This window comes from Sturnira hondurensis, unplaced genomic scaffold (genome assembly GCF_014824575.4).
Source record: "Sturnira hondurensis isolate 20B ecotype Veracruz unplaced genomic scaffold, ASM1482457v3 Scaffold0004474, whole genome shotgun sequence".
NCBI lineage: Eukaryota > Metazoa > Chordata > Mammalia > Chiroptera > Phyllostomidae > Sturnira > Sturnira hondurensis.
This window is the reverse complement of record NW_028077105.1, coordinates 8,388,162-9,385,754: the sequence shown is the minus strand read 5'-3', so window position 1 is coordinate 9,385,754 and position 997,593 is coordinate 8,388,162. Positions and strand designations below refer to the sequence as shown.

At 37.5% G+C, this 997,593-nt stretch overlaps 2 protein-coding genes, 1 non-coding gene and 4 pseudogenes across 8 annotated transcripts; 4 read left to right on the top strand and 3 right to left on the bottom strand.

Moving 5' to 3' along the window:
- Nucleotides 1-55,471: 55,471 nt before the first annotated feature.
- LOC118986830 (U6 spliceosomal RNA) lies at nucleotides 55,472-55,578 on the bottom strand. Its single transcript, XR_005066461.1, has one exon. It is a non-coding gene; the product is annotated as a U6 spliceosomal RNA (small nuclear RNA).
- A 117,002-nt stretch (nucleotides 55,579-172,580) lies between these two features.
- Nucleotides 172,581-206,165, bottom strand: LOC118986777 (GTP-binding nuclear protein Ran-like; annotated as a pseudogene).
- A 52,919-nt stretch (nucleotides 206,166-259,084) lies between these two features.
- LAMA2 (laminin subunit alpha 2) lies at nucleotides 259,085-790,471 on the top strand. Of its 3 annotated transcripts, XM_037045778.1 has the most exons (65): nucleotides 259,085-259,858; nucleotides 393,482-393,652; nucleotides 400,385-400,497; nucleotides 425,849-426,091; nucleotides 472,686-472,865; nucleotides 475,723-475,812; nucleotides 477,542-477,659; nucleotides 482,616-482,794; nucleotides 485,626-485,725; nucleotides 489,890-490,050; nucleotides 503,001-503,141; nucleotides 505,654-505,827; nucleotides 557,539-557,661; nucleotides 559,114-559,325; nucleotides 570,783-570,894; nucleotides 576,437-576,550; nucleotides 580,590-580,717; nucleotides 589,373-589,459; nucleotides 595,991-596,202; nucleotides 600,514-600,620; nucleotides 605,757-605,937; nucleotides 609,100-609,236; nucleotides 613,737-613,973; nucleotides 615,291-615,434; nucleotides 616,133-616,312; nucleotides 616,421-616,609; nucleotides 616,693-616,826; nucleotides 620,306-620,423; nucleotides 626,983-627,117; nucleotides 637,093-637,217; nucleotides 641,714-641,800; nucleotides 646,150-646,343; nucleotides 656,820-656,962; nucleotides 660,206-660,304; nucleotides 672,597-672,708; nucleotides 677,784-677,946; nucleotides 679,226-679,436; nucleotides 686,402-686,518; nucleotides 687,202-687,365; nucleotides 688,651-688,789; nucleotides 701,175-701,277; nucleotides 712,831-712,947; nucleotides 714,405-714,587; nucleotides 716,147-716,152; nucleotides 718,753-718,907; nucleotides 725,616-725,759; nucleotides 726,758-726,891; nucleotides 728,776-728,935; nucleotides 731,715-731,839; nucleotides 744,419-744,581; nucleotides 745,254-745,398; nucleotides 752,226-752,364; nucleotides 754,428-754,439; nucleotides 756,997-757,117; nucleotides 759,762-759,938; nucleotides 763,728-763,876; nucleotides 770,909-771,085; nucleotides 771,311-771,479; nucleotides 779,259-779,371; nucleotides 779,930-780,119; nucleotides 782,260-782,415; nucleotides 783,981-784,134; nucleotides 786,616-786,746; nucleotides 788,656-788,878; nucleotides 790,109-790,471. In XM_037045778.1, the coding sequence occupies exons 1-65, from the start codon at nucleotides 259,753-259,755 to the stop codon at nucleotides 790,264-790,266; spliced, it is 9,384 nt and encodes a 3,127-aa protein (XP_036901673.1). In that variant the 5' UTR covers nucleotides 259,085-259,752; the 3' UTR covers nucleotides 790,267-790,471. The 3 variants fall into 3 exon arrangements, with proteins under 3 accessions (XP_036901673.1, XP_036901674.1, XP_036901675.1); XM_037045779.1 differs by lacking the exon at nucleotides 716,147-716,152; XM_037045780.1 differs by lacking the exon at nucleotides 754,428-754,439.
- Nucleotides 362,829-364,164, top strand: LOC118986759 (phosphoglycerate kinase 1-like; annotated as a pseudogene).
- Nucleotides 790,472-828,839: 38,368 nt separating the features above from the next.
- Nucleotides 828,840-997,349, bottom strand: ARHGAP18 (Rho GTPase activating protein 18). 4 transcript variants are annotated; one of them, XM_037045775.1, is made up of 15 exons: nucleotides 997,291-997,349; nucleotides 887,271-887,464; nucleotides 884,166-884,401; nucleotides 880,593-880,656; nucleotides 875,476-875,654; nucleotides 865,006-865,171; nucleotides 862,306-862,397; nucleotides 857,950-858,027; nucleotides 854,954-855,113; nucleotides 852,842-852,924; nucleotides 848,753-848,959; nucleotides 847,876-848,016; nucleotides 834,266-834,390; nucleotides 831,587-831,648; nucleotides 828,840-830,149 (listed from the first exon to the last, which is right to left on the bottom strand). In XM_037045775.1, the coding sequence occupies exons 1-15, from the start codon at nucleotides 997,332-997,334 to the stop codon at nucleotides 830,058-830,060; spliced, it is 1,923 nt and encodes a 640-aa protein (XP_036901670.1). In that variant the 5' UTR covers nucleotides 997,335-997,349; the 3' UTR covers nucleotides 828,840-830,057. The 4 variants fall into 4 exon arrangements, with proteins under 4 accessions (XP_036901670.1, XP_036901669.1, XP_036901672.1 ...); XM_037045774.1 differs by lacking the exon at nucleotides 997,291-997,349 and adding an exon at nucleotides 950,529-950,741; XM_037045777.1 differs by lacking the exon at nucleotides 997,291-997,349 and adding an exon at nucleotides 940,137-940,156.
- Nucleotides 890,610-895,926, top strand: LOC118986758 (60S ribosomal protein L10a-like; annotated as a pseudogene).
- Nucleotides 936,307-937,624, top strand: LOC118986757 (single-stranded DNA-binding protein 2-like; annotated as a pseudogene).
- Nucleotides 997,350-997,593: the final 244 nt, after the last annotated feature.

Sequence of the window (997,593 nt, the reverse complement as noted above, 5' to 3'; positions counted from 1 at the left end):
GAATGTTACACTGTTAGCCTTGAAATTTATCCCAGACTCCTGATCTCCAGGACTGTGAAATGATAAATCTGTGTCATTTTAAGCCGCTGTTTGTAATACTTTTATAGCAGCAATAAGAAATTAATACACATGGGTTACCTCATTTGACCTTATGGATATTATACCCATTTTACATGCTCAGATGAAAAATGAGGAAACTGATGCTCAAATAGTTTAAGCAATTTGCTTAAGTAAGCAGTGGAGCTAAGGTACAAATCTAGACACTCGAACTTCAGAGTTTGCACTGTTAAGAAATATGCTGTTTCCAAACATTAATGTAGAATGGCAACAATATATTAAACAACCATGGAATTCTACTTTATAATTGAAAATTTATTAAAGAAATACATTTTATTTGCAGTTTTCTTTGTATTTGCAATGAATATAGTTCTTAACACCCTCCCACAATTCCCTTGCTCTAAACACTAGCAATCACACTCTAGTCTGGTGTATTGTTTAGTCAGCAGCACGTCTGAACGAGGAGGTGGCCTTTGTCAGTAGTAATCTTGAAGATTAACTTTTTATATTTGGTGTATTTCTTCTCATAACTATCATTATATTGTCTTCTATACATTGCAAGCTATTGAACGGGCTGAGACTATATTTCCTCCCACCCACTTGCTTAAATCTTTTATATATGAATCCGTTGGTCATTAATTCTGGAAATCATTGACTCCTCAGGAACCAAATTTATATAGGTCATTGGTGCACAGGCTGCCTCTGTAATTTCCTGCAAGTCAAGTATTGCATATTGTTTATCATTGTATCTCCACCCACAGAATAGTTACTGTTACACAGTTGCTCAATTAATGATAATGGAAAAGCGAACAAACAGAAGAACAAATGAATGAAAAGACTTTTCATGGTCTGGCGGGAAATGGTATAGAATTCTGAGATAATGGAAGAGCAACCCCCTGGACAGAGGGTTTAAGAATACTAGAGCAGAGTAAGGAAATTTCAAGTTTGAAAGTCCCTTTCTCGTGCAAGATCTTGAAGCCTCTTGTTTCCTGTATTCAATTTCTATTTTTTGTTTATAGACACGATATTGTTCAAGAATGCAGGCTTATTAGTTTTTTATGTGTTTATTTTTCTTGTTGATGAAACATTTTCTTTCGTGCGTAATAAACATCTATCAACATCCCTTCTTCATGCTCAGAGATATTGAAGATTTATAGTCACAACTCACTGTGTCCTGCTCAGAACTCAGTTCCTGTTGCAATAACGAGAGCTGTGAATTGAAATTCAAGGCATCTTGGATCAAGTGAGATTGCATCCTAAAATAGTTGAGGGCTATTTAAGTCATCTCATGTCTGAATGTTTGAGGTTTCCCCTCTTTCTAGATAGCTTCTAAAAGGGAAAGCCAAGTTCATATCTCTAATTCAGAATGGTGTCTTCAATTGTAAAATGCCTCAGTGAACAAATTGTGTTCAGGTTGATGGTCAAGGAGTCAGCTGCTGGTTTTTGACACCCTTAATCCCGGGTGGTTTGACAAAGATACCTTTCCTGCTAGTCTTTCCCACACAACCTCATTTTTTTAAATTAAATTTTGTTCATTTATTGGCCTTTCTAGAGAAAGAGAGAGAGGCAAAGAGAGAAACGTTGATTTGTTGTTCCACTTACCACATTCACTGGTTGACCAGGGATGGAACCAACATGTCAGTGTGTTGGGATGATGTCCTAAACCACTGACTTACCAGCCAGAGCCATACAACCTGCTTTTTTTCTTTATTCACTCCGTAGGTATTCATTGTTTTGCCTCTGTGTGCTGGGTGCTATTCTAGGTAGTGCTTATACAGAGGGTAAAAAGTAGAAGGAAATCCCCGCTCTGTATTTATGTTCTAGCAGAAGGAGAAGGATGATAAACAAATAAGTGGAACTTACAGATGGCTTAGAAAGAACAACAGCCATTATCCAAATCAATACAGTAATATATGAAAAATGTCATAAATGGGAGACTTTCATTGTATGTTACCCTTAAAACCAAGGCTAAGTTCAACATATTAATGTTACCAAAGTAAATTTTGACTCAGTATAAGAAAAGGATGTATGATCAATAGGCCATCTTTTCCTTCAAAACCATGTGTATTTATATTTTACAAAAATTTGTGTAGCTATCAGGGTTTCATTTTTTGCTTTGGATGCTAGGACACTCAAAGCTAACTTTGTAGTCACATTCAGTATGACTGACTTAGTCTGAGCTGAATGGGCTAAATTTCCAGGGGTCTTATATTGCAATTCTACCCTTGTTTTCCTTTCATCTTAATTTATTTACTTATTTATATTTCAATGCATTTGTTTTTGTTTTTCTAAATGAAGAGTTAAACCTAGCAACAAATAAGTAAAACAAACAAAACAACCCCAAGAGAATGGGTGCCTAAGTTTTGCAGATTCATAAAGAAGTGAAGAGATTCTACTTTCCTGCTTCTTAAAGCTTTTTAGATGAAAAACGCAAAGTCACAGAATGTGAGGGCACCCTACCCAAGCTTTTACAGTGCATCCTCAAGCAAGTGCTAATTAACCACTTGTCAGGGTGAAATTCATGTCAGGGTTCCTACATTAAGAAAGTGTATCAGGTAGAAAGAATGTAACTTAGAAGGTTATGCATCTCTAAATTACAGAAATTTTACATTTCTATCTCCTCTGTGACATTCTGCCATTTATCCTTGGATTGTGGTGAGAAAAAGAGATTAGGATGACCTACCAGGTCCTCCAGGTTTTTCACAAAACTGTCAAGAAAAATAAATCTGAGCAGGGAATCTATAAATCCTTGCAAAAGGACATGTTTGAGGAGACTAGGTAAGATATTAGAAATGCCTTTAATTTACTGCAGCCTAGGCCTGCATTGAGAAGAAATGTTTTGTGATTCAGATCCAAAGATATGATTTCTCAATGAAGAAAAATGACACATGAGTTGGTAAGTGACAAGACCCATCAGGAGGCTGTTTTGTCCAGTAGTAATGCAGCTGCTGATCAGTTCACTAAGGAGCCCAAGGGCAGATTAATTATTTAGCAGTGGAATAAATTGAAAAGTTGGTCCTAACTACTTCAATACAAATTGAAACACCAGACTCTGCAAAACTCTCAGCCAAAATCACAGAGAATGCAAGTGAATTTGTAACTAGGTTTTGCAATTGGTCCATTATCTCCATCTCCTTTTTCATTCCTCTTAACCCTCAACTTCCATCCCTCCCCCACCCCGTCCAGCCCATCCAATTACATCCCCTCTCACACCCAGATGCCCACTTCATTCTCAACTATACCTCACGAATGGGGCAACTCCCCCCTGCAGCTTTCCCTCCCTCTGTCCCTCTCCCTTCCTTCTTATATGCAATGCTCTGCCCTGGGCGTTAAAGGGTACAGACAGAGATGGAGCAAAGGGACCTGTAACTCCAAAAGCATAAGTTACCATCAGTGGTGACTGTGGGTGCATGAGGCTGACATGTAAAAGAAAGAAATACAGGCAAAAAACGATAGACAAACAACCTGCTGTGAAAGCAGAGATGAAGAAGCAATTAATTTCTGTCATTTTCTAGCAAGGATGGGTGACAAATATCTTCACTCTGCTTATTCCCCTTCCATCTGTTTCTCTCACTTCTAATGGGGACAATTTGGGATGTGGGTTGTCAGTGTCTGCTACTAAAATGTGAAATTAAAGGATGAAATTTATTCTGATGTCAACCGCAGAAGAGGCTGTATTTAACTTAATATATATATAGTCAGAGAGCTGTTTGGTGACCACATCTCTACAAGAAGTGAGGTCCGGCTTCAGGACCTGCAATAAGAGTTGTTGCAATCATTCTTCCTCATTTCTCCCTCTCTCCTCCAACTGCCTGATGCCTTCCTAGGACTCCCCGGGGGTTTTGCCTGCCTAGTTCCTGCACGAGGCTATTTTGGCTGCCATGTAGTTCAAATACAGACCAGTCTATATGCCAGGGAAACCTGGTTGCCTATGTGTTCTGAACTTAGAGACACCTTCCAGAGTGCTTTATGCCAGTATTTTATGTGTCTTATAAAACACTGACATGTTCCTGTGAGGACAGATAGGGTGTAGCAGTCATTTATACCTCCACTTGAATTATTTTATCATATCATTTTTTCTAAAAAGCCAGTAGATATGAGCTACCTTCGGGACACTAAGTCATTCCTTCAACTACTACTTATTTAGCATCTTCTGTTAACTTGTTACAAAAATACATATGGCTTATCTGACTCATATGCCAGTTGGGGAAAGAAACACATAATCATTTTTTAAATTTTTTATTTTATTTATTTATCTTCAGAGGGGAAGGGAAGGAGAGAGGGAGAGAACTATCAATGTATGGTTGCCTCTCATGAGTCCCCTGCTGGGGACTGGCCTGCAACCCAGGCATGTGCCCTGACTGGAATCGAACCATGATCATCTGGTTTGCAGGCCCAGACTCAATCCACTGAGCTACACCAGCCAGGCCACATAATAATTTTAATAAATAAAAATTGTATGGAGAAAGAACCCGCATTACCTTGGGAAGTGGGTGCAGGCTTCAGAGAGTAAAAGCCAGGTTGGAGACTTCAAGCAGCCAGAAATATCATAAGACATTGTGCATAGGGGAGGAGATTTAGATTCAGGATTTGGGTAAAAATCCCAAAAGGAGTTGGGGAAGATTATAAGACAGTCTGTGACTGTTTTAAATTTTTTCCATTGAGGGCTTGTTTTAAGAGGCAAAGAAAGAGGGCAGTTGGGGTTTGGGATAATTTGGAAGGAATCAGAATGCGAATGATAGAACTGGCTGCACAGGCATCATCATTACTTTTGATCAGTCTTTCTCCCAGTCACCTAGGACCTGTATTGTTTGGTACACAAAAACGTGATGGAGACCACAAGAGTCCCGGTCTGTCATTAACTGCTTGCCAGGTCCCTAAACTCCCAGGGATGCATTTCTTCATATTTTCACTGGAAAGCACAGGAAAAGATGATCCTTAAGATCTTGTTCAATTCTAAAGGCTATGATTATTTTTAGGTCTTGCAAGAATTGCGCTTGGTATTGCACTTTCTAAATAGACACAATCTCCTGCTTAGAGCATAAGTGTTACCAGAACATTGGCATCAAAAAGCTCAGGGTTTTATTATTTTAAATTTAAAAAATAGAAAGAAGAAAATTGCAGAGCATCACAATTTCAACCCACTCAGACACACTACAGCTGATACTTAGTATATAACCTTACTGAGAATACTATTATTTAATGAAGACCGTATTCAGTTAACAGTGAATTATTCTCTACTAGAAAAAGCTGCTTAATTGCTTTTTCTAGAGGCAAAAGATTGTCACACAGATAACTATTGAGCATGCATGGGACTCAACAAAACCCAGGCAGATTTTGTTCTACCTAGAAAGTCAATCAACATACATCAAGTAAAAACTACTAGAATCCCACCGAGTAGAATGTCTTCCACGTGATTCTAGATTAGTGTTTCCTTAAAGTATTTTCAAGAAGCGCACTCAAACCTCATTAGGAGTTATGATGTGTGGTGCATGTACCATGTGTCAAGCACTGCACAGGTACTTTCTCTGTGCTATCTTTAAACCTCAGAGTAAATACTTGAGGGCAGGTCTTTTGATCGAAGTTTTACAGATAAGATTTCAGAGTCTTGGAAAGGCTGATTGATGTCATTGCAATCACATTGCTAGCACAAAACTGAGCTAAGATTTGGACCCCAAACTACGAGGTCCTAAACATCATCTTCTTGTCACAATAACAGCATTCACCAAACTGTTTTCCAAACGATACCAGTGTCCAGTGAGAGAATAAGAGTGTCCCATGAAAGACACTTTCGTTGTCAACTGTGTTTGACAAACACATTGCAGGAAGAAACACTTAACTTAATTTAATGCTCAGTTTCCTAATCTTATTTGGTCAGAACACATATATTTTTCACTGACAAACCTATAGTCAAAGACAAAAAGGAGAAATAACAAGTGAGGAAACCCAGGAATCATTCACTGATCTAGGGTTTTTCCCCATTCATTACACTTGAAACGATACTGATTATTAGGAACATTTCATCCAAGTTCAGGGAACCCTTAAATGGTAGAGCATAAAAATACCAAAACCCTTTATTGTCTTCAGAGTCTCAAGTACAAACAATCTGATTTAAAATGAAGTAATGAAGCTTCATCTGAAAGTCCTCCATTCATGGACCCCTTCCAAAACCCTCGAAGGTCCCTAAATATGTATTTATAAAATCATCAGGTTTTTCTAAATTTTGAGGAAAAAAAGACATGTACCTGAAATTGATTCTTTTTGTATTTCCTTTCCAGGGTGCCTCCTGCCATGTTCCGTCCTGCTGAACAGTGGACATTTTGTGTATTCACTTAGCTAGATGGGTTCGTAGCTCTGTTAAATTCGTCTAGCGCAATGACTCTCAACTGATTCTTCTGGCTTTTGCTGCCCAGAAGACATTCAGCAATTTCTAAACAAATGTTTAGATTTCACAGCTGGGATGGGGAGAAGGGATGCATTGGCATATGGAGTCCAGAGAAGCTACCAAATACCTGGAATTCACAAAATGCCCCTTTCTCTTGCCAGCTGGGGCGTACTGAGCCTAACTGGGTCAGCAGAGCCATGGCTGAGAAATCCTGGTTCAGTGAAATATAACTGTGTGGTTTGCAATCACTTTCATGTATAGTTAAGTTATTTCTGGTTGTACCTGTATAGAAGTGGCTTCTTCCATGAATATTCTGAGCTGACTCACCCAGGCTCATGATATGAATAGAGAAGACAGCAATCACCGTGTGAATGGGCTCTACCATAATCGACACTACAAGTAAATAGGTGGTGGAGGAGAAAAGAGAATTATAATTCATGGAGCCAGAAGCTAGTCTGAGATAATTTTTTAAACCACTGAATACTTAAAAGTAAGGGAAAGATACCCATTTAAGCAGAAGTTCTCTTCTATTAGGAACATACTCGCTAACGCAACATGTACAGTTACATTTATTTCTCTTTTAAGAATAACGCAAATGAAGTTTCTAGAAACCCTCAGACTGTAAGGCACACAATGAAAGCTGTTCTACAGACACTGTGTATGCCTGCTTTAACGGCCCCTATTTTGTGCATCCCAACATAGGGACATAACCAGCCATAAATTATAAAGCTGAACTAACGCTTTCTAACCTATCATGAATTTAAAGCCCATTGATCAACTGCGCTATAAGACAGACTGTACTATCTTCCCACTCCATCTGTAGAGAATATAGATAGGAACTCTCACATACAGAGGTGCTAGAGAAAAAAAGTACTACATAGATGCATCAGGTAGTTAATTAATAAAAATGTCATGTTTTTCTTGTTTTTTTAAATGTTTATTTGTCAGCCTTTAAGAAGAAATAATTTATTATGATTTAAGTCACCTAAAATATGCACTTTTTAATTCAATTCTGAATTTATCACTTTAATTTCTTTTTCTAAAATGGGTCCATGAAGTTTTGTTCAACTTTAGGACCCACAGAACCTATTACACATTTTCCTATTACACATTTCATTTTGATATAACATACTGAATTGGTATTTCTTTAAAGACAATATTTGCTTCCTGCTCACAGCTCATTTCAGAAAGGAGCCCCGCTGTGAAGTCCATTTTTTCCCCTTATTCTGTCCTGTCTTACTAGGACTGAAACATTCTCTTCTATTTCCCTTACTTAATGGAAAATGAAGATGCAAAAAAAAAAAAAAAAAACCCTCCAAAAAACCCTTTCCCCTGTGAAAACTGCTGCCCTAAAGTCACAAACATAATTTATGGATTCTAGTCATGCTTGCATTCCTTGCCATGCCAATAAAGTTTATTGAAATTGGAACTGGATTTAAAAAGCTTAAACCAGCATACTAGTTCAAGGGATGGAAAAATGTATACAATGCAGGCTATACCCAAATGAGAATGTTGCTCTACCTGTGGCCAGACTGTAATGCAAGTTAGCAAAAGCCAGTCTGTTTTATTTTTTTAACCCAAGTTCATCATGTTAACACTGAGAAAAATTTTCATTTTTGCTTAATATTTTGTGATCTAAGACTTGTCATTTCATATTAGAATGAGGAGTTCAAATCCAAAAAAAGAGGATTTTTGCCTTATGGTTCAGAGTTCTAGGACTTTAAGATTTAGAAAGAAAGTGACAAATCTGTGGTGAGGCTAAAATTGCTAGCCAGAGTGAACATTATAAAAATGTAAGTAGAAATGAATGCAAAAGCCATATGAGTACATTAGTTGAAAGGTAAAATCCCACAGAGAAGTATTTGTGGATGGCTGTAGGAAATCTACATTAAAGTACATTATTTCATGCAGAGAGAACCTTACAGGAATTATAAAGTACTCTGATGGCAAAAAGGAAAGAATAATCCACAGCGTTATAGCAGCAGTCAGGGTAAGAGCACACATCTCAGAAAAAAATCCCTCATACTTTCAGAGGAATAACTCCCGCTAATCAAATGTCTCAAAACATCTGGCCACTACCCGACCTTGCCTGAACGTTCTGGCCAAAGGGACAGAAATGTAGGTGGCAATAGGGCATGATAATATTTCAGAGACGATGCTATTGAAGCATTTCCAATTTGGTTCCGTCTTAGAATGTTCCAAGCTAATAGGGAGACATAGAGATGACAGGCGTCAGGAGCCCTAGAGGACAGATGAGGGAACATCTGAAGCTAAAAACAGTAGGCTGGATGTAATTAAGCATTTGAGCTCTTGATTCAGTTTTTTTATTTTCTATTTTGAGTATCTCTGGAGTAACTAGGAACTTTCGGGGAGAATCTGTATGTTTTGATGTTTTAGTGGGAGAATTTAGTTGTGAATTTTATCAAGATCCTGACATTAAGGAAAAGATCTATTTGGCTTCATAGACTTAATCTTTTGCATAGTCAGAAAAAAAAGTAGTACCATACACAGAAAAGATTACTCCTGTAGATTACCAAGAAATTGTGCATAATAGTGACCTGGGTAAACCTCTTCACCTTGTCTGTAAAAAGTATAATAGCAAACATTTGAGGTGCTGTGATGAAAGTTAAATAATAGCAGCATACATGAGATACTTCACAATGGACGTGGAACTGAGTGGTTTTGTTGTTGTTTTACTAATTTTCTTTCTCTTCATTTATTCGACAACTACATTTATGCTATCATGTTTAAGAGACAGGTATTTGTCTATTATATTTTGAAATTTGTCATTATCATTTTATTCCTTATACAGGTAAATATTTTGAACTTTGGGGGAGAGAGTGTTAATGAAATAAGATAAAGGCTCATAAGGTAATTCAAGAGTAACATTGGAGTTTGTATTTACTGAGGAGTGGGAATGGGTCATGAGTTTTAACAGTATCTTACCTCTCTAAGTACTCAAACTTCTTTGTACACTCAGAATTTCTTTTCAACTTATCAACCAAGTTCGACTTAATCTGAATTTTAAAAAATCAAGTTTTTAAAAACCAATATTACATGTGAAAATCATGCTGAAATTAAGTGCAAAATTAAATTTGAGCAGGAAGCTGGAGGTCACATTTTTTTACCATTACCTGTGGAAATATCTATATATTTTCCGCCCGCATGAAATACACTTGGATTCCTTTCTTCCTTCCTTCTTTCCTTCCTTCCTTCCTTCCTTCCTTCCTTCCTTCCTTCCTTCCTTCCTTCCTTCCTTCCCTCCCTCCCTTTATTAAAAAGTTCCAGATGAAATAGAAGTCAGCTGCACCTCAGTATCAATGTGTTGTACTGTAAGATTACATATATCCTGATTATAGTGTCATAAGGAGGCTCCAATGTAAATGGAACATAATCTACTATCTTAAATTTAAGTACAGATAAAGCATGTATTAAGTGTCCTGTCTTAACTATACCTTCCAATTTTTATAGTCTTGCATCCCACACCACCATTCATAATTCTTTTTCCTTTAAAAATAACAGTTTCATGAGATTCACAGCCATATTTTTCAGAAGCTACATGACCATTCTGTTAAAACTTGGAAAAACAAATTTGAAGTGCAACAGTTGAAATATATCTATATTTTCAACACTTGGAAAAGTAATGGGAATCTGTTAAAATGTGTCTATTTTTTTTTCATTCTTGAGCTCATTTTCTCTAGTTTTTCTCTTTTTCTTTTAATTTAATCTTTATTGTTGTATTTTTTCCTCCCTTACCACTGGTCTGTTTATTTCCCTCTCCCCCAGTTACTCACTAGTTTTATACCACAATGTGCTCCTCTTGTTTTCAACATATTGAAATTACAGGTCCATAATGCCTTATCTGCAAATCTGAAATCCAAAACAGTTTGAATACCAAAAGGTGTTTCAAAGCTTCTTTAATGGCCACAACTGGCTGAACATGAAGTTATTTGTGGTCTCTATTTCACACAGTTTTGGGCATGAACAGGTTTCCCGGCAGTAATGGCTGAGTCTCTGATTACAGTGCTCCCACTGACCCCACTGGTATGTGCACAACATTCCCATTCTAACGTGCTAACATTTTTAACTTCGAACACATCTTGCTCCAAGGATTTCAGGGAAGAGATTGTAGACCTGGATTTCTTTCTGGATTGGTCTTGTGGTTTTGACTCTTAGCTTTTCTTTATTTCTACTTTGTTTAAATCAATAAACTTGGATTACATTAAAGGTCAGCTGTATTTAGAAATTGATCAGGTGTTAGTATCCAAGACTTCTTTTGTGAGGTATTAAAAGTGGAATTAAAATATTTTTTTATTAGAGAACAACGGAGAACACTGGTTGTCAAACAGGAGTGCCCATTAGAAAACAAAGAAAAAGGTATGATTCCTCATCGTGTAGGGAAATAAAATGCTAAATCCTAGGTAACCTTATTTAAATGTAAAAGTTTCATTCTAGCAACGATTTCTAGAAGCAGCTGGCTGGCGCTATATATCAACTGCTAAGAGTCCTGTGATTTTTCTGCCATAATCCAGCTGTTTTCCAAGGTTTTGATAGATGGCCCTTGGTGCTCCGCTGCCCGGCTCTGTGAATCATGTAATTGTTTACCGTGCTGGTCCATTTCACTCTCATTTAGCTCCATATCTCATACATACCTAGAGTACCTATATTTCCTTTCTTTGATGATAAAAAAAACATTGTGTGCTTTCTGTATATAGGGTTTCAGAACTTATTAATGAAAAAAAATTTCCCTTCACCTATGTTGTCTCTTCTTGTTTCCTTCCTTTCTTTCTTCCTTCTTTTCCTCTTATTCACCCTTCCTTCCTTCAAATGAATATTATCTTTAGGGAGCTTTGATGCTTGTGGAACTCTTCACTTAAAATACAATGTTTTTCCCATGTAAAATTTAACACATAAATATTACCCTGTTGAAAGCAGTAGCAGTGAGCATTTGTCTTTATTATGAAAAAGTCATTACACAGGACTTTGTCAAGTGATAATATGTTACTGACTTTGGGTCTGGATAGAAAAATAGGAATTTGAAAGTAAAATTCCCTAACTTGACAAAGTTTCAAAGTCAACTCAGAAGGATAAAAATATCATGCAATAAACCATATATACTTAAAGAATACAATTGGATCTATTTCAATATATGTATATACTCATGAGAATATCAGTGCAATCAAGATAATGAACACATCCCACACCCCTGGAAGTTTCTTCAAGATCCTTTGTCACTCTTTCTCCCTATGTCTGCCTCTCTCTCCCATCTTGTGCTCAAACAACCACTAACTTAATTTTTGTCACTGTGGTGTAATTCACCAATGAAGTCATCTATGACTAGACTTTGTGGGGAAGTTTTGAGCTCAGAATTGATTTGTTAAGGTAAATATACAGTGATTCAAGGAGGTGAATAAAATTTGAGTAGGTAAAACCTGAAAAAATTCAAAGTCATATCAACACCAAACTTCTAAAAAAAACTAATGGCAAAGAAAACCTCTAGAAAGCAGGAAAGGAAAAATGACTCTTTTCCCATCGAGAGAAAATTCAAATGATAGGGGATTTCTCAGCAGACACCATGGAGACCACAAAGAAGCGAGGCAACATTTTTCAAGTGATTAAAGTACAGAACTATCAATCCAGGATTCCATATCCAGAAAAAAATATCCTTCAAGAATAAAATGTAGCCCTGGCTGGTGTGGCTCAGTGAACTGGGTGCTGGCCTGTGAACTGAAAGGTCAGTGGGTCAATTCCCATTCAGGGCACATGCTTGGGTTGCAGGCCAGGTCTCCAATTGGGAGCACATAAGAGGAAAGCGATTAGTGTTTCTTTCTCCCTTTCTCCCTCCTTTTCCCTCTCTAAAAATAAATGAAAACTTTTTAAAAAGAATAAAGTGGAAATCAAGAAATGTGCAGATGAAGAAAAACAGAGACTTCGACGCCAGTAGACCTACCTGCCCACAATGGCTAAATGAAGTTTCCTAAAAGTGAGAAAATGATGAAAGAGCGTATCTTGAAATAGTAGGTAGAACGAAAGAAAAAATGGAAAGGTAAAAATGTTTAATTACAATAATTTTTCTTGTCCTCTTGAGTTTTTCATTTGTTTTTTTAATATATTTTATTGATTATACCATTACAGTTGTTCTATTCCCCCCCTTCAATCCCCTCCACCCACACCCTCCCTCCCCCACCATTCTCCCCCCCCCTTAGTTTATAACCACGTGTCTCAAGTTCTTTGGATTCTATATTTCCCCCACTACTCTCGCCCTCCCCCTATCTATTTTCTGCCTACCATCTATGCTATTTTCTGTGCCTTCTCCCCTCTTCTCCCCCTCCCACCCCCCTGTTTCTAACCCTCCATGTGTTCTTCATTTCTATGGTTCCACTCCTGATCTAGCTGTCTTCTTGGTTTGCTTTTGTTTGAGGTGTGGTTGTTAATAACTGTGTGTTTGCTGTCCTTTCACTGTTCATCTTTTTCATCTTCTTTTTCTTATATAAGTCCCTTTAGCATTTCATATAATAAGGGCTTGGTGATGATGAACTCCTTGAACTTGACCTTATCTGAGAAGCACTTTATCTGTCCTTCCATTCTAAATGAAAGTTTTGCTGGATAAAGCAATCTTGGCTGTAGGTCTTTGGATTTCATGACTTGGAATACTTCTTTCCAGCCCCTTCTTGCCTGTAAGGTCTCTTTTGAGAAATCCGCTGACAGTCTGATGGGTACTCCTTTGTAGGTGACTGTCCCCTTATCCCTTGATGCTTCTAGGATTCTCTCCTTCATTTTGGTCTTGGCTAATGTAATTATGATGTGCCTTGGTGTGTTCCTTCTTGGGTCCAACTTCTTTGGCACTCTCTGAGCTTCCTGGATTTCCTGGAAGTCTATTTCCTTTGCCAGACTGGGGAAGTTCTCCTTTATTATTTGTTCAAATACGTTTTCCACTCGTGGCTGTTTCTTTCCCCCTTCTGGTACCCCTATAATTCGGATGTTGGAACGTTTAAAGATGTCCTGGAGGTTCCTAAGCCTCTCCTCATTTTTTTGAATTCTCATTTCTTCATTCCTTTCTGGTGGGATGTTTTGTTCTTCCTTCTGGTCCATTCCATTGATTTGTGTCCCCGTTTCCTTTCCATCACTATTGGTTTCCTGTGCATCTCCCTTCATTTCAATCAGTCCAGCCCTCACACGTTCCTCTAATTTGTAACTTTGTTCCTCTAATTTGTGACTATAATCAACCAGTTCTGTGAGCATCCTGATAAATAGTGTCTTGAATTGTGCTTCTGAGAGGCTGGCAATTTCTCGGTCGCTTAGAGTTATTGGCTCTGGGACTTTGAGTTTTTCTTGTGCCATCTTTCTGGTTGTTCGTGCCTGTTCCATAGCAGGATCAGAGCCCTAAAGTGTTCACTAGAACAGGGCAACTCAGTCGCTGGGTTGTGACATTGTAGGTGGGGGCGGGGTCAAAGAGGGACAATGGCTCTCACTGGTCTTGCAGGGCAACTAAGTCGCTGGGTTGTGACGCTGTATGTGGGGGCGGGGTCAAAGAAGGACTATGGCGTCCTGTCCGCCGCCTGCCGCCACGGCCCTCACCGGTGCCGCAGTTGCTGCTGTCACCGGGCCCACGCATTTCGTCCCACTGCACTCGAGTGTGCCACCGCTGTCAGCCCTCGCCCCCTGGGGCCTGCGTGGTCTGTCTCACTGTGCGCGAATATGCGCCCGCGGTCTGCCCCGCACCCCAACTGGTTCCCATCTGCCTGCGCGCCTGGGTGCGCGCCTGGGTCGGGGGCCCTGTCCTGCCCGACCCTGCTCGCTGCTGGCTCCGCCCCTCTTACCGTCCCCGTTGACCGGTTAGATGTAGTCGGACTTCCGTATAATTCAATTTTCTGTGGTTTGGTTGTGTCTTTGTTTCTCCAAACCTTTGTTGTATTCAAACTTGGTTGTGGGAGAAGGCACAGTGTTTCCACCTATGCCTCCATCTTGGCGGAAGTCCCTCCTTTTGAGTTTTTCATTTGTATTTGATGATAGAACCAAAAATTATAATACTATCTGATGTAGTTTGAAATATAGAGAAAGAAAATATTTAAAGCAACTATGTTATAAATAAGTAAAGAACTGTTAGGGAGCTGAGGTTTCTACACCTCACTCGATCTTGTGAAATATGAAATTCAGTACACGGTGACAAGTTATGTGTATATAATGTGATAACTAGCATGGCCACTAAGAAAGATGTACAGAGATTCATGTAGAAACACTAGAGATAAATCAAAATGAAACTCTAAAATAATGTTCAAGTAACCTTCAGGAAAATTGGAAAAATGAGACAAATGAAAAAAGGCAGTGAACAAACAGAAGATAAAATAGCACACTTTAAGTTATTAACAAGTACACTAAGTGTAAATTTTTATATGTAAATTTGACAAATACACAATTAAAAGACAGATATTCACAGAGTAGATAAAAATACATAGTCTAACCGTATATTGTTTAGAAGATATATAGGGAGGTTAAAATTTAGAAAAGGGTAGTAAAAGTTGTACCACAAAAACCTTAATGAAAAGAGTACAGACTGCCAATATTAATCAAATTAAGCAGGCAGCAGAGCAGAGAAATTACTAAAGATAAAGAAGGATATTACATAATGGTAGATGGTTAATCCACAAAGCAGTCAAAAATAATCCTTAATGTAAATTCACTGAACAATAAGCTGCAAAGTGTGTGAAGCAAAAACTGATGAAATAATAGGTGAAATAGACATATCCAAATTAGATTTGAAGATTTCAATCTCCCTCTGTCAAAAATTAATATAAAAATAAGACAGGATTTCGAAGAGCTCAACAATGTCAACCGGAAGATCTAATTGAGATTTAATGAACATTCTACCCAACAACAGAATACTACTTGTAAGTGCTACAGAACAGATACCAAGATAGGTTGTATCTTGGGGCAGAAAACAAACCTCAGCAAGTTAAAAAGCATTGAAATCACACACAGCATGTTCTCCGATGAGAATGGAATCAAACCAGAAATCAATAACAAAAAAGATAACAGGAAAACCTCCAAACACTTGGGTACTGTGCCACACACTTCTGAATAATTCATGAAAAAAGAAGTCTCAAGAAAAATAATAAATACATTGAACAGGATGCCTATATTGAAATTAGTAAATATATCAAACAGGATGATGTTTAGCATAACTAGCCATTAGGGGAAGATAAATTAACATCATGATGAGATATCACTTTACATATACGAGAATAGCTAAAATAAAAAATAGTTACAATACCCACTGATCATGAGGATGTGGAGAAACTTAGTCTCTCATATTGCTGGTGGGAATACCAAATGTTATGGCCACTCTGGAAAATAGTTTGTCGGCTTCTTTTTAAAAAATTACATGCATTTAACATATATTCCAGTAATGGCACTCTTGAGCATTTTTCCCAGAGAAATTAAAATTTATGTGCACACCAAACGTTGTTCCTGATTGTTCATAGCTGCTTCATTTGTAATATCCTTAAACTGGAAACAACTGAAATGTCTCCCAATAGTTGAATGTTTTTCAAAAGTATAACTTGTATAGAATACTGCTCAGAAATAAAAAGAAATGAATTATTGATATATGAGACAACATGGATAGATCTCAAAATCATTGTGCCATATTTAAAGAGCCAAGCTCAAAGGTCACATAATATATGATCCCACTTTTATACACATAGTGTGTGTGAACTCACCAATTTTCTCATGTTCAAGGAGGGCATTGAGAGAACATGACCATTGCTTGGCCTATGAACTGGACCTTGGCAATAGGAGGCTCCTTATGCCCTCCCCTGTCTTTGGAATGTTTGATCTGCCCACTGTACCCGTACTAGGAGCCACTTCAAGGATGCAACCTTGAGAGTGTAATGTTTTGTTGAGACCACCTGGATTGAATACTTGACTGAGTCCCCTTAGGGCCTCTTTTTTAAACTCTTAAGATTCTGGGGGGCAGGTGTGGTGACCTCTTTTGGCCACCCAAGAAAAGACTCAAGTCCCCTTGCTTATTTAAAGTGCCACCCACCAATCTGGAGTTGTCTGCAGTTCTTCAGTCTTTCTTTTCTGTGTGTGTGTGTGTGTGTGTGTGTGTGTGTGTGTGTAATGCAGGGGTATTCCAGAGTCTGCATACCAACAGTTGGTTCCTAGACACAATTCTGCCTGTCCCACTATTGTGGGCCTCTGTGTTCCAAGCCTTTCTGGGTGCTGAGGGGTGATACAGTTAGCAAATTTTTAATATTCTCATTGGCAGGCCTTAGATTTCATCTTCACTTTTTTTTTTTTTTTGCCTATTTGATTACTCTCCATCTGCTTTTCATTTTCTAAAAATTTATTCACATTTCTTACCCAGGGTTGTCTTCTAATTCTCTTTGTTCTGGCATATTTGTTCTTTTATTTTTAAAAAGATCTTATTTATTTATTTTTAGAGAGAAGAGATGGGAGGGAGAAAGAAAGAAAGAGACATCAATGAGTGGTTGCCTCCCACATGTTCCCTACTGGGGACCTGGCCTGCAACCTACGCATGTGCCCTGACTGGGAATTGAACAGGAGACCCTTTGGTTTGCAAGCCTGTGCTCAATCTACTGAGCTATACCAGCCAGACAGGGCTGGAATGTTTATTCTTTTATCAGCATTTCTTTCATTTCTTTTACTTTTTTTTTTTGAGGAAAATCCATTTTATGATCCTCAATTTTCTTTGCTCTTTCTTCAAGGTGATTTTTTTTCAATAATCTTTTTTTTAAATTTTTATTTATTTATCTTTAGAAGGGAAGGGAAGGAGAGAAGGAGAGAAGTATCAATGTAGGGTTGCTTCTTGTGAGTCCCCTACTGGGAACTGGCCTACAACCCAGGCATGTGCCCTGACTGGGAATCAAACTGCAATCTTCTGGTTCACAGCCCCGTGCTCAATCCACTGAGCTACACCAGCCAGGGCTCATTTCTTTTATTTCTAAATGGAATAGAAATAAACATGAATTCAATCTAAGGTGTTTAAATGAAAACTGTTTCTTAAAATTACTATAAGAAACATGACTTACTTTAAAAATTTAAAAAGTTACTTTAAGTAATTAGCATTGAATTGACAGGTAAAACACCCCATCTCTACAATTCTATGATTCTTTAATTAAACATGAATCCCAAGCACAGTAAATTGGCTGTTTTATGATGTCCACATCCCATATATTCAACAGAGCCCTATCAAGTATATATATATATATTTTTAAGATTTTATTTATTTATCTTTAGAGGGGAAGGGAAGGAGATAGGGAGAGAAACATCAATGTATGGTTGCCTCTCATGTGTTCCCTGCTGGGAACTGGCCTGCAACCCAGGCATGTGCCCTGACTGGGAATCGAACTTTGATCCGCTGGTTCGCAGGCTCAAGCTCAATTCACTGAGCTACACCAGCCAGGGCTCAAGTATACTTTTACCATTCTGTTTTCATTGCTAGATTGAGATTTGATTCTTAATTAGCCAAACCATTGTTTATCTTTGATATAGGATCACTGCATGCAGGATGGGGTTTTGTATATGGAAGTACTCTCATCACACTCTGATGGAAAACTTCAGGTTAGATTCAGGGAATATTTGTCTAATTCGTGTTTTTTTTTAAAGTCTCATTTGTGAGGAATTTATGAAAGAAACAATTTATTAACAGCATTAGAAATGTAGAAATGACACATAATCACTAGCAGCTCCAAGAAAAAGTTAATTGGAATAAAAATAGCAATAAGTCCTTTCTCATCCTGTATAGAATATTATTGATTTGTTGGCTTGGGTTGACTTTCAAGAGGTTTCCTACAAAATTTGAAAATAAAAATTAAGTTTTACCAGTGTCATCTGATATGTAAATATCTACCTTCTACATGTGTTTGTCAATTTATACCTCTTCATGGATTATAACACAGTAGTTTTAAAGAGATGCTTTATCTTTTCTGCTCTATAATTGTTTTCATTTCCATTAAAAGAGAAAGGCACAATAACAGAAAGAACGAAAGCCTGCAATCTATGTTATGTCAGTAAATCCTTGATGTCTATTAAAACTCCAACTAAACTTGCAATTTCTTTGACAGAGCACGTAGGAAGGCCTTTCTCTAGCTGCTGTTTTTGCTGATGAGATGCCAAATGTCTTTACAGATACATCTCAAAAAAAGGGGGGCGGGGGACCAGGAGACAGAGAATCAGAGTGCAATTACAGGAGTGCTGCTCTTAAAAGAAGTGGTTTAGAAAGGTGAGTGGTTTTATACTTACCAGATCACCACACAAGGATGATGGTGAAAGATGTTCGTTAACAATAAAAGAAAATCGTATCTGATTTTTAGATACTCATTTATTTCTGATCAATAATGTATGAAGTGTTGATCAACTGCCCTTCAAAACTGTGGAGTTTCATCCTGTCGTAATTTTTCATTTAAGAATCTTACAGAATTTGAACTGTGAGTGGTTCTTTCATTTACCTAGAATCCAATTTCTTTTGGCACATCAGCCCTCTCCAGCCATATTCTTTGGCCTTGTCACACCACAATGACCATGGAGACAATCAATATGCAAAATTACTTATATTTATTCATACCTTGTTTTTATATAAATAATGAACAAAGGACTAGCCTTAATGTTGTAAATACAAACTCTGTAATCTGAAATGAAAGTTTCAAGAATTTCCTGTAAAAATGAAAGCCATACATATTTATATAGTTTCCATTACTCCTTCTTCTCACACCATCCATCTTATAGAAAGCTTGTTCTTTGTATACAGGAGGTACTGGTGTGGATGAATATTTATATTTGTGAACATTTCATTGGCATTAATAGTCTTCCATGAGGATCAGTACAACACTAAAATTTCTAATTGTAAACTTGGGATTTCAGAAATATTGATTGTTTGCTTATTACTATGTTCTTTAGGAGTGTACAATCAGAATTATAACTTGATACTGTTAAACAAAAAAAATCAGAAAGTAACAATAAAAAAGTAAAACGAAATAACAAAACTCCACCCATCTCTACCCACCCCCCACTGTTTCCCTTCCTTTCTTTCTGTCCTCCTTGTCACCCTCTCTTCTTCTTCTTCTTTTAAATAGTAAACATAGCAAATTGAGTTCATGGCTATTTGAGATTGGATGGTATTTCTTGATCATCACTTTCCAAGTTAGATTACACATCTATTCTTTAAAGCATCAAATTGATACAAAAGGGTATAGGAAAAATAAAACTGCCTTTGAGGACAAGTGATACATTTTGAGTGTTCTTGAATATAGGTGTAAATTGAAATGGAATAAAACAAGCCAGAGCGAACAGGGTAAGAATTAAAAACGCTCTATCTTTGGTCTTTCATTTCCTTTACTACGGAGTGCAATCAATACTTTACAACAGGGTTAATACACTCTCTTCAAACACGCTATTATTCTTCCCCAGGAGCACGCTAAGTCTGCTACCTTTCCAAGGCGACAAAGCTGTGCCGGTGGGAAGATCAAGCAAGTCTTGCTGCCATCTGTCTTGTATGTTCAGGGTACACCAACAATAGCGGCAAGAATCATACAGCTGCAGGTAATTTTACTGGTGGAAGTTTTCATTTTAATTAGCATAATCAACGGAAACAACAATTTAAGAGAAACAGAGGTTTACTTTTGTGCTCTGGAGTCACTGAGTATTCACATCTCACATCTGCTCTCTGTCCAAGCCCAGCCCATTGGCATTACTTCGTTTCAAAGCGGTCTTAGTTTTAGTTCATATAAAGATGACAGTTCAACTTACTCCTGGACAGGTTAGCACAGAACAATACTATTTTTATGTTTCGTTGTGTGTTTGTTTCTAAATATATATGAACAATAAAATAAAAATATTATTTGAGCAACAGATAAGGTATTAAGTAACATATTACAGAAGAAACAGACATCTGTTCTCATGGCAGTTTTCTTATTACCATTAACACAAAAATAATTAATAATGGAAGACTTTATAAGAAATAAAAATCAAATAATATACCTTAAACATATACAGACTATGTAACATCCTATTTGACAATTTATCCCTCTAATTTTAAATAGGAAAAACATGGAAAGGTATCCATTATGAGTTGAATTGTGTTACCAAAAAGAAAAAATGTCCAAGTCCTAAGCCAGTACCTATGAATGCAACCTCACATGGAAACGGGATCTTTACAGCCATAATCAAATTAAGATGAGGTCATACTGAATTAAAGTGGATCCTCATCCGATGATGGGGGTTCTTATCAAAGAAAACAGAGACATGGAGACACACTCGGGAAGAAGGCAGGTGAAGACAGGTAGAGTTGGAGCTATTTGGCCACAAACCAAGGGGTACCAAGGATTGCCAGCTATCACAAGAATCTAGAAAGAGACGAGGGAGGATACCATCTTCTAGAGCCTTCAGAGAGAGCGAGAGGGCAGTTGTTCATGCTGACATCTTGATTTCAGACTTCCAGTCTCCAGAACCATGAGAGAACAGCTTTCTGTTATTTTAAGGCTCACAATTTGTGGTACTTTAAAAAAAATTATTTATTTATATTTATGAGGGAAGGACAGAGGGAGAAAGATAGCAACGTATGGTTGCTTCTCATGCGTGCCCTGCTGGGAACTGGCCTGCAACCCAGGGATGTGCCCTGACTGGGAATCGCACCGCAGTCTTCTGGTTCACAGGCCTGTGCTCAATCCACTGAGCTACACCAGCCAGGGCTTGTGGTACTTTCTTACAGCAGCCCTAGGAACCTAACCCTGTCTACTCTGGCCACGTGAGATCACTCCTCATCAAGGAGATTCCGTTATGCATTAGGGACCTCAAAGCCCTACATGCTCCACAATTTGGCGGGAGTGCAGTCAATGTTGAGAGGATAGTTTGTAGAAGAGGAAGACATATTATAGAATGTTTTCGTGCACAATCACGCAAGGACAATTACCTACACCTGACGGATAAAGCCAACACGCTATTCCACAATAATAGGACATGTTCCGAAACTCCTCAGGTACAGAAATTCTGAGGAGGGAATGCGTAGTGTGTGCACCATCACTTCATCAACTACTTGACGCCGTTGATGTTGTCTTTACAAACACTTTTAAGAAACTATAAAGTGGAGAATTATCAAAGATAGAACAGACTAATGAATGTAAGATTCAACTAATTTTAGGCCTGGAAGTCCCAGCACTAATACTGTCAACTTGTTACTCTGTTCAGCTGCTTTTCCCAGCCCTTACTTTTCCCTGCTTTGGCCTTGACCTATGGCAACCCAGCACTGACTTGCAATATTATTTGCAAGTCATAGGAATTTCTAATACTGTGAGAACAAAACATAGACGATCCAGAGAAGACAGTGTGTGAGACTGAGAGAAGAAAAGAGAAAAATAGAAATGGAACTTGCACAGATGCACTGGACACAAAATCTTTAAAAGATGGCACATTATATGAGTGAAGGGGAATAAACATTGAAAAGGGAGCAGGGGAAAGGAAGAATCAGAAACAGACATTACCCTGGAAAAACAAGGAAGATTGAAGTGGTGTTAGAGGCAGAAACACGAAGATATCCGAAATTGCATTTGAGAGCAATATTGCAGAATAATATATAGGATTATAACTTTATAAAAAGTTTATAAAATGGTAATTTGGTTAAAATTTATAAACATTACATAAACATAGTTTATTTTAATCAAATATGCTATTGGAGAAGTTTATAGGAGATTTGTCAGAACTATAGCATATAGTAGATATGTAGAGTTCATACTTCTTAAGTTTGTGTTCTGCACACCTGTCAAAAAATCTCAGAACTGGTAGGTTCACTCACTGTGTCCTTTCCATTTAGATTTTATTTATTGGAGCTTCTATGATATTTAATTAGTGTTTATAAAATGTTTAAATCATTTTCTTAAAATGTAATATAAAATATTATCAGAGTTTTGCATATGCATTTTATGTGTGAGTGTGTGTGTGTGTAATGGTATCCATCAATAAGCAACGCAACACCTTTCTTCAGAAAACCTTATCTGCTCCAGTAATGTCCACGCTCAATTACTCAGAGGATGAGAGCAAGCTCGTCTGCCGCTGTGAACAGATAAGAGGCACAAGGTACCTACAAAGAGAAGAGACCCGAGTGGAAGACACATTTTACAATTAGTGAAGATCTGCTGTCACCAAGTTATTAAAAAATGTAAACATTATTATCATAAGGTTATTCCATCCTGTTTGCTTTTCTACTATCTATGCTATTTCCCCATTGTTCCAATTATTCTCTGTTTTCTACGCTTTGACTGTTACCTTAGCCTTCAAAATAATTGTTTCCAAAGTGCTGTTCGCCTGGAAAATGTACATTCTTACCACCCACATTAATTTAAAATACCACATCTCTCTAAGTCATCTTTGTGTCCTTCCTATTGCCTAGAAAATTGCCCATCATTTCAAAATTCTCTGCACTACTCACTACTTATAATTCCATAAGAGTAAGGGCGGGGATGAGGAGTGATAAACACAAGGTTTAATTCAAATCTCCTATATTTCCTTTAGACTATGGAAATATAAAATATTCCTTTGGGAGGGGAGAGCCCACGTATATTTCTTTACAAAACACACACACAGAGTTTTTCAAAAGGTGTGAAGTCGAGGATCCAAGGCAGAGGGGCATTTTTGGCTTCTCTGCTCCCAGTCACTTCTTGAAACGCCCACTGCTAGGTACCTCCGTCTAGTTGTCTAGAAGGACTTTGTAAGTGTTTTCAGTTTAAATGCAGAACAGAATCACTTATTATTAACTAATACTTTTTAAAAGATGTTAGTTCATCATAAAGTTAGTAAAATGTTTAAACATCTTATTTCTTTTCAGAGGGCAGGGGAGGAAGGGAGAAAGAGGGAGAGAAACATAAATGTGTGGTTGCCTCTCGAGCGCCCCCAGCTGGGGACCTGACCTGCAACCCTGGCCTGTGCCCTGGCTAGGAATTGACCTAGTGACCCTGTGGTTTGCAGGTCAGTGCTCAATCCATTGAGCCAAACCAGCCAGGACTACTAACCCACATTTGAATGGAGATTATCCTTGATCATCCAATGGCAGACCCTGGAGAGAGGAGATAGGGCTCTTGGAAAGCAGAGAAGCTGGGAAGCTCCAGGACTCAAAGGGAAGGAGGGTGAGGTGAGAGCCGCTAAGGACAAAGGGCTCCTCCTCGTGTTGCTGCCCTTGCCAACCAAAAGTACAACTATTTCCTTGACCAAGACTTTGGTACAATTTCTTGAATATTCAAAATTTAATGTTCCTGTGTTACTATAATTTAGAGTTTATATACATTAGAACTGAAAGCACAGGCGGAGTTCCCTGTTTAATATCCTCCCAGGTACTTTTTCTCTGACACTATCGAAAGTCTGAATTTGTTTTGTGTTCAGTTGCATTAAAGAAGTTTGCTTATTGGAACCACAATATGAAAAACTTTTCATAAATACTTGTGTCTCCCACTTGGATTTTATTATGGCTTGACTTCTCTTTTCTAAAAGGTTTTTCTGACTTCAATGATCATCTCTGTAGCATGATCCTCAATTCAGTTAAATCAATAACTTTCACACAGTGACTTTAATTTACTAACGCGTCATTTAGTTACTTGTTTCCATTTTCTTCCCTCTCTGACTAATGTCTCAGGCCTTGACAACCACCATTCTATTCTCTGTTTCTAAGACTTTGGCTTTTTTAAAGATTCTACATATAAATGATATATACTATTTGTTTTTCTCTGGCTTATCTCCCTTATCATAATGCCCTCAAGATCCATCCGTGTTGTTGCAAATGGCAGGGTTTCCTCCTTTCTCATGGCTGAATAATATCCCATTGCATGTATTTATACCACATCTTTATCCACTCACCTATTGACAGACACATAGGTTGTTTTGTACCTTGACTATTGTGAATAAGGCAGTCATAAATGTTTTTGAGCTTATTTTTCTTTCCCTCACTAAACTCTAGTTTTTACATCTTTCAGTAAGATGTTCAAAGTCACCCCAATCAATCCAGCAGCAACCTTTGCTCCTGTTGTTCATCCCTCTTTTTCCAGCTCCTTGGAATCCACTCTTCAGACTGTGCTGAAACCTATGACCTTCTTCTCTTTATTTTTCTCACTGATTTTTCTAATTTATTTAATCTCCCACACTGCAAAATAATTTTCTTCTTGTATAAACTGAGACATGTGTTCAATTTACCTCCACATTAGGAAGGTATATCCTTTATAAGTGAGATCCTTCAAATTCCTTTGCCACAGCCTAAACGTTCCTTTAAAAGCACCTATTACTGGATTGGTTTCCATAAGAACAATATGAGTGAGTGTGTATTTTAAAATAGCATTAGTCTGAAGAAAATTGGCAAAAATTTACAAACATAAAGTGGAAAAAATGAGAAAATAATTCAGAAACCGTTGCCAGTCTACGACAAGCTCCACTTGTTCGTTCAGTCTAAGCTAAGAAAGAGCCGCCGTTCAAGCTGCAGTGGTGATGGGGCTGGAGCAGCTTGACTGTGGGAAAGAGACGAACCTCACTTACACACATCCGTCAAGCATGTCCTGCAGTTTCGTTGTGTATCTGCATTTGCTCCTATGTGGTATGAAAAAGGTGTGCTTAAAAAACTATCCATACCTTACAGAAACAATTTAGTTGCTTTAATTGTGTGCTTCTTGTATTGTTGTACTTCTTTTTTATGTAAAAGCTATTATTTCCTAAGTCAGGATTATCTGGGCTACAGAACAGATATTCTGATTATTTACTATCTTACACTATTTCATAGGACCTATGGATTATTTCTGCTAAATGTTTATCATTTGTCCAGTTTCGTTATTGTCCCACTTTAGTTTGAGTCTTCTTTGAGAATTAACTAAATCATTATATTAGCCAGGTAACTAGTCCTCTTGCCTCCTCTCCGTCTCTGCCTCTGTCTTTCTCTCTCCATCTATCCAACCATCATTTGTCTACTTGCCCAATGATTGTCTGCTATTTGTGGTATTCCTAACTAATCTTTGGTGACATTATGGTGATATAAATTAGTGCCTCCTTTAAGAAATTGACAGCCTTGTCTAGTTCACTACTGTTTGGTTGAATCTTGTATTTCCCTTCCTTAAAAAAATCCTTTAAAATCTCCCTGTTACCTTTATAGGATAAGGTTCAAATTTATCAGTCATCACAAGACCCTTTCCTTTTTGGCACAATATACTGTTATTTGGGGAGAATGGGAGGAGACAGCTATGATGAATCTCCTGCAGTGTGGGAGGCAGTCCTATGAAACAAGGAATTATGCAGCTAAGCATCTTGGATGACCCCAAAATACCCATAAGATGTTTGAAGCTTCATCAGAAGCCAGAGCCAGCTCTGATTCTTATTATGTACAAAGCTTTTGTATTATTTAATTTGGGGGGAATGATTTTAATATACACTGATTTTGATGCTAATTTCCTCTTTTATTTTCAACCTTCAGGAACCAGAAGAGGAAAAGGAACACAAAGAGAACACTGGGATATCACCTGTCTCTTGCCCTCCTGGAAACTGTGTGTGTGTGTGTGTGTGTGTGTGTAGATGATTTAAGCCTGAGATAGGTGCTGCCCAACAGGGCAGTTAGAGGATAAAATAGAAAGGGAAGAGCTGGAGTTCTCTTCTGGCTCCTCCTTCCCATTTTCTTGAGACAAAAGGCAAGTGCTCAAAATTTTGCTCAGAACCCTTGTCCCAGTGTCCTCAAGAGTAAATTTTGGGCACTGAAGCAACTCTTTCCTGCTGAGGTTTTTAGAAAAACTGGTGAAGACCATGTGACCTCAGGCAATTGTCTCCACCCATCATTCTCCAAATTCTTGGGACAGGGCTGTTCAATCTTAGGCACACAGTAGAATTATCTATGACCTTTAAAATGTACTGACTGGGTCCCACCCTTAACAGTTGAGAATTTAATTTGTTTAGGAGGTGGCCTGGTGATTCTGAAGTGATTCTCTATATAGTTTAGTGCATGTAATTGCATTTCACTAAATAGTTTAGTGAAGTCTTCAAAGGGGGAGCAGCAGAAGAAATATTTGAAGAAATAGTGGTTCTAAACTTTCGTATTTGATGAAACCTGTGAACAAATAGATCAAAAAAGATTCTGATTGGGAGATCGCAATTTAGTCAACAACACATATATATATCTTTTCAACCTGTATATTTTAATATAGATTGAAATATATTAATTGGAGAATCACAGTTTAGTCCACAACATACACACACACACATATATATATACACATATATGTATAATTTTTCCACCTATATATTTTATTCTATAACCTATGAAAAAGCACATATTGATACAATATTGGGTTTTCCCTTGTTTTTCAAACTTTGATACTATTCCTGGAGGATAATTATATAATTTCTATATAGACTCTTGTTTTGTAATTTGTTTGCTTATTTATTTCTTCCAAATTCATTGTTACTTTCCTCAAACCAATGCAAGGGAAAACTTCAAGTTCTTGGTACCAGTGTCTCATATATGCCTTGACAAGTAGTAGGCTATTAGGAAATGAGATGCATTTTCTGTGATGACATTTTTTGTCTCATTCCACACCACAAAATAAGAAATTATTTTGACTCCACATTTATAAAGCTCAGGGAAATTTCAAGGGTGTCATATTTCCCTTTTCCCTCCCCGCAAACTTTGTAATTCATTTTCGCTTGTCATCTTTATTTCAATTAAAGTTACGTGCCCTTTTCTCTTATCATGTAGGTAAGATTGGTGTGTTTACTTATGGTATTAATTTTCTACTACTGCTGTAACAAATTATCACCAATTTAGTGGCTTAAAACAACAAAATTCCCTGTTCTACAGCTCTATGAGTCAGAAATGTCCCAGATAAAATTGAGACTTTGACAGGACAAAGTTCCTTTCTGGAGGCCCTGGTGGTAAATCCTTGTTGTCTCTAGTTCAGTTCCTAAAGGCTGCTAGCATTCCTGACTTAACTGCTTCTCTATCTTCACAGCTTGCAAAGACTAGCAAAGGTGAACGGGGCCTTCTCACATCACATCACTCTGGCTTTGCTTCCGTGTCCACAACTTTCTCTGACCTTGACTTTCTCTCTTCCACTTTTGATGACCTTCATGATTATATTTTAATGCCCTTCATGACTCCTAAATAATCCAAGACAATCTTCCTATCTTAAGGTAGCTGATTAGCAATCTTAATTCCTTCTACTCAAATTTCTATTTGTCATGTAACATAATATATATATTTCATATGTATATATACTTATGTCTCAGGGATTAGGGCATGGACATCTTGCAGGGGTGAGAAAAGGCATTCTTCTGTCTACCACAGTTTTTGTTCTAGTGTTTATGCATGTTTCTGCTTTCATTTCCCTATTTACACAGAATAAATTCACATCACCCTACTTGTCATAAATCATATCTTATTTTTTTCAGGTGGGTACAAGTATCTGACAATTTTATTATGTCTTCTGGTGTACTTGTGCCCAAGTCTTTACAAATTAAAATATGTTATTTTATAGGAAGTGTGCCTTCCTTCCTTTGTTCATTCCTTCCTTCCTTCCCTCTTCCTTCCTTTCTTCCTTTTTTTAAATTACATGTGCTAATAGGTTATATTATCTATGAGTTTTATTTCAGGATTAGAAACAGACTGTAACAAAATAATAATAATAGTAATCAAAAATGAAGCTTGGATGTCATAAAATTGAGAGTCGCTGTATTACAAGTAGGAAATTGGCATTTTGAATGATAAACAGAAACTTCTTGAAGGCTAACTGCTCTATAAAAAGAGACTACACGAACATCAGCCACCCCGAAATAGACCTCTAAATACTTTGGATATTCAGGCAGATCTAGAGCCGCTATCAGTAGAAATATTGATAGTACTTTGCTAAAGCAATCACAAAGCAGTAGCAGAAGATTAAGCAAATTAACTGAACATTTTAAATCATAAATGGGCTAGTTTTAAATTTTTTCTAGATAAAATAAAAAACGTGTCAATTTTATGTTGGCTACCAAATGATAATGTGCATAGATTTTCAAAATTGAAAATAAATTATATTCTTCTTTGTGAAACTTTTAATTTCTTTTTATATGATTTGTGATAGAATTCTTTACTTAAAGTGTCCTTAGCTTACATATAAATATACATTAAACTAGAAAGTTTTAGTTTGGTTTTCAATTCTTTACATTTTCCAATGAAGTAAATCTCATCTCTGATGTTACAAGGTGAACCCAAGCCTCTAGCAGATTTCTTTGACTACCTTCATAAAAAACAATAGAGCAACTTAATATTCTGCTTTAGTGTTTTTCTGAAGCCTCTCCCCTTTTCTAGCTGTATAGTAATGGGGTGGGGGAAGATGGTAGGATATGGTTGAGCACAAAGTCCTGAAAATCCTATTCCTCTCATGACTATTTCATAGTTGGTCCTTCCCAGGATACACTGTAGAAAGAAGACACAAGATCCAGGAGAGTTTGGGTAGAGATAACTTGTGGAAATCCTCACCCTTGAATGCCTTGAGTCTAGATATGTGTGTACTTTCTGTTCAAATTGTGGTCAAGCAGGTGGTGGACTTCTGCTTCTAAGAACCAGCCAATCAACAACTCTAAATGCCTTCACTTCCCACGAGTGTATATGCAATTCCAGTAAGTACCTACCTGGTTGGGTTTACTCACTTACCTTATCTCCTTGTCTGCCTTCCTGGTTGATACAACTATAATAACAAATACCTTTTGAGTTTTTGTTGTTGGTGTTGTCGCCATTGTTAGACACAATATTCTTTACTCTCATTTCATTTAATGCTCAAAACATCTTTACATGATTAGACATATTACTATTTTATAGAGAAAGGATATCAGTAGCTGTTTAGGGAGGGAAATACCTCCTCAAGATTACACAGTAAATAAATCACAAGGCTGATGAGTGAACCACAGTTACTTAACACCAGTTTGCACAATTCATTCACACAACAGAATATGTGAATACTTACTGTATATCAAGCGGAAAGCTTGGAATTGAGAATGTAATGATGAACAAGACAGAAGAGAAGGGTACTTGCCCCTTTGGAAATATAAATTCTGTGGGAAATGGACCCCAGCAAATAGATAAAGTAGTTACAACTTGTCAAAATTTTGATGAAGAAAACACAAAATGAAGGCAAGTAGGGAAGAAAAGTATTGCATGTAAAAGGTTCAGGGAAGGTGTCTCTAAATTAAGTCTATGAAGACAAGGGGTGGAAAACCAAGAGACAGTAACAGCAGCATCAGCTTCCTGGGCCCCCACACAAGGGGGTGTGGAAGAGGTGAGTTGCATGCAGTTTGGGCAAGACTGGAGGGGTCATATGGGGGGAGTATTTTTTGGAGTGTAATTTGTTGATATCTGACCACATTTTTAAATACATTTTTAATTTACGTAGGTGAAGTACCTTCTTTTCTTACAGGCTTAAAAAGAATTCTTGTGTATGTGAACTAAGGTACTCAAATCAGGCAAATTCTTCCCTTCTCTAAGGGTAAAGAAGATACACAGGATTCCAGATTGTTGTTACTGTTTTTACTTTTCTTTTTCTATTCTCTGGGCTCTGAGTTATAACACTGCGTTTCAGATTTTTTCCCCTACTCTGCAGGCAGTCCCTGATAAAGATCTTTCCTGGAATAGTAATAGGAAAAATAACGTACAGCAAAGCTGACACACCACATGCTGGGCTGTGCTGAAGGCACAATCATAACTTTTAATAAAAAAAGTTTATTTTGGTAAAACAATATCTTTCCAGTTGTCCTAAGGGACACCAGTGAGAATTGCCCTCTACCGACAGGGTGGTGGTGGGAAGCCATCCCAGATCCCGGGGTTAGGGCGGGGGGAGAGGGCGGGGGTGGGGGTGGGGGGGCTTGCGCCTGGGGCGGAATCCCGGAGCACGCTAGGAGTGTGGTGGTGGTGAGATTGCAGCATACCAGTCCAACCTGCTCGGTGGGAGTGCACCACGCTAGCCTTTTATTTGTGCTTTTGTTTTTCTGTAAATCACGTTCGAGTTCCTGTTTCTCGAGTCTGGAAACAGCAGGTGTGCAATTTGGGCAGAACCTTTTTCAATGAGTTTCTTGTAGTTTTATTGTTTATTTGGAGTGTGGGGGTGAGTGATAATGTGACTGGTGTCCCAGGTGAAGACTGGGCCAATTTTGTTTTGTAGCTCTGCCGCTCTCCACATTTTAGGCAAAAAGGTTGAAAATAAAGAGAGGGTGATTGAGTGACCCCTTCACCTTCTGCTGTGTCATCGAGGTAACAGCCACACGGTTCCGCTTGCTTCTGGTGTGGGAACCTGAGCTTCTCACAGCTGGAAGTGACTTGTATTGCAAGAGTAGCCCTTGTCCAGCTCGGTATGTGTGGCGTGAAGATTACATGAGATTAACCAGGGTAGGCTGATAAACATGATCTAATTCCTGGTTCAAAACATATTCCCTGTTGCCTTGTTTCTTACGTTTCTTGTGTGCTCTTAAATCTTCAGCATTATTGGGCATCCGTGTGTTTAGTTCTATAAAAAATTCTCCAGGTCTTCAGATCATGTGATCATTTTGTTTAAACCGTGACATGTAATTACATGGAGTTTAACCCATTTCCTTCTTTTCATCCATATTCATTTGGTGTCTATACTATTCCAGATTACCTTGCTATCGTATATATTAGACAAATAAAGTCAAACAAGAATCCATATCCTAATAAAATCAAAGTATAATTTGTTGGTGAGATAATTAGAGATAATCATATTATACTATGGATGAATACTTTGATACAAATATACATTGGCAGCTGCTATAAAATAATACACAGTAACATTCATGTACTCTCATGTATTCATACGCACAGAAAATACACCCAAACCAAAAAAACCCTCCAAACAAAAACACCTAATTGTAGGTAGCAAAGCTACCCAGAGAGGAAAATCTAGACTAATCTGTACTACCAACCTTGAAGCACATCAGTACAACTTAGCTGTTTTTAGTTTTATAGGAAACGAACCTCACACACAATTATTGGTAGTACAGGAAAGTAGGTAGACTGGATTAAATAGTTTTTTTTAAAGGGAGCTTAATCTTATTTTTTTCTCATTGAGTTATAAGCTGCATGATAGTATGGGACATATTTGTTTTTATTTGAGTTGTTTATATTTTATGACACATGTTAGATTCTTGATTAAATGGGAGGGGAAAAGTAAATACCACAACTTTAAAATGTAATGATTTCTTTGAGAAGTGTATTTAGGAAACATTACAAACCTTAGTAAAAACAATCTTGAATAGGACATCATTTCTTTAAGAGTTCAGAGTCACTTTTGTGAGCAATAACCATTGACTTGAACTTTAGGTATCCATGCAGATAGAGATATAGCATATAGGGACAAATGGATATCAATATGAGGAGGTAGATCACCTTTTCTTTCTTGAAAAGATCCATGCATCACTGAGTGCTTGCTTTTAGCTTATTTTCATTGATTTGTTTTCTTTCTCACATATGTGAATGAAAACCTATGTATTGCCTGGCCCCAAGGGACATGTTCTTTGTGTATGTGAATACATATATACTTTACTGTTCTTTCCAGATGGAAATCATGAAATAAAAGTACACAGTATTCTCTCAAATGATTTTATTACCTTCCAGAAATTTCTTTATTCTCATTGCTTGTTTATTTCCCAGTAGCACACAAACCATTATCTCTTTTTTCAACCTGTCACTATTAGCATATAAACATTCATATACTTTCCTTTATGTTATATTAATATTTATTGAGCACCTCCTATTTTTCCCCTGTTCTAGAAATTCAAGATACACTATGGAACAAAACAGTCAGAATCCTAAACCTCATGAAATTTAAAATCCAAAATGAATAACTGAAGTGTCTCTCTCCCTAGCTTAAGAATTCACATTAGTGTAATGGGAACAAGAACACCTATTCATTAAATATTCTATAATATTCTACAGTTCAAGAAGCTCCTTTAGAAAATACAATGTCATTGGCATTTTACAGATAAGGCAGGTGGATGTTATTACTGGTGTTTGTGAGGTACCAACACTGAATTTGGGCCGAGACGGTAAATTACTTCTCAAGGTCAGCTCCTTGCATCTAGAATACTTAAATATTCCAGAACTGCCCCAGTACTTTGTAATTTTATAAATTATTTTTACATTTACTATTTAATTTGCTTTTTACAATGATCTATGTGGTGCTTACTGATTTCTCTCTATTATGGAATTGTCCAGTTATCTGTCTCTCTGTCTAAGGTCACCTAGCTGGTAATGGTAGTGGGAATCCAACCATGTTCATTGAAATATAGAGCCGTATGCCAAACATCAGACTGATATTTACTTACTTATTTTTAGAGAGAGGTAAAGTGAGGGAGAAAGTGAAGGAGAGGCACATTCATGTTCGAGAGATACATCAATCTGTTGCCTCTTGCATGCCCCAACTGGGGACCAGGCCCTCAACCCAGGCATGTGCTCTGACTGGGAATTGAACCAGTGACCCTTCAGTTCACAAGCCAACACTCAATCTACTGAGCCACTTCAACTGGGTTTTTTTAAAAATATGGTATTTAATCTCTTTTTATTCTTTTAGGAAAACAGTTACAAAATTCATCATAAACATGACAGAAATTTTTTAATGTTATATGAATTAATATCCCATTAAGTCATATTTTCCTTTAATATTGTGTATTCCGAACAACCCAGGTATACAGTTTGAATAATTAGGTGACAGTGGCAGGCAGCAGAATCACAAAACTATTACATGACACATTTTGCTTTTCGGCATATATTCTACAATTTTCTTAGGTAAACCTATCATTAGACAAAGCTTTTAAATAGTACACTGCCGGTACCAAAATCAGGTTAAAACAACCAGAAAAACAAGACAAAATTCTATCCCTGACCGACGTGGCTTAGTGGGTTGAGCATCATCCCACCAAGTGAAAGGTCGCTAGTTCAGTTCCTAGTAAGAGCACACGCCTGTTTTGCATGCCAAGCTACAGATTAATGTTTCTCTTGCATGCTTATGCTCCTCTCCCTAATCTTTTCCCTCCCTTCCCCTCTCTCTAAATATAAATGAAATTTTTTTAAAAAAGAAAAAATTCTAGCCACATGTCCTCTAACATATACCTTGTATTAATAAATAGACAACAATAAATGCATACTATTTTTAATGGATGGAACTTACGATAGTGCAATTTTTTTGTTACATAAAAGACAGCAGGACTGGTATATGCAAAAGCTGTTAAGGTATCTTTTTTCTTCTTAAGCTCAGCTATTTGAAATTGTTACTGGAGTAAATTGGAGTACAATTTTACCAGCTTTGTAGAAGTATTCCAGGAGATGGTGTTCATAAATGGATCTCAAAATGCCACGTAATTTTCCAGTAGCTTCATTGGTTGATGACTTACTTTCCACGGACACAGTTAATCCTTAGGTTTCATGTCCCACTGCCGAACGTAAAAGTTGCTTGTCAGGTGAGACATAAAGAGCTTCTGCCTTTTTGTTAATAGGAAACGCTTTGTATAGTATTCTGGTTTCCATGGGACTGATTGTTGTCCGTCTTGTATGTTCCTGAATGTTGCCCTGGTTTCCCTGGATAGTATCGTGGTTTCCTTTGCCAGTAGACACCCCAGCGGAGGGCCCCTTGCCCCGTACTGTTTGGAGTGCTCTCAAAATGACAAGCCCTCCGATACACCAATGGCATTGAGTTTTGCAGGGCAGTAGAACTCAGACTACCCTCCTCCACGAAGGGACTAAACAACCCGATAAAATGCAGCTATTTGGTATTTTGTTCTAAGAGGCTGTGGAAGTATCTGGGGGAAAGGCAGGAAACCATCGTATATTAAGTACCTAATATCCATCAGGCACTGTGAGGTTCTTTCCACGTGCTACCTTAGTTGTCACAGCAGAAAAAAATCCCTCTGTACATTACATACGGTCCTCATTTTACAGATGAGAAATCTGGTACTCAGTAAAGCTAAGTAGCTTGTCAGTGTTAACCAGCAGGCGGGATTTCAAACTCTGATTTATGTCACTCCTAAAATGATGCTCTTTCTCCCTGCCATTTGGTTTACTGGACTTAATTTGCCCTTAGTCTCTATGAAAGTGAAATAATTTCTCTCACATAGGCAAACTGACAAATTAAATTATTTTTCTTGAATTTAAGAGTCTTTTACTTTTCACGGCTCTACTTTTCTTTTGTGTTGGCAAACATTTTCTGTATCTAGGCAGAAGCAAGTTTGGTTAAGGTGGAGTTTTGTGAGTTGAATGGGAAGAAGACTGGCCAGTTGGTTTTGCTCACTTTTTGTGTCTGCAGGTAGGGTCCACTCAGTCTAGATATCTGTGTGTGACAATAGGTTAGAAAGATTCTTTTACTTGAGACTTTATGAAGTTAGTCAAAGGAACCAAGAATGACTAACTACACTCAGAATGGAGATTACATTCATTTTCTGCACAGATAAGTTAAGTCTAACTAGAGTGACCACGAAAGTAGCTTATACATTTCATTTTCTAGATACTTTGTATCCTTTGATGCGTTGGGACATTTAGACTCTACTACTTGGAATTGCTGATACTTGATTTCAAAACCCTTGCTAACAAGATCTTGGTCCTCCAGTCTATAAGTAGCCAAAGTTCACTTTAAGTAGAATGTTTATGCCCTGGTATGGGTTCCATTCCCAGTAGGGGCGTGTATGAGAAGACACCTATCAATAATTATCATATACATGGATGTATCTCTCCTTCTCCTTCTCCCTCCCTTCCCTGTTCTCTAAAGTCAACAAAAAAAAAATTAAAAAAAATTATCAGTAGATTTCTATAGACTCTTTGCCTACATTCAGTATTCTTGCTGCTTGATGTATTTATTAGCTCTGGTCCTTTCTTGCCTTTGTCTTTACCTATTTAGATAGGGAGGGTTTTTTTCTTTTTATTAATTTGCTAGTTTTATTTTTGAAGTAATAAAGAGCCTTACTCAAAATGATTTAAAAGTGATTAATGCACTCCTGTAATTGAAGGTTACAATGATAGTGTTGACTTCAGGTTCTGTTCTGTTCTGCTCCATTTTCCTGTTATCCTCTTGGCTCTGTTCTCCCACAATTTTACCTTCACCCTCAGCCTGGCTTGCCTTAGGGTTGGTTATAAGATGACTGCCAGCACCTTCTGGAGTGACCTGTTTGTCCACTCAGGTTTGTAGAAAAGAAAGAAAACATTACTTCTCAAACCACTGAAACTTTTCCCTGAACGAACCATCATGAATGCCCAGGAGAAGTGAGTTTAATCTAATGGAATCCTTCTAATCAAGGCTCATCAAGGGGAGGTCAATTGCACCAAAAATGCATGGTTTCTATAGACTGGAGAATGACAACTTCGTAGGAGGTAATACAGATAGACGCCCAACATACTGCATGAACCTAAACATTAAACTCGTTTTTTATTCTCGTTGTTGTTTGATTTGCTGCTAACATCAGAGCAAAGAAAGGTGGAAGGGTCATTCTCAGTGGTAACTGATGAAAAGAGATGTTCTCCCTCGTATGAGTTCTGAGACAGCGTTGCCAACTGCTTTCAGCAGGAGGTATTAGTCTAACCAAGAGGTTCCCAAGGTACAAGGAGATGCTGGAGTCACAACATCAGCATCTCCTGGGAATGTCCAGAAATCCAAATACGGAGACAGGAACTCTGGGACTGGGGCAGATCTGAGATTTAAGAGACTCTGCAGTTGATTCTGATTGCATTAATATTTGAGAACCACTGGTATAAAAACTAGTTCAGCTGTCACTTGGTTTCCATGTTTACTTGAGAGACTCATTTAATTTCATTTAGTTGCTGTTGGAGATTGGGGTGTACCAGATAACTGAGGCCCAGACAAATTATTTTTTAAAATATTTTGGTACCTACCAATAAAATTTTGAATCCAACAAAAATTGTATAGTCAATTCTGCTATAATAATTGGTGTAAAAATGTGGATTTGTTCTGATGCAACAATATAATTAAAAACAAGTTTAGCATAAAACAACAATTTTGCATTTGCCTATGTGTTATACAGTCCTGTCCCACTTAATGATGGGAATATGTTCTGAGAAATACGCCATTGGGCCATTTCCTTGAGAAAACCTCATAGAGTACTTACACAAATCTGGTTGGTAGAGCCTACTTAAATACCAGGGCTATATGGTATAACCTACTGTTCCTAGATGAAAAGCCTGTACTGCATGTCGCTGTACAAAACAACACAAGATTAAATCAAGCACAAGAGGAATGATGCAGCAAGAGTCACTGTAAGTCACTGTAAGCACGGCATATGGCTTTACAACAAAGTTTTCAAAAGGGGAAAAGTGGACCAAGCACGCTCTGATGGGAAAAGGATTATATGATAAATACATAAACCAGAAACATAGGCATTTATTACCATTATTGAGTATTATGTGCTGTGCATAATTTTGCTATACTTTTACATGACTGGAAACGCAGTAGGTTTGTTGACACCAGCATCACCACAAATATGTGAGTAATTCTTTGTACTGTGACCTCGTGACAGCTACTGACGTCACTGGGTGATAGGAATTTTTTAACTCCATTACAATCTTTTGGGACCATCATTGAATATGTGGTCCATCATCGACCCAAACTTTGTCATGTGGAGCATCATTGTATTGTCATCTGTTAGAAACATTAGGTGAATGCAGGAGGCTACACACAGCTGAGTTGAGCCTCATAGGAATGCAAAATGCATGACGCAAAACCTACACCAGCATATCCCAAGGACAATCACAGCCCATACACGCCCGCAGCTGGCGTTACAACCTCCTGTGGACTCAGAAAACCTTCCTTCCACCACGGATCCGAGGCACACACGTTGCAACTCTGCCACAAGCCTCAGATGGTTTTCACGCTAAATTGCCAAATTTGTTGTGGTGTTTAACAAGTATAAAACTCCACCACCATTATTATTTCTTGATTTTTAAAAATGTTCCACAGAGAAATGTTTTGAGTGTCATGCCCCAATCCCTACGGTTTTTGTGTTGTTTTGCACAGTGTAGAGATTTTTAGAAACACATATGTTGCACTGAACCAGAACTGAAAGTAATTTGAGCAAAACTTAGCAACTTAAAACTGGTATAATCTTTATTTCAGGTCAGGGCCAACTTTTTGTATAACCATAATTATTTTGTTTCCTCATTAGTAAGCACAAAGTACTGAATTTTTTACCATCACAGAATGACAGTCTTTAAAATATTTACCAGTTTTTATATTGATACATTTTATTCAAATCTAACATTGCAGGCTTTAGATACCAAAATATATTAGCCTGTAATAAAAAATTCAAGCAAAATAATGGCATTTCTCTCTATTTTCTTCTCTTTTTGATAATCAGTTATTACTGGAACATACAAATACCTGAAAATGCCCAAATTGTCCTTCTCTTCTTGGAATAAAGATTCACTGATATAAGGCAAAATATTTTACAATAACATTAGGAGTTTGGCATCACATTAGGAAGATTTAATAACCAAGGATGATTATTATAATTATTTTATTGAATATATGTTTCTTTGCCCTATTTCCTTTTTTTCAAAAGATTTTTATTCCTATATTTTAAATCAACTCTTTAGGAATGGAAAAGACGCCCTGGCTAGTGTGGCTCAGTGGATTGAGCATGGGCCTGCGAACCACACGATCGCAGTTCGATTCCCAGTCAGGGCACATGCCTGGGTTGCAGGCCAGTTCCCAGCAGGGGACCCACGAGAGGCTACCATACATTGATATTTCTCTCCTTCTCTCCTTCCCTTCCCCTCTAAAGATAAATAAATAAAATATTTAAAAAACAAGAAATGGAAAAGAAACAATGATTGTCAATTATAGTCACCACTTACTATATGAAGCAGGGAGGCACTATAGTGATTAGCTGTATGTATGTTATATGCTCTTAAAACAACTGACTGGCATGGCTCAGTTTGTTGGCCATTGTCCCATACAGGGAAAGGTTGCAGGTCCCATTCTGGGTCAGAGCGCATGTCTAGGTCCCTTTGGGATGGATATGAGAGACAACTGATCCATGTTTCTCTAGCCCTTCCTTCCCTTCTTCCTTAAAATAAATACATTTTAAAAATGACTTAAACGCTCTACAGAAATTATTCTTTGGATTTATTTTCCATGGTGTTCCCCATTCCCCTTGCCTCTTATCCAGTGACACAGTGCTAGGAAAGTATGGTTTCTGGAAAAATGAAAGGGCAGTGGGGAAATAATAGCACCCAATGGCCCTTTAAAGTACTTAATGATTAAACATGAGTTGTCCAAAATGCATTTACGCTGAACAGAAATACAGTGAAAATAGTTTTATTTTTGTTATTATTCATTGCTTATTTTTTTGGTTGTTTTCATGCCCTCTATGTTGTCCACATCAGAGTTATCTGTTTTAGATTACAATCTGTCTCAACCTAGACTTTGTTTCTAAATTGCTCAGTACAATTAAGTGCTTAGTGATTATGATAAAAAACATCATTATAACTGTTAGACTAGAGGTCTACATACAAAACCGTATCCCATGGAGAGCAGCTCTGTCACTGAGCAATGGCTGGGCACGCTCCGGATAAGGGCAGGACTGGCAATTTCTCGGTTTAGAACAATCGCTTAGAACACCAGGTCAGTGTGTGCATGTGTATGTCTGTGTAATTCACTTCTAAATCTGTATCAAAGGAATACCATTTACATTGGGATACATAGCAACATAAATTAATAATTTTGTTCATTGGGACTATTTGATGGCTTTGTTGATCTCCTGTGGTTTGATCTCATAAATCTATATCCTCTATTATTTTCACTACTGACTCACAGTAAGTGGTGAGGCATTTTCATGTATAAATGTGTTTTAAATTATCAGACTTTGTACTTTGTACAATAAAAAGGACTCAGGCAATGGTCTCAAATAACTTCCAGTAATATTTGCTTACTGTCTGATAAACATTAGATAATGTATCATCAAAATACTCTTTTCCAAAATTAAATTAACAGTATTTGCAAAAATGTTCACATTAAAAAAAATTCAACACAGTTACACAATGGATGAGAGGCAATTTCTGGAAATACAAATTTGTGACTCCTTCTTATAAACAGTCTATAAAGCCCCCAAAGAAATATGAATACTCATTAACTCCTTTATTTTTGAAAGGTTTTTTTCTTCACTAAATCTCTAGTTTTCTACTTGTTAACAAATTCCAACTTGACTTAAAAAGGGAAGGAAAAAACAGAAAACAGAAAGGAATGTCAATCATGTGTATAAACTTTAGGCTTTGCATAATGAAGTACCCTTAAATTTTTGATGAATAAACATCTTGAATGTCAAATGGATTTTCAGGGGATACATAAACTAACAAACATTTCTAAAGTCAATTTCCAAATTTTAAGTTATTCTTTCATAATGTATAAAACCCTTAAGGCTTGAACAGAAAGTATTTTTTAATTAAAAAAAAAAACCCTGAAGTTTAAAACTAAAAGCTTATGTTTTAAAGAGTTGGTGAGGAAATAACCCATTCAAGACTGCTTTTATTAATATAAATTGCTGGGGAAAAATAAGATTTTTAAAAGACAATGAATACATTCTGATCTCAACATGATTTAGTGCTGATGAATATATCCCATACTGGAAGACTCTGTTTTTTGGTTCTGACTTGTTTATTAACTCAAGGTTTGGCCTGGGCGAGAGCCTTTCTTGTCTTAAAGCTTTGTTTTGTTTATGTCCAAGAAAGAGCATTGTCTGTGAAATCTTTAAAGTTCTTCTATTTTTAAAATTGTATTAAATTATTATTTACATATAATGGCATTTTTTTAAATTATTAAAGGTTTCAGAAATATATTTTGAATGCCCATGGCACACTGAGTTACTAAGTTGAAAGAGTCTAAAGAGTCTCAGAGGCGTCACTTAAGTGCACTGTTGCTCCGATGAATGACCACTGCTTTTTACAGGGGTGAAATTTGTCTCTTAAAACTAGTCTATTAGTAGCATTGGTTGGGTATTTCAGTTTGTTAGAGTGCTGTCCTGATATGTCAAGTTTGTAGGTTTGATCCCTGGTCAGGGCACATACGAGAATCAACCAATGAATGCATAAATAGGTAGAACAACAAATTTATGTCTTTCTCTCTTTCCCTCCTCTTCTTCTCTTTCTAAAATCAGTGAATCAATTTAAAAAATACTTGTGCATTTACTTCAAATACTGATGAAGGTAAAATATACCTCAATGTCTGTTGTACAAACACAGACAATTAGATCTAATTGTTCATCAGAGATCTGTAGGTGACATGGACCATTACCTACAATATTACTTTAATGTTTTAATACCCTCTAGTGATCAAATAATTATATGGAACCCCTCATTGTATATATATGTTTATCTTGAATAAGGTTGATTTCAAAGTTCAGTGCCCCTGAGTTAGTCTGGAAAAGGTAAAAGCTCTTAAATCAGTCCGATGTATGTCAACTAAAAGCCTCAAAACTAGTGATATTTCTCATTAGAGCATTTTAATTGCAAGGTACAGGGAGGGTGAAGGGGGAGGGGTATAGTCAGAGAAACCACAAGGCAGGTATTATTCTACCATCGTTCAGCTTAGTGAATGTTGGACCAGTAAACCATTAAAACTGAATATAAAACCATTGCAAACACATATTTTCTGTGTTTGTTTTTGTGTTGTCTGTCACACTGACAACTAAGGAGAAAATAATGCATTTGTACAAGTAGGTAGTCTTTGTGTCTCTGAGATTCCTGGGCCTGAAATAATTGGCAGCATGAATCTGAAATGTAGGCACATAAAGTCACCCCAGGTTTGATGCGGTCTTTGGCTTTTCATGTTTTTGTTTTGGTGCATTTTTTTCTGATATCAAATATTACCTTGGTGCTGAAAAATCAAGAGGGGAAAATGCAGGCAGAAAAATGAGAAAAATCAGCTCATTACTCCTTTCCTGTGGGTGATTGGGCTCCTGTGATTGGTGCACTAGACTTTGTAGTGCCATTTCACACCTTTCTCTGTAGACATCAATACCAGCAAATGAAAAGCAAACTTCTGAAATGTGAGGAAAAGCACCAATTATTTATATATGTGCATAGTTTCTGAGGGTTTCTAGCTATTGATCTTCAAGTAAATGTCTGGGTGGAAGCAGATTTAAGGGTACTTTTACATTTACTGTAATTAACATCTGAGGCAAGAAGGAAAAGACAAATTATAATTCTGTTATTTTTCCCATTTGCCTCTGCAAAAAGTGGGAAAAAGAGAGAGGGGATAGTTTTGTGTCTACTTGAAATACATTTAAAATATAACAAACTCAAAAATTCTTAGGCATTTTCCTCAAAGTTTCCTTCAGTGAAAATTGATATGAATCAAAAATTTATATTACAAAGAAATGGCAGGGCCAATGCTTCTAGCAGAGTTGTCTGAATGATTTGCTAGGTCAAGCAATCTGTCAACTATTTTCCTCTCAATCATAGGATTAGTATATCAGGCCAGATTCTTATCCTGTATAATGTGAGGCCAAGTTATTTTTGGAATCTGACAGAGCATATAATTTGACACTCCTAAAGGAGACTTTCTGAGATTTTACTTACAAAAACTGAGTGGATATTATAGTAAAATCTAATCCCTCTGCTAAAGTACAGCTGTAGAAGCGAAAATGCAGTTTGAATACATTCAGAGTGAGTCTTCAATGCTTTCTCCATTAAATAAAGAGATTGCAAATTAAAAGCACTAAAAAATTGCAGTTGACATTCAGAAACTCATTAGCTTCATTCTTTTTCCAAAATCACCATAGCAATTAGTCTAAACTTTAATTGCTCAAAATTATTCATCATTAAAACACGACTTTTAAAAGACTTTTTTTCTGCCTTGGACTTAAAGTTTTTAGCATTTTAAATCCATTCCTCTACCAGTTTCTGAAATGATCAAGCATGTTTGCATTTGCATTTCCTCTGTCCAGATAGTCCCTTTCCAAACATTCCCTTTCTGGAACTCTCTCACACTGACTTCTTCTGCTTGGTCACATATCTGTAGGCATTCTGTGCCAATCAGCCGTAGATTGCATGCCAATCCAGATTTCCCAAGAAAAATGGGGGGAAATGTATATTGGGATCTAATTAATATTTAGATATTTCAGATGGAGTGCTCTCTCCATCTCAACAGTTTTATCATAATACAACCTTTACATTATCTTTTTTTAAAGACTGTATTTATTTCTTTTTAGACAGAGGGGAAGGGAGGGAGAGAGGGAGGAAAACATCACTGTGTGGTTGCCTCTTGTGCTCCCCGCACCTGGGAACCTGGCCTGCAACCCAGACACGGGCCCTGACTGGGAATCGAACCAGAGACCCTCAGCTTTGTAGTCCAGCACTCCTTCCACTGAGCCACACAAGCCAGGGTAACATTTCCATCTCAATTTAACTTCTTCAGCTTGAGATACTGCTTTTTTTTTTCCTTCTCCCTCAAAACTTATATTATTTTTAGTTGTTTCATTGCTTAGGTTTGCTTGTTTTGTTGTTTTGTGTTTTCCAAATCAATATTACGCTATTTTAAAGACAGAAAGTTCCTCTGTCTTCACAATAGCCTTGTTTCTGTCCCATTTCCTATCTAATGATTCTAGGGTTTTGCATGCAAAGCTGAATGTTTTGATGGATCACTGGAAAGACCTTTTTATTTTTAATTGAATTTATTGGGATGACGTTTGTAAATTACATAGTTTTCAGGTATACAGTTCTATAATGCGTTATCTGTATATTGTATTGTGTATTCAGTGCCCCACGTCAAGTCTCCTTCCATCACCTGTTATCCCTCTACAGGGTCTTCTACCTTCCCTCACACCCCTTTCCTGTTAACCCATCTCTGTTGATTTAATGATTAGCCCAGCTAGAAGAATACAGAAAGTGAAAGAAAAAGTATTAATTTCTGTAGCTCCTACATGCGTTATATTCCACATAGATAGAAATCATTTGTAGTCTTATGTGGTGTAGAGACCCTCACTTTTCTTCCTAAAGAGCATATGCTAAAAAAAACAGGACCTACAGAATGAAGAGAACTGCAAAACTGGGTGATGATTTGAAGTCATGTCCGCGGCTTATCGTTGAGCTGAAAGAAGCACATACAGGAGTGCCAAGCAGCATGGACGGTCCAGCTGAAGAAGTGAACATACATTTTTAGTAGCAGCAGCCACACATTTTTATATGCTTCCTCTTTTCTCAAATGTTATCAGAACCTGGGTGTAGTCCACAAAAAGAAGTGAACCTATGCCAGACAGGATTAAAAGGGAGGCGTTGAATAGCCGGAGGTCAAAATACATGGAAAAGAGCGGGGTAAAAGGAGCCTAAAACTGGGATGGGATGCAACTGTATTCCAAGAAAGAATGAGATGAGTAGGGGGGAAACCCAGACTTAGGACAAATTATTCAAAATAATTGCCATTTGAAAAAAGCATGGAGAAAAAGACCACCAGTAAATAACCGGGGCTCTGTGCAGAAGGAAGAACAGTACAGAGAGCTGCCCAGGAATGTGTTTTTGAGAAGTAGGGCCGACTTAGCGTGTCTTTGCTGAATCATTACGTTCTTGGGGATGACATTTCTTGGATAAATAAAACTTCCACCTCATCAAGCTATCTGGAGGTGATAAACCACCTACGATGAAGTTGACCTTTTCCAGGTTTCTACCTTGGCCCCAAATTAACACCTTAGTCCTTTTTAGCAAGGTTATTTTTTGTTTATGTTTTTTATTTCCTCTGCATTTCAGTGATAGTTGTCTGGGCACACAGTCCCTGCTGCAGAAAGCTTTTATTTTTAGGTCTCTCTATTCAGAATGAGTAGTCCCTGTTTAGGGATTTCACTGTCACTCTAAGCTTACCATTGAGCTACGACCCTGTAGCTCTCTAAAAATTCAAGTCACTGGGGAGGCCTTTTGAAATGCTGAAAAGACAAGACAACAGTTTGTACAAAGGAGAAAAGGCAACCAAAAAGAGATCCCAGAACCAAGTAGGAACCGTGAAAAGGATGGGAAAGTAAAAGCAGCGACAGGATCCAGAAGGACAAAAGACTGTGCATCAGTCCCTTCATGAGCCAGCCCGAAACACCAAGACCACGGGCAATTTGCAGTTAGAGGTTTGCAGACATAAAAGGAAATGCCCACTTTTATAATTCCCAAAGAACCACCCAAGGTCCTACAGGTCATATAAATATTTCCTATTGTTAAAATAAGAAAGTCATTTTCTGGTCCACAATATTAGTGAACTAATTAGGTTTTGAAGGCTCTCCTTGAAATTCTTCCAGGAATAGATTTTTTAAAAGTTAGTACATTGTTTCAGTGAAATCAACTTATGCTGAACCTACCTTTTAAGAGAGGAATAACATGGTTAAACAATCCCTAGATAATAAAAATATACTTATTTAAGTATTGCCATATTTTATAGAAGATGTTAGAATCCCTTTCTGCAATACTTAGCAGTCTCAGCTTTGATGCAAGAGACTGATATGCTGTAAAGTAATTGCAATAAAACACAGAGGTATAATTCAGGGCATGCATAATGTGCCTTTAAACATGGATGCCGTAATTTTGAACAGGATAACAACAATTACACTTCTTTCCTTAGTCTTATCATAGAGCTTGTTAGATGGAAGTACTCATTGTGTAGTAACTCATGGTGATGATTGCAAATGTGTAAGGAATTATCAAGATCTAGATCAACTTTTAGAGGGACTTTCTTTAAACACACGCTTGGTTCCCCAAAGTTTCCTGTATCTTTAACAATCTCTTTACCTCTAGCAAAACCTATCAGTATCTGCTCTGGCCAGCATGGTTCCATTGGTTGAGTGTCATCCCACAAAGAGAAAAGTCACCAATTAGATCCCCAGGCAGGGCACATGCCTGGATTGCAGTCTGGTCCCTAGGTGGAGTGCATGCCAGGGGCAACCGATGGATGTTTCTCTCTTACATCTATGTTTCTCTCACTCTTTTCTCCCTCACTTTCCTTCTCTCTAAAAAAAAAAACAATCTTTAAAAACATATTGGTATCCTTTATTGATGGTGTCATTCCCTAGAATGTCTGCATCTGTGCTCCTGGCATTTCTAATAGTCTTTCCTAACAGGTTCCACCTGATGTGACATTCCTTGTCTAACGAGATGCTATCTTTCTGTCCTGTGACTCACCTACCAGAGGTATGTCTCTCAAAGTTTATCATCTGACCTCATGAACCACTTGGAAAGGTTTATTCCTGAACATGGCAACACCTCTGGCTGAGTCCTTCATACCTCATCACAGAAGACCAGCAGGAAACAAGGTCAGAGGAAAATGGCACTCACCTCTTTTATTACATCTATCTTTTCCTGGTTATAATGAGCCTCATAATCCTTAAATTAGGATGCCTTACACTGCCCTGTCCCTAGAGAGTTATTCCTTGGCTCTCACAGCACTTGGCCACTTGTGTAATTGGTTTTAATCACAGCATGTCACCTTTTCAAAACTAGAAGATTAACAAAAACAAAGAAAATGTTTGTACCTCGTGACTATCACTTTATTCCCAGTTCCTAGCACAGGATCAGCAGTATTACAAAGTGTTCAGGAGCTTGCAGTCTGGAGCTAGGCTGCTTGGTTCAATTTATGGCTCCATCCTTACTATCTGTGTAGATTAAATTATTTCTACTTTAGTTTACTTACCTGAAAAATAGGTATTTTAATAAGAAGGTTGATCTGTTATGGAAGATTAAACACGTTAATTTGCATAAGTACTTAGTGCTTGGCACAGAGCAAATAGCTGTTAAAGTAAATGTTCAATAAATATTTGATGGATTAACGAATGCCACGGTAGGTCCAACCATCAGCATTCTGCAGACATCATTTAATCAGTCTAACAAGTCCAGCTGCTGTGAGAGCCTTTTGATTTTTTTCACCCATGTTTTTCATTTACTGCCTCTTGGGCTTCATTGTATTTGTGTCAAAACCACTTGTCTAAACATTTAAGAGGGCAAGACAGTGTTGCATAGTTTTATAAACCATTATTGTTCGCCTCTATGGGTCTCTAAAACTTCAATATACAAAATGCTTCATCGCCTCATCTGAGGTTTTAAGTGCTGATCAAATCCACTCATTTAATAGATAATGTAGTCCTGCGGTGTGTAGCGAGTAAAGGCGGAGGGAGACTAGATTGATGTGTGTGTGGTTAGGTGCCCTTGTTTATATGTGTGCCTGTGTATATGTGTGTGTATGAGGGGGTGGAGTTGGTAATGCTAAAAAGGAACAAGATGAAGTTTCTGCTCCATGGAATCTCGAAATGTAATAAAGATAAGCATGCATACAACTAACTCAATCACACGGCTCAGTCCTCTGGGAGCCTGTGAGGAGCGGCACCCCGCTCTGGGAAAGCACAATCTCTCTTTGTGGCTGTAGTTGTACCCAGGCCAGCACCTGAGTGAGAGTGTAGGGTCATGTTTCACTTTATCAGTCTGTGCAACGCCCCACGTCTCTGTACACCGAAACCAAGTGTCGCTATTAGCACAATGTGAAAAGAATTTTGTTCCCTGAAAGGGACAAAAGAGGTGCCGTGAACCCATAGAAAAAGGCAAGTCTCTCAGTAAAATGGCTTTTCTGAAAAGGACTACCTAAGGAACATTTCGAACCATGTAAACAAACAAACAAACAAACAAACAAAAAAACCATGATAACTGAGTAGAGTTTAAATCTGTGCCTCTCCCATATTCTTTCATCCTGGTTCTTTTGACTTTTTGAATCACTTCTTTGGATTATTTATTTCCCTTTCCATTTTGTTGTAATACTGAGAATTCCCAGAGGGGAGACTATAGAAGTCTGTCAGCAGCAGGGTCTATTCTGGCAGGAAAACTATGCCATAAAAGAAAAAAAAAAGAATTCTCTTTCCCCGTAGTTCAGTATTTTCTTCCTCTATATATCGGCTAAATTCCTCCATCCTATTTCCTCAAAAATGTCAGGGTAGAGTTGCAGCACTCTCAGACAGCTCTCTTCATTATGATTATCAGTGTTAATGCCATGTCATTAATCCTCACGGGTATACAGAGGCCTCGCACTGAATGAATGGGGAAGGTCACCATGGAAACATTTGTCTCCATAGCTGACTCACTGCAACCCCCATAACTGATGAACCACATCCTGTCTGCCATCTGAATTGCACTGGATGAAGCCACAAATTTGGCATCTCCTGTAGGACCATTTTCTTTTTAAAAGCTATTAAAAATCTACGCCAGGAAAATGTTCCTCCAAATGTTCCTCAGACTCATGGTAATAATGCCAACTAGTTGTTAACACCTTTTCATAAACACACAAGGTAAACATTACCTGTGGTTTTCCAGCTCCCAGAGACTGCATGGGCTTATGGCCCCTGGAGATGTGCGCTGGCAAGGAAAAAAGCGCCCATGTAGAAAACAAGCATGACACCCGCCCTCTCCCATTTCGGGAAGGAGCCTCCTCAGGGGTTAGTGTGATCTGTCAACCTGCGGCACAGTGAAGTGGAGGGGAATGAAATGGTGCTTGGTGGATTTTTGTGTTGTCTGTTTCAGTATAAAATGCAAGCGAGATAACCTATGTAGAAAAATTACATTTGAGGACTGCAGACTTCTCACTTAGCCTAATCACAGGAAGGCAGGATGCCAGTATTTCCTAGATGAGAAATCAGGTCTATGCTGGGAGATACCAGTCTTAAATAAAATCACCTGAGAACTGCAGCGTACATCCCAGGCACCTCAGCACCAGGTAAACAGAACCATCTGTCTAGGCTTGCTGTGTTCAGAGCTGGCAGTAATTATACAAACCTGGGCCCAGCAGGAGAAGCAGGCATGGGAGTGAAAAAGGGAATGGGCTGTTTCCCCAGCTGTGCATGTTCGCTGGATCTTCCGAGGCAGGTAGGTCCTCATTTCTGGTTTATACTTTGGATTCCAGATGAAGTCTTTAACTCAAGTGACAATAATACAGCACTCGCTGAAACATACGCCACGCTGTACATGTATTAGCTCATTTGCTTCTATAAATTACCCTATGTGGTAGGTAGTATTCTTTTCTTTATTTGACAGGTATGGAGGCGTGGAGGAGTTTAGTGATTTCCCCATGTTCACATAGCTCTTAAGTGACTGAGTTGGGACATAAACCAAGGCAGTTAGCCTCCACGGTTTATTTACTTAACTATTAAGCCAAATATTTGCCTCTTGTGTAGTCATATTTATTTATTCTCCTCTGTCTTCCTGTCTCCCCATCTTTGTCTCCCTCTCTCCACCTTCCCTCTTTTTCCACCCCTCTCTCTCTGTGTGCCCTCTCCCAATGGTTGTTCTTTATCTCTCCCACCTCTTTCTTCCTATTACCTTCCCATTGCTCCCCATGTGCCCCTGAGTACCTATTCCCACTTCTGCTTTCTTGTACCTCCCTCCATCTCTGTGACTGGAAGTGGACAGCTTGTGGGCCACATCTGGTACACCAGCTGGTTGCAGGACAAAGGAGTTTGGTCTCTTCCAGGTCTCTCCTCCCATCGGCCCTTTGTAGTGCCCCTTCATCTGCTTCTTTTCCATAGACCTCCCGTTCTTCTGAACACTTTTCCCTATCAAAGTTTTTTTGGAAAGGATATCTTAGATTTATATAGTAAATTTAATCTCTTTATGTTAAAGGGCTCCCATTTACAGTCATTTGCTGCTGCTTCTTTCTCTTTTTAAACTCTGCTATTGAAGTATGGCATATATAGGTGGCTATAGGCTGAACCGTTTGCCCCCAAATTTGTGTGTTGACCCTTAATGTGACTGTGTTTGGAGATAAAGCTTTTAAGAAGACAATTATAGTCAGATAAGGTTATAAAGATGGGACTTTATTTCAGTATGACTGGTGTCCATATAAGAAGTTAGACACCAGAGATGTGCATGTGCAGAGAAAAGGACACAGGTGGATACAGAGAGAGATGGTCATCTGTAAGCCAAGGAAATAGGCCTCAGGAGAACATTGTTGGCACCTTATGTTTTGGACTTCCAGACACCAGAACTGCAAAAAAAAAAATCTCAGTTGTTTATGCCTCCTAGTTTGTGGTATTTTGTTATGGCAGCCTTCCCAGATTAATATATGTGGAGAAGTATATAAATCTTAAGTGTCCAACTTGATAGATATCTATATATTTGCATATTGATACTTAAACAGTCTTTACGGATCAAGAAATAGAACATTTCAAGTACCCAAGGAAGGAGTCCTGTGCCCCTTCCCATTCACTTTAGAAACTCACGTGCTATTTTCAGATCTGCCGGCCTGCGGAGAGGGCGTGCTTTGGCTCACCCCCTGCCCTGTGGCAGGGTTCTGCCTCTGCCGGCGCCAAACATTCATGCCAGTGTGTGGATGAGTGAACAAGGTGCTTGACTGGAGCTCTAAAGCCACATCTTCAAACTGTTTCACAGATGGTAAACATGACATTATAATCTTTACCCAATTTCTGTGTCTGTTTCTCAATTGTTTCTGAGTTGTGGAGTGAAAAGGGTAGCATTAGCTCCTTAAAACCTAACATCTTGGTGTTTGACTGAGACCCAGTTTGGAATTAAAAAAAATATCTTCCACTTTTATCATGAAATATTTGAAACATTTAAAAATAGGTGTCTTAATATAAAGAACCTACCTCCTGATTTCAATACATTGAGACGATTTACTGTATTTACCACTGGAAAAGAATTTTAATTTAAACTACGGAAGCAAATCACAGAGATTCTTGAACTCTGAAGGCTCTAGGTGCCACAAAGACTGCCTCTAACAGAATTAACAGAATCGACTGCAAAACACAACCCCAAACTCCCATAACTGCCTATCTCATTTTTACCGAATGTATTCCCCTAATGCTGCATATCATCTGCTGATCTAATGAAATGCCCCAAAGCTCAAACTGTTAAATTTAAAAAATTTCCCTTCCTTTGATACATGATTGAGGATCCCATCGTGATTTGATGAAGGAGTAGGGGCACTGGGAGTTTAAGCAGATTTAGGACTTGCCTGCATGGCTAATGTAATTTATCTCATTCCCAGGCTCCAGCCAGGAATAGCCTTGGATTCCATTTACTTACCTTGCCCTCCTATCGTACTTATAGAAGGGGTGAGTGGTGAGCCACCCTCGGAAGATGGGGAAGCAACATGATAGGGTTACAGAAAATCTGAACAAGTTGAGAGGGAAATTGCAGCATAAACTCTTCAAAGAATTGCTGAATGGGTTTAGAAGTAACAAAGCTATTACTGGCAGATAGCATGAAGACTCCTATGTCCTGAGGGAACATGCTCAAAAAAATGAGAAAATTGAGACTTTAAGGGAAGGCAGACAAAACTGAAACATATTAAAGATAAGCCAGGCAGAAGATTACATTCTGGGCAGAGTTTGTTATTGTTTTGGTAGATTTTTCAGTTCTAGGGTGGTGAAAGTAAACTATAGACAATTTTGAACATAAAAAACTCATTGCCTTCATGTGCTTACCTCAGAGATCTCAGGACCATGTTTGAAAAATACGCGGACAGGCCTCTTGGTGAGAGAGAGAGGGAGAGATATTGATTGGAATTATGGCATCAGGAACTTGAAAAGAAATTAGTCAGGGAAAGGTTGTAAATGGTGAAAGTGCCCATAAGGTAAAGAAAAAAAGGGATTCGTTTAAGAAACAGGTCAAACTGTTTAGAAGTGTGTGCCTCTGTTTTCTTGTGTGATCATCTGTTAACTCTTTGGATTTACCAATCTCAAGGATCGACCATGTGCATCCCAGTAATCAAGTTGTAGACCACAGGTGCTGAGATGCTCAAAACTCACCCTAGTGTCTAAGGGAGATGGTTCTGCCAGAACTCAGCAGTAATTGTAGAAGAATCAGTATGGGCTTTAATTACTTTGAAAAAATTAACTCACAAGGGGAAGATTTTATGCGGCAACTTGGTTAGTGCCCTGAGACCTGGTAAAATATTATTTCTGAGTAGGTCTCTGAGGGTGTCTTCAGAAGAGATGAAATTTTGAATCAGTAGACTGAGGCAAGAAAATTATACTCATTAATAATAATTAATAACAATTAATTAATTGGGTAGACATCTTCCAATCAGTGAACACCTAAATAGAATGAAGAGGTGGAGGTAGGGCAAATTTGCTCTCTCTGCTTGAGCTGAGACATCCATCTTCTCCAGCCCTCTGACATCAGCCCTCTAGGTTCTCAAGCTTTTTGACTCATAACTGGAATTACACCATTTGCCCCAAGGTTTTCAGGCTTTTAAATTTGGACTGAATTACACTACCATCTTTTCTGGTTCTTCATGCTTGCAGATGGCAGACTGTGGATCTTCTTGGCCTCTATAATCAAATGAGCCAATTGCTATGATAAATCTCATAATAAATTTCTATTTATTGAAAAATATGTATCTTACTATCTATTGATTCTTTTTCTCTGGAGAACCTTCACTAACGCATGGCCTTAACTGAGGATGGATACTCTTACAACACACTGGACTTTTATTAAAACAAATTTGGCTCTGAACTTCCTAGAAAGTAGAGCTGTTGTTATCACTTACTTTTTATTTTTCTTTTTTATATTAGAATGTATTACCAGGAAAAAATGAATAATTAAATGATCCCTTAGGACATCCTGCAAAAGTATACTCAAAAAGGTATCCCCAATTCTCCTGCCATTAACAGTGTACAAGCGTGCAGTTCTAATTCACATTGTCAGAAGTCCATCATACTTTTTACATTTTATTTTGGCCAAAATGGGTTATGTCACTCTCAGTGAGCTACAACAACTTGGGTTTTTATGTTGCACAAACTACATGATCTTCTATGGGCTGGATAAACAGCCTGCTCTGTGTCATCCTCTCTCTGGAAGGTTTTACATCAGTAACTAGCTATTCTGCTCTAAAAGGGGAAAATACCACTTTTATTCACAACCTCATGGACTAGAGTGATGGCTTCGGCCAATCACAGGTTGCCCAGGAAATGCCAGCCTACCACAGACTAATAAGGAAAATGGCTAGAATATACTTCAGGATGAGCCCTAGAATCATTGCAAGTTTTCCTAAATTCCATAGTTGAAAAATGACTGCTTGACTTATTTTGCATTCATATTATGAAAGAGGTTGATCAATTTCTCCTTTTTATGGTCTTATATATTAAACCAAGTATGTAAAAAAAGTTGTTTGAAGAATTTACATTCTCAAGTTACCAGGAAGGATTTGCCATCACCCCTTCCTCCTCAGGAAGTTCCATATAAGGAAATATTCCACAGGTAATGAGTACCTGATTTGCAAACACACTATAAGCAATACATATAGAATTGTTTGACAAAGGCATTGATTATTAACAATGTTTGGTAACCTATGATTGATTCATAGTTATACCGAGATAACATTAGTCAGACTACCTAACCTATTCTGCCAAAGGTACCTATTTTTACTAGGTACATTTGTTAGACATATTTCAATTGAAAGTGACAGAATTCTAGTTCAGACTAGTTTAATAAAGCAAAAATGTATGGCCTCAAGTAGAAACTACAGGGACTCCCTTGATTTTTAGGTGTGTTGGAAATCTGGAGTCCCCTAATATCATCAGAAACTTGCTCCTTCTCTCCATTTCTCATGTCTGTTTCCTCATGTTGACACCTGACAGCTCTCCTCCACACGGCTGTGGAGAGAGCCTTTGTAGTTCATAGGTAATCAACTCTGTGTTAACCTTGGAGCTAGGAATCTCAGAGAATAGGGTATGACCTTTGTTTTTCCATATTTTTATCAATCCTCAAGAAGACATCATTTAACCTTGATTGAGAAATATCCCCAAATGAGACCAGTATCCCTATATAGGGGCAAGGAATAGATATATACAATATCAATCAGAAATTGGCTAGCTTTATTTTCTCCAAGTTATATTTCTCCAATTTTATTCATTTAAACTTTAACCTTTAGTACCTCAGAGTGTGACTATATATCTTGAGATGGGTTCTTTAAGGTGGTAATTAGATTAAAATGAGGTCATCAAAGAGGCACTAATCCAATATGATTGATGTCCTTATAAGAAGAGGGAATCTAGACACAGACATATACAAGAGGAGAAGATCATGTGAAGACACAAGGAAATGATGGCCAACTACAGGTCAAGGAGTGAGGCCTCAGAAGAAACCAACACGGCCAACACTTTCATCTTGAACTTTTAACATTTGGAACTATGAGAAAATAAATTTCTATTGTTTAAGCCAGCCAGTTTTGGGTACCGTGTCATGACAGCCCTAGCAACCTGACATGTATTCCCAGTCCTATAGCAGGATGAGATAGATGTGGTCCTCGGATGGCCCACGCAACCACCAGATCCAGAATGAAAGGCAGGATGCCTTTGGGGACAAAGGAGAGGTTCCATAACTTGAAGAAGGAGGGTGTGATGCTGGAAACACCATGATTGCTGGTGCCACACAGACACAACCAGTCTGCCTTGGACAAAGGTCATGATTTCACAGCACCATCTGGAAAGAGGATTGATTATTTATGATAAATGTTTCATCAAAATTGTTCAAAACATTTTGAACCTCAGCTTCAACCATTACAAGTTTCATATACGTGGAGCTGACAGCTGAGCATAGTGTTTGCAAGGCTCCTGGGTCAGTTAGGTCTGGATTTGGATCCCGAATCTGTCCATCTATTACTAAAATTACCCTGGGAAGTTACTGGAATCTCTGTTTCCTCCTTTATAAAATGGGAATAATGAAAGCACTTTTATCCTACGGTTGTTTTGAGAATTTTTTAAGTTAATTCACATAAATTTCTTAACACATTTTCTAATCCAGTAACAGAAATAGTACATACCAGCTGCTTTTGTTCTTACCATACCCACTATTACTATTATTCTTGTTATGCATAGATTGCCCAACACATTCAAATGACCTATTGCATATGTTATTCAAAGCTTTGAATTTTTGCTTAACTATTATCTTCAGACCTTGTCATTGACATCCAAATAAAGATGGTAGATATAAAAGATTTAGAATATGTCCTAAAGCATATATCAGAAAGAGAATAGAATTTGGACCTGCTACATTCCACACATCTCAGTGTTGAATATGAAATGCCTGTGTAGTAACAAAGTGAAGGTGTCCAGTTTACAGCTAGGGCTCTGATAATATACCTAAGGACAGGGGTCAGGACAGTAGGTGTTAATTGAAGAATCATTTGTTTATATCAGAGACTAAATACTAAAAAATTGGAGGAGTGGATTGTTCTTTTTCTTCTGAAGCAGATTTTGATGTATAAATAGGCTACCATTTCATTAATATGATATATAAAAATGAGCTTTTCTTAATAAATCAAGTGACGTGGGCCTATGCTTAGCATTTTCACATGGCAAAGAGAGAAGGGCACTGAGGAGTAGCCTCTCCTGTTGGCCACAAATACAACTCTTCACTTAGAGTATGCATGGACAAATATCTCCCATTCATCGGGGCTACCTCCCTGTTCTGTGGGGGTGTTTGAATGAGAGCCTGGATGGAGCTGATGGTTAAGGACAGTGATGTGGTGAAGGTTGCTCTCTGGAAGAAGAAAAGGGCACCCATTATGAAAGTGGGAGGAGGAAGAGGAGTCATTCAAGGCAAAGAGGAGGATTAGTTGATAAGAATACCAAGAAGGGCATTGTCTTCACCCTCAAAATAGAGGGTGGTGTTAATTAAAGGGAGATAGTCCAATGACATCACGTTCCCCAAACATAAACACCTGGTAGGCTGAGTGAAAGCAATCTATCAGTTTTGTTAGTTGGAAGATTGCTCATGGCATGCCATCACAAAAGTAGTTTCATTCTTGTGATTACACAGAAATCTATAGTGGACAGAATAGCAAGAAGTCCCTTGTTTTTAATTTTTCTTTTAAAAAATATTTCATTTAATAGAGAGCTACATGAGGTTTTATGGGATAGTTGCATTTTTTTATGCAGTAAAAAAGTGTTTATTCACCAACTGGGCAAAAAGTTGAAGTAAAAGATTCTGCAAATAGAGCAAAGAGACAGAAAGAATTCTAGCCAGCTGAGACTGAACAAATTACTTCTTTTTTAAATATGGAACAGTTCATGAATTTGCATGTTATCTTTGCACAGAGCCCATGCTAATCTGCTATGTGTCATTTCAGTGTTGGTATATGTGCTCTTGAAGCGAGCAGAAAAAAATTCTAATCACACTCTATGTGTGAATTTTAAGACTTGCTAGACTTAATGTGAGTGTCCAATAATTTCCTGGAGCTCAAAAAGTTTAAAATTAATTTCATTAATTAATTCTACCTACCCTCCAGCATATATCTATTCCTATATTTTCTCGCTTAGGTACCCAGTCTCCAAATGAGAAATCTGGGCATCCATTTTATATTTCTTCTTTTTACTTTCAGTCTATCACTGTGACCTTTCCTCCCATCCAATCAGACAGAAGGCCCTAATAATTCTTCTCTTAAGTCTGTCGGTAGTCTATTTTATTTCTTAAACAAGTTTCTCTTTTTTGTGATCCCCACTGAACTGGAAGCTCTTCAAGGATGAAGCTTGTTCTTTCCGTTTTTCCTAATTTCAACAACCAAAGGTGCATAATAAAAATATTCAGTAAGTTTTGTGGCAATGAACTAAATGATCTGGTCCTTGGTCTTCCAGATTTTTTCCTACTTGCCCTGTATCCTGCACGCCAGTCACACTGTACAACCTACTTTTCCACTAATACCCTGGGTAATTGCATATTTTCTTGTATTTACACAGCTATTACTTCACCCAGGAATGCTCTTTACAATGTGTTGTCCTCCTGGAAATTGGATGATGACTTGGAAAAGTAAATAGAGGAATTAATGCCCCTGTAAAATTTACCTTTATTTCTCTATTAGTGTGTAGACCTTGCTGCAGATACATTTCTTTTCCTTTCTGGCACACAATGAAACATTTCTCAACCTCATTGGTTGTTTGAAATGGCTGTAGAATGTGAATGGAAACGATGTATGTACTCTAATGTGTGGCCATAAATTCTTCCCTGTTGTCATTTTTCATACCATTTTTTCACTATACGAGGGCTGGTTTAGAGAACCCCTCAAAGGAGATCTCAAGCTATGTATGGAAGATAGCATTGCAGTCGTGTGCTGCTAAACCTGGAACACATTCTCAGAAATCTGTCACTAAGTGAATTTGTTGTTGTGAGAACCTCCTAGAATGCCCTTCCACAAACCTAGGTGTTGAAGCCTACTTCTGTAACCAACAGAAGGGCTGGTTGCCAGCTGCTACAAAAGGCAATACTCAGAGGCAATACTCAGGTGCTGATGTAAAAGAAGGTGGTTTATTTTCATGTGCCGGCCACCGGAAAGATGGAGGACTCATGTCTCAAAACGCTTTCCCTGGGAAGATGGGGGACTCATCACAAAGCCCATCTCCACACCTCAGTGGAGGTGGAGGCTTTTATAAGGGAGCAGGGAACAGAACAAACAGATCCAGGAAGGGGATTGAAAGGTTCTGTATTTGCAGGTGGACACAGTCCTTCAGATAAGGCACGTGATGGTCTGGTGTGTGTCATCCTGGTTTAGCCATCCTGGATTCATATCATCACAACTTCATGTCATCCTGGTTCTGTGATTGAAGGTCCACAAATCTCCCAGACCTGGGATGCCTGAAGATCAAGGTCTGTATCTTTTAAAGTTAGTTCCTAGGATTCTTGTACAAACATGCTGTTCATCTACAAGCTGCGTGTGAGAGTCAGCACTTGAAGAAACAATGTCAAAAGAATAGTGAGGTGGGTTGCAACTTCTCACCTTTACAGTTCTCCACTCTTACAGTGCTGTAATTTATGGGCTATGCTTTTATTCAACTGGCAGTGCAATAGGTTTGTTCATACCTGCATCACCACAAACACCTGAGTAATTGGAGTGTAGGCCCTGGCAGTTGGCTTTCCTTTTTGTAACGCAAATGCCTGCCTTAAGCTTTGATTGCCTCGGCATCCGTTTCTAGGCTGGCATCCATTTCACAGAGGCATCTGCTTTCATTCAGGAAAGCCATTCCGAATGAATAAATGCATTCCAGCCACGTGGCTCGAGAAGGAGCCAGGCAGCCTCCCCACCATGGATGCTCCTTTTTGTTAGAGATCTGGGTTGATTTAGATAACTGAAAAATTTGGAGTACTTCCTTTTTTTTTTACCTTTCTGTGCTTTGAATTCTCACTCTTTCATTTTAAATTTACCAGTAAAGAGTGTGATCACAAGGCCCACACCCTACCTTCAACCCAATAAAAGCAGAGCCTCAGGCCTGGACATGAGCAAATTCACAGCAGGAACTCACTCCCTCTCTCTGTCTCTCTCCCTCTCTCTCTGTCTTTCTCCATGGGACCTAGTTGTGTGCCCTTGGCTGTGTCTTGTACTGTCCAGGGCCTGTAAATAATAACCTCTTAATTTTTCTTCAAAGTTTCCCAGTGGTTATCATGGAAGGACATCTTGCAATCATAATAAGAGCCACAAGAGTCAGTCCAATAATGGCATTGACTTAGAAAGGGGAGGTGTCTGGGGAAGCGCCAGCCCAGTTGAGTGCCCCCAGGCACTTTTAGCTGATAACCTTGCTGTATATGGGTAGACTGAGAAAGCACAAAACATCGGTGTGTTGCACTGTGACCTGACTGCAGCTATGACATCACTGGGCAACAGAAATTTTTCTGCTCCATGAAAATCTTATGGGACCACTATGGTATATGTGGACCGTCATTGACTGAAAGATTGTTATCCAGTGCATGACTATATTGGAAAAACGAACCAGGTTCCCAAGTCATTGCTTAGAAAATAACTGCTTAACCATCAGCTCCTGCCTGGGGCCACTGTAAGGGTAAGAAACAAACCTTCATGATGGCTGAATCATGAATCTCATGAATCATGAAATCTCAACTCAAATTTTGGATTTTATCCATTATAGCCACTAGTGTAATTTTAACTAATACAGCTCTCATTGCATCTTGTAACCCCATTATAACTCACAACAATTTTTAATCATTGATAGATATGTCTATCATTCTATTAGACATGCCTGTTGTGGAAACTTTATCAGTCCTCCCAGTATCTGGCACAAAATAGGTGTTGTTTTACACACATAAATTCTAAATTTAATGGGTGCCACAGTGTAATATATTGATTTTTTTCTCAAATTATTTTTTGAGGATGGTAGTTCACAAAAAAACCCAGTATCTTCATGCATGAAATTCTCTCATTGGAAAATATATGAGACGTCGGCAGTCCTATTTTTACCCAGTTACCACAGGCAGTTCCTTCTACTCTGGGTAATGAGTGATAGTAGACATGTTTTCAGATTCCAGTGTAGTTCTCCAGTGTGTAATTTGTTATCTGTATTTTCATCAGTGGCAAGTGCAATGGTAGCTTGTGTAAATTAGTGTTCACAGTATGAGTGTTTTAGTACTATTGAATAATCACAGTATGCACTTTGAATTCCATCATGGCAAGCTTCCTGACCAAAACAAACAAACAAACAAGCCAATGGCCTGACCGTTATAAAATTTGCAGCCATTGTTAGAAATTGCAAGTTTATTGAATAATAAATACAGTAGTCACTCAGCCTTTAAACGTGAAGCCTTGAATTGGTGATAAAAAAAGGTAGTTGCATACAGTTCTTTCATTACCTGTTTATTCTCTTCTTCCCAAGATTATGAAACCCTGGGTTGGAAGTGAGAGTGAGGTGTGAGGAGGGCAAAAAAGGGTAATGGTTGTTAAGTCAAAATTATAGCTCTTTTAGTCTTTTTTCTAAGTTTTTTCTTTTATTCTGGGGTAAATAAGATATTTTCAAGCCACCTGAATTATAATGAGTAATTGTTAAATTTGTAGAGAATGAAAAATGCCTTTGCTCTTCAGGATCATCCTAGAAAATAATTAGTACAAATAATAGATTTAGGAAGTACTGGTTATTAATCCAATATAAGTATATTTTATCTTCAAAGTAAAGTATCATTGATTTGAATTGACAGCTACTTATAATTTATAATCAATCAATCATTTTAGTTTGAAGGTTGTTTTGCTTTAAAATTTTGATGGTAAAAATAAAATTTCAGAACAGTTTGTTAATTTATTTACAGCATTTAAAGAAGGGAAAAAAAACATAGTACTGTTTATGGGATTGATGCCAATTACAATCTAATAATAGCTATTTACCAAAGTAAATGGAATGGGATTTTGATTTTTCAACAATTGAGTTTATGTTACTACATACACTTGGTGTAGATTCAACTACATTTTGTTTAAAATATCTTAGAATCTTAGTTTTCTGTATTTTGCTCGTGTAAATATTTTATTAAGCAATAAGAAATAAACAGATAGAGATGAAATCTTTGCTGTTGGGGAAATAAATTGTACCCCCAGGGTAATGTGCAAAGATTGAAAACAGGAATTCTTGGAACACAGTGACCTGAATTGGATGGTCTTACTTCCCAGTACCTACTCCATCCAAACTGTCTTTCCTACGGGAAGCAGCTGCTAAAAGACATGGAATGAATAGCATGGTGGAAAGGAAGCCGTTTCTCCTCCTCCTTTGTGGGGCAAGTGCCCGGTACCACCAAAGGAGCCTTGCGCTAGATTATTATCATTAGAATCCATGGAGCACCTAACCCTAGAAATTAGGGGAAACCCAGTGGAAGATCAGCATCTTTGCGGGCCTGATTTCATTGGTTTCCAGAGCAAAATTAACTTTTTTTAATAACAGAAAGAGAATTGGATCCTTTTCAAACTTTCCCCATGTGCCCAAGCCTAGGAGAGAATGGCAGGTGCATTACAAAGACTTCTACCCCCCTGGGGGGGGCAACAGTATGTGAACCCCTTTTGTTGCTTTGGTGCTCTGTGCCCAGCCCTCAGTTCCACTGAGCAGAAACCAAAACCAAAACCAAAACCACAACCAAACCACAATCATTTAAAAGGGCCCAGCAGCCACAGAGAAGATCAGTCAGAACAAACAAAATAAACGCAAATAAAACAAATTATGGATGAGATAGACAATAGTTTAAAATGAAAATAGGGTGCTCATGGAGATTTAAGTACTCTTCAAGAAGTCTTTTTGGAAGTAAAATAAACAAACAAAAAATTCACCTTTCTTCTCCCCAAAAAGAAAAACAATATTTCCTTAGTGAAGGATTTGCAGTGAAAATTGGAGGAGTGGCAGTCTTTGGTAAAGTGACATAGACTGCTTTGTATTCTATAAAACCTCACTCCTCTTTGTCCTGAGCATGTAGGTAGGTGACAGTCCCCGGCTCCTTTTGCACCTTTGAATGTCCATGCAGTTGAATTCTTGCTAATGGAATGTGAGTAGGAATAATGTGCACCAATTCCAAAACTGACATACACACTTCCAGTGGTGATCCTCCACTCTCTCCCTATTTGCTGGCTGGACATTAGATTTCCAAGGTGACTTGGGAAGCTCTATGTTGGAGATGACAAGTCTCTATCTGACTAGGTTGAATGAGTAGAGGCAACTCCCCTAACTTTTACCATTGATATTTTATGTGATCAAGAAATTCACTGCAACTGTGTTAACTGAATTTATTATCTACTATGCCTTAAGTATACTTTAATTAATACAGCAAACTGAAAATTAGTGACCCCCAAAAAAAATCAAAGAAAAGAAATATCTTAGTGGGAAATATTAAAATAGATGTAAGGTCATTATAGTGGGAGAGATAGAAAGTCTACACCCTAGATCATTCTCTTTCTCAGCTAGAATTATAGAATTGTAATCCGTTTCAAATCTATTTAAAGTTTCTCTTAATACAAACCATTTAACACCCTGGTTTGTAACTAGGAGAGCCAAGATCCAACAAGGGCTATGTCATTTAATCTTCGTCTGTTACTAAACTAGAGCAAAATAGAGTAATTAACTAGTAATTATCACCTCAAAGGTACTGAGATAGGATTAAAAGGAAATGGTGATACTTGTCACCATTTGAGGTGGTACACGGACTAATATAGGAAAGATTAACTCTAACTGTGGTCAACTTTCACAATACATTGCAATCACACAGAGCACGTTAAAAAATGCTGATGCCCATCTCTCCTCTCATGTAATTGGTCTGGGCACAGGGATTTTAAAAGTTGCCCTGGTGTACTGAAATATACCCCCAAATTTGTTTGCATAGAGGTGCAAAGATCTTTGAGACGGGTATCATTCCATTTGTTAATTTACTACTTCAGTGCAGGCATTCAACTTAGTCATTCTTTTCATTACATTCAATTCATTCAATATTTATTAAGCATGTACTTTATATTTGCCAGTGAATTAGGAGCAATATGATCCACTCAGTTACCAGTTGATGGCTAAAATGCAAATTTGTCCACTAATTTCTTCTTGTGCCTGGGGCTTCTGTATCACTTATGCTGACTCTGGCTCTGTCTGAAAGAGAAGCCAGTTTTCCCTTCCCTCGCCTTCCCTCGCCTTCCTCCCCTTCCCTCCCCTTCCCTCCCCTTCCCTTCCCTTCCTTTTTGTTCCCTTCCCTTCCTTTTTGTTCCCTTCCCTTCCCTCTTATTTTGTTTCAGCAAAGTGGGGTGGTTAGAGACTGGGAAAGAAGATCAGGAAACTTTTACTGAGGACATACTCTATGTTTAGCAAAGGTTAGCAGCATTTTGCAGTTGGAATCTCACAGATCTGTTCAGGAGGTATTATTAATAACTTCAATTTACAAATTAGGATACAGAGATTCAAAAAGTTTAAGTAACTTGTTCAAGATCAAAGCTAGGATATAAACTGCAAAGTTCTTCCCTCAAAACTCTCATTTACAGTTTCCCTAAAACCAGAGGCGAGTCAAATTATGTCCCCACTTCACACTTCGTGTCGAAGCACGTCCGAGTATTTGGGGAGTGTCTGGGGAGGTAGTTTTCTTTGAAGTGTCTTCTTGTGTCTTCAAAATTTATTGAATTTTAATTTCATCCCCTGTAAGTTAGTTAAAAGGTAAACATTGCATTTAATTTACTATTAGGAAAAATAATCTTACATTTCTGAGTTGCCTTGAGTTAATCCATTTCAGAAAATTGTGCTCAAGACAACTGACTCTACGTATATGCCCCTGTGTCCTGAACATTTCTCTGCTTTGCCCTGTAATCAATACGTTTCAGGAATCCATGCTAACCCAAATTTGGGGATACAATTGGCAACACTCTTTTCACTGTGCTTCTGCGCCTCTAGCAAGTCTTGCTGAAAAGAGACTCTGAAAAGCTGCCTAAATTGGGAAGGTCTCTGCAGCCACTGGCCTGTCTCACTCCCTCACTGATGCTGATTTTTATTTTCCTGTGATGGTGTGGTTTTCATCTCATGAGTCAAGAATCTCAAGTGACATAAACCGTAGTCCCTTTATTAACTCTTTTTATCCAATTAAGAGTTAATTTTCTGTGTAGTGATCATATATGTATTTCAACCAGTCAGTTAGCAAAAGCTTAGCACCCTTGTAATTATTTATTCAAATCCTGTAATTTTCTGTTTAATTTGTATAGTTCCTGCTGGTATAAGCTGTCTTTTCAACTAATGTATGCCCCACACCTAACATTAAGCATGGTACATGTCATGCCTTTAGCATTTTTTTGAGTGATTACACTGTAGGACTTTCCCAGTGATTTAATCCTAAAATATAATTGTTACTAGCTCTGTTTCAATGACCTTGGAGAAAGTTTGAAGGAATTTTTTATTTCATTGATTGTGCCTTGTCATATTATTCTATCAATTGTTTCTTTTTAGATGAAAACATTCTGAAAAGCCCTTGACAAATTTATTTAAAATATTTCTATTAAAATGATGATTTTTAATTATTGCCTAGGACTATTTTTTAAAAATTTCATCCAGCATTTGGAGTTATTCTACCTTTATGATAAAAAATTAAAATGTATGTAAGCAACAATGGTCATCAACACTTTTAGTATTAATAGTTTCTATGTGCCATAAATTCACCAGTTTAGATCAGGAAAATATCCTTTGATCATTCCTTTGATCAAGGTTACCTCAAGGATACATCAGGGACATCTGTGGGACAACTGACAATGATATCAAGTTGCTACACAGTTCTACTGTTTATAGAACAATAAACAATAGAATTGTTTAAAAACATAAATAATAATTTCAAACCTGTTTTCACATTATTGGCTTTTAAATCCCTCTTGATATTGCCAGTTGAAGATATACTTTAAAAGTTATTTCCTTTTTGAAAGTAAATGGAAAAGATGGTAAATTTTCTTACCTATCCCTGATTATTAGAATTCTCATGTAATTGAGGAGCTCAGAACATTGGGAATTCGAGTATTGTCCGACTTGCCCTGTGCAAACTCTATCTCTAGTAAGTAGATACATACAATCACTGAACTTCTTTTATGATATGTATTCTCTCTATGCAAATCATCACATTATGTAGTTCTATCACATGTATATGTAGTATTTTAGTGGCATATGACAGTTTTACATTATTATATTATCTTATGATACCCTCACATTAACAGGGTATTTGTTATCCTTTAAAAGTGAAACAAACAATAGAAAATAGCTGAGAATATTGATATTAAGTATTGACTAAAGCCTGTATAGAGCTGGAACCCATCACAAATCTGCTTTTCTTCTGGTACTAGGCACTGTGATGTCAAAGTAGAGGCTCTCTTTTACTCTTTTCCATTTTAATTTTAGAGTTCTGGCAGAATGGAAGAGGTATAAAAAATGGCTCATTGCTTCCTCTGGTCTACACTTTATCTTGTGAGGGTTTACGGCAGGTAGTACTCGAGAATGGTGCCTGCATGGTCGTTCTCGCGGCATGTCTGCTGCTGTGTACCATGCCACTTCCTTATTTGCCATACTGTGAGTCAGCTTTGCAAATAGCCACTCATGCAGGGAGAACACTTTAGGCTGGATGCAGAGTACTTTCCAATCTTGTATATGGTTCAGTAACCTATATCTGCTAAATATACCACATGTTCTTATTATTGTCATGTCCAAGCCATAATTATTATTAATAGACAAGTGGTGATCAAGGTAAGTCTCAAAACTCTTTGGGCAAAGAAATAATACTCTGGTAGCACCACTTTGTTAAGCAGGGTGTACCTGGGCAATTAATAATTTTAGGTTATATAAATAGCTCTTCTATGGACGTAAACCCTCACCAGAAATTTGTAAACAAACAAATAAATAAATAAGCAGTGTAGTAAGATGCTGCTAAAAAAGAACTTTGGCAGAAAGAAGAGCAGACACAAAATACAAACTGGGAGTTCTTTTCAGGAAAAGTTTTGAGCTGATCCAACTGAGAATAAAGTAGAACTTCATGCCCAGGGTCAGACTCTACAGAGAGCATTGACTGTGTGTGTGTTTATGGTTTTTCAAAGCTAGCACCAGCTCCTGTGCCTACGGCTTTTACAGCCTCAGATGGCTGGGAAACAGCAGGAGTCAGGGGGGAGCATTGGACTAGCCAGCGGGCACTCCAGTTCTATCTAAAGAGCTGACTGGCCTGTTGCCTGGGACAGAGAAGCTGCAGTTGGCCTAGATCAAAGTCCTGGGGAGGGACTAAGCAGGTGGTTTGATCTGAAAGACGAACTGGCACGAACTCAACTAGGTCAGACAGGTGGGGCAGAAGCAAGCATGGCAAGAGCTCCTTGAACTTATGGCTTTGAGAGGAGGATACAACTGGCCTCTTAAGGTCTTTTTGGCTAAGGGCCGCTACACTATTCTTTACCTTTTCTGCTCCTCCATGGGGTGGAATTCTCAAGTCTAATAGATTTAAAATATTGAGAAAAAGTCTCAAGGCCTTAAAGAATTATCACCTCTTCAGTCCCCCAGGTAAAGCTTTTGTGTCCTGAATTACAGCTTGATATCGATCTTAGTCCTCAGTGGTAAACTCATTCGCTGGGAGGAAAAGTGAAGTGTATGCTCGGGAAAGGGGGAATCTTAAAGCCAAAAATATATTTGTGCTGAGGCAGTAAAATCCTAACCTGAGAGGGTCAGTAAAATCTGCAGCTCTCCTTACTTTGCCCTTGACTCTGTCAGTTCCTTTACTTAAACAAAACAAAACAAAACAAAACAAAACAAAACAAAACAAAACAAAACAATGTGGGGCAGGCTGATAAGATAAGTTCCCTCGAGTGTATCCATCCTCTCTTCAACCTGACTGTGGGTTGACAGTTTATGTAACACTGACCCCGAATATGTGCAACTGACAGTTGTCAAATTAATATTTATATAGCATTTGTTCTGTATGCAGAACCAGTCAGGCTCAAGTTTTTAAGCAGTGGACACTGGTTTCACAGTTCTTGATGCTTTAAATACCCTCCCTGTAGGACTGAGTCTTACCTTGGCATCGAAGTGAGGTAGTGTGAGTGAGTGCTGGGCCACTTTTTACACACAGTAATTGAGTGTCTCCTGCAAGGTAATTTTATTAATTTTCTTCAGCATAACCACAAGACTTTCAAAACTATTCTTTTTCTTTCCTTTCTAACTCCAGTCACAAACTCTCAAAGAAAGGAATGTTAACTAAATTTTCATTTTTGTCGTGGCTTTGGTACAACTTCCTCAAAGCCTCAGCATTTGGAATAGGCCCAACAGCTTCTTTTAAGGACATTCACTAACTAAAATCTGTGTTCTCTGCATTTGTAAAGCGGATAATAAATGTATAACATCACTACACCAAGAAATTGCTCAAGCTGAAAATAAACACACAATTTAGATAAAGCCATTTAGAAACATCCGAGGAAGGGCCTTGTCACTTGAAAATATTATGGAAAATAATTATTTTCATAACAGTTCCTAATGAGAGTTGAATGGTCAGAGCCAATCTCAGTGTGGAGAATCATGACGATGTTTGAGAAATAAGCCTTTGGTCAATGGATAGCTACTAGACAATTTCTGAGCAGGGAAGTAAATGAAACCAGGGGAATCAAGAAAGGGAATGTAATAAAATGAGGAAAGAAATCTGTCACTTCCCCATCAGACATTTGTATTACCCTATATATTTTCCCTTATGACACTTGGTAAGTTTAGAATTGTGTATATTTAAGTGAATCTTTGAGTAATGCCTGTTTTCCCAAATGAACTATAAAACCTACAAGAGCAGGAACCTTGCCGGGTTTCCTCATCTTGAATCCCCATGTATTATATATGACACTCAAAGCCTGTCCAAGATACATTTGTGTGAAAGAAAAAAAAATGAATGAGTGGAATTATAAATGAGGCGACTACGTAATTAGAGCTTTAGACAATAAAGGAAGTCCAAGGATACCACAGAGTCAGCAGAGCTGGCCTTGGATGAGAGACTGAAGGTTCTATACTCCTCGCTCTGATTTACAGCTGGTTGCGCACCAGTGGCCTGAGTGCCCAGGTGTTGATCATGGCTAGAAGCATTGTGAGACCTGGAGGTGACTCTTTTCTCTGATTGTGTTGGTGGCAGCAAAGATGTTATCTTACCCTGGATTCTAATTACACATTGTATACAGCAACTGTGTAACAGGCCAGGGGAGAAGTAAACAAATGCCGTTTTCATTTGTTTAACTCCCTGTGCGATTCTTTAGCATTAGAGATGGTAAACAATTTTGGCAGACAGCCAAATGTTTTAAACATATTTTCAGGGTGGTCGTGAATACATCATTACTATAATTCCTCAGATTTCTTGGTGATGTTTAATTGTATGTTCAAGAGGAACAAATCCAAGCTGAATTCTCTAAGAATTGTTGCATGTAACAATAATTATATAACTAATAATGGTTGTATAATAATTAATACACATGATTAGGATATTAAAGGACCAACTTAGCTAATAATAACAAGCTTATTTTCCTTAAGTGAGCTAAATTTTCTCTGAAATTATTTTCAATATAATGTACTTGGGCTAGTTTGCCATCATCAAATTTCTTTATGTACTATCTACTAAAAGTAATTTATCTTCTTTTCTTAATAGGCTTATAAATTCGAGTTTTAGAGCCAATTAAAGAGAAAATCATGAAACGGACTAAACATAATTTACTTTATAGAGTAAAAAATAGGAAATTTTATATCTTATTTTGTCTTCAATGACTTTCATTTTAGTCCTTTAGATTTCAGTGCCCCTGTTACATAATCTGCAGACTGGGGTTAGTCACTTAATGGTTATCCTCTGACTATTACAGAGGCCTTACATTATGAGCTAGGAGTTTCTCTAAAGAATAGCAAACATGAAATGTTCAAAACAAATCTTTGGGTTGAAGAATTTGTTTACTATGTCAGATTCAATAAAAAATATCTCTGTGATTTCAGAAAATGTTTATTCAAATACTAGGCTCAATATTGGGGATATAGAGATGAAAAATGTAAGTTTTGTTCTCAAGAAGCTCACTGTCTAGGAAGAAAATAGATTTAAAAAGGCAAAATCCGAGCACTACATTCCAGTGAGATGAGTCATATAATAGAGAATTTCACCTGATATTTAAAGATGAGAGCAAAGAGTTAGAGGAATTATCTAAAAGTAATTGATTGTGTTGTTCAAGACGATTTTCTAAAGGCTGCTTCACTTGACGAGTTTCTTAAAGGAAGAGAAGGTAAGATACCAGTTAGGAGAAAACCTGTGTGTGTGAGGAAATTCACGTGTGTGTGCACAGGGGCCTGTAGTTTGGGAATTTCAAGTACAGAAAAGAGCACCTGAACAGACCTTGTCACTAAATAGCTCCTTATCACTTGTAGTCCACGTACTAGTAATGTCTAGTAAACACTGATGAAAAGTCAGGAGAATAAACCAGAGCCAGGTCATTGAGAACCTTGTAAAATATGCTAAACAAATGGCTTTTATTCTAAGGCTATTGTGGACCCATAGAAGAATTTTACACAGTATCATTTTTGTGTTAAAATACATGTTATCTTTGAATATACATTAGAAGAATATGGCCCCGTTTAAATGATTTTGAGGTTCAAAATAAAAATCATTACCAAAACCAGAAACATGAGAATCTTTAGTAAAATCTTTCGAATTACTCTCTTAAATATGATTTGTTTAATTCAAGAAGTCTTTGTTCTTTCATGCTACTTCTTCCTTGACAATTAGATGGGATGAAATAATTTTCTTCTGTAGTCACTCAATTAAGAATTATAGCTTTAGGGCCAGTGTAAAATGTAGATAGAAAAGTTTTAGAATAAACTGGGGAGACCCGTTAGGAAGCTATTGGGTATTGCAGGTAAGAAATGATGAGTGCCTGAGCTGAAGTAGCTGTGATAGAAACTGAGGGCGTGGGGTTGGTTTGAGAAATACTTAGATCAACAGGAATGCAGGAGAGAGGAAATGGGGTTGGAAAATACAGAATGATTAAAGTTGACTGCTCAGTTTCTGGCTCAACGTAGTAGTTAGTTGGTGACCCACATCAGAGTATTTTGAAGGGGTGGGTATAAAAAAAAGGTAGAATACATGGTGAGTTCAGTTCGGGATCTATTGATTTAGAGATGAATGGTGTATAATAGACACATGGACATATGTGGGTTTTAGCTCAGAAGAGAGATCTGAGAGGCAAATATAGATTTGAAGCTCATTGCTGAACAGATGGTAGTTGAAATTATAGTTTGGCTAAGATGCTCCAGGAAAAGGGTTAACTGGAATCAAAAGAGTGCAAATGAAGAAACTGTGGGAAAAACCCATATTTACAGAGAGGAGAGGAAAGATAAAACTTAAAAGGGACTGAGAAAGAGTACTACAAAATTAGTAATAAAACCAAGATATAACAGAATCTTGGAGGTGATGGAGGAAATAATATCAAGGTAGAAGAAATAATCACTGTGTCAAAAGTGACTGAGAGGTCAGGTAAGATAAGGACCTACTAGTTTCCACTTAATTTGGGAGTTAAAAACTCATTAGTGGCCAGATTGCCTTATTTGTGAAAATTCAGGTGGCAAAGAATTTCTCTTGGAAGAATAAAACAAACCAATTCAAACAAAAACATTCTGATACCATAAAAGTATTTTTGTTACTTTTTAAAAAATGTTACAAGACCCTTTTATTATTTAGTTTTAAAAAACTGGAGGGAAGTTGTTAATTATGCTGCACTCACATCATAATTAATTCAGTTAATTGGTTATTTTAGGAAATTCATATCATAATCAAAACAACAGAATTGGCCTTTCCAATTCTATTTATTTGTTTTCATATTATTTGTATTTCTTTTAGTAATTTAAATAATAATTCTTCTCCTGGCTGGTGTAGCTCAGTGGATTGAGCGCAGGCCTGCGAACCACACAATCGCAGTTCGATTCCCAGTCAAGGGCACATGCCTGGGTTGCAGGCCAGTTCCCAGTTCCTGGCAGGGGATGCACCAGAGGCAACCATACATTGATATTTCTCTCCTTCTCTCCTTCCCTTCCCCTCTAAAGATAAATAAATGAAATCTTTAAAAAAAATAATAATAATTCTTAATTTCCTGTTTTAGATCAGCAATGATTCTAAATTAATAATGTAGGCATGCATTATTAATGCCTTTTATTAATCACTTTAAAGTGATTTTTCTAGCTTTATTAAGATATAATTGACATAACATTGCGTAAGTTTAATGTATATTATGTCATGGTTTGATCTGCATGGTGTGAATTGATTACCACAATAAGGTTAGTTTACATACACATCACCTCATGTAGTGGCCATTCTTTTTTTTTTTCTTCTAATTTTCTGGTGAGAACTTTTAAGGTCTACTTTGTTAGCTACTTTCATGTATATAGTACAGTATTGTTAGCTCCAGCTGGCATGCTATTTGTTAGGTTCCGAGAAGTTATTCATGTTATTACTGAAAGTTTGTGCCCTCTGAGCATGCTTACCCACTTCCCCCACCGCTTTCACCCTTGGCAACAACAAGTGTACTCTCTGTTTCTATACATTTGGACTTTTTAAAAAATATTCTTCAGCCCTGGCTGGTGTAGCTCAGTGGATTGAGCACAGGCCTGCGAACAACACGATCGCGGTTCGATTCCCAGTCAGGGCACACGAGGTTGCAGGCCAGTTCTCAGCAGGGGACACACAAGAGGCGACCATACATTGATATTTCTCTCCTTCTCTCCTTCCCTTCCCCTCTAAAGATAAATAAATAAAATCTTAAAAAAATATTCTTCATATAAGTGATAGAGATAATTTGCCTTTTTCTGAGTGACTTGTTTAACATAATGCTCTCAAGGTTTATTCATGTTGAAAATGGCAGGGTTTTCTTCACTTTTATGGCTAAATAATATTAAATTTTATATATACCCCATTTTTGTTATCTCCTTACCCATTGACAGATACTTTGGTTGTTTCCATGTCTTGGCTATTGTAAATGCTGTATTGAACATGGGGAATGGACATTTCTTTGATATATTGATTTTATTTCATTTGATTATTTACCTAGAAGTGGGATTGCTGGATTATGTTGTAGTTTTCTTTTTATTTTTTTGAGGAAACTTCACTCTGTTTTCCAATGCACAAAGTTAAATTCCCACCAACCTTGCATGAGGGTTTCCTCCAATAAGCTTACCAGCATTTGTTATCTGTTGCCTATTTGATAAAAGCCATTTTAATAGAAGTGAGATTGCATATATATATTATATACATACACACACACACTTTAATATCAACTTCCGATGAAGCTAAGACAGAATTTTTTTTTTAAAGTCAAAATCCTGAGTTTTTTTTTAAAGATTTTATTTATTTATCCTTAGAGGGGAAGGGAAGGAGAGAAGGAGAGAAATATCAATGTATGGTTGCCTCTCGTGAGTCCCCTGCTAGGAACTGGCCTGCAACCCAGGCCCCTGTGCCCTGACTGGGAATTGAACTGCGATCGTGTGGTTTGCAGGCCTGTGCTCAATCCACTGAGCTACACCAGCCAGGGCCAGAATTTAATTTTTTTGACCTCATAAGATATCTCAGGAAGAGGGGCTTTCTAAGTCAATTAGTAAATTTAAAACATCAAGAAATTTTTTTTCCCAGAGCTAGATTTCTTTTCCGCTAACACAGGTTTTCCAGTTTAGTGCTTAAATATGGGAAACACTGTACATGAAGTTTGGGTCTGGCAACAATGAAGACAGGAAGCAGGAGAGAAATACAGAGACTTACCCACATTAAAAATATCATAAACAGGACTTCCGCCAAGATGGAGGCATAGGTGGAAACCCTGTGCATTCTCCCACAACCAAGTTTGAATACAACAAAGGTTTGGAGAACTAGGACACAGCGAAAGAACAGAAAATTGAACTATACGGAAGTCCAACAACAACGAACCGTTCTACTGGATGGGGGATGGGTAAGAGGGGCAGAGCCAGCAGCGAGTGGAGCAGGGTCGGACAGGAAAGATCCCCCAACCCAGGCGCACAGGCATCCCTGGTAGCATCGGGCAGACCCAGTGAAGGCTCGAGACAGCGGGAGTGAGAAGTGAGATGGACCACGCAGCCCCCAGCAAGGAACCCAGGAGCGGCTGACTGCGGTCGCACATTCTTGAGCAGTGGGACGATCACGAGGCCCATTCGCCAGCAGAGGGATGAATCGGGCAGCCCATTGTGGCGGTGGGAGGAAGCAAAGGGTGACCGCCATTGCATTCCTTTGGCCCCGCCCCCACATACAGCATCACAACCCAGCGACTGGGTCGCCTGCCCCTGGTGAACACCTAGGGCTCTGCTCCTCGTATGTAACAGGCACGAACAGACCAAAATATGGCTCAAGAAGAACTCAAAGCCCCAGAACAGATAACTCTAAGTGACCAGGAAATAGCGAACCTCTCAGATGCACAATTCAAGACACTGGTAATCAGGATACTCACAGAACTGGTTGATTTTAGCCAAAAATTAGAGGAACATATGAAGGCTAACCTAATTGAAATGAAGGGAAATGCACAGGGAACCAATAGTGATGGAAAGGAAACAGGGACTCAAATCAAGGGGGTGGACCAGAAGGAAGAAAGAAATGCCCAAACAGGAAAAAGTGAAGTTACAAGAATTCAAAAAAATGAGGAGAGGATTAGGAACCTCCAGGACATCTTTAAACGTTCCAACATCTGAATTATAGGGGTACCAGAAGGGGAAAAGAAACAGCTTTGAGTGGAAACTTTATTTGAACAAATAATAAAGGAGAACTTCCTCAGTCTGGCAAAGGAAATAGACTCCCAGGAAATCCAGGAAGCTCAGAGAGTCCCAAAGAAGTTGGACCCAAGAAGGAACACACCAAGGCACATCATAATTACATTAGCCAAGATAAAAATGAAGGAGAGAATCCTAGAAGCAGCAAGAGATAAGGGGACAGTTACCTACAAAGGAGTTCCCATCAGACTGTCAGCTGATTTCTCCAAAGAGACCTTACAGGCAAGAAGGGGCTGGAAAGAAGTATTCCAAGTCATGAAATCCAAAGACCTACATCCCAGATTGTTCTATCCAGCAAAGCTTTCATTTAGAATGGAAGGGCAAATAAAAATGCTTCTCAGATAAGATCAAATTCAAGGAGTTCATCATCACGAAGCCCTTATTATATGAAGTGTTAAAGGGACTTATCTAAGAAAAAGAAGATGAAAAATATGAACAGTGAAAGGACAGCAAACTTACAGTTATTAACAGCCACACCTAAAACAAAAGCAAACCAAGAGGACAGCTAGATCAGGAGTGGAACCATAGAAATGAAAAACACACGAAGGTTTAGCAACAGGGGAGTGGGAGGAGGAGAAGGAGGGAGAAGATACAGAAAATAAATAGCATAGATGGTAGGTAAAAAATAGATAGAGGGGAGGGCAAGAATAGTAGGGGAAATATAGAATCTAAAGAACTTGAGACACGTGGACATAAACTAAAGGGGGGAAGGGTGGGGAAGGGGTATGCAGGGTGGAGGGGAATGAAGGGGGGGAATAGAACAACTGTAATGGTATAATCAATAAAGTATATTTAAAATTAAAAAAAATAAAAAATAAAAAATATCATAAACATTCCAGCCAAGATGAAGGCATAGGTGGAAACATTGTGCCTCCTTGCACAACCAAGTTTAAAGACAACAAAGTTTTAGTAACAAAAATGCAACCATAACACAGAAAATTGAACAATACAGAAGTCTGACAATAATGAACCATTCATCCAGACTGGTAAGAGGGGGCAGAGTCGGCGGCTGGTGGAGCGGGGTTGCACAGGAAAACTTGGCCAGACCGACCCAGGCCTGCAGGCGGTGGTTGGCAGATCCCAGGTGTGGGGTGGCAACAGGTGGACCCAGTGGGGGCTCGAGGTGACTGACCGACCATGGTCACACGTCCACACACAGATAAACCAGGCAAAGGAGCGAGCAATGAGTCAGACCGCACAAGCTAGAGCCCCAGCGACGGGAATCAAAGCCTAAAAGCACCAATTGGAAAAACTTTCAGAGTCAAAGTGCCGGGAGAAGCTCTCAGGCTCACGGAGAGTTTGTTGGAGAGACCCACAGGGTCCTGGAGGGTGCACAGGCCCACACACCCAGGAGCTGTCAGGGAGGCCTGGTTTGCTTGCAGGAAGCAGCAGAGGGGACCGAAATCCAAGAGAAAACAGAGCAAATGCCATTGCCCCTCTCTGACCACGCCCCAACATATAGCGTCACAAATTAGAGACTGAATCGCCCAGCCCTAGTTAACACCTAAGCCTCCACCCCTTATATGTAACAGGTGCAACCTGACCAAAATATTGTGGCTCAAGAAGAACAGGTCAAAGCCCTAGAGCCAATAATTCTAAGTGACCAAGAGATAGCTAACCTATCAGATGCACAGTTCAAAATACTGGTGATGAGGATGCTCACAGAAGTGGTTGATTTTAGTCACAAATTAGAGGAATAAATGAAGGCTAAAATAAGTGAAATGAAGGGAAATGCACAGGAAACAATAGTGATGGAAAGGAAACTGGGACTCAAATCAAGGGAGTGGACCAGAAGGAAGAAAAAAACGACCAAACAGAAAAGAATGAAGAAACAAGAATTAAAAAAAATGAGGAGAGGCTTAGGAACTTCCAGGACATCTTTAAACTTCCTCAGTCTGGCAAAGGAAATAGACTCCTAGGAAATCCAGGAAGCTCAGAGAGTCTCAAAGAAGTTGGACCCAAGAAGGAACACACCAAGGCACATCATAATTACATTAGCCAAGATGAAAATGAAGGAGAGAATCCTAGAAGCAGCAAGAGATAAAGGGACAGTTACCTACAAAGGAGTTCCCATCAGACTGTCAGCTGATTTCTCCAAAGAGACCTTACAGGCAAGAAGGGGCTGGAAAGAAGTATTCCAAGTCATGAAATCCAAAGACCTACATCCCAGATTGTTCTATCCAGCAAAGCTTTCATTTAGAATGGAAGGGCAAATAAAAATGCTTCTCAGATAAGATCAAATTCAAGGAGTTCATCATCACGAAGCCCTTATTATATGAAGTGTTAAAGGGACTTATGTAAGAAAAAGAAGATAAAGGACAGCAAACTTACAGTTATTAACAGCCACACCTAAAACAAAAACAAACCAAGAGGACAGGTAGATCAGGAGCAGAAACATAGAAATGGAGATCACATGGAGGGTTAGCAACAGGGGAGTGGGAGGAGGAGGAGGGGCGAGAGGTACAGAGAATAAGTAGCATAGACAGTAGGTAGAACATAGACAGGGGGGAAATATAGAATCTAAAGAACTTGTGACACATGGACATGAACTAAAGGGGGGAATGGTGGGGGGGGTGTGCAGGGTGGAGAGGAATGAAGGGGGGAATGGGACAACTTTAGTGTCATAATCAATAAAATATATTTTAAAATATCATAAACAGCAGAAGGAGACAGAGGGAGAGGGAGGGAGAAGGGGGAAGAGAGAGAGAGATAAAGAGAGAAATCCCCAAAAGCCTGATTTTGAGTTTGGTTGTTCTTCCTATAATTATTATTTGTGCTGATTTAAAAGTCCTTCCCAAATTGCACCTAAGGATACTTTTTGAGTTGTACTAGGTGTAGCTGCTACTGACAAGTCTTAAAGATATTGACAGTTACCTTCAGAGCAGACAAATTTAGAGTTCCAGGCAAATTTGAGTATAGAGTCCCCTGGGGTAGCTGGACTAGGTGGAATTTTTGTGAGGTTAATACTCTGTACAAGAGGGTTTGTTTCTTCTTGTTTAAATCACAAGTTTAAACAAGACCCAGGTTAGAAAATTTCAAGCCAAACCAAAAGTGCCTGGAGAAGATTCTGGGGGCAAAAAAAAGAAATCCATTTTAACAGCTATCTAGAGGAAATAACTGGGCCAATAATAAGGATATATTACAAAGTCAACATTAGCAGTTAAAAACAAATACAAAGCCAAGTGACTAAATCAAGATCAAGTATGACAATGGTCATGAATCAGCAAAGATAATCATAGCACCAAAGTTTAAGGAGAGTTCAGCCAGAAATAGAGGAGTAAGACCCAAGTTGAATGCATTCGGTGAGTTACTTACATCTCTCTCTATCCTTTCTTCTTTCCTTCCTATCAGTCTTCCTTCCTCTCTCTCCTTCCCTTTTTTCCTTAACTTCTTTCCCCTTTTCCATGCCATTTACAAAAATAATATCTACTATGTGTACCATAATAAGTGCTTGTTAGACCAATGAAAGATTTATTTCTTGCCTAAAAGAGTTCCCAGACTATCTGTGTTGAGATCATAAGATTAATATGTCTTTATCTAATACATGTTGAGTAATCATCATTTGCAGTGTTTCATTTGTGCACAATTTAAAATATGAATCTGGTGTTGAACACATGTCTTGATCCGTAGCATTGTGCTGATAAGCAGAAACCCCATCCCTGACCTTCAAACTGAAATGACTTTCCTAATTGATGTAATGTGTAGAGCTCATGATGTTATACAGTAGAATGCACTTGGAATCATGGTACTGAGTCTTAGATAATGGTAAGAGACTTAGATGCATGTAGACAGTGATAAAATGAGAAAAATGTAAGAGGACATGGTTATTCTTGCAGTACAGCAGAATCCTTGCTATTATAAGAAACATTAGAGTGAAATTTTATAAAAATTCTACAAAACATATTGAACCACTGTTACAATAGTATGAAGTACAACTTCAAACTTATACTTGGACAGAATACATACTCAGGCTTAAATTATATTGTATTTCAAGTTGAACTTCATGATAGCTGAATAAGGGATATAATATTGCCTTTTAGTGAGCTAATTCCTTCTCAATTTTGAGAGTGATAAAAGGTCACCCTTTCGAATTGCACAGCATAGACTTCTAGGAAACCTGTGTAAATCGCCTCTATATTCAAGTGCAAGACAACTATAGCATAACTCCATGTATCAACCCAAAAGTACCTTTCAAAATAGGGGAGAGAGAAGCAGATGTTCACAGTAACAATATGGTGAGTGCCTTATGAAAGAAAAAATTATCCTTGATCATTTTGCAATGGATGAGGCTTGCATAAAATGGGAAGTTATACCTTAGAGAATATCAAGCCACATAAAAACACTTCTCAGACAGAGGTGAATATATGTGCCCTCGGTTCAGTTCTGGGTGTTAGGTCTTTCTGCCCTGTCACCAAATGTCAGAAAATGCAAATGATGTGCAGCACAGCTTTCAATGATGTGGATGAGAGAGGGGCTGTGTGAGCACTGGGGAATGTCTGCACGCTCAGTTTAGAGGCTGAAAAGAGCAAGTGCCACACCTGTAAGCAGTACAGAACCTGGGAGCAGGCAGTGGGTGTTGGCAGGTGGCCAGAACATGGGATCCCCCCCAAACTTCAAAGGGAAGCCAGAGGTGTATTTTTAACAAAACCATAATTAAAGGTGGCTGACGATGGGCTTATAAATTGGTATAAACTTTCCAAGTGTCAAGTTACCATTAAAAATTAGCTAGAATTCATTAGTATTTTCTACATGTCAGCAACTATAATGTAATTTACATATAGCTTTATTTACTAGATGTCAAGAGTCTAAAAGTGTTAATTTTCTTCACTCAGTATTTTTATACCTAGGAACTTACACTATATTAATAATCAATGATCCATATAAGAATTATGCACTGAGATATTTGCTGCAGCATTATGTATATAGCACCAAACCTGAAACAAGTGTCCAATGATCAAGAATGAAGAGGTAAAGTTACGTAATAGGATGTAATGCACTCATTGGAGTCATTTGCAAAGAAAACCTAATAAAATTGGAAAATGATGTTTATGCAATATTAAATGAAAACTAAAGTAGAATAAAAAAATAATATGTTTACCATAACTCTAATATTATAATAAAGGATAAACACCAGTACTTTTTTATAAAAAGACTCAGAGGTAATACAACAAACATTAATTATGGTTTTATCTGAGTGATGATAATTAGAAATAATTTTAGCAAGTCTTTAAAAATGTATTCTGTACTTTTCAAATTTCCCACAAGTTTACGTTAAGCTTATAAATAGGAAAATAAGCTTAGAACATTTTCTGACAACATAATTCCTGGCTTCTTCAGGGATGATCCCTTTCACCTTCAGCCCCTTATTTCAAACTTGGACTTAAACTGAAGACGTGTGTGAACACCCACTGTTGTAGGAAACAAGGTTTGCCAAAATCCCTAAGTTGTGTGTTGAAATTGAATCTTGTGTTTCCTAAAGATCTCCTTGAAGCAGTCTATGACCTCGGGGTTTGAAACATTTTTTATTTATTTGGTAATCAATATACTTGTTTTTCATATATGACTCAAACTACCTTGTCCACGGGACCTGCTACTCATCTGATAATTCCTTGGGGTAGTTTTTAGATTTCTTGGTTAGCATGATTTTCTTCTGGACTTCAAGTTCTTAGTTTCCTCTGTTAAGAAATTACTACCCCAGGATAAAGTATTGATTATAGTGCCTCCTTTGGTGAGGGGATCCTCGGGTTGAAATGGTAAACTATTGCATTCCACTTAAGTTACTGATACCCTGGTTGGCTTTGTGCTTTAGTGGAAGTACCCTAGTGGGACTTCTAGGAATACAGTGAGTTTCTAAAAAAGCAGTTGAAATTTCAGTTTGTAGGCAGGGCATATCTAGCAGTCCTCAGCTCTCAGAGGCTTGGCTGTACCTCTCTACACACCTGCCTGTCTAGTTTGAAGACTTTACTCACAAAACAAGCTACAGGAATGTTTTCATGAAAGTCCCTGGGAATCCTGGGTAAGTTAAGTGTAAAGGACTTCAAGATTAAAAGTCAGTGATTTTCACAGACCTTGAAGAATTATGGGGACTCGAGAAAAATATGATAACGGAAGAAATACCAAGGGAGATAAAGATAGCCTTTAATATAATAAATATTTTTATTAATCAAAAGAATAAACATTATTGTTCAGAGAGTATGTAGAAGGTAGAGAAGACATATATGGAGGTAAGAAAATAGTTCTGTGGTGGGAAAACAAGTGTTCTCTCTTGGGACAAATATTCGGGATTGATAGGAAAATTGAGAGAATAATATATAAATGAACATCAAGATACTTGATATCAACTCTTCAATAAAGCAATTGTTAATTGTTTCTTTTAGGGATTCAAAGAGGTAAAATTACTCATGGCCTAGACCTTCCATAGACGACTGTAACAGATTGAAAAATGGCCACCAGAGATACCAAATTCTAATCTCTGGAATGTGTAAATTTACTCTTTTGGAAAAAAAGGTCTTTGCATATGAGTAGGTTAAGGATCTTGAGACGAGGAGATTACCATAGATTATCCTGTGGGCCCTAAATACCATTCCAAGTGTCCTTATAATGGATGCAGAGAGAGATTCTGCAGGGACACACAGGTAAGACTCACAGAAGAAGAGGAAATAATTTAACCAAGGAGGCAAAGATTAGAGAGATGTCTGCACAGCCCAAGAAAATGGGTGGAGCCACCAGGAGGTGCTGGAGGCAAGGAAGAATACACCCCTAGGGCTTTTGGAAGGAATGCAGTCCTACTTGGAACATGATTTCAGATGAATGGCCTTCGAACAGGGATTCTATTCCTGTTGTGCCTCATTTGACTCCACTAAATTTGTGGCAATTTGTTACTGCAGCCCTAGGAAACACAAACACAAAATAACTCTTACGTTGGAGAACATCCTCACTACGACTGTCAATTTTAGAGAGCCGGTAGGGGTAGAGAGAAGTATGTAGGAGTCCAGTGGCAGCTAAAACTTCAGTGATTGTAAGAGAATTGAAGGGTGAAGGGGTGGATGGTAGGAGGGAAGGGGCTTCCTCTTGAGCACCAGCCTCCCTTTTAGTTGAAATTAAGTCTAAACACCTGGATGACAGGAAGTTGTGCTAGTTACAATACAGGTGGGAAGTGGAGCCACTTACTCTGCGGGGTTATTTACCCCAAATCCTGGATTATTCTTTAAAATCGCATAGGATCTGTGCTACAGTTTATCAACAGGAAAACCAATGGAAGGTAAGTTACCTGACTCATTTTCCTGGATGTGAAAAACAGTTCTTTTAAAAAAAACACAAAAGGTTTAAATTACTGGTTCAAAACAAAACACAACAAAAACAACTGCTGCCTCAAAACTCCAACTAGATCCACTCCAAAGCATTCTTCCCTCAAAACGACCCTGTGGGTGCCAGCACTAGTAAATTTGCATTTGACAGACAATCCGAAAGTTTTTCATGTTACACAAAGGCAACATTATAATCTAGCTGTCAGGCCTCAGCTCCCTCGATGCCCGGAGATGTGGGACAGATGGAGATAATTCAGGGAATCCAGCTGCAGCGACAGTCTCAGGGAGCCCTCCCTCAGTTAGCTGAAATCCCAAACGCTTATCACAAAAGCAAGAGAAATTTGATAACAACCTGGCCATGGTGAGCAGACTTATTCTGGCTAGAACACGAACGTGATATTCAGAGATTGACATACTCTTGAAACGATCAAAAGAGAAACGCAGGGGTTGTCTTTTCAGAGGTTCAAGTCATCATACTGAGTTTGGTCCGATAGTGTGAGGGGCCCAGTCCAGTCACTTGTCAGAGTATGTGAAATAAAGTTGAGAAAGAAAGGAAGTGCTTGAAAAGAGCTGACTATTTATTTGCTAAAAGGACCGATGAAATCAATCCCCTGAGTGTCATATGAGGAAGGCAGGATACTCTGCTATGTATTTAAAATGTGTGGACAGGATTATCAGTAGAGGACCCTCAGTGAATATCTGCCATGGTATGTACCAAGGCTAAGAGAATTCTGTTATGCCCATTGCCACAAAATAATGGATCAAAAAACTGATACTGATTTTTTATGAAGGTAATACATATCATTACTGAAACAAAAACAAGAGCTGTAATGCAAGTGTACCCCATGGAGGATGGCATACCCAGGGATAGTCACTCTTTGGAGTCAGCTACAGTTCACAGGTTGGTGCACAAAATTATAGCAGTTAGAGCTCTAAACTTATAGATGTCGTCTAGTTCAATTTGCATACTTTACAGTGGAGTAAGATGAGGTAAAAATAAAGCTACTGAGTTGCTGAAGTTTGTGCAGCTAATTAGGAAAAAATCTTGGTGTGCTCTTACATTACCTAAAGGTACAGGATGCTTTTATTTTTACCCGATTTTTATACCTGGTTTTTCTCTTGAGGTACTAGGAGCATATGTCCTAGATATTCTTAACCTTCTATAAGGCTGACTCAGAGCAAGGAAGGAAATTTAAAAAGTAGCTGAAGACAGCTAAAGAGAGTTACCTAAAGTAATCATATGAAGAGGTGGTTTGTGACTGAATCATTACTTTCAGTAAATTGAAGAGGGTTCTATTCTTATTTTCAAACTTGAGGAAAAAACATGATAACAATAGGGTATTTACCAATCTCTAGAACTTTCTTTAGTATCAGAGTATATTTATAGCTCTTCTTCTAGGAAATCAACCTTCAGTCTGAATCACTCTGGCCAGTTTCAACGTCCTCCTAATCCTCTCTAGGACCCTTAAAGCTGCTTATTTTGTGGTCGATACCATGAGAGACTATTTGAATTTTCCCTGAGATATCTCAAATTTCACTGAATACTGATGGTTTTTTCTAAAAGAACATGATTGTATGCCCCCTTTTTATTTCTATATCTTATAAAAGCATTGAATATTTAAACTTTTCAAAGAAGATTGTTTTCTGCCCTATGAAAATCCCAGAAGACTGATTAAAACCATTTTATATATTCTTATGCTTTTTTCCTATATAGAACCTGATACAGCTATCAAAGTATCCTAAGATATGAATGATATACTATGCGTATTCACATTCTGTATACATGTATGTTTATATATGTATATAAGCATTGATAAATACAAGGTTCACAAATTTTCAAATATAAAAGGAGATTGGACTTGGAACCTCATACCCATAAATTTGGGATCAAATGTTGGCTCCCACACCTGCTGGCTGTATGATTTGGGACAAGTTGCTTAGCTTTTGAACCTTACTTTCTTCACTTATAAAATGAAGATTGTAATGACTGTCTTGAAGTATTGTCACTTGGCTTAAGTAATATAAAGAAATAAAGGGCCTAATACAAAGCCTGGCATCTAATAGGGGTAAAAAATGGCAGTTACTATTATTATTTTCTCATAAATAACACAACATTTGGAGAGGACTAAACAGTATTGCCTAAAAATAGTCCTTTCGGTACCAGTTTCTGTCCTTTATAAAATGCTGCTTCGCTGGAGATCATTTGCAGATTGCTTTACTCAGACTTTCTCAAACTTACATTTTCTCCTCTGCTCCATCTCTGACAGTGAGTGATAGCTGATCTGCTATTATCACTTTCTGGCTCTTCTCCGCGTTCATGCATTGTTGCAGATTGAATTGTAACACGTTCTGGAACCATTTCAGGAATTCTGCCCTGTTGTGCAATTGCCTTAGAATCCACTTCTCCCACAATTGATTGTCACTTGTTACATTTTTATCAGTTGACCAAAATGCCTAGTTGAGCATAGATTAGGTTGTCATGCTTGTCTGGAGTGCTTGAAGTTCAGAACTTTTTACTGGACACTTTCTCTTGTCACCCGATGCTAAGAGGAACATGTCAACAGTGAAACTTATCTGAAAGCTCAATATGATGTTACTGATAGATTTAGGTGTCGCATTATATAGTAGACAGTAGTGTTGCTTGATAGAACATTGTTTGATTTTGTGCCAAAAGCACATTTAGTTCACCATAGCTGTCTCATTCTTGGCATATCAGTATGTCATTTGCTAGCATGCTAAAAAGCTAGCAAGAGGCCAGGATTATTTTAAGTTGGAAAAGCTTCATTTACTTCATAAAGGCTAAATAGATCTTTAATGAATAAGTTCTTTAATTTAGCCTTGTTTTTAACAAATTTAAAGGGAATAAATATTCAGTGATTTGAATGATGGGTTCTCTGTAACAATGAAATATTCAAACACTTTTGCCAGAGGCATTAATCTACCATAATGTTTCTTTTGACAACCACACGTATTTTCTATTAAGTGAGGGTAATCTTTTTAAAGCTAAACATAAATTCGCAAACAGGGAGAGCTTTCATTTTGCACTTTTAATACCTAGAAGTAAGCCTTTATTCAGATTGCTCACAGAGGTGTTTTCTTTCACTGTTGCAAGGCATGAACATTCTCTTCTAAATTATCATTAGTTTTATGATTAATTTTAAAACCGGTAAATTTTGGTCACTGGCACAAAATGTTTCTGAGAGCAGGAAATGGGAATTTATTTTCCTCAAACACTAAGTCGCTCGTCATTTGCCCTCTGATATAAAATGCCGTATTTTCGATAACCTAAAATTATGCATAACGTACAAAACATTTCAACTCTATTGTTATCACATCGACAATGGTAGACTTTGTGCAGTAATGCACGCCCGCTGATAAGGGATCTGCTGAGATGAACTGAAGTCTGGGAGGGGTATGGGCCCATGGGGCGTTCTTCTGCCCGGAGAGAAAGAACCACGGAGATGGTTCATTTATTTGACTAAAGTTTTGAGTTTACACTCCTGTAGTAAACTACTTTTCTCCATTTCCTATAAAAAAATTGTGTAGCAAGAGACACATAGTATTTTCAGATAGTTTCTCATAGTATATTAAGATAGCAATAGCCTTTCTATTTTCCGTACAAGTAGCCCTTGAGGTAGACAATTACGTAATAAAACCCCCAGAGCTGCAACTTCACTAGAACTGATATCAAGGGCGATTTTTTGGTTGTTGTTTGTTTTTCAATGTTTTAAATTTTATGAAGGACTATTTTTCAACCCCTGTCTGGCTGTTTCAAACTTCTGATATTTTTCTGTATTGGTAGGTTTCCGTCAGAAAATCAGAAGCCACCCGAGGCAGCCACACAGGAAAGGGTTGACACAGGAATTACAGATCCCACCATCTCCAGGCTCGGGGAGTGGGGGTTAGGAAGTCGACCCGTTGGCCTCAGTGGCCAGTCACCTTAGAGAAGCTTCTCAAGAGTCCATGTGGAAGCTGCTGCAAATCTTAAGGGCCTCCGAGAAGTGACCACTATCGGTCCTGTGGCCCAAGGCACCCCAAATGGATGATTGGGAGGACTTCTCCCACAGAATCTTACACCAACTTGTCAATATTCCTTTATCGCCGCCTGAAAAAAAAAAGAGGAAAAGAAAAAGCTTTTCTCTTCTTTGTTACTTCCTGCATCTTAATGCTTGTCATTTGCTGACCAGTGCAGAACATTCAGTTAAAGGGGGTTTGGAAATGGAGTTTCGGGTTCTTCTCCTTTGAAGCAGAAGAATGTAAGATGCTGTTTTAGTCAGATGGGGGTGCTGTAACAAAAATACCACAGACTCGGTGAGTTAAACAGAAAGAGCATTTATTTCTCATATTTTTGGAGCCTGGAAAAGTTCCAAATGAAGGCACCAGTGGGTCCTGTGTCTGGTGAGGGAACACTTCCTGGTGTACAGATGGCCATCTTTACCCTGTGTCCTCATGTGGTGGTGGGAGACATCTACGCCTCTTACCCTTTTCATAGGAGCATGTGTCCTTTTATGAGGGTTGCGTTGTCGTGGCTCAGTCTAACTCTAATTATTCTCCCAAAGCCCCAGCTCTAAATACCATCACCTGGGGATTAGGGCTTCAACACCTACATTTTGGGGGGACACACGAGTTCCAAGTTGAACACACATCTGGGATCATTCACCCTTTGTGAATTCAGAGTCCACACTCTCCCTTCCACCCATATTTTAACTTCAAAAACAGCAACCACCCAACTTTATACTTCCATATAATGTGATGCAACAGTGTCTTATATGTTCTTTGGCTAATCTGTTCCAGTACCTCTGCCCCGCACCCTCTGAGAGCTGTCAGTTTGTTCCATGTATCCATGCCTCTGGTTTTATTTTATTCATCCATTTATTTTGTTACTTGCCTTTCTGCCCTGAAACGTCACTGTATTTATTTATTATTTCTAATAATATTTTTTGGTGGAATCTTTAGGGTTTTCTATATACGGAGTCATGTCATCTGCAAAAAGTGACACTTTCACTTCTTCATTCCCAATTTGGATATCTTTTATTTCTTTCTCTTGCCTGATTGCTCTGGTTAGAACTTCCAGGACTCTGTTGAATAAGAGAGGTGAGTGCATCCTTGTCTTGTTCCTGATTTTAGAGGAAAAGCTTTCATTTTTTCACTACCGACTATATTAGCTGAGGGTTTGTTATATATGGCCTTTATTATGTTGAGGTACTTTTCTTCCATACCCATTCTTTTGGGCATTTTAATTATAAATGGATGTTTTATCTTATCAAATGCTTTTTCTGTATCTATTTATAAGATTATATGATTTTTATCCTTTGTTTTCTTAATGTGCTGTATTTCATTAATCAGTTTGGGTATGTTGAACCATCCTTGTGTCCCTGGAATGAACTCCACTTCTTTATGCTATGTTATTTTTTAATGTAGTATTGTATTTGACTTGCTAGTATTTTGTTTAGGATTTTTGCATCTGTGTTCATAGAGATGCTGGTCTGTAGTTTCCTTTTTTCATATTATCCTTGCCGAGTTTTTGCATCAGGGTTATGCTGGCTTCATAAAATGTCTTAGAAAGTATTGCTTCTTCTTAAATTTTTTGGAAGTGTTTGAGAAGGGTAGGTGTTAAATCTTCTTTAAATGTTTGGTGGAGTTCACATTTTGTATATCAGCATGTCTTTTTAAAAGGTAAAAAAAAATATTTATTTAGAAAATTCATCAATTTTTTGATAATTTGATAAATTTTGGCAAATGTACACACTGTGACCTCTTCAAACCAATGTTTCTTCCATCCAGAAAACACCCTTGTGCCTTTTTGTAGTCCAAACCTCCAATTATTCATCTTCTCAAACAAACACTGATTGGATTTCTATCACTATAGATTGGTTCTAAAACATGCGGTCTTTAATGCCTGGCTTTATTTTACAGTGTAATATTTCTGAAATCTATCTATGTTGCTGCATGTATCAGTAGTTTGATTGGTTTCACTGCTGAGTAATATTTCATTGTGTGAATATGCCACAATTTGTTTACTAGGATCTATGATGGATAGTCATGTGCACATCTTTCTGTAAACACGTTATTAATTCTCATGGGTAAATGCTTAGGAATGGAATTAATGGTTCAAATATTGCATGGGTGTTTCACCTTATAAAGAACTCTCAAAATGGTTTCTGCATGGGAGAAAAATTTCCTATCCTTAACAACAATATACGTGAGTTCCCATTTATTCACATTCTTGTCAATACTTTGTATTGTCAGACTTGCATGTTCCCAGTCTGCGGACTGCCTCTTGTTCCCAATATGGGGACTGAACTCGAAACGTAGGCATGTATCCTGACTGGGAATCCAACTGGTGACCCCTTGCCCTACAGGACAATGCCCAGCCACCTGAGCCACACTGAGCAGGGCACATGTGTTGTAAGATGTCTTTGCATATTCTAGATGCAGGTCCTTTGTCAGATACATATATTATGAATGTTTTTTTTCTTCTAGTTTGTGGCTTGCCTTTTTATTTTTGTAAAGTTCTCTCAAAAAGCAATACTTTTTTATCTTGATGAAGTACAGGTATCATTTTTAAAAAAATTTTCATGTTTTTATGCACTACCTAAAATAGTATACAAAAATGCTAAAAATAGTACCCTGAAGTTACAAAGATTTTCTCATATATTTCATTCTAAACATTTTGTAATTTTAACTTTTACACTTAGGATTATGATCTATTTCAAGTGACTTTTTATGCATGATTTGAAGTATGGGTTGAGGCTTATTTGTAGTCTTCATGTCTAGTTTGATTTAGGTCTTCTCAATGTCATCCATGTCTCTGTAGGAACTGAAGGGAATGTTCAATCTTTCCATTAGCTTCTTGAAAACAAGCAGAGCACTGTAGTAACTGTTTTAATGTTTTCACTTATAAATTTTGTTTTCTTCATAATTTGGGGTTTATTACTATTGATTATTTTTCTTCTCATTGTCTTACTTTTATGTTTTGGAAGACAGATATTTTGAATTTTATCTTGTTCGTTGCTGAATATTATTGTATTGCTATAAGTGCTCTGCAGCTTTGTTCTGGGACACAGTTAAGTTACTTGGAAGCAGATTGGTTTCCAGGTTTTGAGTTTAATCTTTGTTAGGTAGTATCAGAGCAGCTAATTTTGCCTAAAAAAACTACTAAGGAAACTGTCATTGTGCATATTCTACCCATGGGCACACTGTCCGCTGTGACCTGTGAACATTTTGCAAATTTTCTCTTCTAATTCTTTTGGGTTGTTCTTTTTGTTGTTGTTTCCAGAGACTCTCCTCACAGATACGCACTGGTCAGGATGCAGCCAAAGCTTCAAAGAAAGAGCGATCCTCTCAAGATTTCTGAATCTCTCTCTGTGCACAACTCTCTCCTCTCTGATACTCAGACCAGGAAAATGTAGCCTTCTGCAGAGACCTGAGCAATTTGTCAGGAGTTCGAGTGCACGGGCTCTGACATGATGTTAACTGTTGGGGAAATAAAAGGCTATTGGAGCTTCTGGGATTATATCATAAGAATCCAAAAACACCAATCTGAAATAATTTATGCATCACTATGTTCATAGCAGCATTATTTATAATACCTGGAAATAGCTCAAGTGTCCATCAGCAGATGAATAGACAAAAAATCTATGGTACATTTACACGATGGAATACTACGTGGCCATGCAAATGAAGGAACTTTTACCTTTTGTGACAGCATAGATGGACCTGGAGAGTATTACACTAAATGAAATAAGCCAGTAGGTGAAAGACAAATACCATATGATCTCTATGTGTTGAGTCCAATGAACAAAGTAAACTGACAAACAAAATAGAAACGGAGGCATGGATACATGGAACAGACACCTGTCAGAAGGGAAGGGAAGGGGGACTGGATGAAAGAAGGTGAAGGGATTAGCCAGAGAATTATATGCATAACCCACAGACATCGATTACAGTGTGGTGAAGGCCAGAGGGAAGGGAAGGCAAGGGTAGGGGTGTGGGGAGGTGGGCAAAGAGAGAAAGGAAATAGGGACATCTGTAATAGTGTAAACAATAAAAATAAAGTAAAAGTACTGCTATTGTAGCTATCCAGATGGATTTTAGAATTAGGAAATACCTCTTATAAGGAAAGAGACTTCATATCAGCTGACAAGAAATCCTCTCCTCTGGACAATGTTGAAAACTCCTCTAGGAATCTGGCCCTCTCTCCTGCTTCCATGCCTCATGCTTGATAAACCCTCTTTCTTCAGTGGTAGTTTTGTAGCTCTCTTGTTCCTAGTCACATTGCAGTCTTGCTAATTAAGCATCTGGCTTGGGGTTTCCAAAACTCTTTATTCACATTTCTGATAGTCACAGGAGTCATTCCTAAAAATGAGGAATTCAGTAATTCTGTGCTGATTTTCACCAGTTTTACTTTCAGAGATCAATCCTATTGTAAAAATTGTGAATAAAATCATTGTAAATTAAGAATATTTGAATGTATTCTTAAAACAAATTTAAAACATTTAAATGTTTGTTAAAACATTTAACAAATTTAAAACATTTTTATAGGGGGCTTTTATCTTATTTGTCTGAGTTCTTTTATGACCTAGATTTTTAGGGGGTAGCATTATTTTCTATTTTACTCTTGCCTTCTTAATTTTAGTTGTAATTCTTACATAGCAAAAATTGTTCACTTTTATATTTATAATTCCTTCTCTCATGTGAATAGATAGATATAAATAAATTAATCTCTAATGGAGAGACCTAGCGATCATTAAATTCTATTTTCTGATAGACTTTTGAATGTTTATTTATATTTGTGGATATTTTGAAGTGCTGTTTTATTGCATATATTTCCCTCTTTATATGAAGCTAGTCTTTTCTTGCTGACTGTTCTCAGCTCTGTCATCTGGTTGTTCCATAGCATCAGTGGGTGGATCCGTGAGAGCCATGTTGACATAATCTGATTCTTCTTTGTTGATGACAGTTTATTGTAACACAGTGGACATCTGAACCAAGATAGCCTAATTAGCACTATTTTCCTGGGATTTAAAATCTGGGCTGTGAAACTTAAATTGAAAACAAAGAAAGCCACTTGAATGAATAAGATGTACTCTTAGTTAAAGTGGTTTATTACATTAATAAATGTGCAAATTTTCAACCATCCGTGTGATCCTGAAATGAACCCTGCTTGATCATAATGCCTTATTTTTTAATGTATTGTTGTATTCAATGAGCTAGTATTTTGTTTAGGTTTTTGCATCTGTCTTCATCAGAGATATCAGTTTGTAGTTTTATTTTTCTGTGTTATCCTTGCCAAGTTTTTGCATCAGGCTTATGGTGGCCAAGAAGGGGAAATAACTAAAATGTCCTTTGCTAGATGACTGGATAAAGAAGATGTGGTATATATATGCAGTGGAATACTACCCAGCCATAAAAAACAACGAAATATTACCCTTTATGACAACATGAATGGATCTTGAGAATATCATGCTGGGCAAAATAAGTCAGAAAGAAAAAGTTAAAAACCATAAGGTTTCACTCCTATGTGAGATATGAAAGCAACAAATGAACAAACAAGAAAAACTAACAAAAAGTCACAGACCACAGACAACAGTATGGTCATTACAAGAAAGAAGGGGTCATGGGTGGGTAATTAAGGATAAAAGGGATCAAATCTATAGCAATGGAATATTTGACTTTGGGTGATGGGCACACAATGTCCTGTAGAGATGACATATAGATTTGTACACTCAAAACCTATATAACCTTATTAACCATGTTACCCCAATAAATTTAAAGTAAAAATAAATTTTAAAAAGATGTAATCTTAGGATGCTGTAGGATGGGCATCTTTGCTCATTGTATTTCTGAGGCCTCTAGAGAAAGATGAGTGGATAAAGTTTGTGCTTAGCAAGAAGAACAAGAGGAAAGAAAAAAAAAGGGAATTTTCTGGGTTTGTGATGATTTCCACTTTTCTACTTCCATTTCCCCCCAAAATCAGCCTATGTTCTTATCCTTAAGCATTAATGAAATGTACCTATATCCTTACAATACATTTATTCTCTCTGTTGTTTTGTGTCTCTCTTGCTTAAACTAACAAAATTTAATTTGTAGTGCTTAAACCTAAGAGTGCCAAATAGTAAAGTGTTCAACCCATTATCTTTTTAGGAATAATTTTTGTATAAGCTGTCAGATGAGGTATCCAAATCCACCCTAAAAGTAGAGACTATATAAACTATGTCCTATCATTTGGATAGCATATGCAGGCAATTTGCAAAGGAAGGAAGGATGTTAAGGTCAAGTCAGAGGCTGGTTATGTAAATATCTATCAGATTCTATAATTTCAAAGAAAAAGATTAGATTGAGCTGGGTTAAAATAAAATTTGGGTGGGGAGTTCAAGTATCAGTGCTCTAGAGCTGGAGGTGGGTGGGGCAGAAACAAAAATGGAAGTTTGATAGGAGAACCTTGGAGGTAACATTTAGTAAAACAAAGTGATCCATGCAAAATCAACTTGGGATGAATATCAAGGATAGGGAATTTGCTTAAAGATTTTTTTTTCATTCAGGAAATACAGATACAAAAGCCATCAGAAATTTAGCAGAAACCAAGGCAGAAACCCTTGTGGAGCTCATATTCCTGTGAGGATGGAGTAGAAAGACATTAAGCAATTAATTACACATTTATTTACTTCTTCATCACTGTGATAAATACTATTCAGGTGAGCCAGCAAAAGAAGGAACTTGACCAATTCTAGATGACAAAGAATGATTCTTTGGGGAAGTGTAAGAAGGTATTTTTGTATATTTTCTAACTCAGATGTTAAAATGGGGAGGACTTTTTAAAACATTTTATAATTACCTGTAACAGAAAATTGGCAGAAATATATAAGTTTTGGGGGTGAAACTTCTTAGTTCTTTTTTATGACTTTGGTATTAATTTTCTTCTTGAAGTATTAGCTTTGTGACTTAAGATGCAGAGAATAATGCATATTGACTAGCTTTGTCAGAAGGAAGCAGTGAGGGCAAGGAATTATTCTGCCCAAGAAATCTGCTATTTCTTATCCTTAGAAATCTACTCTTTCCCCATCAATCCAGTCCTATCTAAACCCCCAAGAGAACCAAGCTTTCCCAGCAAGGCCGTGATGAACCTTTGGAATTTTTGCTTAGGCCTTAGGGGTTCAGCAAAAATGTACATATTGTATGCACAATTGCATGTGCATTTTGGAGGGAAAATTAAATAAATTCATCATGTTTACCAGCTTTAAAGAAAAACGGTGAGTTAAAATTAGCTGGATTTGCTAAAATATCCTGCCTTGTCACATGAAAACTTTAGCCTACATTGATCTTGCTCTGGAAGCAGCTCTGAAACACTTAGTGCACTTAAACATAAACTGGTCCACATGGTGCTCACTGGTTTGTGAAATGAGTGTTTTCTCCTACAGATCAGATAGCAAGTTCCCAGGGACATAGTTCTTTTATGCCTTTTGTATCTCCCCTTAGCTTCTAATACAGGGGTTTATTTTTTATTTATTTATTTTTTAATTTAATTTAATTTTTATTTTATTTATTTATCTTTAGAGGGGAAGAGAAGGAGAGAGGAAGGAAACATCAATGTATGGTTGCTTCTCGTGTATCCCCTGCAGGGAACTGACCCCTGCAGGAAACTGGCCTGCAACCCAAGCATGTGCCCTGACTGGGAATAGAACCACGATCGTCTGGTTTGCAGGCCCGCGCTCAATCCACTGAGCTACACCAGCCAGGGTTTTCTAATATAGGGGTTTAATCTTAAAGGGTAATTAAAAATTCTTGTTAACAAACAGCATAAATCATTCTCTTTAAAATTATGAAAAAAATGAATTTATTGTGAAAATTCATCTACTGTCATATGTTTTTATAATTTACAATTTGTTTATTCACAGAAAATATTTTACTTGTATAAACAAAATAATTTTCGTGTAATAAACAATACACATACAGTTAGTTGACTTTGTTATTACATATATCATTAGGTTATTTTGAAAAGGGATTTTGTAAATATCAATCCTTTTTTATTATGCCTAATTTTAAAAAATGCTATAGTTAACAGATTAAATAATATTGTTTATCCACTCAATATATGATAAGCAGAGTAACAGTTCCTCCCCACAATGATACCCATCTGCTAAACCTCCAATCTGTGAATAAATTATGTTGGCGTGATTTTCCTAACAAGGAGGAAAGAGGTTGCAGATAAAATCAAGACTGCTAATCAACTTTATTTATTTATTTTTCAGCATTTTTATTTATGTATTTTTTCAATTTATTTAAAATAAAAGATAGAAAAACAGACTTTAGAATAAGAAAATTATCTGGGAATTTTGGGTGGATGCAGTGTAATCACAAAGTCTCTTAAATGTAGCAGAGGAAGGCAGAAAAATCAGAGTCAGTGTGATGTGATGTTAAAAACTCACCAGTCTATTGCTGGCAATGGAAGGGGGCCAGGAGCCAAGGTATGCAGGACGACCCTAGATGCTGGCGATGGCCAGAAAACAGATTTGCCCTGGAGCTTTCTGATGGAATGCAGCCCTGCTAACATCTTGATTTTAGCCTAGTGAGCTCATTTTGAACTTTTGATCTCCATAGCAGTCAGATAATGATTTTGTATGGTTTTAAGTCACTTAATTTGTGGTAATTTGTCACAGTAACAACAGGAAACTTTGTACACACTGTCAGATAGGACTAATAACATCAGATTATGTTATTGCCCACATAACTGTGCATGGAGAAAGGGATTAAATACTTTACAGACTTCTTAAATGTTCTCACACAACCTTATGAATTAGCCTTTTACAGCAGAAGGCAGAAGGGAGTTTTGGATGAAGCTCTGTCTGACTCTAGGGCCCATGGTCTGAACCACTGTGTTACGCAGCTTTCTCTTTATCAGTCATTGAATGAATGATTGATGTAACACCAAGCCAGGTACATGGTACATACAGAGCTCTTATGAAGTGTGTAGGGAATTCTTATGAATAATTCATAATATAATTATAAGTTAAACTTTTTATTAGAAACCAATTTTTGATAGAAAAGAGCAGCATTTTGGTCAGTGGGAATATTCAGGCGGTTGAGGTGACTCTACTTTTTTGGATAGTGGCTAGAACAACTTTGAGCTTGGCTGTTTCTATTTTAGCCATTCACTACATTTGCCATTTGAGAGATACTCAAGGATTTGAGAGTACATTTCTTATAATTATGAGAATAAGAAGATACAAGAACCTCCTAGCATGCCCTGGTGAATCATCTTAATCTGGGTGTTTCCCTCAAGGTATTCCAAGCAGACATTTTTTTAATAGTGTGAGAAAGTGAAAGCATATTGAACCTCAGGCCAGGTTATAGATTCATTTTCTAAAGATAAATATCATATAAAATGAGCATTTATTTTTTTCTTCCACTTTACAAATTTACTTTTATCCATTTCCTTTAGATGTTTTCTCTCTCGCTCTATGTGTAGTCCCTGATTCTCCTTATGGTACTTGCTTTACATTAAATTCCTATTGATTTTCGGTTGTGTGTCCTCAGTGCTGCTCAAACATAAACTGCAAACACCAGACTTAAAGAAGTTCTGAACTATGCCTGTTTTATCTTGATGGCAGAACACTATATCATGAATATTATCTGTGGCCTCTCTTTAAAAAATGCACTTAAAGGCAGTTGTGACACGTAGGGTCAAGTCTAACCAGGCAATAATGAGTATATTTGCCATCTGGGGCTGAAGGATATTCAAGTAGAAAGGATAGACTGGAATAGATAAAGATGAGTTTCTGAAAATACAGCATTACCAAAAAAGTGGAGAATGTAGCATTACAGAAGGTAAAGTATAAATTATGAAAAGAAAGATACTAAAAGATGAGAAGTGCACTGGCTGGTGTGGCTCAGTGGATTGAGTGCCAGCCTATGAACCAAAGGGTGGCTGGGTTGATTCCCAGTCAGGGCACATGCTTGGGTTGTGGGCCTGATCCCCAGTAGGGGGCGCATCAGATGCAACCACACATTGATGTTTCCCTCTCTTTTCCTCTCAAAAATAAATAAGTAAAACATTTTTTTAAAAAGATGAGAAAAGTGATAAGGAGTGGTAAGGAGGAAATACATAGGTTGAGATGCCATCTAAAAAGATGTCCAGTTTTTTTAGATAAGTGAAGTTATAAATTATTTTAACTTAATATAGTTAATGATGCCTCTAACATTAAAAAAAAAATCAAACTTGTTTTGCTTTAGAATCTCAAATAGTAGCAGTACTTTGAAATCTGAGAGAGTTGGATATAGATACCTGGCAAAATATTTAATTTTTTATTAGTTCTAGCTATGTCATCTATATAATGAAAACAATAAATATTAATTCACAGAGTTATTGAATGGTTTTTCTACTAGCAAAAGCCTAATAAATTGCTTTGTAACTTACATATTTAGAAAGTAACACAAATAATTGGTATCCATATGAATATTGAAAGTTGATTGAAGTGAAAAACAGTAAATGTAATAGAAAAGACTAGCCATAAATAAAATTGACTGAAATAAACAAGTAAAAACACATTTATTTTTTTCAATTATTTGAAAGGTTTTAGTTGAAGTCTGCAATGTTATTTAAATGTATATCTCCATTGTAGAACAGAATAAATAAAGAAGCTAAAGAGATTGGTGGTAAAGATAACTTTTTTTGAAGTTGATGCACTATAAAAATAATCTTAAATTTAAAAAAATTTGGAAGATTTTATATTATTACTGATGTTTCAGGAGTTTTTGAATGATTGCACTGAACTAAAACTGAAATTAAGGATTTTTTCCTGTATTAAATAAATAAAAGGTAATTTTCTACAATTTCAAGATTGTATTCCACTTTCATATTTTATTTTTAGAAATGGAGCTAAGTTATAAATATAGAAAAAAGTTCACATTTCTAAAAAATGTTTACATGACAGACCTGTATTGCATGAAGGACATTCAGACAATATTCATATCCATGAACATGATCCTCCTCTGAAGCTTCTTTCTTTTGAGAGCAAGGGAATAAATAAAGTTGTGTTATGGAGGAAAGATAAGCTGCCTATTATGTCTTAGCTTTATGTCTTCTGTCTAATATTTGTACAGATAAAAATGTTCTAGTTACCCTTTACTAGCTAATTACTTGAAACACTCTTGTTATCTTTTTTACCATATATTTTTATTTTTTATTGTTTTTCAAGTACAGTTGTCTCCATTTTCCCACCACCACTTCCCCCCATCCCACCCATCCCCATCTCCCACCCTCAATCCTACCCCCATTTTACTTTGTCCATGGGTCCTTTATACATGTTCCTTGATGATTCTTCCCCTTTCCTCACCATTGTCCCCTCCCACCTACCCTCTCGTTACTGTCAGTATGCTCTTCATTTTAATGTCTCTGGTTATATTTTGCTTGCTTGTTTGGTTGATTAGGTTCCACTTATATGTGAGATCATGATTTTGAAGAGCTCAAAATTCTAAATTAAGAAGCTTAGTTACTGTACATTTTATATTGATTTTGTTTCTTTTATTCCCATCAAAAAGTTCTTATAAATATTTCAAGTGCAGGAAATAACCTTTGATGTTTTTCTCCTTTGGACTGGGTGAGCTGGAGCTGAGTTGGGCTCAGTAGGTTACTGAAATATAATTGATAGAATGACTTTTTTCTTGCAGAATGACTTCTTGAACCATTAATTAACTTGTAAAAAATTAAATTTTCCCTAGCCCAACTGCATGATTCAAACAAATGAAGCATTCCTTACATAGTCATTAAAAAAAGAAAAGAAAAAGAATGTCTATTGAATGCCTACTTCCTCAATCTCACCCTTTCCTTAGGGATATCCTCTTGTTTGGGGCAAATATCGCCTCTTAATAAATTTCTTTTTTAAAAGAGTTTATTCATTTATCTTTAGATGGAAAGGGAAGGAGAGAGGGAGAGAAATATCAGTGTGTGGTTGCCTCTTGTGTGTCCCCCGCTGGGAACTGGCCTGCAACCCAGGCATGTGCCCTGACTGGGGATCGAACCTTGATCCCTTAGTTCGCAGGCCTGTGCTCAATCCACTGAGCTACTCCAACCAGGGCTTAATAAATTTTTTTCACGTAGCTATAGTGTTAAAGGCTTCTGGCCCTTGGTTCAGTCCTTGAAGTGACCATGTTTCCTGACTGGGGAGGAAAAAGACCAGACTTTCAAATGTCCTGGAAGAGAGGCTGAATTCATCACCACCTGTGGTATCCACTCATGTGATTAGGGTTCAGATCTTTTAAAAGGAATTTTCTTTAATATGACTTCTCAGTGCAGCCTTCCCTGATAACTGATGTTCCTTCCACAATACTGTTACTTCTCTGATGAGGGATTAGGATGGGGTTTGTGTGCATGTGCCAGGCTGACATAATTCTTATTGGCTTATTTCCTCATAATTTAGTCAAAGGAGTGTGTACAGTGACATCATTATAACTGCTATTTTTTTATCTACTTTTTCTGTCTTTGGGGGAAAAAGGTGAAGAAATCAAGACATTCTGTTGAGTTCTATTTACCAAAGTTATGTTTGAATCTTCTTAATTTAGAACCAAAACACACTCTTTGAATACTGTAATTGAGTGTATTTTTAGCTTCTATATTCCAAGGTGAGAAAAACCAAAGAGGAAAATTACCACTTGCAGCCTATCTCATTTATCAACTTTCAAGGCTGTATCACTTAACCAAAGTTTAAGAAATATCTCCTACACTGGCAAAAAATAGTCCTGATCCTGATTGCACTTCATGTTGGGTTATTCTCACATCATCAGTTCCAGACTGGGAAAGCACGTAGTTATAACAATTGAATTTATTCCTCTTTCCAATGTAGTTCGTTTTTAGAGAGATAAACCTTGTCTCTTTTCCTACACTCCTGATGTCAACCCTTTGTGTTAGAAATTCAAGGTGAGAGTAGAGACATTACCATATACCCAACATTTTTTAGTGCCTCCTTTGAGCAATCATGCTGCACTTAGCAAAAACTTTAATGGGAGAAGAAACTAGTTCAGGAATAGGAGTAGAACAATAAGACATGTAGCCATCAGTCCCTCACGATGTATTTATGTTTGCTTCAGTCAACCTTTTCTGTGTTTCAGGCATACCACTGATAATTTTAAGGTGAAGAAGGAAAAAGAATCAGAGATGATTGAAAAAGAATGTTAAGAAAGTCAATTGCAGGATCAACATTTAAAAAAATATTTGGTATGCTAGCAATATAACTTTCATTACCAGCTTCAAAAATTAGCTTCCATATTTTAATGGTAAGAAGGTGACCCAGACTTGAGCTTGGAGGAGGACGTTCAGCCGTCTATTGAACCAGTAGGCTGCAGACATCATTTGGAAAGTGGCTGCATTCTTCAGTGAAGGACGTCACTCCAAAAACTCTGCCTTCAGCTATCAACCTGAATTCCTCTTTGAATCTGTTTTCTCTCATTTGCCTCTGCTCTCTCCATGCTATTCCTCTCCCTATTTCCCCCCTTTTGCTGAATCTCTATGTATTAATAGTTTAGGTCAATGTCTGACTGGACATTCCTTTCAACTTTTCCTTGCATGTTGCTTCTCAAATGACTCATTTAGTTTCTAAAAACTTCATCTCAAGTCTTGTGGTCTTCTTGATCTCTGAGAACACCATATCCTAGTATGTGACCAGATACTTAGAAGTACTTGACTGAACAGGAGAGTGAGTTATACAATTTGATGTTTAATGACATCTGATGAGGAGAGACTGAAACATCCATCTTTAGGAAATACCTTTTACTAGGATTTAAAAGGTCACATTTCTGGGCCATCACTCCTAGTAATTTTCTCTGAGACGCTTCTTTTCCTAGGATCACAGTCTTAACAATCTTCTCCTCTTGTGGGCCAATTTAAAAAAAAATAAAAAATTATTTTCCAAGTACACCTTTCTGTATTTCACTCCCATCCCAGCCCACCCCCCTGTGCTCCCCACCTCCCTCCCCTATCCACCCCCCTTAGTTGTTGTCCATGTGTCCTTTATACTAGCTCCTATAAATCCTTCCCCTTTTCCCCCTGAAATTCCCTCCCCTCTCCCCTCTGGTCACTGAACTTTTTAAGGCGCAGTAAAGCCTTCAATAAAGTGACTGTCAAAACTGGCCATCTTTAAAATAATTCTCTTTTTAATTAATTTCTATCGCTTTGCGTGAATCAGTTATGTGTTGCCCCTTAGTTATTCTCAGGTGGCAGTTTTTTCTTCTTATTTTCAAAATCTTGATAGGAAACCTCACTGCTATTCACATATTATCACTCAAAATATTTATGCTATACACTAGTAATTAAATATGGGTTCTATATATAGAAAACACCATTCTATATTAATTGTTAAGGAAATGATTGGAGATTCCATTGTATGTCAAGCCTTAAAATTATTTGCTAATTTATTCAATCTTATTAATTCCTTTAATGCACACTGCATTGATTAAGCATGTGCTACTAGTAGTACTATTGACCTAGTACTAGAGCTATAATAGAAGCTTAATATTCCAAAATGAATAAGTTGGACATTGTGGCTACCTTCAGAGTGTGTACAGAACACTCGAGAAATCAAGTGAACAATAATTGCAATAGTGCTGGTAAAAGATACCAGAGAAAGCAATAGGGTCTTATGAGAACAATGATGCATAAATATAGTGGCTTTTATATTTTAAATTTTAGTGGCAATGCAGTTTGATCAAAATTTACAAAATGACCCAAATAGATGAAGTAGGAAATTAAAATATTAGCTAATAATAAAAGAGTTAAATAATTTAAATCTTCTGATTAGAGTTGCTGGGCTGAAAATTTTGTTCAGTCTTTTTGAATGAAAGGAGAAAAAAATTTAATCTAGGTTTGTTCCCTAAGAAAAGTAAAATCAAAATCCAAGAACAATCTGAGAAACAGAAAATCAATCAAGAATAAGACTAAAAATTATAACATTGATCAGTAAAATTAGAAATGTGGAAATCAATAGCAGTTTGGCAGAAAGACAAATATAAAAGATTATAACCTTCAACAGAAATAAAAGAAGCTTAGATTTTCATGAAACAAAGGCTTAAAGGGTAAAAAGTTCATGTTACAAAATCACAGAAAAGCCTAAAAGCTTAGAATGTTCAGATCCCTGAAGAAATAAGGATAGCATCCCACAGATTTTATGAAGCCCTTTATTTTAACAATAGTTGATACTGAATGTTATTTTTTCCCCAAAGAGAGTCTACCATATAACAACTTGTAAAACAGCAAGAACAACAGGTAAAATTGGATAAAAGACTCGAGCTTATAGCAGTCCAATACTTTACCCTGTAATTTGTCTTTATGTTTTTTGGTGAGCCTCTTCCTGAGAGTCTCATAGAGCGATTGGTTTGCAGATTATCCCATCAGTGAGTAGTTTGACTGTCCCTGAATCATAGGCTGGGAATACTCATAGAGAGTCTATTTTCCTGACTCCAGGCCCAGAAACATTCAAGCTAACCTAAAAACATCACTCTTTTGGTTCTTAAAAATCTTTTGTGAAGGAGAGGCCCTGATCTTTCCTTTAAAGTTCTGTGGCAAGCAACTAATTGGTAGGCTATTTTTAGATGGATTTTTCAAAGTTATGCTTTGGCCAAGACTTTTCTTGATACAGTGCTAGCACATATGCCAACACATTATTATCCTACCATTCTAGCTCTGTAAAAAGCTACTCCCCTAGGGGGAGTAGAATCAGTTTATTTATTTTTTGAAATGGTATCTAAATGACCTTTCTTAATTTAATCCAGGAACAACCAAGTCATAAGCTGTTCCTGACCTTTTCAGACAGGTAGCAGCTATTCTTTCTGGACAGTCAAAAACGCTCCATTGATGATGGGACAAGAGTTGTTTGAATCATGGTAAACATCAATACTAGCTACTTCTGTATACATAACTTAATCATTAAAATGACCAAGTAACAGGAGAGTCCGTCATTTGGACTATGAAGAATTGAAATAAAATTGTATGAAATATGATTAGTTTTAATTTAGTAAGAAGTCAGTATTTTAAGAAAAAAATTAAAGCCTATTATATGAACAACTACCTATTTTTTTGGTTGGCAGATGGGAGTAGGCAAATATTATTATAAGATACTGAAAAAAAGTAGGTTATTATGTGTCCTGGAAGTTACCATTCTAATACAGGTTTACACACACAAAAAAAGAATGGGGATTGGAAAGACGTAAAATATACAGGCAAAATAATAGAGGCCATCTACAAAAAACTTAGCTAATGTCATGTTCAATGATGACACAATGAATTTTTCGCTCCAAAAGCAGTAACAAAGTAAGGATGTCCTGTCTCACTTCTCTTATTCACCACTGTATTGGTTTCCTAGCTACCTCACTAAGACAAAAAAAGAAATAAAAAGCAAGCAAAGTGGGAAGAAAGAAATAAAACCGACTTTATTCATAGATGATAGTATTATCTCTAAAGAAAATCCCTCAAAAATCAACAAAAAACTAGTAAATGAATCTTAGAAAAGCAGCAGTAAACAAGGTACAAAAGAAAACCTTTTCCTGCATACTAGCCATGAACAATAGCAATTTAAAAGAAAAAATACATCATTTACAATAATACTAACATTTTTAAAGGAATACTTCAGTACAAAGCTTATAGTTTGTTAGACACAAAAATAAACATTTGAGATCAGAGAAGATCTAATTAATTGGCAATATATACTGCATTCATGGATTGAAGTGTAAATTTATATAGTGTAAAACTTAGAGAGACTAAGTTTTTCACTTGTATTCTACTTAGCTTTTTCTCTTTGGCTTTAGGCAGTTTTTAAAAAAGAATGAGGAAGAATATTTAAAACGGTAGAAGAGTTAAGGTTGAACAAGAGATTGGGGCTGAGTGTGAAAGGAGAGAGTAGGTTGTTGCTGAAACGAGAGGAAAATTGGTACTTTGTGTTCAGAGGAGTTTTCTTGGAGAGGCGATCTAGAGTCTTGGTCAGAGAACGTTCTGGACTCCTTCATCTGGGGACATCAATTCAAACGGGTAGAAGACTTTGAATACAGCTGTGATTACCTTAATTTGTAAATTGACATATTTATTTTTTCTACTCTCCTTAGAAGTTAACGTTATATTTTAAAATACTCATCTGAATATATTTGCTACTGGGTAGCTGCTATCTTTGTCTACGAAAGCCTCTTTGGCAGAACCATCCCCCACTTCCTCGTTTTGTGAGGCATGTGAAAACTACCCTGCTCTCATATTTAAGGCTTGTACTTTAAAACAGATGAACACAGACCTGAATCCGAGTGTGGCAGTGATCCACGCCTAGGCAATGGGCTTCTTCAATTCCTTTGCTTATAGAACACAGTTGATGGCGGGGCGGAGGGGGCCACCACACTTTTCAGAGCACTCTTAGGGTCAAATTGTCGCAAAGGAGGAGCTCTTTCTACTACAGCTGCTGAAAGTAGAAGATACAGGCCTGACCTGTCTCAGCCCTGTGATAAGCTTGACTGAATAAAGCCCATACAGAGAAGAGCAGACTTGAGAGAAGCAGACAGATCGTATCTTTACTGATGAAATTTGAGCCACTGGATCTAGTGCCTTCAAAATGTTCAGTTTCCTATGTATATAGATTACCCTCCCCTCCCCCACCTTAGTCTTCATTAGACACCATGACTTGCATTTTTGCAGTAACTCATAACTACACCAGTCCTAGTAGTAAAATGTATTTTGTGTCTACACCCATTGAGGGGCCTGGGAACCTCCATATTTCAAATGCTGAGAATTCAACATTAAATCCTCTTTCATTCTGAAGAGAGGACGGCAAAGGCAGGCATGAGTGGCCTGCCAGCCAGGCACACTGCAGACATGGCTGCCGTGGGTTTCATCTCTTAGGCTGATAGCGTAATAATTAGTACTTTCCTCCTTCGTTAGGGACCAAAATGGATTTGCCTTCATCTAGAATTTTGTGTGTAGCAAATAGCAATGAAAAGCTAGTTTTTTAAAAGAGAGATTACTAGCAATACCAGGAGGCTGTGAGAAGAAAATAACAAAATGACACTGCAGCTCTCTGGGATGTCCCACTGGAATCCTGCCGCTGAAATTGTTGCCCTGAAACCTGCATCCGCCCCAGCAAGGCTCACGTTGCAGAGGATCACGGACATTAATCTCTTGTTCTTGCTAACCTTGAAAGAGTCAGATAAGAGAAAGACACGACACAGAAATGGACTATATTATCTGCAGTTCAGTTCTTGCCCTAGAGGAGAGTGTTATTACGACATGCTGGAATTTTATAATGCTATTCTGGTGGTTTAAAGATTCATAACACTAGGTATTAATTATATTAGATGTCATACATCATTTGTAATACTAGGATAGAGAAAAGTCTTATTTTCTTTATTAATTTTCAAGTTGATATATTACTTTTTTCTTCTCAGGACATGTGAAGTCCATTTCTATAAGGCAGGGTAGAGAATGTCAAGTTGACAAGGCTCTAAGGCATTTGACAGTAGGGGAAGTGTTGGGTTTTTAACTTGGCAGCAGATTTTACTTCATTATTTTTCAAAAACTTAAATATATATATTACATAATTTGAAAATATCACAGATTTTAAGTGAGAAACTTGATGAATTCTCACACAGCAAAAATGCCAACATAACAAACATGCAAATCAAATCACAACATAGCCAAGCATCCCCAAATCTTCCACTCAGCCACTGTCTGGCCCCTTCTCCTCCAAAGGTAACTGCCGTCCTGACTTCCAATACTGTAGATTAGTTATTGACAGATTTGGAAAGGCAGACTATCTCACTGAAATATGAAGGAAGTTTCACTGATGGGTTTGAACCTGGAGCTGTATGAATATCTTTTTACAACAGTACCTATTTTCCATCAATTCACATAAGAACCCATCCATGCCAATTCCACATTTCCTGTGGAGGACTTTTTTGTAGTAAGTTTTAAATCTTGATGGAAGAGGCTTTGGTGTAATGAGTAATAAAACATGGAACGAGGTTACCATGGGGGTGTCTCGCTCAAAGAAGTTCCTATAACGGTCTCTGGAGAAAGGCCTATGGTAGAGGCAGGCTGTCTTTTCCTCCTTGCTCTCGCTCCACTCCAAAATCACCATGGTTTACTCTAAATAAAAGTAAGAGGGGGGAAAAACAGTCATTTGAAAGGTTTCAATTTCTGGCCCTTGATTCATTCTAAAATCCTGCTTAATCTCTCATGGTTTTGATTTCAAGGAGTAGAAATCCCTCCTGGTGTGTTCTACAATCCCTTCCTTCCTAGGTACCAAAACTGGATATAAGCAAACAATTTAGGAAATAGTCCAGCAGTGCTGGTCGGTGTGTGCCCTATCTGTTTGGGTTAAGTGAAATGAAAAGGGGACTTGCATTGGAAGGATAATGGTCATTTCAATATACTACTGCTTATTCTTGGTTTCAGACTGTGATAGTCTATGTCAGGTAAACTAATTTGCCAGTCATTTGCCAAAGAAAATGCTAAATGTCTGAGGAAACCTAGTAAAAATGCAGGTGAACTCTCCCCAAACTAATAGGTGTTTCTCCACATGCTGGGATAGCAGGGAGGTTTGACTTTTAGAAGCATAGAAAAATGATTTAGTTTAAAACCAGAGATGCTAATTACTCATAGCATTAAGCAATTTCAGAATTAAAAGAATGTGCCTTAAATGAAATTGTATTTGCTCCACTGAGCAATAATCTCAGTAACACTGACAGTGAAGATCTATGAATTTAGCAATTTTCAGAGCGTCGTTTTTTAATTGTATTTAAAAGGGATATTATACTATATAAAACCCTCAAAATATTTTTATGTAGTAGTGCTCTGGTTGATTATGTAGAACTCATTTAAAGACACAAATGCAACATATTGTTACACTAGCTTCCTATATATTATGCATATTTCTTCTTGCAGAGAGTAATTATTGAGAAATAGTAAGAACGGTTGAGATGGTGATTTTGAGTTTAACAAAGGAAGTCTCTACCCTTAGAAGCCTGCAGTCTTCTTGAAGATAAGGATTTTGAGTCTTTCTTGGGCTGCCACCCTTGCCTGAAATGGTGTGTGGAAAACAATAAGATCCGGAAGAAGCAGAGTGTATTTGAAGGGGGGTTAGGAGTAGATAGGCCAGCACAAATGAATGTTCTGTGTGTGTGTGTGTGTGTCTAAGAGAACCAAGAATAAAATAAAGCAACAATCATAAAATTGGGCATATAATAGTCTTGCATAGTAATGGACACGATTGCACTCAATAAAGTCAAATGAATGAATGAGAGAGAGCCTTGAATACCTACAGAAAGATCTAAGTTCTTCATGCTGTAGATCCAAAGGAGATACCATGAGTACAAGGTATTTCTCTCTTTGCAACTGGAAATGTTGAAGTTCCATTGCTCCTCTGCCTTTTGGCTAAGATCAAGTGTAGATATATTACAGTTCCTCTGATAGGGCAAAATTGCAGGTTCTTAGATGGACAACTGAAACAACATTTAACTTTAAAGAGAAAATTCTACCAGACAATATGTATATTTAAATTCATGTGAAGTTACCCGTATGTAGTGGAATAAGTTAGTGAAATAAATGATAAAGAAACTTCAAAATATCTTGTACTTGGATATAAATTTGATGGTCAGTATCCTATCAACCATAACCAATCCATCTTTTTCAGGCCTAATAACACTTTTTTTCTGTGACATTAAAAGGCTTTAAAGTATACAAGAGTTCTGACAATATCAACTGCTGCTAGTGACAAAACCAAAATGCCATATATATGTTCATACAAATATATGTACATATAGACACCAACGTTATATATACAGCTGTACATATAAATGCTATACACATGGATGTACACTTATTAACTATGCTTTAAACATCCCATCAGACAAAATTTTAAGAATTTAAAAAATGTATTAGGGTGTTAGTGTTTCTGATAAGAATCCAAATTTTGTAAGTATTTTCTCGAGGTCTGATCTATGACTTTTTAAAATATAAACCGATTTATGTTATTTTTATTTGTTTTATCATGATTTTCTTTTAAAATGAGTTCTAACAAAATGTCTGCGCTCCTGGCACAGCCAATGTTGCATACTGCCAGCCAGTTGTAGGTGACATATCTGGATGTCCACTCCTATTGCTACACTGTTCTCATCAACATTGTTACCAAACGTAAAATGGACACTGTAAGTCAATTATTTTCTGATCATTGTAATCTGCATGATTTAGTTATCCCCTAGATACAAACTTTGTAAATAGTGTTGGGTTGTAGGAACTAGATTGGGCAGGGTATGTGGGGAAACATTTGCCAGTCTTAGCCAAGTTTATAACAGATCCTGGTATAAGAGGATTTGTTAGTTTCTGTGGCCAGCATGGTATTTTGCTTAAAAGTTTCCAACATAATGTAACTCTTAAAATAGGTGAGAAAAATTAAGCTTTAGCAATGTTTCAGCTTGTTATTTTGGGGAACAAATGAAAGACTCTGGTCATTTCATTTGGCATCTTTAGATTATTATAATGGATTATTAAATTCCAGATGGGTATTAGCATATTGGTAGGGCATGGTCAATTTTTTTTAAAAAAGCAACTGCTACTGGATTGGCTTAAACTGTTTCCTTAAAATGACAGATTAGTTTTATGAGTGGTGTTTTTAATACAGCTTCACAGCAAAGCAGATTTGTGTAATTTGGGCCACCTGCTATAAACATCAATTTTAATCAATCACATATATCGTTGCCAATAGAGTTTATCAGTGGTAAAACATTAGAAGATTTGGAAATATATTTCATGATAAAATGAAGCAGCCATCTGGAATTATTAAACACAGGTTTTTTTGAAATGATTTCAGGGCATACATATTAAATGTTGTATAGAGATAGTATACATATATAAGTGTACATGCATTTTGTCCCTGTATCCCATGCTGTTTGTGAGGACGTTTTATTTGAATAATACAGAAAATTCACCTACTTGACAAGGCCGGTAAATGCCATGGGCCAAAAGATACGGGAGCTCTACGGGTCTCTCCTGTGTGCTTAGATGACCCCTCTGCTGTGCCGGGGGTCTCAGGACGATGATCCAATCTCCCTAGCTGCCCAGTCAATGTAAAGGTATTGCAAACACAGAATAAGCTTTCTGATATTGATTTCAAGTGGTGTGTGCTTTGATGATGCGCCTCCAATCCAAATGCAATCTATGGGAAAATGTGAAATGAATCCTGCACATGCAGCTGAGACCTACCTCCGTCCCCATTCTATTGTCTGTAGCAGGAACTTTCCAAACTGTTCAGGGAAGGCAAATTTAAAAAACTTGCATGAAGAGTATATTACAGTCTGGATCTGTGAAACTAAAGCTATTGACTCGTTAAATCAGTAGGCACATGGCTTACTGTGTATTTTATTTTAGGCTTATTTTATGTTTAATGATTTATTCATCACCAGTGGTAGAGAATGTGGGGGTTGGTTAGCATATTTTTTTCATCTTTTTTTATACTACCTTTATTACTCATTTAAATCAGGGGAGGGAAAGGAATTTCAGGGGAAGAGGGGAAGGGTTTGCAGGAATAAGTATAAAGGACACATGGACAATAACAAAGGGGCATGGGAATGGGAGGGAGGTAGGGAGGGCTGGGGGGATGAGCTGGGATGGGTTAAAAGGCAGAAAACTGTACTTGAACAACAATTAAAATAAAAATTAAAAAAAATAAATGTGCCACATGTGGGGGTTTCTCCTTGAAGCAACTGGTATTCCTCCAAAGAAGAACACATTTTATTAGTTTCATAGTTTATCCTGTCTTTAATTCATAATCATAGGTCCCAAAAAGACTGAATACAAAATTAAAAATGTAAACTCTGACCAAAAATATTTTTTTAAAAAATGAGGTTGCCAGTAAAAAGTGTATTATTAGCCCTTAAAAAAAGCAAAGTGTTTTGAAGCCTTTAGGGATGACAAGTTATACTTTTAATTTCTGTGGTATTATTACCAATATATGAGATATGGATTGTGTATTTCATATACATTAACTTTGAATACATAAATGTTGTGACTCATTTAAGCACTCGTGCATTCTTTTTTAAAATTTCATTTAAAAATAATATTTTATATTAGGTTACCTCCTCATATCAAAAGAAGTGAAAGTTTTTATCACTTATCCATTTAGGAGAACACGTCATGGGCAGGGCACTTACCTATATCATCTCATGTAAAAACACTGTGAGGTATCTTAAAGCGAGTTTAGATACCATACTGTAATTGATATACTGTAGTACCCCACATGTAAACAAATATTCACATCCCAATTTGATGTATGGTATAATAATTATGAATTAATATTGGTTTGGGGAACAAAAGAAGAAGGAACTTGCTCTTCTTTGAATAGTAGTAAATGATTTCAGAGAGGCAGTAACATTTATTTTGGGCCTTAAAGGATGCATAAGAGTTTACCAAGAAGTGAGGAGCATTCTAACTGAAAAAATCAGAGTATAGTGAAATACAAGGAGGGTGAGAAGTTGAAACCCATAATGTTGAGTAGTTGGGTAATGGAATGGGATGGCGGAGAAGTAGGATAGGGGCTTAGAAGTCTTCAAAAGTCAGGGTAAATTAAGGATATTTTATTGTCATGATAAAGAATTATTCTGTGAGCATGGACAGCTGGCCATTTTAAAGAAGATTGACAGGAATTAAATGATTTTGATAAAGAGATATAAAGTGATAGTGTGAAAGCTGCACAAAACATAAACAGACTACCAGCAGAGCCAATTAGACAGCAAAGGGAGTGATTTGAGGGGTTTTTTTCAACAGAAAATAAAACCATGTTTTTTTCTAGTTAGAAATACAAGAAATTTGCTATTTTTCTCATATGTTACATACTAACCTTGGTTTTACTGCTAGATTATAATAAAACATATAAATATTAAAGAATACTCTGCACACTTAATTAAAAAATTTATTATCCTATGATCACTTTGAGCATCTTGATAGTTTTTTCAAGTTTTATGAACATTTCAAATGTCCAAGTTAATGTTACCTTTGTTGGTTGAGAGGCTGATGAATTGAACAGGGTGATGAAGTAACTCTATTATAATCCACCAAATTGTTTTTTAAAAACAAATACATTTTCTTTATTGATATTTTGCAAATACTCAAGTGCACAAGCAACTGGTTTGTGTTTTTCTCCTTCAATGGAGTCTTCTTCAAAAGTAGACATAATGTAACTTGTTAGATAATATCCAAAAGATGGCTGGCTGGAGAGAAAAGGAAAAGAAAGTATGTAAATGTGGAACACACCAAGAGACAATTTAATTATTGTATAACTGTAAGTTGAAAAGATAAGATGTCATGGGCCTTGGAAAGTAAGAATTCTTGCTTGAAGGTAACTATTGTTATTGATATACATGATGTCTTTATTTCTTGCTCTATTATTTGCATCGTTCAAAATTCCTGCTGCAATAGGTTAAAAAAAGGATTCACATGCCTGAGATGTTTGTCAATGTCAAGTGTTATTTGATGGTTTTGACTTGATTTGACAGGTCAGGTCAATCAAAACAATGAAACAAGCTCTATGGTATATCCAGTTTAATTATACTGTCAATATGGAGACATTTGGTAACAGTAAAGCATATTAATTGTTTGCTGCAAGGAGTTTAGGTCCTTAGCTACCCTTCTAGCATATAAAATGTTGTTCACTTTAGCAAACATGTAAAGGAATAGATGGATTAAATTTTGAGCAAAGCAATTTATTTCCTTACTTAATGCAAGACTAGTACTAATGATTCTTGTAACAATTGTCATAAAGATGATTCATATTTTTCTATGTGGTTTTATAAATGCACCATCTAGTATAAGATAGAAGATTCTAGTTTAATTGCTAACATTTATCTTTTGGATCTCATTTTCCCCCTGGAGTAACATTTCTAGATACGGTAAAAAAAAATAAATCATTACTTAAAAGATTGGGCTTTAAAAATCAAATTCAAGGTTATTAGATGAAAGTTTTTTTATGGGTACTAGGGGTGGCATATGTATTATTCTAGTATATACATGTATATATATTTTTTTTCTGTTAGTCCACTGGTATAATTAAAGACAATTGTTATAATTCTCTTTTAAGGGTCAAAATTTAGATTAAAAATGTAAGAGCAGTAGAAATTTGCTTTAAGTTTATCCTCGTAAAAATTCCCTAAATGAGCATGTCCTTCTAAGTTGTTGTCCATCTCTTTCCCTTTGCTTCCCCTCACCTGCATTAATTCTTCCTTACTTTTTTCCCTTTTACAAGTATTTAATGAGCACTTACTGAGTGAGTATAAAATACGGTAATGTAATGCCAAATATATCGCTGTATAAATGAGTGCAAAGATTTCTTAGATTAAAAATACTGTTACAATTAGTCTTAAGCAGCGTTTGAAGAAGGTGAAATCTACACTATTGGAGGGATGATATCATGAGTGGGCAGTGACAATATCAGGAGGAAATTGGCTATTTAAGACCAAGTTCCACAGTGCAGTTAGGTAGAAGGGGTCTTCCATGCACTGTAGGTCTAGCAGACAAGAGGTCATCTTCCAGCTAGCAGAGAGGCAGGTTCTATTAGACAATAACTCAGGTAAAGACATAACAGATTACAAATGAACATGGCCTTTTAGCAAACCCTTACAGAAGGCGTGCATGGGGAGTCAGGGGGAGGGAGGCACAAGTAGTGGCTTAGACTATCAAGACAAAAAAGAAGCATTCATTCATGAGAAACCAAATCCAGTCATCTTCACAGCTGGATCATTGTGGAAGTGGCTAAATAGGGTGGACCTGTGTCAGAAATATTAACTTAAATTGATAGATTTTTTTCTTGTTCTTCTCCTAAGGTGGGGTATGGAAATTATAGAACAAAATGATATCTAAGGAAGATAATTTCGGAGAACATGGTGATTAAGGGCATGTACTTTGGATTCAGGCTGAATTCAAATTTCACCTTCACTACTTATGAACTTGGGGGACAATTGTTTAATCTCTTTGTGCCCCAGTATTCAGCCATAAAAAGGAAAATTTTACCCTTTGTGACAGCATGGATGGACCTGAAGAACATTATGGTAAGTAGAATAAGACAGCCAGAAAAAGACAAATAACACATGATCTCACTCATGTGTGTGATCTAATGAACAAACTGAACTAACAAGCAATATTTAGACAGACTCATAGACAGAAAGCAGGCTGATAGCTCTGGGGTGGGGGTTAGGGACTGGAGGGATTCAGGAAAAATGAAGAAGGACGCATGGACATGGACAACAATGTGGTAAGATTACATGGCCTTTTAGCATTGGGCCATGTAATCACCACACTGGAAGGGGAAGGGAGATATAAGGAGGATAAATGATCATGGAAAAATGCAATTAAATTAAAAAAATAAAGAGAGGAAAATAACAGTACACACGTCACAGAATTGTACTGAGGATGAATTGAAATAACACTTGCAAAAGGCTTAGAGTAATACCTGGCCAACAGTTGTTAAATACATTTTATGAATGAGATAAAGCCCATATGCATGAATAGCTCATAACAGAAATGACAAATACTACCATTACAGAAAAAAAGTGCCAGTGTGAGTAAATGAGAGTTTGGACTGCAAGTGTGGCTTGTAGTACATGAAAAAAGCCATGAATCTACCTTTTATTTCCTCTAGTTTTACAAGGCCAATTCAATTCTTGCTCAGACATGTCAAGTTAGCCCAGATGGCTTAATAAGATCAGTCATGTAAGTATTAGATGAATCTAAGATTTTACATTGTTATTTGAAGAGACAAAAGCTGTTCAGACCCCAAATCCATTCTCAAGTTAGCAAAATTTGAAGCAAACTTCTCTTTCTAGGAGACTTAATAATCTTAAGGCCTAGGAACCTTGAGACTTCTGAGAAAAATACCATGCCACCAGTCCACACGAATCCACAAACTGAATGAACAAGTCAAACGCAAGAGCTAAAAGGAGTTTAGAGCTGGTTCAGAGGCTGTTCCACATATTGGCTCTTTAAGGAATAGCTGGTTCTTGTCATTTATAGAGTTTGTGTGTGTAGAGGAGGTATCACCTGAGACTTCTTGAGATTTGAAGTCTTAGTCTACATTTCAGTCCATCAAGTACCTATCTGAAGAGTCCAAAAAATGTGAAGGTATTTTGTAGAAGCTGGAGGATAATATTGATTAAGAAATGGTTAATTGGCCTATAGAAAGGTCGATTCCTATTTTCTGTTATTCTAGGAGAAATGTCTATCAGATGCCAAACATGGGAATTCCTCTCTGTGTTACTTTGTGCAGTCTGTGGGAGAACAAAGGGTTATGCTTTGCAGTACGTTTTGTAATGATTCGTCCAAGCTAATTTTGTATTCCATATTGCTCTTGGGTTTTTCTCACCACATTTCCCCCTAGTGGATTATTTATACTTTTAACAAAATGATGAATGTTTTCTTGTATATTCTAACTGCGTTTATTCCTCTGGAGAATCTGAGTGAAACAAGTACATTCTTGTAGAAGAATCCTAATACGGTTACCTATTCCTTTGAAATTGGCTTTGTCTACAAATTGAATGCTGTACATTAAAAAGCTACAATATTTCCTGTTTTAGTAGCAGAGATAGGATAAGAGAGAAGGGATTTTAGTTTTTTGAGAGAGGAGTATTTCATGACATGAAATAAATCCATTTAGGAATTTTTTATAGTTTTTTTAAAGATTTTATTTATTTATCTTTAGAGGAGAAGGGAAAGAGAGAGGGAGAGAAACATCAATGTATGGTTGCCTTTCATGCACCTCCTGCTGGGAGTTGGCCTGCTGGGATCTGGCCTGCAACCCAGGCACATGCCCTGACTGGGAATCAAACCGTGATCCTGTGGTTCACAGGCCTGCGCTCAATCCACTGAGCTATGCCAGCCAGGGCTCCATTTAAGAATTTTAAAAAGTATTTTCATTACATGTTACTATGAAAATTAAACACACAAAAATATTTTTCTCCTTTTTAGAGATCATTTCTCTCTGTGTGATTTCCTTCTTTGGCCCCCATCACATTTTTATTTTGGCACTTATGCATTTTGCTACAATTTTGACTTAAAGAAATGTGTCTTGTTTGGTTTTAGATTGTAGGCACAGGCACAGTGATGATGGGTTTGGGGGAGGAAAGAGTGAGGCATAGTGAAGACACGGGGCCACTAAGGCACCGTATTCCTCAGAGAACAGCTGTATTTTTTCTTTCCTATATAATCGAAGTATTAGCAAAAATTATATTTAAGTCATTTGAATTTCTCAAATTAGAATGGTATTAAATATGATTTGAGATTTAAAAGATGTAGTTATGAGCACGTGTATTGCTAATTAATTGTACAGTGGGTAGTATAATTAAAATGTATAGGCTTAGTTGTCTTGCTGAAAATTGTTTATGAGATGGACTTCAGTAAACTACAAATTTTTAAGTTGTAAGCTCTAATCAATACATTGTGGTACATATATAGGGGTACATAGGTCCATGGCATGCTTCATACCCTGCAGGGACTAATTATTTTGTTGAAAAGATTAAAAAAAACCATTGAAATCATGGAGATAAAAGCTAGTCTGTGAGTGGCACAGAAGACTAAAAGTATTTTTTACTTATTTGGAGAATTGTGGGCAGATGGGAATATACAGAGTTGTCTCTATAAAGAATTTGTACGTTCCATTAGTTTCTCCTCATACTTTAAAGCCATAAGTGTGCTCGCTACTGGGGCACCATTTGGAATAATCAGGAAGGATCTCATGCAGGAAGTGACATAACTCGAGCCTGAAATTTGTAAGATGCCTCCCTGTGGAAACAAATGCAGAGAAAAGAGGGAGCATTCTTGGAGAAGTCACGGGTGTGAGTGCGTGACAGAAGGTAGGAAAGTGTCCAGTGAATTTGTTCAGAAGTGATGCGCAGGCAGCCAGGTCGAATTAGAGCTGAATTAAGTTGGGCCAAATTATAAAAGGCTTTAGATCCCAATTAAGACATTATTGGTAGAATGGGGAGTTTCAGGGTTTTGAAAGTTGAAATTGACTTTGGTGTATAAAATAGATTGGGAAGTGAAAAGAGATGAATTCAGAGTTCGGTTTCCTTTTTTTTTTTGCATGTATAAATACATACAAGATTTAATAGAGGAAAGGGAAAAAAGAAACAAGAATGAAAGAAAATGGTGAGAAAAAATACAAAGGTCTTTGCAACTAGATGTGTGGGTACAGGAGCTCTGGGTAAATTCATTCCCTGCAACCCAACAAAACATGACTGAGTGCATATACCATAAGCCAGGCACTCCTGTAGGGTTTTGAAGTATATCAGTAAAGAAAGAAAAGTTACTGTTCCTGAAGTATTTACGCTGTAGGAGATGCACTAAAAATCCTTAGTAAATAAGACAGATACAGTGGCCTGGAATGCTAGTTGTGAAAGGAGAAATGGTTACAAAGTATGGAGCTGTTCCTAAATTATTATGCAAAGACAGTAGACAAAATATTTACTTATTGGAATTTTAAAGAGATAATACTATTTGCCATTACTATTCCATTTGAACTAAAGTATAAATTAACTAAAGATAATGTATATTGACCATTTATTTTGTAAAAATCGTACACATTTTTGGATGCTTTACAATATTCTGATAGAAAAAGAAAAGAAAAAAAGAGAAAGAAAAAGAAAAAGCTGGAAAAAGAATTGGAAAAAATCTAAAGTGTTTTGGGTAACCAAAGAGCAGCATTGAATTCACTGGGTAGTAAACATACAAAAACAGGCTTCAGTATATGGGCCTTCCCATTCAAATCTGTAATAGTGAGATTGAACTCTGATAAATATGTTTTCCCCAAGGGCATTTCTGTCAATGGGGCAGACTAGTTGTAGTCATAGTAAGCACTAAGAAAAGATTGAAATTAAGGTACTACAATTCACACAAGACACTAGGCCTGTAGTGATATTATAAATATTCTTTGCTTGGTATAGATGAATGTTCAATTCAAAATTTTAACTAAGCAAAAATTTAGTAAGTACTTTCTATGTTTGAGGCACTATAAAAAGAAGAGAAATTTAAAAAAACCAAAAATTAAAATCCATATTCAAGAAATTTACCATCTAAAAAGGAAACAAACACGTCAAAGAGCCCAAACAAACCAAAGTGAAGTTATACTAAGACAGAGTTCAAGGACTAAATGAGCTATTAATCCATTACAAAATGTGGAGGAAGCTTAAAGGCATTTTACTACGTGAGAGAAGTCAGTCTAAAAAGTCTGCATACTATGTGATTCCAACTATACAACATTCTAGAAAAGATCCCTGGCTATCGGGTGGGGGCAGAGAGGAAGAGGCAGAGCAAAGATGACTTTAGAACAGTGAAAATACTCTGTTTGATACTATAATGGTGGATACTTATCATTATACACTCATCCAAGCTCATAGCATGTATACCACCACTTTGATGGGGGATGTTGCTAATGGGGGAAGCCATGTGCTTGTGAGGGCTGGGTTTGTATGGAAAATCTCTGTTCTTTCTTCTCAATTTTGCTGTGATTTAAAAAAAAAGTGCTTAAAAATGCCTATTAAAATAATAAAATTCTTTGACATAAAAAAAGAGAAAAAGCTAGTTAAAGGAGCTTAGAAAAAGAGTGCTTAATGTTGCTTGGGGCTGTCTGGCAAACTACATCCAAAGATCTCAAGGTAAGGTCCACCGCTAGACCAGAATGGAAATGGTATTTCAGGCAGAGGAAACTGTACAAGAAAATGCATTGAAGAAGTATAAAGGAAATTTGAAAATTGAATGGTAGAATGCCCCTGGAGCTGTTCAAAGTCACGACATGACCCTGGAGTGTGGCCAAGATCAGCCCACGGAAAGCCTTGTAAAACCACAGCATGTATTATAACCCTCTGAAGTGGACTCTTTCAAACCCCGAATGTAAGGAGAAATAATATTGTTATTATACTCTCTTAACATAATATGTCAAGCAATAATGCAAATGTGTAAAGTGTTGTGAAATAGGATGGTGTAGTTTAATGGATTTTATTAGTTTAATATAGTTTAATGCAAGTGGTCACTGTGGCAGGAGGAATCTAGAATCTCTGGGGTAAAGGAAAATCAGACCCTAAATAGATATAGGAGGTTTAATGAGTTTCCAAAGGGCAATTTTCATCTTGTCAGATTGTAGAAGAGAGTCCCAAATAGAATAACACTAATTTATTAATTTATCCAATAAGTCTTTATTAACTGCCCGTAACATATCACTGTGGAAGTTGACAGTCTTGCCGTTGAGGAGCTTATCGGGTACCACAGCATCCTGATCTTGGATTCTGAAGAACTAAAGTAACAGAATCTGCTGAGTGATGCTGTGGCTACTTCCTGCCCCCAGGTATCATGAGTGAATTATGTTCCTGATCTTCAAAGATTCGGAAGGTTAATGGACAATTGCATTTCTTAATGTGCTTGTAAGTGCTTCTTGTGTGAAATGAATTTAGCCTATTTATAAGACATGCCGCAAAGTGGTCTGGTGGGAACTCTTTAAGCGGGTGCTACAAAATTGGGGTTGTGGAAAGTAAAACAAATAAGTCAGTATTTTAAGTAATTAATGAAAGTAGGAGAGAAAGGAATGCCTGAGCAGAACAAAGAGATTGTATTAGCAAGCGTGACAGACAGTGCGGGTTGGTGGCCTGCAGACAAACATTCGCTGCTTTCGTTCATGCTCTGTCTGTTGAGGGACGATGAGCATCGGGAGAATTTGGCTACTTCTTCAACTCCAGGGGTGAAGCTTGATTAGTCCGAGCCAATTATGGTAATTCCATTCTCCTGCCAACTCATTCATTCTGGCATGGACATGTGACAGAATTTTGGCACGTGAGATGGGAAGGAAAATCAGTTGGACAGCTCCTAGGAAGTTTAACCATTCTTAAGGATATAAGGGAGTGAATTTAAGTGAATATGCTTTCTATCCACCCTGTCTTTTGGACATGGATGTGTGAACATACAGTGTTGAAGCTGCTACTGCTATCTTGCTATCATGAAAAGACAAGCTGGAGGACATGTGCCTACACTCAGATGACGGCAGTATGTAAGAGAGGGAAACAACCTGGGTGCTTCGCGGTATAATGGATGACACGTTAACCAACTCACCGCTCCTGCCCTGTCACGCTATGAACTCTTGTGTACGACACAACAAACGTCTTTACAGAGGACAATTTTGTTTCAACAGCTTTTCTATTTCTTGCAGCCAAGAGTGTTCCTGGTATAAAAACCCCTTTTCCTACCCTCTTACTATCGGTGTTTGAGAAGCTGTGAATTAAACTGACAAATGCCAGATTAACAGGAGAAAAGATGTTAATATTTTTATGTACACCCAGGCCTCCCACAAAAAAAGCAGTGAAAACGCAAGGAGACAGCTAGACCTCGGACGCATGTATACCGTTTTGGCAATGGGCAATAAATTGTGGAGAAGAGACTAGACAAAGGAAAGAAAGGCGGGGTGAGGTCCCATAGGCAGTAAAACTGTCAGAAGATGACCAGGAAATATACAATACCTAAGTGTTGTTGAGTACACTTATGCAGATAAGTGTTGTTTTTCTTGTCTTGGAGAAGAGAAGACATTTACAAATGAAAATTTATGACACCTTTACAAAGGGAAATTTGTGCTCTGCCTTTTAGGCAAAAAGGAAGAGAGCAGAAAATTCTTCCTGAATCTGCTGTTTCTCATTTGCCTTCAGCTCAAAATAATACTCATGTCAAGTGACCTATTTGGGGGCATTATATTCTTTTTTATTTTTTTTTTAATTTTAAAGATTTTATTTATTTCCAGACAGAGGAGAAGGAAAGGAGAATGAGAGGGAGAGAAACGTCAGTGTGTGGTTGCCTCTCACACACCCCCGACCGGGGACCTGGCCCACAACCCAGGCATGTGTCCTGACTGGGAACCGAACTCGTGACCATATGGTTTGCAGGCCCATGCTGAACCCACTGAGCCACACCAACCAGGGTGTATCTGGGGGCGTTATATTCTGATCCCGTTCAGCACCATGTTTGACATGGCAGTTACTTCGTGTTATGCACTGAATGTTTGTGTCCCCCCCCCCCCAGCAAATTCATATGTTGAAACCACATCCCCCCAAGTGATGGTATTTGAAGGTGGGCACGTCGGGCAGTAATTAGGATTAGATGGGTTCCTAGAAGGTAGAGCCCTTATGAGTGGGATTAGTGCCTTTATAAGAATCACCAGAGGGATGGCTCCCCTTTCTGCTCTATCCCATGTGAGGAGACAACGGAGGGGTTGACAATGTGCAACCCAGTAGAGGGCCTTCTCCAGACCCCAAACATGCTGGCACCTCATCTCAGACTTCCGGGATCCAATCCTGTGAGAAAAACTTTCTCTTGTTTAAAAGCCACCCAGAGTGTGGAATTTTGTATAGCAACTTGTACTAAGAGATAATCTGCTCTTATGTTCCCAGAGGTTGAGCATGAGCCTTTTGTTCAGGTTGGTGAGAACATTTTGTATTTTCTAGGGGCTAATGCAAATTGGATGGGGTTTAGTTTTGATGTTACACATACTTAGAAATTGTTCTTTTTGCGTTTATAGTGAAACCAAATCTTAAGCATCATTACAGTGAAGCTGTAGGTGATAAGGGAGTTTAGGAATTAAAAAAATTAAAATTGTTTACAAAAAATTCAAAAGCAGCTTTTAAACTTAGGCTTTAATAGTTTATAATTGGACACTTTTCTTATTTTTATGATTACTATGAGCAAAAACAGAAAGACCAAAAGCAGGTAATCAAGAATGAGTGATCAATTGGACAGACAGCTGTTTCTCCAGTACAAAATAAATCCAGTTTTGTAGGGAAGTTAAAGGAAGTGGATCGCCCTGGCTGGTGTAGCTCAGTGGATTGAGTGCGGGCCTGCGAACCAGAGGATCACGGTTTGATTCCCAGTTAGGGCACATGCCTGGGTTGCAGGCCAGTTCCCTGCAGGCCAACTCCCAGCAGGGGACGCACCAAAGACAACCATACATTGATGTTTCTCTCCCTCTCTCCTTCCCCTCTAGAGATAAATAAATAAATAAAATCTTTAAAAAAATAAAAATAAAAAAAGGAAGTGGATGAGCCCAACTGTCCCTTAAAACAGACATAAAAGGGAAAGAAAGTGTAGCCCTTGATAAATAAAGCTTGGAGTAAGGAAATCCAGAGATTTGCATCATATGATCAATAAAAATCTCTCATTTCTACTATCAATACCATTTGTGTAGGGGTCTGAATGACAATTTAAGAACCCCCTGGTTCACATGAAATTGAATTTCAATGAAAGTAGACTATTTTGTGAAGTGTATCACATAACAATTTTTCTTTCAGAAGATATTGTTTTAATTAGCATATTTGAAGTTTGAGTGGATAGCTTTATTGTTTCAAAATAGTGATTTTCTTCATAAACCTTAGTTTTATGTTATATATTACTTACCTTTAAAGCTACTGTTTTCCCTTTTTAAATTGGAGAACTGTATCCCTGATTGAGAATGCCACTTTGTCCCTTGAGGTGTAATAGAAATCTTTTGGAAGTATTCATTTTTCTAATTCACAAATTGCAAATTTTTTATCATTTGCATTTCTCGCATTTCAACATAAGAGCCTGATGTCCTCATAAAATATGAGGCAGGACTTGTAAAAGACTCTTCACCTAATTTAGGAAGTTTAGTACCCAGCTGACAGCAATTACTGGCAAAGTTAACATACCGACAAGAAATGTCAGAGTTCAAATGGCCACTGTGGGTGTTGGTAGGAGCTCCTTCTTTCTTTCTGATGCATAGTATCCCATTGTGTAAATGTACCAGGTTTTTTTCCATTCATTTACTGATGGACACTTTTTACTTTACTTGCTGCGCTGTGACACTGGCTGAAGGAGTCTGTCTGTCTGTCTGCCTCTCTCTCTCTCTCTTTCAAGGAACACCGTGTTCTCACATGGATTGATACGCAGTAGTCATGGCTTCTATTACATGTTTCATGATTCCAAACCAAGAGAAAATTATTCATTCGCTTAGAAAATGTTGTAAGTACAGGATGTGATATCCTGAAATTCATCAAGGGTGTACTGTTGGGTGGCTTGTCTCAAATAAGTGATCATAGCATTCTAGTGGCTTCCTAAACTGCATGGAGACAAATTTCATTTTCTCAGTCACTTTTTGGATACCACTATAGGACAGATGCCTGTATTAAGTCTTTATGGCCATAGATAATTAAGAATCTGCAGTCTAGTAGAAGGAAATAAATGTGTACCTGCAGAGATATCTCAGTGTAAGAAAGAGCCGCAGGTGATATAGTTGAAGTACAATTAGCTGAAGGAAGAAATGTGAAGTACCATTTGATGAAAAATAAGCCATCCGTCCATTTACGCAACAGGTGTTTTGGAACATCTCTAAGGCTCCAGAGACTAGACTTTTGTGCAGGAGTTACAATGGTGAACAAGATGGACTTGTGGAACTCACTCTTAGATGGTCAAAAAGTAATTAAAATGCCTTATTATATTTAATTACCAATGAGGTTAAGTATTGTGGCTGAAATGTGCAGCTGGCCAAGGGTTGGAGTATGAACAGGGAAGAGAATTTCACTTCTATGTTTTTTCAGTGAGCTGGGAACCATGAGATATGTTATATACTTAGACTCAGCTGTGTGACCCTCTGGGGCTTCAGGAGAAATTACATTTCTCTGATCTCACAGAGCAAATTAACATAAATGAAGGAGCCTTCAAAACTGAAAAGCATTACACAGATGTAAGTCACACAGTGTTGTAGGATAATAGCTAAAATTACTGTGTCCCAAAACAAGGTCTTTATAGAAAATTAACTATGGTAAGGTCTATAAATGGATTTTTTTGTTACAAGTATTTCACAAAAACATCTTACAGTAGGTAGTTGCTGGTTTTCGAGAACACAGTCAGAGGAGCTAGATGTAGAAATAGGCTGCAGCAGTTTCAGGGAAAAAAAGAGAGAGAGGTGGAGACACAAGGTGGGACGAGAATAGGGAGGCCCAATTCACTTTCTTTACCAGAGACACAGGGCGGTGCAAAGATCCCAGTTTAAAGCTCTGACCAGCTTCCTGGTGGGGGAGGGGATTCTTTCCCCTCAGCTCCCTAGGTCAACTATGTCTTCTCTCCAGTGAGTGTTTATGACCTCTGTGAGGTCACAGGGACGGACCTATGGGCCCATGCCTGGGTTCCTTATAGGTTGAGGTTTTGCTCCTTTTATTTTTTAAAAGCTTATAGTTTTATCTAGTCCTTCATACTTTCCTGATTTACATGGTCCACACATTGTTATTCTAAAGCTAAGCCTTTAAAGATTAAACCCTGTAAATCTTGAGCATCCTTCAGCCTAACTCCATGGCACGTTGAAGCCAGATTTGATATTGCATACTTCTGACCTTTTCGAGGTAGGTATCCGAGGAACCTAACGGCAAAAGCATAATGAATCAATAGGAGAGGCAGTCTATGACTTTTTCTCATTTTCAAGCCATTCAAAATTATAATCTATTTCAAAAAGAAACACCCCCCCAGAACTCCCTGTTATCTTCCTTTATGCCAGATAAATAAGTCTCTGATGTTCTAGGTTTTTAAGTAATATATCACATGGAACTGATAAGTTCTTTTGATAGAATTGCCAACTGTGATATTTATTTCAGGCCTGCACATTATTCTCAGCAGGTCAGAAATGATTGTCTCATGAATGCCCAGCCTGGTCCTTCAATATGTCTATGGAAACAGCAGCAAGTCTAAGAAGTGCCACTCTGGCTCTGTGGCTGTATTGGTGATTTGGCCTTGCATCTGTCAGTCCGCTAATTGCTAAGGAATAATTGGCCGAATGTTTGTTTCCTGGCTATCTCTTTTCTCCTCCATGATTCCATTAGTGTCCTTCACCAGGTTGCATCTGGGACAGTTTAAAGGTGTCTTTCAAGGTAGAGAAAGGTTTTCATTAAAAATAGGAAAATCAAGTACATAAATATAACACTACTTCAGTGCAGTTTCAGAAACAGAAAGCATCATTAGGCATAAGGAAAGCCTTTTGTACCCAACAGCACTTCCAACTGAGGAACATTTCCTCAGATGTCTAATGGCAGTTTGCTCTGTGCCTCACAGTAAGGTGGGGGCTCAGGCTGGGGGCTGGGGGTAAGGGCATAAGAATGAGAACAAGGGCAGAACCACACAGAGGAGGCACTTTCAGGCCCTTTTCATTCCTTATCATCTGGTTGTATTTCTATTCAAACATGAAAATATGTTTTAAATTTTGGGGGGGGAGCATTCTGTTCTCAAATAGCACAGGCTGTTTTCTCCTCTGTACTCAGAACAATCTTCTTCCACAGTTGGCAGTGCCCTGTACACTACCTGCTTGTTTCCTAATGGTTTCCCCCCTGGAATATCCCCGACTCTTTTCTGTTTTCAGGACCATTTTTCTTTCCAGGGAAAATTGGAAGAAAGTAGAGTGCAGTGACCCTTTATTATCTGTGCTCTGTATTATATCTTACGATTTTTATCTTCTTTTTATGCTGCTTTAAAAAAACACAAAAAACCCTGTGTTCATCATTTTCCCTCTCTTACTAATACCTTTTGTCTTTCTTGTCTTAAGGAGCTTAGAAAAATGCTAAGTGTTCTAAGTTTTCCTAAAGATATTTTTTAAAGAAGTCCATTAGTTTGTTTTGTATAAAGGTTCTCTTCATGCCTTGGGTCATCCCACCTTACACACACACACACACACACACACATGACTTTAAAGAGATCTCTGCCCAAACAACTAGAATAAGCATTGCTACTATTTCCGCACAGATCACACAGTATAAAAAGACTCTGTCCTTGTACTTCTCATCTAAAAACATTTGTACGTATTGCAATTCACGTTTAAGTGCCGCAAACTGTACACAGAGCCTGTCTCAGCAGTAAATGCTTATTCACTCTAATTCTCTATTTGAGTAGGGAATCCATCTTGCGACTCCTTTCAGGGCTTAGAGACATTGGAAGACTAATTGTTTATATGTCTGTGGGAGAAAAATAGTGAGGCAGCAAGTGCTGACATTTGGATCTCTGAAGAAGGCACTTTGTTTTCATCAGAGGGTGGTGGTGCCAATTAAGATTTTAGAATGCATTATTTCATTTTCACAAATACAAAGTCAGAGGAAAGCTCAGAATTAAAGGTCTTGGTGACAGTGATCAGATGATAACACTTGGAATCTATAAAAGAGATGAGGCAACCAAAAATTAAAGAAAAAAAAAAAAGAAAGCTGAATTTAGTACTATTCCAAATTTTACCCTGAGAGTGGAAAAACATTAAGTGGAAGAGAAATAGCTTTAACTATTCCAACTCCAAACAGCTTATTGGAAAGTACTCCTTTTAAAAGACTTTTTATTTATTTATTTTTAGTCAGAGGGGAAGGGAAGGAGAGAAGGAAACATCAATGTGTGGTTGCCTCTTGCATGCCCCCTACTGGCTATGTGTCCCATAACCCAGGCACGTGTCCCCACTGGGAATAGACCTGGTGATCCTTTGCTTCAAAGGCCAGAGCTCAATCTACTGAGCCACACCAGCCAGGGCATGAAAGTACTCCTTATTACATATTTACTAATCTTGATATAATGATGCCACTGTACATTTTATATCAATTCTATCAGCATTGTCATTATCACTGTGTTCGTCAATATTATAATTATTATCATTGAACACTCATTCCATACAAAGTAAGATGCCATATATTTGTGCTGTAAACAGACATTAGACAACAGCTTTAATCACAAGGACACTATAATCTAGAAATAGGGACAGTATATATACTTATCAATGAAAAAATGCTAATCAAAATTATGGGACATTTAAAGAAACCCCCAAATTTGCCCTAATTGTATTTTTTCCCTTTATGCTTTTATATATAATTGTTCTAACCTTTTTAAAAATAATTTTTAAAGTTTTATTTTTAATTACATTTGATACTCAATATTATTTTGTATTAGTTTCAGGTTCACAGCATAGTAGTCAGCCAATCATGCCCTCTATCTACAAAGTATGGCCCCTGATATTTCCAGTACCTACCAGGCACTGTACATGTAATAATCATTGCAATGTTATTGGCTGTATTCCCCATGCTGTACTTTACATCCCCATGACTGTTCTTTTTAACATTTTTTTATTTAATTAAAAGTTGTCCCACATTTTTCCCAGTTGCTCTCCCCTGCCCCCCACACACCCTCCCCCTGCTTCCACAGTCAATGTCCACCCCATTGTCCTTGCCCATGGGTCCTTTATACATGTTACTTAACTTGCCCCTTCCCCTTCTTTGACCTATTATCCTCCAACCTCCTCCTCTTTGGTTATTGTCAGTTTGTTCTCTATTTCTATGTCTCATTTCTATTTTGCTTGCTTGTTTGTTTTGTTGATTAGGTTCTACTTATAGGTGAGATCATGTGGTATTTGTCTTTCACTGCCTGGCTTGTATCACTTAGCATAATGCTCTCCAGTTCCATCCATGCTGTTGGGAAGGGTAGGAGTTCCTTCTTTCTTTCTGATGCATAGTATCCCATTGTGTAAATGTACCAGGTTTTTTTCCATTCATTTACTGATGGACATTTAGGCTGTTTTCAGCACTTGGCTATTGTAAATAATGCTGCTATGAACATTGGAGTTCATTGGTTCTTTTGAATTGGTGTTTGGGGATTCTTAGGGTATAATCCCAGCAGTGTAATCGCTGGATCAAAAGGCGGTTTCATTTTTAGTTTTTTTCGGAAATCCTATACTGTTTTCCACAGTGGCTGCACTAGTCTGCATTCCCACCGACAGTGTACTAGGGTCCCCTTTTCTCCACGGCCTTGCCAGCACTTGTTTGTTGATTTGTTAGTGACGGCCATTCTAACCAGTATACAATGGTATTTTGTTGTGGTTTTAATATGCATCTCTCTGATGGCCAGTGATGCTGAGCATCCTTTAATATGTCTGTGGGCCCCCTGTGTGTTCCCCTGGGAGAAGTGTCTGTTCGGGTCCTCTGTATACTTTTTTATTGGATTGTTTGTCTACCTAGTGTTGAGTCATGAAAGTTCTTTATGTATTTTGGAGATCAAACAATCTGATGATCTATTGTCTGATGTATTATTGGCAAATATGTTTTCCTATACAGTTGGTTCCCTTTTAATTTTGTTGATGTTTCCTTTAGCTGTGGAGAAACCTTTTAATTTGATGTAGTCCCATTTGTTTATTCTTCCTCTTATATCCCTTGCCTTAGGGGACATATTGGTGAAAATATTGCTCGTGGGATATTTGAAATTGTCCTGCTTAGGTTCTCCTCTAGGATTTTTATGGCATTGTGTCTTATATCTAAGTCATTTGTCCATCTTAATTTTATTTTGGTATATGATGTGTGTTGTAAGTTGGTGATCTAGTTTCTTCTTTTTTTGCATGTACTTGTCCAGATCTCCCAACACCATTTATTAAAGAGGCCATTTTACTCCCTTTTATTCCTGCCCGCTTTGTCAAATATTAATTAACCATAGCAATATGGGTTTATTTCTAGGATCTCTGTTCTGTTCCATCAGCCTATGTGTCTGTCTTATGCCAGTACCAGACTGTTTTGATTATAGTGGCCTTGTCATATAGTTTGATACCAGGCATTGTGATCCCTCCTACTTCATTCTTCTTTCTCAAAATTGTTCAGAATATTCAGCATTGTTTATGGTTCCATATACATTTTTGAAGTATTTGTTCTATCCGTAATATATCTCATTGGTAGTTTGTTAGGGATTTCATTGATTCTATAGTTTGCTTTGAGTAGTGTAGGAATTTTAATGATGTTAATTCTTGTAATCCATGAGCACAGTATATGCTTCCACTTATTTGTATCTTCTTTAATTTCTTTCTTCAGTATCCTGTGGTTTTCTGAGTACAGTTCTTTTACCTCCTTGGTTAAGTTTATTTCTAGGTATTGTATTTTTCTTGTTACTATAGTAAATGGGATCGTTTTCCTAATTTCTATGCCTTGTATTTCATTGTTAGTGTGCAAAAATGCCTTTCATTTCTGAACATTGACTTTGTATCCCGCTTGTTTTGTCAAAATCACCTATTAGGTTGAGTAGTTTTTTGGTGGAGTCTACAGGGTTTCCTATGTACACTATCATGTCATCTGCAAACAATGACAGGTTTACCTCCTCCTTTCCGATTTGGATGCCTTTTATTTCCTTTTCTGATTACTGTGTCTGATCACTGTGGCTAGAACTTTCAATACTTTGTTGAATAGAAGTGGTGAAAGCAGACATCCTTATTGTGGTCCTGATCCTAGGGGGATTAAAATATTTTATTGATTGTGCTATTACAATTGCCCCAAATTTCTCACTTTTCCGCCCTTACCCAGTACCCCTCACTTCCCTCAGGGAATCCCCCCACCTTTGTTCATGTCCATGGGTCTTGTGTATCATTTCTTTGGCTACTCCATTTCCTATGTTGTACTTTATGTCCCCATAGCTATTCTGTGACTACCAATTTATACTTCTTTTTTTAAAGATTTTACTGATTTATTTTTAGAGAGAGGGGAAAGGAGAGAGAAAGAGAGGGAGAGAAATATCAGTGTGTGGTTACCTCTCATATCACCCCCACCGGGGATCTGACCTGCAACCCAGGCATGTGCCCTGACGCATAATCAAACCAGTGATCCTTTGGTTTGCAGCCTGCCCTCAATTCACTGAGCTACACCAGCCAGGGCTCAATTTATACTTCTTAATCTCCTCCCCTCTTCACCCATTCCTCCAAACCACCATCCTCCCATCTGGGAACCATCAAAGCACTCTCCGTATCCATGGTTCTGTCTCTGTCCTTCTTGGTAGCATGGCTTATAGGCTCCAGTGGAACAGCATTCCCTATCATCTCAACTGGGTACTCAAGGTGTGCCCTCTGTGTGGGCTGACTACACCTTCCTCTTGTAGTTGAGACTTGTTTGCTGTTGGCAGGTCTATGGGAGGGATTTATCCAGGCTAGTCAGCTGCAAGGACTGGCTGTGACCACTGACCACCAACCTTCGCCCTCTGTGGAGGATCAGCAGTGCAGGGCAGGGTGGTGGAGCTTTGATGTTTCCGTAGCTGTCCACTGAGTGTGCAGGTTCTGGGGTTTCCTGGGTGGTACATGTCAGGGTAGCCACCATCTGGGTTCCACCTGTGGCCACACAGCGTGAGTTACAAAGCCATCTAATGGCTGCTACTTGTGCAGGCCCTGGAGGTTCCCAGGTGGAGCCAAACTGATCCAAACTGGCTGCTGCTAATTCTGGGCCTGGGGCCTCTTAGCCAGCAGTATGGGGCTAGGAGCAGGACTGTGAATTGGGTTGCAGGGAGCCTCGGGTACATACCAGGGTAGGACAAACAGCGTAAGCCAGCTTGATGGAGTCTCAGATAGGGTACCCGTCTGCTGGTTCTGTGGCTCTGTGGCGGGGAGGGCTCATAAAAGGCACAATGGCTTCTCCCCACCTTTCTGTCTTGGAGAGAGCTGTCCCCCAGCTCTTGCCCTGATGCCAGGCACTTCAAGTCCCCCATATGCTACTGGTGCCTTTCAAGCTGCTACCCCTGTGCTGGAGCTCAGAGAGAGTACATCTGAGTATGTTCCATACGGGCCCTTTAAGAGGAACTGCCAGGGAGTTCCCACATTTTTTTCATCAACTCCAGTCCCACTGGTTTTCACAGCTGGAAGTTATGCAGCCTCCTCTCTCTGGCATGGAATCCCAGGCTAGGGAAACTGGTGTGGGGCTGGGACGCCTCACTCCCGAGATATTCCTCCTGATTTTTATCTATCATATGAGGGTGTGGGACCTGCCTGTTCCACATTTCTGCGCCTCCTACCCTTCTGGACAGATGTGGTTTCTTTAGCTCTGTAGTTGTCAGATTTCCATTCAACTCAATTTCTGAACGTTGTTAGTGATCTTTGGTCTGTACTCCAGTTGCAATTTTGATGTGGTTGCGTGAAGAGGCAAGCTGCGTTTGCCTATGCTTCCATCTTGAGCACAAGTCCTCCCAGTTTTTCTAATCTTTATAATGGGACTAACATTGGATTTTAACCTATCTTGTTTATATAAATAATTTGTAATTCCAGGCATGATTTGTTCTCTTTTCAAAACAAACATGCTATATTTGAATCACTAAAGAATATAGCGATTCCTTAAATTATTGATATCTGTTTACATTAACTAGTGTAACTAATACTACTGTAAGAAGTAACTTTGCAAGTATTATGGATTAATATAAAGTTTGATTTGGGTTTGGGCAGAGGTATTTCTGGGACTGCTCATTTCTAAGCTTTAAGTTGAGGAGGCAGCCCCCTTCAACGCTGCAGCTCTGTCATCTTGGAGCCCATCACTTCCTGCCTCAGATATAGAAGAAGGAACAAGCTTTCAAAATGGACCTAATAAGAATATATCATTTCTGCCAGTGGCCATGAGCCTGAACTTAGTTATATGGCTTCAGCTTAATAGTAAGGGAGGCTGAAAAAACATGTTCTTTTTATATGCTCCCTCCGAAGAGAATGGGTTTAATGAGAACACAGCATTGTTTCTGTCATACAGTAGAATATCTATGTTGAAATAGAAATGGGTACCATATTTTTTGGACTATAAGACACATTTTTTACCACACTTTTTGCTTCAAAATTTTTTTTCTTATTTTCCTTCTCTAAAACCTAGGTGCATCTTAGGTCCGCACCGTAAGACTAGTTAGTTAGATATTGGGTGATGAAAACCATTGCCCAAAGAAAGAGCATAGAAAATGAGTAAAAAGGGATTTAAAGAATGGTTTTTAAATTGAGGGACCAAAAACGAAACCTGGTGTGACATAGAATTTTAATCGCCTCTTGATGCCCATTCTTTTTCTTCTTTTGTGACGAAACTCCAATATACTGTCCAGCTAAAAGGCTATTTTGTACCCTTTCTTGTAGTCGAGTATGACTATGTGACTAATTTCTTTCCATGGATATGTAAGTGGAAATAGTATGTGGGATTTCTACAAAGTCTTCTTAAAACAGAGGAAGTATGCCCTTTATCCTCTTTTTTCTTTCTCTCTTTTCTTCTTCTTTTGAACCAAACCAGAGTTTACCTTCAGTATGAGAAGCACGCACTAGGATGGTAGAGAAAGAAGACAAAAGTCTGGGTCTCTCGAAGCTCTGACTGCCGCCTTCCCAGAGTTCTTTTCCCTGAGGGATAATTGTATCACTACTTTGTTCAAGCCACTGTCAGTTCGCTTTCTGTAACCTGCAGCTGGTGCAAATCCTAGAGAGTAAACCAAGGAATAACAACAGGTAACACAAATGGCTCCATGGAACGCTGAGATTTGATACTTCGTACGTCTAGTTCTTTTCGGATGAGCGATAGAGTTTTGTGATAACAACAGCCCAACATAGTCCCTAGAAAATGTAACCTTTCACTTTCTGTCATTTTCAAACCATTCCAAATTATAACCTATGTTTATATAAAAACATATAAAAACCTTCATTATGTCTTTGGCAAACGTGTTCTTCTTATAAGCTGTTAAAATATGAAATCTTGGACAATTTAGACAATTTCGAGGCCAAGGGAATCAATGAGCAATAAGTAACATGATCTTCTAAAGGATAAGTCATGTTGAGATAGACAGCTTCATGTAGAATTGCCACCTTTGAGAACAGAGGAAAGGCAGTGGATACAATATGTTCTCCCCAGAATTTAATAAACCATTAAAAGTACCTGAAGAAATATGAGAAAAGTTCATTTGAATTTGTATTGTCATTTTGGTTGAGAAATGAGTGGCACTGAATGAATTGAAAACTGTCTGAGGGTGATGAACACGTGGTGGGATTAGAGGCGTTGTGCTCAATTATTCTAGGGCTACCCTGAAACAACACAGTTTTTTATGGTGATTTTTTCTCTCTTGCTCTCAGTACGTTTCTATTAGTCTTCTGAAAGAGTACCAGTATACAGTATTATAACCAATTAATAAATAAATCTATATTGCATGTTAGAGTGTTATGCTCGAGAATTTTGATTAATGAAGATGAAGTAAATGAATCAATCATATATTGGTTGTTTTGTTTATTTTAATGTCTTTTTGTTTCATGAGGTGCATTTCACAGGTCTGGTGGTTGTGAGATGCTCTTACAGAGGCCCAATATACACTGTTTTCTTTATTCTTGAATTTTTTTGGAAAGGGTACAACTTTCTTCTGGAACTTCTTTTTGCTCTATTTCTGGAATGCTTTCCCCTCACCCACTGTCTAGCCTTTGCCACCTTTTCATTGGCTTCAATGCTCTCACTAAGATATTAAATTATGTGTTAAATAATATAAATGAGTGATAAGATCATTAGGATTGTGAGGTACACAAAGGTGCTCTTCAGAGTTAGGTCTGGTTTGAAATGACTACTCAAATTAGTTAAGTAATCTTGGGCAATTTACTTAACAGCTTTGGGTATGAATTTTTCTTTATAAAAACTGGCATATAAATACATATGTTAGAGTCATGCCGTGAGGATTAAATGATAAGACACCTATAAAAACAGGTAACAGGTGCATCTTATAGAGTAGGTAGGTAGTAAAGAAAGTTCTGTATCCTTTCTTTCATCCATCATTCTAGCTCTCTTTTTTCCCTTTCATCTCTTCAAAATAAAATATTTGTACTTTAATAGAGGCAATGGTATCTTACTCTAAGGTCTAATTTTAGTATAACTCAAGCCACGCTTTGCCAAAATTGTATTCAATCAACAGAGACTCAGATAACTCTGCAAGAGAACAAAGGGGCCAACACAGTATCCCTGACAGAAGTATTTTCATCCTGGCACATTCAGTGTGAATTTAGGGGAAATGTTAGTGTTGGTCGCTTTCTGTGTCATTTCAAAAGTACTTTCTCCTTCCAGTCTTGATTTCACGCGCCCCCACATTCTGATTAATGCCACAGTGGTGGCAAGCGTGTAGATGACTCGAAATGTATAAATAGCAAAAGGAAGGCTGTTGGAAGCAGCATTCCGGGCAGCATTTGGAAGTGGTTCTTCATGGGGGGATTGCCACATGCCTCCTGGCAGAGTTCCAGACGTCCCTGATCGCAGTTCAGAGCCATGCCACCAGTGAGAAAATAACAGCACTGACAGTAGTTGCTCCTAACTATGCCCTCCGCCACAGAGGACTCCTAGTACTTCCCCATCGTGGTCCTTCCTTTCCCCACCTCCCTTCACACTGAGTGGACACCCTTTACTTGAAGTGGTGAGTGCTGACACAGTTCGTCTCTCACCACTCACTCTCTTTCCTTCCTTCTTTCCTAAATGTTGCCTTCATTGTAGCGCTGAACTATTAAGCAGCTAATGGATACCATTTACAAACTGATGAAATAGTGTATATTTTCTTAAAAAGGAGAACTATTGTAGATTGACTTATTACATGAAAGTAAATACTACTCAGAAGAAGTTGTGATGGTAGAAAGTGGGTGTTTAGAGAGAAGCTGCCACTTAAATGACCACTTTGAAAAAGAGGCACAAATGGTGGACACTCCAAAGGAAACACAGATTCATTTGTGCAGTGGAGATGCCATTTTAAATAACCCTGTTAATGGGTAACTTGTGCAAACGCAAACACACATCCATTCCTGGTTTGGAATTCAAATGACAAGCAATTTGTTTTCCAAAATCTATGAATATATGCTATCATTCAAAAGAAACAGAAAAGTCACAAACACAACACTCACGGAAATATGCAAAACTTTTCCAAGAATTTACTTCTGAATGCATTATAAAATATGACAGAACATAATCAATTTCATGTCACTTTATTTTCCAAGGGACATGCTAGGTTTTCAAACCCCAGGATATCATCAAACTGTGTTTTGAAATTCATTTCTTTTTGAGCTAGAATTTGAAAACATTACATATTTTCTTGAAGAAAATGTTCATCCAGTTACTACTAATAATACTAAAGGAATGAAAATGCAATTTCTAGAAGTCACCACTTTTTAAAGTTTTATTGCTCATAAACTAGAATACTGAAGATTGAAGTTGATTTAATATTTAGTGGGAAGAAGAGAGTTTATTATTTATATCTCTGATATTAGAAAAATACATTTCATAATATGATTCTTAAATCACATTTGAGAGTGAAAAAAAACACTTGTACTGAAAAGAATTAGATCTTTAACACTGTAGCTGACCTAAATACCTTAAAGTTCTGTGGTAATTTTGTTTCATTTTCCCATCAATAAAGACAGTGAGAGTAATAATTAATTATTTATTGCACAGGAGTCTTGCAATAATTAATTAATGCCTAAACACTTTGAAGATGAAAACAATTTTATAGGCCTCATTATTAAAGGTACAATTTTATGATAAATATTAACCAACCACAATCATGCATTTAGTCTCCTTGATATACTTTTTACATTTCATTTGGATATTTATGTTAATTAAAACTTTTAATACAATGCTTAAAAGACATGGGATCCTTCTTTGAATTTCAATATCTCCACTGTGAAATCATGGACACCTTGTTTTTCTGAATTTTGTTTTTCTCAGTCATAGGCCTCTCATATTCCAGCAAGTGAACCAAATATTCCTCCCAGCTCTGTTTTATGAGAATAGATTTACCGTGTTGGAGCCTATTTGGTTCATCTTTCTCTAAAAACCTTTATTCAGTACACAGAGAGATTGTGACTATGTGATGGTAATTCTGCTATGGAAAAAGCAAGATTTTATTCATTTAAAGACACTTATCATGCGTATACTATAGCCAACAAAAAAACCTGGTGATGTCACCAGATACACTGGGGAAGATGAAAACGCCCTCCTTCTCATGGCCTTTTCAACTAAGAAAAGAATTGAAGAATTCAAGTAATTAAACTCTTTCCACTTTCAGTGGAAAGTGACAAGGGCTATATAGAAGTTTTAAAGTGAGTATTACAATGGCCGAGAAAAGGGAAGCATCGTATACGGATTCAGGAAACACAATCTATGTAAATGTAGCATCTTAACAGTTCCTTCATATTTAATAGAAAAAATATAAAAGTGATATTTTAGGATACTGGTTTTCAATGGGGAACCACACCCATCCTTATCCTCTGGGGACATTTAACAATGTCTGGAGATATTTTTGTTGTCACAGCTGAAGCAGTGCTTCCGGTACCTGGCAGGGTTCTGGTAAACAACCTGCAATCCACAGGAGAGCCCCCACGATAAAGCACGGTCTGGCCGAATATCAATTGGGCCAATCTTGAGAAATTCTATTCTTTTTTTAATAAATTTTATTTATCTTTAGAGAGGAAGGGAAGGAGAGAAATATCAATGTATGGTTGCCTCTCGTGGGTCCCCTGCTGGGAACTGGCCTGCAACCCAGGCATGTGCCCTGACTGGGAATTGAACTGCGATTGTGTGGTTCGCAGGCCCGTGCTCAATCCACTGAGCTACACCAGGCAGGGCTGACGAATTCTATTCTTGATAGAGAACACAAGACTATGAAAACTACCACATGGAGAAAGTATAGGCTGTGCTTCAGGAATGGTTTGGCAGGAGTAAAGAAACAGATGTAGGTAGTATTGAAAGTGTTACCAGGAGAGCCTTCAATATTAGGTTAGAGCTGATTCATTTTACTCACTCACTCACTCAGTAAATGCTTATATCTCAGGCAAGGGAAACACAGATATGAAAGGCACAGTTCTTGCTCTTCAGTTTACAACATAGTTGGAGAGAGTCAGGTAAACCAGACACTTATACATCCAGTGCACCTTTGTCCCATAATTTCTGTGAAAACCAGTACTACCAAGTGTCCTTAAAAACTATTGATTAAAAGGGAAGTTTTAAAAACACTACATATCATGAATTTTCTCATATTCTGGAACTATGTAAAACAGGTATAGATGGATATATCTGTATCTACTAGCCTTTATTTCAGTCAGCAGTTACTTTGTCAGTTACCAGCAGTTACCTTTTCTTTCCTGTCATGTAACAACTATTACTAACCTGTGATGGGTTAAACAGATTTCATTGTGGGCTCCTCCAGATCCACTCTCCACTTCTCTCCATACTGTTCCATGCTGGGAGGCTGTTCTTTGCGGATTTCGTGCTCTAGTGCCCTGTGGTTGAGTTTGGTTGTGTTTGGTCCAACTGGAACACAGGCAGTCCAAGGAGAGGAGAATGAGAGGAAAAAGCAGATAGTACATTCATCCTTTGGCTCCCTCTTCGAAGTAACCAAGTCACCGCAGATTTGCTGCATTCCTCAACCGAAGACCACGACTTCTTTCAGATGACTTTTCTCATGGAGCTGTATCCTAGCACTAGCAATGCTCCTCACTTGCTGAAAATCTTAGGGTTCTACACTCTTTCTCTTTATGAACCTGTCTGCGCCTTTATAAAATGTCCTTCATTTAGATCTCCTCAAATACCCCTCTAGGAACTCATTGTTATGTATGGAACAAGTGACTTGGGAAATGCTCATATGGAGCTGCTTAAGGAAAGTTTTTCAGACCTGGCTGGTGTAGCTCAGTGGGTTGAGTGTGGGCCTGTGGACCAAAGGATCATGGTTCGATTCCCAGTCAGGGCACATACCTCGGTTGCAGGCCAGTTCCATATGGGGGACCCATAAGAGGCAACCGTACATTGATATTTCTCTCTCCCTTCCTTACCCTCTACTGATAAATAAATAAATGAAATATTTTTTAAAAAGAGTTTTGCGTAGAAAGAGATCCAGAAAAGTTTAAATTTCAAATTATGATCCATGAGGATCTATTGAAGAATTTATCTGTTAGCTTATTTATTGGTTTATTTATTTTTATTCTTCTTTTGGTTTATTTTTATTTTTTTAAGATTTTCTTTATTTTTAGAGAGAGGGGAACGGAGAGAGAGAGAGAGAGGGAGAGAAACATAGACGTGTGAGAGATACATGGATAGGTTGCCTCTCACACGCCCTCCACTGGACCTGGCTTGTAACTCAGACATTTGCCCTGACTGAGAATCCAAAAAGCCAAGGTTGATTTGTTTATTTTTAAATATGGCATACCTCAGAGTTTGGTTGTTTCTCAGGACCATTTTGGTATTTTCTGTGTAATTCCACTTCTGGTACATTTGATTTCAGGGCAAACAATGCTTTGGAAAAGCGATGTGGGTCAAAGCCAGCCGTGCTGTATTCTAGCAGACGCATCGTAAAGAAGGGAAGGGGGCAAAGAGGTGGAAACCAACAGAGATGCGCAGTCAGTGCTGAGTGATCAGTATTTTATTAATAAATGTAGAAAAATGATTTTAGAAATCACTATTGCAGCACCAATATAATAACATATTCAGGCAGGAAGGTCAGTGGAACCTAAAATCTTTGGCTAACAGATTGTTGGGAGTAATCAAAGTCCCACAGTGATAAAATTATCACTACATCGATTGCTTGCTGATTTTAAAGGGTAAATTGTACCTTTTGTATGAAAAGATCTGGCAGTCACTGTCCAGCCCAGGAAGGTTAATCGTAGTAGTTACTAATGATAGGATGAGCTGACAGCTGTGTGTTCTCTGCTATGCAATATAAAATCTATAAATCATAAATCTATAAAATCTAAAAATCTAAAAATCTAAAATCTATAAATCTATAAAGTGGTTTTGCCAATAATGTTTATTCTGAATAAAGCATCTGCCCAACCTGTGGTTTACAAGAAGTATGATAATTAGAGAAACAAGTTAAATGGCACCATTACAAATCAGTCAGACAATTCATCATTTGAAACCAGGACCTGTCAAATCAGGACTTTTCGAAAAGTCGAAGTCAAGAGAAAAAGAAATAATACTCTCTAAAGAGTAGGAAGACTCTTGATTAAAGGCAGCTTTTGAGGTACAACAATATTTCTTGCAATAATGTGATTCTTTGAGTGGATGTTCAAATTTTTTAAAAAATATAAATATATTTTGAACATAATTGGAAAACTTGAGTAACAACTGAATTCGATGACATTATAAAATTATTACTCATATTTTCTGTTGTGATAGTGGTGGTATATCTGTGTAGAAACATGTCCCCATTAGGACACATGTGGTAAAATGTTGTAGATTTCAATTGCTGCAAGTCTTCCTGTGGATTTAAAATATGTTAAGTGTCACCTACTGGTCTCATTGTACCATCTGGAGTTCAAGCATGAGTCGTGAGTTCATGCTATCAAAAAAATTAAAGAAAGCATTGTCTTTGTTACTAACAAAATAATTATATGTGTGTATAAATATATTATATATGTATATATATGGATTACAAATATTGGCTGTCCTGATACGACTGTGTAAAGTGTGTGCCACTGTGGTACACATTCTTTTAAGTGGAAGATTCCTCCTAACGGACATGTCTAAGCAGGAGTAACAGAAGTTAGCTGTTTCCCAGCACTTAAATGCCATTAGGTAGAAGTCAATAAAATAAAAATGTGTTCAATAATCAACAATTATTACATATTTTAAAATGTTTATTAAAATATGTATATACATACTCATGGACATATGAGTATATATGTCTGAATGCTGTCTTTCTTAAAGATTGTATATTTTATATAATAGCTATATATAGCATATATAATATATTACTGCATTATTATAAAAGAATATGTGACAGTGACCAGAGGGGAGAGGGGAGGGAATTTCAGGGGAAATAGGGGAGGGATTTAGAGGAACATATATAAAGGATACATGGACAACAACTGAGAAGGGTGGAAATAGGAGGGAGGGGGGAGCATGGGGGTGGGATGGCATGGGAGTAATAGACAGGAAACTGTACTTGAAAAATAATTAAACAAAAAAATTGGAAAAAAATAAAGTTGAACAACAAATAAAAAAATAAAAGAATATGGTCTGCAAAACTGTTTTCTTGAATTTGTTAAAACATTTTTTGCCATTTTGTACTTGATATGCATTTTAAGAATTTCGCGGAAAAGGGCCCTGGCTGGTGTAGCTCAGTGGGTTGAGTGCCGGCCTGTGAACCAAAGCATCTCTGGTTCAATTCCCAGTCAGGGCACATGCCTGGGTTGCAGGCCGTGTCCCCAGTAGAGGGTGTGCAAGAGGCAAGCACACACTGATATTTTACTCCCTCTCTTTCTCCATCTCTTCCCCTCTCTGTAAAACTAACTAACTAAATAAATAAAATCTTTTAAAAAAAGAATTTCACAGATGAATAGAATAATGTATATTGTCTCGAGTAACTCTTTCTCTTCCACTTTAACTCTAATATCTCATTTGCAAAAAAAAATAAGTAAAGTGATTAGCTGATGGTGAGAAGTTAAGGTATAACACCATTGCTTGGTGGTGTTGGCTATTACCTTAGTCGCCCATTTGACTTCTATCTTTGCAACTCACTATGTTGTTAAAGCTAGGATTCTGCTTCCAGCTGGCTGGGCAAGGTTGTCTGTTCCCAGAGAACAGAACTATCGTTCAGTGCAGAGTATCGAGGTCTATACTTAGAGGGGGCACCTGGAAGCCCAGAGAGTTACCGGTTTAAACCCTGTCCTCCAACCTAGTACTGTTGACAACGAAGATGGTGTTTTGATATCCATCTCTTTGATACCTGCTTCAATTTGTTTAGAACTTGAAGAGGGAGCCAAATTTCAGTTTAGTGAGTCCAATATTTAGAAATGCAGAGGTATTATGTGTTTTTAGTGTGCCTGGTGCTAGCCAAAAGAACCCAGGATGGTGCTATTTGTTTGCATTTTAATTTGACTGTGGTATTGCTTATTTTAAGCCCTTTGGTCAATACTAACTGAAAGCACTTTCAGTAGACATTGTTTCCTTCCCCTCATGCTTTACAGCCCCAAATATTAAACTATTCGAGTAATTACTGTAAAGTCCATATTCTGTAGGCATGATTTTTTAGCTTAATGGAAGCTTAGGAAAAAGACAAAAGTGACAGTGATATGGTGGTTAAAGAAGCAGTTTCACAGGGTAAAGAGGGCGGCTTTAAATTGCAGCCCTGCCTCACGTTAACCATGTGAACACGTTAAAATTACTTATTCTCTCTGTACATCAGTTTCCTTACATATAAAATAAGAACAATGATGGTGTGTGGCTCAGAGCATCGTTGGGAGAATTAAATGAATGAAGACTTGTGCAGCGCTTACTATGGTGCCTCCCACACAATCCTAAAAATTTAGCTCTTATTGTCACACTTGGTTGACATAGAAGAATTAGGTGAGAAAGACAGAAATTCATTCTTTCTGTAATTACAGTGAATGGTGGTCTGTTTTTACAGATTGTGAAGAAAGTTGAGGCCACACCTATTCTAAAATAGGGAAATGACCAGGATCTTTGTCCTAGAAATTTGAAAACAAGTGAGACCTACACTCAACAACAACAACGATGATGATGATGAAATCAAATTATCTGAGGAGGGAGGAAGAAAAAAGAACAGGCAAATTAACATTTATGTGGCAGGGGACCCAAGAAAAAATCTCCAAGAAAGGGACTAAAGAAATACAAAGGTGATTATTCTGAATTGACCCATCTGTGATCAGGTTAATCAAACAGGATCTCTGAGATTGCCAGGTGAAGCAGGTATATTTTCCTAATGATTATTCACATAGATGCTTTCTCTTCTTGTGACTACTACAATAAGCAACAGGGAAATGTCACTGAGCCAGCATACCTAGCTGGACTGTCCTTAACTTTCACGGTGAAAGATTTTTCTATGTAGAAACTACATACTTATCTGAGATATCAAACTGGTAAAAGAGGTAAGATATGCACATACTTTGGAGTTTGTAGTTTTAGTTCTTGCTTTTTGGGGGGTTGATACTTATAGATTTGGAGAGAATTTTGGCGAGGGAAACCTTAGTGTTAATATACTTCAAGAATCAGCTGCTACCTTTTAATATAAAAAGAATTCTCTTTTTGAATTGCATTCTCACAAGTGTGATCTGTTGCACCTATAGCATCTTAACAGTACTTAAAGGTCTCTAAGCCTGACAGTTCACTTGGAAAAATGCAATGAGCAGTGACCACTGATTTCCAAGAAACTAATAAAAAGTAAATTAAGTAACAGATTAGCTTGATTTAGTTGACAATAATCTAATGTTTTGGAAATATTTATTTATTTACATATTATAATGACATTTCTTAGAATAACATGCTAAGACTCATAGACTTTCAGAGACTTACAAAGCTGCAGTACACATAATTTTGTATGATATGCATAACCCTTCAATAGACTTAACATTGGACATTTAAGCACTTTCTTTTAGAACTTAAATTTTTATTTTCACTCTCTGTGGCAATATAACTTTGAGATGTGTGCGAGAAATATAGAGTGGATAGCAAAATAGAATGCTATGGTGTAAAGGGGAAATTTGATGAAAATATAATTGCTTCAAAGACTTTTGTTGAACAAATGAAACCAAAGACTTTCCCCCCAACATCACGAACTAATTGCATTTCTTCTGATTTCCTTGGAGATACGTATGGAATAAAATGTAATAAATACAGTACTTGTGTGTTTACTTACCAGAATGTTCTTTTCAGAAAAAGTAATGATACCCTTTCATTGACACCATCCACGAGATAATACACTTTTGTTTCTGTCGTTGGAGTAATAATCACCTTTCAACCATATCACTGCACAGTGCTTCTTCCTTTTATTGTACATAATGCATAAAACCAAAAAGGCTGTATTATTTCTTAAGGAAAAAAGTTGTTATTTAAATGAATTTACAGACATCTGAAAACCGCAGTTCCTTGTTAATGTGTACTAAAATTTCTACGGATACTTGTAACTTCGTACAAAAGATTAATTTTAAAATTCTTTCAATTGTCATACTTAACTACAGGCCTCTCCTGTTCACATCTCAAAAATATGACTTAAATTGGTTTTAGTTGCTTATATCACAATGATAAGGAATTAGGGGGGGCTTTTTGTTTTTTGTTTTTTCTAAATACATCTTACACTGTTTCAAAGTCAGGTTTGCATAACTTATTACCAGTAGATAAATTGTATGTTGCTCAAGAACAGATATAAGGGGAGACCCCCCAAAATTTGGAATCTATTTGCCAAAATTTTTATTTTTATTCTTACATGTTTAAACTTCAGTCACCTTCAAAATACTTTTCATCTGATATAATACACCTATTGAAACATTTTTTGTACTGCTCAAAACAGTTTTTGAACTTGTCAGTATTGATGTCTTTTAGTGTTTCTGCCATTTTTTGTTTTACCTTTTCCAAATTGACAAAACATTTCTTTTTGATAACTTTTTCATCAAGGGAAACAAAAAAAGAGTTGCTCAGGGCACAACCAGGTGAATAGACAGGTGAGGAGTGGGGTTTGTGCCATTTTTTTTTTGTCAAAAACAGCTGAACACTCAGCTAGGTGTGGGCAGGGACACTCCTAAGTCACCTATCATGACATGGGCAACGTTGAAAGACTCTTAAAAAAACACTGAAGCCAAAAGCAACCCCTCCCATCATTAGTTGGTCCACTGGTACAGATGGGTTCCTGGAACACTCACCTAACAAGAGAAGCCAATACTACAAGGGGCCCGCTCCCCAGAAGACAATTGTTTTGTATTTTTAGTTCCCCCTTGTAGGTCCAAGTGGATGTTAATGGGTTATTTTAATATAATTCAGTAAAAGTTGACACTATTCAAGGTGAGAATTTATTTCAAATTATTTTAATCAGTTAACTCACAGCTTTAATGTAAAATATTGATATGTATTTAATAGAGTCCGTTATAAATTGCTTTTTATCATAGTAAATTATATACAGTTTGGGAAAAATTACTTTGATATATTTACTTACTATCTCTTAAGAATTAAGACTGGAAGGGTTTTTTTGCATTTTTCTTATTAAATTTGTTTTACTTCATTATAAATTGGAAAACTATAATTTTTGCTAGGTGAAAGAAATCCAAATAGCAATGTTCTATATGATAAGAAAAGTGAACCATATCTTCACTATTTAAAATAAAGAAGTAATGGTAACAGTAATAAACTAATCAGAAAGTTTCCTAACACAGGCATGAATCTCAGGAAATAGGCAAGAGGAATTTTATAACAATGAATTAGAAAATTGTATACCCTTTGAATATAGATTTGTTAAATAAATGTCTGTTTTTTAGTCTTAGTCCATGCTCCAAAGTGCTGCCTGGGAGCCGAACAACATTGGGTAACATTAGTTTGGATACACTTCATTGCTTTTTGATGCCAATTAATATTCTCTTTATATGTACATTCTACAATTTATTTATCCCTTCATCAGTTAAAAGGCATTTGGATTATTTCTCCTCATTGGTTATTATGAGTGATGTTGCTATGAACATTCTCATTTAAGTTTTTAAGTGAGTGTACATTTTTACTTTTCTCAAGTATATGCCTAGAAGTTGATCATATGATAACTTAATGAATAATCATTTTAGTAACTGCTAGACTGTTTTCCAAAGAGGTTGTGCCATTTTACATTTCCACCAGTGGTAAGTGGGCATTCCAATTTCTGTACAACCTTGTCAACACTTGTTATTATCTTTTTGATTAGAGCTTCCAGTAGGGATAAAGCACTATCTCATTTCATTTGCACTTCCCTGATAATGAGTATCTTTTCAAGTGCTAATTGGTCATTTGTGTATCTTCTAGGAAAAATATCTATTCATATATTTTGCCCATTTAAACAATTATTTGTTTTATTATTATAAAGGTTCTTCATATATTATTTTATCAATTTTGCTTTGTCTGGTTCACTGAACTAAAAGCCTTCAGTATATGTATGTGTCTATAATAAATATAACTATTGGCAAAACATTAAATCAATCAAATATAATTTTTGGCCCACCTGACATATGGAAACTAATTTGACTTAATTTTTCTTTCAACAATTCTAGAGTTCATCTGACTACCAAACTTTGTGAATTTTAATGTCACCCAGGGCACAGTTTATACAATAAAATGCATTTAAGTTATTTTTTCAAAGTAGATTTAAAATTTTAGCATTCGAGAATGCTAAATTTTAGCATCTTCTTTTACATATTTCTTCTATTCCTTTTATTGTACATATAAAAGGTTTTATTTTAGGTTACAAATAACACCTAAAAAACATAAATGTTTTTACAAATCAACAAAAAGAATCACCTACACTATCCACTCCCTTATCTTCAGTTGAATGAGTGAGGGAAAGTGTAAAAATCACGGTTGCCCCTTGCTGTCATTAGACTGGCCCATTTTCCAGGTGCAGTGTGGCAGAGACATAAGCCTAATTTACATGAAATAACACAAGAAAAATCAATGCTTGTACAGTAAACCAGCTACTACTAAAATGTCAAAGTATGAACTATTTCTGCATAGGTGATTGAAGTAAAGGGAGAAGATGATACAGAACTCATGCTAAGGTCCAGGTTCTCTGGCATTTGAAAAAAAGGAAAGAGATATTAATGGTCCTTTACCTTTGGGTCTTCTTCCTTGGGTCAGAGATATAGTATGAAAGCCTTCTTAAGTAACTGGACAGACAGAATGTATAGCTCAACAGAAACCTGGCCTCCCTTTTCTGAAAGGAATAAATTATTGGATATATAACTGAAAATTATCATCCTATTTTGCAAACTCACTACACAATATGAGTTTCTTTTAGGACTCCTAATACATTTTGGCTAGACACTAAGACTTAACCATGAAAACAAAACCGAAATGGACTAAAACAGTAAACAGAATGAACTTGGTTTTATTTATTCATTCATTCATCCATTATTGCCGTTCAGGTACAGTTGTCTCCAGTTTCCTCTTCCCCACTCACCTCCACCTCCCACCCTCAATCCCTTTTCATTTTGCTGATGTTTTCTTTAGCTATGCAGAAGCTTTTTATTTTGATGAAGTTTCATTGTTTACTCTTTCCTTTATGTCCCTTGCTCTAAGAGACATATCAGTGAAAATATTGCTGCATGGAATATCAGATTTTCCTGCCTGTGTCCTCCTCTAGGACTTTTATGGTGTCACAATTTATATTTAAGTCTTTTATCCATCTTGAGTTTATTTTGGGGTATGTTGTGAGTTGGTGGCTGAGTTTAATTTTTCTGCATGTAGCTGTCCAGATCTCCCAACAACCATTTGTTGAAGAAGCTATTTTTATTCCATTTTATACTTCTGCTCCCTTTGTATAATGGAGAGCCCAGAAATAAACTCAGGTCTCTATGGTCAATTAATATTGGACTTTGTTTTAAATTTGAAAATTTGGATAAACATGAGAAATCAGCATTTAAAATATAATCCCCATTTTAGATGCTCTTTGAAATAAAGGCTTACATGAATGTATGGTATAATTTTAAGATAAGTTAAATTCACAAATAGGTAAAAATTTATAAATTTATTTAAATGCTTGCTTAAAAGCACACTCAGTTATTGCCCACACACAGATGAAATCCTAAATATTGGCAAGTTACTCCTAATAAGGTGACACAGAATGTTGTCATAATTCAAAACCCAGACATGGTGGAAACACTGCTGTCTCATTTGAGCAATAGCTTCTTACACCAGGTGACAGAAACATCATCACCTGAGCTTCTCATTCTATGCCTGCCCTTCTCTACTTTCCATCAGACATGCATTTGGAAAGTTTTCATTTAACAATCAGGCTCTGTGACAGGGTAAGTAACCGTCTAGTAATGGGAATATCAAGACGAGTATGTGTGAGGCCAGGACAGATGGGAATTGTCCACATGGAAAGAAAAAAAGGAAAAGAAAGTCAGAGGCAAGGGAACATTCAAAGAAATGAAGCCCTTGAGCAAGAATTTTGTGCTTACAACTATGTTTTTATTTTTATTCTTTAGCATTAGCTTCTGCTAGCGAGTGCCTGCTTTTTGTGGTCTTAGTAAATCAAAGCTGCTTAACCACAAGTTTAAAGCTTTTACATTACCAACAGCCAATCCCCGAAAACTTATATGCACAAAAAGATGTAAAAGGAAAATAAAGCAAGGAAGAAAATTTCCTATTTAAAATTTAATGCTGATATGATTAAAAACATATATCAACAGCTTTAGGGAATTAGACTTCATAATCAAGGAACAGGCTTGTTATAATAAAAACAACTTTCATTGTCTATATCTGGGATCAGGTTTAATTTTTTAAATATATTTTTTAAAGCTGAAAATTGTAGATGAATAAATGAATAAATGATTTATTTATTTGGATTTAAAACTACATCTGGGTCAGAATTAATAGCACCTAAATGTAAAGTATCATTTAAGAAGTCTTGAGTGTATGCCTAAAGCTTTTTACTTTTATATTATTTGCTAATAAGCTAGTTACTTAGAAGCTATTAAATTAAAACATTTATTTTGCTAAAATTACAAAGAAATATTGGACTCATACTTAATATTTTTGTACAGAAAGCTTCCATTACACTCGGCAAAGTTCTTTTTAAATCCACTGTAATGGTTTGTTTGAGGTGATACTTTTACAAAGCTTCAAACTTAGAACTATGCCTGCCTTAAAGAGTTTCATAAATATTGGTGCTGTATGAATTCAGTGGTATGTGCTAAGTTCCCAAAAGCCTGTGTCTGAAAGATAATTGGTTATACTCTAAGTATTTTTTCCCCTCTGACTCTAATGGGAAAATAAGTATAATATAGGAAATGTGTGAGGATATTAGTGAAGTATTCAGGAAAAAACTAAAATTGAAAAAAAATAGTTAGAGGTGAGAGACAGGGCATGACCGGCCCTGGATTTAGTGTATATTTGGTAAGTGTTATAAGTTGTTTAGAGTAGTTTTTTAATATTCGATTCCCTGATTATTTTCATTTTTTAAAACTCTTCTCTTATTTTTTTTCTTTGTTTCTTTCCTCCTTTTTTTCCACCAAAATTATTTTCTGCTATAAAACAAGATTATGTTTCCACTCTGGGAATTTTAGAATGCTAATGCCCTTCCATTTATTTTTAACTTTTAAATTAATCTTTATTGTATGTTTTTTCATTATGTGTGAGTGTCCACATTAGATAGCTTTTAATCTTAGAAAATTTAAAATATTTATTTAAATTTATTATTTTTCTCATTGCCTAAAAAATTATACAAATTCTACATGGTTTTAGAAACAAACTACAGTAAATAATTCAGAATCTCCATGGTCATGTTCTTTCCTTAAAGTTTATTACTTATATGAAATGTTTATATTGATGTATTTTAACTTGAAATATAGTCGCAACTGAATTTCTCTATAATACTTCTCTTATGGTTCCAACGATCAAACTGCAAATATGAAAACTGCAAAAATAGCACAACTTATTTCTTAAACTACTTTTTAAACACAGTTTTCAAAGACCAACTTCTTTAGTCAGTAACAGTCAATCATTGATCTGTCAATGAGATTTAAAAATTTTTCTTATAAAATCATCATTTTAAAAAATTGGAAATAATTTTCCTCTGCAGTAATACCAAAAGACTGGTACTTGGTCCAAGAATCATCCCCAAATTGATTTTTAAAAATCTCGTAATAAAGCTTATGTTCAGAAATCTAGAATCTAACTTCATTGCATTATTCATGGGGAAAAAATAGGTTGAAGCAAACTCTTGATTTTCTAACTGAACAGGATTTTCTTCTACCGATGTATTTGACTTTTATGCCTGGTTGCGTAAGTCCATAAGGAAAGCACGGAGAATCTCAGATCTGACTCACGGAGTTGTTAGGCTAATTTTAAGGGAACCCATACCAGTGGGTCATCCACATACCTCACCCTTTAAAACCTCTTATTAGCTCTTTAACACAATATTCAGAAGAGTAGCTGCCACGTGTATTTGTTGTCTTTATTGTTCCTATTCCATTTCCCCCTCTTCCTCAAGTTTCATTTTTACTCCTCATCAAATCATTATTCTTCCTATTTATTTAAAGATTCAGGGCACTTTCTGTCCTCCTCAACTTGGCAATTCGTGATCCCTCCAATTTTAGAGAAAGAGATGTTTCTGCTATAAAACCAAGCTGTTTCTTTGTCCTTGACCTAGCTCTTCCTGTTATATAAGGGATGCCTTTCCCACAGATATTGTTTTTCCAGTCTAGAAGCTCACATCCTGCTTAACTTACACATTTATTTCCATACCCCACTCCTCCTACTGCACTCTTTCTTTCTTTTCTTTTATGGCCAAACATCTTTAGTGCCCCTTTCATCTCTACTCATGTGGTTTTAAATTCAATTAATTCTTTTGTATTCTTTCTCATTCTGTTGAGATTACCTTCTCAAGATCTACACACTGTTACCTGTAATAGCCATTTATTCACTCTCAGTCTACTCAATTCTTTAATGCATTTTACCCCTTAAAATTTCTTCTCCTTCACTTCTGGGAAAGTGCATTTCATTGCTCTGAACTACTCCAATTATTCTTTTCTTATCTCCTAAATGCTCAGTCCTTTTCAATATTCCTCTTCAGTTCTCTGTTGTTCTCTTTACTAAACCCTATGCCTTAGAGATCTCATTCCCCCCAGGCCTACAACTGTCCCTTTTGTTGGAAAAATCATAAAATAGCAACGGTTTTCTGTTTTCAAGCAGTTTTTCCTCACATAATTATATTTAATCTTTAATAAGAACTTGTGAGGTAGATATAATTATACTCACTTTACAGACTCCTAAATTCATATTTTTCAGCCTCCAGCTATCTGGCTACTTGTCAAAAGTCTACTAGATGTGTATTGTAGGCATTCAACATAGCACAGCAACACCCAAAATTAAATCCACAATTGATTTTATGTCCCGCCAGTGTTCTTTTCTGATTTCCAATGGGGCTTAATAATACAACTATTAGCCAAGTATGTGGTTCACAATCTTTGCGTTAAGTTTGATTTCAAACAGAAGAGGCTTCCAATAGGATTAAATTGGATCATTATTTCTTGATGCTACTGTGGTCTGTTTCTACCCCTAGCATTTCTGACACCAAAACTGTGGGTTTCCCACACCAAGAAATTCCCAGTTTTCTGTGGACACCAACTGATGTCCTACAATTTAATCTACTTCCTACATTAATTATCTAGGGTTAAAACAGACCTTGCAGTTTAAGGGCTCATTGTCCTTTACTTTTGGTACCAATCACATGTAGTGGGTCCCCAGGTTACCCACCCTTTTAACCAATTTGGCTACAAAGCAGAAGTTTTGCTTTCTCCTTTCTCCTTCCCCTTCTCAGGTTGCTATAATGTCTCACCAACCTCAGGGAAACACTTTACTTCCTAGGAAGGATATTACAGATATATGGGTATTAAAAAAAGTACAAATGAGCAGCCAGAAGAAGAGGCACATAGGGCAAGGTCCAAAAAGGTCCTCAGCACAGAAGCTTCTGTCCTTATGAAGCCTGGGGCGCACCACCCTCTTGGCACATGGTTGCATTCACCGGGCTGGAAGCCCTCCAGACCTTTTTGTTTAGGGTTTTTGTGAAAGTCCCACTCCGTAGCATGACTGATTAAACCATTGACCATTGGTGATTAACTCAGCCTCTAGCACCTCACGCCTGCTGAAAGGTTAGGCAATGAAGTGCAGCTTAGCGTTCCACCCTCCAATCCTGTGTATGGGGCCTCTGGCAAACAACACCCACCTTGAAGCTACGGGGCCCATCAAGAATCACCTTCTTACCTTACACTCAGATATTGTTGAAAGGGACTTTTTATGAATAATAAAAGACACTCTTTTCACTCAGAAAATTTAAGGGTTTTAGAAGCTCTGTGCAAAGAATAGGGATGAAGACTAAATGTATATACTTCTTATTCCATCACAATAGCACAGAGACCCTCTCCATTACCTGTTGACTCATCCTTTAAATGACCATTCAACAGTTCACGCCTTCACAGAATCTTTGCCCGATCCCAGTGTTTCCGGGAGTTGTCCCAACAGCTCCCCGCTCCTGCAGCCCACGTTTGCCCTCCCGGTTCTGCTGACTGGAGTGGTGCTGAGAGCTCAGGTGCTTTTGTCACGCAGGCCTGTGCTCCCGTCTTCCTGGTGCTGCTTACAAGGTGAATGACTTGTTATAAGTCTCATTCCTTTCTGAAACTTTTTCACTTTTTCAGTGGTAAACAATATCAAACATGAGGATGCCTAATTTGTGGAATGCTTCAAAGGAGTAAATGATATCTTAATGGACACAGCTGGGACGTAGTAAGTGCTCAGCAATGCCTGGCTAACTCACCTCCTAAAGCATAATGTTGGGAAAAGTGTGCGGAACCTGGAGTTTGGAGATTCACTGCCCAGTTCCGGGTTTTGGCTTTGTAGGACTGCGACCTGGTTGGAACACACAAATTCTTAGTTCTTTTATTATCTCTGCTGTACTGCGGGATGAATTAGCATTCAAAAGTGTATTTGTGGGATGAGAATTATTTTTGTAAAAGATGTTCATAGACTGTAAGATTCTTGGTAAAATGTAAACAATGATTACAATCAAGCACTTGAGCAGAGGACTTAGGTTTTATACATTTTTGCATTTTTCATTAGATGAAAATCCTAAATCACAGGAACAAACATGACTAACAGTGGCTTATATATAAAAAATATCTGAGTGTCAGTTGATTGAATTTTCTTTTCTATCAATTCTCCATTTCTCATATACAGACACTTTCCAAATTCTTTTTATTAAAAACAAAAAACAAGCAAACAAAACCCCAAATATTTTACCTTATCACTCCCCCCTTAACCTAAAGCTACTCTCCTACTTAGGCTCCGATTTTCTTTGAAGGCAGCTATGAATACCATCTACTTGACTGACCTCCCTTCAGTTTTAGTTCTATTAATCCATGTATTACAATGATGTGGAGTAATCACCCTTAAAGTCTCACCTGAACATACGGTTTCCTTGTTCAGAACCTTCAATGACTTGCATTTTCCTAGCATAACAAAGCTAAACTCCTTCCTTGAATTTTAAAATCCTCCATCTATTTCTACTCTTCATAGGCAATATTATTTTTCATTATTTCATTTTAAGATTTTATTTATTTATCTTTAGAGGGGAAGAGAAGGAGAGAAGCACCAATGCACGGTTGCCTCTTGTGAGTCCCCCGCTGGGGGCCCCGCAACCCAGGCATGCGCCCTGACCAGGAATCGAACCACGACTGCTCGGCTCGCAGGCCTGCGCCCAATCCGCTGAACTGCACCAGCCAGGGCTATTTTTCATGATTTCTTAACAAGCTTCCTCTGCCCTACAGAGTCAGGTATATTTTTTGCCTTATAAACTAGGCCCCAAAGATAAAAATTTGCATAAAATATGCAGTAGCATGTTCTTTATTTTCCTCTCACCTTCTCTACCTCTACACATCCTGTGGAAGTCTTCTGGAATGTCTTCTCCTTGCCTGTCACCTTGCATAAGTCTACCAAAACGCCATGACCTATACGTTTGTCTTCCAGTTTTCATTAACTCCTCCTGTTGGAAACATCATATCATCTTTTAGCATAGTCTAAATAGATGATTGAGGCACATAGTGTAAGGTTCAGGAGGCACCAGGGGACATGTCCTGTCTCTGCCCCTCAGCAGGCAGTGGTTAGAGGAAAGAGCAGTGGTCCTGACATGACTCTGCGTGTACATGCAGACCCTCCAGAAGGTACTTGGACTCATAGGTGAGGGGAACAAATTTTTATATTGTTACCATCCATATGGACTCCAAGTATGCTTTTCTCATTTTTATTTTCACAATTGCCTTTTTCTCTTTTACAGAAAAAGCCATAGACCACATTCAGGCATCCTGAATAACTCCATCAGTGAATTGTACCAGCATGTAAAAACCACCAGGGTGCCCAACAAAGAACAGTTGGAAATATTGATGTTGTGTTGAGAAAGTGAATGCCTAATGACTGGGTAACAAATCCTCTTACAGATCAGGGGATTTCTTTTTCATGGAACTAAATAAAATTTCAGGAGAACCTAATATAATTTCCATTGATACATCATTAAAAATAATTTTAAAAGAAAAATCACTAGGTAATTTTTATCATATGACCAATAATGAACTCAAAGAATTGAATGACATTGCCATGTCAAAACTCCTTCTAGGACTAGTTATTAATTTATATGAACAAGCTTTCTAGCACTTATATCTATAAAAATAAAAATAGGAACATTTGAGCAATAATAACATTTATCAATGAATATGACTTAAGAATTGAAAAAAAAACCAGAAAAGCTTCAGTCCCATCTGTGTCACTAAAAAGTGCATTTTCAATTAAGTTTTATATTTTATGATTGATGATTATCAAAGTTTTTGATATTTGTTGTTTAAATCAACTGACAAGTAATTATAATAATTCAATAAAAAATAATTCAACACAAAAATTTAAAGTCCAAAATATTAAACATTAAACTTACAGGCATAGTTTTTTTGCAGAAAATATTAAAGGATAATAAATAGCCCTGGCTGGTGTGGCTCAGTGGATTGAGCGTGGGCCTGTTACCGAACAGGGGGTCCAAGGTGGGGCAATATTTGGCCCACGGAGGGACACCAAAAACCTGCTACAGAAAACAGGGGCCCCTCCCAAGGACAGTATACTAATACCTACTGGGCTCTTCTGTCTGCCGCCAATTGGAAAGACATCTCTCAATGCCAGAGATTTGTGAAAAGGAAACAAAATGTTTATTTAATGCTATTCAGGCCTAATGCCTCACTTACAATATCAAAGTCCTTTAGGGTATACACACACACACACACACACAGAGTGCTCTCTTCTCCCACTGTCCCAACTCTGGGTATCATGAAGCAGGAAAAGAGCACACATTCGTTTTTCAGGTCACTGGCACTGTGGGCTGTGTCACCTGTCCAGGCAGGATCTCCAATTAACCCAAAGTCATGCGGCACCTTTCACTGGCAAGAGTTCTTTGTACCAAGTTCCAGTCAAAGTTTCTCCTGCTTTCCAGGCCACTCTGCCAAAGGGAGCGCCCCAAAGCCATGTGGGCCTCTTCTACCAAAGCTGCAGGAGTCTGCACTCCACCAAAAGCGTGTGTCTTTCTTTTTCACTTGGCCGCAGGGATCTCCATTCTGGCAAAGCTGTGTGGTTTTCCCTTTCACCTAGGCAAGAGGGGGTCTGCACTCTGCCAAAACCACATGGCTCTCTCTTTCACCTGGGCAAGAGGGGTTCCTCTTTGCTAAAGCCACGTGGCTCTCACGCAGGCCCTATCTCAGAGGATCAGCCCCCAGTTACATCCTGGGTAGCAGCCACTCACTTCTCCCTGGCCCAAAACTTGGCCACAGCTATTTAACGTATCTGTGAAACCAGTTAAAGGTTATAGATATGTTAAATGACCATTCCAGAGGTTATCTGCAAAACTGTTGCTATACAAAACAACTCTCAATGGCCCTGCTCCATTTGTCCCTTTGTCCAGATGTCCTCACCCCCCCTCAAACTGACACCTGAGGGGGGGTGAGGACATCTTAATAATATTTCCTGGATACCCTGAGCTCTGGACCCCATTCCAAATCTTTTTTCTCCCCCCCCCCCCCCCCCCCCGCCCCCCGCTGCACCCTGTATCAGGCCTATGAAGCAAAGGGTTGCCAGTTAGATTCCCAGCCAGGGCACTTGCCTGGGTTGCAGGCCAGGTCCCCAGGAGGGGACACATGAGAGGCAACCACACATTGATGTTTCTCTCCTACTCTTTAAAAAAATAAAAATATAAATGATAATAAATAAAAATTGCTGAAGCATAAAAACATGTATCACCTTGGTATAAAGTTTTATGGGTCAAGTGAAATATTTAAAAATAATGTGAATTTTATACTTATAAAAGCTTTTTAGAAAAATGGATTGTGGTGACTGTCAAATCATTCTGGCATTGAGATTCCACTAGATACATTTTTAAATTATAGCATTATTTTCTTTATAAGGTGTATATTTATAATTTACAGAAAACTTTATTTTTGCTACTTAAATTTATAAAACAAAATTTTAGTTTTTCAACCTAATATTTCTTTACAGATATCAAAGCATTATGTTGTACTGCTGAAAAAATAACAATGTCATGTGTAAATGATATTTCAAATACATTCCTATGGAAATACATAAATATAATTCTTGAACACCCCTCTTCTAGGGAGAAGACACTTCTGGAACTTGTGCTGCTAAGTTCTGGAAAGATTTTCTTCATTCACAAAGTAAGTTAATTTTGCAATTGAAAAAAAAAACCTCAACAAAGGCCTGATTTTTATAGCACAAAGGTTGATCAAGAGCACAGAACTTGAATTTGAACCCTTGATTGGCCACTTGCTTTCTGTGTGATATGGACGAGTAGCATACAGATTTATGCCTCAATTTTTTCATCTGGAAAGGAGGTAAAATTATGGTACCTATCTAAAACATTGTTACAAAAATCTCTATAAACCCAAAGGACATGGGGAAATAGGGCCCTAGTTGGGTAGCTCAGTTGGCTGTCTGGTACACCAAGGTTATGGGTTTGATCAGAAGTCAGGGCACATGTAAGAACCAACCAATGAATGTATAACTAAGTGGAACAACAAATCAATGATTCTCTCTCCCTTCCTCTCTTTCTCTAAAAAATCAATCAATTGAGCGATTGTAAATCAGTAAAAAAAATAAACCCAAAAGGCTTGGGAAAATAGTGTAAAGCACCCCAACACATACAAAATTTCTTCAAAGTTTTACATTTAATCTCCATAATCAAGCATTGCTGAATTTAATTTCATAACATGTTTATTTTATTATAAAATGATGGCTTCAAATATGGAATAAGATGAATTATTTCACCAACTCTTTTTAAAATGGATTCTCCATCTCCAAAAAGATGTGTTCTGTTAATGCCATCACTGTGCGTGCTTCCTTGCACACCACCTCCCATAGCATGGTGTCTGGTCCTTAACTCCCACATGCATCTGGGTTTGGAGTGTCTGTGTGTTTGAACAGGGCATCACTTAGTACTATAATTTGGCAAGAGGAGATCACCTTCCCAGCATTTCTAAGGAGCCTGTTCTGCTTACTTGTAGGAGTTGTGTATAAAGGAAGGCAAAACGTGTGCCTAGGCTCCTTCTTAGGATTCTGTACACCCTCAAAAGCTGAATTCCAAAGAAGTCATTTCGTTGTCTTATGGAAGACATTTTATTGTGCAGCTTTGAAAAGGAATGGAAGGTCCCAGAGAGTGCTAATGATCTGCTAGAATGAACATCAGTAGGCAGGTAAATCAGTTGTACCAAATGAAATTACATATGCACCTATTAAAGATTACCTTCTTGCTAAATAAATGAAAAAAATTATGAGATGTATTGCTTGTAGTTGAAAGTCCTTGACTGAGGAGTATAATGGCAAAAGAAACTCTAGGCAACCTGTTTGAATGAATTCTTTTCACAAATATATTGAAAAAGCAGATTAAAAATGGGTATTTTACTTTCTTCCAAATGTTTGAAATAAAGGGAGTAAAATAAATTATTTAGTCATAAATCACTTTAGAGGGTAAGATCTTTTTTTGTCGTTAATGTAACCAAGCAAACTGTTGCATTCACCAACCACGAGAACAAATGTCGGAGACTTTCAGGGTTCCAAAGATGTTACTTTATTGGCCAAGTTTAACCTGCGCAGGGGCGAACTCTCCAAAGTGTCCGGAGACACAATGCCCGCAAGGGCTGCAAATGAGAGTTGCACCAAACGCTTACAGGCTTAGGGCTTTAGGGAGGGGCACAAGCAAGCTGGATACAGAAGCAGATGTGGCGGTTAGCGGTTGGCTCAGGGGCACAATAGGGTTACTGATTATTGGTGAGTTAACTCGTGCACTGGCTCGTGCTCCTTTACTTGATTGGTCAGTTGAGCTTGTGCACAGGGGTAAAATTTCCCTCCCTAGTAACTGTCCAGATGGCTATCTGCCTGACTAACCTTGTTGCTCTTACACCACATCCTGGAACACACCCTGCTCTTGGGGTGTGTCCCGGAGCCTCTTTGCGTTAGTTAGTAAAACACCTTTTGCTTCCTTACTGCTATGTTCTGGCTAGTTACCCTTGCCCTCAACACAAACCTGGGCTGAGCCATATGGCACCTTGATACACGACCCAACAATTAAGTGTTGAAAGAAACAGGTTTTTATGAATAGGGTTCTAACCTTGTGGTTGCTGACAGAACTTCTGCTCAGAGCTCTCTTCTTCAGTAAGAACCAGCACTTCACTTACTTCTCAAAAGGCTACAAACCAAAAAGGTGCCCAGAAGTTTGCTATTTCCTTATCTGCCCTTAACCCACCAGGACAAACCGGTCTCCATCCCCTCTGGAAGGTGGTCTTGTAGGTTTCAGAGTCGCCATCCTCTCCCAGCAGCTGTCTCCTTCAGGGTCTCGGGTATGTTGTCCTCAGCCTCCATGCAGTAGTTCAGGAAAACATGTGTCGTGTTACACTGGGTCACCGTGGGATCCAGAGAGGCACAGTTCCAAGAGAGTGACCTCTCTGTATGTCCTTCAGAGAGGCCCAAATCATTTTTAGTCACAGGTCCGCTCCAAGCATCTCCCACGAATCTGTGCCTTGCTAGGCAGGCCCCTGAAGCTCCAGCAGCTCTGCCATGGTCTTTTCTAGTCTGACCTTCTCCTCCAGCCCTCGTGGTGCACTCTCGTGTCTCTCTCACTCACCCACTCACCCACTCTGGACCTCTTCTGTCTGTAGTGGGCTTTCCCCTGCATCCTTTCAACCTACCCTCATTTAAATGCTCTGCCTAGAACTTCTGGGACCTCCTATCCAGCCCCTCCTAGGATGTGTCGGTTCCTCAGTATCTTTTACCTTCTTTCTGCTGCCGTCTTTAGTTAGGGCAAGAGTTTCCAGTGACACAGGGGGATCTGGGGTGGGCACCTGCCTCCCCCGGCTATGTCAGGATTCACTATATACTTTTAAAGTCAGTACACTTCTCACCCTGGACGGCATTTCTCTTCTCTTCAGGAAAGCACAGCTATTAACTTGTGCAAAGTATCTTAAATTGTTATGTAAAATATCTTTGTTATGCAAAGTATCTTAAATTGCTATGCAAAGTATCTTAAATTCCATATCATCCACTTCCCCCTCCTCCCCATCAAGGATGGTAGGGAACAAATTCTGCTATTTTCAGGGGACCCCTGCTCTGTAGCCCATTCTATAAATACAGTTTGTTCAGAGCAGTGTTTTAAATAATTTAGCATGTGTGATCTAAATAATTTACAGTTATAAGTTAGATAACAGATGTTTGCCAGGAACCGTTTATGTGAAACAAAAAAAGAGATATTTTTCTTGGTAAAGGTGAAGGGTAAAATCAGAGGATATAAGAGTAAAATAAAAGGAAATTTTACTTGAACAAAATTCAGGGATTTCAGTAAGGCGTGGAGGTTTTAAATGATTAGTAGAAACTGTGTACAGGTAGAACTGGCACTTACGATCCTAGCTGTGAAGGTCTCACCAAGCAGAAGGCTCACTTTTTATGGATTCATTAGGACAAAGCAAAAAAAATGAATCTGCATCCTAAAAACGAAACCTGTTTTATTGGGAATGGGTGATATGCCAGTAACCACTGTTAGTAGCTGAAGTGCTGTCATCCATTTCCGTTCTGCCTCTCCTATTAAACTGGCAACTTCGTCAGCATATTCAATTGCCTTCTCATTCCTTATCTCCCCCACCGTCCTGTAGTCTTCCTGCCAAATCCACGGCCGAGCTGTCCTGGGAACACACTTTGCCTAGGTGACTCTTGTGTCACTTTAGCACCTGAAACACAAAGGAGAGCATTAAATGTCTAGTTTCTGCTTAGCTCTGTGCTGGTGGCAAGCCAGCTCCAGTCAAGGGTTTTAGTAAATAAAGGCAATAAACATAATAGGAAAGAACTTCAGGGTTTTTCTCCATATCGTATTTTTTTTTCTCCAGGAAGAATTTCCCATCACATGTAAGGTTTCCCTTTCCCAGCATGTCTTCTTTTTGCAAAGCCTCCTCTTGTTGAATGACAATAGGTTCAAATGATGTAGTAAGTCACTTCTGACCTCTCATTTCATTTCGTTTTGTCACAAATGACAGGTGTTTCAGGTGAACTATTTCCCTTTTCCTTGCAGGACTGGTGACCTTGAGCTTGTTGAAGGTGAGTTTTTCTATGCAAAAGCTAGTCAAGAAGTAAATGATTATCTCAAAAGTTTCTTACTAAATACTTCACATGAATCTAATGTTGTAGTTTAAGTATAATTTGTCATCTTCAGTGCAATGTGAAGTTAATGTTTAGGCTTTATTTTTCCCTTGGCTAGTTTTCACTTTGCTCATTCAAGCAGATCTTGTGCCTTTTCTTCTTTATTCTTTTGTTGATTTGTTCACTTGCTGTGAGTGAAAGGGGGTTTACATAGAAGGAACTGTGGTATCATTGGAAAGACTTTCTTAAGTATTTTAATAATATCTTAAATAATAGTGATTTATGTGTCTACAGACAATTAGGGTAAATAAATTAGGTATGTTGACTTGTTTTATAATGCATGCTACTGAATCTCCCCCACAGTTTAAGACGCTCTGTTGTTTTACATGAATTTGGTTTCTAAAGGCCAACGCTAGGGGTCACCCTTCTTTATTTTAAAGTTTAGCCATCACCCGGAACCCACTCACTGACAGTCCATTAATCTTAGAAGTAAGCGATTTTGCAAAGGAACACAAAAAGACTTTTGGCTCTAAGAGTGCTAGTAATTTTACCTTTTTGTCCTTGTCTTGTTGTGACACATTTATGAATGAGGGAATGCCATTGAGATTTTGTGGGCAAAAAATATTTTGAGAACAAAAATTAACTTGGTTTGAAGCAGTACTCTTTAGACAATAAGTATTTTAGGGTACAATATATAGTGCAATACTTGAAACCCTTAAGTTTTAAAATGAGTTTTTTCTATGATAATTTACTTATAGATGTGATAACATTTTTTGCCTTATTAATAAAATAGTACAAATAGCTTTATACCATGAAATGGGGTGAGTTAGGTAATTAATGATTATGCATATCCTAACTATGGATTCATACCATTTATCTGAGATGAAATTATGGATAAAAGCATATGTTGGGCTATGTAATGTTGTTTGTTCATGTTTTCTTTGGGGTATGCGCATGTGTGCATATCTCATAAAATAGTATTTTCATTTAAAACAATGCAAAAAATTGGGCTCTGACCCGTTTGGCTCAGTTGATTGGGCAAAGCGAAAGGTCGCAGCTTTGATTCCTGGTTAGGGCACAGGAGCGGGTCAGGGCTCATGCCTGGGTTATAGGCTCGGTTCCCAGTCAGGGTCCATATGAGAGGCAAACAATCCAGATTTCTCTGTCACATTCATGTTTCTTCTCTCTCTTTCTCCCTCCCTTCCCCTCTGTCTAAAAATAAATAAATAAAATCTTTAAAAATCGGTAAGATAGGAATCATTAGTCCATTGATTTGCTACATAGTTCCATTTTAAAGCTAGTTCTTATAGTTATTAGGATGCTTGTTTCTCTTGGTCCCAATCTCTTTTCAGTTGGAATATTTTAAACATAATGTGGTCCTAAGAAATATCACCTAGAATCCCAAAGAAAGCTCTTTCTTTCAATAATTCTGATTAATAATTTTACATTCTTTTTTTTTCTTTTACAAGCTCTTACCTCTGTCTCTTCCCTTATACTTTTTTTTTCTGATTTTGAATGGATTTCGCCGGTCTTTCATTTTAGGCTTCTGAATAATGAAGGCAATGTTTTCAGTTACTGAATGCTTATTCTAAGCTAGGCATTAAGTCTTCACATCATCTTCATTTTATAGACAAAGAAACTAGGCACAGGAGTAGGATCTGAACTGAGGCTGCCTGACTACATGAAGCACAGTGTGGGCTCTGCGGAGATTGCCAGCTGACCATCACTGTAAATCAGTTACACATGTAGAAACACCCCAAGAGCACATATTTAAATATTAGGTGGCAAGTGTATGATTTTCTGCAGCCCTCTGAAGAGAGTGATGCGGTTGATTCTAATGGCGGCTCTTTGGACACAGTAGTGAAATCGGTAGGGCAGCTATTTGGGTACAGTTAGGATCACACAGCACTCTAAATTGTTCCCACAAAGGGAGCCACGTCAACTTGGAGGGGAGAATTTCATTCACGTGGTGAGCGAGGCAGCGATCTCCATGGCAATACCCAGGTGTAGCACTCCTGCCGCTGGTTCGCAATGACCTTCCGGGGTGCTGAAAAGGACGACAGGAAGTGCCTAAATGGAATTCAACTGCATTTAATTGGTTCTTCAGCTAATTTTTTCCCCGTATGTAGGTTTCCCCACATTGAGAGGAAGAACACAGTTCTCCTTCTTCTGTGTTCCTACAACAAACTGTATAAATATTTTACTGTAATTTTGTCATTAGCTCATGGTTTTATTTTTAGTTTCCTGTTTCCACACCTGATCTACAAACTCACCAGGTGAGACAGCGTCGTATTCTTTCTAACATGGCCAACGTGTATCACAATGTCAGTCATACGAGAACCTGAAAAAATGGTTGGGAGGAAAGGAGCTCTCAGTTTTTAAGGTACTGTATTTGACCGTGTGTGACATACGCATATTTGCCCAAAATTTTGAGGGAAAAATAGAGATATGTGTTATATGGGCGTATAATGATTACATACCATGGGTATAATAATTCCATGTATAATGCACACAAAAACATGGATGCAAATTATTTATGGCAAAATACGGTGCTTATTTTGCAATATGAGACTGGAATATTGTTTAACACTAGTTAAGATAGAGATTGAGGCTGAGGTGTACAAGGAACATTTACTAGAAATTGCAGCAGGTTGTAAGTGATTATAAGAGAGAAATAACAGAGAGCAAGGCCAAACTGAGTTTCTGAAAAGGGGAGGGGGTCTACCATATTTATGAACCAAGGTAGCTGTTCTGTGTCAGTTTTTATATGGTGGACAGGATATTGTACTTCTGAGGTTAAAAGACTATTTTGCAAAATTTTGTTTGGTATAGGCAATTACATGTTTCTCACTTCATTTTCAGAGCTGAGTGAAACTCAATTTGGGGACTGAGGAAGCATCCTCTTGCAATCTAGAAGCCCACTGAAGCATCTCCTTCACTTTTTTTTTAGATTAGACCTCTCACTAGGACTGCTGAGGCCCTGGAGAGCAATCACATGCCCACCTCTCTGTTGACTTTACTGTCCTCACAAATCATCCCATCTCTCTCCTCTTTTCTCTGAGTAAACCCTTCTCCCTGCCTTGTACAACCTTAGCCGTAGCCAGTGGGCAGAAAGGGAGAAATGAGCAGGCAAGTTCTTGTTTATTTGATTGAGCTTCCTCGGACTTGAAGACATTGTTGCAAACTACCTTTTCTCATAAGACGCTTTTGTGGGTTCCTCACAGACTCCCTCCTTCTACCTTACCTTGCCGAGGTTCTCACACCTGTAGTTTTCTTGTAAGCGAGAGTTCTTTTCTCACCCTCATATTCAGACAGACATTACTCTTTCTGAGTGATTTTTTCAAAGGCCCTCCCTTTGGTTTTTACATAAAAGCACAAGAACCCCTAATTCCCTTTACCTTCCTGGTGAAGTACTAAGAACCTTCCCTGGTTCGGAGAGGAACACAGCACAGTCCCTCTGCGAAAAGTCTTGACCTAATTGCTCCCACCCTTTAATACACCCAGTGCCAGTGGGAATTGAAGACCCACCAGACCAGCGCCTCTCACCATTTTCTGCAAATCCCATCGATGGTCTTGCACCTGACTTTGATGTGTGGTGTTAGGGCTTTGGTGGAAAATCAAGATTAAAACAGTTCTCTGTTAATCAGTTATGATTTGCGCCAATAGGTTGAAACAAACAAACAAACAAACAAACAAAACTAAAGTTACAACTCCACGTGGTTAAAGTATTTTCCCAGTGTCACCACTTCAGGAGATGGCAGAATCTATTTTTGTTATTGTGGTAATATATACATAACATAACATTTACTGTTTTAACCATTTTTAAGTGTGAAATTCAGTGGCATGAAGTACATTCACATTGCTGTGCATTAAATATAGTTTTAAACTGAGGCCGTTCTCTTTCCGGGCTATGTGCACATACTGTGAATCGGGTGATTTTCATCCCATCTGTGGGCGGTCTAAGCTTCATGGGAGGTTCACCAAGCTCTTCAAATACCTTCTTTCTCCAATCCTCTGAAATCCATGTATCTCTTCTACGTCTAGTAGGTTTTCTTGCATAAATATCTCACTTGTAAGTTCCACTACAAATAATGTTTAAAAGCTATCTTTTTTCAAGGACCAATTGTTCTCTTCTACCTGGTCTTTCCATTCCTATTGGGGATTTTCTCACGCTTCTTTCAGCTCCTAAGATAATGGGAAAACAAATGTTGATCTGTCTTTAATAGTAAACCCAGGTACTATTAATTCATCAACTCCAACACCTGAATACCATCTTGTTTGAAAGTTGAACCGTATCCCATTTTATAATTAAAGTAGTTCAGGTATTGATTTTATGTTTCCTGCCTTGGCCTAGGATGTACCTCACTAACTAATTTAAACAATATCTATAAATATAAAAGTAAGGAATCAACTATAAACAAAAATAGATAAATTTACTACATAAACTCAAAATGTTATTTCACAAGACAATATACAAAAAGATCAAATCCAAGTGACAAACTGGATTTTTTTCATAATATCTGTATGCCAGGACTGGTTTGACATTCAATGCTTTTGTTAGTTTACTGGTATTTCTTGTTTCTGATGAGGCCTCACATTGTTCCTCTCCCTTTGAAAAGGTGCTTGTCTCACTTTGACAGTGGGCTTCTCTTGGTGCTTTGGGCTCTGAATCCCCTGGTCAGAGGGGGATTGACGCAGGCCTGGCCTGAGTCAGAACACTCTGTTCTTGGCCACAAGAAGGCTCTGTGGGTCCTCCCATGTCCACAGGCAGGACAATGTGACAGCCTGCGATATTAGTAAAGGGGGGCTGTGGAGCTGAGTGTGAGTCGAGTAGAAGTGTAAGTCACAGAAGCTTGTACTTTGCTTTGAGATTATCAATTGGAAGGTCATGCAAATCTGGAATGGCCAACAACAATACTTTTCTTCCCACTTTTTTATCCTATAAACGAAACAGAAATAAAAGGGAATGGGGATATTAATGTGAAAAAATTGGAGACAAGAAATGCATTCCACCCTGGTAACATTGTTTGAATACTAGAATTTAGTCATCTTTGAAATAAATTCTCTTAATGTCCTTACAAGTTTTCCCCTGTATAACACTTTCGGTTGTCTTTCTGTCATTAATAACCTGAAGGATCCTGAGTAACAAAACTCTTATTATATTCATAATGGATATAAGAAGGATTTGAACAACTTGAGAAATGGGCAAAATTATGAAGAAGAAATTAGAAAGATCAAAAAACATAAAAAATTAGGTCTTTATTTCATACGTGTCAATAACAACAAAAGATTGAGATAGATTAAAGATTTAAGTATAGGGAAACTGATCAAGAAGGAAATATAAGCATATATATATTTTTCTAATCTTTGGGTAGCAAAGACCATTCTTTTTATTTAAATTATTTATTTATTTATTTATTTTTAGAGAGAGAGGAAGGGAGGAAGAAAGAGAGGGAGAGAAACATCAATGTGTGGTTGCCTCTCACGTGGCCCCCACTAGGGGGCTTGGCCTGCAATCCAGGAATGTGTCCTGACCTGGAATCAAACCTGCGACCCTTTGGTTCGCAGCCCATGCTCAATCCACTGAGCTACACCAACCAGGGCAAAAAGACCATTCTTATCACGAAACGATCAGAGGAACCATAGGGGATAGTCAAATTTAACAACATGCAAATATAAACAAAACTAATCATAGACAATACTTTAGGATAAAATTTTTAATGCTTAAAGACATTAGTACACAATTTAAAGAAAAGTGATACAATAAAGGGGAGAAAAGGACAATAGACAAATACTAGAATAATATTAATGGCCATAAATAAATAAATAAATAAAACGTTTAGCCTCAAGATAATTATTTGGAAAAAGGTAGTCTCTTTTTCGTTCTTCACACTGGTAATGGTCAGAAGAAGTAATAACATCTCATATGACATCTATAAACCAGAACTTTTTAATACACTATTGGTTGATAGGTTAAAAAATGAGGATTGGGCAACATATTTTCACGGATTCATTAACAAATATTCATTGAGCACCTTCAAGATGCCAATGACTGTTCTAGTCATTGGGGTCAGTGCAGTGAGCACAGACAAAAACCTCTGACCTCACAGAATTTTATTCTGTCAAAATTAGTGTGCAAACCCTTTGACCCAATAATTACATTTAGAGAAATTTATTTTCAAAAATGTTTGCACAAAGTACAGGGAGGTTTGTTGTGTAAAATGATATTCATTATAGCACTGTTAGTCATGTGAAAAATTGGAAACAAGCTAAAATTTCATCATAATAGGACTGGTTAATAGATTTGGTATTCATTGTGTAAAACTTTCCTGTAGTTATTAAAAACAATGTGATAGGTTTAAGTCTAAGTGTTGAGGCATAAAATATACTTGTTTATGCATATGTACACATTTGCATAGGATAAACTCTGGAATTATAGACACAAAAATGGTTTCATCTGGAGGTGAAAATATAACAGCCTGTCCTTTCTTAGTGCATTTTAAAGTGGTGTGAATGTGTTTTCTATAGGGTATTTTTGGTTGTATAATCATACTTTTTAAAAGGAAGTATTTAAAAAGCCTTATTAGTTATTGAGGAAATCCAAATTAAAATAACATGAGATACCATGGTTTTCTTTCAAATTAGTTTAAAAAACGGTATTAGCAAAGGTGTGGAGAAATTGACACTCTAATATATGGATGTTCTGTATACCCCATCTTTTCTAGAAAGCAGGCAATTCTTAGGCAAGGTCAGCTGCCAGGCTAGCTGTGGTTTTAGGCAATACTGCCCCCTAGTGGTCATCATTCTCTGGTCATACAATGCAACTTCCAAGGACTAGGAAGTAACTCATAGATGCTCATCTAGGAGTCTAGGTGTAGAGTCCAGGCATGGGCCTGCCTAATGGTGCAGTAAGACATCAGTCTGTCTACATTCAATCCTGCTTTTGTTGTCAGAGAAAAAGGCCAGTGATATGAAAGGAGAGAACTATCTTTAGGCACCCAACACTGTGAAAGAGCTAGGCCCCGAGAAGGGGGAAGCTTCCTTGTTAGCTAAATGAGAAAAAGAACCAGTATCCAGAGGTCAAGCAGAGAGCAAGACCTGGCTTGGTGCGGGCAGCTGAGGGGCTGTGGGAGAGTGGGAGGTCTGTAAGACTAGGGGACCACCGCCAGGGAGATTATAGAACTGTCCGTATCTTCCCCTACTCTCCTAGCCCAGCGATGACAGGAGAGTAAGGCAGAAAAAAACACAAAACTCCCTCATCATTTGTGTTATCACACTGCATTAGACACATTGGCATTACCAGTAGGAGGCCAGTGGAAAAAATCCACTTATCAAAGACCAAAAAAGTCTATCTGTTCACCTAAAAACTCCATTTCCAGGACATGTATTGAGCATATCTTCTTTTTAAAAAAAGGTTTTTATTTATTTATTTTTAGAGAGAGGAGAAAGGAGGGAGAAAAGGAGAGAAACATCAATGTGTGGTTGCCTCTTATGCGGCCCCTACTGGGAACCTGGCCTGCAACCCAGGCATGTGCCCGGAGTGGGAATCAAACTGATGCCCTTTTGGTTTGTAGCACGTGCTCAATCCACTGAGCTAAATGAACCAGGGCTCATAATAGTTCTTTATTGGCTTACTTTTAGAGTCAGTGATTTTAGATAGCCTAATATATATCTTTTACGTTGGTCTCCTGTTATTTAATCACAAATATTATGATATATATTATGTGATTTTTAAAAATTCAGTCTTTATTTTTTAACTAAGAAGTATGGCATGTGTAGGTTGGCCAAGTACCCTCTTTCAATAAAATAGAACGAATGCTACTGTCTCTCCCATTGGCTATTTGAGTTGTAAATGGAGTTAATTTATGGAAAAGGCCTGGCTCATAGTAAATACTCTGCAATTATTACTTACCATCATTAATGCAGTAAGAAATGACAATAGACATGATATTCTATATTCTACATGATATTCTGATATTATGTCTGTTATATTATTGTCTCTTCCTCTGCTTTCAGTGTTTAGCTCTGGTCATGTACGCAAAGAGTTGTGGGTAGTTTATACACCTAGTAGGCCTCCAAGTGGTAGGGTAGATATGAATGTGTAGGGTAGATATGAATGAATAGGTCCACTATTCAGCCATTATTACTCCCCATCTTTCTGAGAAAAATATTTTAAAATTTCAACAACAAAATAGACAAATCTGTTACCAAATGTATATGTATACAATGTTATTAAGTTCTGCTTAGGTTTTCATTTGACTTTGTTTTAATGGGTAGTTGAAGGAAAGTGCTAACATCGTGGCAAACTATTCTAAAGTCTGTTGATTTTTGTTCTTTTATAGGCTTGCTTTTTGATATATCAAACTTTGCTCACTCATCAAATGAGTTAATAAAGTGAAAGCAATTCTGAGTGACTCTACATTCCACTCAGATTCACACATTGGTGAACAGGTGAACTAAGGAAGAGATGAGCAAGTACGAAAGGCACAGCTAAATACTACAGTAAACGTTTTTCAAATCCACACTACTACCCCGAAAATTCAGAGGCAGGCTGAATCTCAACTGTTAATAAATTTATGTTATTTCAATATTGCAATATTTCTAAATAAATATGGTAAATTTTTATTAATTCCTTTATGGCATCTAACTACGCAAAAATTAGTGGAAAATAAAAAGAATGTCTAATGACATTATTTTGTTTTGTTTTGGGATTAATAAATTGACATTCACAATCTTGGTTTGAAGAATATTTTTGTGTTTATGTTTTGCAATTCCTCTTCAGCAATCAAAATTATTGATTGGCAATTCAGATTTATCACAGTAGTATAAGTGTTCAAAGTTAAATGGATTTTTTAAAATGCAAAACCTATACCCCTATGTAATTACTAGTGTATTAAGTCATAGGTAGAAACACATAATTCAATGTAATAAATTACTAATTCTAAATATTTTGTTATGGGAATTAGAATGACCAACTTTTAAGGGTATAAATTATTAAAAGAAATAATTATTAATTGTCCTTTGCGTTTATTATGTTTATGGCGCTACAATAAACATTATTTAAAGCATTAAAAATAGCAAGCTGCATTTAGGTTTGTTTATACTAAGAATTTAGGACTTCTGCCTCTCGTTCTTTCTGGTCTAGCAATAAAATCAAGAAGTACAGGGAAATCTAGTCCTGACTTGTGAACTTCAAGGTTGCTGCACGACGCAAGCAGGATTAGCTCCTATTTCAAAGCCATGTATTAAAACTTTGTTTACTGATTTATTAATTCACATTTAGGCTGCCAACTAAAGCTAGTGTAATTACTGCTCTAGAAATTTCCCTTGGTCTAATTTATTTTAGATTTTGATTTATAAAATTATACTGGGAATTTAAGAAAATAGAAACTAATTCCTCTCAAACATATTATGCGGGTTTGCTGTTGTTGGGGAGGAACAACCTTTCTCTACCCTCAGGATTCTTCTGGCTTGTCTAATAATCAGATAGACGTGACACCGAGTAGCGAGATAAAATAGTCAAATTTAATACATGTATATGCGAATCCTGCATGCATGAGAGTGTCAGAGACCCCACATGCACAGAAAGTTCAGGGGCAGAAAGGGGGTCGAGGTGCGTATAGCCTGAGCTGGGCATGAGGTAGTGCACCCTGTGGCCTCAGCAGGTCACTACATGAAGGGCACATGTTCAGTTACTAGTTTGTCTTAATATATATAGACAGGTGAAAAGTCATTCCTGGTTGTAACTCCCATCAAGACTCCCAGTTTAAATTCTTCCCGATAATTAAAGTAGTGGGTGGGAGGAAGAGGTTTCTCTTGAGTCTGAAGGAAAAAATTCCTTTAGCTCAAAGCAATCTGCATGTCACAGAGGCATATCTTTGGGTGGGTGCTTCTGTACCCAACACTATTATTTCCAAAACATGGCAGGTGAGAGATCCCAAAGGAGCCTCCCAAATAAAAAAAAGTAGAATGATTTTTTGAAAATTTAAATATACTCAAATATATTGCTTTGCTGGCAAAAAGGAAAGGAGTTTAAAAAGGACAAACTAAAAATGCAAGCAGAAACTCCTGGAGGTAAAGAAGAGACAAAACTTGCTTTCACTCTGAAGGATCTGAAGCTTACCCTTGGAAGCGCACCTGTTGCATAGGTAAGAGGATATAAAACCTAGAGCCCACGCAGGATGCAGAGTAGTCTTACAGGAGACATTTGCACAAAACTGAGACCCTAGTGTAAGGGTATGAAGGTAAAGAGAAAAGAACCCACAATGCTGAAGGGGTGAGCATTGAAGAGCATTTTTCTGTCTCATTTTTTGTTCTGGAAAGAAGGGAATACAATAATATTAAAGCTCATATAAAAAACCTTCATCCAGATTTGAGATCCAAATTCATTATGTTAATGTAAAACATTTAATTGAAGAATATAGTTTAGAATTGTCTAGGGTTGGTAATGCTTCTAGGTAATTTCCAAACACAATCATATTTCCTCTCTAGAGAAATACAACTTCAAACAGGACTTTGAAGAATATTTTCATAGTAAGTTCACAGAAATATGAAGGCAAAGTTAAAAAATCTCTGTTTTTCTCTCCCCTGCCACACACACACACACACACACACACACACACACACACAGATTTAAAAGACCATAGGAGAGAGAGCCAGATAAAATAATTGACTTCGCAATTACATTCAACACTTTAGACTTTCTTAGACATGCATTTTCGAATAGTAAGATCACTAAAAAAGTGCATAGCGATAATATAATTTCTACTGGGAGAAAAAATGTGATAAAGAAAACCAAATCCTAATCTTAAAGAACACAAAAAATTAGTAAAAAAGAAACAGAAAAAAACATTCAGGTCTATAGGAAGCATATACAGAGATGGTAAATAAATCCAAAGAGTAGTAATCACAATTAATATAAGTAGGATAAACTCTAAGGATGTATTTTCCAAACCAACAGGAGAACATCACAGGGAAAACAAGATTCTAACCCAAAAGAAGGCTAAAAGTTCATTTGAAAAATCATTTAGCAAAAATAAAGATAACAAAAGAAAATATATAAGACTATGATACAAGTAAACCCAAACACAGCCCTAATTGCAGTAAATATAAATGAACTAAATTATAGTTAATTTAGTTCCAAACTAGATTATAGTTAACACAAATTTGTCAATTTAGAGTAGAAGTCAAAATATCTCCTGTTTATATAAGAAGATACCTCATTACAAAGACACACAATTGAAAAATTGAGAAAAAATAGACCCCCTCCCCAAAACTAGGCTATGTTATTATTGGACAATATTGATGTTTTAGGCAAAAAGCACTGTTATATGAACTAAGGTGCTAGATTTACTATAAAAATGAAAACATTGAAATGATAAATGAATAAGTTCACTACATAGTAGAAGACTTGAAAACACCTTTCTCCAGGAATTGATAGTTCAGGAAATAAAATAAATGTTAAAGATACAGCACACTAACACATCAGATGTAATAAACAGAGAATGATGCTCCTGATAATATCTAATGATTATGTTAAATATTAAAGATGCAGCACATTAACACATTGAATGTAATTAACAAAGAATGATGTTGCCAATAACATCCAGGCCTGATGTTAAAGAGCCAGTTGGTCACATTCAATGTTCATTATGTCATCATTCCAAACTGATCTGCATTACCTCTGCTATATAGCTTTTCTATACATGTGAAGATCTGTCTCTATTTGCATTGAGATAATACCAGCATAATTATTATAGTTTTCTAGTAAAAATGAGAGTAAGGATGTATCTCTGCCTTGCTTTTCTTCTTTAAAACTTCTTATTGGCAAAATTATTCATTTTCTATATTGATTTTAGAATCATAAAATCAAGTCCCATGGAATTCTGTCTTGATCTTGTTTGGAATTGCATTGAGACTATAAATTACTTTTTATTGCTATTGAAACTGGAATCTCATTTTATATTATATTTTATAATGGAAGAGCCCTAACTATTTTTTGCAACACTTATTATTTCTAACAATTTGACTTTAGATTGTATGTGTTTTTTTCTAATTAAACAATCATGTGCTTAGAAAATGTGGCATATGGCCAGTTTTATTTTCTCTATTTATATTTTTGTAACTCTTTAATTTTCTTATCTTTTTGAAGTGTTCAAAGCCACCAATATCAAGTTCAATGGAATATTGATAGCAGACATACTTGTTCTCTTTCTGACTTCAGTGCTAATGTCTATTATGTTTCTTATAAATTTTTGCAAGGTTTTCTTCTAGGATGTAGTAATTCTCTTCTAATTCTGTTTTCTTATTTTTTAAAACATAAATGTTGAACTGGTCAAATGTATTTTTCTATTGGGTTGGCCAAAATATTCACTGGTTTTAAGTAAAAATAAAAGACACATTTTTCATTTTCACCAGTAACTATTGAACATTGTATTTACCATTTTGTTCCTCTACCTTCTGCCATCTTTCAGGCAACTTTATAATTCCATCCTCCCAAACTTTTTATCTTTTTGAGTAAAGAGCTGATTCAGGTGCCTGTTGCAGTCCTCCAAGGAATCATAATTTTTTCCATTAAGAGAATTTTGTAAAGCTGAGGTAAATGAAAATCTGAAGGTGCATTGTCTGTGAATACAGCAGATGAATCAGACCTTCCCAGCCAAGCTGTAACACAGTTTTTGCCTGGTCATCAAAGAAGCATGTGGTGTTGTCTTACCCCAGGGGAAGATTATGAGTTTTCTGTTGTTTAATTCTGGACTCTTTTCCTCAAGAGCCACTTTCACTTGGTCTTGTTGGGACCAGTACTTGTTGGAATTAATCATCTGGTTTACCAGATGGAGCTCGTGATACAGGACTCCCTTCCAATCACACCCTGTATACATTATCTTCTTTGGATGAAGACAGGTCTTTGGTGTGGTTGGTGGTCGTTCATTTTGTTTGCCATAATCTCTTCCATTCCACATTACTGTGAAGTATCCACATTTCATTGCTTCATAATTTGTTTTGAAAAGCAGAAGATTTTTGATACATTTAATTAAGTAGAGTTACATGCAGAAATATGGTCAAGAAGAGGTTTTTTTTTTTTTTTGGCTTAATTTGTGTAGAACCCAAACACCAACCTAGTGCAAATGATTTCCAGTGCTTGATTTGGATATTTTGAATATGTTGGCTATCACCCCTGTGGTATAATGTCGATTCTTCTCAGTTAACGTCTTGATTTCATTGCTATCGACTTCAACTGGTCTACCTGATCATGGAGCATCATCCAGCCAGAAATCTCCAGTCTGAAACTTTGCAAACCACTTTTGACACATTGAATCAGTCCCAGCACCCTCTCCACACACTGTACAAATCTTTTTTGCATTGAGTTGCATTTTTATCTTTCTTGAAATAATAAAGAATATTATGCTGAAAATGTTTACTTTCATCTTTAATATTAAAATGGCTACACAAAAACTCACCAGTTTTTTTTTAAAGATTTTATTTATTTATTTTTAGAGGGGAAAGGAAGGAGAGAGAGAGAAATATCAATGTATGGTCGCCTTTGGTGTGTCCCCTGCCGGGAACTGGCCTGCAACCCAGGCATGTGCCCTGACTGGGAATCGAACCGTGATCATGTGGTTTGCAAGCCCATGCTCAGTCCACTGAGCTACACCAGCCAGGGCTAAAAACTCACCAGTTTTGATAATTTTTTTAAATGCATGCTGACAGTTGATATGACAGCTGTCAAAATACAATCTAACAAAATTGTTTTGAATGAAGTTAAAGACAACTAAGCAATATTCTAGCCATCTTATGGGAAAAAAACCAACAAATTTTTTTGCCAGGCCCAATATCTACTGCATGGGTTTATTGTTGATTTGAGACAATGTTACCTTATATTAATATTCAATTATCCTTATGGTACAATCAAACTAAACATGTGTGTATGTATGTGTGAGCATTTATGGCACTACCTGATAGTGACTATGACTATGACTACCTGATATTAAAATTTTTGGAGATATACTCATAAAAGGTATTGATTTTTAATTTTATTTTTCCTCTTTCCTTACTGCCCTTATACTGTCTTGTCATTAAGGATGTATTAGGCACATACAATTAGTTGGAGAATGTTCTATCTTGGGAATACTTTGATATCATTCTTTCCATATCTTATGAAAACTACCTCTTTGATGAAAAATAAGTAAATAACTATGTGTGTGGACATATTTATTGCATACACATTTATCAATAATATGTAAATAAATATGTGTGTACATGTTATATATATATTTACAAAACCAAGTTCTATACTTTTTATTCGTTTATTCAATTTTTCTACTTACTATTGAATTATTATGGCAAAAACAATGAGTTCACATGTTCTCAGATAGAAATCCTATTTCTATTTTAAATGGAGAATAGCAGAATTAGCTTGAGGAAAATTAATTGGCTGCCTCATTTCCTATGTGTAATAGATAATTTAAATGCCATAGTTCTATCAAAACCTTTTATAGTTTCTCTTACGTGCTTTATGCTTGTTCAATGTCTGATAGAGGTTTGTTAAAAATTGTCCCCAGGTTTGTGAACTTTTCAATTTCTACTTATAATTCAAGCAGATTTTGAATTTTACATTTTGGGCTTATATGTTAAGTACACACGATATATGGTTCTTTTTATTCTTGGAAGATTATTTATTTTATGATTATATGGCAACCTTTATTCCTATTCATTTTTTTTTGCTTAAAAGTCTACTTCCCTGATGTCTAAATTAATACTACTTCATAAAATTTGTAACTTTTTAACCCCTTTATTTTCAAACTTTTTATGTGGGTCTGTTCAAAGTATAATTCTCTTAAGTGAAATGTAGTGCTCTCTCTCTCTCCATACACACACACACACACATATATTCAGCTATATTTTATAGAGAGAGATGTATATTCTATATTATATACAAGGTCTGTCCAGAAGGTATTCAGCCATATAATATAAAAAATAGAGACATTCATTGAAGAAGATATAAGAAACATTGTACTTGAACAATGGCACCTCAGTCCCCTTCAGAGTAGGCACCTTGGGACCTCATACGGTTCCTTTAATTGACATCAGCTGCCCTGTCCTATTTTCCTGGTCTCATTAACAATCTGAAATCTCTTCCCTTTCAAAGCTGATTTTAGTTTTGGGAAAAGCCAGAAGTTGCAAAATGCCAAATCTGGTCTGTTGGAGGGGCTGAGTCACCTGGGTGATTTGATGTTTCCCCCCAAAACTCACCACAAAATGTGATGCATGAGTGGGCACGTTGTCATGATGAAGCTGCCAGTCACCAGTTGCCCATAGCTGTTGACTTCTGAATCATCTGAATAGTTTCAGTGGAGGAATGTTCAAGCTTAGCACGAAATCTGATGCAAATTCATTGCTCTGCTCAGTGAGTCATTTTCAATATGACAGTCACACAGTGCACATGCTTACTCAACAACATCTACTGCCCCCGTGGACTAGTACAGTTGAAGTTGTCATAGTCACACACACACACACACACACACACACTCCAGTCCCCTCTCCTTAGCTGCCAGCTTACATGGATGTCACAGAAACCGTTCTTGTTAAATTAACAACAGCGGGACTGCTTTCAGACAGATGTTTTCTGTCTGTGTGTGTGTGTGTTTAAACTTTTTCCGGTATGAACATGGCAGTTAAAATTTTCATTTTGTTTAATCCTAAATTAGATAAATAACTACAACTTTTAATTCAAGCGTATAATTTTTTAGTATTTCTATTTCTCAACCATATAACAATGAAGAACAGTATGATTTGCTTAGTGAGTGATGCCTGAAATATCCTCATTTTGTTATTTTAACTAAGAATTTTAATTTCCCCTTTTAAAACAAAAGCTATTAAGATGTAGTTAATTAAATTTACTAGAATATTTTTATTAAATTCAGTAGTCATCGTTTTCCCCCTATTTTCCCTACCTTAACTCCTTGCTCACTTTTCTTTGATAAAATACAAGCTTTTATTTTCTTTCAGAGAATGGCCGGTGGGTAAATGATCTTAAATATTGTGTGTCTGAAACCGTCTTTATTTTGCTTACATTCCTGAATAATAAATATAAATTTTATGTGGACAATTTTCTTTTTTCCTTCCATCACTGGATGCGATTTTGCAGTACATTGTCACAGATAAAAAGTAGGCCTTCTGTCTGACTGTCATTTGTAATTTGTCCTTATTTGCTCTGGTAGCAAAAAAAGTGTCACTTCTGTGCCAGATGCTGTGTCGCATCAGCATACTGTGTCCACGTGTGGGTGTTCCTAGCGAGTCAGAGTGTATTTCACATCCGAGGGCTCATGCCTTTCTTCAGTTCTGGAAGAGTTTAAGCGCTTATCTCTTCAAACGTTCCATCTCTCTCTGTCGGTGTCCCCTGTTAGACGAGTGTTGTAGTCTTTCAGTCTGCCCTGTGTATGTCTTCTCTGCTTTGTGGCGCTTGTTTTTCCTCTGAACTGGGTTCTGAACCAGTTCTCCCTTCTGCTAACCTTTCTAGCCATTCTGCAGTTGTTTCAATTTCCTTGTTAATCACGTATCTTGCATTCCATTTTAATGGCACTGTTTTTCATTTTTAGTATATTTAAATGAGCGTTTCAATGTTCTTAAGAAAATTGTATTTCTTAAGAATTTCCAATTAAAAAAATTTTAAGTGTAAAGGGAGCTCTGACTCCTTTCCCCCTAGAAAATCTTCATTGTATTTAAAATGTGCCCAATTAAAAAAATAAACTCAACCCTGGCTGGTGTAGCTCAGTGGATTGAGCACTGGCCTGCGAACCAAAGGATCACGGTTCAATTCTCAGTCAAGGCACATGCCTGGGTTGCAGGCCAGTTCCTAGCAGGGGATATATGAGAGGCAACCATACATTGATGTTTCTCTTCCTCTCTCCTTCCCTTCTCCTTTAAATATAAATAAATAAAATCTAAAAATATTTTTAAAAATCTGAATGCTTTAAAAAAACTCATATTAATTAAAACAAATTCACATTCTAATTATTGATTTTCTTGGCTGTCTTTTAACATTGTGTTTCTTCATGTGTTTTAGAACGTCCCTGTCTCTCTCTTTCCTCCCTCCTCATTTCCTCTATCCCTCTCTCCCAATTTGCCACATTCTGCCACACTTCCCTGCTGACCTACTGATCCCATTTCGCAACCAGGTCATAGAACGACAATATGTCATTCTGGGCCAGCGATGATATTGGAAATATCAGATCCTTCACAAAACCAGTGAGTAGTTGAGCTCAGCCTCCTGTCACAGGTTGTGTATCTTTTTGTTTATTTTCTAGTCACAAAACATCAGGCTCATGCCGTGTTACATTTGCATCCCATTACTGGTCAATGTAGATATTTATTCTGAGTGAATATGGCTAGGTTATTTTGATATCTTTATGCTTTATTTGTATTTATGAAGGATCAGGGGAGTTTATTAAAGGAAATACCCTTTGCATAATTTTGAACTGGGTATCTGTTTATTAGTTTCATTGTTCATTCTTCTTCTTTTTAGATACTTGAAATAGAGTTTATTCTGACTCTGAATGAAAGAGAATGGGAATGACAGTAATAAACAAGGTTTCAGTCCTGAATATTGTCATGTGACTGCAGTCTTATGTTTGACATTCAGTAAGAAAACAACTGCATTCCAACACAACTAAATACGCAGGGTCCAAAATGAAGGTATTTTTTAAGTGTCACATTCACTCCAAAGCCCATTCATCTCCTTCAGCAACCCAAAGATCAAGTACATGTTCTGCTTAGCTATACAATAAAGGAGCGTAACGCTGCACCATTGACATCATGAAATAGTTGCATATAAAACTCGACTTCGGATGCTGGGCTCCAGCTTCCCCTTCTCACAGGTTGTCATCCTCATCCATGAGAATGGTGGTCTGAGCATCCTCTAGGTTATGTTCATCTTTCCAGCCAGAGCTGGGCCCCGACAGCTGTAGGTGGTTAAAGGGAAGGCACGGCGACAAACTCTAAGTTAGGATCTCCAGTTAGTTTTCTGGAAAGCCAGAGGAAGGGCTTTGCAAAATTGTAGTTACTTTTGCAGAAATGTCGTAGTACCGATGATTCTTTTTTCAGTGAAAAAGAACGATTTTGCCTTAATTTTCCTGTCTTTAATATCCACATTGCTACCATACAACACAATGGGGATGTTTTAACACATTTGTTCTAGATCTCTATGTTAGTTAAGCACGTTCTCATAAGTAACTCTAGAAGTTACTGGGCTTGAATGCAATAGCCATCTCTTGGTCCACCCAATTTCTCCTGACACACTGTATCTTGAACATTGAGCTTAAAGAGTCCTCTGTTGGTAGCTACATACTTCTTTTCAAATTCACCAGTCAGATGACATTTCACAAATGTAGTTTGTGAAAAATTCAGTCCCACCATCATCAACCAACATAAATTTGAACTGAATTTGGGGCTCTCTCTGAGCACCATCCCAGGCCCCATCTTAATGTTCACTCTTTAATTGTGCTTTCTTGACCTGACCTATATATTGTCTTCTCGATATTGTGGTAACATTTGAGAATTCTTACAAAATATCCTTTTCAGACTTTTCAAAGACCTGTCGAAAGTTTTGCAGTTGGTATTGAAAGCTCCTTTTACATTTCTTCAGCCTCCAGCAATTAAACTGCAAATCTTTGCCACGCTCTACTCTTATCGTACATTCTTCTGTTATGATGTGCATCTTCTTCAAAATCCAGCATTTAAAAATTTTTAACCACAAAACTATAGATCCCATTTTAAGGACTCTCTTCAGCCACCCTACAACAGGATTCTTGATTTTAGGGAATGTGTCCTTGCTAAGTATGACAAGATTTCATCTCAGTGATTCAAACTTTGGCAATTGCTATTGGTGTCTTATCCATATCTGTTAGTATTCACTCAAAATGCTGAAGTTTGCTCTTTGCAGACACACATGACTCTCCCCTTGTGGGCATTTCATGGCTGCATTAGCTGACTGGCTCCAAAGGCAGTGCAAAGCAAAAGTGCTGGACTGCTCATACCTCTAGAAGTGGTCCTCAGAAATATTGGATAAGATGTGGTGACTATCACAGGTTCCTGTTCCTCCTGTGGGGTAACTCTGAAGCATATTCTACACCTTCTCCCATGGTCCCTCAGTGACATTCAATTTCAGACACCCCCAGTGATGATTTACTTGTGTTTCATCTTTTATTTCCTTCCTTTCCTTCTTTTCTCTTCAAACTTTTACAGGCATTTACCTGGGTCACTTCCCAACACACATTATTCTATATTCTAACCCCTTTTGGGGTGTTTGCTTCTGGGGAATTTCAAACTCAGATATCAACCATCTTGCTTATGTGCTATATTTAACTAGTGTTCATCCATTCCTATTTGATTTCATGACAGATATTGTCACCGCATTTGGCTATCTCTTCTGAATGTTTTAGTTTGCTCTTTATACACATCCCCTCTTTCACTGTGCTGAGCTACTCACCTACACCTTAAGTGTAGTCTCCTTGTTTTTGCAAAAGGTACAAGATTCTAGCAGCGCTCTTTAGGGAAATTCTTCTTTTTGCTTAGGGCCTGACGAAAATCTCTTGTCAATCAAACTTTAGTCAAGGTCCTCTGAATCCTTTTCCCAAAAGGCCTTAAATTTTGAACTTCCATGTTCTTTTTTCACATTGCCCAGTTTTAGCAAGAATCCTGCTAAGTTGGTTCAGCCAGAATCCTCTACTCTCAGTATCTTTATCCTTGATATCAGGTCAGGTTCTTCATTTTCTACCATCTCCCAGGTGATATCTGTGGTATCTGAGTGTGGTCATCCTAGCCTGTCCTTACCACAGATCTCATTAGGTCAGTGTACCTAGAATGCTTCCTTACGTAACCCTTGTATTTCCTTTTAGTAATGTTTTTACCCACTGATCACCCTCATCTCCTACTCCAGATCCTTGGCTATAAATGTTGTACTTGGAATTGAGTCCATTTCTTTACAGAAGCTTCTTGCCCTCTATCTGAGTAGTTCTGAATAAAATGTCTTTACAACTTGAACTATTGTCTAGGTCTGGTATTCTTTGACATGTTATTTCTGTTGGTCTTTTTTTTCTTTCTTTTTAAATACTATAAGCTTCTGAGAAAAAAAAAACAGACTCACAGTGTAACTGTGAGTTACATGGGTTCTTTATAACCCATGTTTGCAGTCTGGAGCAGGCATAGACAAGCGTTAACTTTTTCTTCCTGTATGGACTCTGTGAGTTCATTTTTGCTAGCAAAGGTGTAACTGCATGGTGTGTTTAAAGGATAGAAAACAACACCTATTTGCTTGGCTTCAGAGTGGTGGATGGCGTCGTTGAAAGATAAGTAGCATCTTATATGACTCCTTCCTCTTCCACCTTGTTTTGTACAGTGATAAAGTAATTATTTAATGTATAAAATGGTAAGTGCTTGTAAATGTAATCTGAACACATAACTAACTTTCACAATACTACGACTGGGAAAAACTTTCTAGTTTCCTTTTTTTGTGTGTGATCTCCATTATTTCCATTTTTTTAAAGCAGGGAAGTCACATCGTTTTCTTTCTATAGAAAGAAGGCTAAAAACTGTCAGAAAATCTTGGACAATTTAATTTTTATAATCAGCTAGCTGAATGGATATTATTCAGAAGGAAAGGCACCACCGAGAAAATTCTAGAGCATTTAAACCTAATTTATGTTTAATCTCTCAATAGGCAAATATTGATACTGGGTACTAAAATCTATAAAATGAAAGAGAATGCTTTTCATGGCTTTTGAACAAAGCCACTACAATCACTTTGCCAGTTATTTTTTTTTATCTCTTTGAATTGGCTTATTGTTTCAGGCTTTTTCCCTCACTCAGAGGCAATTTAATCAGAAAAGAAGTTTTTGTTTGTATATTCTGTTGAAGAGTCTGAAACATGTTTCCTTGGAAACTTTGATTGTCTGGAACAGTCATTTACATAAACAATGTTTTCATCAGAGCTAACATTTCCAAAGAAAGGGGAATATTAGTAGTCGGCCACCCATAAAGCATGAATAAAACTAAGATGTGTTTATTCCGAGAATCATTAGGATTGGCAGAACTTGTTTACCTTCATCAACAACATGAAATAATGACACACACAAACTTGCCAAAGTCTGCCCTAGGCTACATGTTCTATACATTATGTAAAAATATCCGTCCTATTCAACTTAGGTCTCATGGGTGGAAAGCTAACTGAAATAATTGTTTGAAGTGAAATATCGGGAAAAAAATTCAACATTTTACTCTACATCAAAACAAGTGACTTTATATTTATTTGTCAATGGGCTTCCAAGACCTTTGCTTTGATGGGTCAGCTGAGAGAAATTGTACCTTTTCTTTTTTTAAAGATTTTATTCATTTTTAGAAAGACAGGGGAGAGAGAGAGAGAAAGAAAAGGAAAAAAAACATCAGTTGGTTTTCCACAGCCAAGAACTGAACCCTCAGCCCAGGCATATGCTGTGACTGGGAATCAAACTGGTGACCTTTTGCTTTGTGGGATGATGCCCAACCGAGTGAGCCACACTGGCCAGGGCTGTACTATTTCTTACTAATATAATCACATATGTAACGTGGCCTGTAATTTCCAATTTTTTTAGAGATTATGTTAGTGACCCACAATTACAGAATCTTTCAAAGCATTTGACTTAAATTACATAGCTATCCATCCTCAATGACATCATCAATTTGGATATGATTTATTTACTTATATGATCGCAGTAAAAAATACGACTGGCAGAAACAAGAAATGTAGCTGAATATTGGTAAGCACTCAGCTCTGCTGGTGGGAGTGCATACTCAGAATTTGCTGAACACTAGCTACATGGGAGAGGCTTTTATCACTCATAGCGTGACTGGGCCTAAAATGAAACTGACACGAGGTAGATTAACAGGAGAAAATCACACATTTTAAAAAATATTTTTACATGCACATGGGAGTTTTCAAAAGGAAAATAAAGGCTTACCCAGGCTTTTAGGCTCAGAAGCTCATACATCTTTTTAAACAAAGATAAATAAATTATGAAGATGTGACAAGACACACGTCTTGGGGTAGGGGCGAAGGCAACAGTGCTACTGGGACTAGGAAACATACAGAGGAAATTAACAGGAAAAGGTTTTGGGGTTTTTTTCCAGTAGGTTTGCTTATACAGGTCAAACTTGGTGTCTGGTAATAAGAATGCTCTTTTCTTCCTGGTAGAAGAAGGGCCCATTGTCATGGGGAACTTTATGACCCGCTTGTGGGCGGAAGAGGGCAGGAGTGATCAGAGAGCCTTTCCTGCTTCTTCGATTTCTCAATCGCCTTTAGCTCAAAACAATCAATATGGCAGAGAGGCATATTTTGGGGTGCATGTTCTAAACGCCTTCAGTCGTTAGGTGTATCGAGCTGTGTGTTTTGCTGTGGTGATGCCAGAGAAGATAAAACGGATGAGAATCCCTGCCGGCTCAAAGAAGTACTGTAGATTAGTAAATAAGCAATTTAGTAAATAACTGTAACAAACCAGAGGTGTCCTCTGTCTGAATATCTTCCCACGTTTACAACATGCCTACGGTTCTTTCCGTTAGAAGTCCCTGATGTTGAAGCTGAAAACTTACGGCCCTTCCTACCCTCAATGCATCCGAAAGGCTTTTCTCCAGTTTTTACTCTTTGGAGGTGAAAAGATACATGATCTATCTGAAGACATGGCCAACCTTTTCATTTACTTTTCCATCGGTTTTTTTTCTTTGAGCAAAGTATATATTCTGTCTGAAGATTTTCTACAGCGTAAGCGCCTTGAGCTGAAGTTTGAGGACACTTCGATAGGAGTTGGCAGCATTCAGGACACAGTGACATTTGTCAGGATTTTTATGGTAGAAATGGAGAGGGTAGCTGGCTGTGTTGAACCAGTCAAGAAGACTGAATGTCCCTCGTATATTTGTTATTACATTATGATTATTGGGGCAAGGAGTACAATTAAGTATGCTTTCATCTTTTCTTTTTTGATTGGCACATTGCATAAGTTTTCTTCCAGAAAAAAAATAAATGCTGTGGCTTTTACCCTATTTAGATATATCACTATCATTTTATCTAAACTAATATTTTAATATTAAGGGATATGTTTATTTATAACTATTTTTGTCAGTACCACAAACCAACTTTCCAAACATTTTCTTTTCAATGACAAGTTTATTAAACCTATTTAGTACTTTTCTTTTATGCCATATTATGACACAGTGTTTCAGAAACAAGTGAAGAAGAAAGTTAGAATAAATATTTTATTTTACCTTGTGAACAAAAGAAATAAAAAGACTGTGGCTCCTTTTAAGTAAAGACAAACACTAAATGTACATAATGTGATCATTCATTAAAATACTCCCACTGTGTCAGTAAATAAAACACTATTTTTCCAGCTCTGCCTCTTCCTATTTCTTTACAAAAACAACTCAGTGTAATTGTGGTCTTTCTTTTGATACTATTGTGATTTCCTATGAAGCAATTTTAGGCAAAGCAAAATCACTGGTATGTGTGGGAATTAATTGGTGGGACAGTCTTGGATTCAAAAAGAAACAGAGGGAACATGCTGTGTGATGTCTCTTGATCTTTTTTCTTTTTGGATAATACTGAGTCATTTTCAATTCTCCTGTTTTTTGAAAATATTCTTGATAATATTTTCGACTTGAAGTTGAACTTTTTCTTCATGTGTTTTATTTTTTATTTTTATTGTTTTCATAGTTTGTTTTATTGTATTTTTTATCACCATTTAGCCCCCTTATACTTCCTCACCCTTGCAATCACCACACTGTTGTCCATGTCCATGAATCTTTTTCTTTTTTGCTCCATCCCTCTTCCCCGCAACCCACTTCCCATAGCTCTCAGCCTGCTCTTTATCTATGAGTCTCTCTATAGTTTGCTTGCTAGTTCACTTTATTCATTAAATTCCACATTTGACTGAGATTTATCTTTCTCTGACTGGCTTATTTCAATTAGCATAATGTTCTCCAGTAGTAATAGAATGTTCAGTAAAACACTAGGTGGCAGGCACACTTCCAAGCATTTAGGATATATCAGTAAGTAAAACATCAAGGATTCTTGACCTCTTGGAACTCCCCTTGTAGCAGGGAAGATGTTCAATAAAAAAAAATGGACATAAGCAGTAAGTGAATTATAGTATGTTAGTTGAGAAGCACTGTGGGAAAGGAACCAGAGGAGAACAGGAGAACTGGGAGCATTAAGGGCATGGTGGAGTTGGCTGAGTACCCTTTGGAAGGTGATACTGAGCAAAAACCTGAAAGAGCAAGGCAGTTAGTTTTGCAGGCACGGCGGGGAGAGGGAACTAGTAGGCTCTCTGTGGAAGACGGGTATCTGGTGCACGGGAGGGTGGAAAGGGGCCCGGGAGGCAGGAAGCTGAGTGACTGAAGTGGCTCTCAGAAAGGGAGGTCAAAGCAGGACTGTCGTCTCATATCAACACTTTAAAAGGATAACTCTGTGTTCTGTGCTGAGAATAAAGTTTGTGTGACCAGAGGATAAAGTAGAAAGAACAGTTGGGAGACTATTGAAATAAAACAGATGAGAAATGACGGGGATTCAGACCCTAGATTTTGTGTGGTAGGATCATGGACATCTTTTGAAGGCAGAGCCCTTAAACCTTTTTTTTTAAGATTTTATTTATTTATTTATCTTAGAGGGGAAGGAGAGAAACATCAATGTGTGGTTGCCTTTTGTGCGGCCCCTGCTGGGAGTTGGTCTGCAAGGAACCAGCCTGCAACCCAGGCATGTGCCCTGACTGGGAATCAAACCGCAATTCTCTGGTTCACAGGCCCGCGCTCAATCCACTGAGCTACACCAGCCAGGGCTTAAACCTTTTTTTAAAAAGTATTCTGGCCCTGGCTGGTGTGGCTCAGTGGACTGAGCACCAGACTGCAGACCAAGAGGTTGCCAGCATTTGATTCCCGGCTGGGGCACGTGTCTGGGATGTGGGCCAAGTCCCTGGTTGCAGGTGTGTGGGAGGCAACTGATTAATATTTCTCTCCCTCTCTCTCTCCCTGCTTTCCTCTCTCTCTAAAAATAAATAAATAAAATATTTTTTAAAAAGTAGTCTGTTTCTTTGCACAAGATAGAAATCACACATAGAAAAAATTCTAGCATTGTTTCATAATATTTCTAGGTATAATTTATTACTCCTTCTTATTACAGAAAAAGTGATGAAATTCTATGTGGTTTATACTCCAAAAAACTCATTTTTAAAAAAGTTGGAGTGATAGGTGCTGGGAGTGATATATTTCTCAGGTTATTTGTAGATCACTTTTTAAGATGAGCTTGGTTCTCCTATGGTGTATCATTTCTTAGTGCCTTGAATGTAAACATATCTACTAACTATAGAAATACTGTAATTTATGCCAAATTTTAATGAAAAATTTTATTTAAAAAATAAATGCCGTTATTCAAAAAGGTGATGTACATATACATATCACATATATATATTCTAGTTTTTTATGGGTCTTCTTAAACTAATAATAACTTTATTTCTTTTCTTTTATTACCACGTTATTTGAAATGAGGAAGCTGGTATTTTGAAATGTTCGCAGATATAGCTTACATTTTTCCCCATTGCTCTAAGTGCCGGTTCTTGTTGGAAATTGAAAGACAAATCAAGTATCTGCAACCTATTTAACACCGTTGTCAAAATCATTCAGCTTCACACGGTGCTGCTCCCTAGATCTCTGACTCTCTATTTTAAGAACATATTTGTGTTTTCTTTTTCCTCCTTTACCCTAATTTCTATTTTAGCAGGCTATTTGCTTTCTAAACAATTGAAAATTATGTCATAACTAGTTTATTGCCTTCTATTGACATAAGGACATGTTCACATTTTAGGTTGTAAAAATGGTGTGAAAATGGAAAAGACAGAGATGAAAATGATTAAAGTGAATACAAGAAAAGGGTGTGTAGCGTGGTGGTAAAAGGCAGCCATCTTCCTTGATAGAAATCTGTCCTGAGTCTCTTTTACATCAGCTTGAATTTGGCAGATACTGACAGCTGAAAAATAACTCATTGAAAGTTTCTATTTTTTTTTTTAGTTTGAGTACTGATTAGTTCATTTCTTCTGGCAAATCTGAATTCTCTTTATTGGAATTTAGGCGGCTATCTCAGCTCGTCATAGACAACATAGGTTTAAAATAACAGAAATGGAGAGAAAAAGATCTCACAATAAATATTCTCATTCCTCAATTTGATTCTATTCACTTAGGGGTTTCTTATTTTTTTTTCTTAGATTGATTTCAGTTGGTAAATACCACTCACAATTTCTCTCTCTAGCCAAACTTTCCCCTGACTTGGAGGCTATATACCCATTTGCCTACAATTAATGCATCACAAACTGAACTCCCAATCTGCTCCTCTTCCTATAATATCACTGCTTCCAAATTCCATAAAAGTCATCTCTGTCTTAAATGATAGCATTTAATTCTTCCAATTTCTGTGTTCCTAAGACGTGGATTCATCTTCGACCCCTGTTTTTCTCCCTTACCTCACATTCAGTTATCAGACAATCACATTAACAGTAATTTCTAAGTATATATACCATCTAACCCCCACTCTTCCTTAACCACCATGTACAGACTAGATGTTCTTAACAGACTTCTGAATGGTTTCCTATCCCTTGCAGTTTCTTCCCATTACAACAACTAAGTGATCCATTTAAAACATAATTAATTTTGTGTCACTTCTCTACTAAAAACCTGCATTTGATCCCATTTCAATCGGAGTAAAAGCCAGAGTCCCTACATATCCTGGCCTACGGTTACCTCTCTTACAAAACAATAGTGTTCAAGATCCGCCAGCAGAAGAGGCCTAATGAGCACATGGATCTTGGATGAATACGCTGAGGAGCTCGCTTTAGAAGTGAGAAATCAAAGGAGTCTTAACAAAACCATAATCTAGATGCTACTTAGTTCCTGGGCAGAGAGAATAAAAATCCTCCACGGAGAAAGAAATTACCATCTGGAGCTACAAGTTTTACATACAGCATGTGTTATTCCTTTGACACTAAGCCTGTTATAAGATAGGATCATGTAATCAGAAACAAAGAGAAAAAAAGAGACAATAGAAACAGATTCCCAGGCAATCTAGTAATCAGTTAGTAGTTAAGAACATTAACATAACAATAATGAACATTTTGAAGAAAACAGGAAAATACGTGGGTGAAAAGATGCAAAGTTAGAGAATGTTACTATAAAATTAGAAATGAAAAATGACATAATAGGGCTAAAATTAAGAACTTTGTAAGAATGGAAACAGAAGACATAATTCAATAAAAAATATCTAGTTTGAATCTTTGAAAGATAAATATCATCAGATACATATGAAACACATGAATAGGATCGAGAGTTCTAGAAAGAGAAAGAAAATATGACCGAGAAAATATTTGAGTAGATAATGACCAAGAATTAGGTAAAATTGATGAAAGACTTGGAGAGCGTCTCTACTGGAATATCTCTAGCAGAACACACATACAAAGAAATCATACCCAGACATATTGGAGAAAAATTATAAGAATTGAAAACAAATAGAAAATCTTAAAAACAATAGAAGTAAAATAGGCCTTTTATCTTCAAAGCCTTGCAACTACTTACTCAGTGGGAATGATTGTAGTCAGAAATCAATAGAATGACATCTGAAAAATGCTAGAGAAGACTCGTCTATGTGAACTTTATGTCAAGCAAAATAATCCTCCAAAATGTAGACAAAGTAATTAATGATATTTCAGACAAACAAAAAGTGAGAAGTCACCACCAGCAGTTCTGAAGAAATGGATATTTAGGAAATTCCTCAGAATGTCAGAAGTAAAATGATTCCAGATAGAATTATGAAAATTTGGAAGGTAAGATAAATATGTGGAACATTTCAAACCTATACTGTTCATACAAAACAGCAATAACAGTAATGATTTATGGAGCTTAAAATATGTGAAGAATGAAAACACACAATAATACAAAATATACGAAGGGGTAATACCAATTTTAATATTTACATTTTCGTTTTTCTTTCCTAGAGTTGCAAGTTGGGTGACTTCCAATGTCTTGCTGTTGATAGCTTTACCGAATATTTTGTTGTGCATAATACAGAAATACATCTTTCCCAGTTCTCATCAGTTTCCTCACTGTCTGCTGCCTGATCACTAAAACAATGTTACTCAGGCAAAGTGTTTGTCAAAGGAAGTCCCCTACTTCAAATTACTAATACCTATGTTAGTTTAGGTAACATGAGAGGCTGATGCTCAAACCACACAAACACAAGAGAGTTTTGGTTTGTTTATATGACTGAAGATTATTTACTGCTCAAGTGTGATCCAATCCACATGCTCTTGGTTGATCGTCAGCCTTCTACCAAGTAATTCCATCTTGTTTTCAACATCTTTTAAGACTTTTAAATCTTTTGCATTTAGTTTCATAAAAAAAAACCCCAAACTGTGTGAATAAAGTAGAGTTGTTTCTCAGCCTGCAACATCATTTTCACTCATCTTATATTTTTGTCATTGCCCACAGGTGTCCAAAAATTGGCACTGTAGACTTTGGATGGGTAACAGGCCTCCCATATTAGTAAGGAGAGATCATGAATCTTGGTTGGATAGTTAAACAGTTCTGTCATGGAAAGCTTTTCAAATGCATTTGTAAACCAAGCTTATTCCCCATCATATTAATATTGTGCCATATTCAAAATCAAGTAGACTAGATGAGGTAGCTATGGTGTGGAGAGGGAACTGACATGTATTTTGCGCCATCATGTAAAAACTTTCAGGTAAGTCACTTATCTAGGAGTACATGTCACGAAAATGATAGACATAAGTTGAAAACAGTCATGCAATCCCTCTATGCCTTGAAAAAGTACATTCATTTTACTTGAGAAATATTTGTGTATTTTAACCTATTTACAATGAATTTAACTTAGTTAAGAGACCCTAGAAGTAAAGAGAAGAAGATATTGGTGAGAGTGTTTTGTATATGGAACGTTTTATGAATCCTCCTTTAATTCTGCTTGAAGTAGCAATAGAATTCTGAAGTTAAGCAAACTTTCAAGATTTAGGTTCGCCTTCCAAAGTTTACTCTTCTGATGTGAGAAAATATAAAACAAAAATGTGTGTAATTAAAGTATTTGTGCTGAAACTCTTAATTTTTTCAAAATCACTCATACTTTAACAGCGGAGTGATCGGAGGGTAATTATAGTCCTCTCATTTATGATCACAGCTCATGCCTCCAGAGGAAGTGACTGTTTTCGGAACATAAACTTGAACTCACAGGCTGTTTGTATGTATTAGACACATGCTGCAGCATCAAGCTTGATTAAATGTGGGATATATTCTGTGAGAATAACAATATAACACATAAAATGTATATTATAATAGTAAATTTAAGGCAAATCCCATTGATTATTCATACTAATCATTTCATATGAAAGTACTCTATTTTACATTTTATTCTACAAATAACATTTAAAACAATTACATTCATCCATGAATATATTTCTTTCCATCTCAGAATCAGAGAAGATGGCTATTTAGAAACTGCTAAGTATAGAACTGAGTTTATATACTTAGGTTGTCAAACCCATTTAGATTTAAAGAAAACCTTTCACTGGTTATCTGTTTTCAATATCCTTATTACATTAGCGCTGAAAATTTGTTTCTGTAAAGCATTGAGTTCATTTACTTTGTTGAGTTCCTGTTCAAAAGGCACCTTCCAGTATGACAAAATAAAAATAATTAAAAAGTTTAAAACATCATATTAAATGCTAATCATATCTGATGACATACATATTAAATTTTATTGTATTTCATTTTGCCCTTGATTTGTTATTGAATACAGTAGCTGTATTTTTAACTTGGCACATGAATGAATTTTAACTTCATAATAATCATTAAGACTGCAATGAAATTGTTGATTTTCCTGTATTTAATACAAGATTTTTATTGGGATTTACAAGAGATTTTTTGAATAGACAAAGTAGCTGAAAATCTAACTGTGAGGTATTTATTTTGCCAACATTAAAAAGTCAATATATGCATTTTACTGCCAGAGTCAAGGATATTTTCAAAAAAAACAAGGAAAAAAATTGTAGTCTTCAAAAAGCCTGGTAGTGTGGTTGCTAGTAAGCCTGTCAGATGAGCACCTCCTGGTTCTTCCCATCGTTAGCGTATAGGCTTTGTGCTTATTAGCTGCCTGGTCTTCACTATGATCGATGGTTTGTGTTCTCCTTTTTTTGGTGTTTTTATTTTTTAATATTTTAAATAATGTTCCTCTAAATTTAAAATTTTAAAATTAGACCCCTGGCTGGCGTAGCTCAGTGGATTGAGCGCGGGCCTGCGAACCAGAGGATCGAGGTTTGGTTCCAGTCAGGGCACATGCCTGGGTTGCAGGCCGGTTCCTTGCAGGCTAACTACCAGCAGGGGTCGCACAAAAGGCAACCATACATTGATGTTTCTCTCCCTCTCTCCTTCCCCTCTAAAGATAAATAAATAAATAAAATCTTTAAAATAAAATAAAATAAAATAAAATTTTAAAGTTAGTTGCTTGCTGTCTTGGGTTCTAAAAATTTAGTGAAACTCAGTGAAGACATATTCAAGCCAGTTATTAACCCTATGAAGTTACTCATACCAGTAGATTTTCCCTCTCCAGATCACATATGATTACTGAATATCACAACTTCTCCGTTATTAAAGTAAGCAGTAAATCAAGAAACAAAATAGAATAGAATTGGCATTAAGAAGAAATAAACTGCTACTTAAATTACTCCTCTAACTACACAAATATTTGCATCTGGAGCTAGTGGGAACTCTTTCATTCATAAATTTAGATTTAAAGTTGATCTTTTCAAAGGATTCCTATAGGTAACTACTGGAATTGTTCCCCAAAGGGTGGAATTTAGCTTCTTGGTTAAAGACCACAAAGGGACATGAGTGATTTGATAAAGTCCTTCAAATAATTCTGATATTCATATCCCTTCCTTAAGGATCTTGCACCTAATATAATGATGTTTTTCAGTGGGTAATTGAAAGTCAGTTTCATCCAACATTGTTCAGAAAATAAGGTGAGGAGATAGAACTGAAATCCACGTCTTTCGTTTTCAATGCAGTGCCCGTTCTAATGCATCGTGTTTCACTACACCCCTCTTAAAATGATCTTGGTGTCAGTAACAATTTATCACTCAGTCCGAAAGTGAACGCAGATTCTTTGACCCTTCTTAAAAAGAAAAACTAAGTTCCTGGAAGCCATGGTGTCCAGCAGAGACACAGGCAAATATGAATTGACTGAGTTATTCTCAGCTTGATGTGTCTTGACAAACTCAGAGGTATTGATACAGGTTTACCAGTCTTTAAGCAGATTTTGTCTTCTTTTATTATTTTAAGGTTTTGACACATATTGTTAGAATATTTAATCGAGGATGAAAAATGTCAGAGCTTTTGCGCTAATGACTAATTTTGATTCATTCATCCAACCATTCTTGTCCGCATTTCCATACTGTGGTTTCATTAATTGGGTCGGTTCAGATTGTACTATCAATGGGAGGATAGTTCTGGAGGACAGCAGACAGTGAGGGTGCACCTCCCTTCTCTGGTTGTACGGAAAGTAGATTATTAAGAGGAGTTGTTATGCAGCTGCGATCCGTCAGTCCCTGCTCAATGCACCTCCTTTTCGGAAGGACCTTCAGGAGCTTCATTCAGAAACAATCTGAGATCAAAATGACTCATCCTCTTTCCTTTACATATCCACTATGTAAATTCTTTCACACCCCTCAATTCAATGCCTGAGCTTTGAAAGGTACTCTTATTTTTTGGATACATCTCAGACTTTCTTTTTATCTATTAAATATTATGTATATAAACTGTTTTCAAGAATATATTCCTTTACTAGAGAGGAATACATCTATTAAAAATTTATTGAATGCTTACTATGTGCCAGATATTGTCTTGGGTCACGAGCATATAACAAAACATAGGTCTAGCTGCCTGCCACTATGAAACCCAATACTTGAGAGGCAGGTGCTGATGTAAAGGGAAGTGGTTTATTCAGACGCCAGCCACATGGAAGATTGAGGGACTCATTCAAAGCCCATCTACCCAGGAAGATGGGTCACTCATGTCTCAAAGCCCATCTCCACATCTCAGTAGACGCAGAGGTGTTTATAAGGAGAGAGGGGGGAATCGAACAAAGATATCAAAGAAGGGGGTTAAAAAGTTCTTGACATGCAGATGAGCACAGTCCATTCCGATAAGGCAAGTGATGATCCAGGATGCATCATTTGGGATTCATATCATCCTGATTTCATGTCATCCTGGCTGCATGGTTAAAGGTTGGCAGATCTCCAGAGCTAGGATGCCTGAAGGTCAGGGTCTGTATCTTCTGAAGTTAGTTCCCAGGATTCTCGTACAAACATGCTGTTTGTGTATATACACGTTAATCAGAATCAGCACTTACAAAACCACTGTCAAAAGAACGGTGTGGTGGGTTACAATTTCCCACTGTTACACGCATGGTCAATAATATAGTCTTTATCCTTATGGGATTTATACTCTTGTTGGAATTTATGGAGTTAAAGTCTCGTGGCTAAAGATTATACATATTACATATATTTTATGTATGTGTATACACATATTACACACAAATATACATTTCTATTTGCACATATCTACGTATGTGTGTGTTTGGTGGTAAGTGCTAATAAAAAAATGAGTTAAATAGCCCCTGCTGGTGTGGTCCACTGGATTGAGTGCCAGCCTGCGAACCAAGGGGTCTCTAGTTTGATTTCCAGTTAGGGCGCATGCGTGCGTTGCAGGCCTGGTCCCAAGTCAAAGGTGTGCGAGTGGCAACCGCATGTTGGTGATTCTTTTACTCTCTGTCCCTTCCTGTCCCTCTGTAAAAATAAATAAATGAATAAAATCTTTTAAAAAATTAAGTAAATAAAGGGACAGAAAAATTCACAAGACTGCTATTTTAACCAGTCAAGAAATGTCTCAACACTTCAGTAGAGATATAAATTAAGAAAGGGCAGGAGCCCCAGTGAGAGCTGATGTAAGAGCACTTCAGGCCAAGGGAGGAACTTGCTTTGCATATTTGTGGGATTACAAAGAAGTGGTGTGACTGGGGCACTGTGACAGCAGAGTGACAGGAGACAAGGTCTGAGACATTGTGAGGAGTCAGGGCGTGCAGAACTTGTCAGCTTTAATAAGGACTTTGGAATTTATTTCTTATAAAATGGGCATTTACTGAAAGGCTTTGAGTTTAGAAGGACATAGTTTGGGTTACGTTATGTTAGAGGTATAAAGAATAGACTTATGGTGGAACTCAGATAGACTCTTCGGGAGGCTGTTAAAATGATACAGGCAAGATGGTAATCCTTGAACTGATGTGAGATTGTAGAGGAATCAGACTCACAATATACTTCAAAGGTGCAACCAGTAGGTTTTGCTGATAATTTTTATATTGAAATGAGGGATTAAAAAGCTAGGATAAACTCCTCCTCATTTTTGGCTGAAAACCTGGAATAATAGACATGACCAACTTGTTGACAGGGGAAAATAATATTAGGTGAGCAGTGATTTCCAAAGCCTTCCCTAGTAGTGAAACAATTCTCGTTACATGTAAGTAAAAACTCCTTCAGAAGACTGAATTGGTTCAGTTCCACTTTATGTTGCCATACTTCACAAGCATCTATTTTACATTTGCTAATGAAAGCGCAGGTTGGCAGCAGAGATAAAAAATGATTGGTGGAAGTATTAGGGAAATATTCACAAAGGCTAAGAAGTATCCTGCTTGACAGGCAGAAACAATGACTGCTTAAGTGGGTTTGGGGACTGGGTGTAGCCTAAAAAAAACACCTAGCTGACAGGAATGTCATCAGTCTTTCCACAGATCCTCTGACTTCACTATCTTTTTGCTAGTCCGAAGAGAGAGGGGAATTCCCCATCCTCCTTAGTTGAGTTGTAAATCAGTACTAGATGTTTAAATCGGGACATTTTAATGTATTTATTTTAATTTTAATTAGAAGGAAAATATTTGTTGTCTGTAACCTGAGTGTAGAAAGGAGAGCAGAAAGAATGACTTAGTGAACTGATATCTCTCATACTGACAGAAAAATACACAAATAGTGTGATTAGAAAAATATTAGTAGAAAAATGATAAACATTATTATTCAAATTTGTATAACAGACTAATTTTTTCTCAATATATGCTTTTTGATTTTTGTGTCTGCATTTTATAAAATCTAGGATATTTTATTGCTAGAGTAAACTGCATATATAAAGATTTTATTTACTTATTTTTATTTTTATTTATTTATTTTTTTAAAGATTTTATTTATTTATTTATCTTTAGAGGGGAAGGAGAGGGAGAGAAACATCAATGTATGGTTGCCTTTCGTGCGTCCCCTGCTGGGAGTTGGCCTTCAGGGAACCTGCCTGCAACCCAGGCAATGTGCCCTGACTGGGAATCGAACCGCGATCATCCGGTTTGCAGGCCCGTGCTCAATCCACTGAGCTACACCAGCCAGGGCCCTTTATTTACTTATTTTTAGAGAAAAGGAAAGGGAGGGGGAAAGAGAGGGAAAGAAATATTGATGTGTGGTTGTCTCTCATGCTTCTCCTACTGGAGACCTGGCCTGCAACCCAGGCATATGCCCTGACTGGGAATTGAACCAGTGACCCTTTGGTTCACAGGCCTGTGCTCAATCCACTGAGCTACACCAGCCAGAGCTCTCTATATATTTTAAAGATTGTGATAACTTAAAACTATAATAGCATACCAGAATGCAAATATTTCCAGTAATGACATAATATTTCATATATTAATATCCTATGTAGTACTAGGCTCCCATAGCAATCTGCTTTTTTTTTCCTTGAAAACTATAAGATGTTGAACAAAATTGAAAAAAATTACAAGTAAATGCAAATATATTCCATGCTCATGATGGGAAGAATGAATATTGTTAAAAGGTCCATAATACCCTCAGGTATCTATAGATTGAGTGCAATCCCTATTACAATTCAAAAGGCAGTTTTTACAGAAATAGACCAAATAATCCTGAAATTTGTAGGAACTACAAAGTACCCCAAATAGCCAAAGCAATCTGGAGAAAGAAGAACATACAAAGTGGGAGTATTAGGCTCCCTGATTTCAAACTACATTACAAAGCTACAGTAATCAAGAGTATGGTATTCACATACAAACAGACTCATGTCAGAGAGAATGAGTAGAGAACCCCAAAATAAACTCACACATATATATGGTGAAGATATTTATGATGAAGGAGCCAAGAATACGCAATGGGAAAAGACAATTTCTTCAGCAAATGGTGGTGGGAAAACCGGACAAGAGCATTGAAAGGAATGAAACTAGACCTTCATCTCACATCATACATGAAATGACCTCAAATTGAATTAAAACCTTAAGTGCAGGCCTGGCTGGTGTAGTTCAGGGGATTTCACGTGGGCCTGCAAACCAAACAACCACAGTTCGATTCCCAGTCAGGGCACAAGCCTGGGTTGCAGGCCAGATCCCAGCAGGGGATGCACGAGAGGCAACACACGTTGATGTTTCTCTCCCTCTCTTTCCTTCTCTTCCCCTCTCTCTAAAAACGAATAAATAAAATATTTTAAAGAAAACAAACTTAAATGTAATACCGGAAACCACAAAATTCCTAGAAGAAAACATAGATGTTAAACTTCTTGATATTGGTCTTGGCAACAATTTTTTTTAGACTTGACAGCAACATAAAGGCAAGAAAAGCAAAAATAAGTAAGTAGGACAACATCAAACTAAAATACTTTTGTACAGCAAAATAAACCATCAACAAAATGGAAAAGCAAACCTACTGAATGAGATAAAAATATTTGTAAGTCATATTGCTGATGAGGGGTTAATATTCAAAATGTATTAACAACTCGTACAATTCAATAACAACAACAACAACAACAAAACAAATATGCAGTAACATCCAAATTTGTAGAGAATTTTTATAAAAATTATTTTGAGTCAAACAACAGGTACACGAATATCTCAATGTATTGATAGAAATTCTTCAGAGAAGTGAGTTTGTAGTGTCTTCCATGCCCTTGAAATTGAGGAGAAAATGTGAACAAGATTACACAGAGGTGGCAGGGAGCAACATGAGATCAGATGAAAGATAGTTAAGATTGTGTGCTCTGTTGAGGATGGGTACCCTTTGGAAAGAAGGGTTTGAAAAAGTGGTCAGTATTAAAAGGAGAGGTCTGAAAGGGGGCATTTCAATGATGTGTTACCCTAAATGCACAGAAAGAATAGAAAGGGCTTGCATAAGGCAAAGATAAATATTTAATAAAGAAGTTATATGTCTGGGGCAAGACCTACCCATTAGGAATTCATGATCAGATCTCCCTTAAAGATTACTCTCCACAGAACCCCCTTTTTGTTGTCAGTTAAAAAATGGGCAGATGATATGAATAGAAATTTTTTTCCAAAGAAGACACATAGAAGGCCAACAAGCACTTGAAAAGATGCTCAACATCATGGAACATCAGGTTCATAGGACAGCTTGTGGTAGTAGCTTTATTTAAGAAGGATTATCTAACCCCTAGGGTTAGATACCTGTGTGTTTGATTGTGGCATTTTGCAAATTTTTAATGGTAGGTGGGTGAGTAGAAAATGAGTAGTGATGCAGGTGATTTTGTTTTTAGAGCAATACAGATTGATTTCATCCTGTAGAGATGCAGGACAAATAATTTTTATGCCATTGGAAACTTTGTCTACCCTCTAGGATATCGACATTGTTTGTATATAATTCAGAAATCTTAATCCAGCATTTCTTCCCTCATGGCTATAAATAATTATATCTACCCTATAGGGTTTTTTTGGCTGAATTTTATTTTATTTTTTTAAAATATATTTTATTGATTATGCCATTACAGTTGTTCTATTTCCCCCCCTTCACTGCCCTCCACCCTGCACACCTCCTCCTCCGTTATTCCCTCCCCTTTAGTTTATGTCCATGTGTCATAAGTTCTTTTGATTCTATATTTCCCATACTATTTTTGTCAGCTCCCTTGTCTAATTTCTACCTACCGTCTGTGCTACTTATTCTCTATACCTTTCCCTCCCTTCTCCTCCTCCCACTCCCCTGTTGCTAACCCTCCATGTGATCTTCATTTCTATGGTTCCACTCCTGATCTAGCTGTCCTCTTAGTTTGCTTTTGTTTTAGGTGTGGTTGTTAATAACTGTGAGTTTGCTGTCCTCTCACTGTTTGTATTTTTTATCTTCTTTTTCTTAAATGAATCCCTTTAACATTTTATAAAATAAGGGCTTGGTGATGATGAACTCCTTGAACCTGACCTTATCTGAGAAGCACTTTATCTGCCTTTCCATTCTAAATGAAAGCTTTGCTGGATAAAGCAATCTTGGCTGTAGGTCTTTGGATTTCATGACTTGGAATACTTCTTTCCAACCCCTTCTTGCCTATAGGGTTTCTTTTGAGAAATCAGCTGACAGTCTGATGGGAAGTCCTTTGTAGGTGACTGTCCCCTTATCTTGCTGCTTCTAAGATTCTCTCCTTCATTTTAATCTTAGCTAATGTAATTATGTTGTGCGTTGGTGTGTTCCTCCTTGGGTCCAACTTCTTTGGCACTCTCTGAGCTTCCTGGATTTCCTGGAAGTCTATTTCCTTTGCCAGACTGGGGAAGTTCTCCTTTATTATTTGTTCAAATAAGTTTTCCTCTCGTGGCTCTTTCTTTCCCCCTTCTGGTACCCCTATAATCCGGATGTTGGAACGTTTAAAGATATCCTGGAGGTTCCTAAGCCTCTCCTCATTTTTTTGAATTCTCATTTCTTCATTCTTTTCTGTTTGGTCATTTTTTTCTTCCTTCTGGTCCACTCCCTTGATTTGAGTTCCCGTTTCCTTTCCATCACTATTGGTTTCCTGTGCATGTCCCTTCATTTCAGTTAGTTTAGCTTTCATTTGTTCCTCTAATTTGTGACTAAAATCAACCAGTTCTGTGAGCATCCTGATCATCAGTATTTTGAACTGTGCATCTGATAAGTTGGCTATTTCTTGGTTGCTCAGAGTTATTGGCTCTGGGGCTTTGAGCTGTTCTTGAGCCATAATGTTTTGGTCTGTTCGAGCCTGTTACATATGAGGGGCGGAGCCCTAGGTGTTCACCTGGGCAGGGCAACTCAGTCTTCAGGTTGTGATGCTCCGGGGCAATGGGGGTTCCCTCTGCTGCTTCCTGGAAGCTGCTGGGGCCTGCATGGTCTGTCTCACTGCTTGCTCCTTTGCCTGGTTTATCTGCGCATGTATGTGTGAATGTGGTCAGCCTGACGCCTTGCACCCTCACTGGGTCTTCCTCCTGCAACCCCACTCCTGGGATCTGCCAACCACCGCTGACACTCCTGGGTAGGTTTGGCCGAGTTTTCCTGCACAACCCCGCTCTGCCAGCCACTGGCTCTGCCCTTCTTACCATTCTGGATGAATGGTTCATTGTTGTCGGACTTCCATACAGTTCAATTTTCTGTGTTTTGGTTGTGTTTTTTGTTACTAAAACTTTTTTGTCTTTAAACTTGATTGTACGAAGAGGTACAGTGTTTCCATCTATGCCTCTATCTTGGCTGGAGGACTACCCTATAGTTTTTTAAATCAGCTTTGTTATCTTGCTGGTGCCATCGATAAGTAAATACATTTTAGGTACATACCATTTTCAAAAGACTAGCCTTCTCCAAAGATCACGGTGGGCTACAATATTTACATTATACCCTATTCCTGCTGCCCATTATTGTAACCCTTTTGTTCTATTTGACCACTGATACTTAGCCTATGTTACTCTGCATCCCATCATCCCTAATACAGTTAGGGAACCTGTCTCACTGGTAGCATTCCCTGTGGTCATCACTGACCTACAGAAGTCAGCCACCACAGGCTTTCAAGGACACTGGTTTCTAATGCCTTAGTTAAGCAAGGATCCTCTAGCTCTCCTTAGAATATATAATAGATAAGGAGTGCAGAGGTTATAAATGATAAATATTTCAAACACTTATTTCCTTAAACTTTTGGACTCCTTTTTCTACATTATGCTGGGGAAGTTCTGGCATACGGATCTCATTTAATTGTCAACAAAACAAATTACTAAAGATATTTCTAGCTGCTCAAGTTAACATATACAATCTAGAATATCTGGCAAATTTACCCATTTCAAAAAATTGGTACCATCTCCTGTTATATTCTGTCCATCTTGGTCTCATACTCAGAAAATGCACGCCCACATCTATGCATCAGGTATGCTCCATGTACATTAGACAAATAGTGTCATTCTTTTGGTAAATGAGCTATTTCTTCCCCATTTGGACTTTGTACCTGCCACTCTGAGGCATGCTTATTAGTGACCACAGTTATGGATCCAGCGGCAACAAGGATGGGCCCCCAATGATGGCCTCATTCTAATTCTCAGAACATATGTTACCTTACGTAGCAAAGGCTCTCACAGTGTGATCAAGGATCCTGGGCTGTGTCCTGAGTTACTCCAGTGAGGTCAATGTAATCATAAGTTCCTTTAAGAAAGGGAGAGGGAGTTCGGAAGAGGAGGTCAGTGTGATGGGATATCAGAGGATCTTTCATGCTACTTTTGAAGATGGAGCAGGAAACATGAACCAAGGACCGTAGGCAGCTTCTAGAAGTCAGAGAAGCCAAGGAAGCAGATTCTGTCCTGGAACCTCCAAAAGAGAATAAAGTGTTGCTGTCACTTTGATTTTAGCCCATGTATCATGATGTTGAACTTCTGACTCAGAGAACTGTAAGACAAACCTTGATGCTGTTTTAAGCCACTATCTAAGGTAATTTGTTCCAGCAGCAATAGAAAACCCAAACAAGGTGGGGCGATTGGGTGTCCCATTAACAGGTAATTGCCTTGAGTGAGGATCTTAAAAGACATTCAAGAAAGAGGAGGCAAGTGTTCTCAAAAGCAGAAAAAGGAACTACCGTATTTTGCAGCCATGTTTTTGTGTACATTATACATGGGGTTATTATACCCAATTGGTATGTAATCATTCTACCCATGTATAATGCACATCTTTACTTGTCCCTCAAGATTTTGGGCAAAAAGGTATGCATTTAATTGGCAAAATATGGGTATTTTATTTCTGTTCTCACAGGAATACCTGAAATGCTGCATTTGAGTCAACTAAGTCTCAGGTGTTATTCCTTCTTCATTATTGTCCAAGTCACACCAGGTTACTTAGAAAGTCTGTATGTTTATGTTATCTCGTAATTATGCAAACTGCTCAGTTACATTTTGCATCTGGCTTTAGCAAATTGTCCCAGAAATAACTACGAAAAATAAGGCATTCTTTCAGGAGAAGTGTAAACAAGTTTCTCATCATCATTGAATAGAATAATAAAATGTTAGGTTAAGCAGTAGGTGTTAAAGAAAGCTTTTTTAAAAGTAATATTAGTAATTTGAACATGTTTAAATTTCAATGCATACAAATAAGAGAAAAAAGGTTGATCATAAGGGGACTAATCAACGAAATGCGGAGCCAGGAAAAGTGCAGACCTGAGTACAAACGGATGAAGAGAAAAGAGTAAGATCTAGAACACAGGCACCATGATTCACCACTAAGACAAAGAAAGGGAATGAAATAAATGTGGCAACATGAATTTGTTGGATAGTGACAGGGAAAATGTCACAGAATGATTTTTTTCTTGAACTTTGCCTTTTCTCTCTAAATAAAGTATGAAACGAAGAATAATAGAAGAAAGGGAAGAATTAGAATGAGAGAAGTGAAGAAAATATGCAACAACTATGGACAACAGAAGAAATAATTGATTAGAAACCTTGGTTAGAAAGCTATACAATGAAATTTTAGGAAACAGAATCTAAGCATAATTAAATAATGTAAATTTATGGCTGTAATTTTCTTTAATAGTGTTCATTCTCCTGTGTATAGGGGCAATGGGAAAGCAAATTCCATTAACGTACATGGGGGGATCCCCTAGAAAGGAATTATTTATGAACCATTGTGTATTTATTCTTACAGGTTTAAACTTCAGTCACCTACAAAGTACTCTCCAGTTGATGTAATACACCTATCTAGATCTTTATTCCACTGCTCAAAACAGTTTTTAAACTCATTAATTTTTATGCTTTTTAGTGCTTCTGCAATTTTTTTGTTTGTTTCACCTCTTCCACATTGGCAAAATGTTTCCCTTTGTGGATTTATTTCATTGGGGAAAAGAGTCACTCAGGACATGATCATGTGAATAGGGAGGGTGGGGAATGAGGGTCATATGGTTTTGGTTAAAAATTGCTGAACACTCAGAGGGGTGTGGGCAGGTGTACTCACATATCACCTATCATGAAATGGGCGAACTCGTTGAGTCTTCAAAAAAATTTCACATAGGCCAAATGCAACTTCTCACAACAATGCCAGCTAGTACACTAATGCAGGTAAGTCCCTAGAACACTCATGTAGCAGGGGGAAGCCTGTACTACAAGGGGCTCACTATCCAGAAGATAGTTCCAGTTTTGGGGGGCCCCCTTGTATATTCTTTCATATTAGTTTTCCGCTTCATTGGCTAGATACCCATAAGTAATATTGCTGGGCCATAAAGTAATTTCACTTTTAATTTTTTGAGGAAACTCCATACTGCTTTCCACAGTGGCTGCACCAATCTGTATTCCCACGAACAGTGCATGAGAGTTCCCTTTTCTTCTCATCATTAACAGCATTAGGTGTTTTTTGATTTATTGATGATAACCATCCTGAAATGTGTGAAATGGTAGCTCATTGTAGTTGTGATTTGTAGTTCTCTGGTGACTGGTGATTTTCATATGTCTATTGGCCATCTGTATGTCCTTTTTAGAGAAATGTCTATTCAAGTCTTTTGTCTACTTTTAAATTAAGTTGTTTGTTTTTTCTGGTGATGAGTTGTTTGAGTTCTTTATAAATTGACCCCTTATTGGGTACATTGTTGGTGAGTATCCTCTTCCATTCAGTAGGTTGTCTTTTCATTTTGTCGATGGTTATCCTTGCCTCACAAAAGCCTTTTAGTTTGATGTAGTACTATTTGTTTATTTATCGATTTTTTATTTCCTTTGCCTGAGGAAATATGTCAGAAAAAATATTGGTAGGAGAAATGTCAGGGATTTTACTGTCTATGTTTTCTTCTAGGTCTTACATTTGAATCTTTAATTCATTATGAGTTTATTCTTGTATATGGTTTAAGAAGGTGGTCAAGTTTCACTTTTTTCATCTATCTGTTCAATTTCTCAAACATCATTTATTGACTAGACTGTCTTTACCCCATTGTATCTTCTTGCTTCCTTTTCAGAAATTAACTGACTGTATAGTTGTCTGTTTATTTCTGTTTCCTCTATTCAGTTTTTTTGACCTTTGTATTCGTTTTCTACCATTTCCATGCTGTTTAAGTTACTATGGTTTTGTAGTATGGTTTGAAATACTTCCCCCATTGTTTTTCTTCTTCAAGATTTCTGCCAATATTTGTGTCCTATATTTTTTAATTGAAATGTTAAATACATAAATTTAAAGATTTTTTCAAAAATTCATATTGAGCTAGATTTTTGTATTCTGTGAGATAAGGATTAATGCTTTGTTTTCCATATTTATACCCAGTTGTTCTAGCACCATTTATTGAAAATATTACCTTTAGCCCATTGAATTACCTTGTCATATTTGTCAAAGATTAATTAACCACACATGTGTAGTCTACTCAATACTCTGTATTTTGTACCTTTGATCTATAGCTTGATTCTTATACCAATGACAAATTGTCTTGATTTGGTAGCTGCAATTTTCTTGAAATTAATGCATGTGCTTCAACTTTGTGTTGTAAGAAAACTATTTTGGTTAATCTTGTTTCATTTCGCATTTCCATATAATTTTAGAATTAATCAACTTAATAATTATCACCAAAAGCCTGTTTATTTTATTGGAATTGTATTGAAGCTGTAGCTAACATGTGGAGACTTACTGAAACAATATGGAATCCATGAATTCATGAACATAGTATATTTCTGCATTTCTTTAGAGGTATTAAAACCTTGTCCAACATTGTTTTGAAGTCTTGAACATACAAGTTTTCCATATATTCAACCAAAGCATCAAGGACCTCACTGTGCGTATTTCTGGAGCCTTTTTCTGTGTAGATCCCTCATCTGTGGGAAGCTGTCCTGCGATTTCCAAACACCTGAATCTCCTTAAATCTCTGAAAGAACTTTTTATTGAAAGAACTTTTTCTTTTAACAAAATTATTGTGTTCTTTTCGGAATCTTCACCATGAACTAAGTTCTAGACTGTGATTACAAAACAGAAATCCAGGGCCATACAAGGCTCACTGGTTTATTTCCTGTCCCTCAGTTGTTTCATATATTTTTGCCCAGTTTTCTATTGATGGTAAAAAAAACTAGTTGGATGTTTGCTACTCTACCTTGGTCAGAAGCCGAACTCCTAAAAATCATCTGAGGTTAAAGTATGAGATAAAGATTTAAGTTCTTCCATTTCTAAGTAGTAAATGAATTCTCAGAGTGCTATTTTAAATCTTTGTCCATTGATACATGATATTAATTTTATCATAAAGTTAATTCTTAAGTATGCTTATGTCTCTTTCTGGAATTGCTATTCTTTTCTATACATACGTTTGCTTATACTTAATAAAGTGTCAAATAGTTTATTAATAATAATTTGAAATGTATTTTAGAATCTTATTGTGCTAGATCCAGTAATTATTTTTCTTTTCTTGTATTTTATTTGTATAATATGTTATGATGACAATATAGGAATATAAAGTTGTGTATATTTTTAATGTCATTAGTCCCCAGAATTTTTCTTTTTTATTTAAAAATGTAATGTGAAGTAGATATTATTCAGAATTTAGTTATTTAGTAATGTTTAGATTTAGTGAAGGACAAGAAATATTTGTCTGAAGAAATTATTCATTATTAAAACATTTTTATTTTCTCTATGCTTTGTTGCAGATAAATGGATGAATTTGTGTATCTAAGCCATTAGTAAGAATACGTGTACAAATTCAAAGTAATGTTAATACTTGTGAACTTATAAATGCTAAATATAATCTAATGGTTTAAGATGAATATTCTACATAATAATTGAGAATGGCACTCCTGAGTCCCACTTGCACTGAGAAGGAAGTAGGAGATGATAGAGAGGACTTGATTTGATTCAATATTATAGCAATAAAAGTATATATCTGAAGACTGAGCAACTTATGTAGGAGATTGAACTGAACTAAATAAATAAAAAATTCCAATAAAAGTACGAAGTTTTGAAATTGAATATAATATTATGTAGAGACATAGGAAATTCATATATGGAAGCTATAGCTAAAATTAAGTTTGTAGAAAGAAATATAAATATTGAAAACCTTATGTACATGCAGGAGATATATGAAAAAAAGAAATTGTTCATTTTACTCTAGAAGGATTTGTTGAACTTTGATCATCCATCCAATCTACAAATATTTACTGAGCAACTGTAATATAACACTGTGTTCTCAGTATACAGTTATGTAAGACCTTCTTTAACTTCACTGAAACCACATGTTCCTAAAGATCAAATTAATTTTGACACAGTGTTGAAGGCGATAATATATACAGCATGTGTGCTCTTAATAAATAAGTGTATGATCTATACATTTAATGACATTAATAATAATATGCTACTATTATGATTTACCTTACTATATCAATATTTCTCAGCTTTTAAAATATTGCTTTATTGTATTTACATATTTTATATCAAACAAGCAACATAGCAAGCCTAACAACAGAAAAATATTATCACGTTATCACATTTTCAATCAATGAGAAAACAGAGCTATAATTTTCCCTTCTTTTTTAAAAAAATATATTTTATTTTATTTTTTGAGATTATATTTATTTATTTTTAGAAGGGAAGGGAAGGAGAGAAGAAGAGAAATATCAATGTATGGTTGCCTCCCATGGGTCCCCTGCTGGGAACTGGCCTGCAACCCAGGCGTGTGCCCTGACTGGGGATCGAACCGTGATACTCTGGTTCGCAGGCCCGCACTCAATTCACTGAGCTACACCAGCCAGGGCTAATTTTCCCTTCTGAATTTGCTCCTTTCCCTTGGGCTTTAGTTAAACATGAGAAAACTAATGTTGTACCTGGTTAGGTGTTGGAAAGGAAGAAGCTCCTGGGGTAGCAAAGGAGGTTATGAAAATGGGGAGACTGAAGACTGTGGAAAGTCCTCTTCTAACATCATGGCTGCTGTCTAGCTCAGGAGTTCAAACTGGGACGATTGCTGCACACTCCGTGTTAACTGCATTGCCCCTTTACCTCCTTCTTGCCCTAGGCATTCACTTCCTCCTTTTTCAACCTCATACCATCTCATGTTTCCTGTTCAGAGAAAGTAGGACTCAGGAGTGCCATTGTAGAATATTTGAGAATACAGGAGCATTATGTCCCCTGGTTCTCCACTGCACACCATCAAGGTAGCTTCCTAAAACTCTAACAGATCCTCTATGAGAAATTCTATTTGAGGATTACATGCAACAAGTATCAAATGTACAGGTAACACATATATTATAAATCCTCATTATTAGTGAACTGTCTTTGTGCATAAGCAATGCAGAAAGAAACAAGTATCCCACTATTTTAGATTAGACCATCACTGCAGGTCTGGTACCTGGGTTATTTATTACTTGAGAATGTCTAACTTACTCTCATATTGAAATGCGCCTCTTAGAAGGAACTTTACTCTCTCCGTCTCCCTGCCAAATTTCAGCATTATTGTTCCCATTTTCTGGGATGTGATATCATGATCCTTCTCTGTGTCCTTTTTGGTGATGATAGAACTCATTCCACTTCAAGTGATCTTGAAGACTCTCTGTATCAAGCTACTTCTTTTCCTGATGCCTTTGAAACAGATATGTGAACAAACATTTAAGCTTCTAATGGAATATGCCTCTTACCAATTTCTAAGTCAACTCATGTATATTGTTTATGTGAGAGACATCATAATGGCACAATGCTGGTGCCATGCATAGAATTCTTCCACTTTCAAACTTTAGGAATTTACTATGAATGGGAATTGACCATAAAGGAAAATAAAACTGATTTTTATGGAATGAATTTTTATACCTTGAGCAACAATTTCCAAAATAAGGCCCCAGAATATCCTGTGGGGTGAATCATAAAACACAAATAAATTCAGCATAATAAATATAAACTCTATCTCATATTTAGATTCAGTACACTTTAACATAACACTCTCTCATATGTCCTATTGAAGAAATCTGCTTGACATAATATTTCCTAAATTTATTTTAAAAGTAATTCGGTGCATTAGTTAGGAGCCCAAGGTCTATAGTCAGATCACATCCGGTCTCTGCCATTTTCTAGTTATGTGACTTTGGGTGAATTATTTAAGCTCTCTGTTTCTTAGTTGCATAATCTAAAGCCTCACAGGTTTCTTGTGAGGATTGAATAAATTAATATATGTGAAGTGCTTTTAGTAGTACTTGATGGAAATGCTCCAAAAAACCATCTGTGATTATGAATTGACTTTGATATCCTTTTTTCATGTAGCACTTACTAATAGTTTGTTATTAATAATACATTTATCATTACTAACTAATTCCCAAATGCTATTTATGCATTAGCTGGAGGGTTTTTTTTTTGGTCAGTTTTGAGCTGCTATAACAAAATGCCACAGACTGAGTGGCTTAAACAACCAATATTTACTTCTCACAGTTATGGATGGTAGAAAGTCCAATATCCATGTGCTGGCAGGTCCTGTGCCTGGTGAGGACCCACTTTCTGGCTTGGAGATGACTGTATTCTCCTGTATCTTCACGTGATGGGGAACAGAGAGTGAGTGATTAAGATTCCGTCTTTCTTCTTATAAGGGTGCTAATCCCACTAATGAAGGTACCACTTTCATGACTTCATTGCTGGTCACAGGCCTCACCTCTTAATATCATATTAGGTATCAGAATTTTAACATGTGAATTTTAGGGGGGCACAAATATTCAGTCTGTAACACCCCTACTTCTACCATTTATTTTTATCCTAAAATAAACAAACAGGCATAGATTAAATCATTTTACTCAATAAACGAACACTTACATAGCAAGACATAAATATCAGACTTATATTTTGTAGGTAGAAACATACAAGGTAGAAACCTTGGTTTGTTTGACTTTGGGGCTTGTGCCAGCAATGAACTGGCTTAACAGTCTTCTTGTATTTATTTAAGGTATTGTACTTGAGGCGTTAAACATGACCATCAGCTACCAGATTTCAATCTCATGAAGGCAGGCGAAGGTGGGGAAATGGAAACATCTGTAAGAGTGTCAACAATAAAAAGAAAGAAAGAAAAGATCTCAATTGCAAAAGTATTTATGGTGTTCTGGGAACTTTGCCTATCTAAGAGTACTGTCTAGGGACAGTTTTCCATGGCTGATCACATCAGGGCTAAATGCCTGATCCACGACTGGATGGTCAGTTAGTTGCCTGATGAATTCTTTCAAACAGGAGTAATACTGATACAATGAACAATTCCTAACTTTCGCTTGGGACATCTGAATATTAGGTATACCAAGAAGGAATCTTTAATCTCACGAATTCAGGGTAGAGAATCAGAATGTTGCTAATTCACCATAGGTTCCAAACATTCCTGTAGAACAAAGAGTCAGGTGCACCCGATTTTCACTAGAGCTACTACTTTATTGCGATTTCTATCAGGCTGGCTTGTTGTTGTTCATGTTTTTCCTTCTTCCCATATGTTCTTTTGGGACAGGAAAATTTTCACTATTTAAGGTGGTTCAGAAGCTGCTAGTACTTTTTCTAACCCTACCTATCACGAATATCAATATTCATACTTGTAAACATCTTTGTTTTATAATTAGAGAAGAAGGGAAGAATTTTAATTATGGGTAGGGATTTTTTGACAGAAAAAGAATAAAGAAAATGTTTCTTTAATTCTGAGTTCATTACCCTTTAACAGGGAATTCAACTTAGCAAAAGGGGTTAGAAAGACATATAATTTTCCCCTTACTATTGAAAGAACTGTGTGGTATCCAGAGCAAGAAATTATGACCAAATCTGATGGAACTGTTTACGTAGGCACTGTGAGTCCAGGGGCCCTGCAGGGCAGGGTCTGTGCTCACAGAAGTGTGGCCCACAGTTAGTGAAGAGGTTATTTTCCCAGATCTGCATTCAACACAACATCCTCCTAGTCCTTTACCGCCAGTCTGAATGCTTGGGGCATTGGAGTTTTCATGGCTAGAAGAAGTGACCCTTTTCCGACGCTTTCTGCAGGCAGGGGGTGTGAACGTTAGGAGCCCACAAGGAGCGCTGAAGATTAGTGTAAATGTGATATGATGGCTATAGCTGACAGACTGCTTCCTAAGCACAATGAAACAAAGATCCTTTGAGCACTTCCAGGAAACAATTCAAAACCCAGGGAACAAGTAGAGGGGGGGTTTCTTCTGCTTAGAATGAAGGGAGAGAGGAGGCTGACTCATAATTAAATAACTCTCCATTTCTAAAAATCAGTCTGTCAGTGTTTGGGAATGCTGGTTTTAATTAAAATAAATCCCTATTAACTGAGAGAATATCAGCATATCCTAAAAGATCACTTCCAACCTGAGAGAGCTTAACTCACGCAATTATATTACATACTACCTACAAGAAGTACAGACAGCAACAGTGAAGTGTTTTTCTACTGAGTTAATTTGGGGATAGAAAAGACAGAGAGTTATTTATTTATTTATTGCCATTTAAACCAGAAATGGTTGCTATCAAAAAAATAAACAACAAAGAATGACACGGTAGAAATTCCCTCATAGAAATAGATGAGTTGCATCAATTTGCACAATTTAACAAATTGTTAATGATTGTTGTAAAAGTATAGGTACTTCTTAGTCACCTTTTCATTTTGGAAAAAAGTTATAAACTGACTAGAAGTTACAAAAATGCAGAGAGGGTCCGTGTACCCATCATCCAGCTTCTGTCGGCGGTGGCATTTTAACAGTACATTCCTTATACCAGGAGACAGATCCTAGCAGACTACAGTGCACTAAACCAATTCCTTAAATACCACAAACCACTCAAACTCAGCACAGATCACAATGATAATTTGAATGCTTCTGTGAGTATTAGAGAAGTGTATCTGTAATTTAACGGCTTCTATTTCCAGATGATTTTACTGAAGAGTTCCGCCAAGGGCTTAAAGAGTATCAGTTCTACCAATCCCTTCCAAAAAACAAAGGAGAGGGAAACAGTTTCTCATGCTTTTTATTGAGGTTAGCATTACTCTAATACCAAAACAGAAGCTGTACCAAAAAGGAATAGAACTTTTGAATATAGACAAAGCCATTATTAGAAAATATTAGCAAATTCAATCAACAATATACTTAAAATTATACATAATAATCAATTGTATTTTTTAAAAGCTTTTATTTCGTTTTAGAGAGAGGGGGACAGAAGAAGAAAGAGAAAGAGAGAAACATCAATGTGTGGTTGCATGTCACATACTGCCTACTGGGGACTTAGCCCACAACCTAGGCACGTGCTCTGACTGGGAATCAAACAGGCGACCTTTTGATTCACAGGCTGGTACCCAATCCACTGAGCCACACAGCCAGGGCTCAATTGTATTTTACTGTAGTTATGCAAGGCTAGTTCACACCACTCAAAAAATTGATTGCTATGTATGCAGGCTAAAAACTACAAACCTATTATGAAAGAAATAAAGATGGTCTAAATAAATGGAGAGGGAAATTATGTTCATGGATTGGAAAGTTCAATATAATAAAGATGTCAATCTAATCAATAGAACAAATACAACTCCCGCCAAATTGTTAACAAGATTTTTTTTGTTGAAGACATAGGCAAATGTATTTTAATATATGAATGGAAAAATAACAGAACTAGAATTGCAGTTTTGAAAGAAAAAGAATAAAGCTAGAGGAATTAAATTACCCAATTTTAGTACACTAAAATATATGTATTTTATATGTGTTATAAAATACAGGTGTGGGCAAAAGTATGTTTACAGTTGTTTTTTATGAAAAATAATACAATAATAAATATTAATATGAGTAAACTGTTTTGCAACTCACAAATGTAAATCTACTTTTGTCACCCCTATATATATGTTTCAATACACAGTAAAAATATACATACACTTTCTATGTCTCTACTTAACATGCTCAATCCTTCTGGTTTTTAAATATATAAAAATATAATTATAGTGATGAATGTGTTTCATGTTCTATTTGCTAATTTTAACATCTATTCCAGTTACTGGTCAGTTACAATTGATTGATTTTTCTCCTAACATAATTTCCTGCTTCTTTGGGTGCCTGATGATTTTTTAAAAAAATTGAATGACAGGAAATATAAATGTTACTTACTTGGAAATATGCATGTTACTTGGCTATATGTGTGTGGAGCTCCATCTGCAGAGTTCCACCCTGCCAGAGACTTTTTACAGCTAGAATGAGGACTCAGGCCCCTGAAAAGCCAAGGGGCGAGGTTCCATCACCCCTTTTCTATCATCCCCTAAGTCCTTCCCTGATGGCCCCTTTACAACCATGCCTGTCTGAGGTCGGCCCTCCCTTGAGGACTTTTACCCATCATTGGCTGATCAGTCATCCACCTGGGGCCAAGCAAGGTGACGCAAATGACAGAGGCTATGCCCCTGCAAGGGGGATAAGCTTTGTTTCCTTAGTGGCTTATGGTCCCAAGGTCTTTTTACTCAACCTTAGTTCTGGGGGTTACAGCTTCTGGAACCAGGCAGGGTGCTTCCAACCCTTCAGTGTGGTTCCAACATATTCTTTTGTATTTTTGGAAATATTCTTGCTCTTTTTTCTCAATGCAGTTATTTGGAAACAGTTTTATTTGTTCTGGTCTTGTTTTTAAAATTTGTTTTTCAAAACAAGAGCAGCATTTAATCTATGACTGATTTTTCTCTATTGCTGAGTCAAAACCCTTCTTAGCATTTTTACACAATGTATCTTGAGCTATAAGGTTTCCTAGTCTAACTGGTGGGAACAGGCACTATTTCTGGTCTTGGGTGAGCACCAGGTACTGGTTCCTCTAATTATGTCAGGTGCTTTTTTTTTATCTTGGGCCTTGGCTGTCTCCCCTTATTTATGCACCAACAAACACTTGTTAGTGTACAATACTAGAGGTGAACTTTCCGTAGTTCTCTGGGACTTACTCTCTGTGAAGTTATCATCTCACTGGTGCTTTTTCCTTTAACTCTAAGTCATCTTGGGCTTTCTGGATTTTCAGCTCAGTTTTCTCTTCTACCCAGGAAGTCTGCCAACGTCCTTCTGCATAAATTCTCTGTGTACAGAATTCTGGAAGGTCTTTCAAGGCAGTAAGCTGGGGCAGTTGAACGAACCTCATTTTACATCTCCCAGGGATCATCGTCCCTCATCTGATATATTGAAAATATTGTTTCATATATTTTTTCATATATTGTTTCAATATTTTGTCAGTATTGTTTCATATTGTTTCATATATGCTTTGTTTCAGTTGTTCCAAGTAGGAGGGTGAATTCTATCCCTGTTATTTCTTGTCCAGATGGAAAAGTCCCATCATTCTATTTCTCACTTGGACATTTTGAATGTTTTCTCCATCCATTCCTTCCCTCTATTTTCTCTATTTCCCTCTATTTACTCTCTTCTAGTAAATTCCTTTTTCTGGAACCAAAGTAATACTTCTAAAATATGTAGTTGACCGAGAACTCTGTTCAAAACACCTTCATAGCTTTTCAGAGCCTTTAGCATGAAGAATAAGTTCTAATAGAAGTTTAATATGGTTTAGCGGCCTTTCATCCAAACCTGGCTGGCCTTAATCCCTCCCATCCAGTATCTTCCAAATCTTCCTTTTATATCCAGTCCTCCAGCCACTTAACTGGGAGTTTTCAAAGGTGTGAGACATTCCTGCATCATCAGATGTTCACACATTTTTGTCACTTTCTCCTAGCTATTCCCTACCTATTCTTCACTTCTTTATTTAAAGTATACTTCCTCTGGGTTTAACTTGGTGCTTAGCATGTAACAGTCACATGATGAATATTTACTGTAGCATATTATTTGGGGTTTGGGGGTAGATGGAGTGGAAAAGAGAGATTAACCCTGGATATTTTTGATATTTTACTTAAAAAAATAAATGCATTCTGAGTAAAATTATGCTACCGCAGCTTACATTCCCAATATCTTTTTATTTCCACTGAATAGTTGTGAGTGCAGCTGTTTTCACCAACCCAAGTTTGCAGTGGAGGTTACCTGGCTTCTCCTTTCTCATCACTCCACTGAGTCATCTGGCCTTTGTCCAGAACTTTCTATTTAGTGCCAGAATTCACCCAATTCAAGGTTGACATAATTGTTCAAAATTTTTTTCAGGAAAGGCCCTTCTACTCCTTTCCCAGGCTGGCTGGCATCTTCTGAAAGTCCTTTCCAATATTACTGCCCTATCTCATGTTCCCGGTTCGTCTCTCCTTGGCTTTTTCTCGTACATGCCAGATTCTCTAACGAGGCAAAGGCTATTTGTCTTGACTGGTGGCGGGCAGAATTCCTAGTCTTATTACAATCCATGAAGTAGAAATCATTTAACAAGAAAGAAAAGATGACATTCAAATTTTAATAAAATCAAAGGATCAAAATAAAAATAACATCTTATTTCTATACTTTAGACAAAAATCCTCAGGAGAATATTCTCATAAAAACTATGATGTTATTAATTATTGACATGGAAAGCCGTACTTTGTAGTATGTTTCAAATGTATTATCTTTTATTTAAATGATTTTAAAGTACATGTCATTTGCGGGGGAAGAATATTTTTCTCTGTGTTAAATGTTTGGTGCCCTCTTGAATATAATCTGGATTAATATTAGAATAAAATATAAATCTGTCTTAAAATATTTATTAAGTATAGCTATATGCAAAGAAAGCACTGTGCTTAATTTGGGGGACATAAAGGATAAAAAATGAATCAACAATGGTCTCTGCCTGATGTATTTATGTGTGAATAGATCACTAGAAGGCAGATTACTGGTACAGAGCTGAACTATAAGATTTTAGAACAACTATAATACCTAGCTATATTGCATAGAAATATTTTTTGCTTAAAAAATTATTGATCAATCTTTTTAGAGAGAGAGAATAAAGGGAGAAAGAGAGAATGCTGCATTGATTTGTTATTCCACTTATGTATGCATTCATTGGTTGCTTCTTGTTTGTGCCCTGATGGGGGTGGGGGGTGGGGTCAAACCCATAACCTGAAAGTATTGAGGTGATGCTCTAACCACCTGAGCTACCAGGCCAGAGCATTTTTTTGTACTTTTAAGAAACGGACATGTTAACTAAAATCTGTCTCCCTTTTTTATCCTATTGTATCTTTGTTTGTATCCCAGGGGTACAGAATTGGTTTAATATTTATCTCTGTTTTATCATATACTCTCATCCCTGGTTCTTGCATAACGTACTTGTTTGTTTTTGTTTTCAAGCAATAATGTAACAGACATCAGTGAAACTAATACCCAGCTTAGAAACTAGAACATCTAAGGATCTGGTCTCTGCCATTACTAACCCTGCCTAATTCTCATCACCTTCTAGTCACTATTATCTTGGATCATATATGAACATTACCTTGCTGTTAAAAATATGTTTTAGTCATTGCTAAGTATCCTTAGCAAGTAGATTTTTTGTTTTAATGTTTTTAGTTTTGCAAAAATGCATTATACACCATTTTAACTTTTGGACTTAATTTTCTCACTTAAATTTAGATTGCTTATATTCATTAGTGTTGTTTTATGTAATATTTATTTATTCATTATTTGGCATTGTTGCATTTTGTGAATATACAATTTAGTCATCTATTTGCCTGTCAGTGTACTTTAGATTATTTATAGACTTTACTATTACAAAAATTACTAATATATTCTGTATATATAACTGGTTTAGCCTTGCAATAGATATCCTTTGATATAAAATTAACTGAGTTAACAAGTTTCCTAAAAGTTACTAGGAAAAATAAAAATGTTTTAGACTGAATTTTGTTATTATAAAAAATAATGTATACCAGACAAATTTTATTTATTATAATATGCATATGTGTAGAAATGTAATATTAGTATTTCTTTGTGAAAGTTAATTCTGTCACAGATATCACATTTGCTGTCCAAGGATTACACTTACCTTGCAGTTTTTGTTGCTGTCTTATTTTCACTGCTCTTTTGTCCAAATTGAAAAACAAAAGCTAAACATTATGTTGCGACTCAGTTGACACCAGTTAATGTGAATACTGCCTCCATTTCTGCACAGGACAAAGATCTATCACGTTCAACTGAAAATGGGTGTACTAGACTGACGAACTGAGAGGAACCAGAAGGCCTTGTCCAAATGCCATTTTCTCATATGATGACACACGGGAGGCTGAACGAGCAAATCGGAGTAGGTGATTCCAGTGGTATCAGTTCAAGGATGACATCATTTTCGATGGCCTATCTTACAAACTTAATTTGAGATGATCTTTTGTCCTAAATCTTCATATTCAAATCATTTATCTTCTCTCTCCTTCCACAAAACAAAACTCAAGCTAAATTTATTTCTCATGGTCAAGTAGGACCATTCTATTTCCTGAAAGCACACGACCGATGACATACAGTTGCTTCTGTTAGGGCCAGTTTTGTGATCTGAAATCTGTAAGGTTGCATTTGTAACTCATTTCTTCACCACAAGGGTGCACTAGGAAGCCCTCATAAACGCAAGAATCAGTTATTTAATATCCATAGCAGTAAGATGTTTGAATTGGGTTCACGTGAAGGTGTTCATGCTCAAAGGGCTTCCCTGTATTGTGAGAGACACTGTGCTGTGCATGGGGAGCAAAGAATGAATCCCCCTCACAAATAAAGTACAACAGAAAGGAATTTATCTACAGTGAGTAATTATTGCTTTAAAAACTGCTTCATCCATTGTTTTACACACCAAAATACATTTAGTCATGTTTTACACAACAAAATAATGTAGTCAGCAATTTAAAAAATTTTCTTGGACACTTAATAATTTTTCTATCTAAAAAGAATTTTTAATTATTTGGAAGAAATAGGGATGGTCTTTAAGCATATATTCTAATTATGAATTATAAAATTTTAATATATTATACTAACATTATTGTTTAAATTTTCTTCATCACTTATATTAAGTAAAATTGTATATTGTACCTTTATCAAGAAACACTTTACATACTACACACACCAACCTAGACTATTGGAAAAGAGCTTTGTTATGCTCCTCAAAATGCACAAAAATGAAGAAAAAAATTACACCAGTAACAGTGACCCAAACCTAATTGTGTCTATACATTAGAAACACATCACCGATGTCATCTCACTGACAAAAAATGCCATTCTGATAAAGCTTTGCAACTGTTGACATATGGATCTGCTGCATCCTTTATTCTCAGGTGAGCATTAATTAAATGCCTACTGTATGTCAGGCACTGTGGTGGAGTGTGGGGAATGATCAAGGTTAATAAAAATAGCGGATACAAAGGCTCCTTAAGGCGTTCACTGGAAGTTAGGACAGCAGTGGAGATGTAGTTGGAAGGGACTGTGAGAGGTCAGAGCTTTCTTCACAGTTCACTGGAGAGTTTTCATTATTAACCACAACATGGGTTTATTTGAAGGTAAACTATCTTTGAAAAATTACTTTATTGTTCTTCAAGTACAGTTGTCTGCATTGACAACTGCAGTGGTGGGGGGTAAATGCAGATAAATGAAGGTAAACTGTCTTGTTGCATGATTTTAGGTTGAGTAGTAAGAGAAGCACTAGATTGAGAAGGGAAAGTTCTGGGTTTTAGTTCAGCTCAGTCAATAGGGTTTTGGATACTTCAGAATATTCTGTTCCCTCGTGTGTTCAATGCAAAAGTTAAATGACCTTCCATTTTTTAAAAATTATAACATGCTATGATTCTACTTATGTGGCTGCATAATTAAGAGATTTTCTCTACTAAAATGCAAAAAAAAACTGGATTGCAAACTGAACATTTTGTAGTAACAAGACAATTAATATATTGTGGGCTTTTTATTTTGAAGATAAAGACATTATTCATTTTTACAGTTTAATTCAGCAGCAGGCATCCTTCCAATGTGATAGGCACAAAACGACCCTTCACATACAAAATGATCCTTTGAATACCACAGCATTCCAGTCCATGGCCATTCATTGTTGTAAGTTTCTTGATAGGCTAATTAGCTTGATGACTTAAAAATATGGAATATCATTTCAAGAAATTGTATTTCATGTTGAAGATTTAATACTGTAGGATTTTACCAAAGACTTATTTCCTGTCACACCCATCATTAATTTTCATTTATAATTAAAAATGTTTGCTTATTATGGAAAATGTTAAATGTTAGTTAGATCAGAGAGAATGGTATAAAAACTTCCCATGTATTTATCATATCATTTAACAATTATCAATCCATGAACAACCTTACTATTATATACTATCCACTCAGAATTATTTTTAAGGAAATCCCATTATTGCATCATCATCTATATAGCTCAAGAAAAAAAAAAATCCTGAAAGGTACTTAATAGAGTTTACATTAAATTTATAAATTTAGAGAGTACTGACTGATGTGTTTATAGCACTGAATTTCTTGTCCAAGTTTACTTTTGTGTCTTGCATGATTTCCAAGTGTAGGCTTTGTGTATTTCTTGATACATATAGTTCTTGATGTCTATATGTATGTTCATATGCATAGTATATTATTACATCTCTGTATATAATTTGTTAATCTAAATGCACACATTTTCCCCCATCCAAGTACTAACCAGGTCCAACTCTGCTTAGCTTCTGAGATCAGACCAGATTGGGAGCATTCAGGGTGGTATGGCTGTAGAGAGATGCACACATTTTCTATCATAAACAAGGTTAGCCAGTTTTTGTTTGTTATGTAATATATTTTTCTCTTATATGTGTAAAAGACCATATAATTTTTCTTCTAAGCTCAAAATATATGGGGATTACATAAAAGTTTTTCCGACATGAACTTGAAATTGACTTCACTTGCTTATGCTGTATTACTTTTTAAATGCCTTATATTCTTTTTGATAATATTTTGATTCGTTTTTGCTTCAATATTTGTCATTAAGACTAGGTTGTAGTTTGTTTTTTGCTTGTTTTTAATCATTGCTAGTTTGGGGAATCAATGCTATACTTTTAAAAAATATATATTTAGAAGATTTTTTCTATCCTCTGCAATAGGATAATTTTATTTTTTTAAAGAATTGGTAGAATTCCTCGTTCATTTTAGTTTGTTTTGTTTCTTTTTTAAAATAGGTTCTAGGTGACTTCTAACATTTTCTTTTTTATATTCGATGAATGATATGTTTAAGCTTTCTATTGGGGCCAATTTTGCTAAGTTGTACTTTGGGGGAATTATTTATTTTAATCTGGAAGAAATACACTGGTTGAAAATTGTGAAAAGTAATCATTTATTTTACCTTTTATCATCTTCAGTTTTCATGGTATTTCCTCTCTCATGTATCTATCATTTCTTTCTCTTTTTTCTTTGATTATTTCAGCTAGTGTTGTATCTATTTTATTGATAATTTCAAAGGTCCAGGCTTTGTGTTAGTTCTACTTTTTCTTTTTATCACTTCCTTTTTTCTTATTAAATTATCTTTATTAATTTATTTCTTCTGCTTACAACTTTAGATTTTAGTTCTGGTTATTCATCTAACTTTTTTAACTAAAAATTTTTCCATTTGTTTATTTGCATGGTCATTTTTATTTACCAGTAATTATTTAATGCCATTAAGTTGCCTATGATAAATGTTTTAACTATATCACATATATTCTGATATATATGTGTTTACTATTATTGTTTCCAAAAATTAAACAATTTTTCATATTTCTTTTTAATACTATGTATGTAATTTACAGTTTGATAAAACTTTCAATAAAAATTGGATTTACCTTTACTGCATTGTGATAAGTGATAATTTTATTTTGTAGCATATATCAGTTCAATCTTTACCATTTTTTTCTACTTAGTCTTGAATGCTAGAGGTATATTAAAATTTCTTACTATTTCCTTATTTTTATTTATTCTAATATCTTCTTCAGTTTCATCTTCATGAAAGTTTTTTTTGTGCTGCTGGTTTCATCAATATTAATGTGTTATTTCTTCACTGTAAAATTCAACTTTATAAATTGATCTGTTTTGTCTCTTTCAGTAATTTTGGTTTAAATTCCACCTTGTCAAAAACAAAGATTGATATCCCCCATTTCTTATAAATTTATTTTCCTGGTATAGCTTTGTCTATTTTTTTTAATTTTTACCTCTCTGAGACTCTTTAAGTGGTTCTAAAATGTAACATAAGTGTTGAATTTTGCTTTGTTAGCAAATCTGAACACCACTCTTTTTTTAATGTACTTTTTAAAGATTTCATTTATTTATCTTTAGAGGGGAAGGGAAAGAGAGAGGGAGAGAACCATCAGTGTATAGTTGCCTTTCATAAGTCCCCTGCTGGGAACTGGCCTCCAACCCAGGCATGTGCCCTGACTGGGAATTGAACCACAATCATCTGGTTCGCAGGCCCACGCTCAATCCACTGAGCTACACCAGCCAGGGCTGAACATTACTCTTTAAGTAGGGAAATTAAGCTCACTTACTGTGATCAATGCAATTAATATGATTGTCTTTAATTCTGTAACATTATTTTTGTTACATTTATACTTAAGTATGTCATACACTAAAACATAAAACCCTCACTATATTATTTACTTTATTTGCTCTCTCTCTTAACCTTTTTTCTCTTTGGAATATCCTTCAATATTTAGCAATATGTACATTATTTTCTAATAGTTATCTTTAAATATCAATGGCTTTGTCAGTTATTCTTATTGCAACCATCCCTGTGCCTTTTTGTCATTATTGCCCATTGGTGTTCTACTCTGACTCTGAGTAGTAATACATTTAGTGTGTTTGTTTCCTATGGCCACCATAACAAATGACCACAAACTTAGTGGCTTGAGAATATGACAGAAATTTACTCTCTCTCAGTTCTGGAGGCCAGAAGTCCAGACTCAGACTGTCGGCAGGCCCTCACTCACCTCGCAAGGTCCAGGGAAGATCTCATTCCTTGCCTTTTCCAGCTCCTGGTGGTATTCGGCTTTGCTTTACTGCAAAACAGCACTGTCTGCCTCTAGGCCGTTACCTCCTGTTCTTCTGCCTGTTCTCCTTTGTGTATATTTTATATTATTCTCATTTTCAGATTTAGGGCACACTCAGATAATTCAGAATAATTTCATCTCAAAATCCTTACTTCAATTAAATCTGCAAAGATCCTTTTCCCAAATAAAGTAACATTTACAGGTTCCAGGGATTTGGCATGGATATCTTTTGGGTGCCATTTTTCTTTTAAAAGTGTATCATGAGTAATTATCCATCACCCAGCTTTAACAACCATCAATATTTTGACATTCTTGTTACTTCTACCTTTTAATTATTTTTACTAAAACATTTTAAAGCAAATCCCAGAATCAGGTTATTTCAACTTAAATATAACAATATGCATCTCACAAAGGGGCGGGGGGCGGGGGGATATTTTCTTACATAACCACAGTGCCGTCACCACATTTTGTATAATTGCTATTTTATTATCATCTAGTTACCATTCAATTTATATTCAAATTTCCCCACATATCTAACAATATCTTTCTGCAACTGGCTTGAATTTTGATCCAAGCCAGGGACTGTCACTGTATTTGGTTATTGTTTTTTTAACGTTATTTCTAATGTAAAATGGTCCTCTCTCCATTAGTTTTTTATACCATTGACTGGCTGAAGAACTTGGGTCGGATGTCCTGAAGAATTCTGAAGTCTGGCACATTTCCTTCTGTGGTGTCATTTGACCTATTTCTGTATCCCTAGTGTTTTCTACAGACTGGAACTTATATTGTCTTCATCATGTTTCTCACAGATGCTTCTTTTTTTATTGTTGTTCAAGTACAGCTGTCTGCATTTCCCCCCTTTATTATCTTCTAGTATAAAATACTGATGTCCAAAGTCTATCAATAATCCAATTTCCTTTCTCGTTTAGGTATCTTGATATTTTTGCCTAAATGCTCAAACTCCTCTCACCTCCACCCTCTTTTATCCTGTTTTAAAACGTTGAATTGTGTTTCTAAACTTGACTGGGTGTTTTCCGTTCTGGATCTTTTACTGTCACAGAGTGTGTGACAATGTGTACCGTCGACTCCTCATTTTCTCAGGGTAGTTTTGCTGGATCCTGCGTTTGGTTTGTGTTCTGTTTCATGATCTTGGTTTTCGTGGGCTGGGTCTTGCCTGTCTTTCAGTGATCTCTTCTACTTTCCTTTGAATCCCCCTTTATCTCTTTCTTCATTTTATTTTTATTTTTAAACATTACCTTCTTTCCCTATTTTATTTCTCTTAAATCATTATTCATGCTGGGATGTGTATGTGTACGTGTAATCATTTTTAGTTTAGTCTTTATTTCTGAAATGAATTTTTCTTAATTTGTAAATTTAACCTTTGTCAGCAAGCTTTTCAAAGTTTGTCCCATGATCACATTTATAAGTTTATATAAATTATTATTTATAGTTGTTCATTCATAGCTTGTAACAATTTTGTAATTTCTTTGGACTGATGTTTAATTATTTAACCATTTTGTGGGAATGTCTTTTTAGTTCATCTTCATCTTTGTAGAATATTCATGGGCCCTAAATAAATCTGCGGTAACTAATAAGTGAGTTTAGTTTTACAGTCGCATATTTGAGTAATTGAGGTGAGAGACTGTGTGGTACACACAAAAGCCTAAAATGTTTACTCCCTGGCCTTTAACAGAAAGTTTGCCAACTCTTGCTCTATTTTATTTTCCATACTGGCCCTAAATATTTTTCTGACCCTAGCTCTTTCACTTCACATTCTTGCGCCCCATCCATGCTGACCTGAAAGATTAGGTAGTGTACCATACTGTCTTCCATTTGTGGCTTTGACATGTTGTACTTGCAATATTTGTTAACTACCCTACCTCCTATTTGATTGGTTTACTCTTTTTTTAAATCGTTCAAGCCCTAGTTTAAGGTATTACTACCTTTAGGAAGCCTCACTGAGCTCTGAAATCTTATAGAGTTGCTTTGACCATGTGCTTTTATTGAACTTTGTACATTTTCCAAAGTAAGAATTAAAACACTGTGTAAGTCCCCTCTAAAGGGTTGTAAACTATGTGAGAAAGAAATTTTGTCCAAAATTTTTTATTGGGGACTGGCATATAGTATCTCCTAAGTAAATAATTATTTAATTAATTAATAAATAAAGATGACAGGACCAAGATAACTGTGAACCTAGGAAAACTTTATGGAATTACAATGATAATGATTATTTTCCTTTTCCAAAAGAACTCCATGCCATTTCTCCTGGTTAGTCTATATTCTATTTTGAGACACAAAGTTACAGTTTGCTGACTCCAATATTTAACATAAAAATCATGGAATCATATTACAAAGAGTTCTATAAACATTTGTGAAATTAACCTTTCTTCTGGCATAGCATTGACAGAATTCTGCCTAGAGCATATCTAAAACTAGGCTCTTATAGCCCTATGATTTTATCTTAAATGAAAATAAAAATTATTCTATTGACTGATTTGCTAAAACAGGAGGCAAATTCTCTGGGCTCCTTTCCCAGATCAGCTTCAGAATTTTTTGTATAAAAAAGTGCACACTTTTATTTGTAGCCCAGCTCCTTCCATTTAAAGTGGTGAGACAATTATTTTCCACATAATTTCTTCTTTTCAAATTTTATTTTTCTTTTTTAAAAATATAAAATCTTTATTATATTTTTCCATCACCATTTAGTCCCCTTATGCCCTCTTCCCCCTAGCAATCACCACCTTGTTGCCCATCTCCATGAGTCCTTTTTCCTTTTTACTCAATCCTTCCACCTCCTAATCTTCACCCCCACTAGCTGTCATCTGTCTTCCACCTATGAGTCTGTCTCTGTTTTGCTCATTAGTTCAGTTTGTTCAATAGATTTCACATATGAGTGAAACAAACTGGTATTGGTCTTTCTCTGACTGGCTGATTTTACTCAGTATAATGTTCTCCAGGTCCATCCATGCTGTTGAAAAGAGTAAAATTTTCTTCTTTTTTACAGCTGAGTAGAATTCCATTGTGTAAATGTCCTATAGTTATTTTATCTACTGATCTATTGATGGACACTTGGCCTCCTTCCATATCTTGGTGATTGTAAATAATGCTGCCATGAACATAAGGGTGCTTATGTTCTTTCAAACTAGTGTTTTGGATTCTTTCAGATTTATTCCCAGCAGTGGGATTGCTGGGCCATAAAGAAGATCCATTTGTAATATTTGAGGTATCTCCATACTGCTTTCCACAGGGGCTGCACCAGTCTGCATTCCCAGCAGCAGTGCACTAGGGTTCCCCTTTCTCCACATCTTCAGCAGCACTGTGTGGTTGTTGAGAAGATGGGCATCCTGCACTATTTTCAAAGAAAAAGTTGGGACTATCTCCGAGTGCACTTTCATGCTAGATGCAGGAAGAACAAACACAGCCAACATGGCTGGTGGCAATGACAAGTCACAGCAGATGGGTAAAAGAGAGGACAAAAAACTCCACTTCTGTCATGCAAAGATGTACTATATTGATATTCAAAATAAAGAAATGTTCTCAATTCCAGTGTCTTTAGTTATATTTTGCTTGCTTGTTCATTTTGTTGATTAGGTTCCTATTAAAGGTGTGACCAGAGGGGAGAAGGGAAGGGATTACAGGGGGAAAGAGTGAAGGGTTTGCAGGAATAATTAAAAAGGACACGTGGAGAATAATGGGGGGGTTGAAACAGGGGAGGAAGGTGGGCATGGCTGGGGTGCTGGGGAGGGGTGGGGGGGTAGGCAGAAAACTGTACTTGAACATTAAAAATGTTTAAAATAAAAAATCAAAATAAAGAATGAAGTTGCTTTAAAGTAAAAAACAAAATTTGAAACTAGTGTGTGTTAGAGACAACCATAGTGTATTGACAACTGAAATTGATTTGCTAAAGTTTTAGAAGTAAAAATTACAAATGGAAATTTGAATGCGAATTATGAGTTCAAATAGACAGTTACCAGATTGAACAATCAGAGAGATTTGCCCAGGACAGCTGCATTTTGACTGGAGTTGGCAGGCGGGGGGGTGGGCGGGGCCTTCAATTTGACCCTAATACTAAATTTTGGCAGTTTAGCTTAAATACAGCAGGAGCAACTCTGCAAAGCTAAACGCAATGTATGAACAACCAGAATGATATCTGAGAAGGAGATATATGCCCATTATTGAGACTTTAAAAAATTAAAATGGATGTTAGAGGTGCTTATTTTTAGTTAAAGATGTTGTCATAATTATATATCTAAATATAAAGAAATAAAGAACACATACGAAGGACACATGGATAAAGCCAAAGGGGGTGGGCTCGAGGGTGGAGAAAGGAATGGGTATGGAGGGGGGGCATGGTGGGGTGAAAGTAGAGACAATTGTACCTGAACAACAATTTTAAAAAAGGAAAACAAAAAAAGAACAAACACATTCCAATATACAGATTGTAAATTGACTAGAAAGAATACAAAGTAACATGTCCTGTTGCCCAGAAATATAATGTCCCAATGTCTCTATTTTGGGCACAGTGTATTTGCCCCTCACCTGTGCAACAGAAAGGGTGAGAAGCAGAAGCTGTTATCATTCCCGCAGAACATTTTTGACTCAGCAGCAGAAAGTGACAGATTAAGTTACAGAAAATTGATGGAGATACAACTGGATAAATAAAAGTCATCTGTTCTTTCACAATTTAGAGTATATAAACTAAGAAACAAAAGTTTGCAAAGCCTAAATATCTCAACCAGAGAGAAGAGGTAAGAAGAAACTGTTGACTTAGAGTAAAAAAAAAAATTAAAAAGAAGATAAAGAATGAACATGTAATACAATTACTGATGTTCTTTGTTCTCTCTGGGTCATTTCTTAGCTTCCAGAGGTGAAGGACTGAGGTGTTAGAAAACAAGAGAAACAACGGCATTAAGGGAAACACTACCACCACCAACACACACACACACACACACACACGTACACACACACACACAAAGAAATAATAAACTTGATATGATTAAAAATAAAAAAATATTTGAAAAATACTTGAGAGGGAAGAGAGATTTGATGTAAATTATTTAATTTACATTAAATAAATGTAGATTAAGAAATCACATATAAATATTTATTATATTTATGTAATTAATAAAGTATCTATAGAGGGAATGTGTCCTTAGAAGAAAAATAATACACTCTTTAGTTTTGGGTTTAAAGAATGGTTTACCATTCACATTTGGAAAATAACAAGAGCTGGTCTTGGAAAACATGCTATCATAAATAATAATAATAAATTTTAGGTAAGTGAAAAAGTCAATTTATTAAACACTGACTGATGACAATACTGCCCTTGGGTGTTGAATATCAGGACTATGTTCCAAGCATGGTGCTAGATCCTCAGGTGTCAGTCCCAGTACCTACTATTAAGTTGCTTATAATATAGTTAAAGACATGGAAACCAAAAAGTATGTGTGTGTGTGCATGGTAAAAACACGAAATATTGGTATAAGAACTCCTATGTTGCAAGTCCTCTGAGTGAATGCTCAATTTGTAGAGCAGAGAGATACTTCCCTTATTTTATTCAGCACTATAATTTCAGTTCTTAGGATAGTGATTGGCATAGAAGAGTCCTCAGGATTTTTTAAAAGAATAAAAACAATCTGCCTTCCAGTGTTAGGATAAATTTCATGGTGGAGGTGATACATGAGCTGATTCTTTACAAAACGCAGGGAAACAGAACAGCAATATGCCCAATGTCACAGAAGGATAAAGACAGTTTGGTCAACGGCCAAGAGTGGCTGCCAGCCTTGCAGGGGAAGATGAAGTCTCTAGGGGCTGAAAACCTGGAGAGGTGGGCAGGAGTCCTTTTCCATGTGTCAGAAATTTGGAGGATCCTCGTTAGTACAGTGGTGAGGAAAAAAGAAAAGAAATTTGGAAGATATTGAAGAGTTGCTGGGATAACTAAAAATCACTAGCTTGAAATTTTCCCCTGAGGGAAGTGAATTTCAATGCTCTCTTAAATGTGCTTTATACAAGGTTTGAATGGGTACTTCAACCAGGGCAGAGACATTTCTGAGACTTGGGGATGCCAGGAGAGTTCTTGGGGGTGGAGTCTGGGTTGCCCCTAGACATGAGGAGGCAGGCCCCTCCTTAGGTCTTGGGTTACTCTGTATCACAGTGCAAGTCTCTGACTTATGAAATAGTCTTGTCCACTGTTGTCCAGTCTTTAGTGGGAGTAATGTCCAAAATTACAGCCTGGTCTTGGTTGACTGTGTAATATGAAGACAGTCCCTTGGGAAATAATCAGAAATGTCTGGAAGAAACTGCAATAAAGCTGTTGATGCTTAATGCAGTCACACTTTGGTGAGACAGCACATGGCTTGGGCATAAGAATTGTGCATAAATATTAGTTGCTTTGTCTCCTTGTCTCCTCTGCCCTGTACCATTGAATACTTCCATTATCACAAGTATTCATTTGTCTCTCACTGCTCTTACTTGGTGTTTGATATTTCTCTTTTCCTCTGCAGACAACATTTATCCATTTCCTAAAGAGCTTACCCACATTCTCTTCAGTAAGCCCTGTTAATCAATTCCATTAAAAATCTGAGGATTTTTCTCTAGCAGGATACCTAACATTGACCTAATCCTTTGTGTTTATTGCCTGTGCTTTATATTGATTTGCCTGTAGTCTCACAAAATATTAGACAATCCTTAAGTCACACCATGAACCCTACCTAGTTCATGGACATACCCCCAGCCTTACTGACTTTGTTTGAATTAAAACTGCTGTTGCCTTAGATCAGCAGCACTCATTAGGTCTTAATGATTTTGTGTCTTAGTTTAGCTCTGCCATGGTGGATAGACTGTAAACTCCTTCACCCTCAGATCTGTACGTGTATTGGCATCCCTCAAACTAAGCTAAGTACATGACAGGTACTCACTAAGTGCTTGGACTTGCTAGAGAGACCACGTTGGGTGGAGGAAGGATTCTTGAATCCTGACGGTACTAACACTTGGGTAACAGTGAGTAGTTGGCTGACTATTCAGTGTTGGGAGGTGTGTATTCTACTTCCCTTTCCTGTCAGACATCTTTATGACTTTTCTTTTGTCGGTCTACGTTTTCTTTCTGCCATCAATAATTTTCTTGGCTTTGCATCTACAGGATTGTTATGATTATAAAATGACATGAAGTAAGCATGGAAAGAATGTGTTCCATATCGCTAAATAAGAGGTGCTATTCATCACGAGGTAATGTGATACAGGAGACCCCTAATCACTGGAATGTTCTAGGTGTATTACTGAACACAACAAAAATGGAACAGTTACACCATGCATGAATGACTGTACAAATTTATTCTCAGAATTGGTGAAGCAGTCACCATAAATAGCTGTTTATATTTTGCTCTGTTATATATAAATGCAACAACTAAGTATAAACTTAGCTCTCATGTCTGGGTTAGTCAACTGGTTATCAAATATCTCAGGATCATTGCTGCTATATAAATACAAAATGGAATAGTGCTTGGTTGCCCTTGTCTTTCTATGCTCTGTAGGGGTAGAAAAATAAGCAAGAGCACCTCTTTATGATATAAATGTGGCACAAAAGAATCTGTTTAGTAAATGGGACTGTTGATATACAATTGTTATTCCCCTCAATATTCTTATTATAGAGCTTTCTGAGCACATAATTTTCTATTCTTCTAAACAGCAAATAATATCATGTACACAATTAATGGACAATTAACTCAATTATGGCATTGCTTTTCTGATGAGTAACTTAGAATATGATAACACTCATGGTGATATGTTTTCTGTGTGTGTTCTTCAGGCAGAGCTGTGTTTTTACTTTGAAAGCCCCCAACAAAAGTTTGCTTCCTGGGTTGTGGCAGGAAAGAGATGACAGTTATTCTTCTCTAAGACGATCTGTGGTTGTTGCTTTCAAAAAAAATTGCCTAAAGGCCCTCTTCTCCAGTTATAAGCGTTCTCAAAGTCAAAGAACAAAATAAAAAAACAAAACAGCTCCACCAGTCCCTCCAAAGCCACGGGGCATTGTGAGCAAATGCGGCCTTTCCCATGGGCTTTGCCACAGGCTCAAGTGCCTCAGCTATGGCCCTCAGCACCTTCTGGCTGCTCTTATTTCCAAACTGAATAGGGGAGGATTTCTTAGTACTGGGCAGACTATTTGGAAACACTTGGTGAGATCAATTTAAGAGCGGCCAGTATGCAGCCGTGTGCTCCCTAAATGCCACTTAGAGTTGATTAAATAAGATAAAGTGAGGCGGGGCTCTGCAAGGAAGAAGACTTGGTGTGATAGAAGTATGTCTTGTGCTGGTTTCGAATGCTTGTTTGTTTTTTTCCGATGGCAACTTGCGTGAAGTGAGGTTTATATGAAGACTTTGTGTGGTACAGTTACACAAGCTTTATAACTATTCACAGGACTCTTTAATTAATTATGAATAGGTCCTTTATTTTTTCAAGTACAATCACAGCACCTTCCTAATGGCTGACTTTGTTTGTGGACATATTTAAAGAAGCAAGAAAAGAGCCTTTTTGAAATGAGGACCAGTCTGTGAAAAACATAATCTGTGCTTATTATTCATTGCTAGACTGTGAGGGATTCTTTCCAAGACCCCAGAGAATGCCAGAAACCTTGGTTAGTACTGAACACTACATAGACTCTATTTTTCCTATATATACATACCTATGATAAAGTTTAATTAATACATTAGGCACAATAATATGTTAACAATAACTAATAAAATAGAAAAATTACGTTATGTGAATGTGTGTTCTCTCTTTCAATTAACTAGCACAGATTTCTTTTTCTCCTTCACACATTCACAATTTCTTAGCAAATTCAGCATATGATTATTTTTCTTTTTTTTAAATTAAGTGAAGAACCTTCACTTTTTTGTTCCACTTAAAGGAAGTAGTGCGTGGTTCCCAACTGGGATAACCAAACTGTCGGCAATACTACTCTTGTGCCTTGGGGCTGGTGGTAAGTGGATGCGAGGTGTGGCGAAGAGGTGGGGGCTTCACAACCAATTAAATTTGACTAAATTTCTCCTATCTTAAGGGCTTCCAGCAGTTTTTCATCTGTAAGCATCTATTTGTTAAATTCTGAAATCAATATAATTATAAAGGATGGTGACATAGAGCCCCACATATCCAGCTTGAACAACTACCAATATTCTACTATTATTTCATTTCTTCCCTTCCCTCACTTTTATCCAGGTATATTTAAAGCAAATCCAAGGTAATGTGACTTTTCATCCACAATAACTTTAGTATATATCTCTACTGAATAAGAATTTTTAACTTAATTACAATTTCATTGGTTATACTTCAGAAAATAAATTTAACACAACCCTGTTTAAGTTCATTTTCACTTGGTAGTTTCCCAATACATTTTAAAGTTGACTTATTTGAATTGGGATCTTAACATTGCATTTGGCGAAATGTTTCTTAAGTTTTAAACAAATTTGTTACAGATCGCATATTTTTGAAGTCACTGGGGTGTGTGTCCCGTGGAATTTCCCACACTCTTCCCTTGCCTGATAGTAGCTTTGTGGCGTTGTATAACACCCCTGCATGCTAGGGTTCTTAACTGGGAGTCTCTGATCCATGTAATTCAGGAAGTCCATGAACATGGGCTGGGGAAAAAAGACATTTTTTTAATTCTCTAACACTTAATAGAAATTTAGCATTTTCTTCGTGTTGAATGCAAGCAACAAATCACAGAATTAATGCATTACTATATAGATTTTTATTTCTGTTGGTCACAAATGGAAATCTTTATGTTCATACCATATGCAGTTACAGAAGCCTTGAAAAAGTATTTTTCTTCATCATTACTTTACAAGTTTACTGTGATTGATAGGGATTCCATTAGACTTGAAGTAATCACAGTCTTCTTGTCTGCAGATCTGGCTAGGTAATTAGGGCCAAACCTGGGTCTGCTAATACTCAGGGACATAGCGACTTACAAAAAGGGTACACACACCATGACTGCAGACCAAGCAAATTTAAAGCAACATACTGTTGAAGCAAAGGCAGTATTTGCTATTTAAACTACATAGCAAATATTTGCTATGTAGTTATTATGACTATAAGCAGTTGTACAGTGGATTATTCATTGGTATTAAGTTCTGTGAGTAATAGAGATTCTTTTGTTTTTATTTTTTTCTACTACCCTTTGAACACTGTCTATATTATGAAATAAAAACATTCACATACTGAAAAGTTAGTAGGGCAACAATTTCAGGAAGGCTGTTCACGTATGTGATAGAATTCTTAAAAATCTATGTGTTGAAGTGGATTTTGATGCATTTCTTTTGACAAGTCTAAGTCAATTAAAAATCAGTGCTCCAATCTCCATACCTTAGAAATGAAGAAAATAATGAGCAGGGAATAAATGTTACCTTTGCTAGAGATAGTTCTATTTTGTTATTTTAGTTGAAAGTTAATAAAAGTTCTTAAATGTTTGAGGATTGCTAAGTTGTGGAGGTGGCAAAAATTAGAAATTCGTATTGTGTTTAAGTTTTTATGTAATAATGAGATGGCTAATTTTGGATAAACTAGGATACAGTTTATATTTGATAAATGGTACATTGTATTAAGTGTGACATATTGCCTTGTATGTTTTTTGAAAGATCACTCTAAATATTTAGATGTTCCTTAATCATTAGATTTTTAAGTAGCTATAACTTATTAATATATCATTAATATTTAAATACTATGACATTAATATGTTTTTATTTGTAATACTGCAAGATTTGGAGTCCAAATAATAATTAATGACACACTTTCCATTTTCATAAGTATCAATTGTTAGTAAAATGTTACTTGGAGGAAACAATTGAATTCATTTCTTGGATAGTGAACTCTCTCTCCCTAGATACTTTTCCAAAGGTATTCATTTAATGTTGCAACAGTCAGATTTGTGACGTTGTAAAGCAGCGATTCTCTACCTTTAGCATCAGCATCTCCTCAGGGCCTTTAAAACCCAAATTGCAGGGCCATACCATTTATGATTCAGGAAATCTATGAACACTACTGCAAAGTATATGAATGTATTCAATCAGCAGTTCAACCATTCTATAAAAAGTTGAGCACCTACTGTGAGCCAAAATCTGGAGAAAGAACAGAGAAATACATTGTCTTTACTGGAGGAAATTGTTCTGAATAAGTGTCTAGCTTTTCTTTATATCACAAAAGAGTCCACAGTGTTTCCAGCTTCTATGTGCCATCTCCTTTTTCTCCGTCAATTTTGTCACTCGAAATCTTTCCATTAGAAATAAATCAGTATTTATTAATAAGTTAAGACAATTTTACTTGAAAATACATTAATATGCTAAGAATGCCACTACAAAATATCACAAATTGGATGGCTTCAACAACAAAAATGTATTTCTCACTGTTCTGTGGGATGCAAGTCTCAGGTCAAGGGGCCGGGAGTGTTGATTTCTGGTGGAAACCCCCCTTCTTGGCTGGTAGATGGCTGTCCCCTCAGAGTGTCCTCACATGGCCTTGTCTCAGTGCCTGTGCATTCCTGGCGTCTTTCTCTTCTTCCAGTGACACCAGTCTTATGGAATCAGGGACTCACCCTATCAGCCTCATTTTAAGTAAATCACCTCTTTGAAGGCCCTGTCACCAAATGCAGTCACATGGATTAGGTTTCGTCTGTCCCACCTCACTCGACCTTGCTTATCTCTTTAAAGGCCTCATCCAAATTGGTTACCTTCCAAGGTACTGGGATATGGGGTTTTACAAGCATTTTAGAAAGAGAAATAGTATGTCTTTAATATATTTAATTAACTATTATTCTTAGGAATATTGTACACTGAACTATATAACTGTGTCATTTTCTAAAGTACAAGAATGTGGTATACTATATTGTGATTGATAATATTAAATTGTATAAACCTCCAGGAATGTGATACTTATAAACAACTAAATAATATCATTATTTAGATATTTGAAATGTCTATCATATGAGCTATATATACTACTACTAATAATAATTTAAAATTTTCAATTAGTGACTAATTCATGTATTCTTCATTATCATTTTTTTGCATGCAGATACTGTTATCATTCCTCATTTTACAGATAAAGAAACTAAGGTTTATAGAATTTTAATAACTTGGTTAGAGTAAAAACTAGTAAAGATCCAAGACCCAAGTCCACAGAATGCAACTTCAAGCTTATAGGTTTGATCACTGTGTGATTCTTCCCAGCACATAGATCTTTTCCAGCTTAAAATGTAGTAGAGCCCTGGCCAGGTTGCTCAGTTTGTAAAGAGAGTAGTAGTCCTGATAATCCAAGGTTGCTGTTTGATCTACCGTCAGGGCACATATAAGAAGCAACCAGTGAGTGCATAAATAAATGAAACTACACCTTGATCTCTCTTTCCTCTCTCTCAAAAATCAATGAATTAAAAACAATCCTTAAAAATAAAATAACATTTTAAAATTAATACAAATACATGGAAGACAGGTGATAAAGAGTCAATGAACAGAATTATTCCCAGTAGTGATTTATATTTTGTACAAATAATACACTAAAAAATAATGAGTTACCAAGTTTGTATGTTCATATAGATTGAACTTAGAAATATTTGTCTGAAAAGATGAAGTTTTAGAATATCTTTCAAACATTAATTTTCTAGTCAATCATAATATGTTGTATTTTAAAAACACAATAAACTACAGAGATGAGAGTAACTTGATCAGATGTTAGATTTCTTATTTATAATTATTCCAATTATTTTGATAAATGATGTATTTCATAATACTATTTACATTTTTGCTATTTTTTGTTCATAAATACCTTGTGATTTTCAATCATTTACTAGGGTCCATTTACCCTATCATCTAATGTATTTTACACAAAGTCCTGAAAATACTATCCCGATTATATTGAATCCAAGTAGCACCCAGCTGCCTTAGCAGTTTCTGAAATTGTACAACTCTTTCCAAAGATAGAAAGACTTTGTCACCCTGGGAATACTTCCAAGACCTTCCTGTCAGAAGCTTCTCAAAGAAATAGATTCCAGTGGGGCATAGGCACTGCAGGAACTGGAAAATCTAATCAGTCGTGGGATTACCATGACAGTGAGCACAAGTTCAGGAAAAAATAATTAGGCCACCATTAAATAAATTGGTCAGCTTCTCACATCACACATAAACTAATTACTAAAATTCTGGGGCACACTAAAAAATATGACCCAAAATATGTATTTTTGATTTATTCATACCAGATGGCTATTGTTGTGTTACTTGTTGTCATTTTTTAATTTGACAAGGGAAAAGAGGTCAGTGCCCCTGACTAAATAGTCAGGTACTGTGTGTTTGAAAAATTCTTGTGGCGCACCAGTTGAGAATCACTGCTATAGGACTGTGTGTCACGACTTGCAAATAGACTTGTAGAAATAACCTTCAACATTAAAGGAAAGCAGCCTTCCTTTATCTTCTTTGTTCCTGCCGTAGTCCTGGGAATGTTGGCAGCCTCTAACTATATGGTTATAGAGGGACTGACAGTGTGAAAAAAAAATTTAGATACAATTTTAGGGGAAACAATTTAAAAATTATATTCTCAAAGGTCTGTTTGTAATAACTGTATCTGTTATGGGGAGAAATTATGAAATGTGTCCAGCCAAAATGTATATGTTAAAGTTAAATATTTTAAAGACTTACTATTTCTTTTTAAAATGATTGGTCTTTAAAATAATTTATTATTGTTGACTTTTGATAAAGAAAGTTTTAATATTAAGTAGCCTACTTCTTGTTCAAAACACATATTGACAATAGTTTGGGTGAGGTTTTGGAGAGAAAATATTCCTAAATGCTTGGAATTGTCTAGTAAAAGTCTAAGATATTCTAATATATGAGTATCTCCATCTGTTCTTCCCACCATTAGTGAAACGGGCGGTATATGTAATCTTCAGGGTAAAGCAAAAATCCTGGGGCTTTTGACAATTCTGATATGAGCTTAAAAGAAATTATCACCATTTCCTCATAGGGAACAAGGGGATGGTCTCACATGAACAAGTATAAAAGACACATGGACAATGGGAGGGAGGTGGGAGGGAGGTGGGGAGCACTGGGGGAGGGCAGGGCTGGGAATATAAGACAGAAAACTCAGAACTAAATGAAATAAAATAATTTTAAACAAGAACTAAATAAAAATAAAATAATTTTAAAAAAAGAAATTATTACCATTTCCACTTTTAGAAATATTTTAAAACGTAAGATAAATAATTAGAAAAACTGATATATTATATATCATATAAACTGGCAGAAGATTAAAGCCATTTTCTTCAATACCATATTTTAAAAACAGAACCTTCAGGGAGAGAATTATCTAGAGATCCCGAATCCATTACCATAGTGAACATACCTTGGCTTGTGTACCATACTCTGCTGTAGTTTTATGTATTCTTTATGTGGTGGGTAACAAAAAAAGTGTCTGAGTAAAAATGGCTTAGACATTAAAGAGGGCTGATTGGCTTTTATAAAAATACAAACCTGGAGGCATGCTGAGTTCATTGGATTCAGCAACTTAATGGTAACTAAAAAACAAAACAAAACAATTCTTTCACTTTTTCTTTCATTGTCAAGTTCATTTTAAAGCTTTTCTCATATTGACGAAACAGCTGCAGCAGTCCCAATCTTTGTAACCACACATCGTCCAGAAAAAGAAGTGTTTTTTCTCAAAGTTCTAAGCAAGAGCCTTAAAATTTACTTCTTGAAAATCAGTTTCTGGTTGGACAGGCTAAAGTCACATCCGTATGAATGGTCACAGCGCAGGAGAATGGAAACGTGCCGATGGGCTTCCGGTGATTGGACGCTGCTTTCTCAAACTTAACTTTCCCCAAAACACAAGCAGCAAGGAGGAATTATAAATAGCCAAAATGAATTTAACTGTGCCCTTAGAAGGGAGAAAGGAGCCAATAGGTGACCAACAAATCCACTATAGTCACTTTTATCAAAGTCAGCAAACGAATCTCAAAATTCATGGAAAATGAACCCTGGGGGTTTTGTAAATATAACTATACACCTTAAATTACATATATATATATATATATATATATATATATATATATATATATATATATATTTCAGAACACATCTAAAGACCATACCTATAGATACTAAAGTAATTGCTTGGCTTTTTTTCTCAAATAGAACTTCTATTCCCAGGGTTTAATCTGTTTTTGTCTATAGATTTTACTGAAGTATATGGATCTGAAATCAAAGAGTCTTTAATGACTGTGGCTGTGTGTGTTGGGTTATGTGTTCCAAACAAAACCACTATCAGTTATAGGAACTGAGCATTTGTTTTGAAAATATACCTCTTACCAATGAAAGTTGGAAAAGGGATTAAACAAGAACATTTGTGCATGACCCATGGTCATGGACGACTTTGGGAGGACGTACTGAAAAGGGGGCAGGCTGGGGCTGGGCGGAGGTGAGAAAGGGAGAGAGAGAGGGAACAACTGTAATAGCACAAAAATAATGAAATAATAAAATAAAAGCCGATTAAAGACTTAAAGTTGATTGTTCTAGACACATTTTGTCATAGATTTTAGAAACTGTTAGAGTACCTGTCATGTAATAAACTGTACATTCATTTCTTAGCTTGAATATGTTTCTCTATTTGAAAAAATGCATTGCTGAATAAAATGGGCAAAAGGCTTGTTCTTTTTCAAAAACAAATAGATGTAGAAGCCCTGGTTGATGTAGCTCAGTGGATTGAGTGCCGGCTGGCAAACAAAAGGGTTGCCCATTCGATTCCCAGTCAGGGCACATGCCTGGGTTGTGGGCCAGGTGCCCAGTAGGGGGACACACGAGAGGCAACCACGCATTAATGTTCCTCCACCTCTCTTTCTCCTTCCCTTCCCCTCTCTCTAAAAATGAATAATTAAAATACTTAATAAATAAATACATAAATAAATAAATATGGAAGATAATACACCTCTTGGTAACTTCACTGTTTTAAATTTATTATTTATTTATTTTTATTGAATTTATTGGGGGTTACATTAGTTAATAAAATTGATAAATTAGCTCTTGATAGTATATGGACGACACTTGTCCTGTGGGTTACATCATGCTCAGTTTGGATACCTTTTCATCTGGATGCAGAAATAATATTGCATCTTTAGACCTGTTTGAATATCGAAAGATTTAAGATGCTAGAGTATAGTATATATTAAAGCCATAGATGGTTTTCTCTCTCCAATTTCTGTGAATCTAGCAATAACCACACTTTCTTGTTTCTTTTTTTAAAAATAAATTTTATTTACTTATCTTTAGAAGGGAAGGGAAGGAGAGGAGAGAAATATCAACGTATGGTTGCCTCTCGTGAGTCCCCTGCTGGGAACTGGCCTGCAACCCAGGCATGTGCCCTGACTAGGAATCGAACCATGATCCTCTGGTTTGCAGGCCTGTGCTCAATCCACTGAGCTACGCCAGCCAGGGCCACACTTTCTTATTTAAAAGAGGCTTCCAGAACTGACAGCTGTATGTGAAGAGACAAAGAAGAGTTAATGTTTCCCTTCTTTCGGTTTCAACAAATCGCTTAGGACGAGCTGAGGCAAAACTTCAGTTGGGACAAGCTTGAGAAAACTACACCAAATATTACAATTCAAGCTCAGAATTGTTTGTGTTAAAAGTTGATTCTATTTACAGTTGAAATGAATAAAATATGAGGGTGTTTTCCAAATCTTTTAAGGTTTTAGAGCCAAAATTTATCAGTTTGACACATTTTTATTCACATGTAAAGACTACACAGAACAAATGGACGTGCGTGTGTATATGATTGCCTTGGAGGAAAAAAATAGAAGGATTAGGAATATAGGAAAAATGATTTATATTACATTAGATTCTAGGAAGGACACCTCAGTGGTGTACCTATCTTCAGATCAAACCATGCTTAAAGTCTTCTAAAAAGATTATAGTTCTAATATGTCTTAAAATCCTCCTAAAGAGCAGGCTCAGCCAATAATTGGATAGTCAAGATAGTGTATATCATATGTTAAAGGAGTTACTCCTTAGCCCATTCTTTTTTTGTTTTTATTTACACGAAGTAGAGAGAAGTCAAAGTGGTTTGTGTTTGGTCGGGGTGGGAACGTGGGGAGGTAGAGACACACACGGCTTCTTTGCTAAAGGACTCCAGGAACATAGAGGGGCTCACGCAATGTCGGTTCAGTGGTCTGTTTCAAAGTGTGGCAAAGAGACTAGCACGTTCCACTTGTTTATTTTTTTCGATAACAGAGTGTAATGCAGAGGAAATTCGGTCATTTTGTTCTCAGGTGAGTTGGTAGCCTTGTAACCAACAGGAGAAGCTACCCTCTTCCTCAAATTATATTTTCATGAAGGGTACAAATGACAAGCAGCAGTTGAGGGGCCACGTATGGAGTGCCTTGGTCGGCAGCAAAATTTAGGCAAATGTTGCACTAAGAACAGAAAATTGCCTGTGAGCTTAAGTGAGCTAAATAAGAGGATGTGGGGAACTGGGTGGGGGTGCTGATTATATTTCAGACAGATGGCCTAATAATCCAGTGGCATTTGAAGTATTGGTGTTAATAAGATTATTTCATATTGGTAAGGGTTGCAGACAATAGCCCATTTATTACTCTATGATCTTAAAACTAAACAAACAAAAATGAAGTGAGCAAAAAGGATGATTAATGAATACCAAGGCAAAGAATTGTGCATTTCACATATGCTTTGTATTTCAAGACCTGTTTCCCTCCTACGTTATTTACATGTTACTTCTAAACTCAGTTGTCTGGTAGATTTCTTACTTTAAGTTTAGAGGTTAGTTTGATCCTCTGGGGTAGGGATAATTAAGTGAATAAAGAAAGACTTGCATGTCTCTTTTATACTATGGAAGACTAGCATACATTTAGAAATATTTAGAGAGTAATTCCTCAGATTGTTTAAAGGTAATATACTTCAGACATGAGAAAAATATGGAATGTCTGATGGATTGGCATAAATGATTTCTCTACCATTCCCCTAATTCTAAAGCTTTTGATGGTTTTTAGTAGAAATGTTTTTTTGGTAGAGTAAATTTCAAGTATGTGAGTTATACAATGGCTTTTCAATGTACTCTTTGTTCTGCTTATAAACTAGGAATGCTGGTTTCAAGTATTCAGTCAAGAACCTTGTCTGGAACAAAGGACATTGAAGTAAAATGGATGATGTATTCCATGGAATTCTAACAGACACATACAGCTTTAACAATATTATTTTAAAATGTTGAACTGGATGTCAGGGTTGGACTGTTTTCCAGACTCTGCATTTTTTCTTCTCACAATCATTGCCTGTACATGTTTGTTCTAGAACTGATTTAAAGACAAGGGGAGAAAGGGTAAGAATCACTTCCTCAGTTGATTGAGGCTCAGTATCATTACCATGACCACTCATTTGGCTCTTGCCTTTGTATTTCTGAAAACTGGGATTCTGCCTTGCTCATGTTAGTAGTATGTATATGTTAATAAAATGAACTCATTATTTTTATGGATAAAAATATGCTCTTTCAAAATTTTCTACCTCAGAGCACCACAAACATGAATGTCCAAGTAAGAAAGTTTGAAACTGTCCTTACTCTTGCCCCTACCTCATATCCTATACATAGTTGTGTGCGTTCTATCATTTTCCTTCTAAAAGTTGTTCATCCTAACTCTTGGTTTATTAGTCTAAGAATTCCATCCTCTTTTCTCTGGTCATTTGGTATCGCCTTTCATAGGTTTCTATTGCTGTTGGGTTTCTGTTGATAATTTACCTTTCAAACCACTCCCAGAGGATTTGGAGTTAGTATGTGTAGTTGGCAAAGAGTCTTGATCCCAGTGTAGACCACGTGGTTAACATTCTAGCACTATTGGCCTTGGGCGAGTTTCTTAGCCATTTGGTGCCTCAGTTTCCCATGATATAAATGAGGCTAGTAGTACCTAGCAGTGAGGAATAGTAGAGAAAATATGTGAGAGGCGCTTAGAAGAAAGCATTCAATGATACTATTATAAAACATGGTTCTGAACTGATCCTTTAACCTGCTGAGTGTACCTGTACGGTGGCATACCAGAATTTTCACAATGACTCCAGGTGACCTTTGCAGGCTTGTCCTTATAAATATTACCTATCTACTCTAAAGTCTATGTTCTCTCATAGATGAAAACTGTATGTTCCAACTACAGCTTTTTTTCATTCTCTTCCTAGAATGATCTCCCATTGCTTATCGGTGAAAAACTCCCATTTCTATTTCCAGGCCAAGTTCACCCTGGTTTGTAGTTTTTCTGGTCCTTTGTTTTTGTAGCGAATGCTGGTGTTTTGCCCATATCCCCTTAGTTCTGCCATTTCTTTCCTTGTGTAATGGCCTGATTTACAATGGTTGCTTTTGTCCAACGGTGGCCTGTGGGGTGCTGAACCAACTTCGTCATTCTGCTACTGAATTTACTTCACAAAATAAGGGTTGGAGTAAAGAGATAAAGTACAGGGATGCTTGGAAATTAGTATCCATCTGGCCACAGCCCTTATTTACTAAGTATCACATTAATCCTATGTAGTGTGGGTATGTGTTTTTCTGGGATAATGTTGAGGCATGTGTTTTGCTTTGTTTCCTGCATTTTTTTTCCATAGTGATAGCTTAACAATATACTCTTAGTGGCCATTTTTTCTTCCTGCAAAAGCTGCTTGCATTTGAATTCTTGGCTCAAGGTCTACTTTTAGGGAAGGTCGAAGTAATTACATTCCTTCATATGCTTTCCCATAGCACTTTACACATGTTCTCTCTGTTTTTTAGATTTCGTTATAGAACATTTACTATTTTTTTTTCTGGTTTGCCACCTCTTCTAGACTGTGAGATGCTCCAGTCAAGGGCAGTATCTTATTTGCTTTTATATTTTCATCCTTTTGGGCTGATTTTACCCATAATGGCCCTTCAATAAATTCTTGGCTACTGAAACAGACAGAGATTATCTTTTGTGTCATCCAGTTCCTTAATCATCCTTTTTAGTCCCCTGGCTCCTTTAGGATTATGGAGTATCTGACCTTGCTCTTTTATTAAGCTTCCTTTTCAGACAGAAATCTTATCCTTGAAACCCAAACCTATGGCTCTCACTTCCAATTTATCACCATTTTTTTCTGAATCTGCTCTTCTAGCTGGCCTTTCTTGAAGAAAAAGAAAGGAAGGAAGAATGAAGGAGAAAGAAGTAAGAGAAAAAATGAAAGGGAGACAGAAGGAACAAAATGAAACAGGAGGAGGAAGAGGAGGAGGAGGAGAAGGAGGAAATTGAAATGGAAAAGGAAGAATGCTGAGAGTTCGTGTTAGACATTCCTCCTGTTTTCAACGAACTATAAGAGAAAATCAACTGCTGAGATAAAGAGGCAAGAAAATGCGGGCTCGAGTGGAGTAGAAAGGAGGATTGGAGAACCTGATAGGAGTATTGTGGACAATCAGTGATGAGTATTAAACTTTCTTCAATAGATTAATTACAGGACACCTATTTTGTTTCATATGTCTTACTGAGAAGGGTTGAGACCATTATATCTGACAAATAACACAAATCTATTACTTTATTTGGTCTTTTCATTATTTTCTTTCCTTTTTTTTGGCTAAGCTACCTCAAAATGCATATAAACAATACTATTAACCTAAAATGTAAAAATACTCATAAACAAAGGAAAATTTATGTGAAATAAATTATTTAAACCTTGAAAATAAGCATTTCATCATAACATAGCTGCTATCGATGTCAGAATTTATACTTTTGCTATTGCATTGTCCAATAAAGAGAAAAGTACCTCTGGCAACATCACTTTCTTTATTATGTTTGTCAATGTTACCCAGAAAGCAGAATACTGAGTCATTGTTCCAAAGCAGAAAAAATGATCACCAAGGTCTAGCCAGAGGTTTACAATATGTTCTAAAGTCAAGCAGAATTTTATAACTAGAGTCTTTTGATCCAATTTTACAATCCTAAGAAATTTTAGGCCTGAGGCAAGAGTTTTAATCTGAGTCAACTTTTACATTCAATCACATATTACATTCTTCTTTCATATGGTATTTCTTTAGCACTTTATCAGTTTCTCCAAAAGATAAACAATATTATATGTTAAAGTTACTGTATACGTTGGACTCTGTTAGAAGTTAATTGTATAATTACAAACAATGCTGATAATAGGTGAGAGGGTGTGTTTGTCCTCGGACAGGCCTGAAATAGAATATTTTTGGTCACTTGGTAACTGATTTCAGAGAAGCTATTTAACCTCACTGTATTTTAGATTCCTCTTCAAAATTGGGGAAAAAATGAAGTAATGGAAGAACTAAATTAATTTAAAGATAGCAAGCTTATAACAGTGCCTGGAAGTACAAGAACTTGATAAATATTAACAATCAATACTGACTAATTGCCTTTACACTTATTTCTTTGTTTAAGTTGTTCATTATACAGATTATCTTCCCCACCTAAAAATTTGTGGGAAGAGCAAGAGCTGACTTATAAACAAACCTAAATAGCAAGTATTCAGGATGCTTGCATGTATAGCTTCTCTTGAACATAGTCTTGAAACCAAATACATGTGGCCAGCACTTGGAATTATGAGATAATGATGAGATCTATATATCTATCTTCTGTATATATATACAGAAGTGAATCTGTCTGTTTGAGGTAAGACAGGGACAAGGAAATGACCACAGCAGCACAACCACTTTCCTGGGGCAGCAATAGCAGCAGTTCTGACAGTGACATCCAGAATTGTTAGCAGTACTTCCTGTGGCTTTGAACACTCAGTAGTAGTAACAGCGGCCCAAGGAGTTGCAAGTTTAGAGGGTCTAATTTGGCTGTTGCTCTGGTTCTGAGGCCTCTTAGTCTGGTTGTCCAATCCCTTTGGAATTTCTTTCAAAACATTATTTTATGTGGATCCAGCCAGTGTCCGTGTTTGTTGCTTTCAGTGAAGAGCTCAGGCTAATAAAAATTAGGACCACAAAGGTTTGCAACAAACAAGCCTAAGGGAAAATGGGAGTGTGAAGAGAACACATAAATACATACATGTTGAAAAGTCTGGGATTTGTTAACTTGCCTAAAGGCAGAAAACTCTAGCAAATGTTAAAGAACAGGCCTTTGGTAGCCAATAGCATGTGGTACCCAAGCCACTAATTAAATTATCTCCTGAGGTCATCTACTGTGAAATAACAATCAAAGCAAGGTTGTGAGTGACCAGTGGCTGTCTGAGTGGTGTCTGATGAACAATTCAATGATTATGAGAGTTTTTCTTGCTAAGTGCATGAACATCTCTAAAAAGATGACACAGACTGTAAAAAAAGATGGTACAGTTCCTTGGGGGGAAAAACTACCCATAATTAAACTTGAGATATATGAAAAATTCAGAGAGAACTGTATTTGCAATGCTTTCTGCGCCCCCCCCCCATCCCTTTGCCTCCTGAAAGGTGCCTTTCATTCCTTTTGATGAAATTGCCCATCTTGTTCGGTTCACCCAAGGGAGTTACTTGCAGGAGGCACCCAGTTCTATCCATGCCCTGTCCCTGTAGTTTCCTCATCTTTAAACCAATAAGAAGTGAGATTAGAACTTCCTCCAAGATGGAGGCATAGGTGGAAACACTGTGCCTTCTCCCACAACCAAGTTTGAATACAACAAAGGTTTGGAGAAACAAAGACACAACCAAAAGACAGAAAATTGAATTATACGGAAGTCTGACTACATCTAACCTTTCAACGGGGACGGTAAGAGGGGCGGAGCCAGCAGCAAGCAGGGTCGGGCAGGACACGCCCCCGACCCAGGCGCGCAGGCAGACGGGAACCAGTTGGGGTGCAGGGCAGACCGCGGACGCATATTCGCCCACAGTGAGACAGACCACGCAGGCCCCAGGGGGCGAGGGCTGACGGCGGTGGCACACTCGCGTGCAGTGGGACGAAACGCGTGGGCCCAGTGACAGCAGCAACTGCGGCACCAGTGAGGGCCGTGGCGGCAGGCTGCGGACAGGACGCCAGAGTCCCTCTTTGACCCCGCCCCCACATACAGTGTCACAACCCAGCGACTTAGTTGCCCTGCAAGACCAGTGAGAGCCATTGTCCCTCTTTGACCCCGCCCCCACCTACAACGTCACAACCCAGCGACTGAGTTGCCCTGTTCTAGTGAACACTTTAGGGCTCTGATCCTGCTATGGAACAGGCACGAACAACCCGAAAGATGGCACAAGAAGAACTCAAAGTCCCAGAGCCAATAACTCTAAGCGACCGAGAAATTGCCAGCCTCTCAGAAGCACAATTCAGGACACTATTTATCAGGATGCTCACAGAACTGGTAGATTATAGTCACAAATTAGAGGAACAAAGTCACAAATTAGAGGAACATATGAAGGCTAAACTAATTGAAATGAAGGGAGATGCACAGGAAACCAATAGTGATGGAAAGGAAACGGGGACTCAAATCAATGGAATGGACCAGAAGGAAGAACAAAACATCCCACCAGAAAGGAATGAAGAAATGAGAATTCAAAAAAATGAGGAGAGGCTTAGGAACCTCCAGGACATCTTTAAACGTTCCAACATCCGAATTATAGGGGTACCAGAAGGGGGAAAGAAACAGCCACGAGTGGAAAACGTATTTGAACAAATAATAAAGGAGAACTTCCCCAGTCTGGCAAAGGAAATAGACTTCCAGGAAATCCAGGAAGCTCAGAGAGTGCCAAAGAAGTTGGACCCAAGAAGGAACACACCAAGGCACATCATAATTACATTAGCCAAGACCAAAATGAAGGAGAGAATCCTAGAAGCAGCAAGGGATAAGGGGACAGTCACCTACAAAGGAGTACCCATCAGACTGTCAGCGGATTTCTCAAAAGAGACCTTACAGGCAAGAAGGGGCTGGAAAGAAGTATTCCAAGTCATGAAATCCAAAGACCTACAGCCAAGATTGCTTTATCCAGCAAAACTTTCATTTAGAATGGAAGGACAGATAAAGTGCTTCTCAGATAAGGTCAAGTTCAAGGAGTTCATCATCACCAAGCCCTTATTATATGAAATGCTAAAGGGACTTATATAAGAAAAAGAAGATGAAAAATATGAACAGTGAAAGGACAGCAAACACACAGTTATTAACAACCACACCTAAAACAAAAGCAAACCAAGAAGACAGCTAGATCAGGAGTGGAACTATAGAAATGAAGAACACATGGAGGGTTAGAAACAGGGGGGTGGGAGGGGGAGAAGAGGGGAGAAGGCACAGAAAATAACATAGATGGTAGGCAGAAAATAGATGGGGGGAGGGCGAGAATAGTGGGAGAAATATAGAATCCAAAGAACTTGAGACACGTGGTTATAAACTAAGGGGGGGAGAATGGTGGGGGAGGGAGGGTGTGGGTGGAGGGGATTGAAGGGGGGGAATAGAACAACTGTAATGGTATAATCAATAAAATATATTAAAAAAAAAAGAAGTGAGATTATAGCATGCTTCAGGGGCATAATCACAGAGTCAAGATTGGCAAAACTACATGCATTTGTGCACACGCACACAAACGAGATGCAAGAATGTGCAAAATTTATATGAGTAAAAATCTGATGAATATATGTAAGATTTTTTTGAGGAACTAAATCAGAGGTGGCCTGTGGACAAAATCTGCTCAATCAACTGTTGATAAATAAAATTTTATTTGGAATACAACTCCGCTCATTTGATCACATATTCTTTATGGCTGCTTTATCATGACAGTGGCAGAGTTTAATTGTGACACAGGTTGTCCCATATTGAAAGCCAAGAATATTTACTATCAGACTTTTACAGAAGACGTCCGCTGCCGCCAGTCTAGGGCAAGAGGAGAGAACAGAGTTTCGAATCAGTTTAAACTTACTGACTTGGATTGGCCATACAGCAATTCTTCAGCTGGTAAAAGTGATCGAAATTTTTTACTTTTACTTTGCATCAGACTCGGTATCGTCACTCTGTTAAGTAAGGTGCAGGAAATCCTTTAGTATGATGTAGGAAAAATGTCAATATAGAAGAAGTTAGACATTTTGCAGTGCCTTTGGTGTATGTGAAGCACTGATATCCCTCCTTACTTTGTCCCATCCTCCACTCTGATTTACAGAAGCCACAGGGGTGTGTCGCCACAGAGTCCAACTAGGGCTGGAGACCATGAAATCATTAAGACTAACTTGGGAATAGATGGTCATACGAAAGTGTGTTTTAGTGTTATTGTGGTTTTCAGTGACTAACTGACCATAGAATTTCTAGCACTGAAAAAGATGGACAATCTTTTAGGGCCCTACTTAATTTGTATGTGCCCAAAACTCTGGGTCTGGAGAACAGAGGCCTGACTTGAGTGTGTGGGCCCTCCATCTCTTTCCAGGTCCTCGGCCCCTGGATTAAAGGTTGTTAGACTCCCAGGAAAAATAACTTCTCAGAAAAAGCACAAATATACAAAGTAGCTTTGACCAGGAGGAATGTGCCACAGGGAAAAAAGAAATTCCCTCATGAATCATTAGGAACCACTGGACAATAGCCCAAACAAATACTGGTTTATGGTAAGGGAGTAAGTATGCTGATGAGCCACTGGGAAGAGCTAAGACTTAAGGGAGGTAGATGACAAATGGAACTCTAACCTGTGTAAATCTTTCCTTAGGCCCGGATGAACCCATCTGTATTCATTAAGATTATATATGACTGCCAGTGATAGAGAATCCAACTAGAGTGGCATAAATAAGCAAGCATTCACGTTGCACCTGTTCGGAGAGGTGTGGAGGTAAGCAGCCTTCAGTGAGTTCAACAGTTCTGCAGGGCCAGAGGCTGTGCTCGGTTTCTCTCACCCATTCCCTCATGTTAAAGGGTGGTCACTGCAGTTCCTCTCTCTACATTCACATTCAAGGGAGGGTCAAGTTAAGGGAAAAAGTCTCAATCTGCTGCCTATTTCTTCTTTTATAAAGCAATCACTTTTATAAGAAGTAACATCAATCTGGCACACACAACTAAGACATCCCTGCTAGGATTGTATTGTGTGTGTCCACCTGATGATAAAAAGATATAGGAAAAACAAGAAAGGTTTGTCATGATGCATCATTCACTTGCACTGGGCACATCACTCACTGAATTAAAGTGAGAATGTTAGCAAGAATGGAGTGGGGGATGATTGTTAAGTTGTCAACCAATAATGTCTGCACATCATCTCATATTCTGTCAGATGTTGAGGGTGTGATTGGCATACATAAATTAAAATAACTAGCAACTGCTCCTATTTACTCACTTGAAACATGGGATAAGATTCTAGGTTACTATAATAGGAAGGGCCAAATGGAAGGGAGGGCCTTCCTTTCCTAGCAAGATAATAACTCGAAACCAACATTCTCTTTCAGGGGGGAAACTATTCCATACTCCCAGGGGGAAAGGTGAATGAAACCCAAGAGGTTCACCAACAACTGTGCATCCTTTTCAATGTTGGGAGGTATGAGATACCATGTCCCTTCAAAAGGATATACTGGCACATCGCAGACCAATGACCCTTCCAATTTAACTAATATAGTAGACCACCAAATTATCACAGTTTATTTTTCCCCTTCTGGGGCTTATTTATCTTACCAAGGCTTCTGATGTGGGTGTATCTTGTTGCCTTTGTAGCCCCTTTAGCATGGTGTCATTGGGACAGAGGGGAACAACACGCTGTTCTATGAAATGTTCAGATGCTCCTGATCTCCTCAAGCTATATCATGATAGAGTGTATGCAAGAGAATTATTTTAGATGAGGGCCATGCTTGTAAATGTATATGCCAAGAAGTAGATCAGTGTCCTCAACTGTTTTTTAGATCTGAGAGCTTAATGGATCATAACACTATGTGTGTGTAAGGACAACACCCATATAGGAACAGATTTATTTTTAACAATTCATTTACAAATTGGTTATTTTGGATTTGGATAATCTCGAAAGAGAAACATTTTGTGAACTTACTTAAGTTGATGACTAAGCCAACCTGCACAGGCCAACTTAGTCCTATTACAGGATGATAAAACAACGTGGGTTTCCCGTTGCAGTAGGAGATAAAAAAGGGAGAGCGAGATCTCATGTCTTTTAAGGCTGAAAAACAAAACCCACTTTCCCATCCTACTTACTGACCCTTTGGCACTTCTCTTTCCTTGCCTAAGATTAATTTCCTAACCTAGTTACTGAAGTGCAGCATTGACCTACTTCACTACAAGACCTAAAGAGATCCATGTTCTTATATCACCTACCTCTTTTTGATTAATTTACACTACTATCCACACTACTTCATTTGCATGTAAATGTGGGAGGGGTTTACATTTGGGTTGATGGCACACCGTGTTGGTGGGCTGGTTCTGCCTGTAAGCCTGCTCCCAAGGTTGGTTCTACATTCTGTGACTCTTTCTTTTCTGCATTTCTAAATACATGATTCCTCCAAAAACCTTTAAGGTTGTATTACAGACTGATTTTGGTGGCCTAGGTTGACTTCTGAGAATGGGAAGAATAGGTAAAGGTAGGTAGTTCCATTTGGGGACCATTTGTAAATTAAATTTTAGTTAAACTGAGGCCTATAAAAATAAACATTATCTTTTTATGAAGTAGATCTTGTCATCAGAGAGTATGATTAGTTTTGTGTAGGAATCGCTGATCTACTAAGGATCCATAAAGGAGTATCAGAGACCACAGCTAGGGAGAGAGAGAGAAAAGGACAGAGAGCTGTTGATGGGCAGGGTTCCAGGGACTTTTCCTCCTACCATGACCCCTTCCCCCACACCCAGCACACCCAGTTACATTCAGGCACTGCAATCTGAACACCTTGATGCTTTGATATATTCAGTTTTTATTGCAGACTTTATTTGAAGGAAGGGTTTCATTGTTCAAAGACTTTTGACAAGTGCTACAGAAGATGATGTTTAATGTCCATTCTAAATCTGAAATTCAATGGCTTGGTACTTAAAAGCTCACCACTTATAAAATCTTACAAATCTTTAAAACATGTAAGATGATTTGGTTTTAGAAATTTTTTTAATCAATTTCAGAGAAATCAAACAACATATAATTTAAGTTTAATTATACGTAAAACTTTAAACTTGAATAATAGGTAAATACATTAAACTTCAGAGCAAAATAATTTTTTCCCCCAAAAAATTATTGATGTTTTACAACGGCACCAAATCCTTAGTCTGCCATTTCCTAACAAAGTGAACTGGGTAACCATCTTGAACTCCTTAGTCTTCAATTTCTGAAACTGTAGAGTGGAGATAAATGTATCTATTTAGTGGATATTAAGAAAATAGTAAGACATTTAAAAGCTTTAGGAGAGTTATTGCAATCTAGTAAGCACACAATATAAATTTGTAATTATTATTGCTTATATGTAAATCAACTCTATATTACTAGTTTACCACTGAAAATGTGAGTAAATAATTTTTAAAACCACAAGAAAAAAAGGAAAGAAGAAAAATTAGGATGTCTAGAGTACTTTAATTTCAAAATGCAAAAAGGGAAACAGATGGGCAATATCCAGAAAGAAAATTTTGCTCAGTATTTCCCATCTGCTACTCTTTGCCTGCATGCTTTGCAGTAATACAAATTTTCAAACAGCCAAGCAATATAATCCTCAATCTAGTTAATTTGTGTCCGCACCTCATTGGCTGCTGGCAAGGGAACCATTAGATTCAGATTTGATGATAAAACCACACAGTCTTCATGTTTATCCCATGAGAGGCAAAATGGTACAAAAGATTAAAATTAGTAGGAGGCAATTATTCTTATTATTAATCAATTCCAGACATATTTGGCAGCTTTTCTCTTGCAACAGAAGTACAATTCAAATAAAGGTTGTAGAGACTGTTTTTAACAGTGTTATTTTAATTGAAAGCATTGAGCTCACTTTAGTAGGCCATAAACTTCTTTGCCTAAGAAAGCATTGAGATTAGTGTTTTTCATTTAAAAATTACATAGTTTTCTAAAAACACCATCATTATTCATTCTCTTATTAATTTAAAATACGCTTGTTCACAGTAAAAATAAATAGAAGCTCCTTTGATTCAGAAATCAGAGAATAATGCATTTTTCTCCTAGGGGGGAAAAGTGGGCATTATTTTGTTTTATTTTAATAAATGGCTATTCATATTCACATATCCTTCAGATATCAGATGATGGCCTTTTTTAAAGACAAGACTAAAATGAAGCTTTTATATTTAGTAAGCAATTACCAGCTTTTACAGAAGCAACAATGGTAAGGGATTAAGTCCAAAGTTTACTAAATGAGATGATCATTTTTCTATTTTAATCAGTCAAACACTTAAAAAGGTTTTTTCAAACTTACTTTTAACCCAGAGGAAGAAAGTAGATAGAAATCTGTTTTTCTCCTAGGATGATTGGTATCTGTAGGGATAGGTATGGTCTGGTGCAATCAGCAGCAACTTCAAATTCTCAAGGTTTAATTACATCGATGTTTCTATTTTACACTACACATCACATGAAGACCCAGGCCCATTGTACTGGATTATCTGGAATATCGCTAGTCCTCATAACAAAGTCAGGGAAAAACAAGGTGAAGCACACCAAATGACAAATATCAGATACTACATTTCTTGTTTCGCTTGGCAAAAGCAAGTCACGTGGCAAGCTTGAGTTCCACACCATGGGCAGGTCATCTGCCCACTCTAGGCTTAGTAAATAATCTTTTGAAGCACTCATCACCAACACAACTGAAAGAGGTGTCCGACCTTTCGGCTTGCATCTGAATTTCAATGTGCTGGGTTGTAGTCATATTAAGTTGGCTATTTCTCTAGTGTGGGAACAGGGAGAAAGATCAAATAAGTAAAAAAGTTAAAACTGACCTTTTTTCCTGAGTATCACCTCTAGCCATTCTCCCAAATTAATCCAGTTAGAGTGTTTTGAGAGTACTTATTCTGGCGAGAACAGGGTGTTTGAATTATGTAAGGGCATTTTGCTCACTAAGTGAAGATTAAGAGTCTGTCAAACCATTTTTTCCTCAGTGCCTCTTTTGATGTAAGTGTTCCTTCAGTTGAAAATTTCCATAGCACTACACTAGTTATAATGAATCTACAAGCCCTTTTTCATTCTTTATATATTCCCTTTTATAATTTTTGCCTTCATGTAGACTATGGAAACATTTTGATGTATTAAGTTATGATATAATATAGGGCAAAATAGGTTGGTAGAATATTTGGACTCTAAAGCACATTATTTGACACTTAGCAATATAAATTTCAACCCTGGTTTTCTCCTTCAGAAGAGTGCTGATCGGGGAACATTCTATATTCTTAAAACTTAAGGCGAAGTTAATGATGCATTTTATGTTTCATATAAGGGCTTTAAGTTTATCTACTGAGGAAGTTATGTAAGATAGTCTGAAAAGAAGAAATTTCCTTTAAAGTGGTAGAAACTTTCTTACAATATGCTTTGTAATTTATATTAATAACTGCAAATTAAGTATTCTTTGAAATTTTTCTCTCTTCTGTGGTAGACTAACCCTAAAGACACATTTCAATCTCTACTTTCTTTCTCAGTCTCTGGAAGAAGGGGTGGCTCCCTGCCACTTGCCTTCCTGTGCCATGTGTGGGACACGGATTAACACTCCTGCCTCTCTGTCTCCTCTCTCTCCCTTCTTCACCGGAGGAGGCGTGAAATTTCTAGCTGATGATTTGGGGAGGAGGAATTGGGCACATGAAGTTAAGGCTTTTCTATTTTAGGTATTTGCCTGCCTGCTTATGTTCTCTGCCCCGTAAGTGAGCTTTATTTGGGTGGACTCTGTGGGGAGGCCGATGCTTGTAGTCCCCCAAGTTGACCGAGGGGAGCTAGAGCTTTGGGAACTGAGAGGTTCTCATGGATACACGATTGTGTAGGGACACGTCCTGTTCTCCAACAGCACTGTCATATACAGTGAGTCCTCATTTGATGTCATTGATGGGTTCTTGGAAAAGAGGTACAGTGAGACCAATTTTATCATAAGCTAATAGTACGAACAGAGTTCAGTTCCCATGGCATTTCATCAATGTTACAACCAAATGACATTGAACAAAATGATGTTATCCGAGGACCTGCTGTTGTTCAGTGGGAGCGCCTGAGTGATGACGCTTAACAGTCTTGTTCCCATCAGCTTCCAAAAAACCATTTATCTTTTTACTGGTACACAAGTTTCCTACCATGAATCAAATAATGGTAGGTTCCCAAATGGACAAGCCAAAAAAGAAAAACAGACAAATGTTTTTTATTTGTAAGTAATACATGTATAATCTTGGATCACATTAATTTTATAAATTAATTTGGGGAGACTCTTTATAACGTTTAGTATTTTTATCCAAGAGTATGGTAAAACCCTCTGTTTAGGTCTCTTTATCAGGTTATACAGGTTTTAGAAATATTGTTTCCCCTATCAGTCTTACTCATTTATTTTTATAATTTTCAGATAGAATTTTTTCAAACAAGTATGGCTAACTTCTCATTTTCTAGTTGATTGTTTTTGGTATATACCACAAATATTGTTTTTTATTTCTATAGCAATTTTGTTATATCTTCCTTGCTGTAGTCATATGTCATTTCTTAAAATAATCTGTTATCATTTTACACTTAATCATTAAGGTTATTTGTAATTTTATGTATGGTGTTTAGTAAAGATCTAATTAAACTGTATTTTTTCCAAATGGTGAGATGACTGTGTTAGTCTTAATAGTTGAATAGTCCCTTTTTTTTTCATTAATTTATGGTACAAATGAGCACATTATTTTGTATACCTCCTCTTGTTTGTAGGCTCCCTATGTCTTCTTATTTTTTCCCTTACATCCATTCCTCAACTGCATAGAGAAATCTATTCCCTTGACTTTGTGGTCTGTTCATGGGATGACTGTGACATGCCTTCAGGAGAACTGGAAATAGCCAACTGGGCATCTCCAATGTCAGTTACCTCAACACATCTAACTCACACCTGGCGGTCTTCCTGTGTTTTCTATCTCAGTTATTAATGCTGCCAGACAGCCAGTTGCTCCAACCTGAAACTTTAGAATAATCCTTAAATCCCCATATCCGGTTCCTTAGCAAATCTTGCTAATTCACTCTCTCAAACATGTCCAAAGTATTTTCTCTCCTGTCTACTGCCCCTGCACTCATTGGAGCCCTGTGCTCTGTCATTTCTGTACTTACGTATCACCTCCTGAGATAGCGTTTCCTGACACCCTATTTATAGAGTCTTCACCTTACAATTACTGTTATATCACCTTATTCATTTCCTTCATAAGCGTTATAGCCATTTCTAATGACTCATTTAAAATTTTATTACTTTATTATTTGTTTCTTCACTGGAAGGTAAGTGCTATGCAGCGGACCTTGTCTATTTGTTTGGTATAGTAGTCATGGTGTCCAGTTTCTAGCTCAGAGCGGGCACTCGCTAATGATTTGTTACAAGAATTAAAGGATAAATGACACAATGCTCTCTTACTAGGTTCGTTTGCTTCCATTCCCTTTACTCTCTCATCCAGTCAATCATCTACACTAATAGAACTGTTATAAAAAAACAGAGACCTGATCACGTTTCTTCTCAGCTTAAAAACTTTGTCTTAAATGAGATAGACATTAATTTCCTCAACCTATTGTACAGAAGTGGTAGAACTACATTTAGTAAACTTTAAATGAGGTTTTGAGAAGAATTTAATGTACAATATTAGGTCAAAATCTTAAAAATAGTATTTGGTTTTAAATTCCTCAGTTTAAAAAACTGATTCTCTATAGAGTTACGGAGTTTTAAAGACAAAAAAAAATTGTATAGATTATATTTCTTTTCTCATAGGTGTCTTTGACTTCATTTTTCCCCATATATTAAATTCCTTTTCTCTTTTCCATGTCTTGTTGTGTTTTTTTCATTTTACATTCCAATTTTTAATCTTCTTTATATTTTAAAATCTAGTTAAGTACTATCCTTTTCTAGATAGTTATCCAACTTCCACACAAAATTATTGTATTTTGTTGTTAGCCTGTGGGGTTGATTTCTCTCACGTCATTTACTCTTCCAAAGAATATATTTTCATGTGACAACATCCAGGAACTTAAATTTTAATATCTTTCCCTCTTTTAATAATAATAATTTAAATATATATATAATTAAAATTAAAATTATGTATTGAACATGTAATTCACTTAAAATATATACTATATTATATTTTCCCTATAATATATTGAAAGATTTTAAAACTGTTACATGCTCCCATATAGTTTAATCATAATAATTTAATTATTTCCTTATAAGACAAAATATAAAACAATATTTTGAATATTTTACTCCTTTTAGAATGTTTTAATAATGTTAATTTATTATCTTTTTCAGGTATATGTTATTTTTACTTATACATTTTATTTCTAAATCAGTTTTTAAAGTTATATGTGCTTTTTATATAAAGACAAGATACTATTTTGAGGGGAGGATATCCTATTTGTAAAACAACTCTAATTTTCTAACCTTTAATGATACTTGTTAAAATAAAATGTCTGCATCTTTGTTGCCAATTGTAATACTGTGATTAACTACTTAGAGATTGTATTTTAGTACATAAGTCCCTAGCTTATTAATAAATAGTGTTTGCCCTGGCTGGTGTAGCTCAGTGAATTGAGCGTGGGCCTGTGAACCACAGGATTGCGGTTCGGTTCCCAGTCAGGGCACACGTCTGGGTTGCAGGCCAGTTCCCTGTAGAGGATGCACAAGAGGCAACCATATATTGATATTTTTCTCCTTCTCTCCTTCCCTTCCCCTCTAAAGATAAATAAATAAAATCCTTAAAAAAATAAATAAATAGTGCTATGACTTCCTCATTATTAATAATGTAAATAATAAATTAAATAATCTGACATAAGTATAGGCTTGCAAAAACTGTTAATTGGGTTAACAAAAATTTTTTTCTGTTCTTGATATTTTCATGTTTTTTAATTTAATCTATTTTTTAATTTTATTAATTTTTATTTTTATAGAGAGGGGAAGGGAAGGAGAGAGGGAGAGAAACATCAGTGTGTGGTTGTGTCTCCTCTACCCCCTACTGGGGACCTGGCCCGCAACACAGGCATGTGCCGGACTGGGAATTGAACCAGCAACCTTTTGGTGCGCAGGCCTGTGCTCAATCCACTGAGCTACATCAGCCAGGGCTTTTCATTTTTTTTTAAAGTACAGCTTATGAGGAGCTATTAAAACATAATTTGAAAAAAAATTTAAACCCTGTGATCCATTTCAAAGGTGACATTGTTAATATGAAGAGTAATAGAATAGACTTAGGCTATGATTCTTAAAATTGTTCTAGTTCATTAGATTTCTTAGATCATTAAGATGAATTATCATTATATCTATATTTAGTGGGGTTTTTTTTAGTACTTAAAATGTGTAACTTTAAGGCTTTTACTCCCAGACATTATGGACTAATTAGTACTGAGTCTTATTTTTTTAATATATAAACTACTAGCACACTGAGAAAAATATAAAAATGCTGTTTTATGATAATGAGAGATAGACAGTACAAAACTGTATGCCTTGGAAAAAAAGAAACACACTAGATGCGCTTAGAGATTGATAAACGTTTTGCCTGGATACAGTTTATGAACTCAGTGCAAGGAAAAAAACCCCAGGTAGTACGTAGCAGAGGAGGAGGGTGGTTATGATGGATAAAGCTCCAGAAATCTATGAGGATGTGTGGGCGTCCCCTGGGATTTGTAACTACATATCAGACTTCTAATGTAGAATGTAAAACTCTGTGAAATCAGGCAAACCACCCCCCAAAAAACTATGAGGGAGTTGAAGGTGAACAAAAGGACTAGGGGACAAGTCATTTCCAACCAGCCTCAGAGAAGAGACATTATTTTATTATTATCATCACAATCTTGAAGGAATCATTAATTATATGTCATTCTTTTTAAAAAAAAAAATTCATTTATTTTTAGAGGGGAAGGAAGGGAGAGAAACATCAAGGTGTGGTTGCCTCTTGTGTGCCCCCTACTAAGAACCTGGCCTGCAACCCAGACATGTGCCCTGACTGGGAATCAAACCAGTCACTCTTTGATTCACAGACCAGCACTTAGTCCACTGAGCCACACCAGCCAGAGCTATAAGTCATTCTTAATACAAGAACTAAACTATACCCAGAGTAAAGGCTACTCTACTGATATCCTAACAAAGCTTTAAAACTAACACTGCCGTGATCATGCTGATTAACAAAACAAGATCATCATTCTTTGCAGGAAGATAACAGAGTCTAGATACTCACTGCATAAGATTTATAATACTTAACATTCAGTCAACAATTACTAAACACACACAACAAGCAGAAAAATATGACCACCAATCAGAGTAAAATATGTCCATAGGAATAGAGATGGCTATTTCTAGCCCTCTCTAGAAATAGAGATGATGAGATGTTTGAATATAAGCAGGCAAGAGCTTCAAAACATGTTTCAAAACACTTCAATATTTTCAAAGAATGAAAGTTGAACATAAGAAGAAGAGAAAAGGAAACCATAAAAATTAAAAGTGATGGAATTTCTAGACTGAGAATCTTAGATATAAAAAATAAAAATATTACTGGATAGGCTTGAAAGCTGATTAAATGCTTTAGAAGGAAAAATAAATACACATAATGTTACCAAGGGTGTCCAACTTTTTGGTACCTCTGGGACACACAGGAAGAACAAGAGTTGTCTTGGGGCACACATTAAATACATTGCGACACACAATCATGAAAAAAAATCTTGTGATGTTTTAAGTAAACTTACGATTTTGTATTGGGCTGCCTGTGTAGCCATCCTGGCCTGCATGCTGTGAGCTTCAGGTTGGACACCCCTGCTTAGACTGAAGGTTTATGTCCCCCAACATTCCTATGTTGATACTTAAATCTTTTTTAAAGATTTTACTTGTATTTACTTTTAGAACAAGAGGGAAAGAAACTTTGCTCTGCAAGAGAAACATCAATCGGCTGCCTTTGAGAACCAGTGAACTTTCGATTCACAGGCTGGCACCTGATCCACTGACCACACCAGCCAGGCCTGAAACTTAAATCTTAACGCAACGGTACTTGGAGGCAGGACCTTTGAGAGGTGCTTAGGGAGAACCCCTCATGAATGGGATTAGAATCCTTATGAAAGACACCTTAGAAAGCTCTTGCCTTTTCATCATGTGAGAACACAATGAGAGGAAGGCAATCTGTGATTGAATAAGGGAGTTCCCAGCAGACACTGAATCTGCCAGTACCCAGATTTCAGACTTTCAGCCTCTAGAACTGTGAGAAATAAGTTTACGTTGTCTATAAGCCAACCTAGTCTATGGTAATTTGTTGCATATAAGATACATAAACACATCAATAGAAACTAAACAAACTAAAGCACAGAAAGAAAAAATAATTTTAGAAATGAACAGAATAAAAACTGATCTCAAATAAAGGGGAGGAAGACATAAACGATTGTTGGAAAAAAGACTTAAATTTTCCCAAATTTTAAGAAAACGAAGCTCACAGATCTAAAAAACTCAATGATTTCTAAGCAAAATAAATATAAAAGAAATCCACATCAAGGCATACAGTAATAAAATTTCTAAAAAACAGGAATTGCACAATAATCTTAAAATTTGTCAGAATAAAAACAGAAAAACAAAGATGATAATTTTTACAGATGACTTTTTGAAAATTATGCGATTATTGTTCAGAAAACAATAAAAGACCTTTAAAATAGTAAAGAAAAATACCACATGAAATTTTTCTTTCAGCTGACACAAGAAAAAATAATTTCTTATCAAAATATAATTAATTCTTATAGAAAATAAAAAATATCATAGAGATTATAACATGTAGATGAAGTATATATAACAATCCAGTAAGGGCAGAAGGGAAAAATTAAAATATACTTTTTAATATTGTTACAATATATATGAAATAATATAACAAAATGAATAAATGATAATAAGTTAAAGGTGCATATTGTATGAAAATGTATGTATATATGACACATATACATATAATACATATACTAGTCATAATAATATATGGTATAATGCATAACAATGTTATTTNAAAATTTGTCAGAATAAAAACAGAAAAACAAAGATGATAATTTTTACAGATGACTTTTTGAAAATTATGCGATTATTGTTCAGAAAACAATAAAAGACCTTTAAAATAGTAAAGAAAAATACCACATGAAATTTTTCTTTCAGCTGACACAAGAAAAAATAATTTCTTATCAAAATGTAATTAATTCTTATAGAAAATAAGAAATATCATAGAGTCCTGGCCGGTATAGCTCAGTGGATTGAGCACGGGCCTGCGAACCAGAGGATCGCGGTTCGATTCCCAGTCAGGACACATGCCTGGGTTGCAGGCCACTTCCCGGCAGGGGACACATGATACATTGTGTGTCCTTGGCAGAGGCAACCATACATTGATATTTCTCTCCCTCTCTCCTTCCCTTCCCCTCTAAAGATAAATAAAAAAATATTTTTAAAAAAGAAATATCATAGAGATTATAACATGTAGATGAAATATATATAACAATCCAGTAAGGACAGAAGGGAAAAATTAAAATATACTTTTTAATATTGTTACAATATATATGAAATAATATAACAAAGTGAATAGATGATAATAAGTTAAAGGTGCATATTGTATGAAAAATGTATGTATATATGACATATACATACAATACATATACTATTTATAATAATATATGGTATAATGCATAACAATGTTATTTATGTCAATGTATGTATGCACAAAAATATACATGTATATATTTTATGTATAAATATATATAAGTATATATTATATTTATACACAAATATATGTGCATATTTTGTATAAATATAAAATAAAATACAAATATATAAGTGTGTATTTATATAAGCATATACACATATTTAAATTTATATGTTTATATTTATGTTTTAATTATATTTATATCTATAAATATATATATTTATATTTGTATAAATTTATAAATTTTGTATATAAATATATACACAAAATGTATGTATATTTATATATGTATGTGTGTGTGTGTGTATGTATATGTAAAATAGTGCAGGCAAAAGCCCTGACTGATGTTGCTCAATGGGTTGGGTGTCATTGCAGAAACTGAGGGGTCGCAGTTTGGTCCTGATCAGGGCGCATGCCTGGGTTGCTGGCCAGGTCCCCAGTTAAGGGTTTCTGAGAAACAACTGAATGATGTTTCCTTTGCACATTGGTGTTTCTCTTCCTCTGTCTTCCTACCTTCCCCTCTTTCTAAAAGATTAAAAAAAATGTAAAGTAGAATACTAAAAAATGTTTAATTATTCAGAAAGGATGCAGAAAAAGAATAAAAAACAGATGGGGCAAATAGAAAAGGTGAAAAAAGTACATTTAGACCCAAACCCTGCTTCAAAGTGATATATGCACTTTTATGCTTGTCATAGTATTGTTTAGAATAGGCAATAAATGAAAGTGACCCAAGTGCCCATTAATAGACAAGTGGATAAAAATGTTGTGGTGCGTATAGACAATGGAATTTTACTTGGTCATAAGAAAAAAGAAATCTTACCAGCTGTGACAGCAATGATAGACCTAGAGAGTATAGTGCTAAGTAAAGTAAGTCAGTCCAGAGAAAGACCAATACCATGTGATTTCACTTATATATGAGATCTAAAGAACAAACAAACAAAATAAAAACAGACTCATAGATATAGAGAACTGACTAATGGTTACTAGAAGGGATGGTGTTTGGGGGAAAGAAGAGAAGGTGAAAGGACTGAAAAGTATAAATTAGTAGTTATGGAATAGTCATGGGGATGTAAAGTATAGCATAAGGAAAATAGTCAATAATATTGTAATAACTATATAGAGTACCCTAGTAATTGAAATGTTGGGGGGAATGCTTATAGATTATATATTTTTAAACCACCACAGTCCTATAAGACTGTGTGGTTATAACCATGTAATAACCAACTTCAATCATCAGTGTATATACAGTACATTAATATTGTCTTCAAAATATAATCTTTTATTACTATAAAATTTATCTTTTGTCGCTGTTAATATTTTTCTACTAAAATCTATTTTCCCATTATTTATATACGCACTACATATTTTTGATAATTAACGTGTGCTTGACATACTTTTTTATCCCTTACATTACAATCTGAGTTTTTATGTATAAAGTGCCTTTGGTAGGCACTAACCCCTATACTGTACACCTGAAGTTAATACAGATTAATATTAAAAGTAAACTATAATTCAAAAATAAAATTAAACATTGAACTAATGTGAGAACAGTAGATTTGACCCAATCATGTCAATATTTTTATTAAGTGTGAAGTGTGTAAACCTGTTGGGAACCACCCTGCCTGGTTTCAAAAGCTGTAACACCCCCCATGGCTAAGGCTGAGTGAGTGATCTTTGGACCATGAGCCACTAAGGAGACAAAGCTTATCTCCCTGGCATGGGCTCTGTTTCTGCTCCTTTTTCTTCACCCTGCCTGGCCCCCAATGCTTGACCAGTTAGACAATGACGGGTAAGATTCCCCTGACCTAAGACAGGCACGATCATGGGGAGGCCCCAGGGAAAGACTTGGAGGGCTATAGCAAAAGGGGGTGATGGATCCTTGCCCCTTGGTTTTGACATAGCCTGAGTCCTCATTCTATCTGCGTGCGAGAAGTCTCCTAATCTCTTCACTGCCTTTCTTCCCCTGCCCGACTTGAGCCTGAAACAATGACTGAGGGTGGTGCAGCCCTGTGCTGGAAAGGGTGGGTTCCCCAGGCACTCAGGCCTAAGAAAGAATATGTAAAATCCTGTGAAACCTGCTTTGCTAAGAATGCTCCCAATTAAACGATAAAGGTGCAAGCAGGCTAACAGACCCTGACTCAGAATAAGCCCTCATAATTCTTTGTAAATTATCTATTGTTTGATCCTTACTGCCTGACAATGATTAACGAACTTTTCCTATACTTCTGTGCAAATTGAAACCCAACAAAAGCTTGTCAAGGCAAGAGTTGGCGGGCTCTCCTCTTGAGTGAGTAGCTATGCCGTCCCTTTTCCTCTACAGAACTGGGTAGTCCGTGTGAATGTCATGTCTCATTCACAATGTGGCAGACCCCACGATATGGAGTCCATGTCATAAACCAGAACTGTATGATACAGCTTTCAGTGACAAAGGACATGCCTCCTGTCTACATATAGTCTATACTCTCTACATGAACATTTAAACCGTTGCTAGGGTGACTGAAGATTCAAATTAATTTTTTATTTTAACATATTAAATAGACATATGTGGCTAGTGGTTATTGCATTGGACATGGTAGGTCTAAATACTCCAAAAAGAAGGCAAAACTTATCAGTCTAGATGACAAAAAAGTCAAGACTGAAATATATGTGGCTATCAAAGGCACTTTATACATAAAAACTCAGATTGTAATGTAAGGGATAAACAAGTATGTCAAGCACATGTTAATTACCAAAAATATATAGTGGGTATATAATTAATAGGAAAATATATTTTAGTAGAAAAAATATTAACAGAGACAAAAGATAAATTTTATAGTAATAAAAGATTATATTTTGAAGAAGACAATATTAATGTACTATATATACGCTGATGATTGGAGTTGGTTATTTTTTTTTGGAGTTGGTTATTACACGAAGTAACAATCTTATAGAATTGTGGTGGTTTAAAAATATATCCACTAACTTTTTAATTCTCCTCCCTTCAAAAAGTAAAGTGTAATTCACCATCCTTCATGTGTGTGCTACACTTATTAACCTGTTTCTAATGAATAAAACTTGATGAAAGCAAAGGTGTGTGACTTCTGTGACCAGATCATAAAGGCATTGTTGATTCCTCCTCCTTCTTTCTCTCTCCCAGATCACGTGTTTTAGGGGAAGCCAACTGCCATGTCACAGGTACACTAAAGCAGCCCTATGGTGAAATATATGTGGCAAGGAGATGAAGCCTCCTGCCAACAGCCACCTTAGGAGTGGATTCTCCAGCCCCATTAGAGCCTGAAGATGACTAGCCCTGACTAATGTCTCGACTGCAACCTCATGAGGAAGCTGCCCAAGTGAAGAGAACCATGCAATAAACTATTCTGAGTTGATGCACAATAACTTTTTTTTGTTTTTTTTTAAATATTTTATTTATTTATCTTTAGAGGGGAAGAGAAGAAGAGAGAGAGGGAAATATCAATGTATGGTTGCCTCTCGTGTGTCCCTCGCTGGGAACTGGCCTGCAACCCAGGCATGTGCCCTGACTGGGAATCGAACTGCGATCCTTTGGTTCGAAGGCCCGCGCTCAATCCACTGAGCTACACCAGCCAGGGTTGATGCACAATAACTTTAATATAATAAATATTTACTATGATAAGTTTCCAAATTTGGGTTAATTTGTTGTGAAAAAACAGATAACTAATGTAAGGCCTGAACAATGAAATAGAAATATTTACAATTATAAAAATTTGAAACATAGAAATATTATACAATTATGATTAACGTTTATCTCTTGGCACCTGGTCAACAAATGAGTAACTATAAAGAGCAACCCTATCAAGCAACGTGACTTAATTAAACTTTACAGAATATTCATTCTACCTAAGAACAGCAGAATATCATTGGTTTTAATTGAATATAGACATTAACTAAAATAGACCGTATGTTAGAATAAAAAGAGTCTCAAGAAGTTTAAAAGTATACTTACTGTTTACAGTAGCATCCAAAACAATGAAATATTGAGAGGTTTCAGAAAGTATGCTGAAGACATGTACATTGAAACTACAAAGCACTGATTAAAACATTCAAGATGTAAACAAATGGATACATGATATATTCATGAATTGGAAGGCTAAATATTGCTAAAATATCAGTTCTCCAAAATTTATGTGTAGATTCGACCCAACTCCCAGAAATTGATGAGCTGACTTTAAAAGTATGACCATGCAAAGGACCTAGAATAATCCAAAGCATTTTGTGAAACAAAATTGCAGGCTTTACATTACCTAACTTTGAGACTACTATAAAGCTAAAGTAATGAAGACTGTGATATTGGCATAAAAATACAAATCAATAAAAAAGGGTCCAAAATAGACTTACATATGATCAACTGACTTCAGAGAAAAGTACTAACATAGGTTATTTGTTGGGGGAATGATACACTTTGCAATAAACAGTGTTGAAATAAGTGGATAGCTGCATAGGAAGTAAACCCTTTTACTTCCCAGAAAACAGGAAGATTTACTGAAATAAATCACAAACTTATATAACCAAGAATATAAAATCTCTAGGGGAAAATTAGGAAAGATAATGTTCACAACTTTTGGATAAGCAACAATTTCTGAAATGGGACACAAAAGTAGTAAGTATAAATGAGAAAGGCTGATAAATCAGACTTAATCAGAATTAAACACTTCTGTTATTCTAAAGCAGCTGTTGGTTCACAAACTGGCCCCTGTACATGGAGGGCATTGAGAGACCAAAGAAAGAAGCAGATCACTTCAGATGGTAGGTGGCAGGTTTGATAAGCAAGGAAACTTACATAAGAAGCTACATGGGTGGCCACAATATGAGCAAATCTTTGTACCTGCCCTCCAGAATCTCAAAAGTTTATATCCAAAGCCTTCACTGGGTTCTGTCACAAATACTGCCCAGATGTTCTCTGTAATACATTACTATCTGAAGGCTGTGTCCTTGAAGCAGCTTCTAGTGTGGGAAAGGCAGGAAGAACCCATATTCCAAGGACAGCGGAGAGCAGTGTGGGGAGGGGACCAGATCTCATGTCAATGGATGGCCAGATGCTCTCAGTTACCTACTCCAACAGCTGCCAAAATTGAAGAGTCAAGCCCCAGACTGAGGACAATATGCACTATATGAAGTATATTTGACACAGGACTTTTCTCCAGAATATACTTTTTTAAAAAAGATTTTATTTATGTATTTATCTTTAGAGGGGAAGGAGAGAGGGAGAGAAACATCAATGTATGGTTGCCTTTTGTGCATCCCCTGTTGGGAGTTGGCCTGCAGGGAACTGGCCTGCAACCCAGGCATGTGCCCTGACTGGGAACTGAACCGCGATCCTCTGATTTGAAGGCCTGTGCTCAATACACTGAGCTACGCCAGCCAAGGCCCAGAATATATGTTTTTAAATCATCTAACTTAATGCTAATATAACAAATAAAACAATTAGAAAAATGAGCAAATGACATGAGCAAACATTTCATAAAATAAGTAATAGAAATGCCCAGTAAGCTCATGAAAACCTTTTTAGCATCTTTGGAAAATGCAAATAGCAATACCAGTATATACCACTGTGAGACCATTGGAAGTGCTAAAATTCAGGATTATTAGGTGTTGGTAAAGAGACAAAGCATCTGGAACTCTCATATCACTGAGGGGATTTAAAATTATATAGCCATGTTGAAAAACAGTTTCATAATTTCTTATAATTATGCACCCACCAAACAACCCAATAATATCATTTTAGGAATTGAGAAATATACATATATGTCCACACACACAGGGCATCCATATATTTATAGTAGCTTTGTTCATACTAGCTCAAAACTGGAACAACACAAATGTACTTCTATAGGTACATGTGTAACAAATTGTGATATGTCCACACAGCAGAATACTATTTGGTAATGAGAAGGAATGTGTTACTGATGTAAAGCAACAACTTCATTATACCTGAAAAACACTGAGCTGAGTGAAAGAAATGAGACACAGAGACTATTATTTCATTATTTCACTTACCTGAAGTTTGTGAATAGCTAAAATAATCTGTAGTGACAGAAATCGGACCAGTGGTTGCCTGTTTCTAGGAGTAGAGTTTGGGGGAATTACTATAAAGGGTAGAATAGAAAACATGGGGGAATACTAGGAATAGAGTATATATTAATTAGGGGGTAATAGTCAAATGGGAGTTTATACTTTTAAAACATATTGAGTGGGTACATTTATTTTGTGTATATTGTAACTCCAGTAGGTTTATTTGAAAAATATAGTGCTGAAAATACTGGTTCTGTATCTCAATTTTGGATAAATAATTCTGAGCCCCCCCCCATGTTAAATCAGACATAAAGAGTTGATATTAAGATTATAGTCTTATCTCAAGGCTTGGGCCAGATTTTATTTTATAATTTTCACAGAAAAGAAAAAATGATTATAAATTTTCCTAGTACCAGCATCAACAGAACTAATGAAGACAGAATAATGAGGGATATTACATCACATCATCATCATTTTGCCAGTGGTTCTTGATCAATTCTATAATGAATTTTCTTTCAATAAAATAAAGGAGGTATTTTAAATAATCACCTAATTTCAATATATTTTTAAAAATCAATATAATGCCTTACCTATAAAATAAAAAGGAAATAAATCATCTACATAAAACTATGTATTGCAATGGGTAAATACTTGGGTAAAACCACCTTAGTAGACAAAATGATACAGAAGCCCAAACCTATTCCCAGAGGCACCATTAATATGACAGATGGGACATGGATAGTGTCCTACAGACAATACCATGAGAAAGTTGTTATCAATGATGTGATTTTCTGAAATAGGAAACAAGATTTGGTAAAGCTAAAAAAACACCAAGTATATCATTTCCTCAGTGTATGTAGTAAATGCGTCCTAGAAAAAAAAATTCATGCAAAACTTTTATGTGCAACATAGACTTAAATTAGGCTTGAAATATAATGCTTGTTTTGTTTTGTTTTTACTCTAAACGAGTGCTCAGTGGCCAATCCAGAAGTCCCTGCAGTACAATTTACGCTGTGGGACTTGTCCCACCCAACGTGACCGGTACACTCCTGCCAGTGGCACCGCCAATCACCGAGGAAACAGAAAGAGAGCCTGCAAGTTTCAGAAAAAAAACAAAACAAAACAGTAAGGAGCTGTTTTAAATCTCATGTGAGTCACAGAGCAAAACAAACAAACAAACAAACAAACAAACAAGTAAGGACCTGTCATCTGAACCTTCACTGGCAAAAGATAATTCCAAAAATTCCGTTGATTAAAGGGAAGAAATGGGGATTGGAAGAGAAAAATTTTTAGTCTGAAAGGACACACGTGCAAAGGCCTTTTATCTTTGACTAACTGCCTGGTGACTGAACTGTAAACCTAATTTTATCCTTCACGTCGACCATAAACACTGTAGCGGAGCAAGCGGATTCGTGTCGCTCTGTTCTCCCCTTGCTGCCCCGCCAGCGCTCTGCCAGCGGTGCTCCTGTGGCCTGATCCGCAGCAGCCTCCGCCCCCGGGACCACCTTCCGCCCCGCAGTAACTTCGATGTCTTCTGGGCTCTTGGGAAGGTCTTGTCACCGACGTGAGTTACCCGCATACAAGGTGCCAGGACAGCTTTGCCAGGCCTTTCTCCGGAGGTACGTCTACCCAGCTTCGGTGAACTTCCTAGCTGTGCGTGTTTCCCACAAATCATGCTTTCCCTGAGCAGGGATTTAACAGATCGCGAGGTGCTTCCACATCAATTACTTCCTTTAACTTCAGCCAAGTTCAGCTAAGAGAAGTTCAGCTAAGAGATCAAGCGAGGAACGATCCCTTCTCAGAGGGCAGGGCCGCTTTAGGAGAGGCCTTTTCCACCGAGGACCCTTTAAGGGCCTGTGCCTGGACATCCGTGGGGCGAGGGCGTGCGAAGGGGAGGGTGGGGGAGTGTCCTCTTTTCCCCCCAACCCTCCGCCCTCGGAGGCTGAGCCAAAGCCAGTGGGGGCTGTCTCCTCCTCTTACCCAGCAGCTGCCGCTCACTCTGCTCACAAGCCAGGGCTGGGGACCAAGCGGAGGAGAATCCTCCGGCTGCTGAGAAGTGGATCCACTTGGGGCCACGACGATGCCAGGAGCCGCCGGGGTCCTTCTGGTCCTGCTGCTCAGCGGGGGCCTCGGGGGCGGTCAGGAGCATCGGCTGCAGCAGCTACCCCAGGCGCATCAGCAAAGAGGTACAGTCGAGGCATGGGCTCTACCCAGATCACTGATCGCTTCTTCCCACAGTTGCTGGCAGGGGACCACTTTCCTGCTCTGCACTTGAGGTGCACTTTGGGGCTCGAGGGTCTAAGCTTGGAGCAAGTTCACTTTCAACTCCCTGAGTTGGGTAAAGGGAATTGCCTGTCTTCCCAAAGAACATGAAGTGCTTTTGCTCATTCGTTTCTGAGAGGACTTGCTATCACTATCCATCCTGCAAATTGAGTTCCAAAATCTTTCCAAGAGGCAAACTTTTAACCAATTGAAAAAGTTTCTGCAAATCAGATTCCTTCCCTGCAGAGAAAGGTTTCCCAGGCTGCGGCTCAGCTTGCAAGTTTATGGAAGGCAGCTGATTTTTTTTTTAAGGGACTTTGTAACTATTTGAACAAGGTCTGTAAAGTGGTTAAGTGTGTGGATTTTTTTCTTTCATGGCAACGGCACTTTCAGCCTCATGTTATCTCTACCCACATCCTATCTCAGGTACCCTATTATAGTGAACTTTCTCCTTGCTTAAAATACAGAGGAGACTGAGATGTCATCTGTATTTTAATTAAGACCAAAATGACCAGATATAAACTGCAGGGGATTTTGGAAAACAGTTGTGTTTAATGTAACTCAAATTCTTCTCTTCAGAGAACTTTAATGTTTATATGCATATCATTTCTGAAACCCTGGGGAACCTTTGAAAAGTTATTTTATGATCATGAATTTTAAAAGAAGCACATGTGCAGTGTTTTAAAAGCACAAGTTATAGTGTACAATTTCAGCAAACATTTCTGTAAATTGAAAGACATGCATCAAAGGGAGAAAATTAAGAAATATTTAAGGTTTGTTCTCAGATATTATAAAATTTACCCTAAGAGTGCAAAACATAGAGGTTAGCAGCTTTTGAAAGTTTCAATGAGACTGTATCTGCCAATTTTTTGAAATATACTTATTCCTCTTTCAGTTAACTGAAATAAAGCTGTGGCTAATAGTTCTGATAGTTTTCCCCCTATATTATAAAATTTCTAGCATTACTATTTTATTTAAAAAGGAATTGAAAAATACTCTAAGCTCCTTGCTACAATAAATCCCCATTAAAATTCTGAGAATAAAAGTGATCTAAGTTCACTATATGATTTTTCCTTCTATTTTTGCTTTTCCTTCTTTGAGAGGTAAAATGAGGTCAATGTGGCTTAATTAATAGCATTTATGAGACAGTGATTTCTAGAATAGATCTGGCAGCTGATTTATAAGAATACTATTCTTAAATGTTAACTGTGCTCAGTTGTAAAACATGCTTTAACAATACACAATCCTTTAAGACCACCAGGCAGCTGGGAGTGAAGAGAGGCCAGGAGCACCAATCCTTCAGCTCACTTGCGGAGTAGGGACCGGATAGTTTCCTCAGAATGTTCCTTAGTGTGTTCCCCTTCCCCTTTCTCCCCCCTCTCCTCCCCTCCCCTTCTCTCGTCTTCCCGCCCCTCTCCCCATCTTTTCATTCTTCTTTGCTTCCTCTCCACCCACTTCCACCCTTCCATGTCACCCTCCCCTCCCCCCTCCTCTCCCCTTTCCTTTTCTCTTATTTCTCTTTTCTTCTCTTCCCTGTCTTCTCCTGCCATCAAATAGAATGAACTCTGATTTCTATGGTCTAGGTATAGGTTGAGGTAAATGCAGAAGCGAACTTGTATATTGTCATTTGTTGAAAGAAAACTTGGATGCTATATACGATATGGAATCTTACTGAAAATAACTATAACATTGAGTGTACTATATAGACTGCTATATTCGACATCTAGAATCTATTGTTTATTTTATGGATTCTTTGTGATATATTTAGGATTGATTCAAGGATAAATAGTTGAAACCTACTGATAGTAAAAGTACATATAAATATATTTCATAATACCTTAAGTTTATATAGTGCGTTATAATTAAAAAAATGTGTTACATGCCTGAGCTTATTTAACCTTCTGCTACTGTTACCCTTACTGGACGCATTCAACACCTGAGGTTTGGAGTAGCTGTGACTTCAGCTGATGCACCTGATATTAACCTTACTTTTAGGAACTGAAATAACCTAGTTTTGTTTATGCTAAGATTCTCTTTTTATGATACCAAGATTTCTTTCTATTTATTTTTTGAGGCATATTTCCTTTTCAGTGTTGTGCTAAGTCAAGTTCTCAGTGAAGATTATTGGACAAAGTTTGATTGAAGTGTTTTCTTGGCTATCATCACCTTTTTTCTTTTTGGTTATACTAGCCCTGAAATTCTTGGCTGAACACTATTGTTGAGAATGAGCTCTGTTTTTTGTTTTAGTACAGTGCCAATTTATTAAGAATGTTGACATGAAGCAATCATTTTTAAATGTTGAATTGAGTTAGAAACTTAACCAGATATTTTGTTTGTTTGTAAAATCTTGTGTGGTTTCTATAGCGTACAAAATTGTGGTATGAATAACATTGATTCAAAAAGAATTATATTTCCAGGAAATCCTTTAACCAGATTTTAGTGACAAAAATAGAAAAATGATAGTCAAAGTGGTTTTGCATTTTAGTAAGAGAGTGTTACAGTCTTTTCCTGACATTCTTGTGAATAGTATGTGGCAATGGTAATGTAATGGTAGGTAAATCACAACAGATGGAAAATAGTTACCAAGGAATATTGCATAATGGCTCAAAGTTAATCTGGAAAAAAGTTGTCTAGAAGTGTGAGAGACATTTTCTTATGTTTGTTTGTCCTGGTAATGGCTTGGTGAAAATAACAAAATCCAAGCTTATCAGAATTGCAGGAGGTCAAAAGTTGATTTTGGTAGTTATGCTGGTAAAAACAGAGTCAGGAACTTTCAAGAACTCTGTAGTGTGGACCATGAATGGGACATACATGAAGTTGGTTTTATTATTTGTTTATTATTTTTATTATTTGTTATTTTATTATTTCTATCTAGAAGTCAAATAATTGCATTTGCCCCAATCTGGAAATTTGTTGTTTGCTTTATATGCATGGGAATGAATACAAAGACAGGATGAGAAAGGACAAGTCTGAATTTCAGTAAGTTCAATGTGAACTTATAGTGTGACAGAAATGTCAACCAACTCACTTTTATAAAAACTCAGAGAAGCTGCTCTGGCTTGTGTGGCTCAGTGGATTGAGCTGGCCTGTGAACCAAATGGTTCTTGGTTCAATTCCCAGTCAGGGCACAGGCCTGGGTTGCAGGCCAGGTCTCCAGTAGGGGGTGCACAAGAGGTAACCACACATTGATGTTTCTGTCACTCTCATTCTCCCTCCCTTCCCCTCTCCCTAAAAATAAAATAAATACAACCTTTTAAAAACTCATAAAAGCAGATTGGTCTGTTAAAACGAATTTGGGTGTTTCATTTGCAAATGGATATAAATTCAGAGGAGCTGGAACACAATAGTTAGGAATCTGAAAATTCCAAGTATAGTTTGTTAATTTAGAGAAAGAAAGATTGAGAGAATCCCAGAGATATCCTCAAAGTTTTGAAATGGTTGTTATATGCAAGAGAGGCTAAATGCCCTTCCTAAAGCCTAAACTCAGATCCATAGAAGTATACAACCAAGAGGACTGTTTAAGTTAGAAAAAATGGGAAGAATCCTGCCCCTTCTCCCCATTCTGATCTGTTCAGACATAGCTGGGGAAGCACCTAGCTTCTGGAAATGTGCATGCAGGGAATAGATACACACCTTTTGGGGGATGGTTTGGTATAAAATGCCTCCACAGTGAAGCTAGGACTCAGGTCGTCTCCAGTCCATTTCTGAGTCCAGCATTCTAGTATTGCGTTCTACTATCTTTGGAGTGCAAACTTGCATCTAAGCTTATGAATTCTTTAAAATGTCAAGTAAATACTAAATGTACATAGCTGTGTTTTTAGGTGCCTTTTGGGATTTAAAATAAAAACGTGTTTGAGACAGTCCTCACATATTGTTGGCAAGCATGCTTTAAAATTTAATACGGAATTTCCACCTCACCATCAACTGCAGTCCTAAAATATCCTGTGCTATAAAATATGGGAACACTTTATAAATTACCTGAGAACCTTTTCAGGGGACTTACTATAGATGTAAACCTAAAGTTAAATTTTTTTGGAGTATCTTCTTTTGCTTCATAGGTAATTTACTAGCTCATTCACTATGTACTGGTCTAATAGTTTCATAAAAATTGTTAATAACATACATTTATTCTGAGAATAAGAACATTCAGCATTGACTGGTATAAGTATGTAGAATTTTAATGACAAATTTTATGATTTTTATTCCCATAGATCAGTATATACAAATTGCTAATCTATCTTATTTCTAAAACTTTTATCCTAGGATTTCATACAAAAAAAGCTCAAAGAGTTGCTAGGCATTATGTATGTGCTCTGTGAATTCTTCCATAATTCATCTCAGTTACCATCGATTCTATATTATGGGTTGATTGTCACATACACAAATAACTACAGTGTTTACCTTTTGTAAATATAATTATTTAAAAACTTAAGTAGTTATCCCAAGAGTTATTCCTAGATATAACTGTTGAAGAAGGTATGAATGTACATTTTATAGAATGGATTTAGTTAAATGGGGAGAAGAATCTCTGAAGCAGGTGGATTTTTAATTTTTATACCTTTCAGCTATACCACAATAAGTATGGCAAAAAGTTTAGTTTGGGGTAGATTTTATTTCACAGTATTTTCCTCAGTGTCCATTTATATAATGCAGATAATTATTACTTTTTTATTCATACATTTAGTAAATACTGATTATTCATTAACAATGACTAATGTGCTGGATATTTCTATTTGGACCTCTGAGACTGAATCATTGTTCCTTCTTTTGATTGGAATAGATTTGGCAGTGAACTATAAGAAAAACTCACTTGAACTGCATGGGGTCACAGTTCTGGACCATATTAGAAGTGGGGGAATTGGGACTAGTGGGGTCCAGAATAGGGCAAATTAACTTCAACCGGGCCTATACACACACAGCATGATCACTGGGGTGGCTAGCTAGCTAAGTTATGCATTCTGAAGGAAGTATCAACTGCACAGTTGTTTCCAGTCAACGTACTTTTCCAGTGGGATTGTGCCGTGGGGTTTCAGAATGGCTGGAAGAGTTTCCAAACAGGGTAATGATAATAATAAAGATGAATGCTGACTCCAGGTCATCTGCTCAGTTTGCATTAGGCCCTTATTTAGCTGGAGACAGTGAACAAGATCAGAAGGAAAGTGTTATCAGTGCCACGACAGATGGTAAAACAGAAGATTGAGGTTTAGGATTTGTGTATGGTCACAACTTTTAACTGGGTAGCTAAGCAGGAACTTAGGTAGAAGCTCAGCTGTAGTGGATGGGAAAACAAAGTAGGAGTTAGAGAAAGTCAACTCGATTGCTCATGGTTCTCAAGACCCACGCCAAGCTCAGCGTAGCCAGACAGGCAGAAAAAAAAAAATCTTCTCCTGTGCTGAATTAATGGGTAACACTGGTTCAAAGGAGAATTTGTGCAGGAGATTGGTGGGGTTGGACCTATGTGTATTGAAATACAGCCAATGGATGAATGTGCTAAGTAAGTAAAAACAGAGGAAAACTATCCTCTCTCTTGTGGAGTTTATATTCTAGTAGAGGAATCAGAAAATCTGATGAATCTATAATGAATCAGTGATAAAACAGATGCCAGTGTTTTTTGGAATATAGTGGCTGATGAGATGCCTTGATGATCAAAGACAGCAGAATACAAAGAGCCAAGAGTCCTAGGAGTGGAGGTAGGTTGGCTGCTATTTTAAATAGACTGATAAAAGTTGACCTCATTGAGAAGGTCACACTTTAGCAAACACTTGAAGGTGATGTGGGAGTGATTCAAACAGATATCAGGTGGAAGAATAAGTACCCTCCGCATAGGGAACAGGTTTATACAGGACTAACCAGTGAGAAGGACGGAGAAGTAACGGGGGCTGGATCACCTTTCCATCTGACTGAGGTGGTGGTATTGGAGAGGTTTGAGCAGAGTTAATGAATGAATGAAATAAATTTTATTTAATATTTATTTTCTAGTTACTATTTATTTCTTTAAGCAGGCTGTAATCCTTCAGACTAGACCAGTAGTCCAAAAGTAGGATTATTTTAGATTTATCTCCTGGCCCAAACCTCCCATTTATAGATCATATTTCAGTGATTTCATTCCAGAATGTGCTGTATTCTACTTCATGTATCTTGGGAAGATCAAATGAATCTTTGTAAAATTTTTTTTTTTACTTTTGACATCTCGATTCTATTTCACAACTAAAATATTATCGATACCTTAAAATGACTCAGGGAACTTCTCCACATCCTTTTATTTTGCCCCCGTGTTCTTAGAACTATGCCATAGTTTACTTATAGAGACTTTAATTAATGTTCATGTTAAAACAAACGTGAATTATTCATAATCCCACATGAATATGTGTGTATGTTAGAGTTCTTTTTCTCATTGTTCATTTCAGAGCCAGAGTTTAGATACTATTGTTGAAAATGACACAATGATATATTGATCTGATGGCTTCTGTTATGAAATAAGCTTTGAAATGTTCCCTCTTTTTACAATCAGAAACTTACTCTATGCTTTGTTTCGATTTTTATAACTTCCTTAAGCATCACTTTAAGTCTTGTAGTAACCTTTGGAGAAATTTTGGCCTGACTAAATTCTGTTTAGAAGAAATTTAGGTAAAGAACATTGCTTAGCTTATCTCTCTCTCTCTTCCCCTCTCTCCCTCCTCCCTTCTCTCTCTGCTGTCCCTCCCTTCCTTTTTTCCCCTTTGTTCTTTCATTCTCTCCTTCTCTTTAACCCTCCATTTCTACTTTCCTTCTTTTTCCTTTAGTATCTTTCTTGTAAATACAATATGGTTTTCAAAGATTTGATTCTAACAAATATAACTTTTAAGAAGATTTACGTAAAGCAAAGTTTGCTTAAATCTTATTTGACACCACTGATAATTACTATCTCAAGATAGTTTTGAGGCATAATCTAAACTTACATGGTGAGTTAAAGCTAGATGTTTGCTTATCAAGTATGTATCTATATACCTATACATAAAATATGTTATGCATTCTTTGAAAAAAAGAGGTCAATGCATATAGCAGTGAATGAAAAGAGCAAGACCCAGCCAGATACACCCAAGAGTCAAATTAATCTCAAATTCCTTCTGAAAAAGTCTAAAACACTGACAAAAAAATGGAAAGAGTTCCATTTGAAGTTGACCTCTCACTTAAGAGAAAATTTAGCATACCTTCTAGACTTTGAGAGGGTGTGTTTGTGGATGTACATGTGTCTATATTTATGAACGTACTATTTGTAAGTTCAGATCTCACAGCACCTAATTAGTATAGTTAGTATATTCCTATTTGATTTGTTTTTGATAAATTATTAGATTTTCAGTTTTATAAAAAATTAGAATAAAGGAATCAAAAAAATGAATTTGCAGAAAAGTCTACTTGCTTTGATAAATAATTACAAACTGCATAATAAATTATAAATGGGATCATTATGTTTTTAGTATGGTAGCTATACCATTACAACCCTAAGGTGAAATCTCTTTTAAGTTTTTGGTAACATGTAAGAGATTGCCACATCAAATATAGTTTGTCCAAAGCTTGTAGAGCTACCACAGTTTTCTGGCTAATCGCCTCCTCTGCCCGTCTCAGTTACTGAACGAGGCTGACAGTACAAAGGAGAACATGAAGGTGAGCAGTTGCCATTTTAGGTAGCTACTTAATCTCATTGGTTTGTTGTGAGGAGTATATAAAATAATGAACAGAAAGTATGCAACATCTGTTAAGTCCTCCATATACATATATTTTCAAAATGCCTCAAATGAATTAAGTCTAGAAACTGTCTTTATGCCGAGAAATTCTCTGGCTCAAATCAGCACTTTTTCTCCAATACAGTGCTATAACAAATTTAGCTGAGGCCATTAATGAAAGAATTTGCTCATATACTTAAAAACACAAGCAAATAAATATAGTTTTAATTGGAATTTGTGTATTAATCGTTTATTATTATGAACTTTATAGCTTAACCTACACAAAATACCCATTAACATTTACCTCTTTATACTTTGAATTTCAATATACATTCCTCGGTTTTGGAGATTACCTTGAATAGTAGAAAAAGTAAAGACTTGGGAGATGGAAACAATTGGATTCATAGTCATGTTATCATATTTTTTTTTCACCAAGAGCGAAAACCTGAGTCAGAGTTTAAATTTCCTATTACAATTTTAAAATCGAATCAAGCGAGATAACATATGTGAAAATACTTGGTAGCTAATCAGTAAATATTAGCTCTTTTCTTCTTTCCCCTTTGTTATTGGATCATAAAGCTCCAAAGTGATATTTGAAGTGCACACAACATCCCATTTTCTAAAGAAAAGCAAAACATGAAAGTCCCTGAGTGGACCCTAAGCGGTCATAGATGGCAAACTATATCACTGCAGAGAGACTGGAGAATCCTGTCAAGGTCAGACAACAAGTCAGCAGCAGAGACAGGAAGAAACACAAGGTCCTATAATTAGCTAATAGTTATGTTAGTAGCTCAATGTGAGAAGTGATTTAAACAGGCAACGGGATGGAAATTTTAGTAGTACTTTGCGGTTATTTATATTTCGTATGATATAATAAACATTTTTTTCTAAGAACCTCTCATTTTTGGACATGCATTTCTTAGGGATTAATAAACTATTTTAAAGACCTTTTAAATATGTAATGTGTTAGAAAAATATATGGCACACAGTAAGTGCTCCATAAAGATTTGTTATTATTTGCAGTCTAGTGGTTCTAAAGCTTTTTGTTAAGATTTCTTTATTCTTTTAAAAATAACAAGCTAATTATGCTGTATTAGAAATTTAAGTTGGAAAATCTAAATATGCTTACTTATAAATTCATTTAAAAGAAAAACAATAAAAATAATTACATATCAACAAACAACATGGTTTTAATGAAAAATAATTTTATATTCCAAAACAAGACAACATAATGAGAAGAGTGATACTGTTTTTATATTCTCAAGCTGCTTTAATTTCTGGCTTAATAGAAGAGAACTCGTTTCTTATTTCTGTTTCTGCGAATTATTAGAAATATGTTGTTTCGGTTAAAGTATGTGAAGAAATAACATATACAGGCATGTTAGCAGAAAATAGATGAGTATTTCAATGCCCTTGAAGGTAGCTATATGTCTTTTGTTTATTCTACCTAGATATGTATTACTTTTTAGAGATTGGCTGCAATATAATATATGAGGCTAAACCAATTTTTTGTTTATTCTATAATATTAAATTCCACTGGTTTCTCTTGTACTTGGAAAGAAACTTACCACTGATTGTATTCGAAAGATCTTTAACTATCAGAAGCTATTAATCTTATAGTGGTGGAAACAAGTTTTCCAAAATTTTTATTTTCATTTGCAAGTTCAAATGTAATCATTAACAACAAATTGTCTTCAGTTACTTCATTCTTTTTTGACAAAATGTCTATTGAGTCAGGCATTTTTAAAACTCAGGGATTCATAGTTTGTTCAACTTTCATTGGGGTAAAAGGATATTTTGTGAAAAAAATGGCCACTTTAGTGTGCAACTCAAACAATTTTACAGGGTAGGGCAAAAGTAGGTTTACAGTTGTTCATATGGAAAAATAACATAATAATTAATAAATAATAATATGAGAATAAACTCTGTTTCATGTACTCACAACTGTAGACCTACTTTGCCTCACCTTTGTGTCAGTGTTTTTCTCAAATCAACCATTATGTTTCACTTTACAGTAGATATTAAAACAATGTGCCCATGGATCAAAATTTAACAAAATCAATAATTGTTTCTTCTCCATCAAGGATATTCTTCTGCCAAACTCCTTTTTTAATTTTCTTTTGCGAGTGTGTGTGGGTAAAGACTAAAATGACCGCTAGCATAGTTTGCTTTTATTCATGCTAACACATCATCCGTGTTGCCCCCCAGTACTTTTGTACCATTTGTGCAAATGTCAATAGAGTGAAAAAAGCAAGTAACAACTATGTCTTGTTATGAAAAGAATTTTTACTTTGACTACTGACTTCCAGGGATCTATGGACTATACTTTTAGCTCTACAGGGTAGACTATAGTTGATTTCCTCAGATCTTCAAAGACTATTGCTATGTAAAGATTAATATTGTAATCATAAAGAGCCTAAAATATTTCAGTTTTTACTCCAAGCCAGAAATACCATTTCCTTTCTAAAGAACACAAATCCAGAGAGCTTCTATTGGGGGAAAAGAAGGGAATGGTTAAAACCAACCATACACACTTAGGGAAATTCAAAAACATACCATCTTCCCATTTTTCTTTTCTTTCATTTGTCCGGTTAGAAATAGACATGGTTTTCTTGCCCAAGGTGAGAAATAGGGTCATCTCCAGTGGATTTAAAAAGTGAACTCGTAACCATGGTCTAACCCAAAGGAAGAATACAAATATTTGGAATCCTGAATTAGCAGGGGAGTTATCTGGGCCTTACTGAACTCCCAAATTCACATGGGCGGCGGGGGGGGCAGGCTTTTCAGGAGGGGTATCCCTGCTGGAAGCACTGTGTGTCATGTGTTTCTCGTAATAATGAGTTTTCTCTCATTCCATCCCCACCCCTCCATCTTTGAAAGTTTTCTGTTTTGAAGAACATTCAAAGTGTTTATAATGTTTGGAACCCAAAACGTGATCCTCTACTCTGTGCCCGTCTTGTCAAAATCGTTATGGAGGTGTCCAGGGGGTAGATCTAAATTGTTTCTCTTGGTTTATTATGAGATGTCCAGAAACTTAAGGATTCACCTTCTGACCCAAATTTTCACTGTTTGTTGGATCTGTTTCTCACTGCCCTGACAGGAAGAAAATTTAGATTTATAGAGCATGGTTATCAAACACTGGTGTGTTAGAACATGAACAGTGGTAAGATTGTTCTAAGCAGACAACTTGCTTAGAACCTTTTAAGCATCATAATTTAAATGACTAATTTTTTGAAGATCATGTGTTTCGAGCCCAACCCTCCATCTCTTTTTCCAGTGTAACTTATCTTTAATCATCAAAATGGTTTTACAAGGGGGGACCCTCCCAACATTGAAATTTATTTATAAAAAATTGTGTATTTATTCTTACATGTTCAAACTTTAGTCACCTTCAAAATATTGTCCATTTGATGCAATACACCTATCAAGAGCTTTTCTACTGCTCCAAATGGTTTTTGACCTCGTCAGTTTGGGTGCCTTTTTGTGCTTCTGCTGGTCTTTGTTTCACCTCTTTCATTTGGGCAAACTGTTTCCCTTTGAAGACTTTTTTCATCTGAAGGAAACAAACCAAAAAAGTGCTGGGGGCAAGAAGGGATGAATAGGGAGGGTGGGGCACTGGGGTAGTGCTGTTTCTGGTCAAAAACTGCTAAACACTCAGCGTGGTGTGGACAGGTACACTTGTAAATCACCCACTGTGAAATGGGCAAATGTGTTGAAAGGGCCTTAAAAAAATTCAATGAAGCCAATACAGCCTCTCACAACAACTGATATCAATGGGTTCCTAGAACACTCCCGGGCTGGGAAAGCCTCTACTACAAGGGATTCCCCTCCAGAAGAGTAGTTTGTTTTATTTCTTTTTGTGTCCCCCCTTGTATATTGGTCAGAATTTACATTTAACAGATTTCTTTTTTTTCTATAAAAATCATGTATGATTAGACAAAGGTAACAGACAATGTGGAATCCATATCTTGCTGGATAGCATGCTAATCCTCCTTAACCTCATAACCTTTTAAACATTTCATATATATATTTGCCAAATACCTCCCAGTAACATAGAAAACATTATTTGATCCCTGGCTGGTGCGGCTCAGTAAACTGAGTGGTGGCCTGTGAACCAAAGGGTCGATGCTTTGATTCCCAGTCATGGCACAGTCTTGGGTTGTGGGCCAGATCCCCAGTAGGGGGCTCATGAGAGGCAACCACACATTGATGTTTCTCTCCCTCTCTTTCTCCCTCTCTTCCCCTCCCTGTAAAAATAAATAAATAAAGTCTTTTTAAAAAAGAAAACATTTTTTTGGTATGGAAAGGAAATATTTCAAAATATATTTTATCTTTCTTTGTTTTGTACATAATGGTATGTTTAAAAATTCTTCAAAAATATTTTTGCTATTTCTCTTTATTATATCTTCCTCAAGCTCCTACAAAATATTTTCCACTAAACTTTCAAGGACTGATTTTAAGCATGGTGTTCCTGACCTAATACTACTTAAAATGTGCTGCGTAAGCAAAACTACCCTAAAGTTTCTTATCTATCTGTGGATATTAATTCCTCTGGACAAAACATTTTCCTCCCAGGGCATTTTTCAGATTCTAGGAGATCCATGAAAAATTTTGAATTAACACATGACTGTGTTTAGGCTCTTCTGAATGAAATTCCATGGATCGGGTCAAATTTGTTTCATGTATGCAATGATTTTCAGTTAGGCAATGAGTTGACAACCAGTCCAATAATCTTTTAGACAAATTTCAAGAGATACTGCTATTGGAGAATGCTAGAAGGGCATTTAGTCAACTAGTTCCTCTTCCAAGATCTTTAGATATTTAACAGTTAGAAATTACTAAATCAAGTTTTAAAATAATAGGACTTTTATTATTACCTACTGCTATATCTCCAGTCTCTATTCTGACATATGGTAGGTACTCAATTTTTTTAAAAAGTAAAATAAATAAAGATGTCATTTTTGACAGATCAAATGGTTTCCTTTTAAAAATTTTCCATGTATTTTTTCTTAATGCTTTTATAGTGTGAATGAATATTTTTATAAGATATAAATTTTCATAAGTACTGAAATACAATGTGTACAGATATAAGATATTATTAAAATACCAATTAAATAATAAATAAAATATTTTAGAAAGCGAGGTTACTTTAAATTATCTTGCTTCTTGAAACACATTTTCTTTTTTTACCTGAGGATATTCCAGACAAAATTGTGCAGTTTTTAAGTTCTGGATTTCAGAATGATCCCTGGTTGTTGTGGTTCAGTGTATTGAGCGCTGGCCTAAGAACAAAAGAGTCACTGGTTTGATTTCCAGTCAGGGCACATGCCTGGGTTGTGGGCTGGGTCCCCACTAGGCAGTACTTGAGAGGCAACCACATATTGCTGTTACTCTCCCTCACTTTCTCCCTCCCTTCTCCTCTTTCGAAAAATAAATAACTATTAAAAAAAAGAACTCATACTTATTGGCTGAGTCAGAACTTTTTTAATATGTAAGGGTACTTGGATGAGAATTACAATACATAAAATTAAAATGTCCATTTAAGATGTAAATTCTTGAGATAGAATATATATATATCTCAAATATGTGCCTTTATTGTCATGTGTTTCCATTTTTCTTTTCTTTTTTAAAATATTTTATTTATTTATCTTTAGAGGGGAAGGGAAGGAGAGAGGAAGAGAAACATCAGTGTATGGTTGCTTCTCATGCATCCCGTGCTGGGAACTGGCCTGCAACCCAGGCATGTGCCCTGACTGGGAATCGAACCGCAATTGTCTGGTTCGCAGGCCCACGCTCAATCCACTAAGCTACACCAGCCAGGGTTGTGTTTCCATTTTTCTTTGTTTCTTCTCTGACATTTGCAAAGTCCTTTTTATTTCAGGAAAAGAAAACTTTTCACCAGGCTTCATAATAAGTCAAATAATACATGCACTGTGCTGAGATGCTGCTTCTTCCTTAAATTTATTATCAAAATGGTTACATACTTAGAATTAATAAAAGAGATCTGTAGTTTACAAAACATGGCACATTTATTCTTATTTTAAGAACAGAGCTCTAATGTAGCAAAGGCAAGGCAGCAAATGAGGGTTTTGTTTTTGTTTTTGTTTTCTTATAGAAGTGAATTTGAGAGAAAGTGGGAGAGCATCAGACTTTTGAGAGTATGGCCCAGATTTGTTTTGTTACTACTTTACCCTCATTGCATGGGACAGAGGCTGGCAGACAGAGTGGTCACACTAAGTACTGAACAAAGGAGAGCTAATTTTTAGGAAAGGACAATTACTTATAGGTATTGAAGATTATGGAGATAGTGAAGAGCAGTATGCCATCCAAAGTAGGCAGTTAAAATTTCTACTGAAGTTCAAAAAGAGAGAGCCAAAGGTAGAATTAGCAGGGCAGGAAGAAAGGGTGTGAGACCTTGGAATGCTACAACATGATGTTGCCACTAAATATTTAAGTATATGATGCTGTTAGGAGTTCACCAGCTCTCATTTTAAATATATCATAGACGCCAATATTCACAGTTCACCATCAGTTCCCTTCCTAATGCATCCATACTTTCCAAGCTTATTTCTCGGAAAAGATTCCAACTTTACTTTTTCCAAATTAATCTGTTTTCATTCACTTTTTTTGCAAAAAGACAATTCTCTCCCTCTTTGTCTTTACCAAGCTACTTGAACCATCACAAAACTTTCCTCTTAGCACACCTGCTTTTTGCACATTGTGCCTCTTCTTTTAAAACAGAGTAAAATACTCACTTCCTCCATGTGCTCAGTGGTGAATCCACTTCTATCTGGTCACATCTGTCACCCAGCGCCACAGATTGTTACATATAAGTCTTTATCTTACTATGCATTTGAATTTTTATTTTTCTTCCTTGATTTATGTGTTCATGTGCTGAGCCTGTGGGAGAGGTGGATTTGTATTGATATTATATATATATTTTCTTTTTAAAATATCAACTGAAGCACCTAGCAGTTGAATTCTGTGTGAACTCAAGAGGTCATTGCAACACTTTCAATTGTGCATTTACATGAAGGGAATAGAAAAGTGTCACAGCACTGGGATTTTTACTCTCCTGTTGGGTATTCTTCGTAGATAAAGAAAAGTAAAAGACACTGAAAAGACAGTGTGGGTCAAATAAGGAAAATAATCTGCTGTCAACTATGGAATTATTGGCATACTAGCAAATTTCTTTAAATATTCTACTAAAACTGGGACTATTGCACATTTTTTAAATTTCTGTTCAGTGACCAGCTAATATAACCTTTAGACAGAGCAGAGTCTATAAACTAAACATCTAGATTTAAGTATCTGCATAGCGTAGTTATGATTTCCATGGAGAGAGGAAGTAAAATCCTACCCCATAGTCTTAGTTCCAGCCCCCTTTTCCATCATGCTGCTATCGTATGTTTTACATTTCTGAGCATCTGGCATCTTGGGTGTTTTATTGTTTTACCTCCATTTCATTGTGTCTATGCAAAGCCTTTGAGTATGGTGACAAAAAGCAGGACAGTATACCCTCTACAGCTGGAGAAAAGCGAGATCGATACTTAACATGGGTGGTTTAGTCTGCTAAAAATGAGAAGGGACAAGAATAGAATCCCAGGTGTTCTGGACCCCAGACGTGAATTTCAGTCCTACATAAACTCTATATAGTATGGAAAGTAGCAATTTTTCTTAAAAAAAGAAGGCTAATATGGAAATTGTAGCATTATAACAATATTTTGGGATAGTAGGGTTTTGATAGTTGAAATTTGAATCTGTTGGTAATCTCTAACATGTTTTTTGATTTAGTCAAAGAATGATGATTTTTTATGTTGTCTAGAGGGAAACATCTATTTATTTTATCTTTGTGTTTAAGATAATTCTTACTTCTTCCTCCATGTAAATGAAATGTTTAATTCATTTTCTAATATAAATATGGCCAAACACAGCTTAGAATTTGTTTACTGTGTTGTCTTATATTTATACACACCTATTTCCTGTCGTTCTTGGTAGAATTGTGTGTGGTTTCATATATTTGGGAATTATAAATTGCATTTATTGCAATTCAGTTAGTACAGTATTGCTGTTAAATTCTAATGTTATTTTGAATATTCCCTTTGAGGGATCTGGGAGACTTACAATGAAGTCATCATTTCACCAAGATTTCTTTCTAATAAGACATTCACCATTACTGGAATTGTATTTTGTATATTACATTCCATTGACGTAATTTAAAACTTCCATTATACTTCACTATAAATAGAATTTCATTATATCTGAATCCACAATAAGTGGGTTATAGTATTGTTGACATTTAGTAGAATTACAGACCTTAGTGTCTTGGTATAATCTGCATTAAAATGCATTATGTGTGCTTTTAATTCTCTTTCAAAGAAAATACTATTGATTTACATAGTTGAATAGAAGAGTTTTGTTAAACTCCATTGCTTGATTTCACAGTGGCTCTCTTTCTTTTCTGATATCATTTGAAATTTCTCAATGTATTTTATCTAATAGTTATTGGATAAAAATGAGAGAAAACATATGGATTATGAATATTTTTCTGACTTATTTCTAAGTCTCTTTTAAAGAAAATTTATTTATTTATTTTTAGGGATAGAGGAAGGGAGTGAGAAAGAGAGAAACAGAGAAACATTGATATGTGAGAGAAACAAATCGGTTGTTCTTGCACACCCCCAAATGGGGACCTGGCCCACAATCCAGGCATGTACCCTGACTGGGAATCAAACCAGCAACCTTTTGGTTTACAGTTTGGTGATCAACCCTGAGCGACACCAGCCAGGGCTCTAAGACTTTATAAAGGCTTTGTGGTTCTTAAGCTATAATTGTAGCATTCTCTTGCAACTTTCTACTATTCTATAGTTTATTGAACAAAAATTAAATACTTTAGGCAGTGCTTAGGATGCCTTTCTCTTTTAAAGAGTGAAATTATTATTATTATTTTGTTTGTCTGTTTCAAGCTCAGGGGATAAAGCTTGGTTAGAATAGGATCTTTCATCAGAATTCATATTCCTAGAACCTATGGCTGAACTCCTGTCTTGGAGATATGGGAGAGGAGGAGGGTTCCTGGGTTAAAGGAGATGGCAAAGACAATGGACTTTGATTCTAAGAGACCTGGTGTTGGGATCTCCTTATCTATCAGTAGAAGATCTCAACAGTAAACATCTAGCTTCAGGGAATCCCTTTTTGGCTCAGAAAGGCCCTGACAGCACCAGACCCACAGGGAAAATTGCCTTAGAGCAGTTCCAAAGCTGTTAGTTCTAGAACCAGTATTTCCCTAAGGGCCTGAGAGTCAGGGCTGGCCACTGTCGAGGCCACAACTACTCAGTCTACTCTGATGGGAGGAACCTGTTAAATTCATCCAGGTCAAGATGTTATGTGCTTAAACCTTACCACTTTTTCTCCTTTTCCTTCTACTTTTTATGCTCTCCCCTGTGGGGGGGGGGGGAAGGGTCACAGAGACAGTAACTACCTCAAGAGACAGCTTTATATTGCATCGTTATACTACCCACGTCTCAGTTCTTCAGCTTGGTTAGTAGGCATCCTGTTTATAACTTAGAGGGACATTTTTGGAATAGAAATGGCCGTCACAACACTTTTAATAAACATTTTTAATTCAACAATGAAGTAATTTGGAGCATCATTTTCATTAGTTTTTATATCTTAAGACAAGAGTATCTGGAGGCTAGAATTTCTGCTAAGTTTCTCAGCATTATTGCCAGGTCAGAAATGAGGCATATTAATATGAGACATGTTGTTCAGCATCTGGAAGCCAGAATACAATGAGCATTGTTAATTTAGTTGAAGAAAAAGACAGCTGTTTAAGATTAGCCTTCTTGTGTATGTGTGGGAGTTAACAGAATAATGTCTCTTTCCCAAGATGTGTATGTTTTTCTTTTGCTTATATGAAAATTTTAATTAATGAAGGAAGTCATGAGCTAAATGGAATAATTAAGTGTTTTATGGTTTAGTTGGAAATTGGTTGACAAGTTTACTTCTGAGTAATGATTTAAAGTTTTAAAAGCCAGATAACTTCTAAAATCTTTCTAGACCAGTGATTTTCAACCAGTTTTCTGCAAGAATTTTTAAAACATGCAATACCTGACTATCTAGTCAGGGGTATGGAACTCATTTCCCTTAGACTGTCAAATAAAAAAATGACAACATCCAACACAATAGGCATTCATTGTGAATGATTCAAAATCACATCTATTTTTTGTCACAGTGGCAGAAAATACAATTTTTGGTGTGCCACAGAATTTTAGTAATTAGTTTATGTGTGTCATGAGATGAAGAAGGTTGAAAATCACTGCTCTTTACTCTGCATTATATTTTGGGTCATAGTTTCCTGTAGAATTACTCTACTTCTCAAATCAACGTTTATAGTGACCATTATTTAGAGCCCTGGCCTAACGGATGTCTTGCAGTTAAACCACATTTGTTCTCCGTTACATTCCTTTTGTTCATTATCTAGGTCTCACACATTTATGTAGACATGTGTAGTAAGTTTCCTTTGGAAAATATAGTTTGTATGTTGAGTTTAAACCTCTTATTTCCATTTATCTTTCACAAGCTTTAACTAATTTTCTGTTCTAGCGTAGAGGTGGCACCAATTATATGTCAGTCATTTTATTCACTTTGTTTCAACTGTTCCTGAGATCCCTGGGAACTGGGGTTCTTGTGGTTACCATTCTACAGCTGAGGAAACGAGGCTCCTCTGGGCTGTAAGATATTTACAGTTTGTCGTATGAGCACAATCTCTTTTTTTCAACAACCTTTTTGAATTATAATTTACATGCAATAACATTAACACAGATGTATATATCTAGATGATGACATTTGACAAATGTATACATGTCTGTAACTGCCACCCCATGTTCTTATGAAGAACAAGAAGATTTTCACGTTCCTAGAAAGCCCCGCCCCCTGGAGCGTTGCAGTCCCTCTCCCACCCTACCTCTCATCTGATTAGCTGCATAGGTTCTGGAATTTCCTTTATACGAATCACCAACTATGGACTTTTTTGAGTCTGCCTTCTTTCACTCAGCCTAAATATCTATAAAAACCATTCATATTTTCACGCTTATCTATTTTTGCTCCTTTTAATTTCTTAGAATTTCCAGTGTAGGAACTTTTTAAATTTAACACCTGTTGATGACATTCAGACAGTTTCCAGTTTTTAGCTATTATGAATAAACAAGTCATGTACAAGTCTTTCTATGAATACATTTGCATTTCTCATATTTATCTAAGAGTAAAATTCCTGGGTTGCATGAAAAATATGCATTTAATATTACATAAATGGGAAAATTGCTTTCCAAAGTGGTTGTTTCATTTTACTTTTCCAAAACAGAGGCATGATCTTAATCTAGTGATGTTTACTCTAGCAACATAACTTTTTTGGTGGGCTAGCTTTCGGTTCAAAGAATGATGATATAATTAGTCATTTTTCCTCTAATCTGTCCTTTTCCTGAATTTCTCTTTTGGAGACGTAAGAAAATAATGATAAAAATCTTGTTTTATATGGGATGATTTTATTCTTTTTTAAATTCTTTTTAAATTTTAAAAAATATTTTATTTATTTATTTTTAGACAGAGGGAAAATGAGAGAGGAAGAGAGGGAGAGAAATATCAATGTGTGGTTGCCTCTTACACACCCTCAACTAGAGACCTGGCCTCAACCAGGCACATACCTTAATTGGGAATTGAACCAGTGACCCTTTGGTTCACAGGCCAGCACTGAATCCACTGAGCCACACTAGCCAGCACACATGATTTTATTCTTTGAAAGGCTTTCTGGAAATTTTTTTTTATTAAAATTCTACATGTGCATACAAGACAGAATAAACAGACTTGGTTCAACTTTTAGAGCAGGTTTTTAGTAACTTGTTAGGTAATTGTTCAATAGTATCATCACCATGGTAAAGCATTAATAATAATTATGAGGAAAGTCCCAATTTAGTCATTAGAGACAAACATGTTAAACATATACTATGAGTAAAAAAGTGTTTTCTATACTGTCCATACAAAGATTTGCAAGACTTTTTTTTTCTGCAAGAATTGTGTAAGTAGAGAATATAGTAAGTGTATATACCGTGTCTAGCAGAAGTATTGCCTGCTTCAGTGTGGTTGGTGGAGTAATGATATGGGTGCAATAACTTATAGCTTTAATTTGAACATTTCACCTAAAATGTTATATGGTGTGTTTGAGTATGATATTGTTATATTACACAATGACATGCTAATGATTTTGTAATAAACGATTTTGTAAAAAAAAGAAGGGAGGGATGTTATTTGTGCCGGACCCTGTATACAATGAGATTAACAGAGGCGGAATGTGTGTGGAAAGAGAGTTTTTTCCCACTCAGGCCTCTTGTTTAATTTTTCATATTGGATGAACATCCACGTGTACTTAAGCTATATCTTTACTTCAGTTGTTTGGTAACATTCACACTTCGGTTTTACTTATTATTGTTATTAGCTAGACATATTTTAATGCAAAATGTATTTTAAATTTGTGTATTTGTAGCTTGTTGCAACATAGTGACTAAAGCTATTATACTTCTAGCTCTGGAATCTGCTTTGTGGGCATTGTCTTCAGGATATTTTATGGCTGCAGTGATAAAGCGATCAGAGCTAAGCTCTCAGAGCAGACTAGATGTGCTTATTAGCAATAAAATATAGTCAAAATATGCCAGGCATAAACATTTTTTTAACGTAATGGAATTACTGCAGCACATAGTCAATCTGAATTAAATGGGTTTGTAATTGAGGTTTATGTGCAAGAAAAGGGAAAACTTCTCTGTTATGTAGACTGTACATGTGTTTAGTATCACAGCTGCCTTAGAGATATTCTGATAGTGAGTGTGGATACCATTGAGTGCAGCTGCCCTCTCCTGCTGTGGATATAAATATATGGCAAAAGTAGACCAAAATTAGAAAAATTAAAAGGCACTGTAGGGAAATGGGAGAGAAAAACGTTAAAAAAGAAGAGAAAAGCTGACTTCCTCATTCTTTCTTTTCTCAAGGTTGTTAACCAGAGTAACTTTCAACCTTAATAGCTACGGAAACATGGGGAGGGAATTTATTTCTATTTTTAAAATAGTTTGATGTGGCTCAAGGTTTTTTCCAGTTGTTTAGCTGTCACAATTCCCCAAAGCCGCATGTTTGGGGATGTTATGTTAATTTGATACTTCAACCAAATGGTTTAGGCTCATTGAATTCCTTGTGTAAAAAAGGAGATAAATGTTGCTTAAATAATATTTAGATGCATTTGATTTTGCACTTTAGGAAATATATGCATATCTATTGCAAAAGCGATTGTTGAATTAAGTAACCAAAATGTGAAATGAGCAAAAAAACATAGTTATAAGAGCTAACTTGTATAATCTAACTGTGTAATCATCCATAATATATATGTAATAACTTGTTCTAATTCAACATAGCCCCTGGGCCCTCTCCATCCCAGTCCAATCTAATAATATTGAAATATAGGGTCTGGCAGAAGTAACACCATTGAGTGTGATTGGTAGGGTACATGAATGTCCCACACAAGAAGGATAGCGTGTTGAACATTTCACCTAAAATGTCGTATGGTGTGCTTGAGTGTGATATTGTTATGTTACAGAATAACATGCTTATGGTTTTGTAATAAAATAATTTTATGTAATAAAAAGGAGTATTATTTGTGCTGGACCCTGTAGCTATGTTCACTTCAAAGTAAAAATTTCTTTTTATTTTATTTCATTTGTTTTAATTTTAAAAATATACCCCCAAGATAGATAGATAACAAAGTCAGTTTTACTTGAGCCTTAAGGTAAAGACAGCAAATTCTCTAAAACAGACTGATAATTGAACATGACTTAGTTATTCTTGAGTTCATTGCTGTGGAACATAAATATGTTTTAATTTATAATGTCTATAATGTGTTCTTCAATTTAGTAGGATATTCATATTGTATAGTATTTTACAAATTGTAAATTCAAAAGCTAACTTTCTTATTCTTTTTCTCAAGGTTGTTAGCCTTGAACAAAAAACTGAATAATATGAAACTATTGTTTTTAAATTTTACTGAAAACAAATAAAAACCCTTCCCCCAAGAATGCTCTATACCACATGTACATTACTGATTTTGAGTAACAGAACATAAAACAATTAGCTATATGCATTTATGAATAGCTCTGCTTGAACAGTTTGTTGCCAGACCCTCTGAGGCAATAGAGATAAGGCTGAGATAGGGGAACAGTTGGTCTAATCTGAGATCCTTGCTTCACATAGAACTGAGTGCTGTGTATTCAATACTGGGCCAACTGCTGAAAATTAACCTACATTTACCTCTGTCAAAACATTTTATAAACATTCTACTTAGACACTCACATGTTCAAGACAGAAAAGATGATGGAAAAAACATTTTTTCTTAAAAAAATATGCCTATATAAAACCACCCATATCTACACACTCACGTATTTTCTCCCTTGTAATGAATAATATGTTTTTTAGATTAGTTTGTGGTTGAGGTGTGGGAGTAAAGGGTAAGAGCTGAGGAAAGAATTGCATTCGGAGCACTTCTGATGCTGTTAGTATTTTTGTGGAAGAGCATGTGAGATCTCTTCCAATTGTTTGGAGATAAGCAGAGTCCACTGGGCACTGGCTAAGAGCTGTTTACCACAAGCCAGTTATAATGTCAAAAACATTGGAACCTTCCCTTTTCTTCTATATTTGAATAATGATAAATGCCTTCACACTCTGTAAGAACTATTAAAGTGTGTCTCTCTGCAGGTAAACTCGGCAGTGTCTTATATAACTCCACTCAATGGGAGCATTACTTAAACAGTGTGAAAACATTGTCTGACTAGAATTGTATCGCAATTTGGAATGATGTTTATGCAAGTGGATAGCCTGCCAGTAATTTGTAGTTTAAAGAGTGGACCTCTGATGCTACAATAGGAAACCTTAGTCTTTATTTGGATATTTGCAGTGAAAACTATAATTGTTCCTTGTGGGAGAATAGCTTAAACTCAATCATTTGGCCATAGTCCATCAAGTATGCATGACAAGAAGCAACTTGCTTGCTCTTTATTTCTAAAATAAGATGTATACTGTAATAGTGTTTCACTATTATTAAACATAATTTTCATTGAAATTGAAATACTTAGTTGCATATGTGCCTAATGCCTCCTTATGTATTTTGGCTGTCAGTATTTATTTCCTAACTTCTCCGCCATTCGTCTTTGCTGCTAGTGTGTTACCACCCATCACCCTTGGCGGTGATCATTTTTCTTGTTATGGAAAATTTCAGTGATGAATTCATGGTCCCAGCTGGGCAGCATAATAACCAGGTAACCAAAGAGCCTGTTTGGCTAAATGGGGATATGGAAATGGAGGCCCAACATTTCAAAGTCCTTGGCAAATTTTTGAAAGACTACGATTCTATTGACTCATGTTTCCATTCACTGAGTCAATAGAAACTCTAGAAAAGTGTTATAATCAGAGGGAGCACTAGGTGTAGATACTGATTTATCAGTTACTAGGTGTAGCAACTGAAAAATTGGTATGTTAATCACTGAGCTTCTGCTATGTGAATACCTCACTAATTTTGTGACTATATTACTTTTGAAATGGAACGTCCAATGCTCTTATAATTGTGCATGACAATTGAATACTGTGATCTGAAAAATCACTCGGATGTTTCTGTAAAATAACTAGCATTTTATGTCTTTCTTCCCTGTGACTTATTCACCTTTATCCAATGATTGCCTTTAAAGCTAGAGTCTGGTTGCCATACAACTCCAACATCCTTCCAGATCTATTCTTGGAGGGCGGGGCTTCTCAAATAGCGTGGGCATCGAGAAGTCTGGGAAGCATAGCACGACTCTGAGAGGCTGTTGTGTCCTGTCCACAGTGGCTGTGAGGTCAGGCCATGACTTAGGGTGAGAGGGATTCATGTAGAGGTGACTCACAGCCTTTCCACCTGATTTCTTTTTCATCTGAACAGTCAAGTAAAAGTAGACACCCATTGAGCTTCAAGCTGGATCTTTTTTCTGGTTTTGCAGGAATGATATGAGTCAGTTATGATGCAGAAGGTAAGATAGGATCTGAAGGGGTAGAGTTTGAGGAAGTAGAACCTCTTAAGCATTAGTTTTAAGAAAAATGAGAAGTTTGGGCTGCTCCTCCCTCCCCTAATTATCTTTACATTTGTGTTTACTGTTCCCCCTTCTTTTATCTCAACTCTCCTAAATCTTGTTCTTTCTCTCATTCTGTTTGTGTTTGATTTCTTTTCATTTACTCCACCTCATGCTGTATCATTGCCACTCCTTCCACAAATAGAATAGAAAATTGAAGCCCCCTTTTAAAAATATCTGACAATAGGAGCAACATATGTTTATTAACTACTCATTACCATTAAAAGCTACATATAACCAAAAGCAAAGAAAAACATTTTATTATTTCATACCAGAAATTGATTGAGCATCTAGGAGAATTATAACTGTCTATAGATAAATTTATTTTACCTTATTTTTCTTAGCAGTTTAAATGGTTGGTCTACATTTTCAATTTTTAAAATGTCACTTTTTCTTTTATTTTGCTTTCTATTTTATTCTTTTTTTCTATGACACAGAAGAGAAATTTTATTTGCTTTAAAAATGGCCTATTAACCTCAGTGGAGAAACAGGTTGCCCTGACTTGCTTTAGGATTTATGTATTAAAATATTTAGTTATAGAGGTAAGAACTCTGGACGACTTGTTCTAAAGGAAATTTTAAATCCACCATAACCCTTTTACTGACCATGTATAATGTTGTGGGGTATTTGATTTTCTAAGAGCAATTATTTTTATTTTACTTTACCTCCCTATATCTGTCTTTGATTTTATCTTAATATCCTTCATTTGTCCTCCTTATTCCCTTTCCTTTAACCTCATTTTTATAGAGTGGAATGAGCCAACCTGGTCTGAGAGAAAGTTTAGTTTTGTTATTTCCTGTGAAGTGAAAAGTTTACAAGTAAACAATAGTAATTATCACCCCAACTTCATGATGTTTGCCAAAAACTTGTATTATTACTATAAACTTTCTAAACTTATAACTCAAATAATACTATAAAAATCCTATGCTTGATTTTAAAAATATTGGAAACCTACACTCAGGAGCTAAGTAAACTAACTTGAATGAATGTACATATATTTGCACTGCAGTAATGGTTATGTTTCTCTGAAAATTTAATAAATTAAAAAAGTTAATCCTAGAGACCTACGTAATGCTAAATTATCTAGAGAAAGGTTGATGTTAATAAAAAAAAGTAGAAGAATGTTGGAAGTTAGATTTATTGTCTTCTACTTTCCTTCCAGCTCTTCTCCCACGAATATGTAGAAAAGCATTGTCATCCCCAGTGTTCATTTAAAACCTAGTAGTCACCCTAGTCCTTTTCTTCACTCTCTCCATTACACGCAACACTCCCTTCTAATAGGCATGAAATTGTGACATTTTATGTCACAGTTTTTGACTCAGCTTAGTTTGATTAGGAGTATGCAACCTATTCTACGCGTTTTCAAGTAATTTCAGTTTAACCTAGTAATTTTTGGTCAGGGGACACAGATAAGGTCACGGCATCAAGACAGGGAGGCATATATTTTGAATGGTATATTGTGATTGCTTCAAGTTGTGAAAATCGGAAATCCTTCCTAGTACAGATTCAGTGCTCTCGCAGTAGCTTCAGTAGGAGCTTCGAGCATGCATGCCATCTGGTCCACAGCTTTCTCCTCTGCTGGTCACTTTGCACTGCTCTCTGGTGGCCTCTAGCAAATGAGCTGACTCCCACTCTGTTTCCTCAATGATGGGCACACAGAGTATTGTGTTACATCTGCTCCCTCATTGAGAACCTAGGGCGCTCATGGAGATCGTTGTTCAGGTTGGTTCCTTGCTTGTGCCTATTTATGCATGAGCCGTAAGTAATCAACTGTTCTCCCAGTATCTAAAGATAGCAATATTGGGGGTCGTGTGTTTTACAGTTTAATGTATGTAAATTTTATGTCAGTCGTTAATGACAATACTCATACTACTACTAACACTTATATAGTGGTTAATTCTTTTTCTTTTTTAATATGTTTTATTGATTATGCCATTACAGTTGTCCTATTTCCCCCCTTCATTCCCCTTCACCCTGCACAACCCCTCCCCCACCATTTCCCCCCTTTAGTTCATGACCACGTGTCTCAAGTTCTTTAGATTCTATATTTCCCATACTATTCTTGCCCTCCCCCTCATCTATTTTCTACCTACCATCTAGGCTACTTATTCTCTGTACCTTGTCCCCACTTCTCCTCCTCCCACTCCCCTGTTGCTAACCCTCCATGTGATCACCATTTCTATGGTTCCACTCCTGATCTAGCTGTCCTCTTAGTTTGCTTTTAATGGTTGTGTGGTTGTTAATAACTGTGAGTTTGCTGTCCTTTCACTGTTCATATTTTTCATCTTCTTTTTCTTATATAAGTCCCTTTAGCATTTCATATAATAAGGGCTTGGTGATGATGAACTCCTTGAACTTGACCTTATCTGAGAAGCACTTTATCTGTCCTTCCATTCTAAATGAAAGTTTTGCTGGATAAAGCAATCTTGGCTGTAGGTCTTTGGATTTCATGACTTGGAATACTTCTTTCCAGCCCCTTCTTGCCTGTAAGGTCTCTTTTGAGAAATCCGCTGACAGTCTGATGGGTACTCCTTTGTAGGTGACTGTCCCCTTATCTCTTGCTGCTTCTAGGATTCTCTCCTTCATTTTAATCTTGGCTAATGTAATTATGATGTGCCTTGGTGTGTTCCTTCTTGGGTCCAACTTCTTTGGGACTCTCTGATCTTCCTGGATTTCCTGGAAGTCTATTTCCTTTGCCAGACTGGGGAAGTTCTCCTTTATTATTTGTTCAAATAAGTGTTCCACTCGTGGCTGTTTCTTTCCCCCTTCTGGTACCCCTATAATCCGGATGTTGGAATGTTTAAAGATGCCCTGGAGGTTCCTAAACCTCTCCTCATTTTTAAAAATTCTTATTTCTTCATTCTTTTCTGTTTGGTCATTTTTTTCTTCCTTCTGGTCCACTCCCTTGATTTGAGTCCCCGTTTCCTTTCCATCACTATTGGTTTCCTGTGCATTTCCCTTCATTTCAATTAGTTTAGCCCTCATTTGTGTAAAATCAACCAGTTCTGTGAGCATTCTGATCACCAGTATTTTGAACTGTGCATCTGAAAGGTTGGCTATTTCTTTTTTGCTTAGAGTTATTGGCTCTGGGGCTTTGAGTTCTTCTTGAGCCACAATGTTTTGGTCTGTTCTCACCTGTTACGTATGAGGGGCAGAGCCCTAGGGTTCACCGGGGTGGGGGGCAACTCAGTCATTGGGTTGTGACGATGTATGTGGGGGCAGGGTCAAAGAGGGGCAATGGCGGTCCCCTCTGCTGCTTCTTGGAAGCTGCTGGGGCCTGTGCAGTCTGTCTCACTGCCCACTCCTTTGCTGGTTTATCTGCACACAAATGTGTGACCGTGGTCAGGCTCTTGCCTCATGCCCTCACTGGGTGCGCCCGTCGCAACCCCACACCTGGGATCTGCCAACCACCGCCTGCGCACTGGGGTCCCTGGGTCAGTCCTGCGGAGTTTTCCTGCGCAATCCTACTTTTCCAGTCCTGGCTTCGCCCCTCTTACCAGTCCAGTTGAACTGTTCATTGTTGTTGGACTTCCGTATAGTTCAATTTTCTGTGTTTTGGCTGCATTTTTGTTACTAAAACTTTGTTGTTTTTAAACTTGGTTGTGTGAGAAGGCACAGTGTTTCCACCTACGCCTCCATCTTGGCCCATAGTGGTTAGTTTTTTCCATGTACTGTTATAAATGCTAAAATATATTAACTTTAATTTTGAAAACAATACAACAATGTAGATAGTATTGTTCTCATTTAGTAGATGAGGAACTTGGGGTGTAAGAGTAAATGACTTACCCAGCATTATACTCATTGGTGGCAGACTCGGGTGATCTTACATTACAGTCTGCACTCCTGATCCCAAAATCCTGCAGGGGATCCGGCATGTTTGACTTCCCTCTTCTCACTTTTGCCAATTCTTTTGTTGTTGGTGGTCCAGGGGCTGGTCCAGTCCAAGAGCTTGTGGTGGTGGATTGTGGAGGAACTTACTCAGTATAGAGCAAATTCCATTTACTTTAAAATACCCCCGCCAACTTAATTACCTTTTGGATTCAGAAACCACAGATTTGGGATCTTTTTGTTGGGTGTTCCCTTCCTGCCCCTGCCCCCAATTTCTGATTCTCCACAATAAAAAAGGATGCCCTCATAGTCTAAGATTCAGGCAGCATGGATCACATGGGATAAAAAATCACATGGGATTTCAGTTGTAAATGTGTCTAGCACGCACTTACCAAAGAAGTCTAATCAACCCTATTTCCTGTAAATCTATTAACTGAACCTTTTGAAACTGCCGCATTTGCAAGTGGTTAAAAGTGGTGAGCAGCAGTAATTTCAGCCTAATATTACCTCCCAATGTTCTTACAGGCTCACAATCATTGCCGTGATTCAGGCCACCATTGTCTCACAACTAGGAGCCATCAGACTGGTCTTTTGGCGTGGATCATCCTGCTTCCCTTTCCCCCCCTCATCCATTTGTTTATTATCTTTCAGCTGGAGTAAGCTTGATACAATACGATAACACTGAGCCTTTCCTCTACAGAAAATGCTGTAATGGTATCTGATTGCCCTTTAGTGTTTCTAGTCTAAACGTCATGTGGCCATACATTCCAGTCACCCTCTGACAGCCCTGGTTTACACCTGCCGCCCCAGCCTAATTATCAAAGGACTTCTTTATTCTCCAATGTGGCCTGTCTGGGAGATGAATTTCATTTATGTGTTTATGTTAATAACTTTTATTTTTAAAAAACACTTTATTTATTTTTAAAGAGAGGGGAAAGGAAGGAGAAAGAGAGAAAGAAACGCCAATGTGCAGTTGCGCTTTATGTACCTGAGGACCAGGCCTATAGCCCAGGCTTGTGCCCCGACTGGGAATCAAACCAGTGATTCTTGATTTGCCGTCTGGTGCTCAAATCCACTGAGAAACTCAGCCAGGGATGAAAGATGAATTTTATGATCACTTTATTTATAAGGAACTTCCTGATTTGTCTACTGTATTTCCCCCCAGCCCCATTTCTCACCACTTCATCTCCCACATTTTAAGGTGCAGTCTGAGCTGTAGCCATTGTGCACTCCCTGGGATGTATGGGACATGTCGCTCTCCCTCTCAGTCCTGAGCCTGGGCTCATGGTGGTGTCACTGCCTCCACACCCTTCTTTCACCTGACTGACTCCCGCCAATTTGTCACAGTTGCACTCACATACTTCCTGTAAGAAGTGCTTCCTGATCTCTGGACCAGTTTTCTCTACTCACGTTTACTCTGTACATCCCCATTCAAATCCTCTTCCCACTGGAGCACGTTGATGTAGAATTTCTGTGCTTCCTTCCTTTCATAGCATTAGTTCTGGCAAGACAGGACTCGGCTTATTCACCACTGTAATCCCCAAGGCTTAAGAAGTGTTGATTGCTACATTGGGGCTACTAAAAATATACATATGTGTTGAATGAATTTAGGAGACAAAAGTAATTTTAGGGTGTCTTGGCCCTTTCACAATTGCTCTTGACTTTTTGTATCAGGAGAGAGATGTCAAGAGAGGACGAAGCACCATAACAAGGTAAAAGAAGAGAATAGAGACCAGAAAAGAACCAAAACTTGAGTATCCAGGAAAGGACAAATGGAAAAAAAACAACGGAGAGGCTTTGAACTGACGTTTTGGATGGACACCTTCATTCCATTTCAGCTCATCTGATTCAGTCTGTGCTGCCGCTCCCACTTATCTTAGCAGGGGCACTCAGAAAGCCTGAAAGCCATTACATTTTGCCTGTAGTGTGCAAACTTATTAGAGTTTCTTATATAGTAACATAATTTTCAGCAAGTGCAGAAAGTAATTATGTTTGAATTTGAGAAAGTATTGGACTAAAATAATCTGTCCTTTTTAAAGTTGGCAACAGTTATGTTAAATAAAAACAAAACCGTTTCTGAAATGGTAACTCAAAGTAAGGACTGTTTAAATCCAATTTACAGCATTCACTTCCAGAAAACGAGAAATGGGAAGCTGCTCGCAAGATATTGCTGTGGGTTGAATTGTGTCCTCTAAAAAGGTTTGTTGAAATCCTAACCCCCAGTACCTAGGAATGTGACTTGATTTGGAAATGGGGTCTTTGCAGATGTGATCCAGTTAAAAAGACATGATACTGGGTCAGTGTGGGTTCTGACCCCAAATGATTGGTGTCTTTGTAAGAAGAGGAGCAAAGACACACAGGTGCAAGGAGAGGGCCATGAGAAGATGCAGGTGGAGATTGGAATGATGTGGCCACAAGCCAGCAAATGTCAAGGACTGCTGGCCACCACCAGTAGCTAGGAAACAGGCATGGAATAGATCTCTCCTCACAGCACCTAGAAGAAACCAGCTCTTTTGAGACCTTGATTTCAGACTTCTAGCCTCCAGAACCAAGAGAGAATAAAATTACCATTGTTTTAATCCACTCAGTTTGCAGTTGTTTGTTAGGAGGGCACTAGAAACTAATATAGCTTATTTTGAAAGGGAGAAAATAAGTATATCCGATGAATTTGCTTTGGAAAGGATGGAGATGGAAATGGTAGAATGATCAGAGAAATCGTTATTTAGGATTTAAATTATGTGCTTCGTGTTCTCACTGCTATCAGTCCCACTGCTGATTTATTTAATAACACAATTACTCATCTGCTGTAGTAGTCTGATCATTGCCAGGCCATGCCATAGGAAGAAATAAACCCCCAAATCCCCAAAGCTTAGCATTCCAGAGGTTTAGCTCTTAATCATGCAATTGTCCATCCAGGGACTCAGGGTCCCTATTCTTCGTCCCTTATGATGTCTCCGGCTCAGTAAATGGCTTCCTGGGTTGCAATGACACAGAAGGAGATGAGGGGAACTTAGCACTCCAGTTCTCCAGTACTTCATCTAGGAAGCCACACACATCACTCTGGCCTACTTTTTATTATCAAGAAATAGTCATTTTCCCCTCCTAACTACAAGGGGTCTGAGAAGTATAGGGGACACAAAAAATATTTGGAGAGAACTACCATCTCTGTTTAACTATAAATAAAAAGAAACATTCTTCAAAATCAATATAACTGTCTTCTCAGAGCTTCTAGCTATTGCCTTACTTTTATTCAAGTAGTAATCTTTTTTTTCCTTAAAAATTTTTAAAAATCCTTGCCAGAGGACATGCTGTAATTGATTATTAGGGAGAGTGGAGAAGGAAGAGGGAGGGGAGAAATGTCAGTGTGAGGGAGAAACATGAATTGCTTGGCTCCGTATGCACCCTGACCAGGGATCAAACCCACAACCTGGGTGTGTGCCCTGACCAGGGATTGAACCCACAACCTTTTGGCATACAGGACGATGATGCCCCAGCCAACTGAGCCACCTGGCCAGGGCCTTGTAATAGTCTTTTAAAAGCTTCTTTTCACATATATACTTCTGTTAACACCAGTGGGTCCACGGCCATGCTGTTATAATTTCCCATGCCGGAACTGTTGAAAACATTAATGATATTTTTCTCCTTGCCAGATTTGTCCCTATTTAAACATTCATCAATGTTCAGTTTTAATATATTTGAACTGCCTATGATAAAGAAAAAGGAGGAGGTGAGAAGAGAAATAAAGAAAATAAAAAGAGGCAAATTAAGAGGGGTAGGAGTGTGGAGGTATAAGCATCCACTGAAATTTTTAAAGAAATGCCCTCCAATTTTTAATTGTTACTTTGTCTATGAATTGAATTATCAGTTTTCAGAATTGAAGAAAATATGCCCCCGGGGAAAGAATTTTCCTCATGTAACAAACTAAAGCTTTAACAAACTTTTTAAAAAAAATTCTTGTTCAAGTACAGTTTTCTGTCTTATATTCCCAACCCTGCACCCCCCAGTGCTCCCCACCTCCCTCCCATTTCTGCCCCCACCTTAGTTATTATCCCTGTGTCCTTTACACTTGTTCATGTGAGTCCATCCCCTTTTCCCCTGTGATTCTCTCCCCTCTCCCCTCTGCACCCTGTCAGCACGTTCTGTATTTCAGTGTCTTTGGTCATAACAAACTCTTCTTTTTTTTCATATAAATGATTTATATGCCTCTGTTAAATATTTGTAAGATCTCAATGCACAGGTCTTAGGGAGTCCCCAACTTCTCCTTAGATTTGTAGGTACAGCTCCTACAAATGGGTCATTTTCCAGCACTTGGATGCTTCATCTGGGTTCCCAGCTGGTCAACTCTCCCTTTACATCAACCTGGTTGCAATTACACTTTACACAATCACCCCCGTTTTTAGGGAAGAAAACCATTTAATTAGAGATAACATCAGAAAGCCCTTTACAGAACATACATGCTTGAATAACCTCACACCATATTTTTAAGACATTTATGTGTTTACGAATATAATATAGAAATGTATTTTGGTTGCAAAAAATTCAAATGTAACCTCACATGCATTAGGATGGCTACCTTGAAAAAACCAGACTTTTAAGTATTGGTGAGGATACAGAGAAACGGGAATTCTTATATACTGTTGATGAGAATATAAAATGGTGCAGCAGCTACAGACAACAGTGTGGCAGTTTCTCAAAAAGTTAAAGATAAAATCGCCATGTTACCCCCCAATTTCTCTTCTGGGTATACACCTTAAAGAATTAAAAGCATGGGCTTGAAGAGATACTTGTCCACTCACATTTGAAGTAGTGTTGTTCATAATAGATAAAAGGTGGAAGCAACCCAAATGTCCCAAGATGGACGAATGGACAAACAGAACATGGTATATACAGACAATGGAACAGAACATGGTATATACAGACAATGGAACATGGTATACAGACAATGGCCTCAAAAAGGGACATTCTGGCACATGATACAACCTGTATGGACCTTGAGGACATTTGTTAAATGAAATAAACCAGTCAGAAAAGACAAACATTGTATATGCTTCTACGTGTATGAGGCACTCGAGGTGGTCAAATTTATAGCTCTAGCAAACGGGGTGGCAGTTGCTGGGGCCAGGGGAAGTTACTGTTTACTGAGTGCAGAGTCTCAGTTGAGTTGAAAGTGTTCTGGAGCTGGATGGTGCTGGGAGTTCGAAAGCAACGTAGCTGTGTTCATCGCTGTTCATCTGTAAGCTCCTAGCTGGTCGAGGTGGTAAAATTGAAACATAACGTCCGCACTCCTAGTGCTTTACCCAGAGAGCAATCAGTCTTTATTTCTCAGTTATGAGGTCTTTTCTTACATTTACATAAGTGCATATGCTCATATAGCAATACAGCCATGTATATGGTTTACTCCTTGATTAGTTTTGTTTTTCACATAAATCCTGTCTTACTGTGCTTCTTGTTCTGCACGTCCGACAGTGTCACCTATGAGAGTTGAGGGAGGGAAATAGCCTGGGCCCTCAAGGAAGAGGCCTCTCATGCCCTTCCCTGCCACATCCTTTGTGCTCTCGAATGCTTTGCACTGAGGCTTTCTCCATCAGCCCTTTACTAATGAGCCATTTTTGTGGACTTTTTAATTGTCCATCAGCTCTGGGATTTTACCGACCTCTTTTCCCATTCCATATTGCTTCTCCTAAAATTCTTTTTTTTAAAGACAAATTATTATTACTATCAAATCACTATTTTTTAAAGATTTTATCTATTTATCTTTAGAGGGGGAGGGAAGGAGAGAGGGAGAGAAATATCAATGTATGGTTGCCTCTCATGCATCCCCTGCTGGGAACTGGCCTGCAAGCCAGGCATGTGCCCTGACTGAGAATTGAACCTCGATCGTGTGGTTCGCAGGCCAGCGCTCAACCACTGAGCTATACCAGCCAGGGCTCAGAATTATTTATTCTACAGAAGATTGTGTCTCCACCTGGGTTTAAGTGCAGTGTGGGGCATCAAAGGCAAAGCCACATCATTTTGCAACTCTTCAAAGTGCCTTAGCTTTGAGTGTGGAATTTCTTTAAAAATCTTTTTCAGTGGCAGTGGGAATAGGGTTTGGAGTACAAATATTAACTCTCCTTTAGGTCTCTAAACTTTAGATATGAGAAGTTTACAATTTCAAGGATCAGAACACATCAGACCCCAACTTTATAGTCCCCAGAAGTTACTCAGGTATTTCTGTGATACTTTAGTGATACTATTTGTTCTTAACATTTAGGGTGAACTAAAGGTGAAGAATAGAATAGAAAAGTTATAAAACTCAAAAGCTTCCATAGGCTCCCAAACTCCTGAGAGCTTAAATCTTGTTTCAACATAAGGAAATCTAAAATAACAATGCAGTGTTTCATATTCAAACATTGTTTTATACTAGTATTGTCTTGATTAATAAAAATTATTTGAGGCCATATTTTGAATATTTATGCTCCCTTTTTAAAATTGGTAATTCTTTCCTGAGATAATTCTGGAAATCTGACCTATTTTAAGAGCTCCTCCCTTCTTTTGAGGTAGATAAGATCACTTTGCCAATTAGAAATATTTAGTGTAGCAGTAAAGATCAGTGCTGATAAGGTGATTTAAATTCAACAGATACAATGTTGCAGTGTTATTGATGAGATTGTGAAATGAATCTCTGCACACCTAAGCTCTGCTAACAGAGGCAAATTGGAGAATTAAGTATGTATATGCTAAACCTGATTAAGGCTGACATCCCGTTTGGATACATTCACTCTCTAAGGTGTAGTTTGGGGTATAAGTCATAAAAAGGTGAAGTGGAAAGCAGCAGGACTTAAAGACCTGGTGGATTTTAAGGAACTGAGAATGTTGTAGGTGACAGACGTGGGGTTCATAGCTGATAATTTGTCTTTAACTCCAAAATGATTAAACCATCCCCAGGGTAACACACACTCTCCTCACTTCTTTACAACAGCTTTCAACCGCTTTTCTTGGGAAAGCATGTATAGTGTGGGCAAAAGTGGGTTTCAAGCTGTGCGTATACAAACCAGAGTTTATTCTTGTATTATTATTTTTAAATGATTGTATTATTTCTGTACAAATACCTGTAAACCTACCTTTTGTCCCACCCTGTATTTAAATTGTCAACAGTTTTTTCTCTAACATACACACAAAATGAAAATATCATAAAATGTCTTCAAACATTACTTCAACTTCTTGAATTCAGTGAAATCCAATATTTCTACTCTCTATTCTTGTTTTCCTTAGGTAGAGGGGAGGGAAGAGAGAAAGAGGGAGAGAAACATGGATGTGAGAGAGTAACATTGCTCCCATATGTCCCCCTACTGGGGACCCAACCCTCAACCTAGTCATGTGCCCTGACTGGGGATTTTACTGGTGACCTTTCACTTTGTGGAATGATGCCTAACCAGACTGAACTGACACCAACCAGGGCTATATTCTTTATTTTTAATACAAATTTTAACCTGCAAAATGAATTCCAATGTCTACTTCCGGACTGCAATAATTTGGAAAATCCTTTCCAGAGTGTTTTATTTTTATATATTTAACTTCATTTTTAGAATAATTTGAAAACGTGTTGACTAAGTAATGGACCACTTCCTAATTATCTGTACAGACAAGCAAAACATTTCTCTGAGCTGGAATCTTTTTTCAAGAAATTTGCTACAAATTCTTTATAAAGGCTTTGCCTCATTGCTTTTTTACTAAAAGTTGATGTCTGTATGTGCTGAAGCAAAAGGAAAGGAAAGCTCCCGTTTTACAAACTGCAAAACTGTTACAATGCCATAAAAGAATCATCTTTAAGTATGTGCTTAAAATTATCCCAGTGAAGATCAGCAGTCTTCATACCTACATGGTGCTCTCTAGGAATGAGATACAAAAGCTGTAAGATTGTATTAGTAAGAGACTCCTGAAGCATTCAAAATTTATAACTATCATCAACTTTAATACTTAAAATAGTAGTCTTTCTATTTTCTGTACAACTTTGCAAATTCTTGTCTGCATTACTTTTATCATTGGTAGTTTATTTTCTTCCAGGAACATGAAGCCAATGAAAGAAAATCAACATCCTATCTATTGGCTAGAGAATGTGATAAGGTCAATATGAGTTTGCCAAATTTGTTGGATCATCTATGCCCATAAATTTAAATATTACTTCTATGCCAATGACTCTGAAATCCTTATTTTCATATGTGAATGCTTCTGTTAACTCCAGCTTCTAATTTTGAACTGTTCTTTGGATATTTTTACTCACATATCTTTGTCAGGACTTACAACTTAACATGGCCCAAAAGGAAGAGCTAAGCATTCTTTTATAAGGCCCCTGTTCTTTTCACCACCACCCCTACAATCAACTGTTTCTCCTCTTATTTTTTTGCTTTCTTCTAAGGACACCTGTAGTCTTTCAGCCTTAAAGTCATACTATATCTTTTCCCCTCCTATACCACCCAGCAAGATCTCAATTCTATTTCTATTTTGTTTGCTCTCCTTTTTTTCCCCACTCCTACTGCTTATATCCTCATTACCTTTTATTTGCATGACCGCAGTCATCTCTTGATGTAGTCACAGGTATCATTCATGTATATTTGCTACGTTTCTCCTTCTGGGCACATAGTAGGATTGCGTTAACCTATTCCCTGAAGTTAGGCATAGCTATAGTCAATGAAATGTGGACAGAAGTGACATGTGTAACTCTTAGAGTGAGTCCTTTAAAAGCTAGTGCACAGGTCAGCATGCTATAGAGACATGATCTTCCAGATGGATTCCTGAGTATGAAAGACATGGACCGATGCCTTTCTTCTCCCCCACCCCCGCACTGTACTTATACCCAGGTGGAGACTAGACCATTCATCACACATTACAAGAGTCCTCTTCTGTTTGGGTCCTTTCGCAACAGTCTCAAAAGTAAAGCTCGGTGTCATTGACTGCACTTTTGTTGGTGTGAAATGTTCAGTAGGGATGACCAGGCTTATGTAAATCTCTCCAGTTGTTTTTATTTCAGTAGTGATGCCCTGAAGCCTGAGAATCAATCACTTGACAAGTGTTTACTGAGAGTTTACTTATAGTCTGGCCTGAAGCTCTTACTAAGGAGACTACCAAGTGTGGGATGTAGTCTTGCCTCAAGAGTTTATGCTCGAGACAAGGCTTACATACATTACAGAGAAGTGTATGAGTGCGGTAAGTGATTAAGTTCTAAATTGCTCTGTACACCCTATGAGTGGAATAAACTGAGAACACAGAGAAGTCAATATGGGACATGAATGGTACAGGAGAGTGGTCCTCAGGCAGGGCCACATATCAGTAGGCAAGCACTTGGCGAAAACTTCTGAGATTAGGAAAGGATGTTCTGGATCTTCGGGAGAACTTCAGGATCTCTAAAGCCAGGCTGCTTAAGTTTTAATTATAATTTGAACACTTCTGACCTATATGATTTTATGTATGTCACTAAAACTCAGTGCCTCAATTCCCTTATCTGTAAAAATGGGGATGGTGGTCATAATATTAATAATATTATGTGCATCATTGAGTTCTTGTGAGGATCGAATAAAATAGCAGGGAAAAGTATTTAAAATAGGGCATAATATACAGTGTTTGTTATTATTGGTTTTGACTAATGTTTTATGAGACCCTTACAGGGTTAAGCACTGTTTATAGGGACTATTTCATTTGATCTTCACCATAATCTCATGAAGAAAGTTTTGTTGCCCCGTTTTAGATGTAGAAACACTTGAGAGGTTACAGAAGTTGAGTTTTTATCACCTAGTTTGTGGAGGGACTGTTAGGCAAACAAGTTTTTTTTTTCATCTAGGACAGGAAGCTGAGCACATCACCACCACATCTGCTGACCCAGATGAGAGTGAGTTCAGTGCCTGGATTCCATGGAGATAGGAAGGATTAAGGCCCTGAACATTAAAGTTTAAAACTCAGACTTCTAAGAGATGTTTTCTCAGATGTATTCATCCTCCTACTTACTGGTGTTTTGCCTGTTTATAAACATCACTTTGTGATTTCTTATGTACCCCAAGGAAGAAGAGGAAGGCCTGGGAATACCAACATTTAGGGGTGGGAAAAATTGTAAGAGTCAGCAAGAAGGGCAGATGCGTGTCATCTTGACTCCCAAACTTACTCCACATTGGGTGGCCTTACTTTCAGCTGGTGACCCTCTGTACAGGGGTACAGAACCATAAGCTGCCTAAAGAAAGAAGTCAAGAGCAATGGCATGGGATAAGCATGAGACTTTTAAGATAAGTTTCCTGAGCAAAAGGCTTTCCTTGGGCAATGGTGAAAATAAGGCATGCTAGAGCTGAGCAAGTGAACGGAAGGTCTTTAGAATCCGGCAGAACAATTTAGACAAAATGAATTCATTTCAAACTTTCAACAAATACTGACTTAATGTCTAATAGTTACCAGCCATGTAACATTTGGTGCTGAAGAAATCAAGGTAGAATGAGGTGGGAGAGATTTATTATGAGCTCTTGAAAAGTAAAATACATAATCGAAGTTTGTGTTAGGAAGATTAATCTGAAAGCTTTTAAATAATAGATCTGGGATAAGGAAGGGGTATGTTGAATAAATATAAATAAATGAAACAACTGGATAAACTAACCCTGCTTTTTGTGAATATCTTGTGCATCCTTAATCTGGTTCTCTTGACTGTAAAATTCTACTTTATACTTTAATGATTCTTTGGTTCTCTTATATTCAGTTAAAGAGATTTTTAAAATACAGTTTTCAAAATTCAGAAATGAAAAAAATAAGTCACATGTGAGCTTCATACTAAAAAGAAAATAGTGGAGATGATAAATATATAAGTGAGAAACATGATAATGAGTTTCATTAACAATTCACACCATTAAAATCAAAGATATTCTCATGTGGTGGATGGTAGGGTTATTCTCTGTGCCCAGCATGCTGTACACTATTGATGGTGATTTTTCAAAATACCATGTAGCCGAGTATCATCACATAACCCACATACACCTCTGTCACTGAGAAGTTCAGAGGTAGACGATGAAGGGGGCCAATGCTGGTTTCCATTAATCTTAGTTTGAAAAGAACATCACTGGAGAATGCTATCTAAATTTAGCTATGGTTAAAATGCTCCACCACAGAAGAGCAGCAAGTAGCAACCTCATTAAAATAAGCTCAGAAAACAATTCCAAGGTATACGATTAAAAAGCAAACCAGACAACTGAAGCACAAATAGTGTGACCTTCTCCTGACTTCTACTTTCATGGCACTCACTGCTTATCCTGGCTGTGTTTTGAACATCAAGCTTTGTTCACAGCCATAACTCTTGTGCTTATTCACCCATCCTGCCTATTATTTACTCCATCTATTTTTATTTTCTTTTAAGAGAAACTTGAGAAACCCTCTATCAACAAAGGTTTTCAGTCACATGCTTTTAAAATAGCCATATGTTTACTGTAGCATTTAAAAGTGTCTATTCTATTGTCATTTAAGTTATTGTTTATTGGAAACTCATGAAGTCTACAGAAATTATTTCCTCCATGTTCAGTTTAAAAGGAAAATGGAAAAAAAAAATAAAGGTCCACAGCCAGAAACACTGAATAAATTACCCTTTTTATTTAATTTTCAGAACTATGAATTGACTCATTTAAGCAGAAAAGTTTACATGTGTGTGTCTGAACACTGTTGCCCTGGAAAGTAAACCATTTTTCCCAACTACATACATTGGGAATGATAATGCAGTGTGGGCAGTTGTGCTTGTAAATCACCCATTATGAAATGGCAAATGCATGGAAAGAGTCTTCAAAAAAAATTCACTGAGGCCAAACACAGCCTCTCACAACAACGCCAGCTGACACACTGATACAGATGTGTTCCTAGAACAGTCACCTAGCAGGGGAAGCCTGTACTACAAGGGGCCTGCCCTCCAGAAGATAATTCCAGGGTTTTTTGGGGGGGTTCCCCTCCTTGTACTTATATTATTTTTCCTTTTTTTAAAAATCAAGACACACAAACTTTATTTTTAAAGGTATCTAAGTTTTATTTCTGTTTAATCAGAGAATGTGTCATAAATAATTTATGTTTTTTAGGAGTAACTATGATATTCTATGTGGGCTTATGTATAACCCTTTTTTCCAAATGACCAGGAAACAAGGAGCGTTTCATAGGTTTTTTCTACTTGCTAGCTTATCAGAGAAAATAGTGGAAATAATATTAAAAATAAATTACTATTCATGAATAAGTATAAGAAAATAAAGAGTGTGGTTCATGGCATAGGTGAAGAAGAGAAAGGAAAATGGTGCGAGAAAATGCTGACAGGCACTTCAGTTCGGAGGCACCTTGTGGAGAAACAGCCCCGACATTAAGAAAGATGTACAGGGACCACTTGGAAAATGCATCTGGTGGAAGTCTTGTTATGTATATATATACATACATACATACATATATATATACATACTTGTTATGTATGTATATATATATATATATATATATGACAAAATCAAGATTTCAAAAGATCTTCACAGGCGGGAGGGCTACCTCTGTTATGTTGTAATTTAATGATGATAGGTAAAAGCTCTTCTGATTTGCTCCCCAGAACCTGGTAATCTGGGAATTCATCTATGTCATCTTACAGAGTGTAGTGAACTGAAAGCTCATTAGGTGCCCATCCTCTGACGGAATTACAAAATAGCTTGTTAATAGCTCTTAACAATTTTAGTCGACACTGTTTCTCAAGCAGTGGTCTGTGGCTCACCTGAGCTAAGTCACCCAGCGTGTCAAAAGTACATATGTGAGGGATCCCACAGACTAAATAAATTAATCAGAATCTCTGGATTTGTGTCCAGAAATCTGCATTTTTACCAACATCCTTACATGTATGCCCCCCCAAAACAAACCACTGATCTAAAATAAGAAATGCTATAGCCTTATTCTATCTTCTGTTTGCTCAGTTAAATCTGGAAAATATATACTTCAGGTTTCATAGTGTAGAAGAATGGAGGAAAGCAGGTTAATTCTTGAGGCATTGATGGCTCATGTGAGGAATGGCTGGGGTGATGGCAAATACTTACCATATAACAGAGCAGGCTCAGAAAAGATACACCAGTTGTCTTCAATTATCTGAGAGGATATCAGTAAGAAGTGTATTTATAAATTGTGCCTTATTAACCCTAAATCTTTGATTAAAATATGCAGTTTAGTAGATTTAATTGTGCCTTTTTTCTCTAGTGACCATCTGTCAGAATTTTGAATAACTTAACCTGTGGAAAAAAAAGTATATCGGTAAGACACATTTGTTACAGCAAATTTCTCACTTTTGGTTTTTAATCAGCAAAGCAGCCATTGGACTGAGCAGCCAGGCTGCCTGTAGACCCATCGGATTCGTGTTGCACTAATCCCTCAGCAAGGGGAGGACAGCTGTTGGTCTTACTTCATCTGCTTCTTGCTGTCATAGCCTCCAGGTGCCAATCACTGGGGACAGGCATTTTACCGAAAGCAATTGTTACAAGAGCTTGAACTTATATCCCAACTTGTTTTCCGCAACAGAGTGTACATTTCAATAGTGGCATATAAAAATTTAGAGTTGAAATTTTTTTTTAACAATGCACCTTTATTTTCTCAATTCTGAAGACTGAATTCTGAGTGTAGCATGGGTCAGTGGGCTCTTTGCTTAGAGTCTGAGAGGCAGATGCCAAGGTACCATCATGGTTATCCTCACTTCTGGAAGTTCTTTGGATAAATCCACTTCCAAACTCATTCAGATTGTTGGAAGAATCACTCCATATGTTTGTAGGACAGAGGTCCCCGTTCCTGGCTGATTGTTGGTCAGAAGTCATTCTCATCTTTTGGAAGCCACCGTATACCTCGGCTCATGTCCCTGTCACCGTCTTCCATGCCAGCGGTGCTGAACCAAGTCAAGTTTGATTCCCTCTGACTTCCTCTTCTGCCACATACCTCTGCCAGGTCTTCAGTTTCCTGGCTCAGATAGTTTCATGGTGCCACTCTTAGTATGTCCGTGGTCTAACACACTCACAAGAGACAAAAACAGAGACATAACTAGGTTTCCTCTCTGTGGAGTTTGTAATTTTTAATTGTGTTGCATGTGTGGGATAATTAGGTTATTTAGTGTTGTTGGAAGATTCTGAGATGGCTCCCAGCTTCCCAACTCTGGGGAACACATCCTAGGACATCACTCCCCTTGGGGATGAGTGGGACCTGTGAACATGAGGGGATTGTCCCATGGTTAGGTTACATTTTATGACAAAGTAGGAGGAAATTTTAGAAAACATTTAGGTCCCTGATTACATTACCCTGATTTAATCAGAGACTGCCACAAGTGTGTCTGACCTTTCAAGGGAGATCTTAAAAGAGCATGTAGAGGTCAGAGAGATTCTGGCACTGGCCTTGAAGAAGCTCATAGTCATGTTTGAGAGGGTCACGTGGTGAGGAACTTCCGGGGCCTCTGACAGCCAAGAACAGCTCATGCTGGCTAACCACCAGCATCAGGCTTGTGAGACCCCGAGCACTGGACCAGTCTGAGCTCTGCTAACTCCTGACCCATGCAAACTGTGTGGTAACATACGTGTGTTCTTCTAAGTCACTAAGTTTGAGGTCATTTCTTAGCATGGCAGTAAAAACCAAATACATCACAATTAAAAAATCATACCACCAACCAATAATCCATTTCTTAAACATTTAACTTTTTTCTCTAACTCATGAAAGTTCTATATATATGTTATCTATAATTACTGATTTAAAAGAGGATTGAATGAACGGAATCAAAAGGTTGCATATTATATAACTTGTACACACAAACAAACTTTACCTACAAATCAGCATCCAGTGTAAATATTGCCTAGTTTTAGTCCTCACGTTGTAAATTGCTGACAGTTGAATTTTTCTTATTGATAATTCTCTAGCAACATTTGTTAAGTATGTCTCATTAAATACCAAAATTAAATTATTTAAGAAGGTCGAGAGACATACTTTTAGCCAAAGGAAAAAAAAATAAAATGACGATTTATCCTCCCCCCTCAACAATTGACATCATTTAATAATCGATTAATGGTCTGCACCATCCGTGGCTGGTTAAGTTGTCTGACCTCTAGCTGGAAAGTAAAGTGTTACGGCTTTACTTACAAATGGCTTCTGCAGTTGTAAGCACATTAACTTTATTTATTTGTTCCCCAATCTTTGATTAGGTATCTATCCTGTGCTGAATAGTGTGCTAAGTATGGAGATACAAAGATTAACAAGATTCCTGACTTATATAGAACATTCAGTGTAGTGTCAGGGAAAGAAAAATAAATAAGTGTATCAGAGTATTTTAGCTACCAGATTTGTGCATTTTTCTCTATGCTTTATTTGGATTTCCTTAATCTTTAATGGTTCCCATTTTTTGCCTAAGCTCAAGAGTCAATTCTTTCATTAAAATTGCTCCTTTTGTGTGTTTCCATGTATAAGAAAAGAATTAAATAAACAATGAAAACTAGTGACATTGAAAAAATGATTTCAGTGTCATGCTGAGTGAACAAAAGCATTATTTTGAAGTTATATATTCAGTATAATCTCAATTTAAAAATTCTACTGTTCATATATGAATGAAATATATATTTTTTAAAAGTTAGAAGTAACTTAATTACAAGGTGAACAATTTTTATCCCTGATGAAATTGTGGATGATTTTTTGAAAATCACATTTTCTTTTATAATAAGCATGTAATACTTTTATAATAAAAATAAACTTTTTTAAAATAAGAGAGTGCATTAAAATGAGAATATGAGAATGTATTCCTGCATTTTTTTGTAACTTAATTATGATGGAAAAGATGGAAAGAGATTGTGAGAGACAGTGGGAGAAGTTAGCCTGAGGAAAATTATAATGTTATGAAGGATAATGTTTCAATATCATTATGAATTGGACAGAGTGAGAAAATAGCAGAGAACAAGAGGCTGTGAGTAAAGAAAAAATTAAAATGTGAGCCTCTATTATTTTTGGATGATTCCTGGTATATTTCATCTTTAGCAAACATCTGCAAATGCTATGTAGAAAACAGAAGGAATTAAATATTTAAGACCATTGTTTAAGTACTTTCCTTGCAATATAGCAGGTACTGTGCACGATGTTAAAACTATAGAGATGTAATAATGATTGCTGACCTCAAGGAGCATATCTTTTAGGAAGATGGCAGAAATGAATAAAACAAAGTATAACATGAGGTGAGCTTGCTCCACTAGTGAACCTGAGCACCCAGAGAAAGGGTATGAGGCACTGCAACCAGGGGAGATGCTTTGGGACTGACCCTCTGGGAGGCACATGCACAGGCGGTAGGTGGAAAGGGCGTTATTGATTGGTTAAGAAAAGTGGGGCTCTAGGAAGCATCATCGTTTTTCAAGTATCTCATCACAAAGCAGCCAGGAAAGGAGCACATGGACCGGAAGACGGGTGAGGAGCCAGGCAGAGCAGTGCCTCAGTGGAGGCTGTGGGTGGAACCTGATTATCCCAACAGTCCTCCATCTAAACTCTGCTGGTACCAGAATTACTAGAAGTCTTTTTAACATTTCACTTACTTAACTTTCAGTGGAAAGTTCTTAGCTTTCCAAATATTGCCCAGTATTTGGGCAGCCAGTGACATGTGAAGAATCACTGTTGAGGATTGATTTAGATGGGTACCAGAGTCACGTTTTTTAGGGTTGATTCCCCATCCATCACTTAGTAGCTGTGTGGCCTCAGGGAAGTTACATAACCCTTCTGTGCCTTATCTGTATATTGGGGTAATAACATCACCTATCATACTGAGTATGGTGAGGATTATCTATACATACATTGTTATATTACTATATGTATATACATGTAGATATATACATGCATGGTGCTTAGCAGAGTTTTTTTGCCACCAAAGAAGCACTGAATTAAATGTTAGATATTATGATTTAGCTCATCTGAAACACTCAAATGGTGTAACACTAAGGGCATGTAAAGATAACATAAACTTCAACTAATGAAATGTTATCATGTTTTTGGCTATTTATGATAGAGAAAGGGAGGAGGGATCTAGTAGCATAATATTTGAGATTCACCAAGCTGTTCCAACAACAATGTGATTGTATTTTGTGTTGTTTCCACCAAGCCTGTAAAAAGCATCAACTTTGCTATCAGTCAGGCAAGAATCTGAAGTGTAGTTTTTCCATCTCCTGGCTGTTTTGACCTTGGGAAAGTGCCTTTAACTCTCTCTATTTTTTAAATCTGTAAAATAGGGACTCTTTTCTTGTAAGATTGTCAGGAGAATGAGATGTGATAACAGGTGTAAGTGACTAGCAAAATGAGTGGCACAGATAAATCCTCGGTGAATGGGAGCTGTTATTAAAAAGAAGACACTGCAGGAGATGCGGCATGATTTCCAAATGAAGATCTTCATTAAATATTATGGGGGAAAATCCTTTGTAAGAAATCTCTTTCCAGCAAGATGTCTAAAATTAAAGGTATTCATTTATAATGCGGAGTAAATGAGTCATTTTAAATAAGGTTACTGACATATCCAGCAAATCCACTAAGGCAGAGCTTAGAGTCTGAATTACAAAGTAATCTACTGTGGTTCTAAGGAGTGATGCAAATCCCAAGGCAAGAGATTGTAGGATAAATTCCGCAGGTATTCTCCATCCAGTGCCATCAAAGTTAGTTCTCTTGTACTGAGGGAAAATCATATTTTCTCAAAGTTGTTGACATTGAATTTAGCTCAGCGAGCCCGAGAAATATTGTTTATCAATTCTGGCTTTTTCATTAAAATTTTCATCCTTTTTCATTTCTATATTTCATAAAGAACCCCAAACCTCAAAACTATTTAAAAATCACTTCAAATCCTAACAATTTAATTTTCTGAATTGGAATAAGAACATTTCATGAAATATATGGAAAAGTAAATGTTTTTCCCATAGTGTGTTATAGTATTAACAACTCTTGAAAATTCACTTACATATTCAGATGTTTGTGGTAATCTGGATGTTAGCCAACAGGAATAGAAATTAATTTTATACATTATCAATAACAAATAATTTTTGACCATCTACCACAAATAAGGCCTAATGTTTTTAAGATAGAATTTCTAAAGGTCTAAATGTTGTTGAGATATAATTCCAGCCCTTGAGGATTTCAATTTATCGAGAAAAATAGGCTCCATAACAAATAAGTATTGTTGAATTTAACAAAATTGTCCAGAATGCAATTGCATCTTTGTTTGAGAGACGTTGAGTTTTATAATGCAAAACCTGGCCACACCCCTTATAAAAGAAAAAGGATCACTCTTTTGTATTAATAGTAATAATAATTATTAGCATCATTGGATACCTTCTATGTACTGCCCTAGACATTTATTCTTGATATATGATATATATGATAAGTTGTTTTTCTTACGTTAGACTTCAGAAACAGGTGACAGAAATCCAGATTTAGCCTCAATGGACTTCTCTGTTAATTTTTCCAGAGAGTGCAAAAGACTTACAGCTGTTAGAGGGGAGGCATGTTGGAGGACTGGGCAAGAAAGGTAAAGGGATTAAGAAAAAAACAGAAGAATAAGAAAAGAAAAAGAAAGAAAGAAAAAACCTGTAGATTCAGACACTGTGGTGATGACCAGAGGAGAATGGGCTGGGCGAAGGGGTTGAAGAGGGTGAACTGGGGAGAAGTGGTCATAGAAGGAGACTTGACTTTGGGTGATAAGCACATGGTACTATGTACAGATGGTATATTATAGAATGGTACACCTACAGCCTATAAAATGTTATTAATTAATATTGCCTCAATAAATTCAATTTGGAGTTTTTTTAAAGCTTTAATTAGCCACCTGATGAATGGCAGTCCCAACATCAGGTCTCTCCCCATCTCCTCTCAGCTTCCCTCTTCACTGTCTTTAATTTCATTACGACTTTCTCCACAAGGTGCTTAAAGGGGGCCATTAGCACTTCAGATCCCAGGAGGAGAGAGCCCTCCTTCCCCCAAGACGGCCCTGCATGGATCACATGTCCAACCAAGTGTTCACATGTCCAACCAAGTGCCTTGGCCGCCTTAGGTCGCATCTCCCTGAATATCAGATGGGTGCAATTGCCCGATGTGCATTCCCAGCTTGTGAATGACAGCTGGGATTGGAACCCGTGCTCCTTCTGAACACTCTGCTTTTACAAGCACTTTTGAATTGAAACGCCTTCCTGGTTTGTTTCTTGGTGTGACAAATCTATTTTTTTCATTTCTGAGTAAAAGCAATAAAAAGGGCCTAGTAATATTTTCTTCTCCCCACCCCCCAAAACACTAGCTTTTATGTACAGATATCATTAGATCTAATCTTTAAGGAAGAAAGATATGGTTTGTGTAAAATTATTAGAACACCCTGTATTATTTAATGCCTTCTAAACCCTTGTAAAAAATACAAAAACCTGAGCCTGTAGAATGTTTTTGTACGTGAATATGTACACAATGGACGTATCTGGATGCACGGATGTGTGTGTGTGTCAGTATATGTGTATGCATGTGTTGTACAGAGTGTGTACCGGGGCAAGAAAAAAATATAAAAGAGAGCATAATGTTAGCTCATTGAGGCACTATGATGATTTGGTTGAATGTTTCCTTTTTTTCTCTTCCATGCTGAGTAAGTGACAATTGTGTATGTGTTGTTTAAAGGAAATGACTCCTTTTCCTCATTTTTATGGACAATTTTAAAAGAAGCTCATTTTTCAGTTATTTCTAGTCAAAATGACAATCCTGCAAAGTACATTTGCATCATTCTAGGTAGGTTTTATTGGCAATATCCTTTAAATGTTGAATCCCAGTTGGTTTTTATCTTAAAAATGTTCAGGGACCAAGTTACATCCTGCAGGGTTTTGTTGTTGTTGTTGTTGTTGTTGTTGTTGTTAAGCTGTGCAAAATTTCAGGCTTCATCTCTTTTGCTTCAGCTGACAGGGGTGTTAGATGGAGATTGAAAGTGGAGTTGAGTCCCGAAGTTGGACTCTTTGACAAGTGGGTTATTTTACAATTTTTTAAAATGTAGCCTGCACATTGAAGATGTTTATTTTGAGTATCAGCATGCTGTCATTATTAGTAGCAGAATACATTCTTCAAAGAAAAAATATGAACTTCATAATGATGCCTTATAATATTACTCTTGAAGGTGGCTTTATTTCAGCCATTATAAAACAGAAAGAAACATCACAGAGCATTAAAATATGGTATCTACAGTCATAGTAGCATACCATTAAACAAAGTGAAGGCATGAATATTTAAATTAGGATTTGCTTTTTATGCTATATCATTTCAGGAAGAAATTGCAAGCTCTGGAAATTCTTTCTGTCTTGGCAAAAGAAGTTTCTGGGTTTTATAGGTCTCTAAATAGGAAAATCTGTATCAGCAGAAGAATGCTAACAGTCATTATGTTTAATTTTGTTTAATATTTCTTAAACACATAGCAGTGGTTTTTATGCAGGTGTGGGTCTTGTCAGTTTGTATTATCAATTCTGTGATTTAATTTTTACTCTTCATGCTGGACTGTCATGTGGAATAAATCCACACTTCAGCAAAGCTTTTTACTTAACTGTATAGCCAGATATAACATGTTTAAATAAAAAACTTACACAATTGTAAAAGGGGCTCTATATAAGAGCTTTTAAAATAATACTTTGGTTTAAAACAGATATTTTCCCATCAAACACAAGATTGCATAAGATAAATCTGAGTGTGTTCCAATTTAATTTTCTTTATCATTCTTACTACTCTTCACATGAATTTAAATTTCAACGGTATTAATGGGCATTCTTCAGTGTGTCAGGAGAGGATCATCATGAACTAGGTAAACCCATAAGACCTAAGAGTGAGAGCCATCTTCTCAGGGAAATGCTGAGCAATAAAATTATTTCACAATGTATTATCTATCTACGGGACTCTTAGTTGGAGAGAACCTCTATATCTTTGTCTTTTCTCTAATACTTAGATTTTCTTTTCTTTTTACTCTTTTTCTCCCCTGGGAGACTTTCTCACTTTTATCTTATAATTCATTTTATTATTGTGATTTTATTTTTAAATATTAATGTATCACCCTATGTTTGTTTCATGCATGCTGTTTCTCTGCAGGTATTGAAATGTTTAAGCAGCATAAATAATAGGTACAAAATAGACAGGGGAAGGTTAAGAATGGTATAGGAAATGAAGAAGCCAAAGAACTTATATGTACAAACCATGGACATGAACTAAGGGGGGATGTGGGTAGGAAATGGGGTGCAGGGTGGAGGGGAATAAAGGGGAAAAATGGGACAACTGTAATAGCATAATCAGATATACATGTATTTGTATGTATATATCTATATATAGATATAGATAGATGTAGAAAATTTTAAAATTTGTATCTTATCTTTGTTTTTCTGAGTCTCTTTATCTTTCTGTTTTGCTTTCCATTTTTCATGGTGTGTGAAAAGTGCCTGGGGAAATTCAGCTAATCATAGTTATCCAACACACTAAAATTGTTAGCTCTGTGGGTATCAGAAAATCTTAACTTATTAGAGTAAGGTCAAGTTGTTCTATAATTGGGGGCATCCCCAAAACCTTCTCTGTAGATTCTTTTCATGGACAGGTATTTTCTAATCTTTTGTCTGCTCAGCACTTTTATTGGAAATGAAATAAGGGTAAGGGTTAGAATAAGCATAGTCACACTATTTAGTATATTGAATTTTGCATTTCTGTTTTCAGTATGGAACTCTACCTTTACCCCTATCCTTCACTGAATGGAGAACTGAGACTTTCTGTCTAGTTTTTCTGAAGGATAAACCCTTGCTTCCTGCCAGGTGTTCATGGGGTATTTGTTGTCCTAACGGGTTGGTGAGGGCACCTGGTAACTTAATTTGTCTTTAAAGAGAGATTTCACAGCCTCAGTCCTTACTCTTTCCTTATACATTATTTGATGCCTCAAATTTCAGAGACATCCTCAGTCTCAGTAGCTCACACTGTCCTTCTTGCTGTGGTTTCCCTCCTCCTTGCAGATACATGCTCATCTCCGCTTTCTCTGCACTGGGCTTATACCATTGCTCCATCTACTTTCTGCCCTCTATAAATTACTTGATATTTCTCTTCTGCTGTCATCTTTTGCCTACTTATCTAGAGTTTATATATATATATATATTTATTACTTTAACTTTAGAAGGTTTTGTGGGTTAAGTAAGATTAAGTGTGTGTGTTCGTGGCCACTTTTAACCAAAGACCCTGGTATAGGCCTATTAATGTGTAGCACAAACAGAATATGTTGCTTCCATCCTTATACTTTTGAGAGTCCATGGTTCCACACCGTATGTTTTCAACCAAATTATGTACCAATACTGTAAATCTGTATGTTTCATTCTATGTACGTTAATACAGAGAAGTATATGGTAGCTTAATAGGTGTTTCAATTGCATGATTATTGTGAGGACCCCTTTGAGTTCTTCATTTCCACAGAGACAAAGGCAAGGAACATTTAGTAGAACTATGTTGAGTTTCATAGAAGTTAGGAAGTGGTTTTTAATTATGGAACAGTAAAGTAAAACTTATCTTTAGCGTGAGTTTAGGAAGTCACAGGGCCCTGAGTGACTTTGTTCAAGGCGTCACCATTCAGGTGATGTGGACCAATGGGTCCTGTGTCTATAAATCTAAACCGTACACAGAATTAACTTTTAAAGTTTTATGTACTTAATTATTTAGATGATGGAAGAGGTAGAACTGATACAATTTATTTCGGATTCAATAGCTCTATTTCTCTTCATTGAAAACACAGCCTTCTGAGACGGCAAAGAGAAAGTGTGTCATGTATGTCTTATTAATAAAAGGTCAACATATGCCCACACTTTCCCTCCTCCTGAATAAAATAAAATGATAAAGTAAGATTAAGTGAATTATTTCTAGTGTCTTTGTTGTCTCGCAAATTGTTATTACTTTTTCAAAAAGAAAATCCATGTTCGTGTGGGGAAAGAATTCCAATCTGAGAAACAAATGGCCTTGCTCTGGCACAGTTCTGTCCCTAACTGCTGGATTTATTCTTTGGAGTGTGATCACAGATTACTGTAGGACCAGGTCATCTTTAAAGCCCCCTTCTTCCTGTTCCCCCTCCGTTTTTGTGTTGTTCTTTTTTTGCCTTTCTTTGCTTCTTGGTACTATGACGTGACTCTTGCTCTCAACTGACTCATGTACCAGGGGTAAATATTTTGGCGCATATTGTTGGCAAACATGCTAATAATAATACCATATAACCATATTACTACTGTAAAAATACAGGTAGAAAATGCTGGGGTAATGTGAACTATGTTCTTAACAATCTTATTTTTTACCTACTAGACACTTATCACTTCCAACCATGGAAAAATGTTATGGAAACACTGTCACATGACAGATTTTTCACACTTGGCTATGTTTAGACCCTATGTTATGTGAAATTCACCAAGTTTATTCTACCAAGTGCTTTGTATTTAAAAATCTCAAATCAAAATGTTACACCAAAGGAAAACTTTCATCAAAAGAACCTTATGGAACCTCAAAACAAACATTCCACTCATCTGTTGACACTATTAGTGAAGATAGAACTGTTATCCCAGCTTAAAAGCTAATTCAGCTTACCAGTTCGACCCATTCACGTATGCTTATCCCATGGCCAAAATTCTGCAAATGACTTATAAACACTGGCAAGGAGGGAGGTTAAAACAGGCAGGCTATTGCATTTCAGCTGACAAAATAACTATTGAAATGCTATCTGTGTGAAGATAATTAATCATCTGTATAGTCTGAACAGCCCGCTGAGAATACATCCCACTTAGGGGATATACCTTCAACATTCTTCTAAGTTAATTTAAACCAACATGCAGATGCTTTTAAATGCTCCATGTGTGGTATCCCAGAAGGCTGTGTTTTTATTTTGAGCTTTGAATATGCTGATCAACTTTCATAAATAGTGTCATTCAATGCTCTTTAATAAACTAATCTATTGCTTTGGAGGGGAGTGGTAGAAAAGAGAAATCATTGAAGTCTAGAGTGTAGAATTGTTGGTAAATCACAGGGTGTCAAGTGAATTAAATGTCCTTCCATTTTAAAATGGGTTGATCTCTATTATTACTGAGTCAATCTGCATTTTATGTGATACCTGACATGGGGAAGGAGTGTTTGGTGAGTGGCCAATGATGGTGAACTTGCTGTATTTTCCAACTGACTTGTTTTTCTTACGAAGGCAGCGTTTTAGTGAAATTGTGTTTGTTTTTCTTTCTGATAGGTTCTAATTGAAGTTTAAAGGTTCATTACACTCTGCCTGGGAATATGTTGTCAAATACAATTTGCCTCTCCCATAGTTAGCATAATTTTATAGGACAGGGGACTCCAGGGCGCTCAGCTGTCATCATATTTGGCTCCCATTTCATTCATCATTGACAGAATTTCTACGGTGTTTTGAATCTCTACTTTCAAATGTCAATACACTAAAGCAAATATTGAAGAATAAGTTTGAATCTAAGTAACTGAACATTGGCATTCAAATAATACATCATAGGCTAAATCTTATGTCTCTTTCAATTATGTTGGAAATACAACCTTAAATATTTTGCAGATGTATCACCTGAGATCCAAAAAACATGACATTCATCAAACTCATCTTCATTTCAGTTTAATAAGAAAAATAAAAATAAGAAGTGTCTGCTTGTATTATAGTACACACAGTTCTCATATAGCTGGACATTTCGGATTTTATTTGGAAAACTGAATATATGTCAGGCAGCTTGGTCAATGAGTCCACTTCAGTGTGAGAACTGTTTTTTGTTAATAGATTTTATAAACCGACTTGGTAGTTTTCAGTTCTGTGGCAAGAACAATCTATCACAATACACCTGTAACATAAATGTAGAGGATACATTTACTCCAAGAGTCTGCAAGAGGAGTCCCCTCGTGAACAGTTTATATGAGAGGATCATAAAGTGAAGTTCAGCAGCGGCACAAGCCACTGCAGTAAATGGTGTGTTGTTAAGGTCCTTTACAGCATGAACAAACGCACTTTCCAGGATTCAGTCATCTTATTCCAAGTGTACATTTTTGTAGGTAACGATTGGGAGAGTTTGCATTTTCGAGGAATGCAGAGCTGTCTGTGAGTTAGAAACTTAAGGGAAGTGGGGCAGTGATCTCCACGCCGAGGGAAGTGTTTTGTTCTGTTCGACATTTGATGCCGTGTGGTGGCTGTGCCAGGGTCGTTTTATTTTTTCTCGTGGAAGTTTGATGAAACTCATTATGTGTTAATTTGCATTTTAGAAAACACAAACTCTGTTGTATTTAGAAGGAAATTGGACTGAGGATATGCGTCAGCATCTATGACATGGTCATCAACTGCACTCTTCTATTTATTCATTTCCCAAAGGCATCTCTGCCAGAGATCATGGGGATTTGTCAATTTTTACTTTACTGTTATCTTGTTTCTTGTTTCTTTGAATTATTTATCTCATTCGTCTTTCAGCTCAGAGAGGCTAAGTCCTCAAAAGGGGATGAGAAGTCACTTAAAGTGTTAGTTTTTTGAGTGTGGGGGTTCGTAAACTAACAGTGATAATGTCAGTATTTATGGAATTAAAATTGTACTCAAACAGTTTAAAAGTATCTTCTGGTGAGTTACATGCATTTTATGATGTTTAAAAATGAAATGATTCCCAGTATTACTCCAGCTTTGGATAACAGTACTGAATCCTTCCAAAATCATCTTTTGTTCTGCATTTTCCGTTTTTAGTCTAAAGACACAAATTAAATTAATATACAAAGGTCTATACTTCTAGTCCCATAATTCCTTTTTATAATATTGAAATATGGCTAGTTCTTTGGAAGATTAGCATGTAAACCAGCTTTTTTCCATTTTAAATGCTTACAAAAATATGACTGTTGTAAAACACTTCTTAGGTATTTATTGTCACGAAGGAACATTGAGATATTTTTGATATTTAAATAGTAGTAGATCAGAAGTAATTTTTTTAAAGACCTCTTCAATGAGCAGGACCTCACATTGGGCTCAACCTGGTATCTGAAATGCAAATGCTTTGATTTGCTTTTTCGCTAAGCACTAGTCTGTGAAATTGGTCATGGATTTTAAAGTGTAACTGCCTTTATGTTCTTTATATTCTGTGTTAGCATAAATTGAGAGGTTAGACACTTATTTAAGAGCAATTGAATATCTGAGTCAAATTTTCTTAGAAAATGCATTTTCTCTATAATTTTTACCTTCTGTAGACAACTTCTTGAGGTCTTTTCCATTGTTCTTGTCCACACACTGGCACTTAAATGGACTAAAACAGTATGTAAAGAAAAATACTGAAAACAAAGAAAAGTAATTTGAACTCAAGGTATTTTCTTGGCAAGGCCTCAGTGAACGTGTAAGCTCTTTTAAAGAAAGGCATTGAATATAAAGTGTACATTTAGCTGAATAGACTGAAAAATCCTTATTATTTTGGTTAATGTTTCAATTGTTGTCTCAATGCTAAATACTCCTAAAGAGTATCTATTCATTCACATTTTAAAATGAGGTAGATTAACAGTAAAATGGGTCAATGCTCTAAGAAATGATCTTTTCCTTATCTAATGGTTGATTCTGTATTCCGTAAAAAGAGCACAGCTCTGCTCAGCAAATAAGATACTTGTCGTAATGAAAGTACCGCACACAGGAAAAGTGCCCTTTGGTTTTGAATCTGGAATTGATTTACTAAATTTCATTGCAGGCTCATTGCATGAAACACATTTCGAGGGCAAGATTCTTCCTCATTACATACTGGTGAAGGCCCAGATTTTGACTAGCTCAAAGGTAGATGGGAAAATGCATTCGTAAACTTTATGCACATTAAGAAAAATTTACCTAAGATCCTATGAACACAGAGCAGGGAAGGATGTGTCCAGGCGTCCACAGCCTCTATTCATCCTTGCTACTGCAGAGCTTTCAGGCCTAAGCTCTGCACTGAGACAGAAAGCAGCATCAAGGGAACGTTTCATTACTGTCTTCGTTACCACTTAGGTGTATGTCCCATGAGATTTCTCTGACTGCGGCTAATGAACACATACATTCAAGCTCTCAACCATGTCCCTAAATACAAAGTATTAATAAAATGCTGATTCCAAAAGAAATATTAATAAAGTAAAATGTAAAAGAAAAAATGAAGAAATATTTTAAGGCACCAAAGAAAAACAATATTATTCCATGAAATATTTCTTGGGAAAAGAATCTATTTGGCTACTGTTAAATTGACCTCAGATGCTTTGCCTGGGTACCCACTTGCTCTGTGGCAGATATTTGCTCTGCTATTGTACTGAGGAGACCACCAGAGTCTACACTGAGTGATACCTAATAAATCTATTAGTCAGATTCTTCAACATTATCTCTGCTCTGGAGTGCAGGGAATGCCCTATAAATCAGGAGCAAGTTTTCATGGGCTCCCCAGAAGAAGACCCTATTCTCTTACTCTAGGGAAGCACAGATAGATGTGCTCAGCGGATGGTGAAAATTTGCATGTGAGATTTGCATCTCAGGTTATTTTACCATCACTCAATCTCTGAAGAGCTGAAGAGTCCCAGCCCCAGGTCCATTGTTGCTCAAGGGTAAGTTCCTAGTCCTTGTGCCTGCACTATGTCCCTCCAGCCCAGACTGTGAGGGACAGTTTCACTCCTTAAGGGTTTGTGTTAAACAAATCATTCGTTCTGTTTCCTTTCCCCAGATGAGAATAGGTTTATCGAATCCAAGAAAAGGAAATGGACGTGAAGCAGCTGGTTAAGAAAGGCTTCCCTTCCAGTCTGGCGAGCAGCTGCTGCTATGGCTGTTGTGGGAGGTGCTCACAACGACAGAGTCAAGCTGTAGCAACACTGATCCTGGATGCATGGGTCTTCTGGGGGAATATGGCTTAGTAAGCATACTGGGATCTAAAGCATATTCTTTTATCCATTCATCCATTCATTCAACACATATTTCTGAGCTCCTATTATGTGCCAGCCATTGTTCTAAGCAGTGGGAAAACAGGAGTGGACCATCCTCTGTTCTTGCGATGTTTACATTGTAGAAGAGATGGGGACCTGGGGCAGGAGCCAAGCCACAGGTCATTTTATATGGTGATAAGGAGTGAGAGAAGGATAAAAGGGGTGTTGTGCTAGTTCATGGGATGGGAGTCTGTTTGCCTGGCTGGGCAGGATAGGCCTTGCTAAAAGAGGCAATGTGTTATTTGATCAATTGAAGGGCTTTCAAGCTACAAGAGATGTGACATGCAGGTGGTTCCAGATGGACAGAGAAATTCGGAGGCCGGAGGATGTGAATGGATGTCTCACATGGGAATGAACTTCTTATCACTGAGGAGCAGAAACAAAGCCTTGAAGGCTCTAATACTCTGAGCCAAGGTGCGGGTGGTGTGAGGCACAACCAGAGGCACTCAGGGACCATATTGTGCAGGACTTTGTAAACAGTGGGGCTTCGTTTGAGTTTCATTATAGGTTCATGAGAAACGATTAGATGATTTTGAAACTAATACTTGTTTGATACTATGCTACTCTGTCTGCTGTCTGGAAAACAGAGTGTACAGAGACAAGCCTCAGAAGAAGGCGATTCTTCTAGTCAAAAAATGCACAGGGGACTTTGTCAAATTTGGTTTCCATAGTTCCCAGACTCTGAAGACCCTGGAGGCTTCTTCCTCAGTTGCTCTTATTTGTTACAGGCCAAGGTCCCTGAAGAGGTAAAATTTGGAACCAATTATACCGTCAGTGTGGCTGACATCTTGGCTAGTTAAATAGGGTAACTGTAACTCTAAGGAAGATGACAAAGGGAAACCTTTTTTACTTTGTTTTTAACTTGTTCTTTGGTCTAAATAAGATGGCCATAGCACTATATAATAATTGAATCTATGCAAGTAATCAGAAGTTGAGATTTTAGATTATCAGTGACATTCCAATTTTTAAAGGCAGTTCACGTAAACTCCCAGTTCTGTGAGCGTATGTTTTAGCTATTATATTATAAATTTCTATGTAGTTTTAAATACTTGGGGTAATATTTCCTCTTATTTTAAAGCAAATTAATATCATGTTTACAGAATTCATGAGAACAATATTACTGTTTGTAGTAACTCAAAGTACTGTTTGAGTACTTTAAAAAAATTAAAGTACTCAAAAAATGAAAGATAATTACATTTATTAAGAATTCTTTTGGTATTGCATGTAGGTGGGTTCTGGTCTGATGCTGGGTGAATAGCAACATGAAATACAGTTATAGCTAGTGTTGCAATTATTTTGAGATCTAAAGTGATAATAAACATCAATACTAGAAAAAAAAGCCAGGTAGAAATCAATGGAAGTAATTTTTATTTCCAGACTAAATAAGTTGAATGAAATAAAGAATTTTTCTCTTAGGAAGAAAATATAACATTAAAAATATGTTACAAATGGCAATCACTAGCATTACTATAATTGCAGGTGATCAAGTTTAATTTTTATGAAAATTAAAATAATCTTTGAACCCTAAAATATGTTATATTTTAGCCGGAATATGTTATATTCTGTCTTGTTTTATAATCAATTCTTGAAAGAATGAACACTTAGGATGACTCTTATGCTACAAATTACTTCTAAAAATTTCTACTTGAGTAAAACATAGGGGAGTTGTATTTTAAGACATAAAAGTGGAAATTAAAATGTAAAGATCTTTCAAGTATTCTATCACTTTTAATAGTTCTCATCTATATTACATGACATATTAATGTTAAAACTCTGGAAGTTTTTTCCAGTGGCATTTGATTTTATCAAATTGTGTAAACATAGTTAAGAAGATGACTTATTTGGGTCTTTGTAATTGAAATTAGATAAGGTTCAAAGGTTCAACAGATTTAAACAAATTTAATTAAGTGTAAATAATATATATATTTAAACTGCTCAAACAACTTTTCTTTAAAATTAGTTACTGAACATGAATGAGTAAACTTGCATTACAAAGTAGAAAATTCACTTGGTGGAAATAGTATTCTATCTTATTCTGGTAACTTACAAGGGAAAAGAAAAAATGCAGGATTATCTTTCCAAAGGTGAGCCCCTGGTAGAGCAGGCTTCCCCTGCTACACGAGTCTTCTAGGAACCCATATATATCAATGTACCAGCTGGTGTTGTTGTGAGAGGCTGTGTTTGGGTTCAGTGAATTTTTTTGAAGATTCTTTCAACATGTTTGTCCATGTCATGATGGGTGATTTATGAAAACACCTGCCCACACTGAACTAAGTGTTCAGCAGTTTTTGACTAAAAATGGCATTACTCCAGTGCCCCACCTACCCTATTTACCCCATCTTGCCCCATGCAATCTTTTTCTTTTGTTTCCTGGGATGAAAAAAGTCCTTAGAGAGAAACATTTGCTGATGTGGAAGAGGTGAAACAAAAAATGGCAGAAACACTAAAAGGCATTGAAATTGATGAATTCAAAAACTGTTTTGAGCAGGGAAAAAAACGTATCAATAGGTGTACTGCATCCATCAAACGGAGAGTGCTTTGAAGGTGACTGAAGTTTAAACATGAAAGAACAAATACACACTTTTTATAGATAAATTCTAGGTTTTGGGGGTCCCCTCTCTGTATTTCTCTTAATTTGTCATGATGCTCCCTCTTAAAGTGTGCTTTATGACTAGTGATAGAATTATCATCGCTAAGTCGATCATTCCCCACTGCGTTGACTATAATAACTGTCGGTGAAATGAATTAAGTTCTCATTCAGAATGACTGTAGCCTTTAACCATGAACATTGGTAGCTAAATGCGTCTCTAGTGAGAGGTGCTACTCTTCTGCATGTGTCTTGAAGCAGGTTTCATTTGTGCTAGGGTTCGTTTAACGGTGGCCATGTGGGAATGTGATAAAGGAAGCCCAGCTGCCGCTCTCTGCTCCTGGCATGCGGTATCCTCTTTTCCTGCCCNAATAACTGTCGGTGAAATGAATTAAGTTCTCATTCAGAATGACTGTAGCCTTTAACCATGAACATTGGTGGCTAAATGCGTCTCTAGTGAGAGGTGCTACTCTTCTGCATGTGTCTTGAAGCAGGTTTCATTTGTGCTAGGGTTCGTTTAACGGTGGCCATGTGGGAATGTGCTAAAGGAAGCCCAGCTGCTGCTCTCTGCTCCTGGCATGCGGTATCCTCTTTTCCTGCCCTGTGCCAGTCTTTCATCTGACTCCAGCAGGGTTAAGTGCCCGTGGCTTTCACAGTCACAAAGAGCCCATCTCCTCTGCCTTCCTGTGCTTGGCACTAAAAACAGCACAATGAAGACTGAAGGAACAGAGATTTATTATCTTACATAGCAGAAGTATTTTATTTTATTTATTTTTAATGATTGTATTTATTCATTTTTAGGGAGGGGGAGAGTGAAGAGAGAGAAAGAAACAGCAATGTGGGGTTTCCTCTTGCGCGCCCCCTACTGGGGTTCTGGCTCGCAACCCAGGTGTGTGCGCTAGCCTGGGAATTGAACCAACAAACTTTTGATTCACAGGCCGGCACTCGGTCCACAGAGCCACACCAGCTAGGACCATATCAGAATTATTTTAAAGCGGTTTGTTACTTGTATTTATAATTTAACATGATACCTATATTGATAACTTAAAATTCAACACATAATTTTTTTGCAGATAATTATTAATATTTGTAGGTACTTAGCATTGTAGGTATAGATAAAATAGAGTACCTGCTCTCAGGAAAATGTATAATTTTATTATTAATAGACATTTTTTTAAATGTACATTTTCATAGAAAAAATTAACAATTAAATGCTAACATAGGAAATGTAGGTGATGTGCGACTATAGAGAAGAATATGATTGCCAGATGAGGAAACAGAGAACATTCTAGAATAGGTGGTACTGGTGCTGGGACTTGGAGGGAGGATGTGTTAGAATTAGTAAGAGAGAAATAGGAGAGAAGGCAGGCAGAGCTTTCAGCCAGAGTTTGCAGAAGCAGAGCCTGTCACAGGAGTTTAGTGTAAGCTACTTACTGAAGGAGCACTCTCAGGGGGAATCAGTGGGTGTGAGGAAAGCAGTAAGGGTCAGGGAAGAAACTGGACAAAGATGCCATTTTGGGAGAAGTTGAGTCTGAGCCTGAGGTATAGTCTGAAGAGGGAATTGCACCACAGAAGGGGTTTTGTACTTAAGGAATGGGGGCCAGGGTTTTATAACCAGCATCAGTCACTGCCTGACTGCAGGCCAGAGGTGTGGGGTACACAGTGATGTAACTTGCTGGGTGCCCTGGTGTGAGGGGGCTCTCACCCACACGGGAGCAGGTGTGTGGATGGTGCAGCTGCAAGCTGCTGGGAATCAACTCCTCCTGCAGCTGAGAGATGGGCGTGTTTGGGCGTGGGAAAGAGTTCTGGGCATGGCACCAAGAGAATTTTTTACACCAGGAAAATGCATATGGGTAGCATAGAATGTTAGGTGCGAGAAACGAGACCAGCTTGCAGGGCGGTATTCATTAATGCAGAGTTGTCAAGACTTCTAATTGGTAATACTTTATTAATCCTTAGATACTGCCCCTTTATGCTTTTAGAAGAAGGACACTTTTTAAAAAACTTACTTTAAATGACCCATATTAATTTTTCTGAACAGATAGACAGCTTATTGATTAAAAACACTTGAATTCAAGTCGGGCGAGCCTGACCTGAGACCCTGGTTTTGCACTTTGCTGCATACATGCCTTTGTGTGAACCTCAGATTTCATCTGTCACGTGTGAGCAATCATCCTGTCTTGTGCTTGTTGTGAGTATTAAATTCAGTAATCCATCCGAAGCATTCTGCACAGTGCCTGTTGCACAGAATATGTTCAATGAGTGGTATTTATCACTTAACTTCAAATGAGCAAAACTTTTATTCTTTCAATAAAAGGATTTGAGAGTATGAATACTTCTTGACTCTTTTCAGGGTTTATCGACAGGGCTAGCTAGCACTGGGTGAGGTGAATGAGACACCTGGGCACACTCATGTTTACTTGACCTGAGAGTGGGTGTCTTCTTAAACTTTGTGCCCTCAGGTACTCTCTTCACCTCATCACTGAAAGGTAAATCTTTATGCTAAATTAGAAAAAAGATGGTATTGGAAAGGATGTTTATTGATACATTAGAATGCCAATAACATTCATTATAAATAAAAGGGTATTAATATGAACTGCTTTTAACCATGCCTTGAGAACAGCTCTAATTCCAAATTATCTCTATATCTCTTCTAATGGCTTCCCGATAGTCGATGAAAAGTATTAGTATCATTTTAGTTATGATAGTGGTATCGCAATTTTACTTTTACTACTCTTTTATTCTTTTTCTTAATTTCTTTGTTGTTGTTGTTCAAGTACAGTTGTCTCCATTTTCCTGCCACCACTCCCCCTCCACCTCACCCCCACCTCCTACCCTCAGTCCTCCCCCTTTGGCTTTGTCCATTGGTCAAAGGACATGTTCCCTTCCAGAGGGTAGAGGGGAGAGAAGCACAGAGTAAAAGGTGGTGGACTCACATGAATAAGTATGAAAGACACATGGACAATAACTAAGACGGGGGGTGGAGAGGGGAGGCGGGTGGGGAGCACTGGGGGGGTGCAGGGCTGGGAATACAAGAAAGAAAACTGTACTTGAACAAAAGTTAAATAAATTTTTAAAAAAACTTGAAGAAAAAAAAAAAAAAAAAAGGACATGTTCCTTGATGACCCGCTCCTTTCTTTCCTCCGTTATCCTCTTCCCCCGCCTCTGGTTACTGTCAGTTTGTTCTTTATTTCCATGTCTCTATATTTTGCTTACTTGTTTGTTTTGTTAATTATGTTCTACTTATAGGTGGTATCATATGGTATTTGTCTTTCACTGCCTGGCTTATTTCACTTAGCATAATGCTCTCCAGTTCCATCCATGCTATAGCGAAGGGTAAGAACTCCTTTCTTTCTTCTGAGTAGTAAATGAGTGGATAAAAAATAATATCCTTTTGTTACTGAGATACAAAATTTTAATTGAATGCCAGAGTTGAAAATACATAGGAAAATAACAAATTTGAAGTCAATTGACTTGCTTATTAATTTAAAAGCAGTTCCTAGGAAGTTACTATGTTGTAATGGATTAAAAAATTATTGTCTCAGACTGGTAACGCAATTACTACTGCCCTAATAGCTGAAGTCTTTTTTATGTGGGACAATCCTAAATCAAAGCCATCATAAGATGCTACAGATCTCTTAATAGCTTGGCTCGAGTGCTAACAAGCTCAGAACATTAGAGCTCATTTGAGAGCAGGATTCCTGATTCCTTTGCTGTGCAGTGTCCTTACCTCTGGCTTTGGCTCGATGACATGGCCACACACACAGAGAAGCACATGGTAATACCAGACTCTGACGTTCTTTATAATGTTTCCTCTGACACTATAGCTTTATAATCATTGAATTAAAAAGAACAAAGGATTTATTTTAAAAATAGAAACTTGGTTTGAAATATATGGTTTTATGCCTTTTTCTTTTTATTGGTTTCTTCAGGATACTCTAAAAATCACCATTGATGATCGAAATACTGAAACTATAACAATGTTTGTGGCATGATTTTTAAATGTTTCTTTAAACGATATACTTCTCTGCAATATGGCTTAATATTTGACTTAATTACCCTTAGGAAATATTAATTATAAAAGTTTGTCGCTTTCTTTATGGAAACTTGGAGGTGAAGGGAGGAGGAAAAAGGAGGTGGTGGGGGAAAATAGAAACTGATTTTTTCAACCTACTGAAGAGGCTTCTGATTGCCAGAAGGTCGAAAGTTAGAGTCACAGAGGCAAGACTGTTTAAGTAGAGAGTCAGCCCCATTGCTTTACCTGTTTCTATGAGTACATAACAAAGATGACACCACAAACGATCAGCCACCATGGGAGGGGGTGGAGTTCTTGCTCCATGGGGACCACGCTGTGGCACCTTATGGACAGTGCCTCCTTCCATAAATGATCCTGGGAATTGCTTTCTAGCCCAAGCACAGACACACATTTCAAGTAAATGCCTTTTTATCCTCAAATGGTTTTTAAACTTTGAACATTAATACTGACCCACTGCACCATTTAAAATGTCTAAATATATCACACAGTGGCTAGCCCAATCAAGGTAAGTGGCCAGACACCAGCTGCGGTGCACAGTATGCCAGCTGGCCTTCCCTATAATTCACGACACTCCATTTATGCTGGCTTAACCCAGCAACATATATGGTTGCTTTATCAAGCTTAATCTCGGCTGTCCAAGAGGGCACAACAGCACAAAAAAGTGTTCCTGCATTCTACAGATATTGTTTTAAATCCCAGGATATTTGTTATAATTTGATTACATGTAACTTCTAACAAAAGACGTGCCTCCACCACTTGTGGAAAAGCCAATTCTGTAGGTAAATGGGACCTTAAACTCAAATACTCTTACCTATTGGTGTATACAGCAATATGCCAGGAAATAGCCAAAACTGCAGGGCAAACATGACACTATATTGTAGAATATAAATTTTACTTAACAACTTTGAGGTGACATAGGGTAAGAAAAACACTGTTTTGTATTAAAATATATTCAAATCTGTCATGGGATGAAACTGAAAGTTTACATGCAGTTTTAAGATAAACCCCCAAAGTTAATATATTTCCTGGAATATCAGTTCATATTCTGCCAATAGTAAAATATCTTGGAAAGGTTTGAGAAGCAATGTCTTAGACTCACTGATTTTCAGAGAAGTGAATCAATTAGAAAAGCTAGTGAAAAATGAGTCTGTAGTGTCACTGATTCATCCATCTATCTTTTCATCCATTCATCCATCCATCCATGCAAAAGATGTTTATTGACTAATTCTGATGGAATAAATACTTTGTTGTTAACTTTGAATATAAAAATTAATCAAGGAGGCATTGTATCTGCTTTGTGACACAATCAACTGAGAAACCTTTTTTTTTAAGTAAATAGGATATAATGAAATAAGTACAACAAATTAAACCAGATGCTGTACAAGTTTCTGATAGAGAAACAACAGATTCTTAAAAGACTTAAGGAAGACATTCTGGAGAAGGTAGAAACTAATCTGAGTTTTTTAAGGATGAGTAAAAGTTTGGGCAAGCAGAATTTGCAACAGGGTTGAGGATGGGTAGAGGGGCAGATTGTTTTAGGCAAATAATTTAGCACCTTAGCTTATCAGGAGAGCACTAGGAGAAAAAGTGTATGACCTGTTATAGGAGCTGAAAGAAGTTTGGAATGCTTGTAAAGTGTGGGGACAGTGATGGAGGATAAGGAGGAAGTCAGGATCAGAGAGAAAGAGTGGGGAGTGGGAACGTTAAATGGTAAGGAAGAATCTGATCATGAACTTCATTATTAGCCTTGTTAAAGAGTTTCAGGGAGATCTCTCTGATGGCAGTGAGAAATACGAATCACAGGGGTCAGGACAGGGAAATTCATTAAGAGGCTATTGAGGTAATTGTAGGGATTGATGGTAATGACCTGAACTTGGATGATGCTGATGGAGACAGATGGGATAAATGGACTGAGACTTTTTTAGTAGTTCAACTCAAAAATATCTTGGTAACTGATTAGATGTAGAATGTGGGGAAGAAGAGGGGGTTAGGCACGACATTCAGATTTCTTAGTTGGTTAAAAGAAATGTGTAAAGACAGATTTTGAGAGGAAACAAGAATTTTCACTTGAATTTTATTTTTCATTTTTAGCGCCTGATAGATACCTGTATGCAAGTGTCTAAACAGTATTTGAATATTTAGAGTCCAATCTCATGGGAGAACTGTAGCTGGTAATACTGATTTGGGAAATGTCTAATACTGATTTGGGAAGGTGACTATTTATAGTCACCTTCCTATGACTATAAATAGTCACGGGAACCCAAAGGAAGGGGTGATACTGCCCAGGACACATTTGTAGAGTGAAAGGAAGGTGTNAAACAAGAATTTTCACTTGAATTTTATTTTTCATTTTTAGCGCCTGATAGATACCTGTATGCAAGTGTCTAAACAGTATTTGAATATTTAGAGTCCAATCTCATGGGAGAACTTTAGCTGGTAATACTGATTTGGGAAATGTCAAATACTGATTTGGGATAGGATATACTTTATAATTTGGGATAGGATATACTTTATACCTATTTACTTTACTTTACTTTATACCTTTATACTTTATACCTATTTACTTTATAATTTCATTATAATACTATTTATAGTCACCTTCCTATGACTATAAATAGTCACGGGAACCCAAAGGAAGGGGTGATACTGCCCAGGACACATTTGTAGAGTGAAAGGAAGGTGTAGTAGGAACAGTGTGAAAACTTCAGTGTGGGAGAAGAGACTCTTTGACTGAAGGTGAATAACTTTTTTCTTCAGAACAAGCATCATGACAATGGACAAAGTTAAATGTTGTATGATATGAATACTGTTGAGTTTGGTGAGGAATGTGTCTTGGGACCTTCAAATCTGTGAATATCATTTTAGTTTAAGTTTATGCTTCTGTGTTGGAAGGTATTCTCCAGATATGGCATTTAAGAAGTTAATTTATATAGTGGACTTGTGACCCAATGCCAATATATGGCAGTAGATTATTATTTCAGTTCTCTGTATGATACTTCCTAATATAATAAAGCTAGACTACTGTGTGCTACCAATTAGAAGACATCACCCATATTTGGCTACCCTCTCCTCTTTGAGTATACTCACAGATACATTTCATCCTGGTGACATCTGTGATAAATGCCTTCTCTGGCCTATAACATTTTTTTTTCTATGACCACCTCTGGTGAGAAAGAATGTATCATGGCTACATGACCAGTTTTGAAACTCTCCTCTTAATATTTTTTAATTTTCTTTCTCTCTCTCTTTTCTTTCTTTCCCTCCCTCCCTCCCTTCCTTCCTTCCTTCCTTCCTTCCTTCCTTCCTTCCTTCCTTCCTTCCTTCCTTCCTTCCTTCCTTCTCTCTCTCTGTCTCTCTGTCTCTCTCTCTGTTTTGAAAGAGAGGTCCTTAACCTAAAAGAACTGAACTGTACTTGTTCTGGTTACATGCTGGTACATTAAGCGTCAATGCCACTTTCAGCCTCTGCTCTTTCAGAGGAGTGATTATACGTATTTTGGGTTTTACCTGAATTGGCTTTCTGTTGAGACAAGTATTTTCTGAGTATGTCCTCACTTCACAAAATGAACTTATTTTCAATGCCTAGTTTTACCACTGATTTAATAAATAGTTTTATAGCACAGGAAAACATACAGAAAAAATTTCAAGACTTTAAAATTTTTTCTTGTTTGCCTCAGATAATATGGTGGATTTATTTTCTCCCTAGATTGAAAATACAGCAAAATCAATGGTTTCCTTTAAATGAATCCCAAAAAGTACACATTCTAGCTAAATACCTTCATTATTAGTTAACTTTCTTTTGAAGAAAATTACAAGTTAACTTGCTTTAAAAAGTATTTAAAAATCACCTCCTGAGCTACTACCCTATAAGGGAGGAGGAGTATGCAGTAGCAAGCCTGCAATAAAATAAGTATCCTGGGTGCCCACCTGAGTCACAGACTATTAGCTAAACACTTTTGACATTTAAAGCAGGGCCTGAGGAGAATACCAACAATATTCATAATGAATTTTGGAGCTTCCTGTGAATAGTCAAAAATTCAAGTGTTAAGTCTCTATATGCCAAGAATCCAATTATTTTTTCAGCATCTTTTCCTGACCGTCTACTCTGTGCCTTTAAGCATAGACACTGAACAAAAACAGACCTGTCCTTTCTTTAAACACACTGCAGTCTATGGGGAAAGAGATTTTAATCAAATAACCAAGCTAACATAATTATAATTCAACATGAGTTTAGGTGAGGAAGGGGCTTCTCATGAGCGTGTTACCAACGAAGGTGATCTTTGGGACAGACAGCAGTCAGGAGACACTTCTCTGAGAGAGTGACTCTTGGAAGATTGAGTAGGATATAGGTGGGCAAGTTAGGGTGGGGCATGGGTGGGGAAGGTGTTTAGAGAGAGATCCATATAAACATAGTTCTCCCGGTGCACTCCAGAGAAAGCTTGGACCCTCAGAGATCTCAAATTGTCATTGTGGCTGCAGCACAAAGGTGAGGCAAGAGAATTTGAATTGAGCACCACTCTCAATTCATGCAAGGCTTTAAAGGTTAAATTAAGGATTTGATGCATCATACTAGTTAAATAATGATGACTAATTCAGGAAGCAACAAGTGTGTTTTGTAAAGGACCAGATGTATTGTTGCAGCTATTCAATCCTGCTCTTTGTAAGGGAGAAGCAGCCAGAAATAACATGTGTGTGAGTGGGTGTGGCAGTTTCAATAAAACTTTATTTATAAAAACAAGTCAAGGTCAGTGTCTTACATACTTCCTGATTAGATCAATCCTAAAATTACTGACTTATTTCCAAGTTCCTCAGTCTGAACCGGTGCAGGAATATTTTGGGGACTTTAGCAGTGCATAGTCAGCAAGCATCATTGTACTTTGTATGTTAAGAATTGGGTTAAGAAAAAAAATTGGCTTCATTTGATTTTCCTTTGAAGTCCTGTCACAAGAAAAGTAGGAGGTTGGTTCATCTGCCAAGAGAAAGAGTATATAAGACCAAATGAAATGCCAGAAACTGGATTACTAAAGGGGAGGAGTGCTAAGAAAATGTCAAAAAAGTTTCTTGAACAGCAAGGATCACTTGGGAGATGAACTTGTTCAAAGCATGCATTAACTTGCCTCTTGCAGGAACAAACTATTACAGGCTCTGCTCCAACTCCTGTGATACACAGCACCTGTGGTCTCTGTAGACAGCAGACTATACACTTAAAAAGTATTGAATTTAGTGCTTATGCTGTAGAGAATGAGGTACTGTCATAAAAGTGATCAGATGGGATCTGGAAAAGCTAAAAGACTTTTAAAAGGTGGGTTTGACCCCACCTTATAATCACAGTATTAACTTATTTGAGTAACTTCATTATGGTGAAGTGACCAGTTTATAAAATACTTGTGAAAATCACATAGTGTATTTTAAATATTTTGAAATTATAACAGTGGGCACATTGTGGAGAATCCCTACAATATGCAGGATGGGCTAGGTTATGCTGCAATAATGAACAACCTCAAAATCTCAGTGATGGTAAGCAACCAACTCTTTTTTCACTGACAGGAAGTGTTCAACATGTCAGCAGGGGCTCTACTAATCATAGTCACAGATGGAGCAGTCAGTCATCATGGCAATGTCACTGGTGGTCATGATAGAAGGAAAGATATGGCTTTGAAGGAATAACTGCTGGGCTTGGAAATGGCATATATTAATTTTCTCACAATGCATTGGCCAGAACTAGTCAAATGGCCTCCACTCACCTATAGTGAGTCACAGCCTTATCATCCATGTGTCCAGAAAGTAGAAAGCGGGGGCAATTCGGCCAACAGCTCTAAAGAGCATCGCGGACAGTTTTGTATTTGCTTTTATACTCATTTTATTAATGCTTATCTTGTCAACTCGGTGAGGAAAAACCATAAGAACAAGTACTGTGATTGTTTTGGCCCAGCTTCTTCTACCCAGTGCCCAACACATTGACTGGCGCAACGAGGGACTCAAATAGGTGTTTGCAAAGTGAATGAAGCTGTCTATCTAATCTGGTTCTTTGATGACCGTGCAAGATAATGTACCCCTCTTGTGATCAAGATCTTGAGGAATGTGAGTTTTATGTAATATTATTCTCGAAGTAGATATAAAATCACTATTGAAAATCATAGCTCTAAAAATCCCTGTTTGAAATATACACAGTTTAGAAGGAGCTGAGACTAATTTTTTAATGGCCATCTGTTTCCCACTGTGACAGGAGAGAATGTTGAGATGCCGCATACTCAACTGCGGGGGTCACTCTATTCGTCCCTGCTGTAATAAATAGCCCCCCATCTTAGTGGCTTCATACCACAAGGGTTTATCTCTCTCACATTACTTGTCTGACTTGCATTATTACGGAGATAAAAAAAGGGATCCTGCTCTGTACAGCCACATTATGACTGAACCTAAGAGATGCTCTTGGGAAATTGCTGGTCACCTTGACTGTGATAGGGACACCTGGAGGGTTCCTTGCTTCTCTTTCATGCTTTGGCCTGGATGAAAGATGCCACTTCTACCTAGTGCCACAGTGAACTTCTAGTTCATTGGCCAGAACCCATCACATAGCCTCACCTCATGCAGGGTATGTGAGTGATGTGGAAGAGCAGATGGAACGTTTGGAGGCCCCCATGTCTGCTACCACACAGACAGCCTGAACAGAGATCAACAAAAGGCCCAAACATTTGTGTGTGGTTTTAGGAGAGACCCTTTGCAACTCTGAGTTTTATGCTGAGTAGGGATTTTACTAGAAAGAAAAGTATGTTGAAAAGGGATAGAGTAGCTCAGTCATGGTTTGCAAAATTGATCAATGTAAGTGATATGATGATAAAATAGTAGGAAAGAGTGTCAAAGAAGAAATAGTTTGGAATTTCAGAGTCCTGTCTGGACTCAGTAACTGTCAGCTGTTACTGCTGTTCTGGAACAAAACAGTGAAGGGTCTATCTGCTATTCGCAAAAAAACTTTATGAATCAATGTCAACAGCCATTTCTGATATCAAATGTTAGACCAGTGCAAGAGAAAAATGGTTGCTGTGTTTTCTTGGCTGGTGTCACAGACACTATAATTTTGTGTCTGCAACACCAATATAATTTGGTACATTTAATAATAGTTAGCTGGTTGTCCTATAACCACTTTTACTTTCTGCACTATATACCATGCTAAAAGACAATACTACACACTGATGAATACCTTGGTGATGATAACCCATCAGGTTGTAGATTTTAATGTTGACTGCTGTTAGCAGAATGTCTAGGTTGAATTTTTATAGGTATGCTTGTTAACACTCACAGGAAATGAGAGGTTCTCTTTGGGATTTATTATTTTTTTGAGGGACATTTCTCATGGAGCAATGGGTTATATTAGGTTAAGTCTAGACAACTTGTGTTTACTGAGTTGTCCACATGTCTATTAAAGGAATTTCACATCTATAAATAAGTAATTTTCCATGGTGCCAGAGAGATAATGAGACTTTTATATAAAAATATTTCTACCAGCTGAAATATCATGATTGTTATTCTAATATTTCCTCCCACAAATACTTAGGGAAACTGTGTGCCTGTTTTAGAAAGTTGAAGTAAATATTTTAATTTATTCTTACTTTTTGAGAACTATTTTCAACAACAAAAGGAATTGGTTTGATTTTAATGTGTATATCTTAAGATTTCTTTGGGCCAATACTAATAAAATGGAAATATTTCTGGTATACCAATCATTTGACAAATGTAGAATTTTTAAATTTAATTTAAATTTAAATCAGCATAAGATAGTGTTCAGAAATTCTCATTACGTATCTTTGCAGTTACATTAGGATGGCTGGTCTCTTGCTCCAGACCAAACTAGTTAGCCTTTCCCATTTGTTTAAAAATTTGGTGAAGGACATCCTAATTACCTAGACAGCCAAGTCAGAAGCCTGTAGTCATCTTTTCATTGTTTCTGTCCCCCATAATCACGTGTAATTAGTCCTGTAGTTTTAAATACTTCAGGATTCAGCCCTTAAATACTTCTGGATTCTCTTCTTTTCTGTTCTATTGTTTCTCCCCTAATTCAGGCCATCATCTCTTTTCCAGCAGATTATTGTAAATCAAGGTATTCAGTCTCCCTACGGTGATCGTTCTATAATTTACACCAGCAATATTTTCCTAACAGTGTCCATGGCCTCTCATGACCCAGAGAGAGCACAAAATCTTGGGAACTGGATATATTTTCTTTTAGGATCTTACCCTTGCTTGCCTCTCGCCTCGTCTCTCACTAGTCTATATGACCTTTGAAGCTGAGACATTAAAAGTGACTTCTAGTTCCTCAAAAATACCATGTTCTTTCTTGCTGGCTCTCCTTTGTAAATACTATTCTTAATTCCTTCAACACAGAAACACACTCTCCAGTTCCCAGTTCATCAACTTCTACTCATTTCTTAATTATTAGTGACCCATTTTGGAAGCCATTCTGTAGTCCCTGGTAAATTAGGCGGACGCCCTCTCTGCTCTCCTAGCAGTCTATTTCTCTAACGTAGCGTTAGTCACACACATGATCAAAATTGTTGCTTGACTTACTTGTCCTTTGCAAGGCAGTTCTCCTTGAGAATAACAACTGTATCTCCTTTGTTTACTCATTTTTCCATGCTGAGAAAATTTTAAAATACAGAAAAAAAGAAAAAAGAAATACCCATAATCCTCTCTTAGAACTAACTATGTTTGACATGCCTTGTTTCATTTTTAAGAAAAATAAAACAAAATACTACTCACTTCTATCTTCATCCTGTTCTACTCCTCTTCTGCCTCTCTTATAGGCAAATACCATCACTTTCCTGTCCATGACAAATATCTTCATGTACATATTATGTATCTATAGCCAATATTATAAATATTATATACCTATATTTTTTCAGTTTTCAAAGTGGTTTTATACCTTTCATAAGCTACCAGCAATTTTATGTCGATATGTATAGATTAAAAATGTAACACTGAGTGAATATGTTGGAGTAGAATATTATATGAAATTTAATTTTTGTCAATTTTTTTAGTAAAAAATGGTATACTATTGCATTCATTTCTTTTTCTAAATTAATAATGCTACAGAGTTTTTTCTATTGGCCATTCAGGTGTTCCCAACTCTGAATTTTCTATAAATTCATTTCCCACCAGAGAATGAGAGAGGGAATGCCCACAGGCTTGAGGAAAGCAGGTACATTCTAAGATACACAGGCAGGCGGTGTGGTTAGTGCCCATTTTATTGTGAGTGAGTGGTACAGGAGCAGGATGGAGAGGGAGATGGAAGAACACAGAGCTAAGTAGCTTGGGTTGTGTCCTCTGGTGAAGGAAACTTACTGATGGGCTCTAAGTAGGGAAGCAATTGCTTCAGGGCTGAGTTTTAAAGAATCAGCTCGTGAAGGGTGCTTTGGAGGTCAGCGTTCTAGAGAGGAGAAGATTTGGAGCAGGAAAATGGCTCAGAAAAATACTGCTATAGACCAGAGGAGAGATGGGAATGGTTTGAAATGAGCAGGGGGAGAGGAGATGAAAAGAAGCGGCTGCATTTGCGATTTATTCGGGAAATGAAAGTTCAGTGATGTGAATTGGGTCAAGGACAAAGGTATTTTATGCACATAATGTAAATGTTAATGATGGCATTTATTTAATGTATACTGCTGATATTAGTTATTTTCCTTTGTTAAACTAAAATTTAAGGCAATCAGATCCTATTAACCACTGTTCTCTGTTAACCATCGTATACCCATTGCTAACACTTAAAAAGTGTACAAGGAAAAAATATAATAGTCACCTTTATATGACTGCCTGCATTTACAAGAGTGTGGTCATTCTTGCAAACCCCACGCTAACCCTTCTTACCTTTAAGTCATTCTCATCTTTCCATGCCCCAGATATGATTTACTCACCACATCCTTTTATTTTATTTTGTTCCCTGCCGTGATGCTGTTGCAATTCAGAATTTCTAGCAAAGACATCTTTAGTCTGATGTGATGTTTTACTGCTCATCAGTCACTCATATTCTTGCTGTGCTGTAGTCACTATGTAGAGCTGATTTGACTAATGTCTTGTTCATGGTAGGTACTTGAAAAATTACCTTTCTCCTTGAGGACCCATTGATATGTATTTAAACATGAAGATCATTACAGACAGCTATTCAAAAGTGAACTCTCCTCATCTTTAAACCCATTTTCACTGTTGAAAACATTGCCATTGTCTAACCTACTGGAGACCTCTAAAACAAACACACAGAAGGCTATGACTTCACAAAGTCTGCATGATCCAATTACAAGTCACTCACACGACATTTTCCTATGGAAGAAATGAAGTCTTTTTGTAGAGACGAGAATTTAAAAGAATTTTTTTCAATGGGAAAGGGAGATGGTGCTTGCCAATCTTATTGGCTTTCATCTGAATTCCTCTGTAATTTAATCTTGATGGTCACTTTGGATGGTAACAAACATGGTTTAGTTAAATTTTGTTTTATTTCTTAGTTTTCCTAGGGGAGTACCTGTGGCTGTGTTTGTATTACAAAACAATATAAGTTGCCTAGATACACCTTGGGAATCACTTGGTTGTATTGAATCAGGACAGAAAATAAAATAAAGATTCATGAATATTTTAGTTTACTAGGCCTATCACTTTCTTACCCTTCTTCTACAAATTAATTAGTTGGTAAGTCTGAAATACCTGATTTTTATTAAGCATTCAAAAACTGTATTACTTTTTATTCCTTTGGTGTAAATCACAATATAGTATCTTATAAGTATAGCTTAAAAAAGCCTCTCTAGTTCATAGCCTGCCTCATTCTGTTTAGATTTATGTCTATGATGTGCTTGGTCCTGAATGCAGAATGGGTTTCCGTGAAGAGAAGTAGGTCAGGTGGTTGCTGTGCAGATTGAGGAGAAACTGATAGTTTCCTGGGCTCTTTTGAAGGGTGCTATTTTAAAATATGGATTAAAACCTTAGTCAAGGTTTACAGTGCTGTTACCAGCCTGTAAATTACCACCATGTAATTTTAAACTATGCAGCACTAATGGCAAAATTCCGGTCTTCTGATGTTGGGGCAGGAGGATACATTTTACTGGAAAGTGGAGTTAAAATAGAGACAAGAACATTGAATGATGTTTTTGGAGAGGTTGACTTGCCTTCAACAAGAATTTTTTTTCTCCTTTAAAGTCTAGAAATGTCAATAAAATGGCAAACAAAAAAAATTCAGTTGAGAGCCACTTATGATCTGATATTAATACTACAGTGTTCAAAAATTTTGATAGAAAAATTTAAACTTATAAGAAACAGAGAATACAGTATAAAATATGCCTCACATATATATTAATCTCTTCAATAATTATCACTTATCACCTAGTTTTGCAGGGGGTGACCCTACCAACTCCCTTTGTTCCACACTAGAGTTTTTTAACTTAATCCCAGATATCATATCATATAATCTGTAATCTGAAAGTATCCATCTCTAAAAAAAATTCTTTTTAAAAGATAACCTCAATACCATTATACACTAAAAAATAAACAGTAATTTTTTATGTCATCGAATACTCAGTAATGATCTAACATGCCCTTTTTATTACCTAGTATACTTATATAAATAAAGGCTTCCCATCATTAACTATTTCTTGTACCCTCAGGTAGAGTTCACACAGGAAAGAAAAATACATATTTGATTTTTTCCCTTTATTTCCCAAGTTTTAAAAAAAGTGAGTTGGTTCACTAGTATATTTTAATTATGAATCATCTACTTTTGTGCCTTTTTCAGCTTATGGATATTTAGCACAGTAGACATGCTTCAGTTCATTGTAGATATTCTTTCCAATGGTCAAATTGTCCCATCCTCGTCTGGTGGAGTGCCTGCGACCGTACTTCTCAGTCTTTTCAGCACAATGCTCCTTCATAGTTTCCATGCTTTCTAGTATATTAAGATGTTACAGGATTGTCTTTCATTTGTTCAACCATAGTCTTAGAAACACTCATCTCACCAAGAAGACCTGGCCCCTTATACTGGGAAGTGATGCGAGACCTCTCAGCCTGCAGGACTGTTCATTGTCAATAAGGGATGCCTCTTATTGGCCAATGATTTTAGGGTTACCACCAACCTAGATACCATGCTGACTTCTGGTGCCAGTTCCAATGGCCAAAAATTGATGTGTACACAGTAATTATAGTAATGGTAAATATGTATTACATTCAAAACAACATGCCAAGTACTTTACTGCATTAATAATTGTGTAATTATCACAAAACTGTAATATAAGTGCTATTATCCCTGTTTTATCAGATAAGTAAGCTGGGATAAGAAAGGCTTAGTAACCACCCAAGATCATAGCTACGATAGTTAAGTCAATATTTGAAATTAGCCAAGTGAAGTCTGCAAATGTGTGTGTGTTTGAGTGTTTCCATTGGAGGAAGAAAAGCTTTAGCCCAACCAATGAAAACCAGTTCAGTGCCTTTTAGGTGGTATAGAATACACATCCTCTTATAAGTATCCCCCACTGACTGATTGTGCCACTGGAGCTCAATTACATATCCTCTATGTCCAGGACTGTGCAGATTTATACTTGAGATCTTGGTGTAATTGCTAGTAGCATCAACTTTCATTCTAAAAAGACACCCTCCTTGTGAATAAAAACAGGCTATAACCTGTAGGCATTGTTACAGATGTTCAGTGTTTAGTGGAGGGATCTTCTTTTCTGTGTTAAAAAAAAGACCTTTGAAAACACCACCCTCCTGTGGTCTGCAATTTTTTTAATAGTAACTAGGGGTAGATCTAGCCTACAGTTGTGGGAAATATGTCCTAGAGCCTCAGTCCCCGGTGGGGCTCAGACTGGGGCTATTCTCAAAGTTGGTCTCTGATTCCCTACTTTTTAGCAATCCTTGTGTTTCCTGGGTTTGATTAGTGCCTGGCACAAGCTGGCCACTTAATGTTTTCTGAATAAGTGAATGACCTTTGATTGGTCTATTGCCACTGTGGTGAAAATGAAAAAAAATGAGCTTAACCGGAATACTCAGCTAAGTCGAGTGTTTACCTACACTTTTCAAAAAACGATATTTTATTGATTATGTTATTACAGTTGTCCCACTTTTCCCCCTTTGCCCCTCTCCACCCAATTCCCTCACTCCTTCAGACAATTCCTACCCGATTGTCCATGTCCATTGGTGATGCATATGTGTTCTTTGGCTACCCTCTTTCTTGTGCTGCACTTTACATCCCCATGACTATTCTGTAACTATCAATTTGTACCTCTTAACCCCTTCACCTTTTTTTAAAACATTTTATTTATTTACCTTTAGAGGGGAAGTGAAGGAGAGAGGGAGAGAAACATCAAGGTATGGTTGCCTCTTGTACGTCCCCCACTGGGAACTGGCCTGCAACCCAGGCATGTGCCCTGACTGGGATGCGAACCACGATCATCTGGTTCGCAGGCTCGGTCTCAATCCACTGAGCTATACCAGCCAGGGCCCCCTTCACCTTTTTTTGCCCACCACCCCCAACCTCCCTCCCATCTGGCAACCATCAACATAACATGTTCTATGAATGATTCTGTTTCTGTTCTGCTTGTTTGTTTATTTTGTTTTTTAGATTCCATTGTTGATAGATATGTGTTTGTTGCCATTTTATTGATCATATTTTTGTTCTTCTTTACCTACACTTTTGCATTCATATTATTTCACTCTTTTGTTTCAGAGAAAAATGTTACTGACTTCAACTGGAATGTCCTTTTCCAAATCATATCAGTGTTTCAGTTTCTAAAAGAAAAATCAGGGACCCGGAGTAAATGGTCTATTGGCCTAACTAATAGCTTGGTTTTCTTTTGGTTATTAATTTTTCATTTTTGCAAGTACTGCCAATCATTTGATCTGATAACCAACAATCAGAATCTTAGTCCAGGTAGCAAGCCACAGGAGTCCAAATGAAGGGGTTGTAAGAGTGGGTATGATCAGTACAAATTTACTGTTAAAAACATCCCCTTGATGTTAACAAAATAGGCTGCTAAAGCCAATTCATTACAGAGGCTATGAATATGTGATCCTGGACAAAGAGCATTTTATTTTTTCTGGCAAGAGTTTTTCAGTTAAAAAGGGGGTATATTAGGTAAAATATTTGTGTGGACAAATGTTTTACTAAGGGAGTTTCAGTTACCAACACCTGTTGGGCCTGTGTGAGACTAAGGTATTAGAATAACGTACAACACAAAAGCTACTCTCTGCGTGAGAAGTGCTCAGGAGGCAGGGAGCCCATTCCTGTGCAAGCAGTGTCTGGAGGACTAAATAGGCAGTGCTGGCTGGTGTGGCTCAGCGGACTGAGTGCTGGCCTGTGGACTGAAAGGTCACTGGTTTGATTCCCAGTCAGGGCACATGTCTGGGTTGCAGGCCAGGTCCCCAGTTGGAGGTGTACAAGAGGCAACCAATAAGATGTTTTTCTCACACTTTGATGTATCTTTTCCTCTTTCTCCCTCCTTTCCCTTCTCTCTAGAAATAAATAAGTAAAACATTTAAAAAAATTGTCAGTCATTGGTATCACAAGTTCTTAGAATTTAGTTTAAATTAGAAATATTTTGTTCTTTAAGTCTTTGAAATAATAGGACTGAAAGAAATTTGATTCTTCACATTTATTTTCTATGTTGATGGAGATTAAATTTCATCTGAGATGGGCCAAATAAATTAAAACTGAAGCATTTGATTTAGAAAACTGAGATGTTTCTTCAGGCTAAGACTGTTCATTGAAACAAGTCTATTAGATTCTATTGAAATTAATAGGATACTGAATAAAAGTGATATTATCTTTTCTTAGAAAATTAAATGAAAAGAGGACAAAATTGTTTTGTAAAGTAATATATTGAGTTTCTAGAACAGCAAAAGATTTTTTTTATCCTATTAAAACATCCTAAAAAGGAATGGCAATGATGGTGGTGTGTGGATGTATGTTACTTAAAAATAATTAACTAGATGTTTTGATTATGTTTGAATTCAGCTTCTCTAGCTCTGTAATGTTTAGTTGAACAGGTTTATTGATACTTTTACTAAAAATTTTTTGAAAGTGACTAAAAAATAGATTTCATTTTTGTTATGTTCTAACAATTGAATTATTGGAAATCATATATGTGAAACATTGGTACTTAAATTTTAAAAATTATAATAGTCAAATATAAAATATGAGGATAGAATAATGCAGAGAAGAATCATGTGGGCTTTAGCTTGTAGTAAGTGAAATCATGCACAGTGCTCATATATGCTCAGTTTACAAAACATTAATTTATAAAATAGCCCTCAAATAGCCTGCACTAGCTTTATAAGACATAGACCCTTGAATTTGTGTTGAAATTCTTTGTTTTTTTGAAATACAGCATTTCTTTCTTTTTTTAAGATTTTATTTATTTTTGGAGACGGGAAGGCAGGGAGAAAGAGAGAGAAACATCAATGTGTGGTTGCCTCTCGCACGGCTCCCACAGGGGACCGGGCCTGCAACCCAGGCATGTGCCCTGACTGGGATTCGAACCGGTGACCCTTTGGGTGGCAGCCCATGCTCAATCCACTGAGCTATGCCAGCTAGGGAGCATGCTGAAATTCTTAATGTAGATTTTCTAGCCTGGCTACTAGACATCAAAACACTTTCCTCTCCTGCCGCCGGTGCTTTGTCTCTTACATCTCTGCCTTGCCCAGCTGCCCTAAGGATTAGAGATAATGTATATAAAGGACCTGGCTCCTAATAAGTGCTCATGAACTGTAACTTATCATTTTTCACTTCACCTCAGGCTTTGTTGATATTTACAAACCCCATTTTTTCTAGATAATTTTCTGAATGGAACTAAGATTAGTTATAAATATATATTATTTTAAAATACTTTCTATTTATTATTGCCACCATTAAGACAGAACCAAACGAAGAGCTGTAGCGCCAGTCAGGATATCTTTTCCAGCTTTGTTTCAAAGGAATCTTTATCAGGCTTCTGCAGCATAAAACATGTGGTTGACTTTTCCTGTTTTTCTGGTCTTTGGCCTGTGCTATTTCGGAAAAACATTATTCTCTCCTGTATTTCCTATTCATTCTCTGAAGGAAGTGATTACTTTAATTATTGATTATTTATGGGGAATCATTTTATTCTAACTCATAGGAATAAAACAATAAATGGGATGTATGTGAAATACCTCATGAATGTGTATCTAATAAAGAAAACATACCATATTTCACCGTGTATAATGCACACTCCTTTGCCCAAATTTTTGAGGGAAAAATCCAGATGCATATTATACATGGGTAGTACTAATTCTGTACCTATATAAATGTTTTTAATTCTTTTATCCTTATGTGTTAAAAGTGTAACACTAGAAAGCAAAAATGATATTCATATGCAAAATAATACCTGGGAATTCAATAATAGGTTTTGTTTCTAAATATAAATAAATGAGAAATTGAATTAAAAAGTTAAAATGGAAGATTTTTTTCCTGAAAGTCCGGGTCAAACACGTGGGTGCGCCTTGTACATGGCAGAATACAGGTTCATCTTCACGTACGAATATGCATTAGAGCCCAACTAGCTGCCCGAGCTCCCAACTCGTTGTTCTGTGCTTCAATGCCCTATTCTATTAGAACCTGAAAATGGAAGCTTTGGGTTCACAGTTAGAGGTACCAGCACCCTAGCGGGAGTGTCCAGCTATTTGGCATCTCTGGGCCACACTGGAATAAGAGCTGTCTTGAGCCACACATTAAATTAATTGTGACACATAATCACAAAAAAAACCCCTCATAATATTTTAAATAAATTTACAATTTAGTGTCGGGCCACATTCACAGCCATTGTGGGCTGCACGGGGCCATGGGCTGCAGGTCAGACACCCCTGCTAGAGTTTTGTGGCTGGGATGAAGTGGACTTCTTTGTGATAAGGGGATTGACTATTTATCAGTTTGCCTAAGCCAAGTACCTGGTAAAAGACTAGTTGCATTTTTGTTGTGTCTTTAAGGAGGATACTTTGACTCTTCTCCTTTCCTTAGTCAGAGAATTCATTGCTTGTTGAAAAGCTTTAATCTGACAGTTTCATTTTGCGTATATTTGTTGCCTAAAACAAATAGCTAAAAATATTTTGAATTGAGCTGCAAGTGATGACTTGCCACTACACACATGACATAATATTGTATGTTTCCGTACATGCATAAAGGTGATATTTTGATCAGAACATGTCCCTACTTTTAAAGGTTGAAAGAACTACTGTACAAAGCTAAGGATGGAGGTATTACATTTGTTTTTAGTGTTATAAGGGGACAAGTATATCATTTTTTTTTAGTGTTCAACAGCAGATTGTGATATAATCAGTGTAAACAAATATCAATATGGAGATGATCATTTGGGTTGGATTTTGATTCAAAGAGTAAATTATTGGGATTTGGGATATTGAACAATCTGTTCCATACAAGAGAAAAACCCCCTTCCAGTGATTTTGTTTATATTTTCACTCTGAGAATGATGTTCTGTTGGGAAGATTATTTTATTCTCCTCGATTTACTTCCTTCTATTATTTTTTTCCTGACAATGATGACTGGCTTCCAAATAGAAATTTGCATCAACCGACACAGTCCTTTTTCCTTCTACTGGTGATCTCAGTTGTGAAACACAAAACACTATTTCTGCTTTGGCACAACTAGTTCCCCCAAATGTAGGTGGATGAAAGTACTGCAGTGTATTATGGAAGGAGAAACATCTCCATAGTTGCTTTACATTTGTAACTGCATAAAATCTCACTTTTTAATTCTTTACAATCAGTTGAGGGGGATAAAAAAAATCTACCTCTCCTACTAACAGGAAAATAAAAGAATGATTTTAAAAAAAACTGTCCCTATTTTCTTAGGATACAAGTCTGTGATGGTTGCTCCTTTAAGAAACCCTTTATGAAAGTAATGGTTGGCTGTAAAATCTGTTCAGACAAAAACAAAATGATATTGGAGTTACATATCTAATTAAATGATGAGCTATTTGGGGAAACTGAGTTTTAATTTTCAGAAGTATTCCTTAAGCACTCTTGATTTCTGTACATGTGTTTGATTTCCAACGAATTCAAAATCTTGTAAGTAGTCTTGTTGAGTATCAACTTGAGAAATACACTCATAGTCTAGTCATTTTCTTTTATGCTATCTTATTTCAAATCAGAGCAGAGGATTGCCACTGTGTTTTCTGGCTAGAGCATATTTATTTTTGAATTACTTATACTACATGCTGTAATATTAACAAGAAATGTTAAAGGGGCTTATTTAAGAAACAGAAGAAGATCAAAACTGTGAACATCAAAAGGGCAACAAACTCACAACTATCAACAACTGGATCTAAAAACAAAACAAAACAAAAACAAAACCCCAAGGAAACAATCAGAACAGGAAGAGAATCATAGATATGGAGATCATTTGGAAGGTTTTTAGCTGGGAGGGGATGGGAGTGAATAAGGGAAAAGGTACAGGGACTAAGAAGCATAATTGGTAGGTACAAAATCCTTTAAATATTATAGCATATAGTGTAAGACAATTGATATGATCAACAGTTTAAATTTTTTGGTACAATCATAGAGCCTTGGCATTTATAAATTCATCATTTATAGTTAAAACTTGGTTTCAGACATTTGCATGAAGTCTCAAAAATGTGTGACACAGTTTGAAATTTGCGAGGATGGAGATTTGGTCTCTGACTCAAATCATTAGCAGCCAGTGAGAGAGCCTGGCTGACTATTTGGAACCAACATTGTAATGTGGTTGTCTATTACTTGGTGCCTTATATTGAAATTAACATTTATGAAGTACTAATAACTATATTTCATAGCAGGAACTGGTGCCTAAAGTGAAGTTCAACTGCTCATTCTTTAGGGTTTTTCATGTAATTGGAGATTTGCAGTCTCAAGATATTTTCCTCAAGAATGTCAAGTTAAAGACATTTCTTACTCTGTGGTCAGACTATTTTAGTAGTGAAGATGTAGCCACCCATGAAGTGAGAAATGTTGCAAAGTAGACAGTCTGCAACTGGCAAAGCATTCAAATAACTATCATTTTTGATAATTTTTTTGCAATTCAGGTTATCTGAGTACAAGACTCACAAATCAGGATTTAAAAATTATATAACACAATCTGTATTTCCAATTGTATTATTAGATCTAAAAGTTAAAAACTGAAAATAGTATAATCCTCTTCTGTGCCCTGAAGCTGAATTGCAGACAAATTCTTAAAAATAACATATAGTAACAGGCATCATGTATTTCCTAGGGATACCATGAAAAAATTATGTAATATATATACACACACATCATGCTTTTACATTTAAATTTAAATAAAATGCCCGTAGTCTATAGTATCCAATTATGCCCATTGTATATGGGGAGAATAAAGAATTGGATTCTTGGTGAGCTAGGGCAGGGTAGGAAGATACTAACTGTGTATTTATTTTGTGCAATGACATTTCAGTGTCCCACTTAGCTTTGTTCTTCTGGTCTTCACTTCTCACTGGTGGTTTTGCTGTAGGTACTTTATGTATGTCATCTCATTGAATCACTCTACTGGTCTGAAGAGAAAATTACAAAGTTGAGACAATGTCAGAGCAAGGTCCAATTCTCAGTCATGTACGGGGTTATTCCAAAGAAGAATGGAAAACTCCTTAAATTCATTTCAGATTGCTGAATCCTTTGTTTCAAGTAAAAATATTTTGAGTATTATATACCAAACACATCACTGGTCCTATGTAATTTCTCTACCTGTTGATGAGAACTATCCCTAAGATGCATTGCAAAATATTTTGGGGGATGAAATACTTAACTTCAGCAGTGAATGCCATGAATAATTTATTTTAAATGACAACAACCACATTTCTCTGCACATATTTTGATCATGCCTAAAACATTCTGACTGGACAGCTGAAAAGAATATAAAACATCATTCTCTTTTCCCTATGAAAAATTACTCACCAGCAGGAATTGAAAAAATATTAGTAGGAATTTAGGTAGAATGTGGATAGGTACTGACTTAACAGTGAGTGAACAGTTACTTCTTGCAAATTTCAGGAATATTGTCTTGACGGTGGTTCCTGGTGCCTCTGTGTTGCTAGGCAACTCAAAAAAAGATGAAGAATTTACACTCAAATTTACTTATATATGTTACATTTTATACATATCATATTGAAATGTGTTACACACGTCATTATAGGCTAGTTGTACATTTCTATTCTGTCTATTGTGTTAGCTTCTCAGAATATATGAAAGACACTCTGCCTGCATCCTTCCTCCCCTTTTTTCTGAAAAATTAGTGTAGCCCTAATATATGCATCATTATGGTTGACTATTGTGGGTACATGAAAGAAAATACATAGCTTCTTTGATGCAAAAAGAATGATTGTTTTTAAAATGTATAGCCTTTACTATATGTTCTCTCTCTCTCTCTCTCTCTCAGAAACACACACACAGAGCTTATATACTTTTTAAAACAATCATTCTTTCTGCATCAAAAAAGGCTACATACTCTGTGTGTGTGTGTGTGTGTGTGAGGAAGGGGGGTAGAGAGAGTGAGAAAAATAGAGAGCTTCTAAAATAAGAAATCTATGTAAGAAAGACATAGTGTCTTAGTTCCACCTGTCTCTTCTCATTTAATTACTATAATTAATAGATGCAGAAGAGAAATTAATAGGATACTTAAGTCCAGTGAGATATTAGAGGTCTGAACTGTGGATGTTTGAATTAAAGACTAATCAACTTGGGCTTTTTGAACAATGCTCCCTGATATTTAAAAAATGTTAGCATAATTTCAAGTGAGAGTGTTATACTTGAGAACTGGAGTGCTTTTGTAAATCAAATTTTGAGAGTTAATGTTATGTCAATGCCACACACCAGGAAATTTGATACATATAACAAAAGAGCTTTAATGAGTTGTGTGTAATGGGTTGTGATGACAGAGACTGCTGAAAACCGATGGTCCAAATCAAAAAGACGATGAGGACTCTTTGTGGAGTGATGACACACCTCTAATTTTGTGAGAAGGGCAAGGAATACCAGGATTTTTACTTCAAGGAAGACTCTGAGGATTTGGGTTTTATATGATTTTATTACCTTGGTTACTTTCTTACTAGCTGAATGGCTCAAATTTGTGAATAGATATTTTAGCATGTCAAACCAAGATTATGCAACCATTCAACAGAAGGCTAAAGCTTATGATCTTCCCGCTAAAGAAACGCTAGAGAGATAGAACCAGATATGTTCAGAGTTTGATGTATTTTGAGTCACTTACAATAGGTTGTATCAATATTTCCTTGAGTGCTTTTTGTTCATTTTAAGGTCTTTCCCTTTGTTTGAACCTGTGTAGTTTCACTGTTGAAATTGAAGATTAGATTGACTGTAAATTCCACTGTATATTATATCAAGATTATTTTTTAATTTTTAAATGGATTTCTGTGAGATAGAGGGAGGGAGAGAGATAAAAACATTGATATATTGTTCCACTTATCTATGCATTCATCGGTTGGCTCTTGGTTGGCTCAGTCTGTGCCCGGACTGAGGATGAGACCTATAACCTTGGTGTATTAGGACAATGCTTTAACCAGCCAGGGCAAGATCATTATTTTTAAGTATATATTATTGATTATGCTATTACAGTTGTTCCAATTTTCCCCCTATTCCCTCCTCCACCCAGTACCCCACTTCTCTCTAGCAATCCACCCCCTTAGTTCATGTCCATGGGTCATGCATAGAAGTTGTTTGACTCCTCCATTTCCAATACTATTCTTAAGATTCTCTCTATTTTGTTCCTACCACTTATGCTTTTTAGTCCCTGTACCTTTCCCTCATTCAGCCCTTTCCTTCTCCCAGCTAATAACCATCCAAATGATCCGTACCTGTGATTCCGTTCCTTTTTTGGTTGTTTGCTTAGGTGTTTTTGTTTGTTTGTTTTCTTTTTAAGACTCAGTTGTTGAGAGTTGTGAGTTTATTGACCTTTTAATGTTTATAATTTTGATCTTTTGGTTAAATAAGTCCCTTTAATATTTTATGTAATAATAGATTGGTGATGATGAACTCCTTTAGCTTTACCTTGTCTGAGAAGCACATTATCTTTCCTTCCACTGTAAATGATAGCTTTGCTGAGTAGAGTCATCTAGGTTGTAGGTTCTTACCTTTCATGACTTTGAATACTTTTTCCAGCCCCTTCTTGCCTGTAAGGTTTCTTTTGAGAAATCAGCTGACAGTCTTATGGGAACTCCTTTGTAGGTAAGTCTCTGCTTTTCTCTTGCTACTTTTAAGATTCTCTTCTTATTTTTAACCTTTGGCATTTTAATTGTGATGCATCCTACTTTGGTCCTGTTTGGGTCATACTTTTTGGGGACTCCCTGCACTTCCTGGACATATATGTCTTTTTCCTTTGCCAAATTAAGAAATTTTTCTCAGTATTTTTTCAGATAACTTTTCAATTTCTTGCTCTTCTTCTTCTCCTTCTATGATTTGGATATTGGTATGTTTGGAGATGTCCCAGAGTCTTCTCATACTATCCTCTTTTTTTTTCAAATTCTTATTTCTTCTTTCTGTTCTGGTTGAATGTTCCCAGTGATCACTTATGTTCCCAGTGATTGGTTTGAATCCCAGCTTTCTTCTCTCTACTGTTGGTTCTCTGGATTTTTCTTTAGCTCACTTAGTGTAACTTTCCTTTCTTTTTTTGTGTTGTTGCTATACTCAGTGAGTTCTCTGAGCATCCTGATCACCAGTGTTTTGAACTCTGCCTCTGATAGGTTTGTTATCTCCATTTTGTTTAGTGATTTTTGGGGGTGTTGTTTGGTTCTTTCATCTGGGCCATATTTTTCTGTCTCCACAATTTGTCAACCTCCTTGTTTATATTTCTGTGTATTAGGTAGAGTTGCTTTGATACCTGTCTTAGCTCTGAGCTTTAGGTATTTGTTAGGGTGGGGCAACTCACTTCACCACTTTGTGGCTCTGTGTGGAGGGAGGGCTCAGAGAGGAATTAATGTTGATGCTTGATGTCAAGAGGTTTGCCAGGGATTTACCCCATTTCCAGTCATTTCACCCATTTCCTGTATGTGACTGGCACCTTCCCAGCTGTTGCCCTGGTGTTTAACCAGAGTGGGTGAGTTTGCATACATTCTAAGTCAGTATGGGCCCTTTAAATGGACTCTCCTGAGAAACTGGAAGTTTCTTCTGCTACCCCAATGCCCCATGGTTTTTACACACAGAAGTAATGGGGCTTTATCTTTCCGGCACTTGAACCCTGGGCTTTACGGTCTGACCTAGAGCTGGGATCCCTCGCTCCCAATGTATCCCTCCTAATTTTTATCCACCGCATGTGAATGTAAGACTGCCCGTACTGCCTCCACTGCTGCTGCCTCTCCACACCACATTGCACTTCCTCGCCTCTCCACCCTAACTCCACATCTCCACTCCTCCAACCCATCTGGATGAATGTGGCTTCTTTAAATCCTTGGTTGTCAAACTTCCATGCAGCTCAATTTCTGATAGTTTGGGATGTTATTTGTTTTGAAGTTAGTTGCAATTTTTCTTGTCATTGCATGAAGAGATGAAATGTTTCTATCTATGCCAATGTCTTGACCAGAAGTCCTCAACACTGTTTTTAAAAATAACATTTATTATGAGACTCATGATCACATATTGAGTATAATCTTCCACCCTGTAGGAGTTTAGAGATAATTAAACTGTATCCTCAAGCATATAGTTTTTTGGGCAGAAAGAAATTAAGATCATGTAAAAGTTTATCACAATGAACTATATATAGTCAATAGAAATTATTTTGTGAGTAAAGATTCTTATAAATAGCATGTCTGCTGACATTTATTTAACATGTTTTCATTATACTTAGCATGATACACTATATACCTGGGTAGTTAAAAATATCTTTGTAGGGTTAATTTGAGAGATGTTAATAAGAACCAGTTGTTTTATAGAGAAATCTCATGATTCCTGAGATTTGTGACTCTTCAGTGTCACATTTGATTAATAGTCTGTGAACCTCAGAATTCATTGTAAATATTATTATTTAGCATATTTTGTTATTTATTAATTTAAAGGAATGGATTTTTTAAAGATTTTATTTATTTATCTTTAGAGGGTAAGGGAAAGAGAGAGGGAGAAAAATGTCAATGTATGGTTGCCTCTTGTGCATCCCTGCTGGGAACTGGCCTGCAACCCAGGCAGGTTCCCTGACTGGGAATTGAGCCGCAATCCTTTGGTTCACAGGCCCGCACTCAATCCACTGAGCTACACCAGCCAGGGCTGTTATTTATTAATTTAAATCTGATTTTCCTATAGAAAATAGATAGATCCCTGGGTTTCTGGGATCTATCTCTTTCATGCTACCTTGAATTATTTTTTTAATTAAAATTTAATTTTCAGTTACAATTGACATACAATTTTACATTAGTTTTAGATGTACTGCATAGTGGTTAGATACTTATAGAGCTTATAAAGTAGTTATCCTCAGATGTGTAATACTCACCTGACACCATACATAGTTATTCTCTATGCTGTTTTTATATCCTTGTAATAATTTTTACAACTGGCAATTTGTACTTCTTATGAATTTAGTTTTTAAAAATTAAATTCCAATACTATTTTTATTATATGCTATTAGACAATTCATTTGACTGATTTTTCTCTTTTCAATTAGTGAACTTTTATGTCAGTTATTATCAATTTTTTGGCATGAAAAAGCATTTATATGGCTTATTTTTTAAATTTATATCAAATAAAATGACATAATCAGTAGACTTGGCATATAATAATTTTTGGTATGGATAGATAAATAAATATTAAAAATTTTAAAATATTTTTTAGATTTTCACAGGTTTATAGTCAAAACATTTTCTTTTCTTTTATTCATTCTATTAACTTGTTTATGAATTTCTTCTTTGCTGAGAATATAGCAGTAATCAAAACAGATCAGGCTTCTGTCCTTATGGAGCTTATAAGTCTAATGCAGGAGATAGTCCCTAAGTAATTAAACAATATAATTATATATCTGGGAAGTGCTATGAAGGAAATAAGCCAGTGCAATAAAAAGTAGTCATACCAAGTTATTTTACATGCCATGGTCAGAGAAGGCTGTGTGTGGAGCTGACATTGTAACTGAAGTAAGAAAGATGAGAAAGAAGCTGGTATGTCAAAACCTAAGGAGATACTCTCAACATGCAGAGTGATGAAAAAGTGGATAGTCTCCATGGTAAGAAAGGGTTTGTTCAATGAGTTCAAGAAGTGGCCAGTGTGGTTAGGGTAAAATAAGGGAAGGGTAATACGAGTCAGGATGGAACTGTAGACAAGATGTGGCTATCCAAGAATTCATATCTGTTTTAAGAAGTTCACATTTTCCCATGTGTTTTAAGTAAATGAATGAAGCAGCTTTCTTAGAAGAGAAAAGGAATTGAGGAGGCTTGTAATGCAGTGATTTTAATGATGGAATCATTAATCCAGGCAGGAGGGCATAAAGGCAGGGGGGCGGTGATGGATAGAGAAAGGACAGTGACCTGCAGTGGAGTGGAGAGTGAGGAGGTTGAAAGGATGAGGTGTATGGTGACTGCCAGGTCTAGGGAGGAGTCATGGGTGCTAAATTACAAAAGAAACATATACTGAAAATAAAATTCTACTTATGGTACTTTAATGTGTTTTATTTTGAATGAAAGCACCCATAGACTCTGATTTTACTGTCATGTTTTATAAAGAAAATGCTAATTTTTTCCCCCCAAAGCTTATTTTTAAGTATATGTTGGTCACGGAGGTTAGATTTGTATCAGACAGTAATGTTAAGTTCTTCCTCTTTTCTTCCTCCTTCCCTATTTCTTTCATTAGTTTTTAATTACACGCATCTTCATTGTTTTGTTCCATAGGAGGAGGGGTGGATAATCATTGCTTCGTTCCTAGACTCTAATATCCCATCCTTGAAATTTCAAAAAATAATTTACTAACATTTTCTATTGTGCTTTATATAATAACATTATATAAAGACACTTCTTTATTTTGTAGCATTTTATAATTTACCAAATCAATGGGTTTTAATAACTTTTTTTTACTTTAAAATATTTTCAGTAATTTAATAGTACATGTACAATTCTGATCAAATTCTAGCTCTTATTCATGGAGACTAATTGTTGGTGAGGGAAAGTTACAATATTTACATTCTGGAAAAAATATTTTTTTATCATCACTAAAGGATACTTTTGTTGATTTTAAAGAGGGAGGAAGGAGTGAGAGAGAGAAAACGAGACATTGATGTGAGAGTGAAGCATTGATGTGTTGCCTCCTGTACCCACCCGACTGGCGATAGAACCCACAACCTAGGTGTGTGGCCTGATTGTGGATCAAATCTGCAATCTTTTAATGTCTGGGACAATGCTACAACCAGCTGGGTCACCTGGCCAAAGCTGGAAAAGTTTTTTAATTATTTTGAAGCTTTATAGTTTGACCCAATGGTGTCTCAACTCAAAGGAAAGAATATAATTTTCATATCTCTGCCTCCTTATATACTTTTGTTTGTTAGATGAAATAATATTTTAAGCTTTCCCTATTTCTGTACTTCTTGTTCAAAACTATCAGCTGGGATTTATTGTATCTTTAAAGATAAGATATATGTGTCATATAATTTTCCCTGGTTCCTGGTTAAAAAAAAATTATGATTGAAAGCATCTGTCTGTGCCTCTAATCAAAACCCTTTGTTAGGTGTTTATCATATGGTTAGATCAGTGTTAAATCAATCTTTAATTAAATAGATAAATATTGTTTGTGCCAAATGTCACAGGCTAGATAAGAATCAACTTGTAAAGCCTTTAAAATGTAATCTTTAATTATAGAGACCTCGAGACATGTCATTTGTGGCTGTGCCTATATGTAGGAATATTGTTCTCTGCATAACACTTTTGTAGAATTTTAATGTGAAGTTTTAAGGTGCTTTCTGGTAGAGCTTAGTATCTTTTTGCTACTCTGTCAATAGATTTTTTAAAGGAAGAAGTGGGTGACAACTTTATTTTGTTAAATATGCTTGTCTCAGTCTTAGAGGTTGGGCAGTACACACGCAGTCTGACCTCATCTCTTCCTCCTGATTCCTGACTGAGGTGAACAGCGCCCATCGCCCACCTCTCTGGGCCACAAGCCCTTCATGCTGCCCTCTTTCTGCTTAGCCATCACATCCTCTGGGTATTGCCTCTGACGCCTTCCTAAAATCTATTTGCCCTTTTCCCCGCTCTATCACTAGTACCTTCATTCGGAAAGTATGTGTTTCTTGCCTTGATTTCTGAAGAGTCTCTTCCCACATTCTCAAAATCACTCTTGCTTGGGGCGGGGGGCGGGCATGGTTGGGGAATATAAGACAGAAACCTGTACTTGAACAAGAATTAAATAAAAATTATATTAAAAATAAATAAATAAAAATGGAACTGCCTTTTGACCCAACAATCCCCTGCTAGTATTATACCCTAAGAATAACTGAACACCAATTCAAAAGAATCTATGCACCCCAGTGTTCATAGGAGCACAATTTACAACAGCAAAGTGCTGGAAGCAACCTAGGTGCCCATCAGTCAAGGAATGGGTCAAAAAACTGTGATACATTTACACAATGAAATACTATGAAGCAGAAAGTAAGAAGGAACTTCTACCCTTTGTGACAACATGGATGGAACTGGCAAGCATTATGCTAAGTGAAATAATCCAGGTGTGAAAGACAAATATGATATGATCTCACCCATAAGTAGAACCTAATCAACAAAAGAAGTAAGCAACCAAAATATAACCAAAGACATTGAAACACAGGACAAACTGACAGTAAACAAAGTGAGGTGGCGGGGAACAATGGGGGAAAGAAGGAGAAGGGTCATAAAAAAAATCACTCTTGCTTCATAGCTTCCTAGGGATCCCATGGTCTTAATATAAAATTTGCGCTGAAACTTTCAACGAGGCATGCATCCATCCCTTTTGTCATGTGATTCCTGTTTATCAGTCCAAACTGACCCTTGGTGGTTTTCCCATTGACACACAGTAGTCCTGTCATAATGAACTCTTTACAGTTACTGTGCAGTGAACTTGCAAGAGAGGCCCTTTGGCCTCTTTTCTCCTAAATCTCCCATTCTGTGAATGGCTAATGTGCCCTAAATTTTAAAGAATTCCCTGGAATTACCCCTGACATCCTAATCCTTCAACAGCCAGCATTCTGAGCTCCAGAGATCTTTGCACCTGTATCATTGCTCACCTGAGATCACTACTGAAGGTTTAAGCATTTGTTTCCCATCATGGGTCTGAGGAGCTATGCAGAGTGTTAGAGGAAGTGGGCCAAGAAGCCTTGTCTATAAGATGCATTGGTAGAGCTCCGTTTTACTTAGGTTGTATTTCTTTGAGATAGTTTTAGGGAAGCCCATAGAGATTACTGGAAAAATGCAAAGTAAAGTATGAGAGAATCCTGAACACCACTTAGCATCACCATTGTGCTCTTTCCCCCATAGAGTGAGCTCTTAGATCAGACTGTGTCTGTCATCTGTATGTCTCCTGAACACCTCGTAGTGTCTCTGGCAAATAGACTATATGCCTGGGACATAGTAGGATCTTAATAAGTATTAAGTGAATAGGGAATTCTAGATACTATTCATGTACCCATATTAAATCGCTTTTAAAATGTAATTTTTGTGGTATCAATTTAAAATACATTTTTTTGCAAATGAGATATCTGATCCTTGATATTTGATTAACATGTGTGAGCTCAGAGAGAATTAAACCCAACCGTTGCCATCTATAGGTAGTATTGTGTGAGTTTCTCATGTAACATTTCATTCACTAACGGAGATTTAGGGAAAGGAACCTCTTTGGCCAGTGCTTTTCAGATGGAGAAATAAGTTGGAAATATTAAAAGCCTGCTGTGTCCATTTTGGGCTGCACTTTTTCCCCTAAAAGCTGCAACACCTCACACATACCTTAATTGCCTTTCTGAAATACAGGACCACAAGTACATAGTCAGTAAAATGGTCTGTGTTGATTAATTCATCTTTGGGGTACAGTCAAGTCATCAGATGATGGAGATGCTGCTAGCGTTTCATGCGACCTGGTTTGCTATGCGGGCTTTTTTAGTTTCCCAGCAGTGGCACTGACACAAATTGTCAGATTTTATGGGTTTTAAACCTAGTGAAATACATCCTCGAGAAACTTCCTTCACTATTTTAGTAGCGGTACAATTTGAAAGAAAAGAACCAATGTACCCAATACAGGATAGTTCAGGACTGAGATAACGGAGGATCGTGACAACATGTTTATTTTGCGCTTGCCCATGGTGTCATTAGCTGCACAATGGGACGCTGATGCTGCCTCGGAGGCTGGTGTTAATCTTTGTGTCAGGCCCGAAGAAACTGTGCGTGCATTTGTTGATGTGAGTGCGGCTGTCCACCTTTTTGATCACTAAGATTTGGGGGGCCATACAAGGTAATATAAGGCTGCTGCATTTGTAAAAAATACAGTTAGTAAATGTAAAAGATGTTCATTTTCTTGCAGTATGGACAATTAAGAGTGCAAAGTCACACAAGAGGCAGAAGTCCTGTCATTGTTGCTTAATTTATATACATTATCTAATTTAATTGTACCCCTGGGGGAGTGGAAATATTGTTAATCCCATTACACCAATGAGAGACTATAAAAGGGTTGTTGGTATTTGATCCCAAGGTTGCCTGAATCCAAAGACATATCCTTGATCATTACTTTATAGAGTCTCCCATCGAAGCATACTTAATATTTACTCTTAATTAAACTTACATGCGAAAAAACATGTAAAATATTCCATAGTAAAGGAATGTTGACAAAAATCTATGTTTAAAAATAGACAGTCCTTTCATTTATTTCTGAAATGGTGATAGAGTCAGGATCTGTGTATCGCCCGGAACTTGGGTAAGATGAGATATTACGTTTTTGTATAAAATCACTTGTAGGAATTTTGCAGATGATTCACACAGAATCAACTTAATCTTTCGGAAAACATTTTAGGGACTAGAAATACACACTGTACTCAGGATATAGTGTGTTTACTGCAGTGTGGTTTGTGATTTTTATTTTGGCATGCATAATCTAAATCTAAAGACCTAGACAGAAATGGCTGATTTCCGCACTTATATAACAAATACTTTCCTAAAAGAGAATATCCTCATTCATATTAAACACACTTGTATCTCTCCCAAAGACGTAATGCCATTGGGATCTCACCTGGTGTAACAGGAAATGATCCTTCCCCTGGGTGTCTTTGGAGGATATTGATGTTAACTCCTTAGTAAAATACTTATTTTCTAGACTTCCGCCAAGATGGAGGCATAGGTGGAAACACTGTGCCTTCTCCCACAACCAAGTTTGAATACAACAGAGGTTTGCAGAACAAAGACACAGCCAAAGAACAGAAAATTGAATTATACGGAAGTCCGACTACATCTAACCATTCAACAGGGATGGTAAGAGGGACAGAGCCAGCAGCAGAGCAGGGTCGGGCAGGACAGGTCCCCCGACCTAGGCGCACAGGCAGCCCGGACTCAGTCAGGGTGCGGGGCAGACTGACCTCAGTCGCACATTCGCACACAGTGAGACGGACCACGCAGGCCCCAGAGGGTGAACCCAGTGGTGGAGGGCTGACCGAGGTGGCACACTTGCATGCAGTGGGACGAAACCCATGGGCCCCAGTGACGGTGGCAGCTGAGGCACCTGTGGCGGCGGCGGCGGGAGGTGGCAGACGGGATGCCATTGCTCCTCTTTGACCCTGCCCTCACATACAGCAGCGACTGAGTTGCCCTGCTCTGGTGAACACCTAGGGCTCTGATCCTGCTACTTAACAGGCACGAAAAGCCCAAAAGATGGCTCAAGAAGAACTCACAGTCCCAGAGCCCATAACTCTAAGCTATCAAGAGATTGCCAGCCTCTCAGGTGCACAATTCAAAACACTGGTCATCAGGATGCTCACAGAACTGGTTGATCATAGTCACAAATTAGAGGAACATATGAAGGCTAAACTAATTGAAATGAAGGGAGATGCACAGGAAACCAATCGTGATGGAAAGGAAACTGGGATTCAAATCAATGGAATGGACCAGAAGGAAGAACAAAACATCCAACCAGAAAGGAATGAAGAAATGAGAATTCAAAAAAATGAGGAGAGGCTTAGGAACCTCCAGGACACCTTTAAACGTTCCAACATCCAAATTATAGGGGTACCAGAAGGGGGAAAGAAACAGCCATGAGTGGAAAACTTATTTGAAGAAATAATAAAGGAGAACTTCCCCAGTCTGGCAAAGGAAATAGACTTCCAGGAAGTCCAGGAAGATCAGAGAGTGCCAAAGAAGTTGGACCCAAGAAGGAACACACCAAGGCACATCATAATTACATTAGCCAAGACCAAAATGAAGGAGAGAATCCTAGAAGCAGCAAGGGATAAGGGGACAGTCACCTACAAAGGAGTACCCATCAGACTGTCAGCGGATTTCTCAAAAGAGACCTTACAGGCAAGAAGGGGCTGGAAAGAAGTATTCCAAGTCATGAAATCCAAAGACCTACAGCCAAGATTGCTTTATCCAGCAAAGCTTTCATTTAGAATGGAAGGACAGATAAAGTGCTTCTCAGATAAGGTCAAGTTCAAGGAGTTCATCATCACCAAGCCCTATATGAAATGCTAAAGGGACTTATCTAAGAAAAAGAAGATGAAAAATATGAACAGTGAAAGGACAGCAAACTCACAGTTATTAACAACCACACAACCATTAAAAGCAAACTAAGAGGACAGCTAGATCAGGAGTGGAACCATAGAAATGAACACATGGTGGGTTAGCAACAGGGAAGTGGGAGGAGGAGAAGTGGGGAGAAGGTACAAAAATAGCATAGACAGTAGGTAGAAAATAGATAGGGGAGGGCAAGAATAGTAGGGGAAATATAGAATCTAAAGAACTTGAGACACGTGGTTATAAACTAAGGGGCGGGGGAGAATGGTGGGGGAGGGGGTGTCTGGGTGGAGGGGAATGAAGGGGGGAATAGAACAACTGTAATGGTATAATCAATAAAATATATTAAAAAATACTTATTTTCTCTTTTAAAAGTCTATAAAATGCTTGAGCCACCTTGCAGACCAAAGTCAACTATCTTCCCATCCAGACTATAAACTCTCATGTAACTATTAGGTATTCTCTCTCTTTCCATTTCCAAGCACTTTGGAATTATGGCTCAGATTCTATAAAAACTGAGTGTTGTGATTAGTTTCTCACAAACCTGAATATTTTGACAAATATCCCACATTTTCCTGTAATTAGGATAGTTATCTTAAAAAGTCACGATATACTTAATTCCAAACTTCAGGCAGAAGAGTAGACATTAGGATGAGTCTCTAGACAAATAAATACATTAAAAAAAACATGAAGTCATTCATTAAATATTCTATCTTTTATTTGAGTGGCTTCTCAAATGTCCATTTTTTAAAAGGTAGAAGTAATTAAAAAAGAAAAGATATGAATGTCAATTCAAGGCCAGAAGACATAACTAGTTTAAATTGCCTGGATATACGTTCATAGATTGCAAATGAGCATTACTTATAACTTAAACTCTTGAATATGAGATCTCAGGCACAGAGCGAGTTCTTTATAGATACAATGTGATTCTTATTGCCTACCAGCTGTGCTCTGATTTCAGAAGATGACCTTCCCTATCAGTTTTATATGTGACTCATAAAATGCCCTGCTCTGGAGAACAATTATCATGACAAGGCGTGTGCTTTCTTGATTATATGGTGGAGTCCTGTTCCCACCTCTGTTTTTGAAGGATATTAAAGGTAAGATTAAAAATGCTCCAGTTGTTCTGCTTTGCGGATGATAACACTTAAGGAGACAGAATGGATCTGAGCTTACGGCTCAGGGTTTCAGTGTTATTCAGCAACACCTGTTGGCCAGCAGCTGTTAGGGATTATTTCAGGTTTCTTTGTGAGGAACAGCGAGGCAACAATAATAAATCAGATTTAAACTGGTGACTGAAGGGGTTTGTTTACAAAATTTAAGTCTTTTTATACTAAAAAATGTTCATTCTAAGTGGTGAACTGGAACGAGCCTGCATATATCTTGGGACCCACTTGTATTTTCTGAATCTGGGCAATGAGCACGCATTCAACGAAGCCAGGATGGTTTTCCCCAGAAACACAGTGATGCCGAAAGCCTCCCCTTTCGGGTTTGAACAGAGAGGAAGGGTATTTCTTAAATATTTCTTAAATAGTCTGTGTTTTCTTAAATATTTTTGCCTCGGATTCAGGTAAAATGGGAGGTAGAGCTCTGATCATTAGAATTTCGTATGGCAAATGCTCACACACATAGTGGACTTGAAGCAATCGATTTTCACTGATGTACAGCATTTCCTCCTGAAGGGAGAAGGGACTTAAAAGTGCACATGATCTCCTTAAATTCAATGTATGATTTTCCTGTTTTTAGCGAAAAATGTGACTCTAAGGTCATAATGTGGGATTAACTTCTCTTCCTGATACAACATTCCACATTAAGACAAATTAGGGAGAAACATTCACGGGTAAATAGGAAGGAGAAAAATATTTTTTTACTTTATTAATTTTTATGGAAATACATACTTTATACAATACCTCATTCCTGGTTCTCTAAATATATGTTTTCTCTCAAGTAAAAATCTCAAAAACACAGGATATTTGGGGGCATCCTGCCAGGGGGGTGAATGGCTATAGACCTAAAGCAAGAATTATGACTTTTTATATAATATTTTAGTTTTTAGACCTATATCTTTACTTGTGCATATATATGCATCCATATAAATTGAAGTGCTCATTTTTCATATTCCAATTTTATTCATGAGAAAGGCAGGATTATTCTTTTTAAGGTAAATTTATTGGGGTGACATTGGTTAATAAAATTGTATAGGTTTCGAGTATAATTTTATAACACATCATCTGTATATTGTGTTGCCTGCTCAATACCCAGAGTCAAACCGCCTTCCTTTACTAGAGATTTTGATTCTTTACCACCTTGTCCCAATCTCCCTTGCCCTCTGGTAACCACTGTACTGTTGTCTGTGTCTTTGACTCTTTGTTTGTTTGTCTTGTTTGGCATTTGTGGCTTTAAGTTTTATATCACACATATGAGTAAAATCATATGGTTCTTGACTTTTTCCATTTGACTTATTTTGCTTAGCGTGATATTCTCATGACCCATTCATATTGTCAGGATTAACATTATTTTTATGGTTGAATAGTATTCCACAGTATATCTGTACCACAACATTTTAATCCAATTACCTATTGAAGGATACTTTGGCTTTTACCATGTCTTGGCCCCCATGAATACTTCTGCAATGAACATAGGGGTACATATATTTTTATGAATATTTTCTTTTTTAAAGATTTTATTTATTTATCTTTAGAGGGGAAGGGAAGGAGAGAGGGACAGAAATATCAATGTATGGTTGCCTCTTGTGTGTCCCTTGACGGGAATCGGGAACTGGCCTGCAACCCAGGCATGTGCCCTGACTGGGAATCAAACTGCGATCGTGTGGTTCGCAGGCTCACGCTCAATCCACTGAGCTACACCAGCCAGGGCTTTATGAATATTTTCAAATTCTCCTGGTAAATACCCAGAAGAGTTGTTGGGTCATATGGTTAAGGTCCTGAACCTGAACAAACACTTCTCTCAAGAACACATACAAATGTCCAACAGATATATGAAAAATGCTCAGTTTCACTAGCTACTGGGGAAATGCAAATCAAAACTACAATGAGAAACTGCCTCACACGTGTTAGAATTATTATTATGATCACTCCAACAAGTGTTGGAGCAGTTGTGGGGAAAAATAAGAGCCCTCATTTACTGCTGGTAGGAATGTAAAGTGGCACAGCCACTCTGGAAAACAGTACAGAAGCTCCTCAAAAAATAAAAAATAGAGTTATCATTTACTCTATTTTTACTCTATGGTGCAGATTTACTCTGAATTGTATTCATGTGCAGAATAGCCCACCTTACTGGCAAAGCCCCTCACTGTTCTTACACCTTCCCTCTATTATTATCCGTCACTGATAGAGCCTTCAGCTACTTAAGGCATACAGGACCACTTTCTGAACAGTAACTGAAATTAACCACATACATCACTGATAATGGAGACAGGAAATGCTACGCAAGCTGTTCCTGTGGAGAAAAGAGATCTGGTTGTTCTATTTGGAAACATGGAGCGCAATCCCTCCCCCTTTATGAAATTACTGTGACTTGTCCTTGATGTCTTTTTCAAACCTTTGTATAATAAGGTTAGGTTCCACCTCTTGGCGAGGGGTCGTTCCTACTCTGCCCAGGTGGCTTGTCTGTCGCTGGGTCTTCAATCATCAAAGTTAGCAGTAGTGTGCTTGGCAACAAGACTGAGCAAAGAAAAGACCTGTACAGAGAGTACTCTTCAAATCCTCCTATTCTGAGAGCACCTGTTTTTCCAAGTGCTGTTTACTTCAGGACTTTCAGAGTCAGCAGGAAAGCTTTTCAACAAATCTGGTTTCTTTTTGAAACTATTTTCAGGAGTTTTGTTACATGTGCCTGGTATTCACTTTAAGTGGTACAAGGATGGAGATAATGGATAGATAGAATTCTCAATGCTCTAAGACTCTTTTAGCATGCCATTTTTTCATAAATTTTATCTGCTAACATACAAAAATTGTATAAACAAGAATAGGTTTAACACTGATACAGAAAATTTGTTAAAAGGGGCAAAGGCAGCACTGGGTTCCTCTAATTTGCTTGTATTCTGCACCCTTTTGCTCCTTTATACCCAGGACTCAATTGGAAACTCTCAGGATTAATTTTAGCCATTTCATGCAATTTCATACTGTACCTTGTCTTTCTGCAAAGCAAAGATAACACTGTCGTTCAAAACTTGGCCATCCACAACCCTTAGGGGATATATATTTTTTATTATTTCTCAGCAGGAACATTTAAAATGACTTAAGCTATATTTTGCACTTACCTGCATTCTTAAACATAGAATGTAGATAAAAATCTACTTATTATTACAAATCATCTGCCATTATTCTAGTTGTAGTTCTGGTTTTAATTCAGTGATATAATTTACTGTTAATTTATTTAGAACTATTTATTGCTTTCTGCAAATAACCTCAGACTCTTATACCATCACTCAATTTGTTTCTTTAAAACCCCCGCAGTTTGTAATTAAAAATACAGTAATTATATATACAATAAAAAGAATTATCATGGATAAAAATGCATGTTTATTTTTAATATAAAGAAGGCTTTTTGTTTGTTTTCAGAATACTTCCTTTTTTGACTCTTCACTGCAAATAACCAGTTATCATCTTCACATGTCTCTCAAAATCATTGCAGTTTTATTAGAGTTAATGGGCCTTTGTCCTAGAGGAAAGATGCTATTGCAAGTTATGCTTGTTCACTGGAGAATGAGGGTAAACTGCATGGTTTTGGTTTATCAAGGTGATGGTTCCTAAAGAAGAAATAAATGCTCCACTGACAAAGAAGTTAATCATGTATTTTAGCTTATGAAATGAATTAAAAGGCAATGAAAAGAAAATCGCTTTCAAACCTGCTATGGGCAACCCTCACTAATTATGTTTGTGCCTATGGAATATGGATTTTGGAGGCTGTATTAAGAATCAGTGACACATGCATTATTTATGTGTAATAAAGTATAAAATATTTACCATAAATAGGAAAGTATGGTAATTCTTTCTTTTTTAACATAATCATATTACACTCATTTTAAAATTTAAATGTCCAAAAAGTATTTTATATTTGCAAAGAGAGGTTCTGGAACTCATAAAACCAGAAAGATCAATAATAATGCACATATCAAAATTAGATTAAAAATGCAGGTTATGGCACTGCTATAGCATTAGAGAAGTTACAAAGATACATACATAGAATACCACCAACTATTCCAATGTTGCCAAAAATGTCTTTCTCTTATTTTAGCAAAAAGAAACCACACAAGTTTTGTTCTTTACTGACATGATTTAACTTTGGTACATGGTATTACTATTCCTCCTACTCTGGCAAGTTCTGGTTTTCTCAAGGCCTTTTCCCCAATTCTTCTGGAAATAAAACATCATATTTCCAACCTTCAAGTTAAAGTGTTATTCTCATAAATATAGGTACCAGGTTGGTTTATTCTCATATACCCCTTCTAATTTTAGGTTAAGCAAAAATGTGCATTTATAGCCATATTAATGTTATTAAGACAAAAGACAACTCAACTTGATATCAGGAGAAATTATGAACTTCCAAGCAGTGTTTTATACAGAAAACATTGGTTTTGACATATTTTATTCAAATACCCATCTGACCACATTTAAATGGCCCAAGAGCATTCAAATAATATACTCAAAAGAAACAGATGTGAAAGTATGGCCTTGAGATGTTACAACCAATGATGCCCTGCTTGCCCGTGATCTCGTCAAGAATAAAACCACATCCACACACCTCAGTGGCCACTAAACCCTTTGGCAGAGCTTCCTTAACTGTGAGCTGTTTGAGGTACAAGTTTGAGCACTATTGACTATTTTTTTCAAGCTCTGAATAGCTGCAGAAATCTTAGGCAGCATTGGAAGAACCAGTTTGACCTTGGCACAGTGTCAGCAAGGGGCCAGTCCAAGATCTGAGTAAGCAACAGCAGTGTTTACTAGCACGCAGCCTTCTCTGTGAGATTATGCATAGAGTGGACCATGGTTCCAGGATGGAAAGTCTGTGGCCTGGAATGGCTAGCTGAATGTCACCACACACTCATTTCTCAAATACCGGCAAATCCCCATCCCTTTTTGAAGTATTATCTGTAGACATCAGGCTATGATATGAAATCTCCTTTTTAAAAAATGCTTACTAAAATTCTTTGTAATTACAGTTGGCATTTCATATTACATTAGTTTCAGGTATACAGCATAATGGTTAGACAGTTATGTAATTTATGAAGTAGCCTCACCCATAAGCCTAGTACTTTCCTCATACTGTAGATAGTTATTACAACATTATTGACTATATTCCCTATGGTAACTTTTATAGTAGTTTCCTCTTTGTAATTAGTTTTATTGACCATATTCTTGCTAACTCTACCACTCTTAACAGGGGTGTCCAACTCACGGCCTGCCACACTGCATGAGGCCCAGAATGGTATCAATGCAGCCCAACCCAAAATCATAAATTACTTACAACATTATGAGATAGTTTTGTTTTCATTAGTGTTTGTGTATTTAATGTGTGGCCCAAGATAGCTTTTCTTCCAGTGTGGCCCAGAGATGCCAGTGATTTCTAGAATTTTAAAACATGTTCTATTTTTATTGTTGGTATGATTATTGAAGGAAGATATTACTTTTAAGTTCTTTGGCTTCCTCATATTCTATACTACTCTTGACATCCCCCCTGCCTATTTTTTTACCTACAAATTATGTTTCTGAATCCCTGTACCTTTTCCACCATTCACCCTCTTCCCCCCCCAGCTAATAACCTTCCAAATGGTCATCGCATCTATGAATCTGTACCTGTTGTGGTGGTTCCCTTAGGAATTTTTTTAGATTCAGTCATTGATAGTTGTGAGTTTGTTGCCCTTTTAATGTTCATAGTTCTTTATCTTCTTTTTCTTAAACAAGTCTCTTTAATAAATATTTCATGTAATAATGGATTTGTGATGAACTCCTTTAGGTTTACCCTGTCTGGGAAGCACTTTATCTGCCCCTCCATTCTAAATGATAGTTTTGCTGGATAGAGTAATCTAGGTTGTAGGTCCTTGCTTTTTATCACTTCGAATACTTCTTGCCAGTCCCTACTTGCCTGCAAAGTTTCAGTTGAGAAATCAGCTGATAATCTTATGGGGATTCCTTTGTATGCAAGTCTCTGCTTTTCTCTTGCTGCTTTTAAGTTTCTCTCTTTATCTTTAAATGTTGGTGCTTTTGTTATGATGTGTTCTGGTGTGGTCCTCTTTGAGTACAAGTTGTTTGGGACTCTCTGTGCTTCCTGAACATATATGTCTTTTTCCTTTGCCAAATTAGGGAAGTTTTCTGTCATTATTTTTCCAAATAAGTTTTCAGTATCTTGCTCTTCCTCTTCTCCTCTGGCATCCCTATGACTCGGATGTTGGCACATTTGGTGATATCCCAGAGCCTTCTTATATTGTCTTTGATTTTTTTTAATTTTAGTTTTTTCTTTCTGTTTTGGTTGACTGTTTATTTCTTCCTTATGTTCCCAATGATTGATTTAAATCCCACCTTCCTTCCCCTATAGATCTCAATATGATCTCTAAGCATCTTTATCACCAGAATTTTGAACTCTGCATCTGGTAGGTTGGTTATCTCCATGTCACTTAGTTCTTTTTCTGGAGTTTTGATCCGTTCTTTTATTTGGGCCAATTTCTTTGTCTCCTCAATTGGGCTGCCTCTATGTGTTTATTTCTATGTATCAGGTGGAGTTTCTTTGACTCTGTCTTGGCACACCTGTTATGCTGTAAGGGGTGGAGCCTTAAGCATTGCGAGAGTGTGGTGACTCACTTCACTGCTTTGTGGAGCCGTATGTGGAGAAGGGGTCTGAGAGTGAACAATCCCACTTGCTTGGCCTTGACTTGTTTCCTGTCACTTCCCCAACTTCCCGTACGCTACTGGTGCCCTTTTAGCTGCTGCCCTGATGCTGAATCCCAGAGTATGTGGGTGTGCATACATTCTAGGATTGTGTCGCCCCTTTAAATGAACTCTCCTGGGAACTATCACTTTCTTCTGCTCCCATTGGTTTCACAGCCAGAAGTTATGAGGCTTTATTTTTTTGGCACTAGAGTCCTGGGATGCACAGTTTGGCCTGGGGCTGGTGTGGCTTGCTCCCCAGGAGTCCTTATTGGTTTTTATCTGTCACAGGCAAATGTGGGACTGCCCGTTCCACCGGCCACCCCTGCCGCTGTTTGCTTCCCCCGTTGCGCCACATTCTCCCCACTCCGGCTCTCCATCTGTGCCCCTCCTATCACCTGAATAAATATTTCTTTTTAAATCCTGGGTTATTAGACTTCCGTACAGTTCTATTTGCTTGCAGTTCTGGTTGTATTTTGTTTTGAGGCTAGTTATGATCCTTATTAGAGCTGTGCAAGGAAGTACCTACACCTCCATCTTGGCCAGAAATAAAATAAAGCTTTTTAACTTGCAAGGTTGTTTATGCATCTTGGGTTTGCTTATTTTTGAAGGTACGTGCATTTTAAAATCACCTTTTGTACTCTGTATTCTACCTTTTGATTGGAGTAGAAATTTGGATTGGAGACAAGAGGAAACGTTATATACAATATATATGCTTATATCCAACTGAGAAAAACTACCACTTTTGTCTGTACTTCTGCCAGCAGGAGGTTTTCTTTTAGTTTGTTTAGAAGAATTAGATACTGTCATCTGCATTGCATACAATATTTGACCAAAAATGTTCTTTTCTCCTTCGTGGCTTAAATGCTGAATGCCATAGGACCCTCTCTTTAGCTGAAGAACAGTTTAAGGTTTCATCTGTGACAATAGTAGCAATAAAGCCAAATACGATTTTAAATTATTATACCTGATAGATTAAGAATCATTATGTGAATACAAAATAGAACCAAAATTTCCTATGACTAACATTACACATGAAACATTGGCTGCTGTCTCCGTCACTATGTGACCCCTTGGCCTCTTGCTGCTGCTATATTGCCAAGATACTGCTTTCCAACCAGCTGATTCTGGACATGCTGGATGTGAAGGGGAAGTAAGTTGCCATGAGAGTGGACCTCATCGTTCCTATGAAGAACAACCAGCTAACAAGGTACCAGAGAATCAAGACTGCCATCCCAAGCATCAAATTCTGCTTGGGCAATGGAGCCAAGTCAGCTGTTCTCATGAGCCACCTGGGTCAGGCTGGTGGTGTCCCCATTCCTGACAGGTACTCCTTGGAGCTGTCACTGTAGAGCTCAAATCTCTGCTGGGTGAGGATGTTCTGTTCTCAAGGACTGTGTGGGCCCTGAAGTGGAGGAAGCTTGGGCTGACCCAGCCACTGGGTCTGTCATCCTGCTGGAGAACCTTCGCTTTTCTATGGAGGAAGAAGGCAAGGGAAAAGATGCTTCTGGGAATTAGGTTAAAGCTGAGCCAGCTAAAGTAGAATCTTTCCAAGCTTCACTTTCTCAGCTGGGGGATATCTATGTCAATGATGCCTTTGGCACTGCTCACCAGCCCACAGCTCTATGGTGGGAGTCAATCTGCCACGGAAAGCTGAAGGTTTTCTGATGAAGGAGCTGAACTACTTTGCCAAGGCCTTGGAAAACCCAGAGCAACCCTTCCTGGCCATCTTGGGTGGAGCTAAAGTTGCAGACAAGATCCAGCTGTTCAGTAATATGCTGGACAGAGTCAATGAAATGATTATTGGCGGTAGAAGGACTTTTACTTTCCTTAAGGTGCTCAACAACATGGAGATTGGCACTTGTCTGTTTGATAGAGAGGGAGCCAAGATCATCAAAGATCTGATGTCCAAAGCTGAAAAGAATGGTATGAAGATTACCTTGCTGGTTGACTTTGTCACTCATGAGAATGCCAAGACTGGCAAAGCTACTGTGGCCTCTGCCGTACCTCCTGGCTGGATGGGCTTGGACTACGGTCCTAAGAGTAGCAAGAAGTACACCGTGGCTGTTGCTAGGGCCAAGCAGATTGTGTGGAAAAGATCTTTGGGTGTATTTGAATAGGAAACTTTTGCTCCAGGGTCCAAATCCCTCAAGGACAAGGAGGTGAAAGCCTCTCCCAGGGGCTGCATCACTGTCATAGGTGGTGGAGATATTGCCATTTGCTGCACTAAATGGGACACAGAGGACAAAGTCAGCCACACCAGCACTGAGGGGTGGTGTCAGTGTAGAGCTCCTGGAAGGTAACGCCCTTCCTGAAGTGGATGCTCTCAGCAATATTTCCTGCCTTTCTGTTCCTTGCCGCATCCCCTAACTCAGCTTGGTGCTTTCCACATCAGTACCTGGTCCTGGCTAAAGTCCTCCCCCATGGCAAGATTCAGCAACTAGTGGCCAAGAGTTGAAGCCCAGGAACACTTAACACAGCTGCATAGCAGCATGTCATCTCATCTTCACTGCACCCTGGTTTCAACTATATTCTTCAGGATCCCATTTGAATTTCTTAGTGGCTAAACCGTTGTACACTCTAGAGTGCACATATTGATCTTTTGTCTGGTAAACCAAACAGTTAGCTTAATTCTCTTCTGGGAGTAGCTTAATCTGATTAGTTGTGTCATTGCTTTGCACTCATTATGCAAATGAGACATAGTTCCAATTGTAGGGAGGGAGGGAGACGAAGTTGGTGATCTAGTCAATACATAATAGAAGTATTCGTTGAAACTGGCAAAAGAGTACACATAGAACCACTTTGGAAAACTCTTTGGCATTTTCTACCGAAGTTGATATACACATACTCTAAGACCCTGCAATTCAACTGGTAGACACACACCCAGGAGAAATAAGTGTACCTATGCACCATACACACACCCCAGGATGCTCACAGCAGTACTGTTAATAACATCAATATTAGCATAGATAAATATTTTGTGGATTAGCCACGTGAAGATTACTATAAAGCAGTAAAAAGCAACAAACAACCACTACCCCTGACAGCGTGAGTGAATCCTCCAACACAGTAGCTGCCCTTTACTAGGGCAGAGGCCACGCCCCAGTCACGTAGCACCGAGGTTCAGAGCGCAGGATACCGGTGTTTCTGGAGATGGTTAATTTCAACCAGAAATTTCTTTCTGCCTTAAAATTGATGAAGTGGTTTCCCCAAAACCATTACTTCACTCATCCTATTAAAGGGAAAATTGACCATTTTAAAAGAACATCATCCTTTGATAGTTGTCATCTGAGATATTTAAAGATTCTTTTAAAAAGTCAGCAGCAAGAGGGGATAAAAGCAAATGCAGGTATCTTACCTCGGATCTTATAGATCTGAATATATGCACAGAAATACCTAATACTCCGAAACCAGCCATTTTGTCTGATAGGATCTCTTTTTACTATGTGATTGAGTGATACAAAAGTCAAAGGAAGAGGTTAAATGAAATTTATAACACTTTTTAGTTTTTACAAATAAAACAAATATAAACACAAAAAAATTAAGATGCTGGATATAAGGTAAAACACATTTACTCACCTTCTCCCAATTTCTAGTCATGTTCCTCTTGGATGTCTAATGTTAACACTTTTTGGCTATTTCTTTTGATGATTTTTAATGATAGGTTTCTATCATATTTCTCAATTTGTCAGTTTTAGATACTCTGTTGATATTTTGTTTTTAGAAATCACAATTTAGCTGTCTTATAACCCATATTCCTTGGTTATCCCTCTAATATATTATGATTTTATTTAAATAGTATAGATCTTTTATGATATAAATGATGTCTAATGTTAAATATTTTTTCTTTTATGTTTGTATGTTCTATCTTGAAATATAATTATTGTTTTTCCTGGTTGCTAATCCTTCATGTACTTTTTATACTATTTTTCATTGTTATATTATTTTCCTGTTTCACAAATATTTTAATACAGGGTGGGCAAAAATAGGTTTACGGTTGTAGAACAAATAAGTAGTGTGATAATAAATAATAGTACAAGAATAAACTGCACATTTTGTGTACTCACAACTGCAAACTCACTTTTGCCCACTCCGTATATTCATGTTTGTAAGGAGTCCCACTTTGTTTTATCTGTGTTCTGCCTGACCAGGAGTTTGTTCTTCGGACCCACGGCACTTTTTTGTCTCTGTTCTGCCTGACCAGGAGTTTGTTCTTCGGACCCACTGCACTTTTCTGTGCTGTGGGGCCACCTTGTCTGGGAATCTACACCTTCATCTTTCTGGGTTTCCTTTCTCATTTTGCTTGAGCACATTGTCAATAGTTTCTTAAAAAATGTTGCACGAGCAGTACACTTTCTTAGTCTTTTCATATCTTTTTTATATCCAAATCATTTTTATACTCTATAGTAGTCTTCTTTAGTCTATATACTTATTCCTTCAAGTTTGGGTAATATCTGTATTTTGTCAGTATGCATTTTGTGTAGTTTTTTCCATTTTATCTTTTTGAAGCGAGCCAGATTAGGCCTTCTCGTATTGATAATCTCTATCATCTTTCTTCTCGTGTTTTAGTTCATATTTTTATGGACAACATGTTGAACTCTGTCTTCTAAAATTTGTATTGAAAGTTATCCTCAGTCTTTTGAATAATCTTTTGCCTTTCAGATTTTTTATTTAATAAAGTGTGCTTTACTAAAAAATCTGCATATTTTTATTTGCAATTAACCTTTCACTTTGAGGTCCTGGAAGGACCTGATTGAAGAGCTAATCAAGATGATTTAAAACTCTGGGTTGTGAGGTCAAGGCTATAAGGTGATTAGGTAGAGAGCCAGCTGTTTTGCTAGGGTAGCGTCAAATGCAAGAATACGTAGATTTTATTTTCCCTCTGGGAGCATATCATTTCTTCAGAGAGATAACCTTCATACTTAGCCCTGGGGGAGAGGTGGCTACAAGTATTTGGGGACACAGCTGTTCTTGGCCACAAGTGGAAAAAGTGTTCACTCATATAGAAAAGTGCCCATCACTTTTTTCAAATTATATCTGTTATTATGACCCCATCTTAGAAACAAATTTTATTTCACATGACCGAATTGTGGAAAAAACAAAACACCACAAACTTAGTGCCCTAGTAACTCTAAACCTTCACCTGTTGGGATTTATATTTCAATATTTAGAGAGCTTAAATCCCTGTTTTAGAATTATAGTCCACTTGACATAGGGGAGGCCCAGCTGCTAAATTGCAGTGTCTCATGCAACAAATAAAATGTTGAATGCTAAGCTGATTTCTTCAAAATATTTAGTTATCACTTATTTATTCCAAAATATTTCACCTATGCATCAGCTACTCTTCTTTTTTGTTTTTTTTTTAAGAATTTATTTATTTTTAAAGAGAAGATGAAGGGATAGACAAAGAGAAGGAGAGAAACATCAGTGTGTGGTTGCCTCTCACATTGCCCCCTACTGGGGACCTGGCCTGCAACCTTGGCATGTTCTCTGACTGTTAATTGAACTGGCAATCCTTTGTTTCACAGGCCGGCGTGCAGTCCATTAAGCTACACCAGCCAGGACTCAACTATTCTCTTCTGTGTTGACTTTTCTTCATACAAAAGTTAAAATAATTTCGGACAAATTATTCAGATGCTGAAATTACATTTTCATTGATTTCAAGTATATCATAGGCTGGTAGAATTAAATATAGGCTTTATATAATGGAGCCTATTTCTTAAAATGATACAGAAAATGCACATAATTCTGGAAATTGTAATGTTTAAGTGCTTAGAAGCCCTCTCCTGTAATTCTGCTTCAAACACACACATACAAGTATATATAGTGCAGTTAGTTCTGTAGCCACAGAACTAGCAGCAGCTTTGGAAAGAAAATGTAGAAGAAAGAATGCCCTGAGCATCCCTTTGAATAGCTCAGGCAAGAACAGGTGTTATTATCCCAGGAGGAAACTATAAGTGACTTTTTGTAATTGGGAGTATGCCGTACCTTGATAAGAACTTGTGGATAAGGAAACAAGAGAACAGCAAATAGCCAAGGGGAAGAAAGCTAGAAAAGCTTGCTGTGTTTCTTCACTTAAATATATGGTATGTCTTTAAGGACTGCAGGCTTTACAAGGGGAAGAAGACTAATTTAGGATGCTACTTACTTCTGTTTCCAGAAGAAAAAGACTCCTGTAGAATGTGATTTTAAGTAGGTCATGGACCAAAAATAAGGAACAAGACCTATCAGGTAGCTTTATGAACATCAAGGTTTAAGAAATTTCATACTTTGGAGAGTTCTCCAGTGCTTTATACAATATTATAAAGGAAACAGCAGTAAAAAGTAACCATGCTAGTACATTTCTTACCATCTCACCGGTAAGAAATTACTGAGAGTCAGAGTCTACGTGGTTTTGCTGTTCTTGTTGTCTTGTTTGTTGGATGGTTTGCTCTGGATATTTGCTTATTTCTTTGCTTGTTGATTTTTAGTATATAAATAAAACTGTGCAAGGCCAAAAAAAGAAAATCTTTCGGGAAGTTTTAAGATAACATCATACATTTTTTAAGGTTTTCTAAGGCTGAGGTTCTATTTTGTTTTTTCTTAAAAGGAATGTCATAATGCTGCACATTTTTGCTTATTGTACATTTTTGCTTACTCCACATTTTTGCTTATTCATGAAACTCAGAAGAAATTCTGTCCATTGACAATCTCTCATTGTGTATTCATCACCACTTTGAACCCTCATTTACTCTGAAATTAAGTGTTCAATGATATTCATGTTATAAATTCATTCTCAGTTGCAAAATGTTCCTGGTGCTTGTGAAATTGTACTTTAATCACTTTGAGTCAAAAGTTTAGCAAAAACAGTACTTTGACATACAATGTCAGCATGTTCTGAGATTTTGATAAATGTGGGCAAAATCAATAGATAGATACATAAGGAGAACCCAAATAAAATTATCATAGTTCAAAAGCTTTTCTTAACATAACTCACAGCTGTAGACTTTCCCTTTCAGTAATAAAAGAAAATAAATAAGTCATGGAAATATAATGTATAACATGATGACTATAATCAATAATAATTTACTACTAATTTGAAAGTTGCTAAGGAAGTCAATCTTAAAGTTCTAGATACAAGAAAGCATATTTTTGTAACTGCATGGGAGCAGAGGGCAACTAGATTTCATGTGATGGTCATTTTGCAGTGGGTACAGATGTTGAATCATTAGGTTGTGCACCTAAAATTAATATGTGTCAATTAGAAGTCAATTTTAAATAGGAAAGAAAACAGTTTTGATAACTAGAAAGCATACTCCCACCTTTCTATTCAAGGAAGAATTATTTGCAGGAGGCAGAATAATAACTCGAATATAAATAAACAAAATCAGTAACTGAAAAATACCATTGTATTCCAGTGTAATGTGAATTTTTAAGTTATTTAGTACTTCTAGTGTAGGTATTTGAGAACGCTTGTTCCATCCATGGGTCAACATTGATCGATACTTTGAATTTAAATATTGTCCATAATCATATCCCATTCCATCTGTTTTCTCCTAATATGCCACCCTATTAGATCTTCCCTTCAGCATTTTGTGTAATTCTTCCCCTCTTTAAAGATAAAGCAAACAAAAATATATACTACTGTCCATTGTTATCCATGTACATACCTGCTGCCTTATATCCATTCACTTCTCAACTGGTGACAATCTGCATTCAGTTTCCATCTCTCATTAAGTTCAGTTCACCAGTAAGCCCTTAATTTCTGAATCCAATAAAGATTTTCTCTGTCTTTCCTGAATTCTTTGGGACATTTAACATGTCTGAACAGTCCCCTTTCTTTGTGGATTCTCTTCCATTGACTTCTGAGACAAATTTTTTTTTTCTAATTATTTTCTACCATCTTGAGTTTGTTCTTCTGGGTAACTTTTATTGGTCTCTCTGTATAATTCTTACATACCCATGTTCTTCTGAATTCCATACTGCTTCTCTTTCCCTCTCTCTCTTTTGGTTCCATAGAGCTTGTCTGTGTATCTGCACTTTCTTGTTATTTATTCCAAATGTTTCTTGGAGACCCAGAATTAGACATTCAGCTTACTCTGTTACTGTACCTATATTCTCACCTGAAGGCCAGCAAAGGAATTTGGGGGTTGTTCTTGAGTCTTTCTTCTCTCTTACCCTCAAATTTAAAGAAGTTTCAATCTCATAGACTTTTACCTTTTTAATATCTCTTAATTTTTTTCCACTTGGTGTTTTCTATAACTATTGTCTGTATGCTTCAGTCCCAGTTATATCTCGCAGTGCTAGAGTGACACCCTAATTTCCTGTGTTGTCCTTAGTCTTGCCAACCCCGATTAGTCCCCTCCTCTAAACTCCTTCCCTTCTCACACTTATCATTCACATAGCAGTTTGTGTTATAGCACCAATTTACATCATAACATGTTATAATAATAATGCTACATGTAAATATCCCCCAATTTTTGATTAGACAAAAGTGTGCTTAAAGAGTATCAAGATAAAATGTCAAGGGCCTTAAGAAATATGTTCTTTTAATATAAAGAAATAAAAATTGATTTTGTGCTATATCGTTTTGGGATTCACAATGTATAGAAGCAAATCTTGCAATTACAGTTATTTCCCATTACACATAGTAAGTGTCTGTGTCTGAGTAAATCAGTCAGGGAGTTTAGTTTAGTTTGAATCATTGGGAAAGGAGAGAATTGAGGTACTATAAAGTGTGAAGAGTTAAGTGAAATGTACATCTTTGCTATTTTTGCATAAGGTAGACCTTTCCCTTCCAATTACAAAAAAGTCATTTTTACTCCCCTCTCTCTTGGGTTGCTTGTTTGCTATCGTAAGTACATTTCTGAGAAAAGAGAAAATATACATGTACTCTGTCTTTGCATTTAAAACAGTATGGATTCATACACAGGCTACTATTTAAAAAATCAAGAACTTAAATAATGAATTTTGTTTTTTTATTAAGGTTGTTTTAAAGAAATAGTTATCTGAGAAGAGGTATGATTTTTTTATCAAGGTGAAGACATCACATTTTACTTTAATATAGCTACAATTACTCCTGTCATCAATTGCTTTGTTAGTAGGTCAAGGAGAAATTATACCTAAGAAGGGTCCATGGAGTAAAGAGACCAATCATATCAGAATTAAAATTAAATTGAAAAAATTTAAATCAAGGAAAGCAGTTATTTCTACTTTTAGTATGAGGTGCAAATTCATGCATTTTAAATGGGAAATGGGAAATTTCATAGCCGCTGAAGAGCAGTGATGTGAGCTCTGAGGTCAGGGTGGAGGCAGGGTACCATCTAGCTGTGGCAGCTTCTGCTCAGTTAGAAAATTACATTAGAAACATTCTAACTACATTATAGAGCCACAAGAAAATTTACAGTAATTTCTTTTTAGTGGAACAAAGGGGTTATTCTTTTTCCGTGCAGCTTCATTATCCAATCGAGCCACATTTATCAGGAGTGTATGATTAGTCAGAGAAAGGCATTTGCTATGCGCACACCTGCACACACTCACACACGCAACATTTACCGACCAACTGTTATTTCTTTGTTTTAGTTTGAATATTAATTCACTTTACCTGAAATGCCTTTCTCTTAGCCCTGACTTGTGTGGCTCAGATAGCTGGGCATCGTCCCACAAAGTGGAAGGTTGCTGGTTTGATTCCCATTTAGGGCACATGCCTAGGCTGCGGTTCTGCTCAGCATGTGTGAGAGCAGCCAATTAATTGATGCTTCTCCCCCCATGTGGATGGTTCTCTCCTTCCTTTTCTCCCTCCTCTCTTTCTAAAAATAAGTAAAACATTTCACTTAATTGCTCTCTAAACTATTTTACCTAAAATGTGTTCATAATTTCATATTTAATATGACACTTAAATAGAATAAAAGGTTGTGTGAAATTAAAATTACGATATCAATAATCTTTCTAGCATGCAGAATGAAACAGGCATTTGACCAGATAAAAAAGTATTTCTGTAAACAATGCTGCGATGAACATAGCAGTGCATATATTCTTTCTTTTTTTATTATTGTTCAACTAGAGCTGTCCTCATTTTGGATATATGTCTAGAAGTGAAATCTGTGGGTCATAATGCTGTTTCATTTTTAATTTTTTGAGGTAACTCCATACTGTTTCCCACAGTGGCTGCACCAGTCTGCATTCCCACCAACAGTGCAAAAGGATTCCCTTTGCTCCACATTCTCTCCAATACTTGTTTGTTCATTTATTGATGATAGCCACTCTGGCAAGAGTGGGGTGATAGTTCATCATGGTTTTAGTTTGCATTTCTTAAATGATTAGTGTTGTTGAGCATCTTTGCATATGGTAGTTAGAAAATAGTCATGGAAAATATGGGAAATATAGTCAATGATACTGTAATAGCTGTGTGTGGTGCCAGGTAGGGACTAAAAATACAAAGGGGACCACTTTGTAAAATATAAGATTGTCTGACCACTATGCTATACACCTGAAACTAAGACAAAATAATATTCAAGGTAACTGTAATTGGAAAAAATTATAAAATAATAAAAATAAATCAATTTCAATAAAAAGTACGTATGCTAATTAAATACAAACTGTATCAACTAAATTTGTAAAAGTTGTATAAATTTCTGATCATTTATATAACATTCTAGTTAAAACAAATACATTTTGAAGTGGAAAGTAGCGCAGTGGTAAACAGTTTGACTTGGACAGTTGCATAAATGGGCACTAAAACAGCCCAACAGCGAAGATGAATGTAGCATCTACAAATTTAGGAAAGTACTTCAAGAATAGAGATATTTACAAGCAATTAGTATATCCATGCTTTGTTAGAAAAAAAGCTTATTGCGAGTGAGGACTCATTAACTCTTTCAGGCACAGAGATTCTATTTTCCAAATAACTTCATTCACATAAGTGATGTGCTTTGTCTAAGTTAGGATTCAGCTTCCAGCTGTTTTCTGGTATTGGAAAGTGAAACATTGAGGTTTAAAATTGTTCTGGGGACACAGCCTTTTCTGTCATGGATTCTAGCAGATGCTGGTATAATTTAATATTCGTGAAAGACAGAGCAAATATAGAATAGCATTAAATTGCTTTTGCTGAGTTTTCAAGCCAGATGTCCCTTGGCATTTACATGGAAGGAGTCTACTGCGTAACAAGTTGCATATTTTTGTGCGCAAGTTCTCAGCCATGGTATGTAGTCATTGGTGTTTTGACAGCCATCTGCTCAGGCCTTACTTTCTCTACTCAGCCATAGCTAAATTTCAACATTTTTCAAAGTGGAAAATTCCCAGTAGTTTTGAATGTAAGAGAACAGAAAACTGGTATTCAGTATTAAAAATAAAAAAGTAACACATATCTTTTGCTCAGCAATAACCTGCATGTTGAACAAGGATGTCTTATAAATGGTGATACCAAATAAATAAGCTCATTGGGAACAGAGACCCTCATCCTCTCATTGAGGTTTGATTATGTACAAGGCTCTAGCTAGACTAACCCAGGGAGGTCCAGGAATGAATCACTCCACAGTGACGAGTTTAAGGTTGCCTTTGTCTTGTATACACTAAGCACTTCATAAATTTTGCTGAAAGAATGAATGAACATATTAGAATCCTTATGTAATAGCCAACTTATTCGTAGAAATGTCTCCAAACAGCCGGTAGGTTTTAGATGTGTGCAAATATGCACACATATGCGCATGCATGTTTACGTATGTTTATACACTGTAAGTGAATGAAAGAGTTTGATAAGAACGTTTGAGCATGTACATGCTCAACTTTTAACTATGCACTTAGTAATATGCTAGGCATTCTGGAGGTTCAAAACAATGTCTACATAAAAAGAATAAAACAAAAAAAATTTAAATGATAGATTTTATGATATAGATGAATTGATAAATAGGAAAGAATGGGGAAATTTTTAATCAAGAGGCTATATTTCTAGCTGATTTTGAAGGAAACATTAAATTTAGAGCAATAGAGAATAATTAAGGTAGATAATTAACACAATGTGGAAGAGGTAAGTAATGTTGTATTTGTGCACTGAGTCCTTTATCAAATTTTAAAATACTTTCTTGAGTCCAGCATTACATTAAAAAGATATGTTATTCAACAAGCTTTCAATTTAGCTTACATAAGTAGAGTCACAAACAGATACTATTATCCAGAAATCTTAAGGTCCTGTATCTATCATTGCTGTAAGCAGGACTTATAAGCCTGCTTCATTGCCCACAGGGTAGGTTAAACATGTTTCATGAAAGAATAACACGTTACTGGGCATATTTACTGTAGCCTAGCAATATATAGTATTCTAAAAATTTTACTTAAATCTCTTATTTCAACATGCTTGGGACCAGTTATGTTTAGAGTTTTGTGAGTGAATAAATATATATACTGAAGACATTTTATTCAATAAGTTGAACTTCTTGAGTTTTGAATAATTTTGAAGCCTGAGGGGATTGCTATGGTCCTGAAATTTAATCTGTTTTGTGTCTCTAAGTATACTCTTAGTATTGTATACTATTTATCACCGATTTAATATTTTGAATAAAACAATTACTTTTGGTATATTTTACTCTTACCAATTTTTTCTAGCCATAAACCAATCTAGTGTCCATCACAAAATTCATTATCAATAAGAAAAAAATGACCAAACTTTGACAATTTTCACATGACCGAATCCACCAGATATGTAGCTCACTTCCAAAATAATCCAGGGTATATTATCTAGATATGATTTTAGATGATACAATATATTGTTAAATTAACCAGCAGTACAAAAAAAAGATAAAATATTATTTAAAACACAGGAGAGAATAAGTTAGAGAAATGGGGAGATAAATCAGAAGTTTCATGCATAAAACTAAAGAGCAATTTATTCTGGAAGCAAAAATCTCATGACACTAAAACAAGATGATGAAGAAATTACTCTGCATGCAAGTGTGGAGAAAAAAATAGCTTGTGATACCACAGTGATCTGAGAGCTCATTATACAGAAGAGATGAAGAGCTTTAACTACCATGCAATTAAAGTACTAGAGAATATAAATATGAGTGTAATGTGTGTGGCAGCTTATGAAAACTCAGAAGTGGGTGGAATTGTAGTAGAATGATGCTCTAGAAAAAGGAAAATGATTAGAAATATTTAATTAGAAGACAGTAAATCACTTTCAGTAGCATCTTTCAAGCAAGAATGTTTCATTTTGGATGTCATACTTTTACTAAGATTGATATTCCAAAGGCTTATCATCCCTGGACACTTATGGAGATGTCCTTCTTCACCCCGATAATATGTATTCTAGACTTTGTCAGCTTGTTTGCCAGGCAGGATTGGGAACTGGTAAGTTTCAGGGTGGATAATTAGTAACCACTCCACGTTATAAAGAATCATACTCTTCTCTATTTGTGCCCCAAACTCATTGACTCTAATGAAGATAAAACACTTTCTGAAGATATGAAAATTCTTGGAATGAAAATACTTGTACTGGTATTTACTTGTGGGAACTCTAAAAGAAAATTAGAAAATTTATAGGGACTGAAGTTATCAAAGAACCTAAAATTGGTGATGATGAGTTATTTCCTTAATGCCTACTAATGATTGGAAAAAAGAGAAATGCTTTTAAGTACATGAGGTTTGGGAAATTACATTAGTTCTAAAAAAAGAGTTGTGAGAAAAATAAAATATCTGAATTGTGAGGAAAAAAGCACACCCCACAAAAATCAAAGGAGATATTTGGAAATGTGTTTAATGAGCAGTAGTAACTTACTTTTGGTCACATTTTAAAAGTAGTTTTTCAAAATTTTCTAGTTTTGAAAGGCAGAAGTTGATTTTTAGGATAGGCAACCAGTTATAGAGCTTTTTGCCTTTACTGATTGGGTCAGTTCTGCTACAGAATGGACTCATCGGGGAGAGCAAAATCTTATTACCAAATGGACCCCCACTGTTCTCCCAGGGTCCTCCTGTACTAGGTTCGCCTTGCCCACCACCAGGGGATGATGTATGAAATGCCAGAGACTGGTGGAAAGGAAAGGAACTATTTATTCAAAAAGTTATACAGGCTTAGAATAATGACCTAATGTCTTCATTAAAATACTACAGTCCTTTAGAATGCCCACAAATGCACACAGTCCTTCCTTCTCTCTCTGCCCAGTCCAGGGTACCCATATCTCAGGAAAAGAAATAGAAGTCCATGGCTCAGGTAACCCCTCAGTTCCCGGCACCATCAGCTGTGCTGCCACCGCGATCTCCAGTTAATCATCCAAAACCATGTGGCGCCTCCTTGTGGCCCACCAGCAAGGGTCCTTTTCCCCCTTTCCTTCATGTAGCATCTCTTCTGCATTCTTCCAAACTGCTAAGAGAGAATGCTACATGGCTGCTGTATCTGGCCTCCCAGCCTCCAAAGCTGCGTGGTCCCTTTCCTTTCTCCAAGCTCTCATGCAGGGGCTGTAACCAGGGGGAGCTGTCTCCCAGTTACATCCTGGTTGGAAGTCACTCCCATTTCCTTCACTCAAAGCTTGGCCACAGCTACTTAACATATCCATGAAATCCATTAAAAGTTATAGATATGTTAAATGATCATTCCTTAGGTTATCTGTAAAACTGTTGCTGTGCAAAACAACTCTCAATGGCTTTGCTCCATGTGTCCCATCCCCCAGTTCAGACTCGTGGGGGTGAGGACATCCTGTATTTTTAATACTTTCTGGACACCCTGAGTTCTAGACCCCAGATCTACTTGCTAAAATCCACCTCTGGCTCTGGAATAGAACATAGAATTTTTCCCTTTGAAAGCAGTTGACCGAGAATCAGATCCTTTCTCTAAGACCTTATTTTTAATTTTTTTTAATCTCCAAACCTAGGTTCCAGATCGTTGTCTAGGCATATAAGGTAAACATTAGCCGAATCTTATTTCTCTGGATTTGGATACAGCTCTACCTTAGCTCACCCTCTGGACTTGGAGTCTGCTTTGATTGACTTTGGGTACCTTTGAAATTTTCTACTACTGTTTGCTGTCAACCCATACTTCTGGTCCTTTATTAACTATTTCCAGTATGAGAATGCTTCTAACACAACTTATCTACTTTGTAAAGACAGAGCCCTTAACTGTATGGTTCATTCTTGTACAATTACCCCTTAGCTAAGTGCCTAGACAGTTGGAAGAATTCAATAATTATGTGTCATATATGGTCAAATAAGTCCTAGGATTGAATTTGAAAAACACAAGTTCTGGATTTAGGAAATTATCTGTCATTACTGATCTTCAATTATTTTATTTATAAGATTTAGATAATAAATGTCCCATTTATCTTATTGTTTAATTGTGAGAATCAAGATAAGTGACAATATTTTGTAAAGTTCAGTGCTACACATTCATTGTGATCGATAAATTGCATTACTCGGACATTTATAGTACATACTGCGCAACAGAAACTCCTGGGTTTTTTTGCTTGTTTCAAATCAGCCGAACTAGAGCAAATAAACTTACCCCATGCAGAGGTTTTTTGTTTTTGTTTTTCTTTAAAGAAGTTGAACTCATTACTAAATCAGTGCACAGAATCTCTGGAGTCCTTTACTACCTTTATGAATATTTACTGCATACTTATTTGATATTAATACTTGAGTCATCTCTGAGAATAAAAACATTAATAAAGTATGACTTCTATCTTCAAGGAACTTGTGGTTAGTGATCACAGGATGTCGGTAAAGGGAAAAACAAAATTATGACAAAAACTCATATCTGAGAGTTTTATAAGTATATGCTTGGTAAATGAATATTATTATTAACAATTGCATGCTAAATGACTATAAAATGCTGAAATTTTTACTTCAAGTATTTATAAGAGCAAACATAATATTTGTGAGTTTTTCTGTGTATTTATTTGTGTGTTTGAACAGCTGGCAGAGAACAAGGTGTTTTGCTCTAAACACTGTCAAATCTCACTTCGAAAAAAAATTGTCTATAAAACAAGTGTTTCCACAAATATATGAAAGCTGCATAGAATGTGCTTTTAAAGCATAAAACAGAATTAGATGCTTGAGTCACCTGTAAAGTTTTTTTTTTTAATGTAACCCTCATTCTTAGCCATATGGATCAGGCCAAGACCTGGTCCAATTTGAAAGTGCTAATGAAATGCAAAAGTTCCAGAAGCAACCCAGCGGTCAGGAAAGATCTCAGAAGAAATGAGATATAAGGAAGGTAGGAAGGTATGAAGAGTGGAGGGAGGTTAAGGAGCGGAGATTTCTAGCCAAAATCCTGAGGAAGGAAAAGGCAGAGCCTTGTTCTGGAAACTGTTTAAAGGCAGTATTCTTTTAATGTGACGAGAGGGTACTGTAAACCAGAATAGTGATTCTGGACTTATCCTAGATGTAATTACAATCCATTGAAAGATTTTAAGAGAAGTGACCTGATCAGATTTGCGTCAGAAGTAAGTCCATTTTGTTAAAAACGGACTGAAGACAGGCGAAGGATAATCGGGAGTCCTTCTTGAGTCTGGTGCAGAGTCCAGATGTTAAATGCTTGCAACACGGCCCCAAGGTTGGCAGTGGGGCTGGAGGGAAGCAGGTGGCCCTGAAATTAAAGTTGAAGTTACAATAGTATGTAGTGATGGGCCGGCATCAGCTCAGCAGAGACTCCCAGTTTTCCGTATGGGAGGACAAAGTGCGTTGAGCTGCAGAAAACTCAGAAGCTACTTGTTGTGCGTGGGGTCGGGGGATGGCAGTGGTACTGGAGCACTGGAAACCGTTCGCTCTGTTTTGGGTGCATGAAATTTGAGATCCTCAGTTAATATCTAAGTGGAGATATCAACCCAGCAGTTGGAGAAGTAAGCCCGGAGCTTCAAAAAGATCTGTGGCCCAAAGATGTAAGTTGGGAATTGTTGCCTGTACAGATGGTGTATAAATGACTTGGAAATGCATGAAATTATCTGGGGAGGAGAATGAAATAAGAAAAGGATCTGAGTTCTGCCCCAAGGAACTCTACATCTAACTGATAAACACAAATGAAAAAGAGGGAAGTGAATGGTTTCTTTTTCCTTTTGTGTGGGTCTTTTAAGCCGGGGGAAATACAATGTAAATCAGTGTTGTTTTACGTGTGTTTCATCATTAGCGATAAGAAACTGTCAGCAGTTCTAAAAGAACAGGGCCCATGGGAAGCAGCGTCTTTTTGCTGCCATTGTACGCATCAAAGCTTCCATGAGCTCCTTCTTCTCTTTTTGTCTGAGGGACGTAAATACGAGCTAATGCTCCTTGCATAGCAATTAGCTGAGAGATTTACTATATTTTTATTTTTATTTTTTGGATTGTTAGCAGGCCTAATGTTTTAATTTGTATGCTTTTTAAAATTTTATCAACACTCCTCTTGTAGGGTAATTGCCTAATTAAGGCTATACTTTCATTTCCAGTGACTTAAAAGTGGTTTGCGTTTCCTCTCCTTTGCCTTTTTTTACTTCTCATTTTGAGCTTTCAGGCAGACCTGCCAAAGAGACAACTAGTTTAGAGGCTTGGTTTTGGAACCCAGGAGGAAGAGAACAGATACCGAACATATGTTCTGCTGATATTGGTGGAGTGAAGTGGGAAGGATCTTGGAAGCGGTCTAATTCTCCCCAACTGCCACCCCCTCAATGAATATTTTGGGTATTCTTATGTTAGAACATTCTAAGTTAGAGCTCTAGCTATAATAATTATTTTGTGTCATATGGTATTGAAACCTTTAGGATGATTCCATATTGTTCTATAAATGGCACCTTAAAAAAAACCAATTTGGCGATTCTGAATTTAAATGGTAGTGGGTAAGAGTTCTATGCGAATCGTAAGGGCAAAAAATCTTGCCAGTAGAGCAGTGCCCATCGGATAATAGGTACTCAAAATAATGGAAGTGGGGGTAGTGGGGACTTGTATTGGGGGGGAGATACTTTTGAAATTAGATAGACAATCTATTCTGCCCAGCCATAGAGATATTTTGCCAAATTTGTTTTTGCTTTGCATTTCAAGAAGTCTTTATTGCTTTTCATATCTTTTATGAGAGGTAGTATGGTCAACCTCAATTTTCCAAATTTAGAGTGGTTAGAGTTGGTTTCAAAAAAGATATTTGGAGGACTTGGAGGAAGTTTGAGTACAAAGGCCTTACTTGCATTCACTGCCAGAAAGATCTCCTTTTATGCTCTTCTGGTGCAACTGTTAGTGTTCTCGCCAGAAACCTGGGTGATAATGGCAATTATTTTCTTACGTGGGTTTCAGTTTTCCGTCATTGCAAATTTATAGTGTAATGCTGTCTTAATGAGATTAACAATATCCCCTGTCAGAAATTTAATAAATATTGTATCGCTTGCCTGGGCCAAGGGACGACAGTGGCATTTGGGTTCATAGTGGCCCCTCTTAGTCCTTATTTTAGACAGAATATCTGCTATGTAGAGTTAAGTATTGGTATTCTACAGGCAAACCCTGATTACAATCCACCGAAGTATGGTGACATCTGGTTTGTTTCTGATGATCATAAAAATACTTAAATTTTCATCTTACTCTATTTGGAAAGACCAAAGTATTTCAAAAATTAATTCCAAAGAGGAACATGTACTACCTTTTTATGATTACGAAAGAAGAAGACCAAACTGACCCAGAAGCCTCTCAGAATCTCATCTTATTTGGAAGCTGGGAAGGACAGAGCTAAACAACAGCAGAAGACAACTTCGAAAGGCACGTGAGCATGAGTTAGGACCAGAATTTGTGCTTTCCATTTTTTTTTCTGAACAACTGGATTCAACATTATTTTTTCCACCTATAATCATTGTTGTGTTTGGACAGATATTAGTTCAAATTGGACTGATTTTCTAGTCCTATAAAACTCCCTGTCTGCATCACGGATCAAGAGCACTGAGTTACTTCCTGCAGTACACAGCTGGGAGTGATTCTCTGCAGCAACAGTCTGTTTTGTCCCGTTTTGGTTTTATACTAATGTGTTTCTACACACCCACATAGCTGAGGATTTCAGCAGACAAGTGTCTCCTTTTCTTCCTTGACACGTCTCAGAACATTTTAAATTGGCGGATTCTCCTTTGTCTTTCAGATTGTTTGCACGCATGAATATTATTTAAAAAATGCTCTACCGACAGAGAAGACTGAAATGGAAAGTTACAAGGATTCAGACAGTTTCCTCTTACACTTTTGAGGGATGATAGGGACTTGGCATGAACATGCAGGAGAAATACTGTGTGCCAAGACCAGCATGACAGAAGGAGAGAGAGAGAGAGAGAGAGAGACAAAAGAGAGGGAGGGAATATATTGTTTAAATGTATTGTATTGATTTTTAAAAATGATTAAAAATTGAATATATTGAAGAAAATTGTTCTATTGACGGATGACTGTTCCATAGCAAGTCTTCAGTACCATCTGTTATCAATTCTATTAACGAGGGTCTTTGCAAGCTGGATGATAGTAATGAGAAACATTGTTTGTAAAATTAAAATGCATGTATTGTGCATACCAATATATAAACATATATCATTATCTGTGACTGTGAATGATGATATTATAATGCTTTAGGCACAGGTAATGAAGACAGATACTCCGCAATATTTATTTAGTTTAATATCTAAACTGATGAAAACAAGAAAATATATTTATAAATTATTTTGCCAGAGTACATCAAAAAGATTTTTTAAAGGTATGAGTTAGATTGTGGTCATTTTTAAAATGATGATTTATAGTTAAAGTTAATTAAAATAAAGAGCACATTAGTAAAACAAAACAAAACTAGAGGGAAACTTTCACTATAGAGGAACCGAATTTTTAAAGTGGTACCATGGCCACTTCTATTGTATAAGCATTTGTGTAAGAAGTTGTGATTGTTGTCACTACTACTGTTCTTTAAATGAAGCATTCTGTACGTATTTATCCACTTTGTCAGATAAAGTTACTCTCTTGATCTTCCTATTTTTCCTATGTAGTTCTCTGTGTGTGTATGTGTGTGTGTGTGTGTGTGTGTGTGAGTCTACATGGGTATGTGTAATTATATGATCTTTTTATCCATCTGGCTATTTAATCCCAAACAACAGAAGTTACCAGTAGTAAAAATGTATTTGAATCATTTGCCAAGGTCAGCCCCAACCTGTGTTTTGCCTAGAGCCACCCTGCCCGAGCTATAAAGCAATCTGAGATGGCTGCTACTTGTGCTGGGCTTGGAGGTTCCCAGGCAAAGCCATGCTGTGAATCTAGGGTAGCTGCTGCTAATGCCGAGGCTGGCACCACTTAGCAAGGAGTATGGTAGTTGGGGGCTAATTGAGGCTGGCCGTTGCTTATTTGATAGGACTTAGGAAGTTGTGAAGCATGAGCCAAGACCAATCATTCATATGGAAAATCACTGTTAATGGTTTGGATAATGTTGAGAATTGTGCAGGATGGAGTCACAGGGGGTCTCCAGGATGGAGCCAATGGTGCTAGCCAGGTTGATGTAATCTCAGATATGGTACCTGCCTTCCAGCTCTGTGGCTCTTTAGGGGGAGGGCTCAGGAAAGGGACAATGGCCGCTACCTACCTTTCTGTCTGGAGAAAGCTATCTCCCAGTTCCTGCCTTGATGCCAGATACTTCAGTTCCTCCCTGTATGTCACTGATGCCTTTCAAGCTGCTATACTGACCTAGGGCTGGAGCTCAGAGGAAGTGAGTCTGAGTAATTCTGTGTGTGGTTTCTTTAAGGGGAACTGTTTGGGACTCCAGAGGTTTCTTCCACCAACTCAATCCCCACTGGTTTTTGTAGCAAAAAGTTATAGAGACTTATCTTTCTGGCATTGAAACCCTGGGCTGGAGGGCCTGGGGTGGGGCTAGGACCCCTCACTCCCAAGATATCCCTCTCAAATTTTATCCAACACACATGGAAGTGGGACCCACCTGTTCCATGTCTCCACCCTTCCTACCAGTTTGGATGGTTGTGGTTTGTTTAGTTCCACAGTCATTGAACTTCCATTCGATTTCTGACGGTTTTGAATGATCGTTGTTCTATAATTTAGTTGTAATTTTCATGTGATTGTGTGAGGAGATGAGCCATGTTTACCTATGCTACCATCTTGACTGGAAGTAGTGACCAATATTTTTGTAGTTTGTCTTCATGAAGCCAGTCAATATGGAGATGTGAAAGGTGGATGATTTGGACTTTTAAAAAACAAGTTGTGATTTACAGGTGGAACTGATTAGTAGGTAGTATGTGGAAGCCAGAAGACTAGTTTCCCTCTCCCAGTGATTCTAGGATCCACTGGGGAAAGCTACAACAGTGCCACTGTCAGAGGAAATTAAGGCTTCGATTTCATTAAAAATATTGAAGTGTGCTTTCTTAAGATGGGGAAATTTATAAATAAAATAATAGGACTTACAAAACTCTGATGGAAGCTGTCCTGTGAGTGTGAATATGGAATGGAAAAGGGAAACTAGATAGCATAAGAGTAAGGATGTATGTTGGAGGAAAAAATGATTTTCATTTAGAGTAGGGAGGGGAGTGAGGCAGGGTGGAAATTTAATATTAAAATTAATTTTGGTTTATTTGGAATTGCAATAATTATGTTTGAAATCTAGCTGTGCCAGTTAGGTTCCGGACATTATTTTATTTATTTGTAATATTGTAACTAGGGTTCCTTGAGCTGAATTATTTTTTGGGCTACCAGAACAATCTTCTTGTTCATCACCTAGAGAAGCATTGCCTAAGTCAGAGGGAATGAGTCTGAATTGTGCCACACAGTAGATGCTTACTCATACATTGGACGCATTTCACTGACTCAGTTGTAGTTCTTCAAAAGACAACATTTATGTATTAAATATGACTCTAAATCCAAGTTGCTCATTTTTATGAAGTCAAAGCTAGAAGAACTGGAAGACTGTACAAGGAAAATAGAACCACCTGCTGATTTCTGGCCTGCAGGTGTTTTGAAGGGACTTTCAGCTGTTTTGCTAATCCAGTAGTTTATTTTGCTTGGTTTTCCTGATTCTGAATGGGATTGCAAGTTTTCTTTTGTAGTATCCAATAATTGCTTTCACATTTGATTTAAGAAATATGAATTTAATATTTTACTGTTACTGATATTGAAAACTTCTAAAAATCCAGAGAATGAGATATATGATATACATATATACACATATATGTACATGCATGTATATACATATATATGGTTACATACACACATATATACTTATATATGTAATATTTCTATAGATTATTTGCCAAGTTTTATTAAGAAAATTTTTCTGCCTACAGAAAGTTGGAATAATCATACATAAACACCTATATTGATCTATAGATTTAAAAATTAACATCTTGCTGTATTTGCTGTATTATACCTCTACCCATTTTGTACACAACTATCCATAAATCTCTCTTAAACTTTGACCTATTGCATACTTCATGACTAAGCAGTTCATCATAAATATCATTAACTAAAGTTCAAAATTTATTTACCTTTTTTTAAGGAAAAAATTTTCTATAGTGAAATGTCCAAGTCTTCACTGGATGTAGCATTTACTCATTCAAAGTAGCATTAAAATTTTAACAAATACATTGAAAATAACACTAAAGTTTTAACAAAGTAACATTAAAATTTTAACACATATATATACACATATATAATAGAGAATATATAATGTGAATATAGAGAATATACATGTACATATGTAACCTGCATTATACAAACTCCTATTAGAATATTAGCATCACTCCAGAAGTTTCCTTTATGTCTGTTCAAAATCAGTATTTACCCCTAAAGTCAACCTTTTTTAATACGTTATTTTCCCAATGGATTAGGCTTACTTGTTCTTAAAGGTCACTTAAATGAGTAGTGGAGTATGTACTCTTTCTCCCTCTTTTTCTGTAGAACTTCTATTTTTTTGGCATCATACCTTTAGGATTCATCTTGTTGTTGCATATATCAGTAGTTTCAGTCATTTTAGTTTGGTATAGTGTTCCATTGTATGAACACACCTTAGGTTCTGTATCAGTTCTTCCACTGATGGAAACATAGGCTCCTTACAGATTTGACTCTGAGAAAAGCTTCTGTGAACATTCTTGTATAGGTCTATTCAGGGACAGGTACTGTTATTTCTATTGGGTAGTAACCTAAGAATGGAATTTGGGGGTTATGAGGTATTTCTACATTGAAATTTATTTTAATTGCCTGATTTCTAAAGTGGTTGTATTGATTTACAAAACTAATAACAATAGAGTGAAGTTCTAGTTGCTCCACAAACTTTTAAACATTTGGTATTGTCAATCTTTTTAATATTATACTCTTAACCTAAAGCAAAATAACCTTGTAAGTATATAAATTTACTGCTATTCATTCACCCTGTATTCCTTTGTTATAATCACCATATATATTAAATGAGCATACATTGACCCCCCCCGAAGCAATGTTATAATTTGTCTTTAAACATTGAAATGTATTTAGATAATTTAGGAGAAAAGTCTACTGATTTATATTCATGGTTACTTACACTTTCTTCTGTTATCTTCAATTTTCTATGAAACTCCTGCAGTGATTTTTCTTCTTTTAAAAAAATTTTCATTGCTGTTCAATTACAGTTGTCCCCATTTTTCTCCTATTACCCTCTCCCTGACTCACCCCCCTCTTCCACATTCAATCCAACCTCATGTTGTCTTTGTCTGTGGGTCTTCTATGCATGTTCCTTGACTTGACCCTTTCCCTTCTTTTCCCCATTAGTCCCCTCCCCTCTCCCCTCTGATCACTGTCAGTTTGTTCTTTATTTCCATGTCTCTGGTTATATTTTGCTTACTTGTCTGTTTTGTTCATTAGGTTCCACTTATAGGTGAGATCATATGGTATTTGTCTTTCTCCACCTGGCTTATTTCATTTAGCATAATGCTCTCCAGTTCCATCCATGTTGTTGTGAGGGTAGGAGTTCCTTCTTTTTTTCTGCTGCATAGTGTTCCATTATGTGAATGTTTCACAGTTTTTTGATCCACTCCTTTGCTGATGGACACTTAGGCTATTTCCATCACTTAGTTATTGTAAATGAGGTTGCTAAGAACATTGGGATGCATAGGTTTTTTTGAATTAATGTTTCAGGATTCTTAGGGTATACTCCCAGCAGTGGAATAGTTGGGTCAAAAGACAGTTCTATTTTTCGTTTTTAAGGAAATTCCATTCTGTTTTCCACAGTGTCTGTACCAGTCTGCATTTCTACCAACAATGTGCTAGGGTTCCCTTTTCTCTACAACCTCACTAGCACTTGTTGTTTGTTAATTCATGATGGCCATTCTGATTGGTATCCAGTGGTATCTCATTGTGGTTTTAATTTGCATCTGTCTGATGGTTATTGATGCTGAGTATCCTTTGATATTTCTCTGGGCCCTCCATATATCCTCCTTGGAAAAGTGTCTGTTCAGGTCCTTTGCCCATTTTTTAATTGGGGTGTTTGTTTTCCTCGAGAGGAGTCATGTTGATGTACTATTTTTCCCTTGCATTTGGCATCTTTTGCAGTTTGTACTCCTCTTCTGAGATTTCCACTTTTTCTTCTTTTATAACCACATTTGGAATTGCCCTTAATAATTGTTGTGAAAACTTCTTTTAAATATTTCTGTGTTTGTTTCAGAATTTGGGTAATGTTGATATTGGTCCCCATTCACTATTTCTCTCCAAAATATGGATGGCATTTCATTGTTTCTTTGTATGTCTAGTATTTTTATATTAAATTCTGGATATTGTGAAAGATACATTGTAGAAATAGGAATTCTTTTACATCCTTCTGAAGAGTAATTATCCATCTTTCATTTTCTTGTTACATCAGTTGGTTAAATTATCTGTACTCAAGCTCCAAACTCTTGTATTTCCTGTGGTATGCAAAAACTGTGATCATTGTTTTAGCACCAACTGGGGTACTTTGAGACTGCCTAGGGCATATGTATATCTGGCATCAGTGAGGAATTTGGGAAGAGTTTATACACCTATTTTCAGGCTCCCTTTCTGTGGGTTTGTTTCTCCCAGTATTGTTTTCACTTCCCAGCAGCTGTGGTTGCTCTGAGTTCTGTCTTCTAGTTCTTCAAGACAGTTAAAAAAGAGACAGTAAAACTTTGGGTTTCTTTCTTTTTAAAAAAATATATTTTATTGATTATACCATTACAGTTGTTCTATTCCCCCCCTTCATTCCCCTCCACCCGCACACTCCCTGCCCCACCATTCTCCCCCGATTAGTTTATGAGCACGTGTCTCAAGTTCTTTAGATTCTATATTTCCCCTACTATTCTTGCCCTCTCCCTATCTATTTTCTACCTACTGTCTATGCTATTTTGTGTACCTTCTCCCCCCTTCTCCTCCTCCCACTCCCCCGTTGCTAAACCTCCATGTGTTCTTCATTTCTATGGATCACTCCTGATCTAGCTGTCCTCTTGGTTTGCTTTTGTTTTAGGTGTGGTTGTTAGTAACTGTGCGTTTGCTGTCCTTTCACTGTTCATCTTTTTCATCTTCTTTTTCTTATATAAGTCCCTTTAGCATTTCATATAATAAGGACTTGGTGATGATAAACTCCTTGAACCTGACCTTATCTGAGAAGCACTTTATCTGTCCTTCCATTCTAAATGAAAGCTTTGCTGGATAAAGCAATCTTGGCTGCAGGTCTTTGGATTTCATGAGTTGGAATACTTCTTTCCAGCCCATTCTTGCCTGTAAGATCTCTTTTGAGAAATCCGCTGACAGTCTGATGGGTACTCCTTTGTAGGTGACTGTCCCCTTATCTCTTGCTGCTTCTAGGATTCTCTCCTTCATTTTAGTCTTGCCTAATGTAATTATGATGTGCCTTGGTGTGTTCCTTCTTGGGTCCAACTTCTTTGGCACTCTCTGATCTTCCTGGACTTCCTGGAAGTCTATTTCCTTTGCCAGACTGGGGAAGTTCTCTTTTATTATTTGTTCAAATACGTTTTCCACTCATGGCTGTTTCTTTCCCCCTTCTGGTACCCCATTGATTTGGGTGTTGGAACATGTAAAGATGTCCTGGAAGTTCCTAAGCCTCTCCTCATTGTTTTGAATTCTCATTTCTTCATTCCTTTCTGGTTGGATGTTTTGTTCTTCCTTCTGGTCCATTCCATTGATTTGAGTCCCAGTTTCCTTCCCATTACTATTGGTTTCCTGTGCATCTCCCTTCATTTCAATTAGTTTAGCCTTCATATGTTCCTCTAATTTGTGACTGTAATCAACCAGTTCTGTGAGCATCCTGATAAACAGTGTCTTGAATTGTGCTTCTGAGAGGCTGGCAATTTCTTGGTCGCTTAGAGTTATCGGCTCTGGGGCTTTGAGTTCTTCTTGAGCCATCTTTTGAACTGTTAGTGCCTGTTAAGTAGCAGGATCGGAGCCCTAGGTGTTCACCAGAGCAGGGCAACTAAGTCGCTGGGTTGTGACGCTGTATGTGGGGGGGGGGGGGCAAAGAGGAGCAATGGTGTCTGCTTCTGCAGCCTCTGGCTGCTGCCGCCGCCGCCGCAGGTGCCACAGGTGCCGCAGCTGCCACCGTCACTGGGGCCCATGCGTTTCGTCCCACTGCATGCGAATGTGCCACCGCTGTCAGCCCTCCACCACTGGGTTCGCTGCTGGGGCCTGCGGGGTCCGTCTCACTGTGTGCAAATGTGCGACTGCGGTCAGTCTGCCCCACACCCTGACTGTGTCCAGGCTGCCTGTGTGCCTAGGTCCAGGGATCTTTCCTGCCCAACCCTGCTCCACTGCTGGCTCCGCCCCTCTTACCATCCTGGTTGAATGGTTCGTTGTTGTTGGACTTCCTTATAATTCAATTTTCTGTTCTTTGACTATGTCTTTGTTCTCCAAACCTTTGTTGTATTCAAACTTGGTTGTGGGAGAAGGCACAGTGTTTCCACCTATGCCTCCATTATTGTTCAATTACAGTTATCTGCATTTACCGCCACCATCTCCCCCATGCCAGCGAAACCCACCTGTCTCCCTGGCTTCCACTCCCGCCCAGTTTTGTCCGTGTGTCCTTTATAGTTGTTCCTGAAAACGCTTCCCTCCATTATCCCCCCTCCCACCTCTTCTCTGATTACTGTCAGATTATTCTTAATTTCAATGTCTCTGCTTATATTTTGCTGCTTTTTTCTTTTGTTGATTACGCTCCAGTTAAAGGGGAGATCATAAGGTGTTTGTCCCTCACCCTCTGGTTTATTGAGTCTCCATTTGAGTTTTAGCCCCTTGCATCGTGCCGTTTATAGTACTTCCGATATCTTCTTTCGTCTAAGCCTCCGCAATCCTCCCGGATTACCTGCTTTGGGGTTAGTCTCCCATGTATTCAGACATCTTGGGTTTTTAAAAATATATTTTGTTCATGTTTTATAGCTGTTATCTGTGAGAGATTTGGTCCAATAGAAGCTAATCCACATTATTAAAAGTAGAACCTTTATATGAAGTTTTAAAAATACTTCTGCCATTTAAATCTAGAATTTGGGATGTTGATCATTGAAATTACAAAAAGTAGTGTGAACATATTATAGTATTTGAGCAAGCATATATAGAATAAAAACATTAGAAATCTAGTAAATTTTCTAAATATTTGTCATATTATAGCAAAATTTTTATTTTTTTGCATTACATAGACTTAGACTTTTCTTAGATCATCTGCTTACTAAATATATATATTACAGAATATAATATATTATCATCTTCATAGTATATATAATTTAATCTTTAGCAGGGATATATAATATACAGAGAATAAATATTATTTATGTTTTGTTCAGATTTTATTTTTTAAGCCACAAATCCAACAATTTATTTACTCTAGCCACTATTCAGAAAAAAAAGTCAATTATAATTGTATGGATGATGATGACTGGCTTTTATGTTATTAACATTACATGACCTCAAGTTGAACAGAGTCTGTTTGGTCAATACTCTATAAAGGTTCAGCAGCTATTTGTAGTTCCTTTACTCTTGCAATGTTTGTATAATCCTAACCAAGTAGCCCATATTGAATATGGCAATAAACATTGCTCTGTTGCTTTTGAATGGGAATAAATAGGGACAGCCTAATAGAGCTAATATCTAATGAAAATGGTCTGTAATCTATAATACAACCTGCTAAAGATTGAATATAAGCTCAGATATTGACTAACTCTTCAAATTAATCTTTAACAACTGATTTGGGGCCTTTCCTGACCAATGTGCTTCATTGATTTTTTTTAAAAAATAAGCAACAAAAGAGCTGCTAAAGTTTTAGTATGCAAGTGTTCTCTGACCACCAACCATGGCAAGGGTTGTGTGTTTGAATTGTGCAAGGATTAATTTTGAGTATGTGATTAATAAGTATAACAAAAACAAGTCAATGGAAAGAACCAAGAACTAACAAATGAAAATGTCAGTAATGTTTTATTTTCTGAGTAAAAAACTCAACAAAGCATCAAAGGGAGGGGGACTGAGTATTTCTTTTATTAAATATATAAATTAATAATCTTTGCCATTGACTGGGTTTTGGCTCCTCTTTGTGCTCAAAGAAAGTAAATCTGAGTTAAAGAGCTGATTTCAAGTCTTACTAATTAGTTATTAATGTTACTAGTTTATAACTTTGTGCATATTGTTTATCTTCTCTGAGCTGTACTTTCTTCATTTGTAAAATGGGACAATAAAACATGTCCAACGGGGTTACTGGGGTTACACCATATTGTTTAATGAATACGAAATAGTTTTTGAATGAATGCTACTTCAATACCTGTAATTCTTTCATAACCATGTCATTTTGCCCATACTTTATCTATTTAATTTTGCGGGGGAATTGGGATGTCACTCAATTTTATATTTGCAAAAACATATATATATACAGTAAGATAATTTTCGCCAGCCATTTCTCTGTTTTAGACCCATTTTGTGATTACTTAGATCTGAGAAAGTATAGGTCTGACCAATTCAAATTAGGTCCCACAGGACTGCCCCAAAGCAGGGCATGGAGATTCTGACCCATACCTACAAAGCAGAACCCAAGGTCAGGGTCAAGGTCAGGACTAGTCAGAGGTGCAGGAGAAGACAAAAATCATAGAGCAAAACTGACAGTGTTTTGGTATACTTTTAGAGATGTTGGCTCCTGCATGAAAGAATGCTTGTGTAAGAAAGTTGGCTTTGTTTGAAGGGGCTAAAAGGGGTTGAACTACCCAAACTGATTCCACAGGGGCAGCAAGAACAAAATTGAAATTGTTTCCAATAACCCTTATATACACGATCAGTTAAAATGAAAAAAAAGATAAATCACCTTTGCATAGCACTGTACTTTTAAAAAACACTCTATATTTCCTCATAATATAAATACTATCGGTTATATGAGCAGCTAATATATTTCCAACCTATAGTTATATTAGCTGACCTCACACCACGTCGACAGAATGTTCCATGGAGTTGGGTTTAGAGCATAAAGGTGATGTGGGGGCCTAGGAGAAGCAAATTTGTCAGAAAGAATGAGTTTTATATTGACTTCTGTTAAATAAGAAAAAAGTTCTGAACTCCGGACAAAGAAAGGAAAATTGGAAATTTCAAAAAAAAAATAAGGTGGTGAAAAGCATAAGGCAAGAGGGCTGTGGGGTTGGTGGGGCCTGGATTGGAACAGCAGCGTCATAGGGATTCTAGACATGTGACAATGTGAGGGTAGAGGGTATAGAGAGAAGATTCTTTGGAGAAGGCTTTTGGGGATTCTGAGAGACTGAGATGAGAACTGAGGTGTCGCCTAGTCATATAAATTCGCTTACCTATCTGGACATTTTGAAAGTGATTACAATAGGGACTCTAATCATTAAAATTATTTTTTATTTTCTGTACTTTTGCATATTTCAATGAAATTCTAAGCTTAAACAGGACCCCACATTGGTACTAGATTTATGTAGGTTTCATATGGCACTTGTAGAAACCATGCAGTATAACGGTTAAGAGGATAAACTATGGAGCCAGATTGCTTGGGCTTAAATCATAGCTCTGGTGCTTGCCGGTTGTCTTCTTGGGCAAATTGTGAGCATTTTAATAAAATAGGGGTAATAACAGTGTGTAGCTCATACAGGTGTTATGTGTAGCAAGTTAGTCCACACAGACATAGAGTGTTAGTCCCTGACGGAATGGTGCCTGGCACATTATAAACATTCATTAATGCTATATATTGTTGTTGTTATTCAGAAGGTGCAGAAGAACATTTGTGAGGCCAGAATTTAAAATTAATTTATTTTAGAAATATTTTGAGTACTTGCTTTGTACCCAGCATGTGCTGAGATTTGAAGATAAGACAGACGTGAACTCAAAACTCTAGGGATCTCAGCAGAACATCAGGACGTAAGACTTAGACAGGAAAGGGTGTTTGGTTAGAGGTTGAGTTAATGTGGACCTACTTGGCATCTGTATAGAACAGAAACCTCCTAGATAGTTAGCATGCCTCACATAACTTCAGTCAAATTATCTGTGATCTCAAATACTCCAAGATGAGTTTTCAGTTAAAGAATTATTTGTGCTGAGTGATTTTACTTATATTATCATTGAAAAGAGGTCAATCAAATGCAAATACTAGACATGTATGAAGCAGAATTGAGTTAGTCACAGAAAGTAAAGAGCCTGAGTTAACTTCTCATGGAATGAAAGGCCTCCCAGCCCTGCACTGAAATAAGCCTCTAAGATTGTTTCTAAGGAAGGCAGTACATTTTTATCTAACAAATAATTTGTGGTATATGATATGGATTACTATGATGTATAATACAGCTGTGTAGCAGAGAAGGTAGTAAAGAATGGTTTTCCAAAATTTCTAGCATTTACAATTTTCTCCGGTCTGGATATAAAGGAGTTACAATAACCCTTTACATTAAATTATAATTGGAGCCGTAAAATGACCATGAAAAACATAGATGCATAGTTGTACAAAATATTTGCATATGATGCTAATTTACTCTAGATGTAGTGATTTTCAACCTTTTGCATCTCATGGGACACATAAACTAATTACTAAAATTCTGCAGCACATGAAAAATATATTACATTTTTCATTGATCTGACAAAAATAGGTATAATTTTGATTGATTTAAAAGAATAATAGAAATTACCTCTCTTCTTGCTCAAAAGTGACTTTAAAAAAATCAGGTCTTTATAATCATATACAAGAATTTCTGGCACCAAGAATTAACCAATCAAATGCAATCTTATTATGTGACACGGCCAATGAGATGAAACTCTGTTATATGACCTATATATTTGTGGTTCAAGATGGGATACTCACACAAGATAGCTATTGTTGTGTTGGCTGTTTTCATCTTTTTTTGTTTGACAGTTTAATAGAAAAGAGGTCATACTCCTGACTAAAGAGTCAGGTATTGCATGTTTTAAAAATTCTTGTGGCGCACTGGTTGAAAATATCTGTACTAGATAATAGCTGAAATGGAAGATGAAAGAGAAAATAAGATTTTTGCCAATAACAGGAATGAAAGATTTTTAAAAAGTATGTGTTAGAGATAGTACTTTCTAATTCAGTAGTAGAGGTCAATAAATTAAGACGATTTCTTTAAAGTCTATATTGAAGATGCAAAAAGAAAAATATTATTTTAATAGTAAATGCTATATATGCGTTATACTTAAGTCAGACATTTATCACTGGTTATTTTATTTTGATTCGTGCTCTGAAAAATATCTTAACTTCATTTTAAAATGCAGCAAAATTATAGCACATTGCTTCTGGTCCACACACCTTCATTTGTTCCATTTTTTTCAGGTTTATTCCCTGCTGTCTTGAATCTTGCTTCTAATTCTCTCATCACTACAAATGCAACATGCGGAGAAAAAGAACCTGAAATGTATTGCAAATTGGTGGAGCACGTGCCCGGGCAACCCGTGAGGAACCCCCAGTGTCGAATCTGCAACCAAAACAGCAGCAATCCAAATCGTGTGTATTTTAATATGTTTTTTGTGGCAATGGGAAGGATTTATAATAGAGAAATTTTGCAGAAAATCTGCATTCATAGTTGAGGGGCTTATGATCCTCAAGATTCCTAGCGTTCTCGTCTGCTGGGAGCTAATTTACAGCCCTTCTCTGTCCCTTGACAAACAGACTTCAGACTATCTGAAGCAGGTACAGGGCTGGAGTGGAATTTTCTAGCTGAAAACCCATGACAGTCATTAGGTTTACTATCTCCAAGCTAGTATTTGAGGATGTGGTTGTTAATTTAGGCTTTAGTCATTCATTGGTCACTTATGTACCAGGTACTGTGGTGGGGATCTCTGGCTTCGACGAATGAGGAAATGGGCAAACAAAGCAGACTATTGCTAGGTAGATAGTGCGGTAAGTACAAAAGAAAGAATGAGCATAGGAAGAGAAAAATAGTCACAAAGTCAGTCTTGGTGTAAATGAAGGCTTGGCAAACAAAATGATATCTAAGCTGAGATTCAAGGACAAGTTTGGGCTGAGCAAGAGAAAAGAGAGAGAAAGGAAAAGTAAGAATTCCAGGAAGAGAAATCAGAGTAAGAAAGGAAACCTCATTTGCTCTGTGAACTACAAGTATTTAGGGGTGGCTAGAACTGAGGGTGTCAGAGGGCAGAGGGTGGAGATGAGTCTGATGCAGAGGCAGGAGCCAGATGATGAGGGATCTTAACCCCCACCAGGAGAGTGTTGTACCTGTTCAAGCATTCGAACACCTGCCACTAGCAATGCATTGTACTGACGCGTACTATTAAGTCATACATACATGCAATGTTAAGGCCCTTGACTTGGGGAACTTAGAGGAGAAAATAGGGGAAACAGAAAAGTAAATTGAATGCTAAGGGAACATTTAGAGATTCCTGGGAGAAAGCAACCTGTATACTGAAAAACTAAGAGTTAGTAAAATGAAAAAGAAAAAAATTAAAAATATTTTATTTATTTTTTTAGAGAGAAAGGGGAAGTGAAGGAGAAAGAGAGGGAGAGAAACATCAGTGGGTGAGAGATACATTGATTGGTTGCACCTTGCACGCCCCCAACTAGGGACCTGGCCTGTAACCCAGGCATGCCCTGACTGTGAATTGAACTGGCGACTTTTTGGTTCTTAGGCCAGCTCTTAGGCCACTGAGCCACACCAGCCAGTTCTGGAGGAAGATATTATATAAGAAAAAGCATACATAAATCTTGAAGGTATAGAACAGCATGATATATTCAGAGAACTGTAAGTAATTCAGTTTAACCAGTAAAGCATTTCTATGGACAAAGGGGGAATGGTGGGAGATGGCGGTTGATTTTGAAATGTGCATTAGGAAGTCATCAAATACATATATTGGGGAGATTAATTAAGTGAATAATGTCAATGAGGTGAGTTATAAGGGGACTCAAATTCACAGTTATATTACTTTTAAATTTGTTTAATGTTCCTTCTATTTTTGTTTTAAATTGTAAAACATAATGCAAAAAAGTTTTCACAATTTAAATTTTTGTATCAAAAGAAAGTTGGGAGGCATTGTGCATTCTTTCTTGTAGCTGGTTAAAAGAAAGAATGCATAGTCCCCTGTCTGTTACCTAATTTAGAAATCCTGAAAACAACATGTTTGGACCGTTGGAACTTTTGTGATTAAAAGTGTTGGTCTGATGTGAGACAGAATGTTACAAAACAAACAAACAAAAAATAGTGAAGACACCAAAGATGGCAACCACCAGAACCTCCCTTGCCCTTTAATGAGTCCGGTCATTTTCTGTGGTGTAGGTGGGTATGGTATGGGCATAGGGGTGGGGGAGATGGTGTCACCACATTTCATCTGTTTGCTATTCTTATATAGCCTGATAAGAACAGAGGATCTAAACTGAGCTCTGGAAAGACATCAGAAGTAAGAAAATGGAAATAAGGGCCAAACAATGAATCAGTTGACGGACCAGGCTTTAGGTTTATTACGGAAAATGATGAAAGTGGGGAGAAATTGCCATTGTTTCAGGAACCAATGATGATTTCATAAAGGATGTGAGGAAGCCTGGAGGCATGGACATGTTTTAGGGGAGTGGAGGGTTGGTGTTGAGAGCGTGTGAATGTGTGCTTAGGATGGGGTAGGCAGACAGGGAGAGTCAAAGAATGTAAAATAATGTGTGTATATGTGTCTGTAGGGATACATGTATACATGTATGCCTATATATATGTGTATGTATATGTATATAAATATAAATCCATATAACAGATGTGGCAAAAGTAGGTTTACAGTTATGTGTGAAAATTTATTCATATATTATTTATTAATTATTATTTTACTATTCATACAAATAACTGAAAACCTACTTTTGCCCCAACCTGTTTTTTATAGTTCCTGCCTGCAAGTGTACGTTAGGGTAAATAAGGCTTGGATATAGAAAGCAAGTAAACAAATATTGAAAACAGTACATTCAAGACTGTACCTGGGGTACATGTTACAAATGATGTGAATTTCTGAACAGTAAAGCACCAGTGGGAACTGACAAAACAAGAGAAAGTTCCACGGAGGTGGTTAGTCTTAGAAGGGTACTAAAAAACTGAATTACCCGAGATAAGAGGGGAAGGCATTTCAGAAATGGAGAAAAAAAAAGGAACTGTCATCAGGCATGAGAGACAGGTTAGAAGTAAAGTGCAAAAATGGAGCTAGAAAAAAAAGTGAGTGGAGACTTTCGGTTGAAAAAATGGATGAGATGCATCCACTATATTGAGGCCAAGAGTGGCTTTTACCTCCCTCTTTAGAGTTCTATATTCAGGGTCTCTTTGTCTCAATGAAAGACATTCATATTCAGACAGTCCTACTCCAGATTTTCACATTGGGACAAAAATGTAAATTTTTTCAGTGAAGCAGGTACCTATGAGATATATTTTACATCTTCCATTTTTTTATTTGTAGCGTTTTTAAAATTTATCACAGCCTAGATTTACTTTGTGTGATTAAACTAGCAGCTTTATTACATTTTAAGTTCCTGTTTTAGAATTAGACATTTAGAAAGCATGATGCTCCACAAGAATAAAAATCTAGGAATAAACCACATGCATATATTCTAGGAAAAGTTGGAGCAAATGATGATAAAATTCCACAAGTTCAGTGAACAGTTACAATAAATCTGAAAAGCCTATACTTAGTTATCATACAAAGAAAAGGGAACTTGAACTTTCAACTGTTAATAGATTGTGCTTCCTAATTAAAAACTAACAGTTGGAAAGATTTACTTTATCAATAATTTTCTCACCAAACTTTAGATGCAGTTAGCTTTGGATTGACTTGCATAGCTTTTCCTAATAAGGATATTATAAGTTTCTATCTTGTAAATAAGAGAACTATGCCACCAATTAATCAGTTTTTGCAAATTACTTATGATTAAACTTTCATAATGGGGATTAGGGTTAATTGTTAATTTATCTCTCAGTCTTCCTTTTTGTGAATAAGTCTTATATCAATTTGAACTGAGGTAGCATATATCAAAATTTCCAATTAGGCAGCTCCTTTTAAAGTTTTTTAAGACCCACAGATTTGATTTGGATATGGAGTTTTGTGTGTGTGTGTGTTTTTTTTATCACAAATTAAACACACAATCTGTAAAGAAATTTCAGCCCTGGCTGGTGTAGCTCAGTGGATTGAGCAAGGGCCTGCGAACCAGAGGATCGCGGTTCGATTCCCAGTCAGGGCACATGCCTGGGTTGCAGGCAGGTTCCCTGCAGGCCAACTCCCAGCAGGGGACGCATGAAAGGCAACCATACATTGATGTTTCTCTCCCTCTCTCCTTCCCCTCTAAAGATAAGTAAATAAATAAAATTAAAAAAAAAAGAAGTTTCAAAAGGACTTTGGGGAAATGTTCACAGTGATACCTATTATTTTTCAGAAGCAATGTAATATTTCATTTATGGATTCTGATTCTCAGTGGGCAGATTTCCTCAACCATTCACAACACCAAGGGTGTTTATTTGATATTAGTAATGCTTCTCATACTTGTTGTTTTAAAGACTCAACACCTTCCCTAGCTTCAACAGAAGTAAACTAGTGTTAGTTAATTAGGCAATATATTCAGCATTTTTACTTTCCATTAATGAGATTGGATGCCTCATTATGTGGACGGCTAATGTGAAAAGACTTGGTATAAAACAAAGTTCATACAGCTGTTCAGTTGAATTAAGTAATTTACCAATAAAAATTAATTCTTTTGTCCTGTCTTATAACTCATATTACCGTAAGCAACTCAAAGACATAAGCCTCTGTTTTCAGTTAAACAAGGTATAGCAAACTACCTTGTTTAACTGAAACAGGGTTATTAAAGTTAATATGTCATAGAAATGTTCACAATCTGAAAAGCACATATTATTGAATATTCAGTTTTTAATATTTTTTGAAGATGATTTTACTTTATTATTGTATCTGTATTGCAACAAGAACTTCATTTTGCCTGATGTTTATGTTCAAATTTTTTGTTACAGGTAATTGGTCTTCAATTAATATTCAGAACAGTATACATTTTGAACAGATATATAATTAACTTTATGTATATGTGTAAATAATGGTTACGATATCAATAGTGTTAATGTTCCTCCGGTAAACCTGTGAGTCAAAAGTTCCCATCCAAGATATTTTTACTGTTTGATGGCAAAATGAGAAAATAAGAAGAAAATCCAAATTTCTTTTATGGAAAGAAAGGAGTACCTTAAAAATTATCCTTCATTTTTATATTATGGTTTTTAGAAAAACTTTTTTTTAAAGATTTTATTTATTTATTTATCTTTAGAGGGGAAGGAGAGGGGGAGAGAAACATCAATGTATGGTTGCCTTTTGTGCATCCCCTGCTGGGAGTTGGCCTGCAGGGAACCCGCCTGCAACCCAGGCATGTGCCCTGACTGGGAATCGAACCGCGATCCTCTGGTTCACAGGCCTGCGCTCAATCCACTGAGCTACACCAGCCAGGGCTAAAAAAAACTTTTAAATGGCCTTTATTTAATTAAACAATACCGACAGCATATTAAATGACAGTAAAATTAGAGAGAAGGCTACTCTTACTTAAAGAAATAAAAAGCTTAAACTCATTTTTGTTTATTTTTTTTTCTGAAAGCTAAGAATGAGGGAACCACTGATGTGAGTGGACTGTTATTATTCCTACTTCAAGTATGACATGCAGAATTTAGGTGCACACTAAGTACTAAATGGTCAGACCAAGTGGACCATCTAGCTTCTCATACTCCTGATCATCATGTTCCAAATTGTTGTTTTTTTGTCACCGTTATCATAGAACACCTGCGTGGGTTACTGTAGGCACATCCAAAGTCCATAGTTGTTTCTAGCAGTGATATGGTGTGTTCATTTTTTTTGAAGCATTGATTCAATTTACAAAGAACAATGTGTTCTGATCTAAAAGCTTATTGTTAGGCCATCCATTTGAAGTGCGTTTTCAGAGAATTAGTGTTATTCAAGTTCTCAAGACTGAACCCCCAAGGCATCCTTCATCCCTGAAGGAGAGAAGACCTGGCAGACAGGCAAACTCCACTTCATCTTCATTTCTTTGGGAAAATATGCTGGTCTGGACATGAGAAATTAGGATGTTAGTTACCTTTAATTCAGCGCTCTGGCTATAAATAAGGACATCCCACATTCTCCACTCCTGCCATTCTCCCCAGTGCATGAGCTGAGCCTTTTTAAAGGAGGGGAAAGGGAACAGAAGTTGTGTTAAATGAGAAGCACCGATTTCAGACAAAGACCCATGACTGAGGACCAAAATGGAAGGAGGGCTTTGGCAGTCCAGAGGTAATGGCTGCTGTTCCGAGGTGCACGGAGCTGGAGATGAGGAACATGAGGTGTAAATATTGTAAGGAGTAAGGACTTAAGAGAGGCCTGTTGGGGAAGGGGACAATGATTGTCCACACCTTGTATTTATTTGCTATCCGCAGTCTTTCTTTTATTCTCACAGAATAAAAAGTCTCATTTACTGGGCAAAGGCAAAGTGAGATCTATGTTTTGTGGGCAGGATAGAGTTTCTTGTGAAGTAGTCCTCTTGCCATTATTCCAGACATCTCCACTGAGTTAGGGATTATGGGAACAGGCAAATGCTGACTGGAAAGTTTGGAGTATCTTTCATTATACTTTTAAATAGAGGTGGAAGTTTGGCAAGTTTAGAACTGACAACAAAAAGCCTTATAAGATGAATTTGACAGCCCTTTATATTAAAACCAGGTACATATTGAATTGCCCGAGTCTTGGCAATGAATTTGTCAGTAGGACAAGTCTGCAAATACCTTTAAACCACAATTTAGGATTTTATGTCTCTGTTAATAGAATTGGTGGCATACTAGAGCCACCTCAAACAGTAGAGATACTGCTTCTTTGAATGTTTGAATGATTGACACATCAATTAGATTTCAATATTATTTGTTCACACTGAATTTCTATAGTTATTGTTAAATTTGCCCATTTTAGTCCACGGCCAGAGTGCTGAGCAGGTTCTTCTTTTGTGCCTAAGTGTTTAGCCATTTCACCCTATCTTTCAGAGTGCTATGGAAAGGGTAACATTAAATAATTCATTTGACGATATGAGTTGCTTTCTCTTTATATTATTTTAATGTTTGATAGTCACATGCTCATGGTTTTAACTCTTAACTTTTTCCTTTAAAGTAACAGCTGTAATTGATTATGTAATCTTTTCTCCTCCTTTCACGTGCTGCTGCTGATTCATTAGAGAGACACCCAATTACAAATGCTATTGATGGGAAGAACACTTGGTGGCAGAGTCCCAGTATTAAGAATGGAATTGAGTACCATTATGTGACCATTACACTGGATTTACAACAGGTATAGTGCCTCCTTCTTTTTTATTTAATTTCATACGCTGTACTTTACATTTCCATGACTATTTTGTAGCTACCAATTTATGTTTATTAATTCCTTCACCTTTTTTTTGAACCAGCTTTAGTGCCTCTCTCTTTTCGTTTTAATTTTATTTTTTCATTTTCCACTTTGAAATTGTATTTTGTTTTAACTTTTTAGGCCACTAGTAGTTCTTCAGCAAGAAGATACTCTTTCTTATCACCCTCCATTCTTTTCCTGGTACAGTGAACAAAGAGGCCTATTCATTTAGTATGCTGTTGTTTTAAATTTTTGGCATTTATTTTTAAAGGACAGCTAAAATGAATTCACAAAAAGAGTTTAGCATTGAGCCCAGAAGAGCGTGGTTCAGTTGGTTGGGCACCATTCTACAAAGCAAGGGGTCACCAGTTAGGATCAAGGTCAGGACATATGGCTGGTTTGATGGTTTGGTTCCTGTTCAGGGCCCTGAATGAAAGCAACCAATTGATATTTCTCTCTCACATCAATGTTCCTATCCCTCTCTTTCTCCTTCCCTTCCTCTCTTTCTAAAAATAAATAAATAAAACCTAAAATCTAAAAGAAGGAAAAGAAAGAAAGAAAGAAAGAAAGAAAGAAAGAAAGAAAGAAAGAAAGAAAGAGAAAGAAAAGAAAGAATTTAGCCAGTGCTGATTTTGTTTTGACTAATGGGAGTTAATGATGAAAATATAGATCAATAAAATTTTACATAAAGAAAATACAGTAGTGTTGTTTAAAAAATATTTTGTTTTTTAATTATAGTTGTCTGCATTTACCTCCCCCACCCCCCCACCCCAGACATCCCCACCTTTATCCCTTGCTTCCACCCCTCCTTGGTTTTGTTCATATGTCCTATATAGTTGTTCCTGAAAACCCTTCACCCTTTTCCCCCCATTACCCTCTCCATTTCCCCTCTGGTTACTGTCAGATTGTTCTTAGTTTCATTGTTTGCTTGTTTGTTCATTTTGTTGATTGGGTTCCAGTTAAAGGTGAGATCATATAGTATGTGTCCCTCACCACCTGGCTTATTTCATTTAGCATAATGCTCTCCAGGTCCATTCATGCTTTCACAAAGGGTAGGAGCTCTTTCTTTCTCTCTGTTGTGTAGTATTTCATTGTGTAAATGTACCATAGTTTTTGGATCCATTCATTTACTGATGGGCACTTCCAGTACTTGGCTATTGTTAAATGTGCTGCTATGAAGATTGGAGTGCATAGGTTCTTTTGGATTGGTGTTTCAGGGTTCTTAGGATATAATCTCAACAGTGGAATTGCTGGGTGAAAAGGCAATTTCATTTTTAGTTTTCTGAGAAAACTCCGTACTGTTTTTAACTTTTATTTATTTATATATTTTTAAAGATTTTATTTATTTATTTTTAGAGAGAGGGGAAGGGAGGGAGAAAGAGAGAGAGAGAGAAACATCACTGTGTGGTTGCCTCTCATGTGGCCCCCACTGGGGACCTGGCCTGCAACACAAGTGTGTGCCCTGACTGAGAATTGAACTGATGACCCTTTGCAGCCCACACTCAATCCACTGAGCTACACCAGCCAGGGCTGTTTTTAATTTTTAAAATAATAGAGTGTTTCTACTCTGTTCTTGGTCATGTACTGAAGGTTCTTGGATAACAAAGCTCTGGAGAAATTGACCTTGTTATTGAGAGTTGAGCAAGCTATGGCATTTGGGTATTAAATTAAACTTGGGACACTACATGACATAACAAGCCTTGCAGTTGTACAAAATTGATGTTAGAGGGGTTCAAGTTTATGTTGCATAAGCCTAGGTGCCTTCCACACTTAGTTTCTTTCTTCTTTCTCTTCACAATATTCAGGTTAGGCTGGTGTTATCGACCAAGAGTCACTATCACCCCAACTTATTTAGGCTTGCAAATACTATGGGATCTGGAAAAATATTTTTATATTTTTCTGTTTTTTTCTTCCAAATGCAAAAGTTTATTTAATTGACTGGGCCCTGAGACTAGAGATGGTGAACTCTTTAACTTANACAAGCCTTGCAGTTGTACAAAATTGATGTTAGAGGGGTTCAAGTTTATGTTGCATAAGCCTAGGTGCCTTCCACACTTAGTTTCTTTCTTCTTTCTCTTCACAATATTCAGGTTAGGCTGGTGTTATCAACCAAGAGTCACTATCACCCCAACTTATTTAGGCTTGCAAATACTATGGGATCTGGAAAAATATTTTCATATTTTTCTTCCAAATGCAAAAGTTTATTTAATTGACTGGGCCCTGAGACTAGAGATGGTGAACTCTTTAACTTAGTCTGTTTCTCTCTTACTCCCTGGAGTCAGCATGGGAAAGACTCTTATCCACTCCTCTCTAGCCCAGTAGAGATAGAGCAGCAAGGGAGTTCGGGGTCGGAGAAGGGGAATGGCCAGAATAGTTATTGACAGAAACTATGTATAGGTCTTCTTTCCACAGGTGACCATAGTGGAAGGAAGTACTAGTCATTGGGTGTTAGTCACATTCTCATGGGTTCAGATAGACACCAGGCATTTCCTCAATGGGAGTATGACTTCCCCTCCTCTCAGGGTTCCCCTCCTCTCAGGCCCATTTTGGCCAGGGTGCACACGTTTAGGAACTACAAAGAGCTGACTGGTGGATTTCACAGTAGACCCTCTTTCCACCCGCCTGAGACTCCTCAAGACTTGAACAACTGGAGATCAGCAGTGGATCAGTGACACAACTAAATCACCAACTACCCTGGACTTATTTCCACTTATACCAGCGGAGGAAGGTCAGCTTTGAGTTAGAGGGATCTCTCAAGAAGTCTCCGAGCACTATCCGTGAATGGAAGATCAAACTACTACACTGATCGACCATGCTCTCAGTCATTGGATACTTATACATGAATTTCCTGCAAATTCTAGCCTCAAAATGCACTCCATTCCTCTCCTGATACAGACAACGTGGTCTTTTATCAGTCACAGAAGTTCTCTCCCTTTATGCAGGTACTGAATACCTGCTTTCCCAATCAGGAGTGAGTCTGCTATCTCTTACCTCAGGTCATTTCCTGGGATAGGAAATCAATAAATAGGGACAGTTGACTGCTCTGATTTCCTCTCCACCTAATTTTTTTTAGATTGCACATGGAACAAGAGAGTAAACTACTGACATAATTTGCATAAATCACTTATATTTGAGCTCAACCACAATGGTGATGGCATAGTACATGATACAATCACAAGATTTTACTAAATAATTTCTATCCAATGTATGTATCTTATTTCATTGAACAGGACAAAGATTTCACCTGAACACCTATTTTTAATGCAGTCACTTATATTTTCCTAAGTTTGCTTTGCATCCCTACTCATCCATTCCCACATGGTATCTCAGGACTTATGTGGGTTTGTTTTCCTGTACTATCTTTCTATTTAGTTTCATGACCTTAAGATGAGTGAATACTTAAGACATCTTTCTTTTATAGTTCACTCTTTATAACAAGGGGTGGGAATCTGTTTATAAGACAGCTCTACCTGACTGCAAAGTCTGAAATACACCTAGTGGATATGGTGTGGAGATATGACCTCATGTTTCCCATATCCCAAGATGGTGCCCACTCTTGTCCTTTACTTTAGCCCTCTCCTACTTCCTATAAATCAACCTACTTTGTATTCAAGAGAAGGGAACATAATCTATCAAATGAAACAAATCATATTTCTACTCGAGTTAGATTTTAATCTCATCAATGATTTAATGATGTAAAAAGTAAAGCAGGTCTGTAGTCAGCCTTTATAGTGGAGTTCCTCAGAAAGGAAGGAGCTTTAGAGCTCTTATTTGGCTTTAGGCTTTGGAGTAACAAACTGTGGAACAAGTTCAGGGAACTTAACCAAGGAGAGAAGCTTCAGGAATGAATATTTTAATGCATCGGCAACAGAAAAAATGTTGCCAATGCATCCTTATTTTTTATTTATTTCTCACAGTAAGTCTATAAGGTAGCTAGTATTGTTCTTCTTAGTTAATAGTTGAAGAACGCTGAGACTTAGAAAAGCTAAGTGATTTGGTCTTCTTAACAAAGTTTATTATAAACATGGCTGGGATTTTAACCTGAGTACCCTTGATTTAGACCCCAAACTACATCAGTATTTCTTAAACTGAGATTTGAAGACCTAGCCTGGGGAGCTACATTGTTCAGGTTCAAGAAATATCACACTATGATCTCCTGGTTTTGACAGAAGAATATAGCTGACATTTGTTTTGTAGTATGATAAGGGACTAGATTTTTCATTTTCTAATACATTTTAGCATGCTTTTAAAATGGCATAACTTTGTCTTTTCCACCTCTACAACAGGAAGGATTAGTAGGTTATTTGGCATAGTAGGCACTGTTATCGAATTTGGAATCAATGGCGGCAGTTTTATAATAAATAGATAAATCTTGCTGTTTGTCAGTGATTCAGTGAGAAGTTTGACCATTTATTGGTCCTCTTATGTATTTGGAGATGTATGAATTTAACAAGTGCCAGTTTATCTTTTGTTATTGATATGTACTTGGCTCCTCTGAGAAACACATTTATTAATCTATTTTAAATAGAAACAGTCACCTTTGGATTCCCTTGATTAAATCATTACAGATTCCAATGGAATATTTCTTTTATGTTTTAACATTCAAGGTAAGTACTAGAAAAATACAACAATTTATTGAGAAGAAGTAGCTACTTTATAAATTGGTTGCTTTTAGATTTTTATTGCTAAGGGATTATTAACTTTTCCCAATTCTGTTATTTACTCACAGCATATTGTGAGCAAATGATTTAATCATGCTGTGCCCCAGTTACTAGATTAGCAAAAATAAATAGTCTAAAATTGTGGCAAGAAACTTGACATAATGAAAATAGCAATATAACAACTAAATTCCATCTGGCAATTGTAGCTATTGTAATGTCGTAGTGAAGGCACAAACTCAAGAGAAGGTTAACTGTTCCGGTGATGAGTATGCAAAAACCCAATATATTAACAAAGAAATGTATGCGTCAATTTAAAAGACAATAATAGGGGCTTGAAAGTTAATAGGATGTCTAAAATATTTCATTTTTGTGCCTTTTCAACCAGATTTTTGCCACAAGATGTGTTGTGGTATCTGATCTCATTTTATGACTTTTTAAATCGGGCCATTTTCTCAAGTAGGCCTTTTGATTTGTTTAGGAAGAAAGCTGATTAGCAAGTGTAGTAAAATACAGAGGAGCAGCTTTTCGATTGCATTTGTTAACACATATTGAGGCCATGTTCATTCCTGTGTAATCCAGGTAGGTCACAGGATTAGGTGGGTTCATATGTGTTCATATGTGGGCATCTCCTTTCCTCAATAAACAGTTCTCTTCTCTTTCTGGTCCCCCCCCCCACCCCGGCAAACTAAAAATGTTATTATCATGAAATATCTTGCAGCTTTAGAGATCAATTTCCACATGTTCTTGACATAAATATTTTATTTATTGACCTCATAGAGATATATTTATTGAAATAGGCTAACAATGCTAAATGAGAATTATATTTTAAAATCAGATTGGATTAACATTTCTATGCAGATATTATGATACTTTTAGAATCTATGTTAGTAGCATAGAAGCATTTTTTCTAAAGCCTTGAACTGTTAATCTAATGATTGAACCCTTCTGTAATTAAAAAAAAGCATGAAATACATTCAGGTATTTCAATATTTAAATTGTTTACATATTCAAAATTTATTTTGTTTAAACACAATAAGGGTATTTCAATTTTCAATCTTGAAAAAATTATTATTTTCTCATATGTATTCTTTCCTCACATTCTCTTCTCGCTCATTCCTATTAATAGAATCTTTTGTTCTATAACTTAGAGAGAATTATTAGCTTCTCCCATTAAATAATGAAAAAGTGAGATAGATACAATTCATAGTTAATCACTCAACAGGTAGAAAGGAGTTGAACAAACAATATCCCTACATTTAATATCTCATTATCTAAATAAAAATAGAAGCCATTCATGAATATATTAAAAAGCCATGCAAGATTTAAATTTTAAATAGCCCAGTTAAATATGCTTTTATTCAATGGAGCCTATTTGATGTAAGGGTTTCCTCTGTCAGACAGATTTCTATAAGACATTAACCTATGGCATGATGATTGGATGTTTGCTTTCCTATATCTCCACTAGATTGTGAGTTTTCAAAGTTGGAGGTCTATGATTTTTCTAAAGGTTTTATTTCTTTACTTTTAGAGAGAGAAAGGAAAGAAGAAAGAGAGGGAGAGAAATATCAGTGTGTGTTTGCCTCTCATATGTACCCCTACTGGGGACCTGGCCCTCAAGCCAGGCATGTGCCCTGACTGGGAATCGAACCATCAACTGTTTGGTTTGCAGGCCAGCACTCATTCCATTGAGCCACACCACCCAGGGATATAATTGTTTATATTGATCGTGATCCTCAGCATTTAACAGGAACTCAGCAGATGTGATGAAAGAATGGTCCATGGCTGCTTTCAAATCACTGAATTTTTTCTTGGTACTATTTGGATCACTGCTAAATTGATGAATACAAAATTAACTAAAGAGGATATTGTAATCTACTTGTTCAAAATGTCCTATATGAATACATCTTGTTTAATACAGCAGATTATGATTAAATTTACAGTTCTTTACCTGCTTTAGTTTTTTTTTAAGATAATTGTTTCAATGTCACAAGTAGGATCTGTGGTTAATTAGAAAATGTATTTTCATTCTAAATGAATTTTCACTGACCTTTTAATCATTAATAAAGTTGGCAACCAGCTTCAGTGTCTATATTATAAGAATGTTTGTTCTAATTATCTCTCCTTCAGTCTAGTTTTAAACTGTAGTTACATTGGCCTTATTAATGCAAAATCAGATCATATCACTCCTTCTTCCAAAAATCTAATGGCTTTCCATTGCTCAAAGTGGGAAAAGCACAATGACCCAGAAGAATTTACAGGATCTTTCCCTAATCCTGTTTTTCATCTCTGACTTTATCTCCCCTCTTCAGTCATCCCACTAGCTACTTTTTTGGGTGGTGAAGGCCTTTATACCAACACTGGTTTTTTTTCTGTCTGTATTTATTTTTCCCAATTCCCATATAGTGTTGTTCTTATCTCCTTTGGGTTTTTATTCAAGTGTCATCTTCTTAGCAAGGACCTCCCTGATAATTCTATGAAAAATTGTGAACCCTTCTCCACTTCTTAACCCATGCCTCTGCTTTATTTTTCTCCATAAAATATATTGGAGAAAATAACTTACTATGTGCATTTTGCTATTTGTGTTAAATGTTGTTTACCTTGCCTTTCTAAATGCAATTTTCATGAAAGTGGAGATATTTTTTCTATTATTTCTTAATTGCTACATTCTGAATAGTGCCCAGCATATTAGTCACTTGATAAATTTAGGTATAAGAATAAGTGATTAAATGAATGAAGAATGCAAAACAGCAATCCATAATGTGAGAATCTTATTAAAGCTGAGAATTGAATAAAAGATGGAATAATCTCATGTTTTTACGATAAATATGCTGTGTATTTTAAAATTTATACATTTTCCTCTAAGTCTCGGGCTAAATATCATGAAGTAAATTTCTTTACTGGTCCTTTTTCTAAATATATTCTGAACTTTAGTCATATTTGTCACTCTTTGTGTGAGTTTACCACATTTATAGCTTTATCTGGGAAAAGCAGTTATTAATCAATTTAACTCTCCTTTTAAAATAAAGAAGCCTAGGACTGTAATTTTTATTTGATATTTTATTATTTCCTAGTAGAAAAAAAGTAAATGTAAGAGAGGTGGAAAGGGAATTGTGATGGTGCTTAACAAGGAGTGTAGGCAGGATACTATGCATTGGATGTAAAATGCTGATAAACTAAGTTCTAGCAATATGATGAGCATGTAAACATTTGGAGATGCAAATCCTAATTTCAAATAGTGTCCCAATGAGTGCCCTGGCAGATGATTCTGAAAACCAGGAAATAAGTTAGAGAATTATTTAAAAACAGAAATAACTGTACAAAAAAAGAGATCTGTTAAAATATGTGCGAAAAGATCTGTTAAAATTTTTATGTCTTACTAACCCTGTTATGGAAAGTCTGAACAACACTGCCTAAAATAGACAGAATGTGGGCAATTTTTCACAACTCTGTGTTGGCTTCCACTCAGAAAACACAACTGCATTTCATTATGTAGGGGGAATGTTGTGTATTCCCCCACTTTATTCTTTGTGTGGTCACCTCTGGCAATACAGCTGCTGGGAGGATGAATGAAACTATTCAGATATTGGAAATATCATAACAGAAAAAAAATCAAATTTCAGTAGCAATATTTTTACTAGAGAATCTTTAATAAAAGGTGAATGGCCCCAAACACAGATTTAGTTTGGAAGCTCTCACCACAACACCTATCAGTGTCCTGTTTATTTATCTAAACTTGCAAATGTTGACTGTATCATTTTCAAATTAAGGTAACAGGTAATAAATCTGTATAGAAACAAAGGTTATATAGCATCCTTATTAGCTAAATTGTATCTAAATATTAAAAGTAATGTATTCCCTGTCAAAATACCTCAGTTTTGTTTGTTTTACAAATATTTTAATGTGACTTTACAGACAATTTTGTTGTCGGAAAGTCATGGTAGATTAATGTCAAATTAGCTGAAACAATGAACACAACTAAAGGAAAAAATTGGCTTCGTAATGTAGTGCATCCAAGGAAATTAGTCCAAAACATGAATGAGGAGTTGCCTCTTTGCATTGGGTCATTATGATTACATTAATTTAATAAGTCAGGTTGGGAAGCAAAGATGAATAATCTTCAAGATACAGACTAAATACCCAATTTAGCTTTCTCTCTTCATACTTTAACTATTTCCGTGCCATAGTCTTGCAGCAGTAGGCTGGAATAATGGTACTTTTTGAAGACCTGTTTGGTCCTAGGTAGTGGGCAAAATGTTTGACATGATTTACCTTACAGAATTTGTTCTAGCTCTCAAGAAAGATGCTATAACAAATGAGAACATTTTGCATCAGAGAGATTTAGCAGTCTGCTTATAATGTACAACTGGTAAGCAATAGAACCAGAACCCAAACAAATTTCTTTTTTTTAGATTTTGAGCCTGCCCTCAATACTCCAAATAGACACTCATAGAACTTAATTCCTTACCTGAGCATTAAAGTAATTAAGAGTATGAAGGCTTCTCTGCTGTATACAATATATTTTGGCATGCATACATGCTAAAAATTGTGATAATATCACTAAAAACTAGAATAGATTAATACAAAAAGCAGAAAATTATAAAATCCTACCTATAAGTTAAAGTTAGGACTTAACAAATACATTACTAACCTCTAACACACACATATATAAAAATAACTTGAAATACTGATTTTACTACTTAAATGTCTATTGGTATTCTTGATCTTCTCAAGATGTTTTGGAAAGAGTTATTGCCTTGTTAAATGCTAACTATTGGTCAATTTCAATACTCTTCTTTAGATGAATCATACAGAATTCTGTAGGGCTTTGATAAGAAAATTTTTGGACAATCACAATTGCAATGGACTTAACACCATGCTAGAAGATTTGAGAAAGATTATTATTGATCCAATTTGGTCAAAATGATTTTCAGAGTTTAAATCCTTATTTCTTCATTTTTAGTGTGATTCACTGATTTTCCTAAGGAAGCACGTTTAACTTCTCTTTTATAATCACAATGAAAAGCCTGCCTGAATCAACGCAACTTTTAAAGCCCTATCACCCATAGATAATAAATAGAATTACATACTCTACATTTTGCAAAACAAGCATTTTTGAAGACATAGAAAATATGCATAATTTTTAACACAAAAATGACATGTTATTATAGTATTGTCAAATGTAGATAATGAAAGTTAAGGTGGTAAAACAACTTGCTAGAACAAAATGGCTTACCTGTAAACTTGTTTGGTCTATATATTAAATGCCTGAATTTAAAAAATATATATTTCAGTCAAATATTTCTAAAAACACAGCAAGAACTTTGATAAAATACATTTTATATTTGAAATGAAATTAGTATTGATGATTGGATTAAAAGTCATGAGTGCACATTACATAATTTGAATTTAGAGATTAGTAAGAGTTCTTGGTAACGCCTTCACGAATTTTTATTACTATTCCAGCATTTATGTGGGCACTGGCGACTGGCATACACAGGTGTCCAATAAACAGCTATTGAATAATGGACACCTTTGCTCAGTCTTCCTGGCTCTGACCTTTCTTTGTGTTGCTGTGACATAACTCTATTATATGATCTCCCTCTGCTACAGTGAGGTGATAAAAGTGACACCTTGCTCAGAATGGCATAAACTGCTAACCCAACCTCTTAGACTTAAATGAACTCTTCAGTAACCAAATCTTTAAAGTTCGAATAACTTTAGGATGTAATGTGCTTTTCCTGTAGGATCCCACTTTCAAGTTTCTAAAAGGGTTCAGTTTTTAAAAAAAAGCACTTGTATCTATTGATTATATAATGTAGAGGTTCTCTGTTAGCAATTTACTTAAGGAAGATGATAGTCTAGATTGTAAAAAAATAGACATATATATAGTCCTTTTAAAACTCAGGTGTATTGTCAGTTTTCTGAGAATAATCTTTATTTCCTGTCTGCATACTGACTGTATTGCCCAGCTTTATTCTTTTGCTTTTTACCAAAATTTCTAATTGTAAAATAATTCATGAATTACATGTTGACTTAAAAGTAAATTTTATCAAACATGCTTTTATTTATTTTTAAAATCATTACATTCTGTTATTTACAGTATGGCTTAAAATTAGTACTTTTAAATTTTATTCTTGAGATGTTTGGTTTTTCCATTGGCACTTTCTTACTGGTTGTTTTTGCTGTATACATCTTGGGAATTTTACCTGGGTTAGCTATGTATAGCTGTATACATGGATTTTTTTCTCATGAACTCACTTTTTGATATAGATTCAACTTGACTGTCTTACAAAAGTTAGTTAACAGCATTAAAATGGGTTTATTTTTATTTTACTTCTCTTCAACACACATGTGCAGACACAAATTCACATGCATTTTAAATTGGTAGTCTACTCTAGGCAAAGATTTATATCCTTTTTGAACTTTGCTAACTGGACATTATGGACATCTTTCTCATATAATTATATTGTCTTAGACATTTAGTTATTTTAAAATAAACTACACACCATGTCTTCTTCCACACCTCCTTGAGTTGGTGGACTCCCTGAAGTGCAAGGGTAGTACAAGTGAGACATAACACCAAGCAGAGTCCCAGGAAACTCTATGGATTTTATGGTGCCTGCCAATAGCACAGGAACAACCTTTTAAAACAAGTGATAAGTCTGTATCAATAATTTAAAATATTTAAAAATATATCCTGGTATTGCAATCCCTTATTTACAATCCCTTTCCTATGTTCTTTAGTCATTACAATATAAAACCAAACCCAACCAAAACAAAGCAAAAGTTTCTGAACCAAATGACTACTGGCAGGTGAATTGCAAAGATAGGTAGGAATAGGGACTCAGGTAGACCTTACCCCAAATAGAAGATATTTGTCCATTAATCTAATTTTTTTGTCCCTGTGTATCTGCCTCTCCTTTTCTCTAAAATAACAGTTTCCAAATAGATCTATAGTCTCTTGCCAACTTCATATGCAAAGTTCTTTCTCTTTCAAGATTATATAAAAAATATAACAAATTTAGATCTTATGTATCAGCTAAGAAATAGGTGAAAATTTTGCTACTGATTATACTAATAATTAATAAATGCTTAACATGGGCTGGACACCATTCTTAGCATTTGATGTGGATTATATTTGGTGATCCTCACAACTTTATGGTGGAGGTGTATTATTTTATTTCCAAGTTGGAAGAAATGAGACACAAAATGGTTATGGAACTTTCTAAAGTGGCGGAGGTCATTGAACATTACCCACTGCATCTATGGTCTCCCCAACAGCAAACTGCCTACACCTCTAACACAATAGGGCAAATTTTACAGCTCCAAACAGAAACCCTGATGATTTCCTTCTCCAAAACATGTACCTTCTTAGCAACTGCACCACTCTTCATCCAGTTGTTTAAGCAAAAATAATAAGAAATAAAATCCTTGGGAATTATCCTTGATTATTCTTTATCCTTCATTTCCTTTATCCAAGTTTTGTATACTCAATCTACAAAGTACATCCTGAGTCTGACATATTATCTGCACCACTGCCACTTAATCTAAGGCACCGTCATCTCTCACCAGGCTAACAGAAGAGCTTCCTGACTAGTCTCTCTGCTTTCACACCCCTTCTTCATAGCCTACTCACCAAACAGCACCCACAGCAATCTTTTAAAAACACATTGGGTTCTCATCCCCTCTCTGCTCCAAATCCTCCAGTGGCTTCCCCACTTGCATAGATGAAATCCATACTCCTGCCACCTCCTGTGCAGCCTGCGTGACCTGGCCCTGCATGCTCCTCCAACATCATAGCTGACCTCCATCTGTTGCTACTGTTTTGTTCTAGCCACATTGACCTTCTTGGGATGAATCAAGTCCATCTGTATCAGGCTCTTTACACTTGCTACTTCTTCTGTGTGCAATGTCCTTTCCCAAGATTTTGACAGGCCATCATTCCTCATATAAGTGAGGTCTCTGGGGGCTCAAACGTCACCTCAGAAAATCATTTTCTAATAGCCATCAATTTCAGAAACTTCTACCTAAAATTGCATGATTTATTCATTTACCTTATTTGTTGCAGTGAGATTCCTGGAAAATATTTAACAACTGATTTGCCAAAGGGGGGGAAATATCCTGATTTGTAGTGTTAGCCAGTTTTCATGGTGTAAATATTCCCACCAGAGCTGATTTTAAGTGACCAGCATGATGTCATGATGAGATACACACAATTGGCTTTTTGAAAACCAGTGCAAGGTGGTTCCAGCACATCGGTACTGGCTATTTTTCTAGGCTATAATTCATGTGAGAGAGCAACTTTATCTTCACCATTGTATTTCAATACCTATGCTAAAGACTGTCAAAATAAATAATGCATTGCTCAATCAGATTTGTAGAATGAACAAATCAGTGAACAAACCAGTACATTACTCTGTGTGGCTTTGAAATATATGTATGGAAGTGCAAAATAGTAGAATCTTCATAGGAATCTTGGAAAACCCAAAGGTAACAGTAATACTGGTATTCTTCCCACCTTCTTAATCCTGAAGCTACTTTGATCCCTGTTTAAATATTCTTTTTTAAATCATCCTAAAAAGATTATTGAGAATGTGGACATTTAAATGTATTCTGTTCATATTTCAATAATCTTATGTATATTTAGACTGAACAAATTGATTTGAAGTTAGTCTAGTATGCTGTGTACTTAAAGCATTTGAGGCATGTCTAAGATGTTCATGTCAAGAATATCTGCAATTCAAATCATTACCTTCTTTTGCTTTGCATAATAATAATAAAGTCTATGACCTAAACACAAACAGGACTACACTAAAAATTTTAATAACCATAATTCTATCTGCAATGATACTTAATAGCATATTATACTGAACAGGCAAAAATAGGAAATATCTCCTCCTTACAAAATATATGTAAAGTCTGCTTTCAACAAGTGTCTGTATTTACTACCTGCTGTTTAGGGTCACTATTTGTAATACTATTCTATACTCACAGCAGATAGGAAACCAGGAATCAGAAAAAGTGAAACATCTGTCTTTCATAACTTTTCTAAAGCTTTGGCAGTGGCTATAGTTCTTTAGCAAGTATCCATAGTACGTTTAGATTGAACAGGATCTTGGCTTCCTGATGAAGCACTTCATTAGAGTGTTGTTTATGGCGTTTCTGTTTACAATCATCCCTCCACATTGCTTGTGGTCGAATGGCAGGGGTGTTTTCCCGCCATCAATTCTCTGCTATTTAGATGGATTCAATTTAGAGTGTCAGGTTTTACTATTGATGATCTCACAGCATTACTACTTGATGTTGAGTAATTGTAGTCAGTCAAACTTTTATGGATTACTATGTTTTATGCCTTGAGTATCACAAAGGAAATAGAGCTTGATACCATATTGGTGAAATACTACTTCGTTTTCCTAAGGATATACTGTCCTTTGAGCCTTGTGTCTAGATATTGTGATTAAATGTTCTACTGGATAGTGATTTCAGAATCAGAATTCATTGACAACGACATATTCTCATACTTTAAATGGAAAACTGTGTCAGGTTTTTCCAGTAAAGGATTTTGTATAAATTAATTTTGTCAAATGTAGACAGAATGCTTACAGGGGAGCACTTGGCCCTGCAGAAACTGTCCCACGGCATTGGCTCTTTTTCCAGATAATTCTAACCAGGACTTTTTGGGATGTCCATAACCCATCTAGTAGGAAGAATTGCAATATGATATAGTTGTCCAATGTAACTTTTAAAGTTATATTTTCTTCTCCTGCGGCCCAAGTCCTTGTTTGATTAGCCTTGATTTTCTTTGGTGTGAGGGTTTAAAAAAAACAAACAAAGCATTTGTTCAGGTGGAGCCAATCGGTCCTTCATGAAGAGCTTTGGAAAGGCCAGGAACAGTCAGACTTGTAAACAGGGCACACGCCCGTGAAGGCCCCATGGTGGAAACAGAGGCAACTCTCAAAATGTTCTCAGTGTGCTCTGGATCCTTTGGCCGCTTCAGAAAACTAGTTCTTGGTATCTCATAAATCATCCTTGACCAAAGTCGTATTATGAGTTGGTGGGTTTGTGGCAAAAAGAATCAGGGGAAATCTAGGCAGACTACCAAGAGGGAAGAATTTGCAGGGTGGTTGTTGTAAGAACTTTATCGTATGTCCTCTTAAAATGGTAGCCGTTCAAAAATATTCATCATAACTTTTTGGCACTCAATTCTTAGAAAATGTTTACACAGTTATATGAGTGTCATCTGCTATTTTTATTTTTAAACTGTAGCCAGAATGACATCAGGTTCTGAAGCTTTCTCATTTTTTATTTCATTTACACTCCTCACACTTCACTGGCAAGTGAGGTCACCTCTTTAAAATCTGGCATAAAGGCCAGCTTGACAAACTTTGGCATAATGCTATCTTGTGCAGATTTTTATTTCAGAATGAGAATATGTGATTTAGACATATTTAAAATTGTTGTCTTGGTAGAATTTCCCCTCTGTCTATAATGATGTATATGTCATCTCTACTGGGGCGTCAAACTCCTTTTCACTGGGGGCCATCAGCTTCACAGTTGCCTTCAAAGGGCTGAAATAATTTTAGGACTGTATAAATGTAACTACTCCTTAACAGTTGAGGAGTTGAGATTATATCCGGCCCTTTGAGGGCAACTGCGAAACTGTTGTGCCCCCTAGGTAAAAATGAGTTTGATACCCCTGATCTACACTTGTTAATGTTATAAGGTAGTTAGGTAAGTCCCCCCTTTAGGTACTTGTAGAAATCGCCTTATGGAAATAGACTGACTCTGTAAAAGTAGCCATAGGCACGAGTCTACAGGAGTTGAGCAGGGCTCTTGAGGACAGGTCATCGTGAACATCTCTTATTCACAGAATCTCCAGGGGTCAGAGCTGACACTCTGGGGCACATAATATGCACAGAAATTACCTTGAGGTTCTTAAATTATTTCAGAGTTGGCATTATCTTTTTGATCACCTATTCAAATGAATTAAAAAAATAATTTAGCATCTATTATGTGTAAAACATTTGAAGGCAATTATAGATTATTTTATAATTTCTACTGCTAGCAGCTTATAACTTAGGCAATTTGGTGTAATATGGCCAAAACTGCTCCTTAACAGGCTATATTAAATTGTTATGAAAGATGTTTAGTTGTTAGTTTGAAATATAAAATAGGATGTAGAAATATGGTTAGGTTAAAAATTAAGATGTGGGAAATATCTGTATAAAGAAATTTGGTGAAATATTCATAGATATGAAAGTTATTAAAAAAGTGAAATTAGACAAAACTGGATCTATAAACTTGCTCTCTAATTTACTAGCCACGTGAATTGGGACAAATTATCTAATGTGTTAATTTTCCATTGTGGCCATAACAGATTACCACAAACTTAGTGGCTTAAAACAATGCAAATTTACCTTACAGTTTAATAGGTTAGAAATCTGACATGAGCCTTATTGGGCTAAAATTTAGGTGTGGGCTGGATATTACCTCCGGAGATTCTAGAATCCATTCCCTTGATTTTTCCCTTGATGCAGGCTTCCTGCATCCCTTGGCTCATAGCCCCTTCCTCCATCTTCAGAGTCACAAATGAATTGAGTATTCCTCATGTCCCATCACTCTGACCTTCTCTTTTGCTTCCGTCTTCTGTGTTTAAGGACATTTGTGTTTACACTGGGGTCACTAACATTATCCGGGATTATTTTATCATCTCAAGGTCTTTAACTAAATCATATATGCAGTTCAAGGTTCCTAGGATTAAGACATAATGTTAGTGTGTGAGAGACCATTATTCCTTCTGCCATGCCTACCCTCTGTCCTTTCAATTTTCTGATCAGTTCGCACGTATCTCACAGAGTTCTTGTTACCAGAAACAAACCTCTGAATGCTGAAGTGCCTGGCTACAACTAGGCACTAAATATGTCACTTTGCTTACAGAAAGGATTATTAGGAAATGAAACATTGGGCAGACTTTGGTTAAGGAAACTCAAGTTATGAAGAGCCAGAGCAGAAGCACCCATGCAGGACTTGGGGAGAAATTCTGATAGTGCTGTTTTCTAAATACTCCTTCTGCTTTCATGCCCTCCTCAGTCATTGCTTGCTTTCCATTCTAGGCAAAAGCTATATTAGGAAAACATGTTTTTCTTTAAAAAAAAACAAAAAACAAAAACTACAAACCTGAATTATAAATAAATACAGTTTTTAAAGATAAAGGAAGTTTCTGAAAGGGGGAAAGCAGCATAGCCAAAGGCTATAGAGATTTCAAAGAAGATGAAAATGTCGGGAAAAAATATAAATTTTCCAACCAGGTTGCCTGTAACTCTTTCGAAAGTGATTAAAGTGGGGTGGCGGGTAGTGTGTGGGCTATGGCGGTGGCAAAGTGATAAACAACAGTTAGTACAGGTTAGTCTTGGAAAACGTCCCTAGAGAAGGACACAAAAGTGGGACAATATATAAGCACGAAAATAGCTATTTCATTTGTAATAGCTAAAACTGAATAAATGTTAAGTGACTCTGATCTGTTGAAAGAATTCATGAACCAAGATCAGAAAGTTTCATTCTATCTTTGATTTGCGATTCTACACTGTTAACATTATATGTCTAGCTCTTCTCATCACCACAAATCTTTGCTATTATTCCCCAAGTGCTTTGAACTAGAGTGATTCATTCATGTCGGCAATGTCATAAATTGGAGAACGAGTAGGTTCTTACCCTGGTAACTATAGAAGTGCAAAAACAAAGGCATAGCCAGGTATTTCTCCAGGGTGAATAAATTTTAGAAGGCAAGCTTTAAACTGTCACATTTCTGATTGTCTGTGATTCACACCAATATTGTGCTCTGTGATGGCTTCATTGAAAGGACTGTCATGTTCTAAGAGGGACTCAGACTACCTGCTCTTTTATCAGTAGCTGGTGTGAAGGCCATGCTGTGCCAAAGGCTAGTTCACAGGAGACAGGTCAATCTTTTGAAACCATAGATTGTTTCAAATGTGAGAAAAATAGGTGAGGAGAGGACGGATGTCAAGGGCAGTGCTAAAGAGAAGGAAAACACTTGCCTGCGTGTTACCTGCAACTAACATTGTCAAAAAAAATAGCTAATGTGGCGTGGCGTACTAAAAACAGTGATAAGGGAGGAACTTACTCATTCCAAGGTGGATTCTATTCACTTGTACTACTAGTTTTCTTAAGATTGGACTAAAATTTTGATACTTTCTGGGCCAGAAATGCCCTTTAGATTCAACAGCTAATTTGAAAAAACTATTAAGATCTATGTCTTTAGCCCTGGCTGGTGTGGCTCAGTGGATTGAGTACTGGCCTGTGAATCGAAGGGTTGCCAATTCGATTCCCAACCAGGGCGCATGCCTGGGTTGCAGGGCAGGTATCTAGTATGAGGTGCGTGAGAGGTAACCACACACTGACGTTTCTCTCCTTTTCCTTCTCCTCGCCCTCTAAAAATAAGTAAACAAAATCTAAAAAAAAAATCTATTTCTTCAGCTAAGAAATTAGTATGGTCACGGAAGTAAGCAGAGGTACTCATTTATCAAGACAATAAAGAAATGCATTAAATGTTTTTTAATAGCAAGCACTAAATTACCAGTAGTGGTAAAATCATTACATGGAAGAGATTTATTTGTTTATTTAAATCAGATGTGTTAGTCATCCTTTTATTCTGATTATGAAAATTTCACAACATGCACAACAGTGTAGGGAATAGATCCAGATGTACCCAACGCCAACCTCTAAGAACTAACTCAGGACTTTCCCTGTATTGTCTCTACACTTCCCCACACCCTACCCCACACCCAGATTATCTGGAAACAAATACCATACATACCATTTTCTCTGTAAATATTTCAGTATTTATCTCTGAAAGATAAGCCTTTTTTGTAAATAAAACAATTGCCACACCTAAAAATCAAATGCTATCACTACAACTTCTTTAGTATGATTAAGGATCCAGAAAGTATTCAAATTCAAATTCATCGCATTTGCTTCCAAATGTAAAAAGGTTGATTGAATCAGGAGGCAAATGAAGTCACATACTGAGTTTGTTTGATACAGGTCTTGAATCTCTCTTCATCTATAATCTCATCATTTTTTTTTCTTTGCCACTTATTTTTTAAGAAACCATATTGTTTGTCCAATACAAGGTCTACATTCTAGATTTTGCTAATTTTATCCTTGTGTTGCTGTTTATTTGCTCCTCTGCTACTGTGTCTTGTGCAAGTGATAGTTGAATTTCAGAGACTCGCTCCCATTCAGGCTCACTTTTTTTTTGGGGGGCGGTGCTTTGTAGATGGTAAGTGTGGCTGCATCAGGCTGCAGAAAATGCCCAGGTGCCTCTCTTTCGGAGATATCAGTTGCCATCGATCCATCACTTGAGAGTCCACTTCACTGTAAACAGTAACAGCCTATAGAACTGCAATTTTCTTCATGTGACTTAAAAAAAAAATAACAGTATAACCCTCCATTTGTTTTTCTTCTATCTTAGGTTTCCTTGGCTATTCTTGCTTGTTAATTCTTCCAAACCCACTTTATAATCAACTTGTCTAGCTCCAGGGAAACAAAAAGACCTAATATTTTTAATGAAAAATGTAACTGCTTTACATCTGTATATTAACTTAAAAGAGCTGAAAAGTAATACTATTTTTCAGAACTAGAAGTTAAAATTTTCTTTCCTGCAGAGTGAGGCAGAGAAATCCTTCAAACACTTTCCCATGAATGGTTAAGCAATGATTAAAACCCTTTAAAAAAACAAGTTCACCAAATAATTGAACAATTTATCTTCAAAGGATTATCGGTACTTATCCAGTTAGATTATTGTTTCTTTGAAATTCTGGAGTGGTAGAGTAATTAATTTTCAAATGTATAAATTTTCCATGAATTTAATGTGGGTATAAAAAATCTGTTTTAAATGAGGGCAGAGTGTTACTGTTCCTTTGGCAATATGGGAACCCCTTACCCTGAGGTGAAATATCTCATTTGCTTACCTGCCACTCATTAAGTTCACATTCAACAATTGCAGTAGATACTTGGGGAGGGGTGGGGGGAATAAGTGGACTGCCCATTCTACCTGAATGGCAAATACAAGTCTTTTCAGTATCTACAATTATTGTAAATGAACTTGTCTGGAAGAAAGTACAGGTGAGCCAAGAAATTGTCTTTTGAGATTTCCCATGACATTATTGTGTTTTGAAGTAAGTGTAAACTTACAAGGAGCCATAAAATGCACTCAGGAAGTAATAATTGGATGTATTTCCAAGTCAATTTTTAAAGTTTAGATTATTATTAAACACTTCTTATTTTGGAGCGTGACTTAAACTCAGGTCCAGCAATAGTCTGTCAAAATCTGTATAATGATCTCTTCAAAGAATTTTTAGGACTATTTTAATGAGCCTGTCATTTTTGCAATTGCTCAGAAAGGTTTGCTGGGAAATAAGAACTTGGTGACCGGTAGTTTGGTGGGAATGGGTCTTTGATTGGATCCTCTATTGTTCAGGACTTTCAATAAATTCCCTGCATTCAGCCCCATTACTCACCCTTGCTGCTGTCTGACCTGCTGCTCTGAGGTTCTACCAGATGTCCCCCACCCTCGCACTGCCCAGGTGACAGCTACTTTGTGTACTTTCGTCCATGACCTCTGCTCTTCCTCATTAACCAATTCCCATGGACCTTCTAGAAAAACGCTGAGTTCTCCTCATCCTCTTCTCTTTGTTGTTATTGGTTTCCATTTTACTTCTTCATATTTTCTCTTTTCAAGTCTCAGGTGAAAGAACAGATAATGTGAATTGCATCCATGAACTCAAACACGGAGACATGTTCACATTTCTATAAAGCTTCCCAGATTATTCCAATTGGTACTAAGCTTGAAACTCATGATTTCTAAGATCCTTTCTGGTTCTGATATTGTAAAATGCATTACTTTCTGAAAAACAATATAACTATATGAATAAATGTGAGAACTTGATAAGCAAACTATTTAAACTTATAATAGAGATGAGTTTTCAAAGTATGTTAGAGATGGCATCACAGCACATGGAAATGTTAGAATTCAAATTATGGGCAAGAGCAAGTGCAGAAATGTTGCAAAACCTCTTTCAGAACATAATCAGTTTTGTTATGTGCACTTGCTATAGAAAATTTGCAGCCACTAGCCACGTGGAGGAACAAGGCAAAGCTCAACAATAGGGAGAATCAATGGCAACATACTGTTCTCTTGAGAGGTTAGGAAAAAAGAAACAGAAGAGAGAATTCAAGCCTTATGAAAAAGATGAAGTATCACCTTCCATAGAGAATGACCTTCATTAATATTTCCTTGGCTTTCTTGGGGATCAGCCCGTAGGAAACAGGTCCCATGGCTTTGTTACATCATTAAGGAGCCACACTTTGTCCTGTCCCTCTTAAATGTGTGGCTCAAAAGCCTCAGTGAAATCTCCAAAACACATATTGTTCGGTAGCATTTTCTAGATCTGTGGTTCTTCGAAGACAAAGAAACTAGGATAGAGTGGGTTCCTTGGAGTCACAGCACAGAATATTTAAAAAACAAAATCTGGACCCAGAAATGCGTGTGCTAGAAATTGGTTCCAGATGTCAGAACCAAATGATGGTAGGCGAGCTAAGAGATTCAGCCCCTGGATAGCATCCAGACTGATCAAAACCTCTAGGATACTCACTGTAGTCTGTGGTGGCTCCTCTTTCTATCCCAGTGCTGTATCAATATTGTATCTCAGCTGTGGTGTAGAAAAGACTGGAAAGCATCACTGTATATGATGGTCATTATATGTTACTTGCTACTTTGGGACTGAAGGATTTCTTAGAAAGACTCACTTCTCCAATTCCACCCTAAAAGAGATTAAGTCTTAAAACATTGTTTAGGACAGCAGGAGCACCTAATTTAGTTCTGCAACAGTGAAGTAATTATGTGACAGTTTGTTAGCTGACATAAAAATGGAATATGACATAGAAAATTCACTTTGTTATATATAAAGTGTCCAACACTTGGTAGCGTTTCAAAAGTTATTTTGGACTTTTTTTAACCCATGTACCAGGATTGTAAAAAAGTGCCTTCCAACAGAGGAAAATTTGTAGATTATGTATTGATATCCAAGATTCATCAAACAGAGCCATCATAGCCTTTTTGTAATCCTCATAACAAGGTATTTGTTTTCCTGTTGCCCGCCATACAAATTAGGGTTTTAGTCATCCGGAAATTAGGTTTTATAACTCCTGATTTTGAAAAGCCTTTATGCTGACAAAAAAAGAAGTCATAGTTAATGAAAGTAGTGTAGGTACATGAAGAGAATTATTCCATTAGGCTCATTAAAATTGGAGTACTAAGAAAACCACTGTATAACTTTTCACAGCTATTCTCTGACGCCTTTAAAGAATACTTCTATTCATTGTGATTTTCAGTAATGCTGTCTACCACACTTTTAAAAGTTTATTCAAAATACTATGTGCCAACTAATTTAATTAACTTTGCATGGAATGTGAAAGAATCCATAGAAAATAAATGAGAGGGATACTGTTTCGAAATGGGGCTCTTCTAATATTCTCTAAGGCAATCACTGGTTCTCTGTGTCAGTTAATGCTGACCATTATGTTGAATTATAGGAAGAGTCTGTGGGGTTTTAGCTATAACTTTATTTCATGGACTTCATCTATTATTCCAGAGCCAACACAGAAACTCCTAAGTCATATATCCACACTGTAGCTCCAAGAGAATCTGGCCTCTTCTCATATTTGCTTGTTGAGCTGCTTTCTGAACAAAATTCTTTAGCCATATCTCCAGTGTACCTTTATTTTTCTTATTGGGTACCTGTGCTCTCTAATTGTGCTTTGCTATTTCTCTTTTTGTTTTCTATTTTTAATGTCTGTACATTTTTTTCTAGAAGGAAAGGAAAGATGCTAATTTGAAATAATTATAGATTCTTTTTTCCAGAGAACATGCTGTGTTTGTATTTATTATCTCTTTATCTTTTCCACAGTTTGACTTTGTCAATGAAACATCGGAAAACAAAGGATGAAAGAGTTTAAGTAATTTTCTGAGCTCACAGAAACATGGTGGGATGGACACTATATACATCTTAGTTCCTACAAGTGACAAAATAGGCTAGTGTTGAAAGGGAGTCAAACTCAGACAGAAGAAAATAAACAGTGTTATGCAAATAGAAATTATAAGGAAGCATATTGTGATGATTTTAGTTATTCAACTAGTCTAATAGATATTGAATGCCCGCTATTTCAAATGAATTAGAATAAGAATTATAGCGTCTTTGACCTTCAGCAGCTCAGAATTTAGTTATTTGTACTCTTTATCATTTTAATAATGTTTTGTGAATACTTTAGGATTACCAGAAATTAGGACAAGGGGGTTTTATATTCCTAATGGAGACAACTACCTCTCTGTGTTCTGTCACATTAATCAATAGGTATATTCTTCAATGCATTTCTTTATAAAAATGTCAGGTGAATGAGTTGTAGAATACAGAGTGCCAAAAATAATTCCTCATGAAAAACACCTTAAAAATGAAGAAATAGCAAATATATTAGATAGTGGTTGACAGAGTCCATGTTACTCCTATTTTTATCCCTTTCTCAGTACTCATTTGCTTTCATTTTTCCTGTATTTTAAAAGGAAATTTTAAGAACTAAGACATTTATGTTAATAAATGAATATGGCACAATATGGGATAAAAAGTAAAAGCTCTTCTCCTTCTCTCTTTGATTCCTTATTCTAAACCCCCCTAGGTAACAAACTTAAGATGCCATGTATATCTTTGCCCAAAAGGTCTAAGCGTATTTAAATATTTATATGCACAAACACAGGTATGTGTGCCTGTCTGCAGTTTTACTTCTCCGTATACCTCATGTACAGATGCATGGTATTTCCCACACAGAGTGATATTCAGCAAACAGAACAAGGTCCAGACCAATTGGAATAGATGTCTTGGCTTTTCTTTGCTCTGCTGTGGTTAACCAGATGGTCTCAGGGGCGGGAAGACGTTTGGGAGTTTTGGGCCACAGCAATTCGCCAACAAGTACAGAAGTATTTCAGTATGTTAACCACAATTTATCCACAGCTGTTCCTAAAAAGCAGCTTTCAGCCCTACTTTCAATCATTTGCTAGCTCGTGGTTTTTCCCTAATGGTGCATAAGTGTGCTGGCCTTCTAGCAAAGGTCTCACAAGACCTCGGACCATTTCAAAGGACCTGCATCGAAGCCATGTGTATTGCCCCTTCTGTACCAACATTTCATATTTCTAAATGCAGTCTCTTAGAGTTCACCATAAATATTGCTTATGTCTTCATTAAAGTCCCGTGTCAAAACTATAAAACTGATAAAGCTTATTTCTAGAGCATCTCTTTCAGGATTATCTTTTCGGCCCAGCAGACCCCTTAGTGACACTGTTTACTGGGTCTGCCCTCCCGTTGTACCCTTCCAGCGGCTGCGCTCCGCCAGAGCTTAGCCCTGCTAAGCTCCCCACTCCCCATCTCAGAGCATAAACGTGTCATGTTGCTTTGTTACTAGTATATTTTTATGTCTCATTATTGCAATGTATTACCATCCCACAAGTAATGGGACTGTACGTTAAATTAGTTTGTATGTATCTTTCCACCTAAACTATTGCAGATAAATGTTAATATGTACACTGACTTTTTGACTTTCATACTGCATTGGCAAAGCCACACATATGCATTATCACAACACATCCAGATATTTTTTTTCATTTTCAAATTTTATGTTGATTTGAAAATGGAGTGACACATTTCCCGCTGTTGTCACTCTGATGCCTTCCTCTATCCCTCTCCTTTGTGTTTACACACTTTCTATTGTACAGAAGGTACAGATAGCCTTCATTTAATATGTTCCAGTTTCCATCAGTTGTCAATTCTACTAGAATTTCTTCTCCATTATCTTCTATTTGGGGATTTAGAGGGAGTGACATTTATTATTTACTGCCAAGTCCTCTGCCAGGCACTTCGTACACATTATCTCAGTTAGCCCAAATTCCCTCTCAGTAGTATACTTATTATTGACCCTAATTTGTAGGTAAGGAAGCTAAGAGTTAGAAAAGCAAAATTAATGTGCCCGAGGTCCCATAAATGCTAAAACCACAGTTTGAATACAGGACTGTGCCTCCAAAGTTCTGTGTTGGTTTTGCTGCATCACATTAACTACCTCTAAGTGGCACTTTGCAGAGAATTAGGTAATATAAGTAAGCATATCTTCTAAACTCTCAAGCACTATTGTTCACACATGGAATTTCTTACTCATACTTTATACTCTCTAGTGCAGTAAGATGAGTAAATTAATATGTGATGGATGCTTTAGGTGATCATAATTATAATGGAACTTTAAAAATTGGGTGAAATGATGTCAGTGAGTTGTTAGAGGGTTAAAATCCAATCTTTACCTATTTCTTTCGAAGACATAGCTGTCAAAATGAAACATCCCATCTTTGCAAGTTATTAAATATGAACACATAACAGTAAAATCATCTCAGAGAAGATAAAGGGTTATGGAATAAAATCTGAAATAATATCCATTGTAGCATTAAGCCTTACACTTGATATAAAATCATGAGAATGCTTTGGGGTTCAAAGTTATACATTGCCGTTGTCCCTCTTACCCAGGTGTTCCAGATTGCATATGTGATTGTGAAAGCAGCGAACTCTCCTCGGCCTGGAAACTGGATCCTGGAACGCTCACTGGACGATGTTGAATACAAGCCCTGGCAATATCATGCCGTGACAGACACCGAGTGCCTAACCCTCTACAATATTTACCCCCGCACTGGACCACCATCATATGCCAAAGACGATGAGGTCATCTGCACCTCATTTTATTCCAAGATACACCCTTTAGAGAATGGAGAGGTAAGATAAAAAAAAACTCACTACAAGTACGTTTAAGATGGACAAATAGGCTTGTCAGAAAGACTTGGATACAACAGTAATTGATGTCAGGGAGATTTTAAGATAGCATTTCACAGAAGAACATTTAAATGAGTTATTAAATAAAAAGAAAAAACCCAAGGTGATTACAATTTTCACTGCCTTCATCTAGTATGTCTCCCATCTCCAATAAAGACTGTAGAAGAGGAAATGGGTTTAAGTTGTGAAATCAATGATTAATTTCACATATAAAGAGACTTTTCTGACAAGGAGGATGGCTAATGATTGAAGAAGCATTGAGACCCTAAAGGAAGTCTTAGTTCTTTGTCTACACTCCTCTGAAAGTGGGGACAAAAGGGTGAATTTGGAAAGAAATAAAATTTACACCAAGGATCTAAATGAAAGGGAATTCGATTTTTTGCTATCACCACATATGAGGCATCTTTACTTTGGTCTGGCTGTGCGCTGAATCCTAACCAGGAGACCACCAGGGATGGTCAGGCTGTGCTTATTACCTATTGAATGGATGCTTAATTCAAAAGGTTTCTACTTCTCTGTAGCATCTTTTATCCTGGGGTTAAGAATTTCAGATTCATGGCTTTATGACAAGATCAACACCATGTATTTCCTGTTACCAGCCACTTTATTTTGAGCCACTCTGTGCAGCAGGTTGCCTCCTATAAGTGAGAAACAATAATATTAGTTCTTACTCCATATAATTTGGCAGAAGAATAAATGGATTATTATATTTAAAGCATTGCAGCAGGGCTGACATATACACCAAGAGGTCTGTAAGCATTAACAATCTGGGTTGTTGTTGCTGAAATAATAATAACTATGATGTAGTTGTTATTATTATTATTAATTTCCTTTCAAATACCCAAACCTTAGCTAAGTGACTCTTGGACCCTGAATCCCTCTCCCTCAGTGTATGTGACCTAGCTCCTTTTGTCCTACCTGCTTATGTACAGCTCTCTTTTTATTCATATCTGATATTCTCTTCTCAACGATCTGTATACCTGAAGCATCATTTTTACATTCACATTTTTCAGAAAGCCCATACTCATATTCCATCGTGCCCAGCTTGGCCAATTCAAGGTTATCTCCTTAAACACTTCCAGGAGAAATTTAGATTTTTGACATAAACCTATCACACTGTCTTTTGACACTATTATTCTATGAATGTATATCAGTGCATCACTGTATTTCAAATTGCATGTTCAGAAATATCACTTTTGGAGAAAAAGATTCCAAATGGTGCTCTCAGCAGAGATCTCAATCTGCCAAATGACAGGGAGTCAAATGCAGTGCAGCAAACAGCTGTTCGGCCCACAGTGCCTGGAGACACTGAATCCTGGCCAGATTGGCCTGAGGATAAGGGAGTAGGGATGGAGTGCAGACAGAATATATTTGAGTTGAATTTTTATTACTTTCCCTCTGGATCTAGTGTTTACTCAGGACCAATAATTATATAATTTTATAAGGCTTTCCTCTACCTTCTAAAGGTCCAATTCAGAAGTTGGTTGAATAATGTAAAATAATATATGATAGACATGTAACATACAAGTTACATGCATATCCCCAATATCCCCAAATCATTGCTTCTATGTTGATAGTGGTTCTCCATCCTTTTAGACCATAGCAGCCTGTCAACATGGAAAAAACAGACATGTTGTCTGTTTATTTAACCGGCTATATTGTTTTCACTCTTTCAAAGTCACCAAAAATATTCGTCAACAGTGACTCTTAAGAATAAGTTATTTAGCTTTTCTTGTGACATGTTTTTATATCTATTTTTTCTCATAGGAAGGTAAATGAGGTTATAAACAAAAATTAACTGAAAATATTTGAAGCAAAATGACAGTATTTAAAAGAGAGAATTAAATTCTGACCTCTCCTGGGCTGTCTGCCTCATTCTACATGACTGACACTGTACAACATGTTACTTTGTGAATAAGTGGGTCCAGGGAGGGTACGTGGTGCTCGCCCAGGTACCCAATGAGCTGGGAACAACACTGAGCTGAGTGCCTGGTTCCCTTGACTCCCAAGTCCACGGTTCTTTCATACTTTAGTGAAGATTGGAAGTTGATTGTAAATAGTTGGTAATTGCTAAACTCAAAACTATTTTAGAGGAAATATAGAGATGCTGAATCTAGTGTAAGTAGAAATAGTCCTAATTCTGAGATACCATGATAGAGAAGAATATCCCTAAGAATGGAAGACTGGGGTCTGGCCCTGGCTCTAACCTGCACAATCTTGCACAGGTTACCTAATCTCTCTGAGACTGAGTTCTTTTCATACATGAATTAGTCTAATATACAAACGTCCTATGTTATATTTCCTTCTAAAGTAATATAATTTTGTATATCATCTAAAATATAATATGTGGGCTGATTCTAAAATTTTTGGAGGCCCGTCTCCAATATTTCCCAGGCAAGTGGATGTAAAATTAATCTTACTATCATTAACCTTTAGCTTTAAAATAATGCACTTCTGGATATCACTTGAAATGTAATTGTTACATGCTATGTTCAAAACCTTTCATAGAAGTAACAGCCACGTAAGAGAAACACATAAACCAGTAAATGCAAAGTGATAGTATAGATGCCTCAACAGAAGTGTATACAGAAATGAGTAATCTCCTGCATGTGAGCTAAAAGAGCAGCATTTAGAAGATGACTTCTCAGAACACAAGGAAACCAGAAACAATTCATAGTATCTCTAAAGCATCAAGGCCAATATGAAAATTCATCTCCAGTGTTCAATGGGTTAAACTAAGCATGTAACAGAATTCACCTACATTATTGAAGAAACTTTTTTCATTTTTAACAGTTTTATTATATTTTTTCATTACCATTTATCCCCCATACTGTCTGCCACCTCCACCCACCCCCTTCCCCTGCAATCATCATATTGTTGTCCATGAGTTCTTTCTCTTATTGGGTATAAAAGTATAGGTTTATAGTTATTTTTTCTTTATTTTTATTGCTGACATTATTGCAGATGTCTCCATTCCCCATCCCTTTGCCCCCTCTTCCCAGCCTCCACTCCCCCTTCCACCTGGCCATCTGTACGCTTTTGTCTGTGCCTATGGGTGATACATGTGTGTTCTTTGGCTAATCCCTTCACCTTTCATCTAGTCCCACCCTCCACCTTCCCCTTTGGTAGCTGTCAGTCTGTTCCATGTGTCCATGCTTCTGTTTCTATTTTGTTCATTAGATTCCCCATATAATTGAGATCATATGATATTGTCTTTCTCTGATTGGCTTATTTCACTTAGCATAATTTCCAGGTCCATCTATGCTGTCGCAAAACATAAGAGTTCTTTTTTAATATGGCCATGTAGTATTCCATTGTGTTAATGTACCACAGCTTTTTTATCTGCTCATCTATTGATGGGTACTTGGGTTGTTTCTAAATAATGCTGCTATGAACATAGAGGTGCATATGTTCTTTCAAATTGGTGTTCTGTGATTCTTAGGCTATATTCCCTGAAGTGAGATCACTGGGTCAAAAAAACAGTTTCACTTTTAACTTTTCTGAGGAAACTCCATACTGTTTTCCAAGTGGCTGCTGGTCTGCATTCCCACCAACAGTGCCACTGGGTTCCTTTTTCTCCACATCCTCATCAGCACTTGTTGTTTGTTGACTTACTGATGGTTGCCATTCTGGAAGGTGTGAAGTGATATCTCATTGTGGTTTTAATTCACATTTCTCCAAATTTTAGTGAATTGAGCATTCTTTCATATGTCTTTTGGCCATCTGTATGTCCTCTGTAGAGAACTATCTATTTAGATCTTTTGCCCATGTTTAAATTGGATTATTTGTCTTCCTGGTGTTGAGTTGTGTAAGTTCCTCATATGTCTTGGAGATTAACTCCTTATCAGATATAAAATAATATTGGAAAAATTGGACAGATACATGCAAAAAATGAAACTCGATTACTAACTTATACCATACACAAGAATAAACCCAAAAGGAATAAGAGAACTAAGTTGGACTACTCCCCAGAAAAATTAATCCCCCAGTCCAGCATTCTGGAGTTGCACTCAAAGGAAAAAGAGAGGTTCACCCTGAGCTATGATCAAGTCTCAGGACCTGCCTGGCAAAGGAGGGGTAATGGGAGACTTTACAGGATAATAGTATGACCACTATGTTGTTATCCAGCCTGTGAACAGAAGGAGGCTTTGACCTGAAGCTTTCAAAGGGGTTCACTTGAGAAAGACAGTTTTGTACCATTATAGCCAAGAGAAGGCTCAGCAAGGACCCCTCTTTGCCTTGCTTGTAGAGAATGATGCTGAGCCCTCAAACAGAAATCACAGGGTGTGAAACAACTGACCGCAAGGGGCCTCCATCACTCTGAGGTCAGGCAAAGGAATAAAGCTTTGATGGGAACACCTACATAGTCATACCTCTCCATCACTGCTGCTGGGAGCCAACTCTGCCCAGGGCTCCTAGCAGCCCAATTGCTGCCTCTGCGGAAAGCAGTTGCCCAGACTCTATTGAGAGCTGCTAATAAGAACCGTCACTTGGGGGCACCACTGAGAACTGCGCTGCAGCTATGGGTCTTCCCAAAGTTAGCTTTACTGAGAAACCACAGAGGGCATTTGAAAGATAGCTCTTTTTAGGACCAGGGCTTTAAATTTAGTAGATTCAGGAAGGGCACAGGAAGCTGTGTGTATACTTTTATAGAGTACTCAGAGTGATTTTCATTTCTCTATCCCCAGCTTATTGTTCAGATATTTCCAGTCTTCCCAAACTTTGGGGAAGAACAGCGCATCAGTTTTTTAGAGAGAATATCAGTCATTCCAACTACTTTCAAATGAAGAAAGAGACTAACATTTTTCTGTCAAAAAAACGTGATTGGCTTTGGTGAACTGAATCTCTGGGGGGCGGGTTAGTTGAATAAATAAACTGTGAGCCTTAACTAAGTTATCTACATTATGAAGAAGTGGCTAGGAGAGGACAATCATGTTAATAATATTAACAAGGATGGGCTGTTTTGGTGGTACTGCTTTCAGAGCCCTAGAATTAAAATTGTGATACATGCTTTTTCTGTTATATGAGAGTCTCCCCTTTCTGTAACTGGGATTATTCTTTCTAATTTCTTTGGGTTGTCACTAGACTGCTAACTAAGTACTCATGGTTGCCATAGTAATTTTTGTTCAGTTTCCTCATACAGAGACTTTTAAGTTATTTACATATGATTTCCTCTCCTTCTGACCACAATCCCTCCCGTGCTCCCTGACTACCACTCAAATGGAATTTAGATTCAACTTTGATTCTGCCTCTCAAACATGGCAGACTTACATAAAATTCCCTGGAGAAACCATCATTAATTCTTAAATACACCTCTTTTTGGTAAATTTTACATAGAGCTTTGGTATTGTTTTGATTTCCTATGTGACAGAACTTTTATATATACATACAGAACATTTTTTTTCATCCTCTTTTTGTCACCTCCTATTATGGTTGGTGATCCTTAGAATTGCAAATACTGGCAAATGAGGAAATAAACACAACACATTATTGAGAAATACTTCTGAGATCCTTCTTTAATGTAATATTGTTAAGGGTATATAGCATGATTGCATGTGTGAGTTTATGTGAAAATGTGGGAATGGAAATGAGGAACTAGTCTTTCTCAATTACCCCTGGAGTTGCTCTTTTACAGAGAAGCAGCAGGGTATCACTAATTTGTATCCGTTTTGAATAGAGATTGATGGGAATAATTATCTGGGGTTTTAGACGCTCTTTCTCTATAAATAATTCTTGCATTGACCAACATGAGGCCAGTTAGTTCCAGGAACAACAGCATGAAAGTGCCTCATTACAATGAGGTTTACATGACATTTTTCAAAAAACAGAATGTGTCAACTCCAGTTGAAATGCACAGAGCACTGGATGTATTTTGGAATATACACACATAAAATCCGTGATTCATTTAAACTATTTATATTTGAAAACACACTTTTATAGCCGTGGCTGGTGTGTCTCAGTGGATTGAATGCCAGCCTGTAAAACAAGGGGCCACTGGTTCGATTCCCAGTTAGGGCACGTGTCTGCATTGCAGGCCAGGTTCCCAGCAGGAGGCATGTAAGAGGCAACCACGCATTGGTGTTTCTCCCCCTTGCTTTCTCCCTCCCCCCGTCTAAAAATAAATGAATAAAATCTTTTAAAAAATACACCTTTATAATAAAATAAAGATCAAATTAAGAAGATTCTATTCTTTTCTGTTGATCAGTTTATAGACTGCCCCCAACAATGTTGTTCCTAAGAAGTATCAGTAAATCCTTATTAAATTAATATAGTATTGCTGAAGGATTGTGCAGGGCAGAGAAACCAGAGGAGAATGGAATCTTAAGGAGATAGCACTAATAGGTAAGACCTAGTTTTCTCAGTGTTGTGGAATTGGATCTACCCAATCTGCTGAAATGGAGCAGAAGGGTAAGCTTCTGTTGAGCTGGGTACAGTAGTGCAAAGTGGTGTAGAAGGCACAGAGGTGCAGCTTGCTGTCTTGTAGGACATTGAAGTATGGTCTGCCACCGTGGGGCTTGGACAGATGAGTAAAGTAATCAATACATGCTCAGGCCAGTTTACATGACCATAATGAAGATTAAATTAGGTCATTCATGGCAATGCGTCCTTGTAACCTATACAACATGATAGCAAATTCTCTAGTTCAATGGCTAGCATTGGCATTAGCCCACCTCTCAATTGAGGATGACCGAACTGGCTTCATCAGAATTGAGGTTGGGGCACAGGAAATGGCAGAGCCCTGCCAGCATGCTTTGTGAGGTCAACCCCAGAGGAGACAGGGGTGGATAAACAGGACTGAAAGAATAAGCAAAACAAACAAAAAGCCCCAAGCTTGCTGAAGTTAAAAGGGCCAGAAGCAACAGATGAGAGAGTCTCAAGAGCTGATATGGGTTACCCTGGGGTCAGGAAGATAGTAGCCATCATAGCTATCATTTCCCTCACGCCTGTTTTGTAGCAGGCGCTACTTCAAGAGTTTACAAATATAAACACATATGTACTAATACTCGTCTCATTCTACACTTGAGGAAAAGGTTGTGCAAAGAGGTCAAATAACTTGCCCAGTGTTCCACAGCTGTGCTTGAATCCGAGCACCAGGAAGTCTCAAGGACAACAGCTTTCTGCTGTGCTTGGGGGTTTCTGGAAAATCCAATGGGCATCGTGAGCTCAGGCTGTGCTTGCCTCTGATCAACTTGTAGGGTTTAACTCTTTAATGTTTCAAGAAAAAATCATATGCATTTGTTTCTTTTTGATGGGTAAATTATTTTTTCTATAATAGAGATTTTAAAATTTTTAGTTTCTCATTTTCTTAACATCTACTTTCATGTATTTTATCTTTCTAATGGTATTTAGTTTCTGGTTTTCAGAGTGTTACCTTTTCTACATTTATATTTATTATATTTTTTTCTTTCCAAAATTTTATTCTGGTAAATAATTTATATTTCTTTCATATTGTCACATGTAGGTAGGTAGATAGATAGAAACAGGTATGGATATACAGATATACTTTTTGATTGTAGTATTAGATGGGCTTCAATTATGTTATACACTTGTCAGATTTTTTTATCTTCAAACTTTTCTCAATCTGGTTTCACTTGTTAAATAATTTTTGCTTGTGATTTTATCCACTTTGTGGTAGCTACAATTTAAGGCATTTTACATTATTTTTTATCATTCTATTTTAGCTTACTTTATACATGTATGCTTTAGCTATTACCCTGTGTGTCTTGTATGTGATTGTTTTTATTTAGTGCTGTCACTTAACTGACATGAAATGGGATTGTAGTGAACACAACAAGAATAACCACAATGAGAACAACCCAAAAGAAGAGAGGCCCTGTTTCTTTTATTCCCCAGTGTAGACAACCAGTGGCCTTTTCAGCTGTTCTTTTAATAGCTTCTCCAAAACTTAGTTTCTTTTCGGTGTCAAATCCCAAAAAACTAACAGCAACAGAAGTCTGCTGACCAATTTTTCTCAGAATTATAATATTAATTTATATGCATAAGTTTTTAAAACACTTTTTATTTTTAGTTTCTAAGCTCCAAAGACAAGTTACTCCTCTAAATTGTTACTTGGTTGAATACTGAACACATATTTTAAGCACATAAGAAAGATAGTACAAGTTTTAATCAGAGAAGAATACTCAAAACACATATCTGGTTTGATTTTAATAAGAATTACATTATAGGAGATCTACTAGGAACTATTTAAAGAGAGTTTTAGGAAAGTTTTTAAAATTTTAATTTGCATATAATATGGCACTAGCTATTGAATATAACTTCCTTCCAGGCATAGTTATGGAATGAGTTCTAGTCTGTGGGTGTTTCAGGGGTGGCCCCATATTAAGAAGGCCAGTGACAAATTAGGTAACATAAGCTTCCCCACCAGGAGCCCCTTAAGGAAATAATCCATTGAATCTGCGCATGTCATAGTCAGTTTGAGCTGTTATAACAAAAATACCATAGACTGACTTGAACAGCAAACTTTTTTTTCTCACAGTGCAGGAGATAGGAAAGTCAAGATCAGGGTGACAGTATGGTTGGGTCCTGTTTCCTCAATGGTACAGAAGGCAGAAAGAGAAACTTTTCACCAACCCTAAAGAAGGTGAAGGGATTAGCCAAAGAACATATATATGCATGTTCTTCTATATATGCATAACCTATAGACACAGGCAACAGTGTGGAGATGCCAGAGGGAAGGGGGTGTGGGGGCTGGCTGGAGGCAGGCAGAGGGGGCGGAAATGAGGAAATCTATAGTAGTGTCAGAATAAAAAGAAAGAAAAAGTGTCTCTTCTTATAAGGGCACTAATCCCATGATGAGGACCCCCCCTCGTGCATTTATCGCCCGTCACAGGTCCCATGTCCAAACACCATCACATTGTGATTAGGGTTTCAATAAATGAATTTCTGGCAACAAATGCATTCAGTCTGTAACAGTGGGTCTTACAATTAAGCAATAGGACCCTTATTGTGCTGTGTAAGCGCATTTAAAACTCCGGAACTTCTCAAGCATCATATACATGGTATAGTTTCTGACTACAAGCTTTAATGTCCCACCAAAAGCCAGATGCAAATTTCCAAATACAGTCATCTTTTTCTGAAGCCTTTAAAATTGGCAATTATATTTTCAAACATAGTTACCTATTTTATGCATGTTATAAAAGAGGTTATAGAAACTAGGTTTCAAATGACTTTTAAGACATTTATTTCTCTAAACTTTGGATAATTATATCAAATATTACATTTGGCAGAGATACAGTAATTTTAATTTTATCAAAAATAGTTAAGGAAAAGACCAGATAATTATGATTTTTGTTCCATCAAAAGTTTAAAAATTTGTTTTTAAAATTTTTTATGCTTATTTTTTCAAGTTGCTACTGTTATTATTAATTTCTTTTTTTGCTGACTGTGTTTTTTAAAATTAATTTTTTTATTTAATTATTGTTCAAATAAGTTTTCAGTTCCCCACTCCCATCCCAGCCCACCCTCCCATGCTTCCCACCTCCCATTTCCATCCCCCCCCCAGTTGTTCTCCATGTGTCCTTTATACTAGTTTCTGTGAATCCTTCCCCTTTTCCCCTGAAATTCTCTCCCCTCTCCCTTCTGGTCACTGTCAGCCTGTTCTGAATTTCAGTCTCTTTGGTCATATTTTGCTTGCTTGTTTGTTTTGCTGTTTAGATTCCTGTTAAAGGTGAGATCATGTGGTATTTGTCCTTCAACACCTGGCTTATTTCACTCAGCATAATGCTTTCTAGATCCATCCATGCTGTTGCAAAGGGTAGTAGCTCCTTCTTTCTTTCTGCTGCATAGAATTCCATTGTGTAAATGTACCATAGTTTTTTGATCCATTCATTTACTGATGGGCATCTAGGTTGCTTCCAACTCTTGGCTATTGTAAATTGTGCTGCTATGAACATTGGGGTGCATAGGTTCTTTTGGATTGGTGTTTTAGGGTTCTTAGGATATAATCCCAGCAGTGGAATTGATGGGTCAAAAGCCAAGTCCAATTTTAGTTTTCTGAGAAAATCCCATACTGTTTTCCATAGTGGTTGTACTAGTCTGCAATCCCACCAACAGTGAACTAGGGTCCTCTTTTCCCCACAGCGTCTCCAACATTTGTTGTTTGTTGCTTTGTTTATGATGGCCATTCTGACTGGTGTAAAGTGGTATCTCATTGTGTTTTTAATTTGCATCTCTCTGATAGCTATCGATATTGAGCATCTTTTCATATGGATCTTCTGTATGTCCTCCTTGGAGAAGTGTCTGTTCAAGTCCTTTGCCCATTTTTTAATTGGGTTGCTTATCTTCTTAGAGTTGAGTCGAGTAAGTTCTTTGTATATTTTGGAGATTAAACCTTTGTCTGAGGTATCATTGGCAAATATGTTTTCCCAAACAGTTGGTTCTCTTTTTATCTTAATACTATTTTTTTTAGCTGTGCAGAATCTTTTTATTTTGATGAGACCCCATTTGTTTATTCTTTCCTTTATATTCCTTGCTCTAGGGGACATATCAGTAAAAATGTTGCTGCGTGAAATATCTGAGATTTTCCTGCCAATGTTCTCTTCTAGGACTTTAATGGTTTCACGGCTTATATTCAAGTCTTTTATCCACCTTGAATTCATTTTGGTGTATGGTATAAGTTGGTGTTCAAGTTTCATTTTTTTGCATGTAGCTGTCCAGTTCTCCCAGCACCATTTGTTGAAGAGGCTATTTTTACTCCATTTTATGTCATTGCCCCCTTTGTCAAATATTAATTGACTGTAGAGAGTTAGGTTTAACTCTGGGCTCTCTGTTCTGTTCCATTGGTCCATGTGCTTGTTTTCATTCCAGTACCAGGCTGTTTTGATTACAGTGGCCTTGTAATACAGTTTGATGTCAGGTATTGTGATCCCTCCTACTTTGTTCTTCTTTCTCAAAATTGCAGCTGCTATTTGGGGTATTTTATGGTTCCATATAAATTTTTGAAATGTTTGTTCTATGTCTGTGAAATATGCCATTGGTACTTTAATAGGTATTGCATTGAATGTGTAAATTGCTTTAGGTAGTATGGACATTTTGATGATGTTAATTCTTCCAATCCATGAACATGGTATATGTTTCCATTTGTTTGTGTCCTCCTTGATTTCTTTCTTCAGTGTTGTGTAGTTTTCTTCATACAGGTCTTTTACCTCCTGGGTTAGATTTATTCCCAGATATTTTATTTTTGTTTTTGCTATATCGAATGGGATTTTTTCTTGATTTCTGCTTCTGCTGATTCATTCATAGTATATAAAAATGCCTTTGATTTTTGAATACAAAGTCAATACTTTGTATCCCGCTGTTTTGCCAAATTCATTTATTAGGTTGAGCAGTTTTGGGGTAGAGTCTATAGGATTTTTCCATATATACAATCATGTCATCTGCAAACAATGTCAGTTTTGTTTCCTCCTTTCCGATTTGGATGCCTTTTATTTCCTTTTCTTGTCTTATCACTGTGGCTAAAACTTCCAATACTATATTGAATAGAAGTGGTGAAAGTGGATAACCTTGTCTTGTTCCTGATCTTAGTGGAAAAGCTTTTAGTTTTTGCCCATTGAGTATGATGTTGGCTGTAGGTCTCTCATATATGGCCTTTATTATATTGAGGAATGCTCCCTCTCTTCCCACTTTGCTGAGTGTTTTTATCATAAATGGGTGTTGTATCTCATCAAATGCTTTTTCCGAGTCTATTGATATGATCACGTGATTTTTGTTTTTGCTTTTGTTTATGTGGTGTATTACATTTACTAATTTACGAACATTGAACCATCCTTGCATCCCTGGGATGAATGCCACTTGGTCATGGTGTATGATCTTTATAATGTGCTGTTGGATGCGATTTGCCAATATTTTATTGAAGATTTTAGCGTCTATGTTCATCAGCGATATTGGCCTGAGGCTTTCTTTCTTTGTTGTGTCTCTATCTGGTTTTGGAATTAGGATGATGCTGACTTCATAAAAAGAGTTTGGGAGTTTTCCCTCCTTTTGGATTTTTTTGAATAGTCTGTGAAGAATAGGGGTTAGCTCTTCCTTAAAAGCTTTGTAGAATTCTCCTGTGAAACCATCTGGTCCAGGGCTTTTGTGTGACGGGAGTTTTTTGGTTACTGCTTCAATTTCATCTGCTGTTATTGGTCTGTTCAGGCTTTCTACTTCTACTTCATTGAGTTTTGGAAGATTATATTTTTCTAGAAATTTATCCATTTCACCTAGGTTTTCAAATTTCTTGGCATACAGTTCTTCATAGTAATTTCTTACAATCCCTTCTATTTCTGTGGTATCAGTTGTAATCTCTCCTCTTTCATTTCTGATTGTGTTTATTAGGGTCCTCTCCTTTTCTTGAAGAGCCTACTTAAAGGCTTGTCTATTTTGTTTATCTTTTCAAAAAACCAGCTCCTAGATTCATTGATCCTTAGAATTGTGCTTTTAGTCTCTATGTCATTTAATTCTACTCTGATCTTGGTTATTTCCTTCCTTCTACTTGCTCTGGGCTGTCGTTGTTTTTGTTCTTTGAGTTCTTGGAGGCGTAGGGTTAGTTTATTTGTTTGAAATGTTTCTATCTTCTTTAGGTAGGCCTGTATTGCTATGAACTTCCCTCTCAGGACTGCCTTTTCTATGTCCCATAAGTTTTGGGTGGTTGTGAGTTCATTTTCATTTGTTTCCAGAACCTTTTTGATTTCTTCCCTAATTTCATTTTTGACCCATTCGTTGTTTAATAGCATGCCATTCAATCTCCATGATTTTGAGTGTTTGGGGTTTTTTTCCTTTGGGGTTGATTTCCAGTTTCAGTCCCTTGTGGTCAGAAGAAATGCTTGGTATGATTTCAATTTTCTTGAATTTGTTGAGGCTCGTTTTGTGCCCTATCATGTGGTCTATCTTTGAAAATGTTCCGTGTGCATTTGAAAAGAATGTGTATTTAGCTTCTTTGGGATGAAGGGTCCTCTATATATCAGTTAAGTCCATTTCATCTAGGGCATTGTTCAATGCCACAATATCTTTGTTGATATTTTGTTTGGAAAGTCTGTCCATTTTTGACAGTGGGGTATTAAAATACCCTACTGTAATTGTGTTACTCTCAATATCTTTCTTGAAATCCTCTAAGATTTTCTGTATATATTTGGGTGCTCCTGTGTTGGGTGCATATATATTTATGATGTTAATGTCTTCTTGGTGGATTCTTCCCTTGAGTATTATGAAGTGACCTTCTGGGTCTCTATGGCCCTTTTTTTGAAGTATATTTTGTCTGATATGAGTATTATTACCCTGGATTTTTTTTCCTGTCCATTTGCTTGGAAAATTTGTTTTCAGCCCTTCACTTTTAGTCTGTGATGGTCTTTTGTCCTGAGGTGGGTCTCTTGAAGGCAGCATATGTGTGGGTCATTCTTTCTTATCCATTCAGCTATTCTATATCTTTTGATTGGAGCATTTAATCCATTTACATTTAATGTTATTGGTAGGTACTTATTCATTGCCATTTTTGTACCTGTGTTCTTCTCTCTCTCTCTTTTTCTTCCTTTCCTTAAAGCAGTCCTTTTAGCAACTCTTGCAGAGCTGGTTTGGTGGAGGCCTATTCTTTTAGACTTCTTTTGTCTTGGAAGCTCTTTATTTGACTTTCTATCTTGATTGAGAGCCTTGCTGGGTAACATAGCCTTGGTTTCAGGCCTCTGGATCTCATTACTTGGAATATTTCTTGCCATTCACTTCTTGCTTGGAGTGTTTCCTTTGAGAAGTCAGTTGCCAGCCTTATTGGGGCTCCCTTGTATGTTACTTCCCTTTTTTCCCTTGCTGCCTTTAATATTCTCTCTTTATCTTGGAATTTGGCATCTTAATGATGATGTGTCTTGAAGTGGGCCTCTTTGGGTTCCTCTTGATGGGGACTCTGTGATTCCTGGATTTGTGTGACTTTTCTCTCATCAAATTAGGGAAATTTTCCGTCATTATTTTTTTAAGATTTTATTTATTTATCTTTAGAGGGGAAGGGAAGGAGAGAAGGAGAGAAATATCAATGTATGGTTGCCTCCCATGAGTCTCCCGCTGGGAACTGGCCTGCAACACAGGCATGCGCCCTGACTGGTAATCAAACCACGATTGTGTGGTTCACAGGCCCATGTTCAATCCACTGAGCTACACCAGCCAGGGCCATTATTTTTTTAAATAGGTTTTCTATCCCTTGTTCTTCTCCTTCTGTTATCCCTATTATTCGGATATTATTACGTTTCATATTGTCTTGCATTTCTCTTAATCCCTCTTCATTCTTTCAGAGCCTCTTTTCATTTTATTGCTCTTTCTGTGAGTTTTTTTCTACTTTGTCCTCCACCTCACTGATCCAGTTTTCTGCTTCATCGATTGTACTTTTGATACCTTCTACTGTGTTCTTCAGTTTGGAAATTGTATTCTTCATTTCCTCTTGTCCCTTACTGATAGTTTCTATTTCCTTTTTCATGTTCATATAGTTTGCAGTGAGTTCATTGTAGCTCCCTTGTAGTTTCTGGTAGCTCATTGTGAGCTCTTTGAACTTCCTGATAACCAGTGATCAGGGGGGACAGGGATTGAGAGGACAGGGAAACTAGTGATTGAGGGAAAAGGAAACCTGTCAAGTGATACAATATATCCAGCCAAGGAAAGGAAGACTATACAGAAAGAGAAGGAATACAGAGATACTATTAAAATAAAAGATGTAAGAATAATGACAAAATAATGAAAAAATACAAATATGTGGTAACTTGTAGTTTTTCTGTTATAGCAAAGTGAATTTTGTCTCTCTGTTTCTACTGTTGGGATGCCTCCTCTTTGAGTCCAACTCTGGTCTTTTCACCTTTCCAAGTCTTTTGCTTCACTTGTGGGGAAGAGGAGCAAAAAGAAAGAAAAAGAGGAAAAAAGGGAAAAAAAGGGCAGCAGATGGGAGGAAAAAGTGGTAGGTTTGGAAAGAAAGGAAGAAGGAATAAAACAAGAAAGAGGAGATAGGGTAAAAGTATTGAAAGATAAAAGAATAATAAAGTTAAAGGAATAAAAGATTATTTAAAAACAAACAAACAACAAAAACAAAAAAAACACACACACAAAAAAAACACCTCTTGCTGGTTTCCAGCTGGTCAAACCTTTTCTTCTGGTCACACTAGCTGCATCTGCCTGAAGGGCTATTAGTGTGACCTTCCTCCCTTCTCAGTGAACTCAGCCGGTCTCACCAATGCCCTCCCAAGATCCAGACTGGCGCTGCTCTCCAGCGCCCCACTGAGAGCAGATTTTTTCCAGGATTCACAGTCAGGGCTTGGGGTGTTGGTGTGCGTGCTCCTGCAAGGCTTCCCTGGTATCTCAGGCTTGGGCTTGGCCCTTTCCCAGTGCTATGGCAGAAGGCACAGAGCGACTTTCAGTTCTCCCAAGCTGGCAACCACAGCCTGATTCCATGGGTGATCAAAGCTCTCTGGTGTGCTTCCTAGTGCCCACTCCTCTCTCTGCCACTCCAAGCAAACCAATCTCTCCTGGAGTTTTTCAATCTGTGCCCAGCCGGGTAGGGAGGGAGCTGATGACTGGCTCTCTCCCAGGGGCCTTGCCGGCAGCCTGTGGCTCCCAGAGTCCGAGGCAGACAGCTCAGGCCCAGTGCAACGAGGAGTGAACACGTACGGGTGAATCTGGATTCTCCCAAGCCGGCAACCATAGACTGATTCCATGGGTTATCAGAGCTCTCTGGTTTGCTTCCTAATGCCCACTCCTCTCTCAGACACTATAGGCAAACTGATTTCTCCTGGCGTTTTTTCAATCTGCGCTTGGCTGGGTAGGGTAGGGAGGGTGCTGATGACTTGCTCTCTTCCAAGGTTGTTGCTGCCAGCCCTGGGCTCCCAGAGACCAAGGTGGACCGGCTGGGACCCTGGCACAGGCCTGGGGAGGGCCTGCAGCCTCTGCGCTGTTTCCTCAGACCTTGTTGACCCACAGTTGTCTCTTGTCCTCACCGTCTGGTCATTCAGTGTCTGCTATAGTTTCTGGAGTCCTACCTCCCTATGTGCTGGGTCCCTGTTGACTATCAGCTGCGCTCCTCTGCAGATCAGCCTGGTTTTTCTCTGGCGCGTGGAGGGAAGCAAAATCCTTTGTGCTACTCTGCTGCCATCTTCCGAGCTCCCCCCCCCATTATTAATTTCTATCTGAAGTAAATTAACATCATCTGTCTCATTATCAGAAAAGATAGCCTCCTATGCTCTTATTTCCTAATCTGTTAGTATCTTGGACATTTCTTCAATATTATGTCCATTTTGATCTGAATAATTTCAGTTTTTGTTTTTTAGGCTGGTTGATTTTTGTATGAAGATCACTGTGTTCACATGCTCCCCTTGGGTCAACACTAAAACCACTATTCTCTGAGGACACCTGCAAAAATGATGTAGGATTTAATGCATGGAGTCTATAGCTTACACATCTAAAAACGCTCTTCTTCCATGTGAATATTGTAGGGACGGGAACAAAAGTAAAAATAAAGATTTGGGTAAATGAAGTTCCACTTCTTATACTCACTGCAACTTGTTGTAGAGAAAGTCTACGCTCAAGGTCTGTGATCTAGGAATTTTAAATTCAGTTTTGAGGCTATCAAATCTAAAGCATACTGAGATTTCAAAATTGTGAAGCAGAAATGGTATTTGTTGTATATGGGAAGATGAAAAAGAACTATAAACATGTTGGATTTTATAAGAAACATTTGAGAGTACAGCAACTCATCCGCAGCTTTTAAAATCAAGTCTGAAATCCTAAGCAAACATCCCGGGATGGAATGGTAGGCCATGCTAGATTTGATGTTGCTTCTTTATTTTTCCCCATTACCAAAGTAGAGACTAAGCCTTTCAGTTAAGATGCAAATCTAATGGTAATAAAGAGGATTAGTAAACTAACTTGTCGTTGTTACCAATGATATTGGCAATAACCATTTTGGGTATGATGGTTCATCAGTTACAGATCACTTGTCCTACATTATTCCATGTGATCACCATCAAAATTTTGAAGATGCTTGAAACCAATCATTCTCATTTTACAGGCTGAGGCTAACTAACTTGTCTGTGGTCACAAAATGGTACATACTCAAAATTAATCTCTGGCCCATGTCCAGTTCAATTCTTAATGGCAAACTACATAACCATTTACCTGTGTAAACTGACCCCCTTAGGTCCAATCTAACATCCCTAAATGTGTGTTTACCATTGCTCATATGGGCTGTGTGACACTGTGAGGATAATTAAGTGCCACCCACCATCTCTGCTCAGGAAATTTTGAGGGTGTCAGTTAATCAGTCTCACTCAGGAAAGATAATGTACTTAGTGCCTTATTGCAGAAGTATACTTGAACGTACAACAAAGGATCTCGAGGCTATTAAGATAAGCCTCTGATCCTTAAGGAAACTCTTAAAACACTAGAGCTATCATCAAAAGTCCTTGAGTCAAGTAACCCAGGAGTAGAATGGTTATGATTACACTTTATAAGGAAACTTAAAATGGTATCAGGAGCTGCTTTACTACGTTACCTGCTATGAAATGAAAACTGAAGAAAATCTACTGCACACCATTCTAGCCTGAGTGTGTGTACTGTTTTGCACTTTGGCAGACCACCTACAGCCAAATATTTTCATTGGAAGTACGAAAATGAATGGCTTTGCTGGATTCTGCTGCCTGGGAATCACATAAGACATGCAATTTAAATCCTAATTGTGGGTAGTAAAAATCCTATGATCCCCATTTGCAAAGGAGAATGGCAACCCTGGCAAGATTACAAGTTAGAAAATTTGTTCTTTAGCTTCATTCAATAATAAGAATTATTTATTTTCTTATTCAACAGATAAATGCCTCTTAAAGCTAAGCCTACTATTAGGTTGAGCTATGTGAAATTGCCAATATTTGACTCTTTTTAGTCAATAAAAATGCAGTTACCTAGGGTTTAGATTAATATATGCCAAAGCATGAATAGAAACACTTGTAGAAATGTAAGAATTTCTAAACATAACATCACATGCACACATTATTTTAGCAAAACTGTTAAAGGGAAATCAAGTCCCTTCACTGAAACAATAATTTATAAGTATAATAATTTATACTAGTTATTTTTGTGAAGGTCTTTCATTATGTATCAATGATATGGTGAATGATAAGCTAAAAAATAAGTCATACTGCATTTGTTTCCAATTTTCAGTGATGAGGAGAAAAACAAATAGCCCTTTCTTATAAATAATTAGGCCTTATGCCCATGTGTAAGTTGAAAGTATATTGCTTACAAGTAATGAGATTGGGAACTGTGTTGTTTTGGCCCACGGAATGTAACGCGCGTGTGTGTGTGTAAATGTTACTATACAGACACATTCCAGCACCTGATCCGTGCAGCATAATTGGGGGTAGATGTTTATTGTACCCGAAGTGACAGCAGCCACCTTCTCAGGAGCATTTCAAATATTTTTAAACCTGGCGTCCCACTTACAACAGTTATCCACTAATTTTTTCAGGACAAATTACCTTATGGAAGTACTATTGGTGAAAGTTCTTCAAAATTATGTTAAGGAAAAAAGGCCTCTTTGATTTTTTTGGAAGAAAAAATTATAGGAATGATTTCATTTTGCTTTTCTTTCTTAGCTCTACATTTGTTCTTTTTATCAGCAGGTGAAAAACACTGTGCTCTTCCTTCTTACGATTTTTTGTGTTGCAGCGATTTGTCTTAGAACAAGATAAACCTTTGTGTTGAATTAGCTGCAGTAGAGCAACCCACACATTAATCACTACTAAGCAAATGCATTACCGAAAAGACAGGACATAAGAAATACAGCTGGGATACAGTCTTAGTTCAACTACCAAATGATTTGATACTATGAGTATATTTTATTGGTTTATATAGCCAGTGAGCAGTCCTCAACCTTGGCTATATTTTGCCATTAACAAATACTGATCAATGTGGCAAATATTGTCTTAGGTGTAGGAATAAAGGGCATCCTGTATTTTGGGGAGATAAGAGATGAAATAAATTGGGGAAAATGTATTGGAGTCTTAGACAAGGTAATAAAGGTATACTTAGCATAAAAAAGTGTTGGTTGCAGAGAGAGATGATGGGGGCTGGGGTGGGGAGAGAGAGGGATGGCAGTGTCTTGGGAACTGCATGGCCTGCCACATAGAAAATAAATGTGGGAGGGAATGATGGGTGATATGTTGTCTTCCCTGAAATTGCTTTGACTCACCATGATTACTTCAGCTCCTGAATATCTGAATAAATTGAGTAGGGAAGCTGTTTGTATTGAGTTGCAAAACAGTTTTAGAATAAGAAAATTCAATTTTAAGCTTACCCTTAGGAAAAAAATTTCCAAATAGCAGCCTGGGAGAAACATGTCACGGAATCAGATTTCAGGGGGGCAGAATTCTTTCCGTGGACAATAGTTATGGTTAAGTGCTGGTTAAAATAAAAGAATAAGAATGTTTATCAGCATAAGAAAAGAAAGCGTTGTTTTTGCTTTTGCTGACAAAATTTATTCTGTTTCATAATGTTTTCCAATAGGACTCACATAACAGAGTTCCTTCTTTAGCAAGAGGGACCTATTGCCAAAGTTGCAATATTTTAGCCTCTTGTTTTTTCTAGTGTTTTAATCAGTCTTTCCATTGAGAAGTTAACTGCAGAGAGAAAAGCCGAAAGCAAAGCAACTTGTTTTGTCAGCACTTACACTGTGTTGTTTGAGGGCTATGATATGTTCTCTGCTGTACCAGTTCATTTCATTAAGCATTTGGTTATTGCTCACGAGGCTGAACTATTTGCGTGGACTAAGTTAAATGTAGATGCACGAGCATTCAAAAACACCTCTCTGTGACCACAGACACTGTTTCAACTTGGACAGAGAATTAATTACAAATGATTTTCTCAGGAACCCAAATTATTAGGACAGTAGCAAAATGTCCTGATTTGTGGGAACTGGAGTCCTGGCAACATAATGTATTTATATCCACTTTCTTACCCAAAGAGCCCCTCTGCTAAAATTTCCAAGGTGCACTGGTGTCTTAGAGGCACCCCAGGGAGGGGAGTTTAGGATGCGAGTCACGCTTAGCCCTGCCCTGCCCTGACTAGGCCCTGCATTAGAGCTGAGAGAAGAGGTGGCTTAGGGCATTTTATCCCTATTCCTGGAAAAATAGAACAAGGGGTGCCCAACTTTCCTTTCTGAAAATAGCACAGGTGATTTCTTAGCCAAATAGACTTTTAACAAAGAGGAAACAAAGGCAGAATGTGAAGAGGAGCTGATGTCGGTGCCTCCGATGACACTAAACTTTGTTTTAAAATAATAAAGAGGATCTCCAGGCAGGTTAGACTTCAAAATTGGAAGCAGATCAAATAACTATGAATAAGATACTCATAGGTATTTTATATTTACATAAAATAGATGTAAAGCAGGGACCTGTGAAGCATAAGGGAGATTTAATTCAAGGTGGAAAGAGAGAAAATAGTTAGGTCAAGAGCAATCAATAAAATACATGCCAAACCAAACAAGACTTTGATATTCTTCTCTGGAATGAGGATTTGGGGTTATTTTGAAAAATAACGTCACCATGACTCTGTCCAGAACTCACAGCTGCAGAAGGAGAAGTAAACAAGCGATCCTGTTAGAAAAATGCAAGGTTAAAGAACAACCAAAGACTCAAAACTTAATGAAATTTTTGTTAGTTTCCAGTGATATGGTGATAGCTCATACAATTTCCCAGAGGAAAATTACAAAAGGATGTTTCTAGAGATAGAGATAGAAATACAAATACTATTTCCTCGTTTGTTTGTTTTTAAATAAGCATAAGAATGAAGATTAGGTGAAAGAAGTTTTCTGTATTTGCTTTTAAAATTATCTCTATATTTTAACATAAAATCTTTTCTCACTGTCTTTTCATACAATATTATGTAGTTGAAAGACACCCCTATGTGCGGGGCATTGCTAAAGCTATTGAATTCCATGAGGGAGAGGACCATGAGTTACGATTTTGTGCATCCCCCCGCTCCTTGGTGTACATCATATAAACACATGTTACACATATAAACACATGTGTAACACATATGCCGATAGCCAAATCAGATCACTCCTGCCTGAGATTTATCTAGGTTTGCTATCCTGGTCCATGAACCAAAGCTTTTAAATTTGTGACAGGAAGGTGACACCTTCGAAATTTGTAGTATTTGCATGTGTCATTTATTTATGTGCTAGAGCTACCCCAGCCTCCCAGGAAAATCAAGGACAAAAAGGTCATCAGTTATTCTGGACTCAAGTTTAAACATTCACATAAGAATATTAACAGGCGAAATATATTATTATTATTTTGTGTATCTCATCTTTTGGGGTACCTAAGATATCTGTACTTTTTCAGTCCCAAAATAGCATATCAACAAAATGCTACAGAGGTCCCAGAATATTATCCTTCGGACAGTGCATTAATTACTCAAGTCAGGAAACACTTGATTTTGCAGCTCTATGTCATTATTTGAGAGCATACTTTCTAAAAAGCTGAGAAATAGCGAGTGTCCTGTAACTCAGCACAAAACCTAATTGGTGTCTCCACTTTGATTTCTCTCTTGAAGTTAATTTCCAGTTTGGTTTTCTTTTGCCTCTGGTACTCTGGATGATCATGTTGTAGCATCTGGGTAATTTTATGTTAACATCTGGAATTGAGGTTTTGAAAAAAAATTGATGCTTATAGAATACTTCTGTAGGACATGTATTTTTCGCAGCTGCTGTTCATTCATTTCAGAGAGACATGGCTAAATGAGTGTAACAGCCTCTAAAATTCCCGAGGAAACACAAAGCATATTTAATACAAAGTCCTGTCAGTCTATTTTCTCTCCTATAAGCTTTCCCCATGTTAGTAGTTGAGATCTGTCTAGAAGGAAGCATTTTGAATGGTAGCAGGTGGTGTTGTTGAGCACACTGGCCTTTGAAATCAGCCTCGCTTTGGAATCTTGGTCTGGCAGTCAATAGTTGTGTAACCTTGGACAGCTCTTTGAAGTCCACTATTCTTATTTCAAAATGGAGAGGTATAAGTACATGTCTCTCAGCACTGGTCGTATTAAATGAGATGATTTATATAAAATACTTGACTTAAGGTGAGGACTCAATAGATGTCAGCCTTAATCGTTTATTTCTGTGTATTCAGAATACAACTAAGATTTTTTTCTGACCCCGTAGGATTTTACATGTTCAATTAGCAGTGTGACAATTTATACAAAGTTTTTGGGACTTGAGGCAATCTTGTCTTTGAACAACTTGCACTATGAGTGGAAGGAGAAGAGAGATATCGAGCTGGCTAAAGCCATTATAGAGGAGACCAGGGAATTCTTCCTTTCTGGGCTTCTGTAGTACAGGCTATGCAGTACACTTGCAATGTGACTTGAATTTTTAAGCAGTGCTTTGGAATTCATACACTAGGTTAGTATCTATAAGTTCAAGCTCCTGTGGTGACAAGAAGAAGTCCTACACTTGTTATCACAGATGAAATGTTGTTCAAAATGTTTTGGAATTTCTTGGAGTTCATTGTTTTGACATTGTTGACTTACTTACCTGTCTTGACTCTACATGACTTTTGTTCATTCCCCCTCCAAAATTATTCACCTTCAAAGATGAAATTTTATAATACTGAGTTAGTCAAATGAATGTACTAAAGTTCTGAACACTAAATCCTTGAATGTACTAAAGTTCTGAATGAACTAGAGTTCTAAAGTATTTCCAAAATCTAAAGTATTTCTAAAAAAAGAGTTAAAGAAATTGGCACATTTACTGAGCATCTGGAATGAGTCAGTTATTATAGTTGAACTCTTAATTTAATTCAGAATTTCCAGACAATTGGGACAAAAAAGGAAAATGTTAAATTATGTAGTTTCTTTGTTTGACAAAGTAGAGCTTCCAAATTTTCAAGACAAACATTTTCTGGCAATGAATTCTTGGGGAAAATTGTAATGCACTCCTTATGTAAAGAGGTCAGATAGCAAAAAGTGAGAAAATCATAATTAGTTATGATTTTCAAGCATAACTAATTACAGGGGACAATATTCCTTGTTTATTTCCTTCAGGTAGGAAAGCTAAGGATAGAAAATTGGAATTTTTACTCAATAATGCTATATGTGTCTTTGAGGAGCTAAAATAATATGATTCAGTCTCATCATTCTGTGACAGTTGACTTAACCCAGGAAGGAGCCCTGGGGATGGATGTGTTCTGTGCCCATTTGATGTCACTCTCAAATGTCAAATGCACAGGCAAATCCTCAGGATCCAATTACTTGGCAGGAACTTAAGCATCAATATTCCTTGTTGCTAGGTAGCCATCTGTGTGATTAACATAGACTAAGTACTACTAACCAAATGGAGAGCTAACCTACTGCCACACAAGAGTGCATTGTCAGGTAACACATAGTGTGCTTTGTGGCTCTTAACTCATCAAGCTTTCTTAATAACCTCACGAAGTGGACACTATTATTGTTTCCCTTTTACAAATGAGGAAACTGCCGGGCACTATTACCTAGCTAACAAGTGACAGAGCCAGCATTCGAACTCAGGCTGATGTTATGTGCTTAGCCACAGCCATGAACGTACTCTCAATTTGCCCATGAATTTGGGTTATCATGTGGCCTTTACAAAATGAGTACTTAGGGGAACGATAACTAAAATGTGTTTGCCTTAACCACGAAAACATCATTGTGACTCCCTGCCAAGTATCTGATCATGGAGAGAATTGCATTGTGATAGGAGATAGTAAGAAATGTATCCTAGAGTCGTTGAATGAGTGGATTAGCCTAGTCCATGGCACTAGGCTGGAAAAGAGTGCTCGCCTTACGGACACGGTCTCATGGAGAGTGCACTAGATTTGAAGTAAGAAATAAAAACAGAATTTTATCCCCATTCTACTACTCTTAGCTCTGTAGCCTCTTAGTATTTCCTTTTTCTGGGACCTTTGATCAGCCTTCTTCAACCCCGATTTTCTTAATAAATTGGTTTAAGGTTTCTGTTTTCTCTACCTTCCAATGTGGTATTGTGATGCCAAATAAATTACCGCATGTGCGTACACTTGCAGTTTCTAAAGTAGTCTACAAATATACAGTGTCCACATATTCTTGCTGTAGGTGAAACACATGCATCTGATTAATGTACAAGCTGTTCCAAGTTATTTTGGTGCATTTTTTAAAAATCACAATAACTTATTTAAATATACAAAAATTCATCTTCTCTCTTTCTCTAAATCTTTAAGAATCTCTATGTAAGACAGGTACCATTGACACAATAAGGTAAGGCTGAAAATTGAATTTTTTAAAAGATTTTACTTATTTATTTTTTAGAGAGAGGGGAAGAGAAAGAGAAAAAGAGGGAGAGAAACATCAATTTCTTGTTACCTCTCACATGCCTCCCAGTGGAGACCTGGCCTGCAACCCGGGCATGTGCCCTGACTGGAGATCGAACCAGCTACCCTTTGGTTCGCAGGCCCATACTCTCAATCCTCTGAGCTATTCCAGCCAGGGCTGAAAATTGAATTTTAAATGTTTTTGGATTTCTAAATACAATTAGTAGAAATTCATAATGTAACCATTTATAGTTTTTTAAAAATAATCTATCATTACAAAGCAAAAGTCAAATTAAGTAAAAGCAAATAAGCTTTGCTCTGTGGAACATTGTCTGGTGGACAAATTGGCATGATTGGACTAATGAACATGTAATTTTGGATGCCCAGGATTTTATGAAGATCACACTGATTTTAAAATAAATAATTATTTGGTAAATAAAAATATTACAGGATATCAGAATCGAAAATCAAGAAAAGTGAAATAGTTTTAGTGTTTACTTAAATATAGTATAATTAGTCCACCATAAAATACCTGGATTTTAGATGTGATTTTGATAGCCTTAGTAGTCAGACCTTTCGCAGATGATTTCATTTTTGTCTCCAGTGCAGTTTTGTTCCAAGGTTTATTTATCCTCTGTTAAGTGTTCTTTCTAAGGCTTTTCGGCATGCCTCTTCCAATAGAGTTGAGAAATCTTTAAGGAAATTAGTATCCTCAAGAGTCTTCACAGTTTTTATCTATAGCATTTGCTGTGATTTTTGAACAAAGGCAAAATATACAGGAAAAATGTAGAAGTGAGCACTCCAGAAGGATCCAAATGTACCTAATGTGTTCTGCTACTTCCTTATTGCCTTTAACAAATAGTAGCTTTTGAACTGCAAGGGTATTTTAAGCCACATGAATCAGTATGGCCCTTCAGGAGGATTTTTCAAGGAGACTTTCCAAATGTTGAAATGATGAACAATATCTGGAGCGAAACTGCACAGACTGGGTAGTGCGGTAATAGCTGATGGGAACTCATGTTAGCCTAGAGGCCCCTGCTGAGTGCAAGACAAAGACCTCCTTCCCCATTGTCCTGCGCCCATGGTGGGCCTGGGATCTATTTTCAGAAATAATTGCTTACAGAGCACTTATAAAAACAAATGAATCACCCTCTTCACTGTGTCTCTTTGGTTTGGGAAGTTTGTCTACTATGCTGTGAATTCGGAGATTTACCAATTTAATAAAAAAGACATTTACTATTTCTTTGAAGACCTCAGAGCCCTTTACAAATACGCTTCCTACAAACACACTTCCAATTTTTATTTCAACCCCCCTAGATGCTGTTGTTTGCCATGTACTTTTACTTAATTTGAGTATGTTCATTCAGCACGAGTCAGCCCGGTGGATTAACAGCTTTCCATTCTAGTTGTGTATAATCAGACCTTCTCTGTGCGTTCAGTGGCGTGTCTGCTGTTCCCAGATCTCCTCGCACATTATACACATGAGAACTGGCAGAGCCTCACGACACCTGGAGCGAAAGCTGGAGGCCCTGGGAGGAGGCGCTAACAAATAACTTCAATCCGGAAATTGTATGCTTTAGAAAAACAAAATCATCCTGTTAGTGAAGCTCTAGGTTTAATCTCCTAATACCATTTTAAATCAGTTTTAAGAAGATTATATCCTGAAAATTATGGGAAAGGCAGTGGATCAAGGAAATTTTAAGATGGTAGCAAATTGTAAATAATATATTTTGAAATTATAATTAAAATTAGTCAGTCAGTTTTCTAAGGCATTGAACTATTAAAGATTTAGGAGTTACCTAAAATCTCAAATCTCCCCTGAGATAATCATTTCAGTTGAGAAAAAGGAAAATTATCTTATTTGCTGCTTCACTCTTAAATCAGCAATAAAAAAATCAAATTTGTGATTTTTACTTATTATTATGTTTATTGCAAAATTATGGTTAAGCCTCAAAATTATGTACAAGAACAACACTAAATGTTTTAGTCTTTCCTTAACACTTACAATAAGCAGAACTTAAAAGTCCCCTAACCCAGTTAATCTCTATTTGAATAGGTAACTAAATGCCCTATGAAAAGTTTAGGCTTCATCCTATGTAAATCTTTCATCATATCAACTGATAATTTATAAGCAACTAACAGAATATTAAAGAATATATTTTATAACCATGTTTATGCATCAATATTTGTAATGTTTTTCAAAAAATCTTATATCAAATTTTTTCCATTTGTCAAATGTTCCTGCCTGAGACAGCACTGATGCACACTTCCGTGTCTCCCCTTGGCAACTGGAGTTCATTCTGGGAGCTTCAGTGTGTAAATGTGCTCCCAATCCAAACGCAGCCTTATCTCATATGTGTGGCCCAAAGTGAAAAGCCCAGAATGACTTCATGCTATTCTTTGCTTCACGCCTTTGGGAATCTTTGGGAGGCTGTATAGCACTCTATAGAACATGGGGAATCCGTATTTTAATGAGGTTTACCACCTGACTTTTCCCAAATAGTGCTTCTGCGAATATTTGTGCTGCATTGTGGTGGACTGATCCCCAGGTTGGCTGCACAGGAGTTGGGCAAAGCAGTTGTCTGGGGCAGAGTGCAGCCCTGGGCGGGCACTCCGCCCACCCACACAGCTTCATCACATGCCCTTGCTTAGGGACGAGAATGCCAAGGTCTTGCCGACTACCTGTTTGCTCTTTAACTTGGGCAAGTTCTCTAACTCCACTGAGCCTGTTCCCTCACCTGCCAAAATGGGGAGTAGCATACTACCTTGCTAACACTTAGAATTAAATGAGATTCATTTAAATTACAAAAGCAGTGTATAAATCCCCATTTTAATTATGACTTAAAACTATCTAATTCATGTGGTGTTTTCTTGAAAGAAGAGTTATATTTCAGTTAAGAGACCAGACCAGACCAAAAGCTTAGGACTAAATTCAGATGACAAACCATGGCAAATTGGTTAGAAATTTTGAAACTCAAGGCACGGATTATCTTTTTTGCAGACTATTGCTTCAAGGCCATTTAGAAATAGTGTCTGCCCGTGAAGCAAAGGCGGGTGTGCTTGCAGCCTTGAATGATATAGATGGTGGCCCCCTCCAGAGCAGGGGGCAAGCATGCTTACCACCCAGAGTAGAAGATTTGGGTTCCTTAAGTTCAGGGATCCTTATTTGTCACACAGCCCCTGGAGTCAGGTGTTAGCTGGTCCTCGTATCTCTCTCTGGAAGGAGACTCAGAGACAGGCACCAAATAAGCTGGTGTGCAAGCTGCCTCCTGTGCTTTGAGTAACAAAGTCCTTTTTCCCTGTTGGAGCAATCGCATGTGTTCTGCCAACATCCATAAGACCGTGTCAGTCCAACTTGTGACATTGCAAGTACGGTAAAATCTAAAATTTCAGACCCTTCACAGCCTTTTAATTATATAAAACAGCTTTATTAAGAGATGTTTCACATACCACAAAATTTCAAAAATTTAAAATGTTCAGTGCAGTTGTATTCTATATATTCACAGAGTTGTGCAGTCATTATTACAATTTAATTTCAGAACATTTTAATGCCCCCCAAGGAAACCCTAAACACGTCACCAATCATTCTTGTCCCCTGACCCCCAGATGTGTTGGGCTGGTGCCAGAGCACAGGATGTGAGGAGGGAAGCAGGGAGCAGTTAGGATGCTTTAACCGGATGTCAGGGGACAAACAACAGTGGCTTAGACCACGGTGGTGGTAGTGAAGGTGATAACTGTCTAGTTTGAAAATATAGAAGATATATTTTATAAGTAGAGCAAATAGGATTTCCTGACCAATTGGATCTGCCAGGAGGATTTGCTAATCGATTTTCCTTGAGGTGTGAGAGAATGAGCTGAGTGAAGTATGAGTCCACTTTTTCTGGCCTGAACAACTGGAAGGATTGAGTTGCCATTAAGTGAATTGGGGAAGCCTGGGGGTGTAGCAAGTTTTGACCAAGAGAAACAGAACTTCAATTCTAAATATGTTAAACTTGAAACATGTATTAGACATTATGGTGAGGCTGAATAGGTAGTGTGTAGTATTTTAGAGTTCCATTGAGAAATATTGCTTAAAGACATGAATTTGAGAATGTCAAGCCACGAGACTGCATGAGATCACCAGGAAGTACCTGAGACTGAAAGGAGAAACAAGCCAGACTGAGCCCTGGGGCACTGCAACCTTTCATGGTCAGAGAAATGGGGTGAGACCGGCAAACTCAAAGAGCAAACGTGGTTTTGAACACAGAGACTTCTGGCAAGAATATTGCAAGTGTTACATATACTCTTTGTTACAAGATGTGAAAATAATCTTTTGGGAATTGTGCACCCAGAACACGGTGTGATTTATGGGATAACCACTGGCTGTTGGCTAATTCTGTTTGATTCCTAAAAAACTAAAACGCTATGATGGACAAGGTCAGGGGAAGGGGCTCCAGGCTCATAAGAGGGACTGAGTCAGTTTTCCAGGAAAGGTGGAGAAATCCAAGCTTTGTTGTACATTAAATAAAAGCAAAAAATTGCATATATGTTTTATGTCCCTCAACATTTACATTCCAAGTCTCATATCAGATCTTACATATCAACATGTATTTAAGTATATATCAAACTTGATTGTGTAGTACATTCTTGAAATAAGACCTGAAGGATAAATTCTGAATTTAGAGATGCTCTGAAAAAATGTTATGATATAAATTATAAAATTATATTTTTGATTCTAACTTCTGGTCATACTTGTACACTTTTTTACAAGTATGACATTTATTTCTAAGTATAGTATCATTAATATTTTAAAAGTCTTGCCAGTAGAATTGTACATATTGAAAAAAATAATGAAGCACCTACCACATCATTCATATTAGATTTCTTTCCACTATAATGTGCCAAAACTCAAGAAATATTTTTGTGTCAAAATAAGGTGCTGTCTTAAGTAATGCCAAACATCTGGATGAAACTGAAAAGTATAGTTGGTCATCAATGTTTATTATTATATAGAAGTTTAATGTCATCGAAAGGATGAATCATTAGTAACTTTTCAGTTTGTCAAACAGATGTTCACTGAAGTACAAACCCACTCTATTTCACAAGCTGGAAAAACATTTTGGATGACCCATAATTGTTCTTCTGCTTCTCAAAGTTAAAGAGAAGTAAACTTATTACCATAATCCTTTCAACGATGTGTTATGATAGTGTACATTACTTTGTAAATACGAGAATGTAGACTAAAATGATAATGTATTGAAATTGATTTACCCTGTTGTGTGTTAGTGTTAGTGATAACTGAAAACAAGAGCAGGCAGAATTATAAATTATATTTAAGCTTCAAGAATATTGGTATACACAGTTCTTTAATATTTAAGTCTCTTTCTATAAGTGACATTGACGTTGTGAATGACCCTCTTTGATGGATAAAAAGGTGTGATTTTATAACAAGTGAAAATGTTTTTCAGTTAATTTATCTTTAATTAGCCGTTAACCTCTCAAATCTGTAGTATTTCCCAACACCTGGGAGTTGATTCCTAGGAATGCTAGAGCTTAAAGGAGCTCTGGAACTCTGGGTTTTGAAAGAAGTGTGTGGTCAGGCTTTGCTATCTGTAGCTTCCTCTATTTCTAGCTTGAATTTCCTATTCCTATTCTGACCTTTAATTTTCATGACCTATTTTCTCTTCCTCCCAAACATTTGCTTTTGAAATAGTCTTCCTCCTATCACTGAAAGAGAAATTTCAGGACTAACGGAAAACACTAGAAATATTAAGATGGTTAAAGAAATGGCAATATTTTTCTCTCTGTGTAGAATACCCCAAAATAGTTACTTTCAAAGAGCCACACTCATTTGGAATGTTTGCTTTAAAAGTGCTTCCTAGTTTTATTGACCTACATGCATTTTTATATTTTTACTTGATGAAGAAAGAATTGTCGCTAGTATACCGCATACCGGTGCTTCTGCATCGATTGTATAAATTGGTGATGATGATGTTTATGCCATTAGAGAATGGTTTTCTTTCTCTTTGTAGTTACCATCATGTTTCTTAAATATGCCCGTGGAAGGAATAAGAATATATAGATTAAAGGAAAGGGATTCAGTTCAACACAAGGTGGTTAGTTAACATTGAGAATTTAAATTTCATTTTAAAGAAATAACATACATTGGCCCTGGCTGGTGTAGCTCAGTGGATTGAGCACGGGCCTGCAAACCAGAGGATCGCGGTTCGATTCCCAGTCAGGGCACCTGCCTCGGTTGCAGGCCAGTTCCCAGCAGGGGACTCACAAGAGGCAACCATACCTTGATGTTTCTCTCCCTCTCTCCTTCCCTTTCCCTCTAAACATAAATAAATAAAATCTTTTAAAAAATCAAAATAAAGAAATAACATACGTTGGAGATCCACTCAAGGGTTTTTAGAGAAGCAGGGACATAGATGTAGCTGTTAAGAGAAAGGATTATTTCAGCTGAAGTACATTAATGGAGGATAGGAAGGTCATGGGCTAGATCAGTGAAAGAGCGTCTATGTGATAGGGAATAAAGTGTTAGAAACAGAAAAGGAGGTAGAGAGTATCAGGAATGAAGTTAATGAAGGTACTGAATATTGATCTCATTTTTAGAAGAACATAAAACAAATCTCAGCCCATACCAACATCAATAATAAGCCTTAGAGTTTCCAGAACCAACTTTCTATGGATGTCCTTCCGTTCAATGTGTATAAAGGTATGTTTTAGAGTATGACTATTATGGTCTCTGGCCCTGTGCTGTTGTGGAGTGAAATGACTGGGTTCACAAGGTCTATACATCATCTTTCTGTGTAGATAATATGCCCACTGGGATGCCTATAAATGGGATTTCAGGGATTCTTTCTTGTGTTTCTCAAAAGACTGCCATAGCTGGCTATCTAATAAGGAATCTCCTAATAATGAGTGTATGTCTTTAATTACCACCTTATCAAACTGCAAGGTGCAAAAGATGACAGGGATGCTGATAGTGGTGGAACATGAGAGTCCCAGAGAAAAGCTGCAAGAAAGTCTCAGATGAAAGACAAAAGGTGATCTTAGAAATCAGAGAGATGGGAAGCACTGCATCTGACCGGAGAGTATTCATAGTGTACCTTGTCTTCAAGGAAGAAAGTTTACAGCTACTTTAACTGTAAAAGCATAAAGAATCATGGCATATGCTTTTGAAATATTTTATAGGTGTTATTATTATAAACTATTTCAAAATAGAGATTGTTAGCATCTTATTTTCAAAATACATACAGTGAGAGGGAAGAAAAAAGTGGCATTGCTGGTTCTCATTGGAACCAGTTTAAAATGAAGACAAATAAACCAAAAATCTCTTAAATCCAACAGCAACATTCATAGCAATTTTCCTAATTTAGCTCCTTTTCTTTTTGCTAAGGAGGAACAGTTGTATTTTTGTCATTAATAGAAAAGGGAACAGTGCCTAAACAGCCTATTATAAATTCTTCTGGGAAAGCATATTACAAATAATTGAAAACAAACCTGATTCTGTGAACTTGGCAACAAATGTATAACAGAAAGCAATTTAGCCCTGGTCCCTGGATGATTGATTAAATGTTTTATTCCCTTTACCTTTCATTCATGCAGTGTTTGTCAAGAGGAAAGGGAAAAGGGGATGTTGGGAAGCAAAATCTACTTTAGACAAATAACCTACAATAATGATCAATGACCTTGAATCAGCTGTATATTCATATTCCCCAAGTTTTCCTATTTCTAAACATTTGTCATGTACGTGGATGCCTGCAGAAAATGAGGCCCTGGATTTCAACATGCCCCACCCCCACCCCCCCACTCCCCCCAGCTAACCAACAACACAAGCTGTATCTGAGCTTCTTTGAGGGCATGGCCCTGCAGCTTCCTGTGGTCAGTTATTAGTGAGTTTAGCAAAGAAACAAGAACACTGTGTACTCAGTAAAACGACAGAAATCTCCGTCTGCTGGTTGTGTGGGAGGAGAGGTCCCTTGGTGTAATCTGCTTCTTTGAAGGGACTAGAAATCTGCTGGTGCCGCGCAGATGTCAGGGGTGTGTAGAGCCAGCATCCTACAAACCTGGTAAATAAATTATTGTGATTCAACTCTGAACAGAATAATGTAGGAACCTGAACTTAAGATACCACTGACATGGATCCTATTTGCTGTTTTTCTATCAGCATGTAAAATTACCACTTGACATTTTTTGGTGTCATCTAGCTGTCTGTGTACAACATTGTGATTTGCTAAAAACTTGGTGACTCCAAAAAAAACTACCTGCGCAGTCAGATTTGTAGACAGTCCCTCCCCACATCACATTTTTAAAAAATTAAATTTATTGGGGTGACACTGGTTAATACAATTGTATAGGTTTTAAGTATATAATATGATAATATATAATTTGTGCATTACATTATATATTTACCACCCAAATCAAATGTCCTTCCTTCACCATCTATTTGAGACTCTTTACTACCTCCTTCCCAGCCCCTTCTCTGTTTGCCACCACACTGTTTGTGGTCTGTGTCTGTGAGTTTTTGTTTATTTGTCCTGTTTGTTCAATTATTGTTTTCAGTTTTGTATACCACATATGAGTAAAACCTTGTGGTTCTTGACTCTTTTTTCTGACTTATGTGCTGAGCATGATATTCTCAATATCCATCCTATAGAAAGGCACTCAAATTTGCTAGCTATTAAAGAAGTGCAAGTCAGAAGTACAATGAGATACCACCTCCTGGGTGCTAGAATGGCTGTTACCAACAAGACTAGTGATAAGTGTTTGGAGAGGTTGTGGAGAAAAAAAGAGCCCTCATTCACGGTTGGTGGGAATGTAAACTAGTACAACCACTATGGAAAACAATACAGAGTTTTCTCCAAAAATTAAGAATAAAGTACAATATGATCCGACAACTCCCTTTTTGGTTACCTACCCCCCAAACTGAAGACGTTTTTGCAAAGATCCACGCAACCCTGTGTTCATTGCAGCATTGTTCACAGTGGTCAAGACACGGAAACAACCAGAGTGTCCTTTCCCAGAGGACTGGACAAAGATGTGGTACAGATATGCAAGGGACCGTCAGTCACAAGAAAAGATGAAATACTGCCATTTGCAACAATATTCTTTAACTTTCATGGTTTTTTTTCGTTACGAGCGACTGTCCAGATGTCAGTAGTTCTACAACCTCTTCTTCCTGCTGCCCTTGTTCACTTACTCTGGCCTTAGCCCCAAAGGCTCTCATGCCAGGGAATGGGAATAAAGGCCTTCCCTGGACTGACAGCCCCGACACAGAGCTGGAGAGGCTTTGAACCAGTATCCTTCCTTCTCTTAATTGCTTGTGGGAAGTTGAATATGAATTAGAAGGCACAATTCAGGTACATGTCCTGCTCTCCTTGATGCATATGGCCTCCCCTTGATGTTCAACCTTTTTTAGTGTTTCCAGTATCATTTCTCCACGGATGGTGGGGACTTTGTCCTCGCTACTCACATTGTCCAAGGCTGTCCAGGTTGGGAATAGGTGACTGCAATAAAGGGTGCAGCACATCCTGGGTCGCAGGGGAACACACAACCATTTATATTATTTTTCTTAAACGTTCTCAAGAATAACAATAGCAACAGCTAACTCTCAGTACTTTTCTGTGCATGAGGCATTATTTTAGTCAGGTCATATGAATTATTTCTTTTAATCCAGCAGATAGCATGATAACATAGGCATTATCATTATTTGTCTCTTACAGAGGAAACTGAGTCATGGAGAGATGGAGTAAATTCCTAAGATCACACAAATAGTAAGAGCCAGAATTTGAAACCAGGTAGCCTGTCCCTAACATACATGATCTGAAATGGCAATTAACAATCTGAACACACAAAAACACATACATGCACAGACATCAGGCAAGACCACAAGGCATCAGGCACAGTGTTAGCTGAAATTAGAAAAGCTTGTCTGTGTGCCTATTTTGTGGCCTTACACACAGACCTGATGGTCCTCAGGTTATGAACCACTGAGATGAAAATTCCTGAGTTATGAAAATATATAATTTTGTTTTCTAAAAACACAACATTTTGTTTATTTACTTATTCATTTATTTACATCTTTATTCTTTGTAAACTGAAAAAAAATCTTAAGTTTGAGAGGTAGGACTATAGTTTGCTTTTACAAAGTTGGCCAGAAGCCATATTTAGAGCAATGGAACACACGATTCTACTTGAAAGCATAGAAACTCGATCCACCCTGGATGAACAATTTCACTCCAAAGATGAAATATGACAGGATAAGAATAAAAAAATAAGAGGTGACTGGAGGACAAATAAAGATATGGAAGGAGACCAAAAATTAATAACATAAAAGAAAAATGAGAAAAGGGTGGCAAAAATGGGGAAGTTCAGTGAATGAGTCTGCAGTGGTGAGGGTCAGGAGTCAGTGGACACCTGTCAGAGGGTGGGGGGCATGGGTCGTCAGCATGGGAACTCTAGTTTGCATACACATGTATTAGGGATATTAGAAATACAGCTAGCCCAGAGGGGAGGAGGGAAGGGGTTGGGGGGAAGAAGGGAAAGGGTCAAGTCAAGGAACATGTATGGACCTAGACATTCATGGACAAAGACAACACAGGGCGGGGAAGAACTGAATGTGGAATGTGAGGAGTGGGTAGCACAGGGGAGAGTAATGGGGGGAAAATGGGGACAACTGTAATTGAACAACAATAAAAAACATTTTTAAAAGAAAAGAAAGAAAGAAATACAGCTAGCCTAGGGAATACACTCAATCTTAAGGACCTTGTGTCTAAGTATCAGTATGTCTCCATAATTAAAAGTCCCTGACATCTTGTTTGAAGTTGAGCCTTTGTGAAAATTAAATTGGTTGAGCTTGCCAGTGGCCATCCCAAAATGCCATTCTATGTAAATGGGGAAAATCAAATTAATCTAGCTCTTTCATTTATATACTTGCAACACACACACACACACACACACACTTACAATTTTTCTCTGAGGAACCCTTGAGTCACAGAACAAGAGTGAAAGAGAGCCTGAATTTCTCTTGCCAATATGCATGCAGATTTTATTCCAACCTGATGACACAGGATCTGGCACCATATCTAGGCCTCATGCTCCAAGATTTCATTTTAATTTTACACAAGTGTTCTCACACAGGGACTGAAAACAAAACAGGAAAAGGTTGCTTAAGTTTTCCTTTGTGCTGTTATTATACGTCTTTCAAGTGTACTGATTGTTCTTTCCTACCAATGTAGGTCATTGTGGTCAATGTAGGTCTCAGTTGCTTTTTTTTTCTTATTTGGGACTTTCCCTGACAGCTCTCCACCCTAAGGAAGAATATGTTAGTCGTTTAACAGATATTTATTTGGGGTGTTAACATATTATTTTCCCCTCTCCCCACAACTTGAAGTTAGAAATTTTCCTTTTAGTAGAATTTCCCATAAAACATAAATTAATTTTTTGCACACCTGTGAATCATCTTTACTTTTTAACACGCTTAAGTACTAAACTTGTCATGACCAGTTTTGTGTATTTTGATGTTTGTAAGACTTTAGGGACTGTTGGGTTTTAATCTGGTTAATTGATGCGTTAGCCTTCAACTCTTGGACATTCTTGGACATGTTCCAGGTCTGGTTTTGATCAATGTAGAGCTTTATTTATATGGAAAATTTCTACTGAGATGGATCCATGCCAGGAGGTGTTAATTGGGTCTGACACTATCGCCTAGTGGTCCTTGTGCAATAATGTAGTTCACTCCTTGTTCTCAGGGAGGGGGCCTCGTCACCATCTGATCTGGTGGTTGGTCCTGAGTGGTGACTTTTGGCCTGGTAAGCAGTTTACCCCAGGAAGTCTGGAATGGATAATACTAATAGGATCTATACTATCCCAATTCATTAAGAAAAACCAAGAGCTGGAAAAATCAAACCATACGGATAACTCCAGAGGAGCAGAAACAGAAAAATGAACAAAAAAATGAAATTAAAATACTAGGTCATTTACACACGGGGTTGGAATGGAAGTAAAGCAAACAAAACCATGAAGGGAGGGTGGATGGAAAATGTTCTCTCACTAGTGGGGAGCTTCATGATGCAAGAAATCTTCAAATACTGCCTAGAAGACCAGCTGTTGTTCATTCAACAAATGCTTACTAAAACCTCCTCTGTGAGGAAGCATAGGGATACTGAGGAGCTCGGCCAATGTATCCTCAACAGTAAGAGCAGAATTGGAACACATCCTAGCTGTATGAACTTCACCTTATTTGTTAAAATGTTCGTGTCCATTTCTCTTCTTAGAAAAGAGTTAATAGGAACGCCTACCTCATGAAATTGCTGTTGGCGTTAAATGAGTTGGTACTAAATGATTTAGTGTATGTGGATCACATGCAAGAGTGTCTGGTATCCAGTAAGTACACAGCAATAACCACATTTGGCTCTATGTGCAAGGCCCTGTGTATTGCAAAGATATTTCTGAAAAAGCTATGAAGTTGAAGAGATGACTAATGATTCTGTCTTCTTAGTCTGTCTCTGGTTAAGGCACACCCAAAACAAAATTTGGAGCTAAGCAAATGTTTGAGGAGAGTAAGAGAAGTTTCGTTCTGGTGATTTCCCTCGTGACTGGTTCTGGAGCTATTCCTCTTAGATTCTCCCCTGCTGTGAATTTCAGATAATATTTGTATTCCTGCGTTGTCTTAGCTTGACAGCACAAAGATTTTGTAATGACATCTGCGTTTGATCAAATTTAAATGAGAGGCTCCCAAAAGAGATTGAGGAAACCTATTTTGACAACACTTCTTTTACCTGTGCAATTATTATATGCTTTACCTGGATAAAGAAAGACTCAAGTGATAAGTGAAACATTTTTAACTTGGAATAATTTTTTAAATTATCAATTTAAAATACCGTTATATTTTAAAATGGATGTACAATGAGCACCTGTGTGACAAGGGCTTTTAGAGAAAAGAGAGTGTGGATTTTTGCATTTAGTGATGATTTTTCTCTTTTTGAAAATTTCAGGCAGTTAGTTATCATTGGTCCTTTTATCTATCCTGACCAGTGGGAATTACATCAAGATCTTCCATTCTATTATGATGGATTACACATCAGCCATGTGATCATGCTTTAGATAAAACCAACCTAAGCTCAAGGGGCTTAGAAGTAAATACTTTGCTGATTGCTTTGACTTGTACAAAGAGAGAAGACCACCAGAAACTTTTTGAAAAGAAGAACCATACCAAGCTTGAGGTGTTGAGAAAATGAAAACTCCTAAAGCAGCTAAGACTGCTTTTATTTTTTGATCATTAAAAAAAAAACTTATCCCTTCTATGTGTTAATTTTATAAAAGTTAGAAAGCATTGCTACATGTGATCTGTTGCTGATATAAAAATAGATAACTCTGATACAAAATGAAAGAATGAGAGAGAGGGAGGGAGAGAGATGCTCTTATTTGACCAGGAGAAAAGCTACACAAATCTTCAAAGCACAACATTTTAACTGTTTCCACTATGAGAACAAAAATAAAAACAAAATGATGAATACTCTTTGAAAAGAACTGATTTTCTTTTCTTTTTTTTTTTAAGATTTTATTTATTTGTCTTTAGAGAGGAAGGGAAGGAGAGAAGGAGAGAAATATCAATGTATGGTTGCTTCTTGTGAGTCCCCTGATAGGAACTGGCCTGCAACCCAGGCATGTGGCCTGACTGGGAATCGAACCGCGATCGTATGGTTCGCAGGCCCGCGCTCAATCCACTGAGCTACACCAGCCAGGCCAAGAACTGATTTTCTTATGAAAAGTTCTCATCCAGGAATGAAAAGGCAAGAATAGTAATTCTAAAACACAGGAGAAAAGCCACCTAAGTTTCAGGGGCAACTGGAAACATGCAGTGTCAAAAGCCCAGTATCACCTACAGGACCGTGAATGACCTGTGCTGACTAAACTCAGGGAGGAGTTGTCAGTGCTGCAGTCCTATCTGCTACACAGTTCATTAAACTCACATTTCCTTGTCTTCTTGGAATAAGTTAGTTAAGGAAGTTAAGGTCATTCACAGTCCTTGACATTTTATGTATTAAAATACTACTTTTCAAGCAGATCAGTAGACATAAGCCATGGGGAAGAAGTTGTTCTAGTGGGGTTTGTAAACTGGTAATGATAGTGTGACGTTTATTAAGGGCCTTCCAAACTAATTCAGTGCATTCTGCATAAAATGAACATCTTTACAGTTCTGATGAGTAGGAATATTGAAGAACCTGAAGGGACATATTCATTTATACTAGTAAATTGCATTATTTTTATATTCAGAAATGACTCCACTAGTGCCTTCACAAGTTTTTTTGTTGGTTTATTCAAATGTCGAGGCTACAGAGACATCCATATCATGTCCTTTTGAGTACTTGAATTATTCCAGCTCTTGTGATATTTAATGAATCATGGTAAATAAAATTTTTGTGTGCATCTAATTAATAGAATTATAAATACAGCTAAAATATACTTAAAGTATATGCTAAGTTATTTATTGAATGATATACAAAAATTATGAGTGTTTGGGGAAAAGAGTTAATTCACTGGAAGTTCTATCACAGCCTATAACATTTGGACACCAATACTGATTTATTCATTCAGCAAATAATTATTGAGAATCTGTCCTACTCACCTTATTAAGTACTGGAAGTATAAATCAGGCAGAGTTTCTATTCTCACTGAACTTACAGTCTAGTAAGCAGACGGTGATAATGAAGGAGCTCAGAGAATTCTTGGGAAGAACTTCTGGACAGAACATGGATATGTTTGTGGAAAGAAGGAGCTGTCACCCCAGCTGAGAACTAGAAGATGCAGCAGTGTATCTATGTGAATGGAAGCAGTGCAGGTACAGAAAAGGTGTTTGACAGAGAGGCCCAGAGACGAGACAGACCACGACACAAAGAGGGAAGTGAAAATGACTTGGTGCCCTGGAATATGCTAGACATCCAATAAGCATTTTTGAATGAATGAGTAGCTGACTGACTAAATGAACTACTAAACATGTTCAAGTGTGCAGAAGGAAACCAGGGATAAAGCTTTGTAGACACGTGTTTATTAGCCTTCAGAATTGTTCATTTTCTGGATGTGCAAATGAGTAGCATTTGAATTAATAAAAATGATTATAAAAATATCAGCTGTTAGTTGGAGGAAATAAAATATAGACTGTAGAAAAATGCAAAAAAGACTTAAATAAACTGTGCCTGATATTACTGAATATAATGGACTGGAATATATTGATTTTGTAATACCTAATTTTCTCATTATGGCCTTAAAACTTCTTGATAAGGAAATCCTTGTCTAAAATGTTTAAACATTTAACCTGCATTATAAATGACACATTATGCAACCTTTATTACAACCCAGTATACTTTTATTATATGTGGTTTAGTTTTCATATATTCATGTATTTTTATATTTGTAAGATTTTAAAAATAGTTCATTAATGTTGAAAAAGTTTTAAAAACTGCAATGAATCATTTTTGATGAGGTAAGGAAAGTTATTTTTCAATAACTATTTACTTACATATAATAAAGCTAATGGTAATCCATAAAATTAATATTTGGCAAAAATATCTTCTTCTGGAAGCAAGGTACTCTCTTAACTAGCCTTATTGGTAGTTATTGCATGTCTATAGTGTTTAAGTAATCTATTCTATAATTTTAATATAGTCTATTATTTTTAATGAACACTTTTGTAAATAGTAATACGTAAAATTTCTATATTGGGCAATAAAATGGCCAGATTGTGATCTGCACAAAGAAGGAGCTAATCAATAGGTAAGGTCCACTTTGCTGTGGTTAACCAAATGGATTTGCTAAATATCTTGAAATAGATGATAAAGTGAGAATTGCAAACCTGTGAGGATAACATTATGCGCAAGGGACCCCAAGTTCAATAACCCTGAGCAAAAGCCTATCTAGAATTCTCTAACAAAGATGGTAACCTGGCTAGAGCAGGTTGAATAAAAAAAGGAGTAGAAAAGAACTCAAAAGATTGTTGTTTTCTCATGTGGCAATGTTAGGGGGTAGTGCATGTTGTTGCAGATAGAATATATCATATAGAATCTCAGAGTTCATAGTAAAATGTTTGTCTTTTATTGGCAGTGACATAGAAAATTACCGGAGTGTGGAATGTTGTAAGGGGAAAAATGTCATGATTGGAGTTATATTTTAAAAAGAGTATTTAGAGCACTTCCTAAAAAAGGCCCTGGCTTCACGAGGATTGGCAAGTTAATTGTTGCGGCACCAAGTGATGAGGCGAGACTAAGAACTTTTGCTCCCATTCAAAAAATGATGACTTTTGTGCAGTTTGCTAATAATGGGTGTGGCTATGGCATGGGGTTCATGCTGGAAGAGAGTAGCTATGATTTAACATGAGGAAACAGGAGAGTGCAGAAGTAGGACTACTGCATTTTAATATCAAGAAGACAAAAGCCACAACTGCAGAAGAAATACATACCTTTAATATAAACAATGAACGTCTCAAAATTATTAGAGATTTCATTCACCTTAGTTTTGTCATCAATTTAAATGGAGACTACCACCAAGAAATAGAGAGAAGGCTGATATTTGGGAGGACAGTGGTGAGAGAATTAGAAAAGATCATAAGCAAAAATGTGTCATTAGAGACCAAGGCTAAATCATGCACACCCTTGCATTCCCAATTACTATGTACAGATGCAAAATTTGGACATTGAAGAAGGCTGATAGGTAAAAAAATGATTCATTTGAAGGATGATGTTGGAGGATAGCTCTATGAATACCCAGCATTGACAGAAATGCGAACAAGTATGACTTTGAGCAAATTGAGCCTGAAACTTTGCTGGAGGCAAAAATGACAAAACTGAAGCTGTCCTACTTGGGCACATCATGAAAAGGCAGTGTTTTTTAGAAAAGACAATATTGCTAGGGAAAATTGAAAACAGCAGGGAAAGTGGAAGACCAAATAGGAAATGGATTGACTCTGTAAAAGAAACCATAGCCATGAGTCTACAGGAGCTGAGCAGGGCTGTTGAGGACAAAACACTGTGGACATCGCTCATTCACTGGGTCACCAAGAGTTGGGGCCAACTCAATGGCAAGTAACACACACTTGATTTGGAATGGACCTCTTTGGCTGTGGTTCACACTGTTTTCATAAATTTGCTGGCCATCTTTTACCTTGTGCATGTAATCTATGGAAGAGAGATCTCTGTAGAAATTGAAGATCAAGTGGCAAACAAGTAAAAGAATGTAAACCAGCTTGCAGCATGAGTAAAAGTTGGTTCCGTTTGGTGTCCAGTATTTTAAGTTGTTTATACTAAACTTGTAATTTTTGTTTTAAGGAATACAAAGAATAAATTGTTGGAAACATTTACTAATAACTAAACAAACAAACAAACCCTAGGGAGTTAGGTAAGGTAGCAATGGAGACCCGTTCTGACCCTATTGTAATGCCCAGGTAGACAATGATGAAAGCTTGTGGTTAGATGGTTTTAGTGGATGTGGTGAGAAGTGTTTGGATGCTCGGTATACTTTGAAGGTAAAGCCAAGATTTTCATACATTTTGGATGTAGGAAACAAGAAAACAAAAGCAGTCAAGGATGACTTAGTTTTTGGTCTGAGTAGCTGAAAGGATAAAATTATTTAGTGAAATTGGGAAGACTGTGGTGTGAAAAGCAGGAATTCAGTTTGAAATGGAAGTTTCATATACCTATTAGACAGCCACAAAGATATATCGAGAAGGCAGTTGGGTTCTTCATCCTGACCTTCAGAGGTGAGAGGAAGCCTGGAGATACAGAGGTGGGAGACATCTGTATAGGTGGTATTTAAAGCTGTGGGCTTTCATAACATCACTAAGTATATACAGAACTGAAGGCTAATGACTGAACAATGTGATGCTCCAATATCAGAGCTGGGGAGGAGAAAAGACGGTAAGTAATGAAGAACATTGAGAAGGGTAGCCAGAGAGGTAGGAGGAAAACAAGGAGAGTGTGGCGTCATGGAAGTAAATGGAATATCCAATTGTTTCAAATGTTGCTAATAGACCAGAAATGGTGAGAACTAAATATTCATCATTTAAGGGCTCCTGTTGACCATTCAGAGTGAGAGCCAGAGCCTTTGCCCTGTGCTAGAAACCCGGTGACAAATTGTTGTGTTGTCCCCTCTTCCTAAGAGCCATATAACTCACCTCTTTGCTTCAAACATGTGTCTTCCTTTTCACATAGGGCAAAATAAAAATTATTAGGCACATTTTTCAAAGTCACTCTTCCTCTCTGAAATAATATCATATTAACTAGGATAGTATTTAAAAGGTTTCTTACAAATCTCAATCACTCATGTAAATCCACACCTACAGGCGATTCTTTGGCTACATCCATAGCTAGCTATACTCATCCTACACATGCAGATTTTATTATTTTATCTCTTGGAAATAACTTACTTATAAGCTGTTGTACAATTTTTCTGGGCTAATTTAGAGACTGATAATTCAAGTGTGATTTTAATCTGTTCTAAGAGAATACACTGCCTATCATGTTGTCAACTCCATCTACTTACACTGCTCAGCCTTCCTTCTCTCATACATCCAGCCACTCAAGAAATGTATGTTATTGGGCAGGGTATTAGGAGTAGACCTGTTCTAGAAATCCAAAGCAGTTATATTAATGTAAATAGAAAAACATGATAATAAGAGATAGTTACTCATACTAGAAGTCTGATTACTTGCTGCATAAACCACTTTAAAATTGTATTCTAGTTATAGAAGTAAGAATGCCACGAGTCACAAATGTTTATCCATCTGCAATGGGAACCTGGTTTATGTAGTATGTTTACACTGATAAGAATCGAATTATTTGGATGAGTAGAGTGCAATATTGATTCAGGGCATAGGTCATTAACTTACAGGGTATTTTTTCTCTATTTTTCTGTGATAGCTAATTTCAAAGAAGAGTATAATTTTGAAATCAAAAGAACCATTTGTTTGTCAGGCTGATATTTTCAGTTGGAGTGGATTCCTTTGACAGCAGGAACATACACCCACCAACATGTGTGTAATAGAAAGCATGTCAGAAGACACTGGACTGCCCCAGACTTCCCATGGCTCACAGCAAGGCTGTGGTGGTCTTGAGGACTGACACTTTTCATCTTGTTGAAAATAGACGCCCCCCGGTTGTCACCCCACAGGAAATCAGGAAGTGTGCTTAAATAGCCAGAACACTTGCAGTTGCACAGCATCATGTCAGTGGAAATATCCTGTCCAATATTATGATTTATTTTGAAGGGGAGTGCAAAAAAAAAAAAGGGAAGAAAAAATGATGGAAGGGAGCTGCTCACAACATGGCCAAACAGCTGGCTGGTTTTATAATCCAGAAACAGCTTGGGACTCGCTATACTCACAAGATCTCTTGGCAGAATAGCTCGATGAAAATACCAAAGCTGTGAGAAGTGTTCTTTTGCTGAATCTTTTATGTAGCTATCATATGGTTTATTAACCTAAATGAGAACATGTATGCCATTTATTTCAAATTTCCTGTGCATTTCAATGAAGGACACACTAATTTCATGTACAACCACAAATATAGTTTACTACAGAATTCATGCCAAATGAATCTTAATAATTTTCAGGAACTTTAATCCTAGACATGTCATGATTTTCTCCTTTCGAACAGCAGTTTTAGGAGCACTCGAGGGAGAGCTCGAGAAGACAGAAATTAAGCATGAAGTGAAGGGCACTGGTGATTGTTTTGTATGACAAATGAGTCTCTAAGGGAATGAATTTTAATTGCTTCATGTTTCTATTTATTGATTCCTTTAACATTTAATTGATACCTTCTTAAGTAATACAGACAACTTAAAGGCATTTCTTGTTCACCTCTTAGTAGCCAGAGCTGTGAGATATCCAACATTCACTTTACTCTTTTAGAAATTTGACATTAGAGAGAGGGTATCCAGTATTTTAGGTTCAAAATATTTAGCAGAGCTTGCATTCTATCATCTTCAAATGTGTTAAGTGAATTTATTTTTCACTAAGTGTCCAAGGTAGACTCAATTAGCTGGGACATTTCATGTTTTTATCATGAGGCGTTTTGAATTTATTTTTTGTGACATCAGAATTAGTTTCTCATCTCAGAGTTTCTATATTCATTTCTCTGGTGACTCAGTAGTTTACTGACAGTTTGTAAAATGCTCGAAGGGATTATCTAAATGCAGGATGTTAGGAATGGGAGCACATACCCTTGCCTTTCCTGTCAAAAACATGTAAACACACAGGATATATGATCTTGCAAAAGTGGATGAAAATTCCAGCGGATGACCTGAAGTCACAGTCCCCCCAGTACATGCATGGACTGTCATGCTCCTGGACAGCTGCCGGCCCAGCACAGGACTGATTTCTACTGGCATTTCCGTCTCTTTAGCGTCCTGTGTGTGTGTGGTGTGTGCACCTGCTTGTGTGCATGGGTGTGGGAGGAGGTTTCGATCCAAAATCTACCACTCATTTTCCTTTTTTAAACAACGTTGATTTAATATATTTCATAGGTAATAATGCATTGACAAAGTACAAAAAAGTGAAATTACTTTTTCCTGTTGGTATATAGAGTTTCCTCATTCTTTTTTTAAGGTGAACTACTTCAGTATATAAAAGTATAATTTATTTAATCAGTTGCACATTAATGAATATTAAAATGTTCTTAGTCTTTTGCAATTATAAAAACGCTGTCTAGGAATAGATATTACATGTACATGTAATATCTGTGGGATAATTTCCCAAAAGTGGAATTTCTAAGTCAAAAATTGTAGGGGTATGTAATTTTGATAGTTATTGCTAAACTCACTTTCATAAGAGTTTGTGTCATTTCATACTCAGATGTGTAAGTGCATGACAATTCCTGCACTGATTCAGTATTGCCATCAAGGAATATTATTAATATTATGGGGTTTTGACCACCTGTAGAAAAGTGAAAAAAGTTTATTATTGTGATTTGAATTAGTAGTTCTCTGTTAATTAATGAGTGAAGTTCACCATCGTATCAAAAGTTTAACAGTCATTTATGTTTTCCTTGAATAGTTCCCTTATATCTTTTGTTTGTTTTTTGTATTATGTTATTGGTCTTTTTTTCTTGTTGATACAAAATTATTTAAGTATGTGGGAAACAGTTTCCTTATGTGATAGGAGTTCTTTCTATCTTATCAGACTTGTTTATTCATTACAGTTTTCTACTCTAGTAAAATCTTTATGAGAGCACATGGGATTTGTGCATCTGTGAGGGGGCGTTCCCTTGCAATTTCTTTATTTTGTACATAGAAAACAGAACAGTTAGAGTTTATTCCTTTTAAAAAGGATTTTATTTATTTATTTTTAGACAGGGAAGGCAGGGAGAGAGAGAGGGAGAGAACCATCAGTGTGGGGTTGCCTCTCATGTGCCCCCTACTGGGGACCTGGCCTGCAACCCAGGCATGTGTTCTGACTGGGAATAGACCAGCAACTCTTGGTTCACAGGCTGGCATTCAATTCACTGAGCCATACCAGCCAGACAGATTTTATTTCTTTGGGTATCAATTGTGCTAAATTATTTTCCTAACAAATATAATCATTCTACCAGGTTTTAATGTATTTTCATAGAATGTGTTATATTTCTAATACATTTTTGTCTTGTTGATCTACAATTACTCAAAAAAAAAAACACTGACAACAAAATGAATAGCCAATTGAAATCTCTTACCATGTCTGTACAATTGTCCAGTTTTCCTTGCAATGTGTCAAGTTTTGCTTTCTATATACCAAGGCTGTACAATTAGATACTTTTAAATTTAGAATTAATTTAAGTACTTTTTTCAGTCCTGTTTTTGTCTGTTTTATACCTTTTTTTAAAAAAAAACAAGTTTTTAGTTTTCAACTGTATAACAGATTCTTAAATCATTTTAGGGCCCAATAATTTTCAGAAAAAGATGAAGTGATTTAGAAATTTATGGAATTTCTAGGAAGGTCAAGTAGATGCCATGCTTTGGAACAGAGGATTATGGACAATTGCAATATAGAGAGAATACCTAAAATATAAACAAATGTATTACGTGTACATATATTAAAATGTCCATAAAACCCCCGAGTTGCTTCGCTCTATTCCAGCAAACATGAAGTTGTATCTCTATGATTAACTAGGAGTAGAGAGCTTATCTTAATTTGTCCGAGGAAACCAAACCAAACCAGAGATTTAGTTTTTGGTGAACTTAATTGTTAAATTATTTCCTACATTGTGTAGATTCACATCTCTTTGATCAATGGGAGACCAAGTGCAGATGACCCTTCTCCGGAACTGCTAGAATTTACCTCTGCTCGCTACATTCGCCTGAGGTTTCAGAGGATCCGCACCCTGAATGCGGATTTGATGATGTTTGCTCACAAAGACCCCAGAGAAATCGACCCCATTGTCACCCGAAGAGTAAGTTACAATGAGTCATGTTACAGCCTGTGAATGATACCGTACCCGGTTTAAATGCCTGTTAAATTATTTAAAAATACATCTTTCCATGATTTGTAGGGGTAGTTATTACCAAAGAGTTTAAAATTTGTTAGATCTTTCGCTCACATAAGCTCAACCACTTGTTAGATGTGTAACATTTTTCCAACTTTTTAACATTAATCAACCTCAATTTCCTCTTTTGTAAAATGGAGATCATAATGCCAAGTTCATCATCTTACTTTTCGAAACTAAGTTTTGTCCCTTTGGGTGAGCTGTACTGTTATAATTGGCTTTGGGGAGTAACATCAAGAAGTTGAAACATTTTTGGCTGCAACCAACATGAAGAAATACATTTTACATCGTGACCCAGTACATGCATATACCCACACGCAGAGCAGTAAATCTTAAACTATGGTGTGCACAGAATCAGCTGGTGATATTGCGGAAAGGCAGATTCCGATCCAGGCGGCCTAAGGCCGAGTAGAGAAACTGCATTTCTATCAAGTTCCCAGCAATGACATTGCTGCTGGTCTGTGGATATTTTTATCCAGCCAAATAGTTTAGTTGTATGCCTTACTAAGAAATCACAAGCCATAGTTTTAAAAAAGCAGTGCTGTACAGAAAAACTGATTTTATAAATTGTTTTATTTTTCTTCATGAATAGAATATCAGAGAAAATCATTCTTTCAACAGATCATTGAAACATGAGCTAACCAAAGTACTGTTTTCCAGTGTTAAACTGGAATCTATGTGACTGGGACAGAGACGATCACCCAGGTTGCTGTGGGTGATCGTCTAGAAGAAGTTGTGCTTCTTCTATCTCTCCCCCACCACATGCACTGGATTATGTCCCCTCCCTTATACGTTGCTACACAACCAAGGTATAGCTGCAAAGCCACAATCCATGCTAAGAGAATAGCTACACACTACAATAGTGTGATCAGAGGCAGAAGTGAAAAGAAGATTATAAGGAGAAACTAAGATTGTGGGGAAAGCTCTTAGTTCTAAAATGATCCCACTAATGTCACCAATTGCCAACTATTGCCAACAATCGCCGAATTGCTGAACTATTAGGCTGAATATTGAAGGACAGCACTTTTCACGGCTCATGATATCCCTCATATATTTTCTCTTCTCATTATTTAAATTTTCCTCACCTATCCTCTCCATCATCACAACATAACTTTTAATGTTTTATTATCCTCATCCAACACATGTTCATTATGTTAGTGCCACATATTTTCCAAACAAAAAATAATTTTACCATGAATTTACCCTCAGCATATTGCAAAGTGTTTTGTGCAGAAGTAATCATTATTTTATAGCAATGGTAGACTCTTCTTTAAAAACAATCCTTTTTAATTTTAATTTCAACATGACTTAGAAACATATATTGAGAAAGACAATAATTTTGAAGGGAAATTTAATCTTTCCTGACAGTATATTTATCATAGAGGGAAAAATCAATGCAAATAAATGTGTTTCTTCTATCAGCTGTTGCAGAAGGCAAAGTGGGTTTGGCTGCACACCTGTTGTTTATGATTTCATTGTATGTGAGCCTTTAAACTAGTGCAGTGAAGTCCAACAATTAAGTGTGGTTTTTTAAGTAAAGCTCAGTAAACCCCACGTGTAAATTTAAATATATAAAAATATGATATTGAATTTTAGCTCCTTTTCATGACTTAAAAGTGAAGCATTACATATTTATATTTAAAACACATTTCCCAATTTAAAAGCATCTACAAAAACTAAAGTATCAGCTTTCCAAGCAAATATCCCTCTTTGTATCTAGATTTTTGTGATGGAATTAGTGAAAGGCAGACTTTTAACTAAATTTCCTAACAAGTTCCATGAATTCAAAGTTTAGTTATGTCAAGTAAGGTAAGTCACAAAAATATTCCAGAAGATACTACGTATATAACAAAAACAAACAAACAAAAAACCCCCAAAGACAAAAGTAAATGGAAAAGAGAACTATGTAGTCAAGGAACTCAGATTTTTGCTTACCTACTTATTTTGTCTAAATATGTTTTTTATGTGAAAAATTAGAATAGTAGAACTAAGGATATATCCCACTGAAATGGTTATTTGGATCTCATATAATAATGTGAAGTGTCTCATCATTACAAAATGTTATATACATATTAATTAAAAATTTAAAAATAGTTTAGTTCTATTATATAATTATAAATAATCTTTTAAAAACAGCTGTATAGATTTAAAAAATTAGAAACATGGTCCTTATCATAACTTCATATACAGAAGTAATTGCATGGACATTTTAACATAATAATGAAAAAAGCAAATGTTCTGCCCCCCCTAGTTTACTCCTCACATTATGTTAACTTAATCTGATAGTCACTTACATTTTATTTCCTTTTTTATAAGTTTAAGAAATGTATTGTTATGAGCGCATCCTGCAAAATTTGTTGGTTTTTTCAAATGCAACAAATTAAACCGTCTGCATATGATTCATGGATGCTGACACTTCTCTAATGACAATGAAAGAGATTTTCTTTCAAGAAAGTAAAACACCTTTTATGAAAAATTGTAACAACTTGTTCTCAATGACAAATGCTTCAGCATGGACTCGGTACCATCTGTGGGAAAGAAACTGTAAAATGCCCGGCTCATGTGAACTATTTCTTTGGTCTGTAACTGCAGTGCAAGGAGTCCCTGGATCACTTCTGTGAGTCCTCAATTCTACTGAAACACAGATGTGCTTCAGACTAAAGACAAAAGCAGAAAGCAAAGTCCTTAACTGAATATCCCCTCTTGCTACTGTCATCTTGCAGTCATCTCACCAGGATTTCTCTCTGGGTCGCTTTTTTTGCAGTATTACTACTCAGTCAAGGATATTTCAGTTGGAGGGATGTGCATCTGCTACGGTCATGCCAGGGCGTGTCCACTTGATCCGGTGACAAATGTATGTATATTTATAGGATGCTTAGGCAAAATGAAGCTCTGAACTGTATCATGTTTTAGGAGAGGCTTTGCTGAGAGGGATGCTGTGAATGGGTGCCGGGTCCCCACAGAGACAGTATAACACAAAGCCACACAGGGATAAAATGGACCAGTTAGCATGATGGACTTTGAAGTCAGCCATCCCAGTATCAGAAACCAGATTAGTTTTTTTTCCCTTGAAAAGACCAAACTTCTTTTTCTATTCTGAAACCTCTTTGGCTATGACAGTCTGCTGTATGATTTGGCTGTAGAGAATGCCTGCCATCAATCAACTTCACCATTTCTTTTAAAAGTTTTCATCAAAAAAATGAATGCAAACAAATGAACAACATGCCTGAGAGTGAATATGAGTGGCCATGGGACAGAGGACCAGCTGGGGCAGGGCCAGTAAGGGGCCGGGCAGAGGAGAGTGCTCAAGAGGCCACCGAAAATGCTGGGCCAGGAAATGTTCCTTTTGGGTCAAATTTTTCATGAATGGCAACATGGTGAGTGAACATAACCTCAACAGAAGATGAATGAGCATCTTTTTTTTTCTGTCATACACAAATTGGTGAAATACAAAATCATTTGCTGTATAGCATATGGGAGAAATATATTGAATAGTAAGATCCATGAACACAGCTACCTACATACAGATTTTTTTCCTTTCCTACTAAAATAATAATACAGATGGCATTTCTCTAAAAGTTTGCTTCCTGACCAATGTATCATAAAGTTACCTCCTAGGGAAGGTTTTAATGCCCTGGTATATTCACCTGGGCATGTTTGTGCTGCTGCTTTCTGCAGAGGGTGTGTCTGTCTACTAGGTATCGTGATGAGCGGTCCTTTCCAAGCTTTGAGGACCCTCCAAGGCAGTATCATGCAATGAATCAATGACTGTACTTGATAAACTAATAACAAATGTAGAAACAGACTCATAGATGCAGAGAACAGACTGAGAGCTGTCAGAGGGGAGGTGGTTTGGGGCTCTGAGTGAAAAAGGTAAAAGGATTAAGCAAAGAAAAGGAATTCATGGACACAGACAACATTATGGTGGTTGCTGGAGAAAAAAGGGGAGGGGGAGGTAGGAGAGGGTAAAGGGAATAAATGGTGATGGAAGGAGGCTTGACATGGGGTGGTGAGCACACAATACAATAAACATACAGATAATCTATTATAGAGTTATACACCTGAAACCTATATAATGTTATTAACCAGTGTTACCCCAATAAATTCAATAATGCATTTATTGAATGCATTATAAAAGACTGTACTCAAAATGCACAGGAGGTTCAGTCTTAGGACATTTGATTTCTATTATAATCATGCCCCTTGGTGCCTGGGGATCAACTCTCTTTCCTGTGTCCACATTCCCAAATGTTCACAGTACTTTGAGGGGAGCCTTAAAGTGGATGCATCCAACCGTGAAAACTCTCCCAGGCATCCAAAAGGAATCTCAGTCTTCAAGACTAATCCCAAAGGGGGCTCTGCTCTGTTCCAAGCTGAAGCCCAGTGATTTCAGAACTAGCCTGGACCTCCATCTGTAATCTGGTGTTGGTTAAATGCACCTGCTTCCGAGACAGGCCCCTCTTCCTTCCCAGACTGGCAAGAGTTTTAGAAGTTTTCTTTTTTCTTCATTTTAACTTTAGGAAAAGCCTTTTATTTAGAGGTCTAAAGACCACTAAAAGTATGTTTCCCCCTGATTTGACTAGAAATCCCGTTGTGAATGTGAACATAATACATGCGGAGAAAGCTGTGATCGCTGCTGCCCAGGATTCCACCAGAAGCCTTGGCAAGCTGGGACCTTTCTGACTAAAACCGAATGTGAAGGTAAGTATCTGAGGGGCCTCTGGCGTATGTACTTCTTCCTTTTCTAGGACACTGGTGACATAAACATGGTGATTTTAGGTAAGTGCTCTTTTCAGTTTCTATATTTTATCCAAGGCAATAACTTATCATCTCTTTTACCCTGATATTTCAGTTACTCATTTTTTTGTTTTTTTAACTCAATAAATATTTACCAAACACCCATGAATTTATCACTGTGTGAGGATTATGATAAATAGATAAAAGCACAGTAAATGCTTATTGTCAGGGTGAAACTGAAGCTTATAGCACAATGTACATATAAGCTAATAGAATGATAGAAATGTAAAGAAACATGCAGTAAAACCTAGACTGTATAGAGACTAGATTTCTAAACGTGAATGTTATAAAATTGTTCTGGAACCAATATAGTCCCTGTGACTTCTACTTGGTTTCTTTGCAGCTCCTCACTTGACCCCCTTTCTATAGTAGATGGATTTAAATACCCATAATCTAATACAGAAAAAAATATCAGAAGGGAGAAATTGTACCCTATAGTTTAGGGCACAGGCAGTTTTTAAAAAAATGATTCATTGGTTAAACTTACTAAAGGGTGGTATTTGGGGGCAGTAACTTGGAAGAATGTAAGAGTTAAAGGTAACAGAGACAGTAAGAAATCAAATATATGGAAAAATATTTTATTTGAATAATAGGTATTAACATTTTAAATTATAATTTCTCATTAATAACAGTATAAAATGCTAATATTAGTAATAGCATTGTGATAATCATTAGCATTAACTATGCCATAGAAATTATCACACAGTAGTAACCAAACAGAAAGCTAGTAATTAAAAACAGTAAGACAACCTTTTTACTGTAATATTGTCATTTTTAATACAATTCATATGCCTAGTTTTTCTGGAACAGAAATACCCAGGGTGTGTAGCATATGATTATATGGCCTAAAATTGCCAACTGGCCCAGCAGGGTGACAGGGACATTACAGAAACCTGTGTTTCTGGAGACCTGCTCAGGCTCAGACAAGACTAAACACAAAGGCTTGTGCTGAACTGTAATTTCAAACTGGCCATGAGTCCCAATTCAATTGAATGTGAATAATAATATTTTCGTTAATCGATCAGTCCTAACCATATTTTTTAGTTCACTAGGTGTACATGACTTCCAATACAGACCTGGTAGCCAATTTTTAACTAATACCAACCATATATAGTTATTGAATGAAAAATACTTATCCTTTATCAGGCATCAGACACGGTAGGTCTTTGAAACGGTTGAATCATAGCAAACTTTAACCACAAAATATTCTCTACCGTAAAATGCATTTTCTTTTTACTTTAAAATTCTGCATATACTATCCATGTCTTGTGTCCCTTCGTTTTTCTGCACTCACTTCTTTTGCATTTTGATCTGTGTCTACCTGCATGTGATATATTTTGGTTTAGAAATCACTCATTATTGCTGAAACATATCTGGTGGAGTGCCCCATCCCCCACCAAACATTCTACAGGAGCATCAGGGATCCTACCTCGTCACCAACACCCTAGGGTTCTCCCAGTGAAAAGCAGACATTCCTTCCTAAGCATGAATTTAAGTTAACTGCCTCCCATGGATATTCGCTCTTAAACTTCTTTAAGTTTTAGTCATTTCTCTCTTGCTTGTGGAATATCAGCAGTCAGAGTGGGAGTAGCATTTGAGGGCAGTGACTCTCCCCAGTGCCTCTGAGATTCTGTCCTGCAGGTATAATTGTGTACTGTTCAATGCACCTGCAAAATCCGTTACCACACTCCACTTGTCCCTATATGTCTAAACAAGGAAACAAAAAGGTTAGATCGAACTTGTTAGCAACAGGGGTGCACAAAGCCACTTCAAAGGAGTTTTCCACTTCTTCCTACATCTACTTTTTAAATAGTGCAATTATGAAACAATTTTATCTTTGATTGTACGGCAGTTGGGGGACTGTATTACCAAATAGAAAAATAAATGCATTTTTAGAACCCTAAATTAAAGATAGGGGTCTTAACCATAAAACTATATAAATGTCATGCTTTGGGCAATGTATGCATTCCTAAAAGCTTATATGAAAATTTTCTTTTCCATGTTACATTATGTTCCAATCCCCTTAGTATGGGAGATTGGAAAATCCTTTCATGACATGGCATAGCCTTCTATAAAATGAATAATCACCTTTTAGTTCATCTGAGCTCAATTTGCATTTTCATCAGTCTAGGCTATTTAAGGCATGATATATCTCTAAGGAGCAAAGAATATTTGTTCTATTGCTAAGCTTGTGCTAAAGGACCGTCTCAGTCTTGGATATTTGTGGTATCCCACACTGCCCATGACAAAGCAAAAATGGCTGTTTAGGAGTAGGTGCAGCCCATTCCTCTGAGGCTGTGCTGGCCCAGGGCCTTTACACAGTGACCAGGGCTGTAGGCGAGGGCACTCTCGGCATGGAGTGTGAACACAACTGCTGCTCAAGAGCCAGTGTGTTACCTACACCAGCTCAGGGTTGGAAACACTTCCAGCAGCATTAATTCTAGATAGTGTGAGAATAAAATTGTATTACTCTCTATTTCCCTCTACTTAGAGTGACAGCAGAAAGCTTGGCTGTTTCTTGCAACATATATTTCCAACAAGATTTCTAAGAATTCCTGTGAATTGTCCTAAAGATATAAAAATGCTTTTAATACCTACTGATTTACATTTATTATTACATGATTTCTATAATGAACTTTGAAGACTCCTCATCAGTGTAGCAAAAATACTATATTCTAAATCAAAAGTCAACTGACTGGGGATAGCATTAGCAACAAGTTATAAGGAGATAGTATCTTTACTATATTAAGAGCTTACCTAACAATGAGAAAATGTATTAAACCTGTTAAAATTGAAAAGAGATGGAAACATATTTCTCAGTAAGAAAAATGACATAACCACATAAAAATATTATCATGCTCTAATTAAGAAGGTACCAACTACAACAATGGAAATACTCTTTATAACCTCAAAATGTTCATTCTTCCATTTAACAAATACTCAAATGCTTACTATGTCCAGACACTGGGTTCAAATGGTTGATAATGTGTAGTGTTGGTGAAGCTATGAGGAAAGAGTTTTATCATATCTATCAGATAGAGATAGAGTAGTTTGACACAGTATTTTGGGAGGGCAATTTTTCTTGCTTCTGGACTAGATTATATACTTGGAGGAATCTAGCCTACAGATACACTCCTATAGCTATACAGAGCATGTTATCATGATCTTGTCATTAATTAGTTCACAATTACTCATTCTGCTGCTACTATAATTTATGGATCTCAGTACTTACTGTGGCTCAGGCATTGTGCTAGGTGTACTGCATTCTTAAGACAACCTTAAGAGATAAGTACTGAAATGAAATGAAGGCTTGAATTTTCTCCTCCAAGTTACTCAGCTGGCAAATGCGAAGCAGTCTGATGTTAGAAACCTGCCCCTGCTCTCATTTTCTACTCCCACCTCCACGTCCTCCTACTGTGTATCAGTGTTATTTAGAAAGGAAAAATCTGGAAACAATGTGACTACCCATTAATAGGGACCTGATAAATACCTCCATTTAAAAAGTAGCCTGTGTAGCTTTAGGAGAAACATATGCTAATAGAGAAAGAGTTATGCTATTTACTGTCAAAATGAAATAGTCTAGAACAGTATTTAGAAGTCTCCTTCTGTGGAAAAGAAAAATTAAGCATTGGCATACACACACACAAACACACACTTGTGTATGAGTTGAAATCAATGAAAGGACACCTAAGAAACTCAACATCTGAGACAGCACACTCAGCATACTACCTTTTCCCTAATTCCCATCCTCAATTAATTCTATCCATCTTTTCAAAGCTTTACCCAGTTCTTTCTGGAGAAGTAATTTTTTCACTCTCCTAAACTCCTATAAAGTGACATGAAAAAGAAAAGGAGGAGGAAGGGAAGAAAGCGAAGGAGGAGGAGAAAGCAATGGAAACTTATTTATAAGGCATTGTCCTAATGATTTAACATGCATTTTTAAATGTCTGGTAATTATTATTAACCACTCATGTTTTATATGGAAACTGACCCTTAATGAAATCGAGATGTTCCGTCCATCACATGACGACTCAGTAGTTGAGAGAACACCCAAATCCAAGTTTGGTGCAAAATAACTTCATCTGAGCCACTAAGCAAGCTTCTCATTTTGTCCTAACAGTTTGGCAGTTCCTGCCCATCGTCTCTCTCTCTCATAGGATGCGACTTGGAGGGGCCGCAGCAGGAGCTGGCTCTGCCGACTCCGGAGCTTTCCCAGTGGTGGTAGCACTGGTTTGCTTGGGCTTTACAAGCTACTGCTCTTCTCTGGGCCTCAGGTTGCTAATATGTGGAAAGAGGTTAATACCAGTATCCAACTTCTGAGGTATACTGAGGAAAAAATCAGTGGTTGTAAACATAAAACATTTAGAAAAGGATATGGTGTACAGAAAAATGTTAAATTTTAATTATCAGTAATAGTAAAAGCAAAGGAACTCTATTCTAAACATTCCTATTTAACTATAGTATGTAAGAGAGATTATACTAATTTTTCACTACAGATTACATGGATGTTAATCATTCAGTGCCATAGTTCAATGATTTTTATTTGTCATAATAGGATATAGGTTGAACCATATGAAATTTTGATTTTGTGAGATCAAATCAGTCAAATATTGGCAATTTGATATGATTTCATTTTATTTATTTCAAGTCTCATTAAAAGGGTGAATTTATTAATATAGGCAATAAATCTAAGTAACTTTCATATACTTTTATATTGATTATACATATGTAATCGTATGTAACTATATGAGGATATATATACATCCTCATATAGTTTAAAATCTGTTATATAGCAGAATATGGTTTTTAAGTATCTCTGAAACCTGAAACTAATATTTATTGATTTTTCCCCTAATGCAGCATGCAATTGCCATGGGAAAGCTGAAGAGTGCTATTATGATGAAAATGTGGCCAGAAGAAATCTGAGCTTAAACATACACAGAAAATACATTGGAGGGGGGGTGTGCATCAATTGCACCCACAACACCGCTGGTATAAACTGTGAGACGTGTGTCGACGGTTTCTTCAGACCCAGAGGGGTAAAGCATGCCTTTGCTTTCATCGACTGTTATTTTCTTCGTACAAGGACATAGTATATAGAAAAATAATTTAGATAGACTTCAAATTCTAGAAGCTGACCAGAAAAGCTTTATAGTGGGAACTGATGTAAATATTTGAAGATAAAGTATAAAATATTAACATCTTTCCAGAAAGTGTCACTGTGCCTCCTCCAAGTCCAATGCTACACCCAGACAAACTGTTCTCATTCTGAGAACATAAATTAACTTTGCCTTAGTGAATGATATAAAAATCAACAACATCAATATTCAAAATCTTTCTAATATTAATGTCAAACAATTTAAAAAGTACTTTTTTACAATAATACTATAACAATATACTTAGGACCAAGTTTAATAAAAGACCTGCAAGAAACATTGCAGGCCTGCACTGGAAAATATTTCTGTGAATAGTAAAAAGTGGGGAGATGTACTATATTCATTGACTGAAAGACTCAGTATTGTAAAAGTGTTACCTTTCCCCATATTTATTTTTAGATTCTGTACGACAATCCCAACCAATATTTCTGTAATTGACAAGGTGATTTTAAAACTTGGATGGGAATGTAAAGAAACCATTATAGCCAAAATATCCTTAAAAAATAAAGTTAGTGCACTTACATTTCTGAATTCTAGCCTAATAAAGCTGAAGTGATCAAGGTAATAAGCTATCAGCACAGGTGCACAAAGAAATCCATGGAACAGGACTGGGGTTCCTGAAATTGAATTCAGAAACTGACCCACACGATCAACTGATTTTCAAAAGGAGAAAAAGGAGGTAGTATCCAAAATAAAATGGTGCTGGGATGGCAGGGTAACCTCGTCAGTCTCAACCATCATTTCCCACCACACACAAAGGTTTCCTTGTGTATGGGCTGTAGACCCGAAACTTAAAAAAAATAAAATATTTCTAGAAAAAAGAACATCTTGACTTAAACAGACACTTTATAAGAGAAGATATCAGAACAGCCAATAGTCACTTAAAGTGGAAATTAAATTCGTAGCTGGGTCTGCTATCAGTTTGTAATGGGGGATCTGCTCCAGGACTCAGCATGGTGGGACTGGCTGAGTGATGGCCAGATACCCATTTGCCACACCCATTAGGAGGGCTAACTCAAAAACATAGTCGGCTCCAAATCACCAGATATTAGAGATGATATTGAAGAACTGGAACTCCTGTACATTTCTGGTGAACATGTATAACTTATTATTACTTATTTGGCAAAATGTTGGCAGTTTCTTATAAATTGTAACATACACCTAGTCTATAAAACAAGCATTCTATTCCTGGATATTTACACAAGGTAAATAAAGCATGACCACAAAAAAGACATATAAAATTGTTTTATAGGAGCCAACCAAAACCTGGAAATGGCCAAATATTCACCAATATGGATTATAAAATATGGAACATTTATACAAATGAACAGTGCAGCAAATTTTTTAATAAATGATCTAGTGATGTATATTATATGAATAAATCTTAAAATGTTATGTTGAATAAGAGAAGGAAGACACACAAGTGTGTGTATTTCCATATTTCCTAAGCAACTAATTTAATATGTTTTTTTGGAAAATAAATGTTGTCTATACAGTATGATAGTATAGACTATGTTTGTTTAATAAATATATTAGAACATTAAAAGCTACTAGTTATATTGAGTATTTAATGTACATGAAAGACCTTATAAGTTAATCCTCTTTCTTATTTAATAACATTACTGTAGTTCTTATTATCCTGATTTTGCATGAAGTAACAGGAGGACACATATCCAATGAGTGGCCACACCAGGATGTGAATTCTGGCTTTCCTAATTAAGGAGCCTGCATTATTTCTTCCCAGGCTGTACTGTACCCTCAGAAAACCAAGTTTTACCGTATTCGCTGAGTATAATACACTCCTTTTTGTGCCCAAATTTTTGAGGGAAAAATAAAGATGTGCATTATACATGGGTAGTACTAATTCTATACCTATATAACAGCTTTTAATTCTTTAAGTGTGCTTATGCATTAAAAGTGTAAATCTAGAAAGCAATAATGATATCCACATGTTCAAACAAATCCTAAAATTTTTTTATAACACAAAAAACAAGTATCTAAATATAAAATAAATATAAAATGAAATTAAAAGTTAGAACAAAAGATTTCTACCCCCAAAATTTGGGCCAAAAACATGTGTGTTCATCATACATGGCAAAATACGGTGATTTACATATTTAATATTTTAAACATAAAATATGAAAAATTTAAAATTAATTATACAATGTTGTGAATAAGTTGTTAAAAATAAATTTGGGTAAAATTTACTAATTTTGAACCATATTATAATTAAAAAACAATCAGAAAGATTTTATTAGGGAATGTATATTAGGGAATATCAAGCAAATATTATTTTTGTTGTGATAATGATACTATCATTATAAATGAAAGAAATGCATACTGATATGTGTAGGGATTAAAATATACTTTTGGGGGGATATTCTTTAATAAACCTCAGCAAAGGATGCAATTTGATGAACTTACATAGCAAAGTCTTGGTCATTGTTGAATAATTAACCTTGATAATTGTTAAATCTAAGTAACAAATATATGCGTTTATTGTACTATTCTCTTTATTGTGTTTATCCACTTAAAATAAATGGATTTTAGAAACTGCAAACATATAATGAAGGTAAATTCTTTATTATAATTTTCTCCATATAATTTGTTACCAACCATTATTACAGTTAATTTGCCCTTAAAAGTTTGCTGAATTTAAAAATATTGGTCTTTTTTCTTACACTTGATTAAAAGCATTTTGATATTTGTGTTAGGTATCTCCAAATAATCCAAGGCCCTGCCAGCCATGCCACTGTGGTCCAGTTGGTTCCGTCAGTGAAGTCTGTGTCAAGGATGAAAAACATGCTCGGCCAGGTGAGAGCCATGGTTCACCTCCATCGTTCTGAGGAAACGACAGCGAAAAGCCAAATAGGAATTTTTAAGAGAATATTTTTCAGTAAATTTTATTTGTGTAATAAAGTTATTCTCGAACCTCTCTAATTTCCTTCCAAGGACCAATTTTTTATTTATCTTGATGATTAATTGTATGTTTTATTTTAATACTTTAAAAGCAAGATTTAAATAATTTGTTTTACATTATATATATATATACATAATTTACATATCTATGCAAATGCATCATCAGTTCATCAGAAAACAGTGGTGTATATAATTTTTTACATCTTGTTCTTTATTGGATTGTTTTGTACCTTCAATCGTTTCTTTTAACTTTTTTTTAATTTTTATTTTTATTTAATTCTTGTTCAAGTACAGTTTTCTGCCTTATAGTCCCAGCCCTGCCCAGCCCCCCACCCCACCCCGTGCTCCTTCAATCATTTCTATTATCAAAAGGCAGAATTCATTGAGGGATGGGTATGCGGTAGTAGGAAGAGAGCTTAGAGGAGATACTATGGAAAACAAGAAGTGTAAATAAAGAAGTGTACTTAAAGGTATTGGTCATGATTTTATGAAGAGAAAGGGGCTGACACTAATTTATGCCAAATACTTTCTTTGAGGATGCAAATTAATGCTGAACTCCAAACACTCAGGAACCAAGTACTAGAATGACTCCTTGGTGTTAGAATGTTCAGGAGCTACAGGAAAGCTGTTGACCGAGTTTAAGTAGCAAATTGATAGAATATATCTGGAACAGTTTCTGTTCATTTCTAAGAGTGGCTTCTTCTCTTTGGAAACAACAAAACAGATCATGGTTACAACTTAGGTTTTTCCCACAAAGACTTTAAAAGCTGGCAAGTTAAAAGCTGGCAGTGTTTCCTTAGCACACAGTTCAGCTTCCCTGCTTTCTTCGCGAAACGGTAGGATTATCAATTTAAGCCATATAGTTTTAAGTCCCAAAATATTAAAAATATGATTATTTTAATATTCAAATGGTGAATTATTAAGGTCATTTTTCATTTTATGGCACCTTATAATTTTATAGTTTCAACTAAATCACATTATTTTCAGTAATACCACTTAACTTTCTACCCTGACTTTATAAATGTGTATTATTGTTTAAAATGTTATAAAAAATTAAAAAGTAGAAAACCAGGCATGTAATGCAGTGGTGATTCAGCACAGACACAGCTATAAACATTTTTTGTGTTACCTTTACCTAAAGAGCTTTTCCTGATATGTATTCAAAGTTTCTATGAAATTTAGTTCTAGCACCTGAGTGATACACAATTATGTGGGTGTACCATAGATTCTTTACCCACTCAACTTTATACAGATCTTAAGTTTATCTCCAATCTTTGTTCACTTTAATGAAGCTTTAGTAAAGATTTCTGCATAAAATATTTTTGATTATTATAAAACAATAACAATAAAGTAATTTTAACAATAGGAAAGGAATAAAGTAAATAGCAGTAGTGCCCTCTTCAACCTATTCATTCCCAGTCTCATTTCCAAATATAATCACGTTGGACCTTTTCTCCTATTAAGTTTTTTTGGAAGAACTTATCTTCCAAACAATATCTGAATAATATTCTTAACCATATTTTTACTCACTGTTTAATATCACCTTCATCTTTAAAGACAAAGAAATGTATCATTCATACAACAGCTTTCATTAACTCCACCATTCATATATTGTTACTCTGTATTTTTTCTATGGTATCTTTATTGTGTTAAAAAAAAGCTTAAATCTCTCTTTCGTGATTTATTAAAGTTAGGCACCATCTCTTTTTTTTATTAGTAACAAATTCCTTTATTATATTTTTCTGTTACCAGTTAGTCCCCTTATGCCGCGTGTCCCCAGCAATCACCACACTGTTGTCCATGTCCATGAGTCTTCTTCCCTTTTTGTTCAATCCTTCCCTGCCACCTTCCCCCACCTGCTGTCATTTGCCCTCCATCTCTGAGTCTGTCTCTGTTTTGCTTATCAGTTCAGTTTATTCATTAAACTCCACATAAGAGTAAAATCATATAATATTTGTCTTTCTCTGACTGGCTTCTTTCACTTAGCATAATGTTCTCCAGGTCCAACCATACTGTTGCAAAGGGTAAAATTTTCTTTTTTTTTTTTTTTTATGGCTGAGTAGAATTCTATAGACACCATTTCTTGAGGTCCTACTATTTATCCTAAGAAAAAAGCCCATCATATACTCTCCACTGGTATTATTTTTCATTGGTTTTATTTTCTATTTACAGAACTATTTAATCTGGAATTGAAATCTTGATTTTTCTCTTTAACTCAAATTTACTAAGGAAAAATATTTATTTACTAATTTTAGATGGGTTTAATTTTGTGTAAAAGTCATCACCTTTGATTTTCATAGTTAATTTAACACTAATTTTTCTATCATTTGGTACAAATCTAGAGGTCATTTAAGAAAGCAAATCTTAGTCCTGGCTGGTATGGTTCAGTGGATTGAGGGCCAACCTGTGAACAAAAGAGTTGCTGGTTCGATTCCCAACTAGGGTACATGCCTGGGTTGCAGACCAGGTCCCCAGTAGGGAGTGAGAAAGGCAACCACACATTGATGTTTCTCTCCCTCTCTCCTTCCCTTCCTGTCTTTCTAAAAATAAATAAATAAAATCTTTAAAAAAACCCCAAACCCTTAGATAACTTCTGCTTGTGAAAGTGAATATTTTTGTGGATTAGTCATGGATAAGATGCAATAAATATTTATATTGTATAGTACATACTACTTAATTAATATTATTATATAATTCAAATTTTTATATCTTCTAATTTATTTATATTTACTTATAAATATTTATAATGGTAATGTCATCTCAGACACTGAATTTGGATAGTTTTTCTTTCATTTTAAATATATTTGGTAGTTTATATATTTTTATACTTATAATTAGTGCTTACTTGGAGCATAAGTTTAAAACTTAAATTATGTTTTTATTGAGGTTTTATCAATGTAAAATGGGAGTTTATTCTACTGAATCTATTTTAATTGAATGTTGCTTCGGACTTTAATATTACTACAACAGTTTTTTGCTTTTTTATATGCTTTCCTAATGTGTATTTATTCTTTTATTTTCATAGTTCTCATCATTTTGTGCACCCTTTGTGAACAATACATGTCCATTTTTACATAGAAACGATGATATTGTTGAACTTACTTCTATACAGCTAGAACATATGTCTGACATTCATTCTGTGTTTATTTTTGTCACCATAATGTTTCAGTTTCTCTTTTATTTTTTGAGACTATAGTTTACTGATTTGCTCCTTTATTTTTCCATATTTTGAAGATCTATAACGTATCCATTAATTCATGAATACGTTTTTTCTATTTTTCATATTAAAGACAAGAAAACTGTTTTGCATTTGTCCATTTTTTTAAAGTAAATTTAAACTGCTCATGTTTCCCCCATTCATTTTTTATCCCCCAAATACATATTCCCATGAACACACTTAGTCTGTTGTCAGTGGCATCGAGTGATGTTATACTTATGTTGTTGTTAAATTTTTGTTTTAAGTACCATAGTTTCACACCCAAAGCCTTTTCCATTTTCTGTTTGTCTGAGGGGGCTTGTGAGCCAACAGGAATATACAAAGTGTGTAGTCTTAATGCAGTGAATTCCTCCTTGATCACCGCAATGGGTTTTCTCTAGCCTTAATTTTGGTAACTTCTATGAGATTTTATCTTTTACAAAAATCCTTAGGCCCCGGCCAGTGTGGCTGAGTTGGTTGGACAGCATCTAACAAAGCGAGGGGCCGCCAGTTCAATTCCCTGGGTGATTCAGTCCCCCACTGGGGCACGTATGAAGGCAACTGATCCGTGTTTCTCTCTCACAATGTTTCTCTCCTCTTTCTCCCTTCCTTCCTCACTCTCTAAAAAAAATAATAATAATTCTCAGTATTTTAAAGAACACTTAGAAAATGCCATGTATGCAAATCATAGGCAACTTAATTGAACCTTATATTCTTTGGTTTTAATTGTTCTTTTTTAATTTACCCCACACATCTAATTTTTGTGTGAAAATAAGACTTTCAAGGCTGCCATAATTAAAACCATAGGGGCTATATTATATATTTACCTGAAAAATATTGATATGTGGCTCATCTTCTCTTAGGTCTGGGACCCGGGTCCTGTCATTGCAAACCTGGCTTTGGAGGCATCAACTGTGATCGCTGTGCCCGGGGCTACACTGGCTACCCAGACTGCAAACCCTGTAACTGCAGTGGTGAGGGAAGTGCAAACGAGGACCCTTGTTTTGGACCCTGTAACTGCAAGGTACATGGTTTATTCTGGTAACATCCCACTGTCAGAACAGAAGGTCATTTTCCTTGACCTCTCTGGTCTGTCTGCTGGCATTTAACAATTGTTACAACTTCTCCAGTGTATATCCACTTTCTGTTTTGTATGTGGCCTTCTTACACGTGTGTTTAGAAGCCTACCAGGTTCCCTGCAGCAACATACTGGCCATTGGTCTAAAAACCAGCAGATACACAGAGGACAAGTTCCGTTAAGAATTATGTCATTTTATGGCAAAAACACTTTTCCCCATTACCAATCTAGTGTGATTTAAAACTATACAGCTCTAAAAATAGCAGCCCTTTAAAACTATAGTACCCTCAAATCTACTCTAGCTTTGTACCTAATTCTGAAAGTGATTCTTTCAAGGGTTGCATTCTGGATTTTTAATCTTCTGAAGTTTGATCCCAGATAGGTCTGAAAATACCATATTCAAACTCTTTCATTTAATTACCAAAAATGTAAGAAGCCCTAGTGGAACTGATTAAAGGCTCAATATTTCCTCCCAAGAGTACTTTCAGGAATGCAACTTCATTTGTTTCACATGCTCAGCTAATAGTTCATCATGTTAACACCAAAGGGTGAATTACACCTGCAGCTGATACACACAGAAGAAACAGAGGCATGTCCAAGTCTTAAATGATAAAACTGATTTCCTTTAGCTGTAATAATCACTAACAAAATGTTTGGATCAGACAGTGTTAGCTTAATTAACTGAAAGAATGAAAAATCCATTGAAAACTTAGCATGCCTTGCTGATATAAAAATAAATGTTGCTTTTTTTCCTTTGTTCTAGTTTTTTCTTTGTTTTCAATCATGGAACCCAATTAACATCTTTCTTTGTTACTTCATTAGTGTTATCTAAGCAATACAAATGACACATTTGCAGTTATGCATGTACATATGGGTATATAAACATAACTATAACACAAAAAGTAAATATTAGTATTAATGTTAAGTATATATTTGGGGGACAAGAATGTATAAAATATCAAGCTAAATATTATAGTAGTTACATAGTAGGTATGTTATATATCAGGGGTAACTTAGATAATCATCTTGGACAGTTAAACCAGCAGAAAGCCCACAATTCATGTGAAGACATTGTCATGTATTGCAACATAGTAAGTTTTATAGAAGCCATGCATTTCATTCAAATATTATCTGCAATGTAAAAATTGCTCTAGTAGATTCAGATGGTGTAGTGGTCTGTTGCTGATGGCTTGTTAAGGACACCTTCCATCTTCATCCTTTATGTCTTTTGGGGGAATCCTGTAGGCTCTTAGTAAAATTTCTCTTATATTTATTCAAACATATCCTATATCCTTTATTCCTTTTCTATACTGCACAGAAATCTTGATTCTTCGTAACTGGCTCAAATAAAGGACAGGCCAAGCTGAACTTAAAAGGGAAGAGAAACTTCCCTAATTCCTAGAATATAGGAAATCAAACTGCAAAAAAAGGGGAACATTTTTATATACCTACCATGTATTCAGAGGGATGTCTGGTATTGGGAAGGAAAGAGGAGCTTGAGAGAGGGAGGCAGGCCTCATTTGTTCATTCACTTTGGTAACTGTAGAGGGAAAGGTTGGAGCAGGAGAACGGTGGTGGTTAGCAGAGCTCCCAGGAAAGCACTGCCTGCTCTCTGCCCGCCTCAGTGTTCTGCTGAGAGTGATTACAGTCCTAATTGGAAAAGTGCCTCCTACTAAGACACTTGATGCTGTACACAGATAATTAAAGCACAATAATAAGCAGCAATTAGGAAACCATAAAAGAGAAGAAAAATGAAGTAACTAGCATCATTAAGTAGTTGCCCTTCAACTGTATATTTTAAATAGGTGACTATAAGCTCTTATTAACTAGTTTTTTAGGATCAAAACTTGCAGGAAAAGAGCAGGTTCATTAAATACCTACATAATCTTAAAACCATATGCATACAGCAAAAAAGAATTATATCACAATATTTGTATATATAATTTATTAAATTAAGTGCCTACATGCCCGATGTTTCAACAAAGTGTGCATACAATTGAAATACTGAGATGACATTTACTAACGTAGAGCTAACTGTGGTAGCTCATTCTATTTCACAAAAACATTATTAGACATAGGTGTCAAGTGATTATAAAAAGCAACATAAATCAAAATGCTATTTAATAAGTAGAACTTCATTGAGAAGCTAAGATGCTTGAAGCTGAAATTCAAATAAAATGATACCCACGTGTTCATCTTGCACGTTTGTTCTCTCACACTATAATATAAAGTAGATTTTCATATTTCTCATTAGAAAGAAATGATCTTCTGAGTATGTAGACATTTAAAAAAACTTCAGGTCTAAATTTATTTTTATTGGAAGTTTGAAATGGCTAAAGTTCTGGTAAAAAAACATACTTAGAAAAGTGGGCACCACTTTTTTCATTTCTGCCATTTCAAATACACTATCCTAGGGAGAACAGAACAAATAAATTTGTAATCATGTAGATGCAGGAAGGAAATAAAAATTCTTAGATGTCAGACCAAAAAAGAGAAAACTAAGTTAAGTATAAGCTCAGTAAAACTGAGCAGCCGAGGTCATAGGATTGGTGGCTGGGGTGGCTTTTGTACTAACATGGGGGTTGAAGTTGGGAGTCTCAGTGGCTTCTCCAGGACTTGAGACTAGGATTTGGCCTCGTGAAAGGTAATTGGAACTAAATTCACTTAAGCTTGGTCTATAGAAATTCCCCTTGACAGTGAAATAGTGGAACAGACTTTACAAAATTCACCTGTAAGCCAGGAGTGGCAGCTAGAAAATTTTCTCTTTCCTTTGGATCTCTTGGTGGGGGAAAATTAGTGCATGTGAGGAATGAAAGCCTTCAACCTGTGTGCCACATGGGAATGGGATCCGTTTTATTCTCTTTTTATGTGCTAGAATTCTTAACAGGTCAGGCAAATTGTATTCCCACAGGAAAGAAAGTATAGCTTCAACTGACAAATTATATAGACATAAAAATGTGTCATCACAAAAATTCTAGAAATAAAAATACCTAAAATGTATAATCATAAAAATATGCTTAGAAAATACAATAATAAAAAGGAAATAATAGGAAAAATGGCACAACATAAGACACTATATTAAAATAAAATCATAATTCCCAGACTTGGAAAAGAAGGCAGTAAAATTTATTTCTAGAAATAAAAAATATACACAGTCATTGAAATTCAAAATTCAATGAATGGTTGAATAAGAGGTTAGAAAGTGCTGGATAGAAAATCAGAAATACAGATTATGAGGAAATTAACCATGAATTGATGTAGGGAGTAAAAGAAGTAAAACTATGAGATGCTAAGTGGCATGACTGATTGATAGAATGATAAAATTCAACAGAAGTTTATCAGGAATTGCTACAGAAGGGAATGAATAAAACTGAGTAGAAACAATATTCAAGGACTAATGAAGGGGGAAAAATATTAAAATTAAAGAATTCCTGGGCATGTGGCTCAGTTGGTGGAGCATTGTCCCATGCATCAGGTTCTGTCCTAGTTAGGGCTCATTCCTAGGTTGCAGGTTTGATCCCTGATGGGGACACAAGTGCGTAGGGGAGGCAACTGATGGATGTTTCTCTCTCATGGAGATGTTTCTTTCTCTCCCTCTCTCACTCCCTTCTCTCTCTCAAATCAATGGACATATCCTCAGGTGAGGCTTAAAAAAGAGTAAGGAAAATTATACATACTCAGTTCGAAGAAGAGAAAAAAGAAATCCACCACAAGGGCTCATAGTAGAAAACCTGACCACCTGTCAAGATAGGAAAAAAGTTTTAAAGCTACAGGCAAATATCAGATTACTGTTAATATTTACCATTCACAGTCTAACTTCATTGCAAAAAATGCTTAGTGATATATAGATTCACAAAGAAAATATTGAACCCAGAAGATAGTGCTAATGGATTGCAGAATATGGGAATCAATCTATAAAATGCAATAGCATTTCTATACACTAGTGATAGCCAATTAGAAAATGTAATATAAATATCTGGGATAGCAAAAAGCTATATGATGCCTAGTAATAAGTATTCCTAAATGAAGATAAATTTTTAAAAGATTATTGAAGACTAAAATTTAAATGGGGAAATAGCTATCACCATGTGCCGATGGAAATCTAGGAAAACAGAAATGTCTGCCACTGTTGTTATCAGCATGAACTAGTACTACAACCTAAGGAGAACAATAGGCGTTATGTAATATTATTAAAATATTGAAACCCTGTCAGCCTGCAAATTCACATCTGGATATTTTCCCTAAAGAATCCCATATAATATGTAGAAAGAAGCATATAACAGGTGTTTAAATAGGACAACTTGTTATAATGAATATTAGAAAAATCTAAATATTCACAGATGAATAAGAAAAATAAAGTGTAATATAAACTGATACAAGAAGTACTTCAAGGGAGTGAAATAGGATTCACATATGCAAGCACTGATGAGTTTCAGAAACTTAAGAAGAGAACAAAAATCATTATGTTATCATTTATGTAGTGTTGCAAAACATAAAACAAGTTCGTATCGTGTGGACACACAGATATGTAAATTTGAAAATGTTAAATACACTGATACAATGTGTATTCATTTCAGAAAAGTAGTTAACTATAGAGAACTAGAAAAGGGAATAGGATGCAAGTGAAGTGAGATTCAAATGTACCTAAATAATATTTCTTTAAAAGTGTATCTGAAGCTCACAGAAAAAAATGTTAATTATTTTAGCCTTATTTTCTGGTGCTTTAAAAATAATTCCTAATTTAAATTTTCTGTAATTAGCCCTGGCTGGTGTAGCTCAGTGGATTGAGTGTGGGCCTGCAAACCACACAATCTCAGTTCAATTCCCAGTCAGGGCACATGCCTGGGTTGCAGGCCAGTTCCCGGCAGGGGACGCATGAGAGGCAACCATACATTGATATTTCTCTCCCTCTCTCCTTCCCTTCCCCTCTAAAGATAAATAAATAAAATCTTTAAAAAAACCCAGAAGTTTTAAATTTTTTTTCTATAATTAAAAGATACAAGGATTTCTTTATTTAAAAAGAGGTATATGAAATTCATAATATAATATCAACTAGTATCACCTTTACACATAAGATTTTCTGTTATATCCTTGTTTAAACAATTATATTAATGAATGTTATCCTAATTATATTTCAAAACATGAAAACAATGCTAGCTCAAGACACAATAATATTTACTAATTTTATGCACTGATACATTTTTAAAAATTTCTATAACTTCTTGTGAATTTACGAGAGAGAGGCCAATCTCAGATATATACCAAGTCAGTTGAAAGTAAATGCTATTCTGACTGTTGATATTTATTTTAAGTACCACATACTAGAAATCGGCTCTTTTTGAAGTTTGGTGTCATGTTATCCATTAAAGGTCAGTTGGATTGTAGGCTCTGAAAAAATAACATAGATTGACCTTGATCTAGGCAGGAACATGTGCTTTTACTTTTATGAAAGTCTTAAAATAGGGAGATGAATAATGACATAAAAGACTAGAAATCAAAGTCTGTATTTTCATCTTGCTTTGCTTTGGATTTTTTATTGCCCTTTTCATTAAGTCCTTATTGACTTATAAGATTATGAATCTGACTTTGGCTTAACTCTCCAGAATGTTCTTGAGCTTCAGTCACTGTCTTCCAGCCTTACATCTCTGGAATCACCAAACTCTTTCTAAATCTGGAATGTTACGGACCCTATTCAAACTGCTGGGGAAACCTTACCTATTTCAACGCTCAGCTCTTCTTTCTCAGCAAAGCTGCCCTGGGTCCCCCAGTATAAATCATTGTTCTGCCACCATCACCTGAAACACCTTTTTCATTTCCTTTATGATCTTTTCAAAATTTGCAAGCCTGTTTATCACCTGTCTCATCTCTGTGATGCTATAGATCCTACATATCATCTTCATCATTGAATTATAAAATGATAACCCGATGACTCAGACATAAAAAAGGAGGAACAAAGAAAACTAAACAATCGCGAAAGTTTGACAGTCTTTTAAACTATCTGGTTCATGTTTTGTAATCTGGATGATAGTGGTATTAAAATTTAGCTGCTTAACTCTAAATAGGTGTAGTTTCAGCATGGAAGTCTTGTGCAAGCATAAAGTATATCATAAATGTCTTCTGCACTATTTTTTGTTTATTAATATTGCAGTTTCTAATAGAAATAAGTTCCCATTCTCTTCCCCCCAATAGGATTTTTATGGTGTGTGCTAACATATTTATAGGTGTTCTGATATCCCTCTTCTTTCCTATTCATACACTGAAGTAATCACCTCACTATCTTGTTAGGCTTGGACGCCAGGCATTTCTACAGAAGAAATTCAATTTATATATTTGACCCCATATTTAAGTTACAGATGTGCACTTTTTAGTATAAAAAGTACATGTAGGAATTTGTTTCTTGTGACAGCTACACTTCAAAATGTTACGTTAATCAGTTTTTAATACTGAAAGTGAAGCTTGTAAAAAGTGAGACCTAATTTTAATTTACTTCATTCTATCTTTCTCTTTGCAACCCACCAACTATTTATTATTTAAATTTGGAATAATATTTAAAAAGTAAGCACTGAACAAATACTGCTAATTAGCTAATTATCCTTCTTTTAACTTTGTTTAATGCTAGGATGCATTAGAATGAGGTCATCACAGAGGAAAATATTGTAATTGAATATAAACACCCCCTCTAAAAACAAGCATAACTGCAAAATTCCTTAAGCAATTATCATAAAATTAACTTAAATGTCACGAGAGATATTTCTGGTAACTTTGTCAGTAGAATTCCCAGTTGACTAACAATCATAGTTAAACATGGTCTGCTGAAGTTGTACCAAATTTACAAGAATGTGTCTTCATGAGAAATAATAAAGAGAAACTATTGTGACTATTTCTCTAGAGAGAAGCTATACTGATGGAACTATAGTAAAAAGAAGATTGGTGTAGCTAAACTCAAGTAGCTAAACTCAACAGTAGCTAAACTCAAGAAGAAAAAAACCTACTAAGGTTTTCCTAATTCAACTTTGCTTTTAGGGGGAAAGAGTAAGAAAGGAAAGAAAGGGCATTTCTTATAAATTTTTTGTAGGATAGTCCACAACATATCTAGTTAGATACTTAGCTGAGTATGTTGAATATGTTTCTAAATCACAAATTTTCACCCCTAAAGGGTGATGAAATTTGTGATTGAGGAGCAGGTACATCATATTCATTTTATGCATAAGTCAAGCATATTCACAAAATACATCTATACATATAGTATACCTATAAAATTAAAATCCTATGGTAGGGATGATTATTTTTAAAAAAACAACAACTAAAGAAGCTTCTTAGTGGCATGATAATGAAAACCAGGTTGAAATCCACCAGTCTAAAGTGACTGACACTTCTTATTATTACAATATGTAAGGCAATAATATTCATTATAATTATTTACAATTGAAAAATAATGGACTATTATTAGTACCTACTTATTTTTTGTTAATGTAGCTATCTAGAAGAAGGGTTTATAAATCAAGAAAGTAGAATATTTGATTTTAAGAAAATATGGTGATGTTAGGGATATTAATCTTTAGAGTGGAAGTCTGCAGCAATCTGGAAATCACCTATTTCACAGGCTTAAGTGTAAAATGGCAAATGATTCATAAATTAGAAAGAATCACTGTTGGAGTTTAAATAAATGAAGCATTAAAATAAATTTACCAGATTGACAAAAGTTGCTCATTTGAAATGTATACAGTCAGCCCTCCACAGCCCTGAATTGTCAACTGTGCATTCCCAACTGCAGGTCAAAAATTTTATTTTCAATCTCCGGTTGGTTGAATCTGAGGATACAAAAACCAGGGAAATGGAAGGCCCACTGTATATCTATTGAAAAAAGTCTGCATATATATGGGCCCAAGCAGTTCAAACCTGTATTGTTCAAGGGTCAACTGTGACTCTTACAAAAGTTGATCAATACAAACAAGTGAAATTTTATAATGACCAAAATGGCATTTGAGCTGGAATCAAAAAGCTTTCACCATTATTAGGTTTTTAGGATCAATTGTTTTCACATATGTGCTTTACAACCTGTGTTGGGTCATGACAAGTTATAAGACACAATATTGGCCCTTAAAGACCTTATAACATCCATGACAAGAAAATGGTGGTCTTCCTGTTTGTATGTATGTATGTATGTATGTATGTATGTTAATAAATTGGCCTCTGGTAGGCATTCTTACTTCTGGAAATATCTGAGAACAGTGCTGCAGCAGCCTATTTTAATCCTATCACACAAAGCTTGGGATACATCTTTTCCTTCAAACTTATGGCTTTTGTTTTACTTTTTCCCTCAGAAGGATGGAGGCCTCTAGTGATGATTCTGGTGTTAGATACAAAGAACGTACTCAGGACCCCCCTTAGGGCTGTGACTATCTCCTGCCTTACATTATCCTCATTATCTACACTTTTACTTCCCTTACTACAATCCTCTTGAAGTCATTTTTATATTCTCTCTTGCATCTTGTATAATGTCTTGTATTAGTAGCTTAGGTATAATTTGATGAAAAAATGAGTAATAATAGATAATAAAAGAACAGTGAAAAATAATGTACAAATTAGTTTCTAGTAATTTGATATTGATAACAAAGGAAATTTCTCATAAACACCTGTCCATAAAGCTGAAGGTTCATTCTGGAAAATCTAAGTCATGAACCATTCATATCAAGAAGGTCTTCCAAGAATGAATCACAATATCATCAGGGGGGGCTTCACGGATGACAGTTGCTGATGTGTCACAGAGAAGTTCTGAAACCCCAGTGATCCACCTGGGAACACAGAAAAAGAATTGAGACCCAAGCTGCCAAGGTCATGCATACTAACAAACTACTAGAAGGTGGGAAACCTTTGTTTCTCTGAATGCACAATAAAAATCCTGACCACTATGCTTCTGCGTTTGAATTGTGCCACTCTAAAACATCTAAATCACATTATCCAACTTTGACATTCTCTAGTAATCGCTGTTTTAAAACTACTATTGCTTTCAAAGGAAACTTTGGAAACACAATTCTAAAATAAGAAATTGTTTAGATATTTATGCCCTCAAGGGAGGTTGGAAAAGGAAATAGAAAGTAGAACCCGATACAACTAATTAATTCTATGCATGTTGAGACATGTCCAGAAGCAGAGATCTAGTGAGCTAAACAGATTTCTCCTTGATTTTCATTTTCTACCAGCTTCAAAAGTACTTTTACTAGGTCATAAAAACAGATATGTAAATAGGTACTACATCCACCATATTTACTATTTGGTTTTGGTTTCATATTTGTCTGTAGTAAAGCCTGAGAAAAATGAGGACCAAGCACTTTTCAATGGAGCTTTTCAATGATTAGGAGCTGCCATTCACACTCACTAAAGAAAAAGTATGGTACAGACTCAGGACTAAAAAATTAGGAATCTGGTCATTTAAGGTGGTGGGTTTATTCTGACTTGCTTTGCAATTGTATGTGAGGTCTATGGAAATCTTATGAGAGTTGATAATTACTTTTGAAGGAGGGTCAAGTGAATTGGGTGTGGGGAGGTAGAAGAGGATTAGCTTGAGAATTTGTAACAGGATCTAAAGTATATTGGCTCAAAGAATGTCATAATAAGCAAAGCAAGACTACTGGTTGGCTAACTTGTGTTTTTAAGTGCAGACATCCTATTGTCTTTACTGTAATGTGCTGGGGTCCCCAAGACCACACTGGTTTCCATTGATTCACTAGAAGGACTCACAGCACACTGAAAAGCTGTCATGCACATGGTTTTGCTCTACTGACTGTAAGGATACAGATTAAAGTCATCAAAGACAGAGTGTGTACAAGGAAGAGTCCAGGAGATTCTAAGTACAAATGCTGGGGCAGTACAGAGAGTACTTAATTCTTCCAGCAGCAATGTGTGATTACGCATTTAAACTATCACCAAGCAGGGAATCTCTCCCAGGTTGTGGTGTCCAGAGTTTCGTTGGGGCTCAGTCATGTAGATAGGGAGCACTTACATGATTGACCTTACCTCTTCAGTTTCCAAAACCCCCGAAGGTCAAACTGATACAATGCAGCCAAGGCCTCAGTTGAAAAACTAGGCATTCACCATAAATTACATGTTTGCATAAAATACCTGGTATGACACCCCTCCCCACCCCCAGTGTACAGAGTTTTATCAGCTGGGAAATTCCAAGGGCTTATAGGTTACCTCCCATGAACTGGACAAGGCACAGACTTTCAGTTTGGATTGTGCAGGATTTCAGCAGTTCAAGCCTGCTGAATTAATTCTTTACTGAGCCAACACATTAATGAAAGTTTTCCTTGTTCCAGCATCTCATGTTTCATAGACATTTGCCTGCTACTACCAGTTTAACTATGCCAAGTGTAGTTCTGTTGATTTATCTCCTGCTGAATAACTATTAAAGACTTACCAGTTCCTAAGGGAAACTATTCAAATCTCTTAAGATAGCCTTAAATGTTCACTGTGTGAGGTCAGGAGCCCTGGAACCCAAGGACCAAGTGAAGTTCCTAGCGTATAGGAAATATTGAATGCAAGTCTTTTGAAAGAATATCTAATGAATGAACCTTCTGTTCTTTGGATTGTTTCTTGTTCCCAGTATCTTTGATAACATGGCTTTCTCTGTCTTTGCAACAGGTTGAATTTTTTAACCATGCTTCAAGGTTTTGGTCAAATTCTGCTACTGTCATAAGGCCTTTTCAAACCGTCGTAGCAGGCATTTGAGTCCCTTTGCTTCTGTGTTTCCCTAATTTAGTTTATTTCTGAGGTGCACTTATCATTGTCCACCATGCATTATGGTTGATTATAAATTACCTTTTTACCAAACTCTAGATGTTCGCTTTTAAATACAGAGACCTTGACCCACCATTCTTTGTAGTTTCTAGAATTCCCAACCTAATTTGTTGTTTCGGGTCATCAGATAAAATTGAATATGCAATTATTTAATTATAATTTTTCAAGCGGATATTTCCAGTGTAAAAAGGAACTAAGAAAAATGTAACTGCTGTCTCCAAATCTCTTGTTAAACTCAGTCTGAATCTCAGAAAGGTGACATTACAAGCTTTCAAATTAGAGTAAATGAAAGGTAGATTAGACCAAAAACGTAAGAACACAGTGTACAGAACAACTGTACTGTTTCCTCGGTGGGATAAGCTAAATTATAATTATAAATGTTTCATCTTTCCTGCCTGTGTACTCTTCTGAAGATGCTTTCAACTTCAGGGCTTTGGGGATTTATTTGTCACCATAGGTTGAAATTAGTTTGATTAGTTTCACTGACATCTATCATCTCAAAATACCTGAAATCTACCTTAGAAATGAAAGCTACCAAGAATTTCAATGGCAGTAATTGAATTTGTGTGCATACCAACATGCTACAGTTTGACCCAGGAAACAGATCCTGAGACGCCTCTCTGTTTAGGCTCCAGCAATACAACAGAGGTGGCTGAGGTTGTGCGTGGGTCATGGAAATTAAGAGTCAGAAAGTTGATTTCAAATAAACTATTCTCTTGGATACAAGGAGAACCTCTTTATTTGTTTATTCTTTCACATTTATCTTTTTGTGTGCTATTTCTGCCCTTTTTATTTTTCCTCCTAATGTTATCACATTCTACCATCCCTATCTCCTACACAATCCTGGTTTATTATAAAGTATTTTTATTAAACATCTGCTATGTGCATAACATTTTCCTATGCATGAAAAACACAACCGCTAAGAGATTCACTTAAACTTAATAACATTTTGTTAAGCTGGTGTTGAGTATTTAGCTAGGAACGCTGGTACTCCAAAGATAGGGTAAACATAGGGTTTCTACCTTTGAATGGATTATGGTATATGGCTGGAGAGAACAATCTTAGAAGAAATAGCTGTACTTTTTCTATGGTTGTAACAGAGCAGTGTATAAAAGGCTATGAAAACAGTTGTGCAAGTAGTTAGTTCTCTAAGGAAAAGGAAAGTTTTAGAATTGAGGTAATAAGGGAATTCGAGGCAAAGGAAAAAATGGAGAGTAAATACATACATAGAGAATATTTAAAATCTGTTTCATGGAAAGCAGACAACCTTCGTTTAGGAGTTATTAGCCAAGTTTATTCTTTAAATGGAAAGTTTTTACCTTTCTGTTTTCTGTTAAAGAGTTTTCCCGGGCCAAGCCCACATGGCAGGTCTACCTACAAACAGATAATGTCAGTATACTGGGACTAGAGTTAATGAAACTAATCTGGAGAGCAGGCACCAACTGAGGATTATTTTGTCCTGTATCGCTGTATGATCAACTGGCTAACCATTGTATTAAAGAAAATGCTGGGAAAATTAAACGGGGACAAATTCCCTCCTTTTCAACTTAGTCTCTCTACGGAAATCCTGTGGCTGTTTACCCCAGTTGCTCTACCTGTCAGGTTCTTATGTTTCTTCAAATGTATGCATTTTTAATATAGGATGTAAAAAGTACTTTACTATATGTATAATATCAATGTTCTATTATATATCCATGTATTGGTTCAATGTCTTGAACTAATGTTTTGCTGTGCATCATGTGTTCTAAGACAAAGCAATTCGATAGCCGCTAGTCAACCGAACTGACTTTAGTGAGTTTAACGTATTGCTGTATTTATCATAGCATTAACCCCACACTTTCGACATGCAGGAATACCAAATGGTCACTTTCGCTACTGTAGGTTAGTGTCCAGCGTTCCTCTCATTAGTGCAATTAGAAAGAATAAAGCTTACTAAGGAACTTCCAAACGGGATTTTTAAAACATATCATTAGACTTTAAGTATTTTTGAGTGGTAAAATAAAGACTATGCGGTTTATATTTTCCTTACACAGAAACAAAGACAGTTCTTAATCTTGAAGGGCTCCTCTGTGGCTAACACACTTTTCTACTTCTAGGAGAATGTTGAAGGAGGAGACTGCAGCCGCTGCAAATCTGGCTTCTTCAACCTGCAAGCAGATAATCACAAAGGGTGTGACGAGTGTTTCTGTTCTGGGGTTTCCAACAGATGTCAAAGCTCCTACTGGACCTATGGCAATGTAAGCAGCAGCCTTTTAAATTCTGTACTCTGTTCCATGGGCCTTCTTGCTATTGTCATTGTATTCTCTTGTAAGACATTCATTTTTTTTCTTATAGTAAGCTTCTACTTAAAATAATCATGCAAGAGTGATGTGATTTTCTTTCAGATGCTCTTTGTGTATTTTGATCAATACCTTTACGATTTTATTTGTAACAGTGTGTAGACTTTTTAGAATAAGTAAACAATAGCCTTTTCAGTACCCGTGATTAATATGTGAAGCAGTAATGAAGTTAATGTTCTTCTAGCCCCAAGGGAAGGTGATTCAATAGAGAAAGCATCAGATTGTGATGTGAAGAATAATATTATCCACTCACCAATATTTTGATATACAAGTTAAGAAAAATTGCTGTATTGTTTCTCTACATAATACCACCAGCCTTTAGTTACTATTTGATGTTGGGTGGGTCCTTTCATTGTTAAAAAGTGGGTCACTACATTTGGACAATATCATTATTCTTAGTCAATTTAAAGTTTTTCAAATTATTGCCTACTTGGTAGTTACTAGAATTTTCTCCCTCTAACACAAACATAAAAATGTTTACCTTCCTTCCTTCAATGCTCACCACACTCTCACTGCCTTTTCCACTGTGCACAGACAGTGAGGTTTGAGAGGTATGAGAGGAAAATGGGACCTTAAGGGAATTACAAATTACAATTCTGAAGGGCCCAGAATAGCAGGAAACAGGCTAGAGAAAGAGAAGCCGAGAAGGGGAACAAGAAACTATACCATGCAGGGTTTAGTATGCTAGGAAGTTGGGTTCTTACACCGAAAGTCACTGAAGGGCTTTAGCAGGAGAGTGACGAGAGTAGTGTTTTACAAAGATCACTGTTTCAACAAACTATCTTCCTTCCTTTCAACTTTAATCAGCTGACTAATCTCTAATCCAACTATTGCATTTCTTCTCTGTCTGTATTGCTTTTAAGTCAAGTTTGAAATATTGTAAGTAGTTTCTGATTGTTCTCTCATGTCTAAAATTGAACCTATACACACTCCATCAAATGTATTACTTTTGGAGCAGAATACATGGAACCAACAGCAAATGGGCAGCTAGTGTAACTTGCTCCTTTTGTTTATAGCACCCCCCTTCTAGATAGCCTCATTACTATGTCAAAGTTTTAGGGTTAACAGAGGAACAGAGGGGGCTCTCGGCCTTGATCTTCAGAACCGGGTCCACCGATATTTGCACTGCAGTTAGTCTTCTGGGAAGAACTTCCTCTCAGTCTCACTGGGCTGTCTGAGAATGTCTGGAGGGTGACGTTAGAAAGGGGGAAAAGAAAGTAATGTGTATCTTATTGTCTAGCTCCCAAGGCCATCTTTACAGGACCTCTCTTTCTCTTTTGATAGGGGCGGTCCCAGCAATTCCACAGCGTTGGGAGATACAGAATCAAATGACTTCTACATAAAGACATTTTAAAAAATATGTCATCCACATCTCATCACCATTACCAGTCCGTTCCTTATCTCCCCCAGTACCGAGCAGCTCCCACAGGTCTAGTGGACCCCTGGAGCTGTATACCTCAGTGCCCAGTGTTTTCTCCAGACCTGACACTTTACATTAGAATTACAGCTTTCTGCCCACCCCTTGCGGGAGTATAAAGGTAGAAAAGAGAATGATCATGTATTCCTAATCCTTCTGTACACCTTCTTCCTTTTCTGAGCCAAGGATCCAAGAACGTGGGTTCCCATAGCACTTCCGACACCCTGGGAAGGAGTAGGTACAGTATTGTGAGCTGTAGCCATAGCAACAGTCTGGCGCATTAAAATGTTTTTAAGTCTCAAAGTTGAAATTTAAATAAATTGGAAGGGAGGAAATACTGAATGAAAGGCCATCTTTCAGGCACTGGCCTATTTCATTTCTGTTCTTCCTCTGCTTCACAAATTCATAGGTACCACCTTTTGAAATAATTTACTTTATAAACAATAGGGAATTACAAGTAGAGTGAAAAATAAGAAATTCAAAATCAGACTATCTGATAATTAACATAACATTTTAACCACTGTATAATTTTGAATGGATTTCTATTATTAGGAAAGAGGTATTTGGAATCATGATTTTTTTGGTATTTTTAAATTGTTGTTCAAGTACAGTTGTCTCCATTTTCCTTCACCTCTTTCCCCCTCCCCACCCATCCCTACCTCCCACCCTCAATGCTTCCCCTCTTTGGCTTTGTCCGTGTGTCCTTAATGCATATTCCTTGACAACCCTTTTTTCCTCCACTCTTAAAAAAAGCATTGACTCAATAAAAACAGATGACTATATAGTAAGTATCATATAAATGCCTATAAACATCAAGGGGAAAAAATAAGAACCTATATTGAACACATATGATATGTTTAGTGATATTCACCCATCTCACATTTTTGTATAGTTTTTTTTAAATTTCTAAATGAATGAATACTTCAGGAATGTGAAAATAAGTGGATGGATTTTGTTTTTCCTAAGTAGTGATGCCTGTGTGTGTGTTTTAAGATACAAGACATGAGTGGCTGGCATCTGACGGACATCTCCGGCCACCTCCGAGTGGCGCCCCAGCAGGACGACTCCGAGCGCCCGGAGCAGATCAGCATTCGCAGTGCAGAGGTCCGCAGAGCCCTGCCGCAGGACTACTTCTGGAGCGCGCCAGCTCCCTACCTGGGAAACAAGGTATAAGTCCTTGGTGCTTGCTTCTTTGCTTGGACAGATCGATAAAAGAATGGGTTTATTTATTATTTGTTTAAAGAAAGATAAGAATATCAAACACATTCAGTTTTAGATTGGCAGAACCAACTAAATTAGATTTAATTGGACATTCCTCCCTCGTCCCGTGAGCTACGGCATCCCTCGTTCACCACTCTGCATAGTTGCTGTTCTGTGTAAACTTTCGTATCAACAAATGCAAAAACCAATTAATGAGGGCGTTATTTATTTATTTTTTTGCAAAACCAATTATAGATATTTGAAGAATCTGTTTTGGTTTTACTTGAAATAGCTGTTGTTCTAGCGTTGCCCATGGTGGGATACTTAGTGAATTCTTATTCATCTGTTTCTATTTCAGTACTGAGATTCAAGGGAGCGACTTTTCTATCTTATGTGAATGTTAATTAGAAATGAAATTTATTGCATAACTAATTTAATGCGTGCAGGAAGCTTATGTAAACAACATATTTCCTGGACCTCAGAAAGAGAACTACCCCAAAAGACTCGCCAGATTGGAAGCACATGTTTGTTTTAAAGCCCACACACACCAGTGAAAACACGCACAGATAAATGCGCGGAGTAGCCTCAGAAGTGCAGGCACTTTTTTTCCAGTTGTGAGTGAAGTCTAGCAAGACAGCGCCTTGGCCTGTATTATTTCATTTTGCATATTAATTTGTTGGAAACAAAATTTGATATAGTGATTCTAAATGTGAATACTTGCTTGTTCTGTGAAAGTTAATACCTTGTCAGCTGATAGTTAAATTATCCCAATTACACAGAAAAATCCCTGAGCAAATTGATGCTAAAGTGTATTTTTTACCTATAAAGATACAGAGTTGCTTTTGAAGGAATTTTTACTGGTTAAATAAGTAAAAATACATTTAGAGTTAGTGGTTCTTTTGTCATGCCATGTGGGTCTATAGGTAGAAGAAAGTAATAGTAGTTCATATGTTAATTTGTGACCGGGAAGTGGTGGTTTTAACAGATTGAAGAGATTTTAACTCATGGCCAGTCTTCTTATCTTTAACAGTCTTCACAATGCTATTATGCAAAATGTATAAATGAATAAAACACGTTTTTCAATGAATGGGTATTTTAAAAGAGACAGTATATGTTGCACAAAATTCTACAGCTGCAATAAAAAACTAATCAAATATTTATTTGCAAGATCTATTACAATAAGTCATTCCATTCTATTCTATTTAGGAAACTCCTATATTCCCAGTAAGAATTGAACAGCACCTAAAACTTGAATGTCTACAGCCTAAATTTCCCCAAAAATAAACTGTTGAGGCTTTTTTTCCTGCTTTGAGGAGTTTAATAAGCAACCTTGGATCAAAATAAGATGAGTTTCAGAGGTCTTATTTTTCTTACTATAGTGAAATTTATTTTAAGATAGCTTATAATAGAATATTCTTTACTGTTATTCCTGAACACTTCTTCTTTGGTCACATGCTTTTCTTTTCTGTTGGCAGAAAGTCAAACTGACAGAAGGCAAACAACCAAATGGGATATTAAATAACATTAGAGCAAAGAATTTGGACATCCTGTTCGTAGTTGTTGGTTCCCAAAGATAACTTTCCTTATCCTGTCTGAACTGTTCCTTATAACCACCCACAATGAAGCACTTCATATTCCCTCACAGATTATTTTCACATCAAAAAGCTGTGCTTGCCTGTGCTTCAGTTTCCATTCAGCGAACAAAATAATGGTAACAGGGTGTGCAAATTGTTTGAATATGGAAGACATCTCTTGATGTAATGCGGAAGCCCTCAGTGGTTTACTGTCAGATACCTCACTATGAATGAAACAATTTGCCTTAATAACTGGACCATATAAATTTTTGATAATACCAATAATACTGCACACTCTCAAAAATTACCACAGTACATCTTAACTGTCATGTCACATCACGTAAATTATAGTCATGATGACATGCTTAGCTTGGTTGATTTCATATCTTGCTAAGGAAATGGAAAATTGTAGGGCCTTGTTTGTAAATTCAATAAAAACCACTTTTCTAAAGAGTCGGGGCTAAATTCTGTATCAGTAATTGCTGTTTGAATCAGAGCCATTGCCAGAATCTGACAGAAACAGGGTATCAGGAAACTAGTGCATCTGCTTAGATACTGAATTTCATTTACATTAATGACGAGGAGGCTGTGGGCACAGAATGCCTCCTCTGCTTTTTTACTGTTAATTTCTAAGTTGAAAAAATATTTAGGAGATGCTATTAGCATCTCCTAAATATTTATATAACCAATTTTCAAACATGTTTCCAGTCAGCCCCTGGGTTACAAGGCTATGTGTGCCAGAAAGGGGAAGTGCTGTGCCACACATACTCCACTGTGATGAAGATGCCACTCGCCATCCTCCCTTGTGTTCAAAACCTGACCCCAATGAACAGAACCCCTGTGACGAGAGATGCGCTTTGCTAGCATAGAGGTCTGTCTGATTGTAATAACACTCAAGAACAGTAGGCAGCTTACCAGAGGAATATTTTGTAACCAAAGGAATGTTTTTTTGACTAAAGGAACATTTTTATTGACCGCAGTTTTTTTTTTTTTGGAGTTACGAGGAATACGTAAGTGAATTACGTGTGTATGTGGATAGTACATGAGGCCTAGAAAAACTTAGCACAGTTGTATATTGCCCATTTAAAAACTTTATATGATCTTAACTGAGTTAAGTCCTTAATAGAGATCTTGAAAAATGTTTTTTTTTCTTTCATATGGGAGTGAATATCCAGCACTGTTGGCACAAGCAAGTGCTAATTTTCATTCTGGGTAGTGAAGTCAGGTACCTGCAGGGCTGTGCTAGGCACCGCTTCCCTTTCAAACTGCATGGAAATGTTAATGCTGGGTTTCAGGGCACTTGGTTAAGCACGAGACCAGGCAGGAATGGAAGGAGCTAGAGGACAGAGTCCTGCAGCTTCGCTGCAAGGTTCAGCTATTTAGAAACAGTTTGTGAATTTCGGAGTTGGGAATAATTTACTGCTTTGGTAAACCAAGTGCTATTGGAACACTGAAATAATCATTTACTTAAGGTTACCCTAGTGGTCTGAAATAGTACAGCTTCCAAAAGCAATTCTCATCGCCTCTGTGAAGTTCCCAGAGAATCTGGTTTGCCTGTCTCCTGTTCCCGCAATCCCACTAAGGTCTGAAGTGCTGTCTCTGAGTCTCTGAGCGTTATTAAATTAACCTTATGTGATTTGTCCCTTACAGAACAATGCTTATTTCCTACAACATTATGTTGTCTTTTTCTGTTTCTAGTTTAAAGAAGCTTTTAGGCTGTTTCATGTAGTTGCCAAGTGTACGTATTGCCTAGCTTAGAATGCACATTATGAGTCTGCTGACAAAACAGCGTCTGGCTGCTGAAAGGAATCATTGGTACTTTTTTGTTGTGCTTGCTTGATTTTCAGTTCTACCTCTCAGATCCCAAATTAAAGCTATGGATTTGAAGGAGAGTGATGTTGGAGATTTACAAGACAAGGTAGATCTCCTCACATGAAAGGAGCTTAAAAAATCCTCTGTGATTAATGCTACTTACTTAACAACAACAAAAAAATGGTTTTAATAAGATTCCTCAGAAATGACTCTTGAATTGGGGTTTATGTGGAGGNCTACAACATTATGTTGTCTTTTTCTGTTTCTAGTTTAAAGAAGCTTTTAGGCTGTTTCATGTAGTTGCCAAGTGTACGTATTGCCTAGCTTAGAATGCACATTATGAGTCTGCTGACAAAACAGCGTCTGGCTGCTGAAAGGAATCATTGGTACTTTTTTGTTGTGCTTGCTTGATTTTCAGTTCTACCTCTTAGATCCCAAATTAAAGCTATGGATTTGAAGGAGAGTGATGTTGGAGATTTATAAGACAAGGTAGATCTCTTCACATGAAAGGAGCTTAAAAAATCCTCTGTGATTAATGCTACTTACTTAACAACAACAAAAAAATGGTTTTAATAAGCTTCCTCTGAAATGACTCTTGAATTGGGGTTTATGTGGAGGTTGGAAGATGATTTCAATCTCTGTTTGAAAAAAATGAAAAACTCACGAATTGGGGTTTATGTGGAGGTTGGAAGATGATTTCAATCTCTGTTTGAAAAAAATTAAAAACTCACTAACAAGCATGATCCACTCTCCTTTTAGCAGCAGAAATTGTACCTGTGACTTCTTTGTTCCACATTCCTCAAAAATTATTCAGAAGTTAAAGTTGAACCTTCTTCCCTATCCGTAACTTCCTCCAATTCAAGCCTTGGGTTAATTCAGAGGGTATTGTGTATGCCTAGAATGGCATGACCATAAAGTGAATCGAATAAGCTCTGAGTGAATGTTTACTCCGCGACTCAGATCTCATCAGGAATGGTATGAGGCAGTAGTACCAGGAAAAGGATCTATTGCCTAGAATAAACCAAAACCATTGTTAGGCATCAAGGAGAAAATATATTTATTAAAAACAAAAGAAAGAACTCATTTATCGATCATAGTTATGGTAATGTCTAGTATACAAAGTTAGCCCACTTACGAGGACTCAAGGTCATTTATAAAAATCTCCCAATCTCACCTATCCTTGTAATAATATTATCTTTATACTTCTCCTAATGAAATTTATAAAGCACTAATTCTATCTCAAATTACTATGAAAAATCATATTGATATCCATATGCATTATTGTGTTTACAGTGCCTTCTAATGAATTACAACAGGTACAAAGATCAGCTTTTATAATTGGCCAACTGAATAATTACGAAATAGGGGAATATTCATTTTAACAATTTGGTAAGAAAAATTAGGGAGTTTCCTTAACAGTACTTTCAATACGAGTTGACTTTGTGACATGGAACGAACAAAACTTACATAATCTAAAACTACATTGGTAAAAGTTTACTTATCAGGTCAATGGAGATAATGGTTATACAGACTCTGCTCAAAACACATCACTGACAAAATTCAGCTATCCATACTCCTCATGAGAAAAGATGCTAACATCCTAAACAAAGCATGAATAATCTGAATCCAGAGTGTATAAAAGTGGTAAAACTTAGTTGGCCAAGTTACTTTATCATAGGAGTTCAAGGTTGGTTTAACATCAGAAAATCAGGTTAAGCATCCATCCATATTGAATGGCCAAAGAAAGAGAAAAAAATAATTATTTTAATAGATAAGTAAAAAGTTATAGATGAAAATAAGTAATGATTCATGATATTTTAAAAATTTGCAAACTAGAATTGGGATGCACTTATTTAACTACTGAAGAGTACCTACACAAAAGCAAAAAAACTTTTTAAATATCTTACTTAATACATAATATTCAAAGAATTCTTTAAGATCACAAACATGAAACAATTTTCACCATGACCACTTTTTTCCAACATTGAACTAGAAGATCTGGTCAGTGCAGAAAGATAAGAGGTAAAACATGGAGTGATTGAAAAGAAAGAAATAAAACTGTAATTTGTAGATAATATGATTATCTGCTTTGTGAACTTACAAGAAATTATTAATAAGTGAATCAGAGAACTATACACAAAATTAATATATAAAATTCAATTTTATTTCTTTACATCAGCAAAAATCAGTTAAAAAAACACTTTAAAAAGAAATCCTTTAAAATAGCAATAGTACTGAAAGTATCAAGGAGTAAGTCAACATGGAAAAGCAAAAGGCCAAGAATAATCAAATGAATTCCTAAAAGAAGCTGGAGATGCGATTTTAATAAAATCCTAATATAAAAACTTAGGACTTATTTTTTAAATATGTAGTGATTAAGGCAGATCGTGGTTGGTGTGAAAAATAGATTGGTCGGTGTAAAAGATTAGTGAAACTGAAAAATTGCCCAATAATATCCCAAGCATATATATGAATACTTGCTTTGTGACAAGATAGATATTGTAGATCAACGATAACAGGATAGGCTGTTTAGCAAATGGTTCTGGTGCCATGGTTATCCGAGAAGGAAAAAGTAACACTTTCTGCTCCCTACCTTACATTACACATAAAAATAAACAAAGATCAAACAAAGATCACAGTTTCAAAAATCATGCTAATAGAGCTTTGTAAAGACAATACATTAGAATCATTGCTTCTGAATATGATTAAAGAATGAAATCTAGATTTACTTACCTGCCTTAAACAACAACAAAACTTGAGAAAAAAATGAAATAACAGTTACTAAAAACTGGACAAGAGATAAAGTAGGACTGTGATCCCTGAGAAAAAACAAACGAATGAGGTGAAGCTACAACTGCCCCAGATTATTGGCTGAGTGCAGTTTCCAGGGTGAAATGTGTTGCCGGAAAAGCCAACCAGCATAGTCTGAAGGACAGAGACTGGAGCTCAGGGAAGCCAAGGAAGCTAGGATTTGTGAGAAATAATATCAGAGAAGAGGGAGCTGGGGAGAGAGAGAGAAAGAGATCTAGGTGTCTACAGGGTTGTAAAGGGAAACACCCAGCATAAATGACTGTTAAGCTGGATGGGGAAAAACGACCCAGGTCTGGTGATAGAACTGTCAAAAAGTGGTAAGAGAAACAGTTCCCAGAGCGAACACAGAGCTGGTTGTGTTGTATTTTCCCACCATCTTTGTAACGGAGAGGACATCAGGTAAAGCACTCGGAGAGCAGTGTCTTGGTCGAGGGGCTGAACTAGCCCCAGACCACAGGCTGCTCGAGATTTACTCTGACAAATCTTAAAAGCAAGCCTTAGAAGAAGCCAACTGATTCCCAGTAAATGAACTCATGCCAGAGCAAGTACCATTACCATGTAATTCATTACAACAAAATCTAGCACCCAAATATGTACATTCATCATGTTGGGACTCAAATCAAAGGTTACCAGGCCTTATAAAGGAGCAGGAGCATAAGAACTGGGACCAGGAAAAAAATCAATCAAAACAGACAAGAAAATCACACCAAGGTATATCCAAATCAATTATTAAAAAGGAAGGAAGCAGGGAGGGAGGGGGAAGGAAGGAAGGAGAAAAATCCTAAAAGAGGGTTTTTGTTTGTTTAGAAATAAAAGCTGAGGTACTTTGTCATCAACACATCTACAGTAGAAGAAATGTAGAAATTCTTCTGGTAAAAGGATTACGATACCAGATAGAATTTCTTTCCTACCAAAAGAAATTAAGAGCATCAAAAAACTAAATAATAATGCTTCTTGGCTGATTGCTACCCAACACAGGGTCCGGAATAGTCATCTCTTTAGGAGTATGACTTAGCACAATAGTTATTGAGTGAAGAACAAAAAACATACATCCTTAAATTAGAATTCAGGTACTTTTGGATCAAGTTTTCTTTGAAATTGTAAAAAAGGAAGACTATGCTTTAACAAGAGCATAAAGAAGGCTTCCTTCTGCAACCAGTATTTTTACCTCAAAACTAAAGAGAACAAAACCAGCACCACTATAAAAAAGTTCAAACAAATCCTAATGTAAAACTTTACTCTTTTTTTTTTTTTGCTGTATTCTTTCGGTAACACTTTACAGCTGTGTTCTGTGTGCAGAGAACCATAGGGAACCAATGTACTTCTGCTTCTCATGCACTAGCCCGAGTCCTTAGGGGAGGAACCCCGAGCATCTGTCTTCTGGCCCTTGACAGAGCAGAATCACCAACTGTTACAGTTCAGTAGGGCAGTATTATGCCTTTTCTGAACTTGTCGTGGTCAGAGCACTTTTACTGCTACTTTTTGTTTATTTGTTCATTTGTCTATTGTGTTAATTGTTAATGGTGGGAAAAGAACAAGGTGATAGGGAAGAATGGGATACAGGGATAAACGGAATATGGCCCGAAGACACAGGGACAAGACAGCCATGTATCGATAAGCCAGGGAGGGAAGCCTAGAACAGACCTTCCTTCGTAGCCCTCAGAACAGACCAGTCCTTTGACACCTTGATCATTGACTAGCAAAGTAACACATTATTTTCTTTCTTTCTTTCCTTATTAGATTTGATTGAAAACAATTATTTGTGCAAGGGGAGGCCCTGGTCAGTTATTTTTCTGTGTCTGATCCTTATGCCTTTTATAGATCTGATTCGAATGCTGGACAGCTACCTTATTAGTTCTGTGATCTTGGACATAGTCCATAATTTAGTTGTCTTACTTTCATTATCTGCAAAACGAGAATTCCGAACATTCCCTCAGCATGTTCGGAATTCTCAAAAATGACCTTCACACACAGAAGCTGTTCGATAAATGTCATTAGCTTTGTGAATTTCCGTAGTTGTGGGCTGCAGTCATTTGTGTTGTAGGTGGTCTTACAAGTGTATCGGTAAGCACGTTTGCCAAAGAACACTTTGTCTCCTGCCTCTTTACTGCTATCTGACAGAGCATCTGGACAATCACAGAGTTCATTTTAGCATGTATGCAGATTATGTGACTTAAATAGAAGCACTGCAGCAACGGGGAAAATTAAATCAGCGAGTTAGCTTTGTGAGGGACCCGCAGAGTGTTTTGCACTTAATCTTGAAGCTCCCAAAATAAAACCAATAAGCCTGGCTGCATGTCTTTCCATGCAAATGCTGTGATAAGTATCTCACTTTTCCTGCTTCACCGCAAATCTAGTGTTTAAAGGAGTTTGAGATTTCTGCCCTCCAGTAACCAACTAGAGAAGCCAATATTATAACTATAATGAACACAATCTATACTCTGTGGCTATAATGTAGCAAGTTAAACACAAAGGCATGAAGGTGGAACCTAACCTAGTGTGACCAGTGTCCTTATAAAACAGTCAAAATTTGGAGACAGATACAGTTAGGGCGATTGCCATGTGAATACGAAGACAGCCATCTACAAGTCAAGCAGGGACAAAGCAAACCCTTCTCTCTCAGCCCTCTGCAGGAACCCACACGGCCAACACTTTGGTTTCAGACCTGTCGCCTCTAGAACTGTGAGGCAGTGACTTTTTGTTGCTGAAGACACTTGGTTTGTGGTACCTTGTTTGGGCAGCCCTAGAAAACTAACATACATAACAAAATATTAATTATGTTTAAAAACCCATACATTTCTTTGTTGTTATAATTTATAGCAAACAACAGGCTAATCTCTCCAGTACCTAAAGAGGTTGTTGAAACTGATGAGATAAAGGCCAACAGTACAACAGAAAAAATGGGCGACAGCTATGAATGAACCATTCATAGAAAAGAAAATACACGTGGCTCTTCAATATATGAAATGATACTCAAACTGACTTTTAATCTGACAATAACACTGAGAAATCATTTGTAATGTATTTTAGGAAAGTCAGCAAAAAAATAGCCTGCTATTACTGAGACTTTAAAAAGATGAAGATCCTTATATATCAGCAGTGGGGCCGTACCTTGATGCAATGCAAGCAAACCAGTTTAAAAATCTTCACTAAAGTTACAAATGTGCTTATGCTTATGCATTTCTCTTCTGGGAACTTATTCTACAGGTATATATAAATGCATAAGATGCAGTTATCCATTCACAAATGTTTGTGATAGCTGTCTATCACTGAAAGACTGAAAGAGTTTGGGGTACATACATGTAGTCTAACACTATAAAATTATAAATAAATAAGGAACATTCTATACTGACATGAAATGACCCAAGGTATATGGTTAAGTAACTAAACCTAGAAGCATAGTAGTGGGTATGTGACCATCTGTTGTGTAAAAAGTAGTGGAGAAAAATACTGTGTTTTTGTAGATATCAGGTTAGTTAGCTTTCTGGAGTAACAGCTGCCATTTGAATTGAGGTGGGTTTGCCTCAGAGACTGCCTACTGCTCCGCTCAAGAACAGAATGTTGTCAAAGTTGTAAAATAAGCTATTTTAACTAGAACAGCTTTTATTTTTATATTAATCTATCATAAACTATTACTTTTCTATTCTAGACTGTGTTGTAAAAATTATTGCTTTGATAGGATTCCTTAATAAGTCGTAAGTATCCCAATCTTATAAGCTAAAAATTGGTTGGCGTGTTTAATTTATCACAAGGATTCAAATAGGACTTTTTTTCTGATAGTTTCAGGAAATTCTTATTATCACCAGGGCCTTTGGGGGAAGCATAAAGCTTAGATTTTTATTCCTGAGGTCTTCTCATCACTTCTTACAGTGGTACTTGAGTTGAAGCAAATACTCTCTCACCTTATTTTCTTCTGAAGTTCTCCCTCTGATACCTGGGTCTACAATCTGACATTTGCCACATGGAGAAAGGAGCTATGTGATAAGAGTCCAATTGGAAATGTGATAAATTATTAAACAGGTACTTTGCTGGGTGATTGAAAATTACCTGCAAAAGAGTGCTTATCTCCCTGAGGCACGTCAAAAGCTAACGGAATTGAGCCAATTAGACTGATTGTCTCTTCAATGAGTTGTGACCTCTTGATGGTAATAGCTTATTATGATGATAAATGAACCCATCTCTCCAACTGAAGCCTGAGTACACACTTCGGCAGTTTCCTTGAATCATGAAGCCGTTACCTCCCAACTCCAGATCAGCGGCAGTGACAGCCGTGAGAGCAGAGAGCATGCACGCGTGACTGGACTCAGATGATTGTTCTACTCGGATGATTGTTTTACTCGGATGAATATATTTACAGCTACTTCTGAAAAATGAGACCCCCTCTGCATTGTGTGCTTGCACCCAAAATGTTCACTGCGTGATGAGTCCTTTATAATGAACTCCTTCCTGGCTACATCATTGTGATATAACTAGGTTTTTCTTTTTTTTTATTTAATATTTTCAGGGTCTGCATTCTCCATTCTTTTTGGTCTCCTGATTGAGTAAATTTTAAGAGTAAAAGTATTTTCTTACATGGAATTTTTAATATATACACATGTGTCTTTTAAATCATTAATTTAATCTGGTTCAATTCTACCAGATTGGGGGAGCCACTCAGAGACTCATTTTTATTTCTAGTGAACTTTTGTATAGATTTTTGATTTGAGAAACACCCAAGCATAAATACTTTAGTTTTTGATTTTTTTTATCTTAAGAAAATGCCAACATTTTTAAACTAGTTATGGAAGTTTGACATCAATTTCCCTGTTCTGCTCTAGTGATATTTTTTTGAAGAGAATTAGAGGGGAGTTACTTATCCTATTTACAACAAAATACAATCTTCTAATTCCTTATAAGTATTAGACAGCAGTCAGCTGCCAAATATATTCTTGAAATAACCTACTGACCAAGCAAAACTAAGTTTATGAAGTACTTCTGTGAGTGGAAAACCAGTCACCTTCACCAGGTCTGAGCAGTGTCTTGAAAGACAAAGATGAGGGGAAGCCAGTCATGAGTTTAAGGGATTTTGCACTGCAGGCAGTTGGGCTGAATTTATGAATACCTTGGCCTTGGATATGTCCCAGGAATAAGGCAAAAGTCTTGGATCAAGTATCGAAGGGCAAGCAATTAGTCTATATGTAACTATACCTTAGCTTGTTTACATGGATCACAGTTCAGGAACAAGGTTTTCGTGGACTACTTACGCAGAATTGTTAAAAATGGGCTTGAAAACTATGCTTGCTGCCAGCATTGTTTAACACAGAAATAAGGAATTATGTTGACTTTGTTCTTATTGTGTGATTATACTATAGTAACTTCGTTTTTCTGTGCCACTGTTTCCTCACGTGCAACGTGACATAATAATAACCCACTTTACGGAGTTGTCAAGAGGAGTAAATGAATTAACAAATAAACAGTACTCAAGGCAGTGCCTGATAAATAATAAGCACTCAGTATTAGTCGTTATTACTAACTCCAACTGGGCCTAATTTGACCTGTGGACATTTTTAAAACGCTTCCTGGAAACGAAGAAAAAAAAGGGAAGGAAAGAAGGAAGGGGGGAGGGGGAGGGAAGAATGGATGGGAGAAAGGAAATGAATAAATAAATAGAGCAGCAAAGAGAAAAGGATAAAAAAATTCCCCATATATATTGTGCTCTTTTTTTTTTACCGCATTTTGATTTAGAAAGTAACTATTAACAGATAGTTATTAGACAGGGCCCCCTCTCGTTTAGCCCGAGTCTATCAAGATACGGTCTGACCATCAAGTGAATGCTTTTTCTCCAGTTTCCATCTTGGCCTGGGCTGGAAGTAGTCAGCCTCTGTGTTCTGGAAATAAGTCTTTCTAATGAAATGGAACTGGAAATAACCCGCAAACAAAAAGCTTTGCAGGCCCTTAAAGATTCTCCAGGCCATTTACTGCCTTAAGCTGAGTTTTATTCATCATCACAGGGAGAAAAAAAAGTAAGTAGAACATATTTTTCTTATATCAAGTAGTTTTAAATTAAGATGCGATGACTTTGTATACAGGTTAAAAATGCTTTATTTTGCTTTTTCTTTCAAAACAAGCATAGCAATAGAACTTGATTATTAGTGTTTGTTCTTAATTTTGTTCTTACTTAGAGACTCTTTTGGAACTTTACAAACAGGAAATGATAGGACAGTTTAACTTGTCTCACCATCTAGCAGTTATTTAGATAATGGTGGCTGGAATAAGTGTTTGAAAACAGAAATAATTTTTCATTGTGCCAAACACGTGAACTTTGTGCCTGGTGAAAGACACTTAGGCTAAGGAAAATGTAAACTATGCTGGGAATGAACCCTGAGACAGCTTGATCCCATAAGATTTAGTTGGCCTGAGGTTTGAGTCTATGTTCCTGACTCATATATTTGTACTTAAATGAAACATGTTTGGGGTTCAGCAGAACCATTAAACTAAACTCTTCTTTTAAATATATTTTGTATTTATTGATTTTTGAGACAGACAGAGAAAGAGAGAGGCAGGGGGGAGAGAGAAGTTTGTTGCTCCATACATTTATACATTCATTGGTCGATTTTGCTTGAGCCCTGAACAGGGATCAAACCTGCAACCTTGGCATATGGGGAGGATTCTCTAACCAACTTAGCTCCCCAGCCAAGGCCTAACCCCTTCTTTTAAGTCCAGTTATTAGCTACAGCATTCTCATTTAGAGTCATAGGGAGTCTGTATTGAAAATGGAGATTAATGACCCCTGACCTGGAATCACTTAATGAAAACATCTGGAGGAAATATGTGGAAGTCTACATTTTTAACAACTTTCCCAAGTGATATTTTAGCCACAAAATTTTGAGGGCCACTTTTTTACTATTGCTTATTAAAATTACTGATAATTCATTAAATGTCTGTACACGATTCTCAAAACTAACTTCCCAAGGCAAAAAAACCTTTTTGCATCGTGCCTTAGTCTGAGTTCAGAAGTTGACGTTCTTATCCGCTGGTGTTGCCTGTACCAGGGAACCTTAAAATTACCCTTTTTAGGCACCACAAAATACATGCATCCAGATCTATTTATCAATATCATTATACACAGAAACACACACATTTATATAGGAAGAAAATTAATCCTAGAAAGTGACTTCTTATCAAATAGGAGGTATGAAGTACACTGTCAGTAGGCTCTGGAATGAGGACTCTTGCTCGGCAGGATAAGAACATTACATGGGGCCCAGGGCCAGTTTCAGGTTCTAGAAGAGGTTCCCGCTCATCCCGGATATGTGTCAACAGTTTTGTAACTGGAGCCCTGCTACCCACTGTTCAAGTGTGAGTACAGTGAAGACATTGAACTGCATTGGGCCTCAATTCTTCATTGGGGAAGTGGAGAGGGAGTAATAATTTCAGCAACAATGTCTGTTTTACAAACAAAATCTTGATTAGAACACGCAAAAACGAGAAAAATGGTTCCAGTGGGTGACCGTGGCGGATCCAGTGTTTAGCAGGCCTGGTCCTTGTGGTACTGGGTGCAGGGCTGGGAGCTCTGTCTACATCATATCCCCATGGCCTTGTCTGTCGTTTCCCCTAAAGAAGCCTAGATTTTGGAGAAATCTGGTATGAACACGGACCAGATGAGTTAGGAGGTCTCCTGCAAATTGCAGTTTTATGATTCTAACACCACACAGAATTACATAATCAGCTGACTACTAACAATGAAATAATAGCTATAGAAAATACGGTAGAGTGACTACTCAACACTTGAGAAAGAATTGTTTCTTAGCTACTGCGCATACCTGAGGTGCTGATGATACATAAGCCCGGCCATAGGAAAATGAAGAATCTGTCCCAGCAAAGTAACCAAACTGACTCGAGACACTGAGCAACTGGTGTTCAGCCAACAGTATTTCTTACCTAGATTTCAGAAGAAGCCATCTAACTTTGTTTCTACCTCTCACCTCCCTAATCCGATACTACTTTATTCACCTACTTGATGGAGGAAGATCTTTATAAAACTCAAATTTGATTTTTTTAGTCCCCAGTTTCAAATCCACTGTCTTAAGGAGATGGTGAAATCCTTGAGACTATTCTGGACTTGTAGCTTAGGAAGGAACCCTGTGCGCCAGCCAGTAAAATGCCCACAAAGATCCCATGCTCTCTCATACTTTCCCATCTCACAATTTCCTATTGAGAACATTTGTGCCCTTTTCCTGAGTGACTAACTTCTTCATCCCTCGCAAAACTGTTTAAGGGTTGACCTGAAACTTTTCTGACTACCCCATCTCCCAGAATAGGCTGAGTTAGGCCTCCCTGTGCTCTTCCCCTGAGACCTCCCACCACCCAGCATCCAGAAATATTCCTTCCCGATCTGGGCTTTTCTGAATGCAACTGCATTCTGTTCACCTTTGTATCTCTGGCAGCTAGCAGATTGTTCTGGACAGCACAGGAGCTTAATAATTTACTTTTGAGTGAATAAATGGATATTCTGTTGAGTGAATAAATTGAGTGAATAAATTACTAAATGGAATAGTAATTATTTTGTTTTCCATAACAGATGAACAAGAAGCAGTATAGGTAGAATTCTCCTTTAAAAAAAAATGAATCCTTAGAGAAAGTATTTGGTTGGAATTACTTAAGAAGAACCTGTTTGTATTTTTCTAAATTGTTTTAAAAATAATTCCAGGATCATTTAAGGCCACAACTATTCAAAGCAAGGCAGACAACCTAAATAGTCTGCCAAATTCTTTTCTAGCCCTCAGATTTTATGAGCCTGAATAGCATTGTTTGGGTAAAAGTCTTGTTCTTTGTGAATTGGAAGTTAAGATGTTTTGGATATTTATATAGAAATGAATAATTTCAGAACTGGAAAGAGCTGGAGCAGTGTTCTAGTAAACAATTTTCACACTGTGTCCTGCATGGTCCTCCTGTGCTAGGACAGGAGGTAGGATGGAGCAGCGGGGGAGCCCCTTTTCCTCTTAAACCGGAGTGTTTTTATCTGTTTTGCATGTTGAAAGTACATGGAATGGAATGTAGAAACAGACCGCGAAAGACTAAGGCACTTGAACAGAGTTATACAGCTTCTTGAGAGACCAGGCTAACATGAGATTTATGACACCGTGACTTCACTGCAGATCTCTTTCCATTTTTCTATTCAAGATGTAAAAACGAGTAGGCCGTTTACTTTATGGTCAAGGTATGTAAATTGTGACAAGTTTTCAAACATCCCTTTAGGGTTCATGCCATCAAATTAAAGAAGTTTGTTAACTAAGTTTAGTTTGCTTTCACTTAGGAAGCAGCTACCTTTCAACATAATAAAATAAATAGATACAATAATATTTAGTCAGCTGTGGCTTTGAATTTAAATGTTTGACTTAACACAATGTATTCTGCTGGGTTGCATAATATTGTCTGTGAAAGACGTGTGTGCGTTTTAAATCACTTCTAATGTTTATTATGGTGTGCCAGCTCTGGCTCTCTTTCTATCGTTCTGCATCCCCTGAGCAGACAGGACAATTTAAAAAAGTGACAAAGACGGGCTGAGGCATTTTCTTCTTTACTATCTCCGTAGTTGTGCCTTTTCCAGAATGTCATATCCTTGGAATCATACACTATGTAGCCTTTTCACATTGTTTTTCTTTTTACTTAGTTACATGCACTTAAGGTTTCTCTGTATCTTTTCATGGCTTGATACTTCATTTCTATTTAGCATTGAGTAATACACCATTTTCTGGATTACCACAGTTTATTTCTTTTTTTTAAAGATTTTATTTATTTATCTTTAGAGGGGAAGGGAAGGAGAGAAGGAGAGAAACATCAATGTATAGTTGCCTCTTGTGAGTCCCCTGCTGGAAACTGGCCTGCAACCCAGGCGTGTGCCCTGACTGGGAATCGAACCGCGATCGTGTGGTTCGCAGGCCTGCGCTCAATCTGCTGAGCTACACCAGCCAGGGCCACAGTTTATTTCTTTGCTCACTTACCGAATGATATCTGGTTGCTTCCAAGATTTTCTCAATAATTTATAAAACTGCTATGAACATCTGTAGACATAGATTTTGTGTGTGTGCATGTGTGGACTTAAGTTTTCAACTTCTTTAGGTCATGTGGAGAGAATGTTTAATTGTGTAAGAAACTGTCAAAGTGTCCTTCCAACATAGCTGTGCCATTTGCATTTCAGTTAACAGTGAGTGGGAGTCCCCTTGCTCCTCACCAGTGCCAGTATGTGGTGTTGTCAGTGTTTTGGACTTTAGGAATTCTGATGGGTGCCTAATGGCATCTCTTTATTTTAATTTGTGATGCCTTAATAATGTATGATGCTGTGCATTTTTCATATGCTTACTTGTAATCTGCATGCAGTCTTTGGTGAGCAGCCTATTGAGATTTTTGCCTGTTTTTTGAATCTAGATTGTTTATTTTTGTATTGCAGAGAACTAAGAGTTCTTTTTACATTTTGTGTACAAGGACTCTATCAGATACTTGTTCTACAAATATTTTCACTCAAATTGTGGCTTAGCTTCTCGTTTCCCTGACAGTATCTTTTGCAGAGAGATTATTTTAATTTTTTTTGTTTTTTTATTCTAATTTAGATTTATTTTATTATTGCTCAAGTACAGTTTTCTGTTTTATATTCCCAGCCCTGCCCCCCTCATTGCTCCCCACCTCCCTCCCATTTCCGCCCCCCACCTTAGTTATTGTCCATGTGTCCTTTATACTTGTTCATGTGAGTCCTTCCCCTTTTCCCCTGTGATTCTCTTCCCTCTCCCTTCTGGTCCCTGTCAGCCTGTTCTGTATTTTAGTGTCTTTGGTCATATTTTGCTTGCTTGTTTGTTTTGTTGTTTAGGTTCCTGTTAAAGGTGAGATTATATGGTATTTGTCTTTCACCACCTGGCTTATTTCACTCAGCATAATGCTTTCCAGTTCCATCCATGCTGTTGCAAAGGGTGGGAGCTCTTTCTTTCTTTCTGCTGCATAGATTATTTTAATTTTAATGAAGTTCAACTTGTCCATTTTTTCTTTCATAGACAATGCTTTGGTATTGTATCTAAAAAATCATTGCCAAACTTAATGTCTCCAGGTTTTCCCCTATGTTATCCTTAAGGAATTGTATAGTTTTGTGTTTTATAAGATACATTTGAGGTCTATCTCCATTCTGCAGTAGATTTTGTGAAACGTATAAGGTCAATGTTTAGATTTGATTTTTTGTGTGTAGATGTTTAGCAGCAAAAGATTATTCTTTCTCCCAGTGAGGAAAGAATTGGAGCAAATTACCTTTGCTCCTTTGTCAAAAGTTAGATGACCATGTTTATGTGGGTCTGTCCCTAAGCTTTCATATTGTGTTTCACTGTTTGTCTATTCCTGCTTCAGTACCACTGCCCACCATCCTTATAGTCGTAGCTTTATAAAAACTTGGGTAAAGTCATCACTTTGACTTCATGCTCCTCCAACATTGTGCTGGCTGTTCTCAATCTTTGTTTGACTCTCTCTGTAAACCTTAGACTCAATGTCTTAAAATCCACAAAATAACTTTCTGGGATTTTAATTGGGGTTGCATTAAATCTATACGTCAAGTTGAAAACAACTGAGATCTTAATAGTACTGAGTATTCCTATATATGACAATTTAATATCTCTCCTCTAGTTCTTTGATTTTTTTAATGAAAAATTTGTAGTTTTCTTCATATAGATCTTGACATATTTTGTTAGATCAGTTCCTAAATACATCAATTTTAGGGTGCTAAAGTTACTGACATTGTGGTTTTTTTCAAGTTCATTTTTGTATTGCTGATATACAGTGAAATAACTTTCTTATGATTTTCTTCTTTAAATAAAATAAAATGGCCTAGAAAGGGACTATGTTGTTCCAGGTACAATGAATATCTTGAAAATTCTCAACTTACTTCTAGAACCATGACCTATGCATTTTAAAATTATGGGTAAAATGTTGTCTACAAAATTCTTATAAAGCTTATTATCTCTAAAGGGTGAGTAGGGCCTCAAGAGATTATTCAAATTAGAGATTTTTTTTATTCCAAATGACTTCCTAAAGTGTTATGCATAGTATATTAGCTGCAAAAATAACCCAATGTAATAACTTCTGATTTGGATTACTCTCTCTTATCCAAAGGCTTTCTTTTCTTTTCTTTTTCGTTTCTTTTCTTCTTTCTTTCTTTTCTTTCTTTCTTTTCTTTCTTTCTTTCTTTCTTTCTTTCTTTCTTTCTTTCTTTCTTTCTTTCTTTCTTTCTCTCTCTCTCTCTCTCTCTCTCTCTCTCTCTCTCTCTCTTTCTCTTTCTCCTCCCTCCCTCTCCCTCCCTCTCTCTCTCTCTTTCTTTTTTCCTCCATAAGAAGTAGCTAGAGGTACTGTTTTGCCACTCCATGTCATAATCACGCATTTCTGGAGAATACTAGGAAACTCAGTCCATCCCAGTTTCTCATGACTCTGTGTTACAGTATCAAAAATAATGGAGTCAAATAGAACTGATTATGTTTTTAAACCTATTACACTTACTAGCTGTGAGATCTTAATTTTTTTACTTGATAATTTTAGTCACTTTAGCTCTAAAAAAAGAGATTATAAATGCTACTAATTGTCATGATGATTTTACTTAATAATACATTAAACATCTGATTTGTAATAGGAACTGGATAATTGCTATATTTAAACCTTTTTTATATTCCTAAAAAAATTAACTTGATTCAATATCCAAAATTATGTGATAGATTCCAGTTGTTAACTGAATGCAGGGGAAGTTTTATTACTTTTTTTCATTTTGTTTTTAAAAAAAACCACCCAGGGCCCTGGCTGGTGTGGCTTGGAGGATGAGCACCAGCATGCAAACTAAAGGGTCTCTGGTGTGATTCCCAGTCTAGGGCATGTGCCTGGGTTGAGGCTGGGAGGATGTGCCAGGCTCCCCGGTTCAGGGTGCACAAGAGGCAACCACACATTGAAGTTTTTCTCCCTCTCTTTCTCCTCCCTTCCCCTCTGTCTAAAAATAAATAAATAAAATCTTTAAAAAAATAAAAAACGATTTAGGAAAGAAATAGAATGAGTAACTACAAAGTTCTGCCTACTGATTCAGTGTGAACCAGGACAGAAATGGGTGACTATGCTATACTGTGCAGAGCAAAAGTGATTTCAGTGTATGATAGACGTCAGAAATCAAATTTTGTTTTAAAATTTTGTATGCTACAAAGCCACTAGGAGACAGAGTCCCCGGTTATACAACTGGAGTCCCTGGTGGCTACCTGTCACAGACAAAACCCCACCGCAGAGGCGGGGACTGTATTGTTTATGTGATAGAAAAACTGTTCTCTTTTGTTTTCATGTCAATTGAAGAGAAAGGATATCTTGAGGGCATAACATGCCTTTTATACATTAGGGTTTCCTAGAGCATATTCTGGAACATTGTATAAATATTAAGTAATCCCTTTAATTAAAATGATGTTCCTTGGAATGAGGATGGAGACACATGATTACCTGAATAGCTTTGAGCTAATTTTCAGTAAGTAGATTTTTACTTTTCTAGAATATGTAATGAGTAATGCTATGTTACAGGTAGGTATTAATTAATGGTTGAAATACAAAGGATTTTTTCTTAGGATTGTGTAATAATCTACATTAGATATGTATCATGATAAACGCTAGTGTTGAATCGTGGACAGATATGTAAGATTCATTTTCATTCTTAACAGAGGTTATTTTATTAATACAGTGAATATTAAATTAACATGATAAAATAACACTAATATAAAGTACAGTTCTTAATATTCTATTTATCATCCATGATTTATGTTGCACAATTAGAAAATACTATAATGTTATTAAGAATGCTTTGAAGAAGTTGTAATTATCAGAAACAAATATTACACCTAACCATATAATAAGGCCTTGTTTTAAAATGAGATTTTGAAGCAGGAAAGTGCAGGTAAGTACAGAGAGTGTGATTTGAATAAAAATATATATATATTTGCATAGGGAGTATAGTCAACATAATCACTGTATGATAACATATGCTTACTAGATTTATCAGAATTATTGCTTTATAAGGTATGTAAATGTTGAATAACTATGATGTATATTTGAAACTCATATAATATATCAGCTATACTTTAATAAAAATGTATGTGTATTTTTTTAATTTTAAACCTTAAATTACTTCTTTTTGTATATAGGTTCCAATATTTGTTTTCTATAATCAGTTTATATCTATAAGGATTATATTATAATTATGCTAATTTGTGAATGCACATGAATACCAAATCACTTGGTCAACCTCAAACATCTTTTGGCAATTATCTACTCTCCTGTGGGTAGAATTCAGCCTTTTACTTAAAGTAGAGAAGAGGGTCAACAAACTACCTTCAATAAGACCCCTTAGCAATAAGGAAAGCCACTCAGTGGTTTACCACATGATCTTTTTCCTGTAAATGTTCCAATAGTGCTTTCCATGGACATTACCTGTCATCACATTGTGAGTAAATACAAAACTTTTCTTTTCAAAATACTCCTTTTCCTTCAGTGAAACAAGATGGTTAAAAGATCTCATTGAGATGCTTATGAATATTTTTCATAAGAGAAAAATAAAGACAGGCTTAAACAAATGTCAGAGTTTCTGAGAAGCTACAAATGTGATCTCTTCTAGACTGTCTGTCATTCATGGACAATGACAGCTTCCAATTTAAGGGCTTGGGGTAGTTCAGCCTCTGTAACTTGAAGTAGTTCTAAAGCTTACATACAAGTGGATCTTGTGAAGTTTCACAAAATGTATTTAAAAGTCCCTTAGAAAAATAAACTTGGATGAGTAGCCAGTTCTTTTTGCTCCCAAGTACTCCATGTTAACCTAGTAGAAGCAAGAAGTATCTTTCGCTTTTTGGTTCTTAGAAGTATACAACGGAGGATGTTATGGTTATCTGTAGGCCAACCAGCCTCATTCCAAAGCCTAAAGGTCTTGGTTCACACTTGCAGGATTCACCAGATTTGATAGCTTTTTCTCCCCTGTATCAGAAACACTAAATTGTCATTGTCATAGGGTCATGACATATTTTAATCAAAGTACAGAAACTGTGGGTAATGAATCAAAGCAATAAAGCACTGAAACATAAAGTGTGAACTAGATTAAGACAGATAATATCCCCAAATTCATAATTGTAGCTGACATTAAGGGCAGCCTTGCTAGTACCACAGAAGGCATGACAGTGCACTCTGTGTACATTATAAAGGTATACTTATATAAGTATACATGTACTTATATAAGTACACCTTTATAATGTCAGTAATATAATGATATTCCAGTTGAAATGTCTTATTTTATGGTGAAAATGATTCATTCGTGCATAGTGTTTTTCCTACTCACTTTAAACTTTGTTATGGGAGGAAGAGTAGTTTATTCATCTTGCAGTGACCCTCCATCTCCATGATGCCTTAAACATAGCTATTCAGTCCTGGCCAGGCAGCTCAGTTGGTTAGAGCATCATCTCAGTAGGCCAAAGTTGTGGGTTTGATTCCTGGTCAGAACACATACAAGAAGAAATCTCTCTTTCTCTTTCTCTCTCTCTCTCTCTCTCTCCTCCACCACCATACCACCCTCCTCTAAAATAAATAAATAAATAGATAGATAGCTAGCTAGCTATTAAACCATATTTAGAGCATCCAATTAAATTATAAAAATCTGGGTGTAAAATGTTTAATACACATTCAGCATACTAGTCAAAGTACAAAGCCTTTCTTACAAACTGGCTAAAACATATTTAGTTGTTAAAATTCTAGGGAAGAAAATGTGATTAGTTTCTATCTACTTTCACAACATAATATAGCAACAGGCTCCATGTTAAATGAATGATTCTCTCATTTTCAGTAACATTCATTAAATGCCTATTGTAATTTGGTACATTCTGAAAATAGATTATAATGAAAAGTTCCTGGCCATTACAAAATTGTCATCTAGTCATAGGTAAAATAAATGAGAGAATTATGATGTTCCAAATAAAAAAAAAAAAACATTTAATTTGGAGAAAAGGTGAAATTTAAAAAATTCAAAATTTTTTAGTGTTTTTTCTATATTTTATGTTGAATAATATCATATAGAAAGATAATATTTTTACTTGTAGATGCTTAAATATATATGTTTAAAACTAATCATTTTTATTAAAAATCAGTTAAATATTTATACATACAGCCTCAAACATGTATAACTTAACAGTGTTGGTGATAAAAGTACCCACGTATAGTAGAGATTGGCCAATTATTCTTGTAAGAATTTCTGGTAATTTGCTAGTTTTCATGAGTTTGGGTTAAAACTAATAATGCTAAATCATATATGTCAAAATATGTTGGTAAAAATAGCACTCTAAATCGGTGGTCTTCAAGAACCCAGGAAATACCTGTTCTATAGAAGTGTCCGTAGGAGAAACATTAGGACTTCTATATACATATTTTATTTAACCTAAAAAATAGGAAAGAATAAACTTACATACTATGCTCAAGATATTCTGAGTGAGAAATCAGCATTTACAAGTTGGGTGGATTTTTTTATACTTTTGTATTTTATGTGTGTGATTACTTGACTTCTTTTTTTAAAATATGTTTTAGTGATTATGCTATTACAGTTGTCCCATTTGCCCCCTTCATTCCCCTCTACCCTGCACACCCTCTCCCACTTACAGCCCCCCTTTAGTTCATGTCCATGTGTCATAAGTTCTTTAGCTTCTACATTTCCCATACTATTCTTGCCTCCCCCCTGTCTATTTACTACCTACAGTCTATGCTACTTATTGTCTGTACCTTTCCTCCTTCTTCCTCCTCCCACTCCCTTGTTGCTAACCCTCCGTGTGATCTCTATTTCTGTGGTTCTGTTCCTGTTCTAGTTGTTTGTTTAGTTATTTTTTTTTGTTTTAGGTGTGGTTATTAATAATTGTGAATTTGCTGTCATTTTACTATACATGCGTTTTATCTTCTTTTTCTTAGATAAGTCCCTTTAACATGTCACATAATAAGGGCTTGGTGATGATAAACTCTTTTAACTTGACCTTATCTGAGAAGTACTTTATCTGTCCTTCCATTCTAAAATGAAAGCTTTGCTGGATAGAGCAATCTTGGATGTAGGTCCTTGCCTTTCATGACTTGGAATACTTCTTTCCAGCCCCTTCTTGCCTGTAAGGTCTCTTTTGAGAAATCAGCTGACAGTCTGATGGGTACTCCTTTGTAGGTGACTATCCCCTTATCTCTTGCTGCTTCTAGAATTCTCTCCTTCATTTGAATCTTGGGTAATGTAATTATGATGTGCCTTGGTGTGTTCCTTCTTGGGCCCAACTTCTTTGGGGCTCTCTAAGCTTCCTGGATTTCCTGGAAGTCTATTTCCTTTGCCAGATTGGGGAAGTTCTCCTTTATTATTTTTTAAATGATGTTAGTGGTAATGTCATTTGTTCATTAACTGATACATTATTAAATATTGTACATTAATTTTGCTCTGCTGAGTTGATTTATCAGTTATAGCACCTTTTTTCCAACTGATGAGGACTCACCAAATAAACAGATGGATTTAATATATCACTGTAGTGAAGGCAGAATTGACAATATACATATAAGCAAAGAACAAATAAACACTATAGCTTACCATTTCTCTTCGTAAGAGTTTCTCTCCAGCCACAAAACATAACAACATCAAACCTGACACAAAATTGGTTAATGAATGAGATATTAATTATATTGCAAAAATAGTTTTTTATTATACAAAAACTATTTTGAAACCAATTGCTCAGAAAGTTTCCTCTCATTTTGTGGTTCAAATTAATGTTAAGTTATCAACTACAAATACTCTTTTCTGCACTTTGGAACTAGAAAACAGAATTATCTAACCTATTTTCAAAGTTTTCTGAACATAGTGTCGGAGAGCTTTGAAGGTTTTTGTTAAATATATTAAAGTGCCACATTTTTCAAAGTAATTTTAAGTAAAACTATTACCAAAAGAGAATTTACTAGCCAAATTTCAACCAATTGTCTTTTCAACCTAAGACAATTGGCCTACAGGAGTGGATATGAGTATTGCAATTTAGTATATTCAGCCAATGATGTAATTTTTATAGGGGACCTGTGTATTTTGTGTATGTGGTATCTCCTTTAAGCTGTAAAAACCCTTAAAGCTAAATATTGAACTGAACCTAGAAACAGAATTTAAAACTTTAATACTTGATAATATCACTAAGTAGTAAACCAAGGTTTTTAAATCTAGAAAAGCATATTATGTCATAGTTTCTTAAAAAAGCCATTACATTGTCTAGTAAAAAGAAATTTTATATCAATAATGAACTTTAACATTTTCAAATAGTATACTTTTTAATACTTTTAAATCTTTGTTTTTAATAAATGTTCATGTCGTATCCCATTATACATTATGTAAATAAACATATATAATGTGCAGATACATGTATGTATATATATGTACTCTCATATATCTGCATATAAATACCCTTTAAAAAGCAATTCTTTTTGATAAATTGCAAAACCAAAGGTCTAGAGTCCACTGTTCCAGGTAACTGAGCCTTAAGAAAAATCTATAATATAGATGAAGTTTATCTTTCATGCACAATTAACATCTTTTCAAATGAGGCTCTTACTGTCCTGAGAGTTATATAACATTCTCCTATTGTGCTTAATTATACCATTATGTGGTCTTAAGTGCTGAAGATGGACAGTTAAGAGTATTACCATTACAAATTGCCATTCGACGACTGATTTGTGTATTCATTAACACCTACTGTTCTTCAGACACTTTCCAGTCTCTGAGCAGTGAACACAATAGAAACCCTGCCCTCCTAGAACATGCGTTCTAATTGGAAGAGAGAAAATTAATTATAGATGTACATAAAATGTAGTATGTTAGTTGGCTATAGTGCTAAGGAGCAACATAGAATATGGAAGGGATAGGAAAAGTGGTGGTCAGTGAATGGTGTCAAATTTTAGATAGAATGTTTACTCGAAGAACTGAAGATGATAGGGGGGCAAACTATATGGCTATGTTGAGCAAAGGGGTCTTAGAGGAAAACAGCTGCAAAAGTCCTAAGATGTGACAAGTCTGGGATGCTAAAAAACATGCAGCAGGGTGAAAGAGGAGACAGGGGAAGAAGATAGGGCAGTTGGGAATATTACAGGCCTTTAGGCCACTGTGATGTCTTTACATTTTTCTCACTGTGAAATGGAAAGTCATTGGTGTGATATGAGCACAAACGTATAATATCTGACATACTTTAACAGGATCAATATGATTGTTACACTAACTGACTGAAAGGGAAACAGGACAAAAATAGGGAGACCAGAGGCTTTGCAGCTACCATATCAAAAGCTACGATCACTTGAACTAGAGTGGTAGTGGAGGAAGTAATGAAGAGGGATTTGATTTTGGATATACTTTGAAGGTAAAGCCACAAAAGGGTGTTGACAATTTGGCTGTGGAACATGAGAGGAGTCCAGGATGGTATCAAAGTCATGGGCCTGGACAGCGGAAAGAATCGAGTTACTCTTCACTTGGATGGGGAGGATTGGGAAGAGCACACTAGTGGGTGCTCTTTGGAAAGCAGATCAGGAGCTCAGTCTCTTTGGTTCTATTAAGTTAGAAATGCCTCGAGGTTTCCAAGAAGAGATGTTAAGGTGATAATTATCATACAAGTCTGAAGTTCAATGCTGGTGGTAGGGAAATCTACACTGAAGGCTTTTTAAATGTTGTAATTGTTTAATCATTTAATCAATACAGATGTCATTTAGGCATGGAGACTAGATGCGATAACCAAGAGAATGAACAGAGATGAGATCTGAGGGTGGAGCCCTGTGGCACTCCAACTCTCAGAGGATAGGGAAGTGAGGAGGAACCAGAAAGCAGACTAAGAAACAGTGGCCAAAAATATAAGAAAAACCAGGAAAGCAGTGTATTGAAAGGCAATTTTGTTCATCAAAAGTGTTCAGCCCTGGCTGGTGTGGCCCAATGGATTGAGAACCAGCTGGAGGACCCAAGGGTTGCCAGTTTGATTCCGAGCCAGGGCATATGCCTGGATGGTGAGCCAGGCCCTCAGTAGGGGTTGCACAAGTGGCAACTGCACATTGATGTTTCTCTCCCTCTCTTTCTCCTTCCCTTTTCCTCTCTTTACAAATTAATAAAATATTTTTTAAAGTGTTCAACTTTGTCAAATACTATTGATGGTACAATAAGGTAAGGAATGAGAATTGACCATTGGATTTAGCAGTGAAAACTACTGATGGCCTTGAAAAGGGCACTTTTAGTAAAGCAGTGGGCACAAAAGTTGACTGGAGTGGATTTATGAGAGAATGAGCAGAACGAATTTGGAATGAGGAAGCACAGACCCCTTTTCCTAAGAAAGAAATGAGGACACATATGCATGTACATGAACTGAAGTCGTGCTGAGAGTCGTGAAGTTCTGTTGGCCCTTATATTCTTAGAAAAGTAGAAAATAGTTGAGCATAAGGAGAATTTGGGAGTTTTGAGAAGAAAAGAGAAAGTAAACCTGCAGGAACATAGGAGAGAAAATGGACCAGGCAGTATTAAGGAACCACTTGAGTTTAGTGGTCACAAATTTGAAGCAAGGTCTGTCAACAAGTTGGTATGAGTTTTTTCAGCTATGTCCAGCTTGAGAGTTGCAGGTACAGTGAAAGTAGAGAATTGGATTCAGCTAGGGTGTGGTTTACCTAAGGAAGTGCCGTGAAGTTAGAGAGGGGCAAAGGGGTCGAAACTGTGTGCAAAGGAGAGATTAAAGTCGTTGGTCATGGAGTTCCCGATGGCAATCGAAAACCCTCAGGCCGTAACAATTTTCCATTTTTCCCTCCTTCTAAAACGCTATTGCTATTTTAGGTAAGACAGGTCTTTGTTTCACAGAAATATACAAGGCACTAGAAAACATTTAGCAGCCTTGGCCCCTAGACAATAAATATCATTAGCACTTCACCAAAATTAGAGGGACAGCATGTGCTCTTTGACAGTTTTTATTTTATGTCATTGCATTTTCTTCCTCCTTGGAATGAACCCTTTTTACTGCAAGCCCCCAAAAGTAAAGCTAGTTTATATAACACTGAATCACTTATGCGAGCACAAAACCCAAGCCAATCATCCATTTGTTATATTGAATATAAAGTATGCCAGCAAGAAAATAAAAGTATACTGCTCTAAAAATTGTGCTTTACTGGGCACCAAATAATATTTATGAATCATTTGAAAGTTGTCTTATTTCTTGGTTAATAAAATGATATAGGTTTTAGTGGTACAATTATATAATAAATTATCTCTATATTGTATTGTGTGTTCACCACCCCACCTCAAATCTCCTTTCCTCACTATTCATCTCCCCGTTACCAACATCACCCCAATAAATTCAATATAAAAGAAGAATAGTCATCTTATTTCTTAAATGCATTAATCACAGTATTTACTGAAATGCATTTATTACCCATGTGCATACCTGGAATGTATTAAGTGTTCTCATGTATACCTGGCACAGTGCTGGTTGTTCTGCCTGCGTTATCCAATTTGGTCTTTACACAGTGCTCTGAAGTATGTATTATCACTATCTCCATTTTATAGCAAACAATAAGAAAGTGCCTAGTACCTGTAGAATGAAGGAATGTTCACCATATCGTCATATGGTTGTTCACCTTCCATCTGTAAGTGTTGACGTTGCACAGTTCTAGGCTGCTGAGGAAGGGTGTCTCCTTTTCTTTTCTCCCCAAACATGAAGACATTTCTTCTTTTCTTTTCTAGTTCCTCAAACTCTCATGAACGTTCTTCCACTTTACTTGTACATTGATGAGTAAAAGAGAGAGCTTAGGTTTTTTAACAACAACAAAAAAAGGCAGTAAAACATATATTCTCTAAAATATTGTTTAGGGCATTTGAAACATAGAATGGTTCAACTGCTTAATACATTTTCAGCTTTGGAAGTGGGATGTCATTAGATTTAGTGACATTTACTTATAAATGAATAGATGTCCTCTGCATCTCTGTAGTTACCATTGTTATATCAACACCATATAGATGGAGTTCCAAATTTTATAATAAAAAGTGATATCGAAATAATAATTGTCACTAAGGTCCCTTTTATTGAAACTGCATTATGCAATGTTCTTCCCTTTCAGCTCAATACTTGAAAAATATAGCTGCCTATTTAAAGGAAACATATTCCCGTTTGACAGAATATTATTATCACACAGCATATGTACAATATGGTCCTAATTTGTGTCTATATGTGCTAGGCATAGAAAAGCCACTTTAAGTTTTACTTAATTCATTTTGGAGCTTAACTATTATTTTTGACATAATGTATATTCTAAAAAAATATCAGCTTCTTCGTGCTTGAAACTCAGCAAAATGACATTGGATATGTAAAGAAAGCACATGCCCTTATTATAGCTGCGTCTGCTAGGGCTACAGCTCTGTTAGAAACGTGTCAGAATTTTCAATGTAAGCCTTCCTTTTCTGGATGTTATGATTTAATCTGCTAATTCATGTTGCTCTCTGAAAACTGTGCAAGCATCCTGTATTTTAGAACAAAATCTATATGCAAGTTCCTTCCTCCTCCATACCTTTCCTTCTCAAACCATTTAATTTTAAAAAAATATTTTATTTATTTATTTATCTTTAGAGGGGAAGGGAAGGAGAGAGGGAGAGAAATATCAATGTATGGTTGCCTCTTGTGCATCCCCTGCTGGGAACTGGCCTGCAACCCAGGCATGTGCCTTGACTGGGAATCGAACCGTGATCGTGTGGTTTGTAGGCCCGCGCTCAATCCACTGAGCTACACCAGCCAGGGCCCATTTTATTTTTATTATTTCAAAATTTGTTATCACAGTAACTGATTCTTAATTGGAATTTTGGGTCTGTTTTCAAATATGGTAGCTGGTTACCCCTGGGTAATTTATTTATCTTGATTGATATACCATATGCGGTATGCTTAATAATGATCCCTTTAAATATGTCCTTGTTCTATCCCAGAACCTACAAATATGTTAGTTTGTGTGGCAAAAAAAGGACTTTGCAAATATGATTAAGTTTAAGGACATTGAGGTTGGGAAATCATCTTGGATTATCAGCAGGGCCCATCACAGCTAAGTGGGGAGGGGGAGGGGGGACTGGATGAAACATGGTGAAAAGTTAAGCCAAAGAACATGCATGCATAACCTATATAAAAAGTGTGGTGATAGCCTGAGGTAGGTGGGGGGCAAGGACTGGATGGAGGTGGACCAAAGGGAAAACAGTGGGGAGATGTGTAATAGTGTAAGCAATAAAAATAAAGTTTAAATGCCACAAAAAGTGGCAGAGGAAGACAGAAAAGGGGGTCAGAGTGACGACAATAGAGGAAGGGAAAGGACAGAGTCAAAGCCTGAAAGTGACTCTGTGTGTTATTGCTGGCTTTGAAGATGGAGGAGCCCGTACGCCAAAGAATGTGGATGGCCTCTGGGAGCTGGGCATGGGCATTTGCTGACAGCCAGGAAAGTAATGAATGGGAACCTCGGTTCTACAACCACAGCAGCTGAATTTTGCCCATAATGTCAACTAGCGAGGAAATGGATTCTCCCCTAGAGCCTCCAGGAACAGTTGTAGCTCTGCTGATACCAAGATTCTAGGCATTTTAGGCTAGTGAAACTCCCGTGGGAATTCTCACTTGCAGACAGGTGAGCTAATCTGGTGTTGCTTTCAGCTGCTGAGCATGTTATGGTAGCTGTGGGACACTAATGCTGTGTACAGGGAGGCTTGTGTATCTGAGCAGAAGGGGGTGGGAGCTATTTTGTGCACAAGACTGGGAAAAATAGAATAAAAATCCTCAATGGAGAAGATGTCATCACATTATTTCCTTTTTCTCCTCTCCCCTCTGGTGTTGGGGGGGTAAGGGTGTGGTATATGAAATGGTATGAAACTTCAATCGAGGAAAAAAATAAAGGACAGGAAGCAAGGAGACATTTTTTTTTGTGAAAAACATGAGATAAATTGTGAGACAGGGTGGAGGAAAGGCCATACTACCCATATCTGACCAAGAGCAGGTTGGATGTCCTGAGGGTCAAGGGCAACTTTGCGTGAAGCTGGGTTCCCACTATGAGCCCTGGCAGCTGCTACTGAAGAGACGTCTTGCTAAGGGACCAGGACAGATTTGCTTTGCAGATGTAAAGGGGTCTGAGAATATCCTTATTGGATAACAATGTCAGTGGGACTTCACTTCTATCCACAGGTTTGTGAGAACTAGGATTATGTGCATTACATAAAAGGCTATATTTATTATTTTAAAAAGCCTGAAGTAATTAATGTCCAAATATCCCCCCATTCCGTATTAAATGGGGTGTGTATAACACCACACATATAAGCCTCAAAACCCAAAATGAGAATTATTCATCTTAATAATTCTACCAGTCTAGCTATTTATCATGTAGAGGCCCTTTGTTTTGCTGACTTTTTTTAGTTTTTCACTAGACCACGAGGTGGGTTATTCAAAATATAACAAAAATGAGAGGTGATTTGAAAAGAGAGTGTAGTAATGGCATTTCTTCCCCATATACATGTTTCACTGAAGCTATTTGTATGACAAGAAATCCATTGAGATATACTTTCAATGAAGTACATTTTATTAAAACAACAAAATATTTCTGGAGTAAATCCATGAACAGTTGCAAAATCAAACTGTATTTTTAAAATTAAGTCATTTTGATACAAATAAGTCAAAGTTAGTATGCTCATTGTCAATTGCACATGTTGTTTTATGCTATTTATAAAATTCAGTTACATGGAATGTGGTTTAAATATTCTATGTTAAGTCACCTTGGTCCTGTACTAGGAGGTGTAAAATTGATCATTGACTCTATGTCTTTATAAAACCACCTATAGGAAAGAAAAATGTGTTATTGATTTAACCGAGTTCATATCAGTAGCCCTACTGCAAATTGTGGCTTGTGTGTTTGAGTAAATGAGATGCAATAGATTAAGTTAATCTTATCTTATTGTAGTTTATTTTGGACATAAATGTATGATTTAAAGAGCTGGAAGTAAAATCTTAAACACAACTCTGAAATGTGAAAAACATAATTTTATAATTCTAACCTGTAAAAGAACTTTTTGACTCATCTGGGTATGTTTTATACTTGAATGCTCATGTTAACATGAATGATGAGCAAGAAAATTCCAGGGAAGCTTAGAACCATCTGAACTAGAACAAAACAAGCATCAGGTATTTCCACATATAGAGTTTGTGGACAGAAAGTATGGGTTCGTCCCAGGTGTTATGCTCCTTGGGAATCCAGTAGTTTGGGTTGTTCTGTTTTGCTTTTGTTAAGCTGTGGGAGAGGAACCATGAGCTTTAACAAGATGATGGTTCGAAAACCCTGTGGGGCCCTTTCTGAGCACCCCCAGCACCTGTGCAAAAGGACAGACTTCGCTTTACCCCACTTTTCCCATCCATTGACAAAGCTACCAAGGTCTTCCTTCTAACTTGATATAAAGCAGATATTTATATTTTTGTAAATTACACTAAAATAAAAATATGTTATTATCTCTGCTGTATCTTTAGGCTTATATTTGTTTTGCATAAGGCCAGGCTTAACATCAAGTTAGATGTGTCAATATGCTTATTGAATTACCTAATAGCAACTAAAACTATAACAGAATTTTATTTGACCCAGAAAATGATCAAATTTTCTTGAATGTCAGGTATATAAAATAAGGTAATAGAAAAAGTTAATAAAATGATTAATGTGCTTGCCTGATGGTTATAATACACATTAACATTTCTTTAGTTCTCATTAGTTAAATACAATGTAAGTCTAAAATGTCTACTATGACTTTAATTTGTTAAAAATGTATTATGCAAATCACCTTGCATAAAGAACACTCTTCCAGGATTTTCTCTTTACTCTTGTTTTTGAACCATTTAATGTATTTAAGAATATTATTTGACAAGTTTTTAAGGAAGAGGAAAATGTCTTGCTCGTTTTGTGTTGTTTAGCTAGTCGGTTATTAACTTCTTATTTTAAATGTAAAAATTACATGATTAAACTGGGAGGCATACTTTTCTTATTAGCATATTTTCTTAAAATTAGTTGCTAATTAGAAATGCTCCTAATTTTCTCTTATTGCTATGAACTTTTTTATACCCTTAGTTCTCCCCAGCACTTCCTCATTATCATTAAAAACTGACAATGCATCATGAATTTCTTCTAGTGTTTGAGGAATACTCATTGCATATTCCTTGATACTTTTGTATCTATGAGCAAATAAACAATTATAGTGATGGTACACTTAAATACATTCACAATTTTTGTCTTGTAGTAATATAAAGGCATCAGTAATAAATCTAGATCTTAAAAAAATACATGGAACAGCCTTTGAAAGGTAGAGAAACAGTATGTAAACATTCACCAAATAAATCTTATTGAAGATTAAAACAATGAAAAATAATTTATTAGTTTAAATATTTAATTTTTATTAAGTATATACATTTAAATATTATTATTTTGATAAAGTGTATAATGGAGGCACATTTATTTATTAATGTTTTTATTGTTGCTCACCTACAGTTGTCCCTATTTTCCCCATTGTTCTTCCCTGCCAAACCCTCCCACATTCAGTCCTTTCCCCCACACTCTCTTGTCTTTGTCTGTGAGTCCTTTATACACATTTCTTGATCTCCCCTTCCCCTTCTTTGCCCTGTTATCCCCCCTCCTCCCCCTCCCCTCTGGTCACTGTCAGTTTGTTCTTTATTTCCATGTCTCTGATTCTATTTTTCTCGCTTGTTTGTTTTGTTGATTAGTTTCCACTTATAGGTGACATCATATGGTATTTGTCTTTTACCCCTCTCTTCATTTTATATGCAAAAACAGGATCTATACCAAGGCAATATTTTAAACATTAGCCTCATGGAAAATAACACAAATACATGCATGTGCACACACACACCATACACGAATTCTAAAGCCAGGAAATATTGAGTTTTTATTCTCTAACCATGCTATGGTCAAGTATAAATTTAAAATAATAAATTAAAAAAACACTCAAAACCTTAAGAGCATTTTACATAACATTTTTTCTGGCAAAAATAAAGTAAAGTTATAACTATACAGGGTGTGCCAAGAGTAGGTTTAAAGTTATGAGTATGTGAGCCCTGGCCAGTGTAGCTCAGTGGATTGAGCGCAGGCCTGTGAACCAGATGATAGCGGTTCGATCCCTAGTCAGGGCACATGCCTGGGTTGCAGGTCAGTTCCTGGCAGGGGCCAGTTCCCAGCAGGGGACGCATGAGAAGCAACCATACATTGATGTTTCTCTTCCTCTCTCCTTCCCTTCCCCTCTAAAGATAAATAAATAAGTATTTAAAAAATAAAGTTTTGAGTATATGAAATACAGTTTATTCTTGTATTATTTATTAATTATATTATTTTCCATATGAATAACTGTAAACCTACTCTTTTCCACCCTGCATATACTTTATAAAACAATGTATCAGAAAGCAAAACCTCTGAGGTAAGGCAAAAGCAGTATTCAGGAGTAAAACTAAAGTCCTAAATGCTTTCATTATAAATGAGAAGAGGAAGAGATAAAAAGGAGGAGAAATTAACCAAATAGCTAACTAAAGAATCTAGAAAAAATAAGACACAATACTTACCATACTCTTTGTGATGAGCAACCAACCCCTCCCCCTCCTCTGGAGAGCAATATTTTTAAGTCTGTTCATCTCTGTACCTTTCCAATCTATGCATTTTTAAAACATGGATTATATATTCAATAAATATTTAGTGAATGAATGAGTGAATGAGTAACATTTTTAAAAATAATTGCCCAGTAAAAAGCAATACCACAAAGGCATTCTATTCTGTTCTTATAAAAATAATATATGAAAACTTGGAACAATAATAGGTTCAAATAAAGATCATTTGAGATAGCTTTTTGATTGGCAGTTGCTGAATTTATCAAACTAGCCAGTGTTTTGAACCTATATGGGACAAAATTAAGATCTGAGAGTTTTTCAGTTATCTAATGATAAATGACAAAGCACTTGAAAATTAGTAGTGTAGAACAACTATTTTACTCTAACAAATTTTTCAAATAAGGAATTTGGACAGGGCATTCCAGGGATGGCTAGTCTTTGCTCCATGCTATCTTGGGTTCCAGCCAGGAAGATTGGAATGTTTGGGGTGAATTGAAAGGCCAGAGGCTTCTCCATATACATATCCAGTGCCTGAAATGCTGCAACTCAGATACTGGACTCCCATGAGACAGACAACCAGACAGCCCATGCATGACCGATATAGGTAGCTTGGTTTTCTCGAAGCAGGTGGCTGCAGGGTAGGGGGACTCACTTCAAGGAATCTCAGCGTTTCAGTAGAATATGTATCCAGAGAACAAGGCACAAAGCCCAATGCTTTTTTATGAACTTACCTTAGAAGTTGCATGCGATATTGCAGTGGTCAAAGCAGTCATAAACTGAGCAGGATTCTAGAGAGGGAACAGAGACCCCAATGAAACTCACTGGGATTTTAAACCATAACGTCACAGTTGAAAACTATTAAGAATGTAATAAAGGGCATAGCAAAATAAAACAGGAAACATGTTGTCCTGAGCGAATGGGATCTATGAGCACATGCAGAAATGCAGGACTGAAAACCAGGACCCAGAATCTCTGCCAGTGCTTGCAACTTGGCCTTGGGCAGCTAGTGTGTCTTCTCTGGCCCCATGTTAATGGTAAAATAAGTGCTTTGGGGTAAAAAAAAAGTCTACAGTTCTTTGATAGGAGAGGAAATAAATGAAATAAATAAGATTTTCAGTCAACCTCTTTATACATGTTTACTTTGAGAAATACTGATGTAGGCTCTAAAGTGAGGGAAGATTATTAAAGATGAAATAGTGGTACGTGTAGTTTTTTTATTATTCATTTGAATAGCTAAGAAATATCTAATATTTTCAAATTAAATCTATCACTTCCAAGAATTATATGAATGATCTAAATGGTTTGATTCAGAAGAGAAATAAAGGTCAGTATGTTTATGTCTCAGTATTCAGGTATAGATGAACTCTAATAGGTTTTTTATGTATTTTTTAATTTAAATGATACTTTTATTGGAGTTGTATCTTTTCTACCACAATTTAATTTTTAATTAGTAGATTAAATAAACTAATCAAAAGTATGGTTTTGACACTTTCTGGGGAGAAAATTTGCTGTTCTTTCTTCTGTTGACTCTTGTTAGTACCTATGGCCAACAGACCACCTGCAATCGGTAGGTCTCCTGTTGTTAGATACCCAGGTAAGGAAAATTGCATTTCTCTTCTCCTTGGCGCTTGTGGAGAAACATTCCTCCTACCCAGCTTGTTGACTTCTTCATGGTGAAGAGGAGTCACTGCTTTATAGAACAGAAATCTTACAAAGGTTTTCTGTTGACATTTATAAAATGTACGCAGCACTGTATATTTAATTGGAAATATTTTATGTTAGTCATTAGTATCTGGAGATAGCTTTATGTTTCAACTGGTAACACAAATCCCATGCTTTTCCACATACCAACATCTAAATCGTAACTCAATGAGAAAAGCTGATGAGGAGCCTGAAAATTAATGAGACATAAAAGCTTTTGACTCTGACCTTGAGATGCAATTTGGTATTTATGATGTGAAATCGCTTGCCTTCTTTTAAGTAGAGAAACAGCTGGTCTGTGTGGGACGGATGTTCAGTTATGACTGAGAAGAAAAACAGAAAATGTAAAACTCTAAAGAAATAGTATGTAGAATAAAGTACATACTACCAAATTCAATGGGATATGTTCAGTTCACAGAATGTTAAAGGCTGCTCCCTGCCAAGAAGTATACAGTTGCCATGCTGACATGAAAGTACATGAAGAAAATAAGTGTCCAAAGCTGCATAAATATTTGCTCCCCCGTGAGAGTGTGAGAACGTGTGTGTTTCATGTTGTGATTGATAGGATTGCTTTTATACACCACTTTGAACTCTTGGCAGGAACTTTGGAGTGTCCTGAGAATCAGTCTGCCTTTGTATGGCAGACACTCTGTTTTCTTAGAAAATAGTAAAGAATACTGTTTGTACTCTTTCTGTAAAAGGGTGCCTCTGGTTTGGAGAAATCGAAGAACTAGTAGGAAAACCATATAGCTTCGATGAAATGCTCAGCTATATTTTGAAACTTAGACCACAGTTGTTGTTTTTTTTTTTTGTTTTTTTGTTTTTGCTTCTGGTTTTGTGCTTCTTTAATGTCCAAAGGAGACTGTAGTCTGACCTGCTGCTAATACATATCTGATGACATGTAGATTCTTGGGAGATTGTTGTCTTTAATGACTTACCTATTAAAAATAAAAGAAATGAAGACATATCTAAAATACTCCGTAATGTATTTATTGGAATGCAATAATTTCTGCATTTTACAGAGTTTCCCTAGTGAAGCAAGAGGTCTTAAATACTTCATTGAAGTTTTATTATCTGGTAGGCATCAGATTTATCTTGTAATTTAATTTAGAGAATTTGAGAACTAAAGATATTAAATAATGGAAGTGTACATATGTTTAGTTTTCAAAATATGTTAATATTACTTCATATCCCAAAATAACACAATAAAATAAACAGGAAAATCATTGAAATGTTTACAGTACAGATGATGATTTTAAAGCTCGTCTGCTTCAGAAAAACACTAATCCCCTCTCTAATCTTAGTCCATATATTTACCGTGTGACTCTGGGCAAATTCAATTCATTCCAAAGTCTAAATTGTGTTGTGTCTAAAAGAGAATGAAAATATCTATGCTGAAGAGTTTTTGTAAGAAATTCGTGAGAGGAGCTAGGTAAAACATCGTCTTTACATTCTCTAGCAGGCTTATAGAATTTAAACATTATCTTGCTTCCTCTCCTAATTAACCTAGGAATTCAGCAGATTCAAATACGTGTGTTAATTTGAGTCTAAGTGCTTGTGTAGAAAATGCTGTTGTTTCTTAAACATGAAAATATACTACCATCATTAATATGACAAAGCAAACAAAGTAAAACTTTGCTAAAATGCCATTTTTCCCATTGGATTGGCACGGTTCCAAAAGTTTGATAACATGATTGGTGAGGATTTAAGGGAAATAAGTATTTTCCTTTACTGGTACTGGTATGTACAAAATCTTAAAGGTTAATTTGGCAATATCCATTTAAATTACAGATGTATATACATTTTGACATAGCAAGTCTATCTCTGGAAATTTATTCACCAGTTAATTTTGCACAGGCAGGATATATCTAAGCACACCGTTATTCATTACAACAATGTTTATAGTGGAAAAATATTAATAATAGACATCCATCAATAGTGATTGTTCATAGACATATTAATAATTAAAATGGAGAAGCTGAACACTCTTCAATGTGACTATATATATAAATATATATATATTTTTTAAAGATTTTATTTATTTATCTTTAGAGGGGAAGGGAAGGGGAGAAGGAGAGAAGTATCAATGTATGGTTGCCTCTCATGAGTCCCCTGCTGGGAACTGACCTGCAACCCAGGCATGTGCCCAGACTGGGAATCGAACCTCGATCATGTGGTTGACAGGCCCGCGCTCAATGCACTGAGCTATGCCAGCCAGGGCTTATATATAAATATTTAATCCTCAAAACAATACTCATACAGCCTTATGAGGTTTATTATTGTTGTTACATTTATTTTAAAGATGAGGAAATGAAAAGCATTAAAAGATTACATAACTTGCTCAAGGTTAAAAAGTTGGTAGGTTGAACAACAATAAGATAATTTAAATTAAAAAAAAGTTGGTAGGTAGTGAAACCAGGTTTTAACCTCACTGTCTAGCACTTGAGTCAATGTTTAATATTCGATAGTGCTTGGGGGGGGTGTGGTGTTGGGTGCAGGGAAAGAGAGAGACTCCATGGGGAGTATTTAAAAACATAAATATAAATTAAAAATATACCTCAATATCACTAAAGGAACAGTGTGACTCTGAAGAATTCAACCTCTTAGAGCCTCGATCTTCTTTTTTCTTATCAGCAGAAAAGTTTTTTTCCTTATTAAGACAATCAATTTAAACCACATCCAAGGCCTTAGCTCACAGACACAAACCAAAGTAGCTAGTTAAAGCCCTAGATATTGAGATATGGGCCATACGATGGGGGAAATGCTCGCCCTCTGAAGCTTACACCAAACTGCTCCATCACAGCTGAGCCTGGCTGGTGTTTGGGTGTGCTTGAGGGTGAGTACAGCTACAAAACCAAATGAGAACAGCTGTTTCTGACAAGAACTGAAGCATTCTAAGAAGAGGGCTGGAAAAACTTAGTACCTCGAGACAGGGCCTTGGGTGGCCTTGCAGAGAGCCACGGCGGAGAAGCAGACTTTCGTTTGTTCACAAATCAGCTGGTCCTGCGCACTGGCGCCGTGGTTCACTGGGAAAGGCATTCCTCCAACATGTTCATAGAGGTGCCCATCCACACTGGTACATGGAGTAAATTGGAAGTTCACCATGTCATCTACCCGATAGTGACCTTCCTGTGCCGCGGCCTCATGGCCTCATTCTCTTCAAAGCATTTTGCTCTGTCTTCAGGAGACAACTTCTTCACTTCACAAAGAAACTGTTTCGGGACTGACTCATCCTCAAATTCCATTTTGTCCTGATTACTGACCACTGCATGTATAAGCCCGATGATGCCACAGGAGTCCCAGTGCTCTGCCTCATGAAGTACACTTCAGGACTGACTTGTTGTCCCTTCAGTTCTTCACCTATTTTTTCCTGAAGGATGGAAACAGCAGCAATGCACAGGCAGGCACCTAACTGAGCTCAGAGCCTCCTCTTGCAGCTCCAGCCTGTCCACACAGCCTCTGGTGGGTAAACGCCAGCCAGGCCCGCACTTAGTTCCGAATTTTGGGGTTAATCTCCATGGGTTTGAACTGCATGTTCACAAAAGGCAGGTGAAATCACAGCCAAAAAAGAGAAGAAAAACTTCCATTTCTTCATCTGTGCAATATAATAATAAATAATAATAGTAAACCTACATCATATAGTTTCTGTAGACTAAAAAATGATGCTGAAAAGTACTATTGAAATTCTCAAGTTTCATACAAATGTTAGCTTGATTATATATGGCTCAGTAATTATATCCCCTTAATTTTTGGAACCTACTATATTTTCATATTACCCATATCTCACTATTTTAAAAGTGGTATTTTTTGTTTTCAAACTTTCAAAGTCCAGATTATAGGGATTTGTTGCAATGAATGACATGGTAGTGAGAGAATCTTGCTCTGTGTGGTGACAAATTTTGGAGGCTGATTTATACGATGGCAACAATAACAAGTGTCATGGTAGCAGCTAACCCTCATTTTACATTTATAAAGTTATCAAGCACTATTTTAGATTATTCCATTGAATTCTCACAAGAACTCAATAGCTATTTATTGCTGTATTACCTCCATTTTCCAGATGAAATTTTGAGACAAAGAGAAAGTAAGTAATTTACTCTACTTACACACAGCCAATAAGAGGCAGAGCTGACTGTTTCCTTCCCAGAAATCTAGCGGCAGAAGCTGTAATCTTTCCCACTATGCCATTCTGTTTCTCTGAATTTGTCTATAGAAGTAGTTTTCTCTTAATGAGTGTGCTGTTCTGTCCTATAAATGCTTCATCTCTAACATCACAGATTAGGCAGCAGGTGTGTAGAAAGCTAATTACTATTCTGGTACTCAACAATAGACCTTGCAAAGAGTTACCCTTGTGTTTAATTAACCACCTATTAATAAATTTGCTCCAAAACTTGGCATTGTGGCATTGGAGTTGTCCAGTGATACCAGATCTTGTCCATCCTCTCAGAAGATGGAGGCATGCCTTCCCCATCATCTCAGACAGATGGACTTCTATTCATATATATTCAGGGAATTAGAGACCCTCTGAGTTAGCACATTCCATTATCAATAGTTCCAGCTATCAGAAGTTAATTCTTACACAAGATTGAAAGACATTCATTTCCTCCCTTCCACTCCATATAGGTTCTATTTTTCTGCTACAAACAGCAACTTTTATTTCTATTGTATATGATAGGCCTTCAAATATTTGAAGAAAACAATCATGTTTTCTCTAAATCTTCTTCTTTTAAAGTTAAATATTTCCATGATCTTTCCAAACCTCTCGCTCAGCTTTTACAACCATCAGCATTCTGGTCACAGTTCTTTGTGTGAACTCCAATGTGTCGACTCCTGTCTTAAGTGGTGGTGTCAAGTTCTGAGTGTAGTGGGATCACTGCTTCCTTTTATCAGTATGCCAGGTGTCTTCTTAATGCAGAGTATGTTGCTTGCCGCTATATCAGAACCCACTGAAAATGTATTTACAATGTAAAAAGTATGTATTAGTGGGCACTGGAATTTACACTATTTTCCCAATGTATAGAAGGTGGCAAAAATTAATGACATATTCAAATTTTTGTATATAATATGTACCCAAGATATAATATATATATATCTTGGGTGGCAAAAAGTAATGGCATATATCCCAATTTTCTTGTATATGATATGTACCTATATTTTTGGCCCAAACTTTCAGGAAAAAATTGCTTATTTTAATTTTTAATTCAAGTATTTATTTATTTATATTTAGAAACAAAACCAATTATTATATTCTGGGGTATTATTTCACATATGGATATTATTATTGCTTTCTAGAGTTATGCTTTTAACATATAAGCATAAATAAAAGAATTGAAAGCATTTATATACATATGAAATTAGTACTATACATGTATAATGTGCACCCTTATTTTCCCTTCAAAAACTTGAGCAAAAAAGTACACATTGTACACAGCAAAATACAGTAGTTCTCTTATGTGTGTAAATCTCTAAGTGACTTAAATATTTATTTTGCTTTTAACTGAAGCTGAAAATTACAAAATTCTTAAAGTTTCTTATTAAAAATATTTATTATTTGCCAGTCAGTAACACAGTAAGTTCCTATAACAAATTCAAATCACTAAAAGGCTCAACTAGATATATTTTCTTTGTTCTCTTTTTATTTTATTTTATTTTATTATTATTTTTTCATAATATTTTAATTTAATTCTTGTTCAAGTACAGCTTTCTGTTTTATATTCCCAACCCTGCCTGCCCCCCACCCAATGCTCTCCACCTCCCTCCCATTTCCACCCCCCACCCTTAGTTATTGTCCATGTGTCCTTTATACTTGTTCATGTGAGTCCATCCCCTTTTCCCCTATGATTCTCTCCCCTCTCCCCTCTGGGCCCTGACAGCCTGTTCCATATTTGAGTGTCATTGGTTGTATTTTGCTTGCTTGTTTGGTTTGTTTAGATTCCTGTTAATGGTGAGATCATATGATATTTGTCTTTCACCGCCTGGCTTATTTCGCTCAGCATAATGCTTTCCAGTTCCATCCATGATGTTGCAAAGGGTAGTAGTTCCTTCTTCCTTTCTGCAGTATAGAATTCCATTGTGTAAATGTACCATAGTTTTTTGATCCAGTCATTGACCGATGGGCATCTAGGTTGCTTCCAACTCTTGGCTATCGTGAATTGTGCTGCTATGAACATTGGGGTGCATAGGTTCTTTTGGATTGGTGTTTCAGGATTCTTAGGATATACTCCTAAGAGTGGAATTGCTGGGTCAAAAAGCACGTTCATTTTTAATTTTCTTAGAAAATTCCATAGTATTTTCCATAGTGGTTGTACCAGTCTGACTGGTACAACCTCTTTGTTCTCTTTTTAGAACTGATGAAGACAAAAATAGAGAAACCACTAAAGACCTGATTCAATAACAACCACAAAGCATCTTACAGGGGTGGTGCACATCTGTCCTAGTTTTTTATGCCTTCTCCATCTGTAATTCACTGAAATACTATGTACTGTTGAATTTGATTAAAATTCAGCAGGTATTTATGGAAGAGGTACTATTTGTAAGTTGCCTGTGCAAAGTACTGTAGGGAAACATTCATATCATGAACAAGACCTGAATTCTGCCATCACTGGAATCTCTTCCAGAAACTCTAAGACTTTAAAGTGCATTTAGAATTTTGAAATAAATCTTATTATGATTAGTTTTGTGTAAACTGTGTATGGTGCTTTAAGTTTGCAAATGATCCTTACTAAAACAGTATAATTTACAACATTTGTGGAATATAGACTATGTGCTAGGTACTAGATGAGAAATTTTATGTGTATTCTCATTTCATCCTCAGAACAAACTTCTGAGATAGGTATAATTTAGCTCATTTTAGTGAACATTGACTCAGGCTCTGAAAACATAAATAACTTTCCTAAGGACCATAGAGCATTTAAAGGCAGAAACACAATCCAAATTCAGGTCAAGAAAATCTCCAGGTATGAGCTTGATCTTTTGTGTGGATTATATTTCTTATATTAATAGACATGTCAGAAAACTAACAATTCTATCTGCTCATTATGGAAGAATTTATTGGCCTGTTGATGCTCTTCTGGGGTTCTTAACTTAGTTTTCATTGCACGTCTGGAAACTTTTTCCTCTGAAATTCACAACCAGCTCCTACTGCTATAGTCACGACTCACCTGCAGAGTTCACAAATGCGGGAAGAGAGAAAAGGGAATAGTGGTAAGTCAATTTAGCATCCAATCAAAATAGTATTGCAAGACTGGTGTTCTGGCTGCAGCTTTTGTGGGAAATAGTTGACTGCTATTTCAAAATAACCTTTATCTAAATAATGTAACCTCATTTAAACATACAGGTCTTCTGGCCATATTCAGTGTGTCCTTAAGTGTTTTATCGTTGAGGATTGCCTATGGGCAAGATGAGAACTCTGTTTTTTTAATACTCTTTCCCCTGCTTTTGCAGGAAGAATAGAAAAGGCTACGTACTAGCTGCATTCTACCACAAGTAATAAATATCTTTCTAAGACAAAGGAGTTAGGCAGTGAGAGAAAGGCTTACTAAAATTCTTTTTCAAGTAGAAAATAACAGAGATGGTATCCTTTTTCTCAGTGTTCTCATAAATTTCACACAAGTATAATATATTTTGTTTTTATTCATTTTTAATTTGTGTGAAAGTAGTGTGTTTCTCTTTAACTTAATGGAACTTAGATTAAAACATGTCCTGTTATTTTAATCAGCATCAATAGGATACATCATGTACATGTAGTTTTCTGTTTTCTTGGCAGAGAACCTAAAAAAAGTTAAGACTGGGTCAATAAGAAACATATGTATATACAAAATCATAATTTATTATTTTATTAGACCAGTGTTTAATTATTACATGTATTTTTGTGCTGAATACTTACACATAAATTAATGCAAACCACAGCAAAAGTACTAATGGAATGTTCCATCTAAACATAAGTGAGTAAACAGAACAGAAACAGCTGCTGCAAAGACCCTGTTTTTGAGTCTGGGCTTCATAATAGATAGCAGTTTGGAGAATTTTGGCTGCTGCCATTTACTGACATCTGTTCAGACTGTACTATTTCCACTCAATATTTGATCAGCACACGCACAGTGTAGCACATAGTTCCCTAAGTCAGAAGACGTACATCAACACCAACTCCTAATTTATTGTGTAGTGCATTGTACTTCTAAGCTCTTTATCATCTTTTGTTTAGCAAGTCTATTCATGGGGTGTTTATATATGTAAGTGTCCACAAATAAATCGAATTATTTGTAGAAAATACATGAAACAGGAAAAAAAAATTTGCTGTATTTTAAAATTCCACCTGTCTACCCCTGGACCACTTATTTATGAGAAGCCTTCATTATCTGGTTTTCAAACAACCAAAAACTGTCTTACCTGCTCAGTCCCCCATAATTCCATTTGCTTTGGACCATAAAAGCAAAAGGATTATGTGAGCATAGGTTGAGTATAATTGGACCCTACCTTGTTACACAGGGGACAGAAAACTTATACTAAAGCTTTATCTCGGTATCATTTGAGTGAGTAAACTATGAATTTTTAAAAAATTATATAGGAAACTCATGTTGTCTTCTCAATTCTCCTAGATGTGTCTCTCACAATTATCTTTGTTTTCATTCTGCCATTCAAACACTGTGATGGATATCTCTTGGCATTTTCAGTAAGAAACATTGTTCATAAATATTGTCTAGAAGGAAGGTTGTAAGGATTTGAAAAGTCATGGTGAAAGCTGGGAAGAATAAATGAGATTGAGAAATTTTATAAGCAGTGAGAGGTCTGGGCTTCAAGGACACTGGTTGGTCAGTGGGTGTTTTACTGAGGGACCATCTCTGGTGGGCTGCCACAGAACTCTGTCCTTGGACCTGTCACATTGATAATTTTCATCATTGCTTTGCATACTCATGAAATTCAAATGATGCAGCATACCAAGGAATGCAATGTAATCTCACCAGGTTAGAAGTGGCCAAGTCTGAAAGGAGAAAAGTCCCAAAGTCAGGCCTTTTCTCAAATTAGCTCTAATTATCACATGTGTAAAGTAAAGATTGTTATTATTAAAAAATAAGTACTGTTAAAACTCTACTTTGAATGTCAAAAAGAAAAAGAAAGGTGAGGCAGAAGGGATGGAGGAAAAGAAAGAAAAGATAAGTGAAAGGAAGGAAGGAAGAAAAAGCAGGCAGAGAGGAAGGAGGACGGGAGGAGTGAAAGTGGCAAGCAGTTGAGCTCTTTAAGATTTTTTTCTTTGTATTCCTCTACTATGTAACGGGGCCTCTTGCCTTCCAAACCAACCTTTCTAGAATGCATAGTCTCTGTTTGACACCTACAACGTCCAGTTCATTTTCCATGCATGAAAAGTGATTAAGACTTTAAGAGTTCTCGTGCATAATTCTCCCTGTTCTCTAATTCAACGTCTCCTTGCATCTGTTCTATTCAAATAATTATCAGTCTTTGCAAGAAGAGACACATGTTCTTATCTCAGTGTTTTAACTGAACAGAAAAGCATAACAACACCTGAAATGGAATACGGTTTCTATGTTAAAAGACAGTTCCTTGAATAGATGCATTAATAAACATTTATGTGGGAGGGACACCTTTTCAGAGTTTAAGCCTCTGGGCTTTTGGAATCTAGACAGTGAATCACGTGCTCTGTTTGTTCTGCTGAATTGAAATTGACAGATATGTTTCATTTACTCTGTTCAATATTATGAAGCCTTTTCCTCATTTGATTTTAGTATATTCCCCCTGAAATATTTACTCCAGTAAGCAAAAGCAAATATTAGGTTTTACACCCCATTTAGTGGAGTAAGAGTAATGATGTCCTGACATCAGAGAACCAAATACTCCAGCTTATTTTTATGAAAATAATTTTCCCAGGTATATTGTCCTCCGTAAATCACCCATCCCTCCCCCTCAATTCATGTTTCTTGAGATTGCAAGAAAACGAGAGACTACGGCACAAGTAGCTCATTTCTAAGTACTTTCCTAAATCCTTTAGTTTTATGAATTACCTTTAGCCTTTTTCCACTCATGAGGGAAAACTTTTCCGCCTCATTAAATCTTTAATGCAATGTGCTGCATCCACGCTACATTATTATGTGTGACATTAGGTTGTATATTTCAGAGTAACTGTAATGTTACTTGCAAACAAGCTGTTTCTTTGCCCTGCAGGTAGAACTAAAGAGGTACGCACAGGAAACAACTACTTGCGTTGCTCTTTTTCTTAATGGAGTAAGTCTGAGGATCAGGAGACTGAATGGCTTAGCACTGAACCATGTCCAGGAATGAATGGTTGCTGCTACTTTCCCTGCAGTGTCTTCTCAGCTTGATATCTTGCTGTAAAGAATTTCATTTAATATAAGGAGAAGGGTAAAAGGCTAGGTCCTTGGGGACCCTTCTAGAATGAACTATTCTTATTAAATTCACTTTCTCTTTGTATCAAAAAGGAATACGCCTCTCATCTCTGGTAAATATAGTCTCATCTATCCAGTAAATGTAAGGATTGCCTCAGAGTGAACTGGAATGGCACTTAGTTCAACTTGGGGAAGACCATATTTCTCCAGCCTGTAGAAAGATGACAGTTTAGTTTCTAAATAGCAGAAGAAAATGAAATGTTCTATTGGCTGTGCATGCAGGGCTCTGTAACACTGCCGTAATCAATGTTGTCCACAAAACGGACTGATTCGAAAGTCCCAAAGATGAGATTAATAAATTGAATCCAGAAAGTCTAAAATTGTGGAAAATTAGTTGGGCACACTACCTGTGACTTTCTAGTGTCATGTGATATAGTTAGACTCTGCAGTGTTAATGGATAAGCTGGTTTATTCAGACCTCTACCTCTTCTAGATTCCGTTAGCTCTCTTATTTGTTGTGGTTGCCACTGACTCCTCGGTAGACTTGGGAATATTACTGAAAAACCTTTTTTCCCTCAGTTTTCTGACCAATGGGATATCAGCCAGGCAAAAAAAAAAAGGAGAAGAAAGGAAAGCACTTGAATAGTCAGAGTGCCATAGGAATGAGAATTTCAGCAGGGGTATTAGTTCAAGCAAACCTAACTAGCACAATAGAGAGCTATACAAAGAGGCTAGAGTGGAAGTTTCCATACTTTCTCAATTCATGGCATGCTTTGTGCCTCCATATTTTTTTGCAGTGCCTTCTAAAGCAACTGAAATATGCCACTGTACTTAGGGTCAAACAATGTGATAAATGTTTCTGTTTAGTAACTTGTCATTTAAAAGGTAACACAGCCCTGACTAGTGTGGCTCGGTTGGTGATTGTCCCGTGAAGCAAATGGTCACCACTTTGATTCCCAGTCAGGGCACCTGCCTCAGTTGTGGTTTCAGTCCCTGGCTGAGGCACATATAAGAGGCAACTGATTAGTGTTTTTTCCCTTCCTTTTTCTCTCCCTTCCCCTCTCTCTAAAACTAAGTAAATAAAATCTTTAAGAAAAGATAATGCACATAAATTCAGACAGTATAACAATTTCTTTTCTTCATAAATAACCTCAATTGCTTACTAATGGGGTATGTTTGCCAGCTGGCTTTTTATCACAGCATCCACTGAAAACTTTGCTTAACAAAGGTACAGCATTGCTGGAAATTAAAGTAAACTAAAACAGCTCAAAATGCTAACAACATTCTTAAAGGAGTATAGCACTATCTAAGGTTAAAACTGAGAGCTAGCTTGAGTTGGTTGTTTGGTATATTTTCTTCAGACATTTATGGATCCCACAGTGCCTTTGTGAGTTCACTGCAGTGCCCCGGGCACCTCTGCACAGAGTTTCAGAACAAGGGCTGCACAGATCCTAGAGAGTGTTGAAGTGCACAGAAAGTTGAATGGTGTTATAGATCCCAGACTACTGGAGGGTCTTCATTAGGCAAGTACAGGAACAGACATAATAGATAAAACTTTCCCCAACAAGGAGACTGAAGTCAGAGAATTGAGTTCAAATGCTTGATGGGGGCCTAGTGAGTGTGATGTGGCAAAGGGAATAGAAAGTTAGCCAAGAAGAATTTCAAGAGAATAGGATGGAGGCAGTAATCCGATATAAATAACAAAGTGAAAATAATATTGTATTGCACCTACAGTTTTCCGTCTAAGATAGAGAAATAAAGCAATTGGCTTGAGCAAATCATGGGAGTTGGGAAAATAATCAAGTTTATTTCCCAGGAAGATCCAGATAATGAGATTAACTGTGGGTACCTTGAGTGTTTGAGACATTATTGAACAATCACTCAATATACGACTGTTAAAGGCTGAATTGTACCTATCCATAAATTTCGATGTTAAATTCCTAACCCCTAGAACCTCAGAATGTGACTGTATTTGGAGAAAGGCTCTTTAAAGTAGAAATTTAGTTAAGATGAGATAGTTAGGATTGTCTGTAATTCAACATTATTGGTGTCTTTTTAAGATGAGGAAATTAAGGCACAAATACAGAGGAAGTCCACATGAAGACATAAGGCAAAGAGGGCCATCTATATGCTAAACAAGAGGCCTCAGAAGAAACCTACCCTGCTGATAGGTTGATTTCAGATTTCTGTAGTTGAAGCCACCCAGTCCCTGGTACTTGCTATGAAAGAATGAGCAATATAGGGACACAGCACAGGATGGAAGATAGGGGTTGAAGAACAGGCTATAAATGTATAGAAATGTAGTTCAATCAATGAGAGGAATGGAAAAGTCAATGAGAAAGACTAAGTAAAATGGAGTAAGAGTCTTGAGGACATCTGTACAATGAATAAACAATAAGAAAAAATGTATTTGTAAGTGAGATAGAAGTATGACCAGCTGAAGAAGGAGTCTCAGGATAGTTTAGTGCAATAGAAGACAAAGAAGTCAAGAATCTTTAGAACTATTACATGTCACATAACGATTAAGAATAAAGCCGAACAGAAGGTCCATTAGTGGTTGCTGGATAAAACTGATAAATGACCTTTCATGAACACTTTAATGGAGCACTAGGTGTGAAAGACAGAGTGTAGTAGATAAAATAAGAAAGGGAGAATGGGTAGGAATGAAGACAATGAGGGTTAATACCCCTATTACAGAGTGTGACAGTAAAACATACATAACCGTGGATAATACTTAGAGGAGACAGTAAAGTCTATTGATGATTGTCAGCACTGTGCACATTCGATTTGATGGAGTGATTGAAGATTGGGATATTTGAAGGGATTATAGGAGAGTGGGGAAGCAAGGACATGGAGGAGTCCAGCAAAGGTGGCATTTCAGAGATGGAGCAGTAGCTAGATGAAGAAGAGGCAGAGAATTCTTCATCCACACCTGTACAAAAGAAAAATTCATATTCTGAATATTCTGCAAGTTTTTCTTCCCCAAACACCATCCCTCAGAAAAGAAGTCCTGTCTTATAACCGACTCAACTTGTTACAAAGACTTTCATGCGACAGTTATGTCCTCTTTGGGGAAGATGTTAGCTGAAAACAACACCAGGAAATACTTGGTTTAAAAGATTTTTGGCTGCGAACCATACGATCGCGGTTCAATTCCCAGTCAGGGCACATGCCTGGGTTGCAGGCCAGTTCCCAGGAGGGGACACATGAGAGGCAACCGTACACTGATATTTCTCTCCCTCTCTCCTTCCCTTCCCCTCTAAAGATAAATAAATAAAATTATAAATAAAAAAAAGAGTTTTGGAATTAAAGAGAATATAGAGACAAAGGAATTTAACAGGGAGTAAATAATTATTCCTAGGGATACAGCTTCTGAGTTGTAGGGTAATATCTTAAACAATCATATTAAAATATTACTTAAGTCTTTGACTAAGTAGTAATATAAAGGTGATCATAAATATACCTCTAGGATGAATAAAAAGGACAGTGATTCTAATAATATAGAAATGTGTACTTGTGGCTTGAGGAAAGAAATCTGAGAATAGTATGCATCTTTCCCAAACTGTTTTCACACACTTTAGGTGGAAGTAAAATGAGTTCACTTATGAACATTGGTAGATGGTACAAAAACTGTTCTAATAACACCAAAACACAGGTGTCAGAGATGCGTGAAAGAGTGGGTGGAAAAGTACTTTATGAAATATGAGTGAAAAAACAATTTTTAATTTGTGTTACTATTATTATTATAAATCCTCAGGATAATAGGTTGAATTAATCTTACTACTTAGTTTATGTTTTATATTATCATCAATCTGCATAAGGCCCCTCTCTTTTTTGGATATAGTTATTTGTTCCTTTTTCTAAATTTCAACCTCATTCTTTTCCCATATTATACTATTTTATATACTATATGATTTTTATAAGCATTATAAGTGCATATGGAAACAACAGTAATGAAGTAAATATTGCAACAAATCGAACACTTTTCTATTTCATCTAAAGTTTTAAAAGCTTGGAGACTGAAATTACAGTGTGGCTCTTTTATTGGCAAAATGGGAATTGCCTTCAGTTACCTTTAATTCTAAGGGTTTTTTTGGAGGGGATATGTATGGTAATTTCTTAAATTAAATATGAGAATTAAAGTGGATTTTTTCTCTTTGGGGAAGTAGTAGAGGCCATATTCCAGAAAAATAAAAATTGTGATCCAAACTTTTATTAGTTGAAACATATTTGGAAACCCAAATGTTTTGCAGCATTATAGATTTATGTCCAATATCCTTTCCAAACTCAATCCCTACCTTCTGCTAAATATTTTTGTTAAATTAGAAAATTCTAAACACTTCAGTCCTCTTTGAAGTATATGAAGGATGCTTTTTTATGCTAGACACCTCTCATTGAGAAAATATCTGGCTAACTTTAACAAGTATGCTATGTGGTACCTTGGATGTTTATCTTATTAGAACCAAAAACCTTTTATGTAGATTTTCCCCTCATTACTCACAATAATACCAAGTGCTATGGTCTAGGCTGATATTTATTATTTTATACATGAGAAGACATTAGAGTAAGGCTATTTCTTAGGGGAGTCAGGAGAATAAATGTTTTCTGAATTTTAGTTTCTTATAGAGCACCATCCACATAATGAGCACTTGGAAGACATTTCAGAGCGTCAATTAAAAAACCCTGTTTAATCTGTCAGAGTGAGCCATGGCGGGATTCCCTGTGGACCAACTTCGGGAGGAATCAGGTTCCTCCTCCTCCATCCAGTGCCTCCCAGGGAAGTGCTTTGTGGTCAGGCTGTGCCCTGTGAGGTCATGTAGAGCCCACAGCTGCAAGGCTGATCTTTGCTTGTCAGCATGGAGAGAACAGCAGAATACAAATCATCAGCTTTGTTTTATGAATATCTTTATTTACAGTGCTGGTGTGGAATTTTGTTAAAAAAAGGAGTATAGGATTTGCATTGAATCTGTCACTCAAACTCCGATGTTGATTCCTGTCCTATAAATGATCTTGCTTTCCTATTTTTTTTTTCTTTTCTACAAGGTGACTGTCAATGTCGGGCAATGTAAGCCTCAAGTATCCTTTGTATGAGGCTTAGCATGCATGTTGGAAGGGAAGACATTTGTTTAATGAAAAAGGGTGATCGCATTCATTCAAGCTAAGCATAATTGATTGCACACAGGAAAATGTATTTTCTTTGGGAGTTTTGATTGCATTTATCATAATGTAAAATGTGATGCTATTCTTTTACTTCTTTGCCCAACAGAATTTCTCAGCTTAGCTTATAGTCTATGTAAAGTGCCTGTCAAACGGAATGATGTCTTTGGTGAAAGCATTTAGACCCACAGAAAGGGAGTGGCCCTCGGGGATGGCTAGACATCTCCCAATTTTGACAAAGATCCTTTTCTGTCTGGAAATTGGAAAGCTCAAGCTATAGACTAGGAAAATGACAGAAAAGGCTATGTTTGGCTTTATGGAACTTAACCTATTTCTGCAAGTCTGCAATACTGGGGAAAATAATACCTGAACTGATATTTGTGTCAGGCTTGCTGTTGATTGCTAAGGTTCATAGATAAAGGTTACTCTTAAAGAAATGTCTATCATTCTTACCCTGCACTCTTGGGGTTTCTGCATTTTCCAAATTCTGCCCTCTAGAAAAATAAAATGATTTAAAAATAATAAGCGAAATGTGATTTAATAGCCCATCTCCTGTCTTGTAATGATTACGTATCTCCTCTCTGGTAGCTCACCGCAGTTGGAGGACAATTAACATTTACTGTATCATATGACCTTGAAGACAAGGAAGAAGAAGAAGAAGAGGAAGAAGAAGAAACAGAACATGTACTCCAGTTTATGGTTATCTTAGAGGTAGAGTATGAAGAAGGTCATTTATGCTCAACTGTTTTACATCATTATATTATTTGAGGTTATTCCTTACTTGGTTGATTTGATGTTAATTTATATAATATGATAGAAAAATATTATATCTTAGAAATTTGTTCTTATGCCAGTCTTATCTTTCACTCTTAGATATATCTAGAAAACTGAGTGTATTCTTTGGTTTTCAGTAAGGAAGAAGACCTTCAGACCAGACTTGGAATTTGAATTAAAAATGTAATGACCATGTTCTGAAGAACATAAATATGATGAAAGTGTTTAGGCAAATGCTGATTTACATAGTTGTATTATTTTCCATCTCCAAATGCTTCCAAGTAGAATTTGTCTACTTCATTTATATTAGTCAGAAGTAAATAAAAAAACTTGTTTATTTAGATGTAGTTAAATTTTAACTTCAAAATTCATAATTTAGGGAAGAAAGACATGGGAGAAGCTGTTGTCTGGATTTGAAGGGCCATAGGCAATTCTGAAATGCTGGAAGCTTAAAGTTACCTTAGAGGTCCTCTCTCATCCTTTCTCACACCCCACCCTCCAACACTCACACACAGCCAAAGGCACACACTTGCACACACACATTTATGAGCTCAGATAGGTCTATGTTGATTGAGCCCCAGGCTCTGTTGTTCTTTTTTTTAAATCTTTTTTTAAAATTTAATTATTTGTAAAGTACAGTTTTCTGTTTTTTACTCCCATCCTGTTGTTCTTAATGGGACCTTTCATGCACGTGAATCAATGACAAAAATTTTCCTCCAAAATGAATATTTACAATATTACATGAAGTGGATGTGTCGGTGTCTATGAAAGTAGAAGTATACCTTAGAATGCCTTTAAGATAAAAGGGTTCTCTAAATGTAAAATGTTAAGAAATTACATGTCATTAATATGGATGAACTAAGATAAGAAGGATAATCTAGATCAATCTAGTATTTCCTGTTATGATACCTTTATCCTATAGTGTGAAAAAACAGAATTTTCTCTTGTTTTGTTTTTTTCAATGTAGAAAAGTTCTTCAAAACAATTACTTAATACTCTATTCAAAGTTTTCTTCCCTATTTTCCTGTACAACCCTATTCATCATAAAAATATATTTGAAATATACAATTGTTGTGCACTGGTATAACATCAAAGTATTTGTAATCATATCTGCGTTTCCAGGTATCTATTATTTTAGTTGATGGTGGAAACAAAGTCATGCATAACCAAGAAGCTTATCTTTTGTAATGTATCTGGTTAAGGCTGTGATTTAAAATGCCTTCCCTGTCTTTCATTTGTGTATCGCAAACATGCTGAATGACAGAGAAAGCCAACCTGAAACTAAAAACCAATTCTCAAGAAGTGGAGAATTCAACTAGGGACACTTTTTATCTTTTTTTTACCCTTTTTTCACAGGTTTACCCTTTCACACTTTCTTTTCTCTTTTAGGGAAATGACTTGAGAATCAGTGCAGCCCTAGATGAGGTGTATCTGAAACCATCTGAAGACCATGTTACTGTATCGTTACTCAAAGAAGATTTATTTACCAGACACGGCACAAATTTTCCAGTCAGTAGAAAAGAGTTCATGACAGTACTTGTGGATTTAAAGAGAGTCCTCATACAAATCACAGACAGCCTTGGGGTGGATGCCATCTTCAGGTAAACTCAAGAACTACATCTCCCAGTGTTTACAGAGTTACCTTGGTGCAAACGGGCCTGTGTTAGGGTGGCCTGGAAGATCTCAGGGAGTTATTGTCTTCCATTTGTAGATAATAATGGAGAGCTGGGGTTCTAAAAAGTGTTTTTATTAGGGCTTTAAAATTTTAAATACCTAGAATGAATTTGTCTTAGCCCTTTATTAGTATTGGTTATATATTAGCGGTTCTGCCAGAACATGGGATAAAAACAATCCCTAAACTGAGAAATGCTACATTGGAAAATTAAGTCTCCATTATGATTACTCAGATAACAGGGAATTAAAGACATGTGATTCCAGAATATCCATATTTAGAGAGTTGTGTGTAAAATATTTTCTTCCATTAATTAATTAATGAGTTTCTGACTTAATCATATACAGTTTGTAATGAGAAGTGCAAGCACCTTCATTTCAATACCCCCAAGTCTCCTTATAAAACACTGTAAAACTGTACTGGTTGCATAGTGTGAAAGAAAGAGGAGATTTGGAGCCCACCAGGCTAGGAATTCAGTGAGCTCATTGCTGACTGTATGCATGACTTTTGGCAAGTGTTTGGTCCTTGTGGGAACTTGATTTCTTCAAGCATAGAGTGGAGATAATGCTGCCTGCTTTTCAGGGTCATGGTGAAAATTACTGTATTTTGTTATGTATAATAGGTACCCAGGTTTTTGTCTCAAGCTTTCCAGGGAAAAGTCTTTCATTTTAATTTTTAATTCAATTTATTTATTTATTTATTTATTTATTTATTTATGTTTAGAAACAAAATTAATTATCATATTCCAGTGTATTACTTTGCATATAGATATTGTTATTGCTTTCTAGATTTACACTTTTAACACATAAATATACATCAAATAATTAAAAGTACTTATATAGACATGAAATTCATGCTTCCCATGTAGTACTTGCGTAGAGAAATAATGTGCATCCTTATTTTTCCCTCAAAAATTTGGGCAATAGTGCACATCATACCCAGCAAAATGTGGTATGTGTTCTCCAAATTTTTTTTTCTTAAAGAGAGAACTTTCTGACTTGCATCAAATGTGCCGATGTCTGACTTACTAAAGACTTCCCTTTAAAACAATGACATTTGTCTGACAAAATTTAAACTTCACCTGTGTCTGAATGAGCTGTTTCTTTCTCCTTTTCTATTCTAGTAATGAGTAACTGGCTATCATGTCAACTACCTTTTGAATCAGATTCAATTAGCTGATTGAATTGGACCCCAAACCAACAATTTGGCCTACCCATTATCAAAGCAATGTCTCCAATCCTGGTTTCTGTACAAGAGGGGTTTTTTTTTGTTGATATCTGCCCCCCATCCCCATCATTTGCTTGTGCTGCCCATGCCTGTTTTACCTTTCAACTGCATGTAATCATCATTGCCATCTCCTGAAGGACGGAACTGCGAGGTCGTAAACAGAGCCCTTGCTAAACCATGTACCTCTTTGCATAGGAAATTCTGCTAGAAGCTGTGTTAAAATGCCATGAAGATGTGAAGCAGCACTTAGGAATTAGTTAGGTTTTTCCCCATTTGGTAAATAGAGATTGCCATGATGTTTAAACAGTATAAAGAAATGAGTCCTCTGGCTTTCAAAATGAATGACAACCAAATTGACAGAAACTGGCTAGGAGGCTTATTTATTTTTGTCAGCATTGTTTCTCAGACCAGTTCATCCAAAGGCATTTCCCCCTGATTTATGTCGGATAATTTCAGTGTCTACCCATCTTAAAATCATCAGTTTCATGTGAAGTCTTTCGAAGTTTTCTCACACACGAGTGACATGTTCCCAGAGCATGGCTATGTGAACTGACCCGCGAGCTAATTTAAGCAAGTGACTGCATTCTGGTTCAGAAGTAAAAGCCAATGTCAGATTTGAAACCTCTACCCCCTTCAGGTTAACTGAAAGTCAGCGTGAATCCTGAGTCAGTAGGCTTGTTACATTTTATTTATCTCTGATCTGCTAACAGATTGACTTATATTTGTGTAATTCATTATGTGAATTGATTTCAACTTGTCTTGCACATTAGGCTTCTAGCTGGGTATACAGTTTGTGTGTAAGCACAAATAAATTGAGTTATCTCAACAAAAAATGAATGCGTAGAGTGATTTAAGTAGGATTTATTTCTGTGATACTTCGCTCAGCAAATGGACTTAGGTTCCTTCAGTTATGTGGTTGCAATAGTGCCCCTGTCCGCAGGGGGTATGATCCAAGACCACAGTGGATGCCTGAAACCACAGATAGTACCAAACCTTATATACTACGTTCTATACATACATACCCATGACAAAGTTTAATGTATAAATTAGGTACAGTAAGAGATTAACAAAAATAACTACTTATCATAGGACAAGTAAATTAATATACTATAACAAAACTTATGTAAAAGTAGTCCTCTCTCCTTCCACAGTAATTTTTATATTTTTCTTTTTTTAAAAATATATTTCATTAATTACCCCATTACAGTTGTTCTATTCCCCCCTTCATTCCCCTCCACCCTGCACACCCCCTCCCCCACTATCCCCCCCTTTAGTTTATGACCCTGTGTCTCAAGTTCTTTAGATTCTGTATTTCCCATAGTATCCCTGCCCTCCCCCTATCTATTTTCTACCTACCATCTATGCTACTTATTTTCTGTACCTTCTCCCCCCTTCCCCTCCTCCTACCCCCCTGTTTCTAACCCTCCATGTGATCTCCATTTCTATGGTTCTGCTCCTGATCTAGCTGTCCTCTTAGTTTGCTTTTGTTTTAGGTGTGGTTGTTAATAACTATGAGTTTGCGATCCTTTCACTGTTCATATTTTTCATCTTCTTTTTCTTATATAAGTCCCTTTAGCATTTCATATAATAAGGGCTTGGTGATGATGAACTCCTTGAACTTGACCTTATCTGAGAAGCACTTTATCTGTCTTTCCATTCTAAAGGAAAGTTTTGCTGGATAAAGCAATCTTGGCTGTAGGTCTTTGGATTTCATGACTTGGAATACTTCTTTCCAGCCCCTTCTTGCCTGTAAGGTCTCTTTGGAGAAATCAGCTGACAGTCTGATGAGAACTCCTTTGTAGGTGACTGTCCCCTTATCTCTTGCTGCTTCTAGGATTCTCTCCTTCATTTTAATCTTGGCTAATGTAATTATGATGTGCCTTGGTGTGTTTCTTCTTGAATCCAACTTCTTTGGGACTCTCTGAGCTTCCTGGAAGTCTATTTCCTTTGCCAGATTGGGGAAGTTCTCCTTTATTAATTGTTCAAATAAGTTTTCCACTCATGGCTGTTCCTCTTCCCCTTCTGGTACCCCTATAATCCGGATGTTGGAACGTTTAAAGATGTCCTGGAAGTTCCTAAGCTTCTCCTCATTTTTTTTAATTCTTGTTGCTTCATATTTTTCTGTTTGGTTGTTTCTTTCTTCCTTCTGGTCCACTCCCTTGATTTGAGTGCCAGTTTTCTTTTTATCGCTATTGGTTTCCTGTGCATTTCCCTTCATTTCAATTAGTTTAGCCTTCATTTATTCCTCTAATTTGTGACTAAAATCAACCAGTTTTGTGAGCATCCTGATCACTAGTGTTTTGAACTGTGCATCTGAGAGGTTCACTATTCCTTGGTCGCTTAGAATTATCAGCTCTGGGGCTTTGAGTTCTTGAGCCATATTTTGGACTATTCGTGCCTGTTACATTTGAGGAGTGGAGCCCTAGGTGTTCACTAGGGCAGGATAACTCAGTCGCTGAGTTGTGATGCTGTATGTGGGGGCGGGGTCAAAGAGGAGCAATGGCGGTCCCCTCTGCTGCTTCCTGACTCTGGAGCCTGCATGGTCTGTCTCACTTGCTCACTTTCCCGCTGATTTATCTGCGTGCAAATGTGTGACTACGGTCAGCCACCACCCTGCGCCCTCACTGGGTCCGCCTGTTGCCACCCCACACCTGGGATCCATCCATGGCTACCCGGGCACCTGGGTTGGGGGATATTTCCTGCCGGACCCTGCTCTGCCGCTGCCTCCACCCCTCTTACCAGTCCGGTTGAATGGTTTGTTGTTGTCGGACTCCGTATAGATCAATCTGCTGTGTTTTGGCTGCGTTTTTGTTTACTAGAACTTTGTTGTCTTTAAACTGGGTTGTGGGAGAAGGCACAGTGTTTCCACCTATGCCTCCATCTTGGCAGAAGTCCCCTAATTTTCATATTTTTCAATTCAAACCTATTCTATCCATGTGTGTAACCATCCCTTATTTGCCCTAGATGTCTTGGTGTTGCCTGTTTTAGGGGATCCCTTGCTGAAGTCACCCAAAGACTGAATGCTTTCTGGTGCAACACTTGGCCACAGATTAAGCCGAGAACCTTCACCTTTTCACTTAAAGGAAGCACTTGACGGCTGTTGGGGGTGTCTCAGTTGCCAGGATCACTACTCTTGTGTTCTGGGGCCATTATTTAGTAAAATGAAGGTTACATGAACACGAGCACTGTGATGCTCAACAGTCCACCTGATAACCAAGAAATATTTTACTGCATGACTGCAGGGTGGGTAGTGTATACCGCACGGATGTGCTGGGCCAAGGCGTGATTCACATCCCAGGCAGGACAGAGCTAGAGAGTGTGAGACTTCGTCACACCAGTCAGAACAGCATGCAATTTAAAACTTATGAGTTGTTATTTCGGGAAATTTTCATTTGATATTTTGGACCACAGTTGACTGCATGTGACAGAAATCTCAGAAGCTGAAACCATGGAAAGAGAAACTGTGGATAAGGGTAAACAACTGTAGGTGGCATTGAATAGTGAAAAGAAAACTGAGTGCAGGTCAGCATTTTGATTTTGTTCTCAACTCAGTCTTTTCATTGTTTTGCCCGTAAAAGTATCTTTGCCCTTTTTGGATTTCAGTCTCCTCATCTGTGAAATAAGGGGGATGATTACTGCTGGCCCAAAAGGGTACCACGAGAATGGAACACAAGGGCTGCAAAAGCGCTTTGCTAATGGCAAACCAGCATGCAAATCTGACGCATGTTTATCTGCCCTGCACCACTGCAAGGAATAGTCTTTTCTGCAAATTCCATTAAGACTTAGAGACATCTAGAATAAGGCATATACTAATATTTCTAAAATTGTGTTGGTTTTGCTGTTCTTCTTTTCCAGAATTCTGAGATGCCCATGCCATCAAATTAGTTGATCTCCTTCTCATTTTTCTCTTTCATGAGATGAACATACATATAGAAAAATTTTTATCTTTCTCTCGAGTGTAAGAAAAATAAACTTAACCGAAGTGTTCATCTTTCTCTTTTTAATTTCTCCAAGCTTTAGATTTAGTAGGAGTCTCGATATTTAACACAAGCAAGGAGCCTATTCAACTTTTCCTTAACACCTATTCAATACAAAATTTTGCCAAAAAAAAGTATCTTTTCCTTTTACCTTATAGGAGACATGAGTATGTTCATCAAATTTTTAATCTCTTTTTTCAAATATTTTATTTTCCTAAGCTTCAAGGGTAGATGTAATCATATGATTTGGTCTGGTTAATGAAATATAAGCTGAAGTGATGTATCACCCCCTACCCCACCAAAAAAAAAGCATTGACTTGCTAGTATGAGCCCTTCTGGATCTTAGGGAGCTACCCGAAGATCGACACAGCCTGAAATATTGATAGCACATAAGGATCAGGTGCCCTGAACAGTCACTCAGAACTACAGAAGCTTTTGCACGAACAAACTTTTGTTTACCATTAACCCGCTGAGAATTTAGAGTTGTTACCACGGCATAACTGAACCATCATAACTTTATTGTGATGCTCCCATGTACCTTTTTTGCTTTAAAATAAATACAGAATTTTTTAAGACAAGATGTTTTTACATGGCTTTCAGAGTAAATGTGGGGGACTTTTTTGGTATCAAAATATTTCNTTAATGAAATATAAGCTGAAGTGATGTATCACCCCCTACCCCACCCAAAAAAAAGCATTGCCTTGCTAGTATGAGCCCTTCTGGATCTTAGGGAGCTACCTGAAGATCGACACAGCCTGAAATATTGATAGCACATGAGGATCAGGTGCCCTGAACAGTCACTCAGAACTACAGAAGCTTTTGCACGAACAAACTTTTGTTTACCATTAACCCGCTGAGAATTTAGAGTTGTTACCACGGCATAACTGAACCATCATAACTTTGTTGTGATGCTCCCATGTACCTTTTTTGCTTTAAAATAAATACAGAATTTTTTAAGGCAAGATGTTTTTACATGACTTTCAGAGTAAATGTGGGGGACTTTTTTGGTATCAAAATATTTCTCAGTATTTATATAATAAATAATCTAGAAAAATTTCATATAAATAAGAGTTTTGATGATTATAAAAATAGTGTCAGTATAATATTTTCTTTTGAAATGAATGATGCAGGGGACCACCTGTGTAATTTGTAGAAATCATACTGATGAGGACTCTAGGACTCGGTATGCATGCAGCTGCTGAGGACCGAGCTGTGGGTAACAGGCTCAGCCAGGATCTAAACCCACCTGTGTTTGTTCCCCATAATCTTTGACTGCCTCCCAAATCTGTTCTGTCAATATTAGATTCATTCAGTCTGCCAACATTTACTGAGCACCTTCCCTGTGTATCTTTCTAAACTCTCAATTCCCTCTTCTATAAAATAGCAGAAACAATATTTGACTTTCAAGATTGGAGGCTAAGTAAGAAAATGATGTATCCCAAACACCTGCCATGCTATCCCGCATGTGTTGGGAGGCAACACAAGGTAACACGATGATCACTGGTTTGGGAGTCACACCTGGGTTTGGACTTGTGCTTCCCCGTTTGCTACCTCTATTACATGGACCAGGCACTTCTCTGAGACCCAGGTTATTGATTTGCAAATGTGGACAGAAGCACAATTACTGTGTTGGGTTCAATGGTCCCTAGATGAGATGTCTGTCAAGCTTACATTATAATGCACAGAAGATAGCAGACACTCAGTGCATAATGATCAATGCAATGTGACAGTTCTAGGCTAAGCAAAGGGGATACAAGGATGGACAAATGATCATTGAATTCAAAGAAGGCAAAGTCTGATATGAAAGGCTGACATACATTTACAATAGTATAACAGTGTAATAGAACTGTACGTAGTGCACACGGGTAGGACTAAGGTAGGAAGAAATGAATTCTGATGTTAACATTTAATATATTTTTGATGAGTGACTGAAAAAGTATCAGATTCTGTCAGTTATTCCCTGCTTTGATGTGGGATTGAAAAGTCTTGGGGAAAATGTTTAGCTCTTTCTTAGTTGGCCCACTCAGGCATTACCAGGGCCACTGAGTGAGTTTGTCTTCTCAGGAATGGAGTGGAAATTATCAGGCTCCTCAAATTCAGTGTCTAGTGGAGACCATGCAAGATAGAGGCTAAAAAGAGTTCTGAGTCACCATCTAATGTTTTGACAAAACAAAACAGAACAAAGCTACAAAATCTGCATCTATAATGGCTATCCCAAAGTAACATTTATTTAAGTAAAATTAAATGAAGTTCCATATTTAAAGAGTGGATAGAAAAAATTATTAATTTACAAAGTTTTAAGATACAAATCTTGTTTCAAATTTTTTTATTTTTAATTTTCTAGTGAAGCATAATATATCTAACTTTGGTGGAAAATATAGTAAAACAAAAATATTGGGAACAATCTTTAAGTCAGTACAAGACAATGTTTCTATAATTTTATTACTAGCTTATATATTTATGCATTTTCTCTTCATCCGCTAGCCCATCTGTATATCTAAATTGTAATAATAAGGAGAAATAGCCAACTAAAACATTTGACTTAGTTGGCAAATTTTTAATAGTTCATGCATCTCTCAACTTTAGTAGTTTATTATTACCAGCGTTATGTATTTAAATGAATGCAGCCTGGTCTCAAGAAAAGAAAATGACCGTATTAGAGGAAAAGAACCAAAACCGCAGCTTTCTTCATGAGTAACACTGAAAACTGTTAAGCACATTAAAATCTCATTTAACAAATAGCAGAACCTAATGAACATTGGGATTGCTCAGTGAATGCTAATGTGGGATATTGCTGGGAAAGATGTTTGAGGGATGAAATTTCTCGCAGCTCAAAATGGTTTCATAGATTAAAGAGAGGAACATCTGTTGTTCAAAGACAAATGAAATTGGGCTGTTCATTGAATATATTTCTGTTTTGTTTTGTTATATTTTAAATTGCTCTTAAAGTACTCAATTATTCATCTTTTTATTTTGTAACTCTCTAATACTTTCTTTATATTTTGCTTGTCAATTTTATATTGAAATCCCTGGGACTATAACCATATACAATTGGCTAGTCTTCTATTTAGTAAATTGTGACAGTCTTTCATGTAATAAATAACTAGTATAGTAATCATGAAATCTCCTAATTCTGAAATTAAAGTGATCATAACTATAAGTTTTTCATGTGACACTTCGTTAATTACAAGCAATTAGGTGTCACAATACATTCTGGCCTTTGACCTGAAGACTTGATTCTAACATTTTTCAGTATATTTTCTTTGTCCAATCAAATAAGCAAGGTCTTCTACTTATCTCATTTTACTCATCTGAAATGTGGATACTAAGCTTAGTGTATCATTTGTTATGGAGTATGTTACTAGTTATTAGTAATATAACTATATTCCATTCATTTACCCACTCATTTATTCATGAATATATGTAGGTACGTATTTTGTATTGTATCCACCCATTCATTCATCCATCTGGCCATGTATTCAGCATTTATCTATTCTTCTGTCTATTCATCAGTCCGACAAAAGTGCACTTAGCATATATAGGGGTGATCAAGCTGGATATATAGACGGCACGACAGGATCTCTGCTCTCAAGGAGTAGCTCATAAGCTTATGTAAACATATGCAAAAACTATCATTAGTTTAGTAACTCTTCCAAAGCATTTGTTGTCAGGTCAGAAAAATTGCTGGATACAGAAATTCCACCCCTATGTATATACCCAAAAGGATTAGAAATAGGTACTCAAAAATACCTATACACGAATGTTTTCAGGGGTACTGTTTTATAGCCAAAAAAATGGAAAGAGCCCAAGATCCATCAACAGATGAATAGATAATCAAAACGTGGTACATTCACAACATATAGTTTTACTCAGCCATAAGAAGGAATGAAATATTGATACCCGCTAAGACATGGGTGAACCTTCAAAATATTGTGCTAATAGAAGCCAAACACGAAGACAACATATTATATGATTCCATTTGTATAAAATATCCAAAAGGGGGAAACCCGGAAAGCAGAGTCAGGCTTAGCAGGGGTTGAAGAGTAGCCCAGGGAATGATTGCTTAGATAGGGTTTTCTTTGTGGCTAATGAAACTGTCTGGGTCTAGATGGAGTTAGTGGTTAAACAACATTGTGACTGTACTAAATGACGTTTTAAAGAAATTAATTTTATTTTATATAAATATTCACCTCAATTTTGAAAAAAGAATTTCCAGTGACACTTCATGTACCAGTTATTAAATGAAAAAAAAATTATCTTTTAGAGATTTTCTAAAAATCTCTATGTAACCTCAACACTGTAAAGCAGTGATTTTTAATGCTTATCAGTTTCGGACCTTCTGCCAGGTTTTCCAAGCTGTAAAACAGAGAAGAAAGCATTAAAAAAATAGTGCTGTGTGAGTTAATCTGTAACTAAAATAATCTGTTTGTCTTTTAAGGATGCCAACTAGCACTTTAATACTTGGCTGTGACATCCAAATGCCTGTTTTCTCAAATTTAAACTAGATTTTATTTTCTGCTTCTTGATGTTGTATGGATTCATGCATATCATATTTCAAGATACTATCAAAGGTCCAGGACTAGTAAAGTGGAGGTAATAACAACAAAGATTTTAGAAAGTTGCTGCCAAAAAGCTTACAGCTCTGTTAGAGGGTTGTCTTTTCTTTCTTTCTTTCTTTTTTTTTTTTTGGATACACTTAATGAGCTTTTTCCTCTGGCTTGATTACAGGGTACACTCCCAAAACTGGCAAGCTTTTTGGTAACAGTGAATTGCCAATCAATAAAAATCTGCCACCACTCTGGAGAAAGCAAGTAAAAATACACGCCCTAGCAAGAGTCAGTTGCATCTTTCTTTTGCTTAAAAGATGGCAATGATATGATATGGAGGTCTAGCAGTCATTTCCAAAAACAAGAATTATCATTACACACCAATAGCAGTCACTTAATTGTGTGCTTTTCAGTTTAAAATTTATTTTAACTCATTAAAATTACAAGAAAGCTAGTTTGGGGTATACAAATAGTGTTCTACCCTATATCTACTGTCAATGGGAATATAAAATACCTACTAACTAATAATCAACTACATGTGTTATGTCTTACATCAAGAACTGTATTATTTAATTTAATCCTTTAATCAAGCTTACCACGTATGGACTCATATGGTCTCTGTTACATAGATAATGATATTGAGGCCTAGAGAGATTAAGTAATTTCCCCTTGTCTACAGGACTGGAAAATGGCAGAGACAGAGCATGAATCCTGGTCTGACACCTGAGGTTGTTTTCTTAAAGATGAAGTGTTTAAAAAGGTCTTATATTTTAAAATGAAGAAAAGCCAGTACTACACAATAACATTTATTTAAATTGCAAATGTATATCATTTACATAATTTTTGGAAGGGAACACACACACAGTATACATATACTTATGTAATAGCATTTTTCAATTTAGCCAAACTAGCTTTTCCTAAAAATAATAAGTAATATCAAATCACTGTGTTAAAATCAGACTATAAAGAAGTACTAATAGAATAACGCACATAGACACAGAAAACAATGAATTCAGTTTAAGCTCAAGACAAATTAATTCAACTGAACATTTGAGAATGATTCTATTTTACCTACCAGCGTGCAGATTTATTTTTGAGAAAAAAAAACATATAACTTTCTCTCTCTCTCTCTCTCTCTCTTCTACCATTTCTTCCAAAAGAATGGCTAAGACTAAATACACTTTTTATGCTTTTTCTCCATGTTTTAATCCTGTGCACCATGCTCTTTCTCTACTTTATTCCTGTTGTCTCCTGCTTTTCTGGTTTAAATGTTATCATAAGTCAATCATATCAATGTTTTATATGTTTTAAATATCTTTTCAAACATGTGACTTTAATGGTCTCTCTAAAAAAAAAAAGGAAATCAAGACACAGCCCAAAAATAGGAAGTAAGCAAGAATAATCTCATATCTTTTCAACATTTGATGGTGGTAATAGTCATGAGTGCTTTTAACTAGGCAGACTTCACCTAATATAATGAATGATTGGAGCTTCAAATTATGGATATTCTTTAGCCTTCTTTCTTAACACAGAATTTGCTTACATTTACATCGTTACCATTATACTATTCTTCAAACTGTATAACACCTAGGAGCTTGTTTACTTATTTACCATGTCTTCTTCCTTCTGCCCCAGGCTGAGCTCTGTTGGCCTTGAATCTGCTGTGCCCTATCCAACTGATGGAAGCCTTGCAACAGCTGTGGAAGTCTGCCAATGTCCACCAGGGTACGCTGGATCCTCTTGTGAAGTAAGTTTGCGAGAATATATCCTCAGTGCATTCTAAGGTCCTTCATCGTGTCTTTCAATGAACTGTTCTAAGAAGAGTCTAGTTTGTTTGTTTTATTTTACATCCAAGATCACACAAACAAATGATAGTATGTTACTTAAAGAAGGAAATTGAATGTCTGCCAAAAAGTCATGGCTTTCAAACAGAGTGCAACTCACATAATGTCTTCTTGAAATCATGTTTCTTTTTGAGATATTTTGCCTTACTGTAGCTGAAAATGTGATGTTTTTATAACTATTTGTTCCCTATTTGGTGGAAAAATAGAATGGATGATAACAAATATATTTCAAAATATTTTCCCTTTATTTTCACCATCACACCAGAAATTTAGCACTATTTTTTTTTACTTTTTCTCCATCTATTATTCTTGTGTGCCATACTCTCTATTTTATTCCAAAGAATACAGCAAAATCACAGTCATCTAAAAGGACACTATCTTTAAAATATCAAGAACATAAACACATGGAAGAAATACCTTGATCTAGAAAATTCCCTACAGGTCTTTGATTTATTTAGTACCTAAAATTTGACATGTTTATTGTCTCAATATTCTAGATTCACAGTGATATTAATGTTTCTTATCAGTGACCCCAATGTGTCATTTAAAGGTAATAATTTTTATTTATTTCAATGTATATTCTTTACAAAATTTGAAAACTGATTTTACTTGAAACCTGATCAAAAATTACAAACACCAATTTTCTGATAGAGAGCCTGGCTTGCAGATAAATAGGAGCGTAAATCCTTAACAATGGAGCCTTTAAGGAATCATCTGAGTGTGTTCCACTTCAGTGCACTACGCCATTGTTGCCATTCATAGAAATACTCCAGGCATTGCTTTGTCAGTTCCCTTGTGCTTCAAAATAACCCGTGCTTCAAGAGGGTACACAGGGTTTCAATTCGTATTTGTGATAAAATGTGTTTTCTTTAATGGAAAACAGATGTACCTATCTAGGGTAAAACTAAACGTAATTCATTGAAATACTCACCTTCCCAAAATTCACGTACAGAAGAGAAAAATAATCATGAAAATGAACTAGCTCTGTCAACCAAAATTTAATTTTCCATATAAAATACATGATGTATTTAATGAAACATATTCTTTTACTGAGCCTACCAGTTTTTATTTCAAACCAGAAAACTCTCTTGGAACATTTAAGTTCCTACTTCAATTGAAATCATAAATACCTTGATCCTATTCTTGCTTTAACACTTATTTCCGCATTAGTAATTCTCAGTAATTCTTATTTTATTCTCAGTAATTCTTCATCTTCTTTTATGCAAGTTCCAAGTGTCCATTAATACAAACTTGTCTGAATATTAGAATTGTTTAATTGGCTATACTTTTTGTTTCTTCTTTCCTCTCTTCGAAAATATTTATTAGGAGTCTTTGGTAAATGATGCACTGGATGCTGGGGGGATTATCAAGAAGATTACATCATAATCCCTGTCCTTAAAGAACTAACAATCTGTTTAGGGAGAAAGAACAAATACCTATGCCAAATTGGATCACAGCACTACATCATTAGGAGACCAGTAAGTGGTACAGAACATAAGTGCAACAATCATTGAAGGAGGTGAACAATTCCAGTGGAGAGAGATGTCACAGAGAGTATCCTGGAGTGAAAAACCTCAAATTGTAGCTAACAAATGCTAACACTTAGGCAGGAAGAGAGTAGCGTGCAAGTATAGAAGAGTCAAAATTCTATTTTAGAAGAATAAGAAAAGCTTCCTCTGCCTCTCACACAATAATTGTTTGATAAATAAAGTTATTTTGAAGTCCACAAAATAACATAATTGAGTCAAAGGTGATGAATTCTGGAGCTCTAGAGTTTCTCTTCGACTGCCATATTTCTTCTACTCTAATAATTTCTTCTTCATCAAAACTTCCTATCCCTAGACTCACTAGTAGTCATTCCTACCCTTTCCTGATTTCATTTGCTTTTGCACTGGGTCCATAAGGCTAGGACCTCTAGCTTTGTTATCACCAGTACCCACACACCTTCCAAGAACTAAGTAAACTCCGCAGACCATTGATGTCTTAACAACTCAGTTGCCAGAAACAAATCAAATGACCCTGTTATAAAAATTATCCTCTTTTTTTTTCACTCGAAGCTACAGTCTTTATTCAGAATCATTTTGTTTTTGTTTTTTCATTTCCACTTGACTTACAAATTCCTCTATAGTTCATCTTTCAAATACTTTCTGTTCTCCAGTATCACCATAATTTATTTCACTTGACAGGTGGGGCAGGTGAGGAAGTGAAAGCAAAGTGAGATACTGAAAAGAAAGAAGCATTTAAATTCAAATCTCAGTTTTCTCTTCTGTGTGATTGAAATATTAACCAACTCATAGAAGTATTTATACTTCCATTTAGCTAATAGATAGTATTGGTCAGGTATTTCGAGACATTCAAGACCCCAGGCATGGATGATAATGTGAACAGTACAGATATGGTCCCAGCCTTCCAGGACATTACATTTAGTGAAAAGTTAGACAATATGCCAGAAAACAAATTTAAATAAATGTGATCAAAGTCCATGAAGAAAGTAAACAGGTGCTTCCCTAGAGGTACTGAAAATCAGCTGTTGGAAAATTGAGTGGAAAGCACTACGTTGTAAATGGTCATCAGGAAAGGCTCTCTGAGGTGGTAACAGCTAAACTGAGTTCAGGGTCGGCTATGTAAAAGGGGCTGATGAGGAAGGGGCTGATGAGCTTGGCGCCTGCAGGGATCTGAAATGAAGCCAGTATGGGCTGCAGCTCACCTAGAAAGCAAGCAGAGAGTGGCACGGGGTGATTGGAGGAGCGGCCACGGGATTGTGTTCTAAGTGCAATGGAAAATCATTGAAAGGCTTTAAGCTGACCGGTGCCATAATCAGAGTTACATTTTTTTAAAGTTATTGTAACGACAGTATGAAAACATATCGGAGAGGGCAAGAATGGTTGATATGCTACTGTGGCCGAAGAGAGTGATAGTAATAATAGTTTGTGTTGGGATAATGGCAGGCTATGTGGAAAGATGTGTTTATTCCACCTGTGCTTTATAGACTACATGCCGATGAAAACTTAAGATAGATAAAGAATTTAAGAATGAGTCAAATTACTAGCTTGAGGAATTGGAAGTATCATTTACTGAGCTGGAGAAGACTGGGTAAAGAACAGCTGGACGGGGTGGGGTTGAAATCAGCAGTCCATTTTAGAAATACTAGGATTGAGAAACTCTGTGAGGTATAGATTTCAGTTTACAATTAGAGTACGCAGGTCTTGGACTTTGAATGTCTGTCTGGTCTAGAGATCTGTGTTTGGAAGGCCTGATCTACTGTGGGACTGCATGCAATGTCTTAGCAGAACGCGTGATTAAAAGAAAAGTGAGACTAAGTCCCCAGGAGCTCCTGACAAAGAGAAGTGAGGCAGAAGCAGAAGAGACAGCAAAGGGATAGGGCAGAAACTTGGGGACTGAGAGGTCATGAAAGTTACAAGGACAGGATGTCGAGGGAGAATTGCCCATTGGATTTGGATACCTGAAATTAGATGACATGGACAAGAGCAGTTTTAAGTGAGTGGTGGCTGCATGAGATGGATTAGAATAGGATAAAGAAGCATGAAAGGGAAGGGAGAAAGAAAGCCTTTTTAGAGTACTTTTAATGAAAAGAAAAGCTGGCAGGTAACTGGGAAGTTATGGGATATTAAAGAAATAATTTTGTCATTTTTGTTATTTCCATTAGTTAATTTTTGGTGGGGATACTAGGCCGTATTTTCAATGATCCAATGGAAGAGGAAACTATTACTGATGTAGCGCAGAGGAAATACTAGGAAACAATAGGTAAGGGAATCAAGATCACAAGTGGGTGACATTCCTCTGAGAGGGTAAGGAACCCTGCAAGCCCCACCCCCCATGCTCCAGAGGGCAGTGTGGACAATGAGATAAACACTTGTGCTTCTGGAAAGATGGCTTCCTATGGCTTCCAATGCCTCCGTGACTAACGAGGTGAAATCACTGGCTGAGAGAGAGAGAGCTAAGGCGTTTAGAAGTTTAAGAGGATTTAGTATGAGTAGTACATTTGCAAAGTATGAAAATAAAGCTCATTAATGACAATTCCATGCATATTTGTCCTAAAAACATTAAATCAGTTCTCTCCCTATTACCAATACCCTTCATTTTCCCTCTTCCAGAACACCTAGCTTCCCACCTTTTTTACAAATATATATTCCAGAAGGATATCTCTTCTATAATGTATCTATAGGGTAGCAAAATGTTTAGTGGGAAGAAATTATTAGAGAGGGATAGAAAATTAACCCCTCCTTTTTTGACCTACCCAAATTAAGAGGAAGGTTCCTTTTGTTTTTCTTTTAGATATGAAGTATGAGCACATTGGTTTTTTATGTGTTTGTTATCAGTGTTCAAATTTAAAAGTCCTCATATCCTGGGGCAGAAGGAACATCTCTAACAATACACAACACAATTGTACGTACTTTATTACTTTAGTGATTTCTCTGTTTTCATTTTGAACTGGGAACAAAGGCCTTTTCATGATACGTTGTAGTTAACCACCCAGAAATAAAGTAAATAATGCACAGAATGCAACTGTAACTTGAGGGACATTAAAAGCTCTTAGAGGACAGCAGTATTTGCACCCCCACCTGCCTAATTTTGTGCCCCATTGAGTTTGTAGTGACCCCTACAGAAGAGAAATGTAATGAAGGGCGATGGTGTTTTTGGAGTTGGCCCTGACGCAGAGGTGTTCTAAGACCCACATATTCTTTTCAAATCAGATTTCTATTTTTATGTGATACAGTGTTTCATACTTAAAAAAAGAAATGATGAATACAAGAGTGCTTGTAGAATAATACCATAAAACAAAATAACAAGGGAATATATAGTAAATAAATCATAAATTATTTGGTGTAAATTTAAGAAAGCATAATAGGATGAAGGAAATTAAGAATGAAAGATAGGATTTATATATGTGTAGAAGTTTGCAGTGTATGTGATCAAATGTAAGAGTTGGTGCTACCTTTCAAATTATTGCAAAGATTTTCTGAAAGGGGCGGAGTTAAGGGCAGTTTGTATGTGGGAAAGGCACTGCATTCCAGAGAATCGACATTCCGTAGGATGACATTAGGCGCTAAGGTGGGCTAAGATTCTCTTAAGAACCCTTTTATGCTGGCTGCTTTCCCCCCCTTACTTTTCCTTCTATTTTTATCTGTGCTTTTTACTTGGAGACTGTCACATTTCAGTTCTTTATATCTCTGCTTTATTTTGCCATTTCAGAAGAGACACCAAGCTAATGCTTCCTCTAATCTCACACCTGCCAATAACGCTAAGGTCAGTACGAAGCCTCAAAGTCAGGAGGAATAGCTCTGTAGCAATGTTTCAAAAATAACTAAGCTTTGACAAGCACATTTGTTCAGTTTGCTGCCTAAATATTTTTCTTTATCCAAAAAAGACAAGACCAATTTTTTTTAATTCTGAAACTGACTTGAAACCTTATCTTTCCTTTAGTCTTGTTGGCCTAGACACAGACGAGTGAATGGCACTATTTTTGGTGGCATCTGTGAACCGTGTCGATGCTTTGGCCATGCAGAGTCCTGTGACGATGTTACTGGAGAATGCCTGGTAAGTGCTTCCTTCTCTGTGGATGCTGACTGATAAGGCTGACGTCAGCTTTGCAGGTCCTGCAATCCAGTTCCATCACTGCCTTTCAGACCTTAAACCCTTGGGTCAAGAAGTAATTTGACGGAGATCATTATACTGCACGAGTTGGAAGTTGAGAGTGGTCTTTCATTTGTACTCTCCCTAAATAACAGGTATTAGGAAGTGTTTCCTCATCTTAGTCTAAAAAGTGAATTAGGGTCAGATACGTCAAAATAAACTGTAACTAATGACTGAAATACAGATCTACCATAAATGTAGATGGTTTTATCCCTACCATAAATCTACCAAAAACAGACTGTACTTCTCTAACAGGAAATGATTTATATTCCCATAACATGAAAAGTGAAATATAACCTGTGTACTGGGCATAATTTTTGATGTTGAAAATGAGAGCATACAGCATGTTCTTTTAGTTTAAAAGTCCAGCATTTAACTAAATACATCATATGTAGATTAAAAAAATAAATATATGCAATGCATATTCATCAGAGCTGTTTGCTTGTACAATTAAGTCAAACTTCTAACAAGAAAAACAGCTCTACGAAGCACTTTCTATCCGGCTAAGAAGGCTTTGGAATGGAGAATTAGGCTGAATAGACCATTCTGATCAACTCAAGGGCATGTTATTTTTATATTGTCTGACATGGCATGAAGCTTGAAACAACACTTCTCATTTCATTAGTCTTGCAGAAACACAATTTGAAGTGGTGCCAGTTTAGAAGGATATCATACTCTCATCTCCCTGAAGGATCTAAAACAGACTCTGTTCTCTGTATTTCTTAATGTTCTCTCTTTCGCTTGCTCATTCCCCCACTGCCTTTTTTCCTTCTACTTAAAAGCTTCTGGGAAAAATCCAGAATGAAAATTCAGGGCTTTTGTCTCAATGTAATTTGGCATTTAGGATTATTGATGTTCTTTCTATTTTCCCTATATAAGATTTGGTTAATTGCATTGCAGTATAAAGCATGATGGTCTTAATTTGCAGAGCAGTAGATTTTTTAAATGGCATTTCCATGAATAGAAAGACTAAGTGATTTTGATTTTAATTATACGGTAAGACTTTTAAAATGTACTTTGGGAAAAATATTAAGTTGCCTTTAAATACTTCACTAACGTGCAGTAGGAAATATTCAGCCTAAAACTGATATGGATTTGCTTTACTTGAGCCTAAAAAGACAAAAATAAATATATCATGGTACCAGACATACAATGTTCCCAATAGTAATATTTCATGTTGAATTTATTAGTATTAAATTAGATCGTGCTGTTGGCCCATTTGGCTTTGTGATGTTTCCAAGAATGAAAGTCATTTTTATTTTGGTTTTGCTTTTTTTTAGAATAAAATAGTTTAATTCAGCATGATTATAGGAGGGGAGGGAGGGAGCAGTAATTATTTGAGGCTTTCTACTAAGGAAATGTAGTTTAGTGACTATTTCTTGGACAGGGAGATAGGAGCCCCCCTTCAAATAACAGAGGACCCTTAGAGAAACAGGAGAAATCTGGATGGCGAGCAGAATCTGGTGTTTTCTGGGCTTCCCACTGTAGGTGGTAAACAGGGGATCGTGTAAGATATTTTCTAGAGACTTTCCACGGCACTGCCTCTAAGATGATACCTGTCAGTATTGATACCTCAGCACTGACATCCCGTTTTGAGCACATCGACTCTGATAGGGCCCGCAAAGAGAAAAATAGTTGAACGTTGCACATCAAGGGCATTCTTACTACTCAGTTTGCCCATACTTTAGCTTCTTTTTTAAAATGTTTATGTTTTTCCCCTAGCACTAAAAAGATAAATTATGAAATTTATAGATAAACTGATTTATAGTTACCTTGACTTTGAAATCTGATTAGAAATGAACTAAAGTATATTTTGCGATCAGGTCAAAACCCAGAACTCTGTTCTAGTGTGTGGACCTTTATGAAAAAATCATTTTAACTCAAAGTACATTTGAAGGGACCCAGGAAACATTCAAAGCCCCATGAGAAGATCGCATACTCCCTCTTCCTCATTGTTCCTGTGATATATGGTGGGAACAGACGTTTGGAAAGCACTTCTGTAGCGGGGCGCCTGTAACAGTAACCAGAGTGAAATAATCAGTGAACCTTTCACCTTTTACAGTTCTGGTTTCCATTCTGTTGTCGTCTAAGGCTGCTTTACAGTTACAATCGAAAAAAAAACAACAAAACACTTGAATGTAAGATTAATTTTATTATTTCCATGAAATAAAATATGGTATTAGGAAATTCAAGAAGCTGCTACATGCTAATTTTCCTTTAAGTCAGTAGTTAAACTGACTTAAACCCTGTAAACTGACTGTAAACCCTGTCTCTAGGTTCCACAGGGTTTACAGTTAAGTTCTAGAAATACCACTTTCAGTAAGGTTCAGGCAATCAGTGTTAGGATTCTATTTTATTTTTAAAAGTCTTTGGAGATATCATTTTGATTGTATCATTTTGACAATAGGCAATATTGCAAAAAGAATACAGTTTTTTTAGTAATAAGCAACTTGAGCTAAGCTTGAAAACTGAAAGGAACTAATTCAAAGCTGAAATCAAAGAAGAAAGCCTTTTTTTTCAAATTGACCCATGTTTTGTACATTCCATCAAATATGCTATTATTTATACAACAGTTGATAGTGACGTTAACCTCTATGCTGTCTTTGAAAAATGGTTACTGAATAAATTTGAGACAGAATTTAAAATACCTTAAAGAGGTATTAAGTTAAAGAGGCATTTTAGTGTCAGTCGGTACATCTCTCGCACATCCATGTTTCCCTCTCTTTCTCCCTCCCTTCCCGTCTCTCTAAAAATAAATGAGTAAAAACTTTTTTAAAAATTAAAAAATGAATTTATGTTTTAACTATTTCCTATTTGGTCATTGGTCATAATAATAAAGTTTTTGTACCCTTAAGCTCTGATAAACTCTTTCCAACATGATAAAAGGTATACTTGTATATGTTTGTAAAATTAAAAATTTTACAAACATATATCAGATCATAACAAATTCATGCTATATGATGTTTAATAGGTATTAGGTATATTTTACTGTACCATTGGAGGCTGAAGAAGTAAGTTATGTCCACATGTTGCCAAAACGTGATCCGGATTTATCGAATTGTGCTGTGGGAAGCTCTGTAGGTAACTCCCTTGTTTGACTGACTGGATTGTTCACCTTTAAACCAGCCTTGATGAGCTTTGTGAATAGAGCCTGAACTGATGAATGCACTTCAATTAATATGAAGAAATCAAGATAAAAATAATTTTAATTTTTTTAAAATTTTTGAAAATGACATGGGTTCAGTAAATACTGACAGAAAAATGCAGTTTTAGTTTTTAAAAAATTGTCTAAGGGAAATTGTTATGTGCCTTGTGGTTTCAATATGTACTGCAGTGTATTTAAAATCATTTCAATATTTTCATTGTTTAAATGTGAGGCAGACAAGCCCCTCACAGATGTAATACATTCACGCATTTTGCAAATCATCAGAGTCCACTGAGCTCCAAATTAATCTCTGAAGTAAGAGGGCTATAGTCCCAGAGGATTTGTGTGATTAGCCACAGTTCTTATTAAATCAGCGGTTTTAAGCTGAACAATTGAATTTTTACCTAGAATCAGCTGCAGTTTCCACTGAACATTTTTTACTAAGGAAGGCTGTATGGCTGTACATGCATACACATGCATGAATAATTAGATGTATTTCCTTAAGAAAAGAATTACAATCTAAAGAAAGAAGGAAATAAGAACTGTATTATGAAAAAAATTATGGTGAGTTTTAGTCACCTTTGTGTAAGTGTGCATATGCTGAAACTAGCATGTGGTTTCTAAGCTAGATATTAAATTAACTTTCAGTGCTATTTCCCAGCTGTAAAATTGACCATTTAATGTGGAAAATTATTCATCCTGGCAGGGAACGGACTAATGACTCTGTAGACCTATTCTTGGTAACATGCTATTGCTTGAGACCAAAATAATAAACTTTGATGTGCATTTCTTTCTCAGAACTGCAAGGATCACACAGGTGGCCCATATTGCAATAAGTGTCTTCCTGGTTTCTATGGCGACCCTACTAAAGGAACCTCAGAAGACTGTCAGCCCTGTGCCTGTCCACTCAGCACCCCATCAAATAAGTGAGTAACAAATCGAGCCCTCTAATGAGTTGGCCATCCAGTTCTGTAAGTGCATTTTTATACGGGACGTACCCTTTCTCTTGTCACACATAAATAAATTATAAATATGTGCATGGAATGCTCAGGAAGGCAATATAAGTTTTTCAAAGGTGAAATATTTAAAGTTATTGCTATTTGTTCAACAAAATTGTTAATACTTTAGCTCTAGTTTAGGTAATTTGGTATCTAAGGGCAGAAATCAAATAGAATTTTTAAACTAATATCAAAGAACAGGTACATTTTCTACAAACATGTCCACATGTCCACTTGCACAGACCCTCACCCACACACATAGACACATAGAAACACACATGTCTTTACACTGTAATAAAGAGACCACTAGTTTGTACTGCTCTTTTGGGTCCCAGTCTCACACTATTGATTTTTGAATCTTAGACAAGTCACAAACCTCTCAAAAAGGTAAGAGATCAATCTAGTAGACTTTAAAGCACCAGGCCTATTTCTCAGTTATCAAATGGTTGATCATATTATCATAGAATATCAATTTAAATCTATGTAAGTTTACCCTCAAACAATTATAAGAAATGTATTATGAATTATATGAATATTGAAAGAGGTATGATAATTCGCATCTACTTCTTCATGAATTAGACCTTGAAAAAGTTTAATTCAAACTTCATACAATTTTTCTAGTCATCCAGTTTTTTTTCTTTTTTCCCTCTTTCTTTCTCTGTCTCTCTCTTTCTTCTGTTGTTCGCCCAAACAGGAACCTCTTATACCATACCTCTTATGCCTCTCTCCCTTACCTTTTAGGGGAATACTTGTTCCAGCTCCCACTACTCTACTTCTCATTCCGTCTTACAAATATCTATGCAAGAACTTAAAACCAAAATGATTTTTAATGGGGGCATTCTACATTGAACCAAAATGAACAGTTTTTACTTAAAAATTGTAAATAACTATAATTTTATGTGTAAGGAATTTTTTAGAAGCTTCTTACACTTAGTGCTCAATAAACTTCATTTTATGGTATGTACTCCCCAACTATTTCTAAATGCCATCATAATGCTTGCATAGCAGAAGTTTATAAGGGTGTTTTAAAGAAATCTGTCCACTGCAGTTTTTTTTCCAGGTATATAAGAAGAAACTTTAATTTTGCATAGGTATAGAATATATATTCAAAATATTATGATTTTTTAAATTTTTATTTTAATTGTTCAAGTACAGTTTTCTTTTACTCCCATCCCAGCCGACCCACCCAGCCCTCCCCACTTCCCTCCCATGTCCACCCACCCTAGTTTCTGTCTATGTATCCTGTATACTTGTTGCTGTAGGTTTTTTAAAAATATGAAATTGTGATCAGGTTGGTCATATTCTGAGGTCTTTCCAGAGATACTACAAATGAAAATAGTCTTTTGTTACCAACTAGAGTCAATGAATACTAGAAGCTAAAGACTTAAGAATAATTCTGTCAATAAGTTTAAGGTCCTCATTAGAATTATGCTTCTCACGCTTCAGCCCACATAGAATCCTGATTCTCCTCCAAACAGCCCACCTTTCTAAGAATTTTCCACCCTTTGGAAAAGGAGAAAGAAGTAGTATTTAATGAAAAAACACTATTGTATGCCAGGCACAGGGTCAAGGACTATATTTGGTATTAGTTTACCCTCAAAAACAACCCAGTAAAATAAGTATTATAACCTGCATGTTACAGATTTATTTAAAAGGCTCTTAGAGAAAAAATAGCACTATGGTAACAACTTGGGAGCTGGAATTTCTAGATTTAAAAACTGAGTTCCATACTTACTAGCTGTGTGACTATGGAAAATGCACTTAAACTCTCTGTGTCTCAGTTCTGTCATTACTGTAATAATAGGACCCTCTCATAGCCCCCTTGTGAGAATCGCATTATAAAATACACGGAGTACCTAAAACAGTCATTGGACATGGTGAGCCCCAAATAAGAACTATTATCAAGTAATTTGTTCAGAGTTATAAAATGCTAAAATATCAGAGTTGGAATTTTAAGTCCATGTATTTTCCAGTAGTCTGCGTTCTGTGTTGTGGAGTTCTTTAACACACTGTATTTTAAGAGATAACATTAAAAGCACTTAAATGGGGGATTGAGTTAATCTGTATTAGTGACCAAATCATTTCCAGAGTTTAGGGCATGAGCCTGGACGGATACGATACTGAAGATCGTTTGGCAGTCAAGGTTGTCAGAGAAGAGAAAGGAGGCAAAGGGAAAATCTACTGGGAAATAATGAATATAGGAGAACAAATTAAATTCCTTCACAATTGATGATTACTCAGGTCTATGTTGACTATAATACAGCACAAGCCTTGTCCTCTGGTATATTTTTGAATGTCTACATTATGTAATAGTGGACCTACACATTCACTGTGACTGAATGGATTCTCTGGAACCATCTGATATACATGAAATCCATTGTTCAGCACTGTCGTTCACTGAACAGAGCAGTGGGATTGATTGCGTTTGTCCCTCACTTGCTTTGCAGTTCTCATCCACAAGTCGTAGGGATAGCAGAGTAGTCAGTCAATCCAGCAGAGCTGCCCACTCATAGTAGCATAGGAATCGTAGCCTAATACATTTTTGGAAGTATGTAATTGAGTATGTAGGGTTTATGGATTACTCCTCACGTCTGACCACCATGGCTATAAATGTAGAGGCATTGTCAGGGAGAGAACTTCGTGTGATTGTAGCCATTTATAGAGCGTTCTTCTCTGTTTACTCTGCTTCTGCCTTAGTAATGGGTTCTAAATGTTTTTCAAAGGAAAAAGAAAGCCAGCAAGCATTAAGACACCGTGTATCAGTGCCGGAGGGGTGTAGGTCCCAGGGCCCAGTGATTGTATTTCCTCAAGTGTGTGTATTCCAGTTTTGTATAATTGTGCAGATTTTGAGTTTTTTAAAAGCAAAGATAATTCAATAATATCAGTAACAGTTATACCAAATATTTCAAGATCTGTTAATTTTTAAAGTGGTTACATGTACATTGGATAATTCAATTAAGATGATTAAGTAATAATTTTATCCTTACAAATAGAATTGGGAATAGAACAGTAACCTATTTTAAATTTCATTTTTAAATGGGGCATTTTCATATCGAAAGAAGGGAGTGTGATAATTCACTTATTTTAAAAATCCTAAAAGTTTATATTCAGAGTTATTAAGTCTTGTAAATTTAGAATGACTTGGAAATTTATACAGTTTACTGTACAATTATAATGCAAAAAATTTATTTTAATTGAATAACCTGAATTTTCTCTTAAAATCACTGAATAATGGCACACAAGCCTTATGGGAACTCTCCTTTTTAAAAAGCTTTTAAACAGTCATTACTGCTGTAATCTGAGTTAGAAACTCAGAGGAATAAATTGAATATAATATATTGAATATGTTAAATATTGGTACATTAATATGAAGATATGATTGTTGATATCATATGAAGATAAAAAGAAATCAGCTAAAGATTGCTGCAAACTTCATCTAAAAGTGTAAAGTTTAGTAAGAGTTTTACCTTCATAATTTATCTCATTAATACCTGATCATAAATTTAGAGATCACAGATGTTTTGGCTCTAAATTTCTTACATCATATTGCTAAAACAAATGTATAGGAAGATAGAGATAGATTCATATACTTACTTTGAACTGTGAATATGGACAAGCATATAATATTTAAATTATACATATAGTCTCAACTTTATCAAACTGCGTACAGTGTCCACTATTTGCTTAGCCCTCTCATCTTGGTAACTATATACTCTAGCTATAGATTGTAACTAGGTGGTGAAATTTATAACTAGAGAGGTAAATAAAATTGTAAACATTTTAAATGTTTTCTATTAATTAATTTCTAGTATCACATAACTTTTAGATTAAATATTATATGAAAAATATGATTATCTGCCCTTGAACACTCATGTGTTGAATAGATAACATTATTAGAATCATAGATTTTCATCAGTTATGTAATGAAATTAGAGCTAGTCTTGGTGCAAGGCTGGACAGAGGGTGGGTCCTCAATGAGTTCTATCTACTAACATTGCTATGAATACTTCCTCTGTGTGCAGCGGGAATGTTCAAAGTTAAGTTTCTGAAAGAATGGAGCATTTCTAGAGCTGACTCATGGACACACTCAAGGGCCACATTGAATTATTATTGTTAAAATTAGTACTTCTTATAGGAAATCTTATTCTCTAACATTATTCTAAGGCAAAATGTAAGTTTACAGAAACATTCAACCTTTCTTAGAAATTTTAGAGTGTATTAGATAATTTAGAGCACTTTCCTACATAGTGTTTTATGTCCATATGGGTGATAATGATATATTGTACTAGTCCCATAAACCAGAAGGGGAAACTAAACTCCACAGAAATTAAATGACTTCATTGTGATCGTACAGCTTGTTTGTGGCAGAACCAATATTGGAACCCATATATTCACCTCTCTGTGCTTCTTCCAATGGGGCTATCGAAATAGAAACAATTCCAGAGACATTGAAGAAAAGCAAAAAAAATTAATAAAACTTAATATTAGACAAACTGTAAATGTTCATCATAGAAATGACTCAGTCTTGGCAGCTGTTACACTGACTGAAAACTAAGGACTCGAGCAGGATGCGAAATTTTAAGTTTAATTATTTAACAAGTGAATAAATACCCTAAAATCTAAAAAAATGTACATAATTCAGCAAAATATTTTAAAGTACTAAATCAGAGCTATGATTTATTGTGCCACTTCAAAGAATTCACCTTCATATATTTTTAGTATGAAAAGCTTTATCAGGTAGATCATATTATCTCATTTTGCAGAATAAGAAATTCAGATTTAGAGAAATATAGTATCCAAAGTCACAGAAAATAGCCCCATTCTAATTACAAAACCCAACTATAGACATTAATTCGGATTCCACAGTACTTGAAGATAATTAGAGACACATATGTTTGCTTAATGGTTCTCCTAAGAATGTATAAAACAGAGATCACTGAACTGAAAGAAGAAAACACATATGGAGAAACTTTAAAAATTCATGTGGCTCAAAGCAAAATAATGAAGTAAATGAGTCTTCTTTTGTCTTTCTCTGCTTCCTCTCAGTTTTCTGCTCTGTCTCACCCATTTGCAGCATCTCGGCCCTTTTGGCTTCTCTTTCCCTACCCATGTGTTCCAGGTCACAGTGAATTAAAAGGTCTCCCTCTCCACGGTGCCTGCAAACACAGAACATGCCCTGATTGTCTAATCCTTGTGGTGGAAATGTCATGCCAGTGATGAAGAGACTGTTAATTTCCCATCACATCTTAGTCCCAAGAGACATTTTTCCCTCTTGCTGTAGCTGTGAGGAAAGCCACAAGCTGACTGTCACCATCAAGTGAACATATGTGAGAAATGGGTTTTGCACTTTAAATATACCCTTGGTTATCTCTTATTTTTAGCACTTTTTTGTCTTTACCTTATTGATTCACTTTATCATAATGTACATATGTTGATAGGTAGAATTAAATTATTTTTGGAGCAAAGCTAGTTGTATCTGTAAGTATGTATTTATGGAGATAAATACATACACATATGTTCACATACATACTATTCATACATAGTTTATGTACATATGTATCTTCTTATAAATTAATCATTATAAATGTAAAAACCTATGCTCAGCCATTAGGAAAAACTATTTTCATTTGCAGATCTTTACTATGTAGTCCAAAAGGAGCTTCTCTTCCTCTCCCTGTTTGAGGAAAATGCTCCCTGTTCTTGGGTCTTTTGTGTTTTCTGTGGCGTGGGGCTGGTGATTCAGGAAGTAGAACGCTCTCTCTACCAGTGTAGAGCTAGCCAACTGGAGTTACATGACATAACCTTGCAATCATTTGAAGTTAACGATGATCTCACAGTTTCTTCCGTCTGTCCCAGGACAGTTAGCTTCATTCATATTTTGGCCAAAATTGGGTCAAGTTGTTGATTTGCCAATACAAATTTTATAGACATTTTTTGTTTTCCATGATTTTTTCTTTCTTTCATTTTACTTTTGGTTTTGAATGCCATCTTCTTCATAACTATAACTTCAACTATAGCCATAAGTGAGTGAACCCTCAGTTTACATTGATTAAAGAACATTGAAACACAAATACGGTTATATTTTATGAGGACATTTTATTTAAATGCATCCTGTCAAATATTATATGACCAAAAGTTTAATCACACTCATTTTTTACAAGTAGGTTGAATGCTGGTTGGATAAGAGAGAAAAGAGCATTAAATTAGAATTCAGAAGCCCTGGATCCCTGGAGCCCGTGCTAAATAAATTCTCCTGGCTTTGACCTTGGGCAAGAAAAAATATGCCTGCCCCAAACAACTCATAAAACTTTGGGAAAATGTGATAAAATATTTGCAAAATCTGTCCGGAAATGTGAAGAGTTAGTGAAATCAAATATATTGTCATTACTTTCTTGAAAAAAATTTTTAACTTTTGTCAATAACAGCATTTTAATTTACTTCTATCAGTTTTAAGCAATGCATGGATATGTTTAAAGTTTGAAATCTATTTTATAAATAGTTTCAAAGTGTCAGAAGCCTTGACAAGTACCTTTCATATGACTTATGTAAACTAATTTAGTATTTTAAAAAACAATTCATGTGGTTTTCTTTCAATCACTGTAGCCCCACATTAGTGAGAAACCTAGGGCTTCTAGTTAGAGGCATTCTTCATATGTGATGAAATATTTGTAGAATTCCAGTCTTAAGAGAAAACATAACACAGGCCTGGCTGGTGTAACTCAGTGGATTGAGCAAGGGCCTGCAAACCATACAATCACGGTTCGATTCCCAGTCAGGCCACATGCCTGGGTTGCAGGCCAGTTCCCAGTGGGGGACTCACAAGAAGCAACCATACATTGATGTTTCTCTCCTTCTCTCCTTCCCTTTCTCTCTAAAGACAAATAAATAAAATATTTCTAAAAAGAGAGAGAAAACATAACACAGATTCTAGAGATTTGTCAAAATCTAGTCTCTCCCTTTCTGTCTGAAAACAATAGCAAATCACAGGGCAAGGGAGGGAAAAATCCTGTTTCTTTTCATTTTTGCGTGTACCTCTTCAGTGCATACCCATTCCTGGCAAGACCGTCAGCCACAGTGAGCGCCCTGGGGTTGCAGGTGGCAAACGGCAGGCTGCTCTCTAAGGGGTGGTTCTTCTCTCACAGGGCGCAGCTGGGTGTGTCTTGGTTCTGCTGTCTATGGAAGCCACCAGAACTCTTTAATGTGGAATATTTTATCTAGGTAATATTTGTAAGCTTAAGATTTTACAGCAGATGAAGAGCCCTTCCCCCACCCCTTACTGCATGAGATTCAATTAGACTTACCACTGAGCTGAAATGTTTAAAATAATAGAACTACTTGGTTCTGATAGCTCACTGCTATCAAAAAATTAGGATTATTACATCTTTGCAGGACGACTATGAGTTAAGCCAGAGGAATACTATTCAAAATAGTGCCAGTGGCCTGATCTGCACAAGTTAAGAACATATTCCAAAGTGATGCCAGTGTTAGAAGCAGAACAAGATCAGGACTTGGCAACATTTAATTTGTTGTTCTCTCTTTAATTCATTTAGCCATCAGGAAAGCATCTACTGAATTGTCCTGTCACAAATGATAGAAAATAAATCTATTTAGAGAAGACATAATGGGAGAAAGATTAATCGGGGTCAATTCCTTTTTAAATGATAGAGCAGCAGAACTCACAGGATGCTAAATAGTATATAGCCCTTCAGAGAGCCATCATGTCAATCAATCTTGAGGTAAGGTGCCACGTATGAGAGGTGTCTGTCACAAGGCAAAGAAGTACGGCTGGAGTTGAACATGTTGTTGAAGGGTGAAGCTAACATGTAGTTACTCGGCTGTTTTCAGGCTCGGTGGTCAAGTCTGTTACTTCAGACCTGCGTGGGAAATAGGTGTGAGAAGAGAGATAAACTTTGGAACATACCAGAAGTTGAGAAATGGACAGATTGTTTTGGTTTCTGTGGTTTTATTATAAATTTAGGCAGAATACATGTTTTTGATCTCTGGTGAAAGCTTTTTGCAGGCTTCCTTCTGTGTTCACAGCATGCCCGTGAGTACCTAAGTGCAGCGACCTGCATGTGTGCACACATGTACACACACTCACACGCCTGTGGCAGCAGCACCCATCGCCACCATCACCACTATCAGTACTACCACCACTTCCACTGCCATATACTGAGTTCTCCAAAATCCAATAGATTTTTCTGGGAGGCTTCCATTCAGAAGGACTTCGCTGGAAAGAAAGAATGCGAGGCTGTATTTTGGGAGGCCTGGGGGATTCCTGGAGAAGAGCAGTACAGTTCCACTTGTTACTGATGATCACAGACCCAGAACAGTCAAAAGTCAGTTAATAACACGACACTGGAATATTGCTCTCCACTGGCCTCTATTCATGTCTGCAGAAATAGCAATGTCATTTCATCTTCAATTGGCCAGACCCTAATCTCTATCTGTGAGACGAGAATGACCAACCTGTCCCTTTTTGTCACAGCAGCCCCAGAGAAAGAGAAATGAAAATGTGCTGCTAATGACTTTGTGTATGTGCTTCTTCTTTGTCCCTGTCGTTCCCCGCCAACATCAACATAGCTTTAGCCCGACGTGCCATTTGGACCGAAGTCTTGGACTGATCTGTGATGAATGCCCTGTCGGGTACACAGGACCACGCTGCGAGAGGTAAGCACGGGCTCCACTGTCTTTCAGAATGATTTCTGCCTTGGGAGCAGTAAAACTACAGGCATCGTCATCCTTTGAGTGACCCCAGAAAAGCCACCACACTTGGCGAGAAGAAAAAAAGTTCTCAGCATGCTTGTTGAGCAAATGCATTGTATTTTTATAGTTTATTTATTCTCTAGAAATTGCTCCATAAATTTCAACTCACTCGAGAATGTCTGATTCATGTTTTAATCTTAAAGGTTAAGCATTAGCCTACAACCTTTCCAGAAAGTACTGCTCAAGTGGAAAGACACGCTCTTTAAGATTTATCTTACTGTCTACAGTGGCACCATTTATTTTTCATAATTAGCTTTTTGTCCTTACAATGTGCCTTAAATGTGTAGTTCATAGTTCAGCAAGTGGTTCATAATTTACCTTAACTATAATTTGAAAATAGAAATAAAATGTAACTTATCATCCTTATTTATATTCCCTTCTGAGTACTTCTAAGCCAGTATTTTAATTCTGGTTGATTTAATTCCTGTGATCATTTTTCCTTCTAAAATTTTTTTGAAGAAAAGGCTCAAATGAATTTCAGTTTCAGTATGAAAATGGCACAAAATTGCCCCTGATAATCAGTGGCAAACACAACACCTCTAATTTTGGCACTGAAAACAGTCCCCTTTGCCACCATCACTGGAAAGCAGGCTGGGGGACAGAGGGTGTGGCCTGATCGCACCCATCCTCACCAGGCCAGCACCACAGAGGGTCGTTTCCGCCAGTCCTTTCCTGTTCTCTTGGCAACCATCACCCCTATTTGACCAGGGGACGTAAATGAAGCTGGAGCCGATCTCCCAGAGTGCATTTAGCCAGCAGCTAGCAGTCTGTGGACAAAGTGCCAGTGACAGTTACTAGCAGCAGCAACAAATACTACTTATGAGTAGGGAAGCAACTGCAAATCAGTAATGGGAGAACAGAAATGGAGTAGGAAGGATATATCCGCAATCAAGAAACGGGAAGTCTCTAATTGTGTTTTTTTTAAAAAAAGAGGATATGTGTATATTACTTACACAATTGCAGAATGTATCATTGCCAGGACAGATTTACATTAGATGCCTAATGTCCACACACCCTCCAGCTGATGACAGGCAGCTTTTTTTTTAGCAACTAGAAAAGGACAGCTGCTCTGTCATATAAAGCCACTAAATCCACTCACATAGGTGGGCATAGTCTCTGATGTGTTTGTGTTGATTTGCTTCATCCTCTGCATTTTCTGTGCATGGTAGACAATCGTTTCCGAACCATCTACAATTTAAAATCTTACATTCATTTAGCAACTACTATGTGCTGGGCCCAGGGCTAAACAGAGCATATAAACAGATGACCACTATACAATCCTCGTCCTTATGCAACTCACACCTCTAAAATGGGTGGGAATGGTTGAATGGATTCTGGAGAGAATTCTAATCTGAATAATAAAAATCATCAAGACGAGAAATACCTGACAAAGGGCATAATTTCCTGTCTAAAGTCTTTACTAACCTGGGTAAAGAAAGATGGAAACATTCCTATGCAGCTTATCAAATGGCATATCTAATCTCCAGGTTTCTCAGTCAAAAATAGTCTTCAATGATTAATGTATAGAGGATGGGTAGTGTATTTTTCCTAGCAAGAATTTGGATTAGGATTTTCCAAGAACACGTAGGTTTATCATATCTCTGTATTTATATAACCAAAAAAGTCCCTTAGTTGGGTCCAAAAACGTTCAGGAGAAACATGTCTGAAATGTATAGGCTTCAGTAGAAGGGCAGGGGAATAAGAGTTCAGGTAAGGAGGAAATACTGAAATCTCATCATCAGCACTATTCTGTAAGTGATTGCTGTAATCAGGTTATGCACATCATCTACATAAAATCAGCATTGGGAAACCAAAGCAGTTTTTCCCAAGTGGTAGATGTCCTTGGATGAGAGTGCTGGGGTCACGAAAGCCTGGGAAGTACCTACTAACATGTTAAAAGTCTGCTGCATCCTGGAGTGAGGAAGTGTGTTCAATGTGTTGAACTCACCGTTTTCAAGTTGTATGTCACCATGCAGTTCCTGCTTTTCTGATACTGTAAGAACACATCTCAGAGTACAGCTCAGGTGAGCAGGAGTTAAAACTTTACATTCTTTATCTCAGTTTAATTTCTATTCTTGTACTTAATTAGCCACAGGGAGAAGCCGTGAGAACCTTGGAACATAATCTGTCAAGTAATCTTTAAAGTTATACAATGTTATATGTCAATTATATCTCAGTTTTTTTTAAACAGTAAGTTTTTCCTTTCCCCTTCCCACTTCCTGGGCTTAAAGCCAAGTTCTAACAAGCATACTTAGTACCAAAAGGCTTGAGTGTGTGTGTGCATGCACACTCACATGTGCACACATATGTGGCTGAGTGTGCATTTTGGGCAATGGACATGTAGTGGGGCCAACCAGCCCTGAGTAATTAATCCAGGTATGTTTCTGCTGACCTCTCCCATTGCCATGTCCTCTTGATTACTTTCCCTTCAGGTCTAGTAACTCCATCCACTCTTTTCACTCTACTCAGGGGGCACAGGGCTCATTCTTCCGCTGCTTTCATTCCACACTGGGACTCTCCAACCATCAGTTCTCCTCACTACTCCTCTTCTGCCTTTCCACCTCCACCCCATTTTCTCTTTGGGGTTGAATTGAAGGAGGAGGTGCCAAGTTCATAAAAATAGTGACTTGTAGAGCCTGAAATCCCAGATATTCCCATGCTGCTTCTTTCCTTCCTGTCTGATCCCTTTACTCCGTCACATACTACAAGATGACCTTGCTGCTTGAATTGAGAGAATGAAGAAAAATCATGGAAAAGAAGAAAGAGTAAAACAAGATAGGACAAAATATTGAGTGCTATTCTGTTGCCTATAGAGGCATGATTCATACTCATTGTCAAAGAATTCTTTTTTGTTTTTTTTCAATTTTAATTCTGAAACCCCAGTGAGATGTTCTCTACTTCAGAAATGCCTGACTCTGAATCGAGTCTAATTGTCACCTGATCACTGTGCTGGTGAGGTTCTACTGTTTCAGTCTCCCTGAGCCCTTCAATCCTGGGTACAGAACATGGGGTTAGAGGGGAAAAAAACAAACAACAGAGACACCTGTACTAACTTGATTATACTATTAGCCAAACTGTGACTCCATGGGAGGTTTCAAAGGGCTACTTGTGTGTTTTCATGGTTTCCATACTGTATAGAAGGACTCAGTCAGGGACAGATTAGGGGGTCAAATCCAGTGTGCCCTCTTTTTGCCAACACACCTGCTGTATTGTGCCTCAGTACCTGGCTGTGTCTACTCTCTCTTCATTTTTCTCCATAGGCCCAGAGAGGCCATTTTTCTTTTCTAATTTGCAGAAAGACGCCCTATATGTAGTCTTTAGCTGATTCAGCCAAGTGGAAGATGATAAGCCATTTACATCTATACTGCAGCCGCCACTACTCCATGGCTTGGCCAGTTCTGTTCCCTCTGCCTGGAATACTGCATCCTTTCCGCTCCTCTGTCTGCTAGACTCTTAAAATTCAGCTCTATCATCCTGAAAGTGCTTTTAATTAATCCCAGTCTGAGTTGGTTGCCCTTTTCTGTGCTTCCATAACAGTTTGTGCTTATCTCTAGCAGTTCAGTGTCACGATTTTAAGCATGTCTTTCTTCTTCATGGACCGTAGTATAAAGACTGTGCCTTATTTACATATTAGTAGCATATAGAGGGCTCAGTAGATGTTTGAGGAAGGGCGGGAAGGAAAAAAAGCAAGAGCTTTGCTAATGTGCGTAGGGAGACTAAAGCACTGTTTTCAGTCCAGAGCTAATGGAGACACAGGGCACAGACTTCAGGCAAATGTTGTTGAAGAAACAGCAGAGTACAGGGAGCTGAAAGCCTCCCCAGCGTTGCTTTCTCCTTATCGTTCTCTCTCTCCACTTGCGTCATTTTTCTATGTCTACCTTTATCTCCATCATCTCCATCTCTCCTTTCTTCTATCTCTGTCTCTCTTTCTCTGATTGTTCCTAACTCATCAATAGAAACACCCAAAGCTTCAGTGGATAGCTTGAGTGTCATCTACATTTAAAGGGTCTTTTTCTAAAATACTGTAACTTCAATTTAAAACAATGAACAAATGTAGAAAAGAACAGTGACTAGTCATGTCAAGGTGTTTCTCTCTAGCAAGGAATTTGGTAAACTCTTTTTCTAATAAAAAAAGTCCTCATTCTACTTTGCACATGGAAATGAGAGGACTTGAGATTTTAAATTAAAACTAATGTTGGTGGAGGGAAATTCTGAGAAGCTGAAAAGGTCCAAAGGACTGTGATTTACACTAAATTTTATTAGCTGAGTCCAACTGGATCAAACTATACAACACTATTATTACTAATAAAAGTTATGTGATTAGCACTGTTGTATTCACTGACCCTCGAATCACTTCTGAATTTCCATTGAAACTTTTTATAAATATGTAAGAATCCTATTGTATGGGTAGAAATACATACACATACATGCATCAGTAATAAAACCTGAATGCACATTTTCAATAAAGTGGCATATAAATTATCTATCACGTGTATTCAGTAAGTTTTCTTATGTGTCCTACCACAAAAGAAAACGCAGATGCTTCTAGGTGCTTCTTCAGTTATTCTATTTAATTATAGTTATTTTCTCATGGACTGAGGTATTTTTTTATTACCTCAGAGTGGGAGAATTTTGGACTTACTAATTGGTATCTGTGTTAAGAAAAATCTGCAGGTTATATTATATAATACCATCTCTGCTGAGGGTAGTCACTCATTTTGAGGAAAGTGAGCTGAAAATAATGGGTTTTTGTTGGCTGTGATAATGATCATTGTATATTGTTATTCTAGTGGAGCAAAGTCACTTCCTAATGGTAAACAAAATGAGATGTGAATATATGTGGATGTGATTACAAGCTCTGAATATCAAGTGAGGCAAGAAGAATTGAGTTAAAATTTAAAAGGATCTTTCTATTATCTTTGTCAAAGGTACCCCTGAAGTGATCATGGGGGAATTTTAAGCACTCAAATGTTAGTTCATGTCTTACAAAAGATAATTAACAAGAAGTTATGTTTGTAGGTGGCAATGTTCTTCCACCCACAAGTATATTTATACAGTGACTTTGGCAATTCATAATATTCAAAATATTTTGTGAATATAATTTAAAGAACAATCTCATTTAAAATTTATGATAAAAGTTTAAGTCTGCTAGACTATTATGGCATCTATAAATGTTCTGGAAAACTTAGAATAATCAATGTATCTTACCAAAGTAATGATTTAGTGCCATAATTGTTGTGATATTAAAGTATCCTCATGTGATGTACTGGATTTAAACCATTTCTCTTTCCAGTGGTAGAGAGCATTTCTCAATACAATGACTCATACATCTGTGAGTCACTGAGTAGTATAAAGTAGCATACTATAGAAATTATATTCTTCCACATGGTTTTTACTCCACTTCAATTTTGAGCCTTGCTGAAATAGACTATTTATTTTGCTAAGAGAGCACAAATAACAGAGCTAGCCTGGCCATAAGATTTCAGATACACTCTTTTGCTTCTCTTTTGCCAAGTGTGGCTTAATAGGAAGCATGAGCAAACAATTGAAAGAGAAGACAGAGCAGAATATAAATAGGTGTTTCCAATAAAGATGTATTTGTGCATCTGTAACACGAAGTAGCAATTGAAAATGTAACATGAAAAAGGATGTTTTGATACTTCACTTTTGAAATTCTTGCCATGCTTCATAAATAAACTTTTGTTGTTCCAATAATACCTAAAGTAGTATGTAGTCCTTTAAAAAAAAACTAGAGTTTGCTAATACGAGTTGTGGGCATTGTTCAGCATTACCTTTTGGCGTGTTACTGTAATGTACAGGCACATGTGTGTCTCAGTAAAGGTTCTGCAGTGAAAATCTGCTTCTGCATGGATATGCAAATATATACAAACCTATTATTAAGTCAGAGATACCCATGGCTTCCACACAAATAATAATGAGGTCTTTTGAATGATAATTTTTTGTTTAGTAAATTTTGAATTCTCACTACTGAATTTCTTTGTGAGCCTGTTTTCTTATAACAAGCTCTTGCTGCAACACAAACAGAAAGAGGAAACATGAACCTTACACATTTGTGCAGAAAAAAGCCAATTGGAGTACATACATGCCACGTGTTGTACTACAAACGCTTTCCAACGTGGACCCAGATTCCTCTCGAGTGCCAGGAGCAGATTTCTTATTATGCTTCCGTCTCATCTTCAGTGCCAGTAACAAGGTTTTTTTTTTTTTCTTGCTGAAATCTAATTACTAGTGGGGCTGGCAGGATTTCATCTTGTATCTACACTGCAGTTGTGGAAAAACATTTTTTAATCACCTTGCATTGGAGAAAAGGAAAACATGTCCTGGGAGAGAGGCAGTGTGAAAACCGTAGAACATTACCCCAATGGGTTTCATTAATTTCTCCCAAATACTGACTGATGAAATTTTTCACCTTAGGTGTGCAGAAGGCTATTTTGGACAACCTTCTGTACGCGGAGGATCATGTCAGCCATGCCAGTGCAATGACAACCTTGACTTCTCCATCCCTGGCAGCTGTGACAGCTTGTCTGGCGCCTGTCTGATATGTAAGCCAGGTACAACAGGCCGGTACTGTGAGCTCTGTGCTGACGGATATTTTGGAGACGCAGTTGATGCAAAGAACTGTCAACGTAAGTCCTGAACTAGTGATGCCCCTGACAGAACTGATGCATTGTGCATCAAAGTGGCTGATGAATTCTTGCGTGGGATTGGAGAGTAGTAAATTATGTGTGATACATGCATGATAGGTGCACAGCCTATACACAGAGTCTGCATATCCTAAAATATTTTTTACTAACTGATATAGTACATCATTTGAAAGCTGATGCATTGTTGAAATACCATTGTTTTTCACATGATACACATATTTCTGTTTGCATGTGGACCAAAGATTTTAAAATAAACTTATGTCCACAGGAAAAAAAAAGAAGAATTTGGAAAATGGGTAAGACCTAGTTATTTTTTATTGTTTACCTCAAGTTTAATCATAAATTTATCTGTCCATATTATTTTAATAGTATCCATCAGTAGTTGTGAATCTGTATTTTTTTCATATGTGAAAGTTACATTTTTACATCTCATCATAGGTGTTAAAATTCTGCCAGTGTTTTTACGCACTGGTATTTGTCATTGTTAAGTGATTAACCTTCACCTTAGGAGTACACATAGAACGTTATCTGTTACCCTTCCACAGAGTTAGCTATTATAGGGCTTCATTCTTATTAGTCAGTACTTCCCGGCCTCATCTCTCCCTCCTCAGCTCTATTACACAGGGTTTTAAAGAATTTGCAAAAGCTTTGCATGGTGCTAATACACTATGCAAGGGGGGCTTTGCTGTGGAGAATGACATGGAATGTTAGTCTGTGCTAGCCCTCAAGTGCTTTACCCTGTCGCCATCAGCTTCATCTATTGTCATAATCCTTAAGCAGCACAAGTATCAGCCCAACAGCTTACTTCTGCCAGCTGCTTTGGCTAAGAAAGGAGTTGGCCAACCATTTCATGAGGTCCCGGGAACTGCAAAAATATAGAAACCACTAGGAATCTAGTCTCGGTTATTGTGCCTTTTGTAAGTTCTGAAGACCTGGTAGGATGCCCATGTCAATGAGAAAGGTGTCTTTCTCTTTATAGATTTGTTAGATGAGTGCCAGCTTTTTGTCATTTGAAGATGACAGTTTGTTGAATCAAAACCAAATCACTCTGGAACAATGGGCATTTATTAGTATCATCTGTAAATCGATGATTTTTAAGGCAGATTTTCAGTAGGCTCAGTTTTAAACACTGCGGGTTTATGGCACCTGTGTAAAATCATAAGGAGCTTAAGAAGTTGTCCCACTCGAACACATCACGGAGGCTCTGCACTTTCTAGTATGTGAGCCAGGGTAAGTCATTTGGCCTCACTGAGACTCATTTTTTCATTTGCATAAAGGGTCCTAGTTTTCTGTGGGGTCTAAGACCTGTCCTGCAGACAGTATCCAAGGAACTGCCTGGTGCCTGGGGTGCTCATGTGGGGTAGCCTTTTCAATAGTAGTGTTTGAGGTGGTCGTGAATATCCATGGTTTGCTTATTTTAGGACTGTGTTAATCATTTATTGAATCTGTTTTTCTATGTCCCAGTAAGTCCCTCCAAAAATCTGAGATCCTTTAACTTTTCTTTTCTTTTACCTTTTTGCTTTGTAAAAAAATGACTCTGTTTAAAAAGACAACGTGTAACTAATAAAGACTTTATTGGCAGAAAGAAAACCAACGGCGGTCACTAAACCATGACTGCCCCAAACTGGTCTGAAGGCAGAATGTCTAAAAGATCTGAATCTCCAATGCAGAACAGTCTCTGTGGAACACTTCACCAAAAATGCCACGTTACCTTTTTGAAATTTCTTAAGATTCTCCCTAGAGAAATCTGTTTTATGCCAGGAGTTATAAATCACCTTATACTCAGGATCTCTAATTATGATATTTTCACTGAAGCTTTCCTGAAATGCTTTAGAGAAATGCCACACAACCTAAATGTACCTCTACTGTTTCCTTAAGCCTTTACAATTGTCCTAGGACAGATGTCAGATAGCTACACCTTCTTGGCAGAAATGGAAATAAGATCCTCAAGTGGCTCGCCTAAGGGTCAGAACATTAGTGAATGTAAGAAGACTTTAGGCGTGAAACTATTGTCAGCACCAATTACACTGTCAGGAGTTAGAAAAGGAAGAAAAGCCTTTAATATTTCTATGGGAATAAAGACAAAAATACAGGTTGGCAGGTGTTTGCAAGAGATTAGTAACTGCAGATCCTTCCCTTAAACAAGCTACTGCACGTAATCACCAGTTGGCTGACATCTAAGCAGCGGCTAAGATGGCCTCCTCTGCAGTTGCATTGTCCTTGGTTAAACAGAAAGTCTGGGTAAATCGAGGGTCTGTAGCATGAAGCCTTAAGAACACATAGAAGAATATCGTATGAAAATATTTTTGAATCATCACCAATTTTTATACTGCTTGCCATGAGCAATAGACATAACTATGGTTTTTAATGCTCCTCAGTATGTATTTAAGATAAAAATATAAGAAACTTATTTGTTATCTATTTTGATAATTTTTATAGAGACAATACCTCTTCTATGCATAGATGGGAACCCTCAAGAGAAGGAAAGTCATTATTTTAGATTCTCCTAGATTTGTCCATGAAAAGTACACTAATGCAAAGGAATGTCTTGCTTTTAAAGCTTATATATAGTATCTAAGTGCCAGGCATTTCTTTAAAACTTCCCCTTAAAACCTTATATTGCTTTTGTTATTTTCAAGTTGCCAATAATTATTAATTAAGGAAGGCATTAATGTCACACATTTCATTTAAAAATGCCACTTAAAAATCTGTATTGCTTTCATTATTTTTAGGATGACAATTTTTGGTCAATTTAATCCTATATTTCCCACTCTAAGAAAAAGCGACTTCTAAATTCTAAACTATTAAGATATAAAAACATCGATGTGTAACATACACTAGAAACTTTCATAAAGAAATTCAAGTGTGTACAGTGATTCCTGTATTCAAATGAAATGGACAGTTAAAGAAAACATTCTCTTCAGCCTTTTCTCACACCCCAATACCGACTCTCCCTGAGCTGCGGCCTACGGAAAACGCCAGGCTGCAGACTGGCCAGGTCCTCCGCACTCACTCACTCACTCACTCACTCACTCACGCATTGCTGCAGAGTTGACAGACACTGATGGGCAGATTATGGACAAGAAAGCAATCGGTTTTTAGGAAAGCAATAAAACTAAGTAGAATCTGAAACAAGATGACCAGAATAACAGCATAAACTGATGGAGTGGCTGTTTATAATGTATTTGTAAGTTATACTCAGGTTCAAGTATCCAGAAACATGAAATGTTATAGAACATTTACCAAAACCATCTGTGAATGATCTAAGCCCCATATCACCTCCCCCTTACATTTTTTATCCTGGTATCAATCATATATACCATTGAAAATATACTCATAGAGTACCGAGCAAGCTATTCATTACTATTACATTTGTGAAAAGTAATCTATTACTTAATTTTTAGACTGATATATGTTTCAGAATAATATCAACCAACTTCATAACAAAGAAATGACAAATGATGACTTAAACCCAATGTAATTTTTTATCCTTGGAGATAGTATAGAAGTTGTAAAGTAAAAATTATTTAAAAAATTTTTAATGTTATAAATTTTAATGTTATATTCCTAGTACATTTGAAATAATGTTTTTATCTTACATACTTTTTAATCTTAAAGGTATATGTGTGTGTACACATAAATGCATATATATTGATTTATCCTCAAGTTCATATTTTGAGTTTAATACAAATCAGGCACATAGTAAATAATTATTAAATTTAAAAAGTAATTAATGCTGTTTTATTAACAATGGCATTAATATTATCCTGTCAGTGCTATTAATTTTGGTAATACCTCACAATTATTTTAGCTATAAAGCTAATATACATTACTTAAAATGGGATTTATAGTATTTTAAGTGTTACACAAATGTATCTGTGAAGAAATGAAACAGATGGAGGGGTGATTGAGAGAACATTTACCTGGAGTTGCAGGACTGAGGTTCTGGACTCAACTATATCACCTACCAATCCTGTGGCCTGTACAAGTGATGGCCTCTTTGAATTTCAGTGTCTTCATTCTCAATGTTGGGATAATAATGACAATATTAATATTTCAATACCATATATGTGCCAGGTACTATGCTAGATCTTTACATGAATTACTAGCACAGTTCATAGACTTGTAAGGATCAAATGGTGTAATGCCTGACAGATCATCTCTCAAGTCAGAAAACATTCTATTCTAAAAGATTGTTGCCCATGTTACCATCTTGGGGATATTTTTATGTAACGAGCCTATGAAGGCTATTAGAATGTTTTTGCCAGTGACTGATCTCTCTTCTCTTTATAGCTTGTCGTTGTAATGCCAATGGCTCCTTCTCTGAGATTTGCCACACTAGGACAGGACAGTGTGAATGCAGAGCTAACGTGCTGGGCCAGCGGTGTGACAGATGCAAGGTAAAAAGTAGGAGCTGAGTGGTGAATTACTGCTGCCTTGAACGGTCTCATCAGCTTTCGATAACGCACAGCACCTTAGTGCACTGAAGGAAAGGCTCGGGTCATCTAATTCTATATGTGAAATCACTGTGATCACTGAAACGGCTTCTCAGAATGGAACAAAATTCGCTGTGCACGAGCATTTGACCTTCAACCTGTATTTCCTTGGCAGTAAATTTGTGCAATATTTACTGTACTTCAGATGTTTCTGAGTCAAATAAGATATAAATTTGCTCTCCAGCCTACAGAGAGTAAAATATTCCTTCCTTTGCCTTTACAGTTTGGGTACAGTAACATGTGCCATGCCTTTGGCTTTCAGCCTTCTGTTGGTTCTAGTTCCATCATTTAGATGTTAGTTCCAGTAGTTCTTAGATCTATCCCTTGGCTAAAGTGAAACAGTAATAAAAATCTCTTGTTCTCTATTCTTGAACAAATTGCCCTTCCTTTCAGCAGGGCAGGACCTTGAGATTCCTCTGGGAAAGCAGTGGAATTGCACCACTTCTCACATAACTATGTATTTGTGGTGCTCTCGACTGGTAAACAGAAACAAGCTTTTCTCAGATGTCTTCACACGGGCCTTTCTGTGGGAAGTATGAAAATGTTGTCTGCTTCTATCTGTTGAATAATATTGTATGCTCTTTCTTTTGTTTGTTTTTATGTTTCTCTTGGCTTTTGAAGTTGGATATGTGGTGGGACCCAGAGAAACGATTCTGTGCGTTGTGTGACTGCAGTCCCATTGGCTCTGTGTCACCACAGTGTGATGCCGCAGGAAGATGTGTCTGTAAACCAGGCTTCGTAGGGAAACAGTGCAACCTGGGAAGGCAGGTGCACCGGCAGGAGCAGCATCCTCGGAGAGCGCAGCCGGTGCTGGGGTCTCCCCAGAGGTGGGGTTCCAGCCGCTCCGGCGGGTGCCCTCGGGGAGCCTACTGGCCCGCAGCTCGGGTAATCCCAGAAGCGCTGCATGGCTCTTGCCTAGCATGTTATGCTCTGTGTGCTGTGGCTGACAATCCCTGATGCCATTTTACCAAAAAAAAATGGTTGCTAAGTGTGCCAGTTGCAAATGCCAAAACAAGACAGCTTTTGACTGAAGCCTTGCCTCTTAAAAATAGCTACCCATGTTTTCAAAGGTATATTCGATTTCATAGGTTAATCAAGTTTCAATTAACTATGCATGTGTAGAAAACAAAGAAAAATTTATGTGTAGAAACCTATAATCTCAGAAGTAGAAAGGGCCTCAGGCATCATTGGAGCAAGCTCACCCCTATGAATGAACAAAAGGAAAAGGGAAATCTAGCAAAGAAAGTGAACTTGCCCAACAAAATTCAGCCCGTTGACCTGACAATGTCAGCATAATGAATGATCGGGTTATGTGTCCACACCCTAATTTTGATGTAGGATGCAACAAACACAAGAAACACATTTTGCACACTGTAAATGCACCATGTGCAGGAAGTAAGTAGCGTATTTTCTGCTACATAATTTGGCACCCCCATACCATGAGGCAAAACGAAACAGATGTTGGGAGAAAGGGAGAGAGGAAGGTGGGAGGGAAGGCTAGCTCTGCAGCCAGTCCACAGAGCAACAGAGACAAGACTTGCCATTGTGGAATCAGAGCCTGCGTGGAAGCTGAGTGTAGATGACAGAAGAAAGTGAGAATGAAGTACATAGTAAAGAAGCAAAACATGGTTTTTTTTAATGAAACATTTTAAGAAAGCAAGTTCCCATTTCACACTGCCTGAGGTCAAATTACAGCCTCACCCCTTCTAGTTACAAAACAGTTCCTTAAATCATCCTGTAATTCAGTGTCTTCATCTCTTGTAGGACCTTCTTCATAGGGATTGCATCTGTTTGGGTTTGCCAAGAGTCAGATGCCAAGAGATTAATGTCTGTGAAGGGGGAAGGAGGAGGAAATATCGAGTGCAGGGAGCCTGCTGCTGCAGTGCAGGTCTGACTATGTGAAGGGAGAAAGGGACGGAAAGAATGGGTAGAAAAGCCTTGTTTGGTGCATTCTGCTCAAGTCCCAATCCTTGGCCAGGCCATTGGGAAAACGGTTCAAGTACTTTACTGTAATCACTCATTGACTAGAAGATGCCAGCCCTGGTGTGAGCTCCAGAAGAATGGATGGTGGAAGGTGTCCATCAGTGACACCCCTCATCACAGGCTCTCTTGCAGGAAGGGCAGTTCAGACGCCTCCCTGACTGTCTCAGGGTAGTCCTGAGAACAGTGCATAAAGTCCAGGCAGACACAGAGAGCTCTTCGTAAATTCTAGGATTAACACTACTGTTATTAAACAAAGAAATCTTCACACGAGATTATGTTTTTGAATAAGAAATACATACACGAAGAAAAAGAAAGGCACAGTAACTAATCACAATGTTTCCAGTATGTAAATTTATCAGAAATCCAACTCTTGTTCATGCCCTTTCCCTTCATACCTTGTAACACTGTTGTAGAAAGCAAGTGTACTGTGCTCAGACCACATTTTCTCTGAGGCAGTAAGTGTGAGTTAAACGCACAGACTCAGAAGGCAGGCTGGCTGATTGGGAACCCTGACTCCACCACTGGCAAGCCAGTGACCTTAGGCAAATTACTTGATTTTTCTGTGCCTCGGTGTCACCACTCTGTAAAAAGGTGATTATATTCATCTCCCAATTGTCTTGAGTATTAAGTGAATTACTATGTATGAGGGGCTTTAGAACAGTGCTTGGCACATAGCACAGTATGTAAGTTCTAGTTGTTATTATTATCCCGAGTCAGAATAGTTTATGGGAGCTCAACAAACGTCCCAGGGAAATTGACTGGCACTCTCTCCCATATTTGCTTCACCTCATTAATTTTGATTACTGACAATGAATATTTACTCTTTAAATTTGTTTACTTCAGGGTATTTTTCTAGTCTCTGAAATACATTTTTGACCACAAAATTTGTTAAAATTGTATTACTGAAATTTAGTAGTGTTTGCTTTGGTATAACTTAGTCTTTAAAATTACATCATTTAAACAGAAAAGTATGATAGAGACATTTCTTCTTGTATATTTCTTTACATGATCAAGTTTGAAATTTGTTAATAACTATGATTTGGAAATTTACTTAATATTTTATTAACTTGCCCATTAAAATAGATAAGTGTATATACATGTATGTACATATGCTAAGTAAAGAAAAATTTAGGATATGAAGATGAATAAAGTAGTATCTCTATAATTCAGATTTCTAAGTCAAGAATATTTAGTAAACAAAAACAAATGCAAAGTACTGCTTCTGTGATTCAGATACTTTAAAAATATTTTACTATATTATGTATATATGTTTCTATCTGTGTATATCTGAGTGGTAGGTGTGTCATTATAGGTATGTAATTAGAATCACAGTGTATATATAATTTTGTATTCTGCTTTCTGAAATTTTGCTCAATGCTATATACTAAGCATATTCATGTCATTAAATCTGCTTCAAAACAGAATTTAATGATCGCATATCATTTTGTAGTATGAACGTATCCCTGTTTAGTTCATTCAAATTCTCTCTAACATTGAACGTTCAAGTGCTTCTATAGTTTCTCATAGAAGAAACTATATGATAAATATAGTTTCTTATTATGATAAATAATATTGTAATGGGCATGCTTGTATTTTAACCATTTTCCTAATTCTGGTTTTCTCTCTAGGCCAGATATCTAGAATTATACATTAAATTATTTTTTGAAAAAAATTACATTTTTTTCTTTATATAATTGAATTTAATTTTAATGTCATGTGGTAGGCCATTTGATGCACACTTTCTTTAATCATGTAGTGAAATCTGAATCAGAACCAGAAATAAAAATAAAGTCATCGGTAAATACTAAATAAAATGGCTATCAAACTTATTCAACCTATTTTATATTTTAAATACAAAACTATTCCTAGCTACATTTTAAAAGAATAATTTTAGTGTAATTTTCTTTCCTACCAGTTATTTTTAATAATGTTAATAATAATAATGCCAAAAAAACATAATGCAGCTTATTCATTTCTCTTTGAGTGGATCACATTGAGTAGCAAGACTTTTTTCCCAAAAAAGTAATTTTTAAGTCTGATTTTCTAAATAGGAATTATTTTTAGAAAAAAGTAATTACTGAGACTGATTTGCTAAATTAGAATATTATAGTCATGTGACATACTTTATATTTAAAAGGATAACCTTGATGTACTTTAAGCAGGATATGTGCTTCCCTCTTTCCAATAGGAGTAATTTTTAATCCATCAACATTTTTTTATAGTGACTCTAGGTCTGATAACATGCATTTCAAGGAAGTCAGTCAATGCTAGTAATGAAAGTGTGACTAAAGAAATTTACTTGCTATAAATAGATGAGATATGCATATGAATAACTCATCAGACTATAAAAGTTTTCCTTTATTTACCCAATCTTTGATGCATGTTTTCACAAATCAATTGTTATTGTTAGGATGAAACCCAAGAATCTAGATATTTGTCAAACCAAGTATTTTCTCAGTGTGGTCATAAGCTGCAAATTATATTTATAATGTGAGCCCTGTAGTGACTATTAGAAGTATTTATGAATATGTAAAAAATGTTAGATCAAGTATTACAGGAAATAATTTATTTTAATTTTAGGCTGCAGGTAACAATATTGAAACCATTTTTAACAAGTAGAAAATGTTCATAGGATCTAAAAGTAATCAATGCAGATTATTAGGATTTTGGGCAAATAAAAATTTTAATGAAAATAAGAAGACCAACCATAGCTTATTTCCATAGTGCTGTTAGAATCTTAGGAAGTATAGGGAAAAGCTAGTGGAAATATATCTGACTGACTGATAATGCCCTAATTCTGCCCTTATCTTGATGAAATTCAAAGTAATTGAACTTTTCTCTTTGGACATTATAAAAACCGTTCCATTAGTTTGAACGACAACTCAGTTGTCATAATGTCAGTGAGGAAACCTTCATAACCCTTAGGCTCCTCCTCCCCACCCCCCCACCCCCCCGCCCGCCCCACCGGCCCCACCTGATGTTTTAGTACTCTGCATCTCGTCCTACAGTGAATGAGTTGATTTAAATTTAATGTTCCTCTTTCCTTTGCAATGCCAGCCTGAAACCTTTGGCCTACAGTCGTCAAGAGGATGTGCCCCCTGCAACTGCAATTCCTTTGGGTCTAAATCATTCGACTGTGACGACAGTGGTCAGTGTTGGTGCCAGCCTGGAGTGACAGGAAAGAAGTGTGACCACTGCGCCCATGGTCATTTCAACTTCCAAGAAGGAGGATGCACAGGTCTGCAGTGGAGACTAAACCCTACCCCTTCACTCTCTGGTCAGGGTGTCTTGCAAGTTTGTTGCACAAGGTTCCCAGATATTAAAGGAGAGGTATCCAATAACAAATATATACTACAAAATATTGAACCTAATAAAAAATATATATTTATTTAAATAAATTAACAAAAAAATACACTGCAATTTGCAACACTGCCTTAGAAATAACTGAATTCGCAAGTACTTGATGCAAATGCATCAGCAGACCCCAGTTCCACTGTGTCTTTTCCTGACTGTGACCTCTCCTCAGCCAGCCACTTGAAGTACTGCAGTGTAAAAGTCAGATGTTCGTTCAGTTTGTCTGGGGCCGAGGTTATCTTAGTGTAAACTCTATTCCAAGGCTAATACAGTTCAAATTTCCCTTTTCCTATTGCAAAATTGGTGGAAAGATCAGGGAACTTAATACCTTTCTGTGGTATGAAAAATAGGTTTGTATCTACTTTTATGTATCTTGAAAACTGTGATATTCTGAGAAAGAAGCAGATCGGCTCTAGATATTTTTTAGTTCATAGGAAAATGCACGCAGGTGTTTCTAACATGATTCGCTCAAGCAGTATTCTCCTATGTCCAGCCACAGCCTTCTCACACTCCTGGTACAGAGAGTAGAAATTAGCACCAAATGGTTGAAAGTAAAGACTTTCAACTATTAAGTCTTTACTTAGCACATTAGCATTGATTTATGTGCCACTAATAAGGATTGACCCTTATTCCAACCTACTAACCTCTGCTTACTAAACTCCCTGATTCAATATTGATGATACTCCTATACTCTCAGCACCATGATAAGATTGTATATCACACCTATAGTATACAGTTGTGATCATAAATTAAGCCATTATAAATTATTCTAAATGTTATCATTGTAGTCCCTCCAAAATTCTGCCTGTGATTTCTAAGTCAATATCTGTATGTACCAAAAATTCTAAAGCTGAATTTTAAAATATGCTGTTTTTTGCCCTGGCTTCTCTGGTTCAGTGGATTGAGCACCAGCCTATAAACCAAAAGGTTCGATTCCCAGTCAGGGCACATGCCTGGGTTGCAGGCCAGGTCCCCGGTGAGGGGCATGCAAGAGGCAACCACGCATTGATGTTTATCTCCTTCTTTTTCTCTCTCCCTTATCCTCTCTCTAAAAATAAGTAAATAACATCTTAAATAAAATAAAATAAAATGCACTGCTTTTTAATCTAGATCTTAACATTTTCACATAATAGAAATTAGTGAAATTGTGCTATATATTCAAATATATCCACTACCAAAAATTATAAAAGAGACCAAAAACACTATTTAAAATATTGAAATAGAGAACATTTTAGAAATGCAGTCTTAGTAGCATTTAACCCAGAAAAACAGAACAGGGAACAAAAACCAAATAGGTAAGATAGCATTATTTTGAGACCATGGCTTACTCCAAAGAGCTTAAATTTATTTAGTGGCATCACAGGTAACTAGTTATGTGAAGTTAATTGACTGACCTTTCCCTGTCCCTCTGCAAAATTCATCTATTAAATAAACAAAGTAAGCCCTGGCTGGTGTGGCTCAGTGGATTGAGTGCCGGCATGTGAACCAAAGGGGCGCTGGTTTGAGTCTGACTCAGGGCACATGCCTGGGTTGTGGGCCAGGTTCCCTGGAGCGGAGTGCTGAAGAGGCAACCACACATTGATGTTTCTCTCCCTCTCTTTCTCCCGTTTTCCTTCTCTAAAAATAAATAAATAAAATCTTAAAAAAAAATAACAGTATGTACCTTGCTGGGTTTTTGCAAGAATTAAGTTAATGGCTATACAATATTTAGAGGAATGCCTGGCACAGAAGTGCCATGTAAGTGTTTATTGTTATTGTTATAATTATTATCATTATTTCTATATGAGTATTATCCATGTGATACACACTTTATTTTAACAAAAAACTAGCTAATTACTCAGTTGCCTTATGAAGTCAGTGTTATGATTCCATTAAAGAACAACTAAGAGAATTTCTATTTGCAGGTAATGATTTGAACTGACTAAGACATTTTTAGCATATAAATTTAAACACAAAATGAACTATTTTACTTATTAATAAATGGTGCATATAAACTAAATCCTTTGGCTAAAAATTAGCAGCAATGATAAGAATGATAACAAAAATAATGGCTAAGATTTATTTGGTGTTTACCCTATGTTGGGTATTATGCTAAACATTTCTCATAGCTGGTATGAAATGCTGTGAGCTATGATAATTATAATCCCTTACAATGTGAACTTAATCAAATATCCCAAATGTATTTTGTTAAAAAGATTTAATCATCACATAACCAATTAAAAGGTTTCTTGTAACATTTGTCTTCTATTTAAATTCAAGTTATTTGGTTTTTCTTGCTTTCTCTCTTTAACATGAAACACTGCACTAAAATATACTCAGTAACTAGGTCAACTATTATGTAATAAGCGCATATAGTCCTTATCTTGGATAGCTCTGAAGATCTCAATCTTGTGTCCGCATTCTTTGTGACAGTGCATCGGTGGGGTGAATTTGCGCTCTTCATATACTGCATCAGAGCATAGAAAATTCAAAATGTATTGAAAATAAATAAGGCAGGTGGTAAATAAAACTCAAAAGTATCTATCTATCTATAAATGTATATATATTTATGTATGTCAGAGTACATATACATATATATATACTTATCTGCCTACAAATGCATATATGTATTTATATATGTGTCTCTCTCAGGATATATGTAGATATATATATGTGTGTATCAGCATATACTGAATTTAGGAAGCCTATTAAGCTTATTGGTTTTTATTGCAAATCATAATCATCAACAAGAAGGAATAATCTATGCAGTATAGAAAATTAATTATGAATTAAATATAGAAATAGATATAAGGTAATACAGTTAACATGGAATGTGATACACCAGTTGTTTCCTTAAGCATAGTTGAAAAGTTATAAATGCTTTACCTTTTGAAACTATTGAGTGAATTACAATATATGTGTGTTGAACAGTGCACTGTGATATAAAAGATGAATGAGTTAAGATTTTACTTTCAAGGATTCTTAGCTATAGTATGAAAAATAAAACAAAACAAATCATATTTCCTATCACATTTTTACTTTTTTATTTCCCTTTTCACCTGTGAAGCTTGTAACTGTTCTCATCTGGGTAATAACTGTGACCCAACAACGGGGCGATGCATTTGCCCTCCCAATACCATTGGAGATCAGTGTTCTCGATGTGCACCTGGTACCTGGGGCCACAGCATTGTCTCTGGCTGTAAGGTGAGTGCGTCACTTTATTTCATCTGATAATATTTTTTTAAAGATTTTTATGTTGGTAGAGTTCTATAGTTGGGCATTTCAAAATCAAATATATTACAAAACAATGTGGAACTATTGCTATGGAGTGATTGCAGCTATTGATCAATATCTCACATTTATTTCATGTGGGAAAGATAATGAAGTAAGTACACATTTATGCCACCTCATCCATGATACCTACCAAAAGGGGGGAAAAGAACAAATAAACATGTAATAAAATGAAAACAGCCAGAGCCTCACATTTATACGCAATGAACTATATTTGCAAAGTACAAAGTACAAGCAAATTAGGAACTAATTAAAGGGATTTGTCAAAAATCTATACAAATTACCCTCAAATTATGACTAGGTTTCAGTTTCTAATAAATAATTGAGAAGTTCTGAAGAGTTTTATTAACAACCTTTCATTTAGAAAAATTCTCAATTGTTTCCATAGATGGACCTTAGAAAGCTTTGTGACCAAACTCACATTTAGAGAAATATATGCAGCATCAGTTACTGGAAGTAACTATCCAGTTTGAAGATTTATAAAGCTATATTTTTGGAAGCAAAACAAAAATTCCTCAAGAATTCCAAAATTTTAGATGAGTGTGAACAATGCTACAAGTTTCTATGACTTTTTTTGCATTTTCCACTTGGACTCCAAGTGTCTGTCTTAACATTGGACTCACGAATAAGTCATAAGAAGACTTAGGAGGGTTCCATTTAGCCACAAAATCTAATGATGTGGCCAAATTCTAATAACACTTCTGAAATTGCAGCTGATATCTAATGTCCAAGCTATAAATCAGGATAAATTATAGACCAAGTTTCTTTTAAGGAGTTATATATTTGATACCATTATGATCATTGACCATCATGTGGTTTGAAGTTCTTTTGATTACTTTGAACCACTATTAAAAATCTAAATTTCCAAATAACCTCATCATTATGATCAGTTAAAAATTTATAGAGCCCTCACAAATATTTCTAAGTACAAATTCTCTTATTTTAAAACCTTGGATGACTATAATCTAAATCTACAGTGATTTGAGTTTATAGCTTTCCTTTCTTTTGTCATGGATAATTTCTCTGTGCTGAGGTGTGAGCACACACATCATCTGAGCTTTTATTAAAGCAGAACAGAAAGCCTGCCATCTTTTGCTAGCAGGGGAATAGTGCATAAATCCTCCGTTGCTGAACAAACATTACATCTAATTATCATTCAGGTTTGATGTTGACTATAGTGCTATCTAAACATATGGCTAATGGTTTCATTTAGTCTTTACCATAACTTGCTGGATATCCTTCCTGCTTTTGAAAGGTCCCAATATCTATTGGTACTCTCAATTAGTCTTTAAGAATTATGCAATAAATTAGGTAGCAGACATTTTATATTTTAGTTAAACGATAAGGATGTCTCCTGAGACATTTTGAAAATGTATGGTATGATTACAATTTCCATCCATACCTAATTTACTGTTTCTGATTATAGTCTATTTCGGTTGAGTCAAGGAAAAAATATTTAAGTGAATAAGCCGACCATCCTTATTTTGCAATCTCATTCTACACCTGATATTCTATAAGGATGAGTTACTTGGGTGATGATGGTGACTTGTGCAATGCTTGGAAACTGTGTTCATGTCTGTAACATAATAAATAATTACATTCGAGGTCTAAAATTACTTTTAGTAACATCCCCTATCTGGCACTTTTTACTGGACAGCAATGAAGGCCTAAAAAATACTTAATCATAAAGATACCCAAAATAAGGCCTGGCAATTATTTTTATATCAGACTCTTGGAAAATATTTCAGCAAGCATTTGGGCAGGAAAGAGATGATGTATGGGAAGCTGGTGATTGTGCAATGCATTCTAGAAAGAGTAGTCATAAGTAAAGTCTTCTTGGCAGGAGCAGAAGAAGGAATATCCCCAGTAGTGGTGGATATAAGAATTAAGCTGAGCAATGAACATGTGAGAAACACAAAGTGAGATCCAGCCAGAATTAGATCTGGGAATTTGGCGAGTTGCTGTGCACGTGAGTTTGCCATAGAACTGTAGATCTCAGAATAATAGGAGTACAGCATCAAGAAGAGCCAGGTGACAAAGTATAAATACTGTGTGGTGACAAATTCAGACACAGAGAGGCATGGTGCACACTTGGGTGCCAAGTCAGTACCCACTCAGGAGACAAACCACACCAGTTATTTAAACAGGGAAAGTAGGATATAAAGACTTGTTAACTGGTAAAAGGCAGTTCTTTGAAAAATTATTGAAGTAGCAGATACAGAAGAACAGCTAGCAGCTGTAGGCTTACATAGGGTAGACCATAAAGGAACCCAGAGCTAAGAAAGGCCACACACTTCCCTCCCCCCAACCCCAGCAAGGCTGAGATTCAGACCTATTTAAAGAGAGGGTGAATACCACAGGACCACACAGCCTGCTTGTGGTAAAACAAACAACTAAACACTTGGCAGAATCAGCGTGCAAGTGCTAGTCCAAGGAAGCTGCTAACCACTGTTGAGGGCTGTGGGAGTGACTTAGAAGTAGCTGGTCATGGTCAGAGCTGTGTGCAAACCGAAGCTACTTAGAAATCTGGCAACAGTGGTCTTGTGGGCACAGTTGGAATCATTCTGACCTTCTGGCTCTCAGGCTAAATAATATAATAATGATAACAATGAGAGTAATGAAGATGGAACCCAGAACAGGAGTATCTTCCCACCACTGAGGGTGTTTTGGTCTCTATAATACCCTCTGTTTGATGAAGTTTAACATTCAGCTACCTGGCCATGAAGAAATGTCTATAGGTTCTTTTTTTAAAAAATTATTTTATTGTTATTCAATCACACTCATCTGCATTTCCCCCCACCCCCCACCCCAGCCAAACTGACCTCCCTCCCTTGCTTCCACTCTCCCTCTTGGTTTTGTCCATGTCCTTTATAGTAGTAGTTCCTGAACACCGTTTCTCCCATTGTCCTCTCTCCCACTCCCCTCTGGTTATTGTTAGATTGCTCTTAATTTTAATGTCTCTGGTTATATTTTGTTTGCTTTTTTCTTTTGTTGATTATGTTCCAGTTAAAGGTGAGATCATATGGTATTTGTCTTTCACTGCCTGGCTTATTTCACTTACCATAATGCTCTCCAGTTCCATCCATGCTGTTGCAAAGGGTAGAAGCTCCTTCTTTCTCTCTGCTGCGTAAGTTCTAACCTCAGCATCACAAAGCAGGGCAAGGAAGAGTGAATTTAAAGTTCTGCAACAGTAGATTGATCATTGGCACAGCTGGTCTCTGAAAATCGTTTATTTATTCCAAGATTCTAAATGGCATTTTAGACATACTCTCAGACATATGCTCCTATTACATTGCAAAGAGATGTGAACTTTGTAAATCAGGAGCAGAAAAATTTTAAAGAATGTAAGAAAAACAGACACATGGATAAGGAGAAATTAAAGAAGAGAGGAAATAAATCATTGGAAAGAATCTAAACATGCAATAGTGTAATTAAAATAAGCATTGGATATATGTATACAAAATAATGTTCCTGTGTAAAATGGGAGCTATAAAATAGAGAACAAATTTAAGAGGCAAATAAGAAAATAACTACCAAAGACATGAGGATGTTATAGACTCAAAGGACAGGCAGAAGTGGTGAGGCATTATAGGAAATCCTGAAGAGCAAAACTGGTAAATCAGAACAGAAGTAAATATATCAAACACAAATTTGAAGAAATAGCACTGAACCCAGAAACAACTTTGTTATCAAACTGAAAAAACTCACCATGTTGCAGTAAATTAATTAAAGGAACTTCAAAATTTTAAGAATTCTACTAAAATTCTGAATTATACAAATAAAGAAAAAATCATACATATCTATAGTTACCAGCAAAGCACCTTAAATCAGGCTTGTCTGCAAAGCAAAATGCCCAAAACATTACTCTACACGTCTCTTCCCTAAATTCTCTCTGGTTTCCCCACATCTGGCTCAGTGCATTTTATATGTTCTCATAGCATTTTGCATTTTCCTCTGTATTATATAATGTTATTCCATTATGTTCTAGTTACATATTTACTTGTTTCCCTCCACTAAACTGTAAGGTATATCTTTGTACAACTCAAGTGCTAGGAAAATGAGATGATAAAGTGAAATGACTTTGTCTAAAGTTCAGTCTTTGAGACAAAAAGGGTTTGAAGAAAACCCATATCCGATTCCTCCTTGCCACAAAAAAGGCAGAGGAAGTACATTTTCTTTCTTATTCAATAGTAGTATGGTTGCTGGACACTCATGTATTTTAGTAAATGCAGGAAGCAAGTTCAGTGTTATGTTCACTGATGTTTCCCAAGTGACTAAACTGGAATAGTACAAAGCATATAATAGACACATGATTAATGTGTGTTTCATGGGAGCAAAGAAACATTAGAATTAAAAATTTAAGCTATTTCCCAGGAAACGGTGTAATTGTTGCTGTTTTGGCTTCCTCCGTAGGCTTGTAACTGTAGCACGGCAGGATCCTTGGATTTCCAGTGCAATGTAAACACAGGCCAGTGCAACTGTCATCCAAAATTCTCTGGTGCAAAATGTACGGAGTGCAGCAGTGGTCACTGGAACTACCCTCACTGCACTCCCTGTGACTGCTTTCTGCCCGGGACTGAGGAGGCGACCTGTGATTCGGAGACTAAAAAATGCTCTTGTATCGATCGAACGGGGCAATGTACTTGTAAGGTATGTGCTGCCAAAACACATTCAGGAAAAACTTGCCTCAATTCTATTGTCATGGCTTGGTATTAACTTCATTTAGCATTCATTATTCCTGCTTCATTGTGCTAAACAAACAGAAAAACAAAAACTCACTGACAGACACAAGGATTTTATTGATGTATGTTCATTAGCGTAGGGATAAGTACTGCTTTTTAAGAATTTATTTTTACCCAAAGCCTAATTTTTTTCTAGTTGGTAGATGTGATATATTGTTAATGGTAAATTTTTCTTTACACATTCATGTTGCTTAAACAAGAATAGTCTGGGAGGGAGGAAAAAACAGTTTTCTTAAGCATCGACAAAGCAAATCAGAGCTAAATAATAAGGCTTATAAAAAAACTATTTCTCCTCAAATTAATCTGCAACCACTGTGGACTGAAAAATATATTTAATGCTGTGGAAGTTCTGTAAAATTTCATCACATATAAACACTGACATTTCAAACAGTGACTATGTGGGAATTTCAGCCTTCATTAATATTGCTAAATGATGTAGAAAAACAGCCCATTAAAAAGGATAAGAGAGATTTTCCCCCATCTTAGATGTATCTGAAAAATCAATTTCAGGGTAAATGCAATTAAGACTGGGTCACAGGTATCTTTTCAAGAAAAAGTCAATATGGAGAAGGACAGAAACACAGAAGGGTGACATCCAGGGAGTGACTGCTAAAGCAGTCTTGAAAATGTAAGAAAAGGCAGCCGCTGCCACTCAGGGTCCTGAAACAAACCCGAAATACAATGCTGCATTGTTACATATCATAATTATGACTACACATTACATGTGTTTATTCTACTTTGGTTTAGTATTTTATCTTTCTGTCACCATTTATACTTAATACACATTATATGATTATACATACATTATATGATAATTTTATAAATCTACATTTTAATATCATGTCTCTTGTTTACATCTATTTTTCGCATCTCATCACTGTTTAGGAATTGATGTTTTTATTTTGCAATTTAAATTCTCATGACTCTTTCATATTGTTCACAGCAGAATAGTAGAAAATGTGCTGCTTAGATTTAAAAAACAATATACAATATCTATGATAATGTCCTTACATATAAGGACATTACATATAAGGGGCATATTTTAGATTCATTCGATGTCAACGAGATTATCTACATGTACCATATGAGACATGGGTATGATACTCAGTGATCTTTTTTGTTTTTTTCCCATTTTTAAAACGCGTGCCCCTGTTATTTATTCTCAAGTGTATTTCTTTCATCACTTCACTGTTACCGATACTGGGAGACTCTCGTCTTTCTTCAGGTGAATGTGGAAGGTGTCCACTGTGACAGGTGCCGATCTGGCAAATTCGGACTTGATGCCAGGAACCCACTTGGCTGCAGCAGCTGCTATTGCTTTGGTGCCACTACTCAGTGCTCTGAAGCGGAAGGACTGATCCGCACGAGGGTGAGTGAGGACCTGCTGAGCCATGTAATGGTATAATGTTATCCCTGCTGGTGTCTTTTAGCGGGGCGCTGAGGGCTAGGAGGAAATGGCAAAACATTTAACCAACCTTTTCCCCTGTGCACATCTCAAAATGGTACAGGGACCGTGTGCCTTTAGAGGGTTGGAGTAAATGCCATTTTTAATTTTCCTTAAAAACAGTTCATTTATTGTTATAAAGAAATTGATGCCAAGGGAGAAGGGGAAACTTTGCAAGGGAAACTTGTTCAGGGATTGGAAGAAGCTGCATTCTGGAGTGAGGACTCTGGAGCATGAACGCTGATCTGCGCTAACGCGGTCCTGAACACAAGGCTCCTTGCGCATTTATTCCAGCCAGCTTTAGAGAACATAGATTTTTAGAGTGGAAGCATGTTTGTTTTTACTTACATTTTCCCTTAGCTCTTTCTACTTTTAAATGCCACTTTTTGTTCATGTGAAAGTCTCCAATTTTCACAGGTTTTGTGGTTTTCCCTGCGCCAACAAGTCAGAAAGGCTTATTCCCATGTCCTACTTGCTTGCTAAGCTCTAGTTCTGTTTCTTGGGAAAACTGCTCATCAGAATGGGGATGGCACCGCAGGTAGACATGCTGTCCATAACTTGGTTTTAAAGGGGTGCCCCAAAGACTTGAACTCAGCCTCCTGCTGTGATCTGATCCCTTGCAGGTGACTCTGAAGCCTGAGCAGACCATTCTGCCCCTGGTGGATGAGGCTCTGCAGCACACAACTACCAAAGGCATTGATTTTCAAGATCCAGAGATCGTTGCCAACATGGATCGGGTGAGACAAGATCTCCGTTTGGAACCTTTTTATTGGAAACTTCCAGAGCAATTTGAAGGAAAGAAGGTAAGGACAAGAACTTTGAAGTCACATGAGAACAAAGCAAAATATGTTTTAGAAATCACTCCATGTGAAGATTTATCTAACTCTTTGCCCCTCACTTTATTTTGTCAGTTGATGGCCTATGGTGGAAAACTCAAGTATACTATCTACTTTGAGGCAAGAGAAGAGACAGGTTTCTTTACATATAACCCCCAAGTTATCATTCGAGGTGGGACTCCAGCTCGTGCCAGGGTTATCATCAGGCATATGGCTGCTCCTCTAATTGGCCAACTGACAAGGCATGAAATTGAAATGACTGAGGTAAGGTTACTAGTTGTTTGATGCAAGGATGTCAATGGTTTTACATTCAGTTTCATCAAAGTAGTTCATTTTCTTGTTAACAGAAAGAGTGGAAATATTTTGGTGATGATCCTCGAGTCAGTAGAACTGTGACCCATGAAGACTTCTTGAATGTACTTTATGATATCCATTATATTCTTATCAAGGCTACATATGGAAATGTGATGAGACAAAGCAGGTAAACTCTAACAGAAAATACCCAAGTTAAGTTCTTATTCTAGAGTCTACAGGGAAGATCAGTAAGACATCAGGCAAGAAAACTTTAGAAGTGTTTGGTTTGGGAGCATGTTGAGAGAAGACAAATCAAAGGTGGCTTTTAGGTCACCTGGTGGAAGTTACTGCCATTTCCCCCCAAAAGGAAAATAGGTTGAGAAGCGAATTTAAGGGGCAAAAATGGTGAACTGACCTTTGACATAGTGAGTTTTAGATACCAGTCAGAACTTCAGGAGATCATGTCCAATAGGGTAGAGATCATTAGCTGTGGTGCTATAAATAGGCTGCAAGACAGCTGAGGAAAAAAAAAAAACAAAAACCTCCTTAAACCCTCAGGGCCACCAGGCAGAGAGAAGTTGGTCCTAACTCTTTCACCCATGCGCATTGTCATCTGCTCAGTTCACCCCAGTGCACCATGCAATGCTGTAGTTTCCCCTGTGCATCATGATGTGAAAAGATTGGGAATCACACCAAACAGAAAAGAGCACAGAAAAACAAAAATAAATACTGGAAGCCAAAGGGTGTGAATGCTACAAGGGACTATGCTGTTTTTATATGACACAAAAGGTCCGTTAAAATGAGACTATCTGACACTGACACTTAGGATCACACTGGTGACATTCTTACTGCCAGTTTTAGTGCAGTTTTTTGGAAGAAATCATCTCAACATCTTGAGGGATAAGTGGGACACATTGAACCTAATATCATGAGTACAGACTAGTGTTTTCCATGAACATAATTGTAAAAGGGAGGAGTGAAATAATATCAAAGTTCAAGGGATGATGATTAAATCTCAGAGAGGAGTAAGCATGTTTACATACAATGGGGGGGAGAAGTTAATAGCAAGGAATACATTTAAAAATTATGGAATAAAGAGAGGGCAAATAGTGGAGATGCCATGAGACTTCAACCTCATGAGCACACATAGTCAAGTTCCCTGAGTGGTAGGGGCAACTTACCCAATAAAATAAAATGAGGAGTTGCACAGAGGTTTTTGTACTGTGGAGGCAGAAATTTGAGTTGAGTTCATACACGTATTTTGTGGCATTTCATTTTCTCTGTTATGTCCTGTTAGAATAAGAAATCGATAGATATTTGAAAGTAGTCTTGTATAATAAATTTGTAGACCAGTCCAGGGAAAGAAAAAAAAATTATGTAACCTTTCATGGCAAACCAATGAATTTAAAAATACCACATTTCCAATGTTTACACTGTGCTAACGCTATCACAAAACTCCTTGTCTTTCATGCAGAAAATCCGTATTGCTTTTCTGATTATACAAAAGTAAAAGGATAAATCAAGGGCCAACATTTACTTTCAAATTTGTATTCCTTTGATTTTCTTTTCATAGCTTTTGCTTCTAACAAGAGATTATTTTATGTGAAATAATACAAAACCGTGTACCAAATATGTATTGTGAGCTATCTTGTTAATTAATTTAAATATCAAATAAATGTAAATTAGGTGGTAGAAACCAAAGCAGGTTCACACGTCATAGAACATAGCAAACAACTGTGGTGTGCAGACAAATGAACTTGCAAGCTCTTCTGTGCTGCAGTAAGAGAGTGTGGCGGCGCACGGAACCCTTGCTATAGGGGCTGACAATGCTGCCGCGCGTTTTTCATTTTACTTGTTTGGCTCTCTCACACAGATTCCATCTTCCTACGCTGTGAGCATGTCCTTTTTTCCTTCTAAGTCTCTTTCCCTGATGACCTTATTTCACGTTCCTCACTAAAGAATATTTTTTGCCTTATGAGATCGTTTTTTTTGAAACTTCAAAATAAATAAAGACCACTTTTTTTCTAGGCTCAGTAAGAACGAGAGTCATCATCCGGCAACAAGAAGGACAAGTAAACCAGGAGATTAGCCCTTGATTTGTAAGACAGTGGAATTGTCACAAAGTCAAAAAATAGTTTTGATGCTTGCCCCCAAAGCAGTGAAGACAAAACCAGGTTCACTCAGCTACAAATTTAAGTCATCCGAGAAGCAGAGAGTTGAAGTTATTATACATGTGCTTTAAGATTCAGATTTTGTACATATATTCAATGCTGAATTTTTTTCTCTGTTTTTGTCTTCTCTTACATTTATTTGAAGGTTATAACAACTTTGTATTTCTGTTTTCATTTTTAATGAAAGCTTGAATTTGGCTAAATCCCTGATTCAGGAGAGACAGCTGTTCTCTAACCTCCTGAGAAAAAAGCAATGTGTTACAGAAACATCCACGGTCGACCCCATTCAAATTTCACTTGTTTTTTTTTAATAGTCACAAGTCTGTTGTGTACAAGCATGTGCAGGAAAAGGAAAGACTCTACTAGTACATCCACAGGTTATAAAACACCATGAGATGCCAGCGGGGCTGCCTTGTCTGCAAACACCACACCACCTTTTTACCCCCACAGAGAACCCAGGGGAACCTAAAGGGAGAGTTGTTCTTATAGGAGGGGAAGGGTTTGTTTACAGGTCACAACTGCTCTGTTCAAAATCTGAATTTGAACTGAATGTGCGTTTCACAAAAGCTGGCTGATCTTCAGACTGCAGATTCTGATGCTAGCGAAATCAAAATGTGCACTCGTAATTCAGTGTCAATAAAATTTATTTATACCTGCTATAAAGTTTATGACTCAAGCTGCTTAAGCTGCCAGAGGTGCCTTTTATTGAAGCAAAACTATTCACTGTCTCATTTAGATGTTTATTTTCAGAACATTTCATGTTATTAGTTAGTCATGAAATAGTCTGAGTTTATGAACTGTATATATTTTTATGCATAATTCCAAATTAATGAAAACAGTAGCAATGTTTTTGCTGTGATTTTTTTTTCAATTATAAGGACCTTTCCACCAATAGGGAGCAAGAGTTAAGTTACTTGAAGAATTTATTTAATAAAGTTAAACAAAATACTGATTTGAAAATACTTCATCATCAGAAAAAGATCAATATTATTTGATTATGCTCAATCATTGTTTTCTAGGTGGTTTTCTGATGTTTTAGAAGGACATTCAGAAACTCAAGAGGAAGAAATCAGCATTGGTTGTAAAGGGAAAGCCATTTCACCAGTGACTGTAGGGGCAGTTCTAATGGGGAAGGACCATGGCTGTCTGTCTGAAACAATGTGAAACTCTAATTAACTGGCCAGGTCTACCAGAAGCCACTCTCATTTTAAAAGTTGAGAAGGCAGGATCTTTATAATAACTTCTCAACAGGATATCAGACACCTAATTTACTAAACTCCTCATGATTTGTGTGAATATTTTGCAAATGTATTATCTCAACCTTTGAGGAAACAAAGATGCAAAAATCAGATGTAGTGCATAGTTCCTAAATTTTAGGCAGCTTCAAAGCAGTGGAATGACAAAAACTTGAGGGCACTCTTGTTGTAGGATTGACTGTTTGCTTGTGATCTTAACTTACTCCATGGTAATCTAAGTATGTGTTTGCTGTGCCCAGCATTTCTGAAATCTCCATGGAGGTCGCTGAACAAGGACGGGTGACAGCAGTGACTCCTCTAGCTCGCTTGATTGAAAACTGTGACTGTCCTCCGGGCTACTCCGGTTTGTCATGTGAGGTAAGCTGGTCCCTATCACCTGCTTAAGCCCAACTCTCTTACCTGACCGAACAGAAATGCTCTCAGTTGCTGCAGTCAGTTTGACTCCATGCCTACTCTCACCCTATTTTATTTGATCTTCCTCTCACAGTGAAAGACACAGGAAGAGGAGGAGGGTACTGTTCTTACCTAGGAGTAGGAGTCCCATCTGAAGGGAAATATTTTATAAACTTTAAAAATTTTGTAAAAATACGGAGCAGTCTGAAAATAATGTTTTCACAAGGCCTGTTCATTACATCTGGTTTATTTTCCTGCCATCTCTTCTGACCCGTTGAAGACACTGAAACCGCATCAATCTGTGTATTGACTTATTCACAAATAATTTTGTACATTTTTTGTAAATAGGATTTGGGAAGCCTTGTGATGTCACCAGGTTGAAAATGGTAAATGTAAACCCCTTGAGAGGTGGCACAGTGCCATGGAAAGAAAAAGCAGGTGGGCTTTGGTGAATCCCACCTAGCTGTGCCGCTTGCACAGGGCATTTGCTCTCTTTGTTTCCAGACCCCAGGTTGTCTACCTGCACAATTACCATGGGAATTAATATAAATGAGAACATATATGTGAAAGCCCCATTGTAAACCCAAGTGTCATTCAACTTCATAGCCTCACATGGATTCCAGGCTTTTCAGAGGACAATTTCCTATGAATAGCTGCAAATTTCTTGTGAAACATCCCTGGAATAATGTTATAGCTTTGTTCGTGACTGTTCTGAAGGGCAATAGTCCTTTGAATGCGTCCATTTGGTCCAATTATACCAAATGATCCATCTCGTTATTAAATTAGAACTCTTACATATACATATATACAAATATATATATTCATGTATATATATTTGTGCATATGCCAGTAAGTATATATACTGCACTTATATACACGGCCCACCCAAATACACATATACACATATAGTATATATGTGAAAAAGGATATAGTGAGTATGGTGCATATGACATATGCTATATTTCCAATGAGTGTGTAAGATTTAAAGGTAAAGACAGAAAGAACTTGAGATTTTTCTAGAAAAGAAGTGAATTTTTAAATTTATTTTTTATATTAAAAAGTATTTGGCTATATTTCTGACTCACTGTGTAACTTTTGTCAATTCCTTACTTGCTGTAGGCCTTAGTTGTTACATAGTTAGCCAATTTAAAAAATTAGTGATTGGCTTGTGAAGTTCTAAAATTTTCTGATTCTGATTATGTTGCTATTCAGTAAGTAGTCAAGATTGACCTGTAAATATCTTATAGAGAAAGTTACTCCAGCTATATTTTTCTGCATTTATATAAAATAATACTACTGTTCACTTATGAACAAAAATCTTAGTGAAATAGCAAATTATTTTAATTAGTCTACCTTCATTCCATATTTTAAATGTTAAAATCTCTCCTTATTGTGATCAGTAGGTTTTTAAAATAGTATGTTCTAAAACATGCTTTCCCATTATGCTTAATAATTTTCTACCATTATATGAAAACATACATTAGTACAAATGAAGCAAATAATAAATGAAGAAAAACTAGGAAAACATGCAAATTATCACCAGCATCGGTGGCTCCACCTATTCCTCATGAATTTCACTTGGACTCCTATTTGCAGACAATGAGTACAGTGATATCTGAGTGGAGACATTATGGGGATAAAGGCCTATCTCTCATAATAAGGTACCTGAGGTGCTCTCCACAACCCATTGCTTTTAATTTATTATATATCTTATTTATAATTCATCTTGATTCAAAAGTGTAATTACCTAGGCATAAAATCTAATCATCAAAGCGGGAGCTAAGGACAGGTTGGAAAGAACACATCCCATATCAGTAACATATGCTTTGGGTCATGAATACACAAAGCAATTCCTTTGCCATATTTTCACCGAATGTATGCTATTCTAGAGATGTCTGCAATTATGAGCTTTTCATTTCATGTTTTCTACCCAAGATATTATGCAAACAAACAAAATGAAGTGTTTGTCACCACTGAAAATACAGCCATGTGGGAAGACATTTAGCCTTTGCCTATTACCTGAAGTGTTAGGACATTGTAGTCCTGTTCATTGAAAATGTTAGTTCTAGAAATGCCTCCTTATTACAATTTATGACTTGAAACAGAGATCATATTACCTTTAGAAGTCAAATACAGGGCACAGTTTCCTCACCACACAAATTATGGGAGCCATTGAATTTAACATACTTAATATCGAAGCTACTTCTCACTATCCTCTCAGTTAACATGGCTGCCTAAACTAACCTAAACTCAGGTTAGGTTGTGTGGAAAAATGGAAAATATTCACCATTGAATACTTGGTTCTCAGCGATAAAATTATGGAAAACGGAAATGTGTAGGTCATCTTTTGGTCATTTCATCCTCTTTCCCCTCCCCCAGGTTTGATAGGACACTTGTCTCACAGTTACATAGCTGATGTCTCACTCAGAAGCTGTCACTTTTGTCTACTAAAAATACTGCTTTTAAACCCCAACAGTTTACACCTATGCTCAGCTCATTAAATTCAGAAGACCGAACAGTGAACATAGACTTTTCTTTTTACACATGCACAACTCTTGGGATAACCTTTACCGTTTCTCTTGCACATGGAAGATCCAAAGATTTGTGCAGGTACATAAAAATATTGAGAGATGGTATCAATAAGTGACCTATATTGTAATTTTGTTTCCCAGTGCAACTTAGAGCAACCACTGTTCCCTTTATTTTTAATATATTCTCAATGACTATATTTTAAAACTTATCTGGGATAGAGGCACCCACATTGATTTATTATATGTTAAGCACCAAGAATACATTTATCTCATTTAATCCTCATAACAACCCTATAAAAATGAGTTAATTACCTTTTATCAAGTGCTTACTGTCTTCCTCACAATGCCAAGCATATCTCCTAATACACTTACACCAACATCACTCAGTATGTGATATGCTCCCCATTTGACAGGCGAGGAAATGGAAGCCAAGGCAGGTTGAGAAACCTGTCCATCCCACAGCTAGAAAACAGCAAAACTGCAATTTGAACCTAAACATGTCTGTTTTAGAACACCTAGATGTATGAGCATTTATATCCACCTATTACACTACACAACATCCTTACATTCCAGGTGAGAAAACTGAGGCCCACCGTATTCAAAACCTGCACAAAATCGTGCATAGTAAGTGGTAAACAGGAATTAAACTCGGGATTGCCCGATTGCAAAACCTCTGTAAACATATAAGATAGCGCTTTTATTTTCAATAGTGCAAGTAATCTGTATGTATTGTCACACTGTTGTGGAAAGAAGGGGGTTGTTGCATAGATCTGCTCCTGCAGCATATTGGCTCATCACCCTGTTTGTCTCACATTCCCTTCTGTCCACCCTCCCACGTATTTGAGGGAATTTGATTCTAACATTCTGATGAGATAGCATTTATGAAAATTAATTAAATATGGAAAGAGAACAGAATAAAATTGAGGGATGAATAATTTTAGCATAAGGAAATTTCGAAAGAGTTTGAATTAGAAAAAAAGAAAACAATTAGTACAGTGTTTGTTGATTTGCTTTTCTTTATTTTTTTTAAAGATTTCATTCATTTATCTTTAGAGGGGAAGGAAGGAGAGGAGAGAAATACTAATGTATGGTTGCCTCTCATGCGTCCCCTGCCGGGAACCAGGGACAGGCCTGCAACCCAGGCATGTGCCCTGACTGGGAATCGAACCGCAATCGTGTGGTTCGCAGGCCTGCGCTCCATCCACTGAGCTACACCAGCCAGGGCTGCCTTTCTTTAATTCTCAGTTTTGTTCCAAAAAAGATTTTAGACAGGACTTTACAAAATACTTGAACATCAATAAAAAAGAAAAAGAAAAATTAAATTAAATTAAATTAAAAGTAGCTGTTATCTTTCCTCTTTTGTTCCCAACCAAATGTAATTGTTCTCATGAATTTTTCCCAGTCCACTGAGTCTGCTATTGAAAAACACCCTCAATTTTTTTAAATGGAAAGAATACATACAAAGAGGATTCAGGAAAGGAGGGGATTAAACATACATAATAAATATGCCCCATTACTTTAAAACGTGTGTTTTAAGGTTTCTAACTATTGCATTGTAGAAGTCTTTTTCTTTTTTAAGTATATTTTATTGATTATGCTATTACAGTTGTCCCATTTTTTCTCCACTTTATTCCCCTCCATCCTGAACCCTACTCCCACCTTCGTTACCCTGCCTTAGTTCATATCCATGTGTCTACGTAGAAGTTCTTTGGCTTCTCCATTTCCCATAATATTCTTAACCTCCCTTTGTCTATTTTGTACCTACCAATTACGCTTCTTATTCCCTGTACCTTTTCCCCCACTGATAAGCCTCCATGTGATGTCCTTTGATTACCCTTAGAAATCTCATCTGTAAGGAAATGAAATTAATCTAGCATGTTTGAACTGAAAAAAAACTTCAGAAACCATCTGCAGTCATGTACCTGCTCACATGTGGGATGAGGAAACTATGTCTTCATGACACCAGGAGACTGGCCTCTGTGCCCAGACAAAACTACCTTGTCAAGTCAGGGCTTCCACGTTCATTCGTGTTGCACTGCCAGAGTCTGCACGCCCTTTAAAGACTCACGGAGGAACAAGCAGGCAATTCCCAATCCTGGCTACTTATTACACCTTCCTAAGAGTTTTAAAACAAACCCTGGCCCTGCTCTCCAGCAGTGAAATTTGAACCTCTGGAGGTGAAGCCTTGGCTGAGCTCTGTTCAGCCAAGGTTGAGAACCATCTAGATAGGTCTGAACGATTCTACACAGAGCTCTGACTTGATCTCCCAATAGGGGTCCTACTATTTTTCCAGAGAGAACCATAGTAAGAGGGGAAATTGAGTGTGTGTTACAGAAAAGCTTACCTGTGGTACTCATCTTAGAGTTTTAGTCTATAGTATTGAATATCGTACGATTCTTCAATGAAAGTGCTCTTTTGTTCTTTTTCTAGGGCATGTCTTAAACTTTTGCTTGAGATATAAAGTAGAGCTAAGGACTCTCCATCTGCGATTTTTACACACATACACCAAACAAATATACCAGTAAAATAACAATAATTATATAGGTATCCAAGGATGAAATCCATGTAAGGAAAATCCAATTTTATTTTACAGTCAGCATGCTAAAGAATTGGAACAATCCACACTGTAGTATTTTTAAACAGAAGTGTTTCTTTTAAATGAATTCCTCAGCCATAATTTCAAGACTTTCTTTGGTGAAAAATGGAAAAATCAACCTTGATTTTTAAGGATATGAATAAACTTATTAAAATATATCATTACATCCACCACATGACAAGAAGACAAGTGAAGCTCAAAATATTTTGAATACTATTCCTGGTTTTATTAGCTTGCTCAAAGCTGAAACATTATTAAATCTCATTAGAATTTTTTATAGGCTGTGATAAAAGCACAGACTCTTAAGTGCTTAATTGAGGTTCTTTCACATTACCTGAGCCAAAATAAACAAGGAGCACTGACTATTGATCTCTTTCTCTTTGATAGAAACTTCTTTGCACATTCCACCAGGGAGGACCTGGTTCAGAACCTGAAGGATACAGAGACATTAACAAGTTTCTAATCCAATTTTTCCCTTGCTTATTCAGCAACCTCTCTTCTTTCAACAATGGGAGCGAGATAGCCTGTGGAAAAAAATCCTACAAAGCCACAGTGATAAAACAGCCCCTTTATAATCTTCAGTGGTACCTGAAAAACTACCTCGTACTCATAAATCAGAGTCTGATAAAGAGAGCAGCTTCACATATGAAGCCTGGGCCCAGGATGTAAGACTGTTCTCATCCTCCAGAGAAAATAAGAGCTGTGGGCTTCCTTCCAGAAAGTCAGATGGTTTTGATAAGTTTACGTAATAAACTCGAATGAGGATGAAGTCTTCATTTTGCATATGTCAGCTTTGCTAGCAGTTTTCTGTTTGCTCTCAGATTTTTTATTGCAAAATGAAAAAAAAGATCAGGGAAAGATACACTTTATTAGTAGCCTAATATTTCCAAGACATGTAGAGCTTTTATTATTTTGAATTTCTTACTATGATAGCCTTTAAATTATACCAGTATAAATACTGCAACCATGACACCTTTTTATTTATTTGATTTTTCTGAGTCTTTTTGGATACTTGCTAGTTATCCATCAAGCACAATAGAAGCAGATTTTAGGTTATAAAAACATTGGAATTCTCTCTTTATACGACAATTTTATTTAAAAACAAATCTCTTACTCAAGAAAAAGAGGACTATTGGAAGCATTTTCAGCCTGAGTGATATATGCAAATGACCACTTTCCTCTGCTAAAATATGATGACACAGATGCTGACTGTACACTCTAGGGACCAGGCAGAACTGCACATTAGGAATCTAAATGGTTGCTTGTGTTTGGAAGTGGTGTTGCCTTTAAGGCAGGTGAGGGAGCAGGAAGTCCTTTTTAACCATACTGAGAACCCAAGTATCGCTAAAGCAAGGTTTCCAAGTTGGTTGTTCTAATTGACTTCTTTTTCTTTCAGACATGCATGCCAGGATTTTATCGACTGCGTCCTGGGCCAGGCGACCGCACCCCTGGGCCAACTCTGGGCACCTGTGTTCCATGTCAATGTAATGGACACAGCAGCCTCTGTGACCCTGAAACCTCCATATGCCAGGTATTCACGGGACCCTTTCTTGAACAAGGTCTCTGTGTTCACTTCTCTTTGCACATGCTCAGACACCGTGAGCAGGGCCAGCTGACCTGCAGGGAACGTGTGTGTGTGAAATAAAACATGCAGGAAAATGGCATTTATCATATTACATATTTTTTAAAGTAAATTTAAAATGATCATTGGGAAAACTACTACTCAGGTCAAAATACAAAATATTAACAGCATCTTAGAACAACAACCAGGGATACAACTATTCATGTAAAAATCACACAAGGGTTTTTTCTGATTATAAACAAAAATAAGTATTTTATGAGAAATTTGAAAATTATAGAGAAGTATTAAGAAACAATTAAAGTCATCCAAAATTCAACTTAAGATAAACATTTTATATTTTAGGTATTTCCTATCAATTTTATGCATGTGCTCATAAATATGATTTATATAATACCATAGGTGCAGTGTTATGTTCTGTTTTTTAGTGTATACATTGTAAACATATTGTATTACTAGATATTCTATAAAATCTTTACAATCTTTAATAGAATATTCCATAATTTAACCATTTCCCTTAGAATTCCAGCTGCTCTTATTGGTTAGTCTTTTTGGTATGTTCCTGTGGTGGGTAAAATGGCACCAGGTGTTAGACCAGTGGGGTTGGACCGGTACATGACTTCCGCTAAGAAAGAATTCAGAGGCAAGACTCAAACTATAAGAGAAAGTTTATTTTAAGAGCCATAGAAGTAGGAGAAGGGAGCCATAGAAGACATAGGCTTAGGTAACAGGTTACAGAGGCACAAGAAGGGTCCTTAGTGCTTAGAAGAAAGGGGGAGGCAAGGAAAACAGGCTTGGGGGGCCGGGGGGTTGCATAAAGGTGTGGGCATGCCAGAGCATGGCTGAGTCCTCCGTCCTAAGGGCTTTTAGGGTGGGGATTTTAGGGGAGGTCTCAAGGGAGGATCTCAGTGGAATATTTATCAGCTTTCCAGGTGTCTCCTTTCAGGGTCATGGTTTCCACTGATGGTTCAGTGCCAAGCAGGGGTTTCTGATGTCAGCCATGGTGTCACTTGGCTGATTTTGTTGCTTTTCTAGACCTGGAGCTGAAACACAACTGAGGCCCAGGTGTATCTGATGCATGTCAGAACTCTTCATTAGTTCTGACAAGGGTCATGTCCTGGGGTCTTCATTAGTTCTAACTGGGGTTCATGTCCTGAGGTCTTAATGCTTAAGGGCTGTTTTTCAGCCCCTTTGTTCCTTCCCCCTCTAAGGAAGTCTAACTCACATGACTAGCAACATATTGGGGAGGAAGGTCAGGGAAGGGTTCGAACTGCCTGACCAGCGATATAAAAGGGCAGGGAGTTCAAACTGCATGACCAGCAGGCAATATGCTAGAGGAGGAAAGGTTACCCTGGGGATCAGGTCCTTGTTTTCCCAGTTTTGCCCATTGCTAGGCATATCAGTGCCAACCTCTCTTTCTCTCTCTATTTCTTTCTTTCTCTGTCTGTCTCTGAAATCAATAAAAACGTTCTCTGGTGAAGACTTAAAAAAAGATTTCTTTTTAAAATCAAGTTGGCTATTAAATTTATCATATGCTTATTTGTGAAGAATGTAGTGAAGGTTAAGATATGTTTAAAATATATATGATTATATATACTTTTTGTCTTACATAGAATGATGAATGATAATATTGACTAGATTATATTAATCATCCTTGAATTCCTGAAATAATTACTTCTTGATTTCAATGTAGTATTGTTTTGCCCATCTGCTGGCTTGTAAAATTAAATAGATAATATGAGGAGAGGAGTTAATTTATACATTCTTTTTTTATCAATAAGAATAAGCTTTTGTGAGCCTACAGAAGACAATCCTGAGGGCAAACTTGGAGAAGACAAACAAGAATTCTGATACCATCTCTGTCACTTTTATTTTTTGTTTATTTTTATTAATTATATTAGGTGATATTGGTTAATAAAATTATATATGTCTCAAATGTGCAATTCTATGAGACATCATCTGTATATTTCATTGTGAGTTTACCGCACAAAGTCAAATATACATTCTTAAGTGAGAATTAGATGCATTTCTTTTTCTTATTCAATCTTCACAGTTATTTTTAACAGAGGCATGTACACTTTATGTGATTAATTTAGAGTAATTCATAAAGGACACAGTTTAATTTTATTTTTTAGGATAAAAGTTGTCTATCTGCTATGGTTTTTGGACCAGTTGGCTGTTTTAGCTACATCTGTGCCTTAAGAATCTTAAATACTGATCTGTTTTCTGAGATAACCCTAGATGAAGTGAAAAATAAATACATATGTGCATCAGATATGCACAGCTTGTATAAACTGTTGTGCTCTGATTTATTATATGTTACTTCAAGGAACTTAACAACTTTTGAAGTTAGACAACTGTATCTTTGAAACAGCCCCTTGAGGCACATAGGAAATAACTATTACTACTTCAATGCTATAACCGAGGAAGCTGAAGCATGCTGATTTCTGTAGTAGTGTGGATCCCAGTTTAACATCATATCCATTGCACAGTGCAATTCCCTCTACTTCACACAATACAATGCCCTTATGGCCTCTATGGTGTAGTGGTCATAAACATGACTCTGGGCTCACCACCTTCACTCACATCCTGGCTTCATCTTTTGTGGACTGTGGAAGTGCAGGCAGTTTGTGTAATCTAATTGGGGTCTTAGTTTTCTCATTTATTAAATGAAGATAATCATGGTGCTTAGTCATAGAGTTTTTATAAAGATTCAGTGGAGTACTTAGCACATGGTAAGCTCCACAGAAGTGATAGTAATAATGATGCTTATGATGTTGAAAAAGATAATAATTAGTATACATTTTATCTACAATTTATGGTCTAAGAACCAATAAGATGGTACTTAATCAAAACAGGTAAACACTATTATCTTGCGCTACATCTTCTCACTTATCTATTTTTTCCTTTACACCTTTCTTCAAAAATATGGTGTGGAGAAGAAACAAAACTAGAAAAAACCTTGCAGGCTATTTCAAATGCTAAATAAAATGCACATCATTTTGTAACTATTCTCTTTATAATTCATAATGTCACAAGAGAGGTGCTGCTTCATCCTAGGCATTTGTAAATCCTACACATAGCCATGTTATTATTAATAGCTCAGCGACTACTGCCTCCTAAGGAAATTTTTCTTCAAAAAGGAAGAGTAAAATGTTAGTGATACTGAACTCCAAGAAAGGAAGGGAAGAGAAAGTAAGTGAATTAAAACTAATCAGTGTACACACAGACATAATAGGTAGGTAGATAGATAGACAGACAGCTAGATTTTCAGAATTTATATATAACACATCTATCTATCTTGCTATCTGTCTTTCTATCTCTCTATTTCTCTACACACATGTAATCTCATTTAATTATCCATGGTCAGTATTTTTCCTGTATTTCACACATGGAATATCAAAGTCTCAGCTGAAGTAACTTTGTCAAGACCAAATAGTTTGTGAAAGTATGTTTTTACTCTATTACAACTCGCAAAGAAAAATAAGTCTTCATTATTGATGAGCCCTGTTCTCTTAAATGTTGTCAGTATCTGTGGTTAAGCAATCATCCCTACCTGGAGTAAGTAGACTCATAATAGAATCTACTATGGTTAAGTAAACCCAATCTTATTTAGTCTAACAACCTTACCAAAATAGGGATTATTGGCATTTTATGACAACCCTGAAAATTAATGCTGAGAAAATTTAAGTCACCTTCAGAGTCTCGGTTAAAATATTTTAGAATCAGGTTTGAAATTCACTATAAAATGCTACTACAGGCTGTGAGGAAGAGTATACATGCTCTCAGCTAATTAAATGAGTTCGACGTTGAAGGCCCAGGTGACTTATATCCTAGAATACTGATAGAATCTACAAATATGATTAAAACCCATCTATAAAAAATAGACGACATCTATAAAGCCATCTATGAAAAATATTTACAAAACTATGAAAATGTAAACTTGTCTCAGGATAAAAACAAGTGAAACGCCATTCCAGATTTTGTAAATGAAAGTAGAAACAGACTGAATTTCATCTCCAGTAAGATTTAAGAATTGTCTCCTTAACCAATATCTTTCAAGTATAGGAAAATAAACAGTGCTCAGTAGGAAGCAGAATATGTTCCCTGAAAATGAACATATCGAACTAATTGCAAGGGTTACTGTGTATATAATATTTGAGACTGTAGTTTCCTGAATCCCATTATAATATCAAATTCATCGGAAAGTGTGATTACAACATACTTCAAATTCAGCAGAAACACTGACCGCTTCCATGTGTCCAGTCCTACGGACGTTCCAGGACCAATGCTGTCTGCTGCACATAGACTTTTCTCAGTTGTTCTTACAGTTTATGAGGATTGTTCCTTCATTCACAGCAGATGAGCTGAGGATGAGACACACTAAGTAATTTGCTCAAGTAATAAACCGGTAAGGGTCAGATCTGTGATTCAAACTGGCATGTTTAAATAGGTATTGACAGAATGTTTGTGATATCTTCTCAAAAGGATAAAAGTATGAGCCAGATGGTAATCAGTTAACAGGTGTGAGTGGTGTAGCAGGTGCAGAACAATGTGACCTGGGGTAGTCTCTAGAGGTGTCCTGATGATGAAGCACAGGCTTTGTGTTTGACCCTATTGTGTTCAAAATTTGCATCAGTGATTTGGATGAGATCTATCAAATATTCAGAGGACAAAAAGCTGGGAGTGTTATCTGGTGTGTTGGATGGTCAATAATTAAAAAGAGCCTGACAGATGAAACTGTAAGATGAAATTAATTTTAAAAAAATCTGCTCTGAGGTAGGTTTACTTTTCTGTTCATTTTTTAGGCATTTGTTAATATTTCTAATTTACAGATGTTGTGGTAGGTGCTAGGAATATAAAGATGAGACATGCTTGGGCCTTGCTGTCTAGGAGCTTATAGTCTAGTGTTTAAGGGAAAGAACAGAGAAAATGACACATAATAGCAATTCCTGTGAAGCAGAAATTTTTACTTGACTACAGATTCGTTTCTGTAAATCCAGGTCAAGAGAGGAAATACATTCAATAGATTTGCAAATCATGGGGAGAGACTTACAGTCTCTATTTTAAGAGAAATCCTGAGTAATCAGGATTGTAAAGTGTTTAGCTTCAAAAAAAAAGATATTTAGCTTGAAAAAAGATTTAGGAAGTAATAGTATTGTTTACATATTTAAGGACTTTCCCTGAGAAATGGAAATTAGATTCAATCTACATAGCTTCAGATGGCACGGCTTGGATCACTGCCTGAAAAATCAGAGTAAAATTAATTTTGCTCACCATAAGGGAAATTTCATAGCTTTTTGTTGCATGAGTTGGAAAGGGCTGCCTCAGGCATTTAATACAATATCGAGGAAAGGGAGGGGTATCCTTATAAAGAAAGCAGCTTAGATTAAGTAACTTCTAATATTACGTCTAACCTATGATATTATTAATATTATATTCATTTGATTTAGTAACAAGAAAATATATTTCCAATTTTACCATGTGCAAAAAATACCAATGTAATATATTTTACTAGATTATTGGAAAGATACTAGCTCTGGCTGGTGTAGCTCAGTGCTTTGAGCACAGGCCTGTGAACCAAGGGATTGCAGTTTGATTCCCAGTCAGGGCACATGCCTGGGTTGCAGGCCAGTTCCCAGCAGGGGACACACGAGAGGCAACCATACACTGATATTTCTCTCCCTTTCTCCTTCCCTTCCCCTCTAAAGATAAATAAATAAAATGTTTTTTTAAAAAAAGGAAGAAAAGACACTAGCACATAGCACCATGGAGAATATAATTGAACTTCTCATTAAGCAACTAAGACTTAGAAACTTTTTTTCAGAAACTTCCAGTTAGGCTGAAAGTGACCCAAAATAAATTGGAGTCCCCTATTTCAAAGCAGACAGGGAAGTCATATGAAAGGTCTATGTCAAAAAGTTTCCAAAATGGCATCATGATTTATGTGTTGTGTTCACAGACCTAAGCATAACATTTGATTCAGTTAACCAAGTGTAGTCTGTCAGCAACCCTTTGAATGATTGACTGTCCAGAGAAGGTCAAAGTATTTGCTTGCTCTGTGGAGAAATTATATCAAATAGTAGGTATGACAGCAGCAAACTATATTTTTGAATCTCTGTATTTCTAATGATTAACATTATCTTTGAGAGTTTTATTCGGTTATTAATGTTATATCAGGTTACATAAAATAATTATCCATCTTTTACAAAAGTAAGATACTGATAATTATTGTTCAAGATACCGTGTATTTTTTTGGCATGTGTTTATTTCTATAACTATAAAATATGTGCTTAAACCACTCCCCAGTTTACATCATCTGACACCATGTGGAATGACTTGAGAATTATTTTTTCTTAGAACCATTATTTCTCTCTATGCTACTGTTACAAATGGAATGACTGTTTTATTGCTAAAATATGCTGGTTCCTTTGGATGACTGAATAAAAGAGGATTATGGTACTTAAATATAACCAATCATCTTGCCCAGCTAACCACCTTTTCTGCTCAAATAATTAGACTTGGAACTTGGCCTTTTTCATCCTAAGAAGCCTAACCAGTATCATCTGTACTTCCTAAAAAGAGTGTGCATTCAGGCAGTCATTCAAAATGGTCATTGGAACCCACCATGTTTCCGTTGCTGGGTTGAGCATGAAGGAGCGTTTAGCTCAGACTCAGGGCACCGGGCCATGTTTATCAGCAAAAAATAACATTTACAGTGAGAGCTGAAATGAATAGTTGCTTGCCAGATAAAAGGGAGAAAAATATTTCAGAACAAGGGGTTTGTATGTGAAACATCCCAGAGGTAAGAGAGAATGCTGCATAATTTTAGAATTTCAGACAGCGCCATATGGCTTCAGTATAGTGTGCAAAGGTACAGTAGCTATGCCCGGAGGGGTAACTAGGGGCCAGATTATAAAGGTCTTTCTTGCCCCACTAGAGAGTTTGCTACGCTCCCTGAGGGCAAAGGGGAACTAGCGCGGGCTTTCAAGCAAGAAAATGGCATGGTTTGATATGTTCTATAGAATGATCACGCTGAGTGTAATGTGGGGAAATTACTGGACGAGAAAATTTGGAAGCAGAATCTTTAGTTAAGAGGCTGTTCTCATAAGACAAAAGATGAAGGTGGCCAGATAAAAACAGTAGCAATAAGGATATAAAGAAATAGAGTAACAGAGTCATGGAATATGATGACCAAATAGATGTTTGGTTGGAGGGAGGCTTCTAGACTGCTGGCCTGGGTAATTCAGAGGCTGAAAGTGACCCAAAATAAATTGGAAGCACAGAAATTTTTGCAGATTTTAAAAAGGTGAGCCTATTTGCCATTTCAAATTCAAGGTGCTTTTATGTTATACAATAAGAAACATCCAAGAGGCAATCTGGAATATAAGTCTGGAAATCATTAGCGAATCTAGTCTGAATGTATAACATTTTCAGTTTGGGGCACATAGATGATAGCTGAAGTACAGTAATGGGAGAAATCACAAGGTAGAATGCATAGGGAAAAAAAAGGTGAGAACCACAGTTAGAATCAAGGATGATAATTCTTACTAAACAGAAGAGAAGAAGGAGTCCATGAAGGAGGCTAAAAAAGAGAAGCCGTAAAAGTAGGAGAAAAATCAATAAATCATACTAGTATTAGGATACCATAGAAAGAGAAATTTCAGAGTGGCCAGAAATGTGAGCTGCCACAGAAAGTTCATACACTGTGAAGACTGATTACTGTCAGTAAATTTTAATTTAGCAACAGAGATTTTATGTGTGAGCCTGGAATCATGTTTTAATGGTGAAATCAGAGAACTTTTTAAAGGATGAATAGGAGATGAGGAAGTAGAAACCAGGAATGTAAACAATGGTTTTAAAAAGCTTATCAAAGATACCATGGACTTGTCAAGGGACTTAAAACCTCGGAGGTTTTTTTAAGGTACAAAAAGCTTGACTAACCTCAAATGTCAATGGGGATTAAGTCAGCAAAGAAAGAGAAAATGCAGATGCTGGGGAAATGAGAGGCAGGCAGGTAAGGAAGTCAGAGTTTAGGAAAGGAGTAGCTTTAGACAAAAGACAGAATACCACGTCCTATGACAGAAATAAATATTAAGGGGGTGGAAAATAATTCAGGCAAGATGGTGAGTCTGTTGGCTTTAAGGGAGCACCCAAATGAGGACTTTTTCTGAAAACAGGGAAAATCACCTGCTAAAGTGAGAATTAGAACATTTGAGACTTCTATTCTACTATATTGAAAAACTTGATTTTATATTTAGATATGAAATACATCGGTAAGTGACAAAATATATTTTCAAATATATCACTAAAAAGGTAAAAAGAAACCCCATGGTCCAAAATTCAATGAGGTAATGTCATGGTTTCTCCCCCAAGAAAAAGAATGAACTCTCAAAAGAGAATTAATAGAAGTTCTAGAAAATAATTTTAATTCCATGATAATGTCTGTAAAAGTAACTTCAGTTACTGTTTATCATAAATAGCTACACATACCATACCAAAAGTTGTCTGGCCATTGGAAAACACTTGAAAAATATATATACATGCTTCTTGAATGATAGATTGAATGAGACAAAGAACTGAGCATATGAGACGTGCTCCACATTGAGTATAAAGCCCGAGGTGTCTCTGTGGCTCCAGCTGACTTGATCTGGACATTGGTTCATTAACCTATACCTCTATTTTGTAACTGACTATTTTGCTTCCCAACTTTTCTTTTGATATTTTTTATGTCACCCTTCTGACCACTCCAAATCCTGTCTTATAAAATCAAGCTAAAATTCAACTCTAAATGCCTTCTATTTTCTCCTGTTTCCCAACTTCTGAAGCCAAATGTCACATTTCCACTAAACAGTCAATATTGCATTCTTTATGTGCAATCTAAAGAACAGAATAAACAAATAAACAAAATAGTTACAGACAACAGACTGATGATTGCCAAACAGGAGAGGGTTTGGGGGACTGGATGAAAACATTGAAGGGATTAAGAAGTACCAATCGGTAGTTACAGAATAGTCACAAGAATGTAAAATACAGCATATGGAACATAGTCAGTAACACTGTAATAACTGTGCATGGTGCCGGTTGGGTAGCATGTTGCTCTACCTCGTCTTCCACTTGATTGCTCTCAGTTTCTGTTTCAGTGCCTGGTGTGTGGCTCTTTTACAGTCTTTATTGCATATGTGAATCCTATATGCTAAATACAATTCTACTTTGTGAGATTTGAATTTCAAAACTGTTTATACACTATTCTGAAACTATTCTAATTTCCTTGCATACATGTCTGAGAGCATATTACACAGTGCCTCTTATTATGCACGCATGAAAAAGAAAACATTGACCTGAGGTTGATTCTTAGTTTCAGATTGGATCTTCTCTTTCTGTAAAGAACCAGTAACATTTGGCAAGAATTAGATGAATAACATTCTTAAGGTGGTAACTCAACTGACCTTTTCTTCCCTTTTGTTGCTTCTTCAGAAATGTATGCTTGGTTTGGTTTTAGAAAGCCCACTGATGGGCACATAGCAGGTGCCAGAAATTTTATCATTTTTCCAGCACTTTGTTGAGAAGAAACATCAATGGCCAGGATATAATACATTCTAGAAATTTGTGAAGTTTATTCCTGACATTAGATAAGAGAAAAATGTATATAGAGATTCATGTAGGAAAGTGAGAACAGAAACTCTTCTTGTCAGTATAGCTACAACAGCCCAGTATTAGTTTCTCAAATGAGAGAGCTAGCATATATGTATACATACAGATATATGTATATACATATGTATGTACATATATATGAATATATCAAGGACTGTGTTTCTGTTGATGTCGTGTGTGTTCACAAGAACCCTCACAGGTATAGAACTGTATCATAAATTCAATTATAACTCTTCTTAAATTAAAAGCAAATTTCTTCCTTCTCCTTTACAGAATTGCCAGCATCACACTGCTGGTGACTTCTGTGAACGATGTGCTCTCGGCTACTATGGGATTGTCAAGGGGTTGCCAGATGACTGTCAGCAGTGTGCTTGCCCTCTGATTTCTCCCAGCAACAAGTAAGACTGAGCAATATTACCGTGTTTCCCAATCAGTAACACCATCTGTTTAGCACAGGGGCTTTCGGATTTGGCTGTAGTTTTCATGTAGAGGAAAACCTCCATGTAAAATAGAGATTTTCTAACAATATAAAAACATGACAGAAGTGAGCATGTAATACCTTATGGTTCATTTTTCCTTTAAACCCTTGTCCCAAGTAAATAGTACTTACTAATTAAGATGGACATATAAAGGTTAACATATGTTTGTGAAATAAATATGTACAAGTGTGCATAATGTTATGTATTTTCATAAAAGTCTAGTGTTTGCACATAGTTCCACCATAAATTCAGCTATGAAAGATTGTTTGGGTGCATGTTATATCCCTTTTGGAGCTGATTCTATTCATTTTGTATTTATTTCATGATGGGTAAAGAATTACCAAGAAAATAATTGAAAAATGGTATAGTCGAAGCAGGGTGACTTACTGTTATGCTCCAAAATACGTCAGTGTCTTCCAGAAAGACAGCCTCTTTTCTATTAAGATGGCCGGGCTTGATGCCACAGAAATGGCCACGCGGAGAAGCACGTCTGGACTGTTTTGTTTCAGCGCCCTGTGAACTTTCTGCATTTGTCTATGTATTGACGAAAACCCCGAAGTGTTTTCATTTGTGTTTTTGCTAACGCTGTGCCCACTTTCTGCTAGGTGATTTATCGATTTCAAGCTCTATATGGTAGGGCAGTTTTTCTCTAAAAATTTTCTGTTGAAAAGAAGGTAGGACTTCAGAGCTAGAATCCTGGACGTCTTTTATTGAATATATAAGAACCACAAAGGCGCTCTGCTAAAAAGATCATTCCACCTGTGCTTAGCTGTTGGGGTGGGTTTTTTTTTTTTTGCATATTTGCTTTTGTGTACATTCTGGAAACATTTCTTGTAAATTGTGTCCCTTGCTTCTGCAAGCTCCTGGTTCTTTGTTTGTTTGTTTGCTTTGTTTCATTTTGTGTTGAACAGAATCACAGGTATTTTATAGGGAGTCAAATGTAAATGTTGGGGTAAGTTGGATATTGATGCCAATAATACATGTGATTTTATTACTCCATCCAAGCACTAAGTGGTAGGTTGTGAAAAATAATACTATTTTCATTTTGTTTCCCAAATCTCCCTCTGATGATCAAATTTAAATAAGAGAAAGCTGTTTATTTTATAGCTTATTAAAATGTGAACCATTTGGGTTAGAAAAGTCTGATATTTAATTGACAATTTACTGTTGGGTGAACTATAACAAAAGCTATAAGAGATATAAAAGAGAAGCGTAACCTCTCTCGGAAGAGCTCACAAAACATGCATCTTAGGAGAAGTCAACTTACATGTAGTGAGAATTCAAAGGCACAAAATATCTCACTTGATTTTGGAGGACTCAAAAACATAGTGAAAGAAGGAACAGTATTTATAATGTATTCTAAACAGTGAATTGAAGGATTTTTATTGGTAGAGATGGTAGGAAATTATGCAAGTAAAACCTCAGAGAATAGAAAACACAAGGCATGTTTAAGAACTAGTAAGTAAGAGAATTTGGAGCATAGATTTCAAAGTTTCATAATTGCAGATGAAAATAAATGGGAAAATGGAGACCATTTGTAGACAGCTTTGAATACTAGTCTAAGAAATTGCTGTTTAATTTCCTATGTAATAAAAAAACACTGCAAGTTTTTATTATTAAAAAAGGTTGATGTGAAGAGAGCTTTAGGACTATTATAATAGAGCTGAATATAATGAATTAAAACAGGCAAAGAAAAAAAGTGAATAGAGCAATTAAAAAGCTATTTCATTAGCTTAGGCAAAAGATAATTAGAACCTAAAGCTACATAATACTAACAAGAATGGAGACAGGTACATGCATGTGGGAAAATTATTCAATGCAATTCTACAGAATTGGTGACTAATTAGATATGAGAAGTGAGAACCAATAGGCCAGCGTTGAAGGCAGAGGTTTTTAGCCAGGTTGACCTGCCAAATGGTGGTGCCGTGAACTGAAACAGAAGAACTAACAGAGAGCTGCTGCAGAAGAAAGACAATTTGTCTTTAATATAGGTTAAAAATTATACAAAGGATCTGTGTGAATGGAAATATGCATATAGCTACAGGAAATGGCAATCTGAAAATTTGAAGGGCACGTGAAGGGAGCCATATGTTAATAAATGAATGAAAGTCAGGTGAGATTTCCCAGGGTGCTATGACCCAAGTGAAGCACATGGAAAGAAACATAAGACTGTCTTCATTAGGGAAGCCAGAAGAGAAAGAGGAACCCAGACAGGAGTTCTCAGGGGACAAGGGAACCTGGCCACACTGCCATTGGCACCACTGGAGAGAAGAGCAGCAAGCAGTAAAGGGGCAGTAGGTTCTCCTGGCTCGAGGGGGACTCAGTACACAGAGTGGTGATAAATCTGAAAAACTGTGAGGGTCATTGCTGAATTCTGACAGTCAGTGATGAAAGCAGATATTAGGTTACAAGGGTGTGAGTTTACCACTTTAAGAAATTTCAAGAAGGAAAAGAAAGAGTACTACCTTGATTTTTTAGACTGAAAAAAGAGTTTGTTTTCTTATATAGGATTTGTATAATTTAAGTACACTTTTTTATGTGAAGGACCCTGTGAGAACCAAAACACCAAATGAAAGTGGTCAGTTCAGTGGCTTTCAGAATTCTTGATCACAGTAAGAAATACATTTTTATATCACAACCTACTGTACAAAAACTTGCATGTGTAAATATCTCTCTGTCTCATAGCACACCTTTTTATTGTTATTGCATTACAGTTGTTCCCATTTTCCCCCCTTTGTCCTCCTCTGTGTGGCCCATTTATCTCAGTAGTATCCACAGGGCTCGCACAGAGGAGCAGACTCTAAATCATAAAAAAGCTGTTGAGGCAAGTTTGGAATTAGCAAACATAGGCAACGTAAAAGATGACCACCAGGGGAAAAGCACAAGGATTTCTGAGAGGCCCTGTAGACAATATGAAAATCAAGTGCATGTGAAGGAGTTGTGAGTAAAAAATAACAAACTTCAAGTAAGATGTGATTCCTACTTCTTCCTTCATAAATCCTTCTGTGTGATACAAGGAAAAGGTTTAATCCACCACAGCATCATAATTCAAAAACAGTTTATATCAACTATTCAAGGAGAATTATAACATCCCTACATTATTATTGAGACAAATAAGTTACTGAAAAGGAGTATGATTTCATTATGTTGGCTCTCTAGACTTCCCCTTGAAATATCTAACAATCTATTTCTAAGTGCCTCTGTATGTATGTATATGCGTGTGTGTGCATGCACACACACATGTACAGATGCACTCAGCATCAAGCTATGAATTAAAAGGCTAAATGCTTGCAAAATGTGTCAATTGTCTGTTTGTAGGTCTATTTCTGTGAAGGCAAAAAATAAAATTTTTGAAAAATGAGTTTGTGAGTAGCAGATCAATTTGTTTACATATTCTGCAAGGTTAGAGTTATTACTCACTCATATTTTATTGATTTATGCATTACAAGAGAGAGAAAATAAGGTCCTGAAAGCATCTGACCAATAGAAGTTATGACTGTTGTCTATACATCTTACCACTTCTTCAGCATTGCCTGGGTTAGCAGACCAACAAAAGGAAAAATGGTGTCTGCAGCATGACCATTTTGCAGCAAATATATATGTTTTTTATTTCAGAGATTCTAGTACACCATGTGGTTTTATCCAGTGGTAATGCAGCAACATTTACTGTTGACAGAAGTTCATAATAGCTCACAAACTGCACGTTAATACAGCTTAGTTCTCAAGTCTTTTCAAGTCTTTCTCTTGTAGGGTAACATGCTTAGCAAGTCCAGCAGCAAGCCTGGCTGTGATCTACACAGTGTTGTGATGGAAACAGGGCGAGTTGTGTAAGACCTACTTATTAACAAAGATCATAAAATTGTTAGAAAATCTTACCCATTTCCTGTAAAAGCTTCCCTTCTTTTGTCATACGAAATCACATTACTTTGTGTTTCAAGTAGAATGTAGTTTGAAATTTGTATGTAAATTAGAAAAGGCACTCTTTATTTTAAGTGAAACATTTATTCAGCCTTCATATATTGAAGTGCCAGTGGCAATTTGAATTGAGTTTTCAGGAAAAGAATTATATAGCTTTTATGCCTCCTCTTTTTTTTTTTACCTGAAAGATATTTAGTAACATGTATTCTAGTCCTGTTTTTTTTGATTCATGAAAAATGGTCATTTTCATGGTTGTCATATAATTATTAAAATTTTAACATGGTTGATGCAATGCATTGTGATTCATTCAAAATCAACCAGATGTATTTGTTGACTATTATTAGTAGTATTTAGTTATAATATTCGACCCTTGAATAGGAACTTATAAATAGGCATTTAAAATCACCTAAAAGTAAATGAAGTTCCAATCATCTATATCATGGATCGAACCACTTAAATTTGTAAACTAAATAGGTGATTTTTATTTTCTGCTCCAGTTTCAGCCCTTCTTGCGTCGCGGAAGGCCTTGATGATTACCGCTGCACCGCTTGTCCACACGGACACGAAGGCCAGTACTGTGAACGGTAGGAGCAGCCGGGGTGCCTAGATGGTGCTGCCACTTAGTNATTCGACCCTTGAATAGGAACTTATAAATAGGCATTTAAAATCACCTAAAAGTAAATGAAGTTCCAATCATCTATATCATGGATCGAACCACTTAAATTTGTAAACTAAATAGGTGATTTTTATTTTCTGCTCCAGTTTCAGCCCTTCTTGCGTCGCGGAAGGCCTTGATGATTACCGCTGCACCGCTTGTCCGCACGGACACGAAGGCCAGTACTGTGAACGGTAGGAGCAGCCGGGGTGCCGAGATGGTGCTGCCACTTAGTGGTAGTGTAACAGGGGACCGTAACAGAAGAGCATTGCTTGCTTTTGTAACTTCATCATTTTCGTATGCACTAGTTGTTTATGTGCTTTCAAAACTGTTTTTCTACCTTTAGAGTCTCTCCAAAGAAACAAATTATTTCATCATTTTAAAGTCTATTTTAGTGTATAAATATAAACACATACTGTCATATATATGCATGTGTATGATAATATATGATAGTATATATGTGTATTTGTATAGAGAGAGAGAGAAGTTTTGAAAGAATAAATCAATTTCTAAAAGCATATAAGTAGTTAATAACAAAAAACTGACCACACTCAATTCTCATTTTAGTTCAGTGGAAAATATTGGCTAGCACTAATTACGTGCACATCACTGTTCTGAACACTATGGCACTGTACCAGCAAGTGTACACATAATTCAGAATATAAATGGTATCAAACATTCTTAATTAGAATAACCCAAATGATAAAGTGTTTGTTATTTGGCCCGCCTTTTCAATAGGCACAATAAACAGTATTTAAATGCTTGCTCTCACCACGTTCCTTACAAAATCTGATAATGGATGTATATAGTTATTAAATTGAAACTAATTGTAATACAAATGGTAAATTAAGAAGCACAGTTTCAGACTGACTATGTAGCAAGTTTGTAATTATTATTCTGGATCCATGTTTTCTTTAAGTTTGGTATCCTGGATATTCAGGCTCATCACTACCATTTTCCATGTGTTTTAGGTAACATCTCTAAAGTAACAGAATAACTAATATTAACTATTAACATTTTACACATAATAGTTTTTGCATAATTGATAACTACGCATTTTTATGAAGACCCATGGATATAGCCTAGCTTCACCAGCTTAGCTGAGTCCCATTTTTCTCACCTCTAATATCAGAGGAGGTGATATTCTGCCTACTTTAAACTAACATGAAGATCAAGTCCATAGAAGAGACTGTTGGTGCCCTGCCTACACACCCACACTGAAGCCTCCTCCCTCACAAGAAGGGCAAAAAGGCTCAAGAACTGATCTCACCTTCCTCTACTGGCTTAAAGTTAGTGACTGACTAATATGAGAATACAGAAGTTTAGCTTCTTTGCCCAAAAATTGAACAGATTTTGAGATGTTATTTATGCTACAGAACTTTTCATGGAATTAGACTGAATATTACCTAGAATCATACCATTGCTTGGATCATTTCTTTTCCATATCTTTCTTTACCCACTCCTTTGCTGGAATTTTCTAGGAGCACTTTCCTAAATTATGACTGTCTTTGCAAATATAAACCCGTGTTAATTTTATCATTACTCATTTAAGAATCATCTTTGGATATAACCAGTTATGGTTGTGTTAATAATGGAAATAAGTAGGTAACTAAATAATTAAAACGAAGTTATATGAATTCTAATGCAGTTTCTATGTTTGCAAAATATATTGCCAAATAGTTCTATAAGTGGTGACTCTAAACATAATATCCAATACTTGCATATACATTACAGTGCATTCACAATTTCCATGTCAAGAGAAATTAGCAGCAATTACATAACTCAAAGCAATACAAAATTCAAAACTATTTCCATTTGTTTCATATTTTTTAAAAAATATTTCACAGTGTGCTTTGGTATTCATTCTTAGACTAAAATTTATTTCATGCCCTTGTAAACTCTAGTAGGATGATAACTAAAAGCATTCATGAACAACAAGGAAATTATCTGCAGTGATTTATGGGAAAAAATGTTTGATAGGTTAACTACATTTCTACACTGAAGTTACCACCATATATGATAGCATGTAAATAGAAAAGACTGGAAGGTACACTAAGTGTCTACTATTGTCTTAAGGCAGAGTGATTACAGAAAATTTACCTTTTTAATATCCATGAATGTTTAAGAAATAAGAGTTGACAGTTTATATAGCACATTGGTGATTGGGGCATACACTATCCTATGTGCATGGCTTGAATTGTTTTTGCAGTTTTCAAATGTTGTTGCAGCTTTACATTTATCATCTCTAACATGAATGATCAGGTTATATTTCCCTGAAAAATTACTTTTATTCAGCTAAATTAAACCAAAGGTCTTGGTTAAATTTTTACTGTAACCTTCCAAATAAATTTGTTCCACTTCTGAGAGCTTCTTAAATCATTTAAATCACCTTACGACCTGCCCAAACTCATCAGCTTGTGTCTAAAATGGCTTAAATGTCTTGAGTGTGCCTGTAGAAGTATAGAGAACCCTCCCTGTGGTTTATCTTAGTTATTCTTGCAATAAACTCTTTGGGCATTTAATCAATCTGAACCTGCATAGAATAAATTCTTTCACCTGCAGATGTTAAGAAACAGCTTAAGTGAATTTATTTAAATGACACTTTTATTGAGCATATATAATGCTATATTGAAAATAAAATAACAATTACAACCATACATGTATAAAAGCCTAATATTATGGATAATTTTCTTCTTGTTCTGCCTTTCTAACCAGGCCAAGATCAATTAACTTTTATAATCAGCCATGCAAATTTTCATGGTACCAGGTCATAAAGATGGTCCAGGATTATTTGCCCAGTGTTAACAACTTTTGGCTTCAACATCCTACTGTCTCTCAACTTCCTCCCATGCTTGCCTTTTGAACAAAAATTCTGACTGTTGTATAACTTATTGTCCAATCAAAGATACCTGAAGGAGAAACAGGGTGTGTTTTAATAATTAAGCCAGGACAACAAGTAATCTGAGACTATTCTTGGTAAACAAGAGCATCTGGTCTTGTTAGCATCTTGTAGAGTTACAACTTCCAATCACATAACCAGGGGTGTATACTGAGACAAATGAATGCATGGATGGGTGGAAGAGTCATTGAGTAGACTGCATTTTGCGTTTATCCTGTTGGATTTCCCTTGTAATTTCTCAAAATGATGTTATATATTTTATTTGTAAAACATCATCCTACTTCCATGGATACACACACAAAAAAATGCATCTTGAGAAAGGTCTGTTGGAAAGGAAAGAGCGATAGAACCAAATAGAAAGTCTAATTTATTATCACTTAACTTCCTGCTTGTTACTCATTAATAAAATCAATGGGTTTGTTATTGGCAGAGGTGTTCTTGCCCCAACTCAAGACAGAAATCAAGAAAGGAAGTGAAACAGATACAAAAGAGATGTTTACTAAAACTAGGGGAGAAGAAGAAGGGTGGAGGGAGCTTGACACTGACAGAGAGTATGGCTTTCCTAACTGCTGCTGAGTCTGGCTTCGAGAGCGCTGGGTTCCTCCGTGCAGGCTCAGAGTGGATCTCCTTGGTCTCCAGGTTCCCACCGTGAGCTGGCATCGACTGGCTCAGGCACAAACACATTGGTTTGGGGAATGCTTGGAGGGAAACCTTGAACTTGCAGGAGAGACTCCAGAAGTAACTGGAGGACATTCCCATCCATCGAAAAAAGGCTCAGCCTGTCTCAGTTTGAATGATTCTGTCATTTGATATCTAAAATACATGAGTCTAGGAAAGCCGGGGAGTCAATATATAATTTTATTTACTTCTAATTAAAAAAAACAAAAACAAGATTTCCAAAAATAGTTTATGATCTAGAGTAGTGGCAGGCAAACTATAGTCCACAGAATTTTGCCCATTATCTGATTCTGTGTGACACCCCAGATAAGAATGATTGTTGCAGGCAAACATGTACAGTCAAATCGATGATAAGAAGCATTACATTTGAACTCTAGTTGCATAAATTTGATACGTCAACAAGAATTCTATTCTTTTTACTAGGAGATTGGTTTTATTTAGTAGATTATCATTATAATCTTGAATTCCATCTACCAAAAACATTTGAAATTTATTTCTTTTTCACTATATGATTTTGATCTTGCCTCTTGAACCACAACACTTAAAATATTTATTATCTGGCTCTTTAGAGGAAATGTTTGCTGACCCCTGATCTACTGACTCTTGGTATCAGTTTCACTTCATTTAAAACAACACCCCCAGCAGCAATTTAGAGACTAGACATTGTCAATTCCCTTTGCTTTGTCACTGTTTCAATCCAGGTGTGCCCCTGGCTATACTGGCAGCCCAAGCAGTCCCGGAGGCTCCTGCCAAGAATGTGAGTGTGACCCCCATGGCTCAATGCCTGTCCCCTGTGATGCTGTCACAGGGCTCTGCACCTGCCGACCCGGAGCCACGGGGCCGAAGTGTGATGGCTGCAAGCACTGGCATGCACGAGAGGGCACGGAGTGTGTTTGTACGTACACTAACTTAGCTGTTGGTTCTGGGGGCCGGGGTCCATTCTGCCTCCTTTCCAGTGAGAGATTTTTTTTTTTACTGTTTATGTATATATATTGCAATAGCTGGTGCTTCATTCTTGCTGGTGCTCTCTAACCGCTTTGCGCCGTTTGCCTGCTGTCTTTGTCTCCATCCCGCTGAGCCAAGAACAGCTGAGAAAATCGACATGCTTTAGTCAGTTCATTGAAGACCTACAACAAAGCTCCTAGAGGCATATTTTGTTTTTATTTTGTCCATCTCAGAGTTGGCATTGTCTTTGTAACAGATTAAAGATCTGGATTTATAAATTTTTTAGAATCTTCCTGAATTTGTAATTGGCTGGACAGACACTTTTAGCCTTGAGTTAGAACTGACTTTTATAGAAATCCATGGGCTTACTGCTTCTAACTTTCTCTTGAACTACCAAGTCTGGAAGCATTGACAATGAACTCAAGTATTTTTAATCACATGTGTAAAAAATGAAGACCAAGTTAGCTCGCTCTTTCTCTCTCTCTCTTTTTTATCTGCTTCTGGATTCAGTAATGCCATATTGAAAGTACATGAAATATAGTAGTTAGATGATTATTGGATCTTACATAAATTCTAATCGAAAATAGGTCATTTATAAGTTTAGACAGGGACTCTTATGGTATTCTTTTCCTTGAGAGAATTTACACTGATGATCTTAATTCTTTCTAACAAAGAGGAAAATAATATTTCAGTTCTTTTATTTCAATATTTACCTACTTTAATGTATTTATTCATGCTAATATTTCTGCCTTTGACATCTTATATGTGTCTAACTCTTAATAACATCTTAATTAGAAATTTTGTTTGTGCTCTAGTTTTGTAAGAGTTACTTCAAAAATTAAGAATGGCTTTTAAAATATGCTGACAAATAAAAACTGGATGTGTTTGGGGCTATAGATTTTATAGTTATTTTTCTATATATTTCAAACATTTTTCATGAAAATGGATTACATCTAAAATAAAAATAAATCTCAAAATTAATGGTAGAGAGATTAAATGTAATATATATTTACATTATCATATTCAGTTAATGATGTATACATATTCACTCTTCTCAAGTATAATATCATATTTTAATGATAATTTAAGTAGGCTTCCAACATAATCCAACTAGTTTTAATATTGTTTCCAAGTTTAACTATTAACATGGATATATCTAATTAGATAATTGAAGATACTAAAGAGTCCCTTAATTTTAAATCATCAACTTTATTAATTATCCAGAAGTAAACTTAAAATAAAAAGATTACACTGAATTTGAAGCACAAATTATAATCACATTAAAAATTTGTGAGAGATCAAATAATGGGATTATTTTCTGAATATTTCTTTTAAAGGGAGTTGTCATTCTTCCCATCAATAACATGGGTTCTAAGTTCTTATTCTGTTGACAATTAATATTTCACATCCATCTGAATAAATTTACATCTAAATAAATGAGTAAGAAAACTTAACTCATTTGTTCGCATCACATAGTGTGGATCTTAAATCTCTCAGTGGCCCATGTGAAAACAACTAAGTGCCGGTCCTCTGGTTTCAAAGTTATACCAGCCTGATACGGGCCATATGCATTACTTTGTATTTCCAGCTACTGTACACGATATTCAGTGTGCTTGCGATGTCCAGAAAATTTTAATATTCTTTGGGAGGATTATATAATATCTAGATATTTTTCTTAACTATTTAGAACTATTTTATCAACAAACACAATATTTCTTCTATATTTAAAAATACTTATAATCAGTATTTTCCCTTTGTAAATCATATGTAGATTTTCTTCATGTTGCTCTTAAATTAGTGATTTTCATTCACTGCTAGGATGTTTCACTTTAGCCTGCATTAGCTGAACTAGGAGAATTGTTGACTGTGTAACTACAGTAACTGTGTAACCATAAGAATTGTTACATAGAGTACCTTCAGATTTTTTTTCATTTTATAAAATTTCTCCTATTGTGGAAAAAATATATTATAGTTCTGTTATGTTGGCCTTTCCCAGGACCTGTACTACTTCTAGTTCTGAGATGAGAAAGTAACACATCATACAAATAGGACTTAACTCTGACTTTTTCTCAGTTCTCTTTTTAATATCTCTCTGTGTCCATAAGCTCAATTAGAGCAAGAGAACACAGAATGGACTCCCCTAGAATATTTGATCTGCAGGGCCTGTTTTACGATACCTGACTAGGGTGGAATTCTACAGGACCCATCGGTGGGAGTGGATGGAGGTAGTCTGGTTCAGGCAAGAGACTATATGTGCAGTAAGAGAAGTGACTTCTGAGAAAAACTTCTTTGCCCACATTACCTCAATGAAGAATAAAGATAAAATGGGCGAAAAGATAAGATATTTTAAATATATCTAATGTCACTATTATTGCTATGGTAGAGCCTTATTCATCAGAAATTGTCAAGTGAGGGCCTATCTTCTATGCAGGTGAAAAGATACAGTAGCTGGTGCTCAGATCCCCTTCAGTTCCTTTGTATTGTTTTCTAATCAGAACAATGTGGGACAGCTCTGCAATGTGTACTTCCCAACGCACGTTGGTGATTCCTGAGCGGATATTTCCTTGAACTTCCCAAATCAGGAGTTCTTGTTTGTAAGTCAGGTTAATACAAATCTCATCTCCTCCTTCAACTCTAATTCATAATTTGCATATCATTTTATGAAGTGAGAACAACTACCTAACGCTCTAAAATTGGGGAATGAGCAAGAAAGCTATTATTTGTTTAATACTAAAGTTTTATATTGTGAAACAAAGAACTTGGCTTTGTCCATGTCCTAGTTTCTACAGACTAGTAATTAACACAGAACAACTCATGTGATATTTAGAATAGATTATGAGTGACATAGTAAAATACATTACTCTCTTAGAGGACAGAAATCAAAATTAGAAGCTATTGGCAATGTGTAATTCCATAAAGAGTGCCAAAGAAGCATTTTAGAAAGATCAAATGGATGCTTCCTGTTGTATTCATTGCATATAAAATATTAGAACTGTATCAGATTAATTATTTATAATCACAGTTTACCTCAACTATGACATTTAAGGTGCTGTTTTGCTTGACAATGTTGCAAAAGCAATCACGAAGTGCATTTTTTGCCTACAACCTAAGGTAAACGTAGCTAATGTGGTTACACACCTTAACTCTGTAAAATATGTACCTTCCAGCCACTTGGTGAAACCTGAGGCCCCAAGTTTTTCCCAAACTTGATACTAATCTGGAGAGACACAGTCAAGATTACTATTTTTAATTGCCAGTTGCCACCAAGAATCTTATCACAATAATGCAGCGACTCTTAAGATGTCTCGAGAATGGGGCTGCACTCACAAAGACGATTACTAGTGGCAGTTGTTGTTTCCTGTATATGAGAACACGAACAAAATAGTGGAATGTGGTTCGTCCCTGTGAAGAAAACGGGACTTTCTATGATAAAAGATGATGAAAAATCATCAGTTGACCTCCAGATAGATACTATTTAAAGAGCTATGACTTTGCTCGTTGGACATGTGATCACCCCCTGGCCTGGCCCCTTACGTGCCGTCCTCTCCTTGTCCCCACTTAACCCTCCAGTACTGGTTCCTATTTAAAGGCCAGTATGTCTGCCCTGCTGTTCTGCAACTCTTCAGCCATGGCACATTGATCAAATCCAGACATCAGAGAAGCTATAAAAGAAACTTCTGTTTGTCCTGTTTGACCTTCTCTGCATCTGTTTTGTTAGTAAAAGGTCCTTTGAGTTTCGTATCATCAACCTTTTTAGAACAGGTCCAGGCTAACAACTCTGTGGAAGAGCAAATGCTCTGACTCTAGAGAATTTTCCTAGTTACTGGCAATTAGTCTTCATTGTTTGTCTGTCACATGGAGAAAGCTGTTGTATTAATGGACTGAAAAAGTTCTATGCTGAATTGTCATATATAGGAGGCTGATTACAATTTCTTTAATTTCCCATTAAGCTTTATTTTAAGGGTAAACTCATTTAATCATAGTTTTTACTCTGCTAGATTCAGGAAGTTTATTCACCTCACAGAACAATAGAATTACATGATTTTAAAGTCGGTCAGACAAGATAGTCTGACCATCACCTTCTCTGACATAAGGAAGCACACTGTTTTCAAGTCACTCTAGCAACCTTGCATCCTTGCAAGACACATATGACTTGTGTGACATTACTTAACTTTTCTAAACCTCATTTCATTCTCTGTGAAATGGAAATAGAATACTACATGCATGCATGCAAAGTATCTAAGCCTAATGGATGCTTGAAAAATTCCAGAAAATTTTTTCTAATAAGATTATTATGTCATGGTTATTATTTGATCATTTTTTCAAATGCATAATATTTTTTCAACCTATTAGTTTCCTATGAAATATTTAGGTTAGGCTAAATTTTGGTTTTCTATAATTATCTCTAATTCTAGACTCTTCAAGTCACTGAAAACCTCTTATGAACATCTTACTTTTTCTCATCTCTTCAAGTTTCTATTTATAGATTTATAAACACACTGATTGTGACTCTTTTTCTCATCTTCAAAGTGAAGACATTAATAGTACTTCATAAAATTACCGTGAACATTAGGTAATCATGGCAAGACATAACATATTACCTGCTACATAGTGAATATTGTATAGACAAAAGCTCTTTCATTATTATTTTTTTTAATTGAAAGATTTTATTTATCATCTTTGGAGGGGGAAGGGAAGAAAAGGAGAGAGGGAGAGAAATATCAATGTATGGTTGCCTCTCATACATTTCCTGCTGGGAACTGGCCCGCCACCCAGGCATGTGCCCTGACTGGGAATCCAACCACAATCCCTTGGTTCTCAGACCTGCGCTCAATCCACTGAGCTACACCAGCCAGGGCTTCTTTCATTATTATTGATAGTACTACCAAAGTTTTTATTTTTCAGAAAAGCTACACCAAACTGGAACCAGATTGAATATGTTTTTCACATATACTTATGTACATAATTTTGTTTAACATATATACTACATAAAACCTATATATAATATAAAATTTAAAATTAAAACATACAAATTTACCTTGTATATATCACAACTTGGTACACGAACAAATTCATCAGCCTCACCTAAAGCTTACCAAATACCTTTCTCTCTATTCAGAGAAATAACAGGCAAACAAACAAGCGAACAAAAAGCCTTCTTCATCAGTTTTAAACCACATTTTTACTTCAGAAGCTATTTATTTATATATAAGAATAAGCTCTAAATATATGCTAATAAAAAGTTTCTTTTTGAAAGGGAAAGGGAAAAGAAATATAAACCCATATCAAGGAGCTATCAATGGCCTTATGTGGAAGAGTTCAACTAAAACACACCTAGTAACACCTAGTAATTTTATCTTTTGTTGGGAATGTGTATTTACTCGTGTTAGCCCATTTGATTAGAGCTAACAGTTTATGTACCCTTCAGGTTCATAGGTTTGGCCTTTTCAAGACTACCCCGTGCACTCATCGCAGCTTCAGCTTTTTTGGTTGGGATGCAGAGTGTGAGCTTTCTGGGACAGCAAGCCCATGGGCACGCTGCATGGGGGATCCTGGTGGAAGTGCAGTGTTTTGTGCTAATTGCTAACAGAAAGATCTGTAATATCAGTTGCATGATTTGCCCCTTCCATGTGCCCAGCTGTAACGATCTGAATTTAGTACTATATTTGTTAATATTAGATACAAAGTTATCCTGACACTTTTATAGGCGAAGCCTCAGAAACATTTAGTCATGTGAAATATATTCATAGTCTTGAAATATTCGCTTTTGCTCCCATGTGTCTTAGGAAGGGTCATCTTTTGTAATCTTATTTCTGTTGCTGTTTAGGAGGATGACTTAGAGAGGGGGTTTTTTGGAATAGGGTGGTCCTAATTACAAGTGTTAGTTTACAATGTACCATTACTGTGCCCTTATCAAAAAATAATTGTGTACATAGAGTGAATATTCCATGCCTTTATACACGCTTCAGATCTTCCCTATGAGAATGAATTAAATGTGGTTTTAATTTGCATCTCATTTCCAGTGTTTGTTGCCAGACATTTCAGACTTTTTGAGGGCAAATAAAAGTAGCTTGTGGTGTAAAATATTTTGTGTTAGGGTAAAATAGCAAGTCATTATGTAAAGGGCACATTTCTCCATATTTTTATCTTATAGCTGCATAAGCTGGACTTATACAGGAGCTTTGAAAAAATCCCCATGACTGTTATATTCATAAGTCTTCCTGACCCATTTGGACAGATGTTAGTACATTACTTGGAGCATATATAAAAGTTACCCTTCAATTATGGAAATGTGCTTGCACTTTGTTCCCCCAAAAGCCAATGCAGAGACCATAAGACACGGGATAATAATAGACCTTTGGACACAGAGACGTAAAGTGGAATGTATAAGTCCTTGAAAAAGCAATTAAATACATTGTTATTTCAACAACTGAAGATGAGAAACCAAAACAGATGGGCAGGGGGTAGAATAAATGCGAGCAAAATTAGTATTCATCATGCCTCTTGGCACCCTCATCCACCAATTTACTCTGTAGTCTATTATTGTAAATCAGACCTCGTTCTGTGGTACAGTTCCCGATTTCTTCTTGTATGAAATAAAAACCAAGAAACCTGTTCCCTGGAAATTTCTGGAACCATCAGTAAGGAGCTTCCAGCCATATCATTATCAAGGAGCTGACTCAATTCCTTCTTGGAAATAAGTAGGTTATAAATTGTAATAAATTAGAAAACAAACTAGCAAAGGGTTCCTGAAGAAGACGCTGCCCTGATAGGCACGGTGAGATATTAAATCGAATATCTTTCAAGATCTTGAAATTGAAGAAGGAACATTGCTTGCTTCCCTCCTGGGATATCTGCCCAAAATACATCTTTACTAGAAGTTAAATGGAACTTTTTAAACAATGATGAACTTTTTACTAATACTTGTTTTTAACTTACGAATTGTAACCTGTCTCTGTTCTGAGTTTACCCTCTAGATCACACATGCAATATTGGGGGAGAGGTTATCAGTTCTCTATGCTGTCATTCCAAAATTGAATGGCCTAGAGCCATGCTCTCTATATGCTCAAGGTTCTATAGTTGGCCATTTGCGCTGGGCTCCATTGGATGATTCTGTTGTTGTCATGCCTGGGGAGTCCCAGGTGACCTCATTCACACGATGGGCCCTCAGCAGGAATGGTTGGACCTGCCTTTCTCAAGATCAAGTTGCCTCTCTTCTCCAGGGAGGCTAATCTGGGACTGTTTACAAGGCAGCTCGGATCTGAGATGTGGAAGCAGAAACTGCAAAACCTCTTGAGGCCGAGGTTCAGGAGTCACACAGTATCCCTCTGACGCTGTGAGTCAGAGTGAGTCACACAGACAAGCCAGATTCAAGGGGGCCAATGGACTCTTCTCTCTTCATGGGAGGAGCAGCAAAAAAGTGGTAACCATTTCCACTGCGCCCCAGAAATGAGTATTGTCTTTGTCTGTTCAGTAACCCACCTGGGTTGTTCCTTCTCTGATAATGCTTTGTGTCTCCTTTCTTCCCCTCCACTCTTTCCTGAGTCAAAACTGCATCCTCTCATGAAGATATGATAGTCACCTCACTGACGACAGTCAGTCTTGCCTCTTCAGTCACAAGACAGTTTTCTCTCTCTAACCATTGCTTTCAATCCTGCTCTCCTGTTCCTCACACATCTGTGTGACTTTTTATGTCCTATCGCTCATTATTATCGTCTCACATTCAGCTATTTCCTTTGTGGCCTCTCTCTCTATCTCCCTCCCGCTCAGCTCTCTCTTCCTCTCTCAGTTGTTTCCTTCTAACTCCCTGGTGGTGTCCTCCAAAATACTTACTAATCGTTTACTATGTGGAAGACAGTGTCCTAGGCACTCTGACCAAAGGTAATTAAGGTCTCTTCTCCGGTGAGGGAGAAACAATATATAAATAAAGCAGTAAGATGCACCTCCCCCACAAGAGTGTTAACAGTGACAAGACAAAGGGAAGGCTGCAGAGTTTGGTGGGCACAGTGACTGCAGAGTCATCACAGCTTTCCCCTCTGAGGAAGTAACTCCTGAGCACTTGACCTGAGCGTCCAGGGGCCACATAGGGGAAGACAGAGGGGGACATGTTCTGGGCAGAGGAGACCGCAGGCAAGATGATGTCTTCCAAATCCTTGCTCCCTTTAGGACTGGGTGAGTAGCCCTAAAGTTGGTCAGCTGGTCCACTGTTTCTAAACCCTGGCTGTATGATAGGATCATCTGGAATCCTTAAAAAATACAGATGGCTGGGTCTTATCTCAGACCCATCAAATCGGATTCTCCAGAGTTGGCAAGGGGAAGCACTTTGATTCAGTTTCAAAGTCCCCATATGATTCTACTGTGCAGCCTAAACTGAGAATCACTGACCTACAGCAGTGCTTTTCACACATTAGCATGTGTAAGTCACGTGGTGGGAATCTTTCTAAAATGTACAGTCTGATTTCACTGGACCTGGGGTGGGTCCAAAATGAGGCACTTGTAAGAAGTTCCCTGGTAATGTCAATGCTGCTGATCTGGTTGCTCCTCCAAGTACAGGGCATGGACCTGAAGTATCAGTATCAGTGAGAAAAGCACATTCTCAGCTGGAGTGTCAGAAACCAGGTGATGCGGTCACCTTTTGAACTAGAAACACGGAGGGATGGTCCAGCCTTCAGCGGTTTAAGAATGTCCTTCAGGTGATGCTGAGACCTACATCCTCGGAGAACCAGACGGTGTGTTGGAGTTTAGACAAAGTTAATTTAGTTGGGCTCCAGGTTGTGTTTTCTATCATTGGGCTCCAGGTTGTGTTTTCTATCATTGCTTCATGCACACAGGAGTGTTGAAGCTTCTCAGGCGCTTGCTTTGACCTGAGAGTGGGAAGCCACAGTGATCCCCTTTCACTCAGTCGCCACACAGAGCAAATTCTCTTTCATTCTGGTTAGAAAGGGAAGAGTCGCAGCTCTAGTTCCAGACCTCAGCCCCTGCCTCCAAAGCCCCTTTGTTCACTCAGTTTGCAAGGCGCCAGGAGCTTGCAAATTCCCTGCAGGTGATGCTCCATAGTCGCAGGTGTCACCTGCAAGGATGTGATTTATTAAAAGCCCTGCTGGGGCAGTTTATTCCCTAAGTAGGGATATTGTAACTCACCTCTAACTGCTTTTCTATCAGAAAAATCACCCTCTGTACTGCTTCTCTTTGTTTACAAGCTTCTGTTAATGGTTTTCTCTCCATTAGGCATCTCGGGGGAGAGCTGTTTAGAGAACTAATTGAATCCTTGCCAGTTTGGGGCATGATCCAAAGCTGCTCCAAATCTCCATGTTTTCTGTTACGTATTTTCCTCTTTTCTAACATGTGTATACTTTTACTACCTCCATCTGAGGAATATAAACTAAAAATTATAACTCTTTATATGAATGCATATTATGAGTATGGGAGGCAATGAGTAAAAAAAATTTGAACTACATTGAAACTGAATATGTATATTTTTATCTTTCAAAAAAATCAGTATATTTTAGTTTTAGAAATTGGGCTATTTAGGAGATTAATTTGATAATGAAGAAATAATCCCTTTTTTCATTTCACCAGGTCTACCACCAGGCCCCTTCCACAACCACCAAATTTGAATAGTCCCTCTTTCTAATCAATGAAAAGATTAGGAAAATAACATCAGCACTCTTGGCCCTTAAAGAATAATTTTTTCCTTAGCAATTCTTTTTCTACCAGACTGGATTAGGTTAATCATCAAAGTGGGCATTTGTGGGACTACATCGTAGGTGACAACATGCTGACAGATTAAAGAGGAAGGGGTTGGCCAATAAGTAAATATGTAAATAAATAGCATTATGAAGGATAAAACAGAAATTATAAAAACAACAATTCTTGTAAGTTGAAAAAGCCTCTCAATGTATGTATGTCAAGCTAGACATTCATACAGTTTGGAATATGTAAAGCATGAAGCATGTGCAGGCAGGATTGCCACGGGTTTCCCATATGCACCTGGTGCAGGATCACACACTTGCACACACATGTGGGCTCAGGAGCACGTTTTTATCCCCCACCTCCAGATTCCCTCCAGATTGCCCTTGTGGAAATCCCTGGGGCACCACACTGTCTTCGGATCTCACCTCTCCTTTAACCCTTCTGCTGCACGCTTGCTTCCCGCCCAAACCATGGGCTCCTTCTCTCTGGTTCCACAGGTTATCTCATCATTGATAGTTCAGGTTCTGAGCGACAGGCATGCTCCCTCTTCTCGTTCTTTTCACGTTTTTTTTTCAACTGTCATTCATTCGGAAGTGTTCGTTATCTGAAATAAGTAGCATCGTCTTTCCCAGAGTTATACTTGGGCCATACAGCGTTTCAGAGCTGAAGCCTTTGAGCATGTGCCTGGGTGGCTCAGCGGAAGTGAGTGATCTCTGCTGTCTTTCTTTCACAGTTTGCGGAGACGAATGCACGGGCATTCTGCTGGGTGACTTGGCCCGCCTGGAGCAGATGGCCACGAGCATCAACCTCACGGGCCCGCTGCCGGCTCCATATAAGACGCTGTATGGCCTGGAAAACGTGACGCAGGAGCTAAAGGTAGGCTGGGATAGTAACAGTGAGAGCCAGGGGGGAAATGACAGGAGCTTCTTTAATCATGGGGAAAATGTTCTTCCCGTTAACTCAAATTCAGAGGCTGTCTCAGCCAGTGTCTTTCAGACTTGAGAACTTACTATTAAGGAAAAGAGGCCCGCGTACCCCCAGTATTTGGCTTAAATTACTTGTATTACATTACTGAAATAGGTGCAAACATAAAATCAGGTATGAACTCCTTATACTTATAGCTCCATAAAGTCTGAATGGATTAGTTCTTCCAAAAGCCTAAAAAACAATGAAGTTCAAATTAGAAACATTAATATAAAATAACAGATGATTTTTACTGAAAGCAAGTAGCTGCTTGCAACAGGAGCATGAGATAGACGGTTCCCCACAGGCGTCTTCATCAACACATGCCATGTGGTAAGCACGGCTCCCACCTTTCCACAGTTTTACCTGGGCGCCCCTTCCTTGCAAGGGGTCCTCAAACAGCATTTGGGATCACGTGACAAGTTTGAATGATTTCTGTGCGTGGTCTGCCACGCGATAAAACATGCGTGCAAATGTGGGTGCTGCGATCGGGGGGTCCTTTGTCTCTAGGGGCTCAGCCTGGTTCCAGAAATCCTTACTTACATTAGCCTTTCAGTTTCTTGTAACAATGAAAGCACAAGATGAAAATTTTGTGCTAGAGAACAAGTAGACCTTTGAAAGTGCTTCAATAAGAACTAATTTAGGAAACTATTCTAGAACATTCATAAAGCTTTCAGTATTGAATTGGATAAAAGGACATGTTAAGGAAATTGGGGTTCATCTGAGGAAAAAGATGAAAACTAACTACATATACACTATTGGTCAATTATCAGACCTTTACTGAGAGATTCTGGAATGCCCCAGAACTGCATTTGGTTCCCTGAGGGCTTTGGGACTCCTGTAATGTAGTCACCACCCTCAGGAAGCTTAGAATTTATGGTTTTAAAAATAATAATAATTAAACAACATAAGGAAACAAATTAGCAAGAGTACAGAACTACTATGTGCTTTATTAGAATTTAACATATAATTGAATACAAAGACTGTAGAAATGGGTAAGATTCAGAGTAATCAGGGAATACAATGATAATGAGAGTGTAATTTGTATTGGAAATTGAAGCATAGACATAATTTTAATAGACAGAGAAGCATTGGCAAGGACTGGAGGACGAAGTCTAAGATTTATTCGCTAGGTACTGGCAAACACTCCTTCAGGTAAAGTATTCTTTAATTCAGATCATTGCCTTTAAGGTAAACATTATTATCTCTATTTTCCAGAAGAAGGAAACAATAATGATGATAACAAAAATAACTAGCATTTGTTGACGAGTATCTCTGTGCTAGGCAACAGACTGGTTTTACCACAAATTATTATTCATAAATCTGAAAGCAATTCCAAAAACTAAGAAAAGGGTACCATATGATCTACGTTATTTCAGGTAGGGAAACTAAGACTTGGAGCAGCTCCATGGGAGACACAAGGTCACACCATTGGTAGCTGCAGAGCTGGGACTCTAATAGAGGCTGTATTGCTGTAGGGCCTGTGAGAATGAAGCCACCTTTGCGAATCTCAGAGAGAGAGAAGAACTTGCCCTCAAGCAATCAGCCTGGATCTGCTCCGAGATGGTTTCCCTAACCCCAACTCTACAGACTTTTGCCGCCCAAGCTAAGAGAGCCACATAGCAGAGGCAGGTGTGAATTAGCAGGCCTATCGACGGACATTAGAAGTCAGGCGAGTAGACACTGATGTTGGAGACTTGAGTGGTGCAGGGTGATATGAGAGACAACCTTGAAAGCCAGGCAGAGGGATCTGAGTTTACTTTGTTGGACCAGTATTCAGGAATGGGAAGAGCTTTAATAGAAAAGATACAATCGGTTATTTTCCTCATACATGGAATGAATACAAAAAGAAATAAACTAGAAAAGCAAATACATAATTTTTAAAAAATAATACTTCAGCAATGGATGAATCACTTAAAGGGCCCTCTGAAAGAGGGAGTAATCTGTGGCCATGATCTAAGCCACGGGGATTTAGTCACCTCCTTCCTTAAGGCGGGGTGCTTGTCAGAAGGACCTTGATTTTCCTTAAGTCCCATTCTTTCTTCTTCTGTGTTTGCATTCTTCCGTAATTCATTTAATATCTGGATACTTAACATCCCATTTTGGTATGTTTAAACCTGAAGCAAGTTATTTACCCTCTTTCTTCAGTTCCTTCACCTGTGTTAATGCTCCCTGGGTCCCAGCCAGAGACTACCAGGAATACACGCGTGGTAGTCCGAAGTTGGGTTTACTAACTTGTTGCAACAAAGGACGCTGTACACCATAGGGGATTTGGGGCATCTCAATTAAGAAGGCATTAGAAATAACTTACTAGCACTAGGGTTTGTGCCAGGCAATAGATTGAGTGCTGTGAGGAAGTGGGAATGATCCCACAACTGAGTATATTCTGCGAATGAACCTTATCGAGGAGCAAGGAAGAACAAAGGGAGGCTAGAGCCATGGTTAGGAAGGAGGCTGTGGTCACTCATCTCAGCCAGAAAATGGGATTGGGGTATTTTTGTGATCTGCACTGAGACCATGGTGTTGCCTGGACTTAGACAAGATTATGGAGTGGCCTTCTTCTGTGTCATTCATCACTGTCACGGAGTGCCCCCGTCCGATGGTGGTGTTCTGTGAGATTGATTATGTTCAATGGAAGAGGAAAATGGCCTCGCTGAGTGCCAGGCCCACTCCTACCAACACAGAGGTCAGGCCAGGTAGGTAGCACCTGGCCAGTTTCCTCTGCCAGGGACTCCTGTCCCCTTTGTAACCTGTAAATGGAATCTCTGTTGACTGAAATATGAGCCTTAAAGAATCAGACTTCATTAGGACTCCTCCCCTTAACTGGCTGTGTGACTTTGTATAACTCTCTTCAAGCCAGTTTTCTCATACACAAAATGGAGTAACATTTATATCATAGGACTGTCAGAAGAATTAAGTAAAAAAAAAAAAAAATCCCAGAACATAGTAATTTCTTAGTAAATTAGTGCAATTTGTATTATTTGTCAGAGTATTCCACAGAGCCCTGTGTGTATACGTGCCCAATTGAAATGCTTTCTTCCTCTTTTCTTCAAAGGTGAGAAGGCTGGGGAAAAAGTGTGTTCTGCTCAATGTTCAAGCTCATGATCCCTGCAAAAACATTTACTAAAATGTATAAATGGATGCAATCTTTTTCAGCACTTGCTCTCACCTCAGCGGGCCCCAGAGAGGCTCATTCAGTTGGCAGAGGGCAATCTGAACACGCTCGTGACGGAAATGAATGAGCTTCTGACCAGGGTAAGTGGGCAAAATCCAAAGTCCTCTTAAAGGAGATAGATCATGTAAATTAAGGAAAATTACTTCAAATTTCTGAAATGCAAATCTCGCTCTTCTAAATTCCCATTTTTGGTGTATGAAATGGATGCATTTTTGATTGGCTACTTCTGCCTCAGGTAAAATCTGAGAACCCTTGGCACAAACAAAGTTGGAATACTTGGGAAGCGTCAAGAACAATGGTTAAAAATACCGAATGACAGAATATTTCGAAAACTCTATCTAGTAGCCTCTATACTATGGTTTCATCAATTCTGAATTTTAAGCACTGTCTTTGCCTGTGTAAAGGGGGAAAAAGGAAAATACTTGTGGTCTCTTTGATCTCTCCATGGGATTTTTGCATTTGTATAGAAATGCAGTCTATATCAGTATTCCCACACAAAAGAAGAAATCTTCTTTATTGTGAAAATTCAAAGCATTCACGACACTTTTTAGAATCAGAATGGAAAGTCCATGTTGCATTGATCAGGCTTTTAAAGAAATTGGGAGTTTTAAATTTTCAAAACTGCAAGCAGGTTAAGGTTCTTTTTGCTGGAAGAGAATGAATAAAACAACATAAAGTCCGCCATCTTGTGGCCAGAAAAATGCATGAATAGGAAAACCGGCCTGTAATTTAGGGATCCAGTTTGATTACCTAAGAGCATTAAATGACAAAGAATATTATAGTGAGAGGGTTCTTACAGATTATTTAGTACATTTTTTAAAAAGAAGAGATACTGCAGGCCATACACTACATACATATAGTTCTCTAAATCCAGGAACCTAAATAGGCCCAGTCCTCGGCTTCCCACTGGCCCTGTACTGTTCCTACCCGCCCTGGTGTGGTTTAGGATGAATTCCACAGGGAAAGCAAATGGGCTTCTGAACACAGAGTGCCAAACAATGGCCCTGGTGTTACAAACAGCATGCTAAACGCTTCTCCATAATCTCCTCCAAAGAATGCAGAATGCACAGATACAAAACAGGGTTTCTTGCCAAGTGTAGTTAGACATTAATTAGACTGATGAGTACATTTATCTCATATTGACTGGATATTTGATAATTTTGTATTTGTTATGGGAATACAATGAAATAAGAAATTTTAAACAGATCATAGCAGAGTACACTCAATTCAACAAGCACATGTGAATATTCAGCACATGCAAAGCTCGAGCTAGGTGTTGGACGACGAAGTTCAAAGAAGACTCAGTCTCTTTCTTCAAGGAGCTTGTGGGGTTGTGTGTGTGTGTTGTGTGTGAAAGCATTTAGGTATATGGGACAACTGCAAGTAAACATACAACTTGAGATAAAATAAAGAAATGTACCTGAGAAATACATACATATGGATAATTTAATCTTGATAAAGGTGATTAGAGAAAATTTCATGAAACAGGTGTCATTTTATTCAATCACTGAGTTAATATTTATTGGGGGTCTTCCAGGCTCTACCAGGGGTGTCCAACCAGTGGCCTGCAGGTTGCACAGGACCCAGGATGGCTATGAATGCAGCCCAACACAAAATCATACATTTACTTGAAACCTTTTTTTCTTTTTTCTCATCAGTTTTCATTAGTTTTTGTGTATTTACTGTGTGGTCCAAGACAACTCTTCTTTCAGTGTGGCCCAGAGACGCCAAAAGTTTGGACACCCCTGTAAGACACTAAGACAGAATGACTTAATGTCCCAGATGCTGGGGACAGAGATATAAGCAAAACTAACACAGGCTAGTGATGGTTTAATGATCTGGGCACAGGAGATAGTTCACTAGGAGAATCACACCTTCATTATCTCGTAGCCTTCATCCTTGATTTTTTCCAGCAGACTCTCCCATACTAAAGCTTTAAAAGTAGACATGATGTTCCAGAAGTTTAAAATCCAAAGCAAAATTGATTGTAAAATACCCAAATTTTCCACATACCCCCGCCCATACGGAAGCCTAGCCCCCTTGTCAATATCCCTCACCAGAATGACCCACTGCTCTGCCAGCTGGGCCTATGTGGACAAATTGTTATCAAATGATAGTGTTCCTGGTTTACTTTAGGGTTCACTCTTGGATACACTTATGTGTTTTGACAAATGTTTAACGACATATCCATCAATATGATATCATAGAGTAGCTTCACTGACCTAAAAATCCACCCTAACCCCTGACAACCAAAGATCTTTTTACTGTCTCTATAGTTTTCTTCTCCAGGGTATCGTGGCAATTATGCACTTTGTAGCCTTTTCAGATTGGCGTCTTCATCTTTGTAGTAATATATTTAATATTCTTCTGTGTCTTTTAATTGCACTGAATATTTTCCTGTTGTCTGAATGTACCACACTTTATTTATCAACATGCCTACTGAAATAGGTGTATTGGTTGCTTCCAAGATTTGGCAATACAGATCAAGTACATAACTTTTCAATTCATCTGTGTAATTACCGAGAAGCACTATTGCTAGATCACGTGGAAAGAGTATATTTAGTCTAGTGAGAAATCACCAAACTATCTTCCCAGGTGGTTTTACCATTTTGCATGCCCACCAGCAACGTTTGGTGTTGCCAGTGTTTCAGATTTTTGGTCATTCCACATAGGTACATAGTGCTATCACTTCATTGTTTTAATTTATGATGCCCTAATGAGATGGACTGTTGAACATCTTTTTATATGCTTATTTGTCAACTATATATCTTCTTTGGTGAGATGTCTGTTCAGGTCTTGCTGGGGACAAATGTTTGGGACTCCTCAAAAATACTTCTGTTGAAATCCTAACCCTCAAGGTGATGATATTAGTAGATAAAGCTTTTAGGAAGTGATTAGGTAGTAAGGGTGGAGCCCTCATAAATGGAATTAGTGCCTTTATAAAAGGGACTCCAGAGGGACTCTTTGACCCCTCCTTGACTGCGAGGACACAGTCAACAGATGTCATCAGCGAGCCAGGAAACAGGTCCTCATCAGACACCTAACCTGCTGGGGAATTGCTTTTTCCTACTCTCCAAAGCTGTGAGCAATAAATTTCTGTTGTTTATATGCTCTCTAGTATATAGTATTTTATTACAGAAGCCCAAATGCATCAAGAGAAGATTTTGTCTCATTTTTCATTGACATTTGTTTACGTATTAACTTTTAAGAGTTCTTTGTATATTTTGGATAAGTCCTTTATCAATTATGTCTTTTGCAAATATTTCCCCCCAGTCCCTGGTCTGGCTTCTCATCCTCCTAACAGTGTCTTTCATAGCACAGATGTTTTTAATTTTAACGAAGTCTAGCTTATCAGTATTTCTTTCATGAATCATGCATTTGGTATTGTATCTAAAAAGTTGTTGCCATACCCAAAATCATCTAGATTTTCTCCTATGTTATCTTGGAGTCTTGTATTTTTTATTTACACATATAGTTTTGCCTTTTACGTTTATGGTGCAATTTGAAATGATTTCAATATTATTTTTGAATAAGCTTTTTATTTTAGAATAGTTTTAGATTTGTAAAGAATTGCAAAAATAGTACAAGAATTTCCCATCTACCCCACACTGTTTCACCTCCTGTTACTCTCTCAGTATAGTATACCTCTGACATCTAGTGAACTAATGTTGATTCATTATCCTTAACTGAAGGCTACCTTATTCAGGTTTCTTCAGATTTTACTTCCGGTCCTTTTATTGTTCCAGGATCCCATCCAGGGCACCACATTACACTTAATCATCATGTGTTCTTAGGCTGTGTCCTCTAGACTCGGACAGTTTCTCAGGCTTTCCTTGTTGTTGATGATTTTGACAGTTTTGATAAGTGCATGTATTTCATAGAATGTCCCTCAGTTGAGGTTAGCCTCATGTTTTTCTTATGATGAGAATGGAGTTATGGGCTTATTGTGGGGAAAACTATGGAAGAAAAGGATCACTTTCATCACATCATGTTAGTCCCATGCAATATGTTGATCTTGATCACCTGGCTGAGATACTGTTTGCCATATTTCTGAACTGTAAAGTTACTCTTTTTTTCCCTTTTCCATACTCCAACACCATTTTTACTTTCTTATTCTTCCGATTTTATAACATAAAAGCCTAGAAATAAGACTGTTGAAAGCAAAGATCTCCTTGGTGAAGTAAGTGAGGAGGAAATAAAAAATTTTCTGTCCCTACCACGCATGTAATTATAAACATAACCCTCATGGAGACTTTAAATATGAAATATTCAATTCTTTCTTTCCTTGTGTTCAAGCTACATGATAAGGAAAAGGTCAATTGATGGAAATAGAATCATAACTAGAAGGCTAAATGACTTAAATATCCAATAATATCAGACTAAGATCACCAATACCTTTAACTCACAGCCATGAATGATCCAGCAATTGGACCAGAATAGAAGTGCAGTGGCCATGACTTTGTATTATCGATAGCTACATTAGGAGGCAATTCCTTAAACTAGGACTGTACATTGGGATTACCTGGTGCCAGGTCTCACCCCTAAAAGTTGTGACATTATTGGTGTGAGGTGCCGTATGAGCACTAGAACTTTCAATAGCTCTCCAGATGATTCTGATGCCAGGCAAGGCTGAGAACTACCGTGAGCCTATAGCCATCTGATGGCTTCCGCTCCCTTCCCTCTGGGAAGTGCTTTCTCTGGTGCACAGTGTTTTGCTTTGTTGGCTGACCAGTTGCTTTAGGACTAATACATTCTTTATATTTGTTAAAGCATTTGACGAGTCTCATCCTGCATCTAGTGGGGGAACTGCCCTCTCTCCTCTAAGTGCTTATATATTTTGTGCTCATTTTTTTTTCATGGAGCAACCAAGTTCTTTATAGCCCTTGATAAAGAAAACAATATTTCTCTTCCAGACATTTTAACATGTATTTTATATAAATTAATTAATATGTAAATATTGCATAAGCAAATATTACATAATCAGATATCTCTTTCAATTTTGATTTATTATCACTTTATTACCCCATCAGACTATAAATTCCTTAAATATGGAAATTATATTTAATGTATTCAAGCTGTCCTACAATATGTGTGGAATACTGAGATGCTTTTTGGTGAGAATCCCATGTACCTCTGTACTGCCCTCAGCTCCTGTTTCACAGCCAAATTTTCAAAAAGATTCAGAGGGAGATCTGCATTCACTTCTCACTCCACTGCAGTACAGATTTCCACTCCCAGCATGCTACTAAAACGACTTCCATGAGATAACCAAGTGACAAGTTGGTCACTGAATTCAATGGAAACTTTATTTTGCTCAAACTCCCTGCAACAACTGCAACGTCTAATACTCTTTCTTTCTTGACATTCTCTCTTCTCTCTGTTCTTCTCCTGGTTCTCTGACCTTTCATTTTCAGCTCCTTTTTCTGCCCATCCCTTTGACCTGGTTTTCTTGAAGTCCAGTCCACAGTCCACATCTCCATTCATTCTGTAAACTCTCTTTAGGCTTCATGGCCATGTGTATGCTGATTCAGAAATCTGGGTTTTTGAGATACATTTCATTCTTCTGTTCCTGTCCTGTGTCCCTAACCACCAACTGGTTGTCTGAATTTAAACTCAGCACCTTCCTCCCCAAACTCATACTTTCTCCTGGAACACCTCAGTGATTTATTCTCCACTCTGTCTCCCAGAATAGAAATCAATAGGCTTCCCTTCACTCTACCCTTTTCTTTACCCTCCACCCAGTTCATTTCCTTTGTGTGACCTCTGTTTCTAACTTTATTCAACTCCAACCAACACATGGGCATATGACAGAGCAAAAATTGTTTTTGTTTATTGATTTTTAGAAAGTGAGAGAATTAAAGAAAGAAAAGAAGAGAGACATCAATTTGTTGTTCCACTTATTTATACATTCATTGGTTGATGGTTGCATGTGCCCTGACCAAGGATCAGATGGGCAGCCTTGGTGTATCAGGATGATGCCCTAACCAACTGAACTACCCATCCAGGGCCCAAAGCAAACTTTCTAAATCACTGATCTGATCATGTCACTCTCCTTCAAATTCTACAAGGGCTCTCTATTTGTTTGGGATGACAGGTGATACTCTCCCATTATAATCCAACTCTCACATAACTCCCCAGCCTCATCTCTCCCCCAACTCATTGTCTGGTCACCTGAACCCTGGCAGATTGAACACATAAACCAGAATCCTCCAAATCCTCTTCTATGACTTAGTCTTCCTCATTGTCCTCCCCTTACCAAATGTACTGAGTTCCACTTCTGTGACGTCATCTCCACTGCCCCACACCTGTCCGCGCTCCATAATCTTTAGTTTGGGATTACCACATTGCCTTGCCAGCTAATCCCTCTGCTTTTACTCTTGTTTTCCTCCCAGTCTGTCCTCTAGAGTACAGCCAGAGAGCACTTCGGCTATTCCAAACTTGATCATGTCATCCTTGTGCTTAAACTCTTCCCCCTGGCTTCTTGTTGCTCCTAGATGAAGGCCAAATCCTCCCTTCGGTCACGTTTGCACCCGTTGTGCACCCGACCATCCAGCCTTACTGTCCTTCAGTTATTTCACCCCACCACTGAGCTTTTCCACACACACTTTATTTGGTCTTGAAATAAATCACCCCCTCCAACATCTTGTTTCCTGTGTTAATTTTATTTCAGCTTTCAAACCTTAGCTCATGGAAGCCTGTCTTATGAGAGCCTTCTGTGACATTGTAGGTGTGATAAGAGTTCTTTTTTAATTGCCTTATAGCACTGTGTTTTTTCTTCTGTTTGTAATTTTAAATTTATTTTCATGATCATTGGATAAATACCTTTCTGCCCCATCAGACCATAAGCTCCAAATGGACAGGAAGTGCCTTTTTTTCCACCATAGTCTCACCAGTACCATGCACATGGTAGGTGTTCAGTCAATATTTGTTTAATTAAGCAAATGAATAACTGTGAATAGTTTAAATAATAGTGTTTGAACAACCAGATGAAAGGTAGAGAAACCCAAAATAAGTACTAATTTTGAATTTCTCTAAAATGTACTAAAATCAGAAATATATTTATAATTTTATTAATCAGATATTTTTCTTTAATAAACATCTCTTAAGTGCTTATATTCTGTAAGAAGAGAAAGTTATTTATATATTAGACTGACCTATATAAAATATCAAAGTTTAGTTTTATCTACATTGTCTTTTACTGCCTATGTAAAATTTAAATTTCAAATTTAAATGAAGATTAAGGATTTCCAAAATGATAAAATTAATTTCTAAATAATTTAAGTGCCAACAATATTACATGTTTATAAGGCCTTGTTTGTAATTTTAAAAGTTTTAAGTTGCTGAGAATCTCTTTTTAACATTCTTCTACTATATTTTAAAGGAGATATAATCTATGACAAATCCTACTTGTTTGGCTTGGAACTTTCAAAATTGACACCTGCAATTTTTAGGGGAGGATTCGACATGGAACTGACTTATTATCATTTGAGAGGGTCAGCTGGGTGCTCCCTGTCTCTCCTCTTGTGTGTCTGTCCTAACAGCATGTCTGAGGAGCACTTCACTGACAGATACAAAGAACAGGCATTGTCTGAACACGATGCTTGAAAATATACGAATGATTAGATCTGAAATTTAATTTTAGCAGGAAACCATATTAAGTCTGCAAATGCAAAGGTGGATGGCATCTAAGCAATGCTGTCCCTTCAGTAGACAGCATTGCTTCTTAGATTTGCTCCATTAGATTCTAGTGTTAACACAAAGAAAGCAGAATATGAGAGACACTGGTAATATCCAACCAAGAAAATTATGTGCAGATTTCAAGAGGCACGGTGAGAACTGCTGGAGCTGAAGCAAGAACGTAACAGCTACATTGTTCAGAAGTAAATGAGTGTGTGCCCAGTGGTAATACATGCTGCCTGGGTATACACACTCCAGAAAAAAAATAAAAGGAAAACACCTATTTGTGTGAACTTGAATATAAAAAAAAGGTAATCAAAAGTAAAACTGATACACATGAGGTACTGCTTCAGGCATCATTTATGATGGAACACTAGGAAGATTATAGGACAGAGGTAAGAGGATGTAAAAATAAAATCAAAGATAGAGAATGAAAGGAAGATTGTACAACATATTAGGGTAAATGAGAAGACATCCGTCAAACACTCAAAGGACAAGATAGTAGTGAATAAGAGGAAAAATGATTAAGGGATAGGGATGATAATTTAATAAAACACAAGAAGAGCCAAACTGTACCAGGCAGATAGCTCCTATCACGCACTATTCACATGCATCTGTAACATTATTGACAGTCTCTCATGTAATTTAACTCCTTTGGGAATACTGCCACCTGTCACCACTCCCCATAGGTGATAGTGCATTTGTCACCAGCTTTCTTTGTGGAGTCTCTCAACAAAGGGTGGTTTAACAAGTGCCAGTCTTTAATTACTGTGTAATGAGACATGATATTTAAAAATATATCTATGTGCTGTTCTGATAGGGATTTTTAAAATATATTAATTTACTTAAACCAAAAGCATATGCACATAAAGTTGTGCCTAAGTTGGAGCACTGTCCCTCCTCCCACCCAGAATGTTCAACTTTTTCTTGCGTTTTCCTAGTCTTCCTGGATGTTCATACAGATAGAATATAAAGCTGTGGGACAGAAAATTTGTTTTGTCCTCACTTCCCTATATGTGTAAGTTTAAATAAGTCACTTAACCCCTCCATATCTTCATTTTCACTAGTATAGAGCCAGGAAGCATACCTTCTGTGTATCTCTAAAGGCAGGAAGAGTCAACGAGGCACAAGATGGTATTGTAAGCCCCTCTGAGCCCACACATCAGTCTGGGGACCACTGATCCTGACTGTGTAACCCATCTTTTAGAGTGCTGATACCACAAGTCCATACCCTCCGGTGCCAGGCACCCCACATCCTCTCCTCTCCCAGAGTCCGTCCAACACAGGCAGCTGTTCTCAGCTGTGCAGGGGGAAGGTCCTCTTCCTCCACAGTAAGGACTCTGCTGGCCCTGATCAGTTCTGCCCACCCCCAACCTCTGACCCCACGTGCACCAGCACGGTACTTGGTGTGTAATGAGGCTAATTTTGGATTACCAGGAAGCCAGCTAGAATGCAGCGTGCCGGAACCCGAAGGCTCTCAGGCTTGGCTCTCCTCACAAGCACTCAGCAGCAGCTCTTGAGTAGCAGCTTCCTATGAAGCTCTGACAAATGCCCAGAGAACTGCCCAGCCATCCATATTCACTGGCAAGCATAGCACCAGGCATGTGGCTGGTTTGAGTGATATTGAGAAGGCATATCCAGAGAAGGAGCATCATCCCCCAAGGATGAAGACTAGATAGATACAGCAAAACACCTAACAAAGTACTTACTCAAAATAGTCATGATCATTGTGTCTTTTTTAATATCTAAGAGAGGGGAGCATATGCAAAATCATCAGAGATGTCTTCACCTGTCTTCCAGTTTATGTGTTGGCTTATGCGTTTACTGGCTGCCTCCCTGACTGCGTGGTAAGCTCTTAGAGGACAAGAACCTGGTCTGTTTTGTTCATCACTTTATATCCAGCTGCAGGGGAGGTTGGAACTGAATCTCAAAGGCTGGACTTATTTGGGGTAATTGGAGAGGAGTTAAGGAGCAAGAGTATGAACAAAAGCTTTTTCCAGGATGTTCATAAGATAGGTAGGCAATAAAGATGGTGATAAGGTTGGCAAGATCATTTAAGAAATTGTTTAGTTGATGTATGTAACAACATTCCTTCAATATTTGCTATAAGATAGGCATCATACCAGCAGCTGGCTATAAAGTGATGAACAAAACAGACCAAGTTCTTATCTTCTAAGAGCTTACCATGCAGTCAGGGAGGCAGCCAGTAAACACATAAGCCAACACGTGAATAAGTAATTCGACAATGCACGGTGCTGTGAAGGAAACCTAGATAGGTGCCCTGCAAATGGTCAGGTCAGGAAGAGATGCTTATAAGCTGTAAGCTAATGGATGGCAAAGATCCAGTCGCTGAAAGTATAGAGGAAAAGCTCCTTCCAGGCAAAGACAATAGGGTACAAGAAGGCCCCACGAAGGGGAGAGTTGGACACATTCATACACTAAAAGGAAGCCAGGGAGGTTGACTGCAGAGGGGCTTAGTCATAACCATTTTAACTTGTTTCTAATCATGGGTCACGTAAGAATCTTGACGTCTAAATGTTGCAGTACTCATATAATCAGTACTGAGTTTGTTGATGACACTTATACCTTACTGTATAAGTTAATTAGGTAGAAGTCAAGGCAGTGAATTCTATCTTGATTATCCAGAATTTAAAAGGGAAGGCGGATTTATATACATTGATTTTCAAAAAAATGGATGCTTCTGCCCTGACTGGTATGGCTCAGTGGGCTGGGCATCGAACCACAAATTGGAAGGTCATGGGTTGGATTCTTGGTCAGGGCACCATGGTGTTGTCTCTCAGTGTTTCTCTCGCGCATTGATGTTTCTCTCCCTCTCTTTCTCCTTCCTCTCCGCTCGCTCTCAAAGTAAATTAATTAATTAAATCTGTTTAAAAAATTTGATGCTTGGAACTATTAAGAATCATGAAGTTTGAAGGCGAATATTGAAGTAAGTGATGATCTTTTGGTAATATGGGTAAGATATTGAAAAGCAAAAAAAAAATGTCATGTTCAAATGATAATGTACATTTTCTCTGTAGTAAGAAATACTAGGGCTGGTGATGCAGTAATTCTTATGATAGGATATTGAAAGATGACCATAATGTAGGTGAAGTCCCCTGTTGCAGTCTCCTGTGACAGTGAAGGTAAGAGGGACATCATAGAGTGCAGTCCGGTCCAGACTAGACAAGCACCTAAAGCAGCTTAATCAGCCCAAATCGTAAGGTATTGACTTTAGTAATTCAGAAGAAACATTGAAAAATTATACATGTGTGTGTATGTGGGGTATGGATATGTAAGAAGTTATCTGACCCATCTGAGCCTTGAATCTAACAGGTAAAATAATTTCCTTATTTTTATTTTAGGAGGTAATCCCGAGTATCCTAATACATTGACTAACACCGCCCCCCCAAACCATCGTGTGTGTGCCGTAAACTGTAAAGGGGAAGTTTAAAAGCTTCCTGTGGATTCTTATCCTTTCCTCCTTTTATTTGTGATGGTAACACTTGCAGGTCGGGGAGATGATATTACTTGGACTTTATATGCTACCTTCTATGCAAAACTTGGAAACTTTCATGAATTAAACCTCTTACTGCCCCCTGAGAAATCACAAAATACAAAGTAATTTCTGTAGCATCTCTAACCATGTTCTGTGATGGCCAGCCATTTAGTTCTATTTCAAGCTCTATTTAAAATCTACTTTTATATTAAAAAATATAGATTCTTTGAGCATCTAGAATGCAAACAGTCTGGTATTAATAACTGCCAACTCAGACCTTATTCAGACTATTTTGAAATAATCTGTGATTCTTTGATTAATTATTTGTAGTTAGATTATCCCAATCTTTTTTATTCATATTTATTAGCATTGCATATATATATAAAAATGAAATGTAAACTTATTTTAGGTTGCTCTAAATCTTGTAGTATCTTTTAAGAAAATTTTAATGTTACACATGCCACTTTCATATGACTAAATATGGTACATCTTCACTTTGAACATGTGAAATTGCATTTTCAACGTGAATAAAGCTGAAATGATATGCAGATACTCTTTGGGAGGTAGGGCGGTTTGGGGGGTTCTGTTTTATTTTGTTGTCAATAATGTATGGTTCTGTGATTAACATCCATCTTTTCTGGTGATGGCATATGGGAAAACTTAGCATTTATTCTTCTTTAATGTTTTACTGGCATCTTTATAGAGTTATAAAACAAGTATTTACTACTTAGTAGCTAAGCATTTCCCCTTCTTTGTTTCTTTAATGAACATATTGATCTAAACCAAATCTGTAGCATAGAGCTTATTGAGACAGACAGCCTTAACCTCTGTCATTGCTAACACTGCACACTTTTTCAGTAAATAAAATATGGACAAAACTGCAACATGTGGAGACTGAAGAATTTGAAGACTTTTGCCAAAAAAGAATTGTGCTTTATCGCTTCCTCTGTGCCACTGAATGTAACAAGGGCTTTAAAAAGACCAAATACAATTCTCTGATTTCCATTTAATGGAAGAAGTAATAAAGTTTAATTGTATACTTGAGCACAGGGCATCACTTCCAGTACATCTGATCAATAATTCATTGATTGCCTTTGGCTCAAAGTAATATTTGAAAGAAAATGTAGCCAGTGGGGATTCATCTAACAGTAGCTCTTTTATCTTTATTAATTATACTTTTGCTGAATTTGGGTCACTAGGCTACCAAAGTGACAGCAGATGGCGAGCAGACTGGACAGGACGCTGAGAGGACCAACACGAGAGCGGACACCTTAGGAGAATTCATCAAGGAACTTGTCCGGGACGCAGAAGGTATTGCAGAAGTTAGGGCAGGAGTCACCATTGAATCACTTTTTTCTCCCAACAGAATAATAGAAAAATGGATTCCAAGGACTGGAATGCTCCAGTAAGAGATGCCATTTCTAAATTTGATAGTTGGATTTTAAAAAATATTTTGGTGAAGTTATTCAAGGGCATTATATGCTAAGAAGTTACAATCTAGAGTGTTAAATTAGTGACAGTAGTCAGTAGATCAGTAATTATGGGAACAGAATAGCAGTAAATTGAATGTACTCCTTTAGGAATGTTTCAGATTTTAAGGAATAGCTCTTATGATTAAATAATTAATGGGCAATTTATGATTTTCTGTTGTATTCAAATCTAATTAAAAGATGTTTAATTTTAAGGCTAATTTTATCTATCTACTTGGTACACTAAAGCAGCATTTTAATTTCTCCAAATGCCATCTAAAACACTTAGGGCTGGTTTTTAATGAACAGCTGCTGCTTGGGATTTGGGGGTGCTACCTTACCAGAAGCTCTACTGCACTTAGCCCGCAATTCTCTAGGGGTTAGTTCGTGACATCTGCCAAGCTGATTGAGCATCAAAGTGGAAGCCATCTTTGGACAAAAGCCCAGAGAGAGAGGCACTCTCAATGAAAACAGGTTAAAAAAATAGTTCTTAAATATCTATTAAAATATCACAAACATGAATTCATGTTTAGAAAGTAAGATAAAGGGTTTGGGTGGGGTTTTTTTGCTTTGTCATTGTTGTTGGTTATTTTCTTTTTTTCTTTAAAAAAGAGAAATATTTTTATTACTCTACAGTGTTATACATTTTATATAGTTTGCTTTATAATATAGCCAAGTAAGTCAGGACATGAGATAGAACTTCAAGGCAGATCCTGACAGGTAATTCTTGGGAATCACTCACCAAGAAGAGATAGAAATTCCCCCAAATTCCCCATTGCAATAAGAAACAGAATTTTAATCTCGGGCATAATCTGAAACAAAACATGTCAGGATCTGAAACAGAAATTACTCCTACCAGGAAATTCGCACTTAATTCATGTGGTCAGTCCTCTGCCTGATGAAGTTGTTATGCTTTTCATGGTTTTGTTTACCACTAATGCTACTTAGAGTGCCCACCCCCACAATGAGGGGAAAAATAATCCCAGGGCAATTTCACTGTGTCTGGACACCGGAAGGCACTCATCAATATTCAAGAAACTTTCCTTTTCCTTCCATCTCAGTCTCAAACACTGGACACCAAGAAGCCTATCCTGTGAACTCATTGTTATCATTTCCATCAGACACTGGTACATGAGAATGAATGTTAATACATGTTTTCCACCGCCTCCATTATCAGCACTGATTACTCTTCTACATTGTGCCCTCCGCCTCCCAGCTGGTGCACTGCACAAAGGCCACCAGCGGGGGGCAGAGTGTAAATGACATTTAACCGGGTTTTGCTCCCCATCCACTATCCATCCATCAGAGAAAAGGGTTAAGTATCATCAGAGGTGTCTCCCATTCCCGAAAGTGTATAGCAGTGAAACAGTCGGTGTGTGTTTGTTCCCATGGAGCACCTTTTTCTAATTCACATGAAGTGCCATTCGGGATAGCTGTGATTCTGTGCCTGAGGAATATGTGAATACTACTCTCTCCCCTGACAAGTACTAACATGCATGACTACAAAACTCATCACCACACCCCTATTTAAAGAACTTGGGCCGAATTAATCCAACTGCTAACATTTCGTGGAAGTTTAAATTTGAGTATGCCAGAGTTAAACTAAGTTCCAGCTGAGCTGTGTATATGTGCTGCAAGGCTTTGTAGTTTTGGGGATTTTTAAACTAAGAAAAGGCAGCTCATCAGAAGCTTTCAGTGGGTAATGCAACACATCCACTCCTCTTTTTTCTCTTAAAATGACAATAACTAGAATAATTCTCAGTAATTTTGGGTTTCACTAGTGGCAGTAAATTTCTGGGAAGAGTGAGTGCTTCACCCTGGCACTGTCTATTCAGTTTTATTTTTAGATAGATGGCATACCTTAGTCACCTTATCTTCTGTCATAGTCATGGCCTCTTCACAGATAATCAGCATCTATTAATCTAAAGCATTCTTATCTCAGTATAGTTTTTGAAGTATACTATGCTGTAACTCCTGATTAGGTTAGGAATAAGCTGTATTTTATTCCACACAGTATAGGAAGTAGTGGGTGAACATATATATAAACCCATCAGTGTATGTCCTGACATATAATTGGCCTTAATCTAGGCCAAGCGCCCTTGTTTGCTGTTTCTCAGATCACAGTGGTGTTTATCATTTAGGATAACTTCACCCATCAGAGAACTTTTAAGGTTCATTGTAAAAAATAGCTTTGCTTCTCATGAGGAATTATTTTGTTTGTATTTACATACACTGTATACCTCTTAATTACCTCATTTTTGTCCACTGCTATGCCTTGGCTACTAAGATACTTAGTGCTGGGTTTAGGATCCACTGCACTGAACATTATGGCATGACTTTTTGTCTGTTAGTATTTCTCCTGATTTACATTAATGTTTTAATCTTTACTATCTCCTTTTAAGTTGATTTTATCTTGTTTTAAGGAAATTTTTAAACCACTTCTAATTTTCTTTGAAACAAGGTAGAAATAAATACATAAATTTAAAAAACATATTATTATAGTTACCTTTCAATACCATTAAAAACAAGCTGAAGCTGTAGTACACGTCTCTGAGTAAGAGACTAACACATTCATCTGTAGTTTAAAACTATTCAGAGAGTTTCCAACTTCTGTAGAGGCTATGGGGCAATCATTGTTTTTCTAAAGCAGTTTTTGAGCACTCTAATAATTTTTCCTGGTTGCTTCCATATTGCTTGAGTTTAAAAGAAATGATGCATTTCAAAAAGAACAGCCATATTTTCCTTTCTCTCTCCGATATCATCCTTTTTCCACCAAATTTTTCTCTGCAGAAATTCAGCTTTGAGAATGGTCCACGAGAGAAAAAGGAGCCTGCAGCTCATATTGCTGCCTCCCTCAGCACCACCTACGCCCAAAACGTAAATTTAGTTAAACAAGCTGCTTAGGCAGGAAGTGGGGTTCATCCCTATCGTTAAAAAAAGTGATTGCAAATTAAATCAATGGTTACTGACATGCTACAACTAGTTAAAATCAACTGCATACATGCATGCACTAAAAAAACAGGGGCTGTGTGATAGGTACAGCCAAATCTGCCATTGTTTTTCTTGAAGTCTAAGAAGTAGAAACCTCAGATATCATCCTCATCATTCTAGCATGATTCGCACAAAATCTGCTGGACCAAGGAGGTTTCAAATCAATCAGTCCACAGTCATTATGGTCCCTTAACAAACATGACACTGCCTAGGTGGTATATTGCTAACAATGGGGTGAGATCTTGAGACCATGTTTCAAGGTGCAGCTGTGAGCCAGGTGGCCAAGACAGAGCCACCTTCTCTGCCTTCTAGGAATACAGCACCTGAGCAGTCATTTCTACCAAAGGGCTAGTAATAATGCCCATAGTTGTTCTTCAAAACACCTGATTCAAATTGTTCAACAAATTAAACTGTGGCTATTTCAGGGAGAAGGGGGCTGACTGCAGCAAACTTTCTAACCGAAGACATTTATCGTGAAGATAGAATTAGAAAGATACATATGGAAAAAATAGAAACAGAAGTAGAAACTCAGTTTCTTCTACCAACCCAGTGATTCTCAAACTCCCTAGCATGCATCCAAAACTCCTGGAGAACTTGTGAAAATACAGACTGCTGATCCCCACCCCTGGAATATGCAATTCAGTAGGTCTGAGGCGGGGCCTACTGAGTTACAAGATTAAACAAGTTTAAACAAGCTTAAACTTGGGTACTCTAAACAAGTTTTAGAGAACTTTGAACAAGTGTTTAGGAGGTGCTGATGCTGCTCTTTAGGGAACTACGTTTCAGAGTCACGGTACTTCCCCATCCTGTGACACCCACTCTGGCTGCTCGGTGTGGCCTGACAAGGCACACCTCTTTTAAGAGCTTGGCCCATACTGTCTTTGGAACATCTCTTACCAATGCCAATCAGAAAAGTTTCTCTAGGATAGTAATGAGTGTCAGGATTCTTTATGTCTTGATAAAGTCTTAGCACAGTGCCTTGAATGGTAGAAAATGCCTCTTGGCCACCCCAGAGCCCTCATTCTAAGGATTTTCATAGGTAATATTATAGAAGTAAGGATTTGGCAGACCAAAGAGTGAAGAAAAGTATCTTCTAGCAATTTGTTAAATTAATGTTCCATAGAACATACTTCAGGAAAAGTTGGTCTAAAATTAATGGTAGAACTGCGACAATGTTTCAATTCACCAGTTTTTCAAATTTTTATATGATATAGAATTCTTTTCACACGTGAAATCTTTCCCAGAATACCAACCTGTAAAAGAAATTCTTGGCAGAACAGACATCATTTCTAGAATACCCGAAGCACCTAGAGAATCCTAGATTTCCAGAGAGCACAATTTGAGGCTCCACTTAATGCATAATAAACACAGACTCTGATGATGGATGTTATTGCTGGAAGGTATCTTTGAGCCCTAATCTATAACACTGGTCCCTGGACTAGTGCTTTTTTCCTCCTTTAAAAACATGAACATAGAACTGGTTGAAGTGCAAAGACAGGTTTGCTTTTAGATATCTCCTCACTGATAGTACTTCTGTACTCAATATTTTCAAATAGGCTGAATATGGTTGTCTTACCAATGATGTAGACCTTATGTGTTCAGCTTCCAAGTGCTATGCTTATATCTCATTTTTTTCACCTCACCTGAAAGGAATTTGAGCCACTTTTTCTGTATTTCTTCTTTTTCAGGTAAAGATACCTGCTTTAATTACAGTGCCCCCCCCCAAAAAAAAAGAAGCACAGTGTAGGAAGCATCACATTCCCCTGTTAGTAGAGGCCTGTTCTGTGAGCTGCCTCCCTTGCCCAGCAGGAGCTCCATGCGGACTACATTTCATTTGGAGATGGCCGGGAAGAGCAGGCTTGAGTGGCATTTTTGCACACAGCATTCTTGTTTACTGATTTGTAAAATTTGTTTTACTTCCTGCAGCTGTAAATGAAAAGGCTATAAAACTAAATGAAACTCTAGGAATTCAAGACAAGGACTTTGAGAGAAATTTGCAAGGGCTTCAGAGAGAGATTGATCAGATGATGAGCGAATTGAGGCGGAAAAATCTAGATATGCAGAAAGAAGTTGCTGAAGACGAGTTGGTGTGAGTAGATTCTCCGTTATGTTTTCATTTGATAAACAGAGCTTTCCAAATGGTTCACAGTTTTTCAAATTTTCCATCACACACATGAGTATAAGATACTTTGCTTGCTATTTAGTTTTTATTTTACTTAGTTATGATTTAGCTTGCTCTAAAATAGATTGAAAATATGTTTTTGCCCATATATAAATAACCAAGTAGTTGAATGTTTCTGGTACTGTCCCCCCTATAATTAGGCCTATGGGCTTGTTTTATTAGTTGCCTGTATTCGGAACATTTAAACTATCAATAGTGTCTTGTTTCAATGAAAATATCTTTGAATAAATAAAGCTATGAACTTTGCAGATCATCCTATATGTTCTGTCATCTCACCAAATGCTAAATAAAAGAGTCATCAAATAATAAATGCTTAATACCTTGACATCAGGGTTGGGAATTTGAGGTGGGAGTAATAATAATAGTGATTTTATGCTAATTAACTCATTTGACCACTCATGCAATAAAAAAATACATTTCTGCATTCAGAGCTAACTTCAAAGTGATGGGACTATTAATACTTCAATAATGTATATTAAACTAACATTAGCAATACCTGATAACCTGTTAGAAATACAAATGATCAAACCTCACCCCAAACTACTAAGTCAGAAACTGTGGGGATGGAGCCCAGCAACATTTTGATAGCTGCTTCAAAGGATTATGACACCTGTTAGCTTCAGAACTACTGTTTTTCCACCTTTTTTAAGGGCTCAGATATTTGCACTTTAGGAAAACTACTGCTAATCCCAGGAAACTCCCAGATTACTCAAAAGAAAAAGAAAAGTAGGTTAAAAACACAGCTTTCTACTAGCATGTCAATAAGAGTTCTGTTCTCTTTTTCTAACCAAACATATCAGTATATTCATACCTTATATTTAAAGTAACAAGAAATGTCTCATTATGTTGAATCAGGTAGCATTTTTAGTGGTATGTGAAATAAATCATAAAACTCACTTCATCAGTTAGACTATGAGACTGAGGCCCTTTCCAATAGAAATTTTATATTACTAACAAATTAAAAATGTGTAGACCTGGGGGGGGGTCATTTTAACTGTAAATGGCCTGTAAATAAACTTTTCAGGCATCCATTTTCAACTTGGTTTAGCATATAGTCGGTCTTTAAGCATCGTCTTGTTTTTCCATTCTTTTCGTATTAGCATCTCTTTGTAACATAGTTTAATACCAATGCACCCCAAGGAAGTGGCAGGGCTCATGGTGTGTTGTTGGGCTGGGGTGTTTGCAGAGCTGCGGAAGGCCTGCTGAAGAAAGTGCAGAGGCTGTTTGGAGAGCCCCGAGGGAAAAATGAGGAAGTGGAGAAGGATCTCGGGGAGAAATTGACGGACTACAAAAACAAGCTTGATGATGCTTGGGACCTGTTGAGAGAAGCCACAGATAAAATCAGAGAAGCTAATCACTTATCTGCAGCAAACCAGAAAAACATGACCGCTCTGGACGTGAGTCTGAGGGGCTCTTTCATCCGTAGCTGGGGCTGTGGGGTGGGGGTTGAAGGAACTTGGTGGCTGAGTTAGTTCCATTGCCGAGATCAGGAATGACAAGTCTGGAAGGAGACTTCCGAGGAGCAGAACAGGGAGTGCTCTTTCTCCTTTTTAAATCCACTATCGTGGCCCATGAAATCAAATAAAATTTAAATAACTCAAACTGTTGAAGAGTTAAAAACAGTGCGACACAGAGGAAGGAGCTCTTCAGTCGGAGTCAAAGGACTTTGGTCGCAGTGACAACTGTGCCACTAACTAGAAGTACAAGCTTGGGCAAGTCAGTTCAAGACTCTAAACCCTGGCCGGTGTGGCTCAGTTGGTTGGTGCATCATCCCCATGCATCAAAATATCATGGGGTTGACTCCCAGTCAGAACACAAACCTACGTTGCAAGCTTGACCCTTGAAAAGGGCACCTATGGGAGGCAATAGATATTTTCCTCTCACACCAGTGTCTGTCTGTCTGTCTGTCTGTCACTCCCCCCTCCCCTCTTTTTCTCATTCTCTCTCTTAACATGGCAAATTGCTCACTTTTCCCAAGAGTAAATTTTTGTCCAGACAATGGCACAAACCTGTATTTGGTATTTAAAAAGCAACAACCACTTTCTCCCAGAAACAAGCTTACCTTTACTGTCTTCAAAGTATTTGACCCTCAATAGATATGAAAAGAGCAGCAGACCTAAATGTCTTCTAACGTATAATCTCACCTTCAACTATCACTGAACCCTCTCTGGCGTATTTGTGGAATGACAGTTGATTAAAATAACTCTGGATTTTTTAAATCTACTCATTTCTATCCATTTTTCTTTGAATTAAGAGGAAGACAAATTAATTTTTTAAAAGTTTTTTTCCAGTTTTCTCTCCTGGGAGTTAGCCTTGTCATTTTGATAGAAGATTGAAGAGGCTCGCTTTTTCCTTAGCTGATGCATCTATTCTAGACCAATTTGGAGTCCACTGACATGCTGGCAATTTTAAAGAAAAAGCTTCCATCCTTCGAGGCAGGGTGCTGGGCCGTTGTCCCACTAGAGGCACCAGCATGATTCGTCCTGCTCAGTCACACGCCAGTGGTGTAACTTACCCAGAGTTGCACCTCCTCCCTTTATGGCAACAGTTGAAGAAATTAAAATTACCTGTGTGGAAAGTATAATAAGCACTTAAGAAACAGTTCAAGAAGAGCTATCGTGGCCCAGTAAATGGTGCTTTTAGCTATTCCTTCCTTTTAGTGATGTTTAAAACGAGGAGCCACTGTTCTTGTTCCCACCATCCCCCCGACCCCTGCCCTGTTCCTCAGAGATGCCTAGAGCGTATATAGTCAGTACTGTAGTTCTAAGTGGTCCTTTCCATATCTTCATTTTATATGCCATGCTTAAGAAAGGCTTGTTAAAAACTGCCTAGAGTGAATAGATAAACTGATTAAATTAATATAAGCCAGGCACGGCATATTTCAGGCTATTTGCCAAGGCTCATTGATGTTGATTACCCAGTTGGCACTAAACTAGCTAGAAAGGAATGACCCGGAGAGTTTGTTGAACACATGGGTTCCTTGGACTCGCAGACTGAGTTGGCTGGTCTAGGGTGTGGCCCAGGATCCACATCCTAAAATTTTTCTTGGGTCAGTCTCATGTGCATACTGGTGTGAGAACAAACAATACATTGTATTCATTTGATTGAATAATGAGTTGTTGTTTTAAACAAATAACTTCATTGTACCTGTGTCCACCAAGGAGTTCATCTAATTAAGACCTAGCTCAAATAGATTGTTTTGGCCCTGGCTGGTGTATATAGCTGAGTGGAGCCTGGGCTGGGAAACAAAGGGTTGCCAGTTCAACTCCCAGTCAGAGCACATGCCTGGGTTGCGGGCCAGGTCCTCAGTGGTGGGGGGGGGGTGGTGCGTGAGAGGCAACTACACATCGATTTTTCTCTCCCTCTCTTTCTCCTTCCTTTCCCCGCTCTCTGAAAATAAATAAATGAAATCTTTAAAAAATAGGATCTTTAATTTTTTTAATCTAAGTATGTACTTTTTATTATTAAAAGCATTTAACAAGCCCCTGCTAAGTTCAGAAGATGTGCTAAACACAAAATCAATAATGCCAAGTACCGGTCCTCATTGTACTCTCCTGGAAACAGCAGCATTAGCATCAACTAGAAACTTGTTCAAAATGTAAATTCTAGGACCCCACCCAAAACTATCAACTAAGAAACTGTGAGTAGAATCCAACAACTTGTGTTTAAAAATTCCTCCAGTTAGTCAAATGCAACCTTACACTTGAGAACTTAATTTAAAATAAAATGCCATGCCTGGTGACTCTAGTTGGCTTTTATTTAAACCATCCTCTACACTAGAGTAGTTATAGAGTCAAGCAAAGAAAAAGGAACATCTCAGTCACTACTGGGCTCAGGATGGGCTTCACAGAGTACCTGACACATAATATGTTAACTCCTAAAACGTGGGGCACTTGCTAGTCAAAATAAAAGGGGAAGAACATTCCAGAAATAGAAAAAAGAAAATATGCCAAAGTACAAGAAAAAAAAGTAAGACACTCTGGGACATTCAGTGGTTTGATAGGATTGGAATGAAAACGGCATGTGAACAAGTGAGGGGATGGAGGGCCGGCCAAGATAGAGCCAAACCTTGTGTTATAAGAGAATTGCATTCTGAGACCAAGCCGAAGAATTTTGGTTTTTATTCTGAAAGCTATTGGATGCAATCGAAGTACTGGAGTCATGGATTTAAATTACATTTGGGGGATTTGTGAGTGGTTCCTGTACACTGGTTAATTGGTTTTGTGTTGAGAAATAGTGTGATACAACAAGGCTAGGAAAACAGGCCTGGTAACATTTAACCTCTGTTCGACAGCTACCATCTCATGGTGCCACTGGTAACCAGGGGGTTTGAGGTTGAACGGGAATGATTCCCGGACTCATAGAACTTAGTTTCCCCCAAACTCAAGCATTTTAACCTTTTACTACATGTAATTCTATGATTAATAGGGGCTGAGAGAATTGGCGAAACAGCAGAGACAATAGCATAATAGAAACAATAGCATCATAGCAGAAATTGAGACAAATAGATAGACATGATAGAGCATCTTGGGCCCAAACACAGAGCTCTAAAAGTATAAATCACTCTAAAAAATGTCATGTGGAGTGATAAAGCTCACTCATAAGCTACATAAAGGTCTGTGGGAGAAGATGGTTCTGGAAACAGTATTCAAAAACAAATCAGAGAAAGCCTTGAATACAGCCTCTGGAAGCCGATGGGATTAGTAGGGCATTTCTAGCAATGGAGAGAAGGCAGAGGAACTTTGTGCCAATGAGCGAAGTGAAGATGAGCAAGTCAGTTAAACAAAAGAGCACATATTGAACAGTCTGTCCCCATTCTAGCATTACAACCTTGTGGAAAAAAGGGCTGCCGTGAAGGTAAAGATCAAGTTGCTAGACAAAGGACTGACTAGAAGGTAGCTTTCATAGATTTTAGTCCACCCCACACATGCATCACCTCACCCTGCCCACCCCCCACATACAAAGTGTTAAACTTACTGAGCTCTGGAATAAATGAAGATATAATGAAAAGTTAAAAGTAGAACTATAGTCAACTTGAGTATTCAACTAGAATCACTTAGTTATGCTTACAGAATACTTTGGGAGAATAATTCTGGATGTATGGGCCTCTTTTTTGTTCCTCAGATACTCAAAGTTTTCTACCTTAACAATTTTATATCCTACATCTTTATCTATTCATTGCCTCTCTTTATTTACTTTTATATCATTCACCATTGCTTAAAAATATACATTAATTTTCTCATTCATTTTCTCCCTATTCCAGGCAAGTCATGAGGAACATATCTTCTTGTTCACTCTCTCCCCTGGCGTAAACAGCATCTGCCATAATCTTTTTTTTCCAATGAATAAATAAAGCGCCATAAGACAAACACAGAAACATGTTATATATATACTTTATTAATATTTAGGTACTCCAAATCTCCATTTTTTCCCTTGGCTCAAAGTTAGATTCTCTCAGTGTCTGACCTGAAAGTTAGCCACCTCTGAAATCTCCTGAATCTCCTGATCATTATTTCTGCTTTAGCATGATAAAGAACACATTTTGATTTTGTACAACAGTTGGTTCCTTTAAGTGATTTGAATCGAGCTTTTATAAAGATTCTAACTCACTACCTAATTGAAATAAAAATGTACACAGCTCTTTACCTAATGTACATGTGGAAACGTTCTCCCTTCCACTGGTACAGCATTTTAAGTTACCTTGATTTGCTAATATAAACAACCCATGTTGAAATTCTTGCGTGTCTCTGTACACAGTATAACTTTAAATCAGTTCATGTGAAAACTAAGGGCTATAATTAGTAGTTATGTAAAAGAATGTCAGACCCTTGGCAGATAAAATATGACTTGTAATCAGGAGCATCAGGACTACTCCTTTCTTCACTGACCCTGAAGGAGGAAGAGACATGTTGAAATTTCCTCCAGGTTAGCCAGTTATAGGAATAGCCGATAAGCCAAGTGTCGCCAGTTCAAGTTTCAGGAATGGACTCTAATGTCACTTAGTCATTCAAACATATTTATTGAGGAAACTCTTCTAGGTATTACAGATACGATGATACATAAGAATATTTTTATGGAATGTATATTAGAGTGATGGAGATAGTCACTAAAGCAATAAATAAGTAGTGTATAATATGGCCATAAACTCTGGAGCATGGGCTAATATAATAATAAGTGATGTGTTTAGTGACATTGCATGATGCAGTCAATATGTTAGTCTCCGTCAGCTACATACAGCTCAGCTGTGGGCTTTCACTAGTCTCTGTGCATGAATATTGTGATGAATTGGTACCGCTGATTTTTAAATAATATGTGCAATTAAGATGGTTCAATCTATACAAAAAATAAAGTATTGTCTATGTCTACATAGTATAGAATATAACTCAGATAAATGAGGGCTAAGAAGGAGAACAAAATAGGGTAATATTATAGTCAACAATTGCTTTGTGTTTACTATGCGCCAGGCAGTGTTCTAAGCTAGTTCTCAAATTTTGCTGTGTATATCGCCTGGGGTTCTTGTTACATTCACATTCTGAGTTGATAGTTCCCAAAAGGCATTGAGATCATACATTTCTAACATGCTTCTCGGTGCTGCTAATGCTGCTGGTCAGTGCGTCACGTTTTGAGTAGCATGTCACATCAGTGAGTCTAAATTTCTCACCCCAGGTTTCGAAGCTGGTGAGCGTGGGTGGAGCTGGGATCCCAGCCCAGCCAGGCTGCTGCCTGAGTCTGTTTCATAATAAGTGTTGTGTAGTCTATGGGAAATAATTGAGATCAAGATGAGTGCTGTCTTAGCTAGGTGATCAGAGAAGTGACCATCAGCAGAGAATGAAGGAGGAAGCCAGACAAAGAACTGGAGTCGAGCACACGGTTAAGGGCAATGCAAGTGTAAAGGCTCAGGTGCAGGGACAAGGTGTATATACCTGGCAACACACTGACGTGGTTGGGAGAGAGGTAGGGAGAGGAGGGTGTGAAATTAGTGCTACCCCAGTGCAAACAAGAAGTGCAGCTTCTACAGCAGAAGAGTCAGTGCTTTCTTTCACAGCTCAGGGCTCAGGCTTCACCATCAGGCCGAACAGGGTTGGATCTTAACTACATTGTACCAACCGTGTGACCTTTCGTAAATCACTCAACTTGTTCAATTTTCTATTCTTTTTATTATTCTGTAATTGTTATCACTAAATTTATTGGGGTGACATAAATTAATAACATACTACAGGTTTCAAATGTATAATTCTATGACACATCATCCTTGTATTGCGTTGTGTGTTCACCACCCTAAGTTAAATCTTCTTCTTTCATCGTATGTTTGAGCCTTTACTGTTCCCCTACCCCCTTTTCCTGGTGGTAACCACCATACTGTTGTCTGTGTCTATGAGTTTTTGTTTGTTTGTTTGTTTGTTTTCCTTATTTGTTCCTATTCTTTCAAAAAGGTAATAAACACTGGATCCGTAGAGTTAGTGTAGAATTAAATAAGAAAAGTTTACAAAACTACCTGGCACATATTCAGATCAAAATGAATAAATGAAGTAATGTTATTATTTATATAAAAACATAAATGGCAGAGGTTTAAAATTATAATTGATGCAGTGAAATCCACAGGCAAAAAAGTGATTGGAAGAATATAAATAACTCAGAAGTAAAAAGGAAAAACAATAGGCAAAGTTATTCTCCAAATAAAGAAATAGCACTAAGTCTCTCTCAGTGATTTTACTCTTCTAGTTTTGGAATAAGTTTCATGCAGTGTTGAGACAAGCTATATCACTTTCAAAGAAAATTTAGAGTCTGCTCTATTCTCATGAGACTTTCCATTAAGTTTATTCTTCCATATGATAGTTTCTCTCTTTTTTTTTTTTGAAAAGTACCTTCCCTAAATTCCCCTGGAAATCCAATTTCTTTTGATTTTTCAAGAACTCCCTTAGAATAAATTTGCTTATGTGTATGCTCACAAAATATTCATTGGGACTTAGATTCTGGAATTCAACATCTAGTTCCAATGTAATTCACTATACTATCACATGTTCAGTAATACAGCTTCAGTACTTATATTTTACTTAAAAAAAGGTGGTTCTTCTTGCTTTAAAAATAGCTTTTAATTCCTCAGCTACTGTCACATAACTTTTCTTCTCTTGAATGACTTTCTCACAATGGGGTGAAGAAAGTACTTGTATAGGCATTTAAGTAAAATAACCCTTGGAAGATTGGCTGAGTAGTTTGTATTACTCTTACCTGGCCTCATTGTCAATGGGACATGACAATGTTTGCCATGTTTTTGTTAGACAGCTCAGGGAAGTCAGGAGCACAGGGCTTCATAGGATTTTCCCTGAAGGCATTTTGATGTTTTGTTCCTACTGTACTACAGAAAAAGAAAGAGGCTATTGAAAGCAGCAGACGACAAACTGAGAACACTTTAAAAGAAGGCAGAGACATACTTGATGAGGCCAGCCGTCTTGCAGATGAAATCAACTCAGGCATAGACGTGAGTATTTGATAAAACCCAAAGTAAAAAAGAAAGACAGTAATGATGTAAGCTTTCACAAATGGGAATCAATGAGAAATCCCAGTAATGTAAGCAAATGCTCATGTATTTTGTCTTGTGGGTATAAAGTTATTTTTACATTTTTGTATTGTGACCCTGCTCACCTACTGGCAACAATTAGAACTTCATATTGTTCTCTAATAGGTAAAGATATCTGTGTGAGGGTTCTCATTCATTCTCAAACACCTATGTTTTTTACCACACTGAAAAGGACATTACTTGTTGCTAGGGCAGCACTTACAATCTGTTTTAATATTCGTATAACATTAGTTAAAAGAGAAATGTAAATCTACAAACAGACTTTTTAACATACTGTCTAATGCAGTAGATACTAATATATGGTAATGAAAACAAATGGTCTAAAAGATTCTAATGAGGATCATTTAAGCATTTATACCTGTGAAATAGTTTTTTTAAAGATAGGTTCTTCTTGATGTAAATTGTACATTTTCTAATCTCATTAAATAACAACTTTTATTCTCTACTTTCTTTTTGCTATGTTGGTAAATTTGAAGTTTCATAAAAAAAATTAAGGATGTGTAATTTTATCTCAGAGAGTAATTAGTAAATGAGAGAAGGCTTGGATTCAATTTCTTAAAACACTTTTTTTCTCTATATAACAGTATGTTAAAGACATTCAAACTAAATTACCACCCATGTCTGAGGAGCTGAAAGATAAAATAGAGGACCTCTCCCAAGAAATAAAAGATAGGAAGCTTGCTGAGAAGGTGTCCCAGGCTGAGAGTCATGCCGCTCAGCTGAATGACTCATCTGCTGTCCTAGATGGGTATGTCATCTGTTGTTGGAAATGTCTATGCATCCTGACACTCGTCCAACGGTTCTGACTAACACAAATGGCAGAGAATTGCTTTCAAATCTTGATTTCTGTAATTATGAGCACTCGAGCTACAGGGCCTCTCTGTGGAAGAGCCTAATTAGGATGGTCTGGACAGAGCTCCACTGGGGCAGCATCAAACATCTGAGTTAAAAGTGGATTCCAGTGTGGCTGGGCAGGGAGTGAACACAGCCCCGGGGTACACTTAGAAGACAGGGCTTTGTTCTTCGTTAGAGAACATAACAGTTGCATTTTTAGCATTTTAAGTAATAATGTATAAGCACACAGTCTGATGCAAATTTCAGTTTTTATATTTTTAATGAAATCAAAACTATTTATGGTTAAAAGGGTGGCTTTTGAAAATGCGGCCCCATGCATAGTCGTTAAGTCAATTTTTCTTTTCGGACTCCAGGGAGACACAATATATTCCTCTGTGAAATAACAGATCACTAGAGCTGGGATTCTCATATGGGTCAAAGGAGGGAGAGACAAGTGGGGAGATGTGTCTGATTTATGAACAGCCTTCTAAGTAAAACTGGTATGCTTCCCTATAATTATATAGGTGTTATTAACCCCAAGAATGATTTTCCCAAACAAATCTGTATTTAATATACAACATGTGTAATGTTCTGTTCCAATATGTAATACTCATTGATACAAAGGAAAATATTAATGTTCGAAGGCCCCAAATTCATGCACAGTTCATTTTACAACAAACTTTTGCCCATTTAGTATGAAGGGCAGTAGATGGAACAGTAAACTAGAAGTCAGCAGATGCTGACTCTAAGCCCTTAATTGGCAAAACATTAGACATGTGACCTGAGACAAACTATTTAACCTTCTGACAGTCATTTATTCTCATCTGAAAAATATACCTGCCCCAGAGAGATTTGATAAAATTTATTCCAGTAACATGGTACAAGTGCTCTGAAATGTGTAGTGTGCTTCACAAATGATATAAAGGGTCATCTCGCTACATGTACTTGCATGATGTACATGGTTACAGAAGCTTTGGGGGATGCTATGCATATGTAATAATCTGTCAGTAATATTTCACAGCTTTTTAGAAAGCTGTGTTTAAATTGAAGACTATAACATAATACATTGAGTAGGTAGCCCACTATGATTTGGAAATTCTACTGGCCATGGTTCCTTGAGAACCGTATTTGCTCTAAGTAGGGTGCCCTTCATTTGACTATCAACTGCTCTGATGTTCTTTTTGGGGTAATCCCAACAGAATCCTTGATGAGGCTAAAAACATCTCCTTCAATGCCACAGCAGCCTTCAAAGCTTACACCAATATTAAGGACTACATTGATGAAGCTGAGAAAATTGCCAAAGAAGCCAAAGGTCTTGCACAAGAAGCTACAAAACTGGTAAGAAACAAATAATCTTATGTACTGAGAATGGAGGTCCATCTGTGACACGTGCACTGGCTCGCAGTGCTCACGGTGTCATGGATGAGACATGAGACAAATTCACATGGACTACCAAGTCCTGTGGAGGAAAAGGGATGGCACAGCTACTCCCTCAAGCGGGGAGAGCCTCTGAGCAGCCTGGCCACCCTCTCAAGGGGGGAGTGGCTTGGAGCACTCTGACCCTTGCCTAGACAGGCTTTTATTGGGTTTTTGCACAGGAGTTCAGGTACAACTTACTAATCATTGTCAGGCAGTAAACAGTAAATAGTACACAAAGAACCATTAGGGCTTCTCCTAAGTCAGGGTCTGTCAGCTAAAAGGCTACATAACTTTGGGAACATAATCTCATTTTCTGCTTGGGCCTTTGTCATCTAACTAAAAGCATACTTAACAAATCAGGCTTCACAGGATTGTTAGGAATTCTTTCTCATGACAGCTCACCCAGGGAACTCGCCATTCCCAGCACAAGGCTGCACCACCCTCTGTCATTGTTTTGAGGCTTAAGTCAGGCAGAGGAGGCAGATAGACAAAGAATTCTCGGAGACTTCTCGCAGTCAGACTGAGGACTCAGGCTTTGTCAAAGCTGGGGGGTGAAGGTCCATCACCCCCTTTCTCCTTAGCCCCCCAAGTCTTTCTCTGGGGCCTCTACGTGATCATGCCTGTCTTAGGTGATTCCCCGCTTGGGGAATCTTTCCCATCATTGGCTAACTGCTCAAGCATTGGGGGCCAGTTATAGAAAAAGGAGCAGAAGCAGTGCTCCTGCCAGGGAGATAAGCTCTGTCTCCTTAGAGGCTTACTGTCCGAAGGTCGCTCACTCAGACTTAGCCATGGGGGGTTTTAGCTCCTGAAACCAGGCAGGGTGGTCCCCAACACATCTGTTTGAAAAGTACCTAAACTAAATTTCTCACCTCTGTATGTTTTTTTGAAAATCCTAGTGAAATAGAATCTTTGTTTAGAATTATTTTCAAAGGCTTCTTGTACATTTTATCCAAAAAAAAAAATCATCTAGGTACTATAATCATAGCAGAATTCTCTGTCATACTCTATTTAGTACTGATAAAGGTCTTGAAATTACCACAAATGGCAAGCAGGTCTGTTCCACCAATCACAGAAGAAAAATAGTCAAACATAAGATGTTGGACAATGAAATTTGTCACTATTATTCCACATGCCATCAATGAGAAAGTGCTTTGAAAATTAAGACATTGCTTACAGCCACACACAAATTGCTTACATGTGAAGTTTGACTATAAAGTGCATCTGTTACAAAACACATCAGATCATATGCTTCTAAAACATTTATACTATTTTTATTCATTGAAACCTTTGCCTTCAAAGCCACCTTTAGCTGCTGTTATTGTTCATAGTAAACTTGAAACTAATATTTTAGAGTTTCAGGGCTCCAAGTATGTAGTACATTATCCAAGTATCTTCAACAGCAAGAGACCCTCATCCTTTACCTGGAGCAACATTTTGTGAATAAGTTACATGATAAACCATGGTACTAATATTTTAGGTAAAAAATATATGATAGGAAGCGATGTTGAGTTAAAGTGTGCAGAACCATCATTTACTCCTTTAGTTTCACCTAAAATCTCAACACATCAAAATTTCAGGGGAAAAAATAACCCAATTCAACATTTGACACTGCACGAAATATGCATAAATAATTGGTGTTAAAGAAACATATCAGTATTATTTTTTTGCTTTGGTATTGGTCACAAATGCTTTTTGGATATCAGGAATATTAGAGCTATTCACCACAACTTTGAAACATTTATTCTGTGGCCATAACGAAAACATTATACTCCATCAGTAATTACTACTGTTCAGTTTTCTCTGGAATGAGTCCCCTTACTGCCATTATGTTCTGTTTATTTCTTATTCAAATTAGTGATACAGTTATTGCAGAAATTTCCTTATGCTTAGTAATCCTTTGCAAATCAACCGATTTTTTAAATCCAAACTAAATTATTTATTCATCTTCTCACAGATAATTTTCTATTTTAAAAACCCTAGTTTCTAAGTTCATTTCCATCTTACCTATCCTTTACTGGATGACCATTTTCAGCATCAAGCGCAGTGCCTGGCAAACAGTGGGCACTCGTGAGTGAATGATGAAAAAATGAATGTCATTCTAATGGACACTTTTCATGCCCTTTACAATCTCTTATACCAATAAAAATCTTAGTCTCCCTGTTGTCATTGTTTCAGCCTTATACAATTTCAACATTTTATGTAAAAGAGCTCTTTAATTTCACCCAAAGTTAATACCATCACTTTATACTTAGGAGACTCCTGATTTTATGCTTGCATGAGGTATGTGCTTTTCCTCACCACCGTGTGTATACGTGACAGACTAGCCCACCTCAGACCCAGAGCCGGGGTGGGTCGAAATGCAGTGCAGCATGTCCCCTCGTTATCACGATCCCCTTGCTCTTTCTGTAAACCATGTGAAAATAATTACATGTCTGTAAATTACAAAGTAAGTGCTATAGGGAACCCCTGGTTTATTAAATAGCTAACAGCAAACATGAAGAAGACTGATCTGCCCCAGAAAAGGATGTTTTCAGTTGGGAAAGGTTGGGGGGCACTAGATATAAGTTTGCTCTGTGCAAGCGTGGAGGAGCGAGGGCCTCGGTGCCATTAGTTGACTTGCAGTGAATGATCCACCTCTTTTCCCATGAATGACTGGCATCCTCTACTTTATCTGTTGTTTCTGAGAAATGACCTTTTTCGGATTCTCTGGGCCCCCTTCCTGGCTTATACCCACTCAACAGTGTGAGGGTACAAGTGATAAGGACTAAAGGGGAGTAAGTGTCTAAAGACGCCTGTCAGTGTGGTTAGAAAAAGTGTCCACCCTGCTAAAGGGACGAGTCTTCTCATGGAGTCACAGACTTTCTTTTATCTCCTCTTCACCCCCTCAGAGTTTCAGTTCCCACTCGCCTCCCCTGCATAGTAGAGTCTCCATTTTATCTAGTCTCTTGCTTGCTCTCTGCAATCTGTTTCCACGGTGGCTGCCACCGTTTCACAGCTTGGTGACTGTGGTGTTTTGTTTTATTTCTACTTCCATTTCCCAGAAAAGAATGTCTCCAGAATTAAAATTTAAGCTGATGATAGACCCCCAGTGGACAGAAACGTGCATGGATAACCATGTATAACCCCCTGAGTATTTCACTCTCACTATTCAACACACACTAGTCTGTGATTTTCATAGAGTTAACAATAGAGTTAACATGTGGAGTGATATATAGTGGCTGATCACTAAGTGTAGATTATTCCTTCCATCTCCCAAAGCTGACGCTAGAGTCTAGAATGGCTAGCATGCTCTAGATTTTGAAAACTGGCAAGATATTTGTATTTCCACAAATGATAGGAAAGTTGAATAGAGAAGAAGATTTCAAAAAGAAAAATAAAATTGCTTTCACTGGTTTGTGGTGGTGTCTGTAGATCTCTTTGAATACAAATGTCATGTAGAATTTTTTAAATTGATAACAATTAGGTTCTAGTGATGTGCTGGAATTTCTGAAATCAAATTGGGAAAAAAAGATAGCATATCAGAATTTGGGAATTAGAGGACCTATCTTAAATTTTAGCACATCTTATAGTCTATCCTAATCCCTCCCTTGCCTTATTTCCTGTAATATAGTCTCCCAAGCTTAGAACTTAATTTTTTCATCTAATTTAATGTTTAATTTTCAATAACACCAGCTCATGTCTTCCTCTTATCATTGACACAGTTAGGATGCTAATAAAAATGCTTATGAACTATATATTGATAAATATGATATACTAAGCATACCCACATTTTTTATTTCTCTTCAAATTTTTTAACAACATATTTAATGTACTTAATGTGTAAATGCCATTAGGAAACACAACCCACAGGGTAATTAGAGATGAACAAAATTCTAACTTGCCCTCAAACCTGTAATAATCATTTGTTTGTTATTTATTATGCTAATAAAAATGCTTTCCAACTTTTACCTACATAATTCATTTTCCCTTTATTGTAAATTTTCTTTTCATTCCTATTATTATTCTTTTCTTTAATATTGTTAATATCATTTCTAATAATTTTTCTTTATTAGTCTTTGAATCCTTATGTAGCAAGATTCTTTTGACATCACTACTATTGGTTAATAAATCATATAGTTAAACACTGTAAACCTTGTTTAAACATTACATATGATTAAACATTAAGGCATTTCTAATAAGTGTTTGTTTAGAAATATGGTAATGTAATCTCTTCAGTCTGTCTTATTTAATATTTACTTTGTGTAATTGGATGAACCAAAATACATAAAAAACTCTTGCAAGGTCATTTTTGAGTTTTTATATCCTACATAGAGAACTGGGCAAATATTAGCTGAGTACATAGTACATTCAAAAGGCCCCATGAAATACTCGTATAGCCATTCAGGCTGTAAACTTGGATTCCCACACACCTTCTATTTTATCCTGTCCTCCACTACTGAAAAGTCAAACAATAATGTTGACTTCTTATTAATATCTATTATCACTGGCATTTAAATTTTATATCAGTGTAGTATTAAAGACAAAATGATATAAATGCATAATTGATATAATTGAATTTGCTAAGAAAGCTAGTGAGCATTTCTTCTTCTACATCAACAATTCAGCAGCTTACCTACCAACCGAGTGATTCGCACAATAGCAACAATGAAAAAGTCCGTGAGGATCCAAGTAGCCTAGAAAAATACTGAGTCCGTGTGTGAAAACAGCGTTCATTAAACCACCCTGACTTTAGTGATTTTTTTTGTACAGGGTACACTCATTGGAGTCAACTGGAAAAAATTGATTGGAAACAGAGAATCAAACTGCTATTTATGATTCGGCATGAGACATATTTGAAAATTTAGTACCAAGTGTTAAAAATCAAAGTGTGTATCATTAGTCAGGACTCTGAAACTCTTTGGGATGCTGCAATGCAACAGAAATCTGCTATTTAGGATTTCCACCTGCAGTGGGATAATTAGGAGGTAAAATTGCCATGTTGAGTTTGATTCTGGACATTAATTGGAAGGAAAACCGGTCCCTTCTGAGGATGCTGTGTAACTCGGCAGACACTTCTCTATTGCCTTGACTCAAAACCAAGAGTCTTTGTGCTGCCTGCCCATCCACCCCCAACAGCTTGTCTGGCCCCTGCCCCGGCAGCCAGCTAGTGGCAGCCACGTGGGCCAGAGCAGTGGCTGTCCTACCACCGTGGGTGAAGACCTATTCTTACTTAGTTACAGATTTCTGAATCCTCTTTTTTTTGGTTGTCTTCTTCAATATTATCTAGCTGAATACTCAGTCACTAATACCAAAGTTTCATGACTTTGAGGCTTTCCTGTTTCGTCCTTGAGTCCCCTTTCTGTGCTAAGTGCCTTTCAGTCTTCAGAGACTCATTGAATCCTGCTCCCACCTTAGGACATAGTGTGCAAGGCTGGGATCTACAACCTTTCCACACATTTCGGACCAAGGCCAGCACTGTGGCTTGTTTCCTTCCTTTTTTCTTTTCTCTTTTTAGTGATTATAAGTTTGGTTAATGTTGTTTTATTATATCAAAGTATCACAGGAAGACATATGTGTCAAACAACCTGCATTAAATTCTATTTTTAACACAATTAAATAGTATTTTTATCCTGTTTATAGTCACAAACTGACTTTTTTCTTGACTCATTTTTTGTTCACTATTTTAGATTAATACCCTGTAGTAGTTTGGAATATAAGTTATAATAAAATACATTTAAAATAAATACACAGTTACTTTCTTATTTTAAAATTTTGTAGGACCTTTTTTTAATTATTACAAAAGCAGTTTGTGTCCATTACAGAAAAATAGGAAATGCAGACAAGTAAGAGGGAGAAAATGTAAAATGTGCATAGTCCCACCAAACACAAATACTTTTAAAAGTGTTGTTAAGCTGTCCATACATTTCTTATGAAAATAGTTTACATACAAAGGGTAATTTTATCTGTTTTATAGCTTAATATATCAATATTAAATGCAAATTTTTTAATTTTATTTATTTATTTTGTGAGAGTAGGAAAGGGAGGAAGAAAGAGAGGGAGAGAAACACATGTGCTCACAACTGGGAACCTGGACATGTGCATGGGAACCCAGGCATGTGCCCTGACTGAGAATGGAACCGGTGACCCTTTGGTTCCTAGGCCAACACTCAATCCACTGAGCCACATCAGCCAGGGATAAATGCACATTTTTTATATTCTCACATTTTTAGAATGTATATAATCTAGATTCTACCATTTCTTCTGAGAATTTTACTATAGTAAGAAAGTTCTCCCCAATATTTATCAACAGTCTAACATACTAAATACAAATTTCTTTGATATATACATTACATACACACATTGCAGCTAATGACCAGCCCTTACATATACCCCTGCACAATTTGAAATGTTTTCTTTATTTAAAAGATTCTAAATTTAGCCCTAGCTCATGTGGCTCAGTGGGTTTGGTGCCAGCCTTCAAATCAAAGTATTGCCAGTTCGATTCCCAGTCAGGGTACATGCCTGGGTTCCCTGTGGGGGGCACATGAGAGGCAACAGCACACTAATGTTTCTCCTCCTCTCTTTCTGCCCCCCTCCCCATCTCTAAAATAAATACATAAAGTCTTTTAAAAAAGGATTTTCAACTTAAAATCATATAAGCTATATATTATCTCAGCATATTATTCTCTTCAGAAATGTTCAAGGCTCCTGTTCTAAAAAAAATACTTCATAATGAATAGGTCATAAATCATGCTGTTCAATATTTAGTTACTACTTTCTTTAAAAAACTAAAACAAAAAGAAATATTCTGCATCTCTCCTTAGAGCCAACTCTTTCAATGAATTTAGAAAATTTGGCTTCATTAAAAAGTTTTTTGAGGACCAATTTAAAAAAAGAATAGAAAGTAATATAAACAATAACTTTCAAATTTACTTATTTAAGTAATAAATCACTGGGGTGCCGGTTTACCATCCTGAAAACTTACCTTCAGGCCTCATCCTCACGTCTTCTCCAAGTAGAGCCCCTCTGACGATGCTTAGATGCCTTTTGCTCCATTATGGTAGTAATCACCTTCTTTATAAAGGACTTTTTATTTTTCTTTCCATTTCACTCTGGTTCCATGAGGAAGGGCAGAGTCTCTCCATCTTTGAGTAATCAAAGCTTACTCCAGTACTTGAGACTGCTAAAAACTGTTGTGGGGTAAATTAATCAATTCTTTTATCTATTAATCAGTGATGTGATGCTTTAACAAGAGTCACTATAAATATTTAATAAATTGTAAGAAGAACAAACCTAAGATGTAGGAAAAGCTATTTAAGTGCCAAACCCTCTGTTAAACCTTTCTAGGCATATTTGTCTGTACCATTCCTTCTTTAATTATCTTATATTATTTCACATTTTCTATAAATGATTACTAACAAAACACACAATAATTTATGTATAATATTTTATTATGTGTGATTCTGTAAGTTTTTCTCTAATTTGTATATAATGCATATATACATATATACACACAGAGAGAACTTACAAAAATACAATCTCTAAAAAAAGAAACAACATGTCTTGCAACTCTAAAAACCTCATTTATATTTCACATATGCTGTAGACACAGCTCAGAAACTCAGATAAGATGCTTATAAATATGTATGAAGTATAATTAGCTTGGAAAATGCTTCTTCATCACCTGTTCTGATAGTGTTGATGTGCTTCAGTGCCCTACTTGGCAATTGTTGGGAAAAGAACTCTCCAAATTCCAATGAGCTGCAACAGTTCTGTTCATCCACGACATGTTGGTGTGTTTCTGTTGTAAGGCTTGTCTTAAACCTGGATTGTTGGTATGCTGCTCATAACTGACAGTTGTAGGCCATCAGCCCTTTAATATTTCGAGTGCTTCTCAAAACATTGCAACCTGTGTTATTCCTCCATATCCCTTGACCCCGAACATTTCACTTCCACTGCCCTTGCCGGAGGTTACAACTCTCTTTCTTCTGGTCTGTGCTACTACAATAGCCAACAGATGCATCCTTGTCCTCCCATGTAGCTGCACAATTCATCCTCGGGGACCAAGGCTCTGACCACACACACCTCCTCAGAAACGTCCAATGGCTCGACATTGCTTCTTGTCCTCTTTCCTCAGCCAGATATTTACGCTTTTCTGAAATTGACACTAATCCACCTCACAGCTTAAGTTCTTCAGCCTGTCCTTTATAAACTCTACAGTCTTTTGCAACTGAAATACTTGTTTCTCATCCACACATCAAAATTCCCAGGCTCCTTGCCTTTCCTGGCCTTATTGCTACTGTATCTGAATAAGAAGTGGTTGACTAAGGATCCAGGAAGAAATCACTGGCTTCCTGAAAAGCAAGAAAGGAAAAATGCCTGGAAGCAAAAGGCAGGAAATATTCATAAATGCAAGAAAATAGCAAATTAGCAGCAGGGAAGTCTATCGTTGATGGACTTCAGTCAGAGCTCGACCATGTTGCTGGACGAAGGTGCAAGGGTCCATTGGAAGATCAGTAAGTTGGTAATTATCCAGGCAGACTAATCAAAAAATTCAGAAAACTCAGCAATATCTAATATCAGGAATAAAGGGAGTGAAATCACTACAGTTTCTGCAGATAGTAAAGGTTAATGAAAGAATATTATAAACAACTTGATGCCAAAATTCATCAATTTGAATGAAATGGACAAATTTTTTGAAAATCACAAAACTATCAAAACTTACAGATAAATAACTTGAAAAGAACAGACTCATAGATAGAGAGCAGATTGATGGTTCTTGTAGCGGTTGGGGGTGAAGGGATTGAGAAAGAAGGACTCATGGGCTCGGACAACAGTGTGGTGACTGCAGAGGACGGGGTGGGTGGAGGTAGAAGAGGGTGTAAGGGAGATAAACAGTAATGGAAAAAATACAGAAAAAAACGATTGAAAAACAAATGAATAACTTGAACAGCCCTATATTCCTTAAAGAATTTAATTTATACTTGAAAACCTTCACACACACACACACACACACACACACACACAGATTCAGTTCCAGATGATTTCTCTGTTAAATTCCATTAAATACCTAACAAAAAAATAATAATTTCTTCAGAGAATTGAAGAGGAGAAAATATGTCTCATATCATTCTGTGAGGCCAGTTACTCTGATACAAACCAGACACAAACATTACAAAAAGTTGAAATGTATAGGGTACAAATATTCTTGGCAATGTTAAATCAAATCCAACCACTTATTAAGACAAGCTACAAACTAGGGGAATATAGTTGCCAATTACATATCTGATAAAGAATTTATATTTAGATTATGCATACATATCTTTCAAAACTCAGTAAGAACAAATAACCCAATAAAAATTGGACAAAATATTTAAATAAACAATTCACCTAAAGTATGATAAATAAGTACTGGTACATGAAAATATGTTCAACATTATTACTCACAAGGAAAATTTAAATTAAAACCAAAATAATGTGCACACCTATTAGAATGTCTAAAATATAAAAGCACTGACTATATGAAGAATTGGTAAGGATATAGGCAAATATAACTGCTGGAAGAAATTTGGAAAAAGGTTGGTAGATTCTTAAAAACATACGCCTTCCATATCACATAGCCCATCCACTTCTAGTGTTCACTTCAAAATAAATGAAGGCATATGTTCATACAGAGATTTGGGCACATTCCTACATATGTTCTGTTTAGAATAGCCAAAGCTAGAAATAATCCAAATGTCCAGCAACAGGTGAACAAATAATTAGATTGGGGCCTATCTATATAAATTTTAAAAAGGGGCCATACTTCTTCTGGAGGGAGGAGGATTTCAAGGGTCTTTTATTGTGACAAAGAAGACACATAACATACAATTTACCATCATAAGTATTTTTAAGAGTGCAGTAGTGTCAGCTCTATACATGTTTTTGTGCAACAGATTGCACTTTTGTCTTGCACAATGGAAACTCTACACCCATGGGAGGTGTCCCTGTTTTCCTTTCCCACCAACACAAGAAATCAGATACACATGGATAAATTAGATGCACACACAACATGGGTGAATGTCAAAATAATCACACTTAGTGAAAGTAGCCAGACAAAGGAAGAGTATATACTGAATGATTCCATTGATATAAAATACTGTAAATTACTAATAGTAGTGGGAAACAGATCAGTGGTTGGGTGGTGATGAGGGGAAGACCAGGAGGGGTAGAACGAAGGGAATAACAAGAACTGATGGAAGTGTTCTCTCCTTTGTGGTGATGGTTTCAGCTTACGTCAGAACTTATCAAATTGTAAATTGTAAATATGTCAGGTTTATTTATGCCTTAATATAACTTTTGACAAATCTAAAACAAGCAGAGAAAAATGGATATTGGACATTATTGTCATTCAGCAATTTCCACAGCTCATAATATAGCCTCTTTCTATGGCATCGGGTCCTTCTCCCTCTTTCCTCTCTCACCTCATTGCATTCATTTTCTAATGCACAGGAAATCAACTCTTTCTTTCTCTCTCCTTTTCCCCTATGCCTCACTTTGCATATCCAAGATTAGCTTTAAAATTTTGGCTATTAATTTCTTGTCAGATCATTTCTGTGCAAAGGCATTCACATCTCAAGGTTATAAGGAAATCCCTCTCGGTCTCTCTCCCTCTCCTGTTCAGTCTAGTCTCGTGAATGACCCCTAGTACCGTGATGATGCAGAGTTGTCTCCCAAAACCTACTCTGTCCTTATCCAAACTGACTCCAGCTCCTGAGCTTCAAATCTATTCTCTTCACTTGTGCATTTTCTCTTTTCTCCTTGTCAGACAGAGTATCAGCTGTCACTTCTGCTGTTTTCAAGTGCCTATTGAGAGAATCTTTGTCCTCCTTTTTTTATAATTTCTCTTTTCTAACTTGTTTTGATTGAGAAAACTTGTTACCAAGGAAGTAAGAATGGCATGTAAATTTGGAACAAATATAGAACCTGAGTGGGTAATTGAGTTTTATTTTTTTAATAAGGTACATTGGATTTGTGCCATTTATATTGGCACTCTTGCTTTTTTTTCCAAGATAAATGCCACTTATGTGATGTTATTGTATCTAACTTCCAAGGAAAGCTGTAAGACCAAGAATTTCTGTGTTTTCAATTAAGGAGACTCTTCATTTTCCATAGAATAATTTACCAGAATTATCATCTCTTTTCCAAATGCTGGATATATATATATATGCACAATGTTTCTTTTATTTATAAAGATGTTTCCAATATGTTCATTTGTAGATATCATAGCATTCTACAATCAATCTGTTCTGTGAGCAATAGATTATTTAAATGAAAGCTGTTGGTATAACAACTTAAGATAAATTTTGCTACAACAGTATAAAATTCTGTAATCTTTCCTTGTTTAATGCTCAAAATAATGTGACTGATGCAAGAAAAAATGTTATTAAGTCCCTGCAAATATCTTTGAAGAGTTTCTGTCTAGGGTTACCTGAATTCAGATTTATAACATCAGCAGTAAGTGTTTAGCATTCTCTAGCTCTTCCTGCACCCTGAAACACTTTCCCAGTTTAAAATTTAACATAAGATCTTATTTGATTTCTCTCTTGGTATAATATATTATGTAATGATCGCTGAGGAGCAAACACTATTAAAATGGGTACCTAGACATTGAAAGTAAATTATTCCTTTTTCCATACCATTTTGTTATCTTTGTGTCACCTCTTTTAATCCAAGGCTCAACAAAGACATTATGCTGAGAGATGATTGTGGTTCCAAGATTGTCATTCAGAAGATTTTGTTTTGCCATAGTACTTTGAGATGCATTTAGAAAAGGAGCGATATTCTTTCTCATTTCAACACCTAAGGGATAGGAAATGCTCTTCCCCCATGAGCAAGTGAAATGTGCTTAGAGATAAAGTCAGTGGATGTGTTTAGGTGTTAATTTGCTTGACCATTCTTCAGCCCTTGATAACACTGACCAGGTATGTCCTTGCAACATTGCCAGCCATCATGCTTTCAAATACTTCTTTATCTCTTCATTTCCATAATATTATGCTATCATAGTCTCACTTTGTCCTCTCCGGAATCTCAAGTTACCTTGCCACCTCACTTTCTATACATGTCCTTTAAATTTTTGGAATTCTCAGGGTTCTCTTTTTGGCCTTCCCTTCTCCTAATAAAAAGTCTGCTAACTTTAATCACCAATACATACTGTTAATTTATTATTCTAAATCTGTAGTCCAGAATGCTTTCCTGAAAGTAAACTCTGTATAACAACTACCTGCTAGATACGTCTGCATAATTCTATGGTTTTGGATGTCACACCTTTTTATTCTCCCTCCAGGCAACAGGTCCTCAGGGTTCATTAAAGGAAGATGCCAAAGGATCTCTTCAGAAAAGCTTTGGGATTCTTAATGAAGCCAAGAAATTAGCAAATAATGTAAAAGGTTAGTGACCCATTTTTATTATTATTTTCAGGTCAAGCGTAGTTACAATTGGTAAGATATTTTGTTACATGATTAGAAAAGTATTATAGTTTCAGCATAATTTTTATTATCATTTTTATTATCTGGATTTCATGCAAGTAAACTATCTCACCAATTTTACAGTATTTTGTCGTCACTTTCATTTTGCATTGGGTAATATTTTATCATTTTAAACCTAATTTTTAAAGCATCATTTTATCTATATCTAAAGTTTAGTGACTTTTAAAGGAAAGTGTGATAAAATTTTAACCACAGAAAATTCCACTTTCTTCTGCCTTAAGAAGTCCTAGTCACAAAGGAATGAATCAGGCAGATAGAGCATAAATCCCTCATCATCCTTCCTTCTTTTTTATTGAACTAGCTTCAACCAGACTTTTAAGATTTCGCTCAAATGTTATCTTCTCTAGAAAACCTAACACCCCATCTAAATGGCATGCCCCATCTTTGTTCGTCATATCTTTCTCATAGGCTTCAAACCACTACAACCATGGGCACACATTTCATCTTCCTGAGGATAAACACAAGATCTCTTTAACTATATTTCTAGTGTATAATATCACTGTTCCAATCAGGAAATAAGCGTGGTTTTTAAATAAAGGAACAATGTCCATCTTTACTAACCTTAGAAAGAGAAAGGGTTTTACACTCATTTGTATTTGTTTTTCTCTAAACAAATAGTCCATGGCCTCCAATAAAGGCTGTTAAGGAATTACAAGTTTTGTCTCCAGTGCAGATAGCACCTTGATAGTAAAATGCTTTGGACTGCGTATCACTGGTGAAACAAGACTTCCTATATATACATAATTCTGTGCAGGAGACTGCTCTTATTATAAGCTGAAGAGTAACTATAATGAGTCAAGACCTGTTTTCCTGTTGGACAAATTGAGTTGATCTCATGATTTTTGGTCACCTTTCCTTATCCAATGCCCTTGCTAGAGCTGCAGCTAGGGTGAAATAAATAAGGTGAGTTATGCAGGTGCAGGGTGAGATCCTATTTTTTTACTTAAGATTTTAATGTTTTGTTCATCATTGATATTTTTTAAATTAATTTCAATTCTTCAGTATATCACAGTCATTTTTATCTTGAATACTGAGTTTTTGGTGCCCCTTCAAATTCTACACTTGAGGAGAATTCCTCAGTCACCTCAACCTGCTCCCTGCCCTGTCCTTGCCTCTATTATAAAAATGAAGAAAGAACTTCCTTTTTAGGAATTTTTTTCAAGGGAAAAAGAAATCTAAAAGTAGGCATTGTAGAACAAGTTAGGAGGCAGAAACGTTCATTAGTTTAAATGTCTCTTTTCGTACTTCAGGTAGTACATTATTTAAAGTAATGAAACCCACAAACTATTCAAGTCATAATTCCTCCAGAAATCCAAGCCAACCTCTGACAAAGATGGGAATGTTTTCTTGCTACATTATGACACTGCTCTGATTTGTGGCCAATTACAGAAGTTATACAATGGCTGTTAATCAGGGAAATGCCATATATCACCACCAGGACCTGCTGAAATAGGCCCACAGAGCAGCACTCTTGACAGCAGCTATTAAAATAAAGGTTTAGTCATTTCTCTCTTTATGGCACCTCAAGTTAGAAGGAATAAAAACTGTGAGGCCAGTACAAGGTATATCTTCCATATTTCTGATGTTTTACTCAGTTTAACTCAGCACAATCCAGTTGGTTTGTGCATTTTAGTCACGTATGACTTAATCTGCTCTCTTGCTGTTTTTGTGCCGTGCTTGCCTTGAGAGAGTTTGGACTTGCCGGGAGCAATTTGTTTCACTTTTAATTTTTGCATATACATTTGTTAAAAATGAATCTGCCCTTGTGTTCACTTCTGATTTGAAGTCAGTCTACATTACGCTGATTGAATGTCTGTAGAGACAAAAATGGTTTTTTGATGGATATGGGGCTTGGTACTAATTGATGACCATGAGTTAGGAGATGAATTAATACTACTTTTCAGATTGACAAGAAATTTTGTCAGTAAAATAGCCAGTTGAGGTTCTTATACAATATGAACAGGATGTGGGGGGCTCCACCCATAGAGCCCCCTCCCACCCCGTCTGCACAGATGAGAATAAATCTACCAAGACATGATCTGCTTGGGGAGGAAAGGTGACCAATTTCTCAGAGGAGAAGGGCCTTGAGCCTGTTCCTCAATGAGCTTTTATTGGGTTTAATTTGCATAGAAATACAGCATGTAAAGCTCATCAATCATTGCCAGGTGATAATGATCAATCAATAGATAGCATTCAAAGAACTGTGAGGGCTTATTCTGAGTCAGGGTCAGATTACCAAAGGGCCATGAAACTTTGAGAAACAAACTCATTTTATGCTTGGACCCTTATTGGAAAATTGAGGGCATTCTCAGCAAAGCAGTTTTCACAGGATTTTATGTATTCTTTCTTAGACCTGATTGCCCCGGGGAACTGCCTATTTCTGCCCAGAGGTGTACTGCCCTCCAGCATTAAGTCAGGCTTAAGCCAGCATTAAGTTTCAGGGTTAAGTCAGGCAGTGGAGGTAAGACAGCCAAGAGATTAGGAGACTTGTCACAGACAGAATAAGGACTCAGGCTATGTCAAAGCCAAGGGGTGAGGGTCCATCACCCCCTTTTTCTATAGCCCCCCAAGTCCTTCCCTGATGGCCCCATCATGACCATGCCTATCTTAGGTCATCCCTCCCTTAAGGAATCTTACCCATCATTGGCTAACCAGTCATCCACCTGGGGCCCAGCAGGGTGACATAAAGGGGGCAAAGGAAGCACCCCTGCTGGGAAGATAAGCTTTGTCTCCTTAGTGGTCGATGGTCCCAAGGCTTTAACCATAGCTTCTGAAAGCAGGCAGGGTGGTTCCCAACACTGGGCAAAGGATGAAGTTGAGGGCAGTATATTACAAGCCTGAGAATACTAAGATTTTACAAGTGTATACTTTATCATCTATAGAGTAACTTTTCAATTTTATTTACTTCTTAATTTATCCTGAATGTTTGTCTTTGCCCAAATTAAGTGAAATTATTTAATTACTTAGGAACAAATAGATAACATGTCTTTGAAATGGATGACATTCACATGAAATAAAAATATCTATTACCACACCCCAAAATATTGAATCAGTGGATCACATCACATGTGGTTCTGTCCAACACCGAACAGCACCAGAATTATTCCAAGATTAATTTTTTACCCAGGAAATCAATATTTTCCTGCTAGACTGAAATCCTCCAAACACTCCGTCATTCAGTCCAGATAGTTGTATCAGAAAGGTTCTGCAATCATGAATATAATACACTTGCAATTACTGACCTGTTAAGTTTCTGTGTCATTATTTTAGATTGCAAAAGGAGAGTAAACAGAGATACTGCAGTGATGTTAAACCAAGTATGATACACAGGTTAAATTTTGGCTAAGGCATTCTCTTATTATTAAAGGTACACTCCTTTTGAATTCACATACACCATTTGCCAGAATGAGACTTTCCATAAAGAAGCATGTGAAAGACAAACAAGATCTGTCCTGTTGATTAAAAGAAAGAAAGTTTTTTAGAATATATGGGTGAAATCAAGTGTAGATCCTCCAGTCTACCATAGTCCAGGCAACGGAGCAATGTTCTTTTGTAGAAATTGCTGAATGCTCATACAGAGTTGTAGTTCCCCTTTTGGGGTGTGGATAGAGAAAATCAAGAAAATCAGACTAGGTCAGACTCACTTTAGAAGTTAAAATGGAAAGTGGCAAAACACTGGCAAACATGGAAAGGTGAGAACTACTGAAACCGACGAGTACTTGTCTTACTTAACAGTGTTCAAATTCAGTTTCCTTTAGAGTACCTCGATGGCCAAAACAAAACAGACATGCAGACGCACGCCAGGTTTTAGAGCTTGTCTGAGAGGAACCGTACGCATTTAGATGTCTGGTTGTGTTGGTTTCTCATCCCACTGGCTGCAGAGAGGAATCTCTCTGATGATGTCTTAATCCCTCCCCCTTGATGTCTTAAGTCTTTCAACATCCTGCCACAGACAAATGCCCTTCCCTCCTCTCCTCAGGCTTCCTACTATGACCCTCCACTTGGAGGAAGAACATATTCGGTTGCAGTGAAACCATTATTGAGGGCCTGTCAGACCCCATGCCCATGATGAACAAGGTCTAATTTGGCACTTTTGCATTAGGACAGGGTTTCTTAGTAACAAGTGTCTGTATGAACACCCTAAGCAATCTCAGAGGTCCCCAGGCATGGTCACTCATGCACAAGTCAGGGAAAAAGAGGCAGTCAGAGATAGGATACGTCCCAATCTCATGACAGTAACTGGGGAAAGGAAAGCAGAGGAATGACAGGAAAGAGGGTGAGACATACAAAAGGTGGAAAGACAGTGTGGCAACCTCGTCAAATGTAGTGTGTCCTGGCGCAGGCACGCAGCTCTCGATTTCACCCAGCTTTATTCCTTGCGCAGAAGCTATTGCTTTTGTGTGCATCTCAGGAGCTTGCTCCGGGCGGATTGTAGCGTTGACTCAGGCAGCAGGCTCTTTAGAAGTTCCATTATTAAGAAGATGAAGGACTATAGACATCGAAAAGTTATAGTAAAGTGACTTGAGGGAAATTGTACCTCTTTATGCTCTTAAAATATTCAAAAATAAAAATAGAATGTATTATAGTGAAATTAATAAATTATAAAGAGTAATCATATAGTTTAGTGAAGCTGGCTGCCTGTAATGTAAAAACAGTCATGTAAGTTAAAGAAATATTAACAGTTTGAATAAACTGTGTGTATGTAGTAGAGCTAATAGTTTAGCCCAGATTAGTCTGGCTCCAAAGTTGGTGCTTTTAACCACTGCTGGACAAAAACTCTGGGTTTCTGCCATGGTCCGAAAGGTAACACATTAACATTCATGGCCCTAACAAATGTTTGATAAATGAGTGAATAAGTGGATGAATACCTGAGAGTAGAAGGAGTCCCTCATTACCAGGGAGGTCAAAATCAAGGTTTCCATGTGACCCCATATAGAGCATTGGCCTATTCCAAACTTTCTGGAAACAGAAGGAAACAGAAAGGAAACAGAAGTTATATGGATTAATTAAATTTTGTTTTACAAAGAAATTCTAAAGAGAGAATCTTTCTTCATTTTTTTGTAAAGGAGCAGATAAGAAGTGATAATGAGTCTATACAAGTAGTGTTTCACAATAAGACAAATGTCATGGAAATGAAAAAGTTCATTGCAAAATGTTATCTAGATGGCAATTTGGTGGTTGAATATATTTAACCAGAAACTTTCAAAATTAATAGCAGGTCTACAAATTTCACCCTTGTAAATGAGGGATTTTCTCAAAGTATTTATTTGTGCCCTGTTCATATTAAGACAAAATAAAATTTTATTTGAAGAACTTAATTAGATGATTTGAATAGTCAACTAAAGTATTTCTGCTAAGTCTGAAAATGTCACTCTTGTAGTTAGTTGAAAATGAGGGCCACATACATATGTTTAGAAACTATAAAAGGGAAATAAGCAAAATTTGTTCTGGACCAGGCAGTTTAAATTTGTTCTGGAACAGTCACTTATAGAAAGTGACTTATAGATAACATTATTGAGAACTGGCCAACACACCAGGGCAATTATCAAACCAATGCAAATTATCAAACTACTGGGAATGATTTTTTTTTACCATTTACTAACTGCCTATGATAAACACAATGCTTTCTTATATATCCTACAGTTGATTTCTCATATCAGTCATATGAAGGAAGGTGTTATTTTCATTTGGTACACGTAAAAAGTAAGGGATAGAAGGCAGTGTAACTAACAGCTTCCAACTCTACAACCTTATTGATTTCATGGCACTACACTTTTTCTAAAGGCTGAAGTTTTGAAAAAGAAAACATTACTAAGCCCTGGCTGACGTAGCTCAGTGGATTGAGCGCGGGCCTGCGAACCAGACGATCGTGGTTCGATTCCCAGTCAGGGCACATGCCTGGGTTGCAAACTGGTTCCTTGCAGGCTAACTACCAGCAGGGGATGCACAAAAAGGCAACCATACATTGATGTTTCTCTCCCTCTCTCTTTCCCCTCTAAAGATAAATAAATAAAATCTTAAAAAAAAAAAGAAAAAAAGAAAACATTACTAATGACTAAAATTACTAATGACTAAAGAAATTATGTAACAGCTTTATTTTGATGTATTATATGGAATAGCTCAATATTACTAGTTCTAATTTAACTAACTCTAATATTTAGCACAGTGTGAGGAACATGGAAAACATGAGTAAATATGTATTATAAGTGGAAGCCACTTACAACTCTGTCTAGTGAATTTCATTCTAAATACTGTATTTTTTAACTATAAGATGTACCTTTTTCCTTTACTTCCCCCATCCCCCCAATTTGGGAGGAATAGTGGTTGTTAATGCTATTGCTGAATTCTGTTTACATTTACACTGGTAAGATACTGTGTTATTTATATTATTAAATATTTTATCACATTTTTGTTTCAAATTATTTCCCTATTTTTCTACTCTAAAACCTAGGTGTGTCTTATCATCCAAAAAATATGGGTGTGTCTGTCTTATCAATGGTTAGGCACCAAAGGGAAATGATATTTTCAGGGCCTGTGCACTGTCTACCTTTGCTGCCCTGCTTTTTTCCCTCACTTTATGAGCTCTGTCTCTGTCGAACCCAGTTCTGCATATTGGTCGTTCAAATGTGTGAGACAGGATCAGAAAGGGAGAATCAAAGCTGAAGAAGTTGTGTAGACAGCCTTTGAGATTCGGTGGTGCCATACCTACAGAGAAAATAAAGAGAATGACTTAGCCACAGCTAATGGGCCCAAGAGCTGAAAAAATTGGAGAAATTCTGCAAAATGTCACTGTGGATTATGAATTGGACCTTTTTCTTGATCTCCACAAATTGCAAGTAAAGAATCCGGTTGGATTTTTTTTAACTATCACTGATTCTGTTTCTCGGACCATGTTACATTCCAAACTGGACCTCCAGCTGGTTCCCTTCCATTGGTCACACCTACACTCCACCTCACTCATCTTTTCACTTACAGCCACTGCAGTGCTTCTTTCTCTAGGTTTTCATTGCTGTAGTTGTGTGAGTTTTCTAGTTTAAAACCTAAAATCTCTCTCTATACACCACTTCTACTCACCTGTTTCTGTTCACAGAGCCATAGAGTGTATAGACTTGGTCTGAGAAATTCTAGAAACTACTTCCAAAAATGACCGGAACCTAAGAAAGAATAATTTGAGAAGGAATCACAGTCAAGTTGCTGAAACATAGAAATCAGGCCAGTCAGAGTATTTATATTCTGACTCTTTAGTACAGAAAGCAGAAGATCAAGATCACTGCTTTGGTGCTTGAAGGATAGCACAGACAACGTCCTTCAGATCAGTCTCGCTGCAGAATGATTGGCACGATTCTGATCTGGTCGGTGTTTGCTATCAGAATACATAGAACAGTCTAAACCAGGGGATGCCCTTTAAATTGATGTTTTTTCACCATGCGTGAGTATCTTTCATGTCAGAACATTCTGAATACTTCATCCTTTAAACCATCAAATCTGATCAAGAAGCTAAGAACTGAAATATATACCATTCCATTTCCTTAACTGATGAAGACTTTCAAGTTCATATCAAAAGAGCACCCTGTTAACTATTCTCAAGGACTTAATATAAATATCACAGTTATGATCAGACTGAATTCCTGAAAGTGCACTTTCACAGCCTCTCCAAAGATTTTATTTTAGTCCAGACAATAAATATAACATAAGTTTTTAAAAAGATAAATTGCAATTGACAGAGGAGAAAACGTAATTTCTTAGACAGTATATTTTGAAGAATTAGCATTAAAAATAATATTTTAGTAACTGAAATAGGCATATCGATATTTTAAAGCCATGCTTTGCTGGAATATTTTACACTTTGTTTTTTAGTGTGATCAGGTCTTTGGCTTGGAACTTAAAAAAAGATGAAATAAACAGTATTATGCACCCATATTGCTGTAGTATAACAGTGCTTTAATCTGCCTGCCTATAAAACTCTTACATGGAATGAAGTAGGTCATTAGTTAATATGTTCAGTATTCTTCTTCACATCCATAACAATGACAGTTGAGAATACTCCACCTTCATTTCCCTTCCCTATTCTTCCCAGATGAAAGCCAATGAATGACGATTGTCCTCCCACCCCCAGAGGCCTGCTCAGTTCCTCTGAAAACGCAGAATAATGAATTCTAAAGGGATGGGCACACAGTCAAACCAATACAGACTGGACTGGTCTGTTTGGACTCTGTGCTGCTAGATGTGGTCTCTCCTGGTCTCCCCATCCTGGGTGCCAGGAAGGTGATGAAAACGACAGTCTTGGTGTTGGCAAATGACAGCCTCCCATTGTTAAAGTTGCTTAGGTATATTTTCAACTCTTTCAAATAAAAGAACAAAAAGATCTGCACAGAGAAGACAATTTAGCCAGCATGACCAGGTATAAAGTGAAAGGTTTTAGTACACCCCCTTCACTCCATTCACTCCCATACTTGTTTTTCCTCCCCGTCAAAGTCAAGGTTCTCTGGTGTGTTCTCCCCAGGTACCCACCCCTGGGCCCACCCTGCCCAATTTTTGTTTATGCATCAGTCTACCTATATTCTGCCTTGTTTATTTTCATAGAAAGTCTTAAGAATCTCCTTTTTTCTATATCAGCACCTACTGATCTAATTCTTTTTAAAAACTGCAATATACCACTGCATGGATATGTCATATTGATATAAAACATCCCCCAATACTAAGCTTATTTGCTATTATAAATAAATATCATATGAATATCCTGGGAGATATATACTGACGTACTTCTACAAGTATATTTGTAGGGTAAATTTCTGTTAGTAGAAATGCTGAGTCAAATATATGTCTATTTAAAATTCTAATAAACTTATTAAGTTGCTCTTCAAAAAATGACAACAATTTTCACTTCTACCAAATACTTGTGAACACTTGGTATTATCAAACATTAAACTTTTCCCAATCTGATAGATGAAAAATGTTATCTCACTGTTCTTTGGCTTTACAATTTTTTAGTCCTGGAAATGTTATTTGCTTTATTTTAAGTCTGTGTTTATTTCAATTTTATTGTGAACTATGATTTCTATATTTTGCTCATTATCTTTTGAAATGTGAAACAGTTTGCACAATTTGCACATTTGCTTCCCATTCTGCATGTAGGCAGTGTTAACCCTCTCTCAATCGTTCCGATTTAACCACAGGAGGTCTGTCCAGACAGTATCCAGCCATGTAATATGAAAAATAGAGACGTTCGTTGAAGAAGATACAAGATACAAGAAACAGTGTACATAGGACAATGATACCACAGTTCCCTTTAAAGTAGGCACCTTGGGACCTCACACAGTTCTCCCAATCCCCATCAGCTGTTCCATCATATGTACCTGAATCTCATCGATGGTCAGAAATCTCTCCCCTTTCAAAGGTGATTTTAGTTTTGGGAAAAACCAGAAACCACAAGTGCCAAATCTGGTCAATAGTGGGGCTGAGTCACCTGAGTTATTTGATATTCTGCAAAAAAACTCTGCGTGGTGCATGTGATGTATGAGTGGGCACGCTGTTGTGATGAAGCTGCCAATCACCAGTTGCCCGTAGCTGTGGCCTTCTGTATCATCCGAATAGTTTCTGCAGATGAACGTTCAAACTTAATGCAAAATTTGATGCAGATTTGTTACTCTACTTGCTCAGTCACTTTGAATGTGGTGGCCACACAGCACACATGCTCATTCCACGGCATCTACCACCCCCCATGACTAGTACAGTGAAGTGGTGCTTGTTCAGGCATGTGCATTCCAGTCCACCCTCCTTGACTGCCAGGTTACATCGATGTTGTGCAAACCATTCTCACTGTATTAACAATGGCTGGACTTCTTCTGGGCAGACCTCAGAAAAAGGTCTGATGTGAGAGTCATAAGATTTCCTTATCTGTAACCAATCATTTTGAGTAATAAAGGAGAAAGTAAGAGGGGAGAAAAGGATGGGAAGCGAGCAGAGGTGGGGAAGAACGCTCCTGCCTAATGTGCTACACCAATCCTTGCTTGACTACCAACCCTTGGTAAGGCGCAGTAATTAAAAGCATAATTTCTGAAATGAGACTTCTCAAATTTGTATCACAACTCTGCCACTTAATAACCATGCAAATTTAGAAAATGTACTTAAATTCTCTAAGCCTCAGTTTCCTCCTTTGTAAATTGGAGATGGTAATAGTGTATGCGTCATAGAAGTCAGGATGTGAGGATTAAGTAAACTAGTCCAGCAAAGCTGACAAGCACTAAACCTGGAACGTACACAGGTTCAGTGGCTGCCAGTCATTCCTGACACTAAACATTGGCCAGATCAGACCAGGCAGAGCTAGGGCCTTCCCTCCTTCCATTCTCAGTGTGCTTCCCTAATTGTGGACTCTGCCTTCAATTTATGTTTTTCATTTCTGGGCAATTAATTTAATCGATTAGCAAGCATCTCCCGAGGGACCGAATATGTTCAAGAAACAATCTGCTTTATTCAGTCAGGAGAGGTAAAAAGTGTTGTGGGAAATGTAGAGATTTTTACCGGTCATTTATTCAGTTCCACTGTTCACTAATAAACAATGTAAGAAAGAGAAAAAAGAGTCAATATTCATATACTTTTGGAGTTTGATACATATCTAAGTTAAAGTGTTCAAATGAACATTCTTTTATCAGCAAATTAGATCTTTATTTTTTCCCTAAAACATTTCATAACTTTTATTTTTTATATTATTACCCTCAGACACTGAACTGCTTGGTTAGTATTATAATGACAAACTAACCTAAAGTTCAAACGATGTTAAGATCTAATGGAAAGAAACTGGAAATTTTACATTTATAATATTACATCTAGTAAATGACATTTTCTGTGATAAAAAAGCATGCTAAAATAGCAAGAAATAAACTTACATAAAGCTTATTTGAAGGCAATTTGTACAATATGGTTTTCTTTATTAAAAAGTAGGATGGTTTAACAGAAATACACAAGAAATTGTTTTTCCATTCCTTTGATTTATCTTCATTTCAAACAAGTACTAATAAGTATGTTGACTGAAATCGGGAGACTGTACATAACAATCCTATTGATCTGAGATTTTTTAAAACTAATCCAATGTTCCATTTTGGTAATTTTTTTACATGTGACAGTGGGAGTGACGGCAGGAGGACATCGTTACAAATGCAGTATAAGACCGATTCTTTTGAAGTTTTTCCTCCATAGAAAGTAATCAATCCAATCAGACACCACGAAGAAAATTGTTGAATGGCCATACACACACATATTTTATGTTATATTCTGAAATGCATATACTTTTGGATAGATGCTTATAAATTAAATAAGTTTAAATGAATTAAATCTATTGTCTTGCTTACTGGAAACTTTGCATTACAATAACCTGAAATTGTGTATTCAGGTATAAGCTCGGAGATCAGTAAAATTGTTTCATCTTTTGTTGTGTGTTTTGTTTTCTGTTCACAGTAAATGATGACCATTTAAATGGCTTGAAAACCAGATTAGAAGATGCTGATGTCAGAAACAGGCATCTCCTGGGAGCCCTGAATGACACTCTGGGGAAGGTATTAGCAATTCCAAACGGTGAGCTTTCAGGACACTGCAAACCATGTCAGTTGTGCTGAACTTTTAAAGAATGTTTTATTTTCTAGCACTTTTTCTAACATTACACTTGTACTGTTGCCGGTATATTAAACACATTTCCTTAATAATTCTTCTTTGTGAGAATAAGAAACTAAACAATTCTTTATGCTGTGGTATTCCTTACTGTTTGCTACCTTTACCGACATTCACAGAGCTATATTACAAAAAGGAAAATACAGCCATCTTATTACTATATTTTTGTTTCATGGTTCAGCCCAGGAAATCTTATTTTAGTAGAAAAGTATAAAATCACACAGATGCTATTCTCTGAAATGTTGATGTACTACCAGAAAATCCCAGGTTGTTCAGGTTGTTACTGTATCTGCATTAATAGGTGAGAGCCAACTGCCTCAATTTGTCATTCAGCAAAGGTCAATTCCTCAAATGTTTTAGCCTTCAAAACCATTAACAGCTGAACCATATCTGTAATATCTTCCTACCTATTACAAGTACTTGAAGTGATTGCTTGGTATACCAAAAATACTATTCTTTAGGTTGCTATATGCATATTTTTCATAGTATAACATATTAACGAGGGTTACAAACATTTATCAAGTGCTTACTCAGTGTGTTCAAGTGTGTGTACTCCTCATACTAATCCTATAAAGTAAATGGTACTATTACTGCCACTTTACAGATGACAAGCTGAAGGTCAATTGTTAAAAGTGACATATATGAGATTTGCACCCCACAGCTTAACTTCAGAGCATGTGGTCTTAACCAGTAATCCTCATACGCTAGTAAGCATCTATGTCTACAGTATGTTTTCTTATACAAATGTGATCAAGAAAATAAATCATATATTTATATAATGCAGAAAATAATAAAATCTTTAATTATTTATACTTTTTTAATGTGAAAAATTCAAATAACTTTCTAGATTTTCACATCACCTCTTCAGTAGTAAGGAAGTATGTAGTAAATTTCCAGGGCTGTAAACAAATGTAAATACATGAACACATAGTCTGACATACCTAGAAAAGTGTGTTATCTGTCTCTACCCTTAAACTAAAATGCATCGATTGCACCCACCCCCAACATGGATGGGCAGATTAAGTCTTAAACCTACGTTTTATGAAGCTTTGAAACTCACGTGGATAAATTTCTCTCTTTAATATGTACAATAGCAAATCACAGTATACCTTTTACAATGAACATTTGGAATAATCACTTTGCTCTCTTAAGAACAAATCAGCTATTCATAGCAAAGGTCCCTGAGAAAATTTGGTTTAGCTAAAGTTTTACTTTATTTGTTACAACTGAATGAGACCAAGTTCAGCCTTTCCCTTCGTGTGTGTGTTCCCAAGGTCAGCCAGCGGTGGCCTCGCTTTAGCAAACCTGGTTTAAGGCACTCACTCCAGACCCTTGGTTTTGTTTCTCATCCCTTCTGCTGACAGACACAGCCGCTAAACTGCAAGCTGTTAAGGACAAAGCAAGACAAGCGAATGACACAGCAAAAAATGTGCTGGCACAGATTAAAGATCTCCACCAGAACCTCGATGGCCTGAAGAAAAATTATAATCAACTAGCAGACAGCGTAGCCAAAACGAATGCTCTGGTGAAAGATCCTTCAAAAAACAGTATGATCCCCTTTTTCATTTTGATTATGTCATTTATTTATTTACACTAAAAACATACCCTAGACTCATATGGTTAGAGCTGGAAGAGACCCTCACGGTGCTGTAGTCTGTCTATAGACAAGGCTCAGGAATTGAGTGTTTCTGCAGCTCCGGAACTGGAACCCCAGTCTCCCAGCTTTGCACCGTGGCTTTTTCCCTCTACACTGCGTCCAATCAAGAGGAAATTAGAAATTCTCAAAGTCTGCCTAACATTTGGTATAGCAATGCCAAATACCTTTAATCCTCCACTGTAATTGAAAATACATTTCTACTGGAGAAATTATATCCTCAAAGCTGGTGAAGTTCCATGGAACGTAGTGGCCAAGGAGCATTACAATTAGAACATGATATTAAAATGGTATCAACTTGAAATCATTAACATTAAAAATATTGATATTTTATTATTTAGACTTTAGTTGTTTAACATTTTCAGGAAATTAAAGTATTTATTTTGTTTACCCAGAATATTTTTTCACACTTTTTTGTACATTGCATCAAATTATATTTAGTTAATAAGAACTTACCCAAAAATATAAGAGAAGTTAATATAATGGTAATTCAAATTACTAAGTATATTTTTACATCTTTTTTCCATTCAGTGAAGTGATGTTATCTCAGTATATGATTTCACCTAAAGAGACACTTGGTTTTTTGGACTTGTTCCTCTCAAGAGAGTAGTAGTAGCCTTCTTCACATACCAACACTTTCATTATCAGAGTATATGTAGAGCGCAGCAAAAGCCCTGTTATTGACATCATATGCTGTATAATTCAGGTACTGGTCAGGGGATGAAGCCTGACTTTTCAGCACCATTGCCGCACACCAAACCCCGATGATGCTGTGAAATAACAGATACTGCTAGCACGACCCCTTCGTGAGCAGGGGAGAGTGCGAACGAGTACAGCATGCACATTGGACCTAGGAAGGAGGATTTATTCCTAGCCATTTCTTCAAAAAAGAAAAAAAACAGGATACACTGCTTTTCTTAATTTATTCTTATGTAAGGCCAGAGATAGCTTATCCCTATAGATCAAAGAACCCATCTGAATAAATGGTTCACATGCATGACAAATCATATTGCCCACCCCCCCCACCCCAGAAAGGAATGAACATGCATTTTAAAGTAAATATCACTGTTTCACTTGTTTTATAATTTGATGTATGATTTTATTCAGTTTCAGATTGATTCTTAGCTGATAGTGGCCTTTTCATAATATTTATCTCTATCTTTTTTGATCCTGTCCTCTATGGAGATAGTTAATTATGTGTAAAATTAATTAAGCAGGTCTGTTTTATATTTTTTAGAATATTATAGTAAAGTATCTTTTAATAGGAACATAGGCCTCTAAATGACAGGTTTTGTGTGCTTTTATTTGATAACACTTGTTTGACTTAACATTGAATACCTTTGTAACTAGTTGCAAAAAGTATCATTTTGTGATAGTCAAATGTCAAGAAAATATTTCCTCATGAATTTTCTAATTTCTTTTTGTTTTACTTCCACATGAAATTACCTGCAGAAATCAGTATGTATATGTTCATTTGCATACCATTCAGTAACTTTTATGCTTAACTTGCCTATTGCAAAAAGCTTCAGCTCTGCATGTTAAGTTTGGGTATTGCCTTAAACGTGGTATAGGTATTCTTTCGAGTATCACAAGATTAATGCTAGATATATAAAATAAACATTTTTAATAAAAATTAATATGTGAATGTATCTGACATACTTCTAGAGAATTATATTTAGAGAAACTCATAATAAAATAAAGTTCAATCTTAACAAGCAACCACTGGGTTATAAAAATACTTTCTTAAATATCTCATAGTTTTAATCAAAATAGAAAATACTAATAAAACCCAACGTATCAAAACCTAAGAACGCTGTCCTCAGTGGGAAATGAGTGCAATTACATTACCAAACAAGCATTGTAATAAACAGTTTAACCAATTCTACTGGTTAAACAAAACAAAATTAACTGAAAGAAGGGATATGAAAAAACATTACTGAACTAGAAGATAGAAAAATAATGGACCTGATCAATCCAAAAGGTGGATCTTTAGGAATATAAAAATAAAATATTTTAGATATTTGGCAAACTTAATAAAGAAAAAAATAAAGCACAAATACACAAAGTTCTCAAGGAGCTATAACTAGATAAAAGAAAAATTGACACATAAAATAATAGCTGGTAAACTCTATGCTTATAAATTTTAAAGTGTAAAAGAGACAATTTTCTATAAAAAACATTGTGATCATATTTATCTTCAGAAGTTATTTAAAAATCTACACAGTCAAATAATTGTGGCAGAAAGAAGCTTTCAAAAACTACTACACAAGAAATCATCAGACTCAGTGTCACAAATGATTTAATTTTAAACCATTGAGAAGATAATTTTTTAGTTATTGATTTGAAAGAGAGAGAGGAAGGGAGAGAGAGGAACATTGGATTGTTGTTGCACTTATTTAGGCATTTAGTGGGAGATCCTTGTATTTGCTCTGACCGGATCCAACCCACAACCTTAGTATGTCAGGATGATTCTCTAATCAAGTGAGCTACCCAGGCAGGGCCTAAGAAGATAATTTCCGTATGATTTACACTTCTCCAAAAGATAGAGGAGAAAAACGGGAATGAACCTACAGAATGCATTTTAACACTGTTGACAGAAACTACGAAGAGCATTAGAAGAAAAGGATCTATTATTTGCTGCCTAAGCCTAGGTAGTCTTTGCTTAACCCCTTTATTTTTCTTTCTTGGGAATTTAAAGCATTTTCCTCAACTCTAGAATAATTTTTCAAATATCATAGTAATATTGGAGAATTAAAGGAAGAAAAAATAGACAAGTGTCTTATTCAAAGGTGTACAAAATGAAAGAACACCTGTTGTTATGGTGATTATCTACACGATAATGTAACAAGGGCTTTGACCCCAACAAACTACATCGGGAACTCTATGTTGGTCATCCTGCCACTCCATGTTACTGCTGATAAGAGACCTCTGTCATTTTAAACATCACTAACAATATAAGTCCTAGTTATGAGCATGAGTTCAAAATTCTTAGTTTAAACTTAGCCTAAAATAATAATTTGCTTCCTTTTGAATGCTTTTCATTAATTCCTGAGGACTGGTTCCCAGTGGTGCAGCGTCAGCCAGAGAGCAGATCATTCATAGTCCAGCAGGGCATCTAGCCTCGGACCTTAAGCAGTTTCACTTTTTAATCAGGGTCCCAATGACGGAAAACAGAACGATATACGCTTGATCAGATAATAAATGATGTGGTTTGGATAAGACTGCCAGCATGCTAGAAAGAGAATAATTGGTTTTCCCTGTGTCATTTTCCCTCTTATGAAAGGGACACTCTGGATGTCCATGGATCAGTGATAACCCTCAGTCATTTGGGGTTATACCCCTTTTGAAATTGTCAATATTCAACCTTTTTTTTATCTGCAACAATGGCAGTTTAATGTGGTTCAATGTAATATCGAGAGCAGGATAATCAACTATTCTTCAAAATGAAAATGATCTGCATCATGAAAGATTTAATTGAAGGATAAAATAGGCCTTTAGTCTAAGGGTTGTTCGACATTGAAGGGTTTTCAAAAGACATTTTTGATAGCTACTCTATTTCAGATGTGCAAATAAAGACAGTGAGTAAAAGAAAGGAAACCACTTTTATGTGAGAGGCCTGATTTAAATACAAGTCTGGTTTGGGCGGACTAGGTGACATTTTAAAGACACTTTCAGTTCCCTGATTCTATGACTAAAATTCTATTCTGTGAAGGTTGGCTTGTGGCTGAAGCTAGAAAGGATTGAATGAAGGATTGAATTAAGTTTATCACATTCTCAACCCTCAACGCTAACTTCCATTTTCCTCACGAAGCCAGTGCTGGCCCTCGTTCCTCTGAAGCTCTTCCTCTGGCCCTGCTTGAGTCCCAGCTAAAATATTCCCATTCACCATCACAAGCTGCTGCAATAATCATGGTCTTTCTTTTGTCATGTGGAGAAGATAAAATTCTTTTAATTAATTAGTTAAGCATGCTGCAATTTCATTTGCATGAGTGTGCATGGATGCATGTTTGTATGTGTGCATGTGTATATGTGGTATGTGCTAATCTTGTCCTGTGCAGTTGCAGATGCAGATGCCACTGTGAAAAATCTAGAACAAGAAGCTGATCGGCTCATCAGTAAACTCAAACCCATCAAGGAACTGGAGGATAACCTGAAAAAAAACATCTCTGAGATAAAAGAACTGATAAACCAAGCTCGGAAACAAGCCAATTCCGTAAGCTGTTTTTATTTGCAATATCAGTCACTGGTTGTGGTTTGGTATTGTTTCCAGGTGAAATATCTTCCCCAGTGTGTATTGTTTAATGATTTTTGTTTCTTTTTATTTACTTGAAGTTATTTTAGGAGAGTTGGGGAATAGAAGGTTAAATGTTCTGAGTTTTTTTCATAAATTTCAAAAGATAACTCTTAAGAAGAGTAATCACCACTAATTACTTTATAAATGGAAATTCTGATGTATTTTATTATTATTTAAATAGAGTAAAGCAAGTTGCAAGAATACTTTACTTTTGTATACTGAGAAAGTATGAATGAGAGTGCCTTGCTCTTGATGAAAGCAGAAAAAGGCAAACCAGTGGTAAAGTAGCAGGAATTAATGAACAAGGTTATGTGAAGTAACAGCAAAGAGGAGCTATTCTTTTCTGTATATTTATTGCTTGAGTGTAAGCAATAACACAAGTTATTTTGGTTACGAACTCTGTAACCAAAAGAAATTTTGTAAAATTTCTCTGTAAAAAGAAATTTTTACAATTTCTTTTTTGGAGGAAGAATAGGAAACATCAAAATTTTGGTCTTTATTAACGACTAGAAGACTATTAGGATAGAAGCAGAACTTTCTAGAAAATAACATTTTAATGAATAATGACAGAATCGTTAATGGCAATATGAAACTTTATCTAATTGAGTAAAGTTATCCCCGTGATGGTTTTTAGAAATAGAAAGGAAAAGATAATAGTTTTCATGTTGTCATGTTTAAACTCAAATCTTTATAGATACCTATGTCTTCCATCTCAAAAATGTTGTTTTCCTGGCAACTGTGAAGCTAGAATGACTAGAAATGATCTTTCTTAATCCATCAATGTATATTTTTCTAGTAGTGACCAGGAATATAAAGCCAAGTGACAATATATCCATGGTCCTCCTTTCTACATGTCTAATACCTCTAAAGAAGGCCAAGACAATAAGTTCAAGATGTACTTTGAAAAATAATCCATCACTGACTGAAGAGAAACTTAGAAAACAACAAAAAGATTAGTGAAGATAATGTACATAAGCTCAGTAAAAAAAACAGCAGATAAGGTTGAAAAGATTATTATTGAGGTACAATATGAAAATCATGTAGGCAGTAGGAGAACAGGTGATCATTGTTAGTGTGAACCACAGGTAAAAATAAATCAGATCTCTCTCCAAAGTGTGGGGTTTTCCCTAAGATTTAATCAGTGTAGAAAAACCATCTCCTGGGTTCAAGGCCACTTGCTATGAAGTACACAAAGATGAACAAGGAACACACAAAATTTAAACTGTAGTAAAAGAAGTAAGACATGTACTCAAACAACTCTAAACTAACGCAGAATGTTGTACTGCATTGTATGAACAATGGAAATGCTATAAAGTCATTCAAGGAAAGATCGCCTCTGATAGGGGCCAGAAGATTCCCTGAAGTGAGGGATTTGAGCCAGGCCTAAAGGGACGTAGTGCTGGGCATGGGAGGGGGCAGAAGCGCATGGGGAGAGCATCATTCTTAGAAGGGGGGATAGCTTGAGCCAAGACAGAGAGAGAAAACCGTAGGGTTGTTTTCTGAAGGAGCAGTCTAGTTTGGCAAAATTATTTATTGGTAAAGTGAACTTTAAACTGGAAAGGTGTGTAGAGGCCAGGTATTGTCAGGCCCTGGAAAGTGTAAGTTAATCAGTTTAATTTAGCTGTGATTTTGCCTAAAATAAACATTATTGGTGAGGCGAAGCCGAAGGTACCTGTTTATAAAGTATAATCAGAGCTGAGCATTTAGAATGTGAATCTGGAAGTAGTTTGTGGGGCAGGTGAGAAACACTACAAAGGAGGGAGCAAATTTCGCATTGCAAGAGCCAATGATGGCAGTGGCCGGGGAAACGACAGACCGGTGTACCACCCCTGCGCTTGGCAATATTAAGTTTGAGGAAGCAATAATAGTGAACAGTCTACTGTGAATCACATAGCCACACACTCTGCCTAGTTATCAGGTGGGGAAATCTGAACATTTTTCTAATTTTTTTTATTTTTCAAGTACAGTTAATATACAGTATTATATTAGTTTCCAGTTTACATCCCAATGATTAGACATTATATAAGTTACTAAGTGACGGTCCTGATAAATCTCATACCCATCTGACACCACACAGTTATTAGAATATTATTGACTTTATTGCCTACATTGTACTTTATATCCCCATGATTATTCTGTAACTACCATCTGGACATTTTTGTTATATCTTCATTATAAAGAAATTTTGAAATATGACCATGGATTTATCAGTTTTGAGAATTTTCCTACTTCAAACGCTCCCCCTGGAGAAAAAGTTAAAATTCTGTAATGTCAATGTGTGTAACCTGTCTCCAGACACAAAATAAAAGTAATGCTAGAAAAAGCAACCAGGGCCTATGGCTTTTAAGGAAATTTTCAATCACTTTTGGATATAGAAATTACACAAAGTGCCCTACTTTTCATAAGATGTTAGAAATATGTAAGAAGCCAAATTTTTCCATGAGTTTTATACAAATTGAAGATGACATTTGGCTGATTGGTAAACATATTTGTAACTTGGTGTGAGAGTCTGGATGTGGCCTTAATGCATATACAATGGGACCAAGCAAATTAAAGACATTTATTTTAAAGTAGGGTTTTTTTTTTTTGTCTTTGTTGAGTTTGAAATTGAGTGACTGATGCTCTTTTTAAATAAATGACCAGGTTGTTGGATGAAAATGCATGAAAATCCAATAGATATAATAATGGGATTTTCAATAATGTTTAACTGCGTTCATGATGATACATTGGTAAACAATGTTTATGAAAAATGCTTCAAAGATACCTAGTGCTTGGTGATTTTTGTTTAGAAGTCTTACTAAGAATTCACTTTAGAAATAACAGTGGTTGGTAGAACCTAATATCTTAAGGACATTTTTGTTTCAGAAACCTTGCCCCTCTAGATAAATTTACATATGCTGTACTTAGATTACCTAATTTAAGGTAGTCAAAATAGATATCTATAATTGTAAATAAAAGCACAAAGCATTTCAACGAGAAATGAATAGGTATGGACTGGTTACCAACAGTTTGGGCTGCCTGAAATTTTCAGGTACTGAGCATGCGTTCAAAACCATGAGCCAGAAAAGAGAAAATCCAGTTCACATGGCATATAACTGTCTCCGAGTTGACCCGTAGATTACTGTGTAAGATTAATTGTTGGCATATTGGGTATAACTATGATGTTCTGAGTGATGGTTGTTCTATATTTAGCTGTAATTTGGATGTGGTTATGTAAGGAGATGAGCTGTGTTTATCTGTGCTGCCATCTTGACCAGAAGTGAGTCACACCAATGGTGTCATCCCCTATCATTTCTCCCACGTATATCTAAGCAAGGGCAGAAACTCCTCCCATGACCAACCGGTTCTGTATTCCACCCATACTCAGTCATTTCTTCTCTTAACAGGAACTGAGGAGTCTTGTAATATTGTGTTCTTTAAACAAAAATAAGTTATTTGTGATTAAACTTGCCATAAGCTTATAAAGCATATATGGAATAAAGATAAAACAAACCACACACAGTTACTTTTGATTAGTAATCCAGCCCCACTAGAATTTTGGATATTATTCCTGCTAGAAAGAGCTCAATCTGTTGTACTCCTGAACTCCAGTCAGATCTTGATTTCTTCTCTCTGATCTTTTTACAAAGTCAATGACACTTGCAGCCTGCCTCACATATTAAATCTACTTAGTGCCAAGTTCTTCTCCCCTGATGCTTTTGGTTCACTTGCTGTGAATTTCTAAAAACTCACTATCTCCTATATCTTTTCCTAAACATTAAAACATCTGAAGACTGCATTTCCCCTACCTGCCCTCTGCTATAGCCTCCTTTTCTTGCTTTACTTCTCCTTTTCATCTCTAAGCCCTTGGATAAACCTTTGTATAGCTGCTCCTCTACCATGTAACATTCTCTGACAACCCCCCTTGTACCTCTGCTGCATAGTATTGACATCCAAAGAACAGCTGTACATTTCTTACTCCTGTGTTTTTTGTGATTTATTTTGATTCACCTACCCTACCATTTTATGTAGAAGGGAAATTCCCTCTTTTGTGAAACAAAGAACTAACTTCTTGTCTGAAAACCACAAAACCAGAAAAGACTATCTTCTCCAGAACACAGGCCAAACTTCCTGGGGACCAAACTTGACCACAATACTGTGTCTCTCGGTGAACAGACAGGGACCCGCCCTTTGGGGGAAGAGGGCAAGGACTGGGAAAGCAGGCTAAGCAGTAGGCTTCCTCAGTTATTCCCCCAGGCCACCACACAAGGCTCTGTGAGGGTAAGCCCCTGTTTCTTTTGAATACACGATTTCCTGCACTTGAGACATAATCTGGATAGCATATTAGTTGAAGAAACCATGTATGAATACATGACTTATGTACAGATCTACATATCCCCAGAAGTGCTCAAACATGTAGGAATTGACATATTTGTCACAACCAACACCCCTCTCCTTAGCTTTCTCTTTTAAATCCAACCAATGTTGAAATCATTACCTCTTTTTAAATTTAATTTTTATTGTATTTTTTCTATTACCATTTAGTCCCCTTATGCCCTCCTCGCCCTAGTAATCGCCACACTGTTGTCCATGTCCATGGGCCCTTTTTCGTTTTTGCTCAATCTCTCCCTGCCACCTCCCCACCACTAGCTGTCACCCTGCTCTTTATCCATGAGTCTGTCCTTATTACTTCAGTGTGTTCCTTAGATAGCACATATGCGTGAAATCATATGGTATTTGTTTTTCTCTGTCTAGCTTATTCAAATTAGCATAATGTTCTCCGGGTCCATCCATATTGTCACAAAGGGTAAAATTTTCTTTGTTTTTAAAGCCAAGTGGTATTCCAATGTGTAAGTACCCCATAGTTGTTTTATCCACTCACCTACTGGTGGATACTTGGGCTGCTTCCATGTCTTGGCAATTGTAAATAATGCTACAATGAGCATAAGGGTGCTTATGTTCTTTTGAATTATTGTCTTGGTTTTCTTTGGATATGTTCCCAGAAGTGGGAAAGCTGGGTGAAATGACAAATCCAGCCCTGGCTGGCGTAGCTCAGTGGATTGAGCGCAGGCCTGTGAACCACACGATCGCAGTTTGGTTCCCAGTCGGGGCACATGCCTGGGTTGCAGGCCAGTTCCCAGCAGAGGACTCACTAGAGGCAACCATACATTGCTATTTCTCTCCTTCTCTCCTTCCCGTCCCCTCTAAAGATAAGTAAATAAAATCTTTTTAAAAGTCTCTATTTTTTTAAAAAATGGCAAATCCATTTTTAATCCATTTTTGAAGTATCTGCTTTCCTCAGTGGCTGTACCAGTCTGCATTCCCACCAACAGTGCAAAAGAATTCTCCTTTCTCCACATCCTCACCAGCACTTGTTGTTTTTTGGTTTATTGATGATAAATTCAGCACCTCTTGAGCATAATCTATACCACCAATGGACTCCCATTGCTGCCTCACACCCTAACTAGACTCTTGGAAACACCTCCTTATGTCACCATAATATAGAGACTTGTTTGGTGTCCTAGGCTCTCTGGTTTGGAGTCTGCACAGCCCTTTCATGGGGAGGGTAACAATAATGTTCATTGGTTTTCTTTTAATTGTGAAAACAACATGACTAGCACAAATAAGTGGATTGATTAAGAAAATAGAAATTCACTGCTAATGAGGACCAAGAGGCTTCCTGAAGGCTGGTATTTGAATCAGTGGCAAAGAAAAGTTTCACATCTCTCCCTGTCCCTCCCTCCTTCTTTGAGCACTATCATGAGCAGAGTAACAGCTTTTCTCCGAGCGCAAGCAACGCTGCTGTCCTGAAAGGGCCCTTTGATGGTGCATCTGAACCAAGGGAAATTAAATCAAATAATCAGCTAGTGTTATTTGTGATTGAAGTAAGGCTCCGTAATGGACATAAAAATTGGCATGAAGGGTGTCAGTTCTATTCACATAGGAATTCTTTTCCTTGAAATTTGTAGTAATTTTTAAAGATCAAGTCAACAGAAAAGGGAGCCGTTAGATACATTTATAGTAATAGCCATTTGGAAATTATTTGTCTCATTTCCTGGAAACTTAATAAAAAGATATAATTTGTCCTCAAATGTATATTCTGAATGGAATGATTAATAATCCCCTTATTGTTAGAACATTTAGAACAAAATCTGTTTGCCCTCTTTCAACTTCAAGAACATGAGAGAATAGATAATTTCCACTCGAAAACTGTAAGAAAAAATAGTTTCCTACTTGAAATGATACCAAAATGGCTGAAATTTGAATTGCAAAATTTCATTAAACAACCCTAATAAAGATATTACCATTAGCTTTATGTAAAATCAACCTTTGAAAATGGTCCCATGTTCATAAAGGAGTAAAGTATGAAGAGAAGAATTCTTTAGTTGCATGCTTCAGAAACTATGAGTGTGCTAACAAGACATGTGGCTGTGAACAGCTTATTGTCAAAATGCTGGTAAAAAGCTGCTCTTCTCTGCCCTCATTAATGAGTAAAATAGTGTCTGCATATGGGCATTTAATGATAGTGTTTGATAATAGAAAAATAACTTCAAAGAAGAGATGATGATGGCTGTGTGGTTGTTTGGGAGCTATTTAAACTTTCTGAGAGATTTAGTCTTGGTTCTTTGTACCTTGTTTTCCTTGAAGATCAAAGTATCTGTGTCTTCGGGAGGTGACTGCATTCGAACGTACAAGCCAGAAATCAAGAAAGGAAGCTACAACAACATCGTTGTCAATGTAAAGACACCCGTTGCTGACAACCTCCTTTTTTATCTTGGAAGTGCCAAATTTGTAAGTCTAATATTCAGTTTTTCTTGCCTTATTGTGTATATGTATAGTCAGAGGTTAATCCTGGTAGTGAGGAAAATGCACAGAATCCAATAACATGGTCCCAGAATCATGTAATGTAGCCTTTCAGACTTGAAAACCTCAGAGTCTTACCTCACAAAGTTCTGAAGTGCCCAGTTAAGTTAGAAGCCAAATGAAATGAAGAACACTTTTCATAGTTCTTACACACATCTGCTTCCGTGAGCATACCAGCATTCATTTTGAATTATTTTTCCAGATCCAGCTGTTTAAAAAGAAAAATTAATAGGAATACAGCTTGGGATTTTTTTTTCTTTGTTTTTTGTTTGTTTGTTTGTACTTTTCTCTCACTGAGAAATTATAATGAACTTTCATGGTAAATGAAAATGGGAAAATTGTGTGCTCATTTTGTGTCAATGAAAATTTTTCTGTTGAGTTTATGACTCAAAGAAGTTGTAACTCACAGAGCCCACTGAAAAAGTTCTGAATCCTTTCATTTAAACTATTTGACTTTGCATTGTGTGGCAACCTTCCAAAATGAATATAAGTTTTCAACGGACTACTCATCGCATAAGTCAATACCTAGAATTCAGGTGAGAAGTTCGGGGTCACCTTGCAGAAATTCATAGCTGGCCCTTTAAACATGTAGTGCTCTTGGAGAAAACAATGAGTTATGAATCTAAGTATTTGCCATATCTCTACCACAAGTATCAGGGAAAGCATCAAAATTAGTCCTAACTGGAATTGATTAAATCAACACATACACCTCAGCAGTATGGACAACTGTGTTGCCTTAAAGATACAATGATAAAATATCATTTAACTATACATAATAATGGTTCATATTGTTCGGGAATTTTATCATGCAGCTTCTAATCATTTCACGTATTTGTAAATGGCACCTGTTAAAAGAACTCTGCTGGCCTTCTCTTTCTGGGCGCCTTATATACGATACGTATTGTTTTTGTGTTTCTCTGAACTAGATTGACTTTCTGGCTATAGAAATGCGCAAAGGCAAAGTCAGCTTTCTCTGGGATGTTGGATCTGGAGTTGGACGCGTAGAGTATCCAGATTTGACTATTGATGACTCGTATTGGTACCGTATTGAGGCATCAAGGTAACGAAATCAGTAAAGATTAAAATAAATGACAGGATTTTGAAGTCGTTTCCAAGTTTATAAGAAAACTCCTAACTTCTTGAAATGGATATACACATATTTATGTTTATTTATTTATTTATATACATTATGTGATTATGTGTCTGTGCATAATCGTGTGTGAATTGCTATCTTTGTAGCGCCAATTAGGACCTGAAAAGCCTTGGAGATCTTGACCAGATTAACTATTTGCTTTGAACCCCTTTTCTGGCTGTCCCACAGAAATGTGGAGGTTGTTTTCAGTCATGCAGTAGCACCTGAAGAAGTGCTGAAACAACTCACTTGGAACAAGCCAGACCCTAAGAACTGCCCTGAGTGCCTGTCTTTGGTGCACACAGTTGCTCTGCTAGTCTATGTACATGTTCTACACAGCAGCCTCACCTATCGGCCTGTGCGCTCTCTAAATGCTGGCATGAATGCTTAAAATGGGCCACAACAGGAAACTGACCAATTCTATCTTTAACCCCATAATTCAATTAATTTCTAGCAGTGTCTGGATTACTTAGAGAAACCGTTCCTATCCTTAAGACTACTTCCCCCTCGACTTCTCTTTTTCCCTAATTCTCCACTGTTTGCTACACCTCAAACAGCTCATAGTTCAGAGATACTGTTAAGGGCTTAGGGCTGCAGAGGCAGTTGATCACCAATCAGGTAATGGTTGAATCTAGGCGATAAATACATAGAATCTCATTCTATGATTGTATGTTTGAATTTTTCCATAATAAAAAATTTAGAACGCAACTCAATGAGAAGCAATATCTTCGATTCCTTTTTGAGATCTTCAGAAATGCGTGTGTGTGTGTGTGAGAGAGAGAGAGAGAGAAAAAGACCAACAGACAAAATTGCATCCATAGGTGATGGAAGTGGGGGGGACTCTGTTTTTTAAGAACGTAAGAATGTTTGTATTCACGAAGTACAGTTCTTTGATCAGAATAGACATATTCTGTTAAAGAAGTAGAATTTTATTTGATAAATTAATTCTATTGTTTGCATGTATTTCAATTAATACTGCACCTTCAAAGAGAAAAAGATTACTAAAATGAGACAGCAGGGAGAGAAATATGACGCTAAAGTTTTGTTGTGACAGCTTGTCTCAGAAAAGAGAGCAGATTTTCTTATTTAACAATTCATGGAAATCCATCACTTTTTAAAAAGAAAATGAAATACAATAATAATAACTTTCAAAACCACACTAATTGAATTTAAAAGTGAAGTTCTTTTATACGATTTGTATCCCCAACTCTGAAGATTAGATATTATATGATATACATTAAGACAGTGTGCCAAACAATAAAAGATGCGCAGTTCCAGGAAGACTACTTCAGCAGATCTGAATCCAAGATATAATAAGGGATTTTAGGAGAAATTATGCAGTCTATCATGCAGAAGGGTTCACTTGCTGAATTAAATTAGACAAAATGGTAAGTGAAGTAATATAAATTTATTTAAATAGTATGTGTTGGTAGATAGTAAACTGTTTTGTGAGCCACAGGAAAAGGCTCACAAGACAGCCATTTAACCAACAGCCATTTGGTCAGCTCGTCACTGCTGTGTCACTCAGTGAGTGTGTCGCTCACTCCATAGCAACGGGCACCCAGGATCAGGGCATGCTGCTCCCCGGTCCCGGCTGACTCCAACAGGTAGCGTCTAGGGAAGGTCAGCCCCTGGGTTTTGATTTGCAGTTTAATGCGTCCAGAATCTTTGAGCTAGATAACCCAGTTAACTCTCAAATTCCAAAACAAGTCTCTACATTTAATGCTTTTTCAACCTTAAGCTACCAGAAAGGGGGTACATAATTCATTTTCTGTATTTCCTTCCACTTCCTTTCAACACGTATCCTGGAAGAACTGGGAGAAATGGAACCATTTCTGTGAGGGCCCTGGATGGACCCAAAGCCAGCATTATGCCCAGTACACACCATTCAGTGTCTCCTCCAGGGTACACGATTCTAGATGTGGATGCAAATGCAATGCTCTTCGTTGGTGGCTTGACTGGGAAGTTGAAGGTAATGTGTTCCTCCCCATCCTGTTGACCTCGTCTTTGTAGGCAACTCCTGACACGATTACTTAGGGAGAAGCATGACAAAACTCTGTAAAAGCTCAGCCACTGTTTGCTCAATTTGTATTTTTGAAAGCAGTAATATATGTCATGTAAGAATTTTCTTCTATGAATGTTTAATAGTGGAAGAACAATATTTTAAGCCTATGTGTATTTACTTATATACTTATCATGTTGTCCTAATCTGTGGCATCAATTTTTATACAATCTTGTTTTATTTGCCTCAAAAGCAAAGTGATCGTTAAATATACTTTACTTTCTGAATCAACTTGTGATTTATTGCTATGAAGTGCTATAAAGTTCAAACACATCTAATTAAGAGGTTTATGAATACCTTGGGAAATATCACAGGAGTCATAAGCTTTCAAATTGTGATCTGATTTTTAAAGTTTTTAAGTTGCTCCTCTCCTCATTCTTACAGAATAATATACTTAATATTCATAATTACTTCAGGGTGAGCCCTTGTACATTTCAGATTGCAAAGTGCCTTCCTTTTTAAGAAGCTCATGCTGATTAAATGGAATTAGGTGTTGGAAAATGACCGGTGGGTGAGATGGAAGAACACAACCAAATAGAACGGTTAATCCTGGGCTTATCAGAATTACTCCAGGATGAGATTAGTCAGGAAAGGTGAAGGGCCAGGGTGAAGACCCCAAATTTATGAGCACTGAGCCTTCTTATGACTGAGGTTGTTTTATTTGCTTTGTGTGCAAGATGTGACTCTAAAGTATTGTAATTGACTCCACAACTATACACTAAAATCATTCTTATTTCTTAGAACTGCATGAAAATATATATGGCACATAGTAATATATGGGCATATTGCCCAATTTCTCTTCTCTCCAGAAAGATGTATATAGGGGTAGCACAGAGCAGTGCAAAAACCATGTATTTTGAAGTCAAGTCCAGGTTGGATTCTCTGCTCTATCACTTACTAAAATATGACCTTAGGCAAGTCACTTAACCCCTTGGGCTTCAGTTATGTCAACAAGAAAGGGGAGATGGAAATATCTACTTTGCCTGCATATTAATAATATATTTTATATCACTCATATAGACTTTACTATGTGCTCTATAATGTCCTAAGTCATTTACATGCATTACTTATTTTTCACAACAGCCCCAAAAGGTAGTATCCTCTTCTTAGTTAAGACATCTAAGTAAGAGAGAAGTTAAATGACTTCACCAGAGTCACACAGCACTAAGTGATGGAGCTGCGGTTAAATGCAGGTTTACAGGCACAAGTGCCTGCACTCTTCACTACCATATGTCATGGCCACAGTGAGCAGGGAGATTATGTGCACACAATTTGTAACAAATGCCTAAGCCATGTAGCCACACCTTAAATTGCAACTTAAATCACACCTTAAATCGCACCTTAAGTCATTTTTATTATTATCCAATGTCACTGGCACAAAGCAACTTTCTCACAACAATCTCAGGGGAAAATAAAACACACAAATGAAATCTATAAAAAATCTTAATGATTTTGACCAAGAGTTTCCAGGAAACTGTCATACCAGAATATGAACCAAAAACTAAAAACAAGTAACTAAGTCAACATGCTGATGAAAATCCAAAGGAGAGGGAAAATATATCCATGTATATTTTTAGGATGTGGAAGGGCAAAGCAAAAAGCAAGGAGCATCCACAAGTAGGAGAATCAACCTCTGGAAAATTAAGAGAGTTTTTGAGAATTCTAAGGACTGCCTGACATCAGCTCCAATCAACATTTTTCAACCTGACAGTGCCCCTCTTCTCAGCAAGAGGAAGATGTACGGGTTGATGAGCTAACTCTAAGACTGTAATGACACATTTTACCTGTTCAGTGACCATTCTTTTACATTTTACTAAAACACAAATGTGTCCTTTCCCTCCCCCACAACCCAAGATTATGTAGAGAAATGTGGATTCGCTTTGGCAAAGTGTTTCTGAAGTTATAGGCACCAGAATATAGAATTTATGCATAATATGTTAAGGCCAAAAGGAACAGTTGTTTAAATTACAGCAAGGTTCTCTACCATGGACTGTGTCATTCCCCCTCTTTGTGACTGTGTCATGTACCAGGCTTAAGACCTTTCCCTATGAAAATGACACCAGGGATGTCATTCAACAAATATGTACCGTCATTCAACAGCCCCTGTGGGATGTCAGGCCCTGTGCTGTGTCTCCCAACAGCTCTACCAACATGGTCCCTTTTCTTACAAATATACTCTTGTCTTCATTCTTCTGCATGCGAAACCTGCTTGGGCATAAAAGGAATTGAAAAAATTGGGGACAGCACTATCATAGGATGCATAATTCATCTACAAGGGGTTCACTAGTTAGTATGTACCCCTTCTTTCATGGAAGAAATCTTCTTAGTGGCATAAGAGTACAAACATTTGGTAAATGCCAGTCACTCTATATGGTACCATAAGTAAATTATCTAATTTAACTTTCCTAAATATCCATGTTAGACACACACAAAATAAAATATCAAAGAAGATAAGTAGGTCACCTCAAGTCAGAAGCTAGGAAGGGTTAATTTATTAATGATGATACACTGCTGGAGCACAAAGTAACCAGGATCTGTGAGGATGTGGTGTGGTTAAAAGATGAACATGTGCACAAAGAAGAATATCAGAAAGAGTGGATAGTGACTATTCCACATTCTGCTGCTCATAAATCTTACGGGTGCTTGAAGATTTTTAGTGAAATTCTAACGAATATATTTCTCTCTGCAGAAGGCTGATGCTGTACGTGTGATTACATTCACTGGCTGTATGGGAGAGACATACTTTGACAGCAAACCTATAGGGTTGTGGAATTTCCGAGAAATAGAAGGAGACTGCAAAGGATGCACGGTCAGGTTAGTTGAGATGGTCTGGCCTGTGCATCACAGAAGCTGTAGTTTTATTGCGCACTACTCTGTTGTCACACGGCTGATACGGAGCAGGCTCGAGGTGATTATGGTCGGAGGTGGATTTACCCTGATGCCAGTAAAAGTTCAAGTTCCTTCCCCAGTTTGTGCAGGCCCTTTCCAAGGCTCTGGGAGGTGCTTTAGCATCACTTCAACATGGTCACATGGTTTTGTAAAATGTGCAAAGGTCAGGTATTTTAACCTCAATTAGTTAAGACTACTGTCTCTTTCCACTCCACTTCTCTTCATGTACAGGAGGGTTTTTTTGTGTGTCTGTAGATATCTTGTAGTTATCATTTCTTTTTCTTTTTAAATAATAATATTCTACTTTTATTTTTCTTGAATTTATTGGAGTAACACAGGTTACAAGTGTACAATTCTGTACTTTATCATTTGAATACTGCATCGTGCATACGCCTACCACCCAAAGCCAAATCTCTTTCTACCACTATTTATTCCCCATATGCCTTCTCCCACCTCTTTTTCCCACCCCTTTTTCCTTCTGGCAGTCACCATACTGTTGACCTTGTCTGTTTTTTTAACTTAATCCCTTTACCTTTTTCACTCAGACCACCTCTCCCCCTGGCAATCATCAGTTTGTTCTCCATATCTATGAATCTGTTTCTGTTTTGTTTATTTTGTTCATTAGCTTCCACACATAAGTGAAATCATATGGTATGTATCTCTCTGGCTGGTTTATTTCACTTAGCAAAGTACTCTGCAGATCCATCCATACTGTAACAAAAAGTATGAGTGACCTTTTTATGGCTGAGTAGTATTCCATTGTGTAAATGTACCCAAGCTTTTTATCCACTCATCTACTGATGGACATCTGGGCTGCTTGCAGATCTTAGCTGTGGTAAATAGGGCTGCAGTGAGCATAAGGGTGCTTATGTCTTTCAAATTAGGTTCCTTTAGATATATTCCCATATAGATGTGGAATTCCTGAGTCATAATGCAGTTCCATTTTTAACTTTTTAAAACAATTTTTAAAGATTTTATTTATTTATTTTTAGGCAGAGAGGAAGGGAAGGAGAGAGGGAGAGAAACATCAATGTGTGGTTGCCTCTCATGAGTCCCCTGCTGGGAACTGGCCTGCAACCCAGGCATGTGCCCTGACTGGGAATCCAACCAGCAACCCTTTGGTCCACAGGCCGTGCTCAATCCACTGAGCTACACCAGCCAGGGCCATTTTTAATGGTTTAATGGTTTGAGGTAACCCTGTACTGGCTTCCACAGTGGCTGCACCAATCTGCATTCCCACCAATAGTGCACGTGTTCCCTTTTCTCCACATCCTTACCAGCTCTTGTTGTTTGTTGATTTATTGACAATAGCCATTCTGACAGGTGTGAGATGATACCTTACTGTGCTTTTAATTTACATTTCTCTGACAATTAGTGACATCAAGCATCTTTTCACATACCTATTGGCCATCCATATGCCCTCTTTGGAGAAGTGTGTATTCAAGTCCTTTGTCCATTTATTAATTGTCCATTTATTATTACATCTTTTTTTTAGTATTAAGTTGTATAAGTTATAAATTTTGGAAAATAATGCTTATCAGACGTATCATTGCAAATATGTTCTTCCATTCAGTGAGTTGACTTTTGATTTTGTTGATGGTTTCCTTTGCTGTGCAAAAGCTTTTTAGTTTGATGTAGTCTCAGTTGTTTATTCTTTTTTATTTTGTTTTCCTTGCCCAAAGAGATGTATCAGAAAAAAATACTGCTACAAGAAATGTTTGACATTTTACTGCCTATATTTTATTCTAAGATTTTTATGGTTTTGCCACTTACTTAAGTGTTTAATCTATTTTGAGTTTGTTCTTGTGTATTGTGTAGGAGGTGGTGTGGTTTTATTTGTTTATTTTTTTGGCATGTGTTGGTTGAGCTTTTTCAGCACCATTTATTGAATAGACAGTCTTTACCCTATTGCATGTTCTTGCCTCCTTTGTCAAATATTAATTAATCATAAAGTCATGGGTTTATTTCCGAGCTCTCAATTCCCTTCCAGTGGTCTACATGCCTGTTTTTATGCTAGTACTATGCTATTTTGATTACCATGGCCTTATAATATAATTTAACATCAGCTAGTGTGATACCACCAACTTTGTTGTTCTTTTTAAAGATTCCTGTGGCTATTTGGGGTCTTTTGTGGTTTCATATAAACATTTGGAATATTTGTTCTAGTTCTGTGAGATACGCCATTGGTATTTTAATAGGAATTGAATCTATAGATTGCTTGGGGTAGTAAGCGCATTTTAATGATGTTAATTTTTCCTATCCATGAACACAATATATGCTTACACTTGTTTGTGTTTTCCTCAATTTCTTTCCTTAGTATGCTATAATTTTCTAAGTACAGGTCTTTTACATCCTTGATTAAATTTATCCCTTGGTATCATATTTTCTTGTTGTTGTTCCATTATAAATGGAATTTTTTTTAGTTTTTTTCTGATAGTTTATGATTAGTATATGAAAATGCAACTGATTTCTGTACATTAATTCTGTATTCTGCTACTTTACTGAATTCATTTATCAATTGTAGTCATTTTTGTGTAGGGCCTTTAGGGTTTTCTACATGCAATATCATATCATCTGCAAATAATGACAATTCTGTTCTTTCTTTCTAATTTAGATGCCTTTTATTTTTTCTTCAGATCTGATTCCTGTGGGTAGAATTTCAAGTACTATGTTGAATAATAGGGGGAAGAAGACACCCCTGTCTTCTTCCCAATCTTTGGGGAAACACTTTTAGTTTTTGCCTGTTGAGTATGATGTTGGCTCTTGGTTTCTCATACATGGCTTTTATTATGTTGAGGTGTGTTCCCTCTATTCCCACTTTGCTGAGAGGTGTTTTTTGTTGTTGTTAGTGGATGCTAGATTGTATCAAGTGCTTTTTGTGCATCTGTTGATATTATCATGCAATTTTTAACCTTCTTTATGTTTATGAGATATATCACATTTGCAAATATTGTACCAACTTGCATCCCCATAATAAATCCCACTTTGTCATAATGTCTGATCATGTTAATGTATTACTGGATCTGACTTGCTAATATTTTGTTGGGGATTTTAGTATTTATGTTCATCAGAGATACTGGTCTACAATTTTCTTTTTTTGTGGTATCTTTCTCTAGTTTTGGAATTAGGATAATGCTGGCCTCATAAAATGAGCTTGGGAGTCTTCTCTCATCTTGAATTTTTTGGAATGGTTTGAAAAGGATAGTTCTTCTTTGAATGTTTGGTAAAATTTACCCAAGAAGCCATTCAGTTCAGGACTTTAGTTTGCTGGGAGTTTCTTCATTACTGCTTTGATTTCATTGATTCTAATTGGTCTCTTCAGATTACCTGATTGCCTCTGATTCAGTTTTGGAGGATTGTATGCTTCTAGGAATTTATCCATTTTGTCCACATTTTCTAACTTGTTAGTAAGTAATTGTAATAGTCATCAAAATTCTTTGTATTTTTGTGGTTTCAGTTGTTGCTTCTATTTTTCATTTCTTATTTTATTTGGGTTCTCTATTTTTCTTGATGAGTCTGGTTAAAGGCTTGTCAATCTTGTTTATCTTTTCAAAGAACCAGCTCTTGGTTTCACTGATGTTTTGTGCAGTTTTTCAGTCCATATGTCATTTATAACTGCTCAAATACTTATTATTCTTTCCTCTACTTACTCTGGGTTTCTTTGTTGTTTTGTTCCTGATTCTTTTAGATACAGGATTAGATTGTTTATTTTGAAGCCTTCTTGCTTCTTCAGGTAGGCCTTTAGTCCTATGAATTTCCCTCCCAGCACTGCTTTTTCTGTTGCCTGTAGATATTGGATTGTTGTGTGTTCATTTTCATTTGTCCAAAGGTAATTGTTGATTTCTTCCTTGATTTCACTGCTGACCCATTCATAGTTTAGTAACAAGTTAATTAACCATGTTAATTAACTCAAATACATGTTAATGTATTTGAGTGTTTTTCAGGGTTTTTTATAATTGATATCTAGTTTTATGCCATTTTGATCAGAAAAGATGCTTGATGTGACTTCAATCTTCTTGAATTCATTAAGGCTTGTTTTGTGTCACAACATGTGGTATATGCTAGAGAATGTTCCACGTGCACTTAAAATAATGTATATTTTGCTGCTTTGGGATGAAATATTCTATAAATATCAATTAAATCCATCTCCTCCAGTGTGTCATTTAAGGTTGCTCTTGTCTTGTTGATTTTTTTATCTCTAAGAGTTATCCATTGATTCAGTGGAGTATTATAATCTCCCTCTTTATGATTTGCTTTACATATTCAGGTGATCCTATGTTGAATGCATATATATATATATACAAGGGTTATATATATTTATATATATATATATATATATATATATTTACAAGGGTTATATCCTCTTATTGGATTGATCCCTTTAGTATTATATAATGTCCTTCCTTGTCTCTTGTTACGGTATTTGTTTTGAAGTCTATTTTGTCTAAGTGTTACTTACCCCAGGGTTTTGTTTTTGTTTTTGTTTTTTTTTCATTTGCATGGAATATCTTTTTCCATTTCTTCACTTTTAGTCTGTATGTACTGGCATCTTTTGTTCTTCTATACAGTATAAATATATGGGTCATGTTTGCTTTCTATTGAGCTATCTTGTATTTTTTTATTGGAGCATTTAATTCATTTATATTTAAAGTGATTATTAATAGGTACTTACTGCCATTTCATTTTTTATGCTTATATTTCTCTCTCTGTATGTATATATATATATATATGTATATATGTATGTGTGTATATATATATATATATATATATATATATATTCTTCTTCTTAAAGAAGATCCTTTAAAAGTTCTTGCAATACTGGTCTGTTGCTAATGAACCCCTTTATATATATTTTTTGTTTTTCTGGGAGGTTCTTTATTTTGCCTTTAATTTTAAATGATAGTCTTTCTGGATAAAACAGTCTTGGTTTTAGTTCTTTGCATTCATTACTATGAATATTTCATGCCTATCTCTTCTTCTCTGAAGTGTTCCTGTTGAGAAATCATCTGACAGCCTTATGGGGGATCCTTTGAAGGTTATCTTTCTCTTGCTGCTCTTAAGATTCTCTCTTTATTTTTAACCTTTGCTGTTTTGATTATAATGTGTCCTGGTGTGGGCTTCTTTGGGTCCATCTTGTTCAGGAGTCTCTATACTTTCTGAATTGTGTGTCTTTTTCTTTCACCAGGTTAGGGAAGTTTTCAGCCATTATTTCTTCAAACAGGTTCTCGATTCCTTGCTCTCTTTTCTCTTTCTAATATCCCTATGGTTCAGATGTTGTTATGCGTGATGTTGTCCCAAAGGTTCTTTAGAACTTCTTCACTGTTAATTTTTTTTCTTTTTGTTCCTCTGCTTGGGTGTTTTCTGTTATCTTGTCCTCTAAGCTTTTGATTCAATCCTTTGCTTATCTAACCTGATGTTGATTCTTTTTAGTGTATTCTTCATTTCAATATTGTGTTATTCATTTCTGACTTCCTTATGGTTTTTATGTCCTTTTTAATGTTTACTATCTCTTTGTTTAAGTTCTCACTGAGATCATCCATCCTCCCCCTAAGGTCCTTCGACATCCTTACAACCATTGTTTTAAACTCTGCATCTGGTATCTTGATTGCTTCCTTTTCATTTAATTTTCTTGATACTTTTCTTGTTCTTTCATTTGGGGCATATTCCAGGAATGACTTTTGTGTGGTTTATTTGTGCCCTCTTATTGCAGTTGAATCTTGAATGCTGTTGTCCCTTTCATAGGTGGTGTTACCACTTAGGTTGGCTGACTATAACAATAGACCACAATTACTGTGTATGAGTCATTTACAGGGGCTGCCTTACAATGTGGAGTTGTTCCCATCAGAGTCTGGTGCCTGCCATTATCTCCTTTGGGTTTGTTGCTTGGGCGACTGAAGCCCACCACTGGTTATGTTCATTCTGGGTCTTTTTTGGCGAGGTTCTGGTGCAGGTTTAGTTTAGGCATTGTGTGTAACTGGCCTCGGGCTCCCTGCCTGGACCTGTCACACCATTCACTGTTTTCGGCTGCATCTGCTGGGATGAGTGTGCATGGGAAGGGCCAAGTTGTATGCAAGGGTTGGCATTTTCTAACTCTGAACGAGCAACAGATCCACAAAAGGTCTAAGGTTCCTTAAGGTCCACCTCTACCTGTCAGTTACTCTGCCACCTGGAGGTTCCCTAATCTTCCTCCGGAGCCTTCTGAAGGACTGTAGAGTAAGCCCCTTCTGAAGAAGGACTGTAGAGTAAGCCCAGGCTGGCCACACCCCACAAACTCTTCCACAAGGCATGAGCCAGGCAGAACAGGGTGACCAGGTGGTGCGAATGGGGCTATTGCGTCTCCTGCTTGAGGCAGCGTGGTTAGGCACTCCGTGGAAGGAAAGTATTTCCTACCCCAGAGCCAAACCACCTCGCTCTATCAGGTTCATGGTGTGCTCCACTGCGGGTTCATGTTGGGTGCAGCCAGCCAGCCCCAATACAGGAGCAAGCACAGCAGGCCGAAGCCACCAGGACTCAGGAGGACATATCAAAATAGTCTGCTATTTTGGTAGTGCCAGCTGAGCCTGCAGGAGGGAGGCACACATGTCCCCTCCCCACCAATCCACAGCAGTACAACCCAGTAGCTTTCTGAGTCCCCAGCAAGAGCCTTGGAGAGGGACATGCCCCAAAGATCCCAGCTCTGATTAGCATTTCTTTCCTCCTGAAGAACTGAGCTCAGCAGGCTGGGGCCAGTGGGACCTGGAAGAATATATAAAGACACTCCCACTAGAGGCAGTACCTGCCAATCCTGTAGAAACAGGGCAAGACTGGCCCCCATTCCAAAGCCACACCGCGGCTGAACCTCCAGGATTCTCCTCAGGGCCACATGATCCAGATCTTCTTTTTAATGACTCCTATTTGCCCTAAGTCACCTTCCCTGTAATGGAGCCCCAGGTGAGCGGGTGAATGTCCTAGAGCAAGATCCTTTGCCTTGGCCTTTTAAGAGAGCATCTGGGTTTCTAGCAGACTCCCTTCTCTTCCAGGTGGACAGAGTCCCTGCTGATTTCCACTGTCAGATGCTATGAGGGCTCCTCTTCCTGGCTCTGGTGCTCTGGGCTGGGGGTTCTGGCTTGGGATTGAGACCCCACACTGCCCAGGGAGGACTCTGGCAGCAAAGTTATTCCTCCAGCTTCTCAGCTGCAGCACGTGACTGCAGGGCCAGCCCTCTCCATACCTCTCCCCTTCTTACCAGTCTCTGTGTGGCATCTTTTGCAAAGCTTTGGTTATAGTATTTCTGTTCAGCTGTCTTTCAGTTGGGTGTTGAGGTTGATAGCTTTATAGTTTAGCTGTAAATCCAGTTTGACTCCAGGAGGAGGTAAGTGTAGCTTCTATCTCTTCTGCAGCCATCTTGGAATCCTAATTTTTTTTTAAGAGAGATTTTCTTCAAACTAATTAAGCTTAAGATCTCACTAAGCCTGGATTCACGCCCCTTCTGTTTTTAACAAAACATTGAACTCTAGTGCAAATTTTAGCTTCTCTAGGATTTTTCAAATAACATCTAAGGTTTTTTAAGTGTTTCAAGTAGAAAAACTCATGGGCTTTAAAGATTCTGCTTAAGTGCAGAGGAGAAGGGGTCAAGATAAGTCAGGAGAAATTGCCATAATACATATCAATTAAGAGAGAGGTTAGACTGTAGGTATTTAAAAATATTTAACAAGCAAACAAATGATATATGGAGAATGAATGTTCTTAAATAAATCTGAATAGAGGCTATGCAATAGTTAGCTATCAATGGAGAATTTCTCAGCACAAAAAACTTAGAGCTCACTATTCGACTCTGCCTATAACAGTTGTAATTATATTAAATTAAATACATACAAATGTTTTATAAATATATGTATACATATATATGTATATGTATAGTAATTCTAAAATCAATAGGTGCTAAGGAGTTTACATGTTTTATTTCTAATTTTAAAGGTACATGCCAGGGCCCAAATTCCCCATTAATGTGGCAAAGTGCACTTTACATATTTTTCTCGGCATCTCTGTATTTTCAGAGAAGAAAGTTGCCCACCGCAACTTCTCTCTCTAAAAGTTTTAACTTACAACTTCCTATTTATTCTTCCCATTAAAGACTTGCCAGCAAGGCATTGAGGACAGTTTGCAATCCTGACCCATTTAAAGTGGTTTGATTAATAACCTCCAATAAAATCTAATACAGAATCTTGTCTCTGAAAGTTCTTTCAGCACAACAAAGACAATGAAGTCTACATTAATACTCTGTAGTTCACAAACAAGACCAGCTTTCCCTGAGCACTTCTTTGGTAAATTTATAAGTATGATTCTTGAAAGCTTATTTATCAACAAAAATCAAAAGCATTTAAATGTCTCTTCAGCAGTGCATATCATGTATCAAGATAACATTACAAATGATCAACTCTGCAAAGATCTCTATGCCTTCAGTATATAAAGTATTATGAAAATTAATCAAAATATAGTAGTATTCATACATGTAGGTATAGGGTTTTTTCCCCAGATTCCAGAGACTTACACTTACAACTTCCTGATAGGATGAATAAGCCCAGTAGTGGCTATCAGGAAACATATAGCCAGGAAGGGAGTAAAAGAAAAACATTAAAATATCCACAGATGAAGCATAATAAAAATCTCTTTAAGAAGGTGCATTCTGAGTACACCACAATTATTTACATTGGGTTAAGAGCATCAAGATCTGCTTCGTGGAGGAGGTGACATTTGAGATGGGCCTTAACATAGAGTAAGAGTCCAGAGGAAGACATAGCACATAGAACGTGAAGAGTGTTCTGGTCCCAGGGACTAGTGAGAGCAAAGTTGGGAAGACCAGAAAGACAGTGTGTGCGTAGAAAAGAGGGAGTAAAACCTGTCCTGCTGCATCACTTGATTCGTACATTCGCTCATACAGGATTGGCAAATGAGCAAATGATTTCGGAAAGGGGCAGAAGTCATCTAGGTTCTTACACAGTTCTTCCCAGCATATTGATGTCTGCACCTGCAAGTAAAGGCAGCTGAATGAATGCAAACTATACCCGCACAGCTGTGGATGCCAGGTGCATCAAAAGCACTGCACCCATAACACAGCCTGTGCACAGTGCCCTGTCACTCAGGGACTTGCCTTGGGTTTGGCCGAGGTTCTATCTTAGAAGTGTTCAATGCCTAGTTATCCTCCATAATGGTGCTTTAAATTGTTTTCATTTATTTTTATTTAAAAATTTATTTAAGTTATAATTACATTTAATATTGTTTTATATTAGTTTCAGATGTATAGCATAGTGGTGAGACAATCATATACTTTACAAAGTGCTCCTTCTGATATTTCCAGGACCCAACTGACACCGTACCTCATTATTACAGTATTATTGACTGTACCTCCTATGCGGTACCTCACAGCCCCATTTCTGCTTCGTGATGCCCAATCTGGTTTTCTCAGTCCCCTCACCTTCTTCACCAGTCGCCCAACAGCCCTCCCCTCTGACGGCCCTAACTGTGCGTTTTTACCACATCCGTCAGTCGGCAGGGTCAGCCCTTCTTTATAACCCCTTGCCATCAAACTGCCTTCACCTATGCCTTTTAAGGTAAAATTCCATGTTTACTAAAATAATTATGTATTATTTTTAATATACCTTTATGCATGATGCTAATATTTCAACCAAGATTGTTATTGGGCTTTTTTTTAGTTCTCGATTACAGAGTTGCATAAATTTTGTGTGACTTGCCCAACCCTATTTTCCTATAAGCCTTGATATTTGTAGAAATAATTTTTACAGGACTCTTGGTGTGTGTTTTCTTTTCAGAAGAACATAGATCACAACTTAATATAAAAAACAAATCATTCTAGTTTTAGGGAAGAAATGATTATATCAGCAAGATAGAAAAGATGAGGCTATACATCATAGACTGAGAAAATTTTAAAGATGGTCTTAGAATGTCAGTTTAGAAATTCGCATCTATCTAGGAGTCAGTAGTAAGTATATAATTGCGGTTGTGCTTTATAAAGAGTAACCTTTCAGGGGTATTTTTAAAAGTGGTGTAATTTTAATTTTAAAAAATTAAAAATTTTTAAATTTTTTATTACGATTTAAGTAGAAAAGAATAACTGTTACAAGTAAAATTTATTTAACTGAACACTGAAATGGTGATGAAATGTTAATACACTAAACCCCAATCAATATACATCTACTTCTACAGTCAACAGGTTACATGAGGAAGGCATGGCTGTTCCGAGTAGCATAAACAATCCTCACCAACTTGACCAGACATCAAGGTTCAAAAGAGAAGCCAAGACAAGCTAAGAAACTTAGAGTTTATTAATTATAAAAAGAACAGTTACTTTTCTTGGTAAATGAAAAGGAAAACTTTAATATAATGTTAGATTTTTGAAGCAGTACAAACTATAGCTAGAAAGACTCATATTTTTCTGCATCTCAGTGTCACCTGTTTAAAGCCAGACTTACCTGGTTGTGGCCAATGAATTAAGTGAAGTGGGTTGTGCTACATCTATACATTTAGCTGTTCGGAGCTCAACACTCTTCCTGCTGATTTGTCTATTGCATGAATAGGACAATGTTCCATAGAATTGGAGTAGGATGGGCCCTCAGAAATCACTCAGTAATCTAACTCTTTCAGCGCACATTTGAGAAACTGAAACCTCAAGTTTTGAGTGACTTATCGCAGGGCCTTAGTGAGATTCCATATCAGACTCCAGAGTCCCCAAATCTAGTTTGCTATTTTTTAATGCTATGTTGAGGGAATAAATAGATCAAGAACATGAGGGCACCAAGGTATAAATATCCCAGAGTTCTGTATAAGAAAATTAAAATATGATATTTTTGTTTTGATTCTAATACTTATCCTGACATTGAGGTTTTAGGTTGTTTTTATTTTTGTTTTTCAAGTGATAAATAACAATCCATTTTGATGTTTCTGGGTCAAAACATCCAGAAAACTGTCAGCAGTGATTCCTGTGTCCCTTTCTGATTGTTGCTGGTAGTGTGGTCATACCCAATGCACAATTCTAGTGTTTGAGAACTTCAAAGAAACTTCTCAGTGGACTCTATCCAGCATTCTCTTTTCTCAAATGTAGTGACCCAGAAATTAATAAAGTTGTTGTGATAATGAAGACCAATAATAACCAACTTATTTGCTATTGATTATACTGTTAATAGGTTGATTTAGTTCCTCAAGCTTTTAGTTAGCACTTTCCATGAATTTGAAAAACATCTTTAAGTTATATCAGAAAAAAAGTACACATTTGATCTTATTTCAAATTAGATATAACTTAAAATTACAAAGACCTAATTATAAAGAGACAATAAGACTCCTTCCTTTTGTCTTGAGTATTTTATTCTTCTATGGTCCAGGAATAGAGAGAAAGCCAACTTGTCCCAAAGATCTAACAGCTCTTTGTCCATGAGTCCATAATTTTTTTCCACTATTATTTTTCTCATTAACCAAGGTTTCATGCAAATAATATTCTAGACTCTTGTTAAGTTACAATGACATATCTGTAATATATCTCAGTATCTCCTCTCTGCTCTCAAGGTATTATAACCCTCCAACTTTAGAGATTTAAATATATGCTAATTTGCAAATATTTAAAGTTTTAAAAGTATCTCCACAGTTGAGATTATTCTATAATGATATCAATTAGATAAATAGATAGATAATAGATAAATGATATATAACTTCTCATTTTAAATAGAAATCTTTTTAAATATTACATTTACAAGATTTATCTTAGATATTCTTTAATTATTCAGCCAATGTAGTTTCTGTGAGGCAATTTGCTATCCTAAAATCTCATTAGCCAGTATCATACTGGATGAAGAGTTAGTACCTGGCATGGAGCCTGGTCCGAATTTTTAGCTGGTCTCATTAATCTTATATTCTAGTAAAGAGGACAGATCAACAAACACACAAATAAATGGAGGTGCCCTTCATTGTCTGAATTTAATCCGTCCCAGAAAAACCTATTGGATATTAAGTATTCAGGGTGTAGGGACCTATATTCCACTATGTTTTCTTTGCTTACAACTCCAAGTTTGTGCTTTTTGACCCCCTTCACTCATTTCATCCAACCCCCTCGCTGTTATGTTGTATATATTAGAAATGTAATATATACATTTTATATACATATATAAATATATACATAATGCATTTTGGCCTGTGCTAAGACACCACTAGTTCACACCACTGAGGCATAATTAAACATCAATACAATCATCCACCAAGTACTTTAGTAAAACATACACCACTTAAAACATCAGTGGCCTAGTTACTAAACATTTAATGAAGTCCAAGTCATAGATAGTGGTTCCTTAGTCTAGGATGGTGGCAGTGGAGACAGAGACAAGGAAGTATAGAAGGTGTATTTGATATTGTTTCTGCCCTACAACAGCTTATACTGGAGTCTGAAAAGGTAGTTTGATGCACTGAATCCTGATAGACCAAGTAGACATTGTCTGATTCATGTGAACTATCTCTCTTCAGTCCTCAGGTGGAAGATAGTGAAGGGACAATTCAGTTTGATGGAGAAGGCTATGCGATGGTCAGCCGCCCCATTCGCTGGTACCCCAACATCTCCACAGTCATGTTCAAGTTCCGAACATTTTCCTCAAGTTCGCTCCTGATGTACCTTGCCACAAAAGACCTGGTAAAGATATGCACAGCTTACCTTCCATGGTTGAAATTTTTTGTTTCTTTTTTCTAGGATTCTAATACAAGTATTAGTTACTGTTAAATTATCAATTATTGTTCGAAGGAGTCTGTGACAGCCAGGAGTAAGTGATGCAGATAGCACATATATTTTTTCATTGATAATATTAATTACAGATATAATTGAATTATTACTTATTATCATTATGACTCCCCATATAGCCCTTTAAGAGAAGCACCCAGTAAAGATTACCCCAGTATGGAATCATGAAGGAGTGAAACTTCTTCCTTAGTTTTCTCCTACAGACCTAAGTTGAAAGATGATTCTAAATATGCTCACTGTTTTTTCCAGGTCAATATTTCTTAGTAAACTCTTTCAGGGGACATGCTTTTTAGTCTGCTTAATATGTTTTGAAAAGAACCCACTTTATACTCCTGTCATAAAAGTATACATCTTAGTAATTTAGTTGTGACCATTTGTACCATACTACCATGCCCACAAATATTCACAAGATAGTAATGCCAGTTTTATTTTCAAAATGAAGTTCAACTACCAATCAGTGCATTCAGTAATTTAGCAATAAGGCCCTATTATAAACCCCACAAAGAAAGTGACTACCCATATATCTCTGTGTATCTAATCACTGGTGTATTTTCACTCTACTAATAGAAAGATTTCATGAGTGTAGAGCTCACTGATGGGCACGTAAAAGTCAGCTATGATCTGGGTTCAGGAATGACTTCTGTTGTCAGCAATCAAAACCATAATGATGGGAAATGGAAATCATTCACCCTCTCAAGAATTCAAAAACAAGGTGAGTTTCTATAGTAATAATACACTGTGAGCCTTAATCATCTTCTCCAAAGCTCTCATGTACCTAATCATGAAGAAGACCCTGTCTGTAATTTTAGGTACTCACAAATTCTGTGAAAAATTGATGCAGTCATTTCTTTGGCTTAGATTATAGGTGGTTTATCTTAGACATGACTGATTGAAGAGCCCCATGGTTCTCTGTCATTTTCTTTTGAAACTGAGAGCTTAATTTGAAAGCATAAAATTGTCTTACAACTTGTAAAATTATATCCTGTAGTAGGATTGAAAGGGTTGTGTGCTTTTTTTCCCATCTTCCTTTGCTAAGATGTTTGCTTTAGAAAGGCCCCCAGGTGGAGTTGTAGAGGTTGTTCGGTCACAGCTACCCATCCTTTGTATTTTGAAATGCCAAAAATTTGTGTGTGCAAATAAATGACTAAAAATGATGTAACATTTTCAGGGTTCCAAGACATTTTAAAAACATGTTCCCAAACATTGTCTAATTTGTTCATATCGGCAGGTATTTTGTTCTGGTGTTAGGGAAAGGAAAATGTAGACTTAAACATCACAGATGTATACATATATTGCCACCACCAAGGCAGAGATCCAAATCTGTTAGGTTTAGTGTGCTGCTGTTTTTGTTGAAGTGTAAGTTTCCCAGTTCTGTGTACTGTCACATTGCTAATGCCTGCAAATGAAACTTTGATACTTCTGTTTATATAGTCAGACCTAATTAATTTTGACCATGCCAAAGTCCCATTTCATGGAAACTTACCATAGTTTTTGGACTATAAGATGCACTTTCCCCACCCCCCAATTTGGGAGGAATAATAGTTGTTAATATTACTGTTCAGTTCTGTTTACATTTACATTGGTGAAATATTATGTTATTTATGTTATTAAATATTTTACCACATTTTTTCCTTCAAAATTTTTTCCCTGTTTTCCTCCTCTAAAACCTAGGTATGTCTTATGGTCCAAAAAATATGGTAGTCTAACTTTGCACTGCCCTTCATTCCTGCATTTAACAAATACCTGTCAGGCACCTACTAAGTATCAGGTCGACCAAAATTTCATTTGTAAGATGGCTCTCATAGTACTTAGTTGTCTTTAACTTCATTCGAAAAAATTTTGTTAGATTGTATTGTGACAGCTGTCATATCAGCATGCTTTAAAAAAGAACTTACAAAAATTGAATTTTTCTGTAGCCATTTTAAAATTGAAGATGAAAGAAAATACACAACATTTTCTGTATACCATGCTTTATTATTTCAAGAAAGGTAAAAATTTACCTGAAATGGAAAAAAAAGTTATTTGTGCAGTGTATGGTGCTGTGATATATGGAGAAGTGTATGGAGGAGGTGCTGTGATGGATTGAATGTGTCAAAAGTGATTTGCAAAGTTTCATGCTAGAGATGTCTCACTGTACTGTGCTCCATGGTCAGGTAGACCAGTTGAAGTTCATAGCAATCAAATGAGACATTAATTGAGAATAATCAACATTATACCACATTGGAGATAGCCAACATACTCAACATACCTGAATCAATAAAGTTACTGGTGTAAATGAAAAATATATCTTTTATTTTATAGAAAAAAAAACATATGGACTTTTTGGCCAAGCCAATATTATACAGGAACTAAATAAAGTGTATGACAAGTTCTTAACTTCAAGGAGCTTATAGTCTGGTGGGGCAATAGGGGAGCAAATCAGTGGTTATTGGACAGAAAGCTAATTGCTGTGTAGAGATATGTCTAGCAGGCTAGGAATCTCAGAAGACAGGGACATTTAAGTCAAGCAGGGAGGTCAGAGCCCAGCGGAATACCCCTGAGGTGCAGTCAGAAGTGGAGGAGTTCGCTGAGGGAAAAGCATCGTTTAACATTTCAGAGAAGTAAAGTGAGAGTCTGGAGTACCTCAGAGAGCATGATACAAAATACATCATTTTCCAGCTGCTTTTCCCTGGAATATGAAACTCTGGAGAAACCCCTTTTTGTATAAAAACTGGTTGTGCATGTGTATACGTTGGAATACTGCTCAATATATTGTGCCCATATAAGAGAGACATAGTGCACGTTGCGTGTTGGAGGTTCTGCATAGTCAAGACAATGTTTAACTCTGTTTGACCCAACATGTCCCAAACATCTTTGATTGCCAGAATCCCTCCGTTCCTACGATCTTTGCATTCTGCTGGACACACTGGGGGAAATGCTTTAGTAACTACAAGTAAATCCACAGGCTAACAGGATAGATGTGGATGTGAAATTATTAAAGGGGAAGAGAGATACAGAGCCAGTTTGTAAAGGGTCCTATAAAATAAGCTAATGAGTTTCAAGTTTATTGTGAAAGCTATAGAGACATACTAAGAGTTTTAGTCAAGGGTATGACACCATCACACCATCAGATTTGTGCTTTAGAACTGTTTCTTTAGCAGCAATTCAGCAGATAGATTTGTGACAGTTTGGGATGCTGCTGCAGTCTGCAGTAAAGCTGGTGGAGAATGAGGAGAAGGAAACCAGGAGCATGAAGAGGAAAGAATGGAGTAAAAAGATATTAAGCATCTTAAAACTAAAGAGCTGCATGATATACTCAATGTGAATGCTGTCAACTTATCAAGACAATTTATCAAGAATGATTCCTTTTTTGTTTGTTTTGTTTTTGTTTAAATAACAAAAATATGGCTGTACCATTGACCAAGCTGTTGGTTACAGAAAAATGAATAGGTTTTCTGGAAGACATGCTGAGTTCTATGTTGGACATGTTGTGTTAAAGGTAGTAGTATTCTCATCATCTTTCGCAGCCTAGGGGAAGCTGTGTAATGAAACGGGCAGGCAATTAGCCGTGTGTATCTGAGGATCGGCAGAGCTCTGGAGAGAGAGGAGTAACTAGGAACCATCATCGTGTTTTCCACAGTTGTAGCTGAATGTGGATGAGAAAAACCAAGCTGACATATCTAGAATACGATGACCCAAAGCCCCAGAGCCAACAGCAGTATTGAAGCAGTACAGCAAAGGGAGATTCCACAAAGGGGGCTGTAAAGAAATAAATGGAGAAAGGAGAAAAGAAGGAAGGTAGACTTTCCGTAGGTCAAACTGGAGGCAGAGTGACTAATTAGTTCAATTGTAGTCCAGGCTGAAGGTGAATGATGGCCTCAAACAGGAGTTGCAGTGAGATATGACACTAGGGAAATGAAAAATAAACCCACGATGTGGCAGCTTCTATACAGTTATTAGAGTTTCTAAAATGAAAAGGACTGGCCATACCCAGGCCTGGCAAGGATGTGGAGCAGCTGGAATTCTTCAGCACTGCTGACAAGGACATAAAGTGCTACAGCCACATCAAAAAAACAAGTTGGCAGTTTCTTAAAAGGTTAAATATATACCTATCATATGAACCATCCTAAGTGTTATCCAGGACACATGGAAGCATGTATTCATACAAAGACTTGTCTTGTTCCAGAATGTTCACAGTACCATTATTCGTGATGCTCAAAATTTTTTTTTAAAAAACTCAAGCATCCATCAACAAGTGAATGGGTCTACAAACTCCCACACAATGGCATAGTATCTGGCAACAAAAATAATGAACTTAATGTATATATAACATGGATGAACCATAAAGCAGACAAGAAAGAGTACATTCGTGTAAAATTATATAGAAAATGCAAACTAACCTATAGTCACAGAAAGCATGGTGATGATTTCATGGATATACATATTTTTAAAAATGTCAAATTATATACTTTAAACATGAACAAATTGTACCATGTCAATTCTACTTTGGTAAAACTGTGTTTTAGATAGGACAGCTATGACAGTTATTTAGAAAATGAAATTAATAGCCCTGTTTTTGATTGATTAGACGTGGAATGGTGGGAGAAAGTCAGGATGACCACAGCTTAAAAGATTAAGTGGGATGGGGGGCAGCCATAGTGCCCCCCATCCCACAAAATAAAATAAATAATACAGATTTTGGAATAAAAAGATCTTTTGATTCGGAATATGTTTAGTTTGAAGTTCAAGGAGGTAGGTGTACAGATGATGTGGCCTCACCTGTTGAATGTGAATTTTTAGGCAAAAATCAAGTTTAGGCATGTATGTATTTGAGTTGTTACCATATGGGAAGCAGATATAAACTTGAGGATACCTAGAAAGCTAAAACCTGAGAAGTGGCCCAATGATGGCACGTTAGGGAACATAAACATTTCAGAAGTGTTCAGAGAAATAGGGCCTGGGAAGGGGACTGAGATTGGGGAGGAAGGGCAGGGAAGCTGGAGAGTTTGATATTGTGGAAGCCAAAAGAAGAAACTTTCTAGAAGGAAGGAATTTAACAATATCAAATGCTGCAGAGATGTGGACCAAGGACAGGAGGACCTGTTGGGCTTGTTGGATGTGGGGAGGTCACTTGGATTTGGGCAAGATCAGATTCCATGGGTAGGATGGGGGTGGGAATTCAAACAAGGCTGCAGATAGGTGGGTCCTTGCTCCTGTTCAGTGACCAGGTTAGTTGTTTTATGTGAATCGTTCTCTGCTAGTTGGTAAAAGTACTGTCCCTTGAAATTCAAATGCTTCCTTCAGTAGGCATTCCCTGCCTCCGAGAGTCACTTAGTAGAACCACAGTCCACTACCGGTAAAAGTTTGCCAGGTCCCACAAGTGCATTCAGATGGACAAGACATATGACTACGAAAGATCATTTGGGCTTCCAATGGACTCAGAGAGAAGGAAGAAATTACCAAAGTAAAACCAACTTGTTCATAATGACTCCGCATTGATTGTAAAATGCTAGTTAGGTCATTACTATGTGTCTAGTAGTTAATAAAACCCTTATTTCCCTGCTTACCCATAAATGATGTCTGAACTCATCAACACTAAAATTTTATGTTAATAGCTATTCTGTAAGGGAAAGAAGTAGGGCAAGAAGTAAATGCAAGTGTTGGCATTTCAATGCAGTAACCATTTCATCACTAGCACTCATGAAGGAGAGAGTCTTTCCTCCAAATCAGTAAAACTGTGCCAACCTATGTCTCTCTGCCAGAGTTAATGCTTCAGTTCCATTGTGTTTCTGCTCTTTAATCAGTTCTTAGAATGACTTCTAAAAATGCATATGTTCACTCAGGAATAAGAAGGAAAAGTACCTCCAGTCACTGGCTTGCCTGAGATAGAGGCAAAATCTCATTTTCACGGACGCCATTAGAATATGTACCAGGTCTGTAGAAAGAGGCTATCTTTGTGTTCCAAGCAACAGCCCAGAATGAAAACTTTGTAGATCTGAATAAAAAGGAATATGTATGAAAAAGTCTTGAAAACAGTTTTTTTAATTTTAGTAACCAGCCAGGTCAAAAATATATGTGCGTATGAAGTGAATTTGTGTATAATCATAATTAGATTTTAAAATCATAATTTGCTAAATATTCTTAATAAGACAATTATTTTTTAGAATTTTTGTTGTCTGTTTTTATAAAACTCTGCTTTGAGAATATGAGGTCTTAGTAAAGTTTGGGTATTTTATTTTGGCCATTTTTAAAGGCAGTTATGTTTGGTTTTATTGAAGAGACTTCCATTTGGAATTGAAGGGCGACAGATTACAATGGAATTTTGGAGTGTAATACTTTGTTTTCCAAATAACGCTACTCTAAAAGATGATGAGTTGAGAGAAAGTAATAATAGTCCATGGTCAAGTAAATGTAGCAAATACTTCTTTCTTGCTGTGTGTGTCCCTGCTGGAGCATTACGTTTCATATCAGCACATTGAAAGATCTGGGTGGTCATAAAACTAAGACATATGTTTATTTTTCTCAACCCAGTGTTTATTATATTTACTTGAACTGGGAACATTCAAGAAACTAGCTTTCCAAAGAATAAACATTTAGAAATACCATTATAATCCATCTGGTTCAAATGGCTATTTTCAGACCCTTGCTACTTCAGATCCTATACTAAGCAAAGATCTGGAGGGCAGAGCTGTCATGTTAATAAACTGATGTATCAATATGCATCAAAGGGCCAAAATACAGGACATGAAGCAGTTAAAGTCTGGGCCTAAGCAAATATTATGGTGAGGAAGCACATTATTCAGGAAGAGTCTGGCTTGACTCTTCAGAATAAAGGGGGAAAATCAATGAGAGAAGGAGTTTTTATCTACTTGCTGAAGAAAGCAGTTTCAACAGGGAAGTGCCGGTCTTTTTCCCTTTTTCTATTTCTGAATTTTCATACTCATTATATTTGAAACACCTTTAAGACCTGAGAGAAAACAACAAGGCATGAAGACCGTACCTCTCTCACAACGCTCAGCATCCTTCATCTAAAATGTAATTTGCGATGGAAGTGGACCCCATCATCTTGCAAAACCAGACACTTTGGTGCTCGACTGTCCCACCCACATACTTGTGGGTGGGCCAAAGCCCCAGCACTTCTGTGGAAACTGAAGTACAGAAGGAGCCACAGATTCAGTATATTAATAATATAACTCCTAATGATACAGTTATCTTACTATTAGTTAATTATCTTTATTTTTTAACTAATCTATACTACAGAAAACTATGTCAAATGTTTCTTTGACATTCACCTATCAAAACTTCTTCTTTTTATTGATTGGTTAGCCTTCATTTATGTTCAAAATATTATTTTCACCCTCTCCTTGTGAATAGTTTAATAATGTATTTCATTGATGTTTTTGTTTCTGTAATTATTAAATAGTCGTATGTAGTAAAAATGCTTGAGAAAGACAATGTTAATCTGAGAATTAAAGTAAATTTATCTTGAAGTAACAGCGGTGATATAGATGTGGTTGGTATTGCTCAAATAAAATGTTAAATTTCCTCTCTCTTTTACAGCCAACGTATCAATTATAGATATAGACACTAACCAGGAGGAGAACATAGCAACTTCATCTCCTGGAAATAACTTTGGTCTTGACTTGAAAGCAGATGACAAAATATATTTTGGTGGTCTGCCAACACTGAGAAACTTGAGGTAATTTAGTATTTACTCAGAACTAAAGACTAAAGCTTAATTAAGTGGCCACTGTGCTGACTGAAGCTCTGCAGTTTAATTACAACAGGAATATCATATAATCTTTTTTTCCGTAATGTCATATAATCTTTTTTCTGTAATATAATATAATCCTTTTTCTGTAATATCATATAAGCTTTAGCTGCAGAAAGATGTAATTAAAAAAAATCATGTTGCCTGTTAGAAGACCAGGATTGAGAACCCAGAGGAGTAACTTGATATCTTTGTTAAAGATGGACAAGAATAACTCTTGTCCTTATATCCACCTGATGGAGAGAATCATAGAAGTAATTAAAGGTGGAAACTACAGTTGAGTGTGGATCTTGTCATTGCTGTTCCCCTTGCACATCCACTGGAGAGAATGACACACTGACATTGCTTAGTGTTCTGAAAATTAGTGTTCTATGATGCTGTGAGTAGAGCCTATTTTATTACTAAGCACTGGCATGATCATGGGTGTTGGACTTTCCCATATGCCTAATGTGAAAGCTATAGTAGTTATCCTCACGCCATGCCAACATTTTTTTTAATTTCACGTGTTTTTTAGATTGTGGGATGGGAAGATGTGTTGATCTCATAATTTAGTTAGTTCAAAAAATAAATACGAGTAATCAAAAAATGTTAGAAAGTATTTCACATGGTATTTAATTTACTGCTTGTTATAAAAAACATAAGAAATAAAAGTTATAGAGTAGTTGGTGCTTAATAAATGTTCATTGAATTTAATTAAAATGGGATGAATTGGTATGGTTAAACCATTTACTACAAATACAGACTAACATGTTTTTAATTTTTGTATTGTTTTGTTTAGTTAGTTTTTAATGGTTAAAAAAGTCCTGTTTACCTGTTACTACTCTAAAAAGACATGTTACCTTTGGAATAATCTAAGAATAAGTGAAATGTATGGTGGTGAATTATCCCCATATTGTCCAAATGGGCGATGGAACTTCAGTCTCTTTTTATTATATCTGGCATGCAGACTTCTCCCCATACCTAAACTCGCACACCAGACAACTGCCTAATTACCAGTCTTTCGAGGGTATAACTTGATAAGCTGTGTGGTGCACATTAGCTGGTTCTGCATTTGTCTACATTATAAGGTTTTTGTGTCAGAAATACAGATTTAAAGTGCCTCATCAGAAAAATCATTGCAGATCAAATGTATTTGAGCAGTGGCATAGTTACCAATCATTCAACACGCATTTGGTAAGCATCCGCTCAGGCAACCAGATAAATACTAGGAACCCAGCAGTTGTTCAAATCTAAGATTTACTTTGCAAGATCATAAACTCCAGATGAGTGAATTAAATATATGTAGTCAGAATAAGGCTATCCAAACATAGCTTCATTTATTCTAGTAAAGACTTGCTTTAAAGTACCATGAAGTGATTTTTAAGAATTATCTGCAAAGATGTATATGTGAGCTTCATGGAGATGAGTAGGTGTTAGTTTCCAGACTACATAGCTAATGAGTCTCTATTACTGAAATGTTTTTACTTTCACAATACGGCAGTTCATAAATATAATATTTCCGTGGCATGGCACATCATTTCAGAACAATCTTTTGACATACATTTGTGACTCAAAGAGTCATGCATTCATAGTTAGGTGCCATTTTGCCCACAGACAGGACCTTAATATATTAAAATTAAAGGATGTGGTAAACATAAAGTATTTTTACATGTGTTAAGTTCAAGTTTTGAAGGGACAATGTTTACATATTACTCATAAGTACTACAGCACAGCAACATGCATTTTTCTATTCATAAGACTGAGTACTTTAAAAGCTCATATTCCAAAATACAAATTTTCCAAGAGAATAGTGTGAGAAATGGTCATATTTAGATTCTAATTACACTGTGGCCAAGGGCGTAAATCTGTTTTCTGTTCTGATGATTTTCAAATTCCTTTAACAATCCCTGTGAGATGCTTTTCAGAAAGATTTATGATTGAAGTTTATTTTACTAAATGAAAATGCAATTATAAATAAATTGTGTGTTTTTTTTCTCTTTCCTTTGACCTAGTATGAAAGCAAGGTAAAATTTAAATTTATGCATGCTGCCTTCAAGTGCATGGGTTGGGTAAATGTGGCTTCTTAGATAAAGCGGCAGTGCAGAATCAGAGCAACAGCTATGCAGCTTTATTCATAGGACATTTCATGAGCAAGTAATGCATCCTGAAATAGTTCACATGCTGCCCTTTGCTCGCAAAGACGCTGTTGCTTACCCATCATCAACTGGGCTGCGAGTGGACTTGTTTCACCTGCCAAAATGACGAATTTGCACTGCTTATTTGTTCCACCGCCCACGCACAGCGCCCCCTGGTGCCCACACTCAGCAACACACACGCGAAGGGCTGCTGGTCAGGTTTATGGACAGAATCTAATTATTAAGAGAACAAGCCATTCTCTTGGGTTGACCCCCAGATTCTGTTTAGTTTCCGTAGTACCATGCTGTCTGCTGAACAATCAGTCCGTGCTTCCACATGCTTACCATTGCCTTGTTGCTTTTTGCAAGCCTGCACACCTGTAAACATTTACGTGGCCCTTACACCTCTTGGCAAAACTGCTTATTTATTGCAGTGTTTATTTAGAATTAGCCCTGGAGTCAGATAAAAAGAATCTCTGGAAATACTGTTTACTACAAGTGTTGCATTAATAGTGAAGCAGTTTTTAAAAAGGAGATTCTCAGGAGCATTTTAATTCTTATTTGCAGAGAGGTGTTAGTGTAAAAGCTGTGAGCAGCAGACCCCTAGACCCCCATCAGTGGCCCATCCAACCCCAGGAATGTGCAGGTTGGCTCACGCTGGCTAAAACAGTCTGGCGTTTGGTATTTTTAAAAAGGAGATCGTGAAGATGAACCGATCCAAGAAACGTTTTAAGCAAAAACTAGACTTTTAATACCAGAAACTAGAATATGTAGAAATGAAAGTATAAAAATAAATGACCTGTTTCATCATGATACAGTAGTGAGACCAGCCCAACTGTTTGCTGAGAAGGTTAAGAGGCCAAGGCTGGTGTTAATGGAAATACATACTAATAAAACTGTGGAATGACACTGTATAGCTTTGTCATTTCATCTTTGAGGCAAACGGAGGAAACAGAGGTCTGTGGTTACCATTGGGAGTCTGATCACTATATGCAGTCATTTACCCCCCATGATGTCCATAACACGGAGCCTGCTAAATCATGGTATTTTGAAATGGTTCTTGTGTTTCCATGAAACAATGAACTACATAACTTTTAGGAGTGATTTTCTGGTTGATAAGACCTCTGAAAAACTGTGATTAAATCAGTCTTCCTCTGAAAGGGAAATGAGGAAACAAATGAACACTGCGAAAGAAACCCACACCTTCCCTCCCATTCTACAGCAAGAATACAAGCAAGATCCTCACCCTCCATCTGGGCACGTTCTACAAGATAACCAACTAACAGAACAAGAGGGGAAGACCTTAAGAACAAGGGGAAATGATCAAAGGAAATAAAGCAGTTCCAGAGGGAGTAAAAAAAGAAAAATAAAACAGAACAAATACCTGGCAGGATATCAAGCACCCGATACACCTGCCAGAGTCTGACTTGCTCCCCACCTGCTTTTCCTCATGCCTGTGTCCTTTTTATTAAGACAAAAAGGGAATCCTGGCATCACTGAACAATGTGCAGGGAATTAATTATTATCCTATTAATTATAATATTTTGGTATTGATTGGACAGCTTTTAAAGATGCAAAAAGGTTGGTTTTTTTTCTATTACCATAGATCTGCACTATTCCATGTGGTAGGCACTAACCACAGTGGCTTTTTAACTTTAAAATAAATAAAATGAAATAAGGATAATTAGTTTCTCCTTCACACAAGCTACGTTTCAAGTGCTGATAGCTACGTGTGACTAGTAACTACTGACTGAACACTGCAGAACTCCAATATAGAATAAGAATTGGGGGGGAGGGATCAATCTGTAAATGCAATTTTAAAGTATCATTTTTAAGACTATGTAATCCAAAAGACTGTTTCTTAGGCTTTTAGTTAAAAAGTTTTAAAGAGAAATATAATATTATCTTATTTTTTAGCTACAACCCTGTCCACCAAAAAAAGTCAAAATGATAGAAATATTTTATTTTTAAAATAAATGTTTCCAGATATTTCTTCCTAAATTTCAAGCAATATTTTATTTAACATTTGGGGGATGTGGTTTAATTGTACTGCTTCCACAACCATCTACTCTTTGGGGAAAAAATAAATACAGTTCCTTATGCATATGAAGAATGAAAGAAGTCAGTTGGTTCCTGTACCTTGTAGTATTTAAATGCAGTAGGTAAGATAATTTTTTAAAGGACAGGAAGACTAATTAGCTAAAGACTCCTTCTCTAAAATTAGTCTAATTTTAGACTAATTAGCTAAAATTCACTTTATCCGAGCAGTAGAAAAATGGAAGAAGCATAGTTTGCTGGGGACATGTGCACACGCGTGCACAGCGTGAGAGATGATGCCTGCCTGTCTGTCAGTCAGCTCTATGTGGCTTGTGTCCAGTAGTCACAGACACTGCACTGCCCTTGACCTACTAATGTTGTTTTTGTTTTCCATGTAACTTTTCTACAGGCCAGAAGTAAATTTGAAGAAATATTCTGGCTGCCTCAAAGATATCGAAATTTCGAGAACACCGTATAATATACTCAGCAGCCCTGACTATGTCGGCGTTACCAAAGGATGTTCGCTGGAGGTCGGTTTGTGTATCTTGGCTTCCTGAACACATTCGCATCAGATTTCATCTACTTAGTTTGGGTGCTCTTACACAGACCAGTCCCTCCTTAATGTGTTTCAAATTCCTACTGACCCTAGTCTAGGCTGTATGTGGATGACAAAGGAATATTGAAGTACTTCCGTAAATTCCTGTGATCTACCAAACTTAGGAAATGGTATTATGAAGACCCAAAAGTGCGAGCCAATTTCCCCCGTGTGTAGTACTTTAAAGAGTGTACTTTTAATATTCATCTCTTTTATGGTTCTCTCTGCCTTTCCAACACTACTTTCCCCTTTTCTTTATATTTGTCATCTCTTTTAGATTTATTTTATCTTTATAAATTATATATAACTTTTCTGGAATGTGTTAGTTTACACAAATAGCTGCTAATAATTTACACCCTAATCATTAGTGCGTAGCATCTTGTCCATAGCTTAGAAGTCAGACCTCCTTGTCTTTGAAAATGGCAGAGACTGGAAACTGTATGCAAAGTCTTATTTTTGACATGAATGCAAAGCCTCTTGATATCAGCCACCTTCAGTGTCTTTTCTTTGTTGCCAAAGCAACCCAGCAGCCCCCTGATTCCGCTTCACAATTCTGCCTTGATTTGTCTATAGGGGCTAACCCATAGGAGAGAAAAACCTAGGTTCCAGATCTGCTATAGGCTATTAAAATATCTATAGGCAAGAAGCCGATGGCCATTAGCAAATATTAGTAAGAATTTTATGGGAATTCCAAAAGTGATGAGTTTGTTTACAAAAAAAATGTTAAGTATATCAATCTTATAAAAATTTTAACTGCCTTCATATGACACAACTCAAGCTTCCTCTAATTAAGATTATTTTATAGCATTTTGATGGGAAACGAAGAGAGAACAGGGAAAAAGAACAGGGGGATCCACCACTGAGCCATCAGGTTTAACGACTGGAACAGAACTTTCAGGGCCTTCATTGTGCACAGAGGTGGGATCCGATTTGGAATTAGCCATGGACAGCCGCCCTGAGGAGCCTGAGAATAAGGGGAAAGGAAATGCAAACAGGATTGAATCTCTAAGAATCCATACTAGGCTCTTAAAGAAAGTTTTACAGGGAGTTTTAATCTTCCAAAGGCTAACGCTCATTCACATGCAAAAGATATACATGTGATGATGGAAAACTGTTCAGAAAATGAATGCCTTGTAGGTGTGGAAACGATGATTCTGTAAAGGCACTTTTCTGTAGCCAGGAATTATTTTGCAACTAAAATATGAGGTACAAACTTGATGTGGATAAATATTGAAAAGTCTGCACAGTACTTTTATCTGAACTACCTAAAACTTTATGATTTGAAAATTGGAATGGAAAACAGATGATATATTTTACAATACTTATGTCACTTCACTGGGACAAATACCCTGCATTAAAGGATCCTTACTTTTACTCCAGCAAAATCCAGGACTTTTAAAATGAGCATCTTAAGCACTCTAAATTGCCAACTACATGGACTGGCTTAAATAAATCCTAGCACATTTGTAAATGGAATGTCCTGCTGTCATTAAAGATGATGACCAGGTCTGTGTTTACTGGCAGAAAGTTATCCTCCACATATGTAATGAAAAAAAGTTACAGATGAGTGTGCCTGTCATGATTCAGTTTAAATAGAGAGAGGAGGAGAGAGGAAGTGGGCAAAGTTGTGAAAGATGAAAGAATGCACGCCTGGATGAGTGAATAAATGAACAAATGATAAAAAACTATATTCTCCTACACAGCTTTGGGGTTTTTAACTTATCTCCTTCATACTGTGTTGCTGTCTCGAATGTTACTGTTTTAATTTTATAATCAGCAAGGTCAATGATACGACTTTCATTTTGAGAAGAAAACTGTACTATGAAATATTTGGTTTATTTATTCCAAAGATTTATATTTTATCTAATTTTTAAAATTCTTCTAGAATGTATTGATACATTTGATAGCAATGAACCTTTTTACCTGGGGTTCCCCACTGAGGAGGAACACAGAGCAAGGACATGGTCATAGTCAGGTATAAAATATAAACAAATAGTTGATAGATGATATTCTTGAGGTGAATTGGTTTTTATTTATTTTTATTTTTTAAAGATTTTATTTTATTTATCTTTAGAAGGGAAGGGAAGAAGAGAGGGAGAGAAATATGTATGGTTGCCTCTCAGTCATCCCCTGCTGGGAATTGGCCTGCAACCCAGGCATGTGCCCTGACTGAGAATCAACCACGGTTGTTTGGTTCGCAGGCCCAGTGCTCAATTCACTGAGCTACGCCAGCCAGGAGGTTAATTGTTTTAAAGGAAAATTTAGCAAGATAAACGTAAACCAAAAGAAAATTTACCTAGCAGTAATAACCTTCTATATTTTAATTCAAAAGTTCTAGATAGAAACAGAGGCCAGAATTTTTATTTTAACCCAAGCGGCCCAGAAAATTTAAGTTAGAGCTGGAAATGGTATTTCTTTGGTTGCTCTTAAGCTCTGCATGTGACTGTGGATTTCCAGTCTTTCAAAAACTATCATGTGTTTCATCACATTGAGTACACTGAGGAGAGTTAGTAAGATGGAGAAATTAATTTAAATTTTCATTGTTAATGTTCTCTTCTCTTTTCTCCTTTTTGCTACAGAATGTTTACACAGTTAGCTTCCCCAAGCCTGGTTTTGTGGAGCTGGCCCCTGTACCAATTGATGTGGGGACAGAAATCAACCTGTCCTTCAGCACTAAAAACGAGTCTGGGATCATTCTCTTGGGAAGTGGAGGGACACCAGTGCCACCTCGGAGAAAACGAAGGCAAACTGGACAGGTATTCCCACACCTAGTTAGTAATGCATTTTACCTAATGTGTATACAAAACAGTCCATCTATAAAGAGCTTGGTGAGGCATTGAGGGTTTATAAATTGCTCTTAATCTTTAGATTTGCATTCTTTATTTCCACTATCATCTTCTTTGGACAATTATCTCCACTAAGATTTTCCTTTTGGTCAATTCCAGGTGCATTCACACTTGTAGTATTTGTAGATGTGTTTTATATGGGTTTATCATGTGTATACATAAAGAAAAAAATGAAAATATATTTAAATTATATTAATTTCTTGTCTTTAAGTCCAGTTCCTTATCAGATCCATAGATATCTACTTAGGGTCCTTTCAATTTAGATTTCTTCTAGGATCAGTTCCCCAGTATCCTTAGCCAACAGGATGCATCCTATTGGAGCCTGACCTGCTCCCCCCTGTTCAGATGCAGAGAAGGCAGAGAATGACCTGAGGTAGGAGAGGCAGACAGAGCTCAGTCTCCCTCGTGACGTAACACAGTGTCTATTCGTGAGGCTGTAAGCTTCAATTTTCATACACCCTAGTGTCCAATTCTGTTAAAAGCTACCTCTTAGTTGCCCAAATCTATGCACCATAAATCCTTACTCTCTCGATGCTCCTTCACTGCTTTTAATCATATTCCTTTAAATGGCAACTATTGTCCCCACTATGTAGTACAGTGAAGTCATCATTGTTCACGCGTGTGCATTATAGTCCACTGTNTGTTTTATATGGGTTTATCATGTGTATACATAAAGAAAAAAATGAAAATATATTTAAATTATATTAATTTCTTGTCTTTAAGTCCAGTTCCTTATCAGATCCATAGATATCTACTTAGGGTCCTTTCAATTTAGATTTCTTCTAGGATCAGTTCCCCAGTATCCTTAGCCAACAGGATGCATCCTATTGGAGCCTGACCTGCTCCCCCCTGTTCAGATGCAGAGAAGGCAGAGAATGACCTGAGGTAGGAGAGGCAGACAGAGCTCAGTCTCCCTCGTGACGTAACACAGTGTCTATTCGTGAGGCTGTAAGCTTCAATTTTCATACACCCTAGTGTCCAATTCTGTTAAAAGCTACCTCTTAGTTGCCCAAATCTATGCACCATAAATCCTTACTCTCTCGATGCTCCTTCACTGCTTTTAATCATATTCCTTTAAACGGCAACTATTGTCCCCACTATGTAGTACAGTGAAGTCATCATTGTTCATGCATGTGCATTACAGTCCACTGTCCTTGGCTGCCAGGTTACATTGGTGTCATATAAACCATTCTCATCATATTATTAATGACTAGACTTTTCCCAGACAGACCTCATATATGTATTCTTATTTTATATATGTAGATATTCCTATTATATATATCCCCATTATGTACAGATATGTATATAGTCATTCCCAAGAATATTATTCAGCCAAATAAGAATGAGATTTTGTCATTTACAACAACATAGATGGACCTTGAGAGCATTATGCTAAGAAGTAAGAAAGAAAGACAAATATATTATCTCACTTATATGCTGGATCGAAACAAAATCAACACAAAAACGCAAAGATACAGAGAATGGTGTTTGCCAGAGGCAGGGGTGGAGGGCCGGTGAAATGGGCGGAGGGGGTTCCGAGGTACGAACTCCCAGTTATGAAACGACTAAGTCGTGGGGATGTCCTGCACAGCGTGGCAAGTGTAGGGAGTGACCCTGTGTTGCATATTTGAAAATTGGTAAGAGAGTAGAGCTTCAAAGTTCTCATCACACCAGACAAATTCTGTAACTGTGTGGTAATTAATGTTAACTAGACTTGCTGTGGCCATCATTTCACAGTAATAGAGAAATAGGAAATCATTACGTTGTATGTGTTGTATGTCAACTACGCCTCAATTAAAGACAAAGGAAAGGAAGAGAGAGATGCTCTCTCCTGGGCACCTGTATTCATTCTCTCAGTGTAGGTGCCCAGGAGAGGCCTTGTGAGAGCCCAATGAGAAGGTGACCATCTGCCAACCAGAAAGAGGGTTCTCACTGCCACCTGACCATGGTGGCACCACAGTCTCTGACTTCCAGACTCTAGAACTATGAGAAAATGAATTTCTATTGTTTAAGCCAACGAATAATAATACCAATTTTTAAAAAGCAAGGAAATGAAATTCACGTTAGTGGTTACCTCTAACTACTAACTCAGAGAAACTCAGAGAAGATGCAAAAGTATTGCTTTTTTAACCTAAATGGTAGATTTTCAGGTATTCACTGAATTGTAAATTGTGCTGTATGTACCTTACATTATGAGAAATCTATTGAGTGGTCATAATAAAAATAGTTTTCTAAGAATAAGAGAAGAAAAAAGTGTTATTCTATCTCATTCCTCACTGCTCATAAGCACTGAATATATAAAAATATAAATGTACTCAAATTCTTTATCTTTTAATCCTGAAAAGTAAAATTCTTTTCTCACTATTTCAAATCATCAACTAGTTATAACGAGAGAAACAGATCAAAGATTCTGAAATACATCTCTGCTGAAGGATATTTGTCAAATAGTTAAGCACCAACCTATTGGCTCCAATGGCTCCTCATCGGTACTAAACAAATGGACCTGAATCACCAGCTTTCAGGATAATCCTTAAAATAGAAATGATCCTGTTAAAACAATTAAAATGAAACAATATAAAGTACTATAGTAGAAAGTAAATGAAAAATTACATGTTAATGTTTCAATATTTTGATGATAATGTACATTTAGCTAATAAAATCTCCTAATAAACTCTATCTGAAAGAGGAATCAATGTTAAATAGTTCATGTCTATCACAGACTCAATGCTGGTTCCATTGACATATTTTATTTTTTCTAAGCTAACAGTTTTGCTGCCCGTAGGGTTTTTTGTGACTATAATCTGCTAGCGGGGCTCAAGACACCAAACAATCAATCAGCTAAGAAGGTTTTAATTGAGTGAGTAGCTTGCAGTAGCCCCTTTGATGGATGGTGAGTACTGATCCCATCCTCTGGACATTTTGTGTTGGACACACAGCTGTAGAGACAATTTAGTCAATCAGTGGAGAATAGATGTTTGACTGAACGATTTCCACCAGCACAGGTGACTCGTGGAGGACCAAGTGATCATTGTGTAGCAAGTGGCCCCGTGCTCCACGAGAAAGGGTGCACACGTGGAATCAGCTCTGGGGACGAGGACTGCATTCAAGCTCCGTGGGGTTCCTAATCTGATCTCAAAGCCATGCTGGTTGCCATAGCAACAGTAGCACGAAGAAAGCAGGCATGTTTGTAGATAGAAAAATTGTCTTCCTTCTTTCTGAATGAGGGAGACAAGTTACATATTGGTGATAGCAATCTATTCCACCAGCTCAGAGAACAAATTGAAGTCTAAGCATTCAAAATGCCATGAGGTTGGGAGTCAGACCTGATTTCCAGAAGCTGGCTGCCCACTTGTGAATATAAGGAAGAGGGATTTTTGTTAACACCCTTTGATTCCTGGTGGGTTCTGTGAGATAGAGACCCAATGCAAACATAGCTGTTACCTTCAGCATTGCCGATCTTCTTTGGAGAGTGTGCTATATTATTACACCCACTTTCCACATCAACTAACAGGCAAAAACGGTAAATGATTAAAAAACTATTTCCCGCTGCTTTAAATACTGTGTTTCAGAAAATATTGAATCTTAACTTCTCCAGCAAGATTTCCTAGCAGATGAATGTGTGGTTCTGTCAGAGAACTCTAATGCTAGGTCATGGATGAGATTCCTCTTTAATCTTGAATGACCGTTTTGCCATTCCAGGCCTATTATGCGATATTCCTGAACAAGGGCCGTCTGGAAGTACATCTCTCCACAGGCGCACGAACAATGAGGAAAATTGTCATCAAACCAGAGCCAAGCCTGTTTCACGACGGGAGAGAACATTCTGTTCATGTGGAGAGAACTAGAGGGTAACAATAGCCCTAGCAAACCTCCTGGGGTAACTAACACAAACTCCTGTGCAGCGTTAGTCTCTGGCTGGGCCTCTGTGTGCACGGACATATGACGCACTGCCGAACTATCGAGTAGCTTAATTTCTTCTTTACATTTTGCACTTCAGAAACCTCATTTACCCTGGCCCTGAGGAGTTCTACTCTTAACATATTTATTCCGTGCCATTCCCCTCTCCACCTTGGGAAAAAGCTAATGTATCTTCTGAAGCTATAGATAAGAAAACCCTCCCTCTGCACCTCTCAAATGTTCTCTTCTCACATAAGGTGTATGCACACAGTGAAACACACAGAACAGCTCAGCTGGAGCCAGCAGCCTTTGGCAGCTGCGATTTCATTCAGGTTCCAAAGCGGTTACGGCAGCTGCTTAGAAACCTGCCACAGATACAGCACGTGCAGCAGATGCAGGGCCTAGTGAGCAGTGTTGTGTGCATGCCTCACCCCTGGCCCCCTCCAGGGTGTGTGGGGTCCCTGCAATGTGGCTTCTTGAGGGAGCAGAGGTGAGGGAGGGAAAGGAAAGTCTGCTGTCCCACCATCCTTGCACGGAGGCAGACCCGCGACAGCGCTTGCTTCCCAGCCCTGAGTCAGAGAACTGGACAGAACAGTGCTATAAGCTGGCCTCTCATTTCTTCAGAAAGCTTAGTACTTACTCTATTGGAAAAGTCATCTGGTTTTTTTTTCATCCAAATGTTGTATGACAACTCACAGTGGTGATTTGTTTAGTAGGAAAGTCAGAGAAAAAGAATGCAGAAGCCCAGAGACATGAGACTTTCAAACCAGCAATCCCCTTGTGAGAATGAAAGCATAGAAAAGGAAAATCACATCTGATGAAACCTCAGGACACAGAGAACAGTTTCAGATACAGCAACAGTATGCATAGGTAGCAATAGTTCAAGTAAACTATTCTATAATCAAAGACCTACATTTTCTAATTATCCTCTTGTGTAGATAACAGCTTCAATAAGTATTCAGAATTCCCTCTCTTCTAAGTAAATCATAAAGCTTTCCTAGGCTCATTTTTTCATTATTATATAGAGCCTCAAGTTGTGAGCTGAATAAATGCTAGGCATACTTGCAGAGTGTCTCCTGCCTGAAATGTTTAGGAACCGTGATTAAGACAAATGAGGGATCAATATTTGGACAAAGTAAGAACTTTTACTAATCTAATAGCCAGATATTGCAGTCATGGTCTCTAAGGAGAAATGCAAACTGCATTTTCTCATTTGAGAATGCTCTAAAGTACTGATTTTACGTATCTTCTACACCAGACATTCCCCAGTGCATTACAGCGTTGTGCTAAGGCGTCCTTTTAACAGGTGTTTCTCCAAGAAGGGCATTTGATTATGCCAACTTCACAGCTGTTGGCCATCAATTCAACCTTTATTTGATTAAGCTCAGTGTATAGTACATCCCTGAAAACTGATCATTCGGTTAATTGGATATATAAACAAACAGTTTTGCCATTTGCTGTTAGTTAAAGGATAGTGGATTGGGCATATTAGTGCAGTTACTGAACTCTGGCATAGCAAGAACACGTTTGCTGTCATAATGTCTCACTCAGCACTCTAAGGTCAAAACCAGCCATCACGTGTCCTTTAAGCAAGTGCTTAACTGATTAACTGGAGATTGCTAACGACCCTAAGAACTTCCCCTAGAAACATTTTTAATGCTTCATACCTATTCTATGGCATGCCCTGTGTCAAAGAGTAGACAAAAATCATGTCCTTTAATTATTTAATGTATGTGAGATATGCATTCATATCCCTTCTTCATGGATGAGGAATTATTAACTAACTTGCTAAAAATCACATCGCTAGTAAATAATATGGCCAGGAATTAAACCCGTGTGTGTATATATGACATTAACACCTCTATCTGTCCTGGCTAACTATTTATTCTTACCCTGTTTTTGTGACCTCAGTGATTTGTGCTGCTTTATGTTGATTATGACATTCTTACTACTTTGGAAATATTTGCTTTCTCCCAATGCTTTTTATACCATAAATGTCAATTATTATTTCTTTTCCTAAAACTCTAGATAAGATGGTAATTTTAATACCGTATCACAGAATAATTAGATTTTTACCAAATTAAGAGGTAATATTTTTAGAAATATATTTTATTGATTATGCTGTTACAGTTGTCCCGTTTTCCCTCCTTTATTCCCCTCCGCCCTGCACATACCCTCCCACCCTCATTCCCCCACCTTAGCTCATGTCCATCGGTCATACATATAAGTTCTTTGTCCTCTAAGTTTCCTATACTATTCCTGACCTCCCCCTGTCTATTTTCTACCTACCATTTATGCTACTTATTCCCTGTACATTTTTCCCCATTTCCCCTTCCCCCTCCCCGATGATATCCCTCCATGTGATCTCCATTTCTGTGATTCTATTCCTGTTTCAGTTGTTCGCTTAGTTCATTTTAGGTTCAGTTGTTGATAATTGTGAGTTTGTTGTCATTTTTCTGTTCATACTTTTGACCATCTTCTTTTTCTTAGATAAGCACCTTTAACGTTCCATAAAATAGGGGCTTGGAGATGATGAATTCTTTTAACTTGACTTTACCTGGGAAGTACTTTGTCTGCCCTTTCATCCTAAATGATACCTTTGCTGGATAGAGCAATCTTGGATGTAGATTCTTGCCTTTCATGACTTCAAATACTTCTTTGCAGCCCCTTTTTGCCTGCAAGGTTTCCCTTGAGAAATCAGCTGATAGTCTTACAGGAACTCCTTTGTAGGCAACTGTCTCCTTTTCTCTTGCTGCTTTCAAGATGATCTCATCTTTAATCTTAGGTAATGTAATTATGATGTGTCTTGGTGTGTGCTTCCTTGAGTCCAACTTCTTTGGGACTCTGTGAGCTTCCTGGACTTCCTGGAAGTCTATTTCCTTTACCACATTGAGGAAGTTCTCCTTCATTATGTTTTCAAATAAGCTTCCTCTTCTCCTTCTGGCATCCCTATGATTTGGATGTTGGAATATTTAAAGTTGTCCCAGAGGTTCAACTGGGACAACTGGTTGAATGTTCATTTGTCCCAGAGGTTCAACTGGGACAACTGGTTGAATGTTTATTTGTTCTGGTTGAATGTTTATTTTTTCCTNAACTGTCTCCTTTTCTCTTGCTGCTTTCAAGATGATCTCATCTTTAATCTTAGGTAATGTAATTATGATGTGTCTTGGTGTGTGCTTCCTTGAGTCCAACTTCTTTGGGACTCTGTGAGCTTCCTGGACTTCCTGGAAGTCTATTTCCTTTACCACATTGAGGAAGTTCTCCTTCATTATGTTTTCAAATAAGCTTCCTCTTCTCCTTCTGGTATCCCTATGATTTGGATGTTGGAATATTTAAAGTTGTCCCAGAGGTTCATAAGTCTCTCCTCATTTTTTTCTGAATGCTTCTTTCTTCCTTTTGTTCTGGTTGAATGTTTATTTTTTCTTTCTAGTCCAAACTGTTGATTCGAATCCCAGTTTCCTTCCTGTCACTATTGATTCCCTGTACATTTTTATTTCATTTTTCATAGCCTTCAGTTTTTTCTCTATTTTGCAACAATACTCAACCAATTCTGTGAGCATCCTGATTACCAGTGTTTTTAAAATTTATTTAATTATTTTTCAAGTATAGTTTTCTGTCTATTAGTCCCATCCCATCCCACCCCCTATGCTCCTCCCCTCCCTGGCATTTCCACCCTTCTTAATTGTTGTCCATGTATCCTTTATATATGTTCCTCTAAATCCCTCCCCTATTTCCCCTGAAATTCCCTCCCGTCTCCCCTCTGGTCGCTGTCCCCCTGTTCTCTATTTCAGTGTCTTTGGTTATATTTTGCTTGCTTGTTTGTTTTGTTGTTTAGCTTCCTGTTAAAGGTGAGATCATATGGTATTTGTCCTTCAGTATTTTGATCTGTGCATCTGATAGGCTGCCTTTCTCTTCGTCAATTAGTTGTATTTTTTCTGGAGCTTTGATCTGTTTCTTCATTTGGGCCACTTTTTTTTTTTATCCCTGCACACCTGTTATGTAGTAAGGGGAGGAGCCCTAGGTATTTGCCAAGGCAGGGCAATCCACCATCACTTTGTTTTGGGCTATATGTGGGGGAGGGGGTCCAAGAGGAAACAATAGTGCTTGTTCAGCTCTCTGCTGGCTTTCAGTCACTTCCGCCTCTACCCACAAGCAAATTGGGCCCTTCTGGTGCTGATTCCCAGGTGGGTGGGTTTGTGTATGTTCTAGGATTCTGTGGGTATCTCCAACGACCTCTCCTGTGAAACTAGGCGTTTCTCCTGCTGCCACAACCCCCACAGGTTTTTTCAGTCAGAGATTTTGAGGCTTTATTCCTCCCACCCCCATGCTGGAACTCTGGGTTGTATGGTCCAACTTGCTCCCCAGTTGTTCCTCCTGGTTTATCCACATGCAAATACGGGACCACCCACTCTGCCAACCACTGCCATAAGAAACAATCTTTCCAAGATTGTGCATGGCCTCTTTTCTCCCTCTCTGCCCTTCTTTACCCCTCCTCCCTCATTCTCTCCCACTTTTTATCCTTTAGTCTGCAAGAATCTCACTTTAGTCTCTCTGGTATCTAATTCCGTGGTATTCCAGTGACCCTACTTCTATAGCACCTTTGCCCTCTGACCCTTCCCTTGGAGTCTACAGAAATGGCCAGTGGTTTTAACTGGACAAAAACATTAAACCCCGAGAGACTAGAGTCGCTGCTTAGGCTCTTCTGTGAGAGCATTCTTTACACAGGTACAGAATTAGGCTGAAGACCACAAAGTTGGATAGGATATATCATGAGTACTTTGGGTTTCCCAGAATGAGATCATGATTTGGACAGGACAGCCCAGATATTTCTATCTTACCATCCAAACTATGTTTTTTAATAATAATAAAGTTTCAAATTTTGTGTTTTTATGTAAATTATAAATATTAGGGTACTTCTCTAATATCTTCTTTCACATGTACAATCCAATTGGTGGTAGTTTGAAAAAAAAATCTTAGACCAATAACCACACAAACAAGAAACAGAAACTCTAAGAATCAACCATTGAGGTTATAAGAAAATACAGCTTAATTATTATAATACAAATAGTAATGTATTTTTATTACAGTATTTTTTACACTATAGGCCCTCAATAAAGAATTGTTGAAGAGATAACTTGAAAAGCAGAAAACATACCAGAATCATAATGTTGATTATATCCCTCTTTACCAAAGAACTAAATAAATGATTTATAATTAATGCTCCTAGAATGGAAATTATAAGCAAGATTTAGCTATAGTCTTCTAGCAATTTCCTTATTAAGTAATACAGCTTCCGTCCAATCCCTTAATGTTTTCTACCGTTTGAACTATGTATTTTTATCTGCATGTTACAAATGAATGAATTGAGACTGAGCAAGATTAAATAACTGGCCCAAGTTCACACAGTCAGTGAGTTTCCACACTAGTACTTAATTTCAGTCTGTTCCTTTTGAAAGCTCATGTTCATTCTACGTCTCCACCCTGTGATCTAGTAGGAAAGGACCATGACTATGGTCCTTGGGGCAGAATCAGACTAGAGAGTCTATGTCAGAAAGAGAAGAGCCTCTCCTCCTTTAAAATCTCTAACGAAGAACAAAGATTTGCTCTCACTGGACCATCTTTAATAGTGGCTCAAGCCCCTCATGAAAACCCTTGTGAACAATGCTATATTGTTCTAGTAAAAGGATGCTTTCAGCAAGAGAACAAAAGGTATTGCTAGAGGAGGGGGTGGGACTACTAAGTGAGCCACACCCAGAAGTGAGTGGTTTTCTAAGTCTCATAAAACCACCAGTATTCTTAGCATTGAGGTTGAAGTTCCTGAATTTTGCCAACATACTCTTCCAGAGTCTGGTTAAAAAAAAAAAAGGTATGTCATTTCCCCTTATTTTTCCTTTGAAACCAAATTCAACCTACCTCCTCTATATCCCCTGAAGCATGACATTTTTGAGCCACATCATAATCCATTTTTTGTTCCTTTCTGTTACATTTGAATTGTCCCAAAGTTACCAATTTCTCAGTGCCGTTTCAGAGCATCTTTGCCCTGGTTTATTGTTTCTAGTTCTACGTGTGGGTTTTATTCCTGATAAAATCAGGTAAGTTGGCATTTTAGGGCTGTTTTCCACTTAGGTACTTTGGTTTTTTCTCCCTAGATATGAAGTAAGTTTTCAGCAATCCATTTACAATCCTAGGGCCAGTGACTAACTGATGACTAATAGCCCCATGCTGACTGGTGCTGCAGAATAAAACCTCCTTCTAGAACAAAAGAGAAAATGCCTTTGGTCATTTTCATCATCAGAACCCTTTGTCTGCCTCTGACTCTCTGCCCCAGGATTTAAGGATTGTGGATAAGTAGCATGAAGTTCTCAATTAGTGGTGTGTGAGTTATCTCTCATAAGCAAATTAGGGAAATTAGTGAACAGCCACTGAGGAAAATCATTGCAAGGAACAATTAGCTTGGTGTTCTTGCCTGCCTATTCTATTCAAAAGCCAGTAGCTACATTCTTTACAGAATGTCCTGTGTCTGCTGTCAATTCCTGCAATTGAAGCTCTCACGAGTACACTTTGTCCCCTAGCAAGAAGATAATAGCACAAACCAAGAAATAGCCCAATGAAAAGTGACCCCATGCTGTGCTAAACTCACTGAGCCTTATCTGATTAGACGTTGCTCCACAGTACAGAAGCTTCACTCTACAGACACATGTACTGGGCTGTAGACCTTGATTGTCAATGCCACCAGAGGCTAATGTTGCAGCTCCACCATTGCCTCCTTTACGTAAATTCTCAGGGAGAGTTAACTAGGGAGACAAGACACAAGATACTGAGAAACAGTACGATTTGTTTAGTGTAGAATACCTAATCATGGAATTTGGGCTCACTTAAAAAGCTACGGGAGGGAGGGGTGAGGGTGGAATGGAAGAGTTTGATTTCAAATTGTATTGGATGTTAAGTGTTTTTGTACTTGTTTATTTTAAATGTTTTATCAGCATGTTTACTGTTCAAGTTGATGAAGAAAGAAGGCATATGCAAAACCTGACGATAGAACAGGTGATTGAGGTGAAAAAGCTTTTTGTTGGCGGTGCACCACCTGAGTTTCAACCATCCCCGCTCAGAAATATTCCTCCTTTTGAAGGCTGTGTATGGAACCTTGTTATTAACTCCATGTGAGTGAGTCTCCTTGCTACTTTTTTTTTTCGATGAGAATCTCTGTTGCATCCACACTGCCCAAAGCCATGGGGCAAAGGAAAGAGTGAAGAGCTTCAGATTTTAGAAAAATGCAATGGCGGTCATTAAAAGGGGGCAGGGGGTTGATTTCACTGTAAGGAACTGAGACCACGAAAATTCCGGAAAAAAAAAAGAAATATTTCATTTTAATTATGTTCTATTAGCCCCATGGACTTTGCACGGCCTGTATCCTTCAAAAATGCAGACATTGGTCGGTGTGCCCACCAGAAACCCAGTGAGGATGAAGACGGAGAAGTTCCAGCGGAAATAGTCACCCGGCCGGAGCCGGTTCCCACCCCCGCCCTCCCAGCGCCCACCCCAGGTCTGGCGCATGTAAGTGTTTATAGCCCACTGCTTCCTACTCTCTCGTCGTGTGAAGGAGGGAGGTTACCTGGGGTACTTGTTATTCTCTCTTGCTAGAATTAGAGGATGGGTAACCTGCGTATGAAAATCTGTTCTCCTCACATATTCCCTGGCTTACTTTTATTTGTATATCTGTCCTCTTTTAATTTTTCTATTTATAAAGTGGCACGTGTTTTCAGATGAAAGTGCAGAAACATTTTCAGGATCAAGAATCAAATCTACCTATAATACCACCAAACAGAGGCAACCCTATTTACATTTTACATAGTAGATCTCAGTTTGGTATTCTGCTTTTAAAAACTGGTAACACATAATTAAAACTGTTTCTAAACTTCACGTAAATATAATTGTGTACGTATTTATGTGTGTGTGTGCGTGCATGCAAAGACACAAAATATTTCAGAGCATGGGAGGTAGTATATCCTTACAAGAACAGGGGCTTTCGAGTCAGACTGCCTGAGTTCAAATCCCAGCATTCTAACCTACTATCCACATGAATCGGGGAAATTGACTTAGCCAGTCTACTCCTCGGTTTCCTCATCTGTGCAATGAGGATATTAACAATATATACATCAAAGAGTTATTAGGATTTAAAATGGTAATGTTTTGGCCCTGGCTGGTGTAGCTCAGTGGATTGAGCACAGGCCTGTGAACCAAAAGATAGCGGTTCAATTTCCTGTCAGGGCACATGCCTGGGTTGCAGGCCAGTTCTCAGCACCAGAAGCAACCATACATTGGTATTTCTCCCCTTCTCTCCTTCCCTTCCCTTCTAAAGATAAATAAATAAAATTAATAAAAACAATAATAAAATAAAATGGTAATGTTTCTTAAATGCCTAATATATACTAAGCACTTAATAAATGACACAGTTACTATATAGTAACGATCATAAAGATGGCTTTTAAGTGTTTACTATGTGCCAGGCATGACCTAAATAATTTCCATTCAATAGTATATATAATTTTAATTACAGCTCTGTGAAATATATATAATTCCATGTTTAGTTGTATGAGTAAGAACCACCTAGGCCCTCAGTAATTTGCCCACTGTCACAGCCAGCAAATGGTGGAATAAGAATTTTAATCCAGTGAGCCTGACCCTAGAGTCTCACTCCATATCACCATGACACTCTGTCTTTACAATTCATTTCACTTCCTCTGACTGTGGACCACATAGAGTGTTTTCACTTTTTCACGATTAGAAACTCTATTCTGTTGAACATGGTGCAACACACTCTCTCATTGTTTCTGATTATGTGTTTTTTCAAAAGAGATCCCCAGGCAGTGAATTATGAGGCCGAGTGATGACTATGCCTAAGGCTCCCGAAGCGTAGGTCTGAACTGCCTTTTCTGGAGGCTGTGTCACTTTACACTCTCACCGCTGGCGTATCAAAGAGCATGGAGTGGCCCCCGCCCTTCACAACACACGCATCACATGTATAATGCTTCCTAGTTGCTGGGTTGCGTCATGTTGACTGCAGATTTTGCAAGCTCTTGAATATTTTATTCTCTTCCTTAGCTTCTGTGCTGGAATTGGTAGTCCTGTGCAGCAGTGTGCTCCTTGCCACCAGAAATACTGATTCCGTGAGAAGCCAAAGGATCATCTTTCAGGAAAGCCAGTCATTTACCCCAAGCATCATTTTATCCTCTGGAAAATGTAGATCGTGCACCTACCTTGCCGACCGCATGGGGTTGCTGGAAAAATTACATGAGATATTATACGTGGATGTCCTTTGATAATATATAAGCAAACAAAATTGAATCAGACTCACAAATAGAGAGCAGATTGATGGTCGCTAGAGCAGAGAAGGTTTGGGGGACTGGGTGAAAATGGTGAAGAGATTGGGAAGTACAGATGGGTAGTTACAGAACAACCACAGGGATGGAAAGTACAGCATAGGGAGCACAGTCAATAATATTGTCGTGACTGTGGATGCTGCCAGGTAGGTGCTGGAAGTATCAGGGGAACGAACACTTTGCAATGTGTGATCGTCTAACCCCTATGCTGCACACCTGAAACCAATACAAAATAATGTTGAATGTAAACTGTAATTGAAAAAGAAAATTTTAAAAATGTTAAAGGTTTGACCATTCATCTATAACAAATATTTATTAAGAGCAATTTACTAAGTGCAAAGGTGAGTAACATACCATCTTACTACCCAGAGAGAGGGAAAGAGAGAGACAGAGAGGAGAGACAGAGAGAGGCTAAAAGACAGAAATTTGAAAAAGATATTAACATAAACCACACAGTATGCAAATATGTGTGAAGGTCAGTCAAGGTTAGGGCTAAGTGTGAGCTGCAAACAGAACCAACTAGCTTTCAAGATTGAAAGGGGACACCATTAAAGTCCAAACAAACAAAACAGCTAGCGGTGCCTACAAGTGTGAAATAAGTTTTATCAAATGCAAGTTTTAATATGACACCACACTGTTCTGTCTTAAAATATTTCCATTGAAACAATATAAAATAATAACATACTTATGACATATGTAAATAAGAAAAACATTTTTAAGTCAGAATTTAGATTTAAGAATTTATTTAAGAGTCCTGGCTGGTGTGGCTCAGTGCATAGAGTCCTGGCCTGCAAACCAAAGGGTCACCAGTTCAATTCCCAGTCAGAGCACATGTCTGGGTTGCAGACCTTGTCCCCTGTTGGGGTACACCAGAGGCAACCGCACATTGATATTTCCTTCTCTTTCATTCTTGCTTCCCTCTCTCTAAAGATAAATAAATAAAATCTTATATTTAAAAAAAGAGAATCTATTTAAGATTTAAGACTTACAAGGTAACTCGTGAGGTGGGAACTGCCTGTGTATGAGTCCCCTGCCTGGAGCGCCATTGACGGAGCATCTCCTGGGTGGCTGTTCTTTCACTGCCTTTTTACCATCACACCCCTCCCACCGGCAACTTACAGCAGGAGGACAGTCCCTGTGCTCTCCGGCAGTTTCAGAGCAGATTGAGAGATCCCTACCCTGTGAAATGGATTATGTCAATCCTAGTACTAGTACGCAGCAGAACATCACAGGTCAGAGAGCATTTTAAGCACATTATCTCGTTTGGCAGTGTGGTAGCATCTCTTCTTCATATTGCTCTTGATCTTTAGCCCACTTAGAGATGAATAAAACATTTGCACATATTATATTTGTGGATGTTTCCCATGGAGAATGGCGAGGGGTGGGGGTGAATAAGAGCCTGGGCTTGCAGTGTTACCAAAATTTGTCAAAATGTGACGCATTCTCTGCAAGTATCTGTGGTGTTGATCGTGAGTCTTTGCAACCAGCAGGGCCTGCATGGTTTTGCTTAGGACAAGCTGACTACATTTTTTCACACTTGAATTTTATTAGAATGTTGAACTTAGAACCTCCACATTTTAAATGTGAGCACTAAGAAGAGCAATGTAAGTAGCTATGAAGGGTCCCTGTGCTGTTAAGGGTTCTTGGGAATTGGAGGGGAAAAAGTGAGCAAAGAAGGAAAAAAACAGCAAAAAAAAAAAAAGGCTATTTCTCAGGCAGCTTTAATGCTACCAGTTTTAAAGCTAAGTGTAGTCCAGACCGAAGGATAAATCGATTGGATACTGATATGTGCTTAAAGGGGAAACACATTTTTCCATACTGCAGACAGTCTCTAGTCAGGCATTAGTGTGTAAATCTTACTGCAAGTGCCCAACACATAACAAAAGAGCTCATGGGCAGGGAGTTAACGTATTCAGTTCCTCAGTAAACAGTGTGAGTGGAGATGTTATATCTCAGAACATTTAAGTCACTGCTGCAAAAAGTCTCTTCCACTTAGTTTTCCTCTCTAAAGAAGATCCACCGAGAAACACCCAACTTCTCAGATGTGATTTTCACCCACATTTGTTACAGAGGGTATTGACTCATGAAAAAAGAAAACGGTGCAATTTTTATGATCATCTGTCATTTGGTGCTTTCAAGAACAAAGGTGCCAGTTGTGATAAATGCAATTTAAATCTCTGCTCAGGACCAATCTAAATCCAAGGAAGGCTCACCAGCCAGTCATATGCTATCCTGAAGCCAATAACTCATTTCCAAATGTCAGCCAACAACCAGCAGTTGGAAATGACCACCGCCTTGTGCTGACCTGAAATTAAATGAGCGACAGTGTGAGAGTGAAAACGTTCTCTCTCTGTTGCTAATTGGCTGCACTTCCTCCTTCCTGAACGTGGCTTTGGGAAGCCTTGCTTCCTCAGAACCCTCTCCGACCACACCACTGTTCCCCCCAACAGGGCCACCGCCACATTTGACTGCCCACCCCAGTCCTGTCTGTCCACAACTTGTCCCCTGCCAAGCGGAGACGGACAGGAAGCTAGCAGATCGTGTCCTCCTTTCACACCACATTTTCCTCCTCTGTCCTGTAGTACTTCACACGATCCCCACAAGGTGGCAGGATTGTAACGTGTTGAGATTGATGAGCCTCTACTGAGATGTTTTTTTTGTTTTTTTTTTTTACTATTATTGTTGTTTTAACGCACTTCAGAGATCAGTGTTTTCAAAATAACACAGGTAGAGAGTATCACCTCCCTAAAGATGATGCCTCCTCTCTAGCTCACACTGGCTTGGAGCAGGAAAAACTGATCTGGCAACCACCATTCTTGAAGGGTCCTTCAAATCAGAAGACCCTTCCTCCTACCCTTCTTCCTTAGCTTAGATTTCTACAGGAAACAGGGTTGAAAACATCCTTAATGACAAGATCGTTTTACGGTGGTGGAAACCTCAGGGCACTGTCTGTTCCATCTCACAAGTTCCCCTTTAAAAGTGTTAGAAGGAAAAGACTGTTGAGAGGCAGGGTGAGCAGCTCCACCCTCTGAAGGGCCTGTAGGGGGAGGAGCGGGCGGCAGGCAAACCGCGGGAACACACCGGCCCTGGTTTCAGATTCACCCAAAGGAAAGTGATGCGGTGCCCCGCTGCACCAGCCAAGCCCGTCTGCCCTCACCAAGCGGGAAAAGAGAAGTTGACTCCTGCAAAAAACATTACCGGGTTAGAGGCTGGAGAACTGCCTTCTCATTTAAATCTTAAAGTAGATAAACATGAACCCCTCTTACCTTTACACTGGCCCTTCCCAGCTCTCTCCCAACTGCCAGTTTTATAAAGGGAGGTAATAGACGTTTTATTAAAGCAGTATCCATATATCCATTCATTGCAAATGAATGATACTAAACGTCAATTGGGATTTTCTTAAAATACAATGAATTTAGCATAACATCTTGATGCTCTGAGGTTACCTAGTAGAGTGACCCATTTGTTCTCTCTCTCTGCTGTAACACTGGCCAATCTGAGAACACTGTTTCATTAGCTACTGCTTCTGTCTGCTTCTCAAGAGCTGCCTCATGCAAAAGTGAAGTGGGAGCCCTCCAAGAGGTGCTCTTCTTCCCAGGTTTCAAGTGGGTGTGTCAAGTAATGCTTTCTAAAAAAATTCCTTAAATAAAACCTTTTGGTCCTGGCTGGTGTAGCTCAGTGGATTGAGTGTGGGCTGGGAACCAAAGAGTCACCAGTTCGATTCCCAGTCGGGGCACATGCCTGGTTTGCAGGCCAGATCTCCAGTGGGGGGCACGTGAGAGGCAACCACACAGTGACGATTCTCTACCTCTTTCTCCTTCCCTTCCCTTCTCTCTAAAAATAAATAAATAAAATCTAAAAAAAAAAAACCTTTTGTCTGGTCAAAGGTTTTTCTCAAATAATGTAAGCAGGGCCTTTTAAAAAATTCAGAGAGCGTGATGACATTGACAAAGAACCGCTTTCTGCTCAGCAGGGGACCGGTGCAGGGTGTCCAGGCCACAGTGGCCCAAACTTGGAAAGACAAAAGCTCTCCATGGTGAACTGCTGCTCCCAATATCCAATCTTCACAACTGTCACTTTGATCATTAAAAAAATATATATTACAAATAAAAATTATTTTTATTTACTTGTAATAACTAGATAAACGACCACAGTGGTTACAAAAATATGGAAATGCCAGGTGGGTTTCTTTTAAGCTGCACATTATTGTCCTTAATTCCTCAGTACCCATTGACCTTTTCCATTCTCAATTTTCAGAGCTGAGGGTTTAGAAATGTTTTAGCCAGATTCTTCCCCGAATGAACTCCCCGCAGGTAGGATTCTCTTAGAGATCTCTGAGGAGGACTGCAGGCTGGATGCTTATGTTTGTCACGATGGTCCTCTGCACAGAAAATATCTCAAGAGGGTGAAAAATTATTTCAGCTCTATTAATAGTATTATTGAAGGCTGAAAACATTAAGCTACCAAAGGCTTGCTCTTTGGGCTCCTTCTGCAGGCAGCGAAATAAGAAAGGTGCCGAATGTGGATTCCCAGAGGAGCCACTCAGCTGTGTGAGTAAGTAGCACACTGCTGTTCTGCCCACTGGGTTTTTGCATATCTGTGTAAATTTCAGCAACAGCCTGCCCTTTGTTAACTGACCATCTCCTGGAAAGCCGGAAGGGAAGTACTACTTCCATGAAGACCAATTTATAGCCTTTCAAAACACTTGAAGCCTTTCACCTGCTGTGGCAGAGTGCTCCGTTTGACTAAGCTCAAGAGAAAAGAGAGCCAGGCTTTTCCTCATCGAGTGAAAATTTCCTGTATGCCGATGAGTCATCTCGGAGGCACACTATTTGGAAAGAACATTCTGTATCAAAAGCCTGCCTTGGGCTGTTTGAGAACCTATGCTGAGTCAGCGCTCACACTGGGGCAGTGGCCCATCCAGAGCCATTAAGTGCAGATCTTAAAAACAGATGTGTTGTTTAAAGTGGCCAGGTTACTTATTTTCTCATGTACTGCGTGCTCTAAAAGACTTCCTAGGCAGCTTGTGCATTGAGCTGTTTTGTGAAAATAGAGAACAGAGAAAGGAATCGTGGCGTGGCACGGTAATTGCGGGAGCCTTGATTAGCTATTGAGCTGAGGGTTACGGTAGCCAAATATGGTCCATCGCACCGAGAATGGCGATTACAATTTGCAGAGACCAGAGCAAAAGGAAGGTGCGGAACCCCTTGTTCAAAAACGACTAAGAATTTCAAGTTAGTGACAGCAGAGCCTGAACCCCAGTTACGGCACAGGTGCCGTGCCTCTGAGGCTGGTCCCGCACCAAGCTCTCCCTCATAAGCACCCTAGGAAGTTGATTTTTGAACAGTGGCAGTTGAAATGGTGTATGGTGAGTTACATTTTTTAAAAGTGCTGGGTTGCCTAGCAACGGCTTAAGGACCTGAATGGGCTGACTTGCAAGTGTAGATACACCATCTTGAAAGTCTAAATTCATGGAAACCTTCTAGTAGACCGAGAATTTTCAGGAAAAAGTAATATAGTGGGAGGTAGTTATGGGAAGGGCAAAAGGGAACACATTTTTCTACTCTTACAACCCAGTGCCTCGCTTGTCACTTTTCCTGTTCAATCTTCTAAAAATAAAACACTTCATAATTGAAAGGGGAATTCCACTTTTCTCAGAAATATAAACAACATTTTCCTTTAGAGGATAATGAAAACATGAATAAATCAATGAATTTTTATTTGGCAATTCAAGAGCACAATATAAGAAAACTGATCTCCCATACACGGAACATTTAATACTAAGTACCTGCTATGTAGTAGAATACAGAAAGGGATAAGAGGCTGTTTTTACTCTTAAGGAAGTAAAAAAGATTATGTGGGAACATTAAAACGTAAGAAACAATTAGCAGCATTGCGTGTTTAAAGAACAGAGTCCATAATGTCCCCTCTCTCTCTCCTTGGTGTTTTACAGGGGCCTTGTGCTGCAGAATCAGAACCAGCTCTTTTGATTGGCAGCAAGCAGTTTGGGCTCTCGAAAAACAGTCACATTGCAATTGCATTTGATGACACCAAAGTGAAAAACCGGTATGTACCATTCTGCGATATGAGACAAGAACCAATGCATAGAAGTGCTGATTATTTGCATTTATTCAATCAACTGCATTTATTAATATATGAGGTGAGCATTTTAAAAATTCACTGAGTACAGTAAATAATACAATTTTGGGGCCCTGGCTGGTGTAGCTCAGTGGATTGAGCATGGGCCTGCGAACCATAGGACCGCGGTTCGATTCCCAGTCAGGGCACATGCCTGGGTTGCAGGCTGGTTCCCTGCAGGCCAATTCCCAGCAGGGGATGCATGAAAGGCAACCATACATTGATGTTTCTCTCCCTCTCCTTCCCCTCTAAAGATAAATAAATAAATAAAATTAAAAAAAAAAGAAGTTTAAAAAAAAAAAGAATACAATTTTTGGTTTGAGCCCAGGAAGCTCTGCTTAGGACATCAGCAGACCTGGGAAATCGCCGTCTCGGGAAGGGTTTAACTGTCCTGTATGGAAATTCACCCAGGATTGGATGTCACCCTCTCTTGGAATAAGAATGCTATCATTCTTCTGTTTTACTTTGCACGTTTTTATTTCACAGCCTCACAATTGAATTTGAAGTACGAACCGAAGCTGAATCAGGCTTGCTTTTCTACATGGCTCGGATCAATCATGCCGACTTTGCTACAGTTCAGCTGAGAAACGGATTTCCCTACTTCAGTTACGACTTGGGAAGTGGCGACACCAACACCATGATCCCCACCAAAATCAATGATGGCCAGTGGCACAAGGTAATGGCCCTCAGGAAGCTGGCAGTGTCCTGCCAGGCAGGTACTCGGTGGCAGCCTTTGGGACTCGCCCGGTGCCAGTACTGTTTTGCCGGTGCAGACTCTGACCTGGTGCTCCTGGAATGTGGCCGGGGTTAAAAATAAAGCAAGAGCTGTACACAACTGCCAGCCTTGGAAATGTGATCAGACCTGGGTAGGTTTGTATTTGACCACTTGTCATGGTACCACAGGATGCCATCATTGCTGTACAGCTGTGCTTCCCGAACACCTGTCTGCAAATGTGGGCCAGGCCGTTGGAGGCATTTGCACCACTGGAAGTGGGAAACATGCAAAATGAAGCATAGTAATCACAAAACTCTATGAAACTAATTTAAAAGGATAATACTTATTGAGATAATATTTTTCTACTTTTGAGGTAGCAAAATGGCCTCTTATGGAACTATATTTGACAAACTTAAAAGCTAGCAATACTAAAGTGGGCCTCCAGACTTCCCTCCTATCCCATCCCTTACTGGTCTATAAAAACCAGCAGTCTGGGAATCTCTTGTATCATGTTTAAAGGGCTCTAGAGTACCATATCCACCGACAGTCATTTGGAATGGGTTTTAAAACATTGGCCTTACACCCAGAAGCTGGTACTATTGTGGGCACAGAAGGCTCATTTGCCGGCTTACTCTCCACTTTGGCATGACTACAAGTAGATAATATACTGCCTGATTAAAAGGAAGACTCAGTGTGTTTCTATACCTGGGATAGCCTGTTAAGTAGAGCTTCCCTAGGTACACCAATAAAATGTTTAATTTTTAGAGGACAATGTTATTAGATGTTGTAATTTATATGTTTACATGCTTGGACTTGTTAAGTGCTCATTTAACATTTTATGTGATTAGCATATCATGCGAAAATCCATAGAGCCTAAAATATATGATAAAAATGCAAAGTCAACTAATTTGTTACCTTGGAAATAAAAAATAGAATCACCACTGTTTGTTTGGGAGCTTATGACTTGCAAATATTGATCTTTATAAAGGCTCTCTCATTAAGGTTTGTTCTTATCTTTGCAGGGGTGTCCAACCTTTTGGCATCTCTAGGACACACTGGAAGAAGAGTTGTCTTGGGCCACACATTAAATACATTGGGACATGTAATCACAAAGAACCTTATAATGTTTTAAGTAAATTCACAATTTTATGTTGGGCCACATTCACAGCCATCCTGGGCCATATGCAGCCTACAGGCTGTGGGTTGGACACCCTGGAATAATAAATGTGACAGTTGAGAAAAAGATGTTCTCTGGCCACAATTTGGGATTAAGAAAGTTTCAATTCAACGAAGAGCCGAATTAAGAGGGGATTTCATTTTTGAAAGTTTTTTTAAAGATCACTTCCCAAACCAGAATAAGCATATAGTGATGTCTTAAATTCTTCCCATCCTGATGTGGGTTCATTTTTCAGCCATCACCATGTTCCAGCATTTCACAGGGTTCTACGCTCCTTTAACTAAATTCAGACTCGAGGTTTTTATGCTCAAGCCAGATTCTGCCCCCCTTTCTCACACTATCCCAGAAGATAATTTCACTCTACTGCTGCGATTGCAGCATCGGTCAGCTTCCCATCTCCCTCCTGACCTGGTATTAATCAGCCACTGCAGAAGGAGCAGTGCAGCCTGGGTGGGCTGCCCTCCCCCGGCCCTGCAGGAGGAGGGCCGTGAGGCGGAGGGACATGCCGTACCTGAAATTGTGTGGGGAGACCAGGATTTGCTGGATCAAACTAGTGCATTTTTCAAAACCGACACGAGTTTTGTAGCTCACGTGATCAGCACAGGGCCCTCAAGCTGCCCAATTCCTTACAACCTGCTTATTTGGTAACCTCTAGACGAGTCTTCAATCTAAAACTCACCCAGGAAGATTTGGTACTTTTTCAGAGATGGCAGGAATGGAGGGGGGGGGGGAAAGCAAAACAGAGTTTGAGATCTTCTATAAAATAGGTTTAATTCCACTTATGTTATGGGCTTAGCACATACTAGGCACTCAGTAAGTTATTTTGCTTTTCCTACAGAATATCTGCATAGTTCTTACATCTTATCCTCTGCATATTTGAAATTTAGCTATGGTCGGCAATAATGGCTCCTCTTCTTTCCATAGATTAAGATTACGCGAATTAAGCAAGAAGGAATTCTTTATGTAGATGATGCCTCCAACAGAACCGTCAGCCCCAAGAAAGCTGATATCCTGGATGTCGTGGGAATGCTGTATGTCGGTGGGCTGCCCTTCAACTACACTACCCGAAGAATCGGTCCAGTAAGTGTCCAGTTTGTTTCTGTGGCCTAAGTAATCTGGCTGAGTCACGTATGTACTTGTAATTGTTAGGTCACATTGGCCAATACCCACTTATAATTAGATAGGAACTAATTGGAGGAGTGACAGAAAGTCTTCTAGACACAGTTGACTAGGAGAGGCGGCATCACAGCACTGAGCGTGGATCCTGGAGCCCGACCCCCTCGGCTGGAATATCTGCTAAACTATTAACTAGCTGTGTGCTCTTAAGCAATTTACCTAGTCTTTCCTTGACAAAGTTCCCTCTTTTTAAAAATGCGATAATAGTCATAACAAACAAGCAAGATTTCAGTAAAGATTAAATGAGGTAATATATTTACCATGCCTTGAAGAGTACCAAGCATATGGAAAACACGGGACAAGAAAGATGATATAGTATTGAAAGCATGGTTTCAGAAATAGAGATTCAGCAAATACTGGTAGGCTCAGCATTGAGATTACAGCTATTCAATACTGGATTCGGAATTTAAAGTCTCAGCAATTTTGTACAACAAAGTGATTTTTTGTCAAAATGTGTATCCTGGCTTGCTTTGGAAAGCACTATTTTTTTATTGTTGTTCAATTACAGCTGTCCCCGTTTTCCCCTATGACTCTCCCTCTGCCCTGTCCACCCCCACCTCCTACACTCCGTCCTCCCCCCACGCCACTGTCTTTGTCCATGGGTCCTTTATGCTAGTTCTTTGACAGCCCTTCCTCCTCTTCCCCCGTTTTAAGAAGCACGGGGGATTTATATTTTTAGAGAACACACTACACACAAGTGTGATACCTGTTTATGCTCAGATCAGAGCACATGATGATGTAGAGCGGTTCTGCATCCAAGACGATTGTTCGTCGTAGTTGTAATTCTCGGTCGTTGGCTCCTCTTACGGATGATGATCGCCTTCCTCTCATAGAGTGGGATCCGTCACCCAGGCCTTTCACAACGCCAGCCTCTGCAGTGAGATTTATATTTTATATTTCATCTGGTTTTAGGGATGCAACAGTGATTAAATTGCATCCCTAAAGCCAGATGAAATATAATGGAGCAGAGTACGATGGATTTGCTTCTATAGTCCCTAAACTTTGGATGTGTGGTTGCAGACTTTCAAGTTTTATGTGTACGTACATGCGCTTTCTTAGGAAAAGGTTCGCTGCTTTCATTAACTTTTCATAAGGAAGAAACACTGAACCCAACCTAATTATCTTTTCAAACAGAATTTGAACATAGATTGTGACAAAATGTGTATAGAGTGAGATTAAAAAGCTATTAAAGAAATATAGGCTAATTAAAAGATACGATACCTGTATGGGCCCATAGCCCTGTGCAGTATTTAGAGTATCAGCACTATCGTGTCCAGGCTGGATCCATCCCGTCGAGAAGCACAACACAGGATTTTCTGCGCTCCTGCTCTGAAGCCCGAGGTGTTAGTGCGCATTCAGGCAGTTTGCTTTAAGACAAATGGCTGATAATTATACGCTTAGGGCTCCTCACAAATGACAGCATTCCACATAGAGGCAAAAACCTGACTTTGTTTCTTCCGACCTGAAAGGTGACCTACAGCATTGACGGCTGCGTCAGGAATCTCCAGATGGCAGAGGCCCCTGCTGATCTCGAACAGCCAACCTCCAGTTTCCATGTTGGGACGTGTTTTGCAAATGCTCAGAAAGGAACATATTTTGATGGGACAGGTTTTGCCAAAGCAGGTGAGGTGCTTTCATTTACTTCCTGTGGCATGTTAATGAGGCACAAATACTAACTTCTTACTTGTGCAGAAGTATGAGAGTCCCTGGGGTCCTAAACTAGTATCCCTTACTTAAGCCAGAAATAAAAACATGCAGAAGTAATAAAAAATGCCTCTTAAAGATTAATGTATCTGATTCTGATAAGAACTAATAGAAGAAATAAAGTAAAAGGCTATTTGGAAAGTTTATTTCATCTTCTTCCCTGGAGATCAATAACAGCAAAATAAATGTAATTCTGCAAGAACGTTCATATGTTTCTACCACATAGTTTATCTACTTTTAAGTTTTCCCTGTCTACCTTCATGGAGATGAGATAATGTTTTTTAATTTCTGTCTCCAGTTCCTTGCAAGGCTCTATTTCTTGGTCCTTCCACACACACCCCGCCCCCCCCACACACACACAATGTGCATGTGCCAGTGCCCATTTCTTATTAATGGTGATTGTAACTGACCCCTTTCCCTGGCTTTCCCTTTTCAATGAACATTTCCAGTGTGGGTCAGAATCACTGTAAACAAAGGCACAATTTAGAAAGAAAAGTACAAAATAAATATTATAGAAGCAAAAAATATGACAACATACATTAAGACGAAATAGTCAGTCCAGCAGTTACCCCAGACATACGCATGTGTTCATTAGAGAAGCATTACTCAGCACAAACTAGGTAGAAGTCACTGTGGCCGACAGAAGTTAATAAGATGGTTCTTTCTTCAAGAATATACTATCAATGGGTAAGATTCTGCATGCTTATAAATCACAAAAACAGCAAGCAGAGTGTATAAAAACTATAAAAGACATGTAAGAAGGTTATGCGCATATTTAAAGGAAAGATTAATTTTGGTTGGGAAATCAGGAAGGTTTTACAGAGAAGCAGATATTTGAGTGAGAATCTAGAAGATGATTCTAGATTCATCACTGATGAATACTCGATGTATTCATTCACTGATGTGAATACTCACATGCCAACATTGTCAGAGAAGAGCAGGGCCTTCCAACACAGAGCATGGGTGGAAACTTCTCCTCTGCAGGAGCGGACAACAGAAAAGCACAGGATATGTTAAACATTGAAATATTGGGTGTTAAGATGAAGCCCAAATTCCACGTGCTATGAAAGTCCAAAGCCTTCTGTAAGATTTCGACAAATTCACAGATGGCTAACACTCCCTTGGTCAGATCTGATGGTAAACTTCAGCTTCCAATTCTGCAGTTACTGACTTGCCATCCTGCCCGGCCCTTTGGTTCTGGATCAGACTGGGCCAGAAGATTAGCCTCCTCCCCAGTTTCCAGCAAATCCCATGATCCCTGGCACTCACCATGCGATACAATCTTTAGGAGACCTGGATAGTCAGAGGAGGTTATGTCACTGGGAAATGTCCAACTTCAACTGAACCCTTTGACATTGTTGTTTCTAAAAGCTTTCCAGCCACCCAGTCACGGGGGTTTCGATGGCCCCCTTACTCCCTCTGTCCTCCCCTGAACTGTCTCAGGTTGTTCCTCTCTTCTCCTTAATGCTCTCTTTCAGGAACAGAAACAAAGTCTTTCTGTCTTACAGAACACTCAGCTTTTCCTACCTTTGCTCTTAAAATCCACTCTAACCCATCTTTGCCCATCCAAACCCATCAAGGTTCTCAAGAATAAAAGTCTTTCACATCACAGGTGCCACCCTTCAGTTGTGTTTACACATAGATTTTTTTGATGAATAGACAAATGAATAGAAGACATGGAGAAACCTTCCACGAGTTCTTCCCTAATACTCCATGCAGTTGGTAGGGTCTAGTCTGGTTGTAATGAGTCACTTTGTTTCTAAGAGGCATGCTTTAAATACTTGCTAAAAGATCAAAGAAATCAATGAATCAAATATGGAAAATTATAGAGAAAGGACTTAACTGTATAAAATAGAAAAGTCTATTTTTGTCCCAGAATCCACTTCAGAATTGCACCTGCAATTTCTTTCCTTATTACTGAGCTCTTTCAGGTCATTGTAGCACCATTTGGAGTAGCCCAGTAAAATTTTACTGACTAATCACTTAAATGCCCTACAGCAAGACTCCTAACATAATCATACCTGGATGTGAGATGCTTTGAGTCAGTCTCAGTGTGTGTTCTTTATTCATCCATTCAACAAATACATATTAAACCTCCACTAGGTGCCAGATATTTTGGTGAGCACAAGAAAAAAATGGTGAGCAATATGGACAAAAGTCATTGCCCTCATAAAACTTACATTCTAGGAGGAAAGACAGCCAAGAAAACAAGCAATAACTATAAAGTGTGTTATATACTATAATAGTGGAAGTATAAGTCATATTAGAGTCTGGAATTTACAGTTATTTAATTGGCTAACATCTGAATTGAAATCTAGTAAAACTGTTCCATTATACAAATTTGATTTAACAGTCCCTAAAGTCTAATCTACAATTTTCTGTTACACCTTTATTTTACAGTTGGTGGATTCAAAGTGGGATTGGACCTTCTTGTAGAATTTGAATTCCGTACAACTAGAACCACAGGAGTTCTCCTGGGAATCAGCAGTCAAAAAATGGATGGAATGGGTATTGAAATGATTGATGAAAAAGTAAGCCATCAGCTATCTAAATATTTCTGATTTCTTTATGATATTTTTGTTCAGATGTAAAACTTTATTTTGAATCTTGATTCTTTGTTGGTAGAAAGCTAGATTGTTCTTTTCATTTTTCTGGATTATCTCAATTATGCATGGTTCAACACACCTATTTTGTGGGCCGATGTAAATTTTAAATGGGCTAATACTACCGTGAGCCAAATGGGTTAACTAGTAATGGACTGAATAGGTTTAGATCTCAAGCTCTTATTGTATTACCGAGTTATTCTCTTTGTGAACACAGTTTAGGAAGCTCTTGATTTTAGTGGAGGAAAAGGAAGGGTCCTGGATTGCCTAAAATCAGCCTTTTCCTCTTATCATAACAGGCAGCTAGCTGACCTATTGGTTTCTCAATTTGTATTTTAAAGCATACAGATATCATTTCAAAAAAGAGGAAATTCATAATAAATTTCATTGGTATAAATTAAAATATTTTGTAAATTTGCTTACAATGGATAATCTAATGTAAACACCTCCTTACTTCCTATGAACAGCCACCTGTAATGGAACAGACCTGTTTGCATATATTATATACTATAGGTAAAATGAGGAAGGCAAAGCAAGAAACTTCACAAGTTTTCTTTCTGGCTATTAAATTCAAACCCTACTTCAATTCTGTTCATATTTCCACTCATAGGGTATTGTTGCCCCCCAAGAAGAAGCACTGCATCCCGATTTAAAATACACACTCCTTTTCCTCCCCCTTCCCTCCCCTGTCTTCAAACTATCACCAAAGACAATAAAGCAAAAAGACCCTAGAGCACAGAGGTTGAAAGGGAAATAAATAAGCAATGCTTAAGAGTTTTGCCAGATTTTCAAAACGTACTTTCCTTACATCTTGTTGGAATAAGCTTCATTCCATCACCCGCTCATAATCACAGTTACTATCAACTTGTCAGTGAGTGTATCAAGTTCCGTAACAATGCACGTGGATTTCCCACCACGCTCCTTTTATGTGCAAAATCCTGTTATCACAAGCTCCACCTAATATAGTAAAATCTTAAATCATATTTCCATCACTGTATAGTTGACAAATCTTTCACCTATTTACTTGTACTTTTAATCTTCTTTTTAAAACTCCTATTTCTTTTACCTTGTCAAACGTGTTGCCCAATGGACTGTTTTTAGTATTTCCTTATGTTTCTTTTCTTCATCAGCTTCAGAAGAATTCTGTCATCTCGGATTTCAGGGACTGTTCCATGTTACTGAAAACAGATTTTTCTCATTTAGACAAGAACTACCAATCTAAGTTCTTCATTGTTAAGAATTTAACCAACCTTCTGGCTCAAAGTCTTTGGCTCCTGTTGCAGAAAGCCTGCCCCGCAAAGTAATTTATGTAACTCTCAATCCTGGATATAAAATAGAATCCATAAAGGAAAAAATATGTATGATTAAAACACCAAAGCTTAAATTGAAAAAAAAAAACAATGACCCTTTTAAATGAATTTCTAAGCCAAATTAATGAATCACTCAAAACATCTTTTAAGAAAATTTTGTAAGGTTTACTAAGAACTATCACACCCTAAAAGATCCATGGTAGAATTTTCACTGTTTACACTAGGTCCTTTTTTTATCAGCTAGTCTAAAATTAAATTTCACATTTTCTAAAAGCAGAATTACTACTAGCCTCACACATCTTGCCTACTGCTCCCGACAATGCTTACAAGCAAAGAACATAATTTGTGACTCCAGGTCATTAAATTTTTGTTCCAGTTTTTATCAAGTTTTTTTAATGCCCCAGTTATATTCATTTCAAACTATTCCAACGGATGTTTTTCCTATAGACCTGACAGTTTTTGTCATGCGAACCGTCATGATACCCTTCTAAGGCAACCATCTGACTGTTCAATTTCCTGCTTTCTAGATTATGTTTCATGTGGACAATGGAGCTGGCCGATTCACTGCTGTCTATGATGCTGGGGTCCCAGGGCATCTGTGTGACGGACAATGGCACACAGTCACTGCCAACAAGATCAAACATCGCCTTGAGCTGACAGTGGATGGGAACCGGGTGGAAGCCCAGAGCCCAAACCCAGCGTCCACATCAGCGGATACAAATGACCCTGTGTTTGTCGGAGGTTTCCCAGGTGAGCGCAGTCTAGCTCGGTAACAATTTCTTTGCTGTATTCAGTTCATGATTTTTAAAACATTTATATTTCTACAAATGTATCCAAGAATGCTTAAGTGTACCTGCTTCCTAGCTTTAGAGCCTGTTCCCATAAATAACACCTTACCCGCAATTCCCAGTGCATAAAATGAACACATTACTTTTCATGATGCCCTCAAAGTTTCACTCGTGGGGCAAGAGAGACTATTTGGCTTATAAAAGATATGAGGCATTTAACAGTGATCGGGGCCAGAGTTGGTGTTCTTTCTGATTTTTTAAATATTAATATGCCCAAGGAATCATAAAATGTTATGGAACTTATTTCCTCAAGTTCTGGAAATCATTGGGTTAATTGTAGCTAATTTCCCCCTTAGGTTATTTTAGAATTTATATTTATATTACTAGGAAACCCAAGTAATAAATCTGCATTTGAAATCCCTCTTCAGCACATTAAAAATAGCATGGGAATCACAGAGAGTTACCTCAAGTGCCTATAAACAAGAGGACCCAACTTGAGGAGAAATAAGCCAAGTGCCTCTTAATAAGCACTGTAACAACATAGGCCCTTAGAATGGTCTTTCAGCCTTTTGGCAAGAGAAACTTTTGTTCTCATTTATGGTACACCTCTGCTTAACAAAACAAGCAAAATGTGTATTCAGCAGTGGTTGACTGAGGAAAAGATATAGGAGTAATGAGGACCAGCCCGGAGCTCCTCTTTCCAAAGTTGATTCTCTTTTAACGAGTGGGTTTTAACAAGACCTACTTCAGCTTCAATAAGGATAAACCCCAAGATAGTGTAAAGGGGATAACGTATTTCTTCATTCATCGTCTGTGAAATGACGTCCTACTAACACCTTGTAGACCTGATGAGAGAAGGGAGTCTCGCTTCAAGGGGAGGAGGATTTTGCGTGAGATTTCAAACAATTTAACTCTTGGAATGTATATTTATATTGTAAGAAAGGAATGAAGTCCACTAAAAGCCCATATCTTAATTCAGTATTTGATCAATTGCTTTGTTTTCTTAAATCAAATTTAATAATTTGAAGTCATAACTATGAAAGCGTTACAAATTTTAAAATTGTGAGTCCAAACCAATGACTTGTTTGATGTCTTAAAACGTATGTCTTCAAATTTTATATCACTATAAAAACATGCTCTTACATACAACAGCTTCATTTCAATACCGAGCCCTCCTTGCTTTGTTTTTCAGATGGCCTTAACCAGTTTGGCCTGACAACCAACGTTCGGTTCAGAGGTTGCATCCGGTCCCTGAGGCTGACCAAAGGCACGGGCAAGCCCCTGGAAGTTAATTTCACTAAGGCCCTGGAGCTCAGGGGTGTTCAGCCTGTATCATGCCCAGCTAAATAATAAAAATAAGTTTAACCCTGAGAAGGTTCTTCAAAACAAGTATATCAAGTAAAACAAATATATTTACCTGTGTATGTTATTAAAAGTAATTTGTGCATGTATATTGAATTATTTCTATATTCAGATGGTGCTAATTCAGAACCCAGACTGAATTTTAATTCCAGTTCTTTCTCAAGCCCGTGAATATTAAACCACCTATTTCATTCTAAATAATCGCTTGTGTTGTGTGATTTTAAGGATAAAAGGCAATTGGCCATAAATTGTTGAATTTACAACCCACCCTAGAGTCATCTCAAGAAAAGTTCAGATGTAATTTGGGAAGGCAACGTTTTGTTTTGTTTTGTTTGTTTGTTTTCACCAACTCCCATTAATACTTTCATCATCCTTTTCCACGTATGTCAGCTTTGGCTTTCCATCCAGAGCACCGAAAACAACGGTGGCACGTTTCACTGGGAAGAAATCAGCTGCCCTAGTCCCTGTGTTTGTGAGAGCATTAGCGAGTCATTCCTCTGATCCAGGCTCATTAAAAGAGAGTTTAACTAGTTATATGAGTGAATACATTTCTATGCTGAAGGTAGAAAATATAGATCAGATTCAGGCCAGAGAGCTTAATTACTTGATTTTCTTGTTTGAGAATGATTTATGGGCTTTGGGCAGCTACCAGGACCCAGCTCCAGAATGACAATTAAGGATACATTTTATATAACAGTATTGAGGCTTCGGGCTCTACGTTTTTTTGTGAATTTAACAATGTGCACTAAGAGAAGAGAAATAATACTAAAATTAATGGTTTACTTACCAAAAGTCAATAAACTGATAACTTCGAAGCCATATATTACTGAATCTTTGTAGTTCCACTATGACCTTTAGGGAATTCATCCCCTACAAAATGTTGTGTTTCGTACTCATTTTACCCAACCTTTCAATGATCTTCAAAGGGACCTGTGAGAAGAATGGTCCCAGTCATATTCATTATTTTACCAAGAAAACATTTCATTCACCACCTTCAGTAGAAATAGTTGTAGTCTAGTAATGTAGAACATTTAAAAGAACAACTTCCCTCACAATGGTAATTTTAACCGAAGAAGTATAATTTTCAGGGGGAAGGAAGGTGCTGTTTCTAATCAAGGAAATGGCGAACACACTGTTAGCATTTTAGCATTGGCCAGGTGCGTGATATAATTTGTCCCCACAACTTCATTGTCCCCAATCTAGACCAAGCACTTCTCAACCACAGCTCCCTTTTGGAATCATCTAGGAAGCTGTAAAACAAACAGAAAACAAAAACAAAAAAACCCAAAAGCTGGTGCCCAGTCAGGAATTTGGATTTGGTCTAGGACATAGCCTGGGCATGAAGATATGTTAAAAGGCTTCCTAGGCAATTCTAAAATACCACCAGGGACAAGAACCACTGTTCTAATGAGAACAATTATCTGCTATGCCAACATAGAGTTGTGGTCATTTGAGAATCCCACTGTTAACTTTGTCTTGACCATTTCCATACACATAAATACACACACACACATTACTGAATCCAGTTAATGCCTAACCTTTAAGTAATAAAACTCTTTGAAAACCAATGTGTTTTGAAAGGGAACACGTTACTTTGTACTGGACACTGGCATGACTTTTGGGCTTACTCTGGATAATGAGTGAATATACAGGAATAGAGATGCTAGGTTCCTAAATTAAAAGCTAACGCCTTTCTTTCCTGAATCCTGAACAGAAAGGCAATACGAAAGCCAGAGTACCTGATTGGCATGCCGATCAGAGATAAACCCAGCTGAAGTCAATTTGTAGATAAGTGCCTTAGAATGGTAGAGTTGGATCGGCTCTTTAGATCAATAAATACAGTGATTCTCAGCTCTAGCTAGACATTAAAATTGCCCTGGGCACTTAAAAAAGAAAATAGAATAAAATTTTGCATCTGGATATCACCCCAGACTTTAAGGCATAAGCTCTGCAGAGCGCCTTGCCTCTGGCATTTTCTAAACAACTCGTTTATTGCAATGTTCAATGAAGGCTGAGGACTCCTGGGCTGTTTCTGCCTCCATAATTTAGGGGGTAGAAACTAGAGGGACCTGGGGAGGTTGGATGGTGTGCTCAAAGTCTCATGTTAGTTACATTTCCAAGTAGACTCAAGAAACTTGAACAAACCCCAAGAGAATTCACTGAAGCAGGTGTTGGCTACATTTGTCTTGTACCAATCCATACTCCAAAGAGGAAATTTAACAAAAGAGAAAAGTTTCTCTAGCATAGTTTAAATTAATTTTCTACCTCAAAAATTAGATTAATTGTTTATCCCAAAAGAAGATAACATGTTTCCTTTGCCCAACTTTATCACCTCCATAATTTTTTCATCCTCTGCCACTCACAGCAATCATGAAGAAAGCTAAATACTTTTTTGCTTATTTTCCAAACACCCACTCCTATCAGGTTGTCAGCCTTCTTCTTTAGGAAGGTGCTTTGTACTTCAGAAGAAAAATATTTTTAAGGAGAGTTTTATTGAAGTTACCATGGTGAACACTGACAAAGGAAAATAAGGAACAGAGCAGATTTTAGTCCCCAATCACCAGAATATTGTCAGACACTTAAAGTTCCAATTAGTGATTTTACAAATCATAACTGTTTTCTTCTTCTTTGATTTAGCGTATTGTCCCTAACTACAAAACTCTCCTAGATTTTCTGCTTAACAACGGAGGAAAAGACTACTTAGACAAGTTGAAAATCTCTTGATTTTATGTGAATTATTTCCTGAATTATTTTGTATATAAAACTGATTTCTATGATTAACACGAAAACACACCAGTCAATTTCTGCAAGCAAAGAGTAGTGTTCTTTTCACTACCACCAGCTACGGATATCACTTACAGCTGATGCAGCGTTGATCTCTTTTTCAGTGTCTTTTCATCTCTGTTGAGTCAAGAGAGAGACCCAAAAACAGAAACTGTAGTCATTGGTTTGACTGAGATTAGATACCTCAGACCTAAGGGGCACCTAAAGGGAAGGAAGGGCTGCACAGGTTGGGCCCTTGACATTCAGGGCCCTTGACATTCAGGACAGTGATATTCAGAGACTCACTCTGCCATTTGTGCCAGTTACCAATGTGAGCATGACATTTGTGCCCATTACTGAAGTGTAAGTGTCGGAGCGTGAATGATATCCCTCCAAAATTCATACTGGGAAGTTCTAATCCCCTAGTATTTCAGAATGTGACTGTGTTTGGAGATAGGGACTTTAAAGAGGTAATAAGGGTAAAATAGAGTGATATGAGTGGGCCATAATCCAACACCACTGATGTCCTTATAACAAGAGATTAGGACACAGACAGGCATAGAGAAAAGACCATGTAAAGACTCACAGAGAAGGCAGCCATCCACAAGCCAAGGAGAAAGGCCTCTAGAAAAAACAATGCTGCTAACATATTGGAACTCAGACTTCTAGCCTCTAGAATTGTAAGGAAACAAATTTGTTGTTTAAGCCACTCGGTCTGTGGTACTTTGCTATGCCAGTTCTAGGAAGTTACTATAGGGCCTTTCTGCATAAAAAATAGATTACTAAATCATATGTACATATACGCATATATATACTCTCATACACATACACACATACTAAAGCATTAGCACATTTCAGGATCTCTTAACAGTGATGTGTACATCAGAGAAATTATTTTGAAGAGTGACCATTACCACTTATGTAAATAAATAGAAAAAAATTAAACAGCATTCACAATGTAGTTGAATAAAGAAGTTGTTTTATATGTGTTTGGGGATGTTAGGAACAGCTATACAGCAATTATAAATCAAAGAAAAAACATTCCACTTAATAACACTAGCTATTGGACTTTTTGGTAGAAATGATTTTTAGGAGTGCTGCTGTATATTCAGTTTAGAGGATATATTCATTCACCCTTGGACAGATCAAAGCCCGCTTCATTATGGAAAGTTGACTCCCTGGATCCTTCTGCAGGGACACACTTAGATGAAAGAGGTGGTAGCAGTAGAGGTGGTGAAAAGTAATTAGACTCTGATGTTTTGAAGGTAGATTAGTGTTTCCTAAAATACTACCTGTGGAGTGTGAAAAATAAGTTACTGATAACTGCTGATCATCCAGAAGAAAAGAGTAGCCAATATCCTGGGATGGAGGACGGAGGTGGATTAGGCTTTTTGTGGAAGGGAAAGCCAAGAGTACAGTTGTAGACATGTTGAATTTAAAGTTGCTGTTAGATATCTAAGTGCACTGTACTGTGGGTAGCTGGATATATGAATCTGGAGTTCAGGAAAGAGGTCTGAACTATAAATATAAATACAAGAGTCATCAGATTGAATAACATCATAGCCACAAGACTGAATGAGATCACTAAGGGAGTGAGTATCGATGGAGGACTGTGGACACTTTAACACTAAAAGTATTGAGAGTATGGGTATTAGAAAAATAATTCAGAACCTGAAAACAGGCAAAAGAAATTGTTGGGTGTTCTTTCAGTGCAGTGCTGGGCCTGACTTTCCATTGACTGGGCTTCTCACAGCTCTGTAGGGTCAAAGTTTTCTTGTAGATTTCTGTGTAGTAAAGATGTAAATAATTTTTGTCTAATGGAAGTGATAACCCCAAAGGTAGAACTTTTGTATTCATAAAAATCTTTTCCTAACATTCATGCATGTGTGTGTGTATCTTCTCAAATGCTTTTTAGAACAGTTTTAACATCTCATTAATTCTCTCATTAACTAATGAATTAGGTAAAATCTTTGAAATGTGTTCACATTATATTTTACTTGAAAGTCAATTTAAACTTTTGAAAACAAGCTCTACTGTAGCAGGGGAGAAGTGGAGCAAAGAACCAGCTGAAATGTCCCAGATCGATTTAAAACTAAAATTCAGGCCCCACAATTTGTTCATTTATGGCTGAATTTTTTCAATTTCCTCATTCTATGTTTCCATTGCTACATTTCTTGCAAAATAAATACTACTTCTGAAAGTTAGAATAATCTTTAAAAGCTTAAGAAAAGAGTTATAGCTATGTATTTCACTTTTTATTGGTAATTACTCTCTCCTGAAAGCTCAGTCTCAGCTTTTATGCACATGCACATATAAGTCTTCTTACCTGTTTGGCAGTGTTGGAGCTAGGAACAGATCATTGTGGCCAGAGGCTGCTCATTTGAGAGATTTTAGGAAAGTCAGTGGTGTGAGCCAAGCGAGGCCATTGTATGGAGGAGCCACTGGAAATGTCTTAGGTGGGGTGAATCTTGATAGCCAGGCTGATGGAGACTCAGGTATGATATCTGCCTGCTGGCTCTGCGAAGGGGAAGGCTCAGAAAAGCAACAATGGCCTCTGCCAGCACTTCTGTCTGGGAGAAAGCTGCTCCTCCAGCTCTCACCCTGATGCCACACAATTCCGTTCCTCCCCGTAGTTGCTAGTGCCTTTTGAGCTGCTTCTACAGCACTGGAGTTCAGACAGAACGAGTACAAGTGACTCTGGGCATAAGCCCTTTAAGAGGAAATGCTTGGGACTCCAACAGCCCTCGGTCTCATTCAGCCACAATCACTGCTGATTTTTACAGTCAGAAGTTATGGGGACTTCTCTTCTTAGCACTCTGACCCTGGGCTGGGAGGCCTGGTATGGGGCTGGGACTTCTTGCTCCTCAGGGGGACTTCTGCAGCCCAGGTACCCCTCCTGCTTTTTCACTACCACCACTGAGAGTGGGACCCCCATTTTGCATCCCCTCCCCTCCTACCAGTCTGGATGTGGTAGGACTTCCTTAGCTATAGGACTTCTGTTCAGCTAGATATCGGATGGCTCTGCATGATGGTTGTTTTGTAGTTCAGTTGGAATTTTGATGTGGTTGTGGGATGAGGCAAGTACCACATTTACCTACTTCATCACCTTGACCAGGAGCCAAATCTTGCAATTTTTCAATTACTGAACTTCAGACAGAATGCTGACCTATGGGTCACAGTTTACACAGATGATTTCTGATCCCTTTTCTAATGTTCCTGAGAGTTGCACATATTTACTTCCTCTTTATATAATAATATTTCATTAAATTTTTAATTATGCACTATGACATTGAAAATGGATCAAAACTAACTTTGTGATTTGATTTTTATAACTCTTACATTTTGTATTTTAAAACATCAATTAATTATTTATTTTGTTTCTCAATGGCACTTAAAAGGAAATTTTATAATACTACATGTAGACACTACTCAAAAGTAATATATTGTTAGTATGAATAGTTTAGTCCCAGTATAAAAAAGTTAACTAAGTATAACATTTTATTTTCTCTTATAAATTGGTGCTTCTAATGTGTTAGAGATGATTATGATGCATCATATGAAATTGTTATCATGAATATAAATTATGCACTTGATGAGGCAAATTCACAGAAATTAATTTTATAACAGTCAAAAAATGTCGAGGTATCCAGCATCACCTTGTTGGGCAGTGATCCAGCTGAGATAACGCTCATCCCATTCTCATTCCTGGTCATGCACTCTCACTTGCTGTATTCAGTGGACCCTCAATTGTGTAGTTATTAAAAAAATATCTAACAATAATTTTATTTTGTGTAATGCCTTTTCAAGTAGAAATAATACTTCTTGTTATTTTGCCCTTACGAAGATAAAAACTGTCTTGAGCACAACCATAAAACCCTGATGGCACAAAACCACTGCCGATGAAGCACTACTTTAGCAAAAATCTTTAAAGTGTATTATCGAGATGGGTAAGGGGTCATAAAGTCCAACTGCAGAATGGCACGAGAGCAATTTATACGATAAAGTAGAATAGAATGAAGTAGCATAGAACAGAATAGACAACATGAAGGTGCGTCGTACGAGTAAATATTGTTTTGGGAAACTTGTTTACATATGTGTTTGAATATGTATGTATGCTGAGGCACAATGTTAAGTGTATGTAACTCATATTTATGTCTGTCCATTACAATTTAAAAATTTTGAAATAGAGATCATTAGAAATAATAATGTGGGGAAATAAAATGGGGGAAATTGCTAACAAAGAATTTTTTCAGAATAGTTAGAATAACAAATTTGTCAAAATTACGTACCAGTGAAGTTAATATTGGTTTAAACCAACATAATGTGTATACTATTAATCTGAATTTCTAAACTACACTCTAATATTATTTTTTGAAGTGTAGCTTCAGAAATGGCTTCCCAAATGTGATTGCTCTGACTCTACCAGATACCAAGAGGTTCAATTATGTCCAGAAGCTCATCTCTGAAAAGCTGTGGTGACAATGAAGAAGAGTCAGGGGAAAACAAAGCTCTTGAAGGAATAATTGAACGAGAATAGAACAGGAACCAAAGACATCAGGATGAATAAGCAAGTTAAAATGAAAAGTTATTTTATTAAATTAAAACATTGGCAAAATCCCATTTTCTTACTCTGGAGAGTAGAAGCTTTGTCAAAAAAAAAGCAAATAAAAAGATAATAAGTTGTTTAGATCGAGCTTTCAATTGAGAATAAAATGTTTCTTAGAATGCATCTAAAAATCAGAACTAATAAAAAAGTTTATGCAACAATTGTAAGCACTCATATATAATGCAATATTGGGGATGATAATATACATTATTATGTGTTGGTTTTTTAAGTCTTTTTAAGATAAAATAGAGGCACATGGGGTGGGGAGCACTGGGGGGGTGCAGGGCTGGGAATACAAGAAAGAAAACTGTACTTGAACAAAAGTTAAATAAATAAAAAAAAATGGAGGCACATTTATTAATGTACGGAGCTGTAGAAGACATCCACTTCGTAACTATTTACCTTACTTCTGGGGGAAAATTCCCTATGTTTCTTTGGGACTGAACATCCCCTTCCCACTATTCCTACTGCAGAAATGGGTGCTGACAATTTTGTCAGTGAATCCCACCCTGTCCTCCTGACTACAGAGTCTGAGGTGATAAGGAATCCAGTAAGAACTAACTAGTTTTCTGACAGGCCCGCTTGAAAATATACACCCCTCTCCTGAGCTAGGCACAGTGTGCCTAAGGCCGTGACAGCTGGGGCTGTTGCATCCAATTTGCTACTCAGTGAGGGGAGCCCAGATCTGCCAAGGGACCTCAGAATGGAACCTGAGGGTGAAGCTGACATTGCACAAAGCAGAGCGGAGAACCCATAGATCCAGTGAGTGAAACCTCATCTGAAGGCTGTCATAACTCTGGACCGTTCAGCGACATGCACCAGAGTAATTCTTGTATTTAACAATATTAAAGTTTTCTCTCAAACTAGTGACACTAAGTTTGAACTGATAGACGTGACAAGAATAATATGCCAGGCACTAAAAACGCAGCCTCCAAGTTAATCTTCTCAACAGCTCTTATGGCAGCAGCGTTCTCATCCCCATTTTATATATGAAAAAAAAAGATGCTTAACATGATTGACATGCCCAAAGTCACTCAGCCAGGAACTTCTGGAACCATGAATTGCACATTGAAAACAGTCACATTAGGTTTAACACTTACCGAAAGTAAAGTCTTAGATTATGATCTTTCTTTAACATATTATTTTGTAAAAACAGAATTTGCAGGATGGAGTTTAGGTTAAAAGGTAGATATTGTGAGCCCAGGGCTGTTCTCACTGAGGAGAGAGGTAAAAGCAATCATTCATGACCTTGCTTTTCATAAATGTTTTTAAATCCTAAACTGCACAGGTGCTGTTGAGATGAGAATCATATATCTTATCCAACTTTCTTCAGCATGGAAGTAAAACCATCAAACCAACCAAAGCAGCCCAAAGGTGTATATTATGAGAATATCAGGGTTTTTCATGGAGCCCAAGGAAAGAACAGAAGCCTGACCTCATAGAAGCATGTGACCAGGGACCAAAAACCATTAGGTTCCCCAGCAACTGTTCCGCCTCCAACTCTGTCCCCCACTGTGTTGATTCTCTCTGTCCAGGTGGACTTCCCTACCATCGCTGCATGTAAATAGACTGCCACTGATTAGAAAAGTTATTTTCAAGGAACCCACAGGGAAGGATTGTTGCTCTCAATCCAGATTTTAAGTTCCCTAAAAAAGTCCAAACCATGATTGTCTGGGCATCAATCAAGTGTTGGCCTCTTGTGATCAAACTGGTATGGCCTTGGGAAGGACCAGGTAGTGGACACACCAGGATGCAACGCTCCACAGTGGCTAAGAGGTGGAAGCAATCCTGGAGAGGAGGGAGTCCGGCTACACAAAAACTCAAAAGGCTGTTTGATGGTAGCATAGCAGCAAGGCAAAGCAAGGCAACATCAGTGCTAAATTCAGGGTGCACAGGACTTTATGGGAGAAGGGTTTCTGTGGGGTCACCAGGAGAATCTCTGAGTTCCTGCTGGGACTTTAGTACCTGACTCTGATCCTACTTCTGATCACTGACAATTCCAGTGTGTGCATTTTTCCCTCCACACCAGCTGTCCTACAACTCAATGCAGTTCTAACACGACCTACCTAGAGATCAAGGTCAGTCCAACAAGGCTGCTCTCCTCGCACCTCAGACACGAACTGCAAGTCACAAATTCAGGCTGTCATCTGCACTTCTGAGCAACTGACTACAGACCAGAGGTTACAATGACCTCCCTCTTGGGTTTGATTAATTTGCTAGAGCCACACACAGAACTGAGAAAAACATCTTACTTACTAGCTTACTGGTTTATCATAAAAGGATGCAGAGTTTCCATGCCTTCTCCAATGTGTCACGCTTCCCCAATCTGCACATGTTCACCAACAGGAAAGCTCTCTGAAACCCATCCTTCTGGGTTTTTGTGGAGGCTTCATTCTGTTGACCTAATTGATTAAGTCATTCACCATTGGTGATTGATTCAACCGCCAGCCTCTCTGTCCTCCCTGGAGGTCAAGGGGTGGTGGCACAGGGGTGGGATGGTGGGGGTACTGAAAGGTTCAGCCCTCTAGGCACAGGTTGGGTCTCCAGGCAAACAGCTTCTTCCCTTAAGTTACCTAAGCACTAGTCCTAGGTTGCTATATTAACATAACAAAAGACACCTTTATCACTCTCACCACTTAGGAAATTCCAGTGGTTTCAGAGCTCTGTGCCAGAAATAAGAGGAAAGACCAAATTATAAATCACGGCATTATAGACTTGAACTTGGCCATAGGGTTTGGGAAGAAGAAGGAAAGGTAATCCAAATAGGGAAATCTAAAACCTGAATACTTACAGAAAATGATTGAATGAATGAAAGTATCGTATTTAATAAAATGTGTAACCGTAACAGAAACAGACATAAAAAAATGAACTGATGTGTTGCAACTAGAACTTTTTGATATTCCCAAAGAGATTGTAAGAATTATGTGGTGTCTCTTAGAATCTTTTCAAAAAGACAGATGATAAACAAATTTCTAAACCAAGTACTGGTTTTGAAATGAAAGTTTTAACACCACACCTAAAACATATTGCTCATTGATTAAATGATAATGAGTTTTTGAAATTCTTCTTTCTCCCTGCTTCTAAGCAACCTTCTCTGCCTGATAAATCAATTTAAATTGCTCCATAATTTAAAGGCTAAGTGTCTACTCAAAATGTTTGATTTGTGTATTTATTGCAGTCCACATAGTGCAAATATGAAAAAAATCTAATTTTCTCAATGAAAGGGCTATAATTGACTGAATCTAATGTATTTCTGAAAAATTAATAAAACAACTTTTCCTTAATGCAGTAAGACAGACGTTAAATACAATATCTCTTGAAAAATAATTCAAATAATTACCCAGTAACCTCTTTATCATTATCTACAAAGCCTTTATAAATACATACAAGTGGAATATGATCACTGGAATCACATCATCTCTACAGAACTAAACACGACTGTTTTCCCACTCAAACGGAATAAACATTGTAAAATTTAGACAGTGAACTTTATGCTTTCTACATCAAACATTATGATTCTCAGAAGTGGTTTTTTTTCAATTAGTCCTAAAATAAGATACAGAGATTCGTTATAAAATGCCTCTTCCATGTTTTCTTACTCTATCTTCCCCTTTTTCTCTGTCTTTCCACTATATCATTCTCTCATTTTAAAAAAATCTCATCTTGATAAATTCCAGACTAAGATAACTAGGTATGGCTATTTAAAAGAAGAAAAACCACACTGGCTGGTGTGGCTCAATGGATTGGGCATCATCTTGCAAAATGGAAGGTCACTGGTTCGATTGCTGGTCAGGGCACATTCCTGGGTTGCAGGCCAAGCCCCTTGGTTGGGCCCATGAGAGGCAAACCAATTGATGTTTCTGTACCCTCTCTTTCTCCCTCCCTTCCCCACTCTAAAAATAAATAAATAAAATATTTAAAATTTTTAAATAAAAAAGTTTATTATTCCTCTTTCATCCAGCAAGATGATGGAGACACTATGTTGAGTAGAGCAGATGGAATCCCTTGTTTCATCCATTCTTGCAGTAAGTAGACCAGTAAACAAAATAAAACCTCATCATAAGTGCTATAAAGAAGCCAAACAAGAGACTAAAACAGAGAGAAACCAGTGGGAACCAACTTTAGTGGGTTGAGAAACCAATGGGAACCAACCAATGAGTCCTCTTGGGAGCAGGTGACCTGTATACTGATACCTAAAACTCAGAAGAAGCCAATTATGTTAAAAGTATGTTCATTTGTGCTGGAAAGGCAGGGTTTCATGTCAGAAGGCAGTTCATGTGTTTGCAAAAATTATAATTATCTGATATCTTTTTCAGTTGAGGGAATAGAAAGATGTTTTGGTCTCTTCTCTAGTTTGGTACTTATTATTGATAATTTGTCTTTTTAAAAGTTTCTTTTAGTGCCACAACTCAGCATTAGTAATATCTATATCTAAGGCTATTGCCAAATACGGAAAAGGCACTAGCAAGTTTCTTTTGTATATAATCTGTAAGATCACTTGCTGACTCTTCGTATATCAAGCCTTGTTTTTTCTTTATTACCCTTACTGTCTCAGAGTCAGGGGCTAGAGGACCTTTTCCTATCATGAAATGACCGCTGGTCCTGTCTTTCAGTGACACAACGCTAGGTATATGGCACAATGGCCATAGAGCAGTTGCTATGGTCATAGAGGAAGCCAGCCCTGTACTAGGGTGCCTGCAGTAATGGCTCCATAGAGAAATTACTGAAAACTACACAAGTAGGGGCCAGCAAACAAAGCAATACATCCCCAAGTCAACTTTCCCCAAAACGTAGTCACTCCAGCGCTACACACTCTAGGAAAGTGTATCAGAGCCAAGTGAAATGGAAAGATACAGCCATTTTAAAATTGCAATTTAAAATCTCACTTTGCAAATTTTATGGAAACATATAAGCACATTGCTAAGGGAGGGGTGCACGCTGCTGGAAGGAGCCCATGCGCATGGAGGGTCTCAAAGATAAACAGCATTATTGCACTATAAATCTGGTAAATCTGTCTCTCTATATCTCCTGTTCTTTATCTCTTTCCACTGTGCTCTGAATTCTTCATTTCTATTTTGCATTTCATAAACTTCCTTTTCAATGAAGATGGTCTACCATTTATCTCACTTTCTACTTTTCATTTCAATGCCAGTTTTTTTATTTCTGAAATTTCTATTTTGTTTTCCACGCCTTCCTGTAACTTTAAAGAAATTAACACCCTCTGCTTGTCTAACGTATTCAATTTCTTCTTCTGTATCACTAAGCATTTAACAAATACTTATATTTTCATTTCTTCGAGGTTGCTCCATTATATAAAACTCCTTGACAGGGAATGTTCCCATGTGCCAGCTAACAATCTCAGGGGTACAGTGCCTTGTGTGTTGTGCAGTTTTGGGCTGGGTGCTTATCAGAATGAGAGTCCATGGGCCTTGGCTGACGAGGGCTCCCCCAAGGGGCAGCTCGCTGTTCACCATTATGACGAGATCCGAGATCTAGTGCTCAGCTGCACGTGGGGCCTGCAGTCTCAAAACCACCTCTACACTGGTGTTAAAACCCTAGACCCTTGTTGCAATGGATATGGGACAATTTGGTTATTTAGCAAGTAGTAGATTAAGGGGATAAATGTTATCTGCCAATGAGTGGGGGTAGATAGCAGCAGATACACACATAAACACAAACACCGTACAGCCTCAATAACAGATGGTATATCTCACAGAAAGCAAGCCATGAGCCAAATTCTGCTAACCAGTCCCCCACCCAGGCGAAAGCAAACATTCATTAGCAAGCAAGTAAAAAAAATTACAATGCTTGTGGTCTTTGCCTCATAGCACCTGTATGAATGTCTTGCTCCAATATAGGAGCAATGTTCTCATGGTAGAAGTCCCTAGACTTACAGTCCAGTCAGGTGGCCGGGTCCCCCATGAACCGGAGGAGCGTAGGACCCGTGGTGCTGTAGTCCTCAAGTCTGTAACAGTTGCGGAAGTCTCCTGGGCTACCTGGATTTTTATACTTTATACTTGCACAGTGTTCCTAACCAAACATCTATTTTGAAAATGACTCAGTTCACCAATGAAAACAAATGTTTCTAACATCCCTTCCTTAAACTAATAGCAACTATGCTGTTCAGGTGAGTATTTTCATAATATCTAAAAATCACCCACTTGTAACAGTGTAGATTCCCAATGAAGATACTTAAAATACAGACCGGCCATGTCCATCTCTATGTTTGTCAGAGTCAGTCTTTCATGTGGCAGAGAGTATTTTCATGTAACTGGGAAGATGGGCACCAGCAGCTCCTAGTGCCGTAGTCTGACAGCTTCGTGATTAGCTTCTGCTTGAGGACTCCTGTGTACAATGCTCCTTTTAAATGTGGTGCTCAGATCCAATGGCTGATGTAAATGGGACATAATCAAGGAAAACATGACTCTTAAACCACTGAAATAGACATTCTAATTCAGTTTACATAATCACAGACTTTTTATTAGCAGTTGTTTGGCTAATGTTAAGTTTTTAATCACCTGTTATTTTTCACACATGGGCACATGTTCACGGTGGGCGTTCCTCCAGACTGCAATTGTATGAGTAATTTCTTACACCTCACTGTGGAGTTAATGCCCGTCCTTTTTACACCGAATCTTACAACTCTCCCTTCACAATGTCCAAGTTGTTTCTGGAATATTTATTCTGCCGTCTGGGTGAGCAGATGGATGGATGGATAAAACATCGAACGTTGCTCCACTCAGTAGACGGTGTTTTACAGTCGGCAGTGCTGTTCCAACACTCTTCCAAGCTCTGGAGCCTGCTTCTATTATTTGCCTGGCATGGTCCCACTTCCTTTTTTTGGAATTTGCGGGCAGTCACCACTCGCAGCCAAGGAAATTGCAACTGGAGAGAAAAGCTTACCAGGAAGAAATAGTTTATGAAGTGGTACCCCGGTGGCATGGATTATTACAGGCTCCCAGTGAGCCGCGTTCCCTTTGGGGGAGCAGCTTGTGCAGCAGGAGAAGCTGATCCAGGGCACATCTGATTCCGCATCCCCTCCCAGCACTAGGTGGGACAACTCTGCTGAGTGACCAAGTTTCACGGCACGTGTGATGATAGCAAAGTGGTCCTTCAGCAAACCCCCCAAATCAGAGGTAGCTAGGAAAAGCAAACAATTAGGGGAAAGTTAAGGATCAGACAGAGGTGGCTCTCAAGGTAGAATATTCTTCCTGTTTCATGCTTCAGTCTAGGGAAACAGAAATATACAATGGTCTATTGTACAACTGTCTGACAGTAATAGGCTTTGGTCACTAGCAGACCAGGAATGCTGGTACCAGGCCACCTTAAATGTAATTCAGGCGATTATTAGTCCCTGAAGCCATCCCGTCTTTCTATGATAAAAATAATAGTAATAGCAATAATAATATTTTTGAAAGTCTTACAATGAGCTTGTTAAAAATCATCACAGTCTAATTTCTAAAAAGAGAAGGGTAAGATAAGGGATATGGTATCAGATTATTCATCTCTCAAAAGCTCTTAAGGAATGCTGTTATCCTGCTGGCTACCTGAAACTACCATTTCTGTTAAATGAATTCTCTCCCTAGAGATAAATTTAACAGGTGCTAACAACTTGATTCTTCAGTGACTCTTTTCCAAAAACTTTTTATATATTTAGACCCTAGAATTAGTTGTATTTCCTCATAAATAATTGCCCTGAAGAAAAAAAGGCTGTAAAACTCTGAGCGTTCTCTTTCGTTTTCCTTACCTCATTCATGTCCCTCCCAAATCTCCAAACCCCCCATTCTAAACTTCCCTCTTGCTTTATTCTCATTTTATCTTCATTTATTCATATAAAAAGGTCTTGGGTTTCTGGTGGTGTTTAATCCATACTTTCTCTTAATAACACAAATATGTAGAATTAGAAATCATCACAGATTCAAAGTGCTGACACAGTCACAAACACCACAAAATCCAGAAAAAACGCATTATTAGTAACTGCCTGGCAACCACCATGATCCTTTCTTCCCTTCTTAGCTGCCTTCATTGTGATTGCCTCTTTCTTTTTTGGTAAAATATATAAAACATAAAATTTACCATGCTTTTAAGTGCTAAAACTGACCATTGGCATAGTGCTATGTGCTGATTATTTTGAACAGGTCCCTCGTGGGTCCTTGTTTATGTCTGAAAGATGTGAGACAAATTCCTCTCTAAGCCAAGAGGAAATTGCTTCCTCTGCTTTTATTCTGGATTATCTTCTCCATCATCTCCCAGCAGAGTGAAAGCAAAAAGCTGGCAGGTCAATCATTCTGTGTGGACCAGAGATCCCCAACGCACAGGGACGTAGCAGCTCCAACTCTGACAGCCCCCTCACTCTCCTTTCAGGGAGCTGAGCTATGCAGTTCCTGGGCTGTGGGTCCTCGGCAGCAAATATCTGCTTGAGCAGGTTCCTTATCCAGGTAGTGACTCCTATAGCTCTACTGTTTCGTGGACATTTCAGTGTGCTGCAGCAGGGTGCAGAAAGTGGGGATCTTCTGGTAGGAAGGAAGGAAGGAGGGAAGGAAGGGAAGGAAGGAAGGAAGGAAGGAAGGAAGGAAGGAAGGAAGGAGGGAGGGAGGGAGGGAGGGAGGGAGGGAGGAAGGAAGCGGGCTAGCATATTCACCAAATCTACTGGAGAAGCAGTCTCTGATCCAAGTAGACAAAGAAGTGTCATTTTTCACATGTGGGCACCTGTTCACGGTGGGCGTTCCTCCATACTGCAATTGTATGATTAATTTCTTACACCTAACTGTGGAGTTAATGCACATCCACAGTGTGCATTAACTGAATCTTACAACTTCTGGCTTAATTTTCATTGACTAGAATCCTATTAGGCTAGATTTCAGTTTTTCTATGTAAGGACTAAATGTCATTTGCTTTGCATTGTTTGTTAAGAAATATACATGGAAAATAAATATGGAAATTGTGCTCACCTGAAGAACTATTTGCCTTGTCTTCTATTGATGTAATTTGAAGGAGCGATAAAGAAAGTAGAGCTCCTATGAGGCCTCCATGTAATTATAAAGGAAACACTCCAGAAAACTACAACAGCAAATATATTTAAGGTAATTCCCTGCGAATAGATTTTGGCCACCACCATTTATTTTATTATTGCTTTTCTAAATTGCTTTCTTGCTGTTCTTTACCAGAGCCGCAGATCAGTCTCGAGGTGGTGTGGGGAGGCCTCATCCAAGGTAGTGGCACCTGGCACAGAGCTGTAATTGTGTTATGTGCAGGGCACCTTACACTGTGCGGCAAGTTTTTTTCTTCATTAATAGACCTTGAATCTCATAGTAGGCTTTAAGCACAAAAGAGGGCAACCTTGCAGCAAACGTTTTAGTCCAAACGGGATTTCTCCAGGGAGCAAGGAGGACAGGGTCACCCTCGTTCGGGGAATGAGAGGTGGTTGGGAGATGACGAGCACAAGGTGAGTTAGGGATTTATTACTTCCATCTCCAAATCCACCTTTCCTTCCACGCCCGGCTGTAGCGGAGCTGATCCTGCTCACCCCTCTGCCACGGCAGTGCCGGTGCGGTGTCTGACTCAGTCCGGAGACGGACACTGAAGGAGAAAGGTTTCTCCACCTGGGCCGCAGTCCATAGTTTCTTGGGTCTCTGCAGAGGGGGCGAGTTTTTTCAGCAATGCCTAGCGGCCTGCAGAAAGTGACCCCATCTGTGGCTGCCTCCCCAGCACTCTCCCTTCAGAAAACATCACAGCAGTGTCCATAAATGCGTGTCTCCCTGGGATCACCCTCTCAGCAGCCCCCACCTCCCAGCGCATGGCACTCAGGGGGAAACATCACAGCAGAGCCCTGGTGGGCGTGACTTTCCCAACCTCAGCACCTTCCCGCAGCCTGCAGATTTCTGAGCTCAGCACGTCTCTGAGGGTGGCTTCCCCAGCACTCCAGAGGGAATATTTCCAGCAAACTTCGAATACCCTACCCCGTGAGCTTTGCCTGTGCACCCTTCCTAAAGGGCTGCGTCTCCGCCCAGAGATGAGGCCTTCATCCAGGGTGCTTTATCTCCATGCCAGGGGTGACGGCTGCTTCTCTATCTGCTGGTCTTGTGTTTATGAGCGATATCTTGGCTTGGATTAGCCAGTCCCTCATGACTGAACCCCCCTGTTGATCCTTCATGCTAAACTTTCTCTATTCAACTTTGTGTGTGTGTGTTCGGCCCCCTGTCCGACCCCTACCCTCAGCGGGAAGGAAGGGAGAGAGGTTCTCATGGTGGCAAAGAAAGAAGAGCTGCTTCGTGCCTGGCATTTCTGCCCCGCAGGGCCACCTTCCTACCCACACCGTCGCCCCGCTTGGCTGCTCTTTGCAGATGGTGATCACTGGCTGAAACTCAAACGCTGGCCCCCTAGGGGCTCCTACCCACAGGCCCCACTCAGAGTTTCTCCGAATCTCTGATGGACTTTACACACACCTAAGGCAAGTGAGTATGAAGAATCACTGTATTTCTTTTCTAGTTTCATAGAATATTTTATTTAACCAGTCCAGCCAAAATACTATTTCAGCATGGAATCAATATTTAAAATTATTACTGAGATATTTTGTGTGCTTCTTTTTCACTGTTTTCTTTTTAAATAATTTTTAAATCACAGTTGGCAAACATTATTAGTTTCAGTTATACACCCCAGTGATTAGACATTCCATAACTATCTAATCTTCCTGATCACTTTAATTTCTACGTGAAATGCACTGTGGCAAAACCTGTACCTTGACCTTTAAAAAATTCACAACTAGATGTTTTGTAGCAGAGACTTAAATAGAACTTTCACTTGATCAATATTGCAAATTGCCAAGTTAGTGAAAGTCCCAGAAAAATCATGCTGAGACACAGCAGAAATTTGTTCATAATGTGAAGGTCAGTCGGGAATTTCCGAATCATATTGGGCAGTATCACAACCGCAGTGGCCTGACTTTGACACGATAATCCATCTCCACCGAGGCACATGGCAAGTCAGGGCTCGTTATATAATTTTTCAGTGCCTGACCAAAGTACTGACAAATTGACTTCCCATGTGACTGTAAATAAAAGAAATGCACTATAAAACTCTAGTGTAGTAGCCTATAGGTAAGTTAGACAGAGTTACGGCTTCTGTAATGACCTGTATTCTATTTTTTTAATCTATTCCTTCTACTGACCTTTACCCTCTTGGACCAAATAGAAGTATGCTCCAATTATTCCTCCAGTTTTAGGTAACTTTAGTCTCAGCTAAAAAGAGGGGAAAGAAAAAGAAAGAGAGAGAGAGGGCAATTTGATTGAAAAATTTAAACTTGAGCATACAATAGGAAAAAAAAAACAACAGACTTTTTTCTAACAGCAGAAATGGATGGCCAGATTCTATTTCACAAGCATGAGGCAAAAGGGACAGAACTGTGTTTTTGCATTTGACATTTATTTGTTTGAGAGTACAGCGTGAAATCCAGTTCCTGAAGTCTGCACAGATATTGTATTAATGTGCTTTTAAATGCAAGTCCCATTTTTATGACCACCGTATTCTTGTTGATCCACTCTTCAATTCGCCTTAGGCATACCAGACTCCTCATGTTGCCCAAAGCCAGCATCCCAACTGACACAGTTCCAAAAGGCATCACTGGTTTAGTGCACGAGTGAGTGTCCTTTGATTGTAGAGAGACCACAGTCATCTCACAGAAGGGACAGTGGTAACAGAAGACAAAGAGGGACAAGATGGAAATTACTTCCCTAGGGACCCTAAGGAGGAGCTACTGTTGCTTGTGATAGGGTAACGCGATGGAGGAAGCAGCTATTGCTGGGAAAGGTGACAAGAGTTGAGGATCCACTCTGACTCGGGTAAATTCACTTCATTAACTTCAGGCTGGTTAGTGCCCTATTTTTTGCTCCTTTTAATAATCCCATTCAGACTCAGATTTCCAGTGGTTGTGTATTGGTTCCTCTTCCTGGAAATCATGAAGTTCCCTGCACCCAAGAGTCCATTTCTATGAGTTCTCATGAACAGGACTGTTCAGTTAGCTAATCTAACTCTCTCCTCCTTCTATGTAGACTTACTAAGAAGCAGCCACACTGCTGCTCTCCCAGTGAAAAACGTTTCTACCAACATGGAGAACAGGACACTGTGTGAACCGGTCCGGCCACTCACAAAGATCACAGCTGCTAGTCAAAGACACGCTTCATCCTGAGTCCAAGTTGTTTGCTCTCCCTGTTTTCTCAGATACCTATGGTCCCTCAGATCACAACTGTCCAATCCTCTGGTCCAGCTGACCAAACATTCCTACCCACTAAAAAATAACTCCCACTCCCCGCTTTTCCCCAGACCCCCTCCATTCAAATTTCTCTCTCTCTAAATTTGACTATTCTAGGGTTTTCTGAGTATTCCAGATTTCCCCTCATAAAAGTGGAATCAGACAGTATTTGTCTTTTTGTCACTAGCTTATTTCACTTAGCTCATTGTCCTCAGGTTCATCCATATTGTAGCATATATACAAATTACCTTCATTTTCAAGGCTAAATAATATTCCATTGTGTGTATATACTACATTTTGCATATACACCCATCTGTCTGTGGATACCTGGGTTACTCCCACGTTTTGGATATTTGAACAATACCGCTATGAACGTCAGAGTACAAATATCTCTTAATTATGGTATTTTCAGTTCTTTTGGGTATAAACCTGGAAGTGGAATTGGTAGATCATATTGTTTGTCTAGGTTTTTTTAAACGAAATTACAACCCTGATTAAATCTCAATCTCTACCTACCTACACTCATGCAGCTATTCATGGTTGCAGGAAAACAAACCACAAATTCTTTCAGTTCATGACTGAGAACTAGTGTGACCAGCCACCCTGGTTTGTCTATGACTCTACCCATTTTAGGACTGAGAGTCAAAGTCCCAGAAACCCCTGGGACCCAGACAAATGGAAACATTTGGTCATCCTACCCAAAATGGGCCCTTGATAGTACCTTCCAATCACACTGCATTTCCCCAGGCCCATTCACTCCTCTACTCCCCTGAAGGATTATTTCATACCTATTCATTCTTTAAACTTCCCACACTTCCTCCCTACCCTCACCCTTAACTGATAACCTTGATTCCTACTTGGATTGGAAAAATGGTGCTGCTAATGATTCTCAAATTTACATCTTCAACCCGGACCTGTCCTGAACTTCGGATTTTAATATCTTAACTCCCTAATTAATATCTCTGCTTAGAAGTTAATAGACATCTCAAATATAACATATCCCAAACAAAAAATATGGTCTCTACCACTCTATTCCTACCTTCTTTCTCTCAACGCTTCCCCCACCATAAATGATGACAAACGTATCTCTGCAGATTCTAAATTCAAAACCATTGGAACCATCTTTGACCCTGTATTTCTCTCATACTTTATATCCAACTCACCAGAAAATCCTATCCATTCTACCTTCAAAAGATAACCGGAGGTGCATTTTGCTTATGGATTTCTGCCCTTCTATGAATGGCAGCGTGAGCGGTAACACGTGCCCAGCCCTTCCTCCTGGCAGTTTCTCTCCCTCAATTTGTGTATTTCCAAAACAAGAAACAAGAGAGAGAGCTAATGAATAGCAAGCAGGGCATGGTGTGGGTGTGAAACTGTCATTGCATCTTAGAATGTCTTTGCTTTCAAGGAAGTTATGGTTAGGAATACAAGCCTTTAACAGGAAGTAAAATTAGAAGCAACATGAGACTCTAGAGTGTGTACAGCGTGCAGGGTCTGTCACATTCAGCGCTTCAGGAGCGCTCATGGACAGAAGTAGTACTATCTTGCGTGTCTGTCGCGATTCGCCATGTGCACAGTGCTGTTATATGCATCTTGTTAAATGTATTTTCTCTTTACGACCGTCCTATCATCAAGTTAATCCTGAAGTCCTGGTGGACGGAGATAAGCTTTGCATCCCCAGTGGCTAGGACCTGGCACCATGGCTGCCCAGGAAGTGTTTGTTGAATGGATGGACTCACTGACGTAGGCTTACTGTCCTCATGTTATACATGACAAAAATAAAACTCAAATGACTTGCTCAATATACTCAGACTAATAATCAGCAGCAAGGTGTCTTCTAATGCCCAAATCAATGTTCTCACAAATACTAGATCTGAAGTTTCTTAAGACTTGGTTTCCTGTTTCTTATAATAGAACAAACTTTTTATAGAAATTTTGATTGCTTACCATTATCACTTCCCACTGTCTTCCAACCTAACCAAAATATCACTTTTTAAATTATTTTTCAGCCACAGATAAACTTAGGAAAAAAGAATGAAGTAGGTATAGACTCCTTGGTGACCACAAGTACCATAAAGTACCCGTTTAATGCCTTCAGGAATATCCTGCTTTGTCCACATGGGGAATATTGATCATGCTACACCAGTGGCGTTCTCCCTTGGGTAGGGTAGAAAGCAGAGAACACTCAATTCAATGTAGGGGACCAGTTTGTCTTGGCCTGGCAAATGTGACTCAGCTCTGCATGGAAAACCTACAGAAGCGAAGTGGTGGGCAGGAGCCAGACCTTCAAACCGAGAATCAGGCCTAGAAAATACTTACAGACTGTTTCAGCTTGCTCTTGTTAAAACTCCCTCACCCTGGTCTAAAGCAACAAATGTGTATTGTTTATCTTCAAGGTAACTTCCAAAGCCTGTGTGAGCTCTCCCAAGGACAGAACTAATCAGCTCATTGCCACCCCCCTCTGCATGTTATTTTTGTTTCCTTGATTGTACCTAAAATGTAGACAACAATGTTCTATGTGATAGATAATAAATCTTTCTTTGACGTAAAACCCAAGGAAAACAATAAAAGCCTGTCTAGGCAAGGGTCAGGATGCTCCCCTCTTGAGGGAGTGGCCGAGGCACCCATGGCACTCTCCCCTTGAGAGAGTAGTCGTGTCTGTTCCCTTTTCCCACACAGGACTGTTGTCTCCTGTGAATTGATTCTCGTCTTCAGCCACAACAGGAGGACTCTGCTGGAGAGGGTCTGCAACAATTCAATGCTTTCTGAGATTGTAAATGTCCCCCCAACAGAAGCCCATTTCTTTCTCTATCATGGTTATTTCTGAGTTACACTATCACCAAACTCTCTGGTATCTCATTTTTTTTTTACATAGAAGCATCTAATGTACACCTAGATACTGTCTTGAAGTATATTTTTATCTCCATTTGCATGTGTACCTTATTAATAAATATTATTTCTATATCCCTACTTCCTTTCAGAGTCACACTTTAATGCTTTCTCCATACTGGGTTCCCAACCATCAGGAGTAGCTTATCTGCCCTGTCCCTTTTGCTCCCCAAAGCCTGCTCCTTCCTTCATCCCCGTAAAGCCAAACTTTTCACCCATGGCAGGAAATAATCAAGTTGGAAATCTACCCACCTGCCAACTTGCTTATAACAATAATGGTACCACTTATTTCCAGTACTATCTTTTCTTCTCAGCAATACTCAGAAATGTATCCAAGGATTCTCAGATATTGTTTTTAATTTTCTTTAAGGTATTCACATGGTACAGACTTTATAAAATGTAAGAGAGAAGAGGTACAGGAACTTTTGGACAAAATGAAGCATTAAGATGTTTAGCAAACCTTATTTTAGTGAGCTGGGGTACACAACTAGTCTTCAATGGCCATTGCAACATGCTTTCCAATTTCAACCATTGTCAGTGCAGCGTGGAACAATCAAGGAATTATGTCCTGTATGCTAGCTAATCTATGCAAGAGGCAATCATGCAAGAACAAAGAGAGATGTTCCTGAAAGAAATTTATAGCAGCCTAGTTTTCTTTAGATGATATTCTATATGACCTATGTATCTTGCTGATGGCTACTAGAAACCATTTCCAACAAGCTCAGAAAATGTTCTTTACCCTCTTTCTTACCTTGAAATGACATTTATAAAAACTAATAAATTGAAAGGTTTCTGTGTACTATGTATCTTTAAAAATTAGGAAAAGAACTGGGGGTTCTGTTCTGACCAGTGGGGCTCAGTTGCTGGGACATCATTCCTCAAGGTGAAGGGTCACAGGTTATTCCCAGTCAGGGCGCATGCCTGGGTTGCAGTTGCGTCCCAGTTCCAGTGCCTGTGTGAGGCAACCGGTCTACGTTTCCCTCTTGCTTCGATGGTCCTGTCCCTCTCTTTCCCTCTCTCTAAAAATAAATGGATAAAGTCTTCGGGGGGAAAAAGAACTGGGGGATCTAAGTTTGAGCCAAGTCAAAAATCTGCTTGATGACCTTGGGTAAATTGCTTTGCTGTTTTGAGCCTAAATTTCCTCCTCTATAAATGAGAATAACAGTATCCACTTCCTAAAACTATAGTGAGGAATAAATGAAAGTTTATATGAAAACACTTCATAAAACAGAAAGTGCCAGACTCATGGTAAATGCCATCATCCAACTCCCCCAAAAGATTAGAGGAGAAGGACAACCCGTCGGATGAGGTGCCAGACGACAAACTGTGCACTGGGGCTTTCATTCCCCAAACCACAAAATTATCCTTGTTTCAAGTCACCGTTCTCTCTCTTTTTTTTACTTCTCAAGGAATAGATATCTTCAGCGACCGTGTGTAGAGATTAATGGGGCTCTGGAAAATGATACTACGGCTCTAAGTATAGGGAAACTACACAAATACTGATACTTAGGTGGACTCATTGCATTGCATTTTTGTTAGAGTTAACTAGTAAGAGAACCCAAAAGCTGATACAAAACTGTCTTTTCTCATAGTGAGTGAATATCTCCCTCTATGTAAAAATAGACAACTAAATTTCTAAGGCAAACTATTTTCTTTCTATACATGTTGCAATCATTTGAAATTCAGACTTTCTGATCATCCCTTATTTTTTGTACTCTAACCACCCCCCTGAAGGATCCTCTGGACGCTCCCCCCCCCATCCTGCTTCCATCACCTATGTTTCTCTTTTGCATCATCATTTAAAATGCTAATACATGCTGTCAAATCCCAAACAATATAAACAATGTCTCCAGCCCGGACTTCTCTTGATGGACAGACATTAATATCTGACTGCCACTTGTCACCTCCACTTGGATGTCTAACATGACTCAGACTGACCATTCCCCAGACTGAACTCCCAATCTTTGCCCTAAGTCCCACTTACCCATAGTGTTCTCCATGCCTGTTAATGGCTGCTCCCTCCTCCCTTTGATTAGACAAAAATCTTGGAGTTGCATTTCCACATTGCATCTTTCAGGAAATCTTGTTGACTCCACCTTTCAGAATAAATCTGAAACCTGACTACCTCTCACAGGTCCCACAGCTACCATTTTGGTCGGAGCTCACAGTGTCTCTTGCCTAAGTTATTGTAGCAGCCTTCTCACTGGTCTCTCTGTGTTCATCCTTGTATCCCTCATCCCCACCCTCAACTCTGAATTTACTTTCAAAACAGCCACAGAGTGATTCTTTTAAAACCTGCATCAGTGCACCCTACAGCTCTGTTCAAAAGCTCCAAGACTAACCCATTTTATTCAAAGAAAACTCTTACATGACCTGGCTCCACTATCATCTCTCTGACCTCACGATGCTACTATTCTACTCTAGCTCGCTCTGCCATAGCCACACTGACCTTACTATTCCAGGAACGTATCAGGCACATTCCCTTCTTAGGGCCTTTGTTCGTGTTTGTACAACTACTTGGTGAGTGCCCATCTCTAAGTCCGTATATTTAACACCTCTACATGGCTCCTTCTCTCAATGAGGCCCACACTAACCACCTGATTTAAAATCACAGTTCTTCTCCTGTTCTTTTACTTTCTCTCTAAATGCATAGCACTTGTAACTTCAATGTGATATTTATTGTTTATTTTCTGTCTCCCTCTGTTAGACTATAAAGACCAGGAGGGCAATATCCTGAGGAGAGTGCCTGACACTCAATATATAATTGCTGAATGAATGACTTCAGTCTCTCAGTTATGCAGAATCCTGAAAGTGTGGTATGTTAATTTCCTATGCTACTTTAACAAATCACTACAAACTTAGGGGTGCAAAACAACCTAGAAGTATTCTCTTAAAGTTCTAGTGGTCTTATGTCTAAAATCTAAGTGTCAGAATGGCCGTGTTTTTTCTTGAGGCTTTAGGAAGAATCTGTTTCCTTGCCATTTTTAGCTTCTATTCCTTGGCTCGTAGCCTCTTCCTTCAGTCACTCCCGCATCTTGCTTCTGTGCTCACTTCTTCTACTTGCTATGTGATTACATTAGACCAACTCAGAATATCTAAAATAATCTCCCAGTCAAGATCTTTAACTTAATCACATCTGCAAAGTCCTTTTTGCTATATAAAGTAACAATCCCTGTTCCTGGGGACCAGGATATGGACATCACTGGGGGGCCATAACTCAGCCCACAATGTGTGGAAAACAGTTTTATGGGCTGAGTCTATGAAGCGTGGCATAACTAAGCAACAGCTGAAGAGATGTGAATGAAGCTACGGTATTTGTCAGCATACAAGGCACAATAAGGAATAGTCAAATTGGAGACCAAATTTAGTCAGATAACTTGGGAGAAAGACACTACAATATTTATTTAAATAGGTATATACTAGACAAAGAAGAAAACCAATAGAATTGGGTTAGAAAAGTTTTGAGCAAAGAGTTAAGGTATAAGGCTGAGAATTTAATCTGGGGGTGAGACATGGCCATTCTCCTAAACCATAATAAAGATTTTGGACTTGGTTCTACAGGAAATTGGAAACTACTGAGGGAACATACATAGGGAAATGGCCTAATCAGATTTATATTTTAAAACATATCTCTCTTGCAGTGAAGTCAAAGAAGAATGGGAGAGCAAGAGGATATGTGAAAGACCAGCTGGAAAAATGATGCAGCCTTCTAGATGGCAGTGGCTGCCATTGAGCCGAGTTTCCTCTCTGTAAAATGAAGATCGTATTGCTATCAACCTCACCCGGCTATTGCAATGATCGGACAGGAATACACATAAGGCACCATGTTGGGCATGTACGCTCGGCTCGTTGCTGGTGTTGTGACTCTGAGTCAGACTCAGCTATCCATTCTTAACAGAAAACTACAGAGACATTGCTTAAAAGGAAATAAGGTATTGCTTATGTCTAACACAAGGTATTTAAAAACCAATAAAACATGAACAGAAGCACAGTGGGACAAAGAGCAGGCCTCTACATGGTCTGATTGGGTCAAGAAGACATGTCTGGCAATACCTCCTGCTAAAGGAGATAAGAGATGACAAGCAGCTCAGAGAGAATTTTGGGCCCCTGATTTCAACAACAGCGAAACAAGGAGAAACAAAATCACCACTGGGGTTTTTGGCTGCCCCAAACTAAATATTATAAAAATGAAGAACGTGGAGTCATCTCAGAAGTGTTCTTCTCAGTGTCACCAACCCATGCATTGTAATAGTAGTGCACAGACTTGGGAATGACAAGAGAGTTCAAGTCCTCACTCTATCACTTAGTAGGTTTGTCTCTGGAAGTCCTGTAAACTGTCGAAGTCTCAGCTACTCTTTCTGAAAATTGAGATAAATATAAAATACCTCACACGTGGGTCAGAACTTCATGAGAAAATGCTATAAAGTGCTAACAGTGCATGGAGTAGAGTGAAAATCCAATGGTTGTTATTATTATTATGAATGTTATTCATTGCAGTAGCCTTTTTCTATGCCCTGTACATTTCGAGGAACTGCAAATAGCATCCTTGAAAGGTAAGGGAGGCAGAAAAGAGGCCAGCAAGGAAGCAGCAGAGGGAATGTCAGGGGCAATGCCCACTCATCTCTACCAAACACAGGACATGCTTGCCTGTGGTTCCAGCAAGGATTAAACTGTGTGAGCAAACAGTAGTCTAAGAGCAGGCAAGGAAAGATGTAGGCAGGAACCAAACAGAGAGAGAATGACAGTATTGACACGCCAAGAGAAGCTCATCTCCTGGAGTGCCTGGCTCACTGTCCCCAGGAATTCGACAGCAGACAAGGAAGGAGAAGATAAATGAACACTGGCCGCCCTCTCAGGGCTGCAGCCGCCCGCTCTGCAAAAACACAGCCACATTAACCCTCCCTAAATGAAAGGCAGTAAGAAGCTGTGTGCAGCCTTCTCCAGCGGGCATTGTCAGAAGATGAAGAAGAACCACTTAAAAATAACAAGATGGCTTTGTCAACAAGTAAAATTCCAAAGACAATCTTATTAGTTATTATCAAGACTAAGAGAGCCCATGTTTCTGAGCTTTCTAACAGATTTGGACTGCCAAGTTTTATAAGTTACATATGGTTAGAGGGGAAGAAAAAAGACATAATCTAATTTTCCAAAGCCAAGGGGGTAAGTGCAAGTCAAGAATAAGAAAAGGAAGGGATGTCAACATGACTGAGGCTGGCTGACATCTTCCCTTTTGATGCCTTGTGAATTCAGGCGAAGATGAGTGCATTTAATTCTATGGAAGAGAAGTACTTTGGTTTCATCTTAGCAAATACATTAGAGCAGGCACTTGGAATGGCTGTCAGAAGATGAATTTAGCAATTTTTAGAACTAAGAAGTATTAGATGTTTTTGGCAGAATAGATATGATTGATTACGTGTCACTCTCGTACAAAGAAAGAGTTCCGTGGCTCCCCCTTGCCTACCAATCGCAAGTTCCTTGCCCTAATTTTGGAAAAGCTTCTCTTTCTCTGCTTCATCCCCATGACTGCATACGATCCCTACTGGGTGGAGAGACTACCAAAAGTATGCTCAGTCTAAATTCTAAATTCTGAGGAAAAACTGACTGTCCATTTGCAATCCAGTTGTCCACTTTTGGTCCAATTAGACAGGGCAAGTCAGACGCCTCAAACAGGCCTCGGAGAAGAGAAACTGTGCACTTGGTGGGGGTCCCAAAGTGTGCGAAGCCTACCTTTCCCCTCTTTCTCTCCTGTTCCCTGCACTCCACCGCATCAGGGGCGGACCACCGCTTCCTCCTCTGGGTGTCCTCATAGTGGAATGCCCTCTCTCTGTAGACCTACCTAGGGCAAAAAGACCAGATGCACCTTCCAAGGACTAGGTTGAGAACTGGTCAAAATACAGGCTTAGGCTCTAAGGTCTTAAATCACATTTTACTGTGATAAACTTAAAGGACATGGATCTTAGTAAAGACTGCAAGATGACATGTGGTTGGTGGCATGCTGGTTTCTTACCAGAAACAGGTATGTCTATTGGCATTCGTATCATGGAAGCCTGGCCCTGGGGTATTTTAATACCTTTTAATCAGCCACTCATTTTGAAATCATAGCATTATCTTAACAGACCACCAGTATTATGTTGTTGAATTAGTCCCAAAGTACATATTGATGCAGCCTCTTGCAGAGAGTCACAGAGTGACAACTAGCTATGAGTGGTCACTCATCTACAGAACTGCAGGGCCTCTGAGGTGCTGAGTATGACAGGCCTGACCTGCCACACAGACCCGACTCGGCAGCATCGTGTGAAGACACTTCTTCATTCAAGTGATACAAGAGCTCCCTCTTATCCCCAGAGCATTTTCGGTTTTATCTTCTGGATTAGGTCAGAAGCATTACGACACATTGTGAGTGGCATGCGCTTTGTTGTTGGTATGAATCCTGGCACAGCCACTTAACTGACCTAGCGGAGGAAGCCTCTCACTGGTGAACTAGGGATAAAAATACCACCCTCTTACATGAGGTGTAAAAATTAAATGGTAGTGTGTATAAAGCACATAGCACACTGCCTGGTACAACGTAACTACCCAATAAGTCTGTTAACATCATTCAAATCTAATAAAGCTAATCACATCCTTATTATTTCTTAAGAAAATAGTCTTTATCTTACTGCTATTTGAGGACACTGCATATACTAAGTACAAGAATAATGAGTGAATTAAATAGAAAAATGGCCACTCCAGGATAATACCTCCAGCCACCTAGCCCAGAGTCCCACCTAATGTGATGACATAGACGTCTCACATGGCAACTTGAAACGTGACAAAGATATCAGCTTCTTTTAGCTAATTTTGCCTCCGTTGTGGCTAGCCTTGCCTATCTTCTTTGAATCATTTTAGAACCCTACCTAAATTAAATGCTCATAAGCTCTAGGTGTTTATGAGCCATAAACATCCACTGCGTGTCTACCATGGCCAATTACTGCATTAAACACTGAACATGCCAGAGGAGAAGAAAACAGACTGTTCTTGATATGCTGACAGTCTCATCGCTGGATGCACTATGTACTTGAACACTTAGTTTAATGTTCACTTCACAGTCACAAATCCACAATTTACACAGCTTAATAATTTGTAGTGATCTCGCCCCTCAATATTAACATGCTCAAGCTGAAGAATCTTGATCTTTTCCTAGTGACAGAATTCTTTATACTGCAAGCCCTACTTTGGACTTGCTCTGGTTCCACTAAGACAGCATCGTCAACCCTGCCGTCCTCATGACTGATACCACACAGCGATGCATATAATTTACAAGTGTGTTTATACAGATTATCTCATTTATTGTATCCACACTTCACATATGGGTTGGTTTACCGTCGCTCCATGGAGTATAGTTTCTGTTGGGTTAGTGTTTCCTCTGATACAAGCCTAGATGCTCAGAATGCTTTTGGCCAGAATAGGTCACTGGCTCTTTTTCTTCATGGAACAACCTGCATAGCATCAGATCACGTGTGTACTTTAAGTGCAGATCCAGGGTAACACATTTTATGTTTTATATTTGAATTAACATTTCTCCCCAATCCTTGACTTTGTACTTACCATGGGCTTANCTTCACATATGGGTTGGTTTACCGTCGCTCCATGGAGTATAGTTTCTGTTGGGTTAGTGTTTCCTCTGATACAAGCCTAGATGCTCAGAATGCTTTTGGCCAGAATAGGTCACTGGCTCTTTTTCTTCATGGAACAACCTGCATAGCATCAGATCACGTGTGTACTTTAAGTGCAGATCCAGGGTAACACATTTTATGTTTTATATTTGAATTAACATTGCTCCCCAATCCTTGACTTTGTTCTTACCATGGGCTTACCACCCAAGGAGGCCATCTGCGACCTTTGTACCCATTCAGTGATTTGCAAGTCCTCTTACCATTGATGTCAGATACCAAAGGGTCCTCATTCTAAAAGAGTTGTATGTTGTCCTAAACTGAAAGGCCTTATTTTTATTTTTTACTAATTTTAGCCACTAACCATATATTCTGGAATCTTAGTCATAGCATTTCTCTACATAGAGAAGTTTATTTTTCTTGTTCTTTGTTATTGTGACAATAGGTAGTTCCCTAACCAAATGACTGTAAAATATGCACTTAGCCATATCCTGTACGTAGCTATAGATTGGTATAAAAGTTTTAGAAACCACTTCTCCATATCAAATACCTGTACCAGTTTTCCTCTACCCACTGTCTCTTCACCCTCACCTGGGATGATTTTCAGTTGATAGAAACTGGTGCAATGCAAACCCAGGTCTGCAGTGAAAGACCACACTCCTTCTGATAGCTCAGTAATCGTATTCTGGTATACTTTCCAGAAATTGGCAAGATGGATTACTATAACAGCTGGCTAACAAATCCATGCATATGTCAGATTGCTTCAAATTGTTAGCTCTCAACAATTATGAAGAAGGACCTAATAGGGGGTGGATCACCACAAACAATTCTGATGGTAGATCATTGTGATTTGGGATACGCCATGAACTTTAAAGGAGTTAAAAACTAGGTCACTGCTATAACTAAGACTTAAAATTCCTATTTACATTTGTAGGTATATGTATACATACATATATTTGAAAAACAGAAGTAGGTCTGATGTTAAATATATTAAGAATGGGTAATATCTATCCATTCATAGTAAAACTAAGGAAAAAAAAACACTAAAAACTCTATTCTCACTAAGAATCCCATTATCAATAAAGTTAAACTTTGCTATTTAGTAACTTTACGAAAATTTGTGATATATTTTTGTTGTTTGATCACCTATCACTTCAATATATACACTTAATTTATTGCAGGAAAAATGTAATTTATTTGTACCATTGAATATTACTTTAGGGTAAATTTCTAAGGAGGAAGTATGATGGAAGTAGGTGTTCAAGAAAGAAAGAAGCAGTGTAAAATCTCTTGTTAAGAGCTCTCACGCATTTTTAAAACTATAATAGCATTGAATCACTATAGTATTAAAATTCCAATTGAAGTATCAACCTGTCCTTTGCAATACTTAAACTTACAATGAAAAAATTTAGATTTAAATTAAAATTTATGCCAGGTGATACACAGTGCATAAAATCATTTTAGAGGGTATACAGATGAAAAAAAGTGAAAACAATAGTTAGATAGCACTTTCATGCACTCTGTTTACTTAGCAGTAATTAGGATTTGGAAACAAAGCGTATAACACTTGTCTGAAATCTTGTTCGGCACAGCACCATACTTTTGAACGTATGTAACAGCTATTCCTCTGGTTTTACTGTATAGATTATAGTGGGCAAAGCAATGAATGACTCATCACATGTAGAAATGCAGAACAGCAGTGAGAGGTGCAGTGGCATCTTGTAACCAAGGGTATTTTTCTGAAAAAATCTGCTAACATGGAATAAACTTTAATAGATCAGTGTTATCAGACCCCTTAACACTAACGTCCAAACAAGCTTATTTTAAAATATGTTGTTTTAAACTTAGGAAACAGTCTTAAATTTAAAAATTACAAAAATAAAATTTATGATCTCTCTTCAAGGATTGGCAAAATTCTTGGGAGATTTTTCACCTTTAGCATGGTCAATTTCCTTCAAAAATTATCCAATTATTTTACTTTGAGTAATATTCTTACAAGAAACCCTTGAAAGAGCTAAATCTAGACATTTGGGTAATATCAAATATTAGAAATTATATATTAAAGCTATTTTATGATCAAGTTCCCTCTCTGCAGAATATCAAAGAAAAAAAAACCTTGATAAACCTTATTCCTTCTGTCCCTCCCCAACAACCATTCATAGCTTCCAACCCCTACCCACATTCTGGCCAACTGCAATCAGTTTCTATTCCCATCAACCCCAAACAACCTGCTCTCAGAAGGTCAGCCCTGAACTTGTAAACTTCAGATCCAGCGCTTTCTACGTAATCTTTGTCTGGTTTACTTTTCTCGTTATTTGGCATAGTTGACCATTTTCTCCACTAAGCGTATCCTTCCTGGCATTGAGGATTTTTACTCTTCTGACACTACTACTATGGTGTGAATTGCTCCTTCCAACAATCTCTTTCTTTGTGTATTCCTTAAGTGAAACACACCTCAAAGTTGCCCTTAGCCCTCTTTCATCCTTATACTCTCAGGGGACCATCCCTGTGCCCCAATGGCTTTAATGATCACCTCCATGCAAATATTTCAACATACCTTTCAAAGCTCTGTCACAGAGGTCTAATTTCTAACTGTTCAGGCTCTTCACACTACTCAATCTCAACACATCCTCATTTTCCCCTTCGACACCCATAATATTCCCCTTTCTCTGTCCCAATCCCTTTATCAAACCAGGGCTTTCCCTGTTCTCTGAGGGGGTCTTTAATATCTCCCTCACTCATTTTTTTACATTCACGATAACTGTCACATACGTCCTTTTGACCCCAACTCTGCAGTATCAGCATAACCCACACTCACTCATTTTCATTGCCATAGACCTAGTTCTGAGGCTCATCCTTTCCAGCCTGGTCCAATTTATGGTATCTTAACTCGGCTTCCAGCTTAAATATCACTGCCTCCTTTAACAATTGTCCAATTAAGACTGCCCTTTCTCAATGCTCCAGTTTGTTGTACCTATTCTGTCTCCCTCAAATCAGAGTCCATTTGCTGTGAATACATTCCCTATCACCACCTTGTATCCATGCTGGCGACAAATCTAAATCTAATTGCCTCTGGGAATGCATAATAGGATTGATTTTTATCACCATAATCTAAACTACAGTGTAGCATGCACCAAGCACTTAAATGTTTGGAAAGACACAGGAAAAAAGGAAAGCAAGTAGAATAAATGGATAGCCTTGTTTCTTTCCGAACCTTTAAAGTATGCCTATCATAGCAACATTTTCTTAAGGTATTACTGAGTAATGCCTAGTAATTTCTTAGCAATCAAGAATGTTAATTCCTTCTTCTTCCTTAACATGAGGACAAGGATGAGAATGGAAATGCACTTCCTTAAATGTGTTTCAAGATTCCTGGACAAAAGGTGATACATAATTTCTCAATAGTTTCTTCTTCTTTTTTTTTAAAAAAAATGTATTTTGAAGGGATGGAGAAAAAGAGGAAGAGAAACATTGATGTGAGAAACATTGGTTGCCTCTGGTCCTGACCAGGGATCACACCTGCAACCAAGACATGTGCCCTGACTGGGAATAGAACCAGTGCCCTTCTGCTTCGCCAGGTGATACCCAACCAGCTGAGCTACATCAGTTGGGGCTCAATAGTCAATTCTTTGAGTCCTCAGTAGAATTCTTTTTTGCCAAATGCAAACTGGGTAATAAAAGCAACCAAAACTAAGATGCTCCAAGATTTCTCCCATTGAAATGAGAGTTTTAAAGGCACAAGTAGTGATTAAATCATTTCTTTTTGCTTTTGTAAGAAGGCTACTGTCAGGTGACAGAAAATTTTAACTGATTGACTTATTCAGAATTGGACCACTCTCTGTAACTCTCCTTCTGAAGTTCTCTCAGAGGGGAAACTCCTCTTCACTGTGGCCCTGAAATGGGACTTAATTCAGAGATTACATGAAAGCCCTCAGTTTGTGAAGGTTATAGGAGATGCAACAAGAGACAGAACTGAGCTCCCGCAGTGCAGCGAGAGGTGGGCATCAAATGAGGAGGGAAACGACAAAGGGTGGGGCTGCTCTCTCTGAAGCTTCTCTGAGCGCCATTGGCTGAGAAATCAAGACTTCAAATCTCAAGATAAAAAGCTTGCTGGTGATAAAGCGGGTTTGCATTGCCTTTAGTTGGAAATATCATAGAAGCAGTCCTTTCCTTGCAACTAATCTGTTTCTCTCATACAGTATTGCAGCTACATGTGAAAATAATTCATGAAACCCTTCAAAGAAGTTCTCAGGTTTCATATAAAACCCTTTCTACCAGAGCCAAGTTGCCGCACTCACTACTTTAGGTCAGACGCAAAAAAGAAGCTGGATGCCAAGTCCAGATTCTAAGATGTGAGGCCAATTGAAATGGAAGGAAAATTTTTATTGCTCCATTTATTAACTACAACATTTAAAAAATTACTGACCCAGAAAAAAGCAAGACAGTGACGTGGGACCTGTGTCAGCAGGCGCTTCCAGCCCCAGTGGAAAATGCCCCAATAATTCCAAGAGTGAAAAAGATACCCAGCATGGAAAGTACACTGGGTAGGAGTTTGTTTTCTTCCTGAGCCTTTTGGTCCGGGATGCAGGGGAAGATCTCTGTCCCTGCGCCGTTTGTTTGCCTTCAGTGATCCAAATTATATTTAAAGTTGAGTTGATGTCACTTGAAGTAGAGAAAAAGTGTTCGGGAATTATTTTCTTCTCCTTGACAGTATCACAGACACCCTGAGGAAGAGTTACTGACACCAATTTCCAAGTGGAAAAGTAATGTAAAATGTCATGAGAACCAATAATCCTGAGTGAGATAGAGATAATATTGATAACCGGTGATATTGACCATAACCCCAGTTATAAAAATACTGAAGTTTATGGAATACTTACTAACAGGAAAATATATGCCTGAGCCCTTTATATCAATTAATTCTAATATACTTCTAAGGAATAAATTTTCTGTTAATTCTCATTATACAAAGTAGAAAATGAGGTACAAGTAAGCAACGTAGGTAACATTAGTTAACCCAGGTAGCCTAGCATAGTGCCTATGTTTCTTCTTAAAATCTCACTTAACCGAATGAGTTGAAAAACTGATTGAACCCAGCATTCAAGGCCCTCAATGCACCTCCTACTTCTTCTGCCTGTTAGTATCTCATTTATTTGCACCTTTGCGTAGCAGAAGAACTTCCTTGTAAGAGTTGTCCATACTCACAGTCTTTGATTTTTTTTTCCTTCCCACTCTCTCAACCCTGCTAAAATCAGTCTTTCATCCTTATCACTTTACCTAAACTGCTCAGCAAGGTCAACAATGACCTCCACAGAGACAAAGCCAGGGTCAGTTTCTCTGCTTTAGCTCACGTGAGCTTCAGTTAGCATCTGACATTGCATCGCTCCTTCCCCCTTGACAGCCTTTCTTCATTGACCCTGGCACCTCACAATCTCTTGGTTTTCTCCATGGTCCCTTCTTTCAGTTGCCTTGCTGGCTCCTTCTGGTCTTTCTAACTTCCTTGGCTGAGTAGCTCCAGGGCTCACCTCTTGGTGATTTTCTTTATCATATCCACATGGACTCACTCCCTTGGTGATGTCACAGAAGCTCATGGCTAAAGTTAAAGGTCCGTCACATGCCAGTGACTCCAGGCCCGACCTCTCTCCACACTTCTGCACAGATAACTGCCTACTCCGCATTGTCACTTAGATGTCCTATAGGCACCTCAAATTCAACACATCCTAAATCCCTCCTTCCTCCGAGTACCTGCGTTACTTTCATCTTCCTTATTTATGTTGTTAAAAACTCTATCCTTCCAATTGCTTGTATCAAATATCTTGTGGTCATTCTCCATTAAAAAATGCATTTTCTTTTCCGATACCAGAAGACTGGTAGGTTCTACCTTTACAAATATATTCAGAGCCTGCCACTTCTTATCACTCCACAGCTACTGTCCTCACCAACAGTATTCTGCCCCACTTTCAAAAATGACCTAATTTGAATAAATTATAGCCACCTAATACATGGCTCTCCATGGCCACACCCCCATTGCCACCCCCGTGATTTCTTGGACCTCATCTATTACTTTCACCGGCACTCACTCCACTAGCGAAGTTGGCATCCTTGCTAATCTGTGGTAAGCCAGGTAGGCACCTGCCCTTGGGCCTTTGCACTAGTTTTTCCTCTGTCTGGAATGCTCTTCCCCCAGCCATCCGTGTGGCAAGTTCCTCACTTCCCTCAAGTCTTTGCTCAGTTGTTGTATGTTCAACAAGATCTCGTTCACTCCTGCATTAAACCTACCCATCCTCTCTTTGTCCCATTTACTCTGCTCATTTTTTGAAAAAAATATTTTACTTATTTATTTTTAGAGAGAGGGAAGCAAGAGAGAACAAGAGGGAGAGAAACATTCATCAGCTGCCTCTTGCATACCCCCAAACCAGGGACCTGGCCCCAAACCCAGGCACATGCCCCGACTGGAAATCAAGCCACTGTCCTTTTGGCTCGAGGGGTGATGATGCTCAACCCCATGAGGGCTCATTTTGTTGTTGTTGTTGTTCCATTGTACTCACATTCTTTCAACATACAAATAATTGTATTTACTGACTAATCCATTTTATTGATTCATGATTTGCCTCCCTCCACTAGGCTGTAAGCTCTATGACAACAGAGCTATTTTGCTCACTGATGCAAGGGTACACCACGCCTTACACATATGTGACCAGTAAATATTTGTTAAATGAAAAAGCACACGTGTGTACACTAAAACAAAGACAGAGGTTGTTGTGTCCTTCTTAGACACCCCTCTCTTCACCTTCCTGGGGCAGTGTTTTCTCATTATGAGCCTCCTGCTTGAAACAGACTTTGCCAAAATGTCTAATTCCAGCTCAGAGAAACCTCTTCTCCTCCTTCTCCATTCCGCAGGTTAAGGATAGAAGCACCCTAATAGATTGGACATAGAAACTCTGAAATGAATTTATTACTTACAATTTTAAAAATCAGTGATCAAAACAATAGGTCCGCGGTGTTCCTGCCTAACTGACTTGCAGATGCCTGCACTGAGTCTGAACCACTTAGCTTTGAACTCAAGTTCACTTTCAAAGCTTCTCAGTCCAACTGCAAAGGAATCCCTGACCAATACTGCCACCTACTGATCAATAGGTGAGAAATCAGGACAATGAGGTTGAAAGTGCAACCCAGTTTAAAGAAAAGTAGGAAAAGACAATGATGAACAAATCCCAGGAAGTCAGAAAATAAACTGATGTTCCTAAAGAGTGCTGACAAGGGGCTTACACTGAATTGTACAGCAGCAGCAAACAAATACTGTGAGATCATGAAGAATGACAAAAACCCTTTCAAATAGAAGCAGCATCTCTGAAAAATTAATAGGGCAACTGGTTTTCTGTAAATAGTCTCTCCACTTTCACCAGCAACTCCCTTGAAAGTTAGGATGTTTGAGACTCAACGAAAATATATTTGTCATTTTTATTTTTCTTCACACACAAGCAAATCAAAACTAATCTATCCTGAGATTTAAAATTTATGAGAAAAAAATTACAGAAAAGGCACTTAAGTTAATTTCAGAGCATTTACATATGAGACTGTACATGTTCAAGTTTCTCCTCTTTAGAAATGTGGGTTAGACATCTATGTTGGTTATTTAAATCCTATATTGTTCAATGTCGATGAATATGGGTCATGAGTTCTAAAAAAACTCAAAATAAAATGACATTTTCATATTTATTTACCAAGATCTGGGATAAAAGATCAAAAGCCCAACCCTCCCCCACTCCCCCATGGGTAATAAATGTGGTGAAAATTAGTTAGCAAATACTTTAGGAAACCATTTACCTAAATCATCATATTTACTACTCTCTTTTTTGAAGCTGTATACCTAAACTGTTTTAAGCACTTGATTTTGCCTTTATATTGTTCATTGTTTTCATTAAATTAAACCATAAAAAAAGTTTGCTGACTGGGAAATTAATATATATTGTCAAGATCAGAAACAGAACGCAGTGTGTTTTGAAAACTCCTAAAGGACAGAAATTTGCTAAGAAAAAAATAAGACGCAAATGAGTTTCTATCCCCCACATGCCCTCCCACTTTAAAAATCTCACAGGGGCACTGGGAGCAACAAAGGGGTAGAAGCAGCTTTGAACAACAAAAAAAAATAGCCCGTTAGTACGCTCATGAACACGCAGGGTCAAAAGTAATCATTCCAAGAGAAGATAATTTAGAAAAATGCATTTAATTATAAAAATTTTTTAAATAAAAAAGCAATGGCACAAATCACCAAAATATTAAGTGATCATATCCACAGGCTGATGTTGTAATATATGCTAAAAATTTATGACCATTCCCATTAACAGCATTTTCCCTAGTTAGAATGACAACAAGCTCTTCTGAGAATGTGTAGTTTTCCCTAAAGCACTACCAAAAGTATCATAAACACAGTCTGTGCGGCATCCATGTACACCACTTTTTATTTACTACCCTCTAAACTCATAAAATATTGAACATGTTTCTCTCGCTTTATTTCTCTTATTTACAGTACAAAGGCTCATCTCTTGTCACAGTGTGGTTTGTGCATTAAAATCCCTGGGAATAGTGCTTTCTGCGGCATTTTAATAAATTGACTCTGATTATTGAAAATAAGTACGCAAACAAAACCTTGTCCATACGACCGTATCATGCCCAGAAGAATAATTCCTCCTGCAGACTTACTTATGAGTAAAAAAAAAAAATCCCTTTCTGTAGAATATATTCTCAACCATTACTGGATTAGACTCATGCATATTTATCTCGCTAGTATGACAATAGGTATAGCTAGCTACGACTTTTTAAATTTCACGTAGAAGAGCGCAGCATACCTGGAGTGATATGGCTTTCACTCTCTTATTATCCATAATCCAGTTACTCCACATGGATATATTTTATTTATTCTTAGTATACAAGTCTTTAATGTTCAGTAATAACTGGCAGTTTCTGACAGTTCTATTTTCTTTATAGTGGATACAGTTCTGTGCACATATGTCAAATGAACTGAAAAAATGCAAATCACTTCGTACAATACAGCAGGGAGAAGCGGAATGTTATTGTTTGAACAAATGATTCAAAGAGATGAATATTCAGCATTCACTAGTCACAGGAATATTGTTGAATTTGGGCTGTTTTAAGATGTACTATCTTCACAACTTTGTCATACTTAGTATTATCATTTTAGCTAAAAAGCAAGCCTAATTGGGGGAATGCAGATGTGAGGAGGAAAGGGGAGAAGGCATATATTACTGTATATATGATTTTACAAAAAAAAAGTGAAAGGGAAGAGGGTATGTTTCATATGTATATATATATAAAAAAACTATCACATCTGGGTACATTTGACAGAGTATATGAAAACAGCCTACAAGCTAATTAAACCACTTTCTCCTCTCTCCAGAGATAATTATTCTCTAATAATATTAATAATAACAGCACAATTCTGGCAGCAGCACAAATCTACAACTTCTTAAGGCTTGAGAGTGTCACTATTCCATGGCTGGGTACATTAGAATAATAAGAGTCCTGCTGTTTCTTTTATTTACACCCGTGGCCCAGCCAGCATCACTAAGGAAGTCCGGTGGTTATCTGCAGCCTAAGGCTTCTATGATGGCTTGGACTTTATCACCCACTCGGCCTGCGGGTTGAGCTGGTACAAGTCCTCCATGTAAGTGTCATCATCGAGGCAGCGCTCCCCTAGGAAAGACATGTTGTGTTTGTTTAATACAGTGGGCAACCACAATGCACTTTGAAACCTAAGCCTATGTCTTAGACTCAAATATTTTCCATTCTTTGTTATCTCCCGTAATAGTGTAAAATGTGGCCAAAAATATTGGAGAAGTCACTCTGGTAGTCTTTCTTTCTATGCATGCACAAGTTTCAGATTAATTTAGAGAGTTAAAAATACTTTGTGTTATAGGTTTTTAAAGGGCTCCTCAAAGGCATATTCTCCTTTATTAAAGTGGCAACCGTGTTGAATCCATTTCTAACAAAGAAATGATACTGAACTCTCAAACTCTAGGAGGAAAATATAAAATCAAATATATTAACATTTAAATAATCTGTACTAATAAAGTTAACAATTCCAGGTTTCTAATGAAGTGGTAGTTTTTAAATTTAAAAAATGAGTCTTCACATTTCGGCATTCAACTTTTAATATTTTCTAACATTTTTAAGTCTCAGAAAAACTTCTGCAAAACTTACTGCAAAATGCTTTCAATTAAAATTTTGAAATGAACACAGTTTTGTTTATTCATTAACAATTTGACTCTTACCATATTAGGGTCAAAAATGGGAAAAAGTCTATTTTAAATTTTAATAAAGATGTGAGTGTAACAAATGTGCAAATAAAATATAAGACATGGTCAAAATTAATCCATTTATCTTATTTCTATTTCCTAAATCACCAATATGTGTGTGTGTGTGCATACACTAGTAGGCAATCAACAATGGCAAAAAATAACTTCTGCTTTCACTGATATCTAGTACTATACCATAATAAAAGTGTTATCTTGGTCTTAAATAAGCTCAGCTACTTCCTTTATTAAAATGTGGCATAAGGCCCTGGCTGGTGTGGCTCAGTGGATTGAGTGCTGGCCTGTGAAGTAAGAGATCACCAGTTCGATTCCTGGTCAGGGCACATGCCTGGGTTGCAGGCAAGGTCCCCAGTTGGGGGCGTGCAAGAGGCAACTGATCAATGTATCTCTCACATATCAATATTTTTCTGCCTCTCTTTCTCCCTCCCTTCTTCCACTCTAAAAATAAATAAATAAAATTTGTTTAAAAATTGTCAGAGAAAACTGTCATTATTTTAAAGATATATGATATAAGCATCTAAAAAAGAAAAAAATTCTGAAATACTTTATTAACCATTCTAGAAATTGTATCTATTTTAGGGAACTTCGCTTGGCTGAAACTCAACATAGTTGGGAATTTGCACATAACACATTTGTACTGAACAAACAGAGTCTGAGGAGGAAGGCCACATCACTAGACAAATCTACAATACTCATCAATTCTCTGCAGTGGGCTATACTTTTCTGCTAATGTCCCTCTCCCCTAGTAGATATAAATAATAGTCATTGGCAATGTCAAATCGGCATATGAAGTATAAAGAGAAAAACATGCACTTACCAATATTTCCTCCGATTTCATACAAAAAAACTTCCTCTTTCTTGAGAGTCTGGGCAATCCCACTATCAGGGACAAAACAAACCAATTAGTTATATCATCAGACAGCTTGCAAGTACATCACTTTAATGTGCTTGGGGAATTCTAGCTTGTACGGAAAATTCATAACTTAGACACACTGTAATTATCTACACATTTGTATTTTCCCATCTGTTAAATGTGCCTAATAGGTAATAAAAATGTCACACCTGTAAATGAAAATAAACAGAATCATATATCTGAAGTCAAAATAATAAATTAATATCTTAATGTGTAAAATCAGAAGGAAAATAACATTTTAGTTGCCAATAAAATTACTAATATGATTATCTACTAGCATAGAGGCCAAACAGGTCTTCATAAAACTATGAAGAGAAATGTCTGTGCCTTATTTTTCCCAATGCATGTATTCGATGAGCATTCAGCACAGTTTGCTGTGCTGACAACCCCACTGGGGTGCCAGGTGGTGTGAAGAACTGGGCGTGGTTCGGACCCAAACGTGGGAGATGTACGCGCTCAAAGTAGAAGCCAACACTCATTATGAAGACTTTGAAGGTAGGGGGTACTTACAGGTTTGAACTCTTCAATAAAATAAACTCTTCCCGTCATTAGGTTCAAACAATAAAAATTAGTATAATCCAGTGGTTTTCAAAATTCTTTGTACATTAATTACCTGAGAAATCTGCTAAAACTTCAGTTCCAGAGTTCTGGAAATTCTAACTTAACATGTCTAGGTGAAGCCCAAGCATCTTTTTAAATGCTCTATGGTGGGTTCTGATGCAGGGGAACGAGTTTGTGAACCGGTGATACAAGGCCCTGAAGACACATTCTCTGGAACTGAGAAGAGAAAACCAAGCCTGACTTTTATCCAAACTGTTATGAAAAATACGGTATGGTAGAAGCGTTCCTAACCAACCATGCAATGACTGCTGCTGTCCTTCAGTACTGTAAGTATTAAAGTCACAATTGAGAATATTGTACCACTTCATTGTCACATCTTATATTTTCTGCAAGTAGAGGAACGGAAGTACTGACTAAATAGAGCACCCGGGCCCTGAAAGCAAACGGTGTATAAATTAATAGGTCCAGCCTGGAAGAGTGTCCTCCTTCTGAAGTCTGGCCACAACCTCAGGTCCACATTCTGGTGGGAAGATGGCAACAGCCGGTGTCTACAAAGTCACCGCAGGGAGTAGAACAGAAGCGACTGACTTCATTTTAGATTAGGGACCCTTTGGGGAGCAAAGGCATCTGAGAAATTCCAATTACTCCCAGGACTTGGAGTAATCCTGAAAAATTCCAACTGCCCCTGAACTTTATCCACTAAAATTCCATCTACTCCCAGACTCTGCATTAATGACCCCCAGATCCGTGATGACCTCTAGAACCCCTGACCAAGCTGGAGAGTGGTTAAGGGCCGTCTGTGAAGACAGACACCACAGACCTAGAATTCAGCTCCACCACCTCTGAAAAGTGTGACCTTGGACAGTCTCTGTTTTCTTATCAGTAAGACAGAAGTACTGTGAAGGCTTACTTCTGAGTGTCGTTGAGAGGGGAGTTTATGCTGGCTCGTTGAAAGCCCAGATGTCACCAATGAGCCTCTCTTTTATTTCATCCCCATCTGTTCATGGCATAGGCTCATCTCTTCTCCCAAATTATGAACCCTGAGGGGAGATACTTTAACATAACACCCCTTGCAACATCTAGCAGAGGGCCTTAAATGGAGCAGAGACATGTTAAGTACTGGTGATACTGTATTAAAATTGGAGAGGTTTGGAGGAAAACTGCACCGAGGCCCCTGAATGTTAAAATGAGGAGATAAAATTCTATGGAAGGCTAAAACAGAGTATTCGTAAGCCAAGATGGCAATGCCCCTGATTTCCCAGACTTTACAAAAACTTAGATTAGCTCATTTCAGTGATCAGAAATGGGGGGTATTAAATATAACTTTAGCTAAAAATAAGAATTCAAAGGCTAAACACTGAAAACACAGTACGTGTGTTTGAACCTTTAACATTCAAGAAAAGATATCGCAAATGCCTCAGAAAGTGTAAGCTCTAATATCATCAGAGAGATGCCAATGGCTTTCAAAGGACTCCTGTCCCCGCCCCAGAATAGAGGGGAAGGTGGGCATCCCTACTGAGGGCACTGTGCTTTGTCTTGGAGACTTCAGGGCTCAAGGGACTGGTTATCCTCCCTTAATCCTTTACACCTTCTATGTTTAAATGTAAGCTTTTTTAATTCATTATGTGTTATAGGATAGTTGTATTGTTTGTTTGTTCATTTTAATCCCACTGTACCCTAATTAGTGATGATCCTAACACACAGTAATTAACCTCTAATCAACATACTCTGGAGAGACTACTGGGCAGCCTCAGGTGCCAGGCCTACCACAGGCCTCGGCCCGGGAAGGGACGCTCAGGCATCCCGCGTGAAACAGGCTCAACTTGAACACGAACTTCATCAAATGAACTCAACTCATTCCAACAGTCTAATGATTAAATCTGCTCTCTTTTCTGCGAAAAGACAAAAATTGTACACATTTCACAGCACCCATAGCTAAGGGGGTGGGGGGAAGGAGGAGGGAGGGAGGGAGAGAGCAAGTGACTTACACCATGAAATAATTAAAACAAAACAGGCCTCTACCTTTCTTGGCTGAGAAACCTGGCAAGTACATCACTGGCTTTTAGTTCTTCAGTTAGCTGTATTGCCATGGAAACTTTCGAAAGATGGGGAGCTTGCACTCGAATCACTCCCTGAGGAACGTCAGCCTGCAAAGCAATAATGACACTGGAACAAAGCTGGCAGCAGCTGGAATGTGGGCCTCTGCACAATGCATTATATGGTAAGTGTGCTTAACTGCTCCGCATTTTACTTCACTACATAAAAACCTTAACTACTGTATAATGCAATTTGCTAAATTACATCAAACCTCAAATATCCTCTTAATGGTGATAGGGGAACTTTATAATGCCTGTGCAGTAATGCTTAATTATTTTTAAAGATGTAAAGAATGACAGCAATAACCATTACTGCCATATTAAGTGCTGATTTCGGAGTATTATCTACTAGAGGGTGCTTCTTCATGTAGCAATTTATGGAATTAAATCAGAAAAGTTATTTTGTGTGTTATTTCAATGTATGCATTTTTAAAATCTTCCTACACATTCACAAAATCTGACCAAAAAAATTGTCCCTGAGAATAGTTTTAAAAAAAAAGACAGAAATATACTGTTCTAATACATTTGTATTGTGTTTGGTCCTCACTTGCCTAATGAGCTTACCCTGTGAAAACACACTTTAAATTTAGGATAATCAATTCTAAATCCTTTGCCAATGGATATTAAGAACATTTTATGTGTTTGGAGGGATAGCAAGGATATATTTTGAGGATTGTGATATCAAAATATCAGCTATGGCATTTGAAATATTAGGCTTATCTAATTCTTAGTCATTCTGCTAAAATAAATACTAATTTACTCTTTATAACCAATATGTCTTAGATTCTGGAACAGCATGAACAAATGTTTAAAGATAATACCTTACACATTACAAATACCCTGTTAAACAAACTTAAATTTATTAAGCATCTACTAAGTACCAGTCATTGGGCTAGATCTACTTACCTAGTAGATAAATAAGACACAAATCCTTTCTTGCACACTATTATTTTGGGGCCCACAATATCTTTTTTTAATGTACATGGTCTTGCATTGCTTTTTTTTTGGCTTTTTTTAAAACATAAAGCGTGGAATAACACAGGGGGAATTAACGTGATTTCAAAGTTTCACACACAAAAAATCCATTTTAGAATTAGGCTGTATAAAAATGTAGGTAGCTCCAAAAGACTTAAAACTGCTTCTCAGTAACATCTGAAATGTATAGTGTGGGAATAAGAAAAGAAGCTAGACAGCCCAAAAGTGTACAAGGAAGCATGGGGTTGTTGAAGACCCGCCCCCGCCACCCACCAGGGCGGCATACACCTGTTACACTTGCAGAGAGATTGTAGAGGGCCTGGGGCCAAACCCAGAAACCCTGCTGCTCTCCCCTGACTGAACAAAGACAAAGCATTGGTTGATGTCCGCTCACTGTCCTCCAGGTGAGGTACTGCATTCCTAGTGCCCCCACCTAACTTCTCTCCCTGGGGGTTTTGTGCTCAGCCTGATTCCCAAAAGATGCCTCAGTCCTCACCGGTACACAGATCCCTCACCGCCTGCTCCACCTCTTCCTCCCAGCCTGGGCCCCTGGCGGGGTTTGCTGACTTCCAATTCCTGAGGCATATATTGTAGCAAGGCCCACCTCGTCTAGCCTCTGACCTCCACCTTGCTTCCAGAATACACGTCTAATTTACCTTTTTCTTTAATCCTGTGACAGATTTTAGTTTCATTCGTAACATTTTTGAAAATAAGCTGCTTCTTACAATGGATGAGGCATTTCCCATGGGAGTGTAGTTACCTTTTTTCTATCAAAGCAGTTGTTACATTAATGGTGTATTTTATAACTCAGGGATTACGTTCCATGCACCTCTCCCTGGGGTTTCTGCTCTCACTTAGGTCCTGCTGGCCTGGCCTCCACTGTGCATTTCCTCAGAGGGCACGGGAAACAATGAGCTGGCCCTGACCACTCGAATGCTGAAGTGCAAATCGTAATGGCAACAATTGAAGCACAGAATCTGTGTCCATAAACCTAATCCACCCTGTCTACTCCGTTAAAGGAAACAAATATTGGTGTTTGGGATTCTGATTGCCTATTACTGTTACAGAGGGCCTGGAATAGCAGGTGGGGTTTGCAGACAGTCAGTTTCTCTACTTGAGTCATAGGGCCCACTATTCTTATATGTAGGTTTCCTTGGTGAAACAATATTGACAAACATTATTCTAACAACCACATCTTATCCAACCCTAGAATATCAGAAAGACAGCAAATAAATGAGTTACAAGAGCAAAAATGACCCAGAAAAATAGCATATTATCATGGCGAGGCCAGGAAGATGGCAACCTTACTCTCCTCCCTGCCTTTATTCCCACCGTTCTGTGTGGCACGTTCTATGTTTGAATAAAAAAGGCCAGTCAAAATTCACTATAAACACCATGATTTCCTGCCTGTACATATGCTCTATTTCATTTCTGAAATACTCCACTATAAGTTTTCAAGGCCCAGCTCAAATACCTCAAACTCCATGGAACCTTCCACAACCCACAGGGTCAAAGGAAATTCCTTCTCCTTCTTCCACTGAAATGTGCACTGAATCTGTTTTATAACGGAGACCCTAATATATGACACCAACAATTCTAGTCACATGCCAATGTCTGAGTCATATTTGTAACTACCCATCAATGTTTATTGATTAAATGAATCATTCAAAACTATTTCTCACCATAATTGATATGCTAATAATAGTACAATTTCTCTAAAATAAAATAAAGTATAACAATGTGTATTTCCTTAATAGTAAAAAATAGTTTTAGGAACACTGTCTAAAAGAACACCAGTTTCCTCTATCAACCACATGGTATTCTCTCTACTCCCGAGGACAAGAAGGAAAAGAAAGTAAAAAAGGGGGGTTAAAGAAGAGAGGGGATAATATTGGGGAGATGAAGGGTCACCAAGTGTATAAGGGACATGTGGACAAAGTCAAAGTGGGGGTAGGATCGAGGGTGGCAGGTAGGAATGGCTGGTATGGGGGATGTGGTGGTGGGGAAATGGAGACAACTGTACTTGAACAACAGCAAAAAAAAAAAAAAGAGAGAGAGAGAGAAAAGCAAATCCACCAGAGACAATGCAGTCACTCCTGCAGGGAGCCACCAGCATTAGCATGCTTCTGCTTACGGATGCAGGCCCCTTTTCCCCAAGACGTCTCATGAACCACTCCAGGCCTCTGATACTAATACGACCACAGCCTACACTTTCTCTGTGAGCTCAAGGGTCATCCTTCCCAGAGTAAGGCCGTGCTTTCTTATAACATGCAGCCCTAAGGTCAGTGTGGCATCAGGGTTGCCCCCCAAAACAACACAACTAACACAGGAATCCAGAGCCTTTCTGATCATTAGAGTTGGGAAGGAAGAGGTCCTGACACCGGTTTCCAAGGGTACTCGGAGTTCTCGTGTGTGGGTGAAGTGTTAAATGGCTGCCATGTTACGGCTGCGGATTACAGACAGGGAGTGGCACCTCTACGGGTTCCTTATGGCTGAGAAATTAAACATTTATCCCACCTTCTCCTCAGTGACCAGGGGTGAAGCTAGGCGGGCTCTAGAACAGGTTTAACCCTTCTCAAATGACCAACTGTGTGGTTTGGACTCATTTCACACAGCAGTGGAATTCAGTGCCCTTGAAAAGCTTTTCATTGAGCCAACAATGGTAGTTAGCACTGTCTTACCATGTGGCCAGTGACTGGCCACACTCCCTGACAACTGGGGCACCTGTGATCCAGCGGGACGGTGTGTGTCAGGATGGAGACAGGAATAATTCTGAGTGTTCATTGCTATGGTAACACACCCCGGCCAAATTATCGCAACAATATAAAGATTAAGGGTGACTCAGTTCCTTTACTGTTGGAGTTTAACTGGTAGACACAACAGTCAAGGATAAAGGGGTTAAAAGTTTTTTCTGGAAAGTTTTTCCTGGATATCTAGACAAGAGTGGCCAAATGATATCTTCTAAAGATGGTAAACAACAAATATGCCAAAGCTCTCATTTAAATGGTGTATGGCAATTACTATTAAGTTCCAGACTCTTGCTGTATCAAATACTAAAGCTATTAGTACACTAATTACGTTGAGCTGCCAAGCTTTGAACAGACACAACACGCCTGATCATTAAGCCAAACAGTCTGTTCTTAACTTCAGCCATAATAATAATGGAATCCGTGAATAATTATCTTTGCACCCTTCCATTTTCACTTCTTTTTTTGTTGTTATGCTGTGAACTGAAGTTACGGGATGTACAGCAAGACTGGAGAAGACCAGTGTTTGATTAACACACCATTAAAATTCAGTCACAAGAATGCTACAAATTACAAAATGTTAGTTAATTTTTTATCATACAAAGACTACTATCATAGAGAAAATGATCTGCTAAGGGTGCTTACATGTATTACATTTTGAACTAAAGTGCACTTTTAAAAATATGATTTTATTCCTTACTGTTTGGTTAAATAAGCAATGATATTTTTCCTAAGGGGTAGATAAGAACTACATTGTTCATATTTTTTGCATTCTAAAAATTAGAAATGTAATGTCAGAGCTTTAGAAGAGATGGTAAATTCTTTTATAGTTAAAAGCTAATTTAAACATAAAGCCAACATTTTTAATGCTACAGAGAAACCTTTTATCTTTAAAAGGTCACATCGGAAATACAGTTACCTCAAAAAAGGGGGCAGACATCATAACGCATATTTTAGAAAATTAAATAAGGACATTTTAGCAAGGTATCTTACACTAAAATGGCATATTCATCGCCTTAGTCTGATTGGCGGTAAAAGCACAGAAGGCATTCTCTACCACCTGTGCCATCTCTGTTTGGGGTATGATCAGGCCTTGGCTATCCAAACCCCGAAACTGTTACCCAACTCACCAATCCAGATTAACTTTCAGAGTTGAAAAGCATTTAATTTACAATGAAATACATTCTGATGTTTTTCTCTTTTAATATGGTATTTTTATGCACTATAAAAAGAATCAAAGACTCTTAAACAGAAACACGATATTGTGCTTGGTATTGTCATTTGATTTTCCACATGGGTCCCCAAGTAGATCCAGACACTGTTTTCAAACCCAAAGCTGATGCTTGAAACACAACCTGCAGCAAAGCTCTGGGTCAGGGCTAGCCAATGAGGTTGGAGAGGGACTTTCTAAGGTGAGATGTGACTGAAGACACACAGCCCATCAGCGACAATCCAGAGCCCACACTGCGCTGCTACCAGCTCCAAGATTCTTCTGGAGAAGAAGGGCAGAGGGAAGCAGCAAAAGGAAGCAGTGACAGATTTCTTTTCCACATTCAAAGCCCTAAACCTTCCAACATTACAAGACTATTTTGGAACTTTCAGCAAGCCATGTAAGCTCTCTAAACCTGAAGTTCCTCAACGATAAATGGCAAGTATGACACTCGGTGTTAACTTGAGTTAACACCAAGGTAACCACAGGAGAGAGAACTTTTGTTCTTTCTACCAATGTGCTGAGTAAGTATTTTGGCTTATTTCACAGAATCTCCCAGCAACTTGCTCTGTGCCCACATGCTTTCATAAAGATATAGCTTCCCTTCACTTTGAGAGGTGAGCTTGACTGACAGAAAAAAGAATCACACAAGCCTAAGTCCACAATGAACTTGAAACCTTCATGATTCGGCAATTCATAACCAGACGCCCATCACAGCTGCCCTGGGTCCTTATCAGGCAAAGATGCAATCTAAGGTGATGATGGGTGAAGTGATGGGATGTCTCTGATTTCCTTAAAAATACAGAAAAAAAGGTGTAGAGGACAAGATGTAACATGGTCAGAAAAATCAGTTTAATTATTGGTTATGGGTTTATGGGGGTTCATACACAATTCTATTTTTGTATGTATTAAAAAATCTCATAATATATATGTATAGGAATATCACAGTGCCAGATACTACAAGCCACACTTTTGGTTAAACCCCATTAATCTGGTCTTATCCTCTTATTCTGTGGAGGAAACTAAGGTCTCTAGAGATGTAAAATGACTCATCATTAATGTTTTCAAGCACATGACTCTCATATGTGATAGTGGTATCTATATATACAGACCCGCATGGTGTGTTTATGTGTAGGAGGAAATGATATCAACACTAACTATAAATTGAAGGCTACCGTTAAATGGTTATTTGTAATAGTCTACATTTTCATTATTTCTCACCAAGTGTTTCCTCCTACTGTAATTAAGAGATGCATCTCATTAGTATTGAAGAAATTCAGGAATTTATGTTTGTGCCAAACAATATGCTGTAGTCATTAAAAATATTTGTCTTATTAAGTAGGTTGACAGTATCCTGTACAACCTGGCTTATATTATTTATTTACCTAGTCAAGCATGTCGTAATAACATAAGTGCTTGATTATATACAGTTAGCATTAATAGCACACAGAGTGCTTTAAAGAATATGGCTTTAGTCTTACATTCTTCAATCTTTGGCAACCTCACTAGCAGTGCTTTGGAGAAAGTCACAACTAACCTTTCAAACGCAAATTCTAGGGTCCTCCATCCAGTGTCAAACGTATACAACTTCTCTGCACAATTTGGTGCTACCAAGCTCTTTTCTTTACTTTACTCTTCCTCCTGAGCTTCTGAGACACTACAATCTCCAACTTTCTCTCATTTGTTGACTTCTTTCACCCACTCCTCATCCATGGCCAACTACGAAAATTGGTGGCCCCAGAGGCAGAGGCTGTCTTTGCCTTCTCACTTTCTCACACAACACATCCACTTTGTATAACAGGAAATACCCTGTGGCTTCAACTACAATCTCTATGCTGATCCCAAATGCACACCTCCGCTCAGGCCAGCCCATGCAGCCAACTTTCACACATGCAAGTCAACCCCAAACTACTACTTGTCAAAGGGTCTGTCCCTTTTGCATGATGCCGTTCTTTTTAGGAATTTTTATTGTATTTTTTCTCATTGGCATGCATTCCCATTATACCCTCCTCCCCACCACAACCACCACACTGTTGTCCATGTCCAGGAGTCCTTTTCCCTTTCTGCCCAGTCCCCCTACCACAAATTTTCCCCTTTTCGCTGTCATCCTGCTCTCTGTGAGTGTGTCTCTACTTTCTTCGTTAGTTCAGTTTATTCATTAGATTCCACATAAGAGTTAAATCACATGGTATTTGTCTTTCTCTGACTGGCTTATTTCACTTAGCATAATGTTCTCCAGGCCCATTCATGCCACAAAGGGTAAAACTTTCTTCTTTTTTATGACCAAGCAGTATTCCATTGTGTAAATGTCTCATAGTTGTTTTACCCACTCATCTACTGATGGGCACTTGGGCTGCTTCCCTATCTTAGCAATTGTAAATAATACTGCAAGGAACATAGGGGCACTTATGTTCTTTTGAATTAGTGTTTTGGGTTTCTTCAGATATAGTCCCAGAAGTGGAATCACTGGGTCAAAAGGCAGATCCATTTTTTTTATTTTTTGAGGTGTGTCCACACTGCTTTTCACAGTGGCTGCACCAGTCTGCATTCCCACTGCAGAAGGGTTCCCCTCTCTCCACATCCTCACCAGCACTTGTTGTTGATTTATTGATGATAGCCATTCTGACCAGTGTGAGGTGATCTCTCTTTGTGGTTTTAATTTGCATTTCTCTGATGATCAGTGATTTTGAGCATCTTTTCATCTGTCTATTGGCCTTTGGTATGCCCTCTTTGGAGAAGTGTCTATTCAGATCATTTGCCCATTTTTTATTAGACTGTGGTTTTTTTTGGTGTTGAGTTCCCTAAGTTCTTTATAAAGTTTGGATATTAATTTTTTATCAGATGTATTGGCAAATATTATCTCCCATTCTGCAGGTTGTCTTTATATTTTGTTGATGGTTTCCACACTGTACAAAAATTTTTAGATAGAGTCTCATCTGTTTATTTTTTCTTTTGTTTTTCTTGCCTGAGGAGATATATCAGATAAAATATTGCTATAAGCAATGTCCAAGACTTTGCTGCCTATGTTTTTGTCTAGGATTGTTATGGCTTGGGGTTTAACATTGAAGTTTTTAATCCATTTCAAATTTATTCTTTGTATGTGGCATAAGAAGGTGATCTAGTTTCATTTTTCTGCATGTATCTGTCCAATCTTCCCAACACCATTTGTTGAATATACTATCTTTAGCCCATTGTATATGTTTGCTTCCTCTGTCTATAAAGGTGAGGGTTTATTTCTGGGCTCTCTATGTTGTTCCATTGACCTATGTGTCTGTTTTTATACCAGTACCAATCTGTTTTGATTACTATGGCATTATAGTATAGTTTGATACGAGATAGCATGATTCCTCCAACTTTGTTCTTCTTTCTCAGGATTGCTATGCTACGTGGAGCCATTAGTGATTCCATATAAATTCCTGAAATAAAATCACCTAAGGTGACATTGGCGAGTCGTTCTAGAGTCCGTCTTCCACACTCCTCACCCCCAGTCAGTGTCCGTATTTTGTGGTTCTCACTGGCTCATATTTAACACTTCTTTCCATTTCTAGTGCTGCCCCTTGGCTCAGCCCAGGACTCTTGTGAAAGCTCCATGTTAAACATTTCATGATGGCAATAATACATGTTCACTGTACGACCACCCGTAAGTCCAGGATTGGTGTACATCACTTCTCAGAGTTTGCTCCATTCTACGGGGAAATGGAGGGCAACAGTAAAGAGACCTGGACTTAAAGTCACATAGACTTGGTTCCAAGTTCTACCACTTCCTGCCTAGACAGCCATAAATTACTTACGATTGCTGATCTTCGCTTTCCTAATCTGTAAAAGATGAGACAACAACATACTCCAATCAAATTACTAGGAACATTACATGATGTAATGTTCATAAAATGTTCAGCCTCACTGTTGAACTGTGGGAAGCAGTCAAAGTAATTATTGCAACTATCGCAATATAATATTTACCAATTTAAAACTCCTTTAACAGGTTATGAATATCTTCCAATGTCAATATATATACACTCTTACATTTTCATGGTATTGCCTTCGATAGATACGCCCTAACATGTTTACCTAATCACCTGTATCTTTTTGGATGATTTCTAGTTTGGGCCAGTATAAAGAAAATGGCAATAAAGTCTGGCATAACTATTTGCATGCTTACTGTAGTATTCCCCTTGAAAGAACCTCTCAGGACAATGGGGAGCATGGTTTTCAGGCCCTCGCCACATGCCAAATGCTTGCCAGAGGAATTCTACAAATTCAAACAGATGGGGTCCAGCACAAATAGCACCCCTTTTTTTATGAATTGGTGATTTACACCCAATCTTTTATTACAAAATCATAAGCATGTCATTCTGTAACATAACAATATCACACTCAAGCGCACCATATGACATTTTAGGTGAAATGTTCAAATTGTTGTCCAACTCGTGCAAGACATTCACGTACCCCACCAAGCGCATTCGATGGTGTCACTTCTGCCGGACCCTGTATATTCCCACCAACAACGAAATTAGCTGACATCTCCTGCCCAGCCGCCTGTCTCTCACTCCCCCAGCACTTCCTTCGCCTGCCTTCACAGCAACTATTCTAAGGTTCCGGGACGCCCTGCAGATACCAAAACCCACGGGGGCTCAAGTCCCTTATATAAAATACCACGGAACAGTCGGTACAGTTGGCCCTCCGCAGCTGCAGATCAAAAATACAGTTTGCAATCAGTAGTTAGTTCAATCTGTAAGTGTGAAGCCAGCAGATACAGAGGGCTGACTGTATTTACTGAAAAAAAAAAAAATCTGCTTATAAGGGGACCTGTGCAGGTTAAACCCATGTTGTTCAAGAGTCACCTGTAAAATCGTGTCACTCTGGGCGCAGCTCTCAGCAGCTCTCTGTCACATGCAGAACAGAAGCCCAGCTCCCCCTTGGGTACCATTCCTGCCTTTCTGCTGCCCCTGCCCCTCCAGGCATCATCTCCCTGGCCAGTCTAACCTACCTTTCCCTCCAAACACACTCAAACACCTCCATATACATATGTAATAGCCAGCTCTACTCAACAGGCCCCAAACTGAAATCATGATCTTCCCCAACTGCCAATTCCAACCTTCCAATTTCTCAGGACAAAAGCTTTCACAAGTCATTCTCGATTTCTTTCTCTTACACCTTCTATCATCTCAGCCTCAAGAAATCCCAGTGTCTCTGACTTCAACACAGAATCTGACCACTTCTCCACCGCTAGGGCAAACACACTGGTCTCTCACTGGGATTAGGACAGGCTCCTCAAACAGTCTCCCTATTCTATCCTTATTCTTAGAATCTATTCTCAACACAATAGCCCCACAGATCATTTTGAAAATGTAGATTTTCAAGCCTTTGCTCAAAATCCTGCCGTGATCCTATCTCATGCCAGGTAAATCCAAATTCCTAGCAAGGCCTTGTACAATCAGGCCCTCCGGTCCCTCCAACCTCATTTCTTAATACTGTTCCCCTTGCTGTTGCCACACCAGCCCCAGCCATTCCTTTCTGGTCCTTAAATATCCCAAGCACGTCCCACATTAGGGCTTTTGCGCAGACTCTTGGCTCCGCCTGGAATGTGCTACCTCAGGTGCAGGCTCAGCTCAGCGCGCTGCCCTGCTGCACCCCCCACTCTGCTGAATAGTGCCCGGACCACCCACGTCAAAACTGTAAGAGGACCCCCCCACCAGATCCCTTTCTCCTGCTCTACTGTTTTTATTATTTTAGTGTTTTCCCACGTACCAAGATACCCCATGATCACACATTCTACTTATTTTTACTGATAGAACTTAAGTTGCCCAAGAGTGATGATCTTTACCTGCTTTGTTCCATAATATATTGCAACTGCCTAGAATACACTGCCTGGCACATAGTAGGCACACATCAAATAGTAGTTTACCAAATAAAATAGCCCAGGCAGTTTTGTGTAACATATTTATATGATGTGGGGAAAGAGTCAGGAAACATAAAGCAACAAGCCCGAAAGGGGGTGTACAGTGGGTTATAGCAGAGCAGGTGGCTGAGGTTCCACCAAAGGGAACTGATGCTACTCAGACCCAAACCACTGCTCCCCAGCAGGAAAGCAGGCCCCTACTGCAAGGGGACACAGGGCCGTGCTCCTACAGCCAATTTGTCAAGCTAAGATGGAAATCCAGGCTTTTGTGTTAAGTCTTTTTATTTTAAAACTCTGGCAATTGATAGAAACTTATGCAGAAGTCTGATGACTTAGTGACTTACCACATATTGACACTACGGGGACATTATCTTGTACTTTATTGTTGTTCTGTAATTGTTCTCTGCATTTATTTGTTCCCCCTAATAAACTAACAGTAACTTGAAAACAAAATCCTAGCAATCGCTGAACATTTCTCAACCAAAACGACCGCCCCAACGAACCTCCACTGTGGGCTGGGATCGCAGAGCTTCCTCTACCGGCAGGACCTTGCTCTTTAATTTGCTGCCTGAACAAACCCTGTGCGCTCTTCGCTGCTCAGCTCCAGTCCCCGGTGAAGCGTCTCTAAGGCCGCTTCCGGGGTCAGGCTGACACCACACCCCTCTAGCCCCTCTGCTCGGAGCCCTCCCAGCCCCATCCCCCTTCTAACAGTTCGCAGGGAGTGTGGGAGGGAGCAAGGAGGTACTTAGCAGCATTTTGTGAGAGGAATTGCTGAATTTCTTAGGAGAGAAACCCAAAGCTCGTATAAACTGAGTCACGGTTAATACATGATGAAACTGAGGTTTCAATCCAGGTTTAAATCCCAAACTTTAAAATGAAGACACAGCTTCTAACTAGTACAGAGATAAATCTCAGACCAGCTCACACCTCATTAACCCAAACTAAAAACTAAAAAAAATTTTTAAAATGTTACCAAAAAAGTAACTTTTAATTTTTACTTAAAAGTCCGTCGTTAAAAAGGTAAAATACAAATTTTGTTTCTTTCGATATATACGGGGCCTTAGAATATCACATTATAACTGCCTTACAAAAGAAACAAGGTTAGTTAATTTGAAAAGCATGGCTACTAAACAAGAAGAGATAGCCACATCTTTTTTTTTTTTTTATAAATTCAGATGTTCTTTTATTTATTTATTTATTTACTTTAGAGGGGAAGGAGAGAGGGAGAGAAACATCAATGTATGGTTGCCTTTTTGTGCATCCCCTTCTGGGAGTTGGCCTGCAGGGAACTGGCCTGCAACCCAGGCATGTGCCCTGACTGGGAATCGAACTGCGTTTCTCTGGTTCGCAGGCCTGTGCTCAATCCACTGAGCTACGCCAGCCAGGGCTAGATAGCCACATCTTTATAATGGTTTCAGAAGAAATAAACATCCTACGTTAAACAAAAATGATTTATCTCAAAAATCCTTTCTGACCTACGATATCAAACCTTTTCTCAAAAAATATGAACACCAAAATTTCCCTTTATTAAATTTTGTGTTTAAAGATACTTAAAATTTGAGCCCTGGCTGGTGTGGCTCACTGGATTGAATGCCGACTTGCAAACCAAGGGATCACCGGTTTGATTCCCAGTCAGGCCACATGCCTGGGTTGTGGTCCAGGTCCCTAGTAGGGGATGCACAAGAGGCAACCATACATAATGATGTCTTTCTCCTTATCTCCTTCCCTTCTCCTCTTTCTAAAAAGAAATAAAATATTTTTAAAAAAGATACTTAAAATTGACCAAAAAATTTTAATAAACAAGTAAATTTAATTTTGTAACAGTGAGAGCTATCAATAAATAAAGGAGAATTTTTTGTTTGTTTGTTTTCAATAACTGGATACCTAAAAGTAGGCCAAAGCAGAAATATCAAAGGCTGATAATTGAATTTCCAAATTAGTCCACAAGATGGCAGCATGTAACTGAATAACCTCAATGGCAAAGTGGTGGGGCTGTCTTCACCAAAAATAGAACAATGGAAACCCTTTCATTTCATGTTAAGGTTCCAAGTCAGAGCTTTGGTAACTTACTTCATAAATGTGTTTTCATGTATACTTCATTACTCTAAACCCAGTTTTTAACGTATTCTCCCAGAAGTGTGTAAATACTAATATTTAGATATTTCTTTTTTGAAATATTTTCATTTTCTCTATGCTAACTTTCTCCAAATCCTTCTTAGGATCCAATTAGGAACCTTTACATTCTTACTAAAATCCAGGAAGGGGCCCAGGCACAACACAAACACTGGCCTATTGGTCTCTCTAGATTAGTTATTTTCCCCCATTTTACAGAGGAGAACATTGAAGAAAAAAAGATCAATGGTTCACACCAGGGGCTCCTTACTAGCTAGACATTACCCATCCGCTGGAGTCTCCTAGGATTCCTTTGCTGTTGTCTGTGTGTGCGTGTGGGGGGGTGTGCTGAGACTTTCGGCTCTGATTGCCCTTTGTTACCAATTAACAGCTCACACGCAGAATCGCCAGCCTCTGAGCCACCACCAAGCCTGGGCTTTGGGATTTGTGGGCGTGCCCTTACCTGACTGGTAGTTCCAGGACCTGGTAAGAGTGCAGAAGTCATATGATAACAACATGGAGAACGCTTTGTTTTGGGACATTGAAAACAATACTGAAATCGGCACAAACACATAACTTGAAGTTCCTCTTACATCATTTGTACTCCTCTCTTGCTTTTCGTATTTTTCTCGGTCATAAGCCATTTTCTTCAGCAATTTCTTCATTGTCTTTTTATCCTTTTTGAGATTTTCAGTGTTTTGCTTCCTCACTTGGTTGACAAGAAACTTGGGAATCTATGGAGACATGAAATTAAATTTGGAGGGGAAAGAGAAGAAGCACCATTATAAACTATGGAAATAATTATATTTATGTATTTAATTGGAAAAGTAAAGGTTTTGTCTCTTTGATGAGACTATGTCCTTGGGCATGCACTATTCTCAAACCAGTCAAATGAAAGGCACTGTATGACCCATCCACCACGTGCCCAGGGCATCCACAGAATGCAGTCTGCCAGCTCTCTGTTTAGCTTCCCAGAGAGGCTTGGCAAGGTTCAAGGACATAGGCCTTTATCTAGGCCTGGGATGCTAAGACCGGAGACAGCCTGAGGTGACCGGCAATGGGAGCCACCACCTCAGTGGCTGGTCCCTGTAGTGGCCACCTTTCCAAAACCTAGCCTCTAGCTAAGCCACAGTCCCCTTCTAATGGCCAGCTAGCCTTTTCTGTCAAAAGAGAAAGGAAAAACTCACAAATACACAGGAGCTGACAGGTATCCAGCAATAATCCAGGAATAATTCATCCTCAAAAATCACATTAGCAAACAAAATATTTTAGAAGTGACCAAATAGAAATAATAACATAGTGTTGCCATTTTAAAAATTGAGGTTTAATAAATGGATATTACTTTTTAAAAAAATCACATTCGAAATCCCCTATCTGGTTATCTCTGTATAGAGAATATAATAATTCATAAAAAGACTTCAGAATCTAGGTATCAGCACTCATTAACAGAACTTAAAAATGTATACTTACTGTCCAAAGAAGGTTTTGATACTTAATCAGTAAGTACATGATATTAGCTGTCCCGGCTGCCATCGCAAATTCTTGCTGTTCACTGGACTTCAAATCCAACGCATGACACATGAAGAGATTCGGGGCCATGACCATTGCCACATTCATGGCTGTCATCTTATTTTTCTCCTTATTGTCTATTACTCTTTGGAGAAATTCAAGCAGGGCCTGAAACAGAAGTGAGTCTGAGATTTGTGTTGTACATAAAGATGAGAGATCAGAGTACTGCAGCACATGGGATTTTTATTTAGCTAAAAAAAAAAATAAGTTGTGTGGCCCTGGCTGGTGTAGCTCAGTGGATTGAGCGTGGGCCTGCGAACCACAGGATCACGGTTCAATACCCAGTCAGGGCACAGGCCTGGGTTGCAGGGCCAGTTCCCAGTGGGGGACTCACAAGAGGCAACCATATACTGATATTTCTCTCCTTCTCTCTTTCCCTTCCCCTCTAAATAAATAAAATCTTAAAAAAGATATTAAAAAAATAAGTTGTGCAAAAGCCAGCTTACAGGCAGCAGGCCTTGTCACCAAAGCTTCCCCATTTGGTTAATGTGCCCTGAGCAGGTGCTGCGCTCATACCCAGGGCCATGCTGCTGGGGAACAGGGCAGAGGACCCCCGTCTGACCCAGGAGGTGGGGACAGGCATGGAGAAGTGTTAGAAGTGTTAGACCAGTAGTCTCCCAGAGTCATAAAGCACTGAAAGACCATTTAAAATATCATACGACTATTCACTTGCTTCAGGAGTGTGTGCTTTTATCTCCAGGAATTAAAAAAAAAGATTCCCTTAAAAAGGCTCATTTAACCTCAGTTTCATTTGCTTTGGGGTACCCAGTGGCTAGCTGGCATGAAATCTGAAACAATGGAGACTATGATGGGGTGAAAAGTGAATGAAGAGAAACAAAGGAGAGTCTTAAAAAATGAATAAATGAATAAAAAGGAACTTTTCACCAGAATGAGCTACTTCACCCTGAGTTTGATGCCACCCACTTCCCACCTCTACGGTCACCATCAGGCGTCCTCTGAGCCTGTCCTGCCCAAAAGCCACAGGCAGGTGACCCTCCTCCTCATAGGGCTGAGAGCTCTAAGCTCTTCTTTTGCCTTCTTTCTTGATTTATTTGGGTCCAGATCAATGCAAAACCGCACAGGTATTCAATGCTCTCTGAGGGCAGAGCATTGTTTTATGCACATCAGGGGGCTCATCCCAATTATTCCCTCCTGGAGCAAGATGCTGTGATTGTTCCCACTTGCAGATGAGAAAGCAGTGTCTGAGACAATGCATGTGACTTACCAGAGGTCATATAGCTAGCTAACGGTGGAGAAGGAATTTAATGTCAGACCTATTGGGCTTTTGTTTCTGAACTCTTAACTACTAAAACAATCACATTTTCTGATTTAGCTTAAAATCCCTCCCTGAAAAATGCCAAGTTAACTTCACCAAAATGAAAAAAGTGGGAGAAAGTATTCATCTTTCACAGCATTTCAGTGGGGGGAGGGGGAATGACTCCCAGCACGTTGATCTTGAATGAAATTTGGCTGCTATAGAGATCTCAAAAATCTGAAACAAATTAAAGGCATAGCCTTAGTATCTAACAATAAGATTTATGTATCTAATTTCTGATGCAGTGCTCAGAAAGTTAAATTGTAATCTGAGCATGAGGTTTTATAGAAGTAATACGTTCTCAAATGGGGACAAAAGATTAATTGGTGAGGTTTGGAAAAAATATTTAATTTTGTTCCAGAGGGCAGAATAATTACTTAGGGATCAGTGTATCTCTTTCTTTATGAGCATAAATTACAAAGATTAGGTAATGAACCATTTTAATCATAGTGTGCATATACAATGAGGTTATTCAAAATATTACTCTTAGAATATTAGAAAGTGATTGTGTATAGATATAAAATTAACAAAATGTTAGCCTAGCCCTTGCAGAAAGAACTTCATCTTCAAATGTACTTCATCTTCAAATGAACTTTAAGAACTGCCCTTTTAAAAAGTATTTATCATCGGTCTGGTATTTTATAATATCACAGGACACACTCTCTGAAAACCTAGTTTAAATTCCAGCACGGTTACTTACTCGATATGTGTGATTTTACCATATCCTTTTGATATCTCTGCTCTTTGAAGCCTTCCCATTGGTTAAGTGGAAATACTAATCTCCCAGCCTGCCAGGACTAATGGACCCAGTGTATATTAGCAAACTTCTTCAGAAAATTAAGACTAGAGCTACCATATGACCCAACAATCCCCTTCTAAGTATCTACTCAAAAATTTTAAAGACACTTATTTGTAAAGATAGATGTACCTCTGTGTTCATTACACCATTATTCACAATAGCCAATACATGGAGACAACCTAAGTGTCTTCTGATGGATGAGTGGATAAAGAAGATGTGATACATGTATACCATGGAATACTACTCAGCCATAAGGAAGGATAAAATTCTGCTCTTTGGGACAACATGAATGGATCTTGAGAGTATTATGCTAAGTGAAATAAGTCAGAAAAGAACCATGTGATTGCACTTATAGGTGGGGTATAAAAAAGCAACAGATGAACAAACAAAACTGAATAAACTCATAGACAACAGAATGGTGGCTACCAGAGGGGAAGAGAGTGGGGGAAGATGAAGAGGGTCCAAGGGGTCAAATACATGGTGATGGAATGACAGTGGACATCGGGAGGTAACTGGACACACAGAGCATGGAGATGTTGTGTTATGAAGCTGTACACCTGAGATTTATATAATGTTCATTAGCTAATGTCCCCCATACACTTAATGTCTAACAAAAAAACTATAAAAAGGGTAAATGTCAATAATTATATTTATATGGATTCATTGTTGATATCTCAGCACGAGTCTTTGTTATTCTTCTAAGTCAAACAAAGGTATGATCATTGACCCAAATGCACAATATTCCAGTTAAAAAAAAAAATCCCTGGTCAAGCAACTTGCCCAAAGATACCGCAGCAAAACTAACTCTTCCAAGGATAACTCTTTGGAAGGTCTCCTGTAACAGTGCAGTTTTTTTACACCGTACTCCTCATCAGCTGCTTTAATCCAGATAAATGGACTGCTAGCATGGGCACCAAAAAAGGACCACTCACTAGTTTCAAGTCAAGAAATCTTAATGAGATATGGGAAACAATTTCCAATATTTACCAAATGGTGGTTTTGTTTCCGTGACACGATATTTCTTTTTAAATAGAAAGAAATATAGGGAGTAAAAGGGTAAGGGTCCCTTTCTTAACTGTATTAAAAAATCTTAAGGCAACCATGAAACTTAAGGTAAACACTCTTTCTAAATTATACTCTTAAAGTTTTTCTCCTTTTGTTTTAAAAAGTTTATAACTAAATCCTTCATAAATCTATGAACTCTTGTCATTAGGGAAAATAAATCAGTGTGGAGCAACCCACTGATTATTATAAAAGACTATGATAACACTTATAATAAATGGTGTTAAACCATATAATATTACACCAAAAACACTTTGAAATCATGATACAAATCAGCAACTCAGGGTAAGCCCTTAGAGAAATAGGTAGAATTTCTTTGAGTTGGTCTACCTTTTGGCTAACCAAACATTTTAAAAATCAACATGATGACTTATTCCAAATTCCAAACAAATGTAACATTTAGTTAATAGTGGGTTTTATGTGATGACTCAGGAGTTTCTCTGGAAACATTCGTTTTTCACCTTACTAATACATATTCATTACACAAAACTTGGAAAATGCAGAAAAATAGAAAGAAGGGGGGGAAAGTAGAAAAATTCCTTGTTCTTATTAACAAATGAACCTCAAATCATCTGTTTTGGTACAAGAAATGGTATAGTAAAATTTCAAACACAAAATCCCATTAGCATGACTAACCTAGATTATAAGTGAATAAAGAGTTAGACTTTGACCATCTCTTAAAAACAGGCTCGCTCTTTGCGGATTACTACTACTACTGCCATGCCAAGGGCACCCTGCTCTGCTACGGGTAATGAGAAGTGACTCTGCTCCCTGCTCCGCACGGAGGGATACGGAAGGTAAACGGGCCGCTGACCTTCAGCGTGTCTCGGTTCGCGGGGGGCAGGAGGATGACAAGGAGGTTCAAAGCCTGTAGCTGTTGCTTCTTGGTTGGAAGATCTGCGGACAGATTAAACAAATCAGAACTCTTTTCTTTACTGAACAGTTTCCATTAATTTCTTTTTTTCATTTTGCGAGAAGTTATTTGCCATAAACGTCCCTGTGAAGTGTAAGACGGTGACTAAGCCCCAAGCCTTGTTGCGAGAGTGTTTGCGGGTGATCAAGAGAAGCAACCGCTGCCTCAGTTTCCCTCTCAGAATGCTCAGTTCCCACGAGATCACGTGCCCCGCGGCCTGGTGTTTGCTGACACACAACAGTGCGTGGACAATCATTTCACGTGCTGCATGGGCATTATTCCCCCCTAAAAAGGCCTATGTTGTCCAGGTGAACCCATAACAGTCAAGCCTGTTTCTTTTAATGGTGAACGTGTAAATCAGTGGTGAGAGTCCATTGGTTCCCACAGGATTAAGGAACACAGAGCCCGGAGCACGCCGGGTGTTCAATAAACAGTTGGGGAGTGAATCGGGGAACCAACCAGCAGTGGAAGAGGTATTTATCATTTATCATTTCGGTAGCCTATGTCCCGCTGAACACTTACGGATATTTGGAGTCATTCTAGCATTTGTTCTTCCGGGATAAATTTGGTCCTTTAATCCACATCCAAAGGATGTGTGTAAAATAGCACAACTCAACCGTTAAGAAATATTTGAAGCAGATTATTTCAGTCACGTCTGCCCTGAGAGTTCTGAAGAAATGTTATGCTATGACCCACAGGAATCCTCCCCCTGTGACAGGCATTAAGAATAGCTGGGCACACGTGGAATATTATGCAGTCATTAAAAATGGACATCTCACCATTTGCACAGCGTGGGTGGACCTAGAGGGCAGTAGGCTAAGTGGAATAAGTCAAAGAAAGACAAGTAACACACGATTTTTCCTATATGTGGTATCTATTTTTTTAAAGCCAAGCTCATAGGTACAGAGAAGAGATTGGCGGGTTTTGCTGGGGCAGGGGCAATGCGTGAAGGGGTTTCAAAGGTGCAGACTTCCAGCCACGGCACAAATCAACCATGGGAGGTAACACAGCACATGGTGGCCATGGTTCATAATGCTATGTAGCATATTTGGGAGATAATGAGAGAGTAGATCTAAAAAGTTCTCATCACAAGAAAAAAATGCCCATCACTAGGTATGGTGAAGGATATTAATTAGACTTATCTTTCACAACATATACAAATATTGAATCATTACCTAGTATATGTAAAACTAATATGGGATTGCAGATCAATTGTACCTCAATAAAATGTTAAACAGGAATAGCCTGGAATAGTTCTGGTTGACACCACAGCTCACCATGATCATTAGGAGCGGCCCCCTTGTACTTAAACACATCCCAGTTTGGGAGTGAAACGTGTGGTCACCAGAACGTGACACCTTTCATTTTCTGCTGGCCTCTAGGGACTATAAGGCATAATTATGCCAGTATATAAATCTCATACGATCTACTGTGTTCAGTAGAAAGGAATTGAGAACTATCTGAAACAGTAATTTGGAGCTGGCCCAAGAGTACAAAATGGCAAGATTTAAGGAGTCTCTTGCCGCCCACCAATGAGGCGGTCACGTGATTTGTTCCATGTTTCTGCGGGACCATTTCAGAAAGTTCATTTTTCAGAAAATAACCACAGACGCTGCCGCATCTCCTCATGTTTTTATGACAACTGCTAGTTATCCACAGCTTCTCCAGTAAATGTCGCTTTTAACACTTGGCAGGGAAACTATCAGAGATCTTACGTGACTCATTCTATTATAAGAGAAATGTGAAGCTTCCAAGTTTTAATATGAAAATATATTGTGTTGCTTAAAGTGCATGTAATTAATTTATGCTCAAAGAGAACATTCTGTTTTCTATTTACTCCGAGATGTGTATTTATAAAAGAAAAGGGGATCGTGCGGCGCCCGTTGACATCAGTGAGTCAATATGTGTACCCAAATATATCTGGTAACATTCCTTATGATTCAAAATGTTGTTAAAACAATGAACAGGGATGGCAGAAGCACAGAGATTGCCTCATGGAGGGACAGGACTTACTCTGGACCGCCTGAAAGGCTTGCAGGTACTCCGCACTGAGCAGCGGCTGGGGCAGCTCCCGGATGAGGAGCTTCAGCAGGCTGGCCGCGTCGTGCTGCTTGACACTTTCCCAATTAAAGGCCCCTTCATTAAACTTTGCTTCGAGTTCTTGGCAAAGATTCTGAAAGGCAAGAGAAAAATAAAAAGGCTACCAGTAAGTGCATTCTGGTTTTTTTTTTCTACTGAGAATGGGATCTACTTCCCACTTCACAAGTGATTCTACTTGTTAGAAAGACCTCGGAAAGTCCTAAAGGCCAACACTTCTCTGTCATGCAGCAAAGTGCCACTTCCCTAACCCTGGTGTGCTTCACCAAATGAAAATGACACCTAAGCCCCCCCCCCATTCAGAAACTTTTCATATTTTTCTGGACACAAATCAAACCTTAAACAGTTAAAGTTGTAATCGAAAGATGAGTTAAAGTCATCTTTACATTAGGGGGTGGATTTAGATGCTATAATTTTTTGTTAAATTAAAAGAATCATTTTTTAAAATAACAGTGTATGTTTTAAGTTATTTAGCAGTACATTCCATAGCAAAAGGCATAATCCATCCCTGGGCCTAAAGCACGAGGCTACTCTGATCAGTCACCCCTGGGAGAGGGAAACCCAAACTCTACAGCTAATGAGGCATGAAAGACATCAATACACCTGCCTTCGACGCAGGAGCCTCAAGTCACGTAGCCACCCAGCTGCGGGCTGCAGAAAACGGTTTGATCCGTGTAGAATGAGAAATACCTAGTTCGTTTACCTCAAGGACTCTATGAGATTTGCCAGACAAATTATTAGTAATAAATCAATTTAGTCTCACAACCACTATTTTCCATATGCTTTCTTACTGGGGTGCAAATACTATTATGTCAGAAATCTTTCCAAGTCCCTGTCACTTTCTTCTATTCTTTGAAACTGCTATTCCAAATTAATCTCCTTTGTTCTTTTTATAAGGTCAATTGATTACACTTGCTCTTTCCAACCCAACTCCCTTCTCTACCCCAATTATTTCTGTAATCGGTGGATACATAAAGGTAAACCTAAAAATGGGGAGCAAGAGAAAGAGAGGTGTGTGGGGAAATGGGTGAAAGAAGGAGAGGGGAGAGAGACACGGGGAGGGAGAACAGTGTAAGAAATTTGACGGGGCAGGGGAGAAAGACAACCAAAGTTTTAAATATTATTTATTCGTAAAGGACCAACTACTGCATAATTTGGTACGTGACACCAGGCTGAGCTGAAGAGTAGAGCTGGCTGAGCTCACGTCATTGACCTTCTTAGGAACTACATGTCGTTGAACTCATCTTTCTGGCAGCAACCCAGCTAAAACATTTATAAAATACACTCTACATTTGCTCTCGTGTACTTAAGTGAGTGTGTTTGTAACTAGTGAGTTGGCCATTACATTCTGCTGATGAATGCTGTGACCAGTGAACTGAGAAGAAGTATTCTTGCTGATAGGGGTAATATGAAATCTTTACTGAACAGTTTCTGAGTCTGTCTCCGTAGAAGAACGTACTTCTCTACCGACTTATCTCAGAATCACATACCATGTCCACGATTGACTAGTGGTGACATTGCCGTAGGTATTTGCAAGGGAACGGAGACAATGGCACCTCATCAAACTCACAGAGCACCAGAACAGTTTCAAGACCTCTGTGCACCAGACACCAAACCCGGCTGAATGAAATTTGTGAGCAGGATATATCAGGTTACTTGAATCCGATTAAACTGAGATTGCGATGCAGGAAGAGCCAAGCAGGCCGAAACTAGCCTCCTAAATTGAGGAAGCTTATCAGAATAAGCAGGTGATGGAAATGTGGGGTGTACGAATAGAAATTCCACTCCTGGCAGCCCCACAGCCACAGTCCCAGGCAAGGAGGGTGTACACCCCCCAAGAGTCATTTCTTCCTGATCCAGCTCTAAAGATGTCATATGGGATAGGCCTTAAGGAAACGGACAGAGACAATCTCTTCCCTCCACCCAATTTCTCTTGGATTTGCAAACTCAGGAAGACAATATATTGAATGTGGGCAGTGACTTGTACTATCTCGGTTTAGAGCTACAGCTGAGTTTGGAGGATAAGGTAAAGAAGATTGTTAACGACTGCTGATCAACACTTTCCTAGATGAAGTTTCCAGACAAAGCTACATTTCCAAGGAGCTCCATAAAGTGCATATTCCCTGAGAGGCATATGAATCATGCATCGTCTGTGGGGTAATTGCACCTTGACCATGCACACATTGGATGTTTTATTCCTTGGATCAGGAGTTGGGCCACAGAGAGAAAGGGAGGAGCACACACCGTATCCTAGGGTGGTGGGAAGGAAGTGCCTATGGAGAGAACAGAAGGCGGGCGGGGGGGGGGGGGGTTCCATCCAGGACCTCTGGGAACGATCTCTTTTGCAAGCCACACTCAGGCTGCCCTGAACCCAGTGAGACAGGGAACTGTGCAAGTCAGGAAAGTGGCTGAGACAGAGTCTCATTTTGGCAGCTCACTAAAACAAATTATGTCAAGTCTCCTGCTCTGCTAAGCTAATGGAGTTTATCATCCTACCTTTTTAAAAAAACTCAACTGCTATTATTCATGCTGACTAGATCTATCACCAGCCCCCTATTAATATTTTGACTCATCATGTTCTCTTCTCATTAGAAGGATGAAACTACTCTTGTCTTTTGCTTGTTGACTTTGGTTTCTATGTTATGTTTGCATAGATTATCTGCCCCTGTGATAATACTTTGTTTATCATAGTATTATTATAGGCAATGTGGTGATTTTCAAGAAAAAAATCAAAACAATACAATTTAGAAGAGACTACAGAAAAACTAAATATAAGCTGAATGTCAAGAGGTTTTATTGCTATATTTAATTCACTAACAATGGGAAAAAGGAGTGGAAGGGCAAGTCAGGTTTTCAAATGCAAAAGTGTAATTAAATAATAAAGTTTTACATCAGTAGAACCAAGGGGTTACCTTGATTCTAACAGCAGCTCCTGGTATTCTCAAGAGGCCTTCCGTTTCCAAACCTCCCTCTTCAATTCGAGAAATCAGCTGTGTACAAACAAAAGAACATTCTGATTTTGGTATTTGTTCACAGGTACAATTCCAAATGTAACATCTGTTTCACATACAAATCAGTGAAAACTGATTACAATGACACACAAACTGAATTTTGTAAGTTTTGAATACAATTTTACTACCACTATGCTTTAGCCAGTAGTTGCCAAAACTTTAGTTGTAATTTAGAATTTAGAAGAAGTTGGATCTCATTCTCCGTTGTAACAGAAGTATATAATTTCTCACAGCAGCTCTGGAACTCCAAACAAACAGAAACTAAAAATGTTCATTGTTTAAAAGCAGCTAAAACCACCCATTTCTTTTGCTCTTCCCCAAACATACCATTCCGCAATCAAATAAATCATATGAAATTCTAGTATTTGCACATTCACATCTCATTTTTAATTTGTTCAAAGAAACAAATGACTTATGATATGACATCTTAAAAAAACTACAAATGCTCATTTTAAAGGGTTTTAGCAAGTTTTGGTGGTAAAGGTAAATAAAAAACAGCTCTTGTGTAAGATTTCTGAATCATACCTGACGCCCTATTAATGCATGCAGATCTTTCTACCTCCAGCACCCCATTAAAATAACAAAGATTTTTTAAAATAAGGCAGAAACTCACAAGAATAAGGTCATTGAAGACAGTGCAACAGCATATTGTTAGAAGCTGGGAAGGTGGGAAAAGAGTGGTTGGTTTCTCGACAGAGTGGTCTTCCAGTTGTAACATGCATTCCCTGGGCAGTACACAAAGACTTTATAGGGGGCACTCTGCTATTTTAAGGAAATCCATTCCATGTTCCTCAGTTTCAATACAAGGTACGTACTCATGTCACATAGGTTTTCCTTCCTACCACGCACCCCTTTTCACAATAGCCTTCTCTGGCTTTATAAAAAGCAGACGTACTCTTCACTCATCACTAACCCTTCAACAGTACTCTCCAAACACCCGAAGGCATAAAATCGTCCAGAGTGCCAAGAATCTAAAATTGCAACTATTTTTTTTCAAAGAAACCTCTTTTAATGGTTAACCAAAGCTCTACAAACTACATAAAGCTTACTGTTTTCCCCTTAGTTATAAAAGTGTCTCAGGAGCAAAGCATGGCATCATAAATGAGGTCTTTTGACCTTTGTCTGGATGTTCTGAAGTCAGCTGTATTGTGCAGCGTATAGACACTGGACAAGCTGGAAATTTTTCTTTAATGACCTCACCTCTTCTATCCTTTGATTATGGCCAAAGAATGAACTAATCTTGAGGGAGTCAGGTAAAAATAAAGCAAAGAGTAGCTTCAAAATTTTCCCAAGGATTTATTATCACACTGAAAAGAGAAGCAGTTTTAACCAACCAGTCAATGTAGTACATGAGTTTCTAAGATTCAAGTGAAACATTTCCCAAGATACTATTTTTCAAATTACACTGGGAAAAACCCGCATCAAAATACTTTACGTAATTATTTTACATTAGATGGCCATTATTCAATAAAGTATTTAAAACCAAATTTATCAAATAACACCATGCAGAAGTTATTTAATGTATAAGCAATTTTCTCTTATTTAGTCTTATAAAATGCTTAGAATGTTCTATTAACAAAGGGTAAAATTACGTGCTAACTACTGGAGCAAATTAGTTTGTGGCAGCATACATGTTTTGCTTTTATTAAATACAAAGGAAAAATTGACCATGATTTCTAAATAAATGAATGAGAGTAATTTCTGAATTTTTATAGTTGAGTCATTTTATTATTCTCTAAAGCTGCATACTAGCACTTAACTGAGGTATGTATACAGGTATATTGTATGAAGGAATGTCATGTGTTTTCTCATATTTTTTACTTTGAAAATAGCATATTTTTAGCTCTACATTATATTGCACTATTAAAACATAATCATACTTTGCAGCTTTTCTTTCATTTCCAAGACAAAATAGAGAGATGAAAAATATATTGATCTATATATTTTAATCAAGATGCTTTTAGTAATTTATTTTTCAGGATACATTCTGCATTTATCAGCCATTTTCATTGTATCTTCCAAAATATATACAACATACTTCTACGAATTAAAAACCAAATTGAAAATGAAATCAGACTTTTTGACACAAAGGACACTTGATATGGTTGATTAGTTTGACAGTGAGAAAAGAATTTGCTGTCAGGCAAGATTTTTCATAGATAAAAATTGAGAATATTTCTATTTCCCCAAATGTTTTTGAAAATATGGTTTAAACAATGTGCCTCTGAAGATTAAAAAGAGACAGATACAGTTCACATATGCACTTTGTTAAAGCCCTTTTTGGGTATGGATCTCAATAATTAAGAAAATATGATATTCTAAAGATTACTAACAAATCTTTTTTGCAAATCACTGGGTTCCAATTTTTTAGCTTATCAATCAAAAATATTTCTTATGATAAATCACTGTGATTGTTTTTGTTTATAATTCAGAGAGGATGCAAACAGATAAGTGTCTATCTAATAGTAAGCTCTTTATATGCCCTTTTACTTTTTAAATGAACCGAAATATTTCAGGGCTGTTATCAAATATCTGGTGGGCAACCAAAGTCTCCAGAAGAAACCACAAATGCAAAATAACTAAATACATAAGAAAACAACTTCAAGAGAAAATGACAAGGGACTGGATGCAATCCCTAACCTGGCCAGGAGGTAGCGCTGAACCTTCGTGGAGACGGAACTTTACCCTTCATGAGTATGATGGTAAACTCAATGTTGCCAACTTGGCTACTACACCTGGTTGTTTGGTCAAGCACTAGTCTAGATGCTCTTGTGATGTTTTTGTTTGTTTCTCTTTTCTAGCTGTAATTAATATTTAAATTAGTAGAGTCTGAGTAAAGCAGATTACTCTCCATAATGTGGACGGGTCTCATGTAGTCTTGAAGGCCCTAAGAGCAAAGACCAAGGTTCCCTAAAGGAAAAGCATGTCTGCCTCAAGACAGCGACACAGGAACCATGCCTGTGATTTTAACTGGCAGTCTGTGCATTCGAGACTGCAACATCAACTCCTGCCCAAGTTTCCAGTTGGCTGGCCTGCTCTACATATTTCAGAGTTGCCATCCCCTACACTTGCATAAGCCAATTTTTAAAAATAACTCTCTCTCATATATATTCATACATACACACACACACACACACATAATTTTTAGAAGGGATGGTGTTGAGGTCCTGGCTCTTTGTACAGTCATCTGTGTAGAGTAACTGGCACCTTTTATTAACATTAAAAGAATTTGAACAGATGGCCTATATTTGTTAGCACCTCCCTGTTAATCACTGGCACTGTGGACGACTATTTAAACAGATACAAGTTCTACTGGCAGTGGCTAACAGGTTGATGAGCAGAATTAACTCTGCAGAGCAACGTTCATCAGAAGAAACACTGAGAGAAAGGTTTGGATGTAATAGAGAACGTGAAGAATAAAGGAACCAGAGGTTAGTAGGCAAGACAGGTAAACACCTGGCTTGGAATAGCAGAAAAATAAGTAACAAGAAGAGTACGTGCCAAGTCGATTGAGCATGTTGAGTCAATTAATTGTCAAGGTTCCCGCTGCCACTCTTGCTATAGGCAGAAGTTCCTGAAATTGTGATATACCTCAGGTGTTGCAAAGAATCTATAGCTTGGGTTGTCTATAAGTGATTTGACCTGCCTTCCTCCGTGTGCATCCCCTGGCTTTTATCATATGTAATCTGTGTTTCTGAATAATGATGGCTCAGAGGTTAGACTGATATTCTTATATTGCCATAGATAATGCCCTTATGAATAATTGAGTGTCGAATACACAAGTGACTTGACAGTTTAGCAATCATTTTCTGATTCTACTCTATGGTTTCTCTGCCTAGTTTGGAAGTAGACATTGGTAAATTAAATTGGACATCCTCACTGTAAATAAGAAAGCTTGGGAAATACACACAGGCATGAAATATTCATGAGGATTCAATTCCCAAGAAATTTATAAGCGGTTTCCATTTCTATGTATTATAGAATTGAAATCTCAATTACACAAAGCCAGCTAATAGAACACAAGAAAATGATGCCAGGTAATCACTGTTACAGTAATCACACAGAAAGCACCACCATGAAATAAAAATGATGAGCCCTTGAAACAAATTTGTTTCCTGAATAGAAAATCAAAGTACAAAATAAAAGAGCATGTCAATTGGAAAACTGTATTATAATAATATGAATGTAAAACTAAAAATAAAAGCACTATTAGTTGAAGTATGCTCTCTCCTTGCTGACCCATTCGGGCTTACTTACTTTTTGAAATATCAAGGGTATTCGAGTTCCTGGTACTTTTCTCTGATCAAGTTCTAACAGTACTGTTAATGGAACACAAAAAAGGCCAGAATCTGCAATAAAAAGTAAAATACAATTTCTTCATTTCAATCAATCTATAAAATATCAATGCAAAATGTACAGGTATGGGATTCCCGATGTCATCATTCAATCAGATTAGTTGCTGAGCACCTACTAAGTGAATGACACTGTCTAGTCATTATGTATATACACCCAATAGCAATATCCTGCCCTTCCCTTATAGAGCAATCTAGCAGAAAGATAACGGGACAAATAGTTGCAAATAATCTCCCTGAAATAACTAGAAAAGTATAAACTGGTACATGAGAGAAACAAGAGTACTTATTTTTTAAATTTGTGTGAAAGTACATAACTATGCAAAAATTTGCTAAAGGTAGTCAAAGTAAAAGTGTTGGCTTCAAGTAACTATCACTCATCTCTGACCTATTTAATTGACATTTAGCATTCTACAATACAGCAAAACAGAAATACTTGCCTTTTGAGAAATCAGCTAACATTATGACCTTGTTCTACAAAAGTTTTTATTTTAGAAAACACTGTAGATACTTAGTATTCTTGAATTTAAATTTGTAGTTTTATAGATTTGGGAATAACTCCAGAAAGGACAGACAATAATTTCTAATTTGTCTAAATTAAAATCATAAGCCTTAAGTCTGATGTGAGTATAGCTTGTACGCAGTGCCTCCCATCCCACCCCCATGCCTGAGTGAACAGCTAGCACAGAGGTGCAACACACATCGTCCGGGGGAGAGATAAGTCATTTGTGAACATAGAAAGGGGAATGATCTTTGAGGTAGGAGCACAGACTTCGCACACTGTGACCCTTGGTAGAGATGCCATTCAAGACGATGCCAGTAATCCAGTAAATAACTTGCAGTTTAAATGTTAAGAAGGCAATGTAACCTCCCAGAATATTCAGATCTAGTTTATAAGGTATCTTATACCGTATAAGCCAGCTTAGATAAGATATAAAAATACTTAAAAAGATGGAAAGAAAACCCATTAATAGTGAGACTCTTTTTTAAAAATTTTTTTATTTATTTATCTTTAGAGGGGAAGGGAAGGAGAGAGGGAGAGAAATATCAATGTGTGGTTGCCTCTCATGCGTCCCCTGCCGGGAACCGGGAAGTGGACTGCAACCCAGGCATGTGCCCTGACTGGGAATCGAACTGCGATTGCGTGGTTCGCAAGCCCACGCTCAATCCACTGAGCTACACCAGCCAGGGCTAATAGTGAAACTCTTAATAAGAATGACAACACTTCTCTTAACATTGGCTTAAGAGTGCTAAGATGCAATTCTAAAACATGAAAAAAATCCCTCTTCAAGCCAAATTTAAAGTCTTGAGCACAGATATTTAAATTATATTTTTGCTTTATATTTGGAGAAGGCTTTGTGATAAACTTCTAAAGAAACATCTGATGTCTTCATTACCCACAACGAACTTGTGGAAAACCAGAAGCATCATTTAACTCAGAAATTCAGCTTTCCAAGCTTTAAGCTAAAATACTCAAAGGAAATGAGCACAGAATGAGGTCTTCTGGGGCCCAGCATGGAAGAGGGCCTGAAGGGAAGGCACACTTCAGCCCTACAGAGACACTGCCTCCAAAACTTAAATCAGGTGAATACTTGTCTTCACTAATGTTACCATAGCAACTCAATAATCCTCATTCTTTCTTGGTTTCTCCTTAGGAAACACCGTTAAGGTTAAACAAGAGGTCTGAAATTCCTACACAGTAAAGCTTTGACAACAGAGAATTATCTAGATTTCCAGACCAATAATGTCGTAGAAAAACAAAAACCGAGAAGCTGCCTGTTCTCGTATTACATTATAAAAAATATATAGTAACTGTATAAAAAGGGTAAGGCTGCTTACAAAAGGAAAACTACACATATACATGGCAAACATAATTTAGCAGTGTTATGTGCCACACTGGCATACTTTTATTAAAAGAGTGAATAATGTATTTGCAAAATATTTAGAAGCTGAATGTTAATGAACAAAAGGAGTACTAACTACCCGATGTATTTCCCCTCAAATAAATAAGCAAAAGTAATTGATCAGATCAACCATTTTTCAAGATCTCATTTTGGAATAAATATAAGTAACAAGCACACTATTTTTTTAAAGATTTTATTTATTTATTTTCAGAGAGAGGGGAAAGGAGAGAGAAAGAGAGGGAGAGAAACATCAATATGCGGTTGCCTCTTCTACAACCCCAACTTGAGACGTGGCTTGCAACTCAGGCATGTGCCCTGACTAGGAATCAAACCAGTGGCCCTTTGGTTCGCAGGCTGGTACTCAATCCACTGAGCCACACTAGCCAGGGCACAAATGCATTATTTTTAATGTACTGTTTTAAAGGAGTAAGCATGTGAGTTAAGATTTCTTGATTCAGAATTTCCTTCTGAATTCCCTCTATGGAAATTTAGCATTTGATCGTGCCTTTATTTTCTACAGCCCAGAAGACAGTGCATTTTTATCAAGGTACAAAATTTTTGAAGGCAATGCTTTAGAATCTAAACTTCAGGTTATCTTAGTGTTTGTTCTATAAACGTTTTGCCCCTAAAAACACTGTTAAAAGTCAGGCTCATCCTTGGTACTTTAAAAGTAAATCCAACTGTTTTTCATGTCAACTCACCTTTTGTTTTAATTTTCACAGCTTTTTGCTGTTTCAGTTCAACACCCAGTACATCATAGAGCGCTGTCAGTTCAATTAGGGCTAAATAGCAAACTTTCTTCATGTCCTGGGGTGCCAGGTCACCAATCCTGGTGGTGCCTGTTTTGTCTTTTGGCACTCTGAAATTCTAAAATAAATACCATTAGTATAGTAAAGGGGTAATATAGTAAATTCTATAGTAAATACTCATAATATAGTAGTATCACTAGTACAGTACCTTCTTCTTAATGAAAGATAAAATTATAAGTATAAAACAGTGACAACCAAAACTATGGCGTAATTTCTCCAGCCAGAATAAAGAACGATACTGTCCTGATGATGTACCCCAGACAGTGGGGAGTTCAGGAGTCAGTCTCTGAGGTCAGACAAACAATGGAACCAGACCATGTCCTGGGCATATTCACACCAGTGGCTAAGAAGAGGAAAGAGACAGTAAACCCAAAGGAGAAAAAGAACTCTAGTTACCTGACCTTTAAGGAGCAGGGTGATCAGGAGTCCAGCATAAACCATGAAGAGAAAGAAGAGAAAGGAAAAGTGAAAGAGAAGAAGAAGAAAAAAGAATAGTAGCCATAAGTGAGTGCTTACAATGTTCCAGGTACTCTTTACCCACATTATTATTAACTGCCATATATAAAATTAAATACAATATAGCAATATTGTCATTCAAAACCAAATACAGTAGACACAGAGGGCTGTACAGCATGGCAGAGGGGCAGACCAGATGGATCATATGAGAGCATGGACTTATGAGCATGGACTCATGGATCATATGAGACCGCCTACCAGTCATCTGGCCAATGACTAAGCTCGGTGATGTCTGGCAACTGCTTCAATGAACCATTCTTTCTACAAAATAGGAGGAGTGGATGGAGGAGGAGATGGAGAATGGGCTGGGGAGAGAGAAGAAGGAGAAAAGGATAGAACAGAGGAAGAGAGAAAGGAGGAGGGAGGGGGAGAAGGCAACCTAATTCAGAGGGCCATTGTGAGGTTTAATTGCCTGGCACTTCCCAAGTACTTTTATGTGGTTGCTTTTATTACTACTGTCACCACTGAGTAAGTGAACTGAGACTTAGAGATATTGCTATCATAGGTAGGTAAGTGGTATTTTCGTTGTTTCGTGCCTTTCTCGAATATCATCTACTACCTATTCTGCCTCTTTTAATATGAAATACCTTAAATATAAGAAAATAAACATTTAGTACAAATTACAGTCTCACTGTATTTACTGATTACTAAAACAATAACTATTCTGTTTGCTAAAAAATCTTACCAATGATATCTTTTGGGTTTATCTTTGACTCCCTAATTTAATGGCCAAGGATGTTCATTTGATTTTATTTGCTTTGCTTTGCTCAGTGTTACACCATATCATTAATACTTCATAATCTAAAAACTATTGCAAAAGATATGTCCTAAAGTAGCAGATCTCAAAGCATCATCCAAGGAACATTGGGGGGACCCAATGCCCTTTCAAGGAGTCCAAGAGGTCAAAAGCTGTTTTAATAATTGACATGAAGACACTATTTGCCTTTTCCCTCTCCTCCTCCCACAGTTGTACAGTGGAGTTTTCCCGAGGTACAGCACCTGTGCTATTGCACCTGAAAATGCAGATGCAGACATGAGAAGTTGCTACAATATGAAACCATGTCACATTTCTTAATAATTCTTGTCTTATAAATATGGCTATTTTTCACAAAAATGTTAATTGCACTATCGCATTTTAAATGGAATAATATTTTTTAATTTCTCAATTTTAACTTCTAATATGGTAACTATCTATAGGTATAACTGACATAAATGAAAGCCCCCTCCCATTTTTTAATTGTTTATTTATCAGAAGAACTATATCTTGGCCTACATATTCCTCGTTCATGGTTTAAAAACCCCAGATCAGTGACCAACTTCCATGGAACTCATGAGATCCAAAGAAATTCTTTACATTCCAAAATCACTTTGAACCAGCCTTGTTCACCTCCTCAGAATCTTTCATGAACTCATAATTTCTATAAAAATCTTCATATGCCTTCTTTCTTGGTTCAGTCACAGCAGACTCAGAGAGCTGCAAGCCCCAGGAAAACAGCCCACACCCTAACAATATGAATTCAGAGACACCTGGCCAAAGGCCACACATCTGAGGTCTCGTCGAAGCACTGAAAACCGTGGTAGCCATTCTCAATACCAGCATCCTTCCTCACTGATAACACAAAAGCCTTTTGAGGTCCTCAGTAATTTTTCAGAGCTTAAAGGGGTTATGGGACCAAAATGATTGAGAGCTGTTGCCCTAGAGCACTTCCTAACCCCACCACCTTTGGTATTTGAGCAGCTAATTTTTTTCAAGCAAACTCAACTCCAAGAAAAAACCTTTAAGTCCTCTATAGGGGAAAGAGGTTATTTCTTAACTTTTTTGTAACAATTATTTTTCCTGTGAGAACACTAAATGAGGAGCAATACACACAATCCAATGTGGATCCCAAGTGAATTTCCAGCCAGAGTTACTGGCCTCCAGGGGCAGCACAAAGGGGCTGAGAATATGGAGCCAGACAACAGGTGGCAATCTTGTCTCCATCACTTACTACCTATGTGGGCTTTGGCAAATTACATCACATGTGTGTCTCAGTCACTTCGTCGGTAAAATGGAATAATACAACCTGTGTCATAAGGTTGTGGTGGGGATCAAAGAGCAAACGCTGAGCTCACACAAAGTATTATTACTACATTTTCTTTCACAGAACTTTCTCAATAATTTCAGGATTTCATGGTTTTCCTTTCCTCTTAAATATTACTGGAAGGTAAGAAAAAAGGATAGTACTCACAATCTGATAAATGAGTTCTCATTCTATCCTGCAAAAGTCCCCATAGCATATGTATTATCACAGCATATGTTAAGTGGGGAAACTGAAGCTCAATAAAGAGAAGTCAATAGCAGCCAGTGACGTAATACGGATATAAATTCCGACCTTCTAAATCCTAAGCTCAGTAATCATGCTGTCCTGCTCCTCTTTTTCATCCGCCACAGCAGGCAGAACTCGGGTTGGTGGGTGTAGATAGAGGACTGTGAGGCCCTCAAGGAGAAGAGTCAGGGCCTAATCAGCTCTGTGACCCTCCAGCGGCAGAGGACTTGCACTGGGCAGGTGCTGAGCCCCCGTTGACTCAGTGAATGAAGGCACCCTTAGGGAGAAAGCACAGAATCAGACCCAGAGAGGGGCAGGGCCACTGGCTGGCGGCTCCCCTCATGCCCTCTGATTTGTCCTGAGCTTCGCAGTTTCCCTGTGCTTGGCCCCAGAGTTCTGCTAATTGCTTTGTTTTTGAAGGACTAGACCCCCTATTTAACAACCATTTACTTTTTTTTTAAGTCCTAAATGTTTCATTAAAATTAGCTGCTTTTGGTCTAATAATCCAAACACATGTAATACAATTATTCAAAGCATTACCTGAGGTAAATGTTTAAAGAAACCTGAAATATTATTAGTTCAAACATTTGATTTACTTAGCAATACATGTCAGGAGCTTTATTTATTTATTTAACATTGTGCTTAATGAAAGGACTTCGTTTTTTTTTTATCCCAATGTTTAATTCATAGCAGCATTAAATATTTATGAAGCTTCCTGTCATTTTGTTTAGTTAACAGGCTGGATGTTTCAGTTTGTTGGCTAAGAGAAGGCAGTGCAATTTCAGCAAAAGGAAGCTCTTTATCTTTTAAAAAATGTGCTTGAAGAAAAAAGTGAAATATAATTTTTTGAAAAATATAAGGTCTTTGGTTCTCATGTGTTACCCTAAATTCATCAGATGGCCTTTGGGGCCGCATCAGTCTTTTGTAGGCCTTGCAATACGAGGGATCCCTGAGGCGTCTCATTAGTTACAAGGCAGCTGACTCTTTTCCTCATCAAGTCACTTGAATTTCAACTTGGAAAGCAAGGGAATGTACTCTCCATGGGGCAATTTCCACAAGATGACTTTCATATACTCTGCTAAAAGATTCATTTCTTACCTAAGAATTTTTTTCATGTGTAAAGTGTGATTTTATTATAAGTATTTCATTCACTGTAATTTCAAGAAAATGAATACTTTTCTAGATAAATGAACTTTTAGGAATCTTTCATATTTGCTGTGTTTTTAAAATGTGTTCATATTTTTTTTAATGGAGAGCAATAGCCATAATTTAACCTTTTCTTGACAATTCAGGATTATGACTTCAAACACTAATTTTTACATTGTGTACAAGTCTGTGTCTGCCTTAGATTTTCGGTTTCCTAACTCAGTCGGCACCACCATTTCTTCTACAGTCCTTCAACGACCCTCAGAGTTGGTTCATTCTCTAACAAATTCTCAGCTTGGGCCTCCACATCTGCTTTCTGGCCCTCGGTATGCACAGAGTTGCATTGCCAGACAACCAGAGTTGTTATAAAGTGAGAACCTACTTGAATTAAACACAATTCAATAGGAGTCCAAAGGACTGATGAGAAAGAACCTAAGAATTACAATACGGACTTGCATTTAGAATATGAATAGATATCGTAAGGATCATTGTAAAGCTATGATCTTAAAAGTTCCTAAACAAATCCTTAATGTTTTTAGTCTCCAAGACAGAGTAAAGGAGTGATATTAAATTTTTATTTTATATGACAGACACAAGAAATTAGAATCTTATTTACGTGACATTCAAAGTTACCCTAAATAAGTTGTCTGTAACTCCAATACAACAACACCGAGTGTCCCCTGATAGTTCTAGGACCCAACTGGCATCATACAGAGTTTTTATAGTATTATTGACTATATTCTCTAAGCTGAACTTTACATCTTCAGGACTATTCCATAACTACCAGTTTGTACTTCTTAATCTCTTCAATTTTTTACCCATTACCCAAACCCTCCTCCCCTCTGGCAAACTTCACTCTGTTCTCTGTATCTACGAGTCTGTTTCAATTTTGCTTGTTTATTTTGTTATTTGAATTCCACATATAAGCAAAATCATACGGTATTTGTTTTTCTCTAACCGACTTATTTCACTTAGCATAATACCCTCTAGCTTCGTGCCATTGCAGATGGGAACTAATTGAAAATTTAAATAAATAAATATTTTTTAAAGGACACAAACTCACAAATTTAAATTAAATGCATATATACCTCTAGGACACATTAAATGGAGCCAACATAGTCTTCTAGAAAAGACTTAGTCACTGAAACCAAGCACCGGCATGCCATGTAACCTCTCTAGCCCATTGTCTTGTATGAATAATAAGAATCAGAATATCTACCACGTAGTGATCACTTGATAATAAGTGGAATAATTCAGAGCTTACTTTCTGAGATATAGTGTGTACACAAGAACACAATGAATAGTAGCTAAATTTTCAAACTAAAGCACATTCAAGGTTATAAAAGGTGATCTCCAAACTTAAGCGAAATTTGAAGTCACTGTGACATCATAAAGAATTAACAAAGACTGCTTGATGTAAGAAAAAGAAAGTGAATATAAAATGAGGTCAACAGAGAACAACGTATTACATAAAGTCTACTGCTAATTTACAGAAGCAGAGGAGCATGGGGTAGAAACGAAGTTTAAACTTTTACCTGCCTACACACCTGCCTCAGAAGGTGAATATAAGTATTCACTTCATTAACCATGCTGAGGACAGGAGGAAACCTTCGTTGTCCATGCCTTCTAGAAAACACATGGATAAATGAATGGTAGAGATGAACAGACACATACATGTGTAAATACATACATGGATTGATTGGCAGTGATTATCAAANTTTCTGAGATATAGTGTGTACACAAGAACACAATGAATAGTAGCTAAATTTTCAAACTAAAGCACATTCAAGGTTATAAAAGGTGATGTCCAAACTTAAGCGAAATTTGAAGTCACTGTGACATCATAAAGAATTAACAAAGACTGCTTGATGTAAGAAAAAGAAAGTGAATATAAAATGAGGTCAACAGAGAACAACGTATTACATAAAGTCTACTGCTAATTTACAGAAGCAGAGGAGCATGGGGTAGAAACGGAGTTTAAACTTTTACCTGCCTACACACCTGCCTCAGAAGGTGAATATAAGTAATATAAGAAATTTCTTATAATATAAGAAATTCACTTCATTAACCATGCTGAGGACAGGAGGAAACCTTCATTGTCCATGCCTTCTAGAAAACACATGGATAAATGAATGGTAGAATGAACAGACACATACATGTGTAAATAAATACATGGATTGATTGGTAGTGATTATCAAAAGCATGGCATCTAATAGTTTCAGAGATGATTTTACATATTTCATCTAATGTAAGTTCAGTCAGGAAAGACCTATCACAGTAAAGTCAAATGCTGAGCTAGACCACAAAGAATTGGCTAAGGTTTCCTTGGTAAACATGGAACAACAAAGGGGTAGAAATGGGAAGGTCATTTTAAGCTTGAGACACTGCATGAATAAAATCAAAAGGGTCTCAGAGTGCAGATTAGTGTAATAAGGGGAGAATAAAATGATAGAGGAAGTTTTAAATCTAACAAGTGGAGATTAATTAATTTATTTCATTCCATTGTTTGAAGCAACAACTTCAAAGCTAACAATGTCTTCATTTTTTTTTCCATTAGACTCTCCTATCTGTCACTTTAAAACTTTTCCATCTGTTGAGATGAAGATTCTCACTTTTAAAAGATACTTTTGTTAAGAATAGTTTGGGAGTATGGATTGTGTCTTCATGCCAGATGATGCCTAGTCCTGTACTTCCCCACTGGGCATGAAAATCCTTAGAGGCAGTTGTCAAAAAATCTGTGATAACTCCTGGAAACCACCCAGATGTCCACCATTAGGAAACTGGTGAATAAATTGTAATTATGATACATTTTCACAATAGAGTACAATGTATCCGTAAAAAGGAATGAAAAATACTTCTCTATATCACTCTTCTCTATACTGTAATCTCCAAAACATAACACTAAATCAAAACAAACAAAAAACTCAGGATGGAGAAAAATATGCATAGTGGGGTACGATTTATCTGAGAAAAGAAGGACAAACCATAAATTTAAAGTAAGAAATTTACCGGTGAGGGGAGGGAGAGAATAGAGCAACTGCTGAGGGATGGAAGCCAGATTTTGACTATCCCTTGGTTTTAGATTTGACTTTTGGACCATGTAAATATTTTACATGCTTATAAAAATCAAAATAAAAACTCTCCTAAAAATTGTAAATAAAAGGGCACAAATTAACTCAACCAGGTATGCAATTGGTGATCTAACCACAGGGAGAATAACTATCCTAAGAAACCTAGAACACAATAATTTTATTGTTATATTCCTTTTGAGATATATCCCAAGGATACAAACAGCTAAAGAAAAGAACAACAAGTTTAGACTGTTTTCTCATAATCATGTCACTGATGACAGTATTAGTATTATTGTCTGAGAATAGTGTGTATTAATGGAAGATAAAACAAACAAGTAATTTTGTGACATTCTAATCATATTACCTGATGGTCCCTAAGAACCCCAATTCTCAGCATGGAAGAAAGAAGGCACAGATGCACTTCCGTCCTCTGAAAAGGCTTTATTTACACAAGGGCAGCCCAGACAAGGACTGCTCCTAGTGTCCTGATCGTAGTCATAAAGTATATTTCTCCTAAACAGAACCAGCATTTCTTTTTTTTTTAAGATTTTATTTATTTATCTTTAGAGAGGAAGGGAAGGAGAGGAGAGAAACATCAGTGTATGGTTGCCTTTCAAGAGTCCCCTGCTGGGAACTGGCCTGCAACCCAAGCATGTGCCCTGACTGGGAATTGAACCGCGATCATGTGGTTCGCAGGCCCGAGCTCAATCCACTGAGCTACACCAGCCAGGGCAGAACCAGCATTTCTTGAGCCAGATAAGTTTAGGTCTGCAGGATAAAATAGGCCAGCTACAGATGGAAAACTTTTTCTGATGTCATGTCATATGTGTCTAAATCCATGAGTTAAGATCCTATTTTTACAAGAAAATGAAAATAAAACAACACGAATTGGTCACTAGTGAAAAATGCTAGAGAATGAAGACAAGTAGAAAACTGGTGAAGAAATGGAGGCAACCACTTTGGGGATGTTTTTCTTAAAAGAATTACTCAAATTAATAAATTTAAAAAGGAAATCAGCCCATCATTGTGTAACCATTAGTAACCTAATAAACCCAAGCACTCATCAGAAAGTGCTGCTACTTTACAGAGAGGAAGACAACCAGACATCTGTCTCTTGACACAGTCACACTTGAAATAGTTTCCACACACACACAAAAATGAACTTGAATATGATGAATTTAGAGTCAATCAATGAACAGGAAAATGGAAGAAAACAGGGAAAAATTAGGCACAGAGGGTAACTGTCCATGACTTAGTAACTAGGTATCTTTAACAAATAAATTTCAAGGGGGAGAGAGAGGGAAAAGCTACAGAAAGAATGGGAATAGGACGGAATGTAATGAAAGAAGGGACGGAGGAGGGTAGTAAGACACGGAGTGACAGAGACACAGAGGAGAGAAAGAAAAAGAGGGAGGGATTTTAAAAAGTCTTAAAAAACATACCAACCAACTGCAATATATAAACCTTACCTGATTCCTGATTCAACAAAGTGTTTAAAAAATTATGAAATGCATAATACAATTTGAAATCTATATACTGCCTAAATATTTGAAATTGAGAATTGTTAGCACTTTTTAGCTATCATAATGGTAATATAGATGTGTTTCTCAAAACCCCTCTTTAAGCTTCTAGAAATACATACTGAAAAATTTATAGATAAACTATAATTCCAAGATGTGTTTCAAAGTAATACAGAATAGGAAACTTGTTTGGGGTATGGATAGGTCAGGACTAGCCATGGGTTAATAAATGTTGGTTAAGTAATGAGTATTTGGGATTCATTACATATGCTATTCTTTTTTATGCTTGCATGTGCAAAATTCTACAAAATACATAAATAAATACTTTTTAAAAAATGAGATATTCAGTACCAATGTGAACACTCAGTACATACAGCTTCATTTTGAAATACAATCTGTTGCTAGAAGTAAATGGATTTCTTCAAGTCTGGGGGGGGAGAAAAGCATAGTGTGAGCCTGGAACATCTTGTACTAGGAAAGTGAAGTCATAAATGAATGATGGGGACAGGCTAAAACAACATCGGACCCCAACTGAAGGGCTCCTATTGGTCAACTTTGGGTAAATTTAAACATCAAAAAAATAACAATTTATGAAACATTGAATGAAAAAAGAAAGCCTTCAGTTCATAGTGATATTCAGTAACAAAAAAGAGAAGCCCTGACTGGTGTAGCTCAGTGGATTGAGCACAGACCTGCAAACCAGAGGATCGCAGTTCGATTCCCAGTCAGGGCACATGCCTGGGTTGCAGGTTGGTTCCCTGCAGGCCAGTTTCCAGCAGAGGATGCATGAAAGGCAACCATACATTGACGTTTCTCTCCCTCTCTCCTTTCCCTCTAAAGATAAATAAGTAAATAATCTTTTTAAAAAAAGAAATCAATAAAAAAAGGACTGATCAGAATTTTAAAAAAAGAAACTTAAAAAAAGAGAGAAAAACCAACTAGTACAGCAGATTGCCAGCCAATCCATGTAGAAGAAATACTAACATTTAAAAATCACTATTTCTCAACACCAGTTTAAACATTGTTTCAGCTAGGTATGACAAGTACGTGGTGAAACCTCTGGGGAATAGATTTTCACTGACAAATAGGATATTCGCCCAGTCTCAAGGATCATAAATTAACATTAATTTCCCATAGGAAAAGGTATCTTTCCAATGGGGAGATCTGAGGAACATCTCCCCAACCAGGTGGTCAAACTCCCATCACCAGTAAAGGAACCATGTGACGTCATGCCCTTCCCCTGATGATGCAATTGGAGGCATAAACATCATCTAGGCAGTATTTGGCCAAAAATGTTTAACCAGAATCTAATCATACAGAAAGGAACAAGATCAGAAACTTGATTTGGGCTCTTGAAAACTATGAAGCAGAAAGCAGGGGATCTGACCTAGAGTCGCAGAAACAAACGGAGGACATCAAAGGTAACATGGAGTCTCTGTTCGAACCAGGATGGAGGTGGAGAAAGGGGAAGCTATGGAGCGAAATATGACAATGAGGAAAATTTGAATATTACCTTTTATAAAGAAAATTTCGTTTTATTGTTCAATTTTTTAAGTATTATATTTCTGTTTTCTTAAACTAAAAAATGTTAGTTCCCATCTGATAGCACAGCATAGTCACAGGTAGACATAAAAAAGAGAGAAAACATTGGTTGTAAAATGCTAACTGATGAATGGATCTACACGAAGGCTGTTCGGGTGCTTGCTATCCTATTCTTTCAACTTTTCTACAATGAAGTTTTGAAAACAAAAACTAGTTAAAAATAAAGGCTGGTCAGTGACATCCAAATAGTGCACTACGTACAGGTATTGGGGCATCATGGCCTTTGATCTTCTGGGTCTTATCCTTGGAGCTCTCTTTCTGATTGACTGCTTGCTCTGCGAACGATACCTCCAGGTTGATATCTGTTTCAGAAGCAGGTGCCTCCTCAGGCACCAGCGGGATAAGCTTCTTTTCACCATCAGCTAGGCCAGATGCCTGGTCTGGGGAGAAAAACAAAATACACAATTCACATAGTTTATTCCTTTGCTTTTTTTTTTTTTTACATCTAATACATTACCTACATAAAAACCCCTGGGAAAAGTATGCTCACGGAATCCTCCCAGTGGTGCATGTTGTGTGCAGGGTGGGGTGGGGGTGGGGGTGGTTGGTGGGCATGCAAGGGAGAAATGTGATGGCTAGAAATCCATAGTTGGGTTGTGGAATCTTCCTTTGAGCTCCCAATTCTGAGACTGGGTCCACTTCCAAAACATCCTGGGTAATCTCAAACTCTGAATGAAAAACCTCGCAAAAATTGCATAGACCTAATTGTTCTTTTATTTAAGTTAGTTGTAATCTGTCTTAGAACTAGCAATATGCTATTTCATTTCTTCACAGAAGAACAGATTCCAGGAATAAGGCCTGTTCCATGCACTGCATTTTTCCATTCTGGAATGTTACCTACCTATCATAGCAAAAACTTCAAAACAAGAGTTACTGCCAAAAACTTATCACTGTAGGAGTCAGTTCTGGAGGTACCTGGTACAGGAATCAATAGATTTGGCACCTGATTCTATCAAAGATGATAAAAGGACCTACAACTATAAAGCTACTCAAATAACTTCCAGACATTTACATCAACATTTCAATAGTATACATTCAACAATTTGTTTGTTGTTAATTCTACAGGAAAAAATATATTTGACAACCTCTTTGCTGAACACACCAGCTTTAAGCTTTGGAGAAAATAATTCTAAATTTCACTGTTTGATAAGTTTTTGGTTTTAATGCAATTCACATTTTAAAGAAATCATGGAAGCCATGACAGGATTATTATTATTTTCTCACCGCAGACCTATAATTCACATGGAGCAGAAATGAATCACGAAATAAACTTATATGGTATATTTTCATATTATATGCTAATATGATAAGGTGATGAAAGGTAAAGGTAATTTTAAAATTTAATAAATATGTCATATATACATATTAAAATATAGAAAATATATTTATAGTCATTAAACTTTAAGATGAAAATTTTTTGTTTTACACAAAAGAAAATTAAGAATAAATATAAATCTAGCCTAGTTCATTTCCACTCAGTGAGCAGGGCAGGCTTAAGGTCATGGGACATGAGCAACCACACAGGACTGTGGGCTCAGAGAGGCCCTGCACAGGCCGGGGGGTGGGGGGGAGGGGACATGGGGGTGGTGAGCAGTGCTCTGATGTACAACTTGAAGTCTGAACAAGCACCTTTCCAACTTGCACTGGGCCCTGCAAATTGCAAACTTGGTCCTAGCGCTATCTCACAATTAAGAATGCAACTAAACATTCACCTACATTAATTCCAAAAATGAAAATAAATTGGAAGCTCCTTGACAGTATTTATCTGCTGTCTCATCTATGCCACGCGATATGCTCTTCAATAGCATGTGACAATATTTTTTAAGTTAGAATAACTAGAACTTCATTCAGTTAATTACACAGTATTAACTTAAAATGACAAAGCCCAGTTTCAGTTTTATTTTCCCACTGGTTTACACTGTTTTGTGTTTTACTGTGATTATGTATGTTATTTTCTTAGGAAACCATTTTAAGATGGAAAAAAGATTAGCCATTTTCTTGAATTAGAAGCTACCTTTCAAGATTGTGACTGTTTATGGAGAAGAATTTTAAAACTATTCCCTCTTCTCTTTAACATCCCCAGGATAGACTTATAATAAATACCACCTCCCACCCATGAAATGCCCTATACTGAATTAAAAACTGAGTAGAAAAATTATAATTAAGTCACAATGCAATATATTTAAAGCATAATTTTTTGTAAAACATGGCAAAAAACATGTACATAAAAGCATAAAAGCTCAAATGATAAATCAAGTCAGAGAAGATAGTAGGAAAAACAGCTGCAGGTGTAATGTAGGGGGCTGCTACAAGAAATGTGTAATTAATTGGTTGACAAATGTATCTGAATCAAATATCTGCTCTCAAGGAGAAAAGTTAAAAGAATGTCGAATAAAACTTCTGGCTCTCAAAGTCCTCAACAGTAAAGAATGTAATTTCTTTAATCTGTTCTCCTTAGGTTTTGAAGTGGTCAATAGCACTGGGTTACAACTATTTTACAAAACTCCTTGAATTTTTTCAATTGTCCAAAATAGCCCAAGTGCCCTTATTTAATTTTTTTCCTTCCTCCATAGACATAAAATAAAAGAGGGAGAGAGAGAGAAATATATACTTATTAACATGAAAGTTTTAAAAATTCTTAGGGCATTATTAATACATCTAAATGCAAGTATTAAACACTGGGTCTTTCATATACACAGAGTTGTATGATTTGATGAAAAGTTAAGATTACTACTTAACAGTAGGCTAATCTGAAATGTGACAGCACTTGCAACACTACCACTTTGTAACTTTCATTTAGAATAAATCTCTTCCATGGAGCATATATAAAAGCCCAAGTGCAGGGGAAATATTTACAATAGACTATGTCATGCATGCCTTCAGATTTTGAGCAGAAACAGCTCCACATTCGACCTCTAGACGGTGTTTTCCATGCATTTCATTCAGACCCTTCCATGCTTGCCTAACACTGGTTAATTCACTGGCTAGCGAAAGAGCATGGCATTGCCCAGAACAGGTGCAGGAGTAAATACTCAGTGATTTGGATGGCGTTACACACACTCTCTTATTATGCTGATTAGAGACTCTATCAGAATTGGAGGCTCTTCACAGCATTCCAGCAAAGGCAGATGTGAATCAGGCGGCAAGCTTGCCATACTTCACTGGCCTGCTGCAAGCTGGGCTGGAAAGTGCTCACATAATGAACTTGTCTTCTGGAACATCTATTTATACAGCCTGCATCACCATCTCTGGCAAGAGAGGAAAACATCTAGAAAAGACAATATTTCCTCAGTGTTCATTTAGAGATTGCCAGTCACTGTTGCCCAAAGCCTAAAGCATATTGACTTTGGCACAAAATGTCCGTCTGCTTCTCTTGATGACCCAGCTCTCTAGCAGGCACTAGGCAATCTGGGCAACTAGGCAATCTGGTTCGCTTGCCATTTCACTGTTTGCTGGTATGTAGACTTGGGAAACACCTACTAATTTCATTCTGATAAAAAACATGCAACTAAAGGAACCTCTGCAGAGTAGTAGAAGCAAGTGCTTCTATAGATATAAACATATAGACATGTATGCATGTATAAACACAATTACATATAGACACAGATATGCAGGAGAGTGCCTGGAAAAGTATAGAAGAATGAAAAACTACTTATACCAGATGCTCCAAGACACCAAAAGGCTCTATATAATCTTGGACTAACTCCTGATTTTTACAGAACATTCGGGTACCCTTCCCAGTTCTCCACAGTCTATCTGATCCTCCTGTCCAACTATTTCCAGTCAATATACAACAATGCTAATGGCATGGACCCTCCAGGCACCAAGTCTTAAGAACATAAACGAAAGGAGAAGTCTCTAAGTTAGAGTCCTGAAGACCACCTTTATTATAGTTTTTAAGCAGCAACACATTAAAAAATTAAATTTGTAAGCTTAAGTGTATCACTTTAATTGAGAATGCTTTTTCTTTTTGTAAATAAATGAAACAGCTATAGATTCTTCCTTGGTAAGTACTAATAAAGTCTTAATATTTCTTTTCATTTATGCCCTGAATTTCTAATTCATTTCTCAAGTAACAGATACAGAAGAAGAAAAGTATATTATGTAAAGGAGAATTATAATCAATTGTCCAAAACATTTTAAGTATTCTCTAAAGTTTTTCTAAATTTTCTGAAAAGGAATTCACTTATAAATTAAGACCTTATGATTTGAGCACAAGGCCTCAAATTCACTGGCTCCACTTACAGCTCTATGGCCTTGGGAAAGTGACTTCACCGATTCCCTCAACTGTAAAATATGTTAAGAACAATACCTTTGACATAGAGTTCTTCAGTATATTAAATTAGGTAAACATCTCCACAGAGTGCCTGCAGATGGTAAGCATTCAGGAAAAGTGACTATGTATAAAGATATTAGAATAGATACACAAATATAAACCAATCAACATCATTATCATCAAAGGCTCACTATAGAAGCTGTGTCCAGAAAAAATCCAACAACTGTTAACATAACAAGAATGGTTCACCCCACATTGATATAACCTGGCAGCCAAGGAGAGTGGACTTGAAAGTACATATGTGAACAATGACGACATCAGTGTACTAGTCAGTGGGGGTGGCAGACACTGTTGAGTGAGCATAGAGCATGTGTACTCTGTGGCTGTTGCATTCAAAACAACTGAGTGAGTAGATCAATGAATCTCCATCAAATTTTGCAATAGGCTCAAACATTGCTCCATGGAAATTATTTGGATGATTCAGAAGGCTGCACCTATGGGTAACTGGTGATTGGTGGCTTCATCATAACAATATGCCCACTCATGCATCACATCTCATGTAGATTTTTTTGGTGAAACACCAAATCACTCAGGGGACTCAGTCCTCTACAGCCAAGATTCGGTGCCCTGTAACTTCTGGCTTTCCCCAAAAGTAAAATCAGCTTTGAAAAGGAGAGATTTTAGACCTTCAGTGAGATTCAAGAAAATACGACAGGGCAGCTGATGGCAATTGAGAGAACTGTGTGAGGTCCCAAGGCACCTACTTTGAAGGGGACTGAGACATCATTGTCCTATGTACAATGTCCTGTGTTTCTTGTATCTCGTATCTTCTTTAATAAATGTCTCCATTTTTCATGTACATGGCAGGATATTTTATGGACAGACCTCAGATGCTCAGCCCTCTGTAATTATCTACTTAGGCACTTTATATTACTATTTCAGTATACATTTCTTACTAGAATTGAAAGTGAATGTTTTAAAAGGCTGTATCTATTTGTCATACTAATAAGCAGAAGAATACAAGAGAACAGGTCCAACATACCATCTTTTCCTTGGTATTTGTTTTCATTTGTTCTGACTGACTGTGATTCAGTGCCATCTGGAGCCTAAAGATAGAAAATGGGCCATTTAGTCATCTCCAACTCACAACCAGAAAAATGGAATGATAAGTAATTCCATTACTAACCTTTAGAATATAAGAAATGTATTCAGAATTATAGTGATCACAGGGAAAAATGTACTCTGGTTATAATCAACAAATATTTGATTACTCACGACTCAATAGACACAATACTAAGCACTGTGGGGAATAGGAAAAATGTCAAGCGTGCCCCTGCTACAAAGGATGCCACTACTTAGATGAGGGGAAAAGACAAACATATCAAAAAGATAGCAATCCCCATCAATAGATGAGGAGATAAGCAAGATGGTGTATCCACACAACGGGATATTATTTGGCAATAAAAAGAAATGAGTACTGATAGATGCTACAACACGGATGAATGTTGAAAACATCATGCTAAGTGAAAGGGAGCAGTCACAAAGGCCACATATTATGATTCCATTTCTATGAACTGTCTATGAAATCATAAAGACAGAAAACAGATTAGTGGTTGTCTAGGGGGTAAAGAGGAAAATATAAGGAATGACTGCAAATAGATATAGGCTTTCTCTTGAGAATGATGAAAATGTACTAAAATTGATTGTGATGATGGTTGCAAATATGTGAATACTCTAAAAAAATCACTGGATTGTAGGCTTTAAATGGGTGAATTGGATGGTATGTGACTTACATCTCAATAGGGCTATCATAAAATAAAACTACAAGGGGGCATGTAGCTAATAAAATAGAAACCTTCAAATTTTTTAAAAAACTAGTGATAACTGTGAGACAGACTAAAACTAAATTAGCAAATAGTTATTAAGAGCACAGATAGGCAAAGGAACTCCTTTGTCAAGGGGTCAAAGCAGTGACATTTGAGGAATGCTACCCTCCAAGAGACTATGGACCCAGCAAAACACACTGACTCTCCTCGCCAGTAAGTGTGGCCAGGCAGTACTCCCTCCTTTCCAAGGCAGGCTTCAGAAGGTACTCAGTAGTCAGGAAGGGAAGATCGCCCATATACAAACATCTAACTGAATGAATTGTTTTTTAAAATATCATTCGATTGGATTTTCGTCTTTTCAAAAAAAAAGGGTGGCCGTTGTCATTGTCCTCACCATACATTTCACCTCGAATTGTGAGTCAAGAAGGACTCCTCCCTCCCTGCAGTCTAAGAAGAGTCTAGAAAAGCATCGGGTCAGGTACGTAGAGACCATCACTGCACCGCTCGGAGACTGGCAGTTCCCAGAACGGTGTATGGTGACTACCAAGTCGCAGGTGTGATATGGGGATCGTGGCACCACTTCAATCCCCCACAGGACTGAGCAGTACCACCCCCTCCCTCTGCCCACAAGCCCACAGAAGGTCAGCCCTCTACAGCACAAGGAACACAGTGAGTGATTCTAATCTCACACACGAACACATATTTTGGAGCATGTGGTTGGAAGTGCTTCCCTTAGCAATTGAAGTTGACAGTGCAGATGGTACTCATTTCTGTATTATATTTCCTAGTGTCAGCAAGGGCTTCATGAGGAAGCACATGAAATGGAAGAGATGAATATGTACTTGTTTGAGAACAGAGGAGCTGCAGGTGAGGATGGCTGGCGCGTGTTTGCTGGAGGGAGGGAGGGATGGAGGGGTGGCTGTAAAGGGTGGCAAGTGTTTCAATTAAAAGCATGCCATGTAAGTAAATCAACATTATTTTAAATTACTTGTGCTATTTCTCTTTTCATAGCTCTATCCAATGATACAATCCCCCAGTTGCCTTGGACTGAAACCACGTAGTTTAGGCATCGTCAGAGGTCTCCTGAAAAATCCTGCTTCTAGCACCGAGTTGCAACATCCTCTTGGAAACGGGCTTCAGTCCCATGGTATGTATGATACTTTCCTTAGTCTCAGCTCTCCGCCCCTCCCCCCTTCTACTTCCTCTTACCTCCTTTAGTTGGGAAGGAAATGTGATCTATATTTATGTACCATTTATTTTTCTAACAGTCGGACACTTATTCCAGTCCTTTCATTCCAGAAGATATACCAAATAACCACCAGGTGGTAAGTAAGAGACTTGCCTGGAACCATCCAGGGACCCCAAACTGTAAAATAGACTGGATTTGACCCACAAGCAACTACGTGAAGGGAGCAGAAACCTACAGCTAATCAGGATTTCTTAGAAGAACGAAATGTCTACAAAAAGCAAAAAACCTCTACGTGACAGAAAGACACCTCAAAAACAAGTCCTCTTGTTACCCCGATTCCGTAAAGAATCATGAAATATTTATTATTTTTTACTTACAGTGTGACTAGAGTCTCATGTTCAGACCACTTAACATCAGAATCCTCTATGAAAACCCAAATACAGCAGGATGCGTAGTGGTTAAAATAAAAGCTCATCCTAGAGACAAACAAATTCGGGTTTCCTATCTACAGAACATTGAGCCATTTACTTAAAGACTGTGAGCCTCAGCCAATGGCTGAAAATGGTACTATTCACTCAAAAGACAGCTGTAGGGATTAAAGGAGATACGGCAAGGCACGTAGTTAGCACAGTAAGTGCTCAGCGGTGGCAGCTGTCATTATTACTACTATTATCATTGCCATCGTTGTTCAAAATCCCTTTTGCTTGCTCTCACTCCCACCACCCTACTGGGTTTTCTAGGCCAGAGTAAAAATCATCTTTAACCCTGAGAACACCATTTAGTTCAGCTCTCTTTTTGTTTGTTTCTTTGTTTTTATTGTTGTTGTGTTTTTGGTAGTAAGACTTTCCAGATGAAAGAACAAGGATATTTCCATTTTGTGCAAGCTCCCTATGTCCTCACACACCAGTAATACACACAGCTCACCAACTGGCTGTTTTGAGTAGTACTATTCTAGGCAATGTAGGTCTCTTGCTTTACCATGCCTTCCCTGACATCTTTTCATTCACAAGTCCCATAGCTCTGACCAGACTCCAACAGCTTCCACTAATAAATTAATCATCCTGACAAATATTTAATCAAACCTTCCATGTGCTAAGCAGCATGCTGAAAGCTAGACACAGAGGGGAAGTTACTTCATGTTTCAGGGTCCCTGCTTTGTGATCAGTCTGCACTGAGCTCCCTCCCACCTCACTTCCAATCGCCCTCAAGTGAGTCAAGGAAAAAGCAAATATCCCTCCAAAAGTTAAATAGATAAGGAAGAATCCCCCACCTCCGACTTTTCTGTAAGTAACAATTGGTAGTCACATTGTTGGGGGTGGGAGGGAGATACAGGGCCACTCCTGGTGCCCCGAGGACATCTCGCACAAGGATTATCACTCTGAATTGCAACTTGTTTAATTTTCTGCACCATCAGCATTAACTTCTAGAAGAAGGACAGGGATCGAGTCTCTAGATCCCTGCCAGCACGGAGCTTCAGTGCTTGTCATGTAATATGCTCATTGTATTTTTCGTGATTTAATTACGAAAAGGGATTGGTCTAGATAATTCTAAGCAATTATTCCTTTGTTTTAGCATCCAAAAAGAAAAAAGAAAAACCTACTTTTTCTTTTGACTCTGTCTGTTGAGCAAATATGTCTCTGACGTCGGGAATGTGGTGCTGTTTGTTTTTTTTCCTCAAGGTCTGGGAGACGGTCTCTACCCGCTTCTGCACAGCTGCCGCCTGGGTCCGGGTTAACGTTGATAAAAACACCATGCTGTCTTGGGGGTCTCCAGCAGACTCTCCAAAGAGGTTGGACAAACCGGCCTCCTTAAGCCACTGTTCTTCCAATTCGCCCTCTGAGACAGTAGAGAGAAATGGTGTGTGTGTGAGATCACCCAAAATGAGAACTTGTACATTTTTAAGCTTTTAAAAAACTCTTACTGAAACTCTTGCATTGCAACCAAACCACAGTGCTCAGAATCATTATCGGAAACTTGGACAACTGCCATAAACTCTAGCTACAGCAATATCAAATTGTACATCCATTTCATAGATACTCAATGAAAAAAATTTAATGACTTCACATGTAATTAACCTCTTTAACTTCTCTGCAGATTAACTAAGAAGATAATACTGTTCCCTTTCCAGAGATGAGCTAGCAATGAAAATACAACTTATCCGCATGAAGTCATAGAGGGAAGTCAATTCTGGAGATATCCATCAAAGCTCTGGTTCTTGGCTTAAATTCCGTGTCCCCGAGTTCAACACTAATTGACGGAAAGGTTTGTTTTTACTGTTCACTGTTGCTGACAGGGAGTGTGACAAAGAAGCAAAGAGCATCTGGACATTAGGAACTAATCAATTTCAAGTTAATTTTTTTAATTCCTCTAGTCAGCACATCAGATTCATGCATGTCTTTTTACAAATTTAAAAAAACACTATTTTAAGCCCAAAAAAGGAGCTTATTATAGGCAACAAACTATATAACTAGATCAATTTAAAACACTAAAAGCAGGATGTGAATGGTAAAGCAAATACTGTCGGAGCTCTAATAAAAAATACAGAAAAGTAACTAGAATAGATTCACACCAAGCACCAAGTTCATAGAGGAAAGTGTAAGACCAATTACTCGGGACACAAAAGATTTGCAGCCATATCCCATTTCTGCACCCTGATAGCCACGTCACTTTGGACAAGTCACTTGGCCCCAAGCTGACTTTGTTTCCTCATCTGTAACCTGCAGCACAGCTGTCCCGGCTGCCTCATGACCGAAAGTGAGAATGTTACAGGGGACGAGCGTTGCAGGGTTCTATGACAGTCCATGTCACGTGGTGCAAGACTGACTGGTTCTGCCTGTCTATCCTTCTATATAAACTCCCCGAGGGCAGAAATCAAGTACTAATATCCTTGACTTCAAGAAACATAATGTACTGCCAGACATTCTGCATGCCAGGCAACAAAAACTGTTTACTACTGACACAAAGTCAGCCATTATTGCTAATGCTGTTAAGGCAGAACTCAGTACAGTGCATAAACCCAAATTCCCGGGGGGGGGAAAAAAGCAGGTAAAGTAAACAATGTTACAATGTTTAATCATTTGTTCCATGAAAAGTAGCAGTAAAACTCAATGTAAAGTCAAAGGAAAGGCACGGACACGTAACCACATTTCCAATTCTTCTTGATAATCACATAATGAACAACAATCTATGAATTCATTTTAATCTTGGAAAATTATGAAATAGCTAATGGCACATGGCTATGCATCGGGCCTGAATGCTGTCTCCTGTAGAATGTGTTCTGGCCCCTCAGCAGACCACGGGTATACGGCATCCACCTTCCAGGGGGGAGGCAGAACGGTTGTGATACTGTTACCACACACAAGCCTGATTCCACTGGTGAAGTGAGAACAAAATGAGAGTACCATGGGAGTAAACCCCAACAAAAGAATGAATTGATTATAATTTTCTTGGACAAATGTAAGAAATGTTAAATTAAGAAAAAACCTCTGACCTTTTGTTTTTAAAGTATTATTGGCAAATGTTTCAAGCAACATTATAGCAAAGGACGAAAACATTTTTAGGTGTGTTTTGCTGCTAAAACATCTCAATGCAAAGTTATTTAATTCAGAAATCTGTTGGAAAGGAGATCACTATTAGTGGGTCATGAGGCACTGACTGTGGGTGGCTCTTACTGTTTTGGGATGTATATTAGCTTACATACCAAAGACATACTTACAAACTTACAACTGGCCCAAGGCATAAAAAGAAAATGATATGAAAGATGCCAAAACTGGGCATCAAAACTTGATGACTGCTTGACTTTAAGGGATTAAAAGAAACAGTATGATATTTAAGGGTAAGGAGAAAAGTTTGACATTTTTCTTCTAGGATATCAAGTGTAGTAGTGGAGACTGTGGGAAATACAGCTGGAAAGAGACTTGAGAAAAAATATGGACCAAACACAAGAAAGAAACAAACGTAGAGGCTAAAAAAATACTAATACCATCTTTCCACTGTTCAGATCTATACGCTTAGGTAAGCTGGCTAAACCTGAACGTTGCAACCAATCTGGGGTACTATACTTTGAAAGATGTGATGAACCAGGACTGGGATAGTTCTGAAAACCACGTCCAAGGAATGGTTCACGTGAATCTTTTTCTCTTCTAGAAAGGACTTGCTGAGCAACAGGATTATCTTCGAACATGTGAAACGCTATCAGGTAAAAATGGAACAGACTAGTTCCGCTCTTCCAAAAAAGCAAGGTACAGCATGGGGGTCAAAGGGGATACAGCAGATTGCAATCAATAAAACACACAGAACATCAACATAACTGGAGCTGACTGGCCAGCGGAGAAACAGGATCACCGCAAAGCAGTGAGCTTATTTGGCTAGGACACCACAGCAGGAATTCAAAGGGAGGTTAGATGACTTCAAAAAATCAGGTCTAATGTTAAAATTCTATGATGCAGTAAACTTGGCCAATGAGCTCATAGCCATAGAAGCCTAAAGGAATTTACTTGTGCCACTTGTACTGAGCAGCTGCATTCCTAAATCTGCCACAAACAGTAATTCTCAAGTTGAAAGGTGACCTGCATTATATTTTGGGGGTTGCTCTATCTTTAATTTTTTAGTGTTGTTCTCCTCCTCCTTTCCATGTATTCATCTCCCATAAATACATATACAAACCAAAAAGGAAAAAGAAAAACAAAGTTTAGCTAGTGATTACCATCAGGTTCTTTGACAACCACAACCTCTTGATCTTGTCTGTTTTCACTAGATTTCTTGATATTTTCTACTTCGGTCCAATAGTCCTCCATATATAGTTCATCCACAGAATCCTGGGAACTTGAGCGATCAAATGCAGGCTTTTCCTTTGCTTTGGTGATTTCTTGGTTCATAGTGTACTGGCCACATCTGCGACTATAAATGAAAAAACAAAACAAACATGGTTCATTTTACTATATGAGGAAATAGCACAATTTCAAAGTATCCAGCACCGAGCTAAAACAAGTTGGAAGCTCCTTAAATTCTCCTTAACAAAACTGGAGATACATATTTGAAACTATTTTCCTCGAGATGCTACTAGTTATAATATTTGTGTAGACGGAACAGTTTGACTCTCCACCGCCCCCCATCCAAGGGAAAGAAGTGTGGTGAAGCACAAATAGCAGTGTGAGCAGTAATTTTTCCATTTCCATTTCACCTGCATTAGTTGACTTTTTGAAGCCTAAAATTTTGTTCTTATAAAACAACAGACCAAATCTTGATTAGAGGCTACTAGTTAATTAAATTAGGATTAAATTTTATACAATATTTTATATTTATCATTTATATCTGTAAACCAAACTCAGCCAACCTTTATATAGCAAATACCTGTAATCAATAAGTGAAGTACTTTTTGAATTTCCATTTTATTCTTGACACCAAAACATAAATAGAAGGATGGTATATTCAATTCACTGTTACATTTTCCTACAGACAGCAACTCCTAACCTTTACTTATAAGTGTACCCATTAACATGCATTTTTAAAAGAGACACAACTTCACTTATTGGAAAAATCCATTCACTGGTGATTCTGAATAAATATCCAGAATTACCTCTCAAACATTTATCTCAAATATTACCTGTGAAGAAAAGGATAAGTTGAATAAATGAAGGCATCTTTATGACCTCAAGTTAACTATATTTTTTCTGTATAAGTCATGCCTTGCCTTCTACTAAAATTGAATTCAAGGGCCCTATAACAAAAACCCACATACATTAGAATATTAAATTCTTGTTTCATATCATTTACACGGAGATAGAAGGACAAAGCCTAATTACTTAAAAGATGAAAATTATCAGTTATGGTGCTTCCCTTTATATTTAAGAATTTTTTAATATATAATTGAGTGGAGACAATAATTGGTGAACTATTGTTTTGTTATTCTAGTTTTACGCTGCTCTTTTATCTCCCCCAAAGAAATTAGGAAGTGATACTTTGCTAGATTGGTTTTACTTATTGCACATAGAGAAATAAAAAGAAATACAATAAAACAAAATTCTTTAATAGCATGTGAAGATTTTCACATTTAAACTGGCCTTTCCTATAATTATTTACAATAGTCAGATTTAATGTTACCTAAGGGAGAGGGCCACTAAGCTCTAGTGAACACTACACAGCAGTTCAATTTCAATGGTTTCTTAGAAAAAGTCAAAGAACTTAGTTCCCTATTGCTACAAGTAATTGCAATCTAACTGACTACTAAACTGTGATAGGCTAGTTTTATCCCTTGAAAGATGGTTCTCTCTGCCTTGATTATGTACTTTATTAATGCTGGTTGCATTAATGAGTGAACAACCGCTACAACCTCTCCTCGGAAGCATTGGTGGCGTGGTGATGGATGAGCGTTAGGACAAGGGCCGACAGGAAGAAGTCCAGGCATGTTTGTGTGGTCTCTTTCCTCCAGTCTCCATTGTCCATTGTTTGCCTCCCCCATCCCTTAATTCAAGGGGCATTTCCTCCTTCCCTGCCCCAACTGTCCTGTTTACATCCCTGTATCCCAGCCTGGTCCCCTTCTCTTGCTTCCATAAAGTCACTGTTCCCATTTGAGAGTTTACATTCTTGCTTCTTAAATTAAAATGCAAAGGATACAGAACAGACAGGAGGATGTTAAAAACAGGATAGGAAATGTAGTAGTCAAAGAACTTACATGCATTCCCATGGACAAGAACTAAGTGGGGGGGGGGGGTTGCCAGAGGGACTCAGGGGCACCAGGTGGAGGAGACAAAGGGGGAAAAGTTGGGACAACTGTGATAGCATAATCAATACAATATGTTTTTAAAATATGTGAATGAGAAAGCTCTCTCTCTCTCTTCAAAACAAAGAATATTGTTGCTTTTTTCAATTTCTGTGATCAGCAGCTCAACTTCTCTATGAGCCATACTCCTTAATTCTTCTCTACCAGGATAGCTAGAGGTAATTTACAGCATGTCTCCGAGTTCATTTTGGATTTATTTCATGTCCATCATATAGAGGCCTCATCCCTGTTTTCACTTTGTCTCATTGTAATGTAAGACTGTGTGCCTTCTTCCTATCTTCTGCAACCCTCAGCCCATGGGAGACCATGATTAAGTCTATGGGATGTGTAAATCATTATGATTAGTGCCACATAATTTGGTTCATCTGCTCACAGGAAAGAGATGCAGTTGAACCTGAAGTACATTAAGTCTTTCACTCCTAAAAGAATGTGTTCATTCCGGCAAGAACTTTCTATTAAGACAACATGTGCAAAAAATGCAAGAGCATTGAACAACAGCATTGTTACATAAAAATACCTGCTATGTCAAGCCCTGCTTTCAGAACATACACAAAGCAGAGATTCAATAATCACTTGTGCTGAGGAATCCACTCAATATTTGGCCTTTACTTTTATTTATTTATTAGTTCAGTTTTGTTCGCTACCCCAAGAGTCCTTCCATCACCGTTTATCCGCCCACCCCCTCCTCTAACTACCCCCACCTCTCACCCCCTCCTTCCCCACAGTCACCACAATGTTGTCCGTGAATATTTGGACTTAAAGATTCAAAAACTGAATAGATTTGTTTTGGTAACCTGAAAAAGAAACAAAGATAGAAAGATGGATTTTTTTTTATCACTGGTAAATGTTCTAAGAAAACATTATTTTTTTAATATTAGAGGAAATGGAATGGAGAGGGGCAGCCATTCAGTGATAAGACTACCCTTCTTGGTCAGCATGCCGTGTAACTGAACATTCTTTTTTAAAAAAATATTTTATTTTTTTTTTTAGAGAGGGGAAGGGAGGGAGAAAGAGACAGAGAGAAACATCGAAGTGTGGTTGCCTCTCACACACGCCCCTCACCAGAGACCTGGCCTGCAACCCAGGCATGTGTCCTTACTGGGAATTGAACCGGGAGCCTTTTGGTTCACAGGCCATCGCTCAATCCACTGAGCCACACCAGCCAGGGCTGAACATTCTTTAATTACAATTTGTACCAATAAACATGTCATGTCTTTTTTTTTCTTCTCATAATACACTCCACTTCTGAACCCCAGACAGGCAATGGCTCAAAGTCTAGCCCTTCTGAAAGCTGTCCTGGTAAGAGGCCAGTTAACCAGTTTCCTCTCTTCTGTGTTTAGAAGTATGTTATATGATCCCGTGTTCATCCTGCATATTGGATTCAAGAACATAAAGCAACATCTGCTACACATAACGGAGTGCAGAGCAGATATATTTTATATTTCCAGAGGATCTAAGCCAACACGTGGTGCTGAAATCGAAGAAATACAGTCTGTTCCATAGGCAACTACCAATTCCCCACACTGACTTACTGGCAAGCGACTGTTCTGCATTTTTTCTCCCTCCCTCCTCCTCCAGAGTCCTAAGTGCTAATCTACTGCCACACTTCAAACACTCCCATTTCTCATCTTTTACAACTACAACTACAAGGACAAAACTAGACAAGATCCTCTAAAAGAAGTTGCTTCCTCGCTAACCGCAGAAGTCACCATCCTGTGCAGCTCGCATTCCCACACATCACAGGATTATTACTTTGCCCTTTTTACCAAGGGCAGTAGCATCACCAGCAAAGCCTGCCTTTACAGACCCTCATTCAAGAAACGTTCTTTCCTCTTCATCTTGCTAGCATAATCTCATGCTGTGTTAATTTTTTTTTTGAAGTGAGTCTTTGTTTCCCTATATTTTCCCCAGTATATTTTCTGTGGTACTTTTCACTGATCAGTGAATTTCAAATGAATTGGTATTACTCACGGTCTTAGTAATGCCTGTTATTTATTTTGTCATAGAGAATATTAAACTGGTCTGCCTCACAAAGAGGTGGAGGCTGCGAGAGATTACACTGAGCCCCACCAGAAGAAAACAAGCCAACTAAAGAGTCATCTTTGTGCCAATGCAGTCAGCAAAATGACATACGGACAAGGGGCTGGGAGTCAGAGTACCAGGTGGTTCCAGCTCTGTTTAACTACCTCTGTGATCTTAGAAAATCTCCTAACTTCCCTAATCCTAACTCTTTCCATCTATACAACGGGAAGAGTACCAAAAGACTCAACTGTTTTGTTTGTTCAGTGATCAAGTGAGAACTTCTCCTGAAGTGCCTCATAGTTAACCATGAGGAGGGCACTCAAGTTAGTACCAGTGCTAACATTTGCATAACTCCAAACTACGTGTAACTTCCCCTCCCACAGTTTCATAAGGTCACCTTTGCCCTCCTCAAAGCTTCAGAGATGTACTGACCCTCTAAGGACAGCCATTCTTACGCCTTCGGGTCTCAGGACTCCTTCACACACTTAAAAAATTTAAAACTACCCCCAAAGAGCTTTTGTTTATCAGAGTTCTATTTATTGATATGTATACCATTAGATATTAAAATGGAAAAAGTTAACTACAAGTTTATTTAATAATAATAAACACCTTAATATAAATAACATTTTTTGAGAAAAATCTATGTTTTACAGACCAAAAAAACATAGTGAGATGACTAGGGTTGTTTCACATTGTCGAAACTGTCTTTAATGACTGATTTAATAGAAGACATCTGGATTCTCACATCTGTGTCTGTATGCAATCTCTTGCCATATTGCATGTCATGTAGCCTCTGGAAAACTCCACTGTATTCTCATGAGAGAACAAGAGGGAAGAAGGCCGGTACTGCCCTGGTGTTGTTATGAAAACAGTTTTGATCGCCAGACCTCTAAAAGGGTCTTGTGACCCCCAGTTGCTCCTGGACCGCATTTTGAAAGCCACTGCTTTAGGATTTCTCAAAAACAACACCTAACAGATCTCGAAAAGTACTTTTTAATTCTGTGGGCAACAGTCCAGAAAGCCTTCCTGAAAGGAACAGACATGTTTTCCTACTGACTCTTGACCTACTGCTTTGTTTATTTTAGTCTAGTTTTACAGCCTTTCATCAAAGCTGGGACTTACTCCAATTATACATCCATATTTAATTTATACTACAGTGAAAAGGAATAAAAACTTAAAACCCCCGCCATGCCAACATCTTTCAGCCTTTGCTTCTACCCACCCAGTATAAGACGAAGAAGTCCTCTCTAAGTTTCCTCTTTAGGCCAGTGCATCCAAAAGTGTGTTTTCTTTAGTGCTCCCCAGTCATCCTCATCTCTTCTGACAACTGTCTCAGGACAGACTTATTTGGAACTAGGGCATTTCTTTGAACTTTCTGGTCCGATCTCTACTTTTTGAATGTGCCTACACTATGAGGAGTCCTGTTGCTACACTTCATATCCAATTTCCTGGTTCTGTCTCTTCCAGGGTATTTCTGCTGCCCAAAGTCTCCTTCCTTGAAGTCTTTTGATGCCAGGATTTTTGTTTGTTGGTTGATTGGCTGGTTGGTTTTCTTACAAGACCTTTTTTTAAAAGAGATACACTTTCTTTCAAGCTCTGTATCCTACATTTATTTCCAAAGCAGGAAAAGAAGTGACTGGGTTGGGAGATAAAGACCAAAAATAAAGGTTTATTTTTATTTTATGTTGTTTTGTTTTTAATATTAAAAAAAGTTCTTACTCAGATTAGACTTATCATCAGCCATAATGAGCAAGTATATTTTAGATAAAGTCTTATCTGTTGATGTGTACACTTTAGAACGATATTGGACCCTAGAGATTTAAACCTATCCCATCATTTTCTTGGTGAGATAATGAGGCCCCAGGGTTATATTTTCCACAAAGTCATCCAGCAAAGTGACAGCAGATCCCAGACTACTCTTCTCATTTCCTCTTCAGTGGTCATCTTCTTCTACCAAACAGACAAGAAAGAGCTGAATTTACTTTTTTGTATCAGATGCTCGAATCTCTCAGGTCTGTGTTTCATATTTAAAAAAAAAGATCTTCTTGGCAGTCTATAATTAATGTTTTTAAATGACCACTGTACTTAACTAGAGAAAAATACATTGAACATCACACCATGCCTCTTTACAATGCACAGAAACTTTTTCCGATGCATTTTCTAAAATATGGCTTGTTCCCACTGCAGCATAACCACAAATGTACCATTTTTTAAAAAACTAGTTTGAAGATGTTTAAAATTTTTTAAATGTCTTAAAAATTCATTCTGCTTCTCCATCTACATTATTGCTATATTGGAAAAAAACAGCGTGTATTTCTGATGTAGAGCTTTTTCTCTTTCATTTTGGCAGTGACATTAAAGGAGTAATCACGGCCATCAGGAGATGACGCAGCTATTAATACTCTGTAATGGCCCGTCCATCAGAATACACTGAATTTGAATGACTATGAAGAGCCGCAGCCTATGAATGACCCAAGTCATTTTTCCCCACTGGAAGTGAATGCTTACTATTGTTTAGCTGAAAGCAGTAATTATTAGAAGTGATTCTGACAGCCAGGAAGAAAGAACACTGACTATGCCTGAAGGCAGTGAGAAGTTGATTAGAAAGCAACCACACTGGCCTCTCCTCACACCCAGGCGACGCCTTCGCAAACCAGGGAAAGGATTCCTCATTTTATTTATGCCACCCAACTGCTATAGTTTAAAAACATGGGGGTAGGTGGGGATGGGAGTAAAAGACAGAAAACTGTACTTGAACAATAATTAAATAAAATTTAAAAAAAATTTTTTAAAATAAAAAATATATTGTTGATTTTCATACTTCAAGGAAACTTACTTTTTACGTACATTACCCCTTTCATTTGGAGGGGACGATAACATTTCCTCCTCAGTTTGTTCAGCCTTGTTTTCCTTTAAAGATAAAAGTCACTTCACATCTGTATAGCACTTGGTCTTTCAAAGTGGCCACCCTACTTTGATGCACAGCAAATCAGTGAGCACGTGAACCATCCTCTTAAAAACACAACATTGCCTCAGTGACACTGAGAGACACAGCCCATTAGGGACCCTGTTGAGAGGGGGCTTTGAAAACCTGGCATTATTCCTTTTACAGGAAACCACGGCAAAACCAATTGGTATGAGAACACCTGCAAAAGAACAGGGATACAGGCAGTGAGCACCATCCAAGTCCAGTAGCAACAAAGAAGGGAACGCACCACACAGAAAGACATGTGGTGCTTTCCACCCAGAGGAGGTCAAGGCCAGTTGGAAACACTCTCTTCCCATTTAAGTGTAGATGCAGGGTACAGAAAGGGGAACTTATGGGCTATCTCTGGCCACCAGACACAGGTCTTTCCTACTTCAGAGCTCTAGTTCTGGGTAAAAGTGAGATCCTCTTTGTTCCCCAAATCGCTCTCATGAGGTAGTTCTTCCTCCTCAGCTGGGGAGAAAACAAGTAGCTAAACGAGAGCCAAGGGATCTTAACATTGAAATCTTCTTCCAAGAAGAGGATGAGAGGATGTGCAGTGGGGCTTTGACATACGATATCAAGATCTGGGAGCACTGGTTCAGCACAACAGATTGAGTGTGCATACGCCTTTCAGTTATCTATCACCACTCTTCTCTGGCTTTCGCTGTGGGAGGAACCACCAGTAGCGAAGTTTCCTGGGACACCCTCTAGGAGGTGGTCTTTCACAGAAACCAACATGAGCTCTAGTTTTTGGAGACAGTGGAGGTGCAGATTAGCTTGAAGAACTATGAACCTGAGAAGGACAAATACTTCTCAGGCACCGTCAGACTTAAATCCACTCCCTGCCCCAAGTTCTCTGTCTGTGTTCTGGGGGACCAGCAGCACTGTGACAAGGACAAGGCCATGGATGTCCTCCACATGACCACTGAGGTACTGAAGAAACTCAAGAATAAGAAACTGGGCCCTGGCTGAGTGGTCCAGTTGGTTGGAGCATAGGCCTGTGTTCCGAAACATTATTGGTTCAATTCTGAGCAATGAATTCCCAGTCGGGGCACATACCTAAGCTCTAAATTTGGTCAGGGTACATACGACACGCAAACAGTCAATGTTTCTTTCTCACATCAACATTTCTCTTCCTCTCTCTTTAATAGCGAAGAAAACATATCCTTGGGTGAGGATTAAAAAAAAAGAAGAAGAAACTGGCCAAGACACTGGTCAAAAAGTAGGATGACTTTTTGACTTCAGAGTCTCTGATCAAGCGGATCCCAGGAATCTTGGGCCCAGACCAAACAAAACTGGCAAGTTCTGGGCCTTGCTGGCCCACAACAAGGACGTGGGGCCAAAGTCAATGGAATGAAACCCATGACCAATTTCTAGAAGAAGAAGGGGCTGTGTCTGGCAGTAGCTGTTGGCCACATGAAGATGACAGATGATGAGCTGGTGTACAACATCCACTTAGCTGTCAGTTTCCTCATGTCATTGCTCAAGAAGAAGCAGCAGAATGTCCAGGCTGTATACATCAAGAGCACCACAGGCAAACTCCGAGACTGCACTATGGCACAGTTTAATGAACCATGCTGCTACCATTAAAAAAAATTATCTATCACCACAACTTGTATCCACCTGACACCTGCACCTGCAAGTTCATTTCCAAAACTCTTTCCATTTCTTGCTCTGGTTAGTGAGAGCTACCTAGGGATTAAACATGAGCAGTTACTTTGCATTCTGAGCTTGGGCTCTCCAGAGAGTTCTGTCTTCCAGTTGTCACTACTTAATTTCGTAACTTGGTACCTTACTCCATGGGGGATGGAATAAAGAAAGGCATTTCCTCCCTTTTTCAGTCTCTCCACAGCCCTTACCACATCCTGTGCTGAGATGTTCACACTTGTCTCTCTGTCCCTAAACTGTGTGTTCCTTGGGTAAGTGTTTTTTATCTGGTATTCCTGGGTTCAGCAAACAGTTTGCCATTGTCCAATTAATTATTGCTACCTCTGAAACAACCACCTCCTCTTAATTTCTAAGGTTTTTTAAATTTAATTGTACAAAATTATACATTAATAAGACAGGGCCACGAAAAGTAGACGGTAAAGAAATTAGTCATCAGGAAGCCCTAAAAGGTCATTAGTAAATAATTGCTCTATGCCTCAGTAACTCGGGTGTTAAGTTTGAAAGCAGGCTTCCGTAGGAGGGGGTAGAAACATACCAAAAGAGGGCTGATTTCATATCAGACTGTATCTAATATTAAGGCATAAACAAGCCCTGGCATACAGTTCATTAAGATACATTCCCTGGTTCCATCCTGTCAACTTAATCTCTAAAACAAATTTTAAACTATTTGCTGGATACCAACTACATACTGAGCACCTTATCTGAGATGTCAGTTCAGCCAAGCTATCCAAGCCTTTATCAGGAGACAGATTATACACAACACTAACACTAGGTATGGGAGGAATTTTCCAGTTCCTCACTCAACTAGTGGCCCAGACAACTCTCCAGCAGGGGCCTCTGGGTCATGACCTCTCCTTTCCTATGGTCTCTAACATGATTCAGGCCCTGCTGTGGTGCACTATTCCTTCCTCAGTAAACTTTCACTTCCTCTCTGACCACCACTGCTACCCCCTCACCTCCACTGCACCCCCTGCTCACTCATTTCCACAGACTGAGACCAACAATTTGAGGGTTACCTCTACAACCCACCCTAGGACCCCTCTCTCTCCCTGCTCTGTTTCTCACAGTCCTCCTGGGCTTGCCTGGAGCGCACTCATGGGTCCGTCATTAGGGCTGTTCTTCCCAGGGTTGGAGGTCAGCTTCCTCCCAACAGTTGTCTGTACCTGGTTCTTGTTTCACAGCAGTCACGGGGCTTTGAAGGTAGTTATCAGCACCCCAAATTTTCACCAACATTTTCCCATTTGTTTTTAGTGCTCCTGACTAATCAAATGTTTTGCCTTTTCAGTTGCAAATCTGTGCTCCTCTGTTCTTTCGGAAGAATCAATAAAGTTCTCAACACATCTGTCATGGTAAAATGCAGAAAAGGATTCACTAATAAAGAACGAAAGTCTTCTCACCAGCTCTGGTATTCTTGAATTTACCATTCAAAAGTCCTCTACCATGCCTTCTATGAGCTTGGGACCTCACAATCACAGTTTACTGACCTATATGCCTTAGACAACAATAACACACACACCTTTTCACCAGTGTGCACTCTTTCACTTAGTAACATCACACTGTGCATCAAGATCTGGAATCCAGGATCAATAATGTTCAACTGTTGGCCAGGAATTTCATTTGGGCTGAACACACACTGACAAATTACAATTTTCTGATACCCTCTCCAGTTCGTGAAGTAGGTTGCTATTGATTCTTAGTGCCTACCATCATATGGGTTCCAACAAAATATTTGTCAACATCATACAAAAAATATAAACATTGGTATTTTACCTTAATCTTAGAATAGTACTGGACATACTATTGATTTCACCTATTTCCTACAGGCAAATTTTTTGCTCTTCCCCAAGACTTATATATCCATATTAACACCAACAGGGACAAAAGGCAAAACTGGATTAAAAAAACCCTTTGATAATCACGAAAGCTAAGTAAGTAGACATGCTATGGAAGAGATGGGGCATTATTACTAACCTCTTCTTAGTTTCTGTGATTATTTATTGCAATAAGGCAGAGACATATTCTTACACACATCTCAGTGGGGCCATAGAGACATAAAACCAAACTTCCACCAGGCGGCCCAAGGAAGACCATAGAGAAACACTGGGGAAAAGCCATTAAAAATGAAAGGATATCTGTGTTTACATTACACACTGAAACAGGGAGAGGACACTTAAACATTATTTCAGAGTAATGCTGGTGCGTCGTAATAGTAGAAGAGTAGGAAACAGCAACAACAGCTGCTTCGCATGAATGGCAAAGGGTAATTTCATGGATAGCTCCAAACGACCTTCAAATACCATAATGCTCCACTGATAAGTACTGAAGGCCAGGACGTATTTTATATGCCAGGTGCTAAAAGTCAGCTCTACTGAGAAGATGGAAGGGGTGGAGAAATAATTTCCAGCTAATCAAATAATTTAGTCGAGCTTAGGAACAATTCATCCATAATGTCTTCCTCTAAATGTCTTCAGCAAGTCAGTTACAAAGTAGAATATGTGAATATAGCAGAAAAATTTTTCCTTTTTAAATGTGATTATCTAAGGCTGCATTTTTCTTAGCATGTTTTAGAATCTGAGCTGACCCAGTGCAAGACAGATGGGAATGCAAGTAGCCTAAAAGATACATGAAATAGGAAAAAACATGCAATTTCCAATTGTAAAATAGTACTTGGGGATTAAGGTTGTAAGCTTAACATTTAAAGGAAGAAACAAAAAAAATTAAAATCCCACAAAAAGTGGGTTTTTTAAAAAAATCCTCACTAGAGGACATGCTCATTAATTTTACAGAATGAGAGGAAAGGAAGGAGAGAGAAACATCGATGTCAGAGAGAAACATCGCTCAGTTGCCTCTTCTCTGCTTTCCCACCAGAGATCAAACCTGCAACCTTGGTGTGTGCACTGACTGGGAATGCAACCTGCAACCTTTGCGTGTAGAGGACAAGGCTCAACTAACACCAAGCGTTTTCAGTAAAAGCCACTGAGCTTTCTGTTTACAGGACAGGAACAGTGCTCAGAGGGCAGTGACCATGAGGCATGAGCAAGGATTACACAGAAGGAAACTACTGAAACCTGCAGTGGGTGACGAAAGGACATGCAGAAGGTAGAGGAGAACAAAGGGTTTTGATAAGCAAACATAACTAATACTGTTCCTTAGCATTACCACACACGCTAGCACAGTTATAGGCACATGAAGCACATCCAATTCTGGGAGGACTGAGCCTCCCAAACTGGCAGTTTCTATAACTGTCCTAGTTTAAATTCCTATTCCGGTCATCTTAGGATCCCCTGAGTCTCAGGCTCACATCAGACTTAGGCCAGCCTATGGTTTACCTGTTGCTTACACAGGACAGCAAAATTCCTATGTAACCAAAAGCAATAGGGCATCTGGTTCCAAAATGCCATTCCATGTGGGAATTAAAACAAGCCCACCTCATAAAAAATGTGAGTCATTTGCATTTCAGCATTTACTTCTGTAAAGTACCATGCATAACTTTTATAAGAAACATTTATGAAACTCTAAGTAATGCCAACAAATCTAATACAGGAATGTTAATTTCTCCATCCAATAGCTGTGGGAATAGAAGGTTTCACTGAAAAACAATTCCTACATTCACTCATTAGCCTTCCTCATTACAAATATTGGTCAAAACTCTAAGTTTTGTTTTCAAAAATCATTGTGGTTATGGCTTAACAGTCAAATGAACCCCCATAACAAAGTAGACTTTCCATTTCAAGGAATGAAGTGGACACTAGCAAGAACACTGACCCTGGGGTGCAGTCAGCACTTCAGAGCTTGGAAAGAGTGGTGCTATGCAGCTCGGGTTCTTGCTCATTAATAATAAACATATAATTAAGGGGTGATTCATACATTCATTCAGTAAATACTGACTCCTCATTGATAGCAAGGTACTGTACGTGTTGATGTCCAAGGTCCAAAGAAGCACAAGCCTTCACCTCTGATCCCTGAGAGTCTCCACCCTAGCGGAATAAATCATGCCGGAAATCACAATGCAGGCAGCACGGGCTCCAGACTATGCAAGCAGGATGGACCACAGGTGCAGCAGTGCTCACTTCCACTTACCCAGCAGCCGACACAGATGCCAGAGAGTGCAGCACATGTTTGTAGCACAGTAAGAGGAAGTTAGGAAGAGCGATTCCAGGCCCTTACTATACCTCATTCTAATTGTATAAAGCTCTCTCCAGAGCCTACAATGTCTTCCTGTTATGTGATTCACTTTCCTCTAATTTATGCCTGTTTCCTCTGAGCAAATAAAGAATTAATCAGTGCCATTTTTACATCAACCCCTTTGCTGGAAAGAACTTTAAGTCAGTCCTTTGCTATATACCTTGAATTGTCCAGTGACCATCCTTCCTTTTCTTTTTCCTCCTCTATTTACAAAGCGGTGTCTTAGAAATATAGCGTATTAGTAAACATTCTTAATAGCACCTGGGTCATGAAGAACTACCTATAGATAACAGCATAATATCTCTGTTTTGAAACTTTCCCTTTAGGCCTTTCTCAGATTAGCTCTTGCTCTGCAAGTGAACCATCTAAGCTGATGTTGATTTTTAAAAACAAGTGATTTTTAGGCCCATGTGGGTGGTCCTTGGCACAGACATCAAAGATAGAAACCTAATAAATATTTTTCCTTCCTCACTGAAGAAGTGAGCATTGCTATTGTTCCCCATGGTTCTGCTTTCTTTTTTAAAAAGCCTCTACTGATCATTCACATTAATATTATGCTAATAAAAGTAAGGGGATGCTAACGAATTCAGTCTCTTCAGTAGTAACGAAGGATCAGAGAGAGAGAGAAAGGGGAGAGGGGTAATTTACATATTTTCATGATTAGAGTAAATTGGCATTTAAATACTTGTCACCATTTCTGAAGAATAATAATACATGTTGGGCCAGCCTGGGCAGCAGTAATTTCTCCAGTGGAACCATCGAAAGCCCAAGTATTTCAAGAGACATTTTGCTTTTAAGAATGAATCTCAGATGACAAGGATGAACATTCAAACACAGGGCAACCATCTGCATGGTAAATACATTTCAGTTCTCCTCGGCAAAAGGAATTCATTTACTGTTGAAGGCCATTCACTTTCACTTCTGAGTGCTTATTCCTCAAAAAATCTTCTGAGTACTGTGAGAACAATAATTAAAAGAGGATCTTTCCATCTGTACTGCATTAGGCTGCAAGACAGCCCCTCCAGCAAAAACAGCTTTGCATAATTCATTGCATCGTTTTAAAACCTAATCAGTGAATTGCAATAAGCTATGGAATAAGCACACAGGAGGAAAGGAAGACTGACAGTTACTGGCTACCTTCTAAGCAGTCACCTAGCTCTCACTTTGGGCTGATCTTGGTGAATCATAGCACAGGTACCCTCACCTTATCTCTAACAGGATCTTAATCATGCCTGCAGTGCTGTCATCATATTCTTAGGGAATACTAATGTCCCATGAAAGAGTCTTTCTGAGGTCATTATCAACAGGTAATGCAGGAAAGAAAATTCCACTGGGAGGCAGAACTTGGGCTGTAGCCAGCTTGACTGTGCATTGTGTGAGCGCAGCAGATACGTTCACCCTATGAAAAGAAGGATAATATTGCAAGTCTCTTCCAATTCTAAAAATTATATAGCTCCAATCCATTCACACTGATTTTTCACCTATAAAGCCTTAACTTAACCACTTTACTTAAGTGTTGCATTTTTTCAAAGAAGGAGAAATGAAGGTGGGGTGGGGAAGAGCCGCTCTAGGTCCCTCAACCATAGCAACTTCACTGTGATTTATTATTTGGAGATCCAAGTAAGAATGCTCTGGAAAAGGATTCTATGACTACAGGAAGTTAGAAAAACAACTGCTTTAGGCATGTCCCATTTGAATTAAAAAGTTCAAAGTTATAGAATCTGTAAGCTTTACATATGAAAAATTAACTAAGCAGATGGTTTTCATGATGATATGCAATGGATATGATTTTTGAACCAGTAGCAGTTGTGAGAAATTATGTGGGCAGTAGGGTTGGGGTCATGGAGTGCGAAACATATACTAAAATTTTTCACTTTCCATTTGTTACTACTCTCTAGGGTCTGGTGAAAATTAACAGAAAAACATTTTGAGTTTTATCTTTATAGATGACGTCAATATATAGGTGACAGATGGTAAAGTTCCTAAAGTGCAGTTTGATAGTTCAGTAAGAATCAATAGAATTGTCTCAAAAGACAGTACAACTTGAACTGGATGCGATTGTAGTACCTTCACATACACAATTTGATTTTCAAACCAATAACTCATAGTAATTCAAAACTTCACCCAACTCATTAAATAACTGACAGACGCTTAAGACAATTGGGCAGTGGCAGGAAATATTCCTGAGTTGTTTTGAATGTGACAGTAAATTGTTGTTTTACGATGGTGCTATCCAATTAAAATAAAAGCAATCCTCCAAAATGGAAAAAAAGAACCACTGAATAGGAGAACGTATTCATTGAGACATCTGATAACAGGTTGACATCCGGAATTTATAAAGAATTTATAAAACTCAACACCCCCAAATCAAATCATCCAATTAAAAAATGGGCAAAGGATCTGAATAGACATTTCTGAGAGGAGGGCATACTGATAACCAATAGACATATGAAAAGATGCTCAATGCCACTAATCATCAGACAAATGCAAATTAAAACCTCAATGAGATATCACCTTACTCCCGTCAGAAGGGCTATCATTAATAAATCAACAAACAACAAGTGTTGGAGAGAATGTAGAGAAAACACAACCCTTTGGCATGTTGGTGGGAATATGGATTGGTGTAGCAACTGTGGAAAACACTATGGACTCGCCTCAGAAAATGAATAATGAAACTGTCTCATGACCCAGCAATTCCACTTCTAGGGATTTTTGAAGAAACCTGAAACACTAATGCAAAAGAGTGTACACACCCCTATGTTCATTGCAGTGCTATTTACAATAGTCAAGACTTGGAAGCAGTCCAGGTGCCCATCAGTAGATGAGTGGATAAAAAAGCTTGGGTACATTGACACAATGGAATACCACTCAACTATGAAAAAAAAGGGAATCTTAACCTTTGTTAAGGATAGACCTGGAGATCATTATGCTAAGGAAAAGAAACCAATCAGAGAAAACAAAAACAACATGATTTTACTCATATGTGGAATCCAATGAAAAAACTGACTCATAGAAAGAGAACAGACTGACAACTGTCAGAGGGGATGGTGGGTTGTGGGACTGGGTGAAAATGGTGAAGAGATTTAAGAAAAAAAAAACATAAAAATGTAGACACAGACAATAGTATGGCAATTACCGGAGGAAAGGGTGGTGGAGGGAGGTAAAAGAATGTATGGGAAGGTAAATGGTAATGAAAGGAGACTTGACTGGGGGTAGTGAACACACAATACAACATACAGATGATGTATTAAAGAATTGTACACCTAAAATCTATATAATTTTATTAACCAATGTCACTTCAATATATTCAGTAAGAAAGGAAAAAAAAGTTGGATTTCCAATCAAGATGGAGGTATAGGTAAACACACTTCGCCTCCTTGTACAACTACAGAAAAAATTTACAACTAAATCACAAAACACATATCACCCAGAACCACCAGGAAACTGAGCTGTATGAAAATTAGACAATCAAGGATTTAAAGAAGCCACATTCTTCCAAACAAGTAGGAGGGGCAGAGACAACAAAGACAGGCAGAGAGGCACAAAGACACAGTGTGGCAATGGAAGGTGGAGGAACAGGCCATCCCATATTCACATGTGGTGGATAAAAATCAGGAGGGTTACCTCAGAAGCAAGCAATTCCAGCCCCAGGCCAGACTACACAGCCCAGGGTTCCAACACCAAGTTATGGGAAGATAAATACCCATAACTTTTGGCTATAAAAACCAGTGAGGGTAGGTGCAGCAGAAGAAACTCCTGGATTTTTGGGAGACTCCTCTCAAAGGACCCAAATGGATTGAGGACTCACGCAGAGCCATCTTCTCTGGTATTCAGCACCAGGGCAACAGCTAGAGAGCATCAGTTGCATATGGGGAGAAAGTGAAATGACTAGAAACAGGGTGAGTGCTGGGAGACAGCTTCCTTTCAGGCAAACCTTCAGAAGCCAGGCAGTGGCACTGTCCCCTCTCTGAGACCTCCTTTCCACACAGAGCCACAAAGCAGTTAAGCGGGTTTCCCCACCCTTATGTGATTACCTAAGGCTCTACCCCACACAGTTTATAGGTACCTTCTCTACAACAGGCCATGCTACTAAGACAGGGAGTCAAAGCAGCTCCATTAATACACAGAAACAAACACAGGGAGGCTGCCAAATTGAGGAGACAAACAAATATGGCCCAAATGAAAGAACAGAATAAAACTCCAGAAAAAGAACAAAATGAAATGAAGATAACCAACCTATCATAGGCAGAGTTGAAAACACTGGTGATAAGGATGCTCAGAGAACTCACTCAGTACAGCAACAGCATAAAAAAGACTCAGGCAGAAATGAAGGTTACATTAAGTGAAATAGAGAAAAACCTACAGGGAACCAACAGTGGAGAGGATGAAGCTGAGAATCAAATCAATGATTTGGAAGATAAGGAAGAAAAAAGCATTCAATCAGAACAACAAAGAGATAAAAGAACTCAAAAATATGAGGATACTCTAAGAAGCTTCTGGGACCTCTCCAAATTTACAAATATCCAAATCATAGGGATGCCAGAAGGAAAAGAGGAAGAGCAAGAAATTAAAACTTGTTTGAAAAAATAATGAAAGAAAACTTCCTTAATTTGGTGAAGAAAATAGACATACAAGTCCAGGAAGCACAGAGAGTCCCAAACAAGTTGGACACAACGAGGACCACAGGATACATCATAATTAAAATGCCAAAGGTTAAAGATAAAGGGAGAATCTTAAAAGCAGCAAGAGAAAAGCAGACAATTACCTACAAAGAAGTTCCCATAAGACTGTCAGCTGATTTCTCAAAAGAAACTCTGCAGGCTAGAAGGGACTGGCAAGAAGTATTCAGAGTGATGAAAAGCAAGGACATATATCAAGATTATTCTATCCAGCAAAACTATCATTTAGAATGGAAGGGCAGATAAAGTGCTCCCCAGAAAAGATAAAGGTAAAGGAGTTCATGATCACCAAGCCATTATTACATGAAATGTTAAAGGGGCTTATTTAAGAAAAAGATCAAAAGATTGAACAATAAAATGGCAACAAAGTCACAACTATCAACAACTGAATCTAAAATACAAGATCATACAAGTAGAACAGGAACAGATTCATAGATATGGGGATCAGTTGGAGGGTTATCAGCTGGAAGGGGCAAGAGAAAGAATGGGGGAAAAAGAGCAGGGATTAAGAAGCATAAATCAGCAGGTATAAAACAGACAGGGGGTATTAAGAACAGTACAGGAAATAGAGAAAGCAAAGAACTTATATGCATGACCCATGAACATGAACTGAGGGGCATTACTGGTGAGAATGAGGGTACCTGGCAGACGGGGCAAAGGGGGAAAAATTGGGATAAGTATAACAGCATAATCTATAAAATATATTTTTAAAAAAACCTTGGAATACATCAGAATTTTAAAGCACTTCCATTTATCTTAAAGATAAACTCATATTACTGTTCCTGAATATTCAAGGGTACTGAACAACACATTTGTTTGTTGAAAAACATATTTGATGTGAATGAAGGAAGAATTAAATGGAAGCTTCAAGGCCACTGATTGCTGGGCAGAGTCAGCAGAACCTGTGAGAGAATCAGAAACCCTGTGTTCTAGGCCAGCTTCACCAGGCTTCACCCCTGCACGCAGGTCTACCCTGCTGCATAATGACGGGGCTAGAGAACAAGACATTCTCTTCTAATGAGATGTCCAGCTCTGAAAGACTCCAGTTTAAATGGGTTAAAGGCAAGATTCGCATGTGGCCTCCAAAGCATTCTTGACAATACCGTGGAGAGTGTTCCGTTTCCCAGCCTCAGCCCATTCCAACCAAGTCATCCCACCAAGCTCACCCAGTGAACAACTTTCCTGAAGTTTGTTCAGAATCCAACAGCTGTGTAGAGCTGATTTCCAGCCTACCAAGAGGTCTTCTGTGTCCTCTGTTTCCCAGGTGACACTGACGCCGCCGTCCCTTGTTGCCATGCACACACTCAGAGGGCTGAGGCCTTGCAACCAAGAGCCCCTCCCATGCCCTGTACAGGCTGTTGCTGCTTCCTGAGCTGCAAGACCTTCTGAAAGCTTCTGGCAAGATGCCAAATGATTAAATACCACTGTGCATAATTAGCATTCCATGTAAAAGCCTTAAAATATTTTTTAAGATTTGGTCTTACTTCAGGTCACAGAAGCCAAGCTGGGAACAGCATGCTGTACTTTCATGCGGGGAATAGCGCACATGAATACAAACACAGCAGAGATGAAAGCTCAGCAGACAAGGACAGGCTGCTCTTTCTGTAGAGAGGGCAGCCCCGTGTGAATGGCCCATCAGGGCACGATGCCTACTCCTAGGCAACTTGGAGCACTCAATGTGAACCCGCACTCTCCGTTTGAAGCAAGTGCAAGTGCAATTTGTCTGTTGTCATCCTCTTGCCTCCAATCACGCTCCAATATGGATCCGGAGAGGTGGTGTTTTTGTTCTTCCAGAGCAGAAGCCCTTACATTAGCATGTGAAAGCTACTGAAGCATCTTCTCCCGCAATGAACTCCTCCTGCCACAGCACAGCTGCATCAGATGGTCTCCTTCGAGTGATACCAAACCCACCCGTGCAAGCCTTCTTTCTGTTCCACTGTGCAAGGGGTCACAGGCAGGTCTGCCTAGCCATTTGTCCAAAAGTTAGCTCTTCTGTGAACATCCAGGATAGCTATAGCTCACACTCACCTTACACACGATTCATCTGTCTTTACCTCTGAGCCTTAATTACTTGGTACCATTCGAACACAGAGGCACACGAACCCTGCTAACTTTTGTTTCCAACACAGCTCAGTTCCTACAAAGAAACTGAAAAGCCCCAAATCTGCTGAGGAAGGGGGGGATTTTCACTCTGTATTTCAATGTAAATATTAATTAAATTTTCAATATCTACATCACACAGTCGATGCATTGTAAGAATTAAAGGAGCATTTGATAATTTGCCAGGAACAGTGATCACAATGAGACAATGAGGTAGTTACCACAATTATCCCCAGTTTAAGGATGAGGAGACTGAGGCTAAGAGAGACACTGACCAGACAAGGAAAGCAAGTGAATGGCCCAGGATGAGAGTCCCATGCCCCATGCTCTCAGTCTCTGTGCAACAAAAGCCACTGAAACCTGTCCTCAGAAAGGGGCATTCAAAATATGGTGGAGTTAGAACTAGAATTAATCTGGAGATCACTAAGGCAGATCATTGTTAACCTGTCCAAGCCTCACAGCTGGATCATGGCGGGAAGGGCAGCAGATCCACTGGAATTATCAATGCGCTTAAAGACACACGTGACATATGCAAGCAATCCAATCCGTCTTTCTCTAAGATGGGCTTTCTTTAAGAGACAAAGAACCGAGCTCAAGTCCAGCATAAAATCTTCTGTATCCTTAGTTTTCTAGGTCTTGTAAAATCCGGCCTTTAGTTATTCAAATGGGAATACGGCAGAGTAGAAAACTAGGTGATTTGCCCAGTGACAGACAGGTAGTTAACGGCTGCGCCGTATCTCTAAAAGGGTTTCTGATTCCCAGTCAGTAAATAACATAACCAACTACCTTCTATTAGGACAGATGGTATTACAACAGAGAAAACACATTACTCTCCAACTCTATCACCAGGATAATAAGGATAGGCAATAAATACTTTTTTATTGATCATTATTTTCCCTCTGTGAACTTTGAGAGCCTAAACCACTGATCCTTTGGCTAGTCTAAAAAACAATCAACCACAGTGATACAACTTGACAATTTTGCCAACATATTCCCACCTTTGAAACTAACTGCTTTGGAAAGCACAGAACTGTTCATAGTAACACTTCAAGCTGTTGCTGGGAAGCTTCCGGCTAGATTGGGATGGCAGAAATGTCTGTTTGGCCAGCAGGGTGTTTCAGACATTTTTAGATTGGCCTACCACATTTTTCTCTTGTAGTATATTCTTCTGGGCAGTCAGCAGGTGCTAGGGGACTGGGCCCTATGAACAGGGGACATAGGTTTTCATTTGTAGTTGGGAATCCACATCTGCAGAGGGCTGACTTAAGTTATAAGTAGATTTTCAACTGCGCAGGTGGTTGACGCTTCGATCCCCACACTGTTGGAGGGTGGACTGTACCTCTCGTTTGTCACAGTTCCCACCAGTACTATCTGGATGTTATACAATCTGCTGGTCCCTGTGGGCAACTGGTTTTCAGCCTCTGCTTTCCTGCATTAATATTATGGCATTAAGATAACACGACTCACTATTTCAAACCTATCACCAATGATTAACATCTAAATTCTACATCAACATAGGGCTCACTTATCTAGAAGGAAGTAAGTGCAGCAGGGTGTACGGGGATAGGACCCAACTGGGAGATTGTTGCAGCTTGATTCTCATCCTTCCTCCGTCAGTAAACGTCCATATGACTTTGATCAAGTCACCTAACCTCAATGGATCACAGTTATCTCCTCATTTGGAAAACAGGCAGGCTGGACTTGCTACTCAAGATTTTTATTTTTCCAACTTAAAAAAAAAATCCTGTGACATGTCTCTTATTCCAGTTGTGTACAAATATAGGCATTTTCCCAGACAGAGGGACCTTAGTGAAGGGGAAACATGAGGACTTTTCAGAGTTACATAGACTAGCATTTCATATACAACTTCTGCATCTTCCATGGGATCTTAGGCAAGTTACCTAAAATTCTCCGAGCCTCAGTTTTCTCATATTCTATCATTTACTCAAAATAACTTATTGAGCATTGACTGTGGATCAGATACCTTCTAAATGCTAAGGATTCCTCGGGGAATAAAATCCCTGCTCTAATGAAGTTTACATTCTAGTGGCAAGGAGACAGAAAGTAAACAAATACTTACAATCTTCCAGGTGGTGAGAAATGCTATGAAAATAAATCAGGTGGGTTACGAGGTGGGAGGGCAAAGTTGGTTGGGTTATTAGAGATGGGAAGAGAAGACCTCTCTGATAAGACACTTGAGCAGAGACCTGAATATAGTGGGGAGGAGGGGGAGGTTTAGCCATGCAGATATTTGGGTATAAATTGCCCCCGGCAAAATAAATTGGGTATAGATTATTCTAGTAGTTGTAAAAACTTAATGATGTGATAAGCAGAATCCTGAAAGCATCCTTGTGATACACTGCTTTCTCCCTCCCCTCCACCTCCCACTCTCCTTCTCTAAACAGGTATAGTCCTCAGGAGGTAGTGGCTGCCTTTATATCGACACCAAAGACAGTAAAATAAAGCAGACCAAGGTGAGAAAACCTCTCCTCTCATTCCATGTCCTAACGAATGACAATCTACAACTGTCAACTACTATTTTGGGTACTCAAGAAAAAGTTTCAAGTCCTTCCTTGGCTGTGTTTTGACCAAAAAAAAAAAAAAACCTTTCATAATGACGTACTCCAATATACATGCAGGTAGTTAATATTTATGATCTGTTCTTCTCAAAGAGTGGGAGACAGAGCAGAGAGGCTAACCTCACAGTCTTCATGCCAGAAAAACCTGGGTGACATCCGGGCCCCCTGCTGCTGCCTGTATGACCTTGGGCAAGTCACTCAACCCCTCTGAATCTCAGTCTTTTCGCCTGTGAATTGAGGAGTAACAATGTTAGCTCTTTCTCAGGGTTGTGGTGCAACTTGAGTGAGCTTATGTTCATGCAACACCTGGAACTTTTTTGGCACAGAGCATAGTACCCAATGATGAGCATCTATTTTTATCAGGGCTTCTGTTTGCAAGTTACAGACATGGGTGCTGATTAAACAGAAGAGAAATGTTTTAAAATCTTACTGACTGTCTCCCCAAACACCCAGCAGCCAGGAATAATGCCCCAAATCATGCCCTGGGGTGATCTGGGCATGCTGGACCAGTGGATGAGGCAGCTCACACCCCCTGTGCCTGCGGCACTAGGTATCACCCTATTTGTCAAGCCAGCAGGGCTCTGCATCCCAGTAAAGCTCAGGAAGCAAGGAATTCCCCAAAGCAGCCAAAAAATGGCAGGGGTCCAATCACACCACTACTACAATATACATGTCCTTTGGAGCATGTGTTATTAATAGTTTGCTCACGCGCCTCATCTCACCTGGAACGCCCTGCGCCCCTCTCCAACTGCTCAGCCCCATCCTAGATGCTCCTGCTCTGGGAGGCCTTCCAGCCTGAGTCCCGAGCCTGCTTCTTCCCTCCCTCTGATAATTCCCTTACAAGGGACCTCATTATAAACTGATTTACACCCTGATTATATACATGCAAATATAAACAGACACAAATTCTTTTGGAAATGCACAGGGTAGAGATTAAAAATAAATGCATATGCAATTATCAATGACACTGCCTGGTTCACTCAACATTTCATGTGTGTGTATCTCAACCCGCCAATGAGGTTATAACTCCCTGTTGACAGGGAACACGTCCTTTTCTCTTGTACCTGTTAGAAGCTCATTTCCCATTCTTTACCAATGCTTAATAACTCCTCCTTTAAATCTGGGATGTACCATAGTTTTTATATTGAGGGTCAAGTATCCAATTCATCTAAAAATACTCTTTTGTTAAGAAAAATAGATTCAAATTCCCATACAGAATGCATAATCAGTGTCAACAAATTTCACAAAATATTGAAGTACTTACAAAATTATAATAATTACATTAAAAGTTATTTTTACCTTTTATTTTCAGATTAAAAAAAACCATCTTCTCACTCTGAAAAGTGAAGAATCCCACACTGCCCCAATTTTACCAAAAAAAAGGGCAGCACCCCCTCCCCTCACTATGGAATAATATCCCCATCTTGTGGGCATTATTGCTCAATGTGTTAAAAAATCCTGGTGACTGCGACATCTACTAATACTGCGCTCAGAGTTAGATAGAATTAAACGACAACCACTATTTGGCCCAGAAGACAGAGTCCCCTATGTCTTTAATAAACGCTTTCTGCAAACAGCATTTACAAATTTAAAACAATTACAAGCCTACAATATTGAGTCAGGCATCAAACAGGTCCACAAAAAAAGAAGATAGATAGATAGATAGATTGATGGATTGATCGATATTGGATCCAGAGATACCTAAAGAGAAAGTCCTCCCGTGAACGGGGTTCCCTTCTCCCAGTGAGTAATGAACTCATTCAGGAAACATTTACTGAGACTCAGGGTATCTAGCACAGGGTTGGCCACGCCCCTCAGGTCAGGATCTGCCTGGCAGAAGCCTATACGTACATGAAGGTCAAAGAAAAACTGTTAAGAACAGTGGTTCCCAGCAAGTTCCTGGCCATGGGTAGGAGGCTAATCAAGTCTGCCTGGGCTCTTGTCCAAGAGAGTGAAGGTTAGCAGGCACGCAGAATAGGTGTACGCAGCAAATGTGAGAAAGAAGCAAGGAGAGGAGGCGGTCAAACAATGGAACAATGGACGAGCAAGAGAAAGACGCATTGGTGATATCCTTCTCATCCAGGGGAAGAAAAGACATGTACATCTAGCAAAAAAAAAAAAAGTAAAAATGAAAAGTGAGAAAAGAGGCTGAGGACAATGTCCATCTCTCTTCTATGCACTTCAAATGCTGCTTGGAAATTTGAGCAAGTCCGCGACTTACAGGTACCACAGATATTTCAAGTTCCCTGGTCACTGCCTTCCATCCTCTTACGATTATCATGCAACGAGCTTATTTGGTCTTGCTTATGTTCATTTTCTTTCATTCGTTCAATCTTTTACTAGAGACAGGGGAATCATATTTCCCAAGCCAGACATGATCTCAACCCCCTGTTTTCAGCCATCATTTATTTCAGAACAACCTTTCCTGTTAAAGAAGGTTATCACCGCAATGCAGAGAACACATGCAGAATAAATGCAGCATTCTCAACCATTCGTCCCCAAATTATCATTTTATCCAAGTATTCCCCAGAAATATATAAAAACATTCTAAATTCAACAGGTATCTTCATCTCCAACTTTTCTTTCAATCACTTTGTAAACCATAAAAGCAGTCAGCACAGCAGCAGCCTGGTTCATTGGTCCTGAGACTTTTTATCTCTCAATCACTTTGTAAACCATAAAAGCAGTCAGCACAGGAGCAGCCTGGTTCATCGGTCCCGAGACTTTTTATCTCCCATCCAAGATCCTCTGCTGCCTCAGCTTCTCTCCCCATCTGGACTGAAGTCCATCTCTCATGTCTCTCTTCAAGGACCCAACTGGCCCAACGGTGCAGGCTTGCTGAGCCCGCCTGACCCAGGTGCTTCTCCTGCCCCAGGAGCCTCGTGCACAGAGTTCCCACTCCTCATGCCCTCCCCGCTGTGCCTCAGGCACACCACGGCCACTGGATGCAATCCACAGTGCTGAGGAGATACCTATCCTCTAAGGGTCTGGTGCCACAGGGACATATGCAGGCTCTTTAAAAATGTCTTTCAATTATACCTGACATTCACTGTTAGTTTCTTTCTGGTGTATACCACAGGAGTTAGACATGCATATAACTTACGAAGTAATCCCTTGATAATTCTAGTACCCACCTGGCACCATACACAACTGCTACATTGCTGATTATATTCCCTATGCTGTACTTTACATCCCCATGACTATTTTCTAACTACCAATCTGTACTTCTTAATCCTTTCATCTTTTCACCCATTTCTCCACGCCCCATCCCACCTGGCCACCATCAGTTTGTTCTTAGTATCTAAGAGTTGGTTTGTCCATTTGTTTTACTCTTTAGATGCCACATATAACTGAAATCATATGGTTTTTCTGTCCCTGTGTGACTTATTTCACTTAGCATAATACTTTCTAGGTCCATCCATGCTCTTGCAAATGGTAAGATTTCATTTTTTCTTATGGCTGAAAACTATTTCATTGTGTGTGTGTGTTTATGTTTGTGTATAAAACCTCTTTTTTATCCATTTGTCTATTGGCAGGCACTGGGGTTAGTTCAATACCTTGGCTATTGTAAGTAATGCTGCAATGAACATGGGGGCGCATGTATCTTTTCAGATGAGTGTTTTGGAACAAAAGCCGGTGTGGGTCCAACAGTCCTGTCTGCCACTCTCTGCATGTAGACTCGGGCCAAGCATCTAACCCCTTTGGCCTCCTTTTCCTTATCCTCAAAGGAAAATAGCAATACCTACCTTGTAAGACTGACCCTTGTAAAGGGCCAAATGCTGCACAGGAGATACTCAATAAAGGAAGATCATGGTTTAAAGAGGAAATGGCACCATGAGTGCCTCAAGTCCACTGAAATGAAGCAATGACACGGGTGGCTGTGGCACCAGCAAATGGACTCCAGGAGAGCAGGGTCCATCCCTTCCTCTCCCTGAATCAGTGCTCCAGACACCATGCTTCCCCACCAACGTGCACTTTTTAAAGAGCAACAAAAAAATGACTATGATAACATTCACCAAAATATGAATGTGACCATCTTTGGGCACTGGTTTTATTGGCATTTTAGTTCTGCTTTTCAGTATTAACTAAATCTTCCAGAGTGAACAAATATAAAAGTTATGCAGAATGTACTCAATATCCCGCCATAATTTGGGAGCCCCAATCTTCATCATGCATTACAAACATAAACAACATTAACAACCATTCCCTTTTCACTTGACTTTACATCCATCTCTCCTTCCATAATTTGTCTGATTTTTCTCCTGAAGTACTCACATTTACATAAAGCAACTTATTCAAGACTAGAATGAGAATTTTTTAATTAAAAGTCTCCTTTAAATTTAACTCCAAAATATCTCCTCAGAATTTCATTTCTATGCATAGTGAGCATTAATGTGAAATATCAAGTTCAAACTATCTCTGGTCTAAAACCATCTTTAGGAAATAAAGTAAACCTAAGATCTCACCTTATATTTTAAAGGGTGTTTAATCATTTTGACATTCATACTTTCTCATCTGGCAAGTTGTACAATCACTTGCAGTTTTGAAATTTTAAACATTCTTTAATCTATTATATAAGTTTTCATATAGAAAATAAACTTTGTAATTGAAAACCAAAGTGGCAATCGGGTGCCTGTTAAAATAAAAAGGAAGACCACCTGACATGGGTAACTATTCTCCTGCATCTGGTAGATGACCTTCATGCTAATGATGGATAATGGCATCATCATTTAAAAATAAAGTTCCTGAAGAAAGAAATACATTGGTGGGTAGCTGGATTATTTGGAAAACCTCTTACATCACCTACTTTACATCAAAAGGAGAATCATCCAGATGCAGCTAAAACAATGACTGTGAAGTCATGACTTCATTCCTGTCTGTTTAATGCCTTCCGCATATTGAGCCCCCTGCTCAAAGCCTCCTCCTCTCTGAGCTGCCCAACCAAAAATCCCTTCTCTCTGTCATCCCATCAGCAGGGACCTGGTCCTCCCCAAAAGCCCATCATGTCCCTCCCCTGCAGATGGATCTCAACCTCTTCAGCCATCATAGATTCACAAGGAATTGCTGCCTTCTACCCAGTACTCATACTGATGCTACCTGTTTTTAATACTTTCCAGTGTGATAAACCTACGTCTTCAAATCCTAACATTCATGCAGCTGCAGCATCTTAGAGATCTCAGAAGCGAGAGGCCTTGGAGATCATCTACTTAAGTGGTCCTTAACCTTAACAGACTTGCTCTTAACAGAATACACATTTATCCAACTCTACCATTACCATTCGGAAGTGAAATTCAGATCATTTATCTCTACATAATTTTAATGCAATAAAATGTGTACATGTACACAAGCCCTCAATCATATTAAGAGAAATAAAGAAATATAATTTAAAAGATTATAATGAGTTAGTCCTGTGATACTACAGGGCATGAGGTCAACTGCTTAAATCTACTAACAATGAATGTGCTTAGATTTGGGAAAAAAAACAAGATTAGAAAACACTCCTTATTTAAAAAAAATACAGAAAATAAGAGAATAAAGGGAAGGTGGTGTATGGAATTAAAAACTTAATTAAAGATAAGAAGAGATGAGACATTTTAATATGACATCCTTCAGGAGTGCCCACTGAGCCATTCAAAAAGTCAGAGAAAACACCAGACAATTTCTTTTGTCTGGAAGATCTGTCTTGAAACCATAGGACTTCTAACACAACTGGAACCTGCCCTGCAAACAATGAGACAACATAAAACACCCCCACGAATTTCCAAAATGCCCTTGAGAGCGCAACATTGCCCCCCACTGAGAAGCAGAAACAATTCAACTTCCTTCACCCTCATTTTGTTTTGGGGAACACACAGAGGTTCAGTGATTACAGTCCCAGCAGGCTACTGACGGTGACACAGCTGGTTTCATAATCACCACACACACACACTCACACGCACGCACACACGCACACCCACAGGCACATGCACCTGTGCGCGTTCTTCCTCCCCTCTCGTCCCTTTCCTATTCAGGGACCAGATTTTTCACCCCTGCCCTCTGTAATCATCACCCGTACAATTTCAACATCTGTGTCACTCTGTCCCCACACTTCACATCTCTTCCTTAATGGTGTAACTCGTCCCCCCTGCACATCAAGTCCCATTATTCGTCAAAGCCTGAGCCTCCCTAACGCAAATCACAAAGCTCTCTAATTCAGCGTCCCCCTTCCTCACCAAACTCCTTCCTATCTTTGGGATTTCCCAGTTCCCAGCCCATCCATTATGTCAGTCCCTCTTTCTTCCCACATCTCACTGTATCAGCACCCGGAGCTCATTCAACACCGCTCCCTCCGCTTTGCCCGTCTTGTATGTCTTCAGTCTTGCTCCCATGACCCATGGTCAGCTTTTCTTTAGTCCTCTCTGCACAGAGTTGGAAAGTGTGCTAATGTCCCTATCTCAGCAGAACTAAGATACTTTCTATTCATCAGCTACAATACAACTCTATTCAAAATAGTCCTTTCTAGCAGCTAGAAAATTTTCTTCAATGGCTGTCCCCAATCTGCTGAGCTAATCCTTGATTCATTCATTATTATAAAAGGACTTCGCTTTTATAATAATCAGGCAGTAAGTTAAGAGAAGGTCTCTGCCAATAATGTCTCCACTCACACCACTTGCCCAAGCGGAATGCCCTCTTTTTGAAAAACCAAGTTTTATATTTCCTTTAAAATCTGGTTCTTATTAATATCCTCAATAAAGCTTTCAAGCTCTTGGCCATCTGGATTTTTCAATTCTCAAATTATTTAATAATGACAGGTTTGCAGAGATGAAAGAAATTTCTAGATGACCTAGTCAAATCATTTTATTTCACAGATGAAGGACATGGGACTCAGAGGCCAGGAAATAGTGTCTGGTCATACCACTGGCTGTTTGCAGACGAGGCTGCAACTCCGGTCTCTCCATTCCCGCCCAGTTTCCTTCCAATACGCCAGTGAATAATTTGATAACATTTACATTCCTTTTGAAAAAATTTAGATTTTTTTTCTTTAAAAACGTGCCTTAGGGAAATTTTAGAAAGGTAGTTCTACTGTGCTTCACACTGTCATTTATTCAGTCCTTTAAAATGGAAATATTTTAATTTGCTATACATTTTCATATTACATGAAAATTTAATGCAAATGTGTCCTGCACCCCGCCATTGAATCAGCTCTGACTCCTGCTGACCCTGTGAGTAAGCGATGCCCCGAGCCTTGCTCAGCTCTGCAGACTCCTGCCTGTGGCTTCTATGAAGTCAGCCCAACCCACGGTTCATCTTCTCTTTTCCTGCTGCCTTCTATTTTCCCAGCATTGTTGTCTTTCCAAGAACCCCAGCCTTCTCATAATATCCCCAAAGTAGGACAGCTTCGGTCCTGTTCCTATTTCCCTCATTTGTTTGAATTTTTTCAAGTCAAAAACTATCTCTAGTTTGCTTTCCAGGACAATATAACTGTGCCAAAAAACATTCAGTGGAGTAGCCAAATGGATGTCCCAAATGAAGCTTTTAAGTTTTACTTCATTTTGATTCAAGCAAGGTTTATTTCATGAGTGTTTTCCCTTTTTATTTTTTGACTAAATAGGAAGGACAGAGAAAAGAAAATTCACAACATTTAATCTGAAATCATTTTTTAAATTTCTAAAAGCGTGCTTTGTATGTGTTAACTATTGTTAATTAGTCAGCAATGATTAACATACCTTTTAAACTCTTGATCTGTCTCTTTGCAGTTCCTTGGCCCTCCATCCATTTAGGTGGTAAACGTCTGAACGATCACATTAGATTATTGCTATTCTTTTCAAGACCTTATTGTTACTATTTGCTTCTTTTAAATTAAGCAGCATCAGTTGACTCTTTCTAATGGCATCTGAGGAGATCACACTCAAAATCCAGTCTCCTTTCAGACCACCAGGTACTTGTTACAATGCTGAACGCACTTCACCAGCCTTAAAAGCCTGATATTTCTATCCTTTGAAGAACTTCTATCATTTTAAGCTATTTTATGCTCTACATTAAACACCATCAAAATGTGGAACAAGAAAATGGATATTCTCCCAAAGCCACTCAGCTGAATGACAAAAAAAGAGAAAGGTTTCAAAGACACTGTCTCAAATTTCATTTTCTGACTCTCTAGACTCACTGAGTAATCCTCTCTCTCTCTCTCACATACACACACACACACACACACACACACACACGCTTCTCTCTTTGAAAAAGCTCAGTGATCAGTTTTTAGCTTCTTCCCAACTGCTTTAAGCTTTTAATCTCTCCTTCATCATTAAAGAAATACACCCTATTGAAGTATTTCATAAACTGTCTAAAAATTTCAGTTTACTATTTTTATCTTTGCGAAAAGTGTCTGTGAAATTCTCACTATTACATCCACCCAAGTAGGCAAAGTAGTGTAAGATGGTCGCTAAGCAGGTGACACACACAGAGATCTGTAATACCCATCTATGGCTTACAGGAGAGGCTCCACGGGCGGCCTGCCTGGCTCTATCATTAACTGTATAATCTTGAATATATATATATATATATATATATATATATATATATATACATACATATAGTGACTTCCTTTCTCACCAATCAAGGGCGTATAGAACGTGACCATGGCATCTTAAATATAATGTTGAAGTTCTGACATTCTATGGTACTGAGCAGTTACAAAAAAAATTAATATTTTTCTGTAATATACCTAAATGAAGAATATATATTTGGCCTCTCAATAGAGGCATTGCCTAAGAGCTAAACTATGAACCCCCTTTGTTTATAATATCAGCTCATTATCACTTATTAAGTGTGGCCAACTGAATCTATATATAATTCACAAGACTTATTTTCATAAGATGTCATTTTTTTTATCTTAAAAATTTTGACAAAACTGCTGGTCAGAGAGCAAATAGCCAAGAAGGAACAGAATAACAGCAGTAGCTAGCACTTAACTGAGCCTTCAACACCAGCCAGGAACTCTTTAAACATTTGCAGAGGTAAATAACCCCCAAGGTTACATCATACATAGGAGAGCTCTACCTGGACACCAGGAGACACACCTTCAGCTCGTTCAGGCTAACCTCTCCACCTTATAACACCTAATTAAGAGGCTGAGCAGGAATATGAAGTTTTGTTCAGTTGGACACTGACCAGCTATGTAACCCTGGAACACATTTTCAACATCTACAGTAAGAGTGGATGTTGGAGCAGTTTTAGCATCCCACTACATGGTGCTTTAATCTGGAAAGTCCATATAAGTTTATATTTACCACAGACATCTAAAAAGACTGGCACATCTCTATGAAGCTCAGCCACCTGCCCTTCACCCTACTTGGTATAAATCACTGCATAACCAAGGCTACTTCCTTGGTTCCAGCCCTACGAGAGGATGAGAAAGTATTTCAGGAGGAAAAAGAGACAGATACTTAACTGTTTTCTACACCCCTTGTTCTTTGGACAATACTTATAATCAATTCTCTTCCCTACGTCCCTCTGATTACCTGTGCTGCCAATCAAATAGCTCTCAATTCCAGACCAACTCACGCTCCAAGTTCAACCAACAGCCCCCTCACACAACCCTACTCCACCTGTCCCTACTCAGTGCTCTCCCACAACTAGAGCGGCAACTATGACCCGTGTGAAGGCTGACTAATTAAGTGGCCAGGGATCATTTTAAGTGGCAGCTTTTCTTGCCAAAAATGTGAAACAGATCCATCAAAAAAAGAAAGAAACCTGGTTAGTGTCACTGGGGTCAGGCACTTGATTTAGTGTATCGAGTGTCAGATTCTGATTCTTCCTTGGCTATATCCAGAAGAGGCTGTGGAACAGAGAAAAGTGGGAGAGAATGGGGAAAAGTCATGAGGCCAAGCCTCCTCACATCTGGTACACTTGGTCAGTGTTCTGCAGTAGATGGGGAAGAAATAAATCAGCGGCAAAAGCAGTTAATGTCTTCTTAACAAATGGAAGTGGTAACGATGGTTACTTCTACTTTCTGACCACCCAGAACGTTAAATGACCCCCACGAGCTGCAAAGGGGGCAACAGGTCACATACCACCACTAGAACCTACATCACTGGGTAATCCATTAAAGAAGGCTCACGGTGTCAATACATAGACACTGAGTATTCGCAAGTATATGAAACCACCAAACCATCCAAAATCAACCACTGACTCTCTAATAAGGGGTATGCATGCCACGTACTCACACCCTCGGCATCCCAAAAGTTAGAGATCATGCTAGAAAACTTTCCTTTTCCATGCTTTATGAAGATGGAATGAAAACACTCTACCCATCCATCAAACTCAATATAACTATAATACTGCAACTTTGTAGACCTTTAATATTATAGTGTTGCAATGATGTTCTTTAAAATGTCTGGAAAACAAGATGCATGTAGTAGCCACATCGTTTCATTTTCATCAGGGATTTCAAGTTCTGGGCCTCCAACACCAGCTGGACGTGAGTGACCTTGAATAGCCATTACACGCTCATCAGGGATTCCAGGTTCTCTTCTTGGTGCCATCATCAGCTGGCCCTGTGCTACCTTGGGCCGTTCTCTTACCTCTCCCAACCCCATCCCCTTGTGTGTAACACAGACCAATTGACACTGCACATCCCTTAAACACAAAAATTCAAGATAACAAGGTAAAAATACCATCCTTGAAAATTACCTATGAATCAGTGATTTATCTAAAGACAGATGAGAAATTGATTGTACATTTTAAAAGAAAATAAAATATTCTGGGACAATAACACCATTGACTTTTTATATGGCCAAACCTGCATAAGGAAATCACAAGACCAATGGAAAACTGTTAAGAGAAATGGTCAGGGTCCTAGTCCCAAAGGTCAAGTTCAAATAAACAGTTACTTTTGTTGACCAGTATGCTCTTTACTACCTTTTTTTCTTGTGCATAAAAACCAGACTTGCTTACAATTATGAGTGTTAGCTGGTTTGGTGGTACTTACCTTCACTGAACATGACAGACAACTGAAAATTCTGGTTCTAAAAGAAATGAGGCAGTCTCAAAACATTTAGATTCTACCTTTTGGCTAGATTGGATTTATGTGTGCTCTTTCTCCAACTGCAGAGCTGTCCTAAAATCGAGTACTGATGCTTGGAGAATATTCATTGATGGCACAAAGTCAAAATACCTGTAACGTTTCTCAGAGTTTTACCAACACTAAGAGGCACTGAAGGGCTCACTTGCTCTTTCCTTGGATATACATTCCCAATCTTGTCTTCTTTTTTTTCCCCTAATACCCATTTATTTTTAATGATATTGTATTAATTATGCTATTACAATTTGTCCTGATTTTTCCCCTTTGCCCCCTCTACCCAGCACCCCCCACTCCCTCAGGCAATCCCCCCACCATTGCTCATGCCCATGGGTCATGCGTACAAGTTCTTTGGCTATTCCATTTCTTCTACTGCACTTGACATCCCCATGGCTCTTCTGTAACTACTTATTTGTATCTCTTAATCCTGTCACCTCCTCACCCATCCCCCCACACTCCCCTCCTATCTAGCAACCATCAAAACGTTCTCCATATCCATGATTCTATCTCTGTTCTTCTCTTGTGCTTAGTTTGTTTTTTATATTCAATTGTTGATAGATGTGTGTTTTTTGCCATTTTATTATTCATGGTTTCAATGTTCTTCTTTTTCTTAAATAAGTCCCTTCAATATTTCATACAATAATCATTTAGTGATTATGAGCTCCCTTAGTTTTTTCTTATCTTGGAAGCCCTTTATCTGCTCTGGAGATACCCCTCCTGAATATTTACCCACTACAGGTGCCTGTTCCACATCCGTACCCTCCCTACCAGTCCAGAAGGATGTGGGTTCTTTAATTTCATAGTTGTCAGACTTCCAGGCAACTCAATTTCTGACTGTTCTGAGTGATGGTTGTTCTACATTTTAGCTGTAATTCTGATGTGGTTATGCAAAGAAGCCAGTCATGTCTGCCGATGCCACCATCTTTACTGAAAGTCCTAATCCCAATCTGTCTGTTACCAATGACATTCACAAGTCACTTCTCATCACCATGTTTTCCTTGTCCTCACAAAACCTCTTCCCCAAACTCTGCCACTTCCACCACCAACTGGAGTGTAAGCTTCACACACAGAAATACTACTACTCCAAAAGCTGTAAGTAATTGTAATGTGAGATGGGGAAAGGAAATGTCAGAAGCAATCACTGAAAGGTAAAAAAATAAAACTTGTGTATTGAGCGCCATCTAAATTTTCTTTACCAATTATGGTTTACATTTTCACAATGTGAAATTAAATACGTTGTTGTAAGAAAATAGAGAGGTGATCCCATGCAGATAAGAAGACTAGCTGATTCTAGGGGAGGGGCAGCCTGCAAGCCAGGGCTTTTTCCAACTTGCCCCACTGAACCCCAGGGATCCCTACGCATAAGCCCTTTGGTGGTCTCTGAGCAATGTGTACACAAAACACAAAATTAAATTCCACCTTACAACTCTGCACTTATATTTGAACCACTTATAAATGAGTTATTGATTAAAAAGTTGCAGTTCTCCATTAATCTTTCTAAATCTAGGGTGATACACTCATGCTCAAGAAAAACTCTACATGCAGACTTCTCTCAGACATATGAACACTCAACAGACGCCCGGCCATTGAGTAAACCCATGCAACCTACAAACACTTACCAAAGTCTCTCTTTTAGGCCCCGTGCAGCACCCAGCAGTGAACAGAGCAGACCAAATTCCCTGCCCTTGTGGAGACATGGCAACCAAATACATTGTAGTTTAGAAACAAAAACAGCTCTAAAGGGCATCTGGGGAAACATTGTGGAAACTTCAATATAGATTGAGTACTAGACTATAATTACCTTTGTTGTGATAATAGTATATGGCACAGTGGTCTTCAAACTTGCCTGTACATGAGAATCCCCCCAAGGACCTTCAAAAAAGATACTGATGCTGCTGACCCATCAGGGATTTAGATTTAATTAGTCTGAAGTTTGGCCTGAGCTTTGAAAGTTTAAGCCACAGGTAGCAAACACGAGGCCCATAGGCTGAATCCAGTCCCCCACCTGGTTTTATCCTGCCTGACACCTTGTTTCTACCCAGCAGCACCGTTGAGCACCCGCTTAACTGTTAAGGATCGGTTACATTTACACAGTCCTAAAATTACATTCGGCCCTTTGAAGACAACCGCAAGGCTGATGTGGCCCCCGGCTGACGAGTTTGACACCCCTGGTTAAGCTTTCGAAAATTCAAACTTTGAGTCCAGATGTAAAATTTATGTGTATTCATTATCCATTTTAAAACATTTCTAAGTGCTAAAATTTTTCATGATTAAAGTTGGGGAAACAAAATCAATCATCTTGTTCGCTTGATCATCTAAGACAGGATATGGGCCTGAATACAAAATTCTGCAACTCACAAGCAGAAAACTACTTTCAGACGATACGAGCGTGTTGCAGAATTCACCAAGTAGCTTAATTTCAACATACTGAAATAATTTTACCATAAACTCTTTCTGTTTCCATGCTTATTTAAAAATGCTTATAAAGGGTTTAGTCCAAAATTATCCCATCTTTGAAATAACAGTGGCTTACTCACTTTACTCTGAATATTGATTCCCTCTGTTGAATGCTGCAGAACCAGGAAGCCTGTGGGCTGTATCTATACTGATCCTAAAAACACACTTTAAACTGCATTTCAAAATACAAATATAAAATATTTGATTTGTCCTAATTTGCTTCTTTCTCCTAAAGACGTAGGAAAACCTTCCAATTAATATGATACAATTCAGTCTATTCTAATGCCATCTGTCATCTGGACAGTTATTATTCATAAGGGAAACTGTACTTATTATTCATTATTTATATTTCACCAACTTGCTTTTTCTGTTCCTGGCAAGAACATGAAAAAAAGAATAGTGAGAAACATAGTTGTAAAAGTAGATTGGAGCCCTGACTAGAAAGATATTCACACTTAAGATCGTACTCCTTCGGAAAATATTTACTGAGAACCTACTATGCACCAAGTAACATGTTACAATTATAAAATACAATTATAAACAAAGTACAATTATAAACAAGCCAGACAGGATCCCCCATTTATAATCATGTTGGGAATACAGACAAACACGCATGAAACAATTAGGATGCTGCTTTTGTAAAGACAATTTCATGATTAGAATTAAAATGACCTAGACCAAGATTGCATTAAAAGTGTATATTATGTTTATATTTATAAATTAAATTTGATAAGATAGTCCTCTTGACCGAGTCACTTTCCATTACATTTTTATTTCTTTTTTGTGTGTGTTAGTTTCATGTGGCTGCAAATTGACAACAGACTGGGTGACTTAAAATAACAGAAGCTTATTCTCTCATAGTTCTGGAGGCTAGAAGTTCAAGATCAGAACCACTGGCCCCAAGAGGTCAGTGAAGCTGTACTCTCTCCAGGCCTATAAATGACCCATTCCTTGCCTCTTCCAACATCTGTGGGCACCAGCATATTTTTTTTGTTAGCGGCCACGAGACTCCAGTCTCTGCCTCTTTTCACATGCCTTCTGTGTGCGTGCACGAGCTCTCCCTCTGTCTTTCACGAGGATGACTGCGCCCCCATTTGGGGCCCAACTAGATAATCCAAGAGAATCTCCCACTTCAAGGTCTGTAACTTGACTGCATCTCCAAAGACCTTTCTTTTGAAGAAGGTAACATTCTAGAATGTACTAAGCCAGTGAGTGATCCTTTGCCAAAATTCTCATTCAGAAGTAATTCTTAATATTATTAATACATAAGGGTCTCTTGTGTAAAAGAAAACATCCTGACATAGAAAAGTTGACGTCAATCAATAACTCCTTGCGTACAAACGCCATGTACTTTCTTCCCACTCCAGACGTGCACAAGTATATAAATTCAATCCCTAGCGTTTCAAGCAAGAATAAAAACACCACATCATACCATAGTGACGCCATTACAAATATACTTTCGAATATACTTTCATTGCATTTGAGCTATTAACATTGTTTGTTTTTGCAAACAGAATAAAAGAGCTCATTTCATTGTTGTAGTACCTTAAAATATAGCGACATAAAAGAAAATGCAAAATGAGTAACAAACTAAAATCCACACAATATTAGTTAACAGTTGTCTGATGTAGGACAAGCCCCGTGGGACAGTGCAAAAACCTAAAACACTGAATTTCACATGTTTTCCAGAATATGGTGAGCAAGCTCACAAGTCATGCAGCCTATTATCTCCTCTTCCTCATTTACTGGCTTACCTTCAGGCAGCAGATGCGCTAGGTCACTACATAATACCTCCTTTGTTTCCTCTTTACCACCTCACCATGCATTATTCTTTTACTACAGTGGACTATATAAGCCTGTATTCTCTTATAGAAATCACTTTAACTTATTAGACTTATAATGCAACAACTGTGCCGATAGAATACACTGTAATTACAGAATCCTAGACTTTTTAAAAGGAAAGGTCACTGGAGAACCAAAGTAAGAAAGCAGAAGTGCATCCAGTCCTGTCACACTTTCTGGACGGAAGTCTTTCCACGTCTTCCCGCCTCCCCAACTTTGGCTGAATCAAGCCAAGAACAGAATTGGCATCTGTAAGTATGAAAGCACGCCAGGGTCACAGAAGAGGTAACTCCAGTTTTGGAATATAAAGCAACCCATGCAATTGCTCTTACCCCAGCCAGAATACTGACAGAGCCCCTGAAGCACGCTTGCCTCATTTCCATGTGGCCTCAGGCTAGTTTCCCTTTCTGGCTCCGTTCCCTAAGCAAAAGATGAGGTTTTAGAGCCAAGTAGCAGCACCAGAGGAATGAAATGACAGCTGCCACCAACACAGGTTGCAAATGAAATCTTCTCATGGACAACCAGACACGATTATCTGCGAGTAGATGTTAAAACATAAATGTCTGACACTGGTGTTAGAGAATCAAATTCTCTTGTCCTGTTGGGAGCAGGGGGCAGGAAACTAAAACCCTGGAGACACAAGAAAAAAATTTTTCTCTCTCAAAACATTGTCATATAATCAGCAATCACTTACTGACTGTACACAGCATGGCTGGCATTATCTAGATGGTGGGATTCAAGGATGAATAAAGAAAATAAGATGTTCAGTGCTTTTACAGTTTATCTGCTAGGATGGATACAATAAATGCATGCACGTGGCTGTGCAGAAACAAAGGACCACACAAAAAAAATACATTTTTATTTATTTAAGTTATTTTATTGTTGTTCAATTACAGTTGTACGTATTTTCTCCCCACCCTTCCCCTCCTCAAAAAAAGATTTTTTAATCGCATACATAATGCAGTTTTATAAAAGAAAAACATAATAATGCATTTTTATCAAAGGACATAGCTTAATAATATTACTCTCCCTATAGCTCTTCCTCTTTTGCTTTTCTTTTCCTTTTTTACTGCTATGATTAAAAACAGTCATTCTCAGACTCACATATGCCAGAAAAAGTTTTGTTGTTTTTTTTTAATTTGGGGTAGAGGAAATCAACTCAGAGCTGGAAACTTTTTATTTGCCAAAAGGTTTAAAAAAAAACCCTATATCAAATTGCACTAGCTTTATTTAATTAAAGACCTTCAATTACAAAAAAAGAATATGTGATCACATTCATTCAAGTATAAACCACCAATATCAGATCCTTTCATATTTGGTTAAAAGTGTGAATTATAGAGCAAGAATACTAAGTAACAAATAGGAGGAGAAAGAAACCCTGAAGGGTCAAAAATGTCATGGAGAATAGAGGTTAGATATGGCAACGATTTTTCTTTTTCCACACTTTTTACTAGGGCCAGCCCAATTTACCTTCAACAATGCGGTAACAAAGAACCAAGGTGTGTCTTTGTCTTGCAGGGCGCCCATGAGATGAAGGGGGACACTATGAAGAATCCTAACATGATGCTGGGGTAACTGGAAAGTAATACAGAGCTGACACCATGGGAAGTTTTGCTGAGAATGAATTGCTGAGAAAAACACTTTCAAGAAAAGTCCTTTTTAAGAGTGGCTAGAAAAAGAGAAGAAGCCAGCGGCCAAGAAACGGACACTGGCAGCATGAGGCAGTGAAATGCAAGTCAGGGTTGCCACAGCTGAAGAACAAAGTGCAGATCTGAGGAACTGTGGGGAGAGGAAAGTCTCCAAGCTCAGTAGCAGGCCCCTGGAGCAGGCCTGAGGACTGAGTGTCAGCGATGAGTCAGAGATCACAAGTGGAGAACAGGCAGGCTGGTGGGGGGCCGCCAGTGACAGGGAGGAAGTAAGGGAGGAAATGATACATGAGATAGCTAGGAAACATAATAAATAGTTACATTTCTGTGGTTTCTCCAGCAAAAATGCATCCTGCATGCTACACCTCGGTTAAAATATAACTGAGAGAATAACAACGCGTTAACAACACAGACAGCCGCTTTGAGAGAGCACATCTAGGAATGTGTGAACAGGGATAAATATACTGAGGGAAAGTACAACTCAGTAGCTCTTCAGTAGTAGTGTATGTGACCTTTATTTCCTGATTTGCTCTGTTATTTATTTTTTTCAAAATTTCTCCAATGGGAAAAAAAATAATCATGAAAAGAAGAAAGTAAAGTTTTGTTGGAAGAATTTTTTACATTTTCTAACTGCATGTTAGAATGTTATGTGTTTGTGAGTTTCATGGACACACATAAAATGTGTCCACCTACTTTAAGTATTCTGGAACTTTCAGCACACTGGGGGCAATCACACCACTAGTGTACCCATGGACGTCACGTGGATTACTGTGGCCAGCCATCTGGTGACTTTCACATACAAAACACGTGTCAGAAGTACACATATCGTCACACCTCAGCCAAAGTTAATCATAAAAGCCAAGAAATGTCAGCCCAATAAATAAGTTATTTAACCTAAAGCCTGACACTGTCACAGGTCAATATCACAAGGAACTTCTCACCAAGATCTGTAAAAAGCTCTTTCAGAATCATAGATGATATCAGCATTTACATTTTCTAGTATTAAATAAGGTACTTTGTGGTCATAAAGTGGAATGGGTACTTTCACAGTAAATAGGGCTGATCTAATATGCAAGGTCACTAAAACAGAGAATGGCCATTACTCCTACCTCCAGCTCAGACTGTGGACAGGAGACACAGTAAAGTCATTAAGAAAACAGACTCTAACCAGACTGCCAGGGTCACGAACCCTTTTCTACCAATTTCCTAGCATGTCATTTTGAGCAAGTTTCTTAACCTCTGTGCTTTGGTTGCCTGAAATGTAAAACAGAGATAATAAGTGTCCCTACCTTCCTAGTATGGTGAAGAATATAGGAATCAATATCCATAGACATCTATTCTAAAGTATATAGGCAAGTACAGAGCACTGTAAAGATTAGCTATTGCTGTGTATTTTTCATCACAAAAAGTGAGATGTTGAAAAGCCCAGCACTGTCAAAAATGATACTTAAAATCAACCATAAACTGTGGGCATCACATTGGTGGTCATTGGATACAGTTTTTGCCATATTCAAAAATACAAAGTGTTTTTCCCCTTCTTACTTCCTCTTATTCCACCCATCTCCGAACTACATACAAAAATTAATATGGTTGATACTAGAGTTCCTCAAAAGTATTGGCACCCCAAGAGTGAGAGGCCTTGATGGTTTTCTCCCCAGTGAATCATGCTCTCCCTTACTTGAACCCTCCTCTGGGAAACCAAGGCAACTTCTTTACTCAACAATCCAGTATGTTGGCAACAACGTTAAAATCAAATGCAAGTTGATTTTAAAAGAAAATAAAAGAAAATTCTGTACAAAAGTAAAATTATATATATATATTCATAATATATATAAAACAAAAGGCTGTTATAACTAATCTCCCTTGTTGTAACACAACCTCCCGGAACCTAATTCAGAGAATTTCCTCCTGTGAACTTGTCCTTTGCACCCACTCACTGGAGGCTCCCTGAGCACGCTATGCGTAACTATCTTGGAGCACTAGAAAGCCAACCCACTCTACTACCAAATCTGACCAATGAGAGTAGTTGCTAGCCTAGCACCCAACCAATAAGATGCTAAGCCACAGGTTCCTTGCTAGGTAAGCTGACAAATGCCAGAGGCTTGCACAGAATTCCCTTGGCTCCTCACAGGTAGTCGATTTCTTCCAAAGTCAGCCTCTTCAATGGGATACTAGAAGAGTCCACCACTTGGATATTCTAGCAAAATATGGGCCAAGAATTTCCAGAATCCTCAAAATTGCAACTACAGAAGTATTTATGCAGACTCTTGTTTCCTCCAGATTCACATTTCTTTCAGAAATCAGGGGAGTCACCTTGTCAACGGACACTGAATGATTCCTAGAAAGCATTCTTTATAAACACACACTTTCATCATTTTACAACGTCAAATGGCTACAAATGCTCAGCAGGCATTATGCTTACTTGCTAGGGATCATCAGCCCAGCTTCTATATACCACATCCTCAGGACTTGCAACTCTAATTCATGGGTCTCAGAGAAACTGTCAACTACCAGTTTCCAACCTTCCAAGTAACTGCAAATGGTAAACTACAAATGTCAACTATGGAAACACACAGGGTCTGAGGGTCTCCTGACAGAGCTTGTGGCTGAAGCCTCAGCTCCATGGAGTCGTGAAAGTGTTTTCTACCTGCCTTAGTGGTGACATCTTTCCTCTTCTCAGGCACCAACCAGGACTCATCAAGACACCCCAGCTCAGGCTCAAGGTACCAAAGTAGCCTGGCCCACGGACATTTCTTCCACTCTCTTCCCTGATCATGGGGAGAGAGTACAGGAGCCTCTTTGTTGTTTACTACAGGAAATGAACTCATAAGCAGCTACTGACATTTCATACAAAAAGCCACCCTTTCTTGTACCCCACCTGTGTCAACCATCTCCCTATCTTCGTTCACACTTTGTCTGTCTCTAGATTGCTTCACAGATGTCTTGGGAGTTATACTCATAAGAGAACAGATGGGAGAGACCGTCTCAGATAGCATAGAAGTTCACTAGGGATCAAGCATCTTTTTGGTTGCTATTTGCAAGGGGCCTGTGTGCTTTGCACAGTGACTTTTTACCTCATCTAACCTTCATCCTGCCACTGAGGCACAGAAAGATTTAGCACCTCGCCCAAGGGCACATCACTAGTAAGTGATGAGCCCAAAACCCAGTCCATGCTATTTTACAATCCAGATCTCCTTTTCACCACAATGCCATTACACTGTACCTCTTACTTTACATCATTCAGTCCAAGGGTCCACGATGGAGGAGTCAGGCATTTGGAAAAGTGGGCAGGCCACAAGCAGACTGACTGAAAAAATCCCAGTGTTTCCACCAAGATTGAGCTTTAAGGCTTGCCACAAATTGACCTCAACCTCCCTCTCCATCCTCTCCTTCTTCCTCTTTCAAGCACCCTGTCCTCTAGCCAATTAGAGTCTTCATAGAATTAACTCGCATCTGAACCTCCCTCTCCTCAATGCATTTACTTTCCTACCTCAAATCGAATTTTACCCAAACCACTCCAACGAGATGAAACTTTCTCTGGTCCTCTTAGTTAAAAAACATAAGATGTCCTTCTTCTGCAAATGCCTACAGCAAGGTTGTTGATTCTTTTTGCGCTCCACTGCAGTGGTTGTAACTTCCTGTCCTGCATCAGATACGTGACCCAGCTCATCGTCCATAGTAGAAATCAGAAAACCCCTTCTAGGAGCTGATCTCCCACTAGCGCAGCATTCCTAGCGGAGGACAGAATACAAAGCACCTGCTCAACAAACTCCAAGGAGGTATCACAGCACACTTGTCAGAACAGATGCTTCATCATCCACAGCTATGCTGGGTAGTGAAACAAATGTAGCTCCTACCAGTGACAATACCTCCATCTTTGGAGATTCTGTGGGACTGATTCTAATACATAGCATCTAACTACTGTCTAATATGAAACACTCTATCTTCTACTTCCTCGAGAATCTCAATGTCACAAGGCTAAGAAGAGGCAGGTTCTAGGTCATTTTTCTACCATCCAAAAAAATGTATGTGCTGTTTACTTTTCTTTACCTAGAATTTAACAAACAAGCTGAACCAAAGGGGCTGATCTTAAATTTTGAGAGGAATAAACAGTGGCTAGCACTAATGATCATTCCCCAGACCGGCCCCTGAGGCCTGGCCAGCACCTTGGGAACAAACTTATCATTCTGTATCCTGAAAGCCAACAACTAGAAGAAAACTGACTACAGAAAGGCAAGGATTCTCTCAGATGAAGATGGAGCTTCCCCCAGGAAGGAAAATGAACAGATAATGTTTTTATATCTAAAAATTTCACCAAAGGACCTCAATGAAAGAGACAGGAATGATAATCCATTTATATGTTTTGGTTGGTTGGTTGGTTGATTTTATTTTTGTTTTTTTTGGATTAAGATGTCATTTTGGCATAGTTTCAGAAGCCATGTTAAGTGTGAAGGCAAAAGACATACATATAGACATCTTTCTAGTCCTCTTTTTCTACATTATTCAGAAAAATTACGTGGTTATTTACTTCCCATGGGGACCTGAGACAACAACACCCCCGGAAAAACAATTCTTTCCATACCCGCCTGACTCCTGGCACCCAGCATTCGAATTTCCATTCTGAATTCTGAAACTACCAAGGAGTACGGCCATCTAAATCAACTTGTCACTTAATTCTAAAAGGAGGATTAGTTAATGTCTGTTTTTAAGATAATTATATAGGATTACATTATGCCTCTAATGCTAATAACAAGAAAACATGGGATTGCTTTGCCTACCAAGTCCATTTATAACATTTTACTCATCACAAAATCAACACAATTCCCTGCCCTGGAAAACTGAAATGTACATGCATGTGAAATGCTTCATATGGGAATTACCGGCAGATGAAGTCATTCACAAAGAAATAACATTATCTTCATGTATGTACAGTGCATAAAGTGGCAGTACATGCCATTAAGATGAATAAAATCACTGCTGAAGTAAATATATGCTTATCACATATATTCCTACCAATGCTATACTGAAAATGAAAAACTCTTAAATATCTGATGTGTCTTAAGCAAAAGTGATAGATTTTTACACTAGTCTCAAGTCATCTGTCACTACACATAACATATAAATTCTCCAAATGTAAAAGATTCATGTTCCAAATGCAATAAACATGATGATAATTCAGGAAATAAAGAAACAGTGGATTGTCTCTGTCACTCACAGGTGCAATTTTAGCATCTATAGATAAGGTTTATTTTCACACAAATAATTAATATTATCCTTGTTTACTTTTTACCCAAGAGGTAATGCAAATAAAATATTAAATGATGTATCCAGTTTGAAAATATTCATGCACACCAATAGTGCAGCATTATATAGATTTGTAGCATTTAATATCCCTGTCAAAAAAGAAGGAAAACATTTTGTACTGTGATTTCATGAACTTAACAACATGTGGCAATTTAGAAGATTCATGAGGAACCAAACAAATCCCTAATGAAATTCACTCTGTCGATCATTTCTTCAATACACTTGAATTATGAAAATTTCAGGGGGAAATTTGAAGACTGGTTCTCTCCAAGAAGCTTTAAAACTTACTGGCAAAGGTTTCTCAGAACAAATTTTTATAATAAATATTTTAAATTTCCGTATTATCAATTAAAAAAATAAAAGAAGGTACACCTGCACAGGTGTTTCTGTGGCCACCTGCCCATGAAGCATATTTGAGAGGATGTGAATTTCCCCACAATGGCAACAAACAAAAGGTCTCTAGCGGATACCCAACCTACGTCCCTACAGGAATCTGCTCCCAGCCACAGTCTGTTTTCAGGTCTCCACAATGCCTCCCTGCAGCCAAGAGCTCTGGTAACTGCTGTGCCCACTGGCCTGAGGTTCATCTGCCTTCCTGGTTAGCCCACTTGTAGAGTCCTTGCAGGCTCCTTCAGGTCACCTCTGCGGCCACCTGTGTCTCAGGTACAGCCTTCTCTTGCAGCCACCAGGGGCTGCCCTCGTGCTGACCCTGCCAGCATCTCTGCAAGGTAAGAAGAGCAGCTGCCCCATACTTCCATGGCTGCTCTCCTTTTCTAGTGCTCTGCCCCTGTTTCCGTTCTTCACCCTAAAGCCCAGGGACCCCCTCCTTCCCTAGACTGAGGCCCCTAGGGCCACTGACCCAAGACAACACGGAATGGCGCAGACTACACTTTTATGAAGACTTCGTTTTCACTTTATAAAGTGTTTTACTTTTTACAAAATGCATGCTTCCTTCCCTTCTTCTCCCTAATGAGGCAGGTTGTCCAAGGTGTTCAGGGGCCTGAAAGGGCCCCTTTCAAGGCTGTCCCATCATGTCTGGGTTCCCATCAGCACAGGGTCTGTGTTTCCTTCCCCTTCCCTGTGTTACCTGTACTGGACCCACAGACTGGGCAGCTTTGGAAGATTACTCCATGCAAATCATTTGCCCAGGTGCAGATAGAGTGGATCTAATGTCAATGTTCTATAAGGATATATTGTCAAGAGGCTTAAAAACACATGGAATGGAAAACACGTTGGAAAACAACTAGGAAAGCATGCAGACTCACCCCAAGAACTCTGCCTGGTAAAGCTGTACAGGGGTGGCAACCCTACGAGAGCAGCAGAGCTTGGAGTGGACACAGAATTCTGTTTCTGCTAAGATTAGCAATTTGTGGCAGCAGGACATTTATGGGAACATGTCATTCAGGGACACCTTGGCCTGGGAATCAACTATTTACAAAACAGGTCTAGGTTTAGGACGAAGAAAAAAGCAATCCCCTTGCCTTTGGCTTGCTGACAAGTTCCGAATTACTTTGCCTAAAAGTGGGGAAGTTCCAGAAACAGCTGTGGTGAGTTGATCTCCTGGTTCATAGTTATAAACTAAGAAAATGTGTTTGCTGTGAAAAATAGGCACGGCTAAAAGATGGTTACCAGTATAGGCTCTCCAGCCAGCCTGCCCTCACTCACTACCTTCTTAAATACCTTCTGTAATTTCATGAAAAGCACTTTTGAAACAGCAAATAGGGCATTTTATTTGGATACTTTTGGGTCCATGGCAGGCTAAGCCTTTAATGTCCAGTGGCCTCTGAAGTATTTGAACGACTCTATTAAGTGGAAAGGAGCAGTTCCTTCGCTCCTGTCACGTTCCCACACTTTTCCAGTGAAAGGGGATTAACTGTGCGTTTGGACTTCAGTGGAAAGTCCTCACACAACAGAAAGGCTGCTGAGACCGTTGCGATTGCTAGGGAAGACCCACAGACAATGCAGCCTCACTGCCGTCTTACTGTCCTGTCTCTAGGGCTCAATCTGATGATTTGGCCTTTGTAGGAAAACACAGCCATCGAATGGCAATGACACTGGCAGCCGTGGGGGTAGATGTAATAAAGACATACCTGTTACTGTTACCATACTGGTCCTGGGAGATTTTTAATGCGTTTGAAGGCAGTTTCCAGTTTATAAATGCCAACCGACAGAGAGCAGAGGCCCCTGCCTGGGGCTTTCTCTTCCATTCTATCTGCAGGTACCTCTACGGAGCCCTCAGTTCCCACTGTTCATGCCACAACCCAGACTTCAGCTTTGAAAGAACCAGATGGGGGCCTTCCACCGAAGACATTCTTCCCAGTCACTGAGGCCCACTGTCACTCAGACGTGCGCGCTCTGAAGGGAGAAAAACTGAAAAACCACACTCACTATACGCCCCTGGGTAGAATGCAAACGATCAGGGTTCCAAGCAGAATTGATCTACAGGCAAGCTGTGTGGTCCGAGGCCAGAGACTCCATGTACACAAGCTTTCCCCTCTTTAAGACAAGGATAATAATTCTCACCTTACAAGGATTAAACAAATTCTATTTTAAACATTTGAACACAGACAGTACTCAATAAATATTTGTTTTTCTTTTCTTCTATGATCTAATTTGCCCCAGTTACACGAATAGCTCGCTGCAAAATGCCAGAAGACTCCTCGGGGTCACACAAAATTATTTACTAAATGGCAGAATTTAGTAAAACTACTTATTACCTCGTTGCAGTAAACGGTGTCTGGGCGCCTGAAAGTAGTTAAGGTGATCTCCCCAAGTGCCTCTTTTACTACCAGTAGCTGTTTAGCATCCCAATCAGAACAAGCTTCCCCCAACACCAGAGAGAGCAGAGTTTCTATGATAGAAATGAACACAAGCTACCTGCCAATCGAGCGCTCTGTTTTGGTTTAACTTGCTTTGTATGTACTTCTAGAAACCACATTCAGCTTACGAAAGCTGGAAACAATTTCTCTGAACAACAGTGAAGGCTCAGACGACAGATTGCCCAGGCCCAAATCCCAGCCGTGCCCCTTTCTGGCCGTAGGATCTAGAGCGAGTTACTGCACCCTCTGTGCCTCCGTTTCTTCCCACATAAACTGGGAACAACGTTGCCACCCACTTGGGGGTGTTATGATGCTTAAATGAGTTCATGCAGCTTCTATAACTTAGGGACAGTAACCCTTACCTAAAACCCGCATGCCAAAAAGAACCCACAAAACACAAAACCCACCAGTGAGGTTGTCCTAATCTTTGAGAAGGAAAATGTAATATATCACATGTGTGTCCAAAACCTTCAACCAGTTTTCTGAAACATAACACAGCAAAACTCCAACACAATCAGCAAACTATCACGCTGAAGATCAAATAACTAGTAAGATCAGGTGCTGTTTCTGGGCAGTGACGCGACAGGCATCCTCCCGGCCGACACCGAGCAGGTTGTCGAGGTGCTCACGCCATCCTGAATGGTAACTCGAGTTATTTCTCCCACATTTGTGTTTAAAATGTCATATTGGGTTTGCAGGCATATATATAAATGTTCCTTCCAAAAAAATAAGCTAAAAGTCATTGTATTAAAAGACTTCTGTGCTGTGAAGCCTGGGTATTAAAAAGTAAAAAACATCCTTCCGGCGGAAACAAGTCCACCAAAGGCAGCCCCTGCAGGGTGTGTGCCTGCCTCAGTGACGGTGACATGCTCGGTGACCAGACTGAGAAGGGTGATTTAATGTCAACAACTACTAAAATATGTGACTGATTCCAAAGTGTGCAATGCTTCCACGTGTATGCAGAAAGCAAGATTTGGGGATTTCACAAACTGCGTTCCCTGCGACATTGGTAACAAGTGTTCAAAAAAAAGGCTCCTAGGAATATGCTTCTCGCTACAAAATGGTTTAAGAATCTATAATATATGCTAAGATATGCTTCACGAAGTCCTGCAGTAAACTTTGCTTACACCAAAATACTAGACCACAACACCCTTTTTTAATAGAACAACTAGTAACAGTGTTCCACATACAATTTAGGAAAGAAAGGTCTAACAATTTGGATTATTTTTTTAATAAATTTTCCATTGAGCAGATTAACAAAGTCTTAGTCTCTTCTGAAATGTATAAAAAACTGTTAGAATGGGCCTTTTGTTTTATGGACGCCAAGCCTGGACTGTGTTTTCAAGCTTCAGGCTTCAAACTAAGCTCAAGAGGGAAGACCGTTGACCCTTGAACAATGGGGCAGGGGGCTGGGGAGTTAGGATATTGACCTCACCCCACACAGTCAAAAATCCACTTGTAACATTTAACTCCCCCCAAACTTAACTGCTAATAGCCCACTATTGAGTTAAAGTCTTATCTATAACATAAACAGCTGATTCCTGCATATTTTTTATGCTACATGTGTTCTATACAGTATTCTTACATTAAAGTAAGCTAAAGAAAATTTTAAGGAAATCGTAAGGTTCATACATGAGTTTCTTCAAATTGTCACAAATCTCCAAAAAAATTTTCCAATATATTTACCGAAAAAAATCTGCATACAGATGGACCTGTGCAGTTCTAACGCATGCCCTACAGCAGTCAACAGTGGGCACTGCTCTCGGCAAAGGCAAGAGCAACAGCAGCACCACCCCAGCCAAAAGCCACACCCGGGAGAAGGTAGCAATCTGTGTATATGAATGTCTTCCCCATGTAGAAGCTCAGAAATCAGCCCAAACATCTCTACCAGTGATAAGATGAGAGGGGAAAAATCACATGGTGGGGAGGGAGGAACCATCAGGATTCTTGCATTCTGGGCAGAATGTATTTTGGGGTCTCCTGTGCAGTTCCAGAAAGACAGGAAACATGTGAACATTCAAGTGAAGCAAAAGCCTTCCATGATTATGGTGCCACAGCAGCTTCCAGGCCAGTACTAGGAAACATTCCCCAGGAGGTGGCACACCAGTGAGGTTCTGTACCACCAGGGTCCTTTCAAACTTTTTTGTCACCTTGGTTCCCTGGAGGTCCAAAGCCCCCTCTGAGGATACCTAACCAGGCACTTGGAGGTGTCCCAGAAAGTCAGCAATTACTTCCAAGTACAGTGGACCCAACTCAACAACAAGGACAACCAAACATGGGTGGGCCAGTGCCGAGAATGAGTCCTCCCAGAGAAATGGTGCCCTTAGGACCTCAGAACAATGCAGGTGCAATGAGAACCCCACTGAATGCTTTAGGTGGCCCTGGAATGTCTGGAATGAACAGGGTCCAGGTAGTGGTAGACCTGCTCCAAACCCAACAAATGCCAATGTAATACCATACTCCTGGGCATCCCCTGGGACTTATGTAGGTCCTCTGGGAGGTGGAGGGCCACCAGAAACACCCATCATGCCAACTCTGGAGACAGGACGAATCCTTTAATGAATGCTGTACCTCCTCGATCTAACAGGCCTAATTTTCAAATGGGCCCTGATTCAGAGGGACCCAAGGGTGGATTGGAGAAGTGGAGTCACATCATGTGAATGGCTCTTTAGGCTCAGGAGATATGGACAGTATTTCCAAGTACTTCCCAAGCATGACAATGAGTGTGCAACCTATCACCAAGTCTCATGAAAACCACAGTGAGTCAGCCCTTCACAGAACTACTAGGGGAGAAAATTATTCATCAGAGTGTACAGTTAAACAAATGAATCCAGTTATACCAAATGAATCTCTTTATTTGCTGCTTTCTCCCCCGTTTTGTGAAGAAAGCAGGTCCAAACATGATTCCAACAACTGTACAGAGCGGCATATTAGAACTGCCCTAAAATAAGCTGCAAATAATTATCTGTGTATGTATGTGTGAGACAGAGAATGGATTGTATATGTGTACATTACATAGACATATACACAAGCATACACTGACCCACAGGACACTGTAAATATTAATCACATCACCTCTGAAGTAGAAATAAGTAGAGACTTTTATTCTATTTTTTCATGTTTACATTTTAATTATCAAAAGTTGCTCCTTCCCCTCCCTGAACTATTTTGTGCTGTGAATATCACTGCTTTATATAACTTATTTTTTAGGGTGTACTCAGTTGTTGTGGCTTTGTAAATGTCTACAGTCATGGGTAGGAAAAAAATCACACTCATTTGAGAGCTTTCATTAAATTTCATCTGATGCAAGTTACCCCAGGGCGAGGTGGGGGGAGTCCACTGTAACTTATTTGCTCTGCGCACAAAGTGGAGATGATATGATTATCAATCTATAGTATAGGAATGGAAAAGTTAGTGAAAATGTAGTTCTCTAAATGACACCAAAACCTTACTAATTAAGCCATCTGATAAAACATTACAATCCTTTCTATAAATAAATAATTCAAATCGATGCAGTAGGTTCTCACAAAAACAGTGGCAACCCTAACCTGGAGATACAGTGTATTTTTAAAGAAATGTAAACATATTCTAATCTTAAGGTGCTATTTTTACAAATTTCCCTTTTTTAAGGGAAAAACACCTTCCCCGTTCCCCAGAGTTTAGAGGTTGTCCTAGCCATTTTTCTCCCTCCTTGCTTTGAAAGAAGTGTGGCAAGAAGCAAATAGAGCTTAGTAGTAATTATAGTAAAGCACAAGTTGGTAAACAAGGAACAAGGGAAACCTACAGTGACGCCACTTAGGTCTGAAGCCTCAGTGACAACAGTTAGTGGTCAACTGCTAAATGTAACTTCCACTGGGAGTCGGAAAACCAAGTAACTCAAACACCAGTAATTAATTTTTATGTAGCCTCTGGGATGTCTCCCATATGTACCATATGATCTCAAAAATATTATGTAACCCAAAATACTACATTTGTGCCCAATAGCCCTGTAATATAAATATCACCAGATGGATGGAAACAAAATGAGGGCCATTGGCAACTTTGCTGCTATCAAATAAAAGGAACATGTTCTTTGCAAGGAGTATTTCATTTCTCAGGACCCTATTCTTTTCCAATTCAAATGTGCATTCTCTTTTGAAAAATATTTTTAAGAGTCAAGCATTAGCTTTTGGTGGAAAGGAAAAAAAAAAGTCCCATATTAAACTGAAAACAATAAAAACTCAACACTTCCAAAATATCAAATACCAACTCTTAAATATAGGATTCTAAATCTATATAATCACTAGAATAAAGAAAAACTAAGATAAAGAAAAATGCTTAAGGCATTTATGTTCTTGATGAATAGAAAAAACACTCCAATAAAAATTTAACAAAGCAAGGTAAGGGGATAAATGCACATAAAATGTGCCTTATTACTAGTGGAGAATTTTGAAGTCTAGCTCCAAGGAATGGAGGTTTCTGTATTACAGAAGAAGACACTAAGCCCAGGAAAGGCAGACAGGGTCAGCTGCAGAGAGAGACTGCAGTGATAACTGAGTGGTTGTTGCCGACAAGGGCTCCCCTTTGTGCAAACCACTCTCTCCCTGACAGGTGAGGCCTACTACTTACTCCACGCTCTTGAATCTGAGCTGACCGATGATTAATTTGCCAATACCATACCGCCATGTGGCACTGAGGAACTTCTGAAGCTAGGCCCTGAGAGCCTGGCAGGTTCTACCTGAACCTTGTAGATGCTCACTGTGGGGTAAGCCAGCAAGAGTGGAGGAACTCTGCTGCTCCAACACCACCTTGCTATGAGGAAGCCCAAGAGAGTCATGGGCACAGGTGCACAAGGAGAAGGAGATGACTCAAACCAACCTGGACGTAAGAAGCCTCAATGACCCAGGCCTCAGTCCATCTTGCTGGATGGACCCCAAGAAAGAATGTTAGTATAACCCTCCAGAATCAAGAAATAAAATATTTTAAGCCACGAAGTTTTGGGGTGGTATATTACCCAACAGGTAACCAAAACTGCCCCCTTTACTGGCAGGGTAAGGCTCTGCAAACACGTGGTGCCCTGGCTGGTTCTCACCTGCAGACAGAATTTGGGGGGTGGTGTTTATTTAGTATTTTGAAAACTCTAGCTAATATTTTCTACCAAACTTCATTATTACGAGGCTTGTATTTTTCAATCGTCCACTTCACTCACTTATTACATAACCTACCAGGCCTCTGTCCTTTAGCATATAAACCTTTCTCTAAGAAACCAGAGCAAAGGATTAATACACATATATAATTACCTGAATATATTCAGTGAGATGATACTGTGCAATTACACTATAACACGGAATAATGTAAAAATGCTACAATTCCAAAGAAATTTCCTCTGGAAATTCTAAAGCATGTATACCCGCATTTTAAATACAATAATAAATAAAAATTAATCATCAATTACTTAGTTTTAAAAATATAAACAAATTTACTTCTACTTTGATCCAAATAACTTCTATCAGATGATGGATCATAGCTTTGACTGCATCGTTTGGGCCGGAGAGAGATAAACAGACACACACTTAGTAACTCTAGTAAAAACATTAATTATAGAATAAGTTGGTCAAGTTACATGTTTCTAGACCACCTATAAATAGCCAACGTTCCTTTCAACCTGAAGTTGCCAAATATTTTTCCTTACCCAAACCAAATCTCAAGTACTCAACAAATTCTTCTGAAGCTTTATACCTTAAAACAGAGGAACTTGCCATGGCTTCCGAAATGTAATACTGAAAAGGCTGTTTCAGAATCCATTTGAATCGTATGGGAAGCTCTTCAGAGCAGGAGTTCTTACATTTATCTCACTCTAGTCTGATCATTTACACCCAGCAAAGCCCTTCACTGTTGTTTAGTTAAAATACATATTTTTAAAAATAATTTAAAAATTAAGAAATTCCATATTCATATATCCCTAATGTCTGTCTAACCGACCCAGCTCTCTTTCTAGGTAAGATTTTAGTTTTATGCTGCTCACCAACAATATACAATCCCTACTACTTGCCGACAAATAGAAATGGGATATGGCAGACATTAGCGTTCAGACAGGCATCAGATCCCTACAGCCAAACCACCCAAACGTCGACGTTCTTATTGTCCATGTGAATCCCAATACTTTTCTAAATATTCCCAGTTCGACATGGAACAAGATGTTAAGCCATATTATTTCCAATTTATTAAATTAATTACATTATATAGTTCTAATCTGATACAGCTAGGATCACAAGAACATAGACCAATTTCCACTTTCTTTTTTTTTAAGATTCTCTTTTTGAAGATTTTATTTATTCATTTAGAGGGAGGGGAATGGAAGGAGAAAGGGAGGGAGAGAAATATCAATGTGCGGTTGCCCATTATGTGCCCCTGCTCGGGACCTGACCCACAACCCAGGCATGTGCCCTGACTGAGAATGGAACCAGGGACCCTCTGGTTCACAGGCCGGTGCTCAACCCACTGATTCACTGATTCACACCAGCCAGGGCAATTTCCACCTTCTTAAATCTTCCAAAATAAATGCACTTCCATAATCCCTGTGGAAGACAGACACATGCTTAGAAGACGTGGAAGACATATTTATTGGGGTTTGCAGAGCTCACCTATATCTTGGGAAACACATTGTACTATGGAAAGATAAAACTAAAGGCAGGGGGGAAAAAAAACATCTTTACTCCTCAGTTCACAAAGGTCCTGAAAGGCAACAAAGAAACATTGAACAGTAATCTCCGACTTAGTTAAAGATTTTATTTGGATTTGAAACATTTATTTCTAAGCATGCTATTGGGGAGTCAAAACACATTTTCCCACACAGCAATGCCACAAATAAATGGCATTTGGAATTATCTGGCTAGTAAAAAGAAATACATTAATCCATAAAATGTCACCATTAGAGAAGTTACAGCTCCACAAATTTAAATATCATTTATGCTGTTTCCCCCATGGAAGGTGATTTCTGTAGTTCTAACTGGCATATGTCTCTCTCTTCCCTCCAGTTCACCATCTCATTCCTTTCCTCTAGCTGCTTCCACCTTTGAAAAGTCCCCAGTCTCTTAGAGGTGGGAGCAAACAGGCTGCTCTGGATTGTATTGTAAGCAGGAGCTGCAAGTTCACAGCAGCTTCAAGTTCAGGGGTAGGGAGGGGTTTGAGAAGAAGTGGCTAAGCGAATAGTTTGCTAGCCCAGGGCCCAGTGCACAGTAGGCTTTTACAGTTAGTTTATTTTGTATGATATAGATGAAGAGAAAAATCAACAGTAAAATTTTCAAATTTTGTGCACTACATGGGAATGGGGTAGGGAAACACATCATCTCAGTCCGTGCAGTGCATAGCACACCCCCAGCTTAGCTCTGTTCCATGAAACATTACGTCTTGGCTATGAGAGCAAGAGTTGTTCTTAGAGTACATAAATACATCTTAAAGGGAGCTGAAAGGGAACAAAAGTGAAAAAACTACCCTTTCCTCGAATACTTTATTTCAGCTCTAGTGATTACTACTACCTGCAAGACTTCAAATAACCTAAAGTCAATTTGCTCTTTGAGGAACACGAGCAAATAATTTTTTCTTGCTCTTCATGACATTATATTCTACCTTATTAAGAGTAATAAATGATTCAAAAATTTACATCTGCTCAAACTAAACTATGAAAAGCTATTCAAAATAATAGCTGGGCCTAACATTCAATATTTTAAAGCTCTTTTTAAGATACCATTTTGGTATTCTTAGTGGTTATTGAAATAAATATATTCTGAGATATTTTTATAACTCATTTCACAACTGTTATTTTTAAAATTGAGAAGTTATATTCCATGTGTATTAAAGCAAACCTCTTCCCAACCATTCACAAATCAATCTCAAAAATGCCTTCTAATGATACTTCCAAATCAATTCAAAACCAGGTAACTATCTTTTGACAGCCCTGAATCATCATAGCAAGTTGTGGTGCTTTATATCAACGTGCTCTTCTAAGTACATTACCTATAGTAACTCATTCAAGACTCATAAATCCTCGAGTAATGTATTGTCATCCCCAGTTCGCAGCAGAAAAACAAACAGAGGCCCCATGACATTAAACAACCTGTCCAGGACCGACCTGGACAGTCTGTCCCCAAAGTGTATGTGTGTGATCACTACGCCCCACTCCCTCTCTCGTTCATTCATTCATTCATTCAAACTTGTATTAGCATGATTACTCTGGCTTAGTGAAATACTAGGGAAAATTTAGACACTGTATTGAAAGGGATTTATAAAAATACTTCTCATCATGTACTCTTTGAAAAGTCTCCAAAGCTACATGTTTTATCTTTATAATTAACTTTGTGAGGCAGACAGAGCTTTGTCATGCTCATCTCACAGGTAAGGACACATATAAACAGCTTGGCAAAGCTGTAGGAATAGGAATCTGTTCTATAGGAATCTGCCCTACTCATAGACTCTGTTTCTCTAAAAAGACCCCGAATGAAAAAAAGAAAGACCCCAAATAGTCATATCATAGGCTTCCTGGGGCAGCTCAAAAAGATTCACTAGGAAACTCTGACCCCCCTTCAAAAATTTGAAGTTAGAAAACAGCTGGAAAACAGCAAGAAGGGTCTTCTTGTTACAGATGTAAGATAAGAGAGAGCAATGAGGCTGGGCCCCACTAAGAGCCATGCTCAGGCTCAGAATGATGAGATGATAAGGCCATTGGACAGAAAAGAGCCTCAAAAAGAGAGCAAACACTGCCAGTGACCAGTCACTGAGGAAATAAGACAGGTGATGTTTCCTTTCCCAACGGCCCAGATGCCAGAAACCTCACTTTCCCTAAAGATATTTAAGTGTTCTTTGCCGTCAAAAAGCAACTACCAAATAGCATGTGTAAAGAAGAAGGTGTTTCACACTCTTAACACAGAAAGTCAGATACTCAGTGAACCTGAGAATGAGGAAGACTCCAGATGTAGAAACTGGTCACACTGGTCTCTATGGTTTCTGTTTACTTCTTGAAAAAAAAAAAAAAGGTGGGGGATTAACTTGGCCAGCAGAGGTTACAGCAACAATCGCAGATGGAAGTCCCAAGAACTTATCTTCGGAGTTATCTAGATGCTGTCCCTTCTGCCCCTTCTGCCCCAATCCACTCCCCCACTCTCTTCAAATAAGATAACTTATATTCTTTATCTCCTCTTATCAAAAGAATAAATTCATTAAATATCAATACCAACTAAAACTTTCACAGCAAATCATTCTATCTCAGAGTATTTGTATAAAACGAAAGATCTGGACCAGGACAGAAATCGCCCAAGAGAGAGAATTCAGAGGAGCACTGGCTGACATCTCCAAGCCTGGCATGAGGATCAGGTTGTTAACCTCTCCCAACCCCCACCCCAAAACCAAAACCACCCAGGAAAACTCCTGCATGCCTCAAGTTTCCGCAGTTCTGAGCGCTCTCACAGTGACACCTCCGGGATGAGCAGCAGCGAGGCTTCTCAGGACCCTTGGGTGACTAAATCAAGAAGCAGGAGAGAGAAGGCAACCAAAAAAGGGAGTGGGACCTCGCAGACTTCTGACCATGAACATGGAGTGCAGGGAACTTCCACTGCAGATAAGGGCAGCCTCGGCCTCTAGGATACTGGTTTCTTTTTCTTTCTTCCTTCTTCTTTTTATGTTTTTTTAAAAGATTTTATTTACTTATTTTTAGAGAGAGGGGAAGGGATGGAGAAAGAGGAAAAGAAACATCAATGTATGGTTGTCTCACACACACCCCCTACCTGGCCTGGCCTGCAACCCAGGTGTGTGCCCTAGACTGGGAACCCAACCAGCAACCCTTTGGTTCGCAGGCCAGCACTCCATCCACTGAGCCACACCAGCCAGGGCTTTTTTTTAATTTAACATTTATTCATTGACTTGTGAGAGAGACAGACAGACAGACAGACAGACAGACAGAGAAACATCCATTTCTTGTTCCACCCACCCATGCACTCATTGGTTGATTCGTCTGTGTGTCCTGACTTGAGATCAAACCTGCAGCCTTGGCATATGGAGACAATGCCCTAACCAACTGAGCTACCTCACCAGCGCTGGGTTCTTTTTCTAATATGTGAATGATACTCATGTTTATAGCTAACAGGGAACTTAAAATAAGAGAAAACAAATAATTCATTTAGCTTGTCCAATGATTAAAAACTATTTAAGTCTAACTGCCATTCAATTCAGTAGCAGTCCTGTGCATCATGAAAGCATGCATTTTTATGGGTTCATTTTGCTGCAGTATTCTGAAAAGCATGACAAATACTAAGAACTGAAAACATAAAAAGAACAAACTAAACCTTTAAATAAGCACAAGCCCCACTTAGAAAAGAGAGACACAGGTATACCATGCAGGCGGACAGTGAAAGAAGTGTGCCATGGAAAACAAGGAAGGTTTTTAGCAGTTTTCCTGCGGAGAGGGGTGTCTTGAGATTTATAAAGCCTTATATATGAAAGGGGTAATGATAACATGAGTTTTATGAAGAAAACTTTAAACAGGCCCACAAAAATCACAAGCCTCACAGATGAGGGCAGTTAAAAGTCAAATAACATAACTCTAAATAAAAGTAAGACCTGCCCATTTGGAATACTGAGTGTGTCTTTCTACAATTCGAGAGGAAGTGATAGATAAGGCTTCTAAAAGACATGATAAAAAATAAGTTTTTATAAAAGTACTTTTATGTCATGAAGTAGAGGACTGGATTGATTTAGAAAATAGCTATCCATATAGACAGGTTAAAAATGCATTTGGTCACTGAATCCTACAAAATTAGAATGAGAAAACATCCCTTAAACGGTAAGGTTAACAGAATGAAAAGACCCTTTACTTCACTTTTACATAATTGCATTAATAAAAACTCTTCAACATCCCTTCCTTCACCAAAAATATACATAATTTCAGATAATATACAAACTTAGAAGGAAAGTGCACGGGTTTTCTTTTTTAGTGTTAGGATTTATGTAAAAATGTTGACCTCCTCAGGAAAGACAATGCCTTTGCCTTAAAGCTACTCTCAAAATGCTTCTGAGTTGCAAGTCCAAAACTGAGCTTCAGATCTTATCCAATCCACTCTGGGAGTCTTTTGCATCTAAATCACTAGAGTTGTATAGGCCAAACCTTGCAACAATCTGTAACTAGTCTCATTGACTCATATACTGCAACTGTCAGGAAATCTACAGGCTCTACCTTCAAAATATTTCACTGCTCACCACCTCTACTACCTTAAATGACTGAAATCTAGGCCTAAGGCACCATCATCTTACCCTCCTGAGTAGTGTCCTTTCTACTACAGTCTACATTCAACAAAACAGCCAGAAAGACCTTTACAACCAAAATATGCTGTTTCCCCCATGTTCAAAACCCTCCCCACTCACTGGCTCCCCATCACACTTGGAGCAACAATCCAATTCTCAAGAGCTCTACAAAGCTATCAGATCTACCTGGCCCACTTGTTTTCTCTTCCTTACCCTCACCTACTCCCACCACTGGAGCAGGGCTCTTGGCTCTTCTGGGTTCTTGTGTGTTGCTGCTGGGCTAACAGCAGGCCTATGGCTTCTATACGCCCTACCCCTGTCTGCCTTGGGAGCTCTTCCCTAACTCTCATCCCCATCTACATCTCCAAGGCTCATCAGGTCTTCATTTTCCACTCCAGGCCCCATCTCCCCCATGCTGGTGTTTGTCTTCCTTGTAGCCCCAGCTCCTAGAGAAATGACACACAGTAAGAACTGTGTAATTATGTGGAATGACAAGTAACCGAATGATTATGCTTACTAAGTTTATAGAACCCAGAAACAGGTTCTATACCTTGAAAGACTTGAAACAGTCTAGGACTAAGCTAAGCATATGAAGATGGTGGTCATCTTCCATTGGGCACACGAAGCAGTAGAGTTGAGTTCTTAAAGGAGGAGGGGACTATGGAGACTAACGAGCCCAGTGGCCAAAACAGGAACCGCCCGCATTTCATCTTGCCATAAAAGTAGGTTCACAGGCCTCGGTGTGGCCCACCAGTGCCCCAAGGCAGGTTTGCTGTAAGTGGCTATCACCAGCTCAAATTGCCTATGTTTCTCTAGTTCAAAAGGACATTTCCAAGGTCTTTCAACCTTCAAAGGCCTGAGCTTTTATATTATGATTAATTTTCAGTTAAGCCATTTTTAGTTAAGTACATGGATCACGCCCATGTTTCTTAACACATAATAAAATATTGATGAACATGTAACACAATATTTATATGCTGTAAGGCTCAATAATTTCTTTCCTTTAGTTTACCTAGTGTTAAGGAAAGTAGGAGCTAGCTATGAGCCAAGCACTGTTTTGTGGGCTACATTGATCATCCCACTGAATTCTCCCAATGAAGTGAGAGCTATTATGAAGTTCAATTTACAAACAGAGAGTTAAGTAACTCCTCCACGACCACAGTACAGAGCCAGGATGTGAACCCAGGCCGACTGGCCCCAGAGCCCAGAGTTTCGGGGTGTACGCCACCATGACATAAACCTTCTTAGTTCTGCTTATCCAACACCAGTGGCAAATGGAGTCAACAAAACAAGACCCTACATGAAGAAGGCCATACATTTATTTGTAAGAGACATGAAAAATACCTCATATATCAACTCAAACTAGAAGGTCCACTAAGAAGGAAGATCTCTTGTACATTCATATTTACTAAAATATCAGCAAAAATGATACAAATCAAACAAAATAGTTTTCCTTAATATGAGAGAAAAGTCAAGGGAGAACAGTAAAAATAGACAAAATACAGTATTATTGGAAAAACAGCTTTGCAAAAGCAAACATTAAGAAATTTGCTTGAAAAGTAACAAATAAATAAATTTGTATAAATATAGCTACTCATAAAGTGGTTTCCTTTGCAAACACCTGACTGTGTACAAGCCAGTCAGAACAACTAATGTTAGCATATTTCTTTAAATCCTAATGTTTTGAGAAAATACAACAAAAAAATTGAAATGGATTCTATAAATACTTGAGAGGCTCTAATTAAGAGTAGGAGAAATTCCTCTATCTGGCATGTAATGAATGTTTCCTGATGAGGAGGGACAATGGAATGAAGAGAATTTTAGGCTAACAGATAACTTATAAGAAGATTAACTCCCTACTCTCTCAGCTTCCTTAACAACCAAATAAAATAGGACTTGGTAAGGCAAGACTAAAATCAAAAACTTTCTACAAATATTCTTAACCATATACATAGTCCTTTATACTTTTAAGTGGTATATACACGAGTTCATCTTATTAAACTAAGTGTTTGATTACATAATTCATCAAAGTGCATATTATTTTGAAGAAACAAAAGTCTTACAATAAGCCAAGTTACATTTCCGTGATCCCTCTAACAACTTTTAAGTAGGTGGGAGGAGGACAGACAGAATCTAACTTTTTCTCTCAGACTTTTGTTTACACCGTAGTGGGGTAGCTCAGTTGGTTGGAGCATTGTCCTGATACACCAGGGTTTCAGGTTTGATCCTGGTCAGCGCACCCACAAGAACTGACTTCATAAGTCAGTGGAGCAACAAATCGATGTTTCTCTCTCTCTCTCCCCCACGCTGCCTTCTCTCTCTAAAATCAATAAACACTTTTTTAAGTTTTATTTGTTCTGGTTTGGTTTTGTCCTCTCAGGAGCTTTTTAAAATTGGCAGCAACTATCAACCCCATGCCTCTGAGCAGCTTCCCAGGAGTTGACCAACCCAGCCAGAGCCCAAGCCTTGTGCACTGGCCCCTCCACCACCCTCTTTGGCAAGTCAGATCCTGATCCCATCCCACCCTCAAATCACTCTTCCCAGCATCTACCCTGCCCCTCCCACTTCAGTATCTCTATCCTTCCAGGCTAAACAGGGAACCTCCCAAAGTAACACAAAAGCTTATCACAGGCGAAAGCTAAGTAACAGCTAAAGTGGACTGGCTCCTCTCCCTCCTCCTTGCCTTTCCTCCCAGCCCTTGAACCAGAACTCCCACCTTCTCCAGCCCTAGGACTGACTCTACTTCAGGAGTGAGGTTTTGGGGTCAATACGGACAAGCCATATGGCAGCCAGTAGAAGAGGCACGTGGGCTCAGACCTAGTGCCGCCCCTTTGCGAGGATCGCTCCCTGTGTGAGCAGCTGCCCAGTCTGCCACCTGAGTACCTCTGGACTCAGCTCTAGCATAGGTTGAGAAGGATCTGTTCCTCTCTTCTGTTCTCTCAACCCACTCAAGTATAGGCCACCCACAGCAGGCTGCAAAAGCACAAACACAGGATGAAGTCTCCAGAATGAGATATGCAGCCCCAGGCAAAGGCCTAGAACCACAGACCTTGCAACAACCTAACACCCTCCTGGGGGTGGCAAGCCCACATAGGAAGTCTGGACTCACTGTCCTTAAGGTTCTTTCCACTCTCACAATAAAGACCCAAGATTCAGCTCAGCTCCTCAGGCCACCCAGACTAACGTTCACACGCTAAGCTTGCCCAGTTCTGGCAATTTTGACTATTGTGTGGACTCCAAGCTATGAAAGTCATGGGGCTGGTTTTCTACAGAAAAATAGATGACTGCTCACAGAAAATACTCAAAACAACATAAAATAAAATGTAACTACACCAGGAGGCAATTCTCCTTCATCTTTAGAAATGAACTAACTCCTAATGGAATGCACACTCTAGTTGCCACCTGAAGAGACGTTTCGACCAGCCTGGGTATCTAAGGCAGAGCACTACAGAGTTGTTTCCATTTGTACTCCCCTCCCCCATATGTGGGGGTTTTAAAACAAATGAAAGAAGGCATTATTTTAACTTAAGGCATAAGCATAAGTCAGTTACACAAGAACAAAGGTTTTATTATCACACGAAAAGCCAGGGAGGAAATATACTTACTGACAACTAATTTAGTGCCCTACACAATTAGGTTAGCATTTGTTTTTTGCAAGCATTTAGGCCAGTATTTACCATTTATAACCCAGACTGAGGTGAAAACATTAGTCTGTCTAATGAGAAGGTCATTAGAAAAAAATGGAAAAAAAAAAGTCCTGGGAAAGTGGAACAAAGTACACAGGTAGAGAGAAAGGCACTCTGCACCTCAGTGGTCTGTAGAACATCTGCCCTCTTCACCTACAAAGTGATTTAATATTAACCACATTCTTCTGGCCTCACAGTACTATCTCCTGACCAAAAAATGCCCCCCCCCACCCACACGCACACACCAAAATTCACAAACACGCCAAACACCAAAACACACCAAACACACGCACACACCAAAATTCACAAAATTCACGAAAGAATCTAAAACATACTAACACAGTCCAGTGTCTTAAGCTTTTTGCCTAGGAAGTGTGCTTTCAGCAAGGACACGGGAGAAACACCAGACTCTAACAACAGCTTGTACAGTGAACACCGCCACCTCGCCACCTCCCCGCCGCCACCACCACCACCCGCCGGCCCCCTCTCCTCCGCCCCCTGGTGTTGGCACACTTTCCCAACTAACAGTTGCAGCGCTGAGCCTCGAGCCCATTCAAGAATTCCACCTCATAGGAAGTGTTTCAAATATAGCCATTTGATCTTTCAGCATTTGAAATGCACCTGCTAGGCAACAAGTCTGACAGGCATAGCCCCAGTCTTTTCCCCTCTACCTTTCCTAGTAATTACATGCCATGCGCTATTTCAGACTTGGACTAGACGAGATGCAAAGTAAATAAAACCCCCGCTAAGCACTTCTGCTGCCGCAGAGGTTAGGTTACACGCGCGGCGGAGTCATTCCTTTCTCCCCGCATCAACTTCCCCGTCACTTTTTTTTTTTTCCTGGAGCAGGTAAGAGGTTTCTGTTTTGTTCTCTTGCTTTCAAATGCCAGGGCTTACCTCGAGGCGGCTTCCTCTCCTTCCTGGCCATGGCTCCCCGCCACAGCCCGGTCCTTGCCACTGTGGTGGTAGGCAGTTAGCACCACTCCCTGGGAATTGGAGAGCCAGCTCATGGTGAAAGAAGGGGCATAATTTCTGTGATCCTGAGTCTGAGAAGGGGAGTGAAGTTCCCGGCCCGCCTGGCAACTCCGTTCATTAGCATCGGCCAGCTCCTCCTCCCAAGGCCAGCGATTCACACGGGAGGGGAGGGGCCTTCTGCACAGAAGGGCTGCCGGACGCTCCAATGAGAAGAGCTGTGACTCAGGATTGTTTCAACCCTGGGGCCATTCCAGTTTGAGTAGCTCTAGTTCAAGGTTTACGGTGGGGGGTTACTTGTTGCCACCAGCCAGGAGAAATTCAGATCTGATTAAACTGTCAGGCTGTGGACTCCCGTCATCAATTTAAGTGCAAGCCGTCTTGGCTGGGAAACAATGAGTTACTGCAGAGCCTGTTTTCCCTTCCCAATTCCTGTTTCCATCTGATAATTTCTGCTACTTCATGTAACACGAGTAAGGGCATTTCTTAACCCCTTCCTCTTCTGCTATAGTTAAAATTAACCCTAGCAGAAACCAATGAACCTGCTGCAGAATTGCAACTGCAGGTCACAACAAAGGCATTATCTCTTGTGTCTGGTTAAAAATATCTGAATAAAAATGACGGTGTGCCCTGTGATATCTTCTTCTCTCACAGAAAAGCCAATGCCAAGTTTCAAAACACCCTCCAGTACCAAAAGGAGACACATCTCTACCAATGTGTAAATGCTATTGCTAAAAATAAAAAAAGAACTTGTCATTCGTTGAGCACCTATATACCAGGCTCAACGTGACAGTGACAGGTGTTTTATCTGTATTATCTCATTCAATGCAGTTCAGTGTTCTATCTCTCTATAGTAATCTCTCTGTTCTCTCTCTCTCTCTCTCCCACACACACATACCCTACAACACAGGTACCACCATCTGTATTCTGCAAAGTATGATGAAAGTGAAGCTGAGGGTCAGGTTAAGTAACCTATCTACTATAACACAGTCGTTCTGTGCCATAAGTAGCTGGATTTGAACAGAGTTCTAGGCTAAATTCCACTCTTTTTAACCAGCACTCTTTCTTTTCCTTGGAGATCAGGAAACAAGCTCCAAAGGTTTTAAAAATACAGAAGATATTTCTATTCTTTCTCCCCTAGAAAGTTCTACTCTCTCCTATGTACTCTCCTAGTTTGAATTGAAGTGACTTCTTGGTTATTTTTGACCTTTATGATCTATCTAAAGTTCCTCATGAACAACTTTTCAACTTCATCATTCCAGAAGCATATGATTTATACTTTTGTCAGTGTTTAAAATTATCACGAGAAATAACTACACAAACTCACACACACTTAAAGTATTTAAATTGATTTTTAATCCTCTCATATCTATAAGAAACTGCCATTCACAAAACTTTTCCTTTTAAGAAGAGTTAATCATAACTTCCTCCCACCCCCTCCACAATTAGGTATTCAGTCTTTGAATTTCCACCTTCTTAGGGCTCTACCTGTTTTTTTCCTTTCTATCCCTGCATTGGCCAGGCCCCTCCACACCCTATGGTTAAGTCTTAGCTCAATCTTACAACAGCTCTTTCAGCTCCTTTCCCTGCCTTCTCCTCTAAATTGTTTTGTATATTATTGCAACCAAGCACAGCCCTAATGATGCCTCTCTTTGCTTAAAAAACTTTCACTGGCTCCCCATCACTGCCAGAACAAGTTCCAAACTCTAACAGAGCCCCCCAGTGTTCTTGTGACCTTACCCACGTCTTCATCTGTCAAACACCATTCCCTCTGGGCCCCCTCTCAGTCTCCTCTCCTCTTTTCTGTTTCTAACTTAATCCCTCAACACAGTGGGCCCCCATTGAATGCTGGCTGGATGAAGAACTGAATGGACTGGATGTGTCTTTAGAAAGGATACTATATTTTCAAATTAGGATCGGTAATATCAGACAAGTGGTTTCCATGCCCATACCAGTGTGTGAATCTATGATGATATGTTCATCAGGGCAAGAGGGAACCTGACTGAAGTGTGTGTATGAGTTCTGTCATTTTTAACGTCCTTATGTGGAAAATAGTTAATGGCCCCACATTCACACTTCTTTTTTACACAGCTGCTCTGAAATGCAAAAATACAGGTGTTCCTTACCTTGTACAATTATCCGTGGAAAGCCATACACTCTCTTGGAAACTCTTTTCGTCTCTGTTTCTCCATCCCACTTCTATTTTTTCCTTATTTCCCTAGGTATTGTTGTAGTCATCCTTTATTCTTATACTATGTTTCCTTCTTCCTTTGCTATATCTTCAGCCTGTTATTGTCATATGTGCCCATTGACAGCTGTGAGCACTGCCAACTCTGAGATAATTCATGAAAAAGGGAGCTTTTGTCCTGTTTCAGCCAAAATGATGATTAAGTTATATCTTTGTCTATTCATACTCTCCCCTTTATAAATAACAAATAAATCACAATATGAAGATTGAAATAGTTTCCATGAAAATTCTCAATGAAAGTTTTAATTTTCATTGAAACTACTTCACAGGTTTGAAATAATTTGGGGGTTCACAATCACCATGGTTTTTAATTTTTGAGGCAGACAATAACATGTGGCATAAATTGATTTGCATAGCTTAAAACATAAAATTTGAATATTACTAATATAACTTTCAGGTCCATGGAAATCCCCTGGACTCCTCCTCCTTTCCTCCCACCAAGTAAGCCCTGAGGATATTACCGATCACAGGCAGACAGCTGGTAGCATTGTGCCCTGGTGTAAACAGCTTCACGTAGAGGTATAAGTAGATTAAAAATTGTTCTCAGAATTTTCTTAGGACCACGACGAAAGCAAACCTTAGTACCAATATGGTCCTTTGAAAAGCTCTTCTTTTTCACAGCCTAAACCCTACGAAGATTTAGCTAGTTCATCCCTCACACCACGTCTCCCTTCCTCATGGAGATATAAGTTTTTTAAAGTATTCTCTTCTGCAATCACTTTAAAAAAAACACCAAGAACCTATTGTTCTTGAACATATTAATATTCCAGGCTATGAATCTCATACCAGATACTTTGTTGTTATGAGACATCTCACAAAGTAATTAAATAACATCAAGAAGTTCAAACATTCATTTTATTCATTCCTTTTAAATGGGTGTACTAGATGACATAGGGAGGAAGATTTAGGTACCCAAATTAGTTATTAAAAATAGGGTGGAGATCCCTGACTCTGTAGCTCAGTTAGTTGGGCATCATCCTATAAAGTGAATGGTCGGTTCAATGCCAACTCAGGGCACATGACTGGGTTGCAGGTTCTGTCCTCCTGGCGGCACATGCAAGATCAGTGATCTACATTTCTCCCTCACATCGATATTTTTCTCCCTCTCTCTCTCCCTCCTTTTCACTCTCTCTAATGTCAATAAGGATGTCCTTGGGTGAGGGTAAAGAAAAAGAAAGAAAAGGATTAATGGGAAAAACTTTGGTAGTACCAAAGAGGTTATTAACTGGTTTTCATATTTTGATTTAGAAACCTATTGAGTAATATGGAATCCTATTTTCAGGGTACCGTGATTGCAATGAAATCAACATAGTTATCAAAATTATTCTCGATCAATTGCTGTCACTTTAAGTGGAATTGACTAGGAAGAATGTGTACGCTCAAACTATAAGATGTCGGAAAGCCTGTACAGCAACATGAGGCCACGTGAAAGTTGACCTTTCAACTGGCAAAGTTAAACTCAACATACGATGATACAACGAGAACTTAAATAAATTAATCATCAACTGTGAAGTTAAAGTTTTACAAAGGTGATAAAACCTAGATTTATATGGTAGCAGTGACCAACAAAGAGGGCGTGTTCTAGTGCACTCTACCTGATGTTTTGCCACGGCTTTTCATGAATAATTTTTGTAAGCTTGCAAGCAATTCGATTCTATCCTGAGGAACTGTGGCTGAAACTTATTCCATACACTGAGTCTAAATGTACTTTCTTGCAAATTGGATATTGTTACTAATTCTGCCTCTGAAGCAATAAGGAGAAAATCTTTTCCCTTCCTCCCAACAGCTCTAAAAATACTGCATTATTATCAGTGGTTTTGGTTTTTTTTTTTTAACTGTCCCTCCATGGAGAAAATACTGTCCATGCTGGAACAATTTATAACTGCTATTGCCAGAGGCTAATTCAGCTTTCTGGCAAATATCTACTAAAGACCTTTCTTACAAATAGAGAGTTAAAGAGTTTACTACCAGTAAATAATAATAGCTAATACTTAAGTGTTTACTCTTTGCTCAACATGGCACACACAGCCTCTCATTTAATTGTCACAATAGCACTGAGAGGTAAATATTAGAATTATGCCTACTTTACACATGAGGAATATGAGGTCACCCAGCTAGTGGGTGGCAAACTAGCACATGTAAACCTGAATTAATGTAACCATTAAGCTTGAGTTCTTAAATATTACAGGTCACAGCTGTCCTGAAACTGACTGCGTTTTGTTTATGAAAAATCCACATGAATATTTAATGAGGTAAAATCATCTACAGCAAATCTATAGTGTTTAACCGAATGGCATATTGATGTAAATGCAATGATACGGAGATTAACATTCAGCCAGGCACAAATACATTATTAGTTTCTTTTATGGTTCTTTGAAACTTCTCTTCTATATCATATTACTAGGGGAGTGTGGCATAGTATACATATGACTATATGTCATCATCATTATGCCAACATATCTAAAATTGTTTATGTGCACAGAAATAAAATTATCCTGGCCACTATAATTATAAACATTCTCTTTAAAAATGTATGAGGCAGAGATAGAACTAGATTTATGGACTCTTAATTTTACAGAATTTCATATATACAGGGCCTTGGAAAAGGCCTTGTGAGAGCAAGACTCTGAAAGTTTAACTTCACTTAGCTTCATGGTAAATCCACCTCTTATACCAAAACTAGCCTATAGTGGAAATCAGTCAAGGCAAGAAAGTGCAGACCCTAGCTCTTCATTGGCTTTCTCTTCACTGCTGAATACAATGGGACCCATGTTGCAAACACCTGCAGCTGAAAGCACAAAGTTAGGAAGAGGTAGGCACAAATGAAGACTCAATTTATTTATTTTTTATATTCTCTTTTTTACTTATTTAATTATTTTCCAAGTACAGTTTTCTGTCTATTACTCCCATCCCATCCCACCCCCCATGCTCCACCCCCCTCCCATTTCCACCCTCTCAGTTGTTGTTCATGTATCCTTTATATATGTTCCTCTAAATCCCTCCCCTAGTTCCCCTGAAATTCCCTCCCCTCTGGTCACTGAAGACTCAATTTAAAACAACTGGAATTGTAGCACTACTTCGGTTTGCTCCAGTATAAAAGCCTTGTCCTGAAGTAAAGTACGGAAGGATGCTGATCTCCTCAACAAGTCAAAGAAGCCGTGGTGTCTGGCTTGCACCACACCTCACTCTGATTGACAGAAGTCTTTTTCTATAATACCCTAATCCCAAACTGTTTGTGCTCTTGATATACTCTGAAGTTATCTAGAAGAGTTATTTGCCTTAATTCTACTTAATAATTTGGTTAGCTGTTTTGTCACAAAGGCTCAAAGAACATAGCTATAATCATGAGGCTTTTGGCCTTCTGAAACTTTAAAACAGACTCAAAATTGTAGGGTTGAAGTTGTCCAATCCAAGTTTATATCTAGTCCAAAGGACTTTTTCTTTACAGAAGCAGATGCTAAGAAAAAAAGGTTATGCAACAGCTGGTCAGCCAGATGTTTATAGAGCCAGGAATCAAGGTTTGAGGAAAACATCCTATCCTGCCACCAGAATATTTTCTCGCAGTAGAAACTGTTCAAACCCAGAGACTGCCTCAATACACAGTCCCTGCCTCCATCTAAATGCCTTGTGTAAGGCTTGGTGTCCAGCTCTTATGAATCACCCCTGAATAACATCTTCAAAATTTCTATCCAACCCCCACCAAAGAAACCCAGAAAGTTGTCTACAATCCAAGTAGTGAAAAGATTTGAATTGCACTATATAGAATAGAAAATATATTATTTTCTATCAATCTGTCTTCCTACTAACTATATTTCATTTCTGCACTTTATTTAAAAATATGTGAGATATATATTTTTCCTTTCCCAATAATGAAATTGTATGCTTAATATCAGATGTGTCAAATATCTGCCAGTAAGGATTAATACATAACAATAAACATAATAAAATGCTTTCCAGCCATCATCCTTCCAAGCATGTCACAATACGTTTGATACACACATCAATGCTTGCAGACACGGTAGCCTGGAATATTCGTAAAGAACAGCTTTTATTACAAATCGGCACGCCAAAGAAGAAAAGCAGGAAGAGAAAGCACCTTGGTGGGACAAAGGTAGATTCTTCTGCCAGTTTTCACATACACATTATATCACATTGCCTCTTCCTCTTAAACATTTGTTTTTTCAAATTTTTCCAGGAGGTGAATATAACCTTCCCGGTCTTTGAGTTTCAATCACAGTCTGTGATGTTCTGGGAAATTTCATCACTATCAATTATAAATAATTGAAATCAAGGCAGTAGAGCCACATTATTGGTCACAAAAATGAGACATATCAAAATTCTCCTTATGGCCAGTCTGCCCCACTTTAAAGTAACACTTGTCTTTCCTTGAGAAGATAATGAATACACCCTTTGCATGCAGGAGCGTCCAATCCACAGCCCACAGGCCACGTGCAGCCCAGCATGGCTATGAAAGTAGCCCAACACAAAATCATAAATTTACTTAAAACCTTTTTTTTGCTCATCAGTTTTCATTGATGTTTGTGTATTGTGTAATGTGTGGCCCAGAGATGCCAAAAGATTGGACACCCCTGAAGCAGAAAATAAAATGGAATGGGCTGAGACCTCTAAGATTTGATTTTTTTCAAGAGAGACTGCCTTGTCCTGCCTGGTGTGGCTCAGTTGGTTGGGTATCGTCCCTCAAAGCGCAAGGTCGCCAGTTCAATTCCAGGTCAGGGCACATGCTTGGGTTGCAAGTTCAGTCCCCAGTTGGGGTACCTACAAGAGGTAACTGATCAATGTTTCTCTCTCACATCAATGTTTTTCTCTCTCCCTCCCCATCTCTCTAAAAATAAATAAATAAAACTTTTTTTTAAAAACACAGAGAGAGACTGTCTTTACAGTATTCCATGCAGTCTATTATGAGCACCCACTATTAAAGGACCACAAAAAGAAACTTAGAGCCACCATCAAACATCTATTTTTTTAAAAAGACTTTTTCAAAGGTTTCTGTCCAGTGAAAACACTCTACCACCTCAGTGTGAACTAGAGGCACAAAATGAGCCACATGGTGACCCCTCCAATGGCCCAAGAGCAGGCACTAGGCACCAGATGCGGTCTGCTGGAGTTCTCTTAGGGAGATGAGGAGGCCAGCCTCTAGAAGTCCCCACAGTCTCCTCACTGACATCAGGTGTGGTGCAATCTTGCAGCCACCGGCTCATTTCAAATGGATAACCTGAGGGAGGTATACATGAGTGAGATACAACCCAGTCTCCAGGAGTTTATCAAAAGTCAGAGTCCGTCTGTGTTTATAACATCCAGCCTTGTATAACAAGTACAAAAGTGAATGATTGGATGCTGAGAGAAACAATTAAAATGTAAATAATTCCAAGATCTACTCATGTTTTAAGAAAGAGGGAACAATTAAAGTAATGTGCATGTGTGCTTATTTTTTCCCCTGAGCTTTCCATTTTAAACATTTATTATTCTACGATTAGAGAAAATTCTAGTAAACATGTATCAAGTCATAACAACCCACTAGGTCTTGAATTAGGATGGGTTGAGCAGGGCTTTCTACAAGAGAGCAAACAAAAGAGGCTAAGGCAAATTCCGCCTGACTGCTTCCACAAAGTCAAGGTGTGGTCATGGCCAGCGTGCTGTAAAAAATGTAAGATGGTGAAGGGGAGCCAGGATAGGAAGACCGAACATAAAAACATGTAAATTCATGCCAGGTGTTTAATGGCCTTTTAGGACCTTGCAAGTATTTATTTGGTATTCCATAAGCAGTGGAGAACAATGAAAGGTTACTGAACAAGACGGTAATATAATCAGCTCTACTCGTAGAAAGAACACTATGGTGGCTGTAAATAGCAAAGATGGGAGGAAAGGATGGAGAAGAGCAATCCACTGGGAGGCGATTACAGTAAGCTTGTCCGTTCGAAGGGTGCTGAAATGCCCCAGCAGTGTGCAGACCTGTTCGTTCACCTCTCTCCCAATCCTTGCTGCACACTCAGAGGCAATGCACAGAGGCCTTGTGACAATACATTATCTGGGACCTGATAGAGTTGTAGAAGTAATGATGGAACAGGGAGGGGTTCCTAATTACCCCATGAGCTCTAACCTAGATACATGGAGATGCCTCACAAATGCTTTAAGCAAAGATGCTTTGAAGACAGGCTGTGTCTGATGAGGTCTCACAGCGGGAGGTCTTGAGGCAGTGCTCTGTGTAAATACCTGGAAAGGGTGGAGCAGAACAACCAATAGGTAAAGAAAATGGGTTGAAAGCTTTCTTTCCAGCTTGTGGATCTCTAGTCAGCTGTCCCTTAGAGAAGTAGTTCTCCCAAAGGGTTTTCCCCTAGGCCCGCCGTATGGATGAGCATTTACTGTTCCTAAGGGATGCTTAATTTCCACACTGGGAGTCCACTTAGATCCATTAAATTTCAAAACTGTTTAATCACGGATAAAAAATTAAAAAGGAAGGGAAGAACAAAGATGGGAAAGGTGAATTCACTGAGTACCTATCAAGTTTCAGACATTTGCTAGGCCCCTTAAAATATTTTCTCTCTCAATCACCATCTTATTTACAGGGATATTAATTAGTTGTCAGTGCACTGTCCCTATCATGCACGTAGCCCTTGGCCAGGTCTGGGCTCGCTAAGAAATGCCACTACATTTCAAACAACAGGTACTCATACCCTTTTCATTTAAGTTTGATGGTATTTTATTACTGAAATGTCTATTTCCTTGTTATTTGATCCATTTGTAATCTATTTTAAAATACAATTATCAAATAGAAAAAGAAAATGCTGAGGCCAAAAAAAAATCTTGTAATTGAAAATTTTCAGGCTAAATTGAGAAAATATAAAAGTAATTTTCTGCAGCACCGACCAGTGATTCCACTCCAGATGTTTAAGCCCTGGAGGTCCAGTATCTACTGTCTACTGGCTTATCATAGTGCAGGAACGGTAAGTTGCTTTTGGTTTTGCATCAAGACCTGAGGTTTCAGTGCCAATATTTAACCTCAATCCATCCTCATAGTTTTGTTCTATCTAAACAGAAGAATAGTCTGAATTGATTTATGAATCATAGTATTTTTGAGCATTTGGTTTATACCATCTTGAACCAATTTTCTGTGAACAATGGAACGAGGAAAACATCTGCTCCCAAAAATGCTAGGCCAGGTGATATAATATCCTTTTCCCTCTTCCTTTTCCTCTTCTTTAAATAGAGGCCCATCCTTGTTTACAGGATGAGGGCAAGAGGTAAAATCCTTTCCAAAAAGGATGTAGTATGTGATATTGTTATGAAGGTATTGTGTAAAACTGTTACACAGGCTGCCTAAGGAAATTTATCAACCAAAAAAGTAGCTAAGCTCTTACCTATGTTACTAGTTACTTATGTCAGCTTAATGAGACACGGAGAAATATGGAAAATCAGAGGCTCCACAAAGCTCTCTCTTAACTCATTCATGATGCTAAACCTCTGTTTCTGAACCTGTAAAATAGAAATTACATGTTCCTACCAGACAAAGCACTTCTAAGGTACAAACACCCTGGTGGAGGTGGTAGAGAGAATAAAGGGGGAAGCATTCACTGAATGAGTTCATTGAATGTCTATATAGTGGAAACCTAATATGAATGCTTCATGCCCATCATAAAAATGGGAATCCTGCAACCCAAAGACTAATAACATCAGGGCCAGCTCAGTGCTCAGATTAAAAAGAAAAATACAAAGGCAGAGCCAGGATTCACAACAAAACTCTTTTGATCTAAAAATTCATGCTTTTCCATTATTCTATCATAGGTAGAAAGCTGCATATGCATATTAAGATGAGTTCCATCTTATTATCATGTATCAAATCTAATAAACCCAACTCTTATTAGGCTTACCATTCATTACTTTGCAAATCACTAGTCAAGAAAAAATACTGCCAATAAATTATGACCACCGTCAATGGTAAGTTGTATCCCAGAATGAAACTAATATACAACTTCGAATCAATGAAACATAGAAAGAGAATAAATGAGAACCATTTCATTTCAATCCCACACAAAAAAAGTCACAAATTTTGTTCTTTTAGATTTGCCAGATGTATCTAGTTTTTAATAAATGACACTGATAATCATTGATTCAGTCAGCAGTTGTTATTTAAGTGTTATGTGGTTAGCACTGTTTCAATCCAAAGAATGTTACCAAAAAAATATGATCATGTTACCAAACATATTACCAAAAACATGTTATCAGAAAATGTTAATGTTACAAAAAGATAGCAATGGTGTAAATGGGCTGGGCAGGGGGATGGAAGACTGCAAAGGTAAGAGGGAACATAAAGCAAGGGTAGCCTGTTCTTCCAGGAATGTAACCAGTTGCCAGTCTCTTCATGGAAACACAAAGGTTGAGTTACTTGCTGTAGTTACTTACCTGCTTATCTCTCTTACAAACAACTGACCTCATAGGCAAAGTTCTCATTTTAAATATGAAAACCTCTACTCAGTTTATCCTTCTTCAATATTATGAAGGTTCAAGGCCCTTCCAGAGAGGCCCAGAATTCCTTGCAATGGGGCATGGCTTAATTGGAAACTACCCAGGGCTGGACTCTTCCAGACTTTGCGAATCACCCCCTTACCCACTATGTTCCATGGCTCAGTTTGGGGGCTGTTGAAAAGCCTCTGGGATTGTTCATCAGGTGACCCACATACCAGCATTTTCACCGAGCTGGCTTTGTTAGGACAAGATTCCATTGTTTCTAGGTGTGCACATAATCGCCCGGGGAAGTCCTAGAAACCATCTGACATGCTCTGGATCATTTGGCTAGGACACAGCTACTTCCTTTTCAATTTTTGTTCCACACAAGCAATGAACTCTTGGTAGCCTGATGGATCTCGGGTGAAAACAGTCATTCATTCCCAACACCAAGGCCACTTACCTGCCCCATTCATTGAGACAGTGAACTAATTAATAAATAAAAGAAGGCTATTCCTAACTAAATTTTGATAGTTTGGAAATTCTCTCTTCACTGTCCATTTCCAGGATTAATGTGAGGGTCACTAAATTGGCCCTAAGATATCATTATAGCATAAGTACTGTTAGTTTATTGTTTATTGTTCTATGACATTGTGTTCTTAACCACTCATCAGTGATTCATTCAGCAAACACCTGTGCCATATACCTACTAGAGCCACACACTGTGTTAGTTGGTGGTGGGTAATAAATTGATGAGTAAGAATAAAACAATAATTTGCAATAAGCTAGTGGCCCCCAATCCTTGGATTGAAAATCCTCTCAGTTGAAAAAAAATATATATATATATATTTGCATTCATTAAATGCCAATTACATACTGCTCTTTGCTATTTCATTTCTGTTGTCTTAACTAATCTTTACTCTTTTGCTTTTATTTGACAAATGAGGGAGGCAACTGAAAGATTAGTCAGAAATATTAAGCAATGTATGAGAGAACTGGCAAGACTCACATTTGAACCCAGGTCTCCTGATGTTATAACAATCATCCACTCTTTTTACTAAGGCAGGCTGCTCATAGCATCTGTTAGAAAAAACATTACAGTTCAGCTAGAAGTTCCAATCCCAAGCTGATTTGTTTTGAGTGGTTTTGAGCATTGTTGTGGCATTAATGGAAACCTGAAGCACAAATGACCGGCAATGATGCACAGTACTCTGAACACCATTAAGACTTTCAATTAAATAAGAAGACAATTAAGAGACCCTCAAATTTATTTTAATTTGACAAAAGAAACATCATGGAGCCATATTCTAATCACACAAGTGTGCTCCACATTTTCTCTGTGATGAGGTAGCCTTACCCTTTCAAGGGAAAAATTGAACTCTTAATACTTCTCAGACTCTGTATGAGTTAAAGTTATAATATGGTCATTGAAACCTTATAATAATGAGTTCTGGGTTCATGACAAAGGATTGTCCCCAAGTGACCGATTCCTATACTGAGCTGATACTTGGTCCCAATAACTAAATTCCCATGTAAAAGGCAACTATGGAGCAAAGCACTTACTAACTTGCTTATTTTCCTTCTCTCTCTCTGTTCCCTGTTCCACCATAGGAGGAATTCGAGGCTGTTCTGTTAGGCATTTTACTTAAATGTAGATCACTAAACACATACTTAGCTGAGCATGAAGCAGAAGCCTTTATTTCTCACAGGGAACAACTAGGTTTTAACTTAGATCTCCCTTGGACATTCTCTAGAAATATCCAAGGCACGAGCAGCACTTCACTGTGTGGTAATCTCACCGGTAACATGTTCCCATAGAATGTGTCTGGTCACTCATTCTATCACTCATCCTGTTAGACTGAGTCTATTTGCATGGCTGACAACTGTCTCTCCCCCCCCCACCCCCCCACAGGAGGACTCTGAAATTATATGTCCCTTGAGGGCAGACAGTTCTAAGCACCTCTATACTCTTAAAGGAATGTCTGAACATAGTCGGTAGTATTTGTGGACAAGCCAAAGTAGCCACAAGAAGAAGAAGAAGCCAGTGACTGGAACAAGGACACAAGTACAAGCCTCAAGAGTCCAGCTTCCCCACGGCAGACGCCAGACTAGTCAGCGCAACCTCATCACAGCATAATAGAGAGAAAGGCAGCAGATTTGGGTCTCTGCCAGACTTGTTTTATAGTGGATAAAATAAATGCTGGAAGTCTGTGGTAAGAATAAACTATTCTACTGAATCCATCATTATTAATAAAACATGGTATCACCCATGAAGAAAAAGCGACATCAACTATGCATCCTAAAATGCCCAGGAAGGAAAAATAATCATTTTCACTCTAATCTTCGACCTCCCTTTTCCTAAAGAAACCAGAATCACTTTCACACTAGAATTGACTAATTTGTCAATAGTCCCAACCTGTCTTTATCTTGCTGAGCTTCAGAATACATGATAAAAACGCATCAAGTGGAGAACATAAAGGCCATAATTCCTTGTCGCACAGCAGTGAACTACCACTGGCATCACTAATCAACAACTATAATTAAGCCTAATTATAAATGACGAGTATCTAATTTTAGAAGACTGTTGCTCTATAAACCCTAAACACAGAATTGGTATTACACTTAGCTACTTGAAATTTTTCCACATCTGGAAACATCCTTCGTGTGTTCTTGCCTCATGAACTGGCCTAGAAACAGTCCCATAATCAGAACACCCTCCTCAGGCTGATGGGGGTCTGGGGCAGCAATCCCCTGGTCTGAATTGAGCATCTCCAAAAGGCAACTTGCATGCTACCCACCCGAATCTCTTCTCATTGTACCTGAAACATCCTCCTTGAATTTCAGATTTTCTTTTAGTTGCTCCCCTGTGGTCCTGGTATGATTTTTGATGTGAATAATATCAGAACATGTGGTTAAGTTCAAGCCCCAACGGTTTAACAAAGACCTGAGCAAGGAGAAACCTTTAAACGGGAACAGAAGTGTCAGGAAAGAAGAAACAAGGGCACTACAGAATACACTCGAGTGCATGGAAGAGTGTGCAAGGCCCTTGTTTCCAGCTTTGGATCACCATCCTTTCTGGTTTGGTTGGGTTTCGAACAATTCCAAATAGAAATGAGAAGACCAAAGTACACGCATTCCAGAAGGGACTAGCTGATAATAGCTTAGCAACTAAAAGGGTTCATCAGAAATCAAAAGGAACACTCAAAGTCCTCTTAGCACCCGTAATAATCATAATACTGAGGAAGGGGGAAAAAGGAGGCAAAAATTGACCAAATAAGTATTGTAAATCTGGGAGTCAGACAACAGAACTATCTTTCCCAGGTATACATATGGGGATGAAACAGGAAGCAGAAACCATCGTGGCCATTCGGGATGTGACAGCCCAGGGAGGCCCCACTGAGCCTTCTGATAGTTAAGGTGCCATGCACAGGGGGAACTCTATGCTCCTTTTAGCTACAGAATAGGGGCAGGATATATCGGTGCGTGAATTGCCCTGACGATGTGATGGACCACACTCGGCACTTTGGTAAGTTGTGTAGCTATAATGGTGATAGTTACTGACTATGTAAGGCATGGTGCCCCCAAATCCCTGACCTCTAGAGATACTGGATGGCCAAGAGGGGCCGTCAACAAGTGGTATAGGGGGGAAATGTTTGCTCCTCTAGCCTTCTATTCTTTGAAAGGCCCTTCAGAGGAAACTCCAAATCCTTAAGGGGAGCTCAAAGATAGTACCTTTAGCAATTGAGAGACACTAATTCTTTCTTCCTGGAACATGGTTAGCCATTCCTGATAATCACAGGATGCTAAACATATGTCAAGTATAATGGCTCACAGGTATGGTCTTCCTATAGAGAGAAAAGCGACGCAGCAGGGACTTTGGGATTTACTCGGAGTTGACTTTGTCTCAGAGCAGCAGCAAGTATATCAGGTGGCCACGGTTTGATTCTGATGTCTCTGGTCAAGGCAGTCATCACACACCTGCCACTCCCACTGCCCTGCCCAGAGTCCCCCCAAAAGGGGTCGGTAATTCTCAATAGCCACCCACCTCCAGCCAGAGCTAATGATTAATCCAGGGATATGGGCCTTAGAAGGAACAGTGGCTTCAGGAGATCTGGTGTCTGGAACTGACACTGATGCTGACTAGCATGGGACTTTGTGCAAGTCAACTTTTCTATGCCTTGGTTTCCTCGCTGTAAATGAAAGTGTTAGGTCACCTGGGCCCTGGGATCTCCTCCACCTTTTATGACTCCATGATAATAATATCAATATTATCATAGTGATATTATTAGAAAGTTTAGCAGTAATAAATCCTCTAAACAGCACCATTTTATTATGTTTGCTTACTGTGCACCATGAACCTTACTAAGTGCCCTTCATACGTTATTTACTGAATCCTTGCAACAATATGTGGTGATATCTCCACTTTGCAAGTTAAAAAACAAAACAAAAGTAAGACTCAAAGACTTGGGTTTACAAAGGACTCTATTCTGCTTATACCTTGAGTCTTTTGAATCAAAAGGTGTGCTTTGTTTGAAAATTACACACCAATCCACAGTTGGCAACCCCCTCCAAAAAAGTCACATAAAAGCAAGTTAACAATAAACAAATAGTATTTTTATAACCATTCTATTTTGTTAACTGATGTCTTTGCTTTTTACTCTGCTTTTTAAACTTCCAAATCAAAGTGAGCAGATTCATTATTTTAAACACTGTGCGGCATGATGTTCTGGTAAGAAGCAAAGCAGCCTGAAGGAAACTAAGCAGTATCTGGGGCCCAGTGTCAGAAGTGCCTTAGCCAGGGCGACTCCACTGCAGACCCGTGGATGTTTTTCATCCACCTGTCATTTCCATCCAGTTTTGACACAAAAAGCTTGTCTAAATGAGAACTTTTTAGCTTTAATTTGGTTGCCACCTGCTGGCTAAAAGACAAAACCTTCCCCCTGCAACAAAAACTGCTTAGTAATCCAGGACAAATGTAGACAAATGAATGCTCTATCATTGGCCAAGCCAGTTTGGGTGACACCAGATTATCTAATAAAGGGGAAGCAAGCTCATGTCCAATGTGTCTACTGTATGCCAGGTGCCGTAGTAGTGAGGCAGGATAGTAAGATTAAGTAAATAACATATGAAGGGCACTTAGTAAGGTTCATGGTGCACAGTAAGCAAACATAATAAAATGGTACTGTTTAGAGGATTTATTACTGCTAAACTTCCGAAGAATATCACTATGATAATATTGATATTATTATCATGGAGTTATAAAAGGTGGAAGATAGTAAGAAGCTAGAAAAATACATTGGCAAGTAGAATGGGGAAACAGACAGATACGATTTACAGCCAGATACAGGAGGTCACCAGGGCTGAAAGCCCCAGGTGCCTAGCAACAGGCCAAATGGGTGCCAGTGCTCACCCCCAGGGTGACATTTCCTTCCCTGGCATATGGCTGGCCATGCAGTTGAGACACCCTGACCTTTCCTCCCTAGAGATGACATACAGGCCTCACGCGTATTTCAGCTCCAGGCCCAGAGAAGCAGCAAAACCAGGTGGACAACACCAGGACCAATCAATGGTGATCATGACCATGAAAGGATACACCTGAAAAAGCTGATGAATATTCATTCTATTGAGGTCCTTCCCTAAGACCGCCCCTAAACTCCCGGCCTTTAAAACCCTCAAGATGAAGGAGTCACTGCACTCCCAGCCATGCCTTTCCTTTTTCTGTCTTTTCCCCCCACAGAAGTGTATCTCCTAAACTCTAAGAGATGCCACAAGCCTTGCAAACAAAGGAGCAATGGGCAGTGGCAGCCCGTCTGGGGCTAACCCCCCAAACCTGTCTCCAAAGCACCCTCTGCTACTGCTTCTATCCTAAGCCCTCTCTTGTTTTACTGCCCCCAGCTTTATAAACATACTCTCAAAATCACCTGGACTTGAGCTGTGAAATCTTTCCTGCAACAAAGTCAAGGCCCACGCACTGCAGACCGGCCCGACGCAGACCTGCTCCTGGCCCAGTCCCTGTCGAGTGGCAGTAAGTGCTTCAGATACACTATCACATGTAGTCAGCCCCCAACCATGCCACTGATCTGAGTATCAACGCTACCATTTTAACTGGCTTCAGATTCCACATCTAAAAAGCGACAACAAATTCAAAACTAGCTCTCAGACATCAGCTCTTCTTCATCATCAACATATGCTCTCTCCGTTCTTCCATGACTCTTGCTTATCATGGTATGTCCAGATAATCTTACATTGTACAGAAAACACTGATGCGTTGAGGCTCAGCAGTGGAGTTACCACTCACTGCATAGTCATAGTCACAAAACCTTCATGAGATTTCATATTAAAGACAGACAAGCCAGAAAGTCACTTTGTAAATGTGTCAGAGAGAGCCATGGTGATTAGTGAAAGTAAGACAAAATGAAAACACTGTAGGAACCATCAGTAAAAGCGATTTCAGAAGATGAGGAACAAAAATAATGAATTTTAAATTATCATTTCAAACATTCAGGGTTTTTAGCAAAAAAAAAAAAATTAAAAAGAACCTTAGGTATTTTTCTGTGATCTATTTAGGAAATACCTGTGCACCCATCTCCCCATGGCCATCTGTGCTGAAGGCCGTGTTGCTCCTCCACGTCACGCAGCTCCTGGCCTCCAGAAGCCCTCTCTCTAGTGGCTGACATGACTGTAAAAGAAAGCACCAGTGCTAAGAGTCCCTTTCCCATCTGCTGGCTCATGTGTCCCAGAGAGGCACTGTCACTGAAAATAACAATGGCTCCTGTCTGAGTGTGCCAAACACTCTGGCAAGCAGTTTACATATATTCACTAAGTTCATCTTCATACAATGGTGTGAGATGACTGGCATCTTTAATCTCTTTTTTCTAGCCAAGAGTGAACAATTATATGAATCACGCAGATATCCTAAGTGATAGAATGGTGTTCAAACCCAGGCACTTTGCTCTATAGTTCATAGGTCTAGAGACTAGGCCGCGTACCCTTCAGAGAGTTCCAAAGCCTATCTCAGAGAATTACAGGGATATTGCACAGGTTAAAAAGAAACAAGGCAGATACTCACTTTATAAATCTGGCAGGAATAGACAACAATAATTACTCAAAATAAGGTAGAATGAAACTACTGTGAAACCCATCAATAAAAGCAATTTCAAACATTACGGTTTCAAAACAGAACAGGAACATAAAGGTCAGGTGACTTATCAGCCGTTGCACAATTAAGTGACCAGAAATGGCATTTTCTCTCCAACTATTTTGGTGCAGTTCTCAACTACTACCATCACCTTGCTTCTAAAAATAAGAATAATGATACAAGAAGCATGGAGGGTATCCATCCACGTCACCTGCGGTAGATAAGGTTGTTGGGAACAGAACCCGTAGTCGTGCTGATGATGAAGTGGGTAAATACTCCTCCTTACTGAGTAAAAAGAGAAGTGTTTCATCAGATTCCCCCAAATGAGGACCCAGAGGTGAACATTCGAGATGATGAAGCATCAAAGACATTTAAAGCAGGTTTATTCATAACAGGCATACGCTTGAGAACAGAAACAACCTAAGTGTCCATCAACAGGTAACAGCTTTAATTCCAAATTAACTTGTTTTACCATTATAGGATAATTTCAATGTTTTATTTCTCCTTGTGCTAGCTCTGTCAGCATATATTTTCTAGGAATTTATTTATTTCAACTAAATTTTCAAGTATATTTGTATAAAGTTTTTCATGGTATCCCTTTATCTTTGTAATGTCTTCAAAGTTTAAAGTTGTTATATTTTCTTTCTTTATTTTGGTTATTTGTGCCTTCTCTTTTCTTATCTTTGTCTTTCCAAGAGATTATCCATCTTATTTGTCTCTTCAAAGAATCTACTTTAGGATATATAATTGTTATTTATTGTACCTTCATTTTTAAAATTTTATTTATTTATTTTTAGAGAGAGGGGAAGGGAAGGAGAAAGAGTGGGAGAGAAACATCAGTTTGTGGTTGCCTCTCATGTGTCCCCTACTGGGGACCTGGCCTGCAACCCAGGCATGTGACCTGACCGGGAACCGAACCGGCAACCTTTTGCTTCACAGGCCCATGCTCAATTCACTGAGCTACACCAGCCAGGGCTGTACTTTCATTTTTCATGTCATTAATTTCTATTATCAATCTTAATTTTTCCTCTATGTTTGTAGACTAAATTTGCTAGTGCTTTTTCTCTTTTTCAGATTGAATTGCTTAGCTCATTAGTATGCAGACTTTCTTCTGTTCTAATGATGCATGTGAAGCTATATATTTCCTTCTACACAGGGCACAGGTTTAGCTGCATCTCACAAATAGTAGTATCCAGTATTTTTATATAATTCAGTGCAAAATATTATCTCCTCTTAGATGAGACCTGAGAATTACTTAGAAGTGTATTTATTTCCAACCATAAGGGATTTTCGTAGTTTGTTGTTGTTGCTCATTTCTAACTTAAGTAAATTGTGATCAGAGAACATACTCACTAGGATTTTCATCCTTTGAAATGTGTTGTGACTTGTCCTTGACCCAGTATGTACTCAATTTCAATAAATGTTTTGCATAAGCTGAAGAGCATGCATGTGCTGCAGTTGTCGGGCTCCATGCGTCTTGTTAAGTCAAGTTTTGCAAGTCATGCTGTTCAGATTTTATACATTATTGCTGGGTTTTGTTGTTTTTGTTGTTGTTTGTTTTTGTTTTTGTTTTTTATATTCGTGCTTGTTCTATTAGATACTTAAAGAGACATGTTAAAATCGCCCCTCCCCATAGTTCTCAATCTGTACATCTCTCCTCTACTGCTGTGAATTTTGCATGGCCCTGTCTTCGTATTGCAAACTGATGGGCTGGCATTCTGATCTTTACTTCAGCCTTCCACGAATGTTATTTGATAGAGTGACTGAGGCTTCGAAAGTTGGGTCAGAGGTTCTCAAACTTTGTGCCCTGAACCCCTTTCCCAGTCTAGTGAAATCTGTGGACATTGTCTTGAAATAATGTTTACAAATGTGTAAACTAATCGGGTAACCAATGAAATAAGTTCCTTTAATAAACAGTTGTTAAAATGTTTAAAAAAAAACAATTGTGACATTGTAACAATTGTCTTTTAACTAGTATATTAATAACATAACCTAATGATAGTTCTTATAACCTCCCTAATTTCAAACTAATGACAAGCACAAGTAGCTTTTCAAGATATTTGCAAGAATTGTTGTGTGGTATGAAAATCTCTGTGATATCTATTAGTGACAAAGTAACAGTATATTGCTAATACTACTGTGTTTTGCTGCCTACATTCTTTAAGAAAATGTCCAATTTCAGTGAGACATTAATAAAAATAAATTGAATTTTTTTTCTGTCCAAGTTCATAGGCACCCTGAATTCTACATGTTAAGGGATTCCTGTTCCTGGACCATATGCTAAGAACCTCTGCTTCAGGTCAACCTTCTAGAAAAGTGCTGTTAGTGTTCTCATCTCTAACTCAGTAACTTCTGTTTATTCAATTCTCATTCTTACATTTTCTTCTTTCCTTTCTCACTCTTGCCATTTCTCATTCTTCAGTTTAAAATAAAAGCAAAGTCATAATAACCCCCACCTCTTAAGTATCTTTTTCCCCAAACTTCACTATTTCTTTAAATGATACAATAATTTTCATAAGAAACATAACTGTTTCCTTCTCTCCATCCTTATAGCAATATATTTCTCTTATTACATTAATCATATTGGGTTTTGTATTATGAATATTGATATACTAGTCTTATTAATAGATTACCAAATTTGTATAAAGCTTTATTCATCTTTGTATGTCATGCATTATGCAAAAATAGTTCAATAAATATTTGTTAAAATTTCTAATTAACTTTGTATCTGGAAAACTTTATCTTCTAAGATTTTATTCATCTTTTCCCAATCAACTAAACAAATGAAAAAAATTGCCTGTGATATTTTCTTTCCATTGTCCTATTTATTTCTTGAACAATCTAACCCTAGATGAGATCCCAATTTTACTTATATTAGCCAAAACCTGGAAACCTTTCAAATGCCCACTTATAGAAATATGGACAGTTTCCGTATTTTCTCCCCACCCTTTCCCCTGACCCCTTCCAAACCCACATCCCTCCGGAAACTGTAATTGAACAACAATAAGATAATTTAAATTAAAAAAATTAAATCTTAAAACAAAAAAGATATATGGACAAGCTGTGGTATATTCAGATAGTCAATGATTTTTTTAAAAGTGTGTCTTGATACATGATGTAATGCAGGTGAATCTCAAAAGTATAATATTTTTAAAAACTAGATACCAAAAAGAAAGCCAGACACAAAAGTATTCATGCATTTTATTTTAAGTGAAGTTCGATAACAGACTATAATATTCTACCATGATAGAAATCAGAATAAGTGAGAAGTCAGGGCAGGATTTGACTAAAACCAGCACATGGGGACTTTCCGAGTTGACAGGTACAGGCTTTACCTTGATCTGGGTTGATGGTTGCACAGGTGTATACATTTGTATACATTCATCAAGCTGTGTACTTAATATGCTACAACTTGCCATTGGTAAGTTATGCCTCAAAAATTAAAGTGAACAGGAAAAATATCTGCAGCATTTAGAAAATCTACTAGGCACTAGTCCGCACACTGAAGCTGCAACAGTCAGCAAAACTCTGTGTGATAAAGAAGACAGAAACAAATGACATATTGTGATTGTAAATTTCTTTTGACCAGAGAAAAATATACAGCTAGTAATGTAATTTAAATGGCAACCTTTTAGAAGCACTCCTTGTTATCTTCTTATTTTTATTACAGCTTGATGTCTTTATTAGTATGTTTTCTTAATACACAGCGGTAAGTCAAAAGTATAGTAGTTCCAAATAAGCATAAAGAAGATTAATTATCTATAACTCCAACACAGAGAATATGTTTTTCTTATACTGGTTAAATAAATTATTTGTTCAACTATTGGGCTATGTCTGAGTTAATGAGGAGTTTCTAACCTAAATTCCATAATCCCTTTAATGTTGAGAATATTCCATTCTGATCAAATCATCTCTCATCAAAAACAAAAACAAGAAACTGAACTGAGAATATATTTTAATTACAGCTTATCACAATAAATAAAAGAAATAAGGATCTCTGCCATACTTACAAAGTAAATTTTGATCACATAAAAATACACTAAGTCAAACACAACGTGTTTGAAACTGAGGATCCTTAATTTAATCACTGGCTTTTGGAAATGTTCAATACCCGAGGAACCCATAAGTTTACAGAGAAGATGGGGTGTGCGGGTTCTAATGGGCCACCAGGCCTGCAGCCTCAGTATTTCCCCCGTGAGGACTTGGGGGAGGCCCGCTACTCTGCACTCAGTGTACATTAGGAACCAGGCCAGGCCATTTTTTTACCAGAGGAAAATCAGAACTCACCTAATAAAGCAAAGCTCTAAGAAGTCCTACCACAAAAAACTGAACACCTTGTTTTAATTGAATATTTCCCAAAATTTTTAGCTACCTTGGCCACCCTCCTCCCACTGCCAAGTAAGCACCTCAGACTAAGGCCACGTTTTAGAAACATCAGCATTATCAGCTCATCAGGCCCTTCAAGATGGTCCCCCTCAACGCTCTAAACCTCATCTCAACCTTCTTCCTCAGACACACGGGTCTGCCACCACAGCAAGCCCCTGTCACTCCCTACAGACGCCGAGTGGCTCACGAAGGCCATAGCTTTGTACGTGCTGTTTCCTTAGTATAAACAGTCAGCCCTCCTTTGGCCTTCCCAGCTGGTGGGCTCCTGCTCACCCTTCGTGTCAGAGTGAAACCTGCTCTGCTCTGCTCTGCCTGGCCAGGAAAGCCTGCGCAACCCCTCTGCTAGGCTTCCATGTTACAGTCTTGTTTTCCCCATTCTAGATATTTCTGTAGTGTATGATAATTGGTTATCTTCTTGTGTGACCCCCTACACACAGATCTAAGTGAGATTCCTCCATGGGTGGAAGGACTTCTTATTTTACTAAGGTAGGCTGACAGGAGATTCTTCACATAATTGGTTAAATAAATGAAAAATGAGTAGTAAATGGTGATAGAAGTCCAAATGAAGTAGCTGTTAGATTAATGTAGCTATATTCTTTTTTCATCAGCTAACTTGTGGTATAAGACTTCTTATCAAAAGTGTATTTCTGAATGACTCCAGGTCTCCCCATGTTTTCATCCAGGAGAAAAGCAAATGGACTTAATGCCACTGAATTGTATGCTTAAAATGGTTAAAGAAATAAACTTTAAATTATGCATATTTAAAAAGTTTTTAAAAAGCAAATAGAATCACAAAGTATATAGAAGTTTTTTTTTTCTGATCATTGGGAGGTGGTAGTGTTAGAGGGTAGACAATTCCTACATTTTAAAAAACATTTTCTTTGGGTAAACCAGCAATTTAAAATGTGCTGAGCTAAAAATTGAAAACAAGCTGGGGGGTGGGGGGAATGAAAGAAGTGAAACAGTTATAAAGCAAAGATACATGGTTTTATTATGAAATTAAAACACAAAGAGCTCCTTAATTAGAGAAAATAGAAAAGCATTACCTCTAGTGACATCCCCATTAGTACCACTTAAATTGCAAGGAACAGCTTACAGCTCACATGTGACTATAAAGTAAGTTAACTGGTTTTACAATAAAACACATTCTAATACCACATAAGAACTGTCTGTGAGAGAGATTTTTATGTGACTCATGAGCCCATTCCAAAAGATATCCCAGTATAGGGGTTTCCAGAGTACTTTTGATCTATGAGAAAAAACTTATAATAATAGATCCCCAAGGCATTCACTCCTCATAAAGTTTCTTCAAAGGGCACAATGTTTCTGGTTTGTTTTAGAATAATCTGTAGTAACTTTATAGGCAAACTGCTTCTTTATTCTAGAACCTTAATCAAAAGCTCTAGTATTTATAAGATATGAAGAAAAACCAACTCCATTTAAACGCGATTCAGTCACATGACATAAGTACAAAGATCAGACTGGTAAGTTTATTTTCGTCAGTCTCAAAGATAAAGCATTTTTGAAATTGGCTTCACTAAGATTTTCTGGGTTTCCCTTACAATTGAAATAAAATGTAACTATGATGAAAATGATCAATGAAGAAGAAATTAATATATAATAATCACATAAAATGTGCCTGGCCCCAAACAAAAGACACTCTACTAGAAAGTTACAGCATAGCAGGTAAAGAGCATTAACAACAACTTACTGAAACAAACAAAAATTTCTAGAACTTTCTCTGTTTATAACTTGTAGCTGTTGTTTTTCTTAATCAAATGTAAAAAAGATTTAAAAAAAAAAGAAGTACCATGCCTGATCTTCGTGATTTTGGCGGGAGACAATAAATTTAGCATTTTCTGTTGCATTGTTTTTATTAAAACTAAGACAAAAAATTTCTGTACTTTTTTTACGGGAAATGCTTTTATTCTTTTTTTTATTATTTTTGACACTATTGCAGATGTCATTTTAATCTTTAACTTGTGATCTGCTACAGAGTGCACTGAGTCAATGAATCTATTTTCCCCCTTATTTTTTATAAATAGATAATCCAGAGTGATAGATGAGCCAGGATGATAAATTGGAAGAAGCCAATGCAGCTAGGAGTAAGCGCATCCGAGTGGCCAGCAGCTCATTCCTTTGTCCCACTGAGCAGTTACTGAACATTTGAGCTCCACAGACACAAATAGAACATCATCAACACCTCTCATTTCTGTCGCCAGCTTCTGTCCCCTTTAAAGACTTAGACCAAAGAGGTAGTTTTTGCAGGTACCTTAATAAGTCCTGAGAAGTGTATAAAGTAAAATGTATTTATCAGTCCTGCACAACCTGTCATGCCCTTTTACTCATGGGGACATGTTTCCCCAGACGGCTCCAGTACTAGACGCCATTACATTGCTGCTATTTGATTGACTGTGAGGCCTAGTGTTTGGCTCTCGATGCCTTGGACTCAAACAGATCTTCCGTTCTGCTCACTGTGCATTTCCCTGCCTGGTCCCATGACCCTCTCTCTTCAGGTTCTGAACTTGGATTTCTGCCTATTGATTTCTTGGAGTTGACCATTTGCTTGCTAAGTCGCAGCTGATTGATCACCCGCAGCTTAGTTAATTTTCCCCAAACTTGACGTCTGACATACCAGATTTAGGATACTGCCCAGCCCATTTTCTCACTGACAATGGCACCCCTGGTGTTTCACTTGAATTGTAATTTCCAGACTAGATAATCCATAAAATATTGGGTCTGAAGTTATTTTTCAGTAATTCTCTAAGCTGTTTTGGGAGGTGGGAAAAGAGGCACCTCTGCATTGCCAGAGATTGCAACTTGATAATAAGGACTCTGGTGCAAGAAGAGACATATACCACGGGAAAGACTACATCTTGTTAGCAATTGTGAAACACGTGAGAGATCCCACAGATTCAACATCAAAAAAAGGTATATATCACCAACACATAGGAGAAACTGGGAACGGGTAACAGAGCATTGTATATTATTTAAAGAACTTTGTCTATTATTGAAAGTAGGTGCAGTCAGTAAAGGGAGTGGAAGTTTGGTCCTTCTCAACAAATCTTGTTTTCTTCATATGACCAGAAATTTGAAAGGATCTCTGGATAATGTCATATGGGGCGATGGTGGGGGAAGACACACAACAGCTTGTCTAGTCCGTGCCATGTTAGCAGAGAACAGACACGTTGGGAGGACAGAAGGTCTGACCCTTTGTAACCCTTTGTAAAACCCTTTGCAGAAGCAGAATGTTTGAAACTTGTGGGCTTCTGTCAAGGGTAGTGGACCTCTTTTTTCACCATCTGAGTTATATGTTTACCAAGAATGAGTATCCTATTTGAGTAGGTGAGACCTTTTTTTAAATTAAGTAGTTTACTTCCATATTATTTAAATTGATAAACTATGAGTTCACAACAGAACCATTTCCATGAAAACTAAGTTGAATGTCCTGAGGATATTTTATAAAAGCTGTTGAATTGGGTAAGAATAAAACAACTATAAAAAATTAGAGGGAAGTGTATAAAAATCTAGAATCCTCCACTCATGTCAAAAAAGGTTTTAAGCTTTAGTATTATAAGAGCCTTACTTCTTATAAAATAATATATCTCAAAATGAATTATGTCTATGTGACTCCATAAGATTATATGGGCATGAAGAAAGAAATAAAAAGGTTGTCAATACCTGTTACCTGTTTTTGTATTATTTTCCTTTGAATGCAGTTATGGGGGAAGAAATAAGGAAAAATAAGACTACATGTAGAAAACTGTTGCACAATAAATAATATCATATATAAAGAGAATCGGGAAAGACAGTCATTAAATGTTAATGGTTGCTATCTGGGAGCAATTTTACTTTCTCTCATACATTTCTTTGTATTTGAGTATTTTAAAGTGAGAATTACTTTACATAATCACATGAAAGATAAAACAATTTTGTATTCTTTTTTTACTGTTCATAAAAGAGAGAAGAAAAACTATGACACTAATGTTAAGGGAAAAAATAAATGACTGGACGTTGCATGAAGATGACCTTGGATCCTTGCTGACCCACCCTTGTGGGAAGACTGCTGTGGACCTCCTCGGGGATCCAGTTCCCAAAATCTAAAATTTCATTCTTCAGGGGACCAAGAGACCTGTTGCTTTAAACCACTTATACTCTGAGTTGGCAACACTTGGCCTTAGCTCCACACTTCTTTGTCCATCTTTAGCTGCACTGTTTTAATAGAAAATTTAACACTGGCTTTTATAAATCTATAGTCCATAGACCTACTTATAATCCAAGACAGCTTGCCTTCTGGTAGGTTGCCAGTATTGAACTCTGGGCCAGCGTTTTATTCAAGCAATGCCTGTTAGATGTTATAGTTTAGTTGTAAGAGCAATATATTAACCATTGGCTTCACAATAGACAGGAAGTATCTTACTGGAAGGTATTAATTGCAAGGGTGACAGGACTTTAAATTCCAATGATAATTACAAAGTATGTAAGTGCAATTATTTCTCACCAGGAAGAAAATACATTTAGTTATATACACCTTGTCTCCTGAAAATAATAATTATATTATTCAAACACTGTATACTTTATAACACACAAAATTAGAATTTGGGGTCTCATACTGTCAAAAATAAAAAAATATCCTAAGAAAGTCCTGATTTTTTAAAAAAAGTTTACTTAAAAGGAAAAAATATAATGTAAAACACACTCTAAAAGAAAGGTTATAATATTTCTTATAATGCAAACTAATACTTCAACAAGATCTGGGACCTGAGAGAAGAATCCTGCTCTTCTTACAGCTTTCCAGAAATCCCTTGGAGATCTTGATAAGCAATCACTCATGTATTCTTGAATATTTTTTTCTAATACATTTTTCCTTTTCAAATAAATCTAAATCTGTAGATTTGGTTCTGTTTTGCAGCAACAACAAAAGGCCACCCCGCCTCGTAGTCTATTCTTTCTTCTCCACTAGTCCAATCACTTATTAGACAGGTTAAATAGCAGTTGCCATTTACACACATCAGGCACTTTCCCTGATGTTAACTCACGTGTAGGAGAATCCTGGCTCACATAAGTTACTGAACTTGTCTATGTTTCTGTACAGATATGAAAGGTAAAACTAGATAGAATTCAGACCCATCTGAAACCCCCTGCATTCTAGGTGAGAACCGGTACAAAGTCTACAGCAGGGACATGAGTCCTCCCACCCTCCATTTTTGCTAACCACTCACTAAATGAAAATCTGCCTTAGGAGCAGACCGTGTAAGACAAGGTTTCCTTTGCAAAGCTCCTGTCATACTGGTTGTGATCCAGAACTCTTTGTCTCCAAATTTTCCCAGGATGATTTAAGAAAGAAAAATAGAGTATTCTTGGGCTACCACAGACTGACACAATTTTCCAGGTCCACAGCGAACTAACTTCCATCCACACTTAGTTAAAAGGATCAGGACTGAGAAGAAACCTTCCTGAAGTGGCGTTTCACTGGATACCAGACCATAACCGACACTGTTGCATGAAAAGGCTCCCAGCAGTGAAAATCGGAGTGCGTCTCAGCGCTGTGCCACCTTTGGCTTAAGCGAGAGTCCTGACAGACAGTGACCCAGCCTGTCTCACTTCATGGCTCTCCTCATCCTACCTTAATAATTCATTTGGTTTTACTTTAATTCCCTCGCAAACATACAGACCACACAAATGTATCACTAGAAGTTGTTATTACTGTATCTAATGTTAAATATTAATGTCAAGGGCTTATGTTCTAAGCCCATCAAAAATACAATTATTCTTCTCTGGGAAGAAAATACAGTTAATTACACACACCTTTTCTCCTAAAACTAATAATTAGGTTATTCATATCTTGTACACTCTGTAATGCACAAAACCAGAACTTTGAATCTCATGGTGTCAAAAATAGAAGCCAACCACAGAAGTCAACTAATTTGGCAGAATTCCATAGGTTGAAAATTACCTGCTTTCCATTCTTCTCTTATCTCATTACTGAAAAGATGGGCAATGTGGTGTGGAGGAAGAATTCCTCCACTGAACTTGGGCATCAGAAGTCCTGGGTTCTAGTTCTGGCTCTAACACTAACATGCCACGTGACCACGGGCAAGGACCTTCACTCCTTTGGCCTTAGTTTCTTTATACGTAAAAGAGAAGAAGGATGAACACATAACTTTTAAGACTTCATCCAGTCTAGTCCCCTCCAATTAGAGTTTCCACCTTGGAGCCCACTGACCCAGCCTATGACAATGCTTCCCTACATCAAACTTTTACTTGGACTAAGTGTGAATTTTTGTGACCATTGTCCAGCTCCCCCATTAGAAGAAAAGATCACTCCATCATAACACTGACCAAATGTCCACTCTAATTTCTCCCTGTTTTGTTAAGATATAACTGATTTATCATGTTAAAGTATACAACATAATAATTTGATATACATATATATTGCAAAATGATTACCACAATAAGTTCAGTTAACATCCATCACCTTATGTAGTTACCGTTTTTTTCTAGTGATGAGAACTCTTAATATCCACTCTGTTAGCAATTTTCAAATACACAGTGCAGTGCTAATTGCAGTCACGATTCTGTACACATTCTATCCCCAGAATTTATCTTACACCTGGAAGTGTGTACCTTTGATCACCTTCACCCCACCCCACCCCATTCCCCAGCAACCACCAATCTGTTCTGTTTTTATGAGTTTCATTTTTATTTTAATTTCCCATAGAACTGAGACCGTACAAGGGCAATAAAGAAACAGAACCGAGGAAGGAGGAGAGATGAAGTACTGCCCACTTGGTGCGAAAGGAAATTTGTGGGTATTTGATGTCGTTGACAAAGGATGTTAATAGACTGTTTAGAATTGCAAATGAGGTTAGATATTAAGCAGATGACAGTTCACAACAATTAACAAGAATACAAATCTAAGCATACCAAATCACATCAGAAACTTCCTTTGGCTATTTTAGGCACACTAGCAAGTAGAAGATTCACTTGCACTGCTTACCCTATTCTTGTGCCTCTGAAGGGGAAGGAGGGCAGGGGGGGAGAGTGTTAGTCATCGGCAGTTAATTACTCAATGAATTTTCTAAGCCATGATCATCTTTCCTTTTGAGCTTTCATCTAAGTACCTGTAAGAACTTCCAAATATTAATTACTACAACACTGTCCTCAAATAATGTGTGGCTGTGATTAAAATTACATGCCCTACTTTTGAATACTCTCTTCAGGTGTGGAGCCTAAAAAAATCCTAGAAGGTTAGAGCTTGAACAGCCGTTAGAGCTCACCGGGCCCCACCCTCACATTTTACAGACGAGGTTTGGAGACTCGGAGACACGCTAGATATTAGTCATGAAGCAGACTCAGCCACGTGACAAACCACATCCTGTTCTCCAAGGTCTCACTTCAGCTTGTGCCAAAATAACGTATTTCACAATAATCTTTTGCCCATTCATCTCCTAGGTTACTAAAATGTTAACTTATAGACAACTGTCTTAGACACAAGGCCAGTATGTAAATGGGAGTGCCTGCGGCCATGTGATGGATGATCTGGGGCCTCAACAAAACATTTTTCCCTTCCTGAAATTCTCAGTACTTGTGTTATCCTCTCAAAATTAGGGTCACCCAAACTGGGTTATTCATCTTTACAAGATGAGTTGCATGCCATTTGGGTCACATGAGTGGAATGAGATGGATGGAGTGTGTTCAACTTTGAGGCAGCAGCCCCTCAACATCAGAAAGTCCACATTCTGTAGCTATTTGCACTGGAACTTGGGTTTCAGCATATGTGACCTGTAAAAGATCACAGTAACTGGTGACACTGCTGCATTTTTTAAGTGGCCTATAGGGCCCAAGTTTCCCTGGGAGACAGTGGACCCCTTCGGTGGGAGGTAAGGACACAGAAGTATGGGCGAGAAAGGAGGAGAACATTGAGGGGAAAGCTAAAGAATATTTCAAGTAACTCACACTATGTCATGGGTCTGGCCCTCAAATGCCACACTCTCTCAAGGGGAGGCCATATGTGACTTAGTTCAAAGTTGGGCATTGAGAACCGGAGAGACCTGGCTCCTCCACTTGGTAGTCATCAGACCCTGGGCTTTTCCCCTTTACCTCCTGAAGCCTCAGGTTTCTCATCCATAAAGTGGGGCTAGTAGTAGAAACCTCCTTCTCACAGAACTGTTGGGAAATTAAATAAGATCATACAAATAAACAGCAGCAAATGTTAGGCGTATAGTTAGTAGTCAATAAATTAACTCTTAAACTTGCTTTAAAACAAGTGGTCCATCTTTACTACATGTATTTAGCTCTTAATAGTTTTTGTAGCTGTGAAGCAGAGACGCTCATGAGGCTTTTTCCCCTAACGATGCTATTTTTCTTCTCTACTGGAAAGCTGTTTTTAAGAATTAACATAGGCTAGGCCCTGTCCTGGCTGGATAGCTCACTTGGTTAGAGCATCGTCCTGATATGCCAAGGTTGCAAGATCAGTCCCCCATCAGGGCACATTTAAGAATTAATAATGAATGAATAAATAACTGAACAACTCTTTGTTTCTCTCATTCCCTTCACCCTCCACTCTCTCTAAAATCAATAAATAAAAAATAAAATAAAAATACTTTTTTAAAAGTATTTTTTAACTTTATTTATTTATCTTTAGAAGGACAGGGAAGGAGAGAGGGAGAGAAATATCAATGTATGGTTGCTTCTCGTGGCGTGTGTCCTCTGCTGGGAACTAGCACCTGCTAGGAACTGACCTGCAACCCAGGCATGTGCCCTAACTGGGAATTGAACCACGATCTTTCGGTTCGCAGGCCCGCACTCAATCCACTGAGCTACACCAGTCGGGGCTAAAANTGAACAACAACTCTTTGTTTCTCCCATTCCCTTCACCCTCCACTCTCTCTAAAATCAATAAATAAAAAATAAAATAAAAATACTTTTTTAAAAGTATTTTTTAACTTTATTTATTTATCTTTAGAAGGACAGGGAAGGAGAGAGGGAGAGAAATATCAATGTATGGTTGCTTCTCATGGCGTGTGTCCCCTGCTGGGAACTAGCATCTACTAGGAACTGACCTGCAACCCAGGCATGTGCCCTGACTGGGAATTGAACCGCGATCTTTCGGTTCGCAGGCCCGCGCTCAATCCACGGAGCTACACCAGTCGGGGCTAAAATAAAAATACTTTTTAAAAAAGCACTCACATAGACTAATGTGTCCCCTTCATTTTTTTTTTTTTAATTTGAAGGCATAGGGCTTAAACTAGCCCTTCTGTCTAGCTTTTTTTTTTTTATGATTTCTCTAGAGACATTCAGAAAATGAGGCAAAATTGTATTGACTTGGGTTGAATGCAGGGGTGTCCAAATATGTTGGTGTCTCTGGGCCACACTGGAAGAAGACTTGTCATGCACCACACATTAAATACACAAAAACTATCAAAAACAAAAACATCTCAGTATTTTAAGTAAATTTATGATTTTTGTGTCGGGCTACATTCACAGCCATCCTGGGCTACACGCATGCGCAGTCTGCAGGGCGTGGGTTGGACACCCCTTGCTAGAGCATCTAATCTGAATACTTCATTCTCTGCCTCAGTCCTTGCAGTTTCTTTCCTTTGTTTCTCTTCCTCTTCTATTCTGTCTCACTGGGCTCTACAACTCCTCAAAGAAAGCACAGATGATTAAAAGAGAAATGAAAAAATATCAGTAATAGTTGAAAATATAAATAAATTGAGTTAATAGAACCCAAGGTCTGGAAGTTTCATGACCTAAAAAAAAAGATCTTTGGAGGATAAATATGTGTCCTTTTTGGTTATTTTCTTTGTGCCCTGCGTAAATGTCACAAGCCCTGCATTCCTGGTAACATATATTTTAATTCCAAAAAAGCATAGAAATTAATTTTATAGAGTTTATGGTGCTCCTTGACTATATCACATTTTCATATTTTTGGTTTAATTTTGCTACAACAAGGACAGAGTTAACTGAATAGAAATGACGCCAGGAGACCCATTCGGTTAATCTGTAAAAATAAAGGACCTGGCTTTCTACTTAGATTTATCAAGCTTGTACTCCAAGTCGGAGATAATGCAGAGGTTTATATTGGCAACATATCAGGTCAGGTGTTCCTTGCATTAGTGATCAGAGGCCTGAATCATTAAGGATTCATTTCAGGAGATAAATTCTACCGCAAACTGAAGGAAGAGGTTGCTTGTCTCCCACCTCTTTTGTTCTCACACGCCACCTAGTGCTTCTTTAAGGGAATATTTAGCTAAATTCACTCCTGGCTGGGAAAAGGCACTCCTTAGTTAGGAAAAAGAACATCTAGTCAAAGCCCAGCCCTCATTTTTTGTATGAAGTGACTCGCTGCTTTCTGGAGGTAAAACACAGATAACTTCTGACAGGCATGGAATTCAATTTTAATTTGGGATAGTGAAAGGCATCCCCACAAGGTCCTATTGACTTACTTTTTTTACTGTTCCTAGTCATCACTTATTAACAGGGTCAGTAGCACAGAACTGACATATACACAATGTGCATTATAGAAACGGATAATGCGGTGGCTTTGGAGTGAGGCAAATGACTGTGATTTGGAGAAAGTTATACACTTCACTCAGCTTCAGCTCCATCATCTGTAAAACGGGAACCGTCATATCGCCACATCTATCTCAGAAGGTTGTTACGGAGGAGAGAGAAAGAATATATGAAATCCCTAGTAGAGTTTACAATCCACGGAAGCCATGGATTAACGGCAGCCAGTTTTAATATTGTCTTAGTAGCCCTATAAAATGGTGTTCTCAGTAGCCAATAATCAGTTGGATCGACACCCATCCGGGCAAATCAAATTCAGATTTGTATAAAAACTGGAGCATCCTCTTCTCTACTAGCAGTCCTCCCGTGGAGCAGGTGATGCGGTGTGATACATCAGAGTTGCGGCTCTAACGCTGACAGGTGGCGCTCAGACCCAGCTTCTCCACTCATCAGCCAAGGCACCTCTGACTTCCCAACTGACTTTCTGTGGTAAAGCTGCAACATCTGTCACCAAGGACTAATGGTAATACCTATCTCACTGGTTCCTTGGATATAAGTGTGTGGATATACGTACCTGGCACGTAGCAAGTTATATAAATGAAAAAAGTCATTTACTTGGCCCAAGTACTGATAAAATGGTTATAGAACTACTGATATTTAACTAAACCTAAGTTTTCAGGGAAAAGATTGCTATCATAAAGGCACGGATTTCCTTAATCAGAAATAACCAGGAAAACGTCTATATTCTAGGCGTTTCTGACATACATTGTTTACAAATGTCATCTTCTCGAAAGATCGTTCTGACAGCAATATTTCTGTTGTAGTCTCAACAACAATAATAACCTTCCCTGATTTCTCTCTCTATGGCCCATACTGGGCTGCGCACTTGGGCTTATTATGTGGCCAAATCCCTAGGACAGTGTTTGATGAGGAGGCCATTGTCCAGACTGTGCGCATGAGGACCTGAGCCCTTAGAGAAATTAAGTGACTTACCTACATCCATGGAGCTTGTATGTATGAAAATAAATAAATAACCAGGATCCCAATCCAGGAATGCTTGTAATCACTGTGTAAACTAGCCTCTCCACTTATGAAAAATGGTCTTGTAAATACTTCAAAGTGAAGTAATCCCCAGATCCTAAACAAAATTGCTTAACTTCTCTGTTTTCCTTAGATATATAATGAAAGTGATTGAATTAATGGTCCAAGATGCTGAAAACTCTAGATTTGAAAACAAATATTGTTACTTTATGAATCTGATTTATAAATCTGTAAATATATTTATTTAAAATTTAAAAATACGTTTCCTCATGATTTTTTGGTTGGATTCTCTAATAGATGTTCTAAAAATGATAATTCATCTAGATCAGTGTAAGAGAAGGTTAGATAAAAAACATAAAGATATCCATTCTTATGTGCATAGCATATTCACTCTGCATTTGGTTATTTTAATGATGTCTACATTTATACACTTAGGTAATTATTATTATTATTGTTATCCCAGGGGCTAATATCTCAATCAAAATATACAATGTATTAAATCTATAACAAATCATGCAATATTATAAAACTTGCTTATTGATTAGTTCCACGTATTCTTTTCTTATTCCATAATATATAAATATGTAATGTGAAAGCCTCTTTTTTAACTCATTAGCCAGTCCCAAATTCTTTATTTCAGTAAACATCAAACAAGAGGAAATCTGCTACAAATCCACCTGAATGTCGGCAGAAGAAACATCACCTGCTGCATTTTGTTTTTATTTTCCTGAAGCCAAACACGTTTATAATGAAAAGGAAGACAGCAATGTTAGTGCAGCCTTATATTCATTAGTCCTCCATTAACACACGTCCAACAGCTGGAAAGGGGCTACTTGCTCTTAGAGAACTGATGTGACAGGCAGATCTAAACCGAGTCCAAGCCCTCATAAATCATCCTGTCCAGCCAAGCGTGCTCAGTGGCCTGGCCAAGAATGAATTTGGTAGTGGTTTCTACCAAGGAAACTGAGCCCTTTGGCATGCTACTATCATAATTACACGTGGGAGGAAGGGAGAGGACGTCCCTACATCTTCGACCACCTATTGCAATGCCACAGTTTTTCACATAACACAAGCTGCGTTCTCTCCATGGCACTCATAACTCTGCCATGTTTATTAACTGTCTCTCTTTCCTCAGCAAAACCTAGGTTCTGTGTCATCAGGAGTCAAGTATGTCTTGTTCTGAAAACTCTTCTTTGACAAGGACAGACAGTGGTGGTTTGCTGCTGCGCTGTTAGTGGCCTTCTCCTGACCTCTGAGATGCTTGCCCTTGAACGACACAGGTTCCCTTCAGGGACAGGAGACCTTTGAGGATGGCTCCCTCTCTCCTCTTGAAACTGCTTTCTTAGGTGTCTTCATAGACTAGACCCTCTCATTCAACAACATGGACTTTGTATATCTCCATCATGTCTGGAGTTACAAGGTACTTTATGTACTGAGGTTCCTATAAGCATCTTCATCTTTCACTGAGATGCATATAAGCTTCCCCATTCTGCCCCATGATGTCCATAAGATGTACTCCCACACTGAAACCTCTCTTTCTAAATGAAAGCCCAGGAATCCTTTACAGCTGTGAGGGATGGACCAGCCTGCATGCACAGCGCCCTTCAGCACCTTGTGTTCTACCCCTACCTCATCTCCCACCCCTGCCCCATGCCCCCAATCCTTAGCAGTTCTGGCAAGGCCCACATCCAAACTACACATGAAGGCACTAAGCTAACCATCAGGTCTTTTCATACTCCATTTCCCTCTGATTACTTCCACTTGGAAGTAGATCTCATTGTGTTGCCAGACCTGAGAAGAGGCCCGCAGTGAGAGTGGCCTGGTGCTTCCGCTGTAGCGCGGCTGTAAGGCCAGCCTTCCCCTCCTGCTTAGAGAGGTGATGAACGTGAGCCTTACGGAGTAGCATGCCCCTCCCAGTGTGGGCAGAAGCAACTGGACAAATGGTAGCAGCCCTGTTGGTACCGCAAAATATTATCCAGGACTTGGGAGTGTGGGACCAATTCGTAGTCTCAATATTTTCACTTCCTCCTAAAGTTTACTTGAGGTTACCTGAAATAGGCCTTTTTCCTGACAACTTAGATAAACCAGAAACCTACAGCCACTGCTGGGTACTGACCCGCAGGCCTCACGGAGCTTTGTCGAAGATCGCATCTGTGCACGGGCACGCAAGTGCGTCAGGAGATTTAAGTATACAGATTCCTGACCTTTAGTCCCAAAAAATTTGACTCAGGAAGATTAAAGTGGGGCCAGAGAATCTGTATTCTTTAAAAGTTCATTCACTATTGCCACTTTGCCCGGACCACTCAACCGCCCGCATCAGTGTGTCTGAAGCACAGTCGTTTTGGGAATCCACTGATGTCAGTGACATTCCTATGAGCAAAGCAGAAAGAAACAGGAAGTACTTTGTTTTGGTCTCAAAACAAGCAGAGCCCTGAGCTATGCCCATGACACCGGGCCTACCCATGTATAAAGGAGGAATCTAGAACGTTCTCCACTGAGATATGAAGTTCAAACAGGCAAAAGTGATAAGCTAATACAAAATTATTGTCAATAGTAGTCCCCATTTTAATCAATTGTTCTAGTTGAATCACTAGTCCTTGCATTTCCAATGAGTGTACTTAAAATAGTAACAATCATAGGATAATGAATTACTATTCTCCATTATGTTGGGGGTTTCCTGGGTGCTATTGCCTTCTAGAAGCTATAAAAATAAATCCTCAGGAATAAAAGCTTCTCTTTGTAGAGCTGACTGGGGCGCAGCAAGTGATATCTATAGATTCATGAAAGGGAAAGAATAACAACTCTTCATTNCACTGAGAAATGAAGTTCAAACAGGCAAAAGTGATAAGCTAATACAAAATTATTGTCAATAGTAGTCCCCATTTTAATCAATTGTTCTAGTTGAATCACTAGTCCTTGCATTTCCAATGAGTGTACTTAAAATAGTAACAATCATAGGATAATGAATTACTATTCTCCATTATGTTGGGAGTTTCCTGGGTGCTATTGCCTTCTAGAAGCTATAAAAATAAATCCTCAGGAATAAAAGCTTCTCTTTGTAGAGCTGACTGGGGCGCAGCAAGTGATATCTATGGATTCATGAAAGGGAAAGAATAACAACTCTTCATTTCTGCTTAACCCACAATAACTTCTAAATATCCTTCCTAATCTCTTAATGAAATGTAGAAAAAGAAGTTAAAATTTTTTTACTCGAGACAGCCAGCTTGAAACTTGAATTAATCCAAATGCACTTAAAAATGAGCCTTTTCATGCTTGAGAACATTATGCTGGTTAAGCTAGTTGTGAAACTCATATTCTGACACTGCATGTTAGTAATCTTCATGATTCTGTAAGATACAATTCTATAGCTGAAGAAGTTGGTGGTTATTTTGTTATATGGATTTGGGGATCTATAAACCCAAATCTTCATATTGATTCCTATCCTTTTAAAGCCAATGAGTTGGTGTTTGGTTTGGTTTGGTTGCTGTTTTTTTAAATGTGCAGACCAAAAGCATGACCAAAATGCTTGGTCTTTATAAACATAGTGCTTAAGGGCTCTTTGTATGGCCCACGATTGTCGAGGTTACTACATTAGCTGCCAATGTACCAAAGATTTGGTTGTCTACACTTGCTGTGTGCGTGGTTGTTTTTCCTAATTTGTATTCTGACATAATACTGAGCTTCAGAACATTGCAAAATGAACACAGCTATATGGTATGCTGAAATGATGATGGAGGAGAAGCAGATCTCTACACAGAAGTTCAGCCAGAGCAACGGGGCTTTATATTGTTTTTAAAAAGCATTTACCCAGATGTTGAGGGATGTTTTCTCCCTGCACACATAGGAGGAAGAGCCAGGAATGAAAACCTCTCTCGTGCCATTTCTAGCTACTTTAGAAGGCACTTGTACATTTAAACTTGCTACCATAAAACTATGAATGTGTGATGAAATGTGAGATGTACCCTTCCCTTCAAAATTAAACCTCACTCACTTTCAGAAAAAGTGGAAAGGGATATTATCAAGTATCGAATTACAATGAATCTTACATTAGTGAAAAAACTAAACTTACAAACTAACACTTATCAAAGTACATTTACTAAGGAACATAAGAATTTTGCTAAATTGAATACAATATACTTTTTGGACTACAGTTTTATTAAAGTCCACTGATAACTAAATGTAATGTACATACAGTAAACAGCATTTCAGTTCACAGTTTTTCTTCAAACTGAAGATGTAATGAAATCTACATCTAATTGGTACTTCAAATGTATTAGTCACAACATATTATGTACATCTCAACCAGTGATGCCCATATGATAGTTCTAGAAAGCATGCTAATTAAATGTAAGTGTCCTTCAGAATCACTCTTTTAAAAATACAGCACGACCTTGGGGACTCTGATCTGGTAAGTCCGGGGTGGGGTCCAAGCATATTTTATTTTAGAAACAAAAAAATTTAGAACTCCAATTTTGCTGTAAACCTTAGGTGGTTCTGGGACAGCTAAGGCTTAGAGCCACTGTTTTCAATAAATGGTTCTCAAAACGTGCTCCCCAGACCAGCAGCATCAGCAACATCTGGGAACTTGTTTGAAATGCAGCTTCCAGATCCCCATCCAGACCTCTCGAATTAGAACCGTCCTGGGAGACAGACAGCACTCTGCAGTTCAACGAGCCCCCAGGTCATTCTGCTTCATGTTACTTCGAGGACAGCTATTTTAGTCCTAAAATAAATTAGGTCCCAATCATTGTCTTGTAATTACTAAAACAAAGCAACCAGACCTTTCACCAGATCATCTTTTATAATTTCTACATTCTACACACAAATCAAAATGAATCTCAGAAATGTATTTCTCTACAAAAGGATATAATGGCTGCTGCTGTAGAAAAGTTCCTAGGCGTGATCACTTCGACCACTTTGATCTCGGCCTCCAGCTCCTTTCCTGGGCTAGAGCAGAAATCAGCAAACTTTTGCTGTAAAGGCCCAGATGTCTGTGTCTTCAGCCCTGCAGCTCCTGTGGTCTCTGTCACAAACACTTCACTCTGTCATTCACAATACATGAATGAATGGGTGTGTCTGTATTCCAATAAAACTTTATTGACAAAAATAGGTGTCAGATGAGATTTGGCCAGAGGGTTAAATTTGCTCACGCTTGAGTTTAAGAAATGGTGGCAGACTAGTTGGGAAGAAAACAAAGTGAAACATCATCTCTCACCCATAAATGCACACTTCCATTCAATATGGAAGCTGCTTCCAGGTGAAGAAGAACAAACTATAAGGAAAAGAAGAGAAAGAGAAAGCATTGTGTCTCATTTACTCATTTATCACTTTTTCACATAGTAAATACTAAGTAGGTCTCTACTATGTGCTTGGAACCAAACATTAAAGCCCTACCCCCACAAATCCAAGTTCAACAGGAAAAAAATAAACAAAAAATCAGAAATAAATAAACATTGTGCTGTGCTACACCCAGACAATAGAACATTATTCAGCGTTAGCAAGAATGAGTTAATAAGTCATGAAAAGAAAATGGGAATACAAATGCTTATTAGAAAATGAGTGAAGCCAATCTGAAAAGGCCACATACTGTATAATTCTAAGTATCTGACATTCTGGAAAAGACTAAACTATGGAGACATAAAAAATGTAAGTGGTTGTCAGGGGCTGGGGAGAGAGAAGGGTGAATCAGAAAAGCATGGAGGATTTTTAAAGCAATGATAACCGTGTGTATGATTCTATAATCGTGGATACATGCATAATACATTTGTCCAACCCCACAGAGGGTACACCACCAAGAGTGAACCCTCATGTTAACCCTGGACTCCGGGTGATCACGATGTATCAGTGCAGGTTCATCAGCTGTAACAAATGCACCACTCTGGTGGGACATGTTGATGATAGGGGGGCTAGGCATATGCGCGGGCAGGGGGTCCATGAGAAATGTCTGTACCTTTCTCTCAGTTTTGCTGTAAACCTAAAAATTCTTAAAAAAAAATAAAGTCCACTTTAAAAATAAAAACAATTTTTCTTCATGCAGAGAATGAGAACAGAGCTCTGCCAGGACTACCATTTGAGGGATCTTAGAACGTAAAAATAATGCCAGTGAGATAACTGGTTCTGTATTAGTGTCCCAATCATGATGGTTGTATTCCAGTAAGTCGTACTCTCTGCCCATCAATTGACAGACCTCAGTTCATGATATCAGGATTAAGGGAACTAATTGCCTAAGTGAGCCCATGAGGCTGAAGAAAGAAGCCTGATCCAAAGAAGGACCAAAATCCATAATAATAGTAATAAATATCCCCAAATGGCAGCCTGCTTTTATCCTGTCATAGTCTCTCTCTTTGTAGGTGTCTTGTCATTAGACTGTCATATATTCATGGAACACAAGTCCTTATTTTATTCATCCCAGTACCTCCCAGAACTAATACAGGATCTGGCACATAGAAGGCACAACATAAATATTGTATAATAACATGAATTAATAAATTACCACTGATTGGCTTCCAAAAACAAAAAAGAAACAATGCTTTAATACTGATCAAATTACTCCAGGAATGTAAAAGGGATGCCTGGTGAGCTCTGAAAAAGCTGATGTTAGGGCTGGCTCTCCAGGGATGAATAGGATCATGAAATTTTGGGAAGGAGGAGAAAGATATTCCAGGTAGAGAAAACAGCAGGTGCTGAGGTATAAAGCTCAGAATTTAACACACTGAAGAAATAATGATGAGATCAATATAGCTAGACCAAGGGGTAAAATGGTGGGAAAGGAGAGAAGATAAACTTAGAAAATGCAGGGAAATTGTAAGTCTCAGAAGTTCAGAGCTTATCTGGATATGTGGTACTGTATTGTATAATTTGGAGACTGTCATCATCAAATACTTAAAAAAAGAAAAAAGGGGGAAAAAGGATACAATAGATCACTCTCGCCGTAACACAGAGGATCAAATAGGGAAATGTTGCAGGAGAAGCTTGACAGACCCAGTTAGAGATGGAAGACATTTATTGAACCAAAGTAGTGTTCGGTAGAATGGATGGGAGGAAAAGATTGGGGAGGCTCTTCTGAACTTGCATAGATGTTCTTTCCTAACAGATGAAGTGAGTGAAAAAGGATTCTCCCCTTTCTCAGTCAGGAGACTTTAGAACAAGTAAAATTCTTACCTAAGTCAAGAAAGACAATGGGAGAACCAAGCTTAGAAGACAAAGATAAATCCCATTCTGCTGAATTTCAGGTATTTGGGAAAAGATCAAGTGTAATCTCAAATGTCTCCTTCATAGAGTAACTTATATAAGACCATTCTGAAGGCTTGAAAGCACAAGGCAAACAAACTACTAATATTTTAACAATAAACAAGATAGGGCACACTTGTAAAATGTATTGCATTTTTAAACCAGAAGAAGAGGTGCAAAGGGCACATTCTCGGAAAGCCGCAGGAGACTACTGCAAGATTACTCCCTTTCATGTTTCAGGAATCCCAGCCTGGAGGAAGTCCAGTGCTCTTTACTTGCTGGTAAGTACTTCTGAAAGGTGAAGGGTCTATGAGCAAAAACCTAGAAAACATATTAATGTTTGGTGCTCATCGCCCATTACCAAACTTGGTCCACTACTGGCCAGGGCAGACCTCCCAAGTGCAGCCTCTTACCAGGTTGCTTCTAGTGGAAAGATTCCAAAAATGGCATGGGGGTTCAGTAGGAAAGCCTTTGCAAAGTCTTTACAAAAGCAGGGATGGTGAACAATACAATTTACAGATATAGTCAGAGGTCAAATTCAGTCTTCCCAGTCCCATGGAATGTAGAGGTACCAAGTTGAGACGGGAGAGGCGATAGTAAATAGAGGGAGCATACACCACACATCGCAGTGCCCCAGCACCTGGTCTACAGTAAAGTAGTTAGTGAACAAATGTGGAAAGTGACTCGATGGCACATGAATTTATTTTTTTCCATCCAGACTTAGAGCAGACTGTTCTCTAGTTTATTTAAGCCAAAAGCAATGTTTTATCAGAATATCCAAAATAAACCAGTTTCCTAAAAATAATATACTGGCTTCAGCCTGGCTGGTGTGGATCAGTGGATTGAGCGTTGGCCTGTGAACCAAAGGGTCACTGGTTTGATTCCCAGTCAGGGCACTTGCCTGGGTTGCAGGCCTGGTCTCCAGTTGGGAGCATGGGAGAGGCAACCACACATTGATGTTTCTTTCCCTCTCTTTCTCCCTCCCTTCTCCTCTCTCTAAAAATAAATAAATAAAATCTTAAGAAATAAAAATAATATATTGGCTTCATAAAGAGTTCACAGGATACAGAAAATATCCTATGTAAAATTAAGTGGTAAGATGATAAGATATTTCATTTGGGGGTGGCGGGTCCCAGAGTTCTCTAGGTTTTCTGTAGGGCAGATACCAAAAACATTACAGTGATTAAGTTCCAGTGATAGGATTATGATTTACTATTTGGGGGGACATTCCATGTATTTTCCAGGTCTTCTACCACAAAAATATATTACTTCTGTAATGGAAATAAAATATAATTTAACAAAGAAAGTCTACAGGTGCTCACTTCCACCCTCACTGCTACCTCCTTAGTTCAAGTTACCAACATTTCCTCTCTGTTTACTGCTGCAGCATCTCCCTTGATCTCCTCTTTTCCCCTCTCAGCCCTACAGTGCATTATCCATTTAGCAGCCGTCGTGCTCCTTGAGAGTTTAAAAGTCCTCCAGTGGATTCAATACACTTAAAAAATTCTGCCTTAGAGCCCTGGCTGGTGTAGCTCAGTGGATTGAGCGCGGGCCTGCGAACCAGAGGATCGCGGTTCGATTCCCAGTCAGGGCACATGCCTGGGTTGCAGGCCGGTTCCTGCATGCCTGGGTTGCAGGCCGGTTCCTTGCAGGCCAACTACCAGCAGGGGACGCACAAAAGGCAACCATACATTGATGTTTCTCTCCCTCTCTCCTTCCCATCTAAAGATAAATAAATAAAATCTTAAAAAAAAAAAATTCTGCCTCTTAGGAGACCCATTGGCCTGGCCCTGGCCCATCCCTCTAATCTTATCTCTTAACTTCCCGCTGCCCTCCCCACTCCCCATGCAGGTCCCTAAATCTTCCCATCTCCACCACCACACTTTCCCTAACTCTCCCCGATTCCCAATGCCTTTCTCTGTTCTGGCTATACACTACATCATCTCTAAAATAAACCAAGCAACCAGGAATACTTATACAGATATCGGTTCCATTCTCGTCCCAGATCAAGTATCTTTAGAGAGGGCTTCCCTGAGCTGCCCATTAAAAGTCACACTCAAATCATTTCCCTGTTTGCTTTTCACAGCACTTGCAACTACCTCAGTATTATTTTACTTATTGTCTCATTCTCCATGAGAACCAGCACCCTCTCCCATCATACTGTAATTAATACAAGACCCTTGAGACCAGGCACCTTAGCCACCTTGTTCAAACATCTCTCTTTAATTATCCCAACAAAGCTCATCATATAGGTGCTCAATAACCATCTGGTAAGGAAAGTGTGGGGGGAGGCAGAAAGTCATCAACTGGATGGATTTTACCTGACCACTGCCTTCAGGTTTATTTTACGATGTGCTCAAGGAAGTGATTGACATTGCACATTTTCTTTCTCAGCGTGTCATGACATCACCATTGCTAGTTTGTATGGTATACTGAAGCAGAAGCAGAAAGTGGGGATTTAATTAAGGTAGTGTCTTTGCATGTTTTTATTGGGGGGACTTCTTGGAACTGAAGGTCTCTAAGAGGTTCATTTGCAATGACATAACTTTTTAAAAGTGATATAACCAAGACATTCGAATACAGTAATGCAAGAAACTTAAAGACGCAGGAGGAGGAAGTGGGGAATAGAGAGTGATTTGTTTCACAAAATGCAGATATTCAGAGTCCCACTGGACTTGCGCCTTTGTAAAGGAATTAGTCAAGGCCTGCTTTTATCCTGCCCATTCCACAGAAAACAATGGCACAGAGAAACACTACCAGCCTTAACTTCTCAAAACTCAGGATGTGTCTGTATTCTCAAGATGCATTCCTAGCATTAGCAATCTGAAAGTGGTGGGCCGGGCTAAAGTTACCTATGCCCTTGGAGAAAGTACAGAATCCCTGGAATTTTGGCCAAGAATGTATCAGCCCTAGAACTAGCTTGATATTTCTGGCTTCTTGATTAGACTCCAGTTAAAACTTGAGTATTTCTAGTTCTGTGTTGGTACAATCATCCTTCCTCCAAGTTGCTAAACCCAAAGCTAGAAGTCACCTGAAGTAACGGAAAATCTATTTATTAAATCAAAAGCAGTCAGGACTTGCACCTTTCATGCTATACAAATAGGGTTGATTAATTCCTTTCAGGTTGCTGCAGAAGAAATCTGAGGTGGGGGTAGCTAAGGAAATTCTATATTTTATTATTATTAAAATAAAAACATTACTGAGCATGTGGCTCCTCTACTAAAAATATCAATATCAATATTGAAACTTAGGTTATATCTTGGTCTAGGTTTTGAGAATAATGAACTACAGCTTAACTGTCATCTAACCCTAAACACTAGTTAAATCTATGGCAAAGAGAGTAGCAGAAATAAAAAAGCAGATGTAAATTCTTCCTTAATGGAGGAAAAGGCAGGGAAAAAATATACATATTAGGACTTAAGTTCTGGTACTATTTGCATGTTAAAGGAAAAATAAAATTCATTTCAAGTGTCTGCATCACAGACAAAGGCACTCTAAGAGAATCTAAAGTCTCACTTTTTTTCTCTCTGATGTGGAAGAGATACTGATGGTGGGCAGTGAGTTGGAACGGGTTAGGGACAGGCACAGAAGGTGCAGTGGCCCATCATTATTCTTACCTCTCAGAAAGGGAAACGGAATGACTTGCACTGAAATAGGTTTACTTTTCATCTCATGTCATATTTGGCTGAAAGGGTAGAGAAGGACAAATTGTCTACCCACTCCTTGATATCCAAGTGCGGGGAAACCTTTTTCCCTGTTTTCTTCTCCTACCTGATTGTTAAGGCATTATTCTAGGAGATTGCTAATTGCAGTTCCTAGCATCTGAACATGTTTTAAGTCTAGCTAGATCACTGTTGAGTATGTGGGGGGAAAGCACCTCCCAGAAACCATTCCACAGAACAAGACCACCAAGAACAAGTAGAAACAGGTTTTAGAAGTCAGTTTTCCTTAGTAAAATGTTGGGTAACTGGGATCTTCTGAAAAGTGCACTTCTTATGTTAACTGTGCTGAGGGCCACCTGGTTTGGGATGGGCTTGAGGTGAGCCAGAAGGAACAGGTGAAGAAGCCAGAGGATTAACATCAGAGAACACTGGGTAGTTTTTGTCTTGCCACAGGTCGTCTGGGAGCTCAGAACTTGGGGTGCTGCAAATGCACAGAGTTGAGGCTCTTCTATCAGAAAAGGAATGAAAGATGGATTTCTCCTAGCTCCTAGGCTAGTAATGAGACTTCAGAGGACTCTGTCCCTACGGTAGAAGGCGTATTGGACTGAATGCATTTGGGTTCCAGTCCTTACAGAATAAACTAAAAACAGAAATTGTTACCTCTACACAGCTTGACCCCTCACCCTTTCTTACTAGAGTTTGCTCACTTGGCCATAGTTAAATGGGTCCACAAGATAATGTATCACAAACACTAAATTACATTTAAAAGAAGGCTTTAACAACTTTTTTCGGTCAAATATTTACCACTCAACATTAACTGTTTTCTTGTCTCTTAGCTTTCTCTTTATCACTGTGTAATTCATAATTCTGTTGTTTTAGTTTTGGTAAAAAAAACTCTACTGTTTCAGAGAGATAACATTTAGCTACTGTTTTAAATAAATTGTTACTAATAAGTTTATGTCTAGATTAAGCAAGAATTAAATCTACTATCCGATTAGAAAGAAAACACTTTTTCTGCCTCATTTGATTATAATTGCTAAATGTTAGGCAATACTTTTAAACCTACTATTGCTTATTAATTTGGGATTTACTTGGAAAAGTGATCCTTTGAAACCTTCCAGCCAAATTAATAGTAATTAAAACTACCTATTATTTCATGACATTTTAGATAGTTTTTCCTTTTTCCTATTTAACTCCAAATAAGTGGAGTTAAATCCACTTATTTGAAAGCTCTTGGTTTATGTTCCAAAAAAAGAGGAGTCCTTCTCAGTTTTTTTCTTTTACATGAAGAGCTATCTGAAGATGTTGGCTCCACAGCTGCCACTGAAAATGTCAAAGTGCAACCACAAAGCTACATCTTAAATATGTTTCCTTACATTTGAACTGATGCCTGTGGGAAGAAACATTTTGCTTGAAGCCCAAAGAAGATGAGGGGGTGCTAATATTTTGCTTTTTTTTTAAATCTGCGAGCTCCTATTTATCTCAAGAGTAAACCCTGAGCACTTGTTTTTAGAAACAACCAGATGACTGTAGAATGAATATTTTCTTTCTAGTCAGTTCAAGTTCAATGCTGGTCAAGGGTGATGCTGAATTTTAATATCGTTAATTATTCTCTGTTGGCTGTAACTGAAATCATACTCATCTTGAACCAATTATGACATCTGTTTGCCTATATGACATGAAGTAACTTTTTCCAAAATACAACAGGACTCCTACAGAAAAATACTTTCAACTTCGTCTTTCCAATAGAAACTGAAATTTAACCAAGCTGGCCCAGAACAGGGTCAACAACAACCGAGGGAAGAAAGAACACTAGTGCTTATTTTTTAACTTCAACCCGAGAGGATTTTTGAAATCATACAGAAAGTCCCCTTTTCTCAGCCTCCGTTAAAAACAAACTTGTGAAGTCCGAACGAGGCTAACAGTCAAAAGACCGTTCCCATCTGTGGACTTCAGAGCTAATAAACGCATTGAAAAGAGAAAAGCACGCGAAGGCGCTCTCCTTACCGGAGGTGAAAGCAATGCGCCAGCTTCCTGGCTACCGTAACCATCTTTCCCAGGGCAAGCGCAGGGGATGCCAGGGTGACGAGAAGTGAAGAAAGAAACGATGATTTGAGCTGCTGCAAAAATCTCCCTAGGGCACTTTCTTCCAAGACACACCTCTCTCTGACTTAGAAGTTTCATTCACGCGCCGGTCACAGTTAACCACAAGCCTGTCATTTCTGCTCAATCATCCAGCAGCTGCTAGAAGCACCGGGCTGAAACGCGGGCACCAGGAGGGTGAGTCCAGCGCTGAGTAGGCAAACTGTC

Coding starts and splice junctions, on each gene's coding strand:
- LAMA2 (XM_037045778.1), top strand. CDS start 259,753: ATGCCAGGAGCCGCCGGGGTCCTTCTGGTCCTGCTGCTCAGCGGGGGC. Junction 559,326..570,782: donor GGGGTGGATGCCATCTTCAG/GTAAACTCAAGA, acceptor CTTCTGCCCCAG/GCTGAGCTCTGTTGGCCTTG. Junction 570,895..576,436: donor ACGCTGGATCCTCTTGTGAA/GTAAGTTTGCGA, acceptor TCTTTCCTTTAG/TCTTGTTGGCCTAGACACAG.
- ARHGAP18 (XM_037045774.1), bottom strand. CDS start 950,641: ATGAGCTGGCTCTCCAATTCCCAGGGAGTGGTGCTAACTGCCTACCAC. Junction 858,028..862,305: donor TACCCTTGATATTTCAAAAA/GTAAGTAAGCCC, acceptor GTTTGTACACAG/CTGATTTCTCGAATTGAAGA. Junction 855,114..857,949: donor GAGCTGCTGTTAGAATCAAG/GTAACCCCTTGG, acceptor CTTGCCTTTCAG/AATCTTTGCCAAGAACTCGA.